Here is a 1,113,602-nt window from a genome sequence, read left to right as displayed (position 1 = left end):
TGTGTGTGTGTGTGAGAGAGAGAGAGAGAATAACCACTGAGCCAAAGCCGATGCTAAAGAAAGGGAAAAGAAGAGATATATTTTTCTGACGTATTTTCAAATAATCACAATTACTAAGAAAATGGCCACAAGCAACAATACTAAAAAACTGAAGGAAAGTAATTAGTGTGATATATGGTCTAGCAATTCTAATTCTTGGTATCTATTCTAGAGAAATGCTAACATGTATTATACATAAAGATATGTCTGAGGATGTTCCCTGAAGCAATGTTTGTAAAAATGAAAAATTGGAAGCAATCTATATGTCAGGTCAGCAGAGTAATGGATAAAGCGTGATACATTCATACAAAAACCCTAAAGAAGTTAAACGGGAACTAGATTTACATGAGTTAACATGGATATATCTCAGAATTATATTTTTGAATGAAAATTCAAGTTGTATAACTATTCTTACCATATTTTATATTAATAATGTATACATGTAATACATTATGTGTCTATGTCATATATTTATGTGATGCATTCACATTCAAAATATTACACCATATTTTCTGTAGTTAAAATGCATGTAAAATATAAAAATGGCCTTAAAGGGCATTACATTACACACTGAACGATCATCTAAGAGTAGTTAACTAGGGGATAAGGGGTACAGGATCAAGATTAAGAAAAAAATGTCAACTGCACACTAATTTTATCTGCATTGTTCTTGTTTTTAAAAGGAGAATATATTCATATGTTCCCTGTGTAATTTTTTTAAAAAGTTGATTAAAGAAAAAATACTGGATGAAATCATGCCAAATAGTTAACAGTGTTCTTGAATGCACAAATATGGATGTACGGTTGTTAGTTTCTGCTGTGTGCTTTCTGGATTTTCAAACTTCCTAAAATAATAACAAAAACAAGTACAGTTTTAACTATAAAAAGAATTTTATGGCTACTAATCAAAGTTGTGGAAGTGAGAATTTAAAACCAACAAGTTTATGGGAGAGTTCAACAGCACCCCAGCTTGTGGAAATGCTGGGATGAAACGTCACTCTTGGTGACTGATACCAAAGGACTCATTTTATAATTCATGTAGCTAATTTAAACAGATTCTCCACAGTTTTAACAATTATCAACTTTCTTTCCTTTGGGAAGTAACAAGGTGTGAGAGGAAACGCTTGCTATTCCCCCAGATGCTTCAGACCTAGCCTGGGCAAGGACAATCAATTCATTTTGCAAGGACTTGCAGAGAAGATGACACATAACGCTTTAGCACCTTGTTCTTGATCTTTCTGAAATTAAAGGTAAATTCCTTCTGGGGCAATTTAATACTGTTTTCCTATTTTATATTCTCAAAAGAAATGAAGGCCTGTTTAACTCTAGGCTTTCTATCATGACACATCACAAAGAACACTTAAAACCTGATACTGGTTCCTAATGATTTTTTTATCTTTCAGTTGGTTTTTGTATCTAAGAGATGGAAATTTGGGAAAGAGGCAAATCTGTTGAGACTTTGATCCAGAATAGAAAATGCATTATAAAAAAGTACATAGAACAGTAGCTGGTCTATGGGAAACGCTGTTGGTGTTAGCTATTACTAATGTTACTACAGTAAGAACCAGATATTTTGATTGTTTTTATGATGTTTGAAACAACTTAAAAACTTAAAAACTTTAGAGAAGTATTAGGTATCCTTATCTTTAGCAGAAGCTTGCTGTATGGGGTTTTTGTTCCCCTGGGGGAGGGTGCTGATTCTCCCCAGAATCCCTCCTCCTTGCCTAGATCTTCCCCCATGAGTTCTTTAATTAGGTCTGTTAGAAAGAGTGTATGACAGGAAGTTTTGGGGAGCAGGGGAACGGGGGTTGTTCCTGAGTGCTAAGATCTTAGGTTTTAGTATCTACTCCTTCCCTCTCTTTCAAGCCATGAGGGTTCATTTTTCCACTTTATGAATTTGCCCAAAAGTTATATTTCCTCTCACTTGGTATACAAGCCAGAGGAAATTATTCTTGTTAACCTGGGAGGGTTCTTCTTAGAACTGGAATAGTGAACTGTCTCAGTCCTAGATGGTCTCAGCAGAGTCCCATTCCATGCATCTTGCCCCAGCTTCTTGCTATTGTGGCACCATATCAAGGACTTGATGTGAAGCCAGGAAAGAGAACACAGAAGCTGGTATTTTGACGGTGAAGTGAAATACATTTATAATCCTTCACCCTGCCCCTTTCTGCCAGGTTTTTGTTTGCATCAGTTTTAAAGTTTCGGTAGAATGGAAGGCCTTCATACAAAATGGCCCCTGGTCACTTACTCCTTGGTCAGTAGAAAGTTAAATAAAATTGCCTTGTTAGATCTATTAGCTAGTAAAGATGGGGTGATGAATTCAGCTTATGACTGGAATTTAAACCCTGAGAAGTGCAGGATTAGCTACTATGGCTCACTTACTCATTGACACATTCTGGTTAATTGATAATCTTTCTAAAGAACTTCTCCCTCTGTATCTTTAACACCACTCTTTGCAAGACAGTTTTCACCAGTGGAATTAAAGAATCCACACGTGGCAAGATAAACGTGTATATTTTCACAGGTGGATAAAATTTTTAAAGAATGTTAGGAAGCACTGAGCTACTATAGTCTACCGAGTATCCTGGGTTCATGTTAACTTTCAGTCATATAAAGTCCAAGAAAGGAGAAGCACTTAAATCAGTTACAGTACATCTGTTTAATGGAATACTACATAGCTACTTAAAACTGTCACAGAAAAAATGTTTAATGGCATGGAAGGATATTCATAATATATGCAGTGAGAAAGTGGGATTAAATAATAGTATGTATAATACAATTTGTGCAGTATCATTCTGATTTTTTTTAATTAAAGGAGCATACCATACACATACTAGTACAAAGACATCAGAAGATACACCAAAATCTTAACAGTGATTAGGCTGGGTAGAGGAATTATGAGTAATTTTTCCCTTTGTATACGTTTGTTTTCTGTGTTCCCCAAATTTCTGTATTTAACATGTATTACTTTTGCAATAAGAAGCAAAACCAGTAACATTTTCCTTTTTAGAGGATGGTGGTAGATCATGACTGGATGGCTGTTTAGACAAGAACTCGTGGTGTATGTATATTTGTGGAGTCATCACAAGTTCAGAAGCTCATTCTCAACATTCACGTTTATAAGCACAATTTAATTCACTAAAAAACTGATGATGGTACAAAAATAATCAGATTGGTTCCCTGCCCTCAACTCCCATTACCACGGCCTATATTAATTGCCATTGGGATAGATTCCCCCAAATGTAGTTATTTCTTCAAAGCATTAGACTTTTCTAAGGTTCTTGAAGCAGGGTCCCAAGTTACTCTATTTTATTTATTTAAGTGTGTTTTCCCAGGACCCATCAGCTCCAAGTCAAGCAATTGTCTCAATCTGGTTGTGGAGGGCGCAACCCACAGTGGCCCATGTGGGGAATCAACCTGCAATCTTGTCATTAAGAGCACTGCGCTCTAACCAACTGAGCTAACCGGCTGCCTCCGAAGTTACTTTTTTTAAAAAATGTGTACTAGCAAGATAGGGAATGACAGTATAGTGCCTTCCTAAACACTGAGTATTTTTCTGATTTCCTGGCATTTGAAGTTTTAAAATTATTCTTATTGTAATTTGCTTTTCTAAAAATTTCTAGTAACCTTGACAAGTTCACACGCTTTTTTACTCGTTCTATTTTCTTTGGTTATAACTTTTAGAGAGTGGGGTTCCATGTGCATGAAAGGAAGAAGCAGGGACCTGGGAAAGGAGCACTGATCCAGGAGTCAGAAATCAGGGTTCTGCTGCATTAGCTTCCTAACTGGCTTCCCCACTTCCACTTGTCACCCCTCCAAACAGCAACCAGAGTGGTAATTTTAACTTGAGCTAGATCATGTCCCTCTCCTGCTTAAACCCATCAAACGGCTTCCCATTGCTTTGAAAATTCAGCTGTGCTGTGATGGGCAAGGCTCTGCTCTGCAACCTTGTTTACTCCACTGCAGCCACACCGGCCTTTGTTCCTCCAACATCTTAGTGCTGGCCTGTAATTGCTCTTTGTTTATTTATGCACTTGGCTCCCACTCCTTCAGGGTTTAGCTCAAACGTCAACCTCCTTTGGCAGGTCTTCCGTGCCTCCCGCATCGCATGTCATTGTTTTGGGTTTTTTTTTCATAGCACCTATGACAGCCAGAAATGATCGTGATCGTCAGTTGGTTCGCTTGTTCTTTTTGTCTCCCACACAAGGACGTAAGCTCGGAGACACGCAACTTGGGCTCCTTTACTGCCGGCAGCCCCAGCCTCTTGTAGGTTAGGCATTAATTATTATAGTTGAGTGAATGAAGATCTCCGTGCACGTCATCTTTAATGCGGGTGTTTACTAGATGAATGTGAGCAGGGTTAAGAGACAGTACGCTCTAAATGAAGCCAGCGCTTTCTAGCTCGGGGAATTAGGGAGTGAGAGGTGGATAGTACGGAAGGGGGAGTGCGGTGTAATCTTTTCACAAGTTATAGAGCGCAGGAGACCTAACATAATGCTTTAAGGGAGCCATTTGGAAGAGTTTTCTTTCATTTTTTTGACACGGGGACCTGATTGAAAGCAAACGGGAAGCAAACTAGAAGACGAAGAGCCAAAGACTGCGAGTCCCGGTGCACTCGGGCAGGCAGGCACTCAGGCGGAATCTGCACAAGGCTGGTCGCACGTCGCCCGCGTTGCTGTCCCCGACCCTGGGTCCTTAGCCCGTCCCAGCGACCCAGGTGCCACCGCAAACGCCTCTCTCCCCTCGCGTATCCGCTTCCTTGGAGCGCTAAGAGGGCTTTCAAAATCCTAACTGTAATTGACATCTTTAAGTTGAAAAAAAAAAAAAAAAACCCTGAAAAAATGCAAGAATGTACAGAGAAAGCGCCGAAGTTGCATCCCGCTAGTCCCCACCCCCACCCACCTGCGTTCTCGTTCGCGCAGGCGTTCCAGGCCCAGGGCGGGGCTTGCCCGCTGACGCCATCTGGCCGGGACTGCGCAGGCGCGGGACGGACTCACGGGCCGTATCCCGCGCCTGGCAGATCGCGCGGGAGCGGGACGTCGGGGCTGCAGGTTGGTGGGAACGGAAGCCGCTACGGGGCGGAGGGGAAGCCAGGATGGCGGCTCCGAGTAGGAAGACCTCGACTCCAATCCCCCTGGCCTCCAAGAGAGCTGCCCCGAGAGATCCCTCGTCGGAGGTCCCGAGCAAGAGAAAGAGTTCGGCGCCCCCACTGCCGTCGTCCGGGCCTTTCGTGGAAGGCTCTATCGTCCGCATCGCGATGGAGAACTTCCTGTGAGTGGCGGGAGGCCGTGCGGCGGCGGGGAGGCGAGCGGGCCCGCGGGCCAGGGGTGCGCGCTGCGTGCGTGTGGGTGGGTGGACGTGTGCCTGGCTTGTGGGTCTGGCGGTGAATTTGCGTCGTGGTTACCGTGAGGATTTTTATTGGTAGGCTGTGTAGATTGATGTTCGTGTTGGTGTGCTAGGTGTGTCTTGTGGATGCGGGTTGTTGTTTTATTCATTTTTTTATTCGACCAACGTTTTTTGAAGGCGTCATTTGGCGGGCAGTGGACGTAGCAGGGATTAGATCTCTGCTCACTGGAAGTCACGCCTATAGAGGGAGGACATAACTTGTAATTCTCAAAACTATGGGCCCTGGGGATACACAAGAAGCAACAGAGTGATACTGATGATGTGGTAGATTCATAAAGAGTAGGTAGTTGCCAGGTGGATAGATGGTGAATGTTCTGCGGGATAGAGGTTGAAATGTAGGAGAAAATTAATACTCTCCGCGGGCCTCCCAACAGACTCTTGACACCTACAAATCCATCTTTCTTTCCTGGTCTCTTCTCTCTCCTTTCAGACAGTAATCATAATAATCATTTTAGGATTTAGTAATATGTTCAACACAAATACCGTGTTATTATAGCACCTTACAGTTAGTTCATTTGGTCGAGGGTTTTTTTTTTTTTTTAAGCTTGCACATAGTGGTGTAGGAGAAACAGAATTGCAAGAATAACATCAACATTTTTTTCAAGCACCTGTCATGTGCCAGGTATAGAAGTAGGTGCTTTATTTATACAGTGCTTTCATTCGTGCCTAATAACAACTCTTTGTATTATCTCCATTGATGAGATAAGCTCAGCGAGATTAATTTGCCCACATTTACACAGCTAATAGGTACCTGAATTACTATTTGAATCCAGATCAGGAAAGATCATCAAATAAGTGACTTATCGTAATAATGTATATGTCAGGATGCCATGGGGACACAAAGGATGAAGTTAATATCTTCCACAACTGAGAGAAAGGGCTTTGTATGGAGGTTCCGAAAGTCCTAAAAGAAGGGAAGTGCACTGTAGACAGAAGGACCTGCCTGCAAGTTTATCTTTAGGAAGCATCAAGTATTTTAGTAGTAGGCTGGAACACAGGCTGTGAGTGAATATGGGGACATAAGTGATACTGAAGAGGTAGGCAACTGTTGAGGGTCTAAGTTTACTATGCTAAGGAATTCCAACTTCATTCTGTAAGGAACCAGTATGCATGTTACGTAGGGAATGGCATGTGATTTGTATTGCTCTGGAAACAGTGTGAATGAAAGATGCTTCAGAAAGGGTGCAAGGTTGGAGGCAAGATTTGTACAGTATGAAGGCAAGCGATGATCAGGGTTTGAACCTATGAGTAGCAGGTGGTGAGTAGGAGCGGAAAGAAAAGAGATTTGACAGGATCTGGCTACAAATTGTGAAGCATGAGGGTAAGAGAGGAATGCAGCAATGGCTAATTGGTCAGGTATGGTACTATTCTGAAGAGGATCCGTTTGGGGAGAATAATAATAAATGCCTTTTGCGTCCTGTGACTTGAAATTTTCTGTGGGACATTTAAAAGAGACCTTCCATAGGCAGTATTTATAAATGTCTGGAGCTTACAGGAAAGTGTGAACAGGTGAGAGATTTGGGAGCATGTATATAGGTGATTGTTGAAGTTGCAAAAATGTTTGAGATTGCGCAAGAGGAAATATAAATAGGAGGAACAGAAGGCCAAGTACAGAGTCCTGGAGAATGCCAACATTTAAGGTTAGACAGAAGGGGAATTTACTGACCGAGAAGGAACTGTTTAGGGAGGTAAGAGAGAACTGTGGGAGAGTATTATCAAAGAAGCCAAGGAAAAGAGCTTTTCTAAATACCTACTACGTTTCAATGTAGTAGATACAGGACTTGAAAAGAACCCCCTGCATCTAGCAATTAGAACATCTTCCACCCTTTGATAAAGCAGTGAAAGAAGAAAACTTTGTAAGTCCTAAAAGAAGGACTGAGTGTGAGGCAGTAAACCTGGATGTGAAGAGGAGAACAAGAGTGGCTGGAAAATCGCTTCTCGGCCTTTTGGCTAAGATCAAGTGAAGAGTGGCTAGAAAGTGCAGAGCTGGGTGAGGTTTTGTTTATTTTCACATTAAGAGGACTTTTGAGTTTTAGGAATGAAGTAAGGGGTAGGCTTAGACAACCAAAATGGCCTGAAAGAGAATGGTCAAAGGAAGGATTCCTAGGAGTGAACCAAGACAAATGGGGTTGGGAGTGGAGGGAGAGATTTCTAGGCAGAAGGAACAGGATGCTCAAAGACTTGGAGAAAGAAGGAAGCCTAAAATAGTCAAGAAACTAAAAGAAATTCTGTATATACTTAGAGTACCCTGAGTAGAGGTCTGATTAGCGAATAGGGGAAGGAGATAGAAAGTAGACAGAGGTGAAGCTAGAGCTAAGTTATGAAGGATCCTGTTTTTGTTTTTTTTTAGCAAGTGGCATCAGATTTGCATGTCTACCAACATGATTTGGTGACTGAATGATGTGTGTGTGGGGGGGTGTTTTGGGTAGCGGTAAAGGAGATGGTAGAATCAAAGATGATTCAAAACTAATGCTTAGGTTTCTGATATGGGCAGTGGGATGAATGATGGTACTATTCGCTATGAGCCTACAAGAGTGGTTTTGGAAGGAAAGATGGTAGGTTTCGTTTTCAGTGTGTTAATTTTGAGGTGACTGTTATGGGACATCAAATAAGGTTATTGAAGTGGTAATTGCGTCTGTAGGTCATCTGGGCTAACTTTCAGCATGTAGGTGCTACCTGAGGCCATGGAGAATACATGAGATATTAGGCAGAATATTAATATACAGACTGAGAAGAGGGCCTTTGACAATAGTTCAAAGCTCAGAGGAAAAGAGAATAAAAAGGGAATTCCCAATAAACATAGTGTCAGAACGGTGAATTTTTTTAAATGCAAAAGCTTTGTTCTGTTAGCAGTTCTTCCTGTTTATAATATATGTGTGTACTGTATGGGCCAGAAATTCTCATGCTTTTTTTCTGTTGTTTTTATTTTCTTAAATACCAGTTGCATCACTATTTTAATAAGACAGTTGAACAGAGATTCCACAGCAGGAAACTCAAGTGTTGAAAGAATGAGGCTTCCTGTGTTGGGGTTAAGAAGTTCCAAGTCTGGTAATTTTCCAGGTGACTGAAATTCCCAAACTAATTTTATTTTAACTCTTATAAAGGGTTCCTTCAAGACCCAGCTGCTAACAGAACAACGTATCTGAAAAGATAAAGTAGATAGATGCTGTGTAGAGATGTGAGGTTCTAAACCTGCCAGAATATACTTCTCCTTTACCACCTGTTTTTATTTTTATTACCCCCTGGCATTTCAAAATTAATTTCTTTGAGTATTAAAGTTGAAGGGTGTTTGGTTAAATTCTATATGTAGCAGGTTAGTAGCAGGTAAGACATTTATTCTTTGAGAATTAGTTGGCAGCTAACTAAAACCCTGTGGGAACAGGACATTATTTATGGGTTTTAATTCAGGGTATTCAAAGATAAGCTAGAAAAATACCTGAGTCAGAGTATTTTTACCTGAAAAATACCTGAAAAATACCTGAGTCAGAGTTTGCTTCATTCCCATTTGGCCATAGCTGTCCCTGGCGACTAATAAGGATGACGCGCTACTGGCAGAGTGCTGGATAGCATGCAGCTTTCTAGCACAAGGGAATAGTACAGAAGTACTTGGGGTTGATACATTCTTGTTTCCTCCTACAGGAATAAAATTTATTTGAACATGGACTATCAGTACATCTTTTGGTGAATCTCTGGCAGCATATTAAAAGGAAATCGATGTAATTTTAAAAAATTAATAGTAAAATGAAATCATTGGGTTGATGTATATCTTCCGTTGTCTAATTAGAATAATAATTTGATTGGATTGTAATAGAATATGAGAAGTTGCTATTAAGCGTTTTAATTCAAGAGAAATTAAATGTAAAATCCACAGATTTAAGATGAGCCATTATTCCTCTTACATAAAAATTTTAAAAATTATTTTATTTGTATAATAGCTTTGATGTATTCTCTCATGTATTATAATTGTTAGAAGAGGACAAATAATATCAAACTTTGCTTTATTCAACAGACTTATAGTTGAAAAAAAGCATACAAAATTTTATTTTCCTAATGATGTTCTTATTTTAGCTAAGCATTATCGGTTTTTCATTTTTTCCATTGATACATTTCCCCCTCTAGTTTATTCACCTATAAATAACATTAAATTTGTAAGTTAGCTGGCTTTTAAAGGTATTTGAGGGAGCCTGTAGAAAAATAATAAAGTAAAGCAAGAGAAAATGCTTTTGTAAAGAAAATATTCTTCACTTCTCTGCTTAGTAATTTCACCTCTTTATAATTTAGAACTTATGATATCTGTGAAGTATGTCCTGGACCCCACTTGAATATGATTATTGGAGCTAATGGAACAGGGAAGTCCAGCATTGTGTGTGCCATTTGCCTTGGATTAGCAGGCAAACCTGCTTTCATGGGACGGGCAGATAAGGTGAGTTAATATAAGTACTATTTATTTATTTATTTTTTCATTCAAAGCAGTCACTTGCTTTTAGTAACAAATCAATTCCTACATCTCAATTACTTGGGTATAGCAAACATGTAGTTCTTGAATATAAAGAATAAAGTTGGCAGGTAGAGAAGCTGGGAGGAGATTTCCATTTCTAGAAGTATTTTGGGTTATAAACCAAGTACATAACACTTGAAATTCTTAGATATTGTAAAAAAAAAAATTTTTTTTTTTTTAAATTGTATTGCTGGGCTTGTGGTAAGGTGAAATAAATTTACCAAGGTCAGAAACATAGTGTGAATCTGAAGACTTAAGCAAGCTCTGGAGTTCTTTCCTCAGGGACGTTTGCTTATCTTGCACCCTAAAGCCTGGCTTTGAATTGGATGCACAGGATTGGAGGTCCCGAAGGTGGGGGAAGGGCTGCAAGATAAAACTAGATGCCAAATACTGTGTGTAGCTGAAAAAAACACCTCAGAAGGGAGCAGTGGGGTTACTTACTTCACTGTTAGCTCTGAATACGGTGGAGAAAAGAAGAAAATCTTGCAAAGAATTCTTAACCACAAGCTTTAACACATGTTTGAGGCCAGAATTCATATTACCTGTATGGCCTAAATATCATAAATTCCAATTTTAGTTTAAAGTGGTAAAGTTAGTAATACCACCAGGCACTGGCACAAGCAAATGCAATCCTCTTAAGGAGAATACCTTCAGTTTAATCCTCAAAAGAATTCAAATGTGAAATTCATGAATCCATAACTAAAAATCACAAAACGTAGATGGACACGAATCACCAAAAATAAAGGCTAACGAAAACAACAGACTGTACAATCAGACCTGAGAAGCTTGGAGTTAGAGACTAAAACTAGGAATATTTAATTTGTTTAATGGGGTAAAGGAAGGTGGCAAGTGTAACAAAGGAATAAGTAATGAAAAGATTAGGTATATTTGAAAAAATAATTCAAATAGAACTTAAAGAAATAAAGATCTATTACTCGAAGAGAGAAACTTGATGGGCAGGTAAAACAACAAAGCAGACAACATTTGAGAAGAGAATTTGTAAACTAAAATACTTGAAAACATTTTTTAAGTGCAATATAGAGATAAAGAGATAAATAAAATAAAATTGAGGTTGAGACATGATAGGTAAAGGAAGATAATCCTTTTTTTTTAAAGTATCTCCAAAGGGAGATAATAGACTAAGGAAAAGTCAATATTTGAAGAAAGAATGACTAAGATTTTCCAGAAATGTTGAAAAGTTTGAATTCTCAGATTCAAGAAGCAGTATAAATGAAAGAAATACACAAGTTGACACATTGTAGTGAATTACAGAATACCAAACACCGTAGTACTATGTTCTCAGGATGATAAGACAAAGGGAAAGAAAATGAAGTTCTTCACTAAAGGAACTTTGACAGTATACAATTTAGGAAGAAGGAAAATGATCCCAGTAAAGTCTCAGATGTAAGAAGAAATGGTGAGCAAAGAAATGATAAACATGTAGGGAAATTGTATGCAAACTAACATAACACTAATATCTAATTTTTGAAGTTTAAATCAAACAATGTAGAATTGTCCTTCCTAGACAACTGGAAGGAACTGATCAGAGTTGAAGTATTCTGTGGATTTGTATTGTTGGGAGGAAGTTAAGATAATCGATTAACTTCAGAGTGTAAGTTAAATATGCATGTTAAAATTTCTAGGGTGAACCACTAAACAATTGAAATCCAAAAATCCTCCACAAGAAAGGTGAAAAATTAGAATGAGAGATGGGAATTAAAAAAAAAAAAAAAAAAGCACTGCCCAAACAACCTAGGGGAGTCTTGGGAAAAGAAGAAGAGGAGAAAAGAAACAGAAATACAGAAAATGAGATCATTAAAAAAACATGAAATTAGAAGGTAGAAATACATGCAGATATACTTACGGTAATATAAATGGTCTAAATTCTTGTTAAACAAGGTAGTCTGTTAGAGTAGGTAAAGTTCAGTTCTATTTTGTTTACAATAAGCATATCTAAAATAAAAAGCTACAGAAAAGTTGATAGTAAAAGGATTAAAAAATACATAGCAGGCAAATATACAAAAGAAAGTAGGTGTAGCTGAATTAATACCAAGCAAAATAGACTTTAAAGCAAAAAGTACTTTAGCGATAAAGATGGTCATTAAATATTGATGAAAAGTTCAGTTCAGCAGAAAATTCAGTTTTCAACTTTAATTCAGGTACTCTAGCTCCAAAATATATAAGCAGAAACAGCAGCACTCTTAACCAGAAGTTAACAAATGCATAACCATAGTGGGAGAGCTAGTAGTAATCAATAGGTCAGTCAGATAAAAAATTAGTAAGAATGCAGGTATACCTCAGAGATACTTAGGTTCAGTTCCAAACTACCACAATAAAGCAAATATTGCAATAAAGGGTGTCACACTAAGTTTTTGGTTTCTCAGTACACCTAAAGTTATGTTTATATTATGCTGCACTCTATTAAGTGTGCAATAGCATTATGTCTGAAAAACAAGTATGTACCTTAATTTAAAAATGCTTTATTGCTAAAAAAATGCTACCCACCACCTTAACCCTCACTGAGTCATAATCTTTTTGGCATTGATAGACTTGCTCAATGCAGGGTTGCCACAGACCTTCAATTTTTTTAAAAAATGCAATATCTGTGAAGTGCAATAAAATGAGGTATTCCTATATAGAAGTTATAAACACTGTACTCCGCAATTGGAGAGAACACATTTTTTTTAAACATGTATGTAACATTTCTAAAAACACTGAGCCGTAAAGCAAATATCAAAAATATCAAAGAATTGGTACCACACAGATTTTGTTCTCTGACCATAATGCTAGTAAGAGAAATAATAACAAAAAGATAACTAAAATTTTTCCTTTTGTTCAGAATAAAACATATACTTCCATATTATACACAGATCAAAGAAGAAATCTTAATGGAAATTGAAAAATCAGAGCAGAAGTTAATTAACAATGATATAATAGGCACCACAAAACCAAAAATTGCTTTCAAAAAGATTAATGAAATCAGTAACTTCTGAGAAGATGGGGGAGGGAATAAAGAAGATGTGGGAGGGAATAAAAAAAGTAATCATTAAGATATGTTATACTGTGATCCAAACAATCCCCAGTACACAATGGGGAAGGGAATTGTCTGTTAAAATGCCTCCAAAAAAGTGACACATGTTGCTTCCACTCACATTTCATTGGACAAAGAAAGTCAAAAGGCCACATACCTTGCATCAGAGAAAATGAGCAAATGCAGTTCTTCTATGGGCTTAAAGGAGAACCAGAATATTCATGAAGTGTCCTGATGACTACCACCAGGGCAGTACCAGAATGCAACAGAGATTTAAAAGATTATAAGGGAATATTATGAACAACTTTATGCAAATTTAAAATTTTTGAAAGTGAATATTTAGGTTTCTCCAACCATATAAATTACCAAAATTGACTCAAAATGAAAAAATAAGCTGTTCAATTTTTCACAGAACACCAGACAATCGTGGATTAGTTCTAACAGCAATAATTTCCTATTTTACATAGAAAATATTACTCTAGGTACGAAAATCAGTTAAGGAAAGAATGAGAAAATTATTCACCAGTCTCACTCAGAAACACAGAAGCAAAAATCTCAAAAGAAAAACAAAAACAAAACCCGGAAACTGTAGCCTGCTGAATTTAATAATGCATAAAATGCATAATATATCATGACCAAATTGAGTTTATTCAAGGAATGAGAGCTTGATTGAACATTAGAAAAAATTAACATACCATGTTTTAAAGAACTATATGATCATCTCAATAAATAGAGAAAAAGCATTCAGTTAAATTCCACAGTAAGTTCTGATTAAAAACAGCAAATTAGGAATAGAAGGGATATTTCTTAATTTCATAAAAGATATTTGTGAAAACGTACAGTAAATTCAGGAATAAGTTGAGGTTACCTACTCCTGTCACTGCTATTCAGCATTGTACAGGAAGTTCTAGGTAGAATTGTAAGGTAAAACAAAGAAAAGATACAAGTTGGAAAAACCACAAAAACTTTAGATAAGCCTTCTGATAAATTGACGTGGAATTTTATCAGGATTGCTAGATATAAGATTATATAACAAATCGTATATCTGTACACTAACAATGAACAGAAAAATGCAATTAAAAGTAGATACTGTTTACAATAGCAACAAAAGTACAAGTTACATACAATAAATTAACAAAAGACATGTAAGGCCTATATGCAGAAATTATAAAATTTTATTTAAAAACAAAGTTTGATTAAATGGCAAGATACACTGTATTAATGGACAGGAAAACCTAATATAAAAGTGTCATTCTTCACATTGATCTGCATATTCAATATCATTTCAGTCAAAATCCCAATACTGTTTATAGCAAGTTACAAGCTAGTTCTAAAATTTAGATGGAAGAACAAAGGGCCAAAGAGTAGCTTCGATACTCCTGAGAAATAAAACAAAATGGGAAAACTCCTCCAACCAGATAGTGAGACTTATGAAGTTACAGTAATTTAAGACATGGTATTGGTGTAGGAATATAAAATAGACCAGTGTGATGTGCCAGAATAAAAAGCCCAGATACAAAGCCATGATTCGTAGACTCTTGATTTATGACAGATGTGACATTGTATATGAGTGGGGGGAGTGGGGGGCAAATGGATAAATAGTACTGAGACAATTGGTTACCCATATAGGAAAAAAAAAGAAATTGAGCCTATCCTCACAGTTTAACAAAAATCAGTTCCAAGTGGGTTGAAGATACAAATGTGATTGATGAGGGGTGGTCAATTAGTTTAGTTGGTTAGAGTGCAGTGCTCTTAATAAGGTTGCAGGTTCTATCCTCATGTGGGCCACGGTGAGCTGTGCCCTCCACAACTAGATTAAAACAATAGTTGACTTGGAGCCGATGGATCCTGGAAAAACACACTTAAAATAATTTTTTTTTAAAGTTAAAAAAAATAATAATAATAAATGTGATTGACCAGAAAGTTTTTAGAAGATATAGGTAATAGAGAAAAGTATCTTTGTGACCTTGGGTTAAAGAAAATTTTCTTACATAGAAATATAGATCAAAAAGGTAAATAATTATAAATTAAACCAAAATAAAATTTAAAAACTTTCATTTATCAAAAGACACCATAATGAAAAAGACGAGCCACAAATTGGGAGAAAGTTTATAACATATAACAAAAGATTGGTATCTAGACTATATAATAAGCAAAACAATAACAACTCATGATAAATGGGCAAAAGATACGCTCAGCTGTCTCACAGAAGAGGCAGCTCAAATAGGTAATATATGAAAAGTTGCTCAGCTCCTTTAATTATCAGAGAAATGCAAATTAACCTGGACATGGTCTATCCATCAGACTCACAAAAATTCTGGCAGTGCCATATGCTTACAAGAACATGAAACACTGGCAGCTGATGCTGTCTTGGTGGAATGTGAATTTGTGCAACTTCTTTACAAAATGACATGGCATTACCTAGTAAATTTGTAGGTGCTACCCAGTCACTCAAAAATTCTACTGGATACCTTAGTAAGTTCTTGTACGTTTATACTAGATGAAATTATGGAAATATTTATAGCAGCATTATTTACAATAAATTTTATCACAGTCAAATAAAATTGAATATTATATGAAAATAAACCTTAGCTCATTGGTTAAATCTCAAAAACATAATTTAAGGGAAAATGCCATCTCAGAAAAATATATGTAACATGAGTTTATAGAATGGTCAAAAACAATATATTTAATGTTCAGAGATGTATATAGCAAAACTGAAAAAAAGCAAAAGGATGATCAGCAAATCAGCTTAGAGATTTCATTTGTTGAGAAAGAAGGATGCAATGGCGGTGAGTTATACAGGGAATCAGATACACTGATAATGTTCAGTTCCTTAAATTGGTGGTAGATACATGGTTGTTTTATTCCTTAAATGTTCAGAGATGTATATAGCAAAACTGAAAAGAAGCAAAAGGATGATCAACAAATCAGCTTATATACTCCTCCTCGCTTTGAACACACTTAATACCCATTGTTCCTGTCAACTTTCTGAAGTAGTTGCGGACTTTTATCCTCCATCATGACAGTGCTCCATGTCATACATCGCTTCTGTTATACGGCAATTTCCGTCATATGAAAACATTACAGTGTGTCCTCATTCACCTTATTCACTGGATCTGGCACCGTGTGTCTTCTGCCTCTTCCCCAAAGTCAAAATGATTCAGGGTATTGAGGCAGCCACGACAGCACAACTAAAGACACTCACAAAAGAGGACTTCCAGAACTGCTTCAGAAAGTGGCAAGAACAATGGGATAAGTGTGTTCGAAGTGAGGGGGAGTATTTTGATGGGGATTAATGGCAATCTCTTTCACTGTAATACATTTTATTTAAACATTCACTATATTGTTTGATAACACCTCATATATATATTGTTTGCTATATACGCCACATAAAAACATGTTTTAAAAAGATAGTTTGAGAGTTGAGTTGTTATCCACTCTAAAATAATTCTAAAACTTGATTCTTTATATTTTTCTATAACTCGCAAATACTGCAATATTATCAAAATGGTATTACAAGTTTCTTAGCGAGGCTTAAAATTTAATGTAGGGTTACAAGATTGAGGTGTATATCCCTTAATATTATAAATCCATTCAAAACGTATGTGTACTTTTAATGCTATATGGGAAACATGTATGAGGCAAAGAAAAAAACCACTTTCAATAATTAGCCTTGTGACCTTAGTCAATTGTCTGGACCTCAGTTTTTCATTTCAAAGAGAGTTGGAGTAGATAATTTCCAAGGACAACTCAGATTTTTATAAATATTAATGTATAGCTTTTTAATTGTCAGAGATTATTTATTAAATCCTTACCTCTGTGTAACGGTCTGCTGGATTGTGCTCTGATGGCTGTATAGTAAGAATAGACAGGGCTGTAACAATTTTCACCAGCCTTCTCAGGTATTTTTGTCTTAAAGAAGACGTCTCTTCTCATTTTGAGTGGTAGGGGTTTTAAAGGAGGCTGCGAAATGCAGTTTCTTAAGTGACACATTGCAGACCTTTGGGTATCCACAGATGTATTAAGGGGCTGCTCACATTCTCAGCAAAGTTATTTTTAATGTTATATTTATATTTAAATGCTAATATAAAAATTTAACACCAACATGTTCTGTGTCATTCATCTAACTTTACAATAAAAACTGCCTAATTTTTTTCTTCTGATTGGCACCAAATATTTTAATTGCTGCAAGCTAACGAGCAGATGGCACTCCTACTAAAATACCGTTTTTCCTATTTGTGAAGAAACTGAAACAGAGGTTAAGTAACCTTGTCAAGGTCATACAACTTATATATGGTTGAGTGGAGATTTGAACCTGGACCATATATGTTAACACCTGTACGCTTAATTAAGCTGTGATTTTCTGGTTACAAGAACAAGCTCTCTTTTCTTTTGGGGCCTCAGTTTCATTATCTATGTAATGGATATAATATATACCTCATACGGTTGCTCTTGAGTGTTAAATGAGAAAATTATATATAAAGTGCTTAGCACAGCACATATAGTAATACTTAATAAATATTAGTTGTGGTTATAATTGTCACCATTGCCATTACCACTATTAAAAAAGATAATTGTTTGCAAGGTGTATTCTCCACTTTTTTTTAGTGTTACTTACATATAGCCTGATTGAAGATCCAATCTGATTTTTTTAGGCCTAGTGTCTGTTTTTACACTTATGCTCATATATATATAGAAACTAACTCAAATATGTCTTACTATGTTAATTTGTACTTAAATTGTATTTACTATGTATATTGCTCTTTTAAAAAAATACTTGGTGACAGTTATATTAATTAATAACAGGATAGGTAATATTGGAGTGGTTGTTAATAATGCATAATCTGCACAACTCCATAGAAGTCTCCAGTGGTAATGAGATTGGATGTAGCTCTTCATGATTATTCTATAGAACTTGTTTTCCCACTGGCTTTTTCTCTTCTTTCTGAGAGTCTGTTTGGTATAGTGGCTAAACACACAGGCTCTGGAGCCAGACTACCTGGGTTCAGATCCTCTCTGTGTACCACTTACTGGCTTTCTCATGAGCTTTGTAAGAGGCTATCTGGCACATGAAAGGTTCAATAAATGGTAATATTATGATTGTTACTTGTGGGTGGGAAACAATGGAGGGGCCCAAATCTGGGTAGAGTAGCTTTAGAAAGTGATGGGAATGGACATAGCATAGTAATTGAGTGAGTTGATCTGAAAAATAGTAATGGCGTTGCTAAGTATCTGTTAACCTGAGAATGTGCTCACACAGCTCACTTTGTCTTTTTTTATTTCTTAGGTTGGTTTTTTTGTGAAGAGAGGATGTTCCAAAGGCATGATTGAAATTGAGTTGTAAGTGTTAAGTGCTGAAACTACTTTTTCCTATAATTTCTTAGTTTATGTTCATGCTTCCCTGATGACTTTAGAAAAGACTAATAATACAGTATTATGATACAAATATTGGAATTATTTCAAGAATACTTTATCTAGATAAGATTTTTTAATGCCTCTTTTAAAACCTAAATTGTAAGAATTTTCTTTTGGTAAAATGCTTAAGGAAATTAGAAGTTTATGGGAGATCATGAAATAGAAATATACCACTGTTAAATACTCATTATGAAGTTGCAGTATTTTTTACAAATTTAAGGTTATTTTTATGTGTGCAGATTTTGACAGTAATACTTGCTTGTTAAAAAAATACAAACAAGGGGTGGCCAGGTGGTTCAGTTGGTTAGAACGTGAGCTCTGAACAACAGGGTTGCTGGTTTGATTCCCACATGGGCCAGTGAGCTGCGCCGAGATTTGAGGAGTTGTCAAATAGGATGGATGAAATCTCCAACGGAGAACATACAGGTGCAGGAAAGAAGGCTTAAGAACTAAATCACGTTGTACTGTAGAACTTCGAAGTTGAACGTAGGACAAACTAGGAAAGGAAACTGAAGAATTTACTAGAGAGTCAAAAAAATATAATAACTGGAAAGTAATGCTGTGAATTGTTTGAGGAGGAGGGAGTAGGGAGTAATCTGTCTGATGTTGCTGATCGGTCAAGTAAAGTGAAGACAAATAATTAGATTTAGCTCATCATTGGCCTTGACAAGGTTTGGGGAGTGCGCATATTTATTCCTGTTGAATGCTCAGGAAGGCCTGTTGAAAATATTTGTGAGCTAAGAACTGAATGATAAAAAAGGAGCTAACCATAAGAAGAATTGGAAGTAGAGTATTCTGGGCAGAGGGAATAATTTGTGCAAAGGATCTAAGGTGACATTAAGTTTGTTTCTGAGGAACAGAAAAATGGTGGTATGGCTGGAATGAAATGATATTTTTGTTGTAGGATTTTGGAAAATACTATTTACTTGGGTGGGAATATTCCCTTCTGTTCCTGATTTGGTATACTTTTGATTAGTTTTGATAGTTTGATTAATTTCAAGATATTCACCCATTTTGCATTCTTAGAATAAATGGAATATTGTCATAATTTTTTTTGATGAATTGTTAGATTTGGCTTTCTAATTTTTTTTTTAATTAAAGTTTAATGGGGTTTTTTATATCTGTATTTTGTTTGTGAAATGTTTGGTTAAACTTACTGATTAAAGTCATCTGGGCCTAGAGTTTTTTGTTTTTGAATTTAAGAGAATTTTGGAAATTTTATTTCTAAAATAAAGCATGTATTTTGAATATAAACATTTTAAATTATTTTTTAACTAGGTTCAGGACTTCTGGAAATCTTGTAATTACCCGTGAGATTGATGTGGCAAGAAATCAGTCCTTTTGGTTCATCAACAAAAAATCAACAACCCAGAAAGTAGTAGAAGAGCAAGTTGCAGCCTTAAATATTCAAGTGAGCAATCTTTGCCAGTTTCTACCTCAGGTAGGAGAGAATTAAATGTAAAGATGGGAAGGTTTTGTGTGTAATGTTTCTCTTTATGTATTTCTTTATGTAAGTACTTTATGAGAGATATTGTAATGGTTACTATTTAAACTGAGCGTAGCACTCTTAGTACTAATAGTTCTTTGTAAAAGGTAGCATCTCTTACAGTATAATCTTACTAATTCGTAGTATTAACATGGGAATTTTCGATTAATAAAAAGTCCTAAGTTATAATGTACAGGAAATAAAGTTGTATTATACAGAGATTAGCTTGAATTGCTATGTGCTTCCATTTGTTGTAGGCTGTGAAAATTTTGTTAATAAGCTTTTTTTATTAAATTTATTGGGGTGACATTGGTTAATAAGATTATAAGTTTCAAGTGTATGATTCTATAATACATCATCTGCATATTGCATTGTGTGCTCACCACCCAAAGTCTAGTCTCCTTCCATCACCATGTATTTGACCCCCTTAACCCTTTTCAACCTCCTCCCAATCCCCAACCCTTCTGGTAACCACCATACTGTTGTCTGTGTCTGTGAGTTCGTTTGTTTGAATAAACAACTTCTTAATCAGTATTTTTGTATAAAATACTTGATATACCAAATCTCTTAAATCTTTAGGTGTGCCTTCTAAAACCTTTTTTATATTTTAAGTTTGTTTAATAAAAATAAAACATCCTGATAATGCACATTAAAGTCAAATACCTTTTAAATTTGTCTTTGAATGCTGCCTAGTAACTGAATTATTGTTCATTTTTTCCTTCAGAAACAGTGATTTGATTACTTACATATGTTTAAATTAAATAAAAATAAAATTTGAAAGCACTCATTAGCTAATATCAGATGATTTCCAGAAATAGATGTTTAAAATTCCCTTGTAGTTCTTTTTAACTTCTAACGTTTTCATTGATGTGTGGTAGGTAATGATCATTTCTATCCAGGAGACTACTTTTTCTTTTATTCCTGAACTATTTATTATGTGTATATAAGGTTCTCAAAAGGATGACAATTTATACCCTAAATTTATTTTTATTATCGTAAAGAATAATATATGATAGGACAGGTTTTATATTAAGATCACATTTCAAAATAAAGTTGTTTTCTTTTAAACGACTTTTATTTTGACAAGTGTGATCATTGAGTGAAACGAGTTTTGAAGACATTCATGAATGATAATAGTTGCTGATATTTAAGTTTTGTGCTCTAGGATAAAGTTGGAGAATTTGCTAAACTCAGTAGAATTGAACTCCTGGAAGCTACTGAGAAGTCAATTGGGCCTCCAGAAATGCACAGATACCACTGTGAACTCAAAAACTTCAGGGAGAAGGAAAAACAACTAGAGGTATTTATAAATGGAGAACTCATTTTTATTGTCTCTTATAGATTTCTATGTCTCAAAATGTGGAAGACTAAATTCCGATGCACTGAGTGAATTAATATATTTGCGATTTTTTTTCACTCAGAGTTATATTGCTAACACTAAGTGACAAAAAGTGAGAATGGATTTGACAATGTGAAGTTTGAAAAATTTGTCATTTCATCAAATACATGTTATTAATTGAATTTCTAAGGAACTAGTAATAGTATTACAAAATATTTTCTCTCAGAAAGCTGCAGTATTCTTTTATTCATTCAATATTTATTAAATACCTACCATGTACCAGGCACGTGTAAGGCTTTGGGTAATACAGCAGATATCATAGCTTTTAATATAGTGCTTCTGTCGAGCCAGTTCTTATATTTGTCCAGTTGCATGAGGGTAGACTTTCTAAAAAGACTATATATTTAGTAACAACATTGACATTTTATTTCCACCTTTAACAAACATATAAATTAAAATCTTTTTCTTCATATTATGAAAAGGTGTTTTATTTAATGAATCATTTTCCATGTCCCAGCAACTAAAATAATTCAGTAAATTTCTGTAATAAAAGAATCTCATGAACAAATGCTTTCTCTTAAACTGTAACTGTCTATATTTGATAATATGTTTTGTTATAATTTAATATTTTTATTATTATGCTTATTCAGAGTGAATGACCAAAGGAGTTGTGATTATTTTATCGTACTTCAGATACTCTGTCAGTCCTTTTGCCTCTCCCCACATCAAACAATGTAATAATACTTTCCTCTGAAACTACCTACTGTCCTCTGAAAGAAAACAAGCATATGTTCTACTCAATTCTAAGTACATCTTTGCTTTTGTTAATTTGCATTATAAAAGCAAAATTAGCTTTCCTTCATCTCATTTCTAAATCCTTAAGTCATAGGTATTCATAACATATTAATAATAATTTTACTTTTCATTTGTATATTGCATTACACATACAGCAATTACTTGTTGAGTTTTCACACATAGCAATTACTTCTACCATTGACGTGAATGGGGCAGATTATCCTTCTCTATAGGCAAGGAGAGTCCAGGCTCAGAAATATGGCAGGATCCTCGCAGTCACATGACTAAAAAATTATAGAGTGTAGACCAGAACTTAGGTATGCATGTTCATTTTACACAATTCTTAAGAACGTCTGTGGAATTCTGTTGTGAAATTTTGCTAGCATTGTACATTTTTCATTATTAAAAGATTTGACCTGGTTTTTTTTTTTCAGTTAAACTAATTGTTTAAACAAATACTTATTTTAGACCTCATGCAAAGAGAAAACTGAATATCTAGAGAAAATGATTCAGAGGAATGAAAGATACAAACAAGATGTGGAGAGGTTCTATGAACGTAAGCGACATTTAGATTTGATTGAGATGCTTGAAGCAAAAAGGCCATGGGTGGTAAGTCTTAATTGTTAAAGGCAAAAATAATGATTAAGTAGCAGAAAAGTTATAAAGAAGGCATTAATTATCTGTATTCAAATTAGCTTTTGTTCTTTTTGCTTTATATAGCTTATATGACAGGGTGATTGAAAAATACAGTGAATGTTTAAATAAAAAAATTTATTACAGTAAAAGACATACTGCTATATATCCACCCTGAAAATACCCACCCCACCCCACCCCCGCTTCGAACACACATCCCATTATTCTTGCCACTTTCTGAAGCAGTTCTGGAAGTCCTCTTTTGTGAGTGTCTACTTCATCCTCATGACAATGCTCCATGTCACACATCGCTTCTGGTATACAACAATTTTTATAATGTCAAATAAAAACAGTGTGTCCTCATCCACCTTATTACTGGATCTGGCACCGTGCGACTTCTGGCTCTTCCGCAAAGTCAAAATGACCATAAAACGTAAACATTTTGAATCAATTCAGGACATTGAGGCAGCCACAACAGCGCAACTAAAGACACTCACGAAAGAGGACTTCCAGAGCTGCTTCAGAAAGTGGCAAAAACGGTGGGATAAGTGTGTTTAAAGCTAGGGGAAATATTTTGAGGGGGGATTTATAGCAATATGTCTTACTGTAATAATTTTTTCTTTAAATTAAACATTCACTGTATTTTTTTATCATACCTCGTATAATAAAGTTTATCTGTCTCCTTGTTGTTTCGTAGCTGTGTTCTATGTTATTGTTGTATAACAAACAATAGTTGATTAAGTCCATTCTCTTAATTCTTCCAGATTTGAGTTCTCAACAGATAGTTTTGTTTTATAAAATGTTAATGATCTAAAAATGTTTACACGTGTGAAAATTAAATCTTTGAGTGTCTTTAGCTCACTGAGAATTTACTTGGAGTGTGCCACTAATAACCGAATTCAGCTACAGATGTAGTTGAGGGATATTAACTATAATCTACTCATATGCTTCATAAGTTTACTAAAGCTACTGTTTTCTTCTAATCACCGTGATGTATATTTTATTAATATTTAAGACCACAGTTTGGGCTAAAGGTTTAGTTCCCTCAATGCATTCCTTTACAGTGGGTGAAATGAAGTAAGTAAGACAGTTTTATGTTTGTCCCAAGGTTAGGATGGAAATAATTGTTACTAGAATGGAAAAATATGTGGCTCTGTTTGTAGCCTTTCCCCCACCTTTTCCCCTGCTTCACCCTTCCCTATCCCCTACTCCCAATATTCTTAAACGTTTTCCTTTCTTCCTTGTTTTGGTTACATTTTTCCTGCAGCCATTATTACTCTTGGCACCTACTTTATCTTGGTTTTATGTAGTCTTTGGTTTCCCTTTTTCTAAGATTATCACTCTTAATTTTTTTCTTGGATTTAGTCTAATTGTGTTCTTCACTTCATCTCATTAACTCTTACTACATGCTCTCTCTGTACTCATTTTTTTAGCAAATATTTATTAATTCCTGTGATATGACAAGCATCATTTTCACCTGCACGCTTCTTTTTGTTTTCCTTTTTTGACCCATTTTCCTTTGTCTCCTACTTTTTTTCATTTTTACTTTTCATAACTGAGTTTCTTTTGCTCCTTTATATATCCCTATATCCCTTCTTTATTGAAAGACTAGAGAAGGAGAACCTTGTTTTAGTCAACATTAAGTTATAAGTTTCAGAAACAGGGATGGAAATCAGAGTCCTGCCTAGTGATGGATATAAATGCTCAGTGAGTATCAGGACTGTTACAGTAAATCATTATGTTGGTGTTCACCATTTCTGGAGTTGTTTCAGAGGGCAAATGTCATATTAATAGACTTGCCAAATGAATATCAAAGCAGTCCTTTAATAGATTTAGTTTATGCCTGTATCTTGATTTTAGTATATGTGTTAGTTTAAGAAAGTAATGCATTCACTACTATTTTTTAATTAATTGCAAGGAATATGAAAATGTTCGTCAGGAATATGAAGAAGTTAAACTAGCTCGTGACCGAGTGAAAGATGAAGTCAGAAAACTTAAAGAAGGGCAGATTCCTATGACACGTCGAATTGAAGATATTGAAACACAGCATCACAATTTGGAGGCTCGAATCAAAGCGAAGGTACTTTTCTAGCTCAATTTCCTGTATTTTATTCTATATAATACAAAAGGTATTTTGCAAATTTTAAAAAATATTTTGTAGATTTACGTGTAGCTTTGGTTCCTTAAATTCTTTAATTAGAAATTCGACCACCACAAGGCTTTCAACATATTAATAATCATCACTGTTGGAAGGTTGCTACTTTATAGAAATTTCAAGATATAAAAGGAGAAAAATGAAATGTGATTGTTTCAATTACAAGAGTATTCAGAATAGTAGTCCTAGAAACATTGAATTCCTTTTGTGAATTTATTATATCAGCTTTATAATTATATACCCTTTTGGAGGAGGGTATCGTAGGAAACGTGATGTTTCTTAGAATAAATAGCGTAATGACATATGCAATATTACCTGCACTTGGAAAATACAACTAAAATTTTTATGGTCATGGCTTTCAACCTTTAGGGAGATTTTGGAGTCAGAGATTATTTTGAGAGTGGTTTAAATTATAGACCCTGCTATCCTGTAGGATTATTTTTAGAATCAGATGAAAGAACGTGAGAAAAGAAATGTTAAGAGTTAAACATGCATACGTATCGCTGCAGCTGTTTTTAATGTCAATAGGAATAGCCTTTTATAGATTTGCAAATAACTTGCTGTTTTTGGTGATAATTATATATTTGGTTTGAAAGAAATCATGGAAAAGCATTGTGGGTTAACTTACATAATAACTTAATAGGGTGGGACCACGTAATTGACTTGCTTGAGTTTTTAACTAACTTTCCCCTTTTCTGGTTCAATCTTACAGGCAACAGATATTAAGGAGACATCTCAAAAATGCAAACAAAAGCAAGATATTATAGAAAGGAAAGATAAGCATGTAAGATTTTGTATTGAAATTTTTATTATGCCCTAACTTTTGTGTTCAGGTCTGGATTATGGGGCAGCCTCTTGTTTGGGAGTTGTCTAAGATCCTCCTCATTCTCTGTTTATTGTCTTAATCTGTAAGGGAAACTAATATTTGGGAATACAGTAGTGGCAGAGAGGATATTAGGAAAAATTGCTCACAACTACTCATAGATATGCATTATGATCTTTGTAGCTGGGTATCTACAATTCTTTCATAGGGTAATGGTAAAATCGGATTTAGTTACCATAATAGCAGAAATTAAATTGTAAGGAATTTATTCTGTTTGTGTTAAGAGTAGGGCATTAAAAATCTGATTACAAATTATTTTTCATGTGTAGGGTCTGATGGCAAAATTATTTTAGGATGATTGGGTAAGAAAGTGGGCTTTTTAGCTAACAGATCCTCATATATATGTGGGTTTCTGTTTTCCAGGACCATTCATAAACTAAACTTTGAATTATCTGTCTTAGGGGTAGATCTATAAGTTGAAGCATTCCTGATGGTTGAAGCATTACATTAATCTCCCAGCTTTCAGCCTCATTCCTTTTTCTATGGCTTTATCTTCAAGTCCCAGGCCTCTTTCATTTAATTTCTCTAGAGAATAAACCTCAAATTTCCATGGCAGAAGCTTGGCTGCCAGTGTTATATGCTCAAGGGGTGTGTATGGAGGAGATGTGGGGACATTGGACAGGAGGTAGAGCAGGGGTGATTCTGTTCTATGTGATATCTTTTATGCTTGACATTTGCTAGTTCTAAGAGTCTCTGGGATTTTTTTTTTCTTTTTTAAGAAAAGTCAACTCTCGTTCCTTTCTCCTTCATTCACCCTTTACACTGTGGTTCTTATAATAGGCTGCTAAATTAGTTGTCCTACTATCTTTCATCTTCTGAATATTTATTGAAACCTAATTGCTGGTGTCTCTTCCCTTACTCCCATTGTCCTGATGGGATTGGACCCCTTTTACTCCATTTGTATTATAGTGAGAGTTTATGAGGGAAACGGCATAAAGATTCATCTTTTAAAACCCAGACAGGAATACCAGGTTTGATAGGTTGTCTAATGTTGAATGATCCTTGCATTTCTCTCATAAATGTTAGTTGGTATTTTAATACATTGCTGGATTCAACTAGAAAATCTTGTATTTGGGATTTTTTTGCACCGTGTGAGATGGGTCTAAAATTTTAATTTGTTCCATCATTAACTGGTGTTTCAGTGTTATGTTGAAGTTTTAAGTAGTTCTGTATACCTGAGCCAGTATTTTCTTTCTTCTCTCTGTCATATTTGCCAGGGTTTGTCATATAATTTTATAAGTTCTTGAATTTTCAACTGTTTTCTTTTTTTAATAGAACTATAATTGAGATAGCATTATATTAGCTTCATGTGTGCAAAATAATGATTTGATATTTGTATATGTTTCAAAGTGATCACCACAATAAGTCTAATTAACATCCATCAACCATACATAGTTACAAATTTTTTTAACTGGGTATTTGTAGCTTTTGACCCTTTTTACCCACCTCTCCAATCCCCTACTTCCAGTGACCACCAGTCTAATCTCTATCTATGAGCTTATTTTACTTAGCATAATGCCCTCAAGTTTCATCAATATTGTCATAAATGGCAGGATTTCGTTTTTTATAGCTGAATAATATTCCATTTTATTTTTTTATTTATATTTATTTTACTTATATATATATTTATGTGTATATGTATATTTCACAGTTTCTTTATCCATTCATCCATTGACAGACACTTAGGTTGTTTCCATATCTTGGCTATTATAAATACTGCAATAAAGATGGGGGTGCATGTATTTTTCTCAAGTTAAATGTTTTTGTTTTCTTTGGATAAATACCAAGAAGTGGAGTTAGTGTGCTGGGTCATATGCTAGGTCTATTTTTAATTTTTTGTGGAACCTCCAAACTGTTTTCCACAATGGTTGTACCAATTTATGTTCCCACCAATAATGCACAAGGGTTCCCTTTTCTCCACATCCTCGCTAATACTTGTTATGTCCTGTCTTTTTGGTAATAACCATTCTAACAGGTGTGAAGTGATATATCATTGTGAGTTTGATTTGCATTTCCCTGATAATTAATGATGTTCAGTATCTTTTCATGTACCTGTTGGCCAGCTGTATGTCTTCTTTGAAATAATGTCTATTTAGATCTTCTACCGGTTTTTTAATCAGATTGTTAGTTTTTTTGTTATTGAGTTATATGAATTTGTTTTATATTTTGGATATTAACCCCTTATTAAATACATGATTTGCAAATATTCTCTCCCATTCAGCAGGTTGCCTTTTCATTTTGTTGATCTCCTTTGCTGTGCAGATCTTTTCTTAATTTTTAATAAATACACTTTAGGATATAAATTTTTTCTTGTTATCATTTGGCTGCATCTCACATGTTTTGACATGTGCTTTTGTTTTTCAGTTTAAGGTGTTATAACTTAATTTTAATGTTTTTATTTAAGGTTATATAGGAGCTTTTGGTATCTATGGACATGGAATTTTTAAGCCTTTTTTATGTAGAGTTCTGATTGTTAATAAATGTGACTTTTATGACTTTATTTTAGAATTTTTTGAGACCTTTTGGACTTTCACTTTATATTTGGTTTTGTACATTTTCTGCATATATTCAAAAAGAATGTGTATTCTGTCTTTAGGTGTGGGGATATATATGTTAAAACAGGCTTACTATAATTATATAACACAAATGTTCTACTTGCTTATTTTTTTACCTATCTGATTTATTTATTTTTAAAGTGTTAATACCTCCTGTGAGTGTAGCTATGTCTATTTTTTCTTGAAGTTATATTAGTTTTTGCATCCTAGATTTTAAAGCTTTATTATTTTATTCTTTCTGCATCATGTTTTTATTTATCTACTATAAATAAATATACTGGGTTTTGTTTTGAAAATTTTTTCTGCTTGGTGTGAGATACTTTTTCAAACAGTAAAGAAGTTGAACCAGTTCACATTTACTGTTTTCTGCTTAGTATGCGTTTTGTTTGATTCCTCCTGCTTCCTTTTCTATTTTCTGTTGCTGTCGATCAAGATTTTGTTATTTCGTTTTTTTCTAAAGTTATGTATTCTAAACCTATTCTGATTACTCTTAAAGTTTAAATAATACATTTGTCTACAAAAAGTTAATCAGTATTTTTTCTTCCACTTAACTAAGACAAAATCTTAGCAAGCTTTTTTATTCCCTGTTCTTCCACTCCATGTCAGTATCATTGGAAATTTTACTTGTCAGTGATTTAAAATGTTATTTTTTACTGTCTGTATTTATTCAGGCCTAGTAACATGTTTTATTGGTTTATTTGACCATGTTACTTTTTATATCACACTCTTTGGAGGAGGTAGGGATTTGGGGCACGTTTCTTGCTGGCTGTCTTCTAGGTGTTTTAGAGAAGCTCTTTGGGCCATGAACATTCTGAGTCCTTTATATCAGAAAATACCTTTCTTGCATTCACTCTGCCATATTCATATGGCTGGATATTGAATTATAAATTACAATTTTTTTCCTCAACACTTTGACAGTTCTGCTTCAGTATTCTCTTTGGTCCAATATTGTTCCTGAGAAGTAGCAGGTAAAAAAGGTAGGCAAAGACCATATTAAATAGATCCTTGAAGAAAAAAGAAAGGAAATTGATTCTAAATGGAGTGAGAAACTATGAGAAGGCTTTCGAAGTTCTAAAGCCAGAGAGAAACAGTGTTTTTATTTGTTTTTAAAGCACTCTGGACTGCCTTATGGAGAATGAACTATATGGGGCAAAAATAAAAGCAGTGTGTTCAGCTAAGAGGCTCTCGAATTAATTTAGACAAGTAATAACATTGACTTCAAGAAAATTGAACCAACAACATTTGCTTGGGGAATAGATACAAGGATTGAATTGTGGCAGAATCAAGGATCACATCTAACTTTTTGACTTCACAATTGATGGATAGTGGTGCCTTTTACTGAAATGAAGATTACTAGGAGAGGGAAAATAAAAGAGTTCTATTTGATTATGTAAAGTTCCATCCTTTTGCTTTAAACGTATTCGTGTCTTGTAGTGTAAAACGTGTTTCTTACAAATCGTGTATAGTTGGATCATGGATTTTTATACATTCTGCCTATCTCTGCCTTTTAATTGGAATGTTTAATCCATTTATAGTTTATGTAATTAATGGCAAGATAGGATTTACATGTACCATTTTGCTGATTTGTTTTCAGTATGTCTTAGGACTTTTTTGTTCCTCTGTTCCCCCATATTGCTGCCTTTTATGTTAAATATTTTCTGTTGTACTATTTTAATTCCCTATTGTTTATTTTTACTATGTATTTTTTGAGCTATTTTCTTAGTGGCTATCTTTGGAATTAATAATATCTTAATTTATAATAGTCTAGTTAATATTAATACCAATTTAATCAGTGGCATACGAAACTTTGCTCCTATATAGCTTCATTCCCTTCTCCCTCCTTTGTGCTGTTATTTTCACATAAATTATTTTTAATCATTATAAGTCAATCAACACAGTTTTATAATTATTTCTTTATACAGTTTCGTTTTTGTAACAGTAATTATCTGATTCTCTGACACCGACTGACTATATCCTACAATTCAGTTCAATTCTGATACTAGCTACCTATTCTGATACAGAGCAGACTGTACAAGTTAAGGGCTCCTATAAGACAGCCCTTGCTTCAGAAGCCAGTTTCAAGTCCTGAGGCCCCAGACTACCTGCACTTCTGTCTGACTTTGCTACAAATTCAGGGTCTCCACAACCCCCCACCCTTTCAGGTTCATTATTTGCTAGAAGGACTCACAGAACTCAGGAAAACATTATACTTAACAATTACCAGTTTATTACAAAGTATACAACTCAGAAATGGCCAAATGGAAGAGACACATAGGACAAGGTCTGGCGGGTGGAGTGGTGCAGAGCTTACATTTCGCTTTGAGTGTGCCGCCTTCCCTGCATAGCAACATGTTCAACCCAGAGGCTCTATGACCTCGTTGTTCAAGATTTTTTATTGAAGCTTCATTACATACGCATGATTGAGTAAATTACTGGCCATTGGTCTCCTGCCCCTCTCCCCTTTTTTGAGGTGGGGTGGGACTGAAAGTTCCAACACTAATCATGTGATTGGTTCTTCTGGCATCCAGTCTCCATCCTGAGGCTATCTAGGCACCCTACCAAGAGACATCTTATTAGGGTAAAATCAGATATCATCAAAAGAGACTCAGCACTAATAACAAAAAACACACCTTTCAGGAAATTCCAAGTGTTTTAAGAACTCTGAGCCAGGAACCGGGGACAAAGAGCAAACACACACACACACACACACACATATATGTACTCGTGTGTGTGTGTGTGTGTATATATATCTCCACAGTAGTTGTGTTTTATTTCAGGTAGAAGAGTTACACAAATACATTTATAATACCTTTTATATTTACCCATGTAATTACCTTTACTAGTGAGCTTTATTTCTTTGTATAGATTCAAGTTACTGACTAGTGTCCTTTCATTTTGTCCTGAAAGACTTCCTTTAGTATTTCTTGTAGAGTAGATCTGCTAATGATGATTCTCTTGGTTTTTTGTTTATCTGGGAATGTCACAAATTCTCCTTTGTCTTTGAAGGATATTTCTGCTGGATATACAATTCTTGGTTTTCTTTCAGCACAATTCTGTTTGTCTTTCAACAGTTAACTGTGATGTTTTTAGACGTTAATCTCCTTGAGTATATCCTGCTTGGAATTAATTGAGCTTCTTTGATGTGCAGATTAATGTTTTTCATAAAAGTTGGGAAGTTTTTTGGTCATTTTTCAAGTCTTTCTTCTGCCTCTTCCTCTTCTCTCCTTCTGTTATGCATGCTTTGCTATGCTTGATGATGTTCATTTTTCGTTTTTTTCTGTTCCTTGACTAGACAGTTTCAGTTGACCTATCATCACATTCACTTATGCTTTATTTTTGCCTGTTCAGATCTTTTGAGCCCCACTAGTGAATCTTTTATTTCAGTTACTGTTTTTCTCTAGAATTTCCAGTTGGCTCTGTTTTGTAAGTTCTATCTCTATTGATATTCTCTATTCAATGAGAATTGTTCTCTTACTTTCCTCTAGTTCTTTAGACATGGTTTCCGTTAGTTCATTGAACATTTTTAAAATGGCTGTTTTAAAGTCTTTATAAGTAGATTTTTGGGCTTCCTTAGGGACACATTCTATTGACTGCTTTTTGTCCTATGTATGGGTCATACTTTCCTGTTTCGTTGAATGTGTTGTAATTTTTTTTTAAACTGGACAGTTTAAATAGCATGATGTGACAACTCTGAAATCAGTTATCCTCTTCTCCCGTAGGCTTTTTTGTTGTTGATGATGATGATGTTATTTAGTTTTTTTATAAGTATTCTGTGAAGTCTTATTTTCTTTGTTGTATGTGACTACTGAAGTGTCTGCTATGTTAGCTTAGTGGTCTCCTGATAATTGGACAGATACTTCCTTAAATGACAGGAACCAGTATGTCTCCTAGTCTTTGTTGAGGGTCTTTGGATGCATGTTGGGTCACACCTTCAGCAATCAGCTGGGCAGATTTTCACTTTCCACCAAGGTTCAGATGTTTTTCTTGAGTACATGCCCCCTGAATTGTTGCAAGCTTTGCTTAATTTGCAGTGCAAGTTTACCACTCTATTTAGGCTTTTACTTACTGTTTGCACAGAGCCCCAGGATGATACTTCTTTGTACAGAGACTGTGAAAGCTGAGGACCTCCTCAGGTCTTTCTGGAGCATACAGACAGCCCTGATCGTGCACAAAGTTCTAGTCAGACGTGTGGCCTTCTGGATTCCAGGAGCTTCCAAAGTCTCCAATGGGCATTCCATTCTCTAGCTTTTCCTTTTAAGTTTTTTTGGTTAGCTTCTTATTTGCCACAACTCTTATTGTGAGTCCGGCAACAGTGGTGTTAAACAATTGCCACTGATTGTTTTTAACAAATGTTTTCAGGAAAAGGCTGTTTTGCAGTGAGCAAGCTGTGGAGTCAGGTCAAATAAAGATAAGGCTTGCATATAAGGTTTTCCAGGAAACTTCCAGACAGATCAGATAATGACAGTTCTCTGAGAAAGAATTTGAAAAAGCTCTAATCCTGTTCTGACCTCTCCAGTGGCTGCTAGACTGCTGACTTCACTATGATTGTGGGCTGTTGGTTTTCAAGGCTAAATTGGAATTGAGGTGAGGGGAATGGGACTAGGGAGTGTTCAAAATACCACAAAGCTTGCTGTTTTTTCCCCCCAAGATTCAAGCATTTTTCTTGAATAAACACTTTCTGGATTGTTGCAAGTCTTTGTTTAGATTCTAGAGCCCTAAAAAAGTTAATTTTGACAATTTTTGTCAATATTTTCATTTCTTTTATGGAGGAGTGATTTTTCAGAGTTCCTTATTTCACGATTCCTGATGACATCCAAATCTTTTCTGTATCTACAGAAAAATGTTGCTGGGATTTTAATAGGAATTGCATTAAATGTGTATATCAGTTGGGGAGAATTGAAATCTTTACTGTATTGAGTCTTCCAATCTGTGGACACGGTATGTCTCCATTTATTTAGATCTTTGATTTCTTTCATCAACATTGTAGTTTTCAGCATACAAATCCTCAGTGTGTTTAGTTTAGATTACACCTAAATTTTTCATTTCTTTTCTTCCCACCCTTCCTTTCTCCATCCATGTTTCTTTCTGTCTCTTCCCCTCCCTCATTCTCTCCCATCCCCCACCTTAACAGATTCCTTGGCATTTTATACGTAGGCAATCAAGTCATCTACAAATGGGGACAACTATTTCTTCCCTTCTGATTTGTATGCCTTTTACTTCTTTCCATCCCTTATTGTACTAGCTAGAACTTCTAGCACTGTGTTGAATAAAAATAGTAAGAGTAGACGTCTTTGCTCCTGATCTTAGGAGGAAAGAAGGAAAGAATTCAGTTTTTCACCATTAACTATAATATTAGCTATAGTTTTTTTTATAGACATTCTTTATCAAGTTTAGGAAGTTCCACTCTATTCCTGTGTTTCTGAGAATATTTATCATGAATGAATGTTGAACTTTGTCAAATGCTTTTTCTGCATCTATTGATATGATCATGTACATGTCCATCTTTAGCTTGTTAATATGATGGATTACATTGATTTTTGAGTATCAAATCAACCTTGCATGCTTGAAATAAACCCTGCTTGCTTGTGGTGTATAAATATATAATTCCCTTTGCATACTGTTGAATTCTGTTTGCTAACGGTTAAAGGATTTTTGTGTCTATTCATAAGGGATATTGCTCTGTAGTTTTGTTTTGTAGTGTCTGTCTGCTTTTGGTATCAGGATAATAGCTAGCTTTATAAAATGAATTGGGTAGTTTCCTCCTCTTCTATTTTTTGGAAGAGAGTGTGTAGAATTGCTAATTTTTTTAATATTCTGAATAATTCTTAAGTAACACTGTGGATCTGAAGCTTTTAGGGGTGGAGTTTAAAATTATGAACTCAATTTACTAAATAGTTATAAGCTCCCTAAATAATCTATTTTGTATTGGATGAATTGCAGTAGTATTTTTTGAGGAATTGTTCCATTTTGTGTAAATTGTCAAACTTATGTGTGTATAAGTTCTCTTGTTATTCTTTAGATGTCTGTAGGATCTGTAGTGATACAGTGATACCCCTGTTTCATTCCTGATATTGATAATTTGTGTCTTCTAGGATTGTTTTTTGTTTCTTTGTGTTGTCAGTCTTGCTAGAGGTTTGTTAATTTTATTGCTTTTTTCAAAGAACCAGCTTTTGGTTTCATTGATTTTTTCTTTTGTTTTTTTATTTTCGGTATCATTGATGTCTTTTCATATCTTTATTATTTCCTTTCCTCTGCTTAGTGTGGGTATATTTTACTCCTTTTTTAGGTTAAGGAAAGAAATGAAGGGCATGGTGGGTATTTGAAAAGGTAGTAGGGTCAATGGGTTGAAGGGCCCTGCAGGGTCAAAGGGTAGTTGGAATAGGAGTACCATAGTAAGTAAAATGGAAGGAAAGGAAATGGTGATTGAAGAGTAAGATTGTGGAATACAGCTTTCAGAAGTGGTATGATTTGGGGGATTTATGTGATTTAGAATATAATACTAAGAGAGTTAGCTAGAGGAGTTTAGCAAAGATAGTTGAAGTTGAAGAAGTCAGGAACACAGAGGCCAAACAATTAGATTGATTTTTCTGTGTGTATGTTGAAATCTCATGATGACAGGCCTAATGATTGAGAGGAAGACAGAGTCAGTCTAGTGCTAAAGTCATCCATGGATGAAGGGCATGAGGATGAGTTTTGAGGGAGGTAGTTAATGTAGCAACAAAGGTCATGTCTGATAAAGTCTATCCCATGGGCTTTAAGGAAGTGAAGTGGGGCTCAGTTAACAGGGGAAGTAGTACAGTGGCGATTAATGAGGACCCCTCCTCATCTCTGAAATACTCAGAAGGATTATGGCCACCACTAAAAGGGTCACCACTTCAGAGGGCTCTAGGGAGCAGTGGTGTCTTCTAGGAATAGCCAAGTTTTAGACCAAGAAGACCATTCAGAGAAATGGAAGGTAAAGAGCAGCATGGGAATAGTATCCTAGTGAAGACTGGTGATCCTGGAGGCTTGGACTTGCTACTGTGCCTGAACTAAACATGGGTATGATGAAAACGGCAGTTTCTCGGATGGTTTTTTGGAGCTATATTGTCTATTTTGCTGGTAGTGCAAAGGTTATATTTGTTAAATTTCTTGTCCTTTTTCACGGACTTGGACTTCCTCATGTTGTGTTTCATGATTCTTAATTCTATACCTGCCTTCTATGACATGCCAGTTTATTCTCCTGAATGGGCGGACTTCATGGGTTTCCTGGCTGAACACGGTGGCTTCTTGTAAGCGTCTTTGTTTTAGGCCCATTGGACGTTGTTACTTTTCAGATACGTAACTTACTTTTTTCAAATATCTTTTTTCTATCCTTCACATTTGGTATAGAAGATGGGGTTTTGCTATATGTTTAGTTCATTATCCTGACACTGTCAAAGCTAAACTTTTAGGAAGAAGAAATTGATACCAACCCAAATTTCCAGCAATAGGGAATGGGAAAAAATCTGGTATATCCATGTAATGACATTATGCAGATATTAAATTTTTATTTTGCAAGGACATAGGGGATAATGAGAAACTGTTCTGAATACATTTTTAGTGATGCCATTTAGTAAAGCATATGTTCTACTGTTTCCCCAATAGTAAGACCTGCTGCACAATCAGCTTTAATGCTTCTTTTGGAGCAAAAATTAATATGAGTCAGTATTATATTATATTATATTACATTATATTGTATTATACCGAGTCTTATATTTTTGCTCCAGAAGACGCACTAGAGCTGATTGTCTGGCTAGGTCTTATTTTTGGGGAAACATGGTATAGACAGGCATTAAAATGTAAATGTTTAAGGACATTAGGATTATAGATTTTTATTTCTGTATTTTCCATATTTTCTATAATGAAATATTACTTTTACAATGGAGAGGGAGTAAATGAGACTTGGAAATAAAGTGAGCTAATACGCGAATTGTGTAATATGTTAATCATATCTATTTTAATACAAAATTCTATTTTGTAAAAAAAATAAGTTGGGTGCATAAGTATATATTTATGTGTATGTGTTAAAATCTTAACTGTCTTAGGTAAACTATAGTTTTAACAAAATTTCACTGACAACTTACATGAATTTTCAAAAACAATTTACAGAAAAACAATAGAAGTCAACAAATCTAAACTTATAGCTTGATGTTTTAAAATCTCACAATATTAATTTGAAGTGTTAGTAGAAAATAATTTTGTTGAAAAGTTTATTTAATAGGGCGACATAATCATTTCTATTACTACTTTATTGAAAGTATCATAGCCACATGACTTTTAATTTCAGCCTTAAGATGTGAAACATGTATTTACTTCCTATAAATATTTAGAAATCTAAGTATTTTGTTTATTCAGCAAATATTTAATGAGTACTAACTATACTAAGCACTGCTTTAGATACTTGGAATATACTAGTGAACAAATAAAAAGATTTAGGTAGTCTGGTAGGAGTAACAGTCTAATTCTAGCAGGATACCTTTTAGTGAGGAAAACACCCATGTTCTTAAGAGTGTTTGCATTTTTAAAACTGTATTACTATAAAGCCTCATAAACCAGGAGAAAAAACAATCGCCAGTACTAACCTACTTTTGTTTTATTAGATCGAGGAACTTCAGCAGGCTTTAACAGTAAAACAAAATGAAGAACATGACCGACAGAGGAGAATAAGTAATACCCGCAAAATGATAGAAGATTTGCAAAATGAACTGAAGACCACAGAAAACTGTGTGAATCTTCAACCCCAAATTGATGCCATTACAAATGACCTGAGAGAAGTTCAAGATAAAAGGGAATTATGTGAAGGCGAGATCATCGATAAGCATAAAGAGAGGGAAACTCTAGAGAAGGAGAAAAAGAGTAAGTTTTATTAAACTTAGTGTGAAGAGATGTTTATAAAATGGAGCTGTATCTCTGATGATGGGTTTTCTTCCTCCCTTGATATCTCTTTAAATGTTCAAGTCTCCCTATTGAGGAAGCTTAGCTCAGTTCTCCAACGTTACGGCCTTAATTGTCTATCATGTATCACGACTTGCCCCTGACTGGCCATTGTCTTAGGTCAGACTTTACAGAGTCACTCAGTATTATTTCTCAGATCAAATTAATTCTAGCCTTCATAACCTTCCATTTGCTTTGCTCCTTGAAACCGGTCCAGTTTCATGTTTGCTTTTTTCCCTGTAGACCATGTGGGTAGATCTATAGCATTATTCAAATAGAGGTGATCTTATAATCTGTCTGCTCAGTATATATGACTAAGATGAGTTAAAAAAGAACACATTTTTATATTTATCAAAGTACTAGATGTGTGTGATTTAAAAAAAAAAAAAATTAGAACAAAAGGGTAGCCTAACCCCTTTTTAGCTTCAAGACCCACTCTCAAGAGTAAGCACTTTTAATGGGATTTATAGATGATGTAATACAGAATTGTACACCTGAAATATATGTAATTTTACTAACAATTGTCACCCCAATAAATTTAATAAAATAAAACTTAAAAAAAAAAAAAAAGAGTAAGCACTTTTAAATATTTCAGCAGTTTTCTCTGCTAGTCCTTATAGTTGCAGCATATTCTTATTCCACCATAGCTTGATTTCTGAATTTTGTACATTATCTTTTGTTATTTTAGATACAGATTTCAGCTCATAATTCCCCTCCCTGTTTTGTAATAGCTCAAATGAGACTATATTAACATTAGTTATTAATCATTAAAATTTATTAATATTGATTTATTATGAATAATGTATCTTTTGTCATTTAACAATTGTCACTACTTCTTGAATGTACACTGTAAGCCCAGAATACTAGTACTCTTGTCCTTTTTACTTTCATCCTTTCTCACACTCTAAATTCTCTAATCTGTACTTTGGTTTTTATATCTTCAGGACTGAAAACATTGAGAGCTATAATCAAGTTTTATGTGCTCTGTTTATGAGTTAATTCTAAAAGCCAGAAATATTTAGTATTACTTATGTTATTACAACAATGAAACTTATTCATAGCAGAGCCAGGTAGTATATTATGATCTAATTTCCTTTTATTGATAGCTTTTTTAAGTTTTAATTTACGTTTTTTAAAAAAGCACCATTTGTTTTAGTGTTTCCTTAAGTTGAAAAAAAACAACAACTATCTTACCTGACTTTCTCTTGAGTTCTGGAGCTTTCCATTGTCCTTCCTAACTGATGGTTCTCAAGGCCTTCTGCATGGCAGTCGTCTGGGATTTGTCTCAGATCCTTTTCTGTGTTGGATAAAGCTATTTCTGAATTCCACGTCTTCTATTTTTCTTAGTCCCTTATTTTGTTACAGGTTCAGAGAACCTCCTAAGAGATATTTGGGAACTAATATCAGCGTCTTTGCATCCCTGGAAATATCTTTATTCCATTATCCCCTTTCCTCAGTTTTGTTGTATATATGATTCTAATTTGAAAATAATTTTTCTCTCAAAAATTTGAATGCTTATTATGACTATCTTGTGATTGGAAATCTAGTATTTTCTCATTCTTTCGTATGTGACTTATTTTTGATAGCTTAAAGATCGTCTTTTATCTCAGGTCTTTGAAAATTTGAGAATGGTTTGTCCGGGTTACATACATGTAAGAACTCTTGACAATTGTTAAATGACAAAAGAAGATACAATAGTACTGTGCTGGGTGCTTGCGGACTAGTGTTTATAACATGTGGATCTCAGATAATCTTTTGTATCATTAATAGAATGTTTTACAGATGAAAGTTTTCAGAGAAACAGTAACTTGATTTATTCTTTAATTTTAGGTGTGAATGATCAGATTGTACAGTTTGACAATCTTATGAATCAAAAGGAAGATAAGCTGCGACAGAGGTACCGTGACACATATGATGCTGTTTTATGGCTGAGAAATAACAGAGACAAATTTAAGCAAGGAGTCTATGAGCCCATAATGCTTACGGTAAGAAATTTTATTCATCTTGGTAGAATCCATGAGTTCTATTATTGTAATCATTATAGATTTTTGTTGTTTTAAGAATTCTTTGTCTTAATTTACATCCCTGGTTTTCTGTTGTCAGACTTGGGGCAACTGATATACTGCTTAATCCATACACCGGTTTTTTTTTTTTAAGGGGCCCTTGATCAATAATGAAAATGGCTCTTTACTGACTAAGAATCATGTATAAAATTAGCTTGGTTAGCGGGTTGCTTCTGGCAGTTGGTATTCTGAGGTCATAGTAGGCAATAGATTAGGTGCTACCAAAGGGATAGAAAACCAGAAAACTGCTGTAAATAATTATGTTGACATGAGGTACCTGATAGAAGATAGACAAGAGAAATTACCTGCTACAAAAACAGTGTTCTGAGGATTCTGAGTGAAACAGTGTCTTGACCTCATAAACATTTGATAGCTCTTATATGTAACATAAACCAAAAACTTATCCAAAAGTGACTTCATTGTTTTTGCTAGATAACTTTTTTTACTTTAGAAAAGAATGTACTGTAGATCCTTGCAGGATTCATGAAAAGTTCTACTTTTCTGTAATTCATGTTTGTGTTACACTTTATTAAATCATTTCATGTAGTTTTTTTCTTTTATTGTATCTTACATTATATTAGCAAAATTAATATGCATAATGTATTCTCTGCTAGCTCAGGTATGTATTATTAGAATATTTTTGGCAGATCAAGAAGGGAATATATATATTGGATGCAGGCATTATTGTTTTGCTTAATCTAATAAGGATTGGAAGAAAATATAACAAAAATACATTGAGATCCTTAGTATAGTAAATTACAATCAAGTGTAGTTGTCAACAAATTTTTATTAAAATGCCAGCCTCAAAATAATACTTAGAACTTTATTAGATTTGTTATCCTCTTGTCACTTGATTTTCTAATAATAGCCTATTACCAAATTGAATTACTAGCTGGCATATATTGACATTTTAAATTATGTTTGAATCTTTGAGATAAAGATATACTCTGCTTTTTTTTAACCCTTCCTGGAATAACCCTTCACCTTTCCTACCACCTCCTTCCAACTGTATTCCCACACACTTACTTAACCCTTCAAGATTTAGTTGAAATGTTACCACCTTCGTAGGCAAATTCGCAATTTGTAAACTTAAAATTTTAGTCATATACTGTAATTGGCCATGTATAATGTGCTCCTGTGTATAATACACACCCATGTTTTTGGCCCAAACTTTAGGGAAAAAAATGTTTTGTTTTAATTCAAATTTTTATTTGTTTACTTTTAGGTACTTGTTTTTTGTATAGTAAAAGAATTTTAGCATTTATTTTTTAACATATTATGGTACAAGAAATTTTATGTAAGAAATAATTACAAAACACAAGAACAGATATAAGATACAAGAAATTTTACGTACCGGTCACAAATTTATAATATTTACACATCATAGAAGGATAAAAACTCTTCATCGTTGCAAGTTTATTATAAGTTCAGCAAAACTGATTATTGTATTCCAGGGTATTATTTTGCAAACGGGTATCGTTACTGATTTCTAGAGTTATACTTTTAACCCATAAGCATAAATAAAACAATTAAAAACACTTATATAGATAGGGAATTAGTACTATCCACATATAATGTACATCCTATTTTTCCCTCACAAATTTGGGCAAAACAGTGCGCATTTTACATGGCAAAATACGGTAACTTGTCAATTAGCAGTCTGTTTCCATGAGTTATTTCTAATAGTTCCATTGTAGAATTGGAGAAATGTGCAGATTTTTTTTATTCTTAAACATTCCTCACAGTAGTATTTATAATAGCAGAATGATGGGGCTAAAGAACAAAATTTTCAAAGACATTGATTAGTTACATAAATTATATCCTTATGTTGGAATACTATGCAGACATTAAAAATGTTGCTCTAGGTCTTTATTTATATAAAAGGACATTTGTAACATGTTAGTGAATCATAAAACAGGTTACAAGATAGGATGTATAGAAAGTTTTCATTTTTAAAAAATGTTGAAATAGGATGCTGCCATCAACTACCAGAGCAATGGAATGCTACATACGCTTCCTGTGTCTACCTGTGTCTGTGTCTTACTTCTGTGGCTGTGAAGATGTATCTTTGGAGCACTTTTCCAAATATTTTCTTCACCAATCTCATGAGAAGGAGCATGCTAAGAAACTGATGAAGCTGTACAACTCAAGGAAGGTGGCCAAATCTTCCTTGAGGATATCAGGAAACCAGACAGTGAATGCAATGGAATATGCATTACACTTGGGAAAAATTGTGAATCAGTCACTACTGGAAATGAACAAACTTCTCAGTGAATGGCCCCCTACTTGTGTGACTTCCTTGACACTTATTACCTAACTTAGCAGGTGAAATCCATGAAAGAATTGAATGACCATGTAACCAACTTATACAAGATGGGGGCTCCAGAATCTGACCTGACAGAATATCTCTGACAAGTACACCCTGGGAAAGAAGGATAATGTGAGCTAAGTTCTAGAGGGGCTTATCCATACCTATAAAAAAAAAAAGCGTGACTTCCTATGGTCATATTGGGGTTACTTTACCCTTTTTATAAGTTGTAGCAAATACCCACACATATTCTTTCATTTGTACCATTTCTTTCAATAATGTAATTTGGTACCAAAAAAAAAAAATTTGTGAAACAATGGGCACTATTTATAGTGTCTCTGTCCAGGTCATAGTATTTTATGTGGTTTTAATTTTGTTTGCTTGTGTTACTATCTAATCTTTTAACCCATATTTATTCCTATGAGGTATACACTGTTTTACTGTACCCATTTTAGGAATGAGATAGCTAATGTTTTCAGATATTTGAATAATATTTGATCAAGGTCACACACAGAATTTGAAATGACATCTATCTGATCCCAAAGCCCTAGCTTTTAATTGGTATGCTGAATTTTCTTACATATATATTTAAGTATATATGAAACATAAATATTTTCTTTCATAAAATTTTATTTTTTTAAGAGTAGATTTCACTTTCCACAGATAGCATTTTTTGTATACCTCTGTTATGGAGATTTATCACGCTCTGCTTTTTAACATACTTGTCATCTGCAATAAATAATAAATTGTATTCTTCTTGAAACAATTTGTTTTCCTGACCTATCTTGTATCTTAGTAGTAGTATCTTCAGTACCATTGAGCCTCAACATGAGGGAATGCCTAATTAGTTAATATATATTTTTTAAATTAGTTAATATTTTTAAATAAATCATTAAGTTTATGCTCTAGTGGTACAAACCTTGGGTTTCTCTTGAAGACACTACCAGTTATAATTAATCCATAGCTGGTTATTTTCCATTAGTTTCATAAAGTTTTATTCATTTCTTTGTGGTTTTGTGCCAGTTGGTTATTGCCATGTATAGTATGAATTCCTCTCAAAAATTTAAAAAAAAAAGTATTAGAAGTTTAGAGACAGATAAGAGATGTTTATACTCTTAGGTCACAATCTAAGACTGTTTCAGGGTTTTCAATGAGTTGACCAGAAAGGAACTTATTTATTAGATAGTACGAAAATTGCTACGCATCAGATACTATTCAAGTCTTAGCTTTCTTTTTACTATGTATTAGATGTTTCAGAGTAATAAATAGATGTTTTACAATGTTGACCCTTCAATACCAAGTTCTTTTTTTCTTTTCTCCCTTTTTCTCAGCCATTAAATTTAAGTAAATCTAAGTTAAACATAATTGTTCTGGTAATCAGTTTGGATTTCATGGAAATCAACTTATTTTTTTCTTTTTGTTTTGTTTAGATCAATATGAAAGATAATAAAAATGCCAAATACATTGAAAATCATATTCCATCAAATGACTTGAGAGCCTTTGTATTTGAGAGTCAAGAAGATATGGAAGTTTTCCTCAAAGAGGCAAGTACTTACTAATAATATTTTGACTCACTTGGCACTCATCTTTTAGTGAATTTTAAAATTCAAACTAAAACAGAAAGTGATGATTGATTTTACCAGCAGTAACTCTCGTGTAAAAATCACTTACTTTTGCTAAATTTTTTCTTATCTATGCCATTATTAGGGAATGAGGTTGTTTTATAAGAACAACAGCCCATAATTCCCTGTGTAACATGTTTTGAAATTATCATTTGGAATTAATATGAAGAGTAATTCTGTCATTAAGAGATAGAAACATCATAATGCTGGACCTGTGGTCTTGGACGTCCTTTTGGTAAATTTATTGAGATGAACTCAGTTTTTCTTTGGATGGGAAATCAATATGTGATGTTTATGATATAAATAAAACCACTTCAAAAAGAATGAGAATTTTGTATCTGGCTAGAAAACACCACTGCCCAAGAATTTAAGCCACAGAAAGGAAGCATGGCTTAGTAATTAAGAGCACAGACTCTACAGATAGGCTGTCAGGATTTGAATTCTGGTTTTGCTGCTAACTTGGGCAAGTTGCCTAAATGTTTTGTGCCTTAAGTTTTCTCATCGCTAAATTGGAGATAATATTATCTATGTCAAAGATTTTTGGTTTGGGATTTGGCAGAGAATGTGAATATATGGTGACTGGATAAAAAGGTTGAATGAATAAAATTATAAAATGGACTCCAAAAACGTTAAACATTTGTGTATTTTAGAACTATTTAAGCCCCACCAGTGAGTTAGTAATATGGTGTCAGCTGATTGAAGTAGATTGCTTGGGTTACAAGTCTGTGAGACGTGGCACAGACTTCTGAAGGATGTTCAGTTAGGTTCAGTAGATGATTTCTGTTTTGCAAATTGCCAGCTTAGCCTACACTAAATACCTTGCTTTGCCTCAGAAATCCATGCTTCCTCTGTGCTGAGTATTTGAACCATATTTGATAATATGACACTGGTTTCTGAAAATTTGACCTTTATTATTTTTTGTTGTGCTGTACACAATGAACTTTCCATAGCTTCTCATCAGTAGTACCAGAATTTCCTCTTACATGTATGACTTTTTATGTATTTTAAATTGTGAAATTTATTGAATATAAGCTGCTTCTGTAGTTATATCTATTAGAGTACATTTCCCATTCTTTAGTAACTTACAAAACATCTTCACAGTTTTTGCTATGTAGTATACTACCATCACAAATTTTGTCATCTCTGAGTACTAACTATACTAATATTTTTCTTTTTTTAATTAGTGTATGGGGGTGACAATTGTTAGTAAAGTTACATAGATTTCAGGTGTACAATTCTGTATTACATCATCTATAAATCCCATTGTGTGTTTAATATTTTTCTTTAAATCACTTTTTATTACTCAAAATATTCTAAAAGGAAGTATAATATCACCACCAAAGTAGAAAGCGAATAATTTGCTTAATAATAAAGATAATAAAAACAGTTGAGTAAATCCTAGATCTGTACTGTTGCTTATTGAAAACAGAAGGCATGATTTTTTTTTTTTAAAGGAGATAATAAGTTGAGGACATGCTGACAACATACAGCAGCTTTCTCCTTGGTATGATTAGGGTATTGAAAGGGAATTGAAAAGGAAATTATTTTCTCATTGGGTAATTCAGTTTTACTTAGTGTAACCACTAAAACAATACATTTTAAAAACTTAAATGAACCCTATATCCTAGTGTCATTGATAGATTGACTCATGGCCAATATTGTTTCATCTGTACCTTCAGTCCTCTGTTTCCTTTTAATAATTTTATTTGCATATAACTTTAAACTTACAGAAAAATGGCAAGCAAACGCCAGATGTGTTTGGGTGTGGCTCATAACACATGTAGTGACCTGAGGTAGCTGGTAGGTGTTTGAGAGGAGTGTGTATGTGTGTGTATTTTGTGTACAAATTATGTGTATTGCTATGCAGCTCAGTTCATTTGGGTGTAGTTTTCTGCATTCACCTAGAGAATACCTTGTGTGTCTTATAGATACAATTACACATAAGCCAATGTGAAATTCATGTGTAATGCTTAAACGGTCCCCTAGTATATCAATTGCTTGGAACAAATTTGCCTTCAAAACAAGCATTATAGCAAAACTATTTTTCTCTTTGTAATTATATGTGTGGAGATACTTTGCGACTGTGTAATAAATATCCTGTTCTTTATGAAACTATCTAGTAAGTTTAAGAATCATTAATGATTCTAAGTTACTCCTTCTGTATTTATTAGTTGGCATTCTATGTGGAAGAGTTTGTTCTTTATTCACTTAATATAGATACATAGAATTTTATTTTTTTTGGATCATAATCCATAACTATCATTATTTTAATATTCAGATTATCCTAGATTTGGCCAGTGAGACCTTCCTCAAGTTAACTTTTGTGTTCTGTTGATACATTGCCATATGTTGAACATTGCTTACTTTTTGGCAAAACAAGATGTAACTCATCTTGAAATTAGTCTGGGCCTTAACAATCAGCCCTTTTCCTAAAGAACCTTAGTTCCTTCTGGAAACCAAGATCTGGGTACTAGATGTGTTCTTGCCACTACCGATAGTGTCTCATTTCTTCTCTACGTCTTTGCATGTAAACCCTCATACATATCTGTATTTCTGTATTTTATCTAGAGAGCAAGAGAACATTAGTGCACTGTGAGTTTACACTGATACTTGCAACTATAATCCAATGCAACAGGGTAGTCTTTTAGTCTTTCTCCTTTGCATATTTGTAATTTACTCCTGTAGCCGTGAAAAACATAGCCCCCCTTATCAACAGTATTATTTACTCATTTGTTCAAACCTAGAATTCTGTGAAAGTAGTTTTAAGAATTGCTAATCTGTGCCACCATAAAATTCCTCAATTTCACCATCCCATCATACCTCCATTAATTTCTTAGCATTGTTTGATCTTTTCCTTTTTCTTTTGTTCCCTCCTTCTTCCGCCTCTCCCGCTCCACCGCCTACCCCTCCGGTTCAAGCCGTTGTTTCTCAGTCTAGTTGTGTAGGACACAGCTCCCTGGCCAATGCTGGTATTATTTTGTTAAGGACTTTTGCATCTGTGTTCATGAGGGATATTATAATGTTTTCGTCAGGTTTGCTATCAACATGATACTGGTATCATAAAATGACTTGTGAAATGTCCCTCTTATTTTTTGAAAGAGTTCTGGTATTATTGCTTTCTTTACTGTTTCATAGAATTGATCAGTGAAAATGATAAAAGAAATGGACTATTTGTAAAAACACATAACTACAATATAAACACATAACTACAATGTCAAAGTCATTTTGATTGATAGTAGATGGTAATTAAAATATTTTCTTCTCCTTACATTCAGGTTCGTGACAATAAAAAATTGAGAGTAAATACTGTGATTGCTCCCAAGAATTCATATGCCGACAGAGCACCTTCAAGATCTTTGAATGAACTAAAGTAAGTCTTGAAAATATTATTAGAAATAACCTGTTGTTTTTGGATAATCATTTACCTCTTTTAATTATATTTTAATTATCTCTTCATATTTTAATTATCTCTTTGTCACATAAATATGTTTGTTATAGGCAGTGTTATATTCCCTTTTAGGATCACTACTTAAGTCTAAAAAAGGGAAAAATCTAGGCCCAGGAACAAACCATGGTATAGTTTATATATGAGGATGTTTTAAATCAGTGAAACAATATTACACTATTTAATAAAAGGTACTAAAATAGTTGGCTAGTTTATTGGAAAAATGAAATGATAAAGCATCACTTAATAATGCTAAAGTAATTTCCAGAAGGACTAAACGAAAAAATTGTGATTATAAAACAGCTGTAAGTAAATGTCTTAACTCTGGATGTAAGTAGACATTCTAAATATAAAAGCAATGGAAAAATAAAAAGAGATTAATAGCTTGTAATCATAAATATATTAAAATTAAACTTTGACAAAGAAATAAATCTCAATATTAGTCACTTAAGTGATTTGAAAATACGCAAAGAAAAGACTATTTTATTTGTTGTTTGTTGGCCACTTGTCAACTATCAGATTTTTTTAAAATGATATTTTAAGCTGAAAAACCTAATAGATGCCTTTTCTTTCAGACAATATGGATTTTTTTCTTACTTGCGAGAGTTGTTCGATGCACCTGCTCCTGTCATGAGTTACCTTTGCAGCCAGTATCATATTCATGAAGTTCCTGTAGGAACTGAAAGGACCAGAGAAAGAATTGAACGGGTATGAAAATATTCAATCAGTACCAAAAATGGAGCTTTGTTAAAATTTCTTAGGTTAAAGTCAAGGAAAAATTGTGAGAAATTTAAAGTAGCATGTTATTTTGTTGCTTTTAACCACACAAATTTTCTTTGTATTTTATATTTTTGATATAAAACAGTGGCTGTTGACTAATACTTGACGACAGGACTGATGTGGAATTATTGTCTTTCAGACAAATTACAGTTCAGGATGGTAGAACAGGATATAGAAATGTTTTGGTACACCCTCCCCTTAAAGCTTCCACTTAATATTGTCTCATATATGAATGACCATACTTAATAGGATCTCGTTTTCCTGGCTAGTATAGCTATATAAACTCTTAGTTCCTGTATTCTGCTAATGCTGCTTAGAATTTTCTTCTTAGAACCAATCTCCAAGACTGCAAACCACATTTGTTGTTGTCACAGGCAGAAACAGGGAAGAAATCTCTTCTAAAACAGGTTCTAAAAATCTCTTCTAAACACCAAGTTGCCGTATTAATACCACTTGTAAGCATCTAGGACCCAATTACAGACCTAACTGCTATTTATAATATTGAATTTGTAATATTGAAGTTATGAGAACATTTGTTTAAAATTTTTAACAACCAGTGTACAAATACGCCTAAGGTAATTCATTTGCAGTTTGGTGGCTCTACATACTTCATTAAAAGAAGATAGAAATAAGGGCTCATTACCAACTCATTTTGCAGAAATAAGCTAATTGTAGTAAGTTGCCCGTGTCTTCGATTTAAAATTATATCATTTTATGGTGATCATTTGGGGAAACCAAAAATATAACTCTCCATGTCAGTGTACTTCTGTTTTAGTTCAGTGGTGTTTAGACGAGAGGACAAGACCACATGCATAGACCAAACCAATTTCTGTCGTAACTAGGGATAAGTAGAGCTACCTGAAGGTAACAGTATTAGGAATTCTTCACTATTGCAAAAAAACGATAGGAAATTTGGTTAAGGCTTTCATAGTTTTACTTTAGGGCAGAAAGGAACAACTACTGCACTTGGAAAATCCTTTTGCTTTTTGAACAGTGCTTCAAGTTGAATTATTTTTATGTACTTTTATTTTTTAACATTTTGTCACCCAGAGAGCTTTAACCTTACTGTTTGTACTAGAGAAATAGCATTGGAATTCATATAATTTAAAGTAAAATTTGTTCTTTTGTTCTCCTTCATCTCTTTTCAAGTATTTTTTCATTAACCAGTATGATGGAATTTTTTTAATCCTTGAACACATTGAATATTTCTTATACTTGATTATTCCGATGCCCAACTCAGTGCTATATAGTATGTAAGTACTCTATAAATCATGATGAGACACTTCTCAGACATGTGAATATGTAATAATGCCAAGTCAGGAAGTGTTTCCGACTCTTGGTAAAGCCCCTGGCATTAGCTTAGCTATCTTTTGGAAGATAGAGACCTTTGTTGAGTAAATTTACTGCATTTATAGCCTCAATCCTTCTGTTTCACATCCAGATAATGATAATAACAGCTCTATTTCTTCCTTAGACTAAAAATACATTTTTTAGTGTAAGTTTTGCTTTATTATTGAGTCCTAACATTTTTGGTTTCTAACAATGATTGTAATTATAACCTATCTCTGGAATTGTTCTTTCATTAATTTCTAAGGCTCTCCCCTTTGGTTAAATTGTCCGTTAACCCCTTTAGCTCATAATGTCCTTTTTGGTGGGAGTGCCTTTCCCTCACCATTTCTTGTCAGTTCAGATCCCATTTAAAACTTATTTTCATGAAACTTGGGTAGGCTAACCTAATCTAGGCTTTCCTTTCATTCCAAATTATTCGTCATTTAAGGATGCCAGTTGATAACTTATTAAACTAATTGTGCTTAAATATGTTTTCTCTCTTCACTTAGACAATAAACTTCTGGAGAGAAACATACCACAAGAGTATTGGTAATGAACCTTTAGAGATGAGAAAAAACTGCACTGCTGTAGCTTATTCTTTAAAAATAGACAGAAATAGATCTAATTAATGTTAAGGTGTTTAGAATGTACTTTATGAAACTTCTTGTACAAGTTCTTGAGAGAAAAGATCCCCCAAAATACCAAAAAGTCTTTGAAATCCTTGAAAAGTATTTCCATTAAGTATTATCTCAAATATACAGGAATTGAATACAAGATTATGTATCTTTGAACAGTATATCTGAGGGCAAGGAACAGTAAATGACTTACCTGACATAACCCAGTTCAATGTAATGGACACTTGGCCCCTGGTATCGCTTCTGTAGATAGAACAAAGCTCCGAAAGTACACTTAGTTGGGAGAGATGGTATAGCGAAGGTAGACTATAGCCAACTTTGCTAGTGTTTTGATTTTCTCCTAATTTTCTCTTCCTTAGTGTTGTTATCTAAAATAACCTGAAATGTATCAACCACCTTTTTAGAAATGTTGTTGGATAAGTTTTAAAAAATGAAAGTACATCTACTATATTTTGATCTTCTAAAATTCACTTGGTCTGTATTTTTAATCCTTTTAGTCCTTTTAAGTATATCATAATTATTATTTGGTGTGCACTAATACTTATTTTACATTGTAGGTAATACAAGAAACACGGTTAAAACAAATGTATACAGCAGAAGAAAAGTATGTGGTGAAAACCTCTTTTTATTCAAACAAAGTTATTTCTAGTAACACATCCCTAAAAGTAGCCCAGTTTCTCACAGTTACTGTGGATCTAGAGCAAAGAAGACACTTAGAAGAACATCTAAAGGTTGGTTATTTTGATTTGAGTATTAGAAAAAAATATTAACTGGATTTATAAAGCTATAATTAGAACTCTTTTTAAAATATATTAATAATTTTGAATATCCCATAGGAAGTTAATAGAAAATTGCGAGCAGTGGAATCAGGGTTGATTGCCTTACGTGAGACAAACAAACATCTAGAACACAAAGATAATGAACTTAGACAAAAGAAGAAGGAGCTTCTTGAAAGAAAAACCAAAAAAAGACAGCTGGAACAAAAAATTAGTTCCAAACTAGGAAGGTAATTTGCAGCCTATTTGGTGGGGTGTGGGCTGGGGGCACAGAGCAGTATGGGGATGTTATTAACCCTGGAATGATACCACAAATCCGACAAGCATGTTTTGTAATCATTTCTCTCTCAAACTTGAATCCTACTGCCAGGGGAAATGAACAATAACTTATAGTTTCAAAGTTTTTCCCAAAGCCTACCATGTCGTAGCTCACATCTTTTTGTTCTTTTATGCTTCTTCCCTGTAGAATAAAGTTATAGATATTAATGACATAATCAGTCTTATTTTAATAGTAAATGACAACTCATTGCCTTGAGTAAGGTAACACTTTGTTTACCTTGAACAAATATAGTAATGTTTCTAAATACATAAATTGAATCATATTTGAGGGGCATTAAGAAAATTTGTTCTTTTTTTTTAAGGCAAACAGTTGTCACTAACTTTTATTTTAAAAGTTAATAATGTACCTTGGTTGTTTAAGGCAAGATGTATCTTTAGTCTAACGCCCTAGGATTTTTTCCAACTTTAACCCTTCTCTTCATTCCTGTCTTCAATCATCTACAAACACTTAACCTTTACTGTGCAACTGCTGTATTGGACTGTTGTCTAAAACTAAACTTTCTCCTCATAAAGTAACATTGATTTTTGTAGTGAGATGACCTTTCATAACCATTACCAGCCCTCTGTCTCATAACTACAGTAATACACTTAGGAAGATAGCCGTGGTGACCAGGGTAGTAGTCTCTCCCTGACTGGTCCCCTCTCCATTCAGTGCCTCCAGAGTACTGTTGTCTAATTGATCTTCCTTTCATGTTCCTACCCCATTCAAGAATATCAGTTGTGGTTTCCTGCATTACTACGTGACATTTAATTAAACACTCTCTGAAAATGATTTTCAGGTTTTTCAAAACCTTGTTTTTACTCTACCCCTAACAACTCATCTCCTTCCCCTCCTCAGTACTGTCCTCTGTGTACCATTCAGGCTTCGCTTCACAACATCCACTGAACTTGTTCATTTTTGTTTATTATTGCTTCCATCCTTTGTTCTTGCTTTATTCCCTGATAGCAACATAGTGTAGTGGAAAGAACTTAGACTTTGGTGCCAAACACATTTTACCCCTTAATCTGTGATCTTAAGTAACTTAATTTCTGAGCCTGCTCTTCATCTTACAGAACAAAGTATTTACTTTGAGGATTGTTATATTGTCTTTCAGTTATGGTTGTTTTAGGATTGTTTTATTGTCTTTCCATTATGGGTTTTGTTTTTTACCTATTCATCAACCCACCCACCCCCCACCGCCCAGTTAAGCTGCTTAAGGGAAGGGGTTATGTTTAAACAATATTAATAACAGTAACAAGTAATACTTGTAAATCAATCAGTTATTGGGCCAGGCACTATGTAAATGTGTTACATATTTTACATCTTCACCACAGCTCTATAGGAGAGGTATATTATTTTAAATTTTTAGATGAAACTGAAACTCAGAAGAGTAACTTGTCCAGTTATATTGATTATAAGTGGCAAGGAGCAAATTCTGATCTATCTTTCTGATTCCAGATCCCATACTATATTAGCACTAACATTACCTAGGCTGCCCTGGGCACATAATATATTTCAAATACTTTTTGATCCTGAATGGTTGCATAAAATGATTGATTAATCCAGAAGCGAGCAGTTTATACATTTGGATAACATTGCTAAATAGCCCGTAAAACAGCAGGAAACCTAAGGATTTGAGTTCAATCCTTGTGTATAACTTTGATTTCCACATTATTACATGTTTCATACAGTTTAAAGCTGATGGAACAGGATACTTGCAACCTTGAAGAGGAAGAGCGAAAAGCAAATACCAGAATCAAAGAAATAAATGTTCAAAAAGCAAAACTTGTTACAGAATTAACAAACCTGATTAAGGTAAGGCATTTTCTTAATTTTAGTCATATTTTTATAGCAAGTAGATAAGATGGGGTAGTAAAATCTTAGCAAGAGATTTTTATAAATAATTTCAGCTTACTCTGTTATATGACATTTTCCATTATAGGTCAAGCAATTGGTTAAAAGCACCTAGTAGGCCAAATTATTTTATTCTAGATGACTTAATAGAAGACACAAGAAATAAAATTCTGTTGTGAGAAATAGTTAAAAAAGAAACTACTTGAGAGAGGTATCAGGCACATTAGAAAAAACATTTTTTATGGTTTACAATTTTAATGTATTATTTTTCTTAATTGTGAAACAAATTAACCTCTTACGGATTTTGTTCCTAGACTTGCACTTCTTTGCATATACAAAAGGTAGATTTAATTCTTCAAAATACTACAGTGATCTCCGAGAAGAACAAATTAGAATCAGATTATATGGCTGCATCATCACAGCTACGTAGTACAGAGGTAAAATTTTTGCTTTTATTTTTTTATTTTGGAGTTCTAGCCTCAGACCATTTGAAACCAATGTATATCATTTGTAGTATGTAGTTCTGTGTGCTCTTGAATTTACAAATTTAGTGCATTCTGTTATTTGATTAGGGGAGGGGTGATAATATATCATCAAAAAAGAGAAATAAAGAAAATCTAATCTAGTCACTTGAAAACTAAAGTCTCCTGTTAGCTTCCTTAACCCGTATAAAATATAGTCATTACTGTTCCCAAACAGAAGTAAACTGCAGATGAGTTCTAATCAATACTAAGAGTGGCCTTGGTGTGTAATCTTGGCAATTTAATCTTCTGTTTCTATCTATCTGTGAAATGATGATAAATATTGAAATAGTGTGGGTGAGGGAAATGTGATATACTTAGTTAACTTAAAACACAAAGAAAAGCGGGCAAAAAAAATGGTACTGACAATGGCATAGTTTTTGAGTCTTTCACATCCTTTGCCAAAACTAGAAGAGCAGCTAGTATAACATAACAACAACAAACCCATGGTCAGCATATACAACAAAACTAAGGTCAAGGTGTCCCTATTGGTACTATATAGTCTCGTACTAATCACCCAAAGTTAACGTCAGACCGCACAAGGGCACCGTCCCCAACAAGACTACCCTGACTTCAGACACCAGCTGCAAGTTCAGGGGTCCCCAGGCCACCTATATTTCTGACCAACTGGCTACAAATTTGGGGCTTCTCTGACCCTCCCCCTGGTTCCATAGTTCAGTGGAATGACTCATAGAACTGGAAAAATGCTATACTTACGATTATAGTTTTATTATAAAAGCTATAAATCACTAGTCAAATGAAGAGACATGTAGGGTGAGACAAATTTAGCAAAAGCTAAATGAAACAAATGAATGTAACTTTGTTTTGACGTAGCAGTATAACCTCATAGAGAATAATTGACTTACAAGATAACCTCACCGAATAATTTTTCACAGAAAAATTAATTAACTTTAAAACAGAAATTTGATATTAATTTAAGGACAAAAAGAATTGCAAAAAAAATCGTACTACTGTTTTCAGTTATATTGTTAGTAACAATATTTATAATGTTATTCTGAAAATATTACATTATAGGATAAAGCAAATAAGGGATTATGTTAATGTCATTAGGATTTTCAACATAAAAGTTTCAGATACATAGCAAAGAAGTAATAAAAACTTTGAAATATTTAATTTGAATTAAAAATAATGAACTCAATGTATTTTCTCTAAAAGAAAAACATGTTTTCTAGCTCTATTGAAAAGACCCCGATTTTGGTCTCTAAATACTATTTTCCTCTAAAATAGGGCATTGGAGAAATGGCTGATTCCAGTCCAGGTAAATAAATGTAATAAGATTAAACCTCAGTTGTCATACCAGAAACCAAAGAAATTATTAAAGACAATGACTCAGGAGCTAACATGAAGACTCTCCTGCTGGCCATAGGTGAAGTGATAATAGATTGAAACACATCAAAATATCTTAATCCATGAATTCATAACGATGCTTTAAAAATAATATTGGTCACCTTTAGAGGATATTAGGAAACCAGCTCGTTATTTTGAAAAAAATGGCAGAGAGAAAAATCTAGCATCTATGCTGCCTTTCCTATGTGAACTATTACTTAGGATAAACAAGAGAGGGAAGTTTCTCTTTACCAGAAGTAAATGATGACCGGAAGTTTCTCTTTATAGAAGTATTTCAGATAATGCACAAGGAGTTATATTAGAATATTATCACTTTGCAGCTGCTCATGAATCAGTGATCGCATTAGCTGCTAACATCACAGAAACATAGCCAGATACCTATGTATGTGTATCCTGCTAGAAAGACGCAACACCATCTGTGAAATAATGTGAAAAATCAAATTTCATTTTGATTAAGCCCCTAGAACCGAGTTTCTCAACCTCAGCACTATCAACATTTCGGACTAGAAAATTCCTTCTGTGGGGCTCTGTCCTGTGCATTGTAGAATGTTTCGCAGTATTCCTGGTCTCTACTTGCTAGGTGCCAGTAATGCACCCTCCCTCAAACCCCAGTTGTGACAACCCAAAAGGTCTCCATACATTGCCAGCAAAAATGCCTTCATTTCAGAACCATTGTTCTAAAATTGCCAGTTTACAGGAAACACAGTGAATTTAGCAAGACTGCACGACGTAAGTTCAGTAGACTAAAATCAGTTGTGACTCCACATATTAGCAATGAATAATTAGAAATTGAAATAAAGCAATACTGTATAAAATAGCATCAAAAATATGAAATACTTAGAGATATATTTACAAGACCTGTACACTGAAAACTGCATATTTTTCCTGACAGAAGTTCAAATAAGACTTAAGTAAATGGAGAGTTTGTGTTTGTGAATCAAAGATTCAGAATTTGTTTAAATGTCAGTTCTCTCCCAAATTTATAGATTCAATAAAATTCCCAGCATGGTTTTCAGTTTTTAGAAAATGGCAAGCTCATTCTAAGATGCAATGGACTTAGAAAAACTAAAAAGAGCAATTTGGATGACACACTATCTAATTTTAAGGCTTATTCTAAAGCTACAGTAATAAAGACATCATTATATTGCTTTAAAATAGACATATGGATCAGTAGAACAGAAGAGGGAATCCAGAAATAGATTCACATATATACAATCGTGTTTTGGCAAAGATACCGAGGCAACTCAATGGAGACAGAATAATCTAACAAATAGTGCTGGAAGAATTGAATAGCCATATGCAAAAAATGAACCACAACCCTTATCTAATACCATATACAGATGGGTCATAAACTTAGATATAAGAATTAAAGCTATAAAACTTTTTGAAGAAAACATAAGAGAAAATCCTAGTGACTTTCGTTTGGGCAAAATAGAATAAATAGAACACAAAAGGAATCAGAAGTTGTACTTCATCAAAATTTAAAACTTGTTCTTCAGCAGATGCTGTTAAGAAAAGGCAGGCCGCTTACTGGGAGAATATACTTGCAAAACATACACCTGACAAAGGACTTGTGTTTAGACAAAGGCTATTACTTTAGGCTAAATCTAGCCTAAGGTCTGTTTACGTAAAGTCCCCTGCAAGCTAAGAATAATGTTGGCATTTTTAAAGGGTTAAAACAAAAGAATATGTGACAGACTGTATATAGCTCTCAAAACCTAAAATATTTACTTACTGGCCCTGTATAGAAAGAGTTCGCTTAACGCTGATGGATGTTATAAAAAGAACTCTTATAGCTATCAATACAGACAACCAAATCCAAAACATGGACAAAAGATTTAAGTATGCTGTTCGCTAAAGAAAGTATATAGATAGTAAGGAAGCACATGAAAAGATTCCCAATCTTATTAGTCAGTGGGAAGTGTGAATTAAAAACCTAATGAGCTATCACCACAGATCCACTAGAATAACTAAAATTTTAAGACTGAGCATACCACAGTGCTGGAGAGGATGTCGAGCAACTAGAACTCGCATTCGTTACTGGTAGAGATTTAAAGGGTATAACCACTTTGGAAAACCAATTGAGAGATTCTTAAATGTTAAACATATACCTGCCATGAAATCAAGCCAGTCCTCTCTCCTAGTATTTACCCAAGAGATGAGATCATAGGTGCATGAAAGACTGGCAAATGGATTGTAGCAGCTTTCTTTGTAATAGATACAAACTGGTAACAAATGTCCCATAACAGTTAAAGTTGTAAACAAATTACAGTACAGGCAACCCCCATATAACACAGCACTTCTATAACATGGTTTGAGAATTGGGGAAACCCTTGTACAACATGGCATTGTAGAACATAGTTTCACTCTAACACGGTTTGAACATTAGCGAAATCCCTGAACAACACGGAACGTAATAAGAGCTTTTAAGAACAAAAATTATCTCATTTGAAATCAAGGAAATCCCCGAATAACATGGAATGTAATAAAAGCTTTTAAGAGCAAAAGATATCTCATTTGAAATGTTTCATTTGAGCATGCATGTCATTATCAGATTTGACTGCAGAATTTTAAAATTTATTAGAATTTTAAATCCATTTTGTTCGTGGAGTGTTAAGTTCAGAGGTTGAAGTTTGTGGAGTGTTAAGTTCAGAGGTTGAAGATATCTTGTCAAAAAGAAAACACTCTCGGTTAATGGTGCTTAGTAGTGATGACGAAGAAAACATTATTTAATACATATTCATATGTTATACTTTTGGTGAAAATTGCTTTAATAAAGACATTTCTCTTAATTATAAAAATATAATAGTATTTGTTTTTAATTTTTGGAACTAACCCCCTTTTTTGTACTAGTTCTTTGTTTTGTATAACACGGATTTCCATAACAGGGCATTTTTTAGAAACCTAATAACCGTGTTATGTGGGCATTGCCTGTATATCCAGAATGACTATTACTCAGTCATTAAAAGGAATGAATTACTGTACACACAACATGATGGATCTCAATTATGCTGAGTAAAAGAAGCCAGACCAAAAAACTATTTTCATTTATATGAAATTGTACAAAATGCAGAATGCCTAGTGACAGAAATAAATCAGTGGTTTCCTGGGGAGGGCATAATGGGGTGAAGTACACAGGGATACAAAGCTGTTCAAGGTGAGAGAGGTTTCATTTTCATGGTGGTGATGGTTTCACTGGTGTATATATTTGTCAGTCTCTTTAAATATAGGCAGTTTACTCATCAGTTACTTCAAAGCTGAAAATTTTTTAATAAAAAAAACTTAGGTTTTTGTCATTTGTTTCATTGAAGTCCTTTACATTTTCAAGTATGAAATTTTAAACATACCAGGGTGCCAAAAAAATGTATAAATATTTAAAGAGATGTTATCTATGTATTACTTTTTGAAGTTGAATTGAGTTACAGTAGCAATGTGTAGTATGACGTTTGCTCAAAAGATGGCATTAATCAAATGAATGCTAGCGTCACCATGTGACAGGCAGGACAGTCAAAGAAAATGGCGGAAGCACGGTTTTCATTGGAGGGACACAAGACCATCTTGAAGTGGTATTTGAAATTCGAGAACATTGTGGAAGTACGACAATGGAGGCGTTGAGTATGCAACAGAACCTCCCACACACCTAACAATTGCACATATTCATGGTAAGTTTGAGACACATGGTACTGTGTGAAGAAATTGAAATGACATGTGCAGCGATAGATGTGGACACTTTGGCCAACGTTGTTCAAGCAGTAGTTTGCTTTAATCAGAAGCATCTGGATGCTAATGGTAACCACTTTGAGCATCTCTTGTAATAGCAGAAGTCAAACATAACTTGTGTTCATCTTTTGTTATCGGTATACGCGTATATTGAGTGTCACAATTTTAATAGTTATTTCCTTTCTTAAAATGTTTATACATTTTTTGGGCACCCTCTGTATATAACAGTAGGAAGAGTAACATAACATCCATGTGTCCCCTATCCCTGTTTAGCAAATGTTATACTTTGCCATATTTGTTGCAGATTTTCAAAACCTTTCATGTGTTTGAAGTCCCCTTGTACCCTTCCCCATCCATTCTACTTTCCCAGATTCTACTGTTCTCTTAAGTGATTCGCTTTACACTTAACTTTTCAGAAACATACCTGTTGTATAAGAGTGAGCTTTTAGTAGTATCTTTTTGTGGAAAGAGTCCTTAGAGGATAGGTTTTAGGAAATAATAGACATAGGACTGCACCGATGAATGAAAGGAAAGATTAAATCAAAGTAGAATAGCAGCTTCATTAGTCTGAAGCCAGCTTCTTCAAACTTTGTGGCTTCCTGAAAAAACTTATACCTAGAATTGGAAAAAACAAGAATTTTGCTAGCAGATAAGCATCTCAGTAGGCAAGCCAAACACCTAGCCAAAGGTCAGGTTTCATATGCTAGGATTAGTTCACTTTGAGCAAAGCCAGAGCTTGGAAGATGGGAAAGTTCCTTCCCTCTCCCCTCCTTACCAAAAAAAAGGGGGAGGTGGGGGAGAAAGGCGCAGGAGAGCAGTAGTCATTCGAATATACAGAAGGGATCCAGCAAAAAAGAAATCAAAGCTACAGTACCCAAACGGGTACCAGAGGAGAGCCTCTCAGTGTCCATTGCCTGGGCGTGTGAAGGAATTCTTCTGCTCATTGCCTGTCCTGTTGGTAAATATAATAGTTGAAGAGCCCGTGTTAAACTTTCTTCATTTGTTGAGCCTATGAACCTGGTTGTTCAGTACAGGAAATGGTGTTATAGAAGAGATTTCATGAAGAAATTGACACATTGTGCAGATGTATACGAGTATATGGAGCTTTAAGTTGAGTCATGCAATACACTATTTGATCCTGGTGCCTGAAGTTTTATTTTTGAATTAAGTTTTAATGAGAACTTAAGAAAATTGTGGGTCTGTGTCATGTTTACAGAAACATGAAATCGTGATGGCTTTGGACTAAGCATTCTCCCAGACTTTAACCCACTTTTCACAGTGAGAGATACAAGATAGCCTTTGTTCACATGGATGTACAGGTGCAGACTGACAGGGTATTCTCTTCAGACCATTTCGTTAGTACTAGTAGTAGAAACATTCATGTTTTGAGTGGAGATGATGACTCTGGACAGTAGGAAGGTTTCTTGGGAGGTTTTGTTTTCAGTCTTTGAGTCACTTGTTTCTTACAAAGATGGCTACATTATACTGTCCATAGAAATAATCTGATTAGCTGCTTGTCCCTCTAGATTTTGTTACCTGGAAATAATACCCACTCATTTCTCAGCCTCTTCCCCCCACCATACACTCCTTTTTTTTTCAATTTATGTCTATTCTTGTTTTTAATTTAGTATTATTTCTATTATAAGATTCAGGAGTACAAAACAGTGTAATAGTTAGACATTTACACCTCTCACAGTGATAACCTCCCTCCCCCAATCTACCACCCCTCCGACATCACCCATAGCCACCAGTTCCACTGAACCCATTCCCTGCGCTGCATTCCACATCCCATGAATATATATATATACATATACATGTATATATGTATGTGTATATATACATGTATATGTATATATATACACACACACACACACACGTGTGTGTGTGTATATGTATAAAACCACAGTCGATACCCATCACTATTCAGCTTCAGGTGGACACCACAGCAGTCAGGCACCTACATCATCCCTGAAGTGGTCTCCCTAATAAGGCAAGTGTCCATCAGATACCCTACAAACTCTTTACAACATTATTGATTATATTCCCCAAACTGTCCTGCGTAGTATCCCTGTGGCAATTTTGTGGTTACCGATTGTGCTTTCTAATCCCCTCACCCTCTCCCCCATCACCAAGACGTGGAAACAACCGAAATGCCCACCGGTAGACGACTGGATTAAGAAACTGGGGTTCATTTATACAATGGAGTATTAACTCGGCCATAAAGAAGAATGAAATCTTACCATTTACAACGATATGGATGGACCTAGAGAACATTATGCTAAATGAAATAAGTCAGACGGACAAAGACAAATACCACATACACTCTTGACAGGTTTTTCCATACTAATATTACTTGGTACAGTCCAACCCCTGACTTTATTTTGCCTTTCCTCAGAAACATTTTGCTCCATTCTGTTTTCCTTTTCCATATGTTAATCTGAAAACTATTAAATGCTTTTTGTTTATAATTGTTGTACCATCCCTATTGTAAGGTTCTTTTATTTATTTTTTGCACTGTGTACTTGATAAATTTGTCACTGATTGACCGTAGTCACTAACCACACATTTTAAAGAGTCAGGAATGAGAGTGAAAGAATACAGTAAAGGAGATGTACAGTAGTTTACTTTCTCTTTTACTTGTTTTTTCTTCTTCTCATGTTTGCTGTCTTTTATCCATAGATGTTGTTGCCCTTCTTCTTGTTGTTCTACTTCATTTGAAACAAGGAGAAATCATTTCTTTTTTTTTTTTCTTCTACTCATCCCTTTGAATACGTGGCAGGTGGCACGAAGGGACCATTACTACCACTTCTGGTTTTGTCCTTTACCCTGATCATGAACACCAGTTCACAAAAGATTGACACATTTCAGGAGGGACTGTCATCCATGAGGGAATTTAGGGATAGCTAACCACCCTCAAGTTTGGTACTTCTTCCCAAGTCATTGGAAACCAAATAGGGAAACAGGGTTCCAGACCTACCAAATATCCCCAGCGAAAGGCAAAATGTTATGAGCCTGTTTGGTAATATATATCGAGGTGCTTAGAGCGCTGCCTAGCATGAAGCCAGTATTTCCTTAAAAAGTATAGATTTACATTATGATTAATACAAGTTACAAGATTTGGAAATTACTAATTTATTTACTTGTCCTAATACTGCCCTGTTTCCCTGAAAATAAGATGTAGCCAGACAATCAGCTCTAATGAGTCTTTTGGAGCAAAAATTAATATAAGACCCGGTATTAGTATTATATATCATATTTATATTATATTATATTATATTATATTATATTATATTATATTATATTATATCAGGTCTTATATTAAAATAAAACCTGGTCTTATATTAATCTTTGCTCCAAAAGACGCATTAGAGCTGATTTTCTCCGGCTAGGTCTTATTTTCGGGGTAACAGGGTAAGTTTAGAAATTCTGTGCTTTCATCTATTGTTCTCTTCTCTGCCTACCTGCTTAGCTCTCTCCCATGAAAAAACAAACCAAAAAAAGCTGACTTTCAGAGGAGACATTTTAAAATATATATTTTTTTGGGAGGGGGAATCATTTAACAAGTAAATAGTATTGTCATTACTTCATTGTTTATCATTAGATTGATTGAAAAAGAATTTGTAATCTTGTATATTAAAAATCAGTGAGCACCACTTATTTCTAAATTTCAAATTTGACATTAAAATTTCAAGTTGACATTATAAGGCAGAATGAATACTTTTCATAATTATAAAATATGTGTTCTATGTGATATATGCTAAAACTTATAGGTAACATTTCGATTTGAAATCATTTAAATTGAAATGAAATTTGGTGCTTGTATTTGTAGTAAAGGAAAATTGAGGAAAAAATGTTTTAATTAACAATTAATGTTTTAGTAAAAGTTCATGCTACCTAGAACTTAGTTTAAGTTCCTTTCCTATAGACTACGTTTTCATTTTGTTTGACTCATATATTTAATAAGTTGTTAAATAGAATTACTGTTAAATAATTTCATGTGCAACATGCTACATAAGAAATTCTGTGAACAATTCTGATTTTTACCACTAGAGGGCACTCTCAGAGAAGCTTTTCCTTGTTTAATGTCATTTCTGGACACCCGTCGTGACAAATTGAACTTTCTCAAAAAGAACTTCAGAGAAAAGATAATACGAATTTCTTTCAGAACACATACCTACAGTCTAATCTCTTCGGAGATGTTGGGGGTGTATTTTATAAATTTGCTCTTTTCTCCCCTTATGTCTTACGTAGACGAAATGTTTCTACTATCTATTAACTGTTAAAGGCTACTGTGTTTCCCCAAAAATAAGACCTACCCCAAAAATAAGCTCCAGTTAAGATCGTCAGCCAGACGGACGCATTTAGTACGTTATGACGACGTTACAGAAGAAGATGACATGACTGTATTTGAATAAATGTAAATTGTTGTACATGAAAAACTAAGGCATCCCCTGAAAATACGCCCTAATGAATCTTTTGGAGCAAAAATTAATATAAGACCTAGTCTTATTTTCGGGGAAACATGGTAGACTCTAAGCAAAAATGTAAATAAGGTCTTTTTCACTAGCCTGACTTGACAACATTATCTTATGTAATTGTATACTCCCCGTTCTTTCCACTTGTCACCACCACCACCATCACCACCCCCAAAAAAGAAAACTCAACAAGAATTATGGTGGGGGAGGGAATAGATGCTATGTGAAGACGAATGTCACAAAAACATATATATAGAAAGGATATTTTCTCTGGTAAAGATTTTATTAGACATATGCCACTGAACAGAAGGAAATTTTTTAATGACATTCTGACCTCATAAGTGCAGAGCCCCCAGACATTCAACTCAAAGTTATTTCTTTCCCATAATGTTCTAACACTTCATTTAGCAAGGTCCAGAGGAATAGGAAACAGGAATAGAAGACTAGGAGTGTTTAGCGTCTATCTAACTACCCCTCGTTTTACATTTGCCTGAGTATGATGGGCCCTAGAGAGCACACTAGGGTGACTGGGAGTCTAACAGCTTGTTTCTCTCGGGGTGTGGGGACTGAGGAATGCATTTGAGGTTACAAGAGTACTCAGTGATTAATGTAAAGACTTGCTTGTATTTTCAGTTCAGTCCAATATATATCCTTTTACTTTTCATAACATTTGTCTTGGTTTAGTTTCTTTGCTGTCAAACTTATGTGCATAAAAATCACCCACGGTCCTTGTTAATAATACAAATGTCCCTGCCTCAGCCCCAGAGAACTTAATCGAATAGGTCTGCTTTGGGGCTGCGTCATCGGTACTGTTTTAACAAGCTTCACCACTACCACCCCGGGTATTTTTTTGGTGTAGACCAAAGTTTGAGATTTAATGGAAAGAGCAAGCTAGACTTGTTTTCTTTATCAGGAAGCTGCTCATCTGCTATCTCCACAACCTTAGCAAGTTTTTTAATATCTCTGAAACACAACCAAAAAAAGAAGATCATACATTTATTTTAGATCATAATCAGGATTAGAGTAATTAACATACAAGATAGTGGTTATCACAAAGCTTGGTCCACAGAAGGCATTCCATGTTTCCTTCCTCATTGCACTTGAAATTTCTGCCATCTGGCTCTTGCCCACCTGGACACTGTGATCTTTTACGCCCTTACCTCTCCTCCATACGTTCGATTTCTTGCATAAATAAGTGGGTCTGTGAGGCTTCCATGCCTTAACGTTTGTAATCACCTATCCTGGGAATGCCTTCTGCTGCTTCCTCTTTACTAATTTCTTACTTGTCCTTTAAGACCATTCATTTGTCATAGCTTCGGGGACCCCTCTGGCTTTCCTGTGTTCCCTCCCTCCACCACACACATACTCTTGTTTGCTTTCCTCTGTCCAGTCGTCTTCCACTGACAGGCATCATGCTACAATGAAAAGAGCATGAATTCTGTGAGCAGGCATGGAGGTGAATCCTGACGGCCTCTAACTAAATGTGTGAATTTGGACAAGTTGCCCTGATTCCTCTTAGTCTTTTTTTTTTTTTTTTTTGTAATATACAAAATGGGGACATTACTGTGCAGTGTTGTGAGAAATAAGGGAATAATGTGTGTGAAGCACCTAGCACATAAGCTTTCAATAAATAGTAGCTGTTTCTTTTATGATGATTTCATGTATCTTTCCCCCTTATTCATTTTTCTGTGTTCAGTGCATAATAAAAACTGACATTTAATAGGTTCTCTGTAATTATTGGGTGAAGGTGTGAAAGTGTCCATTAATAAATGATAACTACATGAAAGACATTTGGAAAACTATCAAACACTATTTAAAGGTTCTTACATTTGACTGCAGAATTTTCTGATACGAGGCCTACATACTGTGCATTTCAAATTTTATTACAGTAAAATTATATATTGCTAAATTAAACTGTTTCAGAAAAAGGTAATTAAGTTTAAATTTTAAAGCTTTTATGAGTTAGAGTAATACTGTATTATTAATGTGCTGATATATTTTAACGTTTAAGTTCAAAATTAACCTTTACAATAAAGCAGACATGATTTGAGATACAGTTTTCAAATGATTGGCTTATCACAATCAAAATTAATTTATTTGATATATAATATAGTGTGTTAATAAAACAGCTCTCTGATTTAACAGTATTTTCAAAATATTTCTTTTTCTTGTAATAGCAACATTTCATTGAGTTGGATGAAAGCAGACAGAGATTATTGCAGAAATGCAAGGAACTCATGAAGAGAGCTAGGCAAGTGTGTAACCTGACTGCAGAGCAGAACATTCCTCAAGAGTACCAGACAGTAAGTATAAGAAGCATATAATGCTATGAGTTAACATTTTTAACATTATTTTTAAGCTTAAAATGTGTTAGGCATTGTAATGGGCCATGAAAAACATGATTTGCTATAAAAAATACAGCACATCATTTCCCCCATTTTTTAACTGAGTATGTATGTAATTTTGCTTAACACATTTTCTCTACTCAGACTTGGGCAGCAGTCAGTCTTATTGCTTAGTACTAAATTTACTAAAACCTGGTATCACCTTACAAAATTATTAGTACCATAACATTCATTTTTCCAGTGATTTTTCCCCCCTCAAGCTACCTTTAAGGGGTAGCAGTAATAGGTATATAAGAAACAGTAAATAGAGGTGGTATTTATAAATACAAAGGCAAAATGAAAATGTTTTCCTGGATATTAGGGTTTTTATTTAGGGTTCAATGGGAGCTAAATGTTTAGGGCTGAAACTTGTTGGTAAGGAAAGGAGAAAAGAGCCTTTTCCTCTTTCCATTATTTTATTTGATGATACATCATTAATTAGTAAAATGAGGAGATGCCACCTTTTAGTCCAAGTTCCATCATTTATATAGCCCTGTAACCCCTAAGTTTTATCTGACAAGTAGGGCTAATACCTTGGCTATTCTCTCAGAATAATGTCACAATGAGAAAATGAATTTTAAAATATCTGGTATTTGTATGGTTTTTTTTTTTTCTTAATTTCAAATGTTATCTATTTCAATAGATAATGAAATGTCTACTAAGGATATAACTAGAACTGGAAAAAACTTAATTTGGATTATAATTTTCAAATCCTCAAATATTTCACTGTATGGTGTCAGACACAGATACCACAGAGAATCAATCTGTTTGGGTACATAGTAGGAATTTAGTAGAGATTTTAAAGACAAATTGAGTAGTTACTGTTTCTAAAAATATACTAGAACTTCCCCAAAATACACTGCGTTGTCACAAAGTAAGTAAATATTAATACAATGTCTGTGCTAATTTTTTCTTTCCTAAAGTAGCATGATTCTATCCTTGTTATACTGTTTTTGAAAGGAACAAAATTAGAAGATAATTTATACATTAAAAATTGCATGCGCGTGTGTGTGTATATCGGGCATTGAACAAGACAGATATACTTCCTTCTCTACAGAAATTTATATTCTAGTCTGGACCATGGGGCAGACAAAAAAGAAACAAATAGGTAATGTCGGATAGCAAGCAGGAGGTGCTAAGAAGAAAAATAAAACAAGGTAAGAGGATAGCGTGTCAAGGAAGTCTCCTTTGAGAAGATGACTATTTCTTTTGGGTCCTGAATGAAGAGAAGAAATCAGTCAAGTGAAGATTTGAGGGGAAAGTATCCCAGCCAGAGAAAACAGCTCATACAAAGCCCCTGGGGCAGAAGTATCTTCGGCATGTCTCAGAGAAGAAGGAATCTCAATAGGGCTAAAAAATTATAATTCAAGCAGAAAGGAAGGCAGAAGTCAAATCATGTGGGATCCTGTAGACCACAGAAGGAGTTTGGGTTTTTGAGATAGAATCTACTGGAGGATTTTAAACCGAAGAGTGATGTACCTGACGTCAGTTTATAAAAGAGCACTCCTGCTTGCTATATGGAGAATAAAGTAGGGATACAAGACTGGAAGCACAGACACGATTTAGAAGATGATTGCTTTGGACCAGACAAGAGATTATAATGGCATGGATTAGGGAGGAAGCACTGGAGAGAGATTTTATAGATTTGAGGTATTATTTCAAGAACAGAGCCAGCAGGACATGCTAATGGATTTGAGGTAAAAGATAAGAGAGGGAACCCCTAAATTTTGCCATGTACTGAAATGAAGATGATTGAAGAGGAGAAATAGGTTTGCTGAAATTGGTAGGGAATATTTCTGTTTCACCATCTTAAATTTAAGATGCCTATTAGAGTCAAGTGAAAATACTAAATAAGTCTTGGGCACATGAATTCAAAGCTCAGTGGACAAGTCAGATTCGGCAAAATGTATTTAACAAATATCTGAAGGCCTATTGAAAGTTGAACTGCTTTCTTAAAAGTTTAAAAACTAAAGATATTAATGTAACATCAGAATCTTTTTCAGGGTTTCAAGATTCATTTTGTACCTTGTAGTGTGTGCACTTTGCAGGTTGTGCTGGCAAAACAGTGTACTACTTGCTTCCCCTTGTAGGAAAGTATCTGTTCTAATTTGTTTCTACGGCACGGACTCAGAAGATAATGCTATGGTGCAATTCTACAGTCAAAGTAATTGGAGTCTTAGGATGCTTTTGTAGTTCTTCATAAATACAGTATAAAGTTCTAACTTCTTGCTCTCTTTCAATGCCCCACATATTCTGGACCCATTCTACCAATTCAGCAAGTACCCACCATTCCAAATGGACACAACTCCTCACCCCCCATGGTATGCTTGTTCTTTTTTCCAAGCTCCTATCTCCCCTCTGCCTTGCTTTTCCTTAGCCATTTGCTTTAAGGCCCAGAGACGAATTCTAGGCGTCTGAATTATCTTAACTCTCTTGTAGCTTCTGTAGCATGAACTCATATTTCCTTCTCTATAAATTCCATAGCCTGTATGAGATGTACTGCTTATTTTAATACTCAACATCAATACACTGCCTTACGGTATTATCCAGTGTTAAGTACATATATTTTTTCCTTTTAATTACAAACTTTTTGAAAGCAAAAAACCCTGTTTATAATTTCTTTGATTCCTGTGTGTTAGCATGCTGTTGAACACATAGTAGTAGATACTTAGCAGAATATTTTTTTAACTAATTGAACTATTTTCACTGTACTGTCTAATGATGGACAATTTTCTTTTCTTTAGGCTTTCCAAGATCTTCCAAACACATTGGATGAAATTGATGCTTTATTAACTGAAGAAAGATCAAGAGCTTCTTGCTTCACAGGACTGAATCCTACAGTATGCTTCTTTCCCTATTGCCTATTATATCCACCGCCACCCTCCCCATACACACACACACACACACGCACGCATGCACACACAGTTCCCTCCAGTACTTGCCTCCCACTCTGTACTAGAGCTCTTGGTAATAATAAGCTAGACAGCAGGAACAATGTGCTTTAAATGCCAGATTCTGAATCTATTAGAATTTTAAATAGATTCTTCCTAAGGAACACAGTGTTCTGTGCCTTTTCTTTATAAAAAGAATAGTTGGGCTAACCTGAAATATTGCAATGTCTATTTTCTCAAGGATTAAAAAAAAAAAAGGCATTTTCAATATGTTATAAAAACATACAAATAAGGGAACACATTGGCATTTTCATTTAACGTTTTAATTGATGCACATTTCCTTTAATTTTGCACATTTCCTGTAATTTTGTCCTTTAGTAGATTTATCTTAAAGAAATAATTTTTTCCTGGCAGGTTGTTGATGAATACACAAAAAGAGAAGAAGAAATAGTGCAATTAACTGAGGAACTAAAGATAAAGAAAGATGAACTGGATAAATATAGGGAAAACATTTCACAGGTAATGATTTAATCTTTGTCTTTTCTTCTTGTCACGGTCTTACCATTAATCATATGGGAATGTAGAATAATGTAAAATGAAATTATATGCTTCTAAGAAAAAAAATGCAACATACATTCTTATGACCAGGTTGATACTGATATTTAAATTTGTTTTATGTAAACTTTTGTATCAGAATGTAATAACACTTCTTTTCAATTGTATTTTTATATTGCCTTTATTTGCAGGTAAAAGAGAGGTGGCTTAATCCTTTAAAAGAGCTGGTAGGAAAAATTAATGAAAAATTCAGCAGTTTTTTCAGTTCTATGCAGTGTGCGGGTGAAGTTGACCTCCATATAGAAAATGAGGTAAAATTCATTTGAAATATTTCCTGGCAAGTAATTGTAATTATATGTAAATTATTTACTCTAGTTATATCTGAAAATTTTTCTTAACTGAACAATTTTTCAAAGGAAGAAAAAGACTATCGGATTCCATCAGGGTCAGTTTTTTGGAGGTTTTTTTTTGTTTCTGTTTTTGGTGATTAATACCTTACTAACTCTTTTTATATCCAGTCTAAGTAATGGTTATTTAGCTGTAATGAATAAATACATTGCATTGCTTTCTGCTATCCAAGTTAGAAGAGTCATACATTGGCAAACATAACTGAAATACAGTATGATATCAGTGGTTTCCTTTTGATCAAGAATTGAACAGCTCACAAGAATGAAAATATTTGAAAAATTGCTGCTGATTTCTTGAGCTATGTTTATGAATTAAAATTGTGGGTAAAAGAAAATTACCATTAAGAAATGTATAAAGAGATGAACTGGGATTTGCTTCACAAATAATTGGGAAAGAGTAGAGTTATAGATGAAACAAGAATGGTCATGTATCAATCATAGTAGAGACCACTTGATAATACATTGAGCTTATTTTAGTGTTCTAATTTTGTGTATTTTGAAAATTTCCCCCTTTTAAAGGAGGGAGAAAGGAAGGAAGGAAATTCCTTGCCTTCACAGCTCAACATTTTGTATATTAGCTTGTATGCAATTTTGCATGTATATTACATACATAAATATAAAGCAAAGTAGAGCTTTTTTTCTTTCCTTAGGAACTTTGCCCCATGACTCCATCTGCTCAGTATGAGATACAAGGATAGCAAACATCATTTCACTTTTAAGTTCTAGTAAGATAGTAGACTCTGTCACAGTAATTGTTATCTACCCAGTCTTTGGGCTTGTTAAAATTAAGGGACACATGTCCCTTACGAGTACTGTGGTAACAATAATATACTTGTAGTATTTTATAATACATATTTTTTCTGTGCCAGGCACTATGTGAAGTACTTTTAAGTTTGTTATCTTGTTTAATCCTCAGACATTCTATAAAGCAGGTACTTCTATCAACCCTAGTTTACAAATAAAAAAACTGAAACTTACAGAAACTTTACTCAAGGTCACACAGCTACCAAGTGGCAAAGCAAAAGAGCAAACCCCAGACCGGATCCCAGAGCCTAAGCTCTTAAATACTGCCCCTTCAGTGTGGCAGTTTTTATGGGATTGTTTTTATCGTTTGATCATTTTTATGGGATGAAATTTTGATAATTGAGAGCTTTGTCAAGCTCAGAGTAACTGCAGTATCTTTATCAAATAGCTTGACCAAATGAGGCATAAATATGATCAAGTAAGCATAGGGAAGCCTGTGGAACTTGAGCTGTCATAGAAATCCCATTCTTTAATCTAGGTCCTGTTGCATGGTGGTGCTGTAACTATCATGTGCTGTTTCTTCTTGATAGCTTTTCTGTGTTTTAAATGATAACTCATTACCATAGCAATGATTCTTAGCCTTTTCAGTTCAATTGTTTTACCTAGCTATTGGCCCTGGATAATGGACATTCTTATCTTCTCAGCCTTCCCCTTGAATTGCTTCTATTCTAGACTCCTCAGTCATAGTTCTAGAACTGTCTTCTTTAGCCAGAGCTTTCAGTAAGATGAAGGAAGCTAGAATTGGGCAGAAAGAGTAAAGAATAAGTGGCAGAGCCAAAGCCGAAGCGCTAGCAATCAAAGCTGCTATAGTTAAGAAATAGCATAGTTAATAAATTTATTATGAAAGATATATAATGTATAAATTTAAAAAGTAAACCGTGGGAATCAAAACTTAAAATTTATTGTTATTTATTTGTTTTCTTTTTGTTTTTGGAGGGCAAACAGATTGAAGGTGGTATTTCTAAAATTTGATAGCCTATCAGGATTCTTAGGTTTATGGTTAAGTTATTTGTGTTTTTATATAAGTTCTTACTGTTAGTCTTATACCTCTGCTGTCCATATGGTAGCCACTAGTTACATATGACTATTGAGCACTTGAAACATGTAAAATGTGCTGAAAATATACAATACACACCAAAGTTTTGAAGACTTAGTATGAAGAAAAGGATGTAAAAATATATTTAAAATATCTTACTGATTACATGTTAAATCTATTTTGGGTATATTTGATAAAATGTACTAAAATTAATTTCACATTTCTTTTTACTTTAATGGCTACTAACAAATTTTAAATTGCCTGTGTGGCTTGCATTATATTTGTCTTGGTTGGTGCTGTCTTAGCTCTCGAAACTCTAGTCATTAAATAGTTAACCTTTAATTATTAAGTTATGCTTCTCATTTTGGGGGTAAATCCAAACCTGATAGATATAGAAATGACATTGATAAGAGCAGTAAATAAGCCTTACAACAGCCTCAGTTTGGGCAAAATTTACAGAAAACTGAGTGTACTTACTCATTACAACAAATATTTAGTAAGCACTTCTTATGTGACAGGCTTTTGCTAAGTATCATGTATATATTTGATTTAATACAAATATTTTTTTAAAAGTATGCAAATAGTCTGCTTATTTTTTCTTACCCAGCTGAAGCAGCAGGGAAGACCTGTTAGGGCCCTCTGCGGTGGTGACATCCAGTTGCCTTTCTAGTAGAAAATGGCATGATACTCCATTGTGTTCTAATTACTTGCACCTATAGCTTTAAAACCTAGCAATTGAAACCTAGCTGGAATAGGTGGTGCCTCTCCATGACAGGGTTCTTCACTCAGTAATTTCTAAAAACCTTTGGGAAGCCTACTAAAGTTGAAATGAATGTTATGAGTTAAGGAAAAAGGTAACTCTTATTCTGAATATTTTTCTTATCCTCATAGATCCTTGGAGACCCCCTAAAGCTTGTAGATAGCAACTGTTTCTTTAATATTTTTTTGGTTTTCTTTAAACTATCACTAAATTTTAAGTTCTACGCTTATAATTGGTTTATTCAGTCTGTTTTCAAATAACAATATGAAATTACCAGAGAAAACCCATCTTTCATCAGCTTTTTAAATGTCTTACAGGAAGACTATGATAAATATGGAATTCAAATTAGAGTCAAATTTCGCAGTAGTACTCTGCTGCATGAATTAACTCCTCATCATCAAAGTGGAGGTGAAAGAAGTGTTTCTACCATGTTATACTTGATGGCACTTCAAGAGCTTAATAGATGTCCATTCAGAGTAGTTGATGAAATCAATCAGGTATAGTGATTATTCTTTTCCTTGAGTTTTATTTTGTATCTTGTCATAGATTAAATATAATCGTTATTATTGTCATTGTTTAGGGAATGGACCCGATCAATGAACGGAGAGTGTTTGAAATGGTTGTAAATACTGCTTGTAAAGAAAACACTTCTCAGTATTTCTTTATTACACCAAAGGTAGGTAATAAGTAACCTAAAAGTGCTCATGTACTCAGAAGTCCCCTGTGGCTTAATCATGTAGCAGATTTGGGCCCAATATGTACATTTGAGCAGGAACACTCCCAGAAAAGGAACTAAAAAGATTACAGTATTATTTGTATTACTAAAGGGGACAAGTTCCAGTGACATACTTAATCAGAAACCTCATTATCTGAAAAGGAAATGTAGGAGGCGTAGCATTATGTTCTAGAACAGAGATTTCTTCCCTGCTTTTGGCACTTACTCCTCCTCTAGAGAAGAACCCCTTTTAGCATTAAAAGATGACAGGGAAATTCAAACCCTAACACTCGCCCTCCTAATTTCCCCAGAAAGGCCTGTATTGTCATACTCTGCCCCTCTTTAGTCACCACTGCCACTGCTCTGGCACAGAGGAAATCATGAGTGTCCCAACATCTATTCACAGATTAACTATCATAAAAACAGAAGTACATTTACAGAAATGTTCCATAAGCTAGAACCATTGCAACAGGAAATTTTCTTTAGTTGCATCTTATACTGCGGATAAATTATAAAACTCATGTACAAAGATGTGTTTATTGATGTCTTCTTTTCCTTTTTTAACTAAGTATTCATGGAAAATTTCCTTGGAGAGCCCAAGCTAAATTCAAATTTTTGTTGAATAGTGTACTCTTCCAGCAGATACTCTATAGAATAACCAGATCTGGTAATACCCTATTGTTTACCAAATACACTGGCCTATAAACCACACCTCCTTTTTACGCACTTTTCAGGCTACCAGTCTGTCACAGCACCTGACCATAAAAGTTGCTTGATAATTGTTTGTGGAAAAATGAGTGAAAGTATCTATCGGGAAAATTCTGGAGGACACACTTCTGCACCTTACCTAAGAAGTTGTCTGATCCAATTAGGCCTGTCAATATAGAGGGTTCCCTAAGCATGTTGATTATGCCTTGGCCAGGCGTCAGGTGTGCTAATTCAGGTAAGGCTCACAATCTGGCAGGTTATATGCTGAGTTATTTGAGAGCTTCATAAGAGTTTCACTAATACTACAAGTAATGTATTTCTACACATCTAAGGTGGGAAAATTGTGCTTCTTACTGTACACAGCATTATATGACAGTTTGTTTTAACATTTACAGCTCCTACAAAATCTCCCTTATTCTGAAAAGATGACAGTATTATTTGTCTACAATGGTCCTCATATGTTGGAACCAAACAAATGGAATTTAAAGGCTTTCCAAAGACGGCGGCGCCGTATTACGTTCACTCAACCTTCTCAATAAAAATAAAAGGAGAGAACTTGGGAATTTTTCTGTTAAATTCTATTTATCAGTATGGCTCCACTGAATAAAAGTTAGGAGATTCGTTAACTAAAAGAGCAGTTCTTTTGGAAATTTACTGTTAAATACAAATGGGTTGATGGAGACCATAATAACTTCTTTCTGTGGAATATTCTGGTAGTAAACATTAAGTCTTTGTCAGTCTTTGTTGACTTGAGTCCTTCGTACTCTAACCACAAGTGATTGGGTTCCCTTTTTAAAAAGTATTTACTATTTGAAATCAGAGGTATGGTGGGAGGGGTTAGTTATCATCACAGGAAGTTTAGTCGACATGGTAACCCTGAGCTTTAACTGCAGAATAACTTTTAATTATTGCTGGAGTCTAAAGATGACTCTAGAGCTTGTCATAGTTTTCTCCCAGTGTTATATTTAATTTTTAAAAATTGATATAGAAGTGTCTAGTCTAATGTACAGTATTAATTTATGACAGATCTGTTCATTTCTTCCTATTTTAAAGATGACCCTTATCTCCACTAGGAAATGGAATTTTATGGGCCTTTAAAAAAAGTTTTATGAAACTTGGGACTATACTTGTATTGGTATCTCAAAGGAAAGAAAGTACTGGGATTCAAAAATGGTAGTGGGACTTCTTTGAAATGCCACAAGGTGGCCACTAGATGATGCAAGATGCAACCAAAAGATTGACAAAATAAAATGAAGTGACAAGCGTTTTAAACAAATAACCCTGCAAAGTGTGTGGGTTCTTTTTTCTTTTTTTTTAATTTAAAGTCAATTGTATTTTACATCTTAAATTTCTAAAAACAGTTTTATAATTATTTTTAGTAAGATTTTTCTTAAGATTTCATATACTGGTTTCTACAGTTTATATTTAAAATTTCTTGGAGTTATATAAAGAGTGAGGGAAAGCATTGATTTGTTTAAAACCTAATGTTTCTAGAACTTAAGCTTACGGGTCCTTCCTTACAGTGTTGATCCTACCCCATTATCTTATAAAATCTGTTTAAACTGTTTCTTTCAGCATGAAAGAATGAGATAAGAAAATCATTTGTTTATCTCTGAGTTATACCAATTAACAGTGCCAAATAAATTCTATTCTTTTAAAAAAATAATTCTTGTAAGAAAATGGATAGTCCAAGGACGTATCTTTGAACAGTGGATTGGATTTGTGTCAGTAATGACAAAATTATATTTTTGACTTGGTAGCCTGAATAAATTGAAAAATTGCATTCAGTTTGGGTTTTGTATATTCTTAAATAGCCACTGGAATTTATATTCTTATTATGGCAAAAAATAATGAACCGTAAGTTTGTGTCCTCTCACTTGGACATTTCTCTTTAAAAAGGTATTTTCTCTTCATAAAAATTCTAAAAGAACCTTCTCTAAACTAAGTCTAATGCATGTACTATGAAAATATTTTTAACATTTTTACTAGTATGAACAAGTAAACATTGAAAAACTTGGTAACATGGTAGTAAATGGATGTTGTTTCCAAATGTTTGTTAATACTTTGTTTTCCACCAAAATACATCACTAATATGTGCTTGGTGTAGTTTATTGTCTAAGTTAGTGCCAGTCATCTTATTTCTGCAAAATTAATATCAATGTGAAAAAGAAGCTTGAAGATTAGGTGTGTTTGAAAATAAATCGTCAGTTACATTTCAGTTTTCAAGGTGTGATCAAAACATATGGTGAATGTTTAAATTTAAAAAAAAATTACAGTAAAAGACACATTGCCATTAATCCCCATCAAAATACTCCCCCTCGCCTTGAACACACTTATCCCATTGTTCTTGCCACTTTCTGAAGCAGTTCTGGAAGTCCTCTTTCGTGAGTGTCTTTAGTTGTGCTGTCATGGCTGCCTTGATGTCCTGAATCATTTTGACGTTGGGGAAGAGCCAGAAGTTGCCCAGTGCCAGATCCAGTGAGTAATATGGATGAGGACACATCGTAATGTTTTTATTTCACAGGAACTGCCGTATACCAGAAGTGATGTGTGACATGGAGTGTTGTCATGATGGAGGATGATTGACGGCACACTTTAAAACACCTCTCAACCGAAGCTCACACCCGACTGGCTGCACTGAACAAGTTGAAACTTGTCACACACTGTTAACTAAGGTTCGACATGCTGCTTCCCATGTTGAAGATCCCTGCCTTCCCGTTGGATGGCACTCGGCAGCAGCATTCACTGTATATTTTGATCAGAATGGAAAGGCTCCGTGTCACACATCACTTCTGGTACGGCAATTTCTGTCAAATAAAACCTTTATGGTGTGTCCTCATACACCTTATTCACCGGATCTGGCTCTTCCCCAAAGTCAAAATGACCATGAAAAGTAAACATTTTGAATCTATTCAGTACATTGAGGCAGCCACGACAGCACAACTAAAGACGCTCACGAAAGAGGACTTCCAGAGCTGCTTCAGAAAGTGGCAAGAACTATGTCTTCAAAGGAAGGGGATGTATTTTGAGAGGGCAATGGCAATGTGTCTTTTACTGTAATAATTTTTTTTATTTAAACATTCACCACATTGTTTGATCACATCTTGTACATATGCCAACAATTACTCCATATCTTGTTTGTTAGCATTTATATTTCTCTACTGGACAAAGTTAATATTTGGTTTTGATTTGGATTTTAAGCTGTGAAGGATAAATTATGTATCATTTTAACATATTAATAAAAGAATAAGTCTAGCACATTATAGACTCAGCCACTTAAAACTTCATGTATTTTCTGCAAAAGTTGGTTTTTAATGAAATTCACGTTATAAAAACTTTAGAAGTGATTTGATGAATAAAATATCTAAAACCTTAAGGTGACAAGTATTTTTAATGAAAAAAATCTTCATTGATTTGACTAAGGACTGTTGAAAGGTCTTTAGTATTCAAAGTAAAAGGAAAGATTTCTTGCTGCTTTCTGCTTGTCTTTTGAACATATGCTTATTTTCTTTGGAATATGAATCTGTAGTGTGTGAAAAATGTAATTTTGTCCTATTGTATGTGTCTGTGTGTGTGTGACTGAAAAAACTCTTTGTGGGAAATACTACTTTGTTGGTAATAAATGCGTATTTTCATATTTGTTCAGTGTATGTCATTTTAAATCAGAACTGGTTTTACATTTTGAATCTTTTTAAGAGTCATTTTGGTTTTCAGATTTACTGAAAAACAAGTCTGTTAAGTGCCTGCCATTTACAGAACAGTGTTTGGCAGTCTGTCCATGTTCAGAAGGTTAGAAAATTTAGTCCTTGTCTGCCTGCAAGGGAATTACAGTCTAATAGCAACAATAAACACATGGAAAAAAATATTTAAACCATCTTAAGCCAATTTAAAAGGCAAGTATAACATTTTTTAGGTTGAAATCCTAGATTTGCTAAAAACATTCCCAATAGCTTATTTATCTTATTTCTTACATTAACCTACTATCTAAAGTAATTTTTAAAATGTATTTTTGAGTTAGGCAGACTTTTATCGCTTGCAGACAAGTTACTTCATTTCATTTCCTCATTAGTGAAATAAGGATAGTGTCTGATTCACAGAGTTGTTGAGAGGATCAGATGAGATCAGGGACTTAGTAGGGCACCTAGCATCATAGTAGGCACTTTATAAATAATGTTTCCTTCTCTCATTTTTTCCACCTTTATTGAGACCTATTTTAAATCTAGAAGTGTATGTACTATGCATTTTATACAGCAAGGTCTCAGAATTCTAAGTTAAACTGGAAAGTTTAATTCTATTTTATTGATAGTGTCATTTGTCCAAAGGATGTAGACACTTAACAGGCTTTGAGTGAGCCTTGGGCAGTCTGGATATAATTATTATCATAGTTGCCTTCATGAACTATGAATACATTAGCTGGATGAACTGCTCTAAATGATACTTACACCAATCCATCTCATTACTTTGTAGTCACACCATATATTTTTGCAAAACAATTAATTTGCACATTTGGGAGATTTGACTCTTGAATTTGGGGCTTTTCATTCCTAATGGAAAAGTTGGATATAGGGGATTTTTTTTTTTTTTTTTTTTTTAATGTGAAGATACAACTATTTGCTCATTGCTCCAAAATGAGTTAGTGGAGATGGCCTGGAAGATTTGTTGTTGTGTTTTTTCTTTTAACTCCCAAAAGGAACGAGCAGTACTGTTCTGTTCAGCTTCATTCTAAGGACTGTGCTTAAGAGGACTTGGTGAAGCCAAGGGCGGCCTAAAAGCAGCTCTGGCTCTGTGGACCCTGCCTTCTGAGAGGCTGTACATGGGTTGGTTATTTTTAGGTAAGCTAGAAACATGCAACACGGTCTTCCACAAATACTACCTTTCTGAGTAGCCTTTAGTTACTTTCATTTCATTTTGACTTTTAGGAGTATGCTTATACACTTGTGGCATTTGGGTCCATGTGTCTGTAGAGATTGAAGTCACTCAGTTGTTCCTGCCAAATAGTAAGGAGTAGGTTGAAATAAATCATTCCAGGGTGAGGAAAGATTTGGGGTAAACTGTCCAATGAATGTTATAATAGACAAATTTTAAATTCTTTTCATATTTAAAATCTTAATTTAGTCCCAGTGATCTCTGTGACGTGTTGCATTCTTTATCTTCATATATTAAACTTGGAAAGGATCTTGTAAATGACTTAGACCCTCATTTTCACAGTCAGAAATCATGAAAAGGAATCTGAATGATTAAGGCTAGCACTGATAAGGCTACATAAGTTACTGTGTAAACTGAATGCTACAATAATTTGTCAAGGAGCTGTGTTATACTTTTGAAGTTTTCATATATATTATTATACACAACAACCCTGTGTGTAGATGGAGGAACAGAAACTTAGCAATGTTATGACTTCTTCAAGCTTTTACTGTTGTTAAATGGCAGAGGTGGGACTGAAAAACCAGATTTAATTTTTTTTTCTAGCATACCATGTTGCCTTTTTTTAAGATAGCGTGCCTTTTGAATTGTTGGAGCCCCACCATAAACAGTCCCTCATTTTATGTAATTGACTTCCTTGTGGGTAAGAATTGCTTCTCCAGTATGCCTTTAGATTAGGGTACAAGTTACATCTGCTGTAACAAAAACCCAAATATAGCTTATGGAAGATAGATGTTTATTCCTTTCTAAACAAAACATAAGCAGTCTAGGCCTGATACACTAACTCCCTGCCCAACCCCTATTTTGTTGTTCTGCTATTCTCAACCAGTAGGTTCCTCATGGTACAAGATAGCTGCTTCAGCTCTTGCCAACGTATCTGTATCCAAACAAGAAGGGGCATGACCTCTCCTGTTAAGGCACAAATTACTTTTGCTCTTGTCTGCACTTAGTCACATGCCCTTCAAGAGAGGCTTGAATATGTCGTCTTCAGCTATGTGTATGTACCTAGGTAGACTTCAGCCACTGGTAAGAAGGGGAGGATGAATATTCAGAGACAAGTAGGAGTCTGCCACAGACTCAAAGAAATAACTATTGGCAATGGTTTTAGAGAAAAGACTTGATAGGTTTCCCACCACACACAAAAATCCAAAGTTACCACAGCCTTCAAGATTCCTACATATCTCCCCACTCTATCCTCTTATAAAATAGTGTTTCCCCAAAAATAAGACCTAGCTGGACAATCAGCTCTAATGCGTCTTTTGGAACAAAAATTAATATAAGACCCAGTCTTATTTTACTATAATATAAGACCAGGTATAATATAATAAATGTAATACCAGGTCTTACATTAATTTTTGCTCCAAAAGACACATTAGAGCTGATTGTCCGGCTAGGTCTTATTTTTGGTGAAACACGGTAGCAACCATGAGCCACTGCTATACTCTTACCCTGTTTTTCTTCATAGCATTTATCACTACTTACTATATCTTTAGTATGTTGTCTTTTCTATGAGAATATGAGTTTTCTAAAGGCAGAGACTTTGTTGTATTGATAGCTACCTCCCCAGAGCCTAGAAAAATGCTTAGTATATAGTAAGCACTCACTAATTGTAGCATTGATAGATACCCTTTCTCCCAGCACTGATTGGAGCATATTTATTCTATTATTCATGTATTTCATATTTACATATACTCTGAGGAAAACACTGTACTACACAGTTTGAGGAATAAAAAAATATGGCCTGTGATTCCCCTCTCAAGAAACTTGATCTACCAAGTGCTATAAAGTGGACTGCAAACAGATTTTGAAGTGCAGTCAGTGACATGCAGATCGAATACTATTGGAATTGAGGGGATGGAATCTACCTGGGATCTGGGAAGACTTCTTGAAGATAACAGAATTTGGGTATTCACAGTGGGCCTTCCAGAAAGGGGGCATGGAAAATGCAGGCACACTGTCACAGGGTGTTTTCTAGGAAGTGGATGGGTGTTCAGCTCTTAACAGGATACAAGTTATAGATCAAATTCTGCCACTTGTATTTGTTAATCATTTATTTCAAGCAAGCACAAAACTTTGTATAACTTGTAAGATGGTGAAGTGCTAGCTCTTTACCATTGTGGGTGATTTAATCACACTTAGCATGAAAGGCTGACTCATAGCCGGTGTGATAATACTCCTTTAAATGGGCATGAAACAATCAGAAATCCTGAGGCCCCATGTCTGGTTATAGGACTGTTGGGGGTTCCAGCTTTGGGAACCACCTCTAAAGGTAAAGTGTATACAACTTGATGGATTCTTATACCCAGTTTATGAAATAATGGAGAGTGTCTGAACATTTTAGCCAATCTATTAATACATAACCTGGAATACCTTTAATTTCTCAGTGAGAACCCATTTCTAATATTCATGCTAATTACATGCTATCAATTTAATAAAACCCATTCACCAAGCATGTGGCTGGTATTAATATATGGACAGTAGATGCACTTGTGATAGTTACTTCTCTACTATGGGTTTCCTATTTAGAATGCTGACGTGTAAACTTCTGAGGGCAACTAACTGCACTAGTAATTTAACCTAGCACATACTATCACTCTGCCTGTGCAGAAATATTTAAAAGGGATTATAACTGGTCAAGGGCAGTTGGGAAAAATCACTTAGGAAGGTGAGGTCTGGATAGACGATGGAAAATAGGTACAGGCTCTTCCTCTTAGTTTGTTTATATAGTGTTTTTCTTTGTATAAAGCAGACTAACATAACTAGAACTTGAATTCAGGAAGATTCATTTGACCATCATATTTGGGGGAAGGGCGTGTGAAAAAGATACAGAAAGCAAGTCAATGAATAATAAAGCCTGAACAGTTGCTGTACTAAGAATAGAAGTGGCGAAGTGGAGGGAAAGTACAAGAGCTGTTTATATGTAGAACATATAAAAGTACTGATTCTGCCTGCCATTTGTGTAATGTTTGGTCTTTCACATAGCTCCTTTAATGTTGATAGACACGATAGAAAATGAATATTATCTCCATTAAGAAAGAAGGTTCAAAGAGATCAAATTGACTTGTCCAAAGTCACAAACCTACTAACTACAGAATTGGGACTCAGAAGCAAGTAGTACCCCACACAGAAAAGAGCATAGAGAATGGCAAAACTCAAGAAGTAGGCAAGCTTATGGTGAAAGATACACATGCATGGTTGGTGACAGTGTAAAATAGGGGCAACGTATATAGTGAGCTGTTTAGCAGTAAGTATATAAATAAAGTATCCCCTTTGAACTAGCAAATCCACTTAATAGGAATTGATCCTACCCATGTACTCGCACATGTATTTGTAAGCATATGTGTGAGGATATTAAGTTCAGTATTGTTTGAAGTAGCAATAGATTGAAAATTGGTTAATAAATTATGATGCAAACATCTGTTTAATAAAATATTGTACAGTTGTCGAAAAGAAAGAGGTTGCTTTTTATGAATTGATGTGATCAGATCTCCAGGCTGTATCAACTAAAACAGCAAAGTACTGAAGAGTGTGTGAATGTGAGTTTGTGTGCGTGTGTGCATGTGTGTGTGTGTTTACCATTTGTATTTAAAAGAAAAAAATACTCTGGGTTTCAGTGAAAAAAATTGGTTTGGGGGAGGATGAAGAGGGTAAAGGTGTCAAATATACGGTAATATTAGAAAGCAAACTAGACTTTGGGTGGTGAGCACACAATTGAGTATACAGAAGTCACACTATGATGTTATACACGTAAAATTTATATAATATTATTAACCAGTGTCACCCCAATAAATTTATTTTTTTAAATGTAAACACACACACACACAAATATAAATTACATTTTCTGTCTTTTGAAGGATACAAAGAAACTAACAATGGTTGACTAGGGAAAGGAACTAGATACTCAGGAACAGAGTGGGAGGTAGATTTATGTTTCACCATATGCCATTTTGTATCTTTTGAATTTATGTACCGTACATTACTTATTTTTTAGTTTTCTTAAGAGAAAAGAATATGGGCCTTGGACTCAAAACGAGTTTGTTTCTACTATTTAGCTAGCTATGTGACTATGGCCAAGTTGTTTTCTAATTTAATGTGACCACATTATAGAACATATGAAAAACAAAAGAAAGTCTGTTATGAAGCCAACACTCCGACACAATTGCCGTAAAAACTTTGGTGTAATTCTTCCTAGCCTTTCAAAAAAATCTTTACTTCTTTCTGATTCCAAAGTAAACAATTTAATTTTAAAATTCATTGGTCCATGTAAGGTATAGTGATTTATTGATGAAGATTTAGAATAATGAGTAGAAAGAAGTACTTAAATATTTTACTGTTACAACAAGTACAGCATATTTTTCTGTTCAGACCCAGGAACCATCTCTTCATTATTGTCAAATACACCCCTCCTGGCTAACATCATATCCCACCAGGAGAAAAAAGCTATAGTGTTATTACTTCAAAAACCATAGCTCGGGGGAATTTGTATTGAAACAATATAGGTTATCTTGCCTATGCAGTCCCCTAGTACCATTTATTTAGTGCCGGTTACATTATAACTCCTGAGAGTGCATCATCCAGTGACTTCCAATGACTCCTGTCAGAGGTTGTTACTGTGCTTCATTGATGATGAAGACAAATGCAAGTCTTGCCCAGAGTAGGCAGGAAAACAGGAGCCATAATTCATTTACTCTTCATGTGAAATTTACCTTTCAAAATTTTATAGCATAAATGCAAAACATTTTTCGACAATGTTTTCTAGAGCTCTTTAGGCCATAATCACTGCAAACTTAGACCACGGTCTCATTCTCTGTTGACCACACCCCTGCCTTCCACACATACCAGGAGGGAGGAGGCTAAGCAAGGATGCATGTGCAAAGTGACAATAGCAGCCCCCTTCACAAAGAAATGTCTTGTCTGTCTTTGGGCATGACTTAAGACCAGCCTGAAAGAGCACACGATAGCCACACAGATCAGAGGTAAGGCAGGACAAATGGGAATGGCCTACTGGCATGTGGAGCAAACGTCAAAAGCCCTCAAAGGAGGAAGACAGTGACTGTCCCCATGTCCCCCACACCCTCTTCAAATTCCCCTCCCCCACCCTCCACCCGCTTCACACACACTGCCTGACACAGAGTGCAGAGCTTGTGAAGGCGGCCGAGTCACGGCCCAGGACAAGGTCCCCATTTGCAAAGCTGTCCAAATGGACCTGGACCATTCACACAGGGAGTGAGAAATAGAAGAGAAATGAGCAGCTTAAGTCACTTTGTTAGTTGGTGGTGAGTTACAGTAGTGCAGCCTTATCGTAATGAATATGCTCCCATACATTAAATATTGGAAAACTATGTAATTTTCATAAATCTGATAAAGCAAAAATAAAATACTATTTTTTGCCTAATTTGAACTTTCATTTTATTAATAAGGTTGAGCCTATATTTGTTTCTCAATCATTTGTATTTCTTCTTTGAATTGTAATGTTCTGTGCTCATTATTTTCTGCTAAGGACTTTTTTGTGCTGATTTTTAGGGGATAGATATGTATGTGTGTATCTATCCCCTAAACTCATTGCCCGAGATATAAGTTATAAATACTTTTCCCAATATATATTTTGATTGTCTATGCAGTACGTTTGTTGTTGTTCTAGATAAGATTTGCTGGTTTAATGTTTATTTTTTTAACTTTTAGTCATATTTTTCAACTGGTGCTTCATGTCATTTTCGGAAAGGTCTTCCTACTCTTAGATGATATGGATAATTTATTCCTATATTCTTCAAAGTTTTTATAGTTGTTTTTTTTACATTTAAATCTCTTCTTTGTCTGTACTTGATTTAAACATAAGAATGAGGCATAACAAGCAGTTCTGCCAATGCCATATATTAAATAGTCCATCTTTTCTCCATTAGTTTAAAATTCCATCTTTATCATATATTAAACCCCAGTCCGTATTGGGTAACATTGGTCTACTACCACATTTTAAAAATTACTATTGATTCATAGTACATGCTTGTACCTTGAAGAAGTAGTGCACTTTTCATTCTCAGAATTCCCCTATTTTTCTATAGTTTATCTTTCCAAGTAAACTTGGGAATCATTTGGCATGCTAAAAACAAGCCTATTGAGATTTTGCTTGTAATAGTATCAATTTATAGATTAAATTTTTACAAACTGATATTTATGTAATATTGGATCTTCTCATCCAATATTAACATACAAAGTATGATCAAAACATACGGTGAATGTTTAAGTAAAAAAAAAGAAGTATTACAGTAAAAGGCACATGGCCATGAATCCCCCTCAAAATACTCCCTCTTGCTTCCAACACTTATCCCATCATCTTGCCACTTTCTGAAGCAGCTCTGGAAGTCCTCTTTCATGAGTGTCTTTAGTTGTGCTGTCGTGGCTGCCTCAATGTCCTGAATTGATTCAAAACGTTTACCTTTCCTGGTCATTTTGACTTTGGGGAAGAGCCAGAAGTCACACGATGCCAGATCCAGTGAATAAGGTGGATGAGGACACACCATAATGTTTTATTTGACAGAAATTGCCATACCAGAAATGATGTGTGACACAGAGTGTTGTCATGATGGAGGATGATTTACAGCACACTTGAAAACACACCTTCTCTCAACTGTAGCTCCACCCAACTGACTGCACCAAACAAGTAGAAACTTGTCACACACTGTTACTAAGGTTCAACACACCGCTTCCCATATTGAAGATCCCTGCCTTTCACTTGGCAGCAGCATTAACTGTATTTTGTGATCAAATAGAAAGGCTCTGTGTCACACATCGTTTCTGGTATGGAAACTTCTGTCAAATAAAAACGTTACAGTGTGTCCTCATCCAGCGAGCGACTTCTGGCTCTTCCCCAAAGGCAAAATGACCATGAAAGGAAAACATTCTGAATTGATTCAGGACATCGAGGCAGCCACGACAGCACAACTAAAGACTCACAAAAGAGGACTTCCAGAGCTGCTTCAGAAAGTGGCAAGAACGATGGGATAATTGTGTTCAAAGTGAGGGGGCATATTTTGAGGAGGATTCATGGCAATGTTCCTTTTACTGTAATAATTTTTTTCTTATTTAAACATTAACCTTATTTTTTGAGCACACCTCCCATGTCTCATATCGAAACATAGGTAAGATATATCTCTCTTACTTTTAGTTACGTTTCCTATTTCCCGTGGGGACTTACGGTTTTCTTCACAAAAGTACTGCATATTTCTTATCAAGTGCATTTTGTCAATTTTGGTATTATTGTTGCTGTTGTAAAAGACAAAATATCAAGATTATATTTTCTAACTATAAATTAATATAAAAGTGCTTGCTTTTCCCCCTCAAAGTATTAGTTGTTCAATGACTCATTTTATTAAATTGATAATAAATTTAATTTATTAAATCCAGTGTATACTGCATTTATTAAATTTATTAAATTAAATCCAGTGTATACTGTCCAGTGTATACTAGAACACACTATTGTTTAAAAAAACTAACTCATCTGAGCTCATTTCCAGTAGTCAATTCATAAAATTTGGTATGAAGCTGCATACCCTAGACTTAAATTATTCAAAGCCTTGAAGACATTAAAATATGCATAAGCCAAAAAATGTTAAGAATATGTAAAACACCCATATTGCTGGTATATTTTCAGGATATTGATATTTATTATCATAAAATACATAATTCTGTGATATGCATAAGTATGGAAACGTGTTACTATTATTTAGAAACTGAAAATTTCCACATTTCTTGAACCCTATGAATCTACAGATCCTAGAAGTCTAATGAATCACAAGCACAAGAAACATGAAGAAAATCATACCAAGATACATCATAATCAAGTTGCTCAAAACCAGTAATTAAAAAAAACCAAAAACTTAAAAGCAGCCAGAAGGAAAAAGATACATTACAGGCAGAGGAACAATGGTAATATTTAACAGCAGATTCCTCATTGGATACCATGTTTCCCCGAAAATAGACCTAGATGGACCATTAGCTGTACAGCGTCTTTTAGAGCAAAAATTATTATAAGATCCGGTATTATATTACATTATATCATACCCAGTCTTGCATTAAAATAATATATAAGACCGGGTCTTATAGTAAAATAAGACCGGTCTTACAGTAAAATAAGACCGGTCTTACATTAATTTTTGCTCCAAAAGACGCATTAGAGCTGATTGTCCGGCTAGGTCTTATTTTCGGGGAAACCATGGTATAATGCAAGTGAGAGGACAGTGGAGAAGGATATTTACAGTACTGAAAAAAAACTCATCCTAAAATTCTCTACAAAACAAAACTATCTTTCTAAAATAAGGCCAAATAAAGACATTTTTAGACATTCAGAAGCCAAGAGAATTCATGACCAGCATACTGGCACCATAATAATAAACATTAAAGGAAGTATTTCCAGCAGAAAGGAAATTATATCAGATAGAAATCTAGATCTACAAAAGGAATGAAAAACAATGGAAATGGTAACTACTTGAGTAAATATACAAGATTTTAAAAATTATTTAAATCTCTTTAAAAGGTTACTGACCATTTAAACAATAATAGTAACAATGTAGTGTGGCGTTTATAACATGTAAAAGTAAAATGTAAAAAGTAAAATAGCACAAAGGTTGGAAAGTGAGAAATGGAAATGTATTATTGTAAGTTTCTAATAATGTATGTGAAGTTATATAATATTACTTGAAGATAGACTGATGAGTTATAGATGTATACTAAAAGCCCGAAGGCAATCACTAAAATATCCAAACCAAGACATAGCTAATAATCCAGCAGAGAAAATAAAGTGAATTTATTAAAACTATTAATCTAAAGGGTGGCAAAAAAGGAAAAGCACAAATAGCATATGAGACCAAAAACAATAAAAGGATCCATTCATCAATTGGACATAATCCTGAACAAGTATGTACTTAATAACAGAATTTCAGAATTCACGAAGCAAAAGATAGGAACTTTTAAAAGAAATAGACAAATTCACAGTTAAAGAGTTCAACACCCTGCTCTCAATAATTTATAAACACATGAACAGAAAGTCAGTAAAGATATAGAAGACTTTAGCATGACTGTCAACCCACTGGATCTATTTGACATTTGTAGAACACCTCACCTAACAACAACAGAATACACATTTTTTACTAGTGCACATAGAACATTTACAAAGATAGATCATATTCTGGGTGATAAAGCAACTCTCAATAAATTTTTAAAAGATCCCAGGCATATAAAGTATCTTTCTAACCATAATGGAGTTAAATTAGACATTAATAACAGATCTATGAAGAATCTGCAAATATATAGAAGCTGAATAAAACACTTTTAAGTAGCATGTTGGTGAACGAAAAAATCAAGAGACATTACAAAGTATGTGGAACTGAATGAAAATCTAAAAACGTATCAAAATTTGGGGGATGCCTACAAAGCAAGATGCAGGAGATAATTTATAGCAATAAACAGCCATATTAAAAACAAGAAAGAATTCAAATAAATGACCTCAGCTTCCATCTTAAGAAGCTAGAGAAAGAAAAGCCAATTAAACGCAAGCTAAACAGAAGAAGGGAAATAATCAAAATCAGAGTGGAAATTAATGAAATAGAAGAATGACATTACTACAGAGTCCACAAGTATTAAAAAGAGAATATTGTGAACAACTTTGTGCTAATAAATTCAACAACTTAGATGAAATGGACAAATTTCTTGAGTGACACAAATTACCAAAGCTTACCCAGGAAGAAATATGTAATCTGAATTGCCCTGTATCTATTGAAGAACTTCAATCTGTAGTTTAAAACTTTCCCACAAAGAAAACTCCAGGCCCACAGGGCAGTGCTGGTGAATTCTACTAAACATTTACAAATTCTTCACGAACTCTTCCAGAAAATTGAAAAAGTGGGAGTATTTCCCAACTCGTTGTATGTGTCCAGGGTTACCCTGATACCAAAACCAGATGAAGACATTATAGATAAGTTACAGACCAGTGTTCCTATGTCATCAACACAGATGACAAAAATCTAAAAATTTTAGCAAATTTAATTTAAAATATATAAAAAGGATAATACATTTTGACCAAGTAAACTTTATCCTAAGAATGCAACATTGTTTTGACATTTGAAAATTTATTAGTAAAATTCATATTAACAAACTGAAAATATGTGTCATGTATACGACATCTGACAATTAAGTTCGCAAACTCATCCTAGAAAAAGTGCTACATAACTCATTGCTGAATATCACTACGGTCACCTTCGAAGTACTCCCCTTAGGAAGCTATGCACCGATGCCAATGCCTAGTCCACCCTTCAAAGCAATTTTGGAACTCTCTCTGGAATGGCCATCAGAGCTGTGGTCGTATTACCCTTGATGTCCTGAATGTCATCAAAATGTCTTCCTTTCAATATTTCCTTTATCTTTGGGTAAAGAAAGGAGTCACTGGGGACCAGATCAGGTGAGTAGGGAGGGTGTTCCAATATAGTTATTTGTTTACTGGCTAAAAACTCCCTCACAGACAGTGCCGTCCGTGTGAGCTGGTGTGTTGTCATGATGCAAGAGCCATGAATTGTTGGCGAAAAGTTCAGGTCATCTTTTTCACACAGCCTTTTTCAGCACTTCCAGATAGTAAACTTGGTTAACTGTTTCTCTAGCTGGTACAAATTCCCTCTGATATCAAAAAAGTTAGCAACATCATTGCAACAAGTTCACGAACTTCATTGTCTGACCTCATAAATTATAATTACTGTATCTCAATAGATGCAAACAAAATCATTTGAGAAAATCCAACATTCATCTCTGATAAATACTCTCAGAAAAGAACAGAGGGAAAATTCCTCAACCTGATAAAAGGCATTTACTTAAAATCCTACAAAGAGTATCATATTTAATGGTGAAACACTGATTTTTTTTCCTAAGATCAGGAACAAAACAAAGATGCCCACTCTCAACCTTGAAGATTCTAGCCAGTGCCATAAGGCAAGAGAAAAGAAATAAACACCTATATTGGAAAAGAAAGTAGTAAAACAATCTTTTTTTTTTTTTTTTTTTTTTTTTTTTACAGATGAAGTGTCCCTTAGGTAGAAAATCAGATTGAATCTATAAAAATTCTACTAGAACTAAAAGTGAGTTTATTTAGTTTGCAGGATACAAGATCAACATGCAAGAATCAGTGATATTTCTATATACTAGCAATGAAAAATCAGAAATTTAAAATAAAAAATACTGCAAAGGCATCAAAAACAAAAATTCTTAGGAATAAATCTAACAAAAGATGTAAAATGCTTTTACACTGAAATCTACAAAACATTGCTGAGAGAAATTAAAGAAGACCTAAATAAATGGAGATATGCCTTGTTCATAATTTGGAAACTCAGTGTTGTTATTCGTTCTCCCAAATTGATCTCAAGATTCAACAAAGCCCAATCAAAATCATAGCAGGCATTTTTGTGGAAATTGGCAAACTGATTCTAAAATTCATATGGAAATTTAAGAGAGTGAGTATACTCAAAACAACTTGAAAAAGAAAACAAAATTTGAGGGCGACACTAGCTGATTTCAAAAATTATTGTAGAGACAATATAATCAAGACAGTGTGTTATTGGCATAAAGATAAATAGAGCAATGGAAAAAGGGTCCAGAAATACACACACATACATGAACAAGTACTGTTAAACAAAATTGCCAAGATAATTCAGTGGAAAAATGATACCTTTTCATCTGAAACAACTGGCTATCCATATCCAAACCAAACAACCTTTGATCCATATTTTGCAACATACAAGAAATTAACTCATAATGAACCATAGTCCTAAATGTAAAACCCAAAACCATAACACTTCTAGAAAGAAATGGGAAAACTTCTCTGACCTTGGGTTAGGCAAAGATTTCTTAGATATAACAGTAAAAGTTCAAATCATAACATTGTTCAATTAGACTTCATCAAAATTTTAAACTTTTGCTCAGTGAAAGACACTAGTAAGAGAATAAAAATACAAGCCATAAACTAGTAGAAAATAATTTCAGAGCATATATATGATAAAGGACTTGTATCCAGGATATATGAAATATTCTCAAAACTCAATAGTTAGAAAATAACCCAATGTTTTCAAAGGGGAACACTTTTTCAACAGAAAGTTCACCAAAGAAAATATGTAAGTCACAAATAAGCACTTTAAGAAGCACTCAACATCATCAGTCATTAGGGAGATGAAAATTAAAACCAAAATGTGATACCACTACACACTCAAATGGCTAAAATTAAAAAGATATTTAGTACCAAGGGTTGACAAAGATGTGGAGGAACTAGAACTCTCCTACAAGGCTGGTGGGAATACAGAATTATACAACCACTTTGGACAGTTTGCCAGTTTCTTAAAATGTTAAATATACATGTACCATATGATACAGCTATTCTACCCCTAAATATTTACCCAAGAAAATGGAAAGCATCTGTCCATGCCCAGATTTTTACATGGATGTTTATAGATGCTTTGTTTATAATAGCCTCAAACTGGAACAACCCAAATGCCCACCAATTGATGAATGGATATGCAAGTTATGATGTATCCATGCAATGGAATACTACATATAAATCTTAAAATAATTATACTGAGCAAGAGAAGCTAGACACTGCCCCTCTCCCCCACCCAAATAAAACATCTATATCATCCCATTTATATAAAACTCTAGGAAATGCAAACTAATGTGTAGTGACAGAAAACAGAGCAGTAATTTCCTGGGTACGTGGCAGAAGGAGGTGGGGAGGGAATGGAAGGTGACTGATTTATAAAGGGGCATGAGAAACTTTTGGGCTGATGGTTCATTACTTTGATTGTAACGGTTTTATGGGTATCTACGTATGTCAAAACTTATATTGTGCACTTTAGATATGTGCAGTGTCTTATGTCAATTATATAATAACTCACTAAAGCTTTAATTAAAATCATTAATTTATAAAATATTAGTTGAGAACTTTAAAAAAATCAATCTGATCATACCTGTTAACAGACGGGGAAAGAAGACTTTGATAATAAAAATACTTATTCCAGAGCAAACCATAGCATGAAGGCTGTTTCTTGCAAAGTTTTCCTTGCTTGTTTGTTTTATTGTTGGTTTTGCCTTATCTTTTATTGTTACTAGTTTCTGGGAGTCTCCATAAGACTGTTTTGATGCAGAGGAAGCAAAACCAATATCTAGAAGTCTTCTAGAAAATATCTCCTTTAAATTTCAAAATGAAGCATTTGTCAGCATTATAGAGGGCGGCGAACAGTTTCTCAGTGAGTGTAACCCAAACTTGTCATGAAGTTATAGCCAGTCTAGCCTTCTAAGTCTAAAGCAGGGAAGTAGAACGGACACTTAATGAAATAAGAGATTTCACTGTGTCTCCTGAGGAAGATCAGACCTGTTTGGGGTTTTTTGGGTTTTTTTGTTTGTTTATTTGATTTATGTGGAAATATAAATCTACTCTGTAGAAAGCTGGGCTCATTTTACAAAAATTAGTAGGAAGTCTTCAGAACCCAGAGAACCCAGGTGGAGAGGTTCTGTTCATTATGTTCTCTAGCCTCGGTACAGCTTCCAATGGATGAGAGGCCTTTATTAGGGAGGCTGTGTTACCATGCAGTGCCGTATCTGTTGGATTTCGGTGTAAGGAGAACACGGAGGAGTATAAAGAGAGGGCTGAGCGTCACGAAAGGCAAATGAACCAGTCAGAGGACCGCTCGTTCTCACCGACTTCGCTGTTTGACTGTTCTTTACATGTTTCTGGAATTGTGGTATACAATGACTGTTTTCACTGTGTGGCATTCTCTTCACATTGCCTTTCTGCGCCTCAGTTCCAAACACTGCCTCTTCAGAAACTAAATGTTGAGGAATTTAAAGTGAGAATATGGAAGAAACCTGTGAGATGCATGGGATACTACAAACTGTTGGAAACCGGGATTGGTATTGGTTGCTATAGGGATAAGTTTTGTATGCCCACCCTGAGAATAATGCTGTCCTTTGAGACTATCTTGGAGCAGGCATTTGAAGTGAAGAGGGACAAAAAACAAAACAACAACAATAAAAAAAACTAAAAACAATAAGTGTGAAATGAAGTGATTCTGTTAAGTGGAGTTACTTGGATAAAAGCATTCGTTCCATTTGTTGTATACCTCCCTCTCCTTTAAACAAGTTAAAAGATTATGACAATAATAACTGTCTTAGAACATTATCAAAAAGCATTTAAAAAAATACCTCATTTCTAATACTATCTTATTGGTAAAGTACTTTTTATTTTACCAAAGCAACTTCCTATCTCTTTCTCACAGGTTTTAATTATAAAAGCTACCTTAACATTTTACACATTTACATACAGTTTTCCCTATCACCTAGCCAAGAAAATTTCTACAAACATTGCATAGTTTTTAACACAATATACATATGCCCATTATTTTTCCCTCTTTTTTTTTCCTTTTTATTCTCAAATGTATTTTCTATTCTGGTTCCATTCTTCTGACTCATACACATTTTTAGACTTCCACACATTTCTATTCTTTCTGAGATCCATTGTTCTTCTCTCCTCCCACTTGAAAAATATCCATTAAAGAGTAACAAATAAAAGCCTTTTGGTACAGGACAGCCTGGAAATTTTGAAGTAGTGCAGACCTGTATTGGATGCTGGCTCCAATGTCTACCTTGGACCAGTGACATAGCACCTGTTTCTATTTCAGCATCTGTCAAGTAGACACAGTAATGGTACCTGCTTTGCAGCGTTATGGGGATTACATGAGATAACATATGCTCTAAAACGAAGCTGCTCCCACACCTCCCTTTTTGAACAAGTAGTCAAAATCTTCTTATATTAAGATGTTAACCCCAACATTGGCTGAACCGCCAGGGCCTGTGTTCAGTAGGTTACATATTCCACCTCATTTCATCATCACGACCATTCTATCAGTCCTGGCAGTATCCCCAGCTCTGTAGAAAACGTGACGAAGGTTTACAGAAGTCACTTATATACCCAGGGTCACACAGATAAGAGACAGGACTGAGACTGAGCCCTGGTATACTCACGGCCTTCTTGCTGAATTCCTGTATCTGATCTCCATGTCCTTTTGGATAGCCTTTCCTTCTTGTTCTTTTTTAGATATGTTTTCCAACCTTGATTTTATATTGGTCTTATTCCCTCAAGTATTTTGCCAAGCAAAATGGACATGCATAAAAGATTTAATACTGACATTAAAAAGCTTTTTTGTATAAAACCTTTTCGATGCGTTCCCATCTATCTTAAAACTTCAAATTCTGTAGCCGCTTTCTGATGTTGTAGCAACCTTGCTTGCAAATCTTTTGACTCCTTCAATCACCTTTGAGATAGCTTGGCATTTTTAATTCATTCTGTCATCTTTTTCACACTTTATCCTTGTCTGTTGGGTACCTTTTTCTCTCCAGAGCAGCACTCCCTCCTCAGCAATCTTAAAACACAGGGCAGTGGAAATTCAGAATTTTTCTCCCCAATTCTATCTTCTTCACATGGAAATGGAATATTGGGAAATGATTCTACGTTCATCAGACCTTGTGTAATAGAGTCTGACTCCTGAGGCTTTGTTTGCTTTCTGAGGCTTTTCAATCTCTTCCTCATGCCCCACCGCTGGGCAAGCTGACAGAAAGCTTGAGCACTCCCTCCTCTGATGCCAACAGCAGGTTCGAACCTCACCAGCCCCTGCCCACCTGCAGGGACCCGCACCCTGGCCTCACCGCCTGACCACAGTAAAACCTACAGCAGTCTTCTCTCCTTGTTCTCTCCAACCGTTTTGGATAAAATTGGGAGGCCTGCCCTGATCCCCCTGGAAAGACCCATCATGTGAGTAATACTTCTCTTCATACCTCTTGGTGGGGGTGGGGAGATGCCAATTGTCTTGACATCTGAACCGCATTTGAACCCTCCTGTCCCTGCGGTAACCACAACACTCTGCACTGAAGGAAGCCTCTTCTCTCATGGGTTGCCTTCCGAGTTGCTACCTTATAATATACCTGGTACCTAGAAGTTGCTGGACCTGCCTGTCCCGTGTTCTAATGCTGGCTTCTACATCTCCCTTGAGCTCAGTACATTTCCCGATTTTTTTTATTTTCCTTGTTTTCTTAGTCTAGACCAAAATTCTCCCCAGCCCGTCCTTTCATCGTATAATACTTCTTTAGGATTATTAACGTGACTATAGCTGCCCTGGCTTCTGTGTGTGTGCCGTTCCATGGTTGCTCTTGCTCCAGTTTCTACAGTACACTCTCTGTTCCCTACAACAAGCATTATTGAACACCAGTCACATGTTGTACAGAAGCAGACAGATTTGTTGGGAAATGAGTATTTCCAGCCATGGTTTTGCAGTTTCTCAGCCCGCAATGATTCTTCCACCTTAACAAACACTGGTTATATATTCAACGTGAAAGTTACTAATACAGGCAAACCTCACAGGTATTGCGGGTTCAGTTCCAGACTAAACCAGTAAAGCAAGTTGTAATCCTTTTGCTGGTGGAGGGTCTTGCCTTCAATTTGTAAAAAAAACGCAACATCTGTGAAGTGCAATAAAGTGGGGCGCAATAAAACGAGGTATGGCTGTGCTGCCTATAATTACTGGAATGTTCGTTTTACAAGTCATGTATTTTTCCATTGAAAAGGTAATGCATGTGTGCGGTACACAAAGGATAGACAGGGAAGTTCCCTCTTACCTCAGGCCCCACCCACACCTGCTCCCCAGAAGCAATCACTTTACCACTTTATGAGATATACTTCTAAAAGTGCAAAGCAAACCAATTTATACATATATACATACACATATACATATATATACAATTTATACATATATATTATACATATGTATATATGTGTGTGTGTGCACACACCTACACTTGTATACATATATACACATAAACATTTTAAAATTATACTTTTATATATACTTATATTCTTTAAAAAAAACCACAAATAGAAATATGCTATATTAATACAGGCATGAAAATCAGAGACCTCATCTGCCTTAAATTCTTTGTCACCAATGCTCAATGTCTGGCATTTAGAAGATGCTCAAAAAATAATTGTCAAAGAAAATAATACTGTTCACAAAATATATCTTGGGAAATGTCCCATATCACGTATATGTTCTACCTCATTCTTTTTAGCAGCAAATTTTATTCCATTTTCTAGATTTTTCATCACTTATTTAACAGAGGCCCTCTGATGGCCAAATAGGTTGTATCCAAACTTTATAGCAGATTAAATTAATGAGACATAATCCAGGTAATGCTTCTCCCATATTGCTTTCATATTCTGGTGTTTATAATAAAGTTTTTTCTTTATTATATCTTTTCAGGAATATACCATAAAAATTGATCATTCTAGAAGAGGTTTTGGATTATTCTTTTTGAAAAAAACCTATTAAAGCTGCCTAACTATGAGAGAACAAAATGGATGCTTAAAAAAAGTACATTTAAAAAAATTGTAAAAGCTTCCGGAGTAAACAGATGTTATCTATCTGTGAATCAATGGTAGGAAACATTGTTTGTTTTTACCCATTTGCTCTTGTGCAACTTACTAGACATCAGAGATTAAAATTTTTAAACAGTGAAAGTATTGCTTAAGTAGCAGAATAGGTATAAATTTAAAATAACTCAAATATTTCAGATTGAGAGGAACCAAAAACTCTGGTGGGATCGGGGGATGGGGAATCCCTGGGTCATTAAAATGACCACCTACTTCCCCCACCCCGTCTCATTCTGGAGAAATAGTCCCCCAAAAGACTATTCATTAATGAAACATTGCAGTGCTATTTGACTTATAATAGATAAACTAAATATCACAGTCTAAAAAAATTGTGAAATCAGATTTGAAAAATCTTTGTTTTGTTTGACAAACATTTTTTCATCAACTTTGTGATAGAATCTTTTACCAGTTTTGTGGCACAACTGTTGGTTGAAAGTTGTAAAAGGATTCCAATCTAAAATGGAACCAGAGGATATGAAATGGAGAATCTCACTCATGCATTCTCAGAACTGAACTAAGGATTGAGAAACTGATTTCCATAAATGCCTGATTTACAAAAGGCCAAGACTTATCCAATGACACATTAATACCCACCAAGAATTTCTCCCCATCCTCAAGCCAGTGAATTTACTGCTTGCATTCTGGCTAGACTTCTCCTTCTTTGCACTCCCTGCTCAAAAATGCAGCCCACCCCAAACCCTCAGTGGACTTGCCTGTAGCTTGTATAGCATGAGTTTCCAGAAGTGCAGTTTCTCTGCTGTTCCCTAATATACCCAATTTCTGGTCATTCAAGCTTTCCTCAGTTTACCTCTCTATTTAGGTTAACAAAGTAATAGAAGCCAAATTCAGACTAACTTGAACAAAATAGGAAATTCATTTACACACGTAATTCGGAAGTACAGGGGTGGAACTAGGATTCAGGCACATCCTCAAGACTCACTGTCCTTCCATATCTGAGCTCTTCTCCCAGTGGATGCTACGATTTTTTTCTCCGGTGCATACAGTTCTTTCCTGTAGCCAGGAAAGATAGCCTTTTGCAGTCCCAGACTCACACAGTCCAATTTAGCAAATACACCAGACAAAAACACCTCTTTCCCAACATTCGCTGGACCAGTCTGAGTATCTGGGAGAGTCAGGGAATGGGAGCCCCCAAAGGATGGGGTGGAGCATGCTGCACTAAGATAAGGAACAGTTAAGGAACCCAGAGCCTAGTGGAAAAGACAAGAGTAAACAAATTGCTACAATTTCATAATGTGTGCCACAGGAGCCCAGAAAAGTGAAAAATGAGTGGCCAAATCTTTGTTCTAAAAGCTGACTCAACCTTTTATGGTTAATGTCAATGTTGCATCGTCTCAATAAATGCACAGAATCCTGTGAACTTTATACCTCATGTCTCTTAAGTGCAACATTTTCTCTACAGTTTACTTAGCCTCCAACCCCCACTTTCACTCCCACCTCCCACTCCCTCATGTGGAAGAGATAAAAGAGGCTGATTCCAACTTTTAAATGAGCGATGTTTTCTAGTCTACTTTCCTAAGTATGTTGAGCTTATTTTTCCATTGTGTTCCTGTCTACATGATCACCATTAATAGTTCATGTAGTATTCTTTGGTGGGGGGGAGTAGGGCGAAAGCACCAGAAAAATTACATAAATGCCAGTTTCAAAGTCAACTTCAGGCAGTCTCATTCTGAAATGCTTTTTGGAGTACATATAAAATCTCAGATATTCAAATTGGAGGACACTTAAAAAGTAAATATTTATATGCTGAGACATTCCTTCATAGGATTCTGAAGAGAAAAAAATACAAATGATAAGCCTTGATAATAAAAATAAACATAACTGAAACATGCATAAAGGTTGACTCATTTAGGTAAGTTCCTTGGAGGCCAATTGGCATTTCCATAGGTGGTGATAACAAAACATTGTTTTTTAGGATACCCAAAGCTGATATTCTAAGACCAGCACAGAAATAAAGAATTGATTGTGGGCTTTTAAATTGTAACTTTGATTTCTGCAGAAAAATATTTTTTAGCCATTATCAGAGGTAGTTAGGAACAACAGATTGCACATCAATGCTGATCTCAACTCAGAAAGATAAACAAGTCATTTAAAATGCACTTATCAGGGGCAGCCGGATGGCTCAGTTGGTTAGAGTGTGATCACTTAACAACAGGGTTGCCAGTTCGATTCCCACATGGACCAGTGAGCTGTGCCCTCCACAACTAGATTGAAGGACAACAACTTGGAGCTGATGGGCTCTGGAGAAACACACTGTTCCCCAATATTCCCCAATAAAATTTATTTTAAAAAATAATAAAATAAAAATAATAAAATGCACTTATCAGTGGCTCCCTTAAAAATAGGGGAAGTTAACTGGAATCTTGAAAAGCATAAACGCTATAAAACATCTTAGAAAATATTAAAAGCATGAAGAAGCTATAAACAACTTAGCACTTCCTCTATGGGAGACCCTGCCTATTTTAGAACAGTCTCAATTTGTCAAATGTGTATTTAAGTATGCAAAAGAGTAGACAGTCTGGCCTGGGCAGGGGTCTAAAATCTACTGGAGCAGCAAGGGAAATATCCCAATAAAGACAGACATTGAAATCGAATTGACAGAAGGGGAGTTAGTAAGGGCTGGTATCCTGCTGCTTTATAGGAAAATTGGGAAATTCTGCAAACATTTGATGGTTCGCAGCTAGTAAAATTGCAAAGAAGATATAAGACCCTAAGGTTTTTCCTGGATTAACAGAAAGCAAGCTGACTCTAAAACTGGGTAAATATGGTTGTTTGGAGCGAGCATCGGAAGCAGACCTGCAGGCTGTGAGTCTCCAGGGGGTAGGGTGTTTCTGCCTGAGCACATAAAGGTCTCTCTCAGGCAAAATAAGCAACACTGGGCTCAGTTTGGCGTGATTATCATCATTCAAAGGGCTGTGTCCCTTTCAATCCTGTTCTCATGTGTGCCATTTTATTTATTGTTAGTTGTGTTTAATAAAGGTTTTTACTTTTACGGAAAAGTGTAAGGAAACGGACAGTATGCTAGATTCACCCTCCCATTATTTAGGCCCAACATAGCCATAATTTACACTCAAAACTGGCTGGGTAGCAGATAGTCTCCACCAAAATACCTATCATCAGAGAGGAAAGAAGAAAAAACACATATGTATCTTTCTGCAGAGCCTCTACCCAAGACACTCTACTGTCCCGTTCAGGGAACTGCTTTTTACAGTATTAAACAGAAAACTTGCCATTAGCATCTGAACATTTCACCTACAGAGAAACATGAAGGTAAGAATGGTCACACAGCACAGGAACCGTCACATTGCAAAGGGATCACAGGGTCCCTTGAAAGGAACATCTCCGATGCTGGTTTATAAATAATTCAAGAATAAGGGAGGCCAATGACAAAGGAAATATTTTAAGGTGTTGCTGATTAAATATCATTTCGAACCTATGATAAAAAAAAAAAAAAAGCCTGAAATGATACTTATGTAAAAATAGAAACATAACCTAATGGCTTCACCCTAAAAGCTGGTTTCCCCCACGAACCTGGTGGCCAAGCAACAGAGGGAGAATAAATATCTAGAAAGAAACATGCAGTCTTAGTTGTGCCAGGCTTGAGGACCCAAACCTATTGCAGACTTAACTGGGGTTGAAGAAAAGGGATGGAAATGGAAACTTCAAAAATTAAGCTTTCAAAAGGCAATTATTTTGTTTAATTTTAAAAAATGTAATCCAATGAGCAATGTCTCTCATACTTAAAGCTTGCCTTTAAGAAATACTTAGATAAGAAACATCCTAGAGCAGAGGTTGGCACATTTTCTGTAAAAGGTCCAATAGTAAATATTTTAGGTATTGCAGGCTGTATAGTCTCTGTCACAAATACTCAGCTCTGTCATTGTGTGACAGCAGCCATACACGATAGGTAAATCCATGAGTGGCCATATTCCAATAACACTTTAGGTAAGTGTTATGCGGGAGACTCTGCTTGCTGAGCCATTTGTCATGCGAGGCAGCCTGCGGGGTCTCTGGTCCCACTCCCCACATAAGAACACAGGACATGGTGAGGCCAAAAAGGAAAACCCACGGAGCCATAGGTAGTGGAGTCATACCACTATCGTCTCACTGGAGGCAGGATCCACATGACCCACAATCTGCCGTCCGCTTTTCTGCCCGCCAACCAACCAACTGACCAACCAGCTGGCTGCGACAGTTATATCAGTGGCTAATTGGCTAACTGTTTACAGCTGATGGCCATCTACTACCCGAGCCAGCACCTTTCCACGTGAGGCTGAGAGCCTGGAAACTGCTCTCTGGGATTCTGTTCCCACAGTAAGAACACTGACATTTGAATGTTGTATCATTTTCATGTGTCTGGTATGAATTTCTTTTTGTTTTCATCAGCCACTTAAAAATGTAGAAACCATTCTTAGCTCATGGGCTTTACAAAAACAGCTATGGGGGAGATTTGAGGGACTGTAGTTGGCTAACATCAATGCTGACATGATACCAACACCTACATTGCCACCCCCACCCCCTTACACGACCCCCCTACAGTCATCCCCCCACAGCTCACCACCCTCCAGCAACTTCAGTCTCTTTCCATAAACAAAGGCTGATGGAAGAAAATGGACCCATCCACGAGGGAGAAGTGGGGTTATACCTCCTATTATTAATTGAAGGCCATGTTAACTCTGGGGGTGAGAGATGAAAAATGACAAATATTTGTTGAAAACTAGTACCGTGCTAAGTACTCTGCTTAAGTCTCATTCATTTAATCCTCACAACAATACTGTGGGATATTACACAGATGTTGTGGGGACAGAGCAAGGATTGCAGTTTCCAAGCTCTTGGCCTCACATGGAAAGGTGCTGGCTCAGGTAGTAAATGGCCATCAACTGTGATTGGATGGCCATCAGCTGTGGCTAGTTGGGTGTCAGCTGTAACCAGTGAGCCATTGGGCACTAACGTAACTGCCGTGGCTATGCTAGCAGAAAATAGGGGCTAACAAGAAGATGGCGGCTGAGCTAGTATTCGGCGGAGTGTGAATTGCAGATTGCAGATTGCTAGCAAGTGAGATTGTTTGGCAGAGACAAGTGGATGGCGGGTTACGGATAGTGTGGCTCCTGCCTCCTGTGTCTCCAACCCAGCCTCCAGCGAGACTATAGTGGTATGACTCCCATACCTATGGCTCCGTGGGTGTTCCTTTTTGGCCTCACCATGTCCTGCATTCTTATATGGGGAGTGGGACCAGAGACCCCGCAGGCGACCCCGCATGACAGACTACACACATTTCTTTTCATGGATGAGGCAACTGACTCAGAGAAATTAAGTGCTTTGCCTACATCTGGCTCCCAGCTAGGATTTCAACATGGCTTCATCTTTTCAGAGAACCTTCAATGTGGTATTTTCACCTGGAAAGCACTGAGTTTGATAGTGATGGGAGAAGCAGAATCTGCACTGAAAAGAAATGAAACTCAAGAAGCAAAAGCTTCAATGCTAAATGAGCAGAGGTGGCCTGAAAAATTCACCGCTGTGCTACAGCAGCAGCGCCCGAGGCCACCCCAAATCAACCGGAGAGTGACCCCCAGGTTGGCCTGTTGTGGTGGGACAGGCAGCCAAGAAGAGGACTGTTAACAAAATTAATTTAACTAAGGCCAGACCATGTAGCAAGTTAACCTTCCTACAAGAGCTAGAGTTAATGTTGCTATTTTAAGATAATGGTATTCAGATTAACTTCTGGCATTTCCTATCCCCCCCCCCTTTTTACAAATACAAGACATATTCACTTTGTAGACACTTTTAAAAATGTTTTGATAAGGAATATAAATTAAAAATTGTCCATCAAGATAATCATGGTTACTATTTTTATGTAATAGCTTTTAAATCCTTTAGCGTTTTTCCATGTTTTAAAGTTGGACTATGCCCTTCATTCTGCTTTTTTCCACCAAATATATCATGAATGTGTTTCTATGTCATTTCCCAAAGTCTATTTGCCAAATGTCCCTCCAAACAAAGCAAAACAACCATAATCGAATAGGTTTAGGTAATGCTACACTGTCAGCCCCTCAGGTGTAACACCATCCATTAGATGACAGCAAAAGGCTTGCAAAGAGGTTCAGTGGAGAAACCTGGCTCACCTTGCCAGGGTAACTCAATCAAACTTACTTAATCAGGGGATCTTTCTGTAACAAAATTTTCAGGAAATGAATGTTCTACAGAAAGTCCTTGGTGAAAAGCTGTTCTATATCTTTTGTAATGGATACATAATATTCCACAGTTATTAATTGTCACCCCCAATAAACTTTAATTAAAAAAAATATTCCACGGTTAAACAACCCACTAGAACTGAATATTGAGATCGTTTTCAAATTTTCACTATGATAAACAATACCACCATGTAGATTTTTGCAACCAAACCTTTGCAGACATTCGTGATAATTCCTTGGATGTGCTATTGCTTTGTCAAAGACATGAACATTTTTAAAGCTTTTTTTTTAAAGAGATGGATATAATAAATTGGTACTTTGAAATTGTTGGCAGCCCCTACTAAAAATGAATACATGCCAAATCTATGTATTAGTTCTCTATTGCTGTATAACACATTACCGCAAACTTAAAACAAAACCATTATTAACTTACAGTTCTGTAGATCAGAAGTCCCAGGCCGTGTGCTTGAGTTATCCACTCAGGGTATGGGAAGCTGAAATCAAGGAGCTGGGAGGACTGAGGCCTCATTTAGAGGTTCAGGAAAGGAATCCATGTCCTTGCTCATTCAGATTGTTGGCAAAATTGAGGTCCTCGAGGGTCTAGGACCGAGGTCCTGTTTCCTTCCTGTCGGCTGAGGGTCACCCTCAGCTCCCAGAGGTCACTGTCCAGTCCTTGCATGTGGACCCCAGTGTCATCAAGCCAACAAGGAGGTAGTAAGTATCTCGCATGCTTCGGACCTCTCTGATTTCCTCTACTGCCCCCAGCTTTTCCTCTCTTGCTTTTAAAGCAGCTTGTGTGATTCCATTAGGCCCACCTGGATATTTCCCTATCACAAAGCCCACCTGGATAACCTCCCTAGCATTAGGATGTGGACTCTTGGGGGCCACTTTTAGTATTCTGCTTCCTCCTATGCCTGAGCAGTTTCCAGTCCTGGATTTATATCCTACAGAAATGCTTACTTGTATGTTCACCAAAGCAACAGGCACAAGAATACTAATAGAAGCACTACTCATATTAGCCAAACTATGGAGACATTATTCAACAACAGTTGCGGTATATTCTAATCATTGAATACAGAAATGATAATGAACAACCTGCAAAGACGGACAACAACATGAATGAATCTCACAGACGTACTGTGGAGTAAGCGGATAACAGTGTTTTATGGGAGCAAATGGAGGGGCACCTAACCCAGCCAGGAAAGTCATAGAAAGCTTCCTGGGGAAGGTACAGATGTCGCGACAAAGAACTAGAGTTGAGTAATGAGGTAAGAGGGAGGACAGGACTGGATTTTAAATTAAAGGGATAACATGAACAGAAGTAACGTATCTGTAACAGTTATAAGCAGGTGCGTACTATGAACGGATGGCAAAATCATAGGGAAAAGTGTGCCTAGAGAATGTGGCAGGGTCCAAACATGGAGAAGCCATGTTAAGAAGATTGACCTAATCCTGTAGGTGACTGGGACATGGGAGGTCCTTGCGAAAGGAAGCATGTGGACATATTTCTATTTGGTATCACTGACACTGCAAAGTGGAAGAAGAAATTAAAAGAGGACAATGCAACTAGACTAGTTAGGAGGCTATTCAAGGAGTACAGGTAACAGATGAGGAAAGCCTGAGTTCTCTGGGGTGAAGAGGAGGAGGGAAAATATAAGTATGGATGCTTTATAGCCACCTCCCTCCCAAAAATCTTTCCTTAAAATCTTAAGAACAATTTTCTTTTTTTTTTTTTTTTATTGTTCTGATGGCTCAATTGTCTCCTGGAAAATGTGTGCCAGTCTGGATTCCCACTAGCAATGCCCATCTCTCCCAATTCTTGACACAATGAGTGTTTCTGTTTTTTAAATCTTCACCAATTGCATAGTCTAATAACTGTACCTCATTTTATATTGTGTTTCTGACTGAAACCATGTTGAACATTTGTTAAGATGTTTATTGACTATTTTTGTCATTTTGTAAAGTGTTAATTCACATCATTTACCATGTGATACGAATTTTTTTCCTGATATGTGCTCATTTTTTCATATTGACTTGTAAGAAGTTTTACATTAAAGGTATGTGGGGACAGAGTCCCAGAAAGCCGTTTCCAGGCTCTCAGCCTCCCGTGGAAAGGTGCTGGCTTGGGTGGTAGATGGCCATCAGCTGTGACTAACTGGCCATCAGCTGTTACCGGTTAGCCATTAGCCACTGATATAACTGCCGTGGCTATGTTGGTTGGTGGGTTGGTGGGTTGGTGGGTTGGTTGCTTGGTTGGTTGCTTGGTTGGTTGGCAGGCAGAAAAGGGGACGGCAGGTTATGGATCGTGTGGCTCCTGCTTCCTGTGTCTCTAACCCAGCCGCCATGGAGAATATAGTGGTATGACTCCCCTATCTATGGCTCCGTGGGAGTTTCTTTTTGGCCTCAACATATCCTGTGTCCTTTTGCAGGGAGCGGGAGCTGAGACCCCGCATAACACCCTGCATGACAGATACTAACACTTTTGAAGTACATTTTTCCACACTTTTAAATTTTGTTTAGGCTAATTTTTCATGTATAATAGTTTCACATTATTATATAGTTAACTACTAATCTTCCTTTTATTGGTTTCTACTTTTAGACTTGTGCATTTGAGTTCTTCCCCAAATCATGATCTATATATCTTCACCTATATTTTAAGTGCTTTATTTTATTTAAATCTATAATCGATATAGGACTTATTTTGGTATATAGTATGATGTACCTTAATTTTTTTCTAGATACTCAGTTGGCTAAACACAATGGGTAATTTATGCTTTCCCCTTTGATTTGGAATGGCACTCATGAAACATATTAATTTTTTATAAATTCTTATGTCTTCAAAATAGGCTGTAATTCCTGGTATGGCAAATTCCTTTACATTACTTTTCTTTTACAAAATATGCTTGATTAGTCTTGTAAGTCTGGGTTAAACTATCTCCCTACAGTGAATCGAGTTGTTTCCTACCATTTTCTATGCTCTAATAGTTCAAATTCTAAGGGAGATATTTGTTCCTTAAAAGTATGGAACATTTTACCTTTAAAATTATCTGGGTGCCAAAATTCTATGACATATTTTAACTTCTTTTACAGTTTTTTTTTCTCTGGCTTCTTGAATTGATTGTTTTTATTTGTTCATTGATAATAATAAAAGCATACAAAGCCCTGATTTTTTCTCTTAAGTATAGCTTCTGGGTATATTTTGGATATATAGTTTTCTCTATTTTCTTATTGTCTTAAACTCTGATTATAATTTGTATTTTCTCTGATCTAAGAATTATTTAAGACAGTATGTTAATTTCTAATGTTTTTAGTATTTTAATTTCTAATGTTTTTAGAATTAAGACAGTATTTTAATTTCCAATGATTTTAGTACTTTGTTATGATCACTTTATGGTCCGGTGGTCAGAAAATGTACTCTATGTGTTACTTAGTCTTATTATATCTTGTATTTTTGTATAGGGTCCATGGATATTTGAAAATAATATGCATATTATTAAAATCCACTATCTCTTTTCTGGGTAAGACTATGGTTTTCGTGAAATTCTCTTGCTGATTTTTGCATTTTTGCTTTGTATATTTTGATGGAATCTTACTAGGCACTATTATATGTACAATATAGAATGTGACAATATAAAGTCATCCTCTTTTACCCAGGTATTTTTTTCCTTAAATTCTATCCTGATATCAATATGACCAGTCCTGAATTATTTTTGTTGACCTCTGCTTTATCTTTACCATTTTGTTTAATCTTAGTCATTTCATTTTTGGTGAACCTCTAATGAAATGCATGCACATGCACACACACACACACACATATACAACCACACACATACCACACACATACACACAAATGCAAAGGTGCATACAAAATTTTGGTTTTTGATCCAAATTGAAAATCCTTAAATAAGGAGATTTAGGTGACATGTGGATTCTATTCTCCTTCTTATTTAGTCTGTTTTTCTTGTGTCTCCTTTCTTTTTCCTGTCTTTGGCTGTGTATTGATGAAGTCTGTACATATTGATCAAAGCTGTTTTGTTTTGTTTTTCTTTTTCAGCAAACTGTGCAAGAATTGACCATACTTCTTATGTTTTTTCACCTCTTGATTACTCCTCCCCTACCCAACCAGAGGGTTATTTCCACCATTCTTAATGTAATGTCTCAGTAACCTGTGATTCCTAAATACAGTGGACACTTCAGCACTAGTCTTGCTACACCACCCAGTGGCATTTAACACAATTGGTTACTCTGCCTCCCCCACCACCCCGTTCTATATGGCCCTGCAATTTTCAGGTTTTGTCTTGTTATTTGTTGAGCTACCTTTCTGTCTCCTTTCCCCCCCTCACACTCCTTCCCTGTTCTAGGCTCTAACCCTCTATATTCTACTCCAGGTCATCTCCTCTACTGCTGTGACTTCAGGTGCTACCAAATATGACCGGGATTTGCAAATCTCCCGTCTGATCACTTTTTTTGAGCTCTAAACTAACATGTACAATTGTTCTCTTGACATTTTCATGTGATGTCTGACAGGTACCTCCACCTCAGCATGTCCCACATGAGTCCACGGCTTTTCCTTCACGCCAACCCTCTCCTTTCCTACACCTCATCAAACTGCAGTAACACAGACCTGTGGCTCAGACCATAACCTGAGGGTCATCACTAGACCTTTTTATCTTTTACCCCTGACCTCTTAACATCACCAAGTCCAAATGGTTCTGCCTCCGGCGTATTTTTGGAATTACTCACTTCTTTCCACCTCCACTGCTAACAACATCATGTCTTGCCCGGACGAATACAATAGTCTCCTCACTAGACTCTCAGCTTCTATGCCTGCCCCTCTAAAATCTATTTTCCGCCCAGCATCCAGAAAGACCTTGCTGATATATATACCTGATCATAGCACTCTTCTTTAAACCTTCCAAAAGATTCTTCCACCCTTAGAATCAAAATCAAACACCACCGGCCTGGGCCGAACACCCCAACTTCCCATAACTTCTTGTCCTCTGTTTATATCCCAGCCAGCCCACCTTCCTTCAGTCTCCAAAATCCTGATCAAGTTCCCCTCGCACTAGCTCTCCTCACTCCCTCCAAATCTTTGCCGGCCTGACTCCTCCGTGTCATCCTCGTCCCAGATCAAGTCCTCTCAGAAAGACTCGATCTAAAGGAGACTTTCTCCAACACCCAAGTCACCTGATTCTATTTTCATCATAACCCTCATCACTATTTAAAAATTATATGGGTAACAATTTGTTTACTTGATTATGTGTTTCCACCAACACATAAACTCCTTAAATGCACACAGCTTGTGTTTTCACTTTTGTGTCCTCAGTGACAACGCGTGGAACTAACACGTGCTCAATAAAATGGGTCAAATGAAAATAATGCTTAGTAAATCCCTCCCTGCCCCTCATGCAGGCATAGAAAGATGGAGGTTTGGAGTCAGAAGATCCAGATTTAAATACTGTCTATACCATTTATTAGATGTGTCTTTTAGCAAGTTATATGACCCTCAGCTTTTTCATCTGAAATATGTGGATAACAACAGTGTCTACTGTAGAAGCCATACAGGGTTGCTATAGGATGAAAGCAGAAAAAGACCTAACCATTTGCACTGTGGTGCTCATACAATAAGAGCTTCGTAAGTCATAGCTAGCCAGCAAGTACCTATATAAATCACACACACACGCTCTGGTGTTTCTCTACACCAGAGGGTTCCACTACCCTGCCTTTGAGACCTCAACCTGTGCAGTCTTACCAACATCATGTTTCAAGCGCACAGTCCGAGTTTCTCTGACCAGTTCCTACCACACCCCAGCACAGCATGAGCTTTATAAACCTCTTTAAGTAATTCACCTGGAAATATAAATATTCCCCTCCAGCGTAATACAGTGGTTTCAAGCAGTCTCCATTCGGTCGACTTCCTCAGAGGTCTGTGAAGAGTAAATACACACAGGGCTATACAAATATCACACATGTTGAAAGACATAGGGTAAAATCATCGTCGCACTCACCGCACAATCCTATGAGTACAGGTTAAAGAAGTAACTCCCATTATGGCGAAATCTGCCCCCTTTAAAACACATAATGGCTGGAACACTTAAATCTTTTATCATTTATTATTTTTATTTGGACAACATATATACATATGTACAAAATACCTACGGTCAGAATCCTCTATTATAATTTCATTTGATTTACAAAAACGGGACAGCAAAATAACTTAGGTCACTAATACTGCACAAAAATAAAACTGATTAAACAGTTGTAAAGATCAGTATCTTACAGTGTTACAGATCATCTGTTGTGAAAGAACATTGCAGTCTATCCAGAGTGGTGATTACTGTGCTAAATCTATCTGCAAACTTACCACTAATCAGTTTCTGTAATTATAACTACCAAATAGAAATCTCAAAAGAAGCATGATGTAGAGATAGACCTTAAAGCCAGGGTATCATTCCACAGTGGTGAAGGGCTTTCTTCTTCCCTAACCAAGGAGAGGAGTTATCTTAACTCTAAAACGATTACATTTTCCAGAATATGACAACTACTTACAGTATTAGATAAAACAACTTTTCTTTCTTTTTAAACACCTGCAATAGTCTTTCAAAAAATTCAGTTTGGTTAAAAAAGTAAACAAAAATTACTATCCTGCATTTGGATTTTTATAAGTTAAATCCATGGTCTTTTTAATATAAAAAGTAATTGTTTCATAGTTTTAGTGTTCAATGAACTCTAGTAGTCCTCGTTGAACCATATTTGAGATAGTAAATCTAATTAGAATGCTGGTTCCTGTTTTGTGACATTTTAAAACAGGATTTATCACAAAGAATAAAAAGCCTTGAGTTTATACGTTACATTACTATAACATATAAGAGAATATCAAATGTGTGTTCGTCAACAACTTGAAAAGGCAAGTAGCAACTTTTTTTGGGAAGTAAATTGTGCATTTTTTTTTTTTTTTTTTAAACAAGTTGCTGCATTTACATCCATCTAAGTGCTGGATACAAGCCACATACAGATTTACTCCTGAAACTACAAAGATTGTCTTTCACTGACTTTGCTTGGTTTTCCTTCGTTTCTTTCTGTGAGGGAAAGATGAGTTTGTACAAGTGAGTGAGTTGCTAGGCAACCCCAAACTCTTCACTCACTAAAAGGCAGCGTGCAGAGGATCAAAGCAGAACCATTCCATGAGCTCAGTAAGAAATAGGCAGCCTAACCTATTTCATATGGAAGAACAGATGTCCTTAAAACTTATTTTGGACACAGAAATTAAAATTTGGTTTAAAATAAGCGTTTCAAAAATCTGAAACAGAGGTAGAAAGTGTTCTTTATTTTTCCTGACATGTTTTCCCGTGAGAAAACACTTTCCTTTTTATCCCATGGACTGCTCCCAGTCCCTAATGTTAAAAGCAGTTCTCTTTATAGAACTACTAATTCAACTATGTTGGTTAAACAAACAAACAAAAAAACCCCAAAAAAACAAAAAACACCGTGCTAGTGATGGCTATTGTATTGGGAGTAGGAGTCAGCTGTGACCCATGCCTGCTGCAGGAGCCCACACTGGTTCTGAACTGGAAATAAGTATGTATCAGGTGAAATAACGGGTTCACTGAGAGGGAGGCACCCTGGCCTTACACAACACATCGTATAGCACATGTGTAAACTAGAGTGCACCAGAGCTCCCTGTTTTCACTATCAGATAAAATTGTCAGAAAGCATTATTTCCGAAGAAAAAAAATGTAAACATTTCCCCCACGATCACTGCTGACTCCCCTATGTGAGGTTACTTCTTAACTATGAAAACTCAGTTCATTTTTTTGACCACGTAAAGGCCAAAATTAAGTTTTCAGGTAAATGGCATATTATGGATGTAGTGGTTTAGGCCATTGTAGACACCTAGATACAAGACATATAGTGGTGAGGCTTCTGATGCAAAAGATACAGTGATGTTTCATTTGTACGCAGTCCACGTGCCTTCGTTCTCCAAAAGGGAGGAGTTTGCGGTCTCCTCTGAAATCATCGTGGTCTTTTCCCTTGGCACTCACTACTCATAGGGGTATATTTGTCTTTTACGTAACTCTCACACCTGTTGGTGGGAGTTTTGTAGGAACATGGGAAGGAGACCAACAAACCTTCCCCTTCTTACCCCCGCCCCCCCCCCAAAACAAAATAGGTGTTTCCAGAGCTAGTTACTATTATGCACCCATTCAAATAAAACCCAACAGAGTCAAAGCCCTCTCCCTCTGTGGCATTATAGTACAATAAGGTGACGTTAACTAAAAAGATCAGAAAATTTGGAAAAGTTAAGAGAGTTAAAATTCTGTTTGTTTTTTTAAATTAGAGAACAACAACAACAACAAAAACCAAAAAAAACTACCCTCCTTCTCCTTCCGCATCTATTGTATATATATTGCCCTTACATCTCTGCCATGATTTCTTAGGGAAACGTGTATACTGTAAAATAAGCCGATTATAACGTGGTTCCAAACAGAACGTCTTCTATCCTTAAAGCATGTATTTAACTTATTAATCCTCTGCATTGGAAAATAAAAGTGCAGCTTATGTTCAAAAAGTACAATTCATACAAAGCAAGGTTTAAAAGTTCTGTACTTAGTGTAACCTTTCACAGGTTTGTCTTGATTAGTATAAATTCAGACTGCTTATCCATTGACTATAAGTAACTTTTTGTGTTTTCAAGTCTTTAGATGACAGATCATGCTGGAGTAGGTGTGCTTTTGCTTGCATAAAGACAGCTGTGCTATGGCGTGTTGTGTTTTGTTTTTTCAATTTCACAAGTCGACGTGATTCAAAAGAGTGGTGTTTGCTAAAGAAACCAAAGCACACTCGTCATTACATTAAAAGGTACGAAAACAATTCTGAGAGACAGCAAGCAGAAAGGGCCCAGAATGACTGTGTGACCCCACAGGTCAACTCACCCAGTCAGACATATGTACACCAGTGTTGAATCTTTAAAATTCTACCCCAGTCTTGGCTTAGCCCCTTATCCCCACCCATTACCCACCCCGCCCCCACCAAGAAAAAATAATAATAAAGGAGAAAAAAAAAAAACAGCATTTGCCTTCCCTCCAAAAGTCAAAGTTCATGGCTGCCTCTGCAAGGGGACCAAATGTGGACTTTGATCTTAGGCTACAATGTGCTTTTTAAAAACAATGCAGGGAGAGGAAAATTAGAATATTGACCAAAAAACAAAAAAACTGACTTCCGGTGCTGGCAGCGTGCCTCTTCTGGGGCTGAGTTTCCACATGTCTGTCTGTTTGCTGGGAGTAGGTTTGTCTCTCCGGGGTCCGTCCCTCCCTGGCTTCGGTGGGTAGCACCTCACAAAGGGTTGGCCGGTGCCTTTTTGGATCGCTTGATCATACTGGGGTGGAACTCGGTGTGACGCCGGGCGTGCTTTGTGAGGTGGTCACTCCTCATGAAGCGCTTCTCACAGAGCGGACAGCGGAACTGCTTTTCCCCAGTGTGGGTCCGGTAGTGACGGGTCAGCTCGTCTGAGCGGGAGAACTTTTTAAGGCAGTCTGGCCACGTACAGGGAAAGGGCCGTTCACCTACGAGAAGGGAATCAAGACAGGATACAGTTTAAAGAGCGCGTAACAAACATTCTGAAGGCTGGTCATGGTCAACGATCCCTATGACTCCAAGGATAAATCCCTAGTCGACAAGTGCTACGGGCTGAATTGTGTGTCCCTGCCCCCATTCCTATGCTGAAGTCCTAACCCCCAGGACCTCAGAATGTGACTGCACTTTAAAGAGATAGTTAAAATGAAATGAAGTCATGAGGCTGGGCCCTAATCCAACAACTGGTGTCCTTAATGAGAAGAGATTAGGACACAGACACAGACAGGGAGAGAAAAGGCCATGTGAACATGCTGGGAGAAGATGGCCGTCTACAAACCAAGGAGAGAGGCCTCACAAGAAACCATCTCTGCCAACGTCTTCATCTTGGACTTCTCGACTCCAGAACTGTGAGAAATACATTTCTGTTGTTTAAGCCGCCCAGTCTATGGTACTTTGTTATGGCAGCCCTAGCTGATACCAAGAAGGAATTGCGGAGAATCATCTTCTCTAAGCAAATGAGCTTGCTACTTTGTACCCAATGGACCTCCAAGAACCTTGGAAATTATATTTTCTGGTTTTACTCTGTGGAGTGGCTGGTTTCATGAGTTCTCTCAGAGGAGTCAGAAAACTCAGTCCTTTGCTAAATTTCATGGCATCACAGAGATGGAAGACTACTGAAGTATCCAGTCCAAATAACCTCCCACCTGGAGCAGGCATTTCTCCTCAAGCTCCTGAGTCCCTGTCTGAGCAAGTCTGGTGATGGGGAGACCTGTACCTGACAAGAAAGCCTGCTTGTTGTTGAGCATTTCTGTCAATACACTCTTATTCGTGTGAAATCTGCCTGCAAAGGCCATATTTTAAATCAGATTGGCTTCATATCAAAAATAAGCGTATTCCCTCTGCCACATAAAAATCCTTCAAATATGTGAAGACAGCTATCATGTCTTTCTCTAATCTTTCTTTGTCGAGACTAAACAATGAGTTTTTTCCAATTTCTCATAAAAGAGCTAACACTATTCTAAAATAACCTAAGTGCAGTCACAGAGCTAAGGGCCTCATATGCACCATCTCACTGAATTCTCACAAGACACCCCACGAAAGTGGCCCATTTTACAGATGAGGAAACAGAGGTTTAACACTTGACAGTGTTTCCACATCCCTCCCCATTCCAGTTGCAGCTAAGACCCGCCTTCCAGATGTGATCAGGTCAGTGTCAGGGGCCTCCTGACCCCCAGATGGCAGAAGAGGGACTGTGTCCATGTTTGGGAGGGACATATACACGCAGAAAGGCAGAACGGGCTATCTGTCTAAGATGAGAGTCTTGCTGGCTCCTTTTGGGAGTAACTGCCCCACACCCCACCCCTAGCTCCGAGCGCCTGCCTGCTCCTCACACCTTTCCAAGCACAGCCCAAAGCAGCTGCTTCACAGACTCAGGGCATACAGACTCCTGGTTTCCACAAAACTCTCCAGACACTCCTTTAGTAGGTGTGAGGAGTGAATATTTTCTCACTCCTGTCCCCACCTTCCTGGAATCCAGAGAGGGACTCAAAAGGCTGGGAGCTGTCCAGCGTGGTGAGTCTGAATCATCCAAAAGTTATTCATTCTTTTCCCCAGGTTCTCCTAAACTATGCCAGAGATGTAGAAATAATGATAATATCAACAAAACAAAACCTCTATCACCTTCATGATAACCTATACGTGACTGAGGTTTTATTTGCTGTTCTCTAAGCAGAGAGAGCAACAGTCTTCATAACCTGTACAACCTACTTGTTCTTATAGGAAACCCAACGTGGACGAGGAAGTCTATATACAGTAGTCCCCTTCTCCGCAGGGTTATGTTCCAAGACCCCCAGTGGATGCCTGAAACCTCAGCTAGTACCAAACCCTACGTATACTATGTTTTTTCCTATACACATGTACATACACTTTAGAGCTTCTCTTCAGCATATCTGAATCGCCAGCATCACTACTCTTGCACTTTGGGGCCCTTATTAAGTAAAATAAGGGTCACTTGAACACAATCACTGTGACACCCGGCTAGTCCACTTGATAACTGAGACAGCATCTAAGTGACTAATGGGCGGGGAGCATATACAGGGTGGAGATGCTGGACAAAGGGATGATTCACGTCCCGGCTGGACAGCGCACACAGCAGAGTGGTCAACACACTACCCAGAACAGCACACAATTTAAAACTTATCAATTGCTTATTTCTGGAATTTTCCATTTAATATTATCAGACCCTGGTTGGCTGTGGGTCACTGAAATTCAGAAAGTGAAACCGCGGGGGGGGGGGGGGGGGGAGGGGTGTGGACTACTGCAGATGGAGTCACTCTACGGGGAGTCTAGGTATAAATCCTCACTGAACTCTGTGCTAAAAGCCACAGCAGCAACAGGCAGCAGCAAACCAACGAATGAAGACCCTTACCCAAGGTGATGAGCCCGAGGATTAATAACGCACGAGGGTGCTCAAGATCTCTGGTGAGGCCAAAAGGAAAGAAAAAATAGAGCTTCAAACAGAACTCTCTGAAACAATGACATGGAGTTGAAAACTACACTTTGCAACTTCGTTGGATTAAATAGCATTTTTACCCAGTTCAGCAGAACTTTGAGCAAAAGCTGAAATGCAGGTTGTCACAACCCAACAAGGTTGAGTTTCCTCGGGCAAGGACAATGTCATGTCTGACTTTTGTGCTACTTGTGCTGCCAAGCATTTAGCAAATGCCTAAACACGTGTGTGTGCGCACGTGTGTGTGTGGTCTGTGTATGATGTGTGATGTGTGTGTTATATGGTGTGTGTGTGTTGTGTGGTGAGTGTGTGTGTGTGGGTATGTGTGTGATGTGTGTTATATGGTATGTGTGTGTTGTGTAGTGAGCGTGTGCTTGTGTGTGTTGTGTATGTGGTGTGTGTGATGTGTTGTATAGTGTGTGTGTGTGTGTGAGAGTGGTGTTTGCTGAGTCTGTTCATCCTCCAAGTTGCTCACATGACCAAAGTCTGCTCAGAAGTTCCTGCATCACCGGACAAGACTTCTGGGCTATTGCAGAATTAGACTGCAGCACACTCCTCTCTAAACCCAACGAAGTATCTAAGGGAGAAATGTTCTTTTAAATATGTATGTTAAAAACTACAATGAAGAGTCACAATTTATAAGGTGATAAGTTATAAAAAAAACAAATCAAAACACTCTCTCTGCTCTCTCCTTATTGGAGCCCTCTCCCCACTGCTTTATGATTGGATGATAAGGAAAGCGATAAAAAGGAAAAGCTCAGTGTTTTCTCAATGCTTGTTAGGACAAAAACTCATCAGACGCAGTTTTCTTCGAGGGGTGGTAATATGGTCCAGATTACTCACTGGCACATGTTTCTTTCAAGTGAATCATGAGAGGCGGTTAATTTATTTGAATGGATCTGTCTCCACTGTGGAAAAAAATGGATCAGAAGACCATTCTGCCGTGTGTCAGGATTAGAAAATAAGATACTCCCTCTGTATGAGGAAGATGGTTTCATGGACGTGATAATGGAAGATTGCCATGAAGCCTGAATCGGCTGTACGTACAGGAGAATTATTAAGTATTGATGCTCACAATTTACATATATTTCAAGGGCAATCAGGGGCCATTCCCATTGACTTCACTTTCAGTCTCGCTTATGGCTGTGCTCCCTTCACTGATCCTCATAGTTGTCATCATGTGATTGTTCTCATTACTTCTAACCCAGATGCTGTTGCTGACCTAGCATCCTTAGCCCTGAGTGTTTCAGAGATCAGAGAAGGCCCCCACAGATCCCAGAGCAAACCAGAGCTGGCAGCAGCCTTTGTTCAACTCACGTAACTTGTATAATTCAAGTTTACAGTTTCCAAGCATGTAGAAAAAGATCTACTTGAAAGTGAGTTGCTAGTGTGAAAGCTCCAGGATCATTTTGATTCTTGGATCCTTTGGAAAAGCATTAGGAGCTTTGGATCAATGATATTAATTAAGGGTTGGCAAACTATGGCCCACAGGCCAAATGTGATCTGCCATCAATTTCTGTGAAGTCCATGAGCTAAGAATGGTAGAAACACCATTCTTCCATTTGCTTTTAACCAAATGGCTGAAAACAAAATCAAAAGAAGAGTAATATTTTGTGACGAGAAAGTTATATGAAGTTCAAGTGTTCATGTCCGTACACAAAGTTGTACTGGAACACAGCCATGCTCACTCGTTTCCGTATTATCTATGCTTGCTTCTCCTCTACAACAGCAGTTGGCTACAAGGATCATATGGCCACAAAGCCTAGAACATTTACTGTCGGGTCCTTTAGAAGAAGTTGGCCGACCCCTTATCTCAATCTGAAGATTGGAACTTCTACCTGGTGTAAATCCAAACATCTTCAGGAGCCAGACACATTATTAAAAATGGGTGAAATGCCAGGTGTGTTAGATCATGGGTTGTGGTGCAACCCATGGCCAACTGGAGAGTGCTTTTCCCTCTGAAAAGCATTCAGATTCAACACTTTATAAAACATTGTTCCAACCAAGCAGTGTGTGCAGGGGACCCTGGATAATCTGAAGCCCTTTAAAGTCACCATCTCTTTAACCCAGAGGAGAATTTGCATACAACCTACTAGGGGATACATTTCAGCATGCCAGTCATTGATAGACACATAATAAGGTATCATCGAGAAAATAATACATGTTTTACACCTAAGAAAGTATGAAATGGGGAAATCATATGTAGAGAAGGAATAGCATTTAAGGCTGAATGGGACCAGAGACAATGAGCAGAGGAAGGAGAAGAGGCTAGGATTTGCCCTGCCTCCTGCAGCCAGGGGGAGATCAAAGTCAGGCCTTCCCTTTTAGCTCAGTGCTAGGGCCCAAAAAAGAATGGTTACCCGACTTCATAGTGAACACATCATAAGGCAAAGCAGCTATCAGTTAAAGAATATTTAAACTTGTCTTTAGTATTAATGAGAGAGTTACCATCCTCCTGGGGGTGGGGGAGAGAACAGACAAGTACTAGTGTTTTATTTCTGGCCTTCACAGGAAAACACACCCAGAGGCAGTGACACAATAAACTCTGCTTTACTGGAGTAGAGCTGTTAACAGCACAAGTTTCTCGCGTTTTCATTATTTATACAACACTCCCCTCCCCTTTCAGCAACAAGCTAAGCACCTTTCGCTGACAGACTCAGCTCACAGTATAAAATAAACCTGATCAAAACCGCTACTGCACATTGCACCAAATGTGTAAAAGACTTTCTTTGCAGAGAGGCCAGGCCTCCAGAAGTCTCCTGGGCCTCCAGTGGGTTTGAGAGAAATGGAGTGGGGCTTGCTGGCTCTGCTCTCGCCTATTTAGCACAAATGACGGCTCACTGCTTTTAAGAAGGAGGCTCCACTCCACCGGGAGATGAGTTTGACTATGCCAACTGAAGCTTATTCTTCTCAGTCAAGTCTTGAAATGAACAGTGTTGAGTCCACCATATAGAGGGAGAAAGGGGACAAGTGTGGGGATTGCTAATTGGATACACCTAACCCTGTCCAGGCTTCCCTGGGTTCCGACAGGCTGCCCGTTAAGGGAGGCCTATGCTCTCAATACGGCCCCTTTCCCACCTGGTTCTTCTCAGCTTCCCTTCCACGATTCCACAAAAAGGTCTAAAACGGGCTAACCTTAGCCGAGGCACGAAGGTTAAAAATACAAACTCTGAAGTTTCCACTGCTTCTAGCAAAAGTAACCCAATCTAGTAAATTAAATCCAAGGAAATGAGGCCTCCTTTTTAGAACAAAACTCTAAAAATGCCAATTAAGAATCATAGCTTCTCACAGATGTACAAAATCAAGGCTGCTGCTTGAGGAAAAACAGGGGTTTTTAAGTGCAAAAAAAAAAGCAAGTAGGATTCCAGAGATAAAAGGATAATATATTAGAAAATCATATTAATATTTATTCCCCATTATAACACACTCACACCCACCCAGACACATATCTTGCCTTGACAAATACAAAACAGTATTTGATAAAATTGATAAAATTCAACATCCATCCCTAATAAAAACTTTCTGAAAAATAGTTCCTTAACAGGATAAAAAATATAGATCTGAAACCTTTCCAAGGTTAATCGTAACATAAAAGTAGCATTCCCATTCAAGTCAAGCCCAAGGCATGAATGGACACCACCCCCATCATTACTGCTACCTAATGTAGTTCAGGAAATGTTCGCAAGTGCAACTACATAACAAAATAAGAAGTAAATTGTGGAAAGGAGAAAGTGAAATAGGCATTCTTAATATTTACAGTCAATATAACTTTCTACTTGGCAAGTCTAAGATAAATAACTAATATAAATTTAAACTAATATAAAATAACAATGCATTCCTAGGAGTAAGTACACAAAAGAGCAATGGTGTTCTTATACGCTGACCACAGCCAGTCAGGATAAACCTTACAATAAAAGTTCAGGGCCTGTAAGAAGAAAAGCATCAAACCTTAATGTAAAAGAAAATGAATAAATAGTACACTTCCCATGTTCTCGGATGGTAAGACTTAATGGTGAATGTGGCAATTCTGTACAAATTCATCCATAAAATTAACAGACCTCCCAGAAATTCTTTTTTCTTAAACTTGAAAAATATTCTAAAGTTCACTTCGAAGAATAAGTGTGCTCAATTTGCCAAGAAACTTTTGCATTAGAATAATAATAAGTGAGCACTTGCAATACCAGTTATTGAAACGTATGATTATAGCTGCAGTAACTAAGATAGTGTGAGACCAGCACAGGGAAAGACAATTCGGTGGAGCAGACTCAAGCCTGAAAATAAACTCAAGACTCTATTGGGATGGGATATTGCAAATTAGTGAATAAAACGATGCTTAATTCAAGTAATGGCATAGACATCTGGTAAAAAACAAATAAATCTGGATCCCTACCTTATACCTTTCACTTAAATTAATTCCCAATGGGCTAGATACATAAATATAAAAAAATAAAACCATGAAGATAAAAAAATAATATATGAGTGAATACTTTTTAGAATCCTGGAATGGGGAGAGACTCTCTAAACACGAAACCAAAGGCAGAGTCCTATTTGAAAGACAGCTTTGAAATACATAAAAATGTTAAACTTCTACATGGCATAAATATATAAGTAAAAAAAAAAATTAAGAACCATAAGAATGAACTAATAGAGGAAATTGTAGCATATGACGAAAGCTGAAAATCTGTAATATAAAAAGGACACTTGCAAATCAAAATGAATAGCCCAATGTAATAAAACTGGGCAAGAATGCAAACAAGTAAGTTGTAAAATAAGTTGAAAATATATTCAATCTCACAAGTTATCAAAACATGCCAGTTGAGACACCAATGAGATACATATCAGTCTGGTGAAAATGTTAAGGTATGTTCTTATACCTATCATTGGTGGAGGCACGAGGAAATAAGCCCTCTACTGAATGGAAGGGACTTATAACTGATCCAGGGCCATCTGGCAACATATTTGTCTAAGAATTGTTTTGGTAATAATTAGATAGGAAAACAAAAACATACACGGATACCAGCAGTGTTTACAAAAGCTAAAACTTGAAAACAATTTAAATGTGTAACAGTAAAGAACCGGTTTAATACAATATAGTGTATCCACACAGTAGAATAACATGTAACTGTTAAAAGGGTACTAAGTTGCTACATATTGGAAAGATGGTAGCAGCATATCCCTAAGTGAAAAGAGCAGCATATGTGTGTGAACAGGTATGGAGGGAAAAAATCCTGAAAGAACATATACAAAACATGAACAGTAGTTACCTGTAGGTGAGGGGATAAAGAGTAACTTTGACTTCTTTCTGTAATTTCCCCCTACATTTTCTAATTTTTTTAAACAGTAAGTACAAATTTCTTTCATAATGAGAAAAAGTCAGAAAGTCTTACAGAAAACAAAAGAAACAATGGTGCACCAGAGTTTAAATTTTTCCACAAATGTTTTATAATCAAGAATATATTCCATGTGGGGAATGGAGCGGGGAAAGAGTTACTTTCTACTGAGAAATCACTGGAACACTCCAATGTACAAGATCAAAGAAAGGAGAAGAATCATTCTGTTTCCTTTTCAAACAAATTGTTAGAAAGTGAGAAACTTTCTGAACAAACTACATCTGTTTTCTCACTCCTCCTCCACTTCCACCCCTCCTACTTTTTCTATACGTGAAAGGAAAATGGCCCCTACAAGAACAGACAGCAATCTCCTTCAGGTGTGGAGTTACACCCACAGTGACAGCAGGGCTGCCCCACCAAAGACTGTCCTCATTAGGAAGTGGGGGCTGAGAGCATGCAGACGTGCAAAGCCCAGAATCCAACAGTGCTTCTCATGGACCAGGCTGGTGCGCCTCATGTCCACACAGACCTGCCCCCAACCAAGTCTCCTGGCACCATGTTGTCCATTATCACCTGGCCTTAGTACCCATGGGACAGCAACATTGACTTGCTGGTACAAAATGTGAGCCTTTGCTTTTCTCATTTCCATTTCCATTGCCCTCAAGTGTAGAACCACCCAAGCACTTGATAGAGGAGGCAGGCAGACCACCACTGGGTAGAGACAATCCTACATTCCCTGCATGAAGCATTCCAATTAATACTGGACTCAAAAATCAAGAGCCTTCTGTTTGCCAAAAAATATTGCTACCTATACATGTAGATGTTCTGACAAAATAAAAACACTTGATAGGCTTTGGAAGAATAATCCTGCCTGAATGACATTCCATCATATTACCATTTGCTCTTGGCCCCTCTCGAAACACCTCTTGTGATCTGGTTTCCTTTCATATTGCACGTGTTGATACAACAGAGTCACTATAGAGTTTGGATATGCAATTTTACTTCCTGGCCCCCGAGTTTATCTGTGGAAGACAACTTGTCCCATCCTTTAGGTTCTGAACTGGGAAGTGGGTGTGAGTCTGTAACATCTGTTATGAAGCACTTCCTCACTGGAGCATGTTGGTGTCTAGGAAGCAAGTCTGTCCGAATACTGCCTGCACGGTTTCAACTTCAACTGATCTGTGAGACAGCACACGTGCTGGGACCTCAGGAAAAGAGATGGCAGACAATAGATTCTTGACTCTTTCAGTTTTCAGCCCAACAAGAGATATGGCTTGAGGTCTCAGTTATACAGCCCCCATCTCAGCACCTCTGAATCAGCAGAGAGGTGAAGCAACCTCCCCACAACTACACAGCTAGGTCCAGGCCCAGATTAGCTGATTCCCAAGCCCGCATTCTTCCACCATCCCAGACTACGCTACTCTCCCCAGTTACTTGTGGAAAAGGGAAATAATCAATAAACCTACTGGGCACTGAACACTGAATAGGATATAAATATTGGATGACAAAACTCTCCTGAGAACGTAAGATTCTCTGCATCTTTGCATTTGAGGTGATTTTTATGACTATAGAATTCACACCTGTCCTGTTTCTGATAAAGCTGACTCACAAATGTGGATGAGCTGCCCGAGGTCACCCTTCCATTAGAACCAGTTTTCAAATTCCTCCTTCAGGTTTGAGCACAAAATACGATTAGGTTGTGAAAGAAGAGCAAAGGCCCTGAGTGTAGAGAGAGCCTTTTAGCACACGTTCTTCTAATTCTCTTCCTTTCAGATGCATTGCCTGGCAGAGGGCAGAGACAGTTTAACATACGTAAATTGGCTGTTGAGCTTTACATTTCAAAATGGAGTTTTAAAAATGTAAAGCAGACCCCGAAGTCCTTCAACTTAAACTCACTGCATTTGCCAGTTTTGTCCCAAGACCTGAGCTGTAGAGGAGAGATTGGAGGGGCTGTGGTGGAGAACAGACACAGAGGTCTCTAAGAAGTGCCTGGCGATCTGTCCTTTCCTTTTGGTAACAGGCTTGGGCAGTCCCAGGGGAGCGGCCACTGTCACCAGGCCCACAGCATGCCCAGAGCTTCTCTGAGCCCCTCCCAAAGGATGACATGCAGCATCAACAGCCCGCCCCAGAAAGCCAAAATCAGAGGTGAGCCTCTTGCCCACCAAATAATCCATTACTCCCAGGAGAAAGAAAAGCAAAGGGGGAGAGAGAGAAAACTCTAATTTTGCAAATTTTCACCCAAAGGAGTATACAATTTAAGACAAAATTGACTGAGAGACCCTGAATTGCCAAGATAAACTTTTCCCAGCAGAAACGGGTGGGGGGGGGGGTGAAGGGGCTTGAGAACTCAGTTCTGGTTACGGAGAGTTATTCTTTGCATACCCAGGATTGTGACTGGGAAGTTCTTACCCAACACGCATAGTTGCTTTTCCAGGGCCACTAAGGCTTTTGGCCTCGTTAGTGAACACAAGGGTAACCTCTCCAGTTGTGCATTTCAGTAAAATTATTTGTTAGCATCTGCAGCTTCCGGTCTGGGGACAACGACTATCCAGAAAGCCGAAGCCTTTGGCTCAGAGATGACAATGGGCAAAAGAGGAAGACACTGGGGAGGAGACGGGTATCTGATCAGTAAATGCTTACTCTACATGCCAGCCAGGTTGGGGTCCTTGTCAGGACTCAGTCACTAGTGATGTGACTCTAATATGTGTTTCTAGCTTTTTCTCTCTGGGCTCAAAGTCAACCTCCGTCCACTGCTGGCACCAGAGTAAGACCATATAGGGCCTCTTCACACATCCCACAGGGGCCACCGGCAAATAGTTTTTCAAGCTTTAACAGAGTGAACCACGAACTCATACTGCCTGGTGTTTGTTCCCGAAGACCATTAAGAATGGCAGGGCTGAGCTGTCCACTCTTCACCAACAGCCCCCTGCCTGGCGCCCCCAGCCCTCCTTGGGCACACATTCCTGAGCAGTGTTTTGAAATTTGGGAGCAAGCAGGACATGGAGAAGGAATGACTCAGGATAGAGGGACATGGCCCATGTTTCCTTCATGCTGGGAACCCCCATCTCAGTGGGGTAATACTCACCACACAAGCATTTTGTGGCTCACCATGGGTACGATTTACAACACGATAGAGGGAAAGCCAGCTGTCTGCTTGTCATGCTGCTTATTTTCATTAAAACGGCAATGGTATAAAACTACAGCAGAATTATGTCAGCATAGGGATTTAAGTCATTTTGATGTGTTTTTGTAAGTTATTTTTAAGATCTAATTTTTGCCTCTTAGGATTTATTACGGTGTTTTTGTTGGGCATTACACACACTGAAGAGACTTCTGAATTCCAATGGGCATCGCCAAATAAACAGCTCATCTTTGGAAAGAGAAGGCCTTTATCTATTAGTACACAGAGTGACAACTGCTCATGGAGACACAATTCATTTCTCTAGGCATTAAAATGGAAAGACGACTGGTATTAAGACCAAGTGAGTCGTGCTACTGATCACACTGCTGCTGTCCCACTTGTTCCCTGTGAGGCTTTGGGTTTTGCCTCCTAGAACAGTCACTGAGGAAGGCCTGCGGATACGAGCCTGAGCACAAGAAGTACATGTCGAAATAACCCATCTCTGACAGAGACCATTTAGTACACGCACTGGGGACCTGGCTTTAGGCTGAACTCCAGAGATGGTCCAGAGCCCTTTCTCTTCAAAGGGGAGAAAAGAATGGAGAAAAAATGGTTGGCATACAAATCTGTCATTTTGTCAAGCTCTGCTCTTTGGAACGTCCTGCTTGGAACTCTACATGGGCGGATAGTGTGAATAGCTGTTGGTTTTGTCTGGCCTCCACTGCCTCTTTTGACTTCCTTTGGGAAGTCACCCCTTGCCTACTCTGAGTCTATGTAATTCCAGTGGGTGACCCCATTCCCTCAGATCCAGAGGTTGGATGTGACCCAGTTGTACCACAGTGACTGAGTTTAGGGACAGGCACAAAATCGTAACTCAGGTATGACGTTTGAATGAAGCCTGGCACTTCTGCTGGCATCACTAAGAAAGGGGAACTGTCTTTCCACAGGGTTTGGGAACTGCCATCGTCCCACTGTTCGGAGACAGCACGCCCATCAACGCAGCCAAAGCGAAGGACAGCAAAGCCAAGCCAGGGACAGCAGCAGACACTGAGTACCTGTATCCAGGGATACCTGTAACTAGAGCTACCTCAGATGTGTTCGTAATTCGAACCAATAAAGTTCTATATTTTATTAAGCCTGTCCAAGTTTGGATTCTGTTGGTTGCAACCAAGAGTCCTGACGAATACAGACATGGACCAGAACTGGGGTCTTTTTCAGGTGGAAGGAAGCAGGTTCTGGATAATTATTGGGAAAGACAGGGTAGGTTCGATCCAAGTCCAATATTTGTACAGATATTCCTAACCAAGTTTTATGAAAACCAACCACAAGCCAGTGTTAGAACATACAAGGAGAGAGCTAAAGACTGGTGGCTTTAGGACCACATTCAAGAGAGCCATGCAAAACACAGGGACTGCTCCCACTGGCAGAAACCAGGGCGTCCAGGTCAATAACCATTCATGCACAACCCCAAGCACCCAGAAACATACTAGGAAAATCCCAGAATAACCTTGGACTAAGTTAACTAACTCCAAGTCTAATTCCTCCTATAAAATGAGAAGAGTGCCTTCCTGGCTCATAGGACTTCTGTGAGTTTGAATGTCACAATGTATGTAAACTGTTTGGAACTTGACCTGTAATAAATGCTGGATATTATTGTTACAATTACTATTATTACTATTACTATTGGTACTGCTAATATGAATAATTTGCTCTTATTACGATTATTGTTGGTACTATTATTCACAACATGCCTACTGCCTGCAATCACCATCTTGAGCAGCTCTTTGCATGTAACACGCAAGAAACAAATATTGTTTAAATGAATGAGCCGCTGCTGGCTTAATCTGGACTTGTAAACAAAAACAAGTCCAGGAACCTCAAGGGCTTTCTGGGCAACACATGTAAATCATTCATTTTTAATTTTAATATTCAGTATATGGGGACACTGTCCTCAATGCTTTAAACAGCTCATCTGGATTAAGTCTCATAACAAATCCATGAGTATATAATTATTGAACTCCATTTTACAGATGGGAAAACTAAGGCCCAGAGTTCTTAAAATTAGAGAATGGCAGAGGCAGGATTCAAACACAAGGTCTGAGGGACCCGGAAGCCCGCACTCTAATCGCTCTATCGACTGCAGGTAAAGGCCTCTTCTGGAGAACCCTCACATTCAAGTTCCTACGAGGGGACTGGTGTCTTCCTCAGAGGCCAAACTCTTCTTTTCTGACTGCCTCTTTCTCATTAAAGCTGGCTCCCTGGAAGGGAGAGATGGTGAATCCTTCCCCCTCCCATCCCCATCTTTTTGAACAAAGGTGACCTATAAGATTTCTTCTAGGCCTGATATGTCCATAATTCTCAGGCAGGATTTCTGGACTTTTGTCTGCCCCACTGGTTCCTACTTTGGTTCACATCAGGTCGTCCGGGAGGGACTCACTTCCAAAGCAACAGACTTGCCATGGAAAAATGGTCAAAGTTTGTTTAATACAAATACTACTGCCTGCATTTCAAATCCTTTGTCATTAATTCTGTATCATTTAAGCTCCCATCTCTTCGGTTTAATCTATTTAAATAATGTCATCACTTTTCAAAAAGGTTCCATCAGGGATGAACTCCTTTCTCCAGTTCCTATTTGTGATCATTCTCAATTAAAAAAAAAAAAAAAGAAACAAAATTCAACGACCCAGTGGCCCTGGCCTTAGACAGTGAGCTCAGTGGTTCTTGCAGCTCTAGAACCTTTAGATTTCAGACCAGATGATCAAGTCTCATCTCAGGACTCCAAAGACTAACACACCTCATGATAAACTGAGATTAAAAGGGAAGCCTGCAAGTACACCACCATAAACATGGGCTGTAAGCACAAATGGAAATAAATGCCTTGGAATAGCCCATGCATAAAAAATAGATGCATCTCACTCCCTTAGTGGGGAAGGCATTCTCTAGAAATAATAATGTTAGTCCTATTATTTGCTGAGGGGACTGCTTAAGGCCGGGGTAAGACAAATGTTTACTCTTGGCCTTAACGCACCAAAAAGGTATTAAAGTTTCAGGAGGGCTCCAGGAAGGGAGGAGTAGGAAATTTCACAGGCACTGGGCCTTGGGCTGTTTCACAAAGTATATAATACAGAATAAAAGGGCGGAGGTCCAGGGCTGACTCCACCTCTGCTGGAAGAATTCACAAGGAAGGAAGAACAGGGACCACGCTCTGGCCACTAGCACTTCATCTTAACAGCCCTTCAAAATACCTGGTGCTGCGGAGGAAACTGAGGCTTTGGGAGATTCCACACTATGCCTCAAAGCACACGCTTGTCAAGATGGACAGCCAGCTTTTGAACCCTGAGGGTGCACTTCCAAACCATCCAAAGCCCTCAAAATGCTTCGACGGGACAATCCCTGTCTATCTGAGAGGGTGGGCATATGCTTTTTTAGAGATAAAATGATGGATGGGATAACCGCTTGAGGTCACTTCCAACCCCCAAATTCTATTTTTTTGATACTAACAACTGCTGCCACCGAGAGCCCCGAGTTAGACCTAGGCCTGTGACTAACTTCCCAGCAAAAAGTGGGGGGTGAATGAGAGGCAGGATTGCTCAAAGACCACTCAGAGGGTCCCATTTCTTTCCCTTTATAACCATCGGTGGGGTTTTTTTTCCCCCTCCTTTTGCCCCTCCTTTCTGCATGTGTTGCATAGAAACAGAAAGTGCCTTTGTACCAATTACTAGGCACTAATTTACGCTCTTCAGTGGGCGCTGGGCCTGCTGGAGAAACATTAGGAAAAGGTGGGAGGGTCGGATGTGGGGGAGGATTTGAGCAGCAGAGGCCTGGAAGGCTGCAAGCTTTTTCTTCAAGCTTGAGAACAGCCAAGGGGGGAGGGGGGAACAACAGAAAATTTGGAAGTCAAAACTAACAAGAATGACAATGCTGTGGGTTTTTTGTTGTTGTTTTTTATTTTTAATCAAGAATGCTAATAACCATAGGCATTCAGAAATCAAATGGATGGGCTAGAAGTCTACTCTCACCAGGGCGTGTCAGGTTGTTGTAGGGGCTTGTGAAAGAGTAAATACTGGGAACTCACCCACCCACTTTTCTTTTCAATGAGCTTTTTAAGGAAGGCCATTGTCAGCCACTTTCCCAATGTGTCAAATGATGATTCTCCCAGGGAAATTCACTGTGGGCATTTCTCGCAGATTGCAGAGTGACAAGTTCTTGGGATGAGTATCAACAACTGAGACAGCAACACAAATCTGACCCTTCTGCTCATAGTCCAAGAACTCATTTCCCTCACGTTACTTCTTTGTGTCTGAAGGTAATGGTGTGTTACCATCAAAACACCAAAGTATTATTTTTATTCTGGTATCTCCCTCCCCAACCCAGCTCCATTTACACCCCTCCCCTCTCTCTTCTCACCACTCAAAGAAGATTTGAGAGGAAAATCAAGGAAACAATGTTTTTACTTTGTAATTCTAATCCACTTGTATTTTCTGTGGTGAAACAGTAATCCTGCCACAGCAGCAGCAACTTTCTTAAGGCCGCCCCACTGCGTCTTTGCTAGGGCAGCTAGATGGAAGATGACGGACAAGGAGGACCTGAGGGAGAACCACAAATGGTTCTTCCGCCTCTGGGACTAGGAAGAAAGAGCTGTTGGGTCCCCCGACAGGGTGAGACTGCAGCAGCGAGCTGGGGTGGGAGCAGCTGTCTGGACCATCCTTCCTTGAATCAAGGGAATTTTAGCCTCTTGTCTGAAACCCAAGAGGACATCCTTGCAATCCTTAGAAACCTATTATCCACTAGACCTAGAGGCCATGTGTCTCCCTTTGCTCTTGAATGTAGATTGCTATTTTTTCCTGACAGGATACATGAGACGTGTCTAGACAGTCTCACTGAGGGGTGGGGTGGGTAATACTCCCCCTAAGGGGGCAAAAATTAGATCTTTGGCAGGTGAAAAAGTCTTAGCTATTACAATGGTTTGTGGTCTTCTAAAGGGGGAAAGTGCATAAACAGCTCTACAATCTATTTGTGGTATGAAAATGTCATGGGGGGAGGACAATTATGGGAAAAAATGTCTAAAAGTCTCCTTAAGGGAGAGAAAAATGGGGAGGGAGAAAGTAGAAAACCTATCTGTGCAAGCTCCACTCAGGATTAGCTGTAAATCTATCTTGGATGAAGCATGAAGCATGTCAGGTTATGAAATACCATTCCACATCGCTTTGGAGGGTACTCTCTGGAAAGAGCAATGGGGCAGAGAGAATGTGTCCGTAAGGATCAAGGCACACGACCTCCCTTCTACTAATGAAGAGAAGACACAGTGGTACAGACTGGGCAAGGGCTATTTAATAGGCTGTCCAGAGTCTACTTCTGAGCTAAGGCAACTAGCGTAGGGCCCTGCCTTGCGCTGTCCCTGAACCCTTGCCTCCCGGGGAGCAGAAGTGGGTCCTTCTCATACCTTTGATGGCACTAGAGTCTCCTGAACCAAACAGTTCACTCTAAAGATTTTTGCAGTAATTAAGAGAAAAGAAAGAATAAAAGAGGCATGGCGCAAGCCTGGCATCCGTATAAGCAAAAATGTAAAACTTTAGTGTCAGGGAGGGAACATCCCATCTGAGTTAGACTTGGCCCATGATGGACATTCCTAGAGAGGCCAGAAAATCTATTGCCCATAGTGGTGGATGACTTCCACGGTGGGGGTGATCCAGGTCCCTTCGGCCAAACAGTCTAAGTATAATAGGGAAATGTTCAAACAGGATAAGGAGAAACAGAAGCAGCCGCTCTTGGAGTGTTTGCAACTCTTACCTCTCCTTGTTTTTACATGAACTTCCTTCTGCCCTATTATTTTTAATTGTTTAAAAACAATTTTTTTTTTCTGTAGAACTGGAGTATGATGGTTGGGATTTAGGGCTTTCTAATTTTCAGAATTCTGTAACTAGTGTCATCAAGCTCAACCCACTGTCACCAGTTGAGGATAGCTGACTTAAGTCCCTCCAAAAAGAAAGTAAAATTTCACCTGGCGTGGAAAGAAGGCCTAAGGTTTCTATAGCTGGTATGTCAACCTGGTGTTAGGCGGATCTGACAATGATCTTTTGATCTGGAATTTGGATATAGTTGTTTCCTTCCCCAAAAGACCCCCCCACCCCACCCCACCCCCGCAACATACATATACACTATGTACAGGGTAACCACAAAGTCAGGAAACTTAGGATCATTTTTTTTTAAGTGCATGTGGAGGGGTTATGGGGACGTGAGTAGCAGAGGGGGGATGGGAAGTGAGTAGTTTTGAGTGGGTGTTTGTGGAGGCCAGTTTGGGGTATATGCTGGGAGGTGGCGGAGTGTGGGGGTGTGGCTGAGGGGACTGCAGAATTTGTGTGTGCATGTGTAGAGGGAGGGGTGTGGTTGTGGGTCTGTGGTGGTGTGCCAGAATAAAGCCGGTTGCATTTTCAGATAATATGTTTGATACGTTTTCAGGCAAAGTACTCTAATTGTTAATATGAAACATAACAATAAATATACTCTAAAGTATGCAAAAGGTCTGGAAATGGAAAAGAGTGTTTTTGTTGCATTTCTTTTCAGATTAAACCATGGAACCACTGCTTAAACTTTACAGATACATCACCTAAGAAGACATCTCATCTCGAAACTGAAGAAAAACAAACTGAGCATAGTATTAGAAAATGTAAACAAACAAACTTATATATAAGTATTTAAATATATTTAAAAATAACTATGTCCTGTGTTTCCTAATTTTGAAGATCCCCATCACACACAAACTATATATATGATCCAGCATTTCTTGAGGGCCTACTGTGCATGGAATCCTATTAGGTGCTTTACAGATATTATCCTTGCACAAAAACCTTTGAGTTCAGTGATAATACCCTATATTGTGGATTAAGAAACTAAGGATCAAACAGAGCAGAGGTTGCAAACTTAAATGCCAACAGGATGCAAATTATCAAACCAAAGGGCACAGCCCCATATAAAGAAAGATCAGTTCAAACCAGTAATTGCTAACCAGGAATTCAGGCCCAGTATTGCCAGATCGTTCGATTTTTCCAGAGAAGCCAGAAATCTGGATTTGTGCCGGAATCCACTAAATTTTAGATTTTGGTAACTAATTAAAAATTTTAAGCCTTGTATTGGCCAGGCCAAACCAATGTGCAAAGCAAAATCAACACCAGGCCTCTAGCTTGCAAATTCTGAATTCAAGTAACTTATTTAAGGTCTTCCAATGGGGCAACAACAGTAGGACAAATCAGAACCCAGCTCAGCCTGCCTCAAAAGTGTCTTTTCTCTTAGGACACAAGAGAAATCGTTGTACTGAATTAAATGCAATTTTGTTTAAATGACTCAATTTCTAAAGCCGCTGGCTCAATCCAGGAGGCAGTAGAGACTACAGCAGAGGTAAGCAAGCAGCCTGAGGAATTCTTGTTGAGCCACATCTAGGAGAGGGGTGTGGCTGGAATTTTAGCTTATAAAAGCTTCACAGAATGCAGACATTTCAACCGCTATCTGTTGTCCACCTTCTGGATTTAATACCAACAAAAAAGAAAACCAGGAAGCTCCTTCCCCCACCCCCAAAACAATCTAACTCCAAGCTATATCTGAAACTTCCAAATGCATAAGACCTCCTACAAGTCTCTTACTTAAAGTAGCCTTTACACACATACCTTCTTTAGCAGGAGTTCCCTTCTGACAAAATTTAGAGCCCGAGGTTTTTGTTTAACCATGTCCTAGTATTACTGTGCCCCCCACACATAAATAAGACACCTGCAATCACCACATCACTAGTTTCAAAAGACTGACTGTAACATTTAAAACAGGATTAACATTTCTCTTCGTTTTCCACTCTTGACTGTGTGTGTAAAAGGTTCTCCTGAAACAGCTGAGCAGACTTGCCTTATGGAGAATTAAAGAGCACCACGCATGCACGCACACATAAGCAGCCATTTCTATAAATGCCTGAGAAAATCACTCAGCTGAATGGTCCCGAACGCTAGGAATCAGTTTTCTGAGTTGGACAGACTGGGGTAGCTCATACAGAAGCACTGCAGGTCTCCCCAACTGCACGACTAGGCAGCTCCCTGAAGGAGAAAGTGCCTTTGCTCAAGGTGGCCGTGGGTGTCCATGTGAACAGCCGAAGTCAGGGAACATGGCTGACACAGCCAGACCCGCCCAACAGCTGTTGGTGAGTAACACCCTCTGGTTAATACACCCCTACTTCACCCCTGGGGAGGCACACTAAAGGTCACATCCCCCAATCCAGGCACAATACTTTCAACAAATGTACAGATGCAAACTCTGAAATGTGCTGTTTTACGGCCGCCTAGATGACAACCTCAAGCAGAACCGGGTTTTGCATTAACCACGGAGGAAATTCAGTTTGACTCCTGTGCCAGCAGCCACCTCCACAAGAAGCACTTTCCAAAGGAAATAAAATATGAGATGCAGTTACGTGGCCTTCCTTTGAAAAAGCAAAACAAAACAAAACCAACCAATTATCATTTTAAAACTACAGGCCCAGGGCCTCATATGGAAATGCCAAAAATGACACCAAAAACAGCAACACTTTTCCAAGTAACTCCAACAACCACCTTTTCAAGATGGTGTCATAAGACAGTAGGTAAAGGAGTTTCACAAGAGGACCAAGCCCCGTGCTTCATTGTCAGAAGAGCAGTCGTAAAGGAACCTTACTGAAGATGGTGAGACAGCAGGCCCAAGCATCAACACTTTCCAACTTTTCCTGAAGTATGTGAAACAGAACCAACAGAATTGGCGGACCAAGGTCCCTGCAAATCTTCAAAGCCCACTTTATCCTGCAGATGTCTTTCCAGACACATGCATTTGGCCAGCCCTGCCTTTGCTCTCCCTGGGAGACACAGTTCCTCAGGGCCTCTAGAACATTTCAACAGTCATTACCCAGCCTTGACCTCCAGCAAAGACCACACCTCCTGCTCCCTAACTGCTCTATTCAGGGTGGAGGGTGAAGCTAAGTCACAGGGGGAAAAAATCAGCTCTGAAAGCCTTCTCATTAAAGAGGCTGACTAGTCGTGAGGTTAACCTACCAACCATCACTTGATCAAACTCCTCTGCTGCCTGAAGCAGTGTTATTTTAAACCTCTCTGGGGACTCCTGGCCAAATTTAAAACCACCTTGGCAAGCCCTGAAAAGTAGCAAGCATACAGCGAAATGAGTCCTTAGTCATCCTTAAAAGGTTCCATGTAAATTGCCGCTTCTCCCCAGGTTTTGCCTCTTCTCTGCAAACCCACAAGAAAATCAAATAAAAGATACGCCATTTGACTACCCCCCTGCCAGCACCTGCCCAGGTGGAGTGACCCCACGGTCTCCAGATGTGGGAGTCCTGGGGGGGCGGGGCAGGACAGGGGAGGGGCGGCACCACTCCCGGTGAAGCCACGCACAGGGGCTGGCAGTCCGCACTCACTCTGTCCGCCAGTTTAATGCTCTCCGCGGCTTCCAGAGGCTGGGGACAATTAAGGATTGAGTGAGCTTTTCGTCTCTACACGGTCCAATTATTTAAAGAGTTAAAACAGCATCTTATCCAAAATGTTTGCACCCGTTAGGCCAACTGTAGTGTCCTTAACGCCCAGGAACGCTGCCTGGCCAAAGGTTAACTAAACCCAGAAGTCGGTGGGAGAGGGAGACGCCGCTAACCTGTATGCACTCTGTAATGGGCTTTGAGATGGGAGGATTTTCCATAGACTTTCCCACAGCCACTGTAGGGGCACTTGTGCCTCTTTTCGGAGGCGTGTTTCTCCTTCGCAGCCACTCCAGGGTGGAGGAGGGAGAGCGGGCTGGGCGCGCTGCCAGGATCCTGTCTCTCCTCCGGGCTGTGGGAAGGACTCGACCCAGATTCGGTGGTCACGTCGCTGTCGGATCCCATATCCTCATCCGGACTCTCCAGACTGTCGCTGCACACCGAGGGGTTCTGGATGGGTCGGTATTTGTTCAGGTCCAACAAGCTCTTGGCGATGGTGACCAGCGTGCAGTAATCCTTCCAGGTGTCCCCCGGGTCACCGTGCTCCTTGGTCACCTCGCGCTCAGGTAGTCGTAGCCGCTCGGCGTCCGGAGCGCCCCCATGCTCCGGCACCGCAGCGCGGTTCGAAATGGAAACCAGACACTGGGCAGCCACGAAATCCATGTAGGCGGCCGCGGACATGGTGCGGGCGACAGCAGCCCCGGCGGCGCGGCCAAACTTGGCGGTGGCTGCGGAGGTTCGGCTCGCCCTACCCTGGCTTCGGACGAGCGGCGCGGCGCGGCGGCCAAGGGGGCGGGGGCGCGGGCGCTTCCGACTCTCAGGAGCGCGGAGGCGACCTCAGCCCCTCATCTTTACGTAACCAGCAGCGCCTCCGCACGCAGCAACCACGGCCCCGGGCTTCGCCGCGCTGCCGCCTCTCGCTGCCGCCAGTGCCCCGCGCCCGGCGCGGTCCCTACGGCGGGCGCGCCCGTCGCCCCGAGCCGGCTTCCTTGGATAGATGCCACACGTGGCGGTCGCAAGTTTATTCGACTGAATACGCCCCCGAGGCGCTGGGAGAGGAAACTGCAAGAGAGGTACACGCCCTCGGCCGCCTCTCCGTCTAGCCGAAGACCCAAGACATTCACCCGACCACCCTAACACGGGTGGCAGGGGCTGGACCAACCGCCACGTCTAAGAGACACTTTTCCCCCAGCCCACTGACGGCTTCTGAGCCCCTGCTCTCGCCGGTCCGCACCGTTCCGGCATTCTCTTGCTCAGTAACAATTTCGCAGAATCCCATCACGTCACACTCCAAACCCCCTCCAATTGGCCAGTGGGGAGGGTGATTCAACTCTGTTTACTTTCTCCCCCTGCCAGTCAGAACGGCCTTTCGGTGGAGAGGTGCGTCTAGAACCGGGGCGTGCGGCCAATCCGACTGTTCCGTTTCGGTGCCTCGTGCTACCCCTACAGCCACGAACGCTTACATTTAAAAGGGTAACAGCCCGGAGGCTGGAAAGGAGTAGCCGTACATCTTCCAAAGTGCCTCTCGGTCTGGTAGCCGGTCCGGGCCGCCTGGCTCCGTTCCAGCTTGCGGAGCTGTGGGATACACCGTCCTAGTCGGCTGCGCTGCTTCTTATCACAAAAGATAACTTCTGGTTCGGTTTTCCAGCTCGCAAACAGTTAAGTGACTTCCTGCAAACGCTACAGTCCCAGCAACCAGGCTTCCAATCAAAAGTAAGTTGGTTGATGTCACTGACATTGGCTCAGCCAATCAGAAGGGCGTTCCGAAAGCCAGCGCTCAACACTTGTAAATGCGGAGAGCTGTAGTGAAACTGGACACATCCTTGTATTTTGAGTTGCTCGTTGTAAAAATGAAAAATGTATGGGAGAGCAGGGGTGACGAATAAATGCAATGTGAATCTATAATAAAATTAAAAAAGAAAACTAAATATGTCAGGCCATGTTGTCCAAGAATAAACAGAAATGAGAAAGCATCACTTCGTTTTTTCAGTTTTTGGATGCAGCATGCTTTGGGGAAGATTTTTAATAGTCCTTCTATCCAGCACGTGAGCTATGACTAATTCATCTTTAAAATGCAAAGGTGACAAAGTTCTGTTTTAAGAGCAGTCTTTCTATTGTCTGGCTATTCTTTGAAACACCTAATCATTGCTTTTGTGATACCTTTTACTTCTTCCCTAGAGCAATTTATCCTAAGTAAGTTTTTTGTTGTTGTTTTGAAGCTATTGTGACCCACCTTCAAATAAATGGAGACAAAACCGTCATTTGTATAACGTTTTTAAAAAAACCATTCTTAGCTCCTTTTCATTCCACAGATTCCCTGCATGGTTGTTAGGATGTGTGTCCTTCCCTCACCTTAAAAATGTGGAGACTGGGGACACAGAGAAGTGACTTGTCTACCTTATCAGGGTAGATAGTGACAGACCTCAGTTGGAACCATAGATCTCCTGATTCCTAGCTCTTTGAGCTTTACAACAACTGAGCTCTTTGGTTTTGTGAAATATTAACTATGTTAAACAAATTCTTAACTGTAACCAGCCAGAGAGCTTTCACCATTACTTGATCAACAATTAGTATGAGCCGTAGAGTCTGATTAACTCCGTTTGCCTCTGTCTCTTAATGAATGATGGGGTTGTTTTCCATCTTGATAGCTGAGAAAAGAATCTAGGGCTAATCTCCTGCAGAAGGCCTATTGTCAGCACAATTGATTAAAAATACATTTACTTTCCTAACGGGGTGTGAGAGGTAACTGCTTCTATGTGATGCAGATCCAGTGAGGTCCAACCGTGACCCCCACTGGCTGTTCACCTTTGTTAAGGTTTGGGAAAGTTACACCAGGTTCTTGGTTTCTAAAAGAAGGATCCCAAATTAATCCTCCCAGTCTGAAGGCTAGCGTAGTTTATTTTGACTTTGTTTTTGAAGTGGTACACGAAGATATTACAGTAGGTGACTAAATGGGAAAGGGAAGTACAGAAAGCGGGTTCTGGTCAATCGAGAATATCATCATCATCAAATCCATCACTATCATACTAGTAAGATAGACACATACATCGTTGTGTGTAAAAGGGAAGCCATCTTAGGTTTCTTGAATTCCAATCCCCTTAATTTTAGAAAAAAATTCACTAAAGCCCAGGAGAGTTTGCCTACTTCATGGTTTTTCTGGGACACACTCTGTCCCCAAGGATACATGATCACTTAGAAACTGCACCTTCTCTTGCCTCTTTAAGGTCCAGCACAAATACCTGAGGGATCTCTGTAGGGTCCCTATGATAATGGCCTGTACAGTCTCTCGGACTTTCAGTGCTACTGGCATTGCCTGGGTACCTTCACACAGCCCCAGAATTAATACTGGGGTGATTCCAGAAAATAAAATAAAATTATTTTTCCTTGAAGACTGTAATCCAGGAACTTGACTAAATCATTACAGGATTTTTTAAAAATATAAACTTTCCCCTCCCTACCTCTTGCCCTCTTCTCTTTAATTCCCTTTAATTTTGTTTGGACTGAACATAAACCCGGAACTCTTACAACTCATTCATTTCTGAGTTATAAAAGAAAGTAATAAAGTAAAAGAAAACTGAGATTTCATACACATGAATCTCTCTCACACATTTACAAACATAACTGCTGCTGGATTTGATTTAGAATATCTTTTTAAACCCCACAATTCTAAAATTGTAGATTGCTTCTTCTTTTTTCTCCTTTTCTACTCATTCACTCTCCAGATTATTTACATTTCTGTCAATGAGCTAGGCATAAGGGAATACAGAAATGAAAAGTCCCTCTGTCTTCAATGAGGCTTATATGTTAAAAAATAAATATATATAAAAATAACATATTACAAGTAATAATTCCTACATCATGATTTTTTTTCTTGTATTTTCAACAACAGGTTTCCTTGCTGTGCGGGGATGTATAAGTTTTATGTTTAAAACCAGCTTATGCTGTTTTGCCAGCATGTAGTTGTCCTAGTTAAAATTCTGGCAAAATAAATTATCCCAAATTAATATGAATCATTCCTAATTACAATGAATAATTTACCAGTAAAGTATATAATCCGCCACATAAATATGAGGTCTGTGTTTCCCCAAGTTAGTCTGTATAAAAACACATTTCAAATCTACACAAACCAATTGGGAGAAGCACGAGAATTCAAAGACTGTAACTGTGTTTCTAGTTTGTAAGTATGCATTTTCCTTTCTAAATTCTGCCTAACCTTGTCTTTATAATCCAAGTTTTCAAGAACAATGGCTTCCTGGGCCTGAGACAGCTTTGTCACTTTAGGCAACCTCTTAGAGCTATTTCCTTATTTGTGAATTGATGGGAATAGATTAATACATCTCCATAGTCCCTTCCAAACTCCAAAGTCTAGGGATCCCCTCCTCTAAAAAAAAAATCCTAGGGAAAAAACTGGGCAAAACTTGGGTTCTTTCAACACCACTTCATCTGCTGTGCGGCTACAAACAGCTCTTTATGCCAGTGAAGGTCAGAACACTTGACATCAATATTTAATAAAATAGCAGGCACAAATATAAATTTGTCCAAAATCCCTTAAAACCTTTCTTCCTTAACTTCATGCTCTTTTTCTTTCTTCAGGTTAGTTTGTGGGAAATAGCCTGGAGGACTCAGAGAATCCCATCTTCTTTCCTAAATTTTCCACCCTAGCCCAAAGTGAGCTAGTTCCCGGCAGAGAGCAGCCCATTCCCAGGCCCCTCCCCTGAAGATTTTTATGCAACCTGAGTCCAAGGCAGAGTTTCCCCAACTAGCCCGGGTGGAGCTGATCCCCTGGAGTTTAATTTAAAATACGTATTGCCAGGTCTCATCCCTGCCCGAGGCCCAGGGAGGTTTAGGTTAAAATCACACTTTGGAGGCACTGGGTTCCGCCAACTCTAGCGTTTCTCATTCTTTCCTACTGGGAGGCGTGGACGGTGCTGGGCCGAGCTGCCAGCCTCCAGGCGGGAAGGAAAGAGAACAGATGGCCCGCTGGGGGTAGGAGATCACGTGTCGGACCTCACTCTGGACTGGATCCAGACTTCTTTCTGGACCCAAGCCCTTCGGCTTTAGGGACCCCGTCTAGGCACACAGGGCAAATTCAGGGAAAAGCAATGTTCATTTTAGTGAAAACTGGGTAATTAGGAGAAGGTGGCGAGTTTGGGGAGGAGGAGGCGGGGCTGAAGGGATCGGGCTTCCAACAATGGCGGAGTTTCCTGGATTTGAAATACAATCAGGTAAAGCCCTATCTGGTGAAACGCCCATCGCCATAACGACAGTTAACACCCAGAGGCTGGGGGGGGGGGGGGGGCCCTGGCTCGCGCGAAAACTTGCACGACGCCCTACTTTGCTCTGGCTCCACTTAGCAGCTTCCCGCAAAACTCCAGGCCTCTCCTGTGCAGAGCAGAAAGGCCACCCGTTCATGCATATGCAAGAGGATAAGTTTAGCTCGCAGTCCCCCGCACTCGGAGAAGCCCCGCGCTGTGCAGTATGAATCACCCGCGCTCAGAGGCGGGCGCAAGGCTCGAACCGCAGACTGGCGGGCGGCGCAGCCACTTGCGAGCCGCTCGCCGGGGCCTGGCATTGCCCTTTTAAAAAGTCTTCCGCAGGCGGCCACCGCAGCAGCAGCAGCCGGAGGAGGCGAGTTCATCTGAGGACAGTCCCAGTTCTCAGAAATCCCTTCCCTGCTGGAACATCAAGCTCCCTTTACTGCAGTTGAACAAACTGCCCTAGATTGGGGGATGAGGAACCCGCCCCAAACTCGTGCAAGGAGCTCCGGGCGCTCGCGCCCACGTGAGCTAACCTTGAAATTAGCCCCCGCACCCGGGCGGGAGGCGGAAGGGGCGGGAGTGGGCGGGTTGTTGGTCCCTTTGGGCCCAAACCCTTGGGTTTGCGCCCTCCGCGTGCGCGTACAGCCCCCATAAATTGTTTCATAACTGTAGTGGGCTGCTCTGCTTTTTTTTTTTTTTTTTAACTCTCTGGTGTAAAATAGATGTGGAAGAAGTGTGTGTGTGTGTCTGTTGGGTGTGGGATGGGGAGGGAGGCACCTTCTCCATCCCCCAAGACCGCGAGGAAGAGGAAAACCTGCCCTGCGGTCCCCCCAGGGAACACTGCGGAGTAGGGTGTCGGGATGACATCAGCTTCTAAACATAGCCGGCATCGCACCCCAACTCTGAGCGCCGGGAGCCGGACTGGGGCGGTGGCGGGGGGAGAGCGGAGAGGCGGGCACTGCTGTCCGCGGGCGGGGCGGCCGGGCTGGCAGGGCAGTGCGGGAGGACATGACTTTGCAGGAATGGTGCTCGCTGAGTTTGCAGGCAAATCTCTCCCGCGATGGTCGGGCCACGAGGTTAGGAAACATGCCTGTCATTTCCGCGCTCTCCTCCACCCCACAAAAGCCACACAACACACACACACACGCAACCCTTGGACCTAAGGTGTTCTTTTTTTTAATTATTTATAATCAACTCATCCCCCAACCGTATCGCCCACGTTTGGTCCGTATGGAGGGCACCCGCGCCCTCCAGTCCCGCGCCTGCCTCCGGGCTAAGCCTGCGAGGGGGTCGGCGCGGCCCTCCCGGTGAGTCAGATGGGCTGTGTTTCCTGTGGTTGTTGTGGAACAGTTTGTCCTTTTTACCCGCCCCCCACCCCGCTCGGTCTCCACCCCTTTGGTAAATATAGCGCTCACGTTTCATCATCTCTTTGTCCAACGAGCGCCAGACACCCCGGCCCGCGGCCCCCGCCTCCTCCTCCCGTCTCACGGTTACCTCGCATAACCCCGCGCGGGCAAGCGGCGGGCAGCGGCCTTCCCCAAGGACCCCGCCAGCCCTGCACCCTGTCGTTTCCCGGCGATGTACACTCCCACCCACCTATTCCCTCCCCTTCTTCCAATTTTCCCTTAAGTTGTGCCTCCATGCCCTCGTCCTACACCCCGCTACCCCAGTGTCCTGGGTACGGTGTCGACATATGTGTTGATGTTCGTAGGTAGACACCCCTTCTTTCCAGCCCCAGACGTCACCCACGCTCAGGTCAGTACCGGTTTTTCCGCTTACCCAACCTTCCCCCTCCAAAGTCTCAAGCCCTCACCCCCCGTTCCCCTCAGGAGCGCAGGTGACATGCTGCTGAGACAGTGTCTGATTCACCGACAGCTAAAGCAGCTACGCGTACTTGGGGGTGGGCGCTTCGTGAGCCGTCTCCTTCCCACCCCCTCACCCCAGAAGAGAGTAGGCTGGAGGGTCGAGAAAGGCGAGGTGGGTGGATAACAGCCTAGAAGTGCGTGCTTACTCTTCCTTCTCTCCCTTCCCCTCCCAGTTTCATTTCCACACATACAGCCACCCACCGGGGACCGGAGGCGGCTGGTGTTCTCTGAACGCAGGGAACTGGCGCTCTCTTTGGTCTCCTGTTTACTTCCCTCCTCCTTTCCCCCCTCCCTCCTTCTCGCCCCCACCACCCCCCACGCTGCCTCCCTCTCGGAGCAGCTGGGAAACCGGCAGCAAAACACTGCAGTCATGAGAATTCCCTGGACCCGAACTGTGGCCCGCGTTTGCCCGGCCCTGCCCGCGTTGCCCTGTGTTCACTTGGGGCACTTCTTTCAGTCCTGGAAAGAAAGGCTCTTGGGGCTCCCCATCCAGGAATGTGGAAGAGGTGATGGCTTCTCTCCCTCTTCTCCCACCTTGGCACCAGATACCATCCTGTGGGGTGACTTGGCCAGGGCTCTGGGCCACCTCCATGAGTGACCACCTGTCCAGGGAGGGGTAGTGAGAGAGGGGACAGTGTGTAAGAACTCGGGATCCAGGATGCTGCAGGGCTGGCTTATTTGCTATGGCAGGCTGTCCTGTTCATGACAGGGTGCCCAAAGTTCCCTGCTGACCAAGATTTTTAGGCACAGCTCAGAAACCTGCTCCCAGGAACAGACACACCCTCTCCTTATGGAGTCTGGCAAAAGCTTTCCTTTTCAAAGCTTGCTTCCCAGAAGGGAAGAATACAACCTCTCTCCCTAAGTAACCTGAATGAACAAAGAACTCTGAGGAGCCAGGAGGGTTGAGCTCTGGGTGCCTCCTCTCTGAAGTTCACCCCATTTAAAAACCACCTCTTCACTACCACTGCCTCACTCCCATGGTTACCAGCTCTCTGTTCTTGGGCAGCACAAATGTTGCACAGAAGCAGAAATAAACAAGGGCATTTTAAATGTTCTTTTTAAAATATCTAAAGCACTGCCTAGGTCTTTTTGGTAGCACGGAAGGGGAAATGAAAAGTCCCCACTGTTCCCTGGTTTCCTACTGACCCCAGGGACCCTGAATGAATCCCTCATTCTGCATGGCCTCTCAGCTGCCAACAGAGGGAAGGAAGCTTATTGAGTGAGGTACCAGAGAGTGAGATTCATAACAAAGGTCCACTCAGGGCAGGAGAATTGTTACCCCAGTAAGGTTATTTCTCCCCTCCCCTTCCCATCTGAAACTGCTCCCCGTCCCCTCCAACCCCCCAACCCCCAGCTGCTCAGCAATACCTGCCATCAGACTATACACCCCCAGTTGTTGCTATCTTGTCTAGGCTCTTATGTACAGTCCCTCATTCCCAGAAGATCCTACTACCTGGTAAAACCCCTGATTCCGTCCAGCTTTAACACGCTGGACAAAAACAACAGTGCTAACTGTTGCAACTAAATTTATGATTATAAATCTCAAGTGGGCTCTCAACTCTGCCCTTCTGCATTTCCCTAGTCTTTTCACTTTCCACACTCTGATATGACTACATTGCACCTTCTATCCTCAAACATCCAACACCCCTCTCCTTCTTCACTCTGAGCTGAAAACCTTGCTGCTTATTTCACTGAGAAAATAAAAGCAATTTGACAAGAACTGCCTCATCTTCCCATCACCATAGCTTCCATCCTACCTGCCTCTCTGCCTGGACTCTGCCTTCCTTCCTGTTACTTTGATGTAGTGTCCCTGCCCCTTTCTAAGGCAAACCCCTCCACCTGGCAGCATAGTCCCTTCTCCTCTTGAGTCTTTTAATGACTGCTCCTGAAATTATCCCCCCATTTCCTGCTCATCAATTGTCTCTCTTTCCTAAGTAATTAATATTAGCACAAAAACATGGTGTACTCCCTCCTATCTTTATGTATACTCATATGTATGTATATGTATATCCTCTCCAATACTATTATTCCACCAGCGTTTTATTTTTTTTTTTGGCTGCAAACATCACAGAATTGCCTGTACTTACTGCCTGTATGTCCACATCTCCTATTCTCTCTTGATCTCACACCAATCAGACTTTCACCCCAATTGCTCCATCAGAACAATTCTTGTCAAGGTCACAGATGACCTCTGTCCTGCCAAATCTATTAGATACGTATTTTACTTCATCCACCTCAAAGCAAAGAAGACTAAGAAGGAGTAGGCAGTAAAGAGGAAAACAGGAGAATATTTTGCCCTAGAAGCGAAGAGAAGAATTGTTTCAAGGAAGAGAGTTTAATTCCTTTTTAGTCTCCATTGTCTGTTTTGGTTCATCTCCTGGCTCTCTAAAGTTGGGGTGCCCCAGGGCCCTGTCCTTGGCCCTTTTCTATATCTATACTCACTTGGTGACTTAACTCTGCCTCAAGGCTTTAATGCTTTCTGTATGCCAATGACTCCCAAATTTTTATCTTCAATCCGGACCTCTCTCAAACTCCAGACTTGACTATCCAACCATCTACGAGTATTCATCATCTCCAGTTGAATATCTAACAGGCATCTCAAACTTAACAATAAAATTGAACTGATTATCCCCCCCACCCCCACCCCAAATGGCTTTATTCAAAGCCTTCCTCCACTTAGATAAAGGCATTCCTGTGCTTCTGGTTGCTCAGGCCATGAACCAAGCTGTTATCCTTGATTCTGTTCTTTATACTCCACAACTAATTCACCAGGAACTACCGTTAGCTGTGTTTTCCAAATATATCCAGTATCTGGCCCTTCTCGTCACCTTGGCTGCTTCCATCTTATTTTCTTGCATTGATAACCGCTTTCTAGCTGGTCTCCCTGCTTCCACCCTTGCTCTGGCTTCTTTCCTCCACACAACTGCTGGAATGCTCTACACGTCAGGTCACATTCCTCGGCTCAAAACTCTGCAGTGACTTCCATATCACTCAGAGTAACTGCTAAAGTCCTCACACAGGGGACAGGGTTCATACCATCTGCTTCAAACATGACTTTCTGACTTCCTCTCCGACTTGCCCCCCATTTTTCTCTCCACTCCAGCCACCCTGCCCACCTTAAAGCATTTGCAATGGCTCTTCCTCCTACCTGGACCTCTATTCTCTAAACCTCTGCATGGCTCATTCCTTCGCTGTCTTCAAGTCTTTGTTCAGATGTCCCCTTCTAAGAGAGATCTGCCCTGGAGTCCTATTTGTAGTTGCGACTCCTGCAGTTGCTCCTTTTCTACATTTTATTTTTCCACAGCACTATCATATTCTGACATGTTACATAATTTGCTTATAAAAGATATTTATTGTCCATTGTCTGTCACCTACTAAATACAAACTGTTCTGTTTGCTGATGTAAGAGGTATGACAATTAAGTTCGCAAACTTGTTGCAATGATATTGCTTTTTTTGATATCAGAGGGATTATTCCTTATGAACTTGTACCAGCTGGACAAACAGTTAACTAAGTTTACTATTTGGAAGTGCTGAAAAGGCTGTGTGAGAAAATTAGACGACCTGAACTTTTCACCAACAATTCATGGCTCTTGCATCACGACAGTGCACCAGCTCACAGGCACTGTCTGTGAGGGAGGTTTTAGCCAGTAAACAAATAACTGTAATGGAACACCCTCCCTATTCTGATCTGGCCCCCAATGACTCCTTTCTTTACCCAAAGATAAAGGAAATATTGAAAGGAAGACATTTTGATGACATTCAAGACATCAAGGGTAATATAACAACAGCTCTGGTGGCCATTCCAGGAAAAGAGTTCCAAAATTGCTTTGAAGGGTCGACTAGCTGCTGGCATTGGTTTATAGATGAGGAAATTAAGGTACGGAGAGGGTAAATGAGAAATCCAAGCTCACGTGATGGCAAAGCTAAGATTTGAACTCAGGACTCTGAATCCAGAGCTCATGGTCGTAAGTACTCCAGTATTGTGCCCTTGTATGTATATGAGTAAGCTGTAAGGCCAAAAGTGATTTTTGTCTGCTGTGGCTGCAGTCCGCTGTGGAGAAGCACACTGCGACATCTCCAGATGTCACTTAAGTATGTGTGTGGGAACAGGGTGGGTCACAGAGGCTCTTTCTCCTACTCCAGATGCTAGTGCTAGAGAAAGGATGAGGGTGATGGGCAAGGACATGACCATGTATTTGGCTTGCACCAGAGTATTTTGGCTACTTATGAAAGTGTTGATCGTATTTGTATAACGGAGGCAGCTTGGTGCAGAAGATTAGTTTCTTGTTGACTTCATGTTAAACAAGGATTGGCTGGAGTGTCTATTAATTCATGACCCAGATTGAGGTAATAGTCCCCATTTGGAACATTCAAGTCATAATTTCTACTTCCATCTCCTATGTCACCATCCCATCCATAAAAGGAACAGAAAGCACAATCCTTCCATGTGCCCTGAAGGCAGAGAGCTAGAAATATTTGTTGGGTCCATGTCTAGTATCACTGGTAAGCTTTTGTTGAACAAACCCTTTTATAAAACAACTATAAACTCTGGATAACATAAAAAATAATTACTTGAGGCTCCTGGAGAGTAAACAAAAGCAGGCAGATAGTGGAAAGGAGTTGGCATTTGGAAGACAAGAATGATGTGAGGAGAACTTCTTGTTTATTATGGCTGAGCATATGTCCTCATTTTACCATTTAAAATAGTTAAAACACTGATAGAAAGCCAACAGTCTTATTGGCTTAAATAGCCAGAGGATAAGTTTTAGGGTACCCACAAGTGCTGGAAAATACAGGAATAAATTCCAGAGAAGGTAGAGCTAGAGAGATGGAACCCTAAATGCTGGGTATGAACTCTGCCCAAGCTCTGGCTTAATCATGCATGCATGGGGTGGCAGACTCCAAGCAGTCCAGGTAAATCTACACGAGTGAACTGAAATTTGAGCAGCTAGTCGCTGTATAGGAAATGGAGTTTTGCAGTTTGAGGTTCAGCCAAGTTAACTGTCCACTTTAAATAATCAATGCTCTTTGGAGGAATATAACAGAACCCACAATCTCTGCAACCTATTCACAATATCTAGGATATATCCAAACTTAGTTGACATATGAAGAAACAGAAAAATATGGCCCATTCACATTAGAAAGATAGTCAACCCCTATATGACTCAGATGTTCAATATTGCAGATACAGATTTTAAAGCGGCTATTATAATTATGCTCCTGGGTGGGTAGGAAATCTCAGTAAAAAAATTAAAAAATCAAATGAAAAGTTATAGAATTTAAACACATCTGAAATAAAGTATTCATTGGATAGGCTTAACGAGCAGATGGAAATGAAAAAGGAAAGAGTCAGTGAGCTTAGAGATAGCAATAGAAATTACCCAAGAGAAGAGCAGCAAGAAAAAATATTAACCAAAACAAAAAGCTTCAGAGATCCGTGGGACAACATCAGAATATCTAACACATGTGTAATTGGAGTCCCAGGAGAAGAGGGAATGAGGCAGACAATGTATTTGAAGAAATAATATTGAGAATAAATTAACAGATTCAAAAAGTTCAGTGAATACTAAGCAGGATTAATACAAAGAAAACCACACCTAAGCCCATCATAGTCAAACTCCTGAAAACTAAAGACAAAGAGAAAAATGTAAAAGCTAACAGAAAAAAAGCCAAATTGTATCCTCTAGAGGACTATAGATTTGAATACCATTGACTTCTCATCAGAAACAATAGAGACTGGAAGACAATGGATGGCATCTTTAATACTGAAAGAAAAACCTCCTGTCAAACCAGATTTCTATATCTAGTGCAAATATCCTTCAGGAATGAAAGCAAAATAAAAATAATTTCAGATAGAAGAAAATCAAGAGAATTTGCCACCAGCAGGTCTGCACTACAAGAGATGCTAATGGAAATTTTTCAGGATGAAGGAAAATGAAACTTGATAGAGACTCAGATCTTTCGGAAGGAATAAAGAGAATCAGAAATGGTACGTATGTGGGTAAATACAAAAGACAAAAAAATTCTTTAAAATATATATTAACTGTTTAAGGCAAAAATTATAACATTGTCTTATGCAGCTTATAGTAATGTATATATACTGCATATGATAATTATGTAGTACATAAAAGATAAGGGGAGGTTAAGTGGACCCATACCATTACAAGTTTTCTAAACTTTATGTGAAGTGGTATAATATTAACTCTTAGTAAATATATATATATTTTTTTTCTTATTTTTTTAACTTTATTTTTTAAATTTATTGGGGTGACAATTGTTAGTAAAATTACATAGATTTCAGGTGTACAATTCTGTATTATATCATCTATAAATCCCATTGTGTGTTCACCACCCAGAGTCAGTTCTCCTTCCATCACCATATATTTGATCCCCCTTACCCTCATCTCCCACCCCCCACCCTTAGTAGATATATTTGATGTACAGCAAATTAATGACTACTATACTATAACTTCACAAAGAATTCACAATATGATGGAAGAAGACATATGTCCAAATAATTACAAGACAGTGTCATATGTGCAAACAAAAAAAGGGGGATTCTAGGGCATTAGTAATTAGTTCTCCTTGGGGGTAGAGAAACAAAGGTTTCATGATAGAAGTTATATTTGAACTGGATTGTGAAGGGTGATTAGAAGATGAGAAGGAGAAGGCATCCTGCACATGGCAAACAGTCTGAGCACAGGTGTGAGGGCAAGACGGTGCAGAATGAGGGAATAATGGGAAAGTTGTTTGGAAAGCAGCATTAGTAGGGCTTAGTAACTGAGCGAATGTTGGGAGGAATCCAGAGTAAAGCCTCAGGTTAATGAACGTGGAGATTGAGGATGCCATTACTAAGATAGAAAAAACAAAACCACAAAAACTGGAGGAGCAAATTTGGGATGAGTGCAGGGACTGAAGTCATTAGAATGGTTTGATATTTTGAGTTTGGTGAGTCTGAGGGACATTGGGTGGACACTGTAGTTGCTGCCCCATTATCAATTCTCCTTTGTCTTGGGAGCTGGCTTTGATTTCTGTTTGGGTACCCATGCCTCCTTGAGCAGTACAAGTGTTTTGGGGGAATCTGAACGTGTCTCAGGATATAGAACTTGGGTATTTTGCTTTGGGACTAAGCTTATCAAAAGCAGTTTAATTTTCTGGTACTTTAAGAATGGGTACACGACCCAACTTGGGTCAAGGAGCCTTTCCTGGGGTCTTCTAGAGAAGAAGCTCCTTTGTCTCTTTTTGGATGAGGTAGTTTTATATGATTGTAGAATCTGGAGGATCTACAGGCCTTCTGTCACCCTGAGGGAAGTCAGTCGTAGGGTGAGTTGGACAGACAGAAGTCAGATAAGAGAGTTGGAAAAGAATTGTGCCCTGGGTGATAATGCATTGATGAATTAAACTGACTCTAAAGTCACACAACCTGTAATTTTCATGTTACATGAGTCAGTAAGTATTCTGTTGTATAATGCCAGTTTGATTGTGGTGTTTGCAACATAAACAGCCTAACTGATCTATTTAGATAGAGATGGGCAGTAGGCATTTGGAAAGATAGGACTGGATCTAAGTAAAGGCTTGAGTTTTAGAGAAGTTGGTTATCTAGGTTGAGATTGGGGTTATGGTAGTGGATGAGATTGCCCAGGGAGCAAATATCCAGGAAAAAGAGAAAACAATCATGCACATGTAGAAGAAGAGTCAAGTAGAAGTAAAGGGGGACAGGAGAAAAAGTGTGTCCCAAGAGCTAGAGGAAGAGAGGATCAGGAGAAAGGGAGTAGTCAACAGTGGTCAAGCAGGGTGAGGACTGGATTTTAAAATTAAGAGGTGATTGGGGAGTTTCGAGGGTTGGACACTTTATTTTCTGCACAAAAGTCACCCCCCTTCCCGTTCTGGCAGAGATTCCTTGAATCTCAGGAAAAGCAGGCCTATCTCTGCTCTGGAGGTGGGCATGTGATTCAGTTCTGACCAATGGGGTGTAAGGGGGAGTTTGCTGAGGGGCATTTCATAAAGCTTTCCCTCCATGCTGAGAGGCAGGCACATGCGGTGAAAATCAGTCCAATGAGCCATGCAGGTTTCCTCATACAGTCATGTGAGGCTATGATATTTAGATCTGTTATGACCATGAGAAGACCAAGAGGATTTCTGAGACACCAACCCAGAGCCCTGTCATTGGTTAAATGCTGAATTGATAGCAGTGACCTACTTCTGGGCTTGTTTATGAGGAGAAATAATACTGTTTGTGTGTAAGCTATTTATTGCCAGTTGGATGTTCTGTTGTAACCAAAAGCATTCCTAACAGACACATTTAGGAAGAAAAGTTTCACTATTTTACTGCGACATTAATCAAACTCAAATGAGCTGAGGTATGAACTACAGGTAAACACATATCACCAGATTATGGCACGTTTTTTCAAGAAGTGAGATTAAGGGGAAAAGCAGATGTAGGGTTATATTGAGGGAAGAAAAGACGATGAGAACTTTTTTCCTAGATTGCAAATACTTGGATATATTTCAATTGAGGAGAAGGAGCTCGTGGTTAGTGAGAAATTAAAAATATATGAAAGAAGAGATCATTGATAAAACAAAGTACAGAAGGAAATAGAGTGTCAAGAATCCAGGAAGAAAAAGGAAAGCCATGCCTACCCTTCGAGGAAGAAAGAAGAGCCTGGCTGAAAATGTGGAGAACTTTGGAAGTCGAAAGAGGAAAGCCTTGGGGAGTTCACACCTGATGGCATCTGTCTTCTGGTGAAGTAGAATCAGGTAGTCTGTGCGAGGGAGACGATGGGGAATGTGACAGGCCATGGGGAGAATGGCAGGGGTTTGGAATGCCTGTCATTGGAATAAGTCACCTTATTTAAATCTCCTTGTACTATGCCTGGCACATGGCAGGTTCTGTGTATTGGATAAATGAGTTGACTCAATATGAGCACAGGCGTACCTCAGAAATATTGCAGGTCCAGTTCCAGACCACTGCAATGAAACGAGTCATCATCTTTTTTGCTGGTGGAAGGTCTTGCCTTTAATTTGTAAAAAAAAAAAGCAACATCTGTAAGTGCAATAGAGAAAAGTGCAATAAAATGAGGTATGTCTGTAATAGGACCGTTAAATGGAAACAGCTGCCTAGCTGAGATGGGAAACTGCATTGGTGGCACTTTTTAAATAACTCTTATTTATTTCTTGTTACAAAAGGGATGTATTTTCATTGTGGAAGAGTTTAAAAATACAGATAAACAAAAAGAAAAAGAAAAATCAATCATATCCCACAAACCCCAACGTAACCATCATTCATATCGTAGCTCCCCCCCCATTATCCTTTGGGGATATGTTCCAAGACCCTCAGTGAGTGTCTGAAACTGCAGATAGTACCAAACCCTATATATACTATGTTTTTTCCTATACCTACACATACATATCTAGGATAAAGTTTAATTTATAAATTAGGCACAGTGAGAGATTAACACCAATAACTAATAAATAGAACAATTATAACAATATACTCTAATAAAAGTTCTGTGAATGCTCTCTCTTTCTCTCTCTCTCTCTCTCAAAATATCTTACTACATGTACTCACCCTTGTGATGATATGAGATGGTTAAGTCAAGAAGTTTCACCTTTTCACTTAAAGGAAGCACTTCTGTGTGGCATAACTGAATTGCCAGCATCTCCACTTTTGTGCTTTGGGGCCATTATTAAGTAAAATAAGGGTTATTTGAACACAAGCACTGTGATACCTCTCCAGTCAAAGTGCTAACCAAGAAGGTGGCTACTAAGTGACCAATGGTCAGGGAGTGTACAGCGTGGAGACGCTGGACAAACAGAGAGTACACGTCCTGGGCGGGAAGGAGCAGGACGCACAAGATTTCATCACTACTCAGAAATAGCGCTCAATTTAAAACTTCTGAATTATTTATGTCTGGAATTTTCCATATAATATATTTTTTTTTACCATGGTTGACCAAGGATAACTGAAACCACAGAAAGCAAAACTGTGGATGAGGGGGGACTGCCGTATTTCAGTACATACTGGTTTTGTCCTTTTTACGCATATCTAGACCGGTAAAAAAATAAAAGTGAGATCAGGCTGTATGTATTCTTTTATTCTGCTAACATTTTTTAATGTATACCACATTATTTTACATTTTTTAATTTAAATTATTTAAAAATGAATTTATCTTTTGAATAAGTAAACATTCACATGGTTCAATTCAAAAAATAGAAAAAGATATGTAATGACAAATCTCCTTCATAACCCTGATCTTCAGCTATTGAGTTACCCTTTCCAGAATCAATTAAATTTTACCTTTATTTTTAATAAATTCTTCCTGAGATATTTTTTATGTATGTCGAAACAAATAAATATATCTTGCCCACATTTTCACACAAATGGTTAATATAATAGCATTCTGCACCTTACTTTATTAACTTAATATCTTGAAGGTCACAACAGATCAATATATGTAGTCTTCTCACATTTGAGGGCTGCCATAGAATTCTGATATCAGTGTACCTTAATTTATTTAACAAGTCCCCTGCTACTCAGCATTTAGGTTACTTGGGCCTTTTGGAATTTCAAAAAATACTACCGTAAATAATCTTCTTTCACATTGGGGCACTACACCAGTAGGATAAAGTTCTTGACATGTAATGTTTTGTAATTTTGATAGATGTCAAATTGCTTTCCCCAGAGTGTGTACCAGTTCATACACTTCTACGAGTAATGTAGAAAAGTGCCTGTTTCTCCACATCCTCATCAATGAGTAAGTTAAAATGTGTTTGATTTTTCCCAATTTGATTGATAAAAATGTTATTCAGGGTGCTTTTAATTTTTACTCTCCTTTAGGTGAGGCTGACAATCTTTTCATAATATTGGAGAGCTTGTATTTCCTTTTTATCCATAGCCGTTGCCCATTTTCTTTCAGACTGTAGGCTTTTTCCCTATAGAGTCTTTCTAAATTAGGATATTAGCCCTTTGTTTGTGATATGAATCACAGATATTTTTCCCAATTTGCCATTTGCCTTTTAACTTTGTTGTATTTTTGCCATGTAGAAGTTTGTTATTGTTGTTATAGTTATCAGTTTTTATACTTCTAGATGTTATTTCATAATTAGAAAGGTCTTACACATTCACATTATAAGATAATTGTCCCACGGCTTCCTCTTGTGCCTTTACGATTTTATTGATCTATTAAAATTTTTTGTCTGGTGTAATTTGTGAAACGTGTGCCCAATTTTTTCCAAGTGATATTCAGTTGTTTCAATCCCATGTGTTGACTTTATTTTTTTACATATACAATGATGTCAACTATGCATAAAGAGCTTTTTTTTTCTTTTCTTCTGAGCTTTATGCCTTTCTTTTTCTTACCTCATCATACTTGCTAAAACCTCTAGTAAAATTAGGGTTCCCAGGCGGGAGTTCCTGCCCGTTCTCAGGAATTATTTTCCACTTTCCTTTTCCTGAATCCCTAGAAAAGTTGGTCGGGAAATCGGGAAAATTGGCTCCTTGAACCCAGGTGGTTGATAGTATCGGCTGTCACTTTGTGGAAATGATTCATCGTGGAGAACAGAAAACAGGTTATATCTCAGGATTCGGGTACAGGAAAGCAAAAAAAAGTTCCTGAGAACAGGTGGGAATTCCCGCCTGGAAACCCTAAGTAAAATGTTGGCTGAGGCGGGGGAGTGGGCATCTTTGCCTTGTTCTTTATCGTCCCTGAGAGCAAACAGGTAAGTTATCAGCTGGATATGTATTGCCAAATTGCTCTCCACAAAGTTTATGCCAATTTGAACTACTCTGCAGTGTGTGGTGTTACCTAGGAAACCATAACCATTAAGTCTGATGTTAGTTGTATGTTGTAGATGGCCTTTATCAGATTGAGGAAGTACCCTTCTATTCTTTGTTGAGAGTTTTTTATCATGCATTTTGACAAATGCCTTTTCTCTATCTATGGAGATGGTCATATTTTTTTGTGTGTGCCTTTATTCTGTTAATGTGGTGAATTATATTAATTTATTTTTAAACATGAAATCAACCTTGCATTTCTGGAATAAACTCCACTTGGTCACGATTATTCTTTTTATACATTGCTATGTATTGATTTGAGATACCACTTTAGTCATATATTAAATTTCCATATATGTTTGAGTCTATTTCTGAATTTTATACTACATTCGGTTCCATTAATATTTGTCTTTCCTATCTCATTATTGTTAATGGATGCACTGTTGGATATTTAGGAATTAGGTTATTTCTGGTGTCCTGCTATTACAGACAACACTGTAATAAACAATATTTTGGTTAGCTCTTTTCCCACTCCATGATTATATCCTTAGCATAAATCCTTAGAAGTTGAATAACTGGGTTACGAGTAGACATCATTTTAAGAATTTAGCTACTTTGTCAATCAGTGTCCTATTAGGAAAATAGAAACCATGTTAATTGTTTCAATCAGGGGCCCTAATTTAAGGAATGATTTCTATTGTTGGAAGGGCTAAAGGAGCAAAAAGGAGAAGGTGAGATAACCCCTAGGTTAGTAAGTGCAGGAAGCCACTACCACCCCCAGAACTGTAGGAGTGAACAGGAGGAGATGGTATTACAGGGCCCAGCACATGCTCACTGCTGAAAGTAATGAAGACTGTGTTTGCTCTTGAAACCACTGATGCTACGACTAGAGTCACTGCAGAATGCTAGGACCACAGTCAGCCACTGCTGCAGCTGCTGGAACCACCAAAGGATGCTCCAGTAGTACTTCAGGTGTATCCAGAAGCAGAGAGAGATACAAATGCCTCCTTCTTCCTGCCTTGCAGAGGGCCCTCCTGCCCCACCAATGCTGACTGAACCTAATCAGAAGCTAGATGGCAAAGAAGTCTGGAAGAGTAGTTTGCGGGGTACAGCTCCATCTGATACAGAGCAGCAAGGATGCTTCATGGACCATTTGATTTGTGCAGCCACAGAGGGTTCCACCCTTAGAAGGGCCCTGTGCTGTCATGCTCTTGAAATGTTCAATACTTTTTGAACAAGGCGTTTTGCATTTTATTTTGCACAGGCCCTGAAAACTTTATACATGGTCCTGCAGAACAGAGCATGGAAGGGCAGACTTGGAGCTGAGAGCAAAGAGGAAAGTGCCAGGTCTGCTATGTGTTGCTAAATTGCTCTGCCCAAAGTTTATGTCAACTCTAATTACTTAGTAATACAGGAGTTGCCTGGGAAATCATAAACTAGCATGATAGGCAAGTTCCTAAGATTTGCTCTCCTCTAGACAGTCCCTAACGGTTCCAAAGCCAAGAGCAGAGAAGTCCATGAAATGGTTCTCTGGCCTCCCAACTCAGAAAATTAGATTAGAAACCCTCGCTGAGCTTTGATATGTAGATTCCCTGCCTTGCACCTTTAAGGAAGAAAAAATCTGGCTGGGGAATATGTTGGTTGTCATAAAATTCAAGTATAATTTCTTTGTTTTGTATATCTGGTCTATTATTAAAATTATCATTTATTGTTCTTTCTAGATCTTTTTGGTACTGAGAAAATGGTAAGTCAGACCCTCAGCAGCATCTGGGGTTTTGTTAGGCTCCACAGGTCGATTTCCAGGGGCGGGGCTCCTAGACACGCTCCTGCAGGGAGACACCAGTCCTCACACTGGCTCTGAATAACCCAGCAACAGTATGGGAATGGCGGAAGTGTTCCGAGGGCCTGGAGGTTTGGGTAGGGTTGTTACACTATAGCAAGGGCCAGAGTGTGGCAATGTCATTGAAGGAAGTGGGCAGGTGGTTTGGACAGGAAGTAGAGGGACCCCACAAGGAACCCAGAACCAATGCACCATTCCTTTAGGGACTGAGAAGAGCGCACTTTGGGATAAGGCACTGTCAGATAGACCTCCCCCATGCCTGCACAGTTCTCTAAAATATCCTTCTTAACAATCCATTTCCTGAGTTAAAGCATGGAACCCATAGGTAATTTTCTACAGTTTCTCATAAAGGAAGTCTTCATTCATTCATTCATTCATTCATTCATTCATTCTTATGTACCAGCATTGGGCTTGGAACTAGGGATATAATGTAAACAGAACATACACGACCCCTGTCTGCCCAATCCTGCAGTCTAAAAGGGGAGGGAAATAATCACCTGAAATACACTGTGATTAGTGCGTGACAAGAGAATTAAAGGGTGCTAGAAAGAAAATATAGTAGGGGTCCCTCACCTTGTCAGAACCTTAGGGAAGGACTGAGACTTAAGCTGAGTAGGAGTGAGGCAAGCAAAGAGGGGAAAGGAATGAGTGGAGGGATATTCCAGGAAGAGGGAACAGCAAGTACAAAAGTCCTGAGGTGAGAGATCGGGTTGCATATAAGGAACTGAAAGAACTATAGCATGGGAAGACAGAAGTGGAGAAAGACTGGGAAGGAAGGCGTGGATCACACCTCAAAGGGCTGTGAATACCCAGATGGCCTTTATCCTAAGGTCGATGGCTGGAAAGCTGGGTGTATAGTAGTATTATTTTTTCCAATTACAGTTGACCTTCAATATTAGTTTCAGGTATACCATATAGTGGTTAGACATTTATATAATTTAGGAAGTTATCCCTTCGGTAAGTCTAGTACCCACCTGGCACTATACAGTTATCACAATATTATTGACTATAGTATTTATTTAATGGCTTTAAGTGTAGCTCCCATCACAGCCACATTACCACATTGTCCTAATTGGGATTTATATCCTTCTAAGTTCAAGGGTGAATTGCTCTGTGGAGGTTTGTTTCAATATTTTAAACGTGTTTACTTACCAACAGTATGTAAACTTTTCCTTTGACTGGAAACCTCAAGGGAGGATGATATCGCTAGACAAAGGGATCATGAAGCAGCAGGTCACCCTGGATTGAACCCTGTGATGGTGACAAGCCACTGCCACTTCTATTGGTCAGGCGCATAATTAGTGGCAAGGCTAAACAGATTCATCACTAGCTCCATCATCAATGCAACGTAAGGAGAACGTGTGAGCCAATGTTGAAAGTTGCAGCCCTACAAACACAGATTTCAATTTGGAACATCTTTACCCCTTCCACAAGTGCTAAATTTTTCCACGTTGACAAAGAATTACATTTTGATGCTTGGTACAAGAAATAGCTGGAGAATTCTGTCAAAGTCATATTGCAAGTTGATACTCTAATCACCATCTTTGCTCCAATGATACCAGTAATAGACAAAATGTAAAATGGGAAAGTAAAGCAGACATAGCTATGTTCAAAGACAAGATAAACATTTGTTGATCAGAAGTGGAGCAGAAAAATATATAGTGAGTAGGTCTGAAGCAGCAGGCTCTGGGTCTAAAATCAGGCAGAATCAGTGGAAAAAATAAGTTTTTGCTTACAGTGGGACATTCAACACATTTATTCGATATGAAGAAAGATTAAAAATAAATTAGTAAGTATTGTGCTTACAAAGGTAAATAGAAAACGAGAGGAAGTCTAAAGAAAGTAAATGAAGAAAACAGTAATTATAAAACTAAAAGTAAGTAAAATATGAAACAATATAGAGTCTTAAAGCCAAAAACTGATTTTTTTTTTTGAATTTAATAAAATAGTCAAATTTCTGGCAAGATTAGTCAAGGAATAAAAGAGAAAAGGATATTGGGAAAATATTGGGATCATAACCATAGATACGTAGAGATTTAAAAAATTCACAGGTGATGAATATGGACAAGTTTATGACACTAAATTTTAAAATGTCAATGAAATGGGCAATATTCTGGAAAGAGATAATGCACCAAAAAGTGAATCAAGAAGAATGATCAGTAATTATTTAAGATATTGGCTTGGAAATTGTAAAAAATCTTCACTTTAACAAGACAATAATGCCCCTTTACTACAACTAGTCAAGACTGTAGAGAAAGTTCTACAAGGAGGGGAAGACAAGTCAAGGAAACAAAAGGCATAGATTTGGGAAGGAGGAGGCAAAATTTTCAACATTTGTAGTTGATAGTACTGTCTAAATAGAAAAACCCAAGCACACAAATGATGAGAACTAATACTAGTTCAGAATAATAGCAGGTATACTTTCAACAGACCTACAGAAATCAGAAGCATTGCTATAAATCATTAGCGGTTAATTAAAATACATAATTTAAAAAGATGCCATTCGAAATATCAAACAAAAATTGTAAGGTACTTAAAATTTTAAAATATGTGCGACACTCTTCTGGAGCAAATTTTAAAACGTTTCAAAAGACATAAAGGAAGATTGAATAAAAAGAGTGGTAAACTGCTCTCATGGATGGAATGACTCAATATTTTAAAGATGTCAGGGAGTCTAAGTTAATCTTTAACTTTCAGCCATTCCAAATGAAATCCCTGAGATAGCTTTGAATAGTTTCAGTTTAGCTAGGCAGGAACTCTGTTACCAAGAGGTCCCTTCATTGAATGGTCCTGGGTTAGGATGAACCATAAGAAAAATCTGTGTGAGGGCTGGAAGGTAAAGGTGAAGCAGTAGTCACTTTTTATGCTCTGAAGGTCAGTCCAAGGCCAGGCCCTGTTGCAACTCATGAGAACCAGCTCGGTGTGACCGTTCTATGGTGAAGGGTATCAGCTTATCCTGAAGGTCACCTGCATTACTGAGATTGGGGGCAGTGAGAGAAAGACTGGGCTTGCCCTGGTGGGTTCCTAATTGTCTCTGCTCTGCCTCATTCTTCTTTCCCTACTGCTGGCCTTGCTGACTTCAGGTCCAACACCAGATATGGAACCAGCAGCCTTACATAAAACGCTTAAGTACCTCAAATGTGTAGGGTTTAAGCCTTATAAAAAACTCCTAGTCTATATCATCCATAGTGGTTCTGTGTTTCTCACAGACTTCTAACTAATGTAATCCTAAACAGGCATTTCGTAGATATTGACAGGCTGATCCAAAAATTAATTTGGAAGATGAAGCCAAGAAAAAGCTAAGAGAATTTTGAAAAATTAAAGAAGATGGATGGGGGGAGACTTGCTCTAACAGATAGTAAGACTTATTATACAACTATTTAATCAAAAGTATATAATGGTTGAGTGACAAAACAAAAAGGCTAATGAAACAGAATATAGAGCACATAAAGACACCCAAACATATATGAAAACGTGATATATATATGATAAAAGAGGCATTACAGTTCAATAGGGAAAATGATGGACTATTCAATGTTGCTATGGCATTTGGATATCTTATGTGAGAAAAAAATAAAAGTATATCTCTATATCCTATCATATTAAAAATATATTATAGAATGACTGAAGATCTAACCATGAAAAACAAAACTTTAAAAAGGATCATAGGAGATTATCATTTAGGATGGGAGAATTTCTTAAATAAAACACAGCAATTACAACCATAAATAGAAAGTTGATGCATTTAACTATATTAAGAAAAAGAAAACCTTAGTCAAAGTGATAAAAAGATACCAAAAACACAGTTAAAATACAAATTACATCTTGGGAGAAGACTGCATTACACAAAATAAACAAAGGATTAGCATCCAGAATACACAGAAAACTCCAGCAAATAATTGAGAAACAACCTCCTGACCAAAGAAAAGGAAAGACAAAGAAAAGAACACAGACAGGCAATTCATAGTAGAGGCTGACCTGAAGGGGAAGATGTTCAGTCTCTCCAGTCATCGTAGAAATGTAAATTATAATTAAAATGAGATATTATCTCGTACCCATCAGATTAATGAACATTAGAAGTCAATGATATTAGCGAGGATGTAGAGAAAAAGGAAACTTCACACACTGTTGGTGAACGTAAATTGGGAGGACTGCGGGAGGAATAATTTGGTAATACTTATAAAAATGGGAGCTATACGTACCCTGTCACCAAGCATCTATCCTAGAGAAACTCTCTCAAGCATTTTATTGCGGTGTCGGAACAGCAAAAAATGAAGACCAAAAGTCTGTTAAAAGAAGGATGAATAGATAAATTGAGGGCTATTCAGTATACAACAACTAAATGAGTAAATTAGACCAATGTGTAGCAATATAGATGAATCTCAAAAGCATAATGTTTAAGTTTTAAACAGCAAGTTTCAGGATCCCATGTACTACCTTTTACATAAATTTAAAAACACTCTCGAACAATGCCAAATATTGTTAATGATATATATATATCATTATATATGTATACTAAAAAGTATAAAAAGAGATTTAAAGGGTCAATACAAATTTACTGATTGTGGTTGCTTCTCAGGAAACAGGAGCAGGACAGGGTCCAGATACATTTTTCAAGTGTAGATGTAACATTTAAAATAAAGATTCAAAGCTAATATGGTAAAGCATTAACATTTGTTAAGCCTGGATGTTGGGGTACCATGATTTATGTTACACTTTTCTGTGGTTTGACATTTTTCATAATAAAAAAAGAACAAAAGTACTAGTGGTGACGCCCCACCACAATTTATATGTTGAAACCTTAATCCCCAGTGTGATGGTATTTACAGTTGGGGTCTTTAGGAGGTAGGTAGTTAGGTCATGAGGGTGGAGCCCTCATGAATGGGATTAGTGCCCTTCTAAGAAGAGAAACAAGAGAGACAGTCTCTCTCTCTCTCTGCCATGTGAGGACACAGCAGGAAGGCAGCCATCTGCAAAGGAGGAAGAGAGCACTCACCCGGAATCAACTAGGTTGGCAGAGCACCTTGGATCCAGAACTAGGAGAAGTACGTGTAAATGTCTGTTATTTAAGCTACCCAATCTATGGTATTTTGTTACAGCAGCCCAAGCTAACTCAAACAAGTGGGCATTCGTGGTTCCCTTCAGCTTCGACCTCCCCAGAAACTTAGGTTCTGCAGGGAGCTCCAACACGTGGTCTGATTTTACCACCCTGATGACCTTGTTCTGCATACCAGCGCAGAAGGCCTTCGTTTGGCCTGGGTTGCAGACTTGAGGGTGGGATCCCCTGAAGTTTCCAGTCCACTGGGTAAAAAGACCCTCATTTGTTTTGCCCCCGGGGAATTCTGTCTCTTCCAGCAAGACTGGCTTGTGTCACGCCATGGCTGGCAGTCCCCATGGACTTGGAAACCGGAGTGTGAGATGCTTCATGTGCAGCCGTGCTCTGGATTTTGATTCTAGTTTATCAGGTTGGCCTGACCTCACATGGGCCTGGACAGCTGCAGCTTCGTTTGCCCAGGGCTGTGTGGTGTGGTCAGCACATAGGCTGGCATGGCTTTCCTCTTCTTCGCAGCCAACAAAACCGTCACCCCTCACCTCCTGTCCTATTCCTACTGTCTCCACTCAAAACAGTCTGGAATGGAGAACTGTTTCTTACATTTACCATTTACCTGGCATATAGATTCCTTGAAAGGCAGATGTCCTATTCTCCCCTCTTTCTCTTCTCCCTTCTGATTTTGCATTTGCTTCTCTGGTTGCCATGCATGACTTAATTGTTTCACTGTGTGTTGTCCACTTTGCTGTCTATGGTCTGTCCCAGGGCTCTACTTTTTCTGATCTCTGTTTCTTTCTCTTGTATATCTGCCTACTTGTTCTCTCTGTGGCTTCCCACTGCATGTCTGTGAATATCAGTGAGAGCTTCCCATCCCACAGACCAATAGGAAAACCATAAGGAGGTCTGGATGGAAGTGGGAGAACATAATAAATTGCAAAACAACTTCAGGATTACAGGATCATAAATCCCAGCAGACAGTAGCCATTGAAATCTCATACATCTAAGTTGAATGTATTCAAGGCTTTCTTAAGCTTTCGATTCAATCTAAAGCTTGCTCCTGAACAGTCATAGATTAGTGAGAACTGAGACAAAGGTTGTATAGAAGGCTAATATAGAGGTTCTCCCAGGTACCTTCTTTGAATCACTAAGCAATGGACTTCAGCCTACTCTCAGTTCCCAGCTCTGCGAATCCGGTGTTTATAGCTGAAAAGGTTTATGACTCTTCCCATGGAGGCACTTTCTGTATTGCAAGGTCTATGACGGGGTTTTGGATTTGACTGGAAACTGAGAGAATCAATTGCCCTGAGAAAGTTGTATCTTGGTGTTAGACTGATTTCAATAAATTATAAATTGAAGTAGCCACACTGAGTGAGGCCACCCATTCAGCCCAAGTTATATGAACAGAGGTTTAAGATGTCAGTGCTCACATAGTTCATATTACCATGCTGGATCTAAATGGAAATTTTACTCGACACAGCCACTTAAGGGGGAATATTATGTCTAAGTTATTTTAAAAAGACAGTCTGTCTTCTCTTTAACACTTTTATACTGTCAGTGTTTTATAAGCATCTCTGTAACCTGAAATAGAGGCAAGCATTATCACTCTCATGTCATGGTTGAAAAGTTGGTGCACAGACATTAATTAACTTTCTTGCAGGGCAATGGCTGAGTCATTCAGGGTCATTAGGTCTCCTTTTTACTGCTTGTTCTATAGGACAGCAACACCTCCTGGTCAGTGAGTTAAAATTCCTGGGTTCTACAACTGATAGAGGCAGTCTTTTGGTGACCTTGAGTGACTTTCACGTTCTCTCTGGATGTTCATTTTCCTGCTCAAAGTCTGGACAACAAACCCATACTTCTGACTGTATTTTTTTTTTTTTAATTAGGAATTATGGATTGCCAGTGTATCAGAGGTAAGGGACAGAATCTCCAGGTTAGAAAGGACCTGAAAAGGGCAGCTGGCAGGGTGGTCTTAAAATTTTGCCTTACAGGGGAATTAGTGAAGGAGTTAAAAAATACAGATTCTTGAGCCTCATCCTACTGAATTGAAAAATACCAACATGAGGACCAGAATTCTGTATTTTAAAAAACACTCCAGGTGGTTTGATGCAGATTTAGAAACCATAGCTTCAGTGGGACCACTCCAAGTGCGTGGGAGAGGGGACATGCTCTGCAACTTCTGATGGGTCAGACGTGCACTTTAAATCAATGGGCCATGGGATCAGAAATGCAATTCCCTTAAAAGCAAGTGAGCAGATGGGAGATGGACTGGGCAGAGGTGTTGGGAAACCCTGGACTCTGTTTTTGCCAATAAGTCCTCGAGCTTAAGTATGGAAGCTGGGAAGAGCCCTGAATGGAACAAGGCTCAAGAAGTGTCACGTCAACCTGCTGTGTGATCTTGGGCAAACCACTACCCCTCTCTGGGCCTTAGCTTCCTATCTGTAAAATGGGAGTGTGGACTTATGGATCTCTAAGGTGCTTCTATGACACTTTGAGATTTACCTCATTTCCTTTTTGATGAGAACATGCTACAATACTAAATGCTGTCCACTGTGTTATTATTATTATGCCTTATGGACCCAGTGCGTGTCCCATTGAACCTGTGTTCAGTCATGGGTGTACCGGAGCAGCATGAATGCTCTGTGCAGACACCGAGTCAGAGCAATTGCCTCAAGAAATCAAAACATTCCAAGATGATGCTCTGCTGTCTTAGGCTGGAAAACCAACCTCCAAGGAGGTGAGTTCCAGGGAAGGGAGGCAGAAGTCTAGATTGCAAAGGCATTTCAAGGAAAATGTGGTTTGGATTAGAGAGAGGTAAGTACCCTACCAGACATCTCTGCCCCAGGTGAGGGTAATTCTATCTGCTGCCTGCTGCTTCAGAAAGTGACCAGAGAAGCCTCCATCAACTGGCAAAGACTGAACGCTTTCCAGTGACCAGGCTTACCTTGCTCCTGGGTCACAGCTGCTGTTGGCAGGAGAAGCATGTAATGGTTATAGTTACTGGCACCCGTGTCAGCTGTTCAGGCCCAAGCTTGGCCAATGAGAGGAGGCTTAGTAAAGAAAGACTGCATCAGCAGCAGCATTTCTGTTGGCCAGAAATGATCAAGTGTTCACCATGATTGGAAAGGAACCAGACGAGAACAGTTTAGGTAAGAGAGCCCAAGGCGGAGGAGCCAAGGAATAGGTTTCATTGGGGTTTTGTTAGAGTTAATTAAATGCAATGGAAGAAATATTTATTGAGCACCTGTTAAGTGTCAGAAATTGTGCAAAATGTTAGGAATTCAAAGAGAAACAAGGTAGGGTCCCTTTCTGTAGGTGTTTACAACCTGGCAGGGAAGTGCTCCATAAAAACTGCCACCATATATCATTCTAGTGTTAATAGCATGGCAGGGGGAGGGGCTTACAGGATCTGGGCAGCAGGACAGGAAGGCAGACGAGGTGACATCTGAATAGGATTTTGCTTGGAGAAGGAGGGAGTAAACAGGCCAGCTAGGCAGAGGAGACAAAATTAGCAAAGGCAAGAAGTCGTGGGAGAACGTGTCGCCTTTTGGGAACTAGAGAGCAGGTTGGAGGTGTGGGACCATAAGTATACACATATGCATACGATGGGAGGGTGGAGAGGTTCAGTTGTAGACCTAGCTAAGGGTGTGGGCTGTGTGTGTGTGTGTGTGTGTGTGTGTGTGTACGTGCGCGCTTTAGCAAACGGGATGTCTTATTAAATAGTCCTATTTGTGTGTCCTGCAAGCAGTGTGGAGGATGAGTGGGCAGAGGGCAGGAATGGAACCAGAAGAAATATTAGGAAGTCAGGGAAGAAAGGCAGTGGTAGAGAGGCTGGGTCATGTTTTGCATGGGGTCACAGGATGGCTCTGAGGGCTGTCTGGATGTGGGCAGGGTGTGAGAGGGAGAAGTAAAGGATTGTTCTGTGTTTCAACTTGGATAATGGGATTCAGAGATATCACTTTCATCCCTCCACTCTCTGCTCCCCCGAATCAGTAACACTTGCTCTCCGCTCTTATAGCAGCCATCCCAGATAAGCAGGAAGCAGCTGGTGGAGGGACACACTTTAAAAAACAGGGAGCTCTTACCATTGACTACTATGTTTCCCCGAAAATAAGACCTAATGGGAAAATAAGACCTAGCATGATTTTTCAGGATGACATCCCCTGAACATAAGCCCTAATGCGTCTTTTGGAGAAAAAATTAATATAAGACCTGGTCTTATTTTCGGGGAAACATGGTATATTCTCTATGGTGCCAGCACCTAATCATTATGTTGTTTTGTCCACCTGAAAATAACAATAATACAAAATGATAAAAAAAAGAATCCAAAACCCATACCTGGGCGCGCGTCCAACAGGGAGTTCTTAGAGGTGCCCATAAGAATACCTAAAAATAAACTTTTGCAAAACTTTTATAGGTCATGTGTATCGTTTAAGGACTGTCTATTAATGTCGCAAAAAAGACGTATCAAACATTTTCCACATACTGAAAAATGCACACAGTAGAAAAGTACAATTCTGACTGATCACAAAGCAAACCTCAGTGTGACCATCGAACATGCTGGGCCGGAACTGGGGGCTACATTGCGAGCACCCCGGAAGCCCCTTTCATGCCACTGTCCTTTTGTCCTGCCACCTCTCCTCCTCCAGGAGAGCCACTATCCTCATGAAAGTACTTTTAAAAAGCACACCCATTTGTCGATTAACATGAACTAAAAGCAAATCTTCCTTATTTTCCCTTTTCCAATTTGGATTAAATTTTCCTCATCTTAGTCTGACCTTACGGGTGTCCTGAAATTTGGTTCAACACCTGTAGTAGTAACAACACTGTGATCTGGGCTGCCCTCTGCTCTGTGTCTATATAAACTAAGCTGTGGTCTTCATCAATTAATCACCTCCGTAACTTTGTCGCTTATACAGCTGTGAGTTTACAGAAAGTCCATTTCTCTTGAGAGAGGAATTTGCTTTTGTGTAAACACTGATGAGTACACTCCGAACCACTTAAAGGGAGAGAGGAGATGAGGAAAGGATGAATTGTTGAGCCTGGAGTCCTAACATTTACTTATTTAGGTTCTGAGTATCTTTATAGGCTTGAGGAGCTATTATTCCATCCCTCTTCCTAAAGTGGAATTAATTAATTAATTAATTAAAACCAGGCTGTTAGAATTGCAGGCTCCAGTCACCTCTGATACACAGAACACTTTTCATTCATCACAGAAAGCAGTTTTGTGTGAAGAGCGTGTCTACCTAGAGGACAGAGTGGATGGCCCAGATGTTTGATCCACTCAAGTGAGCCACATCAGGAGAGGGTTGGGCAGTGAACCAAAGCATTAGGAAGATTGGGAATGACCCAAGAACTGGCAAAAAGGCAGCAGGGCCCCTCCTCCTCTGCTATCCTGAAGGCAGGCTAAGCCAACCTTCCCAAGTTCATGACAAGGTTTACGAAGGTCAGCATGTTTGTGCTGGCCTTGACATTTTCACAAATTGCTCTGTAGCTGTTTTTATTAGTTTTATTCCAGCTGTTGCTCCAGGTCCCTTCTGGCAGCTGGGACTTCCAGACTGGCTTGGAATCCTTGGTTAATTGACTCAAGTCATGAAAAGTTGCCATCGGCTTTGAACTCTTGCCTGTTCTACGCTGGATAAATCCCAGGCATGCACCATAGGAAAAGCAGTAATGAGGATCTCACCTCCAAGTTTACAGTGCAGAACTCTGTCTGGCCAGGTGTTAAAAGCAGAGGTGAAGTGCAAGCCCAAGGGGGGACGGGTATGAAGAGTAAACAGGCCCTGAGACTGCTTGCTCCTGGGTCCTAAGGGATGCCAGGCTTGGGAGGAGATTTCACAGCAACCCTGTCAAAACCCTGCCGTTAATAGCATCATGATGACCCAAATGAATTCACAGATATCTGTTACTCTCTCTGTTTTCACTTCACACCAGCTCTCCACCGATGATCCTCAGCTTGGGAAAAACTTGGGAAGAGGCCTCTGAGATTTTCCTGTGAAGCAATTAGTTTTACCCGACTTCATAGAGAGAAAATACGAAAACGCTTAAGGAAGTTTCGGAAGAAGGGCCACTGGCATTGTGATGTAACTGATGTATACAGCCGATTGAAACACTTTCTCATTTCATTTTTATGACTTAAAAGTTATGACAAGGGCAGCGTCAACAGCGCAAAATATTTATTGACTTTTGTGAAACATCCCTCAATAGTGCCGCTATTTAAAAGTACCGTATCAACTGTAGTGTGAAATTGACTCCTATATCCTCCAGTACAATGTGTAATCAGGCTATCTTTCCTTGATAAATTTTGATACTTTAAAATGGACCCAAGTCCAAGAACACCTCTTGAAGTTATATCTTAAAGACGGGGTCCAGTAAGCTGTTATTTATTTATCAGGAGAGATGAGTCCTGAGAGAAATCAGAAAACAGTATGTTTACTAAGTCTTGGGAGGATTGTCTCAAAATGTACCACTAGTGCCGGGGTGTGGTAGGTGGGGAGTGGTGGTAGATTGACAGAGAAGTTATAAATTAAAACAGATTTAAGACACATATCAACCAACTGCAATGGGTAGACCTTGTCTGAATCCTGATTTGGATAAACCAACTGCAAAACAAATAAAACACAAGACAATTGGGGGAAATTAGAACACTGACGGGATATCTGCTGGAATTAAGGAATTCTTCTTTTTTAAATCTAGGCATAAGAATGGTATTGTAATTATGTTAAATTAGAGTTCTCATCTAATATTTTAGAGATATGTACTGAAATATTTATAGGTGAAATGATATGATGTCTGAAATTTGTTTCAAAGTAACCCAAAGGGTAAGGTTTGGGGTAAAGTGTAAGTCAAGGCAGGGAGGGGCAACAAAGGAAATAAAATTGGCCTTGAACTGATAACTGTTGGAGATGAGAGATAGAAACAAGAGTTATAGGTTTATTTTATTTTCTCTACTTCTCTATGTTACACATTTCCATTATGCAAAGCTCAAAATGAAAGATCTCAGTGGGTTGTTGCCTCTGTTAATTTTCTTTGGTAAGGGAGGGAAAAGTTAGTAAGGATTTCCTCCGCAATTGGGCATGCAATTTTTACTTTTATTAAATTTATAATCAAAGACATCTCATTGAGCTCCTTCTAATCTTATGATTCTTTGATGATATGATTCTGTGAGAGTGTGACCAATTGATATACTGGTCATAATAATCATCCTTGCTCGTCCCACATTGTGGTTGGAAAGAGGCAGAAAAGGAGGAGGCTACTTGCCATGGGGAAGTTGTTGGGTTTTTCAGACCAGCCAGGGACCTGGGCTGAATATTCATAATGAGGTGGGCGGAGGTGGGACAGCAGAATGTGATGCTTTTGAGCACTTAAGTAAATGTGGGTAGAGAGAGTTAAGTTATGATTTGTGCAATAAAGCTCATTTTAAAGAAACTCTATATCCTAGGTTCAAAAATAATTTATACCTTAGACTGGGTTTCCAATGCTATCACAACTATATTAGTTATCCATGCTGTGTAACAAATTCCCCCAAAGAGTAGTGACGGAAAACCACAAGCATTCATTATCTCACAATTTCTGATGATTGGGAATCTGGGTATGGCTTACCAGAGGCGTTCTGGCTCACAATTTCTCTTGAGGCTGCAATTAAGGTGTTGTCTGGGATGCACTGAACTAAAGGCCTGATTAGGGGAGGATCTGCTTCCGATTTTATTCATGCGGCCGTTCACAGGCCTCAAATCTGTTTCCAAGTTCTCTCGTGGGTCCCTCCACAGGGCTTCCTCATGACACAGCAGCCAGCTTCTCCTAGAACAATTGAACCGAGAGAGCATCATATAGAAGTCAGTCTTTATACAAGATAATCTTGGAAGTGACAACTCATCTCTTTTTTCTGTATTCCATTCTTTAAAAGTGAGTCACTGAATCCAGCTAGAGTGACCCATTCTTCCTAATTTGCCCAGGACTTTCCCGCTTTAAAACTAAAACTCCCACAACTTGAGAATTCCCTCAGTCTTGGGCAAACCAGGATGATTGGTCACCCGAAATCTAGCCTACACGCCAAAGGAGGGAATTATACAAGGGTGTGAATACCAAGAGGTGTGGATCACTGAGGGTCATTTTGGAAGCTGGCTGCCACAATAACCTTTCTAAGGTTTAGTTTTCTTCATTACTGAGAAATGAGACCTGTGAGCCCTTTTATAATGTACATATCAGAATATATGCCTCAGTTTTTTAATGATATAATGGATCATGTTAAAGTGAATTGAATAAATGCATAAACCAGTTTTAGAAACAACTTTATTTGAGGGAAGAATAATGAGATGTGATATATATATATATATATATATATATTATTTCAAAGTGCATATTGGTGGTGGTATACCAGTTCTGTCTTTTGCTTTGATTTCTAGAATTCCTAGTCAGATTTAAGGCCTATTTTTAAAGAAAAGTGAATTTTTTAATTATAAAAGTATTATGCTTTATTACAGACTACTTGGAATCTATAGAAGAGTGACATGAGGCAAAAAGGAAAACATCTGAAGATTTTTGCTTATTTCCAGACTTTTTTTTATATATTGGTGCTTTGTGTTTAACCTTATAGTACTTGTTTTGTACATGTAACATTGAATCCCATTTTCCCCCATTATATTATAAGCATTTCCTATCTTGTCACAAATTCTTCATTGATGTGTTTTTTTTGTGGCTATATATTTTTTCAGTTAAGGAGTTGTACCATGATTTCCTTTACATTTCCCCTCTGGCTGGATATTTTAATTATTTTGAATTTTTGGAACATACTTAAAAATTTTAAAACCAGGTTTGGCGTTGACCATTTTGACTCTCATTCAGAAGGATAGTGAAATCACTCACCCTTTCATTCAAGCCGTAGATGTTGTGAAGCGCCTACTGTGTACTATGCTCAACACTGGGGATGTGGGATTGAGCAAGAAGGACCTAATTGCTTTTTGTATCTCATGGAACTTGGAGGCTATTGGGTCAGTAAAATGAAGTATCATTTCTTTTATCCACAACTGTGGAAAGCGGCTGAGTGCCCCTTTCTTGTCCTCTGTTAGTGCCTTCTGCCCTTGGCTATCTGACCTCTAACATTTCATGGAAATTGTCCATGTGCATACAAGTTTCTTCCACTACACTGTGAGCTCCTTGAGAGCAATGACCATGTCTTTGCTCAATCTTAAAAAAAAAAAAAGAAAACAAAGTATTGATGGCTTCCCATATGCTAGACCCTCTGCTATGTCCTAGTTAAGAAAGCTAAAAGATTTCTGTTTTCTCGTAGCTTCCAGCCTGGTGGGATGACTAACATTAGACAAGCAGAGACACAGAAAAGGCTTTACATTGTGGTAAGTGCCATGAAGGAAATAAAAGAGAGAATAACAAGAAACCCTAGTCTGGATGGATTAATTGAGGAAGGCCCATCTGAGGAGGGACATTGGAGCTGAGCTGAGACTTGGGGGAAGAAGTCCGAGCATTTATGTGAGGATCTGAGCGAGGGGTATTTCAGCCCAAGAGAATAGAGTGTATAGAAACCCTAAGGTGGGAAAGGTCTTAGAATGTTCAAGAAACTGATAGAGGGCAAATATGGCACCAGTGTTGTGGGGCAGGGGAGCGTGTTGAGAGTGGAAATTGGAGAGGTATGTAGGAGATTCATGCAGGACTTTCTGGGACAGGAGGAGTTTGAACTTCATCGTGAAAGCAATGGTATGCCATGGTGAGGATTGTAAGTTGGGCTGGTGAGGGGTGAGGGTATATGGGCAGGCAGTGTCTACTGCAATCATGATCCAGTTTAGAAGTTAGTAGATCCCTTTCATTCTTTCATGGTGAATAAACCAGAAGCAGACCAGAGTGGAAGTGGGAGACCAAGTCAGAGGCAATTTCAGTGGGAAATGATGGAGACCTGAACAAGGTAGTGGCAGATGGAGAGAAGAGGTCCACTTCAGATTCAGGTTGGACATGGTATCCACACCTTAGTGATGGTTTGGACATGGGATGTGAGAGAGGAGGGAATTTCATGAGTTATTTCTGGCTTGAATATCTGGGTGGATGGTGATGCCATTTACTGAAACAGGAAATAGGAATACTGGGAGATGATTGGGTTTGGGTGATACATTTATAATGACATCAGTTGGCACAGTCATGTGACTTTCTCCAGCAATGCTTAGCTGGCACAAAGAAGGCAGTTATAGGTTTCATCCACAGGTGAGGGTTTGTCAGGAGTGGGCAATAGGAGATAGAAAGCAAGGGAGCTGAAGGCATCTGCAAGGAAGTAGTTAGCATACTGTTGGACTAGGGACCTAAGCTCACAGACAGGGAAACCAAGGCAGGAAGGGGCAGTTGGTCAGAGACATGATGGGAAAGACCAGCGGATCGACCGTGGGGCTTCTAGAGAAAGTAAACCGGAATAATAGGAACATGTGATCTTATTCATCGTGGTACCCATAGCACCTGGCCTGTAGCAAAAGCTCAATAAATATTTATAATTAAACCGAGGTCATTGTTGACCTGAGGATGAGACTTAGAGGGATTGGGTTGCACATTTGTCTAGTTCTCTATTTCTTGGGTTCAGCAGCCTTTCTGAATAAGTTCATTCTACTTCTCTGCTTCCAGTCCCTGGTGGGGTATAAACACAATAGTTATTGCCGGGCAGGCCCGAAGTCACTCTGTGCTATGGGAAGCTGGATGGACTGTGGATTGATCTCTGGACATCCATCCATCTACCCATTCATCCATTGACTAAGGCTTCCTGAGCACCTAATGTGTGCCTATCTTCATGTTAGGTTTTGCAGGAGCAAAATGAATGAATGAGTAAATGGCCAAAAATATTCTGTTCATTAGGGAGCTACAAATAGCACCTGAGTTTCTAGGCATGACCTCGTGGCCTCTTTGCCCTTTATACACAGTTATATTGAGACTAAAGGAGGAGAAACCTTTATTCTTTTGCCTGCTGTGTTGTTTTAAAATTTTATCAAAATGTACAATGCCCTGAAGAAACCCAGGCAGAAAGAAATCTTTCTATGGTGTCTAAAAATGTACAAATCCATTTCTCTAAGAGCTGTGGTGGGGTCAGCAGTCAGGCTTCCATCAAGGGCAGGATGCAGATCCTCAATCTTTTCACATTTTAAAAACTACCACATATTATTTTTCAGAATGGTTTTATCTCCTTAAGGGTAATACTCACCAACTCTTCTTCAGAAATTGTGTAATCTTGACGAGAGACATTTAATTTTAGTTAATTGAATTGGCTATTTATTTTGTTTTTCTAAATGCCCTGCCTCTCCCAGGCAATCTGAAGAAATCTCTCCTGAAAGGAAATCAGGGGCTGGCCTGGTGGCTCCGGTGGTTGGAGCGCCCTGCTCCTAATGCTGAGGTCGCCGGTTCGATTCCCACATGGACCAGTAGTAAGCTGCACCCTCTACAACTAAGATTGTGAACAACAGCTCTCCCTGGAGGAGTGCAAGGCTTATAAAACCAGCATGGGCCAGGGAGCTGTGTCCTACACAACTAGACTTGAGAAACAACCGCTTGAACCAGAGAGGCGGAAGAAGAAAAAAAAAGCGGAAACCAGGCTTTTGGGCATTTTTGTGTCAGCTCTTTCCACGGTTGCATTCAGAAGGTTGAAGGGGGCAAGTCTTATGTGTTCGCTGAGTGTCTGGCACAATGGGGTGCACACTAGATGCTCATAAATTCTTGTTTGTCTAATGGATTGATATAAATCTTATTGGGGCTGGGATTATGTCTGTGTCCTCAGCAACTAGTACAGGGCCACCTACCTTTTGGGTGATTGCTCAGTGAAAATGTTTGTTGAATGAATGCATGAATGAATATTAGTGGAGAGTGTTAAGCTTCGAAAATTTCAAAGTGTGCTCCAGGGTTGACTCATTTGATCACCTTTTAGCTCGGAACAGTAATATGAGATATGGCCATGATTTTAGAATACTTTTGCCTGTGTTCTGTATCCTTTATGGGGAGATGGGGAACAGGTTAGCAGACTGAGGCATATTTAACTGTCACACTGATCTGACCTTTTCTTCATTCATTCTCTTCCTGTGGAAACTGCCCCTCCGACCAAGTCACTGAAGTACAAACAACCTCGGGTTAAATTGTTACCCCTTTCCCTCATGCCAGAGATTTATGACCCAAAATAGAGGGGCAGCCTGAGAGGCTGTAAACTGAGTGAGCACCGAAAGTTAGGCAAGAAGAAGACACCGGAAGAAGAAGGGCCCCATTTTCTTAGCCATTCTTGAGGACTTCTACTGTCTACTTCTACTGCGACATAAGGTTTGTTTGTGTCTTGGCTCATGTTGGAGGAATGCTAATTTCCCATTCATGATGTTCCTTCCATGTGGAAGCGTCTTCTATTACAGTAACATTCCTGACCTCTCCATACCCATTTACTCATCCCTCCTGGGAGAGGATAGGTACTGTGTTTTCCCGAAAATAAGACCTAGCTGGTCAATAAGGTCTAATGCGTCTTTTGGAGCAAAAATTCATCTAAGACCCAGTCTTATTTTACTATAATATGAGAGTGGGTATATAATATAATATAATATAATATAATATAATATAATATAATATAATACCCGGTCTTATTGTACTATAATACTGGGTATAATATAATATAATGTAATATAATATAATATAATAATATAATGCCCGGTCTTATTGTACTATAAGACTGGAGCTTATATACTATAATACCTAATATAATATAATGACGAATTTGAGAGAATGGATTGACTTTTGTGGCTCAGTTTCTCCTTCCCTTGGGACTAACCTGATATCAGAGAGAACCCATTCTGCTCTGCTCCATCATCCTTTTACATAGGGCAGGCTTTACCTCATTGGGGGGCTTGTAATCATTCAGTGCTGCCCATGACTAGGTGGGAAGTCTGCCTAGTTCATTATTGCTGCACACCTAAGACACACCTTCCAACCCTGAGTAATGTAGTCTGCTATAACAAAAATACCACAGACTGCGTGGCTTAAATAACAAACATGTTTTCTTACAAGTCTGGAGGCTGGGAAGTCTGAGATCAAGGGTCAGCATGGTTGGGTTCAGTGAGGGCCCTTTTTCTGTTTTGCAGACAGTTGTCTTCTCCCTATGTCCTCACGTGGCAGAGAGCCAAGAGAGGGGAAGCAAGTTCTTTTGTGTCTGTTCTTATAAGGGCACTAATCCCATCATGAGAGCTCCACCTTTATGACCTAATTACCTCCCAAAGGCCCATCTCCAAATAGCATCATGTTGGAGGTTAGTGTTTCAACATGTGAATGTTTGGGACACAAACGTTCTGTGCACAGCAAACAATAGGAACAGCATTTTCATCTCCATCTGCCCAACACCTGCGACTTTCTCCCAGTTGGTTCCAAACTTGAATAAGAAAGGGAGTACCTCAAATACCAACAGCTGAGGTCTAGCATGTGGGTAAGGGGGCTGATCTGGCTGAAAGGACCAGGGACAAACAGATGGTTTCTTTGGTTCTGCCTTTTACCAGTTTACATGGAACAAATTCCTTTTTGTTTCTTTGTGTGCCTGCATCCAAGACTGCCATAGCCCTCTCCTATGGTTACTACTCCCTTCTCTGCATGAGGTATAACCCTCTGCTGTGCTGTTTTCCTGCAGCTGCTACAGACCCTTTTTTTCCAGCATTCTCCATCGGATAACATCATGGGGAGAGGGCCGGGCCTTTAGGAACAGAGAGAAGGAAGAGAGGGCAGAAGCACTCTAAGTAGCAGCCCTCTAGGCAACACCCAGTATCGTCCTACTTTAATGCAAACTGACTCTTCTTCAACCAAGCAGATGCTTTGCGACTCATGTTTCATTAGGTAGAATTCTTTACCATGAAACACATTGGTTCCAAAAGCAAGTAAAACTCTTCACCAGCCAACCAGCTGGTCACTAGCTGACCAGACTGTGTGTGTGTGTGTGTCCAATAATGCTGTACATTATATAATAATATACACTAAAGCTATATACACGTGTGTGTATATATATATGCACATTATATATATACACATTATATGTGTATATATATATACATATATATGTATAATGTTAACTAACTGTGTTTGGTATTGTCACACCTGTAAATGCCTTTCTTTGAAACGGTGCAAAACTGACCATAGTTGCCTACACCATTCTTGCAGTCATTGATAAGATAGGCAATGCATTCGGTTGAAATGTCTGGATCCCTAGCCTTTGCTGACCGCATAGTGTGTAGCTCTCCAGTGGAAGACAGCTATCGTATTTCCTGTCTTGTCAAACCTCACTGGTGACCTTCTCCCTCCAATCATACTTTTCCTTGGCTACCTACAAATCATTGGCTATTTGTTCAGAGTGTACATCTATAGAAAAAGCTAAGAGAGCCAATATGGCAAGCCTACACCCCACTAATTATGCAGTGAAACTCAGGCAACAAAACAGGACGGCAGTGCTCCAGGGCATATAGCTAGGGATATGGTCAGAAAAAGAACCCAGGTCCTTAACTTTTTCCCTTCCATATACTTTCTTTTCAAGGAAATTAAATCACAGGTTGGAAGGTACGAGGTCTGACAATTAAGTTCACGAACTCATCCTAGAAAAAGTGCTACATCCCTCATTGCTGAATATCACGATGGTCACCTTCGAAGTACTCCCCTTGGGAAGCTATGCACCGATGCCAGCACATAGTCCACCCTTCAAAGCAATTTTGGAACTCTTTATCTGGAATGGCCATCAGAGCTGTTGTCGTATAACCCTTGATGTCCTGAATGCCATCAAAATATCTTCCTTTAAAAATTTTCTTTTTCTTCGGGTAAACAAAGAAGTCATGGGGCAAAGAAAGAAGCCATATCAGGTGAGTAGGGAGGGTGTTCCAATACAGTTATTTACTTACTGGCTGAAAATTCCCTCACAGACAGTTCTGTGTGAGCTGGTGCATTGTCCTGATGCAAGAGCCATGAATTGTTGGCGAAAAGTTCAGGTCATCTAACTTGTTCACGCAGCTTTTTCAGCACTTCCAAATAGTAAACTTGGTTAACTGTTTGTCCAGTTGTCCAAATTCATAATAAATAATCCCTCTGATATCAAAAAAATTTAGCAACACTGTTGCAATAAGTTTGCAAACTTAATTGTCAGATCTCGTATATGAGAAGTCAGCTACAGGCTTCAGAGAAACTGCTGCCTAAGAGTCGGACAGGTAAAGTACTATGGAATTTGATAAACTAGAACTGATATGTAAAACTTTCTAGTTAGGTCATCATGCATTTACCAGACAAATTCCTTCAGGAGAGTGCCCCATATGGTTCATGTTTCTCACTTTACCTATCCCACAGAAGGCATGATAAATATTTATTGAATGTATTGGCACACATTCTTTACAAAGCACTGTACTTGAATTGTGGTTAGGCAGGGAGACATTGAGAGAAGCTTTTGTGCTCACCACAGCTCTGTGCTGGAAAGATCTGACTCACGATGCTTGAACTGGGTTTCTTAAGTATTTACCTTGGTCCTTTGTGTTTTCTGTTTTCCAGTTCCTACTCAGGTTAGCTCTTTCTCTTCCTCCAAAAACAGTCAGAGGGCTTAGTCTAATGGAACTGTGATTGTCTTACTAGAAACACAGCACTTTGCAAAGATTGCCTTCAATGTCTACCTGAGGCTTGTGAGCATGAGGGCAATGGCAGCTACTTAAGACCTTAAGGCTGGAAAGAATGTTCTTAAAGTGGGAAGTGCCATATGAACAGTTGGCTGCTCTGCTCCAATGTTGCCACGTGTGGATGGGCACCCCTGGAGGAGAAGGCAAAATAGCTCTAGGTTCTTGGTGCATCTATTAGGCTCTGAGCCACAGTTATTGCTATTATTACTACTATAATTAAAACTACTCATTTACTGTTCACAGCAAATCTCCAAGGTAGGAATTATTGTGACCTGCAACTTACAAAAGAAAGGACATGCAACTTGACTAAGGTTATATCACCAGTAAAAGGCAGAGCCAGGACTCAAGCCAGACTCCAACTTCTTTCCCTCTTGCTGAACGAATGATTTAATGAATGAATGAATGATGCTATCACCATATGCACCAGCTGAACTTTCACTAGGAATTGACCTGATTGTTGATGTTCTGCAATTCTTGTGCTTTCCCCCAAATATTGATGGGCATAGTTCATTATCTAAATTCAAGTGAAGTTAGTTGATGGGTCTAGGCGATGGCATTCTGCTAAATTCACGAGGTTATTTAACTAAGTATTTGTGAAAGGAGGCACCAACAATCAACAAATTTTGATACTGTATATATTGATACCTAGGTGCCCACCAAGGTGAATTTATGGAAAGTTGGGATTCAGATACTCTCAACTGCTCACGTTAGCCAACTTTTTCTTTCCTAGTTTGAATGCAGGTAATGTGTAGTAGTGCTGAGTGAACTTAAACTCTCTGTGCTCTCTCCTTGCTCCTGTGAGATAAAGGAGCCCAAGGTGAGAACCCAGGAAGCCATGGGAAAGAAAGAAAGAAGGAGCTGGGGTGATTCATACTTTGAAAGCCAGTGTTTGAATAATAATACTTAATAATAATAGGAGTAACTTATGATTATTTTCAGCATTTCCTCCTTCTTCCTTTCTTCTCTGAACTTGAAAGTCCCAGGTGAGGGTTGTTGTCGTCTTTCCTGATAATATAGCAGCTAAAATGCATATCACCCTTAAGAGCTTACAGATGGAACTTCACAACAACTCTCTGAGGGAAGTGTCATTTACAGAGGCGTTGAGTCTAGACACCAAGGCTGGGCCATTGACTCCAAGTTCACTGCTCCTCCAGAGCCCCGGGGCCTTCTCCTGGGAGCTTCTCCTCCCTTCCCTCTCTCCCCACTTACAGCCTGTCACCTGCTTTGGAGGAAAATTTGTATGAAGAGTTCCTAAAGCCTTCGATTTTTCAGACTATTCCACTGCCTCTCAGAGATCAACTCATGAGACTTTGCCCTGAAACATAATTTCTGTGCTAGATACTGACTTTTTGGTATTTCCTGCTGGAGCTCTGTCTGGGTGGAGTTCCCTTTGGAAGCGCCAGAGTTTTCCTGTTTGTGCAATTGATTTTCAAAACCTTAAATAAACTCTGTTGTGATGTGTTCAGAATAATAACAACTCAACAACTATTTATTAAGCACCTACTATGAGCCTGGCCCTGGTAGCTGGGGTTACTATGGTGACCTCCGCAGACCCTGCTTTTCAAAGAGCTTTCAGTCTGGGTCCAGGACACAGGTTAGTAAACAGGCATTTGCCCTCCACATGGTAAGTGCCCTGAAAGACGAAGTCCAGGGTGTTTGGGTGGGGGTGGGGTGCGAACACCAGGAGCAGCCAATCCAGCCCTGAGAGCAGCAGGGCTTGGGGGTGTGAGGTGTACCAGCGGAGGCTTCCCAGAGCCAGAGCCAGCTAAAGTGCATCCTAAATATAAAGAACTAATTTTTGTAGAATCTGTTCTCAATTATCGTCAAGTAGATGATTCCACTTAATTTGTAAGGAACCTTTTCTTAAGCTTTTTTTCAATGGCTCGAGTGTCTCAATTCCTTCTATTTTCACTACATGTTAACACAGAGGCACTGGATCTTAAGAAGGCAGAGCTTCAACAACAGAGATAGCCTGCTTGAAGGAAGGTTTGGGATTGGGTGACACATTGCATTTTCTGCTTGGAATGAGGAGAAGGGAAAAGTGGGGTCAGGCAGGGAAAGTGAAGTGCCTCCCAAGCTTCCAACAATTCAGGTCTGCACAATTCAGGAAGTCCATTATTTCGTTTGAAGTGTATTTCGGGATATCGAGCAGGCATATCTCTATTCACATACCAGATAGGCAACAAAACACATTCCCAAGCCATCAAATGTAAATGACTCGTGGGTTATTCTCTTTTTAAATTCTCTAGGCCATTGTTCCCCTCCATTAGTGCAAATAATAAAGACAAACTTCTTGCCAAAAGAAAAAAATAGTGGGTGCAGAAGGGGAACAATAGAAAGGCTTCTGTATGTCTCGCCAGATGGAGTTCCCTGCGATGGTCTTGGATCTACTTTTGATCTCTTGGTCAGGCAATAAAATACCTATATATTTAATTTTAAAATAAACTTTAGTTAGGTATACTTTACATGCAGCAAAACACATCCATTTGAAGAATACCATTCTAATGAGTTTTGACAAATGTGTACAACTGGTGTAACCACCTCCACAACCAAGACAAGCAACATTTCAACTCCCCAAAGTTCCCTTAGGCCTTTTTGCAGTTACCCCAGCCCCAGCTCCAGGCAACCGCTGGCCCACTTTCTGTCACAATAGATTAATACTGCCTGTTTCAGAATTTCCAATAAACTGAGTCATACCATATATGTTCTTTTGTGTCTGGCTTTTCCACCCAGGATAATGTTTTTGAGATTCATTCTTGTTCATGTATCATAGTTCATTCTTTTTATTTAAAATGCTGATGTTTGAAGTAGAAAACAATTGTTCAGTGCGCCACCCAGTAAGATGAGCAGATCGAGGAAATCCCTCTGGTCCAAAAATTCTATCAACTTGCCCAGCAAACGAAGGCCTGAGAATTGTATCAGGTTAGTACACATCACATTTAAGAAGCAGCCAGGCACATGAATTTCTGAGCTCCAGGAGCCCAGGAGGCCGGGGAGAGATGAAGCCTCAGTGAATGATAGAACGTATTACAGAGGATGACAGGGCTATTTGTTCAGTTCTGTTATGAGCTCAGCAAAATGTGACAATCCTGGGAAATATAAATATATTTTGCTATATTTATATGTGTGTTTGTCTCAGGAGACCTGGCAGAGAGTGTGGGTAGCAGAGTGGGTTCCTGCAGGGTGGGAGTAGGCAGAGATGACTGGGTGGGTAAAGCAGAGCCTGTCCCGGGCCATGTCAATGCACAGTCAATAATAAGAATTACAAGAGATAATATTTAGTGAGCACTTACTATGCGCCAGCCACTGTGCTGTGCTCCAATATGCATTATTTTCTTTCACCTGTACCTGCAGCCTTTGCAGCAAAGGCCTCCATCCTCTGCCCCTACATCCCTTTGCCATATTCCTGCAAACAGTTATCACCATGTGCTGTGTACCCAGCAGCCAGCACCATGGCAGCTGTGTGTTGGGGGACAGTTTTCAAGCTACTGGAACCATTTTGCTTCCCAGCGCAGAGGGCAGACGTGCCTGGGACTTGATTGGTAACTAACCAGTGCAAGGGACAAGCACCCCAGCTCCCCGTGTCACCTCTCTTGTCTCCAGTTCTCCCCTCCATGGCATTTTGCTTGCTTCTCAAACATGCATGCTTTCCTTCCCTTCCCAGTCCCATTCAGCTTCTCAAGCAGTTTTCCTTGGGGACACTTCCTAAGAAACCACATTCACAAGAGTCCTTATTTCAAGGTTGGCTCTTCTGGGGACCCCACACTTAGGCAAAGTACTGTTAGTATAGTCCTTTTACAAATGAGAAAACAGGTTGGAGAGAGAGAGAGAGAGAGAGAGAGAGAGAGAGAGAGAGAGAGAGAGAGGTCTAGTTAACTCCTATTCATCCTTCAGATGAAAACTTGTACTTCATTTTCTCATGAAAGCCTGCCCTGACTCCTCAGTATCAGTGAAGTTCCCTTACGCTCTCAGAACTACCCTTTGTAGCACTTATCTTGGTTCTCAGTTTACTATGATTTATGTGATTATTTCACTAATAGCCATATCCTTGCTAGACTGCTGGCTCCACAAGGTCAGGGGCCTGGTCTCTTATGCTCTCAGCTGTATCTCCAGCACCCTAGCAGAGTTTTGGAACATAACAATTGCTCAATAAATATTGACTGAATGAATGATTTGAAGTTCCTTTAATTTCCTCATAGGTGCTCACGGGCCTCTCAGATGCTTCTCAGCCTCTGCATGGGCCAGAAATGCATAATGTATAACCATTAAGAGGGATACAAGATCTCCTGCCCACTTCTGTTCTTCTGGGTATTTAGGGAAGAGCAATATCCAAGGCAAGGTGACAGTACTTTGCTCCAGGGGACTAACTTTTAGTGTCAACTGAAGAGTTGAAACTAGAGGTTGGCCTGGAAGGCTAGGCAGAATGTGAATAGATTATTAGGCGGAAATTTGAATAGTGATTTTAATGAACTACAATGTCATTTAAATATACACACATTCTGAATTAAATACACATCTTTGGAACCCTGTACGTCTTAACAAAAGTACATGTAATCTCAGGTTCTTGTTAGGAAGCTGATAAGCATATATTTCCTTCTATTCCGGCAGTGATGGTTCTCCAGCTATATAAAATTTACAAACTGCTTTGGAAGCATTTGTGGAGAAAGGTGCCATATGAATGTATGAGATTATTGAAATAAATGCTGATTTAGAGATTTCCCAGGTGGATAGTTAAAATATACCCAGGCATACACATACACTCACACCCCACACTCAGGGTACTTTCCGCTCTGATCAGCAGAGATAAATTTTCCTACCTGACAGTTGACTGTAAATCAAGAAGTGTGTTTTAATAGACACCACCTTTCTGCTTCTGTGTGCTGCTGTCTCAGGCAATCCTTCACCTCGCGGGACACAGGATATGAAGACTCTTGGCACGTTCTCTCCACTGCACATGGAGAGGTGGTGCTTAGCAGCAAGGTAAATATTGGCATGCTGTACGTGAGCAATGAATATAAATAAGTCAGGACGTCCTTAGAAAAGTTCACCTCTGCATCCACCATTTTTCTCACCAATAGGTAAGAAAATAGGAAATCATAAGTTTCCCAGGATCTTGCCAAATCAAACAAAATTTCTTTGTAATAATATAAAAGCTGGAAAGTATTTGCGAGTCAGTAAATGCTGAATACATAATTTTGAAGATGAATACATGCCCTCATTTCTACAAAACCTGTTTATTGGATTGGATTACCAAACTTGCTCTTCCTGACTTTATCCCTCATAATCCTGTCCATCAGTGTTTGTTTGGAGTAGCTCAAATAAAGCAGGCACTTCCACACCCCAGTGTCTTTGCACATGCTGCTCTTTTATGCCTGGGCTAGAATGCTTCCATTAATCCACATGGGCTGGGGACACTTTCTGGTTTTTTAACACCTGGTATCAGGATCACATTTAATTTCCTTTACGAAGCTGTTCTTGACAAACTCACCCATTCCCAAAATTGCCGCTTTATCCTGTACAACTGTGATTGTACATATATGTTTAACACTGACATGACTGGCCTCTCTTGGGAAATCCCTGCTCATACCCTGTGCTCACTCGGAGGCCATGATCGTCATTTCATTTCTACCTAATGGCCCCCCCCACCCCCATGACCTCTCAAGCCCCCTTCCAAAGCATTTTGAGTAATGTAGATTTTACTGAAATGTTCACAGGGAAGAAAAGTGGAGGGTTTACATTGTACACTATAGGGCCAAACTTCATAAAAATCCTCATTAAAAATCTCCATCATTCCAAAAGCTTTTTCTCCCATTGCCCCCTGTCTTAACTCCTCTGACTTCCTCCCACCCCTGGATTCCTTACTCTCACCCCAATCTCAACTAGCAATTTAGCCTTTTCAGCCCTTTCTTCTTTATTAATGTGCATCCTTGAAATTTTAGATCCTGTTCATCAATCTGAGATCAATCCCTCTTAAAAGGTAAGGATGAAAAACCAAGCACTTTCTTCTCCTGCTAAAGACAGAAGCATCTTGAGGGTAAGAATCAAGCTTTATACACCTTTGCATCTCCTATGCAAAATATTTCAACTATTTATGAAGTGAGAGAAGAAATAAATGAAAGCATATAGCCACAGATTAAAATCCCTAAAATCCCCTTCTAATCATGGTTTCCTCCTGTTTAAAGATCTTCTATACCTTCTTAAGTAATGCTTTGGCCAACTGTCCTTTCTCCCTGACTCTAGCACTCTGCCCAGCTATGATAGGCCCCCTCCTTTCAAGCCCGTGGTGTATAGTCTGGATTTCAAGCATCCATTCAGGTTGTCGCTCCAGGCCTGGAGTGACCTATGTTGTTCATGAGAGTGGTTGCTGGTGGGTTACCATCACCCTAGTGAAGGTCAAGATGAATGCAACTGGTCTGGTCTTGTAGGTCCATCCAAGCTCTTCCCACTCTGCAAGGCTCAATGCAGGTCTTCACTTCCTTAGGACACTTCACTGATGTCTCCAGTCCAGGAAATTCTTTCTTGAGTCCTTAAGACATAAGCCTTGAATGAATCTACTCTGAGGGTATTTAATCTTTCAGTCTTACATTATTTGGAATTTCAGGTATAAGGCTTTGAGGCCACTCCTCTTCCAAAAATGTGGTTATTAGCAGGTCTATTTATCAGATTTTTCAAGTTTTTCCTCACTTACAGACTTATGGTAGGTTTGTATTTATCTAACGCCTTGAAGCTACGTGTGGCTGTTTAATTTGCTTTGGCCAATTAAATGTGAGCAGAATGGACATGAACCCCTTTCAGGAAGAAGTGTTCAGAGGAAGAAGTGGTAAGAGCTGGTAACTGATCACACTGTCTTTCCCCCTGACATGGTGGCTGGCAATGTTTGAGACATCTAGTGGACTGTCCACCACGCTGGGTTCTTGAGTGAGGACACTGCTGACTTACAATGGGTGTGTGGTGTGAACAAGAAGTAAACCTTCATTGTGTTCATGCCATTTAGATTCAGAGGTGATTTGAATAATTAATAAAATAAATAAATAATAAATAATTGTGCATTGTTGCAACACAGCCTATCCTTTCCAGACAGACTGTAAGTTCCTTGAAGCCAACACTCACACATAACTCACCTTCCTGTCCTCCAGAGAACATAGCACAGTGCCTCATGAATGTTCAATAACGATTGCTGATTGTTTATATAGATGGAGACAGACAAAATATATCTGAGTGGAGGAGTGGGACTTGGTGTTAGGACTTCAACTAGAGACTCCAGCTTCTGAAAAACCGAACTAGATGTATAAGATGATTCCAATAGTATTCTAATAAGATCCTTACATGCAGAGAGGCAGAAAGTATAATGAAAGGAATCTGGGTTTTCAAGCTGCGTGAAACTGGGTTCACGTGCAAGCTCTGCCATGTATTTGGATGCATGACTTTGGGCCAGTTATTTAAGCTCTTTGGGTCTTGGATAACATCACTACCTACGATGGAGATTAAATGAGAGAACGTATATAAAGCACCTGGCACATAATGAATGGCCAACCATCATCATTCCCTTAGGCTCCTCCCATCAAGTATGTGTGTGTTGGTATGAACTCTTGCTTATTTCTCTGGAAACGACTTTCCTTCTTTTACTTCCTCTGAGAGCTTGGTTACTTGTCTAGTCCCTGGATTTATTTAGTTTGGTCTACCTCAAATCCCTAGCGTTTTGCTTTTATTGCCCTATGCACACTCTAGCCTTCTGAGAAAGCCCACCTGCAACTGGCGAGAGTTGGCAGTAGCCCTTGGCAAAGGAGGTCCAATGGGGAAGGGTGGTTTTGAGACAAGGCTCTCTGCTGCCAAAATTTTAAACAGGGCCCTAGGTGAGGTAGGTCTAGTGAGGGAGGAGATCACAATGGGGAAGAAAGAATTGAAGATGTCAAGGTGACCCGTTCCAAGGAAGCCTTGCCTTGGCTTGGGTCCTGACTCTAATGCAGGTGATTCCTCTGTGAATTCTGAGATCGGATCAGTGATGGCAGTAGGGAAATCTGTGAAATTATCTTCAATGACTGACTACTTCCACAGGCTGGGGTTTGGTGTGGTGCCCAAGGGCTTGTGGTTTTTTTGGACTCCTGGCCCAGCGAGTCTTGTGTTTACAGATTTCTGTATTATTCCTGACTGAGTCCTTGAGGCCACCCCTGCCCCCTTCCGTGTAGCAGCAGCCATGATGTGGCATGTCCAACCGCCTCTAAGGTGCTTGTGTAACTTGTTTTTCAAAGTCTTGGCAGGAGCTCTAGTCCTGAGGTGAGAAAGGGTGTTTACATTCTGGAAGAGGAGTCCCAGAAATGTCTTGCATCAGGCTGTTTCTGACCAATCCCTACTCCCCAGCAGCTTTTTCTCTGTGGGATGGCTTGCGACAGCCACATACTATGCTTCCCAGAAAATAAGACCTAGTCAGACAATCAGCTCTAATGCATCTTTTGGAGCAAAAATTCATATAAGACCTGGTATTATATTATTATATTACATTACATTATATCATATTAGAACCGATCTTATACTATAGTAAAATAATACTGGGTCTTACATTAATTTTTGCTTCAAAAGATGCATTAGAGCTGATTGTCTGGTTAGATCTTACTTTTTGGGAAACACGGTAGTTGGTTGGTCTGGGATCTAGAAGGAAGTAGCCTGATCTAGAAGGAAGGCAGGCTGGGTAGAAGCATTTGTCAAGACCCAGGGCTCTGCCGCTGGCCTGCGTTCACTGGCCTCCTTGGAAAGGTGAGGAAGCTTCTTGAGGCCAAAGCTTTTGTTACCCCAGTGCTTGGTGCAGTGCTTTGCACAGAGCACAGTACTCAGTGCAGGTGCTCAACAGACATTTACTAAGTCAATAAATTATAAAAATATGTGGGCAAGAAAACATTTGAAAGGACACATTGGTGGAAGTTCTTAACTGACTCCCCAGTTAACAGCTTTCTCTGAATAGTACTCGCATTAATAATAACAATGATTACCATTTATAAAATAAATACCTAGTCTATGGCAAACAAAGGCATATATTATTTTCTTAAATTCCACAAAAGTCACTAGTTCTACAAAATCGGTATCTCTCTAATTAATAGCTGAGGGCATGGGGACTATGCGTACAAAGTCTGAGGATCTCACCTGAGGTGTCACAGACAGTAAACCAGGATTCAAAGTCCTTTGCATAACTGAAGGCCCTGCTTTTCCACTTCCCATTTCTTCCCCCCTCAACCCCCCATCCTCACCCCCATCCCCACCCCCACCCTGCTGGTCTCTACATCCTGAAACAGCTGCAGTAAAGGGGGATTTTAAAGGAGTCTTGGAGCAGCAATTCCACTCCCCTGCTGTGGGCAGTTGTGCATTCTTTTTGTCATTTCTTCCTTTTGTGGATAGGCTTGAATTCAGCATGGAAGAACACTGCGGAAGCAACCCCAGACCCCAGGGATGTCTACTTCGTTATATTTAAGAACACTCACCCATGTCCAGGGCCATCATAGTACCTCAGTCTTCAAACCCTCCTCTGGCCTTCACCCTCCACGTATGGTCCACACGGAGCTTCCCTTCCCTCTTTCCTGACTGGCTTTAAGGCCAGGTTTTCACTTCACTAGAAAAACCTTACTACAGGTATTATTCACTGCCACAAAATATGCACTCAATAATTATTCACTGGACTGTGTGCTAAATTTTAGACGAAAGAAGAAAAAGCCGGGGATCCTGAAGAAAATTGAAAAGCTTAGGGAGTGGGGGAGTGGGGGTTGCAACAACCAACTCGACTCTCCTTCCCTTTCCCTACCCCCTCTCTTCCTCCTAAGGGAAGCAGAGGCATATTTAGTGTTAATGCTGTCATTTGATTACAGCAACATCCAAAAGATTGAAAAGCTCCAATCAATGCTGGAGCAGAAGTGCACACGCAGGGGGGTTGTTTCCTTGGAAATGTTTCAGCTGTAATTACTCTCCAAAGAGAAATGTCCAAACAACTTCCTTGACCCTCTGGGGAGAAGTAACAATGGGACAGAAAGTCATTTCTGTGGCCTTCTGCGTGTGTGTGTGTGTGTGTGTGTGTGTGTGTGTGTGTGTGTGTGTGTGTGTGTGTCTTGCGCATGCGCTTACGGCTGCACCTTCAGCGGCCTGTTCTGTCTATAGGGCGCCTTTGACAGCCGGTCTATTCAAACGCTGGGGCCAGTGGGTTGGCGGCGCAGTGCCTGCCGCGGCAGTAGCGGCTGAGATCATGCTGTTGATTTTGTTTTACAGGGAGCAACCCAGTCTGTTGTGCAGAGTACAGAATGTTCTCTTCTGTGAACTGAGCTTGAACTTTTCCATCCCACTTTGTTTGAGGAACCATACAGACCAGAGGAGAAAACACAGGGAAGATAACCCCAAAATCATTGAAATCTTAGTGTTCTCTCTGATTTTTGGCCCAGATCATTTGTTTTTCACGGCTCGAAATTAAAAATCCCAAGTATATAGTTCTTGGAAGAACAAAATGCCTGATGGCCTTTTTCTAAGACCGGACTTGGTGACTTTGGAAAATTAACAAGTTTGTCACCGCCTCTCCTTAGATTTCTTTTTTCTCCCTCTTGGGCATTCAAGGGACAATGACAACAAAAGCTATTTTCCTGTAAGGAAAAGAAAAGACCCCCAGTGCCTGTGATTTCTCTCTTAGTTGTTTAGGCTATCATGATATTACAAACAGTGTTCCCCAGTTTGCTGAGGGCTTTGGGTCGTTGGCTTCCGTATAAATCTCCAACTTGAGAAGCTGCCAATGCTTGGTAAGGTGATTTGAAATTTTTCTTGGAAACAATTTTTATCTAGTCTTAGGGCTGAATCTCCAGTTTAGGGCATACTTACAAACAGCTTAGGGAATCTGTTTGGAGGATCTGAGGGTAAGACCGCTATAGGATAGACAGTAGTAGTTTTCCAACTTATTATTTGTAATAGCAGTGGATTCTTTTCTCTATATTAAAATTTACCAAAATCCCACTGGTGAAGCAGAAGAGCACAACTCTATGTGAGCCGTGGGCTTGAGTCTTGTGGGTACACATATGATATTGGGGAGGTCAGGGCTTCTAAAACTTGGTTGGTGAAAGGGGCATAAAGCTTGTCTTGTGTACTTGCAGAGGCATTAATAAATGTCAAGTGCTATACCGATGTACCAATGAAAGAGACTCTTCTTTTGAATTTGCAGCTCCATCACCTATCTCCTAATTTGGGGGCTGCTGTCTTGCGGATCTTACTCACTGCTGGTAACTGGGAGATTCCTAAAAGAGTGTCTTTACTTTTGAGATGATTCCAGTTCCTGGAGATTCCCTGTCACCTTTTTTTTTCTTCCCAAGTTAACATGTCATCAGATTATTGGTTAACTAGTTCATTCATTTCTATAAACTTCCATTGAATACTTGTTATGTTTAAGTTACTATATGGGATCTAAGAGTTCAGAGATGATATGTAAGATATGTTCAGTGCCTCCAAAGAGTTTACATATTGTCCAGTGGGAGAAGCAGAAATACACACATGTATACATACATACATACACACATATGCACACATACATATACATACATAATACACACATACATATGTAATACTTGTAATACAAAGGAGGTTAATACGTGTTTAATGGAGGGACAAGTAATAAACTGTGAAGGCAGAGTATTACAGGAACAAGATGAGAGTCTAATAGGTAGAAGTTGAGACAAGAGCAGTATAGACAGCAAAAGAAAGGAATCATGAAACTAGGTGGTCTTGGGGCGGCCAGATTGGTTCAGTTGGTTAGAGAGCGAGCTCTCAACAACACGGTTGCCATTTCAATTCCCACATGGGATGGTGGACTGCGCCCCCTGCAACTAAAGATTGAAAATGGCAACTGGACTTGGAGCTGAGTGGTGCCCTCCACAACTAGACTGAAGGACAATGACTTGAAGCTGATGGGCCCTGGAGAAACACACTGTCCCCCAGTATTCCCCAATAAAAAAAACACCTAAAAAAAAAAAAAAAAGGTGGTCTTTATGGTTAATAAAAATTGTGTAGTATATTCAGGTAATAATGAATAGTTCTTGTGACCAAGCAATTGATACTAGAGTATGTAGGAAGAAACAAAAAAGTAGATTGCATGTGTGTGCAGCCCCCTTTGCGCTCACTGCTAACCTTTCTTGCTCATTTTGTATGAATTGTCAGATTCCTTCTCAATACAACTCTTGAAGAAGCCACCACTAATCAGTTGAGGCGCTTGAGACACAACTATTGATCATTCCTGGCTTGGGCCTTCAATCCCATGCTTACATATTTCTACTTTATTGTAATATTTTTGGGGAATTATTGCATGTTTTTAAGAATCAGAATGACATGAATGAATGATACGATTCCACCTGTGTTCTTGAAAGGTAGCTGATGGCCATGAGCAGGATCCATGGGTAAGGTGAGAGATTGGAAACACACTGACTGGAAAAAGATTGGAAACATAGAGACCAACAAGAAGACCACGCAAATCATCTAGAACAATGGGAGTGGGAGGGAAAAGTAGGTGGGACAGATGGGGCACTGGGGAGATAGACATGATAGGGCTTGGTGAAGACAGAGGGAAAAAGAAGACTTGGTGATAACTGAGCTTTCTCATCTGGGTTATGGAAAGGAGAGAGGACTGCTATCGTCTGAATGGATCCCCTCGAAATTCATATATTGAAATCCTATCCCCCTAAAATAGTGGCATTAGGAGATGGGGCCCTTGGAAGGTGCTTAAGTCACGAGGGTGGGACCCTCATGGATGAGGGTAGTGCCTTATGAAAGAGGTTTCACAGAGATTCCCTAGCCCCTTCTGCCATGTGAGGCTATCACAAAAAGTCTTACACCTGGAAGAGGGCCCTCAACCAAACATGGATTTCTAGTCTCCAGAACTGTGGGGAATATATTTTCATGGTGATAAGCCACCCAATCTGTGACATTTTGTTATAGTAGATTGACAAGACTAAGACCGGGGCCAAGAGAAGGAGCGCAGGAAGAAGGCCTTTGCACCTTTCTTCTAATAAAGGGAAGTGACGTGTTGAGTTTTAGACAGGTTGATCTTGAGGGGTCTATGGGACATCTAGGGAGAGAAATCCAGCCATCATTTGGAAACACATATTTGGAGCTAAGAGCTCAAGAAGTAATTCAGGATTCAGCCACATAGAGAAACCAATGAAAGCTTTGGGAGTAGATGTCATCACCTAGAAAGAGAGCCATGAAGGTTATTCATAGGCCTTTGGAAAAAGAGGGCTAGGTTAGACCTTGAGCAGTGCTTATATTAATAAAAACCACAGGAAGACCGTCCAAGAAAGAATATAAATTCCTAACAATATGGGGCATCATTAGTTAAATCTAGTCCTCCACTCCTGTATCTGATTCTTCTTTAATACAGAGCAATGACTTACCTGAATGTAACCTGTTTGGTGTCTGTCTGAGAATTGAAGAAAATCGGCCGTTTTCCCCTGCATGTGCCTTAAGGCAATGTTTCTCAAACTTTTGGACGGTTGACCATGACCCACAGTGAAATACATTTTACACATGCATATATAATTATGTAACTAAAAGAAAGAACTGTGTGAAACAATATCTACCTGTATCTTCTGCAATCACTGTCATTTTCTATTTCATTCTATTTCATTAAAAAGTGCTATTTGAATCCCAGTAAGTTGACATCATAACCACTAAACTGTAGCTACCTGCAGTGTGAAAACACTGGGTTAAAGGGCTGTGGGTTTTGGAAGTCCACTCTCCCTCTAGTGGTTGGTCAGAGCTTGTTGGTCTCAGGTTGGCTTGAGGACCAATGGAGAAGAGCTGAAATCCAACTCTAAAAGCCTCCCTTTCAAGTAGGAATTTTTAGCTTTGGGAGGAAGTCTAGGTGAGTTTTACCAGCATGGTTCCTTGTGTCGTTCCCAGGTGCTACTAATACTAATATTAATACTAATACTAATCATACTAATATTAATACTAATACTAAACTAATACTAATACAATAAAAAACATTATTTAATCAAGCACTTTACATACATTATTAGCACAATTACATTCTCACAATTAGATGAGAAGTAATGAGGTCAGCAGAGAGAACTTGCAGACGATCACACAGACAGTAAACAGTGAAGCTGAGATTCAGAGTCAGTCAGTCAGCTTGCCGAATAGGGGCAGTAAGTTTACCTTCTTTGGCCTATCTGGGCCTCTGTGTCATCCCCATCAGTCCCTGTGTGTCACTTAGCAAGGCTTGGTCTTTCCTCGTGGTATTATTGAGCCCTTCTCTCAGTGGAGCCTCCAGACATTTAAAAGTTTCCTGAATATAGTCAAATATTAGACATGCATTCAGGAAGTGGAGGCAGGAAAAGAAGCAGGAGAGAAAAAGGGTAAGAGGGGGCAAGGCATGTTGACCAGTGGGCTTTTAAGACTGGGTTGAAAAAGGCTGTCTGCAGGGGTAGAATCCTGGCCCTCATCACCTTTACCTGGCAATAGCATCTGGACTACTCCCTGTTTCTGTCTTCACCCCTGACAATCCATCCACCCTCCACATCTCCATCAGGCTTATCCTTCCGAAGCAACGCTGTCATCCTCACTCTCCTACTTCGTGCTTCCTGCAGACGCTGCTGGCTCATCCTGTCCCAAACTAAACTTTTCCTCTCTCCCTTCAATGTCAACTCACCCTGCTCCCTCCAGTGTCTACTCTTCAGATGGCCATTCTACACTGAAAATTGGCCTACCCTAGCCTCCCACTCCTCTCCCACTCTTTGCCCACATGGAGCTCAGCTGGCAAGTTTCCTCTCTGTTTCTGGATGCTTGGGGCTGGTCTGATCTCAGGGCCTGTGGCCATGTTATGTCCCCGCTTGGAATGCTCCCCTCCCCCTCTCTATACCTATTCATCTTTCAAAAGCCAGTTCTGCTATTGCTTCTTTTCTTATGGCTTCCTCTGATCTCTTCTTTTATCTTTTCATCTTTGCTTTTGTACCATCCATTTAGGAATATCACCAAATACTGTAGAATATTTAAATGGTTCCTGCTTATACACTCAACCAGATTCCTTCATCCATTTATATTAAAACTATTTATCAAATTGCCTATTCAGTTTCAGACACAGGAAATTCAATGACATTGAAGGTAAGAAGAGGTATCATAACTCCAGGATCCACAGACTGGGTCACCACAGTCCAGTGAAGGAAAGCTATTGTTTTTGACACTCAGCTTCTATTCACCTTCCATTTTCTTTTGGGCATCCCCTAAAGTGTTACTCCATGGCTGACCACCCCTCCTTGAATGAAGAGCGGGCATGTGACCGCGGCCTGGCCAGTGAGACAACTGCCTTCCCCTGGTCAAAATATTGGTTCACAGATGGGTATACGACTCTGGCTAGGTCAATGGAAACTAGCTCCAAGTTCTTATTAGAATTATTTGGGGGTGCCAAACTGGTGGGAAGTCAGCCAGGAGCTTCTGGCAATTATTATCGCCACCCCTTGGAGAAGGCCTGTCTGAAGATTAAGCCAGCACGGAGGAAATCAGAGTTGAGGGATGGAAAGCAACTGATTCTGGATAATATCGTTTGAGCCCTTAGATCCAGCCATGACTGGAAGTCAATAAATTCCCTTTTTGTTCAGGTCAATTTCTGTTGAGATTCTACAACTTGCAACTAAAAAAGTTCTAACTGTTGCTGTGCACCTTCCAAACCGTGCTCCATGATTCTATGCAGGTGAATCAAAGAGCAGCTCTTTGGCATCTGCCTGAAACCGTTTCCCCAACCCTAATTAGCCTAGACTGATTCCCATTGCAGCTCAGTCTGGGTGGAGGGTCAGATTAAAAGTGAGGCAACTGGTTTCGCACAGCTCTGGTCAAAGATGAGCACTTTTTTCCTGCATTAAATCCTCCCCAGAGCTCCTGACCTGGTGCTGCTACCTATCCTCCAACTGCCCAGTGTGAACCTGGAGCTTCTGTGCTGGCTCAGGTTGGCCACTGGTGCAAATAGTTGGTTTCGTATGTCTGCAAATGCTAGAGGTCGTCCTCATATCATTTGATACGATGGGCATATCTCAAAATGAGATAGGATCCCCATATTGAATAAGAGTTATGTGTTTATATATTTGTAATGTATTTATATATCTATAGGGGCCTTATCAACTCTAAGGTGACAACAGAGAAACGAACACTTACAGTAGTTTTCATTTAATAATGCATATGTTTCTTAAGCACCAAGTAGAAATCAGAGACCGAACGTTTTTAGTCATCATGCATAGCCCTAAGCCAGGAGCTGCTTAATAAATACTTTTGGTGATTACAGTGCTTTGCAGCCTTGATATTATTTAGAGACATTATCGAACAAATAGAGAACCAACTTTTGGTTCCAATACATTGGTCATTTCCACCCCTGGGTCAAAGAATGACCAAGTATTTCTGAGCTAGTGGTAAGAATAGGTTTTTTTCCCCCCTCCAAAATTCAGCCTCTGAATCTTGGAATATTGTTAGTCCCCAAAATCAGAGGCTGAGGACCATTTGAAAATGGCTTTGACAGAACAGGTTATGCCTTGAACTAAATCACTGGTCACCTTAAATGTCCCTAGGCTGCCCGAGCTGACTTCCTGTGCTTGCATGCATATTTAGTCTCTGGCGAAGGCCACACGTGTACACACCCTTGGCTCAGCCCCAAACTGGAGCATCTCCAGCAGAAGGTGTGTCTCTTGCTTAAGTGCTTCTGCCTGGTGAATATTTGGAACATGTTGGGGGCCCTCTCTGGCCCCTTTTATTTCAATCCCTCTGTAGTAAAATCATAATGAAATAATTTCAGCAGCGTTCTGCTAAAGAGCCCTATACACAGCTCCTATTAGAGGCACTTTTAGAGGTCAGACTGGCCACCGGTCTGCATGTGAGATGGGTGGGTTATGAGTGACTTTACAAGAGGGTGTGACTTAACCAGAACTTGTTAGGAGTATGTTTGGCCAGTTTCTATTATTAAAGCTTAGAATTTTTTTTTTCTGAGACAGAACAATACCTCCGGTCCTCTAAATATCCCAGGAACCATTAAACTTTAAAGATCTGGTAACAATTTTACTTTTCTTAGAGCCAGGAGTTGGGAAATGTTCAATTCCCTTCTTTTCCTTCCCTGAGGTTGGGTAGCCATTGATTTGAGGGCAGATTCGAAGGAAATGGTTCACAGTCTCAGGGGCACATTACAATCAATCACCTGGGGGTTTAAAACACTGTTCATGCCCGGAGCCCCCCACCAGAGAGGCTGAATCATGTGGTCTGTGATGCTTCCTCGCATTAGGATTTCAAAATCTTTCCAGGTATTTACAATATGCCGTGTAGCTGTACGGTCTGACCAGGTACAGAAAAATATGCTAAATCCAGTTTTGGTTTGAACCGGTTTTTATAATTTACTTTCTACATGTCACAGAATGTGGCTTTATAATTCAGAAATCTGGAAAAAGCTTTTGTTTGTTTTTTGATTGCAACTGGGCATCAATTGCTGTTCCACAGAACTGCTGTGAAGCCTAAATGAGATTATATAGCCATGGGGGTGGGGGAGCAGGAGTGATTTGTAAAACAAGATGTGTAGCCATACACACCTGCTTGGGAGAGGGCGTGTGGTCAGGCAGGGACGTGCTGGAGGAGAAGGGCACGATGTGGACAAAACGCAGCAATAGACTTGGGGTGAGGCAGGAGTTCTATCTCAAGGGAGTAACGTTGACCCAGCTCTGGCTGGTGGTTGCCAAATGAATCTAGACCTAATGTTGCCAGAAGGTTTTTTTTTCTTTTTTTTTCTTTCTTTTTTTTAGGAGAAGACATACATTAGAATTTGTATGCAGAATCTCTCAATTTTAAAAACACTGAAAGCCAAAATAAATGGATTTGAGGACTACATCCTTAGATCATTATCTGTGACTTCAAGAACTGTACAGGAGTAGGAATCTGTTTAAAATCAGGTGGGTTTTTCTTCTTCTTCTTCTTCTTCTTTTTTTGGTAAAACATTCCATTTCTAAACTCACTTTTATTCTCATTGTTTTGTGGATTGACTGTCTTCTGTAGATTGCTGTGCTAGAGGAAGAAGAGATCTTTCTCCCTGGAGACACTAGAGAACATGTTAGTTTATTCTTTTGGAGTTTCCTAAGCTTTAAGGAGTTGACATGCCAGGCGGGGAAGTTGGCCTGGGGAAGAGTTTTGAGCTAGAAAGAGCCTTGCCTGTTATATTACATGGTTTGAGCTGCCAGAGTCTGGCAAAGCTCTGTACCAAGCGGGCTGACTAGGGTCAGGGTCCATGGGGTGGGTCTGGAGGCAGAAGGGAGGAAGGACTGTCGCAAAGGAACACGAGTGCAATTCTGACAGAGTTCCTGGTACACCATGGCCCTGTTTACGTACAGAGTGTTATCAAGAGAGGCACAGGGTAGGAAGTATTTAAGGTAAGAGGTAGGAGGGAACTGAGAAGAGACTGGAATTTTGTCATGGGAGAAGGAGGTGCTGAGAGTCAGAACTGAGTAAGACTGATTTATCCTCATGCTCTTAGAAGTTGCTAGATTTTGAGACGAAATTTTGGCTTGGGAACCAGTGGACATATCTGCTATGCTGCTCCTTCATTTTCATGACTTTAGAGCCTGCCAGAGAAGAAGAAAAGTATCAGAGGGAAAGGAGAAAACCTCTGTTTGGGCATAAATGTACTTGATAAAGCCCAGGAGTGATAAGGGAAGTTATTAAAACATATGAATGCTAAATTAACGTACGCCGAATGGAGCTGCACCAGGTTAAGCTTATTTTCCCACATTTTCTTTGACAGTCTCCTTAGTTCCTTTCCAGATTTATCGTATAAGACAGCTTTTTATGCCTTCTCCAGTATGGAGAAACAGCAGAATTCCTCAAACAAAAGCAAAGGAAACATCCAAAGATTGCAAAAGCTATTTCTTCAAGCTTAAGACATCATATTGTCATACTATCTAGCAATAAATAGAAAACAGAAACAGAGAACTGTGAAAAATCCCTTTGTAAAGCAAATATAGTATGTGTAGTCCCACCTAATTTATGTGTTTTATGGATCTCATTTTAGGTTTTCTTAAAGTAGGACACCCCTGTACCCTATAAAGACCTCAGCTCAAAGTGAAACAACTTAGAAATGAATGAACATGAGCCATTACCATCCTACCATATGATCTACGTGGGTTTCCTCTTTTGTGTTAGGAGTTGAATAGAGTCATAGTATGTTGGAGTAGGAAAGGAGTGTTGATATCCTTCATTCTGTCCTCTTCAATTTACAGACAAGCATACCGAGGCCCAAGGAGTTAGAGGGATCTACCCAAGTTCACACGGTCAAGTAGTGTCTACAATGACATTCTTGATCTTATCCAACATCTAGTCCCTACTTCTCTTCTCAACAGAATTCCAGTTTGGGGATTTATCCCTCCCCAGTGTGATTCAGCTTTAACCAATGTGACACCATTTCCAGCTCTAGTGTGGTTCCTAGTTAGTCTAAGCCAATTAATGCATGACATTCTCCTGGCCACTGCTATTGATCCAGTGATGAGTCCATGACCTGTGGTGGCCCAGTCAGACTTAAAGAGAGGACTTATATCCCATGCTTGGGGGAGAAGACTTTCTTCTGCATGCAGCCTCCATTACCATTGGGAGCCATCTTTTCATCACGCAGGTGTCCAAGCACAATTAGAGCACAGCTCAATCTCTACTAAGTGAAGTATGCTTCCCATTGTACCACACAATTACCTCACAACTCCCAGTAGGCGAGACTTGTCCCCTGGGCATCTGGGCAAAAGGAACATTTCCAACTTTTCCAGGTTGCTGAGTAAAACTGGTGAGTAGCCATAGAATATCACGGAAGACATTTCTGTGGCTCAGTTTTGGTGATTGAATCTTATGCTGGCTCCTCATGCTGTGAATTGTCTCTGGCTAATGAGGCAGAAGAGTTAGAAACTACCTGAACTAGCCTAGACATTTTAGTTTTAAGCGACAGATGATACAAGTCAAGCTGCCTAAATAATAAAAGAAACATATTGGTTCAAGTAAATGAAAAGTACTTGGATGTGTGGCTCAATCTACAGGCTTAAATGATGTCACCAGGATCCTGCCTCTGGTCACTTCTTGGCTGTCCCATCATCCACACTGGCTTTATTTATTCTCACATTCCACATGGGGGGAAGGTGGGGGCAACAACTCCAGACACACCTTCTCCCCTGCTCAAGACCAATGGAAAAGAGGTGGGCCTCTCTTCTTCTCAGGTGATGCAAAATGTCTTAAAAGTTGGGGTACCCACCATGGGGTACAAACACTTTGCTTCTCAAGCAGGAGCTCAGGGTTTTGAGTTCCCTCCAGATTGTGGGTCACCACACAGGGGGTGGGTTTATGGCGAGATTGTGTCTCAGCCTTTCCTATGGGCTTTGATGTTTTCTTCTCATTTGCCTGCTATTAAGGGGTTGCTCTTCCAGTTCTTAGTCTTTTTTTCCAGAAGAAGTTATTCCATATATACTGTATACAGCTGTAAATTCACTGTGTCCATGGAAGAGGAGGTGAATTCAGGCTCTTTCTACATCGTCACCTTGAACCTAAACCGCTATGCAAATGTCTTCTTGCTTCTCATTGGCTCTGTTGGATCATATAACCATTCTAAACCAATCAGGATGGCAGGGCTCTGAATGGCCAGGCCTGAATTGCATGTCTCTCCCTGAACTGAAGAATGTAGACTGAATGGCAGCAGATCACCAGACGAAAATTACTGTTCTGTTACCCAGGAGACAGCGAATAAGTGCTGGCTGTCCAACTCAATACTTACAAGCTTTTCTAAATGTGTAGATATTTTTGGTGTATACTGTGCAAAGAGCAGAGAATTTGAAATCAGAAAACTGAGATCTCAGTCCCAGCTCTGAGACTTAGCTCCACAATTGTTGAATGGGAAAGGATACCTTTACCCAATTTGATCCAGGTGTTCTTCTGAGGCTTGAATGAGATCCTGTAGAGGGACATAGTTTTTAAAATGTAAGGGCTAAACCAACCTGAGGGATTGTTGTTGTTGTTACTGTTAACATCTTTTCTGAATTTCTCCCACTCATGCTCTGATTATGATGAAACGCTCTTTCAGGCAAGACATGAAGAGTAAATGCATCATTAGCAACTAGAAAGAATTTGGCCAGGGTTGCTGTAAGCATATATAATATCTTTATGAGAATCAGAAATAAACGCTTCTCTCTACCTCTGGGTGGTACAGTTCCCGGGGTACATGGCTTGATGAGTGAATAGCATCTTTTTAAAGAAAATATAAAAAAAATAACCCCTTTCTCTAGTTAGACACACCTGCATGCTAGGTTGCATGGCTTGGTGTGTGGAAAGCATGCTGGATTTCAACTATCGCTGCCCCCTTGATGGGAGGTTGAGCGGACAGGGGTGGAGAGATGTCCTGTGCAGTGCACAACCTGCACAGCTGTACTCTGTGCCCTGATGTTGGTGATGAACCATTGAGCAGGTTGAACTCTGGAAGCCTAACTCCTTGTTTTCCTGGCCAAGTTCATGTAAGCCTCTAAGCCCATTTTCCTGAGCATTTTCATTTCATGCTGAATGCAGCAGTCATGCTGCCTTTTTTAGTGTTAACTACACACTAGCATCCAGGTTCTGCTGGCTTTTCAGATGCTCACCACATACGAGTCCAACTGCCAGGAAGACAATCCTTCCTTTTTAACCATCCTGAGGAATGGTGTTGCAGGGGATAGCTAACCCTTTACAGCAAAGGCACTGCGTTGGTGGACCACAGTTGGCTGTTGCTGGAAAGTTAGACGCTGATTTCTCCGAAATGTCCAGGAAGAAAGGATGAAAAGCACGGGCAGCTTTACCTAGATTGACCACCACTGTTTGCTATTCTAAATCCTCCTGGCAACAACAGCTCCGGAAAGAAATTATTTGAACTAGATCCAGCCAGCTTCCAGGGAGCCAGAAATGCAATACAGTAGCCTTTGTGCTACTATGCCTGAAAGTCTTCCTATTCTTAAAAGATTATCCTTCTCTTATGTGAAAGATGGATACAGTTCTCCCCGCTTATCCACAGGGCATATGTTCCAAGACCTCCAGTGGATGCCTGAAATTGTGTATAGTACTGACCCCTATACTATTTTTTTCCCTATACATACATACTTATGATAAAGTTTAAAAAATTAGGCACAGTGAAAAATTAACAAGCAAATTATAACAAACTAATAATAAAATAGAGCAATTATAACAACATACGCTAATAAAAGTTCTGTGAATGTGCTCACTCTCTCTCAAAATATCTTATGTACGTAGTCACTCTTCTTGTGATGATGTGAAATGATAAAGTGCCTAATTAAGTTGAAAAGTTTCATCTTTTCACTTAAAAGGAGCACTTTATGGCTTCTCTTGGCATATCTGAATTGCCAGTATCACTACTCTTGTGTTTTGGGGCCATTATTAAGTAAAATAAGGGTTTTTTGAACACTGCAATACTGTGACACTTAATCTGATAACCAAGATGGTAGCTACTAAATGACTAATGGAAAGGGAGTATATACAACGTGGGGATGCTGGACAAAGGGATGATTCATGTCCCGGGCGGGACAGAGTGGGACAGCAAGAGATTTCATCACACTACTCGGAACGGTGTACAATTTAAAACTGAAGAATTGTTTATTTCTGGAATTTTCCATTTAACATTTTTGGACCTCGGTTGACTACAGGTAACTGAAACCGTAGAGAGCAAAACCGTGGATGTGGGGTGGGGGTCCACTATAGTTAGAGCCAATAGCAGCTTGCAGTGTTGTTGAGTTGTGATTGTGTTGTCCCTTTCACTTTACCCTTGGTTTAGATGAACTGGGTCTCAGTTTAAAGCATGCTCGGTCTCTTTTGCCTAGAAAACACCTTTGCTTCACATCTGTTCTTGCCTCATCCTTTTTCTTTCCCAGAAAATAGCTGCTGCTTTAGCTTCCACTCCTTCACTGTTTCCTTGCTCTTTCACTTCCTCCTTCCTCCAAGTAGGGGTTTTTCCATTTGTCCCCCTCTCCACACAGATCCATTCTCTGCCTCTCTTAGGCCCCCTTGCTCTTAGGTTTCTGGTTGGTTTGCCCAACGAGCAGCACCAGAGGAGATTGGAGGACGCGAAGGCCAGCAGATGAGGTGTTGGCCTCCTCTGACCCTCCACGGCAGCCTCACGAAGGAGCTGGAAGAGGCTGTGTTCCTCTGCCACCCTAATCCTGGTGGGAGGGGTCCCTCTATGTCTCCAGGGTCACTTCAGCTCTGATTTGATTTTCATCTCTTCCCCTCAAAAGTCAGGGCCTGAGGAAGAAGGGAGGGTGTGCTCTTCATGTCCTGCTCCCTCTATCAGGCGTCTCCTGTGTGTTGGGGGAAGGAAGAGAAAAAGAGAGAAAGGGACACATCTCTCTTCTCATAACTAGCTACTGAGATAGTTTGGTCTTTCTCGTCTGCTATTGTCTCTGGCTAACACTGAGGGCCCACTGAGGCTGTCTCTGGGGTAAGAGTGCAAACGATGATTCTTCCAGGGTGGGCTAGGATATGCTGTGGTAACAAACCAGCCTACATTTGAATAAATTAAGTCAGCGAAGGCTTACTTCTCTTTCATGCTACATGTCCACCACTGGTCAGCAGAAGTTCTGCTCACCAGACTGAAGGACTCAAGCTGATGGGACAGCCTGATGTCCAACACTGCTAGACTCTACTAGGGTAGGAGGGTGGGGGTAGCGGGGAGGGGGGGAGGGGTGGACAAGAGCTCGAAGAGGGTCTTGTATCAGGACTGACGTTTTATTCATACTTGCATTTCATTGGCCAGAACTAGTTACATACCCCCGCTCAACTGGAAGAGGACCAGGAAGTACAATCTTACCATGTGCCCAGAGGGGGTACTCTGAAATATTTGGGAACAGTACTGATGACCTCCACAGGGCACATGTGTGAGTGCTTCAGAAGAGTCAGCATGGCCTAGCTCTTTGTCACAGGTGCTCAGATTCCAGTATGAAGGCCACTGTTCCAGCCCCTTAGATTATTGGAAGTACACTCCATAGCACCTTGTTTCTGGATCTCCGCTCCTGGCAGGCAGCCCCTGGGAGGTGACTGACAAGATGGCTGAAGCCCAGCTGCTAGTTTTCACAGAAGACTATCGTGGTCAAATACACTCAACATGAAATTTACCGATATAATCCTTTTAAAGTGTACAACTCGGTGGTATTTAGTACATTCACAGTGTTGTGCCACCACCACTAGTATCTAATTCCAGAGCATTTTCATCCCCCCAAAATGAAACCCTGGGCCGAGTAAGCAGTGACTTCCCATTTCCCTCCTTCCTCCAGCCCCTTGCAACCTCTAATCTGCCTTCTGTCTATGAATCTGCCTATTCTGGGTATTTCATGTAAGTGGAACCTTCTGTCTTTAAGTCCAGCTGCTTTGGGAGGTGTCCTCAGGACCCACGGGAAGCTCACCCAGGACTGTCATACCACATGGTGGCAGCGCTGGTGCTCCATGGCTGCCTCCTCCATCCTCCTGCTGTCACTCCCATTTCCTGTTTCCTGGCTCCCAGGGAGAGCTGCGCCCTGCTGCCTGAGCAGGGAATAGGCTGCCTACCTCCCCTTCTTTCCAGTGGCTCAGTCTCTGTGGGTGACTCTCTATGGGAAGCCCTCCCCCACACTGGAGGGGGTGGGAAGAAGGCCCATTCCTGCTGCACAGAGCAGGAAAAGCCGCAGCCTTCCCTCCCCTGCCCTTTCTGCTAATCGCTCTGATTCCCATTCCCTCCCCAGCAGAAGTGCTTACATAGCTTAAGGTGGGGGGTGATTACAGTGGAACCTCAGTTAATTAGCCCTGGGGGAGTGTGGCATCTGGCTCCATTTCCCCCCCCTGGATTCTTTATGTGTTATTTCACTGCTGTTATTTTCAGCTGCAGATCCGAGTGCCAAGTCTGCCACAACCAGAAAGGTCCTGTTGGTTATCTTCTTACACATCGTTTTGATAATGTTCCTCCCCCACTCAACAACTTTCTATGTCTCTCTATTACAAATGGGTAAATTCCAAACTCTTGACTTGGCATTCGAGATTCTCCACAAACTAGTTCCAATTTAGCTCTCTAGCTGCCTTTCTCACTGCCCTCAGCACAAACTCTGCTCCTTTCAGGTTGGCCTACTCACTGTCCCCAGAATGGTTTTGTTTAGTTTGGGTTGGGGTCCCTTACGCTTCCTTCCCCACGTGGGATGTGCTTTCCCTCCTCCTGCCTGCTAAGGCTCTTTCCCACTGTGTCCTCTGAGCCTTCCTGGGCTCCCAGCCTCCTCTCCCCTCTCCACAGCCTGGTCAGCGCCCTCTAGCTATGTGTCCTGCCGCCTCGTGTGGTTGCTGACTTCACATGTTTCTGTCTCCTGCGCTGGGGGCAGGGTGAATGACTGACTGCAGCCAGCACAAAGGCCAACCTGCCTACCCTCTAGCCTGATGTGTCCTCTGCAAGAGACACTAGAAGAGCCAGGTAGCTGTTCTATTAGCCAAGGCGGTAGAACCGCATCTCTTCCTGATTAGTGGGTGGCATATTAGGAATGTGTGAAGGAGGCGACTCTGGAGAGCTCAGCCACCTTCCAGGGACAGTTGCCCAGGTCATGCTGGAATTGGGCATCTAGAAGAGAAGGTCGTAAATCTTCTGCTTAGGGTTCTTTCTGGATGACCCAGAAGTACATTTGTGTTGTGACAAGGTTTAGGCAGAGGGATGAGCAAGAAGAAGAGCAGAGAGGGAGCAAGAAAGACAAATTAAGGAGGGAAGACGAGACAGAAACAGAGAGAAAAAGGGAAGTCAGTGTAGGGGAGAAGAGGGGCATGGAGGGGAACAGATTTAGGGTCCCCCAAACCTTGGGTAAAAAGCAGCAAAATCTCCCACATCTTGCTGAAGGAAGGAAACCCTGCTGAGTGGCTCCCACTATTTTTATACTTTTCTCCCACTCCCATGCCCGGATGTACCATCCCTTCCCTTTCTCCCACCCCCACCAGTTATCCTCATATCGCCTGCCTTAATAGGTCAAAAGCAGCCCCAGCCCAGAGTGTATTCCTCCTTGGCAATCTCCTCTGTGTGCTGTGCCTGGCTTTGTTTTTGTGTTTCTGGTTTAGTTTGTTTCAGTGGGAGGGGCTGACTTGTGCCTTGGAGGAATTATTCCGAGCCCTGGAGAAATGCCCAGAGGGACAGAGCTGTGGCCACATCCTCAGTGCAGCCTGACCTTTCTCAGGGTGGCCTAGAGCTGCCCTGAGACCAGAACTTACCCTTGGCGGTGCCGGCAGCTAGAAGTGGGCATGCCCCAGGCCTGCTGCCCCAGACTCTGCAGGGGCTGGGAATATAGTTTTTTTTCCTTTTAGGGTCCTCAACCAGGCCTCCCTAAATCAGGCTGGGCTGGCAGCATTCTGTTTTGACTCACTCTAACTTTTGCAACTCCCTTGCTCCCCTAAAAGTAGAGGTGGAGGTTCTAGGCACACTGCATTATCAGGAAGGTTCAGTGACACGCTGGCTTCTGTAAGGCCCGTGACTTGGCTCACGTTCAGTGAGGACGGCCTGCTGTCCTCTTCTGTTGTCTCAGCATTATCTCTGCACTCATTCCCATTCAAGAAGACCTCTCACCTGGACTGCTGTCGCAACTCTCCGAGAGGTCTCCTCGCCTCTACTCCCTCCTCCAATCCATTCTCTCTGATGCTGCTGGAGTCACTTTGTTCAAGGCCCTCTACTTGTCACTCCTTCAATGGCTTCCATTACCTGTGGAATAAACAACCAGTTTGTGCAAAGTTTCTGTGCTTATTCCAGAGGGTACGAAACCCATAATCTCTGTCACCCTTTCCTGAGGGCTGGCCTGGAAGCTGGGGAGTAGGGACAATATGCTGGGGGCTCTATAGCCCCCCTGGTTATAGATCCCATTCCTGGTTCCAGGGAGTGCCACCGGGGTGTTGGTGCTGGGATGATCCTGCCTCATAGCAAACATCCTTTACACTTGAGGGTCCCTCTTTTCATAGACTTTGCATTAAGCCTTCTAACAATATTTACTTATATGATCTGGAAAAGGGAGGTTCGAGGTGAACCTTCGAGTTTGCAGATGACAGTACGCTGGTGATGGCTAGTTCTTGGCACCCATGCTATCTCATCTCTCCTCCCTTACCCACAGTCGATGTGCCTAATCCACTTTTGCTCAATCAGCCCAGCTGAGGCCTCAAAAAACCTTTTCAACACCACTCCGGGCAGCCACTACCAATCAATTGAATTTGGCAAGTGAGATGAAATCTGTTATCCCTACATTCAGTTCCTCCAGGGAGTGAAATATTAAGCCTTGGAAGACTGGATATAAGAAGACATGAACAGGCCACTAGAGTGGACCCACAAGTGGCAGGGGGGACTTACTATTGTGGAATAATTATATTTTGAGATTTAAACAAAGTGTTTTCCTCATTTGTTTGTACCCCTAGCCCTTCCCTGAATTCAGCGAGACATTCTCCTTTTATTTGCTTGGTGAATGAATGACTCAGCAAAAATACAAAGAGAAAGCTAAAAGTCTAAACAGACTTTTGAAACTCCTGGCAGAGATGGTAATTCAAGGAAAGAAGAAAAGCGTCTGAGGTTTAAAAGCTTAACTTTTGGACTTTCATAAGCATGGCTGTTAAGGGGACTCAGGGCATGGAGAATATATGAGTTAAAAAAGAATGAAAACAGGCAAATAGGGAAAAGCTATTTTAGAGTGGATGTCAAGGTGGGAAGAGAAGTACTAGGGAGAAGTGGGTCTTTGAGAAGGATTCCCATGCCCTGCATTCCTTGGGTCACGGCTGGGTGAGGAATGATGGTGCCCCTGGTAGGTTTGGGGAGCTGAGATCAGAGGGGACCTGTGCCTCTCTTTCCTGGGGTGAGCCCAAGAAAGTGCCCAACATAGTGTGGCATGTGAAGGTCCTCAGACAAACCCTCTGAGGTTTTCAAAGCCCAGGGTTGTGCGAGAACTTCAGACAGGATCTTATGCTTCTGAGAGTGGCATGGATGAGGAGACACAGGGAGACAGACAAGGAGGAACCAGAACAACATGGCAGAAGACAGAGAGGGTGGGGACCTCTCCATGATACCAGCATAGATGATGACACAGAGGACACAGTGACCCCTTCCCCTGACCTACTGGGAGCCTCGAGAATCTCCAGGGATCCTGAAATTACCGAGATGAAATTTCTGCCATTGAGCATAATGAGAGCTGAAGAGGGACCTTAAATTTAATCACAGAAAAGGAAAGCAAGTTACATTGTGGGCACATTTTAGCTGATATTTGTATGCATCACACATAGAAAGACATTCCCCAAACTATAATTATGAGATGACACTTTCTTGCTCTTGATTGTGGCCTGGGAAGTGTACTGATGGTGACTTTTAGGGAGTTCGCTGCAAGGGTCCCCTGTCCCTGGAATATTGGGTGAGGATCTGGTCACCGTACTTCAAGAAGGACCTGCTGTTTCAGAGAAGATTCAGGATGGTCAGTCCTGAGAAAAGCAGGGACCTTGGCAGGGACAGAGCTGACAGGCAGTACAGCTGTACAATTACGACTGTGGCCTAGAATGCGTGCTGCTGAGAAGAAATTTAACCCGAGTCGGCAAGGGTGAGAGCTGCACCCCATGGATTGTTTGTGAAGTCCTGGAGACTATAGTATATAAACTAGGCCAACTAAATAGGATTGGAGAGAAGAAAAGATAGGAGAGCTCACAGAAGATAATATATCTCGGGGCCTGTTAACCCTGTGAGAATATACAGGGTGCAAATATGGATATTTTAAAGAAAGGGTTATTTTAGGGTTTCTTAACCTTGGCATTATTGGCATTTTGAGTCAGTAATTCTTCGTTATGGAGGAGAGAACGGTCCTGTGCATTGCAGATATTTAGCAGCATCCCTGGCCTCCACTCATTAACTGACAGGGGTACCCTGCCCCCACCTCACCCCAGTTGTGTGCTCCACCAATAATGTGCTCAGATATTGCCATCTGTGTCCCGGGGGCCCAAATCACCCACAATGGAGAACACTGGGTTAGTTTAATATTTCCAAACGATGGATCACAGAATAGGGGGAGTGCAAAAAAAAAAAAAAAAGTGGGGTCTGTAGTCAAGGAAGTCTGAGCATGCTGAGTTAAAACAAGCTAAAGAGAGCATTTTATTTGTAGGACTTCTGAGGGCTGCAATATGCCCACGGACGCATTAACTCTCAAAGAGGGAACATGTGGGATGAGCATGCATTGATTACACGCTGGGCATTGCTATGTTAGATACATGTCTGGACTGTCAAACATGAGAATTAATAACAACAAACACGTCACTGATGCTTTACAGATGACGTGTCAGCCAAATAGATTCTGGATTTTCCTTATAACAATTCTCCAAGGTAGGTGTAATTATTCCTTCTTATAGGAGACAGAGCTAGGACTCAGAGAGTAGAAATACTTGCCCATGGCCTTAGAATCAACAGATGGGGAAACTGGGACTTGAACCAGTGTTCGATTCTCAGTTCTATATTCTTGTGAGTTTCTGCTGCCTCCTGGACACAACCCTAAGCTTCTGAAATCGGTGCCATGCCAGAGTCAAAGTACATCCTCACTCTCAGGGACACTAACGCTTTCACACTCTCGAGAGACTTTTCCTGCTGGATCCACATTTACATGGGCAAATGGAGGGCTTGATGGAAAAAGATTGGCTATTTTCAGCTCAGTGAAGTTTCTTTTGAGTACAATTCTTAAGTAAAAATTTTTTCTCCTTTCTGAAAACGAGAAGTATATAACTGTGTGGTTTTATTTTTCCCTCGGTTGCCGGGAAGCTCAGATGGAAAATTTCCAACTTGTCTGATAATTTTATGCCCTTTCCCTTGGTTCTATTATTATTTATTGTATGTACCTTTATAAGCTTTATTTACTGCCTCAAATGCTTGGTGGATAAGAGCGGATATATACATACATATAATTAATAAATGGAAGGTTTTCAAAACATTCACCCCTTTTAAAAAAACCCACACTGCTTAAAGATGGTTTCATCTGGTTTTCTTTCCTAATTGTATTGGAATGCCCACGTGTGGGTTGTAGGCAGGAGTGGTTACAATTGGGTGAAAGATAAGTGGCCATCTACATAGGATAATTTATTATTTCTTAAAAACCATACTGATATTTGTATAATGTTTTGGGTTTACGAAGCCTTTGTATAAACATGATCTTATCTGATTTTGTCAGCTTGCTTCTCTGAGAGCTAGAGCAGGTATCATTAATTACTATTCTCATTTGATTTGACTTAGTTTCCAATAAAGAGGGTGCCAAAAAAATGTATACACATTTTAAGAAAGGAAAACTGTATTAAAATTGTAGTACTAAATATATACTGATAACAAAAGATGAATACAAGTCATGTGTATACAATTTTTGGCACGCCCTGGTATTTCAGATGACATATTTTTTCAATGTTTTAATTTTTCAATTACAGTTGACATTTAATATTATGTTAGCTTCAGGTGTACAGCAGAGTGGTTAGACATTTATATAACTTATGCATTGATCCCCCAGGTAAGTCTAGTACTCACCTGGCATTAAGTGACCTATTTTTGCTATCGAATGTTAACTGGCCCAGACTAGCTAATGGACGAGTTTAGAAGTAGACCTGGGTCTTCTGCTTCAAGTGGGACGTTGGACCTGAGCAGGGGTAGTAATTTGTGGCACATGCAATTGACATATCCCTGCCCTCTCCTACCTGCCCTCTCATACACACTCCAGGGTCCAAGAGGTGGTAGTAGCATCGCTAATTAATCTTAACTCTCTTTTCCCATTGAGCTTAACCATAGCCAGAGCCCCTAGACATACACCACTAGTGACATGACACAAGATAAACCAGGACTGGACAGTTTTTAGAATTGTGTTCAACTCAACAATTTCAAATTGTATGGTTGAATACTAGATTAGAAACCTGAGATCATCAGACGTGATGCGTTTTGTCTGTAGCCTCTGTGTGGCAATTTAGAAAGTAGCAATGTATGGTAAGTCCTCACTTAACATTGTTGATACGTTCTTAGAAACTTCACATGAAACGGCATATAATGAAACCAATTTTACCGTCAGCTAATTGATATAAACAAGAGTTAAGTTCCTATCGCATACTTGTGGTCACATAAACATCAGCAATCTCTAAATAAAGACGCAAAATACTTCTAATATTAAATAGTGAAATAAATGTGAGCTATACATACATTTAAGAAATATTGATAAAAACAAGATAATTATTTTCCAACCCACTATTTCCAGTTTAGGGGGGCCAGTAGCCAGCGCGTCTCGCAGTGGCTCAGGCCACAAGATGGGGTCCATCCCAGACAGGGAGCCCTTCCATCGCAGGGCCACTTACAGAAACACATTGACTCAGACTGGAACAGTTAGACAAGCCAATTCACCTCACGTGCGCATCTTTGGGATGTGGGGGGAAACTGAAGTCCCCGTAGAAAAACCCATGCAGACATGGAGAGAACATGCAAATTCCATACTGCGGTCCCAGCAGGAATTAATTTTTCTCAGCAATATTATAATGAGACAATGTTATTCAAAGACCTGCTGTATGAGTCTGCTCAGGCTGCCATAACAAGATGCCACAGACTGGGCAGCTTAAACAACAGAAACGTGTCACTCACAGTTCTGGAGGCTGGAAGTCCAAACTCAAGGTGCTGGCCAATTCAGTTTCTGGTGAGAGCCCTCTTCCTGGCTTGCAGCCAGGCCACCTTTTCATTGTCTTCGAGTGGCCTTTCCTCAGTGTATGCATGTTGGAGTGGGGGCGGGGAATGAGTGAAAGGGGCACGGGGAAGAATCGAAGAAGGGGACTGGGGAGAGGGGAACTGGGGGAGGAGGAGCATGAGAGCAAGAGCAAGAACAAGCTCTTCTGCTTTTTATAACAGCACAGCCGTTTTGGATTAGGTTCACACCTTGATGACCTCATTTAACCTTAATTCCCTCCTCAAAGCCCTATCTCCAAATACAGTGACATTGGGGTTAGGCCTTCAAGACATGAGTTTTGTCGGGGGGACAAAATTTAGGTCATAGTAAGCAAATATGTCATTTTGGAGGTCATTTTTATCACCAAGGTTCATTCCAGTTTGGATGGGGCTACCTTTTAAGTCAGCTGTTACTAATGGACTAAAAATAGCATACACAAAACACTTAGAACCAATTACGTTACCTGAAAAAAAATCTGGTCACTTCCACTAGACTGCATTGAATTCCCTGATATTTGGAATTCTGCACTCATAGTAATTGCAACTCTTGTGCTACGTCCAAGATTTTAACACTGGCCAACATTACAGAATAATAGAATTAGATAGCTGGAATTAGAAGAGGGAGAAATGTCTTCTTTTAGCTTTTGAGAAAGGTTCAAGCCAAACCCAGTTCTCTGTCCTTATGGACACAGGGTTTTTGGTTTAAAAAAGTATTACTTTCTCCAAAGGCTTGCCTTTTATCTGGCTTGCAGTCTTAATTGAGAGCGATTAAAATCAATGACTTTCTCATTGCATGGTATTGTTTATCATACATTTGCTTCCTTTGGTATCTGGTCATAGGTGACGTAAAATCTCTCTGCTGTCACTGATGTAGAAGATGGTGGAATCATCACCCAGTATTCTTCCTCTAAGGATTGTTTGTTATTTAAGGCCATGCTTGTATTCTTTTTGATCCCATTTCCTTAATTTCATGTGAATGAACTAGAAAATGGCCAAATGATACAGGACTCTTTGGACCATTGATTGATGATCACGGCTCATCCCTGTTTTCAGTCCCTGTCTTTCAAACATAAGGGATCCTGAGCCTTGCACGATAAAGCCACAAATGGAACTAAATTATGCTGAGCGAAAATAAATTCTTTTACTGAGAATTTCCCAGGAGTTTTGATATTTTTGACTCTTGCTCACTAAATATGGAAAAGATTGAGACACCAGGAGAAGCAGGGGAGCTGTTCTGCTTTTTTTAGTCCTTCTTTTAAGAAATCGTTTCATCCCTTTAATGCTATATTCGCAATGTATCAGAAATCACCTCGCTGTAGAAATCACAGCCCTCTGTATGGTAACAGTTTCTGGAGATGTTCTCTAAGCTTCTATTTTTATATAAAAAAATAAGGCTCTGTGAATTGTAATGTATATTTTCTGTGGTCTGAGTCTTGCCCAACATATATTAGGTTGGTGCAGAAGTAATTGTGGTTTAAAACGTTAAAAATAATTGCGAAAACCGCAATTACTTTTGCAGCAACCTAATAGAAATGTTGGAAATGGACATTGCACAGTATCTTTCATCTTGAAGGAATCAAACTCCTTTAGACTTAATCTCCTTTGTCTCCCCTTCAACACAGGCTCACAGTATTATTGAAATGTAGTGGACGTGTTAGTGGAACTATGGTGGCAAGTACTAGTGTACACAGGCTAGGGAGGGAATTTGGAACTCCCTTATGAATGTATAGGATGTCTTTTTTATGAAGGAGTAGATATGGTCAGGAAGTTCAGTTAATGGGTTTTATTTTAAGGATATGATTATGGAAATCAGGAGGAAGTGGAACAATCTGAGCAGTCCGATGGCCTGGCTTTCCTGAAAATAAATGCATCGTTCAATGATCTTTAGGACTCATTAAGAGTTTTAATAGTTGGACAGTATTGATCCATGAGCAACTTGGTAACCTGAGGTACTCCTGACGCTGTTTCCCATCTTCCTCTGGTGCCATGTAATGTGTTTCTCTATCTCTTGTGGTACTTGCAAACTGGTAGTTTAGACCTGAAGTTTTCGTTAGATTCTCCTCCTCCTCCTTCGTCTTCTCCTGGCTAAGACTTCAGAGTTAATGGTATGTTTTTGGTCTGGTTATCTCTCCCTTAGGGTTGTGAGCAGCCATTGACCCTCATTGTCTGGACACACACACACACACACACACACACACACACACACACCAGTCTTAAAATAATACCAACACCACAACCAATAATATAATTACTAAAAATAGTTAAAAACATTTTTTTTTGCAGTTCTAAATCATAAAGTTATTCGAAGTAGTTTATCTCTGTGTGGTTATGCCACCAACTGGACACATAGGTTTATTTACTTTATTTTGCTTCTGACTTTTAGGGTTGTGTTTGTATTAAATTAATTTTGTTATAATTATGCAAAATATGAAATAATTCCAAAGTTAAATCTACAAAAGAAGATATATTCAAAGAAGTCTAGCTCTTTCCCTGCTCTCTCTACTTAGTTCTTCCTCTACCTGTAGGTAACTGAATTATAGCTTATTATTCCACTTTAAGAATATAAACAAATATGCGTATATCTAATTATATTCCCCTCCTTCTTAAGATAAATGATTTTACCATATGTACCTTTTCTCCTCTTTGCTTTTTTGTATTTAACAATCTATCCTGAAGATCAATTTTCCGTAGACATAGAGATAATTCACATTCTTAAAAATAAGTTTTGACTATGTTCATTCACCATCTAGATCTTAACTGTCTTCAGGGCCACCCAGGAAAAAACAAGACCCTTTTAGAAAAAACTCTCATACACTGTTGGTGGAAATGTCAGTTGCTGCAACCACTTTGAAAGGTGATTTGGCACAATGTAGAAAAGATAAAAGTATTTTTGCTACAATCCAGCAATTCTCTTTCTAGAGAAATTCTTAATGTTGAAGGCAAACAATGGTATTCATAATAGTGGGGCAAAAACCCTAAATGTTTGTCAAAAGGAGAATGGCTAAACTAAATTGTGATATATTTAAGTGACAGAATACTATACAGCAACAAAAACAAATGAATGAGATCAATATATAACAACATAGATTTCAAAAACGTAATTTTAATAAAAAACATTATAAAATGAACATACTAGCATAATCATGTATGTACAATTAAAATCTACAAAACAGTACTATGTATTGTATGTGGCTACGTAAAGAGAGAGGAACAATATTAAAACATGAACCTAGGTCTTTTTTTCTTGGAGCTCCCTGTGGTGGGAACAGAGAGTTGTACTTTGTAAATTAAAGTGTTTTTATAGTGTTTTTATCTCTGTTTCTCTGCTTATTGTTCTGCTTTGCCTAGGCTTTCCCCTAGGATTTAGGATTGATGGATTGATTTATATTTCTACTTAGACTCTTTTTTGCCAAGTTATACCAAGAGAAAAGTATTGACCATGCTGGGTAGTAATGCACCCTGGGGGACCAGGGTGGAGGCATCAGTGGTAGTTGAAGTAACAGAGAACCCAAGGCCATAATTATTTGGTGAGCTCTGCAACTTTCCAGAAAGAAGAATATTCCTGTGTAAACATGTCAGGTCTCTCAGAAGCACATGAAATCAGCGCCTGAAATTGCAAAATATCAGTTACAGTGCTACGTGTTCTGTGACAGTGTAAAGTGCAAATTTTCATCATCGTAGAAGACAAAAACCAAAGAAAAACCGAGCCCTGGGCAGTGTCAGGGCGGGAGCCCCAGTGTTTGGGTTGGCAGAACCAGTCTTGCACTATAAGAAATGAGATTTTGAGCTACAGGACACAAACTGGCAGCACCCAGAAACTTTGGTTGAAATTGTTTTGGAAAATCTTTTGCTGAATTTTTATTGAAAAAAAAAAAGCTTATTAAAAAATGTGTAATTAAGTATTGGGATATTTCAAATTAAAAAAAAAATCCAGATTTCTGGATTCTCTTGAAAAATCAGATGATTGGGCACCACTGATGTATAGCTTGGTAGGAAGCAGTCACCTTTAGGTGGGGTGTGTGCTCCCCTGCTAACCAGAGTCCCCATCTGACAGTGCCACTTATTTATGTTACCTACCTGATTGTCAGATTGATAATGCCTAGTTCAGGGCAGCAGATAATGGCATTTGTATTATATTTCTCCTCTTAACACCTTTTCCTCCCTCCAAACGTTACAGTCATGTGTTTCCAACTATATTCGAATTGAAACTCATAGGACTTGCTAGTCATGGCTGCCAGGGCCCCACCACATTTCCTTAGGTGTTGGTTTTATTTGAGGTTTGGGCAGTGTGATTCAATTAAAATTACAGTTGGAAGGTTCTCAAATGCCTCCTTTCTCAGAGGCAGGATTATGGTCCTAGTGTTCATTCCTGCTCCGACGTGGCCGTGAAAGATGGCTGAGTCGGAAAAGCAGAGTGGACCAGGCAGCCAAAAAATAATGTCTGTAATTCTGAATGGAGACCACACTCTATTAACTTGAACACCCATGGCAACAAATCCCAAAGAACTAAGTCTAATTAAGAATTCCTGCTCATTATCTAGTGATAAAATAGATTGGGAAGCGTCCCACACCCCATCTATGCCTATGGATAGAGTGGAGGTGAGTGACAGCTCACCATGTGGTCTCTGTCAGGATGAGCAGAAAGAGACCCAACGGCAGGTTCAAATACGTCACTTAATCAAAAGGACTCATCTCTGCTGGGCAATCTCTCAGAAGACTTCTTGTTCAAGGCCATGAGTGGAGGTGAATTTAGACAAGTCAGTGAGAAGTAAGAGGCTCCAATATGATAGAGCCTGCTGGATTAAATAGAGCACATGCAGCTATGGCTGGAATTTTTTCATAAAATGGGCACATGCATGATGTGAACCGAGGCATGTCAGGAAAGGAAGTTTCCAAAATTCACTTTCTATCTCTGCTTCTTCGTCTGCTTGATAGCCCATCATAGAGACGTTCCTTTGCATTTAGGCATTATCCCTAGGCATTATCTTTTATAAATATAAATATCTTTGGGACAAGCTTTTATAAAGCTTTTAAAAATACATTTACTGTCTCTGCTGGGCTCTTATGCATTAATTCATGCCCAAGGTCACATAGCCGGTAAGTGGTCCCCAGGATTGGAGCTCCTCTGATTCCAAGTTCACTGCTCTATGCAGTGGGTTTCAATGTGTTCCTGTGAGACCTGGGGGTCCTGGTCCTGGGGGTCTTTCAGTGGATTTGTGAAGTTATAATTATTTTCAGAGTAATGCTAAGACAGTGTTTGCCTTTTAAAAAAGCTGTCATTCCTATAAATGCATCTTGGAGTTTTTCAGAGGCTAAATGACATGTGATTACAGCAGATCAAATGTAGAAGCAGATGCGAGAATCCAGCTGTCTTCTATTAAACTGGAGACTGAAGAAGCTTGCAAACATATAAAACAATGCCATTCTACTCACCAATATTTTTTGTTTCTTTATTTTGGAGCTCATTGGAATTGTCGAAAATTTGGAAGCATCCTGAGATCAAAATATTTGAGAAACACTGCTCTATGGCACAGTCAGCATTGTGCCTAGCCATTTTCATCTGAGTATGGGCTGAATTCTTTTTTCCCCCCTCTGAGATAGCTAGTTAAGAAAGGCAGTGAGTTGGGAGTTGGGTGGGGAGGAAGGTGGTCTTAACTCATGGAGGATGCAGACTTACACATGAGAAGGTAGCAGGAGAGTCTTTAGGAAAAAGAGGGGATACAGAAAGGAGAGTCAGGAAACTTGGAATGAGACTTTCTCCTTGCTCAGGACGGATATTTATAGTGTAGTGGGAGGAATGAAGACCTGGTTCAGAAGACTTGCTTTAGCAGAACCACTTAGAAATGATGTGATCTGGGCAGATTGCTTATCTTCACTGGGCTTTGCTCTTCTTGCCTATTGGTGGGATTAAATCAGGATTTTCAACTTAGTATTGTGATAAAATAATAGAGAGTAATAGATAATGGATAGATAATAGATGACAATAATAAATGATATAGCAGTAATTAAACAATAAAATAGACAAAATAGAAAAGTTTGTAAATATTTACTTAATAAAAAAATTAATGCATATTTAGCATTGTCTCCTATGCTATAATGTCACTATACTCACTTGAATTCTGAGATGCTTTCTTGAATGGGACTACTGCCAGTACAGAATGGCTTAGCCTAGGGACTGTAAGTCACCATAGCAGAGAAGGGAAGCAAAGAACTTTTGAAAGTAGATAATTTAGTAAGCTTCTCTTTCAGCTCAAAAGCTATAGAGGTATAAAACAGTGTGTGATACCTATCCTGTACACATGTCCTCAAAGAACAGAAAAGAGACCTACTTAGAAGGAGGGTTAAGTGTTATCAGACGTTCCAGCCACACAGGCCTGGGATTATTTCTCAACTCTGTCACCTGATATTTGTGTGTTCTTAAGCAAGAGATATAAGTGCTCTGTAAAAAGAGGAAAAGAATTCTTACCTTCTAGCATGGTTGCAGCTGTTCAATGAGAAAACATATCAAATTGGCTGGTTCATAGTCAGCAGTCAATAAATATTGGCCTTCTTCTCTTTTATCAAAGTGCACAAATAGAGAACTTAGTGATATAACATGAAATGTTTGTCTTTTTTGGTGCCTCTTGATGAGAGGGAGGGCTGTCTCAGAGGAGGAGGTTCAAGAACTTAGATGCTGAAGAGGAGGGGACGCAATTTGGTAATTATGTATCCTGTAGCTGAGCAGGTCTGGAGCTGCCATCTTGGTGACCTGTTTCTTCCTGGCAGCCACATGGAATGTTTCCTCATTCATTTCTGTTCCTGGGTCTCACTTCCTGGGAGACATGATGGATGAACCACAGCCAGCAAAGACTTTGCTCCCCATTTATCATCTTCTGGCTTTCTGAGTGGAGCCATTTGCTTTCCAACAGGTAAGTTGGATGAGATGGATTACATGTTGTCAAAATAGTAAGTAATGGGATGTTGTGGTCATTCCTTTGTGATGTAGAAGTGGGAAACATTTAAGCATTTCAATTTAACTTAACAGTCAGCTCATGAAATGGGTATTTATGATTTCCAATCCTCCCTCCCTTGTTTGTTTTCCTTATTGACTTTAAAATTACCACAAAGAGTGTCTTATTCAGGTTTTTAAAAAACAATTTCCTTGGCACAAAAGTATTTGGAGAAGACAAAATAAACGCTGACAGGAATTAAACATTATTTTAAAGTTTTCTGTACAAATAAACATGGGAGGCAGAGATCTGAGAAGATGGAATCATTTGGTTATTTCCATCAAATGAGCTCTAATTAAAGAGCTACTCTTTCACAGCCCAGAACACAAGGAGTTATAGAACTCTAAATACATGGTTTGTATAGACTCTGAGAAGCAGGGGAGTGGAAAACGCATTGGCCTTGGAGTCTAGGAATTCTGGATTTGAATTGGGGCTCTACTACTTCCTAAGGGTGTGACTTTGGAAACACCTTTTAATCATACTGAGCTTCAATTTTCTTATCCATAAGTTGAAGGTAATAAAATCTACCTTGTAGAACTGTTTTGAAGATCAGACATAATGTATGTTAAGTGTCTTAGAATAACAGATGCCTAATAAATGGTAGCCCTGATGTTGACAGTGATGTCTGTAGTCTTTGCTGACAAATGTATTATACCCAATTTAATCAGAACTATTTGCCCTGTAGAATTACCTCAAAGTACTCCTTTATATACATATGCTTTTCAGTTCTGTCCTCCAGCGTGGCTGAAAATTACTAGGTTTTGGGAGAAGTTAACTAATTAATTGAGTAGCTTAACATATAGTCACAAGCTGCATAAATAACCTTATGAAGAAAGTACACTAATAGCTACAGTAGCGTATGAGCATATGCATGTTGTGAAAGCATAAGACTAATTGCACGTACTTTATGGATGGAGAGCATACAGGAGACTCCACCAGAGATGCAATCTGTGCATTTGCTTTTCTCTATCTGGAAGTGACAGCAAAAATTTTGGAATCACTGAAGGTAGTACCCTTAGAAGGAGGTGTGTGTTACATACTTTAGAATCACTTGGGGAGACATTTTCAGAAGGGCACATTGTCTTTGAGTCACTAAGCATGGCTTCCCTTAGAAGGATCCATGGAAAAGGCAGCAACAGCAGACCCACTCTTCATAGTTATAATGGAAAAACCACCTGCTCCCTAATGTGGGTCTTTGGGAAAGGAATGGAATTAGTTCTGTCATGGAGTCCATGAGGTAGAAGATGACAGAATCCATTGTGAATCAGCACTCGGGGTGGCCTGATGTGCTTAGATGAGTCTGTGTATATGAACCAGAGACCTGAACTGGGGCTCTCAGGAGAAGGCACCCATAGTTCTGCTCGGCAGTGGTGGATGGAGATTGGCCTCCTTAGCAGATGCAGCAGCCTGTTCAGGGATCCAGATTGAAGTGGTATGATCTCAAGGTGGACCAGCACCCTGTGCAGGGCCAGACTTCAACAATGACAAAGTGTGACAACAATGACAGTGGTAGACTGATCAGACCTAATTCTCACTTCACTTGAATATGAGAGTAGGACTGACTCTTTGGACTGAGTAAATAAGGAATTGCAATCCCCAATGTAATCATTGATTTAGTCAAGGGTGTATCAATGGATACTAAAACCATTAGGTGAAAGGCTGTTGGGGGAATGGCACATCCACATGCTACCTAAGTATCACCCCACAGGTTACTTATGAATTATGAAGGTAAAGATGTATCTTCACATTGGAGAGAAACTTAGCCCTACTGTTAGTAGTGAAATACCTGGTGCTACATGCCTCCAGATACGAAAGTATGTAAGATTCTTGTGAAGTATTCTTGTCAAATATGTTTCACCTGAATCGGATAAAACCTTTTGACCAAACTTCCAGTTTACAGGAAATATAGGGGACAGAGGAGCATAAACAGTACAGAGAAAATAATCACACAAATTCACAATGTGGGGCATTCTACAAGACAGTTGGCATGGACTCTTTAAAAAGTCAATGTTATGAAAAATAAGTGTGTGCTGGGGGATTGCTCTAGACTAAAAGGCTAAAGAGATATGTTAACCAAATGTGATGATTTGGAAAATAGAAATTAGCCACAGATATAAATTTGGAAACAACTGGAAAAAATTTGAATATGAACCATATTGAATATGAATATTAGAGGACATTAAGGATTATTGCTAATTTCCTTAGATAATGATATTGTGGTTATAGAAGAGAATATCATTATTCTCAGGAGACAGATTTTGACGCGAAGTACTTTAATTATTGAAACTTATTTTATATAGTTTTGGAAACAATATATACAGAGAGAAAGCAAATAGAGCTAAATGTCAATAATCATTGAACATAGGTAGAGGGGATAAGAGTGTTCATTGTCCTATTCTTTCAATGTTTCTGTATGTTTGAAAATTTACATAATTAGAGGGAAAAAAGAGGGAGTGGGAGACAAAAGAGTTGATACTAGACATGAGCCAGCAGGACATGAGGATTCTAAGATTCACTGGAAAAACTAACAGATGGGACAATAGTTGTACTGCATGTTTGTGGAACGGCAGCTCAGAATGGTTTTGAAAAATAACAAAGCTGTTCACTTAGAATGTCCAGTGTGACAGAGAGGAAATCTAGTTATGTGTCAATACCATAGTCATGGTAAGAAAGGCCGGTGCTTAGATATGGATGGCTTTCTCATCAGCAGCCTGTCCTTCATGAGGTGGAAGCAGGGAACCTGATTTTAAGACACATTGAGATAACTGACAAGACTATGAGTTAATATTCATTTTCCAGGCAGGACTTACAGTTGGAGGGCTGTATGAGCTTTGGTTTACAGGAGACTGGAAGATGCACGGACTGTGTGTATTGTCTTTGTCAGGAATAGATTGATTTACTTAATTCAGGATCTTACTGTCTCGACTTCAGTGCATTTGTTCAGCAGCTGTGGAGGAGGATGGGTGAGCGACTGCGGCTTACATCATGGCTCATCCAGCTGTCAGCCTGATTTCTTCTGCAGATAGATGTTTCAAAATGACTGTGTGTGCTTCCTGTTTTGCCAGCCTGCATGGAATCTCAGATCTTTAGAGCTGGAATGGCATTTGGTGCTTAACCTGGGGTTCATGGATTCTACCCTTGGTGACTGTGGATGGGTTTCTGGGCTTCCATGAGCCTCTTTAAACAGTCTCCCAAATCTAAGCCTTTTTCCCTAGGAATGGTTCCTAGCTTTCAACAGGTTCTGTTAAGTCTGGTTATAACTGGAGACATTTAAGAGCCATTGATCTGGTCCAACCTTTAAACCCCATGTAACAGACAGAGGAAATGAGACAACAAATTAGGATAAAAAGCAGTTATTGGGATTTTGGAATGTCTGTATATTTTTACAGAATTGACCTGGTTTTCTGCCACTACAAATTGAGCTAATTGTCCAGTAAAATTGGCTGAATGAAATAGAGCCACTAGGGAGTTTTAGCTGTCAGCATAGAAACCCCAAATAGCAGACCAAGTCTGGTTGCAATCCCAAGAAAGGCAACATAATTTAAGAGCAGCCCCTGTCTGCAGTCTCTAGAAGCCAGTGACATGGGGGAGACCAGGTAGGTTGTTTTGCATGGATTACATCTGAGCTCTGAAAAAAATATATGTATATAATTGAGAAATATCTATGCCAACAAATTCTACCCCTCTTCCTACTTTTCTCCCTACCTTGTGCCTAAAATCCTGTAATTAGTTTCACTGTACCTCTCTGTCCTCAGCCATGCCATATTTTTACATGTCACATTTTTACCCAGAATACTTCAGACACTTTTTTCTTATCACAGAACAAAGTCCAAACTCTAACCTGGCATTTATGTATAAAATGATCAGTCACATTTTCCCCATCTGGGACAGGAGAATAATAATGCTAATTCCGTAGACATGTTGAGAAGATTAAGTTAATACAAAAGGCTGTTATACTTTCTCACAAGTCTCCCATGTGAGTTCTCTGCTCTGATCAGCTTGGTTTCCTACTGTTCCCCAAGCATGTCTTCATAATTCTTGGGGCTACATCTTTGTTTCACCTGAGACTCCAACCTCAGAAATGCCTCTCACCTCCTGTCTTCTTTAGCCTTGTGCATTCGGCCCTGTCAGACTACAAATGTTCATTCTTTTCTCTAATGCTAAGAGCATTTCTAGATTGTTCTATACAGAGTCAGTAAATTATGTGGTCCAATTTGCTACCCAAATGTGGGAAACCATCCACACACTGCCTTCCTGGTGGCCATTGTTCTTCAACTTGAATACTTTTAGTGTTGATGAGCTAAACTTGGGATGCTCATCTTCAGTTTTTCAACGGCTCTAATTAAATAACTACAACATGTAATTATCTTCTTAGTCATGACAGTCTTGACTTTTTAATACAATTTTCAGTTCTTCCAGAGGAACAAAGTAGCTGCTTGAAAGGCATGGATTGTATTTATGCCTAGAATGACAATTTCATGATATTAGTAGTTAAACCATTGCTACCACTTTTCTTCCAACTTTACCATTTCTTGTAGGAGACACCTTGCCATTACAGGTTTACAGGTCACGGGATTATTGCAACAATACCTAGAATAGGTCTCTGAAGAGAAAGAAGGCAAAGAAAATCCTCCTGGCTGAGGTCTACTGATTCTGGAACCAACTCTTAGGCCACTTTAGATTACTCTTAAACAGTGTTTGAATTTTTGAAAAAGAAAAAGTTATGCTGTCAAATTTTTACTCCTTTTTCTCCCTTTTGGTGTGTTCTTCTAGTTTTACTATTCATTTACAAATATATCCATATTTACATACCTGGTTTAATTTTTACAAAAATCAGGATTAGATCATACATGCTACTCTGTATTTCCTCTTAAGGACTTAATAATATACCAATGACATCTTTTCATGTTAATATACAAAGATTTAATTATTTTCAATAGCTTCATTGTATGGCACAATTGATCTGTATTTTTTTCTCCTATTGATCAACACATATGTGCTTCCAATTGATTCTTGAAATTTGATTTCTTTACCTGAAAATATATTAAAAAGATAAATGATCAAGACACTTCTCACAAGTTCACCCAGTGTTAAGAGTTGAATTTTGTCCCTCCCTCCAAATTCGACTGTTGACATCCTAGTCCCTTGTACATCAGCATGTGACCTTATTTGGTGAATAGGGTCATTGTAGATGTAATTAATTAAGATAAGGTCATATAGAGTAGGGTAGGCCCCATATCGGTGTCCTTATAAAAAGGGGAAATTGGATACAGACAGCACACAGGGAGAACATCATGTGAAGATGAAGGCAGATATCCTGGTTAGAACTTCCAGGCAGCCCCAGCTTCGTGGACTGCATCTTCAGTATGGACCCCGGTTCTGAGGATGAGGCTGTGTGCTCCCAGTAGCACCTTTATCTTTACCTTTCCTTTTGGCGTGGTCTAGTCAGTATTTTGAAAATGGAATGGCTAGTATAGTTTTCTGCAAGCAACTTGTCTCTGTTAATAAATATGTACATTTGTGTTACACATACAATATTCAACCATGTGTTGAAATGGGTTTTTAGTGCTTGAGACAAAGAATATTGGGGCAACAGTTCATGATTTTGAGTGAAGGCCTTTCTAGGGTGACATAGTGTTTATCCTGATGGAATGTTGTGAGATAATGACTGTGGTGCAGACCAACGCTTCTGGAAAATGGGTCATACTGTAAGAAAGTAATGTGAGGAATGTTTGGGAAGAGGCTAAGTTAACACCCAGAATTCAAGAAGGGTACGAAAGAATTACTGAGAACATGTTATTGATAAGGGTACGGCCACCCAGGCCTTTCTTTATATGGCCAGGCATGTTCTAGCTTTTAATCAAATAAGGTAATATAAACAAATACATTAGTTCAGGGAATTTAGTTGTCATCTACCTCTATTGAGCTCTCCTTCAAGGTAGCCCCACATTGGTCGAAATCTGAAGTTTTGGCAGCAAGTGATGGTTGACCTGATTTTCCAGGAAATCTGAGGGCACATGGTTAAATGTTGTATGTGGAACATAAATGTACCTATTTATTAACATAGACAGTTGCTTGCAGAAAACTATGCTAGCCATTCCATTTTCAAAATACTGACGAGGTCGAGCCAATGGGAAAGGTACAGACAAAGGTGCTAGTGGAAGCACAAAGCCTCATCCTCAGAACTGGGGTTCATGTTGGAGATACAGTCCACGAAGCTGGGGCTGCCTGGGAGTTCTAACCAGGATGAAGCACTGGAACATTTGGGTGCGTATCACATTAATGTCCCTCTTACCTGGAGCATCCTTCCCCTGTCTGATTTGTTAAATCTTCCCTGTTCTTCAATGTAGCTTCCTGCACAGAGACTTGCTTGTCCTGAGACACAAAGCATTGCCATTCATCTGAACCTCTCAACTCTTATTTTTCATGCTATGGTCCTTAGGTAACTAAATGGTAATTACAAGACTGTAAATGATTACATTTCATTACAGCTAGTTTTAAAACTCCACATAGGCAGGGACTTTGCCTACTTTGTTCATCTTGGCATACCACTTGGCATACCACCGGCATAGTAGATACGCAACAAATTTTTGAATGAAGAATTGCGTGTATATATGTTCTGCATTTTTTACTTCCCACTGTTATTTCAAATTAAAATATTCATAAGCTCAAGAACGATTGCTTACTCTTTTTGGCAGGAGCTGCAACCTGAGTTACTTAATGGGGGGTGGGATTGAGCCCCTTTCTCCCATCCCTCTGTTCTCTGAGGCCAATCCAATTAAAGATCATAATAACATACTTTAAAATGGATTATGAAAGCATGCCTGCTGTACCTTTAGCGTGGAGACAAGCTCCCCAGGTCTCTCTCACACCGGCAACTTGCTACACTTAAGCCTTTCCTACTTAGAAATTCTAGAGCGGCCACGGCCTTTTCCTACCCTTTAATGTAAGAGTTCAATACTTCAGTATATATAAGGTTTTCCAGGTAATGCTAATGAGTGAAGGGGAGCATATGGAAGAGACAGAAGGGAGTGGTGGGGAGTGTGGTATATTAGCGAGCACATACTGCTTCTAAAGGGGCAGCCAAGATGCCATCATTGAGGTGATTATTGTGAAGTAGGAATACAGGTCTCATGTTTCCACATCTTCAGATTTCTTAAGAGAAGCCAGAATTATGGAATTAGATGTGAAATTTTTAAATTTTTCAAAAATCTTGCAGTTTTTTGTAAATATAGTGCTGTCCACCAGCACCCCCTCTCTGTTGGCTACATATGACCCGTCGGCTACTAGTTTGCAACCTCTACTCTGCAAGTAATTTATGGGCAGTTATCGCTGTGTACCCCAATAGTTCTTGGTTTGAGGGTCATGGAGATCAAATGGCGGAAAATAAATGCACAAGGAAGTCCAAGTAATGTTTTGAACTACTGAGGTTTTTCTTTTTTTATTGTAAAACATGTGTTACAGAAATTTCAGAAAGTTTTTCCTGTGGTATCTGCCAACTTCTGCTTAGAATTATATATCTAAACAAACAAGCTCAAACTGCATTGTGAATCCAATAATAGACCTTTAAAAAAAGAGCAATTCCTCTAAGAATTTATATATATATATATTCAGTAGATATGCAAACCGCTGCTTATCCATACATAAAGAAGGAAAAGATGTATATATATTTAACAAACCCAATTTCAAAATTGTTTTATTTATAGGAATTCACTTAAAAATGATATTTCAATAAATTCCCCCATTAGAAACTACGGTTAAAACATTTACAAATGAGAGCCTAAGTTCTACGGTATGAAATGGCTATGAGTACAGTTACTGCATGTATTGTTTTGCACGCAGGAGCAGCAATATAAACTCAGGCCACACGCTGCAGTGACAAGACGCCTGACAAGTGATACGCCTGACACAATGCTACAGTGCTCTTCTCCTGACTCTCCCTCACAACGATCCTGCGTTTGTGTCCAGAATTATGCGGCATATATTATTCAGGAGAACAGGGACGACCCTGAATAGGGCGAGTTCCTTTCCCCCACCTCAATTCTCAGTGTATTTTGTATATACACTCACTGAGTCAGAGTCAAGAATATGACCCCGGTCGGTTCTAAATCAGAGGTCCCAAATGATTGCTTTTGGGACTGAATGCTGCTGGCAGACACCTTTGTTTGGCTAGCACAGGATTTGCAAATCTGAATATGAACGTCTTTGTAAGTGGGACACATGTTGTCATGTGCCCTACAGACGCTGCTGCTTCCTGTTGTCTCTCACCAGTCCAGTCGGCACACTTGTGTTCCAGATCCAGCCCCTGCACGTATTTGAGTTTGCAACCCCACAGTCTAGATGCAGATGGCTGGTTCTGATGATATGTGGGAAGCTGGGGTGGAGATGTGAAGGACTCTTTTGGGATTCAGACAGGCAAAGAATTGGATGTGGCTGATGCAAACACCAGCCAAGTTAGTTGTGTGGGGTAGAGTTGGGGGAGGAGGCTAACTAAATTAGTGGGAAGATTAGGGCTGGGACAACGTCAGAATATTTGGCTTTCTTTAAGTAGCCACTGTTTCAGCTTACTGTATCAGGGTCCACGGGGTATTGAGGTAATGAGAGCCAGGCTCTGTTGTTCTGGCCCCAAAGCATCTTCTGCTGTGTTAAGAGAAGGTGAGGAAATCAAGGGGGTGAAGAAGGCTGCACATCAAGGCATGAGGCTGAACTTCTCTCTGTGTCCCACAGCTCTCAGCAGCCTGCCTGCTCCAGAGCAAGGCCTGGGTCAAGTTTTGTGTCGACGCTCTTCAGAAAGCTTATGGACACATTCTTTTCCAAACATTGTGCAAACAGGCAGTGGCCTGAAGGGTTAAGAGGGCCGGTGGACTAGGTAAGGTAGGGGAGGGAAAAGTCACCTCACTCTTATTGCCATGTAGATAACTCGGCCACTGAAATCCTTAGATGGCATGTAGAGATTGTCACATCTTGATTTCATTAGCAGCGATCAGTGCAAGGGATTCATCAGAGAAAAGGTAAAACAACTACCTTCTCAAATGTATTTTTTTTTAAAAAGAAAAAATATATCTTGTTTACCTTAAATCAGAACCAACCCTTCCTTTGGTTGACTCTAATCTGAGAGAGAGATTGAGATGCAAAAAGAAGAGAGCACTTAGGCCAGTGCAGCCTGAGAGAAAAGTTCCTCTACTCATTTGAGAGGCAGTCATTTATAAGACTATGCAGATTGGCTCCTCTCTTTTCCAGATGTTGAATGGCTTCTAATAATGAAATGGTGATTTCTTTAAAGGGCAAACTCTTCAGAGTCACCCAATTCTCAATCAGACACCCAGTCACCCAACTCTTCCCCTTCCTCAGGCCAGGCTCACCCACAAGAGAAAAGCCACCAGGCAGGAAGGAGGTCGCATGTCATATTACTGGACCACTGATTCATAATGATGTGTGGATTTCTGCACTGTCCTGAATAGGCTTCTCACTCTCATCTCTGGGTTAGCAGTTTGTACCCAGTGGCCCTAAAGAATCAGAAATGCGTCTTTCATACACCACAAATGCACTAACACTTAGACCTTGGTAAATCCAAGTGGTGTTGGCTAGTCATTTCTGGATCCCATAACCATATATTCTGTGGTTAATACATTATTTCGTATTATTTGTTCAGGGCTTTAAAAAAAAAGATTAAAAAAACCCTTGGTTATTTTTTTTGTTTTTAATTTTTAAAATTTGAACATAATCCCCAAACAGCGTAAGGAGCCCAACAATTTGAGTAAGTTCCTAACTGGTTTAAGTGTCACAGCAGGCAAACGTAAAAGGTTAAGTGCCTTTATAAAGTCAAAGAAACGCATAAAGCAGTGCATGCATTTTGTTGTCACAAAATTAAGACTGGGTTTGGAGCGGGATTACTTCATTTGTCACATTGCTATTGTTAAAGAAGAGTGAGTTATAATGCAATATTTAGAACCAGTATATAACCGCCTATGCACTAGCATCACTTTATCTAGAAACAAACATAGTGTTACTAAATGAGCATATTTATAAAATACTGTACACTGCGTCTGCATTGGGTCAGCAGATGTAAACAAACAGCTAATTAAACTGGAGTTTAAAATATTATTTTAAGTTCATTTTTCATATAGTCTTTTGCATAACATGCCAGTTAGTCTTTCACAAAATCACAACTTGCCTACCACAGCTCGCAGGGCTGGTTAGGGGATGTACACTGGCTGACACAAATATTTTACAGTGCTCTACATTAAAGGGAAAAACACAAAGCAGATCAGGAACAAAAGTGCCCATTCACGAGGATGCTAAATAACATCGGGGACATAATTAATTCTTGCAACATGTGCTTCTTTATTGAATGTTACAGATTTGTAAATGATTATAAAGCTGTCCTGTAACATTCATTAATACAACCACATGCTACAACTATGCTGGGTTAAACACGGGTTACATATATGTTTACATGTGTTTTATAATACAGAATTTCCCAACACATTGAATAGTATAGCCTATAGATGTAGCATGATGGATGACTGGATAATATTTATTATCATTAAAGAAGTTAAACAGTCCAAACATTCAGGAAAATTAGACTGTAGACAGCCTCAGAAAGTAGAATAAATGTACTATCCAGTTATCTACCATAATATTACCTATAGAAATTATCCTTTAGAATACATTTGAAACATTCAGAAGAAACACATTTTGTGTTTTTACAGGTACATTTTTTTCCCATTTAATTATTCATATATATATATACATATATATGTATATATATGTATATATTTAAAGGGGGATGTTTTAAAGTGCTAAATAATATGTTAGACTCGGAAGCCTAGACTTAGAAAAAATTCAGTTCTGTAAAGTGCTGCATTCCTACTGCTAATACACCGCTTGGCTTGGAGAAATACACACACCAGCCATGACAATTACATCCAAGCTTTCTAGCTCCTCATTCAAATCCATTAAGGACGGAGTTTCTAACTATAAATATAAAGTATGTTGGTTAATCAGGAAATTTCCACTATCATTTTCATAAACATCCTTAACTTTTTTTCAAAAGAACCAGTAGTTTAGAACAAACCACTACATAATATATAAAAATTGGCACCTTAGAAGCAGATGATTAAACCCAAGCTATCACTTCCTTGTGTTCTCTATGACTTTATTTATGTTTCTCAATAACTTGCTGCTCATGAGCTGCTTAATTCACAGAGACAGGTAATTAATGTCCCCTCAATCAGGGACATGGTGGAATAAATGAGCTGCACACAAGCTGACTGTAGAAGGCCACAGAATCAATGCCACATCAGTATGCAGAGTTGCCAGACATGGAAAGAAATGGATTGAAACATAACACACATGTATGCACACAAGAAAGAAATGGCTCATGAAAGTTACACAGTTTGTGTTCAAAGTCATTTAAATTTGGCTTACATATTTTACACACTTCACAAAAGATGGAAGAACTTTATTTTCATGCACAACAAAAGAATCAGGTAGTCACAAGGTCAGGACTAAGTACTTTGTTTCCCAGGTCCTGTTCTGTTCTCTCCAGAAATCGCGATGAATAGAAACACACGTGCTCCCAATTTCTTTCCCTGCTTTCAATCTGGTCCAGAATGAGACCCTGGAGGTGCTATGACGTCCTGCTCTGCAGTCAAAGAATAATGGTTTCACTGCCTTCTTGGATTCCTGTACAGACTCTCTCAGAGAGCCTTCCAGCTTTGTGAGTGTGCCCCATACTTAAAATCATCAATTCATTAGGATGTAAGTACATCAAACTAGCAAAATCTAATCTAAGGAATGAGAATAAAATCTTGGTTCTAACTCTGGTGCTGAGACTTGGCCTTCCTGAGAATCACAGAGAAATGATCTCAAAATGTAAAGTGCCTATTACAACTGTATTGATTATGAACAAAAATGGTTCCTCTTCCTCATTTGTAATCAATATGGAACCAGGCATCCAGGAACCCTTTAAAGTTATATTGCAACTTTGCATGTATGTACACTTTTTTTCTGGGGAGAGGGCCCAGAGCTTTCATCTGATCCTTACAGAGAGATTCATGACTCAAGGAAGTTTAAGGACAACTGATTTAGTCTCAGACCAAATACATGTTTGCTGAGGGGGAAATAGCCAATATGGTTCCAATAAAAATGTGTTTCTAGAGTAATTATATACAAGGGACTCTGGTTGCTTGTTTCTGATTCACCCAAATATCAAGGAGTGAAAAAGGAATTCCTCAATTCTTTATGTGGCTTCATCGCTATTTCTATACCTGAAAAGCTTATTCCGAAGGGTTTTTTGTTTTGTTTAAGTACTTAAAGGTTAGAGGTTTTGTTCACGTACTTATTCGATTTCACATAATGAGAAAATTTGAAGTTCACAACTACAACTAAACAAAAGAACCAGGTAGTATTTTATACCAGTAACTTTAAGTCATTTTCCTTAAAGATTTTACTATTTTTAAATCAGTGATTGAAATTGAAATCCAAAGATTTGAGGGTCAGGATTTCATTACTCGACTTCAAATACAGATTCTGATCTAGTGTGTATTTATATTTTAGAATATGTAATACTATCTGGTTTAGAATTGTATATCCAGATTAGGTTGGTGCAAAAGTAATTGCGTTTTTTGCAATTATTTTGTAACCTTTTAAAGCGCAATTACTTTTGCACCAACCTAATACTTGCTGTAAACATTTGGGACAGGAGAAACCAAACTAAAAGCGAGGTCACGCTAGCTAGTGCTTTCGTTCAAAAAAGGGGCAGAGGGCAGGTATTGAGTAATTTTGACAACTCTAGTTTGGTAGAAGAAAAAGTTAAGGTTATAGGGATTTAAAAAATCATAATTTCAACATCTGTTGAAATATAATATAATGTATTCTGTCAATGGAACTCCTTGGATATTAAAAATTCTGGTTATACCTCAAGGTGATAGAAGAGTCCAAGCCTCTTAAGAAAGCTCTATATGTCTGTTTATATACTCTATATAAACATGTCTCTCTGTGTAAATGCATATATATGTATATAAGCAGTATATACTACAGAATTCTTTACGTGGTTTATTTGCTTTCTATTTCAGTTTTTTGTATGTTTTTTTGTAGCTCTGTATAAAAGAAAAAATATTCATGGTATGCCTGCAACTGATGGCTTTGGGTCAATAACAAACTCCCAGTCAATTATAAGGTTATTTATGGTTTTGAAACTTCCTTATAAAGTACTTTAGAACATTTCCATAGAAAAGATACCAGCCCTTGAAAAATGCCAATTAAATTTATGCTGAGCTCAGATTAAATGGCAAAACTCTAGATATGAAAATATCCACATGTAATAACCAGATATTTGTATACAAAATGGTCACGTGATGAGTAGTGTGTAAAATTGGCAGTTACATCTTGGAGATGTTCAGAAGACATGGTGGAGTCATGCAAATGATGAAGGTCACACAGCAGCATAACACATGACATGAACGGTGAGAATATAACAATATCCCATATGGCAATTTTAGGTGAGTTCTGCCCACTACATTTGTTTGTTAGTTCACTATCATATATCCAGTGAGCGAATTCATTGATGACAGGTGAGATACAAAATAAATTAAAAAATATAAAATTATTTAGTTACATTCATCCTGAGCTTGCACGACTACACTTGAATGCCCACTGTATATAATAGACCACTTGACATTTGTTTTTAACATCAATTCTTCCTTCATTTTGCTTGCAATACAAAAAAGGCATTTCTTTTCCCTTATTTTCTTCAAAAAAGATAAAACAGTTGTGGCACCAGAAGTGAATATATAAGAGACAGGTGAACTATGACTGTTACCTTGTGTTTTCTTTAAAATGATCAATTACAGAAGTGTTGGCATGAGAAGGATGTGGGACGTTAGGTAGAACTGCTTGCTGCCGGCTTATACTGAATAAAAAGGATGCTCTTCATCAGTCACCAGTAATGGAGCCAATGTGAAAAGAAAACAGAATTGAAGTTTAGAATATCTCATTTGTAAGCTGGCTACGTTATTTTATTTTCTTTTGCAATTTAGCCCTACATCCTAAACCTCTTGATAATGGTCAGAAATTGAAAGATGCCTCCCGGCACGGAGAATGCGTGAAGCCCCTTCATTCGCAGAGCTCATGGCTTTCTGAAGTGACTAGTGATACACATTCATCTCAACCCTTCTTCTCCCTCTCTTTCTCCTCCCTCCCCATCAAGTGTGAGCATGAATTACATCCCTTGTGTTTGGCACTGGGCCCGATCAAATGCTTTCTTGATCTGTGGCCCAGAGTCACCTTTGAGTTAACACCTCCCGAGGCATTGCTTGTTTTGCTCAGCTCAGAATAAAGCAGGTATGTTTCGAGGAAGGGGAACAGGTGAAATTCGGGGAGAATTTTAGGGCTGGATTCTTGAGCCTCCTGCAATGCTTATTAAAGTTTAGTTGTGCTTGCTTTCAAAGCTGTGGAAAGGGGATGTTCTGGACAGTCTCCTCATGGACAAGCTGTCTCCTCGGCCCTCTGGCTTGGAGGACTTACTCCTCTGGAAGGGATTTCGCAGGCTTGCTGTGTTCCGCTGCCTGTCAAGTTTGTCACTGATGGAGAAGCTCTTCCTGGTGTGTGCATATGGCGCGCTTGGCTCCTCTGCTGAGTAGCTGTTGGCGCGCTCTATCTTGGGAACCGTGATGTTGTTGGACAGGGTTCTGTCTGAGTTCTCGCCCTCCTGGGAGGATATCGCGATGGTGGCTCTCCGGCCTTTGGCCTCATTCTCCTCAGTGTCAGAGCTGGGGTGACTCAGTTCTGCTTCTCTCTCAGGATGACAGCAAGATGAGTCTTCCACTTTGCCTCCAAGACCTCCAGGGAAGGTGGCTCTGTCAGCAATTGCTTGAGGGGCATTGACACACCTTGTGTCAATACAGTCTGTAATACTTGTGTATTCTGCTGTTTTTACAGGCACCCCAAAGTTGGCGTAATAGCTCCTCGAAGGAGAAAACATAAAGCTATGAGATTTCACGATGGGGGCCTCTTCTAGAAGAAAGGGCGTGGTGGGTAGGTAGCGGCTACTTTTGGAACGCTCGATGGTGTGGTACATTGGAGGGTCAGTGTCCCAGGGGTTTTGGCACTCTGGGAGGTGGGTATAGTCTGAAGAAAAAGACCTGGTGTCCATGGAGGTGATGTCCTCAAAATCAATGCTCCGGCTTGGAGGTCTGTCTGTGGGTGCGAGAGTTGCATAGGCACTACTTGAAGGAGCTGTGGAAAGTACTGGAGCCGGAAAGCTCGGGTCGCCTAGCCCAAGGATGTTCATGGAATTGTCCAGAGGGTCTATATCACAGTGTAGCTCATCCATGGCAGAGACATAGATGTCTATACATGATGATGGTCTTCTGGAATCAGGAACAATGGCCAAGGTGTTTGCGGGGGCTGCAGGAGCTTTGGATTCCTTTGCTATAGAGTGGGAACTAGTAGCCCGGTGTAGGCTCAGGGACCGTTCTTTAAAAAGACTTTCCAACTTTTCTATACCACCTTTGTCTTTCATATTGACTGAATAGAAAGAATGGCTTCGCATACGGGGCATTAGGGTTGGAGAAGTTGGGGACATGGTCTCCTCACCTGCAGGGTCTATACTCTCTTGGAGCTTGAAGGTGTTCCCCTCCTGGCTGTTGAAGCTGCTCTGGCGGACGATGTAGGCTGCGTCTGTGCAGTCCGAGGAGGTCCGAGAGCGGATTTTGTTGGACTCGGCCCGCTCCAGACCTGTCAGACGCTCCAGGGCTGTGGCCATGCGCCCGATGAGGTCCTCGAGCTGTGCCAGCCGGATGTCCACAGTCTGGAGTGACGCCTTCATGCAGTGCTCTCTCTCATTGACTTCCTCTAGCCTCATGGACATGTTCTCTACCCTGGGAAAGGAAAAGAGGAGAGTCACCTGGGGCTGGGTTCCTCTGCTAGAGGTTTACAGACAGCATGGACAGAGGGGTCAAAGCTGTGCCTGGCCCTTGGTTATTAATGTCTTACAGAGGGAAACTGAGAGGTTACAGGTATTAAGGAGGGGGTGGGGATGTGAGAACGGCAGTGATGCTGTCACTGAGAATCATAGAATCCAAATCTTTTTGAGTTGGAAGAAGCTTTAGAGATTATCTAATCCAGTGATTTGTAATGACTAATCCCCTTTTCCCTCAATGAAATTTAATACATAATCCTAATAAATAAACACCAAAGTTCAATAGTTATTGAAGTGGGGTGGGGCCAATGTCCTACCCTTTTACCACTCCCCTGGCTTAGCTGTGGCTTGGGACAGGGTTTAATGACGTACATAAGTATTAGGGTGTTGGCTTATCAGAATCACCAACAAAATGAAAATGGTGCATTTTGGTGACTTTACCCAGAATTTTGCAATAGAATTCTAGAACGTAGCTATTCTTATTGCAATGTACATGTAAAATTTGTATTATGTGGACAGGGATTAGTTTTATTTTATATTTATATAATATTGTTTTGTTGTTGTTTCCAATAATCTTTTTAGAATTTAATGCCTCCAAAGGAATTCATATGGTCCTGGTACTGAGGCACTTGGCGTTGATCTAATCTAATCCAATCCTTTCATTAATAAAAGAAAAGCAAACATCAAGAAATTTAACCAAGACTACAGAAAGTATTTGTGGTAAACTCTGGAATGTCTATCAACAAGTTAATTATCCTACACCTTTCTCTCTGTCTCTCTGGGTAGCTGGTCAGATGTCTTATATTAGTTATTTCTAGATGCCTTGACCCTCCCCGTTGGAAATCTTTAAGGGCATAATCGGTCTCATATTCCTATTTCCATTTCCATATTGCCAGCCCAATACCTGCCAAGGGTAAATAAAGATTCACTGAGTCAATCACTGTTATGAACTTGATTTCAATTGTCTAATAAACTACCTGGTCATTTATCTCCAAAGATAGAAGCCACAGAGTTAAAATAAAACAAAATTGTGCCATGTTTTTCACTTGCTTAAATTAACTTGGAAAGAACAAACCAAAGCCAAGTCATGTTTGAGCTCAAACATTCACTTTCAAATTCCCAACGGCAAATCTTTTGGAGAATCTAAATGAGATCCATTCTCAACTTTTCTAGAGAGGATAAAAATACTTTTACAATATTCCCAGTATGCACAGTAAATCATTTGACTGCTGACTCTTAAAAGGAACATGACTGCATGTACAGAATATGCTTTGCAAAGAACGGTGGGAATTAGAGCTGGGTTCCCCAGCTGTTGTGCTGCTGCTGCTGGGGTATTAATAACAGAAACACCGCTGTTAGGGAGGAATATGCATTTCAGTGCCAGAAGGAGGTATAAGAGGCAGTGGTTTCCCTTTCTGAGAGACCTGTAGGCTTTAAAAACACTGCTCTCCTGCTGGCCAGGGTGTGGTTGTGTGTGTGTGTGTGTGTGTGTGTGTGTGTGTGTGTGTATATGTGTGTGTGTGTGTGATTCCTTTGCCTTGGGGCACATTTCTCTCTCTGTCTCTCTCTCTTTTTCTCTGCAACACCATCCTACCACCCCTCCAAAAAATAACAGAAAACAAAAAACCACAAAACTCACTCTATAGACTCTGCTCTTTTATCCTCTAGCTTACTTTCACCCAGTTTGAGGTTTTGGAGACATTTCTTTCTTTGCTTTTCCTGAGCCCCATAACCATTAGCACTGCCCAGGGTCCAGGCACTCTCAGCCACCATGCCCAGGTATGTTCCCCAAAGACTCGTAAACTGAGCAATTCTGTGTCTGGCAAACCCGATGCTATTCACCCAGTAACACAGCTAATTCAAAAGAAAAATACAACTTTTCCCAGTTTTACTTTGTCTTGGGGTATAAACATAGCCTGAGAAACAAATTACTTAAAGTAGTAAGTTTGTGTGTCTTATAGACTTACAATTCACTTTTTCATCATCTACTGATGGAGTTTGATTTCGCAATTTTATTTTTTGCAATTCAATAAGCTTTGGGTAAGTAGATAAAATACTTCTTCATTAAAGTCAGGAGAAGGACAGATTTTGCATTTCTGCAGAATGAGACTTTTTGGATACTCTAGGTACTGAGTCCCCTTAGCTTTTTAGTGTTGGCGGAACAACAAAAGGCAGGATAGTTTACTTCCTCCTACTTACCTTTCCTGGGCCCCGGTGTAGACAAGGTTGGTATGGAAAGAGGTAAAGACGCTCTTGTAGCATAATTGTAGGTGATGATTGGTCTGAGCATTGTGAAATATCTCCCTGTGTTGTGGGGACCCCACTCCCCACGCCCGCCTCCCTTCAGCCCTAGGATCTAACACTGCAGAGAAAGCTAGCAGGTGAGAGGCAGAGCTAAGGCACCAACAGGAGCCAATGGAAGAATCAGGACCTGGCTGTAGGTAGCACATGGAACACAGAGACTAAGGAGCCCAAGGGGGTGGGAGAAGAATGGAGGTTGAAGGAGGAAGAGGCCCCTTTAGCAAAACAGGAGGTTCCCAGTGGGAGCCCCAAGAGTGTGGCCTCAGGGAACAGAAGGAACTAGGGGAGGGAAGCCTGCCAGAACAGGGTCAAGGAACTATTCTTTACAAGGAACTAAATCTTAACTTTCCTGTGGGCGCTGAGGTGCTTTGGAACATAAAACTTGGTTAAAAAAAACACAAAAAAAACCCCGACTATTTCATCCATTTTCCCCCAGAATTCTGGATGTGTTTAGCCACCTAATTGTATAATCATTTAGGTCATGGATGTAACTGACAGGGGGTTAATGTAGAAGTTATAAAAAAACAAAGTTTCCTAGAGTCAAATTTATATATGTTTGTTCATAATGACAGTGTGTTCCTTGATTTGAAAAAAAAAATTCTTGAAAAGTTAAGTGTAAATAGGCATGTATCTCAGATATAGTTAGGTCTGAGGAACAAACCGAGAGTTTTGGGTCATAACTGCAGTCACTCTGGAGCTGGCTCTGGCCAAACCACTCAGGAGATAAAATGGAGATAAGAATGATACATTTATGGAACAATAGAAAGCCACATGGGGACAGACACTGGAAGTGACCAAGTGAGAGTAAAGGAGAGACTGTGGAATGGAAGATGCCGTACAGGAGGAACTCCTGATTCTCCTTTCCCTCTTTCACGTCTCCAGACCTTGCGTGGCTCATTTCAGAATAACTCAGGAGGCAATCACGTAGGGACACAAGAAGGCCCTGGAAAGACGTGAGGTGGCTTCTGCTCCTGGGAGCCTAAGAAAGTCACAGCCGGGAACCCAGCCGAGGGGACTTAGTAGGTTAGTAACAAACCCAGCTATGAAGACAGCTATTGTCTACAGCCAGTAAGATGAGCAAAGGGATACTCAAAAGAAGGTTCTGGTGGCACAGCAAATTTCAGCTTCAATATATAATTCCTTAACCTAAGGACTGTTATTTTCTAGAAATTCATTGTCCTTTCTGAGAACCTCAACATGTGGTTAAATGAAATATAGTTAAAGGAAAAAGCGGGTTGGCAGGCCATGCCCGTTCTAAATTTCATATACTCCCTGGAGCGCTAGCAGTGGGGTCAGTGCGGGAGGAAAGGTAAACACAATCCTGTATCACATGAGCCCAATCACGGGGGCTTTGGTGGGCGGGGGAAGGGTTTTCAAATCAAAGCCAATGATGCAGAACAGCTAAAGCTAACTCTTGCTTATCCACAGATTTGATACCTAATTTGTGACTAATTTAAATCCTCTAGGGTCACCAGCCTTTCCCACTGGACCAATGATCCTTCACTCAAGGAGAAACTTTTCAATTCACCTCAATCAATAGAGATGCCAAAGAACAGCCCTGGAAAAAAGATGTGGCAGGAGGTGGGTGAAGCTCATCTTTTTTGGATTGTACAGTTTTGGGTTATTTATGAATTTCATATATCCTAAGTTAATCTTGTCTCTCTTTTTTATGAAAAATTATAAGTTGAATATACTATTAAGAGTCATGTATCTCTCACTTTTTGGGATCTAGGTGAAGTGAAAAAAAGGGTACAAAGCCCATTGGCTTGGGAAAGATAATGTTAGATTAAAAGATGGCGCTAGGAATACTGCATATCCCATGTTGCTAAAATTGTTACTGCCAAGAAGAAAATTCAAACTGCAACTTCTCCTGACTAGTGGAGCCTGACAAGGGTGATGGTGAAGATGATCTGGGAGCTGTAAGTTAGGGGTATGAGAATGAAATGCGTGTGGGTGGGGCAGATCAAGTAAGTAGGTGAAGCCTCCAAAGCCGAGGAGAATAGAGGCAGGGATTCCGTGGCACGCCCAGTCCAAAGACACTCAGAATGAGTTTTAATAACCACTGTAAGTCCAAAACAACAGCCTTCTGTGAGCCCATGCGGCCCAAAGCCACCAGTTTGTGAATTCTGCTTTATGTAAGTTGAAAGAACCGGGAAAGAACGTCTGGCTCTGATCACCAGAAAACATAAGTAACCCTTAATAACCAAAGGGAAATAAAAAGAAATGCCAGTAGATTGCTGATTCCTGATATGCAACGTTCCTGGATCTGAGGAACTATGGGAGTTTGACAAAAATTGTAGACAGCATTAAAGAATGGCTTAGTTGTAGGTAACTATGCAGATGGTATCTTTTGAGTACTTTTAAAAAGATAGGGTTCGTTAACAGGAGACTCCATGGACTCAATATTAATCTTGTCTCTTTTTGATAATGCAGACTGACAGTTCCATAGATACAAAATATCTGTGATAAAGCACACTGTGATTCTCACAGGGAGGTTGACACACTGGGCTGACTGGAGAAAGGCGGATACCTGGCTGGCTGATGAAACAAACAAGAGATGGGAAAACAATGGGCTGACGTCATCATGAAAAGTATGTTTTGGAGTTGTGCAATGTCTCGGTTCTATCTTGGTTCACCTAATCCGTGCTGATGAACATTTTGCTGAATTATGTTGTAGGCATGCTTATCAAGCAAACAATGATATAAAATTAATAGGATAAAAATTAATATAGTGGATGATAGAATCAGGATTCAAAGCGTCCTTGAGATGAATGACTCAAAAGGAGAAAAAAATTAAAGACAAATTTCACAGTAATGAATGTTAATCCTGATTTTAGGTTAAAAACAAGCTTTTCACAAGAACATATTTGAGGATATTTGAATCAGCTCATGTGAAAAAGCCCTGGTTCTAATTAATTGTAGGCTCACCTGAACTGAAGACATGACCTGGTTGCTATGATTATAATATAATCTATTAGCGAATAAAATATGTAGATCAAATAATAATAATAACCACCATTTATTGAAAGCATAATATCGCACATGTTATCTCAATGACTTTTAACACTCTACAGTTAGGTGTTAATACTCCATTGTACAGATGGGGACATAGGTTCAGAGGAGTTGAGTAACTTGCTAAATGTCACACATCTAGTTACTAGAGAATTAGTATTAAAATCTTTCTATTATACTGTGTTCTTTTCCTTATAACATGGAAAGAACTACTTGTCCTATTGTACTCTATGAGTAGTAGCTCAGGACACAGTAGGTACTCAAAAATAGTAAAGGAATGAATAAAGGAATTAAATCTAGGCTCTAACAACAATGCAGAATTAAGTTCCATTTAGGTACCACATTCAAAAGGTGATACTGACAATTTAAAGGGCATGATGAGAAAATGACCAGAGTAATAGGAGATCTGCTGCCTGCATGAGCAGTAGTTAAAGGATCTTGGGATATCTAGTTTGGAAAAAGCAAAGCAAAGTGGGGAGATGATTGTGATCTTCACATATGTAAAACATTTCTCTCAGAGAGAAAAGAATTTATTCTTTTTTCTGTATTCATTCAGAAGACCAATATCTAAGGCAGTTTCTCCTTTTTCTAGTAGATGTTCAACTAGAAGCTGGGTGTAACTAGACTATGCATTCTTTCAAAGTAGAGTCCTTACATCCCTACCCCCTAACTCAGGCCCTGTTCATGCCAGTTGCTCAGTACATATTTGTTAAATCACCTTTGGCCAGGTGAGTTGTTTTTCTCAACAACTGCCTTGGGTACAAGTAATCTGTACTCAGTGATATCAAGAACGTTTTCCAAATTTAAGTTGTCAAATTGTATATGATCCACAGTGAATAATTCAGCACTGTCCTCTCCTAACTCTTGACTTGTCCACTGGGTTCCATCAGTGGTTCTCAAAATATGGTCCCTGGACCAAAGCGTCAGCATTAGCATCACTTGGAAACTTGTTAGAAATGAAAATTCTCAGGCCCCATCCCAGATGTAGTGATTCAGAAACTGGTGGGGGCGGGGGAAGGATACTCAGCAACCTGTGTTGTAACAAGCCCTCCAGATGATTTTTGAGGCCCTCAAAATTTGAGAAACACTGGGTTAGATGTTTCTGGTTGTTTCTGCGTTGAGTGTCCATTGGAACTCAATGAGATTGTGTGTTTCTTGAGGACAGGGTTCTGTCTTGTGAGTCCTTCGTGCCTACCACATTGCCTGGCATACAGTGAAAGCCCAGTATGCACATACTGAAACAGAACTGAGCTTGAAAAAGGACAATAAGCCTGGAATCTGATGGAACAGACTTTAAGGATTGGTCGTCTTCAACCAAAAGTCTAAACATCCTCAGAAAAGAAGCCAGTTGTCAATGTAGCTTAATAGGTTAAAATTTTGGTTATTTTTATATAATTATCATTAGCTAGATATTGACCCACATAAAGTGGAGGGTATTGATTACTCAATTAGCTCATTAGATTCTGAAATTGTATTGCTTTAGAAGCTTCAGGGTCATTGCTATATAAAAATGGGAAAGACAAGGATTTTTCAGAATCAAATTCCTCTGAGGTGTTAATGATCTCCCAAATACTGTAATGAGTTCTTTACATACCCTTTGGGTGCAAAAATATGGTATAACAATGATGCATTTAAATTGATAATTACGGAAGTATCTATGTATTTCTAAAAAGATTCATACAAATACAACCTGTATACATAAATTGTATTTCAAAGAAACCGGCAGGTAGAGGAACATGGAGCTCACTATGTGAAGAAACCCTTACTCCAAGTCTTTTAGTAGAGAGCCAGCTCTTAAGTCTTCTGATTTCAAATTTCTGTACTGGGGCTACCTAACATGCAGGGAGAATTAGGTAGTATTCTATGTACTATATAGACTGTACACAGGTATCTTATGTAAATTAAACATATGTACCTGTCTAAATATGTGTATATACATGTCCGTCATCTGTCTACTTATCTATCTGTCCATCCATCAATCCACCCATCCATCCATCCATCTGTCTAATGTAAATAGGACAGGTGACTTCACCTGCCACTCCACTCAGAAACGCCATGTCCCAGAGTATATGTGAGATGAGTAATATGGATCCACTCTTCCCTTAGTTGATCTCTGTTCCCTCATGTACTTCGTGGTATTTCTGTTGTGCTGAGTGCAATTCTAATGTTTAAAGGTGTTATTTTTGGTACATTTACAAATGTAAAATAAACCAAAACCACCAACAACAGAAACAAAACACCAAATACAGAAAGAAGTAGAATGAGGTCTGGCACTCATTCTGGTACCTGGGATTGGTCATGAGATCATCCTGGTCCTCCTGGTCCCCATTACTCCAGAAGGTTGCTAATCCCTAGGACATAGGGAAGGTGGCCTACCCTCTGTCCTAGATTTCTGGGAATTGCTCACCTTGGTCACCCTCCTGGAGGGTGGGGCTCTGTATCCACCCAGAGTGGGACAGGGCCCTGGAGGAGGATTCTCCTGGAAGCCTTTGCAGGTGTGGGATGAGAGGCTCAGGTGGAGGTGCCATAGTTCCTTTCTGTTTCCATCCAATAGGAATTGGTGACATAGTCACAATATGCTCACATGTCCTGGGTCTGCACCTCTCATTCCATTGCCTCCGAGAGTCAAAGACTTCTTTGTGCCTTAACACTTCCTCCCCCTAACTTTCTGTCCCCCCGGGTCTATGGCTTTCTGAATTCAAAGAGCATTTCAAAGGCCCCTGGACATGTGCTTTGGAAATGTGTCTGAGCGATGGGCAATGTGTCTACATGGCACAATTTTCTGGGAACCACATGGTTATATGTCCATTAACAAATACATTTTTTTAAGGCCTCAGAAGGAGAAAGATCTTCAGATTTACAGCTTCTTCCTTTGTTTGCCAGAAAATTACTTCACATTGTATCATCATAAACTGTTCTACTTTGCAAGACAGATTTGTATAGAATCTATGCATGACTTGAAACTTTATTAATATTGGCTGAGTACCTATGGATACAATCACTCAATGGCATATGCCTATACACCTACTTATCTAGACTGCATTCTCTAAAGAAATGAAGGGCCAGGGACAGAAAAATACCATTTGCATAATTTCTACAGAACCACTAGAGAATGTATGAAGTGGGTAAGCTGACAAAATGTCATTTCATGAAAACTGGAGATGACTGACTCAAGTTTTAGAAGTCTGAATCATGTTGACTAAATTTACCAATATATTATCTCTTTTCCCAGTATTTATAATTTGCTTCTGCCATCTTCATATCGCAAATGCTTAAAATTCAAAGTTATACCAGTTCCTTGTAACACTCTGGGTGTTCTTTAAAACAGTGTTCCCAAATGCTGGGTTTTGAGTGTGCCAGCCCTAAATGATGTTTTTATTAGTCTACAATAAAATGAGGAAAATAAGAAAATGTAAGTTCATTTGCATAAAGCTAGATTTATTAAATTAAAAGGATTCTCCTCTCTTTATTTTGAGATTTTTCTTACCGTCCAACTAGTCTACAAAACTATTTGGTCAATGAGATCTAAAAATATATAACCACTGGTTATATACATAAAGAAAAATCTGCTTTTATTTGTTTGCTTTTCTATTGTTCCATAAGAACAAAAAAAGAAAATAATTTTGAAAAAAAAACAACAAAAAAAAACACCCACCAAACAACCTCAACCATTATTCTAACTAATTCATATGTCTCTTGCTGTGGTTTACTCAAAAAGTACTGAGCACGCACAGAAGCCAGGTACCAGGACTATCTATACCTTTGGAGAAGATGCTCAGTGATCTACGCAAAACACAAACCTGCTGGAGAGCCTTGAGTTGGGCTGGGTTTCTCTTGGTTTGTTTGTATCTGTGTCAGAACTTTCCAATTTCTGGCCTGAGCCAGCAGCTCCTGCCCTGTCCTGAACCCAACACTCTCTAGTGTCCAGGATGGTGGTTACTACTGCCTGCTGGAGAAGTCCAGGATCTGTAAGTCTGCGGTTTTGATCTGCAAACCCTTCAGACAAAGTTCTGTTCTCTCGTAAGCTTGATGATTTCTTGGACAATAAAAATAAACCCAAGGGGTCTCTGTTTTTCGCAGCTGGGCAAACAAAAGCAATTGATAAAGCAAGTGATGGCATAAAACTTGCTGGGACATATGTGCCCAGAGAACATACCTTTCTGAAGTCACCCGTATCCTCTCGTCATTGGACGAGTTGAATCGATCATCCTTTTCTCTGAAATATTCTTCTATGCATTGTTCTTCAAAATCATGTACTTTCTTGAGCTCATCATCAGTTATGAACAGTTCTATGGAAAAAAAATGAGATATGAGTCAGAGAAGTAAAAGCGATGGAATCTGCTTTGGGGTCAAACGACATTCCTAATCTAAACCAACGTTAGGAAAAGAGGCCTAGATTCTTTACTAAAGTCTCAAACTAAATCCAAATCCGGTCAGGCAACGTGTGTCACTGTCCTTTCTGTGAATTAGATTCACTGTGGGTCTCTAAGTTTGCTTGAACATATCTGGTTTACTGCAGGGACTGGTTAGAAGTATACAAGTGGTAAGGTCAAAAATGTAGCTCAATCAAGGAAAGGGAAGCTACACGGAGAATGGAGTTTTCTTAAAAGCTCAATTTCCGGCTGAGTAGTATGGCAGACAGACATATTTTACAAAGGGCCTTGCTAAAAGCCCTTTTCCCTCTCCTTTTTCCCACTACTGAGGCTGGAAAGCCAAATACATATATTCCCAGCCTCCCTGGAAGGCAGCAGCAATGAGGAAACCCAGTTTGGCTCAAGAAACAAAAGTCTGCTGGGGGCGCGGGGTTGGGCGGGGGTGTATTGGGAAGAGATTTTGTTCTCCTGATAAACTGTAGAGAAGTGGCTGCTTATTTCTATATATATATATATATATATATATATATATATATATATATATATATATATATATATATTTTTTTTTTTTTTTTTTATACGCTCCCCTTTTCTTGCTTTGAACATAAATGTGATGATGGAAAGTGCAGCAGCTATTCTGCTACCACAGACAAGACAGTGCAATAGCAAATAGCTGCACCTAAAAATAGTGAGCCATTGGTGAGCTCTGGGCTGTCAGCCTAGTCACCTTTTGCTTTGTGAGAAAAACAAAAACGTATTTATTTGTGTTATTGAGAATCTGGCTTCCTGTTAATAATAGGTAAACTAATTCATAACCGATACAGCCATAGAAAAAGTCCAGTGTAAATTTGACACCCCCCCACCCCCCACCCCGCCTAAGCTTTCTATTTGCCTAAACTTATTTTTCAGGTGGAAATAGTGAACTTTGGAATTCTCAGCCCTCTCCAACTCTCCAATTTTAATGTCTAGAAAGAAGTCAGGCGCTGCTGTGTCAGGAATGTTGTTAAAAGCTTCAGACTTAGAGAAGCAGTTGATTAAGCGGCTTTGGTTTCAAACCTGAGAGCCACTAGTGATCACCTAGCAGTAACTCCCAGGCCCATTCCTAGAGGCTCTGGTTCAGTAGATCTAATGTAGATGGTCTACTTGACACACTTTCAGAAACCACAGTAGTTTGCTTATATGGGACTGGATGCCCAATGGTCCTTAACTGTGGGTGGTATCCAAGGGACACTTAGAAATCTGCAGGAGCTATTGATATTTAATGTGTGGAGGCTCGAGGTGCTAAATCCCCTGATGTGTGGGACAATCCTACATAACTAAGAATTGTTCTGCCTCAATGTTAACAGAATCTTCTTTTAGAAACACTGGGCTAGAAGGTGGATGGTGAAGGCTCTTCTATTTTTCCCTTTGAATAATGGAAAGCAGGGCTGATTTCCTCTGAAGTCATATAAGCACCACCCCTAATGTTTAAGAGATCAAAAACAAACAAACAAACAAAAAAACGATAGGTCCAGAAATGATAATGGGAAATCAAACTTAGTCACCTGCAACTGAACTCAATTCATGTAATGATGCTTAAATTATATATAATGCAGCATTGGGAGCATATAAATATGGTTGATATATTTTGTGGTGGGATCTCTGGAAAGTAAGAAACTTAGAACCTATGAAGGTGCTAACACAGCCCTGCTGAAGACTGGTTTTAACTCACTAGGAAAGATATGAGGCTAAGAATACTCGATTTTCAGCCCCCTACTGTCTTCTTTCTAGCACTGCTTCTCAGGCAAGCATGCCCTCCAGTTCCCTTCCAAGTCTTCAGAGTTGCCAGCAGTCTGCAGAAAGCTGGAGGAACCGGTAGCCCCAGGGTCCTGAATGACTGCCTATAGGAAGCAGTAGGGAGCTCTGATTTGTGGCTGCTGAGGGCTGTCACTCAACGCTTACTCAGGCCATAGTCCCTTTCGTCTGGGTCGCTCTCATGTTTCCTCCATCGGCAACACAGGTGCTGGAATATCATGGTCATGTGGCTGAAGATGATCAGAGGTGGGGGCAGAACCGGCCTTTCATGGAAAGTCATGATGAGCTGATACCTCTGAAACTTCCACACTTGGTTGGATATTGACTTTACTTCAAAAAATGTATTGCTGAAATAGAGACCAGAGAGAATCAAGTGAGAAACTCCACTGCTTTCCGAAGCGTCACATCCCGCCAGTGCCCCCACTCTATCCCAAGTGCTCTGGAGTAGGACCCACTTACTTAAAGACGGCGATGAGCAGGTTGACCAGCAGGATGTTCGCTACTAACAGGTAGCAGGCCATGATGGCCGGCACGATCCAGGCTCCTGTCTTGCAGGGAGGCAGCTGGATTATTTTACCATCCTCTCGGGTCTCGTTCTGCCCACAGGGAGCTGGAGGAAGCGACACAAGTAACAAATGAGAAATCATGGCTATTTGATTAAAAAAAAAAAAGACTGAAAGAGAGTTTTGTTTGTTTGTTTGTTTTGAAGATGGAGGAAAAGTACAGCCATCTCAAAACAAACAGAAGAAAGAAAAAAAAAAATTCCAAAAAAGGCCAAAATGGAAAAATAAAAGCTTCATGACTATCCCAAGGGGCTGCTGCTCCTCCAGAGGGGAACTCGTTCCTCTTGTCTCCCAAGTTGTCATCTGACTTGCAAGAGGTGGGTGGAGTCCCCTGCTCGCTCACCCTGTCCCTTGGCCCCTGACGTTCACTGAGGGGCACTTGATGTCCTTAGAAGTCTGGTGAGGGCTTTCCTGGGGAGCAGCAGGAGAAGCAGTCTCACTGCCCTGTCAAGTTACTTTCAAAATGTGCTGTGGAGGCCGGAAGCCTGACAGCTGTAAGAGCAGCAGCATGGAGGGGCTATTGATTGGGAATTAACGGGAGGCAGCTGTTAATTGCTGCAAGAAACAACCTGGGGGCTCCGAGTTAATGATTTGCTGTCTCAGTGAGGAAGGAACAGAACAAAACAGGGCATCGCCTTGGGAAGTATTTAGAGGCCTTGTCTCTCCGTGCTCCTGACAAATGGCATTTCACGGGGAGGGCAATGAGGGGTGATGGGCTGGGACCTCAGAGCCAGTAGCCACCTGCTTTCTTCCAGCATTTTCATCCCAAAAATGGGCTTTTCAGGACACAGGGAACAAAACTCAACTGCACTAAAAAAAAAAAAAAAAAAAAAAAGGCAAATGGGAAAAAAAGATCTGTAGGTGGGGGTGAGGAGGAAGGTGATGTGTGTGTGGGGGGGACTGGGTGAGCGTGAATCATGTGCTAACGAGGCCTGCTTGGAGTTTCCGGGTAACTTCAGGGGAAAAAGAAATCCTTGACAAAGCTCCTTAGTGCTGCGCTGACAACATGGCTCAGGGAGGGAGATGATGCCCTTAGGTGCCCAGAGGTAGGTGAGGTTGCCCTCCTGCTTCAGCTCTCCCTCTCCCTTATTTGGCTTTAGAACAGGGTCCTTTTGCAGCTATCTATAAAAAGGGGCGGAGCATGAAGATGTCTCAGCTGTTGCCACAGGCAGCTTTTGAGGATCTGCCAGGAAGGTTTGCAGAGTTGACCCAGAGTCTTCTTGGAAGGAGTACCTGGCACGGGGAGTCCATTCTCTTCTCAAGAGTTAATGTTGCTAGGCTGTGTGCTTTGTACTTCCCAACCCTGGCTGCACAGGGGATCACGTGCAGAGCTTTAAAAAATGCCAATGTCCAAGCTGCACCCGAGACAACTGAATCAGAGTCTCTGAGGATGGCTCAGGCATCAATATTTCTTTTAAAACTTCCCAGGTAATTCTCAGGTGCCACTAAGGTAAGGCCACTGAGCTAGAATTAGGCTGCAAAAAGTATATGCTTTTTTACATGCTCTCAAGCCAAAAATGCATCTTCTCACACTGTGAGGGTTTTCATAATATCAGGACACTAAGATCCTGTTTTTATGGCCAGAGAAAAATGGCCAAAGTGCTTCCTTTGGATTTGCCTGCAAGATGATTGGGTGTTGGATCGGGTGTTTTAAAGGAGCCGGAATCTTTTTATTATTGGCAGTTGTGGCACTAACTGCCCAAGAGAGCCCTCCCTGAGAAGGAAAACCCAGTGATGGAGGCCCCCACTGACTCCAGGATGAAGTCCAAACTCTGAGGGTGGCTGGCTCAGTGCCATCTCTTGCCACTTCCCATCTCTGCCTATGAGCACAAACTGAACCCAGTTTCTTGCAGTTCCTGGAAATGTCACGCTATCTCTTACTGCCTGATTTTGAGTCTTGCTTCTTTTACTTCCAAAGACCCCTCTGACACCTTGCTTTCCCTCCCATGCTTCACTCGGGTAAATGCTGTTCAACGTTCAGTGCTCAGTTAGCTTTCTGAAGCCCACCCCAGGACCGGCACAGGTATTGACAAAGATTTTCTGCTTGATCAAACGGAACTCAGGCTTTCCTGAGCTCTTTTTCAATTAGGCCTCAGCTTTCGGACTTCTGTGTTTTTCTCTGCATTGTTCAATTTTAGCAAGAATCCTGATAAGTCATTTTAGCCAGAATCCTCACCTTCAATATCTGATCACTGCTGATATCTATCTAATCAGGTTCCTTATTCTCCACCATTTCCCAAATGGTGTCTGATCACCCTGGCCTGCCTTCAGCAAGAATCTTGTTAGATAATCAAAACAGCATGGTATTGGCAGAAAAACAGACACTCAGACCAATGGAATAGAGTTGAAAACCCAGAAATAAACCCACATATATATGGGCAGATAATTTTTGGCAAAGGAGCCAAAAACATACAATGGAGAAAAGACAGTCTGTTCAATAAATGGTGCTGGGAGAATTGGATAGCCACATGTAAAAGAATGAAAGTAGACAGCTCTACGTCACTGTAAACCAAAATTAACTCAAAATGGATCAAAGACCTAAACATAGGTCCTGAAACAATAAACTGCAAGGAACAAAGCATAGGTACTAAACTTACCGACTTTGGGTTCAAAACGGATTTTTTTTTTAAGCAAAGGGAAGTAAAACCAAAAATAAATGAATGGGACTATATGAAGCTAAAAAGCTTCTGCATAGCAAAAGTAACCACCAACAAAACAAAGAGGCAACCAACCAAATGGGAGAAGATATTTGCAAACAATGCCTGATAAGGAGCTAATACCCAAAATATATAAAGAACCTGTACAACTTAACAACAAAACAAACAATCCAATTAAAAAATGGGCAGAGGACCTGAACAGATAGTTCTCCGAAGAAGACACACAAATGGCCAACAGATATATGAAAAAATGCTCAATTTTATTAGTTAGGGAAACGCAAATCAAAACCGCAATGAGATATCACCTCACACCTGTTAGAATGGCTATCATCAACAAGACAAATAATAACAAGTATTGGCGAGGTTGTGGAGAAAAAGAAAGACTCATATACTGGTGGTGGGGATGTAAATTGGTACAGCCACTATAGAAAACAGTACGGAGGTTCCTAAAAAAATTAAGAATAGAATTACCATATGACCCAGCAATCCTTCTTCTGGGTATCTACCCAAAAAATCTGAAAACATCTATCTGTAAAAATATATGGACCCCGATGTTCATTGCAGCATTATTCAAGGTGGCCAAGACATGAAAACAACCAAAGTGTCCTTTGATATATGATTGGATAAAGAAGATATGGTACATATATGATGAATATTACTCAGTCATAAGAAAAGATGAAATACTGCCATTTGCGACAACATGGATGGATCTTGAGATTATAATGCTAAGCGAAATAAGTCAGACAAAAAGTCAAGTACCATATGATTTCACCGATATGTGGGATATAAAACTGAGAGCAACAAAGTAACAAGACAAACAAATAAAAAACCCCAAAAGTCATAGACACAGACAATAGTTTAGTGGTTACCAGAGGGTCGGGGGGGAGGAGGGTGGTAGAAGAGGGTAAATGGGATCAAATACATGGTGATAGAAGGAGAACTGACTCTGGGTGGTGAAAACATAACGTGATATATAGATGATGTATTATAGAATTGTACACTTGAAACCTAATAATTTTACTAACCAATGCCACCCCAATAAATTTAATAAATTAAAAAATAAAGTAAATTCTCAAAAAAAAAAAAAAAAAAAAAAAAAGGAATCTTGAATCTTGTTAGGTCAGTTTAGCCAGGATGCTCCTTATCCCTGACATTTCCTCTTAGTGATTTTTCCATTCTCTGACCCCACCCCCCACTCTGTTACTGTCTGTAAATTCCCCGTTTTTCTTGTTTTATTCAGAATTGAGTCCATTCTCTCTCCCCGGTGACAAAACCCCATTGCAGTACCCCTAGTGCCTTGAATAAAGTCTTCCTTACTATCCTTCACAAGTGTCTCAAATACTTTTTTTCTTTAACAAATAATATTTCTTTAGGAATTTTATCTTTTTTATAACCCCAGGCTGTCCCCTCCCCGCTCCCACATATCCCTTTGGGAGGCTTCCCACACTGTGTCACCATCACCAATTTACTCATGTGTGTCCAACATAAGATTCCCAGTGAGAAAATTACTTTTGATGGCTTCCCATTACCTGGCTCAGTGCATACACACAGCGCATCCACACATATCTACACGCTTGCTGTTTGTTGAATGAATAAAAGCGATTATTGGACACAATTTGGTTGTTGAGTAGTAACAAACATTCCCCACAGTTCGGCAGGCCTATTCATGATGGACAGACCTAGCTCTGAGCGGTTGTTGGTTCTTTCCTTAGGTTCTTTCCTGAAACTTCACCCTTGGCTTGGCAAGAAGGCTTCTCACTCAACCAGACTTCAGGGTCTCTGTTACCCACTTGGCCACAGGCCTCAAGGAATCACTTGCTTTGCTTTTCTCTCTGTAGGGAAGCTTGCCCCACTTATCCACTCCCTTCCTTCCAGCCTGACCTCCTGAGGGGCTGTCACTCTCCTCTGGCTCCTGATCAGATCTCTCTGGGGAAAGCTGATGAAGAACTGCTTCAGGTAAGTTACAAACTGCACGTTTTTGACATATGTAGTCCCTGATCTCCATTTCTCAATGACACTCTGAGATTTCTCTTTACATTCTGGGAGAACATAAAATAAACTTGTGACGGGAAGAGCTCATCCATCTTGCTCTTTTGACCCCATGTTTAGTGAAGCATCCAGACACTTCCTCCGTTCCTCCTTTCTTCTAGCCTAAAGAGAAAACCAGGGAGAACAGCAGGTGCTTGCTGGTTTCATGGCCCACACACCTTTCCATGGACCTTCAGATAGTCACTGACATATCTCTACATCTCTGATTGGTTCCTCTGCTCCATCCCTCAAAACCCTCTAACAGTTCAAAGATTAGACCAGCTTAATACCTTTATACAAGATTTGCTTTGATGTCAGTGTGATTGGCTCTGGGAACTCCCTGACAATTCTTTGGGTATTAACTTATTTCAGCTTCCCCCACACCTGTTATCCATCCTGCCTTATAGAGGTAGTATTACTTTAGTGGGTAGAAACACGCATTATAAACAAGTGGACCAGGGTTCAAGCCCTGATTCTACCATTTTCAAATGATGTGACATTAGCTTACTCCATGTACTACAGCCTCCTCATCTGTAAAACAGGGGTAGTAATAGTAGGTAACATAGGGGAAGTTGTCAAGATCATTAATTTGTGCACCCGAAACTAATAAAACAAATGTTAAAAAAAAATCATTAAATGAGATAATGCATGCAAAGCACTTAGCTCATAGCACGTGATTAACATTAGTATTGCTACTTTTGTAATGAATAGACTTTAAGCTTCTCAAGTGTAGGGACTATGTCTGATCCCTCTGTTTTGCAATCATTATGCATAGTGCTTATTCGACAAACATTTATTGAATGGTTATACTATGCAGGGTACAAGGGATTTGGGGGATCAAATAGGCAGCCCCTGTTGTTTAAGAACCTCACAACTTAGGAGCAGGGATGGGGAACAGAACATTGCATTTCTGTGTGATGTGGGCTCTGGTGGGGGATCTGAAGAAGCCCTGCAGCCCCTCTTGCCTGGGTCACACCCAGCAATCTGGTGTCAGAACCAGCCTCGAGGACCATCATCTAGATTTGATAGCAACACGTGCAGTATAAATGAATTAGATAATCCTTGTGACAGTGAGAAGGATAATAAATATGGATCATTAAGAAACCTTCATTTGGTCCTATCAGCAAAGAAGCAGTGAACATTATAGGCAGCAGTTAGTGCAAACACTGCTCTATAATGGCTTCTAATGATGTCCTTGTTCTAGGTATTTATCTGCGCTAGAAAATGCTCTGACTCAAACTTACAGATGTCAACCATGGATGACGATGAACTAGGTAACTGAAAGCCCCGACAGGGAGCAGATTTCAAGATGGAGGATAAGCTATCTGGATTGTCGTAGAGCACCAATACTGATACTGGAGGTTCATGTTCCCAGGGAAATCCTCCAGGGCACATGCACCCAAGATGACACCTGGGTGGATGTTTAGGGACATGTTGGCTGGTGGCTACCACTGTGCTTCCTCCTTCCCTGCTTTGGAACCTGACACTTGAGTGGTTATTCTCCCATTCCTGTTGCAAGAAGTAAATACATACATAATCACTACCACCTTCATATCAAGCGGCATGTTGCCATCTCCCTCTTCATTGGTAATGATGCAGAGTGTCGCTAGTGGATCTTTGCTGGTTCTACCTGCCCAGTATACATTTCCCCTTTCTCTGGTAGGAGTATCCTGGTTTCCTTTTGTGGAGACGCCCCAGCCCCACTCTTGGGCTATGAATTTGGGTGAAATGAACTCCAGTTCCATTTCTAGGGTATTAGTCAGTGTGCTTTATACCCTGATTGCAGTGATTGGTTAAGACATGAACATGTGACTCTAGCCTGAGCAATCAGAGCCAATGAGCATAAGCCTTGGCACTTTTGCTGAAAGTAGTATAAAACAGCTGTTGTCTTTTTATAATGCGATGTAAGGCTACCAAATGGAGAGGGCCTGTCCAGGAGTGAGTGTATCACAGAGAAGGGAAACTGATTTCTGACCCAGCCATATCTAAAATCAGCACTCTTAGTAATACAAACTATAAAATTCATTTTTTTCCTTAAGTCAATTTGAATTGAGTTTCTATTACTTGCAATTAAGAGTCCTGGCTAATACAATCACTCTCCCCTCCAACCCCTATCTATAGGCCGGTAATAAAAGACATTGATATTTTGGGCACCTTACTCCTGAGAGACTGCATTTGGAGTATTGGAATAGCATGAAAAGATTGGAAGGGGCAACCAGGAATGTGAAATCTGACCTGATACCAAGGTTAAGTCAGTGTGAGGGTTTCAGGACCCAGAGACACTGGTACTCTCCTTCTTCCTCCAAGCACAAAAGAACTTAAGGGCTCTATCCTGATCAATGCTCAGTTGTCCAACTGGGGCCTCTGACTCAGAAACCAATGACACAGATTTCACCTATTATCAAATCAGGAGGGTAAATGCAGTTGGAGAAGTTTGGCCAAACACCAGGACACGGCCAACTGCTCCCAAAGTGAAGACAACGTTGTTCTACAAGCTGATCATAGATAAACGGGGCCACGGGAGTCTCAGGGTGCGGGTGCAGGGACAGAGTAGGAAGGCTACTTTTATGCAGCTGTGGCCAAATTAGAAGGGATCAAACATTTGGAGATTCAGATTTGCTATGGTTTATCTATGTGGGTCACATTGACACACTGCATGGCAGGAAGTTGGAGGTGCCATTTCTACTAACTATGCATTAACAGGTAGAAATGAAACAGATGATTGGGTTCCAAAACAATGATAGGTTGTGCAGTCATAATCTGGCCAGAGTATGCAAATGACAGTAAAAAAGCTTCTGCCCCCTTACCCTCACTTTCTATACATGTTCTGGAGAGCAGCCCTCCAATGGTTGGACTTTATAAATTGTTTTATAAATAAACTTTTATAATAATTATAATAAGGTCGACAGTATCCCTCACTAGAATATAAATTCCATGGTGATAGGAGTTTTTGTCTGGAGTTTTGCTGTTTTTGTCAAAACAGCAGCTAGAACACTTCCTGGCACATAGTAGGTACTCAATAAATATTTGCCAAATGAATACAGGCAGGAATATTACACACTGTACATTTGACCTGCGTTGTCACGCATTTCTGCAAGGGTTACACCTGATCGATTTCACTGGGTCAGTGTCTGTTTTCCTATTTACTTTAAGATCTCAGGTGCCACATTTCCTATAAGAATAGATGTTTATTTATTTGTTTGTTTTTGCAATTGCCAAGTTTTGCAATTAAAGGAACATGCCTTGTCTTTGGCAAAGGCTGTCGCAAATCTCCCTTCTGAATGCTGCTGTGTAAATCTCCAGGCACACCAGCCATAACACTCCATCTTGTACTTGTGCAGACATTGCTAATCAATCATGACACTCTTGCCTTCTGAGCCAAGTTGTGGCCTTGGAATCCTTTTCAAGACAAAACTCCCTAAAGCACAACCAATCAACTGAAATTGACACAAGAGAAGGAACCTTTCCCTTAGTTCCTTCAGAAATGAGAATGCGAGGTCTGGGGTGAAAGATAATTTCTGTGCTTCTTTTCAGGATCCTCGTGACCACATAGCCTGGCCAATACCCAACGTATACCACCTCAGTTGCCCAGGAACAAAAAAGTTGGGTCAAATTGGACATGCTGCTTTTCTCAGATCCCAACATTTTTGATGAAGGACCACCCTGAGTGTGTTTTGGGACCTCTCCCATGTATATCCCAGGCCCCTGGACACGGCCTACTGCTCATTTTAAAACAAAGCTTTTTGTTTCAGATCCCAGGAAATTCAGATCCTAGTTCTTTATTTGGGCTCCTTAAAAATGAAGGAGAGTAGAGACTTGGGAATAAAAACCTAGGGAAAACATAGCACATGCCAGCTTCTGTGCAGGATGCTTTATGTTGGTCATTGCATTAAAGCTTCCTTATAGCTCTGTAAGAAAGGTATTTTTTTGCTTCCAAGTTGAGGAAATACACACCAAGGGGTGAAATGCCTTATCCAAGACCACACAGCTTATAAGGGATAATGTAAGAACCATTCACTCATTCATCCCAAAATACTAATTCCTCCTCTGTGCCAGTGGGAATTGGCACTGGAGATGCAATTATGAATGATACAGAAATGAATCCTTTCTCAGACCCCAAAGCTTGTGTGTACTCTGCTTTAGCTCATGTGGTCTTTCCAATGTAGTAATGCATAATTTAATAGTTGACCACCTATCGCATACTTAAATATAATGCCCTGTGCTATATGAGTTTATTATATCACCTTATTTTAATCTTGACAATATTTTGACATGATAGATATTATTATCCCCATTTTACAGATAAAGAAGTGTGGCTTAGAAAGCTTTAGTATCTCTGCTAGTATCTTAAAGACAATAAGAACTCAGGAGGGCCACTCAAGCCTGCTCCACCATGAAGTCTCTTTCCTTTGTGCCTCTGAAGAAAGCCAACATGGGGTTGAGAGGACTCTCTCAATTATGAATAAACATAGAGACAGGTTAATAGACATCTGAATTTTTCTTGTTTCCATCAATAAGAAGGTAAAAAATGTATGGAACACTAAAATTCAGAGACTGGAGAAAGAAATTCAATTCATAGAATCGGTATCAGGTGTAGGCACTCATGTCCCAAAGATTAAGACATCTGTCCTTTTGATCTCATCCTATAACTTCAGGGGAAAAGAAACATTATTTATTTAATGCACACCTCCCATTGTTCCCAAAGAGCATGAGCAATTAAAAACAACAACTTTTGATATAATCAGCATCATTTACAAAAATATAACAAAGAAGCATATTTTTTGAAGATTATCCCTTCATCTCCTATCTGAAGAAATGTCTCAAAAGCTTATTCCAAATCACAGACAATGGAATAAAGAGCTTAGGTGAGTGTATGGCTACATTTATCCTGTTTTCTTTCTTTCTTTCTTTTTTAAGAAAGGATTTTCAACTAAAAACCCATCTTGAGAAGATAAGAGACAAAGAGGATTTCTCCACCTTCTTTTGAAAATCCATACAGTTTGCCATGGAGGATTTAGAATGCTATTAGCGCAGCTCCTATGACTGACTCCAAGGTGAATTAGATTTAGATAGCTTTGCTCTTTTGGCCTTTTTCCTGACACAATGCTTTCTTTGGCTAGACAACTGGAGATGCCTCCCTTTGTCTGGCTATATCTTTCTAGAAGCTTCCTGATCTAAGAGTCTTAGATAATGGTAGATCCAGGCAGATATTTTCTTCATGTGCCCATACTTATGAGCACTTTCTATTTATGTTAATAGGCCAGTACCAATGTGCTCTAGTAATGGAGGATAGGAAGAGCAAAGGTAATTGAAAACCAGGTAAGCTCCAACTTTTGTAGCATCAAGAACACCATCCACCAGCTCTGCCTTTTAATTCTTGTGGTTCATTCCTTTTCCCTTCTCCTGACCCAACTGCTGGGTAAGATGCAAATTGGTGGTGACATGGTACAAAAGCAAGCATCAGAAAGGAGTAAGAGGATACCTCAGTTCCTCAATTTGTGTATATGAGGACTTGGATTAGTGATATTGTCTACAGTGTGGTACACACACAACTCAGGAAGTCCAAGATGATTTTAGGGCACAGGAATAGGGCATTAAATAACACTGAATTGTATAGTGAGAAAGTGATGACCTTTTCAAGCCTCTTGCGATCTTCCTGACTCCATCAGAGAGAATGCGTCAGTTTGAGGATAATCTTTCTTTAACATTTCCTAAATTCCCTTTTTAGTAAAGACTGGGCAGGCCAAAGGCTCAAGCATCTGGACAGAATTTCATAACAATGTAGTGTTTTCATTCTGTTCATTTTATGGTTATCTTCTATTTACATCAAATCATACTGATTTTTTCAACTTATGACCATGATACAAAATTTTAAAAATAAATTAATTTAGGTTTAAAAAATGAGCCAATTTCATGAAAAATACTAATGAGTAAAAGATATGTTACAAAACAATGAATGGTTTATGTGACTAATGGTTGGGAAATTCTGGATTAGATGATCTCTAAATTTCATCTAGTCCTGATATTCTAGTACTCTGTGATGCAATGGAGAGAAGCAAAAGATCAGAATAACCCCCAAATGTTCTATCCTTGGAGCTAATTGTAGGTGCCTTGTAGAAGTCTTATTCTTTTCCACTCCTGGCAGAAGAGCAATCAAATTACTAGCCCCCACTGCATGATATGGAATCCAGCCCCCACAAGGGGAAAAGAAGGTACCAGGGACAGCCTCTAACTCTTCAGGGCTTCTGGTCTACTTGCTCACACATTCAGCTTTGAGCTATTTACAAAGCACAATTAAGTTGAACAACTCTCATGTTTTAAAGCAGTGAATTAGAGAGCAGGATGTCACAAGCCTCGGTATGTTGTGCATTTGTTATAAGGCAGACATTATGGAGGAGAAGGGAAGAAAATTCAATTCTCGCTGTTATCTTGTTCCTGTGTTATTTCTATTCTATATAACTACCTTTGCCTAGAGACAAAATTATCATTTATTTACTGTTATTTGAGAGGGCTTCAAAATCCCAACCTTAGTAATTCATTATTTGGTATCGGGAATCAGTATCAGAGAGCGTCTGTACAAATTTTGCTGGGGAAGAATGAATATCTATTCTGGCCTTTTGTACATGTCAGTGAGTTTCTTGCCATGATGTAGCATATTGATTGCATAAATAGCTCCAGTTTCTCCCTGTATCCAAGGTTCTTTGCCATGTGATTTGATAGTTTCTCTTACTAAACAGGTAGGATCTATTTCCTTGCCCCTTGATTCTGAGTTTGGCCATGTGAGTTTCTTTGGCCAACGGGGTATTAGCAAATGTAACCCACATAGAACCCGGAAGAAACACTTGGATCGTTTCTGTTTCCACTCTTCCACTTCAGCCATCACCATGAGGAATATGCCTGAGTTAGCCTGCTGGAGGATGAAATACATGAGCCTCTGCTCCCAGTCTCTTCTGTTGTTTGAACTGAGGGTGCTCTGGATTAGCTGACAGGCAGCTGACTCCCGGGCATGTGGTTGAGCCTGACTGAGCCCAGCCACGTCCAGAAGAATCATGCAGCCAACCAACAGGCTCCTGAGCTTAATAAATGTTTACAGGTTTCAGCTACTGCCTTCTGGGGAGAGTTTGTCCGACAGCATTATCAATAGGTAATGTCAATAAATACCTGATATACATGCTCCACGGCCCTTGCCCTGCTCAGAGCTAGGCAGCTCTAGGTGTTTCAGATTGACAAAACCCTTTCCTAATTTCTTTACTCTCCCTCCCTCAATCCAGGCCAGGTCCTATCACTGCCTAAAGAGCAAATTCTATCATTGCCCAAGGAGGAGAGGGTTCATTGAATGACCAGTGACTAATCAGACACTGTCTTTAGAAATGAAACTGAGGTGTAAGACTTTAGGTGATGACAGGTTAATTAAAAGATCATATAGAGTCAGATCATGTTAGGTCATGTAAAAGTAAAGCAAACCATCTGAGAAAGGAAAGGGGTTGGGAAGGAAGGGAGGAGAGAAAAGGGAGAGAGCGTGAAAGAACAAGAGAGAACATGAGAGACAATTGATTGAGACTGGAGAGAAAAACAGATGAGAGTGGTCATGTGTTCACGTTCTGGCTTCTCCCAACCACTTCCAGTTTTGTTTCCAGTCATCTCACACCATGCTTTGTTTCATGTCTTTGAGATTTCCTCTTATATATGCTTCCAGTTAATCTTTCTTTACCTAATCTAGTTTAAGTGAGTTTTATTTTCTGGTGATCAACATTTTTCTCTAGTTAACATGTTAGAGAGAATCATCATCTCAGGCTAATAGTTTCACCAGAGGAGGCAAAGATCCGGAGTGTGCTGGGAGACTCCTGGCCATCAAGAAGGAGCCAGGGAGAAGGGAGAAGGGGGCTCGGGGAGGGTTTGGAAGGGTGGAAATAAAAACTGTTTAACGTATAATTTCATTGAGGGCTCACCTCCTTCATTTTGATATTTGCCTAAACAAAATAGGATTAGATAAGCTATTTCCTTCTGCAAACCAAAACAACAAAAAATTCAGAGAAAAAGTCAAATAAATGATTTACTCTCCCAGATTGTTATGCTACTGCCCACCTCCATTGTAATTCTTGACTCTGATGTTCTCATCACAACTCCTCATGTTGCAACAATACACCCTCTAGAGCTACGAGGTCAGGAATAGGTGTTCCTTCCACCCCAGGCAGTGGGGGGAGCTCAATTCCATTCTCATTGCCTTAAATGTGGATGGTTTCCCTTGTGGGTCCACACCACCTTAGCTGCCACGCCACACATTCAGGAACGTGCTTTGTTGTTTTTGTTTAAAATGGAATTGCATGATTTTTCAGAAACCCATACACCTGTCCCTTAGGGTATTTGAAGAGGGAAAAGAAGAAGAAGAAACCAGCCACCTCACATCAGGGCTCTGTGTGCTGACAACGATCAGTGCAGTGAGCCAGGCTGTACATATCTCTGTGTGGACGTATATCAGGGACACGGGACTGTGCCAGCTCCACAGAAATGATCCATGGCTCCTGTGAACGCCTATTGGATTACACCCCCAGGGCTATATGACATCGAGGGAAAGAATTACTGCAACCCCTAATATTCAGGAACACGTATATAAGCAAACCCACATTCTTGCTGACATCATTTACACATTCCCTGGTAAGCTACAGATAACACAAGAAATCCGTCTGCACTCATAGCTCACACTTCTGGCTCAGATCTGCTAGTATACATCCCTCTTGGTGCCCCTCATTCTTTTAGTTGGTTTTCTCTGCCCTCTCTCTTTTTACTTTAAGGCTAGGCTGCCCACTCATGTGTTTACTGTGAAAACGAGCTTTTCACACTTCCATTGATGCTCCTCAAACAGTAAAGAATTCAGATCATGGTCAGTCCCTGCTCAGCTTAAATGTAAACCGCTACAGGTGGGCTCAGGTTCAAGTGCCCATTACTTGCTGTCATGTTGTACATATGAGTCCAACTAGGAGCCTAATATAAACATTATTATTATTATAAAATAGTTGGATGACAGTACACCCTTGTACAGTGAATTAACAACTTTCTTTCTTCCACAGAGCAACACTGACACACATAAGTTGAAATAAAATAAACACTTTCATCTTGAAAGATTTATCTGTTAAAAATAATAAACTTAGATGTTGATCAAGTGGATTGGACTCATTGTTTTGGTCTCTCTCCATAACTGCTCCATCTTACTAAACCATTCTTTGAAGTTACGAGACATAAGGCACGAAGTCTGGATGGGTACAGTTTGAGTCCTGGATCTGATATTTTGCCTTCTATGTACTATTAAGTCAAGTAACGTGTCTGAGACTGAATTTCCTCATCTCTAAGGTTGATGTAATAATAATAGAAATAGCATTAATAATAATGATGATGGTACATACCCAGCTTCCCTCATCATTCATTCAACAGGTATTTATGGAGCCTCTACCATGTGCCAGCCACTGTTCTAAGTGCTTGGGTTATACCGGTGAACAAAACTTCAAAGATCCCGAACCTTCCATGGCCTGAGTTGGGAAGGGGGTGGTGGTGGTGAGGGGCAGTGGTGTGGCGGGTGGACAGAAAATAAACAATAGCATAATAAAAAGTAAACTAAGTGGTGTGTTAGAAGGTGATAAGGGCTATAGAAGAAAAGAAAACGTAGAACAGGGCAAGGAGGAGCAGGAGTGTGTGGGGCACCTGGGAGCTGCACTGAGAAGGTGAGATGGGAACAGACACAAGTCTTAAGTGAGGAAGTTGGCCAAGAGGACGTCTGGGGAAAGGGTGCTCAAAGCAGCAGGCCCTGCCAGGGCAAAGGCCCTGGGGCAGAATCTTGCCTGCTGTGTTCTGTGAACCACATGAAAGTTCCTGTGTTTGAAGTAATGCAGAGGAGAGTTGTTGGGGAAGAGGAAAGAGCACCTAAGGAGTAGAGAGAGGGACAGCATCATGGGGGCCTTTCAAAAGGCCTCCCAGGATACAATCTGATAATAATAATGCATATTAGTTATCGTAATCCTTTATTGGCTTTATTTAAAAAACCTGAGTCATTTCCCTTCATCCATTCTAGTTCCTGCCTGCTGGTTTCTCATTCTACTAAGTAAGCCCTCTCTTCATTACTTCTGTATTTCCGAATAGATCCCTAATGCCCTTAAATGAATTAGGGACCAAGCCCCTATCCCCATGTAGAAGAACGGAAATCAGTTGAATTAGGGACCAAGAATTCAGTTGAATTCTGCTCCTCCGCAATTTGCAGTAATATGTAGTAACTCTGAGACTCCCCTTTGACTAATGAAAACAGGGGCCTGGGCACACTCAGACTTTCAATTCTACCCACATAAACAGCAGCCTGCTGAGGGAATGCTGATTCCTAACGTGATGTGAGCAAAATCAACTTTTATAGATAGAAGAAACCCTCATAGTAGGAGGCTTGGGAGAGGGGAAAAGGTCCATATTGATGACTTGAGAGCACAATCTCAGCTTTTCTCATTGCACTAACACTCCTTGGCGGTTGCTGCTTAGTGAAGACTGTTGGCTGCACCTGCTCAGGCACAAGCACAATAAGCTCAGGTACAGGCAAAACCCTTTTGTTCCTTACGTATCTTAACCTTTCTGCAGGCAGCCATCCCAGCCAAGAGCTGTAGCCAGTGGTTAGTCTGAAAATTTCTAGACAGTTTTACTCAAAAGTGTGCATATCCATCACAAAGTATATGAATGAAAGTGTAGATTTAAATTCTCATTTCCTTACTTCATGAAGATAGGAAGATTATTACTTCTTTTTGGAGAGAAATAGGTGGTTTATATACAATTTGTATTTTTCACTTAGACACCTGGAAAACACACACACACACACACACACACACACACACACACACACACACACACACAGGAGAGAGAAGAAAGAGGAGAACTAAAAGAGAGTTATGGTGTCAAGTCCAGCTGGATTGCTAAGTTTGCTAACAAAATATAGAGGAATAGCCTCCGGCATGTATTTAAAGTATGACCTGACTACAATCACATCCCAATGTAAGATGCAATTCTACTTGAGGTGACATCAAACCAATGTCCAGTAGACAGAGAGTGACCATTGTTCTTTGCGGCCACAATAGGACATACCAGCTAACACAGATGGCCAAGTTTTTGTCTGCAACTTTTCAAAGGTTGCTATGGGTCTAATGAAACAAGTTTTAAACGCAAGAACAGCAAGCATTTATAATTACATAGCAACAATTGTGGTTATAACCACCCTAGAGATGGGTGTGTCATTCTATGCCAGAGGCTTTAATATATATTAGCTCATTTGTCATAATGACAAACACATTTTTACAAAGGTATTATAGAGATTGATCATTAAGACAAAATGGTGGAAATCCTACAAGAAACACTTTAGAATTTCCCACCCATTCATTTAATTTTAAAATTTCATTTTACATCAATAAAGCACTTGCTATATATTTCAGGCATTATTTTGCATGCTTTATAGATTTCAGCTCATTAAAAAAATGAGAAAAAAACATAAGGTTGTGTCTTAGCTCAAATGGCAATAATAAAATAGCATAGGTTGGGTGGCTTAAACAGCAGACCTTTCTTTCTCACAATTCTGGAGGCTGGGAAATCCAAAATCAAGCTTCCAGCTAATTCCCTTCTCCAGTGAGAGCCCTCTTCCTAACTTGCACGTGGCCACCTTCTCACTGTGTCCTTATATGGCAGAGAAAGAGGAAGCAAGATTTCTGTTGTCTCTTCTCCTAGGGGCACTAATCCCGTAATGAGAGTCCCACACTCATGATCTCATCTAAATATAATTAACTTCTGAAGGCCCCATCAGAGTCACATTGGGAGTTAGAGAATCAACACATGAATTTTTTTTGGGGGGGACACACAACTTAGTCCAAAATAGGTAGGTACTATTATGTCTATTTTACAGATGAGTAAACTGAGGCACAAAGAGACAAGTAATTTGCCCAATGGCACACAACTAGTTAGAGTCCTGAGCATGGATTCAAACCTAAGATTCCATCATCTTAAACTACACACAGTGGGCTGTTTCTTATGGTGAGGGAGTTGAGGGTATGTTAAAGTCAAGATAGCTTGAATACCCAGACATTTGCATTTAGTGTTTCCTTGTGTTTATTCTTTTGTCTGGGTCAGTGGCTCTCAAATGGTGATGTCCATAAGTAATACTCTTTCTGTATTATAAAGACTTTTGAGAATAAGTTTGATCATAAGTGAGTTTTGGCCAACACACTTACTTTAAGAACCACATCTATGTGGATAATACATTGAATGTAAATGGCAAATGTATGTTGATCACCGCACATACTCGTAATGAAAGAAATTCAAAAGCTAGCTTTCATTTTCTTTCTTGTCCAATGGTGCCTTTGGAAATGAGTAAACTGATATTCTTTGGAAAGGGCATGAACAACTCCAGACCATGAAGTATCATTTACAGTTCATTGGACAAGGTGCTTCATTCCACAGGCTTGAAGACTTGGTTTAAGTCCTCTTTGGGTCTCGTTTCTCCTAGTTAATGGTGTAAACTGTCTGTTTTTAACCAATGGAAACAGAGATCATTCCATTTCACTAGAGTGCGTAGATAAGCCCGAGAATAAGCAGTTTGCTTAGGCAAAGCTGTTTGCACTCACCATGACTGGGAGCTTCACTTAGCAGAGGAGTGTTGGGTTGGCAGTAGAGTATCCGTTGAGAAGAGGTTGAGGACTGCTTAAAATAACGTATAAACAATGAATAAAGCCAAATCTTGCTTTGCTGTGTGTCATGAAGAATAGCCTATTATTTCATGTCACTAAGTAAGTGAAGGAACTGGTTATACCTACAGCTGCCTTGATATCCATGGCGCTGCTCCAACTGGTCCCAGATTGCAACAGGAAGCAGCGATGCTGAGTTGAGGAATATCAAATAAAGGGATTTGGCTTACAACTGGTGGAAGTCTGTGTGTCACTCTGAGACCAATCAAGATGTTCATGGTCATGTTTATATGTTTCAAAATACAAGAGAATCGCCATTGGTATCGCAGGTATACAGGGCCAAGTGGGCCAAGTGGTGCCAGTAACACATTCATTGCAGTGCTCTTTTAATTAGTTAGATGTTCATATGAATTAGTTATTTTTTGGTACTGATGCCTTGTTAAGCTCGGTTTCCAGTCCAAGTTACATTTCCATGGAACTGACCCAGAGTATTGATCCGTGAAGTCCATGGGACTTAATTTACTCTATTTTGAGATTTAAAGAAATATAGTTAAGGATGGTTCCATCTTTATGTAGATGTGGCAGTCTGAATTACTTACTGCTCAAGATTGCAGTTACTTTAGGTTCTGGGACTCTTTACTTATGTAAAACCTTCTTGCTAGGCAACCCAGCGCCTAACTTATGTACACATGTGAAAACAATGAAATTGCATTTTTAAAAATTCTGCAATTCAGATTTTTTTGCTAATTTGGATTCACCTGGTAGTTAAAAGTAGTAAAGTTTTAGGACATATTATTAAATAACATTTTTAAAAGTTAATTTACCAGAGAGCAACATTTTGCTATTTTTTCTTCCATGCCTATGAGAATCCTACTGTAAATGAAGTCAATTGAATATAAGGCCATTAGGACATGACCACTTAACTGTTGGATAGAGTAGATTCAAGAACCAAATGTCCATTGAATGGCCAGCGAGTCATTGAAGAGTAGGGAGAAGCTGGTTCATTGTAAATAAAATACTTGATTCCAAATAGCTCCAGCATAGGAACACTTGAAATACCTTTTATCGTCTACCTTCCAGTCTTCCACATTCTTTTTCTCTCCTTTTGCTCCATTGTCTCGCATTCTTTTATTTCTTTGCTTGTTTTTGAAGAGATTTTTGAGACCAATTTTCTATTCCACCAGAATAACAATGCCATTCATTTTGAGCTGGCCAAAAAGTATAATGTCCCCCTCCTGTGTATCCTACCAAATGCAAAGCCCCTAGTATCTGTTTTGAGGCTTGACAGGAAAAGCCTCTCTTCTTCAGGTTATTGAATTGCAGTGAAAACCTGTCTCAGTCTAAATTCTGCCATATCTACTCATACATGAGAGGCAGGGAGCACTGAACCCAGGCTGTGGAGCCTGTCAGCCCGGGTTCAAATCCCAGCTCTGCCATTTATTAGCTACGGAACCTTTAGCAGCTCACTTTAGCGCTCTGGGCCTCACTTTCCTCAACTATAAATTGGGTGATAAGCATACCTCCCTCAATAATGTTATTGTGAAGATAAGTGATTAGTTGTGGTTACATATCAAGCTTTAGACAGTGAGCACTCAGTAAATGCTGGCTCCTTCTATAAGAGGCTCCCTAACTTGGAGGCTCCCAACCCAGGCCTCTGAGCCAGCTGCTAGGGTTCAAAGTCCAGCTCCATCTCTCAAATTGCTGTGCACCATAGGCAGGTTACTTATTAGGTCAAACCATATGACTTTTCTGAGAGTAGATAATTTTTCTTCTACAAAAGTGGCAACTTCATAGGGTTCAACCTAATAGGTAGATAATATTCTCTGTGCCTCAGTTTCCTTACATATTAAAATTAGGGGCAATAATCCTTCCTCATAGGATTGTTATGGGGAATGAGGGAGCATTCCTAAAACATGTGGGACAATGCCTGATATATACAGAGTGCTATTTAAGTATTTGCCATTATTATTTTTGTTACCCTCACATCTCATTATGGCTTGAACCAAACTTTTCCCAAGAATAGCTTGCTTATTAATCCCTCTTTTTGTTTCTGTCAATCAACCTTTCTGCCTTTTCTGCAATGCCTCTGCTCTTTCAAAGCTCGGTGTCAATTCATCTGATTGACCCATCCACTCCATTCCCTCCATTTCTACCATGTCTCTTGGCATTTGTATAGTCACTAAGGACATGATGGCTTACGTTAGCTGGCAGTGGTTCCCATGTTGGCTTTGTCTTCTTCATATACTAACCCTGGAATGTAAGGATCCAGGGAGGGTATGCCATTTTTTTCGCTTCACTTTTGTCTTTTCATGCAATGACTATTTTATATCTTTAGAAAAATGCCTTAAGTTTTGTTTAAGTGTGGGATCCCTACTGTCTTCCTATGTTTTATTAAAAAACAGATTTTAAAAAATACTTGCATAATTTTAGACTTATAGAAGAGTTGCAAAGATAGTACAGAGCATTCCTGTATACCCTCTCGCCAGTTTCCTCTAATGTCAAAGTCCTATACAACCATCTTACATTTGCCTAAATAAAGAAACTTACATTGATACATTACTAGGAACGAAACTCTAGACTTGACTCAACATTTTCATCAGTTTTCCATTAATGTCGTTTGTCTCTTTCTGGATCCCATCCAGATGCTACATTGTACGTGGTCGTCAGGTCTCCTTAGGCTCCTCGGGTTTGTGACAGTTTCTCAGTCTTCCTAGTTTTTGATGACCTTGACTGTTTTGAGGAGTACTGGTCCGGCATTGTACAGACAGTCACTCAATTTGAGTTTGATTTCTTTCCTCTCATGATTAGATTGGGGTTATTTGATTTCTGGGAAGAATACCACAAAGGTCAAATGTCCTTCTCATCATATTTTATTGGGGGTAAATGATACCAACATGACTTCTCACTGGTGACGTCAACCTTGATACTTCTCTGGGTTATTTAACAAAGCATAATTTTAACATAGAATTTGGTACATGTGAAAGTTACCAAGAGACCATCCAAAGATACTAAGTAGCTAAATTCCTAATATCATAGCATTTTGAAACACTGAACAGGCTTCTTCAATTGTTCTCAACCTTATCAGCCCCAACACCTGTTTTTTTAAAACAAGTATTTCCTACTACCTCCTTTACTATTCTGAAATATAATTTACAGATGGTATAAATTACCTATACACACAATCACAGAAAAGTAAAGATGTCCTAATTTTAATATAAAGGGGACAAGAAAAGGAAAGTGATTTATAATAAAATAAACATTTCGATATATAAATGCTCAGGTTTGACTATTGTGCAAGCCCTAGTGAAGTAGTCAGATGCTTACACCTATATGAAGAATCTGCATGAATGAGACAGACCCAAATGTAGGCTGATACAAGCCTCGAGTACAATGAGCTGCACTGTCATTGGCGAGCTGATTTTCCCAAAGGGTGAACAACCCTTGGGAAAGTTCCAAAGCAAACAAAATAACCTTGCCCCCAATTTTCATGGCGGTTTCATTCCTGGAAAAATTTGCTGCTGATTAAAAACATGAAAAAATATTGTATCATTAAATGCAAAATGGAGTTGGGCTTAGATGATTATAACCAGGTTTTCCACCTACATGGATGTCTGCTGGAACACTGCAAAGCTGTGTGGGGCGGAGAACAGTGCCTGATTGTGTGTCCTGTACATGGCATGATATGTACTCTCCCTGGACCCTACTGAATAAATGCCAGCAGTGCCCCCCAATCAGGTAGGGCAAGTGGAAATGCTTGAATTTCAAGATAAAATTTCTAAAATATGGGGGCCATGCTGCTTCAGTCAAGATCACAACTGGTCTAGCTTAAGTTCAATCACTTCAATTCACAGCTAGGAGTTGGACTCAGATCCACACAGCCCATGCAGGAGGTTTGGAAAACCTTAGCCTGAAAGTCAGATTTGCTAGCTCTTCCTCTGAATGATCTGGTGCTTGTGGAGCCCTCAACAGTACCCATTGGTAACCTTGGATTAATGCTGATGGATCAAATCATGCAATTCATACCACACATACACAGGCACACACACACACACAGGCACACACTAACATAAGCATGTACACACCCCACGCCCCACAATAACCACCACCGTCATCCCAACAACCCAATTCCTGCACCAAACCCTTCATATACTTTCCATTAAACATAGGAGTAAATTCCTGTTCTTACACTGGCCTACAAGGCCCTGCTCAACTTGACCCTTATTTGCCCCATCAGTTGTATTTCATACTTACTGCAGGCATGCTTCCACCATGCTGGTCTTCTGTCAGCTACTGGCAAAGGTTTCCTCTTTTCTGCCTTGGGGCCTTGGTACAGACTGTCCCCCCTCCCTAGGCTCTTCTCCTACTTGTTGCCTGGTAAGCTCCCAATTAATTCTGCATAGCTTAGCTTAAAAGGCACTTCCTCAGAAAGCCTTCCTTGACTCTCCTTGTTAGATGTTCTCATAGCACCCCGTATTTCTTGAACATACACTTATTAGAGCTTATGGTTAAGTATTTGTGTAATTCTGTGTTTGATATCTGATGCCTCCACTAGGCTGGTAGCTCCCCAAGAGGAAGGGGCTTCACTGGTTTTCCTCATTACTGTACCCCCAGCACACAGCATAGTGCCTGGAACAGAGTAGGTTCTAAATATGTGCTGAACCCATGGGTGGATGAATAATTGTGTCAGTTACCCAGAATGACTTTTAGGTTGGCTAAAGGGCAAGCACAATAAGGTGAACAAAATCGTGGTTTTTCATGAGGAGGAGTAGCTATAGACCCTTGCTTCTACTGTGCTGTGAGGAGACAGAGGCGTGCTAAACAAGACAGAGCTTGTTTTGGCTCAATTGTTTCAATGGGATTGGTTTTAAAAGAAGCCAGTGGAATAGTGGAGGCCGAAAGGTACCTCGCTGTTGAGACAACTCAAGGCTCCTGCATCTTTCTAGAGCCGGCTTCCTTGCTGGAAGGTACCGGAGGCTCAAGTACCAGCTTTGTAAGCTTCGGCTTTAGAGGACTTGATCCTACAAGAAATCTCACTTCATCCTTCCTTTGTTCCTACCAATAACACCTTATCTTTGAGAAGCCCTTGCTCTTGTGCCTTTGAAAGTACAAATTTTGTTACATTCTTTGCCAGACCTCAGTCCTTTGGATATCACTTTCATTAATTTGGCACATCTGCACATCACCGGTGCTATTATTTATTAATGTTTTTCTTTGAATACATCGCACCTTGACACTGTTGCAGGTTTTAGCTTCACCATAAACACTAATAGGCAAGAACTCCTGTATTTCTTGGGCTTCTTATACTCGTTTGGGAAGGACTGTTCTTTTTCTTTACAGTGTTCCTGTGGGGGAGACACCCCTAGGGAAGACCCCTTTACTGTCTTTAATTTGTTAAGAATCCTGAAATACAGAAATATAAAGAGGTTCACTAACTTGCTCAAGGTCACAGACTTATCGGAGGTGACAGAGCTGGGATTCAGTGTCTGGCTTCTGACTCTGTCCTGGGCTGTCCCTAGCACACAAACTCAAACTATTCTTAACTGAGTTCTCCACCCACACCAGGCATTCCATAAATGTGAACTGCTATGGGACTAATTATCACTCCACAAAGCAAACTCTTCTGGAAGGTTTTTTCCCACGAGTACATTATAATCTAGTGTATGCTGCTGATATCTTGGGGCTAACACTTTTTAACTTCCTCTTCCCAATTTGTAATTCTCTGACCCGTCTGTGAGCCATGTCTCATTTACAAATGCTGCATTCTTTTTTGCATTACTAGGATATCACAATTTTGGCGATGAATGCTATTTTGACATAGTCACAGGACAGGTAAATCTCTGCTTGGGAAGTACAATACGTGTATATTTTTCATGTGGGTGTGTAATTCATCCATGATAGGTGTGGTGCTTCTGAGAGTATCCAATGTGTCACCACCCCAGTGCCATAGGAACCTTTCAGAGAGGCCACAGTATGCCTCCTATAGCAGAGGCAGCTCCCTTCATGATTCTGGAAGCCGTAGGCTTCTGGAAGATTTCTACCATCCTGTCAGTATATGGTGGTGTGATACTTTCTGAATAGTTGCAGAGGTGTTGGTTCTGACCTTAAATCCAGTCCCTAATTTAGAATTAAGTCACATACTTGAACCCAGGAATCCACCATGATGTGCTATACCAACTTAAGCTGCTTTAGATCTTAAACTCCAGTCACACTGGCATTCTTTCTGATTCTAGCTGACCACATCTAGATCCTACCACATGGTTTTTGTTCTTGCTATTCCCTGTATGGAACGTTCTTTCACAAGTTCTAGCCATGCCTGCTTTCATCATTCACATTTCAACTCAATCTTGTCTCTTCAAGGCCTTTCCCTGCCCATCCAACATAAAATTATACCCCCAAGTCCTCACCTCAACGATTTCCTAGCCTACTACTTGGATTTATTTCCTTCACAGAACTTAATATTACCCCAAAGTTATCTTATTTATTTGTTTACTTATTGTCTATCTCTATCTTGCCCCAAGTAGAATGTAACTTCCATGAAGAGAAAGACGAGGACTCTCTTGTTTATCACTTTCTCTCCAGTGCCTAGTAGGGCACTTAGTAAGTAGTTGCTAAGTAAATAAATGCATGACTGTGGTCCTGTCACTGTAGTGAGGTGGAATCAGATGGAAGCAGCCTTCTGTTATAATGTAGAAATAAGAGCACTGGCGTAGGAGTTAGATGGGCCCGGGTTCCAATTCTACCTCTGCTTATTCCTGGTTGTGTGTTGCAAGCAAGTTATTTAATCTCTACTCTTTATGTACACCAACGGTAAATCAGGACTAAACGAGTTGCAGTACATCACGTGCCTGGTCCAGTATCAGCCATTATAATAGGACCTCAGCAAATATTAACTGACTTTTTTTCACCTAGAAATGCCAGAAGAAACACATGAAACTCATGACACAGCCTTTGTAACACACTTGACAGCTAACAAAGAATGCAGGCATCCTTATACTTAGTACAAGCTGCTTAAGAACAAATGCCATACATTTTTCAAAAAGCAGTGACATTTTCGACACCTGGTTATTTTATGTGACTTCTGATAGCATGTATAATCCTAAATCTACTGAGAAGAATCTAGTCTTTTAGTGCGTGACCTATTTGATAGAGGCGTCCCCCACCCTGTATATTCAATTACTTGATGTATAACAAACCTCGTGCACCATATATACTTGCAGTCCTTCGGTAGTTAAACATTATGTTCCTCAGGTGGCATAAGTGACTTTGAAGCATTTGCCAGCAACTGGCTTTCCTGAAACAGCACTGTAACCATTCAGTTCACAGTGGCATTTTACTTCTAAAGCCCTTGTTCAGAATATTAAAAAGGGCACGCCACAGACTTCATTCCTTTGCTTCAAAGGCTGTGATTTTGTAAAGTTGGATCCCATGGTCTACTCAGGAGAGAGTCACTAGCTCCAGCAAATGTTTAAAAACGGTGTTGAATTTGATCCAGTGTGTTAAATTGGTCAGTAACTATAACAAATGAGCCTGATCATGGGGAGTATGGTTCTCCTTCTTGCTTCATCCCAAATGAGGACCTGGAGTGTTTGAACTGGACAATTCCACAGGACATCTGAGGTCACTTAAACCACTTTCTCTGTGAATCTATGATGATGTTTTCCTATTTAAAAAACCATGACCATCTCTCAAATACAAACTTGGGAAGGGAAGTATTGAAGTTTGCTAGACTTCACCTGGATCAGTAAAATATTTGGTGAATTCTAAATAAGGTAAGGCCTCTGGGTAGTCTCATTTTCCAATGGTAGCTGAATTTATTCTATCCAAAACTGATGCCCCAAGACCTAGAGACAGGGCCCCTTGGTGTTTGCCCAAGTGGTTTGTCATGTTGACTGTTCTGACACCATAAGTGCATGATATCCTAACTTGGTCTTTGGTCTGAAGATAGAGTGAATGGAGTGGAGGGAGATGTTGTGAAACTCTGTAAGGAATGGTAGCTGGAGGCTGGGAGCATTCTTTTCCTGGCTTCAGATTGTGAGAACTTGGGATCTTCTCAAATCTTCCTCTTTAGGACTTTGTAGATGTCAACAGACACTACCTTGTGCCACTTTTCTTTGAGAAGCAACAATAAGAAGTTGAATTTGGTGGGGCTTCCAGGTCAAGATGGTGGAGTAGATAAATGCTGTGCTTGCCTCCTCCCATGACCACATCAAAATTACAACTAACAACAGAAAAATCATCATTGAGAATCTCCTGAAGTCTAACCAACAGAAGTCCCACAACTAAGGACATATAGAAGAAGCCATGTCAAGAATGGTAGGAGGGGCACAGATGTGAAAGTGGCTGGTCCCACACCTGTGTGTGACAGTTAAAAATTGGGAGGAATATCTCAGCTGCAGAGGTCCCTCTTGAGGGGCGCAGGGTCCCAGACCCACACAAGGCTCCCCAGTCCAGGATTCCCCAGCTGGGAAGAGAAGTTCTCACAACTTCTGACTGTAAAAACCAGCAGAGATTGTGGCTGAGTAAGATGGAGGGCAGCTGGAGTCCCAAGCATTCCTCTTAAAGGGCTCACACACAGCCTTACTTGCTGATGGACTCACTCGCTCTGAGCTCCAGCACTGGGGCAGCAGCTGGAAAGGTGCCAGGAACATACAGGAAGGAACTGAATTATCTGGCTTCAGGGAGAGGGCTGAAGGGGCAGCTTTCTTCCAGACAGAAGTGCTGGCAGAAGCCATTGTCCCTTTGTTGAGCCCTCACCTCACCCAGCATGCAGACTCAGGTGGGCACCATACCTGAGTCTACATCAACCCATCTGATACTTTTCTCCCTGCCCTGGTGATTTCCTGAGACCCCACCCCATCCAAATTGTGGGCACACCCAAAGTTCTTCCTCTGGCTATTCCATACAAACAGAATATCTTGATTCATGTTGCAGACTTTCCTAAAATCTCTCGAAGGTTCACAAACCCAGACAAGCAGCATCTGGCCTTAGTATGCCCCGCAACTCTCGCTAAGCAGCCTGAAGCCCAGCACTAGCTGCAACCAGCCTCAGTTCACAGCTTAACCTCTCCCAGGCACCTCAAAGCCCAGCAACCATCTGCAGATCACTTTGTAGCTCATACCAAGTGGCCCTGTTTAGCAGGTGACCTTGGCCTGCAACAGAGCCCCTTCTAAGAGTCTGCAGAACCAACACACTCAGTGGCCAGCTTCAGATCACACCAGAGCACCATCCAACCACCTCCACAAATGACACATCCAAAAGGCAGGCTGGACAGGCACCAGAGCCCTGTTAAAGTGAATATTGCTCTGTAGAGTCAGCCCCTGCAAAATAGCTCCTCCATGTAGTCATGGCCAGTCCTCACAACCAATCAGCCTGAGGGTCAGTCCCTTCTACTGACATGCAAATGGCAGCCAAGGCTCAATTACAACAGAAGGGCACACACAATCCACAAAAGGGACACATCTGGAGAACCTGGCTCAGATGACAGGGAGACCATGCCACTGGGCCTGACAGGTCACCTACTACATAAGGCCACTTCTCTAAGACTGGGAGATGTAGCAGCTCTACCTAATATATAGAAACAAACACATGAAGCAGGCAAAATGGGGAGACAAAAAAACCACAACAACACAATTTCCCCAATAAAAGAACAGAACAAAGCTCTAGAAAAAGAACTAAACAAAATGGAGACAAGCAATCTACCAGATGCAGAGTTTAAAACACTGGTTATATCATGGGTATTTATCCAAAGAAATCCAAAACACTAATTTGAAAAAATATATGCACCCCTATGTTTATTGCAGCTCTATTCACAATAGCCAAGATATGGAAACAACTGAAATGCCCATCGATAGATGATTGGATAAAGAGATTGTGGTATATTTATTCAATGGAGTATTACTCTGCTATAAAAAAAGAATGAAATCTTACCAGTTGCAATGACATGGATGGACCTAGAGAATATTATACTAAGTGAAATAAGTCAGACTGAGAAAGTCAAATACCATATGATCTCACTTATTTGTGGAATCTGAAGAACAGAATAAATGAGCAAACAAAACAGACTGAGAGATACAGAGGAAAAACTGATGGTTGCTAGATGGGAGGGGGGTTGGGAGATAGGGGAGAAAGGTGAGGGATTAGAAAGGACAAATTGGTAGTCACAAAATAGTGATGGGGATGTGAAATATAGTATGGGGACTATAATCAATAATTTTGTAAACATTATGTAGGGTGCCAGATGGGCACTGGATTTATCAGGGGGATCACTTCATAGACTGTGTAGATGCCTGACCACTATATAGTGTACCTGAAGCTGAAGTAGAAAAATACTGAATGTCAATGCTAATTAAAAATATACATACATACATATACATATACATATATATATATACACACACATATATATATATGTTGATATATATACATATATAGAATTGGGGGTGACAAAAATGTATATGAGTGGACACTTTAGTGACCAGTGGTCAATGTTGCTCAAGCAGTTTACTGTAATCAGAAATCAGAAATGTCTGGACACTGATGGTGACCACTTTGAGCACTTCTTGTAATTGCAGAAGTCAAATGTGACTTGTATTCATCTTTTGTTATTGGTATATATTGAGTATTACATTTTAATAGTTTTTTCCTTTCTTTAAAATATGTATACTTTTTGTGTATATATATATATATATATATATATATATATATATATATATATATATATATATATACATACATACATACACACATCAGATCGATAGACTGAAAGTAAAAGGAGGGAAAAATATTTCATGAAAATGGAAAGAAAAAAAACCCAGCAGGGGTAACAATACTTATAAGAGACAAAAGACTTTAAAACGAAAGCAATAACAAGAGACAAAGAAGGACCCAGCAATCCCACTTCTGCGTATTTATGTGAAGAAATCCAAAATGCTACTTTGAAGGGATATACACATTCATATGTTCATTGCAGTGTTATTTACAACAGCCAAGATATGGAGGCAATCTGAGTGTCCATTAATGGATGAATGGATTAAGAAGAGGTGGTATGTGTGTGTATATATATGTATATGTACATGTGTGTATATATAATGTCCTGTACATTATAGGTTGGGTAGTAGCATCCCTCGCCTCTACCACTAGATGCCAGTAGCATCCCCTCGAGTTGTGACAACCCAAAATACTTCCAAGCGGTGCCAAATGTCCCCTGGGAATGGGGAGTGGGGCAAAATTGCCCATGGTTAGGAATCCCTGAGAGAGATCTAACTGTGGGAGATTATCCTGTGGTTACAAGGACATTTTGAGAGTATTCCAGCTTCTCTTGGCTGTCCTGGGGCCTCTTAGACTTTTGAGTTTCCTGGGAAATAGATTTTTGATATACTTGCAGAGAGGCTAAGGACGAACGAAGGGAAAAGGTGCATGTGTGTAGTACCTAAATGCATGTAACTCCTCTCTGTCTTCCTTCCTCTTCTTTGCACCTCTGTTAGTTTTCTAGTGGGGGAAAGGAGGGGTGTAGATGAGGAGAAACCTGAGTAAACTGGAGAGCTGGAGTCGGGAAGCACAGTGCCTGCAGACTGACCTGGGGGAGCCTGAGGCTCTTAGACCGTCAAGCATTCCTGATAGTTAAATTCAGGCATCAGCAATTTACTGCAGACAGCCTAGAAGCTGGTTTGGGGAGGCAAGCCGGGCATCTGCCAGGGCCCTTGGCAAAATTGCAAAGTAGGCAAAGCTGTTTTTGCCACCACCTCTCTTTCTGAACCTTCCCCACACCCTGTCTCACTTTCCTTGCCCTCCAGGCACACAGTCGCCTGGCGCTGCCCTCTGGCTGCTCAAAGTCCGCCTCACCCAGCCAGAGCCATCTGTTTATTACCTGCCCCGATTTTAACTCTCCTTCCCTGAATGCTGATTTCAGCTCTTCTGGGAGTTAAATTCAAGATTCAAATACTTCACACTAAGGGGAGAAATAGTCAGTAGATTTAACCTATTCAGGGGATGTTTTGCCTCTTCTAAGTTTGCTACTCCTCAAGAAGATATTTTGGAACAAAAGGCTTTTCTATGGCTTATGTAGTTTCCCTGAAATGAGCATCATCACTGTGTAATTTCCAGCCACAGTCTCCCCACTTGGCAATCACAACCTACTGTGTCTCCCGAAAATAAGACCTCGTCAGATTATCAGCTCTGATGCGTCTTTTGGAGCAAAAATTAATATGAGACCCGGTGTTATATTATATTATATTATATTATATTATATTATATTATATTATATTATATTATACTATATTACATTATATACCCGATATTATATTATATCATATTATATTATAGCTGGTCTTATTTTATTCTAAGTAAAGTTTTACTTAGAGTAAAATAAGACTGCGCCTTATATTAATTTTTGCTCCAAAAGATGCATTAGAGCTGATGTTTCAGCTAGGTCTTATTTTCAGGGAAACACAGTACGAATTCCATAAACCAGAGCCTTAATTTTGAGAGGGGCTCCACACAAGGTGAGCTGTGCATCTCCCATAAGATCCAAATTCCTTAGCCTAGCATACAATGCCCCTTACAATCTACTTTTCTAGGCTCTTATGCATTTGTGGAAGGTGAGGGCCAGGGTCCACGTCCATCTTTTCCACCATATCTGAGTGAGTCAAATATGGTGGAAAAGATGGACATGGACCCTGGCCCTCACCTTCCACAAATGCATAAAGTCCATTGGGGGATACACATAAGAAACCAGGCAAAAACGATATGGTGCCATTTGTTAACCCATGGTTGATATAGGAGGCTTGGGAGCACCTTGTAGAAGACACTAACCCCTAATCAGCTGGCCTAGCAAGGAGGTCTCATTTCTCTGCTGTCTCTATATGGCTATACCTGGCACAGGCCTGGTCATCGCTTTCTAGCTTTGGATAGGATGGTCCCTGTGTCTAGAAAACTCTTAATATCTTTTATGATCCAGCTTAACTGTTACCGCCAGGAAAATTTCTCTGATTATACTTTGCCCTCTCTTGCTTTTCTCTGCTTCACTATGTCCCACCCACCCACCAAAAATGTTTCTTCCTTATACATCACCTCTATGGAAATCTGCATCATACTGATTTGCAATGGTTTGTTTACTTGCCAATTTTCCCCTTTAAACTTTTTCCCCAAGCCGAGGCAATAACACATGTCTCTTTTCAATCTCCAGCTCTTAGCACAGTACCTGGCACACAGAAGAGCTCAGTAAATGTCACTGAATGAACAAACCCATTCAAACTAGAATTTGGAAAATGTGATAGCATGATGATGACTTTACTCCTTTTTATATCACATTGTGAGATACATCAGATATACAGAAGAGTCCATAAAACATGTATGTCCAGTATAAAATGAAAACCCATGCAACCACAACCCAGGTCAGGAAACAGCCCTCTCTCTTCTTAACTCATCTGTGCATGTCATCTACTTGAATTGAATGTGTCACAAAGATGAAGACTCAAAATTCTGTATCTAACCTGCAGTGATTGGGGTCTTTGGCCAAGCGGGTCCTCATCTTGAACCTCAGGCCTGACATCCTGGATACGAAACATCTGGCTGAAAGCCAAGCAATTCAGTCAAACATCACTTAGCAGACAAGGTCTGAAATCTAGCACAGAGAGCTATTCGCTTCACTGGACAGCATCTTGTAAAAGATCTTGGGCCCCTCACTTCCTGCTCCATACTGAGGCTGCAGGCTGATTTGGACTCTGCCACGTTTGAGAGAAGACAATTAACACGTGAGCCTTGTCATCTGCTAACAGTTGACCTGTGTTGAGATCAGTCTAGTTTTTGGTGGCCGTTAATACAGAGCAGTTAAAATCTTGCCATGTTGCCACACAGGGTGTGTTCGGTTCGGCTTTGAGTGAATTGGCCATCTGCCTAGTTACATTTGGTCAGAACACTGCCTTTGGAAAAGCCGTAGTTACAGGATGCATGGCAAACACCTCCGGTGTGGCACAGCGTGGGCTGGCAGGGCTCCCTGCTTGGGTCTCATCTGGTCTCACCGCTGGGTCACACAACTCTCTTCCTTCCTCAGCTGCCCTCAGCAACCAAGGGATCTTCCCTCCGTCCCTCCTTCCTTCTCTCCTGCTTTTCCTTCCTCTCTTGTTTATAGCTGTACGATTGATCTCTGCACACAGACTAGAACGATGACTTGTTTAATGACTATTTCTGGAACCTGGTTGTAATTTTCTTCTTGAATACACATTTGGCTAAGTTGTAGGAAATTATCAACACTACGATTCTCTTTGAGTTCACTTCTCTGTCTCTCTTTCTCTCTCGCTTGCTCTCTCCCTCTCTCTGAAGCATGAAGCCATGATCATTACATGGAACTTAATCCACATTTCAAATTCCTTTATAATAAACTTAAGTCCTTTTCACCTTCTCTATTGAAAATTTTCGAATTCTCTTATAGTCATTGAAATCTTTGTGTGTTTTTTTCATTGTGTAAAGCAGATAACAACCTTACTCTTTCTATTCCTTACTTCAAGAGGTTTAACTCATGCACCGAGTATTTTCTGAGTACTGACTATGTGCCAGACACAGTTTGAGATGTTGAGGCTACAGCAGGAAACATGGTAGAGATGGTCCTTGCTCTCATGGAAGTGGCATTCCAAACGCTTTTTACATTCTAGAACTGAGCTGTCCATCAGGGTAGACACTAGCATCATGCAGCTATCTCAGTTAAAGTTTAAATTAATTAAAATTAGACAAAATGAAAAATTCACCTTCTCATTTGCACTGGCCACATTTCAAGGGCTCGCTAGCCACGTGTGACTAGAAGCTACGATTTCGGACAGAGCATGTCTAGATCAGTTCCTGTATCACATAAAATTCTAGTGGACAGGGCTATTATGGAAGAATTTGCTAGGCCCACGACCGTTGTGTTTAAGAAATCTCTTGCGCAACACTGTGAGGTGATTTATTATGATACCAGATTATGACTCCTTCACATACCATCCTCCTTTTGAAACACGAAGATTACGTTTAACATGCCTGGAGCCAACATGCTTATTTTTCTTTGGGGCATCCTGTTTTTATTTACAATATACCTGGCTAAATCAGTGAGGTAGGATAGCATTTTGAAGTACTTATTTTTCCTCCCTGTCTTTCAAGCAGGTATTGTCTTTGTACCAGCTTAGGGGGATGAGAGTTCGAAATAGAAGTGGAATTATAATAAAAAATAAAGTTGATTTTCTGATAGCATCTGCAGTTGTGGTCTAGGAGCCATCCCCATTCCTCAGGCAGTGTGGTTTCCTTATATACTAACTCAACAACAGACAAAATCTCCTCCTTTGACCTTTTTTATTTGAATAGGTAGAATAACAATTTTCCTGGAAGAAATAAATGTACAAAGCAGTGTCATCTTATGGATTTGAATAAAATGTCAAATAGAAAGTTGATTCCATCCTGGACCTCTGATTTCACACATTCCTGAACTGAAGGAAGTGAGAAGGAGCCAATGCAATCGCATGACTGGATGTCGTTAGCGAACTATACAGCTCATGGGCCAATAGTTGCATGTCTCCTGTTTTAGTAAATAAAGTTTTATTGGAACACCCATTAGTTTACTTATTGTCACTTTGAGGAGTTGCAAGTATGGCTCCCAACAGCACCTGACCCATTACAGAAAAAGTTTGCTGACCCTGGCCAACAAGATAAACAAAAAAGCAATGACAGTGTCTACACATCTTCCCGTTTCCTCAAAGGGCCTGCTTGGTGCAGAAGAGGGACTTGAGAAATATGGTGGAATAAAGATTCTAAGGCTGGAATAAACTTTCCAGCTTCAAGAATGACATCTTTCAGTGATTCCTGGGAACATAATACCTTGAGTTACAGCCATTAACTTTCGGTGTTAAAGAAGCACAGTGCAAATAAGTCTCCATCATCTGTAAAGAGAGAGAGAATCTTATCTCCTCACCTTGTTAATACCAATGACTAGATCAACTATCTGCTTCATACAGGCATATCTTATTTTATTGAGCTTCACTTTATTGCACGTCACAGATGTTGAGTTTTTACAAAACCAAGACAAGACCCTCCACCAACAAGATTATGACTTGATTTACTGCAGCGGTCTGGAACTGAACCTGCAATATCTCCAAGGTCTGGCTGTATATAATCCGGGTGCCCCATGGCCTCCTACCCGCACTGCAGGGAGGCTCCTGTGCCTCTAACACACAGACATGGAGCCTGAGTGCCTCTCAGGTTGGGCTCTTCCAGGAGAGCCCCTATGCAAAGGATTCAAGTGAAAGTGATTTGTTAAGGAGGTGTTCAGAAGAGAAACTGGATAGAAAGTGGAGGAAGCAGCATAAGAAATGGCAAAAAACAGAAAAAGGTGCAGTTTCAGAAATCTAAGCCTTAATCAGATCCCCTGGGGAATCTCTGGAGTATGTTTTGCACCTCACATTCAAGATGCAATTTTGTAGTCCTGAAGGCAGTAGTTTTTCCCACTTAAGCAACAGCCAAGGAACAAAGGCTTTTATATTCTCCCTACCCTTCCCTTCCCAACAGGCAGCATCAGGATGTCCTATAGGTACAAAAACTCTCAGGCATGCTATGCTCTCTGGGTGGTGAAGAGGCTCCAGCAGCTTAAGGTCAATTATATGCACAAGTTCACAGATACCAGCCTCTAGTATCAGAGCACACAGAAAGTGGAGGATGAGGCAAAACTTTGGTAAAGGGACATGGGAGGGGATCTGGGTAGAGGACGAGTGGTATCTAGGTAATGCCAGACTGGGTAGCTTCTCTACTATCATTTACTTGTGATTTGGGATTATATGCCTTTTTGAATTATCCATGTCATTTTTATGATATCCTCCATTGTATAGCAGAAACTTCTTCCTCTCTTTCCTCATCCTTTTCCTTCAGAGAAAAGTATTTTGGTGGAAGAAACAATGACAGCAAAAAAGTCCACTTTGGTTCAGTCTCCCTTTTTATGATTACAAAGATAACATTTTAAAAGTTCTCTTTAAAACTACATTATTTCTCTTGTCACAGCTCTTAGGGGCGAGAACTTAAATCCCATAAGTTCTCTTCTCACCCTGTACAATGGTATTTCTTTTATTTGACCTAAGTCTAGCACTTTCATACGTCAAGGGATTCTTGTTTCAAGTATACTTGGATTTGGGAATCCAAGTCATACGGACTTTATTCACAGAGTGATTCACTTTGGAAGTTCATAGACTTCAGGCCTGGCTGCTTCCATCTTTCATGGGGAAGAGCTCTCATCTTCCTGATCTATCCTCAAATTGTAGCTTCTCATTCATTCTCCTGATTAGTTTGGCTGGTCTTCTCCAGCTCAATGTATGGTTGTCTTCCTTGAGGGGCAATGATCAGTATTATACTTGGTGTCCCAGCCACAGATACACATCACAGCGTTGGGTTAGTTAATGATAGTCCCTTATGTTTTGTTTTTGAAGCTCTTCTAGATGATGTTTAACATCATTTTGGGTTGAGTTACACACCATACAGGTGTCTCTATTATTCAGTCTATAGTGATTACCTTTCCTTATCTGTAGTTGATTGCATCTAGCTAGAGTATAGAGTATTATTGCTTTTGATGACTAATTTAATCTTAAACATTCTCATATCAGCTAATTTTCTGCTAGCACACACAAGAAGTCCTCCTGAAGTCTCTCACTGTTGGTGTAGTGTTCAGGATTGCCAGAAACTTTAGTTTCTCCTCTAAATCTTGCAGATTCCCATTTTTAGATAACTTTTGCACATGTTGAAGAGGACAAGTTCCAATACAGTTTTTAAGGAAAACCTACTGATTTGCCACTATGGAGGGGCACACACTTTTATATTTTTTCCCCCTCAGTGATAAGTGGGTTCCCCATGGGTAACAAAATAGTCCCAACGACTAGATGGGAAATCAAATTTTCTCTCCCAAGTACAACTCTTTGGGAAGTGGCTTGGTGCTCTTTTGAGAATGTTTCGAGAATTTTAAATATTTCTTATCTGCTGATGGACTTCCTTGGAATATTTGTGGTAGAGCAGAAAAAGCATGGGCTTTGGAGCCATGCAAACCTAAGGTGTACCAAAGGAACTCTGCTAAAGGCAGAGTTACAATAGAGATTAAAAATGGCCAGGATGGCCCAAACACCACATTTAATTATAGGCAAGGTATTAGTAGCAAGTCTAGAAAGGGTTAAAGAAAACTGGAATATTCCAAAGTGATAATAAGAGCTCATTCTTGTGAAAGGTGATGCTTGATGCTTGTCTAGTATCAGACGCCACTGCAAATTTCAAAAGCCTCCTCCGAGATGGAGAACTCTCCAGCTATCAGGGGAAGCTCCTCTTTGGAATCTGGTTGTTTTGCACCACTACACAAAGTCTAGAGTTCCATCCTTTTAGGGCTTCAGAACAATTTGTCCCCAATATGATCTTGGAAACCTGAGCAAAGGCTGCTCTAGACTGTTTTGGAGATCTAGATATCGTTAGCCTCATCTGGCCTCTTATACTACTGGGGCTTCAGCTGCCTCAAAACTCTGGAAAAGTTCCTTCCACCATACTTCTTTTACTTATCAGTCTCTATTCCTGCAATGCCAGCTCCTCTGATCAATTATTCCCCCTTTGCTATTGTCCTCAGATGATGCTGGGCTTTGTGCCCACTGACTTTTCCTATCATTTCTCCCTTTCCTCCCTTTCCCCAGCTCCTTCTGGAACACCTTATCATTGAACACAAACTTCGCTGCTTTCTCATACCTTTATAAGCCCACCCCTGTACTTTCTTGCCTTAACTAAAACTCATTTTGCCATAAGACACTCCCTCCCTGTAATCTTCTCAAAAGGAAATTCCACATTCTTGCACATCCACCATTGTGGTTCCTATAAGTAATGTCTGCATTCTCATTGATACTCTTTGCCTCTTCCCAATCACTGTCTTTCATTCTTGTGCAAAGAACCCTTTCTCCTTTGAGTTTCAGGTCATCCTGACTGGAGACTTCCTATTCACTCTCTTTTCTGTCATTATTATGGATACTTCAGTATGGATATTGACAAACACAGAAGAACCTAACTTCAAGTTGCTTGACCTCAAGGCCAGCATAGCCTAGAATCCATTCTCACAGTCACCCCTGGAGCTTACAATTATCCTAAATTGTTCTACTTTCTCATTCTGAATGGCAATTTTCCATTCTCTGACCACAACATCTTATTATCACCATTCTCAGGATTCTTAGTTCTCAATTTACTTGGTGCTCCGCCTAAACCTCTAGTCCTTTGATCAGTTTTTCCCCCTCCTAAGTCCTAATCAACACTATACCTTTATTTGTATTTTCTTCTCCCTCCATCTTACTCCTTATAAGGTAGAACTTTAGGAACGCTTGCAAGTACCTTCAAAAACCCTAGTCTCCTTTTGTCCTGACATAGTGACACTGCACAGCTTTAACCTTGGATTAATCCAATGATTTGTTTTTCCTGAAGTGGGCTGCTGGGTCTTGATTGGGAAAATAGACAACCTAACTACGCAAATTGGTGGCGCTAAGCAATCCTTGGATATGTACCGAGTCAGTGACTTTTCTGAGTGGTGATTGCAAAACATTCCAGTAGTGCCCCTTATCCAAGGTTTCGCTTTCTGAGGTTTCAGTGACCAGTGGTCAACTGCAGGCCAAAAGAAATTAAATGAAAAATTCCAGAAATGAACAATTCCTAAGTTGAAAATTGTGTGCTGCTCTGAGTAGCATGATGAAATCTCTCATGCAGCTCAGCCCCACCCAGGACGTGAATCATGCCTCAATCCAGCATATCCACTCTGCATACACTTCCCGACCATTAGACACTTAGTAGCCCTCTTGGTTATCAGTGCTTGTATTCAAGTACCCCTTATAGTAGCCTAATGCTATTACGTCACAATTCTGTGTCATTCACCTCCCTTCATCTCATCACTATCATCTCACATCATCACAAAAAGAAGGGTGAGTACCGTACCATCAGATATTTTGAGAGAGACAGAAAATTCACATCACTTTTATTATAAGATATTGTTAGAATTGCTCTATTTTATTATTAGTTATTATTGTTAATCTCTTATGTGCCTAATTTATAAATTAAACTTTATCATAGGTATGTATGTGTAGGGAAAAAACATAGTATGCATAAGAATTCAGTACGATCTGCAGTTCAGACAGGCATCGACTAGGTGCCTTGGAACATACCCATCATGGATGACAGGGGACTATTGTACTCTTCTTCTCAAAGCCCCACTTCATTGACACCCCCCCGCCCCCATACATACACAACAGCTCTGTCCCTCTTCCCTAGTAAATGCTTGGCCTGGATGCTCATGTACTTTTACACCACTGTGATTGGCTTTTGCACTCACCACTGAAATGATTATGCTCTAGCCAATGTCACCGGTGACTTCCTGAGGGTCTAACTGAATGGACTCTTCAAATATTCACCTAACTGGACTCTTATTTCACATTTGATACTACTGACTCCTTTGTTCTCAGTGTTCTGCTCTGGCCTACTCTTCTTTCTCTACTTGTCTTCCCTGGCAAGCTCACCCACTCCCACAGCTTCATCTGGTAGCTACAGTCTTGATTCCCAAATATTTATCTCCAGTCCAGCTCTTTCTCCTTAGTCCCAGAGTTCTATATACAAAATAGCCTTCCTCGTGGTGTTCCTGGAATTCCCATGGGAACCGCAAACTCATTCCAACCCGAACAAAACAAATCCTCTTCCCCCCATCATTCCTCTTCCCAGGTTCTCTATATCAGTAAATGATGTCACCTTTGAAACTAAGCCAGAAACCTTGGAGTGACCTTCAACTCCTCCATCTTAAAGCCTCATCCATTTCTTCCACTACCACCTTGTGCACCATCTGACTTCTGTCCAGGTCCTTCTGATTTTACCTTCCCCAAATCTCATGCTGCTTATCCTTTCCACCCCTCCTGCTATTGCATTAGCTAATGTTCTCTCACCTCCCACCTCAGCCCCTTTTATGGACCCTTTACAGTTTTGCTTGATAGCTCTGACTAAAACGTGTATCAGATCATGCTACTACCCAGAGCATGAAGTATAAGTCCTCTGAGATGTATGTTCCTGTGTCTCTCTTCAGAACCCCCTCTCCTACGTCCTGCCACCTGCCTTTCATGTACAGTCAGCCATATTAAATTAGCTGCTGTGCCGGGAACTTTCCATGGAAAGTCTCAGTTTGGAATGCCGTTCTTCTCCTTCACACCCCTCTGCTTCTTTCTGCCTAGCAAATATCTGCTCATATTTCAGAGCTCAGCTCAACCTGCTCATTCTTTGCAAGGTATCATCTACTGTGTCTCTACTGTCACCCCAAGAACTGGCTATTTTCTTTTCTGGACTCCATCTCCAAATATATAATGTCAACATCAGTTTGACTCTCCTGGACTATAAATTCCTTGAAGACCGTGTCTCTGTCATGGGCATCTCTGTGCCTCCGTGTCCAGCTCATAGCCTGAAGAAAATAAATATCTACTGAATGAAGAATGGACAAATTAAAAATGGAGCCCAACCTATGAGCAAAGGCTAAATGAATATTATGATAGTAGAACAAATGTTGATCACAATAGCACAGTGAATCATCACAAAGGGCCGTCTGCAGACAGCTCTGTTATTTGTAAACCCACTAAACCTCAATTTGCATTAGTAAACAAGTCAAGTAAGTATTCTCTAGACTGTAAGCTGACTTTCAGGGACAGAAGATGGGGTAGTGCCTCATATTGGCTTGCTTCCTTAGCAATTTGTGAAAACAAAACACAGCAAAACAATTCACCCCTTTCCTAAAAGCTGGCACTGTCTCAAGTTTTTCTTTTCCAAAATACTTTCTTTGGTCAGGCAGCCGTCCCCATGCTATAGCTGTTAGGCATTAGTGTGCTCTGAATCCATTAGAGAAGGTCAGTCCTGAATACCAAACAGATGCAGAGCCCTGAGTTTCCAGAACTGGAGTCTAACAATTGAAATGCTTAACAATAGTCATCTTCTCTGTTCATGCTTTTCTAAGTTTCACCATAAGCAGGCATATTTTAGAGACTGGCCTTGAGTTTTCCGAATTTCCACACCTGAAGTGAGAAACAAGTAATTTGAGGCAGAAAAATAATGCAGGAGAGTATTTTAGCTTTACATGCTCAAACATGGTGCTTGTTTCCTGAGAAAAACACTTTAAATCCAGTCAACGTCACAGAAACAACAGGGTACACAAAACAGCAAAGATTTTTTTTTATAGTAAAATGTTTGTATTAATTAATTAAACAGAGCAAAACCAAACCAAAACAAAGAACAACAACAACAAAAATAAACCTCCTTACTCCAGATTATCTACTCATTTCAGATGGAAAAGCCCTAAGCAATGAGAGAAAATAAAAAACATTTGACCCATGCATTAAGTAGATTGGCTAGTTAATCCAGGGCAAGTAGAAATGGCCAAATAATGAGTTGTCGTGGTAGAAAGTAATGCTTTCACATAACTACCCAAACATGCAAAAATACTCAGAGAGGCAGAAAGTAGGACTAAATTTAGACCCTGATTTAATGCATTCAAGAGCATGATTCATTTTCCCCCTGTCCTGGTATGGCCTAGGGAATCTGTGTGTACGACAGGCGACATAAGGATGCCCTGTAAATAAAGAGTAGTTTCATTCATTCAGAGGCTCAAGGAAGCCAGAGACACCCCGTTCTCTCTGCCAACAAAGGTGTACTTCCAGGTACCTCACACGCCAAAACAGAGTCCGATTTCTCAGCTGGCAAAGAGTCCATCTAATTTTAGCTTTGCTCTGGCCTTGGCATGAATGTGCTGGAAATTTATTTTGCTGCTCCTCTTCTCTAAGTGGCTTTTCTTCCCCTCAGGCTCCGGTGGGATCTTGACCAGCTCTCAGAAGCCATACAACATGGGCACCTTAACGAGATGCCCGAAAGAATGTCATCCTTTGGTTGCAATGGATTTAACAACCTGGAGCCCAAGTCACCTCGTACTATACGTAATGCCAGCTCTCTAAGACCCACCTCATAGGCATAATGTAAACACCTGAGATGATTTTGAGCTATTTGAAAACAACACAAAACAAAAACAAAACCACTAAACAATAGCAAGTTCATTCCCCTGAGCTAATTAGGGCGTTGAGCGCAGTGTTCAGGCAGAGCAGACCATTACTGCCCCTTCCCCAGGGTCATTATCTGCTGCTTCCAATCACATTCTTGCACTCACTTCTGCTCCTGACACCAACGCAAATATTTCAGCCTCTACAGATAATTGGAATTAAGGCTGAACTATCGTTTGTGTTAACCCAACCTGGTGTAGAGGTAAAAAGAACCTAAGTTATTTTGTAAGTTTCCATTGACTCCATTCCTTTGCTTTTTCTTTTAGTCTTTAAGCACATTAGGAAAGTAACCTTAGAAGTCTCATGCTACCATTTTGGGCCTCATTGATAGTCTCTGGGTTTAGGACAAAGTACAAGAAATAAAATGGAATGTATATAAAAGAGCTATAGTTTGGTAACATTGCCCCCCAGAAATGAGGGCATTAAAGCTGTCCTCCCTTCTGAGGTATAAGACAGATGTTAATAACGCACCCCTAGGGCCCCATTATACATCTAGATACACTCACCCCAATTAAGAAAGGTCATTTCCCCAAACATGAAATGAGTTCAGCAATTGCGCAGTTAAAAACAAAGAGTTAGATACGGAGCACGTGCATTATGTTAGAGATGAGTTGCTCTGAGAAGGTGTGTGTGAAGGAGAAGCCGTGGGAGAGGCCCACACAGGGCACATCCACTGGATGGGATCGGTAGACCCTGGGCAAGGCTGTGGGTCCAGCTGGACATGAGATCCGATCAGCCTGAACACATGCTTCACAAACCAACCTGAACACAGCACAGAAAGGAGGCAAGACACTGCAGGGCAGCATAAATGATTGTACCTTTCTCAAATAGCTTGGTACTTGGGTCTCCTGGGTAGTTCTGAATGACTAGATGGGGCAGTCACCCAACACCCATGGGCCCTCCCAGTGCCACAGAACGAAGATCAATCATTTCGGGGACAGGGATGTTCAATGACCTTGGCCAAATGTGATGACAGATTTGGGGACAGCCTTCTATACCTATTTGAGAAAGGACAAATACTCTTTAGCACTCTAGACAGAAAACTGGCTGATTTAGCTTAGAACAGTGGCTGCCATTGTAGCCAATTTCAGAACATCAAAAAGGAAGGTAAGTGGTTGGGGGAAAGGTATCATGAAGGTTGCATCCATCCAAGGCTGGGTCAGTTACATATTGGGATTTGGGATAGAAATTTATTCTCACACGTAGAACACCACAGATCTAATTAACAATGTGGGAAATCTGTTTTCATACTTCACTCACACAAAACACCTCTCTTCTGTCTCAGGGGTGGTTTCAAGTTCTAAACTACAATCAGCCCTTCTTTTAAAAATAACAATAATATATCCTGTTATTCAGCCAGATGGTGGTGTTTGTTGCACTAGGCTGGGTTCATAGTACAACATCAATAAATGGCCACTTGTAGAGGGACAGACAAAATCCCATTCATAAAACATATCTGCACCTCCCTCCTTCTCCCATCCCAAAATGGTGCATTGTCAAAATACCCGTGTGGGCTTAATCACATTTGGGGGGAAAAAAGAAAAATTAGAAAAGGCAAAATAATGTTAGTGGAGAAGAAATTTCTTGGGGGAAAACAGTACATTTAGTCCCCGAGGAGAACGATCATAGGTGGGCTTTTAAGTGTTGTTTTGCCTTCAGGGACCATTTGAAAGGAGGTTTCCAAAAGAGTTTTCCCCAGTCCTTGGAAAGCTGTCTCGGTGAAAGCTGCACAGTGTCAACCAAAGATAATTCAGCTGGGAGATGGCGTTAAAATTCTTCCTCAGTGAGTTGGCTAAGTCTCATGAAATGGATATTTGTTCCAATTAGGTGTTCCAAAAAGCCTTGTTGCCTCAGATAACTCATTTTGAGAAGGAAAGGGTATTTGTTCAAAATCACGGAAGGGAATATGACATGGTGGTATGTTCTGTAGCCAGTGGACACATGCCCTCCCCAGGCCTGGAGGGCTCACACCCTTTGCTGTTCTGTCCTTATTTTCCTAGTCTTAGTCCTACCTGGGACTGGCGTGGGGGGAAAAGGGATGCTGGCTAGTCTCCACTCCTGCTCTTAACAAGCTAAACTACCTGGTTATATAACCCGAATCCTGGTCCACAGTCCAGGGCTCAGATGGCTGGCCTGTCAGCAAAAAATGTCTTAAAAAAATGTGAATTCAACAACGTTGGAGGGGTGTTATTTCTAGAGCTGAATTCCTCAGGGAAAATGAGAACTAGTTGCTCCTGGGACTCAGCTCCTCCACACTGAAGGATATTTCTTTCCTGATGCTTTCTTCCCAAACAACTTCCCAATGTCTGGTGTGCCCTGACATTTGGTTCAAATAAAATTCTGGAACAGACGCCTAGGATACAACTATCTTCACACTCTAAACAAGAGGAGTGTTTATTACAGAGAATCAGCGCCTATTAGTGCTTGAAACAGCAGAGGCCTGCTGGCGCTCACTCCCCACACTGAATCACTTCATGATATAGATACTATTTTATTTTTGGCATTTCCAGCAAGCAACTCAGTTTATAACCTAAGGCGTTTTCCATACTTCCAAGCAATGAATACTAGCTTCTTTTGAGTCTCAAAAGCACATAGTTCAAGCCAGTGGGAAAAGGAGCTGGAGAATAGTTTCCAGTGCAACAAAAACACCATGCAGATGTTGGCCCTCACTCTTGAATTCTGATGGCGAAATCGAGAATTGTTTATTTGTTCTGAAGTCAAACCCAAGGAATTTATTTTTTACAGGCTGGGGTAGGGGTGGGGAGTAGTGATGTAATATATTACTAATATTGAAATAATCAACACATGGTGCTAGGATTTTGAATCCCCAAAGAATTTCAGTCGTTTTAATGGTTCATTTCTTAATCAAATTTGGCACACCAGATGTCGATTCGTGTCACAGAAAGGACATACCTGAGGAAACACCCGAGGACTACACTGCTAAAATTGCATATTCACCTTCTGTGGGGTTTTTTCCTCCAAGATAATAAGCTAGGAATCGGTCCTCTATCTTGAGCCATTTATTGAGAACAAACAAATGAACTTGGAAAAGATATGACCCAATTGAAGTTAAATACCTGACTTTGGTGTATGAGAATCATAAACTTGCTTACGGTCTATCTGGTCTGCAAACACTTCCCCATAAATCATCCAATAGGGCATGTAGAAGATGTTCTTGGCCAATTTCCATGATGGCTCCTCATTGGGAAACAGAATGGCTTGCCTGGCGACCCCAAAACTCATCAGTACCACCAGCATAATGATGACAAAGTACATCATGTCTATCATCTGGAAGGGTGAGGAAGCAGAGGGAGAAACAAAAGAAAACACATCATTCAGTGTTCCTATGACATTGACATTGATAGAAACCTTTGAAGGAGGCTCACTTTTGATAATGCTGGTAATGGATGATTAGATAGGGAGCTATGCCCATATAAGAGGACAACTTGGTCTACGGAAGCCAGTGTCCACAAAATCTTATCAGTAACTCAAAAATCATTAAAAAAAAAAACCATGCGCACACACAAAAATCCCCAAACAAACTCAAACACATGCACAATGAAACCCCTTCATTTTCCATTGCTATCTGTGGGACCTAGTCAAGACTAGTCATGGGAGTGAAATAACACACAATGTTGGGTATCCATATAAATTCAGTACTAACTTTTACTCTGTCCCTGGGGGAGGCAATCACCCTTTTTGGGTTTCTTTCTCCTTAGCAAAATTGGAATTGGGATAGTTGAACTATTTCAAGAGCTATTGTAATGTTGTAAATTCTCTAAGTTCTGAAAGTCTAGAAGAATTGGAAAGCTCAAGAAAATAATCACTTGTAAGCAAAGCTAGGGCAACAAATATCCATTACATATCATCTTATTCTTGTGCCCACCTCACTGCATTCTACAACACACCGGTCTCTCAGAGAACCATTCTTTCTGTACTTCTCCTGCAGTGTATCCTATCAGTTATGAAGGGTGTTTTCATAGGCATTGAATCAGACAGCCCGTTCCTGTGCCTGCTGCTGAAATGTTGGATTTTCATCTTGACATGTTTATAAAATTCTCTTGATTGCATTCAAGTACAATGCTATCTCTTTATCCCTTTCGTTTTTGCTTGTTTTCATGATACATGTTATTTGGGATCTGTTTCTCATATGCCAAATCATTTTCATCACCACAAACAGATGAGGATGTAATAACTATTGTTTTGTCTGTCCAGAACCCATCACCTCCTTCTTTTAGAAATAGTTTCCACCCATTTTGGCCGCAAAGGTAAGTGTCTTTTTCAGGCTAGGTTAATCATGGTACCTTACCCTCTGGCATCACTGATAGGAAGTAGTCATGTGACAAGAATCAAACCAGAATCCTTTCTTTGGATCGTTTTCAACTAAAGCTGTGAGAGAGAAGCTTTCTACAGAGAAACTTCCTTTCTTGTGAATTCAGGGTGTCTGAGGCTGAGTCCCCAACTACTGATCAGAGTGAATGAAGCAGATATTCCAGAGAGAGCGCAAGTCCTCTCAGTGGTTGAGAGCCTGACTGTAATAGCCCTTAAGGCCAGTTCCATCATGCCCTGCTATAAATCAATATATCTCTCCCAGGCTTAAGCTGGTTGGAGATTAGTTTCTATCCCTTGCATCATCAAACCATCTAATACAAAAGACTACCTTCCTTAGATAGCAAACCTCCTGAAGGAATGCCCATCCACAAAAAAAGATTAATGATAACCTTACCAATGATAATGAAGGCTTTAAATTAGTTTTTAAATTTCATTTTAAAAGAATACATGTCATGGTGCCTGTTAATTGGAGTTAAAATATCACAGCCTTCCTATTTGCCTTAGGACACTGGGGGCTCAATATATTTTAGGTTAATTCAGCAATTTTTAAGGCAACTTCAAAGTCCATCTCTCAAGTTTTGTCTGACTTTGAAACTAAATAAGAATTTTTCAAAATGTGACATTAATTCGTATTTATTCATTATCCTTAAAAATATATGTTAATTATTCCTTTCACAACTTAGTGGTCTCAGCACTCTCTTAAAATGAGCAAGGAAGCTGTGTTGAAACAACTGTATAGGAAACATGGATCTGTTTCTCATCCTGTCTTTTATTCTGCAAAATTCTTTCATTATTTATTTACAAAAAGTTCTACCAATGAAGAAACACTAATGGGTTTTTCATGTTATATTTATTTAGGTTGACTAAAAGGTGGGTGTGGAGAAGAAGGTGTGTACTTAGGAGATTTAGGAGCTAGTCTGACCCAAGAAAACAGCTAGTAAATACTGCAACTGTTCTAATTTAATTTCCCAGGATTGTTTTCATTCAGGATGATTGTGATATTTATCCAAAGGGTCAAAATAACCAAAGAGAAGAAACATTCTTCCCAAATATTCAACTTCATATATTTCAAAGAAGTCTTGGCTTCCATACAAATGCCAAAACCTGATAGAGTGGAGTACAGAAAAAGAACATGATTAGCGAGAACTGGGGCTGGCTACCTCTGTTTTTAAAGCTAAACTGTCCAGTTGGCTCAATAGTAAGTGAGCCGAATCTGTCTCATTCTTGTAAATATTCTTTGATCATGTTCTATGGAGGAAAGTATATACTGTAGTAATTAAGAATGTGTTCTCAGGTGTCATACTATCTGAGTTTTTCATCTTGGCTCTGCTAGTAAAAATTGCTAGGCGATCTTGCTTAACCTTGTTTTCTTTCATTTTCAAAATGGGGATACTAATAATAACAATAATGCAAACTGTTTTTGTGAGGATGAAATGAGATAATATGTGAAACGATGTGGGTAGTTCTCAGTACATACTAATGTATTATTATTATTAGAATTAGAAGTAGGTCAGGCTGTGGAGTCAGACAGGAGTTTGAACACTGCCTTTGTCCCTTGCCCAGTTTCAGTTGATTCCATTGTTAAAGGAAGACACTGACATCTATTTCATGGGGTTGTAATGATGATGCTATGTCTGACATGGTATTTGGCACATAGTAAATGATAGCTGTCATTAGTGTTGTTTTATTCTGAGTTATATAAGTGAGCTTAGTCCTAGGCTTAGAAAATTCCATTGAGATATGGAACATGGTGGAAAGTGACCCTAGATTTAAAGATCAATTGGAATCATATCAGATCAGTATTGTGTTCAGGTATCCTAGCAGCTGTCTGTCCCTAGACCACAGGGCACAGTTACTTGGCTGTTTAATACTGAATAGGGACTCTCTAGTGTTGAGGGGCTTTCCGTTTAATCACATCTGGGCATATTTTGTTAAGCTTCCCGCCCGGCAGTCCATCTGGCTCCCTGATAAATTCGATAGGCATATTTTACCTACCTTCTGGATCAGTGACTCAGTTATTGAACCAATTATCTTAAAAACCCCATGGAGAACAAAGTTCCCAACTATTCTCCTTTTCTACTTATTCTTGACTGATAAGTCATTCATAAGTTAGAAGATAGAGAAAATGCAGTATATCTCTCTTGCTTACTCCATAATAAAGTTTAATTCTAGTAAAATCTGGGGATAATTATGCCATCATTAAAATGACAGACGTGGATTTTAAAGTAATCTTGCTGCTTTAGTTTGACTTTAGTTATTTCAAGTATTTAAATGCCACCCAACCTTTTAAAAGTAATACATTTGGTTTGGGTCTTTTCAGGTTTTATTTATTGAAATAAAACAAGGTAATACTCAATTAGAAAAAACAACCAATCAGATTATGTAATTGCCTAACGTAGTGGTCAGCAACAGAGGGCAATTTTGCACCCCCCCCCCCCCAAGGGACACAGGGCATAGTCTGGAGACATTTTTGGTGTGTGTGTATGTGTGTGTGCACACACGCAGGTTATTGGCACCGAGTGGGTAGAAGCCAGTGATGCTGCTAAACATCCTACAATGCACAGGACGGCCTCCACAACAATGAATTATCTAGTCCAAAATATCAATAGAGTCAAGGTTGAAAAAACTTGGCCTATTCTGCAGCTTTTACCGTTCTTCACTTTCATTGGGTCCATTTGAGAATCCATTTGAGAATCCCATGGAAACTTGTCCTCTCTGTTCAGAAAATTCATACACCCACACAGTTTTATATATAACTTGGGTGGAGGGTCCACAGATCCTTTCTCCTAAATCTCTTCCAGAGACTCTAAGCTGAGACTCTGCTTTTAGACATAACAATTTTTACCACAATCTCAAATTCAGTACTGAAGTACAAAAAAGATTATATAATAGATTTTAATAGGGTAAGATTAATTTTTTTCTTTTTTGCCCTAGTCAAAAATTCCCAGTTGAACTGGGATTCAGTTTTGGGATTCAGTCTAACTCAAGCTTGTTGAATTTAAGTTTTTCCTCTCTAGAATAGGTTTGAGATATTTTCCCCAAATAATGCTGATGTTGTGTACAAAAGGGTTAGGAATAGAGCAGAATTATTATGCTTACCAATTTCCCCCCTCTCATTGTACTTTAACAAATATAATATGAATATAATAACAGAGACAATTTATCCACTACCCACTATGAACCAGACACTGTTGACTATTTAACATGTGCTATTTCTAATCATCCAACAACCTTATAAGATATACATTTATTGTAACTACTTAAGAAATGAGTAAACTGAGTTTCAAACAGGTTAAATGAATTGTTCATGGTCTCATAAACCCTTCCTGTTGGATTTAAATTCTCCCTCTCTTTGCATGAGTTTGTCAGTGTTTTTGTAGGAAGAGTCTTGGTTATTTAAGATTCATTTTAGTAGAGTTACATATACACACAATAATAACAATAAATATTGATTTGCTGACTGAAAAGTAAGCAACAATGATGTATTAGGTTGGTGCAAAAGTAATTGCAGTTTAACAGGTTAAAAATACTTGCAAAAGTTACAAATACTTTTGCTCCAACCTCACATATAATAAAACTCGAGTGAGAATGATAAAGGACATCTATTGACTAATTGTTGGATTCAACAACTCATAAACGGAAGTGGAAGGGAGGTTATTAGCAAAGAGATTTCTCAGAAAGAGGTGTTTGCCATTGTAGGATGGAGGTACTTGGCTTTTCCACATATGTCCTGTCAGGTGAAGTAGAGGATATACTTAGAAAAGTGAAGGAACTGATAAAAAAAAAAACAAGAAAAAAAAAAAGCACCCAGTTTCTGGGCGTCAGGACCTTATTATTCCTCTAGTGAGTTTGGAGAGGGAGCTGATTTACTTGCATACTCATAGGCTCACACTAATGTCGTCCTCCTAGGGCTCAGTCTTTATGGAGAAAGTCTGGAAACTAACATGGTCAAGGAGTGTTGGAACAAATCCACAGCCATTTGTGGGGTAGCATATTAGTGTGCCACTTGGGATTCCTTTTTAAAGAATGAGATAAGTAGGGCATCGCTCTGGAACCTAGTTTTTCACAGACATCCTTTTCCAGTAGTGTAACAAGACACATGCTATATTGATCGAATTTAGGGCTCACTTCAAACTGAATACAAATAAACTGTGTTTTTCTTCCCTTTGTATAGGGAAAGGCATTTCCTAGCACTTCATTCAGAAAAAAAAAAAAAAAAAGCAATGTTAAAAATCGGAAATCTGTTAAAACTTTGGAGTGGAGACTCAAGCCTTCCTCCAAGATCCAGCTAAAATATGACCTTCATGTGAAACCTTGCCTGACCTACGTTCTTTTTCCTATGCTCCCGTTGTACACATTTCTATTATAACATTCTCACAGTGTATGGTAATTACTTACCTTTCTTTCATCTAAATAGCTCATGGAATGAATACCTTTACATACCCAACTCCTAATCCAGTGCTTGACACAGAATAGATGACCTTTATATATTTTTCAGTAAATAAATGAGTGAGTGATGGCTAATTCTTCAGTTAAGTATCTAGAGGTACTCAAAGCGCTGAACACTCAAAAGGAATTAAAAAACAAAACAAAACAAAAAAAACATCCCCAGGGCCGTCCCAGTTAGACCTTGAGAGCAGGCCCCAATGAATGATTTCCCTCTTCATATTACCACCACTCCTCCTTTGAGAATTTATTGCATGGAATCAGAGGACACTGCTTACCATTTTCCCAATCATCATTACATATGGGCCCAAGTACTTGTTCACGCCGAAGATGTCTAATAGACGGATGTACCAGTAAATGATGTTCACACAATAGATGACCCTTCCATCACTCCTGAAGGGCTGGTCTTGGAGACGAAGGATCATCCCAACAGAGAACAGAAGGATGGCTATGAGGTCTGTGACATTCCAGTACTCCTGCAGCCACACCTTCACTTTCTGCAGCAACTTCCCTGGCTCTGACATCAGGATCTGGAAGGCAGGAAAGAGGGTGGGGTTAGTTAGGATTGCGGTCTATCTTTTCAGCCCAGTTGGAAAAGTGTTTGGTCCATTAGTTGACATCGGTAGCTTGTTTTGTTTGGCTGTGTATACATGAACACTCGCATGCTATGAATGTACGACTGAGCAAAGGTCAGGCTACTCAGATGCAAATAATACAGACGCAGATATAAACACTAAGTTTGATTTTGGGCATTGCCTCCAATTCTATGCCACACATTAGGGTTTTGCTATAAAATTATTGATACCTATATCCCTGTACGTCTCTGACATCCTCCTCCATCTCAGTCAAAGTGCCACCATATTGAGTTACTCAGACCATTAACTTGGGAGGACTTTTTTATTCTTCTCTTCCACACCCACATCCTATGCACCAACATGCCCTATCACCTCTGTTTCGAAACACAACCACTTCTCACCACTTCCACGGCTGCCACTCTGTTTGAAGGCCCATCACACCTCCCAGATGTCTGCAACAGCCTTCTGAGTGGTATCCCTGCCGCCGTTGTGGCCCACCCTGCCTCAATCCATTCTCTGAGCAGCACACAAGACAGTCTTCAAAAACGTAAGCCACCATCTGGATGGTAATCACAGTTGTATAGGTAGGTGAAAACTCATCAAGCTGTACCCTTACGAGTTGCTCATTTTCTTAGAAGTAAATTATATTTCAGTTTATAAAAGAGAGAGCCTTGAGAGTTCTATGAACAACAACAATAAAAACTAAAGCAAATGATGATAATTGAATGCTTAAAGCTTCCAGTGGCTTCTATTACAAATGGAGAAAGATCCAAACTCCTTACCATGACCTCATTGGACCTCTCACCGTATTCTCCCCATCCCCTACCCTGCCATCATGGTGGTTTGCTCTTAAGCATAACAGGTCCATTCTATGCTTAGTACATTTTCAATTGTTCTTTCTGTTGGGCGTTTTCTGCTCCCAGATTTTTTTTTTTTTTAAATTGGGGAATACTGGGGAATAGTGTGTTTTTTCAGGATGTCAAGTCATTGTTTTTCAATCTTATTGTGGAGGGCACAGTTTATAGGCCCATGTGGGAATCGAACCAGCAACCTTATTGTTAAGAGCCACCCCACTCCCAGATTTTTACATGTTTGGCTCCTCCTCATCCTCAAGGTCTCTGCTCACATTTCCCCCTTTTAGGGAGACTTTCCCTGAGTACCCTACCTGCAATGGTATCCACAGCCCCAAGCCATTCTCTAATATATTATCCTATTTTATTCTTTGAAGATTTTATCACTATATGAAATTAACTTCTGTATGTATGTATATGTGTATATGTCTGTCTATCTATCATCTCTATCCACTAGACTGTAATCTCTGAGGGCAGACCCTTTATTCCCCAGGGCCTGTTGCATAATACTCAATAAATATGTGTTGGCTCACTGACCGATTGTTGCAGAGCCACCTCACAGACACCTCTCCAGCCCCTTAACTGCTGGGTGGGACTCTGATTTATCTTAAATCTAGAGGGGCCCTTTGGCTTACACACACTCGATGAAATGCGCAGTTGCACAGCGGGAGTTGCAACCTATCCCACACCACAGCCCGCCCAGGGATGTGAGCAGCCAGGGAAGCTAGCCAGTGAGGCTACGTAGCAGGGCTACCTTCATGAATCATTTGTGTTTACCCCCTGAGACTTCCATCTCTTTGAGCCAGGACCCACCCCTTTCCCAACCCAGGACCTCTCAAAGGATAGGAGAGAAAAGACCAGGTCTAAGCTGCAGCTAAGTATTTGAATCCTCAGGTCCCCTTTAATGGCTTAAAGGGAGGGAGGTCTTAGTAAGTCAGGACAGGGCTTAGAAGGCTAAGCAAGATACCAGGAGCCACCTGGCAGCCTCCTTCTTCACCCTTTGTAGTGTCTCATTCCTAACCCTAGCCCAGGGCTTCTTAAATTCTAGCACGCATCAGCCACCTGTGGGGGGTGGGGGTAAACCACAGATGGCTGGGCCCTGGAGTTTCCACTTTAGTTTGCCTGGTGTGGGGCTTGAAGATTTACATTTCGAACAAATTCCCAGGTCAAGCTGGTGACCACAGATTGAGAAGCACTGTCCTCTCCATCAGGAATTCCTGCAGCTGCTGATGTCCTGATGGCTTCTTACCCCCAGCTCTGTCCTAAGTTGGTAAAAATCTGTGTGTGGGGGGTGGGGTGGGGGGTGTGTCTTAGAGTTTCTCTAACCCTTTGCCCACAATTTACTAAAACTGTTAAACACAGAGGTTTGTAGTATAATTTTTTAAATAGTGAAAATATTTTTGTGAAATTTCAACATAAAAAAAGAGAGAAAAGCCAAGCCGCTGGAGATGAAGCAGCAGTGAAGAGTCGAGCCCCCACCGTCAGTGCCTTTCACTTCTCCAGCGAGCTCTTAGACACCCCTTAGCACCCCGGCGCTCTGAGGAGCATCCCAGTTTGGAACCCACTGCGGGAGTGAAAAGAGCCGTGGGCCTAGAGAGGGATCAGTCAGCCTGAAGACCTTGTTCTCCTTTCTAGCTGCGGGATACAGAAAAACAGCTCAACCCCTGAGGCTTACTTCCCATACCTGTAAAGTGGGGATGCCATAACAGCCACACCGGTTACTTCACGGAGTTGTGGGGATGAGGACCCACATGAGATAACGTCTCCTGACGCACGCTGTAAACAGTTACCCACTATTAAGGGATTACCGTGGCTTGTTGTGGTGACCAAATGCAGAAGTATGTGGGGCCACGCGTGGGAGGGAAGCATGTGAAACCACAAAGCCTTGCAGAGCCCTCCTTGTCTATCCCTCAGAATGCAAGGCAGCCTACACACTTGCCCATGTTTCCAGGATCTTGCGTCTGAGATCGTGTGGGCCTGTGTGCTGAGTGTGAGAAGGCACGGAGGTGGGACCTATGGGGTCCTCACTACCTTGGCAGTTGGGCATTTCTTTCATGGCCTCCGGGCCGCAGGATTGGGGGTGAGGGAGCTAGCTGCCTCACCAGGCTCAAGAGGAAAAGGTCAGACACTAAGATGGCCAGTGCCTCCCTCCTTCACAGCTTCCTCAGAAGCAAGGACTCTTCCCTTGACCCCTCGCTGACCCCAGCCTCTAAGGCCCTGCCCTCTCTGCTATTATATGCCGCCTCAGGAGAAATGGATATCCAGGCCTTGAGGTTCCTGGCAGCCTGCCCGCTTGGCAGCCTCTTCCAGAACAGTCTGTGGAGTACAGACTGCTCCCTGTCTTCTTCCAGTCTGGTCCCTGGAGGGATTCCAGTCTCCCTGCTCAAGTCTTCCCCTTTTCTGCTTATGGGGAAGGAATATGCATCTGGGCGTTAAATCACAAGAGAGTGAGCCGACACTTCACAGCAACAGAGTCTTAGCAGGAGGAGCAGGCCTCAGGTCTGAGAGAGCTACATGGAGACTGAAGCAAACTGATTACTGTTTTTGTTTACAAATGGGAAATCCACAAACTGATCAGGAAGTAGCAGGCACTGTCAACTGGTAGGAACAAGGCAAGAAGGCAAGGCATCCTTTTAAATTATTTTTAAAATATATTTTAAAAATCTATCAAATGGGACTGGTGTACCGATATCCAAACTCTCTGGTTAGAATTTAAACATACCCAAAGCAGATTAAACCCAAGAGAAGGGCTCTAAATATATACATGAGATTTTTTTTTTTTTAAATGATCCCAATACGATGGTATCTAATAGATATTGCATCTTTTTCTCTGGCGGAGAACATTCTAGAACTAAACTCTAAGATAGTAAGGGTCTCTTAATCTGTTTGAATAATGGAGGGCAAAATTGTGGATTTGTAGGAATCCTTGTTTTCTGTGTGTCCCAATCTATTTCCCGACTCCCCGTAGTACAGTGAGTAGGATTGTTCCAGAGTTCAGAGGATGCAGTGGACTTGACAGGGAGCAGTTCTTCCAGAAGAGGTCTCTCCTGCAGACTAGTGTAAGGGGGGAATGCGGAGGCCTGCCTTCCCTCCAGGCTTGGGGAGGGGAGTGCGGAGCGCGTTGAGCAGGGCTGCAAGGCCCTCTGGTGGACTGTTGCTTGAGTACATTCACTTTAGCGGCTCTGAAGCTGATGGCTTCTGAGGCGAGCTTTGACTTCAAGTCACAGAGGGGTGGTGTTATGAGCGCTCCTTTTACTCAGTAGGGGTGGGGGTGGGGGGCGAAGAGAGGGACCCACATCCTCAACCTGAAGGATGAGAAGAAGTATGCTCAATGCACCTAGGTGATGCCAGGCCTGGTGGAAAGGCTGGTACCCAGCAGGTGCAAAATAAATATTGAGGGGGGAATAAACCAGAGAATAAAGTAACGAATGAAAGCATAGTTCCTCCCAGAGCTGCTGAAATGCATTTGGAGAATCACAGGTATCGGTGGACCGTGTCCAAAAAGACCCAGAGTGAGGGGTTGCAATGGGAGTTAAAAGTGGAAAAATGCAAAGATTTTTTAAAAGGTGGAAAAATGTAAAAAGTTATGTTTATAGAGATGAGAAAAGAGAGGTGTAAACAGCACTGAAAATAACTTGAGGGTTTCCAGGGGCAAGAGCTATGTCAGCAGAAAAGGGACTAAACCCTAAGCACTCATGGAGTGACAACCCTGTGAACACACACTGTGAAGCCTCCCCAGTTTGTCAGCAGCCCTCAAAGCCAAGCCCATATTTCTACAGCAGCATTAGAGAAAATAGTTTCTGGATGAATTTGGATCTCCAGTGTTCCCCTCTCCCCTCCATGCACAATGTAATGAACCACTGTTTTTCCCCCTCAGTTCCTTTGTATGAAACCAGTTACCTCTCTCATTTTTTCTATTCCCAGCGTGAAAATATAGGAAATGACAATCCATTCCTGGGTGGAAGGCCAGCGCTCCATCTTCACTAACACGATATAGTTGAAGAGCATCAGGTATCCGATGTACGCCAGCTGTAAGGAAACACAATACTGTTGGTGCTTGAGCTGCAAAGACCTGGGAGCCCTGCCCTTGGGCGAGGCCAGCGTGTGGCAGGACAAGGTCGGCAAGCAGGACTCAGAATGCATGAAGAAATGAACTTGAAAGCTCTAAACTATCAAAAGAAAAAAAAAAAGAACATACTTTTTGAAATAATTTTATACGCAATCTTCCTTTTGACCCTTACATAAGTCTCTGGGTTCCAGTACTTTGCTTGTACCTGTGTACCATGATGCATCATTTTCTTTGGCAATTACCAAGTTTCTCGTGACTTCCTGGCTAAATGGGGAAACTCTTCTCTCAGTGGTTGCTCTTGCTCATGCATGAGCTTCAGGCTCTTGAACTAGGGCAGCACAGTGGATTTTTGCCTCATGAATGCCAGGTGGATTAAATGTCAGTAAGAAGGAAAAGAAGACACTTGCTATACGTGTACATTCATCAAACCAACATAAAAATAGCCTGGACTTTGTCTAGAAGCCCCACTTTAATTCTCTCCTGAGTTAATGTCTTTTTTCCCCTCCTACCTTCACGCGCTGGGCTTGACAGTGCCCTGGGAAGGTTTTACCTATTTTCCATTGTATCACCTTCCTGCCCTATTCAAGTTGGGATATTCCTTACTGGTTCCTGCTTCTTTGAAACAAGAGAACAAAAAGCAATTTATAGAAAGAAATGGCTAACTGGCCATTCTGTGTGGCCTACTGTAGCTTGGAGTGCGGTTTAATGTTCATGAGGCTCTAATATCAGAGGTTGAACCCCGATGGGATGGGGTGAATGGCTGGGTATCCTGGAAAATGCCTCAGAGTTCAAGTTTGGTGACCGTCACTAGAGGATTCAGTTATGTCTAGATGAGTGGAACGTAGGAGGGCTGGTGCGGTTCTTGCATAAGAGGCCAAGAAGCCTCTGGAGGGAAAAAAACCAAACTCACCTAGGGGAAACAGCATATAAGGTAAAACTTTCGATGCAATGCTTCAAGCTGAGGATGGCACTTGTGGGATTTAGGGGCCTCGGGGGCTCTGAGTAGGAACTAAGAGTGAGTTTATTCAAATTGGCAATCATTGGAGCCTATATAGCAAATAGGACACAGTGTGGGCAAAGGATTGAGGCCTTGAGGTTTCTGGAGATAGAGTGTGACTCCAGAACCCTGGGGCAGCTTAGAAGGTAGAGAAAGTGCAACATGGCTGGGAGCCACAAAGGGAAAATGGCAACCTACAGAGCTAGAGAAATGCTGCTTTTTCTACTAAGGGGACCTCCCTTCCTCCCCTTCCTTCCTTTCTTTCTTTGTCCCTCCCGCCTCCTTTTTTTTTCTTCTTCTTCTTTTTTTTTTTTTTTTTGTGTGTGTATACATAGATTCTTAATATGAGTCAAAAATATTTTCTGAGTCCCTAGTACATTGGTGCATTTACAGACACAACCACATAATTTCTCATCTCTTGAAGGACGAATGTTCATTTGGGAGTTCAGTGAGATTACGTATGGAAGCATAAGAGCAGTTACGTAGATGTTGGAGGGCCTGCAGGGCTCATTCTCCACAGGAGAGTTTTGCTCTTGTACACTCACCCCCTCAGGGACTGTCATTTTAGTCCATGCCTCAGTTCCTATCCCTCCCCTTCAGGATCATTAGCACACTGTGAAAACCTCACCTGAAAAGAGTCTACTCTATTTGAAATCACGTAAGGTACTATTTAACACGTTGCGTACGGATCACGAGAATCTTCACGAGGGATTTAAACCCCGCTGTACGCAACGTGTTAAAATGGAATTTGGTTCATGTGGTTTGTGTTCACCATTACAGACTGGCCTCCACTCGCCAGTCCCTGTGTACACTGTATTTGGCAAAATGCAAAGAAAGGACTTCTGTGATTGAACTCTAAACCATACTCTAAGCCTCCTTCTGACCTGAAATCCTTCTCTATTTCTGGTTGTGTCCTTTTCTTTGTTGGATCCTATTCTATCCCTTCTAGGTGAAATGAATCTTGTTAAGTGCCCTGGTGTTTATCATGTCACCCAATTCATTGTAAAACATTCCAAAGCATTATCTTCTCTTGTCACATGTCGGCCCAGTGACAGACACACACAATTATTCCAGAACCTCTGCCTTTCAGTACTTAAGTACAGGCATACCTCGGAGATATGGCGGATTCAGTTCCAGACAAGTGCAATTATGTGAACATCACAATAAAGCAAGTCACCATGTTTTTGCTGGTAGAGGGTCTTGCCTTCAATTTGTAAAAAACAAAATACAACATCTGTAAAGCACACTAAAGTGGAGTGCAGTAACACGAGGTATGCCTGCAACAACTCCAGCTGCCACTGTCCTCTGAATACAGGTCTAGCGTACTTGTTTGGTGAAAGGAATGTAGATGCAGAAGTCAGTAAAACTTGGATTTAAATCTTATCTCAACTACGTGCTAGCTGTTTCATTTTGTATATATCACCTCACCCGCCTGGGCCTCCATTCTGTGAAATGAAAATGTTTGCTACTGACCTTATAAAGCTTTTGGAAAGACTGGGTGTGCGTGTGTATGTGTGTATGACATGTATGTATCTCGCGACGCAGATGGTGGATAACATTATTTGCCTCTTTTTTCAAGAAACTTTTATTCTTCTTGTCTCCTCTTACCTCAGTCAGTCCTTGCTTCCTTTTGCTCCTCTGTAAACTATTCATCTCTTTTTTTTCCTTTTAAAAATTGCCCTCATTATTGTTTATGCTTCCTCCACTATCATCCTTTTTAACTTCTGCCTGTCCTGTTACTCTGCAATACTTTTCTTCCCATAATCAAGCTATAACCAAATAATCAAATATCAAAACCAAAAATCCCATAATCAAGCTATAACCATAATCAAATAGAATCAAGAATATTTGGGACAACTCAAAATATGCACTTCCACAAATATAGGGCTGTAAACATGTTTACATGGCCCAACAGCTGAGTGGCTGCTGTCTCAGTAGCAACCTACCTTAGAACATTCACGGGGACCTGCTACAGATGACCTGAACATGATGTGCTCCAATGGGGTCTGTGTGTGTGTGTGTGTGTGTGTGTGTGTGTCACACACATATTCTGTAAGCTTTAATAAGCTGGATGTAGACCGTCAAAGCTTGGAAAAGAAATATAACCTTATGATTCTTATTTAAGTCAGTGGGACTCCTATAAGAATGTGTATTTGATAGGCGTATATATTCTTTTTACACATTTTCCAGTAACCAAGATGCATGACTGCTAACCTGGGAAACATAAGCACCAATACCTGCTGCTGTGGCCTGTGGATCCCTGAGGGGCTGTGCCACTCCCTCCTTCCTCCTTTTCCTGCTGCCCCTAGAGAGTGGAGGGGGCCATGGTGTTAGTAGAGGGAGGAATGTGTTGGTGCTGTCTGACCTGGGGCCACTTCACACCTTGAATTTGCAACCTCTCCAGCTGGGTACTTGAAACCAGCTTTCATCACAAACATGTCCTGGAAGCCAGTTGGATCCCTGCCTCCTTTCCTCTTGGAACAGAAGAGGACCGACCCAACATGCTCTCTGGAAACTTGCTACAACATGGAAGTGAGGTTATGTGGAAATGAGGTGTGTCCTACTTTAAGAACCATGAGAGTGTAGAAGGGGATACTTTTGGAAATACGAGTGGGAAATACTCTTACAGAAAAGAACACAACCGAAAGCAAATGGCACCTTTGATGTAAAGCTGAATTTTATGGTGAAGCATCTCTGGGTATTTAAAAGACTGGCACTCCCCTTCTCCATTTACTTCCTTGAGGCTGGGCTTTGTCAATAAATAAATATGGATTTCTGGAAATCGTTGTATAAACACAACTGAATGTGACGGGAGCATCCAGTCTGATGGGCTTGCTGAGGCTAATCCAATCAGCCATGTAGAAGGGAGCGGGACACATCAGCTTCCCAAAGAGGCAGAGTCACCGTCACCACCTGCCGCTTATGATACAGGGAAAGCAGTGTGTCCTAAGCTTCCTGGACCACAAGAGTCACCTGGGATGTTTGTTAAACAGACTGCCTCTCAGGCTCTGTCCTAGAGAATTACTGGATCCGTGATAGGGCCAGGAATTTGCATTTCTACCAAAACTCCTTATCAGTATGGAAATACTGGGCTAAAAACTCAGTTCTCTGTCTTGGGTAGTGGTTCTCAGTTCTGGCTGTTCATTACAACCACCTGAGAGCTTTGAAATATCCTCATGCCCAGGCTATGCCTCAGACCAATGACATTAGAATCTCAGAGACTAGAACTCAGGTGTCTTTTTTTTTTTTTTTTTTTAAATAGATAAAGATGTAGATTAAATAGAACCCAAGTACTAGCACTCCAGGTGATGGTGATTCCATGTATAGCCAAGGCTGAGAACCACTGGCCAGGGCATTTGTTATTTAAAACGATTCTTGGCTAATTACCTGCCTCAGCTGAAAAAGTGGGGACTAGAGGAATCAAGGAAATAAAATGAATACTGAACACAGATCAAGAAAAAAAGAGGAATGCCCGGGAAGGATAAAAGAAGTCAGTGCTCTATTGATAAAGGTGATAGATCATTCTTGTGCTGATTTCTTTATGCTCTGGATCAGGAGTCTGCAAACATTTTCTGTAAAGGGCCAGATCATAAAATTTTAAGGCTCTGTGGGTCTGATGGGCTCTATAGCAAGTAATCAACTCAACAGTTGTAGCATAAAAGAAGCCAGAGTACCCGTAAGTGAATGAGTCTGACTGTGTCCTAATAAAACTTCATTTATGGACACTGAAATGTACATTTTAAACAATTTTGATGTGGTGCAAAGCAGTCTTTCTTTGATTTTATTTTAACTCTTTAAACATATACATCTACTATTAGCTCACAGGCCATAAGAACAGGCAGAGGGTTAGATTGGGCCCGTGGGTCCTTGTTCGCCAAGTCCTGTTCTAGGTGCGACAATTGGGGCAGCCCTATTATAAGAGGAAGGATAGACCTGAGTGTAACATGCAATCAAAATATTACCTTGATTCAACTTTTAGGTTAGGGAGAGTATAGATAAAGCAACTAGAACAGTGCCTCATCGTAGGTATTCAATACATGGCATTTTATTATTGTTGAGTGGATGGATGAATAAAACACCGCCTTGCTCTTCAGTGTTGTTCCTAGTGTAGGAACAACAAGCTACTTTTCTGCTTATGCATTCCAGGCACTGTTCTAAGTGCTTTACACATTTTAACACATTTAATCTTGACTAAACCTTATAAAGTAGGTATTAGTATTATTCTCCTCTTAAGGAAATTAGTGACAGAGTGCTAAAATAACTTGCTTGAGGTCACAAGTTACTTTACTAATACAGAGGCAGACAGAATTTCTACTCAGGCTGTCTGATTCCAAAGTCCATTTGTGTCACCACTAAATTGTTTTTTGCAAGGTAAAAATAATATGTAACTGTAGAAAGCGTATCAATAGAAATGATTTTTGCATGACTTAGTTATATTTTTTCCAACGGAGAATTTTTTTGAAACATTAATAAACTTGAACTTTTACTTTACTACAAAAATCTAATGTTTATATTTTGATATTATCTCATCCTCTCTCAAGTCCACACTTGAGAGCAGTGGTTTTCAACTGGTGGCAATTTTTCCCCACAAGGGGACACTTGGCAATGTCTAGAGACATTTTGGTTGTCATAGTTGGGGTGTGGAGCATGCTACTGGCATCTAGTGGCCAGAGGTCAGGGATGCTGGAAAACACGCTACAATGCACAGGGCTGCTACCTTAACAAAGAATTACTCTACCCAAAATGTCGATAGTGCTGAGGTTGATGGCATTAAGTGTTAGCATACAGGACCGCACAAAAAGTACCTCTTAGGGTCCTTTGAGTCATCTTGGCCTTCAGATGCGATTATCCTATTGCTGACTCAAGGGATGGGTATGTAGCTAGTTGTGAGAAAGGTCAAAAATATAGATGAATTACCCATCATCTGGCACAGTTCCAACTATGGCAGGAGAGAAGACGAGATAAGTTGGGCCACAGCTCACCTTAAGCTTAAAATATGATTGAAAAGTAGAAGTAGAAACCCAACAGTCGAGCCATTTCTACCACACCAGGAAGCGATTTCAAGGACAAGTTTTCATCTTGTGGGCAGAAAATGTTTGCAGGGTGTGCTTACTGAACAATATTTGCCATGACTGTAGTTTGCTTCACGTAGTTTTTGCTGCTTTGTTTGCATGTTAACTGTGACAGAGCAAGAAAGGCTGTTTGATGACACTACCAGATGGGAGTAATTACACACTAATGCTACGTATCTTTAGTAGTGTTCCTTCTCACACTCTGCTCAGCCTGTACCCACCTAATGTCCCCCCGCAAAACCCAGCATTGTCCTTCAAAATGGGCAACTCTGACCCAGCACTCATACATCCAGAACAGGAAAACATTTTGTAAAAGGACATCTATTTTCTGCTCGACTAGATTCATACTCATCTCACGTCTATTTCTGTTAGTTCTCACTTTTACTATTTCCTTTATCTTCTGCAAGAAGGAGAAATGTAGAAGCTGTGGAAGCTGCCTCACAAACTCCACAAATCTTGCAAAGCTATTGCACAAAGCAAGGTCATAAAGCTTTCTTTTCTGCCTGTGTAGTCCCCATATTATGACTCATAGAGGGAACCACCCAGGTGCATGAGCAATTGACATTGGCTTTTTGTGGCCATCCATTAGGAAGAAGGAAAGGAAAGATACTTACAGTGTAGAACCAGAACTTCACGATCGGTGCATTGTAGAATTCATAGATTTTCCTGCCCAACGGGATTAACCGGTGCCTGCTCTGAACTTCCTCTTCGTCCTTCTTCCTGGAGGACTCCCCGTTACTTCGTCCCAACATAGCCTATAGTAGAAGAGAATTGATACCATCACGCCAGGGCTCTGGAGAGCACGGAATTCAACGTGCTCATTTACTGATGAGGAAAACATGCTCGTTGAACCTAAGAGCTTTGTCTAAGGCCCCCAGAGATTTAGAGATTGTGCATTTGCATTATATTAAGTGGTGCAAAAGTAATTGCGGTGCTTTTAAGGTTAAAAATGGCAAAAACTGCAAATACTTTTGCACCAACCTAATACACAGAATCTGTGTACCTTTGCAGGGGATGTAAGACTTTCAGAATATTTCTTGACCATTCTTGTGTCTTTCACTTTCGGACCTCTGGAAGATGGGAGTGATAGAAGATACCCAGAGGGAGGCAGGAATGTAGCCTTGGAAGATCATAAATCTGCCTTTTCTCCCAACCCCCTTTCCCCATATATATTGTGAAACATGCAGATCTGGGTTCAAATTGTGTCTCCACTCAGGCTAAGGGTTCTTAACTCAAAGGTAATTTGGGCCTCTGATATCTAATTTATCCAAAAGTGATGTGCATTCAAGAGGTTAATTTATTGAAATGCCTGGAGCTTAGTTATTTAGGAATATCTCCCCTACCCTTAGACATATGCCTTGGTTCTCTGATTTCAAACCCTGTAAAACCTGAATTATTGCTGGCGTTAGTTTCATGGCAACACCTGGGCACACCGCCGTCCTCTGCGTGGGAGAGTAACCAGGTGGGACTGGGAGAAGTCAAGTCTGACCTGGGAAGGCCCTCCTCTCCAAGCTGTTGGAGAGTTCCTTAAGAAGGGAATTATTTCCTTCTCATTCATGACAACAGCAGCAACAACAATTATAATTAAATATTGCAAAAAAGGCAGAATGTGCGGAAAAGGCAGACACATGCATATCTGGGTGGTAAGTGACAGGATGCCCCAAACATGGCTAAGATCCTAATGGTGAAGAGTTCCTTTGGGTCACTCAGAAGGAGGATCAAGCCCTCACCTGGACACTTAGAGTCCATGGCACCTTGGGCAAGGCTTTTAACCTCTCTGAGACTTAGTCCCTTTGTCTGTAGAATGAAGGTATTACTAGCACCTGCTATAAAGTTGATCTACAATCAGTAAGCATCTGGCGCTTAATACGTGCTCAGTAAGTATTAGCTAATCTTGAAAGTGATCTGAGACTTTCTCAGATACTCTTGACTGAAATGATCGAGTCAGTATCTCTCACCAGCAAAAAAAAGTATGTCATTAGGACTCTATCACAGCATAGTTTCTTGGCTTTAATTCTTTCAATATCGTTCTAAGACAAGATTAGTTCTACAATGTTTGCGAAATAAAATTTTCATTAAATACGTGAACAGGATAAAACCATTTAAGTGCTCAGAGACTGACAAGGATTGGGGACAAGCAAAAAGTACTGGGAATATGGGTTTTGAGTTGAGAGATCTAATTACAGAAATAATTCATTTTGCAGTTTAGAACAGAGACAACCACCAGGTTTCAAACCACCTTATCTGAAACATAAAACACTGGTTCCAACTATTTTTGTCATTGCCTCAAAAATCCACTTCACTCATACGCATATATGTGGGGGAAAAAAATCACAAATGATTTACTTTTGACCAATGGGATTTCTGGAGAAGGTAATTTCCATTCCTTTATGGAGACTTCGGCTAGAAAAAATATCTTGAGTTAATGAATATGTAATATTCTATGCTATGGCCTATCGAAGTGCTGATTTTGATCAGCAAGTTGAATCAATCTCCGTGATGGATAGAGCACACTAGACAGCAGTCAAGTTCCATAAACATTGATCACTGACTCCAAGAAATTCTTAGGTTATATGATATTTGGCCCTCTATAATTTATAATTTATGTAACATAATTATCCTACTTCTGTTTTGCTTATTTAGATGCACAACAATACAATGCCATTTGGGGACACAATGAGATGAGAGCAAAGGCAGCTTGGAGGGTTTTAGGCATCTTGGAAAGTGGCATCTTCAGGTAACCTCTAGGGACAGTGACTTTCCCAAGAGTCATAGTAAAGTCCTGAGTCTGTGGACATGGTGGGACATTATTAGGTGAAGTACATGACATTTATCTGACAATGCAGGTAAAACAAAACCAAAAACACAACAACCTGTTTTATCTTTATGATTTAGATATATTCCAAAGTGAATGCATTTTTAAAAGGCTTGTTTTCTATGGGTTTAAGTAAAGCATTTTTGATATTTTATTCATTCTTGCTTAAGAAGATTAACTTGCTGATTTTGTTGATTTCTTTCTCCAGCAGTCAAATATTTCCTTTGCCCACATTCCTTAAAATGGAAGGTAACCGGGTCAAATACAGACAAAACTGCACAATATGAATTTGAAAAATCTTTGCTGTCTGAACACAGATGTCAAGTCTGGATAAGATCCTGTGAGGTAAACAAAGATACTAAATGCTACTAAAATGAAGCAAATCAAGGCTGATATTTCATGCATAATTTTGAATGGGCCAAGGGAAAATATACCGTTCCAAGAGAGGATAGAGTGGTCTAACACAGAATAGCAAATATTGATCCTATGAAAGATCAGAGGTATTAATAAGCTGCATTCTCCACTCCTGTCCAGGGTGAGCAGATACCAGGGTTCCAGCAATGACAGAATTTGTCATTAGGGCCAAAGGATGCTCCACCTTAAAGACAACTTTGGCAGCCCACTCCCTGCTGGTCCAGCGTCTGGGGAAGAAGCTTACGGAGTAATGTTAGGGTGGTGTCTTCTACTTGCGTTCTCAGGAAACAACTACCGGGTCTATTCTCTGGGAAGCAGACTTTCCTTTCAGTCCAGAGATACATTTTTTATTGTGTCTTCTTGAAGGATCAGGTCCTCAAATCGCTACACTGAGCAGGAGAAGAGAGCTGCCTCATTTGTTTTCTTCCTTGAGAACCAACCAGAAAGAATACTGCCTTCAGCTTCTGGCTACCTTCCTAAAATCTTTCCTTGAGCCTTCCTAGGAGGTAGGCCAATGCCAAGGCCATGTCATACTTCCATGCATCGCGTTTGGATTCTCTGTGCTGCTTGGTGGACCAAAAGCAGCTGGGTATCTACATTTGAGACTAGGAAAAAACTTTTTTTGCATTCCTTAGCCTATCGGGTAAAAGCGTGGCCAGTGGAATATGCCTGGGTTCTAATCCTGGCTTTATAACTAATTAGCTGGGTAACCTTGGGCAATTTAACCTCTCTGAGTCTCAGCTTCCTTATCTGTAAAATGGGATAATAGAACCTACCTTGTGGGATTGCTGTGAGGAGTCCATGTGAAGCATTTAGCACTGTTATAACAATATTAGCAAACATTTATCAAGGCTTACCGTGTGCTAGACACCAGTCTACATAGTTTCCATGTACACTTTTTACATAGTCTACATGTACCTGTAAGCTGGTAATAATAATAATAATAATAATAATAATAATAATAATAATAATGTTGTTCCCATGTTAAAGGTTTAAAAACTGTGCCCATGGTCCCACAGTGAGTAGGTGATGGGGAAGGATTCTGGATCCAGAGAACACACTCTCTACCCCTTTGCTGAAGTATTCAGTGAAGATTCTGTAGGGCTGCTACAATATTTCTGCCACTGATCAAAATATCATTTTCTCTCCTTGAAGGGGTTCAGAGGCCAAAGTTAAGGCAAGATCTTTAGGGAAGACATTCATCTGATCCTGTCATAGTGGGAAATAGATTCCTCCACCAATTTTTATAAGTTGAAACTGAAAGCACATATGGGCTTTAAATTCAGTGAGTCAAAAGCTGTGAATGATTAATCAATCAAAAGAGTGGCCCGATGAATATACCCTGCTCAATGTGGGGCTGAAATTGTGCCTGAAAATAGATCTTTAGAAAGGACTTACTGGAAGGAGATATTGTTTATCTGGAGGAAAAACAATTCACAGGGTGGTCCCACTAGGATAATAATGGGAAGGCCTTTTGCCACCTGAGCAAAAGCAATTTTTGTTTTCTCCCCTTGCAGCTTCTCTGGGTCACCGCAGTCACTGGTCAGAGTGGTGGGGACGGTGGGGAATATCAGGGAGGTCCTACGGAGTTGTAGCTCGATGTGTCCAAAGCTATGAAGCCTTATTTGTCCCTTTAACAGCATGTGGTATTTTTAGACCTTGGATACAATCCAGCGGCAGTCACGCTGCTCAGGCGGAGGTTGCGGGAAGCTGTCCTATGCCCAGCTGGCCCATTCCCCCTGCAGAACAAAGCATCCATGCACTATAATTATACCAGGAAGAGCTAATAAAAGCCTTCCATACAAACCTCAAAATTCAATTAGTCCTGTATTGTGAGCCTGACCCCGAAGACAGATAAAGGCTTAGCTTCTGATCAGCGAAACAGTTCCAGCTCAGTGAAGCTGGCTGCTCCCGAATCATGAATTCTCTTTTTCCTTCTTTGTGGGCAAAAGCTGCCACATCACATGGTTGTTTACAAAGCACTGCCGGTTTGGAAAATTGAGGGTGCCTTGCTTTTGAATTCCATTGGGTTGTCTTGAACCACGGACACTGGCTGGAGAATTTCACATAGAATGAGTCCCTACAATCATGTTATGTGTGCATAGAGGGGACACTTTTATGATATCCTGGCCTCAATACTTAAATAAAAGTACCTGGGGGGAGGCTGACCTCCAGAATTATTGAATCTTAAGCCATAGCGATGGGACAAGTGGATTAGGGGTTCTCCCCAGGGACAATAACTGCGTAGTCTTTTCTTACCGTCAGTTCCATATCCTCTTCATCTTTTTCCTTTGTGGGCTTCTCTGGTTCTTCTGGCTCCTTCTCTTGGAGATGTATTTCCTGGGCCTGTGTCATGTAGGGCATGTCGTCTTTGTTCTTGAACTCCAAGCTGAGAATTGAAGGAGGAAGTAGAATTCCCAGAATTACCTAAAGTAATAATAATGATAATAATAATAATCACATTTAAAGGATAAAGATTAAAGTGGTTGCTTAGATTCAGAGGGCCTGAGGTGAGGGAGGGGTGTGTGTGTGTGTGTGTGTGTGTGTGTGTGTGTGTGCACAAAGTGTGTGTTTATTCCCTGAGGATGGACCTGCATATCTGAATAACTACACACATTAATGGTACGACAGTCACTCCTGTCCATCTGGGAACTGTTATGCACCATGTCGGGTATTTTCACCGTCAGCTTCTTTGCCTCGAATATCTTTGCTACAGCATGTTTGCTATAAAATTCATCGGCCATAAGTCAATTTTGTCCGAGAAGATAAAATAACTGACAGTTTAGCTTGACAGTGGACTCCCACTGTTACATCACATAAATCTTAGTCCTCATAATAGTCTATATGCACTGATAAGTAGATGTGGCAGAGTTATCACAGTGAAAGATAACAGCTACGTATAAGGACTTGATAGAAAATATGGTGATAAAACTTACTGGCAGTGAAAGAAGACAGTGTAAAGCCAGATTGCATACTACACTAGACAATGATTAACATATCAGTTTGCAAATCGTTTGGTAATTCAAAGATATGGAGTTGAACCCACATTTCACACAGAACTTGGAATATCTATCCATGGACACGTGACACTATGCCAAGAATAAAAAAAAAAACAGCGTAGCTCAGCTCGAACGAGGAGATGAATCAACGAGCAAGAAACGTTGAAGTGCTTAGGTACAACCCATAAAACAAAATCAGTTATTGGCACAATATTGGCCTGAATCAATACACATTTTAAACTCATCAAGTATTTTGTATGTCTTTTTCATTTTGTTATGAAAATGAATTTCATTATGTTTTTTAAATGTCCCTTTTTAATTTTTTTATTATTTTATCCTTTATGGAAAAATTGCCTGATAGCAGATGAGGTTTGTGGTCAAAATACTGTGGCAAAGATATTTACAGCAGCGAAGCTCACTGTGGAAAATACCTCCAACTGTTACGTATAGTAGCTCAGTTGATCGTGGAGAAACTAAGCATCTTACCCAAATATATCTTATCCAGTTAACACTCACTTTGCATGGGGGCAACTGAGGAAAAAGAGAGATCCTAGCCAAGGAAAGAATGGGAAAGAACTGAGATTCCCATTTAGCCATTAGGTAATACTTGAGTTTGTGAAGTCAATTCATATGTATGCCCACTGGCATTTATTTGCTAATGTATCAAGTGGAGCTGATTATGTGTCATCTGGTTATTTCTGTAAAAAACACTGTCCTAAGTTGACCTTGACAAAGTCCATATAGAAAGCATGTTATTTATTTTAGAGCATTCCCCTGACATTTGCTACTATACAACACACCCCGCCCCACACACACACCAGTGGCTCTGTATTCACCATGAGAAGCCCCTTGTATAAATACCCCAGGAGGGTCTAGCACCATATTTCTCTCATGTATAAACAACATGCTTAAATCTCCTTGTGGGGGTACTAAATACACAGGCCTTATTCACAAGAGGGCAATCGCATTCTCCATTTGCCAGAGAACAAATTGCACTTCTGAATGGTACTACTGACATCTGGTCTGTGTTTCCTAAATCCCTCACCTCTTCTTCCCTCAATGCTAAAATGGTTCTACTGCATAAGGCGTCAGAAGACGCACCTCCTTGAAGAAACTCACCAAAGTGAGGGACAAGGAGGACCCTGAAGGGTAAGTAAAAATGATCCTCAATATTGAGAACTTGCTCCAGAATTAGAGAATAAACAATGGAATTAAAAAAAAAAAAAAAAAAAAATGATCCTCAAGGAAGGAGTCAGGGACAGCCTGTGCTTGAACTCCTACAGGGACTTTAAACAGTTAAGGGACAGCGGTGACTCTGAGCTCAGGGTGACTGGCAGACCTGGGAAAGCTCAGGTGGCGTGCTGGTAGCCTTCAGGGGACACAACACCCTGTCCTTGGAGCTGAGAGCTGGCTTGGCAGTCAGTGGCAGTGCAGCTATGGATCGCCCAGGACCCACTTCCTGGAACCTTTCTGTGACTCTGGGCCAAGAGCCCATGGGAGGGTGGAGTAGGGGAGGGGTGCTGGTCAGGGTGGCCTCAGCGGTGGCTCTGGTCTCATGGCCCTTCTGCTTTGGGCTGACCTCAGAGTTAACCTGGATCAGATAGTTCCAGAAAAATATGAGCCTGGTTTCAGTTGTAACAACCACAAACTCTAAACAGGTAAAGTATTTTAAAGTGTTCTTTTAATCTTCTGCCTCTCAGTTTTTTTCTTTTACTTCTTTCAGTGTCATGTTTTTTTTCAGTTTAATATTTTCTTTGAAAAAACATTGAAGAAAACATACAAAAGCTAAAGCCACGTACCATCCTCCTTGTACCTTCAACCCCAGAGGTAATCATGATAATCAATGTACTGTGTATCCTTCCTGTTTCTTTAAAATTAATTTATACAGCTATAACTCTACCTGTACATGCTTTAGAAAAACAAAAATGGACTCAGGTGTTAAAAATAATAATCTGCAACTTGTTTTCCTTCATTGAAGAATAAATAGTTCGGGATTATCTAGCAACATCTTTGCAATATAAATGTCTCTGACTTTTATTTCAGTTAAAAAATTGTCTCAGTATAGCTGATGAGAACCAAAGTCTCTTTATGACACGGGGAAAAGGAGGCCAGGGCATTGGCGGTGAACGGTTGCCCAGGTAAGTGGCTCTGGTGCAGCACGGGTTGTGTAAGAACAAATGGCATCCCCATGGTATCTGAGCATGATCGTCACATTTGGATCTTCTGAAAAATATTAATGTGTAGGCGCCATCTCTAGAAGTTCTGATTTAGCAGAATTTAGGGGAGGGCCCTAGCCTCTATATGAAAAGTGAAAACACCCAAACTCCACTATACAGAAGATTCTGACACCCGGTTGGGGGTTAGAGTCTCCCTCCTGAGATGTGGGCATGCCTCATCCCGCCGCATATTTCTCTTGGGAAACTCCAACCAGCTCTCTGGTGCTCATAGCCAGTAGGGCCTTCTGAGCGCACTGACCTTGAGGCCTGAGTTTTTGCGCATCCGGAGCCGGCCCATCCACATATCTGTGAGCAGCATCTGGCTGCACGTGTGTGCGATGAAGTCGCGGTGTTTGGCGGCCACGGCGAGCTGCAGGCACGTGGCATTGCTCCAGTTCTTTAGCTCATACGTCAGCAGTTTCATGGCCAGCTGCTCGTCCTGCTTGTAGGACTGGTCCAGGAGCTCCACGGCCAGCTGGCCAAAGTCCCTGACAAAAGAGGAAGTGGAGAGTCATCTTTTGGCCATTTTGGAGACTTAGGTAATGGAAGTGGGGACCCACTGACCAAGCCACAAAAGGTGGGTTCTGTGTGGTCTAGTCGTTCCTTTTGGGGTCTAGTCGTTTCACTCATCCAGCCAACATCTGTTACACAACTACTATGTGCCAGACACTGTGTTTAGAACTGGGGGGATAATCAAACAAGGCATAATCCTTACAACCAAGGCCCTCAATTCAAGGCATATGGATGAGGGTGGCAGACCAATACATCAATGATTAGACAGCAGTAAAGCTTCTTAAATGTGACAGACCTCAGTTCAAATCTGAGCCTTGCCAACCACAAGTGTGTGACCTTGGACAAGTTACTTAAATCCTAAGTCTCATTTTCCTTAGTGGTAAAGTACGCACAACAAGAGGACCTACCTCTTCGGGTAGGGTTCTAGGTATTTTTACCGTAAACATTTTGGCTGCAAGACAATTTCACCATAAAACATAAAGTAATGGGTTGACAGTTTGGTTTACATTTGACAGACTTAATGTATTTAAGCTAGTTATCAGTTTGGTTTCATTTCTCATTGAGGAAGTTCTTGCAGTTACTCCCATTTGTGTATTACATAAATCATAGCCCTTATAATGGTCTATACAGTGCTGAGTAGATGTGGCGCTCTTAAAATAGTAAATGATAACAACTACGTATAAAGCAAGCTTGCGAGGCGATATGTAAAGCCAGGTTGTATACTATACGAGAAAGAGATAAAATACCAGTTGCAAATCATTCTTTGAGCAGAGTCAGCCTGTCACCCATCAAAACCAAAAGTTTACCAAGCTATGGAAAATATTTTTAAAAAGTATAATACTATGAACAAAAGACTTCAAGACAAAGTATTTTCATTTTTTTGCAATATAGTTTTTAAATTTTGTTATTAATTTTTCATGTTCCCGTATGTCCTTTTTAATGTCCCTCTTTTATTTTTCGTGATTTTTATCTTTTACGGCAAAATTACCTTACAGCCAGTTAGTTCTGTGGTAAAAAATGCTTGCAGCAAAAATGTTTTGTGGCAAACATGCTTACAGTGAAAATACTGGATGTGGTGGGGCAGTTGGGACGATGAACTGAAACCGTCTATGTATCTGTATGTACTTCCCTATCTAGCACTGTGCCCCACAAACATTAATTACGTCCACCCTCTCTGCGCACCATTGGGATGCAACTGCCTCCCCTTGTAGTTTTGGGGAGCTCAGACCCTCCAGTTTTGGGGGCCCACCTTCCCTTCTCTTCCCTTGATCACCCCATTTGCTGGGCTGGCCAACCTGGAGTTGTGGTTCAGCTCCTGGGAGATGTCGTCCACCATGTCGTTCTCTGAAGCCTCGTGAGCCATGGCTTTACAGAGCTTACAGGCCACCAGGGCTTTGGCCATGGCCTCCTCGCCGTGCTGCCAGAAGAACAGGGCCATCTTCTGCCGCTTCATCAGGACGGCCCACACCATCAGCTCGTGGAAAGGGAAAGGAAAGTGATTGATCTCAGGGTCATCTAAATCAATGTCCACTTCTTCTTCACGCTTCTTGGTTGTCTTTCTTCCTCGCCTTAAGGGAACATCGTCCTGTCGTTTTAGGGAAAAAACAGAGGTGGGGTTAGAAATTAACAGAGGTGGGGTTACAGTCAATTAAACTCAGTATGCAGTTGTTGTATATTTACTACTGGCCCCGCCCTGGTAGATACAGAAATGAACTACAGGCAGACCTCATTTTATTGTGCTTCAGAGATGTTATGATTTTTACAAATGAAGGAAGGACCCTCCACCAGCAAATGGATTATGATTTGCTTTATGGCAATGGTCTGGAACGGACCCGCAATATCTCTGAGGTGTATGCCTGTATCCCATCTCAGCTCCAATCCTAAAAGAACTCACAAGCTCACACATGCTTAACTTTAAAATACGTTAGAATGGCATAAGCACGGCCCTGTGGGAGCATGTCACTGTTATACTTTAATTTGGAAAAAAAACAACCCACTATGTTAAAATGGGCCATTTTCTTTTTCTTTTTCCTGTTGCCTGTTTTTTTTTTTTTGTTTACCTCTGCAAGTAGGGTTATTTATACCTCATGATGGACAGCACTACCATTTTCCCTCAAAGGACACGGACATCCTATACTGGCATTTGCATAGAGAATAATAACCACACAAATGAAAGATGGCACACAGATAATATATCTCGAATTTCTGCATACCTCATTAGATGAGTTTGTGAAATATTTCTGGCCTTTGGATCTGTTGCCATTTGTAAACACCCATGGATAGATTTTGCTTACTGGAATTTATATGCTTCCTTGGTTTTCAAGTTAGTATTTCAAACAGGATTTATTTCCTTGTTTGCAATGCTAACGTAACCTCTTGGTGAAATTTTCAAAGCTACTGTGGCTTGACTTCTCAACACTGGGAAGAATTTCACTTCCTTATTTTAGAATCATGTACTAAGATTTACCACTGAAATGAACTTACATGTATTTTAAGAATGTATAACAAAGAGAATAAATAATTGACACTAATAGTTTGAGCACTCACCTCCATTCCCAGTAGTTTCAAGGCTTTGGGCTGTTAAAAAATTTATGCACAAAGTTAGATATTTCTTTATACAGATGTAAAAAGAAACCTACTATATCTTAAACAGGTAATGAGACAACTCTATAGTACCATATAGCACTTTATTCATTTCACTAAGTAAAACACCACAAGAGGAACCTACTTATAGAAATTCTGAGAGAAGTAGGGATTTAGTGATTTGGGTGAATCACAGAAAATCAGGAAACTGGAAAGGGATAATGAGATTGCCTAACGGTAGAGCCTGCAGGTTTATTAACCCTTTTGTGGGCCAAAATTTCTTCCAGCTTCCTAGAACCATCCTGCTTGGCATCTCCATGACATCAAGCACTTGAGTGAGCAATGGAACAATCAATCAAACTGTGAGATGTTTCTCAAACTTCTGAAAGACCTCTGTTACCTGGAGATTTGGGCTATTACTCAGAAATACATGTTGGCCATGTATTCGATGCTTCATGGTGGCCACCTCTCTATGCTGCTGTCCAGCAGAGCAAGGGTGAGTGTGGCCAGAGGGGCCTAAAAGGCACTCAACAGCATGGGGAGTGTCAGCACATACAGTAGCATCCTTGGTCATACTGGTGATGTGCAAAGTAGGCACAGAACAAGATGGAGAGAGGAGGCAAGTCCGCAAATTATAGAATTTGACTTCTATTTAACAGGGGAGATACAAAATTACATCTCTGGGGTTAGGAATTCCAATTCTACATTTTATTTATTTATTATTATTATTATTAATTACTATTTTTTTTCCAATTCTACGTTTTAAGTGTTACAGAATGGTTGGGTGCCGCCGTGAAAGTTATTTGAGTAAATAGTAAGGTTATGGCACTGAGAGTCCTCCACATTTTATTTGACCATTCAAGTAGGAATAGCTTGAAACTTGTCTCTCTCCCTTCCTTTCTTTTATAATGACCATCAGTTTGAAATTTGCAATTTTGAAAAAAATGTATACTTTTTGGGGTTTTCAAAGTTCTCTTCCAGCACCACAAAATACTTTTCTCATCAGAAGATAAGCTTTGGTAAAAATAAAAATCATGCCTACCACCAGCTAGAGTAGCAGTTCTCACAATGTTGTGTATGGACCATGTGACCCTTTCAGTGAGTCTTTCCTGAGACCCTTCCAGGGATCTGGGAAGTCAAAGCTATTTTCAGCGTAATGCCAAGATGTTATTTGATGTTCATACTGAATTAATATTTGCACTGATGGTACAAAAGCGATCGTGAGTAACACTGCTGGGTACTTCAGGAGGAATGAGGCGGTGGCACCAAACTTTACTAGTTGGCATTAGACTCCACTGTTAGACACTTGAAGTTAAAAAAAGAACAAAACATTTTCACTTAAGAATGTTATTGATGAGGCCTAAAAAGTTATTAACTTTATTAAATCTCTACCCTTGCTAGTAAAAAAAAAAAAAATGTCTTTTTACCATTCTGAGGGATGAAATGGGAAGTATGCATAAAGAACTTCTGCTACGTTCTGAACTATGATGGGTTATCCTGAAGAAAAACACTTATGGGTTTGTTTGGACTGCATTATGGCCACTTTGTTTCGTGGACTATCTCCTTGAAGGAATGACTGATTATCAACTGTGGTTATTTGGACTTGGATATTTGGCAGACATGCTAGAAATGAACGAAGTAGGACTGACATTTCAAGGAAAACAACTGACAGTATTGGTTGAAAAAATTCAATGACAAAACTCAAACTTTAAAACAAAAATTAGAATCTTGGAAATCTTGTCTTCCCCCAACCTTTGACCCTGACAGTTTTTCAGTATGTAAAGACTTTTCTGATGAGATTGGAGATAGTCTTAACGAATGCAAGTTTTTGAAACTGTATAGTGACATATGGCAACATTCAGAAGATCTGCATAACTCGACAAACCAATATTTTACAATGACCAATCCATGATGTTACAAGATCCAAAGTGCAAGATAGACCAATGGATTTTAAAGTTCATTGACATAGTTTCAGATTTTATGTTGCAACTAATCTTCAAGAAATTGCCACTTGTTGAATTTTGATGTAGTATCAAAAAAGATTATCTACAATCACTGTAAAGGTTGTTAAAATACTCCTTCCTTTTTTGATACATTTGCCATATTTGTCACATATTTGTGTGAGGTCAAATTTTCTTTGGGTATTTCAACCAAAACAACATCTTGCAACAGACTGAATGCCGGAAGTAGATATGACAATCTAGCTGTCCTCTACTAAACCATATATTACACAAATTTGCAAAAAGTGTAAAACAATGCTACTCACTATTTTTTATTCATGAAACATTTGTTTTTCATAAACATGTTATCTATGATAACATGTAACAAATGGGCTACTTATAGGTATCTTAAAATGAATTAATAAATATTTTTTAAAGTCTCAATTTTAATTTCCAACATGATAAATATTGATAGAACTCACAGAGATAAAAGCTTTTTTGTAATCTTCAATAATTTTTAAATGTATAAATAGATCTCAAGACCAAAAAACTTTGAAAATTGCTGAGGTAGATAATTTGACTTTCATTGTTATTCTTTGATCGTTAAGGCTCAGTCTCAGTGCCAGTTTCTAATTTGAATTGGACCTAGTGAGGACAAAAAAGGAGTGGATCACCCAATACATATCTTTTTTTTTTTTCTTATATTTTAAGGGATTTGATGGTGGAGGGAAGAAGAGGTGGGACAGTTGCCTTCTCATCTGATCTCCCACTTAGAGAGAAGGGAGCCACACCCTAAATCTGTCACACTCTATTCCTCCCAGGAAATGGAATTTGCTGCAAGCCTCACCCTCTTGGGGCCGAAGAGATTGTGGTAGAGCGTCCGGAAGCGCTTGCGCGTGTAGTTGCAACGATAAGCGCCGCCCATCAGGTACTCGATCACCAGGCCGATGTCGATCAGGCTGATTCTGTAGTCGGGGGGCAGGTTCCCCTATCAGGGAAAAACAACACACACAGACAAATCCAAAAGACAGCGTGATTTACTAGGGATTCTAGTCCAGGTATTCTGTAACTATTTTAGAGTAAAAAATATAATTAAAAAAAGAAACATATGAATGTATTATTATGCTGGTTAATTAATTCACCTTAAAATAGATCCAACCGAAACCTGGATATTCTCGCTTGGAAAGAAGACATAAGTTAAATAAGAAGATGCAGTAATCGTCGGTAATAACAGAAAATCAAAATATTTATTCAAGTCTTCAGCTGGGGAGAAAAAAACACCAGTGTAGCAGAAAGAAACACAAGGCCTAGACATGGCAAATGCTATCACTCCCAGACACGAGGAACGAGGTTCCCCAGATGTCCCTGGGGGCCCCCTCGCTGTCCTGTCGCTGGCCCAGGCCTGAGGCTGCCTCCTCGCTGATCATCTACTTCCTCACACTCACTAAATGAAGACTCCTTCCAGAAGGTGATTGCTATTACCAGGGCCTGCATCAGGCGGGATATGCTTCGAGCTCAGATCTCTCATAATACCAAGTCTCTCCTAACAATGAAAATCTGGCACCTTTTTCATAAAAGGAGAGCAGGATGGAAGTCATTTATGAACATCCTTTGTGATGAAAGGGAAAGCAGGGAGGAATAACCTTATATTTTTAATAGTTTTCTTTATCTTTGTATTCCCAGTGCCTTTTCTAGTGCCTGGCTATGGTAGGCATTCAAGATGCTTTTCTGTTGTTGTTGTTGAAAATGTGAATGAGTAAAACAGTAACATTAACTGATGTGGTTGGGATAAAGGCTCAGTTTGGTTTTTTTATTAGTATTATATTCTCAGTGACAGTACTAACTAGCCACAGTCTATGGGTCATTCCTGTTTGGGAAAGCCTCAGTTTACTGTAGAAATTTGACTTGAAGTATGTGTGTTGCTGTATCCGTGTTCTCCGTGGGGTAGGAATAAATGGATAGCAACTGATGGGCCAGCCCATGCATGAGGTCCCCGTGCTGCCCTTCAGCTTCCTTGCTGCCCCTAGACTTAGTTCTCAGCCCACCCACTGGGTCCTACCTCTCCCTTGAGTTGGGGCACAGGGCAGGCTTGGGGACCTAACTTGAGCAGGCTGAGCAAAATGGGACTGTGTGAAGTGTGGCATAGATGAAGTAGAAGCACTTTGAGGCATAGACTCCCTCCGATCCTTGACCGTGGCCCATCAGACCCCAATCTGAAATCCGTGTCATTAGCTGAATTGTCCTTTCACGCAAAAGGTCTCTCCTCTCCTCTCCATCTTTCTCAGAATTGTGGAATCCCTTTTGTTTGATGATTATCTCATCAATCTAACTAATCACTACATCAAGCCATCCTCAGGCTATCAAGAAAGACCAGTTGTCTGACTTCTTTATGCAAAGCCTGGACAACATATTACAAAGGGAACTTACAGATGGTTTTATTTTAAGATCTTATTTTTTCAGGTACTATCCTTTCCATAAACATTAAGCTGAGTTTAAAAATATTACCTGCCCAACAACTTTTCTGCATTATTTTCGGACAGGTGAGCAAGGCTGCAGTGTCTGTATAGTCTGGCTCTACCAGATGGTTAAGCAAGCCCATTATTTCAAAAGTAGAGGAGCCCCAGGACCTGGACACGTGGGGAAGCCCCATCTCATACACATTTGGCTCCTATAAGGAATGACCTCCTGAGGAGCCCCACCTCTTCTCTGTTATTTTCCCTGGCACTGTGAGGTAGGCAGGGTAAGGAACACGGGTTATGAGCGAACTGCCCTGGGCTTCTGTCTATCCTTCATATGTCAGTCACTTGAGAAAACTCAAGGCATCAGTTATCTTCCTATTAAACAGGGTTGAAATTCATGGCCTCTATGATCTGTAATGCTCAAGTACCAGGTTTTGGAAAAAAATCTCCAAAGAATTGATTGTGATGCTATTGAAAGACAATCATAGCAAGTCTATGAATTTGTGGCTATTTTTAATCCTGCAATGATTTTGTAAATTTAAAACATGGGTAATAGTGAGCCTAGCACCTATATATTTTCTTTTGAGAAACCTATGTGTAAGCATTGGTTTGAACAAGAACCAGGGTTTCCTGAAGACCAATACTGAGTGGCAATATTTATACATTTGAGGTGTAAGAGTGGGGGTGGTCAGGAAAAGTGATAATAGTAAAATTCAAAATGAATAAAAATGTAAGAGGGGCAAATAAAATATTTTTTGCAAATGACTTCATTCATAAAGGGCTGTTAGGTTTATAGACTACCAAAGAAGGTGCTGGAATCTTCTTTTTCTAGAAACTTCTAATATAAACCTTGATTATTTCAGAGTGATTTATGTATGTATGATATGTTCTGAAGCAGGAGAAAAGATTCTGGGACTACACGGGGTTCTACCGGCTTTCAGTAAAGGCCAGAAAGGAACTGGCCTGCATTCTGTTTGACCACAAGGGGGCGATGTTCACATAACTGAAGCCAATGAGGGTTCCACCCTCACCAGCATTTACCTGCTTGTTGTGTTTTATTTGTGTAATAAGGCGACCTAAACGAACACAGAGCAGATGGGAGGATTTGGAGATAAGGAGAGAATCAAATGCTTTTGTAGAAGTGACATCTGGAGGAGCGAAAGCTTATTTTACCAAGTAATGTGTTTAAATTCAATCTGCAAGACTAGTTACAGCTGTTTCTTTCCAGAGTCTTTTGGGAACAGAGAAATTAAGGGAAGTTAGTGTCACAAGTTTTACTAGGGAGAAGGGAAACCTTTTGGTGAAGAAGAAATAGATTTCATAAAGTGAATAAAATTGGGTACAATTGAGGCCTCTTGCGATAACTGTGTCCTGGGTGAACTCTGAAGGAGATGGCAACATCAGAGCCTGTGCGAGGTGCCGGGCTGATGGCCCTGACCACCTGTAACCTGCAGATGTCACAGATGTACCAGAGAACAGCCAGTCATATGACCCCACAGTGGAAAGCACTGGGCCGGGCTGTGGTCGTCATTCTGCCCCGGTGTGGACAGATCACATCTTTCCTCTGTACCGCAGTTTACACTTTGAAAACAGGCAGTTTGGACACACTTACATCTAAGGTCTTTTTTTTTTTTTTGTCTATTTTGTCTATTTACACTATTTTTGTCTATTTTGAAAGGTCCAATTGTCTGACCACTACCTGGAAGGCTGCTCTTGTTTCTTTGCTGCCAGGTCACTGGGAAAAGACCCTTGTCCAGAGCTTCCAGAGTTGATGTAATTTCTACGAATTCCCTGCAGTTTGGTTAGGGGCGCTGGGAGTCAGAGACAAGGGATGGTAAAGGGATCAACAGGGATATAGGGTTGTGCTCATCACAACCATGGCCTCTGGACAAAGCAGAGAAAGCGAACGGTACCTCAGACACCACAGGTAATGTCCAAAAACCTTCTGGGGGGAGTCTTCCTTCGCTAGGGTCCTTTTTAAATAGGAAGGGAACAATAATACTGGAGTAATACTCCTGCCTGCTGTTTCCGTTATTCTCCTCTCCCCTTTTTGGTAATTACTTTGGTAATTGGTAAAGCCCGAACACTTATTTCCCATTTCATGACTTAACACATGGCAAGCCATGTGATTCAAATAGTTTGATCTACAGAATAAAACAGAGAAACTTGGGTCTATGGGTAGGTGCAATTTGACAACTTGAAAACGTTGTCTCCTTTTTTCTGAATGCTATGAGCTACTACTTTGAAGCTAAATTTTAATCCATGCCACGCCTAAGGATGACTTAATTGAAAGAATAGTTTCAATTCACTTATTAGATCTTCTCTTCTAAACGCACTCTGTTTTTCAGATGTCAGCTCATGATATTGCTATCAGATTTCAGCAGTTAAGGACACACTTTTTTTCTTGGAAATTTATAATAAGCTTTCAAAACAAGATTGTTTCCTTCTCTGTGTGTAAGGTGTAAAATGATAGCTGGTTGTCAGGTTTACCAAGAAAAGAGTGGGGCAAAGACTATTCTGGTGAAAGTTTATGAAAAAAAGAGGACATTTCCCTTGAATCCTTGGTGTGGTAGTAGACTGGGCCACCAATCTTTTAAAAAATAAGAATATTTTGTAAATTTGCATGAATTGAGCAGATGGTATTATGAAAATGTCCTTTCTTTACCCAAAGTGTGTCTGAAATGCTGTTTTTGTTTCTTCATTCTGCAAAGCTCTGGGTCTTGATTTTCATATTAATGCATTTTAAACTATCATAATTTCACCACTACTTCTGTATAATACTTAAATAGCATCCTCGTTTGGTGGGGAGGGATAGTATAGGTAATTTGAAGTATTAGCACATTTAATTTAAGAAAAACTACTAATTTGAAACGTACAGAGGCACAAATTGAGCAGACAGTTAGCTACTAAACTGGCAAGTTAGATTCACGAAAAAGCAGACAGACTCGACCACTCTGGTTTAATAAGAGAGCATTGGTATATCCAGTGGATTTATGCGTGAAAATAGTTCAGGGAATTGGGTTGACTTATATCATATGATTGATGATTGATGCTGAATATCAACTCTTTACTTTATTGCTCCTAGATTGCTCCCTTGATATAAATAATTTTAGATTTTGAAACTAGCTTGGGAACAATTCTCCATGTTCAGTTCTGTTATTTCAGAGGCTAGTTGGACTTGGAGATGTCACGCTGGCTAACTTATGACGGTCTGATAATTCCTAAATGCGTTCCCTGGGTTCATAAGCGTTACTTACATTTCATTTACAGACCTACTATCAAACACTATATTTAACGTCCAGAACCGTCTTTGTAACTTATGAACAGCATTGTGTACTGGGGCTTATGACTCACTGATTAATTTTTTGCCATAGATCAAATCAGTTAACATGTACATAAAGTTCTACAAGCGTAAAGCACAAAGCACATACTAATTATTATGTTCCTTAATTTCAAAAATTGCTTAAATTGTCCAAGATTTTCTTAGCATTTTAAACCTAGTTTTTGTAGACTTTGAGTATCTTATTGGAAGTCACCTGGAACCCTCTGAGAAGATGTGCACCAATATGAATTTCTCTATCATTCACTTTTAAAAAGAAATCACAAATAAAACGCCTCATTTTTAAGCTCCCTTATTCCATGTACCATAAAATGTAGCCACTTCCAGCGACTTTGGCCACCACTGTTATTCTTTCTTGGTCTCCATTAGTCAAATGTTCACCTTTATCACAGAAATAAATGGAGTCTGCATTTCCTGCCCCTATTTTTTCCCAAGGGAAGAAACTAGACATAGGCTTTCTTGTTCTCCCCACCATTCGGGCAGTCTCTAGTCCCACATAAAAGGATAAATTGTTCCTAAGCCAGTTCAGTACTATCCTGAGTGCTTTGTTATCATTTTTTCCAGCTATTAAATTAGTAAGTAAATGAACCTTATGTAACTATAGTCTTGTTCCACCATTTAAATCACACTTAAAAGAAAAATAAAACTGCTCCTAACTAATACTTCTTCCTCCCCAATTCTTACCATCGTGTTCTTTCTTATTAGTTATTAGTTTTGAGGCACATCTTTAGCTACAAAGTTAAAAAGAAAAAAACCTGTACTTCAGAAACACTCTACATGTCTTTTAATACAACTGATACAAGCGAATGTAAGCGGCAGCTAATGGGATTTCAGAAAAGAGAAAATGATATTGCAAAGCAGAATCCTATGAGGAAGAAAACCTAATAGGAGAGATTTTGATCATTTATACTCAGTAAACTCTAACTGCAAAATTCCTTTGAAAATCAGGCAAGACATTGAGAACCTGAGTGTGGAGGCGGATGAGTGACTTTATTTGAAAGTTTGGATTGGCCAATGGCTGGGACTGAGGATCAAAGGCACAGCTGTCTCCTCAGAGAAACTCACAATTCCTTCCTGCCCAATTCTTGGGACTAGCTTAAGGGAGGGGGGATAATATCTCATTATTTTATGAAAACTCAAGATATTTTATTGAACAACATGATGTCTTGGCTAAGGATACACATTGGATGTGTACACGTAATCTTCCGAGATACTCCCCCTGTTCAGTTTGCAGGCAATTGTAAGCCAGGATAAATTAAATGAAATTGGAAGTCTTGAGGAAAAGAGAAATGGGTTTGTTGAGGGCAGGTATGCTTATGGTTTGAAATGGGGCAGACTAAGGGAAGGTGTGGTCTTGGTGAAGTGGTGGTTGGGTTGGATGTACACATTGCATAGTAGCTGTTTCCCTTGCTTTGAAAGAACTACAAGCTTCACTCACTCACACAGATGAAAAAGGTCCAGTGGGTTAATAGGTACATTATAAGCAGCGCCAGCACCTTTGGTGGCTTTTCGAAGGAAAAATGAAAAAGTGGCTACAGGACACCTAGAGGTCAGTTCTAGCCAACAAAGTCCTATGCCATGAAGAAATTGGACTCTGTTTATGACCTTAGCTTGTAGCTTTCTCTATGTCCTATGTACTTTGGTGAAGAATTGCTACAAACAGGCAGGTGGGTATACCTGTGTGTGTGCGTGCACATGGGTGTGAGGTGAGAGAAGTGTCACCATCTATTTTATCCTGTGGAGTTAAAGCAGCACTTTCTGGGATTGCTGTCAAAGACTCAGAACGGAAGCTACCTCTGAAAGAGATTGTGGGGGGCAAAAGAACAAGCAGTGGTAGGTTTAAATGTAACCTCCCTGTGTCTCACTCTTCTCATCTATACGTGGGAATAGTACTATATAATAACAAACTAATCATAATAAAATAAAAATTTTACTCCATAGAATTGTTTAAAGATGAAACGAGCTAAGATACATAGAAAGCTCAGATTGTGTCACGCACCTAGTTATCACTAAATTTTACATATTGTTATTTTATTATTATTAAACAAAGGTTCAGAGTTCTAATCCTAGCTCTTCACTAACCACTTAATATAGTTTTCGCCTCCTTGCATTTCAGCCCTCTCATCTGTAAAATGGGAATAAATCTACTTGATCTCTTGATCCAAACTTATTGGCTACCTCCTCCCTCCCATCAAATTAGGTAATGAACATGAAAAAATATACTGGAAAAAATAAAGTTTTAGGAGAACGGAATACATATATATATTTTAGTCCCTGTTGCCCTGAGACTTTTTGAGCTATGTTTACTACAGTCTGTATGGTGCTAGAAGTGACAGTGATACATTGCATCAGGCGCTAGTAAATGAAGATACCTCTTATGGTCAGTTGGACAGCCTGGAGACTAGCTCCCCAAACAGTGAGGGGCATATAGAAAAATATAAGTAATGGCATAAATCCACACGACATGGGGGAAATGCCTAGAGTTCCACTCTCCAAAAGCACTATGCCCAGTGAAAGCATCTAAAACCATGGAGACTGGAGATAAAACCGCAGCTGCATCGTAAGCAGAAATGTCAGTGTTAAAAGACACACACGCACGCACGCGCGCGGACACACACACACACACACACACACACACACACACACACACTGTGTCCTGCAATGAGTGGGTTCTGGCAAAGACAGGAATACTCTGGCAGCTCATGCAATGCAAAACGGAGGCGCTTTCTAATCACAGGAAGCAGTCAAGACAGGGCCTCCGACCTGTGGTCGAGAGGGTTCTTACCTTTTTGACATCCCTGACCAAGTGGTACAATGTGTTTGAGGGCCCGTGTCTCTGAAAACAATAAAGAAGAATCAAATGGTTTTGCTAGTCAGGGGCTCTCACTGGCAAGGCAAGAAGGATCTGGAAGGGAGGGTTCTGGCTGGCAGAGGGACAGTTATTCAGATGAACCTTGTTGTACTTGCTCAGTTGTGCCTGTCTTTTCTAAACACACTGGCAGAGTTTTGGATTGTGGTTCCTCAAGGAAGAGCATTTGAGGTTCTAGGTTCAAACTTTATCAAGAAAGCCGTCAACTCTGTTGACAGCTGGGAGAAAACATCAATTGAGGGGCTAGTTTTACAGCAGGGGGAGACAAAGGTGCCAACTTACTGCACTGGAAATACAGTTTGGCAAACTGCCAGTCCCAACTTGTTTATTACCCATCATGACGGAGAAACTGTCTAAAGCAGAGGTTGGCAAGCATCTTCTGTAAATACCCAGATAGTCAACATTTTATACTTTGTCAGCCATACAGACTTCGTGGCAACCGTTCAACTCCTCTGTTGTGTGAAAGCAGCTGGAGACAATACTTAAACAAATGAGCTTGCCTATGTTTCAATACAACTTTATTTGAGGACACAAAAAGTAAAATCTCATAAAATTCAATATGTCACGAAATCATTCTTTTGATTTTTTTCCAACCATTAAAAAATTTAAAAGGCCATTCCTGGTCTTGCAGGCTATACAAAAACAGGCAGTGGGCTGGATTTGGTTCTTGGGTGGTAATTTGCTAAACTCCAGTTGAAAGAAAAAGCCACAGGTAATTTGGGAAAAAGAGAGGCTTGGGAAAAAGATGTATGTTTGCTTAAGGTAAGAATAAAATGAAATTGTTCGCCACCTAATTGTTTTTCAGGAATAGGAATGCTAAATAAAATACAGGATGCCCCATTACATTTGAATTCCAGATAGAGAATGACTAATTCCTAATAGAAGTATGTCCCGTGCAATATTTGGAACACACTTATACTAAAAATTGTTGTTTATCTGAAATTCATATGTAAATGGGCATCCAGTGTTTTTATTTGCTAAATCTGGCAACTTTACCGGAGGAACTCAAACAGTGATGGCAAATCCTTAAGGACATTTTCAAGGACAGAGACAGTCCCTGGACACTGCCTCAAGTCTCAGCCCAGTCATGCGGACATAGTTCTCAGAACTCTTTTTCCACCGAGGGATGCAGTATTGTGTAGGGATTAAGCCTGTATGCTCTGGAGTCAGAATGCCTGGCTCCCAACCTGGCTCTGCTCCCTACCAGCTGTGACCATGGGCAAGCTACTTCACTGTGACTTAGTATTACCAACTCTCAAACGAGGACAATAATACCACTTATCTGATTGGGCTGTGGTGAGGATTATATGATGACATATTGATAAAGCTACTAAAGCAGTGCTTAGCACTCAGTGAATGTTAGCTGTTATTGTTACTGAGGCCATTCACTGTCCGCTAATCCTCCTCAGCAGAGGACTCCAGGGAAACACCACCAGTTGATTGGAGTGATGAAATCTATTGGCCTTTCTCAATCTAGAACTTTCCAACTTCCTTCTTTCCAATGATTGGAATAAGTCACTCTACTGTCTTGGTTCTCTAATTGACGCGCAAGTCATTCAACTCTGTGTTTCATTTTTTTTTATTTTACTAAAAACCCCATTATTCTTTTCTCCCCCAGATTTACTGAGATATACCTGACACATAACATTGTGCAAGTTTAAGGTGTACAGTGTGATGGTTTGATACTCGTATATATTGGGGAATGTTTGCCACAATAAAGTGATTCAACACATCCTTCACCTCACATAATTACCATTTTGTTGTTGTGATGGTGAAGCAATTAAACCTCTACTCTCATAGCAACTTTTTATATAATACAGTATTGTTAACTATACTCACCATGCTGTACTTTAGATCCCTGGAACTTACTCATAACTGAAAGTTTGTACCCTTTGGCCAATATCTCCCCTTTTTTGCCACCCTTCAGCCCCGAATTTTTTGAGGAACTTCTACAGTGGTTTGTTTTTTTTTTTTGGTTTTTTTTTTAAATATTTGTGCCCTTGTCAAATATTAGTTACCAATATATGCATGGGTTTATTGTTAGGCTCTCAACTCTGATCCATTGGTCTATGTGTCTGTTTTTATGCCAACACCATATATCTTGATGACAATAGCTTTGTGTGAAATCAGCAAGTGTGATGCTTCCACCTTTGTTCTTCTTTTTCAAGATTGCTTAGGCTATTCAGGGTCTTTGGTGGTTCCATGTAAATATTAGAATTGTTTTTCTCTATTTCTGTGAAAAATGTCATTGGAATTTTAAAGGGATTACACTGAATTTACAGATAGCTTTGGGTAGTATGGACCCTTTAACAATATTTACACTTCTAATCCAAGAACATGTGATATCTTTCCATTTATTATAGTTGGGTCTTCCTCAGTTTCTTTCATCAGTGTCTTATAGTTTTTGGCATACAGCTCTTCATTTCTTTGCTTAAATTTATTCTTAAGTAATTTATTGTTTTTGATGCTATTGTAAATGAGATTGTTTTCTTTATTTCTTTTTCAGATAGTTCATTGTTAGTGTATAGAAATGCAACTGATTTTTGAATGTTGATTTTGTATCCTGAAATTTTGCTGAATTCATTTAGTTCTAACAATTTTTGGATGGAGTCTATAGAATTTTATGTATACAAGATTATTTTATCAGCCAACAGAGACAATTTTACTTCTTCCTTTCCAAATTGGATGACTTTTATTTCTTTTCCTTGCCTAATTGCTCTGGCTGGGACTTCCAGTAATATGTTAAATAGAAGTGGTGAGAGTGGGCACCCTTGTCTTTTTCCTGGTCTCAGAGGGAAAGCTTTCAACCTTTCACTACTGAGTGTGGGTTTGTCATATATTGCTTTTTTATGTCGAGGTATGTTCCTTCTATACACAATTGGTTGACAGTTTTTACCACGAAAGGATACTAAATTTTGTCAAATGCTTTTTCTGTATCTATAGGTGTGATCCTATGATTTTATCATTCATTCTATTATTGTGTTGTATCACCTTTATCGATTTGTAATATGTTGAACCATCCTTGTATCTAGGAATGAATCTAACTTGGTTATGGTGCATAATCTTTTTAATGTGCTGGTTGAATTTGCTTTGCTAGTTTTTGTTTTTTGGGTTTTTTTTGTTTGTTTGTTTGTTTTTTTAGAATTTTTCCATCTCTATCTATCAGGGATATCGGTTTGTAGTTTTCGTTTCTTGTAGTGTCCTTATCTGGCCTTGGTATCAGGCTCAGTGAGTTTGGGAGTGTTCCCTCCTCTTCAATTTTCTGAAGAGCTGAAAAAGAATTGGGCTTAATTCTTTAAATGTCTCATAGAATTCACCCGTGAAGCCACCTATTCTTGGGCTTTTCTTTGTTGGGAGGTTTTTGACTACTGAGTCAATCTCCTTACCTGTTATTCATCTGATCAATTTTTCTATTTGTTTATGATTCATACTTGGTAGGTTGTATGTTTCTAAGGATGTATCCATTGCTTCTATGGCTAATGGTTTATCCTTTTGTGGGGATAGAAAGTTAGGCCTCCTACGCCATCATTTTGGTCCATTATTCTTACTGAAAGTCTCAGTATGCTGAACAACAAAAACAACAAAATCTGCAGAGAAAACAGAAACCTGGAGCTACTCTGCTAATCTGTTTTCTACGTCCAGCAGTAGGAATAAGATACAGCCAGGGTGGCACCATCTAACACCTATCACTGCCTGGGGATAGGTCAATAAGTGCCATCTCATCTGTCCCACTGTGGGTGGTGGGACAGAGAAGCATTGTGACAAATAAGGGGAAAAGTAATCTCTGAGACAAGCTTTGCTTCAGTACTAGCCTCTTTCTTAGGAATTTTGTGACTGTGAATAAACCAATCTACTCTTTGCCCTCAGGTTTCTCATCTGTAAAATGGGAGAAAGCAATATCTACATTTTAAACTTCACTGGATTTTAGTATCAGCTCAGTGCCAATGTACTTAACTCACTGAATACTCTCAAAAACTTCCTAATTAGTAGTATGTCTTATGATTACTTCTTGGTATCCCTAGTGCCTGAATTAACACATCATTACAAAACAACAAAAAATTGTTCTTGGATAACTCCAAACAAGAGGAGTTTTACATTTTATTCCATTATAGTGGGAAAGGAATGAACTTTGTAGCTCTAAGGATAACAAGATGGTGCAGGATAATTAATTGGTCTCCTTTGATGCTTAGAGTTAAATCAATCCTCTTCTGCTGATTGCCTCAACACTCTCTGGGCTTACAAATAAACTGTGTTCTAATTTCCAGAGCCTTGTGGTTTTGTGTGAGAATCTGAGAATGTTACCTTTTGGTGATCACATAACTTTCTGCCTTAGATGCTAACAACTGAGCAGTTAAAACAAGTGGAATCTTGGTGTTTATTGTCTACACAGGTCTAAGGAAGCATTTGTGAAAAATGATCCATGCATTTGGAGGGGAAGGACGAGACTCACAGGCATGTGGGGAGCAGGAGAAGGTAAAACAAAAAATGTAGAGAAAATAAATAGTGCCTTAGCTTGGTCCTACCGTATTGTACAATTCCTCTAGTCTGGAGATGGTGAGAAAACGGTGCATGCTTACTCCATTCTCTATGAGTAATTTCACAAAATCCACTCTGTCCAGAACTAGGGCATCCAACATGGCTTGCTCCAGAGACCCCACCTGCAAATCAAGTCACTGAGTTAGTTTGCCCCAGGGTCTCAAGATGCAGTTTTTTGGCATTCACCAGAATAGTTTACAAATGGATGCCTTTGGCATCTGGTAAACTTTCAGCATATTCAAGAACATGCAAGACTGCACTCAGCTCCACTTTTGGGGCAGTTGTATTCTCTCTTGTGTTTTGGGACCTGTCTTCACAAATAGAATTCAAGGATTTCTAGGTCCAAAATTTATTTCCCCCCTTGAATCTCAATCTCTCTCCCCCTCCCTCCCTCCCTCCCTCCCTCCCTCCCTCCCTCCCAATATTGAGAAGGTACAAGGGTTTACAAAGCTTTTCTTCTCCCAACTCTCTGACCAAGCTTTTGCTTTTACACTACCAGTGAAGTGCTATATTTGTTTTCATCTTCCTTAGACTCTGAATTAGACTCTGGCTGACTTGAGAAGAGGAACCCTAGTAAACAGATTAGAAAGTAGACTGTTCTATTTTTTTTTATTTATTTTTTTGTTAACTTAAGCGATAGCATCTTGCCTCCATCTCACCCATTTCTACCCAGAGACCTAGCAATTATTTAGGTCCTTTGGTCTGTTTACTAGCGTTTTATGTAATTCCTGTCACAAAAATTTCCCTGTGTCCAGACTCCTTGACAAATCTTTCCACACCAACAATCCACTAGTGGCACTAAACGAAGACAGGGGCTCAGTGGGCAGAAGCTCTCTGGGGAAAGGAAGGGTTTAAAAAGCCCTGCACATGTGAATATTATCTGTCAGTGATTTGCTAGGCACAGAAATCAAATGTCAGGCTGCTGGCTGCCTCCTGAGGATACATGCATACATCACCCAATGGCTAATTTTCCAAGTTTTTATTTTTGGGAGAGCCAATTGAGGGAAACAAACCAAGAACAGTTATATAAAGTGTTGGTTCCCTCTGTGTTGGTCTTGGGAATAGGGAGGACCTGAGCTTAACCAGGACCAGATGGCACCTGCGTGGGGAAACCTGCTAATTCTGCATCCTGAGGTGCGCCCCAGCCATACACCAGCACGGGGTGACACCACTTGGAAGAAGCAACCTCAAAGACAACCAGAAACAAATTGCTAATTCCAATCCTTCCTTAATTTTAATCAATTAACAAAACTTTGTCATACACACACACACACACACACACACACACTACACACTTTTTTTTCATACATTCAAAGGAAATGGCATCATTTGCTGCTGCAAATTGCTATCAAGGGCCACTCAGAGAGATAGAAACATTTGGAATGTTTTTTGAATTGTGCTTAGTTGTATGTTCCACCAGGTGGCAGTGATTTCCTAAATTATTTCCACCCTAAAGAAAAGGAAGCCGTTTCTGAGCTGGTCTCAGAGGCTCCTTAAACAAATACTCTTGCCCAAGCAAGCGGGCCTTTCAGGGATGACGACATATACTCTACCGGCCACTGTTGCCCATAAATAAAGATCTGGCTGCGAGCGATGTCGACTCTGTTCCAGGCTAAAGCCAAGCTCAGTTGGTCTGGGGCCGAGGCATTGGCTCCTGTGTACAGTAGACAAGTAGGAGAAAAGGGGAGAGAGAACATGATCAGTTATTATACCAAGGAGACCCACTCTATCACTCCCATCAATACCCCTCTTCCTGAAGAGCACACTCCGTTGTATAGCAGGGTTTCTCAAACTTGGCACTCCTGGCATTTTGGGCAGGATAATCCTTTATTGTGGGGGCTGTCCTGTAATTGTATAATATTTAGCAGCATATCTGGACTCAACCTATTAGATGCCAATAGCACCGCCTTCCAAAGTCATGACAATTATAAACACCTCTGGACATTGCCAAATTCCCCCAGGGGTGAAAAAAGACAAAATCAGCCATTAAGAACCACTGCTTCACAATCTTTTTTTTCAAATTTAACTATAGTTGGCATACAATATTATATTAGTTTCAGGTATACAGTAAGCGATTCAACAATTTTATACCTTACAATGTGATCACCCCCAGTAATTCTAGTAATCACATGTCACTGAGCAAACTTATCACAATATTATGGACTATACTCCCCTTCACCTTTTTCACCCCATCCCCTCCCTCCTGGTAACCATCCCTTTGGTCTCTGTTCCTGTAAGTTTGTATTTGTTTTGTTCATTCATTTTTTTGGTTTGTTTTTAGAGTCCACAAATAAGTGAAACCATATGGTATTTGTCTCTCTCTGCCTGGCTTATTTCAATTAGTATATAATATCCTCTAGATGCATCCATGTTGTCGCAAATAGCAAGATTTCATTCTTTTTCCATTGCTGTGTAATACTACATTATACACCACAACCTTATCCATTCATCCATGGATGGATACCTGGGTTGCTTCCATATCTTGGCTGTTGTAAATAATGCTGCGATGAGCATGGGGGTGCACATATCTTTTCAAATTAGTGTTTTTGTTTTCTTCAGATAAATGCCCAGAAGTGGAATTGCTGGGTCATATGGTAGTTCTATTTTTAATTTTTTGAGGAAGCTCCATACTGTTTGCCATAGTGGCTGCACCAATATACAATCTCACCAACAGAGCATAAGGATGCCATTTTCTCCACATCCTCATCGACATTTATTATTTGCTGACTTTTGGATAACACAGTCTGATTCTGATGTCCACACATTGATGGATTCAGTATAAACCATATACTTGTAGTAAAATAATTAGTGTGTGGAATGATAGATATTAATTCAGTTTACATAGGGATTTTTCCATAAAAATATATTTCTCATCTTTTCAGATAACAACAGAGACTATAAACTCATACCAGGGTCACTGGCACAAACAAGTGATAAACAGGAACATGTCAAAATGTACTGTCATCATTTTGAAGGGAAAAAAAGTGAAGGCTCCTTGGGGCTGCATTTGGAAAGGTTGTCTTTATACTTTTCTTCGCTTCTTTAGCTGTTCTATTGGTCATTGCTGACATGCCGGCATGGTTTAATTATTCCCCTTGCCATTTGTACACCACAAATTTATATGTCACCTAAATCAACAGTAGCAATACAAATCTGGGGAAGAACACATAGCCGGAAGCAGTCACTGAGCACAATGTGAGCTACCTGAAGGTAATATGATAAATGTCAAAGGAAAGCATGAAGCTGGTGAGTCTTGACTTTCCAAAAACTGAAAATACATCACTCAAGCATCGTCCTGGATGACATTTTGGATCAGTGTTTCTCAACTAGGATGACCAATCACTCCCGTTTGCCTAGTATAATCAGGATTAGCTCCCAAATTTCTGCATCTTGGGAGATACCTCAGTCTTGGACAAATCTGGATGGCTGGTCACCCTATTTTTAGCTGTGGTTGTACATTGGACTTGCCTGGACATTTGAAATATACTCATGCCTGGGACGCATCTCCAGAGATGCTGGTTTAACTGGTCCTGAGCATTGCAGCTTTCAAAAGCTCCCTAAGAGCTTTTAAGAACTAGAGGGTCTTAATTTATGTTCACATTAGAATCATGAAGACAAGGTTAAGAACCTTAAGTCTAGATAATATATGTTCATTCATTCACTCATTCATCTGTTTATTCATTAATTTGTTTATACATTCAAAGATGTTGCTTTCATGCCTTCTCATATGGCAGGCATTATGCCAGTGTGAGGACCAAGGTGAATAAGACAAAATCCATTGTCTTGAGAGCTTACATTCAGAGGAGGAAAGAGGTCTGTAATTAAATATACCATTTCATGCAATCATTCATTTTTCTGCTCAACAGAAATTTACTGAATACCATCTGTGCCAGGAACTGTTTTGTCTTTGAATATCCAATGGTGAACAAGATAGCTAAGAGTACCCTTTTCATGGAGCTTATAACTTCTATTAGTGGGAGAGTGGGATTCAAAAAATAAACGAGTAAACAAACTAATAACAGTGCAGTTTCAAACTGTGTAAGTGCTATGAAGGAGCAGTGTCATTCCCAGGATATGTGGGACCTTTTCTATATAAACAATTTGGGTCACTCCAAATCAATGTGGCAGCACCACCTGGCTACCCCATCTTGCATTGACCCCATGAGAGAAGTATTGCGCCAGTCAGCTGGAGTGATTTGCTGGCCAGACTGCCTTCCTGAAACCAGGGCTGGACATGGAGCCATTGGTTAACCTCGTAAACACAAGTCTGGGAGTTATTTGGGGCATCTGGTTGACCCCATGTGGGGAATAGATGATTGAAAAATGCCCTGAAGTACTGAAATATGTCTGGGGTCCATGCGGGTTCTGGTTTGGGTTCAGGGCACCCCACCCATATAGCTTGTAGCCATGGCTGGTGCCAGATCCCAGGTGGGCATGGAGAAGGCCCTTTAAAGAACCAGTATAAGGGTGATATTTCTAGTGCCCAGGTGGTGGTGGAGTGCTCTGTTAGAATGAGTAGACAGTAGGCCTTCTTGAGAGTAACATTTGAACTGAGACTTAAATGATTAGTAAAAGCTGTCAAGTGAAGAATTAGGGGGAAAACCTTCCAGGAAGTGGAAACATCAAGTACAAAGGCCTTGATGTAGGAATGAATACAAGTAGGGATAAGACATTAAAATGTGGTTTTATTATTTCCTCTTTCTGCAGGACGTCAGGGAAGATTTAAGTGCATAAATAATGACCACACATGGTTTTAATGGATTAGTTCACTAGACCAATTAGATGAAGAAAGATGTTCTATCAAAGGAAACAGTAGACAAATAATGGAGGAATTAAACAGCCCAGTGAATTTGGGAAATTCATGGTAAGACATTGAAGATTCAATGCTGGGGGTAAAGTGTGAGTTAGACGCAGAGAGAGATGAAGCTAGAACAGAAGGACTTATAAATGATGTGGAGGAGTTTCTCTTTCTCCTGAAGGCATGTGGAAACCACTGGAGGATTTTGTCTCAGAAACAATGCAGGCAGATTTATGTCTTAGAAAAATCACTTTGGCAGCAGTGTGAAGAAAGGATTGAAAGGGCATTGGAGGAGGAAGAGTTAGGAAAGTTTTGCAATATTCTAGGTAAGGGATAATGAGGACCCGAAGGAGCAGCTTGGATGGAGGGGTATTTAGAAAGCAAAATTGATAGCCTTGGGTGATTGATTTAAAGTGGGCAGTCAGAGAGAAAGAGAAGTCAAAAGTGATCCCCTAGTCTCTAGTTTGGGAGCCTGGGTCCATACTGACCAACTGAGACTGGCAGTGCAATGCCAAAACAAGATTTTGGGGACAAAATTTCACTCTTGAATGTATTGAGCTTAAAATGCCTGCGGTAAATCGTGGTGAGAATGACTAGAGGTCCTTGGATATTGAGGTTTGGGGTAGGGGAGGGGTCAGGCATGGAGATAGAGGATTGGGAAACGTTAACCTAAAGGTCACAAGACGAAGAGGGCAGAGGATGGGTAATCGAATAACATCAATATTTAAAAGATACGAAAGCAAAGCAAATCTTTAGGAAAAAAACACACACAGAAAGCAGTCAGAGGGACAGGAAGATAACCCAGAGATGCCCTAAACTATGGGAACAGAGACTTTCAAGAAGGAGGGGGTGGGGATCAATAGAGCAAAAGCTGAGAAGAAGGCAAATAAGAAAGACTGGCCTTCCTTCTTTACAGTTCTTATTATTACCAGGCGCCAGTTTATGTATCTATTAGTTTATGATTTATTTCCTTCTTCAGAATGTAAATATCAACAGACCAGGGATTCACTGCTGTATTCTTAGAGTGTGTGTTCAATAAATCTTTGTTGAATGAAGGAGTGAACCTAACAGTGTGTACTGGATTTGGCCATTAAGAAGTCTTTGATGAAGTTAGTGTGTACCTTCAGTAGAATACGGGAATAGAAACATGCCTGCAACCTCGTCCCTCAAGGACATTTTAATGTGAAAAGAATGGAGGTGGGATGGGATGAAGGGAGAGATATGACAAGTTCATACATCACTATATCAAAGAACAAAATGGTAAGTGCCATAAACAAATAAGAAGTCCAGAGCCCACCCTTGTCAGCTGAGTCCCAGCAATGTGAGGAAGTAGAATTTCACTGAGGGGGAAAGGATGGTGGAGATTTAAACAAATGGAGTTCGTGGGAGGTTGAATGATGCCATTGCCCCTTGAAGATGTCCATATCCTGATCCTAGGAACCAGTGAAGATGTTACTTTATATGGCAAAGTAACTTTGTAGATGTAATTAAGTTAGAAGTTTTGAGAAAAGGAGATTATCCTGGATTATCTGGACAGCCCAGTCCAATGACGGGGGATCAAAGTAGTAACAGGGCACTGAGGGTGAAAGCAACAGGTTGGACTGATGCAAGGAAGAAGCCATGCATCAAGGAATGCAGGCAGCGTCTGGAAGCTGAAAAAGGCAAGGAAATGATTCTCTCCCGAAGCCTCCAGGAGGAAGGCAATTCTACCGATACCTTAATTTTAGGCTTCCAGCCTCCAGAATTCTAAAAGAACTAATTTTTGTTGTGTTATGCCACTAAATTTATTGTAACTTCTTATGGTAGCAATAGGAAACTAATACAGAGCTACTAAAAATACTATTGTTATACTATTGTTACTGCTGTTATATTATTTCTGCCTTAATATGGAAAATAACATTTCCGTTCCTTTTTGTTACTCAAATTCCCATTTTTGTTTTTATCTTAATTCTATTAGATTCTAGTACCAATACTCACAATTAGTGATTTTGCCAGAGTGTACCCAAGCATCTCTTGGTTGGTAGATTGAATTCTTCTCTAGAAGTTTTTGCAAGAATTACTTATGGGAACAATAAGGTCAGAGTTCTAGAATTTTTTAAGCTTGTTTTTTATTTGTTTGTTTTTGCTTTTTTTAGTAGTCTTTATAGTTGACTGACAGTGACTCAATATAAAATCTGTTGCTAAACAACAAGTGCTGGCGTGGATGCGGAGAAAAGGGAACGCTGGTGCACTGTTGGTGGGAATGCAGATTGGTGCAGCCACTATGGAAAACAGTTTGGAGATATCTCAAAAATCTGAAAATGGAACTACCTTATGATCCAGCAATCCCACTCCTAGGTATCTATCCGGAGAAATCCAAAACTCCAATTCAAAAATCTTATGCACTCCTATGTTTATTGCAGCACTATACACAATAGCCAAGACCTGGAAACAACCGAAATGCCCATCAGTAGATGACTGGATTAAGAAACTGTGGTACATTTATACAATGGAGTATTACGCCGCCATAAAGAAGAAAGAAATCTTACCATTTGCAACAACATGGATGGACCTAGAGAACATTATGTTAAGTGAAATAAGTCAGAAAGAGAAAGACAAATACCATATGATCTCACTTATATGCGGAATCTAAAGAAAAGAATAAGTGAATGAACTAATCAGAGACAGTTTTGGAAACATGGAGGAACAACAGAGGGTTGCTAGAGGGGCGGGGGGGTAGGGATAAGGGGAAGGTGAGAGGTTTTGGGAACGTACAGAGGGATAGTGGATGGGGGGTGGGGGGTTCACACAGTGTGAGGGATATAAATGATAAACGTCTAAGTTTTGCTTTGTCTTGTGCACCTGAAACTAATTAAAAAACAAAAAACAAACAAAAAAAGAATACTGTTTTGTCATTCAGTTTGTCTGTATAAGTAAAAAATAAAATAAAAACACTATGTAGAAAAATAAAAAATAAAAAAAAATAAATAAAAATAAAATAAAATAAAATCTGTTGCTATATTTTCTCCTGACATCGACTATTACTGTAAGAAGGTCTGAGGCCATCTTGATTTTCCACCTCATAAAGGACTTGATCATTTTGTCTGGTGGCCCAAAAAATTTTTTATTTTCTTTAGTTTTTCTCTTTGAAGTTCAGTAACTCTACAAGGATATGTCTGGGTGGTGAGGCTTTTAATCTGTTTTTCCAGCATAAGGTAGCCCTGGCAATACCTAGATCAAAGTTTTAAAAAAAATGTTAATAAAAAATTCCTTAAATTATATTTTTAAATTATGTCATTATATTTAAAATATTTGTTCTGATCCATTATTTTGGTTTTATTCTTTGGAGACTAATTATGTTTACATTGGCTGTCCATTTCCTGTCTTCTATAAATATAATTTCTCTTTAATTCCAATTAACTATCTCCATTTCATTTCTTTTTTGTTCACTTTCCTCACTTCTTTCCTTTGTATCCTGCATGGGCTTTTTCACAATGTATATTTGGTCTTGCACCATTTCTCATTTCTTCTGTACTTCTGTGATGATTTTATTTTTTTCCCTCTCCTCCCTGCATGCTACTCACATTTTACCTCCTATTGCTCCCCCACCTACTCGGATCCTGAATTTTAGCATTCCAACTTTGAACTATTTCTTCATAAATAAGTGCTTCACTGAGATTTAAAGATGTTTAATTCATAGTAAAATATTTGTTCATAATGTTCATCTGTTCCCAGGAAACATTTTTATAACGATTATTTTTTGTGTGTGTGAATACATTTTGCTCTTTGTTTTTTAAGAATGTATATGCTAATCCCTTTATATTATTTTATAATTTAGTGAGTTGGTTTATAATGGGCCCAGGGTAGCAGTCCAAGCTAGTTATTAATCCCACTGGAAAACTTTCTTTTCAGCTATCACAAAGACAAACTCCCTCCTGCAAACATGGCTTATGTGCATAATTCTATATGTAGCCCACCTTCTCTCCTTCTATGTACCAAAGTCACAGTCAGGAGGGTCTCCTGCCACCATCCAACTCACTCTCATTCTTGCACACGCTGTTCCAGACAAAGAGAGAAACTTGCGCCTTGCTTGGGGTGCTCATCTACGAATTACATTTTTGTTGGTGCTTTTTGAAGATTGCCACTGCTGGTTTCTCTCTCCTCAGCTTTCACCTTTCCTCCCACACATCTCCTGCATATACAAATACTTTGTAACATTGCTTAGTTTTACCAAACATGCAGCTTGCTTGTGTTTTCTTCCCTATTCATTATTGGCTTTGGAAGCTTTCTAGGAGAAGAAGGGAATGATGCGTTATGTAACCGAGTCCATGCTGGAAGTCCGAAAGAGGAGTATCTTTGATCAGAGATTTGCATTAGTAGTATTCCTCTAATTGAAGAATAAAAGATGGACAGGAGCGTGCTCAATAAGAAACAGGAAGATCCCTTAAGAGGTCACTGAAATAAATCAGGTCAAAATTACTGAAGGCCTAACAGTGCTGAGCAAGTACAGAAAAAAACAAGGAGAGACATGACATTATTGTAGTGGCAAAAATGCCCAAAATTAGCTAAGAATTAGCTTTAACAAAGGGAGGAAGAATTTGATGGAGGCTTTGAGCCTGGATAACTGTAAAGATGATGCTCTATGAATATAAGTGGGGAAATCAGGTACAAACCAGCTTTTCAGGGAAAGACCATTTGTCTTTATTTTTATGCATTTCTTAAGACAGTTAATTTGATTGAATTTGAGGTGCCTATTGACACTGAAGGGAGTTCCCAGTAAGCACTTAGAAGAGGGAGCAGGAAGGGTAGCTAGGATTTGAGTTAAATCTGGAGGTCATTCACGTAGACATGATATTTAAAATCACGGTACTAAGTTTGACAGAAGGCAGAATGAAAAAGTAAGAGGGTTCCATGAAGGAGACAAAGGAGTGGTCGGAAAGGCAGGATAGTATCTCTGACACCAAGGAAAGGTCAAAATAAGTATAATCACCTTCATACACTGAGAGCTAATTATATGCCAGGGATTTTACACATATTATCTCATTTTGTACTCACAAACACTGAATAGTGACTATCTCAATCCCTGCTCTGCAGAACAGAAAACAGGTTCAGACAAGTGGAGTGATTTGTAGGACCAGGCTTCCAACTGAGGCCTTCCGTCATAAGAAAGAGCTGCAGTGAGAAGCAGATGAAGTCAACTGTCAAAAGTTGCTAAAGGTTCAGGAACATGACCCTTGGAGTTAGAAGAATACATACTCGTATTTGGGGTCTTCAGGAGAACTAAAAGCTGTGAGAGTAAACTGGGTGGGGCAGAAGCTGGAATGCAAGAATTTGAAGAGTGACTGAGTCAAGAATTTAGAGTGAGCGGAGGTTGAGGATAACTGGTAGAAAGCAGACTAACATTCAGAGTATGATGGTTAAGAGGACAAGTAAGGTGTTATGTTGAGGGGCTTGGTGGGAGGAGTCAGGGTCTTCTTAGGTGACAGGGACCCTGAATGTGTTTATAGCAGAAGACAAAGAGCCACTGGAGAGAAAGGGAAGAGCAAATACACGTTGGATGAAATCCTGGAGAATGGAGGCCAGGGGTCATTGGTTGTAGCAAAGAAGAGAGGTCTTCAGAGTGAAGAGGAAGAGCAAAGAGGCTGAATGAAGAAACTAATATTCCTGAGTGGAAAAGAATGATAGGAAGGGAACTTGGATGAACCTAAACACTGTAAGTGAAGGAAGAGAGGGTGCCATCAGCTGAGAGTATGAAAACCAGGAAAGTGGAAAGAACCTAACTGAAATGTGACTTCAGTTGGCTGTCATGTGACTTAGGCTGCTAGGATACACCTTCATTTGTTTCCCAGAGCAGAGACTCCGTCTACCCTGGGGAGCCTCTCTTAGGAATGTGACTATCATATGGAGAAAAAACAAATTAAAGCCTTGAAATATACACATAAAAAGTAGATGAGGTCTGTGTGTAATTTATTCGTTGCTCTATTTTCTGGCCCTGAGTGATAACTATCTCTTCTTGGTAAAAATAACTTTAGCGAACTCCCAGGAGAAGGTAAAAGGAATCAGGAAAAACTGAATTAACTTTAGTGGAAGAAATTTAGATTTAGCTTGTAAGAAACAAAACAGACAGCTGAGTGAAAGAGCCCTTTGCAGCAAGATGGGTTTTTTTTTTCTTGGTTTATCTTTACTAAATAAGAAAGATAATGGTAACTAATATTTCTTTCATGCTTAGCTTGTGCCAGGCACTGTTTCTAAATGTTAATATGTTGGACTCTTAGAACAAACTACAAACTATGAAGTGCCACAGAAATGCTTCCAAAATGAAGAAGCTGGGAAATGCTAGAGATGAGATTCAAACCCACGCAGTCTGGTTTCAGAGCTCGTTTTTTTTTTTATTCATAGAAACTTAGCGAATTTCATTGAACTCATGATACCCACAAAGGGAAGTAGGCAAAAAGGCTTTTGTGTCCTCTATAAAAAAATAACCTACACCGCATTAATAAAAAAAGCCAGAATATTCTCTAATGCCAGATAGTTAAGCCCCAAATGGTAAAATATTACCTGAGATTCACATATCAGTTCCTTTAATTCTTTTTTTTTTTTTTTATCAGTCAAGCCATTTGTGTTTGGAGATTTATTTATCCAGTTTTATTGAGATATAATTGACATATATCATGTACTAGTTTTAAGTGTACACATAATGATTTGATATATATACATATTGCAAAATGATTACCACAATAAGTTTAATCACAAAGTTACCATTTTTTTTCCTTGTGACAAGAACTTTTAGGATCTACTGTCTTAGTAACCCTCAGATATACATCACAGTATTAACTCTAGTCACCATACTATACCTTACATCTCCAGGATTTATTTATAACTGAAGTTTGTATCTTTTGGCTACCTTCACTCTTTTCACCCCGGCATTCCGCCCCCCCTACCCCCCCACCCCGAAATCTTCACATCTTCATTTTACTGCCCCAAGGAGAGCTGGACCCCTAGATGGTTTCATTTACTCAACAGCTTTTTATAAAACTCTTTGACAGCCTTTGTTGCAGGCACTAGCGAAACAAGGTGGGACCAAAGTTTCTGCCCTCAAAGAAAAATAAAATCTCTCCCTCTTCCTCTCCCCCTCCCCCTCCCCCCTGCCCTCTCCGTCCCCCTCCCCCTCCCCCTCCCCTTCCCCCTCTCTTTCTCGCTCATATTTTTGTTTTTGTTTTCCTCTCCTGAGTCCTCCTTTAGGTTCTATTACTGAGTTTCTGTTTGGATGGAATCTTTCCAAGTTTACTTAATAGTCTATGTCAGCTTCTGAAGTGAGTCACAATGAATTCAGTGTTGTTCGTTTTCTTTGGAACAGCAAAGATTGCTTCTAAACGGGCTCCCTCTACTCCGCCCTGCCACCCTCATGCAGGTCTCAGTCGTTCCATATCTATGCCACCCCTCCCTGATAGTCGTAAATAGGAGTTCTCCATTTTCAACAGTCATGCTGTCAAAATGATTCCTTACAAAACAGTGACTTAGGTGATTCTTATTTTATAAAAGGATTCCCTTCTACAAAAGTATTTCTTATCCTTAATTAGAAATTTATGAATGCATTTAAGGTATGGTGTGGTTCAAAAGATACAGTTTGCGAATACACTTTAAGGAAGTTATTGATTGGATGAAATGATGTGTTCCTGTGTGGGCAGAATCAACCCTGTTTGGACTTTCTTATATCCTGTTTATTTGGAGGCTCTGATTTCCAGTATTAATAAGATTTTTAAAAAGAATCTTTCTCTCAATGTGAAATTCCTCTGAAAAAATTGGCATATTACTTATTTTGTATTTCTGTAGGCTGTTTATTCCATATAATAGGCTTGGCATTCTGAATTGTAGAGGTGCACTAAAATTTCCCCTGGACCCAGAAATCTCTTTTCTTTGCGCATTTTTAGCATTTTGTTTGCACTTTAGATTATAGTATACTGTGGTATATTATGGCATATACTCCTACCATCTATAGGTCTTTGAAGACTTTGTAGCACTTAAGAGGTCATTTATCCCTGATATTAAGAATGATACACGTTGGCCTCTTGGAGAACTGAATGAGATACCTACTAGCCAGATGGCAGCTGCCTAGCTCGATTCTGACGGGTGTCAGGTTGCCCTTTACTGGAAAGCAGGTGCGTGGTGAGTGCAAATAGAGGCTGTAATGACTTCTTGGGGTGGAAGAGAAGGGCACGGAGCTTACATATTACCTGTGGGGGCTCAGAAAAGTTACTTATCCTCTCCAAGATTTAGTTTCTCATTTATAAAACACGACCAATAATATCTCCCTCAAGGGATTGCTTTGAAGGTTAAATAGAATAATAGATGAAAACATTGCTCTGTGTTAATGCACTGTGTTAAAGCACTGCAAATATTTTTCATGTCTTACATATTTCTGACAATAACTTTACCAGGTTAATGAAATAATTCAACAAATTTATGAAGTTAATGTCATCGTCATGCAAACACTCCTGGATGGAGACTAATTCTCAGCCAGACTTTTTTTATTTATTTTATTTTTATTATTTTTTAAAATCCTTTTTTATTTTTCAATTATAGCTCAATATTATTTTACATTAGTTTCAGGTATACCAGCTAGACTGTCATTATGATTTCTACCATGGTCAATGTGAATGATTAGGTCCTAATGAATTTTCATAAAAGGAATACTTATTGTCGAGTGAAATAGTAATTCTCAGAATTAACTACTGACGGTCTCTAAATTACCTAGGGTTATGTACATGTCAGGATTGACAGTGGGCATTAGGAGTGGTTCTCTGACAAAGCTTGGGGAATCGATCAAATGCTACCTTCGACAGAGGTGTTTTTTTCTTCTGACACTCCAGTGAGCAGAAGTTTAGGTACTAAGATATAAAAAAGAAGAGGGAAATTTGTTAAATACAAGAGTCAGCATTTAGATATACATGCTTGATTTGGATGAAAGAATGTGATTCTTTGCTAGGAATGTGAATTGAGAAGACTGATTGTGTATTTCTCTCTAGGCAGCCTAGGCCCCGGACACTAGGTGTTTCCGTAAGAGCCATAGCACACAATTAGGATATGCGTCTGGCTCCTTCTCAGGCTGCCGGGTGTAACCGGACATTGCTCCTGTGCGTGGCACCTGCTGCGATCTGCTGAGGGAGTCGCCACCCCCTTCCTGACCTGTCAGAGGTGACCAAGGGCCCCTCAGGGAATGAAGGCTGTTTCTCTTCCTTTTGGCATCATGTCTGCATGAAGTAAGACAGGACTCTTTCTCTCCTGGGTCCCTCCACTTCCTAACCACTGGGTCCAGGGGTGGCAGGAAGTGGTGATTAAGCTTTATTTTGTTTTTCACTTATTTACTGGCTCTGAGTGTTCTGTGTAAGGTCTCACTCACTTTGAAAAACTGTTCTTAGTTTCATTTTCAGAGCTAGGATACTACACTTTTACGGACCAATGCTATATAACAGCCTTACAAAATCAGGTGGTCTGTGATGACAGTGGCCAAGAGTTTCCGCATTAATTTGCCATTATTTCCTCATGCCCTAATGACATATGCAAGCAGAAAGGTCAAATGAAATTATATGGCTTATGATTAATAACGTTGTAAAGCACTGTGCTATTTATTTCCTTCTTTTTGCTGACCTACCTAAAAGGATGAGTTCTCTTTATTGCGCTCTTTCTGCAATAAAAGAAGCCAATACTTCACAGAAGTTTCCCATTGACATGTTAAAAAAAACAACACTTTATAAAAGTGTTCCTGTGTTATGCACAATATGCAAAACTGAGAAACTTTATCAATGTTAAGACTGAGGGAGTAAAAGAACCAAACATTCTATTGGATTATTGTTTGCTTGTGATATGACAAAAATGAATTCATTTACATAGCTGGGTTAAGTAAAATAATTGCATCTTCCATATTGTGATTTTTAGCAGGATTCTATGGAAACACATACCCTGGAGTTGTGGGACATTTTCTGGAATTACTGAATTGATGATTTCCTACCTACTGTTCTCTTTTTCTTTTGCACATTCTGTCTCTTTCTTTGAGAACTAGGTGATCCAGGTATTATTTTGTACTTTATTTTTACTAATGTTATACATGCCCAGAGTTTAGAGTCATCTTCCTACAAGATTTGTTATAAAAATCACAAGTCTCATCACCCAATCCTCTTTCCCCATAGGCAGTCATGCATTTCTCGTAGCTGATTATTTTGGTTCTCCACGGTAGCTGGTCTTCAAAGATAGCTGCCAAGGAACTAGACCTCCCAGTATTCACACTCTTGGTACATCTGCTCCACATAGAATCTGGCTGGTCTTATGATTCACTTTCGCCAATGGAATGTAGCAGAAGTGACACTACGGGTTGTGGCAGCTCCTGCTTTTGCCTCCTACACCTGGTGAAGAACTGTCATCTTGAGCCTGCCTTCTTCATCCTCCAGGGATTTCCAACACCTCTCTTCCACGTTGGAGCTCCTGTTTCCTGTGTTTCCTGGTTCCTGTTTTGTTCCCTCTTTCATTTTAGTGGAACATGTGCTCCATGCTCCAATAATTTCTAAAGAAGTGGTTTGCGGTAATTGAAGTGTGTGACAACTCATGTCTAAAGATGTCTTCATTCTAACTTTAAAGGGACTGGTAGTTTAGATATGGAACTCTAGATTGCAAATAATTGTTCTTCAGAAATTTTAAGGCATTGCCTGATAGCTTGTTGTTTAGAAGTTTACAACTTTCGGGCTCCTGGTACTTTGAATGTGACCTGTTTTTCTCTTTGGAATCTCTTAAGATACACATTTTTGGTCCCTCATGTTCTGCAATGTCACACTAACATGACTTTCTATGGGTTTATTTTCACCTATTGTGCCGGGCACTCAGTGGGTCCTTATAATCAGGAAACGTGTTCTGGAGTTCAGGGACATTTTCTGGAATTGTTGCATTAATGATTTCTTCACTTCTGTTCACTCTTTTATTCTTTCTGACTCTTTCTGTACTTTCCGGGTGAGTTCTTCAACTTTATTTTTTAATTTTTCCATTTATTTATTTATTTATTTATTTGATGCTGCCATTTTAAATTTCTCAGAGCTGTCTTTAGTTCTTGAATTAAACATAAGATGCCTTTTTTTAGTGATTCAAATATTTTCTTTGATTTTTTTGAGGATATTAATGACAACTGGGATGAAGGTTCCTTCTCCCTACATAGGTGCTGTTCGCTCCGCATTGTATTTCTCTCTTTGCTTTTCTATCTATCTTCTAAGTTAGAGGTCTTTCTTGTAAGGTCAGACAATTAAGTTTGTGAACTTTCTACCATGCACTTACACAGTGAAAAGTTCGTGAACTTAATTGTTCCACCTTTTGTATGATTGGTTGTCTTTGGTCAGCTTCTCATTTTTAAGAGTGGGGCACTAACGTGCTGATGGGAAGCCCTGAATGCCTGAGTGGAGATTATCAACTATGAACTTCATTGTAAGATAAACTGGTTGGGCTCCTTAGATGGGGACATCATTGATATTAGTATTTAGGTCTTTTCTCTGAAGAGCATGAGGTTTTAAAGAAAAGGCTCTGCCAATCTCCTGCCCGGAGAATAAAGACTCCAGCCACCAGCACGCTGGGAACCAACTGGTGGAAGATGGCTGGAGGCTCAGCATCCAATATGTATTAATTTATTAACCTTTCCCCCCTTCCCACACCATTTTCAATAATACAGCCCAGCCCTCACCTTGCACCTGGTGTCCTCTGGTCCAGAGAATCTGTTTTACCCTCTTCAGAGAATAAATCTTTACTTTTTTGCTGGAGAGCGCTTTGGGGATTGGTGAAGGGATATGTCATTCTAGTTGCTTCTTAAAATAGGCTCAACAAATTCTTTTGTATTTGCCTCCCTTTTTTCAGGTTCTGGGTACTCCAATTTTTGAGCCTTTTGAAGTGTAAGTCAGTTTGATACCAGCTTAGGGTTCCATTATTTTTTTTCTTCTAGTCATGTGGTTCTGCAAGGTTAATATATTTAGTTTCCCAACATGGAAGAGCACAAAGTATCGTTTCTATCCCAATTCTTTTAAAAATCCTTTTATTCTTGTTTTGGAGTGATTCTCAGGAGAGTTAGTAAATTTATGTGTTCAGTGAACTATATCTATCTAGGAGTCTGTTTATATATTTTTTTGCTTCAAGGAAAGTTTAGTCATCACTGATTGTTCAAAACATGTCAAAACTGAGGGCAATTTTAATATCCAGTCCAGGCCATTGATGTGCAGGATGCAGAGCAAGTGTTTTGGACTCAGATAACCTGGGTTTTTGTCCAGACGCTACCAATATCTACCTGTGTGATTTTGGCCAAGATACTTAGGCTCTCCGTGCCTCACTTTCCTCAATTATAAGATGGGTGACACTGAGAGTACTTGTCCCATTGTGGTATGATGAGGATTAAATGAGTTAATACTTGTACTACAGTAAGCACCATATTAGTTGTTATTGTTGTGTTAGTTTTACTGTTATTATCATTACTATTTTTGTTATTAATGTAAAGTACTCATTTCAGACTCATGCTGCTGCTATGATGTGATGAATTTAACAAATGAAGCTGATTCATTGCTCTCAGGCAGTCAAGGAAGAAAAAGTCTGATTCCTAGCTCTGCTGGGCAGTCAGCAGTGAGGACTACTTTACAAGCTGGTAGTCACTCACAAGTTTTGGGTTTGCAATTAGCTTAATGTGGAGATCACTTAGCACACTGGCACTGAGGCATGAGCAAGCTGCAGAATGAAAGGGTGTTTAGCTTCTGTGTGACAAGGGGCCAGGGATGACCACATCTGTCATCAGAACTGGCTGCCTGATGCAGAAAAGGAATAATGGCCTGGGCATCTGCAGACCTGGATTCTACTTTCCCTTCATCCAAACACCAGCAGAGGCATCACAGTGGCCTAGATGTTTATGGCTTTCTCCAGCTTTAAAATTCCACAACGAGACAAGCTTATGGACATGGTCGTAATGTTGGAAGTACACTGGGAATGGCCTGTCCAAGACTGCAAACTTGGAAGATGTGCTGTTCACGGTCCTTGTAAATACTTGAATCTACATGTTGCAGCACGTTTCCTGCTAGTGCTTATGGCCTTGGGGCAAAGAAGGAGAGCATACTCTCCTGCTCGGATGAGAGATTGAAGCCCCACTCTCACATTTACTACCTATATGAAACGAGCTGGAGAAATCACTCTTTCCTTGGAGTTGGCACCAGAACTCTGTTTAGGGGAGGGGCTGTCTTTGTTTGCAAAATACCTTGCCAAGCTGCTTAGGGCAGATGAGCCCTTCAGGGCGGAGGCCACAATATCAGAGACCAGGGATGGACTGCTCTGTAATACAGAATTGTACACCTGAAATCTATGTTATTTTACTAACAATTGTCACCCCAATAAATTTAAAAAATAAATTAAAAAAAAAAGAAAAAAAAGAAAGGAGAAGAGGACTTCGTGTTACTCTTAAGGGGAAGCATGAGGACGAAGCAAACAGCGGGGAGAAGAAGATGGGGAAAGCCTGTGGGACAGTGTGACACTGGGGAAGTCATGGGTGAAGGATCCATGGAAAGTCCCCTGTGTGAAATGGCCAGAGGATGTCAACATTGGAAATGCCTGCTGTTCAATTAGAAATTGTTCACATTATTGAGAAGTAAACCTCTCTTCTATCCCTACCTATATTTTAGAAAAGTCTACTATGTCTGTTAAATGCTTTGTGTAAGTGAATTTTGTTGTTTGTTTTGAAACTGTAGAAGGGCTGAGTTTTACATTTTAACTTCTATGAAGAGGAACAGAAATAACACCCATGAAATCAGGAACTTGAAAGCAGGGGTGACTGAGAAAATTTACATCTTCCAGGAATTTACAGAAATCCTAGGGAGTGTGTAGGATTTGCATTTCTGTGGATTATTCGGTTGAGAGGTTAGAGTCCACATTAATGAAATTTCCAGGGTTAAGCAGGCCTCAGCATATGTCTGGGTTGTTTATGTGACTTTGGCTAGTGATTGATTGGGCCAGGACTCCACTTCTTTCAGTCCATGGATATTTATTGAATGCTGACCATATGTCAAGCATTTTCCTGGGTGTTGGACTACGAAGGCAAAGAAGACCATCCTTTTCCTTTGGCAACTTTCTAATTGCAAGGTGGGGTTTGTAACCAGGGTGATAATATTAGGTTGGTTGCAAAAGTAATAGAGGTTTAAAAAGTTAAAAGCAATTGCGAAAACCGCAGTTACTTTTGCACCAACCTAATACTTCTCAGCCTGCCTGGATCTTCTCGGTTTATTCCAGTTCTCGCGTAATTATCAATACTGCCTTCTTTCATGCCTAAGAAAGTCCCAGTTTGGAGATAAATTATCTGGTAACCATTGCACAGAGTGGTAAATATTAGATGATTAAAATTTATGTGAAAATGCTTTGTGAATTGTAAAATATTATACAGAGAAAGGGATTAAGAAATTTAAGCACTTTTCTTGCATTCTCATATTAGAGACAAACAGAAAGGTCTGAAATGGTTATCTATTTTGGTCTCTGTTATTGCTCTGAGATCTACTTGGATTTGCAAGAAAATAAACTTGCCAGGAAATTAATTTCATTTTAAGGCAGCTTAGCATGTGCTCAACCGTTTTCAAGACTAAACTCCTTTTTGTGGTCTGTTTTGGATCCTTACATGTATCCTTGAAATTTATTTTTTGGTTATCATTTTCAAATTTATGGGGCATTTCAAATTTAACATTTTCTGATTCCAATGGATTTTGGACATGGGGCACATGCCAGTTCCCTAAGAATTTTTAAAGACTGTTTTAGAAAAGAATGGGTATGAAAGTATACTACTAGGTGGTAAGTATTTATCATAAAGAAGGCATACTGCTTTCCCTCAAAGAGCTTCCAGTGTAACCATCTCATGTGTCCCTTATATCAACCTGCATGAGAGAGGGATGGTTTCCCTTTGCACAGGGAAGGGACACTGAGGCATTCTGAGGTTAACTAACATGCCTGGTTAATGCCATAGCCAATAAAGCACTAGATTTTAAATATACTTCTAATCTGATCCCAAAGCCTGTTGATCATTTACTCATGAGATCAACAAATAGTTGGCTCTTTTGGATTGGGGTTTGCGTTGCTGGCTGGGTGTGAGCCTGGCACTGCTGATGGCTGCTTTTCATGACAGGTATACAGACTAACATCTGAGACAGGGAGGACAGACCCTGAAGACATCATTTGAGTCCCAATTCTACTTTGCCTGGACTCAGTTTACCCTTAGACTTCCTGGTCATGTGAATTAACAAATCCATCTTATTTCTTTTTGCTTGAGCTAATTTGAATTGTTTTTTAAATTTTTTTTGTCACCAGTAACTAAGTTTTTTCCTGGTTCAAACAATATTCCACTGGTGGTCTAATTTGTAAAAATAAAGCAAGTATCAGATCGCACTTATTTTTGCTATTACATTAGGTGAAGTTGTGGGCGTCCTAGTTTCACCACTAAGATACTGTGTGGGCAGCTAAGATTGTCTGGCAGCTGAGGGTGCTGGTCAGAGCTCTGAGCGTTCTCAGGAAGCAGATGTCCTGATCTATGCATCACTCGGGATGTCCCTGGAGCCACAGTGGCAAATGCCCGACATGTCTGTGGCTGTGCAGAGCCAAGGAGTCCTGGGTCCCCCAAAGACTCAGACATATAATATAAAGAAATCTGAAGTGAGGAGATGTGGGTTTAATTAAGCTTTGGCTCTGCCACTGATTTGCCAAATGATCTTGAATATCTCTTAGATTCTTTGGCCTCAGTTCCCTAGTTTGTAAAGTGCATGGGGATAGAGGGTATTGTGGTTTCAGCATGGCTTTGGGATGAGGTAGTAATAAGAGGCCAATGGCAGACATAGGTTTTTTGGGGCCCATGCCTGGACTCTAACTGCTGATGGCCAATCAGCTCTGTGACATTGAAGTTAAAGATTTCACTCAAGGTGTAAAATGACCCATCAGGAAACAAGTGCATTTCAGGAAGCCTAATTTACAAGTCAGAGAACACATGGAAGACTAAAAGTGGCCTCATGCAGAGAAGGGTTTAATAAATACTTTACTAAAGAACCTAAATTGCAAAAATGACTTGGTCAGTTTCATCTCCAACTAAAATATTTCACTATTCTCCCACTGTTTACCCCCATGTCCCTTTTAAACTTGAAGTGAATATGCCACACATTTTGACTTTGTAGATCTCTTTTGGACACAATTTCATCTACTTTCATTTGTATGATATTTAATAACTATGGTAGTTTTGCGTCTCATATGAGTGATGGAAAGTGTCAACATAAATGTCTCTTATTGGCCTTAATAAAGCTATCTAAACCATTCCAAGTTAAAACCAGACATTAAAAGGAAAGCAATCATGCATGTGCTGTATTAAGCTGCCTACACACAGGAAGGAGGGTAGGAGAGCCGGAATACATAATTAGAAATACTTTTTGTTTTCAATGTAGGGTCATAATCAATTCCCATAAAACCTATTCATGAATCATCTGCGTTTCAGCAAGGTAGCGTCTCAGTAAACACTCCAAAATGTTAATTGCTTATGAGACCTATCTAATGCATAGAATTATTGAATATAAAAATAAACTACTTCAGAATATATGCTACAATTTTTGTTTTACTAGGGATTAATTAAGCCATATAGAAAACTAAGAAGAGTTTTTTTAGCAAGACTAATTGTCTATTTATGCCAGTACTGGTTTGTGATAATAACTCTGCAATTTCTAGTTAACAGAGTCAGAGGGGCATGCATTCAGAAGTAGTTTCAAATCACTAAAATATATTGTTTTTTTTTTTTAAAATGTTATCCACTTTTATTTCAAGTTTAGTGTTTTTAAAGATAGAAATTTAAAGGAAAATTGTTCAGAACATAGTGATTTTCATTATTTTGTGATCTAATCTAATCAATGTCATTCTTATTTGAAATTATTTTCTTTAAAATTAAAAAAAAAAAGTTACCATTGACATTCAATATATATTAATTTCAGGTATATAGCATGACGGTTAAACATTTATATAACTTACGAAATGATCATCCTGATAAATCTACTGCCCACCTGATACCATATATAGTTATTATAATATTACTGACTATATTTCCTATGCTGTACTTTACATCCCCATGACTACTTTATAACTCCCAATTTGTACTTCTTAATCCCTTTACCTTTTTTACCCTGTCCTCCTCCAATCTGGTAACCATCCCTTTGATCTCTATGAGTATGTTTTTGTTTTGCTTGTTTATTTTGGTTTTTAGTTTCCACATATAAGTGAAATAATATGGTAGTTATCTTTCCCTGTCTGACTTACTTCACTTAGCATAATACCCTCTAGGTCAATCCATGTTGTCGCAAATGGTAAGATTTCTTTGTTTTTTATGACTGAGTAATATTCCATTGTGTAAATGTACCACCTCTTTATCCAGTTATCTGTCAGTGAACGTTTATCTTGTTTCCATATCTTGACCATTGTAAATAATTCTGCACTGAACATAGGGATCCATGTATCTTTTCAAATTATTGTTTTGGATTTCTTTGGGTAAATACTCAGAAATGGGATTGCTGGGTCATATGGTAGTTATATTTTTAATTTTTGTACGGAAACTCCATACTGTTTGCCATAATGGCTACATCAGTTTGCAATCCCACCAACAGTGAGCAAGGGTTCCCTTTTCTCCACATCCTCGCCAACACTTGCTGCTTGTTTATTTATTGATGATAGTCATTCTGATAAGTGTGAGGTGATATCTCATTGTGGTTTTAATTGTGTTTCTCTGATGATTAGTGATGTTCAGCATTTTTTTACATGTCTATTGGCCATCCATAAGTCCTCTTAGAGAAATGTCTGTTCAGGTCCTCTGCCCAAGTTTTAATCAGATTCTTTGAATTTTTGGTGTTAAGTTACATGAGTTCTTTATGTATGTGGATATTAACCCCTTATCAGGTGTATCATTGGCAAATATCTTCTCCCATTCAGTAGGTTGTCTTTCAGTTTTGTTGATGGCTTCCTTTGTTGTGCAAAAACTTTTTAGTTGGATGTTGTCCCATTTGTTTATTTTTTCTTTTGTTTCACTTGCCCGAGACATACTAATATATATATATATATTTTACTAAGAGTGATGTCAAAAAGTTTACTGCCTGCGTTTTCTTCTAGGAGTTTTATGTTTTGGAGTCTTACATTTAAGTCTTTAATCCACTTTGAGTTTATTGTTGTACATGGTCTAAGAAAGTAGTCTAGTTTCATTTTTTTCATGTATCTGTCCAGTTTCATTTTTTTTGCATGTATCTGTCCAGTTTTCCCAACAACATTTATTGAAGCGATTGTCTTTACCCCACTTTATATTCTTGCCTTCTTTGTCATAGATTAATTGATCACATAGGTGTGGGTTTATTGCTGGGCTCTCTATTCTGTTCCATTGATCTATGTGTCTGTTTTTATGCCAGTACCTTGTTGTTTTGAATTACTTTGGCCTTGTAGTATCATTTGATATCAGGTGGTGTAATACCTCCAACTTTGTTCTTCTTTCTCAATATTGCTGTGGCTATTTGGGGTCTTTTGTGGTTCCATATAAATTTTAGGGCTATTTGTTGTAGTTCTTTGAAAATTGCTAATGGTATTTGGATAGCAATTGCATTGAATCTGTAGATTACATTGAGTAGAAATTTTTCTAAAGTTAGCGAATATATTGGTTATTATTCTAGCATTTTAATTTTTATTTCAAACTTTTTTCTTTATGATTTGAACAAACTTACAAATGCATCTTAAAAAGAAGTTGTCTTTCTCCATGTAAGTATCTATAAGCAGTTAATTAGTTTATTAGTTATCAATAGCATTATCTCTGAAGAACATGTGAAATAAAATGGTAGAAACTAGGTAATTTTCTCTGAAGTGACTGTAAAAATCCATAGGGAAATTTGATTTCTTACAAATTCGTTTCTGTTAGTTCTGCATTCATAAATCTCTTGCTTACAGTCCCCAATGGTATTTCTAATCATTTCTTAAATCAATAGCTATTATCCATGACTATGTGACTTATATAGATCCTTTACATTAAATACTGTCTGTGCATATTATAGTGCTTTGATTTTATATGTACCTAACTTTACAGTTAATTCCATAAGATGCTTTCTCGGTTTCTGTCATTTTGACATGAAAGAAGTATAGTGTTTTCTTGACTACAGTATGTCTCCTGCTCAGTTACATAAAAGCTATGGTAACATAGCTTTTTTATTTCCCCCCCTAATACTTAAAAAAAGAAAAACCCTGAAGTCCATACTGTATTCAGATTTTATTAGTTTTTAACCTAATACTCTTTTTTTTTTATGCTCAAGGATCCCATCCAGAAAACCACATTACATTTGGTCGTCATGTCTCCTGAGGCTCCTCTAGGCTGTGACAATTTCTGAGACTACCCTTGTGTGGATGACCTTGACCTTGCAGAGGAACATAGCATTTTGCACTCTATTTCAGTTCTTTTAAAATGTTTTCCAGAAAAATAAGTGAGCAGTAGATGTTCCTCTCTCTCCATGCTGCAGATTAACTTCTTTGCCAATGAAGATTAAAGCCAAAGAAAAAGAATTCTCATTTAGAGAGGACAGTGATCACCACATATTACACTTTAGTGCACGTACAGGAATTAGAGTGCACACCCACATGATGTGACTTCCAAGATGCACGAGAAATGATAAAAAAAGATTGGGAGTAATTTTATCTACAGAAAGGGTTAAGGGATTACTTACAATAACTTCTGCTATGAGCAGATGTTTTCTGGCTTTATTGAGCCTGGAGCAAGAGGTTTATGCTGCTGTATGAGATGCAGAGAGGATGAGGTGACTGAGAGAGCAGGTTGATAAGCACCTGATAGTTTATTAAGGTAAGTTTGGGGTCTTTTCCAGGGGAAAAGGCCTGGCTGGGCCTGGCTGAGAGATGGAGGGAGACAGAGGGACTAGGTGACATCCCTAGATTTTTGAGTACTTCTCTCATAGAACCTATCAAGCTGTCTGAAGTCCAGAAGTATTAACGGAGTCAGACATCCTCTGAGTAGGGTCGCCTGAGTTAGCAAATAAAAATACAGGACTCTCAGTTAAGTTTGAATTTCAGATAAATATTGAACAATTTTTTTTAGTTTAAGTATGTCCCATGCAATAGTTGGGACAGGTTTATGCTAAAAATATGTTATTTATCTGAACATTCAATGTCCTTTATTTTCTCTGGTAACTCTACTCTGTGCCACTTCCTTGGGTTCCCCTGAATGTGTGTGGTGGGAGTGGGAGGAGAACGAAAAGGAGAAGCGTGCACAGCCTCTAGCCTCAGACCACTACTCTCGGAGAGTGGTTACTTCATGCCAAGGACAAACACGACATCACCTATTCTCAAAAGCTACCCCAGGTCAGCATTTGAAGAAATTATAGGCCTCTTAGTTCTCCATAACAACATTTACTTTATTTCCAGCTTTCTCTTTTAATTTTTGAACTGACAACCAATCAGTTTGTATCATATGAACAGTGTCTTTTAATATGTACAAATCCTGAAGAAAATCAAACCCAGTGGAATCAGAAACAAGAGATGCCAAGGTAAATAGTACCACCACAGCCACCTGGTTTCCCATTTGCCCTCCTCTCCACCTCCCACAGGTCAGTGGTTAGTTTCACAGCTCTTTCCTCTCCTATCTAACTTCTCGAACTATACCAATTGTACTATATAGATTCCTCATGTATTAGATAATTGAAAACTAAGTATAATTGAATAAAAAATAAGTGCTAAACATTGTTACATGCCCAGGCATAATAAAACAAAAAATACATGGGAAGAATAATCAACTAAAGAATTTGAAACTGATATAAGTATGTTTTGGCCTCCAAAGAAGCCCGCAAAAGTATTATGCTAGATATACTTCAGAAATCAACTGGGTCAAAATCAGAAAGCATTTAAAAGCCTTCACAAAATAGAGCTGACACACCATAGTATTTTAATGGCACAAATTCCCATTAGTATCAACTGTTGCATAAGTAAGGTTCATTGTAGTGATTAGAAATGTTAATTTCTTAGCGCAATCATAATTTCCTTAATCTTCTATGGCAGTGTTTTTTAAACTCCAGGTTATGACCTATTAGTGGGTCATGAAGTGAATTTAGTGGGACAAAATCAGCATTAAAGAGAATAGAAAATATCCAATTTTATTACATAGTCAATGTAAACATTATTTCATGTAACTTAATTTCAGTTTTTAAATACATATGTATAACTACTTGATTATAATTAAAATATATTTAATATGGTCTGTCATGAACAAAACAGTCAGAAAACAACTATTCTATATCACAACAAATAAATTCTAAGACTGATTCAAAAGTGAAACACAATTTTAAGTCACAAATTGATGATGGAGGAAGAAAATATTTTCAGTATTGGAACTAGAGAACAGGATAAACACCTACCTTATAAAGGAAAATCATACAACCCATGGCATTTCTATTTCTGCCTCAACTTTGAATAAACTTAGAGTTAAATTAATGCTCAATTATAACAAGTACAGTAGCCTAATATTTTGGTTTATTTCTTTTTCTCTTCCTCTAAACGGTTTTGATTTTCCATTTTTAATGTACTATGGTATCTCTACATCTATCTATCTATCTGTCTATCTATCTATCTATCTATCTATCTATCTATCTATCTATCTATCTATCATCTATCTATATCTATCTATCATCTATAGCATACGAAGTGTTTTTTGGAAGTAGACAAGGCAATAATTACTAAATAACCTCAGTAACTTAGTGTCTTACATGTTATATTAGCCTTTTGTGTATTTTTATGATTCAATAGACATGACTGAATTGTAGTATATTTAAACTTTATGAAATTTAATCACTTTAAAACAGCTCCATATAGGAGAATTTAATAGCAGTAACAGTGTCTTACAAGAGAGGTCCTTATGTTATCACTAATTGGATGTGTCATGGTATCACTTGGAATCACATCCACTATTAGAAGATATAAGGTTGCTGTGTTAATCCATTTTAATTATCTTTGCACTCTCTGGACACAGAAACTCTCTTACCTTTGAGTAAAGCTGTCAGGATAGCTAAATCAATGTCCTGGTGTCCTTCGGATCCCATCCGAAATACTGTAATCTGAAATTTGAGACAAGGTGATTATTAGAAATACATTCCCTTCCCCACCAAGAGAAATTAAATCAGGGAGCCCATATCTGAACACAGACTACTTTAATATCTCTAAAGTAGATTCTTAACCACAGGGAAAGCATACATAGCAAGAATTCAATTAGAAGCTCTGCAGTTCATTAAGAGTGAGATGCCTCAGTAGCCTCCTAACAGAGACCATCTCAGATAATTACATTGATTATGTTTACATTGAGGAGAAACTGGAGACCAAGGAAAGTGTCCTCTTCTATCATTTCCGTTTTAAAATTAAAGAATTAAAGCTTGCCGGATTAACAATGTGTAATCCATAATGTAAACTATGACATGGTAAATTAAGTGTGTAAAAATAGCTAGTTAGTATGACCTTCAGTAAATGGCCTGACTAGGTGTGTGTATGCATGTGTGTATATTCATGTGAGCAATATAGCTGTCCCGACATTTACTCCTCAGCAATAGTTACCCAAGGTTTTCAACACTGTGATGCCTGGAGATGTCCTCTCAATAACCTTGAAACTTCTTGAGACTAATCTGGCAGTACATCCAGATTGTAAGAAGGGGAAAGCAGTCAATACAATTAATGTTTCATTTTGGTAAGCTAGTAGAGAAAAGTATTCTCTGGGGGTAAATAATGGGGAGGAGAGTAAAGACATAACAGAAGGACTAAAATATGTTAGATTAACACAAAGTCCCAAAGTAATGCTTAAGAATAATGAAGTTTTTTTTTTCCTCTTTTCTTCCCCCAAGTCAAAGGGAAGCTACTTAAGGGAGCCAAAAGATTATTTGAATATCTTCATTGAATTACTATTGTACTCAATTGCTTTAGGCTTAAAGTTTCTCCATCTGTAAAATGGGAAAATGTTAGTGCTTGTCTATTTCTAACTGCATAGGATGTAATCTCTATAGGATTTGCTAATATATAATTCTAAGTTTTGCCACTATGATGGAGAGAATGGGCATAGAACCATACACTGTTAAACTATCAGTTGCCTTAGAACTCTTCTGGTCCACTACCCAGAGATAAAGTAATTTGCCTAAGGTCAATGCATCATTATTTCTTGACTGCCCAATGTTTCCTTATGTGCACGATTTATTTAACCAGTCTTCTATTAGGGAACATTTGGGTTGTTCCCAATCGTTGCCATTATAAACTCCACTGCAGGGAGTACCCTTGTATGCACATGGCTGAGTATGTCTGTAGAATAAAATTCGTAGATATGGATGTTCTTGGCCCTGTCACTCTGAGGGAACGTCTTTAATTCATTACTTTGATTCTCCTCCTAGAGCCTTACCTATTTCCTGCTTTTGTTTATTTTGATCCTGCATGGCAATAGGAATAACTTTGAACTTTAGAGTATGTATTTTTCTTCTACAATGATTTAGAAACTGTAGTTTTTATACCTGCTTTTAATATTCCAGAAATTACTCAAAATTTCTTGTCTCCCTAATATGGTATCCTTTTTCATCTCCCTCCAGGCTGAGCACTGAAAGTGGTATATATGTCCTATATATGTCATATAATATATATGTCATATGTATGTCATATAATACATATGTCATTTTCAGCCTTCTTTTGGTCATTTGAGGGGTAGAAAGGGAGATAGGCACATATACTTATTCTATCAAATCTCACCAGTGTAAATTTTAATAGAAAAAAATTCAAATTAGGTAGAAGTGAAAGTTATTAATTTAATTATTTCACAGGCAATTTAGTAAATAAAGCCTGATTTTTTTTAAATTATAAAATTGGTATTTTCAACATGTACCCTAAAAGTAACTCTTGCCTTTGTTTGACATGGTTGGGTATTTTTTTGAAAACACTAGGGAATACAGGGAGATTAAAGTATTCTTCAAGATTCAAAAGAACAAACATCAAACATGTTGTTAAAAAAACAAAACACTACTTTCTCCCAAATTCAGTTTGACATTTTATATTTTCAGCCTGCTTGTGGATAAATTGCTTTAGCCTAGATGATTCTAAAGCTGAAGAGAAGGAAAATCTTTCAAAATGATGTGATTCCCTTATTCTCCACCCCTTTGACCTGTCTGCCAACCAGCTTCTCTGCTTATGTTCTTGCTCTAATTTTGCAGCCTCTTCAAAGTAGGGAATCTGGGCATCTCATCTGCTACCCTCACCCCCTACATAGAAGTACTCATTAAACACATATTTATTGAGCCTGTATTCTGTGCCAAGGCACTGTTCAGGTGCTGGGAAGAGAGCAGTGAACAAAACTGACAAACAATTCCTGACTTCATGGAGCTTATGTTCTAGTCCAGCTTAAAGAGTGGAGACAAAGTAAGTAGGATATACGATATGTCAGATTGTGAAAAGTTCTTTACAGTAGTGCTTGCCACTCCTATTTACTTCCTTCTCTATCCTCACCATCACAGCCATTGCAATATGTTGAGATGCTACACAGCTTATAGCATCTCAACTTATTGCAGTTGTTTCTTTACTAGTCTTCCTGACTCTGGTCCTTCCATTCTATTCCCCACGCAGCCATTCAAGAAATCTTCCTGATTGTATCGCCTTCCTTATTAACATGTTTTAGTGGCTTCCATACTTATGACACAAAGGTAAACATTCTTAATAGGACATTCAAGGGATGCCAATATCACACGCCTGGTGATTTCTTTAGTCTTGTATCTTACCAACTACAGCCTCAGTGCTATAACCTTGCTGCCACTCCCACCACCACAGCCACGACCCAACACCACACATCTGCTGTGCTGAGAAACTTGCTCCTTTCAGGGCTCTTGATGTTGTTTCTAGCTTCTTAGCCTTTGTTCATTCAGTTCCCCCTTTTTGGACTGCCCTTCCCTCTCCTTGGTGAACCAACTACAAGCCTTTCATTTGACATCTGTCACTGAAGAAGCCCTTCTATCTAACTAGGATTGAACCTGCATTTTGGCCCCTAGTATTCTCTGTATGGCTATCTAACATACCACTTTAATCCGTCATTGCTCTTATTTGCACATATGTCTTTTTTGTATTAAAAAAAGGTCCATTTGCAGGCAGGATCACTAGTCCTTGCTCAGTCAATATTTGTTAAGTGGATAAATTATTACCAAATGGCTGTGTTTAGGAAACTGGTTTAGAGAAACCAATAATGAAAAAGTAGCACATCCCACACAAGAATGGTAATATAGCTAAAGTGAATGGGCATGTTATGCTATAGAACAAGAGTATATTTCAAATCTTAAGAGTCAATTTTAGCACGAGTCTACTGGACACTAGTATATTATTGCTAAACACTTAGTCAAACATTATGTAGTAGAAACTGGAATGTGTGAGGTTTAGAAATTATTTATTGAGGATGAGTATGGATGTGCCATCTTTGAGATATAGGTGGCATCAATTAACCCAAAAGTACGTTTTACCAAAGTGTTTGAAACTTCGGTGTTATATAGATTAAACCATATTATAAAAAGAATCAAAGTAGGAATATATTGCAGAAAAGTGGGAAAACAAAACAAAACAGTAGTATGGAAATGATTTGGGAAAAATAATTTTATGTTTGAAGATGATTTTGTTCATTTTCTGGACAAAAAAAATGTACATATTCACCACCTAAATAACAAAATAGAGTGTATATGTGGCTGAATTAATCATCAACTTTCCACTTCTAAAATTCAGCAAGTCCTATAGTTCAAGATGAGGGTACAGAAAAATATTGGGAAAATTCAGCCGACTCCCTTTCAAGGTGTCTATCAATTAGCTTAACTTGTGATTTTTATTTTTGTCACAGTGTGCTATGAATCTGTGAAAATAGACATGGATATTGAAGCAATCTTTTGAAAATGAAAATAACCATGATATTAAACTAAAATCATCTGTAAGCTGTAAGCACATATTGGCTCAATCTATCAGAAACAGAAAGGCACATTCCACAATCATTTCATGCTGTGTTAGATATGTAAGAGATGATATCTGAGTTTGACAAATGGTTTGTAACGTGTCGGAGGATTTTAGAGAAATACCAAAGCTACACGATAGATAATCAGCAAAGTTCTTACAGTATTATAGGCATTTAGAAAAGTCCACCTATAATAATTGTAACCACAAGGTTTCAGGACATTAAATATCCTACATCTGGATCTTCCTTAAAAGAAACATCTCTGACATATTTTGTATTTACCCATTCAAGTTCTTAATAAAATCGGGGGATATGTTTCCTGAGGACAGGAGCAGGGAGAGAATTGGACCCACAGACAATTCAGTCATCACAATGCAATGACTTTTAAAAATCACCAGCTGAGCAGAAACTTTCTCTGATGATTAATATTCAAAATAATTTGAAACAATTGAGTGATTAATAGAAAATGCAAAAATCCATGTTCATCACAATATCGAATGATAGAAGACCCCTGATAGGATTGTACACAGGAATCCTGGTTGGTAAAGAAGACCTTTAAGCAGATACTGGCTTCAGTTTTCACTTTAGTGCAATCAAAATCACTTAGTCCAGGGAAGAGAATAATGCAACTTGATGAGTAGAATACTATGCACCTAAAACATACTCCTATTTGATTTCCATCACTTGAGAAAATAAACTCACTTTGGTTGACAAAATTCTTAGAGTGAACATTCTGACAAAGTACTGGCTTCTAGAAATGGACCTGCTGATTTATATGGAGGAGGGGAAAAACATCAGAGGACATTCAAACATCTGTAAATGAGCAAACCAAAGATCAATGGAAGGTGATATTCAAAATTTTTGTGAGAAAATTAACATCCCATGAGTTCAATTATTTGTTATGAAGTTCCATATAAACTACATATTAACTTTCCATGTAATATTTTGTAATAAGACTTACAGTTTCATATTGAAGTGGGTGAATAAAAAATGATGCTATAGAGATAGAAATTGGATGAAATTAATATGACTCTAGTGTGTTATTCCTTAAAAGACTGTGATGTATGAATTTATACATTAGACAAAATAAGTGAATATTTGATTTTCAGAAGGATATGTATATATTTTTATTGTAAGTAAATTTTATTTTATTTTTTATTAAAATTATTGGGGTGACATTGGTTAATAAAATATTTTATTATACAATGGATTTGCCAGTGTATTTTAAAGGTGTGTTCTTCCTATCTTTTGTACACAATTCAATTTAGATTACTTTTAGTAATAGATTGTCTCATAGATTAAAGCTCCACTACATTACCACTCAACCTAATGCTCTCTTAGGGGACCTTCATGCATGAAACACTTGGAATTAATGAAGAGTGCCAGAAAAAGGAGGAAGTTTTGCTTTTGTGACTCTAATCCTTGACTCCCGTTTCTCTCTTTCTCCCACTATAATCTAAGAACACTAAAGTTTGTTTCTCCCTTCAAAAATGCAATTCAGAGGCCAGAAGCTCACCGGTTCTGATATGATAATTTTTTTTATTATAAAAGCAATACATGACTGTCATTAAAAATTATAGAAAGTTTAGAAAAAGTCAAATGAAAAATAATTTCCAAAATCCCAAGTCCTATCCAAAGACAACCATTGATGATATTTTGGTATATTTCCTTCAAGTCTCTTTCTTTTTCTTTCTCCCTCCCCCTGCATAGGCAAAGTCTGTACATGTGTGTGGTGGTGGGGGAGGCATGTTTGTGAAGCACTATTTTGTAATATCATTTTCTTTTCCATTAGCATTATAATTAAGCACTTTCCTGCATTATTGGGAACTCTCCCAAAACATAATGTTCAATATCTACAGACTGTTTAGTTCAATCAATGTGCATAGCTCACTTAATCAATACCTCCTTGGACATTTACATTGGGTCTAAATATTTGATATAAATAAAGATATGCTGAACATCTTTGCATGTAAATCCTGTTCTGTATTTGGCCTTCTGTCTTTAGAATAGATTCCCAGAAGTTTGATGCTCTTGTCACAAATTGCCTCAGTATTTTACTAGAAATGAGTATTTTAGCACATAAAGGCTAATTGAAGTAAAATGAAGCTTGTGTTGTCCTTGAACCAGATTTACTATAAAGGCCAACCCTATTAGTGAAAAGGCTGGAGAGAGGGAGACAGCTCTTATGCAGCGGTTCTACCAAAATCATAGTGGAAAACATAGTCACATGCATATGCTGACCGTGCAGTCTTCACACCAGGAGGCAGAGGAGCTACGAGCAGGATCAGCTTGACTTCTCTCTATCTGTACCACTATGAACAACCAGGATGAGTTTAGGCTCTTGTTCTTTGGAAAAGTGGTTTTGAAAAACAGATGAACATCATCACTTTCTCCCAGTTTTACTTTCATAATTTTTACTTTATAGCCCTTTGAATGCTATATAGGTCCCAGGACGGTGCTGGCTTAAATGAATGGATGGTGTAAGTGAAATCATTTGGTGAACATGAGCCATATATATATATATATATATATATATATATATATATATATATATATATGTCGTGTCACTAAGAAAATTGTTAAATATGGGTAAGGAACTCAACCTGGGCTCCATGATTGACATGTTCTTTATAATCTGAAGAGTACTTTTTGATCCCAAGTTGACACATAGAGAGGATAGGAAAAAGCAGAAAAAGCAGCCCGGCTGATTTTATGATGAGGGCAAAAAATAGGAACAGGTTAAACTCCTCATTTAGTTCTTTAGAAAAAAATTCAGGGTACTTTCTTGGGGTTGAAACTAGATGACAACCTGTCATCTACTATCTTCTGCTTTGAGTTCCTTTCCTGACAATTGATGTTACCTCTTTCATTTACTATATAACTGTGTGGTGTACCTCACTGGATGCCAATATGACAGATGCCACAGGTCCAACAATAATATTTCTAGAAGCTTCTTTATATACCTTATGGCCTTGGCTATCAGAATCAAGAATATTTGTCATCTACCATCTTGTCAGCCAACCAGATGGGGAAAAATTCAATTTAAACCAAAGTAATATTTTCCATCTCAGAAAGGACATTATTGGGCTCATGTGCATTTTCTTACATACTTTTTTTAAAACAAATAAGTAGATATCTCTCTGAGGAGAATATGCAGGACCACAGATGGTTCTTATGGGCCAACACCATATGGGCTTCTTATTAGGTTGTAATAATTTTTAGTAAGGTTTTGTTTTCAGTGGTTTTATCTTATTTTTTCATCATCACAGGATGAAACTACATCTTTTTCTTACTTCCTGTCATAATTATCAAGACATCACATGCTTCTGCAGCGAAACTACTTCTTTGCGATCTCTCCAGATGAGAGGTTGCCAAGAAGGTATGATAAAGTGATACAGACAGAGACGATATCTCACCTCCCTTCTCAAGCCTGTCCAGTTTCCCTGGTAAAAGTCTTGTTGACAGTTTCCAAGGTTGATAGACTAGATGCCCTTGGTTCACAACTCTGGGAAACTACCCACCAGGAGGTCATACCAGTTGTTGTTGGGCCAATCTCACCCTTGCCCTTAGGGACAGCAACCCTTAGTCTGAGCCAGTGAGGGAGGCCCATTTAAGGTAAGAAGAATAGCATTTTGGATTCTCTTCTGAGCTTACAAAAAGATACATTGTACTTCTCCGTCCCTTTCTGCCCAGCCATAATGAACACCAGAAAAATCTTGAATGCATGGCATGAAAGCTCACTAGGGATGGAGGATCTGATTTTTTTTTTCCCCCCAGGCTGCCTTTCTGTACCTTTCCTGGTAAGAAAGGAAGAGAGCTGTTTAAATAACATTCACTTCAGAGCCTGTGAAAGATTCTGCCATGGAGGGTCAGGGAAATGTCTTAGAGGAAAATGCCCATTTTGGCCTGTGCGAACACTTTCAGATTCCTGGGTTTTCTTTGCATGGCTGACAGGATGAGTTTCGTTTCATATGGCAGATGTCCCATGTCAAAGGATCTTGGCCTAATTACCTCACTCTTCTGAATCCTGGTTTCACTATCCACAAAAAATAAATAAAATAACTGACAAGGTGATCATAAGGGCTCTTTATAGCTCTAGAGGTCACAGAATTTCTTTCTTCATGCTCAAAACGGCAGAAAATCAGTATTTAGGGACATCCAATAGGTTCAGCTTCCTACGTGATACATTAATTATATCCCTGTTGTTTCCTCAGCAACATCCGTAAGAAGGAACCTTGATTTTTGTGGATGATACCATATGAAAATCTTGTTTCCATTTACTGTCTTATCTAGTCTGTTCAATAGCTTAGGGCAAATTATCATTTTTTAATTTGATATAATTGACATATAACATTGTTAAAGTTTAAGGAACATTTAATTTGATATATTTGAATCATACATTTTAATTTGATACATCATTTAATTTGAATCACAATCACAATATAATTACCACTCTAGAGTGAATTAATCATATGATTCAGCAATCTAACTTCTAGGTATATATCCACCGGAAATGAAAACAGGATATTGGAAAAGATATCTGCACTCCCATGTTTTTTTTGTGGTATTATCCACAGCAGCCAAGATATGGAAACAACTGAAGTGTCCATCAACAAATGGATAAAGAAGATGCCGTATGTATACAATGGGATATTGTCCAGCTGTGAGAAAGAAAGAAATCCTTCCACTTGTGATAACATGGGTGGACCTTACGGGCACTATGCTCAATGACATGTCAGACAGAGAAAGACAAATACCATATGATATCACTTATATGTGGAATCTAAAAAAGCCAAAATGCATAGAAACAAATTACCATTTTAAAAATGTTCCCTTTTTACATTGCTGGACCATTGAACCATCATTTCTGTTCCATGCCATGTATACCATATTGCTGATAGTTATATACCCAGGTCTTATGCCTATGGAATTAGTTAAGTGGCTCCCTCTGTTCAGGAAAGTCTGTTGCTCTCAGGCTTATAACACCCCATCAGTGCCCATGGCCCAAACCCCTTACTGTGAATACTGGTCTAGCGCTTGAGTTCCCATCTTCCACAGCGCCCATCCGACATCCTTCCAGAAACCTAACACATTTTGTGCTCGGGCTCAGAGGGACAGACTCTGTACAATATGAACAAGCTTTAGAATCATGCAGATTTGGAAGTGAATCATGCTGATTACTAGGCTTTAGATACTACTGTACCTCTCTGAGCCTCAGTTTCTTCCCATTGGAAATAGGGATAACTCTTTGTCTAAAGATTATTGCAAAGCTTCATGTGGAATCATCTTTTTACATCATACAGCACAGTTTCTAGTGTCCGGCATGGGCTCAATAATTGTGACTTCCCTTCCCGTTTATTTGCTGTCCTTGGCATGTGTGTTCCCTAGGGCAGCTCTTTCTCCCACTGTGGTGGCTCTGCCCTGTCTTCTCTCTGCTGGTATGTCTTACCTCTGAAGCTGTGCCTGGTTAATTGCCCCTCGTCCTCCCAGGCACAGTTCAGCTATCACCTCCTGCAAGCCCATCTTGATACTAATTATTCTTTACGTTGGTTATGTGTCCATTGCATTTCCTCTGAACTATGTGAATATACCTCTGTCACAGTACTGACCCTATACCACAAACAATGCCAACATCAATGATAACAACATTACTAAGGCCACTTAACTGTGCATTTACAATATGCCAAATACTGTGCAAACACTTCACAAACATGACTTCGGCCCAAACCACAAAAATCTATCAGTATCCGATTTTGCAGCTGGTGACCTTGAGCCCAGAGAAGTTAGGTACTACATGGAAGGCCATGCAGTTAGGAAGGCATTTAGACCCAGACAGCCTGGCTCAAGGGTACAATGTCCTATTTGCTTATCTGCCTCCTTCAATAGCCTCTGATCTCTTAGAAGGCAAGGACACTTCTTTAATCTCTATATCCCTGTTACCCAGTAGTGTACTTGGCACATCGTGGGTGCTCAATGAATGTTTGTGGAATGAATCTTTCATTCTGAGTTCAAATTTGGCCCGTAGTTTTCAGATGGGGATGGCGTATGACAAAGACTGTCTCCTTGACCAAAGTTTAGTCAGACTCCTCTGAGCCCTTTTCTCCACTTTGGGCTTCTCTGTTCATCTTCCTGTTGCCCAATTTTAGCAAAAATCTTGCTAAGTCAGTTTATTGCTAAGTCAGTTTATTGAGAATCCCCCAGCCTACATGCTCAATAGCTGACCAAATTCCTCATTCCCCACGTGATAGATATCCACGTGATTGATACCTGATCCCCCTGGTCTGCCTTCAGCAAGAACCTGTTAGGTCAGTTTAGCAAGAATCACCTTACCCTCTTAGTGATTTTATATCCTGACTCTGCTCCTTGGTCATGAATACCCATTTTCCTTGTTCTCTTCAGAGTTGAGCCCAATGCCTCTCCCTTACTACACACACCACTACAGTAGTTCCTTGAATAAAGGCTTCCTTACGATCATTAACAAGGGTCAGAATACCTTTTCAGTTAACATATCTGAGACTGAACAGCCCTCACGGGATTTAGGAATGGCAGAACTGGAGTCTTGGAGGCTCCATCTCTGGGTTCAGGTGCCTGTGTATCTCTGCACTATTTCCCGACCAGAGACTGGTCAAGTTTCCATCAAGATCTATTCCCAGTCTCTCCAGTAAAGAAAAGACAGGCTCAGTGCTAAATTCCAAGGTGTGTCCAGTATTTTAGCTGTATTTCCAGAGATACATCTTTGTTGTAGAAACCCTGCCTCAGGCATTTTTGCCTTATAACTAATTGGCTATGAGGCAACTTTGCCATAAAAACCTATGAAATCCCAACAAATAAAGGAGGGACATTACAAAGGATAATAAAACATGAAAAATGAATAACAAAATTAAAAAGACTTTATTTAAAATGTGTATAGATTAATGTTTATACTGTGAAAATAACTGATTTTATTTTGTGGATTGTACCTAAGTACTTGTCTTCTTTCTATGGAACATGTGGTTTCAACTCTGTCACATCAAGGAGGGTCCTTGGCCTCTCTTACTCCTTCCAATGTAGTGTGTTTCAAAATAAGAAACTAACTCTTGTGGCAAATCATCATCAATTAGAAGAAATGGTAACTATTTTAAGACCACCTCTACCATATCTACTTATCACTGTATGGACCAGTATGAGGGTTAGCTAAGATTTGTAAGTAATATAAAAATGGGAGTAACAGAGAACTTTGTCAGTAGAAAAATGAAGCCAAACTGATAAGTAGCTTAAATATATTAAGTCTGCCAAAGGCAGTTGATTCATCAATGGAGAAATGAGGCCAAACAGAAAAAAACTCAACTGTCAACCAGTTATTTTATCCTTGTTATGGCAAAATTGCCTACGGCCAATTAGTTAGATGGCAAAAATATTTGTGACAAAAATGCTTGTAGCAAAGATGTCTACAGTGAAGTATCCACCATGTTTCCCCGAAAGTAAGACCCAGCCGGACAATCAGCTCTAATGAGTCTTTTGTAGCAAAAATTAATATAAGACCTAGTATCATATTATATTATATTATATTATATTATATTATATTATATTATATTATATTATATTATATTATATTATATTATATTATACCCAGTGTTATGTTATAGTAAAATAAGACCAGGTATTATATTATATTATATCATATTGTATTATATAATATCCAGTGTTATATTTTAGTAAAATAAGACCGGGTCTTATATTAATTTTTGCTCCAAAAGACACATTGAGCTGATTGTCCTGCTAGGTCTTGTTTTCGGGGAAACACAGTAGAACCATTCCCAGGGTACTCAGCTCCTAACGGGTTAGGACTCACTACACTTTTAACCTTCCAGGCTAATCTTAGCCAAAACAGATACTGCCATTTGGTCAAGAATGTCCCCGTGTAGTCACAAGAACCAATATTAAAATAAATTCCTAGCTTGAGAGACAGTGAAGAGTGAAAACCTTTGGGCTGCTTTTAAGTGTGTGCCCAAACCCACATCTGAAGACCAATGCCAGGATATCCTGGGTATGTGTCTGACCCAAGATAATCCTGAGTTTTTGTGTGTGTTTGTTTGAGTTACACGTTTGAAAGCATTTGCAAACGAAGATGCACAATTGCATTTTTGTCTTAAACAATCACAAATAAAAGAGAAAATCACAAAGACCGTTAACTGGAAGTGAAATCCTCCTAGGTCCCCCTCTGCCATTAAGTTTGCATGCCAGCCAGGGCTGCTCTCCTGTTCTTGTTTTTGTGTGCCTGGCTGTCACTCCCTTAGAGAAAAATTCCTTATTTATTTACACAATGCCTTTTCTGGAGATGCAGCCTTTATTTCTATTTTTTCAGTCTTTGATTTCAATTTGTGCTTTGACCACAGATCTTTTCTAGGGTCACTCGAGAAGAATGAGAAGCAAGAGCTCCCTTTGTCATATGACAAAATGGAAACACCAAGGGAAACAAAAAGCATCCCCGATAGGTTTTCCCTGTAACCAGTTTCCTTCCTAAACCAGTTTGGCAAATTAAAAATGAAACTGCCTTTTCTGACCTGACAATGGAAGAGCATGACATTTGTTAAATGGTAAAAGGGAGTACTAGTCTACAGTCGGACTGTCATATTATATCAAACTACAATGAACCTTATTCTGAAAAGTTTTCTATTCTTCCAAGCTCAGATTCAAAGAAAGAAGAATTTAGTTTATCAGCTCTATTTTCTCTCTAAAGCCAAGTAATCCCTCTCTCCTCTTTGGGCCATTACAGACACACAGCCCTGTATACTCCCATTGAATAGCTGAGATTATTCTCATTGTTGCACATTCCACAAACCATAATTGCTAACTGCTCTAGGGTCAAAATGCGTTGCAAAAATTTTCAGGCGAAAATTTTGGGATTAACTTTTTCTTTTCAGAATGACTAGAAGAGCTTGTTTTTCTCCCAAACAGAGTAATTCTTTTCTTTCTCTCTTAGGATTGCTTTACTGTTCCGTGTCACATGTTCCATGTCATATGTGCATGTCACATGTAAAAACATTTGGGGAGAAACAGAGATTCAGACGTGATCAAAATGAGGAAGCTGTGGTGAAGGCCACAAGAAAATTCCAACTAGCAAAAGAACATAGGGGCTAAAGAGACAAAGGCCATTTCCGGCTGGTGTGACACAAGAAGACTTTGTGGAGAAGGCCAGGATTAGACCTGGAGTTCGTGAGGTAGTTAGAATTTCAACAGGAAAGTATGGTGGTGAGGAGGAGCAGGAAGTAGACAATGGTGAGAGAAAATAAGAGAAAAGTGAACATTAAAAAATTACAAACAAATATTCAATTTGTCTGGAGCATTGTGTAAAGGGAAGGTGACTTGTGAAGGAAGGTTGGGGCCAAGCTATAAATGATCTTCAGTGTCAAGGAATTTGGACATAATTCACTATATACTAGGCCTTGTACGAAGCATTATATATATATATATATATATATATATATATATATATAAAATATATATAATATATAATATATAAATATATGTAATATTATATATACAGAGGGTGCTAAAAAAAATGTATACACATTTTAAGAAAGGCAAAAACTGTAGTAAAATTGTAATACAAGGAATGACACTAGCATTCATTTGATTTACGCCATCTTTTGAGCGAACATCATACTATACACATTGCTACCGAAATTCATTTCAACTTCGAAAAGTAATACATAGATGATAACATCTCTTTAAATGTGTACCTTTTTTTTGCACCCCCGGTATATACGTATATATACCCTTACTAATCCTCACGTCAACCCTATGAGGCTCAGAAATTAAATTAGTTACCCAAGAGCACTTAGCTGGTAAATGACAGAGGCAAAATTGGATCTCAGATCTGTACAGCTCTAAAAGCTATGCTCATAGCCTCTCGAGGCCATCTTGCTAAAGTCAAAAGCTGTTGGAGGCAAATTAATCTTAGGGTGGGGTTTGGAGGTGGGGCTGTTGCAGTAGGCCAGAGATGAAATAATGGCCTGGGTTAGGCGGTGGCTGTGTGATGGACAGGAAGCACTGTCTGGGGACTTGAAGAAGAATCACAAGGTATGTTGATTTCAGGGGTTAAGAGACAGGGAGGAATCAAAGGTGAGTCTTAGTTTTTCAGCCTCAGTATGGAGAGCATAGGGCTACTCTTGACAAAAACCGGGAAGCCAGGGTGACTGGGGGGAAGTGATGACTTATCTCTCACCAAATTGTTCTCTTTGGAGAATAGAAGTGGAGGGAAGTTTTACACACATCCATTTGCCTGTCACAACAAAAAGAGGTAAATGGGTGTGCACACATATACTACATGTAGTGGTCTTGTGAGTCATGTGACTGTTAAACATGTTAACCATTGTTCCAGAAAGCAACTCTACACAATTTGAATGTGATTCTCTTGGAGGGCAGAATGTATATTTCAACCAGCATTGCTTTTCTCACAAAGAACCACCAGAAAAATGTTTGACTTTACCGTGTTTCACTGAAAATAGACCTAACTGGAAAATAAGCCCTAGCATGATATTTCAGGAGGACATCCCCTGAACATAAACCTTAATGCCTCTTTTGGAGCAAAACTTAATGTAAAACCTGGTCTTATTTTCAGGGAAACACTTCAGTCAAATGCCAGCATTTTTTCACATATCTCTATTATCTCAAAGGTACAGTTATACAATGATGTCTATTTTATGGGGGAGATATTCCAGAATTAAGTGTTCTACAGAAGTGAATTTTCTAGTTAAGTATGGGTTATCCCTTAATGCGAATTAAAAACAAGTGAATTCTCCTGGATGGAAATTTTTCTAAAATATAACAGACTCATTTGTCATCTTAGACAATATTAAAGAGAATGAAAATCCATTGCTTTCTTTTGGTGTGACTCAGTGATGTTCTCATTGACTTTCAAGAAAAGCAGGACCACTTGGCCCTGTGTAAATGGCCCTAGACTGCTCACGTTTAGAGTTCATGCATAGGCTATTCATAGGTTCCTGAATCTACAGTCTAACTCTTATCACAACCCTCATTCATTATGCCTCCCTGCCTTCCAACTGCAATGAGCAGGAATACCAGACCCAAATCAAGCAGGACAGTGGTGGTTTCTATGGCATTGAATGCCTGTGACTGTGTGGAATTTGGTGCACAGATTGACTGATAATCAGTGTTGGCATTCAAATAAGATTTTTTCATACTTCCTGGTCCTGAGTATTTGAAGTTTCTATATAAGAGATCTTTAGATAAATGAAGTATTGTCATATTTTGGGCAGGAAACTTTTCTAATTAATTTTATTTGAGCTCTTTCTGCTGCTAGGGAGTTAAGGATTGAACATTTCTAGACTCTTAGGGAGAGCAGATGTTAAGTGAAATAAACATGTCTGCCTAAAGTGAAAATAGTAGCGAGTTCTTACTAATAATAACAGCATCTGTGGTATGCAAGCACCCTTCTAAACATTGTACGTGTATAACTTTCACTTAATCTTTCCAATGACCCTCAATATTAACACCCTGTGTCCCTGAAAATAAGACCTAGCTGGACAATCAGCTCTAGTGCATCTTTTGGAGCAAAAATTGATATAAGACCCGGTATTATATTATATTATATTATATTATATTATATTATATTATATTATATTATATTAATTACATTATATAAGACTCAGTCTTATAGTAAAATAAGACCGAGTCTTACATTAATTTTTGCTCCAAAAGACGCATTAGTCTGATGGTCAGGCGAGGTCTTATTTTCGGGGAAACACAGCGTTCTTATTTTCCAGTAGAGAGACCTAAAGTTGAAACAGGTAAAGTAACTTATTCAAAGTCACATAGTTGGAATTCCCATGCTGTGCTCTCAAACACTACACAGCTGAAGGCCTCCTGCATTCTGCTGGATGACTCATCAGAGTTCCTGGATTCTATGGAGAGAATGAAGGAAAATGAATGGAAGCCACACTGAGGTTAGAGGTAGTGTTCCATGTTTGTCCATGGTCACTGTTTTCAAGAGCCTGCTGAGAGAACAGGTGGAGCAGCAGAGAGCCCTGTTGGTCACACTCGAGGCCGGACGGCTCTCAGGCCACGCTGACTGGCTGCTCTGTCAATGAAACCTCATTTCCCCTTATTTTGTGCAGTGCATACCTCTACTCAGTGGATTCAAAGGAAAAGCAAAGTCCACTAGAAGAAAAGAATCAAGACTGTTAGTTATACTTCCTTTTGTTCTTTAAAGTTCAGAATTCATTTCCTCTTACTTCCTGTAAAACCATCAACTTGCAGAGGAGGTTTAAAATAGCCTGGATACAAAGAAAGAGACAGGGTTACTAGTCTTGAATTTCCTCTCTACTGCTTTGGCAAGAAGACCTACTGATTGGTCAGATTATTCAAACAGATTTTATCATTAATCATCATTTGGACTTTGCTTTTTAAGTAGAGAATTCCCTAGATGCCCAGAAAAAGAACTATAATAGCATGAGTAAAGTAAGCTGCTAAAGAAAGTCAAATTTAAAAAAAAAACAGGCATGGTAGAATGACATGAAAATGTGCATATTTTTAACTATTATAAAGCTACTGCATTTCATTGCAATAACAGTGGCAAAAAGTAGGATGCAATTATTTTCTGTCCAACACCTGTCTTTGAGTCTGTCACTTTGTTATTCATTTCTGGACATCAGTGAGGGATGTTTCTTTCCTTTTTTTACCTCTCCCTTATCAGTCCACTGCAGCAAAACATCCCTTAGCTTGAAAGTTTATGTATGGATAGAGGCATGGAAACATTCAAGAAACATTCAAATATTGAGTCTCTCTCATACAAATCTTGCATTTCTTTTGGTTACGTTTTCAATCTCCCCTTCTCTTTCCCTCTCATTCTTCCTCACACTTCCATCTTTCCTTCCAAAAATATTACCTAGGAGTTTTTAAATTGCCAGGCACTATACAAAGACCTAGAAATATATATATATATATATATATATATATATATATATATATATATATATATATATATATGTATGTGTGTGCGCACGCACGTGTGTATATTTGTATTTTTATATATTTATACATATATATATTTAAAGGCTCCTAGTTTTTATATATATATATATCATACCATATGTATTTATACACACATATTAACTAGGAGCCTTTATATATTTTTATATGCATAAACATACAAATATACATATATATTATATTATATATATATATATATATATATATATATATATATATATATAATTTATATTAACTAAGAGCCTTTATATTCACCAGAATCTTTCAGTTAAAATTTTAACTGGGTGCCTTTAAAGTGGCAGTGCAGTCCTTACACAGTAACCCATTTTAAGACTCCTAGTTAATAAGTATATTATATATATGTATATAATATATATGTATACACAAAGGAATATATCCATATTATCTATATCTGAATTATATATATTTATGTACTGTGCCTACCTTTAGAATCACTTGTCCTTTATCTCATGTTTTGGATGATTTGGTAGCTATAACATAATTAACTCTTTACTAAACTTTAATGATACTATGATTCTAAATATTTGTTTCTCTGGAATAAGAACTATAGCTAGGTGAAGTTCAGTTCAGAGCTTATAACCTTAAAAACTGCATCACAAGAGCAATTTTATTAGTTAAAAGAGCAAATACAGTTTTTAGATGAGAAAAATGTGCGTAAGAAAGACTTTTAAAAAAAAATTAAAATAAGAGACAATAGAATATATTAGCAGCTAAATGAAGCTAAATTTAGCCATGGGGAGAAATTACAAAATTATGTACTACTTAGTGGTTCCTGAAATTCTGAATGAAAAGAAAATTAGTGGGTTTATACCAAGTACAATGGACAGTTCTAATTCCTTAAAAAGAAATCAGGTTTTATTTTTATTCACTCTTTAGAAAAGAAAAGCCTAGCTTTTATTAGGTAGCAGAGTCTGTTTGGTTTCACTATTAGTGGCTCTTTGTAATTATATTGTCAGTCTGAAAGAGCAGGTAAGACCAACTTCAAACATACTATAACTCCATGGTCCTAAGACATAAATGAGGCAGTCCCTAAAATTTGTGATGGAAGGAGAACTGACTCTGGGTGGTGAACACACCATGGGATTTATAGATGATATAATACAGAATTGTACACCTGAAATCTATGTAACTTTACTAACAATTGTCACCCCAATAAACTTTAATTTAAAAAAAAAAGAATTGGGCAGTGGAAGAAGATTTTTTTTTTTCAAAAGAAGAAATATCGTGTGAATGACAAATTCTTTAATTATTTAAGACAACGTCTTTTCAAGAATCTCATCATCTCTTAAAAAAGGCCACCTAAAGCATGACCACCATTCTATCAGGAACTACTGAGGAAGATAGGCTGTAGCCACCAGCATCCCTGATGTTTAAAGGAGGGGAAGGCTCAGGAATATTTTCCAGGTTTCTTGGTGCTTTGAGTCTGCCAGGCTAGTTCAAGTTCTCCAAGAATTCCCAGATGTGACAGGCAGTCAACAGCTTTGCTGGGCATGACAAGTTTCATTTGAAGGAGTCCAGTTTGTAATTTCAAGTAGGCTGACTGCAATTATAGGCCCAATCAAGCCGAGCCCTCAATTGCCTTCAAGCACTACTTCACTGAACACACTCAGCAATCATAGAACCACCCAGGCCAATGTGACAAAGGGTGGGAAAGAACTTGAAAGTCCCTTAAAGGAAAAGTACATTTTAGCAGCTTTCGGAATCAAGTGTCCTAATCACCCCTTTTTATAGTGAACGATCTTATATTTGTTATATGGGCAGGAAAGGAGGCATTTCTGGAACTAGGGTGAAATCTAGGGACAAGACTTCCTCCTTGTCACTGATGACTTACTTATGCTGACCTGTGAAAGAATACTAGACGCTCTGCTCTCTAATTCAAAGTTTTCTTGGGCTTTACATACAGTTTTTAAAATGGCTATGCTTTACAATTTTATAAATGCTTCACTAAAGCATCGAACAGAAGAAGTTAAACAATGTCATTCTATATTTCACACTGACACACACCAAATATGCACATTAAACACATACACTGACTATCCAACTAGAATTTTCCAGGATCATCCCTATTTCAAATAGTCTCTTCAGTTGTCAGTTAACATCCAAGACCATCTAGTCTAAATTTTAGTTTTGAAAATATGGTCTCTGGACCTATATGAGCCACTGTTTTGACTCTAAGAGTGAGCTTCTGATTTTAGTTCAACAAGTATTCTTCTGAACACGTTCTCCAGATGTAAGGTTGGTGTTCTAATTCAGTATCTAGTGAAATGAGAGGACTTTTATTATGTGGGTTATGGCATATTATTTTTTCCTGGCTTTCCATACCAAGTATAATGGACTGATTACAACACTTTTGAATGAAATACTTGATGCATAGAAGCTTTTAGAAAAATGGGTTTTTATAATTTTCAATATAATCATATTTATTATTATATAAAATAATATAATTTTATTATAACATACAATATATTGTCCCATAAATGAATGTTATAGATAATATAATAATGCCTAACCATATAGTATACACACTAGACCACTTAACTGGCTCTGTGGACATCAACAAGCCATCTGTTTGTTTTACAGACAAGCAGAGCAACAATATCTCCCTCATGAGTTGTTATGAGAAGAGTGAATTAATATGTGTAAAACACTCAGATCTGGGCATGTTCATAGAGAAAAGATCTGGGCATGTTCATAGAGAAACTGAATTAGCTTGACAGAGATAAGCTCAAAAAACCAAGCCACCTGGAAAATACAGGAGTTCAAGAAATGTTGTTGCTATTACTATTATTATTTAAAGTCCTGGTTTCCTCAGCTCTCAACTGCACAGGTGGATTTCATCTCAATGACCCCCACCATTTCTTTCTCTTGGGGACCCCTGATGCTCTGTCATTTAACTTTCTATGAAGTGATGAGTGGGTCAGGTTAACATTGAACACAAATGAAAATTTACCCTGAAGTATTAAGAACCCATGGAAGCAAATAGAAGCAGACGAATAGCTGTTTTGTCTTGCTCCATGTAAAACTTCTTTGAGTTTGCTTCCCCCCCCCCCCCAATGCCAGAATGATTAAATGATAATAAGCAGGTAATTTCCCCTAGGGGCTTAAAAACTTGGCCTAGTTTTGAATGCTTTGGGATCCAGAAGGTGAGAGACCCAGTTCAACCTTAACAGCGAGCAGAACAGTTTGTCAATTGGTTGTTTAGCTCCCTGGAGGCTCATACGGACACAGTAATTTTATGTTATAAATCTGGGAGAATGTTTGGACAGGCTGAGAGCCAGTTGTTTCAGCAACTGCTACTGCAAATCTTTCACTCCCCAAATAGTTGCTGTCTTTCTCAAATATCTTCCTACTCAGAATATAGGCTAGTCATGGGGGCAGTAAATAGCTTAAAATTGGGCTTTTAGCTAGTCAGTATGTCCTATCCTGAAACAGACATGTTTTTCCTTACATTTCCCAGTGTTTTGGCTCCACCAAAACCCAGAGTTATATTTCTTGCTCCCAAATGCATAGAAAAAGTATTAAAAAAAATACTGATGAGAGACGAAACAGTCAAGAAGATACGTTTTTTTCCAGGGAACAACAGTCCAAAAAAGAAAAAAAAATTACTCATCAGCAGTTCAATTTCAACGACGTTTTACAAAATGGACTACTTCTTATCAGACATCATAGATTTATTGGGAACACCACTTCCAAAACAATTCAAAAGGGAAAGAAAGACAAAAGGAGAAATAGAGATTGCATGGGGAAAAGAATGAAAGGGGATTCTTTGGTGGTTCCAATTGATTTCTAACATTGTCCCTGACATAGCTTTTGTTGCATGTGAAGAGTATGCTGTACAGTGACCCAAGACCTCTTGAATAATAGATCACGTTTTTGTTACTCAACAGCTGGTATGTAAGTAACCTTGCTCGTTGCATTATACCCATGAAACAGGAGATTTATAATGGGACTTTTACCGGGGGTCAGCATTTTAGCCACATTCATGGAGAATGCAAATTCAAAGAAGGAAGGACTGGCGGGAGTACATAAGTGAAAGGCTGCATTCAACACAGATACCAAGTACAATCTGGGTCTTCATTTTTCTTTTGTCATGAAATTTCTTCTTATCTTATGGCCCCTTCACATGAACTGTGTATTCAGGGGACAAAGGTTCCCTAGTAGGCTTTGACTACCTCAAATTTCACGATGCCTGGGAATCCATGACACTCAGCAACTCAACAAATTGCCCAAAAACATGTTGGGACATTGAATGAATTCACAGTAATTGTATTATATAAACTTCAAGAGTGAAAAGAGTCAAATAGTAAGGGTCATCTCTTCATTATAATATTTAAAAATTATCCTTTGTTCAAATACTAGAATATTAGGCAGTCCTCATTAGATGCCTATGAACAGCATTCACGTGCAATTTTAAGGGTCAGGAAGGGCTTTGTTAGGCAGATAGGAGTTCGGCATGCTTCTAAATCCTAAGTTTTTCCAACTGTTCTCAATAGGGCCATAAAATTGATAATTGGATGATCTCAGAATACTTGCCAACGCACTCCCTTATAGAACACTGTTTTGAGAACTATGGTATAAATAGGGCAGAAGCTGTTAGCAGCACGACTTGGGTGTTCTTATAATCAGACACCTACTCTTTTCTAAAGGCATGGTGGCTGCGAGGGCTTAGGGGCTCTATCCGTATCTTTTCCTGGCCTTAAAACTCAACCTTCACAATTTCAGTGGGGGAATCCCACTATGAAATAATGAATGACATTATCCTAAGAAATATATGTTTATACATAGCATAAAAAATGCAAGTGTTTTAATGCTAAATGAAAAATTTCACTGTATAAACACATATATGATTATGACTATTTAAAATAAAATAAATCTAAAACCTTACATATAGAAAAAAATACGTTAGAAGGAAACTCAACAAATGTCTCTGGTACTTATGGGGCTGTGAGTGATATTTTTCCTCCTTTTATTTTTTGGTGCTCTCTAAATTTTTTATAATAAACATTTTTCATCAGCATATATCACTTTCACATGGGAAAATGAACTGGATCAAAGTTACATTAAAAGTCAAATTCAAGATGATTGTTCACTAAGAGATGTGAAATTCATTTGTAAAAAATGTAAAAAACAATTTGAAATATGAAAGAAAACTCTTTTTGTGTAAATGAATCATAGAATGCAAGAAAAACACTGCCAGATGGGACCTAGAGATCATCACGATTGTGTATTCTACCTAATCAGGTCATTTGACGGTGAGATTTTTGGGTTGGAGAGTTACAAGCCTGTCCTTCTCACATTAAAAGAGAGAAGAGGAAAGAACACAAGATTTTTATTTAAACAAATCTGCATTCAAATATTAATATTGATCCATAACTTTGTTTCCCTTGGGCACATTTCTTAAAATTACTAACCTCTCTAAACTTTAGAGAGGAAAGTTGACACTAATACCTACTTCTTAAGGTGGTTTTCAGACTTAAGAGAGGGGAATAGATAGATAGATAGATAGATAGATAGATAGATAGATAGATAGACAGACAGACAGACAGACAGACAGACAGACAGATAGATAGATTGATAGATATAGATAGATAGATTTGTATAGTACCTAAATATGCCCAATAAATGGCAGCTTTTTATCATTATCATTATTTGAGCCTCTGATTCCTCAGTGGCTCCCAGGCCAGAAGTATTTTGATGCCATTTCTCTTGGGTTTAGAAGACAATGAAGATAGCTACTGACATTTCTGTGTTTCCACATACAGGATAGGATAAATATTTAAGGTCATGGCATATATATATATGTTTATGGACAAGAGTTATTGTGATGTCATCTCTTGATCTCTGGTCTCCTCCACCTTCTTCCCCAGTTTTTATTTTCCTTATTGCAAAATTTCTCAAAAGCATTTTTATTCTTAGCATCTCCACTCTTTTGAGTCTCATTCTCTCTTGAATGCTCTCCATTCAGGATTTTCCCCCACCATTGAAACTGCAATTCTCAGGGTCACCAATGAACTCCGCCTTGATACATCTGGCAGCAAATTTTTAATCCTTGTTTTCCTTGATTTCCTGGCACAACATCATTCCATCCTCCCTTCAATACTTGTTTTATTATTTCTTTACTATCTCTTCCCCACTGAAATGTAGGTTGAATGAGGGCAGGAACGGCTATGTCCCCAACCCCCAGAATAAAGCTTGGCATGTAGCAGGCATTCGATAAATGTTTGTGGAATGAATGACTGCAAAAGTAGTTTGGTGAACACAAGACTATTCTACGTAACAGAAATTTACCTTGCTCTGTGTGACTTAGAAGTGAACCTTATGTGGAATGTGAATATACATTCTAAGCCAGGGTCCATGCAATGGATGCCACTAGCAGCTCCTAGACGTCTTTTCAACGCTTATAATTTGTTGGCATGTGTGATGATTTGGCTTTCAAAAGAGATGTATTTCCTACTTGGATTTTTCTGCCGTGAGCTTTGGTTGCATATGCCCATGTTTATTTGTGATGATGTGTGCTGTGCTTGGCATCTGCTCTGCTTCCCGCCCTCTCTGTGCCGGTGCCCACAGGGTGTCTGGGAGTTTGCTGGCATGTTATAAGGAGGTTTAGAAAATTCTCCTCTCTGAGCCCTCTGGCTTATCCTATTGGGGCTGAGAAAGCTACCAAGTATTGCTAAGCTGGCAGAACGACAAAATCAACCCACACAAGGAAATCAAACAGCTGCCGTAGGGATGGAGAGCTTCCGAGGGCCAATGAAAGAGGAAGACAAAGCGATTAGAGCTCATGGATGGCAGATGGTTGAGGTCGGGTTAGAAATCGGGTTGTCGAGAAACATTTTATCTTAGGCAGAGTTGGAACATGGGCCTTTAAAGCCACAGAGAGGCCACTGAAAAGTCCTGGCAATCTCAAGCTCTATCTGTGTCAGGATTGGGGTCTTCTCTTCATCACCCTACCCCCCTTTTTTGTCCATAATGGGATTTGCAAGTTGGTGCTTGTGAGCCCTGAGTTTTGGGGATGCTGATAGGTGTGTTGTCTGGTCACTGCACCCTTTCTCCAGAGCACTCAGCCATTCCAGGGGCATCTCTCTGAAAGAGCAAGGGGCTGAGTATGGTGCAATCCCAAGAAAATGCTACCTTGTAAAAGACTTCCTCTTTGGTTACCATTCTGTCCTCTACAATTTTGGAAACAAAAGGATGGCATTTTTTTTTTTCTTTTTGAAGTGCAACAGTTTGCCCATACAGTATGTTTGAATAATTAGCATTTCATTGTTTCTTAGCGTTGTTAGATGAGAGGATGGTGGGTTTTTGTAAGTGCTCTGCTATTCCTCATGAAAACCTAGTTTGTCTCATTTGCTCCACAACAAAAGTCTTCCAGCCTATTTCCTGGGAAGCCTGGTGAGAGGACTCACACTCCCGTCTTTGCGTTCATGCAGCATCTGCTGGAACCTGCTGGTGGAATTTCTGTTTTTCCCCTGACCCAGGTCCTTTGGAGGACAAAATGCTGCCAGAAAAACTCAAGCTCCATTTCTTGGGTCCCAAGTCAGACGGATCCCACCTTGAGGGCTGAGAGCTGTAAACCTCCTCTCCCCTGGGTAGGACCTGCTCTTTCTCACACCTGGAACCAGGTTGGAGGGAAGAACAAAGGAGCTGAAGAGTCTATGTTCCTGACTTTTGAAACTAGTTTTTGAGTGGAGGGTGACATGAGGTGGGAGTGGTAGCAGGAGGCCTGATCATACCACGTACTAGTCGAGTGACCTCGAACAAATATTTCCCTTCTCTTAACATATTTTTTTTGGTCTGTGCAGAGATGATATTATCTGTCTTTTAGTGTTGTGGGAAGATAAAATTTTAAAAAGCTACTGGCAAGCTAGGTATTAATTTACTCTTCTTTACTCCTCTTCCACTTCCCTCCTCTCTTCCCTCCGTGCCCCTCCCCCAGCCACTACTCGGTGATACCTTCTCCATCCTGCCTGCCTTTTGTCAGTAAATAGCTCATCATTGGCATGGGCAGAGAGCCCATGATGTGGTAGTGATGCCCCACAGTCATTCTCACCATTTGCTGAAAGTAATCGCCAAGTAGCTGGACAAGAACGTGATCATAATATTTAAAATCAAGTTGGTGGGGGCCAATTTCACTTAATTATGCTCTTTCTCTGCTCCAGCCCCCTCTAGGCCTGCTTTCAATGTATAATGATGCTTCATTTGGTGGTATCTTTAGAAAATGAGGCGTTTCATATCAATGAAATGTTAATTTGTTTTCCAGAAAACTTAAGCCCATCTTTTTGTGGCAAATTATGCCAGATCCTCTCTCAGGACAAAGGTACAGAAGGAAACAGAATGCGTAAGTGGTAATGGTGCAGAAGCTAGAAGTTCCTTATATTAGGAAGCCCCACCTAGACAGCGTTTGACATCTTTCACACTCTGGAGTGCAATTACATCAGAATCTCTAGGGGTGGGATGCAGGCATCAGTAGTTCTTAAGGCTACCCAGGTAGTTCTAATGTGCAGCCAAGGGTGAGAACCACTGCTGTGTGGTTCCTTACACCCCAAACCGCTATGCTTTTATGGGTCACGTGTTGATGTTTCTATGGATTGAAAAGGAGGAGGAGGAGGAAGAAGAGGAGGAGGAGGAGGAGGAGGAGGAGAAAACTACAATCACATGGTCACCACAGGCCAATACTACGGCCCACAAAGACAGGGGTGAATAAACTGTTAGTCATATCATTATAGAAATGAAGATGATAGTCCAGCCCCAGAGCGATGCCTGAGCACTGGCTTCCAAAATTGATAGCCATGCTCTGATAACAAACAGTGGAATTGGGCAGTAGAATAAAGAAAATATGACAGTAAAGGCCAGATGAGAGAGAAAAAGAAGGAAAATAATATTTCAAATAAGGGAGATTAGCAGGTAAAACATTGAAATTTCCTTTGAGGGAGAAGATGGCCATGTAAAGCAGATAAAACCCAAAGATCAACAATAGAGATAATAGTAGCAGTGATAATCTTTTATGCAGTGCATGTTTATCTTTCCTGATTAGGATAATTCTGTCAGGTCAAGGTTTGGGTTTGGTGAATGCAGGCAATAAACTGGGAGAATGATAGATTGGGTAACATGTAATCAACAGTAGGGTAATGGCCCTGGCTGAAACCTTGGAATTTGATGAATGTATTCATTTACTGAGCCTCACATCTAATAAGCAGAAGCATCGATACTAATAGAGAAGGAAGTGGGGGTGAATGGCTTTAAATGATAGGAGGTATTTTATACACATTGATTAGCATGGAAGAGAAAGCAGAAAATACCTGGTTTTCAGACATCTGGTTTACAAATAACTTATGTCCATTAATAGCCCTTTTAGTTCCTTCCCATTTATTTCCCTCTCAACCCTCCAACCCCCTCTTCCTCTTGCAAACACTATGGGTCAAAAACACAACAAAACTTACAGCTTTGAGTAAATTTAGTGGAATCAGAAATAGAGGAAGGGAATAAGCTGGGAAACATCTGTCTGTTTTGGAGCAGTGATTTTCAAACTTTAGTCCTACAACCTTTAGTCAAAGGAGTGCTACTGGGAAAAGGTTACAGAACTAAGATAAATTTGAAATAGAGAAAGTGTGGTACAGTGTCTGTTATGCTCAGCATTCTCTTTCTCCTTGCTTTTATCCATCATGAAGATGCTGCAGGAAGCAGAATTTGGAAATGATTTGAATCTGAGAGTTGACATAGAAGGAGATTTCTAAACAAGACTCAACAAAATCTGTGGGAGCCCACCCCGTCCTCACCCTTCCCATCTGTATTTCCTTCTTGACCTGTTATAGTACCCTAAAGTTCCCTAATCAATAATTCCGTTGGCTCAATACGTGTGCTGTGTTATATCAGACTCATATCCACGAATGTGAATTCTATACTTCAGATTCCCAGGCCAGCTCCTTTTCAGTGAGGACATGGGATTACTTGTAGGAGGTGAGAGATGGGTAACGCTGGAGGAAGAAGATGGAGAAAGTCCTATTAGGGTGTTAAAGAGAGTTTGGGGACTCCGGGAGCAACATTGCAGAGAGGGAGGGAGCAGATACTAAATGTTAATACATTAACAACTTTGTCTAGGGTTAATCCTGTTCCAAAGAAGAAGGTTAGAATCCTTTTTTTTTTTTTTTTTTTTTTTTAATTTCCTACTACATTTCTTGGTTTCTTGTTCTTAGTCTCTTTAGAGCAAAGTAGAATTTTGCTAAATTATTTATATTGCTTTATGAGAAAATTGATTCTGGGATCGATCCTTGGATCCTGTTCATAGCCGATGACTTCCTGAAATGGCATCACTGGCTATTTAGCATGCAAGAAAGTACCTGTACAAAAAGTGCTAATGAGAAACATGGAGTTTTTCACATTTAAAAATTGCTCAGAAGTTAAATGTGTGTCAAGATGTGGTATCTCCAAGGGACTAGAAGGAATGTAAGGCAATGCATATGGCTCCCATGATTCTAACTTGGTTGCTGCCATGGAGAGGTCTCCAGTACAGTGGTTCTTAACTCTTCGGAATTATTCATACCTTGGGGAATGTGAAAACTGAGTGTCTTTCTCCCGTAATATGCTTATACTTATAAAATCTTGCATATATTTTCGAGGGATTCACAGAATTCTTGTTGTTGTTAGACACTAGGCTAAGAATTCGTGCTCTATTGAATTCAGGGAAAACACTGGCCCATGTATTACTATTTGGAATAGAAAACATCCTGTTTGGGACTAGATTGTAGGGTAGGGGCGGAGAATCCCTCTTGGTGCTTGTCAGACCTAGTGCATTTAGCATTTGAGAGAGGATTCAAGACCTGGCACAAAATACAGAAAAAAAAAATGTACAAGGCACGGTTTTTTCCTTAAGGAAAATTAAATTTGGTTAGACTAGAGTATAAGAGACAAGAATGGTAGTACTAGGAGTTGTGGCTGGAAAGGTAACTAGATCTGGTTTGTGGAGGACCTTGAATGCCAGGCTAAGAAAGTGAAACTTACTCTGAAAGCCAGTATATTCCAACCTCACTCATTCTTGTACAATCTTCATCTTTTTCCTATATCTATCTACCAACACTACATTAGATCTTTTTCTTCAAATTGCTTCCCCTTTAAATTTTGTATTTATTTAGGCTTAATATCTGTGGTTTTGTATTATTGTAATTATTTCTAATATATATGCCAATAAAAATATATTTCTTACAATAAAAATATTAGTTTGCATTTCATGTGAAATGATCTCATATGCAATCAGGATTCCTCACTTTGCGAAACACTAGTGGGGGCAATTAGTGTTCCTGATTGGGTGGGTGGTTGCATTATGAGAGCTGCTCTCTAAAAGGAGTCATTCAATGATTCAATGGAGATAATGGGGCCTGTGACTCCATGCAGAGATCAATGGCCTAGGCGGGCAGGATAAGATCCCCTGGACTCAAGAAGCAGAGTGGGAATACAGAGTGGGGGCAAGATGTACTATCTCTGAATTACTACTCCAGTCTGTAGGAATATCTTCCTAGAGTTGGCACTCAAACCAATTGTCATGTAAATTATATAGTAAGTAAGCTCTTAAAGTGAATAAAATAATACAAAATATGTTTATTTTGTGTATTATTTACGTTTTGTTTTTTTTGTATTATTTGTCTTTATTTTTCCCAATAAAAGAGAGTACTATCTTTTTTCTATTGGCTCTAGTCTACTGATATTTTTTTGATGAATATGGGTGAAAAAGATAAGGGACATTAACATTCTATGCATTTTTGTTGCTTATGAGAGAGAATTTGAGATCTAGATAGTGAGGTTGAAAATCAAATGGGCATTTTCTGTACATTTCTCTGGTCTTTCCCAATGTTTTTTTTTCATTTAATTTTTCTGGTTAGCGGAAAAATAGACATAATTCTTGTCCCATTGTTGTCCAGCTCAAAAGACACAAGGAGTACAACAGGACTTTGTCCATATAAGGCATTATTAGTATAACGTATACATCATAAAATGAAAGGTGGTATTATTAGCTGCCTTGACAAGGAATTATATAAATGATATTTCCTTCTAATCCCTTTTTTAATTTCAATGAATACTTGGTGAGAAGGACATAGGGTAAGTTGCTATCTAATTTGGGGCTTCTAGTTAGCCTGTTTAAAAAATTATACTGGAAAAGAATAATTTCAGTTTGCCCTTGATGTAGAAATATTAAGTGATCTGGTCTTCGTGCTTACATCGTCCTTGTAGGAATATAATGACTACCTCATAGGGGCAGAGGGCACACCAGAAATGCCATCCAACAATGTATTTTTTTCTCTCTCTAAGAATCTCAACATCTAATGAATATTCATTCTGATTATTCTAGGAAAAAGAGAGAAAATGGGCTTCTACCTTATGGTCATTTTTAACTCGGACATACCTAATATTCAAAATATGAAATTAGTGGAAATATGGTGCAAAGAGTCCAGGACTTGCAGAAAGATGCTCTTGGTTCAAGTCTTGGGGTTGCCACTAACTAGCTCCATGACCTTGGGCCACTTAAGTCTTAGAGTTTTGGTTTCCCTTTGAAAAACGGTGATCCTAATACTGACCTTAGCACAGCTGGCTGTAGTATCAAATAAAACGACACAAAAATGATCTTTGTTAAATATAAAGTGCTATCTAGCTATCATCATCATCATCATCATCATTACAATCAAAGTATTTATTGAGTGCTTATTACGTTTTTTGCTTATATTAAATTGTTTAATTCTTATAATTAACCACCTAATATAAATATTATTATTATCTCAACTTTCTGGAGGAGAAAATGAAGGGCTCTAGAGATGAAATAACTTGCCCATTGTTCAGTATTAACTGGCAGATCTGGGATTTGAAACCAGGTAAATTGACTCCAAGTCTGTGTCATCCTTCCTAGAACAGTGATATTCTAATTATCTCAAAGAGTTTCAGAATTCCCCCAAATTAAACCTGTAACCCACTGTGTGTTGAAAACTAATAGGGAAAATATAATGGAGCAATACTTCTTATGTACCCTCTTTCCACTATATCATTGAAAAAGTTTGGACTTTATAAATTATGTTGATATTCAAATAAACTTAAAAGGAGCTAGATATACTTCAGCGTTCATCTGAAAGATAAATTCTCTTTCTTCCCAAGCATTGTGTTGGAGACAACTGTTTTCTAAACTGGATACATGACTCTATGATTTTCATTTATTTTGCCTAAAACACCCTTTTTTAAGGCCAAAACCTATAAGATGTTTCTTTCCCTCATGACCATAGGAGGTCTACTGTGCTTATTTGGTGTTAAATAGGGAAGGCCCTGGCTTGCTTCTTTCCTATCACCTGGCAGGTCACTGAAGGAAAATTGTGTCTCATGGACAATTTTAGCTAGGACTGGGGGAAAAAACACAAGGGTTAGAGTAGACATCTGTGCTTATACTCTAATTATTACCTGAAGTTACTTATAGAATAACTGCAATGGTAGCTAAAGCTATTGAGTGCTTCCTAGGAGTCAAACATTCTTTACATACGCCAAAATGCTTAATTCTCCCAGCATCCCAGGGCAGTGGGGGAACTGTGATCTTCACGAATATCTCCTACGTGGTGCTGAGACCCTAGCCCACCAAGGAGCACTAAGGGTCCCTGTTCATGGTATTAAGAGTCTTGCAAACACCCATTTTTCTAAACAAGGCACATCTTGATAGGATGCCTATCGCTTTAGAAGTCCTGCTTGCCTGGTTTTTATGAACCTATGAAAGGATACGTAGAGAATTGTTCCTCAGTTCCCCAAATATGGTAAGAGAGTTGTGACATAATATCAACATACAACTTATATATGCCTTCATAAAAGAAATAAATAAATGTTCCTGCATTGGAAGGCAGCAGAGTTGGGTCTCCAAAGACTCACCTGTAAGGACCGACAACACCCTTCTGGTGCCTTCCCTAGTGATTAGGGGCGGGTCATCAGCTCAGAAGATTTAGAAATGTTGAGTGCTATATATATGCTATGCTACTAAGTACAATTATGCTACTAAGCACAATTAGGGGTGAGGAGTACAGGGGAAATAGAATAAGAAATTAGACACCGATTTTGCTCTTCAGAGCTTACATGGGAAGTTAAAGATGTATACGATAAGGTGTAAATGGTAAGTGCCATAAGAGATTTACAAAGAGACAGGTGAAGAGTATTCCTGGTATAGATGGTGTGGGTGGGTATGTGGGTGTGTGTGTGTGCACACATGGGCATGTATGTGCATGTGTCTGTCAATTGGTTGTGGCCGAAGACAGTGCTCTAAGCTTGAATGAACGCAGGAAAGTAGGAAGTTACAAAACAACTGCAAGGAGATTAGTTTGGTTAGTGTGAATGGTCCATTAAAAACAACAACAACAATGACCAATGGAATTTAAGTCTGGAACTCGTGGCTGTGGGGTAAGGTGCATGCAGGAGCTTGGAGGGTGACTAGGAGCTCCAAGAGGCAGCAGCAGAAGGCAGGAATTGGCATTGCCTTCCGGAACTGAAAGCCTCTACACACAGAGCCTTGTGGTTTTCACATGCACAATAAGCTTCAGAGTGTGCTTGTCACTTGGGGTTCTGTTTTCTTGGTCCTGATATCATTTATGACCAGTCCCCTCCTGAGGAAGAAGAGAGTAGAGGACACTCACTCCTGATCCCTTACATTTGCCCCCACACTAATAGGCTGCTGTGGATAGTTTTTACCTCTTTAATTTTTATTTTTCCTCAATGACAATGACGGAACTTAGCTCATAGGTTGGTTTCTAGGGGGATATATGTTCTCAGAAGGTGACAGGTTTTGAGATGTTGTTTTGACACAAGGTGGGAAATAAGTAGAGACGTGAATTTTTTCAAGAACAATATATATAGTGAGTAGAAAGTACTCGAACAAAAGGGCCACCAATGCATATTTTCCATGAGGCCACATGACCCAAACACCCGTGTTTCACAAGCTAAATATGCATCCATAATGCAGTTCTTTATTACATACGTGACTAGTTGCTGGGATGCGAAAGATGTCAGATTTGCTCCAGAACCAAATCCCTTAGCTGAACTTGGCAATGGTTAGACTAACCTCAGAATGTTATGTCCCACTTAGTTTGTAAAGGGAATCAAAAGGAATTTGAAGGTTATAAGAGTGAAGGGGAACTCCACTCTGCAATGTTTCCTTGTTTTGTGTGCTAAGCTGGACAGCATAGCGAACAGAAGCTAGCTGGGCTCTGCAGTAAGACAGTCCTGGAGTGGCTCTTCCTGCTGTGCACACATCCTTCACCTTCTCCCAGCCTCAGTTCCCTCCCTTGCTTCCCTCAGAAGGAGGAAAACAATGCCTAGCTCATGTATACCTCCTTCATACAACACCTAGTACTGTCCATGCATATAAATAGTCCCTCAAATAAGGAAATTATTATAATTGTATTTATGCTTTTAAAAATACTAATTTCTGCCCAGATGTGAAGATAAGGGCATTTTATTTCTTGTGAAGATCACATTGCCTTAGCTGACAGCTAGGGATACCTCACATATCTCACGATAAATATCTTATGTTAAAATGCAGTTGACCATTCAGCAGGGGCCATGATTAAAGACATGACAATTTTCAGGCAGAATCCCAGGGAACAGTCCTATGAAATACTCAGAGGAGGACTTTCAGCCTCATTTGGTTTTATGATTTCCAACTGGTTTCTAGAATTTAAATCTTAGCCGCCTTTCTAGAAAATTTGCAGGACTGCTGTAATACATAGTTCTGAGAAGGCTTCACAGTCAGCCTTGGCATTAGCATTGGAAAATCAGCAATTCATCAGGAGAAAATCCACACTGAGACAGGTGGAAGCTCAGGGTTTCACGAGCCTCCTTGGGGGCAGAGAAAGCACAGCACTGAACAGAAGGTGAACTGCTGTAAAGAACTGTATCCTACATGGAAGAGTGCTGGCGGCACTGTCCGGGTTGATAGAGGCTCTCCTGAGGCACCAGCAGCCATGACTGTGAGCCCTATCTGCACATTGGCTTCTCTACCTGGTGGTGACAGACTATTGAGGTCTATGGAAACTCAAGGTTTAGAGGTGTTGTCCCATTCTCCTCACCTCCGCTCCTTTCAACTCAAACTTGGACGCTGCCGAAAGGCTTCTCATAAAGGTCGTGTGGCTATTTTCCAGAGATGGCACTAGCTTACTTGAATCATGTTGTCTTTTTCTAAATGGCTGGCTTCTCAAACACACACACTGCCTCCCTCCCACCCTCAGGGCAGTCTCGGTGGGCCCCTGTGTGTGCCAGCCACTGTTGTAGGCATAGGGACACCATGAGAAATAAGGCGATTCCAGCCCAGGCCCAGAGGAGCTCGCAGTCTAGGGGGAGAACTGGTCTAAGGCAGCTAGCCCCAGCTCCTCTCTACCCTACCTATCGCCCTGTGGTTGAGCCTTCTAGGGTCTGGCCCTAGAGTCCCTCTGGAGAAGTCCTCCCTCCCGCAATGTTCCCAGAGATAATCGTTCCAAATGTCAACGCAGAATTGAGAGGCTCCAAAACCTGAGTGGAATCACCACTCAGGTTTAAATGGTTCCTTTGCCTCCCATGTCATCAGGTGAGCTCATATGACTTTTGAGAATCATCTCTGCCTACTGATGCCTCCTGAGAACGTATCTAAAGTGGGCGATTCACTACATTTGCTTCAATGAGACCATTTCTGAATAAAAATATTTTCCATAGAAGTTAAACATCACTGGTTTTGAGTCCTAGTTCCTCACTTACTAATCGAGTGATTTTAAATTTCCTCATCTGTAAGGTGAAAACAATAATCATACCTCTCTCATTGAGACAGTTGCAAACATTACAGGAGTTAATACATGTAAAGGTTTAGCCCCCTGCCTGTCACATGGCAAGTACTCATTGAATGTTAACTCATTTTTTATTTCTGTTCACCGTAACAGGAAGCCTCTGTGATTACACATTTATAAGACACTTTTCCCAGATGTAGGAAATGTTTTAGTAGCTATTGGAGGACACCTCAGAATCTACAGAAGTTTCCAGCATTCCTTGGGTAGGTTTCTCCATTTTCTACCCATATAGATTAGCATATTAGCCTGGACCCTGTGTCACTAAGATATGTGACAATAAGCACATCTGTGATTCACTACTCACAAGCAAAGTGAAACCCCGAACCTAAGAGAGGACCAACTGAAGCATTTTCCAGCAAGAAACCTATTTACTCTCTTGAATTCATTTGGGTAAGGCAATCAGAAGCATTGGGGTGAGAACATTAGTAGGAAATGACGCTAAAATCCTGTTGCATGTACTTCATTAAATCTGGGCAAGAAAAGCAGTGTCTTAGTTACTGAGGGGAGGAAACTACAGGAGCCACTGGGGCCTGAGAAACATTGTAAGCTTGGGAAGAAAGAAAAAAACAAAAACAGTGCATGACTCAAGAAAATGGTTAAACAGACAGAGGGAATGTGGAGAGGGCTCTGCCACTCCCGGGGACATTGTTTACATACCAGTTCCTTCTTCTTCATGCATTCCATGAGGATGATGAACAGATGCTGAGCTTGGGTTCGAGTGTATGTGAAAGTCTTCTGGATGGTCACCAACAGCTGGTCCCTCAAAGATTCATTGATAAGCCTGTAATTAAAAGCAATGTCCAAACAGGTCAACCCAGCTCCTATTCAGTTCTTGTTCCTGAGAAATGTTATAAAATACAAGAAAGTATTATGATGATTTACTTTAAACAGGGGCTACTTCTTCCTGTATTTTTCTCATGAAAGTTATTTTGAATTAGGAAAACAAACCAGTGCCTTTAAAAATAAATCCATTTTAACGTCTCAGAACCTAACAGAGTAAAGTAAGGAGATTGATTTAGTTCTTTTCTGTCTCTCTCTCTTTTTTTCTTTTATTAAAGAAATACCTTCAATTGAGCATTAGCGTCTTGGTAAAAATTTACTGTTATCTAAAGATTGAAATTTCAACTTCGTCTCTAATTGTGGAAAGAAAGGCTGTACCTCGGTAATGGATTTTTGAACTCAATGAGGATAAATAAGACTTATGTTTCCTCTAAAATCATTTCATGCAGGTGGTAGCTTATCTGGCCTGTGATTCAGGACATCATTATTTAGGTCAAATTTTTGCTGTGTTACAACCAACAAGAGACTGATGCTGACTCTTGGGTCAGACTCTTGTCATAGTCAATCAATGCTCTACTATCTCTCAAATAGGTACCAATCAAAACTAACTTTTAATTCCTTTCTAACTAGCCTGATGAGTACGGGTTATCTCTACTAACCATCAAATAGCAGGGAATAAAACTGCTTTCAAGAACCAGTGACAAAATTATCATAATTTGCCTAGTATTTTAAAGTTTACATTTTTTTCTTAATTGATGTACCAGCAATTGCTATATACAATAGTAAAATATAATTATTATCTCATTTGGTGCTTACAGGAATCCTACAGGCAAAAGATTTATACAATTTAAAAGGAAAGGACATTTTATCCAGGAAGAGCCAGATGCTTAAGGTCACTCAGCAAATAAGTGGCAGGGCCGGAACAAGAATCTCGTTTTTCTGAGTCTTTGCCTAGCGCTCTTTCCACCATGCGGCCTCTTATTACCAAGTGCACAATACTACGGCCTCTTTTCATCACTGTGGCTATTTGAGCAGGAAACTATGAACTTTCCTTTAACATGAAAGCACGACACATTTTGTTGCTTGAAAGAAAGCAAGATGGGAGGCTTGAAAATATCTTTATATCGGTGGTCCGCTTGCCTCAAGACAGTGTGAGGTTTCACTTGGGCCCACTAGGCTGGATATTATGGGGGCCCAACTTTGAGGAGGGTGCATTCCCCATCACAGAATTATACTAAGGAATGTCACTCAGCTCAGTGGTGGATTGGGTTACCCCTCTGCCCCTCAGGAAGATCTGTATCATGAACATATACATTTAGAAAAAAGAGGCTGGTCCAGGTAAGGTTGAAAAACGATAATAAGAGCCTCTGTGGAGGTCTGGAGAACTCTGTGGCCTTCGGTGTGGACCAGTCCCAAACCATTCATTCATTCATTCATCCATCCATTCATTCATTCATCCATTCACTCAACAAGTGCTTAGTGATGTCTATTAATGCCAGACACTGTGGTATATGCCAGGGCCACAGGGATAGATGACTGTATACACTGTCAGCCTGCAATGAGCCTTCACCCCCATGGAGTAGAAAGACATGAACAAGCAATTCAACTGTGATTGAGAGTGGTAGAGAGGGAGAGAAGCTAACTCTGATACAAAACTTATATACAGTTCAATATAAAATCTAGAGAATTCAGGGAAGTTTCCTTTGAGGAGGTGCTGTTTCATCTGAGACTTGAAGAATGAATGAACATTAGCATGGGCAGGGGGGTGGCGGGGCTGGATAAGAACTTTCTTGGTAGACAAAACAGCACGAACAGGCCTAGTTTGGACGAAATAAAAGCAGGTCAGTATGGCCGGAGCAGAGAGAGCAAAAGAAAGAGTGGAAAAGATGGAGCTGCAGAAGGGGTGAGCAAGGGCAAGGCCATGGGAACATTTGAGATAGTGTTAGAGGTTTTGGGTTTTATCCCCCAGGCAATGAGAAGCCATTGAAGGATTTAAGTTGGAGGGTGATGTGATTACATTTGTGTTGCCAATGAATTGTCTTGAAGAGTCAGGACATAGGCGCTCATGCCTGGTCATGTGTCTACTTGACAGGGAACTCGTGGATGGGTCTAGTGAGTTCTGCTTTATCAGGTGTACTTAGATGCTGTCCATGATTAACAATACCAGAGAATCCTGATCAGCCACTTGATAAATCTAATCATTTGTCTGCAGGTGCTTAATTTTGATAACAACTCCTCATAATTTGTTTTCCATTGCTAACTATAATAAAATTCCAGTTCCCTGAGGTCATTAACTATGTGAGGACTCCATCTGTCACTTGCACCGTGTGTCACTTTGTAAAAATTGAGGAATGATGTGCACCTTAGCTGATTGGGGGCTTCAGTGGTTCGGAAAGAGGAAAGACGCTAAGAATCTTATACTCCTTAGCTCCAGTTTGCAGCTGATTGAAATTGTGGCTTTGGTTAAATCATTTAGCAATAAGAACCATGGAATTCTATTTCGAGAGGTAGAAGGATTCCCTAGGTTGGTCGTTTTCTAGAGTATGCTCCATCGGAGGGAGTTTTAGGTGGAACAAAGGTGATTTGGTCCTATCAAAGTAATTGCTAATCCTGGATTAGTTCTTTTTCCACCTGATTGCACCAAGAGGAAAATCTCATTTGTGATGCTTCTTTGCCGTCAACAGCTCCCTGACACTTGACAATCTCCCCTCTTTTGACAAAGAAATAACATATATTAGGCCCCATGCCTTTGACAGAACGAGTTTAATAATATTGTTTGGAAAAGATCCTGTGTAACATTTGACACGTTCATAGCACATCATGGTTTATGACACTCAGTGGGCCACGGCAATAATCTCATTTTTATCTTCATAACGATCTGTGAGTCAAGCAGGTTTTCCATTTTGCAGAAGAGGAGACTGGCTCAGAGAGGTTAAGTTATTTGTGCAAAGTCACACAGCTTAGCGATCTCAATGTTGAGTTGAATCTACTGAATTCAGCCTTCCCTCCATGGTGCTGTTTTTCTTGATTGTAATCTATAAATACGTCTTGCAGTTTCCTAATCATCTGCATTGGAGGTAGAAATTTAAGTCTATTTGTTGTAGGAAATTGACTTTACTTTTGGGATATAGATAACATCTGAAGGACATCAGACAAATTTGAAGAAGATAAGGGAAAACTGGTTAGTGAGGACTGTGGCAAAGTATATTTAGTACCTTGAAGATTATATTTGCTTCTCATTTTTCACAAGTATTTGCTGTACTGAACCAGTTGTTTTGTATTTGGCAAAAAAGCTTCTTCTGTCTTCTCCAGGACGCTTTCCTATTTTGTGGCCATGTTCGGATACTGGGAAGCCTACTTTCTTGAAATTATTGCTTTCCTACCTTTTCCCATTTTTTTTCCCTGCAAAACACTGGAATTATTTAAAAATCTTCACTGTGATAATTCATCACCAGCAAAAATAGAAATAAGTCCATTTTAGATTTCTTTCCATGGCTTTAGAACGGTGATTGAAAATTTCTTGACATCAAAACATGATCAGAGTATTAGGTCAAATTTTAGTTCTAGAATTGGGTCTTTGACAAAGTGGTGCCTATTTATGGAAACTGTTCATCTGTGGCTCCCTACACTAATGCTATTTTTGGTATAACTCAAATTAGAAGGCATTATGATTTAGGAAGTGTAGCCACTGAAGTGAGGAAAATCTTTATACGATGGCATTTGTGTCTCCATTTAAATACTGTAATTGTGATCAGATGAGTCATAGAGTTATTTGAAATAAGTCAATGTTCATCCAGGGCTCAGAGTAATCAACACAGCTTCCCACAGTTTGCTATTAGTATTCTGTTCAAATGCTAGGAATACCACCCACATGCACACAATTTTCTCAGAATGCATTTAATTACCTGCAATATTAGAGTTTTGTTCCGAGATTCAAAAGTCAGAAAATGCATTTAAAATTCAATGGGACTCGAAGAGCTAGTCTTGAGTTAATGACTTTCAAGGAATGAAGCCCTTCTAATGCCCTCCGTAGGCACTCTCTATTAATTTATTCAGACAGTTTGAGAAAATTTTACATCTATAAATAAGAGAGATTGTTAATAATACAATCTGGTATTAGAAGACATCATTTCCCACCAAATCTCAAATGCATTAAAGAAAAATGATATTTTATAATTTGCTTGAAGCCAAAGCAAACTTCTAAATGTAACCTTAAGGGCACAGAAAAAGTACATGTCTTGCCTAAGGTCACAGAGAATGGTATTTTTCTTGTATTCTTCTTCTCCTTATTCTTCTTTAGTAAAAGTCACCACTTCCTCCCAAACGTCATGACTCAGTCATTAAGTAACAGCATGATTCTTCCCAGAGAGGCAGGGCAACACTGAATAAATGCTTCCTGGCCACCAGGGCCAGTCTATCTGGAGGGATGCAGTCACTTGCTGGCTGTGTGATCTTGTGCAAGCTGTCTTTCCATGTCATACTTTTCGTATAGGTAGAGTGAGAATCATAATAGTTATCTCTATACTTGTGAATAGTAAAAGAATTAATCTTTGTAAAAGGCTTAGATAAGTGCCTGACACATAGCAAATTGTATGTATTTGCTATCCCCCAAACCCTGTCCTACAAACCTATGCTCCTTAGGAAAGCGTCACTGAAGTATTCCTTCGTGTTAAGGAGCTGACCAGGGGCTGGCGCCTCTGCGTGCAATGCAGAGCTCTGTCCTGGGATCACCAGAGCTCTGCACACCTGGTGAGCCCAGTGGTGTAAGGCCACTCCCAATCCAGGCTGGAGAAATAACTTTCCCACTTTAGATAGGTTAGAGATCACCAGTTCTTTCTCACTTTTGGGAAATAGAGGTACTAAGCGTATTTAGGAGGCTTAATTAGAGTGGAACCTTGCAAATACTACATATAGACATCTGCACATCGATTTATTTATTCATTCAACAAACAATATTAGCCCTATGTGCCAGGCACTGTGCTAGGAGTAGACAGATGAATAATATTCAATCCTAGCCTCAAAGAACTCACAGGGCTATATGCCATGTATTCTGGCAATCTATTAATTAGGAAGATACCCCAAATTTAGTGATGTGAAACAGTATTAACTTATTGTGTTGATGATTCTGGGGACCAGGAATCCAGGCAGAGTACAGTGGGGATGATTGATCCCTGCTCCATGATATCTGGGGGTCTCAGCTGAAGAGGCGGGAATGGCTGAAGATAGCTGTAAAGGTCCCTCTGGGGCCATATGTCTGGCACCTTGCCTGGGATGGCTGAGTGAACTGAGGACTTGTTGACATTGCTTTCTCCGGTGGCTGTGGGTTAGATGGACTTCTTACATGGCAGCTGGCTTCTCTCAAAGTGAGGATTCCAACAAGTGTTCAAAGAGGCCCAGACAGAAACTGCAAGGTGTCTTATGACTTGACCTCAGAAGTCCCAGAATATAATTTCCTTACATTCAATTAACCAAGTCACTAGGAACAGCCCAGATTCAATAGGAGGGAAGGAATAGACTCACCTGGATGGAAGAAAAGCCTGACTACGTACAGAAGGAACATCTTAATGGTTATCGTCTTGGAGATAAACAACTCTATCGAGTGATTCTGTTCAGATGAGACATTTGAAAGTTTTGATCTTTTCCATATTTCAACGATAAACAAACAGCCTCAGCTTTTCCACTTTAAATTCCCTCTTTTAATAGCTGATTATAATGAGAACCGGAATTTTCCTTAAAAGTGATAGTCTAACCACTCACAAATATTTTCAAAATGTCATTACTGATTCAAAGCATAGAACCTACAAATATTTTCTTTTTATCCAGTGGCCTATTTACATTTATTTAGTACCTACTACGTACCAGGTATTTCTTTTAGGCCTTGGGTACCTGGTGGGAGCCTTTTTTCCATGTATACGATCATCATACCTTGTCTCTGTTAAATGCTGTATACAAGGGACAACTTCTGTAAAATGTGTGCATGCTTGGGTCAACCTGTAATGCCCGGGTTAAGTCACCTGCAAAAACAGTGGGGTAGTTTCTTGGTGTGCTCATCTCACTTTGGGGTCTGTGTGGAGAGGAAAAGCAACAACAGCACCTGCCAGAAACTAAATATGGAGAAATCTGACTCCCTAAAATACTATTTTAGTCTACCTCCTTCTCGACCTGCCTTGGTTTGGGCCCTCACACAACCTACTTAGATGGCGCCAACACACCACTAATTGGTTTCTTCTCTATCCTCTTCTAATCTATTCCCCACTGTGTTGATCAAATGGTTCTTGTACAAAGCAAACATGGTCCAATCACATCCTTTTGAAAACCTTGTGACAGCTCCCCATCACTGGCAAGATAACATCTCAACTTTTGATAATTCTGGAGTCTGTGTGCTTTAGTGAAAATGCTAATCTGAAAATTCTGCTAAGGGATTGGATTTTAAGGATAAAGGAATGATACAACTTTAGAGCAACCATTTTACTGAAGAAGAATCTGAAGCCTGCCGAGGTGAACTGACTTAGTAAAGATCATATTATAGCTGAAAGCATCAGAGCTGGGCTTAGAGGACAAGAGAATCAGGGATGAAGAATCTCTGATAATGAATTATAGGAATCTAAATATAGAGGCTCAAGTCGGTGTAGTAAAGTTAGTGATTTGTTGTTCAAATGACTGGATGCAAGTGGAGATTTCTTCCGTTTCATCCGTGGGATGTTCTATGCACCATGTATGTGAAGACTGAGTCATGTGATTTTAAGGATCCACTATTTTCCCAGAATTGCTCTTCTAGCTTATCAGATGCTCAAAGTTCCTTGTAGTTAATTAAAAAGTAAATAAATATTTTGTTCAACAATTAGAAGTCCTAAAAGCAACTCGGAATAAGTGACACTTCATGTTAAACTTATGCTTAACCATAAGTTAGCATAACAGAAAACTATAAGTTAGCATAACAGAAAGTTGGAGAAGATGTGAATGGAACACACAAAAGTGGCCAATAGATGGGATGAGTAGATTAGTTTGCCCAAATTACATTTTTTTTTTAATTTAAGTATAGTTGGTGTACAATATTATATTAGTTATAGTAGCTTCAGGTGTACAATATAGTGATTTGACATTTTTATACCTTACAATGTAATCACCATACTAATTTTAGTAATCATCTGTCACTGTGAAAATTTATCACAATATTATTGACCATAGTCCCCTTCACCTTTTTCACCAATCCACCTAACTCTCTCCCCTTTGGTATCTATTCATTTGGTCTGTTTCTATGAGTCTGTTTTTGTTTTGTTTTGTTTTGTTCTGAGGCTCAACTTCAGATACAAATGGTCTCTATCAACTAAGGCCTGTGAGAAATACTACCTCTGATCTTGCTTTGGTATCTAGCCTAGAGAAGTTGTTCAGCTGGGTTTTTCCTGAGGGTTCTTACCTAGCAATGTGAAGTAGTTAGAATGATCTTAGAGAAGTTGTTTATAATTGGGCATATTGCACACACCTTGATGGTGAAATCTGTTCAATAAATTTCATTTACCACTACCCGTAGAGTAAGCATTTCTTACTTTTCTTTACTTTCTTTTGTTTTACTTTTTTTTTTTAACCTACTCTAGAATCCCAAGCCAGATATGGTAAAACAGAAGGCACAGATACACATACAAAAGGAAATAGAAGGTGGGTGGTATGGTGGGGTTGAGGGTGGTAAGAAAGGCAGTTAATACCGATTGTAAGAGAAGCTTTATGCCATGAATTTTATATGTGGTGTTTCATAAAGACAATTAATCTAAGAAAATCCTAACTAGACTGTAACTTCTTGGATGCAGGGACTATACATTATATTACTTATATATCCTCTTCTCTCCGTGCTCATCCAGGTGCTGAAGACATGCTTTTCCACTACCCTCTGACCTTGATTCTTATCACTCTTCCCTCTTTTCCCATTGCATATCCTTTTAAATATTATACATATTTATTATGTTTATTACTTATTATCTATCTAACTTGTCAAAATGAAAGCTCCCCAACAGCAGGAATGCTTGTCTTTTTGGTTCACAAGTGTGTCTGGCAGTGCCGAGAACAGTGCCTGGAATATAGTAGGTGTTCAAAAAATATTGGTTGAATGACTGAACACCTAATGTTGCCTGGATGAAAGAACGTAATTAAAAAATAAAGGGAACAATGGAAATCTGTCAGGCATTCCAGGGTTCCCAGTTTTGTGGAAACCAACTGCAAAAATGTTAGAACTACGAAATTCTATATGATGGCCATTAGTCATGAGGCAATTCAAACTTAAATTTATTACAATTAAATAGAAATTAGAATTCAATTCCTTAGTCACTCTAGCCACAAATCAAGTGCTCAGTGCTTATCTGATTGGATAGCAGAGATATAGAACATTTCCATCATCACAGAAAGTTCTGGAGAGCACTACTCTCGAGGCAGATGGAGCTGCCAAACTCTTCACATAAGGCAGGGACTCGAAGGACATTTAGCTGAAAAATCCTGAACAGTGTTTCTGCAACTTCTCTTCTTTCCTTTCCCTTTGGTTATGAATGTGCCCAAGAGCAGAAACTAAATTGTTGCCAAAGGATACAGGGAATGCCACATGGTCAGGTAGCTTTTTTGCTGCCAAAATTGTAAGGAAAACACATCCTCAGAGTTCATTCCAAATGAAATCCCACCAGCGACTATTGCACAGAGCCAGACAATAAGAATAGTCAAACTTTTTATTGTTTTTTAGGCTCTGCATAAGAGATAGAATCAGAGCTAGCTGAGATGTGTATGCTCCTTGGGCATGCAAAAACACTGGCACCTCTTCAACTGATATGCTTTAAAAGTTAGTTCAACATTTATTCAGAGGAATAGTGTTTTAGGCAGGTAAGTTTCTTATTTTTTCCTTGACTTCATAGTTCAGTATATTTGATGATTGCATGGTAGTGATATATATGGCTATCTATAAGATTTTATCCTCATTCTAGAATAAGAGTAGACCTCCACGACATGTTGACGGTAAATTTCTTGCTTTGCATCATTATTAATCTATCACAGTGCTCTTTCCTCTGAGCCCAGATGTGGCCTCAGAATCATTCTCAACACATCATTCCAGGAAGCCAGTACCAGTTGATTATTGTTGACACTCAAGATGAAAACTATTTGCCATCCCTGCACTAGAGACAACAAAATCTCAAGCACACTATCAAATGTTGAAAAACAAGGAGATCATAGGGTTAAAGGACTCCAAAATTTAGGTCTCTAAGACATGAAACTGTAGCTTCCATGAATTTAGAGGAACCAATTCTTTACTGCTTACTCAAGATCTTTAAGGGTCACTGCTCTTCAGTGGACACTTGATTTGTACTGAATAGCCCCAGAAAACATAAGAAATGTGTATACCAACGCTAGGACAGTTTCCCAACAATTAGGACAATAAAGACCTTATTGAATCTAAATGGAGACTTTTCTAGACAACAGTAATCCAGACCTGAATTGACCTTGCAATGCTACTTTAACGCAATTTTAGTGTTTCTCTGGTTGAAGTAGCTTTTAGAGCAGGTGGTCACTGTTGTATTTAGTTTTCATAAATCCTGTGGTCCATGATCAACATCTGAGAAGAACATGGGGAATCTGGAGGAAACCCATGAAGTACATTACAAACATTATCTATTATTAATGATACCATTGGGTGAGATGTTAATCCACTATATTTGCAGTAGCTGCAGCAGGTTCTAAAATCTGATATAACATATCTTATAACTGATATGTTATATGTCAAATGAACTTAATTTTAAAAAATAACATAAGAAAAAACAGAAATGTATATGCACATTTCACACAAAGGGAGAGAGGCCTATGACTGCCCTGTGTGCTTGGAAAGCAGAGGGTAGGACGGTTTGGTTGGGTTTTTGGTGAAGGGAAGTTTCACTGAGATGGCTCTAGAGAGAGGCTGGGGCTAGAATGCAGAGTCTGGAGTCCAAGCAAAGGAAGGTACACAACTTGACCTGTAGATTTATGGTCTTCAACTGGGTTCTACAATGAAGCCCCTGGAATTTTGAGGAGGAGCCCGAGAGCGGTCTCAGAGCTGCCTTAGTGGTGACAGCCAGGCAGAGAGAGGGAGGCTCTCGGCCAATGGTTCTCAAAAGTTTGGTTCCTGGACCAACAGCATCATCATCTCTTGGGTACTTCTTTGAAATGAAAATCACCGGCCCAAATCAGATTTACCGAATACGAAAATCTGAGATGGGTCCCAACAATTTGATTTTTAATAAGCCCTCTAGGTAATTCTCATGCAAGATAAAAATTGCAAACAAGTGTTCTAGACCTTCCACTCCAGCTTCCACAGAACAAACCTTTATCTTGTCTGTTTTATATAGTGTACTTCTACCTGAGATTTCATTTGAAAAGGGGTCCAAGGGCTTTAAAAAAGTGAAAATCAATACTATAGGCAAGCAGGAAATGGGGACTCTTAAATGATTGCCCATTGCAATTGTAAAGTCAAAGGAAAGTGAGGTAAGACCCTCTAATGTTGAACTTGCTGGCCCCAATGACTGTCAATGGCCTCTCAAATAGCAGAGAGAAGCATCATTCATGATCAGCTCACACCAGTTCTCTTTTAAAAACTTTTGCTTTTCTCATCCTCTTTTTTTCCTTTCTCTTTTCAATCGGTCATATATTTTGAACCAGTCAGAAAATAACATTCAAAAGAAACAAGTGAACTGTATGCCCTCAAGAAATCCACGTAAATAAAAAAACTAACAGAGAAGTCGATCAGTCCTATCAAAATTTTTGTGGCAGAGCTGTCTTTCCAAAGGAGGAAATTTCAAGTCTGACAGATGTTTGGAAGCAAGAACAGCTGTGATAAAGAATGAACCAAGGTGATTCACGCTAAATAAACTTTTCAAGTCAGCTAGGTTCTAAAGACAAAATCTGGCAGCGGATACAAAGTGCTTGTGGTAACAATGCAATGGCTTGTGTAAGGAGAATGCACATGAGGCATAGGAAGTGAAGAAACTATTTTTGAAAGCACCAGAGAAATAGAAAGAGAAATCTAATGTTTACAAATTTTAAAAGCGTTTCTGAAAGGGTACTCCATGGACCACTCTTGTTGGAATCCCCTATAGTTTTGGTTTCAAATACATTTTCCTGCACCCCAGTCCAGGGACACTGAATCAGGATATTCAGGGGAATTTGTATCTTCTACCACTTTCCAGGTGATTCTCAGGGATCCTAAAGAATAATAACCACATGTTTATGTTGAAAATTTTCTATACCATAAGCAGCCAAAAGTTAACCAAGCAAATCTCAGAGGAAAAGGAACATAACTGGTACTTCTGAAATTTTCACTTGGCCTCAGTGGGCTATCTAAACGTTGTGGGCAGTGGTTCCCTAAAATGGATTTCCTTATCATAAAGGATTACCCAGCTCTGTGTTTTTCTGATGTTTGCTGTTAATGTTCAAGGCCACGTTTTCCCAACTTGGAGTTCAGCTATTCTAAAGTAAATTTAATCAATATAGAGATCTGATTGGTCAATTTAGAGCAATAAAACTTTTTCCCTCACTAGTATTTTCCTCCATGACCTCTACATAATTTTTTTAAAGGTCAATTGTCATACAGGGTCTCTGGTCCCGCTCCTGACATAAGAACACAGGATATGGTGAGACCAAAAAGGAACACCCACGGAACCATAAATAGGGGAGTCACACCACTATATTCTCGCTGGCTGTTGGGTTGGAGACACAGGAAGTAGGAGCCACACTATCCGCAATCTGCCGCCTGCTTCTCTGCCAAATGACCCCACTTGCTAACTGCAACCCACGCTTGTTAGCTTAGCCAAGGCAGTTATATCAGTGGCAAATGTCTAACTGGTAACAGCTGATGGCCAACTAGTCACAGATGATGGCCATCTACTACCTGAGCCAGAACCTTTCCACGTGAGGCCGAAAGCCTGGAAACTGCTCTCTGGGACTCTGTCCCCACATCAACGCTTAATTCTTCCCATGGTTACACACATGGAGGGATCAAATAGCAAACTGTAGCACAAAATATTTATTTTATGTTTCATTTTCCTAAATAAATGGAGCTACTCTAGCTTTGTGAAAGTTGGATACGATGATACGGGTATCTATATGACTGTTATCTTTATGCATTCCACAGAGGGAAAAATTGCAATAATAATCTCTATAAAAATTTCATTGTCTACTCCAACCTGTGACTATTTCTGCCTTCTTAGAACTCAGTAACTAACATCTAATTGAAAATTATTTATTATTATATTACTTCAGATGAGATAATAAGTCTCAAGGAAAGTCATACTTCTTGCCTAAAACAAGCATTCAAAAAATACCTGGTGATTGACTGATTTGAAAAGACTTGTTATCAGTCCTTTCTTTAAGTTTTTACTTGTATTTTAAATACGCGCACACACACACACACATATAATTACAGGCATTAGTATATGTGTAATTATTTATAATTAAATTAAATTTTATCAGATTAAATTAATTTATCAATTAAATTTATTTACATTAAGTTTGAGTCTATATAATTCAATTTCATAATATATATACACACACAAACACACACCACCACACAAAACACCACCACAATACTCATACAACTTGTTACCAACTTTCCTTCAATCCTATTCAGATAGATTCTTTTTTCTATGCTGAGTTTTATGAGAGAAAATATTCACTGTTTCTTGGTCATTCATGCTGACACTCAGTTTAGATCCAGTTTTTGATGGAAAGGAGAGGAGGAGAAATAGAGTCATTATATGGTCATTTTGTGGATAATTAACATGCATGGTTTCGTTGAGTAGATTCTCATGAGGAATGCTACACTCAAGTACTTTGTCCTCTATGCTTCTGTAGCACTTTATACATTTATTATAGCCCAGGTGACCTAGTGCTCTGTATTCATGTCTACGTTCTAATCTCCATCAATAAAAACCCTGACAGTTAAGGCCATGTCTTACTCACTCCCTAACAGTTCCATGCATATATAGCGTAAGCACTCAGTAAATGTTTACTTGGAAAACAGTTTACAAAAAAAAGAAAAAAACAAACTTTCATAAAGCCACCAGTATCCTTTGTCTGTACAAGATGTTTCCAACTTCCCTTTGAGAAAGTTAAAAAACAGAATCAGGTTTTGACATCCCTTCTTACAGGAAATTCTAGAAAAGAGGCAGGTAAGATGAAATTGACAACAGCTAAAATGGACACTTGAAGTCAGCATGCCTGATAACTGTTTCCTTCTTTCTCACCTGACATTCCAATTATGTCTAAATCATGCTGGAATACAAACCATCGCTATCAATTACTTTTTCTCAGCAGATCTTATAGAGAAAAATGATACGCCTGTGACATCCTTCAGCTTTAGATGAAAATCTCTTGAGCAGCAGAAGAAAATATTAGTGACCACTGTATAGAATGATACGTTCTAGGGACTATAGCCTGCACCAGGGTTTCTAAAATGATGAATTTTCTGGAGACTTTCCCTGTCTTTGGTCATTTTGATATGTATTTGGAGAGAAGTAAACTTTTGTCATATATCTGCTAGGATATAATTTTATAATTTGAAGCCACACAACATATTTTTTCTTTTTTTATCTCCACTTTGTGTTCCATTTATGCCTTTACCTCAGCTAATCCAAAAATGTAGGGACCTTATTAAACTCCCTTTAAACAGGAAAATCAGATTTTTATTTGGAATATATTAGTGCTCATTTTTTCTTCACAATATCTAATTCATATTCCACTAGCACATAAGAATGTGAACTAAAACTTAATTATCCCATACACTAAAAAGAAATGATAATTATGCAATATAAGTGCTAAATATCCCTACCATGGCAATCATATGACAGTACGTAAATGCATCAAATTAACACATTGTGCATGTTAAATTTACACAATGTTATATATCAAATACATTCAATTAAAAAAGAATGAACAGTCTTTTAGTAATTGCCCTATTGATAATTTCCCAGAAATTATGAACAGACTACTTAAAAGCTCTAAGGCATTCTGCTACTGCAAATTCTACTTCTTGTCTTAGGGTGTTTAAAAGTTGTAAATCTAGATGATTATTTTGGGACAAACATGCCAAAAAAGCATCAGTAATACAATTTGGATTAACGAGGGGCATCATCTCAGAACGCACATTCATTCAGGTGCCTTTTCACACTGACATTTTTCATCGGTGCAATGCTTGCTTGCTGAATGATACATGAGCGGATAGATCACATTTCTTTGCAATATGAGACTTAGGTTGACAATTATCAGGCAAAGTAATATCTGACTTCAACTTCAGGCACCTGCAGCCTGAGAGGTCTTCCTGCCTGTGGGTACCTTGCTTTGTCAGACAAAGCATAAAGTGGAATCCAGGTGTTTAAAAATTTGGGTAGTTGAATCTAATGCTACTTAGGTAACATTAATCTATTTATATCTGCAAGGTTTAGTCATTTATGATTCAGAAATAAAATTTGATAATATTTTTAAAGCAATGATATTAGTTAGGGAAAGTGACTTGTGACTCATTCTAAGCTATGACAGATGGGAAATAGAAATCCAGTACAACAATAAGGAATAAAGAGTTTGACCACTTCTTTCAGGTAGTATATGTCACAGAGCAGAGATGGGGAGAAAAAGATAAAATAAGAATGTTATTATAATTGTCTCCTAGTTTATCCAATTCCCTTTGTGTTGTGATAGATATAGTCATGTCTTTTTCTACCTCAAGTAATCTCATGTACAAAAGTTAATTAGTTTTGCCAATTGTAATTTGCTTTCAAAGCGATTCCCTCTTAAATTCATATTCTTAGAAGGTGGTTAATAACAGGGAATTTAAAGACAGGCTATCAAGTTAACAAAGGTTAAAATAGAGATGTGAAGATTTTATTCACTCCTTTAAGGTTATAAAATGACAAGCTATATAGCTGAAAATACATACATATTCATAGTTCTTGGGCCTGAATTATTTAACAACCTAAAAATGAACTTTAAAATTTTTAATCATGTTTAAATTATCAAAGTAACTGAAAATAAAAATCAATGATTTCAAATCCCCATTCAAGTTTTATAAACAGGATGTGTATGTTTCCTATAGTCAATTTTATAGGTACAATCATATACACTTATATGTTTATTTATATGAACAAATAATAAGCATTTATATTTATTTGTAGTGAAACATGTCCAAACTCTGTTGGACTTTGTTGGAAATGAAAGAACTCCTTCTTGATGAATCAGGTCTAGGTGGGCTAATTCTCTCTCTGTGTTTGTGGGTTTTTTTTAGTATAAAGAAAGCACACTAGTGCAAAATAATTTTCTTTGGAAATAATTTCTTAAATTGGCTGCACATGTATGGCTAGACAATTTCATTTCAAGCTAAATAAACATGATTAATCTGGCAGTTATTCAAACAGCACACAGAAACATTCTGAATTCATTTTATCATGATAAATTTGTAATTCTTTCCTGGAGTAGCAAGAACATACTTTTAACTATATATATAGCCATATATATATCCATATATATATAAATACAGAACTTCTCTTTAAGCTTCAATTTTTTTAGTAACTATTTATAAACATTTCTTTACAATTTTAAAGTTTTAATTTTAAATAATTCCCACTATATGAAATTATATCTTAATTCATTATCTCCACCCTAGTTATGTGCATGGCTTCACATTCTTTGATAATCAGTCATGGGTCATATGTTCATATCGGTCACATAAAAGTTGTGCTCTTGCATATTTTGGCCATAGAATAATTAGAGCTAAAGTTCAACTTTAGTTTTAAAACTAAAACTGCCAATTAAAGTTACAGAGGCATGGGATTTCTGACTCTTAATTTTCAGGAGGGGTATAATGGACTGGGTGAGGGAAGGAAAAGAATCCACATGATGTAGGATAAATCAGCTTAGACACTGGTTTACAACCAGGAATGCACGGATTTTTATCTTTTTGGAATACACAGAATAATAAAAAAATAAATTATAGTACAAAATGGAAGCTGAAGGCAACTTAAGTACATTTATATATTTAAAAGACAGCATCACTGAAGCACTACTATACAAGAAACACTAAGGCACATAACACAAAACACATTTCAGTGAATTTTTATAATACACCAGAAAAAATCCTGACCTGGGATTGTGTGCTATGCGGCCTTGGCAAAGCACCTAATTTCTCTGTGTATCTATTTCACAGGTTAAATAGTATAGAGTCCCAGCCAGTTCTAAAATGTATAACATTTCTGTTATTAAAACAGAATCAAGAAGGGCAACTTAGCAAAGATTTTAACATTTTCAAGGTATACACTCCTAGATAAAGACAAAAAGTAGTCACTGGGTACAGACTTTCTTTGTGTATAGACCTAGAAAACCTGAAATGTTGAGATGAACAGCTTCCTTTTTCATTAGTTTTCTGTAAAGAAAACGTGTATTCTGAATGCAAACTTGTATCTACTTTATAGGAATACAATAAAGTAATTACGAGCACTAGGAAGCAAAAAACAAGCCAACGATAAAAAAAAAAAGTATATATTCTTTAGTTATTTCAGAAAAAAAGAAACAAATTGCTATATTGAAATCAATGAGAATTATGGGTAATTTTTAAATAAAAACAAAGCACAGTTGAGGATCTTAAACTCTGGTGGGTAATAGACCTGGAGGCATTTGGATGAATATTCTCTTTTTTTAATCTCCTTAGTTATAAAAGGACCAATATTTACTGTCAAAGAAGATGATTAAAGTAATTTAATTAAACTTGCCAGTAAGCAAACTTCAACTTTCTGCTTACAAAACTTAGGTTTTTTAACAAAAGAAAATCAAAGCCTTAACAGAGGCTAAAATCACTGTCAATGTTTGCAGTGTTAAGCTGGAGGCCCTATGCTTTTCATTATTCCTCCTTTCACATATTTAGGTTCATGCACTTACTAGGAAAGGATGCTGATTTAACGGCTCACCTGCAGTGCTAGACTGCTGGCAAAGACAAGAAAAGAATGGGAGAGAAGAGATGGCAGTGAGCTGTCATGCTGAATCTCTATTTCAGGAAAGGCTCTGAGGGAGACCGGGGAGCAGGGGGAGGTTCTCTGAAGTAGGTGAGCTTACCTGTGACTTTTATTATTATAATTACAAGCTTGTCTACTTACTAGACATACTATGAGTTCGTTGAAGGTAGGAAGATCATGTTATTCTTCACATCTCAGTGTATGGCCCACAGTAAACACTTACTGTATAGAAGGAGTGAATGAAAGACCCCCATCTCCTGTGGGGCTACCTTTCCCTATGAGTTTCATGTGTTAGGAGACTTGATTAGGTTAGGAAGTTCTTTATTTAAAATTTAATGGCTCCCCTGAGTTTTTCTCCTTACACTCACTCATTCACACCTTGAAATGAATTACTTTGATCTGTGAGTGCCTGGGTTTTGCAATTCACTGAGTAGGACCTCAGGTTGGAGGGGCGTCCTCCATGGAGCTGGGGGCTTTGGATTGTTGACAACAGCATTGAGGGGCACTGATAGTCCAAGGAAAGGACATGAGAGGTTCAAGGGGAATTTATACAGCACCAGAGTGGTTACCTTTACAGAGATTCCACTGACGTCACAGGCTGCCAATTGTTTTTGTAAATATTTAGTATTTGTAAACACATAGCAGCTTGGTGATGTGGTGTTTGATGGCCAAGCCTGGAAGCTGTACATCTCAACTTTTCCCAAGTTACCTGCACTATGGTCCAGATTAGCTGTGCTGCATGTGTTAAAACCCAATTCCTGCTTCTTCTTATTAGGAGGAGGTAAAAAGGGAAGGAGAAACAAAGACAAGAGAAAGGACACCACGTCTATGGCCCCTCTCTTCCCCCCTCACTCTGTTTATCATCAGTGTGGTCTAGCGTAGCTTTCATGGAATTTCCTACTTCATAAGACATTTAAAATAGGTTCCCCTCCTCATCCCCACCAGCCTCCCATGCCAAATGTTTTAACTAACAGATATCCTCTCTTGGAAGCTTGGAACACAGCTTTTGCACTCATAGCACTCCCACGTGGTCTGGCAAATTACCTACCCGCCTTCTTCTGAATATTTATGCCCGAATGCCAGGATGTCGGAAGCCCGTCCACTCCCATCACAGACAACGACCGGCACTGGAGGGGTGTCTCGAAGGTACTCCAAGACAATCGAGATCACATTGGGTCCTCCTTCCACAATGAGCGCCACCACTGGAACGCCTTGACCGATTCCTGCATTCAAAAATGAAAAGAAAAGGAAAAAAAGAGAAAAAAACACAAAGCCAGCAAACCAAAGAAACAAAAAAGAGAAACAAAAAAGCACAAACTAAAATTACTGAGCACAGGGGGAAGTAATAACATATGAGGGGATAAAATACTGAGCAAAATTTAAGAAAACCCTTTAGCAAAACGTTCCCCCCAAGGAGTCTGTTTGACTCTGCCCTCTCCCAACAATTTCCAGGATGCTGGGGTCAGTTAAGGTACTGAATACCATACTTTATAGGGGAGGGCATAAAGGGAGGAAGGGAGAAAGGAACTGATTAGTAGATGAAGCATCGGGTTGGCAGCAAATATATTGGAAGATGAAGGTGATCTTAAGCAAGTCTTTTATGTATCCAATGGTTCAGTTTCTTCTATGAAAAATGGGAAGTTAAAAATTGCCACCTTCCTGAAGTCATCACAGTGGTAAGAAAATGCCTAAATTAAAATTTTAATTAAAAACTAACTTTTAATTAAAAACTATCAAAATTAGCTGGAGACATATTTTTAACTTGTTGAATCAACTCTCACTAAATTATGCCTTTATTTCTGACCATAAATAATCAGCTTGATTACTGATTCTTAAGAGCTTAATAGTCATAATAAGGTACCAGGAGACACGACATCTGCCATCTGCCATTATTGCATCCTTTACTACTGAGCAAGGTGCCAAGCACCTGATAGCTGGTCAGTATATACTAGGGGTGCCAAAAAATGTATACAAGTGGACACTTTGGTCAACGTTGCTCAAGCAGTAGTTCACCGTAATCAGAAGTGTCTGCACGCTGATGGTAACCACTTTGAGCGCCTCTTGTAATTGCAGAAGTCAAATGTGACTTGTATTCATCTTTTGTTATCGGTATATATTAAGCATTACAATTTTAATACAGTTTTCCTTTCTTAAAATGTGTACATATTTTTTTGGCACCCTCTGTATTTGTTAAATTCAGTTGAATTCAGGGATTTTCCAGGCTTTTCCTAAAGTATTTAAGCTATTTATGCTGAGTCATCAGACACTGCTTTTTTCAAGTATCAACTGCCCTAACATCAGCACTTACATATGGTTCAACCGAGCATACTAAAGAGAAATATTAAAAACAAATGTCCATGAGAGACATGAAGAGAAATAAATTAATTCGTTTTCGAGTATCATCACGGTTCACTGACGACTTCCTTTTGCTCAATTTGGTATCACACTCTATATTCTGACTCGACCTTCTCAGAGTAGTTAGGGAATTGAGCAGTACCATAAAAATGAGATGGTTTTGTAGGGTACACAAAGCAGTTACCTTAAAAAAGGAACTAATCAAGATTCTGTACCACTTCTATAAACATGAACTAAAATAGACCTTCATGATCTCAGTTCTCCCTTTTTCCCCCTTCTGCTATGGTTTTATCTTAAATCAAGAAACTGATTCCCTATGAGAAATAATAGTTTGGGGTTTGGTTTCTTACTCCATTAATAAGAGATTTTATTTGACTTGTATGACCTGTTTTACTTCTAAAGTACATCTGTCGTCAAGGGCCTTCTCTCTTCTAAGTCAGTGTTTTTCATGGCTTGATTTTTATCTTAAAGGCATGGTTCAAAAAGCCAGTTATACCCATTTTGGTTATTTTAAATCTACATTTTAAAATGTAAGAAAATGACAATTATGGACCTAGGCAAGATGCCAAGATTTCTTTTTGTTCCCCAGAGGGAATTAGGAGAGAGATATTACTTGGATCCCATCAAGTTTTCTGTGCGTGGATAGATTTTGAGAATTACGCCTTTACACCCAAGGAGAAGGAAATGGAAGGTCCTGTTTCTCCCCTATGATCCAAAATCTCCTAATGACTCACACAAAAGGTCACTTTAAAGCTCTGTTTGGGTGTCTATGAAGAAGACCCTTTTCCCATAGCTGCTAATTATAGGGATTAAGTAAAATCCTATTGAAAGGCACTTTGAAGATTAACAGCTAATTTGAAATGTTAATACAGCAAACTTCTCTTTGAGAAGAATTTGCTGACAAAAAATACCCACCCTATATAGATTTGTAGTTTAATCTGTCTAGGAAGAGTCTCTTTTCCAATGTTTAAAGTTAATTTATGAGGTATTTTCCAAAGTACTATACTGTTTAATTTTCCCCTTTGCTTTGTTTTAGTACATGCTCGCATATTGCTTCATATCAAGGAACAATGTGCTATACCTGATGTGTTATATCAAGTGATATATTTAGACTCATTCTAGGATCTTCTAAGAGAAGGCTTTGCCAAATTCTGACTCATGAGCACTGATTCTGTCAGGGGATCTTTACTCAAATTCACAGACCAACTGTGATCCACTCAGTGCTCTCATGGAGAAGTCCTAGAACTGAACTTCTAGAATGTTCCAGAGATCTAGAGTCTACCAGACAATAGTCAAGATGGCTGGAAAGCAGTCTTCTCTTTGAGAAGATACATAGGTGCAAAGGGTCATTTATCACAGGAAGATTTGAGAGCAATAAACTGACAGCTGCTTTCCAGCCAATGTATTCTCAAGAAATCAACCTGTATAACCTCTAGTAATACAAAAGCATTTTATATAATCAGATTTCTTACATTTGGAATGAAACTGTTATCAATTAAACAGAATGAAACTGTTATCAATTAAAATGATGAAAAAACTATACTAATTCATATATATGTATACCGTGTTTCCCCGAAAATAAGACCTTGCTGGACAATCAGCTCTAATGCATCTTTTTGGAGCAAAAATTAATATACGACCCTGTATTATATTATATATATTATATTATATTATATTATATTATATTATATTATATTAGACCCAGTCTTATATTATAAGACTGGGTCTTATATTAGTTTTTGCTCCTGAAGCCGCATTAGAACTGATTGTCCAGCAAGGTCTTATTTTGGGGGAAACACGGTATATTCAGTGCTAAAAATTGGATGGAGCAAAGTATCAAAATATTATCCACTTTTTCATAAATACTGAATATATCTAATAACATATATGCCTCCAAATTGTATTTCCTTCAGTGATAATACATGGAAATTTGTTCCAGAGAGAATAAAAGCCTCTATATCCCAAAACAGAAGCATTTTTGATTTCTTAGTTATGGGTGGTAGAGAATCGGTCTAGGCCTAAAAATATCATGCTTTGTATAAATTAAACTTGCTAATATATCATAATATTTAGCCTTTCTGTCAAGACACACACACGCGCGCACACACAAACACACACACACACACACATACACACATTGCCCTTGTTTCTGAGAACAGAAAATTATATCTAATAATTAGTAATGACCTGAAGCAATGGTCCTTAACTTTTAGAGACAATGATCTTTGAGTACTTTCTTTGTTTCACTTTCGTGAATCTGATGAGAGCTAGTGACTCTTTCTCGAGAAAAATAACCACCTATGGACAGTTGCAAAATATTTCTATGCAGTTTCAAGGGATTCATGGGTCCTGGAAGCCTGTTCATGAAAAACTTGCTGATGGACCCGGACAAAACCCTACCCTAAATTAAGCACATTGATGTATCTGCAAACAGCATTAGTTTGTGTTCCTTTAAGGAGCTCACTGAGGCCTCTGAGACGAGTTGCAGAGTGGGTTTTTAAATACAACTCTATGCCCAAGGAAACTCTGTGATATTATTGCTGCCCAGTTATATTGATTGGCTAACCTCTCCAGTGTGAAGTACTGTCTATAGGATATCTTCCTCCCCTCATTCCTCTCTCTCCTTCTGGTTTTTCCTCGTTTCTTCTGTTCACACTTTGTTTTCTAAATTACATTTTCAACATAGAATATTAAAAAAAAAAGTCTCTAGAGAAATTCACAAATTTACAAAATAAAACCTGTAGCATATAACTTCATTAGTAAAAGAAAAGCTTTTTAAAATATAAAGAATGGTATATATTTTTATTAGTGACGTAAAGAAAACATTTTGGGAAACTACTGCAGATTCGGCTGGATGCGCAGGGCCCATTACCATTTTCTTTATGTTCATAAAAAATTAATATAAATTCCTTTGAAGATCCTAACAAATATATGCCTTGCTCAGCTAAACCCACTGACTGTTTATAAACAACAGTTGTTTGACTTACAATTAAAAAAAAACACCATAATCCCTATTATTCAGGAAAATGTTTTCATTTTATTCAGATCCCTCAGGGACTTTTTTTGTTAATGCTTGTCCTTTTAATTTTGGGAAAAAGTAGGTTAATTCGTTAGTTGATTGCAATAATTTTTCATTTTCTATCATAACCAAAGACTTGTAGTAGTTCTCAGAGATTTCCATTAGAATTTAATTTCAGAGCAACATAGATTTGTTCAAGACAGAAGAGGCAAGATTCTTGCCACACTATAGCTTTTGCAATTTTGGAACTGGAAGCATTAGAACCTACAAAACTGTGAGCTTGAGTACTTGATTTAGTAGCTACCTTCTACAGGATTCAGGGTTGACCTAGGCCTTTCAATTTATAAACTGAACCCAATCACTTGTTCTTTGCAGAAGATAATCTCTTGTACTTTTGTCACATTCTGTTGTGACTGCTATGCAGTTCAGCCTGGGCTCCCAATAAGTCAAAAAGTATGAAAATTGGATTAAACAAAGACTGTGCTGTAAGAAAGGGAGGTGGCAGGAATAGAAGAATGTCTTAAAATTCCAAAGGCCTTTCCCTCTCTCTATCTCTCTTTCTGATGACTGAGACCATAATCTATGCTCAGTTCAGGCACTTGTAAAAAGTATTTGGAGTGTTGTAGTGAAATGCCTAGATAATAGCAACTTTTGATCAAACTAAATTAACACTTTGGTTTTATGTCAACGTTACCATAGGGGTCTAAAATGCTATGAGCCTAAGGAATAATTTATTTGCGGTTGGAAAATGGTTCATATTTACATGGAGATAGAACATATGAGATTAGTCTTTAGCTAAATCTTAATGACCAAGGCCACAGAGCATGTGACTATTACAGTATGGGTCATTTAGAAATGAGGCTCTAACTGTAGGTAAGAGATGACTTCCTGAAGATCTTGAGTAATTCAAGATTGAGGCTGTCAGTGGTGGGTGGATGTGGGGACAAAGCCAGGAGTGCAGTTTCCAGGCTCTCGGCCTCAGGTGGAAAGGTGCTGGCTCAGGTAATAAATGGTCGTCAACTGTGATTGGATGGCCATCAGCTATAACCAGTGAGCCATTGACCACTAGTATAACTGCCGTGGCTATGCCAGCAGCAAAATGGAGGGCTAGCAAGAAGATGGTGGCTGAGCTAGCAAGAGCGGATTGCAGTTAGCATTGCAGATTGCAGCTAGCAAGTGAGGTTGGTTGGCAGAGACAAATGGATGGCGGGTTGTGGATCATGTGGCTCCTGCTTCTTGTGTCTTCAACCCAGCTGCCAGCAAGAATATAGTGGTATGACTCCCCTATCTATAGCTCCGTGGGTGTTCCTTTTTGGCCTCACCGTGTCCTGCGTTCTTATATGGGGAGCGAGAGCTGAGACCCTGCATGAGTCCCTGCATGACAGTGGACATTTCTGTTTAACAGCTAAAAGCCATGTAGCAATAACATGGACACAGTTAATACATTGGCCTCATCAGCTCTGGAATTACGTGGTCTTGATTTAGACATTTGTGTGGAGAATTCACATGTTTTGAAATTATGCATAGAGTGAGACTTTCTCAATATGTTTTATGTTGCACAATTTGAAATTTGCATAATTAAATTTTGCATAAAATTAAAAAAGCATTAAGCATGTTGCCTTCATCCAAATTCTTACTTGAATGGCCTGGTCTCTGATTCAATGGTTGACTCTACCAACAGAACACTGGGCACCATCTCCTGTATTTGGACTACATAATGGGGCCGTAAAAACTCAGCCTCAGATCTTGCATTTTTCAAACAGAAACTTCCACAGACTTGAAGGACATTAACAATCACTGTAGTGATGGGAAGAATAGCAGCCAAATTAGTTGTCTCATTTTAATGGGCACCAATTTACTGCCTTTTTGAAAAATAAAGGCCTAAGTTTGAACAACACCACAGCTTTCCACAAATAATTTCAGAGTTAGATCCTTAATGCCCTTAACATTTAGTGCATCTCTTCTGTGGTCTAGTGATTTTGGGATGTATGTATGAAAACTACATAAAACTGGTAGTCAGTTGTTTTCAATTAACAACATTCAAAACTATTCTTGCTTATTCATTTTAAGGTGATTCTTGCCATGAGAAAGACTCCCAGTGCGTGAATATTTAATATTCAACTGTCGAATATTATTTTACAGAAATAATATTTTAATATGCTCTATTTTGCAGAAAAAAAATATGATTGAAAATCTTTGAGCTTGTAAGGGACAGAAGGATCCCAAGAAAATATCTAGGGATAATATTAAAAAATGCATCTCATTTTAACTAGAATATCTCTTTAGTCTTCTATAGAAGCAGATGTTTTGGATATTGTCTCCATGCTTTGGAAGTAGGATACATCATCTATTCAAGACAACAGAACCATAACTGGAATATGTCTGATCTTACTAAGAAATGGGTAATAAACCAAAATATCTTTTAGAGAGTCTTGATGATATACCAAGTTGGTAAATGCCAAAACCAGTGCAAAGCAGTTATGTATGTCATTATTATTACTTTTTTTTTGCCACTATAATTCCACCTAAATTGATGCTTAGGAAATATTCGGAAATATAAAGTACCACACCCACCATTAAGCAAAGTGAAAATACAGTGAGATGTTTCACTTTTAGATACTTATGGTTCTCTAGTGGGGAAGACATTCCTTGGAAGATGGCTGGGGTCTTTCTGTGAGGTTGGGACTTCCCAAGGTATAAATGTCCAATCCACTTTAAGTAGGGGTAAAAATATGAATTCCTTAAATATCTTTCCCCGTGATCACCAATCCCTATGGCAGCTCCCTTATTGGCATTTAACTTAATGGGTTCCTTCCACATATAATCTTTACATATTTAAAACTAATACCAATATTTCAGGATATCTTGGCATTTACAATCTCAGCACATTTGGAGATATGAGGTTGTCAAGACACTGAAGATACAGTTTGGATTAATGGGAATGCTTCTCTCAGACAGTGGTAACAGATCAAAAAAGATGCTGCAGAGATAGCATTTCTTATCCTGGGGACTGAGAATATAAAATCTATTGAATGAATATGGCAAATGACATTTTTTAAAAAATATTTTTGAACTAATCAATTTTGGGAATTATCAATGTTGCAGGTATTTCTATAGAAATCCTGTACTAGCCCCCACCAGCTGACTTTCATTTCGGACATCGTCTTCTTGCTTTGCTTTCCTGTGTAGCAATCAGAGGCCAAAGGACAGAACTGAGAGAGTGGACACATGGATTGAATGGGAAATCTTATAAGCCAGGCATGGAGGTCACTGTGGCATGTGAACTGGATACACCCACCATGGCGTCCTTATCCACATTCCCTATCAGAGAATTGAATTGTCCACAGCAGAGAAGGCAGCCTTATTGGCTTCTTTCAGTGTTCGTTTTATTCCAGACCTGCAGTGGGCCAGCCTTTCTGGAACTGGAATGATGACCCTGGGCAAAGGTGAGTAACTTGGAGGGCCTGGGTGGGCATTTGCATTTGAGTCAAGTCTGTTAGCAGTGGTTGATGGAACCACATGAGGGTGAATCAACAAGCAAAGCAGTCTGTATGCAGGAAGAAAAGAAGGGAGCAGAGGTACTATGGAGGAGAGATCATGTGGCCTGAGAGAGAGGGAGGCAAAAGGTGTTTGTGTGTGTGTGTGTGTGTGTGTGTGTGTGTGTGTGTGTGTGTGAAAGAGAGAGCGAGAGAGAGAGAGACAGAGACAGAGAGACAGAGAGACAGAGACAGAGACAGAGAGAAAGATCGAGATTTCCTGGACGGTAGTGACTTTCCAGTCCAAGTTATATTCATTTGGCCATAGTTACTGCATAGAGTCCCCTATAGACCAGGGGTAGATTTTTTTTTTCTTTTCTATAAAGGGTTACATAGTAAATATTTTGGACTTTTAGGACAATGGGTCAAATTGAAAACACTGTCTAGGTACTTATATAACAAGAGAGAAAACAAATTTATACAGAATTTTTATGGATGAATTTCAAAATACAATTTTTTTGTACTATAGGTCTACCAACGAGAAAAAGGGAATTTATATGGATGCTGAAATTTGAATTTCATACAGTTTCAATATGCCACAAAATATTCTTTTGATTTATTATCAAGCATTAAAAAATGAAAAAAAAACAAAACATTGTTTGCCCATGAGTCATAGGAAAACAGGAGGGCCATAGTTTGCTGGCCTTGCTATAGACACATTTCGGTCTCCTTATCAAAAATACCCCTTTACCTATTTTGAGTGAGTTTCTGCTTATTGCTACCAAACATTCTCTTCCCTAGTTTCACCTCGCTCACGCTACAGAAGTCTTCACCCATCTTTATCTACCCTAAAAGTTCTCGTGTGCTCTTTTCTCAGCATGAAGATCCAGGCAGGGAAAGAGTCCTTGAGGGCTCTTTGTAAAAAAGGAATTTTGGATAGCAAATATTATTATTATTATTATTATTATTATTATTATTATTATTATCATCATCATCAAGGTGGGTCCTTAAGAGGCAACATTCAAGTCGAAACTGGATATAAAACTCCTATCTGTACAGGTGTCAGGCGCGCTTTCATTTTGCAGCATAATTGATGCTCACATGGGAAGCGTGGTTACCAGTCACGGAGAGCTTTTCTGCTTTCTCACACTTAAAGAAAGAAGGACTCACTTGTGTTGTTTAACAAGAGACTTCACCCTAACAACAGAAGGGCTTTTGATCCCCTCTTTGGAGAGCTAGAAGACCAAGGGCAGAGAGAGCAATCATTCCTCTTTGATTATTCTTAGTTCCTGGAGAGCAGAAGTGTCATCTTCTATATACAAACTAGGCTGGGACATTTACCTGTTCTGTCCCTGGCATTGTGGGCCCAAGACTCGGGTGTTACCTTGATTTCAGTGGACTTTCCTGGAAGCACTTCCTCACACACCACCACTATCTTTCTATCTACTTTCTGCTGTGGAAGCCTTGATCTGTCTCACTCTCTCAGACTGAGGCTGTTTCTTAGATTGTGGGCTACTCGTTTGTAACTGGGCTGAATCTGTCCTGTTCTTGTTCTTAGACTCTGATTCTCAGTCCCATGACTCCCTCTACCTTCATTCGCCTGCTGGCTTCTTGTTGACTCCCATTTTCCCTCTCAGCACAGGTCACTAGTCTGTTTTACCTCCCTGCCACCATAATCCTTGACAGCATGACTAGACATCACAAAAATTAATAACATGTTATTTGGAAACATGCAAATCTGAGCAGTGTAGAAATACATCTTGATATAAATTGACATACTGTAAATACTTTTGGTTTTCTACCAGTATCTAACATATACAGCTGGTATATAATTCTGAGTAATTTTTCTGAGTAATGAAGAAGTTATTATTTATAAGGCACTTAGAACAGAACCTGGCCCTTAGTAAGAACAATATGCTTTAACAAACACAAATATAAAATTCTTATTTACATTTACTAAGCCTATAAAATGTTTCTATAAATGTATCAATGATGCATGAAGATGAAAGTAAAATAAATGCATTTTCTGTCTTTAAACCAAAAGGATTCTCCGACAAAGAAATAATTTGAAAATTGCTCTTCCAAAGTTTAAACACTGTCTCACACAGACCAATAATATACTTAGGGAGCCCAATTCCTTTATCTTGTATTCAAAAGGCTAAAGCTTTCTGTTTTGAGGTAGGTGACTTGTTGCATCACTCCACACATGCCTCCTACCAGGACCTCTCCTCAGGGCTTTAATCAGCTGATTAAGTCTTTTGAGTTCTGTGGGTTGCACAAAGATGTAAATGCCAGAAAACAAAACCTAAAGGAAGCAGTTTATAAACGATAAACTGACTCCAAGTATATTATATGCTAATTAACTAACTTAGCTTTTGACTTAGTCAATGGGAAACAATTATTCCCTCATGGCCAGAGAGCTCTGATTGAAATACTCTGCTATTAATGTCTGTATATAACCAGGACATCCAAGCAACATTCCACATGAATCGTTTCAATAGAAAGCGAAGAGTCAATCCCATGGGTTATAAGGCAAGTATTACTTTCATAAAAGGAAAGAGCCAGCACTATTTTCTTTGGGGCTATTGTTTGCAGGCTGAATGTTTTAATGTAATTGATCTAAGTCTACAAGAAAACTCGCCCAAACAAAGCTCTAGTCTCTTCGTCTCAGCTTTGTTCAAAACCCACATCAAAAGGCATTCTTGGCCTTCTCAAATGTAAGGTAATCAGAGTGGTTCTAACTCATTTTACTTTATAATGCTTTGCCCACACTCCCCCATAATTGTGCCAGGATCTAGGCCTACAGCCTGTGCAAGTTCCTTTGGCTTCTTGGCAGAATTTGTAAGTAGCAGAGCAGCCAAGGGAATTATGGATTGAAAAAACATGGAAAGATCTAGCCCATAGTGCTGAGCAGAGCTGGGTGGGAGAGGCAGACAGCAGGAGAGAAGGAAATGTTGCTGGTGGTGTGTGTATTAATTTGCCTTTCCAAAATTAGTTTTAAAAAATCTCTTTGCATCAGTTAAAGGAGACTGCGATTACTTTCCTCTGCCTCAAATGCAAACAGTTTTATTCTTCCTTTAAGGATTGTTCTTTTTGATTTATTCTTTATGAGGAACTGCTACTCATTCTTCCATTTCCAGATTCAAAAATAAGCCTTCCTCTGGCCCCTGCCTTTGACCCTCCCACCCCCACTAGGCAGAATTAACCATTCTCATTTATGGGTTCTTATAGCATTTGCTTTTTAAAAAATTCCATGTCAATGAGTCTATACCTTATATACCTCTTAAACTTTTATCACATTAATTATGTTGGAGCTTCTCTTTTCTGCATTAGGTTTATCTTTATAGTCCCAGCATATCATACAGTGCTTTATGTGTAGTAGTTTATCATTAAAATCTGGGGTACAGAGGAAGGCGAGATACTAAATTACCATCAAGTACATTTTGATTACTCATAGGTTAAATGACAATGTAGTTATTTCCACAGGATTTTTTATGACATAAGCAGTTTTCCCTCAGTCAACCACTTGAGAACCAAGGCACCCAAATCTCATTTAAATTTCCATGAAATCAGGAATTATGCTGATGGCCCGGTTTCTATACTCATCGGTGGAGTGGACTACTGAAATTGCTTCCTGATTTTCCTGCCTCCACAACAATCACCGCATAACTAACTGCTAGTTATCATCCATAAACACAGTCTTCTCTGTAACAATCTTTTGTGGGTTCCCATTGCTTATAGATAAAAGTCCAAATTCTTTTGCATGATAGACAAGGCTCCCATATTCTGGACCCAATCTTAATTTGCAGCCTCATCTCCCTCCAGAACTCTCCGTTCACTCTGATTCCGGTCTCATCAGACTCTTTTCATGATCTTCCATCTAGGATTTTTTTTTTTTTTAACTTCCCCTTAGCCACCCTAATTTTCAGAGAAGAGTATCTCTCCTATTCCTGATTTCATGAGGAGATTTTTCTAAACACATCCTTGGGCTTTCTATGCTCTTTTACTCACTTGGCTCTTTGGTGAATTTGAGAATAACTAGGTTTGCTCACTTAGCCTCTCTTTTCTTCCTCTATGGCATCTGCCTGCCTGTAGAAAGCCTGAGACGGCCCTGCCCCTGAAGGTGTGTGCGGTAGGGTGGGGGTGAAACCTCACTGTGAGATTCTACCTAATTCTGGGGAGTCATTAAGCCCTCTTGGCCAAGAGTCTTTAAGCCATGCCTTTTAACTTGTCTCCCAACTAAAATGATATTTGAGTCTCATCAAGCACTTCTTTTAGTTCTCAAATTGTTCAGAACTTGGATGAGGGGCAGGAATAAATTGGTGGTTATAAAGGGACTGAGTGTCATATCTCAATACTAATGATGTATACTACTGAAAGTGGAGATGATAGCCCTTTAAGTGGCCTCATAGCATCCGTTCACAGGCCTTAATTACTGGGTCTCAGCAGTGGTCAGAGACCTAGAGAAGAACATGCTGAGTGACATGGGTGGGTGTTCACATTTCACTTGTCCATCTGGATTAAGTCTGGAAGAGTCCAGATTCTTCGGGACTTGAACAGCCAGCTTCTGTTCAGCTATCTCATACTGTTAAATTGAAGCCTTGCTATTTCTCAGAATTGGACCCAGCTGGAGTTCTGTGTCCTGTGGCCACTGAGGAGAAAGATGTAAATAATGGTTTACATCCTTCCCCTTGCTGGAAGCACGTCCATGAAAGCTATTACTTCCTCTAGTTGAAATAAATAGGGAATTGTGACTGAAATGGAAACCTAAATTCTGTTCCCTATGAAGTGATTGATATGTTTTAGCAGCTAAGGTGCTGTAGGCTAGGAGTGACCTTCATTCACCACCAAGGTCATTAAAATAGTCAACTGTCAATATGGCAAAGGAAGGGCACTGACTATTTGAGATCGAGTAATGATATTTAATCCCATTTCTGACCAATAGTTGGGAAAAGTGATACATTTTTAAATTATTATTATTATTTTTTAAGATTTGATTGGGGAAGGGGAACAGGACTTTATTGGGGAACAGTGTGTACTTCCAGGACTTTTTTCCAAGTCAAGTTGTTGTCCTTTTCAATCTTAGTTGTGGAGGGTGCCATTCAGCTTCAAGTTGTTGTCCTTTCAGTCTTAGTTGTGGAGGGCGCAGTTCAGCTCCAGGTCCAGTTGCCATTACAAGTTGCAGGGGGCACAGCCCACCATCCCTTGTGGGAGTCGAACCGGCAACCTTGTGGTTGAGAGGACGCGCTCCAACCAACTGAGCCACCTAGGAGCTCAGTGCCAGCTCAGCTCAAGGTGCCATGTTCAATTTTAGTTGCAGGGGGCGCTGCCCACCATCCCTTGCGGGACTCGAGGAATTGAACTGGCAACCTTGTGGTTGAGAGCCCGCGCTCCAACCAACAACTGAGCCATCCGGGAGGCAGCTCAGCTCAAGGTGCCGTGTTCAATCTTAGTTGCAGGGGGCAGAGCCCACCATCCCTTATGGGACTCGAGGAGTTGAACTGGCAACCTTGTGGTTGAGAGCCCACTGGCCCATGTGGGAATCGAACCAGCAGCCTTCCGAGTTAGGCGCATGGAGCTCTAACCACTTGAGCCATCGGGCCGGCCCCAAAAGTGATACATTTTTATTCGATTATCTGGGCATCTTTTCCAAAAGGTAACTTAAGTCCAATCTGATCAAATCTTTACTGTGGCTAAATCCTTGGTGAAAAATACAAATGACAATGTCATGGGAAGCCTTCTTTCCTCTAGTTTCAAGTTTCCATGTGGAGGGAGCTCCACAAGGTGTGACACACCTAGCCGCTTGGCCTTTCCTTACTCCTCTCCAAATGTAGAATTGAGTAATTTGATCAGTGGTGACTAATGTCTGTGTTTCTTGATTGGATAGAACTCATCTACTAAAAGTGTTTTAGAGAGGATTTAGCTTCTTTCTTCCTTTTCCCCCAGGTACCTAGTGCCAGTCTGTGACATTAGTAAAAGTATCTGTTGTAAACCCAAATTTCTCTGGTTGAACGTCTAGGGGCTGAGGTGAGCAGGTGAACACATTTGGCCCTCACACTAGGTCATCATCTCCAACAATTTCATCATTAATAAAAATGATATTTTGATCTCCATCTGCCTGACTACAGTGTCCAAATCTCAGTCAATTTGAAACTTGTCAAAAGAGAAGTATAATTTATGTGGCTTCTTCAAGCTTCAACCCCATGAATTGCAATACTGTCATTTCTGTCCCAGGCTTCATTTTGCAGCAGCAGCTAACAAACTTGAGCCTCCGATTCAAGATTGTGAACATGAACTTATTTTTTTAAGTGCACATATGGCCTTCTCTGAAAAACAGTTTTTTTTCTTGATGTCATAGCTCCTTAAAAGGAAATGACAACTGCAACATGTGAAAAGAGCTAATGACAAATGTAGCCAAAGTAAGGTTGCTTATGAATCTCTGGATTGCAGTGAAAGATTTCGTGTGGTGAAGTCCACTGGGCCAGTTGACTGATGGCAATCTCTCTCCCCTTAGGGCAAGTAGCAGTTGCTGAGCGCTTACCAGGTACTGGGCACTCAGCCAGGCGGGTTGCATATGCTTACTCAATCTGCTCAACAATCCTGTGACAGAGATGTTAGGATCCCCATTTTACAGTCAAGTTAACTGAGGCATAGAGAGTAAATTGCATGTCTAAACTGGGTTTCAAACAGAGACCTGTTAGAAAAATGCAGAGTCTGCACTCTTTGCAGTCTACTGGGTGACCCTATAATTTAACATGCAAATACCAAGACACGTTTGCAAGTGAAGGGGTCATCATTAATAGTTATTCTGCGATGACAGGTATAAACTGGAACTATTTAGTCCTGGACAAACCAGTACATATGGTCAGTCTATCTCTCTCCTTCGGGTCTCAAGTTCATTTCTGGCAGATTTTCAAAACAGATGCCAACCTCAGAGATTTAGAAAGGGGCCTGAGTTTGTTCACTGTGCCTTTGGTACATCTCTTCCTGACTCGAAAAGGCCATACCTCACTGTTGCCCTTCTGTGAGTCCTGGGATCAGGTTTCTAGCTGCATTTAAACCACAGCTGTTCATTAGCAGAGATAGACCTTCTAGATACATAGAGGGAAGAAGATGCAGGGAAGGATTAGATCATTAAGCAAAGGAAAATAGCAAGAACAACACAGCAGCACCTGCGTACATCCTGTAGGGGGAAACTATCGGCTTCAAGTTTTTCCCATGTCCTAGCATAGCCATGATGGTGCTGGAAACAAATCCCTCCTACTTTTCTCTCTTATAAATAAATGCCTCATTATATTCTATCACGTAAGCACATCAGAGTACATGATGAGGAATCAGGAGACAGTCGTGGTCTACTACCATGTAATGAGTACTTTGGGTCCTTAATCACTGGGGGTGTTTAACCTCATTACCCTGCTCTGCCATGTTTGTGTGACACAGTCACTTGGCTTATTCCTACTGCTACTAAGGAGCATTTGACTGCAATAGGAAGTGCTAATACCATCATTCTAGAAAGTGGGCTATCCTAACGTGCTACACCACAAAGTAGCACTCTAAGGCCTGCTCTCAAAAGCCTTCTTCTAATGTGCAGAGAACTAGTTTGTGCATTGAAAATTATCGCAGGAAGGAGTGTGAAGAAATGCCCATTTCGTTTCTCAGCTCTTCTTATCAGGGTCTGCTCTAGCACAGTGGCTCTCAAGTTCAGCACGCATCAGAATCACAGAGCAGTTAGCACACACACTGCCGGGCCCCATCCCGGAGCGTCTGATCAGTAGGTATAGAATGGGACTTGAGAATGTCCATTCCTAACAAGTTCCCAGGCAATGCTATTGCTTCCAGTCCATGGACCACATTTTGGAAACCAATGCCCTGGCATAAAGTTACAGAGAGAACAGATTTCCGCCTATGAAAAGATGTGAAATCTAAGATGTGCCCCTGGAGTAAATTAAGATGAAAGCCTGTGGCGTAGGACTGAAACACCCATGCCATGTTTCTAAGACTCTATTTTAAAGTCGAAACCAGGAGTCAGCAAACTTTTTCTGTTAAAGACCAGATAGTAAATATTTTCAAACTTGCAGGCGAGACAGGCTCTTTTGCACTCTGCCACTGTAGTTTGAAAACAGCCATACACGGTACAGAAAAGAAAGAGCACGGGCATGGGCTGTGTTCCAATAAAGTTTTATTTATAAAGACAGATGGTGCACTAGATTTGTGGCCCAAAAGCCACAGTTTGCCAACCTTTGGGTCTAACTAATGTGATACAAATGATTCACATAAGACACCATCTGTTAGTTCGCCATGGCCTGAGTATGCCTGTGATCAATGAAAAACTAACCAAGTTGGAAACCTGACTGCGTAAGCCAACCACTGACACCTGTTCTAGTTGTACAAGATTGATATAATACGCCTGTACTGGAAGAAACTTATTCTTCTTGCAATTCAGCACCTAGAACCAACTATTTAAAAAGTGTCCCCTTACCACTTCATCCTACTTCAATAGGGGTTTCATCGCACTGCTGGAAATTGCTTTCTTATATTTAATACATTCTCTACTTGATACTTTGCTTAAATGTAAAGAATATCTTTTCTGTGTAGCCGGGTCATTTGTAGAGTTAATTTATGGTTTGTTTTCCACAGGTTTTTCCCTTCTCCTCATTTCAAAAAGAACCCACTGGGCTGTCTTTTCTCAGGAGAGGCTTGCATGGCTCACCTGAAATCTCCTCAATAGTTTTGTTAAAAACCTAAGCCACTGATGTCCTGAAAGGGAAGAAGAGAAAAGCAAGTGACTTTGATGGGGAGAGGTGGTACAGGTGAGATAGGGAGAAAATTACTTAACTCTGGGACAGGGAGAAGGGGCTCGCAATCTCACTGATGGTCAGTTCCCAGGACTCTTCTTACTTGACCTGTCAGTGGCATTTGACACAGTTGGCCATGCCTTTCTCTTGGAAATACATTGTTCACTTGGCTTCCAGACAGCACTCTCTCCTGGTTTCCCTCTTACCTCACTAGCTGCTCCCTCTTCATCTTCTTTATCAGGCCTCCTCATCTCCCTGACCTCTAGTAGAAGGAATGTCCCAAGGCTCAGTTCTTAGTCTTCTCCTGTCCTGTCCTCACACACTCCCTTGGTGATCTCATCCACTCAAATGATTTCATGTACTGTCTTCACACTGACAACTTCCATATTTATGTTTCCAGACCAAATACCATCACTGAACTTCAGTCTCACATAACTGCGCCCCTCTCAAGATTTCCACACATGCTATGAGACATATCAAATACACTCAAAGCTAAGCTCCTGATATTGTCTCATAGCTGCCATCCCAATCCCACAGACTTCCCAACCCTAATAAATAGCAACTCCATCCTTCTAGCTGATCAGCCCCCCAAAACTTGGAGTCATCCTTGACTTACCTTTTCTCTCTCACACTCCATATTTAATTCAGTGGTAAATCTCATCTGCTCTACCTTCAAATTATAGCCAGAATTTGACTACTTCTCATCTCCCCAACCACAAGTCTATGCCAGCACCAGCTTTTGCCTGGATTATTGCTATTTTCTCTTAACTGGTAGCTCTGTTTTTATCCCTAGTCATGATTTAGGCTATTCTCAGCTCAGAAGATAAAGCAATTCTGTTGAAACATACGAGACCACTCATTCCTTTGCTTAAAACTCGGCAAGCTCCCATTTCACAGAGTGAAGGGGAAAGCAAAAGGTCTCACAGTCTTCACTGGATCTGCCCTGGTTCCCTCTCTGGCCACCTTGCCTCCTCCGCTCCTCCTTGCTCATCCCACACGGCCACACAGGCCTCCTGATGTTCCTCCAACATGTCATCCACGTTCCTACCTCAGCCTTTTTATTGCTATTCCCTTGTCCAGAAGTGGTCTTCCCCAAGATACCACACAGCGTGCGCTCTCATTTCCTCCAAGTCTTTACTCAGGGAGGCCTTGCCACCTCTCTCTTTAAATGGCAGCTCCCTCCCTGCCCTCCTTTTCCTGCCTTCTCTGCTTTATTTCTCTTCCTAGCACTCATCACTCTCTAATACACTGTGTATTTCACTTCTTTACTTTTCTGTCTCCTTCCACCCAAGGGTATGCTTTATAAAGGTCGGATTCGCACAGATACCTGGTGTGAGGGGGACTGTGTGACATGTGTCTTGGGGTGCTGAACCTCAGGCTGCTGTACCGCAGGCACCTGTGATACCAGCTGCAGCAAAGACACCACTAGCTTTCGTCAGTGCGGGACCACTGAAGCCTTCTTCCTGTGAGGAACTACGTAAGCTTGGGCAGTTGTTGTATCAGTGGTAACCTTGGTTGGGGGAAGTTAAGAGGCCCTTTTCCAGTTTTCCAGATAAACTGTAAGCATGAGAAAGGTGCGAATAGTGTGAGGGAGGAGAGTCGCAGGGGAAGATGAGGGGGTGGGGGAAGGAGAGAGGGAAAAGAGAGGGAAGGAGAGAGGAGGGGGAGAGGGAGAGTGGGAGAGAGGAGAGGAAGAAAGAAGGAGAGGAAAGTAGAGAAGAGAGGTGAGGAGAGGAGGGGACAGGAGACAGAAATATGCGAGGGGAGGGGAGAAAGAGGGGAAAAGAGGGAGAGAGAGAGAGAGGGAGAAAGATGGGAAGAGAAGGTGGGAGGTATGGGGAGGAGGCGGAGAAGGGGGGAGGGAGAGAGGGAGAGAGAGAGAGAGAGAGAGAGAGAGAGAGAGAGAGAGAGAGAGGCTTAATAAAGATTAAGATCGAATTGATAGGAAGGGGCTTAGAATTGGATTCATTTGAATTCAGGAAAAATTGTACTATAGGACATTTCTTACATACCTACATTTATGAACAATAAATTCATACTCACTACAATGGTTCTTAGTACTGGAATAATGGAAACAAATACATCAACAGAACAAAATAAAGCCTGCTCTAGGCGTGCCAAGCAAACAGAATCTAAGAATAGCTGTACAAGGACGACGTGAGCTTTCCACGTCTCCCCAAACTCCTGAGGCAGGCACTCCATGTCTAATTGCTGCTTTCTTCAGAATCTCCCCTACAATTTCATAATAAGTCCTGATATGCACCCAAGTCAGCACACACACCCTGTGTTCTCCCTCTGGGTAGAAGAAAAGCTGCTAATGAGGAAGGGTTCAGCTCAGATTTGTTTGATGACCAGAAAAGCTGACTCTACAATCCTAACCCCGCCCCCCCGCGTTTCAGCAAAGGTGCACCTGTTTTTTTCACCCTGACTCACTCCAGCAGGAATTATCCACAAAACCCCATGTGGTCCCAGAAATGCCAATGCTCATTAGCCAAGAAGAACTGTTGCTTCTTCTGCCTGAGATTTGGGACTTTAGTGTCTGTCTGCAGGATTGTGGCATGTGGTACTCCACGCAGCTTTTGAAAATTGTCCTCGTCACAAAACAGGGACAGCCTGTTCAGTGAGGGGAAGAGCTGATTATTTGTTTCAGCTATGGATGCCAAAAAAGAAAAAAAAAATCAGCTATTTGCTTATTTGGTCAGTAAAAGGGCATAACATGTCTATTATTCTCATTTTTTTCCCAGGAGTTAATGAATGTTAGCTAAGGGTTCAAGGTTAAAAGATTTTTATTATGTTAAAACATATGACAACTCTATTAGTGACATCTGGGGGGCACTACTCCTAGTCATTTTGCAAGCCTATATGGATGACGCTTCACTTTTACATTCATCAGTTTCAATGGTTTGAAATGTGCCAGATAATCTTTTGAAAGGAGGGACACATTATTTTCAGTCTTAGGAAGTGGCTTTTAAGGGTCCTGTGATAAATTCCCTGGCCTCATCCATCTCAAGAAAATTAAAATTTCAGCATACATTTTTTTAAAGACCGCTAGGAATTTCATTCTCTAAATATATCCCACTGTAAAATTGTTGGTTATGGCAGGAAAGTACCCAGTCAGCAGAAGTTTTCCCATTAATTTCACATTTGTCTAACTTCCTAAAGTTAGCTGTGCATTTCTACTAAATGGGGGAATCCTAATCCAGACTGAAAAGCATCCATGTCCAATTATCATTTTAAATAAGTAAGGAAAAATCAATAGATATTTCTTTTTCTGCATAAATGGAAATAATGAAGAAACGATGACACTGGAAGCTACAAAAAATAAATATTCTTAAACTCTATAAATCAATAAGATGGAAATGATTTAACAATAATCACCATTTGACAGGAACACAGTCAAATTTGGGATCCCAGAGTAAACGCTTTCATGCCCATGACAGTTAGAAGCATGCATGATGGTTTTTGCCTGTACATGTCTCTGTTCATTTATCTTCCCTGAGTCTTTCTATATAATATTGTTTTATTATTTGTCCTTCCTTTATAGCTTTTACTATCTAAGCTTCTCTATTACATTTTTATGTCAAGCTGGAAACCAGAGCTAAAAATGAGGCCAGAAAACCAAATATTGATGTTTACAATAAAAATTTATTTAGCACCTACCTGCCTGGGCCAGGCACTGTGTATGGTTTACAGGATGAAAAAATGAGTAAGACTCAGCCTCTGCTCACCAGGAGCTCACAATCTACAGGTGCTGAAGGCTGTACAAGTAGGTAGACAGATAAGCACTCTGCCAAAAGAGGTAGTATTGTGACAGAGGTTTACACAGAGTGCTGTGGGAACAGAGAGGGTGTAGTGAATAACTGAACCTAGCAGGGTCACAGAGTGTGTGTGTGTGTGGGTGTGGTTTCTGGTAAGATTTCATAAAGAGAAGATTTTGGAGCTGAGATTTGGAGTGTAGATTTTACCAATAAGTAGAGTAGGGATTTGGAGTAGAGCATTTCATGAAATATCAAACAGGACAAAAACACATCTGATGGAGTATGCAATTTAAGGGAAACTGCAAATAGCTTGGAATGGGTGGAACATAAGGTCCCTATGCATTACGGAAGGAGGAGAAGCTAGAAAAACAAGAGATAAAAAGATATGGAAAGTCTTTCTTTAGTGAAACAAGGAAGAGATTGGTTCCCAATGAGAAGGATTATGTTATCATGAGAAGAACCTATTAGAAACTTAACTGGTTGAGTCTAGTGGCAGTAAAAAGTATGAATGATTTGGGCTGAACAAATTAGAGCATCCACAGAAAGCAATGAGATGTTCCTGGTATACATGAAACCTCCCAGAGGAAGTTTAACTCTCTTCTCAAGTCATGTGATTTGAACCCAGGGCTGGCAGTCTATGAGAATAAAATTCACTGCTTCCTACTTCTAGGACTCCCTGGATGAAGTTCTACTATGACCTTTAACTTACAGATTTGTTATTTATCTCATGGAACATTTATGGGCTCAATGATGGAAAATTTCATGTCATGATTACCCCAATGCATTAGATGATGGTGCAATGATCAAAAAGATGCCAGTGATGACAATTGAACGTCCCTTTGCCTTCCCAGCCTCCTTCATATATTCTCAGGCATAGGATGACAAAGGGAAGTCCACGAGTCACATGAAGAAAGACTGTAGCCATGGGTACAGGATCAGGAGCTCCTCTGTTTGTCTCCACCCCCACCATCCAAGTATTTACCCTGGACTACTTCCCCTCTGTGCTGTTCCTGTGAATTCCTCTGCCATCTTGTAATTAACCACCATCCTCTACCCAAAGTTCTGTGAATGACTAATTCCAACTAAGCCAATGCTTAAACCATATCTGGCATAGAGTTTGCGTTCAAATAGTTGTTGAATGAAATAATGACCTCCAAATCCTCCAAGGTAACAGAATTTTAGGGCAGTGTCTTTTTGAATGAAATAAAGCTCACTTAAGTGGGGTGAAAAGAGCAAGAGTTTTAGATTCACATCAGCTTAGGTTTGTACCCAGGAAGATAACAATCCCTATCTAGAATGTTTTTGTGAGTATTAAAAGAGATGGTATAAAGAAAAATATCTAGCATATTCCTGGAACATACTATGACCTCAATAAATGTTCATTTCCCTCCTCTGTGTCTTATGTGATATTTTAGGATGACAAATAATAGGGAGTAACTAATTTTTGATGATTTAGACAAGATAGGGATAAACAGCAATCATAGGAAAGGATATTGTTAGGAATTTTTAAAGGAAATGAATGTTTCTACAGTTAATTTTCTTGGTTGGGGTTTAAGAAGAAATTCATGTTTTCCATTCATGATACTTACCAATTTGGTCTAATTGGCAACTACCCCAAAATGAATAAAACAAGCGGGAATCAAGAGAGAAAAACGGCAGGCATCCTGTCAAAAAATAAAATCTTTGAAAATTCTACAACCCAATGGTTGGATACACATTTTATTAAAGCAGACCGATCACCTAATTTATATATATTTATACCTATGACGGCAATCCAAGTCTCACATTCAGACTTATGCAAAGCATCAAATAGGCCTCTGTACCAGCTATATCTTGTCTCATCACTCCTTCAATTAAACGTGTCCTTAAAATCAACTCCTTTGTTGGAGGAAGTATCGTTCGTTATTCTCTTTCAACCCAGGACTACTGTGGTGGTGAAAGAATAAAGTGAGTTCATCATATTAAGTGTTTGCAACAATGCTTAGCACTTAATAAGTTCCTCAAGAAATGTTAGCTGTTGTTATACTAATTATAATAATAATTATGAATTTTTCTATTCTGTGTCTTCCAAGACAGAATAAGAACTGGATTCCCCCTCCATCGTTTTCAAAACATCTTTCTGATTTCTGGAGATATGTTTCCTGTTCTCAGGTGATTAGCTACTTTTGACCTAAAAGAATTACTTTTTCAGAGGCTAATGTATTCAGTTGAAATCAATGCCAACATGTCACTCAACATGAGTAATATTATTTACTGAAGAGATCTCCACATTTCCTTCTCTTCTCTCATTGGCCAAGAAAATGAGAGATAAATAAATAGGCATAGTCATATATATATAGAGATTATATCTGTTTATATCTATACATATAATCATATATATAGATTATATCATATATATATCTATGTCATCTTTTTTTCTATGTATGTATTTACTCGTAGGTATGTACGCATATATCTATTTATCTGGCTGTCTATCTATCTTTAAAAAAAGCCATCACAGCTATTTCATTATAGATTTCCTACCAACTTGGCTATTCTATTCCTAAGTGGGACATAAATTTAATGGTAAATCATGTCTCTGGGATCGTTAACTTAGTAAACAAGCTAGCTTTGGGCTAGATGACTCAGGCAGTATCTCATTTCCTATGCAGGCCCCAGAGGAAAATCCCATCAGCATGAGTAGCTGTGCTCTGCCCTTTTTCTTCCTTCCCTAGAAACAACATTTATAGAGGGCCCTAGACCCTCAAGTTAGATCTTCTGTTCCTGGCTTCCTAGGATCAAGCCAGACTTGTAGAGTAGCCTCAACTTATGGCAATTGGTGGTTGGGCAGCGGGGAGCTGGTGGGTAAGAGACATAGTAGGGTCTCACCCCACTTTTCACAGAACATCAGTTGGTAATTTCTCACCCCACATAACCTGGCAGAGATGCCTTTTCATAAGAATGGATTGATTGAGGAAAGCATAAAGCAATATCCCCTGAAGCACAAAATAGGAGGTTTGTTCCTCTAGATTCTCAATAGTTTGCAAAATAATAAGCGAAGAGTAACTACCGTATATTTTCCAGAAAGTTACTAATTAGCATGTTCCCAAGAACATAAATTCAGCTTGGGAGCACATGCCTCCCCAGGTCTCTCTACCACCGTGCCCGGCAATTAGAGTGCTAGCTAAATACTATGAGCAAAACCTCAAACAGACAACAACGGAAACCCTACTGGAAACGTAGCACAAGCATTTGTTTATGGATCCAAGCACAAAATTGGCTTAGCTGCATCTTCCCTGCAGAGTGAACAGCACACTGGTATTTTCAGTTTATTTCTTTTCTCCCTCCCAGTTACCAAATCCTAATGAACAAAAGTTAAAATGACATTTCAGTGAAGACCAACCAGATTTGTTGAAGATTTGTTGTATGATTAACAATGGAAATGTCTGGCTATCAGGTATCTGTTGTTTGTGATCCCAAATTTCTTGATAGTGCCTTAATTACCCTTTAGGACATAGTGGAGAAAATGGTCTCGAGGGAAAAAAACTGAGGGAATAAAAGGATAAGGATTTTGCATCAAATGAGCCTGATGCTCCAAGGACCCTGATTTTGTTCCTCGCTCAGGTGCATGAAAAACCTTTGCTTATTTGAGTTTCCCTTGTGCTGTGTTAAACAGAATAAGAAAAATACCTCCCAAACTAAGATAGTGGCAATGCTGAGCAAAGAGCTGCAGACCAGAAGTGTGTTCTGAGTTCAGAGAAATGCTGTGCCACTTAATTCATTGTACAAGTTTAGGCAGGACACTGACCTTTTCCAAGTGGGTTTTCCCATCTGGAAAATGAAGGCAAGGCAATAAATTGGTGAAATATATATATATGTATATATATGTGTATATATATACATGTATATATATATACATGTATATATATAATGTATATACATATATATGATATATATATTATATATAGATACATCGATACACTTAGATCTATATATTATAGACACCTCTATATACCTACATCTATAATATATACACAATGCCCCATTTATCATTTTATTCTAAATTTTACTTTCACATCGCCTTATTAAATTAAGGAGAGTTGATGAAAGGGAAACACAATGAAACATAACTTTTCCTTATCATTCTAATGATGGTATTTCCTAAGAAATTAACCCTAGTTCACATGTAATCGTTATTTATATTTGCAGCTGAGATTTTGCTTTTTCAGACAGGATAAACAATTTCATAAAAGTAAAATAAATTTCATTAGACCACTAAATTTCCAGATGTTGAAAACTTTCACCTGCATTGCTTGCAATCATTGTCTACTTTTCACCTATCAAAATTTTCCTTAAAATCCCTTGGCCACGTACCCCCATGAATATTCCACTCAGGTAAGTTCTCTGTCTGAATTCTCGTTGGACTTCATATCATAAAGGGCATTTAACACTTGCTGCTTTATTACACAGTATTTTGCCTGCTGAGAGGCAATAGAACACAGTGGTTGAGGTGTGGATGCAGGCAGACTTCCTGGCTCTGCCACTTATTGGCAGTCCGACCTTATAGACCATTGTTTGACCTTTTTGTGCTGCAGTTTTCTTATTGGTCACTAGGAATAACAATAATGGTACCTATTTCTAGGGTTGTTATCAGGATTAATTCAGTTAATTCTAGTAAAGTGTTTAGAGTAGTACTCAGTAAGCACTCATTATTGCTATAGCTCATTAATCTTGCAGCCCCTACAGTGCTTTGTATATTGTAGGCACACAAGCAAATAATGGTAGAGTCACAGAAGTATTGTCAAGGGGAAATATAACAGAGAGCGCAATAACTATTTATTTTAAATGACAGATATTTTGAGTTCTGATTTTTGCCACATTTTGAGAAGATGAAGAACATCTGACATGAATTTTGGCTCCATATGAAGCATCTTAAAAGTACAGAGGAATGAGGAATGTAGTGGGAGCCACTGTTTCCTCAGTGGGTGTTACAGACAATCTTCAACATGAAACAGCTGTTGAATGAGCTGCTGAGTGAGCCAGTTCCATCCATCACAGGGAGTAGGAGCCGGGGAGAAGGAAGCTGGACTTTGGGGTGCCCAGGAGCATGATGAAGGGAAAATGAATAACTCTAACTCTGCTTGATTGTACTCATGGTAGAGATTCAAAAGTAGGGAATTTTCAGTAGCCCCGTTATACTAGGATATCTGCCTATGGCGAAGGATTGGGAGTAAATTTAGGCTGTTTTTCTCATTCACCAACTCCTAATAGGGAAGATAATTTTGCTTTGAGTTCAGCCATTAGCAAATGTAAGCATCAAACCTGTTATGTTGGTTTCGTAATTTTTATATACATCCTTTATATAAGATTTGAGAATATTATTCTCTATGATGTGTCCTTAACCAGCCTCTCCCCTTAAGCTTTCTGACTTGACCCTTTCCTTTTGTCTTAGAAGGAGAGGAGAATTGACAGCAGACTGAGTGAGCAAGAGAAAACAGAGTATGCCCAACACAGCCATACTGGTCCTTACCCGCAAGTCAAGAAAGATGTACATACCCTTGAGGGAGGACGGTACTCTAAACGCCTACATTACATGGATAGGCTGACTATCAAAAGTTTTCTTTCTCCCTCCTTCTCTCCCTTCCTTCTTCATTCCTTCTTTCCTTCCATCCTTCTCTCTCTCTCTCTCTCTGTCTATGTCTGTCTCTCTTTCTCTCTCATAAAAGCTATATTTGCTCATTATAAAAAATAACATTGAGAAATTTTTAAAAGCGGTAAGTGGAAAGTGTCAATTCTCATCTCACCTCTCTCACCTAATGTCTCACTTTCTAGAACCTGTAACTAATAATTGTTCACCTATGTCCTTTCAGATATTTTATAAGATGTGTGTGTGTGTATATATATATATATATATATACACACACACACACACACACATATGCATATATATTATATATATACATATATATATATAATATATATACTTGTATATCATTTAAAAAACTTAAATGTGATCATAAACACACAGGTGTGCTATTGTACAATAGGTTTTTAACTTTAGAAAGGAAAATAATTTATCCTTGGATATCTTTCCTTATAAGCCCAAACAGAGCTATTGCATTATTTATAATAACTTCAGAGTAACTTCACTGTATATCTACATATAATTTAATTAGTCACTTATTGGTGAATCGTTGGGTTATTTCCATTTTATTATTGTAAACAATATTGCAATAAATATGAATAAATTCCTAGAAAATTATAGGGTCAAAGGGTATGCACATTTAGAACTTAATAGGGGTAACCAAACTATCTTTCAAACAAGGTTGCCCATATTTGCACATACACCAGTACATATTTCCATATACTATAATTACTGACACTAGATGTTTTTAAACTTTGTGTTTTGCCAATCTGATAGGTTAAAAAACATTTCATTGTTCCCTTAATTTTCATTTCTCTAATTTTGAGTGAGGCTGAACATTTGTATTTTCTTCCCTGTGATCTTTCTGTTGATATATTTTGCCTGTTTTCTTACAGGATTCTTCTTTTAGATTGTGGATGCTCTTTGCTTATTATGGAAATTAGCCTTTTTCATGGTAGCAAATCTTTTCTTAGCTTTGCCATTTGTTTACTGAATTTCTTTACAGTATTTTCTAATGCAGTTTTTAAACTTTGAATCTATTTTCTACAGACACTTAGCTTGTGGAATAAAAAAGTCACAACAGTTGAGTTTGCTATTATAAAAAGATGAAGGAAAAATATACTTGGCGAGGCAGAAAAAAGGCAAAGAAACTATTCTACATATAGAATATCCAGAGAGGAAAGATGAGATTTATAATATTTTCAAAGTGCTTGTCTGTGGTTTAATTAAATCTGTAAGGCAACAGATCCTCCTAGGCTTTATTCACTGAGCAAGATAGAAGGGAAATCCCAACTGTCTGAAAGCTCTACCTTTTAAGTTTTATTGAATAAACATGAACTAAAATCAAAAGAAAAATTAACTGAGGTTGGATCAGTAATCACATGTGTATCTTGGTCTCTAAAACCAAGCTACCCAATTCACCATTTATTAAGAGAAGCTCTATTAATTAATCTTAATAACGAGCAGTGTCAGGAAATACTCTCAATTACATGTTTACTGGCATTCAGAAGGTTTCAAGAGCCCTTCAGCTGTTTCTTGCCAAATTACTAGTTATCATTTAGGAGTTATTAAAATGTAGGAATATCAAATTGGATAATTGGTATAAGAAGGCTTTAAATCCCTCACAAACTCATGTGCTCATCAGGTCTTGTTAAACATTTCCTCAACAGAGTTGGAAGATGGGCTGCTTTTATTCCCTAAGACAGGTCTCTTGTCCTTTTTTCCACAATAGGGCCAAAGTCCAGTGATAACTAATCCTCATCAGGATGGATTTGAAAGGCCAATCGATCTCCATTCTACTATGTATTTCCAAGATGACAGCCATGGGTAGGTCACATTTCCAGGATTTATTTTTGAAACATTAATATTAACAGTATGGTGTCATAGAAACAGAATGTATTCTATTTATTTTTAATATTTTAGGATTTAAAATGTTACCTAATGATGTGTAGCAAAATATGTGGCTAAGGATCCATTGTGGAATGCACATGCATTATTCATAGTGCAGCATGTGCAAGGACTTTGAGGCTAAGGGGATCTGTTTGAGCTAGTTAGCTTAAAAAGTTATCGAAACCAGGATAGTCTAAAATGATCTACATAATTTTAGACAGCTTGTCTCAATCTGATTCTCAGGGGAAATTACAATTTCCAGAGCCAGTGCAAGACTCTTCAACTACATATCACTAAACAACTCACAGGTGGGGGGCGGCCGAATGGCTCAGTTGGTTAGAGCACCAGCTCTCAACAACAAGGTTGTCGGTTCAATTCCCACATAGGATGGTGGGCTGTGCCCCCTGCAACTAAGGTTGAAAACAGTGACTGGACTTGGAGCTGAGCTGCACCCTCCACAACTAGATTGAAGGACAATGATTTGGAACTGACGGGTCCTGGAGAAACACAGTTCCCCAACATCCCCCAATTAAAAAAAAAAAAAAAGATATGTGCATTGATTTAAAAAAAATCCAAAACACTCACAGGTGAAGAGCAAAAGGGCAAAATATGAAGCATATGCTACAGGAGCTATTTATGAACAAGGCTCCCCAGTGAACATACTGGAACATATAGGTATATCTTATTCATGAATGGTAGATATATTTCATCTCACATGCCAACTCCCGCCACTTCTCGATTATCTGGAATGCTATGCTGAAAAGGTGTGATTAAAAAAAAAACAAAAACCTGCTAGTTTTACTCCAATGTCTATTCTTCCCTTCCCTCATTGTGGTAGAATTTATTGGCTATGTGTTTACCCAGGATAAAGACTACATTTTTGAAACCCTTTTTAGTTAGGTGGGGACATGTGACTAAATATTGGCACATAGAATGCAAGCCAAAACGGTGTGTATGACTTTCCTATTGTGCCTTTAAAAGGAAGGGTTATGATTTTCCCTTGATCCTTTTTTCTGATTCATTCTGGCCAGAATGTAGATGTGATGGTGAACTCCCATGGACCATGAAAATAGGGATGGGCAGAGCAAAAGAAAGAAGGAATCTGAGTCCTCAACACGGTGAGGCCACCCTGTCAGATTGGCACTCATGTTCAGAATAACATGCATAAGGAATAAACACCTGTCTCATTTAGGTATCCACTGTTAGAGTCAGCCTGTAATCAAATGAATGCAAATGATTCTGAGCTATGTCAAGGCTCAGTGACAAAAGTAGCATGATAGGTTTGCAATGTTGACCATGGGCAAGGGACCCAATGGTCTCACGCCGATGCTTACTGGATGGATAGTCAACTCACTCCAAAATGGAAAACTCGCCAAAGAAACTCTCATGTAAGTCATACCTTATTTCTCCCCTTTGCCATCTGCCTCCCTCTCTGTGCTACCATTGACCACTTCAGGCTTGTCCCCTCTGCATTTGGTATAAATACAAACAAATGAGACTGACTTAACAATTATAATAAGAATAAAAATAAGACATATATGTATTACTTATGATCTATCATTCATTTATATGTAAGTGATGACAATCCTTTCAAATTTCCTCCTGGAAAGTTATATGCTTATTTCAAATTAGCTGCTGTAGCTAAACAGTTTTGAAACTTTTTTGGAACTGCAAGTTCACACATTTTATATAATAGTATGAGTGGGAGAAATTACTTAAACTTCTTTCATGCCAAAGCAGCAGCTCTTTATTGAGCACTCATCATGCACAACATTAACCCCCGTTTCGGGGTCAGAGAGACTGGTAAACCTCGTAAGGATGTCAGTGGTACACTTTACATAACCTATGTCAAATTTCCAGGGTAAGTTGGCTTCATAATTTAACAATAGAAAAACACTAATATGCAAAAAGGATCTATTACAGTCCAGGGAAAGGAGAAACATATTCCAGAAATGGAAGGTGAATTTTAAAAGCACTGCTTCATGGTGCTTTATTTAACGAAGTTATTCATTCGCTGAAGATTTATATTACTGCCCTGCTCCCTTATTTCCAAAATCATTCTCAGTAATTTATAGATTAAAAATTAGAGTTCTCTTTGTGTTCAATTTCAAATGTTTTATTCTAGTAGAATTTTGATTTATTCAAATATCCCTTGGGAAATTAATTCTAGTGAGTAGGCTCTTCAGGGGCCTACGGGTAAAGTAACCACATTTCTGGACCTCTGCCTGTCTCCCCAAATCAGCTAATAACTGTGAACTGTAGGATTTCTCTGAGCATCAACGCTGCTGACAGGGGAGCTCCCATCATTGAGCACATTTCTAGAGTCACTGAGCCTGCAACATATAAAGCAGTGGTGCTAAGAGCAGATGCTGCCGAATTGGAAATTCTGATTTACTTCACGAGTCAGTTCTGCCTGTTAAGCAGGTCAGTGTGTCTCTCCAAATGAAAAACAGCTTCCTTATCGCCATTACGGCAGCAAGGTCAACTCAAGTTCATTTACAGTTTTCAAATATGCCGAGAGCTCTAACATAGACAGTGACTCTGGTTCTCACCCAGGACAGAACAGAGCAAATGAAGTGAGATATAAGGAAGAAATACCCAACAGCAAATGACACTGGGATCTGAAGGAGCTATATTAGGGCTGACATCCTGCCTGTGCCGTGGGTGGATTCAGGATACCAAAGTCTTCACAAGTCATTAAATAATCTGAATCTCAGCCCCCTTGGCTCACTATTGCTGCTTTTTCTACATACAAGTATGTCTTTAAACTAGGACAGAGTATCTTGGAAGGGTGTAGCCCTAATGAATCAGGGGTGGGTTATTGGAAAGATTTAAAAAAAAAAAAAAAAAAAACAGAAAGAAAACTCAAGGAAACATAGTCAGAGTAGGGTTTCTTAAGGAATGTGGTTGGCATTTGGACCAAGCAATTCTTTATGTGAAACTGCCCTGCACATGATAGAATATTAACCTTCCTGCCTCCTCTTTAGCACCATTCAGGAACACCAGAAATTGTGTCAACCACTCATCTCCCCATTATTTTAAAATGTCTCCTAGTGGAGGTGGTTATCACCAAAAAATGATGGTAAAGGAGCAAGGGAATAAATGATGTAGTCATGAGTACTTCTTTCTGATTACGGAAATTTCACTGAAACAAAATGCTTTAAATTGGTGTGTGCCACTTCATAGATACGAGCTTTTAAAAATAAAATATCCTGTAACCAATTGGACTCTACTACCATGACTCACTCTGTGTATTAGCATATTTATGGGGCCCATCTATTATATAAATCAGTGAAAAGGGGAAATATTTGTTCCCATAATAAAGCATAACTTCTCAGGGATGATAGTCTGTACCACTGAGAGACAATATTGTTATCATTATTTTTGTTAGTTTGTGTGAATAAGCACAGCCATCTATGAATACTCGTAGGTGTGTGGCTTAGGGACTGAAAAATAAAACATACATGTTTTCCAGAGAACTTTAAATAGCAATATCCTCAAAAACCAAATTTAATTATGTTTTATGAATTCTGCAATCATTGCTGCTACTTGATTACTTGGAAATGCCAAGCCCATTTTAATCTTGCTTTAGAGAAAAGTACTCTTGGTGGCTTCATCAGATGAGGCCAGACTCAAATGTCAATCATTACTCTGGGACAAAGAGAGAAAAGAAAATCAAATTCTCTTTCGAGCATATTCTGACAGTAGCAAAAGCACTGGTTAAGAAAATCTAAACCTACCCAGATACTCCCATCAATTAATACCACAAAGTAGGTATATCTATAATGACTGCTACGAGGACATAATGCCTTAGACTGGATTTAGTCTGACGTAGATTTCACTTTATCGTAGGGAGATGAGAAAGTCAGAAAATTCCAGCTTTATAAGGAAATTTCTTACAACCTATGTTGATGTTCACAGTATAATTAGACATCTAATCCAAATAAAACTTTGTATGCAGCCAAACCTAAAATAAAATTCAAACACAAAGGGGTAACACTTTAATCAATCACAGCCCAAAGAGAACTAGATTTCCGCCCTCTTTCCTCAATCATCTTTTTGAATAAAATGGTAAATTACAAGAAGAAAATCTGACATTGGCCCAAATCTAAACATTTAAGATATATTCTGGGCCAATTCATATTTAGTCCATGTTCCGACACTCCCAACGAGTACGCAACAATCCTTAACGACAGTCATAACAATTACTCCAACACACCTGAATCTCTAAAGAAAGATTAAATTTTCTCCATTATTCTCTATTTACTTAGGCAGGAGAAGCAACTACCGTTCAGAACATATTTCCAATAATAGAAAAAACAAAACAAAAGAGTTTTGTTATTGCTGCAATGACCAAGAATGTAAATCAATTACTCTTCAACAAGTACTGTTAACAGAGGCTGGATGATATGCTACAAAATATAACGATGAGCCTTAATTTTCTCTTTGGACCCAGGGATACATGGCTTCTTAACAATCGGAAGCAGTTTCTATGTGTGGTAGAGATATTCTGAACACCCTAAATTCTGATGGGCTTTGAATGAACGTCTGGGTCTCAGGTTGGCACCTTTGGCAGCCAGGCTACATAAACCTGGGACATGGTTTCCCACTGGAGGACGACAAGGACACAAAGTCAGGAAGGCAACCAACCTTTCTGAACTGCCACATGATAGAATCCTTTCATATGTTAACTCATTTAATCATAACACTGTCAGGAATTATTGTCCCTGGTTCACAGCTGCAGAAACAAAGTCTAAGAGAAATGCAGTAATTTGTCTAAGGTCGCAGAGCCATAACGATCTGAACTTCCAGGTCTCCCTGCCACTTTCAACTTAATCACTGGCTATAGACAAACACCAAGACCCCCTCTTCTCCCAAATGTTATGTTCGTTCCTCCAAACTCTTAAATGAACGTCACAATTGCTTGGGATTTTTCTTATCTTCCCTTTTGAGAATTGCTAGGCAATATTTGTTTAAATGTTTTTTGGCCGGCTAAGAGTAGAACTTGGAATGAGGAAGATGGTTGTCAAAAATTTTTGATGAATTTTAGCATGTAATAATGTAGTTCTTAATTTTTGTTTTTTTTGAAAAAATTGTTAAAGAATTCTTGGATCAATATTTGTCATTACGTTGTTACTGAGTTAAGGAAATACTTTTAAAATCTACCCTATGTGTGGCTAGCACAAGTTAAAAAAAATGCTTTGGTACTGAAATATTTATAGTAATGAAATGTAGTGAAAAATTTATGGATTTCCTTCAAAATTATTCAGAGGAGAATATATATATATATATATATATATATATATATGGCAGTATTTCATATACATTTCATATATATTTTTATATATTTACAGATATGTTAAAATGGTAAATTTTAAATTATGTATATTTGCCACATTATATATACATATATGTATTACATATATGTATATATATATACACAAACACACACACACATATATATGGACAATCTTAAGACATACATATCTATAGCTATCTATATATATCTTAACATTGCATATATATACACACATATAGATAAGTATTTTAAGATTGCCCATAAGGTGAAAAAAGTAGAGGCTAAGGATAGTTACAGGGGTTATAATATTCTCCAATTTTGTATTTGTTTGAAATTTTTGAACAATAAAAATGTATACAAAAAATATGCTTGGGATTTTAAAGTCCCATTAGGCAACGTATATGTTGCTTTCTGGAACAGTCCTTTGGTACTCAGTCTTTCAGGTAACACCTGTTTATTGAGTGGTTACTATGTTCTTAGCAATGTGCTAAATTGATTCAACTTGTGTGACTATGTGAATGTCCATAAAATAACTACAAAGGATTGTTTATTATGGACCTTTGTTTATTTCAGTTCAAGCTTAGTATATATGATGTTTGCCAATACTAACTAAAAGTTCGAGTCACCTTTGCTAATTCACTTCACTACCTCTCTGTAACTCAGTCTGATCTTTTAGATGAATTATTGTCAGTTCTCATGAATGTCAGCCACAGCTTACTTTCACCCACAGACTCTTGGCATACACATATACAGAGTACACACAGCCTCACTCCCTTGCTTCTCTCCTCCTCTTTTGTGCTTGCCGGGCAAAATCCCCACATGTGCTCACCCCAACTCTGTGCCTATTCTGTGCAAGCTGAACAGGGGTGGAAAGAAACACACAGCCCTGATGAGTCACACCATTTTAAATTCTTGGTCACAAATAAGGGGCCCAGGTTGCTGTGGGGGTCTTGCATTTCCCTTGTCCGTCCACTCTCCCATCTCTACACTAACTGTCGTGTTTTTCTCTCCCTAATCTCTTATCCGTCCTCCCTTTCACACCCTCAGCCCATGACCTCCTGTATTATTTTCTTTACCTAAAGAAGCTATCTACAGAGAACATGTGATCTTCCCAGCGGAACATGCTCCTTCCTACCACATCTGTGCCCATGTACTCTGCCTTTCCTCCTGCTACGGAGGAAGAAACTGTCCACAGTCTTCCTTTGTGCACTGATTCTCATCCCTTTGCCCCTTCTCGCGGACCTTATTCCAATCTCCCTGAGATTGGTTCGCAACTCCCTTTTCTTTAAAAACTTACTCATTGGAACCTCTCATCTCATCTCATTATTTTTTAAGAATCAACTGGTGTGTCTAAGGATGACCACACAGCATTCCTGATGTGTCTATTCCTTACCCTGAATGCTCAATTCATTAGCAAGCCCTCCTGAGCTCTACCTTCAAAATATATCTTAGGATCAATATATTATGAGTCCACTTATATGAGGTACCTAGAATAGGCAAATTCATAAAGGCAGAAAGTAGAACAGCAGTTCCCAGGGGCTGGGGGGAAGGGGAATACAGTCTTATTGCTTACTGGGGACAGAGTTTCAGTTTGGCAAGATGAAAAAGTTCTGGAGATGGATAGTGGTGATGGTTGTATAACAATGTAAAAGTACTTAAGGCCACTGAACCATACACTTAAAAATGGTTAAAATGGTAAATTTTAAATTATGCATATTGTGCCACATGTTTAAAAAGATCAGTTAAGAAAACAGATATGTATATACTTGAATCCAACCACTTTTTACTACCTATGTTGCTGCCACCCTAATTCAATCTATTGTCATCTCTCTCCTGCCTTATCAACATTGCCTCCTAGAACACCTCCCTGCTTTTCATCTTGCCCCCTACCTCAGTGTGATCTCTACACACAACATCAGAGTGAGGTTTTCAACTGGGAGATCCTGTAACTTACCAGATCAAAGTCTGTTAGAATAAAATCCTACTCTTTACAAAGGTCTTCTTGCTCTTCATTGAACACCTGGGGCCTTTGTCCCTGCTTTCCCTCTCCCCAGGCTGCCCTTTCCACAGCTGGCTCCGACTCCATTCAGGTCTCTGCTTACATATCATCTCCTTACAGAGCTCATTCCTGACCACCTAATCTCCACTATTCTCCCAACACACACACGTGCACCCATGCAGACATACATATACCCTCTCCTGCTTTATTTCTTAATAGTGCTTTTTACTACCAGACATCATATATTTCCTTGTTTTCTTATTTACTTATTACTGTTTGCCCCTCTTGACTTAAGTGCAATGAATTGGCTGACTGCTGCTTGTCTAGGCCTTCACCATGACTGGTACATCGTAGAAGTGCAAGAAATATTTGCTTACTAAAGGCATGATTGGACTTGTTTGAGGCTTTGCAAGTTAAATTTGAAGCTCAGAAAATAGTAGATGAAGAGTGTTCCAAAGCAGGCAACTGCTCACATTGGAAAAAATTCTCCTTTAAAAACAAAGCCCTTTAGTAACCAATGAGGACACTCCAGGGCAGACTGTTGACAGCAGGAATGAAGGGAGGGAGGGGGAAAATGAGATAATGGATTCCAGAGTGCTATGAAAAATGTAAGACACGGTGCTTGTAATAAGTTATTATGAACAATTGGCATCTTGATGAGGCAGCGTGTAAAGGTCCCTGAGCAGAATTCACTTACTATTTCAGGAAAGGATTCTTCAGAAGATTGTCATTTGTGTAAGAACATAGGCTTGTTGAAAGGATACTGTGGCATGCAGGTTGCCCTAAGTGATGAGGAGGAATGGTACTTTAATGAAGAAAATGCTGAGTGTATTCAGACATCCCCGGGGATCATCTGAAGTGAGTAGGTGGTGAACGGTAATTGCGTGGTATCGCGGGGCAGTCTATTATGGCAGGTGGCTCGTTTTCAGGAGACTGAATTGGGGCCTCCCGAAATTGAGTTTCACTGGTGTGTTTTAGATTTCCTCAACTTTTGAAGAAGGAAAAGCAAAAGCACATGGGCTTTTTAGAATGGGTACATAGAATACAATTTTATTTTTCATAGGAAGAACCATATTCCTGCTAATTATGATACAAAGGGGGGAAAAAGCGTAGTATCCAGATGAAAAAGAATTGCTGTTCTAAAATACCAACTGGAGATTGCACGAAAGATTTGTATTCTTCATTCTGCTGCTTCCTGTTATAACCAGGTCAGCTCTTCCCCTTCTTTCTTAGTCCTGTTCTGGAGGCTTCTGGGCTCTCATGGACTTGGCTGCTCACTGAACGGAGATCTCAAGGCAAATGCTGTTAGCCTGGCTGCTCCTTAGTTATGATCTGAGGACCTCGCTGATCTCTCCCTGCTTTGTGTGGTGAACGCCGTAATGCCAGCAGTAGACCTAATGACTCATGGGTCTCTCACTTGGACGGTGACCTACAATCTCAGTTTGCCTGGGACTCAGAGGGCCTGGAGACATGGGACTTTTCGATGTTAAATCTGAGAAAGTCCCAGGCAAACTGGGACGAGTTGGTCATCTCACTATTAAGTTCAGGGATAAAATTAGGGCAGGAGGTAACTCAAGGCTTCATTCACCACAGATCATAGGCAAATTCCTGACCCCAAGCCTTTTAACTTTCTGTGACCCCAGGGATCTTTGTTGGGCATCATTCATCCCCCTCTCTTCCCTTTTAATTATAGTCACTGAATGAAAGCTTGTGGGCTTCTATTAAGCCTCAAATACAGTCCCCAAAGTAAGGAGGAAAATTGTGTGTATAAATTGTGATAATTACAGTGACCATATGCCCCCTCTCCGCCTCGACCTTGTTCCTGCTACTATGACTGAACCACTCTGGGGGCCCAGCCCCCCGCTCCCCCGACTCCAGGCCTATTCCTGTTTGTGGACTTGGAGCATTTCAGGAGTCTCAAGCCAGCTTTTCTGGCCTCAGCTTGGTACCTGGATCTGTGCTTCTCCCCTGCTTTGTACCCTAGACGCTTGATGGGATCCCCACTTGTCAATGTACCTGTGTGCCGCTATCTACCTTGATGACCTAGCAAGGGTGCAAGGCCTCCACAAAAAGCATGCGGTGAGTGTATGGGATCCTGGCTCCTCCAGCATCCCTGAGGTCCTGACCCACTCTTCAACTCCACTTTGCTGAGGCCAGGTGACTGTCCATGAGCCTCCCCGGACCTCCCCAGCAGGGCCATTCACACAAGTAGCACCTCATGAGCTTTGGAGAAAGGGACCCCTCCAGGCACGTAAATTACAAAAGGGGGCCCCTTCTGGGATGGCCAGTTAGAACAAATCAACCTTTCCTCAGGCAGCTTGTAAGGCACAGGGCTTGCCTAAGAGAGCCCTGGCTCAGTTTTAACTCCACTGGCACCCCCTCAGCTGGGTGTATAACTTACATAGTCACACCTAGCTCTCCTCCTAACACTGCTGACTGACTGTCTCAGCTGCCACCGGGGCCTAGCATAGTGACATGCTTTGCTTATTTGGACAGGTCTTGTCTCTGAATTTGACCTGCATTTGTTCCTTGTCCACACTTCTCCCATCTCCTTCAGCTTTCAGATCACTCCTACTTAGGGTCTCATTTGTAACCTGATGGTGTAAAGAAAGTAATGCTACAGCTTATAAAAAACTAAGAAGGTAACACTAATTGCATAACATTTACACATTCTATCAAATAGTATAATCAAATTCAATTTTAATACAACGAAACCTACAACCCATTGGTTATAGTGCTTTGTTACATTCAGTTACTACTGATCTCTGCATAGATTCTCTAGTCTTTTCTACTTTTTTTTTTCCAAAATGTGTTTACCTCAGGATAATACTGTGTATTCTCTTTCCAAAGACAGTTGAAGACTCTTAGAAGCGAGTTTCCTAATATAATTTTGACTTTAAGCCTATACCACAATTTATCATTCCAGACTTCGCTGTGAAAAAGATGAAGGCATGAAAGTTGACTGCCTATACAGCAGTAGTTCCTGAAAAGTTAAACCAGAAAAGAGAGGATAGAAAAACAAGTCGTGGTCTAATAAGTCAAATATCCCAATTCTCGGAGGAAGGTGGCTATAGCAAGGAAATCCCACTTGGGATAGGCGCAGAGAAAAGACTAGAGGAGAGGAAAGCCATTTGGACAAATTGAGTCACATGACACTGAACTTCTGAAAACTTATCTAGCCAAAGAGAATCCTTTCTTATTTAGAATTGTAGGCTTTGGAAGTTCCATCAGTTAAATACAAGTTCCCCCGATGGGACATACAATTACCACAAAGTTTGAGCCTGCCAGGAAGGCTTGCATGTTATTTTGTGAAAATAAATTGCATTTTATTTTGTGAGTTGGGGACAGTAGATTATTTTCATAATTCTAGCGTATTTCAGGCACTTAGTGATATGGGGAGCATCGCTGTTTTTACAATGTTACCTTTCACAGTTAAAACAAATGTGTACACAACAAATGGCACAGAACACGTAAAAAACTGAGAGAATTTTAGTGTAACCATCGGGTATATATTATGTGTTCCAAATATATCTAAATACATACATATCAAGAGACAATGAATGAATACATACATAAAATTAAAAACAGATTAAAGTTTTATCAAGATGGTTACGCATGATGCTTTAGTTTAGACAATGTCAGTTCCCTTGAAAGGCCTTCACATGGTCATCTGTGCTCAGATCAAAGCCTGATTTTATTTCTTTTATTTCTCCAGCTACCAAAAATACCTTAGTAAATAGAAACAATTTCTCTAGTGTGCTTTTCCTCCTGAGAGTATTGTATAAATGATGTAGAAAAAGTTTGGAGAGAAAAGCTTATTTGTATTCACAAACCCCAGATGGGGTTGAATTTTTCAGGCATGATAAATGAGATAGAGCCCATCAATTAATTGTGTGATCACTTCTTCTGCCTTCAGTTGTCCTCTAGACAACTTTCTCTAATTCTAACCACTGGCCCAGTAGCCATAACGATCGGTGTTCGAAACTTGCTCAAGTTTTTATAATATTATTATCTGGTGTACTTAAAGTTATTTACTTTCAACACACTTCCTAGGAGGCGTGACAGTGGGAAAAGTAGCTTACTTACTTGTGTTTATCTTCTGGAGTGAAATATGCTTTTCCAACTGTCTTCTGAGCTTCACCTCTGCGCCATACTTTCCAGTGGTCCCGTTGTCAGCCAGAATGAAGTGGGAATGCATGCTGTTGAGAACAGTCAGCTTGCTCATGGGATTGGACATGGTCTGATATGGCCGGACAACCTGCAGAAGTTCAACAGGAAGAGGCAGAAGTCAGAGAAAAGAAAGCAAAATATAAAAAGGAGCACCAGATAGAAAGGACAGAGAGAGAGAGAGAGAGAGAAGGAAAATCAATTATTTGGTACAGTGAAAGTATAGTCTACTTCCTCTTCCTAATACTGCTTTGCATAGAAGCAAAATTTATGGTAAATGTTCTATTCAAAGCAAGATTATGCTTAAAGAATTATATATCTGTTAATTTACTTGTTTACTGAATTCATACAGAAACTAGAGTTTGTGTTTTCATTGTACACAAAAAGCTGCTATGTGAACAACAGATTCACTTTGAAGTTGATCTTTTATTTGTTGATGGACTGGAAATAATGTCTAAGTTTAGTTATTTGTTTCTTTCTTTTTCTTCTCCGTCACGTCCGTACTGTAATAGGCACAGCAGAACGATCATTCTGGAGAATGGTGGGGGCTGGGAGGTGATCTTTTCTGTCAAGCCCATTCAGTAATCTGAAATCCTGTTATTTTAAATCAGCACTGTTCTCATGAGATACCTTACTTAAGTCGAAATGTTCGATGTAAAGTAACCGTCTCATGAGACAAATATGAATCAGGCTCAAAATGATCGTCACTATCTTCTTTTTGCTGTTGTTATTGTTATTTTAATTTCATGGTGAATTACACTACCTAAAACAGTATAAGTCGAAGTGCAGTTCTTAGATTTTCGATATAAAGAGAAAAGCAAACCCTATTGTGAGTGAGCTGCTTTATACACATTATCTATATTCCTTGCAACAATCCTGCAAGGTAGATGCTGTTATGTTTATGTCATGGATGAAGAAACTGGTAAAGTAGGTTTTGTAAGAGTTCCCTTCACACAGAACCAGAATTCACACCGAGGACTGACTGATTCCAAAAATTGTGCTTATTCGCCATTCCCATACGACCAACTTAGACACAATGGAAATAAGAAGGTGTGTTGGAAATCTGCTCCTAAAATATTTAGGTAGAAACTTCACTCAAGACTATGAAAAGGAACATTCATTATTGCACAGCCCCAGTACAGTTATCCCTGCACTGAATCATCGAAATTGACAGCACAGAAATAAATTCTTTCTGTGCCTATGTGCAGTGTGTGGTGTGAAGTGACTCTGACAGTTAGATGCCCCTGTTCATTCTCAGTACGTAATAACACACCATGAAAAACTATAGAAAGATCGTGTACTTTGTTAGAGGAATTACAAAGGATTTAGTAAGGACAATCTTCAATAAAGATCTCATGAAAGTCATTTTTTAGACCTTGATGCTGATTTCGAAACCCTGCATCTCTATGTGTCTGGCAAACAGAATCTCAATACATACTGAATGAATGAATAGGACAACTCAAGACAGACATGCTTTTGTTCAAAATTGGAAAACAAAAAAAACAAAACAAAAAAGACAACTTTCTTTTTCTGAATGGTTCGAGAATTGATCTAATCTAAATTTAAAATGTATAATTCTGAAATTTTGAAATGTCCTTTATTCTTTTAATATATGTGTTATTTGTTAATGTAGCATTAATATAACATTAATTCATAGCTTCATTTGAATTGGCTCTGATTGGTAAAGGAAGCCCATAACTTTTTGATTATTGTTTCCAGTAATCTCATGGAGCGGTTTTCAATTACTCCTTTGTCTAGTTTAATGAATGAGAGTCCCCAAAACACAGAGACAGTGGTTGGCTAACTCCAACCCAAGTTCTTTATCAGTGGAAGAGTAGGTTGCTTGTGGTTGAAATTCCCATTTTGTTGTTACTCATTTTTTATCATAAAACATTCATTCTACAGCAGGGTGGAAGTTAATAAATATTAATGCTTTGTTGAAAGAGGCTTAGCAGAAAGACTTTCTCCTATTCTTAAAGTGCCTCTGCATTGTGGTTTTGGACAAAAGAAAATGCTTTAGTTACTGTTCTCTTTTCTAACAGTAGGCTCCTTGCCAAGAAGGAGGAAGACCCAAAACAGTTCCACGAGCAGCAGGTGACAATGGATTTTCTAGAGGTTAATCTCGGTGTGACAGTGAATGCAGACATTTGTTCTAGCTGAGACATGAGCACGTTTTCTAATTCCTGGGAACCTAATAAAAGAGCATTAGTGAAAGTGACATTTTCAAATGAAGAAAGGCATGGAAATGACTCTGGGCCAAGCTGAAGTACATAACCCAATCTGAGAATAAAATAACATAATTCAATCATCAGACTATAGTCTATATATCTATTCCCTCCCCTACCAGATTCTAAGGACATCGCTTTCTTTTCTTGTGACACATGGCACATCGTCTTTGGGAACACTGTACATTTGAATCAGTCATGACAAGAAGCTCAAGTTTACGGTATCATTCATAAATTTTAATTCCCCCTTCTTACTGCTCTCCATTTCTTTTGATCTTATGTGAGGGTAAGTTAAAAGTGGTCATATTTTGGCAGAAATTTTGTCTGCTGAATAATAGGGGATATAAATCTGAAAATAATTAAAATGTCCTAATTTATTTTCTAATCATCATTGGATGAAGATATGCTGAATCTTGGAATAATTCTTAACATACGAGCCGGAAATCTGTTTCAATCCCAGTTCTGCCAATGGCTGTGTGAATCTGAGTCTCATATTTTTAACCTTTAGAAGGGAAATATAAAACCGCTTACCTCAGATGAGATTATATGTGCAAAGTACCTGGCACCATGCCTGACTCCTAGAAGCAATCGATAAATTTGAATTCCTTCTCAAGCTCTCTTTTATTTTACCAACGCTAAACTGATTTTCTAATTGCAAACTAGTGACCAATGTGAAATGATAGGAGACAAAGCACTGATTTTTGTTTTACAAGGGATTTAAATTAAGTAATGTAAGTACAAAAAAAAAAGAAGAAGAAGGAAATTAGTAATCACTTGGCAAAATATGCAAAGTGTTTTTTCTTTGCTGTGTTCTCCCAAGCCATTTCAGAGGGTGATGCCCTCGAACTATTTGTTGATTAACTACAAAGTAGGAAATAACTTTCCAAGTACTTCACAGGAATGCAATTTGGTCTAACTTCCCTATAAAATCCACTTGACATTCTTCATTACAAACATACTAGCAATTTGTTTTTGTTTGAGTTACAATTTGCATATCTACAAAAGATTTACTGATCTTCCTCTTATATTTTTCAAATAAAAAAAAATAACACCTTTGCAGCCCATGAATACAAATTAATTTTTTCCTCTGACAAAATGTTGGAGATAATGCACCCACTTTCACTATTAAGAGTTCATAAAACGAGGACTTTTTGAAAGAGTGTGTGTGTGTGTGTGTGTGTGTGCGCGCGCACACACAAGCATGCACAGTAAGAACAACTGGGACATCTTCATGACTTGCAGGTATATTAGATTTCTCTACCATGTTTCTCAGCCAGTGTTTCCTAACAAAGTCAAGCCCGAATGACCTACAGCATCCACTGGATGTAATGGATCACCTTCTCTCCTAAGAATAAAGGATGACCCAGGTTATGTACCATTCTTGAGAGAATTGAGAAGAGAGTCATTCAGATAACTTTTTTGTGCTTTGTAGTTCAGATGAGGAACCTGGATTGAGAAAGGCTGGTGGCATCTGAAAGGCCTACATATTAAGTGATCTTTTGTGATTTGTGACTATAGTAGTATCTAGACCCAGCAGGGAAATTTGCTTAGAAATGGGTTTTAGACAAGTAATACTTCTTGGGTATCATGGGCCAGAATACCACAGACATTTTGCTTCTCTTTCTTGTCCCTCAAGGGTAAATGAGAGACTTCTTCATTCATTAACCCATTGTACACCACGTTGAACTAGCTGGTTGGTAAAATTCTGGTTCCAAGGCTTTTGTATACCTTGATTCTGAAACAAGGAGGCAACAAAGTGGGAGCTGTTTAAGGGCCAACAGAGATGAAGGTCCTTTATATCTTTATATAAGGCATTTGTAGAGTCATTATCATTGCCAGGAAAGGATTGATCCAGAGAGACACTGTGGAAAAACTGAACGTGCTTCATAGGCTGGTGCCAGAGTGCTGCATTTCTTTTCCCTGGAGGGGCTCACATGGATCATTCGGGAGCTGATCTTAAACATCCCCTTGAGTTTTCCTAGCAAACATCATGGATGTTCTGGTCTCACCCAGGAGTACAGAGCAGGGAATCAGGAGATGGGGGTTCTATTTCTAGGTCCTCCGTTTAGTACTATCTGTGGCCTTGAACAAGTCTGAATTCATTCATTCCTTTGTGTACTCACTCATTAAGAATGTCTTGAGAAAATGAATGTGATAAATGCTATAGCGCTGGCTTGAGGAGACATATACTCCCATGTCTAGGTAATGTCTCACAATAAATGTTCAAAATATATTTATTGAAAGAAACTTTTTGGATGGTAGCTGTCTCATCTATGAAGTAGAGGACTAGACTGTGGTTTCCGAAGGCTTTCTACTTCTAAAATTGAATCTGGTCAGCCTGTGTTAAAGCGTACATTTGCTTTTTCCAAGTTAATGCAGAACAATGACCGTCCATGTGTGTTGGCTACAATGAAAAGTAGTTCTCTCATGTTCTGGGGTCTCTTCCATTTTGTGGTGCTTTCGACAATGCAAGAGCAGTTTGGTCATCTGTGGCGCCTTTCCTGAATGGAACTGAATTGAGCTAAATCAGGTTTTTGAATGATCAATTACAGGCCTACAGGTTAATAATCCCAGACCTTATTAACTACCAGGGGTGCCAAAAAAATGTATACACATGACTTGTACGCATCTCTTCTTATTGGTATATATTGAGGATTACAATTTTAATAGTTTTTTTCTTTCTTAATATATGTACATATATATATATATATATATATATATATATATATATATATATATATATATATATATATATATATATATCTCTTTTGGCACCCTCTGTAGTAAGGTGTGTATTAGTGTGGCCCAGGCAAGTAGCAGGGCAGGGGATGTGCATCCACAGAGTCATTCTTTCCCTCCCAATAGCACTATGATTTTAATTTAGGCATGAAGAAAATTAGCATCCATTGACCACTTACTGCATTCCAGGCACTGAGATCACACTTTTACATGCATTAATCCATTTCATGCTTAGTTTCTAGGTAAAACTATAGAGGCTTAGAGACGTGAAGTGTCTTGGCTAAATTTGCTCCACTAACACTCTTCCCTCTCAACCCCATGTAGATCTTAAATTCCTTTATAGGTCAAAAGACATTTAGAGGGAAGACAGAGGACCCAGACTGATTATAAAATTTATAAAGGTATGATTTTGCTGCTGGACATTTTTGCCACTGGCGTAGCTAAGCATTAAAGTCCTTCTGACTGTTTATCAGGTTATTTCCAGATGAGTCCTCTAGAGCTGTATAGTATACAGAGGTCAGGAAAGGCACCAGCAGGCAGCAGAATGGGGTGTATGCTTTGGAGAGAGAGAAATAAAGGAGTGGTGAGGTTCTCTTCGGATCAGGTTTGCATTTCTGTGAGAGAAGAGAGGCTACCGCTGGGAAGTGGGAAGCAACCTCTTTGTTCGATATAAAGAAACATGGGGACTGAGGGAATGCAAAGGGAAAAAAAAAAAGAAAGAAAGGCACTGTGTCTTTATAATCACAGAGAGGCCTGTGCTAGCAGGGACACTGGCTTGTTATTTCCTATTCAGGCAGCTCAGCTGTAAGTCTAGGTAGAGAGCAGGGTCATATTGAATCCCAGATGCTGCCTCTCAGCTTAGCAACCCAAACAAGAAAGCAGCAAACCCAGGGATCCATCTCCAAAGAGGGCCTACATATCTCACTTATGTGACTCCCACCAAAATCCACAGGAAGAACAATTATATCTTTCTGCAGCACTTTGAAAACGTGCCCTTCAGATTGTGGGCTGTAGAGGTGACCCATCCTCATCTCTGGCTTTGCGCTGGAGTAAGCTCACCCACCTCTGTCCTGACTGAGGGGAACTATGTACCATTCAGGTACAGGGCTCACTGGCAGTGGGAAAAGGTCCTCAAGTTCTAAACAGGGTTACATGCTTTAGACATCACCATGTGTCAGTGGGGTGATTTGAAAATATGTTCAAATTCTTTGAAAAGCTTCCCTTAGTCTGGGCTGGATTTAGTGACTCACTTCTAAGAAACCGAATAAACTAGAAGTGATGGTATATGACTTCTAAAACTAGGTTATAACAGAAGTCCTCTTAGGTCTCTCTTGGGTCACTTACCCTGGGGGAAGTCAGCTTCCATGTTCATAAAGCAGCCTTTTGGAGAGGTTCACATGGCAAGGAACTCCTAACCAACAGCCATGTGACTGAGTCATCTAAAAAGTGGGCACAGTAGCTCCATTCAGCCTTTCCGATGATGCGGTTTCAACTGACATCTTGACTGTGACCTTAAGAGAGATCCAAGCCACAACCACCCAGATAAGCCACTCATAAATTCCTGACCCACAGAAACTGTGAGACAATAAGTGGTATTTTTAAGCCATTAAGTTTTGAAGTAATTTGTTACACAGTGATAGATAACTAATATAGTAGTGTATTATTATCTTCTTTGAGGCTTTGAATATATCCTCTCCCTTCTATTCTGGATTGGCTGAGGCAGCATAATTTCAGGATCTCTAGTTCCCCCTGCCGCCCCCCACCCCACGGCCTCCCATCCTCTGTGCTGCCTGGCATTCCTTCCCTGGGTTCTAAACAGTTCTGGTTTCTGTTCTCCACTGGGGCTGTGACTACTGTCCTCCAGTCTCCTCACATGTCTGACCTAAACACCATCCTTCTTCACGTAGCAGACGATCTGACTCCTGTGCCTACACACTTGCCAACTGGGTAACCCAGATCAGGTTACTTACCCTCTGTGTCTCAGTGTCTCCATGTGTAAATGGAGATTAATAATGATTACAACCACCTCACTGGGGTGTCATACGGATGAGGTGAGATGGAAAACTCATAGAACAATGAACACATGAACTTAAATAAATGGTCAGCTATTATTATTATGGAGAAATAGTGCTGCATAATAGGTAAGGATATGGTCTTGGGAGCTAGCTGGCCTAGGTTTAAACCCCAGCTATGTGCATCGTTTGTCATGTAATATTGGGCAAGTTACTTTACTTCTTTGTGGTTGGTTTTACCATCAGTAAAATGGGAAGGATGTTGGCGATACTGAAAATAACAACTTCTTAGTGCCATTATGAGTATTAAATGGCTATCTCTATAAAAATGCTGATACTTATTAAGCTCTACAAAAGTGTTGATGCTATTATTGTTATAATTTCGGTGATAAATGATACACCTCTAGACTAAAACTTCAATATCCCGCCACCAACCCTTTATATACATATTCTTCTTCTCTTTGAGTTATAAGGGTGTGGATGGGTAATCTCCCCTTTTAGCTGTGGACATCTTCACATCAGGGCCACTCTAGGACTTATTTTATCAATTATCTCCTCTCTATCTTTAGTTCCCTTTGTACCATAAACATATAAACAAACTCAGGCCTCTCCTATCTTGATGAAAAATACAACCTTCAATGTATGGCTCCCTTTGGCTACTCATATCTCTTCTCATCACAGTCAAAGCTGTAAATGTAGTTCCTATTTTGCATCTCTACTTCTCCTTCCTCAACCCATTGAAATGGGAGCTTGAGCCTTCATCATTCTTCTGAAACAGCGTGGACCAGTGATACCAAATGGTTTGTCTTGATAAATTGGATGAACATTCCAAGTCCTTACCTTCCTTAGTTTCCCAATTCTACTTGGTGTTGCCCTCCACGTCATCCTTCTGGAGCACCCTTTTCCCTTGGCTTTCATAACACCCTCTAGTTTTGCTCCTACCTTTAAGCCCTTCTTTTGGTCTATTTTGCAGATTGATTTCCCTCTGCTCAGCCATAGAATGTTGGAAGAGCCTCAGGATCCAGGTGTAGGCTCTCCTTTTCCTTACCCTACACACTCTCCCGTGGTGATCCCATCCACCATAATGGCTTTTCATCTATAAGCAGGTGCCTTCTGAATCTAAGTGTGTAGCCAGATCTTGGTCCTGAGCTTCTGCCTTATATACTCACTGACCACCTGGACATTTTTACATAGATATCTCAAAGGAACTTTGAAATCAGTATGTCCGAACTGACTTTTGTATCCCCGTGGCAACCTTGTGGTTACCGATGTTGTTTTCTTTCTTTTTTTCTTTTTTTAAATTTATTGGGGTGACTGTTGCTTTCTAATCCCCTTCCCTTCTCCCTCATCCCACCCCCCTTCCCATCTAGCAACTCTCAGTTTTTCCTCTATATCTCTGAGGGGTATAAATGATAAATGTCTAACTATTACATTGTTTTGTACACCTAAAACTAACAAAAAAATCAATATGTTCATATCCAAACAACACTCTCTTTACCAAAACTGCACTCCCTATGTAAGTGAATGTAGCCTAGACCTTGAGTATGGTCCAGGGTCAGCTAGCATTGGATCCTGTATAAATACAACAGACTTAGGTGGGTCACCTTGACTCTGACCTTTTCCTCTCACATCTCCTGGATACATCTTATCTAACCTAATCATGGAAATCCAATAATCTCCATACAAGGACCACTTCTGGTAAGTTTTCTTAGCTTACAATATGAAGTCATATTTGGCTTGTCTTAGAAATAAATGATATATGTACTTAGTTAATAACTATACCAGAATTATCATTTGTGTTATTAAACTTGATTTTTCTTGGCTTGTGATATAAAGATGACATCAAAAGAACACTTTCCACTTTAATATAAGAACTCTTAAAGATTATAAAATTCTGAGAATAAATCTATAATTTAAGAAAAGTAGAATATAGCCTCGAATGTCAAGATAATTTGATAATCACATAAGATGATATGTTGGAAATCTACCCAAACACAATTTTCATCCTCAAGTTAAAATGAAAAGTGCTTTTTCTTGTGCTCATATCTGGATTTTTAATTTGACATGTGTGTTGTTAACCTAGATTTGGGAAAAAAGAAATTATAAAGGCTTCAAAAATTGTTCAATTACCTGAAACAATTCTGGTAAGATTGTTTTCTAAAGGAATCTAAATATAAAATGAGTCATATAAAAATTTAAATTCACTGGAAGTTCTTTCTTGACTTTACACTGGTGACACTTTCATAATCATTTATCCAGGATGAGATTCTCTAGGGACAAAGAAAATGACTCTGGTCATTCTCATTGAGTCTATTTTTGAGTTCAATTTATAGGCATAAAATATTTGCCAATATCTCAACTAACAATAGAATATAATATCATTAAACATTTTCTATCTTACTTGGCATACTACTAGTTAATAGTATGGGCTTCAGAGACAGTGAATCTTGATTCTAATACATATTTAGTTGTCTTACTATAAAAATGGACAATATATACCTCATAAGGCTAATATATGCCGTCACAGAAAGCATTCTCAAATAAGAGTAAATTATAATTACTATTATTATGATTATGTTCACAGAAATTTCATGAAGATAGACAGAGCAAGTGGTTTCATAGTCCACTTAGAGATGAAGAAATAAAATCTTATGGAGTTTAAATGATATGTCAATGCTTCATGTTCATGCAAAATATTACATCAGTGGTTAACAAGAAACAAAGAAAAACAATTCAATCCCTATTTTTGAGGAGTTTTTAGTCAAGTTGGGGAAGAAGACAGCTCTGAGACAATTGCAATCAAAGATATGCCATTATGGGTCCAAGTAGTTAGAAAAAGCATCTTGGTGGAGATGAGTCGTGAAGTTAGTTTGAAGTGCAGGACTTTGGGGTGTAGTAGAAGAAAGAGGCAGTAAGAATCGCAGAGGTGGGGTTAACCTCAAACGCTGAACAATACACATTTACATGTCTAATGTCAGGACAAAAAATTAATACTATCTCAGTTCTCATGACATTATTCCTCACCAAAGTCTGTTGTATAGCTCCTTTCATTGAGAAAAAAAGGGTTTGGTGAAATGGAATAGAAGATACTCAAATTTTAAAAAATCAAGGCTAGTTCTATCACTCAGTTGGGTAGATCATGCATTTTCAAAGGGTTTAGAGAAAGGCCTGTTTTCATTCGACACTTTGCCCCTATATCCAAAACACAGAGGTTTAACCATCCACCTCCATCTTGAGTTGCTAAATAAGAAAATAATTTTATATTCAGATGTTTGGGTAAAAAAAAAAAATGTCCTCACTATAGTCACTATAGTATGATCAAACTTGGGAATCTAATTAGGGATGAAGTTTTGGGAGATTTGTGAACTAGGTAAGGTTTATCATAGCATTTTTTCCATAATGTTTGTTTTCCTTGTAGCCTGAATTGCATCATGCCCGATCCAACTTCATCAGCATTTACTGAGTACCTACTATGTGTGAGGCTCTAATTTGAGCTCTGAGATACAAGAATACATGTCTTGTATCGTTAAAGTCTAACTTAATGTTAACTAAGAGATAAGACTTGAGGGGAGGAAAATGCTTCCAAATATCTAGAAACAGACTTAGAGCAAGTTAATCTTTCTTCTTTATGTTTCGAACAGTTTTACCTTTATAATACCATTCCAAATGGGTTTTTCATATTCTAAGATGAATAGCAACTAGCAATTGCTGTGTCGACTACTTCTATCAATAAAATAACTCTTCTGGTATCTGAATGCTCAGCTTCTACAAATGCTCATTTGAGAGCCAGTTCTACAGAAATAAAATAATCTATATTTTCTATCAGTTTGGAAATAAATCTGTAATAAAGTATCAGGCATAGGAAATGGAGCCTTTCTTTTATCCCTATATTTTTTATTTATTTCAAGCACATTTCCTAGGTTTCCCTTGACATTTATTTTGTGTCACTTCAATCTTATTCTTGAATACAGACATAGACTTGACCAAAATGCAACTATTCTATTTCTTTTAAATGATTGCATTTTGACAGAATTCTGAAGTGTTAAAGATTTTTTGCAATACATTAGTTTATTTCCTCTGCTACCTGATGTCTGATGTAACCAGATTTATTTTTGATATTTATGACATGTCTGTTTGATTATATAACGTAGAAGAAAAAGGATAGAAGGCACTTTGTTAAACTAGCTATGAAAACTGTTATAACTGCTTAAGAAGCTTACCAGACAAAACTTCTGTTTTGTGAAGGGGGGGATTTTCACCAGTGACCACTGACATTTTATTCAAATACTACTTTTTTATGACAACCTAGCATCATATTCCTTTTTAATGATCAGATTACAATACTAAACACATATGAAACTTTCCTTCATACTGTGTCATAAGTCCTGTCCACCAAATAATTTTGCTCCAAATAATTTACAACTTGAGAAACAAACTGTATTATTACACAAGAGCCTGAGAAATTCTATGCATAATCCAATTCCCCAATTGTGGGGAAAAATGTACCAGCATGGTTGAAATTCAACAGATCTTTGTAAAATATTAACTGAAAAAACTAAAATACAATTGTTTTTCCTGTCCTCTCTCCAACCTGCCTATATCATTTCCGTTTCTTGATGGTCTCTCTGCAGGTTCCCTTGGATTCTGGTTAACTATGGCTTACCTTTATTAGACTCCTGTTAGCAGGGACCAGTGAATATGTACATTTTACTGTACATACAAGTAGATATTTCTGTCCTCTGGGCTGGAATCAAGACCATTTTTCTTTGGAAAGTCAGACAATGTAACTAAGTCTTATTGGAAGAAGCACATATACATGTAAGTTCGTACTGGCATACAATTGGGAAGAAATATGGGGAGAAAGAAAAGAAGAGGAAAGAAGAGCATGAGAGCTGGTGAAATTAGAGAAATAGTTTGAGGATAATGAATCAGGGATGATTCTTTCAACACAGCAAGACAAATAAATGTAATATAGGTATGATGTTTCTGCAATCATACAGGATTTACAAGGTGAACATACAACATGATGCAAAAAGGCAATATTGGCATCTCTGAAAGTGTTTAGGCAATAGATAATTACTTGATTACTCTCTCTTGAATAAAGAAAGCATCAGCTTCCATTTACTTATAGTTCATTTGAACGAGAAAGTTCCAAAATGGTTTTTCTCCCCTATAAAACTGAATAATGACTTACGTTTACAATAGATATCCTATAACTAACAACATTTAAAAATACTTCTGAATCATCACAACATTTTAGATAATTAATTCATTTGTTAATAAAATGCACTGAAAAATGCTTTTGGTATTAGGGGCATTTTAGCATATTCTAATTCTTTAAGAAATATGTTTGTTCTAAGTCACAATCAACATACACTTAAAAGGCAACTTAGAATCTAAGGGAAGTATTAACCCAAGTATACTCCATCAAAGACTTGTCCCAGACACTGGAAAGATTAGCAAAGTTACCTTTCCTGTCAGTTCTGATTACATAACACTTTGGGAATTGCTGCTTGAGATATTCAATGAGTGTGCGATATAAAACAGCCAGTAAATTTCAGTTAAGAGCATATTACACTGACAAAATTAATATCTCATTCCTTACTCTGTATATTCTGGATAAATTAGTGTGTCTACATGTAATTTTGTAGCATTGATATGGACATTTCTTATTACTTAAAATAAAGGCCCTGAAGGATTCAGAGACTATTTGTTTACTGTTTGAGTTTTATGATATTTGATTTTTTAATTCAAAGTATTTTGTATTAAATTAGAAAACGTTGTATATGTTATGTTGCACTGAAATAAGATGGTTTCACTGTATTGCAAGACAATAGAGTAAGCAGTTTAAGACCAGTTAATTCTCAAGCTCTTATTTTTTTCCTCTTTTGATTTTTTTTGGCTCAGACAGACCTCATGGTACTTGGAAAAAAGCACTTAGCACATTTGTTATACTCCATGGAAGGCCCGGATTGGGAAGGTAGGGCAGTTGATCTGATGTAGAGAAGCAATGATAAATAATTGCTAAAATTATTGGGGAAATAATAAGTAAATAAAGTACAGCAATCTGTATTACATAGTTTATCTATAATTCCTATCAATGGAATTTTGAGGCATATTATATAGGAGGAAAACTCTGGTGATTAGTAAGAAAGAAAAACCCTCTAAGGGAGGTTGGGAATGACCTGTTTGTGGTTTCAAAAAAAGGAAAAGAGTCCCCTGGAAGGGACAGAAATAAGATGATGAGTCAGAAAAAAATAAGACCAAGTTCTCATTAACAAAATTGTTGATTAAGAGTTCAGTGTATGGCTCTGTCCATCTGAATAGGAAAGAGAGGTTTAGCATCCTGCTGAGTTTGTTCAAGGGTTTCTGAATAGTTCCAGAGAAGGAAATAAAGAACCCAACTGTGCCTACTGCTCCTCCAAGCATTTAGTGAAAGAAAGGCCAACCAGAGGAACCACAGGCTTGAATAGAAAGAATTTCCCTCTGTAGTGCTCCTGTCCTAGGTCAAGGGCATGCACATAATAAAGAAGCTGGAGCTCTGGGGTGAGGAGTGTCCTCATTTAATGTATCAGTCAATGAGTTCGTGTTAATTATAATGTAACCGTGCTAAGAGCACTTGCAAGATTTGATGGGCGAGAAAAGGCCACCGTTGGATTCAAACCAAGTGGGCAGTTGAGAAGCCTTCTTTCAGACCTGTCTTGTTGTCAGAAGTGGCACTGGAGTTTTCACAGTTAGGTTATGGAAAATAAATAGTCTCCCAATAAACTATTACTAAGGTAAGCTTCACTTTGGTAGGTGGGCACAACAAGAGTACTATACTATGCATATTTTGAACTTGAATTTTATTTTACTATTTTGATATTGCCTCTATGAGAAGTCACATGCATGGGCTGCTCCCAGGACTTACATCTCTGCCAATCAGGTCCTCCTGGTTTTCCACAATTCCCCAGGGGGCGATACCTATGGTACAGATCTTCCCTCGAGACTTGGAGGCATGATCCTTCAAGGCATCTCCAACGTGACGAATAACACCTACGAGGAAAAAGAGAACTATTACTCTTGGCTTCTAAAATAATTGCTTTCTGTTGTTCTAAAATAAATGGTGATAACTGTTTCTCCTATGACTAAATGTATCAAATATAAAAATTTGACACATTTCTACACAAAGTGCATGTGTTTATGAGAATATAACCTTGTGCCTCTAACGCCAGATACATTTGCCAAACCTGTATATTAACTCCAGCAATGCATTTCTTATCCTATTTTGTATAAAAAAATAAAAAAGCATCTAATGTCCATTAAAAAAAGACATAATTCTTTAAACTTAGGAAATCTTTTTCTTGTATTATAAGCACAATAATGGGCTGGCATGACTAAGAACCAATTCCATGACTGTATCCTATAAAAAGCATGACATATGTCACATTAAATCAACACCGCAGTTTGTGTAAGAGTTAGGGTCATTCAAATAGAGTAGTTGTAGGTCAGATTTTTGTCAACTTTGATTTCATCTTTCTATTTATGAGCACATAATATGGAGACCTTCCTTTTAAAGAAAATGTTGGCATATTCTGCAGAAAAATTATGTTAAAAATACCTTTTTATCTTTATCACTCAAGTTGTTTTCTGTCATCATGGACTTCCCCATCACCATGGCCTTTCTCACCATAGTTAAAAGTGAGAAAATTCCGTTTACAAGATGGTAGGAAACCTGTGTCTTACCTTTTCATAAACCACTTAAAGAAGATGCAATTTCTGATCTTTTAACCTCCCTCTCAAATGATTATTTTCATAGAAGATATGAAATACATTCTCTAAGAAAAGATGTTTCCACTTATCAAAATTCCACCCATTCCTCAAGGAAACATTCACACTTAGTGCCATCTCCTATATGAAAGCTAAATTGGATTTTATTTCTTTCAAGGTTGAACGGGATTGCAGTTTGTATATCTTGAATAGCTCAATATGTCACCTAACATATTCGGCTATGAATCATAACCACCATGAAGATGTCTCCTCTAATAGCAAAACACATTGAGTGGAAGGTTGGAGGGTCAGTGTCTTACCTTCCTTTGCTTCAGGGGCTAACACAGAGTAAGGGCTCAGAAAGTGTGTAACAAACTAACTAAACACACAAACACACCACAGTGTAATCATGGGACAGGCCCTAAATGTGTCAACAACTCACTTCTGAAATATTTATAAGCTCAAACAGAAAGAAACTCCTTTAAAAAAATCAAGTAATAAAATAGTGTAAATAGCCACTAAATCTATGTTGAGTTAATCTGGGAATGTTCAGGAGAATACCAATTTCACTCCCTAGCTTATCCATGGATCTTCTAAGTGAAAGTACTAGTTTTAAAAAATACAAGAAGTAAAGCTGTGAATATTAATGTTAACTTTTCCTATTTATATGCAAAACTCCTTTCAGGACTAGTCCTGACAAAGAGTTTAACTTCATGTTATGCCCTTCCACCTGCCACACTTCCATCTCATTCCATCTTACCTAACCTGAGCATGCCACCTTTAGAACCTCACTTTGGGTACTGCATTGAACACTAAACCAGGAGTGAAGCAGAGATGAACTCTTTGGTTTACAGTATTTATGCTGTAAATTCTTCTTTTGTTATTAGGTACCTTTCATAAAAGAAGACAAACAATAAACAATGTTCCAGTACGTAGAAACAGAAGATTGGTAAGAATTTCTTTTGAACCTTTAGAAATTTTGAGTTGGTTTCTAATATGAGGTGCCGGTTATGTCAGGAAAGTAAAATAGTGAATAATCACAGGCCAATACTGCTTGCTAAGCGGAGAGGGAAAGTTGAAGCCTAAAGCTTGAACAGTCACTGAAAGAAAGTTGCTCTGTAGATGTTTGATTACTACAGAATAAACAGTAAAGAGCTGAGTGAGCAGGTCATTCTAAGATCATGTACAGACTAAGTCAGAATTTCACGTAACAATGATGAACATGGATAATTTACAGAGTTCACTACTGAAATGGGCCTATGGAGTTGCGTACTGAATGTTCACAAACTCTTGGTATTGAGGAGAATTCTGAGCGCAGGTCTTGGTCAAACATCATCCAGATTGCAAACAAAAGAATAAACAACACTGAGATAACCTTTCCTTTAAAACCTGTTGGTCCAGGGATGTGTTCAGAATGTCCCACTAACTCTAAGTGTCTATATGTGCAGACTTTGACCTTGTAACAAGTTTGAATTAACTCACTGCAGTGTTACCTGTGGCACTTCAGACCCAGGCTTGGGAAATATGTTAAAACAATTTAGAGGCATCTATTCCATTATCTGTTACACATTAATTCTGCAGGTACACACTTAAGTATAGTAAGTGTGTTTGTAAGAACTGATTTGACAGCCTTCCTGTATTGCAATATAGGAACTTCTTTGGCAGGTAGAAAAAACTGTTTGGAATTCAGAGTGGGGTGTGTATTCTATTGGTACAGAGTAGATTTAATAAAATATTTGAAATAATAAACCAATAATACTCTAGGCTTTGCTGCCACAATGTATGTTCCTGATGGAAAGGACACTTTCCAAAAATTAAAGTTATTTGCATCAAACTTAAAATCACTTAAAGAACAGAGGCAGAACTTCTAATTTAGAGCAAAAGTTATTCCTTAAAGAGTTACTTGATGCTGATTTGGCAACTTGAGGTATTGAAAATATCCTGTGATGTTCCATTCATCACATTTAAAAATTCTAATATAGTCAAGTATTAAATATCCCAACCTATTTCTTATGTGTAAGTAATTCTTCTTGGTTGAGAAATAATAGTACAGTTATTATTTAGGTAAAGGAGGGAGAGAGCATTAGTGAGGGGAGAGATAACTAGTGAGTATAGACACACATGGGTAGGAGAAAGTGGGGGGAATACAAATATATTTAACCTGAGGAGAAAATTATCTTAAATATATTTAACCTGAGGAGAAAATTATCTTAGTCACCATATTTCCATGGCTGTATGTTGCCTTTCTCTGTCCTACTTCCAATTACCTGTGTTAACCCCTCCAGTGAATATCCATGCTCCAGTTGTCATGGCTGCTTTGATGAGACCTTTCCCAAAGACTTGCTTGAGTTTTGGTTGAAGTTCAAAGTTTTGCAGGCCCCCATGGACAGAGATAAGAAGTTTGGGAAGCTCCAACTGCCATTCCTTGGTCATCAGGTGGAGGAGGAGATCAGGTTTTGTATCGAAAGATACTCGCACATACTGGAAGAAGAACAGCCATCAGTTAGGGAGACAGGGCAGGGCTCGCTGGTGCTACTTATCTTTAGTGATTGCCATGATCTATGTAGTTACTTGAAGAAAATGTCTCATATGAACTCAGATTTTTGAAAAAGGCGCAAATCATCTGCTTGACCAAAAGAACCTTCATTAGACAAGGGGAGTCACCATTTTAAAAGATTTTCTTGAAATTGTGAATTACTACAAACTTTCGAATTATTTTATTTTTCCAAAATGTAGCACAAGCACAACTTTCCCCAGAATGAGTTCTTTGCTCAAAGAAAATTGCGTTTATAATTTACCAACTTTAACATTTGTGCAACAGTTCAAATGTTTCAACACATTTTCAATATAATTCATCCCTTTATAGCAACTGGACCTGACTATAACTGCTTTTATGATCCTATTTTTTGAGGTTTTGAAAAATTCTACAGTTCTACATTATATAATGAGAATTTTAAAATGAGGTAATGGCTGATTCTATTTATTTAAATCTATAATAACTGCATAGCAAATGTTTTCTTTATCTTTTAAAGAAGTGACAAAAAGCACGTTGATTAATCTTCCAGTATAGTTGAAAAAAATTAAAGTGTATAGCAGACACCAAGGTGTTACCAGATGCAACTGGAAATAAAGTTGTAAGTATATATAAATGAAATGCCATAAATACATATAATGCTAACCATATACATAGATACTCATTTAGGTCTCGGTTTAATTGCATAAAGAATTCCATCTCTAGCTGGAAACTGAAATATTGAGCAAATATATTTGAAAGCCTTTTGTCATGCATGGCTGAGCTGGCATGAAATGAGGGAATATTTAGATTCCTAAACAAAATTGAAGCTCCATCCTCAGGAGATAAGGAAATACCAAAGCAAGCTTTGGCTCTGGGAGTTTCTCCTAAACCCAGGAAGTCCTTGAATATATACTTTGGTGGCTTTATGCAGCATGGGTGAGTCTAATGGGGGGCTCCACATAAAGCTAGTACACTTCAAAGGGTTCTATTCTCAAGTGGAAGGAAGATAAAAATAAGTAAGTCTGCTCTCTCCCAAGAAGAGAGAAAGGGAACCAGCCTGCTCAATGTTGGTTCTCAGTGGATAGGAAAAAAAAAATCCCACTATGATTATTTATAAACAAAACAGATCCTCACACAGGTCTTGGTCCATATTCACACAATTAGCGTGGTTTGAGAAACATCAAACAGTATTTCATGTAAAATGGTTTTGGTGGGGTAATGGCTCCAGATAACTGGCAGAGGCAAATGAATATCCTCTGTGGAGGAATGTGTTGTCAATCCAAGTCTAATTACTTTCCATGGTAAAATAAGTATTTCATAGTCAAAACGTAAAATCATAAATTACACAAGAAAATAAAACACCATGAATGAGAAGAAAAAGAAGCAACAGACAGTAGAATAAAATCCTCAAAGATATTGAAATGATTGGACACAGAATATAAAATAGCTGTATGTAATATTAAAAGGAAAAGGAGAACACGTGAGTAAGGAACAAGAGATAATAAGGAATGACCATATGTATTTGAAAAATAATCAAAAACAGAACTTCTAGAAATTATAAGGTAATAATTTAAATGAAAAATACAATGGATAACTACAGATCAGACATGCTAATGATAAATCCAAAGAAATCAACCAGATGCAGCATTGATAGACAAAGGAATTGAAAACACAGAAGAACATTTGAGAACCTTGCAGGAGATAATCTGAATTCTAGATAGAAATAAAAGAGATAATGAAGAAGTAATACTTAAAGAGATACTGGCTGGGAATGTCTCAGAATTTTTGGAAGATACCAATTCTCAGATCTAGGAAGCTCAATAAATTCAAGCAGGATAAATAAAAAGATACCCCACCCACAGGCACTTCATAGAGAACCCCAAAAGGGGATGGGGTGGTGGTGGGGGGAGAGGAACCTTCAGAAGCAGCTAGAAAAAGACAGATAACCTACAAAGAAACAGTCAGCAGACAGAAGGCCTATTTCTGCACAGTAACAATGGCTGCCAGAAGCTAGCATCTCCAATGTGCCAAGAGAAATTATCTGTCAGTGTAGAGTTCTATATTTAGCTAAAATACCTTTCCAAAATGATAGCTAATTATAGATATTTTCAGACTACCAAATCTGAGCATTTGCTTCTAACAGACTTCACTGAAAGAAGCTTAAAAATATAATATATATAGCGGGCAGAATTGCATGATCCCAAATGGATGATCTGGTATACGAGAAAGAATGGTAAACAAAGATATTAGCAAATTTTTGGTGAATCTAAAAAAGCATTGGTTGCAAAATACAAAATGATAATGATGTCTAATTTATGGTAGAAAAGGATAAAACTAAAGCACTAGATAACATAGCATATAAATTGGGTGGTAGTAATCAGAGTTAAAACATTTAAAGTCTGTATGTTGTGTGGGAGAGAAGAGAAATTTTGGAATTTGTTAAATATTAATGTTGAAGTAACATAACCACAAAAAGAACAGATATGCATGTACTCATACAAACATATGCTTTTGGATGTATAAATAAATAAATAAGATTATCCAGGAGATAATTTATTGCAAAGTTTTGGATCTGGGAGAGCCATTGTTGGGAAAAACTTCAAAAATTATATGTTAATTCTTGTTAAAGTACATTTTAACTATATTTAGCTGAAATGTGAGGCAAAAACACACAAAATATGCATTTGCTTGATAAAATAAACTACATCATTAAGAAATACCAAAGAGCTAAAGTTTACTATACACATACACAGAAATCCAAGAAGTGTTGGAATCTAATAATCTGGTTCCGTATTGACTTGATCTACCTAGCAAAAATTAATTCCACAATAGAGTAAAGTTGGCAATTTTAGCTAAGTACATTATATCAATAGAATTTAACTGAAGTTTACAATATGAAAAATGACATATTTTATGCACAAACTCTCATGCAGAGGGCAACAATGTTCAGATATGTATCAACAGAAATTTTCAACCACAATACAAGGAGCCTTAGGGCTGGAGAGAGGGTATTACAGTAGAGGAAGCAAACACAAGTGTTTATCAACTAAAAGATTCTTCATTATGTCTTTATTGTTATATTTATTACCTCACTGAGTGACTGTTTATAAGAAAAAAAATCTAGATAATGAATGCCATAAGTTGAAAGAATAAAATGTTTTCTGTGCCAGTACACTGAATCTATGCTACTTGAGTAATTAAAATTTGGTGGCTCTGCTGGATTAAATCTGCATCATTTTGTCCAATTCCAGAAAGGGATGTTTAGTGAAATAACATAAAACTGGGACTCTCAGGTCCTAATCCGTTTTGACCAGGACTAATTCTCATACAAAAGAACACATGATTAACTACAGGCCACCCCAGTTTATTCACAAGTTAACAAATTACACAGATGCTGGGTAGTCTTGGTCCTTTGACGTTAGCTATTATTTGTGATTTTCTGTGCCCTCCCCTTGGAGAATGAAGCAAAGGGCAAAAAAGGAAGTAATTAAATAAATCAATTTGTTACTTTTTGTTTTGTTATTGTTTAGCAACTCAAGGAAATGGTTTTGATAATAATAATAAAAAAAAAGAATCTGAGATGTCCTAGATTGAATAAGAGTGGCTGAAGAGTGAGAGAAAGAGACCTAACTGTTAGTGTGTTAATGTTTGCTGACCGGCTAATAAAAGATTTCTCACATTCCTGTTTTGCTATTGGGACTTTGGATTAATTTCCAGGTGGCTATTTCTGCAGATATTTTAGCCAGGCACCATCTAACTCTGCTTGTTTACATAGGGGCTTAGGGGAAGGCTGCCCACAGCCACTTCACAGGAGTGGGCATTTCTTTATGACGACTCTGCTGTCTCAGAGCTGGTCCCACTTCACCTTCTCCACTTTGCTGTAGCTCATGTAAATTCTTTTAGAGTACTTCTTTCTTCCCCTCTTCCCTACCTGATGTATGAAAATGCTTGCAAAACTGTCAGACCACGGACATACTATTTTTTTCTACCTAGCCGTGTGGCTGGTGGTTTAGATTCCATGCCCAAGACTGGTCTTTTGGCTAGCCATTTAGGCTTAATTAAACTTTATTTAAAAAAGACTTCAGTCGTGAAAGTTAAATATTTTCAGTTTAACATGGGGGTAAGAGAATAATTAAAACGAAGTGATAAAATGATACTTTATGAATGTCTGAAAGTTTCAAATTTAAAATTATATGATGTGTGATCAAACAATATGGTGAGTGTTTAAATTTAAAAAAAAATGTTACAGTAAAAGACACATTGCCATTAAACCCCATCAAAAATATTCCCCCTCTCTTTGAGCACATTTATCCCATCATTCTTGCCACTTTCCGAAGCAGTTCTGGAAGTCCTCTTTCGTGAGTGTCTTTAGTTGTGCTGTTGTGGCTGCCTTGATGTTCTGAATCGTTTTGACTTTGGGGAAGAGCCAGAAGTCGCACGGTGCCAGATCCAGTGAATAATATGGATGAGGACACACTGTAATGTTTTTATCTGACAGAAACTGCCCTATACCAGAAACGATGTGTGACACGGAACAGTGTCATGATGGAGGATGATTTCCAGCACACTTTAAAACACACATTTTCTCAACCGTAACTCACCCCCAACTGACTGCACTGAACAAGTTGAAACTTGTCACACATTGTTACTAATGTTTGATGTGCCTCTTCCTGTATTGAAGATCCCTGCCTTTCCGTTGGATGACACTCGGCAGTAGCATTCACCATATTTTGTGATCACAACAGAAAGGCTCCTTGTTACACATCGCTTCTGGTACAGTAATTTCTGTCAAATAAAAACATTAAGGTGTGTCCTCATCCACTTTATTCACCAAATCTGGCACTGTGAGACTTCTGACTCTTCTCCAAAGTCAAAATGACCATGAAAGGTAAACGTTTTGAACTGTTTCAGGACATTGAGGCAGCCACTACAGCACAACTAAAGACATTCACAAAAGAGGACTTCCAGAACTGCTTCAGAAAGTGGCAAGAATGATGGGATAACTGTGCTCGAAGAGAGGAGGAGTATTTTGAGGGGGATTCATGGCAATGTGTCTTTTACTGTAATACATTTTTTAAAAATTTAAACATTCACCGTATTGTTTGATCACACCTCGTATTCTTATACCCATAAAAATCAGTTTATTCAGTAAGCTCTCCAGATGCTTGTAACATAACAGCTAAATCATGTGCCGAATCAGCACCTTCAAGGTCATAAATGATTGTGCCCAGAGCAATTAATCAATTCCTGCTAAACGGTCAATGTGTTTTGAAATTAGGAGCTATTTTGGTTGACAAGATAAGCAATTTTAACTGTCCACTTATGAGCTTATTAATCGCTAAGGGACCACCTTATAAACAACCAAGAATTCTTCTAATGTGTATATTAGGTTTTGTCACCTGGACAGCACTCTGATCTGGTGACATGTGCTTCCATTTATAGATTCCCCCAATTATGTGCAGCATCACACTCTAGCAGCAGATACTGGCCCTGTAAGTCATTAGGCCAATTTGAGTACCCTTTCTTTTGAACAGGGGTGATCCTGACCACCTCACTGTAAAGACTGAATTGTGCAAAATGCCTGGCATGGCAGAGAAACGGATACATGTAAATTGGATGATGGTTATAAGCACTCACCTTACAAATGACTTCTGCATACAAAAGGATCCAAATAATTTGCCTTTAGCTCTTTAACTAGCACGCCCTTCAAAGTTGCGCTTTGTTTCTCGACTCTTGAGTTACCTTGGGAGTGCAGGTATTTATAAAAAAAGTATCTGTCAAAAGGGAGAATGCCACTGGTGCTCTGGGCCAGCTAACCCATCCTCCACCCACCCACATGTGCTTACAGTTCCCCAATGTTTAATTCTAGAAGTAACCTGAGCTCCAATAAGTTACCTATGCCTACTCTTATGTCCCCTTTTCCCTTTTCATCATTAGTGCCCCTGACTGACAGGAAGCCTGGTAATAAGCTAATGACATTCCCAACAGCATTTCAAGAATGCTCTGCATAAAACAGAGGTTCGCTCTCGTTGAAATTGTCCTATTTGATCTATTCTGAGGTGCCTTGGAGGCCAATACATATAGCTGAATTTTCACAAGAACACATATTTTGAGTTCCGAACCACAAACTTAGAAATGAAAAATTTAAAGTGAGACTATAGTAGAAAACTACTAGAGGTTTTCTCTTGTTCAAATGGACGAGGGCTTCGGTAACTAAAGCTCTTGAGTGTTTTGTTCTGCCTGGTGCTAAAGGTCTTTTTGTTTAGCAGGTGACTTCACTGCAGTTGTTTTCTAAAAGCCACTCTTACTGCTTCTCATAAGAAATGTTACTATTCACTTATCAAGGGACACTTCAACTTTACCATGGCCTCACTCTGCACTACACTTGGAGACCTCCGAGGGGTCACAAACCAGGCAGTATCCTTTTCCCTTTATGACACACAAGGTGGTCAAAGGCTGGAGGGGGGGAATCAGCCAGTATTACTTCCAACAGGCTGGGCTGTTTAATTTAATAATAATAATAATAATAATAATAATAATAATAATAATCCTTTGGCATATGGAACTTGAGCTTCTGTGGAGCAATTTGCCTCCACAGAATTATTAATTGGTCACCTTTTTAGCCCTCAATTTTTACCTGCATCACTTTGCCCAGTTTTTTAAATAAAAATGTAAAAGAATTGCAGGACAGTAAATCTGGTTACCCTCTTGGAAATGGTAAATGACACATTCTCCAAACACTGCAAAGCCAGCTTGAATTCTTGGAAATAATCAGTTGGTATTTGTAAGAAGTGCTTGTCCTGAGTAAGAACTACTAAGGCTAAATCTATTTTAATCGTATTTGTAATGCCTTTCTTCGGAGCCTGCAGAGGGAAATTTGCCCCCATTTTCCTTTCTTTTGAGAAATGAGACAAGTATCCCTTCATTTTCGACTTCTTTGTAGTCACTGTTTAAATGAGCACTTTTAATTAAAACTGTGGCAAAGGAGAGTATTTTTCACCTGACTGCTAAGACAATTTTGCTGACACCAGATTTTCAAGTCTACGGAGCCTTTTGTTTTGCAGTGAAAGTTTTATACTTCACCGTGGTTTAATACATGTAAAAGTTCCCTAGAAAGAAAATACCTGGAATGCAAATGTGAGATGGCACCGTTATTGGATTCCTAGTCTGATGACCCACAAAACTTTGGAAGTGAAAAATGACATTTTAATTTATTCCATATTGTTTTTGTGATTCCTCAGTGTTAGATACCAGGTACTTCCAGGTGACAGATTCTGCTAAGCCAAAGCTAAAGGTTTAGAAATGATTATGAAACCCCACTGAGAATATGAGCAGGTCACAGGAGGATACGCTATGAATTTTCTTCCAGAATTATTTAGGATAAAATTTTCTAGAAGCAAGGAGATAGGAATTTTCTAGACGGACATGGGTGTTTTGAGGAGGGTCGGTTATTTCTTCTCTATAGGTCTATGATTGGGATTGGAAGTTTCAATATGAATTCTAGTTTTATTTGCAGTTTTAGAAAGGCCTTCCGAAGCCGCTGCCAGTTCAACAGCCTAGAGATTACAAGATGAACACTGGAAATTAATGGAGCAATTACCCAACCCCTCAATACTTGACCATGCTCATTCAAAGCTGCTTCGTTAGCCATAGTCTAGGGATTCGCTATTTTATTTGTGAAGTGGGATTCAATTCATTTCATATTTGGTGTGTATTAGTCAATGGTGATTCCCAGATCAAATCTGCATAATGCAAAGTAAGACAAGTTTTAAAAAATTCAATCCCAAAGCATTTTAAGAGGATAAGGTCGTAGACGCCATGCTGCTGACCACTTTCCTTCCCCTCCAACCTAGTATTTCTCCTTCAGTCTTCTTACTTCCTATCATCGGCCACTCACAATGCTCAGCCAATAAGGCTTTTATCCTGGTAGACTCAATAGTTAGAGCTTATGTATGAAAATGAGGCTTAACAATAATTATCTAAATTATGTGAAAACTGTAACAAGGAGCTCAACCTGATCTAATAAGCAGAGTAAATAGCAAGAGAAAATCTGAAGAGAATTATGTGGGTGACTTGAGAAGTTTAAATACAAGCCTTTAATTAGGTTATACTTACCCTGTCCACATATCAGCTCAGCATTATTAGAAGAGATGATTAGTAAGCAAATAAGATTCTAATCAAGTTCAACACTGCTTTCTTTTCTAAATAATCTACAGCCTTACCCTCAGCTAAAGAAGAGTCTTTGAGAAGGGACCCAATATCTGATGTAGGGCTATCTTGCTGTTGCGCTGGAAGGCAGTTTAAAAGTTACCTGGAACTGACCCTAAGTAAAACAATGTTGAAACCAGAGCTTTAGTATCTCAGTATCTTTTTATTGGATCCCTCTGTTCTGACTTTCATGAAGCATCTGAATGAACTGTCAGGTCCTCCAAAAGCCCAGGAATGCCTTTTTGGGGGCATGTGCAATTTGGTAGGATGTGGCTTGGTGCTGAGAAGAGAAAGAAGTAAGAATCCTTTATTCAGTGTCAGCTTTTAATGTCTACTATCCTGTGTCACAAACTTCTCTCTCTGTAATATGTGAGAGAAGCTGGTTTCATTGCTATCTTACTAGGACCTGTCAAGACTGGGAACTGGGAACAGAAGACCACAAAGTTCTGGGAAGGGTTGAGCAAGTGGTTCTATTAACCAAAGATGTAATTTTACAAAGAACTTGTCCTGCACCTGGCTTTTGCACTTAATTAACCTTGTCAAAGAATAGTGATTTTGTAACGCTATTGCAAAGTTTTCAGCGTCCTTATAAAAAGCCAGAAATATAATAGCAATCAACTTCCTTTCAAAACAGAAGAAACAGAACTGAGGGGGAGTCCTGAGGAGCCTGGATTCGAGACCCATCTCTGTTGTTAAATAATTGGGTGACTCTGGAAAAATAATTTAACTTGACTGTGCTCCAATTGCCTCATCTATAAAACAGGTAGAGGGATTTGGGATTATTTTAGTATTTTTTATGCCTGGCTAAACAGTAGAAGAACATGGCTAACTTTAAAAAAAACTTTGCATGCCAGGTTTTCTCTCAGACCAATGAAGGGAACTCTGAGAGAGATGTGTGAACATGAGCCTCCAAGGTGAGAACCACTGCATCTGATTCCCCCAGTGTCTTTAGTGGCCAGAGTCTGTGACATCATGCTGTACTATCTATGTGGTACCATAGATACATAATGTTCCTGAGCAGGTATGGTTCTCATGTTTTAATAATTTTAATAGTAATTATAATTACTATCAATAACTATTTTATGCATAGAATTACTATTACAATGATTTTAATAATGACCCTCCTTTTTCCAACTGTCTCTTCTACCAAATTCCAACAGATTCTGCCTCACAGTGTATCCAGACCACACAGACATTTCGAAGATCCAAATGCTTCCTCTTAGACTGTCTTGAAGGGAAAAGTTAATGTTGTACCTTATTTAAAAAAAAAAAAAAAATTAATGAAGGTCAAAGTTAATCTGCCCTCTGGAGTTTTTTGACCACTTTGTTAAAAATCACTTTAACTTTCAAATATTCTTGTCCAGAGGAGGGGTCCAAAGATGTTAAGTTAGCTGACCTGTTTCACTTAAATCTTGGCAAATAACTAACCATGCCTCTCCCCTCTAAAGACTGGCACTCTTTAACCGACAGTAGTTGATGATTTTTCCTTTGTCCAAACCGCATGCATGTTTCTTGGAGAGGACAAGAGGTAAAGAAGACAGAGATTGGTGCAAAATAACTAACTTGCCTGATAAAACAAGACATATGACCTGTGGACAACTCCAGCCCTTTGTCTAGAGAGGAGACTCAGAATAATTCGAGGGCAAGTATTTAAAGTGGACAAAATGCTCATTGTGTCTGGTGAAAGGCATGAACTCCCACTTGTTAAATACGAAAACTGGTCCTCATTTGGATGATTACACGCAGAAAGAAAGGTTTCCCCTCGGGGTGACTGCTCCGAGACCATCTAGGACAGGCAAGACCCAATGCAGTCACCCTGCTCAGAAGGGCTTGCTAAGGGTTTAATGTTCTGCACTTTCTGTCTTGAAATCCTTAACAATTTTATCCTTGAATTTGTGTTTTGTAAGTGAAACCTGATGGGACAATGAAGCATGCGCAGAGGGCTTGGAAGGTCAGCTCACACAGGTCCATGGTCACACGTCCTACCTCCTGATGCCCCGCTAGGATGGGATCTCAGCTACCTGCTCCTGTCTCTGACGTCCCTGCCAGACTAACTTCCCTTCCCCAACCCTGTATGGGGCAGTGACAGGGGTATGCTCCACAGTCATCCTACATCCCTGGCTGGGACCTGGGAGCAGACAAGAAGATAGTCAGTGTCAGGTATGTGCCCTTTAGCATTTCAGGGCAAGGAACTCACTGTCCCTGCCTTGGGCTGGCAGTGCCACGGTATATTTCACAGGTGACTTGGTGGCAAGTCTCCCCCACACCAGGCAGCCAGCATGTTCCAGTGTGGAGATAGTAGTCCCTTAGGGGTTGCCCATCCACTGTGGGTTGGGGCTGTCAGCCGTGGGAAGGGGGGATTGATTTCCCTGACCCTGTGAGGGCCTACATTTTCATTTTAGACTGGGTTCTGCAAGTCGTATAGTTGACTTCGCCTAACCTGATTGCCAAAGACAGCTCTGTATTTGATAGAGTTATATGGGGCCTGGGGAGGGTTGTTAAAGTTAAATGTCCTTGTGTGTCCACTCTTCCGGAACAGAGTAAAAGCTCTATCTGTCTCTTTATGTTTTTGCTATACAGTTAAATTTCATAATATGCATATTTCATATATTAGCTGTGTGACGTGGGGCAAATGACTTAACATTTCTGGGCCTTAGTACACTATTCGGTCATAATACATTATTCGGACAGGAATAATACTACTGTCATAAACATGAAATGAGGTAACGTATGTAAGTACTTGGCACAGACCTGACCACATAGATACTCACTATATTTTAGTTGCTATTATTATTCTAATTTTCATTATTATTTGCTACAGACCCTGAAAGCTGTTACAAAGTTACTTTGATTAATACTTTGAAGGATACACATTCTAACAAACTAGCTTGGAGTTTCAGGCTCCAGGGTTCTTAGGATTTCTCAAATTCACTAGAAAATTTTAGAAGGGGGTAAAAATATCAGGTAGAAAAATTATATAATGAAAAGGGATCTTGGCTTTGTCCATCTAAAAAGGCACAAGTGCCACACCCACCGTAGGTGTCTAATTGTTGAGGCCCACAGTGAATAAAGCAGGGAGGTGACAGCATCTCACTTTCTGTTTTGCTAGAATGAGTGGATGCAGGAGACTGACGCAATGGGGAAGTCAAAGTGTGTAACAGGGTGATTACAAGCTACCTGTCTCTAGTCAGTGAAGAGGTGGTGCCCATAGCCTCCTGTCAGTGACTGTCACTAATGCCAGCTTATGCAGCCTGGTCTTCCTGCGGAAATATTTTAACGTATCTTTGGGTTCTGAGGAAGTTAAAGAAGCTCTTCACTGCGCAATCACTGTGACTGTCATAAATATATTGAGCCGTAGCTGTATACCAGGTGATTTTATCTCCTCTCCGAGCCTCATAAACCTCCATCAGGCAATCATGCCCATTTCATAGATCAGACATCTTGAGACTCAGCTAAGTTGACTGGTTTAACTAAGACTTTCTAGCTGGTCAGCAAGAGAGTGAGGGTTTAGACACAGTTGTATCTGACTTCAAGATCACGCATGTTGCTTTAATTGATCACAAAGCCTCTCTTGTAACTGTAGTAAGTGAACTCTTAGTGGAAGTAATTACATAGTGAACACTTTCTTAGTTTTAACCTCAGGCATTGTTCTAAGCACTTAATATATGCTGACTCATTTAATCTTTGCTACGAGCCTATGGAGTAGGAATTACTATTCCCATTTTGCAGATGAGGAAACTGAGACACTGGGAAGTTAAGTAAACTGGACAAAGTCACACAGCCCTAAGTGACAGGCCAGGCTATAAACCCAACAATGTGGCTTCAGATTCTGTGCTCAACCATGAGGTGAGGGAATCAGAACTCCTGGAATTATTTTAAAGGGTTAACTGAAAGAATGTAATTTGACTTTCTAAACTAATATACTAAGACTTGTATCTAAATGTGTGTCCTTCAAAGTATTAGTCAAAATATTAAAAAAATGTTTTCAGAGCCTGAAACAAATAACGATGATTACAGTAAAAATAGCAGTTAAAATTAATTTTACATTTATTATGTGCCTGGCACTATGCCGAGTGATTTACATACATCATCGCATTAATCACTTATGATGGTATAATTATAATTATTTATTATTATTATTATTCCTAGATAACAGAATAAATTACTGAGGTCCACAGAATTTAATTCACTTTTCCTGTGTCACACAGCAAGTATATAATGGTTCTGGGAAAACCTGAAGAGTGTCTGCATCCAAAATCCATACTCTTCATTACCAAACTAGTACTCTGTTCTTTTAGAACTTTTAGTGGTGGAAAACTTTATCTTCTGTCAACAGACTTGATTTTTAAAAAATAACAGAAGTCACATGTGACTGAGTCCTAAGTTTTTTGAATTTCAGTTACTTGAGATTAATTTTTGGTCAAAAACATTTCCTGATGAAAATATAGATGGCTTGTCTCCTGTGAGCTATAAATTGTCTGGAATAGGTCCCCAAAACATGTCCAGGTCACTGGCAACGTCATGGTAATTAGAATCTCCCCCGGTGATCACCGTGGAGGGACCCTCTTACTTATGAGCAAAGATATGCTCCATATTTGACAGACACTACATGTTAACAAGGGAAGCAATGACCAGCAGCTGACCACGTGCCTCTGGGCTTGTGGCACGAGGCTGGCAGGTACCATTCAAGCACGCTATGAAGTCCCTGGGTGTATTGATCTATGATGATTGCCCACTAAGTCACTTCCTCATCGGCAGGACATTTCTTATACGGAGAACGTGCATGACTTTTCATTAATGCAGGATCCCAGAGGAGCCACATTTTATAGGGTTCAACCCCATACTGTGAATGAGGACTGTGCCGAGTTGGGGACCCTTCTTGACCTTGTGTGGGCGCATACATCCCTTACCTTATCAACTCTTCATTTCCCTTAGTGCTGTACACCCAAGACTAACCCTTTCTTTGTTTTCCCTGGCCTTGCTAGAGGTTGCATTCAGCATCCCCTTCTTTCCAATCTATTGCTCAGTATTGGTTTTAATTTAATATGTTGTTCAGAATTAATTTTCTTAGGGAAGAACTGTGGAAATAGCTCATCTTGGGGAAGAAACTACTGCAGTGAGACAGGGTGGGGTGGGGGTCGGAGGCAGATGAAGAAAGGAAGAAGAGAGGAAAAAGAAAAGAGAGGAGGCTTTATTGAACATTTTTAGACTGGAACCAGTGTGAGGTGACTTCCCTTGCATTTTGCAGATGCTTCTCTAAGCAAAATTTTCTCTCCAAACTCGGAAAATTCTGTGGCATGCCTGAGAACTGCCACCTCCAGCTGCTCCACCCTCACTCATCTAACTCTCTCTTTTAATAGTTAGAAGCAAGCTTGTGGGAATATAGTATTTCTAGAATTTTCAAAAACACATGGTATACTTTTCTCCTGGCAAAATCTGTCAGCCAAGTAGGAGATGTCCAGGAGGAAAGCAGAAATTTAGAAGTGACAATTCTTAGAAGTAAAATTGGTATATTTCCTAAAGCCTCCTTTCCAAAAAAAGAATGCTTTTCATAGGAAGCTATCATGTTGAGAACATTATTGAACACAGCTGCTTAGAGAAAAAGCACACAATTTGGATGGCAAGATCTCTGTTAGAACACGAGAGAAGTTAGTCTGGGGTGATCATTTCTGCTTTGAATTGAGAGAAATGCTAATTACGAATAGACTAAAACAGAGACCTAAAGGTAAGATATTTTTACCAAAGGAGTTAGAAAAACATGTCTTAACAGAGGAGACCCAGGAAGTAACATAATAAAAATTAGGTAACTATAGAAATCTACTGATATTATTAATAACAACAACAGTCATGTGTCTGACCTCACACTAATTTTTTTTAAATCCTAGAAGGAAGGTTTTCTTTCCCCCGTTTTATAGAGAAAGTGGAGATGCCCAGCAGCAAGGTAATTAAAGCAGGTCACCCAGCGAGGAACTGGCAGAGTTGGGGTTGGGCCCAAAGACTAAATCTCTAGCTCTTCATCATTCCATTGCAGGACTTGAGATAGAATTTAAGAAGTGACTGAATTGTTTTCTGATTACCATGGCTTTGTTGGAATGGCCACCTCCTTGGAACTCAATGGTCCCAAATGCATCCGTTGGACTGAGTTGAGTGTGCTTGCTGATGGACCACTTCTCAGACTGGATGTCATTTCGTGAGAGGCGACTTTCATTTTTCTCATTCTGAAGAATGGATATACTGGGAGTGAGGCCAACATGCTGGCCTATGAGACGCCCACAGCAACACCTATAACATAAGAGGTCACAGTGAGCCGGTTGTATTAGCCACTATTGGAATACACACTTACGGCTGCAGAAATCTACAAACCATAGTAAGCCAGTTAGTCAATTTTTAGGTGGAATCCCATAACATGGCTCTAGCAGGCAAATGGTGAACTTAGGATTTACTCGATATACATTTCTTTCTGCCCCCTCATCATTTTCCTTTAGCTGTATAAGCTGTAACATGCCTCCTGTCCTTCTCCACCCACCTTTTTCACACCTGCCATATTGTTCAGGATTGGAATCTCCAAACAAAAGCTCTGTAGATTTTTTTTTTTTTTTTTTTTACTTCCTGCTCCTCTCGTCTATTAAATCTTGCAGGAAGGACACTGAACAGCTTCAAGGGAAGAATTTTAACATGCACATTTAAATGAGGACTCTCACTCATATGTGAGTCACAACCTAACTTGTCTTTTCCAAATTGACATTGACTGTCAAATATCCAATTCTGAGGGGGAAAAATAATTCTGCAGCTTAAGTGTTCTTGAAGAAACAATGAAAAAATTATTCACAAGATATTTAAAAACAAAAGTTGCTTCTTACACCATTAAAATGTTCTTCATACTTTACTACCATCACTGTTATGATTATTGTAATAATACTGCTACATAGTTATAATTTATTAAATACTAACAATGTGACATTCATTTTTACAGGTAAAATATTATAGTTTTGAAGGTTAGGTAATTTGTTCCAGGTTTCACAGTTAGTCTATTTGACTCTATAGTCTATATTTTAAACTGCTGTATTACAATGCCTTTTCAAAAAGGCATTTCCAGATATTCATATGTTACTTTATCCAAATACTTCCCACCTTCTTACTGTTGATCTTCAGGAAGGTAAGTAGAATACTAAAAATGTGCTTGGATAGTAATTTGAAGGTCTGCAGACTAATTAGTAATCTGTTAGGAGTCACTTATTTAAAAATCTCTTTTTCACTATAGCAAAGCATGTCAGTACAAACTAAGCATTTTGATAAAATGCTTACAAGGGAAAACTGGTAACCATACTAAAATATGTATTATAACCCATTCTTAGATTCAGTGATTAATTGCTTCCCCGATGATATATGTTATTCTGTATAGGCTCTTAGAGAATTAACTGTAGGGATGGCATATTATGTGATATATACATATGATTGCTTCAAAGATGTCCAGCAACAATATAAATTGATCTTTAATTTCACATTGGTTTACATGCAGTGGATAGTGGTTGCTATGGTACTTTTGTTCCCATCGTTGCTACTTCATGTTCTCAGTACATTACAGAGATAGCAAGATTACCTATGGGGGTCTTTGGTGCTGGGTATGATGTGAACACATTCTCTTTTATAAAATGCTCTTTCTATCCATGATTTCTGAGCCTGAAAAAAAAGAAGAAGAGAAAAGGTGAACATCACCTTTAAGTATTTTTGACTTGGCAGCAAAATTAATCACACAATAGACTGGTATCTCATATACTGAATTAAAATTGTGGTTACACACATATAAACACTGCATAGAACAAAACCAACTGCTCTCAGAACATGCTGATTAAGTTATTTATCATTATAATATTGAGAGTTAAAGGAAATGACCATAACAAAAATAATGTTAAAAAAATAATGTTAGTGATAGAACCATATATAAATTCATAACGACTTTTGAAGAACAGAAAACACTATTTACAGAGAAAATGAAAAACGTAGAGCTGGATGTTTGTAACCCTATAGATAACAAGTATTCATTTGTGGGAAGATATACAGTTAACCCTTGAACAACACAGATTTGACCTGTGTGGCTCCACTTAATGTGGACTTTTTTTCAATAAATATTATAAATGTATCTTCTCTTCCTTACGATTTTCTTAATAACATTTTCTTTCCTTTAGCTTCCTTTACTGTAAGAATATAGTATATATTAGGTTGGTGCAAAAACAATTGCGGGCCAAAAGGTTAAAAATAATTGCAAAAACTGCAATCACTTTTGCACCAACCTAATAATTCATATTATAAATAGACTAAGTGTTAATCAACTGTGATGTTATCGGTAAGGCTTCCAGTCAACAGTAGGCTATTAGCAGTTAAGTTTTGGGGAACTCAAAAGTTATACGTGAATTTTTGGTTGTGCTCGGAGTCGGCTCCCCTAACCCCTGCATTATTCAAGGGTCAACCATATATCTAAACAAGCATAAACTTTTCATGGCTGGCACTTAGATTTTCCTTGTAGAAGGAAAGAAAAATGGTGAGGGAATTATAACTCAAGAGCCCTCATCCGTCACCATGCTTTTTCTAAAATCTAAATTAGCAGTGCTTAAATACAGAGGGGGGATAAAGGAAATGGAAACCTAAGGAAGATAAATGTCTTCATCACAGTCCAAAATGTCACAGGTAATGCCTTTGGAAGGAAGATAGCATTTTTTTTTTTTTTGTATCCCATATGCCTTTAAACACAGCAAATACATCTTCATAGAATGGACATTGCTGAGACAGTCCCCCCAGACGTCTGGCCACTAAGATTGGGTTCCTAGACGAATAAAGAAAGTTCTGGAAAAACTATCATCTTTGTTCCAAAGCAGAGGTCTATCCTGCATCCTTTTACCCCCCAACCCACCCCCCTTTTTTTTTTCTTTTCTTTTTTACCAGCATTTGAAATAGTAGAGAAGACTCCTAGGGAGTATGGTAAGCTACTCAAAAGATTCCTTCTCTAAGTGTTTAAGATGGAAGTGGCTAGAACAACCTATAATGTTATTTCTATCTGGTATCACCTTCTCCCTAACCAAGCATCAGGACTAAATTCATACTCTTAAAATATACAGGGCCAAAGTACAAGTGAGCTGTTGACTTGTTCTGTCTTAGTGACCGATGTTAATTGTGACAAGCTCCCATTTGCTGGCCATAATTGATATTGACTCTGCCAAGGACCCAAATATCTGTATAAGTTGTGCTTGGTCTGATTTGCCCTCCGTCTCTTAATGGTGCATCTCCCTCTATCACAATGGAGTTTACACAAGCACATGGCACTGATGGCAGTTGGCATCTGATACTCATGACACTACACATTTTAAAAGAAGCTACATGGGGAGTACTTGAGGGGTACAAAGGAACTGCATCCTTTTTCAGTCCTGGTCATAATAGGGTCACATCATTTCTGAGTGTTTATGAATTGCCCACATGGAAAGGATTACCCACCTTGCCTCAGAGACCTTTGGGTCCAGGTGGACCTCGGCACCCTCACACCACAAAGGTAACATTTGCCATCCTGCTTGCCAGTGAGGCATGAAAAAAGCCCCAGTGTCTATTCTTAAAGATTTTTCTTTTCAAATATGTAGGAAAAGCTAGTGGCTACATTTTTGCAATAGAAATGAGCTTAGCAGTGTAGATGATAACCAGCTTTTATCTTTCAAAAAAGCCTGTAAGTTAAACTATTCATAGGCTGTGATTTTTCCTAGTTACTGAATACCTTCATTGATAACATCTCTTGGCAGAAAGATGGTAAAAAATATTCCTCACTGGGACATTTGAAACCAACTTTCCCTATACCTCAGGGAGCAGAAAAGAGTGCACTTTCCTTTTTTCTTTGTGGCCCACTTTGGCTAGGATTCAGAAGGATCTTTTGGGGGAGCATCTGAGAATTTCAGGGAGGGCTGATCAATAATCTCTGAAAATAAGGCAGCGATGACAGTATCATGGGTAGAGCATGAGGTTTGCAGTCAGAAAAAAATGGCATGAGTGAGACGCAGCGATGTGGACAAACTCATATAATTTTCTTCATCTGTAAAATGGGCACAATAATGCCTGATACACAGAGTTGTTAGCATCATTATTTGGAGACCATGTTTTCACTTCAAGAAGAGGGACCAGTCCTGGGTTGGTTCTGGTCCTAAAAGTGCAGTTGAAGTTTCAGATGGGACTACTATGAAATTGCTGTAGCAGATCCGACCTAGATTGATCTCACTTGAACTGGGCATGACATGCTCCCAGAAGGCCTGGCTGGCCACTAACAAGGTATGTAGAAAAGTTATTTAACTACCCTGAGCCTTTTCTTTAAATTTTCTTGACATTTTTGTATAAGTACTTTTTAATTTTTAGTAAATTTATTGGGGATAACATTAGTTAATAAAATTATATAGGTTTCAAGTGTACAATTCTATAATACATCATCTGTATAATGCATTATCACTGTGTGTTCACCACCCAAAGTCAAATCTCCTTCCGTCACCATGTATTTGACCCCTTTACCCTCTTCTACCTTCCCACTCCCCTTTTACCTTCTGGTAACCACTATACTACTATCTGTGTCTATGAGTTTTTGTTTGTTTGTTTGTTTGTTTGTTTGTTTGCCTTGTTCGTTTGTTACTTTCAGTTTTATATCCCACATATGAGTGAAATCTTAAGGTTCTTGACTTTTTCTGCCTGACTTATTTCGCTTAGCATGATGTACCCCTATGTTCACTGCAACATTATTCACTGTGGCCAAAACATGGAAACAACCAAAGTGTTCTTCGATAGATGATTGGATAAAGAAGATGTGGTATATATGCACAATGGAATATTATTAAGACATAGAAAAGATGAAATAATGTCATTTGAGACAACATAAATGGACGTTGACATTACCCTGAGCCTTTTCTATAACATGAAGATAATCACAGCTGCTTTGAAGAGTTGTATTAATTGAAGTGGATGATTCAGGGAAAGTACCTGAAGGCACTTAGTAGGAGCTCAATAGGTAATAGCAATGCCTAACCTTTATCAAGGTCTCATCATGTGCCTGGAATTGTGTCATATACATATTATCTCCTTGGTTTCACATGAAAACCCTGTGAGAGAAGTACTACTTTATATCCATTTTACCAATGAAGAAACTAGGTCAGATGCCCCAAATAAGTTTTAAAGCCAGAGTTCGAACTTGAACAGTCTTTCCCCAGAGTACACCCTTTTATTCACTTGACTAAACTGCCTCTTCAAATTGGATATTATTGATATTAAATACCCTTGATCTTGGCAGTACCATCTGGGCATGCTTGGTATTTGGGAAGTGTTGGGCTTAGAGGCATGTCTTAGAAACATTCATACTTATATCTTCCCTCTTTTCATTCCCCTCTTCCAGTCTCCACTAGTGGAGTAATAAACACTCCTGCTATCTGTTCTTCCTCTCTCCTTTGGGGTAAAGGATTTGGGTGGGACATTAGGAAGCCATCAGAATATGAGAAAGAAGTAAACAAAAGGGGGACCTTTATAATAACTACAGCAAAGAAATGTAATCACAACCGGACTTCCAACTTGAGAATCTGGGACCCATGACAAATAGATTAGACTTTTCAAGGGCACCTTCATTATTTCTCTCACTCATGGATCCCACTTTCACCTTGGAATGCCCTGGAAGTTTTAATCAGATGCTGTGTAGTAAAAATTACTACATATAGACTGCCAACGTGTTAGTCTTTAAGTATAAAGTAATTTGGATTGTGTGCAGTTTAGCAAGGTAATTACCTTCTCAAAGGTGAAAAGGTTCCTCATTGTTAGCACAGGGACTGAGGATCAGTGTCCATTTCTTATTATCAGTAGATTAACCATTTCTCTTGCAAAGGCACAGAAAATTGGGAGAAGGCAAAAAAAAAAAAAAAAAAAAGTAATGTAAAAAAGAATCTTTCCACTAGCGTTCATAATTGAATTGGATTCTCTCTCTCTCTCTTTTTTTTTGTTGAGAAGTATGATACATAACAGAAAGAATTCATGTATAACACACAAATTAGGAATTCTACAAAATATGCATAATTTACTATGTGCTAGTGGGCTTTGCTTTTTATTGTGCTTTTATTCAGGTCTACAGGTGGACAGATACTAGAGTTCTAAAATTGTTTCTTGGAGAGGGCATATTTGAAGTATAATCATAGTTTAACTTGTTCCCTAAACTAATTCCCTTTTCTTTTCTTCAGTCTTTGAACTACTCTGTGTCAGGCTTTACACTTGGCTTCAACATCGAACTAAATTAGCTCAGACTGGTTATCCTTGTTGTAGAAAGCATGAAATAGTTTTGACATGCCTTGTTTCTAGCTGACCCCTTAATTTTCTTACAAGTACTTCAATGGACAGACAATGTGTCCTAAAAGCTCTTCTTTTAAAATATACTTCGGCAGTCTCGTGTACTCTTAGAAAAGATGGCTTCTACCAGCCCTCAGAAAATCACTTGTGTACTTTACTAAAGGTAGAACGGTCACATCACCATAACTGAGTTTGTCAAAGCCTATTTTCTTTCTTGTCTTTCTGCATTATCAGTCATGTGTGATGTGTAACAGGGAAGTGTTTTTCAAAGGCTAATAATTAAAGGACATCTTATTCAAAACAAAAAATGAGGACATTCACGTTTTGAACAAAGTATAACGATTACCCTCAAAGAATAAAGTATACATTTTGAAAGTCAAAGGCACAGTCAATAAAGCATCAAAATGATAGAAACAAACAAGAAAGCTGTAAACTATTGCCTTCAAAAGAAAAACGAAGTCAGTCATTTCACTCAGGCAGCTTTCAACTCTTTTCACAACTGCTCTGCTACAAACATTAGTCCTCCAAACTACTTTTGAGTCCTCTTTCTACCCACTCCCAACTAGCTACAGAACCAAGAACTTCTCCAGGCAGAATGGTTTACAAGTTACATACCCTACAGGGTATGTATTAGCCTTGGAAAATGCTATTGTAATCCACCCTTTAGCCAGGCAACTTTAATAGAAGGACAACCCAGACTAGTCATTGTAAAATTAGCAAAAGAGTCCACTAACTTTACAGGAATAAATTGCAAGGACAATTTCACCATGTTTCTCACTTTGAGACTCCCATGTTTCAAATGTATACTTTGTCATAATCAGAAGAAAACACCAAAGACCCAAAGGTACTGAATCCAATGTTCCATTTTGCCTTATGCTTTCCCTCAGCCTGTCCCTGGGCATTCCTTTGGTCCTGTTCTAGATCTTCCGATCCACTATTGGGAAGTTGAACAAGAGGAAAGTGAGCTGAAATCATTTTACCTGAGCACTGACTCTGGGTGGTGGCAAAGGCAGTCCTACGAGCAGCTCCTGTTGCTTTCATTTTGCTGTGTCTGGGGCTGGTCATCCCGTTAATAATGCTCTTATGACCGCCCACTGGAAAAAAAAAGTCACTTGCCCGGCTCTTCCCCCAAGAGACGTTTCAAGTAAGCAATGAACTTGGGCAGATTAGCCCCTTGGAATGTGCTGCTTTGGGATTAGCCTCACTAAGAATCCCATGGACATTCCCTCTCACCCTCAAACACTGCTTGATTTGAACATCTAATCTGACGCCAGAAGAAAAACAAATCCCCAGGGAGATCAGATTTAACTGGCACAAGTCCTGACAGGCTGTCTCTCCACCCCCACCCCCTTTTTCTTTTTCCATTTTCAGAGAGAAGGCTTGTGAAAGTGTGATAAGGTGTTCTGAGTTCTGAAAAGTTCAACTTTGGAAAGTAAATCCTTCTAAAGAAACAGTGTATGAAAAGCTCCAAGTGGTTTGAACACACAAGCCGCATTGTTCGTTCCTCCCCAAAGAATGGAATGATAGCATTTCTTTAAAGAGAAACTGCTAAAAACGGAACATTTCAAAAGGATAGTTTGGTCCCTGAACATGAACCCAAGTAGAATAAAGTTGGAGTTTGCCAGTGACCTTCCACAACTACCAAACTGTCAATAAATAATAAAACTTGTCTGATCATTCTTATCCTGCAGCCCCTCTCCCACAAATGCAGAGGTGTGATTATAACCCACTCCCCTGTTTCCCTATTGAAAAAAAGATGAGATGTGACTACAATAGCGCATGGATGCAGACCAGACGCAGTGACACTGGGATAGCCCAACAGAGAGGTTCTGGCTCACACAAAAAGCGCTCTTTTAAGTATCATCCAAGAGCGAATTTTTCAGATAATGGTAGCTCTTAACTAGATAAGTGAATACACTTGGGAGAAAAACTCAAATTTCAACAAGGGAAAAATACTTTTAAAAAGGTGAATACTTGAGCACTTCATCTCCAAAAGACTTCTATCTTCCCACAGACAGACGTTAGAGCTGAGAGGTGGTCTCCATGAACTTGTGGGCTGTAACTCTATGAGGCAGAAGCCACTTTAGCCCTCACTGTTTTCATAATCTCCTTCAAAGTGCCTAGTATATGTCACGTGGACACTCACTGAGAGGCATGGTGGGAGTTAAATGACTTATTTCAAACTTGGGTCAGACCCTTAGCCCTTTCCTTGCCTCTCTGCTGTTTCTAGGAATGATCTCTTTCAAACTCCCATATCTTTGGATCTCTCACTTACCAAGGTTCCCCAGAGACAAGGAATGATAAACTACTCAGTGTCTTGCAACTGAGGAAACATTACTATAAGCAAGACCCAAATGGAACATCAGACTGAACTTTAGCATTAAACATACAATGAAGAACATCTCTTCATCTATCTTCAGGAGTTGGCTACAGAATAATGTGTAGTGACAGCCTTAATAATGTACATCCCCTTGCTTCTGTGTAACTGTCACATTCCTAAGCATTTGTTCTAAGAGAATCAGCAGATATATAGTCCCACGAAGATGTTCATGCAGCATTATTTACAACACAAATAAATTGGAAACAAATTAAGTTCATCAATGGAAGGCTAATTAAACTAATTAAATGGTTCATACCATTTGATGATCATATTCAAGCTTCAAAAGACTATTCAATTACATAAAAAAATACACATTTTCATATTGTTAGGTGAGAAAAGCAGAACCTAAAACAGTAAGTGAAGAATAATTACAAATTTTAAATAGATATAGAGATGATAGGAAGAGAATACACTAAAGCGGAAAGTGTGGCTAATTTTTATTTTCTTCCTTTTGCCTTTCCATATTTTCCAAATTTTTCTCCTATAGGCATATATTTGTAGTCATAAAACTATACTCTGTGTGGTCAGAAGATTTACAGATAGTTATTTTTTTGTTTCAACTGTTAAGCTCTACTTATGATAATAGAAAGTCATTGGGAAAGAGTAGTTCAGTGACTTGGGAAGAATTCAAGTAAAAAAGAGGGCTCAGTGGGGATATTTGGAAAATAAAATTCTATAATGTATAAGGTGAGTTTTCCGGGGTTTAAAGGACAGAGAGAGAGGGAGGGAGAGGGCGAGAGAACAGAGAGGATGAGGAGGGTTGGCAGCAAGCATCTGAGAGATACTGAGCTAGTAGTCTTCTGTGAAACTCAATAAATTGGTTAGAGATAATCCTTCAATGTAAGAAATATTTTGAAAATTCAGTTTTCTCAACTTTCTTCTTCACTAGACACTACTTCAACTCTTCATCTGACTCACTTTAAACCCTGAGTTCAATTACCCTATTCTCTCTCTAGTCTTAATTATTTTTTTGTTTTCCTTTTTGCTAGTTTTCATTTCTTGAAATATTTGGTAGAGAAAGAATATGAGATATCTCTATGAACCTACACCAAAGAAAATGAGCACCAGAACCATGAGCATTTTGTTTAAGTAGGAAAGGAAGCCTTAGGGAAAATCAGCATGGCAATTCCGTCATATGAGGCCACAGATGATCTTCAAGACCACTTGATTTGAGAAGGTAATTAGGTCCAAAGAGACTTGTAGATCTGGGCCACATTGTCCACATGGGTCTTTTAAAAATCTTGTGCATTACCCAACTCCTAACTGGATATATCATCAGCCTGTTTCAGATGTAGAGAGAATATAATTTGAATACTAACAAGAGGAAACTACAAGTGTAAGGCAAACTGTGGTTATTCTTCACTCCTCTCTTTATGGAATGACAGATTACTTTATTCTCCCAATTTGTCATTAAAGAAAAAAATCACATTGAAATAAAATATACTAAAAAGTTTCCAGTGGTAAATAACTCAATTTTTAAAAATGAAATCAGATTTTCTACAAGTAGAAACAAGATTTTTAACATGGAACCTGTATATTTCATTGTTATAAAGATGTCTCAAGTGTTTTTGTTTTTGTTTTGTTTCCTCCAATGCCCACATTTGACAACAAAGCATGATATAGAGTAGCGATCAGCAAACATTTTCTGTAAATGGCCAGATGGTAAATAACTTAGCTCTTTATGGGCCACACGGTCTCTGTTGCAAAATTCAACTCTGCTGTTGGAGCACAAAAGCAGCCATAAACAAGATGTAAACAATTGAGCATGGCTGAGTTCCAATAAAACAGGTGCTGGGCTGCTAGTGGTGTGTATACTGGTCAACCCTTGGTTTAGAAAAAGGGGGTCTGTCTGATGGGGTAGTGGGGGAAGGAGTGGTGGTCCTAAGAAGCAGGCTTCCATGACGCCATCACTAGTTTGTCTTGGCTCTTCCTTGAGCATGTCAGGTCCTTTTGCTCCTGTTGTTTCTTCTACCTGGACCGCTACATCTTCAGATATTCCACGACTTGCTCCTTCAACACGTGGGACTACAGAGAGGCCTTCTTTCACCACCCTATCTAAAGGCACACCATGCCATTCTTTATTCCCTTAATTCTGTCCATTTTCCTCACAGCCTTTCACATTACCTGGCATTATTCCATGTCTTTATGTGTTTGTTTTTCATTTGTGTCCCCCACTAGAAGGTAAATTCTTGATGGCAATGATTTCATTTTGTAGCTACTATCTACCCAGCACCTAGAACTGTGTTTGGGACATGGTAGTCAAACAAAGGAGACTTAGGCACATCATTTGATTTGCACATCAATTCCTCACCTATAAAATGATGGCATCAGATGGACCCATGTTTCCTAAAAGGGAATTTCGGGTAGCACCCAGATAGGCATTTTTCCTTTAATAGTTGGGTTTATATTAACATACTCGCACGATATATAGCAATGGCTAAAACTTCAATTTAACAAATACTATTACTTATGGACATAGATTTTCCTTTTTGGAGTTGTGAAGAAATGAGTTCATCAAAAATATTTAATAAATTAGATGAAAAATGATTTGTAGGAAAAGTTATGACGGCATCATAAAAGTGACTAAAGTTGGGGAAACACAGGACCAATCCCTCTTAAATGTCCCTCAGGCTCCTCCTTTTTACTTTAACGCATGAAAATAAATATATTGTGTTCTCTAATATTCAGAGTTGCCACTGGCCCGCAAAGTAAAACAATGCCAGAGGAACGTGGCAAAGCCAGCTACCTCCAGGACACACTGATAGCAACATGTTCTTCCTAAAACAATCAATCAGTCCGTCCCCTGACCAATACCTTCTATGGCTCCCTATCCCCAGCACAATCAGATCAGTTCAGTATTTAAAACCTTCAGGATTTGGCTCCGAAAATATCTATTGAAATCTCTCAATTTCCCTCCAAACCTTTAAACATGTTATGCTCCAATAAACTAAATTATAGTTTCCCTAATGCACCATGCTGTCCCACACTTCTAAACCTTTGAATATGCTGTCCCATTCATTTGAATCCTAGGTTCCTCCTTCTGTACTTAATTAATGCCTCTTCCAAACTCTGCACAAAACATTGGGTTCTTTGAGAGATGTGGCTAGATACTTCCAGACAGAATGAATCACCACAACTATGATTCCACTTCCACACCTTGCTCACACTTCCATTAGGAAAAATCCATACAATATTATAATTATTTTCATTTCAATGTTATAATCATCCACTGACAATTTCCGCTACAAATACACAGTACTCTGGTCTATTATGGCATAACTAGAGTCTTGTTGCCTCTCATAGGACACTTCCTTCTTCCTCCTCCTATTTTTAACATGGCTTCTACAGGAATATCAATTCCTTATTCCTAATAAATCATCTTTAGGGAATAATTCTTTATGGATTGAAATTATTTGTATTGGGGGATCAAATATATGGTGATGGAAGGAGAACTGACTCTGGGGATGAACACACAATGGGATTTATAGATGATGTAATACAGAATTGTACACCTGAAATCTATGTAATTTTACTAACAATTGTCACCCCAATAAATTTAATTTAAAAAAAAAGAAATTATTTGTATTAAGTCACTTTATAGCCTCTAAACTTAAATAGTATACACCTTAACATAAACTTTGATTATATTTTCATCACCAGATTGGGAAAAAAATTTAAAAAAATATGCTTTACAATTACAAATGAAACTCATACCAATAGGTCATGTTGTATAAATTATACTTAAATATATTTATGCAGACTCTATATGTAGAAGTAATATGAATATATATTATATCTATATTATCTATATATAGAGAGAGATTGTATATATTATATATAATATATTATATATGTATATATGTATATATATGTGTGTGTATATATATATATATATATATAAATGTTAACCTCATAGAATTTTCATAAACAATTTAAAAAATGTATTCACATTTCTTTGGAACATTGTTTCCTTCTATAATGAGGAAACAATTATTTCCATAAATCAGTTCATCATTACTTGGCAATAATACATTATATTTATAAAGTATTCTTCAGTTCACAGAATGCTTTCACATATGGTATTTTATGTGATATTCACAATAAATCCATAAGGTATTATAAGATTCCATTATACAAATAAAAAACTGGGGCTTACAGAGGTTAAGCATTATGCCAAAGTTATACATCAGCCGTTGGCTTAGTCTGATAGGCCCAAGCCCTTGTGTTTCTGTTAGGTACAGTGAACCCTGTATTCCTCACACTCTTTGACTGATTTTACAGATGCTACATGACCTTTTTCTTCCTTGTGGTGGAATAAGTTCATTTCAATCATTCTGATCTTAATAAAAATGTATACATTTCATCAAGCCTAAAAGACTGCTGAAAAATTGAAGCAAAGATGCAGGTCTCTATTTCAAAAGTACGGTATTACATTTACGGTCAAGGATCAGCCATTTGTTTGAATATAATAGCTATTCCCACACATGGTGACATGAAAATTTAGAAACCACCCACACACAGTTAGGGACTTTATTGTTTTCATTGACCAAAAAACATAACTATAATAGTGCCAGCCCTATAAAACTGGTGTATCTCTGAAAAATACCAGTAGAATAAACTTTACCCAGAAAAGGAGGAAACGAAAGACAAAATTATAACCAATAGAAATATGACAGTGAGGTTTAAATTACTCCTCAAAGGCTAGGAAGTTTAAAAAGATGGATCATTTGTTAGAAGGCAACATCAGTGTGAGAACGTTGGTAAACAACTAGTGACAGGGAGGGTTTCTGTATTCACCGAGGCGGCGCCCGTAAAAAAATGTCACTTGTTTTCTGTCAACGTAAATGCAGAACTGGAGCAATGTAATGTCATCCCTTAAGTCCTTAATTCCATTTAGCTTTCACTAGTCATTCCTGCACCATTTTGATTTCATTAGGAGCCAAAGAAACAGGCTAAGTTATGAAATTGAACATTTTATGTTATGTAGAAACGTGGAATGTATGTGACAAATAACATCATAGATTCACAGACTGCTTTCTGTATTGTGTTACCTATTTTGATCTGGAAGGATGAAGATGCTGAGCAGAGGATGAGCATAAACAAATAGATACTTGTATTTGTAGTAAAGTTCTCTATTAGGATAAACTAAGGAAGTCAGTCTCTTTCTCTCCGTATACAGAGGGTGCCCAAAAAATGTATACACATTTTAAGAAAGGAAAAAGCTATTAAAATTGTAGTATTCAATATATACTGATAACAAAAGATGAATAAAAGTCACATTTGACTTCTGCAATTACAAGAGGTGCTCAAAGTGGTTACCATCAGCATCCAGACGCGTCTGATTACAGCGAACTACTGTTTGAACAACATTGACCAAACTGTCCAACCAAAGTTGTATACATTTTTTGGGCACCCCTGGTATATACATATACAATTTTTATTAATTTTATTATTATTAAATTAATAAAATTATTTTTAATCATCAGTTCTAACTACCTTAAAATGTTATTCTGGGTAGAGATACTGATTTATTTTAATCAACTGCCGAGTCCAATTCTAACGTCAAATTCTTTATTCTCACAAGGTTTAGACTTAAATTTAGCTGTAGGATTTTATTTCTGAAATCCTGATTTTCTCTATTTGTTCAAAGCAGTTGTAAAGTGGAGCCTGGTAGAAGCACGACTGATTAGGAGTTCTGAGATACGCATCCTAGCAGTGGCTTGTTGATAACTAGGCGTGTGACCTTGTGGGAGTGACTCAATCTTGGTGATTTTCAAGGTCGACCCCAGTTCTCAGAGGATTCTGAGAATCAGAATTTGACAGCTTTGTTGTTAGTCCCTCATTAGTATGTGCAAAGCAGTTGTGGAGGCTTTTTGAAAATAAGAGGGTTTTTTTTATTTTAGTTTTTACAGATTCATGGAACCATTATGCTTTTGATAACACACAAAAATGTAGCAGAGCACAAGGGTTTCTTGCCTACCAAGCACAAAGTACATAAGGAGATTTGAATTAATAAATAATCTCTGAAAGAATTCTCACCAGACTCCAACCATTCTTCACAATGCCCCTGGTTTAGCAATCTGGCACACATGTATAGTTCTAACTCTGTTTCAATAAGACTTCAAGTACTATTAAGTATCAAGTATTGTTAAGACATTATTATGATTAATTAATAACTTGGCATTTCTAGTCCTGCCATTAAGAGAGTTTTCAAGACCAGAACTTGGTGTTCTCTCACCCTCATCCCCCACCAAACGATAAATCAAATCTTGATGATAATTCAGGTCAGAATATGCAGAGATTGCCCACGATATGCAAGGCTTTTTTTTTTTTTTTTTTAGCTTCACAATCAAGAAATATTTAACGGGAGAAACTGACAAATCAATCCCATTTTTATCATCAGAAGCAAGTTAGAAGCAGATAGTTCCAGTAATATAACTGTGAACCCATCCTTATTACTCTCTGGAAATGAAAAATGATTGGGTATTAAGTTAATGCAGCATAAATGTATTTCTGTCTTATACTCATCTTTCTCTGTCAAATTACTAGAGTTTTAGGTAGAAAATAAAGCCATTCACATAAATTCAGCCTTTGGTTATGTGACAGTTTTAAGGTTAATCAAGGTTATTAGGCTCAGCTTCACAATATTGTCAATGTCTTTCCTTACACACTTACTACCAAAACCTGCATCTTTTTTTATTTATTTGTACTATAGTACATTAATATAAAATCTCTGGAAGATTTTAAGCCCTAGACGATACTACTACATGTATTAGCTTTTTCTAGATATGTTAATTTAAATTTGATGCACATAGAAATGAACACAAATTCAAAAGTGGGTGTAAAAATGTTAATAGGTAGTGCAGAAATATAGATTTAATCTCCTATTTATGTGCCATTGGATGGCAATGTGATTTCTTTTCCTCCTTTATTTTCTTACCGCATTATCTTTAATCTAATGTAGAGTCCCAATCTTTGAATATTTGATGCCAAAATGAATTTTTGATAGCAAAATTCTTCTGGAAAAAAATCTATGCTAATAAAACTATTTAAAAAGTGCTGGCTTTCTAATTGGTACCCCAGTTCATTCTCCACCTAGCAACAAGAGTGAGCTTTTTTTCCCCTCTCAAATAACAGACTTTATTCTTTAGAGCGGTTTTAGGTTTAAAGAAAAATTGAGTAGAAGTGCAGAGAGTTCTCATACACTGTCGCCCTCCAGTTTCCCATATTACTTAATGTCTTGCATTGGTGTGCTATATTTGTTCTAACTGATAAACTGATATTGATACATTATCATTAAGTAAAACCCATAGTTTACATTACAGTTCACTTATTTATTTTTTTAAATTGGGGAATATTGGGGAACAGTGTGTTTTTCCAGGACCCATCAGCTCGAAGTCAAATGATTGTTTTCAATCTATTTGTGGAGGGCGCAGCTCATTGGCCCATGTGGGGATCGAACTTCGGTGTTATGAGCGTTGTGCTCTAACCACTGAGCCAACCAGCCCACCCTAGGGTTCACTCTTTGTGTTATGCAGTTTTATGGGTTTGCCAAATGCATAATCTCATATATCCATCGTTGAGTATTTGAGATATCATAGAGAATAGTATTACTGATAATCTTTTAAAATGATAAATTAGCCAAATGCATTCCATCTCCCTCACCAAAAAGTCATTTAGAGATTTCCTATTACTTCTAGAATAAAATCTAGATTCCTTAATGGGTCTCACAGACCTTGCATAGTTGTATCCCAGCTTTTGTCTCCAAACTTTTTCTATGCCAAGCTGACCTAAATCCCTGCTTCCAATGACACCAACATTCTTTCAGATCTGCAAGTGCTCCAAATAAAAAGATAGAAGAGTAAGAATGTCATGATAGAAGCTAGTCTTTAATTTGAATACTATTTTTTGATAGGATACAAACAAATAATATTTGTGACCTTGTGGAGAAGGTTGTGGATGATTTAATGTATCAAGTGTAAATTTTCATAAATACCAAGTCTCCGTAGATTTGTTTAATTTGATAATGTGATTTTTTCCTAAGATTTTTGTTTGGTACATGATGGGTACTGTGATAACTATTTCAGAAATAATTACTAATAGTAAAGTCATTACCACTGGGAGCCAAGATCAAGTATCCTGATTCATCTGTCAATTTAAACTCTAAACCCTAAGTTTGCAAGAATTCTTAGGTCTTTTCTCCAATATTTAGTAGAAAATTGACTTCTTCCTGGTGAACAATACCTTCTTTCTAGCTGATGATTTAACTGCAAAGGAAAATCATAGAACACACACATGCTCACATGAAATTCCTGACTCCGGGATCTATCCCCTGTATTAGAATACGATTTGTGACCATTCATTAAAACTGCAGGTAAAGGCATAAAATATACTATTGGGTTGACATTCCGGGATGCTATCCCTTGTATTAGAATACGATTTGTGACCATTCATTAAAACTGCAGGTAAAGGCATAAAATATACTATTGTACTGGTTGAACTTCACACACACACCCCTCCAAAATGATAGTATGGTTCTTTTGTATGAACAGGTATTTCTTTTCCCTTTTATTTTTTTCTTTTAGTACCACATGACATTCTGATGTGCACATTACTGCTAAATACTAACTACCTGAGGCTACAATAGACGAAGAACAATGATGAAATATTAGACTCATATTCCCGCACATACGTGTATGTATTTTGTCTACTTCAGATCCCAATGTCAGTTATTTGAAAACCAATTATTATAATGTGGGCATCCATTTCTACAAATTGACAAATCTAATATTTCACAGGAGAGAACCATGTAGACAAAACATTTCTCGGTGCTTACAGTTCTAATGCAGAAGTCTTTAAATAATCATTAAGAATAAAATGTAAACAAAAGCTTAGCTGTGGCGTTGCTAATTATACTTCATTAAAGTTAATGCTACCTGGAGCTCCAGCGCTAGCCATTCCATGGAGAATTTTAAAATGGGTATTCAGAGCTATATTAACTTATTTTTTAATTAATTCTCCCACACCAGCATTCAAGAATATCTGTTGAGGGGTAGCCAGTTATCTCTGTTAGAGCGTGGTGCCAATAACACCAAGGTTGCTGGTTCGATCCCCACATGGGCCACTGTGAGTTGCGCCCTCCTTAAAAAAAAAAAATATATATATATATATATATACACATACTATATATAGTATATATATACTATATATAAAATATATATAGTATATATGTATAATATATACATTTAGTATATATATATATACACACACACACACACACACACACACATATAGTTGAACACTAACCTCGTGCAAACTCTTAGTTACCCAGGAGGCACAAAACTTTACAAAGACCCTGTACCTGCTTTGAAGTTTGTGCCATGTTCTACAGCGACGCTTCTCAACTGATGCGTGGTGAAGCATCCCACTACAAACTAAGAGTTTTATAAAATTCCCTAAAAATGATCATGTACTTGGATTTTGTGGCAATGGCAAATTGCTATAGAAATTTCTAAACGTTTGGTCTCAATTTTTGCACTCCTCTCATCATTCGCAAACAGTTCGTGGGTCAGCACCAGTTCGTGGGCCACCGGGAGCTACTCAGGATGTAGTCCTCGGACCAGAAGCATCGGCAGCATCTGGAAATTTGTTAGAAATGCAGATTCTTAGGCCCCGCCCCAGACCTTCATTTTAATAAGATTCTCAAGGGATTCCTTAACATTAAAATTGAGAAAGCACTGCTTTGGTGGGAAATCAATCAGACAGATGAACGGCTACCTTTACATTTAATAAGAGAAATAATAACAAACAGGTTTATTGTCCTTACAATATCCATACACATGTCTAATTATTTTCATATATTAACTAATTTGGACCTCATAGCAAACCTGTGAAGTAAATGATTTTATTATGCTCATTTTGCAGGTAAGGACATGGAAGCAGTATAGATTAAGCTTCTTGTTCAATGTCACACAGCTAGAGAGCAGAAGGCAGGGATTAGAATAGCTTAAGGACATAAGAGACATAGAAATGGACTGAGCAGGGGTGCTCAAAGGAAGGAAGGGTCCGTTTTGGCTAGGAGAGGCACTTGAGCTGGATCTGGAACATAACTGGTGTTCTTAGCATAAAGCAGGCACTTCAATGATTTTTGTTGCATTTCCTGAGTTAAATAACTTTTGTCCTACCCTATTTCCACAATTTCAGGGGGGTGGTTTCAACTTAATGACCTGTTCTCATATTCTCTACTTTTTAAGATTTAGATGAAATTTTCCTTTCTCCCCCTGTTTCTCCTGTTTCCATCTCTACAATGGAAAGGGTCTGTTTCCTCCCATGAGCTTCCAAGGTACTTTGTTCTTTCCCTGCCTATTAACACTTTCTATCCTGATGAATAGTGTGCAGTTATCCTGTATCCTCATGTTATACCCTAAGCTCATTTAGGGCAGGAACCATATCTATTCACCTTTTTACCCGTTTCCCTAACTCCACGTGCCTGGTACCAGATAGATTCTCAGTAAACATTTGTCAAAATAATGGATTATATTAAACAGTTATCAAGAACATAGATTATTCAATTGTGGGTGGAGCATTCTTTCAGGTGTTCAGTAACTTAACATCTTGTTATTCCATTTTCCTAACATGTTCTGCACCGATGGAACTGTCAAGCCTTAAAATCCTGGGCAAAATGTAACTGTCAATCTTAAAGTATTGCCACTAAATTGGCTGAGTGATTACACTGGATCACATGCCCACGGATACTGTGCACATTTGCACATGTTTTTTGTTTTTTCCTGTTGGAATCTGGTAGACACACTCTAAGTTCTGCTTTCACCAATTTTACATTACAGAAAACATTCTGGAAAACATTGAAAAAAGAGCAATATATACAAATATATTAAATCTCCACCCTCTCTTTGTTGGCATTATAGCTGATTAGCTCTTTGGAAGAACAATGGATCCACACTACCATTCTTGAATGCCTGGGCCTCTACATTAATATTTTGGTAGTCTAGGAAAAGAAAAAAAATCTTATGAAATCTCTAGATTGTCAGATGCTATTTTGAAGGTATGCAAAGTCTTTTCTTAATGTCAGTACGTGTCATTATTTAAATTCAGTCATTTGTTAAATAGTATAATTGCCCATCAATTATGTTTTCACACTGAATTTAGATCACATTATATCTTTCCTTCCCTCAAAAAATTTTAAGTCTTATAAAACACAGACCAATGCAGATGAAAAATAATTTTAGTAAGCATAATTCAAAATAATAGAGAATATTAGAACTTGTATTTCTTAGGTGACTTTTAAATGATGGTCCTTACCAGATTCTTGGCTTTTGTTTTACCCAGATAGTAAATTTTGCATTTTCTGTGTTAAAAAAATAAAATTGTGCCAGCAGAAACCTGAATGGGTGGATTTTAGTTGGTATATTTGCATGTGTGTGTAGTTGTGCGTACCCTGGGCAGGTTTACCTGATTAATTAGTCTGTAGGATTGAAGACAAAATCCTAAAATGCTTTGTTCAGTTTAATTTTATGACTTCCTTTCCTGGTGTTCTTAGATGCACAGATCCTATTCTTATCTGTACCACATGGCTTGTTATTTGACATTTAAGACCATGAGGTCGATGAGCTCCTCATGACCGTGTTACTATCCATTTGAGCTTTTGTGCCAGACGTCAATACAAGTAACTCAGAGAATATCTATGTGAATCCTAAACCACTCAGTTAGTAATTCTGTTCTTATAGGTCTCTCTTACCCGGAGTGTTTAGAATAGAAAGGAGAGATGAAGAGGTAGTCTATTTGTGTCCCTAACTATGAATGGAGGAGAAAGCATTCCACTGCCTCAGTTTCTCCTTTTGCAAACCTAAAGAATACTGCCCATCTCTTATCACCTCGCAAGGGACTGTGGTCTGGTTTGATAACATGATAACAACCCCGGATTCTTTGAGTCCTAAGAAGATTTGTTAGCATAGGGTGCTGGTTTGCCATATGCAGAATACAACATTCTTTTAAGCTTTCTTTTTATGATAATAGGTAGCCGAATTAAGCAGTTTTAAATTACATTTTCACATGACTTATACCTAAATGTCAAATTTCTTTGGATTAAAAAAAGCACTCTATGAATTAATGTGACCAAAATCTCTCTCTCTCTCTCTCTCTCTCTCTCTCTCTCTCTCTCTCTCACACACACACACACACACACACACAAACACACACAAAACCATTAGGAATTTTTTTGAGATTTAAGTTATATGGAATTTGATTATGTAGAGCATTCTGGGGCTCAGCCACAACAGGCTGTAGATACAGTCAGGCTGATTATGACTTAAGCATTCTTTCTATGAGGATTTCATTTAATGCAGATTAGTACATTTATTAAGCTGCTGATAATTGAAGCCTCTTAGGTTCAGTAAGTACCATCCAGTGAGGTAGATTAGTGCAGTTTAATTTGTTGCTCTCAAATAGCAAACAAAACTTAGCAGAATAATTACATATCCTCTGTGGGCTAATACAAGGTGACATCACCGTGATGCGTTTGGCCATTTCTGCAGTTTCCTTTAGATTACTACCTTTAGAGTTTTGTGCATCTCTCTCAAGTGACACCAAAACCTATCACCTGAAAATTATATTACTTAGAGAGATATTACAGATGTCACATGAAATATAAGCCATAGATGGGAATACTCACTTTAGAGCAAGCTGTGCCATACTTTTTGTCATGACTTTTCTTTCTACTGTTTCCTAAAATTTTTCGTCCATGCCCTTGTCTACAGGATACCTTGTCTACATTACCATGAGGGTAAGGACCATGTCTCTCCTTTGATTTCTTAGCAATTCATATAGTATCTGGTATACTGAGACACCCAAGCCTGTTTGCCTAACGAATGAATTACCTTAAATAATCATAAAGTACGCTCTAAGAATAACATTATTACCAAGTTTTCAAGTTCCAGGAAGTTAGTTTTAGCCAGAGTATAAAGTGGCTGTGTTACCCAAAAGACTAAGAGTCAACATACGAAAGAGGTTGTATATCAGTGAGTAAAATGATGGTTTATTATCTGGTAGATTCTTGGCCACAAAGAGCCTTCCGCTCAAATCAGTTGACTAAACAAATCAATTTAGTGTATTAATGTGATGGGTCCTCATTTTAGTGGATTTGGTTACATCCATATGATGCCATCGCAAGATGGCAAGAGTCTGTATTCCTTTGGGATTCCTAGGTCTGTCCTTATTCTAAAAGTCACAAACCAGACAGTGAAAAATGCTACACTGGCAGGAGTTGACATAAATAATGTTTCTTAACAGGAAATGCCAAAGCTGTGTGGAATGGCTGAAAATGAGTACCTAAGGTCAATTCTGATTTTCTTTCTCTTCAATCCCTGGATGTTAGGACACGAAAAAAATTGCATGTGTAGAGACTCAGGCCTCAGGGATGGTTGCTGGTTTCTGTTTTCTCCATTGGCTTTTCAGACACATTATTTTTTCAGAATGACAGCTGAACTTCAAATGCAACAAGAAATTGTGAGTATTCTGAGACACATCACCTTCCTTAAAATCAGTTTTACACTTAATCCCACCCTTGTGTCTCCCACTGCGTACTATTGATCATATGAGGTCTACCTTGACTATTTGATAAGAATTCTCCCTTATAGATTCTCCTAAGTGGTTTTGCAAGCATGCTGCAACACTATAAAGAACAAAGGAGAATGAAGACGGAATCTGGTCCTTTACCTGAGTGAGTAGAGACTTTGTTTTAATAGGGTACTTTTTAAACCATGGATCTATTTCCCAAGATAACATCCCTAGATATATATGTTCCCAATACTGTGTAATAGGATAGTAACAAACCTCAAAAGGAGAGATGTGTAAGACTGCTGAAGGCAGGCATTATAGAGGACTCAAACCAGTGTACTTCCTAGAGATCTCAGTCAGCGCTTGTCTGTCCACATGTGTCCATTTTTATTACAATGCCACAGCCTCACCCATCCCTGTGGTCACTGCTGAATAGACCACAGTGGACCAGGGTGGTGCCTGACTCCAGAGCAAAAAATTCGTAGACTGACTACTACCTTTGACTTTGGGACAGTCCCCCCAGAGAAGCTGATGAATCAATATTCCTTTTCTTAGAAATCTGAATTTAGAAACATAGAGAAAATGAGCCAGGAACCATAGGGAACAAATACAGAGAAGTCTTAAGGTAGAGAAAGTTCCAAATAGGCAACAACACTTATGCATTAAGCAGAAATTGAGAGAGGGGAACATACACATTATGACTCTGTAGCACCCAATGCAGTTAGAAGCAGAAAAGCTATGTATGACAAAGAAATCAGCAGCCTATGAAAGAGAGAAAGAGTCGTCCTGCCTCATGATGATTTTCTTATTCCAATTCTAACCTGTTTCTGGGCTCACAATCATTCCCCCTCTCCTGAAGTGACTTATGTAATTCTCATTAGTACAGCTAGGAAAGGTAACAGTAAAATCACATGAGCCAAAAGATACCAATAAACTTTATTTCTTCGGAGTTCAGAGATCCAGCTCTTAAGTGCAGCATCTCATTTGATCCAGCTGAGCCCTACGGTGGAAGAAACTGACATTCAGAGAGGGCATCTGACTTATTCAAGGTCACAACCCTGGCAACTAGCAAAGCCAGTATGAAAGCCAGCTCTTCTGACCCAGAAGCCTGTGCTCCCCAATCACATCACACTCACTCCTACATGTAAACGGCAGGACCAGCTGGCTTCTAAGATAGAGTATGTTCATCTCTAGAAAGGGGCTGATGTGTAGTACAGAGAGGCTGAAACATTCTGCTTGTATCAGGGGCAGGATGATGGAAATGGATATATTAGTAGCTCTGACATCCATGGGTCTTGGATGTCCCAACATTTCACTTAATGAGATTCACCTGAAGAAACTTGATTTTCAACATTTTGGGAGTTGTTTTCTGGACTGTATAGAAAAACATATTTTAGGGATCTCAAGAAATATAGGGACATATATATTTACAGGAAGATTCATCCCATTTCAGCCTTCATCTTTTGCTGCTGTTCATTGTGAAGGGCTTCCTAGGGTGTTTTTCTGTATTAGGGTGTAGTTTACAACGATCCCTTGCAGGGACAGTGACCAAATGCAAACTCTTCCAGTTGCTTTTTTTTTTTTTACCATTCATTTTGCATACTCTTTCTTTATTACAAATTTGTGCTAATTCATTGAGAGCCATTTGGGCAATAGTTACATAAAAATAAAATATGTGTTAGCTCTAACCCTGACTCCCACCAAGAAAGAACTCTGATAACATGTTGGTTGAAAAGTGTAGGATACCCCCGAAGCCTACAAGGCAAATATTTGATTTCTCCCTCAGATGCAGTGACCCGGTGAAAGCACACAGAACTGAATTAACCATTCATGTGAGAATGTGCTGACCAGGCATGTGAGGGCAGAACTAGTGATGGCCCCAGCATGGGGAAAAGTGTGCCAGTGGCAAAGGTGCCCTTTATTATAGGAGAGACGTGGCATTTTATATAAATACCCCAAAGAATTCCTATATACAGAGGACATAGCTATGCCTTTGTTTTTACAGTATCCTAGATGTATTTATGTCCCTGTTTCACAGAGCTGGGGCATGTGCATTCTGGTCATTTAAGTGATTAAAAAAGTTAGAACAATCCTAGAGGTAATTATAAGTATCCTAATGTCTTAGTAAACAAGTTAGGAACAATTGACTTGAGGCAGAACTCCTGCTAAACTGGCAGAACTCCCAGGCCTTTGTGGAAAATGTACATAATGGTCCCTTGCTCACAGATTCTGCATCTGTAGGTGACGGTTGGTCTCCTGCATCTCAATTTTTAAACAACAACCACAGATAATTTTGTGAACTTCCCTCTGAGCCACACTGCTAACGTTTCCTCTTAATCACTGGTTAGGATCTGAGTTTCTCAAAGTTGGGTACAATTGCTTACTTGCAGTATGTCAAACCCACTGCCACAACCTCAGTTTAGATGCTCTTATCTCACTCCCACACTGTTACTGTAGTTCTCTAACAGGCCTCTCTGCCCCCAGCTCCCTCTCCCGATTCCATCCTTGACAGTGCCATAAGAAATATCTTCTTAAACCAGTGTTTCTCAACCTTGGTACTACTGACATTTGGGGCTGAATAAGTCTTTGCTGTGGGTGGGCAGTCCTGTCCTTGAAGGATGTTTATCATCATCCATAGCTTCGACCCACTAAAAACCAGTAGCATCCCCACCCTGAGTTGTGACAACCAAAATTGTCTCCAGTCATGGCCAAATGTTCCTCCGGGGCAAAACTGACTCTGATTGAAAATCACTGTTCTTAAACATTAGGGAAGAATGGGTTAGTCTCTCTCTATTTTCCAAATGTTTTACTACAGCATTCAAATATCTGTGCAATCTGCCTCCAAACCACCAGACATTTCCAGCCCTGTCTTCTGTTAAACTATTCAATGACCCTCACTCTTCACCAAACGAGGCCATTCTTCCAATTAACTATTGGTACTCACACCTCTGTACACTTGCTTCTGCTTTTTCTCAGGCCTTGTGTGTGCTTTTCTTTTTTGGTTGTTTTCTGAGGGAAACCTGACTCCTTCAAAGGTTAGTTCAAAATCCATATTCTCTCACAGTTTTTCTTGACTTTCATAATTGCCTCCACTTTTTTCTTGTATACCTACATGTTTACTTCTGCCTCTACCTAGAGCTTATTTATTCGGACTTGTCCTGAAACCAGTTTATTTTTGCCCATCATTTTGCTCTTCAATTACAGAGAATAGAACTTATTTCTGCCCAAGTCACTAGGACTTAGAATGGAAAAGTACAAGTTGGTCCTTAATAGTATCTGTGTAAATGGATAAAGTTTGACATTTATAGCACACCACAAAGAGTATTTTTTTTAAATCCACATGTAACTGACTCACCAAGCATAATGCAAATAAAATAAACGTGTGTTATAGATTTACAGCATTACACTTACAGCCAGGATATTAGCCATCAACATTTTAGATGACATTTCTGTTAAGTCCTTAACTACAGTTAAAATTAGCAGAAAAAAAAGGTGACCAAACTACTTATAAGCATCTCAAATTAAACGAAACCACCCCCCAAACAAATCTCTGAGTCATGTTATTTTAGTCTTTTTCCTTTCTTTTAAGTAAATGTAAATTATACTTCAAGTCATCTTTGAAAAGCACTGATTTAGTAGGTGCTACATAAGCATCTTTAGTAGAAAAGTTCTAGGTTTTAGGAATTACTCTATTATTGGCTTAACAGTTGCAGTAATTTAGCTTGTCTCCCTTTTCCCCTCATTGTTTGGTGCCCTTACTTTGTTTTATAACAAATGCATCCAGTTTATCCTCACCCTTCAGTCTCAGCCCCAGGTCTAAGGCACTTCTTTCTACCAGCTGAGCTACCCTGAACTCAGCAAAAGGAGATGGGGATAATGGACTTGAAGGTAAAGTGAGGACTATTGAGGAGGATAATGGTGGTGGTGTTGGAGGTCCTTTGAGAGGCTCTCTATTTATTTATAAGATGTTAACATTTATAACTGATAATTGGGAGGAAAGAAAAACGAAGGTTGAGTTGAAAGAAGCGTCATTCTTCCACGTGGAAACCTGTAATAGAGTGCCAATACGTACAGACTACCTAACTCCTACGTCATTTGGGTATCTGTAAGCCACACCTGGCTGATTGGGTTCCTGCTTAGAAAGAAAGAGGATATGAATTCAGGTGACTTAATTTAGGGTGAGGTCTTATTAAGTCCAAATTGTGTCACATCTACATGTATTCTCTCTAACCTCAGTGTTGAAGTTACAAAAGAAAAATGGTAGATTATTTCAATTCTGGACAGATCTTCAAGTAGCTAATTTTTCACCTATAAAAATGATGCTTAACTATATTATTACTCACCTGAAGTGCTAATAAAATTTAATGGGAAAAATATAAGGAATATAAATATAAACTTTCTCTTCCATTTTTAGAACATATTGAAATGGACATATGATGCAAAACTAATGGGTATAATTGTGTACTATGATATTTATGTCAATGTAAATGTCTTCTCTTTATGAAATTATTATAGAAGAGAGTTTCTTTGGATATCTGAAATGACAAGAATAAACTTCTGGCAGGCAACTATAAATTTTTTATTCCGGTAGTTATGATTCTTCTCATAATTTGTTACAGGTCAGGCTGTGAGGCAGCCCATACAAATCTCATATTTTCTTGATGTCTGGTTATCTGTGTGTTCAACACCTGTTTTTCAAATCTCAACCTTTTCTTCTTCACTACCAGAGACTGGTTTGTTCCATTTTACCTATGTACATAAATACACACATTTACACTCTCATATGCCTGAAAACTTAAAATTGGACAGGAGCAGAGATATTACAAGACTCTATAAAGTAGTGTGTAGCTTTCCCATAACCAGAGCATGATGAAAAATAATGTCAACAATTGTGCAACTGCAGTATGACAAGTGTGAATGCCCTAATTGGTCAATTGGACCAGAATGATGAATTGCTTTTTTTTCTTTCAAACCAATGTCACTTCTAATCTATTACAACAGTAATGAACAGCCAAGCAGTCTATTTCCCACGGATATCTTCAAAGCTCTACAGATTGCCATTTGAACCATTCTTTAATTGCACCTGGCACAGATTGTAGCATGCTCCATAGAACCAAGAAGGCGTATTAACTAGATTTGGCTATCCCCAAGTCACTATAATGATGAGGCTTTATATGACTAAAAAAAGTTTAGTCTCAGTCTTTATTATGAAATAACAACTGAGCACATAGTAGGTACCTGAAAACTTGAATTTTTTATCACAATATATTCAGTTTTTAAAAATTTCCCTACGTAGCATTGAGTATTTTTGCTTTTGTTTTTGTTTTCGGTATGTGTGGTTTATCCAATTTCAGATGTAAAATTTTCTGGATAATTAAGATAAAATTAGAAATGATCAGATAGTATGTATTCTCCAAGACTTTTCTCAGAAAAGTTTATCTCTTACACATTAGGTTATTCTATTTTGCCATTGATAAATACATGTTTTACTTCCCAAATTTGCTTCTTGTCTTACCTTCATTGTTAATATGCAATGTGTACAACTTTAAAAATTTTCCATGATGATTGGAAGGATGGCTGGACTATACCTTGAATCAGTGATAATTCAGTAACTATTTCTGTCTGCCTATTCTGGCTCAGCAGAGACACTGTCTTCACTCCTGGGCCTAGGATGAGAATAGGAAAGAGAGACATAATTCTCCTCAGGCTGACCTAGGCCTAATTTAATGTATGATAATGTCTGTTCTGGAATGGGAAGGGGACTGAATCAATAACACTTCTAATCAAACATGGAAGATTGGATATATAAGCATTTTTTTCCTGGTTCCTCTCAAATATTCTTCTATACTTACAGTCAAGAAACAAACAATGAAGCATAACCCAGAAGGGCAAGAATGTGGAGGAGGAGGTGGGAATGCATACGGGATGTCAACAATGCACTTGGAAGCTTCAAAGTGGACGAGTGGTAACCAGTATAGCTGACTGGGGACTGCTCCAAGCTAAGGGACTAGAAAGAGTGTCATAAGCCAACAAGAAACAAGCTGATTTACTCCACTGAACTTCAGACAGGCTTAGGAGCAGAGGAGGCACCAGGTAGTTTTGAAGGCTGGGTTGTAGGTGGGTTGTAGGGCCAACTGCACAGGAAATGATTGGTTGAAAATCTTTAAAAGAAGCAACCAACCACGAGGAACCTGTCCCTTCCCACCCAGGCAGTAGACCAGAAGTTTATCCTTTTGAAAAGTTGAGCCTCTTTTTTCAACTTTTTCTGTCTGACTTATTTCGCTTATTGTAATAATCTCAAGATCCATCCGTGTTGTCGCAAATGGAGAACAATATGATTTCACTGATATGCGGGATATAAAACTGAAAACAACAAAGGAACAAAACAAACAAACAAAGAAACAGAAACTTATAGACATGGACATTAGTTTAGTGATTACCAAAGTGTAAGGGGGAAGGGAGGTGATAGATGGGAGTAAAAGGGATAAAATACATGGCGGTAGAAGGAGAACTGACTCTGGGTGGTGAGCACACAACACGATATATAGATGATGTATTACAGAACTGTACACCTGAAACCTATGTAACTTTACTAACGATTGTCACCCCAAAAAATTTTAATTAAAGAAAAAAAAGTTGAACTTCTGAGGACTGGGTCCTGAAGCACAGCTGACAAAAGGTTTTAGGCACCAGATTGAAAACAAAAAATTGAGTGAAACTCTACAGATGTGCCTGCCAGTGAGGTCCCCCAAGATCCTTACCTCACTCAGCAGCTAGAACTTGGGCAGTTGGTCTAAATAACCTCCCCACAGGCTCTGTTCATTCTTACCCCACTCCACATACACATTCAGGCTAAACATTGGAGGATGGCTTTTTGGAAATACTAAGGAGCACCAAATAGAGAACTAATGATTTTGACTTTTGGGGTTATCCCAACAAAATATTGGGTACCCACTAAAAAGGTCACCAACCAGTAAGTCTCACATCAGCACAAATAATTTCTGATTTGCATTTAGTGTCTCATTTTTAAATATAATAACAACCAAGGGTTACTAGGACTTGGGAAAAACCTCTGACGTGAAAAAGAGAGACCGTCAAAATCAACAACAATGAAGACAGTGCCAAGAACAAGGGTAATACATATAATCAGTAGCCTCTGAGAGAGATAAGAAGCCCCATGCATGAAAGTAGAAAGATGATAACAAAGGGCATTTCAAGAACAAAAAAGGGATTTTTAGAAACTTAAAGATATGATAAGAAAAACTAAAAAATAAAACAAAATAAATAGAGGTATCAGCAGATAAAGGTGAGGTTATTTCTTGGAAAATAGAACAGGAATGAAACAGAGAAATATTAAAAAATTAGAGAATCAGTAGTGCAGTTTTTTATAAAAAGAGAGCAAAGAATATCAAAGGACAAATTACCAAAAATCAATATAAGAAAAGTTCCCAGAATTGAAAATCTTCAATTTCCAAATTGAAGGAGCCACTGAGTGCTCAGTCTAATGGATGAAGATAGACTTTCTCCAAAATATAACATTGTAAAATGTCCAGAGCCTGAGAAAAATAGAAGATTCTATAAGCTGCCAGACAGGAGACAATAGGTTTCATAAATAAGATCAAGAGTCAATGAAATCTAGAAAGCAACAGGGGTTACAACAAAATTATGAGAGAAAGTAATTCTTAGTCAGGCGTGAGAATAGGATAAAGGAATTTTAGGACCTAAAATATCTCAAAATTTAATCTCCTATGCACCCTGTCTCAGGAAGGGTAGAGAATATGTTCTATAAATATGAGAAAACATGGCATGCAAAGAACAGGAAACCAAGTAGAGAATAGAGGAAGAGGGAATTCACAAGAGGATGGAAAAACTAAATGCCAGACTGACAAGATAGCTATGCAGCACACCTGGGAATAACCATTCCAGATTGGAGCAGAAGGACTGATGGGAAAAGCTGGATCGACACATTTTATAGAGCTGCTGAGGATGTGGGAAAACCTGGCTAGAGACAGAAAGAAAAAAAAAAGCCATGTATATGTAAACAACAACAACAACAAAAACAAACACATACAAATAACCTAAAATACTGTTCAGGAAAGGAGATTGAATAATCTTATTATTTGGCTGAGCAAGTCATAAAAAATGAAAACTCTGAATATAGATTGAAAAAAATTGCTGAATCTCTATTGGGAGTAAAGGGGAAGAGGAAGCATGTGTTGGGAAAGGAGAGCAAAATAGCTCCATCCTGGCTTTCATAGTAAAATTTTCTACTATTTACAAACATAGAGCTACATACCAGAAAAAGATGCTAAAAGAATAGAAAGTGGATAGGAAGCAGGAATGTGGGGTGAACCAGGGTGGGTAAGTGACTCTGTTATAAAGGCCTTGTAACACTATTTGAGTTTTTAAAGCTATATAAGGAAACTATGTAATAAGAATTAAATTAACAACAACAATAACAAGACTTGAATAGGAGGTTGGATCATTATCTTTCCAGCTCCTCCTGAGTTGCTGAATAAAACAAACATGTATTATCTATTTTAAGCCACTGTGTTAGGCAATTTCTTATGCACCATGTTAATCCTAATCACAGTCCTATTAGGTAGGCATTTTTTGTTCCCACTTCCCAGATAAAGAAGTGCCAAAGCCTTGTTCAAGGTCAGAGGACTAGCAAAGCCAGAGTCCACCTTAAGCCTTGTTTCAACTTGAGCTCCATGCGCTTACCATATTCCAGTTTCATTTAATTATATACGGAAGTCTGATTTTAAGAAGTTGTCATGGACCACCATGCCTCTCCAAGCCTTCCTTCAGGTCCATAACAAGGTGGGCACCTAGATAATAACCTTAATGCTTCTTTGGGGAAAATTAATAAAGAAAGAGGGAAAAAGGGGAGAGCAAGTTCTGAGAAGATTTTTTATTCTCAGAATTTATTACATACACTATTTCAACATCCTATGACTTAAAGGTTTGAAAGACTATATTTAGAAATTATCATAGGGATGGAGAATTTACTTTTTTTTAGGCAACAGAGAGGTATATACCACCAAAAGTGGAATAAGTTAATAATATTAACTACCTTTCAGAGAAAGAAGTCCCTGTTAGAGTGAGATCATTGAACAAGTCATCTATGTATAAATTAGTGGGAATATATAGAAATAGGGTAATTCCCCTGTGTCAGCACTTTCTTCCTTTCCATGAATGGGATCAGACCTCGAATTATGAGATTAAAAATAAAGCCACTTGATTATTTTCTGGGAAATAGTTTTAGCTCTTACTGAGAGTGTGCCAATTTTTAATTTTTGATAATTGTTTTGAAAGAAATACTGTGGTTCCATTCAATTCAGTTTTGGTTATTTCAATCTTTTATGCTTTTGAAATAAAAAAAGTCCCAAATTAATACATTTCCCCCCCTTTATATTCAAGCTTTGTATGTGTCTGTTTGACTTAAAAAAAAAGTCAATAAATTAGCTAATCTGCAAACATTTATGAAAAAAGATTATTTTCATGGATGGTTAAAACCAGTTCTAAAAGAATCTATTTCTGCATTAGGTCAAGGATTTATGATTAAAGAGGCTATTCTAATTCTTAATCAATACTAGAATGTAAGTGGTTAAAATTGGTAATCTTTATTCCGACCATTAGAGTGTGGTGGAATAGAAAACTTAAAAAATAAGAGAATACTATAGGTTCCTTTTTTCCAGGTTCTTGTTACTTATCTTCACTTGTCTAGGAAAGTCACTTATATGCCCATAAATAAATATGCCCATAAATAAAGCTGAGCAAATACTATCTACTGGTTGACTACTTACAAGATTGTTAGCATGCTGCAACATGATATGACATTTTAAACAAGCACAAAGCAACATCTATATACAACATATTCTGATAAAGAGGCAACACTGATGAGCTAGTTCCCCAACGGACAGTCTCCTGCATTAGATAGTTACTACAATATCTAGGTACGGATATTGCTCTTGACAGCTACACATTTACTAATGAAACTAATCTCCCTAAGTCCTCCAAATTGTAAGGGCTACATAACCATGCTTTGGAGACTGGCTTGGTGAAATTACATGCACCATGCCAGAGGTGTGGGTCAAAGAACTGGTTTTTGTCACAAGGAATCTTGGGCAAATAATTGAAATATACCCAGCCCAAATTTTCTCAGCCATAAAAAGGAAGACTTATTTACTTCATTGGGTTTTTGTTAGGTTCAAATGAATAAATAATGTGAATGGTTACTGTACAGGAAGCTTTTTTATAACTCATAAAGTAACATAGAAATATGTTCTGATATTACCATTAATACAAATAACAATAGAATGATATAAATATTAAGATTTCCCATGGTGACCATCAAGTCCTCATGGTATTCTATAGATATTTTTAGTAGTATCTTGACAGCCTTGAGATTGAAAGTACATCTCTTAGATCTGGAATATTTAGGGCCCTGTATTCCTATTTACTGGAAAGGAACAACTAATGCATGCAGCTAAAGTCACATTACTATGGTAGTAAAGCACCGTCCTCCCCAAATCCCACATGTGGTCAGATTTAAGGGCTAATAGTAATTAAAGATTGACATAGAGTGAATAAGATTAATATTAGAAAAGGATTACATCTAAAAGGATTTACATCAAAGGATTCTTTCTCTCTTCTCCCAAAGAAATCCTAAGACACAAAAGAAGTTTTATGCAAAGCATTCTAAGCCTCTCAGTTATTTTAAAAGAACTTGAAAAATATGATGAGGTAAGCACAATTTCTTTTTTCTATTGGAAAGTACCAGAAGTTATAATATGCTTAAGGCTTTATTCCACATACCGGAACTAGCACTATATTGGAGGGCAAATTGGGTCATGGATATATAGGAACCTGGGAATCTTATTTGAGACCGGCAGAGGAGAGCATGCACAGTAGACAGAATGAATAGGTGTCCGTCCATAAGCCGTCTCATCAAATTTCAATATCAATATGTGCTCCCTGTTAAGCTACAAAGATGCAAGTTTTCTTGTATGGTGCTATGTACAAATGCAGGTAAACAGTCATCTAACTATAATGTATAGCCATAGAATACACAAACACATACACACACACACACACACACACATCAATCAGGAATATAATCTAAAACAACATAAAAAATAAGATACACAGAAAACTACTATAAAAAGTATATTTTACTTTACAATAACTTAAAAGTTGGGAAATAATTTCATGACAGATACCTGCACACCCCTAATTACAAGTGAGGGAAGAGTATGTTTTTCTGGATCACAGCACTGGAATGTGAAAGGACTCAGAGACCAAGGAGCCCACAGAGGTGTGGACCTGAGAGTTTTCCTTTGAGTTGCTTTGAGGCTCAAAGCAATGTCTGTGAAAACACTTTGGGAACTGTTGCATACACAAAAGGGAACATTTTCAATAGGGCTGTCCAGGGACACTGTTGACTATGAGCAGAGGCAAGCTTATGGCCCACCCGAGGTTTGCCCTGGGAAATAGGATGAATGGATACCTGGGCCAGAGGGACAAACGGACATCACATAGGCTTTCTGAGACTGCGCCACTCTCGTTTGCTACATTCAGCGTTCACATCTCAGGGAACATTTCAAAGATACTGTCATCACTTTTCATCCATTTATTTATTCAACAAATATTCCTTGAGCATCTACCACGTACCAAGCACTGTCCTGGACACTTGGTCATATAGTATTGACCAAAAGAACACTGAATGTAAGAATAAAAATACAAAGTTATATGCAATTGAGATTTCTGTAAAGAATAGAAAAATGTCATTTTGGACTTCTCCAGGGCCCAGACCTGTATCTGTTTGGGCTGTCATACTGTGTTGTCATAAAATTACTAAAATTTATATAACACTTGACAGTTTGCTACAAAAATGTTTGTAGTATCATGATAGGTCCACTTCTTACAATAGACCTTCTTGAGTGTCTATGTCTTCAAGAAGCTTACATGTTAGTGCTACACTGGTTTAACAGGACACTCCAAGGAGCTTGGACCCTGCTGCTAAGTTTACGCACCTGAAATGGGAAAAACAGCACACAATTTTGGAGTCACACAATGTCCGTTTGTGTGCTGGCTCTACCAGGCCCGAGCTCCAGGACTTGGGAAGATCCTCATCGGTGCAGAGCCTCTATTTCCTCCTGAGCCGAAGGAAGATGACAGTAGTCCCTGTCCCTCAGGAGTACTAACCATCAATGAGATATTATCCATGAAAGTACTTTGCAAAGTGGCAAGTGACATATAAACATCAGTGGCATTCTGACAATTCTGTATGACAGTTCAAACACATATGGGTCTTGGCTCTAAAGAGATCCAATGCTGCATTTTCTGTTGTTTATGGAATTCTCAAGTGTACACCACTTGTATTTTGTTCATATGTTTGATGCCTATTAACTTTTCAGAAAGGTTTTTAAAATTCTTAATATTTTCTACAACCAGGCAGGACAACCCAGCAGCCTGTGAATAGGTACATCTATCTACAAAATAGTTTATACACTGCTGGAAGTCTAGAGAGACCCATGAATTGCCTAAACTATTTGAAATGAAATGACATAATTAACATCTGGATGGACTCTTAATTTTTTCCCTTCATACATAGCTGATATTTTAATTAGATTATCTAATACTATAAACTACTCAATTAAAGATGACCTGTGATAACTCTCAGTATTTATGATAGACAAACAGATTACAGGAAATTCCCAGTATTTATGAGTAAAGTGAAGTTTTTAGACAATTTCCTCCATTTCTATTAAGATATATTATATATAGACTATATGTCATATAATAGGATATAGAATATAGCATATTTTTTGATAATTTTCTATCTCATTTATATATTCTATACTGAGATATAGAATATAACATATATACATATTTATATATATTTTAAAAAGTACATATTTATGGATGAAATCACATGTCTGGAATAGTTTCAAAATAATACCCAAGGGAAAAAAGTGGGTAGGTAGAGTCAAGGAAACAAGATTGGTCATGAGTGATAATACTGAAGCTGGGTAAAGGGATTATAGGGATTTACTGAGGATAATAATCTCTCTACTTCTGTGTATGTTTCAATTATGCTAACCTTTATACTTAAAATTTTTTTTCAATAAATCTACTAAACTGCAAGCTATTTTGAGGGAACTTGCACTAGTTCACCATAATTTTATAGACAAAGTATGACCTTAGAAAGTTAAATATTTGTAACTTACAAAATGAGATAGATCACAGACTATCCTCCCAAATATCCCAGAAACTAAAGGGTTTATCTCATAGAGATCATATCTGGAAAAGATAGCAAATTTTACTAGAGATGGCAAAAGTATTAGATAACTCTAAATTAGGAACGAGGGAATTAATGGGCGAGTGACTCCAGTGACATATCATCACATAGGGAAATGTCCCTTATGAAACGCAGAACTGGTCAAATGGGCCAGACTGCAGGGGGTTTAAAGGATCAATCAGGAGCTAAAAAATATAATTGATTGGTCACAAGACAGATTATTACAGATTAAGAATACTTTTGGAAAGAAAGATGAGATGAAGGTCAATCACTAAAAAAAGAGATAGAAACGAGAACAGTAACAATTCATAAGGAGGTTTAGGGCGATCTCTTTTGTGTAGGCGTGGCCGATGTTTGGGTCGTATAAGGTATCTCTACACAGTGGCCAATTTATGAGTAAAGCGAATGTTTTAGGTAATGTTCACTTCTGTCTGCCTGTCATGGCTTTGTGGAGTAGGCTACAGAGGATAGCGCTACAGTTTAGTAATCAGTAGTGATTTCATCTTACACATTTACTTATTAAATTGATCACCGAAAGGCTAAAATCCTTCAAAATATATTGAGGTCTGGATGGATTTTCTACTTCAGCTACACATATTGATTACGTTAGATAGCTGCTAGATCTTCAATTTCTTTTATGAGATACAGTCACAAAAAAGAAAGAACCAGATGCTATAGACAAAAGAGTTCAAAAATGAATGCACATGAATTATAATCAACTTGTGAACACACAGAAACAATGAATACTTTCAATGACAAAAGAAACAAAATACAGAGTTGTTTAATCACAACTGATGTTCATTGTATAGTAAAATAAATGAACATTTATTAATAAAAGCCTAACGTGTTCTTTGCATATCACTCTTGGATTGGATTAGGCAGGTTTTAACTAAAAGATTACCACTAACAAATAACAATGATGAGATTTGTAGGGACTAATGCCTAACCAGGGGATCTATGTCTTATTAAACTCATTAAACCCAATTTCTCTAGTTTACCATAGTTTTCTACATGACAGAGCAGTGTAAAGAACTGCCTAACCACAGAGCATTTTAGAGCTAAGCAGACCTTCTGACTACTAATCTTTTTGGAGGTGAGAAAACCGAGGTGCATGAGGGACAGTGAATATCAGGGAACTTAGACCCTGATTTTCCAACAATTTCTTGTGGAGATCTTTGATTTTATTGGACAGTTGCTCCAAAAAGCTACAATGTGTCTTGGAGCAGAATCTCCAAAAAGTCTAGGCTGAGTCTTGAAAAGGATATTGTTTTTCCAGAGGCAAATTCCAACAAAAGTTATAAAATCTGTAGGTAGATGTCTCCAACTGGGAGAAGGAACTGATTATGTTTAATGAAGGGAAGAAACAGAATATGCTAATGGGTTGTGAAATTAAACAAATAATGGCTTCTAAATTATGCTGATAACCTAGAAGAAAATTCTCTGTATTTCTGTGTACCTGTTTACTCGCCCTTAATAGCATTTCTTGCAAAGGTCAAGGAGGGTCAGACTGGTAAATTATAGCAAGGCTCAAGCTGTCTAAGCAGTTATCATTAAATCACAGGTAGTTCAAGACAAAATAAAGCATTTACTCCAATTTCTGAAGCTTTGCTAGCTGTGGGGATACCCCTGTTTGAATAAGATCCCTGACAAGTGCTACATATTGAGTGACTCATTAGAACAGTCCTTTTTTTTTCCTTTTTTTTTCTTTTTTGTATCGCAGGGACCTAAATTCTCACTAAGCAGATCACAATAAATTTAAAAGTAAATGTTTCAGAAAGATGTACTTGGTTTTTTCCGTACTTCTACCAATTTGAAAACAGCCTGAGGATAGCAAAAGCTTCTGATAGAATTTGGACGGAACAAGTCTTGAATTCAAACCCTTACTGGGAATGAAGGTGGTCCAAATGCCTTTAAGAAACTTGTGTGCCTACTTGGCAAGCATGTTACCAGTATGGAGCTTGGATGACAGAAATAAGTGTAGGATCTCTCTGTAGGAAACAATCAGTTAAAACAACTGAAGCTAAGGCCAGAGCTTGTGTAAAGTGTTGAGAGAACATGAAATTTGATGTGGCTCGAGAGAGAAAGGAGCAGGATATGGAAAGCAATAGAAAGAGACTGAAAGATATCAGTGAAACTGGAATGGGAAAGAGAGCAAATACAATTGAAAGAGGGAAAGAGTGATTTCATTTTATTAGGTAATACAAACTACCATCACCAATTGTAAACCAATCACCACATTTTGTTGTAGCCTTTAAATATAAATTGTCACTCCTAGAGGTAACCTTACAGTTATTGTTTATTTATTAAAACAAGGTTTCTCAGGCAAATCTACTCATACCCTTCAACAGATCCTCACTGCCTAAAGGTTTGTGTCTAAACTGATGGCATTCAGAGTCCCTTTCCATCTTTTTCTTTACTCATCACTTACTATGTCTCACTCTTACATCTCACACTAGAGCCACAGAAGTACTTCCCAGACCTGCTTATATTGGTTTATGTTCCTTTGTTTTTCTTGTACTATTCCCTCTGTCCAAACTGCTCTTTTTCTTCCCTCCCCCTGGCTCTTTACGAATCTGTTGTCTTGCTCTATGAAGCTTTCCCTTACCTACACCTCAGGGAGAACTGACCACTCTTTTGTGCCCCAAAGCACCCGTAGATGCTTAGACTATAACAATGATTCCACTTTACGCCATTTGCTTAATTGTATGTTTATCTCTACTAGACTGTGAACTTCTCTGGCTAAGAACCCACCCTGCTTTATCACTGTAGAAATAGGTCTCAGCATTGTGCTTGCATAGAGAAGTCGCTTAATGTTTGAAGAATGAAAGAATGGATGAATGTATGAATCAACCAACCACTGGATAAATATATACTTGAAGAGACTGGTCTTATTTATGCTATTGCAGCATTATAATTGCTTTAAAATATCTATAAAGAGTATAAGAATAAGCACTGCATAAATTCTTATTGTCCTTTACTTACTTGGACAGATGAACTATTTCAGAGAATCTCAGGGTTAGAAGGGCCCTTCAAAATAAATTTATCAAAAAAGAAAAGTCAGGTTCCAAGTATGGGAATCATAACTTTAATGACATAGTTATAATCAAACTTATTCAAGTTCAAGAAATAAATCTCTAGAAAATCAAATGAATAAGGTACAAGTGTAGGTCATAGTTTAAAAACTTCTTGCAGAGAGTAAGAATGTAAAAAAAAAGTAATGAGATTTGGAATTGAAAGGCACAAAAAATGAATAATGGAAGAAAACAAATAGACCAGAGCATTATAGAAAAAGTTATTAAAATGAAAAGATAATCAAGTCAATAAATACTTTACCTCAAAAGGCATATTCTATAAATTATAGAACAAAACTGGGAAGTATCCACAAATACCTTTTAAAAAGAATTTCTAGCCTTTTCCCACTACAAATGGATGGTGCACTTAGATCATCCGTTATGCATACACTCTTCTCATTTTTCTGCTAGCCAAAGTTATTGCACAGGCTAAAATGTAGGGCAGAACTCCTGATTCTGCCCTAAATCATGGTGATGGTCCAGACTCAGAGGACCAATCATGAGCTGAGAAAGGTCAATCTGGAGGAAGAATCTGTATCTGACCTTACAAGCAGCCAGTCCCAACTGTTTCATAAGGGCAGAGACAGCTTAGGCTTAAGTCTTCGTGGTTCCTAAAAAGCTTTCAGAACTATTTTCTATGCTAGTCCCAGTGGGATGTAAAGGGCAACTTTCCCCCCCCAATTTGTTTTCAACAGAAATCACTGATTGGTTTGTCTTAACTTTGTCCTTTGGTTCAGTGCTATTTATATACTGCCTTGTTCCAGAAGGAACAGAGTAGGCAAAAATGAAAGCGTCATGAAAAAATAAAAATAAAAGTGGAGATGTAAAATGTAATCAAAGAACTAGGTGAAAATACAGAGTAATGACCTGCACAATTGTTATGGGTATGGCTGTGATAACACAAATTAAAACCAAAGGAAACACTCTTGATCATCGAGCTCAGAGGACACAGTAGATTAATAATCCTACAAGCATTTCCACACAACAGAGTCAGTCTTTGGAGGGAAAAATCTCCAAATACTGCCAAGTAGTACAAAAGGCATAACATTCTCAAGGCATATTTCTAATCCAATGGCTTACTTTGTGTAAGTAAAATTAACAAGATGTAGCATTCAACTTTTTTTTTTTTTTTTCTCTTAACAATGTAGGTTAAACGTGACTTTGGTAACATGATAGACATGTCTGCGGTGGTAAAGCATTTTCTGGAATTTGAAATATACAGTGGAAAGAATATACTCAGGAATTTTATTTTATATTCAGAAATAAATTTACCAAATAAATTTCCAAATAAATTGCAAATAAAGTTTAAACATTCAAAATAAAAAAAAAATTAGTTGTTTATAATGAAAGAGGAGCAGCAATATGTGGAGCTGTGAATGACAGTTAGACTTCAACAATTACAGCTTGTGAAGCCTTTCAGTTTTGATATTACCTAAGAGCACAAAAGAATAGAGAGAAGGTGAGTTTTGTTTTTCAAGTTATTAATTTCCAAGTTATTAATAATTGGTTAATGACCCCAGAGAATGACTTGTGATATATGAGTGCAAGAGCACCCATAGGTGGAAATGCTTTGTAAATTTTAAACCAGCGGATGACGTTCACCATCATTATGCTTTGACTAAATGTCACACATTGTGCTTGTTGTACAATTAGGATAAGATGACCTGGGAAGACGCCTGTAGTCACACAAGGCAAGCTTTAGGCACTGACATTCTTGTTCTTTGGTGTTCAGGGATAGGGTTACATAATATGTGAGGGTCAACACTGAATATCTTATCAGTCACACCCAGCAATTTTTATTTAGTTCTCTTTTACCAAGCCTGCTGCTCCCCAACATGTCTAGCTGATCAAGAACCAAATTCACCACCCCTGCCAGGGAATGACACTTAGGAAAGTTAGGGTCAGAGGAGTCCAAGAAGTTAAATGAGCATAATCTTGCAGGGTTGGTCCTGGTGTCTGCCCCTGTCCTGGCATGCCCTTTCATCTAGTCACACCCCATACTCAGCAAAGCTGTCACTACATTTGAGCTCATCACACTCGAGATCTGGCATGGCTCATTTCCTTTGTGCCTGACACTACCGATTCAATAAAGGCTGGTGACCAAATGGGAACTGGTTGAGATTTATTTTTGTTACTCTAAAGACCACATATCGTGATCTGAAAGAAGGTAAGGGAGGATTTCTGATTTTACATAAGAGACACCAGCTTATTGCGTGTGGCTGAGACAAGATGGGATCCGTTTGGTTTTCCTTCTAATATTTCACCTATTATTTAAATAAGAATTATGTCAACTGTGAGCAAAACACAAGCCATTCACTCACTGATTCAGTTTTCAGGGGCATTTCAGCCCCAGGCACTGCATTAGGTGCTGGGGCTCCCTGATGAATAAGTCACAGTACCTGAGGTCTAATGTATCCAGAGTGAATGAATGAATGACCTGTGACTTGCACACAGTAATGGTTCAGGGGAAGAGAAAGTTGTCGTGAATCTTATTAGCATATCCGTCACAGAACCTATTGAGAGAGCTCACTGTTTCATGTCGTAAACAGCAGCGTAACATAACCCTGCTCCTGCCTCCAGGTTGCTGTCTGGTGCAGAGGTTGCCACAAGCACATGAGATTCTATAATACAAGGCATAATGTGTTCTGCTGTAAATGGAAAAGAGGAGGCAAAGCGGATGGGAGATGTGAAGATGTTATCCGCGTAGCTGGCCAGGGGAAAATGACAGCCGGAACTCTTTCCCAGGAAGGAATTTAGAAACCAAATCCAGTACAAAAGACAGATGACTCTGTGTTGGTTTGTACAGTACTGTCCTTTCCTGTGTGGAAATGTTAACATATTCAGATACAATGGGTCTTTTTTCCAGGTCACGAAACACAGACAATGTGCTGGAGGCCTGGACAAAGTTGGCCCATCAGCAGGGTTTTGTACTTAAAATAAAGATCTGAGCTTTCCTGGCCGTTTAAATGAGAGCTACGGCATGAATACGCAGCAAAATGACTGACAAGTTTGGTTGTGGGGATTAGCTCTGCTGTGTGGAAATGCCACGTTGGCGCTCATACACTAACATCCTGGACCTCTGAAAGTATGACTGGTGGCTTCCACCGGACTCCCTAAAATGTTAATTTTGCTTAATGCAGTCTGTTAACAATGTTCTTGGAGTACTACTAAAAAATAAAAGGAATTGGGTACAAAGAAAGGGAGCACAATTAGGAATCAATGTACTTTTTTCAAAACAAGGGAAATGAAAGATAAAAAAATTGCTGTTTTTTGTTGAGTTTATCATAAAGAAAGTGAAAAAGAAAAACGCTGAATATAAATATATATATGTATCACTACACTATACGTATCACTAAATATGTCACTAAATATATATCATTAAATCCATACATATATCATCAGATGTATCACTAAGGTGTGATTTAAGTTAAATTTTACCTGCAGAATATTGTTTAACATTATTCGCTAGAACTACTACACAATAAGGGTAAGGATCTAGTTTGCCCTAGTTTCTTTTTTTGCTTATTTTGGGAATTAATTAAAATATTAATCTTTTTCACTTTTCTGGCAAACCTGACTATCTAAAACAGAGCCCCAAGCTATAATACTATTTATTGACTGAATAACTGCTTGATAAGAGAAAACTAAGGAAGTTTTCTGAGGAGTTACTTCTTTCTAATCAAAGAAGTTCAATTTAGGTGCTTATTCAGGGCTCACTTTCTCTAATTCACTACTTATATCAACATATGTAATAAATAATGTGGTTTCTAAGCGTGCAGCAGATTGGAAACAGCCCAGGGAAGGGCGTGAAAGAGGAAGAGGACAAGAAGGACCTCCGAGGCAGGTAAGAACTAGAAAACAACCCCAGGAGCAGAACAACCCCGGTCTGTCCAGGGAGGGTGTAAATGGCCCCCAGATATTAATGGGCCTGGAGCAGAACTGACTTTGAGCACAAATGTCACAGAATGACCAGCCCTCAAAGAAGGGCTGAATTGGGTTTTGTAGCCTTAGTTTGAGAAGACAGGAAAGTCATTTAGAATATTAGTTCTTCAAATGTACTGAAATAAAGTTTTGCTAATTTAAAGACAGTTTAAAAGAGGACTTAAAGGAGAGTCTTTTCATTGACAACTGGCTCCTTTTGATATTAACCAAGTATGAAAGGAGCTTTTCTAAATGTTTTGTTTATATTCCAAAGTTTAAATTTTCCTTATGACTGGGGAAGCTGTCCTTTGATGATCTCTGAATCTCATAACATCTGCTTCATTCATGGTGTGGTTTAATAAACTAGGTAAGCAAAAACTCAACTGTTTTGGCAGGTTTCAAGAAATCCTGGGGAGATGATAGTAATCCTGAAAAGGCATCTTGAGAACATCAATAACAGGTATAGCTCCTGTCAATCATTAATTATCTGTTTTCCTCCACTAGAATTTTTAAGCGTACAAATGTAATGTAGGTCATATTCTTGAGTAGTGTTCCCAAATCTATGCCATTCATAGCATTATTCTTGCAAGATGTTGCTTAAATGGGTTCTGAAGTATGTTTGTGACTGAAGCACACTAATCTCCCGGGGACACAATATACATTAACATATTAAAGAACATAAGTGCAGCAAAGAAAGCTGTTTAACTTTGTTTAAATCAACATTTCCAAAACTAATTAGAAGTTTCTCTCCCTTTTGTTTAGAGACTGGTACATTTTGCAAAACATATCAAAGTACCTGTGTTATAATCTTCTCTGTTATTAAAACCAACTGAGGAGAACGGCCTCTAGTCAGTTGTAATTATACCATTTTCTTTCAATAAAGTGCATTTAATTACTCTGAAGAGTAATATATTTCCACCACTGTGGAAATAGGCCAACAAGATTTATGGCTATAAATAGAAGCAACAACACTTTATAAATATCTGGAAATTAAAAATGCAACGAATAACCATTTGTCATCTCTATAACTAATATGACCAAAAGACTGTGTTGACACAGACACTGCATCCATCCTACATATCTATGACCTGGGTTGTGATTAGGAATTTATTTCTTGTTTGTGAATCCTCTGAATTCTCTAGTTACAAACAAACAATAACACTCACAGGAAGACAGAATAAAATTATGGCTTTGCTCTTCCTTCACAACTTAAATAATCCCCCCCTTTTTTTGCTAAATGTTTCTTTCTGTAAAATTTACTAGAAGTCTTGCAAATCAGCAGCTATTTCCTATTATATACAAAGCATAAACCATAAACAAAAATGATTGATTCATTATAGTACTTTAAAATGTGAACTTCTGTTAATCAAAAAAACTCCATTATAAGAATTAAAAGGCAAGTCACATAATAAAAGAAGATATTTGCAATACACATAACTAATTAAGAATCTGTACCCAGGAGAATATATATTTATATTTATATCCATACCTTAAAATCAATAGCCCAGGTTCTATAGAAAATAGATTCCAAGGGAAAGCTAATGGGATAACGCTTTATTGAAGGGTAAAAATTTCAGGGCAGCAAGAGTGAGGAAAACAGGAAGGAGAGGCAAGAAAAAAGGGAAAGCAAATTCTAGCTACTCATAACTTTATAAGAAAACATAGCTGATTGCTCAGTTTCCAGAAACGACATAGTGAGATACCAAGTTCAGAAAAGTATATGGAGACAAGGGAAGTAGAATAATTTCTATGCTGATTTCCTTCTTGCAACTGCCTGTCATTGTCACAATAGAGCATTAACTTTTTTTACATTTTCATATTAAGTCACCTGCCTTTTCCAGGTAGCTTCTAGGAACATCTAGAGAGGTGGTGGGAAAAGCCAGACCTTCCATAGTCTGGCAGGGTTGTTTTACGGAACCAAAATTTTTGCAGCTCTAGCATCGTGGGCATGAAGGGGGCCATCCTTATTCTGGGGGAGCCCTAGGCAGCCTCTGGTGTTAGGAAAGAAGACAATAGTCTTGGCAACTTGGGCTATAAATTGGGCAAGTAGCTAAGGGCCCAAAAGTTAGTGGTTAAAAGGAGTGAGTTAACTTCAGGGAGCATATAAATTGGGTCCAATACACAATCAAATGGGAAAGGTGGCAAATGACTTGATGAGGTCCTTTGAAGATATCCATATGTCCAACAAATATATTAAAATATATTCAACCTCATCTGTCACCAGGAAAATGAAAATTAAAGCCACAATTAAATACTGGTACACTCTGACCCTAATTGCTAAAAGTTCAAAGACAGACATTCTGTAGTGTTGGTGATGAGGTGAGAATGAAACTCCTAAATGCTGGGTGGAGAGTAAATTGCTATGATTTTGAGTGCAAATTGATATAATTCCTTTGGATTTTCTACTACTGTTGAATGTATACATACTTTATAATGCAGTAATTCCACTCATAGGCAAATGTCAACCAAAATGCATACATATGTTCACCAAAAGGCATGTAGATGGATGTGTATAATATCATTATTCATAATAGTCCCAAAGTGGAAACCCAAATTTTTACTAATTGCAGAATAGATAAGTCAATTGTGGCATGCTCACATGATGGAATACTATGCAGCAGTGAAAAAGAGAAAACTACTACTGCTACTGCTACTACTACTACCGGTACTGTTACTGTTACTGCTACTACTACTACTACAAGCAACAATATGGGTGATTCTCACCAATATAATGATAAGCAAAAAAAGTCATATGTAAAAGAATGCATGATTACATTTATATAAAGTTTAAAAATCAAGTAAAAATAAACATGGTGTTGGAGGTTACGATATGGTTGTTTTTGGGGAGGAAGGTAATGACTGGGAAGGGGCAAGAGTAGGGTTTTAGGGTGCTGTTTAAACCTGGTTGGTAGTTACATAGGTGTGTTCACATGGTGTTCACTTAGTGTTAATACTTTTGGTTTGTGTGTTTGTCTACTTGTTATACTTCAATTTAAAAATTTATTGAAAATATAAAACTTGGTAAAATTATAATATATATTGAAATATATGTCATAGAAACTGAATCTTTGATTATTGCTTTATTACTTTCTACTCACTCTTCAGCCTCTAGAAATTAAGATTCTGCTACAACATGCAACCAACATTGCCTATTTTTAGTAATTTCATAACACTGAACAACTCTTTGAGGAAGTGGTTTGCTCACGATTTTAAAAAACTGAAAAACTGTTTGTTGCTGAGGTCTATGTCAAAATCTGTTACTGATGATGCCATTTATTTCTTAAAGTCATTTATCTTCTCAAATATAAAAAAATATGCTTTTTACAAAATATTTTGTAGGAATAAAGAAAAGTATGGGGAAATAAAGAAGTCTTGTGAGGGAGCATTTGAGATCTTGCTCTCTAGCCTATGTTATAGGTTTGGCTCAAATAAACTTGTCTAAAAACCCACCCCCACAAAAAAAAAAAAAAAGAATTCAAACTATGGTTTCTACTGAAGGTTTATTGCTTTTTCACCATTGTAAAGTTGACAAATTGTACGTCAAACCACCATAAGTTGGGGACCGTCTGTAATCTCCACAGTATATGCTTTGCAAAGCATTGTATTAAATCAGTTACTCTTGTTTTTCTTCAACTTTTCTGGCCATTCTTTCTTGGTCTCCTTTGCAAGGTCCTATTCTTCTGATCATCTTTGAAACACAAGCGTTCCCTAAGGCTTCATTCAGGCCCTCCCTTCATTTGTCTGACTCCATACTCCCTTCCTGTGTAACTTTATATAAAATCCTACTTTAATTACCACCAAAATTTGATGACACCAATATCCTTACCTTGAACCTAGATCTCTCTTACAAATTCTTTATCTGTATATTCAGCCACCTACTGATTATTTCCAACTAGACATTTGAAAGGCATCTTTAATTTGTTATGTCCAAACATGAATTCATGGGATTCCACTACAACCTGCCTCATCTATATTCTCTATTAGTAGGTATCACCATCATTAGTCCACCAGTGATTAAAACAGAAACCTGGATGCCAAGAGTCTTCCCTCTGTTATTTACTTTCCCAAGCACCATCTAAAAGTCACCTAGTCCTAATGAGCCTACTTTCTAAATATGTCTTGAATCCGTCTTCTCCTCTTCGTCCCCATTGTCAATGCAACTGTCATGGCTCATGCCGTCATCTCCTCTTGATGCATTATAGCATATCCTCCCAACAAGCTTCATCATATCCCATCATCCCTTTTCCTCATTTCCTCATAGGATTAACATATCTCCTATACCTCTCAATGTCCCCTCTCTCCCTCTGGCTATGGCTGGACCTAGCTTGAATTATCAGTGGATGAGCAACCGGGGGTGGGCAGTGAGACACTGTTAAAAAGATTGCTTTGACTTAGGCAACAGAATAATGTCTAACCCAATAGAGGAGTAAGAGTGGAATCAGACTAATCAAAGCGGATTCCTCCATGATTGTCTCAATCAGTAGCTGATGTGAGGACAATCGTTGTGGCCAGTATAGGCAGAAAAAGTTGAGAATATATTTTCTACAGTTTAAACAGCTACTCAAAATTAAAATTCCAAAACAAAACAACCCTTTCACTGGTAAAATACCAGGTTGGAAAAAAAATCATTGTGATACTTGATAAAAATTAAAACAGCAATTCTAAGGTGTTCTTAAATAGCTGTCTCACAGGCTTGATGAACTGAAGCAACCTTAAACAGCTAAATCAAATCGGAATCTCTCAGTCTAGTTTCTCATGCAGTACCGGTATAGGTAGTAGGTACAGAGAGTGAGGAGAGAGTGGGGTTGCGCAGTAGAATAAATGTGAAAACGTGTTTAGGCTGCTTATCTGAAAATCAACAAAAATGTTTAGAAAGTACCGCAAAGTGAAAGGACCAGTGTCTGGGAAGCGAAAACAAATGTGGATATTACCACTTAACAAGTGCTTGAGAGAGCCGACTTGGAAAGAAAGCCTGGAAAAAACACTAAGTAATGGAAAGAAGAAGAAAACTAAAATGTATTGAGCATCAACTCTGTGGCAGTCACCATCGTGCAAGGTATTTTAGATTTGCCTCTCTCTGTCTCTCTTTGTCTTTCTGTCTCTCTTTCTGCCTCTTTCTCTGTTTCTCTCTCTTGTTCTCTCTCAGTCTACTTTTCATTTTTACAATGTTCTTGAGATACAACTGACACTCAATAAACTGCACATATTTGAAATGTAAGATTGGATGAGTTTTAACATGTATATACAAGCATGAAACCATCACTGCAATTATGAAAACACTCATTTACACCACCCACAAAAGGTTCCTTCTTTCCTTTTATAATTCACCCCTCCCCAGTAAACCACTTGGATACATAGGTATCCAAACTGTGAGATGGGCTCCTGTAAATTAAAAATCTAATTAGGCAACCTATAAATGTAGTGTAGGCTTATGTTTTACCTTCTCTAATGGTAAAATTGCCAACCCCAAAACAAAATTGCAGAAATAGCATTTTTTTTTTCTTTTCAAAATTTGGGATAAGTCAACTTCCATAATATTTGATTTTGTCTTCCAAGGCTCTGTTCCTTTGATATTATTCAGAGGTATGAACTCTGACTTCACCTGTACACAGAAACATCCCAATAGTCTTATTTGGTTCACCCAGAAATGATTTACTGACTTCTCTGAGTCTCTGGGAGTCAAAAGTCAGGGCTCTCGTCAGTGGGGGTATAGTGACCTCTTTCACTGCATTGGTGAAGGTCACTCTTCCCCTAGGTTTCACACTTTTCATATCACCACTACTATTGAGAGTGATTTCGAGGGAGATATAAAATAGAAAAAATATCAAGTTCATGTACATTTGTTTACAATGTCCAAGTTTAAAGTGGTAGAGGGAAAATAACTTCTGCTAAAATTTGTATGACTTTCTATAGCAGGAAAATACAAAAGCAGCCGATGATTATAATCAATGATTTAAATGAATGAAGGTCTAACTTGATATTCATTTGTCCATCAACCAATGAATATTTTTGTATAAATGGGGTCAAAAATACAGAACAGGCTCTCCCCAGGTTTGATGACATTGGCCTTCAAGATAATAGTTAGCTTTCTCTAATTTGACCCATCAAGTCCACTGGGGAGCCTAGGTAAAGAAAACTGACATAATTGGCAAAGATATTTATTGTAGTAATAAATTATCCCACGGTCAGCATTTGATAATTACTCAAAAATGGTAAGAACCACAGGTTTCTTTGAAATTTCATCCCTAGCACTTGTTATGAGAGAATTCAATACTTGTTAGTGAGAATTCAATAAGCCATTTGTGGGATAAAAGCCTTCTTCCCCATGACTATAATTTTCTGGAAGGCAACAATTGTGCCCTGGTTATAGCTGTCCCTTCATAACGCCTATATGCCTTACACATAGTAGGTGCTTAATAAAACTTTGTTTCATCATTTAGTAAACGAAGCTAATGCTTTGAAAAGTCTGTTAGTTTTCTGCTATGGTAATGAAATAGAAATAATGAAATGTGGTAATATATTAGAAACAAAATAAATAATGGGAAATGACAGACCATATTAAAATGTTAATAATTCTGACATTTTAAAGTCCCTCTATCACATTTCTAGCCAGAATTCTAACATGAAGCAAAAACTGCTGATTTTGGCTGCTCTATATTTTTCTAAAACTACATACTCATTATTATTAAAAAGTGATGAAATACATTATTAAAAAAGAAAAAATCCCTGAAGATTATGATGAAAAAACATTAAAATCTTCAATCTGAATAAGCAGACATCTACCCACAACATTATTTCATAAATAAGAGGAAATATTACCATTCCTAAATATGAAAGCTATCATGCCAGAAAAAGATATTATGTACTTTAAAGTGAATAAATATGAAATGTTTACTATAATATCTGTATTTCTCATTTCATCCTGAACTGATGAAAATTTTGTTGTAGAAAAATATCAGGGCTTCATTTTTAGCAGGTTCTTCAAACACAGGTTGTACACTCATAACTCAATATTCCTACTTACTACGGCCAGAGAAGTATTGCCAAACAAGTATAGGTCATTTTCCTTTCATGTTTATGTTTCTCTTTTATTCTAAACCGTCTTTTCTGAGTCTTTCTAAAATGTGCGATTGCCTCCCTTACTCATTTTCTATTAACAGGTAGATTCATTTCTCTCAGGTCTGTGTCCTCTTCATTCTTTGCCTATTTATTTTATTCTTCATCGAACAAATGATTGGATTCTTCCATACAAGTTGTTCTTGTCTCTCTCTTCTAGTTTCACACTTCTCATTTTAAATTCTGTTTTCCACAGTGCAATTAAATAAAATCTTATAATCTGCTTCTGCAGTCTCTACTGCCTTTCAATCGAAAGATAACAAGATTTAAAATAAAAGACTTTCTGCCTCAGTTTTGCTGAGGCCTAAATGTTGAATTATAAATAATTGTCAACTGTCTTCACATTACAGAGAAAAATGCTGGTTCATCCATATGGGATTTGCAAAGCAGCAAGCTCAACTATTGTCAGCAATTAGTCAGGCCTCCCACTCCCACATCTATATAAGAAACCGATGTTAAGCAGTCCGAGAGAGAATATTTTGGGAGGTGTTGAGGTGCTATGACAATTCCCTACTGGGAAAAGAAGGTTGTTTTCCCTTAGCCACGTGTTAGATACAGGTGGGTCAATAAGCAACCCACTAGGAGAGTTTGATAAGTGTCTCTTGGAGGGGAAGCTGTACAGAGTGTGACTGTGTTTCTAACAGTAGCAGCACAAAGTTCTCCTTGTTCTCTCTCTCTCTCTCTCTCTCTCTCTCTCTCTCTCTCTCTCTCTCTCTCTCAGACACACACATTCTCTGATGAAGCAAGCTGCCATGTTGTCAGCTGCCATATGGAGAGGCCCACATAGTAGGGAAATAAGAGTGACCTTTGTGTAATAGTCAGCATGGAATTGAATCTTGCCAACAGCCACGTGAAAGAGCTTGGAAGAGAATCCTATCCCAATAGACCTTTAAGATGTGACAGCAGCCCCAGCTAACACCTTAACTGTAGTCTTGTGGGAGACTGAACCAGAGGATCCAGCTAAGGCATATCTACATTCCTGAATCACAGAAACCATGAGATAATAAGTATTGTTGTTTTAAATAACTAGGATTTGGGATAATTTGTTATATAGCCATAGATAACCAATACAGCTGGGAATCAACTTGGTACCCCATGAATGGGAGCTGGCCTGCGGATATCTGGAGACGGATCTCCTCGCAGAGGAGCCCCTGAGTGATGAGTGAAAGCTCCCTGGAAGAGGGATGACCCGTGGAAGGGCAGATAACAATGGGGGATCTTAAGGAGGATGCAGGCAGAGTAGAGACGTTGCCTGAATCAAGAGAGTTGGAGAAGATCTTGGGGAGTTGGGTGAAGAGTGTATAGGATAATTTCTAAGGAAACAGCAAAAATGTCCATGAATGAAAATGTCTATATTGTCCAAGCATTATACCAAAGAACACTGTTACTAAATTGCAACTGTACCATTCATGTAACTCCCAGGTCACCTGGGCTGGACCTTAAAGGCCCAGCAGCTCAGCAACCAGAGAGTAAGGCAAGCTAGGAAGGAAGCATCAGCTAACTATGCATCCTTCCTGCTGGTTTCCAGCAGGCTTGAACTACGTGGGGAAAATGTTTCCTCTGAATGAGCGTGTACTTTTCATATTTGACCAGATGAGACTAGAGTTATTTGCCTAGAGTAGACATTTGAGTGCTTGAAAGTGACCACAGGACTTTTTGTTATGGTGAAATGATTGGAAAAGGTATGGATCCTGCCTGACACTTTGTACATGGTGGGGACTAGCAGATGCTTGATGTGAGTTTATAGGAAGGGTCTCAACCTCAGGACTGTTGACATTTTGGGCATTTTGTTATGAACATGGGTGGGGGAGAATATCCTGTGCATTGTGGGATGTTTAGCAGCATCCCTGGTCTCTACCCACAAGATGTCATTAGTATGGCCCAGTTGTGATAACCAAGAATGTCTCCAGATATTGCCAAATGTCCCCTGAGATGGGGTGAGGGATCACTTTTGGTGGAGACATAATGATTCTTAAGAACCTAATCATCTTTCCCTTTGCAGTAAGTATGTCCCTTCAGAGCCCTTTCTTGGCAAAGGAGATTCAGTTCTGAATAAATTCCACCTCTCCATATCCTGTCCTCAACCATACACACACGTCCCAGTGCTTTGTGTTATTACAGTTTGACTTGAGTAATCAAATATGTTACGCCTCAAAAAGAAGTTCAATTGGTGTGTTGATCGCAAAGTTCTGTAAATTACCTAAAAGTAATTGAATACCATGCTTAAAATGAATTAATTCCATGTTATGTAAATTATACTTCAACAAAGCTGTTTAAAAAAGGAATTTAAATAGCAGAAAGTCAGTCTTTACATTTTTGCATCTCTGCAGGTCTTCTGCAGATACTATTTGAAGATCCATCAGACTTTCCTTTGATTACTTTTTTTTCCTACTAAATCACAGCGTTCAGAATTTATTACAGCTCCTTTAATTTATCTTGTGGCTAAATCCTCACACACGGATACTCCACTGATGAGAAAATTTCATTTCTAAAAATTGGAAAGGGAAAGGGCTTGCTCATTTTTATTTGATTTCAGTTATTGTTGTGCAGCTAAATAGTCTCAGGCTCATTTTCTCTCCACATATTGAGCTTGGCTCTGCAAAGAGGTTATTTTTCAAAAGGAAATTTTGCAGGTAACCAGCATGTTAAATAGAATGTAATACTTGGGGCCTGAGGAAAGAGAAGAGACTCCGTAAACACGTTCCACAAAAGCTCCTCTGCAACAGTACTTGATCTGCTTATCAAAAATAATGTCCACCAAGAGTAAAAGTGATTGGTCTTCCTGACTTTGGATTTCTAAAAGGAGTAACCTATTGGGCCTATTAAAAACTGTGGTGCTTATCCAGTGACGATTAACTGGAGCCTATAAATTGCTTAGTTTGTCAATTTCTTTGACAATTTGGGTAAACAAGTTAATGAAAAAGAAGCCTAGAAAACCCGAAAGTAAATGTTACTTAAGATAACTATGTGTTTTCATTTCCATGGCATTTTATACTTTGTGATACATGCTCATGTTTACTATGGCAACTTTGCAGGTAGATGAGGAAAGGAATACAAACATGAAATTCATCAGGATTACATGAGGATAACATTAGCCAACATTAGAGCATTTGCTTCCTAGCCTGCTTCAAGAGTTCCTTAAAACACATTAAAAAAATTTTTTTTCTGACAGCAAATTAATTCATGTTAATTACAGAAAAATAAGAAAAATGTAGAAAGCACAAAGAAGAAATGACTATAAAGTGATGTAGCTAGCACAAAGGGAAAGGGTGCCTAGGTTCCTAAGTGTCATATATCAGAAAGTCTTTTTCACCCTGCACGTGGATATGTATCTCCTATGAGTTCTTGTTGCCAGACATCAAATCCATTTCCCAAGAACTTCCTTCAGGCAAGAACCTGGAGAGCCAGTGAGTTACTCTAAAATTTCTCCGTTGATTCTTATAACTAGCTTATTGATGAAGCTGGACTTAGTAATGTATAAGCACAGAAATAACTCCTTTTTTTTTTTTTTAACTACTTTCCTTTAAACCAATGGTTCTCAAATGAGAGTGATTTGAGCCCCTAGAAGCCATTTGGAAATGTCTGGAGACATTTTCGGTTGTCACATCTGGGGAAAATGGTGCTATGGCATTCTGTGCGTAGAGGCCAGGGTTGCTGCTAAACATCCTGCAGCACACAGGACAGCTTCCCACATACACAACAGTTACAGAGAACTATATGGCCCAAATGTTAACAGTCCTGAGATAACCACTGTTGACATTTTGTTCCATGTCCATCAATATATTTTTTTCGGTCTTGATTCTCTCTTTTGTTTCTCCCTTCAAAATTATAGTCACATTGCTCATCTACTTTCACATTTATATTTCATCTATACTGATCCTGTGAATATTTCTTCTTGATTCCTCAAAACATGACATTTAATGCTGCACAATATTTGATCATGATTTATTCCTCCTTACTGATGATCATTGGTTGTATTTCCAGTATTTCCACTTTGCAAATAAAGGTTGGTATGAACATTCTTGACCACAAATTTATTTTCATTTCTCTAATGATTTCCTAGAAGTCCAATTACTGAGTCAAACTAAATGAATGTTTTTAAAGCTCTTCCTCTTGTCGCCAAATTACTTTCTCAATTAACAGTCTCTCTGCTAGTGTATTAGAGCACCCATCAGGCCTGTGTTGTTTCCACCTCATCTTGCTCAGTTAAAATTTGACATGCTAACACTAGTAGTTATATCTCATAGCTCTAATGGGATTTACAGGGTACTAAGCACTTTTTCAATAGAGTGACCTCATCATTGTGACAGCAATTCTTTCAGCTGATTAATGTGAGGTAGGAAGTTCAGGTACTATTACCCATCCAACCCTCAAGTCCCATAGGAGAAACTCTTATTTTAATGAAATGAGTTCCTCAAGTTTACACAGATTAAAAAAAAAAAAAAAAAAAAAAAGATAAAGGCTAAACCAAGACCAGAAATCTATCTTCATTCTGTGCTCTTTCCACTGAACCATACTGCCTCATTATCATTGAAATAACACAATTGCCATTTCATAATGTGAATTACTTGAACGTGGACAAGGATTTTGGCCTTCAAATTCTCCAATACTTGGCTAACAAACGTTACCTGCCCCTTTCCAGCAGATGGTGCTGTTTTTCCAGCATTTAAATTTGCTACAAAGCAAATTACAACTTTTGAAGGATTGCTTAAAGGTGCTCAGTAAAGTCTAGTTTGCACATTGGCGTTATTGAAATTGCTCACAGACCCAAAACTGGACCTGAAAATGAGACAGCATACTTCAAACACAAAACCAGTTTTTGCCCAACATCGATGGGAACAATGTGTTTTCCAAAGTACTGAGGGTAAATAAATGATAAATCACCACCCTGCAGCAATGCTGTATTAAACCAGACCTTTTTCCTAGAGACACTGAGGAAAATGTTTTGGGGAGGCCGTGAGAGTCACAGGTGGGTCTTAAACGTGATAATTATAAAAAGATTATGACTCATTATACAGATTCTTTATTTTTTTCTATCGTGGATATCATAGAAAAAATGTTGGTATAATATGAATTAGATGGCCAGGGTATCTGCAGTGACTGATTTTCCAAATAATTTAATGTTAACTTGAATGAAGAAGCATAGTATCTCCTTTCAGCCAGCCCAATGGAGAGAAATTTCTCATTGTCAGTATAGGTTAGAAGTTCCCTGAAACACAATTAGGAGTTGGAGGAGAAGAGCACCTTTCCTTGGTTCCAAAATTGCTTATAATGTGAAAACGAGGCCAGTCAAACATTTCTGAAAACAGTGTCGGTTTAGGGCTCAGTTTCAAAAAGGAATCTTATGATCCAATCATAACAAGGAAAGAAAAAGGTATACTTGGAAAACAAAACAAACAAACAAACAAACCTAGACACCTTTAAAATGAATCTACAACCTGCATATCTCAAACAACTATTGCTAATCTACACAGAAAAATTATCCATGTTTCAAGAAATCCAACAACAATTCACAGGCTGCTGATAAAAAAAAAAAAAAAATTGATGATCAACAATATTGACAAGTAGATGACCTTTAATAGTTTTCTCCCCAGATTTATAATTTGACAAGAAATGGAAATAAATTACAAATCTGGGTTTGGGGTCTTGTGTGATCTTCAGAGTGAAGTGCCCCTAAGACCAAAATGAGACAAAGCAGTATTTGCAAAATATTTCAGTTCTAGCCCAAATTAATGTTTTTATGATGTTATCTGTATTTATTTGTAAAGATTTTTGGTTATATAATTCAGAGATACTAATGTATGAACCTTTTCCTTTGCAAAATCACACAAGTAGTCTATGATTTCATAGACAGACTCAACAACAACAATGAAAAGTAGTGTCTCCCGAAAGGAAGTGTTGGGCATTTGGAAAAGAGGCAGGCAGATAACGAAATCAGAACTACTTTTTTAGATATTGAAACATCCCAGAACAAAGCACAGTTTTTTTCTTTATGTAGTACTGCTTCAAAGAAACATAGCAGTGCTTCCAAAAACAGCTCAACTCATAGCCCAGTCTGGGGCTTCAACACTAGAAGTTAACCAACAAAACCATTTCCCTGTAACCCATTATTTTTAAGCAGCTCTTGAAATTTGTTGGCATTTACTTAGTTTTCTGCATAGTCATCTGATGCACTTGGCTGTGTCGCTCCTGTACACACTATAACCAGTGGGCAATCCGGTCACGGTGTGCTTCAGGAAGGCATTTTAAAGACTACATTTTCAAAGGTGTCAGCCACCTTGCAGATTTCAGCTTGTAAATAACCCACACTGTAGAACATGTCAACTAAATCTTCCAATCAGAGGAGAGCTGTGTTGGCAGCTCTCCCCACAGCAGGCATTGGATTTAATCAGAAAATTTCCAGCTTAAAGGTTGAGTGCTAACTTGAAAATGTACCATATCTAAGGAAATTTCATTTCAAGTAACATGAAAATATTTTCTAGAATTCTCCATGACGGTCATAGTTGAAGGGCTCTGCCTTACTTATCAAGATTTGATACTATACTCTATTACCAACCTATTGAAATATTTTCCTGTTTATCATCACTTTGTATCTGAATTTATTGTTCTCTAGTTCTCTTTTCATGGGAAGCTGAGGGGGCTACAGAAAAGTTCTTTTATATGGAAGCTTGAGAGAGAGTGTCTCCTTACGTTTTTATGAAAATTCAAATTTACTTTCGTACTATCATGTTCTGTATGTAGGAGGTAAAAATACATTAAGCTGCAGATAAGACACTACTGACTGTTCACTGAATGATACGGTAAATGCTATCCACAAAGCAATTGTCAGACAGCTCTACAGACCAATAGATAGGATTTCAAGAAATTTACAGCATGAGAAAAGGTAAAGGAATTCCAATGCATAGCAAAGACTTAAGGCATCTAAACCTCCCAATTTAATTTTGTAAGTTAGGATAGTACATTAAGGTTTCCTCGTGGAGAGGGAAAAAATATGTTTTATTATATACTTTCTTGGCTTGCAAGTTTCCAGTGGTTGGTTTAATGACCTTCGCTATTCACAAGAACTTTCTGGATACTTTTCTCGTGGATTCTTCTTTCCAGTGTTTCTCTTAAGCTTGGGTACAGAGTGTGAGGTGCCCCATTTTGTATGAAAAGGGGAAATTTGGCAAAGTCACAGTACCGGATCTGCCCTGCCAGGAGGAATGATTTAGGGCAAGACTACGAGGTAGGCACAATCATTCCAGTCTCTCTTTTCCTTTGGGCACTGTCCATTCTCTTCCTAATTTAGGCTGTTTCCTGTCCATTTTCAGCTCTGGAGCAGCTTTCTCACCTCCCACCAACTGTTAGTTTCTAACAGCATTTATCAGCACTCTTTATTTTTTATTAAGTGTTTTCCTGAGACAGTTCTTATTTCCAAGATAATGAATATACACTGCTTGGAAGTATAGACGCTATTTTGGAGACTTTGACTCTTTGAGTTTTTATGACTTCAAACTAATTGTCTGGGTATTTAGCTAGTAAAGCAAAATGGGAAGAGCATGGTTTTTGGGGTCAGAGATAGACCTGGGATCAAATGCCATTTCTGTAGCTTACTAGGCAGGTGACGTCGGGAAGGAGTTTTAGTATCTTGGAGCCTCAGTCTCCTCATTTGTGACCTACAGGATTGCTGGCTGCAGCTCTACTAGAGATACTCGGACTTGTTTGAACAGACCATGTCCCCTCACCCCTTTTAAAAGTTGCCTTCTCTCTTCAATTTCTGCTGTAAGGTTGATTCTAGGGACAGTCAGATTTAATACAGGAGATCTTAACTCTCTGGAGATAGCTAGACTCATGTGGAAACCTAACCCTTAGGGAACACATTTAGATATCTTGGGCTTCCCACAGTTTTACTTTCTACACCCATTTGTTTGGGGGTGGTGCGAGAAATGAAGAGATATACAGAAGACAATGGAGGACGGGGCTGGGGTGGGAAAAAAACCCAAACTGATAGAAATATGGTCACGTTTTTAAAGTACTTCACACAATGCCTTACACTGAGAGCGTGCAGTAAATGATGGTAATTTATTACCATCTTTTCCAAAATTGTAGTTCAAGAAATTGTCCATCTTGTCATTTAATGCAGATTACATAAGGTCCTACGTGAGGATTCAGCAGTGCCATGAAAATTGTTTGTCTGGGTGAATTTTTACACGTGCTTTTTTCATCTTTCCTTATCTTTTTCTTACAATTGGTTTTTGATTATTAAAAAATGTAACATGTATGCTACTGATCTATTTTATGTATTTCAATATGAACACTTAAGCTACAGTATGTTAATGTTTGATCTCACGATAAATAAAAAGTTAAGGATAGAGCAGAGCACCGCCAATTCTTATTCATGTTATGTGAGTAGTTGCTACCAAATGAAATGCAGGAGTAGCAAGGAAAGATGACGCCCTGCCACATGATTGCATGGCTCTTTTCATGTAATGAAAGATGATTTAAACTCAACTTATATCAAAGTGGTTTCCATAAAAACTTTGGCAGAAGAATATGGTTCATTTTAAATTTTCATTGAAAATAAGACAAACTCTTGCCAGTGTGATCAGCTGCGATATGGGGCTTAAGAGATGAGGAAAAGAAAAATAAAGCAAAATAGCTGACAAAAAAAAAAAAAATAACGACATTTATTTATATGTATCAAATGCAATGGCCAAAGCTGAGATCATGTATATAACTTTGAACACTGGGGCTCCCATAACCCTATCCTCCAAGCTCCGCATTGGATAAAGGCCCTCAATATTTACTTTTTCTAAAAAGTGATTTAAGTTTTTGAACGTAACAGCATTGTTTTCTACCCTGTATGAGTTATGTTATGATAACAATGAGAAATGCAACTTGGGTAGATAATGTTCAGTTTTTGCAGAAACTTATGTTCAGTAGGGTGTCTGGCATAATGATAATTACCCTTGTAGTAAATGTAATTATATATAGGCACAAGTTACAAGTCTTAAGAATAATTTTAAATGTGTGATTTGCATTTGGAAAAAAATATGAGTCAATTATAAAAACTCTTATTATCTGACAGCATTCAAGAAACAAAAATAAACATGTAAAGGTTATGCAATTTTAAGGCAGTATGTTCAAAGTGCATAAAGAAAAGATGTCTATAATTAAGAAATAAGAATGGTTTCATACATGTGAGCTCGTGATGGTTACCACCGATTAGAGTCAAGACCCAGAAAGTAGAGCTGTATCCAAGATGTATACCCACTAGCTTCCAAATAAGAAAAATAACATGAAGTTTGAAGAAACCATTTTATTTAAAGAAGTGAAAGACAGGGCTGATCACCATTTCACTCTTTTTGTTTTCTGTGCTATCATTTATTTATTTATTTTTTTTTGCAGCCTAGAACAATGATCAAAAAGAAATGGAAAAGTGAAAAAGTGAACTCTATGGAGAAAGATGGTATTTTCCCTGAATAACAAACCTTTAGTATTTTCACCAATGCTTTTTGTATTCGTGTAAAATTTTAAAATCGAAGTTTTATGATAAATCTGGAAGTTTGCCTATCACATATATTAGGCTGTTTCTGGACTAATGAGCACATAACTGAACATTTTATTCAGTGCAAAAACCCTTTTACTGAACTCAATCCCTGAAGTTAAGGAAGACACATAACTGCATTCCCTGCTCTCTATTGTTTTACCAATATGTTCTATGCTAAAGGAATTTCTCTTGGCTGTCCAAAAGATGTACTTGTCAAAATCTTTTTATAAATGTTCTAAAATCCTTGGAATGCACAGGACAGGATGAATGTGTGCTGAGTCCCAGGTGGACTTAGAAATAACAAAGAAGGACACAAATGATAAGTAGACAATATGAAAGGACAGTGGGAGCTTCTGGCATGAAAAACATAGTATTTGATGATCCTAGGATTAGGCCTGGGCAAAACCCAGCGCATTTCAGGTTTGCTTTATGAGCATACGTGACAGTTACGGAGAAAAAAATTAGGTTTGGAAATCAGCTAGATTTGGGTTCAAATACCAGTTCTGCTATAAACAAGTTATTAATATTTAGCCTTTTCTAGCCTCAGTTTCCTCATCAGTAAATGGGAATAAAACATGATCCCATAGGGTTATGAAGATTAAAGCAAACAATATATGAAGTATATATAATATATGCATAGTACCCGAATACTTTTAAGTGTAAGTTGTAAAATTATTATGATGATGAATTTGGGCTAGTCAACTACTCTTTCTTAAGTATCAGTTTTCTCAAGTTCTTCATCTTAAAAATGAGGAATGAATAATACCATGGACTTGCTAAAAGAATTAAACAGAATAATGTACGTAAAATGCCTATTACAATCAAATTTCCTTTTCTCTCAAAACAGAAGTTGAATATCCTTGTTTCTTTCACCCACGTGTTTTCAACGAGAAATGTGCACTGAGACACAGCTATGGAAAGCTTAACCTCATATTTTATGTATTGTGCCATGGAATGATCAGAAAGAAAAAAAAAAGAGTTGGGTATTTCGGTGCTGATACAAATTCTGTAGGTGAGACGTTTGTAGCCTAGGAAGCCTCTTCCATGGTATCAAGTTCTCAGAGAATGATATGCAAATTCCTACAAAGTCCTGCATAGTCAGACCCCAATATACTTCAGAGCCTCACCTCCCATTAGGTCCCTATGCCCTACTTTGCATGCCCTAGTAGACCATCCTCCCATCTCACCTCCTTCTGTCCCTTTCCACACCCACTGCTTCTCTCATCTGTCTCCTTAACTCCCATTCACCCAATGAAATAGTCTTTTCTCTGAAGACTTCCCTAATTCTCCACTGTTTGGTTTCTATCTTTTCTCTAGGCTTATAGCACTCTGAAAGTATTGAGCATACGTGCATTGTGATACTTACCTGTTTGTATTTAATTAGTCTGTGAATGGGTTTACCTTTCCCATCAGACTTTGGGCAGGTCAGGGGCAAAAGACTCAATTCATTTGTGGAACCGTGTCAGTGTTACCATGATGCTACAGCACCATGGTGTTCGACAAATGCTGGATGAAGTAAAGAATAAATTCTGGGCGTATTTTAAATAACAAAGCTGACTTGCATAATCATCTATCATGTATATCTTAGAAAATGATACCATGTAAACGGACAGTTGTTCACACTTTACAGGTTCCCTGTCCATACTGAAAATTCCTGATATTATCTATTACTTTTTGGCATCTACTTTGCTCTTGTCCCTTACTGACGTGTGTTCTGTATATTTTTCTAAGTCACTGGGCACCGGGAACCCTGACAAACTAGCCATATCTAATAATTAGTCTGATTCCAAGAATAGGTAAACACTTAAATATGTTTTCTGGATAAGATTTTTAAACGTAATTTGTTTATATCTGTGCACTGATTAAAAAGAGGAAACAGATCATTTCCCCACTCCCCTGCCCATCAAGCATGATAAATGTTCTGCACCCTAATACCTCTCGGTAGGCTGTTCGTTCAAATCGGTTACCCATTTCCAAATTTGCTGTAGTGCGTTTCAAAGCTGCAAGTCTTAGGAAAAAGAGTACTAGTGGTCCAGTGACTGACAGAGCAAAAAGGCCTGCAAACACTTGTGCATTTATGCACTTTCCGTCCTTCAAACACTTTCTGATAATGCCAAAGACACCCGGCATTGCCTCAGCTACAGGATCAACTTTGGCTGGGAAACATAAAAGGAAGCGCTTCCTTGGGTGATTGCTCCATGACTCCACAGTCTCCAGCCCCTAAGGTGTTTAAAGTTGACTGTATGGCATAAATGTACTATAAGTTCAATAAGTGTATTAAGTGAATAAGTAAGTATATGACTAAACGTACCCATTTGTAGACTTGAACAATAGTGTTGCTTTGCTTTGATTCAAATTTCAGGGATAGCTAAAACAAAACAAAGCAAAACAAAACAAAGCAAAACAAAAACTTCACTCAACTCCATTAATTAAATTGTATATGAAGACTTGGCAGCCATAGAATTTTCCATAAAAGGGAGAGAATTGTGTCCATCTTCTGCAAAACTTTGGTTAAGGATGGGGTTCTGTACTCTATAGCTCTTGACAGAATGTTCCATTATTATAATAACTCTCTGGAATCAAATATAGAAATCCTGGTTGAAGTGGTGAAAGTGGGAAACCTCAACTGGAATGTAACTGATTTATTCAATTGAGACCACTATGGGTTAGTAGAAGAGTGGAAATCAGAACTAATCATGGTTTGATCTCCATTAGGCTCTTGGATGTTTTGGATAATGGTTCAGATGAACAGAAAGCTTTGATCTTTACCCCTCAAGTGCTCGAAGGCTTTTGTTTCACATAAACCTCCTCTGCTTAGAGTTCTCTCGGCTCAGTAAATAGATTTTTGTTCGAATGACTGGTAAATACTCTCTTTGCTCAGGAGAGCTGCCCCTGTAGGTGAAGTGAACTAAGAACAAGCTTATTCTGACTCAGTTTAGATGACTTCAGGCTTTAGCATCAAAGAGGAAATTCATGTATATAATTTCTCTGCTATAACTCATATCTGTAAAGATCTTCCAGACTTTCAGATCCCCAGACCATACAAAGGATACATGACTTATCACCAATTTTCAAACTCCGCAAAAACCTTCAGAAGCAAATCAGCCTCAGGCATCAATTATCTTATCCTTTTGTTTAATATTAACACAATGAGGAAATGTGCCATGAACGACTAAAAATAGTTTTAAAGGAATTAATGAATTTGTTTGGTTATATACATTGATATAACTTCACCACATGGCATGGATTGATACGTTCTTTTCATGATTGTACATTTCAAAATGAAATAAATTTTTTAAAGTGATGAGTTAAAAGTAGATAGATAGGCATAGAAAGGGACACTGAGCTTGGAATTAGCTTTAGGTGCTATTCTTTTATCTAGTTTCCCTTCCCAGCTCAGCCACAAACTGGTATCTTGGGGAAAGTGTCTTAGCTACTTCTTCCTCAGTACACCCATCCCTGAAAGAGAAGATTCATTTATGATTCTAAAATCAATCCTTTCAGGGTCTAAATTGTAAGATGCCTCATTGGAAACAGTAAACGTGGCAATGTTTTGGAATATTTAATTTCATTCTTGCTGAAACAACTTTGCAGTATATTATAGACAGAAGTGCCCAAAGTTACTTAGACAATAGAAAACAATTACAGTTTTTTAATTGACTCAGTTTTGAGTTAAAATAAACAAAGTAGCATATTTCATTGATTCTTTTGTGTGGGAATCTCATGAGAAAAGCAGCCTCCAATTGTGGCTGACTGAGGATGTAGCCACCACTAAACAGAGTTGCATGTTTACTGGCTAGACTGTGAAATCCTCTTTCAAAGTTCTTGGCGTAGGAGAGCTTAAGCAATTGTCTTTGGGATCCCTTGTGACTCTCACAGGTCCTGTAGAAAACAGCCGAGACCTTAACCAGATTCTCAGAGTAACAAGCTAGCAGTGTTTTGGGAGGGAGTTGCTTCTAAAGAACTCCTCTTACTTACACTTTAACAAAGTTCTGAATTTCGACCTGTTAGTTTCTGAGGATTTGTCCTCTAATTTGCCACTTTCCTATGACAACCCTCGTATGCTATTACAGTGTCTCAGTATATTCTGTCCAGTAAGTAAGCAGAAGTTGGACGACTACTTTTAGGACTTTTTAATCCCCTGGGATGGTCAATAGAACATGGGGCTGCATCAGCATTAATGGTGCAAAGGAGTGCTGGGTACTTAGGGCCGGGGCACTAAATACACTGAGGGAGGCAGGGCATTCAATGATTTCTGTCCTGAGTTTTGAGTTGTCGGGAGAGTTTGCTTCAAAAACTACAGGGAGCAGGATAGATTTCAAAGAACCAATTCAAACACCTGGTAGAAGTAACCATGTAGTCACCTCTACATCCTCAGGTCATATTTCCTTTTCAGTTTGCTGAGCTCCAAGCCTGCTCTCTTTAAAGTCACCAATGACTCTTTGCTGCTAACTCCACTACGTACTTTATGGGTGTTTTCTTTTAGGAGACCCTTGCACATCTGCCAATGCTAACTGCACCTTCTTGCTTGATGCTGTCTCTACATTTAGTACCTCTCTGTTTAATCCTGGACTTCCCTCTCTCTCTCCGGTGATTTTTTCTCAGTCTTCTTTGCGTATTTCCTGTCCTTTGAACATTCTCAAATGATGCCCATTTCAGTTCCCTTAGCATCATAAAATGCTGCCAATTGTCAGTAATATTCCTTTCTCCCTCTACCAAGGATCTCAGAAGCTAAAATTCCACCATTAGACATTGAATTCTTTATGGTCACCTTGAATAATATACTATGTAAGGGATACCTTACTAAACTACTAATGTGTTACATACTTTTCAGAGCCACTCCCCTCTGTGAAAGGTGGGGCATAGCAAATAATGGCTCTGCTTCAAAGCAACTAAGTAAGGGCTGGGCAGGAGGAATGAAAGGGCTGCAGGGAACACTTTAGAATGAGCTTTGTTTCCTTTACAGTTTTGCTTAAGGTTGTTTCTTTTACCAAATTCTCACTAAAGTTACTGTCTTTATTGATGACCGACTTTTCAAAGTGAGCAAGCGGTTCCACCTACTATTGCTGCTAATTACTCAACAATCTCTGACACTTCTCAGATGTCTATAGTACTTCCTCACTTTTTCTCATATATGTTAATTATTCAGTAGATTAATGACTTACTCTGATTTTAGCACTAGAATGAATATGAGTCAGCCCTATCGCTTAGAGCAATACAGGTTTTGAATAATAACAGAAAAATTTACCTTACATCTTTAATGGCTTTAAGAAATAGTTTCTTTAGATAAACCAACAAATCACTAATTGGGTTACCAGTGATCAGACCTACCCACGAGGGTTGATTTTGCCAGTGAAAGATTTAAAAGAGAATTTCCTAGGATAGATCCAGTTAAATTTTATATTGGCAGATAGCACAGGAAATCTAAATGAGTGACAGCTCAATCTTTTGAATTGAGGGCTGAATTATGAAGTAGAGTTGCTCCAACCTTTTCCTAACATCTTTATTCACTCTTTCTCTGGCCCTAGGGAGTTCTTTCTCCTCAATGTATCCATCTATTAAGGTAAAATTAATTAATCCTGCTAATGACATGAGATGTTCCTTGAAGCATGAAGTTAACATGAAAATATAGTGCTTTAAGTGCTTTGGAATTCAGCTTGATGAGGCAGAGTCTCCATTATAATTACAGTAAGCTACTTTCTGGCTAAAGCTCAGAAGCTAAAGTGAGAAATCCAGATGATGTCTCATTATTTAAAACAAACAACCCTGGTTTTTAGTTGGGTGTCTTCAACCTTCCTGTAGTCAACTTAGGATTCCTGCAGTGCTGGAGCCCCCTGTGCGAAGCTTTTGAAACTATATATTGCCTGAGGCATAATACCCAGAATTGATGTGCTAGCCACTGTTCAAAAAAGCACATAACCTGGGTTAACTTATTTAAGACTCTTTACAGCCTTTTAATTAGAAACAATTATTAGCTCCACGTTATAGATGAGGAAATGTAGACCAAAAAAATAAAACATTTTGCCTAAGTTCACCAGCCTCTGAAAAAACAAAGCTGGGTTTGAGCTTATGTTTTTCATCACCAAGCTATATTATCTCTTTAAGTTTCCTTCAAAATTAGCTAGGATTCCATTAGAGTATAGAGACAGCATGATTGGAGGGTAATAGGTAAGGAATGGAGACGAGAAATTGGCTCAGTCTCAATCTTTTGGTCTTGATGATCCATCGATTAAAACTTTCTTAAACATCTTCTGTGTGTTAAGTGTGATGCTAGGAGATGGGGTATTCCATGCTCTTAGGGGACTTACAGTATGGTGGGGGGGGAAGAAAAATATAAGAAGTGAAGTAAACAAGAATATGTAAGTATGTAATGGTGTACTACATAAAGGATGTGGAAAAAAACAATCATGAAGCAAATAGAACACGAAACACAGACCTGTTGCCATAAGGTGTTCTGAAAAAGCTTTTCTGAGGAGGTGACAGTGGCACTAAAACTGAAGGATGAGGAGTTAGCAAGGAGAAGTTTGGGGATGCTGACAAGAGTGGAGGCAAGGAGAGTGTTTCATGCCAAGGGAGCTCACGTGCAAGGGCTTGAGGAGGGAAGGAGCTAGTTTGCATTTGAATAAATGAAGAGTGGTCAGCATTGGTGTGTCTTATTGAGGGTCTTTTTAGATATCCTTGCAACTGAAGTATTTACTTAAAGCTTCTCTTTAAAGTGATGAACATTTTATGATTTCTAAGTTTGCATATAAAGAATGCAAGAATGGCATTTGAAAACCAAGGTGTAGAGGGGAAATTTGAGGGGGTCTCAGGGTGGTATCTGCCCTGGGCTGAGGGGTGTTCCATTGCCTGTAGATTTTGTTGATGCACAGGCTGACGCAGAAAGGCACGGGGCATGACACTGCAAAAAGCCTTAGAGGGGTTGGATGGTACCAAATGAGCATCTGGATCAGATTTGGTTCCCCTGAATCTCAGGCGCATTCTGAGAACTCAGTGGACTCTTTTGAAAGTAGACATGATTACTGTTTGTCTTGACTCCTCAGTTCAGCAAGTAGTTTCCTTCCCCAAATCTGTTACTTGAAAAACAACAACAACAACAACAACAAAAATTAACCTGTCTCTATCAGTTCCAAAAAGAATTAGTAGAGGCCCATGGAAATCTTACATTTCACTCTAAACCTGTAGGTTTTTTCCTCCAAAATTTTACTACATACTCTTTTCAACTTCCTTTTGGATGCCATTTGATTTTTATCTGTGAGACAAATGGATCATGCCGCTCAGGTTAGCAGGCACTAGCAGGAACAATTGGCCGGTTTTTGTTGTTGTTGTTGTTTGTTTGTTTTTAAATTTATTTTCCAGAAACAGACTTTTGAAAAAGAAGAGATAATCTTCCCTCTGAAAAGTGCACCCCAGGACCACTCCCTCTGATACTCTTTAAAGTTAACCTTGGGAATCTCAAACAGGCTGTTACGTATACCATCCCTGTTATGATTATCGTCATCCCTATTTCCCTCCTGATGCATGGAAATGGAATTAACTTTCCCCCTCTGAAATATAGGGATGACAATAATCCTATCTATCTTCTAGGATTGTTACGATAATTAAATGCATTACTATTTATAAAGCACTTAGAATACTATCACGGAGTGGTACTAATCATACATAAGGATACATGGCCAGTGATTGGGGCACCACAAGTTTTTAAAGCTATTAAAATGTATATATATTTTGATAGATTTTCACACATTGAGCACACTCATGTAACCAGCATTCATATTATGAAACATAATTTTACCAGCACTTAAAAGCTCCCCTCATGTTCCCCTCTAGTCACATCCCCACCCCATAATAGTCTGACTTTCAACCAAAGAACAGTCTTTCCTGTTTTTGTAAAAGGAGTCATACAGTCTACGACCTTTTGTATCTGGCTTCTTCCACTCGACATTATATTATATTTATGAGATCCATTCATGCTGCTGTGTCAATAAAAGTCTTTTATTCTCACTGCTGTGTAGTATTTCATTTATAAATTTACCACAATTTATATATCCAATCTACTGTTGATAGGCATTTGAGTAGTTCCTAGATTTAAGCTTTTACCAATAGGATGTCTATAAACATTCTACCAATGCTTTGTTGTGAAAATGTGTATGCATTTTTATTTGGTATGTACCTATAAGTGGAATTTCTGACTCATCAGGTATAAATAAAGTCAGCTTTAGAATATAGAATAACACAGAACTCAATTGTACAATAAATACTCTAATCAGTCGAGTATGAGACTTTCACTATCCTGTCTTTTTCATTGATCTATTTTGAAGGGTGTAGAGTGGTATCTCACTGTGGTTTTACTTTGCATTTCCTTGATGACTAACGAAATTGAACACCTGTTTATTGGGAATTTGCATATCTTCTGTGAAGTAACATCAAGGCTTAAACTTGGGTTTTTCTTGGTCAAAACCATGTGTTCTTTCTTTATATCCCCACTTTAAGAAAAAATAATAACTACTTTCCTCTTAAGTTTTTCAGAGAATTTTAAGTTCTAATTTAGAAACCAAGGGTATTCACTATTTTTATTTTCTGTTAACTTATTTTCTCTTGTAAGTTAGAGAATTATCTCCTGGTCATGGTGTGTGTGTGTGTGGGGGGGGGAGGGTCTTCCATAAAAAATATTTTTGCTTTTCCTTTTGTTGCCCTTCAAAGTGAGATTAAAAAATTCCCTTGGCTCTGCAAGCCAGCTCAGAGCTCAGAGAAGAGCAAGGGGAAGACAATAAAGGAAGCTGACCTACTTCTGGAGGCTCCATGACAAGGTTTTTAGTGACTGCAAGGTGCTTTCCCGGCATTACTTCTGAAACTGAGCCGAGTATGCCTGTGGGGAAGAAGGTTGGATGTATGTGTGAGAATAATGGCAATACAGACAGTCTGTGAGTGTTTTGTAGGAGAATGCATAACTGTTGTTTTGGGTTTTAAATTTGACTTTCACTGTTAACACATACAGATGTACTTAAGTTTCCTGTACTTCCCCAAAGATTTTTATATTGAAACTATGTACGAAAAGGTACTTTTATAACATATCACTTGTAAAACACTTAAGCTGTTCCTGTTTGTTTTTCTTTATATTTACAAGAGTGCACAAGAATACTACCCGATCCTTAAACACAACTTGATTTTATGAACAACAGCATTTGTATCATCCAGGATACAAATTTTCATTCTCACCCTCAAAGCCATTTTTCTGTTGTTGTTTTTCTTGCCTTTCAGATGAAACACTAAACTGCTCTTCATTCTCATGAAAAGAGTTCCAGCTAATGAATATATCTTCTTGGTTTATGTTCAAAACACACACAGTTTTCCTTCTCCTGGATTTGAAAGAAACATCTTCCTCAAGAATCCTTCTCAAATATGTTATTTAAAATAATTTACTTTTTAGCTTGTGAAAGTTGTGTAGGAAGCTACATTTTAAATTACCTGTGCCAATCTGAACATTGCTGGAAACAAAATACACTTTAATCATTCTAACTCTTGCACTCAACCCTATTCTGACCTTCCCTTGTCTTTCTATTGAAACATTAAGCTTAAAAAACAAAGAGCCCTTTGATGCCTATCATAAGTTTTTGGGGTATAACATGGCCTCTGGTTTGTGTACATCTATAAAGAATTGAGACTGTGATAAGCGGATAGGCTATAGGTTGTAGATGAATGAATTTATTAATAATCGAAGAGACTGTCTTCAAAAACATGGCTTGGGTACTAGACAGACTATTAAACAAACATCATTAGGAATTTAGAAGGAGTAAACAGAGTTTCTGCTGTTCCCAGCAGTTGGTATTCCAGCCGCTATCCAATCCCTGCTCCTGGGGAACTCACAACATGACGCTGGCCTGGAGTTACTTTTGACACAGATTTTCCTGAACTACTTAAACCACTAGCCCTATTGCCAAGAGTGGTAATTGATGAAGGAAGATGCTAAGTTTTTTGTTTCTAAAGTTTGACTATATTGTATCCTTGCTACAAAAAGGCCTGCTGTTTTGCCGAGTCTGGATTTTTTCTCTACGTTGTGTTTTTAGGGAGAAAAAGTGTCATGTCCTCAGTTTAAATTTTCATGACATCTCCTTGTCAGCAATTTTACTTAAATGCATTTGTTCATTAAATTAGTATTTAAAACCTACTACAGGCTGAGCCCTGGACAAATCATGTTCTGTATAATAGACATGATCTATAGATTCACGGAGCTAATAGGCCAGAAATGAAAGAGGTGGCAATAAATAGGTTGACTATCAGATGTATATTTTATTAGAACTTTAGTGCTTTAAAGGAAATCAATTACATGCAATGATAATGAGTAACAAAGGTGGGGACCCAATTAGATAGAGTGTTCAGAAAAGGGCTTTCGGACTTCGTAGAACTGACAAGAGGCATGTGTCGCAGAAGCATAGCATCCAACGGGAAGAGAACAAGTTGAAAATGGGGATTTATCCTAACATGGTAACTGGACAATTGCACAAAGATGATTCCACAGAGCTATTTACCATGGCATTTTTTATCATACCGAAAAGCTGGAAAAACAGAGCGCATGTCTAATAATAAGGGAATTGTTAAAACAAATTCAAGTTCATGCTTACAATGTAAAATTGTGCATCTATTAGAAATAAGATTGAAAATGGATGGTAGTACCAGGTAGTGGTTCTGAGCATAGATTCTGGAAAAACCTGCCAAGGCTTAAACTGAGCTTCAATCACTTAGTCGCTGTGTGACCTGGGGCAAATTACATAACATCTCTGTGGTTTGTTATCTGTAAAATGAAGGTAATAACAGTGTAGAGAGGGCTGTTTTGAGATTTATATGAATTAATATATGGAGAGGACTTAGAAAAGTGTCCTTGCGTATTAAGTACTATTGTTGTCATTATCATCTATGTTTGTTGACTGAGGAAAGCTGGCCATTGTGAAGTCAAAAATGTAGGTTACACAATTATGCAAATAGTGTGTTGAACCATAGTCTTTTAAAAATACTCTTATATAAAAAGGACAGAAAATAATCATGAGTATTAATGGTGGTTCTATCTGGATGACGATTTAAATTTTCTTCTTCTTTCTCTGTATTGTTTGCATTGCATTTCTACAATTATCCTGTATTACTTTTATACTCAGATAAACTAATAAAGCAAGTTCCCTGTTATAAAAATACATTTTTGTATTTGCAATGCTAAAATCTTCCAGCAAAGGGATTTCAACGCTTACTGTCACGGAAATCTATAAATGTAGTGGCAGTAGCTTGAGGTCATCTCTTTTTATGGTTAGTTCCCTTCATGCTTTCATTTAACATTAAAAAGTGCTTTTTTATGGGCTTGAGCACGTTTCTGGGCACTGGGGAAATGGTGATAAATATGATAACATTTCCTTCACAATCTAGTTGAGAAAAACAGAAAAGTAACAGGTTGTTAAAGTCCTATGGGCGCCCACAGTGGTCCAAGATGTCTGAAAGGCTTCATGGAAGAGGTGAGTCATGAAAATTAGGTAGAGGCAAATGGAATGGTTTAGGTAGGGTGGTACAGTGCTCTGAGTAGATGTAGCCTGAGGGGACTCCCATCTGGCTGCAGCTTCAGGTAGAGGGAGGAAGTGAGATGGAAGAGATCGGAGAGGCTGAGATCCGGGAAGGACTTCTTTGCCATATCAGAGGGTTTGACTTAATCCTAAACACAACAAATGGGAAGTCAAGAAAGCATTTTAAGGAAATATATGATCATGATGAGATGTGTGTTCACATGACTTAGTAAAAAGAATGAGGCAGGTTTCTGGAAGAAATGCAACATTCTTTCATTTCTGGTGGTAGGAATCACCTTTATCTGAGACATAGGTGTCACTGCCTGGCCAAATTGGGTCTGTATTTCTTTCCCATGCCTGAGCCATAGGTCAAACTGATTCCTTTTATAGAGTCCATATGAAACTTGAAAACTTGAATGATAATTTGGTACTGCAGTTTGGAAGATGCTAAAGCAATTCACTTTGTCATGACTCTTGAGATGTCCATACCTTGTTTACTAAGATTTGAAGGAAAAAAAGGTTTGAAAGTGGTCATGATGTTTCTCTTAAACTGAGATGACAAAGTCTATATAGTATGACAATTTCTAGCAAAACCCTTCAAAGCTACCTTGTTTAAGCAATTTGGAAAGTATTTAAGTAGGAAATCAGCTTTTTCTTTTTAAAAAAAATAATACCACAATACAAATGCATTTAAACTCACAGCAGAACATGCTTTGTGGCCTCAAAAAACCTTTCACAGAAGTCTTTATTTGCTCTTAATAAAGAGCTGTCACAAGCTCACGGTGTTATTTTTCAAATGGCTATAATACAGTTTCTAACCTGATGCATCAAAAATAGATGTGCAAACCTCCACAATATTTTCATTGATTTGGGCGATGTGTTAATTGTGTGCTCCTGAAAATATCACACAAGGAAAAATAAGGTGGTTGGAACAAACGAAACAGACCACGTACTATCACAAAGATTGTATAGGAATCCTTTGGAAAATGCATCCTTTTCTTTGAGTTGAGGCACTGAAAACAGAAGCTTCTCTGCAGTTAATGTACAGACAGGTTATCAAACAAATGGAATTAACCAAAATGAAGGAGAGAGGAGAAAGCTGACATTATGACCTATGAATTCACTGAAATTAAGAATCTGAAAAGGCCTACTAAACCTTATCCAACCTCTCGAGCCTGAAGTCTTTTCTTAGAGCACATCTACCTTGTTGTTTTATTTAATTTGTTCTTCAATTATTCAGCTTTCAAGGTTTCCATCAATATATACGAAAACACTGATTCAATCAACTTAACATGTGGGAAACAATTGATAGATTTTGCATTTCAGCATTCAGCCTTAGTAGATACTTAATAAATAATTATGTTTGAATAGATGGCTATATAAAATGTCAATAAATAATGATGATAAACTTCTTGAGTAATTTTCATTTCAATATCAGTGACTCTAAATCTGCAAATCATATGACCAAGGTAATTAAAAAAAAAAAAAAAAGAGTATAGTAACAGAATCCTGTTATCCTGTAAGTAATCGAATAAGAATTAGAGGAGTTTGTTTACAAATGTAAAAATATGCATTATGCATGTAAAAGATCAAGGAAAATATAAGTACAACATTAGGAGGTAAACTAAATCTTTTAAAATATAGCAACATATTTGACTCAATTTATTCTATTACATTGCTAGCTCTTCCTCACTAAACACTCTCTATGAATCAGGCATATTCTACTGTTATGATCTTTTTAGAATTTCAGAAACAGAAGTATTGTGTTTATTTAACTCAGGGGAAGGAAGCACATTGATAATATTTTTGTTATAGTCTGTTCTTGTGTTTTTGCAGTAACTTTCAGGGAAATAAAGATTTTGCTGAGCTAAACGAATGTCTTCAGGAAGGCCTGCTTGTTCTTTCCTGCTTTCTATTACTGTTCAATGTGATAAGTATTTTGGTAATGAGGAAGGAATTCTATTTAAACAAACCAACCAACTAATAAACATCCCAAAAGCCATAACATGTTTCACTGCATTTCATTCAGCTTTCTAGAATTTCTGATCAGTTGATCAAAGCTTTACCTAAACCCCAGGGCTGACTCTGTGCTGAAAATGGCTGCTCTGGACCAAAACAAAATGTTCAAGACTATGATTCAAGAAGGATTGATTATACCTCCAGGAAACAAATGCAATGCCCTAAATAGAAAAGCACCATTCTCCTAACCATCGATAAGCCTCAATGTTTCCTTAAAAGATGTGCTTACTGTCTTTTAACTAAGACAAATATTTGATGAACTTGTGGTACTAATGAAAGCATATTTTTCTTTAGCAGCAAACTTTTTATTGTTCATCTTACAGCTTGAACCCATAGACAGGGGATGGTCTTGCTCCTACAAATACAATTATGGTGAATTCTTAAATGGCATGTTAGGACATATTTTTATATGTGGAATTTATAATACAGCACATTGAATGTTTTGAGTTCCTCTGATATACCAGCTTTCTGACAGGCACCAGGAATTTAGAGATGTATAAGGCATGGCCAATTTTGGGAGGCACTTAAAATCTAGTGTCCTTAAAGTTAAATAGAAATTCATCTGGAAGATTGAATAAGGGAGTGAGGGGGAAAAGGGACAGATGTGAAGCCAGACTGAGAGGTTAGCAAGTAAGCATGAGTGTCGGGGAAATGACAATAGTTTATTGGTGTTATAGTGAAGAAAGCCACTGGTACATCACCAGGAGATGGGTGAGTCTGGAAGCAGTTGCTGAAAGGCCTAGTACAGCCATGTGACAAATTTGGACTTTATCCAGAACATAAGGGAGAGACACTGAAGGAATTTTTAACCAGCGAAGAGATGAAATGGAATTAAACTCATCAGAGAAATGATAAAGCATTGAAACCATTTATTCGGCAACTATGGCAAGTGCTAAAAAATAATGATTTCTCTACTAACCCAAATAATATAGAAACAGCCTCAAAAATAAGTGCTTCTTTTCTGGTTAAAAGGGTACATTGCTACCTGTAGGACCCAAAATGCTTCACTGCTACTCAACAGAACTTACATAGCACAAAGAAAAGACAAGGTCTATGACATACCCTCAGATATTCTCTTTTATTTTCCCGTGGTGGGAAGTTTGCCTGAGAACATTTCATGTAATGGTCCTCCAGTTTCAAAATGCTTTCACTTTTCAGGGTTACCTAACCAGCTGAGGCTCTAATGAGAAGGTTGCTATGTTAGCATTTATGATTGGGGAATGGTGTCCACAGACATTTTTTCAAGTGAAACCTATAATAGTTCAGAATGAACCAGTCAGCCCTGAAGAAGATTATTATGGGTAATCTTTTTCTGGTCAAAACAAAACACAACTAACAAAACAACGATGCAGTTAAAGTAAGGATATAATACTATTTCCAGAAAAATCTGTGAAATTGTCAAGCATTTTCTTTTTGTCAAGCATTTAAAAAATGTTTTACTATGAGCACATACCTATTCTTTTCAGAAATCAAGAAAAAAGGAAAAAAATATATATGTATATACACACACACACACACACATATATTTATATACAAAATAAAATACTGATTATACATGCAGTTTTTCAACCCTCTCTCACATGCATAAGAATGGGTGGCCTTGGGCCTAGAGCACTTTCTTAACAAAAAAATAAAAAATAAAAAAACATTGTGTGGGAATAGCTTTCTCTGTTTCAGATTCAATGTGTACTCCTTTGTTCTGCTTAAGTGTATGCATCATATGGCACCTGGCCAACCCCACTGCTGTATCTGTCCCTTACAGGGAGGGGACGGGATGCTTTGTTCTGTGACACAATGAGGGTGTATGTAGACCAGCATGTGGCTGCTGGCCACAGGTGACCAATGCCCGCTACTGCAGCTAGTCTTGCTCTGTTTTCTTCTCTATGTGAGTAAAGCATTGTTCCATCCAGTGCTTGTCTTTCCTTGGCGATTCCAATATAGAGATGCAGTGGGCAGCAGTGTTAGAACTTTTACTCCTAATAATAGGCAACATATGCTAATGGTTCAACACCAATTATTTTCTAACATTTTTAGAAACTGTTTTGTAGACAATAAAAATAGCATTCTTTAAAACAAAGTGAGATTACTACAAAATTTGGCTAAGAACCCAAGAATTTAGGTCATAAATTGGCCATCACTCCCCACCAAGTTGCAAAGGGAAATGATGTACATATAACCCTTAAACTCTAATGCAGAACTGTCTAGTGAACTGGGAGGGGCCCCAGGTAGAACCCTTATGGCCTAAACAAGGTAGATTGAAAAGACCAAGAGCCAGGGCAGACTGAAGAGACCACTGTACACAAGCCCAAATCTCAGATCTCACCATACCACCGCAAGGCTCTCATCCAGAGCCAGCCCGAGAGCTCAGAGGAGTATTGATGAAACGTTTCTACAATGTCTATTACATATTTTTTCTAGAGAAACTTCAATGGGTCTTCTGAGGCCAGAGCATCAGGAACATCTCTGAAGAAATGATATCCCAAAAATAAATACAGAGAAAAGACCGCGCTTCTTCCAGAAGGAAGTGGACCACCTCCACTCTGGTCACTTGGGGTCAAAGGCCAGAAGGGAACAGAAGGAAACAAAAGAAAACAGAGAGATCACTACTTCTTCCTAGTATATTACAAGGAAGTCCATGTAAAGAGAGAGACTGTGACAATCCATTTTCCCCCTTTCTTCTCTGCTGAGGACAGTGAAACATTCTCTCCATTAATCCCATGGCTCAGTGACCAATAAAATATCCTTGAGTGTGTCCACCAGGCTTCTTTGTTGGTAGAGTGAAATGCCTTGATCCTGACCCAGTTTTGTTACAGGATCAGATAAAAATATGTAGAGTATGTGAGAAGGAATAAGCGTTTTCCAACTTCCTTACACTATGGCCCCCCAAATTACAGTAACATCATATTTCCTTAAGACTAATTGTCACACTCTTAACAACAGTGACTTAAGGGTAAGTTTTACATTTGATGTGTACCTTTTATGTTGCTTTTTGAAAAGATCTTATTAAAGTAATGGTATAACTACTACTCACTGGAATCTCAGAATTGTGGAAATAGTGTAACATACGAGAGTTCAGGAATGAAATCTAGTTTCCCACTCTCAAATATCTCTGATTTAACATTGGGAATCCTTGGTTTGTAACGTAGTAATTCTTTTCACCAAAGTGTTGTTAAAGAAATGGTTTTGAAGAGTAGTAGTGTGTCAACTTGTCTCTTGTTGACCGTGTATCACTCTTCATCCCTGGGGAGAAGCCTAGGACCTGCACTTCCTGGGCTCTCTTGCCAGTTGGGTTCCAATATGAATTATGCCAATGGGCGTCACTTGGAGGCAACCTGGAGCAAAGAAGAGCTGCAGCCAGGTGATCACCGACAGCTGTCTATGGAAGATTTTGCCAGAGGCTTTCTAGGTAAGCACCAGAGTCACTTGGGGAGTTGCAGACAATGAAGATCATCATCAATAACCTCTCTGCATTCCCTGTAGTTCCAGAGTTCCTGAAAACCAGCAGCGGTTTTCCTCCTGACCTTTGCTTCTGCAGTCCTTTAGACAGTACTATCAGCCTCTAATTCCCTGTATTATATACTTTTCTGCTTGAAGTACTTAGAGCGACTGAAAACAAGTGACGACCACATTCTTCTTTTTAATATGTAACACCCCTCTGCCCTTAGCTAACAAAAAAATTTTGACAGCTAGCCTTGTAGTCTTTTTGGAGGTTGTTTCTGTGTTAGAGAAGAAATCACAGGAAGATGGAGAACTATTCTTTAGCCTTATTTAATGCCCTTGTCTCATCCAATTATTTTGTTTTTATTTATACTTCATGCTCCTATGTTTAGACGGTCTCCACTGTCTCACATGCTGTATAACGATGAGTGAAGTAGCAGTTAAGATAGCTCTAGCTCTTAATACTTTAAAATTAGTGTATATCTATATCCATCTCTATATCTATCTATATAGTATATATATACGGGGTGGTGGTGAAAAAATGTATACAAGTGGACACTTCGGTCAATGTTGCTCAAGCAGTAGTTCGCCGTAATCAGAAGTGTCTGGACGCTGATGGTAACCACTTTGAGCACCTCTTGTAATTGCGGAAGTCAAACGTGACTTGTATTCATCTTTTGTTATCGGTATATATTATTATAGTTTTAATAGTTTTCCTTTCTTAAAATCTGTATACATTTTTTGTCACCCTCTGTATACACACACACACACTCACACACACACATGAGTGTGTGTGTGTGTGTATACATAAATTTCACTTGATCTTCACAGTAATTTTAAATCTTGAATGGCATGGTGTTACATTTTCCTATTTTATAGGTGGAAAATTTGAGACCTAAAAAGGATAAGTGATTTATTTGTGGTCACATAGAAAATCAGGGAATGTGCTAGAACTTGAATACATGATTTTTGACCACTGCTATTTCAGGCTGTCTGATAGTATTCTCATCAAGTAAGATGGCAACTCTCTGCATGCAAGTTTCCTGATCTGGGAAAATTTTCTATGGGATAAGCCCATGAACTCTGAGTTACCAGGTTTCTTTTCTGTGAATAGAATCCAAGACTTTGTCAATGCTTTGAATCCCATTCTTCAAATTAATATAATAAGCTCAATGGGTAACAGCAAAATCATTGTGGGGGCAGCTCTATGATTATTATTTGATAGCTAATATATTTGATATACTGGTAAAGTATAATAATAACAGGAATGACAATATATCATTATCTCTGACAACCTATCTGTGGCCAATACCAATTAGTCAGTGGTGTAATATCTACTGAATGACTGTTCATATCAGAGGAACTCCCAAGATTCTAATTGAACTATTTGGCAGTGTCACTTGAAGGGCACCCAGCTAAGAATCAGAGGAACGTTTAAGTGTTTGCTTACTCAAAGATTAGCTTTTCAAAATAAAGATAAAGGAATTGCACAATGTTGAGAATAACAGACCACAGGCTATACCTAATATACAAGTAAAGGGAGAATTTAGATGGCTCTTATAATTAATCTTTTTGAAATCATGTAAATAAATAAAGTCAAGACTCTACTAAGAGAAATGTGTATTTTAACCTCAGAAAGCTTTGGTTTCTATTTAATTCAACATTTCCACCTAAGAATAGTAAATTTTAAATAGAAAAAAATAAAGAAAATATATAAACTACAATAGGTCAGCTTGGAAAATAGAAGAGCTGTAGTAAGCTCTTAAAGCAAAGATAAAGACATTGAAAATCTGTAGGAACTTAGTATTGATTAAACTGAAGATATGAATGCATGTGTATGCATTGATATATATATATATATATATATATATATATATATATATAATAACTAAATAAATGAAAGTTTTAATGACTTACTTCTTACATTAAAAATTTTTCTACCGGTCAACAAATATATGAAAAAAATGCTCAACTTCAGTAGCTATTAGGGAAATGCAAGTCAAAACCACAATGAGATACCACCTCACACTTGTTAGAATGATTATCATCAACAAGAAAAGTAATAATAAGTGTTGGAGAGGCTGTGGAGGAAAAGGAGCCCTCATACACTGTTGGTGGGAACATAAGTTGGTACAGCTGCTATATAAAACAGTATGGAGGTTCCTCAAAAAATTAAGAATAGAATTACCATATGACCCCATAATCTCTCTTCTGGGTATCTACCCCAAATATCTAAAAACATTTATCCATAAAGATACATGTACTCCTATGTTCATTGCAGCATTACTCACAGTGGCCAAAACATGGAAACAACCAAAATGTTCTTCGATAGATGGTTGGATAAAGAAGATGTGGTACATGTATACAATGGAATATTGCTCAGCCATAAGAAAAGATGAAATACTGCCACTTGAGAAAACATGGGTAGATCTTGAGATTATCATGCTAAATGAAGTAAGTCAGACAGAAAAAGTCAAGAACCATATGATTTCACTCATATGTGGGATATAAAACTAAAAGCCACAAATGACCAAGGCAAAGAAAGAAACAAAAACTCATAGACACAGACAACAGTTTAGTGGTTACCAGAGGATAAGGGGGTGGGAGGGTGGTAGAAGAAGGTAAAGGGAGTCAAGTATATGTGATGGAAGGAGAACTGACTCTGGGTGATGAACACACAAGGCAATATGTAGATGATGCATTGTAGAAATGTACACTTGAAACATATAATTTTACTAAACAATGTTACTGCAATAAATGTAATAAAGATAAAAATGAATAAACATACAAAACCCTGTCACAGAGCCTAGAAAGGAAAAAAATGAATAAATGTTGGTGTACCCATTTTTCACTTAAAAATCTTCTAAATTGAAGTTTTATTTTTAATGCAAATATTTTTTTAACTAGACTTATACAAAAATACAATGACAAAGTCAACTTAAGAGCAGAACATATGACACATGACCTGTTAAGTTTAGACCCAATAAGCACTCACGAAGCATCTACTGTGTTACCCATTTCCCCACTGTTATTACTGTTGAGGTGAACAGTGCAAAAGGACTGAATTCAAACTCTAGCTTTGCCACTCAGTGGTTGTGGAAGAGTAATGCTTTGGGGGTAATATCTTGCAAATCCTTAGTTTTGACAGCTGTGAGCCTCATATTTGATTTTGAAGAGTATACCAAATGGAATAGGTATTTAAATTATTTAGCACAGTGCCTGACTCACAATTGGTCAATAAATACTCATTCCTTTCAATTTCTCTAAAGCTCACAATAATTCAAGTACTCTGTCCAAAGTCTTCAAACCCAGCTGCTGCCCAGCTCCCCTTTCCTCCACATTCTCCAAACTTCATCTTGTCTGTGGTGATTAGGTAAATGTAATCGGTAAGAAGAGGCAGAACTTTTTACGTTTAGGAAAGAGACTTTAATGTAAAAGTCCCCCTCCAGTTCCTTAATTCTCTTGCCAAGTTTTAGCATCTGTAAAGGAATGTTATGTAAAAGAATTGTGCTTTGCCTTCAGAACCCACTTCTCCAGAGATCTTTTCTGGTTGCACAGGGAAGAGAGTTTAACAACCAGAAAATTAGGACTAACATGCATGAGACACCTAACTAGACATGGAGCCTTGCAACTTCCAGATGAAGTACAGAAGAGGACACCAGATGGCACGCGATCACTGTATTGAGGTCACATTCCTCTTGGGATATTCCCTGAATACCACTGTGGCTCCCACCTGACATCAGTGACTGCAGGCCAGTGGTCCCCTCTGTCCTACACCCCACGTGTGGGAAACAGGTTTAAAAGGGAAGGCTGCTACTGCTTTGTAGTCTGTTTGGTTTTCTGTATGGATAAGGGACTCTTTAACGGTTGAAAATACAAGCACAGATTCACTAGAGGTTGTCTCCCTTGGTAATAATAATCTTCTCATAGTAATTTTTAAGTACAAATGCCTTATTATATTGTGCAGTCATTATTTGTTTATGCACGTTTCTCTCAATATCGTGCATCTCTAATGCCCTATACCCTGAGTCTTGATGGATGTTTATCATAATTTCATACAATAATAGAATGATGATGATGATAATACACACAGGCCTTGACTTGTCCTCTTGCGGACCCCGACATTCTGGAGTCTGAATGCCCTTGATGGCTGAAGGGCAAGATGTTCTTGAATGAAGGAAATGGTAAGTATCACTTTTTAAAGCAAAAAAGAAAAGTGAAAAAGAGAGGCATGTTCATTTGGCAACCAAGGAATACATTCTCTTTAAAAAGCAGCCTTCTGCCAAGTTTTTGGCTTCTGTTTGTTGTTGTTTAAAAGGTAAACACAATTTAGAAAGAAAATAACAAAAAAAAGCACAGCTGAATATTTATGTTTTCCCTCAGAGACTTCTGGGCTTATTTCTGAGGATCTTCCTTTGCTGCTGAACATCATGATAGTTAAACACCACCAACATAACGGCTGCCCCATTCTTTCTTGGAAAGAGGGGAATGTTTTCATTTCATAATGTCCATCCCTTTCAGATTGTGTTGTAATCCTTTAGGAGCCTGAACACCAACATTATAATTTTCTCTCCCATTGCTGAAAACACATATTTTTGTTCTGAAAGTTCCATGTTATCAAGTCTTACTAGGCAGTTGGGTAATCCATTTTAATTGCTTTATCCTAGATAAGCAACTCTATGGATGACAGAACCCCCAAATGCGTTAATAAACCATTCGGGCTTGCTTACTCCTGAACTATCTGAATTTGTTTTGCCAGAGAGGCAACTCCAGCCCTTGCCTGTATGTTAGTGAGAACTCCCCTAAAAATCTCTTGCTCTATTACAAGTCTGCTAATTCATATGATTATTGGTTTTCTTTTCGTCTTTGTTTCTAATTTCACACCTGTGTGCCGTCACAGTTCGAGGTAACTCCAATAAAATAGAGTCTGAATCAAAACTCACTGTGACAACTTATTTCAAATTCTGGACAATATAAAAAGGGCAAAGAATAGAGAGGAGAGTTAATGAATCGCCTCCTGGCTCTGCTCTGAACACCATTCAGGCTTCTTGTTAATCAGATCACTTTTCCTGGCTGCCACTACATTGTAGGCCCTACCGCCTGTGGAAACAGTCTATCGGGGAGGTCACTGCGGATGTGTAACTACCCATCACAGACGACTGCTTTTTTTTTTTTATCTCCTTAAGATTGGAAACCCCTCTGGGACACCGGGAAGGTTGTCTGGAGAGTCACTTCCCATATTTCAAAGCCTGGTGTTGATTCCTCAGAAACCAAAATGCTTGCATGTTACCTCTGCTCCAGCAGCAGCAGTATTGGGAGCAAAGAAGAGTTGCAGATCTCTTCCGGCAGCTGCTTTCCCATGGCTAGGCAAATAACCCCTTGGAACAAGATGAGGCTGTGTTCACAGGTACAAACGTGGATGGGCATGTGGGTGGTCTCTCACCCTCGGACGTGACACACATAGAGACAGGGAAGCAAAATATCCACACATGGCACAGTGAGAGATTCAACACGCTCTGCATTGGTCACTTTGCCTCTATGCTTTTCTGACCACTGCTCTGTCTCATATTTTTTGTTTTCCTCAGATCACTCCTCAGACTGAGATGTTCAATGGTTTCATGTTGTGCAGGATCAACTTCAAAGTCTATATTTAAAAACATCCTCAATGTGGTGCTGACTGTAGCTGACAGAATCATGGCCGCCACAGAGGCCTAGGTCCTACTCCCCAGAACTTGTCAATATGCAACATTACCTGGCAAAAGGGACCTTGCCGATGCGATTAAGTTAATTTAGAGATGAGAAGATAACCTTGGGTTATTCCTGTGGATCCGATGTAAATACAGGGCCCTTCTGAGAGGAGGAGAGGAGGGTGAGTCAGAGAAGGAGACACGATGACATAAGCAGAGATTGGAGTAATGTGCTCTAAAGAAGGAAGAGGCCATGGGCCAAGGAATGAAGGTGGCCCCTAGAAGCTGGAAAAGCCCAAGAAAGATTCTCCCCTAGAGCCTTCAAAAGGAATGCAGCTCTGCCGACTCCTTGATTTTAGCCCCTAAGACCCATTCTCAATTGCTGACTTACAGAACTATTAGATAATAAATTTGTGTTGTCTTAAGCCACTCAATGTGTGGTAGTTTGTTACAACAGCAATAGGAAACGAATACATTCATCTCTAACTCATCACTTCTCATCCTCCTGAATCCTTGGTTAAGCCATTTTTTTTAGCCAGGGTTTCTTACAGTCTGACTCTGCAGACCCTGTTCATCTTCCCCGAGTACCTTCAATTCCACCTCTCTTCTGACCAAGTGATTCCTGCTTTCTCTGGGCATGTCTAGTAATTATTCTGAGACCACTTTAGATGTCCTCTTACTCATTGGAGTATTATGACATTTCTACTATTACTTTGAACTAATATGTAACTTTCTATGGTTATATTCTTGTTCTCTCCAACCAAATTTTAAGCACTCTAAGAATGTGACTTACGTGATATTATTTTCTTGCTTTACTTAGCATGATGTCTCGCATAAAGAAAGCATTAAATAAATATTTGTTAGTTTGGTTTTTGCAAACTGAGACATATCAAATCATGCTGTAAGAGGATTTATTATCTGTAATAATCTAATAGCCCCTATTACCAGCAACTTCATAGGATTAAACGTGGCAGTGGGGGTTTTCATAGAGGCTCTCTAGATTTCTAAAGTAACATCATGCAGGGCTGTGATTACTGGTCAATAATGGAAAATAAAGAAATGGGTAAAAATATGATAAAGGTAAAAAGAAAGACATGGTAAGAACTAGAAAAGGCACTAAAATTCCCCCAAGGCACTTTCCCAGATAACATGACATGCTCCAGTGCAGGGGTAACACAATAAAAATAGATTTAGGCTTTAAATTTCAGGGCTTTTAATGAAGCATTTATATGGCTTGTGTCTTTCAAGCTCCAGTGAATACCAGATACTGAGGACATTCCCCAGTAAGGTTAGAGGGAGAGTGTTATGGACTTTTCCATCATTTTTTAAACCAAGAACCTCTCCAAGGATAAGTTGAAATCTATAGGTGATAACCTTTACTAAACAATTACAGTAAGAAATGACAGGGTTTGCTTGTATCAGGGGCCTGCATATCAGCCGTTAAAAAATCATGGTTCTAGAGACCAAAAGCCTAGGTTGAAATCCTAACACCACCTCTTAGTGGTCGTGTAAACTTTCAAGTCTTTCTGGGTTCAGTACCTCATATCTACAATGGGGTTAATATATCGTCCTCATTCAGCTGTGGTGAGGATTAAATGAGACAATTTATGTGAGGTGATAAGGAGTTTGCCTGCCACATGAGTCCTCATGAAAGATTAGTTGTAATTACTGTTATCCCTGAAAACCTGCTTGGGTCACTTCTATAATCTTGTGGGACACAAACCAATTGGGCCTGCTGGGGAATGAATGCAGGAGGAACTGCTAGTTACTTACTCCAAAGGAGAAAAAAGCATAGAGAAGATAGAGAAGAATTAAATGCCAGGATTAAGGACCATTTTGGGACTCAAGCCAACGTCAGATCTCTCAAGGGTTTCCAAGTCCATCCCATCCTGTCACAAGTATTTCTGTATATGTACAAACTGCTTGTGAATACAGAACCAGGTGGAATGAAACACTCACATTTTCTGGCAACTGGTTGGGACCATGTACCTTACATGTTACACAGCTCCAACATCATTATCATAACCACAGTATGAGGCAGACATCATCTTCCCCATTTTAAAGATACAGAAATGTGCCTCAGTGAAAGAAGCCAGACACCAAAGAATACACATGATTCATTTCCTTGTGTGTAAAGTTTTTAAGAAGAGGGTATAACACTAAGTTGTAGTGTTAGAGGTCAAGAGAGCAGTTACTCTGGAGAAGACAGAGGAGAAGTGATTGGAGGGGGGCAGGAGGGGATGAGGGTGATGGCAATGGTCTGTCTTGATTTGGGTATTGGCTACACAGACTTATTTGGTGATAATTCATTGGGCTACACATTGGTATTTTGAGTAGTTTTTGTGTTTCAACTAAAATGTTTACAGAAATGAGGCTCTCAAGGGTTACATAAGCTGTCCAAATTCTTATGGAAAATGTTTGGAAGAGTGTGAGTTCACATTCTCGTTTCTCAGACGGGGCCCCCAAATGTACTGCCTTGGAAAAGGATGAATACAAAATAAGTCTTCTGCATCAATAATAGACCATGGTTTGGTTTAGAAAACTTCTGTCTGAGGTCAGAAATCCATGTTTTAAAGCAAGATCCTTTTGTTGTTTTTGAGCTAATGAAGGACAATTATGACATTTATTACCTTTATGTTTTTTCTTTGCAAAATGTGTTTTTTCTGATAGTGTCCTTTTTGGGTTAGAGAGATTTCTAACATCAATTTTAAACATCATAGTGCTTCACTGGTAAATCAGTGAATACAAGTCATTATAATGCAGTGATTTCCCAAAGAAAGGTGAAATTTCTGTTCACTTAGAGCTGCCATTCTGAAGTAGGACATCCTTCCTGAGTATTTGTCATCATTTTTATTCTTATTATTTATCCCAATTATAATTTTATATATATACTCATTATATATAAAATTATATATACTTTTATATAATTATATAAAATAATTATATATAATAAGTATCTATATAAAATTATATATAATAAATATACATATACAGAGGATGCCAAACAAAGGTATACACATTTTAAGAAAGGAAAACTGTATTCAAATTGTAATATTCAATATATACCAATACTAAAAGATGAATAAAGTCACATTTGACTCCCCAATTACAAGAGGTGCTTAAAGTGGTTACTGTCAGCATCCAGACACTTCTGATTATGGTGAACTACTGCTTGAGCAACACTGACAAAGTGTCTACTTGTGTATATTTTTTGGCACCCCCGGTATATATATATTTTTTCCCTTGTTTTTTGTCTGTCTCTTCTACTAGACCATAAATCCTAGGAGGACACAGTGTATCCCCAGTACCTGGAATAGACAATAGGCTCAGACAAGAGGTTTGCGTGAATGAATGCTGAAATTAATGAATGAGTTAACAGAGAGAAATAAAATAACAAGCGCTTAAAAACTATGAGGCATTTTGGTAAATAACAGAAGGACATTATTAAAGTCAAGGCAACAATCTCACTCAAGGAACAACCTCACTGCTATTGCTGTTTTTTCCTTGTGGTTCCCCGTTCTGTTCTCTTTATCCACGTGACTAGTCTAGAGAGCAAGCGTTTCCTGAGCAGGTACTCAATTCCAGGTCCTGTGCATGGGGTGGGAATAATTTGGTTGAAAAGCCTATAGACAGAATTTCCAGTTATGTTCTAAACTGTTGTGAATTATTATAAATAACCACCATTTTAAGTCAGAGCCACAGGTATAATTCCTATCCTTGACTACTTTTCATAAATCACAATTTGGATTTGAGCAATGATATTGTAATTAACCACAGGGTTTCAAATAAATCACCTTTCCGAGTTCCAAAGATTCTGCTTAGGTGTCTAGTTCTATTTTAGAAAATCATGAGAGTTTTCAAAAATCAAACCTTTTCTGACCCTTTCCTACCGTGTTTCCCCAAAAATAAGACCTAGCCAGACCATCAGCTCTAATGCGTCTTTTGGAGCAAAAATTAATATGAGACCCAGTATTATATTATATTATATTATATTATATTATATTATATTATATTATATTATGTAAGACCTGGTCTTATAGTAAAATAAGATCGGGTCTTATATTAATTTTTGCTCCAAAGGATGCATTAGAGCTGATTGTTCAGCTAGTTCTTATTTTCGGGGAAATAGGGTATTATATGAAGCAATAGATATTTGCGGCACAGTATATATCTCTGCCAAATGTTAATTCTGTCTAAAATATAATGAGCACCCCATTTAGCTTGTGCTTGTTTTTAAGTTAGCAAACTAGTAGCTGATAAAACCTCTTTGTATCTACACCCCACTGTTGCTTATCTTACTACTCTAGTTCTCTGACTCATTTAGCCTCTCCTATCTAAGTCCAGCTTCTCCAAGGATAAACTAGTGTTACATGCTCAAGCTAGACTTTATTTTTTTGAAATTCACAGTAGAAGTGGCTCATGGGAGTTTTCCTCTAGAATATTTACATTTCCATTGGTGCCTTAATCAGAAGGCCAATGGGTGCCTCACTTGAAAGAGAAGCACTGAGCATATTTATATTTTAAATTGAGTAAATATTGTACTTTGATTTTACAACTTCAATAAGGGGCCGCCAGTAATAAATAGCGTGCTAAATTTCAATTACAAATATTATATTTTATCACCTTTTTTTGAAAAAGTGATTTTGAATAGAAACTCGCAAATTACAATATAGCTGTAAAGTGTTAAAAGATAAAAACTATCAAGAACTCAAACAGGGAGGAAAGTCAATACATTTTTTGTAGTTGTATTTTTAAAAAAGATATATAAGAAAATTAAATGTAAGCCCATGTCCAAGTTTAGAAGACTCAAACTTAGTATCTATGTTGGGTAAATAAAATTTTTGCAATAGTGAACTTGGGATTGGATCACAAAGGAAAAGAAAGATGAAGAAAGAAGGAAAATAAAGGGGAAAAAAAGAAACAAAGCAGTTTCTTCTGGAACTCTAACGAAGAAATGCTGCCTTTTCTTTTAAAACTGTGGTTTTCTCACAAATTTTACTCTAATCCTATTCAACTCCGTCAAATGTGGGACATTTTAATTCTGCATAATTCCTGTTTCTTAGAGACGACTGCAAAGCCCCAGTTTCTTGGGGACAGTCAGTGCGGAGATAGGTCAGAGAACAGAGGGATCCCTGTCGGTGAGAGGGGACAGAGAATGGAGAAGATTTTATGAAAGAGAGAAACTTTGACTGGGCTTTGAGTGGGTTGAATTGGGATGGTAAGACGTAACTCTATAAATGCTTTTTATTAAAAAAAATATCCAAGTAGGCAAAGCCCTTGGGTAGAATGAGAAGTTAAAGTTAGTCCCGTTTTTTTTGACATAAACTTTGTTTACTTTGTAAATTTGCATTGTAGTTGTACAAAATAATGTGAGCGATCATGTCACTTCATGCAAATATACGAAGGACTTTCAAGTTAATTAACATTTCTCCAAATGCATTCTATTGGAACCTTCAGATGTTAACAGATAAACTCTGAATAAAGAGGTTCTATGGTCAAAATATTTGGGAAACTCCTGAGTTAAACAAGGTTCAACCATTTCTTTTTAGCCTCAGATACTTCTCAGCATCATTATGATGCAAATATTCATTGAGAATCTCCAAGAGGGAACTATAATTAGTGTTTTTCAAATTTATTTTAGCATAAAACTTCTTCTCTTGGGATACACCAAGTATCTAGCAGTTTCTACATTGCACTCTGAAAAATACTGATTCACATTATATCACGTGAACTCCTTGGAAACCAAGCTGGTACTATTATCCACATGTATTCCAGATCTATACCTACTGTATATCATATATGTATAATTTCCTAGAATAGTGCTTAATGCATAGTTAATGGTAACTATTACCACTACTATTATTACTATGCCAAGGTCATATAGCTAGTATATGGTAAAGCTTAGATTTGAAACCAGGTCTGTGGATCTCTGCATTATACAGTAAAACCAGTATCTACATGGACAATGATAAAACAAGGGTATTGAAAATGTATCCTGAGCAATAGAATGAGCATGAGCTTTAGCATCACAGCTGTGTCCAATCCCAATGGATCACATCATTTACTGTACGTCTTGGATAAGCTAGCTAACCATCCAAAGCTCAGTTTCCTAGTTGATTTTATGGGGGTGTTAGGACCTGTATTATAAGGCTATTATGAATATTATTGCAAATGCATGTAAAATATTCCTATCACAGTAACTCTTACAAAATATTAATCTTCCCTAATGAAAATAAATGATGCTTGTTAAGTCATATTGAGGAAGAGGCTGGGTAAGATCCAGCCTCCTGAATTAAAATCTTGTTCATTTTCCACCATGTCAAAGCTGCATCAGAATCCTTTTAAGTAAAAGGCAAATTAAGATTTTTTCCTTTAAATCTCAGGTCAATAATCTTAGGTCTATAAAGGTTACCAGTCACCCCTTCTAGCTCCCTGTGCTCATTTATTATCATCCAGGTGTTCCAAACAGACAGTTGTACAGCTGATGGGCTTTTTTTTTTTTTTTTTGGAGGGGGAGGGGAAGGGATAGCAATTTCCTAATACTGTTTTGGTCTACTCTGTTCTTTCCTGGTACTCTCCTCCCTGAAGTAATTTTGAGCTCACATTATTGTCCTAAACATCATTTGCCCATTATCTTATGTTTTCAACTATATCCACTGAAATAAGGCTAAAGTGAATGGTTCTAATGCTTCTGATCTGCAAGGCAAATCACTGGCAAATGATGTACCAGCTAAAGAGAAGACAGGCGTTTATGAAGCATCCTCATCAGCTCTAGCCTTGCTGAGCTGTCTCAGCTAAAGGGAACGTTTGAAGAATGGCTTATCATCTACAGATCTGGTATTTCAAAGATATAGGTCCACAATATAACATTACAATAAAAAAAAAAAAAAAAAACAGCACAAAAATGAAAGTAGAAAGATTTTTTCCTAACACATTTGGAAAAAAAAAAAAAATCAGACTTAAATGGAAATAAAGCTATTTAGAGTTTTCAATCCCCTTATTGTTACATACATTTGATGCTGTGTTTGATTATGAGATGCTGCCTCAGACCCTACCAGAGTATCATATAATACATACATGGATTATCTATAGTGTTACTTTTCGAAAATCTGAAAAGTACTGAATTACAAAACATATCTACCGCCAAGGAACTGTGGATCTTTACACTCAAAACACCATAGCCTTGTTTATTTAAAAGTAGGTTTCTTTCTCTCTTCCACAGACTAATCTCTCCCCAACCCACACCCCCTATATTACTGAACTGACCTGTAAGGCCTTTTTTGTTGCCATAGTCATTGCAGAACATGGAAATTATTGAAGATCATCATTACAGGTATTTTTTGACTCCCTTTTGTGCCTTTCTTTAATTCACTTGGTGGTTCTTAGTTTTTGCTGTTTAGTATCTGGGCTCTCTCTCTACTCACTCTTAGGATTACTCTCCACCAATTACCCTATCAAAACTTTCCTAGAATAATGGTGTGAAGAATGGCACCAGAATTCCTTTAGTGAGGGAACTGTCTTTTTTGGGGGAAAACACAATCTTGTGAAGAAGAAAGTAAGAACCTATACGGAACTCAAGTAAGGAAATTAAGCTGTGCTTCATGAAAAAATGAGAGAAATTTGTGTTTTAGTTCTCAAGAGGGTCTAGAAAGAAGAGCAGGGAAGAGAGAGAAAGACTGAGTGGAGGAAATAAACTATTTAGGAAGTGGACTGTGTGTATGTTGATGGTGGTGGTGGTGGGGGGATAATTAACAGTGAAATGTCCCTTGGGCAAAAAGATTTTTGAATGTTAGAGATGTCTAAAATGTGATTTTAGATTGTTCATCTAATACATTATGTGACTGCTAAAATTTCTGTGAACTCTACTATCTCATGGAGTTTATATATATGTGTGTGTAGAAATTAAGGAAGGGGCTGGTTTTCCTGTGTCAATGTAAGAACAAAACACTATACAGATGTTTTGTATAGTGATGTATACCAAAGGTAGAGATGCCATAAAATCATCAATGCCACAGCATATATACAAATAAACTCAAAATGGATCAAGGACCTAAACATAAGAGCTAGCACTATAGAACCCTTAGAAGAAAACATAGAAGTCAATCTTTGTGACCTTGGATTAAGCCATGGCTTCTTAGGTCTCATAACTAAAGTACAAGTGACAAAAGAAAAACTAGATAAACTGGAATTTACCAAAATTAAAAACTTTTGTGCACCAAAGAACACCATCAAGACAGTGAAAATACACCCACAGAATGAGAGAAAAATATTTGCAAATTATGTATCTAATAAGGAACTTGAATCTATAAAGAACTCTTACAACTCGATAATAAAAAGACAACCCATTTAAAAAAATAGGAAAAGTATTTGAATAGACCATTCTCCAAAGAAGATCTATAAATGGTCAATATACACATGAAAAGATGCTCAATATCATTAGTCATTAGGGCAATGCAAATCAAAACCACAATGAGACACCACTGCACACACACTAGGATGGTTATAATGAAAAAGGCAGACAATAAGAATTGATAGCAAAGGTGAGGAGAAACTGGAATCCTCATACATTGTGGGTGGTAATATAAAATACTGCAGCTGCTTTGGAGGCAGATCCTCAAAATGTTGAGCAGAGTTACTATATGACCTAACAGTTCCTTTCTTAAGTATATGCCCAAGAGATCTGAAAGTGTGTGTTCACATAAAAACTTATATCGATGGTCATACCAGTATTAGTCATTATAAAAAACAGAAACAATCCAAAACGCTCATCAATTGATGTGATGCAGATACAGTGGAATGTTATTTAGTCATAAAAAGGAATAAGTTGTGATACATGCTACATGGATAAATCTTGAAAACATTATGGTAAAGTGAAAGAAGCCAGACATCAAAGGACACAGACAATATAATTCCATTTACATGAAATGCTCAGAATAGCCAAATCTATAGAGAAAGAAAGTACATTAGTGTTTGCCAGGTGCTATGATGAGCAGGAAATGGGATTGACTGCTAACTGGTACAGGGTTTCCTTTTGGGATAAAGAAAATATTCTGGTCTTAGATAGTGATATTAGATGTACAACTCTGTGAATATACAACAATCCATTAAATTCTACACTTTTAAAAGGTGAACATTATGGTATGTGAGTTATATCTCAACAAAGCTATTATTTAAAGAGAGAGAGGGGGGAGACAGTATCAGTGCTCTAGGAATTTTTTTAGGTTCTTGAAGAGGGCTTTGGACTTGTGTTGGTGCATAATTTTTTCTACATCTCAAGGGGCAAAGAAACCCTGGATGTTACCTGGCTTATAATACCTGTAAGGGTTCTTCCAGTAAGCATCATTCAGCTTAGAATTAGAAGGTGCTCTAATTAGTGTCCAGTGTAACCTCCCAATTATTACTTTCTGTGGAAGCTATGATATCTAAAGGACTGGAAGCACGCATTGGGGTTACACATGGTTTCTGCTTCTCATGTCCTGACTTCAGAATCTAACCCCTTACATAAGATAAAACCATGCTGTTAATACTTCATTACTCATATATGATATTTGTATAATGCCTTTGGCTTTTAAAGTCCCTTGGCATTTATGCTTATATAATAATAAAAATTATTATTTCCAATATAAAGAGGAAACAACTGGGGCCTTAATAAGATTTTAATTGATATAAAAATAGAAAGCAACCCTAGAATTTGAGTCTGCTAAATCACTGCCTAAATCCTCTTTACATCTTACTGGGTACAATAATTCCTTACCTCAAAGGACTGAGTATATCACATCAGTCATAGGTTGTGGGTGGTTAATTTTAACAGAGACCTCTTTTTCTTAGTTTTCTTATCATACTGCCAAGGCCACTGCTGACACTGCTTACTTCAGCTGAGCTAGCCCAAATAAAAGGAGGCCTCATTCATTTGCGAATAGTTTTAATTTCTAGTAAAACTGACTCATGGAAGTGTACTCATTTTTATGGAGTCCTCCTATTGGTTTCTGTTTACATGAGATTTCAAACCTTATCAACTATACTAAATAGCAAAGTGGAAATTGTCGGCAACTAGTATCTTCCACGTCATGAGACACTTATTTCTTTCTGAGCTTATCTAGGTATTTAAGCCATTCTGACTAAACTTGAATTTACATCATCTTTAAGATAAGAAATAAGAAAACTACATTCATGGGAGCTGATTATTTGCATCTCTTCCCAATTTCACATGTGACATCATGTTATTAGCATTGACTCAGCCACAGTGAGAGTATTTATAACATAGGAATTAGCAAGTGATACAAATTAGGATCTTTATCCCACCCTCTGACCTGGTTATTAAACATCATCCATCTAGCATTAAACATTTACAGCACACCAGTGGGTGAGAACTGTCTCCCATAGGGAAGAAATTAAAAAAATAAGACTAGAGTCATTCATTGGTGAAAGACAACTAATTGTAGCAGAGATGTCACTGAATACAACTTTAAAAATAAATTTCTATAAATTATACAACATAAAACTGGTAATTTCAAAGACATGATAAAATTCCTCAACAATGAGCAGAGAATTTTATAAGGCAGTTTGATGTCTAAAAGGACAATATTCCCGGTAAGTTAAATGAGTTACTATTCACAAAATACTTTGAACATAGTAAGTGAAGTATATACATGCACTACATAAATAATGTGGAATGATAGTTACAAATGCTATTAATAGCCTACTATACAAAGAAGCCAGCAGGCTAATCCTGAAAAGTAATCCAGTCATCATTGTTTGAAAGCAAATTCTTTCTCTTTATACAGCATGTTAAATTTACCAAAGCATTTTCACATGCATTATTTCTTTGATTGATGTAACAGTTTCCAGATAGAAATGAAAAGGTTACTCATTTTTTAATAGAGGAGAAACATAAAATTCACAGAAGGTTAAAAATATATATAAAGAGAAAAAATAAAACTGATTGCAGTTCCACAAGAATAAAAGACCATCAGGTTTTTAAGAAGCTAAAGATAACTTCACTAAAGGAGTCGTGAGTAGAGCCATTATACAGTATCATGTTACCCTATTTCAAAATGTATCTCTAAGAGTAAAAAATAAGAGTTGAATTGTTTGTGGGAAACGAGTAAACTCGTCATATCGCCTCTAGTTGGAACCGGCAAAAATTTTGCAAAGTAAATAAATAGAGACCTCTTTTTAAACTAAAACACTGAAAGTTTCATAGAAAAATATCAAATAGATCAAAAGATATGAATATTTTACGGAAAGTCTAATTTTGGCGAGAAAATGTCAAAAAAGCCCCGCATTACGACGCGATTTGGCGGGAAAATGCCCGCTTACAAAGTGTTAAGATTCTTTAAAGGAAAAAGAGCTTGTTACCCACATCACAGCCATTCCTAGAAAATACCTAGTGGAAACACCTTTTGAGCATCTACAATCTTACACCTGCGTCCATAGGCCTCTTGGAATACATACATAACACCACCCAGGGCCTTCAGCAAGATTGTACTTTATTCATATCAATAAAAAATAGTAGGTGTTTATGAGTACACTTATCTAACATTGACTAGTCACGATTTCTAAAGAAGGTTCCCTAACTAGTTGTAGTGGATAAACCTCATGTAAGCCTGTAAGCCTGGGGAACCTCTCAGAGAGAACTCGATTAGCTCAGCACTTGCTAAAAAACACCACAGTCAAAGGTTAAAGATGTTGCCTTCTGTCGTGTTAGGGTCGTTCACCTAGGACATTACTCCAGCTAACCACCTGCCCTGTCCTGGCCAGTCTTCCTCTCAGTTGCCAGCATGATATCATGGACGGGGCATGTTCTTTGGAATTAGACAAGCCAGAGCTGACTTCCAAGTCTGTCATCTTTTGGCTGTACAACCTTGGGCATGTCACCTAACTTCTCAGCGCCCAGGATCCGTATCTGTAAGAATAGATTCACCGGTTCCTCAAAGGTTATTTAACCAAATGGTTAAGCACAGAGCCTAAAACTTATATTTTACTTTCCCTTTTTTTCATCCCTCTCCTCCAAGCTTGATCTCCATTCCCAGCCTAAGACAGATTCCAGGGGGAAATGTCACTTCACTGTATCCAGAACACACTTTCAGTGCAATTACTTTGTGAGAATTCGCCTCTTCCCAGTGTAGAAAGGACAACCCATGCTGAAATTCCCCGGACAATGAGAGCACAGAGAGCACAGAGAGGCTCACACTCCCGGTGAGGAACAACTCAGCATGAGACATTGATCAGAAGGAGCGAGGTGAACCGACCATCATCCACGAGCCAAACCCTCAGGAAGTAAAGGCTTTGTTCATTGGAAAAGAAAACAAGCACAGGGAAGCTCCATTTCTCCTGCACAGGGGTCATTCCTCTAGTGATTTCTTAACTAGACTCACCAATATCCACACACAGGTGAAAGTTCTCACGTTACCAGGTCACTAGGCAGAAGGACCAAAGGACATGCTGAAGTCAAGACATTCAAAAGCACCCTCGCCCGTCTCAGATACCACTTATCTAGATAGCAGAGGTATTCCAAAGGGTGGCTCGTCCACAGACACCTGAATCTGAAAGAAGATTTCTGGGCCTCTGCCCAAAGCTACTGACTCAGAGGGCTCTCTGATATATGCTACAATAGTCTCATGAATGCTATAATATGAGAACATCATTTAGAGAAGCTCATTTCTTTGAAAGTGCTTATGTCTTTTAAAAGGCAGTCTATGCAGTGGTTAAGGGAATGGAATCTGACAACCAGACTGCCTGCATTGAACGCCTGGCTCTTCACCTTAGAAGCTATACGTCCTCGGGCAAGTCACTTCACTTCCTTATGCTTCAATTTCCTCTTCTGTAAAAATGTGCAAAATAATAGTCCCTACCTCTCTGGATTATTGTGAGGATTAAATGAGATAATGTGCCACTATACTTGTATCTAGTGAGCATTTTGGAAACAACTTATTAATAAAAATCCCTTCCTAAGAAGGCAGGACCCTAGCTGCTACTACTGATAGACAGTGGGCAAGTCTGATAATCCTTCTGAGTTGTCATTCTCTCATTTGTGAATCACCACAATATGATTCTTTTTTTTCAAATCCAAACTTTTTTTTTAAGAAGAGAAAGGCACAGCATTACTGTAAGTACAAAGGGTCAAAATAACTTAAGAAATATATAGAGGGTGACAAACAAATGTATACACATTTTAAGAAAGGAAAAAAAACTATTAAAATTGTAATACTCGATATATACTGATAACAAAAGACAAATACAAGTCATGTTTGACTTTTGCAATTACAAGAGGTGCTCAAAATAGCATCCAGACACTTCTGATTATGGTGAACTACTGCTTGAGGAACGTTCACCAAAGTGTCCACTAGTATGCATTTTTTTGGCATCCCCAGTATGTAAATACAAAGAATCTCAAACGTGTTCTACCTGTGTATTGGGGGAAAAAGGTGTGTGTGTGTCAGCAACTGCCGTCTATAGTGCAGCTTTGATTACGTGCACATATAAAATGAAAAAAGTCTGGGATGCTTTTCAGGACCACTGTCTGCTTAGATATTTATGTCTAGTGACCAAAACAAAAGCAGTCCAGCCCACTGAGTGTAAGAAAAAATCGCCTTATGGCTACCACACTATCTTTCAGTATAGTGTATTTTACTCTAGTCAGTTGACATTGCTCAGAAAATCCCATTATGGGTTTCTCCCCTTCTAAAACTTGTGTTCTTTTTCTTTTTCCAGTGACAATCATATTTATTTAGTGCATCTACAACAGAGATGCTTGTAGTGCTTCACAGCCATCAGCATTCAAGTTATTTCCGGTACCTTGCTTGCAACATAAATTCCTGAAATACTGCCTCCATAAAGAAATACTCTAGTTCCCAACATGGGGTAAGGCATTTAGCTTAGTGTTAATTTGCCATCAGCATAATTTAAACAACTTCATAAAACATAAATGGCATAAAATGGAAACACATTTATTTTGGTGGCAGACAGCTCTGTTTTATGGGAGGAAGTTTGTCACATGGCTACAGGCTCACCAGGTGCCCTGCAAGTGTCTTCAACACAAAACATTGAGGTTTGGATGCCACCCATATTGCAGGGAAATGAACACACTTTTTTCCAAAATGCTACATTCATAATTTTCCCACAAATTCCAGAGAAAGATGAGATTTTTTCTCCCCCAGGGAAGAAAGAAAATCAGAAGATTCAATGTTATTTCCATGGCAAATATCTTGAGATGAGTCATCTTTTCTCAAGCAGAAAAGAATTTCCAACTACTAATACAACAACTTCTAAGGCTATTGTGCACCGCTTTTTGATAGCAGAGATAGGTCAATATATAAAGTCCCCATTTGGCCAAATGATGTATCATTTCAAACACAATTGTTCCAAAATGCTACATTCATAATTTTCCCACAAATGCCAGAGAAAGATGAGATTTTTTCTCCCCCAGGGAAGAAAGAAAATCAGAAGATTCAATGTTATTTCCCTGGCAAATATCTTGAGATGAGTCATCTTTTCCCAAGCAGAAAAGAATTTCCAACTACTAATACAACAACTTCTAAGGCTATTGAGCACTGCTTTTTGATACCAGAGATAGCTCAATATATAAAGTCCCCATTTGGCCAAATGATATATCATTTCAAACCCACACCTTCCAATTGGTTCCCCTTGTCTCCTATTATATCTCTCCATTGGCAATCCCATTGCTCACTACTACCTATAGACTTGGGGAGATATGTGTATGGGGGGGCATACTTTCATTTATTAATTTATCAAATATCTATTCATGCTGAATGAGTAAATATAAAGATGAATACAGTACTCTTCCCTTATCCAAGGGGCTACTAAACCCTATATATACCATGTTTTTTCCTATATATACATACCTAAATAACATTTAATTTATAAATTAGGCACAGTAATAAGAGATTAACAACAGCTAAGAATGGCGTAGAACAATTATAACAATGTACTGTAATAAAAGTTCTGTGAATATGATCTCTCTCTCAAAATATCTTATTGTACTGCACTCATCTTTCCTCTTCTGGTGACGTAGATGATAAAATGCCTATGTGATGAGGTGAACTGAGGTGAATGAGATATTATCAAGTAAAATAAGGGTCACTTGAACACAAGTACTGCAATACGACTGTAGTCGATCTGATAACCAAGATGGTGACTACTATGTGACTAACTGGTGGGAACTTATACAGTGTGGAGACGCTGGACAAAGGGATGATTCACGCACGTCTCAGAGAGCAGAACCTCTCGAGATTTTATCACCTTACTCAGAAACAGTGAACACTTTAAAATTTTAAAATGGTTTTCTTCCAGAATTTTCCATTTGATATTTTTGGACGGTGGTTGACCATAGGTAACTGAAATCTCAGAAAGCAACTGCAGATAATGGGGGATTACTATGTAAAGATTGTTAGCTTTCTAATTTTAACTTCAGTCATCCTACTACATTTTGAGAAATCTCTATGAAACATGTAATATAGCATTCTGTTGAAAGAATTGTCCCAGGTCTCTTTTATATATAACTGGATTGGTGAAATTAGGGAAGATAGCCTATGCTAACGTATGGGTTTTACTTCTCTTTTGATGTTTAAAGATTATCAAACTTCAGTTTTGACTGCCTTTTGCAAAAAGCTTTCTCTCACATCTTAACTAAATATCTCACTCACTCTTGATCTTCCCTCCCACAAACCTGTTCCCCCCTCAGCCTTTCCCATTTCAGTTGATGGTCACTCCATTTCGTCCAATTGCTTGGGCCAAAGACCTGGAAGTCCAATTCTTTCTCTCATATTTCACATCCAGCCTGTCAGGAAATCCTGCTTGTCTCTATCTTCTAAACATATCTAGAATTCGTTCTCTGATCCCCAATTATCTGCTACCTCCCTGGACCAAATCACCATTTCGTGCACAGATTGTGACAATGGCTTCTAATAAGGTTTCTCTCCTTCTGGCTTTACCCTCCTATTCTCAACAAGGCAGCCAGAGCAATCAATTTAAAATGCAAGTTAGATCATGGCAGTCCTCTCGCAAATGCTTGTAATAGGTCGCCACCACTGCAGTCAGAGTAAAAGCCAAAGTCCTTATAAAGACTGAGGTCTGGCCCCTTTCTCATTCCTGCCTCACCTCCTACCACTCCTCTATCACTCACTGCACTCTGTTTCACCGACAGCCTCTTTTCAGGTCACACCCGCATATGCCAGCTGTGATCTAAGCTACGAGGATTTGACCTTGTATTAGCAGTTCCCTCTGTTTACTTGCCTAGAGTGCTCTTGCCCCTCCTAACTTCATGGTTAACTTCTTTACCTCCTTTCAGTCTTTGTTCAAAACCCACCTTCTCCCTGAAGTCTACCCTGACCACTTTGTCCCCGTTCTTGTCCACCCAGCACACCCAATCCTTCTTACCTGCTCTATGTTTCCTTTCCCCATCACACTCCGCACTTTCTTACATATTATGTAAGTCATTTCTTATGTCTTTTGTTCAGTAGCTGATGTTCCATGAGTCATGTCATGTGATTACTTGCCAATGAGTTGTGAGACATGAAACATGTCACTTCCATGTTAGAGCACTTAAGTGCTGATGAAAGACACTCTAGAACCCTGGTCCTTTGTATGGAGAGCAGCAATGTTTTGGATGGGGACATTGGTCCTTGAGTTACTCCAATAAGTAGGACCCTCCTACCCTTCCATCCCACCAAACTATGATAGACGTAAAGCATGAGCAAGAAATAAGCCTTATTGTCTTAAGCCACTAAGATTTTGGGGTTTGTTTGATAGCATCTCCTAAGCCAGTCTGACTGATGCATGAAAGATGGAGAAAGTACTTGCCCAATGTCATAGACAGGAAGCCCATACATTCCTGTACTATCACACATAACGAATTTCTGAAATAAAGATCTACTCCCAAGACACAAAAGCATTTTATAAAAGCCCACATGTGGCGTGTGAAGATGCTGCCACCTTCAGCGTCAGGCAACTAGCCAACAAGTGAAGACTTTGATAGACAGCCAAACTTAGGGGTCAGTGACTGCAGCAGGGTTATCAGTTATCTGCACATTCTGGTTAGGTTCACCCATGCATTTTCCTTTTCTACTGGCTAGGAAGCCAATCCAAAATTCCCTGGTGAATGCCCCTAACAATCTGCCTTCAGGGCTGAACAGATTAGCCCAATGGTTCTGAAACTTTAGCAGGTACCAGAAGCACCTAGAAGGCATGCTGAAACACAAGCTCCTAGCAGGTGTGGGGTAGGCCTGAGGAATTTGTATTTTTTACACATTCTCAGATCTGAACTCTCATGCTACTGACCAGACTATACTTGAGAACCACTAAATTTAACAGGGATCAAACCAAGTATCAACCCTTGCAAAAAATAAATACGTTTATGTTAAAGAGACAATTTTTTTCTTTTTTAAATCCAGTATTTCCAAATCAAATTAGGGATCATGGAAAAGAAACTTTCTTATACCACTTTTATGGTTTTGGATTAGGGTAAGTATACATCCCCCATTAGCTCTGGACATTCCTGGCTTATGCCTGTTGTCCTGGCATTTGTCGCTAGTTCCAACTTTTACTGTCACAAATGTCCAGGTTCGGATGATAAATTATATGTCCATTCCATCCTGGCTTGTTTATATTTGTGACTTGCATATGGTTACACAATGGTTTCAAAGGTCTAAACCCATGCAGATGGCAGTGCTGTGGGTAGGAGAGGGAACAGGGATGTGGGTTAGGAGCATCTGTAGTCCTTAGGTAGGAAATAGCGCCAGGTCCTGGTTCCTGACCTCAGGACCCTGGTGGTTTTCATGGGCGTGGGGGGGGGGGTTATGGATAGGAATGGAGGTTGGAGGGGTAGATGCTGAGAGTAGGGTTCTCCTCCCCATAACTGGCCAGTACACTGCAAGAATTAGCAATCAGCCTTGCTCACTGATATACGAGTGCAATACAAAATCCAGTACAAGAAAGTGTTTGGGGGTATTGATGTATAATGTAGAAAAATTAAAAAGGTTGTAAGAAAATTGAAGGTCTCAATCTGCTCTGCCACCCTCCCTCATACTGGGACAGAATCCAACGTAACCTTTCCGCTAAATGGCAGCCCATTTTATTCTCCAACTTGGCTCTGAAGCTTGATAGAGGGCAAACACTTGCTTTTTGCCAACCTTGCAAATAATCTTTTCTGAGGTCCATGTTCCTAGATTGGAATATCTAATGGTTAAAGAGGGTAAGTCTCTGGGGGCACAGTTATTCCCCCCAGGAGGAGAAGCCCCCCAAGAACCACTATCCTGAGTCAGAGGGAAGGATTTCTTGATGTAAATTATACTGTGGGTGTGCTGGCCCAGGAAAGAGAATGAAGAATTGCCCTTCTACCTCTTCTTAATGGCATCTAATTACTTCCAGGCTTCTCCTGGACTGTTTTTTCAACACAATGATTCAGATAGTGGGAAAAGTGCTTTTTGGCTATATTCTCATATGATAACTACTTCTTGATAACTGCAGGTGTCCTTACTTGAAATAGTTTATCTGAGTTGAGTTCTACACCTAAAAATGCATATAGCTAACTATAACTTTAGTTTAATAAAGATGCTCAAGAGTGTGAAAGAGAGCTGCACCTAATTAGCATAGCCTCTCAACACTCCAACAAGCTATTAGATAACTTTATCCCAAATTTGTCCTGTATCATCCAGCACTTGCAGTACTGCTTATATCTGGGACTGGAAAACGGAAGTTTAATGGAAGTAGAGGGTAAAGTAAAGGGGGGAGACAACTGGATGCATAAAGCAAAATAGGCAGAAAACACTTATTAATATTAAAAGAAACAGCAGAATTTACTGGCATTTATTAGGTACTTGCTTTACATAAACATTGTGCTCCTTATTATAAATACAGTTGAATGGAAAATCCTTGCCTTGTGGGAGTTTTATTCTAATAGGGATGACGTACATTTAACCAACACTTTTCACAACTGTTTCCACCCCTACCCACACACACTGTCATGGACTTTTCTGGCTGCCATAACAAAATACCACAGACTGGTGGCTTAAACAACAGACATTTGTTTTCTCACAGTTCTGGAGACTGACAAGTCCAAGATCAAGGTGTCAGCAGAGTTCAGTTTCTAGTGGGGGCTCTTTTCTGGACTTGTAGACAGTCACCTTTGTGCTGTGTCCTAATGTGGTGACAGGGAGTGGGGGGTTCCTTGGGAGAGGACGGGGTCTCTCTCTTTCTCTTCTCATAAGCCACAGTCCTATCAGATTAGGGCTTTACCCTTATGACCTCATTTAACCTTAATTACCTCCTAAAGAACCTCTCTCCAGATACAGTCACACTAGGGGTTAGGACGATGGACACACACACACACACTGCACAGTAAGCCAAGAGCTAAAGTTATGGTGAGAGGACTGGTCATGCTGACATTCCACTGGAAAAAGAGGTAATCATGACCTCTTTTCATTTAACCAGGAAAGGCTTTATCAAGGAATTGGGATTTCTGGAGATCTCGGGGGTAGGCAAAAGAAAGATTTGAGTGATAACAGACAAGATAAGACCAGAGAGAGAAGCAGTATGAGAGAGATCAGAGTTAGTGGTAAGAAAGACATATGAAGAGGGCAGTCTGGGTGAGTTATATTATTTCCCCCTTGCTTTTCTAAAGTGGTTTGAAAGTGATTTTCCGTTGTGTTCCTGATGTAGGAAACTAATCAATGCCGGCTGTGAGTAGGTGTTCATTTTTCTTATTCCCTCTGCTCACTTCTGTTGGTGGCTCCCTAGGGTTCTAAGACATCTGCTTCATGTACTTATTTTGCTCCAGTCTCTTTCCCAGCTGACTGATTTACTCATCTCTCTAAACTCACTCATCTGGTTTCCATCTCCTTTACTTCCCACCCCCAATTTATCTGTCCAATATCATCCTAGCCCCTGTCAACCAATTATCCCCCCTTTCTCCTGTCAACTGCCTTGCCTTGAATTTCTCTCTAAAAAAGTGGGCAGAGGTGATTAAAAATGAACTGAACTTTTTTTTTTTTTTTTAAATGGGAGGACCCAATCCATGGAGGTTTTGTGCTGTCTTTGCCTCAACTTCTAAGGTAGATGTTTCACTATAGAGATGGGCACACTGCTATATGGCCTCTTCACCTCTTTTCCATCTTGCCTATGTTTTAGAACTAAGAAAGTACATTACATTCATTTATTTTAAGAAGTCTGTGTCACACGGGGGGCCTAATGGTTCAGTTGGTTAGAGCGCAGGCTCTCAACAACAGGGTTGCCAGTTCGATTCCCACCTGGGCCAGTGACTGAGCCCTCCACAACTAGTTTGAAGACAACGAGCTGCTGCTGAGCTTCCAGAGGGGCGGCTGGATGGTTCAGGTTGGTTAGAGCATGATCTCTCAACAACAAGGTTGCTGGTTCAATTCCCACATGGGATGATGGGCTGCGCCTCCTGCAACTAAAGATTGAAATGGCGACTAGACTTGGAACTGAGCTGCACCCTCCACAACTAAATTGAAGGACAATGACTTGGAGCTGATGGACCCTGGAGAAACACACTGTTCCCCAATATTCCCCAATAACATTTATTTTAAAAAAAATCTATGTCACAAAAAATTATGTGAGGTGATGGATGTGTGAATTAACTAGATGGGGGGGAATCTTTTCACAATGTACACACATATCAAATCATTACAACACAAACTTTAAAAAATCTTACAATGTTAGAATACACACACAAAAGGCATCTAAAGCAATTTTCATATACACACATACCCATGCAAGCACACACACGAATGCATCTTTTCTTGGGTGATTGGGAGACTCAAGAGTCACATTAAAGAAGCTGCTTCCTAATTAGTATGAGCTTTGATGAACCTAGAATTTCTGTCAGTTTTCTGCTCCCCATTTCCATGGACTGGTTCACTTCTACTGAGAAAAATGACAATGTCATATGGTCCAGAGCTTCATATGTCTTGATTTTTAGGGCCGTAGTGTATGAAAACAGTACTGTCACCTCTTCTGCAGTTTTATAACACAGAATGGCTTGAGAACAGGCGAGTTAAAGCACCATTAGAGCTATCTCTTCGATTTAGGCCACTGTCTTGAGAAATTTTCCTAATAAATTATGAATAAGATGTCTGGGAGTACATGATCAACCCATTAGCAAGACTATTTTATTGCCTTAGTGGGAAAGTAGATAGAAAATGTGTCATCTGGATGAGGTGGGAGTGTCAGGCAAGATCTGAGAAAGTAAAGCTTAAAGGGAAACACCTGCAAAAAGAATTGGGGAGTTCCTGAAGATCACTTTTGCTGACACAAATACTGGGGGTGCCGAAAAAAAGGTATACAATGGACACTTTAGTCAATGTTGCTCAAGCAGTTCGCCATAATCAGAAGTGTCTGGATGCTGATGGTGACCACTTTGAGAACCTTTTGCAACTGCAGACATAAAAAATGACTTGTATTCATCTTTTGTTATTGGTCTATATTGAGTATTACAATTTTAATACAGTTTTCCTTTCTTAAAATGTGTATACATTTTTTTGGCACCCTCTGTATTTTGCTTGAAAAGGTCCAGCGTTCTGGTCCTGGTCCCATTACTTTTGAGCAGGGGGACATCCAGAAAATCACCTACCCTCTGAAAATCTTAGTTTCCTAGACAGTAACATAGAGATGATAATGATATCTAGATTATATGCTTGTTGGGAGGATGAAATGAGGTAATGTAGGCAAGCATTTGGCAAAGTGTCTGGCTCACTGTAAGTACTCAGTTAATGCCAATAATTATAATGTGAGCGTGACAGCATCTTTTTCCTCATTCCATTTGAAGCTCATGCTTCTAAGACACACATTATGTAAATTTCAAAAATGCAATAGAAAAGCATAGAAGCATTTTAATCTTAGAAAATATCATCCTTGTTTTATTCCCAAACAAACGGGACTCCATCCAGTAATGCACGAAAAGTATTCTTAGGAGACTTATAAAATGATTCCAAGAGGACATACGCTAAACTACCTTGATATACTGATGTGACTCAAGCAAATCTTGCTAAGCCTCCTTCTTCTTCTGAAACCTTAGAGGACTGGTGCTATTTCATCATCTAAACCTCAGTCCTGGGTTATATCCACCCTCCGAACTAATTTCACCTCATCCATCACGAATGTTCTCTTCTCTCTTTCAGCCCAGCCCGATGTCTCTCTGGTGACTTTATTTCTGCAAGTCAGTTATAATGTACAACCTCACACTCTTGGATCAATTTACTGGTATAACAATAAATTCAAGGTTATAAACCTCAAATGGGCCTTCAGTTATACCTGGTATTCTTTCCATCACTTCCCTGGTAATCTACCCCTCCTAAATTCCACAGTGACTATTTGAAACATTTCCAATCTCACTTCACATTACTCAGAAAATCTAAACTTTCCAAAGGAACTATCTTGGAAATGACAAACCAACTGACCTAGATAACGGTCCTTGTCTTCTTTCCTGTTAAAGGTGTTATTTTTTTCTGTTATCTACGCTTTAGATCCCTCCTCTCTAGTCTCCTCAGGAATCTGACATATGGTTATCCATCTTCCTGTCCCATATCATCAACCAAATCCTTTCAAATGTATCCATCCCGCCAATATTTAAACACACACAACCTTAGTTACCTTCAAATAACCCTTCCCGATCCTCACATCTTACTCCAACTCCCAGCATGTTTTTATTCCCCTTCTTTAGAGCCAAATTTATTGCAAGTTCTCTAACTTTCAGTCTTCCTTTTCTCATCTTTTTCTAGTTAACCTCCACAAGTCTGGAATCTATGCCATCACAGGAGCGTTTCTGCGAGAGGCACACTGACTTCTGTATTGCTAAATCTACTCAGCTCTCGTCAGCATTAGATGCTGTCAATCCCTTCCTTATAAAACCTCTCTTCCTTGACATTTATGATCCCACTGTCCTAGTTTTTCTCTGATCCTCCTGCTATTTCTTCATACTCTTTCATAAGCTGATGTTGCTTTTCCCAGCCATTACATGTAGGAGTTCCTCCAGCATCAGTTCTAATACCTCATATCTTCTCACTTTGTATATTTCCCCAAGCAATTTTATCCATGCTTCACAGCTTAGACCCTTCAGACCAATATAACTAAGTGCTTGCTTGACATGTGTACTTTAATACTTCAAAGATAACAAACACAGCCTATCCAAGATTCACTTTCTCTTATCCCAGCACTTTCTCTCTCATTGAAAGACACCTCTGTGGAAATTAACCAAAAGCCTACTCAAAGGGGATTAAGCAAAAACGATTTATTCAGTGCAAGGGAGTCAGTCAACATCACTGGCATTTGGCAGAGACTCAAAGGTGGGCAGAAGGGTTGGAATGCTTTATCGTGAGAAAAAGAGAGACTTCAGTTATGCCCTGATTAGAGGCCGTTGCCACTAGGTAGCTGTGAGTGGACTACTCAGAAGTGGGCATCCTGTGTGATTGATTAGAAGGACATAGCTGGCTTTCTTGAGTTGGTCCTACATTGGAAATGGAGGCAAAAATTAGGAAATATGTCAGTTATTAATCAAGCCCTGGGTGTTTGGGGCTGATTGTTACAGGGATTGTTGTTTGGTTTCCTGGACAGGTTGCAAGAGACAATAGTCTGACTTCCTGGAATGGGAACTATAAATAGTAGATTAGCTTCCTGGTCTTCTGCTGCTGATTGTGGCGCAGAGTTCTGTTTTATATATGGTCTGGCCATTGTCCATTTGTATATTCAGTCTCTCAACTCCATCAGTCTAGTTGTGGAAACCAGAGGAAGACACAGTTATTGTCTACCCAATAGCCACTACCTATACTTTTCTAAAAATGTTAAAAGCATTACCTATCAACTCTGTGTTTGCTCCAAGGATAATCGGGAATGGTGCATTATAAGTTAATAGATGCTAAAATGACAATTTGATTGAAGGCAGAAAAGAGATAGAGGTTATTGAGAATTCCACTATTCCTAGATTGGGAGTTGATAAGCTTTGTCATTCAATGTCAAAATGTTTAGTTTATTTATTGCCTTATTATTTTGAAACGAAGACAATTTTATTAACAAGACTGATACTAAAAGGAAAATTCAGCCTATTCATATGTGTTGCCTACAGCCTTGCAGAAATCAGTATAGTCTTTAAAGAGTCAAACTTACTGAGAGAAGCTCTTCCTGCCAATAGCCTACAATTTAAATTAACAAAGATTTCTATAATTTGAAGCCTTGCTGTGCTGGAATAATGGAATTCTGACCTTCAGTTAGTGTAAACACAGAGGCAGGAGATACATCTGAGAAAACAATGGGCCCCTGCATCTTCCAAGCAACTCCTCTGAGTCATTCTCTGCTTAACAAAGGGAAAAAGACTGATGGCAAAGATAAGTCTAAGGGAGGTATCTTACCATACCACTGGAGATACTATTTCATATTTTAACTGGAGCCATTAAAATCAAAGCTACTGGGATTAGCAGAGGAAATAGACCGATGACTGACCAGAAAACAATATAGATATTCTCAAGGATTATGCACAAGGAGATTGTTAGCTCTGGTTTTACAACATAAAACAGATTGAGGGAAAAAAAAAAAAAAAGCAAGCAAGCCTGATGATTTTTGTTTCTGAGTACTAGGCTGCTAAAGTGACCACATGCCTGACAAAATAATCTGTAACAAACCCGACAGTGATTTTAGGGCTCTACAACTCACACTTACAAGAAGTAGACTACTAAAAGGACATTGTACTCAATATGTCTCTGATGTCACTTTGAAGGACAGCAGATAAGAAAGAGCCTTCCTTAGGGTAGAATAAAGATGACAAGATTGATTAACTGACCTTTACCAGAGTAGAGAGTTGTCACCTTTCCTGTGTAGCAAGATATGATATAAACCATTTCTCAGTCAGTGTGTTGTTTGTCATTTTTCCCTTTTTCTGAATAGTAGTTTTAATTGTAGTTATCCATTTACTTTTTTGGCATAGTAGTTTGCTGTGACAGGATTGAACAATATGTCTTCTACACTTAGAATACTTGAAAGTGAGTAGTCATACCCAGACTGATGCAGCACAATACTTTCCCACCAGACACCCCACCAGGACGAGAAAACTGGTTAAGATTTGAAGTTTTCATCATAGAAGAGGAGATCAGTATATTTTATGCCATTATGCCAGCGCAGGTAAGCCATTTCTTAAATGTATACGTGTGGGGTGATAGATGTTCAGGAACCTTGTGTAGCCAAAGAGGTTGACTGTGGCAGATGCTGCTGGCAGACAATTCAAGTCCTTCTGTAGCCTCTCTCTTACTGCTTTTGCATTGATAAAATATTATGTTCATGTATGAACTGGCCATGTGCTTAGTGTAAGCTGGGCCTCATTTCAACCCAATGGTAAATCTTGATTAGTTGAAGCCAGTCTTGGTAATTCCATGTCCTTGCCAGTGACCGATTTAAGAATGTCTATGTGATGCAATTCTGTCCAATGGGATGAAATAAGAAATATGCTGAGAGGTTTCTAGAAATACTTTCCTTGCCTTTTAAGAAACAGTAATAGAGGGAAACTTCCTCAACTTGATAAAAAACATCTACAAAAATATGCAGCTAACATCATGTTTAACGGTGAGAAACTCAAACCTTTCCCACTACGGTCAAGTATAAGGCAAAGATGTCACCCCTCACCACTCCTTTCCAGCATCATATGGGGAGTCCTAGCTAATGCAATAAGAAAAGGAAAGAAAAGGTGTATCAATTGGGAAGGAAGAAATGACACTGTCTTTGTTTGTAGATAACATATCATCTGTGTAGAATATCTGAAAGAATGAACAACAACAAAAATAACAACAACAAAGCCTCCTGGAACTACTAAGTAATTATAGCAAGGTGATAGCAAGGATACAAGCTTATGTTTTTTTTAAGTCAATTACTGTCCTAAAAACCAGCCATGAAAATGGTATTTGAAATTTAAAACATAATGTCAAGTATGTTAGCACCCAAATATGGAACACTTAGGTATAAATCAGTAAAATATGTACAAGATCTATATTAAAAAAAAACAAAAAACTGCAAAACTCTGATGAAAGAAATCAAAGATGAACTCAGAAAATGGAGAGATATTCAAGGAGAAGAAGACTCAATGTTGCCAAAATGTCAGTTCTTTCCAGTTTAATCTATAAATATAATGTAATCCCAATAAGAATCTCACTGAGTTATTTTATGGGAATTGACAAACTGATCCTAAAGTTTAAATAGAGAGGCAAAAGCCCTTAAACAGCAAATGTAATATTTAAGGAGATCAAAGCTGGAAGACTGGCACGACTAAACTCTAAGACTTACTATAAAGAGAAAGTAATCAAGACAGTGTGATGTTGGTGAAAGAACAAATAAATACGAGGTCTGACAATTAAGTTCATGAACTCATCCTAGAAAAAGTGCTACATACGTCATTGATGAATTTCACTATGGTCACCTCCCAAGTACACCCCTTGGGAAACTATGCACCGACACCAGTGCCTAGTCCACTCCTCAAAGCAATTTTGGAACTCTTTTACTGGAATGGCCATTAGAGCTGTCATCATATTAGCCTTGATGTCCTCAATGTCATCAAAATGTCTTCCTTTCAATATTTCCTTCATCTTTAGGTAAAGAAAGAAGTCGTTGGGGGCCAGATCAAGTGAGTAGGGAGGGTGTTTCAATACAGTTACTGTTGACTGGCTAAAAACTCCCTCACAGACAGTGCCGTGTGAGCTGGTGCGTTGTTGTGATGCAAGAGGCATGAATTGTTGGCAAAAAGTTCAGGTCATCTATCTTTTTCATGCAGCCTTTTTAGCTGTTCCAAATAGTAAACTTGGATAACTGTTTGTCCAGTTGGTACAAATTCGTAATGAATAATCCCTCTAATACCAAAAAAGGTTAGCAACATCATTGCAGCAAGTTCACAAACTTAATCGTCAGACAGCGTATATTCCTTATTTTCCACATATTTCTGACGGAATACAATAAAACTTCCCATCTATAGTAGGCTGAATAATGGCCCCCAAAGGTGTCCATGTCCTAATCCCTGGAACCCTGGGATCTGTTATTTTACACAGTGAAAGGGATTTTTACAGTTTTAAGAATATTAAAATAGAAAACTTATTTTGGATTATCTGGGTAGACCAATGTATACACAGGGTCTTTATAAGAGGGAAGTAAGAGGGCCAGTGAGAGAGAAGGTGATGTGACAATGGAAGTGGAAATTAAAGTCAGACATCCAGGAGGCAAGAAACACTGGCCCTTCTAAAAGCTGGAAAAGGCAAGAAACAGATCCCTCAAGCTTCCAGAAAAAAACCAGCCCAGGTCACACCTTGATTTTAGCCACTTAAGACTCCTTTTGGACAGCTGAGTTCCAGAATTGTAAGAGAATATATTGTATTGTTGTAAGCCATTAAATTTGTAGTAATGTGTCACAGCAACAATAGGAAACTAATGTGTCATCCACTGTCTCATTTATCCCACAGATTGTGAAGTAATGTGGAGCTTCCTGCATCTTTATCCTAGATTATGGCTTCTTGCTATTGGGTTCTTATCTCAAGTAAAATACACTTTAAGATACAGATGTAAATAACAACACCCAGCAGTTGGCATGGGATGCCAAAAGAACAGGTGGGAAAAGAAAAAGTAAGAGGAAATGAGACAACAAAAAGGTCTAATTATGGCATTATTATCCATAAGGGTTAAGGACAGCCATATTGTGGCAGAGGCTGTTGGGATCCATACTAGACATCCCTTAGGATGAAAATGTCAGGTGTAGTAATCCCTGATACCCAGTGCTAACTGATTTAAGGAGACCTCTGCTGGAGGGTATCTAGGAAAGAATGTTTTCTTAAAGAAAGATGAAGAGAGACTCTTCCCTTTCCTCGCTTCCTACTTTGTGTGCTTGATGTCAGGACATGCTATGCGGAATTGCTACAGCCATTTTGGGACCATGAGGAAGAGGCCAATTCTAGACAATTCTAGAGAGGGCAATCCAGTGCTCTTATAGCACTGAGCCTCTGAACCAGCCCTAGGGATGCACATTTCCAAACTTCTTTTTATATAGGTATTGGAATCTCTGTATTCATTTTTAGTCAGGAATTTATTCTATTACTTGTGGTCCAAAGCATTATAACTAAAACACTACTTTAAAAAAAGAATAAAATTTGACTTCTAAGTCCATCTAAAGTACTTGCTAGCAATCTCAGCTCAACAGTCAAGTGTTTCCTGAGAATTGACTTTGCACTGAGTTAGGCTCTTCTTTCAGGGGGTATAAAAACAGGCCAGATATGATCCCTGTACTCAAGGAATTAATAATCTAATAGGGGAAGATAAACATGCTCTACTTGCAATATTATAAGCAGAATATAATAAATCTTCAAAAAAAAAAAAAAAAAGATTTGAAGGACCAAGAGTTTGAAGGGAGAAATCCACCTGGAACAGTTACACGGGACACTCAGGTATACCACAGGCAAGGACAGAGGGAGAGAATTTAAAACAATAATAAAGATGACAAAAAATCATGCTTTTTATCATGCACTGGCAATTCAATAATGCCAGTGATAAAAATATTCCTCCTGGAAGAAATGTTTTTTGAGTCTAAATTCTAGATAATTCTTCGGTTGCTACTGGATTTAGTTATATATATTTGCTTTAAATTAGTACATCTTTATTACTTGTACTTTTACAAACAACAGACTTGGTTACATATTCATTTCAAGAGGAAGTTTTTTATAATTCAGAATCATTGGGTACTTTGAGATATTTTCCCCTTGAATTATCTAAGTCAACTCACAAAATTTCCATGCAAGGTCAACATTATTATCCCATTTGACAGATGAGGAAATGAAGACCTACAAACCTATGGTGATTGGCCTTTGGTAGTTAAATTCATAAGTGAATTAACCAGTTTTGGAAGCAGCAATATTTTTCTTCCACTATGTTGTTTTGCTTCTTTATTTAGCATTTGTGATTTCCCAAAAATGTAGACAAGCAGAATACGGCAGGTATGCAAACACAGATGTTTAATTTAGTTGAGCCTCTTTAGATCTCTGGTATTAGAAGAAAAAGATTAACACGTCAGAAGAACACAGGTAATATCAGTATCTTATTATCTATAGTTATCCTTTAAGGAGCATCATTTAGCCAACGGTGGATCAATATTTTCCATTAAGCTTTTTGGATGATGGAAATGTTCTGTATCTCTGCTGTATCTTTCCAATATGGTAGCCTCTAGCTACATTTGGCTCTTGGGCATCTAAAATATAACTAGTGTGATTGAGGAACTAGGTTTTTTAAGTTTTATGTAATTTAAATTTACATTTAAATTTAATTTATTGATCAGTATAAGAATAGATTAGTATAGGAATATATTAATCACTTTTATCACAGATAAAGAATATGTGATACACACACACACACTGGAATATTATTCAGCCATAAAACAAAGGAAATCCTGCCATTGCGAGACACATGGATGGACTTCGAGGGCATTATGCTAAACGAAATATGTCAGACAGAGAAGGACAAATACTACATAATCTCAGCTATAAAAAACAAACAAAAAAACCCCCACAAAAATCGAAACGAAATAATAGATACAGAGAATAGATTGGTGGTTGCCAGAAGTGGGGGGGATGTGGGGGAGGAGAGAGTGGAAGAAATAGGTGAAGGTGAAAGAAAAGTTCAATTTAGAAAAAAACTTCAAATGCAAGGGTCTTAAACCTTTGTTAATGCAAGCCTACTAAGAACTTTGCCTTATCGACAAAGCTCAAAGATACTATTTTAGCTTCTAGAAAAGCTGTTTTCGAAAGATGTTTATTTAAAACAATGGTGTGGACACTACTTTTTATTTTTAAATCTTCAGCTCATCTCTTCTTCCTTTGCTTCCTTTTCCTACTTTTTCAATGTGAGTTGCATGCAGATCAGACATCATTGTTTTGGTGAACCTCCCAGTCAGGGATAGAAATCCGACTCAAAGAGCTTTAAAAAATATGCCTACAGTAGAACTATAGCATAAGGTCAAACAATTAAGTTCGTGAACTCATCCTAGAAAAAGTGCTACATGCCTCATTGTTAAATATCACTATAGTCACCTTCGAAATACTCCCCTTGGGAAGCTATGCACTGATGCCAGCACCTAGTCCACCCTTCAAAGCAATTTTGGAACTCTTTTTTTGGAATGGCCATCAGAGCTGTTGTCGTATTACCCTTGGTGTCCTGAATGTCATCCAAATGTCTTCCTTTCAATATTTCCTTTATCTTCAGGTAAAGAAAGAAGTCATTAGGGACCAGATGAGGTGAGTAGGGAGGGTGTTCCAATACAGCTATTTGTCTACTGGCTAAAAACTCCCTCACAGACAGTGCCGTGTGAGCTGGTGCATTGTCGTGATGCAGAGCCATGAATTGTTGGCAAAAAGTTCAGGTCATCTAACTTTTTCACGCAGACTTTTCAGCACTTCCAAATAGAAAACATGGTTAACTGTTTGTCCAGTTGGTTCATATTCATAATGAATAATCCCTTTGATATCAAAACAAGGTTAGCAATAGTCATTACAAGTTCATGAACTTATTTGTCAGACCTCGTATGTCCACTAAATTCAAGTGAAATCATATGGATTAAGCAAAATCAACACAACCAAAATGATGATAAACAAGAGGTGATACTTGTTTAAATACTAAATGGCTGCCAAACTTTAGCCAAATACTTGAACTACTACTTAACTGAAGAATAGTCTATCTGTTCTATCCGTTTATCTGGTTTTCAAAGATAATTCTGCCTTTATCTAACGTTTGTATTTCCTCCTGAATTTTGAACCTACTTAGACTGAGTAAGATGTGACTTCAGTATATGTTATTTGATGCACATTATAATTGAAATATACTCAGTAGTTGAAAAATTCTGCTTCATTCCTCCATTCCTTGTGTTCTTTTCTTTCTGAGGTCTCCGACATCTGTTATATTCCCCAATATTTCATGAACCATTATTTATGTTGTGAAATGGTCACTTTGTTGCGATGAAGATTATATTCCAGGCACGAATTCTGTTATTTTTTTGGAACTTGAAAACCAGACATGTATATGTGATACAATGTCTGTCACTAATAAGTCAGAATATATATAATATTCACACATATATGGTTATAATTGGGTAAAATCATATATACATACATATGTATATATATATGTGTGTGTGTGTGTGTATATATATATATATACAGTGTATATATATATATTCGTAGACCATGACTTCAAATAAGAATTCCCAAACCAACAATCACGGCATCTAGAATGTAATATGTTTAATAAGTTCTCCATTGATTCAGATGCATCTTAATGTTTGAGAACCACAGGTATGGAGTAAAGTATGTAGACTTTGAATCCAAATACTCGAAAGTTTAAAATCTTGCCTTGTCATTTTCTAGCTGGGTGACCTAAGATGCTTTACGACTGCAAGGAAATGAATTCTGCAACAACCTAAAGGAGCTTAGAGGGAGATTTCTCCCTACGTGGCTCTCTATATGAGGATGCAGCTGGCTGACATCTTGATTTCAACTTTGCCATACCCCGAGCAGAGAACTCAGTCATTTTGTGCCAGACTTCTGACGCAGAACTGTGAGATAATAAATGGATGTTTTAAGTCTCCAAGTTTGTGATAATTTGTTATACTGCAAAAAGGAAATACGTGTGTGTGTGATGAAACTGCATTATGATGTTTTTAAAATGTAACATTATTTGAAGAACAAATTCATCAATTTTCCTTTTTCACCACCCACACACCTATACTTACTTATATCTATAACATAAACAAAAAGTGGCAGTTCTTTTCTTCCAAGGGACAAATGGAAGGACAAACAGCACATGCACTATTCTGACATATCACCAAGGACTACATAAATGCACATCTTTTTTTCACTTTCACTCCATCTCCTTTAGTTTGTTATAAACCCTATAGTGAAATAACCCTCCGATCTTGCCCACGGGCTTAGCTAAAAACCTAGAAGTGATAGCCACTGAACTTTTAACTTGGAGAAACAGCAATCCCCAAAGATTTACAACTGGGAAGAGCTTTCTCCCTCTTATTACTGTTGTCGACTTTTCATTTTCTTAGTTCTTCTATATGGCTAGCGGGAGGGGTTGGTGCTTTTTGCCCTTTTGACTTGGACCAAGATCAAAATTTTCTTTGACAATCTTGGGACTTCAGTAAGATCAGTGTAAGCTTGATATGTTTTTCAAGCTAAATCCCAATTGGTTTGGATTGTTTAGATTAGGAACTTGGACAGTCATCCAAACTCTATCTTCTATGTGTTTCAAATAAAAATAAATCATGTCAGTAGACTCAATGAAGTCATACAAGTATCTAATAGAAGCATAACGATCTCTCTTTCCCTTTTTATAACCAAAATCAACCATGTATAGGAATTTCTACTTGTATAGGAAGCATGTGTGCATTTCCCATGGAGATAATAACATCTAACATTTACTAAGCAAGTATGTTCAAGACCCTGTTGTGGGCACTTGAAGAATATTAATTTAACTGTCATACATCTCTTTGAGACAGGTACCATAAGTTCTAACCTTACGCCTTTTGTACAATGAGGAAACTAGAGTGCATAAATAACTTGCCCAAGATCACATAGCTAATAGTCAGAGGAGTTGGGAACCCGGAAAGTCTGGCTCTCAAGTGGTGGTTTTAATGCCTATTTCATTCTGAGATGAGATCTATTATTTTTCTCAGTCCACAAATCCAGTGGATGCAAAGTGCAACCAACGTTCAACAGAAGATGCAGAACCTTCATGTTGATGCATGTTGTCTCTACTCGGAGAGGCAAAATGCACAGGCATGAAACAAGGATTACCATCTAAAAAACAGTAATTGAGTCCAAACCTTTCCCTCTTCAAACATTTCCTACTTCATGCCTGCTATTGGCAATAAAAATGAAGAATATGAGAAAGCCTACTTTGAACTTCTGCCTAGAGCCTACAAAATTTAATACAGCACCATAAAACAGACAGTACAGTTTAAGCGTTTATAACAACATAGAAGCTTTCCGTTTAAGTTATGAAATAAATAGGTCTTGAAAGGTGACTTCCTGGCTCCTTGTTCCTTGATAACACGTTCTTGGGTCCAAAACCCCTGCGCTTGAAATGCTTGTGTTGGAATGAAGGAAGTCAAAATGTGCTTCTCTGGGTCCTGGGCTATTTGTTAGTCATTGTTAGTCACTGATGTGAGGACATTACACGGTGTGTGTGTGCATGCGTGTGTGTATACCCATGGACATGTTTAAAAACAAAGGCATAAAATGCACAAAAGGGATTTTCTTTCCTGGGAGAATAGATTTTAGAAATACTTGGTTTTCTTCTCACCATGTTTCAAAAGGGCTACAAAAATAGAACTAGCACAACTGTATGTCTCAGGAAATATTGTTTCTGAAATTCCCATATTTCAAAGTGCTATAAATTAAATTGTATCCTATATAAAGTAAGGGGGTGCCAATTTTTAAGAGACTAGCAATGAATCATTTCTAATATAAATAATTACCCTGGAAATGATCTATTTTGGAAGTGAATATGTGTGCATCACTTTTAAAGAAACTGCTCAGTTCAGGCTTCCTCATCTCTCACCTGAACCACGGCAATATCTTTCTGTTTCCCTTTCTCTGGCCTCACAACATTCAACCTCATTTTTTCCTTCCCCAGGTTATATCTCATAACACCTAGATTAGGAGCTCTTAATCTGGACCCACAGATAAAATTTAGTGGCCCATAAACTTGGATAAAGAAATTAAATCTTTATTTTCACTACTCTCTAATCAAAATTGAGCATTTCCTTCTGTCACGAATGGAGACAACAAACTTCAGTACTATGGGCAGTAGCAGTTACCTTGTCATCAAATGAATCACAGACATTTTTATATCTCATTACAAACAGCAGTAAATGTCCTCATATATCATGTAAACTCACCGCCATTGAAAACTATCATAGTTATTAGACCTGCTGTGAGATCTCCGTATTTAATGGATTTAATAAAGAAGCACATATATTGCTGTATTGCAACTTTTTTTTTCTATATTTTGGTCACTGTATTTCTATGTAATTGGTCTCCTCTAAAATTCTATGCGTCTTTAAAAAACAACCTTGAGATGGAATCTATTGGCTTTCCCAAACTGCTAAAGGAGTCCAGGGCACACACAAGAGGATTAAGAACTTCTGTTCTGGAAGAATCTTTCTAAAATAAAGTTCTTATAAAGTTCCCCCCTTAACTTAAACTTCCTCAGGGGCACCACGTCATATCTGTAAGAGTGTCGAAATCCTTTGTGGTTCACAGAAGGCCTTCCGGGATCTACGTGGCTCCCTGGGCTGCCTTGTCCCCTGTGCATCCATTCTTGTACTCTGCTTTCCATCAGTTCCAAACTATTGAAAGTTCCCAGGTGCACTGAGCCATCATAGCTCTCATTTGTCTCTGGGCACACTGTTCTTGTTGATAAAAATGTCTCTCCCTGATTGACGACTGGTAAATTCCTACTCATCTTGAGAGACCCAGCTCAAGGCCACATCCCTGTGACACTGCCTGACATACTGGCTCTTCATCCCTTCCAGACTCAGGACCATCACTTGTTTCTTTGTTCCACTCCTGCATACCCTACCTGCATTATAGCATGTAACACAGGGCACCATGGTTGTGTATTTATAGGTCCCTTGAATTTAAGGGGTTAAAATGAACAGTCCCTACTTGACACCACTCCTTGTACTGTCTGTTCTACAATGGCGCCCAGCACACCTAGGCCTGTTATGCACATGACCACTGTCCACAACTGTTAAACAAAGAAGTAAATCTTAAGTTGTCCCAAAGCTGGTTTTGTAATCAGTGTAAGAGTCTCAATTGAGTAGGAAGTGGAACTACCTTATTTGCTTTGCCAATGGCTTCTTTGTGAAATGGAACTGCTAAATTCCAAATATTAGCAATGAATTCTCCTGGCCCCTCTGGGTGAATAAGAAACTTACAGCTTTAGAACGCTCCGAGGCAGACTGCTCCTATGATAAAAGAGCTATGAATTCAAAAGCTTGACTCTGTGTGATGTCTCCAAGTGGCATTTCCTCCTGAAAAATTAGACTCCTCTTTATACACTACTTGTTCCTCATTTACTCGTTCAGCAAAAATTTCGGAGAGAGTTTACTATCTGCCAGACATGGTCTGGAGATTCAGCAATGAATGAGACAAACCCTGTCTCTACTCTCATGAAGCTTACTTACAATGCAGGGGAGTGCTGTCCAGTAGAACCTTCTTCAATGATGGAAATGATGCATATCTGCCTTATCTAATAGTCACTAATAGCTGTATGTGGGCATTGAGCCCTTGAAATGTGGCTAGTGTGAGAGAGGAATTTTTAAAATTTTTTCATTAATTGTGTTTAAATAACCATATGTTGGCAGTGGGTACCATATTGACAGTGCAATTCTAGAGGATATGTGTTAGAAATGAGTAAGTGAACAGCTGTGTGAATAAATGAATAAGAAACACATCAGATATTGAAAAGTGTTAAGGCAAAGAATTAAGTAGGCGAATGTAGAGTCACTGGGGTATCAGAGGAGGGCCCTGGAGGAGGTGACATTTGAGCTGAGAGTTGAATATCAAGAGAGATCCTGCTATAGGAAGAAATGGGGAAAGACAATTCTAGGCAGAGAGAACAGAAACAATTACAAACCTGTATGAGAGTTATGCGCTTGGCTTGTTTGAGAGATACAAAGGGTAATGTACCTGCAGAGCAATAGGTAAAGGGGTCATAGTGGGACATGAGGTCAAAGGTGGACTTGTGCCACATTGCACGGATCTGTAAACCAGTATAGAGAGTCTGGGTTTCTTCCAAGTGCAATAGGAAGTCATTGGAGGGTTTGAACCAGGGGACAGCATGATTTTATCTAAATTTCATAAAGCAAATGTTAATGTCTGTATGAAGAATGGATTGCAGAATGGACGCCAGGAGTCCAGTCAGAATGATTTCAAAAGCCCAGCAGGAGAGGATGGCAGTTTTATATCAGGGTCATGGTAATCAAGATAGAGAGAAGTGGATGGAATCAGCATATATTCTGGAATTGAAGTCAACAAAAATGTCTACAGTGATTGTGGGGATGGGTAAGAGAGAAGAAATCAAGAAAAACTCTAAGATGTGGGGCTTTGGCAATTGGATGGATCATCCATTGACTGAGATAATGACTGAAAAAGGTTGGGGGGAAAATCAAGAGTTCAATTTTGGATAGTATGCCAAGTGTAAAGTATCTATGGGACTTCCAAATAAAGATGTTACGTCTTGATTTCTACGGAAAGGTAAGGACTGGGAATGTGGATTTGGGAATTACCAATGTAGAGACTGTCTTCGAAGCTGAGGGTCTGGATGAGGTCACCTATGGATGAGTACCTTTCCTACCTTTCCCTATACGGAACAAGACCTGCACAAAATTGTTAGTCCCTTCAGAGTAAGATCACTCCCTCCTTGGGAAAAATTGGGCAAATTCTAAAGACACAGCCATTAGTGACCTAAGCGCACACCAGGGAGGCCTACTCTGAGTTCTGTACCAAGCAAATGCGCACAGTCAGGGAGAGAGAGAACCAACGTTATGAGAGTCACTATGTCCACCCACATGCACTGGGGGATTAGTAACAGCATCTCGACTTCACAGAGACTGTAACTGGAATACAAATAAATAGTCATACAGCCCTGAGTTAAAATCCTGACTCTACTGTTTATTGGCTGCATAACCTTGACAAGATACTTAATGTCTCCCAAACTTCTTCAATAAAATGAAGCTGTAGAGAAAATTAAATAAAACAATGCATAAAATCCTGATGCCTAACATATACCAAATGCCCCAAATGTGCTAGTTGTTGATGATGAAATACCTTGGCAGAGTCAGCAATCCCAGTTACTGTGGGACACACCTAGGAAATTTATCCAGGTGTATGCAACCCCAAAGCCTGTGATCTTCCCATTGTTCCATGACTCCAGCTTGAGAACTACCCGATTTTGGTTCTTTCCTTTCTCTCTCTTGCTGACTTCTCTAACACTCCCTAAAAATGTATTTTTTTTAAATTTAGTTCACTTTTAAAATTGGAAAATGCTGCTCCTGAAATTGGCTCTGCCTTCTGCTCTCTGGCAGGCGAGTATGCAATTTTACCTCTCAAATATATGCACATGGAAACTCTTTTCCTTCACTATCTCTCCTTTTCCTCCTCCCAGCCCACCTTACTCAGCAAGGGAACCTCACCAGCTTACTCAGCACCCAGGGCTCACCAGCAAGGCACAAGCACTGCTCTTTCCCAACCTGCAGTTAAACATGGGGGAGGAGGGGTGTCACTTAGCTCCATTCCTGCTGACTCTGCTTCTGCTGTGCAATCTATTTAATAAACCTCCAGCCACTTTGGATGTGAGAAACAAAGAGATGACAGACAATTTATTTATCCCTGCTGATCAATTAGAAACACGGACCCAGCCCAATACGGTCATCTCCAAAATTCATTTCCTTGTTTTCTGCAGAGTGTGGTTTCCATTTCACCTTGTATTTGCACAGGTGTTTTATTGGATCTATGTGGGCACTGCTAATGAACAATCAGCAGAGCACATACAAGGGACTTTTACAGAAATCAGAGTATGTAGGTTTCCATGGTACCTGCTCCCTCGTGTGTGCACGCGCATATATGTGTATGTGTGTGTGTGTCTGTGTATGTGTGTGTCTGTAATCTAATCAATGTTTTCCTGCCTTCTACTTGGTTGAAAATTAGTCTAGAGGTCTTTACAGTGCAACATAGGGGTGCTGACCATTTTTTAAACACATGAACATTCTAAGGTTAGATAATCTAATCAACTCTCTTTGAACTGTCTTCATTAAGGTTTCCTAAAAAGGTTTACTTAAAAATGCTATTTAAATCACCAATTTAAGCAAATTTTCTCTAGGTCAGGGCAGAGAAGAAGTGGGAGATGAATCACTTGCTATTTTTGACTATTAGATTCATATTAGATGATACTTTAAAAAAAAAATCTCATCAATTTAATCTTCAAACCCAAACACTGGATCCATTTCTCTTTATACCTCCTTTACTTTTGGCATTTGTCATCCCTGCACATCAAGTGTCCTTGTATCAATTAGGAAAGACATCTGGTAGGAATTTTTTGCATTTTTCTTTCATTTGTCTGTGGCATAACCTGATAAAGAAGAGTGAGCTTGCTTGCCTAGCCATTCATAATGATGCAACAAGAGCCATTTGTTTTAATTAGCCATGTCAGGGGTTCCTAGCATCTTTCCAGATGTGTGGTCAAGAAGAGGAATAAACTCAGCATTCCAGGCTCTTAAAAACCAACCACTCAAAATAAAGCCCTGCAAAATGCAGCTGTTATCTGCCCCCAAACATACCAATTCTCACACATGCATATGTTTCTGGGCTTATTTACATAACTGCCCTGTCTTGCTGTCCCAACTTTGGTCCCTAATTGTCACCATTTCAATTTTAGGAAGAAACTTTATTCTGGTCACTTTTTTCCTCTGTAATTCCCTGGATCCATTAGCTCTTTGTGTCTCTTTACTATAATGCAGAATGCATTTTTGAAATTGGCTGGGGCCTGTTTACCCCAGTGGATTGAGAACTGCTTAAGGGCAATTACATGCTTTTATAATCACAGAATCTAGTGTCTTATACATTGAAGACACTATATTGTTCAACTAATGAAAGGTCTTTCTTAACCTTTCCAGATGAATGGCCAATGATATCCTCTCCTTAAAAAAACTGATCAAATAGCCATAGAAACATAATTCTGCCTATCATTTTAAGGGATTAAAGACTTTGATCTATAGACGTGAACTCATCTTTTGCATTCTAACTAGAAGGTGAAGTCTTAGGTGGTGAAGTGCATGGGTCCAATATTGTTGGAGCTCATGGGAAATCTGATAAAAGAATGCTCTCCTCTAATTCCCTGATCTATAATGATACCAAAGGATTTGGGCCATTTATGTCTACTCTAAATAAATACTGATGTGAACAAGATACCCAAGAGCATTATTAAATTGGCTTATGAAGTACTGAGCAAACTAGGATGATAAATACAGAGCATGCTAAAAAAATGTACGCACATTTTAAGAAAGGAAAAAACTATTAAAATTGTAATATTCAATATGTACTGATAACAAAAGATGAATACAAGTCACGTTTGACTTCTGCAATTACAAGAAGTGCAATTACAAGAGTGGTTACCATCAGTGTCCAGACACTTCTGATTATGGTGAACTACTGCTTGAGCAACGTTGACCAAAGTGTCCATTTATATACAATTTTTGGCACCCCCAGGCACCCCCAGTATATGGTACCACCTTACATTTACATCCTATGGCAATGGCACTCAGATTGTATCCAAGGTTAAAAGAGAATTACTGGCCGAGTTACAGTATTAAATCATACTAATTTCTCACCTTTAGTTTTTCTCACTAGGTCATTTCTAGTATACTGAATAACACTTGAGTTAATAGTTTATTCGTAATTACTTTTTTTCCGTTTTAATAGTAGCTTCAAGTGTTCTTTGTTGGGTTTGATAACAACCTGGTTAAATTTCCTACAAAGATTTAACATTTACTACGTACTGTGTTTCCCCGAAAATAAGACCTAGCCAGACCATCAACTGTAATGCGTCTTTTGGAGCAAACATTAATATAAGACCCGGTATTATACTATATTATGTTATATTATATTATACTATACTATACTATACTATACTATACTATACTATACTATACTATACTATAGACTGGGTCTTATATTAATGTTTGCTCCAAAAGACGCATTAGAGCTGATGGTCCGGCTAGGTCTTATTTTTGGAGAAACATGTAGCATTTCAAAATAGCTAGAAATATTGATTACATTTCTTCTGATGCTATTTGACGTCTGTGGCTACGTAGATGTGGAGAACACTTCTTTGGGTCTCAGAAGTTAATGGAAGATTTGTCATTCTTTTTCTCAAGTGAGAGCAAACTTCTAATCAGTCATGGATATCCCTTTAATAATGTTTTATGACTCCTCTATTTTTTTCTTTTTTTTTACCCTGTGGGTAGCATTAGGGTTTTTTACCTTAATTCTCTATAATGCTCTATTGAGTATGGTTGTTTTCACCAAAGAGGGCTGGACAGACAACAGGATTTACAACAACAGACCTTAACACTGTTTTATAACTTCTGTAACAGTTCTTTTTCTCTTTTCTCTCTTCTGTATCACATTTTTTATACTTGTTAATCTCAATGCTTTCTTTGATTTCCTTCCACTTTTTCAAAATCTGTCTTTTCCACATTCTTTCCCAGACTATCATTTCCAATTTATTTTGGAATCCAGTCAATCAGAGTGGCGGAGTTCCCACTCTTTCACCTTCACCTCAAGCAGAAAGACTGACATCTTTTGCAGGCAGGACACGTTTCATTGATGTATCATTCCAGATGATCTTCATAACACACACCCTGTCGTTAACGTGACAGAATCTTCAGTGTGCAAGGTTCCTGGGTATCAATGTTAATTTTATTTCATCGTGGATTTCTACTACAAACTTCACCGTTTTTGCATTTCTTAGGTGAACGGTTGTGGTCTTCCTGATCTGCTTGTGTGTCTACCTTCCCTGAATTGATAGTAATGTATTAAATCTCAACACTCCTGTGATACCCTCTTCCACAGTACCCAACAAGATCTCTCAAAGCCTCACAATAAAATATCCCACATCCCACAGCACACAGCCCACGCAGTCGCAAGAAATACCTTCTATCCATATGCCTGCGAGCCTGTTCCTATTGTTTTTGGGTTATGGCTATAGCCGAAAAATTGTGTTTTTAATTTTATTCACTGTTTATATATGCCATATATTGTACTTCAGTTGTATTTCTTAATTTTAGGGGTGTTTTTCCCCCCTTATCCTGATGTAACCTCTTTTTGACTGAATTTTGTTTGTACTACTATGACCACTTTTTAGCTGTTTTCTAGTATGTATGCCTCCCTCACTTTCTCTCTCTCTCCCCACCCCCCATTTGCATTATTCCCATGAGAAGGATGTGTTAGTTACTGGTATAACGCATATTACAACACTGTGACATATATAATTTCATTAGTGTGGTTTACAAGTCCTACAACTGCATTCCCACTTATTTTAAAATAATGGTCTTTACATGCTTTTTAACTTTTACTTTGTACCCTCCTATCCCCTCCTACATAGAACACTCATAATTTTCATACTTTCCATCATGTTTTGTTAAGACTTGCTAGATATACCGCACTTGGGTGGCGTGTGGACAAATTTACAAGGCATGGTTCTAACAAAACCCCTATATCTGCCTGACAATCACTACCTCTTTTAAGTTCCTTGACCCCTTCTAATTTCACCTCAAGATGAGTTTTCCATTTTTCTTCAATTCCAGTTGCCTTCCAGGGAAGGAAGCACTCTAGCATGAATGCACTCAGCGAAGACGAGTCAGAGTATCTGGCCTATCTCCCACAGGACCTCACTAGAAAGAAAGAGCTATGAAGTCACTGACTGAGTAATATGTTGTCCACCACACCTGAAGTAGATTGCATGTGTGCTTTCAATCAAATTGATTTTTCTAGACTGTGTGAATGGGGTAGTCTTGGAAGTTCTTGTTTGGACTCCTTCAGGCAATGGCTCATGCCAGAATTCAGCATCATACTGAGAACCAGGACAGGGCACAGAACGTCCTTGTTCTGATGGTGATTAGAAATAATAAGCAGAGGGCCTGCCCGGTGGCTCAGGCGGTTAGAGCTCCATGCTCCTAACTGCGAAGGCTGCCGGTTCCATTCCCACATGGGCCAGTGGGCTCTCAACCACAAGGTTGCTGGTTCAATTCTTCGAGTCCCGCAAGGGATGGTGGGCTCTGCCCCCTGCAACTGAGATTGAACACGGCACCTTGAGCTGAGCTGCTGCTGAGCTCCTGGATGGGTCAGTTGGTTGGAGTGCGTCCTCTCAACCACAAGGTTGCCGGTTCGCTCCAGCAGGGGATGGTGGGCTGCACCCCCTGCAACTAGCAACGGCAACTTGACCTGGAACTGAGCTGCGCCCTCCACAACTAAGATTGAAAGGACAACAACTTGACTTGGGGAAAAAAAAAAAAAGTCCTGGAAGTACACACTGTTCCCTAGTAAAGTCCTGTTCCCTACCCCCAATAAAAAAAAAAAAAAAAAAAAAAAAAAAGAAATAATAAGCAGAAGTGGTGATATTATCCTGGATGAATTGTGAGGAAAATAAAGACACTTCTACTACTTTTCAAGTGCAAAAGGGTAAAGAGTTCAGTGGGTAATGTCAAAAAAGATGCAAGACTGGAAACGCCAACATAATTATTCTTCCATAATGATGCTTCTTAAGACCACTTGGCTACCACCCACAGTATCCTAGCTGCAGCATACTTTAATTGTCTGTTATTTTGGGCAAGGTGATATTTTAAGTTTTGTTCCCTAACTGTAGAATGGATAAATACAGCATTTGACTCATATGTTGCTCCAGGATTATTTTTGTTCTCCAGCACCTTCCAATGTCACAGCAAAAAAAAAAAGGTACAACTCTTTCTGGGCACACCTCCTACGGACCATCCAATAGCCACACAGGGTAACATTCCCACAGCTTTTAGGAGCATCTGAAACAAGCCACAGTGAGGTTCAGCAGGAGTCACTCCGGGGAAAACGTGTTCTTTTTCTGACCTCAGTATTCAGGGTGTTTTTAAAGTTAGAGCCCTCTGCAAAAGGAGGGACTGTGCCCAGCCTTTAGATTCATATATTGCGACAGCTGGGTGTTTTTCTGATCTCACTTATCCTGAGAAAGCTGTCAGAGATGGCCCCTGCAGAGACAGCTGACCCAAATTATGACTTCTTTCAGGGAAGGGAAACCCCTCTAGGACAAACAGGAAGCAATCTTTCAGCATAATGTATTCCCATTGGGAGCAAGTAAACAGTTTACTTTTCAGTTCAAAGCAGTGAATTCAAGACACATAAGTTAGTTTTGGCTCAATGTGACCTTAAAATCAAGTCAAATGGAATGAGTTTACAATTCAGAGCCTTAAGATTCTGTTTGGCTGAACACTGAGGTTGAAGTGTTGAATTCCATCTCATTTTAGTTTTTATTTTTTTCTTTAGTATTTCCAAAGTGCTGCTAAGTTTTGGAAATAAAATAAAGAAAGTGCTAAATTGGTTTTCAAATCCATGACCAAGCTTTCCTGGTGCAAAAATAATCCCTTGAGGTATGGTGTTAAAAGAAAAACAAATTTTAAAGTGTATATATACAACGAAAGCAAGTTTTCTCAATGTACTTGGGATCTAGAGAAAGTTAAATCTTGCTTTTTAGTTTATTTGACTTTTGTCTAGCACTTAATAGTCAAACTTATCTAGTTTTATTACCTTTAGAGTTAATTAAACACAGTTTACTGATTAAATAACAATCATCTGTCATCACAAAGGAAAAGAATCTTGCCCTTTACTTCCTTAGCCAAGACCCATCACATAGTTAATAAGAAGCTTACAATAAAACGTCCATCTGCTATTTAGTCTAAAGGGCTAACACACTCTGAAAGTAAGCTGGATTGTTTTTCCAATTTTTACGTTAGTATGCATAGAATAAAAATCTTCACAGAATCAAGATGAATTGTAATCACCCTATCTTCTAATCTACTAGTTCTATTACTTTCATAGAAGAAACTGATATTAGTCTGATAAATTTTGTTCCTATAAACATAACGCCAGCTAGATAAAAAACACAACACCTTTTCTTATTAGAAGGGTCTCAACAAATCACATGCAGAATACAAAATGAGAGTTTGGCCTGCTAAATGTCCTCAATTCTACCTAATTGGCTTCTATTCTAATAGATGAAAGATTGGTATAAAATGTATTTGAGTGATGGTTGGTGGGTGAGTGACTGAGTGAATTTTGATTATTTGTGGTTTTGGGACCCAGTTTCAGGTCACTCAACTCCCCAGAACCAGGAGTCCAAGAGTGGTAGGGGCTGTGGTCTCCTCAATAGTAAGCACAATATGGCAGTTATGTCTACAAGCAATTTGGTAGACACCATGCTCTCTGATACAATTTATAAATCCTGGGATAACTAACAAATACAGAGACATAGAAAAAGACATACAGGCAACATCTTCATCGCTTAGTGTTTACATGTTTGTTCTTTTTATTAAGGTCATTTTGAGCTTTAATGTATTCAGCAAACCTAAGATTTCTGGTACCTCATAGTTCCAGTGTCAGAAGTTATAATATTCCCACTGATCCAAATGCATTCTGAACAGGCTTGCTGAATTACTTCTAAATGCCTGGTTATCATACAATATCCATCAAGGAAACAAAGCCAGGAACACTAGAGGCATTGTGAAAAATAAAACCAAACACTCTCTTCTTTTTTATTTTTTTCCTCCTGTGAAAAGAGCAAGTCCCTAACCCTGAAATATTAGCCTTTTGATGGAATCCAAAGCAAAAATATCATTCTAACAAAAGGACAGCCCTGCTCATCCACATGTGTCCAGGCAGCTATTTTGATTTCTAGTCCAAGAGGGGAGTATGAGACACATGGCATCTACTTTGTGGTGGCAGTAACTTGGAACTTAATCACTTCTGTTTTGCCTTTGTTGCTTAGTTGGCAGAAGCATATGTGAAAGAGGTAGCAGCTACCCAGGATGACTTTGGACAACCGTAAGGAACAAAGAAAATACCTTTGGGACGGCAGAAATGCCACAGAACAGGTGTCAGGTTTTGGGTGCCCCCTGGCGGCGGACATGCCAATACACATGGAGGAATTTCGCGAATGGAAAAAATTTGCATCCTGGTTTCTTACTTTGCGTCTTTCCCTTTCTGTGCTCCAGCCATACACACCTTCTCTTAGTTCCCAAATATGCCGTGTTAGCCTCTTATTTTTCTTCTTTGCACATGCTGTTCCCTGTGTTTAGAATACCTTCATCCCCCTCATTTGCCTAGTTAACACTTATCAATCCTTCAGAGTTCACCTTTGATATCACTTCATCAAAGAAGCATTCCCTAACTCCATATATGAAGTGTGATCACAAAATACTGTGAATGTTTACATTAAAACAATTTTTATAACAAAAAATTTATTACAGTAAAAGACACATTACCATTAATCTCTTTCAAAAGATCCCCCTCACTTTTGAACACACTTATCCCATCATTCTAACCACTTTCTGAAGCAGTTTTGGAAGTCCTCTTTCATGAGTGTCTTTAGTTGTGCTGTTGTGGCTGCCTCGATGTCCTGAATCGATTCAAAACATTTTCCTTTCAGGGACATTTTGCCTTTAAAGAAGAGCCAGAAGTCTTACGGTGCCAAATCTGATGAATAAGGTGGATGAGGACACACCACGATGTTTTTATTTGGCAGAAATTGCCATATCAGAAGCGATGTGTGACATGGAGTGTTGTCATGATGGAGGATGAAACCGTTTGCCCATTTCTCAGGCCGTTTTCTATGCACATTATTTCTTAAATGCTCATGAAGACACTCACAAAAGAGGACTTCCAGAACTGCTTCAAAACGTGGCAAGAATGATGGAATAAGTGTGTTAGAAGTGAGTGGGAGTATTTTGAGGGGGATTTAATGGCAATGTGTCTTTTACTGTAATAATTTGTTTAAATTTAAACATTCAGTGTCTTTTTCGATCATACCTTGTACTGGGTCATTTAATGTATTATATGCTATAAGCAATCATCAGTTTCTAGAAGTACCTCTCTGGAATGAAACAGGAATAGTGGTTTTAGCTTTTGAACTTCAAAGAGGAATGTCAGTCTCCAGAAAAACATCTAATACAAGGGATCACATTACTTTTTAATGAGAGCTCTCAGAGAAAATGAAAGACCAAACTTTTAGATGCACCATTATTCTACATTGATGTTTTCACTAAATTTCATCCAGAGTTTTGATCATTTTTCTCCTTTGACTCCTTTTCCCTTCCACTATACACGTGTCATCTTTAGTAACCCCCCTAGATTCTGTTTCTAGCACACCCCAAATATAACAGGCATTCAATGACCAATTTGCTACTTTTTAACATTAAAATGCAAGCCCAAATTCTGATGAATTACAACGTAAGTAAAAGGCATAGCTCTAATTTAAATTATCTTTTCTCCTGAACATTTTTGTCCCTTAACTTTTAATTATTTGTGTTGAAATAATAGTACAATGTACACTTGTGTACCTTCCACTAGATCTTCTATCTACATAAATCCTTTAGCATTATTTAAATGCAAGTTGCAGATATCATGACACTTCATCCCTAAATACTTTAGCATGTATCTCCTAAGAACAAGAGCATCCTCTATACTACAATACCAATATCACAATTATTTTAACATGGAAACATATAATTGAATATACAGTCCGTATTCAACTTTCCCTAAAATGTCTTTAATAATTTATGTTCTTGTTAGATCCAGGATTTAATCAAGGATTACTTACTATATTTGGTTGTCAAGTCTCTCTAGTCTCTTTTAATCTAGAACAGGCCCACTATCTCTTATATTTATTTTTTCCTGGTCATTCATTACACCGACATTTTAAAAAGTCTTGGGGCCAGATATCTTGTACGATTTTCCACAATCTGATTTGTCTGATTGTAACTTCAAGACTAGATTTAATTTACACACTTGAATCCATTGAATCTTGCTTTTTTTCATTTGACAATGTATCGTAGAAATCACTCCACAGTAGTTTAAGGATATTTTACTTGTTCTCTGTGTGTTATGTTCACAGTATTTTATTGTGCAAAAGTCATCCAAACATTCTTCTATGGATGGACATTTAGATTGTTTCCAGTCTTTCACTACAACAAATAATGGTGGAATAAATCACTTTGTGTACGTAGTTTTTTTATACTTATTAAGATGTAATTTCAGGGTAAATTACTAGAATTACGACTACTGTATCAAAAAGTAAATGAATACTTATTTTTATGAGATACTAATAAATTCCCCTCCACAGGTGTGGAACCATTTGTACTTCCACAAGCAATATAGGATATTGCCTGTTTCTCTATAGATTCATTAATACAACGTGTTGTCAACCTTTTGAATTTTCACCTACCTGAGGGATGAGAAATATATCTCACTGCAGTTTATTTACACTGTTGTTTTGAATAAAGTTTGGTATCTTTTTATATTAAAGACTATTTAAACAGTGTCTTTTGCCCATTTATTATCAGGTTTTGAGTATTTACTTTCCTATCATTTTAAAGACATTCTTTATATATTAGGAAATTAGTCCCTAATCTGTATTATATTTGCAGGTGCTGTCTCCAAATTTTTTATTTAATTTCAAACTTCATATGCTTTTTATATAATGTAAGGGATTACTTTCTATTTTTATGCAATGAAATTTATAAATGTGTATTTAATTGCATCTTAATTTGAGTCATAACAAAAAGGCTTTTTTCATATAGGAGTCATACAATAATTTACCTATGCTTTCTTCTCATAATTGTATGGCTTCATTTTTCACATTTGATCATTGACCCATTTGAAGTTTATTCTGCTACATGGTATGAGGCATGAACTCAATACTTTTGTTTTCCCAATAGGTCTCATGTTTTTCAACACTATTTGTTAAACATTTATCTTTACCCCAGTATTAGAGATGCCACTTTTTCAAACAGTACATTTCTATATGCATCTAAGTTTGTTTCTTGGTTTTCTATTCCACTCTTTGGTTTGCCTACTAATTCACACGCCAGTCCCACACCATTTTTAATATAGGTGATTTAGAGTTTGCTTTCATATCTGGAAGGGTGAGTCCTTCTGTTACTGCTTGTCTGCACTTTCAGCATTTTCTTAGCTATTATTACATGTTAATTTTTCTTCCATCTGAAGGACAGAAATAGGGAGCACATCTTCCAAATTACTACAAGGCCAACAAACCTTGATACTGAATACTGACAAGAACCTTGTCATAAAGATAAATTACAAACCAAAAGCTTTCAAAATCTTAGATTAAATAATACTAAATAAAAGTTAAGTAACTCAAACCCAGTAATATATAAGAATGATGCTGCAATATTACAGCCAAGTCAGGTTAATTTCAGGAATATAGGATAATCTAACACACAAAATTCAATTAATTTACCACATTAACAGTAAGGGTAATAAAATTCAAATGATTGTCTCAAAAATTCATATAAAGAACTAGGAATAAAACAGAATTTCTTTAATAGGATAAAGTGCATCTACGAAACAAAACCCTATGGTAAATATTATTCTTAATGGTAAATACTGAAAGCTTCCCTCTAGAGTCCCGGAACAAGACAGAAATACCTCTTATTACCATTTCTATTCAATATTTTATTGGAGGTCCTGGCTAATACACTAAAGCAGGAAAATAAATTTAAAAGAATATTGGAAAGGAACAAATAAAAGTGTCATATGACTAAAACTACAAAAAAATTATAGTAAAAACAAAAGGATCTACAAGTTATTAGAATTAATACATGTTAAGGTCATTGACTAAAATGTCAATATATAAAAATCAATTTATTTCTATATATCACCAACAGTTACAAAATGAAATTTTAAAAAGCTTCTGTTTACATCAAAATTTTCAAATAGTGATCGAAGACAACGAGCCGCAGCTTAGCTACCTGTAGGGTGGCCTGATAGCTCAGTTGGTTAGAGTGTGAGCTCTTAACAACAAGATTGCTGGTTCAATTTCCACATGGGATGGTGGGCTGTGCCCCGTGCAACTAAGACTGAAAACAGTGACTGGACTTGGAGCTGAATTGTGCCCTCAACAACTAGATTGAAGGACAACTGATGGGTCCTAGAAAAACACACTGTTCCCCAATATTCCCCAATGAAATTTTTTTAAAAATTCAAATAGTAATGATTTTAATTTAAAAAAAGTGAAAGAAGTGCAAGTATCCAGAAAACTACAAAAATATTGACAGGTTTTTAAATAATTAAATAATTAGGGGCATATACACCAGATCCATGAATTGGAATATTGATATATTGCAAAGTATTGTAAAGATGTTATAGCTCTGTAAATCAATCTATAGATTTATTGAATCCCCATCAAAATCTCAGGGGAATTTTTTTAATGGTAATCTGATGGTAGAGCAAATATGAAAATTAAAAGGGCCAAAAATAGCCAAAACAATTATAAACTGAAAGGCTGACGTAACCACATTTCAAGAATGTATAGAGTTAGAGTGTGTATTGGTGCAAAGGCAGACAAATAGAATAATGCAACAGAATAGGGAGGGCAGAAACAAATCCACATATATATGTACACTTGATTTATGACTAAGGTTTTACTGCAGAACTTTGGGAAAGGGATAATCTTAGATAAATGGAATAAAATTAGTTGGAAACTCACAGGAAAAATGAGACTACTACTTAACACCATACATTATAATTAATTCCACGTGGACTGTCAATCTAAATATGAGTTAATACAATAAAGTTTCTAGATGAAACTATTAGGCAATATTTCTATCATCTTGCGATAGGCAAATGTGTTTTAGATGGGGTAAAAAAACACACAAATCAAAACAGAAAACATTGATAAACTGGACATTAAGAATTTCTGCTTATCCAGACAATTTTAAAGAAAAAGTCATAGAATGCAATGATTTATTTGCAATACATGCAAACAAAAATGGATTCACATTTAAAATATATCTAGAATTAACTGAGAAACATCTGAAAAAGTATTCAACCTTGTTAATCATCAGGAAAGTGCAAATTAAAACCACAATGAGATAAGAAAAAACAAACAAACACAACTCACCAAACTAGGTAAAATTAGAACAACTAACAAGACCATGTGTTGGTATAAAAATTGATCAAGTAGTAGAATTCTCTAACATGTTGGTGAGACTATAAAACAGAAAAACTTAGGAATACTGTTTAGCTGTATCCATGAAACTTGAAAATACTCATATTCTATAACACATTAATTATACTTCTAAATATGCCCAATAGAAAATGTATACGTATGTACTCAAAGACAGATAGAAACTTGTCATAGCAACATATTCATAATAGACAAGCAGGAAAAAAGCAGAACAAAAAAAATGTCCATCAGAGTTGGAATAAAGAATTGTAGTATTTTAATACACAAAACTACTTTGCAACAACAAAACATCAAAGAATCAGTGCTGAATGCAATCACACGGATGTCTCTCACAAACCTAATGTAAAGTAAAGAAGTCAGACCAAAAGATCAATATTGTATCCCTCAATTTACATAAAATTCAAAATCAGGTTCAGCAAATATAATTTGAAACAAATATAGTTTGACATCAGCATAATGGTTACCTTTAGGGAAGGACAAGTAGTAAGTGTGGTGGTGCATATGAGGTTTGGGAAGGCGCTGGTAATGTTCTATTTATTGTAAAACATTATTAGGCTATGCAGCTTTGTGCTTTTTATCTATGCATATACTTTGATTAAAAAACTTATTCAAAAAGAATGACAATATGCAACTCAAGGAATCAAGAAATGTGTTGTTCAAGTGTCAAGAAATCTAAAATGTGACATAATTTTTATCAATTGGTAGAGGCAGCCTGTTTCACTTGGTATTGGGAACATTTGTATTGGATTGGCACCTGGGTTGTTGCTTGGCACAGTAGAGAAATTTATAATCAAATATTTAGTTTTAAGAGCTAGTAATGTTGAATGATGGTCCACTTTTCAAATTGAACTGCACACAAATAAGAAAATTCTCGTTATAAAAGAGAACACAAATGTTGAAAATTTTGAAAATAGTTAAGACAAAGAATTGGAGATGAAAGAGTTGGAGGAGCCATAATGTCATCTTACAAAGCAGGGAGTCAAGAGATGAAGGTGCAAGCATGTGTTTTGAAGATGACCAGTAAGCAAACTAAAAACAATGGTTTAACCATAGGAGAAGGCAGGAGGGAGAAGGAGAAGGGATTGATTTATGGGAGCTAACACTGTATATATTACAGCAGGAAGCAAATGCATAAGATCAAAAGTTGATTAAGAGGCAGCAATACAAGCATATTATTTAGAAATAAAAGAGTCAACAAACATAAGAAACTAAAATGCCACTAGTCGGTTTTTGCCTCCAGGAAGTTGGAATGAGGGAAGCGCGGGCTGTTGCTTTTCATTATAAATTTACATTATAAATTAAATATAAAACAGTGAAAGCAAACTTGAAAAAAATAAAGTGGGGGAATCACTCCACCCAAAATCAAGTCTTACTCTATAGGTTCATTAATCAAGACAGTATGGTATCTGTAGAGGACTGTACACATGCATTAGTGGAACTAAATAGGAACCCAGAAATCGATCCACACAAATTTGTCCAACTTATTTCTCACAAGGGTGCAAAAGCAATGTATTAGGAAGGATAGTTTTTGCAAGAAATAATATTAGAGAAATTGGAATCCATAGACAAAATAAGTAAATAGATGAGCCTTGACCTAAACCTCAGCCCTCCTAAAACACTTACCTCAAAATAGATCACAGACTTACATGTAAAACATAAAACTATAAAAATTTTACAATAGAAACCTGAGAAAAATCTTTGAATTCTAGGGCTAGCAAAGAATTCCTAGTCTTGCCACCAAAAGCATGCTCCATAAAAGGAAAATTGGATCATTTGATCCTTATCAAAATTAAAAAATGTGTTCTGCAAAAGACTCAGTAAATGGTGAAAAAAAGATAAGTTCCAAAACTGGAGAAAATATTTGCAAACCACATATCCAGCAAAAGACTATTACCTAGAATATGTAGAGAACTATCAAAACTCAACAGTAAAATAAACAAACAATCCGTTTAGAAAATAGCCAAAAGACACGAACAGACGTTTCGCAGATGAGGAAATAAAGATGGCAAATAAGCACATAAAAAGATGTTCAACACCATTAGACAGAAAAATGCAAATGAAAACCTTATGAGCTATCACTATGCACCTATCAGAATGGTTAACATAAAAAAATAGTGCCAGTACTAAATGCTGGTGAGGATGAGGAGAGACCTAGATCACTCATGTATTGCTGGCAGGAATATAAGATGATACAGTCATTCTGGAAAACAGTTTGGCCGTTTCTCATAGAGCGAAACATCAACTATTGTGTAACCCAACACCTATACTCTTGGGCATTTATCCTAGACAAATGAAAATTTACATGAACACAAAAACCTTTACATGAATATTCATAGCACCCTTATTCATAACAGCCCCAAAGTGGAAACAACCTGGAAGTCCTTCAATAGGTGAATTGTTAAACCAGCTATGAAATACTACCAGCAATAAAAAGGAATACATTTTTGATATGTGTAACAATGTGCAAGAATCGCCAGGGGATTATGCTGAGTGAAAAAAGCTAATCCCCCCAAAATTACATACGGAATGATTTCATTTATCTTGAGCATTTAGAAGGACAAAATTTTAGAAGTGGGGACAGGCTAGCTTATTACCAGGGGTTAGAGACAGGGAAGGGAAGATGTGGGAGGGTGATGGTGTGGTTAGTAAAAGGGCGACACAAAGGATCCTTTTGGTGATTGAACTCTTGTGTATCTTCACTGTGGTGTGGACACAGTAATCCACACATATAATAAAACTGTGTAGAACGAAATACGCATGCAAGTGAGAACAAGTAAAACTTGGGCCATCCAAGTAAGATTAATGGATTGTTTAAAGTCAGTATCCTGGTTGTGACATTATATTATGGTTTTGTAAGATGTTACTGTTGGGGGAAATTGAGTAAAGGATACAGGATATCTCTGTATTTTTTCACAGCTGTATGTAAATTTACATTTATCTCAAAAAAGATTAAATAAATAAACACAAAATCTCTATACAAGTATATATATAACATACATATAATATATATGTTATATATTATATATACAGATATATTATTTAAGTTTATTGAAAAATAATAATATATATTCTTCAATAAACTTAATATATCTGTATGTATAATATACAATATCTATATATGTTATATATATGTATATATATATATATATAGAGAGAGAGAGAGAGAGAAACTGGAGAAAATGTTCTTTTTATATTCTGCCTCTGTTTTAAGTTTATTGAATAATATATATATATATATATTATTATTCAATAAACTTAAATAATATATCTGTATACATATCATACATATACATATATAATATATATGTTATATATATTATATATGTATATATATAGAGAGAGACAGAGAAAGAGACAGAGAGACAGAGAGAGAGAGAGAGAGAGAGAGAGAGAGAGATAGAGAGAGAAATAGATACACACACATACATTAGGACAGAGGCAGAATATAAAAAACTGAGCCATTATACGATTTTTGGGGAAAAATAACAAATTGGATATAATAATGCCAGTGAGATAGAAGTACTGAATAAAACTGAAACAAATTTAAATGAAGAGTTGGCAAGCTTCTACCTACCCAGGGATGAAAATTCAGGGAAAGCATGTCATGGTATCTTCTTGAACAAAATACATCATCACCCAAAATATCCAGTAGAGTGTAATTGTTGAGTGTGAGCTCTAAAATTGACTTCCTGAGATCCAATATCAACTCTGCCAATTATTAGCAGTATGACCCTGGGCAATTTACTGAAACTTCTCTGTGCCTCAGGTTCCTCAGAATACATGAATCTCATAAGGTTATTATGAGGACTAAATAAGTTAATGCATATAAAAAAATCTTAGGAAAGTGCCGGGCATTCAGTTTTAGCTTACTGTATCATTATCTGACAGCAGGACATTTATTATATATGACAACGTAGGCTATAATTTTCTTATTTATTCTTATTATGTATTGTGTTTTGATGCTTCTACTATCTGAGTTCATCCCACGGTGTCTGGGAGAATTGATATGTCTTTATCTCTGATTTCCAAAGTCATTTAAGAGGCAGCCAGGAAGCAGAGTATTGGGTAGGTGGCTGCTTACCCATCCAAGCACACACAATATGACTTGGAGAGGAAATAAACTGGTTTATCAATACATCTCACTCGAACCTGCCCCCCTTTCCCTTGCTCTGATTTCCAACATACCTTTGTTTTGTGAATCCTGCACAAATGAGAGTAATTCTATAGTTTCTTCACACTCTCAGCACCACACAACCTATTTATTCTCGACCAAAGCACAATGCACTTTAAGTGAATGTCACATTCATTTCCCAAAGAGGAGCTATAATCAGCATTTTCCAGCCCTGCTGATAATTTTTTTCCTTATTTTGCAAACCTCTTGACTGATGAAGATTGACAGACAGTAATGACCTAGACTGAAGTTGTCGGTTCTAAATCCCTTACAGATAGACTGGCTCTGCTTGTCAGAGTGCTGCAGAAGTAGCTGCTGAAGTGGCCCTGAAGCTGACAGAAGGACAGCCATGAGAATTCCTCTCTCTGGGAGCCTCAGCTACACTGGCAAGAATACATGATTCACGGAAAAGGAATAAATATTTCGTAAATGTATGGGAATGAGCAATATGAGACTCATATTTTCTATAATACGATCTCTCCTAAAGAAAATACCATATTGGTAATACAGGCATATTTCTTCTTTAAGAAACACAAACATTGACTTAGCAGCCATCACGGTTGGCATACCATACACAGCATGCAGCCATAGAAATACACAAAAGCAACACAGTGAAAACAGCAGAATCCATGCCATCCCATGGCTCCTGTGAACGTCACTAAAGGATATTTCATTATAGGCAATGGTCGCCCTCTCTGTCAGTCACTTCAGAAGTTTAGGCATGTAGGTTTATCATTTCTACTTCCCCTTAATGAAATCCCCTTAGAGAGCCACCATTCACACACTCAATTGTTTTATGGCCCCTTTTATGTTTATATTGACAAATGATCACCTTTGGAGATGAGTGGTTCCATGTTTATTACACGCTATGTGTGGTAATTCTGTCATTTATCTTAATTTCTTAAATCCAACCCCTTTAAGATTTCTACATTCCAGAATTTGGTTAATGGAGTCATCTCCATCTCATTTATGTTCTTCAAAATTCTATAGGTCTTGGGTTTGTTCAGTCCTCATCTTCTCCAATCAAGGCATACACCCATTACTTGGTCATTTTAGCTACTGCTCACTGAACATCCTCCATATTCTTTATTCTTTTTGTGAAAATAGAGGAACTAAAAACATAACTTTGGCAAGTGTATATGATGATTAGACACATAATAACAAAATTTTCATTTTTCTTATCTGTTGGAACTCTTTTTGAAAATGATCAGCTTTGCAGGGGTGGGAATGGGTGGGAAAGGGGAATCATCTCTGGCAACAAAACACTATACTTTGGGAAACAGTCAACAATGGCTTCTATTCTTTCTAGAACCATTTTTTGCAAATTTATTACCTTTCCTTATGAAAGCACATCTGCCATATCTCACTAGGTCTTTGGGAAGTGATCCTTATTAATCTGGCATCTGATTCCCTGGATGAGATTAGCATTATCTATAAATAGAAAGAGTAGAAATTTCCTCTTCTAGATCATTTGGGACCATCCTTGTTTACTCTTCTCCATCTATCTTTTAATCATGCCCTTTTGTCTGTTTTGAAGTTGATTTCCTATCCAATTCTTCTAAGTTCTATAATCACCTTTCTTTTTTAAGTATGGAAACTAACAAAAAGATATTTTGAAATCTAAGTTCAAGAAAGATTGGTTCTATATGGTACAATACAAAGACATATTACGTAGCTATCAAGAAAATGTGTAAAAAATATTTAATGATAAGGTAGGATCTTTCCTGGTTTATTGTTAACAAAAAAGCTGGTTATAAAACTGCATAATATCACCCCATTTAAAAAATTATAATCATGTGCTTAAGAAAAAGACTGAAAAAACACACATCAAATATCAATAGTTATTTCTGAGGGGGAAATATGGCCAGTATCATCTAGGAATCAAAGAAAAATAGGTTGAAATCAGTATTGTTTAAAATATGCATTTAAAAAAATATGTATCTTAAATAAAACTCTAACTATTGAATTAGATTTTAAAGGTCTTCAAGTCTTATTCTTAGAAAGTTCTTAATGTTTTAATCTATGACATCATCATTGTTATATTGGTATATTATCCTAATTTTGGGTGGACTAAAATAAATAGGTGGATGATAGTCTTATTCTCAAAATCGTTTTTTTGTGCACAAAATCAACTACATCCATTTATAAAGAAAACCTATTATAATACTAACACAATTATTGTTGAAACATTAAAACCCAAAATTGGTGCTAGAATAAAATATGCAAGCCTTTATTAATAAATAAATATCAAGATTCAGCAGTACGTCTAATAACTTCCATAATTTCTAAGTAGTGATGAATGCAATGATATTTTAAGATACCTATCATGATTGTAAATTGATATGAAATTACCTGTGAGTTTCATTGGTGACAAAGTCACAGATATTGCCAACACTGCTATGGTTTGTTGTCTACATTTATAATTGAAGAGACTGCTAAATTTCAGTTAAAGGTTAGTAAATATGAAGATGTATATGTTTTTCCTATCCAAGTTCACAGACCTTATGACTTCAATCCTTGAACCCTTTTTGGGTCTGAGAATTTTAGTTAAAGAACTTCTGATGCACAATAAGGCCAAAGTATTCCCATTAAGAGAGAGTAAAAAATAAAAGAGTAATAGAAATCAGCTTAGTATTAATAAGAGGGATTGTTTCATAAGTTCTATGTATTCACAGATTTCTAGCACCAAAGATATACAAAATTCAGTGTGGAGTAAAAGCTACATATTAAAAGATGACCAAAATATAAATGGACACTAAATTAAGATGTAAATACTGTATTAATAAAAAGTTCCAGATTACCCATTCCAAATTCAACTACTATATGAAGATTTGATAAAAGAAGAGATATGCCATAATGAAGTTTAGACAATCTAAGCTTATGACAGAAAGAAGAAAGTCAATAGATTTTTCAATGCATGTACTTTTTTCTAAAAATTAAAATGTCTTAGGGTGACAATGATTAGCAAAATTATACAAGTTTCAAGTGTACATTTCTGTAATACATCATCTATATATAATATTGTGTGCTCACCACCTCCATCATCATATATTTGACCCCATTTACCCTCTTCAATGCATGTATTCTTGAGAAGAGTCATTCAGGCATTATAAAGTCTTTATGAATCAAGGTACATAATGGTGTCTTATGAGAGACCTTCAGCAAGAAACCATTTCATGTCACTCCAGATCCTTATATAAATATGAGTTCAAATGTGAATATTATTGATAACAAACAATAGTCAGATAGATAACTAGAATTCAGGAAATAACATTTAGTAGGAAAGTTAGAGTAGAATTAGGGCTATGACATTGCTTTGGTGGTCTGCTCTTATCATTTGAGTCATGTATGAGGCTGTAGACTGATCTCTTAACTAAAAGGAGCTATTCCAGGGATTCAAATACCTGAAATGACATGTTGAAGCTTTCTATAAAGACAAGAATGTCTAACTCACATTCTCTTTCTACTGACTCACTTATCTATAAATAAAGAATAAAGGGTCTTAGCATGCACAAACAAATGAATGTTCCTTGTGATTAGCTTACAATCAGGAGATATATTAAATTTCTTAGTTTTGAGTATATTTTCTAAAGTTTGTTCAATAAACATATGTTACTTTTATAGTTAGGAAAAGTTATTACAATTATTTAAAAATAAATTGCCATCATTTGTTTTTAGAGATGACAGAGACACCATATTTGGTAAGAGGAGCTCTATTTTTCCCTTATGACAGAATCTTAAATTTTAATGAAGCTTAAAGATTGCTAAAATGACATGCAGTTTTTCCTTGACTAATCAGGCTAAATGACATTTTAAGAACACAAAACATTATCTTAGTATAAACAAGATTATTCATTTTGGAATCTACTGTAGCAATGCTAGGCTAGCATGGACATAAATAATAAATACCAGGGGTGCCAAAAAATGTATACACATTTTAAGAGATGCTATCTATGCTCAAGCAGTAGTTCGCCACCATAATCAGAAGTATGGACACTGATGGTCACCACTTTGAGCACCTCTTGTAATTGCACAAGTCAAGCATGGCTTGTATTCATCTTTTGCTTTCGGTATATATAGCGTATTACAATTAATACAGCTTTTTCCTTTCTTAAAATGTGCATACATTTTTTGGCACCCTCTGTATATTAAGTTGTAATAGAAAATTCATGAATTCAACACCCAGGATGTAGTCAATACTATTTGGTAGCTCCACCTGGGTTACAAAGACTGAATGAATATGAACCTATTCCTCCTAGAGATTTTAACTCTTGCATTTATTATGCTGAGAGTTACAGGAAACATTTATAAATAAATTACCTAGTCACAGGGTATTTATTGGTCACCAACAGTTATTTGAGCCAAATGTTAAATTGTTGAACTCATGGAATTTTTGGATTTATTTAAGCATTTCTGTAGTCCTTCGTAAATGACATCTGGGATTCCTACTACTCTCCACTGATGCATGCTGAGGAATTAAAATGCTGCAACCACATTAAGTCATATGGTGGTCTCATTAAATGTCTGAAAGTTTAACAAAAAAAAATTAACATTATAATTCTCACTTTACAGATGAAAAAAAACAAGACAGTTAACAAGACCTTAGGGGTGATGCTCATTTATTCTTTCAACTGCACATACATAGAATGCCAGGCGAATTAGTAGATGCTAGAAATAGAAGATAAGTATGACCAACATGGTCTCTGACCTTTCAGAGTTAAAAATCAGATGGCCATTGTAGTACAGTACAAGAGCAGAATTATGGTCAGCTTAATTTGAGTTTGAGTATTGGTCCTACCTCCTATTTTTCTCTAAACTGTTCTAAGCTTCAATTTCTTCCTTTATAAAAACAAGTTGCTATCAAGAAAGGATGCAATATATATGAAATACCTAGTGTACACTCAGCAGATACTGGTACATAAGAAAGTCAGATACCTGACACAAAGAAGATAGTTAAAAAAGCATAATTACTATTATTATTTTTGTGGTTGTTGATATGTTTAGTAATATTTAAAAATGCCATGCCAAGTTATATTCCATTAGGGCCTTGGGATTTGCAATTTCTGAGATCATGGGAGATTTACACTTTCCCTTTTCAATATGTAAAAGTCTCAACTTGAAGGTAAAGGCTGGAGATAATGGGCCAATCGCATCCAAGTTCTGTTTGGCCACTGATTTTTTCATAAAATGTATTTCATGAATCATAATTTGAAAACCACACAAATATGACACTTTGTACTTACTGACCTAAACAAAAGATATTGGGACTCATCCTTGACGCATTTACTAATATCAGGGTTTTAAAAAATAAATATCAGGTTATAAACCTACCATTAATTTCAACATATTACAGAAATACAGTCTGAATATTGCAGAAGCGAAACAAACTAATAGGAAAAAAAGAGGAAACCTTGCAGAAGTGAAGGCTAGAATAAAAAGATAGTCTAAGTCTACATAAATATAATAACATTTTATTAACTAGGAATGATATAAAAGAAGGCGTAATGAAAAAATCTGGACCAATAGGTTGAAAAAGCAATCTTCTGGGTCCAATTAACCTCAAGCCTGAAAATGTAGACATTTATTTTTTTCTACCACACCACTGAAGATGTGTTTTTAAAATCTGTTTTATGGCAATTTTACCATGATGATTCCTACTATTAGCTTTAGCATTTTGCCAGGGGATTTTGATGTAATGAAGGATTTAATTTCTTTACAAGGAAAGGCATGCTAGATGGCTCAGCCATCAATTGTGTATTATACAATTCCATCAGGGAGGAATGCACACCTAAGTTTTTCTTGAATTCAATAAAGACTTAATTGTATAGATTTTGGAAAAGATTTGTTGATTTGACATAGACAATTCCAGAATACCAGAATCATGCCCTTTGGTATGTCGTATTGTATGGTATATGTCTATTCATACCATCAAGGGTTCCCAGTACATATTCATTAACTGAATTTCCAGAATCTGTAAGGAAATAACCTTTCTCCCTCTCAGAAGCAGTTTACGTATTTGGATTAAATGTAATCTTTCTTTTTGAATTATACTCTATTATTTCCTGGACTCCTTTTTGCTATCTATTCATCATAGTCCCCTTTATCTTGATTAAAACTTCCTTCTTTAGTTAGTGCCAATTATTTATTATAAGTAGAATTAAACAACGAGCTCCTATTTCCCTCTGACTCTGTTGGCACCTATACGATATCCCATTTATGAGCCATTTTTAGCAGGTTGGAGACTGTGGTGTCTGACACAAGAGGGAACACAGGAAATAAAGAGAAGGGGTCCTAACTTGTTGAGAAGCCAGATAGCCAGACTGAGTTGTCCTGAGAAGCAAGTTGGGCTGAGAGCAAGGTCCCAGGGACACAGGTGACTTTAATATTTCAAAGCCAGTACTTTGAAGATGCCCCCTCTGGTTCTCACGGTGGCCATGCCTCAGTTTTGCTTGGAATAGTAGAGATCCAGGCAACACCCAACTTGGTCAGTAAGCCTGGGTCATTGGCAAATGAAATAAGGTTTGGTGCTTATAGGTATCATTTATCAATGAAATGTGTTTTACTAACTTGAGCTTTTTCCCAAGAAGAGGCTAGCCTCACTGTTCTGTTCAGTTGACAAAAAAACATGGGGACAAGAAAGACGAATATTTCATTCTACCAATTTAGATAATTTTATGCTGGGTTTTGGGTCACCTCTGTGTATGATTCGCAGGATTCAATACCAGAGATAGTAGAGGTTAAATGGCATATGGGGGTGAAGTGCACAGTGGTTTGCATCAGTGTGAAAGGTGACTGTGCATATCTCTTCCCAATTCTATACTCAGTCACATCACCTTCATAGCTTGAAATTGGCCATGATGAAAGTCTTTACACCATGGGAAACAACAATGCTACAAAACAGGTCATTGTATTATTGTGGGTTTTTTTTTCAGAGAGCTGTTGTGTTGTCAAACGTATTAGCACACCACTCAGCGTGTGTCTGTATATGTGCGTGCATGCAAACATTCTGAAAATTCAATTTCTGGAAACTTAATTAAAATAACTTTAAATCTTGCACTAGCTCACCTGTGCATTGAAACAAAATGGTCAGACATGTGCTTTAGCAGCTACAAAATCTCTTAACACTGTTACCTTGCAGTTATTCATTTTTACAGTAAGAAGTTGGTAACAGTGGACTAACCTCAACCTACTGGTAATTCCAGCCCAATGCTTTCCTTTAGTTGGGCAACCCTTTTGTTGTAGTTAATTAGAATTATCCTAAAAGCTTTTCCATCTAAGATCATTTGTTTTTCTTGACTAGTAAAAACTTGGTTAACAACCATTCAGCTAACTATCCATCAAGTAATCAGCAATTCTTAGAGTATAGATTGATCAGCAAGAGAAAAGAGAAACTACCAAAACTACCAATGAATGCAAACTCTGCAATCTTTCCAGAAAAATCTTCTTAAAACAACAAAAAGTCAGAAACTATTATACTTATCGAGATATAGTATATTTCAAGAGCAGGCATGAGGAGACAAACGTACCAATTCATATATTGCATAAAACCACAAAACAAAAATTTATGCCTTCATCAAACTTTATGGGGGTCTGTTATAATTAGAAGCTCTCAAAGAAAAATTTCTTGAAGAACTCACCATCTAGTTGGGGTTGGGTCATAAATTATATTGTAGAATTTATTAAATAGAGATAAGTAGAAGATGTTTAATAAGGAAATTTATTCTAACTGAATTTATTTTACACCATATTAAAATTCAACTTCATGAAGAAAATATGGCTTTTTAAAAAACTATTTTGGGATATTTTTTCCACAATTAGTAAGAGATAAAACAAAAATGATCACCAACCCTAACTTTATGGTGTAAGAAGGTTTCAGATTTGATTTGAAAAGTCTCCATCTTCTAAGCAGTTAAGAGATTTCACTCTTTGCCATATTACATTTTCATGACTATGGACAGTAATTTATTAACCCGTAGTGGATTGGAGGAGTCTGCTAAATACAATATCTTATTCCCTATCCAAACCTGCAACCTGAAATGTAACTGTAATTGCTTCTTATCCAGATGACAGCAAGCAATTTCAGTGGCCGCTTTACTTAATTAGGATGCATGAAGCATGGACCTCCAGGTCACATCTCTTTACATGATGCCTCTTCGATTTTCTTGCGAATGCACTTACGTCTCAGGCACCTTGGCGTGGTTCTAAGTAAGACCATATAAACTCAGTGCAACCAAATTTCACTTATTTGTGGATATATTATCTACACTGCTTTCTGGTTTTCCCACAGACCCCAGTTCACTAAATTAATTTATTTTCACTTGCTGGGCATTAATGGAAAAGTTAGCAGTGAAAGGTTTCATTACACATTTGTTGGCACAATATTTTTCGAGCAATAGGTGAATGCATGAGGGAACTCCTTCAATTTACTTGGCCTGAGCTGAACTCTTTGAAACAGAAGCTTTTGGCCCCTTGCCCAGATTAAGAGAAGTTTTGAAAACAAGGCTAAGTTTGCATTAGTCTGACGAAAAAAGTAGGTGCACCCCATTATGAAGCAACTTGCAAGACTGGTGGCATGAGGAACTAGACAACTCCTTTGTACCTTGGGGATGTCACCAGTCGGTTCAGTGGGAGTTGAGAAGCAATAGACATTCAAATATGAGTAAAACACACATTTCAAAGACAAACACAAATTGGCCATTTTTAAATTACGCAAAATTCCAGATGATCCACTACGACATGATTACAAACATTTCCTAAGCATCTATAATACAGGAAGCTATGACTGAGATAGTAAAAAATATGAGATATAGTTGCTACACTCCAACAGCTCAGGACCAATAACAGTAGCCACAGGAGAAACACCAGCAATAACACAAATTTTAAAAAGCATCCCATATGTAAAGATATACTGTATTATGTATAAACTCTAGATTTATTTTCTTTTTTCTTAGGGGTTTAATTAAGAATTAACTCTATCTTGATCATCCAGCCTTGATCAATTCTTATTATGATTAGTTCCAATCTATAATGGAGAGTTCTGATACTTGGATACTTAGGTATCTGAGACTAGTCTGGTTTAATCAACTAGTAGCTACCCCATAAACCTCAGAGCAAGTCTTAGTATCCCAGGAAATACTACATGTGAAGTTTGAATATATAACACAAGTCCAGTGTTTTGACAGGATTTAACGTTACTGGGTGGAATCCAAGAGTTTCCTAAAACTCAATGGGTTTTCACGTGTTCATGAAGATGTGTGTGTGTGTGTGTGTGTGTGTGTGTGTGTGCGTGTGTGTGTGATGTACAGCTTCAAATGGGACAAGCATACACATACATGTGTATGTGTGTGAGTACGTGTGTGCAGAAAAGAGGCCCTTGCCCATCCACTCAGCACAACTCTTCCACTATGGACTTATAAGTCTGCACGTCTTGCTCACTCAAGTCTTCCCAGTGTGGTTCACTGTGTTGTTCACTTCATTTCTCAGCTACCAGCCTGCAGAACACCGGGATGACAAGGCAGGCACATGCAGCAGTGAAATGTATCACATAGATCTAATCAGTAATGTACCGGAGCCCACTAGTTGTATAATACAAGCCATTTTGCTGTTCTTCCCTCCTGCCCACTCACAGTTTCATCAAGCGTGCATGCCTCAGGAGAATCCCAATTAAGAAAAACCTGGATAACAACATCAGTCCTTTTAGAAAATGACACTTATGCATTCAAATGAATGGTACAGCCTATCGCTCTTGCTGCTCAGGCTCTTCTATGCTTGTATTTGTCTTTTTCAGTCAAAATATAGTAGCACTTACTGATAATAAGGGAACAGAGGTTTAAGAATGGATTTTAATGACCCTACTTAATTTTTAACAGCCTTAGCTTAGTGAGATAAAAGCTGGAGCGACAGAGAGAGTGACAAAGAATAAAGTGTTTTCAAACAGATTTGCATTGTTCGAGGTTGTTCTATTCTTTCTTTGGGAAGTTGGCAGAGAATTGGAGAAGTGTGCATTAGGCACTTGAGAACACTTATTCACTAACAATTGTAGTTCTGGAGAATAACAGTTTGAAGAGATTTGAGAGGCCTCTTGTCTTCAAGTTCAAATCCTAATTTTACTGGAAAGAAATTAGAGGTTCTGAGAGGGGAAATAATTTATTCAACGCTGTAGAACAAATGAATAAAGAAAGGGGCAGCGGAACTTATTTCTAGCGGCCTTACGTTCAGGAAATTTTTGCATTACAATGTTTATTATATACACTGGCTGAAAATTTTTCTTTTTTCCCCTCTCTACCTTTTTTCTCCCGCTCTCTTTCCATTCTTTTTTGTCTCTTTCTCTTTGACAGTATCTCTCACTCCTTCCTTTTCTCTATCCTACTCCCCTTGGCTTCTCTCCTTTTCTCTTTCATTTTCCTCTATTTCTTTCATGCACTCACCCGTCCATCTAGTTAATAATTATGTACTGATTATCTATTATGTGCCAGGCATAGTGTTAAGGACTAGGGTTCAGATGGGTCCCTGGCCTCGAAGAACCCACAGTCTAGCAGGGCACATGGACAGGTCAGGAAGAGCTTTCTGAGACTTGAAGGATGAGTAGGATATAGCCCGTCGCAGAATGGAGGAATAGAATATTCCAGGCAGAGGAAATAATTTGTACTAATGGCCCACAGCAGAAAACTGCTGGAACAGACCATTAGGGAGATCTCAGCAGAATTGATACTCTGGGCAATGGGAAAGAGTATTATTGTTCGACTCTGTTCTCAATGTCATGGCCCCAATTGCCAGCCCAACATTCTCTCTCAAATAAGTTAATTCCTGTATAATCTTTAACTCTTGCATGAATAAATCAGGAATGAACATTTTGAAGTAAACTTAAAGAAACACAGGAAAACGTGTCTTGTATTTGTGTGAAGACACTGTGCTACAACCATTCACATTGGTTGTTTTCCTTACCCGCACATCCCTGCACCCTTTTGAAAGCCAGTGTGGTCAGTGTGGTATATGGATTGTGGACTCTGAAATCAGACAAATAATGGAATTTAATCCTGACTCTGAGCATTCTGCTACTTTGGTCTTGAGCACATCTTTCTATTTCTAAGCATCCACTTCCTCACATGCAGAATCAGAATTAAAAATGATGCCCCAGGTACTGGATATAATAATATACTACCATCCGGAAGTTATGAAGCAGAAGGTCATATATGTAAAGAGCCCGGCATAGTGCCAGGTACATTAAGCACTCAACAAAATTCAATGAGTGGGTAAGAGTTATAGAACATTGTAAAAGTGAAAATTTTAAATCATAATATCAGTAGATGTTCTTTAATAACGCCAATGGATTCATAGAAAGGTACATCTATACCTTTAGCTAGATTCTGCCAGGGATGAATGTACTATTTCAAGTAAACATATTGGGTCTGGAAATGCCACACAAGTAGAAAACATTTATGAGCCCCTTACACCATGGTCAGCTCAGTCTCAGTACTATTTTCATTAACACAGGTGAACAAAAACAGATTCTAACTCTCATGATTTACAAGTAGGACTCATAAAAACTGGAAATGAAATACAGAACACTGAATTTGTCTCCATCTCAGTTTGCTTTCTATAAATGGGGATAACACCTCACAGGGTAGTCTTGGATTAACTGAGAATAGATAGAATAGTATATTATTATATCCAGTACCTGGGGCATCATAATTGATAAGATGTTAAACTTTTTTAATTCATGGTATACAATGGTCATATTTCAAAATACAATGTTTGAAATCCTAATACTTGATAATTTGATTATAAAAACAGCAATAAAAAATAGTGGCTAAGCTTTTTTCTTTGTCCAATACATCTCATAGATGTTACGAGAATTAATTTAGTGCCATAATGTTCAAGTATGGGGAAAAGAGAGCTAGCATCCCTATGCAGGGAAGAGAAAGCCTGTGGCTATTTCAAACAAGGCTTTAAAAGCTAGTAATCTGCTTTCAGTCACATACAAACAAATTCATTGCTTCAGCAAAAGCAAAAGACAAAATTCTTTATATCTTTTAACAGAAACAAGTCCTGGTAGCCAGAGCGGGAATTCTTCATAAAAATACTTTATCCCGAAGCACGTAATATTTCTCAATATGTTTTAAAGAAATCATTAGTGGAAAAAGCTTTCTTTATAACAGAAGGTTTGAAGTACATAACCGTTCATCAAGCTGATATTGGTTCGTAGCCCTTCCCAGCAGTGCTGTCTCCAGGGAATTCACAGTCGTAGCTGGGTTTTAGCAATGTTTTCTCATGCTGTATATAAAACATTTTTAATTTCAGGGTGGCATTTTGTAAACTAGAGACATTCCCATGGAGTAGCATTTTTCCGCATACACAATTTTTAAAAAATGACTTCTGACTTGGAATTTAAAAAGTCACCATTTGGCTACCGTCATGGTTATAATTGATTCAGAAAGAATCATCAATAATGCTAAAACAAGTAGTATAAACTTTGATTAGTAACATGATATTTACACAATTGCAGAGCACAGCAGGGATGAAAATGAACATCACTGTCAATGACAAACGGACATCAGATGCATCCAGATATGATGCACTGGGAAGGACACAAAGACACTTCTGTGGCCAAAATGCATACCCTGAATGTAATCATGAGGAGCTGGCAGACAAACTCAAATATTGAGAGAGTCACAAAATAACTCCTCAAAAGTGCCAAGGTCATGAAAGAAAAGAGAAGACTGAGGCACTTTCCCAGGTAGAAGAAAAAAATCTGGCAAAATTGGAATAAGGTATGTAGATTAGGTAATATTGCATTTGTGTTAGTTTCCTGAATTAGATCATTGTACTGTTGTTACGAAAGAATGTCCTTGTTTAGGGAAATACATTGAAGTATTTAAGGATAAATATATATCTGCAATTTCTCTCTTTTCCCCTCTCTCTCTCTCTCTCTCTAACTTAATCCCTACATCTTCTATGGGATAACCATTGTTATTCCCATTTTAGAGCTTAGGAAGCTGTGGACCAAAGTTAGTACAATTTGTTAGTTGTCTGGCTTTATCCTTTCCATATTCATTTCCTAAAATACATACCTTAGAATATTGAAGTTGTTACTGGAAAAAAAATGGTGAGTACATTGGTCAAATACATTTGGGATATGTTGCATTAAATGAAATCAATTAATTAACAGCCTCTACTGTGCTAATTTATGTTGCTGTTTTTCAACGTGTATGTATCAGGCACTGTTCCCCACTTAATGTGTACCACGCTCTTCAACAGCCACTTAAAAAAATTGTTTGTTGCTATTATATGTCATTTTTGTCTTATTACCCAAATAGTATTTACTTGAAGAACGGGATGTACCTTATACTTCTGTTTCCTTCATATGTTAAGCACATAGTAGGTATGCAATAAATAGCCCATGATTATTGGCAGGGACACTCTCTTATAGGGTCTCTTATCTTCTTAAAGTATTTCTTAGTAGTTCTTAAATTTCCATGTCTTCAATTTCCTGTATCAAACTAATATTTACATGTAAACTAAGTGACCTTTTGATGTCCTGAAGCTGATTTCTAATCATTAATAGAAGCCTTCAGCCTTCTGACAGCATTTGATTACATTTGTACAACACTTCATTCTCTTCCTACTGAGGTTAAGAGTCAATTTTGCAAAGAGCAGAGTCCTCAAAAATGGTTTTGAATAAGAGAGAAAAAAATAATTTACATAGACATTCTATGCCTGGCAGTTAGGAACAATGAAAGAGTCACAAACAGTTCATCAGGAAGCACCATGGTGAGTTAAATTATAGGTAATAAAATCATAGTGTCGCGAAGAAAACCACTACACAGACATTGAAATGACTTTTCTAAACTGCAAGGGTTGCGCTAATTCATATTTCCTGGGATTACACATGAGCATGACTGCATTTAGTGGCAAGCACATGCTTTCTGCCAAGTTGTTGCAGTTGTATGAGAAAATAGAAATTTTGATATCTTTGCAAAACAGATCTTCAGCTTTTCAGCACATAAGTGTAAAAATGCACACATCTGCATCTTCAAGGCTAAAGTGATATTTGACATATTCTCCTAATCCTTTTCATAGCTAACCTCTGCAGAAAGCCTTAAATTTGCTATATCCCAACTTTGGTAGTGAGAAGGGAATTGCCACACAACTGGTATAGTTTGGTTATAAGATGAAATTTCGGGGCAGTCTGGGGAAAAGAGATAGAGGAGCTTAGAAGAGGTGACTACAGTTGAGGCTACATGTAAGAAGTCTTAGTTCTCAGAGCAAGGAGAAAGAAATGGCTATTGGTTATCTCCAATGCATAGATAGTCCCTCAGTACCTAATGTATATATATAAAACGGTGCCAGTCACTAGGGGAGGAAAGAGGAAAAATTAGTCCCCAAAAATGCAGCCTTTTCCCATCTTCTCTTCATAAGCAAATATTTGGAGCTTGCCTCCATGTGCTGCATAGACATCCAGATTATCATTTATCTCCTGGTTCTCCTGCATCTGTTACAATCTTCCATCACTCTATGACAGTGGTTCAAAGTATGTTTCCAGGACTAGCAACACTTGCATTAGCATCAGCTGGGAATCTGTTAGAAGTGAAAATTTTCTCGCCTCACTGCAGACAAACAAAATCAGAATCTTTGCTGGGGGGTGATTAGAGAGGAGAACTGATCTGAGCTTTAAGTTCCAACAAGCCCTCCGAGGGATCCCCGTGCCCACCACAGCCAGAACCACTGCCCTCTTGGAACCACTCTTTCAAAGTTCAGCAGCGATCTCTGATTCACCACATCTAGTCGTCTTGCCTCAAACCCGGTCCTTCTTTACCTCTGTACTATTTCACAGCGCTGCTTGAGACTTTCTCCTCCCCGGTTTTCTGTGGTTTTGTGCTACCCTGATTCTCTTTGTACCTCACACCACATCTTTATAGCTTTCATTGACTCTTTTCCCCCCATTTTCTGGAGTTTTCCCCAATTAAGACTCACCTCATTTTTACTTTGTACTTTCTCCTGTGAGGATCTGCTAAATCTCTATCATTTATTTTAGTCACAGGACTTTTAGAGTTTTGTATTTTGTTTAAGCCTCTTTATTAGTCTCCAAGTTTGTGTTTCCAATCACTTGCATAGAAATGTCATCTCTATGGTACGTAGCCTCTTAGAAGGAACCCAAACATCCGGTCCTTGCCACCCCCAAAGCAGCTGCTCCTCAGTTTTCCTATTTCTCTCTCTAGATTCTCTGACAAGAAAACTCAGACTTGGGTTCATCCTCGTTTACTATTCACTCTATGACTGATTACTTGCCAACTCTTGTTGAGTCTGTTCATGTTCTCTGCATTATTATCAACTTCCCAGGAGACCTAGCTTCTAGTTATCTTTCACTTGAATTTTTCCTAGTAATTGCTACTCAGTTAATCTTCTTGATGTTTTGATTGAATCATTATAAAGACATTTGATGGTTCTCTGATACCTCCCTCTGCCTTCCACAAAAAATCATCCTTCATTAGCTTGACACATGAGATTATTATACGAGTCCTAACTTCCTTTCCAAGCTTAGCTCATGTTGCTCCTTGTCATATTCTAGCCAGGCTGAGAGACTCCATTGCAAAGTCTCTGAGCTTAATTATTATTTTTAGTATTTCTGAAATTTTATTTTTTAATGTTTTCTCCCAACCTGGAATACTAGCTCAATATTCCTCCATGTCTCCTTCTTAGGTAGCCCTCGTCTGAATATTATCTTCCCCTATTTTAACTCCTTTATACTTTTCTGATGGCATGTGACACACTGACAAGTTCTAATAATGTGTACAATGACTTCGCTTCTTGGCCAGATTGTAAACTCCTTAAAGACAGATACTGAGCTGGTCTCTAAGTTTTTTCTTTCTCACCTGAGTACCCGAGCATCTAATGAACAATTTGTCACATAATATACGCTTAATACTTGTGTATTAAATAAACTCTCTATAGTTTGCTTATGAGAGGATTGGTGGGTCGCATAAGAGGAGCAGCCAATGAGGAGGAGGGGAAAAGAACAGATGGAACCTAAAGCAAGCCGGTAAGAAATTTTTCATGACTGTGAAAAACAAAGACAAGTTTTCCTGGAGCAGAAATTTGAGAAAGTAATGTATGTTGGTTTTTAGTTGTGAAGTGTTCTAAGTGCAGGCAAAGGGACTCTTAGGGAAGCCTACTTGACAAAGGTGCTTCCTACAGAGCTTATTGGACTGCGTAACACTTGTTCTGAGGAACATGAACAGCCGATAGTCCATAAAACTGGGGAAAACCTGACAAACACAAATGAACAGGATTCTTTATTGTACCACTTCCTACATCTTTCCATTCACTAATGTGTGACTTTCCAGGAGGGTCTGCAGTAGCCTGTGACATTTCCTACACTTACATGACCACAACACTGTTTTATCACAGAGCAGCCTGTAGGAATAGCATTTCTAAGGAAGTTTTAATGGGAAACACTGCATGACTGTCTCTCTGCAACGTGATATTTGGTGAGCTTTCAAATAAGAAACTAAAGGTTGATTTACTATTCCGTATTTTAGAAATGGAAAAAGTAAATCAGCTGGCCTATACCATGGCAAGAGAAGAGGTACTTCTATTTCAAGCATCTAAATATTGTTATCTGCTTCACATTCTCTTCTCGCAAGAGTCCCCAGGCTATCAGTAATTTGTTGCCTGTTTCCAGCTCTGTTCTCTACCACCAATCATCCTCTTCCTCTTCCCTATTCTTACTTCATGAGACATTTTTTCCTGGAGGATTTTTTTAGCAATCCAAGGAAGGTGTGGAAAAAAAGAAAAGTAATTCCACATACAACTTTCAGGCCCTTATAACTTACAATGGATTTACCATGACTTGAAAATGTTGCTCAAGCAACATATATATTGAATAGATATCTACCTGGGGGGTACAGATTAAGAAACTTATCTGAATGGAATGGAGTTAATATTCAATCTGGTCTTTGGTATTTCATAGTTGCAGTACATTTTTTTCCTAAATGTCATGACATTTAGTTAATGTTCAAAATAATAGTGGAAAGTAACAGCACCAAATACCACATGAGTTTCACGCATGGCAAGATAGTCTGACCCTTGTATTCCTCATAGTCTTTTGAAGGTAAAATACAAGCTACATTTATAGTATTTTATGAAGATAAATTCCTCAGGACTACTAGAGAAAGAAAAGTGTGTGTGTGTGTGTGTGTGTGTGTGTGTGTGCGCATAAAATCAAATTAATGAAATGGTTTTCCAATAGTTGGAGAGGGTCCCAAATTATACTGAGAAAGCAGTTCATATGTGGATATCGTCCTGGCAATTTGGAATCAATATCATCAGAGATTAGTAGAAATTACCATATACTGTAATTGCTATAGAATATCATACTTATATATCTATTTTTATACATCTATACATATATAGATGTATAAGTATGGTACTCTTTAGTCATTCATGGACCTTTGATTTTTATATGATTCCAGTTTTTGTTGCTTTTCTTCTAAACATTCAAATGCTCTAGCATGAATTGTTCATCAGATAAGAAAACATTAACAATTTTCTTCCTGAAATTCTTATGAAATATTTTACTTAAATGTCCAAGAATCAGGATATATCATTAAGAATCTAGGCATGGCACATATAGTATTGAAAAGAATTCAATTAACAGGTTGATTTTGTGTAGGGAGTGTAACATCCTTGGTATAAAGGAGGCTGTCCAAAACTCCTGCAGCTTTGGCTGTCCTTGAGATCAGATAAATAAATTGCTCATTTAATTATTTCACTTGAAGAGTATCTGGAGAAGACATGACCTGGGCTCTGGTTCACCATGTGCAAGAACTTCATGATGAGTGAAAGCTAGCAAAGGCTAAATCTGCCCCCACAGTCAGATCTATGCAACTGCAAGTCTATGCATAAGCAATTGCCAGAGAAAATCACTGCCTTTGAAATGCAAGCCTACTGGCTGCATCACTCCAGAACAAAAGCATAGTAAGGGCAGATAATGTGACTCTGGCTCACCAATGATTCTCAAATACTTTTGGCACACAGTAGGTGCTTATTAAGTATTTGTTGAATGAATGAATGATTCTATCTTTTCTACTCTGGTCATATACTTATTCAACTCTAGTACAGATATCTAATGTAGTATGTTATTGACACTTTTGTTAAAAAGGTAAGTAGTAGTATTTTCATCATCCCATCCCCCCACAGCCTAGATTAGTGTTCTGCTCAGAACAGGTGCTCAATATATTTGTTAAATGGATGACTAAAACCACCTTTTAATTTTTCAGAGCATTTAATTATTGAATTACCTACCTCGTTTTACGCCAAAGAACTAAGTAACTACTCAAGTGTACACTCCCCAGAATGTCAGCCCTCACTTAGGGGCATGCTTGCTGGCCTCAAACCCTTCTGTCTCTGGGAACGGTTCACTCACTGGCCATCCAGAAAGTGGATGTTGGGCAGTGTTTCTAGCAACAACCCTGAAGTTCTCATCTACCGTATAAATCAGGAGAAGTCTCATTGGATTCCATTTCCTTTCTAGGCACTTTAGCTATTGCTCCAGCCAGGCGGGAAGAGCCCTGTGTCGCTCACCTCCTTTGATTCTGTGATTTGAATCTACTGTGTTTTACCTGTGGAAGAGAATCTGAGCCTTGCACTGCAAACGGGATGAGCAACTGCAGACCATCACACCCATGCCTAGAAACTGAGGGTGACTGAAAAACAGTGTCAGGGTTTTGAGACTGCCTCAGCCAGGGAAAGTCTCACTTTGATGCTGATGTGACAGAACGTCAGGATGGATTTCCATGGGTATTAAATAACTAAAGCAACTGGAAATCACTCATTGCTAATGTAATGGGGACATATGATTTTTCATCAGGAGCTTGAGCTGTGACTCCATTCTGGCCCGTTAGCCATTATGAGATGAAAGCAGAGGGAAATTATTCATTATCCTCGAACTCACATTGTTAAATTCTGTCTCATAGAATAGCTTTGCCATGCTCTTTCACTTCCAGGGAAATATGACACGTGAGTCTTCTCCCAGAGTAGTCTGAGGACCCTTACTTTCTCTATCGCATCTTTGCTGCCCTAACATTTTGGCACTATTCTTGCTCACGTTTCACAGTTTTTATAAATGACTCCATCCCATTTATCTTTTTTATCACGAGGCACCCACTGACTTCCTCACCCCAAGGCTGCGCTAACCTGCCTTAGCAACTCTGGTCTTGTGCCAGTGGTAGGCATATCAGCAAAAATGAGAATGTTAGTCCCTAAAATATCATTTTCTAATTGCATAGAAACCAAATTAACCAACTCTTGCTTGGTTCAAGAGGAAGGGGAAAAGGGAAGCGCCAAGGAGCCCAGGCCAGTAAAAAGGCATATGTGTTGCCTGGGTTTGGGGGAAGAGGGGAAGAAGTGGTCAAATGAGAAGATCCTTGAAGCGATTGACACATCGCCTGTTCTGCTTTCCTGGTCATTATGGGTATATTGTATTGGCCGGGCTGCACTGTCGCTCTCTGAGGGCAGAGGAGGCACTGTGGTATAATGGAATGGAGTGGAGGTTGTAAAATCTCAACCGCCCAGATTAAAATCTCCTCTCCTCTACTGTGTGAGCCTAGGAAAGTAACTTCACTCTCTGAGACTCAGTTCCCTCTTCAGCGACCCAGGGATTAATAATAAACCCCTTTCCGATCTGTTATACGACATTGTACTGATTGTCAACAAGAATGTATTAGACACTTAAAAATTTGTTAAGAGGGTGGATCTCATGTTAAGTGTCCATACTGATGAGGCAGAAAAGGGTTAATAAAAGGGAACCTGAAGGGGGGCTGCCCAGGCCTGCATCCCCTCCCCAGGAACTGCCCAGGCTCATCCCCTAGAAATAAATCTGAGATGTCTCAACCCTCATAAAAGAAGAGATAAGACCCAACTGGTTTTAACTGGTTCTTCACACATGCGCAAACTGCCAAAACCTGCCCATTAGTTGAACTCTAGCCTAATTATAATGCAATTAAAATGGAATGAATAGTAAGGCTTGGCCCTGCTGTGGGTTTTTCTGTATGCATTCTGGGTAAGAGCATGTGCAGAAAGAAACTAGTTATATAACCAACATATGTCAATCAAATGACCTCAGTGTACATGTTACATCTCCTGCCATAAGGAAATTTACCTACAGTTTCCTATATAAGGAAAAGCTAACCTAAAGTTAGGTGCAGTCCTCTGCCCCGGCAACATCTAGGCCGGTTTCTTTCTTCTTGAATAAACTTACTTCCTTGCTCTCCTCATTTCAGGCTGAGTTTTTGAATTTTTTTTCACCTTTTGCAAACGACCAGTCATTAATTCCAACGACATAATATGTACCATAATAAAAAAACAAACGAACAAAAAACAACCATATCCTTCAAGGTTATTATGAGGCTTGAATAGAAAAATGTGAAAGTAAAGTAACAACTGGACTTGTCACACAGAAGGCACTCAAAAGCCTCATTAATTTTATTCTACATAGTGCTCCCTTCAGTGTCATATACATAGTAGGAGACAGTGCATGTAGGAAATTGTTACGTGGGGATTGTAACTTTTTCATCAATGTTTTGCTGGTGTAGAACATGGCATGTGGGACATAAGAAGCTGTCAACTAATATTTATGCCTATGAGATATAGCAATTATTTTTTTGTGAGACTCTTGTAGGTCTCAGACACACTTTGGTAACAAAGAATTTAAAAAATAAATTTAAAAAAGTACAATTTGTAACTTTAACTAAGGCAGGGATAAGATACAGTGTTGCTTACAGAAATGGAAGATGAGTCCTGAAAGTCCCTGCCATGTCAAGAAAATCTGGCTTCACAGTAATGGGGATAAAATGACACATAGAAAACAAAGAACATGACTTGAATTATTGAAAAATAATTATTACTGTATAATAAAAAACAATTCTGATTACATACTATACCTAAGTATATCCACAACTCTGCTGTACACTCCTTTTTCAGACATTTACTCGTCTGTACCTGCAAATGGGCCCATGACAACGGAATGCAGGTCCGACACCATACTAAGTGAAGTAGTATGAACTCAAAGCCCACGTCTCAGTTGGTCTCCCTTGTAATGTCTTTGGACTCGCTTCATGGACGAGTGCTCCAGATAAATTTATAATGCAGTGAGGGCGCCTGCTATGATGGAATGGGAAAAGGCCTAGCGTGTTGATTGCCTAACAATCGCCAATGAAGATACTGACTTTAGTTCATGAGAAATAAGCCTGTCACATCCATAGGCTTATTTTTCTATCTAAAACATGAAAGATTTAGAACTGGCCAATGTTTGTGAAAACTGTCTCTACTAGTCCCCAGGAAGTTTCAGGGGTACGGGGGAACATGACTGGGCTGGACTCTGGGTATCCTCCTCTTCAACCTGGGCTTCTTCTTTTTAAATCTGTTTTAATTATTGGCTTTTCACGGTAAGATTTTCTTTGAATAAAGTATACAATAAAGAATCTACTAGGTTGGTAGTCTCAGCCTCTACTACCTAATTGACTTGCATTAATTCAGCCTGTTTTTGAGCATCTTTTTAAATTAAATTTATTGGGGTAACATTGGTTAATAACATTGTATACATTTCAGGTATACAACTTTGTACAACATCTGTATATGCTCACCACCTGTAGGCTAGTCTCCTTCTGTCACCGTATATTTGATCCTCTTTACCCTTTCTTCATCCTCCCCCTAAGCCCCTTCTGTGGTAACCATGATTCTTCTGTCTGTATCTATACTCGTGTATTTGTTGTGTTCGTTCGTTTGTTGCTTTTGTTTTATATCCCACATATAAGTGAAATCATATGGCTCTTATCCTTTACTATCTGATTTATTCATTTAGCATAATACTCTCAAGATTGCAATGGCAATATTTCATCTTTTTTATGGCTGAGTACATGTATCACATCTTCTTTATCCCATCTCTTTCAAGACTCTAAAACATGTTTAAGTGCTTGCAGTTTACTAAATGCATTACTAACTTATATTCACTATCTCATTTCAACGTTGCTGTGATGTCCATAGTATCATTCTCCTCCATTTTAAGCATTAGGAAGCTGAGGCTCATAGCAGTAAGCCGTGTACCCAAAGATACACAGGTGGTCAGTTATGGAACTGACACATGAACATAGTATTGTGATTTCCAAGTCCAGTGTCCCTCCCTCCAGCACCCTGCCTCACCCACACCCACATAGGGAACTCTCCCCCTCACGAGGAGAGAAAGGGAAATGGGGGATTGTTTAGTCTTATTTTGCATTCCAAATGTGATCTGAATATTGAGGCCAATACATGATTTGGCTGTTTCTTTTTTTTGTTACCATGCATTATTGCAGAACACAGTTTTGGTGTTCATTTCAGTCTCATCGTCATCTAGGGGATCTAAGGAAAAAATTAATTATCACTTAATTTCATCCCCATTAGTGTTCAAGTCTGGCATGTCCTACCTGCTTCTGTACTACACGTCTTAATCAAATGTATTTCTGACAAAGGAATAACCAGGTCAGAAGGGGAAGAAGCTGGACAGGGTGAAGGAGAAAGTGTAAAGGCAGCACTACGTTACCATTGGTAGTTAGTTCTGTGTTATGCGGGAGAGTAAATAATTAGGGCACAATTTGGCTTCATGTTAATGAGCCATGTTAACATGTTCATTGTACATATTATCCCTCATTCATACTAGGGGAATGAGATAAGTTAAGAAACTTGGCCAAGGTCACACAGCTGGTAAATAGCAGATCAAGGATTCATACCCTAGTGTCTCCTAAGTAACTGTTAAAGATGCAATAAAATTAAGCTACAGCAAAGAGATATGGGCTCATTAATCAAAATCAAGCAAAATTAAATGTGTTGTACTTAGAACTCCTATCTATTTCTTGGATCCAACAAGGATGGATCTTGGAATAGCAATTGGGTTTTGGGTACTAACTCTCATTAGCTATTAGTTGCTTCTTGAATTGCTGTGTTGAGAAAGGATTCTGAGGTCTTGACCCAAGTCAATAGAGAAGAGCATCAAGTTCAACTAGTTATGTCTGCAAGGGGTATGCAAGTGGGAGTGGGGACAAGAGTATTCCATATTGAAACTAGAAAATAATTAATGTTCATCACAAATACTTTACAGAAACTTTTAACCATAAAAGTCACACCAAGAGCTTGTTTCCACCTCTATTCACTAGCTGAACCCAAAACTATAGAACCATCTAAAATACTCTACAACTCTTGGTATCTAGGAGTTGACTGCAAAGAGCCAAGGTGTCATCATTTGCAATCTTCAGTGCACAAGCAAAGCATAACTTATTTTCAGCACACAAATTGAACTTCCTGTATGTCCATGTGAGATACTTATTTCTCTTTTTGACTGAAATCATTAGGAGCTCTATTTTCATGACATAAAAAAAATACTATCGCAAAAAAATAAAGTAACATTTACACCTACCCCAAGTGCATCACAGTAACTCTCTTGGTGCCAGTGATCCATATAAAGTTTCATTATCAGCAAACTAATGTACCTCTTTTAGAGAACCATGCTAGGTGGGGGAAAAAAAAAATTGAGCAGAGAGAGAAAATGGACATTGTCTCTGAACCCAGCACTAGATGTTCGGAATCTTGCAATTAACAACCTGGAAAGCACCTCAGGATCATACGTCAGCTTCCTGCTGAAGAGGCCTGATCCACAAGGACCTCTGAAGCTGTCTGTGAAATGCTGGGTTTTTCAAGCTAACTCACCCTGCCTCACTATCCTCGTGCATACAGTGCTGTCCATCTCATTTCCCATCACATGCATCTAAGTGCTTCTCATGTCACTCCAGTCTCACAGAGATTTTGAAGGGAAAGTGTTCCAGAAATGAAAAGATGTACTGTTAAATACGCACACAGAGTTGTAGTCCTGAGAATTTAAAGTCTTCTCCCAAGGTCACGATGGCAGAGGATAAGTGTGGATTTGTTCATGTGTTTGAAACACAAGATTATAAAAGAGGTACAGATGCCACCTACAATCCCACTGCCCAATTTTGACAAATGTGTGTGGTTTTTCAGCTCTGTTAAAGGTTAGAGAGATTTTTCTGACAATTTGAAAATTTTGTAAATTATCTGTTTACATATCAAATTGCCTCTCGGTGATATAGACTTGGCAACGGAAGCTTCTTTCTACTATCTGCTCTGCTTCCTCACTCTCCCCAGCCAGCATTCTCTCAGCAGATGTGAGCCAGATAGCACTATGTAAGGGCTGAGGTCTTTCCAGCAGGTACCCCAAGGGCTAGAAGTACAAAAACCATTAATGCTTATTATTGGCAGACATCACAAAATAGGGTGAAGGATCTTCAGACATTAAAGTATAAGAGCCTCCAGCCAACTCAAGAACTTCAGAAGCAAAGAGAACCTATAAAACAATCACTGAATGTTAGAGCTGGAAACAGTTTTTACAATGGTAGTGTGACGGCTTTAACTTCAGTTAGCAGGCCTACCTCCTAGCTCTGCCTTATACCAGCTGTACTATCTACAGTTGACATATGTAAGTCTTTCGCTGGTACCTGGCACCTAAACGATGGCAGCTGTTATTATCTCCACCAGCCTCTTGGCATGAGAGATGAGGAACTTGGTTGAAAGAGGTGAAGTTTGTCTCAGACAACCCAGTACGTTGTGTGGATGCTAAGCAAACTGATGGCCCCCAGGAGGGTGGCAGTCTGATTTTGTTGACTGGCTTGAGATGTTTCCCACATGCTGGGTTCTGCATCTATGGTTATGCAGAATGGCTGCCATGAAACTCTATTCCCTCTTGTAGGAGGCCACACATGAGCAATGTTCTTTCACGGGTATGAAATCACAGAGTTCACAGAATCTGTTTAATCTATCCTTAGGTAGACTAAGGTAGTTGTGAAATGAAATGAAATTTAATTTAGCGCAGCTTGTGTTTATGTACACAGAAGCACTAGGTACCACTTTGTTTTCTACTTCTGTTTTATGCTCTTCTGAAAACACCCATTCCATCCATCCATTCATCAAACATTTGTTGAGTACCTACTGTGAGGCTAACACGATGCTAAATGGTGTGAGTAATAAAAATATATTGAGCGGGTGTTTCCATGGTCCCAACAATAAAGGAGCTTAGAATTTTATTAGAGGAGATGCCTCAGGCGCACCTTAAAGGCCGGAATACACAGGGATTGGGGCAGAGAATGGCTTTGGGGCCGAATAAACCCAGCTCCACCACTTCTAGCTCTGTGACCTTGGGAAAGCCCCTCCATCTCCTCATCCCCCACTTCCATTCTATAAGCAATTTCTTATAGAGTTACTATAATGGCTGAAAAAACTGATGCAAATAAAGCACACTGCACACTGCTTGGCAGCTAGCAAGCACTCAACACATGTTAGCTACATTTGTAGCTTTGAAGCCCAGAGCTCAGAATAGATTTGGAGATTGCAGTTCATTGGAAACACAAGTGAGGAGGTAAGGCTTTGTTTAGTTATGATGAAGGCAGATTTTAGGTTGTGCTTAAACCATTTGGTATAGGTAGTCTGTTGACTAAATATTTGCTATTTCAAGTGGTGGGTTGAACAGAGTTACTTTTTGAGAAACTTAATGAGGCAAATGGATGGACTGGAGAGGAGAGAGAATAAAGTCAAGGAGACTAATCATAAAAATAATAATCTTGGGCGGCCAGATGGATCAGTTGGTTAGAACGCAGGCTCTCAACAAGGTTGCTGGTTCAATTGCTGCATGGGATGGTGGGCTGTGCCCCCTGCAACTAAAGATTGAAAACGGCAACTGGACTTGGAGCTGAGCTGCGCCCTCCACAACTAGATTGAAGGACAACCATTTGGAGCTGATGGGCCCTGGAGAAACACACTGTTCCCCAGTATTCCCCAATAAAAATTAAAAAAGAAAATTATCTGCCCACAGATTAATAAGTGTAGTAATATATAATGGTGTAAATTTAAATAATAATGATCTTGCCAAGAGTTAGAGGGAACTTAAAGTCAGTGTAGTAGAAATGTAACTATGTAGAAGAAGCAGTTTAAAAATAATTAGACACTATTGGAGAGAGATAATAAAATGGAAGAAATTACAGGTGTCTCTAAAATTTCAGATTTAATGCCTAGAAAAGTAGACAATTCAGGATGAATTATAGCCTCAAAAGGGGAAAGAAAATGTGTCCAATTTCCTACTTTTCAGCATATATTTTTATAGCTGGGGCTTGTGAGTGCCAGAAAATATTCAATGTACATCCTTTCTTATACCCAAGGGAAATATTTTTCCAAAAGGGCAGCTTCAGCTGGATCAGAATTCAAATGCATGCACATCCTGGCCATATCACTTACTAGTTCGTGCTATTTGCTCTGATATATATCACAGAATCCCCAGCCTCACTGCTTGCTTTCTTTAAGGAATTAATGATGTGGATAGAAATCATAAGAGTGCATGTTTTTGTGTCAGTTCTTTGAAGACAGCATTATATGTGCTGGGGCTGCTACAGTTCAATGTGTGTGTGTCCTTCTGCATTCATAAATGAACGTTGATTTGTATGAATGAAGCAGAATAGTTTCTGCTCTTGACAGAGAACGAGTTCAAAGGGATCATCCCACCTTTCTTACAGCTTCCCAATCCAACATCTAAGAATCCATATACCCGTACAGGAATAAGGCTCAGAGCTTAAGCTAGCATGTCCTGAGCACCTGCTGGACGCCAGGCATTGTACAAAGCACTCTAGAGCCATTGTCTCCCATTATCCCTTTGCCTCCCTATCTGGTAATTACCATCCCCATTTTACACAGGAATGGACTGAGACCCTACAAGGGCAAACTTGTCCAAGGCCACTGAAGTAGATAGTGGCAGAGCCATGATGCAAATCAGTCTTAAAGTAGTGTTAAAATATCATAGTTGGGAGTGGGATGGGGCTAGAAAAACTGAGGAAGAACATATTATATGCTAGTGTTTACAAAGTACTCATTAGCTGTGAATGGCAGTTAGTACACTAATCACAGTGTGCTGCCTCTTGTAATCATTTCATAATATGTTCAAAGGAAATCAATGTTATTAATTTCAAAACTTCAGAAAAAGATGCTGATTTGACTCTGATCCTTAAGATGCACTGCAAAGATATGGATAAGTAGACACTCTGCATTCAGAGGAAGATGAAGCTGTTGTCTAATCAGTGGGTCACAATGTGAATTCTTCCTTTCCAGGAATGATTAATGGACATGTGTACGGGCCGAGTTGTGTCCCTGAAAGTTCCCAACTTGGAGTCCTAATCCTGTGTCACAGAATATGACTGTATTTGGAGATGTAAACAAATAAAAATGAGGTCATGAGGGAGGTCCCTTATCCACTATGATTGGTGTCCTCATTAGAAGAGGACATTTGGACACAGACAGACACAGAATGAAGACACAAGAAGAAGGCGGCCGTCTACAAGCCAGAGAGAGAGGCCTCAGAAGAAACCGACTTTCCTGAAACAATGACCCCAGAATTCTATCCTCCAGAAGTGTGTGAAAATACATTTTTCTTGTCTCAGCCACCCAGTACTTTGGTACTTTGTTATGGCAGCCCTAGCAGACTAATACAGCGAGCTTGGGTTCATCCACACTCCAAAAGCTGGTGTTCCTTGTGAGGAAAGCGTATTAGCATGTTGACTGAGGTGAGCAAGATGTTGAGAACTGCTTTGGAGGGTCAGGAGTTTTGTGACAAGGCCTGACTGTTCTCTAGAGGAAGGGAATAAAGGATTCAATCTGTAGTGTCACTTTCATCTTATTAAATCTCCAAACACCCACACAATGGGCATGTGAGACCCTTGACACAGAACGGCATTTCCACGCCCCTCTCAGTACTTCCACATGACCGGGGATCCATATCATTGTTTCCCTTTCCTCTGTGGGGCCAGAGGGCTGTCAGTCTTTCCTCTCTGCACGTTTAACTGAAACTCTTGCATGACATTTTCCATTCCATTGAAACTACTTTTGCGTAGGGTGTGGCCTGGCTGCACACTGACTGTGGTCTTCTCATTCTGCATCTGTATTCAAAGCTAATGTCAGATAATAAAGTGCTCTAAACAGGATCAGCTCAGCTACTGCTTAATCACACTGATGTAAGCCCATGGGTTTAAACAGTCTTCTGTCTTTATGTCTTCTTGCCTGATCTCTAGGCTTTGTTCTCCTCTTTTTGATAGGTGTGCCATTTTCTTTAACAGAGCAAAATACTAAAAGCAATATTTTCTATTTATGGAGTACCTATGATGTGCCTGGCACTTCATATTATTAACTCTAATCCCCAAGCCTATCCTAAAGGTTAAACTTTATCATTTCCATTCTATGGATGAGAAATACCAGACCTTAAAGAGGCCATAATGGAGCTGAAAGCTGAGAAAAGTTCTGATAGTAAAGCCCGGGCTTTTCTCATTGGACATGTGTTTCCTAATTACAATCATTCTCATGTCATAACTTTTACCATATCAGCCTCCTGTCTGTACTTTTATTTATTTAACATTTTTCTTTAAAGAGACTCAAATTTTTACCTTAACATTGTCTTCATATGTAATAACTATACTTTTATCTACAATAGCTATACTTTTAAAATATTCATTAAAATAAATATAACCTTATACCACATTTTATAAGAATATGTACTAAACAAACATACAAGTCTAAAATAAAAATAAAAAAAAGATCATCCATGTAACACCTAAAATTACCTTGTGGGTCACCAATGGTATGGATATCCTACTGTGTGAAATACTGTACCACAAATTGATACCTCTTATGAACAAAATGAACTCAGGGCATAGCCCAGAACAAGCCTTGGTGTTTTCTCAGAAGCTACTAGATGCATATTTTAAGCAAGTTGTGCAGCCTCCTGGCAGTATCGTAAAATCTATAGATTTGACTGATGGGGGCTGCAGGCTCACACAATTTTTGAGGTAACACGTTCCATTCTTTTGTTTCCTTCTATAGATTCTTCAGCTGTTCATTTTCTCCTGATATTAACATGGGGATTAGGAAAGCAAACCAGTGACAGAGGCAGCACAGCTGCCTAGATGTGGAGAGCTGGCCTTGCAGGCAAATGAAGTGTAAGCAGTTTTGGGGGAAGTCAACCTCTTGTGACACGGAGAGTAAACAGATTCCAGGAATGGAGAGGTAGACACAGCTGGTCCACCTGGTGAATCTTGCGCCACTTTCCAAAATCAGCTCCCTCCCTTCCTGTCTTTGAAGTCTAAAGTTCTGCTGCAATAAATATATTTCTATGACATGACTTGCAAATTTCAAGAATCATCTATTAGGCTGTAAATAACCTGCAGGAGAAATAACACCATAAATTATTATTAGGTTGGTGCAAAAGTAATTGAGGGTTTTGCAATTATTTTTAACCTTTTAAACTGCGATTACTTTTGGACCAAGCTAATATTAACTAATATTATACTAGTAACTTCTAGGTGGCAGTTAGGGACATGTGAACAAAAGGGCTGGCCTGGGGATAGGGGAACAGTATGTTAACAGCTACTGAAAACAAAGTGGGAGTGTGTCAGCAAAAACTGTCTCCTTCCCTCCCTCCAGGATCCTCGGCAGAGTCCCTCCCACCTCCCACCCCTTCCTCCAATCTGGGGTTTTCCTTTGTTGTCAGGCACCGTCCCACCTGCATCAGAATCTCTCCAGCAGGGTCCAGGATTCCTACTTGCAAGGGTAGCATATATGTTCAATTCAAATAAATGGGTGTGGTCTGGATATCTTTTTAAAGGCTAATAAAATGTCAGACCACACTTACACAAAAGTCGTTTCCAGGTTAAAGTAGCTAACATTATCCATATGTGGGACCCTATTCAGAGCAACTATTTTGTGCTTCGTTCTAGCCTCATACATAGTTTAAATATGAGGCCTGTGATAGTTCTGTATCCACGTGGCTAGACTATAGCGCCCCATATTTCATCAAATGCTAATTTAGGTATTGATGTGAAGGTATTTTGTAGATGTGATTAACATCCACAATCAGTTGACGTTAAGCCCTTTGTCATTGATTATGTGGGTGGATGGGCTTTACAGAGTCAAGTGAAGATGTTAAGAGCAAACCAGGTTTCCCAGGAAGAAAACTATACTGCCTCAAGACTGCAGCACAACTCCTGCCTCTGTTTCCAGCCTGCCAGAGCCTGCCATACGGATGTTTGGACTTGCCAGTCCTGGCAATATCATGAGCAAAATACTTACACACATACACACACCCAAATCCAATCAGTACTTCTTCTCTGGAGAACCCTGACTGGTCCAGTGCCCAAATGGAGCAAGTGTGGAGGGAGGCACCCAGGACTGACAGGGTCTGAACTACACTATGGGAGGAGTGGTTGAGGCACCACAGATATTTAGTCCGGGAAAAGGGGGCTAAGTATGATTTGATAGCTGTCTGCATACATTTGAAGGTCTGAAATGCAGAAGGGAGATCAAACTTGTTCTGTGTTGACCCAGAAGACAGAACTGGGTTCTACGGTTAGAAGTTACCGCAGGCAACATTTGCGATCAATACACACAACAGCTTCCTAAGCATTTGCGCTGCATCAGCTCCATATTGAAGAATTGAGCTTTCAGGGATCGTTATGTGTGTAACATAACGATGGTATGTGGAAGGAAAGTAGAATAGGGACGCCCCGACTAGGTGAGAGGAAAGACCATAACCTTGAAGCTTTTATCCAGCTTGACGGTTCCAGGACCACAGCTACCATTTACTAAATACTCCCTATGTGCTCAGAACTTTATACATTTAATTTCACTATATCATTCTTTTAACTCCTAAGGTGGATTTAGTATCCTCACTTTCAAGACAGGAAAAATAAGGCTCTTGGAAGCTCAGTTACTGGTCTGAAGTCATCCAATAAGAACTGATAGATTTCAAAGCTATGTTTCAATCCCAGGTCCATCTGACTCCTCAGGCTCCCCTGGGGAGCCACTGTGCTAGAGGCAAACTCTATGTGGAAACTTTTTTCTTACCTTGTGATAGGATTCAAAATCACAACATGAACCACAAATCAATGTTTGTTCAACCCTTAGCACATGCATCCTAATTATATGTTCCTGTATCTGCCTTCAGTCCAATGTAGTGAATGTATCTGTAACGGGGCCACGCTTCATTTATCAAAGAATTGAAAGTGAAGGAAATGTATTCTTTCATTAAATAAATACTGGTTGACCCCGGGTACTAGTAATTTAGGAATACAGCTGCAAACAAGACAGATGTGATCTCAGCCCCATCAAGAAACTTACATCTAACAAGGAAGGCAAATATTAAATTAAAATGTATTGATAAATATTTACTTACAATTGTCACCAGTGTTAGGAAGACAAAGAACAGAGTACTCTGAGAATGAGTAACAAGTGGGTCCTTATCTTATCTGAAGGGTGAAGGAAGACGTCTTTTAATAAGTGATTGCCAAAGTAGGAGCTAAAGACCGAGTGCCTGGACAGGTGCAGCGTACAGCAAGGCTCTGAAATAGGACAGCACTTGGAGCATTGGAAGAAGTGAAAGAAGGTCAGGGTGGCTGACTTCTTATTAGCAAAGTGGGCAGTGTCAGGAGATCAAGCAGAGATGAGGACAGGGGCAACTTCATTCAGGGCCACGTAGAATATGTAATCTTTGTAAATGAAGGAATAAGGACAGAGATCACTTGGTGGCTTGGGTCATCCCAATCATATAATCCTCAAATGCAGTTGCACGTGGGGTTTGGGCAGTGTGTAGCGTTCAGATAGCAGACCTGAGACTGCTATCCCTAGAAAGTCCTGTTTGAAAGGTTGGCACTTGGCTGGCATCAGGACACTTAGACACGAACAAAGTTCCCGCTATTGCCAGAACTGATAAGAGTGGCTCACTGTGCCTAAATTTTTTGTGCAAACAATATGGTTTATGTTGAATACCGGCCTTCTTTCTAGGAGTGTTGAATGTTCATATATGCTAGGCAGAGAACGCCTGCACGACCCATCCCCAATAAAAACCCTGGGTACTGAATGACGAATGAGTTTTCCTGGTAGACAACATTTCCCACGTATTGTCACAACTCATTGCTGGGGGGATTGAGCACATCCTGTTTGACTCCACAGGGAGAACTCATAGAAGTTTAGACTTGGTTTCTTTCAGACTTTACCCCATGCATCTTGTCCTGTTTTTCATTTTGCTTTGTGTCCCTTCTCTGTAATAAATCTTAGCCATGAGAATGAGTCTTAAGAATATTCCTAGTGAATCACCAAACTTGGGGGCAGGGGGTCACACACCCTAACAATGTGTGACCTTATTGATCCAAAATCCAGTAGTAGCTGTGGAATCAAAGCTTCCCCTCTGGCCACAGAAGGGCTTACACAGGCGGAAAGGAATAGTCTCCCTGTTTCTAGGGAACCCTAGCCTCTGCAGTTACTTCACCATTCTAAGGTCTAGAAATGTCTGCAGTGATCCACAGCTGGGCAATGAAAATTTAAAGACATACACCGACTTCCAATGAAAATTTGTAATAAATATTAAACAGCCATCTGCGACCCCCAGTGCCACTGCTCTGGATTTGCCAGGAACATAACATCTTACCTTCAGGAGGTCAAAAGCTGATTTTGTAATGTTCTATAGCTTTCATCTATCTGCCCTTTATTAAAATGCAGGCTGTGCCAGTAAGTCTAAGAACATGGTCTTAAGGGCGTTTTGGTTTTATATCTTGATGTTAAGCCAGCCAATGTTATGGTCTGAATGGCCTCGTTTTTTATGCTTTCAATATATTATTGAAGACCAAGGAAAATTAGTCATTTCTTTGCATTTTATATTCTGCTAATTGCAAGAACTATCAATGTAAACATACTAGAAAACCCCACAAAAGCAAATTTTATAAAACATATGCCAGGCTCCCTACAGCCAGGTGGAGCAATGTTTAAAACTTGATTTCGCTTATTAAATACTTTTGTTTCTTTGAGTACATGAAGATTCAGTATACGTACTCTGATATTCCCAAGAGTAAAACAGCAATAAAATATTGATGAGACAAGAATTGGCCTGGAAGACAAATCTTGCTTTCTAAAGTAAACAACCAAACAACACTACTGATCTTCTATCTCTGGAATCCAGCCATTCTGGTCACATGACCAAAGCAGGTTTGAATTCCTATCACAGCACTTATTCTCCTCCTATGAACTTCTCCTTGGGAGAGTCAAAAAGCTCTCAAACCTGACATCTTTGGGGAGCCTGGAATATTATCGCTATAGAGATTCTCATTAATGTGAATCAATAAAATCTCTTCACCTTTGCTGAGCACAGCCAGAATTCTCTTATGAAATCAATAAACACTTACTGGGCACCAACTTCACACAAGGCATGTGCTATGTCCTGAAGGTGACATAGTCCTTGATATCTAGAAACTGTCTGCACTAGTTGCAATATAATGAAACGATAGAAAAACTGTGTTAAGAAACACAGATTAATATCATGACGTCACAAAGAAAAGAACCCTCTGAGGATGTAAATCATTTTATAGGAAGGATCTATCTTGAAATATGAGGGTTGGTGGGATTCAATGCCTGGAGGTGGTAGACCACTTCTGATGGAATTGATAATATGCATAAATGCACATTCAGGAGATGATGAGTAAAGTGGCTGAAGGGAGAGTGTGTTTAAGGAAATAATGCAAGTTAAAGCTGGGCAGGTAGGCTGGAGCTAGGCTGAGGACAGGCTAAATGCAGTCTAGGAAGGTTGGCATTCCTCTTACTGATAATGGAAGACCACTAGAGGAGATTTGCTTTCAAGGTGACATTTGTGGATACTTAATTTGAAGGTGTGGTATACGGAGGACACAATGGAAGAGAGGTGTGGAAGCGGCTGTAAGTCATTGAAATAGAGACCTGGAAAAGAGTGGAAATGAGAGGGCAGCATAGCATGATGACTCTTAAACTAAGAAGAGCTCAAGTTAGTTTGCAAACATAAGAAGGGGAGGTAGAAAAAAATGTATATGATAGGCAAAATGAGTAAATAGCCAATAAGCATTGGAAATTCTTAAGAGATGGAGCTCCCAAAACAGAACTTTTGAAAAACTGATTTTGATACACGAATAATCTGCTGAATTTCTAAATCACCACCTTTAGCATGACTGAAACAAAAGAATCCTTAGTGCAATTATTGATTTATTGTTTTTCTCTTCTAGTCCGTAACACTTTGCAGGCTGTGATTGTGTGTCAAATGCCTGACAAAGGGCATGGCAATTATTCAAAAACTGGAATTTCTAGATATATTAAGAACAGAAGAGAGAGAAAACAATGACAAATCTAGTTTTAAACAAGGTGAATTAGAGGCACAATATCAAGCAAGAGTTGCTTATTTATAACGCACTTTATTGTAGGTGATGGAGCTTGCAAACAATTTGGTATATCAGAACTTTCATGATATTTTTGTGGGTGACATTTGTCCAAACCCCTGCAATAATGAACCATGAGTTTTATTGTAAAAGGTGAACCACAACTGAGTTTTATTATAACTGTCACTAAAGAATCTCAAAGCTAATGGATGAAGAAAACATGTTTAAGTAGGACTGTCAAGTAAGGGTGACTTTTCATGCTAACTTACTAAAAACGCCTCTAACTGGTTTAAAGCTTTTTCAGCGTTATATTTCTTTGAAGCCCTGTTCCCTCTTAAGTCTCCATAACCTTGAAATCTTCCTGCATACAAGGACACAATGAATCCTTCTGAAATACCACGTTGATGAGTGAATGAAAGAGTGGGAGCTCTGAACACTGGGAGGTTTACGAGACCATCTGTGCTGACTGATATGACGGCTAAGTAATAGTACTATGGTCAAATCACTGTCACCGCATTCTGTGACTGTCACTCATGCTACATTTCTAAACAATGGGGCCGCTGCGTATTCTAAATACTTTGAGGGTATATCATTAGCTGAATTTATTAAATAAATAAAAAAAGTTAAAAATATCTATTGACACTCAGAGCAAAATATCTCTGATCTGAAAAAACATTCATCTAATCACCTCAATTACCTAAAGCAATCCTGGAACCAAGGAAACTAAGGGAAGTAACCCCAATTCATATAACCTGCCTGTGACTGGCACGCTGGCAAGAGCTAGAAATTATATCTGGAAGTGGGATAGTAGGGAAGAGTGGTAAAAAAATATTGAAGTGCAGATATACTCGTACAAGCTGACCTGGTGCAGCAGTCTGGGACTTAAGTGCAGGGGAAAGCGTGGATTATGCATCAAAACTGCTCGGATTTCCGACGGTGACCCCCCTAGTCGCCCAGAGTACAGTGCTTTGTTTCAACTGGGACAGAAGCGCATCAGATATTTGAGAAATGTCCCTACCCATGTGTTTCAAGTTAGAGAAAATAAGCTTTGACATCTTAAAGTCTAAAAGAAATTCACTAAAGTACAATATTTTATTTCCTCATGACAATACCACATAAGCACAGCCTGACCTTGTAACTTTTGCTATTTAAGAAACTGGCCCATTTACCAATGGCGTACCTCAACACTCGGGTAATGCTGTTTCCTAAGGTATGGTCTGATCTTCATACCAAGAGACATATTCCTAAGAGATGAATTCTGCACAGACTATCCAAGAAAGGGCCCATTAATTTCAGACTTGAAATTGTCTTAAACTCTATGACATAGGCCTTCCCAGCCATACATAAGAGTTTCTAAAAGTGTTTTGTAAATGGGATCTCAGCAGATGGGGTGCAGTCTTTAAGCTGTGCTGATACTGTTTGTGACAACATGGAAGGGAGAGGGCCCCCTACAGCCTTTTAGCAGAGCTGGGTCACATGGCGTGCTGTTGTCTAATGAACAACTCTAAGTTTGAACACATCGAGACACATACTGATAAATCACTGCTGACTAGCCCTGAAGGCTGTTGCATATTACAGTCCTTTTTACTCCCAAGGTGGAGAAATTACCACTGAACATAATTTATTTTTAAAGTCACCTGTTCCTCTGTGGCCTATCCTAGAGGTTTGACCCCGGCCAGTCTCTCTTGGACCCTCATCCCCTTTTTCATCTAATCTCACCACACTGTCCGGTTTTTATCCACCTTTCTGTATTCAGAAGTTAATTCCAACCATCCATCCACTTAAAGTGTTCTACAGATAAAGTTTGGAGAAAATCTCTTTCCTTAAGTTGATGTGAGGGGTTGGTGCTATGGTGCCATATTTCAACCAATGAAAGCATTAAAGCAGTTCTGTCAGCCCTTGAAATTCCCTCTGTACAAAAGCACTCTGAAGATAGACAAGAATGTACCTCAGAGGCTTGAATCCTGAGAGTAAACGTAGAGGTCAAGGATTCCTGTCAATGGTTTGAGACAAACACAAAGGCAATGAACTCCTAGGTTTCCTAGACAGTATATAGTATTTTTAAAAATAATATTTATTTTCTTTTTGACTACCAAAGTAGCAGATATACTTTGTAGAAAAGTTGGAAAACAGAAACGCACCAAACAAAACTAAATTTGCACATACGGTATGATCCAGAGATAACCCCTGTTGACATTTGTCTTTTACCATTGAAAAAAAACATCTCAATAGTGTTTCTTCACTTTAGGGCTCATGTTCAAGTGGAGAAGTCAAGGGTACTTCTCTTACGTGCTATGAAAATAAGGATTTGTGAAAGCTTTGGTTGTCATTCTCCCAGTTGACATTAAGTCATCATTTCATAGAAAGAAATGTCATAACATAATGATGAAAAGTATGGCTTGTGGAGCCAAATTGCTGGAGTTTGCATTAATAAGTTCTGGAAATTAAATTAATTTATTTGTACTTTATTTTCCTCATAAAGAAAATGGGGTAATAATAATCATAATATCACCACTTACTTTGTGGAGTCATTATGAGAATCAAATGAGTTAATATGTAAAGTGCTTAAAACAGTGGCTAGCACAAAGTAAGTGTTCAGTTAATATTTTCTGTTATGAAGCTCACAGGTCCTAGCAATGGTATGTTCATTGCCAAAGGCTCTTACTAGACCACCTTCATATATGATTTTCAAAGTCGTGGAGATAGCAATTACCAGAAATTAACATTCCCATGTCTGGCCCCATTTCTGCCACAAATAAATCTGTGACCTTGGTAAGTCATTGAAATCCTTTGGATCATTATTTCATCATTGGCAAAACAAGGGTAGTAGGCTATATTGATGGCTATTAATCCATTTTGAGGAGCTCAGAAACTCCTTTGACACAGCATTTTGTTTATGATTTCAGGGGGTCCACGCTGGAAGTTAAGGGCATCCCTTCTATGGACCCCAAGTTAAGAGTCTTCATGTTATATGACCTTTGATGGTTCTTCAAACCCTGACATTCTGTGGTCTTCAGGTCCAACGGTATGATGTCATTCTTATGACTCCTGACCTGACTATGGTGGAAACATGAAAAAGGTGAAACGTAAGTTCAGGAAGTAACTCTTCCTCACTGAAGATTTCTGTTTTCTGTCTTATTGGAGGTTGTAAGAGTTTCCAATTTATATCCCTTGCACAGATTTGCTTTCAACTCCTGGTACACTCAGGATTTAGGAATCCAAGGGCACTTATTTATATGCTAATTTGCTACAGAGAACTGCAGTCTTTTTCAATCTCAAAGGCACAAGAGATATCCAGCCTCACGTTTTGCTGCACCCACTGGAACCTAAGATAGCCTGTATATAGTCAAAGTGCGAAGTGTCCTGGAGAAACAAGCCTGATCCAAAGCACCACACAGAATAGGTGGTGATGGGATCAGGGACTGCTGCTGACAACCAAGCCAGATGCCTGTAGGGCAGATGTTGAAGAAAATTTGCCTTCATTGGTTGATGTGAGCTTTTGTCTATTAGCTTTTATTTGTTCCTGTATGTGAGATGATTTCTGTGCTATGATCAGGGGTTGAGTAAATTCCCCCCTTGGTCTCATTCTCCCGAGCAGGGGAGACATGAGATGAGGTCGCTTTTCTGCCTTTTCTGTTTGTGTTGTGATGTGATTGTTAGCTTAGGGTTAAAGAAATTCTTGATCAGGGGTTGAGAAAATTCCCTCTGTTCTGTCTGTTTCACCCACATCAACAGATGAAGACAAGAAGTAGCTAAGTTATATCAGGACAACGTGACAGGCACGCTGCCAGGCTTTGGAAGACCTTGGGCTGATGGTCCCAAACAAAAACAGTAGATATTGCTTGTCCTGATGAATTGGCCCTTCGGCCAGATGGGCCAGCATTCATATCAGTAACTGCCGGACCCTCCCGGAACTGGCCATACCGGAGGGGGAGGCAGGAACACAAAAATCTGGCTCTGGGGTGCATCTAAAGAGGTATATAAGATAGACCTCATGTGGATTGATTGATCGCTGTTTCAAGAAATTGCTATTCAGAAGATTTGCTGTTTCAGGACTGCTTTTCAGGATTGGATTGTTTCAGAGTAAGAGATCGGAACTTGCTTCAATGGACATTAGAGACTCCTTTTGTTGGTGAATTGTCATCATTCTAGCATCTTTGGGAACTTGTACATAACTTGCAGCTTGCAGTATCAGAAGACGTCCTAACTTCTAACAACAACAGCAACGACAACAACAACATTCTTCAGATTGTTAACACCTTGAAAACTTATATGCAGATTGCAGCTTATAGCATCAGAAGACGCCATGACTTCTAACAACAACAAAGACAACAGCAACAGCAGCATTCTTGGGACTAGCAAGCAGCGGTGTGGGAGACGCCTGAGTTTCTCTCAGCTACAGACTTGGCAAGGTTTTGATTTATGACTTTTCCAGTGCCGTTCCCCACCCCGGTTTGGTGAGCTTTTGGCATCTACTGTAATAGTTATTATCCTATAAAGCTTATTATTGCTTTTGGATATGCCTTACTGATGTTATGTGTGTATTTAGCCAAGTTATTTTTGATCAATAGTAAACATATATTGAGATCTCTTAAACTTATATGTATGTGTACTCCTTTGGCATGACATCGTTACCAATGTATATAGTTTAGTCTTAACCACCTCTATTTTCTGTCATTAGCACATTCTATTAATTGCCCTTGTCTTTTGCTATTGCATATTGCTAAATAAATTGATTAGATATTGCTAAATTAATTAATTAGCCACATTCTAGTGTGTATTCCTCCTCCTTCTTTTCCCTGCTCGTCATTACAATGCCTTATACAAACCATATGTGCCTCTAGAGACTATCTATAGCTGTGTGTTAAAGTGTGGTCCAGGGCTCACTGCCCCTAAATCATGTGGGGTATACGTCTGTTTAAAGTGATGATTGAGGAGCAGGACCTCTGTGTTCCATTCTACGTGAGCAGCCATGATGAAGTTGGGCAGCCTGGGACAGCTGTGTTCTAGCAACACACCCCAGACATCCTGATGAGAACCTACAAAAATGAAGCCCAAGAACCTGAATTTTCAAAGGCATCAAATGATTCTCTTATATTCTGAAGTTGAGAACCTCTAGCATAGAAACACGTATTTGTGAGAGTATGAAGAAAGGAGATTTTCTTAAGAATACACAGTATTTAAGAACCGATATTATTGCTTTGGTTTGTTTTTTCTCTGCAAATCCAGGATAACAATGCCTACCTTAAGAGTAGTTGAGGATTTAATTAAATAGCACCCCTTAGACTAGTTAAATAAACTCTGACACAATCGAAAAGTATGCAGCTCTATAAAAGAACAAGTTAATGGTCTATGTGCTCATATCAAAAGCTCTACAAGATACCTTATGTGAGACAAATAAAGCACACAGCAATATATGTAATATATGACATATATAATACATATATTACATATTCATTTATATATAATTATATTTCACTTTATATACTATCTTTTATATAAGAAAGTCAAGGAAATAAGAACAGATATTTGCATTTATATGTAACTACATAAAGAAACTAATAAGAATGGTTACTACAGGGGTCACATGATGTGGAGAAACAGGTAGGTAGGAACAGGAAGAACTATATACCAAATTACTTTTTTTTTTAAAGCATACCCTTTAGTGTCTTCCTCTAACATAAATTTATTCTAAGTGAAGGAAAGTGGACTTAAAGCCACCAGTCTAGTAATTTGATATGCCTAGTTATTATTCTTCTGTTTAACTTAGATTTTAATGGATGTTGACCATGAAAATGTATTTCAGTCTAACAGTTGCCAAAATGCTCATCACCCCAATCAACTTGCAGATTAAGGGGGAACATATCTGGATGAAGTATTATTATGAAAATGTATCAGCAATTTGCTCTTGACATGGGCCTGGGAAATGTCCTAGATCAGCAGAAAACAAAACAGAAGAAGTCTGTAACCTACTGATGAACTTTGTGCAGTGGGATTTCTGCCTTGATTGTTATGTACTTTGCATTATATACTCATGAATGATGCATGCTACAAGAAGTTTAGCCATACAAGCTCACTACTGCTGATTAAAACACAGAGGACGTTAGCAAAGAAACATGCTTCACTTTACTTCTAGCTTTGCACCAGCTTGTGGAACAACTCCACCACAATTTCGGTAAGCTTTGTTCTCTAAATTCTCTTGGACCAGATTTCTTATCAGATGTATTTTCTTAAAAAATAAAATAAGAGCAACACAAAATCATAGCATGATATTTTAAAAGAACAACATTTGCAAAACTCTGAGTTACCGGATACTCACTGTCAACTAATACCCATGCAAACAACAACATATTCATATATATATATTTTTTAATGATGAGGTTTGGACAGGGAGAAAGGATAAGACGAGATATCCAATTCTGAAATTATCTTTTCAGGGTAGTTATTGCCTTTAATAGTACAAACAATCTCTGTTTCTAGTTAGTATAAACAGAAATCTCATTTTCCCCATGACATACACAAAATTCTATACTGGGAAAGGACTGGAGAGTTTTCCAATTCAGCTGATGGGCTATATGTAATATACAGACTTTCGCATATGTCACGGCAATAATTCTTGTCGTAAAAGATTCCTTTTCAGATCTAAAATTGGAATAACCCTATGTTGTTGAGTCTCTAGAGACAAAAAATGAATGGGTAAGGTGGGACCTCATCTTAGAGAACACTGGAATCTAGGTCAGCTTCAACAGAATAGTCAGTGAGGAGTGTTAGAGGTTCTTTCATTTGGGAGTGATGAGTCAGATATCATTGATTGTGACCCAGTATATGTTTTCCTTTCTTTCTTTTAGCAGTATAGTCTCTATCCCCTTTCCATAGCCACTTGGTTAGAGAGTTCACTAGTTATTGTATGAGTTACTTTGGGCCAATGAGATGTTTTTGGCAGTAACATGAGCCATTTCTGGGCCATCTTCTTGATTTGGCCTACCTCTTTCTCATTTCCTTGGAAGGAAGCAATATTCAGAGCCATGTTTTGAGCATGGCAGAGATGCTTGCTAGTCCTGCACTGTTACATGAGAGAGGAATAACTTCTCTCTTCTTTGAGCCACTGTATTTTTGGGTCTTTGGGTTACTAAAGCATAGCCTGTACCTTAACTAAGATGGCTTGATATAGGAGAGTGTTTTAGGAAATGAGCTGAGCTGTGGGTAATCAAAAATTGATATGGTCATAAAGATAAAAGATGAGAGGTTGTTAGAATATTGTAGCCATAGGACTGCAATCATGACAATGAAATGAATGATATTGAACTACCCAGGAAAACTGGTCTTCAAAAATTTACAACAGAGAATTGAAACCCAAACTCTACATCCATTGCTATAGATGCCTAGCTAAGCAAGACTGAATTAATGCATTATAGCTATATCTGTATCCATAGACTCTGTGGTGGAATGATTAGACATATAGAATAGACTAAGACAAGGGGCATTAGCACCATGTAGACCAGAGTTTGAACCCAACTCTGCCATTCACTAAATGTGAGATGCTGAGAGATTCGTTTAACTCCTCTGAACCTTCAGTGTAAAAGGGGATATTAATACGCTTATGGCATGAGGGTGCGAGTTAGAGTTTCTAGCAGAGAATCTGGTTCATGCAGAGGGAATGAATAAATGTCAGATCTATGTATCTCTCTTCTACTCATTTTCAGGGACATCACAGACATCTTAGTGTCAGGAAAGAACAAAATAAAGAAGTAAGAGTTGAAAATGGGATTCAATTTTTTGGTTTCTGATCGCCTGATTAGGTAGGGTTAATCTCTTCAGTAGGTAGTAATCCTAGTATTACTAGGTCCAGAACTGTAAGACAATTTCAGAGAGGAACTAATTGAAACTAAGGTCACAAGACACATGCCCTTCTGATTTCTTCATATTGGGAACTCAAATATTTCAGATCTACTTGCTAGCACTTTATGGAATGCCTTCCTTGATGACAACTTCTACATCGTTTGAGATTTCTCTATTTGCTCTTCCAGTTGGTGAGTATCAGGACCACATTTTGCTTTCAGGGTGGTCATCAGTTATTTACTTATGTATTTTTAAGTTAAGGCAGTTAAACTTATCATCATTTCTACAAAGCATTTTATCTTATATCTGCCTATTTCTCTCCCCTCTCCCCAGTCATGTCTTTCTGTCTGTCCATCTCTTCAATAGTTAATACTTATTGAGAACTTACCATGTGCCAGGTGCCCTTCCAAAGCATTTAACATGTATTAGGTCATTTAATCTTTACAATAATCCCAGGAGGCGGGTACCATTATTACCCTGTTCTACAGAAGAAACTGAATGACAAATGGATTCAGCTATTTGCCTTGAGATCACATAGCTCTTAAGAGCCAGAGTCAAGATCTGGACCTAGACAGACTTATTGCAGAGCTTGTGCAGTTACACAGTCCTTTCAAGAATTTAAAATAATTTATAAAAACTAAAACAATACACAGCATAATGCACAGAAACAAGAACAAACTGACACTATGGACAGAAGACTAAAATGGATAATAAAGATGAGGTTGAAGGGTTGGAGAGAATGTGAGACTCAACTGTCAAAAACACAGGCTTAATGCAAGATCCTGAATTTGAGCCAAAATTGTGCCTCTAAACTCTTGGAAGTTGAGGCGAAAAGGAAAATAGAGTATGTGACGTGGTTCTAATTATACGGTAAAAGGAAAACTACTAGCTTTCAGGAAGAAACATATTGTATCATACTGCATCATTCTAGCCTCTACATTTAATTTCCCAGTCTAAGCCTGAGGAAGTACAGAGGTCTCATCAGAGATTAGACTCTGACACTATCTAATTGCTTTAATTTTGCTGGCCAGAGTTGTAGCTTCAACTAATGTCCTGTCCCAATATACCCATTTATATTTTCTTGAATAAGATTTTAAAGCAAGCTTTGTGTGTTTCCCTATTCCACTCCACAGATTATCAATGAACAATAAACCAATTTGTTTGGAAAATCTTATTTCTTGTGTCTCATAGTATTAAAGCAGAGAGCTTTTCAAACTGGCATCTTATATATACCAGGACTTCAGTATGCACAAATTATATATTATATAAGTTTTAAAAACCCAGAAAAAATATTGCTGAGATAATGCTATAAAAGGAATGTTGAATTTTGTAGTGATACAAAGGCATTGATGATTATCTTAATTTTATTTCCCTAAGCAGCTATTAGAAAACTGGAAAGTTACTAATCTAAGGAAAAGAATATACTTCTAACATGTAAAATTATTCTAATTTAAACTTTCTTTGCAGGACCATTTCTCTTCTTTAAAGAATACATCTTTTGATTCTATGAATACATCTTTTGATTCTATTAATTTGGGGCTTGTAAATAATAATAATAACAATAATAAGTTTAAGAGCTACAACACGCTTTTTTCCTCTATCTTATATGCCAACAGAACCATGATAACTCTTAACAATGTAATTCAACAGTCTGCAATTAATTCTATTTTAGTAACTACCAGAACCGGTAAGGTATATACAGTTAGCTCTTTTTAAAATTACTGTCTAAATATTGTACAATATTTTTTTGCCCCTGCTGCAAGCAGTCTGTGCAGCTGTTTCTTGCAGTGTTTTACATTCTGATTAATATGTGAATAAACCAGTTACTAGGGAGTGAATTTCCTGGTATAGGTATTTGTTTACTCCTGTTAATACAATATTTTTTTATGTTTTAAAGTAAATAAGAATGTGACTTTTGGACAGTTACCATCAGATTGTGAGCTATTCAGAGTTTTGGTATTTCTTGGCCCTTTTCTGCTACCGGTAAACACTGGCCGCAGGCTCTAGCATCACATCACCTGTGTCTGAATCCTGCTTCCCCTCCTTTGTAACTTACTTACCATCCTCCTGATTCAGTTACTTCATATATAAAATGATGATAATAAAAGTTTCTACCTCACAGGATTGTTGTAAGAATTAAAAGAGACGACCCTTATAAAATGCTTAGAATAGTGCCTAGTCATAGTATAACAGTACATAACAGATTCTCAACAATTGTTATTGATGTCATTATTACTCAAAACAACCCAAATAGGGACCTGGCAAGTTCTGAATAGAATGCAAAGGTACATCATTGTGGTTATTTAAGGATAACCATTATCAGGTAAAGGCTTACTTGAAATAACCTTATTGAAAGCAGGAAAAAACCATTAGAAATAGTGAGGGTAAAAAGATGGAATAAGATTTCATCTGGCAAAAATGAAATTCAAATTATGAAAATAACTTTCATGTTACATGCCAAAAAAACTAAATTATAATTGTATCTATATGCTGATTCTTAGAGTTAGCCTGTTGTTTCTAAGAACAAAGGGCTCTGCTGTTTTTGTATTTGTTTTCTGCTTTTTTGTTTTTGGTGGATGGGAATGTAGTTAACTTTCCTAGCAAAATTGTATGATACTTTGTAGTTCCATTATTAAGATAGCCATTTTGGCAAAAATCTAGCAAGTTTTGCAAAGGCTTCTCTCAATATTTTGATATTTGGATATTCACTTCTGAATAATCTTGTCTTTATCCTCAGATTTCTTTTTTCCTTTCAATTCTTGATTCAGCTAACGTGATCAGATAGATCATCACCTGCTTATGGCTTTGCAAAAGATTCAAGCCATTCACCAACACTGCTTTCTATGAAATTCTGTATATTCAAGGATTTCCAATTTCACTTTGAAATCAGTTTGCATTGCATTTTATTCAGAGTTTAAATAGGAAAGGTGTCAAGTGGAAAGGGTTGTTTGAATGGGGGCTAATTGCGTAAGCAGTTAGTTCATTTGTGAATATTTGCATGATATGGTCATCTTTGTTTCCCTTTTCAACCTTGTTCTCCTAAAGATTTGGACAATAAGTGCTTAGAAAATAACCACCCAGCCGGCTCCTATACTAGTTGATAAATCTAATTTAAATACACATCTGTTTTAACTTTGAAAGCCTTTAAAACTTTTATATGATGAGTCAACTTCATGAAACATCTAATGAGTGACTTGTGGGTCATATATAATAGGTATCCAGGCCATTAATTTAAACGTTGAAAAAAGACAATATTAAAATGAATATTTTTTCTACTTTGAGCAAAACTGTAACTCTTTCTGCATAGGATTTTTAACAGGACACAAAGATTGTACCCTATTTTTAATTGTGCTGTTCACGTCAATGGAAAGTCTTAAGAGTACATATTAACTAGCAACAAGATAAATTGTCCCTATAAATGAAAACCAAACAGGACAAAGATGGAAATCACTGGTCATGGTAAAAGGAATGAAACTTAAGCCTCCATCCCTCATTTTGGTTTTTGTTGTATTATTTAATTGAGATATCACTTATATACAATAAAGTGCTAACTGTACAACCAAAGTGCTATATGTATGGGATAGAAACCATCAAAAATAAAAAGATGATTGAAATGTGAGGGTGAGGGAACTACACACCTGGTGGTGTGCTGGAATTAGCTCCTCCCCAGTTTTCAGGAACCTTACAAGCCAGGTGTTAAACTGCTATCAGCTTAAAATCAACCACAGGAGAGTATTTATACCATGAAATTTGCAAACGCTGCCAGTCAGGGATTCTGTTTTTTTTTCCAGAGTGGGTTGTTAAACATTCACTAGCTCATCACTGAATCTTATAATTAAAAACAATAAGCTAATTTGCTACCGGATCAAACAGCCATCCTTGGGAAGAGAAGAAAAGCTTTTATCTGCTCTCAGATTCCTGGACTGGGTGGAGAGTGAGCTCTCAGCAGCAGCCCTCAGCTGAGAAAGGGAGGGCTACTCCACACACAGGAAAAGCCTCTGGGAGTCACTGGGGATCACTGCTCTGCTGCTCTTAGCACTCTCCGCTTCTTAGCACAATGAACACCACACTCCCCTCTCCCCACCTCAGAAACTGTTGAAATATAACACCTTTCCCTATGCCAGAAATCAAGCCAGGGAGAGGAGCTGAGTTGGGAGAGGCGGAAAGCTGGAGAGAGGTCACTGTTCCCTTTTCAGCCTCATACAAATCTACACAAGGTTCTCAATACTTCAGCTCTTGAGGACCTCTGAGGAGTTTTAAAAAGATATCAGTGCTTGAGCCCCATCCTGGAACCAGTGAATCACATCCGAGGATGGAGTCCAGACATCAGCTGCACTGAGATTGAGAAGCACTTATCAGGATCATTGAGTAGAGCAAAAACCAGAATACAAACCCAAAGACAGCAGGGACCTGCCTTGTTTACCATCCTGTCCCCAGGAACAGAGGATTCAAACCCTATAATCTACCAAAAAGAGGAAAATGCACTTTCCTGAGATACAAATAAGCATTCCATACATTAAAAACACTTGACCTAAACAAATTTTTCTTACACCATGAACAGACTGTATGTAGTCTTCCTAACCTTTCACCCAAGGCTATTGCAGTCCAGCCCTGTAGTGGTTCTCAGCACTGGCTGTATACGAGAATCACCAGGAAACCTTATGCATTTGAACAGGAAACCAGATTCGTTGAGCTCCACCCCCAACTTCCTTCATCAAATGTCCAATATTGGTGCCAGGAATCTGCATTTCCAAAATTTCCAAATGGCTCTGAAGTACTTTCAGGTTCAAGGACCACTGGTTTAAAGCCAAGAATTGCCAAAGCCCAGCGTCCCCACAAAGACCAGCCAAGGGTGTGGGACAAACATCATGACCTGTTGGGCAGTTTGCAGAACTGTCTAACTCTACGCTTTATCACTTGACAATTCATCACAAAGTCCTTAATTCCATTTCACAACACCATTTTGCAGGTAGATATATACACCCTATTTGAATTTTTTTTTTTTTTTTCTACTCTTTCAGCTCTTTTCGCTTCAGGAAACCTCTCCCTCTGATCCATTTCCATGAATCACAAAAGAAAGGCAGTGTGAAGGAGAAATTAGGATAGATTGGTTAATCTCCTTTAACTAAACTGGCAGCCTTCAAGCGCAGGGGTTGATGGGAAGCTACTTATGTAAATTGTTTTATCTTTTGCTTAATTACCTGTTTTTACCACAATATGGTTGCCTTCTTTAACCACAGATGTACAATTTTTTCTGCTATACTGTGGGTGAAGATATGCTTTTATGTGATAGTTTAGGAATGGAACAATATATGGCAATACTTCAGTGAAGACAGGTACACAATGGACAAAAACAAACAAACAACTTTGGGGATTCAACCCATAGTTTAACAAGGAGCAGTGTAAATATCAGTTCTTCCTGAATGGTATAAGTGCTGGAGTCTAAAGCAGGAAGGTATTTGAGGTACAAAAAAGTATATGATTATGAGGCCCCTCCCCACCAACATCACACCTATTAAAACTCACACCTGTACCTCATAGGAGTAACGGAGCAAGCCCAAGCTCACTTGTGTGCACCACCCTCCCCATGCCCTCCAGCTCTTTGTCATCCTGCTAACACTGCTCAGCACACCATCGGAACAAGTGTGTGATAACTAAACTAAAGTACTTCCGGTTTTTAGATGACATTTAAATTACTATTTCCTTCATGCTTTTAGTATGTTGTAGCATATCAATCTAACTCAGCGTCGTCTGTTTTGGTTTTATATTTCTCTGTGTGTTTTTTTTTTATTCCATTACAGTTTTTCAAATGCTAGCCAATCACACAAGCTCCATGGAGTGCAGTTTGGAAATACTTATTAAACATTTTAAAGGCACGTATCTTTTGAGCTGGTAAGTCTACCTCTAGAAAATCATCTTACATGGGTATGTGCATATGTGGGCAAGAACATACTCATGAGATTTTTTTTTTATACTGTTGTTTGTAATTGTAAAAATCTAGAAACCATCCTTTTAGATGATCTGTTACATAAATTAAGGAACATTTTTGAAATGGAAATATATAGAGATGCTAAAAAATGAGACAAATGAGACAGATCTATTTGTGCTTATATGTAACTGTCTCCTAGATATGATTTTTACATGAAAAAAGAAAGATGTGGAATAATATGTAAAGTATCTTCTCATGTGCATAAACACAATTTGTTCATACATAGCAAATTTCTAGAAAGATACAGAAGGAATTTTTAACAGTAATTGCCTCTTGGAAGGGAGAATTTGAAATTAATTTTCAGTGATGAGATGTCATAATATTTTTCATTGAATGCTTTCTAGTATTCTTTAAAATTTTTTGCCATGGCCTGTATTACTTCCTCAATGAATAATTTTTAAAAACAGAAATCATAATTTACAAAAAGAGCTTTAAAGTACTTAGACTACAGCATATGTGTAGGTATAACATTTTGTTAAATAGAGTCTGCAGTGTTAAAGGAATTACCAAAAGCACCTTTAATCATCTTGTTTCTTTAAAGAGCATGGTGAGAGGGTTTCTACTGGCAAGGTCTAATGGGGGAGACCATTATAAAATGTAGTCTATGAGCCTAGAATTTCAACGAAAACATTTTCCGATAGCACAATAAATCCAGGAACAAATCCAAAAAAATGCCTAAGCTGGTACCAAGCAAACAGGTAGTACAGTTGCCATCCTTTCTGCCCTGTCACCCCCGGAAGCCACTGCCACAAGTCAAAGCCCATTTCCCCGTTGAACCTGAATGGAACTTCAGAATCTTCAAGGAACTCACTGCCAGTTCAATAGAATGAGAACCATTTTTGTTCATTTATCAAGCCTAATCTGTGTACCCTCGCACCTGCCTTGAATTCCTGGGGAGACAGAAAAAGCCTCTGTGCTGGCCTGGCTAGGGTTCTGTTTGCAGAATTCAAAATATCTGAAAGGAGAGAAAATGTTTGACTGTGTCCTTCAGAGTTGGCAGCTGGTACCTGGATAAACCACCTGAATGATGCACATACTCTCTGGGGAAGGAAAAGGTGTATCTTTCTGTATGGTCTATGGGCAGTGACAAGTTGGGGTCCGGACTGATGGAATGATTGGGAGGGTAGCACTCTGTGCTGTTACTTTGGCCTCAAGTTGTCTTCCCTCCCAAGGAATTTCTGACAAGTTCCAAGGGAAAGGTGTGATGTGATAAAAAAAAAAAAAAAAAGGTCAAATAAAAAGTGCATCTGTGGAAGTGTATGACTTTAGGTAAGTCAAGTCACCTCTCTGGGCCTCATTTTCCTCTTGGGTAAAGTGTCTGGGTGGGATGATTTTGAAAGTCCCTTTCAGTTTGCATATTCAGAACTGAACCATTCAGAGATAAGCTGGAAAGTAAACACTTCTTTATTTAAAATGTATGCGGGTCTTCCCAATGAAACAAAGTGCTTGGTTATGCAAATTGCACCTGGCTGCTCCCTGTTCAGCTTGCTTGGTAGTCAGCAACATTTCTCAGTAAGTCCCAAGGACATGGAGATTCTCTGCATCACAAAGTAGTGCACGTCCTCTTTCTGTCAGGTTGGAAAGGCGGGTCCATCCTGAAATGGATTTTTCACATTGCCCACATTACCTCCCAGTGGTCCTCTGGCCACCGTGAGAGTTTATAAGGACAAAGAGGTGATGCTTTGCCGTCTAAGACTTGCAATCTAGTCATTGGGCTGAGATAACAATCACCACTTCAAAGGATGCTGTCAACCTAATAGTGGCAGAAGCAAAAGATAGCTTGGAGGGGCTTTAGCCATACTCTCCACCAGCTCTGACTCCTAAGTCAAACCAAATAAATATGTATAGTGAGCGAACTTCATGGTCCTGCAATCAGTACAGTTGCAAAGGCCCCATATACACTCCCGCCTGCCCTTGGATTGAATACTCTTCAGTTGCCATCTTGAAATTCTTAGCAATTTTATTTTGAATTTGTGTTCTGTGAATGAGGGTTGATGGGACAATGGAGGATGTCCTAGGGCTTTGGAGCCGAGGCTCAAGCACAGTCCCATCTCCCACTGTCTCCTTGGGAAGGATTCTTGGTCATCTGCAACCCCAACCAGCAATTGTCCTCCTCCTTCCCTCCTTTAGGGTCCTAAGTGCACTGGTCTAGTGAATATCTCCATGCCTGAGGAAGTACAACATTAAATAGCAAAAATCATCACCACGACAGGTTGAGAGAAAGGAAGAAACGAAGAAATGTTTCCTGCTTTTTGAATAAGGGCTCCCACATTTTTATTTTGCACTAGGCCTAGGAAATTATATAGTTGGCCTTGTATTTACACAGTAGGTGTGAAAGTCTGTGAAGTCCCCCTTCCACAGGGATGGCTGGTCCTAAACTCCTTCTATATGCACAAGCTAAAGTCAGTCGTGTACCAGAAAAGGACAGAGTGTGTCGGGGAGAGAATGGAAATGCCAGGGTTGTTGGAGGCAGGACTATCCCTTCCAGCTCTGACCTTGGCAGTCAGGACACCTCCTCTACCCTTGCTTTTCTGGATATGAAGCTAAACTGATCTTTCTCAAAGCAAAATGTACTCTGCCTTTAAGGGTATAGAGAGGAACAATGCCTATAATGTATTATTGCCTATAAACTACCTGAAAAGACAGGATATAGTTGCATAGGATGGCAATCAATAGTGAACAGTGAAGCCATCTATGGCATAGTTAGAAAGGGGGGCTCTTAAGGAACATTGTGCTTGGATTTCACTCCTGGCTAATCTCTTACTAACTGTATGCCCTTGAACAAGGTGACCTCTGTATTTCACTGTTCTCGTCTTTAAATATAGGATAAAAGTAGCTCCTCTAGTAAATCTTGAAGGGATTAAATGCTGAAAACAATGCCCAGCATATAAAAGTGCTTTAATCGATGTTAAACAGAAAGGTTCACAGAAGGGAAGTTTTCAAGGGGCTGTGGGGTTATCAGGGAAAGATTTGCAAGATGCCAAGACAAGTGTCCTTTATTGAAAATTTGTATGGCATGGCTAAGAAAGCAACCATGAGCTTAACATAAGAGCTTTCATTAAGGAGGATCTTTGGTAGAAAATCTAGATTAAAATGTTTTATTTGAAAATACACGCACACATGTGTGCGTACATACACCCACACATATACACACAAAGGAGACTTAGTTTAACTATGTGCTCTGTAAGCTATTTCTGAAATGATTGCTGTTGATTTTTCCAATCTTACAGAGTCTTGATTTGGTATTAAGCGGTGCTAATGAAAATGTGCAAACATCTGTCTTATATTCTGGCTCTTTCCTTAGCTACACGGCCACACTGACTTATTGGAGTTATAATTTAGGATAATGCCGAAGAAGATAAAAGCCACATCTGCCTACCCACCAATCTTTTATTTTTTCTAGTAGCAGAACCTGATGTCCCTGCACAGATGTAACAACATCAATGGATGCTTTCAAATAAATCCAGATGGAAAGAATGTAGAAAAAGTGCACCTGGCTATGAATGTTTACATGTGACAGAGTTCCTAAAGTACCGATTTAGTTAACTGTGTGTTTAGTTAATAGTTGTATGCTCTCAACTAACCCCAGCGCCAATCTCAACAACCATGGAACTATCTCAGATGTACAGAGAGCAATTCCCTGGGTGTTGACTGATGATCATTTGGTTGCTTTGGATTTAATTATGAGTGCTCACTCCTAACACCGAGGGCCAACCAAATAGCTGATGCTGAAAATAAAAGTTAGGAAGCCATTCGCACGATGCCAGTTTTCCTGACATTGCTGGAATGTTATCTTATTAAGAAGGCTGTATAATTTTACTATTCTCCAATGTCTTCTCATGTAATACCTATTAACATAAGGAGCAAAGAGAGGATGCCCACAAGGTAAGTTAGAGAGCTGTTCTAATTTCATAAATAAATCTATGTTTGGTTTCAAGACATAAGTCCCAGGCAGTATTGAGTAATATAGTTAACAAGGTGCCTTAACTTCTCAGAACTTTCCTGTCATCCTGTGTACACAGAACAAAGTGAACCAGATACTCTATAAAATGCCTTCCAGCTCTAACAGTCTACAAATCTATTGTTAGTGGATGACGTGATCTTACACGGACCAATCCCCTGTCAAATCAAGGAAGAGGGAACCAGAAGTTATTGGAATTAAAAACGATCTTTGCCAGGAAAAAGAAGTCAAAAGGTTAATAATGTAACCACTAATAGTGAGTTTACGAGGAAGAGTATCTCTGTGGTAGTGGAGGCAAGGAGAGTCACATCAAAACACAACATGGTACTTAATTTCACTTCTTTTGTAAGAGACTTTGGGATAACAGGAAGGAATTGAAAAGGCAGAACCAGAACAGACAACATCTTAGAAGAAAAATTTGAAAAAGTCTTACATGGAGGCTTCATATAGAGATTTTTAGCTTGTCCCAAATAGGGCAAATCTTTCAAATCTCCGTGTGTGTTCCAAGGAACAGCCTTCATTTAGATGCCACAATATGACAGGTAATTCATTTCACACAGAAAATCCATTGAACACTTAAAGGAGGTATGAGTCTGAATCCCAAGTAAATCTCTTGGAACATACTGGGGTTGAAGTGGCTGAGTGATTGTACGAGACGGAAATAATTTCATAAAATTGTAATCAATGTCACTCGGATAATAATAGTTACCATTTATTGAATGCCTACCACAGATCAGGAATTACGCTGAGTGATTTACGTATATCATCCAATCTAATGGTTACAACATCGCAGGGGGACAATTTATTATCTGAAACAAATGTTCAGAAATGCGAGCAAACTACCCAAGATCACAGGGCTGGTAGAAGAGAGATTGAAACCTAAATCATATTGATTCAAAGCCCATGCACACTCTTTCCCATCCTCCATCCTGCCTCTCTCAGCAGCTTATTGGGTGAGTCAATCTTAAGAGACATGTAAGCGGGGAGGTGGATGGTAGATGTGGGTAAAAGGGATCAAATATATGGTGTTAGAAGGAGAACTGACTCTGGGTGGTGAACACACAATGTGATATATAGATGATGTATTACAGAATTGTACACCTGAAACCTATGTAACATTACTAACAATTGTCACCCCAATAAACTTTAATTAAAAAAGAAAAAAAAAGAATTATCCCAAAAAAAAAAAAAAAAAAAAAAAAAAGGCATATATTCTGAAACTGCAAAGACCGTAATACTCTAACTGTATAATGCACTGCTTTCGATGGACAGGAAAGTATTAAAAACAGAAATAAATGTAACTTAATGACTATTACATTATGCATTATTTATTATTTTTGAAATTAGAAAAACTATACATTGAAGGGCATATATATTATATATGTGTATATATTATATATATATATATATATGAACCTATATATATATATATATATATATATATATATATGAACCTATAGGTGTGTATATACATACATAAGTGTATACACACATACACACACACACACACACACACACACACACCTAGAAACTTTTCTTTCCAAGTGGTGGTAAAATATATTAAAACTAATCAATTGCCTGGCATAGAATGTTCAAAAAATGGAAGAATTACCTTAGGAGTGGAATCTTGAAGTAGTGATGTGGACCCAGTCTATGGGGGAGAGAGTGATTCCACAGAGGAAGAAAAGTTTTGAAAGAAGAAACCGAGACAGTGTTTGACTGAGGACCTAAAATGCATTAGTGTGTGCTAGGTGCTTCCTGAATATGTCCTTTGTTTTACGTGGGTGAGAGACAGGCTGGCGGACTGTAGTTGAGTAGATATTCTTGAATGGATAGTCACACATAGTGCACACTAATTTTAACAATGGATCACCCAATATAAGTATTTATAACATAACAACTGCTCTAAGAATCGGCGATTGCGCATGGCTTCACATAGGCAATCGATAATGAATTACTAATAACCTGAAGGGATCTTGGCCATGAATGAGCAAAGGTTCTGTGACACCTGCTTCTTAGTTTTAAAAGAAGAGATTCATTCTAATATTTTTCGCCTCTCTTCTCAGTAACCTTAAAAAACGAGCAATAAGTTGGGATTATCATAATGGGCCATAGACACAGATTCATTGCTCGGAGTTAGGTGCTCATCACCACTCAGCTGGAAATGTCCTTTTCTCTACCTTGGACAAAAATCTACCTGAAAGCGGTCAAAGTGACAAAGATATGCTGTCAAGATAAGTGGGAGGTTCAAGTTCATGCAGAATAAGGTATTTTTCTCATTGGCCTGGTTCACTGTAATACCTCATTGCAGTACAACTTTTCTATACACATGAAACTTCCTCTCCCCTTGCAGAAATTGCAGATGGTGGCCTAAGGAAAGAATCTGGTAGACCACTTTGAGAGTTCTCATAGGAAAAGAAATTAGAAGTGTTACGAATATCATTTACAGTGATGCTAACTTAATATTCCAGGCAGGGCCAGGACCGGGTTAAGGTGAGTGAGGCATCACTTTACGCACTTCCATGGCTCTAAGAATGAGTGTCTTCTTTAAATTTAGACCCCACACACTTCATATGCTTTAACCTAGTCCCAGACCCTAGTCACAAAGACGAGAGCTATGTCTGAGCTTTTCATTTCCTTAAGAAATTACCAGATTTCCTCCTGTTGACAAACTCACTCTGACATCTTTGATTCTTAAAAACTTTTGAACACCATGGCTTATCTTTTCTTTTCCTCATCACAAAAACTTTCATTATTTCCCTACTGACTGGAAAGTTAAAGCCAGATACTCACCTCTGATGAGATCTTTGACCCAAATCTGACTTTCCATCCTTATCTCATATCCTCTTCTCCAGTCCTACATTCCATCGGTGCCAAATAGCTTTTAACCTGGCTCCCTCCAGGCTTTTGACCAAGATATGTCTTCCTCTTGGAAGATCCCTCTCTATACTGCTTATACTGTACAATGTTTCTACTATTCACTTCAAAGCTTGATTCAAATGCCTTTTCTTCTAGAAGGGCTTTAAAGGTCGCACCCACGAGAATTAATTGTTTTCCTTTCTCCTCTTACCACTCTTTTTGTTTACAACATTCAGAGAGTATGTTTCTTAGTGCTCCTTTTATATAAAAAAAACAAAACAACAACAACATTGCTTGTAGTTATGCCTGTACTGTAACTACCTTTGGATTCCTGGAGGGAAGAGTCCATTTTGTTTGTCTCTATATTCCCATAGAAATCAGGAGTGAGCTTCACATGGTGGGCCCTCAGTATATTTGCCTCTCACTGCATGACTGGGTACATTCTTTAGTAAGTCAAGTGTACATGGATTAATAAACTTTGGGGGAGAATGAGTGCAAGCTCATTTCCTTCTTTTAATCAGCAAAGTAGATTTTAAACATAGGCTGTTGCACATTTAGGCCACTTCTACTGGGTATACAGTCTAGGAAAACACTTATAACTAATAAATGATTTCAGGGTGAGTACATGGTGTAAATGTATTTTGAAAATTACAATCTGCATGAAGACAAAGCAAGTAAATATTGGAAGCTCAAATATTTGGAAAGCTCCAAAAATGTGGACATGATGTTCTTTGGATTCACATGTTGACAGGAAGAAATTGCATCTATGGCAGTCCGTCTGTCTTAACCCTTATATTCATTCTTTAAGCAAGTGTTTACTGTGTTTCCATGATGCTTAATATTGGACTAGGTGCCAGACATAGATAGAAGACAAAAAACAACAACGATTCTTCAGTGACCTTGTGCCAACGATGAGATGCAGTTACGCTTGTCTGGTTACAGTGATTCCATAACTAACTGTGGAAGAAAAGTCACTTGAGACAAGTTTTGGTAAAGATTTATGAACCCAAATTATAGAGACCAGAATACTTGGTTATACCAGAAAAAAGATGGATTTGAGGATGGGAGCTGTTCAAACAGATTTTGAAGGTTGGGTGAGACTTGTACAGATGGCAAGGGAGGAACTGCCTCCAATGAAACGGGAGCAGAAATATATGAAATTCTGAATGGGTTCGAGGTGCTCTAAGATTTATTTTATCATATTTTGAAGATGGTATGAAATAAATTTGGAATTCAATATAATCTATGGATATAATGTAATGATAGTTTATTATACAAATCAAACTGTAGCGACTTGGTTACCAAAACGTTTCCAGCTATATCAACAATGTTACTCTCTGGTTCTAGAATCTAACTAACTACCATTACTTAATTTTTAGAAAGCCCAAAGTTGTCCGTGCTAACCAAAAGCCAACTGACGTTTCTAGGTAGAAGCAGCATAATTTCTAAGATGTAATGAGGTTTCCTCATTCGTAATTAGCCCAAGGTAACATGACTAGCATGTGGATGGATGTTAGTGAGTTCGCTTCCAGCTCTAAAATTCTGTAACACAACTTCACCCAATTTTCCTCTCTTTGAAAGATTTTTCCTGCTTTTAATTTTGGAAGTCACTCATCCAAACTTCTTATTTACACTTGTACATTGAGACCAGATGATAAGATCTATAAGTAGAGAGGTGGAAATAGAGTGGGAAGAAGGTGCAATATAGACTTGAGGGGGAAGAAAACAGCTTCTAATACATGATTCTCCTCATTCTCTTGTTGCTTCTCTCTGACAAATGATCCTGGCACTATCTTAGCTGTGTTCCAAGATAAAAGGCAACTTCAAATATCAAGCCAAGCTTGTAAATCACTGCACTGTAAGAGTGTGTGTGTGTAATGCATACTTATGCATTGTAGATACACATTTATGCATACATGTTTATATAGTTATATATAGCATGCTGTTCTACAAGCATTTTTACACATAGTTTCTATGTAAGTATAAAATGAAATGATCCTTGCAGAAGTGTGCTATAACTTTAAATATGCTATACAAGGATAAAGTATACATGCAAGAATACATATATAAAACACATATTTTTCTTTATATAGTGTTTCTATCTCCATATAAGTTGCATAGATTGTCTACTTAGGGATAGGCAAGAGATAGTAACAGACTCCATGTCCATATTATCTGTTTCTTCCTTTATGTCACCTAAAAGTATTTCTATCTGGCTAGAGACATCTAGATACTTCAGAGCCAGAAATTCATTTAGAAATTTTTTTTTGGGGGGAGGGCAGATGCATAAAATGATATTTGAACACTGAGGTGAAAAAATACAAAATAGGCATAAAATTATACCATAAATATCATAGAATATTAGAATGAAGTGGGTTCATGGAAGTCATATAATATACCTTGCACTTAATGCAGGAATTTACCTCCATAACCATGGTCTTCAGTTCTTTTTTGAAGACAACCAGGGACAGGAGCTCAATGTCCCTGTCCCCAGCCAGGCCACTTCAGTGGGTATCCTAAGCACCTGCTGTGTGCAAGGCCGAATGCGGCACTTGGGAAAGATTCATGAGTGAAGCTGGCAAACTACTTGTCCTCAGTGAGCTTACAGTCTGGAGTCAGAGGTAAGATCTTTATGTCAATAAAGGATAGCACAAGGCAGGGGTGGTGAGTGTCTCAGGAACAGCAGTCTCAGTGCTCTGGGAGTCACCGGAAGGAGATCACTTACTTGACGGCAGTGGTGAAAGAAAATCAAGCAAGGCCTGCTGGAATAAATGGCATTTCAAGCTTTCAAGGACAAGTTGTACTTAGCCATGTAAAGAGAGTGGAGAAGCCCTGTAGATAGAAGGAATGGCACATTCCAAAGGGCAAGTGACAAAAAGTATTTTGTTAACCTGTCTCCCTGAAACATCCAACAAACATCCTATGCAGCACAATTCCATTTCTAAAATCCAGTTCTTGCTAGTAGGATGCTCTAGACTGAATTCAATGTTTGTGTGCTACAAGAATTCATATGTTAAAACCCTAATCCCAATATGATGGCATTTGGAGATAGGTCTCTTGGGAGATAATTAGGTCATGAGGGTAGAGGTGTCATGATGGGATTAATGCTCTTATAAGAAGAAACAGGAGAGTCTACTTCCCCTCTTTCTGCTCTCTGCCATGGGAGGACGTGGTAAGACCACCATCTGGGAACAAAGAAGATCCTCACCAGAACCATCTGGCACCCTGATCTCAGATATCCAGCCTCCAGAACTGTGAGAAATAAATATTTGTTGAAGCCATGCAGTCTACGGTAATTTGTCCTAACAGCCTGAACTAAGATAAAGGTGGAGTCATTATGTCCCTTTTCCTTGATAGGTTCCTTCTCATCCTCCATCTCTCAGACTCATCACCATCTCAGCTATCCTCCACACCATGCCCTCCTGTTTACCAAGGTCTCCCTTAAAACTTGCTTCCCAGGCTGTCACATGGTTCTGTTTGCCCCGACCAGTAACAAAGCAGTGGAACAACTGCTTTCCTTGCTGTGTATTGTTCCTGTTAATGGAGGAAGCTGAGAGTACAAGGTAACTGTCTCTCAAACTGCATCGAAGATTAAGGCTGGCTCTACTAGTCACTCACTCTGTGATCTTAGACACGTTACTTCACTTATACAAGCCTCAATGCCCTCATTTGTAAAATGAGGATAACAGCTACCCTCTTCATGGGGTTACTGTGAAGAGTAAAAGCACCGGGGTGGGGGCAAAAAATGTATACAAGTGGGCACTTCGGTCAACGTTGCTCAAACGCTGTAATCAGAAGTGTCTGGACGCTGATGGTAACCACTTTGAGCACCTCTTGTAATTGCGGAAGTCAAACGTGACTTGTATTTATCTTTTGTTATCGGTATATATTGAGCATTACAATTTTAATAGTTTTTTCCTTTTTTAAAATGTGTATACATTTTTTTGGCACCCTCTGTATTTAGTACAATACCAGGTATATAACAAGCGCCTAATAAATGTTAGGCACTGTTAGTAGTACAGTCATATGCAATGATTGTAAAAACTCCCATAAAACTTTCAGAATCTTGATTCATATCTACAGTTGGAATTTTTTTTCATTGCCTCAGCTTTTTTTTGCTTTTAACGAGTCCTAAAAATTTATTGTCATTTTCTATATTGGAAATATATTTTTGCTTAATGGCTCACCGTACCTTTTGACTCTGGCTTGATAAGGAATACCTTGAAACATCACAACTTGAAAATGCCATGTTTGCCATTCCCTTGCAGATAGGACATCTCAATCTTTGGCACGTTGACAGCTTTTATTACAAAAGTTGTGTTGATTGTGATAAAGGTTAGAAAAAGAAGGTCAAAATTTTCCTCATGGCTTCAGGAATTGACATTATTGTTTCTGCTACCCAGAATTCAATTACCAGAGTTTCACTTCTGGTAACTGAAACTCCGATTTCTGCGGAATCACTTCTCTCTCAGTTTCAGCCCCTATTCTTTTGCTGGAGAATCCATCCTAGTTTGAGGTTGGAGCGTATAACGCAGGCCTACGCTGGGCAGAGCACCCCACCCCCTGGCACCAGGTGGTGGGTTGGATTTACCATAGGACATGATCAGAGCCTTTAAAACATGATGGTGTAAGTCCAGATGTGTCGCCATCACCTTGAGCCACAGTACAAGATCATGACTGAGAAAGGACACAACCCAGAGGGAGGACAATAAAAAGATGGAACAAGAGAAACCGAACACTAGCAACATTGTCTACATAAGCCAAACAACTTCGAGGGTTTCCAGTTATAGGACCCGGGAAGTTTGCTTTGTGCTTTCAACTGGTTGAATTGGATTTTCTGTCATTTTCAACTCACAAAGAGCCATAGCTAATACAAATGAAATCACTAGTTACATGTATTGCTAAAGAAAATCAAGGCTATAAACCCTAGAAAAGAATCGTTTCCAAGCCTCTTCTCGTATTGGAATGCCCACGTATGGAAAGAGAAAGCTTCGGCGACAGTGAATGGTGAGGGATAAAAATGTTTGTGGGGATGCCATACAGCTTTTAAAATACCATAATGGGCTTGGTTCCTAGCTATCCAAGCATCAGCATGTATTAGTTATATCTCTGTACATCTATACTTCCATGTGTCTGTACCACTAGGTCCTCAATCACACCTGTCTATAGATAAAGGTACCGTCACATCAGTCTAGGATTTTTCATTCTGACAGACGGTAAATCTCTTTTAGAGATCATGTCTTACTCATTTGCAAGCTTCTCACCCAGAATTTGGCATATGTACTCAATAAATGATAACAAACAATGAATTATATTAATATGAAGAAAAGTCCCTGGATAAATTGCTTTTTTGCAAATAAGAATCTACTGCTTTGCCCTAAATAGACTATATGGAGAGAAGGACAAGCAGGACTGCTGGTGGCTGTGAAACCAGAGCCCCCTTTAAGCCGGCACTGATTTACTACAATGGAGATGGTGCCTCTGGAGTTGTGCAGTGGAACAGCCTGAGCAAGGTTTTTAAAATAAAGAAAATAAAGCTAATAACACTAATTAACTATCTTCATGATAAGCAGGAAGAGATATAAATTTATTGAAATTTAAATGCGATTTCTCACAAATTTGTTTTCCTAATGGCAAAACGACTAACTTCACATACCAAGTATAGATTTTTCTGCTTTCCTTTTTCCTAAGATTTCATAAATTACAGAACATACTCAAGCTGAAATTTCAGGATATGATTAGGAAAGACTTCAAAAGTAATGCCAGTTATAGTTCTTAAAACTGTGGTACTGACTTAAGAATAACAAAGGCAAAATAAATTAAGTATTGCACTTCTTTCTGCTCTGATTCTAAATTTCTGAATCTTTAAGACCAACATGGCAGCATTCATTTGAATTGACAAAATCAATGTCCACTGCTCTTTGGTTGTTTTATAATGTATCTTTCACATTAAACATTGTAATACATTTATGGATGGTATAACAAAAACATTCATTTATTTAAAATACTTGGTTGGTTCCATTTGCTAAACGCTGGGCTAGGGATGGAAGAATGAAAAAAATAAACGAGGTCCTTCTTGTAAAAACTATCTCTGTCAGACATTTAGGATTGGAAAATTGAATCTTCTTCCAGTCCTGTATATTCTCATTTTATTAGCTTGACTCCTTCTCTGTTTCTTTTCAATTTCTTTGTGCAGTGCTTTATTGTTTTAGCAAATCTCTATTATTCCATGGAAGAGACAGAGGAGCATAGCAAGAGGAACAGTAGGAGCAAATCAGTTAGCAATTAAGAGCACAGACTGGGTTCAAACCTGAACTACCACTTACTAGCAGTGTAACTGCTAATGTTCTGAGCTGTATGTAGAAATGTTAATCTTATGTCACAGGCCTGTTGGGAAGATGAACAAAATAAATGTGTGAAGGTAATAAATAGTGCCCAGCACATAATAATCACTCTATGGTATGTTCTATATTATTATATAGGCACATTCTAAAATCAAACTTTGCCTTTTGTTTAAGCACTTATAACATTAAAGAAAAAAACAATACATCCTCAGAAAAAAATACAGATGTTCAACGCAGTACTAGAACATTGATCTCATGAGCTACTGGAAGGGTCTGGAAAAGGACAGCCGTAAAGCTCTCCAGTTGTGGAAGTAAACACAGCTTGAGGCAGGCCTAAATCCTCTTAGCATACTCCATTCAAAACAACGAGTTTGTATTCAGAAGAGGAACCATATCATCTCCACAGATGACTATCTACAAAATGGACTGTAATCCAAGCCCTGGGAAATGCCTAGGCTTTTATCTACAGTAGAGCTCAAAGGACATTTCACTATTTCCCTTTTGCTTCTAGGAGTGAGTTTCTGATTACATTTGGCTGTTAAAATTTATGTGAACAAAAACTCTCCTGTTTTCACTAACAAAAGATTTGCTTATTAAATGAACACAGAAGGGGTAATACTGACTCCACCGTCATATGTAAGAGATAGGACCATTTTCCAGATTCCCTTCTTTTCCTTCTCTCATGAAAGAACATGGAATTGGGGGATGACACGAGACGCAAAGGAAAAAGCCTTTATTTATGCTATTGAATGGTTTCTTAAGCGCTCTTAACCACAAATTAAACCAGGTAGAAGACAAAATGAACTTCTAAGCCAAGATGAATTTAAGAATTTTCCATTTCAGTCTGTTCTCTTCTAACAGTTATGAGAATATTTCCATTGCTCACCTAGGTCGCTACCAGAGATATGAGGGGACACCTGAGATTTTCATCGGAATATCTTCTCAAGGAATTACAACTCTCCTCTTCCATTACCAGAGAGATCCACCATAAAAATCAAAGTAGGCCTGTAGTTTTCTGGAGAGCATCATGAATTTATTCAGTTAAGAGTCAAACACAGGTATTTATAAAAGCAGGATAACTTTCTAACATTAGCTGTCTTGCTTCTTGAGGGCCAAATTTTATTTTAAATGAAGTAATGTTTCAAAATTAAGTTCTTTTACTCCCATCTAAAAGCAGATCACTGGTCAGAAAAAATATATAAATCCAAAATAACGTCAAAAATGCTGTTTCTATCCAGAATCAAAACAGGATAGAGTGCAGTGGCCTCTGACGGCAATTGATTTTTATATTTAGTTGCTTTTTCTCTTTAACTACTAAGAATTGTTAACTACCCTGCTAGCATCTGAAGGAAGATCATGCCCAGAGTTAAATTCCTAATTGAAAATCTTTAGAATAACCTGAGTCAGGAAACGTGAGAAAAAGCAAAGTCCACACTGCATTGTCTCTAGGTGTTGTGGAAATCTTCCAGAGGTTGAGAGTGAGAATGGGACCCAGTAGGTGAGAAGCCTGCAGAATCCCCCACCAATGTTGGAGCCCTCACAGGGTTGGAACCCTGTGTGCACACACTCCCAATTAAATAAAATGCTGAAGGAAGAACAAGAACCTAACGTGGCAATGGAAGATTTTATTTACCTGGAGTGCTGCAATCATTATCTGTAAACAAATAGGCATTCATAATGAAACTTTAAGTTTCAGATCAGCTGGTGGTCAACTTAATTTATGTTTTTGCAATTTCAACGAGTGGGAAGATACCATCTGGAACTATTTGAGAGAAAATACAAATTTAGAATTCAAACATAATCAGACTGTCTCTAGAACAGTAGCTGGAGTAATCTGGTTATACCATAGCAGCGACGTCACTGATCACATATATCATTTTGGCTCAAAGTAGCTGGTGCTTCGGAGAGGGAGGTGGGGGCACCAATCCCTGTGACCTATTTGGCCCGAGCCCAGGTACCCTTAGCAATTTCTGTGCCCTTGACTCTGGCAGTTTTTATGGTTTGTTGTAAAAAAGACTCAAACATGGATTTGCTTTACAATGTTTGTTTGTTCTTTTGTATAAAAGGGCTCCATACTCACTGAAAAATAAATCAAAAAAATTCAGAAAATATAGAAGAACATATAAATTTTCTGTAATTCTGTCATGTAATAATAACATTTCAGATACACACACACACATGCACACACACAAAACTGGCCAACATTGTATGTACACACACTCACACATATGTATATGCAGTATACATTAAGATATGTTTATTTTACATGTCTATATAGTATTTATCTTATCATGCACATTTTATATGTAAATATATACATATATATGTGTATATATATATATGTATATATATTTATTTTCTGAGTTCTTCCAAATTTTTCTGAGCTTTAAACGGAACTTTCTGAGCTTTAAACATTCTCTTTGGCATCACTGATTTCTCCTAGAACCAAATATACACCCTATCCTATAGGAAAAACAAATTTCCCATTATTCAAGCTTATGTGCCTCTGCATTTTAAGGTCTAAAAGTTGGTGTAAACTGAGATCCAAGTGCCCAACAATGCCACATAGAAGGGAGATGATGATCTCAACATCATAGGTAACAGGAAAACCAGTTATGGTTTTGAAAGACATAACCAGCAGAGGAAGTAGTTCCAGCTCTATTCAAACTGATAGATGTAGGGGTTAAGAGGTATTCCGCATATAAAGGGCAGCTGCTAAATATCACAGATGGCATGAAGTTAGAGATGTGGGGAAAGGGAAGGATGCGTGATTAAGCCAGTCTAGTAAGGGAAAGATGTAGCTAGAAAAGCTCCTAAAGCCATCCAGGACCCTCACAAGCATCCTGCTACAAAACAGAAGAAATGAGGACGCACACATTTACCCCATATCAGCATGGCTTCTCTGGGGCACGCTCATGGCATGAGTCTCATTGCATAATGATGGCTCAGTAGTCACCACTGGAACATGTGTAATGCGTCTACTTATCACCTATTAGCTCCTTTATTAGGTCCACAGATATGTCGGATATCCTCACTCTACTAACACAATCCCAAACCAAAAAGTAATAAAAAGAAAAATAAAACAACTGAAAATAAGGGATAGAAATGAATATTTCTTAGTGTGAACCTGTGGCTTCTCAACGTTAATTGATTTAGCGTGTAGGAGTTAAGTCTGTTTTCACATCATCAGTTAGCTAGCAACCCTTAAAGAGAGACAAAGGGGCAAATGTGTGTGGGCAAACAAACCAAGCCAGGCTGCCTGGTTGCTCATACTGGTGTTTTCTGGTTTACCACTTTCACACACTGTGCAGCTCAGTAAAGCTTTTCCTACTGCTGGTAGGTAAGGGACTTATGCAGTGGTGAATGCTCCTGGTCACCCAAACTTGGTCAAACAGATTCCTATTACGGGTCATCCTAGAAACATCACTTAGACTCTTTGGACCACAGGTTAAGGTACAATTGGATCAGGTGACCAATTACATTCTTCTCAGTTCTAAAATTCTGTATGAGTCCTGTTCGCCGAATCACACCGGCATGGAAATTGTCAATGCTAACTGGTACTTCCAATATTTCAGGCACTTTACAGAAAAAAAGCTCCCCCCCTCTCTCCACTACATTTAATTCATAATCCTGGTCTCCTGAAATGAGCAGGGAGGGTATGTGCAATGCTGTATACCACATCACCCCCGTACTGGTATAGGGCCTTTTTAAGGATCCAAGCTTCTGCGTGATTGTACCTGTAGATGAGTTCTTTCCCAAGAAGCCAGGGGCAAGCCCACTGTATGAGCTAGACACAGGCCAGAATAAAAGATGCAAGTTAGGCTCCACCTACGATCCACGCTACATTTGTATTACAACTCTAAGCTCCCTTTCATTCATTCAACATCAACTAATAAGAGCTAATACTCTGTAGTACGCATCTACTATGTGTAAGGCCTTAAGTGCTTCATATGTGATATTTTATTTGATTTTAGTAACAACCCTAGAAGGAGGTACCATTATTTCCTTTACAGATGAAGCAAACTGAGGTTTAAAGAGATTAAGTAATTTACCCAAAGTTTCCAGGGACTGAGATGATGATGCATGAACATACACAATGTCTATAATAACCTGCACCTTTATTGATGTTTATGGAACCCACTCTGTGCCAGACAGTGTGCTACAGTCTCTCTCATTATTTTTAACACTGGAAGAAGTCAATATGCCTTCATTTTAGAAGTTTGGCCTGACATAGTAGGGCCTCAGATCTTGTAGGCCACACTTTAAGGATTAATATGTCTATGTTTCATCATGTTTTGTAAAAATTAATTTCTTTCTGACTTTCTTTCTAATTTTCATATCCCAAATTTTAACTCCTTTGATGAACAAATCCGTTAACAAATATTCGATTGACTACAATGAGACAATCATTTTGTTAGCCACTGAGAGAGACCAAGACACCAAGTCAACGTCTTCACCTTAATGAGTATATAATTCATGTAGCAATAGACTCAGCATAAGAAAATAAGAAACTACTGGAAAATTAGAAGCAAAGAATGCTCGAGCCTCTAGCCTCATTTCTTTACTGTTAGGAAGTGATGGCCTCTGCAAACAATCTCTAAGTTCAAATCCTAGCTCAGTTACAATCATTCCCTGTGTCCATTATAAGATTAAGTCTCATTCCCTTAACTGTAAATGACCAGTATTACCCTCCACTTGTCTTCTACTATTATGGTAAGAATTAAACGAAGTAACACATGTAAAGCATGTAACATGCTACCTGGCATACAGCAATCACTTCCTAAATCTTTACTACAATTGTCTTGGTTGACTAAAGCACGAGAGTCTCCAACTTCCTTTCCTTCTCCATGAAAATCTTTGTATCTTTAGCCAATCTTCTTTGTCTTAGAAGATGAAGTGTCATTGTCACCCAGTAATTCATTCAACAGACAGCTATTGTGTGCCCACTGTTAGATTTCTCCTTTCCAAGAAAAACTCCTTCTTGATTTTGACTGATCTTTTCTTTTTCTTACATCGTGTTTGAATTTTAATTTTTTTCTACTTGCTTTCTCTTATGTATCTAAAAGCTAAATACAGATGGTATCCAACTGATTCAACTTTCAATTTTTCTACTTTACGATGGTGTAAAAGCAATACACATTCAGTAGAAACTGTACTTCAATTTTTGACCTTTTCCCGGTTGGCAATATGTGGTACGATACCCTCGGGGGATGCTGGGCAGTGGCAGCGAGCTGCAGCTCCCAGTCAGGCACAGGAGATCGCGAGGGTAAACAACCCATACTCTACAGTATATGATATTGCCAGAATTTTTTGGATATTGTGTATTGTGTTTTCTCATCCCATCACGTCTACAAAATGCCTGTCTCTGTCTTCTCCTTCTGGTGAGAAGAGGAGGAAGGCAATTGCAGATGCTCCTCAACTTATCATGGGATCACGTTCTGATAATGCAAGTATTCTGAACGTGTTTAAGGTAGACTAGGTTAAGCTATGACGTGGGGTGTGTTAAGTGTATAAAATGCATTTTTGACTTAGGATATTTCAATGTGCAATAGGTTTATCAGGACATAACCCCATCATAAATTGAGGAGTATATGTATACCTTTCTTCTGGGGCCATGTAGCCACCTGAAGCCAACCCACTGTTTCCTTTCCTCCACAGCTTAGCCTCTTGAAATAGTATACCCACTGCCCCTAATTCCTGCTTACTCATTTACTCATCCATTTAGGAAACCAAAAAATAGGTAATCTACCTCAAATAGATACTGCTCTGCTGGTTGTGTGACTAGTGAAAGATGAATAACATTTTCCATTAAGAAACTAGAGTATTAATTAATAATAGATTGAGGGTGATATACATCACCTGTTACAAAGATCATAGTGTAAGTTAAAAAGCCGTATTTGGGGGTGAAGCCAATGAACGACTTTAACTGAAAAATGTCTCTTATTACACATCAAATTGCTAGAAACAGTTTTCACAGTCATAATTAGATTTGCCAAGGCATTCTTTGTCCCAGACCCTTGATTCAGTAGTAAGTTCAGTGTTATGGAATAAAACATGAATAGGTGGTTCTGTGTGTTTTGTTCCTTGATCACCCTACCATAGCTCTTCATTTAGTCACCCTTGATCTTCTGAACCATGCAACTCAAGAGTCTCTCTTAGTCCACACTGACTTCCTCCTACCAAGGAAGCTGATGTAAGAAAATCAGCTGAAATAGTCTCAATAGTCTCAATAGTGTTTCTAATGACTGAAGGGAGGGCTGAATTGTGTGTGCAGGTATAACTGAAGACAAATATAGAGGAGAAAAGTGGGGAACACAAGTTGGGTGGGATGAGTAATTCCCAAGGAATCAGTTCAAACTCAGTAAAGGAAACCTAAAAATTGGCACGGGACTGTATTGTGACATGTGAATATCACAAAACACATCTTCCATCAGAAGCAATGTGCACAGGAAATACAATTAATTTCTTCAATGTAATGAATACCCAAGACATTACTTCCTGTAAGGAAAAAACAAGAATGCTATAAATGCACTCTTTGTAGCCATTCTGACCTAGTTTAGTGGCTAGTTTAATATTCAAAGGGCAGATGTGTCCTCTTCAATTTAGCAAGTTTGATGTTTGAAGACAATTTAGGTCATTGGCTTCTCTGACAGCATCCCCTGTGAGAAAGCTACATTTAAGCATCCATCTATTGTATTATTGATAACAAAACGGGTAAAGGCCTGCAAAGTCCAACAGCTTTCTCTCTGGGCTGTTCAGAAGAAGTAATTAAATCAAGATTCTATTCCAGCTTTCCTTGTAGGAGGGGATGTGTGTGCTTTGAACACCAAATCTGTGAAAGTAGACTTCCAGCATGAATTTTTCTTTTCAAATATATTGCAAGCATCCCCTCCATACCAAAGAAAAATCAGAAAGGACATGATAGACGCATCAAATTTTGGGTTCACGACATGAAAATTTTTTATCTTGGTAGTGAATGGAATGTGCTATTTTAAAGGCAAAGTAAAACAAAACCCCCTCCCCTATGCACCCAACTCCCATCCCATTAGGTAAAGAGAACCACCTGTCCTTTGTTTCTGTGTTGGTCTAGCTGCATTTGGGATTTCTGAGAACTGGAAGTAAATTTTCATACATCACTGTGTTGCTGGTACCTGGTTCAGACTCTGCCACATAGCTGATTTCTGTACATATTTGCTGAATACCTTTTCCCCTAAGAACATTTTAGGCACAACGTAAGATGTAAAATCCCACGTAATGAGCATCACATGAGGCCCTTCTCATTTCCTGCCCTAGCTCCTGCCACTTAGCCTATTTTTCCCTCAAGCCTACTTTACTCAGCTACACTGATCAACTTCAAGGCACCCAATATGTCGTGCTCTTTCACACCCCGATGCTTTTGCCTACACTCTGTTCTCCACCTGGAATATCCTTTCTGCTCTTCTCTTCCTGTTGAAATCCTCTTTTAAGATTTGTACAATTCAAGTATGGATTTTACGCTGCCTTTTTCGACAAGCAAAATTAGTTATTTCACACACTTCTCCTATAACATCTGGAACGTTTTTCTATCATATTTTTATTGGAAAGCCTGATTGACTGTTCATGCCAATATCGCCCATCACTTGGTCAGATCCTAGAATGTATAGATGTCATTTTCATCTGTATATTGCTAATGCTTAGCATGCAGCTTAAAACATAGGAAGTGCTGAAAAATATTTATAGAATTACATTGATTTGTAGTTCTGAATCCAGCACATGTGCTTTGTTTGCCCCATTCTGATAAACCAGGATATAATATTACCTCTCCCTGTATTTGTGTTTATAGAATTCTGAGGTACAGTAAACATTTTTAAAAACTAGTCAAAGAAGTTGCTAATTAGTTTTAAGTAAAGATGTCGTTCCTACAAATTCTCTTTGACATAAGAGGCATATAAACAAGTAAAGAGGATAACAGCTTTGGTCATTTAAAAATACCTATCCCTAACAAATAGACATGCTGAGTTGCACCGTTTGGTGTTTTCTCAAATACTTGTATTATTGTTTTCCATTGAGCTCTGATTGTAACCACAGCAAATACCCCTATTAAATTTTCTTATTACAAAATGAGAATTATTAAATAAAAAAGTGAAATAGAAACCTTAGAACACAGTGATGAGTATCTTCTCTCTCATCAGCTGAGCATCCTGTAAAAATGAATCTTTTAAATTGATGTGGTCAAAATATGACTGTAGATTTGAGAAGCCTGCCAAATAAGGTCTGAGATTTCAGAAATCAAAGTTGAAAAGAAATATGAAATACTGGCACAGAAATGTGTGTCACTGTTATCTTTGAAATGTATTTCCAGGGGATCTTAAAAAACAAAACAAACAAAAATACCTTCCTCAAAACAAAACACCTTGCTAACGGCAGAGACGGAAAAGCCAGTAAAGTATTTAAAAGCATCCTAAGTGGTCGAAGTATAATTGATTAAGGAACTAGATGTGATGGGCAGGAAGCATAGCATATACTCAGAAAGATAGGCTTTTCTTCTCTTCAACTCCATGAAGACTAAGGATAATTACTATACAAGTTTGTATTTCCCGCACGCAGTATGACATCTCATGCAAAGGATATGTCTGAGAAGTTTAATGGAACAGTGAATTCATCACTCAATTAATGACAGGCTATGTCCTTTTTCTGAAATGTAGACATTCTCCACCCAAATCAAGCTCTGTGGAATAACTATAGCTGAGAACAATCAGACCTATTTAGTAGCTTTTCAAAGGTGACCATTACTGCCAATAAGGACCCATCCAGGTGGTAGAGCCAACATTTTGTAAAACTTTCTCATGTTAACTTCAGCTGGATAAATTTATAGCCTACCTCATCCTGACTTTCCTTAAAATCCACAGGCTAATGTGCTGTTATTTACAATTTGCAGCATTATGTTTCAAAACAGCAAAAACATATTGAGGGCTTCCCATATGTCAGGCACTATTCTCTGTATTAATGTAAAAAACATAACGTATATGTATTAACTCATTTATTTCTCCCAACTACATTGCAAAGTAATTAATATTATTACTATCCGTACTTTAATGTCTCTCAAATACAGATTCCTCATCTCAAAACAGATACTATTACCTAGTTATTAAAGATTGACAGTTATTAAATCATGAATCTTGGTTTCTAGCCAAATAACAGCTTAATAAAAGTTCATTTTCTTTTCCTCTTTCCTCAGCTTTACCCATCCATTTTTGCCATTGTTACTGCTTTTAAAAAGTATTTTTGCATGTGAAATTTAACATCACACTACTCATCAGGCAAATGAAAATTACATAATAATACAATAAAATGTAACTATACACCCATCAGAATGACTGAAATCAGTAAAAGAAAGACAGTGATAATTTTGGTGAAAATATGCAACTGAAACTCTCACAGGTTGTGTTAAAGGGAGTATAAAATAATATGACCATTTTGAAGAGCCCTGTCATAGTTTCTAAGGTCAAATATATGCCTACCCTAGAAACCAGTAATTATATTCCTAGTATGTAACAAGAGAAATGAGTACATATGTTCACACGAATGTTCACAGCACCTTTATTCATAGGAGTTCGAAATGAGAATTATCCCAAATATCCATTAACTGGAAAAAGGATAAACCAGTTGTGATATGCTCATACAATGTGGAATTACACAGAATGATAGACAAAATGAAATGGATGGATCTCCGAAATGCTATGGTGAGTGGAAGAAGCCAGACACAAGAGTACATACCATGGGATCACACTTATTCAAAATTCTCAGTTGGGCATAACTAATATAGAGTGATAAAAGCCTGACAGTTGTTACATTGGGTGGCGGTGGCTGTGGTGATAGTAACTGGGAAAGGGCACCAGGAAACTTTTTAGGGTGATGTCAATTACTAGGTTTTGATATGGGTGGTGGTTACATAGGTGATTACATTTATAAAAAAATATTGAGCTTAGAGTTAACACTCATGACTTTTACCCTATGTAAGTTTTCCTCAGTTTAGTAAAGTTTTCTTGATAATGTTCAACTGTTCACTTGAGTAGTTAGTTCACCTGTTAGAGGCTTTTATAAGAGAGTGGATGATGACCATCCGAGAGAAGTCAGGTTACATTTTAACAGTCTTGATACCAGATTTCATTTGTTTGTCGAATGGGGACACACTTGCATGCACACATACTCCTTCTGTTTAGTGATGTGCCATTATCGACAACTGAAAAGTAAGCTCCTGATTCCCTTTGCCGAATATTTCACAGATGTCCTGAACGAAAGATAGACAGTCTTGTGACATAGTTCTCGCTTACTATAATTCTGAGAAGGCCATTATCACTCTAGATGAAGACATTTTAGAAAGTATAAAACAGAACAAAACAGTTCTCCATAATGAGGCAGTTTGCAAAGTTGTTTGGATAAGAAAAATGAGTTTGCCAGGGGCGCATGTGCACGCGCGCGCGCGCACACACACACACACACACACACACACAGCAAAAATCCCTCCTACAGTGTGTAACCCTCTTAATAGAGCATCCTGCAGCTGCTAAATAATTCCTACATTTAATGACTATTGAATCTGAGTTTGCATCTGCATTTACACAGCTGGGGGTAGTGGTACTATCTACAGAGCTCTGAGGCAGAGGGTGAGGAGGTGGCAGGCAGTATTGCACTTCAACTTGAGCAGCCCTTAACTGAGCAGACTGTTAAGTCAGTATGAGCTGTACACCATAGCAATAATATATATATATATATATATATATATATATATATATATACACACACACACACACACACACCCCACACATCCACCACCAGAAGCAGTCTCTTGCTTCACACCATTCTCCTCAACCCACTGCTCACCACAACATTCCCTTTACACTTTGTATTTCAGCTTCCCCCATGGGTGTTCCTCCAGGAGCTATAGTCTCTAAGATGTCTCCTTGCTTTTGTAAATGCCACTCGATTTATCTGGAATATTCTTTCTACCCCAACTTCCAATAGGAATCTCCTTCAATACTCAGATAAGGAGTTACGTTTTCTAGTAACTCCCAGGCTATATCTGGTGCCCCTTATCTATGCTCAACAATATGAAAACATATATCAAGCCATAATATCATTTCCAGTTTGCTTGTCTGTCTCACTAACTCCACTATTAGCTCCTTTGACTGGGGTGGGGGGGGAAGGGGTAGTATTTTCTATCTTTGCATTTCTATTCTTTGCACCGTTTCTGACACATAGCAATAGATAATTGTAGAAAGAATAGGTATATAAGAAAAAAAAATGAATGGGAGAGAAAAGCTAATTTTATATTCCTGGTTTGATTTGTGAACTGCTGTACAACTGAAAACAAAACAATATTCATTTTGACAGCATTAAATGTGTATGAACTTTTCGCCTTCGAAGAACACACACAAAACCAGAAATATTCTGATTAAAACATTAATCTCTCTTATACTAAACTCTTTCAAATATGATGAATTTTTTTAAATCATAAATTTTTCTCATATTCAGTTTACTATCACACTACTACTTCCAAACAATGTGCAATTTTGCTTTTTTTTTTTTAGTGTTATATAAAATTGGGATGGTGAAATTTCATTCAGCCAGCAGAGTTGACACACCCCATTAAAAACTTCAGAGGACCTCTCAGCAGTAGTGAAACCATGAACAGTGGTGAAACTCAAGGAGCCATTTAAGGGGACACTGGAGCCCATCATGCCATCTTGTAGTGGGACTCTAAAATCATTTCTTCTTGATTTTAGTCTTTTCCTCCAATAGAGGAGAGCCTACTATTTTCCCAGGCTCTCTAAGCCTCTTCATCAAAAATATTGTCTTTATAGTACCCCTAAAATCAGTAGTAGTAGTTGGGAGTCCATTTCCTTCTGTTATATATTAGCAAAGGGTGCAGACTAATTGGTTATCTTCTGTTGCAGGGTGAAGTCTTAGCTGTGGATTACGTGCAGTACCTTTTAGGTCTGGTTTGCTTCTGGAAGATTTAACCTTTTGTATGTCTAGGGGATTCATACTAATCCAATTAGCAAAGCATTGTGCCTACATCCTTGCTAAAAGAATGTGTTCCCACCCATATCACCTACTAGAAGAAGGGGTGTAGTTGCCATATTTACATCTGATGATGTAATTTCCCTGACCATAGCTATATAGGCAAGGATGGATATCTGACCAAACCTGAGTCAATGAGATTCCTTAGGAGTATGAGAGAGACAAACTAGCAAGAGGTAAAGAATGCAACTGCAAGATTATATAGAACTGAAAGCTGTGGCACATGTTAGCAAAATGCAGAGAAATAGAGGAAGCGGGTCTACAAAGAAAAACAAAGGCATAGTGTTGATGGACTAAGAGAAATCAAAGGTCCTGTGACAGAGAAGGCTGGGTCCCTATGATGTCTTACTGTACTTCCATTCCAGTTGCTGAATATCCTAAAGATTAGCATTAGAAGAAAATTTTTATTTAAGTTAGCATGATCATGTTTCTTATTTGTAAGCAAACTACATCTAAAACAGTGATTTGAATATAACTAACGATGTATGTAATGGCTAGTTTTATGTGTCAATTGGTCTAGGCTATCGTGGCTAGATATTTGGTTGAGCTTTATTCTGGATATTTCTGTGAGGGTGTTTTTGGGTGAGATATACATTTAAATCAGTGGTGTTTGAGCAGAGCTGATTGCTCTCAATAACGTGGATGAGCCTTATCTAATCAATTAAAAGCCTAAATAGAAAAAAAGGCTGACCCTCCCCCAAGCAAGAAGAAATTCACCAGAACACCACCTTTGGACTTCATCTGCGACAGTGGTTATTCCTGGTTCTACAGCAGACTGCCTTTGCACTCTTAACTGCAACTCTTTCCTGAGTCTCCAGCTTGCTAGTCTCCACTATTGGAGTTTAGACTTGCCAAGGCTCCACAATTGTGTGAGCCAATTGCTTAAAATAAATCTCTTTATGTATATAATCACACACATTCTATTGGTTCTCTTTTTCTGGAGAACCCTGACTAACATAACCTTCAATAACGACAAAGTGTAATTAGTTGTACATAAATGAAATGTATTCCATAAATCCAAATTACTACCAAAGACATCTTGAACTCTGTTTATTTGCATTGCATCATTTCTGTTTTATTAGGTTGAAAGGAAAGAACTCATATTTACTGAATACTGACTACAGTATACACCAACCCCAATACAATACAAAACAGTATTTGCATTTAATTTATAACTAAGAAAACTGAGATTCAGAGTTTTGTATCTTGTCAATGATCACTTTTAAAATATGCCTTTTAATTCTTTTTGTTGGCAAGTACCCAAATGATTTATTTATTTGTATTATCAATATATATGATACATATGATTTTTTTAGAGATAGAAGTATTCCCTAACATTTAGTAAATATGACCTACATATGAGACAGCAAGCCCACCACACACAGATCCCCAGTCAGCATGAGATGATGTTACTATAATTAATGAATGGTTTACTTTAAGCTCTTTCAGATATCAAAGTAGTTTTAAAATAAATAGGGCAAGCAATGGATTTCTATCATTCCTCCTTAATCCAAGAACATCAGAGGAATAAAGTGCCTTAATAATCACCTCATGGTTGACAAACTGCAGTCCACAGGCCAAGTACCACCTGCCCTCTGTGTAAAGCCAGTGAGCTAAAAATAGTTTTTACATTTGAAAATGCTTGAAAACAATAAATGTGAAAATAATATTTCATGACGTGATAATTATATGAAATTCAAATTTCAGTCTGTCTTCGTCTGTTCAGGCTGCCATAAAAAAAAAAAAGCACACATGAGGTGGCTTATAAAAGCAGAAATGTATTGCTCACAGTTCTGGAAGCTGGAAGGTAAAGATCAGAAGGCCAGCAAGGTAGGGTGAGAGCCCTCTTCCAGGTGACAGATGTTTTGCATTTTCACGTGGTGGAAGGGGCTAGGGAACTCTCTGGAGCCTCTTTTACTCAGCCCTAATCTCATTCATAAAGGATCCATACTGATGACCTAAGTATTTCCCAAGTGTCCCACCTATTAAAACCATCGCCTTTGGGGAGTTAGGATTTATTTGACATATGAATAGTTTTACTGGTTTGACATATGAATCAAACCATATGAATCTGGTCAAACCATATGAATGTTCAATATATGAACATTCAGACTATAGCACAGTGTTTATAGATGTTTTATTGTAATTCAACCGCATCCATTTGTTATGTATTGTGTATGACTGCTTTCTCAACATACAATGGCAGTTGAATAGTTTTGACAGAGTGTATGACCCACAAAGCCATTTGCAATGTCTTTCGTAAAAAAAGTTTGCCAACTCTGATCTAAGTCAATCCTCTCATTTTATAGATGAGAAAGCTGAGGAACTGAAAGATAAACCTATTTATTCTAGGTAACTTGATGAGAATATTAATTCATGCAGAATTAGAGCTAAAATCTAGTTTTTCTGTCCATTTTATCATGCTGAATTTAATAATGAAAATTAGGTTTAATTATACTCATTTTTAAATTAAAATATATAGCCTCCTTGTGCTAATTACTGGATGTACCTCAAAATCTTTAATTACTCACATGAGTTAATATCAGATTTAAAAAAAACAACTCATCTTCATAAAGTAAAATATTTTCTTTGGTGATTGAAATGAATTTTAAATTGTATTGTTCAATAGTTTTAAGTAGATGTTATTATAGAACAAAATAATGATAAAAATTAAATAGTTCACTTGATACATCAATCAAATGAAAATATTCTCTGCTTTTAACTCAGAATGCAATAATATATGAAGCATCCAAACACTTTCAGACAAATTGGCCACATTCAATTTTCTTACAAGAGATGATTGACAGTAAGATGAGAAATAATTCCTTAGTCTTTCTGTGTTTAGTAAATAGAACTAGACCAGTTATTTTCCCCAACATAAGCTAAATTTCAGTCTTTCGTAAAACGAAAAAGAAAGTGTGTCTAAAGTTAAAGCATCCCATTTGCATCACCAGGAAGTGTCTGTTGGGTTTCCAGTGAACTCAATTACCTACCCACCCCTTAAAATATCCATCTTCAAGGGGAAATGCTTAAAGCAGTGGTTCTCAACTAGGGGTGATTTTGCCCCTCAAAGGATATTTGGCCACGTCTGGGGACAGTTTTCATTGTCACAATGGGAGATGGCACAGAGGTGCTCCTGGTAATTAATGGATAAACTTCAAAGATATTGCTAAATGTCCTGCAATGCACAAGACAGGTAGCCTTCACAACAAAAATTCATCCAGCCTAAAATACCAGTAGTACTGACGCGGAAAAATCCTATTTTAAAGGGAAATCATTAGTCTAGCCTAAAGGATTCAACAACCACAAATTAAACCACCAGATCCTAAATTTTTAACCCATCATTTAGTATTGGACTGGCACTACAGAGCAAATATTTTTTATGGAGGCCTATATAACGGCTCATTCTTTGAAATAGTTTTACTCATTTCTCTCTTGTATAGCAAAGAGATAAATAAGCATGGAGTTTATGCCAAAAATAATTATTTACTTTTTTCCCCCAGACATATCTCAATCTTAACCAAGACAGGTAGTAAGATAATTTTGTAATAATTCTGATCTTTTCCATAAGAAATTGATTTTGACTTTGGTCAATTTCTTTTTTCCCCTAGAAGGAATCTAATAAACTAAGACTTCTATTTGACTTCTATCCATGATGCCAGATACAGCAAAATAACCTACTGCTAAAACATAAAAACACATCTGAAGTCACATTTACTCTTAAACGGAAACTCCAACATACTTCAACAGGATCGTGTCTACACGGTTATCTTTAGACATTTGCAAAAGGCATATTTAAAGGATAAAACAAGAACAGCCCAGCAAGTTTAACCATAGTTTTTCTTTTAATAGTATTTTCTCTAATTCATAGTATAAATCAGCCAACAACATTATTAAAGGTGATGGATTAAAGTCTCTTAGATCACTTAATTAAGAAATGCCTTTTCTCCAACATAATCAACGTATGAGGTAATTTTAATCTCTTTCTCTTTCAGTAAATATTTTCAAAGCAGACATCTGGTGCTACCTACTTACAGTTTCTTCCTTGAGTATACATTTTATTCTGCATCACTTTTACTGAGTACTAATTATTAGTTCAATTTCTTAGCTCATCTTTCAATGTGGGGAACATATGAAGCTTATCGACTCAAGCTCAAAGTATTCTTTAATGAGACAAAAACGCCAAGACCCTATAACACCATTTGGTTCTCTAAGTAGTGACTTCAGAACACTGCAACAAAGCATAGTTATCCATATCCTCCAACATTTACCTATTCAAGTGTAATTCATCTAACATCCCAAATATCCCAGGCTCTCTGCTAAATGCTGCACACACCAAATTGTCTAAGATATCATTTCCCGAGTTTAGGAAGATCTTCAGATGAAATAGTGAATAATACCACAACATGCTCAAACCAAAGATAGAAATACCCACTGACTTTTATGGCCATGCAAATAAGGAAAGCCTAAGCTGGTTTTGGAGACTGAGGGAAATTTTTCCTTAATTCATCCAGGTAACCTGAGTTGAGTATTAAACTATGGGCAGGAGTTAGGAAGAAGAAGGTATAATTCAGATTTTCTAGGCAGTGAAAACAGCTTGTACAAAAAGCCCAGCCTTAAGGAATTTCATGATTTGAGTAAGGGAAAAAGAAAATAGGAAGGCAGAGAAGTAGGCAGAGGACAGATCACTGAGGGTCTGATACACTATGCCGAGGAGCTTAGATTTGATTCTACAGGAGACAAGGGACTGAAGGATGTCAACCATGGGAGCATCCTGGTTTTATTTCCATTTTAAGTGGACCATTCTGCTGGGTGTGGGAAGGATCAATCTGAAGTAGACAGCTACAATATTTTAGGCCCAAGAAAGAGAGAGACTGATCTTGGGAACTAGGAATAGACAGAGGGGGTGGATCAGAGACATATTTATGAGGAAACCTGGCAGAACTATTTGGCTGATTGCATAAGGGATGAAAGCAAACAAAGCAAAAGGCATAAACCCAGGTTTTTTAATTTGGGCAACTTGGTGAATGGTTGATTTTAGCAATTGGGAGAAGGTATAGAGGAAAAGGAACAGATGTGAGGGAGCTTGCTTAGCTCAGCAATAGCCGAATAATTAGGGCAGAAATCAGTGACCTGTATTTGCTGCAATGTTCTTCTGCCTTCAACCATCATCATGTAAGTGTATCATCTCTTGAAGTAACAAGAAAGAGGTTACTATGCCATCTTTTCTTCTATTCTAGGACACTACCTATGTACTACACATTCCTATCACTTACATCAGCTTTCCTGCATGACCCCTTAAGAAACAGTGATGAAAGTCATTCAATAAGGATGGGGACTTCCAATATGTGGGACCATTATACATTGGAGCCTATATACATTGATAGGGAGATACTGGGTGCTCAATTTCTAACAATAAAAATCAGAAGGTATGGTCATGCCAGAGGCATCATTTTAATGAGCCAACATTAAAATTATTGATTAAATAACTGATTAAAATTGATTAAAATTTCACACTTCAGAAGAGATATTCTCAAATGCTATAGTACATAAGGTTCATTTGGGTTGTTTGTTAAAATGTAGGACTACACTTGAGGAACACTTCTAATTTTGGTGGATAAATTTCCCTCCAGGGCAATTCAAGATATAAAATGTTGCTGTTAATGGATTTATATACAACAAAATTCTTCTTTCCCTTCCCTTTCTCCTTCCCTTCATCCACCCATCCATCCATCCATCCATCCATCCATCCATCCGTCATCTATCTATCTATGGTTAATTAAACCTTGAGAAAAATCTTTAATTTGGGGGAGGAGAAGAAGCAAAACTTATCAATGCTATCCCTAACCTACAATTCCTATGCACATGCCTCTGAAAATGGAATTAGAGAAGAGCCACTGATTGGAGCAAAATTCCTAAATGCTTTTAAACATAAATTTTATGTGCGATAAATGTAAAAATTAAATATCCCACCCCCCTAGAGATTTTGGTTAGACCTGCCCTCACTCCATCCCAGCAGTGAAAGCAGTATATCTTTCTCATATGCTTAGGAGACAAGAAAAATTTCTACAGCTCAATTTGTCATATTTAATATTCAGTATCAGTCATCAAATTTCAAGTGTAAAATTAATTTTAATTTTGAAGGTGCTTCTCCAAATGAAAGTCCTGTATATTCCCTTCCTCCCCCTCCTTATCCAGATCTCCTCCTGTCTTAGTTTCTGAAAGCTGTAGGGTAGCACAGAGAGGGGTGGGGGCTGCAGGGGTGTGGGTGGGGGACCTCTGCCATTGTGGGCATGTTACAGCTTGCTTTGGTCTTGGCCCCCAGGTGAACTGGCCACTTCTCACTCAGTACTATCACATACCATTAAAATGTAAGGTACATGCCCTTGAGTGCCCACAGCAATTCCAAGGGGTCGGGAAAGTTAGGTAAAGGGGGCCCATGCAGGATGCTGCAGAATTCTGACCATGGACACTGTCTTTGGGAGTTTTGGTTTACAATCTATTTCTATATAAATTCAGCAGAATGGAACAATCAGAGATTGTATGTCACATGACTATAAAAGTTCATGAAAATAACACACAGAGAAATATCATATAAACAAAAATAATAAGAATAGGGACTAACATTCCTTCAGATGATGATGTTATATCCTCTATAAACCAAAATAAGGCTGCCAAACTCAATTTACTTTTCTATCTGTAAATAATCTTTTGTGATTAAATTCTGAAAACCCGTAAACTATTTACTTAAAACCTTCTGCTCTCACTGTTGACGAACACATGAGCTGTTCTGCCCAGATGCCAGCATAAGAGAGGGCATTTAAATCGAGTTGCCCTCCAGCTCAGTTCAGTCTATGACAGCTTTCCTCTATGTGTGGTCCTTCCAAGAGCTGTTCACAACAGACTCACTAGGAGAGCTTGTTAAAATGCAAATTCTTGGGCCCACCACTACCTACTGAATCAGGATCTCTGGGGGTGGGCTTGAATATTTGCTTTGCTGACAAGCTTCCCAAGTGATTCCCAAGCATTCTTAGGATTTCATCTTTGGTCATGTGTTTATTCCTTTATTCTTCAATAAACATTTACTGAATACTTTTCTTCAGCCACAGTCTTTAAAACTTTTTCATGTTAGATAAGAGAAAGGGAAAAAGGATATGATCTAGTTGTCTGTATGAGCTTGGAGCCGGTTGAGGTTACACCAGCAGATGGAGAGAGGGGGAGGATGCAAAACCACTGCTGGGGAGGCAGTGTTCTCTTTCCCTACAGGAAGTCATCTGCACAAAGGCAAAACATTTTCCCTTGATACAAGCCTTGCCCCATATTACTGTGACTCCACAAGTCGTCCCAGAGCCAGGTGGCCCTGGACTTGGACCTCCCAGCGACATCCTCTCTCATTCCCCAGCAACCACACACTTTCATTCTTTCCTCCACAATAGAGGGCATCAGAAGACAGAGCTCTCCACAGAGACAGGAGGGTTCCTTGTTGCCTCAGGAATTTCCTTCAGGCTGCCCGAGGAACATTTCACAAAAAAGCAAGTCACAAGGTCACTGTTCAGCAGTCTGAGTCGAAGCCACCATTTGAAACACACTAGACAAGTTTTCTCTCCCCTGGGTTTCAGTTTGGGCCCATTTTTCTTTTTTCATTTCTTTCTCTCATTTTCTTAAAGGGAATCTGAGGTTGGTATGCTGAGATGGAAAGAGGAAGTTTCTCTGTTAGTAGCCTTTAAAATTTTGCCTAACAATACACTGTGTTTTCCTAAAAGCAATTATTCTTTGTTTCCCATCTTTCAGGCACTTAGTGTAATTGGTCCATAACAAGTCCCCTGACCTCACTCATCACCATTCCCGAACACGTCTATCACAATAGGTGTGTGTTTCCGTTCTTGCTGTAGAAACTTAACTGCTACTCACTAGCAAGTGAATCAGGAGTGCCTTGTCCTGGCTAAGTAAGAACTCTGGCTTATTGATATTACTCCACCTGCCATGTACAGACTCAGAATTTTAGATGTGTAAAGGAGACTGTGAAAGTCATATATTTTAATCACAAATTGAAATGAATCTCAGTATAATTGTTTTCTAAGACTTTGAGAATACCAAAGGGAAGTCAGCTTCTGGAATGCCTGGCATCAACTGTAGAAGACAGACCCAATTCATTTTCTCATTAGGATCTTGCTATGCTTCAAGGACAGTATAATGGACATTGATTAACCGTACATGGAATTACAGAAATAGGAAACATTGGTACTTGGGCAGAATTTGTGCTGATCTGGTAGCCTAACTTTATCACTACTCTTTCAAATCATTCCCCTTGTGTTACCCAGTTCACTTTCATTAATCCTTCTTTGGATAATAACATAAGAGAAAGGCGGAAAAAAATGAAACAAAACTCTGATTTTTTTACTGGATCCCCCAAATTTGAGTTTACTATGCATAGTTTTATAAAAAGACAGGGTGTAAGTAACAAAAGTACAATCTAAGAAAATTAGAAGTGACGTTACTGACTGTATCTGATTTACTTCAAAGAGTTCCTCTGTCAGGCATTCAATGGGGTTCATACTCATCAATGACACGGAATTATATTCCTTAATTTTGTCTCAGTACCATTAGAATCAATGAGTGACATACCTTTTCTAGCTCACCTAAGAAGAACCATAGAGTGAGAAGTTCTGTCTTTCCTTCTCAGGACCTTTATTCTCAGACTGGAACCATCATACAACCAGTCAGCAAAAATAGAAACTCAGAAGTTGTCCTAAATTCTTCCCTCCACCTCAACTAATCAATTGAACAAGGCCCTGTTTGTTTTACCTCCACTACTATTGCCTTAGCTCACAGCCTCATCAATACTCCAGGCCTCTAATCTAATCTCTTTGCTTTCAGTCCCACTAACTCCCATCCATTCTGGACACTACAGCCAGAGAGGAGAATTCTGTTTAGTACCTGTCTCTGGTGGTCACCTCCCTGCTAAAATCCCTTTAACGGTACCCTAGAGCTTTCAGGATAATGATCAAATGCCTTAGTTTAGCAGATGGGACCTTCTATGATTTAAACCCTGTTGATTGTTCTAGTCCTTCTTCCATTTTAATATCTAATCCAGTTTAACTATTGTTAGCCCCAATAGACTATGCTCTTCCATGCCCACAGAGCATGGCAGGCTTCGCCACAATAATCACAGCTGTGGACCTAAGTCAAGTCAAGGCCTAAACTCTTCATTTTAAAGAGGGAGACACCAAACGAGACACAGGTTGCGTAACTTACCCAAGGTCATACCGCTGGTTAGGAACACAACAGAAATAGGATATAGTGGTTAGGCCTAACTGTCCAGAATATAATTTCTTTAATCGCTTTCTGATATCCTTCCAAGTCATACCGTTTTTCAGTATAAAACTTTTAAAATCCTAAAATGATACTGATCCTTCGGTCTGCATTAACAAACTGGCTTTAACATGTGCATATAAAATCTGTTATAAGTACAGAACTTTCCTTTCTCCCAGTGCAACCTAGTTTTCAGAAGCCTTCCCTTTAGTAAGTCCACCAAGACCTTAATACAAAGAAAGCTCTCTGCCCTGACATTAATCTTCAAATTCAACAGAAGTTACCAAAATAAAATCTCCCAAATAAAACAATGGCAAAGACAGATCTGATAATGAATATGAAATACGCTGAGAACAGCCTGTCACTGAAATAAATGTGACTTTTTTGTGATTAACAGTAAGGTAAAATTTTGAAATATACAACAAGAATGAGGCAAACAACAACTAAAGAGAAATAGTTTGGAAAGTGTCCCACTTGAAATGTATCCATTAGAAAACACCCTCTGTCTTTTGGCTATCATTATCATGTGCCTGTCCAGAAATTCATTTTCAAATCTTATTTCCAAATGCAACCCCACATTCAAAATTTGAGTTGATTGGCATGTTCAAAATTTGCTCTGAGTTGGATAAAACAACAAGTGAGATATTTTCAGAAGGAATAAGAAGTATATTCCAACATCCATTGGGTTTAATTTATGCTTCAGATGGTGGCCTTCCCCTTCTAATTCGTTAGTATCCTGTTTCTATTAGGAAATGAGATATACCGGAAACAGGATTGCTCAGCCATTTCTAAACATTAGTATGGTACTGAAAAAAAGTTAGCAAAGAAACATATTCTCAAGGAAAGGCTAGGGAAAGAAATTGGCTTGAGCCCAGTCTGTCAGAAATGGTGAGTGATCTGGGTATAGCTAAATGTGATCATGTCATCACGTCCCATTTACCGACAAGTCAGGGCACTAGAAAAGGCATGTCACATCAGAAAAATGCTCGGAAGAGGAACACAAATTACCTGTTGAATAGGAGAATTGGGTTTATTAGTTTAGAATTTCAATAGACTCCTGGATTCCCAGAGAATCCATCTATCAGATTAACATGGCGGTGGGAATTGTGGGGGAGGTAGAACAAGAGATTGAGAGGGGAGGGAGGGAGCAGACAGTAAGGAAACAACAGTAAGAATCACTGTTATTAAATATTTAATTTATGAACTAAACCAGGAGGAACATTGACCAAAAGATGCAAGTGATTACTCAGGAACTTTCATTTTACTTGAAATATGAAAACTGGGCAGGAATAAATAAGGAGTAGCAAAGCAAAGACAGGACAGCAACAACCCAGAGGGGGATAAATTATATAGCATTCATATTCAGAACGTTGATAATACAATTACTTATATACAAAAGCAGCTTTCATTTTTTTCTAAGTATTGCTGAAAGAATTTGGTATCACTCTTTTTTTTAAAAAAAAAGCTTGAAATATGCTCAATATGTGAAGTCTCCTTAGATAGGTATGCTCTTTCAAAAATCCACATGTTATTTGGAAAGAAAGTTCTCTAGTAAAACACATCCTGTCTTGGATATTGAGAGAATTAGAAGGATACTCACTAACGCACTTTATTGGATAAATTGTTATAAATCACCATGTTAATAAAGAATGGTAGGATTGATCTGTATGCCAACCATATTGGTGTAGTATTGAAAATGCTGATAAATAGCATGGACAGTACTTTCAATTAAAAAAAGATGACAGATCTTCTAAAAAGAGGTAATCTACCTGAAATAGATACTTTTCTGCTGGTTTTGTGACCAGTAAGTGATGAATAACATTTTCCATAAAAAAAGAGTATTAATTAATATATTGAGGGTGATAGACACACACACACCTGTGAAGATCATTGTGTAAGTTAAAAAGCATTATTTTCGGGTGAAGCCAATGAATGACTAACTGAAGAATGTCTCTCGTTGCACATCAAAGTGCTAGAATCAATTTTCACAATCATAGTTGGATTTTCCAAGGCATTCTTTGTCCCCGACCCTTGATTCAGTAGTGATTCTGGAGGAAAATTTACATTCATTTCTAGGTTCCCGGGCTTCATTCTTTTTCATGCCCTATCACACACATTGTTCCACTACAGCAAAAGCACTTACATCCAAGGAAGCTTCTCTCCCACTCCCCATCCCCAAACCTGCTTTTCCTCCTAAACACTCTTTTAGGGAAGCAAACTGTCACCATGACAACAATATGGTGGGGGTTTAAACAGGACGTGGGGGCAGTTTGTGTTGAACAGAATAAGGAAAACTCAGCAGGTAATACTCTGTTGTGAAAAGCCACTTAGCTACACAGAACTAATTGTCCACATCAAACTTGACCCAACCAGAACACAGCCTCAGGAAAAAAAAAGGGGTGGGAGGGTGGGGGAAGAATGCTGCAAGTATAGTTTATTCAGGGCTAAATTCCTTAATCCTTCATTGGGGCTGATTGGACTCAATGTCCAGCGGTCACTAAATCACAATATCACATTAATATGGATAAAAGTATTAAGAACTTCGCCTTGCCTTTTTAACTTCAAATGGTTGTGGGACATCCAGAGATTAGCACTTTTCCCCAGTAAGTGTTACCACATTCTCTTTTCTGGGGAAACATACATGTTTTTCTGCACCTTTTAAATTTTACGTGTATTTCTTTCCCTACAAGGCAGATGATGAAGGTGAATATGGAGTTGTGGGGACTTTTTCAGTATCTTTAATGTATTTGCTTCTAGAAAGAGGAGTGCTGCAGACGCCAGGTAGCAATTCTAGCTCAGGTGTGGTACCATTCATTCTTTTGTGTAACTCGGAGCTAGAGAGAGAGCTGGAGGCATACGTTCAGTATATATTTAACAATACTTTCCCACTACTGACTTCACTCAGGAGCCTAAAATTATCATGCCTTTTTAAAAAACAAGGACACCCAAAAAGTCACAATCTGATGAGGCTCATTCTTTGTCTTTACCTGAGCGACCACTTAAGGACACAGGGCTTTTAAAATAATGAGGAGAATCCTTTGTTCTCTCAGGTTCCATTTAAAGGGAAAGTGGGTCGAAGGGCTTCCCCAGGGAGGGAAAAAAATCCCAGGAGCCAAACACAAGGGAGTAAAAGATTTCACTCCCACTACTGCTCCCACCCTCCCAAAGAAGTTAATTAATTCTATTTAGGGATGTTGGGGGGTGGGGGGTGGGGGGTGCGGTGCACTGAGGAAGCCCATTCTCTGCGACCATAATCTCATTCTTAAATATGGCTCAGACCACCCTGCCCTCCCTAAGACCACGGGGTGAGAAGCGCTGACAAAGTCTCTCAAGCCATGGCTTACAGAACCAGTACTGCATGCGTTTGTGCTCCCCAAAATGTGCGTCCTGGCTCAAGTGCGGAAGTTGGGTGTTTAGACCTGCAAAGCACAATTAGAGTCATTCAAAGCAGCAAGTTACAGTACCTTAAGAAGTCTGACAGATGGGAGAAAGGCTGCATGGCACAGCTTCCGGATGGTCCAGTTTAGGGGTCGAGGAGCATCAGTTTGATTCATGACCCCTTGAAAATTCCACCGGGAAAACCAGAAACTGCAAACCTGAGCAATGCCTAGAAAATAAATGGTCCCCCACGGCCCTGGCATCCCATGGTCATCTCCACACCTGCAAATTCCATTAGGGCAGAGGCTTTCTGGAACTTGGGAGACTAGTCAAGTGGCGTTGCCTGAGCCACTGAACCTTCTTGAGAGAGCCACCTCCCCTCTGCCTGCAGCCGTGCTCATGCATACCAAATGTGGCTGAATGGAGGCACACTGCCTGCTGCTTCGGGGAGGGGATGCACGGTTTTGAAGGAGAGGGACAGCCTGCACGAAACAGCCTGTGGTCGGAGTCAGAGCAGCCAGCTCGGAATGCGCGCTCCCTCTCCGGCTCTGCTCTCCTCCCAGTGAACGCAGGTCAGGCACTGGGGGGAGAACCCGGGCCATTTGCTCTGCTTGCTGGTTTTGGTGGGGGGAGCCAGGAGGAGAGGAAAAGGGAACACCAGTAAAGCCAGAATGGGGAACTTGCACTTTCTTGCACAAAGCATCTTTGAGGGGCTGGAAACTGGCACAGGGGAGGCGCTAGGACACAGAGGGAGAAGGGATGCCTCCGAATGATAAGATAAACACTTCCCTTTTGATTTATATGACATAACAAATTGAGAGCTATTGCAAAATGGATCTGTAGTAAAAGGGATCTTTGTCGTGTTCTGGGGTTTTTATTAACTGTATTTATTGGCGGTTCTCACCCTGATATATACATTATATAGATGACAGATAAGCAGCCGGCAGAAAGCAGCAAACTACCACACACACTGGGAGAGGCGAATTATTCCTTTCATAGAAAGCAGTGTGAACTAGTGTATGTTTGGCTTACCTTTTAGAAATGGCAGTTTCTAAATTGGAGGTTATCCCCTCCTGGAAAGCTACCTGATACTTTCTCTGCAGCAAAGGTTTAACCCTTGAAGTGCCATGTGGAATGCTTTCTATACAAGATGGAGTTTCCTGAAGTGTGGATACCCACCCCCATCATTTCCCAAGGAACGGCTTTAAAAGAGAGTTGCTGTGTTGGCGTATATAGTCTTTGGAGATCCAGCAGTGAGAGAATAAAGGAGAACTTTTCAATTTGAAGGTAGAAACTGGATAATTTCACTTAGAGTGCTAAAGTTCAGGGGTTGGGCAGAGAGAGGAGTCCATGTCACAACCCCCACCTAAACTCGTCCATCTCCCCTCAGACATCAGACCTTGGTGGGTACTGTTGACCATTGCTGCCCGGGAGAATTTCCACATCTTCCGAGTAGTTCCATCTTACTCATTTTCCCTCTCTGTGTCCCTCCCTATGACTATACTGATTTTCTATTTCTAATTAACTTGAAGAGACTGGTAAATTCCAGATCCATAGTTAAAATGCTTTCTGATGCAGAATGGGGAGAGGCACGAGCAATTACAGGGACCCTGCTGTAATACAGATTTTGGGACAATGTGGATTCTGTGGATTCTCCCTGAGTGTAACAAACACCTGACACTGCATTACAACACCGTTTCCGTCACAACGGTCCCGTGTTCCAGATCTAAAGACACTATTGCAGAAAATCTAGCCCGTTGGTGGAATCCAGACCATGGGCTTGCCTTGTATAATAAAATTTATACATCTGATTATCTTCTATTAAACAATATCACTTTCATAGACCACCCCACACAGTAAGTTCATTTTTTTGTCACCATTTTATTTCCACAAAGGATTAAAGGTAGCTTTAAAATAATAACAGCTAACATGTACCTCTCAAGCTAGGCACTCTAAATGCATTACGTAAGTTGATGTCAACAACAATTTCATGAATTAGATGTCACATCTCCACTTCACAAATTGAGCAATTGAGGTCTTGAGAAATTAGTAACAGGTTTAAGTCACATTATGATTCAAACTAGTCTACCAGCCTAGGAAGACAAAGCTTTCCCTTCTATCCCATTTCTTTCATCATTAAGGGGGCCACAGCAATAAAGCCCCTGCTGCCATTTCCTGGCAATTTAACCTTGTATGAGTTGAGGTAGAAGACCTCAAAGAAGAAACGCTCAGCACATCTCTCAGATGATCTCTTTGGTATGACGTTGATGTAGCAGTTAACACCATGAATTCTGAAATCAGGGTTCAAATTCTAATCCCAATACCAACCTTGGGCAATTTACTCACCTACTCTGTGCCTTAGAGTCTTTATCTGTAAAATGGAGGTAAAAATAAAATCACACACCTAAGGTTGTCCTGAAGATTAATGAGTTAAGATCAGTGAAGCACTTAGAACAGTGCCTGGCACATACATCGGCCCTTGTACCATGACTTACCTTCTAGGCAACATGTGCCAATAATGAACGGGAAACCCACTAACAACTCCCAGTATGTAAGCACACTGTGCATACCTATAGTACCAGGTAATGAATTCAAGCAAGGCAGATTAAACCTGAATGATTCACATGAGTTACTATGAATTTAATAAGTGGGGTAAAGACACGGATGGAAGACTGCGAAGGCAGTGTGGGTTTCCTCATGCTGTACGGCAGCATTGTATTCACCCCACTGCTAAAACGTTGCCTTTCGTTAGGGCCACAGGGCTCCAGCCTCTCCAACGCTATTCAATGCTACTAAGTGGTTCTGCTGCGGTTGTGAGAAGTCTGCTCCACAAAAATGCAGAAACACTGCAGTTGTCTCTCCCCTGCTCTTCACTGTGCCAAAATTTTAAGGACCCCACAAAAATAACAGCATCATTCTGAAAACACACAGCCTTTGATCCTCTTAGCCCCTTTAATTTTTACTGAATAACTTTGGTCAAAGAGAATATTTAGGAAGTCTGTGGAATGGGGAAGTAGGAGGATTCACAGCCTTCTCTCCTGGCAATTAGAGGGGAGGAGCATAAACCCTGTGGAGAACTGATTTGGAGATTACACTGCTGAAGAGGTCAAGATCAAAGAAAGATGACAGTGCGTGAGAAGAGGTTTTTCTTCCATCGTTGGACTAGTTTGTGCCAGAATTGTTTGCTATCAAAACATCAGAAGGAGGGTTGTCAGAACCACCCACCCCACCCCACCCGCAACTTTCAAGAAAGAATATTTTCACATGGAATGATGCCTTCTTGGGTTTTAGAGAGGAGTCTAATGAGGAAAGAGCAGAGAGGAGCAAGCCCAGCCCCAGAAGTTAGCATCTCATAAACCTAACATGCTTGTTCACAAATCTTATGAATGTAGATATTTACAATTCTACAGAAACATTCTAGCTTTCAGTATCCTACAACCCAGCAAACCCAGCATATCAAATCTTTGCATTCCGAAGCCTGCCCTTGAACAAACTCTCTCCTATGGTACATAAGCCCACTTCCCATTGACCATCTTCACCTTTTATTTCCTGTGTAAATGATACTGAATTTAAGAATCACGATAGGATTGAGCTGTCTCAATGCTGACAATACGCCACAGGCTAGACATTAGACAGTCCTTTCTTTTTGAAAACCAGGTTCCCTCCCTTTAAAAACATCCTGGCAGCCTCAGTGCAGCAACGCACTACTCTGCACACGGTCTTCCTTTATACCCCTTAGATATAAAAGGTGTGGACCCATGAAAAGCTAAGAAAGCAGAAATGACACAGTGACCAGCTAGTTCAGAGTGTTCCAAAGCCTCCTACTGAGATGTATTTTCTGCACACAACACTCAAAAAATGTTCCCCTGTAATTTTTCAGTTTGTTATTATAACATTGAAATTTATTAAGGACTTGGACATTAATTAAACTGATATTTTCAGGCTCTAATAGATGAATGTAGTATAACATACTGCAGAAAGGTGATATTCAAGCTGCCCAAGGGAAATACCAAGATCTACCGAACAATTATTAATTATTTCCAAATACATATTCTTGAAATAGATGAAATAACTTCTTTACTTAAGATATTTTCCCTTTTAACATTTTTTATAGATAGATTTTAAAATACATTAAAACGTATCAAAATAAATAACTCTCTTTGTTAAGTAGCTTAAACAGCATTTATTCTGTGTAAAGCAAAAAGTCCTCCGAATTAGAATAGTTGTCAACACCGTTTCCCCCCAGGATTGGGATCTCACCACAGACTTCCCTGAATGGTGAACACCTACCTACAGCGACCAGGAGCCGGCGCATTTCTGAGGCAGCCCATTCCACGGTTGGACAGCTCGAGTCGACAGAAAGTTCTAAAACGGAAGTGCAATGTGCCTCTGTAATCTCCAAGTGGAGTTTCTCTTCCAGAGAGCGAATGCTTCTCCAAATGCGTATAGACAGGCAACAAGCACCACTCAAACCTCCTTTTCTCCTCATTGGACGTCTCAGACCTTAAATCCTTCTGCGCATGATGGAGTACAGTTATTTAAAAACCCTCTTCAGGGCGATAGTCAATAATATGTTTGTTATAAGGGTACTTTAAATAGAATAGTGTCTAATCCTCTTAAATCCTTTGAATTACTTCTCATACGTTCCTTTAGGGAGTTTTAAGGGAAAACTTACTAGCAATCTAGCGTCTTTTAAAATTTTTCTTCATGAATTAGTTTACTTAACTTCAGTTTAAGTAATAGCTGACCCCTCTCCCCTACACACATACACACACACACTCGAAGCAAGTGTGCCAAATAGAACCTCTGCTGCCAAGTGACCTCCATCATGTCTGGAGCCTGAACTGTTGTAATTTCCCTTTATTGACCCTGACTCTGAGGAACGTAGTGATAAGCCCTGGCTAATGGGAAGCCCACGCTTGTATCAAGAAACGGGCAGGGATTGGACCTTCTGCGCTCCATTGTCTCTATTTTACCTGCTAGTTTAGCAGTCAGACAGATTCAATTTAAACTCAAGTCCCACCTCTTATTAGCACTGTAACCATGGACCAGTTACTTAACCTCTCAGAGCCTTAGTTTCCATGTTATAAAATGGGATCTGTAACTGTGTCCACCTCGAGGTTTTTGTGAGGATTAAAAGCAACTATCACAGTGCTGATACAATAAAAACACACTTCAATGTAATTATGATGGTGATGATTGCTGTCTCTTTCTCTGACACCACTGGCAAAGTGCGTCAGAACACAGGCCATAGACCCAATGACCTGGATTTAAACCCCAGCTTTACTACTTCATGTAGCTTTGGTAAGTTTCTTAACCTCACCATGCTTTGGTTTCTCATCTGCAAATTAGGGATAATAATACTACTTATGTCAAAGGAATGTTATGAAATGAATTAGCTTATATGTGCAAAGCCCTTCGAAGAGGAACCAGCACATGACAGAACTCAACAAGTACTAGTAATTTACTGTTTCCATTATGAAGTCCTATGTGCTGTCCTCAAAGCTGCTGCTTGAGGAAAAGCAAAGCAAAACAAAACACCTTCATTTACTCCTTTGCTTCTTCCAGTAAAAGAATCCGCTGCAGAAAACAAGAGAAGAGAACCACACCTGGTTTTACTTACCGCTTTCCTCTCTGAGCTGAGAGGGGATGACATATTCCACTAATAGAGTGCAAACCTTTAATATTAATATGTTTGTCTTTGTAAAATACAAAGATACATAAGCAGTTTCTTTCATCAAAATGCTAAGGTATGTTAAGTGGCGTTTTTCATCAAAAATAGAAATCCTACATATATATCCACACAAAAAATGTATAAGAAATATTAAAAGGCCAAAAGGTAAAATACATCCTCTTTCAAGCTTTGAAACTCTAAAACTTCTATTCACATAGGGGATGATTCTTTTATATGCTTCTGAAATTTTAATGAGACCATGGAGGCTTGTTAAAAAAATAAGAATTTGAGATGTGTATTTCTAAGCCACTTAATTATTTGCATTCTTCTAATATGGTAGATGTTCTTTATCCTGAGCCTAGATGTCACACACATACATACACACTTACACACACACACACATGCATGCACACACACAGAATATAGGTAGTTTACATAATTTTACATTACGAAAACCATAAATCTGACCAACATGTTAAAGAACTCATGAGTGAGTTCTTTTGGGAGGGAGATTTAAGCAGCGAAACTCCAATTACTGCTTGAATAAATTGTGTGAATTGGAAGGAAGCTCAGCATTTCAGTGCTAACAGTACAGCATTAGTCAGATCTTTTGGTCCATGGACGCTCAAATAAGACACAAGTCCAACCTTAATTCTATACCTTTCCAAACACCACCTGACTCCCATCCATGAGAGGAGAGAGCCTGCCCCAGCCGCAACCCCACTTTGTGCATCTGGGCTTCTGACACTAATGGCTCACACTGGGTTGAACCATAAGGTCTGCTCACCTGGGAAACAGAGACATGCTGTGATCTGGAAAATTCTCAAAGTGTTAGTTAGCTCTCTGCGGTAGAGGATTTTAATGGAGAAAGCTAATGAAAACCGTACTTGCTATCTATTTTTGTCAGCGTTCCATAAAATGTATCACTGGTGATGTTTATTCTGGTATCATATTTTAATAACCATGAGCACCTTGATTTTTATTTTTATTAATAATAGTAGCAGGGATTACATGATTTTAGTTTTTGAGAGGTGTTGGTCCAATTTTTTTTTTTTCTCATGAAGAGGCATAAAATCCCTGCAAGCAGCATGGACTTTGAAATCAGGGAGAACTGGGCTTGAATCCACATTAACTGACTGGACAACACATACCTTTTATGAATCCTCATTAAAATAAACACAGTGGTTTACAGTGTTAACATGACGTTTGATAACTATTTTTGAGTCCTTACTATGGGCTAAAGTTTGCTAAGCTTTCTAAGAGCCTAGCTCATTTAGTTCTCACAAAAAGACCTATGGAATTTGCAGCATTATTCTTAGATTACAGATGAGGAAACAGTCTCAGTGAACCATAGACTCAGAGAGGTTAAGAAACTTGCAGGTCACGTGGGTGATAAGTGGACTTGAATTCAGGTCTCGCTGATTCTGTAATCTGTACACCTGATTCTACAACCTGTGTTTACCCACTGCAATATGCTGCTGCCAACTTAAAAAAAAAAAAAAAAAAAAAGATTTATACAAGCTTCCTGTGCCTTTCTAAAAGGAAAATAGTATTTGATCACTAACACAATCTGGAAAGAGGAAAAGTAACTCAATGGATCTAACCTTAACATCAGAATCCTGCAGAGCACAGGACCAGTGGTTCTCCCAATGGCTTTCGGTTTCTTATGCCTTTACTCATGACTTCCATTGCCTTTTCTACTCTCCAATTCCATCTGGCTGGGTCAGAGCCTTAGCTTCCACATTATAAAACAGGATCTATATCAGTTTCCATTTTGAGGTTTTTGTGAGGATTAAAAGCAATTACCACAGTGCTGATACAATAAAAACACACTTCAATGTAATTATGATGGTGATGATTGTTATCTCTTTCTCTGACATCACTGGCATAGTACGTCAGAGCACAGGGCATGGATCAAATGACCTGGATTTAAACCCCAGCTTTACTACTTCATGTAGCTTTGGTAAGTTTCTTTAACTCACCATGTTTGGGTTTCTCGGGAGAAGCTCAGGCAGGAAGCTCAGACCTCAGGAAAGACAAGGATTTGTCCTTACTTGTTGTACCCAATACATGCCTGTGATACTGTATTTATTAAGTAGAAAAATAAATGTTTCTGAAGAACTCACATAATTCTTGCAAATGTGGGGTAAGTTTTCTCTCCATATATATTAAATATATACATACACACACATATACATATACATATATACATATACATATGCATATATATGTATATATATACTCATTTAATTCTTACTACTATCCTAATTTTATCCTCACCTGCATTTTCTAGATGAGTAAACTGAGGCACAGAAAGATTAAATACTTGCCCAAGTTCACATAGTAAGTTTCAGAGTCATGGTTTTAATCCAAATATAAACCTTTACACATAGCATAATATTTTTATAATATGTAAATAAAAATAAAATCTAGTTTTAATGACATTGAATTAATTTCAGATACTCTAATTAGATACAAAACTATGATGCACCATTCTTCATGACTGAAAGATTATGCTAGATACTTATCAGGGCAACAGGAGGTTTTAATCACACAGAAAAAAACGTGATAAATATCATAGTAAGTAAATGCCAAAGGTATCTGTATAGTTATATAAATAAAACTGTTATGATTATTCAGGTTTACTTGACCTTCATATGAAATGTACAAAGCATTTGGGGAGAAAACAAAACAAAATATTACCAAAACTCTACTACTGACCTGAAACTATTAAGTTAGAAAATGAAAGTACCAAAGAAGAATTTGATTTATAATAGCTTCAAAATTGGCTAATAAATCATATTCTGACTGCTGTTATTCTAAATCTAGCCAAAGCCATCCACAGGAGCCTAAACGATACATGTACTGATACGTTGGGTATCTGGTTGAGTGCATGGTACCCCCAGCTGTCCCTGGGAAGCCTTCCCCAGGAAAGAAGTGGAGCGATGATAACAGAGGAAAGAATTATAATGTTCTGTAGTACCTGGCATTATTCCAAAAAGAAAATATTGAGAAATTATTGTTTCAGAAAATAACAGACAAAGCTTTAATGTAAGTTTTCCTCATGTCTTAAATTCTTTGTAAGTTAACAATTGGCTAACAGATCAGATGAAAGAATAATCAGTTCAATTTTATGAAAACATCCAGGATTAAAACAGATCAAGACACCTCCACGAGTACAGCCATTCAGTTCTCCCCTTGGAGTTAGGACAGATCCCAAACTCCTCATCTAGGTCTGTAATGTTGGGACTGATTTGCTCCTGTCTGACGCTCCAGCTTCAACTCTGTACTATCCCCCCTCGCCGTGCTTTGCTCCTTCCCCCAACTCTTCACAAGATTAGCTCCTTTTCACGCTTCAGGTCTCAGCTAAAGTGCAATCTCCCTGGAGCATTCTTGATTTCTCTAGCTCTGCTTCATCACCCACCGCGGTTCTTTGTTTGAATTCTTTTTACACTTATCAGAACTTGTCACTATGTAATTGGTTGATTTATTTATTTTAGGTCTTCATATCCTACTTGAATGTAATTTCTATTACCGCAATTATCAACTATATCCTAGATCCTACAATATGTCTACAACATGATGAAAACTCAGCCAAAATCTGGTAACTGTAGAATAAATAAATGACCTAGACATGTTTGTTTTATTCTTACTTTTAAGTAATTTAAAGTTATCCTAGAGTGCCTAGTGCTTATTTGCAAACTGCTTTGAACACACTGATTTTTCAGGGCCTTTTTGTTTCCCCAAATCTTAGCTCCATTACCTTAAAAAGTCTAAAAATTACTTATTTAGATTTCCAAAAATTAATAAAAGGAGGAGGTTCTCATACTTAATCTGCTAGTGGGGACAAAGTTCTAAACACAGAGGGATTTGCAAAAGAAGAAGAAAAGGGAAAAGTCTGGATATCAAAACTTCAATCTGAAAATAACTCATGCTCAAGATTTCAATTATTTACCAATTGTGACAGTCTGGCCCATTCTCAAACATTTCCTATAGTGACAATTCATTAAGAAATTAACTTAATATTAGACTATGTCTTTATGAAGGCTACTCCATTGTACATACACTCAAAATTAGTGAATTTTTGTATGCTATATAGCTGGGGAAAATATATTTACTGTTTATCCATGATTATAAAATAACAACTTTTCAACATAGAAATTTTTCAATATAGAAAATTTTGAAAATTTATGAAAGTATAAAGAAATAAAAAAAATTGCTTCTAATTCCATTACCCATAAATAACTATTAATGTGATGTATGGAAATTTCATTAAACATTTTAGAAATGTTTTATATATAGCTTAATATGATTATCGTATCATGAATTGCTCACCATGTTATTGAATATTCTTAGAAAATACAATAGTCCACTGTGTTATACAGAATTCTACTGTGTTATTTTATTCACTGCAAGATAATCAGCCTGCTTCCATTTTTATTGTTATAAATAATGCTATTATGGATATACTTGATCATACATTTTTATGCACATCTCTGATTATTTCCCTAAGATACAATTTAGGATGAAGCATAATTGGTTCATAAGTCATGAATATTTTTTCAGGTTCTTGATAGATATTTCCAAATTGCTATCCAGCAATATTGTACTATTTTACACATCCCTCGGCAATATGTAAAAATGTCCCTATTACTGAATCATTGACAAAACTAGGCATATCATTAATTTGAATTACTTTTTGGCCAAGTTGATCACAGAAAAAGAAACATTTTTATTTGGTAACTTATAAAATTCCATTCTCCTGTGGTCATGTGTAATTTTTCCAGTAAATTGCTTCTTTTTTCCATTAGAGTTTTGTTTTTCTTATTAATTCAAAAGCGATCTCTTTCTACTAAGGGCATCAATTGTCACGAGTTGCTAGTATTTTTACAGTTTTCCACTTGTCTTTTAATTTTGTTTATGTCCTTAGAAGAAACTTTTGTTACTTATAATTTTTTGTAATATCATTTCCTTTGTAGCTCCCAACATAGATGCTATGCTAAAGAAAGTCCGTCCTTAACCCAAGCTCAGATAAACGCTCTTATAGCTGTTCTGTGGTCAGTTAGCAGCTCTTAACACCATCTCTGCTCCATTCTCCTTCCTTTTTCACCTCATTTTTTTGCCCACTATCTATGAAAGTCTGTGTGTATGTTTCTTAGTGTCTCTCATCACAATTTAAATATTTTGACTAAAATGTCCTTGCTGATACTTTACTAAACTGCAATTCTATATTACATTTTTAAATTTTATGCTCATCCAAATGGTGTGATCAAATTCCTGAAACAGCAACTGTGAGTACAGGGATCTTCTGTTCTATAATATAATCCACAATCTGCTCTAAATGAGGCTATTGCTTCGTATTTTCAAATATTATTATGGGTTTTTTCTTTTTCACAAACACTCTCTCCATAGCGTAAAGAATGCTTTGAAATCTGTCTCTTCGCTCTGATAGATGCAATCCTGCAGCATCCAATGTGGCAGAGATCTCTGCCTCCAAATTGACTGGCAAAAACAATGAGTGAGGTGAAGGCTATTTCACACGCTGGCTAGTGAATAAATGTAAAAGAGATGTCTGAGTTTGCCAGGGTCTAGGCCACTAGAGACTTTGAAGTTCAGAGCCAATACCTTACTAAGAGAACTATGCTCTTTGGACTGGTACCCAGAAAATAGAGAACTTCTGTTTCTAGAGCTGTCAACCTGGCACCAAGCCAATTGGGGAAAAAATCCGATTTGAAACTCACGAAAGCCTCACAACAGGAAAGACAGGCAAGAGGCAAACAGACAAAGAATAAAGCCAACAAAAGGAATGCTTATCATAAATACAAACATACAGGAACATAACTAAATCCAAACATTCTGGAATTACCAATTATGCTCATTTTCAGCATCCTTAAATTATGGTTAGCTACTCTTCAAGCATTCACCTAGAGCCAAAACTTATTTAGGACAAGCAAGGTCATCTTTTGTTGGCATCTTGCCAATACCCTGGACGGGAAATTCTCAGTCACCCTTCAGCTCCCTAGTCCTCTGGTTACACAAATCCTGCCATCTGTTACCTCCAGTTCTGATGGAGGGGCAGAGCGAAGAGTGAGAAGGAGAAGCCATGGAGACATGTTTACGTAGAATAGGAATAGTACAGAAGCCAACGCATCTAGATTCTCCTCCAGGCTCTACCACTGAGCAGCAGTCTGAACTTTGCCAGGGCACCTCACTCCTCTGGGCCTCAGGATGATGGTGTAAAATAAGAGTGATGCTGATGTTCTGTTGTGTTCTTTCCAGGACTAACATTTTACATGTAAAGACCAATTCCTCCCTAGATTGCTTCCATCCATTTCCAGTGTGCTACAGATAAAGCATTTGCAGCGTTATCTGTTTTGAATAGAAAGTAAATAATGCCTAATATTTAGTACAGGGTCCAGGTACCAGGACAGCCTAATAGGTTAAACTCACCTAGAGCCATGTGGAATCACAGATGTAAACGGAGAATTTTTGCATGCCACAGTTTATGCTGTGATACTTGTGGGCCAGACAGACCTGAGCATATGCCTATCTTCAAGGAGAAGGAAAAACACCAACACATTTTGATATGGTTTATTTTCTCAGTAGAGTAAGTGGAGTCATATTTCCAGGGCTATTAATATACGTGTATAAGACAAACATTATTCAATATTTGCTGCAGAGTTATATAAAAATATTTATCTAGGCCTACAATTTATTTGATGCCACACTTGTAGCCAGATCATTAATTTAAGATTTTAACAAATTTATAAAGATGCCATTTAGAAGTGATTTAAGTAACACTGGATTAACAAATCTGTGCAGTTATTCCAGCCAATCAACTCCTTCTGAATGTCTATTAGGTCTCCAGCACTATGCTAGGTGCAGAGGATATAGAAAGATTAAAATATAGCTCACATAACGATGGGATGCAAACAGACTACTTGAGAAAACAAGATGTCCACATAGTACGGTAATTGCTAGACTAAAGACAAGACTGGACAGGGACAGTTAGCCCCCTAGACAAACTTAAAACACAAATTCTTTAATGAGTGGCTTAAGAAAGTTTAATCCTTTGAATCTTTCTTTGGAGGAATGGCTGAGTGTCACATGGGGAGTCTGGAGCATAGGGAGATATGCAATTTCCAAGCTACTTCTGGAAGCACAAGAATTTAGTAAATTTTGCAACAGAAATGGGAGAAAGGCACTCTAGATAGTGAGAACAGTTCTGGTGAAGGCAAGAAAGAAGGCCCTGGTAGCCTTTGAAGACGGGAAGGAGTTTTGTATAGCACAGAATCGACTGGGGTGAGTGGTAATAGTTCGAGCTATAATGTTTGAACTATATCATTAAAGTGGATGGGTGGGGAGGTCACTGAAGTTTTTAAATGTGGGAGTAAATGTGATCAGGATTGTGTTTTAGAAAATGACGCATCTGTGTAGAAAACGGATAAGAGTGGGGCAAGACTAGAGGAAGAAAACCAAATCTTATCAATTTTGGAAAACAAATACAAATTCTTTATTTTTTTAATGGTTGACACCAAATCTTTCTTTAACCTCTAGACCCAAAGGTAAAATTTTCTTCCAGAGTTTCTTACAGAGTTAAAATCAACATAATGCTCCAAACATGTGCTCAATAATGCAAAAGTTATTTTTTATGTTGTAGCTTTTCCTTAAAACTAATAAAAAAACATTCTAATGCACACAAAAGGAACAATGAAAAAAAAAGACATTACGTCAAAGAAATAAAAATCAAGTGGCACCATTTTCATCACTTCACACTAAGGCAAAAATTTTATTATGCTTGATGTAGTTTCTTCCCTATAGAAAGAACTGATATCCCCCAAAAATCTACTAATAAATATTTAGTGAACAGATTACCTTAAATACTTAAGTAAATACTTAAGATAGGCTCATCTAAGCATAGCACAGTTAACATGAAGAAATGATAACTGAATTTTGAAGATGAGTGGGATTATAAACAATATGTTTGGTAATTGTGTCAACAGAAACTTTGGTAAATTGGCTGAGCAATTCCAATTATTTTAATCCTTTTTTTCTTCAAAAATATGGTTCTTATTTTATTTTTCTTTAATTTTCCAAATGGAAGAGCACATGACTTTGAGCTCTAATCCTCATCAGTTCTTAATTTTGATATGGCCTTTGAAGGACTCATATGCAAAAGATTCAAGAGTTCTGCAAAGCATCCAAAAGAAATATTCAGGGTTGGGTGGTACATTTCAAGTATTTTTTTTTTAGGAAATTAACATTTTTATATTATTTAAACAGTTTAAAATATACTTATGGAATTTTGCCTTTAAAAATAGACATTGGCACTTTGGGAAGCAGAATATTAGAAGTTAAGGGGAAAAAAATGATGCACAGTAATAAAATTTCCTTTCTCAAACTCACACACTTATTTCCACATCAAAGGTCTCCTTCCCATCAGCCTCCCTCCAGCTTTCTTTCTGTGTGTTTTATATTTGCCCTCAGGCATCTAGGGAGAAAAGCTGGTGCTTTTCTTTTCACAGGTGGGTGATCTGTGCCCACACTAAGGAGGGGAAGACTCAGGAAACAGAGAACAATGCAGTGTTTAAATATTACTCTTATTTTGTTTTTAGGTTTCAGATGAAAAAATTATTCTCCGATTGATTTTTCAATGTGTATGTGAGCTTCTAACTGAAAATCAGCATTTTCTAAGCCTTATCGCTTTTCGTTTAGCTTTTTTCCTTCCAGTTTGCTCCTTTCACTTAAAAACAATAGGACCAACCATTGAATTGTATGCTTTCAATGGGTGAACTTCATGGTATATAAATTATATCTCAATAAGAATTCTTTTGTTTAAAAACAAACTAGATTATAACATACACATATAATAGGTTTGGATTATAGGATTACAGTCCCATTTTCCCAATATTTCTACTACTTATTAGGTGCAGACCACATCTGATTTTCCTGGGGAAAGTCTCTCTTTCTTTAATTGGTCCACTGATCCCTTCAGTATATTGATGACACACATTGCAAACCATCATGTATATTTCTGCTTGCTCCAATATAAAAATTGATTTTTTAAATGTGATCATTTGTTTTTCCACTTACAAACATGAAAAATACTATTGCTCAAGGCTCCTGACTTTGCAAGTTATACTAATATGTCATGTGTAATATGAAGTCTTGTGATTAGTACATTTAAAGAGAGTCTCTTAATTTGCTAGCAAATTAACAAACTTGGTTGTAGATTTGACTTTCATCCTTCTCTCTCTTCTCCAGAGGTTATTTTTCATTTTGTTTTGTTTTGTTTATCTCTTTGGTATTCTTACTTGATTCCCTGAATCCATGCTACTTTATCTTCCCAAAATCCTGTGCTGTTTCTCCACAATTCATGTCATAACTGAAATAAGCAATGTCCTCAAAGATTAAATTGATGGGAACAGCATATTAGATGAATTTTCCCATTAGCTAAATTGTCCACATAGAAATGGCTGTATCTAAATCTCAAGAGGTTTTCCGCAATAAAATTTTTGTAAATTTAGAAGCTCTGAGGCAAAATTCAACCTTAATTTCTGGTGATATTTTAAAAATAATTAAAACAAAATATTTCTATTCATCTTGATATTTTAGTAAAACCACTGTTTACATTCAGTCCTGAAAACAGATACAAACTCATTCTCTCAGTTGGCAGTTTGCACAAAAAGAGAGTGGGGTGGGATTTAAAAAGCACAAGGGTGGAGAAAATACTAAATGGATAATAATAATAATAACTGTGTTTGCAAATAATTTATTTAAAAAAATTGTAAGTGGTAGGAAGTAACATATTTTACTATGGAAAAACCTTAAATATATTGGAATTGTTTTTTTCAGTGCAGTCCAGAGTAATTATAATAACAATAGCAACAATTATCAAATAATAAGTATTTGCTAATAATATCAAGTCTGTACCAGGCATGGTGCTAGCAGTAATAATTCTTATAACAATGACATACTCTTGGCTGGCTACCCAACTGCTATTTCAACCTCTTTCTTACTTGTCCTTCTAGAAAAGCTAAACATAAGATGCTTGTTTTCTAATTCCCATTCTGTTAGTTCTAGTCAATAAAGGCAAGAAATGACGTGGGAATTTAAGGAGAGATTTCCCTTTCTGAAATATGAGAAAGTCACCACATTCTCTTGCAACCCTTGCCAAGCCACTTACTGTCTCTCCAATTGTTGTCTACCTTTCGGATGCTGTTAGTTGAGGAGGGGACTATAGCCTGGGCTATAGCAATCATCTTGAAACCATGAGTAGGAAGCCAAAAGAAAGACCCACATGGCTTCTCAGTGGCCTCATATCTTAAGCTTGAACCAATCCAGAATCTACTACCTCCAAGACTTCCAGTTGTATATGACAGTCAAATGCCTTTGTTATTTAAGCAACTCACAGTTTTTTTTTGTTATTTGCACTCTTATGATTTAGAATAAAAACAGCCCTATGAAGCAAATTATGGATGAAAAAATTGAAAGACAGAAAAGCTAATTCAAAATCACAGTGTTAGGAAGAAGCAGAGACACGGTTTCCACCCAGGCACTTTGTCTCCAGTGTCTTAATCCCTACTCTACACTGTCTTTTATTTCCAAAGGAAATAGTACGGTTTAAGAAGGTAAAATTACTTCCCTTTCCTTCTTTATTCTCCTGGTTTGTTCCCATTCAACCCTTTCTTATCTCCTTCCCTACAGCATCCTGACATCTCCTTAAATTTGATTCTTCATCCCATTCTATTATAATGTTTGAAAATACTTAAATGTCACAGTACCTTTAAAGACAACAGACATATAACTTTCCTTAATGACTCTTCTCTAAACATATTTCTTCATTCATTTATATATTCATCCATCCACCCCTTTACTGAGCTTCTGCTATGTGAAAGGCCCTGAGATAAGTAGCAAGGGTAAACATAAACAGGACTAGTGCCTAACAGCTGAGTCGTACATATATTAATACAGGAAAATGCTGCATATTAATATACTGTATGAACACATTACAGTAAAAAGCACAGTAATATAAATATACATAAGCTATGATTTTAGTAGGAGAAATAAAGCAATTGGTTCTGTCTGGGGGCATCTTAGGAGTTCAAAGAGGTGTGCCTGAGCTGGACTGTATCATATTGAAATTTAATATTGATTTCTTCTCACACACAGGCCCCAACTAAAATTATTGTATGGAATAAAAATGTGATAAAGTTGTAAGTACGAAGAGAACAGGTTAAGGTTCATTACTTAATTACAGATTTAAATAAATGTTTTGCAAGTAGGTTGGCAAGTGGTAACCAGTTTAGCTGAGAATAATGTTTAATGATTTGATAAAGGCATATGTCAAGTGTAAGGCTCAAAACAGGGGAGTCACTTGAAAGATTGTAACCATCAAACCAGAACATCTCTGCTCTCAAAAATGGCCTCAGACACATGTATTCCTTTGAGACAGGGGACAGGAGGTTTATTCTCAAGAGAACAGAAAAGGATAAAGTTAAAACTAAAGATAGCAAATATGATGATTTTTGAAATTGGAGAAAGGATATTGAAAAAATTTTGCTAACAGATCACCAAATCTTCTCCTCTGCTTTCAATGCTGAACACCAAGAACTAAGCAGGAGAATAGAGTGCTCATCTCTCAAGAAAATGGACAGCGCCACAGAAAAGAACTATACAAACTGTATTTGGAGTTCCTTTAAATAAATGGTTTACACCCATACCTAAACTTTAATAAAATGATTTTTCTCCCAAGCAAAAAAAAAAAAATTTAATTAGTTGCTATACTCAAAAGTAGGCAAATAAGACCCTCATTTGTCATGTGTTCATTACATTGAAATATAAAGATCATATATATCCCATTTTTACCTTTTTATATTTACAAAAATCCAAATCAAATACATTGAACATGATTTTAAAAACTAAAAAAGCTGGAGTGTGAGCATGTCCTTACGTTTCTGATTCTTACTCTAACAACTTCAATAATTTAATTAGTTGTATTAAAGTATTATAATTTATCAATGCTCTTAGCTTCAGAGATTTTTATAAATAACATCTCATCGAGTAGGATTCTGATATCCAATTTACAAATATTTCAAGCACTTAATATAAACATAAAAAATACTGAAATTCATATGTAAGATGAATTTTAATGTTCAAAATGATTGCAACAAGCTGTGAACATTTAGTTTTTAATTTGGGGGATAGATATAACTCTGCCCTTTGACCTCTGTTTCTGATTCTATTCTTTTACTAATGATTTCAAAATAGATCATTCTTAAACTCACCTTTAAGTTTCCAAATATTCTTTTTTTTAAATGTATTGTTTATTAGGTTAAAGGGAGTTTCAACAAAATCCTGGAATAATCTGAGTTAATGAGATTACATGTTACAAAATCTGATTAATTTGTGTGAATCTATAGCAAAACATGAAAGTGTTTGAAGCATATCTCTGAGGCTTTGAACAATGGAATTAATAGTCCTATCACTTACAACAAATTTTTATTACATTTCATAGGTTGACTACATTTTTCACATACCACTTTCGCTCATGTTTATAATTCTGTTAGTTGCAGTCTTGCAAAATCTCAATTAGTTGGGGTGGCTTTTTGATTTCGCATGAAATGAAACTTCTTCTGTAAGAACATCTTTAATACTTTGTTACTGTACTGATTATATTTTGATAGTTTCTGAAATTCCATTCACTGAGCCTATAACATAGCCAAGCTCCTTGTCTATGAAGGACATCAACAGACACCAGTATATATATCTGAATGTCTTCAAACTGAACAGAAAGGGTTTTGTCAAAACGGCAGTGTTTCTATCTTATCTTTATCACTGTTACACAAAGAATTTTGAGATGTTGAATAGTGTTGAGAACACTAAATTTGGAGGGTAGAATTCTATCTCTTCTTTTTGTGACACTGGACTAGGTATCAATCTCTGGTTCCTATTATAGGACTTCTGGTTCCTATTTCTCAAGAGAGGGACTTAAGCTGGGTAATTTCTTGACAGGTTATCTCCAAAATGCCTTTGTACACGGTGGCCACTTATCTGAAATAACTTCTATGTCTCAAATGTCTGAGGTTGGGTTTCCCCCAAAACAAACCTTGAAACAAGAATTTGAGTGTAAGTTGTTTGTTTGGTAGCTCTCCCAGGAAACACAGAAGGAGAGTAGGATTGATATTGGAAAGGGGAAAGACAACAAGGAGCACGTTATAAAATTAAGTTCCTGCAGGGAACACACGGAGCTCCACAGCATCTGGATGCTTTGGGACGTGATGCAGAACCTGTTCCCCAGTGTTATCCTATCTGAAGGCAGAGGGAGCCAGGAAATTTGTACACCAACTCCTGTCAGTCACTGGTTGAGGGCTGCTGAGAGGGGAGGTGCTATCACCAACACTTCCAACCTGCCACCCAGGGCTTTAGCAGCCAGAGGAAGTTCTCAAGCAAAGAGACGCTGATGTGAGGAATTGTAAGTTGGGCAAATATGCACTGAATGGACAAAAGGGATATAAGTGGGTCTCCTACATGCACCTTCTTTGTGCCTTTCTCCCAATCTACCTAGCAGACTCGTGATCGTCCTCTGGACTTCCTCAAATGTTATATCATCTGTGTGCAGCTTCCCTTGACTCCTGAGCTCAGTCATACCACATCCTTGCATTACAGCAATGATCACATTGCATGCCTATCTCCCCACTAAACTCCAAGTATGTTCTATCTCTGGCCTAGTAATCCATCTACATGTATTTGAACAATGCTGTTGGGTCAGCCTGTGGTTCTTTGTGAAACTTTAGCATACACTAATCTGCCTCTTACCTCATTTCTCTAAAGAAACAGAGTGTGCAGAAATTACTACAGTTGCTTGTGTCAAATAGCCATCCCTCTCTGTGACTTTTAAAAACTATATATCTTAGTAGCTTGTGCTGACATTTTAACATAGCTGTCAAATTCCTAACACCAAAAACTTGGTGAGCCATGATGTTTGAAAATTCATTCAGCAGTAGCAGCTCCAACAAGCATATATTGGATGGCTAATATGTTTAAGGTGCTGGGTTACTTACAACTTTTCCATTATTCTCTACATCTCATGTATATAATTTACCCTGAGATCAAATCTAACATTTAAATTTCTATATTAAAAACAAATTATCATAAAACATCAACCAAGCTAATTAAAGTACATTAACTTTAGCAAAGGTAACATCTTCAGATTTACTTTTCACTGATAATTTATAAAAATACATTTGTCTGGCGATATATATTAATGTTGTCTCTTCTGCCTATGCGAAGACGCATTTTTCATGCACTATCAGATTCTGATACTTTATTTAAATAGTGCATAGTCTTCATAGTCTTCAAAACAGTTTTGTATTTATCCCATTATTGACTGCATTAGCTAATATAGCTGCATTAAAAAAACATATATACATATAGCAATAAAAGGTCATTATATACATATAATAACCTTAGTGAAAAAGAAAGTAGACCCCAATTACAAAATCAGTGTTTTTGGTTAAACATATATATATATGTCTGAACGACTTCAAATATCCCTCATTTTATGGCTAAGCCTATGGGGAAAAGAGTACAAAAAACAAATAAGTAAGTTGTAAATTTCATAAGATTCATTATTTTTAAACTCCTTATTCCTCAGGTTTGATCCTGGGGACCCAGCAGCAGCAGCATATTCCATTAATTTCAGTCTTAATGCACGTTAGCCTACTGAAAAACAAACAAAACAAAACTTTTTCTAAGTCCTTTCATCCAACTCTCTGCTCATGGACAACCTGACCTATGTCTGGTTCCATTCACCCATCCATCCATTCTCTTTCATTTTCCTTCTTGAATATCAGTCAGTTTGTTTTTTGCTATTAGTCTGTCCTTACTGATTGTATGGTGTCTTTGTAATAGGCAGAGCACAGTCATGTTTAGGGACTTTTTCTTAGAGAGTAATGTTTTTCCTATTTTCTCCCCCTCTGGCTCAATTAGATTTCTAGTGGGTTGGTCTAACACATTATAATAAGCATTATTCTGTGGGTTGTATACAAATCTTACTTGAATATCAGCAGGAGAAAGGAAGGGTAGTAAAAGTCAACCCAGATGGCTGATCAGACATTTTGACGTACAGTTTATACTGTGACCTACGGCAATAAAATGTCTTTAGAGAAAAACAAAATTTTTTAGAACATCAAGGAACAATAAAATAACCTTAGTGAAAAAGAAAATGAACCCCAATTACAAAATCAGTGTTTTTGGTTAAACTACATCATATACTGAAAATAGTCAGTTTTGTAATAAATTGATGAAGTAAGCTTCTGCATGTACATAGCCATGACAACCAGGTTTATATTTTTGAGTTGCAAACAGCTATGTTACCAGAAATATGTAAATTACTTTAAAAGTTGTAACAAGATAAAATTGTTTCCATACAAATCCATTAGCTAATAGTCCAACAAAAAACTTCACGGCAAATCACAAATTATTATTGAATGTTTTGAATACTATTCTTAGAGAAACTAGGAAAGCTGTTTATTATCATAATCATAAGGAAGTGCAAAAATTCAAGAGTCCCATGCATTTCAGACTTTTGTGAAGTTAAAGAGGACATGAAAGTAAGAGAAAGTGTACATGCTACGGTGTTTCCCCCAAAATAAGACCTAGCTGGACAATCAGCTCTAATGTGTCTTTTGGAGAAAAAATTAATGTAAGACTTGGTCTTATTTTACTATAATAGAAGACCGGGTCTTTATAATATAATATAATATAATATAATATAATATAATATAATATAATATAATATATAATATAATAAATATAATAAATATAATAAATATAATAAATATAATATAATATAATATAATATAATATAATATAATATAATATAATATAATATAATGTAATGTAATGTAATATAATGTAATGTAATATAATACCAGGTCTTATATTAATTTTTTCTCCAAAAGATGCATTAGAGCTGATTGTCTGGCTAGGTCTTATTTTTGGGGAAACAGTACCTTAGACACCAGATGGAGCTCATTTGCAAGTCTTATAGGTAAACTTTTCTGGTGCTAACACACGACAGAGGAGAATAACAATAGGAGAAAGAGTGAATGTGAGCATTCAGGCAAGGACTTATGCTACTCTCCTTTTTCCCCCCCGTAAGAGGTGTAAATTCCTTTAGATATGGGACTTTTTTTTTTTTATTAAATTTATTGGGGTGACAATTGTTAGTAAAATTACATTAGATATGGGACTTTGAGAGTAAAGTGTGGAATACTCTGGAAGTGAGAAAAAGCAGCAAATAACCATGTCATTAGATTGTGTTTACTCAGAGCACTCTGAAAACCCTAGTACCTGGTTACAAAACCTGTAGGTGTCCTGAAGGAATACTTTAAATTTCTGATTAAAGATAATATACATAATATGAAGAATGGACAAAATGGGCATTCCAAAGTCTATGTTCTCATGTAGAATCCTGATTTTTCTTTCGTGTAATCAAAAAGGAAAAGTATACTGTTAATATACTATTCATAAGCAGCATACAGTAAAAAAAAAAACATTGAAAGAAGCATGTATTAAAATGTGTAATTTAAATTTCAGATTAAAGTTTTCCAATAGTATCTAAAATTATCTGTTAACAAAGGCAACTCTTACAAACTAATTAGAATACAACATGAGAATCAAGAAGAAATCCAAAGTACAAAATTAACATTATAATTACCCCCCATTATTAAATTATATTTTCAGCTCATCAAGGTGGGTGAAAAATTCCGAAGAACTAAGAAGAAGTATGCCTAATAACATTGTTCTTTATGAAGATATATGAGTATGAAGACAGAATCTGATGTACTCCATAATTCTATGATAGGTACACACATATTGAGGTCAATTCTCCACTTTCAGACAAAATGAACTAGTAAACACTTCTTATATTTCTGTATTTAGGAAAGTAAGAGAAAATGAACAGTCAAATTCTCTTTAGGATCCTGGTTTCCATTCTTTTGGCTAAATACCTAGAAGTGGGATTGCTGGATCATATGGTAGTTCTATTTTTAACTTTTTTAGGTATTTCCATACTTCTTCCCACAATGGCCTCACTATTTTGCATCACGTCCAACAAGTATACAAGTGTTGCAATTTCTCCACATCCTCACCAACATTTACTGCCTTTGTTTTGTTTTGTTTCTTTAGTAGTAGCCGTCCTAACAAGTGTGAGGTGATATCTCATTGGAGTTTTGATTTGCATTTCTCTGATGATTAGTGATGTTTAAAACCTTTTCATATACCTATTGGCTATTTGTGTATCTTTTTTGGAGAAATGTCTGTCAAGTCTTTAGCCCATTTTTCAATTGAGTTATGAGTCTTGTTTTGTTTTTGCTACTGAATTGTAGGAGTTCCTTTACAGTAAAATGTTCCTCTTAGACTTCAATAATGCTCCAGGGTAAACCTTAAATAGCAGTAATGGAGATGGGTTGTTTTATCCTGACCTACATCCTTCTTCCGGAAACCAAATCATTCTTTCCTAAGGACAACCAATTGTATGTTTCCTGTAAGAGTTCACATGATACAGCTGAGTGCTCCAGACTCTGACCACAGTGATTGGTTCCAGACCGAGCATGTGACCCAAACTGGGCCAACCAGAGTTCCCCTTGAACTGTTTTTCTAAATCTGTAGGACAAGGCTACCATGATTTGCTGATTAACTAAATGGATAATATGTGTGTCTGGGGCCCATGGATTTTATCTCACTACCATCAAGAGAAATCCTGATGAGAACTAAGCTAAGTAGAGACAAGCAGAATTGGCAGACAGAGAGGAACAAGACAACATTACTTGAGTCCCTGGATCTAGCCTATCCAAAGCGAGTAGCACCTACTTGGATTTCCCAGTCTGGGAGCCAAATGTTGCTTTTTTTTTTTTCTTTTTTTAGTGGGGCTTTTGTCACTTGCAACAAAGGATACAATATTTTTAACAAGATTGATCCATGGATTTCTTGTTTAATATTAAATAGAGTTTAAAAACAAGAAATTCCTTAAAGAATTATCCTTGTGAAATAGTATGTTACAGATAAAACAAGAGTTTCCCTTGCTCACTGCAAGACCCACCATGTTCACTTTTATTAGCTTAGTTTGTATCATCAGAATTACTTTTTTGTCTTGTTTAAAAAGGGAATACAGAGAGAGGGGTAAGTATATATATGTATAAACAAGTGGGTAGATAGATAGCCTCTTCTATAGATGTAGGTATAAAATGATAGATACATGGATATGTGGGTAAATGGATAGACATAGAGTTATTTTATATATGGTTTAAAATAACGAAATCATCTTATGTATGGTTGTATGTTTTTGCATCTTGCTTCATTGGTTTATCAATATGTTGTAGTGCTCCTTAAAGTGTCAGTATATTGATCCATCTGTTTTTAAATGCTAAATAACTCCATTGAAATAGATGCATCATCCTTTCTCTATTAATAAACATTTGGACTTTTTTCTTTTATAATTATACACAATGATACAAGAAACATCCAACTCTGGGTCTTCCAAAGTCAGCACCTGACTTATACGTGCCTTAGATGGTATTGTTGGATGTAGGAAATGAGGCACCACCCATATTCTTGAAACGCTAAAAGGACATTTCTCCTGCAGATCTCAGCGGCTAGTAATGCCTGCATAATTTATTAATATTCCCTCATTGAACAAACATTTGTTAAATTATTGTCTCATGCAAAGCACTGTTCTGAATGCTCAGATAGAAAAATTGAATGAACTTGCTTCCTATCTTTAAGGAGTTTACAATTTATTACTAACAATTATTATGAGAGGAATATATACCATATACACATTATTATGCACCAAGCACTTTGCTGAGTCCTTTCCCTGTATTACCTCATTTGGTCTTCAGAAGGACCCTTCACATCATTCTTATTTTACAGATCAAAAGAAGAGCCTAATGTCACACAGAGATGCAATTGAACTCTAATCCCTCTGTCTACAAATCCCAGATTTATAAACATATGATCAACTGCATCTAATAAGTATTTAATTTTGATTGTATCATGTAAGAACTGGTTAGAAGGAAACGGATAGAGGGAGGGGCATGCCACAGGCCTGACATATTAATGAAGTGAACAGGGAGACCACCGACTGGGAAAAGGAAATTGGATGCTTAAGAAACCCTAAGGTCAGGAAATGCCAGACACACCACAGAGCTCCCAGTCAGTTCTGGGTACTTCCAAAGTTCCCATGGATTTGGTCTCTGTAGACCACTACTTTCTTTCATGGATATTTTGGAATGTATGGGTGGTAACTTATTTACCTGTGTTTCCCTAATTCATCATACTCAACAAATGTTTGTTCAATAAAATAATGGAAACATGTAATATACGTCCAGCTATATCTTAGGAAGGAGAAAAGCTTGGAAATTACTGTAAGGTTTCAGAGTGAATTGAAAGGCCTGGGTTAATTTGCTCCTGTTTTAAAATCTCTAAGTGTTAAAAACAGATCTTGAAACCTGTAGAACAGAAATCCCATACAGGAGCTGTCTAAAATATCACTGTACTCAAGTAATCAAGAGAACTATTTCTCTTTAATAAAACAAAATACACACACTTGTCATTAAACAGCCTCCCACCCCATTCCCACAGACACACTCAGGGCAATTAAATTTATATTGTCTGGGAAAAGGTTCATGGAAACCAATTCAACTATTCTTCCTCATAAGGGGCTTCTGTCCCAGAGTTTCTCTGAAATCCTATTGCCCACATTTGACAGAACCCCTCAAGAGATCTGGACTGCACACTCAGTGATTCTTTTGAATCAATCTCTAGTGTGAATAGAAATAAGGTTAAAATAGTATTTTAGAGTTCAGCCTGTCTCAAGTGCTCTAATCACATAACAGACTCAAAAAAAAATAACTTCATTGGCTGCCAAGCCTGATAACTCACACTCTCATGGATAGAAAATGCTGCCTATGCACAACACGTATCTCAGACCTGATGGAAGAAGCAGCAATACTATAAACACAACGGGTACTAATTATGTGGCACTTTCTGACCGACATTTCATTTTCCAGAGGTCTAGAAATATTCTTCCTCTTCTCTCTGCCTTGACAAAAAATCTATCCAGCTCAAGAGCTACCTCATCAAGGAGACTGCCTTGAAAAATCTAATCAACAATGTTTCCTCCTTTCTCTCACTGCCCCATTTAGTTTTGTATTTAATTACCAATTCTTTTTTTTTTTTTTTTAAATTACCAATTCTTAAATGGGGGTGACAGGGAGGAGTGGAAGAGAATTGTCTGAAGTTTGAAATTCTTGTCAAGTGATTATGATATACTTATTCTTCCACTGGAAAAAAACTCTCAGAAGCAGAAATACCACCTTGTTCTTGACTCCTTGGGACATAAGAAATTTCACAGAATAAAAATTTTTTACATGATAATGTTAAAAATATTACATTATTTCTTTAATTACTATAATTTCTAAAACAAAATATACCTTTCCTTGGATTGTTATAAATAATAAAAAGTAATTTACATTTTCCTAAACACCTGGGATATGGTCATGTATACCATTATTACGTGATACATTACAGTAATGCTTTCAGAAACAACTGAGGTGTATTGGATGTTGTTTAGTAATGCTTTACTTTTATGAGCTTTATATTAGATTTTTCTGTTTGGGTTTTTGTTTTCTCCCCCCCAAAATCTCCTCTATTTCTTCAAGCACATGGTAGAGTGAAACCATGAATTAAGAATTTCACACCCAGCTAAGCAATTATTTGAGTATAAATGACACAGAATAGTACTTTTGCACATTTTTGAAAATTTTCTTGAAAAAGATTGAAATTTCCTGAAAGTCCAAGGATAAATTTCAGCAGAAGAAAAGGAAAATGGAATAAGAATAGCAAACAGCAGTGGCTACGGAAACCATATAATTTTAGGATAAAGTAAAAAAATGTGCCCATTATGGTAATAGATCTATAAAATGTAGAAATAATACAACCACCAAAATGAATAAAGAAGTAGGACATGGTAGTGAATGTATTTTTCTCTTTTCAGAGTTAGGGATTCAAAGGTATCATATATAGCTGACAAATCAAATAACAGAAATAGATGTATATTCAAAGATATAAATAAAAATATCAGGACTAACAAAAATGTGAAAACCCAAAATCGTGAAGGGAAAGACAGGAGGGAAGGCAAATGAGAGAGTGGCGGTATTCTAATTTAAACACCACATATAGAGAAAAGCCAATAAATTTTGCCTAAATAAGTAGGAGTACACACATAAAATACAGTGACAGAAGTAGGCCAAACAAATTGGTCTTATAGATAATCATTTAAAAAATATCATTATCCACTGATAGAAAAACATTCTTAAAAGCAAATCAAAATTGTATGTAGAACACAAGATATTAACATAAAACTAAGTTATTAAGAGTAGTTGAAAATAAAAGGGTGAACAAAGGTATTCCAGGAAATAAAAGCAGTTTAAGGGTTATGAACTTAATATTAACGAGGTTAAATTCAGGGCCATAAACATTAAACAAAGACATTCAATGATGGTTAAGAATTCAACCCACTAAAGATTTACCAGTTATGATATCTATGAATAAAATAATATACTATTAAATTTATAATGCAAAACTACAGGAAACATATGGAGATATAGATAGAATCACATCAGTCATATGGGATTTTAATTCCTCTTTCCTAGCTCAGAATGAGTAAGTGGACCAGAAATAATCAAGACCATCTTAGACCTAAAGGACAAAGTTAACAAGGTTACCGATATAAATTTCTATATCCTTTAAACAAAGACAGTAACTTTTTTTGAAGTAATGATGGAATATGCACACACAAAACAATAATCAAGTATTAGGCCATATAGAAAACCTTAATAAGTTCCCCTCCAAAAAATGAGTACAGATATATCTGAGTTAAAGAGGAAATAAAAAATTACAGAATACTTAGGAAATATAGATAATGAAAACTATCTTAGAAATAATAAGAACTAGGTAAAGGCAAGTTTAAGAGAAAATACACAGTTTTAAATATTTATATAATAATAAAAAAAAACTGAATAATTATCCAACTATACACAAGAACTTTGAAAAAGAACAAAAGGAAACTAAGCAATGCAAAATGAAAAAAATGGTAAAGAGAAATGAAAAGCAAATAACTGAATACAGAAATGTTGCAGAATTAATTTAAAAATACAAAAGATGGTTCTTTTTTAAAAAAATAATAAACAACAAACACAACCAAGAGAAAATGGAAGTCACATGCAAACACATATACACAAGTTTGAGAGGGGAAATAACCTCTAGAACAGAGGAAATTAAAAGAAATAAGTGAAGACTATTATTCTCAACAATTTAAAAATAAATTTGAAAATCTATATGAAACGTATAATTAACTAGGAAACTATAATTTACATACACTGAGCTAGATTAAGGAAGCAATGAATAGATAGAGCACAGAGGATTTTAGAGCAGTGAAAATATTCTGTATGATGTTATAATGATGGGTATGTATATGATGTATTTGTCCAAATCCACTTAGTGCAACACCACAAGTCAACTCCAAGGTAAATTATGGATTTTGTGTGATAATGATGTGTCAGTATACATTCATCCTTGGTTAAAAAAAAAAAAAGGGAAATAAAGAAATTCTGGTAAGTGATGCTGTTAATGGGGGGAGGCCATATATATATATATATATATATATATATATATATATATATATCTACATATATATATATATATATATATATATATAGAGAGAGAGAGAGAGAGAGAGAGAGAGAGAGAGAGAGAGATCTGTTTCTTCCTTTCAATTTTAATATAAACCTAAAACTGCTCTAAATAAAATGGAGGAAACACTAGGAGAGTGATAAACCTGATCTTTTCTTATACCTTTTTTTCAAAAAGCACTAGTTTCAGGTAATTCCCAGGTGAAAACAAAAACTATAAGAAGTAAATATATTTAATACTACATCCAATTTGAAAGTGGAGACACCTCCGATACTATGATCTCACTTATATGTGGAATCTAAAAGAAAAGAATAAATGAATGAACTAATCAGCAACAGTCTCAGAGACATAGAGGGAAAACTGAGGGTTGCTAGATGGGAGAGGGGTGGGGATAAGGGGGAAGGTGAGGGAATTAGAAAGCATAGTCGGTAACCACAAGATTGCCACAGGGATACGAAAGTCAATTTGGGGAATGTAATCAATAATGTTGTAAAGATTTTGTAGAGTATCTGATGGACACAAGTCTCATTAAGGAGACCTTCATGGACAGTGTAGGTGCCTGACCACTGCAGTGTCCACCTGAAGCTGCAGCTGAACAATAATGAATGTCAACTACAATTTTGTGTATATGTATGTATACAATTTTGTGTATGTATGTATGTATATATATATATATATATATATATATATATATATATATATATATATATATTTACAAGAAGCGGAGTACAGCATTAGGAATAGAGTAGAGACAGTGGAAATATAATGACTGTATGCGATGTCAGAGGGGTAGTAGATGGAGGGAGGGAGGTTATCACTACGTGAGGGATATAAATGATTACATTGTTTAACTATTACATTGTTTTATACATCTGAAACTAATTTAACAAATGATAAAAATAAATAAATAAATAAATAATAAAATAAAATGAAAACAAAGGAACATGAGGAAGGTAAAAGCTCAAATATATAAATAAATAAAATAGTTCCAAAACATAGCAAAAGAAGAAAATCTTTCAAATTATTTATATGAAGCCAGTATAACATGGATGCCAAATTCTAATGAAATAGCCTCCCACTAAAGTCACAAGAAAACTGATGCACAAACCTTTAATATAATTAGAATATATTTTTAAGACCTATAACACGCTGTTTATTTAATTCATATGGAAACATATATGTGCACAAAAAATAAATTTTTAGAAAAGAATTCTGATGAAAAGGAGGTGGGGAGTGAAAACTAGTTTAGTATGTTTACTGCTATTAAAATATTGTGGCTGTGTTGCATAAAAGGACAGATTAGTGGAACAAAATAGAGTCTAGACATAACTTCAAATATACATGGGACTTTAATGTATAAGTGGCATATTGAATCAGCAGGAGAACTACATTAAAGGGTGTTGAAATAACTGGGAAGCCACCTAAGGTTGAATATCTGTCTCTTATCAAAATAAATTCCAGATCAAATCACTAGAAACAAATAATAATGAGAGAGACAATTTGCAATGAGAAGTCATAAAATAAAAAGTTAAAAATATCTGAATTTCCTTCATGGCAAAACATACTATATCACTAAAATGCCTCACTATAAGACAAATGAGGAAAATAATATTTGCAAATCCTATCAAAAAGTCATAGATTTTCCAATATGTAAAGAGTTTTAACACATCAGAAAAGACCAACTATCCAAGATAAGACAGAGGTCATAGAAATGAAATATGAATAATTTCAAAGCCTCCCATTTGTAACAAAAGCCTTGTAAATTAAGTGTACAGATACCATCTTTCATCTATCAGATCTGAAAGACGTAAAAAAAAAAAAAAAATCTAAAAGCTTGATATACATGTGTGAAGAATTAATGCATCTTCTCACACTCCTGGTGAAAGTGTAAATAAATGCAACTTCTCTGAAAGGCAATTTGGCCATCTTTTTCAAAAATTAAAGACCCCAGGTCCTAGCAATTTTACTGCTAGAAAGTTATTCTGCAAAAATATTCCCTCCTGAGCTCAATGACACATGCACACAGATATCCTGTGCATCATTGTTTACAGCAAAAGTTTGAAAACAACATATCCATTCTCCTATGGATAGGAATTTAACTACAATATGCAAATCCAAATAAAAGGATATTTAGCAGCTATTAGGAAGAATGAGGAAATTCTGTATGTACTAATACAGACTGAGCTCCAAGTGAAAAAAGCAAGGTGGACAACAGTGAATATTTCATGTTTCTGTTATTATAAAAACATTTTCCAAGCTCTCATGTGAATGTTCTAAGATTTTTTACTTCAACTATCTTCCATCAACAAGTGAAAAATGTACGTTATAAAAACCGTGCTATGATATACACATGTTTCCTTTCAGAAGAGGTATAAGAACTATGGTTTGTTTGTCAATCAATTTATATGTCATAGCTGATTTTATGATAATGAAGGTTTTTAATATCTGAACATATGTTATAAATAACCAGAAGTACATGTCCTTAATCACATAAAACTGTGAACTCCCTGTTAATAAGAATTTTATCACCTTCAACTTGCTCTGCTATAAACTGCAGGAGAAATGATTCTAAGATTTACTACCTGGTAAGTTGGAGATTTATTTTTCAAGTCAAGGCCACTGCTAAAAACCAAGTCACTTTAGAGGGTATTATGTTATGTATTCTCAAGAAAGGTGCTGAATGTTGATTGCCTTGTATCTTGCTTCTAAGAACTTAACGACCTGATAAATTTCTTTATAATTATTATTTTAGTTATGTGAGTAAATCATTATCATTAAAAGGCTTCAACCTCAAAGAAATCTTTATATGGGAGATCAAATACAGCTTTGAGCAAAAAAAAAGAGTTCTATTTTCTATTTCACTGGATTATTAATATCCAATGAATATAATATAAATAAGGGAAAATTTTAATTTATAAATTTCAACCCATGACAGGCATACCTCAGAGATATTGCAGGTACAGTTCCAAACCAACACAATAAAGCAAGTATTACACTAAAGCTGGTCATGATCTTTTTTGCTGGTGGAGGATCTTCCCTTCAATTTGTAAAAAAAAAAAGCAAAAAATGCAACACGTGTGAGGCACAATAAAGCGAGGTGCAATAAAATGAGGTATGCCGCATATTTCAAACGAACTGAAATACAGAGAGAGACCCCAGTGGGAGATAATACATAGGTATAGTCTGTCCTCATACTGGAGTAATTCAGCACAGGCTCGGCTCATCCTGACCTTATCGTTTCCCAAGAAGGATAAGATTGTCAAGGAGTGAAATAGGCATTCAACTAGCCTTTATTGGCTCATTATCCTATTAAGGCAGAGATTTGAACTGTCAAAATGATAACAAGATCCTCAATTAACTTTTGGATGACTGTGTACATTCATTTCAACCCTTTAAAGAGGATGCATTCCATATCAGGCACTGTACATGGCAGACACAAAGTAAAACAAAACAAAACAGTGGCCTTACCCTGAAGAAAGTCTAATAGAAGAGATAGAAGGTTGATAAGAAAGTCAGCATAACATTCAACACAGACAACTGAGCCCCTCATTGTCACAACAGCCAATGACTACCATTTATACAGCCACAGCAGCATTTTATATGCTTTTTCACAGAATCTTTCGAACACCCCTGTGAGGCTGGCGTGGTCAGAGTGGTCATTTACAATACTTAGCCCAGGAAAGGTAGGAAGGACCGTCAGATCATCTTGGTAATATGCCTCATGTGTCGGTACCAGGAACAGTGCTTATCACATGGGAGTTTCCTCTTTTAATTACTCTTTCTTGCTAACTACAGAGGTGCTAAGCTTAACAATGTTGTCAATATGTAAACATTACACTGTTTTAAATGGCACCATTAACATTTTATTTTTTAAAAGGTTTATACTCCTGTATCACTGGTGCCTTGGGACACACCTCTGTTCACTTTTATACTTTTATTTCAGGATAATTCTGCAGCTGAGCCAAAAAAGGAGGATCAGGGAAGCCCTGTCACTTACCATATGGCCTTGGCTCATAAGAAGCAGAGTGAGACTTGCACCCTGGTTGACTCCAAAGTCCATGCTTTTTCACTGCGACATCTCCCATGGGAGATGAAATTCTGTATGATAGCCTTCCCTCATCTGCATTGGAGGATATGTCCTAAGACACACAATGGATGCCTGAGACGACAGATAGTAAGTACCCAATCCTCTATATACTATTTTGTCCTATACATACATACCCATGATAAAGGTGAATGCATAAATTAGGCACGGTAAGATATAAACAACAATAAAATAGAACAATTATAACAATCTACAGTAATAAAAGTTTTGTGAATGTGGTTTCTCTCTCTCAAAATATCTTATTGTATTTTACTTACCCTTCTTCACAATTTCACAGATAGAAGATTCATTCTTACCACTGATCTTAGCAACCTCAGCATGTAATTTGTTTTTCTTATTAAATAGAGAACTTTCACCTTTGCAACTAATGGAAGCACTTTATAGCTTCTCTTTGGCATATGTGAATTGCCAGCATCTCTACTCTTGCACTTTGGGGCAATTATTAAGTAAAATAAGGATTGCTTGAAACAAGCACTGGGATATAACAGTTGATCTGATAATTAAGATGGCAGATACAACATGACTGAGGAGAAGCAGATACAGCATAGAGATGCTTGTACAGCATTGGAGACACTGAACAAAGTGATGATACACGCACGTCCTGGGCAGGATGGAGCAGGCCTCATGAGATTTCATCATGTTACTCAGAACGGCACTCAACTTAAAACTTATTGTTTATTTCTGGAATTTTCCACTTAATATTCAGACCACATTTGACCCCAGGTAACTGAAATTGCAGAAAGTAAAACCATGGCAAAGGGGGACTAATGTACCCCCAAAATGTGACACAACAAATACAGTGAGCACCTTCATGTTTTTCTTGTAACTTAGCAACCTGAATTACTTTTACATAGTCTAATTTAGGGTATTTTCTTTCAAACTCCGTTAATATTTTGCAGTTGAGGCATATATAACCATCTCTGTATAAAGCCAACATTAGAAAACCAGGAGTAGATTTATTTTGGCACTGAGACCGTGGACCTGTAGGGACCTGCAATGGCAAATTTCAAGTCTTAAACAGCAAAACATCTTTGGAGTTTCTAATCCTGGCATGTTCCAAATAAAAGTAATTATATTTTAGATATATCCACAGAAAAACTTTAATTTCAAATTGTCACTTCAAATGACTGTTTGTGCTTTAGATCTCTTATCCAGTGCTGTTTTGCATTACACACACACACACACACACTCTTATTATATTTAGAACATGTATTTCAGGCTTTAGAGGTATGAAACAAAACACTTCCTCTAGAATGAACACCAAAACATACAGAGTAAACCATTCAGCGTATTAGCTAGGAAGGCAGAGCATGTAGCTATACTGCAGTTTCCAAGGGAAGTCAGATTTCCAGATTCACTTCCTCTAGGCTTCAGTTTTCCTGATGTAAAACGAACTAATTGAACTAAATAATATGCAAGTCTCCTTCACACTTTGAGTTCCTTGAGTCCATTGCTATTTTGCAAGTTAGCAAACTTCAATTGGCAGCAGGTCAAAATATGTTTGCATGGGATGAAACCCAACTGCCTTTTCCCTCCTTCAAAATAAGCTAACTGAAGAAACCGCTCCCATTGCACAATAAGCACTAAGCCAATTTCATCAAGAAGTGAGCTTTCTTTTACATTATTCCAGGAATTTGTACCTGGCTTTGACAGTTTCTAGAAACTGCCATTCTGAATAAGCAAAGATCAATAACCTCTCCTATGAAATATTTTAAGTAACAGCTACTGTCCAACTTACCATCTGTATAAAAAGTATTTTTCCCAACCAATTTTATTTTATCCAACGACTATTGTGCCATGGTTGACAAGCACTGTCATTAAAGAAGAGAATAATACAGTCTAGAATTCAAAACCCAAGATTTCCTTCAAAATGGTATAAATTACAGAATTAAATCTAGTATTTCTAATAATATCCATCCATCCAAAAAGCACTATCTTGACCTTTTGCTGGAGAGTCTAAAAAAGTTAACCTTGCTACATACTAAAGATAACATCTTACTGGAAAACGTAACTAATATTGTCCAGATACTGTGTTGTATCCTGAAATAATAGTCACTATTCCCAACTGTAAATGAAGGCATTATCAAATTACCTTAATATTACATTAAATTCAGAATTCCTCTATCTGTGTACTATAAGCTATGTTCTCTTTCCAATTATCTAGGAAATAATGATACACATAGAATTTGTGTTCAGAGTTGGGAGAGTCAGTTTCATTTATAAGCAGATGGACTAACCAAAAATATATCCTAATTTTTTGTTGTTTATTCATTCATTCAACAGACATTTATTGAGTGCCTACTATGTTCTAAACTCCACACCTGTGCTAGCGATACAGCCATGCTAAAACAAGGCAGACTTCAAGGATACCAAAAATAAAAAAGTGAAAATAACAAAAATTCAGAAAAAAAGTGAAGGCGAAGCTTCAATGTATTTTAAGCCCATTGGAGAAACCCTGAAGCTAACATGAGCTTAGCCCATTCTGCGATTAAATTTTTATACCTAACACATCCTAATGTAATTTTATTATATTTAATACGTAGTTCAAATGTATTAAAAATTAAACTTGAAACAAACCTGAATAATTCCACTGAATGCTAGTGTCCTACAAAAATACCCAGTTTGTTCTAAATAAATGCAGCTATAGAATGGCTGCACATTAATATCAACTACAAAGAATTTAAGTAACACCAATGCACCAATTGAATCAGAATCTCTGATGTCTTAAATTCCTCAGATAATTCTAATACACAATGGGGGTTGAAATCCACTACTCAAAATTAATCTAGAAATTGCCATATTCTAACACCCAGATTATGTGTTGGGGTCCTTAATTCTAACCGTCAACTCTAGTTTGACTTTTGTTAGTTTAGGTACATTGAAAATTTGTGAAAACCCATAGGGTGTGGTGGTAGAGGCCATGGTTTATGGAACCAGATCATTACTTGTTTGAATACTGTCATCTGCTGTATAGACTTGGGCAAGTCTTTAAATTCTTTAAGCCATTGTTTCTTTATATAGAATATGAGTATACCACCAGTATTTACCAGCTAACGAGTATTCATCAGCTAATGAATATACAGTGTTTATCACTGCACCAGGTACATAGTAACTGATCAGTAAGTGCCAACTATAGTAATTAACAAGTAAAGAAATAGCCTAGTCTTTTTCCAACTTTTTATTTTTGAAGCAAATCTAAGTTCTTGCTCTCAGGATTAATTTTTAATGCTTTGAGAATTGATAGTGATTAGGTTGCTACCCCATATGCTTATTTTATTAACTGCTTTTCATTATGAGTAAGACAAAATGTATTTATATTTCTGAGTTATTCATCACTATACTTAGGAAATCTTGCTATAAGGATTCTTCAGCATTCTTAAGAGACTTACTTTTAATATAGGATCAAGAAATTTTTATTCTCTTGAAACTACAAAAGTATTAAAGAATGCGCAACGTCCCTTGTGAATGCATTCCAAATTGCTTTGGAAAGAAAAAAACATAATAGCTTGATGTGATAATAGGCATTTTTGTGACAATGATCCTCAAATCACTTGGAAGTGTTTTAAGTCATTATTCTTGTTAAAAACAGGCTTCCATGAGAATTGTGTCAAGAATATCAAAGCCCACTATAATTTCCATAAAGGATACTTTATCAAACATTTAAATGCTCCATTTCTGCCTTTGCTCACACATAAATGACAGAGGGCTTCCCCGACTGCAAAAATCCACACTGAACACATACTGACTTTCTCAGACTCCAGGTTTATTTCCCAAACATTAATAGAAGATGAATAACAGTACATTATCAACAAAAAGCATTACACCTACACCATGCTGAAGGAACATTTTGTTTGCTGAACTAACAAATGTTACAGTTCTGAAGGCAAAAGCTATTTTTGCCTAAACAAATAACTAAGTATCACAACTTAAAAAAACAACAACCCAAAACAGCAGCAAATTACTATGAGTGTGTCTACAATGCTATCTAAACATCTTTAAAAAGACTACTTTTTATGTCAAAAAGTTCCAAAGGCTATAGCTACCAACTTCAAAAGATGTTAGTTTCTACCACTGTCTATGAGCATACAGTCACATGAGCATACAGATAGTATCGTTTGTCCAACTCTTGCCTTTTTCACAGTCCAGCAGGATGAAATTAAACCAATGGCACTCTCTAAGGCAGAGGTGTCCAAACTTTTTTCAACATTTTTCACCAACGGCCATATGCAGTAAAATACACAAATAGAGGGCCACTCACTCGAGGTGAAGTACGTATTGCCTCACCTGGTTTATTTAAGTAAACTAAATATATTTTTGGAATTTGCTGCGGGCCAATGAACAATGGATCATGGGCCGCAGTTGGCCCGCAGGCCTCAGTTTGGACACCCCTGCTGTAAGGAATCTTAGCACACTACAAAGATGATATCAATTAAAATCTACAAGTCAAAGCAAAACCATTCTGATTTTCCATTAATTTTCAGAAACTCAAAACTCTGATTAAATCTCAGCATAATTAACCTATGAATGCCCTGTTGCATCAATATTGTTTCAAGCATTACAAGGAAACAAAAATATAGATTTGTGATAGCCTAACATTTCACTGACAATATCTGAGTGCAGATGGTAAGTAATGAAAAGAAATTGGGTAAGATATATGCTATTTTTAGTTACTTTTGTAGATAAATCAAGTAGTTAGTAAGGGAAAATCTAAGCTGAAGAGCAGATTGTTGAAACTGAAATAATTAAATTATGCAAAACCTATGAGGACAAATTGTCAAAAATTTTCTGCATTCGGCACTACAGAACACTTCACTGGGTTAAATTAGGTTAATACAGCTTGCTGTGCAAGAGTAGGAGTGAACTTTTGTTATTGAACCCTAATTATAATGTTTTATATTGAGCTATATTCCATGCAATTTTAAAGTTGTGACATCGCTTAGACTATTCATCCTTGATATAGTAACATGTTTTGCCAAACACACACAGAAAAGGTCCTATGATATTCAACTAAAAAAAAACCTGAAGGTTTACTTAGTCCAAAATATTCTCTTGTTGAATTCTCCCAACAACTCTGCAAGGTAGATGTGATTATCCTCATTTTACACATCAGGAAAGAAAGCTGAAAATGTAAAATAACTTGATCAAAGTTCTACGATTCCTGAGCGGCGAAGCTAAGAGTTAACTCCAGGATTTTAAAACTACTACTACCTAAATTAGTCTAGGATATCCTATCAGGTAAAGGTGAATACCCATTAACTATTAACCTATTAACAATTTATTCTTTTTACTGCACTCTAGTTACATATTATATACAGAGTTAAAAAGAAGTTAACGATTAAATCATGTGTACATTACAAAGAGTTTGGGGTCAGAGCAACATGAATTAATATTACAGCACCACAACAAATAAGCTGTACAACTTGGGCAAAATTATTTAGCTTCTCTAAGCTTCAGATAACTCTTCTGTAAAATTTGAATAAAAATAGTTATCCTATAGAGTCATTGTAAGGATAAGAGATAAACTAAAGTGTAAACAATAGTAAACACAATAGACTATCAGCCATTAACACGCTCAGGCACACACAAACGTGTTTTTGTATATCCTTGCTGTAGACAGAGTGATAGGGGAAAAAGAAGGCTTGGTACATCATGTGTGTTAATTAGAAGAAACTCATCTGTTGTCACTATGTTGATTCAAACATATCAAACATTCATACTTCAATATTTGGCCAAAGAAAACACATGTAAGTTAAAAAAATAATAACCCTAACAAACATAAAACCTACAAACATATCACTTCATCTCTCCATCTTTTGTTTGTTCTTAAGGATGTTATTGCATAATGGTCTTGTTTCTTTCTAACAGATTTTCCTTGAATACCCTTGGGGTAAAAACCCTTTCCAGTGGAGAATAACTCATACCTGTTGTGTCTAATGTTACATGGGTATTTTTTTTTATCACAGAGAACATTTAACAATCGAAATATTGCTCCCTTACTATTTAAAGATTTGTAAAACCATCTCCATTCCAGAGATCTATAAAGTTGAGTCAAATCTGAAATAATGTAGAATCTATGTTGATTTCTTCTGCTGCGATACAAATACATAAAACACCACATCCCTTCCTAGAGGAAGCTATGGCAGAACACTGACTCCACATTTTCTATGAGATATCAAAATTCTGAAACTACTGAGTGTTTGGAGAAAGTGTTGGCAGAGGAAGCAAGAAAGTCCTTAAACCTTCTTTTAGACCCTATGGACCCACCATCACGCTTTTCCTCTCTAATTAACCTTCGATTTCTGTCCTATCCACTCAGCTCCAGTTATACTGGCTTCCATGTTATTCTTTCAACACACCAGGCACACTTTGATCTCATTACTCTCTTCTGGAAACATTCTCCCATGACAAATATGAATAGTTCTCTTCCTAATCTCCAAGTTTTTGCTCAAATGTCATTTTCTCAATGAATTATACTTCAACTACCCAATTTAAAATGTCAGCTTGCATCCTACAAGGCACTGCAATCCTCCTTTATATGTTCATTTATTTTTATAGCACATAACCACCTTCTAAAAGCCTTTATAATTTTTCTATTATGATTATTGTTTATCATTTGTATCTCTCCACTTGCTTATAGTACTCAACATTTACTGAATGTTGAACACCAAGAATGTTTTGCCATATAGGACATTTCCTTACTTAGCATCATTCTACCTCTGCCCCAACCCAAGAAGTTAACTGACCATTCTCCTTGCTCTTTCTAACTGCCATTTTTTCGCTCAGAACATATTTTTAACTAAAATTATCTTTGCACCTCCCTTGCACTTGTCACAATCAAAATTCAAAGCCTGCTCCAATTCCATCGCTTCTGTGAAATCTTCCAGGTTCCACTAGGGAGGATCAAATCCTCTTTTCTTCTTTCCCATCATAACTGGACTTCGGTTACAGCATTTATTACAGTTATTTGTCTCTTTCTCAAATGACCCAAGAAGCTGTGGTCTTTTAAAAATCATCTATATATTCCTCTCAGAGACTAGCACAGTGCCTGATACTTTATAGGCACTCAGTTATACTTATGAAGTTAAACTGGTCATAACTTTGTAGTTTTGTATTGTTAGTCAACAAAATGTTAGCACAGTAAGCCTTATATTTCATAGAGAATGGTACTTCATTACTCACAGCTCAATGCAAGTCACTTCTGTCTAATTAAATATGAGGTTCCTTACCTAGTAACATTTTACTGAGCAAAGAGGTGACTTTGGAAACCCAAGATTCCCCTTGAAGCTTAGGCTAAATTATATCCATCTTCTCCATCACATAAGTGAAAACTTACTTTATGACATGTTAGTTGTGATTTTATAAATACCCTTCAATTTAGTTATCATAGATTTTAATGTTTCCTCAGGAAGAAATCCCAACTGCTTTCATGGAATCAAAGCCTCTCTCTACCTCTGATTTGGCCTCATCTTCTGTCATGCCCCAACACTACATCCTTCACTCCAGAACTATCAAATCTGACTCCACAGCTAACTTGATCTCCATGTATCCTAGAGAGTCAATGAAATGCTTTTAGGGATCTATGACATTCTGAACATGTAGTTAACACTTGTGAGCATACGAGTATGTGCATTTTCCTTGAAAGAACACCTAAATCAGATTCTCAAGGGGTCCACAATCCCAAGGAGATGAAAAACAGTAACTCTACTTCCTTAAAGAGACCTTCGGCTTTGCAGAGGATATATAAGGGGTTTCAGTGAGTTGGAGATCCTCTCAATTAGATACAAATAAAAGAGAGAATATTTTCAAGAAAGCAGACTCAAGATATAGTCACTGAGTACCTGCTGAGTATCTGGAACCATGCCAAGTAATAGGTGAATAGGGGAACCTCTGATTACTCAAACTCTAAAGAAAAATGGAATTATTTCAGAAAAAGAGGTTAGAGTTTAAGAAAGATGCTATATCCCAGGAAAATTATTTAAAAAGTGACACTCTTAGTAATTTAAAATGTTGCACAGAGATAAGTTAAATGCCTGAAAGTTTGCTACATTCTTATTACTGAGTATATGCAAATGTCAGAGGATCTTTCAAGAAAAATGGTCATACTTTCTATGACAAAATAGCTTTATACAATTATAATTATAATTGAAATACGTAATTATCAAGAATGCAACTGCCCTCAAGACATGCAAAAGACCATTTGAAAACAGAAATGAAATTACATAAATGGAATTGTTCAGAGGAATCATTTGAATATCTTAACTGAGAATAATTCTGCCAGTGTCTTAATTTTCTTATGTATTATAATATTACATATATATGAATCATTCATTAAGTAAATACTTATTGCCTATTCTGTACTTGGTTAGTTCCTATTTAGGGAGATAAAGTGAATAGGCTTTGGACTTTAGTGTAAGACAGAAAAGCAAACAGACTGTTCCAGTAGGTTATGATAAGCACTAAGGTAGAGATGTATGTGTAAAAGAGGCTGTAGAAACACAAAGAAAGAAAATCTATGTTGGGTTGGGGGTTCAGAGAAGATTTCCTTAAGGAGGGGATGCTCCACATGGGTCTTACAGAACACGTGCAAAGGCTTGGAGAATTAATCTACACGAAACAGTTAGGAAATACCATGTTTGCTATTCCTGGAGTGATGGATACATGTCAGAAAGGGAAAGAATACATGTTAGATAGTCAAGCAGGGTCCAGGTTACAGGGGCCTTCTGTTCAAGCTAATGAGATGATTCTTTGTTCTAAAGGGAATGGACATCTAATGATGACTTTTACCCAGAGAAGTGACATGATTCAGAATGGCACCTTAGAAACTCCCCCAAAGCCATAGTGTGAAGGACAGATTGGAGTGAGATGAAAGTGGAAAGGAAATAATCATTCAGGAACAGTTGTGTTGATTTGGAAGAGAATAGATGAGCCCTGTGTGAGGGGAGGGGAGGGAAGGGGAGGGGAGGGGAGGGGAGGGGAAGGGAGGGGAGGGGAGGGGAGGGGAGGGGAGGGAGGGAAGGGGAGGGGAGGGGAAGAGAGGGAAGGGGAAGGGAGGGGATGGGAGGGGAGGGGAGGGGAGGGGAGGGGAGGGGAGGGAGGGAAGGGGAAGGGAGGGGAAGGGAGGGGAGGGGACAGTTAATCATAACTGGGGAGATGCAAATGGTAGGATTTGGTAACCGAATAGGTATTATAAGGGTGACTGAGATGGCTTGGTGGACGGGGTTGAACGGTGGTGCCATTTACCAGATAGGCCGTGTCAGAGAAGAAAATTTGGAGAAGGATGATAATGATTTTGAAGTGATGAAATAACCAAATTGAGATAAGGAGGCAGTTGTATATTTGTCTAGAGATCAGTAGAGAGGTCAACACAAGAGATATGACTTTGGAAATTATCAGTATAGCTGCATTTGAAGCCACAGGCTCTTAAGAAAGCAAAGTATAACAACTAGAAGGTCAAAAGGCTGAGTCCTAAAGAAAGACTATTAACGGGAGTGAGTGGCTGGAACAGAGATTTGTAAAGGTGATAGAAATATTACCTGGTGACAGAGGCCATAACTTCCAGAAAGAAGAATTTTGGAAATCAAAGAAGAGATTTTTAAGTAGCAGAATATGGTCAACATGGCAAAAAACAATAGAATTGTCAAGAAATATAACGCAAGAATTGTAGCTACTGGATTTGACCCTATGGAGTCAATGATCATTGTACAGAGAAATTTCACTGGAGAATCCAAACTCCAACATTAAGCTAAGCGCTAACCCGAACTCTGTCAGTGTATATCTATAAGACACATATTAAAAAGTTCAGTTTTAAACTGTGATCAAGAGAAACGCACGGACTATGTATGATCACAGGAACCCTGAACCAGGAATTCTGGGTGTCCCGAGTTTTCTGCTTCTGCCACTCCCAATAGAACTGCTTAGGGACTAACTGAATTAAGGTTCTGAAGTATTAGGACTCTTTCCACCAAGTGATAGGAGCCAACCAGACCCAATTTAAACACAAAGCATGCTGGGACAGCTCCCGGCCTCAAAAGATGAGCTGAACAACCAGGAAGGCAGGAACCAGTGCATCTCGGGGCCAATATACCAAAAGATAATCCACCATTTCACCAGTTGTCTGAATGTCCACTTCATTTAAAGCAAGTTTGCTAAAAGCCAATTCAGCAAACAACCAGTTCACTGAATTTACTTGTTTCTTTTACCAATTTGAAACGGTTTACAGAAATTTGTATTGGCTATAGTAGGGATAAGCTTGTGAAAAATTTATACTGTTTTAGTTGAGTTCTCTATTTCTTCCTCCAAAACAGCATTGTCAAGATAGTTCAGTTTGCCCCATTGTTAGAGCTGAAGGGGGCTGGCTGGAGAAGTGGTAGAGAGCAAGGAACCCACAACCGGAAGAGAGCAGAGAGGGGAGTCAGAGCACATCACAGCTACTACTGTGGATCAACTGAAGGCGAAATGGATGGGTGGAGAAGGAGGGGCAGAGACGGAAGAGAAGAGAGAAGGGGACTGAGAGATATGGTCCAAAATGTATGTTTAAAGCGAGGAGATCATTAGTGATTTTAAGGAGATGGAACTCTTCTTGACTGATTTTATTTTCCTATCAACAAAAACAGAGGCACCAACTAGTACCTGAGACCAGGTAACCGTTACGTTTGGAACTTCTTAAACTTACCTTTATAAACACATCTGATAAATTCCGGGACAGTTACTCACTAAATAAAGAACTGTTTCGACATTCTCTTTGGAAGGAATTGCTTTAATGTTCTCAACCTTTCATGATTAATCTTTGTGCTTACATTTAATCCATCAAGTTTCATATTCACTGAGATCAACAATAATTTATGAAGTTTCATGCATAAATAATAATCACCTCATTTTTCTCTTAAATAAAATAATCTATTTATAATTTGGTATGTTCCTTCACATACTAAATTGCACTGCGCAAATTCTTCTTTTGTCTAATTGGCTTTACCAACAACACCTGCTCACAGCGATGCCAGACGTTTATGAAAAGGACAATCAGTACGGATGAGCCTGAGACCCCGCTGCCTGGGTTCCAATTCCAGCTTCCATACTTATCAGCTACCATGTTTCGCCAAAAATAAGACCTAATAGGAAAGTAAGATCTAACCCTAGCATGATTTTTCAGGATGACATCCCCTGAACATAAGCCTTAATGCGTCTTTTGGAGCAAACCTTAATATAAGACCCGGTCTTATTTTTGGGGAAACATGGTATGTGACTTTGAGCAAGTTACTTAACCTTTTTATATCTATTTTTACAAGGCAACATTGTAGCAATAATAATACCAGCTTCATAGGGAATGTGAATATTTAATACATTAACATATATATAAAGCTTTTAGGTCTATAAGTAAGCACCACTTAAGTGTTTGCTATTATTATTATTATTATTTTATTATTATTATTTTATCATTTTTATTATAACAGTGGCCGTTAGTAGAAATAAAAAAAGCTGCAAGACATGGTTTCTGCTTCAAAGTAGCTTAAAATTCATATTAGAGAGATAGAATATCACGCATGTGTACACACTCGCTCTAACAGCATGTTCCATGGGAACTTCCATATTGCAGAAAGAGTCCAAAGTTGTACTAACAACAAGCCACAAGGTGTGTTCCTTTCCTCAAGGGATTTATGAAGAAGTGGCAGAACCAGCTCCTCCATTCACCAACCTCCCCCTTGCCCTCTCTTAACCCATGTCACAGAAGAAAGAGCCCGATGGACAGCCTTAGACTTAATGGGTTTGCACTCTTTGTGGTGAGGGGTTGGTCATTCTTGTCACAATCATATGAGAAAGGCAAGGATAGTCTATGTCTAAAGCCAAGCATTTTAGAGGTGGAGGAGACTTACTTATAGCATTTGGTAGGGGAACGTAACTGGTTGATTCCTGAGATGGAGTTGAGCACAGTGAGAATGTTCTTAGGTGAGGTCAACATCCATGCCCTGGAATATAGGACAGACATAAAATGTGCTGTCCATCTCTGGGCAAGGGCTGTCTGGAGACAGAAAGGCCTTCAGAGTAGCCTATGTCAGCAGGTCTTACAAAGATTAAAACCCATGATACCTGTGAATAAAAATGGTAGGGCAGCTCCTTCTGGGTTCTCAGAGGGTGGCGACGGGTGCAGAAGGAGACTGTCACAATTCCTGTGGCCCCACAGGAAGAAGCAAGTTGAACAGAGGAAGGGCACAGACATGTGGGAAAGCACCCACCATAAGCAGGAATTGAGAACATGCCTTCTGGAAGGACTCAGGGGAAACTAGCTATCCTTCTCTGCAGGAGTCATCAGCAACAGAAGTCACCAGAAGAGGATGAACAAAGGCCTCATGCCCCCTTCACCCCACAAAAATGTAAAGCATCTATCTACACAGAGATCATTCTCTCAGGACATCATAGATGCAACCAGAGTAGTCGAGTTACATAACAAGTCCTGCTTCCACTATTCCTCCTCCCCTCCCCACTCCCCCATTTCAAGGGACTATATCTTGAAAAGGTAGATGGAATGAGGTTCTAGAAGGCAGACACTTCTACTCTCCAAAGTCGAAGTAGCCAAGATCATAGCCTACACCTGGGAAGGGAAGAAAACTTTGAAATCAGATACGACATTGGGGTTTGACAGGATTAGACTAATTATAATAAGCCAAAGTAAGCAGACAGTTATGCTATCTGGCCAAAATTGACTAGAAGGAAATAGGAAATTCAATCGGTTGAAAACTATGACTCAAGAAATAAAAATACAATGGTTTCAAGTTAGTATGTTCTTTAAAACAGTGTTTTGAAGATAGGAATTAAAAGGACTAATGGATCGTCAATGTAGAGGCTTAAAGTTGACTATTTATTAAGTATCAAATTAAAAAAATGGGTTACACAGATTGAAATTTCTTTTTAATTTTTAAAAATTTATTTTTCAATTACTATTGACATACAATATTATATTAGTTTCAGGTGTACAAAGCAACATAGTAATTAGACAGTTACATACCTCACAAAATGATCACCCCAATAAGTCTATTATGCATCTGACACTGTACAAGGTTATTATAATATTATTGACTGTATTCCCTATACTGCACTTTACATCCCCATGACTATTTTTTTCAATTATAGTTGACGCTTAATATTATTTTATGTTAGTTTCAGGTGAACAATGTACCAGCTAGATATTTATATAATTTATGAAGTGATCCCCTTGATAAGTCTAGTACCCACCTGATAGTATACTTTTTACAATATTATTGACTATATTCCCCATACTGTAGTGTACATCCCTGTGACTATTTTGTAACTGCCAATTTTTATTTCTTAATCCCTTCACCTTTTTCACCTAGGCTCTCAACCCCCCCTCCCATCTGGTAACCATCAGTTTGTTCTCTGTATCTATGAATCTGTTTATTTTGTTTATTCATTTATTTTGTTGTTTAGATTCCATATATAAGTGAGACGGTATTTCTCTTTCTCAGTCTGACTTATTTCACTTAGTATAACACCCTCTAGGTCCATCCATGTTGTCACAAATGGTAAGATTTTATTCTTTTATATGGCAGAGTAATATTACATTATATAGATGTACCATAACAGATTGAAATTTCATACAAATGACCTGGAATCAATTCACTGAACAAATTGAATTGATTAAAGACACTATGACAAACAACATGGAAATATCCCAGGTACTATCAACACTATTTCAATTTCTTATCACCTTGTTTGAGAAAAACGAGGTAAGTGGCAGGAGGGATTCAAGAACTTTACTGAGTATTCCATTCTGATACCCAGAAAATATCAATGGAGTTGGTTTCTAAAATATAATTGTTCCCTAAAATATAGTTATACCAAAGATAAAAGAAAATGAATTACAAAACAGAAACAAAAAAACGAAAAACAAAAAAAGAAAAAGAAAATTCATTACAGCCAGGATTTCCAAAATTTGAATCAAGTGAAATATGTGATATATTACAACGTAAGGCACTATTTGGGCTAGTCTGTGGTTGGTTCAAAACCAGAAGAACATCCAGATAATTCTGGAAAAGATATATTCTTTAATCTGATCCATCTAGTTAGATGATTTCCTCATTTATTTATCTTAATTTCCCTCAGGTGTTTATCCTCAAGACCATTGGGTATAATATGAAAATATTACCTTTTATTTAAAATTCCTTGTTATTTTTCTCTGCTATCCCCCAACTAGGAGACTTTAAAAACACATGAGTGAACTTATCAAAACAATACCTGCTTTGTCCATAAAACAAAACACACAAATTAGCTCTACCTCATCCCCAACAAAACCCCACTTTATTCTCCCATGACACATTTCATTTTGGATTCTTTATAGATATCGTTTTTCCACATAAAGACAACACATTCCTAACTTCAACAGTCTTCTACTCCATACAGAGGTTAATTTTGGGCCTAATTCGCAGTTTCCTGGATTCTGAGAACCATAGTCTTATGGCTGAGGTTCCAAAGAAAACTCCCTAGTAACTCACCCCTGGCACAAGTTGATTTGAAGATTTTTTTTTTTCAAATGTTTCCCCTACTAAGCTATGAGAGATTTCCCCAGACTTTTCCAATAAACCAATTATGGAGGGAATCATGACAGCATATTATTTTAAATAGACTAAGAGCATCCTAGTTGCATTATGCAGAAGGAAAAATTGAGAAATTAGAAGTCGTAAGTGGAGAGCAGGATGTGGGGGAATAGAAGCAATAAAACAATAGTTTTTATGAGGTACATAGTTACCTTACCAACAGACAAATAGACTACTAAGGAATTGTTTTTGCCGAAGTTGAAAATAAGTTCACTAAGCACTTTACTTAGAGGAAGAACTGCTATTCTTATCTCATAGAAAATACAAAAATGGATTGCCAAAAATGTTACCTTAATGGGTAAAGCAAAGCAAATTAAAAACTACCACCCATCACTGTATCCTATTTAGCGGCATTGTTTGCATGACTTTGAAGTTACCAGACACTTCTGTTCCCAAGTGGCAGCCAGACTACAATGACTCCGAATATATTATTTATCTGTTCTCTTCCCTGTGGTCTAGTTTTCACTTGTGTGTCTTCTTAGCATCAGAGAATAAATGAGCTCAGATCCCACACCATCTGTCCTCTCCCACCAGTTCCCATCTTGCCCAGGAGACGACAACACAGCAGTGGATATTGCACAGTGACCTAGAGTTGCATGGAGTTTAAGTTGGAACCTTGCTTAGCTTTATTAGCAACTCCAACATCTCCAACACCTGTCCTTAACCCTCATCTTTACACATGGATTATCCTGTGTCACCTTCAAGGAGTTACTCTCTGGGGTATTAGTATTATTTTAACAGTAACATCATTCTTTGGATTTTTCTAGGGTCACAAACTTAAATGCCTACAAGGCCAAGAGAGGAACTTAAATGAGTGAAGATACCTGGTTAAAGTTCCAGACATACATTTTATTTTCCCACTTGATATGTAAGACTATGTTTCATTGACACAAAGGAATAAGCAGCTTCTAGTTCTTGCTTGAAATAAGCTACTCTTTCCAGCCATCTTTTGTGTCCTTATAATTGACGAAGCCATGGATACAAGGAAGTGTTTCTCTACAATAAGAAAGTGCAGTGAAAGAACAGAGAGGAATGGCAGCATGCATGGGGTCTCCACATCAGTGAGACATCAGGGAGTGGTGACAACTGTGTTCTACTGTGGAGTAAGTATCTATAAAAAGCAAAGCTGTTGTTATGAAGCCCCTACTCATTTTTTCTATGTTGTAAAGTAGATCATCTGTTGGATTTTTAAAAAATAAAACCCAGAAAGATGAATTTTTATTTGAAATCTTTTAATTTTCATGTTGACTACAAAATAATTTGTTCCGAGCAGTGTACTTTCCAAATAAAACACGTGCAGATCAAGCTTCCAATTTGCAAGGCCTGCTGTGCATGTTCACCAATAGCTGGAAACAGAATCCCACCCACCCACCCCATCCCAATTTATTCTACCTAAGAGGAGACTGGGAAATGCAGACTTGGAAGGAAAGGGGAGAGTATGTAGGTGAATATTTATAGGCAACAATTGGTATAGAGAATGTGGTCATGCATACAAATCTAGGGTAAATCAGGAATGCCAATAAGGAATTCCTATTGATGTTATTAAACCTACAGATACCCCGCCCCCCCCCCGCCCCCGCCACACACACACGTTGGGAAGGAAGGCAGTGATATAAAAATCTAAATTCAACCTTTATGGCTGAATTTCTAATTTTTGGTGGCAAGTGTGGAGGAGGTTGGTGAGAGATGCACATTAAAAATAAGAGGGGAAAAACCCTGGAGGAGAAATTGGAGGTGGTGGAGTTTTGAAAAGATTCTCCAGTATTCTTTCTATAAAGTTAATGAGTCAGGGGGATAAGGTGATAATGGCTGATGAACAAGCTTACAGCAGATGGGAATGCAGAGATAAAGGGACAGGGAACAGAGGGCGTCAGAGTGTACATTGACTCTTGGGAAATGGCAGCCCCAGTATTAACTGGCAACTCTGAACTGCAAAACCTATGCGCCAGGATATATAGTGACCTGTGAATTATGCCTGGGTCTCTGAAGCCATCGTTAAGACATGCATTTTACAAAGAGGTTCCACTCAGCTTCATTTTTTTTTCCATTAATATATTTTTATTCTCCACTTACTGTGGACCAGGAATCAAGTCACACCTTTCTCTAAAATACTTGCAATGTGCGAGGGGACAGAAATATAAATAGAAAGAAACAATACTGTAATGGAGGAAAGCAGAGGGTGCTATGAGAGAAGGGCCCACGCTAGCCGTTTACTGCTACTCAGGCTGTGAGCTGCATAAATCCAAGAGGTGCCATTCACACAGACTGGAAGTAAATGGTGTCTCCTGGAACGGAATAATGTGGCAGTTTCAAGCATTTACCTGAGATTAGCTTGGTGTCATAAAAGGCTTTTTGGAGGAAGTCACCCCTAGAATGAGTCTTAAAAGTATCAGTAGAATTTAGCCATACATCAATTGGCTATGAGAGAAGGGGAAGGGGAACTGAGATGATCTCATTACTGCTGGAGGAACTTGTGGGGAAAAAAAATAAAAAAGAATAAATGTCCTAAATAGTTTCATCATTGTCATGTTTAAAGGACATTTTTGCCACCAAACAGCAAGTCCTATCTTGAATTGTGAGGTCCAGGAGAGAAACAATTAAAGTTTTCTCATTGCAGTCCAGATTTACTGTGATGTGCATAAAGGAACTCCCCAAATAGAAGATCTAAATAGGTTCTACTCATTGACTGGAAATGGACTGAATCCGGGGGCAGTGTAAGAAACACAAACATTAAACGTGATGTGAAGTATAGCAAGGACATCACACATGCAAAGTGGAGGTATCTGAAGGGCAGAGGCATTTTGGACCTGGTGAGGTAAATGGGCATGAACACACAAAACACCATGACACGCTGGAAAAGCCACAGAGATAGTGTTTCCCTCCTCTGAACACGTGTTGACTGAACCATTCACTTGTCAGTGATGCCCTACTTGCCTTTCTAGTTTTTTGTTCTCGCTTCATAACTAGACTTTAAGTGGCTTGTCTCATCACTCTGCAGTTTTCACAGTGACATGAGCATCAACCCAGGGCATGAATATATGCTGATAATGATTACAGTACAAACAATGGCATTGCCAACTGCTTCAGGATATGTGAATTATAACATAACACCACCATGTGCAACTGCCCCCATGCAGTTTACGAGTGCCCTCAGGAGGGAGGATTCTTTGCTTTTCCCAGAAAGAATCCACTTATACTGAAAAGGATCAGGAAGCAAAGCAGACTTTCCTGAATGTTTTACAGCATAATTGGAGAAGGGCACTGTATCTCACTCCCCACAGCACAGTTTACAAATCCCCATTTGACATGTTCTTTTCCTCCAGTCCCTTCACCCAGTCTCCTTCTGGGGTTCTGGGAATATCCTGGGACAGTATGTTAACAATTTTCCTGAGCTTCCTTCTATGCTTCTAATACTTCTACCTCTCTCTTTATGCATAGCTATTTAACTTTGAGTCAGACTCTCCGAACTTCTGTACACACACATAATGAGTTTACAAGTTCTCTCCAGTTCCAAGCACCCATTTTCCTTAGTAGAGTATTTTAATTAACTTTTCCTGATGACAGAATAATAAGAACTAGAAACACAGAGAATGCAAGAGGTAAACTGTGAACTGATGGGGTTCAAGACATACTGTCCCAAAGTATGGCATCTCAGCATATTGAATACTTTAAGCTAAAGGAATTTAAGAAAACAGCAGAAGCAGGAAGATAACTCTGACCATCCCCACAACTTCTCCCCTGAAACAAGTTATGGCTTCATACCCTCGCCTGTGAAAGGTGCTCACCCTCTACCCAGAGAAAAGGGGCATCCTTATCTCTGGAGACGAAGGGACATCCAGAAGAATCCGAACAAACAGGCCTTGCTAAGTTTCCCCCAGTTACTACACTTACCTCACATTCCTTAACCTACTATGTTCCTCCACGACCGTGGACTCCTCATCAAACCCAGCAAAAAATACTACTCAGGTCTGTTTCTTCAAGTCTCCATTTCCTTATGAAGGCTCCGGGTCATGGAAAACTTACATTAAATAAATTGTAAGCTTTTCTTCTGTCAATTTGTCTTTTCCAGTTTAATATTCAGACCCAATCAGGAACCCTAAGAGGATGGAGGAAAACTTTGCCCTCCCCTATAGACCATATATTGAAAGGCCATATATTTATCTTATATGTGGCGATGATATAAGAAACACTTTACTTGGCAAGAGTGCTATTCCTCAAAACACAGCTTGCAAGTGCAGCCCCTGCATTTGGGAGAAAAAATATCCATGGCTGTGTATTGAGGAAGGTGCCTGTGTTCTTTATGGAAAATTCCATGGGAGCTGCAGAGAGAGACAGATGACTACCCTCCAGTAAGAAAGCTTTGGCGATGAGCCCATCACAAATTATTCAAAAATTTTTTCTACTTTCATCTAAGATAAAAATGATATTGAAATGGTTGCAGGACAACTCGAGTCAACTTTTAATTTGTTTTTAGATATATTACCTAGGAAGATCAATTTATTTCTTGAAATTACTGTTCTTACTTGGTGAGCTTTTACTTGTAAAAATACAATGAATTTGATTATAAAATAATTGACATGATCTGGGCATTGCTTTGCATTATAAATTGCTAAAAATAAAGGCATTCCATATTCACTGCACCCAAAGATAAACCAGATCACAATAATCATTTGCAATATAATGTACTTTCTCAGAAGGAAAACACTTCAAAATCTGTAGAAGTGATAACTGACTATGCATATGATTACTTTAGTGTCAAGCCAAAAGGCTATGTTTCTACTGGTATTATATTTCTTCTCTCAAATATTAAAATAAATTAAATTTGGAAATGAAAAATCATTTGGAAAAGGAATGTCATAAGGGAACGGTTTTGGAGACAGAAAACTGATTAAATTTTAGACACGCTAAAATGGAAGAAATCATAGGAAATTAAATTGAAATGTTTAGTAGGTCTTTGAAAATAAAGTTGTAATGTTGGAGGGAGATTTGCATTGGGGCATATTTTGGGGCATCATGAAAACATAGCAGGTAATTGTAACTGGGGGCTGCCAAGCAAAGAACAAAGAGGGAAAACTATCCAGGATAAACTTTTTACAAGACATTCATTTGAGAGTCTAAATGGAAAAACAAACAATCAAAAAAATCCATCAGGTAACAAGAGGAGAATGAGAGCAGGACTGTAGGGCAAAATTTGGAATCAGCAAGGTTAGAAGCCAGAGTCCAAGGACATGGAAATGCTACTGATAAAGGTAACGCAGCAATCAGATGAGGACCACACATTCTAGCAGCTCAACGGAAGGGTCAGAGTCAAGTATAAGAATATAAAGAGAGGACAGCGAAGCCAAGCAAAAGCTGTTTGGTTGTTTCATTTTCAGATACTGAAAGCTAATCCCGTGTATACGTAGAAGAGGATAAGCAGGGGCTGTGGACAGTGAATGAGTAACGAGGGCCTTCAAGCAGCCATAAGAGATTGGCAGGCAGGCCAAAATCCATGGCGGCATGAGATGGAGGGAGAAAAGGCCTCGCAGGAAGTGACAAAGGGAGCTCAACAGGACCAAAGATGCAGAGCAGCACTTGCACGACTGTAAAGATCTCTATCATGAATTTAGAAGTGAGGGATGGCAGGATTGAGAGCCAGAGAAGAGAAAAAAAGGTCACACGTAGCCTCTGTGAGAGTAAGTTTAGGGTTGCACAGAAGTAAATGGCTTGTGGAGCCACATTAATGTCCAAACTGAATTTGTGTACCGTTTTTAATAGGCTCAGCCTGTACAATTTTACCCTTTCTCCCATCAAACCTAGCAGCTGAGGAGCTGAAGAGCAGAGAACATGAGCTGAAGCAGGTGCTAGTGTCGTCAGTGTGTATGTGAAACTGAGGTAGATCAAGGCACAAGAAAACTGTGGGTAGGAAAAATAAACCTGTAATATTACGAAGACTGGAGGTAAAAGAGGGAGGTATATGATGAGCTGGATGGCAGCCAGCGATGTAAATGTGACAGGCAGGCTGGAGTGATGACTTGTCTCAGTGGCAGTGAGGACAGCGTAAGAGAGAAAGAAAGAGGATGGAGGAGAGATCTCTGAAGCAATACTCATGGATCAGGTTCATTGTCTGGGCTGCTGGTGAATGGCTGTGCCATCGACAAAAGTATACAACCAGATGTTGGAGGGGTCAGATTTGTTTTAATCACAGAAATTGAAATCATTAAATGGCAAAGAACAAGGATAGACTCGGCATTAAAAATTTAAGCCGGGAGCAGAAATGTTGCAAGGGATACAAAGCAATCAGTGATTTTATGGCCTTCCGTGCGAAAAATTTCTCTAACACATTGAATACCCAAGTTTTCATACACATAGGCAAGATTCTGTGTCACTCATATATTAGGAAAACCTAACTTTTCTCACACTCAAATACTCAATAAAGACCCAACTAATATTCTCAATGTTCTAGAAGTTATTCAACCCATCTTGAAAACTTCACTAGGATTTTAGCGTTTTTAGCATTTCCTACCTTTTACTTTGGAGCCAGCGAACATAAGGCTTAGGTTTGAGTCATGTGGAAGTGTCATATAGGGTTCCCTCATATTAACATTTATGAGGTTTTCATTTTTTGTTTGCCTTAGTTTTCTTAACCTCTAGAGAGACTGTATTTTTGTACCACAATTTGAAGGGGAGTATAAAACAAAAATGCTTCTAATGAATCTGTCTTTGCCAACAGACAATGTTTACTATTAAACCAAGATATGATCTTAAACTCAGTAAAAGTCTAAGCATTATTCAACTTGGTAGTTCTTGGAATTTATTTTCCTCTAGATGAGATTCGTATCACAAAGACACACTGTGGAAAGAGTGTAATAAACATACACAATGGCAAATGTAGCACTAGGTAATGTATGACTTACAACATATCATTGCATTCATGTTGACAAGGCCATATACTTCAGGAGGAATTCTTATGTATGTGTTATAGTCATTTCATAACTGAAACAACAGATTAGAGCGTATTTCAGAAAAGGAGTACATAAACTCAATACATTTTGTTTTGGGTAGTGTAAACATAATAAAGTAATGTTTCCCATAGTAATTTAATATTAAAGCTACTCAATAGAGTAGTTTACATACCTAAAAAATTTTAAGTAAAGTGAACAGTAAAAATGAAATACAGTTCCACTCTGTCAGATTTCAGTCAATTTAATTTCATTTGTTAAAAATTAATCATTGTTTATTATTGCTTAATAAGGTCTCTGTCAAATAAGATTTCAGACTTGTTCACATCAAAGACTTTTAAGACTCAATGAATCTATGACTGATACATTTGCAAATACTGATTTTTGAAACATAGTTCATTTTTCTATTGTGGAAACATCTAAGGCTCTATTTCTTTACGGTACTGGTGTTGAGAGGATAGTATTTAAAGAAGTAATCAACAAAAAACAGGCAAATTATAAGAAGATGAATAATATGCATGAAGAGAAAAAAGCAATTTTATAAGATTCATTCCATTTCTAAGTATCTTTTTCAACTAAATACAAGGCACAAATGTTACAGCATACATAACTATATCTTACTCATCAGCCTCTTCTCCCTGCTATTATTGCAATCTGCTGTTCAAAATGCCTGCATCCTCCCTCTGAAACCTTGACAGACAAGGATGCTTTTCTTACTTCAGAGGAGTTCCTTTTATGAAGTCAAGGTAATTAAGCTACTTTATTCCCTCAGTTACATTCCAGATGCCATAGAACCTACATTCTAAAAATTAAGTTTTCTTTAAAAACATCCTTAAGAGGACAGTTTAAACTTCCATTAAATAGAAATTTCCTGCATTTAGAATGCTAAACTAGATTAAAAGGTAATTTCCAGAAGATATTACACCTTGTTTTTCCTTAGTTTTTATATCCCAACATTTACCAAAGGTAAATTGACAACCTAGTTTAGAAGAAGAAGTGAACACATTGAAACAATCAACTAAAAATACATTGTTAGTGCTCATGTGAGAGACTAGACTGGAGTTCATACCAGGCTTAAAATCATTGATAGGAGGACCCAATTATTAAAAGGAGCAGAGGAAAGCAAGAGGTATCACCATTTATGATCCTAAAGAGAGTGAACAGTCACCAGACAGATACCTGTCTGTCTGACAAATGAGCAAAGCTTACACCACATCCAAGGTTGCAGGCAGAGAATCTCCCCATATTCTTGTTCTTTGTTCTTGACTTTGCTTTACTAGGAACCAAATGCAAATGTATATTATGTCAAATAAAATGGAGGAGTCACTCTTTCTGGGTAAATTTGATCGGATTAGATAACTCTGAACAAATCAGTTTTCCTTTTTTTCAGGGAATCTACTTAGTAAATACTGAAACGATAGAACAAAATGGTGTTGAATGAGGTAAGGCAATAAGGAAACCAGACTCTGTGCTTTTTCTGAAGGGGCAGGATGCTGAACTTCGGTGAAGTTGGCTGTGATTTGTAGGGATTTAGAAGCACTTGTCATACCAGTTAAGCATAACCAGCCAACATATATTCCCAATTTGAGAATTTTTCATTTGGGAAATATTTTTTTCTATAAACGTTCTGTGTAAATAAAATTTGAAAATCATAACGAGACTTCCAAATCAAATCTGCCTCCCAAAATAGAAAGTAAATTTTAGTGGTTCACCTGACAAGAGCAGCAGGACCAACCATGTGGCATTAATACGTCTGGGATGCTGGTGTTTACCATGGCAGGAAATTGCTTCATTGGAACTCCCATGTTGGAAATCATCTGTCTCTCAGTAGAACCTAACGAATTTTGCATTACCCAATGAAAGGAGAGATCCTTATCATCCATCTTTCTTAGAAAGGGACATCATTCCCAATGTATGTCAAATTCAGTTCTTCTAAAAAGGAATTTAACCTGGACGTAATTGCCTAAGGTGTAGGTCATGGCCTGACCCCATTTCTCAAAAGGAACCGATACTTTCTAAGTACTTGTACTTAGCGAGAAATAGGAACTGCAATACCTCACATGGAAATCCATACCAGACATTCTACAGTCAAATGAATTTCTGAAAACATGTTCTGTTGGATATAAAAGAAGGCACAGTGGTAGTGAGCTGCTGTGGGGATGTGGAAAGTGTCCTAGAACACATGCTCTCTCTATTGCCTCGGAGATTCTGAAAATTTTTACTAAAAAGAAGAAACATGTACCGTAAGGGATTTATCTCTTGTACAAAACAAGATTGGAATAATTTCAGCCCAGTTAAAACTTCTGAATCCAAAGATGAGTCAGTTAGAGTAAATGAATGGCTAATAGTTATTGAAAAGGGGTCCCCTCCCCTCCCTTCCCCTGTCAATTCTGGCATATCGGATCTTCTCATTACAAAACACAAGTACCACTTAAAAGTTTGGCCTTCCAGTCTTGTGAGAATTAAGTTTCTAGAATAAAAGCAAATGGTTCTTGAAGGCTCTACAGTGTTTATTTTCATTATGCTAATTTAGTCACAGGGGGTTGACACAACTGCCCTTACTTGAGGACCCAGAAGTTGGGTTCATTTTCATTAAGATTAACTTAACAATGCCTTTTTTAATACTCCTGTTTTATAGAGCAAGACAGATCTGTGATCTTCCAGAGAACAAAGGAATTATCCCAGCCATTGCCTACCAAGACTATCTAAGGTTCTTTTTTAAATTGTGTGGCAACTGATCTTGTATTATCACAGCCCTCTACAACTTTGAACCCTATAAGGACAAGTATGGAAGTCTTACTTAGTTTTATTTTTAAACTCCAATTTCTGTTTTAATCAAAATACTTTGGCATTGTTTTGCATACCTCCCGATATTTCTGGCTCCTGGCTTAGATTTTTAACACCTACTTTATCCAAGTCCTTTGATTTTATTTTTAAAATAATAATAATAATAATAATAATAATAATGGAGTGGGAAACAGCTATTTTCTTTTGATTAGAAGAAAACCTAGTTTTTCAAACCACAATATGGTAAACCAAGTCTGTAGGTCAACTTACTTATTAAAACCAAAGCACCAAACAGGAAATGCATAACTTCAATAACAGGATAATAAAAATACATGATGTTTATTAAACATATTATCAGACACTATGTGCAATACTATATGAAGTATTTTACAATCACTACCTTATTCAGTCTTACCTGAGGTAAATACTATAATTACTGTATTTCTATAGATGATTTTCTTTTCAAAACTTACAAAAGTGTTGTCAAATTTAGTAACAAAGATGTCATTTTTCACTTCCCTTTTCTTGTATCTGCCATACACACTCACTCACATGGGATTGCTATACCTGAACTAGCGCTGAGTAATCCTTAGATATAACTTTTGCTCAAATGTGTGACCCTAGGTAATATTTTTAAGTTTATCTCACTGCAGCCAACATAACACCCAGGCTTAAGATTATCTCCTCAGTGTTTCCTGTACAACCTACATTATAATCACCCAGAGTGTTTGTAAAAGTACAAATTCCTGAGCTACTCCATAAATAGGGCACCAGAATCAGTGGGGACCTGGCAATATGCCTATCTGACAAGCTCTACAGGCCATTTTACGGACATAGAATGATGAAAACCGCAGCCTCTACACGATTCATGCCCCAAACTCGTTTTTGCATTTAATACTCAGTTGTCTTGCTCATGTTTTACATAAACCGTATTTTGTCAGACCCACACAAGCATATAACAGGTACTACTTTAAGTGTGTTGAATAAGTGTTCATTTGATTTTTTTTTCTGTATTCAAACACATTCCTAAATATATATTTGGTACCAGAATTTCAGAAATGTTTCTTAAATTGAAGTATAATAGCAGAGAGTGGGAAAGAGAATAAATTATTGGTGTGTGTGTGTGTGTGTGTGTGTGTGTGTGTGTGCGCACGTAATATTGCTAATCCACCAGGCCACAGATCATTAGAGATACACACACGGTCTGCCAAGTGAATTTCCCTTCTCAAATGCTAGCCACAGAAGAAGAGCAGCCTTTCAGGTTTCCAAGGCTATGAAGGGAACCTGAGTTCCTCTAAGGCTTTAAATGATTCTACACGGGCAAGTAAAAGCTGATCAATTTTTTCACGTTGTAGGTAGACCTCAATGAAGACAATGACTCTAACTTCATATAATCTACCAAAAACAATAAAGGGGCCCATTTATTCTAAAAGGTATTTTAGCATTTTTAATCTTCTTTGATTGAATTAAACATAACAAAATACAAAATAGTATAATGGATTACTTATATGACCCAAAGTGCTCATTATTGAAAATTTTAAAGACACATCAAAGAATGTAATAATTTTACTCATTCCCCAAGTGGGGTTAACAAAAAACATTAGTTAATCTGGTCATTATATATACAATATACCCAGCAAGGCAGTAAATAGGAATTTGGGTGTATAAAATAGTGTACTTTATGAGATTATCCGTCATTTACCACTTGGGTAAGACCTAAGATCAAACAAATGTCCGTGAGTCAGAAGTTATTAATGTGTGGCCTATTAGATCAGCACAGTTGATGAACCTTTCAAGATGAAGGTCATAGCATTTATTGTGCTTTTTGGTTCTCATTACCACCGGTTCAACCTCTGCCAGGTTCTCTAAGGATAATGAGTCACAGAGCAGAGAAGAAAAACATCTCACTTAAATCAGATCTTTCTTTTGGAAGTCCTCCTTGGGGTGACGGTACTGGAAGCATGTTCCCTTGGCCATCCAACTCTTTTGAAAGTGTTTTTCCTCTTCTGCTCTTTAATTTCCTGTCTTATTACAATTATTGGCTCCTTCTCCTGCCAAACCACCCTGAAAACAGTCCTAGCCAAGCACAGTGCATTGATGAATATTTCCTTATTATATGCAGCTTATTCTTTTCTAAGCTTTGATTATTGATTTCATGCTAATTCCACAATTATATTTAATATGATTTATTTAGAGCACCTTCACTTCACATCCAAATACACACCGCAAGGAAAATCTTCCTCCTCTTGAATTTTTAATTGTATTGTTGTAGTTAATAACACCCTCACTGACAACACTAGTAACATGAATAAGTGGTATAATTTTTCAATGTCCTCTCTTCTGTCCTTTACAAGTATATGTATCACAGTTTAACCTAGGGGAGGATTTCAAATAAAACGAATTAGGACGTTTCTCCTATGAGGGAATATAAGCTAAGGAATAGAAGAAAACACAGCCAACAGCTTTCAGGCCTCCCTAATATGTCTATTATATTACCGTACACAGTATAGATAATTTAACAGGGCCCCACTGACAAAGAGTGAGCAATGATGTTGTAGCTTTGCCACATCTTTTCTCACACCCTTGTCAGGCAATGTCAAAAGTTCTCATAAGCACTCAGCCTTTTTTCGGTCATGTTGACCTATTGTTCCTTTAGTCTCTGACTTATTTAAAAAATTACTACTTCAATCTCTCACCCTGCTCTCAAGCAAGGGTCTGACAAAAACTTTTGCTCATCCAAATTTAATTCCATATTAAATTGCTTACTCCAGGAAAATTTGCATTGGGTCCTATTTTTAATTGATGAAGAGGTTTTCTTTATTCTTATAAGAAAGTAAGTTGGGGAAGAGTAAGAAATAGAATGTCAACACACACACACACACACACACACACACACACACACGCACGCTCAAACAGCAGATATCAAGATGCAGAATTATTGGCCTAAAATTTGTTTGGTCTTCTATGGCAAGCAAATATGAAAATGCACGCGTTCATGAGCAAAGTGCATGTTCAGAGAAACCAAATGACTTTTCAAAGACTGTGCTCTTGAATGAACCGTAGGGAATTCTTCGGGGATAGAAAAGTTGCTGTGGAGAAGCTACAAACTACAGTAGTAACAACCCAGTATGCAATAGGTACATGAAAGGAGACAGGAGACATGAAAGACATCAATTCAGAGCAGTCTTGGGTACAAAACTTAGTATAACCACAGCTGTTTCATTTCCATCCTTTCTCCCTGCTTTTCACCACTGAAAAGCATAATGAGTCCCTTGATCTAAAGCAAAGATATTAACCTATAGAAATTTCCCAGATATCTACATTTTCATGTAGAGTGGTCATAAAAACAAAAACCAAACAGAAACAAACAAACAAACAAAAAAGCTTACTTTGGAAGTAGCTAGAACCTTTGTTTCCTGCTCAGCTGTTTGGGCCAGGTGGGGAATAAGTCACTGACATAGACACGGCTTCTCTTACTCAGACACTAATTCGAACAGACTTCGGACAAAGTTTCTAAGGGAATCCCTTCTGTACCGCACAAGTCAGAGAGAGGCAATGCACAAGAACTCATGCTTATTTATTAAGCATCTATTATGTGCCAGGCTCTGTGCTCCATATTTTATTTGTGGTCTCACTGCATAAACCTGCTGTTAGGTACTAGTCTCAATATTTTACAAATCAGGAAACTGAGGCTCAGAGAGATAAGGTAATTCATTTCTGGGCTCACTGACCAGTCTGAGTATCAAGAGCACTTTGCGGAGAATGGAGCATGTGCATGTGAAAAGCATCACAATCTCACATTCATGAAAAAATCACTCTAAATTAAATGTTTTAGTTCTTAGGTTATTTACTATATTGACAACATTTTAGAAATTAAGTAAGCAATGAATTTAAACTATTTTAAAACTATAAACTTAGAAAAAATCAAAGTAATCATAGGAGGTCTGACAATTCAGTTCAAGAACTTGTTGAAACAATGTTGCTAAGATTTTTTGATATCAAAGGGATTATTCATTATGAATTTGCACCAACTGGACAAATGGTTAACCAAGTTTACTATTTAGAAGTGCCGAAAAGGCTGCATGAAAAAGTTAGACGACCTGAACTTTTTGCCACCAATTCATGGCTCTTGCATCACAATGCACCAGCTCACACGGCACTGTCTGTGAGGGAGTTTTTAGCCAGTAAACAAATAACTGTATTGGAACACCTCCCTGCTCACCTGATCTGGCCCCCAAAGACTTCTTTCTTTACCTGAAGATAAAGGAAATATTGAAAGGAAGACATTTTGATGACATTCAGGACATCAAGGGTAATATGACGACAGCTCTGATGGCCATTCCACAAAACGAGTTCCAAAACTGCTTTGAAGGGTGGACTAGGCGCCAGCATTGGTGCATAGTTTCCCAAGGGGAGTACTTCGAAGATGACCATAGTGATATTCAGCAATGAGGTACGTAGCACTTTTTCTAGGATGAGTTCATGAACTTAATTGTTTGATCTTGTATCATAGAAGCCACCCAAGCCTCTACGGCTCTTTAAGTCCTTACCCTTTCTTTCTTAGACTATATACTGTTTAAGGGCAAGTTCTATTTCTATCTTAACTCCCGATCTCCAAGGGCATTTAGCTTGAAAATTATCCTCCAGAAAGGCTGATTTATGTGCAATGTTGAACTTTATCTCACCGAGAAAATACATAAATGAATCATTGCACTCTATGGTCAGCCCAGAGCAAGATTAGGGTTGAAATCTGTTAGAAGTTTACAAATATTTATAAGATTCTTAATTACAAATATGTTAAGAGCATTATATTGCTATTAATTGTTATATTTAGTCCCTTAAAAACAGAATAGATTTGAAAGTCTATAAAAATATTTAAGCTTTCTCATGAGTACTGCTGTTAGACTGATGCTTTTATATGAAGAAGATCTACTAAAAAATCTAACCGTCTCATTATCCCTCAACTGGATCTATGAGCAAATTGGAGAATGCCATAGGATTTTAAACATATCTCATAAACACATTTCCACAAAGTTAAAAACTCTTCTTAAAAATCAACTAAAATGGTGCATAATACTTTATCATGTATTATAAACACATAATCCTAGGCGCGATTTAATTTAAAGATAAGCCTGATTTATAATTCCTGGTATATCTGCATACCAACGATTAGCTCCCTAGCTCTTTAATAGGAGTTCTGTAGAGGACAGCAAACAGGAATTTGGCTATCCTTATAACAGTACTACTGTGCTTGGTAAATCCCTTCATCGATCAGAGCAAGTCAAACTTTAGCTCAACTTAGGTTCAATTATTCCCTCATTTCTAATTAGCCAACTTACATTCAGGAGGTTGTATGCTGGCATCACAATCTTTGTTGCTACATAGTTTGCTCCAACTGAATTATCTTTCAATGCATAGTTTGAAGTTCGCTCTTCCCTCCAGGAAATTCCTAGTCATAATGCCAACACCATCTTGCTCACCTCCTGCTGGATGCTCAGCATTCTACACAAAGGCCTCCAGCAGGAAGGAGTGAGGCAATGGAGTAAGGATGTGCTCTCTTGGTCATTCTAAGCAGGCACGTGGCCACTGCACCACCCCACTCCATCAAGAAATTTCTGGGAAACTAGGGTGGGAGGATTGGCATTAATAAAAGTGGGAAACAGAATCATTTCAGGGACAAAACTAACAAAATCAAGTGATTTTTTGTTTTGTTTTTAAACACAAGGTTTATTTTTATTTTTTAAAAACATACTCTTCATGAAATAAAAAACTCAAACACAGAAGAATATTAAGCAAAATTTAAAAGCTCCCTTTTCCACTTCCCCAATACCCAAAGATGATCAGTCCTAATTTTGTTCTTATTTCTTCACTTTCCCAGAATATGGGGTCATATATAGGCATATACTTTTCACATCACAAAAAGGAATACACTTTCCATATCACTCTACAACACTCTTCTCTCTGAATAGATCTTCTCTTTACACGTCAAGATACACACACACATAATTTACATATATATACATATATATATTAAATGTATGTATATATTAAATATATATTAAATATATATAATATTTATTTATTTTAAGTTATCCAGTATTCAATTATATAGCCATATCATAATTCATAATTTATTTAACATTTCTCTCTTAATTAACATTTAGGATTTTTGTTTTCATTTTTTTCTATTACAAACAACTATAATAAACATCCCTGTACACCTTCCTTCAGCTACAAATGCTAGGTATATACACATAATAAGTCTCTAGATTGGGAAGTGCTACATCAACATTTTGCACATTTTTCATTTTAGTGGGAAACATCAAAGGCTCTATCATTTTACACTCCTGGCAGCACTGTGTGCAAGTACATGCTCCCCACATTCTTTCCAACACTGGGTATCATCAACCAACCTTTTAATCTTTTCCAATCTGATTAGGAAAAGGAAACTTTTTAAATTAAAAACATACTGACACATCAGCAGAGTTCATTTATAGAGCTGACATGCATAGGTGGACCATGTCCTCAGGTAGGTTTACATCACTGCAATCACTTCTTGTTTCATCTACTGGATGATCCTTTGGATGCCACCATGTGATGTTTATGATTATAACACTGCATAGTAGAAACACTGAAGGGTAGAGTTTGAATAGCTGGGGAGCTAGAGAGAAGTGAATATCTCTCAAACACTTACAGAACTTCTCTAAGCAGACCCCTGAGCACTGGCTCCAAGACACCCCAGTATATTCCACCATGACCCATGAGCCACCCTTCTTCCTCACCTGCATATGAATCAAAATGCTACAAATTCAAGAAAGGAAGAGACTAATTGTTCTCATCCCCAAGCTTTGAACATGTAACCCCCACAACGGGTTTGCAATCTGTTCATGCCAACACCACCTCGATGAAGACACTTCTGAAAGTCAGTCAATTGGCACTGGCCTTTCCCTGGTGTCCGGGATTTCTGGGATAAAGGTCAAGCCGTCCCTAAGCACCTCTACTTCTAAAATTCCTCTAACCTCTAACTCTAGTCCTCCTAAAATTCTATACAAGATCATCCATTTATTTTGCTCACTCTGTCTTAGAAGTACAGCTTTCCTTTGCTTAAGAAGCAATATATTCAGCTTTAATGTTTCAAATACTGAGTACTGGCCTCTTCCTTGCACAGCATATATAGCACATTAATATAAAGGCCATAAGGTGAACTAACATACTCTCTTTGTTGGCTGCACAATAAAATTTACCTCCTCCTCCTTTCCCTAAGAAAATTTCTATCCCCAACATAAACTAGGTGTCATCAAAGGCAGTTGTCTTGAGCAATGAAAAATTAAAGTTTATTGCTGTCTTAACTCTTATCATCCCCCCAAAAAAAGAGAGAAAAAAATTCTATTTTTGAGTGGAGGATTAAGATAAGTCAGTTGATATGAAAACCTGTTGTTCCTGCCACAGAAGTCCATCAAGATAGTGCTGTACATTTGACCTGAGTCCACCTGATTGCATGTTGTTTCAAACAAAATTACCTGTGTTATGTAGTGGGTGTTAATGCGCATACTCATACATCCTCAGGCCACTGGCTGTATGGCTCATGTATTATTGGATATACTAAATCCTTAGCCCCAAAGAGAAGATTATCTGCTTTGTGGACCTATCATCTCAGCTTTCTTGCTTTAATCCCATCACTCTCACTGCCAAGTCCCATCTACCTGGCTCTGCATGTCTCCCTGACAGCTTCCCCTTTTTCATGTCTTTATACTTATGACCAAGCTGCCACTGCTGCCTAGAAATACTTCACCCTCTCCACTCATCCGCTCACTTATCGAACTCCCACTTATCCTTCAGGCCCAACTCAAATATTTCTTCCATCCCTTTACCCTCATTCCTCCCTCTCTTCTCCCATCACACTCTATATATGTCTCAAGTTAGCTCTTGCCACATATTTTTTAATTTATCTGTATATCTCTCCTTCACGATATGCATTCTGTGTCTCTTGAGAAGATATACCTAGCATGTGCTTATTAAGTCTTTTCTCTCCAAGACTTTACATCTCCACAGACATATACAGTGTTCCCACATGCATGCTCTAGTCACATAAAAATTCATTTGCAGCCCACAGTACATTACAAATGGACTGTCCCAATGGCTATCAGAAATATAAAGGATTTGAAAGAGCAACCCAAATAGCCTCCCTTTTGCCTTGACTTTTGTATTAAAAGTATATGGGCTTGATTGTGTCAACAGTTCAGTACACAAGGCATGAGCAGTGTTGGATTCATGTCATTTTGTACAGTTGCTCAGTACAGACAAGGCAGCCCTGGTACTGAAATCTCTGAGTTGGGATCCACAAGTATCAACATGCCGAACAAAGCAGCTCAGTCCATCCTGCCCCTAAAGAACTTGCATAAATTCATAACTAAGTATTAAACATTCAAGTAACATACGAATGCTGAGTGAATGGCAGCCCTTTTTACGTCCTCACCAATTAATCCCATTCATACCCAAGTATCACACTGACGTTTTTGCCATAGAGAGTCCAACTTGCTCAAAGAGAACAATCCTCATTTCACATTTAACAATTTAATTTATGAAATACCTGAAAGCATACAAGTTTTCCAGGTATCTGAGGCCACTGTATAAGGAGAGATGGGTCAGCTAATGAAGGGCAGGGTAAACAGAATGTTTAATTTTGTATAGACATGTATAAACTCCTGGAGATAATGACATACATTTACGATATACGTTTCCCTATGACATAGGTTCTCCACATCGAAATTAGTACAGAGAACCACAACATCTCTTATTCCAGGACATCAAGCTTTAATAGCCACCCAACCTTGCTCCTGCGCTCCAGTCCATCTGTTACACAACCACTGTGATCACGACCCTGTGCCCTGGGCAGGAACCTGTAAGGACCTTTGACGATGCATAGAATGTGCCCAAATTCCCAGATCACAACTGAAAACCACTCACAGATTACATCCCAGCCAAGCACGCTGATGATATCTCCTACTATTCCACTAAACTTAAGTTCCAATCAGGGAAAAGCAGCTCCCATTTTCTAAGCTCTTCACTATATATACACCAGGTACTGTGTTTAAGAGCTGAGATATATTTTCTCATTTATTCCTTAGAACAGTCCTGCCAGGGAGCCATTAAGAGATGAGGAAACTTAAGCCTAAAATGATAATGTAATCCTTCTCAGACCACGCAGTTCAGAAATAACGTAGTTAGAATTTGAACGTGGATTCCAAGCTCTCCTACACCTAACGCTATCTTGAACAGGCCTAATTTCTGACTTCAACCCCTACTCCCCCCGACTCTAATCTCAGTGGCCAGCATGGCACTGGGTACATAGTAGTGACTTGATAACCTTTTGTTGAATAAATAAAACAGGATCCTGTGGGGTTTGCTTGCTTTTTGACTCTATTGACAAAGCACCGCCTCTCCATTCTTTCTTCAGCACCCTTTTCAAGTTTATGTTCTTCTATAATGCTTTCCAAAAGTGGCCGTCCAGCTCATTTCTCCCTCTCCTTAACTCATTTCTCTCTCTCCTTAACTCATGGTCTACATTAGAAAATAACAATTAATGCCCTACTTCCTTGCAACATTTATGATTCTCTTATCCTTATTTTTCATTTCTTTTTATTCACATGGACTCACTGACTCTTAAACTTAATACTTTACATCACCTAGCTGAACATCTGGCCCCCAATATTTGCTGATATAGTCATTTTCTGTGCTGGACTGTATTCCACTTGCTTTCGATACTATGAGATAAAAACTACATATAAGCATTGATGTTTTGACAACATGGAGACACTCTGTTTCAAATATAAACTTTGTCTCTTATTTGTGGACAAATTATTATTTTAACTTTCATCTGTATTTATTGCTGTAAGAAACAACTGAACATCAATTTTCTGAACCCAACACATCATCAAGGATCAGAAAACTGAAGTGTGAATTCAGCCACGGGGAGTCTTGGCTTCAGGGTAATATAATATCTGTGAGGTTCATTACCTTTCTCTTCCCTGATGTGGAGAGCTAACGAGAACGTGCCTATGGCTGCTTTGCTGCCTCAGGTACAAATGAATCTAACATTCTAATAGACTTGTTACTTTTTCTCACTGCCTTTTCAGTAGTGAAATAAAAAAAAAATGAAAGAAAAATGTATCTCATATATGGTAACCTTTACTTCTAAGCTTACAGAAGGCAGTGCTTAAACCTTTATGTAAATATAGCAAAAGCCCTTATTACTGAATAAGAATTCCAACGGGTGTCATTGTGATTCTCTCCTTTTTAATAGCATGTTTAATGTTCTCTTCTTCAAAATATGGGCTTCTGAGGAGGTGAGGGGAAAATAAGGCACGCAAACCATTAGATTTATCTGCCACAGCATCAAGCTTTACCTTAACTAATACATATCATTAGGAAATATTTTATCCATATACAACTGGTCCCAATATATTAAAAGTATACTCCACAGTTGAAAGTTTGAAGTTCTTTAGGGAAAAAAAAAAGAAAATTTGATTTCAATTGGTTCTACGAACTCAGCTAGACTTGAAAAGGGGGTTAAATATTATCAAAATGTATACAACAAAAAGCCACCAAGAATAATCATCCTGAACTAATTTCTAAGTAGGTAACTCATTAAGGATCAATGGCATCCATATTACACATAGAAATACTGACACTTCATCTCTCATTTCCTTTAGTTAAATTTTAGGAAAAGCAACTTAGAATAGGCATCAAACATCACTTTGAAGAATACCGTAAAAGATATATTTTCTAACTACCACAAAATAGTATTTTGTTCTTATTTGCTCTACTCATGGCATATTCGTTTGGTTTCCCAACTTCTTGATCTTAATTATTTGTTTTTTTTTCTTTTTCTTCCTTTTTAATACTTTATTTCAGATAGTACTGGAAAAAAAGAAAACCAAAAAAAGAATCACCCATATTGCCATCCTCAATTACATATTTCTAAACCTTTATCACCCTTTGCTTCTTGTTCATGTGCACGCATATTCAATATTTGCATTTCTACCCTAATATCATGGATAGTTTTATAGTCTACATTTTCTGTTAATGTCATGTGTATTTTACCAAATTCCCTGCTTCTTTCCTATATATTGACCTATCTTGACGCTGTCACCTCACCCCTAACCCTAGGCCCTCAATCATATTCCAATGTTTGGTTTTCTATTTGATACCTGGCAGTTAAACTCCCACTAAACCAAATGAATATCAAATCCATTAAGAGAGAGTTTTTCTGTTGCTTTTCTTTACATTTTATTTAGCAATACTCATACAACTTCCAAAGAAAACTAAGATATGAATGGGAAATTAAGCCATTTTTTTATGCACACAGATGCAACTGTACAGCTTTCTTTGCTGTAAAGCAGAATGGATTATAAGTTAGGTCTTTCTGTGCAACTTACAAGAGGATTCAATTATTAATGTTTTAACAGGATCTTGTAGGAGAGCACTCTAGCTTGAACTTCATGGGCAGATAAAAAATCTCAGGTTATTTTTTAACACTTTCTGACTTTTGTTGTGTGCTTGTTCTGAGCATCTTTCCAGGTAGAGCATATATACATATGTATGCATATATAGATAGATAGATACAGATCTATATAGAGCTATATCTGTATCGATCTATATATATATATGCCATCTATCTATCTATAGCTATATAGATGCCATATATTTATCTATCTATATCTATAGATATAGATAGATATATCTATATAGACATATATGTATAGATATAGATATCTACAGATAGATATATAATATGGAAGACTGATGGGCCCAGTGCTCAGGTGAACAATGCAGGATTGTGTGTCAGTAAGTTAAACCTCAGTACTCTTGGTTGTAAAACTTTAGTGTAGAATCCTTTTAAAGAGCTCAAACTATGTATCCAGGCTTCTCAAGTTTGAATACCAACCATACCCCCGATGAAGGCTTTTAACCTTTGAACCCTCATTAGTAAGATGAACCTAATGATACAGCCAACCTCAAAGATATGTTATGAGGATTGAATAAGAAAAAATATGTAAATAGCTTAAAATAATACCCGATACATAATAGATATTAGGAAAAAAATTCTCCAAGCAAGGACATTTTATAAATATTGAACAATGCATTTTTCTTTGGTGAGAGAGACACGCCCAAATTGCCAAGCAATACTATGGTAGACCCTGACTGTATGAAAACAATACCAAGTATTTAAAGCCAAGTTGCAAGTTGGTGGCCTGCAGATTGGTCCCTAAGAAGTGTTTGGTTTGGCCAGCATACCTGTGCAATTGTTTCTGCTTCTGTGGTTGACACTGACTGATACGTACTCTCTGAGGATGCTCTAGTTCCAGAGAAGCTTTGGAACATGACAGAGCTGTTTAGAATGCTGGCTTTACCACTTACAATGTCACGCATGTTATTAACCTTTCTTGGCTGCATTCTCCCTAACGTGCAAATCTAGAACATATTCTCCTCCCAAGACCACAATGCTTGGCTCATAATGCATATTCAGTATTATTGTTACCTTTTTTCCCTTTTAGCATGTCTTAGAAACTTGTAGGCAAATCCACTATGCTTAATTTTGTACCAAAACGCAATAGACATAAATTCCAGTCTGTTTTTAACTTTTATTTGCTCATTTGTTTATTCAACCAAAATGATGTCTTAAAGAATCAATAGGGAAGGGGTAAAATTGAATATTAATGATAGTAGAAGGGCAGAACAGCCCTGGAGACAGACTTGCCTGAGTTGAAATTCCAGTTCTGCCCAGACTAGCTGTGTGACCTTGGGCATATTGCTTGATTTCTCAGTGTCTCATTTTCCTCCTCTGTAGAACAGTGATTATAATTGTATCTACCTCTTAGGATTGTTGTGAGGATAAAATGTGTTCACATAGTTATGTTAATGTAAGAGTGGCCGGCACAGCATGAGGAGCTTTATATAAGTATCAGTTATCATCAACCATCATCATCTTAAAGGCCAATTCAGGGTCACCTGTAGCAATAGAATTGTTAGTAACCCCATTTCAAAGATTTGAATGTAAAAGGAGGAAGATTACTTCTATGAAAATAGGTACCTGTCTTTACTCTCAAAACTGCTTAGTAAGCTTAAAATGAATGTAACGTGTCCCACTTTGAACTTGCTTCAGTTTTATGAGAGCCCATTCCTAGGTGTGCTTATTTTTCCTAGTGGAGTGGAGAATGGTTGGGGAGGAATGGAGCTGGGCAGGAGGGCAGAGGAAATGGAATGGCACCTATGCCAAGTGTGTTGGGCAAACACTGTTAAAATAAAATGCAATGCAATGCCATGTGAGGTGTTAGAACACATTAGGGGTTACTTAAGGACACAGAAAAAATAAAAACTATGCTTACTCATTATGCACTTTCCCCAAAAATATGCTTTTGCATTTTGAACTATAAACTATGCAGTCTGATGGGCTAGCTGCTCAAAAAGTAATGACTTATCCTTCCCAAATGTACATTTTGCGTAGCGGCAAAAGTGATTCATTCACCCATATTAATAACTCCTGTCATCAGAATAAACAAATTGAACTGTCTATTGATATTTTCCATGAGAAATGACAGAAATCCCTGTGTTTACAACACTATAACCTCAGGAAAAATATAAGTGTGAGTCACCTCAGGAGGAGAAAACAAGCAAACGAAGCCGTGGCTTCCATTCCAAGCACACTCTTCAGGAATTTGAAAGGAAAATTAAGTTTTAAGATGAGGGCCACTAGACGGCTGGGGTAAAGAGGAAGCTTACCCAGTAAAGAGAACGCATAGGCTTGCAAAATGCTATTCAGGATAGAAATGATTCCTAATGTACCAAATGGGTTCTCTAATTTACCTCAAAGAATAATTCATGAACCCAGAGATACCTCAGACCCTCTTCATAGGGTGGTTTTCTTTTCAGCAGTTACAGTGGGTAAAGAAACAAAACGAGGAGACTAAGTAGGTACCAGTATAAAATAAAGATCTTTTAAATCATGATATTCACCTGGACACTGATTAGAAATAACTTTTTTCCTTTAAATTTTATGGAACAAGCAACCAGTTTCTACAAAAACTCCTTTATCTTAAATAAAAGGATTAAGATACAACAGTATCTAACATACTAGTAACAATTACAGACCTTATTCCTGGGATAAGTAATACATCTCATATGTTTTACCTTTTTTCAAATAAAAAAGACATTGAAATTCTTCAAGAGTGTGCCCAATTAAGCCAAATGGGTCATTATTTCCTAAAGTGAATTTTGCAGACAGATAAAGAGATAAATGTGAGACATACAACATATATTTTGTAATAGATATTGCATATCATTTGGTTAATTCTTCACCAGTTGGAAATGTGGCACTTTATAGTGTGGTACTATATAAAAGTTCCATACAGTAATGGATAGTATAATCACAGAAACTCTCTAAATCAGTTATTTTTCAAAATGAGAATGAACTTTCAGGTATTTTAAAATATGTCATATAAAACAAATTCGTCTTTTAAAATTCTTTTTAACAGATCCTCATTGCCCTTTTTGAAAAATCAATTTAAAAGAACATAAAGAGTTGATTTTATGTCAAACATTTTTATTTTCATCAGTTCCCCAATATAGCTTAACTTTTCTTTTCCCCTTAAAAACCCAAAATTATACTGATCCATTCTTTGATGGGAATTGTTTCCTTATTCTCAAAGCTTTCCTTTCTTAGCTCCACTTTGACCTATGGAATAAGGCATTTTATATTATAGGAGTGAGGAGGGGGGAGGGCAGTTGAAAAAAATAGGGAAGGGCCAGAATTATTTCAACTATGTTTTTCCATCTCTAGTCCTGGAAAGGAGAATGAAAGAGATGCTGAAAAGAGAGTTAACTCTGCGGAGGTGTTTTGCCAAAAAAAGAAAAAACACAAAAACAAAACAAAACAGCAGAAAGAACACTATTGGATTTTAAGCCAATTACCTTTATCTGGCATAACTATCTAACCAATAACTGATATTCACCTTAGATGGAATTGACCACTGAATAACAGTGCAAAATGATACTGCCTGAGGGAAGAGGTAGGAGTACAACTTGTTGCTGCAGTTTCAAATTTTTCATTTTGGAGAAACAAAAACTCATAGACACAGACAATAGTTTAGTGGTTACCAGAGGGTAAGGGGGTAGGGGGATGGTAGATGAGGGTATATGGGGTCAACTATATGGTGATGGAAGGAGAACTGACTCTGGGTGGTAAACACACAATATGATATATAGATGATGGAATACAGAATTGTACACCTGAAATCTATGTAACTTTACTAACAATTGTCACCCCAATAAACTTTAATTAAAAAAAAAGAAATACAATTTTTTTTTCCATTTTGAACAAATTTACTAAAAAAATTAATAATTTCAGTATTTAAAAAGCTTTTGAAACATTGACTGAAATTCTACACTTTGACTTGCATCCTTTATTCCAAAACTTGGAATAAAAGTCAGTAGAAAAGAATTCTGAACTGGAAGATATGTAAACATTTGATAGTGGAGTGGTGGGGTAGGGGCGTTAAGAATAAATAATTCAAATTACTCCATGAAGGCCTAATTTGGGTTGCATTAATTAACATTGACTATGAGGTTAGGTTCCAAAAATCAAGAATTTACTTTGGTCTTTGAAGACAATCAAAATAAAGCATCCTATTTTTATTAATGTTATTAATGCTTACAAAAAGAAATTAGCATGAAAAATTTCTAAATTATCTAATCAAAATTATATACCATCACAGGGATACACCATCACCTCATGGTCAAAAGAATATCTCTAAATATTTCTGTGATGTCTGCTAAACTTGACATTATAATTCTCCTTTTTATTGTCCCATTTCCCAAGATAAAACTGAAATGGCCAGGGAGATATAAACATAAGTGTAACTCTCTGTGATTTAAAAATTACTGTGAAGCTTTATTACATATCTTAGAAACCCTGGTACCTAAAACATTTCCAGTTGTGCAAATCTCAAGACTTTTAGTTGCAGTCCATGAAACTATTTACCTGTAAAGAACTCAAGTGAACAGACATTTTAGCTCATCCAGACACAATGTAAATCATGAAATCTCAATCCTCTTAATTATTCATACGTCATATGCCAGAAATTGAATTTTGGCCAAAGTCAGAGTGGGAAAGAATAATTAGCAAATTGATGCCGCCTTTCTATTCTGCATCATGATTGCTAGATGTAACTGCTTGCCTTTAAGGAAATAAGTTTATGCTTTCTCTATAAATATTAGGGAGTTAATGTATGCATCTTCATAAGCAAAATTTATTTATTTATTTATTAAGTTTTAACTCAGATAAGGAAGTCAACTCCACAAGCAATTATATGGGTTAAAACATCTAACCAAGAAAAGAGGCTTTAGAGAGATAGATGAGCTAGACATAGAGATGAGAGAGAGACAGAGATAAAGAAGTAGAGATGGGGGGGGGGAGACAGAGACAGGATGGGGAGAAAACTTTGTTCCTTCAAGAATTTATTGTCTCCTCACATAAATATCAAATCGATTGGACAAAAAAATTTCAAGTCAAACAGTACCAAGTAGTGGAGCCCACCTTATTTGCTCTCAACATCTGCCAAATATGGTTGGTACACAAAGATCATGACTGAGCTTGGCAAAATTCAGGGGAGAGGCAAAGATCACCTGCTGATGGAGAAAGAGGGCAACTGTCCATGGGAAGGACGGCAAGCTCCTGCCCACAAGCCAAGTCCAGCTCGCTGTCTGTTTCTATATGACCCAGGAGATAAGCACAGTTTTCATATTCTAAAATGGTTAAAAAGAATCAAAAGAAGAAGAGTATTTCCCAACACATGAACATTACATGAAAGTTAAATGTCAGTGTCCATTAATACAGTTCTTTTGGAGCGCAGCCATGCATATTCATTGCCATTTGTCTATGGCAGAGTTGAGTAATTGTGACAGAGATTGTGTGATGCACAAATTCTAAAATATTTCCTAACTTGCCCTTTAAAGAAAAAGTTGGCCAACCACTAAACTAGATATTTGGTTTAATTCTTTCTTTGGTTTATTATGTTTAAGTGTAGAATAAATAACTGAAAGACGCGTTATGAATCTTTATAGTGGTGTCATGAATCTCAAGACTATTATTTTGTCTTTTTGACTTCACTCTTTTAAGGAAGTGATACAACACAGATGGGAAACATCAGTTCTTGAGGCCACTAGGAGGTGGGGGTGCACTCAAGCAATATTACAAAGATTCCCAACTTTTATATTCTGACCAGAAGGCTAAGACATGACCCTTATTTTCCATTAGGTTTCTAACTACTTCTTGTATAAATACATGCTCCCACCCACTGACTTTTTGAAAGTCAAGAATATCTAAGTATTTTCTGGTACCATAAACACATAATAGAATCTGTTTGCCACAGTTAAGCCTGGTACAAATTTATATTTACTTTGATATTTTAAATCTAAAGCATCCTGTATCATGATCATTTTTGATATTTTCTTCAAATGCTTCATTTTCTGTTTCCAAGTTTCAAAAAAAAAAAGTAATTTTACTTGGGATGTGAAAATCTTTCCCTTAAATGCTGTTTCAAAACTTAATTTCTTACATAAAGACACTTGTGCTCCAATGTTCATGCAGCATTATTTACAGTGGCCAAAACATGGAAACAACCAAAATGTCCTTCGATAGATGAATGTATAAAGAAGTTGTGGTATATATACTCAATGGAATACTATTCGGCGGTAAGAAAAGATGATATAGGAACATTTGTGACAACAATGGATGGATCTTGAGGGTGTAAAGCTGAGAGAAATAAGTCAGACAGAAAAAGCAGAGAACCATGTGATTTCACTGATATGTGGTATATAAACCAAAAACAACAAAAGAACAAGACAAACAAATGAGGAACAGAAACTCACAGACACAGACAATAGTTTAGTGGTTACCAGAGGGTAAGGGGGTTGGGGGGTGGGAGATGAGGGTAAGGGGGATCAAATATATGGTGATGGAAGGAGAACTGACTCTGGGTGGTGAACACACAATGGGATTTATAGATGATGTAATACAGAATTGTACACCTGAAATCTATGTAATTTCACTAACAACTGTCACCTCAATAAATTAAAAAAAAACTCAATTTCTGAAAAGATACAGAAACTAGTAATTATGTAATAGGATTTGTTGAAGTAAAATGCCTCCAACTCATTTTACTTTTATAAACAAGGTCTAAGGCAGGCTACTAGCATTTCCAGAAGTGAAGAGAGACTGAGAGAACTGGGAAGAAAGCTTTGTTGGAAAGGAACCCAAGTCACAGGAATGGAACCTGAATCATAGCTTAATATATCAGATAAATCTGAATTCCCAGGCATTTCAAAAAGTTGTTAGTACTAGGAAAACAGTTTGAAAGTGCCTTCAAACATTAAATATATCTTTATCACACAATCCGGCAACTCCACTATTAGGTATCCACTCAAGAATAATGAAAACGTACATCCACACAAAGACTTGTGCACAAATGTTCATAGCAGCATGATTTGTAGCAGCAATAAAAGTGGAAATAACCTAATGCTCACACCTGCCCTGGACCTTCTGACTATAGCTATCAAATTATCTTTTCTGTATGGAGGCTCCACTCATGGGTCTCAAATCTTCATCATATCATGTCATTCCCTTTTAAACCTTTGATGGCTTCCTGTTACTGAAGGATGAAGTTGAACTAGTAAACAATGGTACGCTACCAAACTTCCTTGACAAGTATTACTTTTTAGGCATCATGTATTCCAGCTTTATGGGACTAATGACCCATCCCTGGGGCATCCCCATGGGCTTGCTTTTCCTTTCTTTTGTTCGTTCATTCTTTCTGTTTTTTATTAGTTTCAGCTGTACAAAACAATGCAATAGACATTTTCACCCTTCACAAAGTGATAACCCCCCTCCCAATCTATTACCCTCTGACATCATATATAGCTGTTACAATTCCATTGACCCTATTCCGTTGACTCTATTCCCTATGCTGTACGCCACATCCCGTGATTACATATACATATTAAATTATGGCTGACATTCAATGTTATTCAGTTTCAGCTTCAGGTGTGCAGTGCAGTGGTCAGGCATCTACACTGTCCATGAAGTGGTCCCCTAATAAGTACCCACCCTATAAAATCTTTACAACATTATTGATTATATTCCCCAAACTACCTTTCATATCCCCATGGCAATATTGTGGCTACCAATTTGTACCTTCTAATCCCCTCACCTTCTCCTATATCTGCCTCTGTAGATTCCTCTGCCTGGAATATCCTTCCCCACCTTGTTCACCTGGAAACTCATCTTTCAAGGTCAAATGAAACAGACTCTCCTCCTTGACGCCTTTCCTGAGTCCTTACACTTTCCTAGGTAAATTGTCCCATTGTTTTGTACCCAGAGGTCTCTTCACAACTGTCATGATTTTATCGTTTTTTACTTTGTAGAAGAATCTTTTTTTTTACTCTGTAGCAGAATTTATTGTTACATATATGCCCACCCTGCCAAAAACAAAATAAAAAACAAAAACAAAAAACACCCTCAAAATATAAGTTCTGTGAGGATATGAAAGATGTCTTATTCATGCTTAACACAAATGCTGACAAAAAGTTGTGATGCATAAACTATTTGTTAAATGACTAATATCCTTGAGCACAAATCATATTTTCACTAGCAAGCGACTTAAAAAGAAACCTTACTTCTTAATGTATCTTAATAAGACATTGAATTTGGCTTATGTATGGAGATGTTAAACAGCCCTCATTTTGGAGCATGAAATTAAGCCAACAGTGAAGATGGAGATCACTGTTTCATGGCATCTGCTTGTATTAGAAAATGCATTCTCTGTAGCCCCATCTCTGAAAGCCTGCAAAGTTAAATTAGACTGGGGTCTCTGCTTTGCAATTCCCTTTTGCTCAAGATCAGAAATTTAATGTTGGGATCCATGGGATTACAAAACTCCTTAACTCTTTCTATTTTTCAGCTTTAGAGATTCCTTCCAGAAGCAATGAGTTTAAAATTTTTTGCTTTGAACTTGTCTTAACTAAATGCATTAATGGTCCACTACTAATGGATGCACTAAATTTTCTTGACCTCCTTGGGAATCTGAAGATGACTAAGAAATTGGCCAATTTAGTAGGCAACTTACTTAAGTGTGAAGTAAAATTGAATGAAATTTCCCCAGTTCCATGTTGGAAAGGAACTGAGGACTTTTTTTTTGCTGGTGTTTAATTCTAAAAGGCACTTGCTCATTTACTGTTTTAAAGAGTTTTTCATGGCTTTGTTTTTCTTTTTCTTTTAATTCTTTCTCCTTGCTTTTTAATGCCAGGATGAACAGACATTTCAGTGCAAAACACAGGAAGTTAATATTAATAACAGGGGATCCTCAAAATTACTTACAACATATGGGAATGTCTACACCTAGTGGGCTTAGAGGATGGGTGGATAGAGGCACATATTACAGCTAAAGAAGGAACAGAAAAGCTAATAGTGTGGAGCCAGCAGAAATTTGTGAAAAAGGGTCCAGCGTACGTCTTCTGTGAAACCTAATCATTTGATGGCTTCAGCAAAAACTTAGACCTTGAATGTAACTGAAGTATAAAATTCCTGACAGAATTTTGTTCCCAACAAAGGGAATCTGTAAAAATTCTTGGTTGTTTATTCACAGATATGATTTTATTAAAAGATAATTACTACAATTGTAATACTAATCATTCTTCTACTAAGTTTTGCACATATTAGGATGAGTTGATTTCACAGAGATGCCTATCAAACAGATTAAAGTGGATTCAGAGATATTTATTCTTGTCTCTCATATTTGCCTAGTTCTTGGTGAATGATAAAAAAAAGATTATAAATCACTTTCACATTGAAATTGCCTAAAAGTGCTAATCCAATTATTATACTTTAATCTACATAGTAAAATATAGCTCTTTTCTTTGGCAGAAGGTTGAGGATTTGACTTTGGGCCTCTGTGTTCACATTTCAGTACATAGGTCCATAACGACTTTTACACATGTATAGGGAGAGAAACGTAGCATTTTGTTAATCACTCTATAGGGCTGAATGGAGAGTGAAGAGTTAAGCAAAGAGCATGTTTGCACTGAATTCAGTACAGTACCTGGCATGTTTATATTTAGTTAGATCTTCTTCCCTGCAAATTCCTTTTAGGAAGGGATGCATCTCTATCTTCTCATCCCTGTTGGTTAACAGCACTTACTAGATGTACCATATATATTTGTAGCACTAAATTTTATATCAACTTTCTAGCTCTATGCCTTGGGAAAGAGCAAATACCTCTACACAGACCCCTGAGAAAATCTACTTCATGAAACTACCATAGCAGTAATTTGTGAGATCAGCCTTTTGCATGGGTATGCAGTGGCCCTCTCTCGGAACATTCTCTCTCCTATGGACTCTAGACAGTGTAAGGGAATTCATGCTCATATATTTAGCAAAGACATGCCATGCAAAGGCCATCTTGTTCTACTTTGCAGGCACTAATGTGATGTGTGTCAGGGATGGGGAGAGGAAACCAAGGGATGTTTCAGGTTTGTCCTCTACTATCAAGTAAAAGGTTAAGCATAGCTGTCTTCTGCCCAGCTACTTTCATCACTTCCCCATGAAGTCAGAATTTATGTTCATGCTATTAATACAGTATCATTTTACAATAAAAAAATATCGATTGATTAATGCCATTTCATAAAGTATCAGGCTAAGGACAAAGGGAAAACCTTTGACATCTAAAGATTTAATGCAAGGTTTTGAAGTCTAGATTGAAATCTAGTCTCTTAATGAAATACACTGTTCTTTTGGCCAGGTCCTTTCATTAGCTTTGGAGAAAGACAAACAGCCCCCATGGGAACCAAACCAGCAAATTTGGAGTCATGGACAAAAAGCTTGAAGCAACACTACATCCTAGCCACCATGTCCCCTCCAGGGCCCTTCTGCTGGACTATGCTTGACAGAAGATCGGGGGTCTGGAAGAATTCAGGAGCCTCTTCCACTACCCAACTCGTGACCCTGGAGTGACCAGGACCTAGAAAAGGAGGAATTACTAGTCCCATCCTTGCCAAACTATAAATTAATTCACTTGAATCACAGACCACATCCTTCTATGCTCCCACAGCACTTTGCTTTAACATTTATCATATTCTGTCTTGTATACACATTTAGCTATTTGTATGACTCTCTGTTGTGGGGGCCTCACACATAGACCTTTAGTCCAAGAAAGTTATAAAACACGAAAATGGCCAACCAAGAGCATGGTTGGGGTCACAGGAAGATATGTGCATGTATTTGTGAGTTAGTGAAAATGACTCAAATAGAAAAAGGAGAACTGACTCTGGGTAATGAACACACAATGTGATCTATAGATGATGGATTACAGAATTGTACACTTGAAACCTATGTGACTTTATTAACCATGGTCACCCCAATAAACTTTATCTAAAAAAAAAAAAAAGAAAGAAAGAAAAAGGCATTGGTCCAAAAATCAACTAAAGTCAAGGTCCCTGGAGGAAATATTTACCTGTTGCTTAAAGTCTAGACAGTGTCCATAAATTCTGGCCCACAGGCCAAATCTGGTCTACCCCTGTCCTGCACAGCTTGTAAATATAGCCATACTCATTCATTACATATTGTCTATGACCACAGCCAAAATCATTTACACTCTGGCCATTTACTGGAAAAGTTGCTGATCTCTGCCCTAGAGCAGGACTGTGGAATAAAAGCATAATATGCTTTTAAATTTTAAATTTTAAATGTTATGTAATATGTATATTACATAAATTGCAAAATTTAAAATTTTCCAGTAGCCATGTTAAAAAAGGGAAATAATTATTTTAATATTTAAAGCATTAAAATAGTTAATTAGAGATTTTACTGTCTTTTTCCCATCCTAAGTTTTTGAAATCTGGTGAGAGTTCTGCACTTACATCACATGTCAGGTTGGACTGGCCACATTTCCAGTGGTCCGTAGTCACATGTGACTGGTGGCTGCTATATTACACCGTGTCGGTCTAAAGGCCCATGTGTACTGGCAGTGGCCTCATGGAGATAGAAGTGGCTGTGTGATCAGGGTCCCTCATCTAAACACAGGCATTTTCCCTCAAGGAACCCTGACAGGCAATGAGTAACTCTGGAGCCTGTGTTTAAAAATCAGGGAACAAAAACATAGGTAAGATAAAAAGCAAGAACGTTAGAATATACCTGAGGGAGAAGGATAAAGAGAAACGATAGCCACAGAAGATGAAGCCACCCAGAGTGGCAATGAGTGAGTACCGTGTTTCCCTGAAACTGAGACCAGGTCTTATATTAAGTTTTGCTCCAAAGGACGCATTAGGGCTTCTGTTCAGGGGATGTCATCCTGAAAAATCATGCTGGGGCTTATTTTCCGGTTAGTTCTTCTTTTCAGGGAAACATGCACAGTTGCTTAAAGTTTAATGGAATGAAACATCAATTTCTCTACCACTTTGATTTGAAATAATTCTTATATTTATTATATACCCTTAAAGGATCATTAGCTCTTGAAAGGAAAAAACTGTCATTGTCACTTTATGTGATCATGGTTCCTACCATGGTGTTTGGTCCCTAGCCTGTCCTAACAATATTATATTAGCTGAAGCTGAAACTAAGCAGTAGACTGTTGATAGATGGATAATGAATAAACGACTGTCTGCATAAATGACAAAAAAATACAAAAATAAACCAGTTTTCAGTGAGTGATAACAGTTTCAATTTCTCTAGGATGCTTGGGGTTTATTAAGGATCAGAGTCTGAAAGTTACAGAAATAAAATTCCATGAACAAAGAGCAAGCATTATCCAGTTAATAGATGAAGTGACCCTTTACTCTTTTGGTAGTTTGTTTTGGGAGAGGGAGTGGGGACTCCTGACCTACATGCATTCTTTCCAATAATTAGGAGAGACAATCTTAACAAAGCAAACTAACACAAAATATAGGCCAACTCAGCCAAAAGCCAAAAAAATCCCTGCCAAAAATTCTACACTTGCAAAATAGGCTTGGTCCAGATTGCTTATGCTCTTGCCCTAAGTTAAGGCACCTGATCTGCATAGCTTTCAAGGCAGTGAGATACAAAATTGGACATAAACTGAAGATAACCTAAGGGCACAGTCAAGCTTCCAAGACTTGGGACTGCAAACACGGTTCTGCCACTTCCCCAGCCTGTATCTCTAAAGCACATATTTCTGTCTGGGCTTCGGGGTTGTCTTTCTTCCACATTTAAAAGGCAAACTTCAAATTACTCATATCACAAGAAAATATTTCTTACAAAACAGAGAAAAAATGTCTAATTATTATTTTTCAGATTTACTAGGTTTCAGGGCCACAATTTAACCAGTATCGTCTAGCATATTTCCCCCAACAGTGACAGGTAATACAAGTGTTCTTCTATGGAATATGGCAAGCTACCAGACATCTCTGGTATGGAAGGATTTGGATGAGGACAATAAAAAACTATATTCACCAAAATATATAAGGAACTCATAAAACTTAACAACAACAACAAAAATGAAACAATCTGATTAAAAAATGGGCAAATGCCCTGAATAGACATTTCTCCAAAGAGGACATACAGATGGCCAATAGACATATAAAAAGATGTTCAACGTCACTAATCATTAGGGAAATGCAAATGAAAACCACAATGAGATATCATGTCACACTTGTCAGAATGGCTATCACCAATAAATCAACAAATGTTGGCGAGGATGTGGAGAAAAGGGAACCCTCGCACACTGTTGGTGGGATTGTAAATTTGTGCAGCCACTATGGAAAAAAGCACAGAGGTTCCTCAAACAATTAAAAAAAGAATTACAATATGACCCAGCAATTCAACTTCTGGGTATTTATTTTTAAAAATCCAAAACACTAATTCAAAAAGACATGTGTACCCCTATGTTCATTTCAACATCACTTATAACAGCTAAGATGTGGAAGCAACCTAAGTGTCCATTGATAGACAAATGGATGATACATGTATATAATGGCATATTACTCAGCTATAAGAAAGAATGAAATCTTACCATTTGCGACAACATGGATGGACCTAGATAGAGGGTATTATGCTAAGTGACATAAGTCAGACAGAGAAAGGCAAATGCCATATGATTTCATATATGTGTGTAATCTAAAAAACAAAATAAATGAACAAAATAGAAACAAACTCACAGATACGGAGAAGAAATTGGTGGTTGCCAGATGGGAGGAGAGTTTGGGAGGATGGGCGAAAAAGGTGAAAAGAGGTTAAGAAGTACAAATTGCCAGTCATAAAAATAGTCACAGGGCTGTAATGTACAGCATAGAGCATATAGTCAATTATACTGTAATAACTGTATGGTGTCAGATACTAGACTTATCGGGGCGATTACTTCTTAAAGTATATAAATATCTAATTACTACGCTGTACACATGAAACTAACATAATATGGAATGTCAACTCTAATGGGAAAACAACATAAATAAAAACACAAAAAATATGGAGGGACCTAGAGGGGGCTATGCTAAGTGAAATAAGTCACAAAGACAAATACCATGATTTCACTTATATGTGGAATCTAAAAAAGAAAATAAATGAATAAACGAAACAGTAACAAACTCATAGATACAGAGAACAAACTGATGGTTGCCAGATGGGAGGGTGGTTGGGGAGCTGGGTGAAAAAGGTGAAGGGATTAAGAAACACAAATTGGTAGTTGCAAAGTAGTCATGGGGATGTAAAGTACAGCACAGGGAATATAGTCAATAATATTGTAATAATTGTGTATGATGCCCAGTGAGTACTAGACTTATTGGGGGGATCATTTCGTAAGTTATGTAAATATCTAAGCACTACACTGTACACCTGAAACTAATATAGTATTGAATGTCAACTGTAACTGAAAAAATAAAATAATTAAAAACAACAGCTGTGATAATGAGAACAATCACTATAACGGCAAACGACAACCCTGCAGCCTCCAGAATCTGCTAATAAACTATCTGCTGTGACTGTTATTAAAGATAAACTTATGAGCCATGATTACTCAGCTGTTAAACTGAAGTGGACATAAAAAAAAAAAAAAACTACATTGATATATTTTGAGGGTTAATTTAACTATATTGTGATGGAATAGGAACTATATTCATAATTGTGGTGGTTATGTATCAACTTGACTTGGTCACTCGTGCCCAGACATTTGGTCCAACATTGTTCTGGATATGACTGTGTGGTTATTTCTGGATGAAAATAACATTTAAATTGATCGGCCGGAATAGAACAAAAAGGGCTGAGAGAATTCCTTCTGCCTGACTGCTTTGTCAGGCAGATGGGGTAGGTTGAATAATGGCCCACTAATGAGGTCCATGTCCTTATCCCAGAACCTGTAAATATGTTACTCCACATGGAAAACGGAACTTTGCAGATGTGAAGTTAAGGACCTTGAGATGTGTACATTAGCCTGGATTATCCGGGTGGACTCAATGTAATCACAAGATTCCTTATGAGAGGAAAGAAAGAGGATCAGAGTTAGAGAAGGAGAGTCGATGATGAAAGGAGAGAGAGACTGAGAGAGAGAGAGAGAAAGAGAGAGAGAGAGAGACTGGAAGATGCTATTATACCATCTGGCTTTGAAAATAGCAAGTAAAGCTATGAACCAAGAAATGCAGGTAACCGCTGGAAGCTAGGAAAGACACAGAAACAGATTCTCCTCTAGACCCTCCAGAATGAACATGACCCTGACAACTAACATTTTAGGATTGTTGAACTCCGGAATGGCAAGAGAATAAATCTGTGCTTTTCTTAGACCATTAAGTTGGTGGTCTTTTGCTACAGCAGCAATAGGAAACACACACACATTATATATACATAGGTACAAGCATTTAAATTTGAGTAATAGATTAAAAAATCAGGTTATTATTTCAATGTTACATTCATATTAGTGCTTTCAAAGATTTGAACTTAAAGTACTCCAAAGGCACTAAGTTCCTTCAGATCTAAAATATGGCCCCTTAGCTATAAGCTACCATCTTTCACAAATTAAAAATGAAGGCTAGCCTTAGAGGGCAGGATTTCAAGCAGATGTTGATACCAAATGGGACAGATTCTAAGAAGGAAAAGAATAAACAAACACAGGACATCTGACTTTCCAATCTAGAAATGGACTGAAATCACCACTCTCACGTGTTAGTCAGGTCTGTGCTAGGTATCTTGTTGCACCGTCAGAAAAACCTGCCTATATCACACTACTGATTAGTAAATAGTGCAACCAGAAGTTACACTGAAGTTGATAGGACTCCAATGCACATGCTGTCGATGTCCTACCACCCTGCCTCACATAGATTTGCTACAAGAGTGTTATCTGTTCATTTTCTTTACCCTGTTCACGCTCATGGGATGCATATTCAATTGCATTTTATAAATTGGATTCAATATCCAGGTACCAATTCTTTTAACTTGTGCCCTTCTGCCTTCCTGGCCGACATTGAACTCTGTATCTCTTCTCCCTACATTGTGTTGTCTCTGTACCTGTGCTTTCATAAGCTGGCCACTAGCCCCCTTTATCACAGTATTGAGTTGGGGGAATGTGGGTATCACCCTCCTTCCATGATCAGGCTTCTATCTGCTGTCTGTTCTCAGCCTCCATCCAGGAGGGACCTGCCTCACGCCTCAGACTCATCCTGGGGTTACATATGAAAGTGCCACATGTAACTAGGAAAAGGCAAACTAGGGTGTTCATTTTACTGCACTGCTTTACTGTCCAACAATATGCTATCCTTCTAAAATAGCATAGGACAACTGAATTAACAGACCTAGCAATGACATGAGATACTGTCCTTTTCAAATCAAATAAATTTTATTTTCTTCTTTTAAAATTCAAAAGGATAGTGACAAACCCATATTAATTTTATCAAAGACTCTATGCTTCATTTTCATTTTGTAAAAGCTGTAATCAGTGATAGCCAACAGACATCTTATTTGTCTCCAAATTACAATTTGATAATTAAGGTAGAGTTTCAGTACCATATACTTATTATATTTGGTCAATATATGTTTTCATTACATGCAGATATCTTCAATTGCTCATTTCTTAGTATAAGTAGTATATGCAAAATTAAATGACATGTTAAGATGGGAGAAAGTCTTTTAATTTGCGAAGGCATCATTTATGCCATAAAAATAAAATCATCATCTTATATATCATTCCATGGTGAACAGCCTTGATACTTTTAGAAAAGTAATTATGCAAATTTTAGGAAATTGCAGAAAGAATTGCCATCTTCCACATTAAATTAAACACTTGTGAACATAAGTTTAAAACTACAGTTAAATAAATTGTAGGTGTTATTATTAGCATTAGAAAGCTTCCCGAGTTTCTAAGAAGTCAAACTTTCAAAGACCCTAGGCAAAAATTTAGTTTGACCTTTTAAATGTCATTCTAGGCTTGGGATTTCTCTTTGCAGTGAAGCTCAAAAGTCCTTTCTTTAATTCAGACTGAATAAAATCCCACTGACCAACTTTGAGACTCACAACAAGGGAGGTAGCTATCTTATTGAGTTTCTTTCTCTTTAATTATTATATCATATATCTATTGTTACATAACAATTACCCCCATATTTATAACAATATACATTTATTATTATATTTAATGATTCCTATGGGTCAAGAATTCCAAAGCAGCTTGACTGGCTGGTACTGGCTCAAGATTTCTCATGAGGCTGCTGTCAAGATTTTGGCCAGAGCTGCAGTATCTGCTTCTAAAGTTCCTCACTTGCATGCCTGGCTATCAGTGGAGAGCCTTACCATGTGAACTTCTGTATGTAGAGCTATTTATATGTCCTTATAACATGGCAGCTGGCTTTTTCCAGAGTGAGTGATCCAAGAGAAAGCAAGGCAGAAGCCACAGTATCATTTATGACTTAGCCTTGGAAGTCACCATTAGTTTCCATGGGTTATACAAACCAGTTCTATTCATGTGGGAGGGAACCACACAAAGTTGGGAATATGAGGAGGCAGGGACCGTTGGGGACAGCTTTGGGGCTGACTACCACCACGATCAAAGTTTGATAATCCCAGATGCATCCGTTTGCTAGGGCCACCATAAAGTACTACCAGTTGGGTGGCTTAAACAACAGAAGTTTGTTCCCTCACAGTTCTGTAGGTAAGCTAAGAGGTCAAAAACAAGGTCTGGGCAGGGTTGGTTTCTGCTAAGCCTCACATTCTGAGGTACTAGGAGTTAGGACTTCAACAGATGAATTTTGGTGCTGCACAATCCAGTCCATAACACCCTGTTATCCACCTTCTTCATAACAGATGCCTTTTGTCCAAGTATTCAAAGTGCTTACTCAGGAATTTGTTTAAATAACGAATAGGTGACTATTTCATATCTATCTCCATATAATCAGAGGTTTTAAAGAGAAAGCTCCAAGAAGCTAGGGACTAACTTCATGTTCTTTATCATGAGCTGAGCTTTCTCCATCTGATCTGGCCCCTGACTACCCCGCCAACCTAGTTCCATACCACTTTGCCTGTTCACTACACTCCAGCCCCTTCTTTCTCCTCTAGTAGGTTACTGCCATGCAGAACCTTTGTCCACGCTATTCTCTCCCTGTAATGTTCTTCTGCTATGTCACTGCATGGCTTGCTCACTCACTTATTAGGACTCTGCTCTCATGGCTCCTTTTTAGAGAGACCTACCCTGACCATACATTCTATTTAACTTCTTCCCTCTTCCCCAGCTATTCTCCTAATTTTCACCCGGATTTATTTTTCATTATAGATTACTACCTGAAATTATTGTATTTCTAACTCTTTTTATATATCTCCCACACTAAACTATGAGATCCATAATGGGGCTTTGTTTATCTTGTATCCCAGTGCATAGTATGCAATATATAGTAAGTAAGCAGTAAATGAACAAATGACTAAATCAATTAGGTCAGTTTGGGAAGCCTGACTTATACATGTACCAGGAAAAGATAAATTAAGGTGGTATCTATGTTTTACAATCTACATCTTCCAGGGTTTCTGATCACTAATAGCATATGTTTTTTGCCTTGATGATATAATTTCAGTTAATTGCTTTAATCACAGTAGAAATTGCCAGTGAATGTTTGTTTTCCCTAGATGTGCAACTGTGACATTTAAGTATTACATATGCAATGTTGAAAGGCAAACACAAAAATTAGTGCCAATCTGGATATGTTTCCCAGAAATTCTCAATATTCAAAAACTCAAGTCCCTATATTTGCAAGGGGCTCTCTGTGAATGCATACTGCTGTGTACATTATCCAAAACTCAACCACGGAAGTAGAAAATAATTCTTTACTCTAACGAGATATTATATACACCAAATATCTAGCTTATAAAATGCTTCACAATTTCCTCTTTTTGATGTCCATTAATTTCTCATCTGGAAATCAAGTTATGAACCAAGAAAATAATTTTTACCTATCATGGTGTGACAAAAGATTAAATAGCTCAGCAACTGTATGGTCTACGGATGCCATATAAGAAATTAATAGGCATTATCTGCTATAAATATTCCCAGACACACAAAATTATCTTTCTCCATTCTCAAATTTGTTATGTATTGTGTGCCACATGGCTGGCATTTAGAGGACCTTATTTCTAGTGTTAGATCTACAATCATGTATGGATTGTACTAAGACATTTAAATTCTCTGGACATTAGTTTCCTTATTGATAAATTGAGGAGTGACTGTTAAATCTGTATCATTTCTTTTTATTCTAAAGTCCTATCATTTACTTTGTCCCATCCTCTCCCCTCTTCTTCCCTCCACATTTGGAGACAGAAATAAAAATAAGCAGCTGGAAAGCTTAGAAGAGAAGTGGTGTGTAAGTAAATAATCTTAATTCACTTAATCAGAATAAAAAGAAATGTCCTTTACTATTCATTCCTCCTCAATTGCTGTTCCCAAACCTCCAGAGAATCTCCTGGAAATGAATTAAGATATCACACTTCAGGTCATAAGAGGTAATAAGATACACATCTCTGTTTACTGTTCAAGCTGGAAGAAATTATACACCATTCTGCTAATATCTGTTAAAATAAAGGCAGGGGCATTAAATTAGCTATGATGACTTTCATAAATTGCTCTTGCTACACAGAAGTCAACCTAACCATTAGGAGGTAGAAGTCATAACCATTCATTGAGTCCCTTCAAGACAGAGGCAGGATATATATCTTCTGTCATAGCAGTTACTTAATTAGCATGCTCAAAAATTGTCCATAATATGCCAGTGTGTTTCTCACTATGGTGAGGTTTTTGTAATACTTTTCATCTATTCTGAGCAAAACCAAAACAACAAAACAAAACAAAAACCCTCTCTATATAAAAGCAACAAACTCTTGAAATAGTTTAGTTCTGAACAACACAAGAAATGGGTTCAACTAGGCTGTGTGGTTTTGAAACTTCCTCATTCATCATCTTCTTAGTATATTCTTTTGAATCAATGTTCTTTTATTTTGCCTAATAAGGTGGGTATAGTGTGACCATAGTTCTAGAGCATGTCTAAAATGACTTCAACATTTCCCTAGATTGAATCCTTTAGAAATAGTTCCGCCTTGCAGATTTAAGTAGCCTTTCTTTATCCAGGCACATTGTTTCAGAAACGTGCTTCATTTTCTTACAAGGTGGCTGGGGGAGGAAGTGTGGATATCAGTAAAAAGCCCAAAATTTATACTTTTATTTATTAGGTGATCTAGAAGATGAATTTCATTCTAAAGTTCTTAGGCATTTCTGATAGGATTGATTTTTTTCGTTAGTTTTGACACCATTTTTAATTTAAACACAAACCTCCCAAGCAAAAGATCAGAAGACTCCCAAAAAGTGATTGGCATATTTTTCACCTTCCTATTTCCCCTTGGAAGGTGTAAGTTATACTTATCAAATTTCTAATAGCTCACTGCAATGAAGAATTAGCAGATAGTCATCATGATTTTCAAAGTAACACATTTTCTTCATTTGCCTAATGTGTACCTATGAAGAAAAAAGCAGTGGTAGCATTAAAGTATTGGGATATCCATTTCCTCCTTAGTTAATCTACCTTTACTCCGTCTCACATGGATCATGCAAAATGTCTGCCAGAGATGGTGCCTGAGATTTCAGGGAGTAAGTCCAGCTTCTTTCTCCACATAGCATTCCCTAACTCAGGTGAAATGATAAATGTTTCTCCCCAACCAGGTGTTACACCATGATGTAAATTATCCACTCAACCAAAGGAAAACTTCAACGTAGAACCAGGATCTGGTATCATCTTACTTAATTTGTGGAGCCCTCAGTTAACTTTGGCCATCTCTCTCACTTATCTTTTAGCTCTCAATTCTTTTTAAGTTCCCACCGCTCCAACATCTGCTGACTGGGTAAAGAAACCCTCTTTCTGGAATTATATGACATGAAGGTACTATGAATATAAAATTTGGTATTACACATCTTCAGTCTTCAAAACCATTTACTTATAAACTCAATGTATCTCTAATTGGTAGAACTCTGAGCAGCGAGGCTGTGTGAAGTTTAAGAAAACAGGGAAAGGGGATCTTCTTGATACAACTTAAATGATATCACACAAACAATCATCTATTCTTCAACGTGGAACAGTATTTGGGCTTTCTCTCTATCATTAATACATCTCAAGAGTATTAATGTTACTTTTGAAGTACACTTTAAAAAAACTGCCCACCCTTGTTCTATTCCGGTATGGGAAGCGCTACAAAACAAAACAAAACAAAAACTATTAATGTTGCTAAATTTTACTGCATGCAATGTTTAAAATTCCACATTTGTTTTATAGCACCAGGTTTTTAAAATTTTCCTTTTTTTTTTTTTTTTTCTTCTTCTTTGAGGGAAGGAGTTCATCTTAAGAAGAGAGGTGCATTTGATCCAACACATTCATACGCATTTTTGGACTATTCTAGTCTGAGATGTTTTGTAGCACAATGTATTTTGGTAACCACAGGTACAGCAGGTAGAGAGTCATATCAAAAAGAATATTAATACTTCATTGTAATTTGAAAGTGGAACTAATTAGCACAGCCTATGGAATTTATTCATAACATTGGCCACATAAGGATTTATTTGCTTGAAAGGTCTCATTCGTTGTGAAGGATTAACTGAAGACACCTTTATAGTATCTAAATATAGCTCAAAGGAATAATTTAGTGCACCTTGAAATTCATTACATAAATGTAACGTTTCTTTCTTGCTACAACTGAATGGGCCTTATGTGTACCACTTTCTGCACCTGCTCCAGATTCTTTATAAAAAACGTATTTTGTAAATTTAAAAGTAACTTTTTACATCAACACTAAATAATTATTTTGATCATTTTAGAGACAGTTTAAGTTATTCTTATACTCTTCAAAATCACCATCAGGAGAAGAGAGATTGACCAGATTACAAATACTTGATGGACAGAATTTATGTTCATATTCATCTTTTTATCACTGGCATCCCATTTACCAGCATAAACAAGTGTTGTCTTCAATGAGTGAAAGAATAAACACATTGTAAATCTAGCCATGACTGCTAGCCAACAGGATATATTATTATTGCCATTTCGCTTTACTTATTAATTTAATATTAAGTAAAATATTAAGTAAAATTATCCAAGTCTATATTGAGTCTAATACAGATAGTTTGTGAAAGTGTCAATGCAACTTTCAATGTTTGCACTAAACATCCAGAATTAAACAATAACAACAACAAACGTATCTTTTCTTGAACAAAAATAAGCATTTGCAAAACAAACTGTTGTTCTTGTGTTTAAACTATTACGGACACATTTTTAGCATTGAAGGTATATGCAGAGAGAGAGGAGGAGGAAATCAAAGAGAGAGAGAATACAAGACAGAGAGGAAGGGACGAATACCATCATTTTGGGAGGAAAAAATAAAAAATAAAACAAAAACAGAAGTCTGTAGTCTACCCATTGTAGCGTTAGTCTGCTAAAAGTAATTCATAGAGTAGTATCTGGGTCATGCCAGGAATAAAATTTTAATTGAACTTTTTTAGCTCCCAACAGGAAACCAAATTCTCTCTATTGAACATTTCCTACAATGTAGATAGATTGTGCTTTACATTATTAGTTGATCATTTGAACTTTTATGAACATTGTGTCCTTTTTAAATTATTTCTTTTCTTTCCAAAGACATAAAAAGCTTTTAAAATGCTCTGCATTTCTTGGCTTCTAAGAGAAATGCAAATGGAGGAAAGTACTTCAAAACTATCACTTCTTTGTAGAGTTTAAAGTTAATAGTAGAATACATTATTCAACCTGAATGCAGTCTTTCAAATTGGCCTTGAACCTCAAGTAATCACACACTCTCCAGTTCTACTGTTCCACACCTTTAAATTTAAAGTCTTCAATAGTAAAGATGGCAAAGCTGTCAGAGCTTTTCCCAATGCTCTTTGTAGCTCTTTTCACTATAGCTCTGGTGGCCTTTCCTTCACCATATCTAACCTAAAATTAATTTGGTTCAATAGTTTAAATATAATTCTGAATTGAAATCTGGATTTGTTTAGTAATGTTTTTACAGAATATATTATAATTCTTCCTAAGCTTACTGTTTTGATATATAAACTCATCTTGTAAAAAAAAAAGCAAATCACAGAATAAATGTGATATAAGCAGACTTACTTTAAAATTAAAGGTTGAAACAATAGACTTTGGACCCTGTGCAAATTAGTGTTGATTTAAAATATTCTTAGGCGAAAGGCTACCTCCCATGACTTTATTTAAGACATTCATTTCAGCATCTATCCAGCAGTCATGCTCATTTTGCCAGGAGGCACACAGAATTAGAATGACTCAGACATATTGCTTCTGCAAGGAGACTTTAAGACAAAAACATTTTCCACATTTGCATATGTGTCAGCTTGGGAAATCACTGCCTCTCAACAGCTTTAAATAATTTTTGTAACCAACAGATGTGGGAAGCAGTATTTTACATAGGCATAAGCTTCCATTGCCTTTCAGCAGCGCAAGGTACTGGACTATGGAATGGCTGCGACAGACTAGGAGCCACAGAGACCGAGGCACCTCCAACTTAGATGACTAAATCCTCCGATGCGGTTTCTTCCCTGGCAATTAAAAGCATGGTTTACACAATGATTTTCAGCTCTAAGAGGCAGATTCTAGGAAGAGATCAGTTAACTGAGGGAATGCCTGTGTCCCTTCAGACGAACACTCTCTCTAACTATATAGCACCACTCTGAAAAGTCTAGGTCCTTATTGGGTTCAAAGAGGAAAAAGTCTCTATGCATTTCAGCCTGATTTTTGTTAACAGAATGGCATGTCAATGAATGAATTTAGAGTTTGATGCAAGAATTCAATTTAAGTTGGCTATCTAAAAGTTGATGTCTATAAGTATTCAATTCAGAACCTGACAAAGAAAGATAATTCTATATTACTATTACTGCCATATTGCTAATACAAATATTGATGTTGTTTTTATGATTATTAGTACTACTTGTATCACTGTGACTAATGGCATCATAAACACTCCTAGCCTGATCTCCTATAATAGCCTTCTCACTAATTTCTCTGCTTCGACTCTTGCCCATTCATCACCCATTATTGCCTTTATCACTTTTTATTATCCATTCTCCATATTGCAACCACTTTGAGCTTTTAAAAGTGTGAATTAAATTATGTCACTCTTCTGATAAAGCCCTCCAATGATTGCCCATTTGCTCAAAGTAAAATGCAAGTTGTTTACCCTGTTAAACAGAAATTACCTTGCCCATGTTTACCAATGTCCTGCAGCTGGGGTGCAGTGGAAGGCACTGTACACTGGCCTCATTGCCCCCAGTCTCTTTGAGCTCATTCATGCCCCAGAACCTTTGTACCTGCTGCTCCCATCCCAACACATAGAAATCTCATGCTCCCGTTTTCATGTGGAGGTTCTTTCCAGCTATTGTCATCTCCACTGTTCAACTGTCATCTCCTGAGAGTATGCTTTCCTGACTGTACAGTGCCTCCCTGTTACTCTCCGGCATATCATTTCATCTTTTTTGTTGTTGTTGCCTTTGGCATAACTTGCAATTTTTCTCTTTACATCTTTACTCTCTGTTTCTATAAGGTTTAAACCTCATGAAGGCAGGAATCCTGTCGTTTTCACATAAAATCATGCCTAATGCATTGTAACCACTAGATAAAAATATTTTGAACAAATGAATGGAAGACTAAATTATTATTATTAATGGGAGATTATGTTTACAAATCACTTACTAACAACCAATGTGTTGTGATTAGATTATCATAATTAATCTACATTGTTAGCCTGTAAGGGAGAGAAGTGCTATTTATTTCAGCTTTATAGCATGTAATGTGCAAGGCTTAGGAGAGAAGACAAATGGAGGCACACACCCCTTTACTCTAAATACTCAAAAGTTACAAATCAAACTAATAAACTGTTACATAAAATAGGTTCTCTTATCTTGGCAATACACCTTCATAAAAATATAAATTGAGCTTGACTTCTTTGATTACTCAGATTCCACACAGGCACATAAAGGCATCAAAAGGACATTATGGACCCCATTCTCTACCCTACCCTCCCTTATTTCCCACTTCAGGCTGTGTCTCAGACTTTGAGGGGCATCATGTGCAACGTCCGTGGACTTCTCAGCCCGCATGTCTAATCTCAGTCCACACCCCATCAAACAGCTATCACTGGAGGACAATGTGTGCTGTGGTCTACCCCCAGAAGGACAGACTGAGGAAAGAGGGCTGTGCAAGTCTGTTCTGTGGGTGGAAGGGCCTAGGAATCCAGCACATGTTCTAAAGAGGGAGATGCAGACTCTAGGTAAGCATTCCCCCTTAGCAGCATGAGCTCTCTATCTTGTGAAGAAAGGTGTGTGTGTAGAGCACCCCTGGAAGCTGTTAGAATGAGTTTTGTGTGAGCAAGAGTGCCTCCATATTGAATGAGCAAGAGTAACTCCATTTAGGACACGCAAAGAAAAGTTAGGAGCAGCATTCAGGGAGCTGCCCGGTTGCCCTGTAATTGGGTGTAACCAGCTACACTCGGAAGGTCTGCTACTGAACATATGAAGATGTCAGGGCGCTGGCTGCCCTGATAAAGTGACGTCAGACAGGCACTCAGAACTGGGTAAGAACTGAGGACTTTTGCAGCTCAGAGAGCGAGTCTCGACTCAGAGGTAACCATGCTGCCACTCTGCTCTGAGAATCCTCCACTCTGCTCTGCTCCGCTGGAACAGAACCTTTTACCCGAGTCTAAAACTAAGACTTAAAAGTTTGAGACTCCAAAGAGTCAGTGGCAGAGTCTGATTTTTAATCCAGCTCTACTAATTCCAGCACCCATGCTCTTACGCACTCTGCCAACCTTGTTCACATCACAGTAAACATAAAAAGTGGTAATATTTGTAATTCCTACTGGGGTAAATCATTCAAGCTACCACAAGCCCTGTCTGGCTGCCTTGAATGCTATAAGGTACAATATTTGGACACATAGAAAATCTACTTGAGGCAAACCAGTGCGTTGAACACTGGAAAACTGCGCACTGTTCTTTTCTTTTAATTGTAAATGTCATAAAATTATAAAGATCACATCGAAACAGGAGACAAACTATTTGAACAGCAGGTAATTTCATTCCAGCAAATGTTATTGAGATTCTGCTACGCGTAAAGCACTCTGCTAAGTGCATGGGGCAGGAAGCAGGGACGCCTACAAAGATAAATACGACACCCTCATCAAAGGTGTGTGTCATTCAATGGGGAAAATGCAAATGAATCACTGGATATAATAAAAAGCAGAGAAGTGATCCGATAGCTCTGCAAGGAATTTAGGAGTTCAAGATATGTTTGGTTCATTATGACTGAAGGATCAGGATCTTCATGAAAATCCAGATGGCATTCGAAGTGGATCTTGAAAGATAGGTAGAACTTTAATAGTTCCGGTTGGTGGGGATGACATTCTGGGTTGACAGAACATGAACAGAGGCATGACACTCACAATAACTGGTACAGCCCTGGCAAGTGAAAAGTGGGTAGATGGAAGAATATTCTGGGAGAAAAGTTTGGAAAGGTAGTTTTGTGACAGATTAAGAAAGAATATAAAGGAAAAACTGAAGGCATCTGAGTTTTATCCTTAGACCACAGGGAGGCACTGAATGTTTCTGAGGGAAGGAGTGACATAATTCCAATTGTTTTAAGGACACAGGTAAAAGAATTCATTAGAAGAATAAATTACTAACAAGGATATACAGGTGAGTAGGCTTTAAACAGAGCAGTCGTAGAGGAAATGCAAATAATTGGAGAGAATTGTGAAGTTGAGTCAAGCAGAATGAGTAATTACTAGATTAGGGCTTCCCAGAAGGGGCTGACAATGATTTGAAAGTACCTAGCCAGGGTAACTGGAAGGATAATGGCTAAAATTCTCAAGAGACAGGAATACATACTATCAAATATACAGGGTATGGAGTTTACATTGACCCAAAGAAGGGAGAAATGGAATAAAGATTTACAGAATAGAAGGTTAACGATATCTGATGAAGTTAATAAAAAATGGCTTTTATTTTTTCAGTGAAGCAGACCCCAAGGTCATTACTTGAGACAGAAAGGATTAAAGTTTGGTTGTGGTTTTAAATAATGTTTTAAACCTTCTACAATTATGAAATATAACTTGGATGGGGGGTTGGGAAACGTACTGCTGGAAAATTTAGATCCTGATTTGATTGTCTAACACACCCTTTCCTTAATCTCCTAATAGGTGGAGAAGTAACTCAATGGAAGTTCTAACACTATAATGGTTTTACAAGAATGTTTTATACTCTTCTCCAGGGTTTGTAGATCTTTGAATGATTTTTTAAGTTCCTAAAGTATTTCCATTTTAGAAAACAACTAGAAAGGCATGTTTTTCAACTCTGAAAACAAGACTGACACGTGGATTCACACCTCCTGCTCCCCACACAAGAAAGCAGGACATGGTGAGGCTGAAAAGGAACACCCATGGAGCCATAGATAGGGGAATCACACTGCTATAGTCTCGCTGGCAGCTGGGTTGGAAACAACAGGAAACAGGAGTCACATGATCCATAACCTGCCGTCCACTTCTATGCCAACCAACTTCACTTGCAAACTGCAATCCACACTTGCCAGCCACCATCCGCTGCTAGTGTAGCCACGGCAGTTATATTAGTGGCCAGTGACTAACTGGTTACAGATTATGGCCAACTAGCCACAGCTGATGGCCATCCAATCACAGTTGATGGCCATTTACTACCTGAGCCAGCACCTTTCCATGTGAGCTGAGAGCCTGGAAACTTACTCCTGGCTCTGTCCCCACAACAAATATTTTGAATTTGTGAATGGATGAAATCAATGAAAACAAGAGTAGAACAGTCAATAGAGCATCATATACAAACTAAAGGAAATTACTAATTGTGCTGCCCCTTCACACATTTCAGCACATGCTTCTGGACACACATTTACTACCCGAGCCAGCATCTTTCCACATGAAGCTGAGAGCCTGGAAACTGCACTCCTGGCTCTGTTCCCACATTGCACCCCTCCAGGGTCTTGCCTCACAATCTACGCGACAAGCATCTTCCGCGAGGGTCCCTGTGCGAGAAGCCTGGAGGTGAATGCAATATCCTGGACACAGCCAGGCTCTCTCAGGGCACTGCCACTCTCTCTGGCCACAGCCAAACTTCCTGGGCACAACCAGGGTGTCATATGGGAGACCCTGCTTGCTGCGCCATTTGTCATGCAGGTCTCTTGTCCTGCTCCCCACATAAGAACGCAGGATATGGCTAGGCCAAAAATGAACACCCATGGAGCCGTAGTGGGGAGTCATACCACGATAGTCTCACTGGAGGCTGGAGCCACATAACCTGCAACCCGCTGTCTGCTTTTCTGCCTGCCAACTGACCGACTCCCCAACCAGCACAGCCACGGCAGTTATATCAGTGTCTAATTGGCTAACTAGTTACAGCTGATGGTCAATTAGCCACAGCTGACGGCCATCTACTACCCGAGCCGGCACCTTTCCATGTGAGGCCGAGAGCCTGGAAACTGCTCTCTGGGACTCTGTCCCCACACTCCACCCCTCCAGGGTCTCGCCTCACAATCTATGCGATAAGCATCTTCCGCGAGGGGCCCTGTGCGAGGAGCCTGGAGGTGAATGCAATATCCTGGACACAGCCAGGCTCTTTGGGCACAGACAGGGTTTCTCAGGGCACCACCAGTCCTTCTGGGCACAGCCAGACTTCCTGGACTTCTTAGGGTACCACCAGTTTCTTCCTGCCCTCCTGGCAGGCGGTACTGTCACACTGTAACCACGCGCCAGGGCTGTGGCAACACTTGAGAAGGGTGGCGAGCATGCCCGCGTGTCACCACTTTCACCACCCGGATCTGGAGACAGAACTCTCCTACCGACATCTGTAAGCTGAGGCCATGTAGCATGTCTACCCCAAGAATATACTCTGGAACAGGGAGACATAAACGTTGTAGACATGAGCGGGAAGCCTTCCTATACCCAGTGGTAAGGAAACAGCTTTTACAGTCACAGTCTTTTCCCCGTAGCCATCAATGCAGATTGCTGGTCCAGGGAACAGTTCTGGGTTCCCATAAACAAGACTGCAGTGTGTGCCAGTGTCAACTAGGGCCAAAACCCTCTGCACATTAGAAGGGGACCAATGTATGGACAGTTCCATGTGGGGCCTCCGGTCCCTGCTCATCTCCTCTGACCGGGTACCTTAGCCCCACTCCTAATCAAGCTGAAAGGAGTCAGCCTCAAGTGACCACATGAAGTCCTGGAGGGACACGGGTCACGCTTTCCCAGACTCCTCCTTTATGCTTCTCCATCTAGAATTACTGTTCCGGACACAACTGTTTCCAAAGTTCCAACAAGAGTGCATTGGGTTGTCAGTCTATTTTTTCCCAATCGACCCCTGCTGCCATGAGATCACACCACATGTGTGCGCGTGTTACTCTCTGAGGCCCGCGACCTCGCCCCTTTACTTTTGATTTGGGCTTCCAGGTCTCAACTGCGTGGACCTCCTGTCTTAACTTCCTTCGCCTCCTGCTTTCAACATCCCCTAGGGTGGCCATGGCAATTGTAACTTCATGGATCCGTCGTCCCACACAGGGCGTAAGAATGGCAAACAAGGATCCAAAAGCACTCGCAGGTGCAGTATCCAAAACCAGATCTCTCATGCTGGATGTAAAATGCTCGTCATCTGGCCCCCACATATTAGGGTTGAAAATAGCATGTCTCATACCCATATCACGGATGCTTTGTGTAAGTTCCATATATGACTGCCATTGACTCAGTGTCTGGCAGCTCGCCAGCCTGTCCCCCATACTATGGGAACCACAGCAGTGAGCCACGCCATTAGAGAATGGTTGCCCTGGTCGTGGGCCAACCTATGGCAGTTCTGTAACCTCTATCGCAGGGACGGATGCACTGTCACGAAGGCTAGCTTTTCCATCTCGCCTGGGGAGCAGAGAATGTTGTCTGCTCCCTCATCCCATAAACGTAATAGCCAAGCCGAGACTGGCTTTCCAGGGCGCTGTCTGTATTGCCTCCCTAGCTCCTGCAACTCAGTGGGAGTGTATGGGGTGTAGGTTGTGAACTCAGTCACAGCTGGGTTGCCGGCAGCAACGCCCCCTGGGCCCAAAGGTTGCTCACGCTTTACACTTTGCTTCAAGATTGGCCGGGCTTGGAGGTTGGGAGCTACATTGTCTCCACTCGCTTCCTCCGCCTCTGCCCACTGTGGGGTCCCTCTTCTAACAGGCGGACCTGAGCTTCCAGCACTTACATCCGGGACACCTGGTCTGGCACCTGGGCCATTTCATTAAGTGCACTTTCCATGTTGAGACTCAAGGCCATGAGGAACATCCCGCCCATGCGGCCGGCCGTAGCCTTCTCCTCCTCCGGCAACCGCTCAGCCAGAGCATGCAGGGCCCTCTCCATGCTGGCTGGAGAGCCGTCCATGTCCTCCCACCCTTCCTTGGGGGTCCAACTCCTGAGAACAGTGGCCACCAGACATCACACACTGTGTGGGGGCCACACGTCCTCCTGCCCCGAGTCAGACGCCATTCCTACCTGGCCGGAATCCTGCTCGCCGTGCTAGGTGTCTGAGTGGGTGGAGGCCTCCGTGTAAGATGTCCATAATCCTCGGAGCCTACAGCAACAGATCACCAAAATGAAGGTGACATCTTCCATGGCCAAGAGGGTGGTGTGCCATCTGGAGGCTTGAGTCACCCAGGCAGAGCACGCCTCCCGTTCCCTGTGTCACTCCTCACGGGCCTCTTGAAGCTGAGCTTTCACATGCACAAACTGCTCCACCATCCTTCGGTAAGTTTTGGCCGGCGCCATAACCTGCTCACTGTGCCATTTGTCATGTGGGAGACCCTGCTCGCTGCACCATTTGTCACGCAGGGCGGCCTGCAGGGCCTCTTGTCCCGCTCCTCATATAAGATGCAGGATGTGGCTAGGCCAAAAAGGAACACCCATGGAGCCATAGGTAGGGGAATCATACCACTATAGTCTCATTGGAGGCTGGAGCCACACAACCTGCAACCTGCTGTCCGCTTTTCTGCCTGCCAACCGACCGACTCCCCAACCAATGCAGCTGCGGCAATTATATCAGTGGCTAATTGGCTAACTGGTTACAGCCGATGGTCAATTAGCCACAGCTGATGGCCACCTACTACCCGAGCCAGCACATTTCCACGTGAGGCCGAGAGCCTGTAAACTGCTCTCTGGGACTCTGTCCCCACACAGGGTTTCTCAGGGTACGACCAGTCTTTCTGGGCACAGCCATACTTCCTGGGTACAGCCAGGGTTCTCAGGGCACCGTGCTGGAACAATAATGGCTCACAGCCAAGGTGCTTACATATTCTCAATGGTGGCTGGTCGAGACACAGGAAGGAAACATCCACCGGTTCCACTGCATGGTGGTACATTCCCAAGGAAACAGTCAAGCGGTCCATCAAATCAGGCATGGAAGGCAATTCCCCATAGTCCAGTCATTTGCCAGAGCTGTGCACCAGCCATACCATGTGTGCCCTTTCTGCAGGGCGATGGCTCCAAGTCCTCTCCAACCTGGGGGTGAGGGATGACCTGGACCTCACCTGCATCCTCCACTGAGGACTCAGCAAGTGTTTCCTCCTGTGAGAAGTACCGCATCCGGCTGTCTCAGCAAGCACTTCCCAGCCCACATGGCCATCCAGTTCTCCAACAGCTGCTCCTCCTGGTCTTCATGAGACTGAGAGTTCATATGTACAAACTGCTCCACCGCCCTTCAGAGAGCTTTGGCCAGTACCATACCCTGCTCGCTGCACCATGTGTCATACAGGGTGTTGTCATGAGGGGTCTCATGCAGGGTCTCTGGTCCCGCTTCCCACATAAGAATGCAGGATATGGTGAGGGCAAAAAGCAACAGCAATGGAGCCATGGATGGCAGGTTCATACCACTATAGTCTCGGTGGTGGCTGGGTTGGAAACAAGGAAGCAGGATCCACATGATTCGCAGCCTTCTGCTTCTCTGCCAACCAACCTCACTTGCTAATTGCAATCCACCTATTGCCAGCCACCATTCGCTGCTAGCATAGCCACCAGTTATATTAGTGTCCAATGGCTCACTGGTTACAGCTGACGGCCAACTAGCCACAGCTAATGGCTATCCAATCACAGTTGATGGCCATTTACTACCAGAGCCAGTAACTTTGCACGTGAGGCCGAGAGCCTGGAAAATGCACTCCTGGCTCTGTTTCCACATTGCACCCCTCCAGGGTCTCGCCTCACAATCTACGCGACAAGCATCTTCCACGAGGGGCCCTGTGCGAGGAGCCTGGAGGTGAATGCAATATCCTGGACACAGCCAGGTTCTCTGGGCACAGCCAGGGTTTCTCAGGGCACCACCATTCTTTCTGGGCACAGCCAGACTTCCTGGGCTTCTTAGGGTACAACCAGTTTCCCCGGGCACACCAGGGCCTCTCAGGGCACTGCCACTCTCTCTGGGCACTGCCAGGTTTCCTGGACACAGCCAGGGTTTCTCAGGGTACCGCAGTCTTTCTGAGCACAGCCAGTCTTTCTGGGTACAGCCAGACTTCCTGGGCACAGCCAGCGTTCTCAGGGTACCACCAGTCTTTCTGGGCACAGCCAGACTTCCTGGACACAGCCAGATTCTCTGGGCACAGCCAGGGTTTCTCAGGGTACCACCAGTCTTTCTGGGCACAGCCAGACTTCCTGGACACAGCCAGGTTCTCTGGGCACAGCCAGGGTTTCTCAGGGTACCACCAGTCTTTCTGGAACAATATGGCTCACATCCAAGGTGCTTACATATTCTCGATGGCACAGGAAGCAAACATCCACCGGTTCCACTGCATGGTGGTATGTTCCCAAGCAAACAGTCAGGCAGTCCATCAAATCAGGCATGGAAGGCAATTCCCCATAGTCCAGTCATTTGCCAGAGCTGTGCACCAGCCCTACCATGTGTGTCCTCTCTGCAGGGCGAGGGCTCCAAGTCCTCCCCAACCTGGAGGTGAGGGACGACCTTGACCTCACCTGCATCCTCCACCGAGGACTCAGCAAGCGTTTGCTCCTGTGACTACAAGTACCGCATCTGGGCCACCTCAGCAAGCACTTCCCAACCCACACGGCCGCAATGACCTTTGCTATCTCCAGCCTATACTGGTTGGAGAGTTGTCCACATCTCCCCACCCCTCTGCAGGGGTCCAGCTCTCCGGCAGCTGCTCCTCCTGGTCTTCCTGAGACTGAGTGTTCATATACACAAACTGCTCCACCACCCTTTGGAGAGCTTTGGCCTGCATCATACCCTGCTCGCTGCACCATTTGTCATGCAAAGTGTCGTGCGGGGTCTCTGGTCCTGCTCCTGGCATAAGAATGCAGGATATGGTGAGGCCAAAAAGGAACACCCACAGAGCCATAGATAGGGGAGTCATACCACTATATTCTCGCTGGCGGCTGGGTGGGAGACACAGGAAGCAGGATCCACAGAATCCGCAATCCATACTCTGCCACACTCCATGCTTGCCAGCTACCATCTTCTTGCTAGCCCCCCTTTTCCTGCTAGCCGAGCCACAGCAGTTATATTAGTGGCCAATGGCTCACTGGTTACAGCTGATGGCCACCTAGCCACAGCTGATGGCCATCCAATCACAGTTGATGGCCATTTACTACCTGAGCCAGCACCTTTCCACGTGAGGCCGAGAGCCTGGAAACTGCACTCCTGGCTCTGTCCTCACAACGTCATATACAAACTAAATGAAATTACTAATTGTGCTGCCCCTTCACACATTTCAGCACATGTTTCTGGAAAATGAGATATTTCACCGACCCCTTCCGTCGTACCCATAATATAAAATGGATTGAGATTTTAACTAAAAGAAATATAAACAATGGCTTTAACACAGAGCACCCAGAATTGATTCAGCTCTTTTCAATAGCCATTTATACCAATAACTAGGTTCACAAAATTAAATGACATTTGCCTACAATTGTATCAACCAGTTTTCAAGATGTGAATAATAATGGGATTTCTTTTGCCATTTCATCATTGGTCTCTGTAAATTCACACAGTTCTAATTTGTCTACCCTAATATCAGGAAGAGTTAGTTGTAAGTCACTTTAATTATTACTCCCTCTGTACTTAGTAATGATTTACTACCATTTTGGCTTCTTCCGGTTTGATGTACACGCTGGCATTCTAGTGTACTACACAGCAAATACAGATTACTAAAAGGTTACCTCTCAGAATACTTAATACAGCAAAAAATAGCAAAATAGAAACTATTTCAAATGCCACACTACTGCACAACCAGATTCAAGGGGCTCCAAGAACCTAAAGTTACTGAGTCTACTGAGCTCCAAGAATCTAAAATTACTCCAACAACAGACAACAGTGTCAGTAGAAAGAGGTAAAACGGATAGCTGAAAGGGGAAATCAGGAGAGACTGGCAACTCATTGCATGTGGGGGTCAGCGGGGGCAGGGGTGTAAAATTTAAGTCCAAATCATCTAGCCTAGGTGACTAGGAGAAGGACTGAGGTGATGAGGCTCAAGGAGCCAGGAGAGAAAGGAATCAAAAACACTGGTGGAGAAAATAGCACAGGAAGGGAAGAGACGTATTGCATACTCAAAAACGGGAGAGAAGGAGGAGAGACTGAGAGATGACAAAGGGAATATCAGTTGATGGATTCACATGAGCTGACCTTTATTTTCTCAGTGATATGAGATAATCAGCTCACAGTGAGGGAACAGCTGCTGTGGGTAATGGACAAGTTGAATGCCAGAATAGATTGTTTTCTTCAGCCTCGTCATTAATGATAGCCTAGAATTACCATTCCTGGAAGAAAATATAACATCAACAATTACAAACTAGGGTTTACTACAAGGAGACCCAGAGCTCCAAATCTTTATTTTATAACAAATATTCTATTTTACTAGCTAGAGTAAAAGCTTTAAAGTAGATGCAATAGTGAAATATTTGAGGGGACAAAGAGGAAGCCAGCTTTTCCCAAGCTGACTTCACAATCTCAAAGGCTGAAGGACCATGATTTCCAAAGGATCCACAATACAAGAGAATTAAAACTGCTGAGATTTTAGGCAAACTGTTATCTGATTAATGAATTTGTTCAAGCCCTCCCAAACTTCCAACAATTGAAAGAAAGGTAGGGCATCAGAAACTGTGGGTTGTCGACACAAAGCCCATTCATGCCTCCTTGGGTGTTCTTCATGAGAACATTCTCTGCATCACTGTGTCACTCAGTAGTGGTACACTGAATAGTGTGAGCAATCATGGAAATCAATTGCTTTGCCATAGATTGGTTTAGAAAGCAGAAGACAACCAATTCTGACCAATGAGACATGAGGGAAAGGGCCACAGGGCCTCTGGGTATGGTTAGATGGTATCTGCTTTCTCTGGACACTCTGGTATTTGAATGTACCTTCTAGAAATATACAATCATCTAGTGACCATGAGGGACACTCCAGAAGGCAAAACTGACAGACTGGGGATGGGAAAAGGGAAAGATAGACAGGATGTCTGTCAGGATCTATATTAACCAACCCTGGAAATATCGTACCTCGATCCTTCTTTTTATATAAAAACATATGTTTCTTATATTTTACTCTAGTTAAGTTGTTTGCCCTTTGTTATTCAGAGCAAATCCCACCCTAACTTAAGGGCATAGGAGAGAGACCCTCCATATTCTCAGCTAATTACCAATTTCTCTCCTTTCCGATGGACTCTCATCTTGCCCAGGCACTTTTAACAGAGCCCTGATATATGTTAAAATACATGTCCAATTATTGTTGGACACTCACCGAGCTCCCTATGATTATCAAACTTCCTGAACACTAACATTTGGGAAGAGCCCTCAAGATCATAAATATACTTTGTGTGTGTTGTGGAAATAAGAGAACATTACAGTGCAAAGTACAAGGAAGAGCCACTGAAGGATACACAGATGAAAATCTTCATGAAGGAAGAATATGAAAACAGATTCATGTCAAAGCAGATCATCTCTGATAAGCTTTAAGATGTCTATGATTTGCTTTTAAACAGTAGGCAATGAAAACAATGTTTCATGTGGAATGTGCTCTCTGACTGAAAAATAGCACTTGCAACAATTTCCTCATTTCATTTGCAAACTGTTAATAACAAAACTCATCTGGAGCATCTTTAAAAATGCTGAGTGACTTCTGAAAGTATGATCAACCAAAGCTTCATTTGATAAAATGCCAACCAAAATTTTGATCATAAGGCCAAATCAGATAAGTTAATGAGGGAATATCCAAACTCAGAGGCAACATTACCAGTCCTTAAGAAAAAAGCATACATTTTAAAAGGTTCACTTGTCAGCAAATACTGTAAAACCAAAGTCTAAATTACACTGGAGCTTTGATGTGGAGGTACACTTTACACTACGTATTAAAAAGAAACAGGGTTTTTTAAATAAGCAGAGGAGGTTTAAATACTCCGTATTTTACTATGAAAAGTACTGCTTAAACTTCCCTGTGTGGAATCATAATAGTTCAGCAACATGATACTACTCTGCAAGCTAATCATAATGCGTTTAAACAAAAACATCATACACACACATTTTGCCCATTACGTACACATACATTTTTTCATAAATTTTAAAAAATCCTATGCAGCTTTCCATTTCATTAAAACAGAAGAACTCTTTTTCTTCTGCTTTAAAGTACAGTTTACACAATTAGAATGAAACATTTTCACAATGAATACCTTCAAAAGAATGTCCTAAAAACCTTCCCTTTAGGAAAACTTACATATGACTGGTATTGCAGGTGGGAGTCTATGTGACAGGTAATAACTACAGAATGAGAGCAGTGCAGACAAGGAACAACAAAAGGAATCAAGATGATTGAATTAAGTTCTTGAAAACAATGGAGAGATGCCATCAAGTGGTCGAAGAAAGAATTCTTCTTAAAGTGGGCAATGGTTTTCCCCGACATTGCCATCTGGTGGCCAATATCGGGAATCATTTCAGACTAATAAAACTACACAATGTGAATACTGGTCTTTCATGTTGTCCATAACTCCCAATTGCCATTAACAAAGTAAACCCCATTAACAGCCTTTATTATGCCATTTAGAGTAACAAAAGATTCATAAAGAATATTAATAATGAAATACCACACACAGTTCTATGGGGGTGAGGGACTATGTTTAAAACTATTACATCTGGTTTAATAAGTGACTTTTAGGAAATTTTTCTATAATTCAAATTGAGTAGAAATTTGCAACTGTACTTAACCTTGAAGGTACAATTTTTTTTAATTAACTAACCACATTTTCACTTTTTCTTCTCACACCCATTGGCAGCTTAATGGTAGGATCATAGGTTTTTTGTTATTATTGGTGCTTGTTATACTTTTTTGCCTTTCACCTGAAAAAGACCTGAACTGAATGAGTCATTTATTTCTATCTTCAAAATAAAATATTTCTTGACAATCTTTGTCAAACTGGGCACTGACCTAGGCATTGATTATACAAGGGTGAGCACAACAGACGTTCACCCTGCCCTTAAGATGTTTATAATCTAGTGTACGTGATAAACATTTGAAGAGACGTATTAGTTTATTCATATATATGTGTATATATATATATATATATATATATATATATATATATATATATACACACACATATATATACACATATATGGAGAGAGGTAGAGAGCGAGACAGAGAGAGAGACAGAGGATACACTGTATCTTACGCCTTGTTCAGGGATACATTAGTGAACAAAATAGATGAGGAGCTGTACTCTCAAGGAGTGCTTTGAAGTATAAAGGAGGACGTGAACAGAGGCTGTAATACTAGGGACCTTTTCTAGGGACATGGCATTTAAGCTGTGAGGTGAAACATGAGACGCAGCCAGCAGAGGGGAGGGCAGGAGCCAAGAGCAGAGGGAACAGAAAGGCTCTAGGATGGGGAGGGGCGACAGAATAAGGAGCATAATGAGCTAGGGGACAGTGACATGACCTGAGGTCAGAGACATAGGAGGTGTCAGCTCATTGCAGCGTCTGGTTGGTCATGGAAAGGGGTTTAATTTTTATTTTATTTTTGAGCAATGGGAAACCACTGACGGGATTTAATCACAGGAGTAACAGTTTGATTCGTTTTGAAAAGACCAGTACAACTGCTGTTTGGCAGATGGATGGACGGAAGGAAGGAAGAGAGGGAGAGAGGGGAGAGAGAGACGAACGGGAGGAGGTAGGACAAGAGTGGGTAGTCACACATTTTTTAGAGAAAGTGTCCTTTTACTGTTTCGTTTAAAGAGAAAACTGAATTTGAGAACAATCTACTGAAACCATTTCACAACTTTCTACACTGCTTCATTAATACTAGAGGAGGACATTTTTGCCCTGCAAATATTCCTGATATATATTCTTGCACTCAAGAAATAAGAAAGAGCATGTATTGATGCTCATTTTGCCTCATTCACTGGTTATAATTCTTCACTTTCACGTTATCTGAACTCCCTTATTCCAGTACAAATCTTACTTTTGGATGAATTAACCTCAAATTAACCACAAATCTTACTTTTGGATGAGTTATTTTGTACTCATCTTCCCTACAAGACCAGTTCCTGAGACCAATGTCTTCTTCATTTTTTGCAGTCTCACAAAACTGTCCTTTATACTTGAGAGCTTTACAATAAATATTTGACTAAGTAAAAAACGGAAGTATAATATTAATACATTGTAACAGAATTTTAATTTTTAAAATTAGAATATTCAACTCCCCAAAGGAAAATTTAGATCTGAACTAATCTATTTTGAGTTCATTTATTCTTTTAGGTTTTTCTAATTATGGCCCATTGAGATAGAAAACATGAATCTTCATAAATTCTGAGGCTGAGCTCTTTAACAAGGGGAACACAGCATATTACAGTAACTAAATCATTTTCTTAGGCATTTAGGTCACATTCTGAGTTTTGTTCATTTTCTTTAAGGCTATGACACCAGTTTACCTGACATTGACTTTATGTACTTCATGTTTCTGAAAATGATGAAAATTTGTGATATCATCCATCTCTGTCACAACGACCCCCCACAGCAACACAGAACAGTGCTGTGAAAGTCACTCACCAGGATCAACTTCTTTCAGCATAAAATTGTGCAATTTTATTGGGAGCAGGTTTTAGTAACTAAAATTACTGATTTTCCCACAACCAATGGGCTAGAGGTGGACAGTGCGGGGAAGTGGGGGCGGGGTTCTCTCCCAGGGAATGTATCTAACACAGGAAAAACTGCTCTGAAAATCATGCAGAAATGCTTTTTCATTACAGAACTTCCCTGAGATCTTCATTTCTAATTTTATTCTGCCTCCTCTGAGCTCCCATGGCACCATGGACGTACCTCTGCAGAATTATACCTGTACCCTATAGAGTCACGATTTATTTCATACATCTGTCTTCCTTATTAAAATGTAAGACCGTGAGGGCAGTTCTTTATTTATTTTTGTATGTCTAGCATCTGATTCATTGTAATATGTTCAACACATGTGTGATGGGTAAAGCAAAAGGGATTTCAGCACCAGTTGAAAGTTTTTCTGATTCAAAGGCAAGTTTTTACTTTATAGTAAGCAAGAAACCACACACTGTGCTTTAGGTCAGTAAATTCTCAACAACAGGCAATCCAGGCCCCCAGGGGACATTTGTCAATATCTGGAGACATTTTTGTCACAACAGGGAGGGGAGGGTTGCTACTGTCATCTAGTTGGTAGAGGCCAGAAATGTTGCTAAATCATGGAATGCATAGGACAATTGCCTACAACAAAGCATTATATGTTCCAAAATGTCAACAATGCCAAGGTTGAGACTTCCAACTTTAGGTTAGGGTTTCATCCATTCTTCACACATATTAAAACCGAACAGCAACCCGCAAATCTATCCTACTAGAAACTGCTTTTACCCAGTCTTATGACCTACAAAAACAGTATTTTGAAGAGATCGAATGCAAAAGCACTTTAGCACTCTGCCTTTTATATCCTTAGAAAGTTTATAAAAGCTTTCTGTGTAAATGATGTGAAAATAAAATACAAAATGGAGACAAAACTTGAAAATTTCCAAGCCGAAAAAAACATTTAAGCCATGTAAGGAAAACTACATCTAGCTTATTTCATGAACAAAATTTAACTTAGATATTTTTCTTGTAAATGCTGTGATCATCACAAAAGAAACTTCAGTCATTTTACTAAAATGGTATAAGATAATTACTTTTAACCTATCTCCTTCCTTCTAGAAACCTCCCTTGTAATAACCATTTGTTGTAAAGGTTAAACAACTTCCTCATTTTCACTTTATAAACCATCTTGTAATGTCATGCCTCTGATCTTTCATATTAGTTTTTGGTTTGAGAGCTTCCAGTTTGCAAGCTGTTCTAATATGCACAATAAACTCTTACTAAGAACTAAATGCTTACTAAATAATTTTTGCTGTTTCTGGATTTTTGACAATGGCAAGATCAAATCTCATGCAGCCTCTACTGTGCAGAGGAGATAAGGGCAGAAGACAAAAGAGAGGCAGGAATGAAAATGAAGACGAAAAGAATGAAGGTTAACTGTTTCTCCTTCCCTCTTGTTCAGATAAAGTTGGTTTGAGTTTCCAAATATCAAATAAAAGCTCTACCTCTTTCATAGATAACTCTCATTCCAGCAACGTCACACACAGTGTTGGATTCTATTGGTTTCTACAGTGTTGGAACTGTGGCCTTTCCTTATCCAGCTCAATTTAACCCACAAAAGGATTGCATCAAAATCTCTATAGGTACCACCCGTCCAGGGCTGGTGTAAGCAAACATGACCAGCAACTACTACTGTGATCATCTCTGTTCATTTCCACCTTCCCAATGCCTCATCTAAATTATCCTGCTTACATAATGGTAAAGTTTTCTGTTCTTTTTCAAACTAAGTGTTTAAATGTTCACTTTAAAGAAAATACTGGTTAGTCAATAATTTGGGTTCTCCTATACCAAAATAATAAGTGAAATTAAAGAAGTATGTTTTAGACTCATCTTGCAAAACTTTTACAAGATGGTGATCCACCATTATACCCACGGGCTTGCCAAGCATTCACCCACCCCACCTGCATTTACAAACACCACCCACCTCTTCCTAAACAATTCCCCAATATTCCTCCTCATGTATCTCTGCTAAAACAACCTACTAACGAGAAACACCCATTAGCGTACAAATACACTAAAAGGCATATGCTATACACAAATGGAAGGTAAAAACAAAAGACAAAAGTTTGGTAATATTATTTTGCCTGATGATCTTAAAATCTGCTCTGGTTTATTTCTCTGGTCTTATTTGAGCTGTGTTTTCAAACATGGGTCAAAATATACCTTTGCAACCTATAAAATATAGATTTTTAGTTCTTGAAACCTTGGGAAATCTTTTATCCTGATCCAGGACCATTTTCTTATGTATAATAATATGGGTTCTATATGCCTCTCTTTAATTGTAAAAACTATATAATGTTATTATGCTGAGTAAATTCATTCTTTGAATATCCGTTCTCTTGGGATAAAGCCAACTCTTCTGTTTGCTTCTTATAGACAGCTGTTGCCACAATTATATTTTTTTCAAAAATGAATGATGTACAGCCAACCAAGAGTGAGTGGTTAAATCAAAAGGGGGGGGGGGAGAAAAACCTATTTATTGGTTTTCGTTTGATCTTCTTCCAAGATCTGAGATGTGACATATTCGATAATGATTTCAGTCCCTCAGAAGGCTATTCTGTTTCTTTTCTCTTTTATTCAGCGACATGGTGGCCATGAAAGCAGAAAAAAGAGAAGGTAGGAAGTAACCTTCAAAGTTACAAATGATCACCATTTGATTTGAGGGCATCTTTTTGGGTAAACAATGGAGTTGGAATGCAGATGCTGATGCTGCTGATAGTGTTTTCATGTTTGAAGTTACCATGTATTAATTAGCAAACAGTCTTTCCTGTGTGATTTCATCCCAGTCCTAACTTAATTGCACTGCTGTTCTCTCTCTAACAGAGTGCCCACTGACCTCTATAAAGCACTATTCCTTTTCTTATTGAGCACCAGCTGTGTGCCAGGACACAGGATTAAAGAGCACTGACGATTAAGGAACCTCAGTCTGTCACAGAAGGGGGACTAGATACAAATATTTTATTTTTAATAAAATGTAATGAGAACCACAAGAGAGAGAATTAGTCACCAGGGGGTACGGAGAAGAAAGAGATTGACTGTTGTATGGATCAGGGACATTTTTACAAAGGAAGTGTTATTTGTACCCCGTCTTGAAGGATGAAGCAGAGTCCCACCACACAGACAAAGAAAGGGAAAACATTTCAGGTAAAGAGAGCAGCAAGGCATGACGTGGCATCTAGATATAGTTTCACAGGATCAGAATGACAGGGTGTGTGCAAGAACAGATGCAGTGGGTGGGGCTAAGATGATGGGGGTGGGGCTGCCCATAGAGGTTCTTGTGAGGCTTGTTAAGGAGTTTGTGCTTTATCTTACAGGCTAATGTGAATTTTGAGGGTTTTAGAGGAAAATCAAATACTGTTACACAAAGTGCATTCCACAGAATACCAAGCCTCTCTGTACTTTTCCAAAAAAAAAGTTTTTGGTCAGTAAAGTTTAGAAAAAAATTATGTATTATAAAACCCCCTTAGAAAAACCATAATGACTAAATCCCAAAAATGCTGATAAATCTTACAGTGAAGAATCCTGCTTAACATAATTTAAGCCAGAATTTTCTAAATGTAACATCCTTAACATCCTGCAGAATGAGTGTTTGCAAAGCAATATGGGAAATGTTTTGAGACCAGTGTACAGTAAAGAACATTTAGGGCAGAGAATTTCAGGAATATAGTAACTGACTGGATGGGAGGAAGGTACCATGTAAGGAAGAGGGAGGAAAAGACAGACCTTAGGTTGTTAAACAGGGAAACTTAGCAGATTGTGGATCATCTGACAGAACAGAGGAATAGGAAGAAGAGCAGGTTCAGAGCAAATAATGATTTCACATGCTGATGTAAATGAAAACCTTTATGCCCTGGGCTCCATGGCTAGTCAATAAAAAAAATGCGATAGTGATGACTAAGATATTACATATAAAACATTTTTCAATATAACAGCAAAGGTATGGGTCTGAGCTATTTAAAACACGTTTTCTTTATATGTTTATATAAATGAATTGATTTACTTCAAGAGGAATTGTGTATTTATAGCAACCCCAAGGGAAATAGTTTCATAAAACCTATAATCACAAGTGAATTTATCTTTATACTATGTTTCTATCTCGCATACATATTGATTTTTAAAGCTGAGACAAGCTGGTAGGTCTCTTGATAACGTCATTTGACAGTCAATACTCCTCCATTATTGCCAATATCCTGGTAACTGAGTGAACTGTTTTAATTTTTGTCCAGATGTCTGATTGCTTCACTTCCTGAAAATGAAGTAATGCTTCCTTATAAGATACATATAACTGGAGGGAGGATAATTTGGTCACTAGGTATTAAATTGCTCTGTGGGAATATTTGCAACAACACACATCTCAAGAACACACATCTGACGATTTTCGCCATCTAAAAGCATCACGACTTATAGTTTCCAAGAATGGTATTTTATTCTATTAACACCATAAGAGGTTTTGCTCAACAGACTATAAGTGGAGGAATGACTAAAATTATTAAAATGAAAATACTATCTGGCTTACAGCTTCATAATCACAGTTTCTAGGTAAATTACACGGTACTCATTAATGAATCAAGCATGGCTCTCAGCTCTTTGCACGTATTGACACATTTAGTTCTTTTCATAACAGTATGAAGTGAATGCTGTTATTAACCACACTTTGTAGATGGGGAAACTGGAGTTACGTAAGGCGTCCAAGTTCATGTAGCAAAGCTGGACTTGAACCCAGGCAGTCTGGCTCGAGTCTGAGTTCTTGACACCCTGGCCATATCTTATTTGTACTCATCCAGCAGTGTTCAAGCTCGTGCCCCGACTCTCCTTATGAATTCTACTTATTCTAGGGAGTACAATCTATCCATCATCTGAATTTTACATATTACTGAGAATTTGTGTCCCCTTATAGCTGTATTTTCCTATTTAAAAATAAATAAATGCTTATATGGTTACAGTCAATTGGTATTTACCTGTGGAATTTTCATTTTGAATATCTATCCCCCAAAGTAATGTTTTTATTTTTAATTAATATTAAAATATGCTAACATATTAAATTAATATCTTCCTGTGTGATTGCCGACTGCTAGGCACTGTGGTAATTGCTTTACATGCCTTATTATATTTAATCTTCTCAATAGCCACAAAATATTTTATAGATAAGCAATCTGAGTCACAAAGAGGGGAAAAAATGTTCCCTGGTCTCAGCATCCTCAAAGTTGTCCTCTTAAAGATTGCAGGCTACTTACAATTTGGGAATCATGATATATTTGTAAATTTAAGTTCTTAGCGATAATAATTGCAGTTAAGTACCTGACTGCCTCAATTTTAAAACTGCATTTATAAGGACTTTAATCACCTTAATGAAAACAGGAAAAAACTAAAAAAATCACCATAATCCAACAATTTACACTGACTACCATTATTTTAAATCTTTTCCCTCTTTTTCCTAAAATTACTATAATCCTGATTTTACTTAACATTATAACATAAATGTTTTCATAATTATTATTTTTCATGGCTACCATCTTATTTCACTTAATTGACATTATAACTTAGTTAACTTTCCTCCAATTAGTCACATTTAGTTTGCTTACGATTAAAAATATTTTTTTTAAGTTAGTGATCAAATTTGTACAAAATTTTTTCCTTCTTTTTGGGTTAACTCTGTAAGATTAAATTTCAAAATAAGCAGGAGACAAAAACAGTCAAAAGACTGTTTATTTTGCTTGAAATCTACTTCCAAAACCATGAGATGAATATTCCCAAAAGATAAGCCTCATGAAGACTTCTGGGCTTACAACAGTATCTTTCATCTTTCAATTCTATGAGCCATAATCCCCATGGCATTCATCACAACTCTCTATGGAATTGTCAGTTAATATCATCTATATTGCAATGACTCATTCCTTAGGCTAAATGATGTTGTCTTATTTACCTTCTCTATATGCTACAGCTCTTAGATTCTTAGGCATAGAGGAGAGATGCAAAGCTGTGTATTGATTTTGGCACAATCCCAGCAAGTCAAGAAATAAGGCGTCCATGAATATGTACAAGAGCCACAGAACCAGCGAGGAAATAAGCGCCCCAGATCACCAATACGAAGCTGTCTTTCCAATGAACTCCCAACCCCTTGTTCTAGCCCACAACAACAAATGTAATTACCTTTGATCCGATTGTTAGGATTCTGAAATAGCAGAAGAAGGGAAAGGAAACAAAAGTAACTAAGGATCAAGAACCAAAGAAGGAAACCCCATTGTAGAATAAGGTGTCCGCTCTAGAAGGCAAGGACGAGAATTCACATTGACAACAGTGGGCTTCCACTGCCCCTACCTGTCTCTACTGCCTGATGTACCCAGGAAACAGAAGTAAATGATGTTACCATCATCACATTAAGTGACCCAAGGAAAATTCCCAGTTGCCAGAGAAATAGCCTCTCAGAAGAAAATAATAAATGAGGCTTGGAATAGATGCTGCTGCATCATGAGCAGTCTGTATGAGCTTTCTACACGTTCACTTATTTGATCCTTACAAAACCTCTATGAGGTGGAAACCACTATCCCTCATTTTGCAGATGAGGCAATTGAAGTTAAGAGAGTTTGTTTGTTTACGGTGGCCAACACATGGAAACAACCAAAATGTCCTTCGATAGATGAATGGATAAAGAAGTTGTGGTATATATACACAATGGAATACTATTCGGCGGTAAGAAAAGATGATATAGGAACATTTGTGACAACATGGATGGATCTTGATAGTGTAATGCTGAGCGAAATAAGTCAGACAGAAAAAGCAGAGAACCATGTGATTTTACTGATATGTGGTATATAAACCAAAAACAACAAAAGAACAAGACAAACAAATGAGAAACAGAAACTCATAGACACAGACAATAGTTTAGTGGTTACCAGAGGGTAAGGGGGGTGGGGGGTGGGAGATGAGGGTAAGGGGGATCAAATATATGGTGATGGAAGGAGAACTGACTCTGGGTGGTGAACACACAATGGGATTTATAGATGATGTTATACAGAATTGTACACCTGAAATATATGTAATTTTACTAACAATTGTCACCCCAATAAATTTAAAAAATAAAAAAAATAAAAATAAAAAAGAGGGTTTGAGTGATTTGCCCAAGGTGGTCCTTCTGAGTAAGAACCCAGAGACGTGTATTTCAGAGCTGCCATGGACCCTTTGCCCCACTCTAGGTTTCCCTAGGCTTCAGTTGTCCTTCCTTTCCCCCCACACTATTAAAGTATTCCACCTTCCATCCTCTATATCCCAAAGCAGAGTTTTCCTATGTCATATATAATTTGAAAATCTACTTAATGCCAAATTAAAAAAACAAAACAAAAACCCTTAGAAACATATTGGTTGCATGTGGGTGTATAATTTATCATTAGAACTAGAGAAAAGAATGTTTAAATCTTACATAAGATGTTTTAACAAAGAAATACATTTAATTTGGATGATAACAAAGAAAGATATTTTTAAAAGTATGTAACACCCACTCAGTTGTCTTAAATCCAAGTGTGGGATCTTTAATATTTCAATATAAGTTAAGGGAAAAGATTAATTCGAACTTTTGTGACACAAAGAAAAAATATAAAGATTAATAAAGCCACTTTCAGGGGGGTAGTAGATGATGGTAAAAGGGATAAAATATATGGTGATGAAAGAACTGACTGAACACACAATGTGAGATATAGATGATGTATTACAGAATTGTACACCTGAAACCTATGTAACTTTACTAACCATTATCACCCCAATAAACTTCAATTAAAAAATAAAATATTAAAGCCACTCTTATCTATTACTTGCAAAATGTCGCATGCATTTTTAAAATATAAAAATTATTATTTTGTGATGTTTAACTTTCTTTGAGCATAATACCAATGTGTCCTACACCAGTCACACAGACTACTCATCTGGGTTCTCTTTCTGACATTAATCTAAATTCTTCACGCAGCTTATTCAATTTATTTACTCTCACAATCTTTAGAAAAGGCAATCATGTGGATAAGTAATGGAACTATAAATTGGTAAGAATAATTTTTAAAAACCTTCTTTGAAAAGGGTGACATTTAGGGATGTGTGAGTGCGCTAAGTAGCTATTCCTTTATTGTTCCAACTGATTACATACATCGAGCTAACTGAAGTTCAAGACACCCTTGATTCCAGTTTCACTAACTTTGTCCACTGCTTCCTTACCCATCATTTGTTTTCAAACATCTGTTTTCAAAAGATGCTCAAGCTTTCATTCCTCCATGATATGTAGCCTAGGACTGTCCATAAGGCTATTATGAGGGCTCGAGCATTAGGGACAAATCCTGTGATATCAACAACAGCAACACCTTTTCTGTATTCACAGAAAGATGTTGTGAATTTCCAACAGTTGTCTGGGTTAACGAATATTGACCATGATCGTTTTTCCCTCACACTGTCACCTCTCCTAACCAGTGACTATTCATTCCTTAATTCCCTCCCTCCCTCCCTCCCTCTCTCTCTATCTCTTTTTTCTCCAGTACTCTAAATTCAAGTGACCCACTCCACTGAAACTGTCACAGCTATGATCAACTGATGTCACACCCTGATTTCCCTTTGAGGATAAATAACCTACCTACCTTACCTTTTAGTATCAACCAACTTGCTCTGCTTATCCCCTGTGTGGAGAAAGGGAATGTGTGGCTATCACCAGTTCCAATGCCAGAAGTGGTCCAGGCCTGTCAGACCTCCTAAACCTAAGGAGTCTACTGTAGCCCAACCCAGAACGCAAAGATATTTGCTGTCTCCTGGTTATTTCCATATCCTAGCTCACCCCTTTGCATTCCATTGCATAGCACTAGTGAACTAAACCTCGTCTGGACTCCTGCCTTTATTTTATCCAGTCCTCAGGGTTACACAATTCTGGGCACTGAGACCTGGAGAATAATTTATTTGAAGATGTCAAAATAAAGAAAAGTTGATGGCTGTGAACATGGAATAACCTAATCATTTTTATGTCACGAGGAAATGAGAAAACAGTTGTTTGAACCTTGATGCTCCAGAAAGAAAGAACAAACCTGTTTTGTTTAAATAGTTGATAGACAAACACATCACGCTATTTACTTTTTATTTTATTTTCTCTTTCTGCGCTTTTGTTCCTCCAGTAATTCCTTCTGGGAATCCTCTCCCTCCTTTTATCTCTCTTTCTCTCCCTTCCTAACTCTCTCCATCAATGGTAAAATGAGCACAGAAGCATAAATTAAAAAAAAGTTTTAGTTTGTTCTATGTCTTTGTTAATGAACAAAATATTAATCCTTAGAATGTCATATCCTTCTCCCCCTGAAAAATCATACCCAATCACAAAAGTTAATTTTAATTTTAAGATGACTCAAACTGGAAGAAAAAACACACAAAACAAAACAAGAAAACGAACCCTGTGAGTCATTTATGGCAAATTCACAGATAAGAGCACCCTAGGACCTATTCCATCCACCTGGATCCACCTGGAGCACTTGACCTCCCTCAGGGTCCCACTCCCTCCCCCCCGCCCCACTCCTCCCACATCCTATCCTCTTTGCTGGCTACCTTATCCTTTCAGACTCAACTTATGTCACCTTCTCAGAAAAGCCTTCAAAGAGCTCCCACAAAGTAAACACCCCATCCATTGTTATATGTTTTCACACCCCAGAAAATTACTTTATAGCACTTATCAAAAATACAGTAAACAAATTACCCATGTAATCGCTTTTGTCTTTCCTGCTAGTATGAGGAGGGCAATATCTGCTTCTGTTTCATTCATCACTGCACCTCCAACACCCAGCACAGGGGCTGCCCATAGGGCAAGTCATAGGGCAGAAGATTGTTGAATACATGAATAAACAAATACACAGGTAAATGGGTGATAATCGCCCTGAGCAGTCTTACTGCAGCATCAACGGTCATCCCCCCAGTTCACAGAGATCTTAGAGTCTCAGGCAGGCTCTTACTCAGATTCCAGTCATCATCTCTGCCCTTTCTCCCCATCAGAGAACCTAAAACTCCACAGCCTGTGTCCCACTTTAAGTGCTAAGGCTCACTCTTTGGGTGTGGTTATCAATTATGTTTACTTTTAGAATGCCCAGAGATGCATATTTTTCTGCTACACAATCTAAGAGGACATGACAGAAGATGGACTTGTATCCTTTTTGCTAATATTCCCAGTGGGTGATAAACGATAAGAACAATCATCACATAAATAAAATGAACCCCAGATCTTCCTGACTGTTGCTATCAAAGCCTCTAGGTTATATAAGAAAAGAGAGGAATTACTTTCCATCTTGTTGCATTTAAAATCCCTTGAGATCAGTCGCCCTGAAGTTCCTGTTCTTGAAGCTGTTACAGAATTGTGATGAGCAAATGACACAGGAGGAAATTTGCTCAGAAACAATAAATGCTTTACACAGATTGTTTAAAATGGTTTGTGCTGATTGGTTATGATAAAATGTATTGAGCTGATGGTATATTTGAGACAATGAATCAACTTATGTCTTGAAGCAGTTACAGTATTTAGAACGAAATGCCCTTACCTAGGGCTGAATGTCCTCCCCTGGGTTCATGGTGGGAACTGGAGTTAGAACTGCTTACAGGGATCAGAGAAGGCTTCTCAGGGGAAGTGATATTTGCTTTCAACTTTGAAAGAGAAATATAAATTCATGAAAGAAGTAAGGTTAGAGGACATTTCAGGCAGAGCAAACCACATGTGCAAAGGAGTGAAGATAGGAAAGTATATGGTATAGTTATCAGTGCATAACAGTGTAGGGTGTGGACCCAGGTGGAGAGTGAACCAAGAGATGGGTTTTCATTTGTATAATGCAGGTGAAGAACAACTAATGGAAATATTTTTGAATAATAAAGACAAAGTTTAGTAGATTCATAATAAAAAAGCTGGTATGACATATGAGAATCTCTAAAAAGCACGAGTGTTCCTGTTCTTAAGTATAAAGAAAGAAATGTAAGCAGTAAAGAGATGAAAATGTCACATCAAACCATTAGACTGGAGAAAAGGTTAATTTTGCATACATGATCAGGATTAGAGACTGAGCATTTTTATGTGATATATTCTATTACCATTGAAATGTTTCGAGGGGCATGGCAGATACTGAAGAGAAAAACTGAATACATTTCTCCTGCAAGTCAGTGAACCAGTGCCAGAATATCAGCACCTGCACAGAGCAACAGAGCAGAATAATCTCATTTGAAATAAAAGACTGCTTTTTCTCTGAAGGTTGGAACCACCTTTTAAAGGGTAAGATTCACCATCGACCAGTAACTTGAAATGAGATAGTGTCCTATTCAAAAGGTGCCTGGGTATGGAAGGAAAGCAGATAATTGTTTTCTCATCTGTGTTTCATTTTCAAAGATTAAGACATCCAGAGAGCAGAAATGGCATATAGACAGAAACTGACATGATTTAAAGGTGATTATAATTTTTCATAGTTAGATTCTAAACAATAACAAAAACAATTTTAAGAAGTTGAAAATACAAAAACTTGCACATTAATGTAAAGTATTAAAAAAATGAAAGTCTACTTAGCAATGTGTTTCACAACGTCCAAATAAGCCCATATGTACTTTTCCTAGAGAAATAGTGGTGTTTATATATTTATGTATTTATATACTAGCTCATTTATTAATTTATTCACTCATTCATGTATTTATTCATTTGCTAAATACTTAAGAACCTTGGGAGATACAAAGACAAAACAAACTCAGAGTTTTATAATCTATGATGAAAAGATTGAATGCAGCTATATCCACCAGAACAAGCTCACATGCCTGTATGATGCATAGTTTATGACTGGAGTCTGATGCTATGAAATTAGCCCATTTGGAATAGGAACCATCTAGTACATTGTGTGTTAATTTTGATATTATAGTTTATTATTTTATTTAATCATGTTTATTTAGTGTTATATTATTGATTCATAATTATGCTATATGTAAAGAGCTCAGATGTATCATTCTAGTAAGGTATATCAGGATCTAAAAATGTACATAAATTTATAATACAGAAATTGTACCGAATTACGTTTAATTCTCTAACAGTTTTACCTGACCAGAATCCTACAGTTGAAAAGGGAAATCACAAGTGGACTTGTTATATGTCCCCCTTCACCATCAGAGACATGTTCAGTTCTATTTATACGGTTCTTCAATAGTGATGACTGCAGCAAAGCCATTATTACTGCATTGTGGTAGTGACAAGAAACATGACGGTATCTGAAGGAAGAAAATGATAGCCCTACCATCTGACCTCTCACCACCAACCTTGTTTTCCTCTCTTCTTTCCCATCTTTTGGCATAGGAACAGGAAGACAGCATTGGCACACCAAGGTGGTACCAGTAAGTGGTAACTTGATAAGGATCATGATGCCCTGTATTTTTTTCCCTGTGAGGGTAGTCATTAAGAATGTCATTAAGATTATAATATCAAAAGGAAAGCTTTATGGGATTCTGGGAGATTGACAATGTTTACTATTAATCTACTCCCTAAAGGGCCAATTTAGCATGTTGTGCCCATAACGGGTTTGAAACACTGGGGGGAGACAATGAATCTCTTAAAAACTACTTCAAGTTTGGGCATTACTTTAATGCTTGTGCCTGGAGCAAAGCCCGGTTTCCTTGGCCATAGACACGTCTGCGAGGCCTGAGGAAATGTGTTTTCTAGGCCAACTCCGCTTGCCACATTTGTAGCTTCACAACATCTCAGCTACATCTTACACACTGTTCCCCAAGTCTCTCTTTCCTGCGTTACCCTATGTCTTTCAACTCCAGTTCCTGACAATAATATAGGATATATCACCTCTTGTCACTGAGGAATTCTTTATGAGTAACATGTGTCCATGGATAAAATCCATGTGTTTCTTCATCTATTACCAATGGTTTCTGGATAAAGTTCATTCCCTTTTCCCCTAGAGCTGTGAGTAAACCATCGCCAACCATCTCCCCTGTCCGTCATTCACCCACGATCCAGTGGTTCAGCCAACGGGGGCATACCAGCCAGAGGTGCTCCTAGATTTATTATGCCTTGGGTTTGATTTCTAAAGTCTCCAACTTGATTTCAGGAGAAAGCCTTCCTTATTCCAGGACCAGCACTGAAAATTGTTTTTATTTGGGATGGAACTGAGTAGTTGTACTAAGTGAGACTTAAGATGCTCTCATTTCTTCTAGAATGAGACAACTGGATAGCACTATGATCCCGTTTTCTTTCCATCATTTACAATTAATTACACTTACCCAGTAAGGTATTGGTAAAAGAATACACCAGGTTCTCCATACACTTATTGAGGCCTTTATGGGGCCCTGCAAGTGTGCTGCCATCTTCCCTTCCTATAGGAAATGCTGCAAAGACTAGTTAACCTGTCAGCCACTGTGTTGCTCTCTAACAGGGAGAATTTTTACAAAAGAATTCCTTAAGAGATTGTCCACTGACAGAAAAATGCTTACATGAAACTTGGATGATGTTTTGTGCACTGGAATAAGTATTATTTTCTTGAAACTATTCACTATAGTGTAACCTTAGGCTACAAACTTAGGTATACAGCATATTATTTTGTTTTTCTCTGATAGAAATTAATTTTTGCTTTAAGTTCCTCATATGCATGGTGGCAGAAACATAAACTTAAGTTTGCATTTTTTCCTTTGTCTCCAGTGGTTTATCTCAATTTATCTCCAGTGATTTATCTCAATTCTTAGGGGCTTGTATAATGTTAAGACCTAATGCAGACAAGGGGAGTCCATCTAATTCTCAATGTTGAAATATTGAAAGCATCTCCTTTGAGTTTGCAAAGAGAGGCAAAGACGACTACTATCACCCCTTCTATTTATCCTTGGAGTTCCTACCTAATACAGTAGAGCAAGGGAAAAATAAAGGTATAAGGATCGGAAAAGAAAAAACAAAAGTATCTTTACTCACTACAATATGAATATCTCTGTAGACAATAAAAAACAAATCTGCCAATCATTATAACTATTAACACAATTAGTGAGATTAGGTATGAAATCAGCACACCCAAAATCATTTGAATTTCTATGCATCTGTAACAAAATTTACAAAAAGAAAATTAAAAAGTGACACCATTTATAGTAGTATACATATCATATGCAAAATGTCTATGGTGAATTTCTAGTCTTTTATTGAAAGACAATTTAAATAATTTAATAAGTATTAAAAGATTAATTGAATGAGTGGAAACACTATATTAAAGATTTGGAATACTCACTATTGCAAAAATGTTATTTGATCACACATTGATCTATAAATTCAATTCCAATTAAAATGCCAGCTGTGTGGGTGTTTTGTATGTGATGCTTGACAAACTGATTATAAAATATATGTGGAACTTCAAAGTTCCAATAATTTCCAGTATACTAATGTGGAAGAGGAATACTATCATGGGACTTGACTACCAGACATTAACTTTATTATAAAGCCATATTAATCAAGACAGTCAAGTATTGGAGCAGTGATCGACAAATAGAGCAGCTAAACAACATGGAGAGCACAGAATGATAACCGCATACATACAATATAGGACTGAGTTTATAATGCAGATCAGTGGAGAAAGGATAAACTTTTTATAAGGAATAGTACTAGGGCAACTGATTACACATGTGGGGGAAAAAATCCCTTTCTCAACCAGACATATAAATCAATCCCTAATGAATTAAGTACAAATATAAAAAACAGATTTTTGAAGCAATTTAGGGAATTTCTTTAAATTTCCATTTTGGGGTGTAAACATTATTTTCTTAAATAAATCACAAAATGGGCAAATTATGAAGGGAAAAATTGTTAAGTGCAATTACATAAAAAATAAAAACTTCTATCCTTATAAGCCATTATGGAGTAAAAATATAAGCTACAAATTTGGACAAGACACTTACTGTACAATACAAGGGTTATTATACAGTATATATAAAAAACTTTATGAATCAATCAGACAAAATCAGCAACACTATTTAATAATGGAAATAAGGAATGAACACAAATTTCATAAAAGAACAAATAACTCCAAAGTCTACAGAAAGATATGAACCTTTTTAGTAATCAAAGAAAGCATAAATTAAAACCATAATGAGATATAATCTATGCCCCTAAGGTTGGTAAAAAGTAGAATAATAGCAAAGAGATTTCTCATCCATTAAAAACAGGTATGGAAATGGGTAAAGATACTTGAAAAATCAGGTAGGAAAGTTGAACATGTGCCTAGATGATGATTCAGGAATTCCACTTTTAGGTACTTATTCTGGGAAAAATTCTTGCACATGTGCCCCAGAAAATACATATAAGATAATTTACAATTATGCTACTCATAACAGCAATAAAACTGGGTAACATCTATGCCTACCTCAAAAGTAAAGTGGATAAATAAGTTGTGACATAACCACATCATGGAATACTGAACTGCCATGAAAAAGAATAAACTTAAGTTGCATTCATCAAAATAAATAAATCACTAAAATAGAATGTTGTACCATAGAATCAAATCACCTAAAAATTCATGCAGTATGATTTTATTATAACTATATATATGTATATATATATACACATATATATGTATATATATTACAGAAACAGACAAAACTAAACAATATTTGGGAATTCCTGCAAAGTTTGTTTGAAAAGAAAGCTATTAAGAAAAGCAAGGGAATACTTAATGTGCTCCCCTCTGAAAGCCTGCATGCATGGAATGAAAAATAAGAGTAAAAATGGAAATGGTAAACATATATATTTTTTGCTTTGGGTGAAGTATACACAGATGTACATTTCTTTATTGTTCTTAAACTGCATATGTTTTCCTGTACTTTTTCATATGTAGTCTATGCCAAAGGAGCATGACTGGATTTGATGATTTTGAACACTTATTTGACAAAGGAAGATGTGAACAGTAAGGAATAGTACAAGGTGGGAAATTCTGAAGTCTGCTAATAAGGTTTAATGGCCAATAATATGTTCCTATGATCAGGTAAAAAGCAAAGCATCTCCCCAAAGAGTAAATACTACGGTCCAGGTTGAATATAATGATATGACACTTCTAATAATTTTTTCCCATCAAATATCTAGCCTGTATTTAAATAAAATGAAGAATAAAATATTCAAATAAGAAAACACTTCATCAGGGTGTAATACATATACACATGAAATAGAGACATACTGTTGGACTTCAGGAAAAGAGGATGCAGAGTCAAGTTCAGAGAGTAGAAATGTAAGGCACAAGGTTCTTTCATCAACATAAACAGGAAAATGAATGAGAAGGAAAGAAAAAGGAAAAGAAATCTCATTAAAAAGAGTGCAGAATAACAATGCAATACAATTCAACACATTTGTCTCTGGGGTAACCCTATCAGTGCAATGCTAGGGAGACTTCTCACATGTATATCACACATCACGAGGCTGGAAAGAAGGACCACTCTGTTCCTTGACCCATAGGAAACTCCTGCTCAATTAGTTGAATTCAGGTAAAGGAACACTAACTGGGAGTCTGAGACAACCCCTGTCCTAGATTGTAGGACTCAGAGGTAAATAAAATATGGTCCCGGATTGGAGGTAGGGAAATCAACAATCCCAGTAGAGGTGCTAAATTCCATGGGAGAAGTACGCATAGGGTCCCATCGAAGCAGAGTGTCAGCACCCACCAAGCCAAAGGGATCAAAGGAGGCTTCCCAGAGTGGGCGATGCCTAAGCTGAATCTCAGAGGAGTCAGTGAAGGGTATGGACATCACAGTATTAGAATCACAACAAAAGCAAAAGGTACCAAATCAGCTAAAACCCGACCATGTTGGAATAGTCTTTTTAATACCGTAAAGAGGAATTATTACTTATTTTCAAAGAAACACGTTTCCTAAATAAAGGAACAAGTATAGGTTATCTACCAGGATTGAGAAAAAAAGTACATATAAAACTGAATATAATCTGGGGTGAGTACAACCTCTAAAGCTGACATCAAAAGCATAAGCTATTTAGTTTGAACCATATGTAACTGCTAGGTTTTTATTTATTTATTTATTTTTGCCATGTTGGATGAACAGAAACAGCAACAGCACATGGCTCCACCAGATAAAAAGGAATCAATGGACAGGCTTGACTAGAAATAAGAACCTACAAACGTGACAGAGGGTTAATGATTACATAATAATATCCTTATGCAAGATATATAAAAATCTTAACCTAGCAATAAAAAAGTCAAACCTTAAAAAGAATACAAATTAAACAGGTAAGAGACAAGGAGAAGCGATGAACAAAGGAAATGCCAATAGCCAACAAGCATGACAAGAAATAGTCCGTCTCAATGGTAATCAAAGAAACATGAGTTAAAGCAGTAAGATACTACTTTTTGGATATCAGATTGACAAAGATTACACTTATTTATCAAGTTCTCTCCTCACCCAAACTTATCCTTAGGTGCGCGCTCGCACGCACACGCACACACACACACCCAATGACCATTTATGCTCATTATTTTTTTTCAAGTTAAATTGCTGAAGAATACCCCGCAGTGGAAATGAAAGGAAGTAACTTGGTTTCATTAGCAGATTTTCCTTACTACAAATATTTCCTTTGGCCCAACCTCTGAGCCCAAAATGTTCACATAGACAAAGGAGGGCAACCCCTTCCTGTGAAAGTATCAACAGCTGGGGTAATACCACTGGGTAAAAAATATACTATGAAATAAAACCAACCAAATATGGATAGTTACACAATAGAGCTCAAAGTTATCTTGGCTTACTGAGGTTCACCAAGGCAATAGAGGGTATAGTTAAATATTTGTCCATCTGGTACTTTTGAAAAGCAAAGTGTTTTTAGAAGATAAACTAAATCTAGAATTAAAATGAAAACTTTTTTTTAAGTGGAAAAACATTGACACTATGTCTTTTGACAAAGCATGTGTACTGGTGACTAGGGTCTCAGAATGGTGTCAAGACACTGAAGAAGCCTGGTGTGACTTGGGTGACTGAGAGTGACTCTAGAGCATCCTAGGAATAACAGTGGTGGTAACACTTGGAAGTACTGGTTCCCCCAGATGCTCACAGAACAATCTCTGAGAAGGAAGTCTAAATGGTGTAACTCAACGTAGACAGGGAGAGATGATTTGGGGATCAATACTTTGTCAAATGTACCAACATCCAGCATGAACAGACATGACACCCAGAATCTTGAAAGAGGAATGTGTAGGGGAAAAATTAAATAATGGAGTCAAATAAATTCTTAACATCAGGTTTGCTTTAAGAAACAGATTCAAGAATGTGGAGTAAAGCAGAAGGAATAGAGTCAATGGAATGTAACAGCTGTATACAATGTCAGAGGGGTAGTAGATTGAGGGAGGGAATTTATCACTTTGTGAGGGGTATAAATGTCTAACTATCACATTGTTTTATACACCGGAAACTAATAAAAAAGAAACAGATTCAAGCCACCTAGTGTTCCAGTCCCAACTCAATGCCATAAAAGCCTTGTGAAGGTCCTTAAAGATATTGGATTTTGTTCCCCTTGGCTAAGGGTCTTTGCACATGGTACCCTCATGGCCTAACATGCAACCCTCCCCTCATACAAATACATACACAAATATGTAAATAAAAAGGCTAATTACTTTCTTTCTTCTAATTTCAGCTTCCATGGTACATTTTCAAGGAGGAAATCCCTGACCACCATGTCTGACGTCATTTGCTTTATTATTCTCTATTTCAACACCCTGTTTGTTTCCTTCATAGCACTCACCAGATTTGCTTGAGTGTTTACATGTTTTTGTTATGTTTTCTTCCCTTATCTAGACGATAAGCTCCCTGCAGGCAAGGACCACATCTATCTTATTCATCACTGTGTCCCCAACACCTGGCACAGTGCCTGACATATAATTAATGTTGTCAATAAATATTTGTTGAAATGACCACTAAATACACTGGAGCAAGAGAGGCAATCTCACAGACAACAAAATCAGGACCTCAAAAGTGGAGTTGAGAGGTTATCTATGTGATAAAAACCTATCCTGGCTCATTGTCAACTTGCAAGGTTAACCTATATCATGAAGAACACCAAGAAGGCAGCTGCAACGCAGGACAGAAGGGACAGAGGAGAGGGAAACTTCAACAAGGACAATGACACAACTTGAATGAGTACATTAAAAAAGAGTCTATAAGCACCCTGAGCTACTTAAGGGATCAGGGAAGCTTGGGCCACCTGACCTCTAAAACACTCACGCATCTTCATCTAGCATTCTATCCGTTTTATTTATCTATTTTATTTTCTGGAATAAAGATCCACAGGAAAGAATTTTGCCCATTGCTGTCTCCTTGGGTATCGTATCTGGTATATAGTATGGACTCAATAAAGATTTCATGATTGAATGGATTCTGCTGGTAGGGAGTTACAGAAAAAGCTGTTGTAATTGTCACTTTATGGTTATCTACATCTCTTTGTACTTTCCTAAACTGGGGAAGCACGGTTTTCCTATTATTTTAGAATCTGCTGGATCCTTGAGCCATCTTATTATTTCAAAGGTCATGAAAAGGGCAGGAGAAAACCACATTCAAGTGTACGTGAGCATCTGCAACAACAGTAAGGTACGTCTAAATATGAAAATGGTAATTATACAGAGGTTCATTCACTCAAACTGTCGAGATTGTACTGTTTAAGACAAGAGGCATGCCAAAGTACTACAAAGTCTGCGCGTATTTATGTTGGAAACTTGAAGCCGAGTTGTGATTTTTAGAAGTCTGTTGTTTGAAAACATCTGTTAGCACCATGTGTAGAGGAACTCAAACTCAGAATTAACAACATGCTCTTTCTTGTTTGAAGCTCACCAGCAGGAGAACTTAAAGCCATTGGATTGGTCTTCTTACTCTAAAAATATTAGTGCCCCTGCCCACTATCCCTGCAAAATAACTCATTTCCTTACTTTTTGGAATATAATCAGACTCTAGTTGTGATTGATGTGACCAGATACCTTTAGGTCAATATGAGGTGTTCTTATCTAAGGAGGCCGCGTGCGTGTGTGTGCGTGCGTGCATGTGTGTGTGTGTGTTATTACCAGCACTGTCAGCTACCCTCAATTTGTAAGAATGCCTGTCCCTACTACCCTCAGGGCCACTGCCATTGGTAGTTCTCCTACTTCACTAACCATTCTTTCTCAGTCTCACTTTCACGCCACCTTTCCTCTTCTCTGGTGTTTCTCAAGCTTCCACATTCTGATCCCTCCCCTCCTTTTTGGGCTATAATTCTTTTTTGGGGAATTGCATCTAATCCCATATTTTTAACTACCACCGCTATTCAGAAGCTTAAGATTCCAAGATGAATGCGCTTTCTAATACACCAACATCTATGTGAGCACAGTTATTTGTCTTCTCATGCTTGTGTTTTATAATTGTAGGTATATCCTTCTTTTTTAATACGTTAATCTGTCACATGCTCAATCACCAGTGGGGTTCCTCGTGGTCTTCTGATAGGGACACAATATGTCAGGAAGCCAGACTACTGGAGTATGAACTCTGGCTTCTGCCACTTGTTAGCTAAATGACCCTGGATGACCCTGGGCAATTTACTTAACCTTTGTGGCCTTTAGTTTTCTCATTTGTAGTACCAGCCTCAATGGACTGTTGTAAGGATAACTGAAAGTGATACATGAGAACATCTGTAAGCACTGTTGTGATACATGGACCAGCGCCTGATACAGTATAAAACCAACAAAAAAACTATTACCTTAGATTTTAAACCGCAATGAATTATCTTCATAAAAATAAAATCAACGTATGCTTCTTTATAAAAGCTAGCGATCCAGGTTAATAGCCCAGTGCTTTTAATACCTCAGGTATCTTGCCTCAACATTTGTTGAGATCAAGAAGTTCAATTTAAGTTTTTTTTTAAAGTCAGCCATCCTTATACGTAAACAAACATGGAGAACACAACTCTTGACTTATCTAAGAGCAGAGGAGACTAGACCAGATGAACTTACAAATTATCTTCTGGTTTTTGTCTCTCCAAATCTGATTCTAATAGACTCTAACTTATATTGGCTACAGTTTCTTTGAGTGGTAAGACTGCACATTTCTGATTACAAGGAAACACACTATATGTTATAAACCTATTCACAAATTAAACTATTTGAAAAAGGAAACATCAATAAATCATTATTTAGGAGCTTTTCAGTATAGAACTCTACTGTGTTTTTTTTTTGAAAAGCTCGTAATTGAGTACAAAACCAAAAACTGTATGCTTTTTAATTAAGGGAAACAAGTAAAAATTGATTGCTTATATTATTTCAAGAGATGACTTTTTAATGTCCTACTTGTAAGGGGAAAGTGTCTTTCAGTTAAGGTGTTTGCAATTCAAGACAATCTTATTCTACTTGGCAGGTTCTGTCTCCCACTTTACAGATCTGTAGGCCAATTCACGAATTCTAATTTCTTAATTATGAGACTTATCTATTTCTACAGTTACCAATAAATAAGTAAAACTAAACATGCAGATCACTAAAATACTCCCTTCAGATTAATGAGGGCAAAGTTATTACTTGTATTTACTAACTTTGTACTTTACTATACTCAATTAAGATTTTATAAGTTAAAGACTAATGTGCTCTATACATGACTTAGTACAAACAGTTGTGAACCCAGCTGGGGAATAAAAGAATATTCACTCTGGGAAATCCTATAAAAGCTAGATTAAGTATTCCTAAGAAAGGAAGAATTGTGAATTATGTCTGAATTTTGTATTGCACTTTAAAAGTATATAATAATTTTCTCCAAAATAACTTCTATAGACTAAAAAGCTGAAATTCTCAAAAATTAAAAAAACTACATTCTCCATAATTGCAATCTTATTTAAAATCAGCAAACATAGAATCAGTAAACCCAAAGGTGGATCGACCATGAAATTTATGGGACTTCTTAGGTGATAAGAGAAGCACCCTAGTTGTGTTTACACGTTTGCAGGTTTTTATACAACTCAAGTAAGATAGTTTATATTCTCTTTCTAAAAGGGGCCCCTTAAATTGTATTAGTTTCAGGCCCCACTAAACCTATACCCAGTCCTGCATCATTTATCTGAGTGTTAGAAATAGTCCAGTTTTTCAAGACTTGCTGTTTAAATAGCCTGCATACTCACCATTGCCCACGAGAGGGCCCTAGCTACATTATGTAAAGAGATGCTCTGTGCCTCTTTTTCTTTCTATTCCTTTTTGTGTATCCAGACAAGCAAGGAAACAGTGAGCAAACAGCTCTCAGAGTTGAAAAGCTGCCTCTTAGCTCTGAGTTGAAAACTACCGCCATCAACAGACTGATATAGCAGAAATGTCTTGCCCTGTTCTGCAGCTGCCAACCCTTTACTTGGCAAACTTAAAAGTGAAGCAAGGCACAGCATGCCTTGAACGTTTAACCAAGTTAAATGAAAGATCATTTCATCCAAAGGATACTTAGTCAAAATCAAATAATGCCTAAGCTGTTTGGTCGAAGCCACTCAAGTGCTCAGACACCGTATGAGGCTTTCTTTGCTGAGAACAAGTGCCAACACCACCAGTTTCTACACACATTTAGCTTGTTCCTGCTGTTTTCTGTATCCTAACTTCCCAGCTGGGGTTTTTACCAAATTTTAACCTCACCTAGACTCCCTTTGGCAATCACTCTGCAGGTGCAAATTAACCCATTATGTCCCTATTTTCAAAATAGTAACATACGCATTTTACAAAAGCAGATTTATAATGCCACAGCACAAAATTATTCATATTTGCTTGTAACTTTTCTCCAAGTCCTTATTTCTTCCAATGCAAAAAGCCATGTGACTTTCAGAAAAGACTGGACCTGTGTCATCGATCTGGATACCCATGAGCCATGAGGTAAGGGCCCCACATCTATGAGAAGGTTTGACAGTGTCCCCTAAGATAATAAGTATTCCCTTTCATAAGCCTCTCAGAGGTAGTAGGAAGGTGTGGTTACTACTGAAATTCTGTAATGAAATTGTGTCATCAGAGCAGGGAATAGTCATTTTATAGCTTTTCAATCAACTTGTTGACAAATCATAATTAACAGCTCAGGAAACTCATATTAGACAATAGTAATTCAAATTAAGCTAAGCCAAGGGAGGGCATGTAATTTATTCAGGTTTGCAATCTGTTTATTGCAAGAAGCCAGAATCTTGCTGTGATCTGCCCTTCATGTGCAAAGCTCACTTTGCAGAATCTGTCTTCCACAGAGAGGGAAAATCTCTTCCCAGAGAATCCAGCCCATTAATACATTTATTCTTTAATAGCTCACTAATCAAACTAGGTTTGTTGATCATTTGACCCCAAGGGAATTATGATGAGTGCGGAAGGCTGGGACAGGAAAAGAGACCTTCACTGGCATCAATAGCTTAAGCAAAGGGAATAGCAACAAGTTTACAGGGGAAGAGATAAAATGAAGTAGACGTCAATATGGTAAACCTTATTCAATTCCATCTGGAACACTGCTAATAAAAATCATATATTACATGATCTAGCCCTCGTCTGCTTCTCAGATTTCATCTAGTACTACCCTATGCCTTGTTTGTTGCTCCAGCTAAATTGGCCTTCTTCCTGTTTTTCAACATCCGGGACTCTTTCCCGGGCCCGATTGTTTTCTCATGTCCTCACATGCTTGGCTTCTCTTCATTGTTTAATTCAAAGCTCAAATATCACCTCTCACAAAGGCCTTCCCTGACCACCCTAGCCAAAGTGGTCCATCCTATCCCAGATCCCTTATGACTCCATAGCACTTACCACTATTTATAATTCTTCTTAATTTACTTGTTTACTTTCCTGTCTCCATTAAGCCAATGCAAATTCCATGACAGCAGGGCCTTGAATCCCTTATGCACTAATATGCGTATCCCAGAGCCTAAAACTTTTCTTTTAGGTGCCTTTTGTAGGTGCTTAATGAATACTTGTTAATGAATACATGAATTCATGAATGAATGAAGAATAAGATTATTCTCAAAAACTTAATAATCTTTTGAATAATTAACATTGGAAAACCATATCAGGATGTCCATCCTCTGGGGATTTACCATCTAATTTGAGAAATACAGTGTGTAAGAAAAACAATACCTGGATGTACTGTACAAATGCCCAAAGGAAGAATTACAGGCATTCAGGAAAGAAGCAATGACTTGCCTTTCCTTCCTGAGTCTATATATACCAGGAATATATACCAGTGTGCTTTTGTGGCCGCATATCAAACAGATGTTTTATACTGGCAATTACTATGGGGTTGTCAGACGAATTCCACCTTATGTGGGGTATAGAGAAAGCATTAATCTGTGTATGAAAATCTACATGTGCTCTTGGTAACAGACATGATATTTTATGAATGCTGGGCATCTTAAGAAAAGTGGGAACACGACAAGTGTAGGTTCTCATTTCGGGGGGTAAAGGAGAAGGCCTTCAAAATTCAACAGTTGGACTTGATGCACAAAAACGGTACAATTTTGGAATCATATCACATGTTGTCATTTATTCAGAAAAATAAGACCCACCCTATTAATATTTTATCCTAGCCACGTACTGTGTGTCTAACTGAATATCCTCTTTTATTTCTCACAACAGTTATATGAGAGAGTTATATTTATACATATATATTGCTTTTATTAAACCCATTAAATAAATGAGAAAAGGGTAGTTAGGAGGTTAAGCAAAGCACCGAATGTTACATTCATAATTAGAGCTGGGATTTGAACTCTAGAAGCAGGCACTGCAGGTAAATTCACATTTCTGAGTAATACTTGGCCAGTTTGCCCAGACACTGCCATAGACAGGTACCAATGACCCTGAACTTAAACTTCCTAAAAAACAGATGGCCTACATTTACTGTCTCTTTTCAGTGACGGAATCTAACCCTAAATGCTCGCTAAGGTGGCTTATTTTTTGTTACTGGATGGAAACTTTATAACATTTGCTGCTTCCTTAAAGTGAAGGTTTTTTTCCCCGTTATTCCGAGCCCTAAATTCCTGATATTTTATTTAAATTATGACATTAAAAAAGAGAGATACAATGAAGACAGAAGACATATCAACCCAGGAAAAAATTATAGATATATAATGTGGTCTACAGTACATACCGTTTTCTGTATGTAGAGCTAAAATTGTTCATTAGCAAAATTAAAGTTTACTGATACAATTTATCATTAGCATTAAACAATGTTTCATGTATACTTGTATATGGGCACACATATATGTACATACACAGAGAGACAAACACAAAAACAATAAAAATAAGGCTCATCGGAATATAACAGAACATTCTCCAGGGCAAAATATGCACATTTGGTTTCCAATAGTACGACAGATTAGTTTTAGCCACACACACACACACACACACACACACACCTCTGTTATACAAATTAACTATTAATAAAAATGATGGATTTAAAAAAATCATTTTAATGCATGGCTGAGCTGGTGGAGAAATGAAAAGAATTCCTTGGAGGACAGAAACGACAAGAAAGGGTGAACCCAGCACTGAAGCCAGAATTTACCCTGGAAGTATCAGCCAATCCACAGTTACCCAGAATCTGGTTTCTTGAAGGTTGCATGAACAGAAAATAGGAGGAAAAAGCTTAAAGCTCAAGCAGATGGAAGACCAAATAGAAGACCTGTATATATGAAGCTGGAAAGTCTCAAGTGTTTTAGCCAGAAAAATAAAACCTCCTGCAAAAGGCGACAGTGGGCATCATGCCTTCTTGATCTTGATTCTAGGTAGGGTGGGGAAACCCCCCCCCCAACCCACCCAGACTTTCTAACTGCAGGCCCAATTGTGTTCTGGGAGATCACAATTTGTACAATCTAAGTGGCTCAAAAATCCCTAATATACACACCTTTCTTTAAGGAGGTAATGGATGCATCGTGTCTCTAGGACCACACACACACCAAATTTAAATCTCTGTAGAAACACACTGTAAAAGTAGGCGTGAAAGAATTTCCACAGGTAAAGTTCCAAGGAACATAACTTCGTAAGAAAAAAATTCACAAATCATGTAAGAAAATAGTAACCCAGAGTCAGCATAAAATGCAAATTGAAGGAGCAGTCCTGCAAATATTTAGTATCTATAAATGCTTTAAGTGCAATCAATAAAAGATGATACTAAGGGTATATCAAAGGAAAAAAGAGACCATCAAAAAATGGTCACAATGTTTTGAAAAAGAAAGCAATAAAATTTCTAGAGATAAAACCGATAATAAAAATCACAACCTTAATGAATGAGTTTAACAGAAGATTATACACAACTGAAAAAAAAATTGTGAATGTAAACAATAGACCTGAAAAATTACTCTAATGAATCAATTAGAGGCAAAATGTAAAAGATGCTAAAAGGTTAGAGAGCAGAGTAAGACAGGGCAACACAGATCTATTCAAAGATCACAAAAGAGAAAAGACAAAATGGGGCAGAGGTAATATTTGAAAAAAATAATGACTTAGTATTTATAAAACACTGATTTATACATTTAAGAAGTTCAAGATTACCCATGAATAAATAGAGAGAAGTCCATACTTAAATATATCATGGTGAAATTTCAAAATACCAAAAACCTAGATGTAAAAAATAGCAAAAGATAAATATACAAATGAAAGAGAACTATATCAAAAGCTGGTTTTTATTTGCAATAGTGGAAACCAGGAGTTGCAATAATATTTTTAAAATATGAGAGAAATGTCAACCAAGAATTATATATGTCTAGTGTAATGAGGGTGGAACAAATACATTTTCAGATCAATCAATAGAAACGGAATTTAGAATCAAGAGACTCTCTCTAAAGGTCTTTCTAAAGGATATATGTTAGAGAAAAGAAAACGATCTCACAAGGAATATGTAACTCAAGAAATGATGAACAAGGGAGTTGTTCTATACAGTTTCACTCATATAGTGAAACTGTATATTATTCTAAACTCACTATACTCACTGTCTATTATTCTATATTCATTATATGAGTGAAACTGTATATAATAATAATAACAATAACAATAATATATGTCTTATTTCTGGAGTTAAAAGAATCAAGATATAGCTAAAATCCAGGGTCATTACTCAAGTCAGGAAAAAAAAACACAAGTTAAATCACTCTAAAATCCTGATATTATTTGGATGGTAAAATATGGTTTAATATAGACTTTGCTAAGTTAAATATGAATTTTAAATGTATTGAGCTAAAAGAATAGACATAGTATAAATAAATTCTAAATTCATGGAGAAAAATAATGGAATGAAGAAAAAATTTGAAAAAAGGCAAGAAAAAAAGAAACAAAATAGAAAACACAAATAACATGCTAGAAACAAAGACAAATTGTCACTGATCATTAGAGAAATGCAAATGAAAACCACAATGAGATACTAACTCACATCTGTCAGAATGGCTATCATCAATAAATCAACAAACTGCAAGTGTTGGCAAGGATGTGGAGAAAAGGAAACCCTCATGTACTGTTGGTAGATTGCAAATTGGTGCAGCCTCTATGGAAATCAGTAAGGAGGTACTTCAAAAAATTGAAAATGGAACTACCTTATGACCCAGCAATTCCACTCCTGGGTATTTATCCAAAGAAAGCCAAAACACTAATTCAAAAAAATATAGGTACCCCTATGTTTATTGCAGTGCTATTCACAATAGCCAAGATATGGGAATAACCGAAATGCCCATCAATAGACGATTGGGTAAAGAATCTGTGGTACATTTATACAATGGAGTATTACTTGACCATAAAAAAGAATGAAATCTTATCATTTGCAACAACATGGATGGACCTTGAGAATATGAGACTAAGTGAAATAAGTCAGACTGAGGAAGATAAATACCATATGATCTCACTTATATTTGGAATCTAAAGAACATAATAAATGAGGAAACAAAACAAAAATAGGCTCAGAGATATAGAAAAAAACTATTGGTTGCTAGATGGGAGGGGGACGGGATGGGGAGAAAGTGAAGAGATTAGAAAGTGCAAATTAGTAGATACAATATAGTCACGGGGATATGAAATACAGAATGGGGAATATAATCAACAATGTAGTAAAGATTACATAAGGTGCCAGATGGGCACTGGATTTATCAAGGGGATCATTTCGTGGACTGTGTAGATGTATGACCAATGCGTTGTACACATATACCTGAAGCTGGAGTAGAATAATATTGTATGTCAACTATAACTAAATATATGTGCATATACATATACATATACATATACATATACATATATATATATATATATATATATATATATATATATATATATGTAGTCAAGGGAGGTGGAGTATAGCGTAAGGAAGATAGTCAATGGTATTGTAACATTTATATGTCAGAGGGGTAGGAGCTTGGGGGAAGAGGGTTATCACTTTGTGAGGGGTGTGAATGTCTGTTATGTTGCTTTACACACCTGAAAGGAATTTAAAAAAAAGAAACAAAGACAAATATACTGAAAATATTCAATGTAAATGGACTAAACTCTCCAATTAAGAACAAAGATCATCAACTTCATAGATTGTGTAGATGCCTGACCACTGTACTGTACACCTGAAGCTGAAGTAGAATAATATTCAATGTCACTATAATTTATATAGTGACATTTATATAGTGACTATATATATATATATATATATATATATGTATATATGTATATGTATATGTATATGTATATATGTATACATATATATATGTATACATATATATATGTATATATGTATATCTATCTCCACGGGATATAAAGTGCAGCATCAGAGGGGTAGTAGACTTGGGGGAGTTATCAGTTTGTGGTGTAAATGAGGGGTGTAAATGTTTAGTCATTATGTTGTTTTGTACACCTGAAACTAGTATTAAAAAAGTAAAATTTAAAAAAAAATTATTTCCTAAAAAAAAAGGGAACTAAGATCATTAGATTTGATGTAAAAAAAAAACAACATAAAATCCAAATATGTGCTGTTTATAAAGTCAAAAAAATGAAAAGAAAAATAGTAGTAAAAGATATATATTTTTAAATACTACCAACACCAAGGTATGGTAATATTTATTACTAATCAATATAGACTCTAAAGCAAAAATCTTAGCAAAGGTAAAAGTGTGTCATTATCTATTGATAAATTGTTTAATTTACCAAGAATGTATAACATTTCCAAATTTCTATGCCTCTAAACACCTAACCTCCAAAACATTTATGGGGAAAATTAATATAAATACAAGAAAAACTGACAAATCTGTCATCATAGTGAGAGGTTCTAATATATTTCACTCAATAATTGATATTATAAAGCAATAAAAATAAAATGGTGAAAATAATAGCTTTAAATAGCATAATTAGAAGCTTCATCTGGTGGACAAATAGAATTCTGCAATCAATAACTGAAGAATCTGTATTCTTCTCAAGTTCAAATGGAGTATTTAGAAAAACTGATTACTATTTAGAAAATAAAGCAAATCTCACCATATTTCAGAGCATCAATGTCATAGAGATCATGTTCTCTTACTACAAACAAATTAGAAAAAATAGTAATGGACAAAAAGAGATGGAGGACAAGAAGAGCAGGTAGAAAAAGGATGAGGAAGAAAAGAAAAAATACAGAAATTAAAGAATTTTACTTCTAAATAGCACACGTATAAAACAAAGCAAAATGAAAATAAAGAAAACGTTTAAACCTCAAAGAACGATGATAAAAATACAATATGTCAAAACCTGTAAAGTGCACTTGGGGAAAGTATAAAATGCATACTCATACACTCCTATAGGCCTAAAATAGGCTAAGAAGTCAATTTAAGAATGTCAGGAAAACGAGAACCAATTTTTTAAGTCAGCAGTAGAAAACAATATAATTAAAAGTGGAAATAGAGAAAACAAAGATACAATAGAGAGAATTAGTGAAGTCAAAATCTTTCCTTTCAATGGCTAATAGAATTGAGTAAACACTAAAAAGCACTGATTTTTTAAAAAGAAAGGCACAAATAAACAATATTAGGAATAAATGCAACAATTAAGAGATAAGAAAACATTACAAACAACAAGATTCAGTTAACTATGAAAACAAGGTGAAAGGACAAAGTATTAGAAATGTATGAATGATTAACACTGACTTGAGAAGAAACAGAAAACTTGAGGAATCCTATTAACATTTAAAAAATAAGTCAGTTTTTAAATTTTTTTCAAAAATACATTAAACCAAGAGCATTTTATAAGCAAATTCTACAAATCCTTAAGGAATCAATAACCTCAATATAATACTATTATTCTTAGCAAACAATCTTCACGTAATTTTGTGAGTCTAACCTTTGACACTAAAACATTTGACACTAACCTTTGACACTAAGACAAGCAGAGAGCAGCAAAGACAAACATGAGGACAATTCTAATCATAAAAATACATATAGTATACCAAACACACATGCACAAAAAACAACTAACTACATCATCAACACATTGTGTTTATTTCAAGAATATAAAGCTGACTGAACATTAGAAATCAGAAATGTGATTTATCATATTAACGATTCATGGGGATAAAATCTACATATTCATCTCAATTTTTTAGTAAAAGCATTCTATAAATTTCAGCATCATTTCATAATGAAATATTTTTTTAAAAAAACTAGGAATCAAAGAATTTTTTTTAACTTGGAAAGGGTATCTACAAAAATCTTACAGTAAACATCTTGTTTAATGGTGAAATATTAAAATCATTCCCTTTGAATTTATACCCAAAAAAATGCCCACTGTCAGTTCTATTCAACATTACCTTTGATTTTTCAATCAGTGCAAAAACTCAAGAAAAATGATAACATACAAATGGTCTGCAGATGAGGAAATATAACTTTCATTATTTGTGGGTAACATTATTGTATGTATAAAAAACTTAAGCATTTCCAAATTATTAAAATTAATTAAAAATACACTGTTTTTCAATACAAAAAATTAGAAAACTCAATTTTAAAACATATCATTTATAATTCCAAAGAAATGGGGAATTTAGGAATAATTCCACCACAAAGATATTCAAATTTATGTACAAAGTTCAAATTTTTCTTGAAAAACCCTATGCATAGCTAAACAAATGGAAAGATATACTATGTTCATAGATAGAAATACCCAAAGATATCAATCCCTTACCCCAAATTGATCTATACTTTTAATGAAATTCTAATAAATATCCAAATGAGATGTTTTATAGGACTTGACAGAATGAGTCTAAATATTTTCATATAGGAGTGAAGAGTCAAGAAAATGTAAAAATTTGCCCTATCCATTATTAAGACTTATTATAAAGCCACAGCAATTTAAAAACAATGGTATTATGCCAGGAATAAACAAATAGGTCAGTGAAACAAGAGAGTGAGAGCTCAGAAACAGACTCATATACGTAGGGAGACCTGGTATGTGATAGAGCTGGTATTGCACATCTATGGGAAATAAACACATTTTTCAATAAATTATGCTGGAATAATTACCAATCCAAATATAAAGTAATACAAAATTGATTCCTTCCTTGGAATATATACAAAAATCTGTTCAAGGTCTTTAATGTGAAGAATTAAACATTAGAGTTATTTTAAAAACATAGGAAAATATCTTTATGACACCAAGATGGAGGTTTTACATACCAATTCAAAAAAAATATTGATAAATTCAACTATGTTAAAATGTATAACTTCTTTTTATCAAAAGGAATCATGAAATGACCGTCCATAAACTGGGAGAAGATATTTGTTGTACATACGACAAACGAAATAGTACCCAGAATATGTAACAAGAACTCCTATAAATCAATAACACAAATACAAACAATCCAATAGGAAAAAAAAAAAAAAAATGAACAAATATTTCCCAGAAGAAAAAAAATGGAAATGTTAAATAAATGTTTGAAAAGATGTTCAGTCTCTTTGGTAAGCAAAGAAATGGAAATTAAAATCCCATGGAGATATTGTTTCATACCTGGCTGACTGGCAAAACTTGAAAAGCCTTACTATTTTGACAATGTACAGGAGGATGTAAGACCCCATGAATTTTCATGTACCCCTGGAGGGAAGTGTAATTTGACATAATCATGTTCAAAAACAAGTTGGTATTTCAGAGTAAAGTTAAATATGAGAGTATCCTATGATTGAGTAATACTGAGTGTAGGTATAAACCTTAGAAAAACTTTTGCACGTGTGTACTAGCAGGCATAAGGAACTGTCCACAGAAACATTGTTCATAATAGCAAAAAGCTATAAACAGTTCAACTATCCATCAACAAGATGATGGAGAAATAAATTGGGATTTATTCACATAATGGAATTCTGTACTGAAGTAAGCGTGATTGAGTCACTGTTATAGTCACTGACATGGATGAAGCTCAAACACATAACAAAAAGTGAAAACCCAAGTCACCGAACAATATATACAGTACGATTCCATATTCATGAAATGAACACAAAAAACTAAACTTATATTGTTTATGGATATAAACAAAAGCAAGGGAATGGTTATTACCAAGTTCAGATGCAATCATCTCTGCAAGCAGAGGGGCCCACACAGGGAATATGAATGTTATTGATCATATTCTATTTTTAAAACCTTTATGGTGACAATAGAGATGTTCATTTAATTGTTAGCCTTTAAACTATAATATACTCATGTTACACATGCTTTCCTACATAGGATAGCTCATAATATTTTTCAATATGCTCAATTGTATCTGTAATATAGGTACTCAGATAGGAATCTTGTGAACTCATTATGCAAATAACATGAAGTTCAGAAGAGTAGCATAGAGGTTAGATATGGAAAATGGTATGGTACCTGGCATACAGTACATGCTTCATAAATATGAATTCCCTTTTTGTATCTGTGGAAACATGGATTTGTCCTCAACAGGTTTTCTCAATAGTTAGAAAATTTGATAAGTAGTACAGAATTTGAATTTAGAGAATCTTTCCATTCTCTCTCAGTATCTCCAGGAGAGAAGTCTGCAGCTTCCTTACTCTAGTCCAGAGGCGTTGGTCCATGGTATATCAATGAACTGTCTCACCAAAAACATAAAATAAAATAAAATTTCTTTAGGAAACCGAACAAAATAAATCTATCTTTACTGAAGGTTATATTGAATTTTTAATATAATAAGGTATATTATGAGTCTCTAAGAGGAATACTGGATATATTATATGCTGAACTTACTTGATCTAGAAATCCTTCGGGTTTGTTTTTTGGTTTCTTGTTTGCTTTGCATGACATCAAAGAGCATAATCCATAGACCTAGTTGGATCAATCCAACAGATCAGGACATTTATGCACTGAGGTATATGACTTGTCTAAGCTCCAAGGCTAGAATATGAGTTTATGATTCAGCTGACAGTAAAATTTGATCCCCTAACTTATTATAAAACAAGAAAGGACTTTAGGAATAATCTGACCAAATATTTTTTTTTTCTTACATTGATGAAGAAATCAAGTTCACAGTTTTAAGTTTGTTCAGCAGCAAAACATGTTTAATACAGTACTTTACTAATCCTGAGACTATTAGCTAATTATTTTTTGTTTGTTTTTTAGTTTTGTTTTTCTCGATATTATGAATTCAAAGCCTAAACAGATGTCCCATCACTGCCTGGCCAGAGCCCAAGACCAAACTGCAGGTAGCAACAAAGAAAAGACCTTTTAATGTCATCTCTATGATCTCTCTCTACCTCTCTCTAGCTCAAAACAGGCCTCCTTCAGAGTACTTGCGTCACTAGGCAAATGGGCTTTCACCTGCAGAATAAATCTGAGTATTTTTTATAGAACCCTTCCTTTTAAGGAAAAAGATGACACAGAATCCAAACAGCAATATGGGAATAAGAACCAATACAAATTATAGCCCACATTGCCCTACTTTTCTAGGTAAGTCAACTTAGTATTTTATTCTTCCTATTTCTACCTACGTGATACCAGATAAATCTTTGTCCAAAGGAAAGTAAAAAATAAAAGACACTCCATTAAAATAAAATGTCCTCCTTGCATACAGAAACCTCTTTTCTATTCAAGACTGGTACTTCCTCATGCACACCTTCTGAGTGATGTAAACTACTGATTTCTTGTACAAAGCAGAGGAAAAGCAGGTGAGATAGAGCCAAGAGATTTGACTTTGAGGTCTCACTTTGCAACTAACAAAAGAGCTGACATACCTTAAGATAATCACAAACACTAGGACACTTGAGACTATTCAGGCTTTCAGATTCTAAGTCTCTGTATGTGTTTTGACTAAGATGACACTAACTTTAACAACAAAAAAGTAATGTATTTAATTTAATAGCCAAATTTGACTGAATAACTTATTCTATGTCCAGCATACACTAAGGGCTAGTACATGCTAATCTCTTTTTATTTCAACAACTCTCTTAACATATATTAGGTACTAACAGTATTCCAATCTTATAGATGAGAAGCACTGAAACCTAGAAATCTTAAACGAGTGGTACGATTCCTTCATTTTATGAAGAGAAAACCGATTTTGAAGGACTTGTGTGCCATACCTTGCCGTGGAGTTCGAATTTTATTCTATACACCAGATATTTGCAACTTTCTTTGTTTGTAATACTCATAGTCTCAGAAAATTTTTTCACTGAGACTCTAGGCCAAAAGAAATATCTAAATAACACTCTCTTTGTTAAGGAGTTATATATCTTTAAAAAGAAAAACTAACAATTTTATTTCCTCCTTAAGTAGCCACATTATTTACCAATGGAATATACTTGGTTGGGCACTGCACATCTTCACAGACTTTAGAGTCAGATTGGACACTGCCACCTTCCTTTGTTGTTTTACATTGTTTATCACAACCACCCCTGGAAAACCAGCTTCACAAAATACATCATCATCAAAAGGAATGTGGCCAATCTAATGTCAAAACTAAACTACCTCAAGCTGGGACAGAGACTGTTCAAGAGATTTATTGCTTTGTTTCCCCAAAAACATTTCAAATATTTCATGGTATGTGTGTGTGAGTTCACTGCAGTGCCTGGGGCACCTTAGCACAGTTTGAGAACCACAGCTCTAGTCAATGAGGAAGCATGGAAAGATCTGAAGCAGGAGAATGACATGATTCAGATGTGCATTCTAAAAAGATTACCCTGGAAGCTAGCTGGAGAGAGGATGAAGGTGGGAAGGCTAGAGATAAAGGATATAATTCAGAAACGGCTTCCATATTCCAGGAGTAAATTTTGGGTGACACTTAACCACTGCAAAACTATGAAAACAGCCTCTTTAAATGAGATTATAAGAAAAAAACTCTCACTCATAAAAAATATACTATCAGAGTATAAATATGCGTAAAAAGTGGTGGAAAGATAAAAAAAAGGATGTGGGCTGAGATTATTTCATTGCATTCGTGTGAAATATGCATCATTTTCACTGATGTAAACCATTCCTGTTACATAGTGGCACTTACCAGGTGATGGAATGGAGTATTGGGGTAGGTGAAAAAATGCAAAAGTAAGAGTTGTAGTAAATGTACCATGGTTGTGTAATATGTTAAGTTTAGAAGGTACAAAAATAAAAATGATCTAAAAAGAAAAATGAAGAAAATGGATGGGGAAGGAAAGAATTAGAAATTTAAGGGAGGAAGGAAGAGAAATGAGAAAGAAAAGGAAGAAAGGGATAGAGGAAGAGAGGGAGGAAAATTAGAGTAACGGAGAAACTATTCCAATATGCAAACTTTATCATTGTTCAACTACTAGTTTTCGTGTGAAATGTGTGTCTCATTTCTCATAAATATCAAAGATCACTTATATACATATTCAATAGCTAATTATAACTAGAGAGTTGTAGGAGATGGCAAACACATCTCATCTATATGTTATTTGACTAAGACTGCATACCTTCCCCTAAAACAGTCTTGCATGTATTTATGAACATAAAAATAAAACGAAAATTTATGACAAAATATAACTATTAAGAAATATACTCTAGATAAGGGACAAAGATTTTCTGAGTGTAAATAGATATATTAGATTGCAATGTAAGGGAGAGGGAAAATGGGATAAGACTCCATTAGAAGGACACATTTCTACGTGAGGGATTTGATAATAGAGGTCTTTCTAGCAAAGTCTAATAAAATTAGCTAGGCCTCATCTGTCTCCACCTGCTATTTCCCATGTACAAAGAGGAAATGGAATTTCTAATTGAAAACTAACTCTGTCTCTTCTTGGAGCAGGACAGCCCTGGCAATGTCCCTTATTTCATGGCTCTTAAAGATAAAGGAAACTCTTTCGTGGTGAAATATTATTAATCATAAAGCAATCAAAGGAACAGTAACTTAAACATTAACTTTATACAAATTTCATTTAAGTATATTCTCAGAGGTGGTCAAAAAACACTTTCAAACATATGAAGCTGCGAGATGGTTTTAATGGCACTATCATGGATGCCCAGAACTGGGATGCCTTCCTATTAACGGACTAGTAAGTTATTTAATTGGATTCTTTCTCCATTCACTTATGAAGTCTTTGCATTTCTTATCTTACATAAAGTTTCTTAGCAACTTCTTGAGGATTCTATTTCGTCAAAATGTAGAGTGAGGGTTTAAGTGTAAGATACACACTTAACCACAACTTATGACATTTAACCCTTTTCAACTATGCATAGTTAAAAGCAGCAAGAGAAAAGCAGTTACCTACAAGGCAGCTCCCATAAGATTGTCAGAAGATCTCAACAGAAACTTTGCAGGACAGAAAGGATTGGCACAAAATATTCCAGGCGATGAAAAGCAAGAAGATAAGCAAGGTTACTTTACCCAGTAAGGATGCCATTTAAAATCCAAGGAGACTTTAAGAGCTCCCCAGACAAGAAAAAGCAAAAGGAGTTCATCACCACAAAACGAAGAAATGTTAAAGGGATTTCTTTAAGAAGAAGGGGGGGGAAAAGATAAAAAAATATAAATGATAAAATGGCAATAACTATATACCTATCAATTGTTACTTTAAATATAAATGGATTAAATGCTCCAAACAAAAGATGTAGGGTGGCTGAATGGATAAGAAAACAAGACCCATACATATGCTGCCTACAAGAGACCCACTTCAGACTGAAAGACACACACAGACTGAAAGTAAAGGGATGGAAAAAGATATTTCATGCAAATGGAAATGAAAAAAAAAAAAAAGCTGGGATAACAATAGATGTATCAGACAAAAGAGACTTTAAAATGAATGCTATAACAAGAAAGAAGGACGTTTCATATACAATAGTCATGATATGGCAGCAACCTAAGTGTCCATTGATAGACAATTGGAAAAAGAAGAAGTGGCACAATATTACTCGGCCATAAAAAAGAATGAAATCTTACCATTTGCAACAACATGAATGGACTTAGAGGGTATTATACTAAGTTAAATAAGTCAGAGAAAGAGAAAAACCATATGATTTCACTTACATGTGCAGTCTAAAGAACAGAAACAAACTCATAGATACAGAGAACAAATTGGTGGTTGCCAGATGGGAGAAGGGTTGAGGAGTGGGGTGATGGAGGGAAAGGGTGAAGGATTATAAATTCAGATTGGAGGTTACAAAATAGTGATGGAAATGTATAGCACCGCATAGGGAACATAGTGAATACTATTGTAATAATTATGCATGGTGCCAGGTGGGTACTAGACTTATCGGGGTGATCACTTTGTAAGGTATATAAATCTCTAACCAATATGTTGTATACCTGAAACTAATATAATATTGACTGTCAGCTGTGTTTGAAAAATTAAAATAAAAAGTTAAAAACAAGAGAAGTCCTGATAGTGTTTTACAAATTTCATAATTGATTTATAGATGATATACAGTACAATAGTTCAAAGATAACTTTTTCAATAAAATGGAAAAAAAGAATTTAAAACCAATGATGTCCTCCAAAAGATACACGGAATTTCAGAGCTTAGAAGGATACCTGCTACTGACTCATGTTCTCCAGACCAGACTGAACCCTCAATCAAGTCTTAAGTAGCACCTTGAAATGCAATTCAATGTAATGAATACATATTCAATAGTTAATTTGTACTAGATTCCACACTACTAGACTGAGGCTCCATTTTACCACACTTTTATTCCATCACCATCAAATAAATATATACAGGCACTTCCTACATATACAACATTTTGAAGTACAAAAGAAATATAGGAAAACAGCATACCTGCTCTCAAGGAACTGTCTCATGGCAACATGTACCAAGAATGTTTTTACTGTTGATTGACATCTGATTGAATGTAAGAGGTCATAGATCACTTTTGCCCTCTGAGTACCTGATGTAGCACTCTGCCCAGAGGCACCCAAGGAAGGCGTGGGGTCCTGAATAGTACTCTAGGTAATTTTTCACTTCCGGATAGGACAAAACATGAGGAGAGAAGTATCTCTATTTCTTAAATAATTTCCAGGAGAGGAAACTGATATTTTCTATGTTGATTACTGTTATGCCCAACTCCCAAGATTCACTGAATATATGCCAAAGTATTGTGCTCAGTTGTTCTCAAAATACTTATTTATAACCAGTTTCAAAGTCACATACTGACTTAATATATAAGATGAGTCAGATTAATTTTTTTTTAGTTTATGGCAAAACATAATGTTATAAAAGTATGCTCTTAATCACTATCTGGTTTTATGGTTCACTGCTTTTTGTAATAACTATCTTTTAGAGATATTACCTTATTCAAATGTCACCTGCTACTCATCTGATGGAGAGAAAGATTATACAAAGATGATTTTTGTTTTTGGCATTAGGTTGAAGAGGAGAGACCTAATTTTTCATTCCAGTTTGGCTATATGCCAATTGTTTCATTATAAACTGCTTCATTATTATAAGAACTACCTATCAAATAGAGACTAAATAAAACATCAGATACATATGAGCTATTAGTGTAGTACCTGGCATACAGTAGATGTTTCATAAATATTAATTCCCTTTACGTGTCTGTGGCAACATGGATTTACCCTCAAGAGGTTTTCTCAATAGTTAGAAAATCTGATCAATTATTCTCCCTACCAATTATGCATTGAAAGAAGCTTATTGAAATAGCTTTTGTGTTTATGCCCCTCTTTACCCTGAATCATCAGAGATAACAATCATAGCTTTGGGAATAATAGAGCAAACTTCAAATGCCTATATAAAACAAAACAAAAAACATATACAATTTAGTGTCACAAATCAACTCCTACACTATAGGTTTTTAAATTGCTTCCTATGTCACCATAGTTTTAAAAATCTACACAGTTAAAAAATAAATTACAGTTATTTAAATCACACAGAATCAAGGTCATTGCAGATACTCTTTAGTATGTCTGGAATCAGAAATTTGTCAATAAATATTAGTAAATATTTTATGCATTATCATTACCTACTGTTTTATGATCAAATGGAAAGGACAACAGACTATTTGAATAAGTAGGACTATCTAACTGACACGAAAGTAAAAAAAACAGCAAAATATTCTCTGGAACAATGCTGGACAAAACCAATATGTAAGGTCTGCAACACAAAGCTTATTTACAGTAGTAATAACAAATAATTCTGAATCATTATTTCATGTTGTTTCTTTAATTCTCGCTAACTCTTAGTCTGTACTCCTGGAAATTAAAGTATTCATTGGTTCAGGAGAAAGGCAGAATCTAGCAGAGAAAAATAAAATAATATTCTATTTTTGATTTCCAAAATAAGCCCTTAATATCCATTTCAGAGACAACACTTGTGAGACCCAAAGATTTTATTTGTAAGAGCCAGGTGTTGTTGAAAGGATGGATTTATGAGGCCCGTGAATCAAAGCTGGAAGACTGGGCACAGAAATAATCAAGGGCAGCTGCAGAATATGGAATAAAGATATTTTTTACGATATTTTTTTTCTTAGCAAGCCGTTACAGGAATATGGTCAATAATATTGTAATAACTATGTATTGTGCCTGGTGGGCGCTAGACTAATCAGGGGATCACTTTGTAAATCACATAAATATCTAACCATTATGCTGCACACCTGAAACTAACATAAAATAATATTGAATGTCAACAGTAGTTGAAACATAAAAAACAAACAAACAAAAAAACCTTAGAAGATGAAAGTACAAGGAACAGATGGTAAAGGAAGAATTCTAGCATTAAGATACTGCCTGTACCACTGAGAAAGGCCTGAGGGTGAAGATAAGGGCCCAAAAGGAAATCGTGTCAACTCCAGATAGATGGAAGGGGAACCTGACGTAGAGAGGCTTGTGCCCTGGCTCCTATTTGGGGCTTGAGAGGAGAAGGCCACATGGGCACCATGCAGTTGAAGTAGATGTGTGCTGAGTTCCTGAACTTTGAGGCCTGAGGCTATCACAGCCTCGAAGGGGCAGCTGACCAATGCTCAGAAGTGAGTAAATCTAGTTACCTCACCCGCAGCGGCCAGAGGGAGCACAGAGGGTATCCTGAGCACTCCATCCCAGCCCACCACACCACCCTGTGTTAGGTAAACTCCCCCCCTTTCCCAAGAGAAGAAAAGGACAGGGGGATGGTAGAAAATGATCTGGACTCCTTGTCTTCTATAAAGACTACATTGTTACCAAGGAAGAAAATGAATTACTTAGAAAAAGTCAGACAAAATTTATTTTCCCCCACCATCAACAGAAATGGGAGCTCATCATTAAGTTGAGTTCACTTACAGAAAACAAAGTCACATTTCAATATAGCCACATCCTGCAGATATAGAGAAAAAGTCTAATAGATGACCGTGTTTTCCTAGATGTTACCTTTTGAACACTGGCAGAACAGGGAAGCAGAAATACTCAATAAGAATCTCAAGATAGAGAAGTCGGAAGTTGACAAGAACTCAGAGTGGACTCAGGTGAAAGATGTGGGGACCGTCCTCAGCCCAGCCAGTCATAACCTCATGCGTTCCTTGGCACATTGCTGGTATTTAAGTTTATAGCTCAATACTGAGAAGAGATGAGCTTGTGGAGGGGGAGAGGAGGGAATGGTTAACCCTATAGGAGGAAGCTCAGCCCTTATGTAGTTAGCAAAATTAAATCTAAGAGCCTAGCTTGTCTCATTAGTTTGTTAAAATATAAAGATACATAAAATAAAATTCTGTTACCAGGACAGTAAGTGAAAAGATAGAATATAAAGGTTTTTATATTATTTTGAATGGATTTTTAACAGTAGTGCTTAAAGAAAATAAAACTATGCTTTATGCTCATTCTATTGCAACGATGATTCAAGGTTTACTTCTGTGAATTATAAAAGCCACCCTCACCCTCGCCCCCAAAAGAAAACTGTTCTGACTTACACAAAAGCACATGGATCAACACATCTGTGAACACTGAGACACACACATCTTGGGGACCAGTGTAGAAACTTCCTAACTTGAAGAAACTGCCCACATAATAGATGTAGCAAATTGAGCTTAATGCACTTAAAATAAATTGTCTATGAAACTACATAATTGTATAGTGATATTATACAGCAATACAGTTATATTGTAGCCTTATTAAATTGACATACCACGGTAAGAGTAGTTAGCATTCTCCAGGTGTTAATTTTGATTTTGGTTTTGGTTTTCACATAGACGTTATGTCTTCCAAACCAGTACTGGCCTTGAAAAACTGCAGTAGCCTGCTGTGTGAGCCCCCTCTCACAATGGAGGGTTAAGTTCCAAAACACCTTTTGTACAGTGAGATGAGAAGTCTGCATTGCAAGGACTGGTTTAGGCTCTAAACAAGCATCGTCTCACAGGGCATCGGTTACGTGATAACTAGAAGGAAGATTTACAAACTTCAAAGAAATTCAACTTAAACTTTATTGTCAAGGCAATCCTTTCATTACATCAAATTCCATTTGTAATTAAGCCTAAATGAATTATTCCCAAGACATCACACTGAAAATAGTGCCTAATAGACATATCATGCCACCATATAAATATGAAGTATGGTACTAAAAATTAGGACAGCAATTGTATTTGCAAAAGTTACTTTTTAGAGCAGGAGTCTGGCCTGCAATGTCTTCTCTTGACACATACTTAATACTTCAGAATAAGGTACAAAAGTGACGTAGACATGTAGTGAATCCATGTGTAGACAGAATGGACTTAACATGTGATTTGTTTGGTTTGGTTTTGTGGCTTGGGTGGAGCTCTAGTTTTGATCATGGTGTCCTCTCCCCATATATAGGATTCCAGGAGTTTCTTAGATACCATCATCACCACCAAAAGCAGCTCCCATGTATAGAGCCCTTTTTTGCAGACACAATTCTGGGGACTTGGTCTTCCTTGTCTATTTGATCCTTGCAATATTCTTATGAGACAGAGATTATTCTCCCATTTTACAGATAAGAAAACTGAAGTGGAAGAGAAATTTGCCCAAATCTACTCAGCTAGTAATAAGACTCTGTACAGATATGTCTGTTAAGGCCTTGCTGTTCTCATTACACTAGCAAGAGAGGCATGGACGTTTGGTACAGGGAGAAAAACCAATATACACAGACATTTTAAAAGGTTCAATTATAATTAAAATACATGCAGAATGCTGTGGAATCAGAGGATAGCCAATAACGAAGATTTGAAAACTGCTAAGATTCACTGAGCTGGAGGATGGTCTTTAAACATTTTGGTAAAAATAACCTTGCCGGGAATGGCGAACTTCATAAATGATGACTGAATTTTTCATACCAGGGGAGTATAATGCAGAAAACCACCCACATAGATCTAATTTATTTTCGGCCTTCTGATACTGCAGTTGCTATTTTTCTCCAATTTAAGGGTCTGGGAAATAAAATTACAGGAAAATGTATTGAAAAATAACAGCAAGGACAGAGCTCTTTGAAGCTGATTGATGCAGCTAGAAGTGGCTAAAGTGACAAATTTTGATAAAAATATTATAGTTTTGTTTATAGAAAATTAAATTTCCATATAATTTAATGGGCTCCAATGTAACTAAAAGCACAACTGCCCAAAAATACTTTAGTGAGTAAAGAAAGGTTCACGATGAATTTATGGGTTATTATTTAGCCTGCTGGGAAAGCCGGGGTTCATAAAGTAGCTAACAGCTGACCTCAGAGAACAGGCAACCTCTTCACACAGTAGCCATGCTCTCTGGAGTTGCACAGTGCAACCAGCAAGGGTAGTGGTCTTCAAAGTTTGGTCCCAGACCCAGCAGCATCACCATCACTTGGAACTAGTTAGAAATGAAAATTCTTAGGCCTCTCAACCCAAGCCTAATCATAAACTCTGGGGGTGGGACCCAGCAGTTTCCAACAAGCTTTCCAGATGATTCTGATGCTGGCCAAAATGTGAAAACCACTGATCTAGGGGGATTTTACAAGATAATGCCAGGCTCTCCCTCTGGAGCATCAGATTTAATGAGTCTCGGGTGGAAACCAGGCAGTCTGCCTCCCGCCCCAATGTTACCGAGGCTTTTCTAATGTCTCAACCAGAGTTGAGAATCACTGGCCTGTTTTTTTTTAAAAAATATATTCCAAATGGCTCTAATAGACATAAGCATCCCTCCCCAAAAATAATACAGCAAAACAATCTGGCTGAATTGACTGCACTCGTGCTTTCCCTCTTTCGGGAACTCTGACCTCCAGAGAGTTCAGTGACTGGGCCCAGGCCTGACAAATGGCAGCTCCAGCAACTACCATCATGAAAACAAGGAAATCATAACCAGTTTCCAGGATGTGCCTCATGATTCAACTGTCTTAGAAAATCACATCAGATATATAAAGAGAAGAAAAAGACATCAAACTTGCAACCAGACAACCGAAGCCACGTGTTTGGAGAGCTGAGGTATGGGTTCTAGGGTTCACCTGTCGTCATCCCTGCCAACATACTGGGAATTTGGAAGTGCAGAAACAGCTTTCATTGATTACCATGGAAACCTTACTGGAAACAAAAAAAAGCAAAGAAAAAAAAAAAAAAAGGAAAAGAAAACTTACAGGAAATGGATCTCAAGTGGCTCCTAAAATTGCCAATTAATAGAACCCAAAGATTAGTGCTAGCTCTATGAAGCAATACCTTATAATTCTTATTCAGCATTTGTGTTCTATTTTATTCTAAGAAGCATTCTCACAAACACTGAAAGAACACATTTTGCACTAATTCAGAGACAAAGGGTATATGAAACAGGTCAGTGGGAAAATGAGAATTAAATATCCAAGACCTGAGAATCCAAAATGTGGTCCCCAAACCAGCAGCAATCAGCATCACCTGGGAACTTGCTACAAATGCAGATTCTCAGGTCCCATTCCACACCTACTGACCGGAAGCTCTGAGGTTGGGCTTAGCAATCTGTGGTTTTACAAATCCTCCAAGTGATTCTGGTGTGTACTGAAGTTTGAGAACCACTGTTCTATAGATATAGCATTCAATCTTTTGTCTAGTTAGCCAAAGGAGAACATATTTATCTCCCCCAAATTCTCTCCAAGAACCAACCTGGTGAAAAGGTCCCATGGCAGATTGAGTTATTTAGAACATGGAGCTAACAAGCCAAGTATTGGTCAACAATGTAAAGATCCATTCCAAGGCCTCAGACTGCACTGATGATCCATTTATTCCTACTATTCTCATCTCCTCTACTAACGAACCGCGGCCAGGGACTATGGAGCCTGTACGGACCCTGGTAACAGTTGACTTAATGTTACTATATAGGGCCACTCATTAGCAAATCTCTTTGGCCAATAGTCTAACTCTGGCCATGTGCTTTAATTCTAGTGCCTTGACCTTATTTTTGAGACCAGGCACCTTCTGTATCTAAATCCCCACCCTACTTTACAAGCAATGACTGATTCTTCCTCAAATGATTCAGTAAGGTCAAATGATTATGGGGCTTCAATAAATTTACCTTTAGACCGAAGAATATGAAATGCCACCCTGCCAGCCAGATTTAGTCGGCGAACAACAACAAAAGACCACAATATGTTCCTTTGTTTGCAATGTTAATGTATCATGAATTTTTTGTGTTTTTTAAATTTGGATTGTCAATATTTAAATACTGAGTGACTTCACATGCAAATCTGAATCTGTCTTCTTCATCTGAAATATCCCAAAATATGGCAATGATTTAGTCTGTATTCCTGCATGATAAAGAGCAGCTGCCATCAGTGTAGTCTACAAATGTTAATTGTCCTTTATTATCAATCATCCTAGTGCTAAGTTTATATATAGTAATGTAGAAAGTGAAATATATCATGTGCCAAGTCTCTATCAAAATTGGGCAAGCGAGATAGACCCAAATGGTCAGCATTTTTAAAAAGATGCAGGAAAGCATATGTTTGTAGGAATACAAACTATTCCTACACATTTAATATGTCAGCAAAGTGCTTTGAAAGAATATTACTGAAGACACTATCGTGAAAGGAACCAGGCCAGCTTCACTCACTTGCACTGCCTATAAGGACATTTTGTTTTGCAACCTCTGTACTTATTTGCAACCTCTATTTTATGAAATAACTGTTTGAACCACTGATTCTCAACATTGGCTACATATTGATAACTCTTGGGGAGATTTAAAAACACCCCAGAGATTCTATTTAAATTGTTGTGTGTCATGGCCTGGATGTCAGGAATTTTTAAGCACTCGAAGGTGACGCTGACATGCAGTCAGGGTTAAGAATTTTTCTGCAGAATCACTCTATGTGAGAAGCGTATAAAATGTGAGCTCTCAGATTAGGTTTAGCAGTTTTAAAAAGTGAGTGTTGCCCTGCTTTTTCTCTTTCTTTAGAGCACCTGTTCTTTACAGCTATATCTTCTTATAACCAGGATTTACTTTCTAAGTATACCGTAATTATTTGTGTGTGTGTGTGTGGGGGGGGTAATTTCTTTTTTCTTTTTTTAATTTATTTTTTAAATTTATTGGGGAGGGGGCGTAATTTCTTTATGTAGTCATATCTTATTCCTGATCAAGATGTTTCTTTGCAATTTTCTGTAGCAAAAGGTGTAAGAAAGGTGACTCATTACACTCAATTTCCCAGTCTGCATTTCACGTTGATAGTTTAATCCCCTTGTAGAGTTTGATGGTTGCCATTAATAAAAAGGATGTTTGACTGCCATCCATAAACATATTGTTTTAAGTACATAGTATCTCAAGCAGAAATGCAAGGGGGGAAAGGTTCTTGCTTTGTTACTTGATAACTATTACCATAAGCTTATTTGGTTGGTTATAGTTCAGAAGGTAGGGGAAAAAAAACAAAAAACATTTTGGCTACTGAGATCAAATCATAATCCCAGAGTCTAAATTCTGGACTGAACAGGAAATCCCTGCAGACTTCTCTTCTGGACTATAAACTGACCATCTATCCTCTCTTGCGTGAGTTCTTGCTAGCCACACAGCAAATGACTGGGAATGGCCTCCAGAGCCTCCATTTTGAACTGGCACCCTCGGCAGGGAATTCCTGCCTGAATCAAAGGAGGAACATCCCTGTGGGCATTTTATACTTTCATTTCCTTCTCTCATTTTCATATTCTTATAAGTCACAGATAGACATAGTCAATATAGAAAGTTTTCCTTTATCACTTTAACTTTCTTTTTTATATTAAAAAATCAAGTCAATTTGGAAAACAGTAGATATTTAAATTCACTATCTTAATATAATATCTGTAAGTTTTCTGTATATTTCTTTTCCAATATAAATAGTTAAAACAAAAAACTTTAAGTATCTGTTCAAGGATATTTCCATGTTCTCCTGATTGTATCACTGTTACTTTCTGTAAAATATTCCTCTGACATTACTACCAAACATAATTTAACTAATACTTCACATGGTGACTAGTTTGCTTCCCATTTTTTCATAGAATAAATGCTGCTGTGCTAAATATTGTATGCAATTGTAAGCCTCATGATTTTAGCTTTTCTTCATTTGGATTAATCTGAAATGCCAGTGGGATTACTGGGTCAAAGGCTATGGACACTTGTGTGAATATTAATAATCTTTGAAGTTAGTTTTACGTGGACTGACTATAGCAATACAGATACTCGCTTTATTGCAGTGGTCTGGAACTGAAACAGCAGTATCTCTGAGTTATGCCTACACATAGTGGTTTCATGGCAACCTCATTAAGACAGTTTCTTCTTTCTTGCTTTTTATTTTTTATTTCTTTTTCCTTTGTTCTTTCACTTAATTTTTTCCTAGGACAACAGGTGCTTTGATCTTTCTCTATTTTCATGTTTATTTACCTATACTGCTCCCCTTTAGTGAATTTTATGTTTGTTGGCTTTTTATCTGCTTAATCAAATGCTTTTGTACCAAATTACATATCTACGTAATAGATATTGCATTAATATATTGTCTTTTGAAATATTATACGTATTTGTTCTTAATGTTTTTCAAGTATTGTATTTAATTACCTAATTACTTTGGTTGTGTGGGGTGCCTACCTTTTAAAATTTTTTTTTATATAATTAAATTTGTTGATTTTTTTTCTTTTAGACTTCTAGCACTTTTACATTTAGATTATTTTTTCATCTAAGAACTCATATTCTATTTTTTCTTATTTATTTATATATTTATTGTAATTTAATTATTTGGAAATTATTGTAGTAAAATATGTAAAATGTGCATCTAACTAAATTTGCTTTCCCCCCCCAACTGCCAACCATTTATTTAAAATAATTTATCTTATGTAATTCATCTTTCCCCTTTTTAGAGGATAGGGGGAAGAGTATATGTGTATTATAAATAGGTTTATTCAGTAGTTACCTTTCTTTTCCAAAAACTCATGGCTTTTCTCAGTAAAGGCAACATGTTATAGGGTTTGTGTTTTATATGCTTTTTGATTTCCCCTTGAAAATATTTCTATCTAAGGTATTTACTCATGTATCAGTAATTAAATATGTAAGCTTTAAATGAGTTTCAATATATTCTAACATCCCTGCCACTCCGAAATCAATTTTAAAAATGTATACTTAAAAAATTTATACTTATAGTTTATATGAAAGTATTTATGACAACTGAGAAATATTTCTCTTGAAAAAAAAACTATTCCACTTACTTTTACACATTGTCACTAAGTGTAGAGTGTTATTAGTGATTTTCTCAGCATGAATCCAGAACTAAGGGGAAAATTAATAAGGTTGTCTAATTTAAACATCAATTTGTGATTAGTACATTTATCTGTTTTATTAGCAATTCAGGCAGAATGTAGCTGTCATAACTATTTAATGATCAGTTATCACTTCATTAAAATGCCTATCCTAGTGGTAGTATTTTAACACCCTTAAGGAACCTAATCATTTTCTGTTCAGGCCAGTTGGAGACTAAGAAAGACTTGTTCGGGCTTACAATGCAAATTATTTTACACTTCAGTAAACAAAGTAATGGGGGGCTTTGACATAAACAGTACTACTCTGCGTTGCAATTGAAGCTGAGACAGTGTGAAACCACAGAAGCAGAAAACCTAGAAAAACTTTCAGCAGAAAGAAATATTAACCAATGGTGCTTCTGGTTAAAACTGCTCCCCGTCTTTTGAAGCATAAGATTATGAAGCCAATTCTAATACGCGTACATTGGGATCTTGCATTGGCATTAAATTGTACTCCTTCTTTAAAGTTGCTCTTCAAGGCTACCAGACTATATTGTTCTTGTATCAACAGACATCATAACCTAAGCTTGACTGCAACTATAACCTGCTATCAGAGCTTTTCAATGGGAAGGAGCCTGTCTTTATCTGGCCATTATTTGAAGATGCTGCTGCATGTTTCAAGCCATCATAAGAGTCACCGGAAGAACACAAAACTAAGTGTGAGAAATATAAACACAGAATCACCAGAAACTTACTTTTAATCTTTAAATGTGCTGCAAAAAGTGGAGCTTTTCCAGACTATGTATTCCTTTTCAAAAGAATTCACAACAATCTTTTCTATTGCCCATTTCCTTACAGCCAGAATGTTTTGGACACCTAGACTTCAAGTTTCATAAATATTCCACTTTTGAGTTGTATTGATGGCAAAATTTCCATTTGTTTCATAGATATTCTTAATCCAAATAGGCAAAATAATGTAACAAACATTTCTCATATTTTTTCCAGAAAGATAGCAATGTGATAGTTTCATTTTTAATGCATGCAAAATGGACATGTCCCAGTACAGATGGTTAAGGCACAATCATTTTACTTAGTAGCCTTAAGCAAGGGATCACAGCCATCACTATAACCACATATCACTCAAAAATAAAACATGCTTGGCAAGATCCACCATCATTGCATTTTTCTAATGCTGGTTCTTCAGTTATTTTTTTATCTTATAATTTTGGTGTAATTGTGAAATAATATTCACATGAATAACATGCTGTATTGAATAAACACTTCAGGAAAAAACACAACTTGAATATTGAATTCATTGTTTTCATTTTCTTAGAATGACATATTTCCTACAACTTATATGCTGACATTTTAATTTACAACTGAAATGCACACACATATTCATTAAAATACCATGAAAACATCATAGCAGAATTGACAAATACGAGAGCACAAAAGATTCACAACACATGCTTTTTTTTTTTTTAAGTTTCTAAATGTGATTTATGGGATTCATAATTGAATGAAGGATTTCTGTTTTTATCATTCAGCCCATAAATAGAATTATGAGAAACCTTATATTGTGGAGAACAAAGCTTTAGAAAGCACTTATCTTTCACAAAAGAAAAGAGTGTAACACATATTAAGGTGTATAGTAAAAATGCTAAACTATTGATATCTGTAAACCATCAAAATAAAATGTAAAATTAAAATTCAGATCTTAGCCTATCATTCAGTATGTTCCATGGAAAGAAAAGAGCAAACCAAAAGAATAGGATAGAATCCTAAGTCAAAGTGTAGCAATCTCTGAAATTAAATAAGAATCAATCCACAATAGTTTCAATCCTTTGTAACCTCTCTTATATTATTATTTTCAGATAGAAACATTTTCCTCTAAAAATAAACTAAGAGTCAGCAGAACAAGCCCATAGTACAAATCTGAAATATACCATAATCTTGGAAATAGAAACCAACATTTCATAAAGAATAATTGGATGACAGTATATTACAGCAACTTTAAACAATCTAAAGAAAGGAGTGGTAGAGTGAAAAAAAAAAACAAAAACATAAGGGGAGATCTGGACCACATCTTGGGTTATTAAAATAGAAAAATCCCTAGAGGGGCAAAGAGTAAAGTATCAGCCTCCCCCAGCTGGAAATAAATATCTTTTAATATTCAATTCCCATTGCTCTAATTTCATAGCCTCCAAGCAAGTATCCGATCTATAATTTGGCCACCTGAGTGCATCTACTTCCCCAAAGGAGTATCTTTTTTTTTTAAATTTTCAATGACAATTGACATACAATATTATATTAGTTTCAGGTTTACAACATAATGATTAGACATTTATGTAACTTACAAAGTGATCACCCCAGTAAGTCTGGTACCAACCAAAGGGAGTATCTTGTACAGTTAATTGATCTAGTTATAATAAAGAATGTAGCTCCCACTGTAAATTACAGAGTGAACATTAAGACATAAATCAGCCTCTTGTGACTTTGGCTAGTATGAATCAATCTTTCAGGCTGTATCACCTCCAGCTGAACAGACATGCTCTGAGTTTTCAAGTGTAGGACAATATACTGAATAATGCCCCTTACCAAAATCTAGGCACCAAGGAAGGCTTAACCTGAAACAGCTTGATGTACTTATCTGTACCACAGACCCAGGCAAATAAGAGATGAAACAATGAGAAGTTTCTAATTTGATTATTGGTTAATTTCTCAATCTGTTCCTCAACTGAATTTTATTCTTGAATAGAACGTCCCACTAAAGTTATTAGAAAGATTATTTGAGAATTGTGGTAAATAGAAACCATGATGTTACAATTCTTTCTTCATCTTTATTCCTTACCTACTTTTTTGGAAACTGACTTCAAAGAAAACATACAAAAAAGAAAATATAATCTTATATCATTCTAATGCAGTAGCATGTCCATTCTTTCATAAATGAAGAGTTTAAAATTTACACAAATAGATATAGTGGAATCAAATTGTAACTGAGAAAGTGTATTTTTCTTTAAATTCATTTTTTAAACATTATTTAAGCTCTCTGGGGCATTAGAACTAATTTCAACATCAGAAATTCATGTTCTACAAGAATATGATTATTTTGGATAAAATATGTACCACACTCAGGTAGAACTAACTCTCCCCCCTATTAGTTTTAAAAGTATTATCTAGTCACAGACACAGACAATAGTATAGTGGTTACCAGAGGGTAAGGGGGTTGGGGGGTGGGAGATGTGGGTAAGGGGGATCAAATATATGGTGATAGAAGGAGAACTGACTCTGGGTGGTGAACACACAATGGGATTTATAGATGATGTAATACAGAATTGTACACCTGAAATCTATGTAATTTTACTAACAAGTGTCATCCCAATAAATTTAAAAAAAAAGTATTATCTAGTCAAGACAAAGAATAGACAGATATATTAATGGAACAGAACAGAGAACCCAGAAACAGGCTCACATAAATATAGTCAACTGATATTTGACAAAGGAGAAAAGGCAATACAATGGAGAAAAGATAGTCTTTTCAACCAGTGGTGCTGGAACAAGTGGACATGTGCATGCAATAAAATGAATCTAGATACAGACCTCATGCCTTACACAAAATTTAACTCAACATAGACCATAAATCTAAATGTAAAGTGAAAAATTATAAAAATCCTAGAAAAAAACATAGATAACTAGATGACCTTGAGTATGGTAATGATCTTTCAGATGTAAACACCAAAGGCACAATCCATAAAAGAAATAATTGACAAACTAGGCTTCATTCAAATTAAAGACTTCTGTTATGTGAAAGATGCAGCTGAGAGAATGAAAGACAAGTCGCAGACTGAAAGAAAATATTTGCAAAAGACATGATAAAAAAAACTATTATCCAAAAACATGAAAAAAAACCCTCTTAAAACTCAACAATAAGAAAACAAACAATCCAATTAATAAATGGGCCAAAAATCTGAACAGACACTTCAAAGAAGATATATAAATGACAAATAAGTATATGAAAAGATGTTCTACGTCATAAATCAATAGGGAATTGCAAATTAAAACAATGAGATATACACCTATTAGAATGGGCAAAATCCAAATGTTAGTGAGGGTGTGGGGCAACAGGAACTTTCAGTCACTGTTGATGGGAATGCAAAATGGTACAGCCACTTTGGAAGACAGTTCGGCAGTTTCTTATAAAACCAAATATACTCTTATCATACCATCCAGCAATCATGCACCTTGGTAGTCACCCAAAGAGTTGTGTCCACAAAAACTTATGTCCACACAAAAACCTGCACTTGGATGTCTGTAGCAGCTTTATTCATAACTGCCAAAACTTGGAAGCAACCAAGCTGTCTTTCAGTAGACGAACAAATAAACTATGATACATCTAGACAATGGAATATTACTCAGCACTAAAAAGAAATGAGCTATCAAGCCATGAACAGACATGGAAGAACCTTAAATGCACATGACTAAGTGAAAGTAACCAATCTGAAAAGGCTACATATGATTTCAACTATATAGCATTATACAAAAGGTAAACCTCTGGAGACAGTAAAAAGATCAGTGGTTTGGAGGCGGGGAGAGAGAGATAAATAGGCAGAGCACAGATATCTTTAAGGCAGTAAAACTATTCTCTATGATACTATAATGGTAGATAAATATCATTATATATCTGTCTAAACCCATAGAATGTACAACACCAAGAGTGAACTCAAACGTAAACTATGAACTTTGGGTGATAATGATGTGTCAATGTAGATTCATTAATTGTAACAAATGTCCCATTCTGGTGGGGGATGTTGATAATGGGGGAGGCTGCGCATGTGTGGGGGCAGGGGGGTGTTTGGGAATATGGGGACTCTATGCACTTTCTGTTCAATTTTGCTGTGATCCTAAAGCTGCTCTTAAAATATCGATTTAAAAGAAATAAAACACTAAAAATTTAAAAAGTAGTATTTTTATGAATTTATATAATCTAACTCATTGCTTACTGATATGAAAACCCAAATCTAGTACTTCAAAAGCTTTCAAAAAGATGGACTAATACCTGATTAGCTGGTTCCTGTATTTCTTGATGACGTAGACCAGAGGTACTTTTATATCAAAGTAAATTACAAAAAGCAGAACATAGCAATTTCATTAATTAAGATACTATTCATATTTCACATCAAAATTATATAATTAACTTGCATAACTGTTTCCACAAATAACATTTTAATGTCTAAAACATATGTCTCATATGATTCTGGACATTCCTTTTCTTGATTTATCACAGTTGAGATTTTTGTTGCATAACTTCTAGTTATTCTTTCCTGTTGCTAAGATAATGTGATATTTAAGTCTACAGTCACTACCTGGTTTCTACTGGCTTTAATCACGGAAGGATCACCGAATCAATTAACTTGCAACAATGATAAGTGCCATTTGGCCAGTCTTTTGTTTCCTGACTGGTCACTGGAAAATTTCCATAACATCTTCTGCTTTTTTTTTTCATCATGGAAGCTTTATTTGTTTTTCTGTTTGTAAATATTGGAAGAACAAAATGAAGCAGAAAAAAATACATCAGCAGTAAACTAGAAGTCCCCAGGCAACCACTGTTAATATTTTAGCAATTTTATTTAGAATCTTTATGCATTTGCAAAATTAAGAAAATATCATATCCCTAACTTTCCGTATTATTTTTTTAAAATTACTATAAATTCTTTATAAACACCACTGTTAAAGACATCACACTGAGACACAATCATTTGTTGAATCATTTTCCTATCGCCAAGCATTGAGATGTTGCAATGAACACCACTTTCACAGCAAAGCCTGCCTACATTTTAAGGACCCATTACAGGTGCTTTTCTAAGTGATAACATACTGACTTTAAACATAATTCAAATATACCTGCGATAAACACATCATGAACACAATTATATTCTTCTTTATCATATGCAAATATCACAAAAATCTATTATCATTTTTATCAATCATATTTTCCACATATCCTTCCTTACTCCTCAATATTCTACCTTCCTTACTCCTCAATACATAAGAGGGTTTTGTTTCCCCTTTCAGGACCCTGTGTGATAATTCCTTTGGTCTCTACTTTTAGCTATAGTTCACATTAGTGAAGAAGTTTTTGAAATCAGGAAAAATGATTTGGCCCCACATTCTATCCCATTCATTCCTGATGAGTACAAGAAAGGGAGGAATAAACAGGGAAGCAGAAGTCCTCAGAAAAATCTCATGAGGATTGAGAAGCTGGAGACCTGAACTATAACCACGCCCCTCATCATGCAGAGAGCATAGCTGACCTCACAGTCCATCTGTTTCCAGAGAAGATTCATACCTTGGGTTACACATCTAGATGAACAAGAAAGGTTCTGTGATTCGAAGGCTTTTCTGGTTCAGGGGTCCCGGATGCTTTGGGCAATCCTGATACCTGTCAGGGTCAAAAGTTTTGAGGGACTTTTTTTTTTTTTTTAATTTTATTTTTCTGCTGGGTACACAGTGCCTTCTGTTTCAGGAGATGAGACAGAAAAACGGGTCTCAAGGTTCAGGGAAACAGCCTGGAGGCAATGAGAAGAACGAAGCTTTTGAGTCAAGGCCACGGGAGTTCAAGTCAGGCTATACTGTTTGGGGTGTGTTTGAGAAAGTTCTTGGCCACCCCAAGTCTCAATTTTCTCTCCTAGATAATAACTCAGGCAGTTGTGGCCATATGTGTAAAGTATGAGGCAGTGTACATGGTACATGGTAGGTGTTTATTAAGCATTAATTTCCAGCCTCCAGATGACCTCCATGTCCCTCAATCCTTCCCTTTTCTCTTCGAGACTCAAGGAAGAATGAGATCAAGGAGACTTTAGATTCTCTGCAGGTTGCCCTGCCCACTGCAGGAAGTGGAGTAAGAGAATTAAACAAGTAAACAAGGTGTTCATTGACAATCACATACGGGTTAACTTTTAGGAATAGACCACACAGTTCTACTGCACAATTCAGCTATTTATTGTACGTAAAATCAGTTATTGCTTTTATAAAGATTGGTGTTGGGAACAGGGCATTTTTCAAACTTTCTGTATACTTGAAGCTGAGGAATTTCCCGTGGCGTGCAAAATTATCTTCCCACTCTGTCTGGATCTCTGCTTTACTTGTCTGCCACTGATATTACAGCCTGTAGCAAACTACAATAAATTTTAAGACCATCAAATCCAGCTATACTTTCAGCTGCCTGTCAGATTCACTTGAATATTAATTTCATCCAGCTCATTTATTAAAATCAATATAAGTAAGAAAATACAGTTGAAAAGGATTCTGTAAGAAATTAAAGTCATTTAATTAACTAGAACAAAGACGATATTATCCGGCAATGTCTTTAAAAGGTTTTTTTAAAGTATAATCTGTCTTTCTTTATTAACTAACTTTTGTAAAAATTTGATTTTTTTTTGTTTTGCTAATTTAAAAGCTAGAACTAAACATTGCCCTTCTGTTGATATTCACAGTCACAGTTTTACCTGTTTAAGTAAAAATCGTTTTGCTGAAAAGACATTTGGTTTCTAGTGTATTTCATCTATAGTTTTGTCATTTTCCTATGGATCCCAAATATCCCCTAAGCAAGAAACTCTAGGTTATCAACCTAGTTCTATTTTGCTTTAATAGTTGTCAACTCATTCTCATAAATTTTTGCTATGAATTTCAAATACCTACATGATGGAATTGCATCTGTTATCCAGACTGAGAAACAGATGACAGAACAGGCTTATTAGTGCAATTAGTTTATTTAAATACTGAATGAATAAAGAATATCACTCTTTATGTACAAAGTGTGGCAACTGGCAACTACAATGTGTTATCCTAATGCCTGCTTTTCTTTCTGTTGATAATTTCTTTTTCATTTGTTGATTCTTCTGTAGAAAACCACACCAACAGTCTCTAAAGCATGCCCAAGCAGTCAATAGCCCCCTTCCCTTGTTTTAATTCCTAACTATTCTTGTAGTTCACCCATATGGTAGGCAGAATAATGATTCCCCAAAGATGTCTATGTCCTCATCCTTGGGACCTGTGACTATGTTATCTTACAGTGGAAGAGGGACTTTGCAGATGTGATTAATGTTGAGGACATTGAAGAAAGGGAGATCATCCTGAATAATGCCGGTGGGCCCAAGCTGATCATGTGAGTCTTTAAAAGAAACTTACTAGCTGAGGTAGAATCTGAGTCAGTTCACAGAGAGATACAACCTTGCTGTCTTTGAAGATGGAGGAAAGAGGGAACGAATGCAGGGCAGCTCACTAGAGGCTGGAAAGGGCAAGGAAATGGATTTTCCCAAGAGCCTCCAGAAGGGAATCTAGCCTTGCTGACATGTTGATGTTAGTACAATGAGATCCTCAGATTTCTCACCTACAGAGTCCTAAAATAATAAGTTTTTGTTATTTTAATCCACTAAGGTTGTAAGATTTTGTTACAGCAACAAGAGAAAACCTATACAAGAAAAAAATATTGTGGACCATCTGACTACTATGCTATCAGATGAGTGATGTCATTCACAACTCTACAATACCATTTCTGAAGTACTTGTTCCAATGAAGACAATTTACACATGTTGAATCACCACTTTTTTGAGGCATGGAAGACAGAGGTTATACAGAAGCCATATTCCCTGTGCCACATTTTTTGTTTCTGTCATTCTATTTGGCTCTACTCCACAAGACTTCAATGCTGCATTCTTACAACTAGGATGTGATTCTGATCTGTCATACATACATTTGCATTGCAGCACCTATGTGAATGCCATGATTAAAGGCTTAAAAATGAATGCATGAAAAAGAGATTAATCATTTATTTCTAGTGGAAAAGAATCATAACTATTTTGGCCAGAATGATAACAATGTCTTAAGTAAAAATGATGATTGATAAATAAAAACAATTGTGTTTTCTGTAGGGACATGAAAATATATTCAAATATAGAACAGCAAAAAAACCCTGTCATAATTCTATTTACATTTTTGAACCGCTATTCTTCTAATCGTTTCTTTTTTCTAACTTTTTATTTTTTAGAAAGTACTCAAAAGTTACCAAAAATAGCATTAATCATGTTCATTAAATTTTTGCCCATTTATGACCAGATGTTTAAAACACAAATAAAAATGTGTCTTTTAAATATATCCTAGAAAAATTGCAGGCAGAATGTTGGGTTTCAGCATTTAAACTAGATCAGGAAAAAAACGAAGCTTTGTTAAGTGATGTCTGTTAATAGAGACTTTATGATAATTCAGAAATGTATTTGATCATTATTGAATTCCAAGTTATTAAAAAGTAGTGGAAATCAGGGTTTTTTTTAATATGAGACATTATGAAATAAAGGCTTAACTCCAAATATAATCATGTCCCATTAATATATCACTATTTTTGACAGCTAAAATGACATTTTCCTTAAAAATAAAAAATTTTGACTTGTTACAAATTAGACAGGACTTCCATGATTCCACATTGATAATGTGGTTTTACTGCATATAATTAAAGGATGTATGAATGGTAAGTATAAAATTTGATTCGTTTTGACATTTGAAACCATCATCTCAATCAAAATAATGGGCATTTCCATTATGTCCTAGAGTTTCCTTCTGCCTCTTGGTAATCCACCGTAGGCCTATCCCCTACGTTTAGATCCCAGCTTCCACTAAACTGCTTTGTTACCATAAATTTGCATTTTCTAAAATTTTGCATAGAGTCATACAATGAATCTTTCTTTGCCAATTTTTCATTCATCATAATGATTTTAAGGGTTCATCTATTTTGTTGCTTATATCAATAGTCCTTTCCTTTTTATTTCTGAGTAACATTCCTTAATATTTTTTGTTGTTCATATAATGAACCCTCAGTGGGTAAATTAATGAGCTGGGATTCACAGTTACCAAATGCTACATGCACTTTGCAAGGTAACATTATTATTAAATTAATATACTATTACTATTTTAAAATGTTAACCTCAGCCTCAGACATTCCACTACTTTGGCAACAAGCAAATGGCCCTTAGTGAGTGGTTACTACTGCATGAAATGGGAAGGAAATTTTGAGAGGGGAAGAATACGAACTCCCCTGTGCCATCACTGCTGGTTCCTGCGACGTGAAAAAGAGGAATTACAAAATCCCAGTGTGAGAAGACTATAGTTTTTGTACTTTGTTATTTTAATGGATTGCATTACTATAATTAGAACAGATGAGCAAACAGCTAAAACACAACTTCCAATAAAGCTGTACGAAAAAGGATAGGAATTTGAGTAAGGAGGGAGGGGGTGTCTTCTGGGCCACAGCCATCCCAGAAGATACTATTTGTCTTCCCTGAAATGTGAACGGTCTATTAAAAAAGAGCAACAGGATCGAGTGAAGCTGGTTCTAGAATTGTATTTCCTGCAATTCTGGTGTTTCAAGCATATTTGCAACATTAATTAAACATAAGTATATTTTCTATGGTCTAAGCACTGAACAATTGTTTGAAATAGAATTCTCTGCTTATCAAGAGTCTCCACAAATGGATCAGACCAACCTAGCTTAGTGCGGAAACTAGAAAATACGAATGATGGTCAGATATGAGAGGAAAACACCCCCTTTTATCAATATCCAGTATGCTCCTTATCACTTGTTCTTTCATTGCTTCTGCTCAGTACAATCCAAACCTGACAACTTCCCCTCTATTTCCTTTTCAGGTTTAACTTCCTTGACCCAGTGGGTAAATGCTGAAGTTTTTGAGTTCGAAAGCCAGCCTGCTTTTTCTCTCTCTAACAATCTCATCCTCTCCCAGGCCTTTAATTGGCACCTGTACATGATGACTCACAATAGTATATCTCCACCTGAGACCTCCCCTCACAGCTCTACAAGTACATATCTACTCACCTACTCGAAAATTCCTTTTGAATGTTCCAAAGCCACCTCAAAATCAACATGTCAAAAACCAACTTTTCATCTTCCTCTCAAACAAGACTCCCTGTCTCTGGGAGTGATTCACCCAGCTACTCACACATAGGGACCGTCCTTAACACTTTCCTCTGTCTTGTACCCTTCCCATATCTAGCTCATCATCAGTTCGTGCTGTCTTTCCCCTCTAAACACAGTGTCTTTCTTGAATCGGTCCACTTCTATCCATTTCCACTAATTTCATCCTAGTCCACGTTTCCATCAAGGACAACTGCAGTAATCCCCTAACAACTCAACCTATCCCTCTTCTGGCACCTGGTACTCATTCCTTGCAGTGTAGCCCAGGGATCTTTCAAGACACACACCACCTCTTGCTCCTCTGCACATCTGAAATTCAACCGAAATTTTATTCTACCTACTAAATAGCTCTCTAATTTGTCCATCTTTCTCCAACTCCAATGCCTCTGAACTAGACCCCCACATCATCATCTCTTGCCTGGATTATACCAACCACCTTGGAAACTGTTCTCTCTACACCTCTAGTCTTTGCCTCCCTAATCTGTTTTACAATTTGATTATTTAGAATAATCACATTGATTATTCTAAAGCAAAAGATCTTTCTCCTCTGCTTAACCTACTCAAGTCATACGAACAGAAAAATCATTAACACGAAACTATGAATATACATAAATATCACTTTCACCTTATATGAGCCATTTATTTATGAGACTTCCCACTCTTAGAATATATCACAAGACAGAAAAAACACAAGTTAACAACTGTATGCATTTGCTAATAATATGTAAAGTATATTACATACATCTTTCAACTAAATGATAATAGTTACTATGAAGAGAACATCCTGGTAAATACAAGCTACTAGATATGAGATTTAAAGTGCCTATGAACTGCTGAGGGGTCTGAGTGGGGGCTATCAACTATAAAGAGAAAAGTTCTGACTTATTCTGAAAATGTTTATCGAGCAGCTAGTACATGCACATTAGTTTAATGAACAACTTTCAGTACATACAGAGATGTATGAATGGTCCTTACTCTCAAGATGCTCATATTCTAATTAAGGGGATATAACTAATGTTTGAGAAAAAGTTTAAAAGTGTGCAATCAGAAGATGTCACAGAAGGGAAAAGAATGATGTGAGGAAAAAGAGAGATTAATAAGTACATATAAGCTTTGTAGGAAATAAACAGAAGTAGGAAAACTGCATAAATCCTTTAATAAAAAGTTGGAGATGAAGTAGCCGATGGGTTGGGGCAAGAGGTTTAACTTAAGGATGCTTTTATCAAATAATTTTTGGTTGTATAGACAGCTTGGATTTTTTTTGTGACAATGGTGAGGAATAGTGGTATGCCATAATGTTTTATCTAGTTTGAGATTCATTATATGTTTAGCACTCGTTTTAACTCCATAAATATTTTAGATTAAAATCACCTGTTGGAGCGGTCAGATGGCTTAGTTGGTTAGAGCACGAGCTCTCAACAACAAGGTTGCCAGTTTAATTCCTGCATGGGATGGTGGCTGCAACTAAGTTGTGCCCCCTGCAACTAAGTTGAAAATGGCAACTGGACTTGGAGCTGAGCTGCACCCTCCACAAGTAGACTGAAGGACAATGACTTGGAGCTGATGGGTCCTGGAGAAACACACTGTTCCCCAATATTCCCCAATTAAAAAAACAATCATCTGTCATTTATTTGACCACAGCCATCTTAGAAGTCAAGAGACACCTCACTGGTATGTTAAATGAATGTTGGCCTGTTAAAATGAATTTTGTAGATAATTCACATCTGGACAAACCATTCAAATGATTCATACAATAAGATGATAAAATAGTTGTTGGAATAAAATATTGTTATTCAAAATATTTTTGTAAGACTGCAGTGTATTTTCTTAAATGAAAATTATTAAGCATTTTCATATATAACTAGCTATCCGATTTGATATCTTATTCTAGAAATGACATCTCAGTCAGTCATATTGCCTGAGGTTACAGCAGAGTTAGACTATCCCAGCATGTTCTGGGTGAGAAATGTGGTTACAAGGAAATGTTGAGCCCTGTCTCATGAACAACATTTTGGAAGCAAGGCAAAAGAACAAGTTAGCTTTTTCCAATTATGTTTTATGAGGTCAATAACTAGAGACCATTTAAAAAAACAAACTACACTAGATAAACATTTTGCCAAGAATTTCATGTAAAAGCACCATACCAAACAGCTAATATTTTTGTTTATGTTTTAGCTGATCTCTAAGTTCTATTACATTTTCAAAATGATGAGTTTCACAGTTAAGCAATTTTCCCCAGAACCCATATTTCCAACGTAAATAAATAAATAAATAAATAAGAGTAGTTTAAGGCAAACCATAAATTAAGTACATTGCTATGATAAAAATTAGTGATTAGTTCAAGGTTCAAGTTAAAGGTAATAGTTCAGCTAATAAAGTATGTTTATTGACAAAAAAGATTAGTCACTTTCATTCATCTTTTGGCAATGTTTCTAAAGGGTTGTTTTGTTTTGTTTTGTCTTGTTTTGTTTGTTTTTGCCCTTTGTAACAAAAAGGTGATACATTCCAAATGTCAATATTGGATGATATATTAAATATTTCAACATTTGGGAACACAAACAGCTCTCTTTTTCTCTTATACGGTTTCAAGCTAATTTGTCCTGTTTTGATATCCTAGTAATTTGAACACAGTGTGGTTTCCATTCATTCTTCAGAGACACCATTTCATTAGCTCTCATGTCTTATAGCACGATTGGGACCACAGTCCTTAAAATGAGTTGGAGTGAATTTAAAGGGGCACAGCTGTAGTCTCAGGAACACCAGCTGTGAGAGGCTTCAATTTACCCAGTAACCCCAACCCCTAAGAATAGTCCTTTCTTTCTATAGAACTCTTACATTTTACCTAACAATATCACAGACATTATTTTATTTGATTCTTACATTATACATTGAAGGAAGTAGTGTTATCTACATTTTTTCAGATGGCAAAATTTATCTGAATCTAATCCAAGCTTACCAAACTAGTAAGGGTTTACTAGATATGCTCTGTTATCTTTTCCCTTCTGAACCAAACCTACTAAATGGATCAGGCATGGATATTTGACCCCAAAGCAGCCAACAACCCATGAGATTGTCCAGATAATTTGAACCGGATACAAAGAGACTGTTGTCTACTTGATATAGGCATTGGAATGAAAAGCCACACTGTGTAATCTGAGGGACCAAGAAATAACATTGGCTAAGCCATATCCAATATGAGCAAGCACAAGAAACAAGTTAAGAAAACAAAATGAAGTTGACACACTAAGAGCAAAGAGAAGATAACATGAAAGGAACCATGCAGCTTAGAAGAGAGAAACAAAGGGATCTTGAACCTAGCTTTCCAATGCTAATCCCCACAAGGTGTGTCTGTACTTTACTTCCTGATCTTGGATGACAACGAAATTGACCACTGGAGACTTACAATAAATCTCTTGGCTTAAGCTACCCTGGGCTCTGTCACAACCAAAACTTTCTTGACTAAAAAAAGTGGTAGAGACTTGATTTGAATAATGGTCTGGATTCTATTCTCAGGGCTCTTCGTCATGCACAAAATTGTGAGTTTTCTCTTCCTTATGGAATCCATTAATTTGATATTTTAAACAGAGTGAGTGTCAGTTTGCCCTCACTGGGATAACCTTCTATGCTCTCTCTATATAGACAGATATTTATGGTTGTATAGAATTGTTGTTATCTATAATTAAGAAAGTAACAATAATTAGAAAACAATTAGGAAAAATACATAAATAAAAAGGAAATCATAGGTCTTTTGAATAAGTGATCCAAAATTATATACTTTTGTAACTCAAACCAAAAAGCAAGCTCTAACACAAAAGTTGAAAACAGACTTCCACATGACTGAGAAACAGGACTAACGTGAACAGCAGCCAATTTCTGCATTTAGAGCCAATGTGATTAGCAAGGAAAGATGCTGGCGTGTCTTTAAACACCGGTTTACCTTAGCATGTCATCTTGGAAGGCTGCCAGCATATTTGTGACCTTTTTCACATACACTCTTGTTAAATCCTCACAGCAATCTTAAGAGGAAAGTGCTCCCCCATTTCATAGGTGAGGAAATTGAGATTCAGAGAGACTAAATGTCAAGTTTAGAGTCACAGAGATGGTAAGTTATAAAACTAAGAATTGAAGGACCATCATGTAACTTTAAATCCATTTTTACCCACAGGTGAGAAAGGACAGGACACATTTTAAAGTACTGCTTTTCACACAACAGGTAAATAAATTTCTTATAAAGAATTGCGTAGGCAGAGGAAATGAATCAGGGCAATAATGAAGTCAAAGAGGCAACTTCCCCTTTCTTTGATCTAATAGGTGCTGGCCATATTCTCTCTTTCCCCTTCGCTCTGTGTCTCTTTTTCCCTCTCCCTCTCTCCATCCCCCCCCCCCACACACACACACACTGATGTGGATTCTGTCACATACTTTATTAAATGGGAGTAATAATTTGATGATAATTTTCTACTGGGACTCTCATTCTGCTTATAACAAATTTTTAATTGCTAATCATAACTGGATTCACCTAGAGATTTTACACGTATGTGGAAATCTTGGGCAGAATCTAGGATTATCGTTTCCAAAGGTATTTTCACTATAGCAGAATACAATCCTAAAGATCAGATTCCAGCCATACGATGAACATACATAGCATTGTATCTGACTGACATACTTCCTTCAGTTCAATAATACTGCCCATATCAGAAAATATCTTTAATTCTTAGATTCGAAAGCCTTAAAATCAGGCATTGGGCATACTTACCATAAGACTGCTGCTCAAGTGTCTGGTAACTGTGGGCAAGAGCTCATGTAGTGACTGAACCAACAAAGTGATGCTATCTTATATCAAACTAAATACTCTACATTCTTAAGTACCATGACATTTATTGATAGTAGAGCAGAAGGAGTCAGAACATCAGACCTGGATAATACCCAAGAAGCCATGTCATACAACATTTCCATTTTATAGATGAATATAATCTCCAGGTGGCCAGCAGATTAGCAGTGCTTATCAGGTACTCTGTGGATTACATTTATTTCCTTAGCTGACGGCAAGCTCTTGGAGGGCAGGAAATATGTATTTTTTCATCTTTGCATTCATAGCACCCAACAACTTACATGATTCAGCGTGTGTGTATTATAAGTGTTGGCTGAATGAGTCAAGAATCCATAAAATGGATTCTCCTCAAGCATGAATTACAACAAAGGCAAAAAAGCATATGACTGCTGTTTAAACACAACCTTTACCATGGTTTATACTGTCATTGAGTGTTCATAATTGGTTTGCAAAGCTGCCCAAGAATACTATTGTGAAGATGAACAGGAGAGACAGGATCGCTGGAGCCTCCCCAAGTCCAGAAACATCTTCCGATCCTTAGTAGCTCTGAGCCCTGGGTATGGACCAGAGTCCCCTCTCATAACCTTCTGTGACCCAGCAGATGACAAACAAGGCTAGTGTCCCTGGTATGACTTCCAAGCCATGGTTTTCCTAAATGCACAGAGTGAGAGAACAAGCTACTCACACTCTCTCTCTCCAGGTACACAGCACTCTCGTTATGAACTCACCCAGCATGATGGCATCAGGACTGTGTCTCTAGATAAAGTGTAGACTAACCAATCACATGTGCTATTCACAGCGTCTCTGCACCTACAGAAAACTCCTCAGTTACAGATCCAGGAGTTTACACTCTGACTGGTTGTTATGGTGCTTCTCCATCTTCCCTGGACCACAGCATTTGCTTCCTGTAGTTTGAGGCTTGAGGCTGAATGTCTTAGCTTTTATTAAAGAGATGCTAAAGATTTGATATCAAGTTAGGATTTTGTTCAAATGTTATAAGGGTCAAACTATCATTGAAAAGAGGTGATCTGCAGAGAGCAATGGACAACCATCCAATGCTAGCACTTCTGGGAATACCTAAAGAACCTAGCCTGCTGGAACAGGTGGATTTATCAGACACACCATACACTGTTTGCCTCCCCAGTTAATGTCCCCCTACCCCTCCACACACACACAGCAGAGAAGCAGTGGATTTCCAAAGTACAGAAGGATTTCATCTACAATATGAGTCACATTGACAGCCTTTGAGACAAAATCACCAGGTAAATATGAAATACGAGATTAACACTACAACCAGACAGAACAGCACAAAACACATCACCTTCTGGCTTTCAAACCAAAAACTATATAGTACATGAACCAGTATTGCAAAAGATTTAAATAATGTAGTCTGGTTTTTAATTTGGTGTATCTGGAACAAAACACACCCTTTCTTAGGTTCCCTCAACCCTTCTTTTCTTTAACAATGTCTGAATTCCCTTCAGAAGTCAGCTTTAGTTCTGAAACAATCTGTGCCTAGTACCATCTTTTTGAGAGGTTCTATCAATGTTTTTGAAGTGCTGTAATGTATTGATCATTATATCTTGCCTGCTTCCAAGAAGGATGTGAGGGGAATCGTTTCATGAGTGTCCTCTCTGTGTAGCATGCAACTTTCAGGAGTGCAACAAGAATACAGCCCTGCAAGTAGCCATTCTCAGCCCTGAAATTGTGCTGGCTGCTCCAGCACTGCGGGACTGGGTTCATCTGGGAGATGGTGATGGGCATCTGGACATCGAGAAGAGTGGGCGTGACCACAGAGGGCATTAGCCAAAGAAAAGATATACTGTTTTTCTGAGAAAAATAAAATACCCAAGTGACCAAAGTGAAGAAGCCAAAGGGGTCTACAACCCCGTTTATATGCTGACTTATCTTACATCTTTGCTACATCACTGGAAACTCAACCTGTCCCAGGTTTGTCACTAGGGTGTCCTAAGACACCTTGTATTTCATCCTGATCCTTTCCTCACCTTCTCTCTTCCCATTAGGCCATTGGGTATAATGACCAAATGCTCAACATGTGACTGAAATAGGGAGACTTTGAAATTTTGAACCAAGGAGGAAAATGTTTTCAATTAATTTATCAATACTCAGGAACTAATTAACCATGTGGGTCTAAAGACTGCCTGTCATTACTACTGTCTAGGTGATTGCCACTAGATTTCAAGCAGGGCTTGAATTCCTCCACAATTGCTTTTGGAGAATATGATCAAATCATTAAGGGATTCAAGTTAATTCAAGAGGCATTTATTGTAAAATTACTAAAAAATGATAAATGGGTATGAATCAAGTCTCTGTGTCCAAGTCATTACTGTTAAGTTCTCATCTAACACTTCTTTGACAAGCATGGATGATTGGTATAGACTGAAAAATTGCTATTAATAAAAATATTCAGGCAGCCCACAAAAGTATCTATTTTTCACTCTGTTTCTCAAGTCTGAAGAAAACCTTGGTGAAAAGGAGTCTGGGATACCAATTTCTATTCCCAGATCTATCCCTAGTCCTATAACCTAGGGCAAGTCATTTACGGTCTTTTACATTTCCTCATCTTTCCAATGGGCATAGCAGTACCCATTACAACATGGGAGCTTGTCATGATAAATCTATGATAAGGTACATGAAGCTGATTTCAAAATACAAAAGATTACTCAGTGGATCTGTTATTTTTATTATGTCTCTTGTATTGCAACACAGCACAGATCTCTTTTGTATTTTAACTGCTCCCTTCTATGCTGTCAAACAAAGAAATACATCTATATCGTCATGCTCCAGAGGCCAAGACCTTCCACAGTCACATATGGACAACTCTGAATGCCAACAAAGTGTTAACAATCAATAGCACGGACTTAGCAGGTTTTGAAACTCAGCAAGAAATGTAACTTCTCTGAGCCTCAGTTTCCTTATCTGTACAAGAGTGGTGACAACAGAGCTGTGGTGAGGTTGAAACAAGATAAAGCAAGACAAGTGCCTGACATTATTGAATAAGTGTTAGCTGCTCTTTGATATCTTGGGCTTTGCAGCATCCATGAAGGGTACAACAGCAAGAACCCCTCAATCAACAATGTAGTTAAACTTAGTTATCTACTGCCTTAATTGTTCATGCTCATTACATGTGCGTTTATCTTGTCTCTTAAATTAACACCTGGAGAGATGTGACTAGGTCTTACAATTTTCTGTATTTTGTACAGTATCTAATGTGATTCTGAGCATACAGTAGACAGATCAAAATAGTTTTAATTATCTGACAATTCTTCAATACTTTAATTTGTCAGAAGAATTGGAGTATCCCAAAGCCCTCTGACTGAGCTGAACCTTAAGGATTTGACTAAAGGGCTCAAAGGGGCCAAGAAAATACAGCTTTAACGTCCATGTTTCCCAGAAAATAAGACCTAGCCGGACAATCAGCTCTAATGGGTCTTTTGGAGCAAAAATTAATATAAGACCCTGTCTTATTTTACTGTAATATAAGACTGGGTATAATATAATATAATATAATATAATATAATATAATATAATATAATGCCTGGTCTTATATTAATTTTTGCTCCAAAAGACTCATTAGAGCTGATTGTCCAGCTAGGTCTTATTTTCAGGGACACACAGTATTAATAATTATAATAAAGTCATATTGGGGTAGTCAAATTATACAACAAAAACATATCAAAAAAGATGGACAGTGACCTCTTAAATTATCTGTATTTAAAAACAAAAGAAACTTTTCATTAATGTTCAGATAAGATAAACCACATGTTTATTTTGCCTCATAAGTAACAAACATTCTTGAAGGTGATCTAGGTTATAGTGTAGACTTATGATAAATGTGACTGATATTTGATTTGCTAACAGTGTTACCGCACATAGCTACTACAACTCTCTACTAAGTAGCACATGGAGGGAAAAAATATCAAGCAAGAGTGACCCCAGTAAACACTGAGTATACTTTTTAAATTTCTTATCATTTAAGTTATATCCTAAAAATAATGAAAAATAATCATGGGAAATAAATTTAAATACGACTTATTGTGCAGACAGTATTTATAAAATAAAGTGTAACATACTATGGTAAGAGAACAGAAAATTCTGCTTAATTGAATATAGTAGTCAAATGACATAATCAGTACATCTGGATAACTGAGAACCTCTTCAGCATGAACACTATTAGTATAGTGTTTCCCCGAAAATAAGACCTAACCAGAAAATAAGCCCCAGCATGATTTTTCAGGATGACATCCCCTGAACGTAAGTCCTAATGCATCTTTTGGAGCAAAAATTAGTATAAGACCCAGTCTTATTTTCAGGGAAACACAGTATGTATATTCAAATCTTGGACAATTGAAAAGATATTTCAGAGTCTTGCTGTACCTCAGAGTTAGTATTTTAAATATTATTTGTAGCTACAAATTTTAGAAAAATCAAGCTTTTATTCCAACTGGCTGTTTATGATTTTGGTTAGGAATAATAGAGCTTTTACTGGAAATATCTCTTGCTAAAGTCTCTTTAATCCAAAGAAAAATTAGTCTAGATCAGAGATTTTTGAATGTTATTTGTTTATGTGTTTTTAGCAGTGAAATCCTTTGCTCAAGTGAATTCTTACACAATACTGCAACTGAGCTAAAAATGGCATTTTATTTACATAAATAACTTTATGTTATAAAAAATTTACTTATAAAGTCAGTGAGTGAGAATACATTCTGTTTTGATGAACCAAAAAACATAAAATCGGGCTATAAATAAAAGTTACAGTGTTATATTTGTTTCATTATCAATTTATTCATACATTTCATTTTAGTTGCACAATTTCATGAAGAACTTCCTTCATACCATGCTACATGACTACGTCATACCACTGAGCATTCATGTAGAATTTTACAGAATTTTTCAAAGACCAGTGCAGTGCCCACAAGCTTCTAATTAATAACACATTTACAAGAATTTCAAATGTATGTGCAAAGTAAAAGATTTACCCAGAAAAACACAAATGAAGCTTTGCTGGTTTCTAAGTGTGACAACTTTTATGGAACACCTTCTAGTAGGTTTTCTTAAACAGTTTTTAAATAATGGAAAAATCTATGTTAATAAAGTTTGGATTAAAATTTAGAGTATTCCTGAAGAGTTTCCAAAAAAATAAGTGGTTTACGTTAACCAACTAGTCAATATTAAATCTGGTCCTTTTCGAGTGTGCTGCTTGGACTCCATGTGGATCTTTTGTCTCCACAGGGAAGAGAAGGGAAGAATTTGAACTGTGGAACAAACAGCGCTCAAGAAAGATAGTGACAATAACATCAAACAGAGATCACCAACTCAATTACATGTAGAATCCCAGCAGGGAACATAAACGGGTTAAGGGGACTGGACAAGGCAGCTGTGGACCAGAGTTCATGACCTACTCACAGGGAGGCAGTCAGTGTTCAGCTCGAACACATGGCTGTGCTGTGAAAACTCAGGGACAGGGAAGAACAGATGACTTCTAAAATGGCTCCCTACTGCATTCAAGCCCTTGGGTAATCCCCTAGCCTTGCCTGTGGGCTGGACCTAGTGACTTGCTTCCAATGAAAAAACAAACAAACAGCAACAACAGTAAAAACACAACAAAGGTGTTGGAATGGCATTTCCAAGATTACATTACAGAAGATTGTGACTTCTGTCCTGCTGACCCACTCTCTGGCTCTTGTTTGTTTGTTTGTTTGTTTGTTTGTTTGTTTCTAAGGAAGCAAATTGCATGTGATGAGCTGCCCTATGGAGAGACCCAAGTGAAAAGGAACCTAGAGAGAGGACTTTAACTGACTCTTTCCGACAACCTTGGCGGTGAGCTTGGATGATCCTCTTCCAGTCGAATCTTAGGAGGATACAATGGCAGCAATCCTAGCAGATTCTTTGAGTACAGTTTTGTGTGAGACCCTGAGCATCTGGATTCCTGACCCACAGAAACTGAGATAACAAAGACTGCTGTTTAAAGCAGTAGATAGCTAATGCAGACTGTCACCAGAGTTTCCATTTTTCCCAAAGCATCTAGAAATCCAGATTCATGTGTATGAAATCTCCTAACTTTTAAAGTTGAAAACCAATTTATTTAATAGATAAATATGTAGCCACATCTAAAGGCTAAAGGGGGTTACTGACTTCTAGTTTCTCACTGATATACTCACAAGAGAAATGTCTGCCAGAGACGATGACCAAAAGCGAGTATATATTCATAACCATGTGGAATGAGGGAAAAGTCTCAAATAAAATATAAAATAAAACAAAACCTATTTATTCTTCTAGTTATAAAGTATAACATGACAGAGATAGTGTATTGAAAGCAAAGAAGTTTCTGTTGCAAGTAGGTATGACAATCAATAAATAATAAAATCAGAGGAAAAAAATCATAACTAACTGAGCAATTCACCAGAGAGAGACCTTGAATCAATCAAAGCTCTAATATTAAATCTGCTTAACATTTTGCTTGTGTGTTTCTACTGAATGGTAATAAGCAAGTAGCAAAGTAAACCCGAAGGATTATTTTTTCCTTTTTAAATCTGAAAATCTATACTATCGTAAATATACATGAGTTGCTAACAGCGAGAGAAAAGACACCAATTTCTAATACAGAAATGTACTAAGGGATATAAATCATACTAAAATATTTTAAGACTAAATGTTTTTATACATCTGTACCACAGAATTACCATAACATCATCTGCTCTATTACAGATGATGGTTAATCCCATCTTACTCTCAAGATTCATCTATCACTTCTATGAGAATGAATCCCAAATACACATTTTTATCCCTGGCCACATCCTTAAACTGCAATTCTTTATCTCAAATTGTATTTTCTCTTAGCTATCCTATTTCTTATTCAGCAATCATCTTTCTCCTCAAATTGTCTCCCCTTGAATCATGCCACCATAGCCATTTCCATTCAGTTACCAATTCTGATTAAAGAACTTAAAGAATAGCTAATCAAATTATCTTAAATCATCACCAATATTACTTCTTTTATATTTCTACATGAATGCCACTAGTTCAAGCCCTAAGCAACTAACACATGAATTAACTATGTTATTTTCTTCTGTTCATCTTTTTCTTTCCATCTATTCATTCATTATTAGTTTATACACATTGGTATATAATATCAATACACATACATATCAATATTGAGTTCCTTAAAATATCACTGAAAAATATATCAATTATTGATGATAAATGTGATAGAGTTTTGCCCCACATTACAAAACGCAATCACCACTGAATCTTTAACTTTAACTGTCACAATGAGCTAGGCAATGTCAGGAAGGAGATGATGGATAACCAAAAATTATGGATAAAAGCAATTATAATCACTTCTAATGACCTGGAAGTATATTAATAAGTTTGCAAAAATGAGACATATGGTCATGGCTCACTGGGAATCTGGGATCAGCTCTTCTCCTTGGCAAGATTTGCTGCTTAGCATAGATTGGTTATTATAGATTGCAGTAAACCCAGGTGCCTCCCTGAAACTCTGGGTACAAGTTTGGCTAACCAAACTCTTTTAGATTACATTTATTTCAAGATATCAGAAGACTACTTACACAAAACCAATATTAGTTAATTTTTCATAAAGTGAGTAGACATTCTTAAACTTAACGACTAGTAAATTCTCATATACTGCGTGCTCTTAAAATAGAACACAATGTTATCATCTTCTCATTATATGACTCATAGCAAACACTTTATAACTTGACGGAGCTGCACATGAAAGTAACTCCACACCACAGATATAAAACAATTCTGAAGACAATTACCAAAATTAGATAAAAGATTTTTCCATTTGAAATAATATGAAAAACAATTCACAGATTAGTAATTTATAATGCCCCTGGGACCAATAAACTAGATTATTTGAAAGAATAAGCAATCTTTTTATAAATGAGTTTTTCTCTTATGGATTTACCATATATTTTCCAAATCTTCAGATTCATTTTATAAACATGACGAATATCTGGGTAAGGTTTAATATCAAGTAGAATCAATTAGAACCTAACATTTAGAAACTAGTTTGGGGCTTTAATACTAAGTCTTTAACCCTCTTAAAAGTGGGAAGACATGGTGCTCTTTGGCTTCAGATTCTGTATGTAAACAGCAGAAAAGCAGCAGACACATTTACCAAAGTCAGGCCAGTCATTATGGGATCAGTGAGAATGATAAATCCAGCAGAAAACATTCAAGGCGGTAGAGCCTCTAACCTACCAATCAATTCATTAAGAAGCATCAAACTCTTAGCTTATTACCATACTCCAAGACCACCAGGTATCTTCTGATGATTCAGCTTTAACAAATAACCAGAAAACTCATTTCTGCCCCCTAGGAAGCACCAATCAAGTAGGTAGGGCAGCGTGGTAACACGGGACAACACACACTTTGGAGCCAATTCCACTAGGATTAGTCTTGGTTCTGGATTTCTGGATTCAAGTCATGGCACAGTTGTTTATATCAGACTGTATTGTATCCTGCCAATAATAATTTTTAAAATTCTATGCAAAATATTTTTAAATGCATTTGGAGGTAATGGAGAGTGACCAAAAGTAAGACAGACCTGGAACAAATTCATCCCTTGAAAGGAGGAAATAACACTGAACGAAATCTACAGGTACTCGTATAAGCTATTCCTCTGAGAGCACCATCCATTCTTTCCAGAGCAAGGGCTAGATAGAACTCAAGCAGAAAGTGGTCATCTTAACAGACTGAGGAGGCAGATGTCCGAGTCAGAGATTGCCAGAAAAACAATAAATCCAGGAGAAAATTCCCTGAAAGGAGGGAGCCACAAAGTAGGGAATCACAAATCTGCATAAAATTTCCTCTCAAAATGTTTAGATGACTCCTAACTGCATATGTTTCAGGCAAGACTCCAAACATCCCAGGAGAAAAACAAGATAAAGAAGATAAAAGGGCTGACCAGAGAGTTCATCAACGGCCCACTACACAAAGTCAGAAGGGCTTGGTAAATACCTCAGTCATTCCACTGAAGCTCTCAGTTTACTTAAGGAGTAGAAATCACATTTCATGACTAAGAGATGTTCCTTAGATTAAGGGCAAACTTGATATAGAGCCATTCCATCAAAATCTGAGGACTCCAGAAGATTAAGGTGATCTGCCAGTAATTTTAGTGACTGCTAGAACAACACTCAACACTCTTCAGAGGAACATGATAGAATCCAAAGTCTCCTCAGAGTGTCATACACATCACGTCCAGTATACTATCAGAAAAACATGAAAACGTGATTTATGGTCAAGAGAAAAATCAAAAGAAACCGACCCACTAATAAAACAGATTTTGGAATTAGCACACACGAATTAAAAAAAGAAAATAGAACCTATGTCAAACTATAAGAAAAAATTAATTTCTAAATAAAGAGATGGAGATTTCAGGGGACAGTATAAAAGAAACCAATGGATCCTAGAATTGAGGAAAGAATCAATACTTAAAATATTTCATTGTGAAAAGCCTCTGATAAAACTCAGCAGCTATTTCTAATAAAACCCTTGATAAAGGGGAATGAATGAATACTTTCTTATACCACACACACACACCCCTACCTCAGTCCAAGATTCAACATCTTAGTTGATAGGGAAACAGTATAAACATTTCTATTAAGGTCAAGAACAAGGCAAGAACTCTAATATCCACTGTCCCCGGGACTACTTAACATTGTACTGGAGGTATTACCTAGCTGACGCAATTACACATAAAGGACAAAATAAAGCTACCTCATTTTCAGATAACATAATACTATACTAAGAAACTAGAGAAACAATGATAAATCTAACTTAAATGATAAAAGAATTAGACAAGTTCCAAGAATAAAAATTGAAGAGAAAACTCAATTCCCAATAGCCACAAGTAAAGATAAATACTCAGAAACAAACTTAGTCAGATCAAATCAAAATCTTTAAATTATGAAAACATCCATAAAAGATATTAATGGAGACTATATTAATGGAAAATATCCCTTTTTATTGATTTTAAAGTTTTACTGTCATCAAGATCTAAGTTCTCTTGAAGTTGTATAAATTTAATGTGATCACAAAAACATTTTTTTTTCCTGGAGCTAGACAAGTTGATACTACAGTTCAAATGGAAAAATACATGTGCAAGAATAACTAGGAAAACAGTGATGAAGAACAGCTATAAGAAAATTCTAGCTCTATATATTATGCAGACATTCTACAAAGACTTAAAAATTAAATCGTTGTGGATACTGGTGCATGGACAAACAGGCAAACCACTAGAATAGACTAGAAAGCCCTGAAATAAGTCTAACAACTTACAGAAATTTAGCATACACATATGATAAATGTGGAATTTAAACCACATCTTCACACAAGTGGGGTTGTCAGAGGTTTCTTATATAGAACTTCAAAAGCGCTAACATAACAAAAAAATTGTAAACTGGATTTCATCAAAATTAAAAACTACTGTTCATCCTAAGACACTGTTAAAATAAAACTGCAAGTCACAGACTAGAAGAGCATATTCACAACAAACGTATCTGATAAATGACTTGTAACCTGAATATATAAAGAGCTCCCACAATTCAGTAAGAAGAAGACAAACCTAAATTAAAAAATGACAAACTACAACACAAAAGAAGTTATATGAATGTTTAATAACCATATACACGATGCTTAACTTTATTAATCATCTGGGAAATGCAAATTGAAACTGCAAATAGCACCACACACACACACTAGAATGACACACATTAAAAAGACTAACTAAACAAAATGTTGGTAAGAGTGCAAAACAACTGTAACTCTTATCTAGTAGTATAACCACTTTGGAAAAGTGTTTAAAATATTTTCCTTAAAAAATTACCCATTCATGTATCTAGAGACTTCAGAATGAAATCATAAAAAGAGTTGCTTAATAATATTCATAGCAGTTGTACTCAAATATCCCCAAATCAGAAACAATAATGCCTATCAATAGGTGAATGGATATATAAATTATATAATATATTCATATGATGTAATACTACTCAGCAATAAAAGGGAGTGAATTGATACATAAAACAAGAGATGAATCTCCAAAGCATCAGGTTGCATGAAGATAGACACAAAGGAGTATATACTGTATGATTCCATTATATGAAGTTTGGGATAAGGCAAATCTAAACTAAACATATTAGAACAAATTTAAACATATTAGAACAATGGTTACCTCTGAAGGGAAAGAGAGCTATCCGGGGGATGGAAATGCTGGCTATCTTGATTGGGGTGGTGGTACAGAGATGCATGCAGTTCTCAAAGATTATCAAACTGTACACTTAAATCTGTGCACTTTATTGCATGCAAATGAAACCTTGATTTAGAAAAGAAATTTTAAACATTGGCCTCTTCCTGTTACCTTTTTTACTTACTCTCTCTTAATCTGTCTCTCCTGATCCATAAGTTTTACCAAGAACAGGTCCAGGTTTTAAGGGCTTTTCTCTTGTTTCTATACTTTCAGGGACTTATTTTAAGGAAAGAAATGTAATATTACAAGTGCAAAAGTAGGCACAGAGCCTAATTAAGCTCCATCAGCTTCATGGTACACCCATTACTGATTGCTACAGACGTTACCTACGGGGAGTTCAAACTCTTTGTAAATGGAGCCAGTGTCCCTATCAGCTGTTGTAAACCATTAAAAAAAAAAAAAAAAAAAAAAAAAGCAATACACTTTTTTAATTAGAAAGAGGTTCCTTCTGGGAAAAAGAGGAGCCATGGTTCATGAGCCAGAGGAAGCAGAGAGGAGATGACAGGAAACAGGGTCTGGCGTGAGATGAAGTAATAACAGAAAACATAAAAATTAAGATGAATGGACAAAGACATCTCCATCTTGGTGTCTGGGTGAAATAGGAAAACAAAAAGAGACAACCACCAACTGTGTACAGAAGGGAACAGAATGGAGTAGGATAATTGCTGGAGTAAAGGAGATCAAGATACAAAATTTGTTTTCTATTTCTGTTTCCTGGACCTGGACATTTAGAATGTAACATTGCTCCTTCACTTGGCAAAAAAAATGTGGCACAAACCATGAGTGAACTCTAATGAGAGAAACTCTGCCATTTCTGGTAGGTTAGGAAGACTGGCTATAAAGCAAAGCCCTAAAGGGAGGATTCCCTGTAATGAAAAGGTAGACAATGTGCAGTGACTAACATGCTCTACTTTCCACATGATAGTTCTAATTTATTCCTTTTGTTCCAGTATCACGCCTGGTTTAACATTTCAGTGGTTGAAAGGTATCCCCATTTGGACAATAAATTCTATGGTAGTCTAAGAATGATGTTGCTAAGAATAACCATGATAACAAATTCAGAAATGCCTGACACATAGTAGACATTTTGTGAGTGTCCATTCCTGCTACTCTCTCTGGAATTCTCTTTTTCATCATTAATATCCTCCTGTGCATTTGCATTTTTCCCCCAATGAGTTGCAGTTTTGCTTTGTTTTCTGCCTACGCATTTCCTGTCTAGTCATAGAGGGTCTTCGTTCATGGATTTTACATAGTTCTGTTCAATTTTCTACACAACTTACTATTATTGAAAATAACTGTTATTGTGCTTGGGAGACAATGGTTGATTTTAAAATGAAAACTTTTCAGTGGACGCTGTGGTTATAGCTTTAAAATTAAAGAAGTAATAAATCTTAGATCAAATAGCTTAATGTTTTGCCACCAAATTATATATCCATTATCTGCAGTTTAGCAAGAAATTTAAAAGACATTAATGACTAAAAACCTTAAGTTGAAAGTTAATTTTTAGCAGTTTATATTTAAAGACCATGCTATTGATTGCTCATTTCTTGAAAAGTTCAAAAGACGTTTATAATAAAGCTAATTTTGTTGCATTTTTACTAAGAAATTTTTTGCTCCCCTTTTGTTGAGAACAAAGTCAAAATGAGCAATTCTATTAAATTTTAAGGAATATTTTCCTTTCTACAAAAATTTCAAGTGACCTACAGAAATAAAATTTTTTGAAATTTGTTATTTGTTCTGATTATGCATAAGGAATATGAAGTTTAAAGCCCTAAAAATAATTAATTTTTCTTAGTTTTGCCCTAATGGTAAGAGTTTAAAAGTTGTCATATATAATTCTGAAGTGATGTTTAATGCACTTAGTCACTAGAATGTTCTTAGTTAAAGCTGATCATAAATCTGGTACCAGCTTAAAGATTTACTGTTAGTGATTGTTCACTAGTTATGATTTAGCAATCTTATAGAATTGTACACCTGAAATCTATGTAACTTTACTAATAATTGTCACCCCAATAAACTTCAATTAAAAAAATAAAAATAATAAAAGATTTAGCAATCTAAAAAAATTAAAAAATAAAATAAAATAAAATAAAGCAGAAACGAACATAAAAAAATAAATAAAAGTTGTCATATATATGTAATACATATCACATATATAATATATATGTGGTAATAAGTCAAATAAATGTTAATAATTATTCCGTGATTACCCCAAAAAGGTTTTGTGACTATTTATATAAATCATTGCCACATTTCATTAACAGTTGCTGTATCCGTTAAACAAATATTTTCTGTTATTTGTGACTGAATACCTTAGAGCAGCAACATTGTCTGACTTCACTGCTTTCTCCTGGGTAGCTGCTGCTATACTAAGCACTATCACAAACATTAGAGCTCATTTCATCCTCAAAATAATCCAGAAAGAAAAGCATTATCATTCCCATGTTTGCAGGCTGAGAAACTTTCAAAAATTCTTCAGTTCCTGTAGTCATTTTCATAGTTTGACAGTTGACCTTTCTGAAAACAGTTTTTACTATTTCTGATGGAATGATGAATCTTAAGTTTTCCCGGGATTGGCCACTGAAACTGTTTTTGAGCTATATCCTAAATAAAGCTATTTAGGAATAAATAAATATGTTCGCCAACATGTGAAATCACAAGCAAATAAAACATCCTATCTTTAAATCCTACCTTCCTGGGCTTCAGGTACATAATATGTTCGAGAATATCAACTTGCTTTATATTAGCGGCAGAAAAGGCCTTTGTTTTGTTGAAGATTGTCTGTTTCAACAGAGCTTCGGAATAGAAACATGGAGAAGGAAATAATATAAAACCAGAAATGCATCTAATGTCAATATTATGATAGCTTTGAAATTACCTCTCTGCTATTCTAGAATCAAAATAAAATTCATTCCAATATTTGTGACGAGGAAAATTATAAAATGATTTGTTTTCAATATCAAAACCTTGTATTCTTTTGAAGACTCAATAGAATGTATCTGGTAGAGAGGCAGGACTCCCCCATCTTAAAGCAGAAAAATATATATTTCTAGAGGAGTTATTGAAATTGGACAGACTCGTAGAGTGATTCCCACTCCAGAAAACTAGTAAAGAGAAATTCCATTAAGGGGACCTTTAGCATAATGTTCTGTGAATGGTTTCCTTTCAATAAAGGAAACTGGAGTAGAGACTCACTTTAGGTTTTTAAAATCCCAAGACATTATTCTTCACTATAATATACTGACTTTGTAAGTCTGCACAAAAAATCCTACTTTTAAAGAATGCTTTTTCATATGTGCATTAAAAAATACGATTGCAATCAACAATTATTCAAATGTCTTTTCTTTGGACCAATTTTCTTTCTAAAGCATATTTGAATGGGAGCCTCAAAAGCAATTCACTTACCTATGTTGTGGAATGCTTTCCCCAACACACTGGTAGTTACACTCTGCTACAGAACGAGGACACACTGATCTCCTTCACTCTGCTGTTTACCCCAGAGAGGAAAGAAGAAAGGGAGAACCTGGAGTCCATCACTCCATCATAAAAGTGTTTACATTGTGGTCATTTTTGTGAATCTCAAAAATAACCTGCTCAGAAGCTAAAAAATTAACATATACTCTGACTTAGGAGTTTTTAAGTATTCTCCTCAAAGTGTATGTACCTGAATTGTGGGTTTTCCTCCAGATATTAATTATTACCTTCTCTCTATCAACAGGTTAGAGAACATATCAAATTGACTTTTTTCCCATTTTCCTATTTATGATTTATCTTCCCGGAGAAGTCAGGATGAGATATATCCACAAATAAATGAGCAAATAGCTTATATATTGCATGAAAATAAAAGTCATAATTTTTATACTTTTCCAATTCAATCTGTCAAATATATTCTATGTCAACTACTGGTCAATCATGACACTAGAACTGTGGGTAATTACAAAGAAACTATTATAGTTTTCACAAAAACTCTTCTTCAATGGCACTATTTCCAAACCTTTCACTACTCTGGTCATTTTCCGGACGTCTAGTTGATCAATGTGCCAATGAAAGTGCAGATTCTGGAACTTCTAAAAAGACTCCATCTATTATCTGACTAGTGCCTGAGTAGAACAGGCTCATTACCTTCCTTGATTGTGGAATTATACTGCTATTAATATAGCCTTCCGTCTGTATTCTCAGTTTCCCAGAATAATTGAACCCTTGACTCACACTAAGATTATTGTCATCTAAAATCCTCAGATGTTTTTACATGAAAGGTTGCCAAATATACTTGACCCAGTCTATTGCTTTTTCACCGATTCTTTGAATTTCTGTTCATTCAGGTCATGATTTGGATTTCCCCTCTACGTATAAGAAGTTACCAGCTCTGTCATCTAACTTGCAAGTCATCTACCAAGCTTCATGTTACCAAACTAAATAAGCATTATCTTTAGTCATACAGCAGAAAGAGTGTGTCTTCTGATAAAAATACTTGAAACTTCAATGATAACTGATGGGAAAGATATTTGGGGGACAAGATGATAATTCCATACACATCGTGATTAAATCATATTGATATCAACCTACATGCTCATGAAATAGGTATTTCTGAAACTTTCTGGAAATCAGAAATGGCTTGAAACAAGGGCTTTTTAAAATACAGACTTCAAGACTGAAAAGGCCACGAGTGTGACAATATCTAATTGAGTGACCTTTTCTTACAGCAAGGAATCCTTTTAAAGGTGAGCCTGCTGAGCTAACCTGAAGAACTTGATAAAAAAAAAAAAAAAAATTTTCCTGTAGATAGCTACCAATATATTTGGCCCCTTTAATAAACTCACTGGAGCTAGAAAATACTGGGTTATGGGATACAACCTGAGCTCCAGCTTTCTTATGGCTAAATGACTACTCTCCATTTAGAAAGTCATCATTAGTCCTAATTGTAAGCTTAGACACACAGTGCTCAAGCTATAATTGGATTCACACAAAGTTAGTTATTACTGCAATGTCGTCTGTTTTTCTTTAATCTTCTTTCTGAAATAATCATTGTACACCTTAGATGATCATTGAAAATGAGAAAGAAGGCAGCTATAAATGGCAAAGATTGAGTAATTTAAATTATATGTATGATTAGTCAAAGAACTTGACATTTAGGTTGTTTCCAATTAAGTGACTGTCAATAAGAAACTTAATAAATCATGGTCTTTTGGTGAAATACTATAAAGCAATAAAAATGAATGAAGTAGTAATATATTTCAACATAGATTAATCGTCAAAATATAATGTTAAGGGAAAAAAGCTGTGGAAAAATATGTACAGGAAACTATATACAGGAAGTTATGATTTAAGTAATATTTAAAATGTTCAAATTACTGTATGTTTTTATAGTATACATAGAAAAAATTTTTGAATGCCATAAATGTTATAACTTTCTATGTAAGTGTATAACCCTAAAAATATATAGTAATTTCGACATTTTAAAACATTGTTTAAATTGAACACCAAATGAAACTGAAACCAAGTTCAATAAAAAGTGTAATGGGAAGGGGGTGGGTGATTTAAAAAAAGGTGAAGGAAATGAAATAGGGAAGATTTTGTCAAGTGAACAGTGTACATATAGATGCTCATTATATTATTCTTTTTTACCCTTTTATATATTAGAAAAGTTCCAAAATACAAAAGAAATATTTGATAGTACATTTTTAAAAGAAAACTGACTTAAGAATTTCTCCCATGAGTACTCTGAAAGTAACTCAAATACAGTATAACTTCAGATATTTTTTTCATTAAACAATGAACTTTTTTTTCCTAGAAAGACTAGCATCACAATGTCACTGAGACCATCAAAAAATGATGGTACTGTTTATATTCCTTTAGGGTTGTTTATTGATAAAAATGGGATATGCTGTTATCACAGCATTTGGCCTATGAAATTAATGCAAAATATCTACAAAATGTTATCACAGTACTAACAGATACTTGCCACATGGGTCACATGTGAAAGAGGATACCTAAATGAACATTATTCATCCTACGATGTAAGTCTGCCACAAGTCTTTGAGAATTAATCCAATTTCCCAAAACATAGTTTTTCAAACAAGAAATACGTAGGTCTTATTGTGTCACTTCAGCATTTCCTCCAACTTATGCCCCACTGGTTGGCCCAAGCCACTCCCAGACTGTTCTCAGAAGGTCTAGCCTGACTAGCTGAGACACCACCCAAATCCACCCAGAGCAGGAAGCTCCCTTGGAGGTTGTCATCTTTCATATCTAATCAAGTTCTTTTCCTGCCCCCTTCCAAAATGATTCAAACCTTCCAGGTGGGGCCTCAGAACCACCCTGCCTGAATGTGGGAGTCCTGGAATAAAGACAACCTTAAATTCAGAGTTCACAGACCAACCTGGCATTCAAACGATTTCGTTCACAATATAAATGCCCAGGCCCCAACCACACCTACCAAATCAGAATCTCAAGTGATGCTTAAGCAACCAGGCCGGTACCAGTCGGAAGTTTAAAAGCCGCTCTAGATTTCTCACACTTGTTCTCTCTGCTATAAACACTCTTCATTTTTCAACTACTTCCTTCTCCCTGTACCTGGTATTCATCCTTCAGGGTGTATCTTGAATGTTTCTTCTTCTAGGATGACCTACATTACACATACACATACACACACACGCACACGCACACACACACGTGTGTGTTAACTGTAGCCGGTTCTACTCATAGATCAGCATTTCTCACATTGTATTGCATAAGTGCTGTCTAAATCCCTTTGCTCCTCTACTACACTGCAACTCTATGAAGGCAAGAATTGGGCTTCTCTTGACCATAATTATATTCTTAATGTCAAGAACAGTGACTGGCACTCAGTAAGTTCACAGTAAATCCATGGTGAGCAAATGAGTGAATGTGTAAATTTAAGTGAGGTGCATCCCAGTATGAAGCCCTGGCTTTTTTCCTCACCTCATGTCTAGGTATTTATCCATGGCAAGCATTATGATGAAAGGGTTGCATTAAGAGCAAAGGCTCAACAGTCAGGCCACCTTACCACTAGCTGTGCTACTTTGGGCAAATTACTTCAATCTTCTGTGATTCTGTTTCTTTCTCTAGAACTGTATGAAGAACACATGCAGAGAAAACACTTAGAACAGTGTCTGTCAATAAGTATTTATTATTACACTCAACATTTATTATTTTTTATGTTCCCTGCATGTAGTTCTCATACCCAACCTGAGATACCCCTCCTTTAAAGGCATTTGGCACTTTTATAAAATAAAGCATTCTTCCAATTTTGAGGACGGCCTATCCTCCATGAATTATCGACCACATCTACTGATGAACAGAAAGTCACAAATGTCCTTAATCATAGTAGTTTCCAGCTGGAAATGTGCTTAGAAAATATGTGTTTCAATTTTTTATTAAATGTATTGCAATGACATTGGTTAATAAAATTACACAGGTTTCAAGCATACAATTCTACAATACATCGTCTATATGATACATTGTGTGGTCACCACCCAAAGTCAAATCTCCTTCTATCACTATATATTTGACCCCCTTTACTCTCTTCTACCACGCCCCTCAATTTTAAAGCAGATGGATGATTGCCTAACCTGTAAATGGTTAGTGAGAAACCCTGGCCTATAACCCAGCTCTTTTGTCTCCCAGTCTTTCCACTCCATCTCATGGCCTCTCATTTCAAATAACTGCTAACTTAAGATCTAGTCCACTCACCAGCTGCCATAGCTATAGTCCATATCTGTTATTTCCACAAGCTCCACGCTCTCTACTCCTGAAATACTTTGTCACTTCTTGCTGACATTTGACATTCTGATGTATGAAAGGACTCATCACCGCCAACCCCCACCTGCCCCCAAAGCTGTGGGAAATGGGCAATGGGGAGATACAAAATCAAGTTGCCAATGGCAATAAAGAAGGGTCCAGATTTAAGAAGATTCATCCTGTAATAAGAGATGGCCTTAGATAAAATGTGTTTCAGATGCCCTCATTTCAATGACTCTATGTTGTCACTTGGCAGATCCCAAGCATATTTGCTGCATCCCCACCAGTCATATACTACTTAAGTGCATGGTATTCTTGTGAAATTGCTACCACTGATTTGTGAATTCGGCATCATCCTTTACAGTAGACTCATGACCCAAAACCCATGGATTTGACTCATGGACACTTTAAACAAGCTTCAGATCGAGCCCTGCTTCCTAACCCCACAGACATTTATCATGCATTTCCCAGAGCTTCTTTACCCAAATATAATTCATCTTTAAACACAAAACATTTTATTTAAAAATATAATTGCATAATAATTAACCAAAGATACAGCTTGTCAACTTTTTATTTAGTCCTGAATATTTTCTTCTATTTACACAAAAATCTTTGTTTTTAATCAAATTATCATCTTTGTAGTAAATCCTCAAACTTGAGACAGCCCTAGTACCAAAATGTCTTATCTTTTTCATTTCTAAATTATCTTTTGTTACAATCACCACTAAGAGACTACTCATATCCTATACAAAATGCTCCACTTAGGTAAAAGGACTTGGTTTGCATTTCCATCCCGAGGCTCATAAAAGACCGGAACCACTTCCTTCCATGAGATGACAAATAAGTAGATATGCAGAGGCCTGAAACCACTGAGTCTATAAATATCCTTGTGGCCCCTTTCCCAATAGGATCTCCTCATTATTCAACAATTCTTAGCAGGTCAAACTATTTGGTTTCAATCCATAGACAAGTCTGGCTTAGTTTTTTGTGCCGCTAACCTTTCTTAAACCCCTAGCAACTTCTGAACAGAAGTATGTCAGTTTCAAATTTGAAAGGGGAATGTAGTCGTCATTGGGCCCTTTGCCATGTACTATTTTCATGTCTGTTGCTTTCCGACTTCATGGTCCAATTATACTTGATGGTCCCTGTTATGGGTTGAATTTGTCCTAAAATATATGTCCAAATTTTAATTCATAGTACCTATCAATATGACTTTATTTGAAAAAGGGGTCTTTGTAGATGTAATTAAAACAAGGTCATATGAGATTAAGGTGGGCACTAATCCAATGACTGGTGCCCTTAAAAAGAGGAAAATGTGAAAGCAAAGACACAACCCACATAGGGAAGAAGACCATGTGAACAGCAGAGAATGGAGTTATGTTTCCACGAGCCAAAAAATGCCAAGAATTGTTGGTGACCACCAAAAGCTAGGAGAAAGGCATGGAACAGACTGTCACTCAGACCTTCAGAAGGAACCAATCCTGTCTACTCCTGGATTTCAGACTTCTCCCAGCTCCGTGAGAGAATAAATTGGTTGTTTCAAGCCATACAGTTTGTGGTAATTTGTTATGACAGCCCTAGCAAAATAATATAGCCCTCCTGTGGCTATTAGTCATGTGACTACTTTTCTCCAATAAGCTACAAGGGGAAGTACATGTATTTCTTACAGGCAAAGGTGACTCCCAGCTGACGTGAGACCCTCCAAAATCTCTTTCCCTCTGGCTTCCATCTCTAACAACCTACAATGAACATGGACACATGTCATGAGCTAGAACAGCACCTTTGTTGTTGCAAGCCACTGATATTTAGGATATTTTTGCCATAGCATAATACAGCTTGTCCTAATTTTTCCAGGGGCTGTAACTATTATATCCTTTAAAAGGACAGAATACCCTGAAAAATTAAGATTTTTAAGAGACACTTAAATCTTACATTCGATTTTTAATAGACAACTGAATCTTACATTAAAGTACAAATGACCTAAATCATGGCACTAAGAAAAGGCACACTCAGGTACAACAAAATCTGCTAGCTAGTGGCTGATTAAGCTTCAATATGCTCTCATTCCTGGAGAAATCCCTAATCATGAAATTTCAGGCAATAACCAGCAGGTGGGTCTCTCTGCCACACTTGAAATCATGCCAAGTAGGTGACTATCCATTCAGCCAATGGAAACAGCTACAGGGACTGAGGCCCAGATCATCAAGTACTTTTAACTGGACTTTTTGTGTGTGTGAGGTCTGTGACCCAGGAAACTCAGAGGTCAATGTCTCTAGACTCTAGGATGTAGACTAGGGAACTGATTAGGAGAATGGGCTTGAATTCAAATTTCAGCTCCTTCCCACCTATGTAAGCATGTTGCTTTGTTTGGCAAGTCTTCCGTTTTCACAACTATAAAATGAGGATAATAATTTCATTGGGTTGCTGTGGGAATTAAATCAGATAATCCACAGGAACCACTTGAGTCAATGTTTGGCACAGAGTAATTTCTCAATGTTAGCAATTGTTATTATAAACAATATAACTTTCTGACATAGTAATACAAAACCCAGAGACTTCTACCATTTTCTGTTTATTACACACATTTAATTGTGAATCTTTCTTACTCCCTTCTGTTTCCCAGCCTTGAGCCCCAAGGAGAGAGACTAGTGAAGAGCAGAAACCATGACATGAGTAGACCAAATGGGGACAAGAAAATTCTCCCAGAGCAGCTTCTGGGATACCATGAGATTGATGGCTTGATGGCATCCATGAAAAACAAAATAGTGGAAAAGAATAGTAGAATATAAAAGAACAGAGAGCCCACCCTCCAGCAAACCACTGTACTCAGGGTTAATCACAATGCTAGGTTTGCTAGGAGGGGAAATTGTTTTTTAAAAAAGGAACACACTGCTCAGTAAAAATTGGTTTCTTTTGATTCAGTTTCAAACACTATAAGCTTTATTTCTTGCTGCAGCACTAGTTCTGTATAGTCTGTCATTCATAAAGAAGGAAATGGCACATGTAAAGATACGATTTCATGTCATTTGTCTTCAATCCAAGTTGTAATACTTCCTAAAAAGCATGTTCACATTCTTAAAGTGCCATTACATTAGCCTAAACAGTGAGAGAGTCTAACTTGACAGTGAACTGAAGCTCAGCAGTTCCAAATACAAGGATAAGCAAACATGTTTTATTGGGCTGAAATTCATAGCAATTCTATCAAATACAAAGATTGCAATTTTGTCCCCTCACTTTGGCATAAATTTGCATCCATCAACATTGTCTGGTCAAGTCTCTAATTAACAACAGCACATATTTGCCAGATGTTTTGCTGGAATTGGGAACACTGTCTGTGGTGAAGTCACACACCCAAAATAACTGCCCTTCCCTGAAATACAAATCATGCCCTCACTTCACTGGGACTAGGCTCATACCAGGCTTAACCACTTCATACTCAAGTGATAAGCTATCCTTGAAAGAAATACATCTTTTTTTAAAATCATTATACAGAGACATCCAGAGTCAAATAGTCTGTTCAATTCTAAAGCTTTTCCCATGAATCTGTGATAAAGGAAAGTGATTCGAAAAGCACTCCGAAAGCAATATGAAAGACAATACTCCATATTGCACACAAATTTCAGTTTGTCAAAATGGGCTAGATTACTCACTCCACATTTCTGTCCCAGATCTTAATGCAACAAGGGTCTTGGGGACTCAGAAAAAAATGCAGAAACAAGTGAACAATATAGTGGAAGTAAAATACTTATTTTTAGGAGAATATAACACTTCCTCAGCAGAACCTAATTACTGACTAGAAGATAACAGATATTTTATCTTCAATAAATTAGATAAGCTCTGGTTCAAATCTCACTCTTGGCAAAGTAAGCTGCAAGTTCAATAATTATCAGAATGCCAGTTTGCTTTGTTATCAAACATTATCATTCCCAACAGTGTTTGTTGTTGTTTCTCTTAATCCTCTTGGCTTTATCTGTAAACAATTCACTCATTGGTAAGTTTAGTGACGCCAAAATTATGGACTCAGTCCCTACACGGATCTGTTAATTCTACATCACTTTCAAAAGCACAGACGTAAGCCTTAGACCAGTTTTTAGAGTGTGTGTGTGTGTGTGTGTGTGTGTGTGTGTGTGTGTGTGTAAGCACGCGTGCATGCGTTTGTCAGGCAAGGCCAGGTAAGATATACAGCTACATGAGAATAACCTATCACCAATACTACAAAAACAACTAAAGGATTCTACCCTAGTGGTTGTGGGTAAGAATATAATCTCCAAAATTAGGGCTGCAAAGCATACCCATTTGCTCAAGCTTTCTGTTCTCCTTTTCAGGTTAAATGAACCATGGGCTTAAATGCTTTACAATCTACTGACAATCCCTCTAATTACAGGATATTTCAAATTTCAAACCCTAAGTATGGAGGTACTAGAAACAAAAGAAAGAATAAAACATAGGGTACAGGTAGAAGGTCAAGAAAGAGCAGAAAACAAGGCAAGGTGAAAGGGGAGGGAAGTCAGAAGTTTTAAAGCTGGGATGTGAGATCCCTCTTTTACCAAGTATCTGATTATAGGGAGGTAGACAAAAGTGACAGATCCAGAAATTATTTTTCCCCCATGAAAGAACAAAATTTATTTAATACAGAGATAGTAAAATTTTTCAAAAAAGATCAAAAGAGGAAGAAGTTTCCTATTATATGTTAAGTCATATAACAAATCCATAGAGTTTACAACAGCACAGTTCTGGAATAATAATGAATAGAACAAGGAGATATAGCAGAGAATACAGAAATGGAAGCATTTAGATGGGAACTTACTATATGTTAATCTGGAAAGAATAAATTATTTTGTAAATAGTGTTGGGAAAATTAGCTCTATATACGGAAAAACATAATTAGACTGATACCATATATTATATTCAAAATGTAAGTGCAAATAGACCGAAGATATAAACGTGGAAGGAGAAAAAAAAATAATAAAAACTACAAGACAATGTAGGTGAATGTATTGGTGACCTGAGAATCAGAAAGATTTCTTCAGACAGACACATACAGCACAAGTCATTAAGAGAACAATTTATAGATTAAGATTTATGGAAACTGCAAAAAAGTTTGGGATTATCAGGGCTTACAACACATAGATGCTATTGCCAAAGAGACGAACAGGTATATCCTATAATTCCCAAACATGTGCCAGCTTCAATCATACCTCAGGGCCCTTAAAATTGTCCCCCAAATAATGACTTTTATGCATCAAAATAAATTCCAAAACGTCTATTGACCATTTGTTTAAGAATTCAGTCATACATCTTTTGATGATATGGTGCCTCATGGAGCCCTGAAACCAAGGATAAGTGTCGTTTATCTATGTGCTAAGAATTGGAGTCAGGGGAGGATTAATTACAGCAATTATCCTGCTCTATCCAAAGAGTGAGAATGACGGGATGAAAATCAAAATGTAAAATAAAGAAGAGGCTTAGAGCTTGAAAGGAAGGTAATGAATCTCTTAGAATTTACACAATCCATTTGGTGGACAGCCAAGTAATGTTTAGTAAAGTAAAAGGGGAAATGTGTTTTTGTACTGTGTCTGTAATCATGTATGGTTGTATCCATGAAGAAATCTTGAATGGAGGTCATTGAAATGTTGACAGAAAATTATGAAATATGTCTAAGTAAATGCCTATTATTCCATAATATAATTTTAAACACACTGCATTAAATTTTCAGTTTAATTACTAGTGACAAATATTATGGTTAAACTCCCATTGTTCTGAATATGCCAGTATTTTTTATTATTTCCCTGTGTTTTCTTAATAACTTTCTCCTTGGGCACCTATTTCCACCCAGGATTTTAAGATGTTCCTGGAGCTTCAAATTAAGCAAAAAAACATTGGTATTTTAATGACTCGGGCTAATAGAAAGGTTACACAGTTCGTATATCATGATTTCCAAACAAGAGTGTCAAGATGGCTTATGAATGCCATTTAAAAAATTTAATTTAGCATCACCCTTGATTTCAGTCACAACACAAATGCCTGGAATGTCTTACTGTTTTTTTAACCCATTTTAGAACTCTTCGTGACTATTTTTCTACAGATGGATTCTTCCACAGAAGCCTTTGCAACTCAGGGTCTTCAAGACCAAATTTAATTTTCTTAACACTCATATTTAATAGCTGACACAGTATCATCATTTTTGTGAACTGTAACAGTGGAGTTTGCAGAAAAATGCTCCAGAAATATAGTCAAGAAAAAGATTGCCAAAATGTTGAAAATTGTGGAAGCTAGAAGGTAGACATATGGGGGTTCATTACATTATTTTTTTGTTTACATTAGAAATTTTTTCATAATAATTTTTTAAATTAGACATCGTCAAACCTTAACTATCATCTAACATTGTAATGAGCTTTGCATTTCCAAAACCTAATAAATACTTCCGGACACTAAATGTTTCTCTGATGTTCTGAGAGGCCATAATAAATTTAACTCTCAATCCAAGATCTTCAGGAAAATAAATGGGACAGATGACACAAAAGGGACCAGAAAAATTTATCCAAAAATGTTACCTCGCTGAGGCTGAAGTATTTATGGACAGGACTGGTTCATGTGCAGTCCTGTAGCTGACCATAACTAAAATTGTTGATTAGACAGGGCTGTAGCTATAGGCGTTTTATGTATGAGAGGCTTGAGTACGGCAAGCTCGCTGGGAGAGCAAGTTTTCTCCTCTTTGTATCCACACTCACTGTTTTGACCACACTGCATATTTATTGGTGGTGTCTCCACGGCACTGCCACAGCAGTGGAGAAACCTCTAGCGTCTAAAATGGGCTTTCATTGTTTCTAGGGTCTATGAATTATCTGTATAAAATTCTTCTCAATTTTTCAGTCTACACTACACCTTCCACCAAAAAGCTGGCATTCATTAAAAGGGATTTATTACAGAGTTGGAGGACTAGTCATTTCTTCCTGATCAGTTTCAATATATTTGAAAACTAAAACCTTACCATTTTTTACTCGTAGGCTAATGGAAGCAAGTGTGAAAAAAGAGATGAAAGAGATTATAAAATCCCAGAATGTTCGATTTGAAGCCTTTTGTTTTTCAGGCAAGAATCCAAGACTCAGCAAGGGGGTGATTTGCTTTAAGTTCATCACACCTTCCTTAATGCCACACTGGGATGGGACCTTGGGCTGCTGCCTCTCAGCTAGGGCTCTCTGTAGCATTAATTATGCCCACAGTTAGGGCCACACACCCTGTATATGGGGAACTGGAAGATCTATCTCCCAGTCACCCCCTCCGGGTCTGTTCACATGACCTGAACATGTCTCATTGCAGAGCAAGTTTCTTATGATTTCCTCTTTTTGGAATAAGTAATGACAAAACCAATTCCCCTGGGAGGAGATGCCCCTGTAACCATTTGGTCAGCACAAAACAAAGGATATTGCCCTTGGGGAAGGCAGGGTCCAGTCATTAGAAAGTCAAAGATGCTCACCTCAGGGTTTTCTTCAGAAAGGCAAGAGGAGTCGTGGTATTGGAAGCTGTGACGTTAGGAAAGAAAAATTCTGCCTACTTGACTTTTCCCTTTGTGGCTGGCCCTGAAGAACAGGACACTATTACCCTTATCTGGTTAAAGCAAATTTCAGCAAGGGTAGCCAGTACTCTCTCAGTCGAAAAATATACGAGTTGAAATTAAACTTTCAAACTACCACCATTCAGAACGATCCTTTCTATTCAATATTACTGCCTGTCTCTATGACTACAGGTAAATCTTCAAAACATAACAGATAACAATTCTTATAACCTGTAATTAAATACATGTTCTGCCAACATAATGAATTAGATCTAAAGTTTCAAATTAAATAGTACCCTGTACCAACTAAAGCTAAGTGACTTGGGAACACAGATTACAGCTCTAGTTAATGACTGCATGAAATTTAGTCCAGGACTTCTGAAGATTAAAAAAATAACAATCATTTTAGGAATTAAGCTTAGTAGGCATGGGTTTGGAAAATCATACTGGCATTTCATTGGGCTTTTAAGAATATAAATGGTGATTTTTTCATTTAACACAACCAAACAAACTGAAAAAGCAAAATCAGCTTCAGAGCAATACTTTAAAAACAAGAAGACGTGCTAATGCTAAGACTGAGAAATCAGAAATGTTAATTTTACTCATTTTACTACCTGTAGTACTCGTGAGGGACCATTCTAATAAAATTTTCACATGGCAAAATTTATGCATGTGGTCTCTGCTGGAACCCAACAAATTACTCTTGGAGAGTTAAGAGTATATTAAAAGAAACAACCAGCTAAATAACAGGATCCCCACTATTTCTCCCAGTTTAATAACACCATGCTATCATCATTTCCTGATGTGAGCATAGACTTACTAACTTTGTCTTAAGTCCTACGTATACTAGACCAATAAGTAGTCTACCTGCCAGTAGACCTGGAGTTATGTTTTTAAATGTTCCAAACCAAACAGAGATTATAGTTACCATTAATGGAATTCTTGCTCTACTCTGAGCATGTAGTACGTGTTTTATATTCATTGCTTTAATTGACCCTTGAAATCACTGCCAGGTTGCTGTATTATTGTAATAACTATTACGATTATTATAGTAGAGATGGGGACACAGAGGCTTGGCGATATGAACTTGTCCAAGGTAATATGTAGCAGAGCCAGAAGGAGAACAGTCAGGGTAACTTCAACATCTGAGTCACCAACCTCTACAGTGACTGCTTTCCATGCAGATGCCCACACGTGCTGCTTAAATGTGATGTGCCATGGAAATGCTTTCCACAGAATCTGGGTTGAGAGGTTGGTCCCATCAAATTCATCTTTTTTAATTTAAAGGAATACAATACAGAACTCCCAAAGTATAAGTCAGAAAAACGCATAGTAACGGAATACTCCAAAATACTGGCATAGGTTCCTGAGTCCACAACGAACATATAAAATTCAATTTGTTTGTAAAACTAACTCCATTTGTATTCACTACCAAGTACAAGAAAATTGCAATGATCATCACCATCTTCCCTGGAATGGGGTCATTTGACCCTGAAAAAGGTACCTATGCCATGGCATGGATAAGGGGGCAAAATCTGTCACTCAATTCAAATGCCTTATACTAGGCTAACTTGCTCACCCTATTGCAAAAGTTTAATGGGACAGATGGCTTTTCGATCCTGTCCAAGAGTCCTGAATCAGTAACAAAATTATACCACTTAGATAGGAGATACTGTAGGCTGATGTTATACCTCATTTAATCTAAACAAACCCTAGGTTGAGAAGAGAAAACTGAAGGTTGGCATAGGTTAGTAATGTATCCAGGGACACACAATTAATAAACAACAGAGGTGGGATTTGAACCCAAACTCCCATCATTCCAGCATCATCCCATTTTCATGTCACTATGTTGCCCTATATGGTTTAACAATATATTTTTATTTTTTCAACTCAGTGAACTGGGATTCTTTTTTGTTTGAAACAGCTCTTCTTCTGGCCCTAGTCATCTATATAAAATACATTTGTCAGACTAGAAGCTCATAAGCACAAAAAGAGTAAAAATGTGCTTTGTAAAATCTTTTTTCTAAGCTAACTCATTCTTACCCATTACATCTCAGCTTCCACCACACTTCCTCTGAGAATTCTTTCCTGCTCTCTGAATAGGAGGCCCATGACACATTTTCCCATAGCTCCCATGTACTTCCGAAACACATCACACTAGATTTAAGTTCTTGCTGCAGCCGGTCACCCCAAGGGTCTGTAAATTCTGTGAGGATAGATCCTGAACTTGGCTTAAACCCCACTGTGTCCCCAGACTTAGCACATAATAAGTGAACAAAAATATTTATAAAATAAATTGACATAATATGCTAAACTTGTGGTATTTAAGTTCATTTTGATTTTGAAAGCTGTTTGTTTGTTAATGCCAACCAGTAAAAACATTAGAATTGAAGAAAAGATTTAGGGCTCTCACAATAGGTTGATGAGACTTCTCTGTGTGAAGCAAAAGAGAATGACAAGAAGCAAAGCATATGGAGTATGACATACATACATAAATGATAGGTAGGTAGGTAGATCGCTCGATCGATAGATAAAAGTGTTGGGCCCCCATGTACAAAGAGAACATTGTCATTCCTGGGAAGAAATATTCTTTAATATTTCTGTTCACTGTTATTAGCATATATCAATTCCAAAACAGTAAGGAAAACTAATTCTTCAGCAATTTAAGGGAACTTGAGCATTCAAAGATAACATGAGACATAGGCAGTCTGTGTTTGTCTATGCCTAATTAAATGGGATTTTCTCCTGGACATTTTCAACCACTAATTGGTCAGGGAGGGCAGATTACCTTAACATGTGTCTGGTGGGCAAATTATCTTAACACATCTGCTTTCAGCCATGTCAGGGAGAAAGGGAGAGTCCTTAGATGAAGCTTGGCTAATTTGTTTGCTTATCTCAGAACTCAACTGGTTATTCCAAATGACTATAAAGGATTATAAATCTTCTTAGAGTGTAATGTAAGAAGGGACAGGGAGTGATTTTAAAATCACAAATCCTAGGAGAGGGGAGATAGCAAAAATCCCATGGGTGAGACAATAAGAAAATATTTATACCTCTATCTTGAGAGCAGTACATCTCATTAAACAAAATATCTTTCACCATCCTAGATGACTGAAGTTACTGACCCAGGACACTGAATGTAACGACAGAGAAGTCTACAATTAAGTAAACCACAAACTTTGAATCACTACAGATTCACTCAGACACAGGAACACATTTCATTTTAACTGAATAATCATATGAATGTTCATAAGCTTTTGCCTGGGGGGAAAAGTCTATTTTTTTAGAAAGGAAATAACATAATAAGATACAATCTTGTTTCTCACTAGAAACTGCTTATTTTAACAATGCAGACCTTCAGACAAAAACAAAGGCCTGGTATTAGTGACACCAACCCAGAAACGCAAAAAGAAAGAATAAGATACAGAAGGAAATAAGTTAACAAGGGACTTAAGAGCAACAGACCTCATTTCTCAAGGTCATTGTGGACAATAGGCAATGAAGACAATATATCATTGCAGACAATGGACAAAGACCCCTCTTTCATTCCATGACCGTGGGTCCCTGGAATACATGGGCAAACATCCTACTGGATCACAATAAGTTGTTTTATGTTAAGTCACATAATAACATGTTTTTTTGGTTAAGTTTTATTTTTGTTCTAAGCAACCCCAGACGTCATGTAAAGGTCATACTAAAGAATTATTTCTCCTTTTTTTTTTTTTTTTTTTTTTTTTTTTTTTACTATTTTCCAATATGTAGGTGACATATTCGACTGATCTTCATATTATTTCTCTTATTCTATAATAATGTTCCTTTTAACTTGATTTCATTCAAGATATCACTTTATCTTGGATTCTCGAAATTCCCCAAATATAAACATTAATTGGATTAAGCTGTACAGATAGAATATATGGCAATGGATCAGATACGATTTTAGGATTTCTGATTAGTGTAACTCAGCAAAAAACTCTCTGGAAGAGCTCTTGTGTCATCTGCCATTTAATTAATCAGGAACCCTCCTTGTGATATTGGGGATGGGGAAAGTTGCAGTATGATGTAATGAAAGAAAAGGATTTGGAGCCAAACAAGCCTGAACTCTGACCCATTTTCACCACTTTCAATCTCTGTGACTTCGTGCTCATTACTTAACTTTTCTAGCCCAGTTTCCTTAACTGTGGAAATGGGTAATGCCCAACTTCATTCAACAAATAAATATATATGTAGCACCTACTGTTCTAACTATTGGGGCTATAGTGGCAAACAAAACATGGGGCTACCATTTTAGTTGATATAATAGAATACAAACAAACATCTAGCTAGATCTTGGATATAATGCCAATGCATAAAAATATGAAGCCACATGAAATAGAAAAAGGGGATGAAGAGGGATGGAGGTGGGTGCCATGTTAGATAGGAAGGCCTTTCTGAGGTTATAATTGAGCTAAAACATGAATAAAATGAGGTGAAGTCTGTTAAATGAGCTTTGCAAAGATTGGTCACCATAAAAATATTATAACTAAGGGACCTAGTACAGTAACTACGTAATGCCTGCAAAGGACCCAAACACGGTAAATATTACAAAACTGTGAGTTCATTTCTTTTCTAGCCTTAAGGCCCAAGTTATTAAAATACAAAAGTGCCATTACCTATACAACAGCACCCACGAGCACCTTACCATGGACAGCTTTATCCTCTTACTTTTTCCAGGGAGAGGAGCAGGGAGGTGCATTGGGCTTGGAACACACACTGGCTGAGGAAGGGAAGGGCCATGTCAGGCGCTTAGCAGCCTGCAGACAGCCTGGGGTCTCATGGCACAAGCATGAAGGGAGCTGAGGTGGTATGGCACGAAGAGAAGGAAAATATGAGTCTCTATACCTAAGCTCACCTATGTGGCCAGTCTGCTTAGGGCTTGATCTTACAGAACCACTATAATTGTCTTGGCATTTTTCGGAGGCACATATAGTTGCTGTCTTAAAATAGTAACTCCCCAAGAAAGCATTCTCCTACTAATAATTGATTCCATAGAGCAGTGGGTTGGGAGAAAAGCTTCCTATTTTGGGATGTTTAAAATATGGTGTGTTTTTTTTAATCATGTAAAAGTCTATCAAAAATGAATTCAGTAATTTCAACACAGGTTACTCTCTAATAAAAAATAATTTGGCAGTGGTGAATCTGCACATTCAGAAATGTAAAAGGTCATTACAAATTCAGATGGATTTCTCATAGATGAGATTCTACCAATTAAAAGAAGTTGAAGACTTTCATAAGGCAAATGAAACTATTTAATTGTTTGAAAGTGCCAGGCAGACAAAGGCATTACCTTGTAGATGATCAATAAAATGATGAATTTCTAACAGAGTTTTTTAGAAATGTCTTGTTCTAATAAGAAATATACAAAACAAAATGATCCTAAGAAAATATTCAATGCAATCTCAGAATCAAATTTGCTTCCTTAAAACAATGGTTTGAAAAATCTGATGATATTAGCAATGCTCTTTGCCCCAGGCTAGGAACACAAGTCATAAAAGATGTACATGAATAAGAAGAGACCATGTACAGGAAAGGATTTTGGGAAGTCTTGCCTAATAACAGCTGACCCTCCTGAAGTGTCGGCCTCTGTCATAGATGCTGAGTATAAGGCCATTAATACTCAGGAGAACTTTATGAGGGAGATTTTATTATCATCTCTGCTTTGTAGATAGGGAAATGGAGGTTTGCTGAAGTTCACCAAGCTGTCTAAAGTTCACACAGTATAAGACAAACTTATACATATAACATTTTGTGAAGTTTTCTTCTTTTTAATTCTCTTTTGATTAGGGATGACGCCGTGTAGAGATGTATCCTTTTTGTATCACAAAAAGGATAGGAGAACAAATACCTGAACTCTAGTTAGTTTCACTACTCTCCCCCTGCCTGTTTTTCCATCCAAAAAGATCTAGTCCAGGTCCAAGCTCAACAAAACCATTAAATAAAGTACAAAGGCAAACGTGATCTATAAACAAAAGAATATAGGGCATGAAGAATTAGCAGTTTCTTCATGTTGCTAAATTACTGGCAGAACACCCATGAGGAAGTTATCACCTCTGTGGCAGAATATATGCAGTTAGTGTCTGCCCAAAACTTGGGCAGATGTTCAGTTACTCTCAGGATGTCTTAAATAGCTGTTCTTTCAACTTGCTAGCTCAGTGTCTTCCTAAGACTCTGTGTGTGTGTGTGTGTGTGTGTGTGTGTGTGTGTGTGTGTGTGTATGTGTGTGTGTGCGCGCGCGCATGCATTAGGCTCACTAACTGAAGATGTACTACTAGTAACCAGGGACAGATCTGCAACCATTGAAGAGAGGACCAAGATTTTAGATGTTCCACAGTGATCTTAAAATAAGTTCTTTGGTCAAATGTGATGAGACACCCAAGAGCACTATTTCCTCTGATTGTGAGTACAATTGTAGAAGCTGATTTGGACCTTCTGATTACTTGTTTGACAGCCACAGAGTTTATCCAGTAGCTCAGGGGAGCTACTGATACCCTGACAAAGTGAGTGATTAGAAAATCCTCACTCAGTTGGCCACATTCCAGGCCTGAACTTCCATGGGAGTCCTAGTGATAACAAGCAAACTTTTATCCCAAGACCTGTAGGGGAAAAAGTTCCATCATTGGATTTTTGTTTGTTTGTACCAAAGGAATAAAGCAGTACCCCACCCAGTACACAGAAAGTCCCCTGAGAACAGGGACCCTGTTATTGTGTTCAATGGTGTTTGCCCAGCAGGCAGGAGAAGGAATGACATATAGTGACATACTCTGAAAATGTTCATTGAATGAATGAATGGACTTGCAATAGAATGACAGGTTCTACTCTATGTAGTGAGAGTCTTACATCCACCCCAGGGTAATTCAGGAGTAATGCATGAATTTGTTTATTATTACTTATGCCTTGACTTGTTCCAATAAAGTTCAGAGACACAAACCATAAAATTTCATACAATTCTCAATACGTGTTAAGTTCCAGAAATAATCAAACCACATACTGTTATAATTGATTATAATAGAATGGGCAGAGTGAGTATGTTGCATATCACAGACCCGGGTGCATCTTTAGTAAGCATATACGAGTACTCGTGAAGAAGTGACACAAAATAATATATAAACGTAGCCCTGTGCACTTTATTTCTTTTAAGTATAGTTGGTAGTTGGTTTAACCATCTTGTATTGGTTATATTAGTTTCAGATGTACAATATAGTGATTCAACATTTTTATACCTCACAATGTGATCACCCTACTAATTCAAGTACTCATCTGTCACCGTGTAAAATTTTCACAGCATTATTGACTTCATTCCCCTTCCCCTTTTCACCCATCCCCTACACACGCTTCCTTTTGGTAACCATCCATTTGGCCTCTGTTCCTATAAGTTTGTTTTTGTTTTGTTTTGTTTTTTTGTTTTTGATTCCACTTATAATTGAAACCGTATGGTATTTGTCCTTCCCTGCCTGACTTATTTCACTTAGTATAATATTGTACATCGATGTGTAAGAAAAAATAAATTTTAAGACTCACAAATTCAACTAACTGAAGCCATTTCACCATGAGGAAACCAACCCACTATAACATAACAAAATAAAGTCACAGATGCTAGTCATATTTTTTTTAAAAAAGTGTTTTGGAAAAAGTAACACAGTATAAGGGTCATAAGGTCATGTTCCACTTCATGCATGCTAAATCCAGACTAAAGTGTTTTATTTTGCTGCAGTTCTGTTATTTTAATGGCATCTCCCATTATTTCAGAAATTGTCCCCTTCCCACTCTACAGTCACCCCCCCACACACCAAAAAAAAAAACACACAGCGGACCTGCAAGTGCAGCCTACTTGGGCATATCAATAAGTTCCTTTAACAATTTGTTACGAAAAGTTTCACTTAAAATATATAACCTGAGGAAAGAGAAAAAGGCATAATTATCAGAAATTCTAAAGACAGATTTAGTTTGGTATTATAGTACAAATAATAATCATTTATTAAAAAATAAAAAGGAATCTCATTTACTCAAATGGTAACTTAAAATCTCATATACATACTTATTATCTCATACACCTAAAGTATTGCTTTAAGAACATTCATAAATTCCTCACCAGAAACGTGAAAATAGACTCCTCACAGTTGTTACCAAAATGTCCATATGCCTGTTTTTAGTCTCATCACTTGACCCTCTTTCAGAAATTCTCTGATTTTCTTTTTCTTCCTAACAATAAGGCTAATCTTGATTGTAGACATTGTGTGCTTTATGTCAAAATATATATGGTATCAGATTTTGAGTCAAAATTTGGGTTGTCTTTAATCACTTAAGATTTTTCTTACTTTATAAATGTTAAAATGGTATATTACTTCTGCCTCTTAGAAATTGTTAAACCATCCTTTGATTTGTAGAAATATAAGCTCATGAATCACTAATTACTGTTATTATTGCTCCTAAAGCATTCAAAATAACGTTCATCAGTTTTGTCTTTTTTGGGAGGGTCAAAAGTTTCATTTAATTAGTAAATCTAAACAGCCTGTTTAAAACTACACATCTATTAATTTCATGTACGTTTTTCTAAACCTCAGAACATTGAGAAAAAGTTCTTTTCTGGTCTCCTATAAATTATATTTCATTAGTACCCTGGCAGAGCTCCAAATATTCACCAATTTCAATATTAGGTCAAAATGAGATTAATCATCCATTATTCAAAATGTATGAGTATTAAGGTTTTAAAACAATAAATCAAAATAGATAATGCTTAATATGTAGTATTTATAATACTAATTACAATATAATTATCTCTATCTAGCCTTAATATTATCCCATGTAATGATTTTAGTGATTTACTGTTAGGAAATGTTCTCTCACACCTAACTTTTGGTAATAAAATGTTTTGGCTCTGGTTCATGAAAAGAATCAAATATTTTCTATATAATCCACAACAAAACAACCAGACAAATAATAAATAAGTAAGCTAGACAACTTTTAATAAGTAATGGACTCTGTTGAATCTACCTAATTTTGCAAAACAAAAGTATTAAGTGAAAATGAAACATATGACAAACAAAAAATTCTCAAAATAAGCAACACACAGGTCAAGAAAGAATGGAAACTTAAAAGTTTGTACACTGAATGATAATAAAAATAGGACATATCAAAACACGTAGGATACAGAAAAAAAATAAACATGCTTATAGGGGATATAGTCTTAAATACTATAAGACTATTTAAATACTTAAATATTGCAAAAGAATAGCTAAAAAATGAATAAACTATCCATCTTAAAACTTAAAAGAACTACAAATTAAACTCCCAAATTAAGTAGAAGGAAAATAAGAGCCGAGAACAGAGTTGAATGAAATAGAAGACAAATATATAAAAGTAGAAATTGACAATTTTTTTCCTGAAAGAACTAATAAAATTAATTCCTAGAAATGTTGATCTGAGGACAAAAAAGGGGAAATAGATTATATTGTGAACAACTTTATGCCAATATACTTGAAAATATAGATAAAACAACACTTTTTAAAGAATCAATTTAGAGAAACTGAACAAAGAAGATAATGTATTAGTGCTGTATCTAGGGGAGTAGTGACAGGGATTTCTGACTTGCTGGTGATAGTCAATTTCTTGACTGGGGTTATGGTTACACAGGTTTGTTTGTGGATATTCATCAGTTTCTACACTTATAACTTGTGTACTTTTATACATGTTATTATAAAGAAATAAAACAATTCTTTAAAAAATTAGATTATGTTCCTGACAAGACTACAGTCTCTTCCCCAAGCTCACAGATCGTGATTTCTAATAAGAGTCACTATAATATTCCAAATTCTGCTGAATTAGCCTAGAAATATGGAAAACAATGAACTTTTATATCTCATTGTTTTCATTTAGGATTAAGGGAAATCAGACAAAATATAATACAGTTTTTAAGGCAAACTCATAACTTTGAAAAATAATTTTCCCCTCAAAGTGATTTACATGAAACCCCTTAATAGAATAAGATTTAAAATCTATATTTTGTTTCATAATTGTCAAGGGCTCTATAACTCAAGTAACTTTCCCAGAGTTCTATATTTGTAGCATGCTTAAAATGATATCTTAACCTCTCTCTTTCCTAGTCAGTATAATAGGACTATAAATGTTCTATTTTATCCAAGTTGTTAGAATAGGGAAATTCATATAAAACTATTAATAATTAAACAGCGCCTGCCACACAGTAACAGCTCAATAATTGCTAACTGTTTTATCATCATTGATATCATTAGAATAACTCTTTTTCTCCAAATTAAATGCATACTTCCAGGTTCTTGTAATCAAAAATAGGTAATATGATTTACATTCAATTCTAATTTGATAACATACTACTAAGAAAAATGAAAATTTGGAAACTCAGTATTTCTATTCACAAAGGCACAGTGAACCATGGATTAAAATTTACATTTCTGCTCAATATATAAGTTAAATTTGAAAGGGCTTTCTATTTTCTATGCTGACCATGAAATTTAATTTTCATCAATATCACTAAACTTTAAATTATCTCAAAAAATAGCATTTAAAATTCTTGAAAGGCCACAAAAATTGCATAATAATAACTACCAATTATTATGTACCTACTCTGTGCCACTCCAGTGTTTTCTATCTTAGTATAGAAATGAGAAATGTCTCAAAAATTAAGGATTTACATAAAGCAAACAGTTGGTAAATGGTAGAAATGTGTTTCATGCCACTTTCTGGAGATGCCAAATCACTGTCTCTCTCCACTATGCTACACTGCCTGACATGGATAAAAAAAAAAAAAAAATAAGCATAATAGCTATTCAACAACAATTCCTATTAACCAAAAATATTTTGTAACAGACTATTATAATAAACCTGGGATACATGGGCATTAAAAACCTTCTAAAAAATTATCCTTAAACTCAGAGGTAAAGTATTAACTACCAACCAAAGATGATCATTTGAGTCATTTTACGAGGAATCAATCGCATGGCAATTCTCATCTAAGTTTCTTTAAACCAAATCTCAAGTTTGAGTTTAATATAAAATATCATTACTGGCCCCATTAAATTGCTTGTGTTCAACAGCCAAAAATTTGATATGGACTTTGACCAATTCACCATGAGGATTAACCAATTCACCATGAGGGAGATCTATAATAAATCACCATGACCATTACTTTTCATCTTCAGTTCAAGAGTGTGTCTTTAATGAATTATTCTTCTATAATGGTGGTTATTCTACTTCTTTATTATATAAAGTTTTTATTGAAATATAGCATACAAATATAGAAAAGTATACACATATACAGAAAAGTACAAAAAACTTTACAACTTGACGTCTTTTTACTAAGTACACACACCAGTGTAACCAATATCCGTGTGAAAAATACCTAGATACAAAAATAGGACATTACTAGTCTCCCATCAAATACTTTTTCCTTTTTTATGAATATTATATAAATAGACTCACATAATATGTACTATTTTATGTCTGGCATCTTTTGCTTAACATTATGTTTGTGAGACACATTTATGTTGTTCATGTAGCTGTAGTTCATTTTTCTCATTGCTATGTTGTAGTAAACTATATGAATATACCACATTTTATTCATCCATTCTATTATTGATGGACATTTAGATTGACAAGTGCTGCTATTCAAAAAATTAAAAAGCAAGCTACAGAGTGGGAGAATGTATTTTCAATACATGTCTAAGTGATTCATAAATCAAGATGAAAGATTAAAAGATATAAATAATTCATAAATCAAGACTAAAAAGGCAACAACCCTATAGAAAAGGAAACAAAAAGATGTGAAATGGGTATTTCAAAAAAGAGGATATGTAAATAGTCAATAAACATCTCAAAAGGGACTTAATTACATTAAGCATTAGGGTGAAACAAAATAAGACACAATAAGATACCACTATATACACAATGGAATAACTAAAGTGGAAAAGGCTGAAAATATCAAGTGTTGACAAGAAAGTAGAGTAACTAGAACTCACACACACTGCTGATACAACCACTCCATGAACTGGTACAACCACTTTAGAAAACTATTTAGCAAAAATTTTCATAGTAGCACAATCTAATATTCGTCATTTGATAATCCTATACTTAGATCCATTCCAAGGCACTGGAGACCTTTCCCATAATTTCCCTGGTTCTGACAAAATGGAAGAGCTATTCAATCAAGAAACACTTACTGAATACCTTATAAGTCACAGACACCATACCAAGTTCTGAGGCTACAAGACTCCAACTTAGTTCTCCCTTACATTTTCACTCTGAGATACTTCTTGCTGACTTTGGAAAATTTGGGGAATATTTCTATGTTATCACTATTCAAAATATCAGAACATAACTTTAACAATGCCCTATTGAATAAATGTCTTCAAATATCATCCATGTAAAACTTTTTAGCAAATTATGTTTGTTGATTAAAAAATAAATTCCCTTGGATAGGACCTAAGCAAATCCAGCCTTTACAGTAGATACCATTATAACATTACATATTATTAAAAGATATATAATGTGTGACTGTCTCTGAAACAGTCAATGGTATAATTTGGATTCATCTTTTCCTTCTCAAAGGTTTACCAATAGTAAACTTAGAATCACCACGTTGTATAAGTTTGAAGATATAAATATTGAAAGAGCACAAATTTTAAGTAGCAAAAATCAGGGTTGTATATTTTTAAATTTTATATACAAGATTACACCAGAAAAATTTATAATTATAACTATCTTAACTGGAAATAAGTCCATGTTTCTGTTTCCTTATTATACAATACTTAAATAATCTATTCAACTTCCAATAATTGGCATATTTATAATATAAGGAAAATATAAATGCTTAATCATATTTTTAGGATGCATGACAGAATATATCTGCATTATTCAAACAGGTCTTATGCAGATATAATATATTGAAGAGCATTATTTAGAACAATACTTTAAATCATAGAACAAGATAATGGTAGCTCAGGTTTATGAAAACATGTTAATTTTCATTGCTTTCAGGCTACTTTAGCATGGTCAATTGACTAACTGGCATTTATCTACATTCAATTCTCTCACAAAACTCTTGTAACAGGAACACCTTTAAATTATGCTTTTAGACATTGTAGTTACCATCTACAAGGTGTCCAACAGTAATTCTATAGTATAGAGAGTTACCATTGGCTATCGTATCTTCCCACAATAGCCAACTATGAAAGATAATCATACACAAAGGAAGTCAGCCAAAAGAAAAAAGAAAGCTGCTGAGTTGCATGACTGGCTGGCTACAGGTGTTCTTTTCTGCTTTTCCCACTGAACTTACTTGTTATTGTTTCTGGAAAATTCAATTATTTAAGTTATTTCCCTGAAATAAATAATTATTTAGAACATGAAGAACTGTGCTCAGTAAGTCCTGTTCAATGTAGTTATTCTAAATAAATGCATGCACTAATGTAATTTGACTATAACATACACGAAGAACTATGTTGAATGGAGTGTAATTTTTCACTGATAAACATAGCAAATGATTGGTATATATCAATTCTGTTCTAAAAAAATAAACAAAAATCCCTAGGTTCCATCTACACAAAGGGTTCAGTCCACAATCTTTATGTCTTCCACTCTGGGGAACAGTGCTCAGGGCGTAGGAAGAAAGATCATGATGTGTATTATAAAAATAGCAGACCGAATTGTTGTTCAAAGGGTTTTAATATTTATAAAAATCTTTAATCATAAAAATAGAGCAATTTAAATTTTTTAATTAGCATGTTTACCTATGTTAAATACTCTATACATATTTCTGAATTTGTAAAAATTACTAACTATTGGGTTAATTGGCATAAAGCTAAAAAAAAAAAGATTCATGATACGGAAGGTTTCTTCAAATCTTTATTTCTCTCTTTCCTTCTCAATCAACACTTCTTGCAACCATTACATAACATAGCAATATCATAACAGTGCTCTAGAAATTTAATATATCCAGAATATAATATCAATGTGGTGTGTTTTGTCTTGCAATCTCTGTGTATGATCCTTTACACACCACCATTAGTGTATGAACATGGCCACTCCTTTCCATTTCAAGCAGCAACCCAATATGTAATTTTAATTCAACAGTTATTTATCAGAAATCTATTTGGTATCCAAACCTTTGCTAATTTTGCCAATATCTGATTTAATTTTTGGATATTTACTTTGATTCTATATATTAATTCAAATCATATAAATGGGGAACCCAAGGAGCCCATCATTTAAAAGTTTTTCTGGAGAAATTTCCATTAAGAAAAACAAGAACACATACACATTCCCCCTCTCTCCCTCTTTCCTGTGTGAGCGCATGTACACACACATATTCTTCCATTTCCACATGTCTTAGCACATTTTGCAAGAAACATATTTTCCCCTTTATCGCTCAACCTATTTTTTTATGAATCCCAATCAACTAATTACAGAGAGGCCATGCTAATCACAAAATCTTTACCAGCTAACATCACCCTGTTAATAAAGATAACTAAAAAAATTTTAATAGTATCTGTTATACCTCTCCAACTTAAATTATTAATACGTGTCCTATTAAACCAGATATATGTCTAAACATATAATATAAAATTAACCTAATTTATCTAATTTTAGAAATACCCCAAATCCTACCGATTCTCAGTATTTGTTGATTGTTAAGATATATCAGATGTTCTTTCTGATTGTCTGCTTTTGATGTGTCATTGTAAGACACCAATTTTGGTATCACTATCAGAGCAGTGGCTCTTTATTCTGGCCATGGATTGGGGCCACTTGTGGAGGATTTTAAAATATCTGAAATAGCTTTACCCACTTACTTGTTCTGATGTGGGCCCTGAGTGATACAACTTTATAAAGCCTTCTAGGTGATTCTCATAAGCACAGCTGGATATCACTTGTCTACAAAATTGTTTCCCATATTACAAAATTATTATTTTTCATTCAAATTAATACTTGATCAGCCTCTAATCATTGAAAATAACAAGCTTGAGCACACATTAATAAATCAAACATACCTTGCCCTCAAAGACTGTATAATTTAGCAAGAAAGAAGTTCAAAAAGTTAGGCTTCCTTTACTTGTCTTGTAAAATGTGTCAAGAGAAGCCACAGGGTCAGCATGTTATTCCCACAGATTATGCCAGTAACTCTCAGTGTACAAAGGGTTCTCTTTCTTAACCACTATCAACCACCATCTGTTCATTCTCTGATCTCTGGTTATATTTCATTTAATTTTAGATGGGGGCAGGGGGAGGCTAGGAAGTTTCCACCAAGGTCTTTCTGAGAGTGTATACTCATAATATGTAGACTCAAGAAACACAGTCTTGATTTAAAATGTTACTGTCTACCTTTCTCAATATTAGAAGGAACCCTAGTTTTTTTTTCTCAATGTGCAGTGATCTTCTTGGTTATTTGCCTGGGGAAATTCTTCCTTCTCAGAACAGATAGGCTGATGAAATATCATTGATGTACTTTGAGCTTGATACAGCAAGTCATGGCATGTTCTAGTCCCAAAAGATAATAAAAGTAAGGCACAAAATGAAGAGGAAACAAACAATGAGATGGTCTTTAAATATTTGCCTGTATTATGAGAAATTATACATGTCTGTGATTTTGTAATATTGCCAGTTAGGGGATGAGGAAGCCCAACTCTCAGCACCACAATTGAGAATGGAAAAGTTGAAACTTGATTTCATCTTTGTCAATCATTTTATTGACTAAGAAGGGAGGCAGGTCCTCTTGACCTTGGAGAAGCAATAACCAAATCAGGTTCACAGGGCTGAATCATGGATCAACTTATCTAATCCACCCCTCCTGAGGGAGACAGGTCTTCCAGGGAAAGAACCTTCATCAGCAGAGAGCTGAGAAACCAGTATGGCCAATATCTGATTACTTATTATATAACACACAAAATAAAAGTGACTATTAAAAAAACGTCCATTTTGTCTGAGTTTTCTCTCTTGAGTTTCTAAGTCTTTCGCTCACTGCATCATAAATAAAACCTATTTAGTAACTGAGGTCCTGACAGGGAGAAGGCAATCCACTGTTCTTTGGTCAAGAAGACCCCTGAAGCACTCACTATCCTGACTCAGAATTGCTTAACACTTTTCTAGAGAAAAAGTTATGTAGCTTGCCCTTAGGTGGTAGGGAGTAGGGAATGAAAGAATGAAAAGCTGAAACTTCTCTCACATCCACTGGAAGGACATTATACAGACAAGTTGAGATAAGCACAGTTAAGGCAGTATCTGCATTAAAATAAGGGTCAATCATGACTACACTTAAGAAAGATTAGACATAACCACTGCCCTTAAGCCTTACCCATATATCATACCAGACAACTCAGAGAGCACAAAATAATGTTGTACTATGTGCTAGAGCCTAGAACAGTCAGATATCAATACATATTAGAGGACAGAGAAGACTTCTGGGAAGAATCAAAATTGAAATTAAATCTTAAAGAACTAGTGACATTCAGGTGGGGGAACAGAGAAGAGGATTCATCACAGACTTAGGGTGAATATAATCAAAACCACAGAGATAGAAGAGCACAAGTGAGTGCATCCCTGGAAATCACAAAGTAGGGGAAAATAAGGGTCCTTTACATATGGTCAAGTCAGAACCTGGTCGTTTCCATGATTAATGTAAGGCTCTGGGTGTCATTTAATACTTTCAAATATTGATTAAATGGGACTCCAGGTAACTGTCAAGTGTGAAGCTGAAAAAAATATCTCTAGCTTGAATGAAAAACAGATGGCACCGAAATATTCTTAGTACTAACAACCACATATTTTTTTTTTTTTTTTTTAAATATTCAACAATTTAATAGTTCTATGTTTTGGGGGAGGACAGAGTGAAATACAGCCTTATTAAAGATAGGATAAAGTGTCCTATTCAAAAGGAAAACAAACCCTGCTCAAAGAGCTTTAGAATAATTATATATATATATATTTTTTTTTTTTGCACAAGACAAAGCAAAACTTAGACATTTATCATTTATATCCCTCACACTGTGTGAACCCCCCTCCCCCCATCCACTATCCCTCTGTACGTTCCCAAAACCTCTCACCTTCCCCTTATCCCCACCCCCCTGCCCATCTAGCAACCCTCAGTTTTTCCTCCATGTTTCCAAAACTGTTTCTGATTAGTTCATTCACTTATTCTTTTCTTTAGATTCCACATATAAGTGAGATCATATGGTATTTGTCTTTCTCTTTCTGACTTATTTCACTTAACATAATGTTCTCTAGGTCCATCCATGTTGTTGCAAATGGTAAGATTTCTTTCTTCTTTATGGCTGCGTAATACTCCATTGTATAAATGTACCACAGTTTCTTAATCCAGTCATCTACTGATGGGCATTTCGAACAACCACATATTGAATGTTCATATTTGGCAGCAAAACACAACAACAAATGCTCACAGCAACATAATGACATATCTACTATGAACCACAACTTACAGGTAAGGAAACTGAGGCTCAGAGAGGTTCAATTCACTCAATAAACAAACAAATTAAGATGTGAATGCAGGCACATCTATTTCAGATCCCATACAATTCATTATGACACACAGCTTTCTCTAATATTAGTCTTGGCTTTAATTTTCAGACAAGGGGATTGATTATTAAATATTCTTTCTGGGTACCTCATCCTTCTTATTCAATCCCACCTAGAGAAGGGCCAAGGTCCAGTAAATGTTGAGTGACTGTACAGTTTTTGAGCACTTCATCTCTACTTAGGCCTGACCTCACAGTGCTGACAGACACAGGAGAGGGGAGGGGAGGGTCAGAGGAGGGGAGGGGAGGGGAGGAGAGGAGAAGAGAATCACAGTATACTGTGATACATGCCAAAGTTGAGTGAATGAATGGATAGATGAATAAATAGATGCAAGCATGTGACTTAACGCAATTAAGTATTTGAAATTGTGGCACTGGTTAAGAATATGGCTTTAAGTGTTCAACTTTATTTTGAATCCCATGTATAGCATTGTTTACTTTGTATGGCCTTGTACAAGTGGTTTAATTTCTCAAAACTCCAGTTTATTCATCCGTAAAATGAGGATCATAATACCTCCAAGTTCCTGGGCACCTATTCAAGTTAAGTAGAATCTCGTATGCAAAGCACCCAGTGCAGGGTCTGACATGGAGTTAATACTCAATGAATTGCTGCTGCTTCTGGTGTGAGAAGCGGTGGTATCCTGGGGTCTAAAGTCTAAGCTGAGAACTGTGTTTTTGTGCCACTAGGCAGAAGCACTAACAAATTTGAACACGAATAAATGTCTATCTTTCCTATTGTTCAGTAATGTATACAATTGCCACATTAGTTGGTGAATTCAAGGAACCAATGCATAGTTTCTATAGACTTGGGACATGAAATCCTTGTGCAGGCAGACAAGAAGCTATGTATGGATAACTCACGGAGCCAATCTAAGGATTTGGTTAAGGAACTGGGTACTTGGAAGGGACTACTTGTTTCACGTAGGAGGAAATGAGTCATGACTAGAAAAATCAATGAGAATTTTAGTTCATTAAACCAATGTCACCCCAATAAATTTAACAAAAATGTATTTTAAAATAATCTTTTGAAATGGTTACTTTTCTAAACCTCCATAAAAACCTAACTGATTGTTTAACTGATAAATAGAACAGGATCTGCTTCATTCATAGGATTGACTGTGTGCCATGCGTGTGAAAAGCCTTTCCATTCATCATTTTATTCTAAGTTCATGTTTTACAGATAAGGAACCTGAGGCACTGACATGTGATTTTGATTTTAACACTACTAGAAAATGGTAAAACCCAATTTGAATTCATGTTTTTTGACACTAAGTACAGTGGTACCTACAACTGAATTTAAACAATCAGAGAAAAAACAAACAAACCAGATCCACATACACGTGATGAGAGTAAAGGAAAGAATGCTTGCCTTGTGTAAGACCAGAAAAAGCACCAGCTGAATCCCCAAATAAGTGGTATTTCAATTCTTATTTGTAAGTCATTCTTTAAAAAAAGAAAAAATCGCAACAGCTATAGAACTTTAATACCTGACAATTAAGTTTGTGAACTTGTTGCAACGCCGTTGCTAACCTTTTTTTGATATGAGAGGGATTATTCATTATGAATTTGTATCAACTGGGCAAACAGTTAATCAAGTTTACTATTTGGAAGTGCTGAAAAGGCTGCATGAAAAAGTTGGACGACCTAAACTTTTTGCCAACAATTCATGGCTCTTGCATCACGACAGTGCACCAGCTCACACGGCACTGTCTGTGAGGGAGTTTTTAGCCAGGAAACAAATAACTGTATTGGATCACCCTCCCTACTCACCTGATCTGGCCCCCAAAGACTTTTTTCTTTATCCGAAGATAAAGGAAATATTGAAAGGAAGACATTTTGATGACATTCAGGATATCAAGGGTAATACGATAACAGCTCTGATGGCCATTCCAGAAAAAGAGTTCCAAAATTGCTTCGAAGGGTGGACTAGTCGCTGGCATCAGTGCATAGCTTCCGAAGGGGAGTACTTCGAAGGTGACCATAGTGATATTCAGCAATGAGGTATGTAGCACTTTTTCTAGGATGAGTTCGCGAACTTAATTGTCAGGTCTTCATGTACAGTCGTTTTTGCAGTTTGTCACATACTGCTTTTAATGTCCTTTAGTCTCCTGATATAGGTTCTTCTTTATCAAATGATTAGCTCTTTAAAGGACAGAGCAATGTTTTATACTTTTTCATCTTTACTCAGAAATGAGCATACTCATTAATACTCAAACCCTCACTGAGATATTTTATATAATACCTTGTCTAAAGGCAGAAGATAAACATTAAAAGAATGTTTGATAATCCTTTTCAGGTTTGTGATACTGATTTTTAGAAAGGGGATTATTTAGTTCATTTTGTATAAGCCCCCCAAAATATTGTATACTATAGACACATACTGGATAAATAGATGTATGGATGTAATTTAACACAATTAAGTATTTGAAATTGTGGATAAACGATTATCAATAACGATTAAGTGGAACTCATTGATTAAAAAACTTTAGGCAATAACCCACATTAATATTCAATTCTGCTTTCTTGGGAGAGCATAAAAGTACTATTCTCTCTAACATTTTATATTAATATTTACATCACTATTAATCCAAACTAATACACACACATATGTACATGTATATGTGTGTGACATTTTTAAATCAAACCTTTTCATTCTTGACATTTTGAAGTATGTGTCATTTCTGGTGGTGTTGGGTAGCCCATGTTTGACCATCCAGATCCATTTTCCACCCTTCTTTTTCCTGGTTTGTGCCCTGGTAAACTGATCATTAGGGATATTTCCTATTTGCTTTTTTTGTCCTCTGACTTCTGTTGGTTCAGCCATTGAGAGACCCCAGCAGGAGAGTGAGAGGGAGGAGCCAGTGGAGAGAGTGGGCAGGGTACTTATTCCCTCCGCTGCTCCAAGTCAGTTATCTGTGTCCCTCTCTAAAAGGCAGTGCATCTTGTCAGGTGTCTCTCTCCCACAGCCTGTCTCTCTCCAGGTTCTGGAATTCCTTCCTTCCTTTTGTCTCATTTAGCATAACTGCTCTCAGCTAGTACCAGCCCCGAGGACACTATCCCTGTTTCTCTTTTCCTAAACCCTGTTTACAGTTTTGTAAATTTTACATTTCCTCACTAACACAAACAAATCAATCTTACCAAGCAGGCCTCAAAAAAATGATTACACGAGCATCTGCCCATGAAACGAAAACAAAATGTGTTCACTAAGTGTTTTAAACCTCAGGCAAACGGCCAGTGTTTATTTCTGTGGTTGAGTCAATCCTTCCCTAGCACTTTGGATATGCGTCCTTAATTATGCACACCACACACTCAGGCATGGACTATTTCCCCAGTGCTTACATTAAATTAGAGATTTTCAAAACAGAGCAATAAGGAAAATTCACCCAAAGTGGTCACAAATCGAAGCATAGGAAGAACTTTAGTAATTAGTTTTGAGCATTCTTCTATTCTATGACTACTGTAATAAATCCTGTCTTTCTGATGCAACAGGAATAAAGCTTTAACATATTATGCATGCTGGTGGTTGATTTATGTTCAGAAACATCAGAAAGTTTAAATAACTCTGTAGTTACTTTCACATTTGGGGGCATTGCTCCCTGAAAGAAATGTTTAAATTTAAAGTAAATACATTTGAAACATCTGCATTCTTTGGGTTATTTCAGGGATGCTGCCAGAGGAGTTGTTTCTAAGTCAATAACCTTTTTTTGTAGTACAAATATTTAAGGATGTTACTTTCTCAAAAATATTGGAACAAATGGAATCCATTATTTTTACTATGTATCAAAAAATGAAAGAATAGAAAAAAATATTGATTTGGCAAGGGTTTTCTTCTAAAATAACCCAATAGGCTTTTAAAACAAAATCTCATGAACATACATTTCCCATTCACATTGCTGTCGTCATGGAGACCAATCCTGGCACATTTGATGGTGTAACCTACACATCTTTCTAGACCGAAAATTCCGTTGTTACCATAGGAACTGCCAGTCACTAGCCTTTCTATTCCCTGATGCTCCCAGAGATACCACTGAAATTTCAGCTATGATTTTCCTAGCCTTTAGCAGTCTTAGGGCTTTCTGATAATGCCAGAAAGAAAATAAAAAACAAAAACAAAAACAAAACAAAACCTCTTGGCATCTTGTACCTAAAATGTAACAATTTATATCAGTCATCAAATGTTATGCAGTAAACACAATACTAGACACAATTTATTTTAGTAGAACCCCAGGTGAGCCCTAAAACTATTCAGGAGCTCTCAAGATTCTAAAATAAAAGATTATTTCTAATGTCACTTAAGAAGAATCAACAGTCCTAATAGGCATTAATTTTTCAGGTAATAAAGCTTTCAAATACCATGTTTCCCCCAAAATAAGACTTAGCCGGACAATCAGCTCTAATGAGTCTTTTGGAGCAATAATTAATATAAGACCCGGTCATATTTCACTATAAATAAGACCAGGTCTTACATGATATAATATAATATAATATAATATAATATAATATAATATAATATAATATAATATAATATAATGTAATATAATACTGGGTCTTACATTAATTTTTGCCCCAAAAAATGCATTAGAGCTGATTGTCTGGCTAGGTCTTATTTTCAGGGAAACACGGTAATGGACTTTGAAGTCAATCCTTTTTGGCAAAATGTAAGCAAAAAAATATAAAATGTTGAGTCTCCTGAGATAATTCAATGAGAACACAGTTTCATCTCATTCCATTTTTGGAATGAAGCCTAACACACCCCCACCCCCCAATAAAGAAAAGGACAAAGAACATCTAAAAGTTGTGAGCAGCACATGGAGAGCCCTACATCTGGACTGCAGAAGTATGTCCTGGAAACCCCAGAGAATGGTTCCAGAATATGAGGAGGTAGAATACTACCTTCTCATTTGTCTCTTCAGTCATCTCAAAATATCAATCTATACAACCAATTTTCCTGAAAAACATTAAGTCATTTATTTAATAACTAAGAAAAAAAGGAAATTTAAACATATATATTAAACGCAGTCTCCAACATGATCTATATGCACAGATCTAACACTGGCAACCCAGAGGGTCAATTGGATGGATAGAACTTATTAACTGGCCTAGCATATGCTTTATTAGAATTAGAAGCATACATTAAAAATCAGGAGCTGACACAAAGATTCAGATTTTCAGCTCTCTTAAAATACTGGAATATCTGAACATGGAGAATCTGTGCTTACACAGAGCTACTATCCAGTTTGCCACAATCCCAGTCTCACAGGACTATTCCTCACTCAAATTAAGTGACTAGTTCTTATTCACAATAAACAGATCAGTCACTACACTGTTTATCTGTTACTTTTGAGTAATTCTTAGAATACGTAGGCATAAAATCGATAAAAAGAAATGGTGGTTGGTTGGATGTAGAAGTTACAAGAGAAAGAATGGAACAATGACCCCAAGATTGCTGAGTTGGTTGGGGAAATGGGAAAAAAAAGTTGTGGACTATCTGAAACAGAGAATACAGGAAGAGGATCCATTCAGAGTGGCTGAGGTAGCAGAATTAATGACAATCAAGCTATAAATGTTGGCTTTGGTGTAGCTGTGCAAAATTGTGGTACAGATATATCTGGTAGTCAGTGGATATTAGGGGATGTGTATACAACTAACTTTCACTAATTTTCATACTGGTAGTAGTGGTAATCCCTAGGAAATTAATTCTATATAATATCGTTCATTATATACTAGATCACTCATTGTATACTTGACCTGTAGTTTAAGCCATGGGTAAGGACTCAATGTTAGTTTATACCATTAACTAACAAATATTCAAAAACCTGGGAACTTACTATAAAATTTCTAAATAAAATGACAGTGTTCCATAAATATCAGTTTGGTTCTTAATTCATCGCATGGTTTGACTGACAGACATATACATAAAGTACAAACACTTACTTTGCTAGTAAGAGCATGTCATCCTCCATTGGCACTGAGAGCAGATGCTGAATAATAATCAGAATACTGGAAAAGGTACTTGTATGTGGCTTTTCCCAGAGACAGCATATATGCAACTGATGATCTGTGCACTCATTAAGGTCATCTAACGTATCAGAATGAGTTGTGTTGGAGGAGGTCATCAAGAAAACATGACTGCCAGTTGACCTGTGAGCTAAACCTAGGCAATAGGAGGGTCCCCATCCCCTCCCGTCCTTGGAATATACATTCCACCTACTGTTTCCATGTTAGCAGCTGTTTCAAAGACATAGCCTTGAAAGAGGAAGGTGCTGTTGAGGTCATCGGACCTGAATACATCACTGAACCAAAGTAAGTCCTCTATGTAAACTCTTAAGATTCTGACAGGTGGCTGCAGACATCTACTCATTTTGCAGCCATCCAAGACAAGCCTCATAAGTAAGTGCCCTTGCTTATTAAAACTACCACCTACCAATCTGGAATGGCCTGCCTCTTTCTTCAGTCTCTCCTTGACCTCTGTGCCTGGGGTCAGTTTCAAATTTTACCTGGAGAACTCCAGAGGCTGTGAACCATGTTGAGTCAATTTTTTTATTTTTTTTTGCGAAAGAGATCAAGTGCAAATAGATAAATAATAACGAGTTTTTGAGAAAATCAGATTCACTGTTTTAAAATCTAAGTTGTATATGTAAAGATGGCAACGTTTTCCTGATTCTGGATGGATAATAAGCCAGTTACCAAGCTTCCTAAGCAGCCTCAGGAACCAGTGAATTAGAAACAATCAGATACCAAAGAGCTGCCAATTGCCAAACATGAAGGTCTCTGAATTCTAAGCCCTCATGGTCACACAAAATCAGATATTACAACCTGGTCCTTAATTTGATAGCAGAGAATGATCTGTGGGATGTCACTCAGGGAAGGACATAGTTTTGCAGACCCCCAAATGATCAGAAGTGACAGGATCCTGAGCACCACATCTTTATTTTCACCAAGAACCATGGTATTTTGCATTCATAAATCGAGTCTACAAAAAGTTTCCTTGAACTACAAGGAAATAGAAAAGGAAGACTGAATCTTTATGAAAAAGAATGTTAATTCCACAGTTTTTCAAACTAAATATTTGGTATCTGTGCACCTCACTTTTAGTGTAGTAAAAAAATGGGGGAAATAAAGTGGCATTCTTTTTAAAATTAATTGTTTATTGTTTTAATTAAATACTACTTGTTTCTTACTAAAATATATGTAATATTACATAATGTGAGATGTGAACTAATTTAAACAAGGCATTATTTAAATTAGGTAAGGCAATAATTTAGATAATGCCTGACAAATAGTAAGCCCTCAAGAAAGACTGTATGCCACTATTAGCTACTTTTTTAATATTGTTTTTATTTTTCCAAAAACATCAAAAAACAAAATACCATCTCCACAAATAAATCACTATTAGCACCAAAATGCATATCCAGCAAGACACATAGATACAGGCACACACAGATGCATACACATGTAACTTCTCTGGATAAAAATACGATCACATTTCAACACTATGTTGTAACATGCATTTCCACTCAATTACATATTTTAAATATGTTTCCAACACACACACACACACACACACACACACACACATATATTCATCTATGTTCTCTAATAACTTTTCCATTGCCAAATGCTATTCTTTGGACAGCTCTGGTTCTAAGAAGTTGAAGGATTCTTTTCCTGTATTCAAAGAAACCATAGTAATCAAAGGCTCATTAGTCAGAGATTTCTGTGCCACTGTCTGGAAGATTTTGGCAGCACCCATCTTACACAGCCAGACAAAAAAAGAAGAGTCACCAATTACATGAAGAACCAGGTGGGGAAAATTTTGCCTTTAGGCTTATCCTTCCATATGTTTTACTTTTACAATTCCACACAGAAGCATGCTCAAGCATGCAAAGTTTAGAGGAATTAAAAAAAGTCAAAGAGAATCATCAACTTTTTCAGGAACAGTACAAAATCTGGCTAATTAATTACTTTTTTGTCTGTGAGAATCAAATCAAATCTGGGTTATGAAAAAGACTTAAAAATTGAAAAAGTGAAAACATTTTGCCATAAACCCCTTCCCAGAAAATTTCTGAGCTAAAGCCTTAAAGTACCTCCATGGCATTTGCGGTATTACCTTGGCCTTATTATATGGGATGCATGCAGGAAAGTCAATGACAGCATGAAAAATCCCTACCTTAAACAACATATAAGTAATTTGACACAGAAATAGAAATTAATCCCTGCTCCTGCCAGGTCTACCTATTTCAACCTAAAGTATAGTTGACACAGTATATTGGGGCCTGCACACACATTTTATTAGCCTCTAAATTGTGCAATGGCTCTATCTATACCAACGAAGGGAGACTTCAGCTTTAGACCTCAATCATTTAAAACTCAAGAACAACAAGAACAAAAAATTTGTCTTCAATTTTCCTAATGTAGCTTCAGCACCCCAGGAGAGATTACTTTAGTTTGAGGAAATGCACATTTGCAGTCTGTAGCCCAGGGATCTACAGTCTACTGTGTTTCAGAGAAATCAAAATGAAAATTGTGGGGACCTCAATTAATATGAATAGGTTTGGCCACTGAAGAGTATCAAATCCTGCTGTAAGAATTATAGCAAAGCAACAGCTTCTTGGAGAAAAGAAAAACAAAAAACATAGAATGTTATATAATAAAAACAAAATAATTTAATCTCCATGTCAAATTAAAACAACCTACCTAAAAAACTTATTTAATATTTCAGACAAAACAGGATTGGTGAAATACACACATATACAGATAGACATATACATGCACATACATACATTTGTCTGTATTCTCCATGCATGAGATGGATGAATGGGAAGATAGATACTCACAGATAGATAGATAGATAGATAGATAGATAGATAGATAAGATAGACAGACAAATAAATCTGGCACATAGAAGAAGACAGGAGGTAAAACTACAAGGAGCCCATTTATTTAAAGGAAAAAGGAAAGGAGATGGGGAAGAGAGAGGGAGAGAAGGAATAAATCTCCTGTGTTGAGTTTGTGATACATATAAACAAGGGAAACAACTAAATAATTTTCCTTATCTGAGTCAGCAAGGGAACTTGGCTTTTGTAATCTGATTAGCATTTATATTTCCAGGAGTTCTCCAAATCTCAACTTTAGTCACTTGCAAATCTTTAAACTCTGACCATTCTAAATAAAGAGCCCACATCCTTGGTGTGGCTAATAACAGGGTTCTCCTTTCCACCAGCTCCATAAATAGGAATCACTAGTCCCTCTTTTAGAGGCAGTTTATTTACAGCTGGAAAATTACCTTGAAGTGAACTCCTAACAGACTCTGATCTCTCCTGATTGTGTATGCGCCACTCTAGGTCTAGATATTCACTAATTAAACGTGTCAGCCAGTCATTGATTCTGCAAATATTCATTAAACACTACACTTTTATGGGCCAGGTAGGTACCATGCTTGGTTTTGTAGTGATGGCAGCAAATGAAACTGACATAGTCACCATATTGGAGTTTTAAATCTAGTGAAGGAGGAGAAATTAAACACTGAACTACATGATCGCTTTTTCATTACAATTGTGATAACTGCTACAAAGGAGAAAGAAGCACAGAGTACCATGAGATGTGCCTTTGTAAGTATGAAAAAGATTAGAGTTCAAGTAGAGATTAAAAGAAGACCTGGAGTTGGCTGGAGTAAAAGGAGCAACAGTAGAAGGAAGAGGTAAAGGTGTTGAACACAAAGCCAGAGGTATTTATTAGGCAGACCCAAATGAGTAAAATATGAATAAAGCAAACATACCCTTAATAATTACAAATTCACCTTATTTGTCACATTCTCCTTAAGACCATTCTTGCCTGAACATCAAAGGGAATGAAACCAACATGACTGTCTAATATGTACTAGGCACCATCCTTGGCCCTCTTAATATGTATTATCTTATTTAATCCTCCCAATAAGACTGTGAGAATGATATTACCATTATTTCTACTTTACACACCAGAAAACTGAGGCTAAAAAGGTGAAGTGACCTTCCCAGAACCAAAATTTAAGTTCAGATAACTGATTCCACATTAACCAACTCAAGCAACTATAGCTATTTACCTCTCTTTATTTCTTCAGGGGGGAAAAAAGGTAAAATATATAAAGTGATTCTCCTAAGATAATATCTTTTCTTTAAAATTTGTTTTCCTATTTTATGTGTAGATTAATAATGGTTATTGTTCATATACTCATATTAAAAGGACTTTTTAAAATTCTAAATTACAAATATAATGGTCAAGCTCTATTAAATGCTATTGTAATTTTTCTACATGAAAGATGCTAGATAAATAAACATTTATTCGCATAATCAGAAAAAATTTATTGTAGGTAATTTTATGTTTGCAAATTAAAATATCAAATTTGATTTTTATTATGTTAAACTGTTTCAAGTTGCTAATATTCAACCATTTAGACCAACAAAATTAGTTATTTCATATGATTCAACCTAATAGCTGTTGCACTCATGCTTAATATAAGGCATTTTTGTGGGCATGGAGAGCTTACAAAACACTTCTAGTTTCTTCAGCTTGCTGAGGACACAGTGTGTGATAGTCAAACATCGAAGCAAATTTAATCACGAAATCCAGAGATGTTTTAAAATCATACATAATTTCCAACTGCAAAGCATAAAATAGTGAATTCAGCGAAGAAAGAAAATTTAAAGATAGAAGTGATTACCATGAGCTAGAGTGACTTGGAAAAGCATTAAAGAAAAATTCAGTAGGATTTGAATGAGCTCACAGGGATTACGAATACAAATGTTGACAAGGGCCTGGGTAGGAACTAAAAAGAAAAGCCACTTGAAAGAATACTGAGTAGGGCAAAGATAGTGTCTTCAACAAATGATGTTGAGAAAAATGGACAGTTCCATGTAAATGAATGAAATTGGATCACTTTCTTCTACCGAGAATATGAGAATAAACTCAAAATGGATTAAACACTTATATGTAAGACCCAACACCATAAAACTCCTAGAAGAAAATATAGGCAGTGAAGTCTCTGACATCACTCTTAGTAATATTTTTTTGTATATGTCACCTTGGTCAAGGGAAAAAAAAGTAAACAAATGGGACTATATCAAACTAAAGAGTTTTTGTACAGTGAAGAAAACCAGCAACAAAACTAAAAGACAAGCTACTGAATGGGAGAAAGTATTAGCCAATGATATATCTGATAAGGACTTTATAGCCAAAATATATACGGAAATCATACAACTTAACACCAAAAAAGGCAAAAAAAAAAAATAATAATAATAATAACCCCAAACAAGCAAGCAATCCAATTAAAAAATGGGCAGAGGACCTGAATAGACATTTCTCCAAAGAGGACATATAGATGGCCAATAGACAGATGACAAGATGCTTAACATCGCTAATCATCAAGGAAATGCAAATGAAAATTACAATGAGCTATCACTTCACACTTGTCAGAATGGCTATCATTAATCAATCAATAAACAACAAGTGTTGGCAAGGATGTAGAGAAAAGGGAACCCTGGTGCACTCTCCATAGAACTGTAAATTGGTGCAGCCACTATGGAAAACAGTATGGAGAGTCCTCAAAAAATTAAAAACAGAACTACCATATAACCCAAGAATTCCACATCTGGGTATTTATCTGAAGAAATCCAAAACACTAATATGAAAAATATATGTACCCTGATGTTTACTGCAGCATTATTTACGATTGCCAAGATAGGGAAGTAACCTAAGTGCCCATTAATAGATGAATGGATTAAAAGAAGAAGTGGTACGTGTGTGTAATAGAATATTATTCAGCCATAAAAGAGAATGAAATCTTGCCATTTGCAACAACATGGGTGGACCTAAAGGGTATTATGTTAAGTAAAATGAGTCAGACAGAGAAAGAAAATACCATATGTTTTAACTTATATGTGGAATCTAAAAACAAACAAAACAGAGACAAACTCATACATATAGAGAACAAATTGATGGGTGCCAGATGGGTGTTGGGGGGGGATGGGTGAAAAAGGTGAAGAAACTAAACTGTAAAAATTGCTAGTTATAAAAATAGTCATGGGAATGAAAAGTGCAGCATAGCGGATATCGCCAATAATATTGTAATAGTTATGTGTGGTGTCAGATGGGTACTAGACTTATTGGGGTGATCATTTCATAAGTTATGTAAATGTCTAATCATTATGTTACACACCTGAAACTAATATAATATTATACGTCAACTGTAATTGAAAAATTTTTTAAATAATTTAAAAAAGAAAAGCCACTTAAGAGTATGACAACAGAAATTAGGGGAACTCTGGTGAACTAGAGCATGTACGTCCCACATTCGGGCACTCAAATTTAATTTAAAAACAAACACTATCTGCTAAACAAAACCCATCTTCAGAAGTGATGTGGGACCTGAGACGGATAGTCTGAACTTAGGTTAGAGAGAAAATTAAGAGAGCCAGCCTACCAAAAGGAATGCAAGGCAAAGGCATGGAGAAAGGGCAATCAAGGCATTTGCCTGACCAGAAAGCATAAGCCAATTTGGTTAGCACAAATGGTACTTATAAGGAGATGGGATGAGTTAAGTCCAGAAAGAAGTTTGGGCCAAGGTCTGGAAAACCCTCCATGAAAGACTAACAAATTTAAACTAGACAACTTGAATTTGAATTTCCCCAAATGTGCCTTGGCTCAGTATCAGCCTTTATTCATATTATTCTATTTTCAAAACCTGTTGTCCCATTTCTCCCCTTGCCTATATTCATTCATTCATTGAGATCTGGCTTTAACAAACCTGCCCAACAGCTCTCGGTCAGAGGGACCCATCATCACTCTCTCTTCTCAAGCTCATTGGGACCTTCTTTATATTTCTCAAGACGTACAGCACCTCCAATCTAGCATTTATACAGTTAACCTTGCACATCTCGGTTTTTCTACTAAACAGTGAGTTTCTTGACAGACTACATCTACATCACATTTGTACCCTATATAGCATGGAGAAGGGCATTTAAGACATGTGAGCTCAATAATTATTCAATTGAAAGCACTTTACCCTCTAGGAAATGAGGAAACCATTCAATGTTTTTAAAGTACACTTATAATGTCATCTAAGTATTGAAAGTTATTTGATAGAAATATGGACTATAGAGAGGAAACAAGAAATCTAGGTCACAAACTATTGACTTGGATGAGGGCAATAGCAGTACCTTGTTTTCTAGGAAGTATTAGAAGGACAACATGGTTCTAAATGACAAGTGAGATGAAGTGCCAAAGATAACTGGGCAGTTGATTCTAGGCATATTGGAATAATGTAGCAGTAAGAAAAGGACAGACTGACTCAGGCCAAGGGAGTGAGAAAAGTGAAGTGACTTTTAGATCTGTTAAGGTTTCTATGGCAATAAAACAGCGAAGGGAAGCACAGAATTAAATGAGAGAGAGAAAACACCTTTTTCTGGATGTTTCTACAGATGTGGAATGGAATAGTATAAGGTTGAGTCAATGGCCGTACGTTCTTCTATTATCAGTTCTATGAAACTTCTCATGTTAAATGAATGAGTAGGTGTCCTGGATTTTCTTATCCTTTAGCAATGGTTCCTAATTCCTTGTATCCCACATTTCTTTGAGGGTCTAAGGAGATGAGTGGATTCCCCTCAGAAAAAGGGCTATATGTACATACACAGAAAATTTCCAGATGGCCTGAAGACTTCTATTATCAGTTCTAGGAAACGTCCCTTAAAAGAGTGGAAAACTTGAGTTATGAACTCCTCTATTTTTCAGCAAAAACTTTCTCTCAAATATGGGACAAATCCAGGGAAGAATTAATGGTAGTGTTGACATGTCTGTCACTTGTTGCACTCAATGATATGTGGGATATAAAACTGAAAGCAACAAATGAACAAGACAAACAAACAAATAAAAACTCATAGACACAACAACAGTTTAGTGGTTATCAGAAGGTAAGGGGGGACAGGGGTGGTAGAAGACGGTAAAAGGGGTCAAGTATATGGTGATAGAAGGAGAACTGACTCTGGGTGGTGAACACACAATGCAATACATAGATGATGTAGTACAGAACTGTACACTTGAAACATATATAATTTTACTAACCAATGTCACCCCAATAAATTTAATAAAAATTTTTAAATTAAAAATAATATCCTATCATTGCTGTATGTATGTTTATAAAGAATTAACATGCATGTAAAATACCTTAATCATAATTTTAAGTGAAAAAAAATTGGGAAAACAAATTGTATGCTCTGTATGATTTCAACCATAGAAACATATTTTGAAAAAGTTTCTCATTGAAGTTATAATTTTTAGTTTCTTTTTCAAATTGTTTGGTGTTCTCCAAATTCTCATATGAGCCACGTTATACTTATGTTTAATTGGTATATTTATATATAATTTACAAAGATACATAAAGAATACAGGCTTCCAAGATGAAACGTGAAGATATTTTCCGTGTGGATATAGTAGTCTGCCAAAAATTACCCATTCTTGGATTTTTCTGGAGACTCACAAATTTGAGAAAATTATATTTTGTTGCTGCCTACATTGTCCTCACATATCCCAGCCTTTTCAATTATGTATGCTCTTCCTGCCTCACATAATTTTCTTCTCTGATCCACAATAAGGTTTCTCCTGGATGACTGAAAAACTAGCAATTATTTCAAGAGAAAATCCAACCTGTCCTTTAAAAAAACTCATGTCTACACCTGCTCCTAAAATATGTTACAGTGAGTGACAATAAATAAACCTCCACTTCCTACTACCTGGCATCTTAATTCTGCCTGAGAAGACCAAAATCAGGACCATCCATCGGCAGATGGCATGTTCTAGCATAGTTCCCAACCAAGGGCAGTACAACACCCAAGTGAGTGTTTTGGATTGTATGGGATTATTTTGATTACCACTGTAATGAGGGGCTACTACTGTCATTTAGTACCCAAGGGCCAGGAACACTAAACATCCTGCAGTGATGAGAACAATCCCTCATAATGAAGAGCTGTACTGCCGAAATGCCAATGGCTCATCTATAAAGAAACACTGCGGCTTTGTCTGTGTTTTTCCCATCCTTTCCTCTTCTCCATGAAACTTCCCCCCAGTACTTCATTGTATCTCTTCTCTGTATTTCCATCTCTTGTACTCCACTGGGGACTTAATTATCTGGTTTCTTATATAAGGATTTCACAGCTTCATGTATAAATGCTTTGCCTTCCTCATCAGAACTGTGAGCTCCCAAGTGCATGGTCATGTAGGAATATGAGTACTATCACCTAGGAAAATGTTAAGCTATCTGAACACATCAGAAGAGATTATATAGAAAAAAGGTCAGATATCATAAACCCTTTAGATTTTGTAGGGAGAGTGATTTTTTTTTTTTTAAGAAACAAACACATGTTGAGCTGAATAGTTCACCTTAATGTGATTGACAGCGGCAGCAGTACCATGTTCAGTAAAGTGCTTGTTGAATTAAACCTTCAAAAATGCAAATTTCACTGGGGAAGAGTTGGGGCTCCTCCTTCCTCAAGGTTCTCTTTGTCTACACTCTTTCCAAAGCAGAAGGAATAACAAAGAATTCCAACTCTGGCATTAAACCTCTGACCACCTAAGTCAGAGGAGCTTGAAATGAAATTTCAGTTGAGCATTACGGAATTTGAAATGCAGTGACCAAAACTCATGAGTCTAATATTACAATAAATTGATTCAGAATTCTCATTTTTACTCCATAAAGAAGAAAACTCAGAAAGAGAAAGATGGGGAATCTATGCTATATGTTCCAGAATATTGAATCCATCAAAGATTCTTTAAGTTGGCCAAAATTACTTTCAAATGTAGGTCTGAACCTTGCCTGATAAATAGAATGTACTCCTTACCAAGCCAAACTTCCAGCCATATAAGTTTGGATTTTCAACCACAACATGCTCCTTACCAGCAACTTTATCCAGTTTATCAGTATAGACTCTCTATTTATTTATTCAGCAATCGTGGGTTAAGCACTTCACCTACGTCAGATGCTGGCATAGGCGCTAAGTCAATCAACACTACTGGTTTGCTTCCTAAGCTTCACAGGACATCAATTTAGTTTTACTTGATACTCTTAGGTAGTTTTAATTTCCCTTTTACCTTACCTGTCCAAGAATCTCTCCTTTGAAAAGGTTTTCTTCAGGCTAGAGTAGGGTAGAGAGAAAAGCTTTAGGATAATAGTAAAAAGCCAGGTTCTGGTCTCAGCTGCGTCTTTGTTAGCCCATTACCCTGAGCAAGCAATTGAACTCTTAAAGTTTCTCTTCATAGATAAAATAAGGCTCATACACAGCACTATTTCTTCCACAGGTTTGTTACAATGAATAAGATGCTACATGTACTTTGGATCGATCACCATGCAAATGTAGAGTGATATATATACAAGGAACATCCCCCATAAAATAAAGGCCACAGCGTATGAACATGCAATTGATGATGATGATGACAATAATAATGGTAGCAGAGATCCATAAATGTTAGAAATTATTCAATTCCATGAATAGTAAGAGTAATGCAGACTTTAAAATTAAAATTCTTTTTATCCATTAAACAGAAAAAATATACCTTAAAATTAGTAATATTTACCAAGGGCACTAACAATATCCATAATTGGCCATTAAATAGAAGAATCTCAGCCATACTCTGCATCAATAATTCTAATATTTATCTTTTTTTGAAAAGCAAATATGTACAGAAATATTTGTGTTCAAGATGCTTCTTTATAGTGCAATTTTATAGGGAACATATGGAAAAAACTTAAATGCACAAAAATAGGGGGATATTTAAAATAACATAGTATAATTGTAATATGGAGCATAATGAAGCCATCACCCATCATGATCAAGAAGACTACTGAATGCAAACAAGCATAGTGGATTATCCCTGTCACTGCCCAGCATACATCAGAGAATTTTCAAGGCGCTAGGAACAAAATGGAGAGTAAACAGACGAACTCCCTGCTTCATGGAGCTTAGAGTCTAAGTGGAAATAACTAGATAGAAAACTACAGACATCATATGGTTACGGTAATTATAGTTATGTATTAAGCATATATTCAAATAAAAGGCTGCAATGAAATCTATAAAATGAGAACACTTATTTAGATAATTAAAAACAGATTATATTAATTTTACTCCTACACTTTACTTTCTAGAGGTTCTACTGACATAGAAAAAACAAACTTCATAAAAATACATTCAAAGAAAGGGTTTCTGATTTTCGTTAATAAAACCAGACACACATTCATTAAGAATTGATGATGTAGCCAGTAACCAATGCTTTCAAAGAACTTTGAGTTCCATTTAACTGAAACAAATGGACATGGAGTGGTAAGAAGATGAAAAAAGAATCAGATCAGGGAAAGCTGGAGTAGTTAGAGGATTCAGGGAACTAGAGGGCCTCAAAGGTCACCCTGGATTCACATGAGCCGACTATTGGATAAAGGGCATGAAGATGGGGCACGTGGTTTTGACAGGTCCAAGTGGTAGTAAATAAATTCATCTGTTAAGAAAAGTGTGTTGTTTGGGTTTTGGTTTTTTTAACAACTTTACTGAGATATTTTTGACATATAAAAATTGTATATGTTTAAAGTATACAACTTCATATTTTGATACAAGTTGTATCACCCATTGATACATACATTGTAAAATGATCACTGCAATCAAACTAAATAACTTATCACCTCTACACAGTAGTTACCGCTGTGTCTGTGTGTATGGAAAAGATTTAATTTAATATCTATCCTCTTAGCAAATTTCAAGTATCCAATACAGTACATGAACTACTGTCATGACGCTGTACATTAGATCGCCGGAACTCAGTCCTCTCGCTTGACTTCATATGCTCACTTCTCCTTCCCCACTCTGGGCCCTGGCAACTACCATGCTACTCTCCATGTCTATGAGTTTGACAACAGATGCCTGCACTCCCATGTTCACTGAAGCATTACTCCCAACAGCCAAGATATGAAAATAGTGTTTTAAGTTCAGTAAAAGAGACAATCAAGGGTTGGAGAAACAGGAAGGAGCTACATTTTAGAAGTCTAAAAAGCTGAGCTGAGTTTGCTCTTGATGATGTACGTAACAAGGATTCATTGAATATTCTGGAACAAACAGTGATGTTCTGAAAGCAGAATTAAAAGGCACAGGGTAGTGAGAGAAGAGAATAACTAGAGAATGGGAGATGGAGCTATGAGGCTCTTAGGTGCTAAACAGTTGAACTTAAGTGGTGACAACTAGAATGGAGAGGAAGGCAAAGCACCCACTTGCCTTTTCAAAGGAAAACAGTCCCTGAGATTCCCTTAGGCTATGTCAAAATAAAGTTGAGACTCAAATCTGACCACCACAGACAATTGAATAATTGAGGAATTATTTCAAATAAATGATTTATCCAGCTGAACAGCCTTCAGGCAGAGACAAAAATTGAAATTTCAAGTTAATATTATCCCCTCAGATCACTCGCATGGGCTACTAGTAATAAAGTGATAGCTGGTCTACATATCAGAACTGTTTCTGCCAACTTTCAACTCACAAAGTTGAAATGGAGAGTGAAGTGAACATTCAAACAAATTGTCTTCAACTGCTTATCACAAATTAGAATCAGCATGCCAGTCTACATAGCCTGGCACTTTGCTGCTTACATATGCCAAAGTAAATTTAAATCCAAAGCTATTTTAGATATATGATGCATTTTTATGTGTTGACAACTTAACAAAATGTGAAAAGATGCTCTAAAACCTTGCTGTTTTAGAAGTCAACAATAAGAAGTACACACGATATCCCGAAATTGGAGACGAGATATTTTGAATTTGATTTTCTATCATCTGATTTGCCATCTCCTCCAGATCAACTCTTCTTTGATAACTTTGCTAACCCCTATCTTCAAACTCCTCCCTCTTCAGTTATGTAGAAGATGCACTAAAGTTTTTAATGGATGTATCAAAGGTCTGTGGCATTTCTTCTATTGCAATAATCTATTAGCAGATACTTCCAAAGCATACAATTAATCAACATCCCCTTCCCAAATTATGTTTCCCACATCATCATTAAATTTAAAATTGTATTTAACTGAATTATCTCATTTCTAAGAAATGAAAGAAGAGTTTACATTGAATTGTTTCACTTCAATGGCCTTGAAAAGTTGTTTTTTGTGGGGAAAATACTTACTAAAAAGCAAACAAAAAAGAGTCTGTACATGCCTATTTCGTGCTATCTGTGAAGCAGGGAGCCCACGCCTTTCCCAACTATGATCCATGCTGGTTTGTCCTCAATTTGAACCTTCCACTAATCTTATCAGTTTAGGCCAGATTTTTTACAGAGCAATTGAATCACAAAGCCAGTGCACAGTGTCTTGTTAATGAAATACATCCATTCACTCAAGAAACATTAATGAGCTTTCTCTACCCTTGGAAAGGTATAAAAAGTCCAGAAAAGACAAGTTGCAATCCCAGCTCTCAAAGTTCTCAATCTTGTGAGAAACAGACACATTTCCCAAGTGTAAAGAGTGCTTGGTTACAGGTACATGAGTAGGTAAACGCCTACCTAGAAGGGCACCCACCTCAAACTGGGAGCTTCAAGAGAACTTTCTAGAAAAGGTGGTGGCAAACTGTGTCTGCAGGTCAAATCTAGCTGGACACTTACTTTTGTAAACAAGCTTTATAGGAACACAGCCACAATTAATCCTTTAAGTACTGTCTATGGCTCCCTTTGTAGTACAAAGACATTAATGGCTATGGATACCATATGGACCTCAAAGCCTAAAACAGTCTCTGGCCCTTTGCAAAAAAACTTGCCAACTTCTCTTCTAGAGGAAGAAATGATGGAGGATTTGGAGATAGGGTTTGGCCATTCCAGGTAGGAAAGCATGTGAAAAGATAGCAAAGTTAGGGAAAAAAAAAAAAGTTGTATCTGGAAACTGCTTGGCTCAGACTGGCCAGAGCACAGATTGTACTTGAGGAGTGGGAAGAAATATGGCTGGAGGGATAACAATGGACCAGATTATGAAGCACTTCATGCTTAGGTGGTTGAAATAAATATATTAATAATGACTGCCATTTTTGAGTGTTAGCTATATGCCAGGTACTACTAAACTAACAATTTCACAGTCATTATCTCATTGAAGCGTCACAACAGTCTTATGAAGTAAAACTATCACCTTCATTTGATAAGTGAGCAAACGGATACAGAGAAAATGCACCTGGCTAATGAATGACAGATGACACATGTGAACCCAGGTGGTGAGATTCCCATACTGTGTATCACTTGTCAGGCAAATATGAAGCAGTTATCAACCCCGAAGTCTTTGGCAGATGCCATAAAAGAACCTAAGGCCCACAGAACCCCACAGACTGCTGCAAGATTACAAACATGTGCATTTTCCTAAGGAGAATTAATGACCCACAGGAGTAAAATTTAAATTAAAAAGAATTCAGAGGGTGTCAACAAGTCAGTGCTTCTTAATGACCAACAGGAATATGTTTCCTTTCAAAATCCTGAAGATGTGGGGTATATGAAATTCTGACAGACAGAGGCAGAGAAAGCTAATGAAAAGCGTCGAGTTTCAGAATCAGAAATGCCCAATTTTTGTTCTACTTGTAAACTTCCTATAAGTTCCAAGGTAACACAGGAAACTAGTTATTCAGAGCTTCAGAATCTTCGTCTGGAAAATAAGTACATCACACACACATTCCAGGGTGACTGAGGATGATAAAAATGTCCTAAGTGCTCAGCACCATGCCTAACACAAAGCAGCAACGTGGTAATGCTAGTCTATTGTCATTGAATTTTTAAGGAGACATTTAACAGAGATAAACAGGTGGTCAATAATTGATGGCTGCATTAAAAGATTTTCATTAGGAAATGAATTTAGCTACTATCAACCGTAACCAGATGCATTTCCACTTGAACAACATAGCATAACATGGGAATCTTCTTAGGATTTGAAATTACCCCCGAGGCTTTTCTCTTATCTTTCAACTCTCCCTTTACTATAATTCAATTAATCATCAGCGTCTTTCAAATCTATCTTACAAAATCTTAAATCTGTCCTCCTCTTTCTTGTCCCTCTATCTCTGTCAGATAGACCCTGGTCCTCCCTTGCCTTCACTGATGCGATCATCTTCTAATGCTTTTGCTGCCTCCAATCTTTTCCTGTCCTCTAGCCCATTCTCAAAACTGGCTGCTGGTATCTAAAGATCATGTCACTGGTCTTCTTACAACCTCCAATGGCTCTTTATTGCTGGAGAATGAAGTTCGAACTTCAGACAATGCACAGACCCATTCCTAGCTGGCCTTCATCTAACTTCCCTGCCTCAATTTCTGCCACTTCCCCATAAACCAGGCTTATCTGCCCTTTGTCTTGTTTGACAACTAAACTAGCTCTCTAGATGTAAACCAGACATCTCCTCTGCTTTGGAAGGCCTTCTCTAACTTATTCAGGCAGCATTGGTCCATGACCCTTCCGGTTTCCACAGTCCTTTGTACATATCTACATTTTGGTATTCCCACAATGTACTATGATTAACACACACGAGTCTCACTTAAACTGTGGGTACCTCTAAATCAGGAATTCTGTTTCATTTGACTTCACATCCTCAACACCTTTTATAGTTCTTTCCTCATACTAATTACCAGTAAATATTTGTCTACTGGTAATGAAGTGATAATTACCCCTTGTCTGACTGGCTTCATAAATTATACCATCCTATAAAAACAATTTAATTCTGAATCTGTTAGAATTTAGCACTTCCTTACCTACTGTATGCATGGCCCTGCCCTGTGCCCAATGAGCTATACAAAGAGAGAAAAAAAAAAAAAAAAAAAAAACGGGATCTTTACTCTTGTGTCAAATCTAGGAATTTAGGAAAGGGCATAAATGATCATTAGATGTTGGGTTTACTAGGCAGAGACACCCACTACTGCCCACATCCTTCTCCAATTCCAAAAAGTATTTTCACATTAATAATTGGTAGGTTTTCTTTCCTGTAAACAAGATCTTACTCTGAAACTTCAACCATGTACATGGATGTTTTTCCTTTTGTGTCAATGTTCTATAAATAGATATGTCTTTATGAACATGAGAGGAAGACAAAAGCTTAACCCATGCTAACCACCATAAATTCAGAGAGTTCCTTGGAACATTTTTTTAATATACTGAGATCTAATTATAATGGCTTTTTAACAAAAATGTCATTTTATGAATTTCATCTCCTCCTGATGGTTCTCTTTTTCTTAGTGCTATGTGACATTATCGACTGTTTGTTTAGCTCCCCTGTACCACGGCTGCTTCAAATAACAGTAATTAATATTTGGCAGAGGACAACCAATATATATTCAGGACGAAAATATATTTTAAAAGATGCCAAAGGCTAAGAAAACATCTATGTACCTAGTCTTCATTGCCTCATATCTAAGTGCATGGACACTCAAAGGTAATAGGATAAAACAAGAAAATAAAGATGAAAACTTTCATCGTTGAACATAGTGTTATTTTGAAAAACAAGAATAAGTTGGTAAATAGCCCCCCTTACAAAAAGGCCCAAGCTTGTCTATTTTGTTTACTGTAGTGTTCCGAGTGCTTAACACAAAGTCTGCAGTATTGGACGTATTTAGTATTTATTGAATGACAGAACGAGTAAAAAGAATGTAGAGCAATGTAAGAAGGGCCAGAATAGAGTCACTGCCTTTAGAGAAACCATCTATAGAAAAGAGAAATGTTAGTAAATCAAAGGTTGACCAAAATTTTCCTCAAGGAATAAGAGGACAGTGAGATATGTTGGGAAGGGGGAATCTGCAAGGGAAGAAAATGTCTGAAAGTCAGTTAAACTTTGGCAACCTCAGCATGTAGCCAGTTTTTCCACAGGGTGGAGTGGGAGGACACAATCCATGTAGCGACATCTTCTCCAGAGACTCAGTGACCTGAAATCAACTCAACCCAAAGATGTTTATTTCGTTTCTCCTCTTTTGTTACAATTGTGTCATCTGTGTCACTGCCTTTATGAACCAGAACAAGCAATTTCCACTAGATTAGGGGAATTTGTTCTAAAGTATTGAGTCCCCTTACAAAATAGAAATTATAGTATTGCTTGGGGGATCAAGGATTGGAATCAAAAACAACAAAATGGTCTGAGATCATAACTCAGATTTTAGGGGAACAGGTTTAGAGCAATGATAATGCTTTGATATGGGGGATGCAAGGGCCAGCTCTGATTCACATTGAAAGAAAAACTTTTATTGGGCCTATGCATTGACCTACTTATTAATTTGGATTGGGGGGGTAAATTCATCAAACTGGCTATTTTCTCCTACATGGTTTTGTGTCTCATTCTGACCCTGAAAATCAGTAACTCATACTATTGAACATCTAGTAGGTACCAGTCCTAAGTGCTTTGCTCACTTCACCTGATTTAACCTTTCAAAATTATGAGGTAATAGATATTATTATCCTTTTTTTATAGATAAAAAAATACTTTGGTGGCTGAGATTAAATAACTTTCCCAAGGTCATAAAATTAGTAAGTAGTCGTAATCCGATGTGTCCGTGTGGTCAGGTCCTCAATACTACACCCTAAACAATATTGCACAGTCTCTTTATATTTGTCCAATGGATAAAGGAATAATAGTGCTTACTGGGCATGTTCATCTCCTCACTGGCTTATGTACTACCTACTATCTTTTCTCTCTCCATTTCCCCCCCTCTCATCTATAGACACTACTCTAAAATGGCCCTAAGAATGACATTTTGCTTATACTCACAAGGCCAAACTAAAATATAACCTCTTAATTGTGCAATGTAGAAATAAAATTTAATTCATCCCATTGTATTGCCGTCGTAGTTTCATTCTTCGTAAGTATAGGGTAGCTCTAACCTCAGTCGCACACAAGCTGCACGTTCTGTGGTCTACCAAGCTAAAAGATACTAAGATGAAAAAAGATTATACTAGATTCTGGCAGTTGCCAGCATGTTAGAATCTACTGAGACCATGGAAATAAAATTTTAATATGATGGATTCTTTTTCTACATTAATGCCTTAGTATAAGAATCAGTTCATCAAAACCATAATAAGCAGTCATAATTGTATGTTGTGAAACAGATTTGATATTGCCACTCTCTTAACAGTTTCTTCATTGATTACCTTTTCACTTCCTTTCACAAAGTGAAAACAGAAATGGGATGTAGTGAACTAGCTTACAAAAATGAAATGCCATTATTCTCTTGGACAGATTCTTTTAAAAGGCTTGCTCTGTCAGATGGTCTTTATATGGCAATCACATTTTCTGAATCCAAAATATAACCTGTAATGGACACAATGGTTAACAACAGGACTGAATCTTTTAAATTGATACTCCCAGGAAAATTCTCAGGTGCATGATATATGGTATAATATGCACATAGGTCCTGTGTTCCAAATCTTCACTATTGTACTGGAGAGACAAGACACTAACTCATGAAGCAGAGAAAACCCAAGACTCTTCTGATTATTATGAACGACAACAGACATATCATACAACAAAAGTACTCCATCTTTTTTTTTTTTTTTTTTTGAGTAAATAATATATTTAAACTACAAAATGTGTGGGAAAGACCATATGTGCTTTGAAGTGACAGGAAAAAGAGCCATGTAATTAGAATAGCAAGCTTAATGTTTTTAGGTCTTTTAATGGTCTCCAAAGATAGGAGGTCCTAATTAATCTCTGGAACCTGTAAATGTTTCCTTATTTAGGGAAAGGGTCTTTGCAGGTGAGATTGAGTTAAGGATCTTAAAATGGGAAGATTACCCTGGATTACCTGGATGGGCCTTAAATGAAATCATGTGTCCTTATAGGAGAAAGGTAGAGGTAAATTTGACCCAGACGGAAGAGAAATGGACAGGAAACATGACCATGGAGGCAAAGATTGGAGAGTAGCTATAAACTAAGGAATGCCTATGGTCACCAGAAGCTGGAAGAGACAAGAAACAGATGCTCCCCTAAGTCTCTGCAGGGAGTGTGGCCCTGCTGACACCTTGGTTTTAGCCAGTGATACTTATTAAAGACTTCTAGCCTCCAGAACCATGAGACAATAAATTTCTGTTGTCTTAAACCACCTGGTTTGTGGTTATTACATTAGCCACAAGAAACTAATACGGTCATAATTAAGTTTCAATATAATTATATTCTATTATTCTTCAAATACATACAACCATATTTCTCTATTTACCTAGACCTGTTGAAAACAGCCTAATACAAAAACCTTTTTTTTCATAAGTAGAAGCAGTATTAAGGTTGATACTGAAATACGTTTTTAAGAAGGTATAAACCCTCAAGTAAGTTTCAGAACTATTAAAAAATTGCAAACAGATTTTTCAAGAAATTATAAACCTCAGCTGCTATGTATGGCCATTAAAATCTTCAAGTTAATGTGGACATGGACTGATTCCTGCTTCTAAAATGCTTCCCCTACAAAACGCGTCTGTTGCTGCCTCACTGAGAGGGTTCTCTATACCACCCTCCCCAACCCTCAACGTGAAAACAGGTAGCTAAGAGACTCTGTGAGGTCTCCATCCCTAACAACCTTTCTAGATTTATAGTACAAAGATTTTTATAAAATAGAAACACTAAAAATTAAACAGTATTAGACAAGTAAAAATTTGAAGGAATTATGAAAATACTGTTTCCCAAAAATTTACTCTGAAATTGCACTAAAAAAATGGATACTTAAAAAACAAACAAAAAAAAATGTTGAATTTTTATCATTGCCAGAGGCCGTGGGAAAACATTTTAATAATCCTGTTACAACATCCCAATGGTTGTTTTTGGTTTTTGGGGGGTTATTTTATTTATTTATTTTTTTGGTAAGGTATTACTTCATATTAGTTGACAGTAGGCAGAGAATTGCCCTTTCAAATTAGTTTTTTTATATAAGCTTTTATTTCACAAAGAAAAAAGAAAAAAAGACCTAGTCATTTTACCTACAGAATCAAGGTGTTGTTTGGGATTTATCTGGCACCTGTTAAAAGTTGTATATCAATGGAGGAGGCTTAAGAATATAACTTAACGTAGGTATTTAAGAGAGCAGAGGAAAACTTAACACATTACTGTGTTTCTTCTTACAAAGTTTCCAAAATACATAATCAAATATTGAGTTCAATAGTTTTAAAATGATCATTTTTACTTTTGATAAACCATTTTGGATTGGTTGACAATTATCACTACCTAAAATGTTGTTGTTTTTTTTGCTGTTTTAACATTTTCCCCCAAACTAATATCACAAGCAACTTAAAGATATAAGGGCCGAATTCTACCAAACCTTCAAAGAGGATCTAATACCAATCCTGCTCAAACTCTTCCAAAAAATTGAAGAAGAGACAGTACTCCCTAATTCATTTTATGAGGCCAACATTACCCTGATACCAAAACCTGGTAAGGACAACACAAAAAAAGAAAACTGCAGACCAATATCTCTGATGAATACAGATGCAAAAATCCTAAACAAAATTCTAGCAAATCAAATACAACAATGCATCAGAAAGATTATTCATCACGACGAAGTGGGGTTCATCCCCGGGGCACAAGAATGGTTCAACATCCGCAAATCCATCAATGTGATACATCCCATAAACAAAATAAAGGACAAAAATCATACGATTATATCAATTGATGCAGAAAAAGCATTTGACAAGATACAACATCCATTTATGATTAAAACACTTAATAAAATAGATATAGAAGGAAAATACCTTAACATAATAAAGGTCATATATGACAAGCCCTCAGCTAATCTCATAATTAATGGTGAAAAACTGAAGCCCTTTGCTCTATGTTCAGGAACACGACAGGGCTGTCCCCTATCACCTCTGCTTTTCAACATAGTGTTGGAAGTCCTTGCCAGAGCAATCAGGCAAGAGAAAGAAATAAAAGGCATCCAAATGGGAATGAAGAAGTTAAATTATCACTCTTTGCAGATGACATGATGCTATATATAGAAAACCCTAAAGACTCCACCAAAAAGCTATTAGAAACAATCAACGAATACAGTAAAGTTGCTGGCTACAAAATCAATGTACAAAAGTCCATTGCATTCCTATATACTAACAATGAAATCTCAGAAAAAGAAATACAAAAAAACAATTCCTTTTGCAATTACAGCAAAAAGAATAAAATACCTAGGAATAAACTTAACCAAGGATGTGTAGGACCTCTATGCTGAAAACTATAAGACATTTTTGAAAGAAATTGAAGAAGACACAAAGAAATGGAAAGACATTCCATGCTCATGGATTGGAAGAATCAACATAATTAAAATGGCCATATTACCCAAAGCAATATACAGATTTAATGCAATCCCCATCAAAATCCCAATGGCATTTTTTAAAGAAATAGAACAAAAAATTAGATTTGTTTGGAACCGCAAAAGACCCTAAATAGCCAAAGCAGTCGTAAGAAAAAAGAGCAATACTGGAGGTATCACACTCCCTGACTTTAGCTTGTACTACAGGGCTATAATAATCAAAACAGCATGGTATTGGCAGAAAAATAGACACATAGACCAATGGAATAAAATTAAGAAACCAGAAATAAAACCACAAAAATATGGACAGATAATTTTTGACAAAGAAGCTAAAAACATACAATCGAGGAAAGACAGCCTCTTCAATAAATGGTGCTGGGAGAATTGGATAGCCACGTGCAAAAGAATGAAACTGGACTGCTATCTGTCACCATGTACCAAAATTAATTCAAAATGGATCAAAGACTTAAGCATAAGACCTGACACAATAAACTGCATAGAAGAAAGCATAGGTACTAAACTTATGGACCTTGGGTTCAAAGAGCATTTTATGAATTTGACTCCAAAGGCATTTGAAGTAAAAGCTAAAATAAACTAATCGAACTATATGAAACTTAAAAGGTCTGCATAGCAAAAGAAACCATCGACAAAATAAAGAGGCAACCAACTGAATGGGAGAAGATTTTTGCAAACAGTGCCTCCGATAAGGGGCTAATATCCAAAATATACAAGGAACTCATGCAACTCAACAACAAAAAAACAAACAACCCAATTGAAAAATGGGCAGAGGACCTGAAGAGATATTTCTCCAAAAAGGACATACAAATGGCAAATAGACATATGAAAAAGTGCTCAACATCACTAATCATCAGAGAAATGCAAATAAAAACCACAATGAGATATCACCTCACCCCAGTCAGAATGGCCATCATCAACAAGACAAATAGTAACAAGTGTTGGAGAGGCTGTGGAGAAAAAGGAACCCTCATACACTGTTGGTGGGAATGCAGATTGGTGCAGCCGTGATGGAAGGCAGTGTGGAGGTTCCTCAAAAAATTACGAATAGAATTGCCATATGACCCAGCAATCCCTGTCCTGGGTATCTACCCAAAACAATCTGAAAACATTTATACATAGACACGTGTGCTCCAGTGTTCATTGCAGCTTTGTTTACAGTGGCCAAGACATGGAAACAAGCAAAATATCCTTCGATAGATGAATAGATAAAGAAATTGTGGTATATATACACAATGGAATACTATTTGGCGGTAAGAAAAGATGATATAGGAACATTTGTGACAACATGGATGGATCTTGAGAGTATGATGCTAAGCGAAATAAGTCAGACAGAAAAAGCAGAGAACCATATGATTTCACTGATGTGTAGTATATAAACCAAAAACAACAAAAGAACAAGACAAACAAATGAGACAAAAACTCATAGACACAGACAATAGTTTAGTGGTTACCAGAGGGTAAAAAGGGTGGGGGGTTGGGAGATGAGGGTAAGTGGGATCAATATATGGTGATGGAAGGAGAACTGATCCTGGGTGGTGAACACACAATGGGATTTATAGATGATTTAATACAGAATTGTACTAACAATTGAAACAACCTGAAATCTATGTAATTTTACTAACAATTGTCACCCCAATAAATTAAAAAAAAAAAAAAAAGATATAAGGGCCGGTATAACTCTTGTTCTATAATTAAAGTAATATACTCTTTATCATAAATAGAAAATATATTTGATTTCTGGAATAATTTCCCTATTCTATGTTATTGTAAATAGATGGAAACTTTCACTTAAAATCCTCAAAAAAGCACTATTTAAAAACATAACTAAGTGTCTTATGATGTTTCCATTTTAGTTACAATCTATTTTAGATATGACTTATAAAATAAAGAGTCTTTTAAGGACAATACCCACCTACATTTTTGCCAGAGTTGTTAAGGGACAATTTGCATACAACAAAATGCACCCATTTTACATGTGCATTTAACAAAGTTTTAACAAAATTATACACCTGTGAAACTACCACCGTAAGATATAGAACATTTCTATCACCCCCAAAAGTTTCCTGTGCCCCTTGCCAGACAACTTAACACCTATCCATAGCACTAGGTAATCACAGATTAGCTGTAACTCTACATTAGATTTGTTTTTTCTGGAGGTTTATATAAATGGAATAAAGATAAAAGAAAAAAAGAAAAAACACCATGCCTCTGTTGAGATGGTGTGGAGCTAGGCCTCCAGCAGTCTCATGGTTCACATTCTAAGAAGGGAGCCTCTAATTGCCTGTGTTTTTGGTCTCATACCTGCCCCCAAGACTAGGTATTGGTGGGTCCCTCACTACAGCCCTCACAAACTATATCTAGAGGGAAATGGAATTCCTGTGCTAGGAAAGGGAAAAAAAGTCCTGAGCAGTCAGGAACTAATCAATCTCCACTAATGACCTTAGGGAAGTTAAATATCTCAATCTATAAAACTCCACTGAAAATGACCCCTCCTCCCCAACTTAAAAGGATTCCTAAAACGGTCTAACAATGCAATATACATACATAAGTGCTTTGAAAACCATAAGGCACCTAGCAAATGTTAGCATTTCATTACAATGATATGAACTGAAAGGGGAAGTATGAAAACACGTAATAGTGGACGTAAACTTAAATAAAACTAAAAAGCTGTCATAAAATGTAAAACATCGGCTCCTTTATGGACTTTTCTCATCCTGACATAACATCTACTGCCGAAGACAAGTTTTCTTCCAAAATAATTTGTAGAATTAGTAAACAGAAAAGGCCTTCAATAGAACTTAATGCAGTATGATATTTATAGTTGTAATAGCATGTGGATATTTGTTTATTCTGAAGAGACTCTTTTTGCATTGAAAGGCATATTTCCCCTCACAGGACTCAGAAATCAAATGATTGTTCAGATATTTCAAGGTTGAGAAATTTATTCAAATATGTAGAAGACAGGATATTTTCCAGGGCTTTTGTTTGTTTGCAAATTGGTAGGCTTCTCTTAGCCTGAGAAATAGAGTTCTGACGTAACTTATTCCTAAGCAAGGTGAAAAATCAGTCAGGTATCAAATCAATTAATTTCTGTTGGCCATAAATCTTGAATGCTTAATTTTCATAATTGGGTAAGTAATAAAAAAATTAAAACATTTGCAATTAAAATTTGGAATCAGATATACAACTCACAAAACATGTCCCCTTAAACATTCTGATATAACAATGTGAATGTAGTTAATACCATTGAACTGTACACTTAAAATGGTAAAGTAGTCAATTTTATGTTATGTATATTTTACCACAATAATTTTGAAATATAGTATAAAAAAGTTCTGATATAAATAATCTCAATTTGGCTTATTTCCTTCTCATAATAATACCAGACTAATGATTTCTTTTCCATGATAAATGCTAGTAACTATCCTTGTATCTTGCTCAGATACATATTTCAAATATAATTCTGACACTCTGAACTTTAAAGCTCCTGTGATTCATTCAATGAAATCCAACAAAACTGTTCTTTAAAATCAAATCATGAATTATGTTGTTAATAGTCAACCAATCACAGTCCAATTGGTTACACATTCTTACATTCAAAATGTTCTGCTACATCTCATTTTAAATAAGTTTCTATTGTTTCCATATGTAAAACCTTCATAAACATTAGTTACTTTCTTTGTTTCACATTATTCTTCTAAGGAGGAGGGAACAGTAGGGATCTGAGACATCACAAAGTGAGTGGTGTGGGTGGAAAGTCTGGTAGGGAGGGGACAGGAACATGAAAGAATTAAGAGAGGTGACTGAAGAAAACAACCGAGGGCAGGAATGCGACGAGGACTTTCTAGTGAGCACTTCCTCTCTCAGACAGCCACCTAATTAACCATGAACACATTTGTTTTGTATAAACCCTTCCGTCTTTCAGGATGAGTTTACAGCAAATGTGTAAAACACATACTCTAGGGAGTAATTTAGCAAATATCACAGAAATGATAATATGACTACCATGATAATATGAAGGAACCATGACTATTCTGACATCATACTGAAAGGAAAATGTGAAAAAAGGAATCAGTATCTTAGATGCTGAAGGAAAATGTGACAGATTATCTGTACAGTTATATAATAAATACATACTCACAGCAAGTAATGCCATCTGCATGTATTATTTAGGGCAATGGTTTCCTACCCTTTTGACTCAGGGGTCCTTTCTGCCTTTGAGACCCTTCAATCTCTTCACTACTGGACCTAGTGGCAAAGGGTTCTGACCCCGTGACCACATGTCTAGTTTCCCAGGGAATCCCAATACACATTTTATGAAAACCTGGAGTTTCGCCAAATATAATTTGAAAACCACTCCCTCCTTTACTTCACACACACACAAAAAAAAGAAAGAAAGAAAAGAAACAATCTGACACATTTTTCATAGTAGTATACCTCCAAAGACTTCCAAATTAGCTAAAAACATTTCCATGATCACTGAAATTAAAAAGGGACTCCAAATGAGACACATTTGGCTGAATCCATGTCATATGACTCTGCTTAGTTTCCTAGAAACAGATTTTGAAAATTATTCAGCTGATAATCAAAACACACACAGTATCTGATATTTTTCAGTACCTCTGAGCCTTAAAGACAAGTCTGTATTACAGTTACCTAGACACCTTTCTGTTCAGTGGAGATTTAAGAATAATGTTTAAACCTCGGACTTTATCGGCTCACCACACACCCTCGGTAAGACAGGTGATCTTTGAAGTGCCCCCCACACCCATCACATCAGGATGCAGTAACTACAAAGCAAAATCTGCTCTAAATCTCAGCCCAGTAAGCTGAACAAATGTGTTCTATGACAATCCCCTACACAGCTGATTATTAAGAGTTTTGTTCATTTCCCAGCGCTTTCATGTCAGTCCACGATCCTTTGCTCACCAAAGCAAAAAAACCAGAGTAAAACGCCGTTCCCTGCTGTGAAAAAATTGTTTTCATTAACATTAAATTCACTTCTCATGTTTGTGGCAGTTTTTAACTTTTTGACTGATAACTTTAAGTTGAAAACACTGTAAGAAATAAACAGGAAAGAATCAGTGAAGATGTCTAGAAAAAAATAGAAATTATCTTTTCTTTTTTTTTTTTTTTTACGAAGACGCTTTAACAACCAATCAAAATTTGCCATTTTTGTTTTTTAAGATTCATCCTTTAAGACTATTTGCAAATAGGACCGGAATACAGAAAAACCACCTAAACAATGAAGAAACCTGGCATTTTCTGCGTAACCATTTCTTTGTCTTCTCAGAACAATTTACCGTCACCATTATCTACAAAACTATCTTCCAGAACTAAAGCCTGGCACCATGAAAGCAGTTCAAATTTGTTTTCTCTCAGTATTTTACACTCATTACTGAAACTTTGTGGATAGAAAACATTATCTATGTCTTTCTAAAGATAAAAACAAAATAACATACATTATATCTTTCTGGCTCTAAAATTTAAGTATATATATATATATATACACACACACATATACATATATATACACACACACATATATATATATATATATATATATATATATATATATATATATATATATATATATAATTTGAAGACATCTAAAAGGATCTTGCAGGATATTAAGGATATTAACATTATGGGACAGTTTTGCCTAATCCATTTAATAACATTTCTCTACTATGTCTGACAGGATTATTTCTTTCTAAATCTTAGCCTCAGCCCCCAATTTCATAACCCAGAGAGCAATATTTTCTTAATGAGGCTAAAATTATTAAGATGTCAATCAAGCCCACATATAACTAACCTACTTCCTTCATCTGCCTTTCTTCCAAATCCAGTAATAGCTCCACCTTGTCTGGGAAAAGTTGGCAAAAGAAGCTGAAGGAAATCAGTCTGGCTGAGCTTCCAGACCTAGAGTGCAGCTCCATCTTAGTGCACACAGCTCAACAGTTCTCCAACTTTCCGGGGTCTGCCTTTTGGTTTCCACCCAGAAGTCAAACCATTTAGATTGTGAAGGATGCCTTATAGACTACCATCAACTTTACAATGCCATGAAGTTCCTTACAGATAATTCAGTACAGTTAGCCCCCTATAAAGAAATCACATTTCTTCACTGTTTTATACCCCAATTCAGCAACCCTAAGTTCTGATTTGCATTTGTATTATAATATACCCTTCAGGAACTGCCATTTTTTTAACTGATGGCAAACCATCTACCAATTAAGAGATCTGGGTTTAAATACCTCCTTGTTTTTTCCCACTAAATCATTTCAGGAAACTCATTTAGATGGCATTATGCCAAGACACTATGCTACGTGTCAGGTAAATTAGACAAGTTGTCTTCCTCTGGGAGCTTACAAGCCAAGGAGAGAAACAGGCAATAAGTATATAAGACAGGTTAAATAATCAAAATATATGCAAATCATAAGGTAGGACATAGTCAGTTCAAATATTATTAACAATGATAGGTTTACCCTGGTGTCCTCTTATTTTCAGAAAGTCACTCTGTTTTTTTGCAGAATTTTATTTTATAGAAGACCCATCCCCTCCAACCTTCTCTATGACTGTATTTCACAGGCTCACTTCTCTTCCTTCATTCTCTTCCTCTACAGAGGTAGCTCGTTTTATTGCACTTTGCTTTACTGTATTTCACAGATGTTGCCTTTTTTACAAATCGAAGGCAGCACCCTGCACCAGCAAAAAGATTATGACTTATTTTATTGCTGTGGTCTGGAACCGAATCCACAGTCGTTTTGAGGTATGCTTATACGTGGTTTCATTCCTATCATCACACAGACATGTCCTGGTATTGTTCATCTTAAAAGAAAAAAAGTACCTTGACTGCACATGCCTCCCCAGGTGCCCACCCCACTTTTTCTGCTCTCTTGCATACTGAACCTCTCAACATATCGAGTATACACAGTCTCCACCTCATTCCTCAGCCTATAGCATCTGACCTCTGTCCCCATACTGTAACCACACTGCGCTTGGCAAATTCACAAAGAAGCTCCAAATTGCCAAAACACTGGTCTCTGTAATATCTTCATCTTTCTTGACCATCTCAGCAGCATTTAACCCTCTGGGTCCCTTCTTTCCTGAAAGACTCTCCTCTCTCAGCCTGGGACATAATTGCCTATATAGTACATCTCTGGTTGCTCCCTGGTTCTTTAGATGGCCCCTCTACTAAACAGACCCACAGCACTCTTACCTGGACCCCTTATCTCTTTATACACTGTCATCCTAATTAACATTATCCATTCTTTCATTCCTAGGGCTTTACTACTATGTATAAATGGGCAACGGCCAGATAATCTCTAACTCTGCCCTCTCCTCTGGACTCCAGTCACATATATTTCACTAATCAGCTTCATATGGCCATCTAAATCAGTAAAATCAGTATGTTCAAAAGAGGACTTTTGACTTTTGTCCAAAGCCTGTTTTCCTCCATAATTTCTGTGACTATTACCATCCTTTCAAATGCCCAACCCAAAAACTTGGGATCCATTCTTGATTCATCTGTCTCTCTTTATACTCACATAAATGTCAATTACAAACCTAAGTGCTTCTCCCACTAAAATACATTAGAAAATCAGCCAATTTCTTCCCATCTCCACTGCCAACAACCTGGTCCAGGCCATTATCATTTATCAACGTTTTACACAACGGTTTCTCACTTCCTCTTTCTCCTCTCCCAACTATTGCCTAGTAAGCATTTGGAGAGAGTCAAGCAATACCTATCACTCACATTATTTCCCTGCCTAAAACTCTTCAATGGTTTCCCACCATGTTTAGAATAAATAAAGTCCAGCCTTCTTACTTTGACCACAAGGGGCTACATCTCTGGCACTATGATACTCCCCAATTTTATCTCCTAGCACTCGCTAGTTTAACCTCTGGCTGCAGCCTACTGGTCCTCGTTTAGTTCCTCAAACACACCCAAGTCTTTCCTGTTTAAGAGGCTTTGCATATGCTTTTCTCTCCACCTGGAGTGCTCTTCCATAACTGGATTTTCCCCCACCTTTAGATTGTTAATAGGTTAAATGTCATCTCTTCAGAGAGGCTTGCCTCTGGTCGCCCTCCAAAACCATACCCCTTGCACCAGTTATGTTCTTCCCTTGCATTTTGTATTTCACAGTTATGTTTTCATCTACTTGTTTATTGGCTGAATCTCCCACTAGGCCGTTGTTATCTGCACAAGGACAGTGGTGAGCCCAGCACCTAAGATACTACCTAGTGGTTTACAAGCAACCAACAAGCATTTTTTAATGAATCAGCTTTATAAGAATATGAGAAATGACACATACATACTGCGGAGGTCAGTAACCTCTCCAGTCCTGCCAACTCTTATATTAATTAGGGTTTTTGTTTTGTTTTGTTTTGTTTGCCTGCGCAATGCCATGCACTACCACAGGGACTTTCACATACTACCTGTTTTTCTCAATAAATTTTTCAAGTAAGGATTATTTGCCAAACTGCACATATCAAGCAAACGAGGAGCAAAAGTCTGTTGCTCGTGACGATACAGTGCCAGGGATAGAATTCAAATCTAGCTCTTAGCTCCAAATTTTTTGAAGCCCTTTTAAATATACCCAGGGTTGACTTCATGGGTGTGAGACCCTATGAATCACACAGTCCCCCACGCTTTGTTTAAAGCTTTCCTGTTGCCATCTTGAAATTCTCAGTAATTTTTGAACATGGGCCTTGCATTTTTATTTTTCATTGGGCTCTACAAATTATGCAGCTGTTCCTGACTGTACCACAGGTTTTGTTGTGAAAAGCTTCTTAAATTTATTCCTACCAGTTTGGCATTTTCGTACTTGGAACAATTTAGGATCTAACTACACTGAATGATTTACCACTGTATTCATCGTGGTGAGGCATTTGCTAATGTTAAGGAAAAGAAATTTCCAGACCGAATCCCTGAGATAATTCACTACAGGCACTTTATAGCACTTCACAGATGTTGTGTTTTTCACAAATTGAAGGCAAGACCCTCCACCAGCAAAAGGATTACAACTTGCTTTATTGCAGTGGTCTGAAACCAAACCCACAATATCTCCAAGGTATGCCTGTATTTCTTTTTCTCTGTCTTGAGAAATGTCTGCTTATCTCCTTTTTATATCTGTCATTAAATCTGATCTCTTTTTTGAATAAAGGAGTACCTTCCACCTCCACTTTTTCCAGTCCCATGAAACTAGATTATTTTAGAAGTTCTTAGTCTAGAACCCAATCAAAGGCTTTGTCAAATAAATGATATTGGCCTGGTTAGCCCATTATTCACAAACTCACAAAAACTACAACCAACCACATTGACTGAATATACAGGCATTCCCCTTATCCGAGAGGCATACTCTCCAAGACCCCCAGTGACTTCCTAAAACTGGGAATAGTACCAAACACTAAATATACCTTGCTTTTTCCTACACGTACACACCTATGATAAACTTTAATTTATAAATTACGCACAGTAAGAGATTAACAATAACTAATAAAACAGAAGAATTATAACACTATACTGTAATAAAAGTTATGTGAATATGGTCTCTCAAAATACCTCACTTCACAGATAGAAGATACGCTGTTATCTTACGTCTTCGCAACGTCAGCATAGAATTTTTTTTCTTATTGAGAACTTTCACCTTTTCACTTAAAGGAAGCACTTCACAGCTTCCCTTTGGTATACATATCCAAATTGCCAGCAACACTACTCTTGAACTTTGGGGTCAATCTGATAACCCACATGGCTACTAAATGACTAAGGGATGGACAGCGTATGTAACAGGGAGACGGAGGACAAAGGGATGATTCAGGTACTGGGAAGGGGGTAGCAGGATGGGGAGATTTCATCACACTACTCCAAATGGCAAGCAATTTAAAACTTATAAACTGTTTGTAAAATATTCCATTTTCTATTTTCGGACCACGGTTGACCAAAGGTAACAAACTGCAAAAAGCAAATTGCGGGGTAGGGGAGACTACTTTATCTTAGAGCAATGACGTTGCCTTTCTCACGATATATTTTTTTTCTTACGCGGTCAATGATGCTATCCCATACCATGGAGTTACTGTTAATAAAAGTGATGTTGCTTACCTGTCCTGTAGCCTCCCACGTCTTATACTGAAGTTCTCGTAACTCCGGGGTTCTCAAAGGGCAACACCCAGAGCAGCAGCAGCCTCCACCACCACATCCGAGGACTTGTTCAAAATGCAAATTCACAGACCACGCCTCAGGTCTATTTAGTTAGAAATACCAGAGGGTGGGACCAGAATGGTTTAACAAGGTCTTCAGGTGATTCCAATATAAGCTAAAGTTGCGAATCACCAACACAGATAATAGTTATTTAAATAGTAGTATCCAAATGTGGGTTATCATCTAAATCACCTGGTGATCTTTTCAAATTACAGTTGACCCTTGAAAAACACAGGTTTGAACTGCCCAAGTCCACTTATACATGGATATTTTTCAGTTGACCCTCGCAATTCAATTGACCCTTACAGTTCAAGCCTGTGTTGTTCAATGGTCAGCTACACAGTGTTCCCAGACTTGCTATAGCGATAGAGTCCACAGGTGTGGTGGGACCAGTCCAGTGATCTGTAGTTTTAAACAGTCCCCAGGTGATTTAGATGGCCAGCAGGTTTGGGAACCTTTCGCTAATGCAGTTGCTATTTAAAATCAGCTACACGTTTCAATAAACAGTTTTACTATTTCATCATTGAGTTCCTTCAGAATTCCTGGATTGATGGGTTTTTTTTTTACTGTCAGTGGTGTATCTTTGCAGAGCTTGACAAATCTAATCTAAAACTACTTGTTCTGATACTTCTGGCATGTTTAGCAAGACAAATTTGCAAGAGAAACAAGCCTAAAAGTCTTGCTTAGAGAAAAATGCAAGACCCAAACAAATTTTTAAATAATAGCAATAACAAAAACAAGTTTATATTCTCTCATGGTGTCTTTTAACAGTTGAGCACATTTTGATATAGTATAATCATCAAATTGCCACAAGTTTCAATTATTGGCTTCTTGACTTAGTTTAATATAAAAGCATTCTGAAGCAGATTTAACGAGCTACTAATTGAGGACTTACTACGTGCACAGTACTGTACCTCATTGGTTACTTAAATTTTCACCTTGGCCACAACCAGAGGGCAACTGAAATGAGGAAGTACTTTGACTAAATGTGTCTCTTCACCATCTTCCCCAGTTCATTCCTCCTAAAATTTCTTTTTATAGTCTTCAGAGGGATCTGACAACATTTTTTTTTTCTGATAGCTCATCTGTCAATCTTTGCTCCATATTTCAGGAAAGTAATGGGTGAAGACAAAAAAAAAAAAAAAAAAATGAAGAATAAAAGAAAAATTGCCCTTCATTTCTTATGAGTACGTAATGTCGAGCCAGGCAGCCTGATTTCAGACTTAAGCTCCATGACATTGGGGAAGTTATTTAATATCTCTATGTCTTAGTTTCTTCATCTGTAAACTTGGGTATAATGAGGTTATTATAGGGAACAAATGATTCAATAAATGTAAGCCTCTCAGAACAGTTTCTGGCAATAGAGTTCAATATGTGTAACTATTATTAACACTCCTGTGTCACTGCTCTGCAATTTAACCTGCACTTCGCAGTTTTAATATGCAAATCCACGTTACCTATATCCTACAGCCTGAGCCCATCTCATCCTGCCTCCAATAAAACATCTTGTCCTCTTCTTGATTTTCTACAATACTTAAAGTCTGTCCTGCAAAGCCTACAGTTGTTTCTAACTTCCTATGTTCATTCTTTAGTAGTTACACATCTCCCCAGTTCACTGTGGTGTAAAGGGAGCGTGATGGACATACGCTTAGAGTCAGACACAGCTGGGTTCAAATCTTTATCTCCTTCCCCTATTCTCCTGACTCAATCTATTCCAATGTCTTTGGCCTTCTTCTTGTTCCTTAAACCTTCCTCTGTTTCAGGACACGTGTACTTGCTGTTCTCTCTACCTGGAACATTCTTCTCCAGAGTATCTCCATGGCTTGTTCCCCTGCTTCATTCTGAAATCTGTCTAATTGCACCAATAAAATTCCCTCTAGCTGAAATATTGCCCCCTCTCATTTCCTACCTCTCCGCCTTGCTGTATTTTTCCTTATGGTACTTATAATCACTAGACATTTTATTATATATTTATTTGCTTGCTTGTATATCTTCTGTCGGCCCTCACTGGAATATAAGCTCCAGGAGGGAGCTTACAAGTACTTATAGTTGTGAAGTGAAAATGATGCTTACCTAGTCAGGTCATTGTATGGATTGAATGAGATAACATGTATAAAATATAAAACCTTTATACAGATGAAAAAGCCTAACAAAATGCTAAGCATACATACAGCAAATGTTCACTTTCTACCTTTTAGCATAACAAATAAGGAGGGTAAGCACATTGTGCTGCTTTTCTATCCCTACCACCACTGTCATACCCCACAATCAGTGTACCAGAGCACTGCGAAAAACAAATGAAAACTCAATTTTGTAGTCATGATTTAGATTTGCAGCAAAAATCAGCATGCCCTAATTAGATTTTAAATATACTTGGTTGTGAAAATGTAGGCATATACTTCTCATGTGCACAGAGAGTAAGATTAAATAAGAATGCTTGTGAAAAGGGATGTTTTGATTAAGTGATTATTCTAGTTAATTATCAACTCATTTTCTTTCACCCATTGTAATTGGACATGTCTCTTCCTGATCTTAATACAATTTCTTGCCTTGGTAAGTAGGAAGCATGGAACATAAATCCATTTTCTCTCATATCTGCGTGCCACATCTTGGCTGAGGGTATTGTTATGAACACCAATTCCCATTTGATGTAGTGGAAGATACTGAAGATACAGCATATTTGCCTGACTCTATTCTGACCCCAAGACTAACCAGGGTAATTACTTTCTCAAATTAAACTCCCAGTAAAGGTTCTTATTTAACTCTTATTTAAATCTTATCTAACAGTAGATCACACACACACACACACACACACACACACACACACACACACAAGAGAACCTATTTAACAAGGGTTCTATACTCAAGTTTTATTCAAATTTAAAGTTTTCTAGATCTGGTGTTGATTGACATCACACGAATAAAATAACCAGAGTTTATTTAAAACTTAAAAGAATTAGTAAATGACTCAACATGGTGAAGATAATAAGGGAAATAAAATCTTACAATCATGTGAATACAATTATATTCCCCTACTCTCACCCAACAACACTAAAAGAAGTAACATAAAAAATGACCATGTTTTTCTTTTTCCATTCAACAGTTTATTCCTTTAATTAAGCTTGTTTGCAGGACCGCTGAAAATATAGTTTCATTGCTTTCATTATTTAGTACTTCCTTGACTTAGTCTCAACATCCATAGTGACCTTTAAGCCACCTCCGCAAACAAATCAACTTTGTGTGGGAAAAGACATGCATAAACTTTATTTATGCTCTTTTAATCATCTTATCCCTAACTCGAAAGTCAGTAGAGTATTGGGAAAAAATAAAGAATGGTTGCATTTGAATTCTATCTCTACGTTTCCCAGCTGCCCTGGTTAAAACTTACTTGACTTCTCTGAAATATAGTTTCTTCATCTATGCTTTGGGCATCCAAATAAAACCTACCTCAGAATGATACTGAGAAGATTATATAACAGATCACTGAAAGTGTCTGGTATTTAAAATGCCAAAATAATGCTCATTTTTCTCCCCTTCCTCACTGTTCCTCTGTCCAGGATATGAAACAACTAAGTCTAGAACATTTCCACTATGCTCTTTCACTTAGTCCACATACAACTATTAAGTTTGTACAGAATGCCAGGAACTGAGCAAGATTTCTGATACATGGATGAATAAAATACAATCCTTGTCCTAAAGGAGATCCTAAACCTAAAGACTAGATTATACTCTAGGTACATCTAAGGTTATGTTTAACAATCACACATTTTCCCCAGAAAGAAATAATGCCCAGCTTTCCAACAGTTTTACAATGTGTATGATTCACAAACTATGTGGTAATACAATAGCCTGTGAATTACCTCACTGCTCAGATCGAGGCGGGACCATAATGTTATCATACCAGCTTAGTTGTCTGTCTCCATCAGTGGACCCAAAGGCACCAGTTATACAAGGTATGGTATGGTCATAAAAAAGAAATTTTCTGTCCCTCAACTGTACTTAATGGGCAATGAGACAAAAGTAGGAGCTAACCATTATTTACCACTGGTTCCTTCTGTGTTTATTTTTCATAGTCTATTCATTTGGAGTATGTGGTCTTCATAACACGAATTAAGCTCTTGTTTTAGTTACTGTTACCACTGCATTCTATTGTTACATCCGATAACTCGATGCACTTTTTAAACAATGAGCTCTTTTTGTAGCTGTAACCCAAATCGTTCCCACTTTGTCCTAGGCTCTAGTAATTTGAACCACTATTGTTTACCTTTTAAAGAAAACTAATTTCATTTAGTGCTTTCATAAATGCTTAAAAACTCATATTTATTTCCCACAAAATGGCTGCTGATAACTGAACAAAAGAAAGCAATGTTAAAGTTTATCGTTTTGTTCAAAATATGTCTTTACCTAGAGGGACCACTTTGTGATATAAAGTCAAAACCAATGGGAATACGTGTTATTCTGAAACGCACTCACACTGGGCAGTGGGTTGGTGACAGTAAATGTCTGTCAAGTCCAATTGTACTACTTCCCCTCAATAATTCCTGAAGGGCTTCTTTTATGACAGACTGCAAAAAGGGAAGAAAATGAATAGAGTTAACTCACCAATTACCTTAACCTTAATCACGTATACAAGTAACAACAATAGCAACAACAATAATACATAGCTATAGCCACACAGTAAAACCCTTAGTCAGGAAAGATAAAGGAGATCAAGGTCTGTATCTTCCGTCTCCATTTTGGTCCTTCCGCCTTGCTATGCTCCTAGTCTCCAGCCTCCTCTGGTTCCTGTGCCCTGCTTCCCTGGTACTTCTTTGCAGCCACTAGTAACCAACCGCAAAATTTCTGAGCTTTCATATCCCACTGCTTGAAGACAGTCTCCATCAGTGCTATGTCTACACGTGTATCTATTTCTTTTTCCCTAATTCTGAACATGTGCTAAAATTTTAAGTTCAAAACACTCCCTAGATACAAATAACTGTTGTACATACATAACCCCAGAATATCTGCTACAAATGTTATAGTCAGAATGCTTTTCTCTCTCTCCCTCCCTCCTTTTCTCTCCCTCTCTCTCTCTGACTTTTGACAGGAAGATAGCAGCTCCAGGCCAAGATGCCTCTCCCTAGCTCTCTACTCTCCCAATTTAGAGGTGTCATGCACCTTGGAAAATTTCCCAATTTCACCAAAGAATGTCTCCTACCCTCTGTGACAGATGTTCTAGGGAAAACAATCTACTTGCTGCTTCTCTGAAGTTTTACAGTTTAATTGCTCATTGCCCACTTTGCTGTGACTTAAGCAATCACAGTCCAGGACACTAGAAAATTATTGTCAACTATTGCACTAAAAATATAATACTTCCTTTGACATAACTGCTTCATCAATTATATTTCCAATACTTTGGTTTTTCAGGTCAGAATTTGTTTTGCTTTATAGTGACCATATTGCAACACATGAATGTATCAGATTAACATGTTGTAAACCTTAAAATTACACAATGTTATACATCAAATATATTTTAATAAAAAAGAAATGCGCATGTTTTTCAACAGAAAGACTCAACTCACCTTATTTGACCTTATCATTTTGAAGACTCTATCTATTGCTATGTCTTCCCTTGGTACTAATTAATCATCCTCTTTTCTTTCCTATTAACAGTGACTTATAATAATTATCTGTTTTGATAATAAATAAAGGAAACAAGCATTTACATGAAAATTTAGATGTCTTCAAATAACAGGAAAAACAGTAAGAGCCCTATTTTAAAAGTTGTTGTAATTAAAATTTTCAAGTTAAGGGCTATTTTCATCATTAAGAAGAATAAAATCAATAAAATATTTAACAACTAGTAAAAAATGCTTTTGTAACATGTAGAAAATATCATATAAGGGTATCCAAAAAAATATTTTACCTGAACAGCTTCAATTCAGTGCATCAAAAACCGAAAATCTCATCATTTGTTTGTTCATAGGTCTAATCAATTGATTTTCTCATTCATTTGACCGGTTTTACCAAGCTTTTTAACAGACCAATAATATAATTATGACAATTTTAATGAACTTATATATGAATACGATATAATATATTGTTTACTTATAATTGCTAACTATATACCTGTTATGCTTATAATATATCACACTTTATACCAAGGTATAGTTTCATCCCTCCCACCATCATAAGTAAGTCTTTTCAGAAGTCTTTTGCACATTTATTTCTCCTGTAGCATGAAGCTTTATCTTGTACAGAGTGGGTGTTCATTAAAATGTATGTCAAAACAAGCATTCATATCCCCAAATCTACTGAATATCCACTGATAGGAAAGGTAATTTCCACTGTGACTTCAACACTCAGAAAATAAGAGCGTAAGTTTCAGTGACATGGGATAAAGTAGTTCCGGAGATGTAATATGCAGCATGGTGACCACAATTAACAATATTGTATTATATACTTGAAATTTGTTAAGAGAATAGATCTCAAATGTTCTCACCTCAGAAACAAAAATGATAACTATGTGAGGTAATGGATATGTCAATTAGCTGGATTTTGATAATCATTTCACAGTGTATATTATACCAAAATGTCATGTATATAATTGTATATATTTAAGGTAAATTGTATACATTAAATATGTAAACTTTTCATTTGTCAATTATAGCTCAATAAAGCTGGGGGGAAGGGAAAAAAACAGTGTAGTGAATCCTCATCTATTCTGCTCCTTCATTTGCCAGCAGAACTTCATTCCAAAGAGATGAGAATTTATCATGGATTTAAAGGCAATTTAGAGAGGCTCTTTCACCATCTTCAAAACCTTGTCTAGTAAAGATTTAACAAATTAAACAATGGTATCTTAAGGTCTGTGAAAGGCAAAAGAATCACCTCCCAAAAGGGTCCACATTCTAATCTCCAGAACCTGTGAATATGTTACTTTACATGGCAAAGGGGAATTAAGGTTGCAGATGGAATTGGGTTTGCTAATCATCTCACCTTTAAGAGGGTATTCTGGATTATTCAGGTGGGTTCAATGTACCATAAGGATTTATAATAAGAAAGAGGAAGGCAGAAGAGAGGGTCAGAGGAAGCAATGTGATGATGGGAGCAGGTGTCAAGAAGATGCAATTTTGCTGCCTTTGAAGAAGGAGGAAGGAGCCAGGAGCCAAGGAATGTTGGTACCTTCTATAAGCTGGAAAAGGCAAGTAAATAGATTCTCCCCTAGAGACTACAGAAAGGAACACAGCCCTACTGATACCTTAATTTCAGTCTAGAGAAACCTGTGTCAGACTTCCAAAATACAGAACTGAGATAATAAATTCATGTTGCTTTAAGCCACTAACTTTGTGGTAAGTTCTTAAGATAGCAGCAGAAACCCAACAAAAAGCCCAAGATTTTTTTAAAATCCTGAAAGTGAAAAATTTAATATGGAAATAGTTTGACAATATACTTTTACATATGCTATTTCTAAATGACAGTTTAATTGGCCTCCACGATAAATAAGCCATAGATTTTCTGATAGTTAACTGAACACAGTGCCCCAATTAAAACCTAAGACCTAACAGTAAACTAACAGATCAATGTCACCACATAGCTCCTATTATTATTAGCTCCATTTTTTAAAAATTGTCTCTCTCAAGCATTTATCTTAACTTTACTGTATGAATTATAACTCAGGTTAAGCAAATAGTTGATGAGGTGGGTTCCTATGTATAAAAATAATTCAGCTAATAAATGAAAAAGAAAAGATAGAACTGTAATATCACCATTTTGTAATGCTCTAATGAGGCAAAGAATCTTGGCCAGGAATCACAAAACTCCAGCCAAAGACCAGATCCAGTTCATGGACTGTTTTTTTTTATTGTTGATTTTCCTTTTTTTCTTACCCTTTGAGCTAAGAATAATTTTTACATTCTTAATTGGTTTTTTTAAAAAATCAAAAGTAGAATAATATTTCACAACATATTGCCCTCTTTCCAAATCCAAGCAATTCTTTTTCTTCCTCATCATGCAAGAATGAGGCACCAAATCATTGAAACTTTTTATCTAAACTTCCCATCCTCATCCCTTCAGAGTCATCAACAACTTTAACCTTTGCCCTATTGTATTCTGACTATAAAGCTAGACTCTATCTGTCTCTGTCTCATTGTTTTGCATATTTGTCTTGTATTAAACCATCAGTTTTATTAGTGAGGTTGTCCAGTACCTACCATGCAGCTTAACATTTCCTAGGTATTCAACAAATGTTGATGAACAAAAGTTTCTTTAAATGTCATTCTCTATAATCCTTCCATTTTTGCTCTACCAGTCCTCCTTTGGCTTTGCAAATGAAAGAAAACGTAAAGCTGATGCGCAGACCATCACAGCTGGTTGGAACAAATGAATATAATGTTTTGTTACTATTTATAAATGATTTTTAATGATTCGATTTTTTAAATATCTCAATAAATAATGGGCAAAGGAACTATGCTAATATATTTTGGAATCATTGAAAATGCATTTAAAACCATCATCTACAAAGATATTTTGCTTCTCAAAACTTAAAATCTTTGAATGATTCCTTTGCCACCTAATATATTCATGGCTTTCAAATTAAAGATGAAAGCAAATTAAATTTTAATTCACTATGATCAATGAGGAAAAGCTTGTTGTTACAGTAATTACTAGGAAAAAGATGACATTTCTGAAATGCTTAAACAGTATGGACTATAATCAGAAAAAGACTTTTTTCCTATCAAAAAAATCGCAGTAACAAGAGAATACATCCGTGTTCCTGAGCGATAAAACTTTGTCACTTGTTTAGTTTTTTAACACAATGAGTGAAAGGCAACAGACAAAAATCAACCTGTCAAGAAATGGTTTATTCAGTAATGGACTAGCACTGCAGGGGATTCGTTCTGCTTTCACCAGGAGGGCCTTTTGTGTAACAGGAACAAACTATTAAGGGTTTAATGACACTGCAATAGCATATTAGACACTGAAAAAGGAAACGAGGATTCTTTTCACCAAGTTACTGTTGTTTCTACTACAGCCACCAAGGGATCAACCACCCACACAATCCTCAAATGGGCAATGGGTTTGGAGATGAGTTTTTCTGACTTTTGCCCTGCCTTTGACTCACTCAGCTTTTCCTCATTTATTTTAAGATCTTGAAGAACCCAGCTTCAATACCTCTAGATATTAAAGAGTCGGAAGTAACCCACTAGGCCCAAAAGGGACAGGTCAGCCTCAGAAATGGAAACCGGTTTGTTCATGAGACCCTCCTGCATGCATAGCCTCTCAAACATCTGTGGAAAGAGTGTATTTGGTAAGTAGCTGAATCAGAGTTGTCTCCTTTACAGCACTGATATTTCTGTATACTCACTCATGTTCCTACACATTCTCAGTTGCACACTTGTCTGCACAAGATGTGAAGTTGTGTGGTTGGCACCTGCTAATAAGTGTATTTATGGCATTAGTGGAAGCAAGCATGCCATCTGAGGTTGAAAACAACTCAAACTACAACTCCATCAATTCACTCCCTCAAAACTGTTTCTTTTTTTTCTTCTACACGGAGCTGACTTGGAGATTAAATTAAATCTGCAACTACTTGAAAACCAGCCTTTAAATAGTTGTGAGACTAGAGAAGGAATCACCTTTCAAAATTAAAATTACATACATGCCAGAGGTGAGCATTTGATATTTGTAACACCAGACGGCACTTGCTAAATTACCTTTCAATAGATCTCCATGCATTTCTGTGTGAATAGAAAGGTAATATTGCCCTTTAAATTAAAACAAATAATAAGAATAACAAGAACACTACTTCAAAGAGAAATTTGAAATCCAGATCATATAGAATGGAGGCAAAGAGGCTTTAAATTACTTTCATGCCTATTAACCAATTCAACAGAGACATTGTATAAAACATTAATATCCTGAAACTTAATTTGGTATCCAAATTCAAATATGTAATTTTCATATTAATATAACTATAAAACTGATATAAAATTCTTTCACAGTTACTACAAAAACACTGTTTTTAGATTTAAAGAATAATCTATGACCAACCCTCAGAGAAGAACAAATTCCAAGGAATAAATATGACTAAATCCTACTTCGCTCTATCAGAATTTTATGATTTGAGGAGTAATTTGGGTATTACATATTACTAGATTAAAGCTTGTCAACAACGAAGCCTGAAAATAAGGGGAGAAAAGAGTGTTTCTTGAATTACAAAAATGAAAAAAAAAAAAATCTTTACAAATCATCAAGGATTGCTTTGCTAGACATGCCCATGATTGTGGCTCAGAACTTGACAACACGTCTTTTAAATGCCACTGTTGGGATTGAGAACAGTGGCCCCTTCCTCCACCTTTTGCACAGGGCAGTACTGCTTCTACCAGGTTCCAGAACAGGAGCAAACCCCAGAGAACTGTGGCAGGGATGACACACACTGCCCTACCATGGGCCTACCATACTCTATAAAGAACATCAGGAGACCATTTTCTGAGTAAAAGAGAGTGCCGCAGGTATAACTTTTTGATTTCTAATTGTGGTTTTAAAATCATGAGACCAGCCCAATCTCTGAGAAATGTAAGAGAACCACAACATGTTTATTTGGGTAGGAAATCTAATTACCAAGGTTGATTCTAACAGATGTCCCCTTCTCTTACACACACATAAAACATGACTCAGATCATAAAAGAAAAGTACTTTCTGGATGACCAAGAATATGACAGACCTCTTCTTGCTGGAGAAAAATCTCCCCCATTAGTTATGATTTATGCATGCTTTGCTGTTAGTGAAAATGAAAAATAACGCAATCATTCCCATTGGGGAGAGAGTCATGGACTGTATCGTTCCCTGGGAATAACTTTAATGGGAAGTGATTTCAAAACTCTAACTAAAGCAGATAAGAGAGTAAGAAGGCCACATTAATAAAACAATTGTGTAATCCTTTTACATTCTCAAAAGAAAGAAAAAAGATGTAAGAAAGCTCCCAATTTTTATCAACTAAAGTTTTCCACATTTATCTATTTTGTCTTGAAAGAACAGAATAAAATTCTCATGTGATTTTTATAAGGATGAATGCCACAATATTTCTCAGTACAACACGAATAACATCCAAAGCCATATCACAGAATATCTTATTATTCAGAAGAATAAATAAAAAGCAGCATTAGGCATATTAGGTGCTTTAATCACTTCCTAATCTCTATAGTTTAAACTATTTTTACATGAAATATAATAAGTTGAAAATAGCACCTGCTCACCTTCAGAGGGAGAAAAAAAATTTTACCCTGAAGATTAAGAACTTGTATAAGCATATCTGCTGCAACCATTATTATTCCCTCTCTCCTGTTTGCATAAATAAGTTGGGTGTCTTTCTTACAAATGAAAGTGTTAACAATTAATGGAATCAAATCTTGGTTTAAAAACTCATTATCTTTGTTTTTAAAAATCTCACAATTAAAATCATGGCTTGGAGCACTTATTAGAACAAAATTAGAGCACTGATTTAGAACAAAATCAATATCAAACTTGCGATGCAATGTGAGAATAAGCTCAGGCCTTTGCCATAACTGGTTTTAAACTGAATTACTAATGTTTCAATTAACAAGAACTACAGAGAAAGATAGCACCATCATCACCCTTAGTAAACAATAGGACAGAGTTACTTTTTCAGATGTCTTCTGGTTGTCATGGTATCCTGTTATGCACACACACACACACACACACACACACACACACACATGCATTTTTATTCCAGGTAACAAACCTACAAGTTATTTAACCTAACTTGTAGTTATATGAAGATTTTATATGTTCCTGATATAGACTCTGCACACACCTGTTGAACAGAATCAAAGAAGTAGTATAAGAAGTTACTCAGAATAATACTTAGACTTTCTATTAAAAAGAGGATAAAATTAATTCTTAATTCACATAATTGATAGAAACCAGAAACCATTAATTTTATATATTCTACATAATTTATTTCAGGAAAAATTATCTTCAGAATAATAATGTCTTTTTCAAATATTTTCAAGTCTACATTTCTAAACAGATAATATTTCAATGTCTGAAATAAAATAAATTGCATTTTACGTGTACTATAGCCATATTTAAATCAAAAACTTATCCACAAAACACACCAAATACTATAGAAAAATATTTCAAATTTAATAATAGTTTTGCTAGCAGTTTTTGTGAACAAGCAAACAAAATAAACACACCATAAATTTAAATGTGTTTATATTTCATTCTGTTGAAGTAATGTTTTAAACGTCCTGTTTTTCAGGGATTAATTTTTATCCTTCAATGGCAACCCCTCAAAAACAGAGTAGGGTAACATTATTCATGCTGTGAAATACAATGTTTATGTACCATCCTTTCTTTTAATCAATTCAGTTTCTCTTCGCCATGCAATATCTGCTGTCAACTCCTCTGTATGTAAAACATAAGCGCACACATACACACACACACACACACACACACACACACACACACACACACACGTGCTGGTGTCCTTAATAATGTTTTGGAAGTTAAAAGTGATGTATCCTTCTTCCCTATGAGCAACAGGAGGGTTCTGCACTCTCTTCTAGAACAGAGTTCTCTCCCTCTATGCTGAAGGAAAACATAATATTTAAATAATAAAAATGCAAATGCAGCTAAAGTTTTTATCAACTGTACTTCTCTACACACATACGATGCCCATATCGTTTTCACTTGAGTGTTTCTATTAGGCACTGAGGAGGAGCTGACACACGCGAAAACTGTTTTCTGAACGCTGTCTATGTTAACAGTGGGATTATAAGCACCTGGGATATTTTTGCCATTCTCTGCATGCAAATGATATTCTGCAAATAATTAAACGCTCCCATTAACATAGTGGGGGTGTGGGATGGAAAAGAGCAACTGTTAAAAGAGTAAAAATCTGGCATGCCCTTCCTATTCCTCCCTATTTCAACGGATGCAGAGTACCTCCGAACGTGCTGCACAGGCAGAACCCAGGACGTATATATGAGTCACAACAATACACTTGACATCGTACACGCTCTGTTAATTGCAAAACTCTAATGATCTGACAGTGAGCCCCTCGCCTCTAGAACATGTTTTTCATTTTTGCAGACACACCGGAGACGTCAGAAGACTCTCGGTGACTGAAGAAAAGGAAGTCATTCCTTCTCCCCCCTCCTCACAGCTCCCACTTTGTTGCATTAGAACCGGTTCCACAAGTTCCCTGGCAGGAGCACCTATGGAGGCAAGTTCAGCACCATGGAAAGGGCTCGACTCGCGAGCTGAGGGAGAAAGGGAAGGAGAGACCCCCAAGGGTTCTCTCGGCCACTCACCGGCGTCTGCTGCGACGGGAGCCCCGAACGCTTGGTGGACCCCTGCTTGGAACTTAACCTTTTCCACGACTCGGCAAACCTGCCCCGGCTGGCGCTCCGGCTGCGCCTGCGGCTCTCCGCGCTGTCCTCGCGGTCGGAGCAGCCCCGCTCCATTTCCGCCGCATCCCTCCACTTCTTCCCCATGCTAAGTTCGCCTCTCTTGCCCCGGCAACACCCCGGCGCCCAGCGCTCTCACTCTCCCTCCTCTCACCGCCGGGTCTCACTCCAGCCCGCGCGCCGATCGCTGTTGGCGCCGCCTTTGGCTCGGCAGGCTCCAGCTGGAGCCCCGCGCTCCGTTACCGCCGCCGCCACCAGGCTGCGCTTGCGCCGGCGATTGGCTAAACTGTGGGCTGGGGCTGAGAGCGCCACCTGCGCTCCAGCCAGCTTCCCTTTGCGCCCCAAATTGCTCTCCACGCCGCAGCCGCCGCCTTCCCTGGAGGGCGCGCGGCCCACGCCTGGGGCTATTAATGAGCCTCTGGATAGCTATCTCCAGTCACTCCACCCCGCCCAGTCCCCCAGGCCTGGTGACCAACCTCACCCCACCTGGAGCTGCAGGTGCAAGCCTGGGTCACCCACATTGGGTGGGTGGAGACTCCATTTGACTTGGAGACAAACAGGAAGCGTGCAACTTTGTCTTCCTTCCTTTCTGATTCTTCCCTTTCTCCTCTTTGCAGCAACAACTGCCTCCTAAGTATCCTTGCTGAGAGTAGAGCTCCATCTCCTTGCCAGACGTTATGCTAATTCCTTCTCAGTCTTGTTCAGACTAGCCCACTGGTTCTGAAACGTGGCTGTACATCGGAATCACCCAAACATGCTGCTGCTGTTGTTGTTGTTGTTGTTGTTGTTGTTGTTGTTGTTGTTGTTAATGCTTATATTCCTCAGAGTTTAATTTAATTGGATGGGCTGTGGCCTGGGAATCGGGTTATTAAAATCTCCCCAGGTGATTCTTTTAACTCTAACCGCAATTAAGCACCTTCAAAGGCCTGTACTATGGGGACAGGGCAGAGGAGGGTCCTTGCAAGGGAAGAGGAGGTTAATACTTCTTAATCAACTCGTTTTTCTCCCCAGGGTAGGACTGGGATACTCAGTTTACCCTTTCATTCCGGGGGCAAAGGTGGTACAGCACCTAAGCAATGAGGATGATACGTGAGCTCCTGTGTGTTGTATGTATGTTCTTTGACACCGCCAACCTCCGCCTAGTTTCACGTGTTTGCCTTCTGCTCTTTAGAAGGAACGCTGGCCGCCCTCATATGTTTTGTGTCAGTTATTTTCCCGGACTGAGCGGTCCTCTTCTTCAAGAATGTCCTTGATCAGAGGAGAGAGGGCTATAGGGGGCATCACACATTTACAAAAGCTGAAAAAATGACCTTACTCATTATTAGAGGGAAGGAGGCCTAAAATTGCTCATGGTTGAAAGGGCTGTCTGGTTGCTTATCTGTTGCAATGGCAACAGATGTGTTTCATTTCTTTCTGAAATAGAGCATTCTCCCTCCTATTTGAATAATGTCAGGTCCTCCCAGGAGGAAAAGGTGAAAAGGGATTAAGAGGAAAGGAGAGAGGGTGGAAAATGCTGTAGGAAAATTGGTGTTGCGGTGCCAGTTGTGAAAATCGTAATCTGAGTTGTCAGTGGTCAGTCTGATTAAGCAGGGGTTTTGGAACTGACTAGGTTACGGAAATGAAATACAGAACTCTAAAATCCCACATCTGTGTACCTGTGTGTAGTGCTACATTAATATTAATCCTGTCATTTTAAGCAAAGGGACTCGCAGAGCATACTTCCTACCTTTTAAACAACCCTCTGTGTCCAGAAATCACACACTCATATTAAACAAAATCAGACTCTAAACAATGTTTGCAGCACACAATGCCATTTAATGAGAAAACCACAGGCTCCACTTTGCAGTTTCTCACTTCCGATCTAAGTTCATGGATTTGAAATTATTACTGGCATTTCATGGAAGTATAATAATTCAGTCCAGATTCCTCCCCCACACAAACATAAATCAAAATGATTATGCATAGTTTACAAATTAGACGGGTATGAGAACTAAATATCAATTGGGAAATAGAGTAAAAGTCAGCAAATTATGACTTAAAGTAAATATTTATCTTGTCCTTTACTTGTCAACAATGGGGAATATAGGGGGAAACTCCCTAGGCGATGAAAAAGCTAACCTGGATGCCTTGAAAGTTCACTCTTTAGGTATAATGATAAAATCCCTGAAAAGGAACTAAGTGGGGCCTTCACATATACACCAAGGCACTTAATCCAAGTGTGCTCACCTCGCAGAGCCCTGAAACCGTGGTTCACCTGCATCATTAAGGGGAAAATAACCCTGCTATCACGGGTATCTGTCAAGAACCGTAGTATCAGCACATCCATTAGCACTCACAGCAACTGATGAGATTTTTACACATAGAAAAATTTAATGATGAGTAGTGATTGCATATGTCATTTTTTTTTTTCAGCTTGATTGGTCTAAAAATGAACTTTGGATTGCCCTTATCTTACAGTAGTATTTTTAAAGCCTTGTTTGAAGATGATCTCTGCATTTCTTTTTTGCACTTAACACATATCAAAAATGTCTGGGAACTGTACAAGAGGCTAAATTAGATGTGATTACAGGCAAGCAGAAAATTGACCCTTTCTTCTTCTGATGTTCATTTGCCCTCTCCAAATTTCCTAATAGTCAGGAGGAAAAGTAGATTGAAAGTCTATCATACTTTTTTACAAAATTAGCAGAGAATGACAGCATCATAGCTAAGAAGACATTTAAAATCACCAGCATTGAAATCCTGGAATCAGGGTTGAAAGCCATTCCCAAAGCAACTTAACTTTACTGGTAAGAGTCACTGTAATTACAAAGGTAAATATTAACATGTTAAAAAAGCAAATGGGAAGTATAACATAAACCTTTTTTACTCCGTGGTTTCTAGGCATTAAAGAATGTGAATATTACTAGATCAAGATTAAGGCAAAAATTACTTATATTGTTAAATAATAGATATTCTATATAAAATAAAAACATAAATATATAAATCTTTATGTATGAATCAATCAAAATATAATGTTATGAAATGTTCTAAAAAGTTAACTTTAAGTAGTATCCCAAAAAAATTCTCAAGAAAATGTCAAATGCCTGCAGTGCTCTATTAGCCCTAGGAACCCCATGAAAGTTACATGGCCCTACTAGTCTGTTGAGTATGTCAGGAGTCTATAATCAGAATAAACTCTCTCCAAACCCCATTTGCTCTAGATCACATGGCCTGTACTTACTGTAAGAGACTTAATTAAAAATATATTTTCCTTTGGTTATTTCCAGTATGTGTAAACCCCCAGGCACACTCTGGGACTAACTAGATCAAGCAAAGTATGAGAGGGTTGGGTAAACAGAGAAAGTGATAAAAACTACAAAGGTATGTGTGATCTAAAAACTCTCCTCAAAAAATAAGAATGTGAATGGTATTTCATCAATTTCACCACCCTCAATTATTCACGCTTTTAACCTCTCTGAAATCAGGATGCTTTTTATAATAGATGGCATCTTAGATCGAGTTTAATACAAATCAGAGTCTCAGAGTGAAATAGAGCTCTTTGGAGGTCTGATCTTAGCACCCCAACATACTCTCATTCACCCTCAACCTAAGCATTCATTCTTCAGCATTACATTATCTTCTTTTTCCTAAGCAGAACATTTCATTGTTCAATAGTTTTAAGCATTGGGAAGCCCATCCTTATACACTAAGTTAAAACCCATGCCTTGTACCCTTATTTTAAATTCTGGAATCACACTCATTTAACCCATGTTCTCTTTTTCATGATAGTCATCAAGCAGTTGAAGCTGGCCTTTACAAGTCCCCTAAAATTTCCCTAAAGCTAAACAATGTCTTGTTCCTTGTGTTAAGCACATCCTTACCCCACGGAGGAGAAAAGTCAGAATCAGCACTCTTGCATATTAAAAGAAATGTGAAAATGGTGAGTGTGAAGTGAATTGGGGGCCAACTGCTTTGTGAATTCACAAAAAGCTTAATCACCATGACTAGACTCATGGTGAGGTGGGATTAGTCAATACCTATGAAACAGGAGACAGGATGTAGAATTTGTTTTTAGTGATGATTAGATTCCCTGCAGTAAACATGAGGGCTGAGTCTTACACAAGCCACACAAGCATAAGAACTGAAATAGTTATTCTTATAACTCAAACAAAAAATCTCCCAAAGCCCACGAATATTAATCAAGAAAAGGAGTGTTAGGGTTATCCTGGTTTACGTAAATTGGCCATCTATATGGATGAAATTCTCTGGGTGATAGCTTCCTGAAAAATTATTCTCCTTCTCAGTGAAACATGATCTCATATCTTCCCTGAAATAACCTGCTGACAAGCCTTCCCGGTTACACACCTCATCAAGTCCTCCCTACAGAAGTCATTGCAGGTCAGAATCTAGCTTCATATCTCCACTGTTCGTTTCCTTCCTCCCTCTCTCCCTTCCTCCATCCCTCGTTCCTTCCTTCTTTCCTCCCCTCTCTCTTTTTCCTCCTTCCTTCCCTCCCTCCCTAGTGTGCACTCCCTCTGTTTCTCTCTTGCCTTCCTTCTCTCTCTTTCTCTCTCATCCTCTCTTTCCCTCCCTCCCTACCTTCTTTTCTTCTTATTTTTAATTTTTCTGTAGACTATGCCCTCAACATAGAATAAACAAAATCCTCCAATTTCCCTAGCTTTCTACTCTTCAAAAACTATTATCATTTATAGGATTTTTTAGTATAAACCCTCTTTGTTTTTCATTGATGCATTGGTATGAATTTATATGTACATTAACAATTTTCCCTCTTCCTAAATCTATAGATATTTTCTAACATTTTATTTCAAAATTAAGACAAAATTACTAAAACAAATGTTATAAAATTATAAAGATAATAATAGAACTGAAAATAATATAACCATTAAAACTGAGGAAAGAAGGGATAGAAAACAGAAAAGAGAAGAGAGGGAAGAAAGTGAACTATATTCCCACCCATTATAATGTCTGAAATAGATGAATAAAGAAATACTGATAAAACACTCCCATCAGAATGGCTAAAATTCTGCAGAAAGAAAATTTAAACAGACAGAAAGTACCAATGGTTGCCAAGGAGGTGAAGCAGCTGGAACTCATACCAATGGTGGGAGTATATTGGTACAACCATTTTGGAAAACTATTTGGCACTATCTACTAAAGCTGATGATATGCAGACTGAGACCCTGCAATGCTACTCCATGATATATACCCAACAGAAACGCATGCATAGGATCATTAAAATACTGCCAGAATATTTGTAGTAGCGCTATTTGTGAAAGTTCCAAACCAAAACTATACAAAGGTCCATCAACATAAAAATGGATAAATTATGGTGTATTGAGACAATGGAATTCTATACAGCAATGAGAATGAAAGATCCACTATTACATGCAAATGTAATGTCGCAAAAACAATAATATGGTATACACACAAAACAGCTGAAGAAAAAAAAAGAAAAAGTAGACAAAAAACAGAAGTTGGGTTGCACCGGATTGTTCTGCAGTTATCGGTAAGATCTCTCTCTATTTTTAAAGGGAAAAAAACTGGAAATTAGATCCGACATGATAGATGTGGTTTATGTAAAAGATAAGTCAGAGGTTCAACTACTCCTAACATATTCACAGAAAAGACTTTATTCTGACATCAACAAAATAGAAAATAAACATAATGTGTTTTAGGTTAAAATAAGATGTTTGAGCTTAACCAACGTTTACATTGGTAGAAGATGCAGCGATCCCCAGGAGGAACGGATTTGGTTAACAGTCAAAGAAATAGGTTGCTACCCACCAACAAGGACTAAATTTTTCTTCATTTGTTTTTCTGACATCATAGATACCTGAACATCCACCTTTACAATTTCACTACATTCACTTCACTAAAAATGCATCTCCTTCCGCAATGAGTAATTCTTTAAATTTTATCACTCATTACCCCCTTCCCATGATCAGGAGTTTTTAGATGTGTAGCAGGAACCCTAGGAGATTGGAAGAGAAGGATACAGAACTCAGATGCGGCAAGGAGAGGTTCAGAACTCAAGACCGGGAAGTTTCTAAAGGTAAACTGTTATTTCCTTCCTGCTCTTGAGTTTGAACACTAGAATCAAAGGCAATTGTTTGTGCTAAAGTCCAATTATTTTTGTTTGTCCAGTAAAAATGTCAGAAAAACATAAAGGGCATCTTGGAAACAAACACACAGTTTTAGTCATTAGGCGAAGTCATTACTTTTTCTTCTTTTTAAAGAAAGTATGAATTTCTCAAAGTGTCACACACTTTGGTCAAGAAAACAATTCAGTAGTAGGTAATAAACAGTTAGGTCCCACGCTTCAACGCATTAGTTTTCTAAATGTAAGTGCACTAAATGGCCTTATAAAACTAACATTGTAAACTGTTTGAGCAATTTGTGCAATTTTGCCCCCTTTGTGCTAAAAAACAAATATTCGTGTCATCCGATCCACTACAAAACAGAGAAAAAGGGAACATGGAAGTGACCATGCAAAACTCCCAAATTTCTAAGACTCACACTTACTATTCATCCTAGAAAAGTGTGATTTTGTATCTGAGCATATTAATTAGCATCCTATTAAACATTTTTCACTGCTCAAAACAGAAGAAATTTGTGCAGTTTTTTTCTTTCTAAAGTACAAAGGCAAACGAAGTGAAAGCAATTCGTTAAACAAGAAGTAGCAACTTAGTTACCTTTTCATCTTTCATATACTTTCAAAATTAATTTCCTTCACTTCATGCAAAATCATTGAAGCTTGAAAAGAGTCTGAAGGCAGAGGCTCAGTGAACTAACTGAAATTCTCAAATGCTTAACACGTCTCCTTTGACTTCCACGAAAGAAAAAGAGCCAACAATATGCTAAAAATGGGACAAGCTATTGTCATTAACACGATGTACTCCATGGAAATTATCTGCCTGATGAATGGGGTCTTGAGATATTCAGTAGAGATTTCAATGCCAACCATGACACTTTGGATTAAAAGATGGTTTGTATTAAGTTAGGTTCTAAAGGAAATAGGTTGTACTAGGGTATGTAGAGTCACGTCAATTATTTAGTTGAAAAGAATGCTGATCTTATTGGCTGTAATATATGTTCTACTCTAAGACAATAAAGGAGTTTAGCGAAGTTGTATGTCCAGATTGGTGTCATGGAAACAAAACTCATCAGGGTGTTGAAAGTTTAAGAAGATATAAAGCAATAACAAGCTGGTTAAAATAAAAACTTAACCAAAATGAGGAAGACAAATGGAAAGTCCTCCTAAACTGTTCTTCTCTAAAAGGCTTTATAAATAAATGTTTCTTTTATCCAAAGGTGAAAAATTAAGTAATTTTTAAGATTCCTACCAGCACAATGCCTCAGTATTTGTAGGTTGGTTAGACAGCTTCACTTCTTATTTTCTATTACCGTGTTTCCCCGAAAATAAGACCTAGTGGGAAAAATCAGCTCTAATGCAACTCTAATGCATCTTTTGGAGCAAAAATTAATATAAGATCCGGTCTTATATTATAAAATAAGACCGGGTCTTATATTAATTTTTGCTCCAAAAGAAATGCATTAGAGCCGATTGTCCGGCTAGGTCTTATTTTTGGGGAAACACGGTACTACTTTGCCATGGAGCCATGGAAACACGTGGAGTGGTCCTATTCATTATGCCCAACACACCCATTGATAAAGATCTGTTGGGTGCTACACAGTTCACCTGTGTGAACAACTTTGCAAGTTGGTTGAAAGTTTCTATCTAGCCAGCTCTGCCACAGCGCTAGGTCTTGGCCAGCTAGGTTTCAAATGTTACGAATATCTGTAATTGTTTAAAAATGTTCTCAGAATCTTAACTTCTTGATTGTCTATGATGAAACTTGAAGACAATGGGTAACATAAAAATGCTATGTATTTGTCATGACCACATTCTTTTCAAATTGCTTTATGATGCAAAGTAAACACACTGATCAAGATTGTGGTAGTAATTTTAGTTCTAAATATCACCAATTTATTCACATAGTATTAATGAGTATTCCTGGAAGTCCAAGGGATATGCTGGGAAAAAAAAACCAAAAGAGAAAGAAAAACAGTGAAAGTATGAAAGGAAGAATAGAACACAAGAGACTAAAAACTAATCACAGTGGTTATTAAAATGGTTAACATTTATTAAGCACTTACTATGTGCCAGGCATTATCTCTCTACATGGATTAATTTGCTTAATTCTCACAATAACCCCATTTTGCAGATGAGGAGACCGAGACAAACAAGCTAAATAAATTGCTTAAAGTTATATAGCTAGAAAACAGCAGACCCTACACTTGAACACAGGGTGTGTAGCTCCTGAGTTCAGGCACTTTGCCATTATGTCATTATATGGAAGGAAGCAGACAGAGGAGAAAATAAAATATCTGCCTAATACGAACTCCTTCCTTTGTGCCAAGCACATGCTAAGTGTCCTGAATGAGGTCACTAATCTCAGATACTCTATGAAGTAGAAAATATTATTCTCGTTATGCAGTTGAGAAAAACATGACCCACAACTTTTAAGTTGCAGCACTGAGATTAACCTCCAGTCAGCCTGACCTCTTCATAGTGATAATAACAATAACAAACAACTAATATTTATTATTTACTATGAAACCAGATCCAATGCAAAGCACTGCTGAGCACATACTTATCTCAATTTATTCTCTCATCTGTACTGAAGAGTAAGAAACTGCAGTTTAGAGGCCCTAATCCACTTTCCCAGGACACACAGGTAGTAGTAACTGACAGAGCCCCAATTACAAGTCTAGTGTGTCTGACTCTTAAGCCTAAGGTCATAAGCACAGCACTTTTAGTGTATTCAACCATTTTAACTATTATACTGCTAATTTAGTTCAATTTAAAAAGACATAACTGTTGCTATTAAAATAATGGATTGTCATTGTAGGTTCAGGAATTAAAGTCAAGGAGAATGGTTATGAGACTCTCTGTTTTCTTGGGAATTCTCTTAACAATATTATATCCCTCACAGAGGATTTGTGAGAATCCAATAAATTAATATAAGAAAAGCATTTTGCTCAATGCTGGCACATTCTTAGTTCCCTTCCCTCCCTCTAAGGATAAGTGCCTTCTAGTAGTTATGGAATAATTATTTCATTTTTCTGTATATCTGTAATATGTTGAGTTGCACAGTCTAGACCACCACTATCCAATAGAAATATAATCCCAATCTTACATGTAATATTCACATTTTCTAGTATTCACAGGTGAAATTAATTTTAATATTTTTTGCTTAACTCAATATATCCAAAATAATATTATTATAACATGGAATCAATGTAAAATTAATCATGGGATATTTTACATTTTTGTACTAAGTCTTTGAAATCTAGTGTGTATTTTACATTCACAGCATGACTCAATTTAGATTAACCCTATTTCAGTGCTTGATGGACACAAATGTCTAGTGGCTAGTTTACTGAACAGCACCATTCTAGATAAATACATCACCATAAAGTATCATCTCAATAACTGGGATTCGCTTCCAAAACACCAACTAAGAACATCCAAGCAAGACCTTTCATCACGGTGGTAGTCGGGGTGGGGGTAATTAATGTTCAAAACCCTTTTAGGAAGCTATAGGTCCTCTCCCCAGAAGAGAAACTGACTGTACACACTCCCAGATATTTGCACACAATTTCAGGAGGTCCATGACCCCAGACTAAAGAAAGGACTCTAAGTGATTTTTTGACAGATGATACAAGATGCAAGAATCATCTCTAGAGACTAATGAAAGAGGAATTTGCCTCCATCCTGTGAGGTCATCCTGGTTTTGCACAGTGTCGTTTGGGACGGGGCAGCAGTCAGGGCCTTCTGGCTTGGAGCTCATTCTTATCCCCAGTTGGCTGTGTGGTTTTTATCCAGTGTGGCTGGCTTAAAAGATTCTTACCATAGAGGCATACGGCCTAGAAGGGTTGCTGAGACAGAAATCATAAGGAAGCTCATGAGAACTGGGGACTTTAGTGTCTAATATATTACATCAAGCCAAGTGGACCAACAACAGGTATTGAATTCTTCTGTATTTCCTAAGGAGTCATTATCTCCTTATCAGCATCCTCTGAAACCATGAAGAAGTCTGTCTTTTCTGTTTGTTTTTTTTAATTTGAGGCACAAGAGCCTAGGTCTGAGGTTTAACCTGAAAACATTCTAAACTCTCCCCTAAATGTCAGCAGGATTCATAAATGGCCTGGACTTATTTAATTAGGCATCCAAATGTTAGTTTGGCTCAGCACATGTTTTAGGTAAGAAAGAGTTACCGAATCTGAGTGTTACTTTGGATGCCTGGTCTCATTCTTCCTCGTCATTTACAACATCATTGGATCTCACCCAGTTTCAGAAGGCAGTAACTCAAAATCCATATTTTATGTTGCTGCTTATCTTTTTAAAAAGATAAGTACACAGAGTGTTATTTAATTCTATTTGTCAAACTAGCTATCAAATATTTACTTATTCTTTCTCAGTAACATCTGCTCTCCATCAATTTCATATTAATTTGACAGAGAAAATGATTATTTCTAAGTGTGGAGGCACCTTTGAGACTTTTACTGTTTACAAAGGACTTTGTACTAACTGTGGCAGTACATTTTTCAGAGACTTAATGAGAACATAACTCAGGCACAATGTTTATAACCTTGGGGAGAAAAGGAAAAGTATTTAAGCCACGCAATTTATTCCTTTATATTTTAGTTTATTACAACCTGTGTTTGTGTGTCAGAGAGAAAGAGAGATTTCCTTTTCTATTTGTAGTATTTGTAAGTAGCCCCAAAACTAGAGTCTTTGGCTTTCTTAAAAAATTATAAAATCTCTTTTTGAAACGCCAATGATTTCCTTCACTATGTCCCTTCATTATTTTTTTCCAGATGCATTTAATTCTCTTTAACCTAGAATGTTTCCTGGTGATAGGAGTTTACAGCTGAACTTTTATGAAGAACTCTAAAAACAGGATCAGTGATCTCCACAAAAGAGAGTCTTTGTTGTTAGAAAGAATTACATATATGGAGGTGTGTGTGTGTGTGTGTGTGTGTGTGTGTGTGTGTGTGTGTGTGTGTGTTTTCAACCCCAAAAGTAAACAACGCATGATACATACCATTCGAAATTTTGATTAAGGGTGGTATCTCAGACATCACACTCCACTCACATCCAACCCACCTCTCATCTCTTAAAGGCTTGTTATGTCTTAAGCCAAACAATGCAATTTGAGAACTGATGAGAAAGACCCATGGGAAGCCAGAGACAAAGAAGGCCCCAGAATTCCTAACTCTTCAGATGCATTCTAGGGTTTTACCAGAATAGATCTACCACTTTGGACCCTCCTTTAAGTCCAGCCTAAGAAATCATGAGAACTTGAAGTTCTGTTTTCTTTGAGTCCCTTGCTGTCTGGACTCTCACACTTGGGGATACTCCAGAATTTGCCCTGTGTTTGGAGAACGTGGTGACTTGTGGGTTTTACATGCTGATAGATTAGAGGAGACTGACAAGCTCATCCCTGACTATTCCTGGCTCCGTGGTCCCATGACATCAATCCTGCTCTGTTGCCCAGTGCTGTTCTCTAGATGATAAAATAGTGTACCACTTCTTCTCACAGCAGACATGCCATATGGTACTCAGTACTTCTCTCCTGAACAAAATGCCTAGAATTATAAAGCTTTCCTCCTAGCTGAAAAGATAATGGAGGGTAGATTTTGCATTTGTAAATAGATATACATATATAAAATGACAATCCCTGTTGACAATTGTGTATTTATAAATGGTCTCTCTTTTTTCTAATTTCTTCAATTCAGAAAGTTTCTGGGGAAAGTACTCCCACCATGAGAATAACACTAAGTGGCCTGACACTACAGTTGATCAAGTTTTCCCTCGTAAGCCTCCCTTTCAGAAATGACAAACAGTCCCTAGGTGATCTTCTCCTTGACTACCACATTGTTTTCAAGAATAACAGGCTTTTACTTATAGTTAAATCTTGGACTCAAGAGAGGCGAGGAGAGTTTGACCTTTAGATCAGTATTGTCTTTGAAAAGAAAATGAAATGCTTTATCTATGCCAGAAAAAGAAAAAAGATTAAGTCTGAAGAGCAAGATTTGGGGGTCAGACAGATCTGAGTTCCCACTCTAGCCTTTATACTTACTATGTGATTTGGAGCAAACATCTTCAATTTGTTGCTGACGCACAGTGTCCTTGCTGTATCGCATGGTATAGTATCGGCATAGAAACATCTATCTAATGGTAATTATAAAGCACAGAGTACGATACTTATCAGGGAAAAAGTAGCTAAATGATATGTGTTATTTCCCAACTTTACAATAACTACTTATTATAGGTGCATTATTTTCACAGTTTTATACATATTTTTATTATTATTTGGAACAGACTCAATCATTTCATTGGTATTATTCTTTTCTGTTCCATAATCAAACAAACCAGCAAACTCTTTCCCCTTAAAAAAAGATTTCCTTTATTTGAACAAGAAATATATTTGCTTTTTTATTTGTGGCCTGAAAAATTCATAGAATTGGAATATATAAGATCTAAAGCCTCGTTTTCTAAGTTAATGAGTCAAAATACAATAGCAACCACAGTAACGTGGTAGTCACAAAACTGCTCTCGGCACCCTGCTTCTATAGAGGGGTTTTCAATGGTACTATTTGTATCACAACACTGTAGTTGCAAATACAAAGTGAAGGAAATCATACAGATCAGAGCTACATCAAGCATGCATACATACCATTAAAAGTAAATGAAAAGGCAGTTATAACTTTAAAGAAAATAACCACAGAAATCTAAAATATCAAAGACGTATAACATTAAATATAAAGTTTAGGAGCTAGAAGAAAAGCATTACAATGTTTGTCACAATCTCAACAGTGTTACAAGGGAGAAAATCAGTAACATTTATGGTTTTAGATTGGTGGATTTAGGTAGAAGTTAAAATAACATATTTTGAGGGTCTACCAGAAGAAAGAACTTAAACCACTAATTTGTTTAACTTTGAAGGGAATAAAATGTTGACCGAGAATGACTTAAGCCAAAGAGAGCTCTTGCAACATTGTACATTAGAAAACTTCAAGCTACATTAGAAAACTTCAAGTGGCGATCTAGCAAAATCACTCCATCAACTTTGTAGAGCTTTTTCTCTGGCTTGCAGGTCAGAACTGCAGACCGTGAGAGGTGCCCTGCAATAATACATATGTGAAGTTAGGGAAAGGAGTGCTCTGATTACCGGAGGGACCCAAGCTCTACCCAATATAACCTGCAGCTTCCCGCTTCAGGAAAGAAAAGAATGAGATGGAATCATATTGCTATCATTAAAATATTTATAAATGTCCATATCCCCTAGAGTTATTGACTCATCTACTTTTTATTTTTAACACTAAAATCTCACTGGCTGGGGCAGGGTTATCTTTGCTAAGCTTCCTGCAAAATTTGGTTAAATTTTAGTATTCTGGGGCACTTCCATTATTTTGTTCAGCAGAGATTTCTGAACTGAGCTTATTTTGTTTAGCCATGATTTCAATTTAAGATCTTAGCCCACAAATGATGAACACAGGAGAAGCTTCATGTAAACTAAAGGACAATACAAAAGAATAACCTTTCTGTGACTTCCTCCAACAAAGCGAACCTTGTCCAAGTGAAAACTATGTTTGTTTGTTTTTTTCAAATTTATTTATTTATTTTTTAATTAGTTTCAGGTACACAAGACAAAGCAAAACTTAGACGTTTATCATACTATGTTTTTTAAACATACTTCTAGCCAGAGGAGATACCTCTTGTCATTAAAACATGTCACAAATAATAACTGCTCTCAACCCTTTAATGACTGTGATATATAAATAATATTAAATAAAGTTAATTAAAATATAACACTTACAGAGCAGTTATTGTGTGCCAGATGCTGTTCCAAGTGTCGCCTCTATTAGCTCATTTAAGCCTCACAACAACGCTATGATGAAGGTACAAATATTATCTCCATATTACAGAAAAGTCAACTAAGGTATGAGAGGACAAGTCATTTGCCCTTGATCATACATCAAGTACACAGCAGAGCTAGGATTTTAACCCCAAACCGTCTGATTCCAGAGACTTCACTTGAAGCCATTACCCCACATTTCCTTTCTATTTGATGATTACCTGTTTCTCACTGCTTGAAAGTGGTATTTAGAAAGTATACTTAGGTATACTTAGGAAGTATATGTTACGGAGATTAAGAAATAGGTAGCAAATAGCTCAGGAACCCCAAATTATGACTTCCATGAGAGGAAGGACCTTCTCCGTTTTGGTCATCACTATATCCTCGTCACCTACTAAAATATCAATGCCACTTGGAAATAGTACATAGTAGAAATTCTCCTGGAGGGACCAAGCCGACCCATATTTAGAAAGATCTGAGAATTCTTTTACTATGAACCTGGAATTTCTGCTGAACCTGAGCTTTCCTTTGAGGAAACCCAAGGTCTTATCTATCTAAGACTTTTAGGCATTCAGAAGTCTCCTAATAAAGCAAGAGTTTGAAAATGCTAAGGCAAGTGTGAACCTCAATCCACCTATAGTCATGTGTTGCTTAACAAGAAGGACATGGTCTGAGAAATGCAATTTTGTCATTGTGCAAACATCATAAAGGGCACTTACAAAAACCCAGGTGGTCTAGCCTACTGCACACCTAGGCTTTGTGGATGGACAGCCTATTTCTCCTAGGCTACCAACCTGTACAGCATGTTACTGTACTGAATACTGTAGACAACTGTAACACAATGCTATTTATGTATCTAAACATTTCTAAACATAGAAAAAGCACAGTAAAAATGTGGTAGAAAAGATAAAAAACTAGTCCACCCATATAGGGCACTTACTGTGAATGGAGCTTGAAGGACTGGCAGTTGCTCTGAGTCAGTGAGCGAGGGGTGAGTGAACGTGTGCAGCACGGTACACTACTGTACATGTTACAAACACTGTACTCTTAGGCTACACTAAATTTATTAAAAAGTATATTTTTCCTTCTTCAATAAAAATTAACCTTAGCTTACTGTAACTTTTTTACTTTATAAACTTTTTATGTTTTTAATTTTTTTGCTTTGGGTAATAACACAGCTTAAAACACAGACATTGTACAGCTATACGAAATACTTTTTCTTAATGTCCTTATTCTATAAGCTTTTTTTCTATTTATAATGTTTTTGCATGTTTTAAACTTGTTTATTAAAAACTAAGAAACAAACACACACAGTAGCCCAGGCCTACACAGGGTCATCAATATCACTATGTTCCGCCTCCACATCCTGTCCCACTGGAAGATCTTCAGGGGAGTAACATGCATGGAGCTGTCATCTCCTATGATAACACTGCCTTCTGGAATCCCTCCTCAAGGATCTGTCTGAGGCCCTGCCTGAGGAGCTGTCCTCTTTTCAAAAATATGTACATGGTAGTTAACTTGGTTTGTTTCTTTTTTTTATCACAGATTTGCTTGCAAGCAGGTAATGCGCCAGGAACATTCCTCTCTATTACTGAAAACCTTTCAGTTTTGGTGTTCATGTTTTCAAATTTTTAAAGGAATTTGTTGAGGTCTACAAAAGCTTCTGCTAAACGCTTCACTGTGAATGTTCTTGAAGGTTCTTCTTTTTTATTCTCTTGCTAGTTCCTTTTGTCTTGCCTCTTCTTCAGCTATGCAATCCTGTTCCGGCTCCAAGAACTCCTCATTTGTCAGTTCCTCAGGAACTACCTTTAGGAGCTCCTCAGTGTCATTCTCATCCACACTGAGGTTCAGGGGTTTGCCATCTCATTCACAGCTTTGGTGATTTTGGCATCTTTGCACTACATTTCCTGCCATCCTCCTGAGACTCTATTTAAAAATAAACGGTTTTCTCGTGAAGCTGTGGAAATGCATGCTCAAGTAGAGAGAAAGATGGCTCAAAAAGAAAAGGAGAAACATGAAGACAAACATAGAGAAATGGCCCAGAAAGCCAGGGAAAGAAGAGCTGGGATCAAAACCCATGTGGAAAAAGAGGATGGGGAGGCACGTGAGGGGATGAAATCTGGCATGACAGCTGAAAAGAGAGACAGCATGACCGGAATATTTCCAGGGCAGCTCCTGATAAGAGGTTGATACTATAGAGAAACAAAAATCAAGATATCAGTGAGGTGATTGCTCTTGATGTGCCCAATCCTCGGACTTCCAATGAAGTTCAGTATGATCAGAGGCTTTTCAACCAATCCAAGGGTATGGACAGTGGTTTTGCAGGTAGAGAAGATGAAATTTACAATGTTTATGATCAAGCCTGGAGAGGTGGTAAAGATACGGCCCAGAATATTTACAGGCCCAGTAAAAATCTGGAGAAGGGCATGTATGGTGATGACCTAGAAGCCAGAATAAAGACTAACAGACTTGTTCCTGATAAGGAGTTTTCTGGTTCAGATTGTAGGTAAAAAGATTGGGAAGGACCAGTTCAGTTTGAGGAAGATCGTTTTGGTTTGGATAAGTTTTTGGAAGAAGCACAGTGGCTCTAAAAGACCCTCAGATAGCAGCCGCCCCAAGGAACATGAGCATGAAGGCAAGAAGAGGAGGAAGGAGTAGACATTTCCCTCTTCAAAGTGAATGGACTATTATCCACCACCCTAATGATGCAGGTCATGTGGGGGAACACTTTCTAAATGGCCAGGATAAAAACCAAATCTAGGTGTCAGACCCCAGTCCTACTTTTTCTTATGAGAGAAAAGGGGGTATGTATCATTCTACTTTGAATTATTTAGTGTTTTTTTTTTTTTTTTAAACAGTGGGTTGTGTTTGTGCTTCTCCCACCTTTTGGCATTATAGAACATACTACCCCACACATGAAATTAAGACCACTTCCTTTTGTGTGATCTTAGTACTTTGGGGTGAAGACTTTGTGTAAGAATGACTGCTTATGAATGAAGGTACCCCAAACACAGTGAGAAGGATGTTCACATATTGGAACTGCCCTGCCAAGTGCTGTTTTCCCCTACTGTGTTCTGTTTTAATTTGGAGTGGGGAGCGTAAGCTCTTGCTTGGTGCAACTATTTGTTTCAAATAAAAACATCAGACCAAAAAAAACACAGAAAAAAAAAAAAAAAAAACGGTTAAAATTCTTATCACCTTCTAGCTAAACAATTTAACCGGTATTTTGTGAAAAAAAAAAAAAATGTTTTATTCTTCTAACGTGGTTATCCTCAATAATAGAACAAAATTTGCTGATGCTAATTACACCAAAAACATACGAATTGAAGATATTCAATATGTAAGGCACGCTGCTACACCTGAAAATAAACATTGAGCTTGTTACTCCATTTGGAAAAAAAAGGGAGGGTTTTCTTGTTAATAGTAGCTTTAAAATCCTTACTCGTAATTTATCAATATAGAGTACTTACTCTTAAGTTTTATTTTAATGAAAATAATCGTTTTATGTTTGGTAAAGAATGGAAAAGCCATATTAATTTTTTACACTTCAAAATTTCAGCTATTCGTTGTACTCAAAATGCCATCACTGATGGTGATCATTATCTTTAGAACAAATTGGAGAAGATATGACAAATACACATTTTAAAATAATATTTGGCATTTGTATATTGTTTCCCTTTTTACTTACATTATCAATTTTAGCCCTATGAGAATGGGCAGGCAAACAGTCTTAACAGGTATAAATATACATATTTACAAGGCTCATAAATGCTTTATTCAGTCTTTAATGGAGAAAATACACCCAGTTCTTGATTTTGCTTATCCAGTACAATGGTGGTGATGGCAGTAGAGCTTATGAATGATAACGATGTTGCTATATTTATTTGTATAAGGTGCGACTACTTTATCTGCTGTTTGGTTTTGGCCTAATCCAGGACGATATTATCAAGCATTGTAATGCTTTGGGAAACTCTTCCCACCAGTTGGATTTCTAGACAAACTTTTCAGCTAGCAACTGAATACTACATAAGGTCTATCACCCAGCCACCCCCATCCCTTCGCCCCAGGGCTGATGGAGAATGGGCTGTGAGTCACAGAGGCAGTTGGTGGGGAGGTGGCAGCTCTACCCACCGATGATCATTTTTTAAAATAACTGAGGGCTCTTATTATACCTTCAACCCACAATTTCCTTGCCTCCACCGTAGCCAAGCCAATGTGGTGGGGTGCACATCATCAGTTTTGGTTTTTTTTCTTTTCATTTTTAAAATTTGTTTTAGCTGGATTATTTTCAGTATTCTGATATTGAAGGGTGGAGGGGAGAATGTGCAGGATAATTGGCTCAAGTTCTTTCTCTCTCTAGTAAATGCCAGGGCCCATGCATTGTACTAGTTTCTGTGTCTAATAATCCTGAAACATATCATCATATTCTGCTAGATGAAGGGGTAGAACAACAAATATTGCTTATATTCTGGTTAGGTTAAGTTCCAAGATCTAGCTGCAAACACTCTTGGTTTGTCCTTGGCAAATGGAAACATAAAAACATGGAGCTCCTTTCACAAGTCATCTTTTTGAGCTTGGGAACATGTACTGTGTACCTCTTGTATATATTCATGGAGTTCTTAATAGATTAAACCACTCAATCTGGTTATAATGTTTGATCCATATCTACATCCCGGATTTACCTACCTATTAAAAATAATGGAATGCAAATCCATGACACTTACTATTTTTTTAACCTTCATGCCTACTTGCTCCCCCTCAGATATATCAATCTGCCACTTTGTGCAAAGGTGCAGAACTCTAAGAAGCATTTGTCATTCATTATAACAGGTGGATATTTATTGAATATAATTAGATTTATAGGTTATTATGTTTCTCATATACCCTGTCTTCCTCTAAGGGAATAAAAATTAAACTTTTTATTAACTTTTTTGTGAGGCAGGGGATGCTTATTTATAAATAGATTTGTTTTCCATTTCAACTCTTCCCACTATCTTAATCATTGCTTATATTTTTCCTTTTAATCAGCAAGAGATCCCACCTTCTGCCTGATTTGACTATAATTAGCCTCTCTGTTTGGTAAGTTTATTGTATTATATATTTATAGTTCAATCTCTTATAGTGTTTTTAAAATTCTACAAATGAAGTTTTAGAATATATGACACATGTTCTGTTCCTTTATTTTCTAAAATATCCTATTTAATTTCCTAATCTCCAAATTTACTTTGCACATAGCATATGTTGAATAACAGTGGTGATAGGGGCATCACTGTCTTGTTCCTGATCATAGAGGAAAAGCTTGCAGTTTTCACCATTAATTATTATATTAGCTGAGGGCTTTTCATAGGTGGCCTTTATTATGTTGAGGTACTTTCCTTCTCTACCCACTTTATTAAGTGCTTTAATTATAAATGGATGTTTTATCGTGTCAAATGCTTTTTCGGCATCTATTGATATGACCATATAATTTTTATCCTTTCTTTTGTTTATGTGGTGTATCACATTGGTTAATTTGCATATGTTGAACCATCCTTGTGCCCCTGGAATGAACCCCACTTGATCATGATATATATTCTTGATGTACTGTTGTATTCAATTTGCTAGCATTTTATTTAAGATTTTTGCATCCAAATTCATCAGGGATATTGGGCTGTAGTTTTCTTTTTTTGTGTTGAAGTATTGCCTCTTCATCACCTTTTTGGAAGAGTTTGAGGAGGACAGGTATTAAATCATCTTTGAAGTCTTGGTAGAATTTACTAGTGAAGCCATCTGGTCCTGAACTTTTGCTTTTGGGGAAGTTTTGGATGACTGTTTCAACTTCCTTACTGATGGTCTAGTTAGATGTACAGTTCTTCGTGATTCAGTCTAAGAAGGTTATATATTTCTAAGAACTTCTCCATTTCTTCGAGGTTATTGAATTTGGTGGCATATAGTCTTTCATAGTATTCTTGTATGATCCTTTGTATTTCTGGGGCATCTGTCATAACTTCTCCTCTGCATTTCAGATTTTGTTTATTTGTGTCTATTCTCTTTTTTCTTTAGTGAGTCTAGCCAGGGTTTTGTCAATTTTATTAATCTTTTCAAAAGACCAGCTCTTTGTTGCATTAACTTTTTTTTCTTATCGTTTTGTCTTTATTTCATTTAATTCTGCTCTAATTTTTATTATGTCCTTCCTTCTGCTGACTTTGGGTTTCATTTGTTCTTCGTTTTCTAGTTCTTTAAGATGTAACATTAGGTTGTTTATTTGGGATTTTTCTTGTTTCTAAAGATAGGCCTGTAATGACATACATTTCTCTCTTAATACTGCTTTAGCAACATCCCAATGATTTTGATATGATATATTTTCATTCTCATTTGTTTCTATGCATCTTTTGATCTTTCCTTTTATTTCTCCTTTGACCCAGTCATTCTTTAGTAGCATGTTGTTTAATCTCCACATATTTATGGTTTTCCCATTTTCTTTTTTTGCAGTTGAGCTCCAATATCAAAGCATTGTGGTTGGAGAATATGCTTGCTATGATTTCAATCTTCTTAAATTTGCTGAGGCAAGTTTTGTGTCCCAACAATATAGTCTATCCTTGAGAACGTTCCATGTGCACTAGAAAATGATGTATAGTCTGGTATTCTAGGATGAAATGGTCTATAAATGTCAGTTATGTCCATATGTTCTACTGTGTCATTTAAGGCTGATATTTCCTTATTTTCTGTTTAGATGATCTATTTATAGCTGTCAATAGCGTATTAAGGTCCCCTACTATAATTGTGTTTTTGTCAGTTTCTCCATCAGTTCCGTTAGTAGTTGCTTTATATATTTCAGTGGGAACATATGTGTTGATAAGTGTTATGTCTTCTTGTTGTATTGTCCCCTTTTTCAGTACAAAATTTCTCTTGTTACTTTTTTTTTTAATCCTGAAGTCTGTTTCATCAGATGTAAGTATGACTACACCTGCTTTTCTCTGGATGCCATTTGCTTGGAGTATCATTTCGCACTCTTTCACTTTAAGTCTGTATTTGTCCTTTCAGCTGAAAAGTGTCTCTTAAAGGTTTTGTTTTTTGATCCAATCTACTACTCTTTGCCTTTTTATTGGTAAGTTCAGTCCATTTAAATTTAGGGTGATTATTGATAAATAAGGATTTCCTATAGCCATTTTATCTTTGTTTTCTGGTATCTCAGTGTCTCCATTGTTTTTTTTGCCTTTGTGTTTCTGTTATTTTAGTTTGGTAGTATTCTATAATTTTTTCCCTCTGTTTCTTCTTTTTAATGTTATTTATGTGTCCCAGTTCTGGATTGTTTTTGATTGGGTACCATTAAGTTTATGTAAAAGAAAGTTTCATATATACAGTAGTCCTTTTTTTTCAGCATGCATCTTATCTCTGTTCCCTTTTGCAAATTCAGACCTCTATCCCCTTCCCTTTTATGTTTTTGATATCACAAATTATCTCTATGTGGTGAGTTCATTTCTGAGTTGCAGTAGCAAATTGTCTTCTTCTCTTTTTCTTTTTTTTATCTCCTTTCCCCTTTATGTTATGTTTAAGTGTATAGTGCCTTATTCTGTGTAGGGTTGCCATTTCCTGCTTCTGTCGGTCTGTTAGTAACCTTACTCATAGTTTTGTATCCTTTTGTCTTTTTGTTTCAGATAGAATAACTTCTCCGGTATTTCCTGTAGTGCAGATCTTATGGTGGAAAATTTCCTTAGCTTCTGTATATCTGGAAAGGTCTTTATTACTCTTTCATAGTTAAAGGATAACTTTGCTGGATATATTATTCCTGGCGGGTAATTTCTGTCTTTCTATAGCTTGAATATGTGATTCCACTCCCTCCTAGCTTGTAGAGTTTCTGCTGAAAAATCTGATCATAATCTAATGAGCTTTCCTTTGCAGATTACTGTCTTCTTTTCCCTGGCTGCCTTGAGAATTCTCTTTGTCATTAATTTTTGAGTTTCAATGTAATGTGCCTTGGAGAAAGTCTTTCAGGATTGAGGTAATTAGGTGTTCTGTTTTGTTCTTGGACTTGAGCATCCAGTTCCTTCCATAAGTTTGGGAATTTCTCATCAACTATTTGTTTGAATAGTCTCTTTGTGCCCTTCTCCCTCTCTTCTTCTTCTGGTATATCCATTATTCTTATATTGCTCTTTCTGATGAAGTCTGATAGTTCTTATACAGTTCTTTCATTTATTTTAACTCTCAAGTCTCTATCTTTTTCCATCCTTGTCATTTATAGATTTCTATTTTCTATATCCCTAATTCTTTCCTCCATCGGGTCAGCTGTGTTTCCTAAGCTCATTTCATTCTTCATCTCTTTTATTGAATTCTTCAGCTCCATAATTTCTATTTGGTTCTTTTTTTTCAATTTCAATCTCTTTTGTAATCATTTTGTTTATTGATTTTAATTCTGAGTTCATTAAACTGTCTATCTGAGTCTTCATGCATCTCGTTGAGTTTTTTCAGAACTGCAGCCTTGAATTCTCCGTCATTTATGTTACATATTTCCATTTCTTTAAGTTTACTTTCAGGAGTTTTTTTCTTTTTTTCTGGGCTGCCTTTTTACCTTGGTTATTCATAGAATTTATGGACTTTTTCTCTTCTAGGCATCTACAGGAATGAATTCTGCACCAGGTTGATATGAAGAGGTCTTTCTTTTGTTTTCCACTAGGTAGCACTGGAGCATTTCATTTTCTCTTGCCCTATTCTGGCTTCTCGTGGTGAAAGATTTCCTGGGGAAGTGGACATCTCCTCTGTGACCAGATCCCCTCAGTCTCAGGGTACCACCCCCATGGAGGATGTGGTGGGTGATGGGGTCCTGACCCCCTGAAATCCCAGTGCTGCTCCTGCAGCCACGTGCAGAGCTGTGAGCCTCAGCAGCCCTGGGTTCCCCTGCTGGGACCAGCCAGGAAAAGTGGGCTGGGAGAGGCTACTGGTGTGTTTGTGTCTTTGTTCTCCAAGTAATGGTGACTGCCAGACCACAGCTGTCTTGTCCCTATATCACCTCCCTCTTCACTGGAACTAACACAGTGTGTGTCTGCCTCTCAGGAACTCTCTCTCCAGTTCTCAGAGCTGTAGGTATTCTGCTCTTTAACTCAACACTGCTTCAGTTTCTTCTGGGGCCTGCTGCTAGCACTTGGAGGGTGGGGGAGGCAGCCAGGTTCTGTGGCTTTGTTTTCTACCTGGTAATGAGGGCTGTTAGACCACTGTTGTCACACTTCTGTATTTGCCCCAAGGTCTCTGCTCCAGTGCTGGGTCAGCCATTATTATATGCTGAACTCTCAGGCAGGAATGCTCGGGGCCACAGAGAGTGCACCTGCAGTCTCAATGCTCCCCCGTTCTGGGATTGCAGTGAGATCTGGCCTGCATCCACAACCCCCATCTCTGCATTTCTCCCTTTCCTTCTCCCCTGTTCACCCCGATTCACCCACCTTCAGATGTTCCAATATGTGGATCTCTCAGACATGTTTGCGTATTGCACAGGGAATCCTTTGTTGAATTACAGCTGTTCAATGTATTGTAACTTCAAGGGGAGAGACCAAGGGGGACCTCTCACATGGCCATGTTTCTGACATTACTCCAATCATGATGTGTCTTGACATGGATTTATTTTGGGTTCGTTCAAATTATTTTTTAGCAGTTTAAATGAGATATAGCTCACATACCATAAAATTTACCCATTTAAAGTGTAAATCAATGATCTTTAATGTATTTACAGACATGTGCAGCTATTACCACAATCTAAATTTAGAGTGATTTCATCACCTCAGAAAGAAACTGCACACCCATTAGCAGTCACCGTCCACACTGCTTCCCATCCCCCACGCCCAGATAGGTCTACTTTCTGTTTCTATAGATGTATCTTTTCTGGACATTTCATATAAATGGAATCATATAACATGTGATTTTTTTGTGCCTGGCTTTTTTCACCTAGCATAATTCTTTCAAGGTTCACCCCTATTGTACTAGGTTGGTACAAAAGTAATTGTGGTTTAAAAGGTTAAAAATAATTGCAAAAACCGCAATTACTTTTGCACCAACCTAATAGCATGTATTGATACAGGCATATTTCATTTTATTGCACTTTGTTTTATTTAGCTTCACAGGTGTTGTGTTTTTTACAAATTAAGGGCAAGACACTCCATAAGCAAAAAGATTATGACTCACTTTATTGCAATATTCCCTTTACTACAGTGGTCTGGAACTGAATCTGCAATGTCTCTAGATATGTCTACAGTTCTTTTTTTAATTGCCAAATACTATTCCATTGTATGGATATACAACAATTATTTGTCCATTCATCAGGTGATAGACTTTTGGTTTGTTAACAATTTTTAATCTAGTATGAGTAAGGCTACTAGGAACATTTGTGTACAAGCTTTATATGCATGTATGGTTTTACTTCTCTTGAGTATATACTTAGAGTGAAATTTCTGTTTCATACAGTACTCTAACATTCTGAGGAACTAACAGTTTTCCAAAGCACCTGTAGCATTTTACATTCCCACCAGCAATATAGGAAGGTTCCAATTTCTCCACATCTTTGTCGACACTTGTTATCATCGTTTTATCATAGGCATCCTAGCAGGAGTAAGTGATGTCTCATAGTGGTCTTGAATTGCATTTCCTTGAGCTAATGATGTTCATTTTTACATGTGGTTATTGACTATTTATATATCTTCTTTGGAGAAATGGCTATTCTAATCTTTTATCCATTTTAATTGATTTTTATGGCTTTCATAATTGCTTTGTAAGAGTTATTCATATATTTTTAGATGCAGATTTCTTAATCACTATATGATTTGCAAATATTTTCTCCTATTGCGTGGGTTGTCTTTCAAGTTTTTGATGGTACACATTAAAGCATAAATGTTTTAAATTATAAGGAAATCCAATTAATATATTATTTTGTTTGTTTGTTTGTGCTTCTGGTGTCATATCTAAAAAAAACACTGTCTAATTCAAGTTTATGAAGATGACCCCTACGTTTTCATGTAAGAGCTTCATAGCTCTTACATTAGGTTGATGATGCATTTGAGTTATTTTTTGTGTATAGTATAAGAAGGGATCCAAACTTCATTCTTTTGCATGTGGATATACAGTTGCCCTAGCACCACTTGTTAGAAGGATGATTCTTTTTCATGTTGAATTTTCTTGGTAACTGTTTTGAAAAATCAATTGATTGACAATGTAAGGGTTTACTTCTGGAATCTCAATCCTATCCCATTGTTCTATCTGTCTATTCTTGTGCCAGTACCAGATTGTCTTCATTACTGTCACTTTATAATGAATTTTTAAACTAAGAAATGTAAGTCCTCCAACTTCGTTTTTCAAGAATCTTTTGGCTACTCAGGATCCCTTGAATTCATATGAATTTTAGGGTGGATTTTGATGGAGATTGAATCAAATCTGCTGATCAATTTGAAGGGATATTCCTATCCTAATAATAATATTCCAATAAGAATACCAATCCATGAATGTGAGATTTATTTCCATTTATTTAGACCTTCTTTAATTTCTTTCAACAATGTTTTGCAGTTTATACTATACAAGTTTTTAATATCATTGGCTAAATGTATTCCTAAGTATCTTTTTTATGCTATTTTAAATGAAATTATCCTCTTAATTTCGTTTTTTGAAGATTTTTGTTAAAAATGTAGCTAACATACAATATCATATAAGTTTCAGGGGTACACCATAGTTACTCAACATTTATATACCTAAAGAAGTGATCACAATAAGTCCAGCAACCATCTGACACTGTACCACACTATCACAATATTATTGACTATATTCCCTATGCTGTACATTACCTTCCCATGACTATTTGTTTTATACCTGGAAATTTGGACCTCTTATTCCCCTTCACCTTCCCCCTCCCTTTTTAATTTTTCAATTACAGTTGACATTACATATTATTTTATATTAATTTCAGGTATACAGCATAGTAAATTGCATTTTTTATTGTTTATTCCTAGTGTATAGACATACAACTGATTTTTTTATATTGATCTTGTAGCCTGTATTTGTGCTGAATGTATTCACAGTTCTAAGAGTTTCTCAAATTAGATTCCTTAGAATTTTCTACAGGTAAGATCATGCCATTTGCTAATAGAGATAGCTTTATTGCTCCCTTTCCAATCTGGATGATTTTATTTCAGTTTCTTGCTTAATTGCCCTGGTTAGAATCCCCAGTACAATGTCGAATAGTAGTGATGAGAGTGGATAACCTTATATTTTTCCTGATCTTAAAGGGAAAGCATCCAGTCTTTCACCATTGAGTACATTAGTTTTGATGTAGGTATCATTTATCATAGTGAGGAATTTCCCATCTATTCTAGTTTGTTGAGTGTTTTTTAATCATAAAAGGGTATTGATTTTGTCAAATGCTTTTTCTGTATCTATGGCTTTCATTGCTTCTGTGACCAGGAAAAATTGATGATAATATTCATTTCACATTTTCTAAACCCTCCCTACTCCACCCCTTTCATCTTTACCTGTAATAACAATTTCTGCCATGATTTCTGGGTGATAGCTGACTGTCTGATTTTGTATGCCATGTCTATAGGTGTTTCTGAATACAGGTTGTTGCGCCAGATGTAAAGATATAAGAAGAATATTATGAACAATAGGAGGAGGATATAGTTGTCAACCTAATTAAAATGAAGACAAGTAGTGTAGCTGAGGTTCTTACTCCAAGAGCAAACACAAATAAAGCAAATTTCATTTTTATGCATACTCTGAGGACATAATCCACTTTATGAAGTGAAATGCAATATCTTCCCAACCTCATAACCATACACAATCCCCCAGCAGACTGCAGGCACAAACCTACCCTTTTTCAGTATGAAAGGAGATAAGTATAAGAAGGGAAAAAGGAAAACAGATAAATATATCCACAGTTAAGGATTAATAATGGATAAAGTCAATTCTTGAAAATACAGTCTGGTTTAAATCTTCCCCTATTCTCCTTCAGCTGTGCATTTTCCTAAAATGAGATAAGCATCTTTTAATTCCAAAAGTATATCTTGTGAATTCTGCAAATAATTGTTACCATGGAGCTCCAAGTATCCCATAGCAAACTAATATGTTCTTGGGGCTAATGCTATTTTTGCATTTAAAGTGCTTGCCATTTCAATAAAGAAACCTGGAAGGAAAAAAACTGCCTCCATTCCCAATTATTCTCTTTTAAACACACTGGAGTTCCTACTTGTTCTGCTAAACTGTGTTAAAAGAAAGGCTCATAAATGAGAAAAAAATTAAGAAATGATTTCTGTTTTCAGAGGCTTTATTTAGATGTACGCTATGCAAATCCGAGTGTGGTAAAAATAAAACAAACACATAACTAAAAAGATAAGTAGTAAGTTAAAAAAGAAAACTTCCCATTGTGCAATTTGTTGTTGAATAGCTCAAGACAAAAACAATGTAACAGAACATACTGTTATTAAATTGCCTATAACACCTTTTATCTGAAGCTTTTAAATCATGTAACAAATTTATCTATCTCACAAATAATCACAGGTGGGAGGAGAGAAAACAGAAATGTTGTCACACAACAGCCTAGCAGACTACCCCACCCCTACCCTGCCCTTTCTTTCCTTAAGGAAAGAAGAGTCTGTGAGACTGTGCATCTGTGGGACTTTATATTTCTCTCTGTTTATTCTCCAAAAGAGGGTTTGCGGCCAAAGATGAGTAAGATCCCCCACAGGGCGTACAATTTAAGCCAGGCGGATCCCCATGGAGACCCCCAATGAGCTGCCTTAGAAAGATTTGGGAAGGGGCCTTTTCTCCCCTTCCTCCTGCCTGAGAAAAGCGGCTGCTGACTCTGGCTTTCCCTTCTCACCTAATTGGGAGAAAAGTCTTGAGAGTGATAAGATTAAACTCTCTGCTCAGCTCTGTGAAACAATTTCAACATATAATACATGTCCCTTAAAAGAGTTGCATACCTCACCTCAAGGACTTTGTGCTTCGGCTGTTTGAAGATCAACATAATTGGTTTGGGTTGTCTCTATAAGGTGATAATTGAGTCTCACAGACCGTGCCAAAAACACTGCTACTCCTTTGTATACATATCAATAAAAACCTCCAGTCAACTTTGTTCTGGTCTCCAGTCTTTCAGAACTGTGAGACCCCTGGCCTTCTGAGATTTAACTGCAGTAAGTCTCTGTGTGTTTCTTTCTTAAAAACTTAACCCAAAGCCGCCCCTTCTCGCACCCTCACTGCCAGTGTTGCGCTGGACGCGACAGAGAAAAATAGATGTAGATATTGGACATTTGCCGCTTTTCAATACTATTTTCATTTCTTGGATGATACAGCAGTAATCTGATCAGGCTCAAGAAAAATTCCCCCAAAAGATTGTGATGTTAAAGTGTAAAAGGTTACTATACAATTTTACGATGGGAACTTGAGGACAAACAACATATAAATTTTTTAAGGAGTTATCAGAAAATTACTCAGCAAAACTCTGTGCTTTTATTATTCTTACTGATAATATTCTTTGAAATTTTAATACCTTGCTCTACAATTCAAAAAGAATTTTCAAATACATTCTTCCTTAATCCTGAGAACAATCTTATGTAGTACGTAGGCAAATATTGTCTTCATTACACGGGTGGGAAAACTGGGGTTTAAAGAAGTTGTATCACTCGCCTAGAAGCTCACAACTAATAGTAAGTGAGACAATAGAATTGAAACCTACACAAAACATAATGGTTGCGTGCACAGGTTTGGGAGCCAGGGAGCCTGAGTTCAAATCTCAACTCTGCCCCATGTTGTCTGAATCAATTTGGGCAAGTTACTGAAAAATCTCTGTGTCTCAGTTTCCTTATATATAAAGTGAGTATAATGATGCTACCTGCTTGAAATACAGCCCATCTGTTTACTCAAAATAGTAGAAAGGAGAAGTATCTTACCAAGTCTATTTAGGTGATGAAGCTAATTTTCTTACAAGCTGGGTCTTTTCCTGCTATCCTGGGCACTGGGCGCCCATCTTTCTTAGCTCAGTGAGGCTTGCCATTTCATTGATTACTGCCCTGAATAGAAACTTTGAAGACTCATGTTCTATACATGTGCTTTCAAAAATGTTTAAGTTTACCATTTAAAAGAATAATGTTTGCAAGTCCAAAATTGGGCTTTTTCTGCAGATGCAATGGATGAATATTTTATGTGAATTCAGCTGTTTGAAGAAAATCACTCCTGAAGAATCAAGTTAAGTTGCAGTTCCATCCATCCTTCATATATGAGCAGCTTGTAGCTTTTCGTTGCCTCTACTTACTTTTTAAGCCTTTACAGTTGAACAATTCCCAAATTACTATTTCTACAAAATGAATTCTGAGGAGTAGGAAGCAACTCCTATTGTACTAATAACTAATAAATCAACACTATGTTTAAATAGTGCACTTATTCTTTCTGTGAGATATGAAATGACAAAGTGATAATGATGGATATCTTATAGGATTTTTGAAATAACAAATTTCAATCTTATAAAATAGTTTAAAATACTCTCCCTATGTAAGCACTGACTAAATAAATGAGGCTTTGACTCAGCAATGCAGACAGGCTATCAAATAATAACGTAAAAAGCTACAAATGGATTATAAACATTGTGCCATCACCTCTTTCTAAATCTACATGGATTTATTACTTGATAACCTTAAAATTTTCATAAATTTTATGAAAGATTAACCACCTGATTTTCATTCTATTTTTACCATTGTTAAGTCTTTTGTCCATTATAACTCCCTAACGGATTACAAATATACACACACACAAACATATGTATATGTATACCCATGTACATGCATACTTTTTATCCAATCATACTTCAGTAATTTGCCCAATTTTGAAAATTAGGCAAGTCATCTTTAACCCCTCCCTCTTCTCCATCCCTTATATCCTATCAATCCCCAAGTCTTGACTATCTCATTCATATACAGTGGTACCTCGGTTTTCGAACGTAATGCACAAGTTCTGAAACATTCGAAAACAGCCGACAGCTAGGCCTCAGGATCTTGCACTCAGCGTAAGCTGTGTGACATGTTCGACTTCTGAGTCGTGTTCGAAAACTGAAGCATTTATCTCCAAGTTTACAGCATTCATAAACCAAAATGTTCGTCAATGGAGACATTCGAAAACCGAGGTACCACTGTACTTGAATCCATCCCCACCTGACTGGATTATTATAAGAACCTCTGAACAGATCTCCTTCCTTCCATTTTTACCTTCCCTCTCAACCTATTCTGCCCACTGAAGCAAGATTAAAGCTTCTAAAATTAGACCTGATCATATGATTTCTCTACTTGAAACCCATGATGACACCCCTTTTCCCTTATGATGTGTGGTCACTTCTGGTCATTCCTTTGCCTACAACACTCTTCATCCTCCTGTTTGCCCTGGTAATGCCCACACATCCCTCAAATCTCAGCTGAAATATAATTTCTCTAGTAAATCTTCTCTGATCTCTTCCCTAACCTAGACTAATTTATTCTCCACTGGCATGGGTTCTAGGTCACCTTTCATTGTACATATGCGTATTTCACTTGATTCTATTTGCTTGTTTAACAGCTGCCATATCTGTCAGATTACAAACTTGAAGAACAGAGGCATCCTCCATCTCTCTTTCTATTTTAACTCTTTCAGGCACTTCATAAATGATGTTATATAACACATGCCTACCAGAATTGTTCTTCCCAAGGACAGCGTTCCCATTAACAAAAACTTTCAGTAGCTTCAGAAGAAAGAGCCAACAATTTGACCCAGATCGTCTATGCCACCTCATATACTGTGTTTCTAGAAAATACCATGAACCCCACACCTAATCTTCACTTTCCTGCTTATTTCTTTTGCCCATGTTGAAATGCTAGTCCCTACCACGTCTATGTGTTAAATCCTACTTACTATTCAATAATTAACCAAGACCATTCACATCTTCAATGATTATTATTTCCTTCTCCTACAAATTCAATCTCCTGTCACTCCTTGCAAGAGTAACTGTCTCTCCTATGACACTGAGAACCTTTTTGATAATAAATACCACATTCTGTTTTATAGTGTAGTTATTTGTGTATATGTTTGCTATAGTAATAGACTGAGTTCCTTTTAGGATAGTTTTGTTTTGTTTTGTTTTTTACCTTTCTGTATATTTGTCTTCTCTGACAGATGAGATCCTTGGAGAAGGAACCATCTATGGCTCCTTCATTTTGTATCCTCTAAGTAGCTAACAGAGTGCCAAAGGCATTGTAGAGGCAGTGTGAGAGTAGAAAATGAAGGCATTTCAGAGCCAGGCAAATTTGGATGTTTGATCTTGATTGTGTTACTTAATATCTGTCAACCTTGGTTTTCTCATTCGTAAAATGGGGATAAAAGGGCTGCTATGAGTTAATTGAAGTAATATGTATAAATGCTTTCTCATTCAATAAATATTCATAATTTAATATGTGTCAAGGATTAATTTTTTAACAAATACAAATGGAGCACCTCCCATGTGGCAGGCACTGTTCTAGGTAGTTGGGATGCATCAGTGAACAAAATGGACAAAGATCCCCACACTTGTGAAACTTATGTTCTAGAGGGAGAAGAGAGCCAATAAACATAATAAATCATTATATTTCACAGTATTTTAGATGGTGATAAATGCTATTGAAAAAATAGCATGGGGGGGAAAGGGGAGGATTTCAGAAATACCAGGAATAGGTAGGCGGTGGGATCATTACAATATTAAATAGGGCAGCCAAGATAGACCTTATTGAGAAGGAAGCAAAGACAAATTTGAGCAAAGATTCAAAGACTTGAAGATTTGGAGTGAGCTATATGGATTAAGGAAAATAGCGTTCCAGGAAAAGTGAACGGCCATTTTAAAGGCCTACATGCAAATACGGCAAGTGCTTTGCAGGAAAAGCCAGGGGATTGTGTGGATGTGCCAAAGCAAGCAAGGAGGAAAGTAGCAAGAGATGAGTTCAAAGAGGCAATGAGAAATCACTTCTTAGAGGGTTCTGCAGTCCATTGTAAGTACTTTGGCTTTTTCTCCAAATAAAATGGAGAGACACAGGAAGTGTTGAACCAAGGAGTCACACCACCTGATTTATATTTGACAGGATCTCTCTGGCTATCATGTTGAAAATAGACTATAGTGGGCAGGGGTAAAACCATGGTGATCACTTAGAAGGTAACTGGCTATAACTTAAGCGAGAGATTAGATAGAGTGTTCAATGGGGGGTAGTAACAATGAGGTGGCCAGAATCTGTATGGGGTTAAAAGACAAGGGTAGCAGGATTTCTAACAAATTGGATGAAGGGTATGAAAGAAAGGAGTTTACGATCACCCCAAGGTTTTTGTTTGAATAACTGGAGGGATGTGTTTCCCATCAGTTGAAAAGGGAATATTGAAAGTAGGGTAGGTTTAGGGGTGATCAGAAGTTCAGTTTCAACATGTTAAGTTCAAGATGTTGACTATATATCTGTATAGAGGTATTGAGTAGGTATAAGAGTCTGAAGTTAGACACTGTTTTCTGGACTAGAGTTGTGGGGATACAAATGGTATTTAAAGCCATTAGAGTGAATGAGTTCCTGTTGGCAGAAAGCTTTAGTCCAGAAAACAGTGTCTAGGGACAGAACATAGTAGCTGCTCAGAAAATATTTGTCCTTTTCCCCTGATGGTGCTTATTCAGAGTATGCTTTGTAGAGTACCAGCATTAGTATCACCTGGGGACAACTGTTAAAAATATATATTTCTGGGCCTCGTTCCTAACCCAATGGGGTCCTGGAACCATTGTAAAGAAGACTTTCAGGTGATTCTTCTGTTTGATATTTGAAAACCATCCTAATGGTTTGTTGCAATATTTGTTGAACTCCTTCACATGTTTGGGTTTCAATTTCTATTTAATAGCAATGTGACACTCATTGGCTCAACTTGATTTTATTTCTAATCATAATTGTGAGACTGCGTTTCAATCCATATCTCACAGATTAGGGCTAACATTTCCAAGTTGGTGAGCATCATACTTGTGAAAGCTCAAATGATGGAGGGCAGAGAAAAAAATCCAGCTGACATCCAGATCCTAATTTCTTCTGTTAACATGGGGAGGAAGCACTGGAGTTATACAGTATGTCAGCAAGAGGGACGGAAATCAGGGTTTTGTTTTGTTTTGTTTTTTCTTTCCTTTTCTTTTCCTTGTTTTCTCTATCCTGGGCTCTCCACAGGAGGCAAGGACAAATGATTTCTCAGAGGTCCTCCCAGTTATATCATCCTATGATTCCTCCCTATGGCACCTACCAAAAACACTGTGCAAAGCATCACCTGTAGCCAAGGGTAATCACTCACAGAAGCACACATGTCTGATTTCTAGCCCCGGGCACTCAGACTGGAGTTGAAACAGTCTGTAGATAAGCTGGCAATCCCAGGGGCTTCGTGCAGCTACGATCAGACACAAATAGTGTTTGTGTTGCTGGCCTTAAAAAGAAAATGCTAAAACAAAGTAAAATTACATTTCCAAGATGCCATGAATCTGTCATCCAGGAGCATAGAGCAGCAGGCTCATGGAGGGTCAGTGATGTTTTGAACGGAAATTGATTACACTTTGCCAAAGAGTTCGTGTGAATCTGCCAGGCATCTCAGTCCCTGCTTTGCCACGCTCTATTCAGCTGAAAGAATGAAGACTTCCTCTCCTCATCATCAGTTCCAAATTAATTCCAGAGTCTATCCAGACACCTGCTCAGGGGTAAATTTGTCTCCTCTACGAAGTGAACCCTGGCTAGTTCCATGTCCACAGAATCACAGATTTCCCTTACCCACTGCTTACCACGTCCCAGTGTATGACTGGATTCTGTTATGATTTGCAATCCCACTCCCTCAAGGGATGAGAACCCTGTCCCCAGTGCCAGTTGGCTGGATGGGGACGGGGAAAGGAACGACAGAGCAGAGCCTGCCATCCTGCCCATCTCTTGCCCCAGCCCCCTTTCCTGAGGTTGCACCTTTAGTGCACTAAGCTGATGGCTGGAAGCCTCTGCTATATTTGCCAGTCCCCTGAAACCACATTGCTATCACTGTGGTAAATTTTAATACATTTTGCCGTAGCAGATGGACACAGGCAATCGATGATGGAGCTGGTCACATCTCACTTTTTTGAAACAACTACAAGTTATGTTTCCCTAGCTATTGTACATCTGCTACTCCAGGTTAGTCAATGCTACAGTCAGCAGCCAAGGCATGCCCCTCAGTTCTGCTCACTCAGCAGGTCCTTCTGTCCCCCACCATTAGTGCTGTCAAGATCTCAGCATGATGCAGACAGACTCACCCAAGCTATGACCATGCCCTGCTCTTCAGGACTTCCAGATCAACAAAAAGATCAACAAACATGCCTGCAGTGCAAATCACTTAATGTGGTGACCATACAGCAAATCACTGCATGAACCAATACAGTTTAGTATTAGTGATAGCTGTATGAATGTACAGACTCCACTGAAAGACCTCGGACAAACTACCTATCTTTTGGGTACATGCTGTGGTCAACAGCTGAAAGAGTAGACATTCTTCATCCTGAAAGCCCAGTTTCCTTGAGTATTAAACACCCGGCTCCATTCATATTTAAACCGACTGAGAGACAAAAGCCAATCAAATTAAAGGATGGAGGCTATTATAATAGCCAGGCACCCAGGATGAGATGAGAGAATATCTAGGACAAGCAAAACATAATGGAGAGTGGGAGGAAATTTTGTCATCCTCACAGAATTTATCATAAAATAAATGTATGTTTAGGATCTGAGGTGAAATTACTATAGTTTGAGCACATGTGAATTTTTCTTTTTTGATCTTTTTTTGCTGTTGTTGTTTTTAATTAGTTTCAGGTGTACAAAACAATGTACTAGACATTTCACCGCTTACAAAGTGATAGCCCCCCGCCCCCAATCTATTGCCCCTCTGACATCGTATATATCTATTACAATTCCATTGTCTCTATTCCCAATGCTGTACTCCATATCCTGTGACTATATATATATGAGCCCATGTGAATTTAAACATGGTGTTATTGTCAACCTGCTCTTCCCTGAGGACAGAATCTATGTTTGAGTCATCTTCTGCCACTATGATCCTAAATATTGTTTACACATGTTAGAGCCAAATGAACATCTAGTGAGTGAGAGGAAGCAAAGGAAAGAGAGGGGAAGGGAAGAAAGAAGAGAGAGGAAAGGAAATGGAAGGGAGGAAGCAAATTGTTGTGGCCATTGCAAAGATTTTTATTATATCACCAAGCTAAAAGCTACACTACTTCTTCTAAACCATCAAGCCTCCTTTTTGCCAATGCTGATTAATCACATGTTCCTCTTTTTCAAAAAAAGTTTTCTTTCTTTTGATGCACCTAACCAACTTCTATTTTGGTCCATTAGACTAAATTGTAGAGTTGTCCCTGCAGAACCTCTTTATCATGTTTAATAAAAAAAATAAAAAACAGAAAAGATTCATCTCCAGATACATTATACAGCAACTCTTTTAACCTCTCCATCTCTCTGCAGCCCACCTCTGCTCTCTACCTTTCTATCATTGCAATCTCTGGAAAATGTTCACTACACATACAAGGTGTAGGTCAGTGTGGTTCTCCCCGAAGAGAGGCAAGGAAAAAGAAAGCCCACTTCTTATTGAAGGCTTTTAGTGTAAAAGCACCACAGATCTCCATTTTTTTTCTTTTTGTATTTTTTTTTTAACTAAACCAGCCTGTAAGCCAGGTCAGCCCACATTGAATGTGAACTTGTTTTCTGACCAAGTAATGAGTCATTAAATAGAAACATTAATTTATTTGCACTGCTCAGGGTGAGACAGTGGAGATAAATGTTTCACCTCAAAGCAATGATAAAGAGGAACTTATATGAAAACATTAACACAGGCAACCCTGCCTTATAACTTTGTCAGAAATAAAAACTCAGACATTTTGGGTCAAATGTGAACGGAGAAATACATATTATAATGTAGCTCTCTTCTTGTTTTATTTATACCTAACACAATGAACGGCTACCTCAATGATAGCGGACCAGAGCAGCAGCCCACCAGGGAACAGGTTAGATATGCAGGTTCTCAGCCCCCTCCCCACAGCTACCAGATCAGAAACTCTGGGGGTCAGACCCCGCCCTCGTGTTTGTACAGCCCTCCAGGCAACTGTGACGCTCAAGTCTAAGAAACACTGCTTGACGAGTTCTACTTTTATAAAGAATGGAGTGTCAACCTTAACGTGAGTATGTGACTTATCCATTTGGCTAATGTTAGTGGTTTTATTGATTCTTGATCAAAGATGTGCAGACCACCAGGAGGTGACCTAGCTAGAAAGCTCCCTGATGGAACCAAGGCCACTGAGTTCAACAATATGATTGGCCACCAGATGGCTGTTTCAGCCTTCCAACTTCATTTGACAGCATCTATGGCCATGACTGAGAAACTCTAAGAAATGTCTTCACGTGTGGGCTGCCAGCCAGCCACCTGGTTTTGATTTTGCTGTGGAATAAAAATGAGGCAATTAGCTTCCTGTTGCTAAATGGACTTCTCCTGATGCTTCTTACACATGTATTTTTCCCCTGTTGAGCTTTGCTGTGATGAATTTGTGGTTTTATTGTCCCACCCTGCATTCCACACTCTTAATAAATACAAAGATGGCTCTGTTGGAAGGATGTGAAGCTACAAACATGACACCACCCTATATCTGCCCAACACAGAGCTGCCCAGATCTAATATCACAGCCGGCAAAACTCACAAAAATAAATCTCTCTTTCTCAGGTTCTTCCTCATTTATTTATTTAGCTACTTCTCCCAGGCATTAATTTTTTCTCAACCTCAGCACTAGTGACACTTTGGGCTAGATAATCCTTTGCTGTAGGGGGTATCCTGTTCATTGTACAGTGTTTAACAGCTTCGACCCACTAGATGTCAATAGCAACCCCCTCCCACCCCCACTGCGCCCGCTCACACATACACACTCCTAGTTCTGACAACCAAAAATGTCTCCAGACGTTGCCAAAGGGAACACCTGGGAAGGAACATTGCCCCAGTTTGAGAACCACTGCTCTGAAGGCAGAGTATGTAGAGAAAGGAAGGAAAAAAGATTAGTTTCAAAGGCAGGAATCTGGAATTCAAATTCGTCCTCAGCACTACCTCTAGGTATGCAAGCTTGAACTATCATTTCTGAGTATGGTTCCACATCTACATGACACATAGTCGGAGAGATAACCTTTAAGAAACCTCCCAAGCTCTAATGTTTTATAGCTTTTGTGTGTTCATTTACTGATTTCCTCCATGAATGAATTTGTCTTTTCAAGAAACCGAGACCTTTTGATTTTTATGTTATAAGGACAACTTTACTGTTACTTATGTGTACTTGACAATGGCTTTGGATTTGTCTGGCAAAACAATGTTTCCACAAGCCCATGTTTGTGTTCCACAATTCCTACAGCTGGAACTTTATAAAACCCACTGCATTTCTAAGAAAAGAGGAACTCATGTAGGTAAAGCTGGAAGGAAAGTGCTGTCCTCGTTTAGCGACATACTTTCTGCCTTGTTATTAATTGCACTCCCTTTTATCTGTAACATCCATTTGTTGTTGGCTGTGAGTCAAACTTCTAAAGGAAATATGATATTCTGTGGGCACTTTGAACCAATTGTTGTCTCTAAATTGATGAGCCACTAGAAGAAAATATCAAAAACCAACTTTGTTGGTTGACTTCAGGGGCAGTATGAAAGGTCTAACAATTTTTTTCCCCGCTCAAAGAAAATTATCAAAAATGAGGGACAGGTAGTCTCACCTTAAAGTCTTGAGAGCTATGAATTACCTACAATGATCCTACTCCCATGACCAAAGAAACCTTCTCAAGTCAGACCTCAGAATCTGCTGTTCATAGAGTCTCTGTCCTTTCACTCTTCTCCAAGCTTGCCTCTCATTACTATGACCCCATTCTCTGCAGGATCACTGCCCTAGGAAGGATTAGAAGAAATGAGCCTCTAGCTCAAGGAACCCTTGGGGAATCAGAATTGAGAGTTCTGGACTCTGGGTAATACAGAGATCCAAAGACATGGCAGGGTAATGAGGAATGATTTGGTTTGGGCTGTATTATGGGTTCCACCATGTCTGATAAGAGGATCTAAGAACCTAACTTCCACTTACATTATTTTGTTTGTGGGCATAGTTATTCCAAGTTCTAAACTACCTATGAACATTGAAATGAAAAATTTGTGAACAGTGAAATAATAATGGAATTGATCAAATAGTCATAGAATATACATTTTTTTTTTAATTTATAAAGAAAAATTTGACTTTAGTCTACAAAGAAGTTTTAAGATGTTAACACAAACATCTTCTAGATATTTTCAAAATAGCTTTTAAAGATATATCAGTGGTCACTTTTTGCAGATGACATGTTTCTTTATATGGAAACCCCACAGAGTCTAACAAAAAACTGTGAGAAACAATAAACAAATATAGCAAAGTTGCAGGATACAAAATCAATGTACAAAAATCCCTTGCATTTCTATAGAGTAACAATGAAATTTTTTTAAAAATGAAAAGAACATTTCCTTTTGCAATTGCAACTAAAAGAATAAAATACCTGGGAATAAAGTTAACGAAGGATGTGAAGGACCTATACACTGAAAACTATAGGACATTATTAAAATAAATTGAAGAAGACACAAAGAAATGGAAAGATATTCCTTGTTCATGGATTGGAAGAATCAACATAGCTAAAATGGTCATAGTACCCAAAGCAATATACAAATCTAATGTAATCTTCATCAATATCCCAATGGCATTTTTTTCAACAAATAGAACAAAAAATCACTAGATTTGTATGTAAGCACAAAAGATCCCAAATAGCCAAAGCAATCCTAAGAAAAATGAACAAGGCTGGAGGTATCACACTCCAGACTTCAATTTATACTACAAAGCAACAATAATCAAAACAGCATGATACTGGCAGAAAAACAAACACACACACCAATGGAATAGAATTGAAAGCCCAGAAATAAACCTACATATATATGGACAGATAATTTTTGACAAAGGAGCCAAAACCATACAGTGGAGAAAAGAAAGCCTCTTTAATAAGTGGTGCTGGGAAAATTAGAAAGCCACATGCACAAAAGAATGAAACTAGACTGCTATCTGTCACTGTGTACCAAAATTAACTCAAAATGGATTAAAGACCTAAACATAAGACCTGAAACAATAAATTGCATAGAAGAAGCATAGGTACTAAACTTATGGACCTTGGATTCAGAGAGGATTTTATGAATTTGACCTCAAAGGCAAGGGAAGTAAAGGAAAAATAAATGAATGGAAGTATATCAAACTAAAAATCTTTTGCACAGCAAAAGAAACCATCAAGACAAAGAGGCAACGAAATGAATTGGAGAAGATATTTGCAAACAATGCCTCTGAAAAGGGGCTAATATCCAAAATATATAAAGAACTCATACAACTCAACAAAAACAAAAAACAGTCTAATTAAAAAATGGGCAGAGGACCTTAGCAGACACTTCTCCCAAGAAGACATATGAACAGCCAACAGATATATCAAAAAATGCTCAACTTCACTACCTCTTAGGGAAATGCAATCAAAACCACAATGAGATATCACCTCATACCTGTCAGAATGGCTATCATCAACAAGACAAATAGTAACAAGTATTGGATAGGCTGTGAAGAAATAAAGAACCCTTACACACTGCTGATGGGAATCTAAATTGGTACAGTAACTATGGAAAACAGTACGGAGGTTCCTCAAAAAATTAAAAATAGAATTACTATAAAATCCAGTAATCCCTTTCCTGGGTGTCTGCCAAAAAAATCTGAAAACATTTATCCACAAAGATATATGTATTCAGATGTTCATTGGAGCATTATTCACGGTGGCCAAGACATGGAAGCAAATAAAATGTAGTTCGATAGATGATTGGACAAAGAAGTTGTGGTATATCTACACAGTGGAATACTATTCTGCCTTAAGAAAAGATAAAATAGTACCACTTGTGACAACATGGATGGATATTGAGATTATCAAGCTAAGTGAAATAAATCAGACAGAAAAAGTTGAGAACCGTATGACTTCATTCATATGTGGAATGTAAAACTGAAAGCAACAAAGGAACAAGACAAACAAAGAAATAAAAACTCATAGACACAGACATTTTAGTGGTTACCAGCGGGTAACAGGGGGTGGTAGAAGAGGGAAAAGAGGATCAAATATGTGGTGATGGAAGGAGAACTGACTCTACGTGGTGAACACACAACGCAACATATAGATGATGCTTTATATAAATGTATATAAATATTTATACTAATTATATTTTCATTTTCACTTGACATTTAGGTAACATGAGTGACAAAAATATTTATTTGCTCCCAAATAGAGACACAAACACTAATTAAAGAGGAAAAGGTGAAATTTTATTCCAGTCAAAGGCTGACTGAGTCTAATAACATTTATAGCATTTGTAGCTAATGGAAATATCTGAGTAAGAATGCTATTATCACTTTAACATCATATACTGCACTTACCTGCCATCATTAATTCATTCGCACTCTGTAATCATCACTTGAAACCTATATAATTTTACTAACCAATGTCACCTCAATAAATTTCACACACACACACACTTCGTATTAAAAAAAAAAAAAAAGAAAAGCAAAATAAAATGTGTCCCTCCCATTTCCCCTCCATGAAAAGCTAATGTAATTTTCCTTTCTGGTATGTTATTGAAATATTCTCAAGACCAGTCACTCAATTGGACAATTTCCTTTTATAACTAGTACTATTCCCTCAGTTTAATCTTGAGAAAGCTTGGCTTATTTTCATGTTCAATGACAACTATAACTTACTGTGCTTTTGAGATGTACTTTGTGAAACAAAGAGGGCATGGTGAATGTCCATTTTCAAATGGAAGAACATTTCTATTTTGCCCATGTTTTGCCAGAATATTAGGCATGAGGACTACAGAAGTCATAACACAAATTTTGACAAATTAAGTAGGGACCAGGTACTAGGAGGCCCTCTAACAATGTCCCCTTCTTGATGTTCTAGATAAAATCCACTCCAGATCAGTGACTTCTCCCAATGAAATCAAGTCTAGGGGAAAAATTCAATCAAGGTTCTCATTTGGCATCAGCTATGCCCTGCACTCTCCTTTTCATATTTCAGTTGTTAATTATGATCTCCTCTGGCCCCTTTTAAATACATCAGCACTACATGTATGAATTTTAATAAAGGCATCCCTAGCATTTTAGGGTCTCCTTTGTTTCTAGATTACTTATGTAGCACTTCACAAAGAAAATAAAGATAATTATTAATAATTACATTTCGTTCCTCCCCAGTGTGGTGGGCAAGAATAGCCCTTGTTAAAATTATGACATAGATCAATAACCGTTAATTTTTGCTACCCTTCCACACCCATGTTCCCTTTGTAAGTGCTCCTGCCCTTGGCATCTCAGGGTTCTCAATTAATCCTGGTGCTTCTGCTACAAAGAAGAGTAAGCTGATAAATGTACTCATGTTTAATCATCCTTATATCAGGATAACACCAGCGTTGAAAGTTTTAAACACAAAAGGATGAATTGTAATGGTGGAATTTGAAACCTAAACTACATATCATGTGGAGAGATATTTTTTAGTGTAGGACTTTGTTTTTGCCCTTCAAATCACATCATCTAGATGACTACTCATTTTACCACCACATAAGACTAGCAATGTTTTCAAGATGTGGGCAGGCTTCGTAGGCAATATTTAAAGCAGCTTTCAAGATTTCTTCTCATCCTACAAAATCAGTAGCAAGAAACATGAGCCTGTTCTTCCCTAGCCAGACCTATAAGCTGAGTGACATCTGAGGTTGATAGGAAAGGTGGTATGATTGTGGCTCATATCATGTTTTTAACTGCAAAGACTCCATATTGCATTGCCCCTTCGATAGCCTTGGATAATCTTGGGAACAACCGTCATCTGGATGGAGGGCCTCTTGGAGAAGGTAGCATATGTGCAGTTGTTAGTTTAATTGTGGCAAATAATTGAGATTGCATAGCCTGAATTTGTCCTTTTTTCTCTCAGGCTTGGTTTCTTACTCAAATTGTGGTTTTAATTCTTCCTTGTTTCTTGTTTTCTTGTTTGTTTATACGTTGTTTTAAAACCTATGTTTGTCTTCAGCCACTTTTCCATCAAGTTTTTTGTATAATAAAGCAGAAGTGATGGCAGATACAGCTAGACACCAGATGTTAATACATGTCACCCCTTATCTCTATGAGAGAATTCTACGTTTTATCAGAAAGGTCCAATCAAGCATACACCAAAGCATAGGCTCGTGACCACCTTCAAAAGAATCCTTTGTGGTATTAATTAAAAATGCTGATTTTCAGTCTCATCCAAGATACGCTGAATTAGAAACTTCCCAGTGGGTTCCAGAAATCTGAAGCTTTAATAAACATGCCTGATTATACTTATTATCATTTAAGTTAGAGAACTAATGATCTAAGGAAAAGACCTGTTTCTCTACTGTGGAGCATGTCAGAGACAAAAGTTTAAGCAACTTCAACCTTAGGGACTTGAATTTGAACTTGGAGGATTGGCCATGCCTTACATTGCTTTATCATCAAAATATCATAGGATTCCTTAATGAGTTTAATTGGAACTCCAATCTCTACAAATTCTGTATTCCAACCAGTGTTATGACATTAATGAGAACGCAAGGGTTACCAACTTATAAAACTGAAATGACTCATTTTTTAACCCATAGGTGAAGACTACTTGTATATTTATTAAAAAACCCAAAGGACAGCAATGTTCCTGGCCAGAGTATTATTCTTTCCATTGTTGGCAATAATCTGCCAATATTTTGCCTAACTCCAAAAGCATTTAGCCCTCGGGAACCATGCTTATGTTTCATTTGCATGATGACATGTCAAATTAGTTCCAATGGTGATGATGATTTGGCGCCATTATATGCAAACCAAGTGGTTTTATCTTACTTGTTTTATAAGGACAATGAACTTCTGAAATTAGAATTAACAAAAGGGGACACTCTACCAAGACCTAAATATTTATACTAATTATGTTTTCATTTTCACTTGACATTTAGGTAACATGAGTGAAAAAAATGTTTATTGCTCCCAAATAGAGACACAAACACTAATTAAAGAGGAAAAGGTGAAATTTTATTTCAGTCAAAGGCTGACTTAGTCTAGTAACATTTAGAGCATTTGTAGCTAATGGAAAGATCTGAGAAAGAATGCTATTATCACTTTAAAATCATATACTGCACTTACCTGCCAATCATTCATTCATTTGCACTCTGTAATCATCAATTTGATGATCCCATTCAAAGACAGTTGGATTGCTGCCTTGCACATTCTACCAGAAAATTCATTGTAATCCACTATCCTAAACTTATTCTCCTACTGCTAAATCATCAGTCTGTTACAAGGGAAACCTAAAGTGAACTGGAAGATTAGAATTTACAACTTTATTAGTATCCTTTATAAGCTACCAAGGTCATTTTCAGGCTTTTCTTGAGCAGAAAAGTAGAATGCAGTATTGTGGGTGTACAATTTAATGTGTTAAATGGAATCAGTTGACCCCTAATTTACCCAAGCTTCCAAAAGTGAGCATGTCAGCCTCTTCACAGATTGGAAGATTAAAAATAACTGAAATGTCTGTTAAAGATACCCTACTTGGAAAAAAATTCTCTGTGTTCTTCTGTCCCTCTCCACCCCTACTTGGTCAAATTCTATTCCACCGCACTAGTAAAACTACCTATGTACTTGGCAATTTCATTCTAGAAAACTTAGCATGCAAGCTGGTATCATGAAGAATGATTGCATTAATAACTAATTTTTAGGCCCCAGAATGAAAACAAATGAAACTGACCTGAGCCCAACCCCAGTGAAAAGCCAAACTCAGTCAGACTTATAGCTTGAGGCAGTTACCCAGCCACATTCAGCCTAGATAATCTGACTCCTAGCCAACTCACAGATATGTGAGAATAAATACAAGCTTTCAAGCTTTAGCTTTTAAGTTTGTTACTCAGCAATGGCTGACTGACACAGAGATCTTCTGTGAAGTATAAAAATTTACCTAATAGTAGACTTCCCAACAGCGATGTTGGAAGCAGAAAATCAGTAAAATAACATTTTCAATGTGCTGATATAAAGTAACAGCTGACCTAGAATTCTATAACCCCAAAACTGTTTGTAAATAGTGAGACGAACAGAAAAAAACTAACAAAAACAAGCATTTACAATCAACAGATGTTCAGCAAAGAAATTTCAGGAAGGAGGCATATAATCCCCAGAAGGGAAATATAAGATGAAAGAAATAATGGTGAACAAATTTAGAAATACTTAGGTATGTTTAAACAAAGATTTTTTGTTTTTGTTTTTGTTTTTAAGAATAGAATTAAAACACTGGGCAATATCATCCTAATGAGAGTAAAGTCTCTGACATTCTTGTAATAGTTAGGATAATAATTTAGATAGTAACTATAGGTTTTGTTAAGTTAACTAGACATGATAAAATTTCAAAAGTAACCCCAAGAAGAACAGAAGTAAAGTGTGTAATTACTAAAGCAGTGAGAGGAAAAATTAAATAAGAAAAGTTAAGCAAACAAATAAAAACCTCAAATAATTTTTTAAACACAAGAAAGAATCATAACAAAAATGATAAAGTAAAAAGCATAGAAATTACAGAAACAGACCTAAACTTGTATGGAAATTTTCTATATCATATGGTGCTTAGATAATTGATTATCCATAAGGCAAAAAAAAACACACTGAAATTGAGTGCCTACCTCACAGCATTCACAAAACAAATTCAAAATGTATTGAAGATGATATAAAAACAAAATATATGAGAATATTTGTATTATTTTAAATAGAAAAGGATTTATTAAATGCAAAGCAAGAAACACTATTCAAACAAAAAAGTTGAAAATTGAACTACACTACAATTACAAACTTCTATTCCTCAAAAAATACCAAGAAGTGAAAAACAAAACAAACAAAAACAAAAACCCCACAAGCCACAATAGGAACAGGTGTTTATAATGCATATGTACAGCAAAGAATTATTACCTAATATAGTGATAAAGAACTACAAGAAGTCAATTAGAAAAAGACACTCCAAAATTTTAAATATGCAAAGGAATTGACCTGAAACTTCTCGAAAGAGGGAACATAGAGATTAAAATATAACGTATTGTCCAGACTTAACTTGTAACCAGAACAATACAACGCAAGTGCATAGTGAGATCCAGTTTTATAGCCACCAGTCTGGCAACATCAGATCTTGTTAAAGATTTAGTAAAGGCATCCCTTGCACATTGCTGGTGGGAATATAAAGAGGTTGCACCCCTTTGAAAAACACATTGGCAATAACCTTGTAAAGTTGAACATTCACATATCCTGCTACCAATCAGTTAGACTCCACAGAACATCCCCGAGAGAATCTCTGGCACACAGCAATAGGAGACCTGTATAAGAATATCATAGCAGCACCGATAGTCATAAAAGAAACCGTCTAGAGCAATGAAAAATAAATGAACTAAAGCTATGCACAGTATTGTGGCTGAACCTTAGAAATATGCTCTTGAATGAGAAAAGCAGTTTCCAGATGATTATAACATTGTGCCATTTTTAAAAACCCATAAACAGTTAAACTAAATAATAGAATGTAGAGAGAAGAATATATATTAAATAAAATTATATTTTAAAAACAAATACCACTTACCCCTGGTGGGGGCAAGCAGGAGAGGGAGGAACTGAGAGATGCAATCGGATAGGCTGGCTTCTCGCAGTTGACTCGGTGGTAGGTTTGTGAATGCTTGTTATGCTTTACAACTTATACATGTTTCATATATATTCTGTTCTATGGATCTAAGAGAACATAACAAAATGACTGACTTAATAAGAGTAATAATACAATAAGACCGAGTTCTTTTACTGACTGAAGTTCAGGACTACAGCAAGTAATTAAAGTGAGGGAGATATGTGAGGTTGGGTAAAACTGTTCAGCAGGTAATTATGAGTAATTATAGGTTGGATAAAGTTTTTGTGCTAAGATACAAGTTACATGCTAGACAAAGGCAAGAGTTAGAAAATGTCTACATTCTTCACAAATATAGTACAGACACAGAGAACACTGCTAGCTCAAGAAGTATGGAGATGTAGGCTTTGACCTCATTGGGCGTCACAGTCTGAGTTGGCGTCAACCAGAGTCATCTGCGAATTCACCATATATGATGTCCACAGGGAAAAGGCGCTTGCTGAATATGTAAGGCCCCTCACTGGACCACAGGGTTTCAGTCATATCTGGCTGAGATGCCAGCTATTGGGCCCCAAACTACAATAATGGCTCTAATGTGAATATCCAAGAACATGTGAAAATGTTGTCATCACTGAGGCATCACTATAAAGATTGGGAAAATATCTCATAATAGGCAATGTAATCACTTCACCACGCTGGGCCTCATTATTCCAATGGCAAAATGAGATCACCAATAACCCCTACCTGAGAGCGTTGCTATGAAAAGTATTTGTATGAATAGTTAAAAATATACCTACTATATAACCTAATCATTCCAGTCCAATTTTATAGCCACCAGTTGGGCAACATCAGCTCTTGCTCAAGATTTAGTAAAGGAAACTCCTGCACACTGCTGGTGGGAGTTACATCCCTTTGGAAAACACATTGGCAATAACCTTGTATTTACCCAAGAAAAATAAAAGTATATGTCCATACAAAAATTTGTAATATGAAAGTTCACAGAAGTTTCATTTAAAAAGCCAAAAACTGGAAACAACCCAAGTATCCATCAATAGATGAATAAATAAACAAATCGTGTTACATCAGACACTAGAATACTACTCAGCAATGAAAAGGAATGATTACTGATACGTACATTAACATGGTAAATCTCAATAATTATTCTGGGTGAAAGATGTCAAACGAAAGAAAGAACATACTGAAAGACAGCATGTATATAAAACTCTAGAAAATGTACTAATCTATAGTGACAGAAAGTGGATCAATGGTTGCATGAGAATTGAGTTGGGGAAAGAGCTGAGGACAGGAGTGGGAAGAAGGGATTACAAAAGGGCAGGAAAAAACTTTTGGTGATAATGGACATGTTCATTGTCTTGATTGTGGTAAGGTTCCACCATTGTGTGCATATGACAAAATTTATCAAATTGTACACTATAAATAGGTAAATCTTACTGTATATCAATTATACCCCAATGAAGCTATTTTTTTTTTTTAATGCACATGTTGATGGAAGGAATGATGGATCAAGGACAAATGTTACCTACTTAGAATGGCCAGAATGAGTGCTTCTCAGTCTTTACAAGTACACACAAGTGCCTTGGGAATCTTGTTTAAAATGCAGATTCTGATTCAGTGGGCCTGGGGCAAGGCTGCCCACGCTGCCATAAGGTGGGTGGACGGATAGATAGATGGATGCCCACACTGCAATCAGTGAATCAGAGTTTGACAAGCAAGGCTCTAGAACCACTTCTCATTGTGGTTGTCCATTATAATCACCTGTGGATCTTAAAAAAAAAAAAAAATTACCGATGCCTGGATATTCTGATTGAATTGATCTTGAGAGAGTCCTGGGAATTGGGACGTTTTTAAGCTCCCTGGGTGATTTTAATATGCAGCCAAAGTTAAAAACAACAACAAAAAGAAACCACTGGTTTAGGCTATGGTTGAAGCTGTGCCAGATGGCACCTCTGTGAGCTAAACTGTGTGTAAAAGAGGCATGTGTCATTTTCTTAAGAGGTTAACAGCCCTGATAATTATAATAACAGTATGCTTGAAATGGCAGACTATTGTTTACAAAACCATATCTGGCACATATCTATTAAGTAGTCCAATAGTGCCACCCAACTCCATGATTACAACTGAATTCTACTTCAGAGCTACCCAGGGAACTCCTAGCCCAGCATGACCCTGTTTTCTTTCCCGAACACAAATCCTTCCCTTTCCTCATCCTTATGCAAGTCTGGAGTGTCCTGTTATCTCACCATCCCTGCAGTGACCCCCTATCAGTGCCAAGTTTTAACCATTTAGCCCAATATTTCCTCTTCAAATATAGTGAGAATTGCAGGCACCTTGGCAGGTAGGCACTGTATTATATAGCAGTCAAGATTCAGTCAGGAAAGCTGCAGCCATTCTACATCTTCCAAATTTAGAAGTAGACATTCGTAGCCACTGAAAGTGTTGAGAGAGCAGAGATAGGAAAGCCATCACTGATGAGCTCCCGCCGTGGCCCTTTTATCGGAAAGTGACTAAGCATCTCCAAAACTGAGATGCTCCCACCAGCTGGCTCAGCCTTCAACATAAACTCCGTGGTTCTCAAGGATTTGTCTGAAAGCTGCTTGGAACGCTTGTTCAGGCTCACATCAGTCCACCACTGCCCAGGGGAAATAATGGTCTCTCACCGGCCTCTTCCTTCTAATCTCCCACAAGTGGCTTTCATTGGCAGACCCTAATGACGAGACCCATGGGGGAGGGAATTCTGGGAAGCATGATTCCTCTCCTCTAGAAACAAGTGTTGGGGATACTGAGTTGACAACATGAAATGTAGCATATGCCGAGTATTTTCCGTCTGTGTCTTCAGATTCAATCTCCACACTTTTCTACTCACCCTACACCCTTGGAGGTTCCCTTGCCTCTGGCTGATGGCTGGGTTTAGCTAACTGAAGTACCAGAAAAAGTAGGAAGAGAGTGAGGCCAAGGAATTTCTTGCTCTGGCTGCTCCCTTGATAGGTTGTCACAAGCTGGCTGTGCCCATCTCCTGGAGGACACAGCTCCTGTCAGGAGACCCTCTCTGTGTAGCCGCCTTGTCAAGGTAACACGTAAATGCTCTCTTCCATTGCCCCTTCAGTCCTATAGAAAGCGAAGACACTGACGGGTTTCCCTAAGCCTGGTCACACCTTTTGCTTTTATTAAACGTTCTTCCATTACTCAGCTCGAGCATTCTATGTTTCCCGCTAGGTCTCTGACTCACCATTTAGGAGCTTAAAAAACAAAAACAAACAAACAAACAAACAAACAAACAAGCAAACAAAAACAGGAATGAGGAAGGAAAGTAGCAGGTGGAAGGAAGGGGTCTTTCCCAATAGGAGCAGATGTAATTTGAGAGGAGAGACATCAAAACACCCTTCCATCAGAGATAAAGACAACAAGATTGGACGCACCAAATCTTCTGGGTCAGCAGAAGATTTCTCCAAGAGACAGTGCTCATTGTTTATCTTTGTTTTGGTTTTCCAGCTTGTCAAAAAAATATATTATAATTAAAAAACACAAAGAACTGTTACTTATGCTTCCAAATTTAGGTAGCTCTATTTATGTTTCAGCTTCTATCAGATTTCTGACAGTTAATTCATTTATTCCTCACATTCATCAGGAATGTACATTGTGATGTGTGAACAACATAATCTGGGGAATACAGGAGCTTATTCAAAGCATTATCAATTATTAACTTGACATCATTCAATTAAATGCCATTATATGGAATAGCATTTCTATTCATATGTATAATGTGGTATTTTACATACAGAAAGCACTCCATTATAAGCAAAATTGTTAGGAAAATTAATATATGAACCAATATATAAGTAAAAGAATGATGTTCATAATTGTAATGGCTCCAAAGTACAATGAGATACTGAATTATCTTCTGAATAGTCAAAAAGGGCCAAGCATTACATATATTCCACCAATCAAGATATGTATTGTTAGAGCATCTTATTTTCTAACCATGGCTACCAGAGAGAAGTGACTATACCTACAATTTAGCATTAATGAATAAAATATATTTGGGGGCAGGAAAATAAGACAAATATTACCGTTGACAAAAGGATCTCATTTTTACAAAATACTTTTCTTGGTTGTCCTGAATCATCACTTAGATTATAGGAAGTAGAACAGATTGACTTAGATACAAGGTGATGTTAAAAGTCCCTCTAAGTAGGCATATTCTCTAGTATATTCACCGCCTCTGACTCCAGCGCAGAGAGCTCATCTGCCCTGACTTAATGGACTCATTAGAAAACAGCAGCAATGCCTCCAGAGTTGAATGCCTTTCATTCATTATTTAGTATTGATATATTTTGGCATAAAGGATCATATGCATTTGCAACCTGTCTTTGAAATGAAAAATACCCACAGTTTTTACAAGTGTTCAGACATCTTCTATTCAACTGTGTTCCCTTCTTAAGAGACTTAAAGTTGCACATGTGAATGAAGAATAATATTTTTTCAGATTTGTTTTCTCTTTGGATTATGTTTTATTAGCCAGATCCTTGGATATTGAATCGCTGTCACTCGTTTTGAGTATACTTTATTCCAACCACTTAAACATCTCAAAAATAACTTGCTCTAACTTAAAAAACAACTGGTCAACTCGATTATGGAAGTTATATAACCCAGAAATAGTATTGCTTTATATTTTTCAAAGCATTAAAGTGGTAAGGCAAGTAGGGTCTGTGAGTCATTTAACATCAAGTGCCAACAGGTAAACACTGTTGTAAACCAAAATAGGAAATGGGGCAATACAGTTTTGCCTTCAACAAATAGACACTTATTTTAATGAAAATCAGATTTATTCTTTAAATAATGTACACATTAACTATAACTTTGACTCATTCACTATCACTAAGATATATACTTGGAATATCTGAAGATAATTTTTGTAGGAAATCGATCATTTTGTAAGTAAGCACAAGGGGAAAAAATAAATCAACCCAAGAAGTCAAGGCTTGATTATTTATTATTTTTCCTTAGTTTACAATTTTTAATAAAATTCAATTTACTCATCTGAAAATAAGGACTATTCGGAACAGAAATGGTATATTAAAATAATCAACAGAAATATATGAGTAAATAACTCATTAGTTATATTTACAGGTGATGCAAAGTAGCAGATTTGGGAGCAGCGAGTAGGGGTGGACATTTGAAAAAAGGAAACAGCACTGAGTTTCCTGATTTTCAAGCTCTTTAGTCTAAAGGCAGGTCCCTTCCATCACCATACTGATAGAAAACTGCAGTTTTAATGGCTTGATAAAGAGGACAGATTTCAGGGCAACCACAGCAACTGGAAAATGAGGAGAAAAGTCCCAGAAAGAAGAGAACCAGATGAGTAACAGCCCCAAATTTGATACAAAAACTGTCCAAATCTCTGGCTGACCTATAAAATACTCCTAACTGGGCAGAGTGCAAGAAGCTCAGCTAAGGCTAATAAAACTGACCTAGGATTTTAGCTTCTACCAACACAGGGAATGTTGAGTTAAAAGTTTCAGTTCAGTACATTTAACTGCCTACTAGAAACTGGGATGGAGCAGGGGTGGGGGACTGGAAGAGAAATATAACAGAATGTAGAATCTCCATAATATAAAATCACAATGTGCTAGATTACTAGATTTATGAAGAATCTGAAAAATGTGGTCCATATTCAGGGGAAAAAGTCATCATTGGAGGTGGATCTCCAAATAACCCAGATATTAAAATGACCAGAAAGGATTTTTAAAGCAACTATTATAACTCAAAAACTAAATATTTAGAAGTTATAAATTAAGACAATAAAATGTCAAATAAAATTTGTTATATCTCCTGCCTTGAGAAAAATGCCTTCACTATGACCTAAAGGAGCAGATTCAGATTTAGAGGTTTTTAACTCCTTGAAGTTCTAGGCCAGAATTTTTACAACAGTCAACCCCAGAAAAGCATGGCAGCACCCTGGCTATATTCAAGCAACCTCCTTCCCTCATCACCCAAATTTCATCTCATACTTCCTGGTACCTCATGTGCCCACTTGTGGAAACTCCTTCTCACAACTCCACTTGGGGTGTGCACGCTATGAATGGTCCATGCTCAGGAGGACACATTAGCAATAGGTGTAAGTAAGTAAGTTTGGGAAACTGGCTGAGGCCTTTTAATGTAAGAATTTCAAAGCCCTGGGTACTCAGATTGTGGTGCAGAAGGGGTAGCATGTCCCCTTGGCTCCTTTCCTCTTGGGACAGGACACAGCCAGAGGAGGGTCAGAATAGATCCTTTTAAGTGTGGGGTATGGGACAAGGGCCCTTCTCCCTACACTTAAAGGTGGCACTGCTCATAGAAGACCTTGAGTTTTGGATTAAGACAGAGAAGTTTTTAGCCCTGGATCTTCTACTTACTAGTTACATGACCATGAGCAATTAATTTAATCTCTATGCCTGAGTATCTACATCCATCAAATGGGAATAATAAATGCTCATGTGTTTTGCAAAGAATAAATGAGATCACGCTCTCTGTGCACAACATAGCTTTCAGCCAATTGTAGCTAATACCACTATTTTTGTTTTTCTTACAGTTATTGCTATTATCTTACTATTATTGTATTTCCACTGATCTGTATGATTTACATATCTGAATGGTTTTAAAGTACTATATATTAATTTTTAAGACCTATATAAGATCTTTTTCTAAAGAATAATTGTGATATCTGAACTGAAAGTGAGCCTTTCAACGCTTCTTCACTTCCAGACACTGAATAATGCACAAGTTCTTGAAATTATCCATTATAAATGAGAGTGCTTACACTTGTTGACTGTCTATAAATTCCAATCTTACCAACAAAAGATAAAATATAATGGTAACTATGTAAGCAATCAACGAATTAACTAACTTTCTGTGGTAATCCTTTCACAATATATATGTGTATCAAATCATTTTGTCGTAAATCTTACAATGTTTTATGTCAATTATAGTTCAATGAAGCAGGAAAAAATCAAAATTAAAAATAGAAAATTATAAAGAAACTACTCAAATAAAAAATAAAGAGGTATGAGATGTCGACAGAGGAGACAAAGATCAGTATCCAACTCCTGTAAATGCGACTGCCTTTACAACAACAGTGTGACATGTCGTAACTGTGACCTCAGTAGAGAATGAAAATGACAAGTAATGCAGTATCACTCCTAACCATCCCACTCCTCCCTTCCAGTAATACAAGGATTAGTCAGTCATCATCTCGCTAGCAACAATCTTCTCTTGCAATAATATTTGAAGAAGTTACTAGAGGGTGACACAGTGAGGCAGCCGTGAAGAGAGGAAGAGAATGCAGAACACTCCAAAGTTCTCACTGTCCAGAAGTACAGAGTGCACTTGGCCTACAGTAAGTTTCCTCCTTTATTTATCTGCATCACTCTTCATCTCTAAAACTCAATGGGCACCATATCACATCTAATCTTATTTATGACTTGTCTGTTACATACAATCTGACAGTTTAATACAGCTTATCTTGTTTCTTTGGTTTTTGGTTTGCATACTTTGCTAGTCTAACTAGAATGCTGGCCTCCAATTGCCAAGACTTAGACTCAAACTGCCCCTGTGCTATGTATGGTTTCTTGACATGCCTACTGAAGAGTTGAGCTGATACTCAAAAAATCCAAGGGAGAAAAGCACTTAGTCAAATAAGAAATTAAAAACAATACCACCTGGTCTACTTTCCTTTTTCTCATGGTTTCCTGATTTTTCTCAAAATTCTGTTTACTCACTTCCTTTGCTTACTTGTTTACTTCCTCTCTCTCCCACCAGACTTTAAGCTCTAGGATGAAAGGGATCTAGTCTGTTTTGTTCACCTTTGTTTTCTCAGAATATATAGTGACCCAGTTCACAGGGAGCATTAATCACATATAAGTTGAATTAAGGGAATGATGAGTAGCTGGATGTATGGATAAAAGCAGTCTGACATTATTTTCTGTATGCAGATTTCTGAATTCCCTTAAATCCCACAAGAGGGGCATACTGGAAGGAATGCGATGTGTCATTCAGCCAGTTGTGATCGTGGGTGGGGCAGATGGGAATTTTTCAGATGGAAGGATATGGAAGAACGATTTTTAGGGCTATAGGGTGTGAGAAAGAGTGGGCTGGGCTAATGATGTGACAGTTGGGCATAATCAAGACAGGCCTTACTTCATACTACTTCAAACTACAGATTTACTAAACCAATTGTGCTGATATTTGACTTGTGGGCCTTGAGTGAATTTTTTCTTCTTCCTACATTTCCTTAAAGTTGTTTAATTAATGTGCTCTTTGAACTGGAGGGGAGGGGATTAGTCATAATTGTGCAGAGTATTTATTGAGTACCTACTACATGCTCATTTCTGCAACAGGCGGGATTGGGAGAGCACAAAGAAAGCAAGAGGCTTGGTCCCTCACAATTTAGTTTAGCCTTAGAACAGTCCAAGGATGTATGTAGCTTTGAGTATCACTGAGATCTCTGTAGGGCCTTCTCCTCTCCTTGAATCAGCATTAGTCTAAAATTGATTCAAACTCAGTTTCATAATATAGGAGCTGCAGAATCCAAGTAAAAGCCAAGAGGTCTCTCTCTTATTTGCAAAACTGAAAAGTGGAGTACTCTGATTTGTAAAGAAAAACTGGGACATATTACCTGCAGATCTTAGGGATGAAGAAAGTTCTTGAAAAGAGATTATGATGATTAACGTTTGTTTTTGTTTGTTTGTTTTAAAGATGTGACTATTTTTTGGTTTAAAACATGTTCTTTGAGTGACTCTCTTTTCAAGTGAAACTTCATGTTAATTCATGTTGAACTGGCAGTTTTAAAATCCAAGGCTCGTTTACTAATAAAGCTGCTTGGCCGGTGGCAGAGAGGCAGATGACTTCGCACCCGGCAGAACGGAGCTGGCGGCCATGAGCAGGTACACCAACCAGGCCGGTGAACCCGGCTGTCTTCCCCCATTCCGCCTTTGCACTTTTGGCTATTGTCTTCTTCACTGCCCGGTTCTTCTTTTATGAGGTTACCTCCACCAGGTACACTAGGGGCACCCACAAAGAGCAACTTAACTCCTTGGTGGTCTCACTCTCCACAGGCTTTGAGGTCTTATTCCTGCTGTTTGGGTCAGCATGTACGTATGAGCTCCCAAGGGTTCCAACCAGATAGCTTCATCAAATCCCTGCTTTTGGAAATTAATTTTTTAAACTATTGTTGGGAGTATCCCACCTGCTGCTCACAATAAAGGCAGATGTGAAGGAAGGAAAGAAGGAAGGAAGGAAGGAAAAAAGGAAGGAAAGAAGGAAGGAAGGAAGGAAGGAAGGAAGGAAGGAAGGAAGGAAGGAAGGAAGGAACGAAGGAAGGAGAAAAGAAAGCTGTTCTGTCCATAGCTGCTCTGTCTTAGAATAACAGAAATCTAGGGCTTTCTAGGGAGTGACAGGATAATAAATTGTGGCTTTGGGCAAAAGACATATGGTTAGAGAAAGAGCAGTGCAGCAGTGACAATGGGCTTTCTGCTTTCCAGTGGTGAGTGAAGATTTAGATGCCAGCAACCTTAAGCCAGTGCTGTTACAGGGGACAGGAAGTTTCTCCCACAGCACCTGCTAACTAAGGCTTCAGAAGGCTACATTGATTTGATTGGATAATATTTGCTAAAAACAGAAAGATATGAATTACTAGACATGATCACAAAAAACAACTATGGATAATCCTACAGAGTGAAGGGGTGATATTGATATAACAGTTTACATCTTCCAACATTGGTAAATAAGAGTGTTCTGTGAGAAAAAAAAATCTACCTATAAATGTAGACCAGTAGGGAATGCAGGCCTTTCTTTCCTTAGCAATGGAAGAGCCTATTTTATACAACTCTCTCAGGGTCTTCAGGGAAGCTGAGCAGAGGTAGAACTGGTATTATAGGTGAAGAATGAAGGAAACTGAGAAATGGAATATTCCTGACTCTATATATCTTCTGCGACAGGTTTAGCCACTTTCTCCTTTTATTCTTGGGACCAACTATGAAAATACTATCTGAATTCAGATATTCAGATTCCAGTGATGGAAATGAGCAATTGAATTGAAATATCTTTAAACGATAAAAAACATGAATGCATATGTGTCTAAAGGACGTTTTCAACATATGATAGCAAATTATGACAGCAAAAGCATGCCCTTGTCACGGAGGAGAAAACATGCCTTCTTGTCTACAATGGCCATAGGACCCATCCAATGGTACAAAAGGCAGAATCAGACCATGTAGATAGATATACTCGTATAATACCTTTATCTGGCATGCCAAGAATTCAGTCTATTTTGATTACCATAATATTGTTAAAATGAAAGTTTTCATAAGCATTAGTAGATAGGAAGTAATATTAGGTTCAAACATTATGGCCAACTTCAGTTAAAATAAAATTATAAGGCCATGCTAGATAAATAAAAGCTGTAAACAGAATTGTGTTTTTCTTGCTTTTCTCTTATACAATAGGAGGATAATAGTTAATGATACATTGGTTTCACCTAAAACTTTTTTCTCCATTTTTAAAATATTAGACCCAATAGAGACAAGACAGGATTGTTTTTGTTTTGTTTTGTTTGTTTTGTTTTGTTGCTTAGTGTTTTGATTTATTTCATCTTGGAAAAAGGTTAAGAGTGGAAAATATTAAAGAGTTTTAGGTCTCGAAAAGCACATGAATGTTGCCTGGTTTGGTTGGATACAGGTAGAGCCTCTGATTCCCCTAATCCCAGGAAATAAGTTAGCACTTGTCAAAACAAAAATGGAGGCCTTTCTACCCCCAGAGCATTTGACCACACAACCTCCCTCAGCACTTGTTTCTAGAAATGCTATACTTATTTTTGTGTCTGCAAATCTGTACTGAGAGCCCCAGTCCAAATAATTCAGACATTCAAATGTCAGCTCTTAGGGGACATGAAAAGGAGCAGTTTTCATTTTTAGTTTCCATTGCATATTTTTCCTCCACTCAACATTTTTGAAATTAGTAGGCAGTCTGTAGGGTACAATCAGAAATGCAAACCCATCCAAAATGTACAGAAATGCATGTTGGATTAAGGAAACAGCACTGGGAATATCTACTGAATTCCCCAGCATGTAGCATGTGTACTTTTTCAGTAAGGAATGTACAGTAGGGACTGTGGAAGGCCAGAATTTCTCCCCTCACACTCTTTAAAAAATAACAAAATAAAATAAATAAAAAAAACATAAACAAAGTTCCCTTTGGCTGACTTTAGAGGGGTTTCATGAACCGAGGCCCAAAGAGGTCAATATTAGCTCCCAATTCTAACCTTAAGGATTGTCCAACATTTGCATTCACTCAGCCCCACTTGAAATCTTTGGTTCTGGAAGGAAGAAAGAACTTGACAATCTGGCTAACATCTGGTTTTCTGGCAGCAACTTAAAACTTTCCTGCAGTTTTCAGTTTTAAGACATGGTGGAACTCCCTGGAGATAGTGCCTGATCTTGGAAAGTTTAATGAAGCAGATGGCTCTCCTAAATAGAAAAATCTAACTGTAGGAGGCAAGCACCCAACAAGCTCCCTCAGAGGAGCAATTGTTCTCTTCCCCAGCACCTACTCTGCCAATACCAGAGGAATTCACTTTATGATTTGTTACCAACTTTTAAAAAAATGAAATAATATTTAAAAACCAAAGTAGTCAATTGCAACTCTTTATCTCCTTTCCCAATCCCTTGGTTGATGAGCATTTTCTACAACTCATTCTTAGAGAAATTCAAATTGTTTTCCTCATTCAGAGTCTTTACCAGGATAAATATTTTACCCAATGTTTGTTTGTTTTTTTCAAAACAAGGGAGCACCCCTCTAAACCACTGTTCCTCAGTCTACCTTTTACACTAAGATTTTGTATTTTTCAATCAATTATTTTCATTAGTATATCAACAAATCCCTCATGGCTTATGATGCACACATTGGGAAGTGCCTTATAATTACAATAAATAAATGTTCTACAATAAATAAATGTCTCTCCATTCACAACGCCCCCTAGAACCTCAAAGGAACAACTTAACAATGGTGACTAATACCTTAAATCAACCACAAAGACTCTGAGCACTGTATTTTTCTCCTAAACAAAGGTGAAAATAAGACATCCTCTCTACTTGGGACAAGGGTGAAACTCTATATCTGTGGCATAAGTAAAACTGTAGTCCCTTAGAAAGTCAACTCCTGGTCATCTAAATATATGCTGAGAACCTATGTGGCAGGAATTGTGCTACTGGCTGGGCATACAGTACTGAATGAGGAAACATGGATCCTGCCTCACAGAGCTTATAGTCTAATGATTTCCCAATCCCTCAACCATATTCTACCATGATACACATGTGTGGTAGATGAAGCACACATGTCACACACTCCCAAAGGAGTTCAAAATTATAGGGATTCCAATCATGCTTTCCCAAACTCCACCCATTCTGTTCCCACTAAGGAAAATGTCGGAATGCAAATGAATGAGAGCAATATTAGTATAGATATCACTGAATATACTTTTAATTTTTAAAGAGCTATATGTACATTGGATATTTAGTAATAAATCACTGACAACAAACCATGTATTTATCCTTCACAAATTATAATGATATTCCAACGTATGTATATCAAGATTGAGAGCCACAGTTCTAGTTACTATTCCCTTGGAATGGCTTTGTAGGTGACAAGTCAGTTTTACTCCCAATATCTCATTCAACTCTTACACCTCGTAAGATATGTGAGGCATTCATTATTAGACCCACTTTGTGGGTAAGGAAATTATGGCTCAAGTCACTCAACTAGACAGTGGCTCACTCTCTTCCGTGGTTCTCTGGCTCCAGACCACATGCCCTTACCACTAATGTGGGAGTCATATGTATCTTCCAGGTAACAACAACAAAAACAAACAAACAAACAAACAGATGGTGAGAGCTTTGCAAGCATTAAAAATTGCAACTAAAACATTGTCATCAGAGAGAAATGGAGACTAGAACTCTGAAGAATTTGATAGTTCAGTCTACATGCTGTATAAATTAAATCTGGGGCATATATATGGTAGCCAATCTGGTCCTGATTGTTCCTTTTGCCCACTTCATTATTAGAGAATGTGCCCAAATTTTCCTCTGAGGTCATTAGCTGGCCCATTACGTACAGAAGAGATAGCAAGCTTCTCCGAGAACTGCCAGTTGGACCAGTGTGGACACAATACTCAACCTCAGCCAATCAGATTCTCATTCTCTTAAATTTGAGTGTTGGGTGTGTAACAACATGTAAAGTCAGGATTGAGGTGGCCATGTTCAAGACATGAATGATGAGGAGCAAATAGAGAAAATCAAACTACAAAGAGAAACAGAGATGGATAAAATGGAAACACACAAAAAAGAAGAGAGGTTCCAGAGGGAGCCAAAGATAGCAAGAAAATAACTGCTTTCATTCCTTGAGCTTTCTTGTTTGATGCACTCATCCTTTATGTGTCGAAACTATATACCTTGTCCTTGAGTACTCTGAGACATTCCTGTACCCTTCCAGTAAATTTCCTTTTCTTCATCTCCTCCTGTTCCTCTTTCTTCACTTCATTCACTTGTAGGAGATTTCCAGTTAAGGTTATCTATAATAGCCTGTTTTTCAGACCAGCTAGGCTAGAACCCTTTCTTTTATTCTCAGGTTCAAAACTTTGGGAAGGACCAAGGTCATTTGTAAGTGGAATTCATCCTCACTCTTATGACCATGACGTGTGATCAAAAACTATGGTAAATGTTTAAATTAAAAAAATATATTACAGTGAAAGACACATTGCCATTAATCCCCCTCAAAATACTCCTCCTCACTTTAAACACACTTATCCCATTGTTCTTGCCACTTTCTGAAGCAATTTTGGAAGTCCTCTTTCATGAGTGTCTTTAGTTGTGCTATCGTGGCTACCTTGATGTCCTGAATCAATTCAAAACATTTACCTTTCATGGTAATTTTGACTTTGGGGAAGAGCCAGAAGTTGCACAGTGCCAGATCCAGTGATTAAGGTGGATGAGGACACACCGTAATGTTTTTATTTGACAGAAATTACCAAAGCAAAAGAGATGTGTGACACAGAGCCTTTCCGTTGTGATCACAATGTGGTGAATGCTGCTGCCAAGTGCCATCCAACTGAAAGGCAGGGATCTTCAATACCGGAAGTGGTGCATCAAACCTTAGTAACAGTGTGTGTCAAATTTCAACTTGTTTAGCGCAGTCAGTCAGATGTGAGCTATGGTTGAGAGAAGGTGTGTTTTAAAGTGTGCTGGAAATCATCTTCCATCATGACACTGTTCCGTGTCACACATCGCTTCTGGTACATGGCAATTTCTGTCAAATAAAAGCATTGCAGTGTGTCCTCATCCACCTTTTTTATGGAACTTGGCACAGTGCAACTTCTGGCTCTTCCCAAAGTCAAAATGATTCAGGACATGGAGGCAGCCACCAAAGCGCGACTAAAGACACTCATGAAAGAGGACTTCCAGAAATGCTTCAGAAAGTGGCAAGAACAATGGGATAAGTGTATTCAAAGCAAGGGCAATGTGTCTTTTACTGTAATAATTTTTTTATTTAAGCATTCACTGTATTGTTTGATTACACCTCGTAAGATAAATCTGCCCTCCCAGAAAATTCTGCCCCCTAACATAGAAAATTTTGTTTTTCTGCATTCCATAATCCCAGACAATTATCTATTGCTAGTCATACTTCCTAGGTTTATAGCCTAGGTCAACCTTCTCATCAAACATTTGTGATGAACTCAAACATTTTCTTCCGAAAGCTATATCTTTACTATAATTACTATATCTTTACCTTTTCCATTTTAATCCTATCAGGTTCATTCTCTTGTTTTTCCCTACTGCCAATTTCAGTAAGGAATATAGGGCACCATTTGTTCTGTCTCATATCATTACATTTCTTCTCAATTCATTACAACAGCTAGCAGAATTGTAGGAATCAATATTGTCTCTTTGTCAACATAAGATAAAACTTGTCTAGTGTACAAGGTGGGTATAACTATGACACTACATACCTCGGGACACTTGCTGCAAAAAATATAAGTCTTATTCAAATTGATTAAATAAAGAGAGGAATTTCTTGGCTCATATGACTGTGGGAAGGAGAGTAAAGCCAGGACTCTTTCGTTTAACATCTTTATTTTTTTCTGCCTGGTGGCTTAATTTTCCCCTTTCACAGAAGGGTCTCCTCCACATAACAGGGCACCTGACCACTCATAGCATCTAAGCTTCACAGCTTCCACAACAGAGAGGACTAAATTATTTCCTCCAGCTCCACTCTGAAAACTTCCAGGGAAGAACTCTTACCAGCTTCACCTGGAGCAGGAGTTCGCCCATCAGCCAGTGAACTGTGGCAAGAGAAAGCATGGTGCTATGATTGGATTGGCAGCCTCTACCAGAACCACATGGTTGGAATTCAGGTAGGAATAGTACTCCTTAAAGAAGAAGAAGTACTTAAGCAATTCCACTTCTGGGTATATACCCAAAAAAGTTGACGGTAGGGTCTTGAAAAGATATTTGTACACCCATGTTCACAGCAGTATTGTTGACAATAGCCAAAAAATGAAAGCGTTCTAGTGTCCATTAACAGATGAACAGATAAGCGGAAAAACGAGGTTTATACATTCACTGCAATATTATTCCACCTTGAAAAGGAAGGAAATTCTGACATATGCTACAACATAGATGAGCCTTGAGGACAATGTGCTAAGTGAAATAAGTCAGTCACAAAAAGACATATCCTGTATGATACCACTAATATGAAGTACCTAGAGTAGTCAAATTCATAGAGACAGAAAGCAGATGGATGGGTTGCCAGTGGCTGGGAGAACAGGGGAATGGGGAGTTGTTTAATAAGCACAGAGTCAGTTTTGCAAGATGAAGAATTCTAGAGATTGGTTGCACAACAATGTGAATGCACTGTAATTACTAAACTGTATTCTTAAACATAATTAAGATGGTAAATTTTATATTAGGCATATTTTCAATTAAAAATGAATTTTTAAAAAATTTTAAAAGCAGAGGAAGTACTATTCGCAGAAAAAGGGCAGGATGATAGTCATATAAAACAATCTATGACCACTATAGTTATAGATGGGGAAGAAGATTATTCATCCTATTACTCATGGGAAAGGCCATAGGGATGAGTGAGCAAAGGAACATTGGTATTACACTAAGGAATGCAAGGAACCTTGTCTAGATTAGTTGCATACAATCAGAGTGGACATAAAGTAAGAACACAGCTAAGGTACCAACAACAGCTCCACGCAGATCTATGGTTTATAACTTTAAGCCAGGACCATTGTTTTAGCATGTAGGGGAAAGTAAACAGAAATTAACATCAAGTTGAAATTCATTCGAAAGTTTTATTCCCTTAATACAAACTTTTTAAAAAAATTGAATAAAAACCAAATGCAGGATAGCACTATCAAATAAAGTTGAAGATGTCCAGATTCTGACTCAGTAATTCCACACCTATATATCATAGAGAAATTCTTACACATACCACAAGGCAATGAGGACCAGGAATCTTTCTAGCAATAGTCTTTGCAATAAGAAAAAATCTAGATCAACTGAAAATGTCACTTGACAGGAGAACCACTAAATAAATGGCGGATTTTTTTTTTCTTACAATAGAATACTCTAGTGAAGATAAATGAACTACAACCACCCACATGAACATGGACGGGTCTTACAAGAATAACGTTGAGCAAAACAAACATGAAGTATATGTTTAATTTATATAAACTTCAAATACTGCATGATCAAAAATTACTTATGGAAACACTCAGATAAAGTAAAGCTTTGAAGAAAAGCAAGAGATAGAACAACTTTTGAGATAGAGGGTATTACTGAGTAGATAGATACAGGGGTATTAGGAAGGGACAATGCAAAGGGTATTGATAATTTTCTATTTCTTAAACTGGTTGGTGAGTACATAGGTATTCAACTTATTATTAGTCCAAACTGTATATAAACGTTACACGTAAACATTGTGCAAACTTTTTAGGATACAGTTCAAAGCAAAATATGTTTTCAGAAAGCTAAGTAAACAAAAATATTTTTCACATTTCTCACTGTGTTGATCCTGTAGGACAAAATTATTATTTAAAAGACATGGACTCCGGTGCTTGTTGGAAGTCAGCTACCCAATATTGAAATGTTCAATGCACAAGGGTAGATTTTATTTTCTGCATTTGTCTCTTCAATGCATTTGTGTTTTCCTATTATAATTTGTCACTTGGAAGACAAAAGAAGCAAAAGTATAAAGGAAAAGATTAACTGGGAGTAGAAATTGACATTTGAATGTATGCCTGGTATGCTGGTAGAGCTATGCATTTGCACAATTCACGATAAAGTTTTTACATGAGCAGCTGAGAAAAAAATAAATAAATATAGATCTGGAGAGCTGATAAAAATACATCCTCATTTCGATGCTTTATTGCTTGCAATGGGTGGTTCAGATCACAGCTCCTGGTGCGTTATATAAAGCCTTACCCCATGAGTGAAAATATTTCTGATTAGAACACTTTCCAGGTTACCTACTGTGTTCTGTTTTTTCAGCTTATTTCAAACATTTGCAGAGGAGGGGGCAAAAAATTTACTCAGAGAAAAGGATGAAAGCTGTGACGTGGATTTTTGGTTTGACTTGGCAAATTGAAACAGACGCATGGATATAATATCCAGATATTAAAGTTCACAGACACTGAAATTGTCTTTGACTTTTAACCAAGTAGGATGGTTAATCACTTGAAATTTTTGACATATGGTACTGGACTTGCTGACATTTTCTGAAACTTAATATGTGTTTTAAAAGGTCTCCATATAAGTAGATTAAAAAATAAGTAAACTAGTGGCTTATATCCATCACTCTGGATATCTTTAGAAAATGTCCTTTATCAACCTCCCTGAGCAGCTAACACAGTTTACTGATCATTCCATTCAAAAGGGAGCATTCTCTTCCACAACAGAGGTAGAAGAGATTTAATAAATAGTTTCTTGGCATTAGAAAAAAAAAAAAGTCGTCCCATAAACAGAGAGCTGTCCTCTGGTTTTTTTTTTACTTTCAAAAAAGAAATATAAGTGGGAAAACATGCAGGGGCTACGGTTTATACAACATCTGTTCCCTCTGAATCTCCCTGAGGCCATAGAAAATTGTCCAAGAATATTGAATACCAAAGGGAAAACAAAATTGGTGACCTCACAATAACCACAAATAAAGACAGAACACATACAATATAGTATGTGTAGAAAAAAGTTAATTTGAAGTCCATGCTCCTTTTGGCAGGGCCACAGACATGAACAACAGCACAGGAAAAGATTGCTCAGAACTATATAAATGAACTTTATTGTATAGAACTTTTTAGAAAGGTCCAACCATTGCAAAACAAAACAAAAAGCCCAAAAACTATCCAAGACTACAGTCCTCAATCAAGTTGGTCCAAAGGGAAGAGGCCAATGTGGAAACATTGTATGGGTTGGATTCCAGAACCTTCCTTGTGGAATATCTCCTCAGTATCTATTTGACACTGAGTCATCACTTATTAATTTCTCCTAAATATAGTTTTCCCAAGTTAAGCTCTCTAAAGAGTTGTCCTATAAACTACCTAGAAATATATCTCTATGCAGGTGAAAGGACATTTTAATTTAGTGAAATATATTTTGTTATCTTTATGTCATGCTTCACCCAAGAGACAGGAAACTGAAAACTGATTCTATTTGACAGAACCTTTCTTTGGATGAAATGAGGTCCTTCATTTGGAAGCTCTGATTAAGAGGGTGAAAACAGGAAGTCATATCCTTTAAAATATATTAGAAATTATTAGGTTGGTGCAAAAGTTATTGTGGTTTAAAAGGTTAAAAATCATTGCAAAAACTGCAATTACTTTTGCACCAACCCAATATTCTCAAGAACCATGAACAGAGTTCAGAAAAGTTTTCCAACTGAATAAGTTATTTTAGAAATTACGATCCTAACAGGGTTCCAATTCGATGTTTGTTTCAGGCCAGTGGTCTGCCCAGCAGAGAACTTCTCTAGAGCCTAAAAGTGCTATGGACTGATAGAAATTAATGGGGTATTTTTAATTGATGTTTTTGTACAACATCTCAGCTCTCCTTTCTGTTATTAGAGCACTGAGAAGTACAAGGCAGCTGAGCAAAGGTAGTTTAAGAAAGATTGTAAAGTCTGTCTCTGTCCGAACATGCATTGTTGTTGTGTCCAATTTTTCTTTAACACTCCACTCTTCTAAAATCAGGGAGACATCCTTTTCCGCAACTTCCTCCATATATCAAAAGATGATTGTTCTGATGATCCACTACTAGATGATTGCTCTGTGCTACATCGATTTTATAAACCACTCAATCTATGCACTGAGAGTAAATCGATTTTATCCCAAGCATCAATTTTAATTGATTGGTAATGCCTCCTGGAGCATGTATTGGCAAGGATTCTAAGGCCCTATTAGACTCCTCTAAGGCCCTAGAATCCTCAGTGGCAGAGTGTCATGGTTGGTTTGGAATGTGTGCCACAGGGCAGGAGTGGAGGAGAGGTAGCATACATACATGCCATGCATTTGTCATTCTTATGCCAGCATGGTACTACTCCTAGATGCTACAGCTCTATAGCTTTCTTTTAACATAGTTTCATAAGACCAGTTATTTATTCAAAGAACATAATTCCGAAAGGAGAAAGCTCAGCACTGTAGCCAACTGATGGAGAATACACAGATGGACTCACCTTTGCAGAGCTCCTTGATTCACCCTACATAAAAGCAACTGCAGTGAGTTAACAAACAAGGAAGTATAAGAGGCATACACTTCTAATATGTTTGTTTTGTATAATAATTATCTTCTGCTAATGATATCCTGAAAGAAAACCAGCAGCAGTCTAGCAGCACTGTAATGTGTCAGGAGATAACTGTGCTGACCTTCCATGTGTGTAAAGCTGGGAGCTTGAAGTACAGGATATGGTCTGGTGCTCATAAAAACAAGCATACATAAAACTTCACTTCTCTATATAAAAGTATTTTTAAAGATAAGATGATTTTCCCTTTTGTAAATGGGGCCTCTCAAATAAAACAAAGATAGAGTCAGACAAATTGTTGCCATGAGTTTAGAAGTAAATGGTCTCAGAACCAAGCAAAGAGCCAGATTATCACAGAATTGTGTAGTGCTGTCAGAAGGGAGGGTGACTTGTTACTCCCTCTATTCAACCTGGCTCCCCTACTCCCTTCAATATAAAGCATTTATGAAAACAAATGAAAATGTGGGTTTGTTGCCTGTTAAATGTCTTTGGCACATTTCTAGTATGTTCTAGAACATTCTAGATGTCTACTGGATGTTTTAGGCCATCCCTCTCAGTAGCTGCAAGCTTTTCTATTGACCAAGGACTACTTTTAAGCTCAGAATATATATCTAGCTCTTCTTTAAGGTTCTATGATTAAACTTTCCTCTCCCTCACGCCCACAACCAGTATTTGTCACCTAAATTATGTTGGCTCTAATAAAAATATGTGAATCTAAATGTGAAGCTAAAATTATGCTTGCACCCTTCACCTATTCTACCAGATATCTGAAGACTACCAGGACTCTATAGGCTCAAGACCCCATTCAAATAGAAGAACATAAGTAGAATGAAGCTAAATCACAGTGGAACCCAATCTTTGAAACCTCACTACAACACAGTATTTTTACCCCCTTAAGATGTGAGAAATAAGAACAATGTTATTTCTAACAGTAAATTCTTTTATAAAGAAAAAAATCACAGCAAAATTAGAGCAGGACAAAGAACTCTGGTAAGTTCCATAGAAATAAAAAGAAATTTACAAACAGTTTTAAAATATTAATACAAGTGGTATATGATGCTACATACATACCTACCAGAAATATCAATGATTCCTTACAAATAAATCACAGAATAATAATTCTTAAGAAAGAAAACCACAGGCCCAAAGCAGTGTCCCTTGTGCTCAAGTCCACATTACCAAACCTAGACTTAATACCTGACCTAACTGTAGTTTCAACCTTCATCAAAAATGTAATCTTAATTAAACAGTATGGAATTTTCTGGTCAAACACTAGGAAGGCAATCTGCCGCTTGGGCCTTCAATATCCCCCAAAGGAAGAAAAGGCAATCTACATGATAAAACCCTGCTGGCCTTTTCCTCCCCAAAAAGATGTCCTGGCCTAAAAATAATTATTTCTTTTCTTTTCATAATAGCTCCCTTGCCCTACCTTGTCTCTATAAAAACCTTCCATTTTGTGCAACCCCTATTAACATCCCTCTAATTACCAGATGGGATGCTGCCCGATTCATCAGAGCTTAATAAATCTAAGTAGATATTCAAATTTACTAGGTTGAATTTTGTGTTTCGAGGTAATATAGTACCGTGTTTCCCCCAAAATTAGACCTAGCCGGACCATCAGCTCTAATGCGTCCTGTGGAGCAAAAATTAATATAAGACCCAGTATTTTATATTATATATTATTATTATTATATTATATTAGACCCGGTCTTACATTATATTAAAATAAGACTGGGTCTTATATTAATTTTTGCTACAAAAGACACATTAGAGCTTATGGTCCAGCTAGGTCTAATTTTCAGGGAAACACGGTAGTATTGTTAGCACATTTTGTTAATATGTGCCAGGCACTGTTTTGAGCACTTTACATAAATAAATTCATTTAATCCTCACAGAAACTATATGGGATAGATATTATTGTTATCCTCACTTCATAAATGAGGAAACTAAGGTACAGAGAAGTTAAATAACTTTCCCAAAGTCACATAGCTAATTGGTGGCAGAGCTAGTGAACCTAGAGAATGAGTTAAACTGTAACTTCAGAGAGGGATAAATCTCCATAGGTTTGAGTGGTTTAGGAAAAACATCATGGAGGGGAAGGACATGAGACAAAGGATAAGTAGGATCTGGCAAGAAAGCATTAGAAAATGCCATGGGGAAGGGAAAGTGCCTTGCAAGCTTAGAGAACATCATTTGACCAGGTTACCTAAAGCACAAACATATCATTGCTAGACGATAAGCAAGAGGAAGGCAGGGACCAGCCATTCCTTACCAGTCTGTGGCACATGGTAGATACTTACTAAATATTTTTGAATGAATAATATGAGGTGTGGGGAAGTAATTGGTATAAGGCAAAAGGGTAAATTAGAGTCAGATTTTGGAGTCTCTTTGGAGCAAGTCTAGCCTAGCAGTTGAAGTCATAATCTTTGGAATTGGGTAGATCAGTTTCAAATCACAGCTCCACTACTTATTAGCTATACGACCTTGAGAATATTATTCAAATTCTCTGAGCTTCTCTTTCCTTACATAAAAGAGGGAAATGATATCTACTTCATGGGGTTATTGTGAGAATTAAATAGAACAACATGCATACACAGTCCTTAATATTTGGTAAAAATTGAATAAATGGTAGGTACTTTTGATTGGCAGGCTAAGTAGTTCACATATCAACTAATGGTAGTCTGAGCCATTGAATGGGGTGTATATGATGGTGACACTCACAGAAGATTAATCTAAAGAGTGATGTGAATAGGGAGGACACAAGAGAAGAGAAACTGCTTAATATTCCAACCCTGAAATAAGTGTCTGAATCTGGTCAGTGGCAGCAGAAATAGGAAGACAAATGAACAAGACTCATGGTTGAAACAATTTTATATAATTTCCCCTCTGTCATGTTTTGGACTAACATTCCACTTTATTAAGTATTGACTTCCATGGGAAATATATGTTAAGACCTCACCGTACCATTAATATTAAGTGTTAATTTGATAGCAAAAAAAAAAAGAAGAAGAAGAAGAAAGAAAAAAGAAAAAAGAAAGATTGGTGAAAATCAACAAACAAGGAGAAAACCTACACAAATATTAATGTCTAATGTGTCAACCCATCTTTCCCATTTGTAGGCTCATCTGTTTCAATCTACTTACACAGTTTACACCCAGTCTTCACCTGGATAGCACGCCAAATTGTGTCAATTTGAATTCATGAATTCATTGTACTGCTTGCCTTCTAATAATATATTATTTTAGAGAGTTTTATGAACTTTTGTGAAAAATTACTAGTTTGGGAGAACAAAGAAAATGTTTGAAGCCTGCGGCCGTGGGTTAAATCTGTGCCATTATAATTATAATGCAGTTAGTTTTGGGTTACCTACAGCAGCAGTGTCAGTATAATTAGCTTTGTCAAATGTTAAAAATAATTTTGTAAATTATACATTCAATTGTTTTCTCTTGGCTATAGAGACATTCTTTAATTAGGCATGAGTCAACGAACTATTCCGCAGGCTAATTTGCTGATATGAGTAGTTTATACAAGAAGCAGAGTGCAAACCCGGAAGATGTTTAAATCTTCCAGCTTTGAAAAATGCTCTGAGCATTGCTTTCTTTAGCATGAACACCATTTCCATGTGTGGTGAACTACTCTTGTTGAAGTCAAACAGAATAATATATGAGAGGGTGCCATTTTCTAACGAAGAACCTACAAAAGTATAAGCTACTTTTTGTACATCTTCTTGTCAGGTACCAAAGGTACATTAGTATTATTGACCTGTTGAGAGAGAACTAACTTTTTCAGAACTATGCAGAGACATAGACTAGAAATTAGGTTAAGAATTGCTATTTGCCCACCAGCAAGCTTGCCTCCATATTTATGTAATTACAATAATTATGTTTATGGTAGCCCCTTTGTACAGGTGAGCAAGCCACCACTAGCCAAGTAGTCCCATTTGGCTCTCTTTTCCCTCTTCTGTTCTAAAGCAGCAGGCCCTTTTTTTGAACCTTTTCTTTTTTGTTTTCTTACCTTCAAGTTCCCAGAACTGGAAAAACTCAGTAGTTTCATCTTAGCAAGAAGAAAGGGATCACTCCCATCATCATTTTCTTTCCTCCGGTACCTTCTGTAACCTGAGATTCAATCATTTGAAGAGTTACTGGCCCACAGTAGTTGCACGTGTGTCCTTGTGAGAGGGGGTACATTTGGAAATATGTGGCCACCACTGTGGTTAACACAGTGACAGGGAAGCAACAGGTCAGGACAGTAAACATCATGAACACTTCAATGTAAATACTTCAAATGGTCTTCAAAGATTTTTGCTAAAAGAACTGTGGAAAACGATGTGCCAGTTGTGTATTTTTAAGTTAATATTTAAAAATTGTGATATGTTTGATAGCTGCTACAGGTATAATTTATGGTATCTGGTAAAATGCATATGGATTTTTTTTTTAATTTTCCTTTTCAAAACCTGAGAGCTGAAAAATTAGTTCATTTACTTTAGGGTAAATTATCTGTCACACAGCCTGATGGTAACACTGGTCCTCACTGTCAAACCCATCAGCCAACTCAGATTTATGTTGCATCCTATAAACCAAGATTTCATTTTCATTTTAAGTAAATGTGTTACTACACATGCTTGTGACGACCATCTCAATTCCAATTCTAAGTTAGAGAGGGAGAAAGAGAAGTCACAGAGACTCACCATGACTTTATTTCATGGATCACATAAGGTACCACCTCTTCACTAGTTCTCATTGCAAATCTTTGCCTTACCGGTACGAGTTATTCCCTAAAGTGCCATGTAATCTCAAATGACTGTTTGTCATCCAGAAGTTTACTCAACTTAGGGTCATTTACCATAGTCAGAATCAGGAGGGAGAAGACGCTTGCCTTCCTTTGGAAAATGGGAGAAATGTAAGGTGACCATACAGTGCAGTTTTGTCTATTATCCCAGTTCACATGTGTTGCCTTGGCATAACTATTAATAGTGCCCCATTCACTCTCAAAAGTGTTGCAGTTTGAATGATAAATTACACCGTCACCTGAGAAAAGGCATTTGTGGAGGGTGGCGTGGGGAGGAACCAGCAAACCTCAAGCCCATCAATATTAGAGAAAAGTAAATATTAATGTTAAGAGTCTGGAAAATCTTCATGCACCCCCACTGTGTGTGAACCTCAATGTAAAGATACCTGCCTTGGAATATTATTTTACCTGTCTAAAACTTTTGCTAAAATTTTACCTAAAATTATAGGCAAGGCATAACTATAACCTAAGCAAATGCCAAAGCCAATTATTTATTGAGAATCATTTAGAAGGCGCTGTGTTGTCATCCCTGAGGTGAAATAATACTCAAAGTCTTTTGCCAGAACCCAAGGATGACAGGACCGTTGAAGACCCCAAATCCACCCATTTAATAATGCTATCTATGATAACTGGGCAGGCACTCCCTAGACATTTGTTTCTCAACCGCTTCTAGGCAGCGTCCACTACCAAAATCCCCTCGGGCCCATTTCCCTAGGAATCAACGCTCTTCACCTGGGAGGAGAGAATATTCAGCATCCCTAAGCACTGGTGCCCAAATGGAGGCAAGCAGAAGAAAAATGCTGAGGAGTCTGAACCAGAGTTAGCATATGTTGTTTGGGTTTTCTTCATTTTTGCCACAGAGCAAAATGTCCTCCCAGATGATATGATGATCATAGAAAAGCAACTTCACATCCAGAATAGTCCTATACGACCCTACAATTCAGCACCCCTTGCATGCACATTGCCACGGGCCACACACTCACCCCCAAAACAACGTCTATCTTGCTCATGTCTACAGAGTAATCAACAGTTCAGAACACATACACCCCCCAATACACACACACAAACACACACACACACACACTTAGAGAGAGGCACTGTGGTGTTTTCAAAAAACATTATTAAGCTGGAATCCCTGAGAACTGGAAGTGCACTCTGGCCATACCCTTCGCTGGCTGTGGTCTTTGGGAAACTGAGTTAGATTCATTGACTGTTAGTTCCCTCATAGTCATGCCTTCTTCATGATGTGTTGTGTGGCTTCCATGAAGTGGTTTGTGGGCAAGTACTCTGCAGCCTGAGCAAGATGGCAGAATTCCAAACAGTTTTCTTAATCAGGCACAGGACTCCCCTCTAGCTCCATCAAAGCAGGCTTCCCTGCATTTGATGAGTGATGGACATCTGCTGGTCGGTGAGGGGCCTCTTTGTTAGCTGTAATAGGACTCCCTGTTTTGCAACAGCTCTAACTCAAATAGGATGGACCTAAGAACATTATGTAATTGAGTAATTTGCAAAAACCACTGTGAGGATCTTCTGAATGTGCATATTTAAAGACCCTGGAAGAAGATCCTGGGATACCCCTGACCTACCATTGGGCTTTAGTTATAGGCTTTGGTAATGTAGATTTTCTGTGGGAGACATTCTGCGGCAGCAATATCTTATGACAAGGAAATTCCACATCATAAGAAATATGTACCCAAGAGCAGATACACAAATCTCCAGGCCCTACCTTAGAACTTCTGATTCTACAAACATAAAATGGAGACTAGGAATCTGCATTATTTACAGACACAGTTATTGCTAACATCAGGCAAATTGGAGATATACTGCCCTAGGGAACGGCAAATTAAAATAGTCACCTGAAACCTGTACTTCAGGTAAGTGATTGAAATTGGTTAATGTAAGATAGCAGAAAATGAGGAAGAAAGTCAAGCCACCAACTGGTCCTCAATAAAAGGTCCGAGGTCATCTAACATAGTTAACCAGAAATTAGATAGCGAAGTATTGGGAAGTTATTGCTTTCCCTAATGACAACTACACATAACACTCTGCTGTGGTATTGAATAAAAAAGATCTTCATATAAACGATTATTATACTTCATGAACGTCAAGTATTGTTTGAAAAGGGTAGGTCATATATTCTGGGCCACCAGGTACAGTTGTCCAAGTTATGCACTGTACAATTCTAGGGATTGCCATTCACTTTCATCATGGTAATGTCTCCTGAGAGTTGTAGGGTATAAAATCGGTATAAGCCTATATGGTATCTCTGCATGGAGTGGGGAGAACCATGAAACGCATACATTTCTAGAACCTGAAGACAAAATTGTCACTCTTATTTTACACTGACTAATTTTTATGAAGAATACTTAAATGTTTTAATGTTTAAATTTCTTTCACACTGACTGTTCAAAGCTATGGAATATCAATAAAGGGAAATAAACTTTTTTAATTCTCAAACAATATACCTCATTTACTGAAATAGTGAACTAATAGGAAATTTAGAACCTGAATTATCTAGTTGAAGACTGCATTGGTTGGAGAAAGGTCTCTAGATGTCAATCAGGTAGGAGAGTCATTGATGTAACAACCTGTGGTGGTGCCTGGTACATAGTCGGGGCTCTGTTCATTCACTCAAATGTTTACTGTCTCAATAAACTGATGTTTGAGAATGTATTTTGTGCTCCTAGTTTTCCTCCCCAATACACTGTAGCTCTTCATCCTTGGCAGAAGCATGCACAGAATTCCTTCAGCCTGACTCTAACCCTTAGGCCCCTCTCCTTTCCTACCCTCAGCTTTACGGGCAGCCCTTCTGTCTGATCAGCTTTATAGGCAAGACTCTAAATAAATGATTATGGAACCAGACTTGAAGCCTAAACGCAATAAAGATAAATCCCAAAGAAGGAATGTTAGCTACATTATAAAAATATTTGCAACTGCACAGGTGCAGCCATCAGAAGCAGAAGCCTATGAAATTTTAGAAGGTTGATTCTTCACACCTATTTGCAAAACTACATTGTAATATTATAGCATCTTTTTCCATCTGCTCTTAGCATCAGAGTGTGAAAACTTGCAGGACTGTAAGACACGGTCCCTAGATGTAATTAAAGCTATGTCTGAGCTCAAGAAAACAGGCCACAGTAACTGATTTTACATTAGAAAGAAATGTAAATTGTTTGCTGAAATTCTTGGCAGACTCTCTGATTTTGTGCGCGCATTTATACAATTATACAGCCTCTGGTTATTAATGAAAAAAATGTGTTTTACATGAAAATACCATTAGGGCTTCATGCTAGTTTAAAATGGTGATTCTACTTGGTATTGCACAAATATTTCAAAATATGATATTTGAAAATGTCTTCAATTTAACTCTACGTAATTTACTAATTGAACCACTGAAGATTTGATTCTATGCAATTGTTTTCAGTATCTACATCAGGAAGTCTGTAGCACTTTGAAATCAAGAAAGAACAGTCTATTATCAACATTTAGAACACAACTACTGTACAGAAAACTGTATAAGGGCTGAGATACGTACAAGATCGGGGTTGGGGATAATGAAAAGGAGATTGGGAAGGAACAAAAAATGAGAGAGCATCCCTGACAAAAATATGTGAAATCTGTGGATCCAAACTACAAAATCATGAGCAAGCAAATTTGCAATACAACTATAACTACTAGTATTTATTACTGTCATATAGAAGGGAGCTGTGGATCTAAGATGTGAAGAGTTGTAACAGACACAGTTTACATGTGGTGATGGAATTAATCTTAACCCACAGTGTACAGCTGAAGAAACAAAAGTCCAGAAAGCCAAGCATCAACATATAAATAGCTGAGTTAGAATTTCAACCATATTTGCCTGACTTTACTTCCTAGTCTCTGTCCACTAGGCAATACTATCTATTCTAGAAGCAAGTGAATTTTAAACAACTGTTAAAGGAACTAAGGCATATACGGAGCAACAAGAGACAGAACGGACATATGTTGGAGGGATTGGTCTGTGTGATATGGAGACTGATGTATTCATCTTTGGGAGGCAGGTAGGTTGCAGCAGCTGATTGGCTGGGGTTGTTGCTACTATCAACCAGAGAACACCAGCTAAGTAACAATAACAGCCAACCTGCCTATCACAGACGAAGTCCGAGCAGACTCTCCCTCAACATCTGTCCATAGCCGTGCCCAGCATAACATCCACAGCCTTGGTTGTACACTTGGAATCACCTGGAAAACTTTTTCAAACTATAAATGCTTGAGTAAAATACCCAAGAATTCTCAGCATGTCCATCTGGGGTGGATCCTGGTGTTGATGTGATTTTTTTTTTTTTAATTGCTCAGGTGATTCTAATGCACATCCAGGGCTGAGACACCCTGACCTTGGCATAATGTTTTCCAAACTATGTCAAAACACCAGTATTCACAAAAGGAAATGGGTTAGTTTTTAACCAACATAATTCCTTTCCAATTAGCAAATGAAAGCAATGGGTTAATGAGCAAAACATTACTAAGTCTCTTATAATCTCTTGTAAGTTTTCTTCAACCTTCGGTAGCTGCTACCACTTATATACAATAAAATCTAGTATGAGATAATTCACGAGTTCCAAATATATATATTTCATACATGCGAGGTTTGTTTTATCGTTGTTACGCTGTGCCACAACAGACTCCCCAGTTCTCAGCGACCTGAACAAGTTTGGAAGTCATCGTTGCAGCATTTCTAGGCAGCACCTTGTAGGGTGTACTTTTTCTGTGAGGAAGCTAAGTTGAGGAACTAGTGAGTGGGATGGTCTATGTGTTAAACACAAACAAGAAGGATACCAACTAGACTAATACACCTTATCACTTTCATGAAATCACTAATAATATATCAAAAGTTCAGGGTGACATTTGGTTGCTCACTTCTCAAAGAGACTTTTCTGCAAGATGCCTGAATGACTCCCTCAATTCATCAAGTGTTGTCAGCTCTTCCCTAAGGGAATTCTTATAATGAGGTGGATAGAAAAGAGAACAGGATCGTGTGATTTTTTGGTGTGATGGCTAAAAGATTTGAAGATTTATGTGAAGAAACACACTTAAAAGGATATATTTTGGTTTTGCTCTTACTATCCTACAGTTAATTATAGAAAACTCAATTTCTAAAAGCATAATATAAAAGGAATAATTAATCTATAGATTCTGAATAATATGTCTGGCTGACTAGAAATTTTATTCTCAATGCTGAAAATAATGTAGATGGGAAAAGGACACAAAAGTAATAACAGTCACAAAGGCAAGGAAAGACAGAGAGCAACCACAGAGTTACTCGTTTCTTATTAAAATAGACTTTTTTGCCTTGAGAACATCAGCCTGCTTTTGTGATTTTTGAATGCTGCATATCATTGACTTAATAAATATAGAAAGTATTGTCCCAATGATTGACAGACAAGGGATTGACAATCTCCTTTTTCCTCTGGAGCTTGGTAAATGTCATATGCAATTATTTGACTATGTTCCACTCACTTAACCTTTCAAGAAAGATATTTAATTTTTTCTTAGTATTCAGTGTTGTACATTTAATAAGAAAGATCCCGTCAGTGAAGGAGATTTTGCCAATTAAAGTATTTTTTTCTACCTTGGGCTTTCTAGAGATTTCTGTAATCTTTTTAACCATATGTTTCATATAGTAGCTTTTAAGGAAAAGGAAGATGATATTTCCTGCCACTTCTCTATTCTGCTGTTTAGTATTTACCACTTTTTAGACATTCCTACCTCAACTTGAACTGAAATTAAAATTACAATTTTAATATACCACCATTAGGTGGCAAGGTTGCCTCCCTCGTATAATTCAAATCACATGGTAAGTGCCCCACCACAAATGTGAATGACTAGTCAGATCTTCCTTATAAAAGAGGTTTTTCTACTTATCAAAGTGTAAAATTTGGCAAATTAAAACAAAATTATTCATTAAATGAGCATCATTTTTAAATTGGATGCTCATTTAATTTAGAAAGCAATTTTTAAAGAAATTAAATGTTTCTCATTGCTATATAAGATTTCCTTTAACCACTCTTCCAAATTTTTGTTAGCTTGTAGGCAAGTGCTCTTCTAAGAGATTCGTCCTAAACTTTCAGTGTGGTTTAATATTAAGTTGACCTCAAACTGTTTCTCATTCTTAGCCACATTTCTCTTTAACTAGCAGTTAAAAGTCTAAGCACCTCACCTAGGTTACTTACTTAAAATGTAAGATTTCACTTACCTTTCCCCTGCTTTTTTTATTTTTGTTTTTAGTTTATGGGGGTGGCAATAGGTTTCAAGGGTACAATTCTGTAATACATCATCTATATATCACATTGTGTGCTCATCACCCAGAATCAGTTCTCCTTCTATCACCATATGTTTGATCCCATTTACCTTCCCCTGTTTTTTCCTTATTTCTTTTCTAGCTGTTGAAAAAGATGTGGCTATGAGAGAAATATTTAAAGAGAACCCAACCAATCAGTTCTCTTGATAGCACCAGCTTTCCTCAATGGAAAGTGTCCTTCGATAAATGATTGATTAAAGAAAATGGGTATATATCAATATATATATTGATTAAAGATCTGACAATTAAGTTTGCGAACTCATCCTAGGAAAAGTGCAACATAGCTCATTGCTGAATATCACTGTGGTCACCTTTGAAGTACTCCCATTAGGAAGCTGTGCGTGGATGCCAGCACCTAGTCCACCCTTCAAAGCAGTTTTGAAACTCTCTTTCTGGAATGGCCGTCAGAGTTTTTGTTGTATTACCCTTCATGCCCTCAATGTCATCAAAATGTCTTCCTTTCAATATTTCCTTTATCTTTGGGTAAACAAAGAAGTCACTGGGGGCCAGGTCAGGTGAGTAAGGAGGGTGTTCCAATACTCTCAATAGCCTGTTTACTGGCTAAAAACTCCCTCACAGACAGTGCCGTGTAGGCTGGTACATTGTCATGATGCAAGAGCCATGAATCGTTGGCAAAAAGTTCGGGTCATCTAACTTTTTCACGCAGCCTTTTCAGCACTTCCAAATAGTAAATTTGGTTAACTGTTCAGTTGGTACAAATTCCTAATGAATAATCCCTCTGATATCAAGAAAGGTTAGCAACATCTTTGTAACAAGTTCGCAAACTTAATTGTCAGAACTCATACATCAGTGGTATCCTAGATAAGTGAAGTCTTTCAAGTCACTCCTCATATATACAATGGAATACTACTCAGCCAAAAGAAAAAATGAAATATTGTCATTTGTGACAATGTGAATGGATCTTAAGAATATCATGTTAAGTGAAATAATTCAGACAGAACAAGTCAAGAACCATATGATTTCACTCATATGTAGGACGTAAAACTGAAAACAACAAACGAACAAATAAGATAAAAAACAAAAACACATAGACACAGACAACAGTTCGGTGATTACCAGAGGGAAAAGGGGAGGGGGAGGAGGTAGAAAAGGGTATAAGAAGTCAAATATATGGTGATGGAAGGAAACTAGATTTGGGGTGGTGAATACCCAATGCAATATACATAAGATATATTATAGAATGGTATACTTGAAACATATAACGTTATTAACCAATGTCACCCCAATAAATTTAATAAAGTTAAAAATAAAATTTAAAAAGAAGAAAAATAAAGATATACATAGAAACACACACACAAAAAGTATTGCTTAGCACAGTATTGCTTAGCAGACACACCCATCATCTATTCCTTTAAGTACATATCCTTCTGTGACATCTTTTCCCATTCGCAAAAGCTGCAACTCAACATCCTTCAACACATTTCCACAGTTATTTGTATAAAGACCCAGAATTTCTAAAACTTAAGTGCACATTGAACAGCAGTAGAGGCATTTTATCAAAGCCCCAACTAGGTTTCATTGCTACCTCAATTGTAGTTACAGACAGGAAGAAAAGGAGAAAACTAAGATATCCAAAGCCATAGACTAAAGTTAAACCAAATCCACTGAAAAACTAATCTAAAAAATATCTAATTCCCAGGTCAATTGTCATGAGGAGCAATACTAATGATATTATGTATATATTTCTTGAGCACATACTATCTATAAGCAGCTCTAGGGTCATCTGTTCTGAAAAACCTTCCAGAACTTCCCCAGGCAAAGTTTAGAATTCTGCCTAACTTCTAACATTTGTGTGTCTAAAATGGTATTTAGCATAATATAAATTGTGGGGTTACTAATACCATGTTTCCCCGAAAATAAGACCAGGTCTTATGTTAATTTTTGTTCCAAAAGACACATTAGGGCTTATGTTCAGGGGGTGCCATCCTGAAAAATCATGCTAGGGCTTGTTTTCCAGGTAGGTCTTATTTTTGGAGAAACACAGTAGTTATGAGCTACTTAGTGTTAGGAACCACCAAATACTAAAAATTTGCTTTATCGGCCCTCCTGGAACACTATTAAATACTGTTTCCCTCACAAATCATTCCTCATATGACTCAATTCATACAGTTTATTTTATTATGTAAAATTTATATATTTTTAAAAGTCTCAAATTAGCAGATTTAATAGCTTGTGCCTCTCCTATTATTTATCTATCTATTCTATTGTTTTCAGTAGCATATCAAGATGGTGTGCGTGTCATGTTTATTTTGGGGTGCCTATATATTTAACCATTCTTTTGACTTGTGAAGAGTTACATTTTCAGTTGAAAAACGTCAACAGGGTTACAAATGATTGAATTTTATATTATTAGATTTTAGCATTAACTTATTTACATATGAATATTTCTTTGCTATAAGTTGCCAGCTCTAGGTCAAGATCTTCCCCACAGTTTGGAAACCATTTAGACCTCTTTAAAGCAACTTTAAAATCAGAATGTTTTAAACTGCCACTGCTAATGATGACAGTATGACAATGACTGACAATAATACTGAAAACTGACATCTTATTTTAAAAATTCAGGAAACGTCATGAAAATTTCTCTCCATGATTATTATATCTACATTCATCATTTAGGATTCCATGTCAGCTCTTCTTTAACCTCTGGTGCACTGCATACACTAAACTCTTAGACAATCCAATCTTAGCCACCCAGGTTAATTTCTTCCATATGAAACCCTTTGTCAAAATGCTGAGTAAATATCTACTGTGTGGGAGTAGACGTGGGAAGGAGGTGCATGTATTTCACCTTCTTTCAAAGCATCTGAAACACCAAAAGTATTGACTTTCAAAGTTTACCTAGAGATGCCTGTTGAATAGGCAGGTCCCAGGGATCCACCTCCAGCAATTATTTTTTTGCTCCCACTTTGATAAATACTGATTGAGGCAAGCTACAAAATGAGATTTGAGCAGGAGGCGGCCTACATAAATCATAAACTAAAATAGCAACCTTAAAAAAAAGTGAAATGATGTTTCAATTCCATATTCAATTTTAACTTCTCTGTTTGCTATAAATTCTGTAAAAGATAAAGTCACTACTCACAAAAGGTGAGAAATGCAAGTTTGGCTTGAAGAAAACAGTAGCCATAGTTTGGCAGGTTATGCAACAGTTTTTGCTATAAATTAATAATCTCAAAGAGATTTTTCTCTTCAAACGCCACTAGATCAAATGGTACACAGAAAACAGTTTGCCTGTGAAATTTTAGCCTCTCTGCAACAATGTTGATTTCCACATTTGCCAAATTGTCAATTTAGAACTGGCAAGGTCTCCCAATGTTTACAGAGAAAGGTTTTTCTAGAGAATTTTAGTATACATCTACTGTGTCCAAACAAACTAACAGAGATGCAATGAACCTACAAAGAATACAGGGAATGAAAAAATAATTTGCCCATTTCACCCAAAATGTCCAACTAAAATCTATACAAAATCTAGGTTCTACACAATTCATATCCTTTTGATGATACAAGTCAGGAAGTTTTCTCTAGTCCTTTGGAGACTTATTTAAAGGGAAAAAAAAGCATTCTTGGTATATATTTTATTTTTTTGTACTGAAACCAAACTACATCGTTATTTTAGCAACTATATTCAGATTGAAAGAACAACTTAAAACAGTTCCTATTCTATTAGCTTCTTGAGTCATCATCACCTTTAAATATCTGTTTTTTGTACTGGAAAATTTTGCTTTCAAAGAGATGCTTAGGAACTTAAAGGTAAAGAAACAGCACACCCAGACACTTGTGCCTGTAAGGAGTGAATATGGCTGTCAAAACAACTGTGTGATAGGTAAGGTTATAAAGATCCCTAGTTTCCACACTTACTCCAAGTCACTGTCAACAACTAATTCTCCTCATGTGATTAGCTTTAAAAAATAAAGACAACCACTCCCACTCGGCTCAGATAGTTACAGTATTTATCCAGAGATGCTCATGCTGTTTGTTATGCTTGTGTGATTTTAACTTCCTATAGAAATCTTAATTGGAAACAAAGCCTCAATATCAGTGACCAGGGCCTAAACATTTAAAATGGGTTTATATTATTTCTTTTGTTTTAGAGATTATGAAATCTCTAGTAGGAAGAATTTCATAGAACAGTTTCACTGAGTTACCTAAAAGTGGAGCTTAAGGTAGCAATGAAGAGGCCTGTTATTAATTATCTGAAATCTATCAGTATGCATATCTGAAACATACAATTTAGTAACTCTCTTAAGTATGTGTGCAAATTTTCCCCATGATCTACTCCAAGATAAAGACCACATCTCCTAGTCCACACTCAACCAAAGTAATTTTCTACATTCTGGATAACTGATATAACAGGAAATCTATTCCTAAACAGAGTTTTATTTCTCAAAAACCTAACGCTCCTGATTACAATACATTCTTTTTTAACTCTAAATTGTAAGAGAGAGTTTAAGGACGTTGTTACTTTTCTAAGGCTACTTAAATCCAAAGTGAAAAGGCAAATTATTGCAAAATCAAAGAGAAAAAACCCTAGGTTTTTTATTGCGTTTTCAGCATTTAAATGCCCTGGAGATAAATCTTGAGACTCCCCAACAACAAACCAAATGGCATTAGTTATGGAGTAGTACCTTAACATGCAAAGAAATCTCCTTAGTTGTCATTTGTAACAACTGCTTATTAAACTAAGAGCACCAAGATGAAACCAGTCAGTTTGCGAGCCTAATGTGTGTGTGTGAGACCTTTACTAAGGTAAATCTAAATTAACTTACTTTCAAAAATATCCTCCCCCTAAATTGGCTTTTGTTTGCACACTCTAAGAACCAATTTAAATATTATTTCTTTCTACTTTATACAATATGTATCACATAAAGAATCTAATAACTATCAGAAATTCCCACATAATTAAACTCCATGATTTGATATTCGCAAATATCCCCCCAAAATGGTGGTATTTTTACAAAAAACAGTCACATGTGTTTGTTTCAATAGTTTTTATATAATGGTTTGCTCTATTCCATATGCATTTCACAATTAATATTTTCTAAACAAACCTTTTGTATTGCCTTTGACCTTTGAAAGTATGCACATACACACAAAAACATGCAGAAATTTTTATGTACTAAAAAATTATGTCAGATGAAATACTCTCGAGTCATAACTATCCGCATTATGATTTGTCATATACCTTTCGCTGATACCTTTATTTAATATAATGAGTGAGATCACCAATGACAGGTAGAGAATAGGGCTACACAGAAAAATGTTTAAAACTAAACATTATTTCAAATTACTGGGAAAGGCACAATGATGTGGAGAATGCCTTCAGTCCATTTTCCAGTGATTTAAAATCTGCTGATGCCTCAAAGAAATATTCAGAACAATATTGTGCTTGGAGGGGGTTTTATTTTATTTTTCATTTTGTGCTGCATTCATCTGGAACAAATCTCCCTGGGTGTGTTACATCTTGAAAACACAATTAAAAACATTAATCGGATCTGGCCCACCAGATCACATAACCTTGGTTGCCCAGCACACTCTGACATTCTCTAACCAGAGCAAGGGGGGAGGGGAGAAACTATTGAGATTAAAAGAGTTGTTTCAGGTGTGGCTGGTGGTGTCACTACTCCAGGAAGGAAGAAAATCTGGGTGACTGAGCAATCCTTGTCTCCTTACCACCATACCTAACCAACTTATGTGTGATAAACTAAAGGTAACACTAAGGGAGACTCCAAAAGCAAAATAGACGTTTTGACATCTTCTTATTGAAATTCAATGAATGTAAACTTATTTCAGTTGTGCTCTTAGTTAAGGATAACCTTAATTTTTCCGATTATTAAAATGTTATGAGCAGGTTATTTTAAAGCAAAATGAAAATCACTCAAAATTACATAACCTCACCAACGAGAAGATAGCCAGATTATCTCCCTTCTAGTGTTTTTTAAATGCATGTGTTATCTAACAGAATTGCACTCGATCTCAATTAAAAAAAAATAATTCAGCCAGGTATTTGCCAACAGACAAGGGGATATTAAGAATTCCCCTTGGCTTCACTCTTGATCTAGTTGGCCACTGGTCACGTCCCTTGCTCAGATCTGCTGCTAGGAAGTAGACTGACTGAGCATTTCTCCTACCTACACCTGTTGGGTTTCTGATGCTCTAAAGGCAAGGCCACCTCTAGGACATGCAGGAACTTTGTGTGAAGCACTCATGCACGTGAACACACACAGACACATACACACACTTCCCAAAAGGCACTGTTCCATTTGGGAGACAGCCTCCACCTGCACTATTCTGAAGAGCTGGGGTACATCAAAACCCTCCACTCTGTACGCACTCCTCTGAGGTTTCTCCCAGTCGCTCAGCCTGCCTGCAGAGCTTTACCAAGGGGTGCAAGATGCCAGCACTACTGGTAATTCTCCATCCTCTCTCTCTCCACGTAACGTGGTCTGCCATCTCTGACAGTTTTACAAAGAGAAATACTAATATCCAGGAGAAGCATATACAGATTACTTGGGCTTCCTCAAAAGGAGCACCCAAGAAAAGGATGCAGACCCAATTCCCTGTTTGGTATAGATGATAAGGTTGTGAATTAGGAGTCAAACACAAGAAAAGATATAAAGTGGATTTCTTCCTATTTTCTAGTCACGTTGAGACTTGAGTCACTGATATTTTCTAGTGCAGTGAACTTTCTCCCCGAAACTGGCAATAGGTTAACTATCACTACTGGTCTTTGGAAGTATTATGAATTCATCTTTTAAAATGTCTTCCTAAGACGGTTAGTGTAAAGTGGGGAACTGTTGAGTCAGGAACTGCTAGCCAGATGCTATTTTAAGCTAGTAGCTGATAATTAGTTTTCAAAAATCCATCATTCCCTACTGATTTTATAACCCACCTAAAATCATAAACCTCAGCTGACATTACTATTGTTATATTAGAGGTAGTAATATCAAAAGTACCTTGAGAATTTTAATAAAGCCAAATATCCTATTTGTTTGCAAGTGCATTTATAAATGTAATGGTACCCTCCAGGAAGAGAAGTGTTCTAAATGATTTGTAATGGAGGCACTTTACAAAGTGTTCCCTCGATGTATTAATGGCCTATTAAGTCTTTTTAAATGATCTTTGTAGAACTCAATCAGTATTAGCTATAACAACAGGTGTTTACTATGTTTATCTTTAAAATTAAAATGAAGGTATAAAAATCATTTAAAGAGCCTCCTTTATCCATTTCCATAATGAAGTATTCCATTTTGGAGTAAAAAAAGCATCCACATTTTGGAAATAGGGAAGAGCTTATATTTTCAATATCTAAAACGCACCGTACCAAGCAAATCTTGTTGTACCAACTTACTATAAAATGAAACTTTAAATGTCAACAAAGGAATATTTTAAAGAGTTACAGCTTATCCATTATGTAGCTGCTTAAAAATAACCAAGATTGTTTGAAAATAATGATTTATGGGAAAAGGCAGAATACAGTTTGTATATAGTATGATTCCACTTTTTAAAAAATATTCATAGTTCATATGAATAAATACACAATAATATTTAATAACTATTTCTACCTATTGAGACTGCGTGGTTTTTATAACCAGTTTTGTACTTTTCTACATCTTCTACTTTATCTACAATGAACACATACCATTTTTTAAATACATTTTTCAAAGTAACATGAATTTTACTGTGAATTTTAAAGGCAACTTTGGTAAAGTTTTGACCTCCCATGTGTAACACATATCCCACTCAAAATTCTAATGAAATTAATTTACAATTAGAGGCTTTATTTGAGAAATTGAATGGTTTTATTTTAAAAATGTAAATTAGAAAATGAAAACTTAAACATATACTGTTAGATACCAAAATAAGAAAAATGGTGGCATTTTACACAGAAAGCAGAAGATGGGCAATCACAGTTCCCTCCCAACAGCCAAGCCATATTCCAATCACCAAATTAAAATGTTTGTGAAGTACTCCTCAAATTTGGGGGGAACAAATAAAAAACGGCTTTTTGTTGAACGGCTATCAACTCTTTTTAACTTCATTTTGAGAAATTCTACACACATCATTTAAAAACTAGAGTTTCTCTTGCAATAAGGTGCATACATGTATTCACTTGCCTTCCACTGGATGACCAACCAGCGCTATAGCTCAGAACTTTGAGAAGACCACCAACCAGGACCTCACTTGGAATGCCTTTGGTAAGCTGTCTGGTATAAATCTGAAGCGAAAACCTACCTTTGGGGGCTCCTGTCCTCAAACCGACATTTTATGGAGCTATATCCCAGAGGCTAAGGAAATGAAAATCAGGTCAACGGAAGAAAAAATACAGCAAGGAGGTTAGGATTTATTGGAGGAAGAGATCATATCCATGTTCAGCTGTGATTTAGAATTATGATGATGGCAGTCATGAGTGTTTGATGTTTAACCTTTATACATTATTTAATTCAAGAGCCTCTTCCACACTCATTTTCTCTCCCCACCTCCCCAGCAAGCCCCTTAAAGCTGTCAAAATAAGATTCCAACTGGACCAAAATAACTAAGTGTGAAACAGTTCTCCATTAAACTTGTGGACTAAAACAATCCCAGGTGAAAATTATGTTTTTAGATACAGATATATTATTTTAGCCAGAAAAAAAGTTAGCCGAAAGCAAATAATTGAGTTTGAGAACAAATAGAAAATAAAAGAATCTCCGAATAACCAAGATATATTTCATCACACATGCAAACATAATCAAGAACAACTAAAATGTATTATACAAGACACATTTGCTATGCTATTCTACCCATATAGCATATTTTTTAATTTTCTGCTGCTAAATAGAGGAGTAACATGATGAAGTCATTTAAAGCATGTCAAATTAAAGAAAAATAACTTTCAAGTACAAACCATTTATAAACCAGCAATTTAACCAATTCTGGTCAAAATAAAATTGTAACTGTAACTTTAAAAATATAAGAAAATTTAAATATTCAATTACTATCCTTTACTTTTTCTATTGCAATCTACAATGATAAATAACTTTACATTCTTTTAGAAATGGAAATATTAAGAAAATTAACAACTAAGGTACTGACGAAAATAATATATACAAATTTTGTTTGCCCTAATCATTGGAGTCACAGCTATTTAAAATATGCAATGTGCACTGAAAATAATATGCTAGTTATTTTACCTATATAACATCTTTATATTTTAAGACAAAACTTCAAACTTGGGGTCTAAGATTCATCTTCATTTCAAAGTACTGAAATTGCTGCATGCTTTAGAATACATCTTTGTTTCTGTCTAAGAAACTGACAATTAACAGGCAATCAATCATAATACCTTATCATTCTATAAAATAAGATTTTTTAAACTATGCGCTTGACACCTGCCACCCAAAAGACAACTTCTGAGCTCACTACATTCTCCACAGAGATCAGCAATGAGGACACTTAATGAGCTTTATAAAGAACTTTTCACAATTCACATAAGTTTAATAGACCTAAAATCCTCTTCCGCAACTTTCTTCTAAAGTTTTCTAACAAATCTCCACCAAGGATCAAGCCAGGAAGAACGCTTTGGTGTCCTGAATTTAAAAGGCTCCTTTGATCTCCTACACCACTTAGCAGCTGCATTTCTGTACACTTAAAAGAAACATGAAACTCACCAGATTTGTTTGTTTGTTTTTCATTTGGGCAACCTTCAAACAGAGGAACTATAATGACTCCAGCTGTCTCCTCATTTCACTCTGCCAAAGCCGGGCGGTGCGACAGGTGCAGGGAAAGCAGCAGCCAGGCTCACCGTCGTCGAGGAGGACTGAGGGGGAGGGAACCCGCTCCCGGGGCAGCGGGAGAGCCTGGGCCCTGGAGCCTGCCACAGGTTGCGCCAGGCAGCGATTGGCTTCGGCAGCTCTGTCTTCTAGCGTTGCTTCCAGTCGTGTGGTGAGTTTGCAAATGAGGCTAGCTCCTGTGCTCCAAGGGCTGACTCTTAAAGTAGGCTCCGGTGCCCCTGTGTTAACTGTGGAGCTAAATTAGTGCAAACAGGGAAAATTAAATTAATAAAGAAACCCTTCATCCTGGTCACACCAACTGCTACCCAGAGCAAAGGAAGTCATTTCTTCGTTTCCTCGGGATTTCATTGGTTTTCCTAACTGGATGATAATTACGTTGGTCCTCACCTTACACTGTGTGGTGCATTGATTATTAATACTTGCATGAAGCGTTTCCTGACCCAGGTCCTATTTATAGCAGAAGTCTCCTTTGTTTACAGCGTCAGTGGGATCAGGAGGGAATATACCATTTACCCTGCACAGCATGGGGCATTGCCTCTCCAAGGCTCATTATTTACACTACATATAAATATGAACTATGATGCTTCCTAATACTGACAAAGGAAAATAAAATGGCTGGTGGCTCCATCTTGTTCACGTTTCTTGTTTCTGTATGAGTAAGTGAACACCATTAAGATGAACGCACTGAGCCACCAGCATCCTGACAGTGATGAGATTCACCTGCTGGCCTATAAGAAATGCCTCCTGACATGAGTCTCACCAGGGAATGTGCACAGTTCTCTCCAGAGATGCTAAGAGTTTGCTCTGTGTTCCCACATTGTGCAATGGTCCGGAAATAGGGACAGGAATCATATCCAAGCCATCCTTCACATTCCTGAAAATGTTCCATTAAAAAAAAACCTCCCATTTCCTCTTTTTTGACCACAGCCATGTCTTCTTCTCAATTTTCCAATGAAATTTCTGAAAGGTAATAATGATCATCACACAATTTTTCTTTCCTTTTTTATTATGGAGGTAGCATTGGTTAATAACATAAATTTCAGATGTACAACATTGTCATTCAATATCTGTACACTCTATTGTGTGCTTACAACCAAAAGTCTAGTTTCCTTCTGTTTCCATATATTTGACCCTCTTTACCTAACTTGCCCTCCCTTCACCCCACTTGCCTTCTGGTAACCACCATTCTGTTGTCTGTATCTATGAGCTTGTCATTTTCCGTCTGAGTTATTTGACAGAATAATACACTCAAGATCTATCCATCTTGGCACAAATGACACTATTTCATCTTTTCATGGCTGAATAGTATTGTGTGTGTGTGTGTGTGTGTGTGTGTGTGTGTGTTTATCACATTTTTATCCAATCATCCATCAATGGACACTTAAGTTGTTTCCATATCTTGGCTATTGTAAATAATCCTGCAATGAACATAGGGATACATATATCTTTTCAAATTAGTGTTTTCATATTCTTCAGATAAATACCCAGAAAAGGAATTGCTTGGTCATATGATAATTCTATTCTAATTTTTTAAAGAAACTTTCAGACTGTTTCCATAATGACTGCACCAATTTATAATCTCACCAACAGTGCACAGAGGTTCTCTTTTCTCCACATCCTCTCCAGCACTTGTTGTTTCTTGTCATTTTGATAATAGCCATTCTAATATGTGTGAAGTGACATCTCATTGTGGTTTTGATCTGAATTTCCCTAATAATTAGTGAGGCTGAACACATGGTCATATAACTCTTAGATATCTATTTGTCTTCCACAGAACAATGGAACAGAATTGAGAGCCCAATTCTACACATATATAAGGAACTAATTTATGGTAAAAGAGCCAAGAATATTATAATAGAGAAAGTCTCTTCAATAAATGGTGTTGGGAAAACTGAACAGCCATACACAAAAAAAATAAAACTAGACAACTGGCTTATAGCATACAAAAAAATTAACTCAAAATGGATTAAAGAATTAAATGTAATACCTGAAACGATAAAATATATAGAAGAAAACACAATTCTTCTTAAGCACCTTTCTGAATTGATCCTTAGACGTCTTCCTGCCTACTTAAGTCAAAATCTAAGGATGCTAATTTTAGTAAACTTTGGGGGGAGGGTAACAATGACAATAAATAAAATAAGAGGGCTAGATTAAAGTATGTGGTATATGCTGTATATTTGGTATGGCTAAAAATCTTTTAGCAAATAATGTCAACATTAGCCAGGAAATTTTAGTAGCAAGATCTGAAAGAAATCTTGAAGAGGCCTTAATCTCACCTATCAGTTCCCTGAAATCCCAAAGGTTGTGTGACTTGCTTGCTGCCCCATAGCAAGTTCATTGGGACATGAGAAACGAACCCAAGTCTCCTAGGTTTCATAGCTATGTTCTTTCCACGATGTCATGGTTTATACTTGTTAAGTATTATATTAATTTTCTATTGCTGCATAACAAATTACCACAAACTTGGTGGCTTAAAACAAAACATATTTCTTATCTCACAGGGTCCATGAGTCAGGAGTCCAGGCACGGTGCAGCTGGATCCTCTATTCAGGGTTTCACAAGGCTGCAATCAGCCAGCCTGCATTGCTTTCTGGAGCTCATGAAGTTCTTCCAAGTTCATGGTAAAATTTAGCTCCTTGGGGTTGTAGGACTGAGGTCTTCAGATTTTTTTTGCTGCCTGTCAGCTGTGAACCTCTCTCAGCTCCTAGAGACTGCCAATAGTTCTTTGCCATGTGGCCCTTTTACAATATGACAGCTTAGTCCTTTTTATAGGCCAGCAGGTGAATCTCTCGCCAGTCTAAGACAGCCTTGTATAATATAATGCATCACAGGACTGGCTATCCCATCACCTTTGCTATATTCTATTGGCTAGAAACAAGTCCCAAATTTTGTCTGCATACAAAGCGCTGGGATTATATAAGGCCAAGACTCATTGGGGGTCGTCTTAGAATCCTGCTACCACAAATGCAATTTAAGAAATAAAAGCACGGATATATATGTGCAACAATCCCATCACTTCCTAATAGCTAATGTAAAAACACTAAATGCATCAATGTTTGCACTTTTGTTTTAGTCTGCTCAGGCTACTGTAACAACATGCCATAGACTGGGTGAATTAAACAACAGATATTCATTTCTAACAGTTCTAGAGACTGGAAAGTCCCAGATCAAGGTGCCAGCAGATTCAGTGTCTACTGAGGGCACTTGTCCTGGGCCTTCTAGCTGTACCCTCGTACAATGGAGAGAGACAGCACTCATATCTCTTCCTCTTTTTATAAGGGCATTAACGCCACCATGAGAGCCTCACTCTCATTACAGAATCTGACTCTAATTACCTCCCAAAGACCCCACCTCCAAATACCACCACATTGGAGATTAGGGCTTCAACATATGAATTTTGGAAGGACAGAAACATTCAGTCCATATCAACCTTATATGTTGGTTCTTTTTCTGTTTCTTTCAATGTACTAGCCTTAGGCTACGATACCTTTTTAAAAATTTTATTAAATTTACTGTGGTGACATTGGTTAATAAAATTATATAGGTTTCAAGTGTACAATTATATTATACATCATCTGTATATTGCATTGTGTGCTCACCCGAGGAAGTCAAGTCTCCTCTGTCACCAGATATTTGACCCCCTTCACCCTCTTCTTCCTTCCCCGCCACACCCCTTTCCTTCTGGCAACCACCATACTGTTGTCTGTGTCTATGAGTTTTTGTTTGTTTGTCTTCTTTGTTTTGTTGTTGCTTTTAGTTTTAAATCCCACATATGAGTGAAATCTTACTTTTTCCATCTGACTTATTTCACTTAGCATGATATTCTTCATATCCATCCATGTTGTCACAAATGGCAGTATTTCATCTTTTCTTATGGCTGAGTAGTATCCCATTGTATATAAATACCATATCTTCTTTATCCAATCATGTATCGAATGACACTTTGGTTGTTTCCATATCTTAGCCACCATGAATAACACTGCAATAAACACAGGGGTACATATATCTTTATGAATAAATGTTTTCAAATTTTGGGGGTAGATGCCCCAAAGAAGGATTTCTGGTTCATATGGTAACTCTATTCTTAATTTTTTGAGGAACCTCCATAGTGTTTTCCATAGTGGCTGCACCAATCTACATTCCCAGCAGCAGTGTATGAGGGTTCCTTTTTCTCCACAACCTCTCCAACACTTGTTATTTCTTGGATTGTTGATAACAGCCATTCTAAGAGGTGTGAGATGGTATATCTCATTGTGGTTTTGATTTGCATTTCCCTAATAGTTAGTGAAGTTGAGCATCTTTTCATATATTTGTTGGCCATTTGTATGTCCTCTTGGGAGAAGTATCTGTTCAGGTCCTCTGCACATTTTATTGGATTGGTTTTTTTTGCTGTTGTTGAATTGTATGAGTTCTTTATATATTTTGGATATTAACCTCTTATCAGAGGTGTTGTCTGCAGATATCTTCTCCCATTTGGTTGGTTTATTTTTTGTTTTGTTGATGGTTTATTTTGCTGTGCAGAAGCTTTTAAACTTGATATAGTCCCATTCATTTATTTTTGTTTTTACTGCCCTTGACTTTGAGGTCAAATTCATAAAATCCTCTCTAGACCAAGGTCCATAAGTTTAGGACCTATATTTTCTTCTATGTATTTCATTGTTTCAGATCTTATATTGAGGTTTTTGATCCATTTGAGTTATTTTTTGCATATGGTGACAAATATCAGTCTAGTTTCATTCTTTTGCCTGTGGCTTTCCAATTTTCCCAGCACCATTTATTGCAGAGGCTGTCTTTTCTCCATTGTATGTTTTTGGCTCCCTTGTCAAAAGTTATCTCCCCATATATATGTGGGTTTACTTCTGGGCTCTCACTTCTGTTCCATTTATCTGTGTGTCTGTTTTTCTACCAGTATCATGCTGTTTTAATTATTGTCACTTTGTAGTATAATTTGAAGCCAGGAAGTGTAATGCCTCTGGCTTTGTTCTTTTCTCTCTGAGGCCTTTTTATTAGTGTTGTTCATGTTTTTAGCACTCGGGCTGAGAAAATTTTGATGATGTAGTACCTTAAGGACCAGGCTATTTTACTTGAAACAGAAGGCAACTAATAGGGCCAAGTCTTCTTTTGATGCCATGCATTTGGGAAGTACACAAATGATTTCACAAATGGGTAGGATTTAGCCAAGCATGGAGAAAAGAGGGTATCTGAAACTGGAAAAAATAAATGATACCTTGGCAACCAGAGGTGAAATATTCACTATGTGTCATGAGCATCTTTATAGCCATCCAGGGCCAGGACTTGGACAAGTGTGGGGTTTGGGGCAGGAGTGAAAAAAACACTTGCTTAGCAGCATTTGTGATATAATAGGAAAAAAAAACTGGAATTTGAGATCTGGGTTTAGGTCCTATTTAGCTCTGTGACCTTGGGCAAGTCACTGAAACCCTCTGATTCCTTCTTCCATATATGTAAATATGAAGATAATAATATCTTCTCAGACTACTGAGGAGAAGTAGATGAAAAGATGAATGAGGAAACGGCAATCACTTAGCATAAGGAGAATAAATTTCACTTTAAGATCAGAGTTTGGCTTATATATTATTGGCCACAAGCCAAGATTGTGCATTATTTGAGTCAACAGATTTGTAGAATCTAGAAGTTATGGATATGTAAGGCATTATTATGTAAATTTATTCGGTGTGTTATAAGTTACAAAAATTCATTCAAGGTCAGTATAAGAAGTAAAACAATGTATATGTGTAATGACAAAAATAAAGATATAATCCTGTCCTTGCTCTATTCCCACCTCCTAGTATGCAATATTGAGGCTAATGTGTACTTTTACATGCCTTTTCCTTTGCACATGTGTGTGCATACATATATACACATATGTGTAGTAACATACACATATATAGGTGATTATTTACTTGTTTTAATAGAGATAGAATCATACTATACAAATTACTCTGTAAATTGAAACTTGAAAGAGTATCATGGAACATTTATACATAGAACTAAATTTATCCATATTTTCCCCTTAATTTCTCTTTCTTTGTGTGTGTGTGTGTGTGTGTGTGTGTGTGTGTGTGTGTGTGTTTATTTGGGGATTGTACATGTGGTTTTTAATCTAGATATTATTTCCTTGCTTTCCATCCATTATACAACGTCTGCCAATTAAGTTAGTGAGCTTGTTGTAACGATGTTGCTAAACTTTTTTGATGTCAGAGGGATTATTCATTATGAATTTGTACCAACTGGACAAACAGTTAACCAAGTTTACTATTTGGAAGTGCTGAAAAGGCTGTGTGAAAAAGTTAGACGACCTGAACTTTTCGCCAATAATTCATGGCTTTTGCATCACCACAATGTACCAGCTCACACAGCACTGTCTGTGAGGGACTTTCTAGCCAGTAAACTAATGACTAACTGTATTAGAACACCCTCCCTACTCACCTGATCTGGCCCCCAATGACTTCTTTGTTTACCCAAAGATAAAGGAAATATTAAAAGACATTTTGATGACATTCAGGACATCAAGGGTAATCTGACGATGGCAGCTCTCATGGCCATTCCAGAAAAAGAGTTCCAAAATTGCTTTGAGGGGTGGACCAGGCACTGGCGTCAGTGTATAGCTTCCCAAGGGGTGTACTTCGAAGGTGACCGTAGTGATATTCAGCAATGAGGTATGTAACACTTTTTGTAGGATGAGTTCACGAACTTAATTGTTAGACCACATATGTCCTTTGCCTCCATGCCTATCACCACCCCTCCAGGTAATCCATGTTAAAATCTACTGCGATCACTCTAATTACTACATACACATACACCTAATTACTTATATGGGAAAGTCATTATTGCATATAGGAATTAGATCATATTATTTACATTTCTCTAAATAGTTGCTTAGTCAACAGCAGTTCATGGAAATCCTTCCAAGATGACTAATATAGCTTTAGTTCATTCTTTTTAATAAATGCATAACTCTCCATGCTGTAAGTTTCTCATAATTTATTTTCCTATTATGAACCATGTGGCAATAAATATCCTGTATATATTAATATTTAATTTCTTGTAGTTGACTTATTTCCATGGGATACATTTCTACAAGTAGAATTGCTAGGTCAACAGATAGGTATGTTTTTTTATTTTAGTTTTAGTAGGCATTGCTATGTCTCTTTCCAAAAGGATGTCACAAATCCTATCATTGGTGTATGATGCACTCTTTTTATGTGTGTGTTCTCTAAGACAGGTCTTTACATTTCCACATTTGTGTGTTTAATTTTGTTTGTCTAATGTCAGTAAATTGATATGTCATGTCAACTTTTTTATATGCTTATTGAGCATATACTTTTTTCCATTTTACTTAAGTTTTAAGTGTTCTGTACATTATTATGTATATAAACCCTTCCTCTTTTGTATTACTAATACTTTTTCCAAATCCATTATTTGTTTTTGACTTTGATTATGGTATCACATATAATTGTTTTTAACTTTTAATAAATATATCAATATTTTTCTTTTTAGATCTGAGTTTCCAGTCTTGGTGATGAATTTCACTCCCACTCCCATATATAAGGTAGGGTTTCTTGCAAATGTTTGTTTGTTTGTATACATATTTACATTCCCATCTTTAATCATTATAGAGACCTAGTTACAGATTTCTAAATTCATTCCAATTATGAGGGCAAATTTTTAAAACCATTCAAATATTCAGTTGGACTGATTCTTTTTCCTTCTTTCTAAAAGTCTGATAAAAACCTTACAATTAAGTCTGATGTTTTATCCTCATTTTCAATATCCTCAAAATACTCATCCCTAAAACTCTTTCATTGGATTTAGGTTAAGTGATTAAAGTGTAATTCAAACATTTTTATCCTTCCATCATAGTGTGTCACACCTGTAGTAACTGCTTCCATGTATTCAATGCACAGAAAGATAATTTATTCAGGATTAACATGTGCTTTGTTTTTATTGCAGCTGGTCTTTTCATACACATAGGAAGTGCCCCACAGAATGTGGAAATGTTCAAACATAGATCCCTCTTCTTTGCTTTTGTTCCTAAAGTGTTGACTTCTTGAAATTGTTAGGATGTCCCAGAGGAAGATGGGGGTGGGGCGGTCATTGGGTGAGGAGGGGAGAGACACAGAGACACCTACAGGGCTGCAGGTTTGGTGAAAATTGGAGCCTTCCATCATCAAATGTTTGATCCCATTTACCAACTGTGGGTGGTGAGCACACAATGTGATATATAGATGATGTATTACAGAATTGTACACTTGAAACCTATGTAACTTTACTAACCATTGTCACCCCAATAAACTGTAATTTAAAAAAAAGAAAAGGAATTGGAGCCACTCCCTGTCCCCAGTATCCCATGTGGAGAAGCTGGGCTGGAGGCTTCCAAGTTCCCAGAGTCTGTCAACAAAGTCACCGAGCCCTGTTTAAGCTAGCAGCAGCACAAGGCCATGTGGAATGCCCATACAGACAGTGGCACACATGAACTGCCAAATATTCTAGCAATTAAGGGCCCACTATTTTCTTTACCCAACTCTCAACAAAGAAGGAAATCCATAACTAAGGATGGAGTCTGAATAATCTAACAGAAGAAGGAAACGCCAAAGAGATTAAGACCTGCTTTAAAAAATAATAATGTGGCCCTTATTTATACCCTTCAATTTCTTGAAGTAGAAGTCATGCCAATTGTAAATAATGTACGCCTATGGTTATGCTGAGTCTTTTACATACAAGAAGTCATATTTAACGCTGACAGCCTTATGAGTATGATACTGGCATTATCCCCTTTATCTTTATTTTACAGACGAAGAAAGTTAAATCACTTCATCCAAACTCACACTGCTCATGAGTGGCTGAGCCATGATCAAAACCCAAGTCTAATGTTTGGGTTTTTAACCATTATTCTGCACTGCTTCAAGACGACATACGTGAAAGTATTTTGTAAAGTATAAAGCTTTGCATAAATATAACTCAAATGAAATATGTTATAACTACAAATATAGGATAACATTTTTTGATATTAAATTTCCTTCCCTGCCTGCCCTCACCCACCTGGCCTCTTTGAACTTGTTATCCTTTCCACCAGTAAAGCTGAGCCATGAACACGAGGCTAAATTCACTGGATAAGGGGAGGGCAGATACCTCCTGTAACAAAGAACTCATTGCTTGGCTTTGAGTTTCAAATAAAATGTTTTTATACCCAATGGAAAAATAATCTTCCAAAAACCAAAATGCTTTGATTAGTCAGAGCTAAGCACTAAGGTGAAGGAAGGTTATATTATGAATTGCAAAAAAGACCAAGTTTAGAGGACTGAGCTCAGAGAGTTTACAAAATTAAGTCATAAGTAGAGAAGGAAAAGAAGGATTGAGAGGATTCGAGACCAGGGTTAACATGCTGCATGGGTCACTGAGACAGTTCCCAATACCCTATTTCTCTGGACCTTGGCTGCAGGGAGCATCCAATAAAAGGACCCCCAAGGAGGCTTGACAGAATTACAGAGAAAGTCAGCTGGGCCTGGTTTCCCAGGGAATATCCTGGAAAGAATGTAAACTGCCTCAAGGGAGCCTGGCCTTCAGCCTGGTAATGCAGGGACATGGTGCTTCAGTGGTAAAAAGAGCACTGTGGGTGAACCCTGGAGAGCCTGAGGGACTTACACACAGTAAAGTAGTGCAAAGGAGGCAGCTGAGGTTTCCTGGGCTTTCTAGAGGCTAAGATGTCTTATGAACAATAAGAGAACGAAAGTTTGAGTTGATGGAGATATAAAATGTAAGGCCTTCAAAATCACAGGCATTACAGAACCTGGCTATCATCCAAGGTGCTTGTTGATGCTCAGTCACCTGGCGGGTACCAAACAAGATGCTCATGGCCAGGTAGGACAAGCTGCACTGCAGTGGAAGCCAGGGGTCAGAACATGGGTGCAGAGCAGATGCCCCCCTCCTCATAGCAAATGGCACTTAAACCACCCAAAGTTAGACTGCCTTCTCCATGAAATGGAAAGCTTTCCTCTCCCTTAAAACATTGAGTTAACATGAAAGAGACTAAGTCACAAACTGGAAATTGCTGAGTGACCTTGAAAAGACAAGTAAGGGGGCAAGAGTCGACTATAAATAAAGTGTCATTTATGCATATTTCAGTATAATGTTAATATTTAGATCTCATTAAACTAGATTTTTCTTTCGAAGAAACTTTTCCTGTTGCAGTATCTTGAGGACTATAACAGAAGATATTTTGTTACTGATGGAAGTATTTGCTCAGTAGAATGGAAGCTATGAGCTATCTATTTAAATCTGGTTCCAAAACAATCGTTCTTTAAATATTTATTGAGTGCCTACGTGCCAGGCTCTGTCATAGGTACTGGAGACACAGTGGTGGCATGACAGAAATTATTCCTTCCCTCGTGGTGCTGACAAATCAGCAAGGAAGAAAGACAAAGATGCTTTGTAGTCCAGTGTGGTAACTCGTACAATGGGGAGCACACCAACTGCTATGGAAGAACAGACAAGGGCCACGTAGCCAGTCTTAGGGATGAAGGAAACCTTCCTGGAGAAAGTGCGCACTTGGCTAAGCCCTAAAGGAAAAATCAGCCCACTGGTGGGAAGTGAGACAGGTGGAGACAGGAGGACGACTGCTCTGGCAGTGAGAACAGCAGGTGCAAGGGCTGGAGCTGTGCACAAACATGCAATATGTGAGGAATGGAGAGCTATTCAATTTGGCTCGAACATATATATATATGTATAATTTCTCCAGATTTTTCTTCCTTTCAAATAGCATCTTTCACCGATGAGTCACTAAAATGCAAAAGCCCCACTCTCCAGAATCCAGGAATGTTACTTTGAGTTTCTTAGGAAAGACTTTTAGTCTCCTGTCATTATCCCAACTGCATTTTCTCATAGCCTAATCTTGAGTTCAGTAATTCTTGGTTCAAAACGGGATGACAGTGGACAGGAAGTTAGCTGCCAAGACATTAAAGAATCAATCTCCCCAAGTTTGCTCTACAAATGTGACCATGACGAATAATAATGCCCAAACTTGCTGAATTTATGGAGTCCTTGGTGTCTTAGGAATTTTTTTCATGTCTCCTCTAGGCAGTTATACTTTTAAATTCCATTGACTAAAGTTGTTAAGCAACTGCAAAGATATCAAATAAATAAATAAATAAAGAATGTAGCAGTGTAGCAAAATCTAATATTGAATCGGAACTACTTTAAGCTAGTATTTCATGTGTTATCCAGTGGGTATCAGGTATCGCTGTGTTAACCTCAAAAAATGTGAAATATCCTGTGAAGTCTCTGTGAGTGTACTGCAGCACTCTGGGATGCCTCGCCACAGACCTAATGCAGCATATATATGCCAGCCCCAGGACTGCTTGCCCTCAGATCCATGGCTTGCCTTTCTCCAGCTTTGCTCAGTCTTGCAGTAGGGCTGACTCTTGCAGGCACCTTATCAACTGACACTCAGCAAGGGAAATTGGACTGTCTACTCCGAAACGGGACAGAATCAGGAAGAAACCAGGTTATTCTCACCTTTATTCTCTGCTCATGTAGCATTTCTGTGAGCAACAGAGTCTTCTCCATGGTTCCAGCTCTGGCCAGACAGCCCACTATGGTCCTAACTTCCATCAGGTGGAAGCTGATCCACTAGGCTCTTGTAACATTACCTCCTCCCTTTGTCTTCTCAACAAGGGTGTGTGGTAGGCAGCCTATAAAATGACCTCCAATGAGGCTCACTACTATGGGTTGAATTGTGAGTCCCCCCAAAATACATATTGAAGTCCTAAACCCCACAGCGTGTAAATGTGACCTTATTTGAAGAAGATAGGGTCTTTGCAGATGTCGTCGAGTTAAGATGAGGTCATTAGGGTGGGCCCTACTGCAGTGTGACTGCCATCCCTATAAAAAAGGGAAAATTTGGACACACACACACACACACACACACACACACACAAAGAACACCACATGAAAATAAAAGTATTTATTGGGGCGATGTATCTACAAGCCAAGGACGGTCAAAGATTGACCGCACATCACTAAAAGCTAGGAGAGAGGCACGGAACAGCTTTTCCCTCATGGCCTCCAGAAGGAAACAACCCTGCTGACACCTTGATGTCAGACTTCTAGCCTCCAGAATTGAGACAATAAATTTCTGTTAACCCACCCAGTTTGAGGCATGGAACTTTGTTATGGCAGCCCTAGCCAACTAACATACCTACCTCAGGCATTCACACCTCTGTGCAGTCATCTCCCTTTGAGTGTGGGCTGCACTTAGTGACTCACTTGTAATAAGTGGTGAACAGTAGAAGTTATGGGATATCATTTCAGATGCCAAAATACTGAGTGCACTCTATCTTGAGTGTACTCTCTTCCTCTCATAAACCACTTGCACTAAGGGAAGTCCACTGCCGTGACGCAGGGCTACCCTGTGGAGAGACCCACATGGCAATGGACCAAGGCCAACTAGCCATCACCTGAGTGCGCCTGGAAGCCAATCTCCCACTCTAGTCAAACACCCATAGGTGACACTTCAGTCCTAGCCAATAACTTCACCACAACCCCAAAAGAGACTTTGAGCCAGAGGTAACCATTTAAGACACACCAACATTCCTGACCCTCAGAAACTGGATGGGTAATACTTTGCTGTTTTAAACTACTATATTCAGGGGTAATTTGTTACGCAACAAGAGATAATAAATACAGGGTAGTAATGACTTCCTGCTGCTGTTACTCCCTGCATCACCTAACTGTCTCCCATTTGGCTTCTCAGCTTTTCCATCACCTGTGTAGCCAATCTGGAATTAAATTTCCTCTGTTTTAAACACAGAGTAGTTTCTATGTGGAGTCTCGCTGATACTTACATACAGTTATCATATACTGTGAAGTGTAGGAATAATGCAGCTGCTAAATAGTATCCATACTTGTTTTATACATACAAAGGCAAGCTTCATCTGAGAAATTTAATGAACACTCCAAATAAATCAGAACGCAACCAACCTGGCTTTTCTTTCTTATAGCCAGTGGCATGAGCCATGAACGGAGTGTTTCATGGGGAAAAACGTTGGCTTCTACCTTGATTGGTCAGAAATTCACATAATTGCCAGTGAGAAAGAGGCAACAGTTCTAAGGTCATCGCAGCATCCCAGGCTCTTGGATATAAGCTGAAGCCAACATTTATTATTTATGTGCAGTCTCAGCTATGTATGGTCATAAACAATAGCTGACATTCCACTATGTCAATCCTGAATTCCACAGAGCTTCATGAAAAAATTGCACCTTAGTGCCAACTCTAATGCCTTTTAGTTTCTAGACTAGTAGTTTCTATTTAGGGGGCTTCACACTGAGTCGAAATAAAAAGAAAAACCACATTGGATGTATTTTTATTATTTATCTAGAGAGGTATTGAGGGACTTTTATCTTTTTTTCAAAATCCTCATGTCTGGGAGTTTACATGGGCACTCTGAAACGGTATGTCAATGTATTACTTTCTAAAACATTTCTGTGGGCTATTCATCTGCCCATAATCACTCTTGTTCATTTTTTCAGACCTTCAGCCTGTGTGCTTCAATTCCTGGGGAGTTTAATTACAAATCTGAATATTTAATTACAGATGCAAAACCACACAGAAAATTTCCTCAATTTTTCCTTCCTATCACAGAGTATTTAAACTTCTAATGGTTTTCAAATAATGTTCTTAAGTACCTGTTTTGAAACTCCATTTCCCAGGAAAGGCAGCCTGAAAAAATGATTCTTTGCAAATTATACAAAGTATAAAAAAATTATGCTTTACAAAATGTTACAGCGGTATTTAACACATTAAGACATAATTTTTGCAATAGGACCTAATTCTTCTATAATTACCTGTTTGCTTTCTATTATTAGAAGCTACCACGTGACATTCCTGATTGTATAGGATTATATATAGTAGTTGGTTGAAACTGTGTGTTTGGGGAGGGCAGATAGAATTGGGATATTCTGCAGAGAAGGTGGTGGTTATAGTGGTGATTTTTTAGGACAATTAACATATCTCAGGAGCTTGAAAATATCTTCAAGTGTGGGTTACTTGTGGGCAAACATGAAAAGGAAAGAACTTTGTACTAGTTTCTGCTTTACATAAAATTCAGGCCTGCTCACTGAGCCATGGTAAGTGCCAAGTGATGCTCTGATACTACGTTCAAATGCCGAGCCACCTGAGAGTGAAATGAGCTGTGGGCAAGACAGCTTCTGGTGAAAAGATGAACACAATTCCAACCTCAGAAAAGTCAGTGAGAAAAAACTGAGTTCTTCCCGTACCTCTATTTTTGCTCATTTTACACTAAGAATGGCTTCTGGTGCTATCTGTGTGCTTTTAGCCCCCTAAAATTCAGATTCTCTCTCAGCATTCTGGAAAGCCCACAACCAGCAGCAGCACCTCAGCCAAGGGAAGACTACCAGTTTACGTTGCGTGCTCATGAGAACTTTTTCACCTCTCTTGTGAGCATCAAGGAAATTGAAATTATTTGGGCTACTCATTCCCAATAGGTAATATCAGCATGCTCAGTCCATTTGGCCAGGTGTCCATCCAGGCTAGAACCCAGGCATACAAGGGAACGATTTGGTCACTTTTACAGGTACTCTCAAACAAACAAAAGTGAATTTTCACAAATAAATAGCCTCTTGTATATCTGAGGTATCACTCAAAATTAACATGTTTTCCAAGTATAGAATCCAAATGTGATGTCTTTAAGGGAGAAGGATATGTTTGAAATACATAAATGAAACTGAAGGAAAGTATATAATATCTTTGTTTATCCCAAAGCGTTTTGCTAGTGGTGACAATTATCATTACGTTCATATTCTTTATGCCGTCCTCATATAGTCCGCACATAATAAAGGAAAAAGAAAACATATTGAATTTGGACCATTCTGGATAATGCACCAAGGTTAAGAGTCGTGGATTTTAAAGATACTAATTTTAAGAAAAACCTAAGTTTTTCTAATACATGACAGGCAAAGAGAAGACTACCTGTATTTAAATAACTGTAAATAATAGTGCCTAATGAATTTTGTTGTCTTGAGTAAAACAACAGTATAAGGTAAAGTATATAAAACAATTACCACTCTGCCCAAGGAAGTCATAGGCCAGCAAGGTAGAAGAAGCTAGCACTGCTATACGTGGACTTTTTTTTTTTTTTTATCAGCATCAGAAGCAAAGCTAGAAGTTCAGCAGAAAGGAAGAATAAGGAAATTTAAAAGTCTCACCTTTAAAATTCATATTGTCCTCAGTTGGAACTAATACTGTGAATTTCCACATCACATGACCACATACGATACAAACTAAGTCTTGGGAGTTAGACCAACTGGTTTTCTAATCTCCATTACATGAACTTTTTTTTTTTTCATTTTATCATTTATTTATTTATTTTAATTTTTGTTAATTAGTTTCAGGTGTACAAAACAATATAATAGACATTTACACCTCTCACCAAGTGACAACCCCCCTCCCTCAATCTACTAACCCTCTGACATCGTATATAGCTGTTACCATTCCTTTGGCTCTATTCCCTATGCTGTTCTCCATATCCTGTGACTATATATATAAAGTTATAGTTCACATTAAGTATTATTCAGCTTCAGCTTCAGGTGCAGTGGTTAGGCATCTATACCATCCATGAAGTAGTCTCCCTAATAAGACAAATGCCTATCTGATACCATAAAAATCTTTACATTATTGATTATATTCCCCAAACTGCCTTTCATATCCCTGTGGCAATATTGTGGCTACCAATTTGTGCTTTCTAATCCCCTCACCTTATCCCTCATCACCATCTAGGAGTCCTCAGTGTTTTCTCTGTATCTCTGAGACTACTAGTTAGCTCATTTATTGTTCTTTAGATTCCACATATAAGTGAGATCATATGGTATTTATCTTTCTCTGTCTGACTTATTTCACTTAGCATAATGTTCTCTAATTCCATCCATATCCTTGTAAACGGTTAAGATTTCATTCCTATTTATGGCTGAGTAATACTTTATTGTGTAAATGTACCACAGTTTTTTAATCCAGTCATCTATCCACGGGCATTTTGGTTGTTTCCATGTCTTGGCTATTGTGAATAGCACTGCAATAAATATAGTGGTGCATATATTTTTTTATATGTCTATCCTTGAGCAACTTACTTAACTTCTCTCAACCACAGTTCTCACATCTGTAAAATGATGATAATATAATAATCTCCTCAAGGAAATATCAAGACTCAATTAAAGAATACATATACAAGGTTTAACCCTGGTAGCTAAAAGCTGTTGTTTGTATAATAAATAAAACTATTAAAAAAAAAAATATGCAGCAGCATATATGGTCTTTGTACTGCCCAATATTTGGATATTATCACACTGTTGCTAATCTCCATTAACACTGATAATTAAGTGTTAGATTTAAGGTTTCAAAGATTAATAATTTTTAAATCCTCTTTGAAATAAGAAACTTAACAATGTGTATCCACTCATCAATATTTTATGCATATAATAACCAAATCACACCACCTACACAAATAGTCTCACAGCATGACACAAGTTACCCACATGTGATAAGAAAAAAATTAAATTAAATCCATAAGCAAGTTACTTCACTTCTCTCAACCACTGCTGTTTTGAAATAGACTGTATTTTGTATCACCAAAGTATCACTTCTGATGCGATACCTCTACAAAAGGGGAAATATTGCCTTGAGGAAGCAGGTTTTCCCCCTCTGGCCATAAACTGATTTGTAAATATTAGATTGGTGTAAACATAATTGTGGTTTAAAAGGTTAAAAATAATTACAAAAACCAGAATTACTTTTGCACCAACCTAATAAGATTCTGTAAATTAACTAAAGGCAGACAAAAAACTGAGAAGAATTTGTTCATGAAATCAGATGAATTTCGTGTAAAAGGAGTGAGATTCTGTAGCCTTTTTGCCTAGGGCTGCTCCCATCCCACTTCCCAACCCCCAAGTTTGTCAGTGCAGTAGTATCACAAAGTCACAGCTGGCCATGAAAACCAGAAGAGGCAACTTTGATTTGGGGCAGAAGGTGAAAACCCACATGCAGTGAGGCTGTCAGTAAAAACAGCAAACTTAGTAAAAAACAAACAATGGGGCAAATCCACAGCTCTGCTAGTTTAATATTGAAGTACCAGTTGGGGACAGGAATGGACCAACCAGAAAGTTGACAGGGATAGCCTGGAAATGAGAAAGCCATACACAAGCTCAATAAGCTCTCCACACATCCCTATGTGACCAGGAAACTAAGAATGTGTGCAAGGGAATTTTGAGATGGCCTGATAGAAAATAAAAGCCAAGGCAGATAAGAATTACTTGAACTTTGAACATGCTACCACACATACACAGTGATCCATAAGCAAAGGGTGAGAAGCTCATGGGTTTGAACTGGTTAAGTATAACCTTAGCCCAAATCATTGGCTAAGAACTAAGGTGTGAAGATACAAGGACAACCATTATGAAATCAGACAAGAAATAAAAATAAAAACTTTTTTAAAAAGCATAGACATTAGTAGCCACATACCACAGGAGAAATTCTGCAAAATAAGTCCAAGAAAGTTACGAAATGTAAATTAAAATCATCAAGGGGGAAAAAAAAAGAAAATCCAGAGGCACTACAATATATTATCAAAAATGTCCAGCTTTCAACAAAAAATTACAAGACATGCAAATAAACAAGAAAGTATGACCCATGCTTAGGAGGGAAAAACAAACAGTCAAAAGAAACTAATTTTGAATGGGTCTATATGATGAACTTAGCCGACTAGAATTTCAAATGTTCAAAGAATTAAAGATACTATGTTTAAAGAACTAAACAAAAATATGAGAATGACTCAACAAACAGGGAATCTCAATAGGGAAGTAGAAAGAATGAAAAAATAGAAATTTTTGAGTTGAAATGAGCAATGACCAAAATGAAACATTCAGTTGAAAGGCTCAGCAGTATATTAGAGATGACACAAGAAAGGAAATAAAAATCAGTGACCCAGAAGATAGGTCAATGAAAGTTGTTCAATCTGAAGAAGAGAGAAAAGATTGAAGAAAAATGATGAGAATCTCAGACACCTGTGAGCCAACACCAACTATACCAACATATGTGTAAAGTCACCTCACATACACACACACACACACACACACACACACATATATATATACAGGGGATGTCAAAAAACTGTATACACATGACGTGTATTCATTGTTTGTTATCGGTATATATTATCACAATTTTAATACAGTTTTTTCATTTCTTAAAATGTGTATACATTTTTTTGGCACCCTCTGTAGTAAAAAAATGTATACACGTTTTAAGAAAGAAAAACTATTAAAATTGTAATAATGTATACCAATAACAAAAGATGAATGTAAGTCATGTTTGACTTCTGCGATTACAAGAGGTGCTCAAAGTGGTTACAACAGCATCCAGATAATTCTGATTATGGCAAACTACTGCTTGAGCAACGTTCACCAAATGTTCACTTGTATACATTTTTTTGGCACCCCAAGCATATACATATATATATATACACACACATATATATATATACACACACATACACACAAATATATATATACACATATATATACACATATATACACACATATATATGTACACACACACACACACACATATATATATATATATATATATACACACATACACACACACACACACACACACACAGTCGGATAGTTGAGTTCATGAACTTTCCTCCATGTAAGCATATGGTGGAAAGTTCATGAACTCAACTGTCTGACCTTCGTGTGTGTGTGTGTGTGTGTGTGTGGTGTGTGTGTGTGAGACATTAGGTTGGTGCAAAAGTCATTGCGGTTTTAAAGGTTAAAATAATTGCAAAAACCACAATGACTTTTGCACCAACCATATATATATACACACAGATATATATATAATCATATATGACAATATTAGCACAATGGATGGGAGAAGAGAAAAAGGAGCTTTGTAGGAGCAAAATTTCTATACTTTACTAGTATTGATTCAGTATTAACCTGAGTAGATTGTGATAAATTAAGATGCATATTGTAATCCCTAGAGCAACAACAACAAAAATAACTCAAAAATTTTTTTTAATTAACAGAGAAGTTGTAATGATACACAAAAAGCTTTATTTAACACAAAAGAAGACATTAAAGAGGAACAAAATAACATGAGACATATACAAAACAAATAGCAAAATAGGAAATATAAAATCCAAATATATCAATAATTACATTAAGTGTGAATGGACTAAATACTTTAACCAAAAGACAGAGATTATCAGACTGGATAAAAAGCAAGCTCCAATGAGATGCTATTTACGGAGACATAATTTATATTCAAAGCCACAAGCGGATTGAAAGTAAAAGGATGAAAAAGATATACCATACAAGCAGTAACCCCAGAGATCTGGAGTGGCTATATGAATATCAGATAAACTACACATTAAGACAGTAAATATGACTAAATCCGAAGGGGGACACTTCATAATAATAGAAGAGTCAATACATCAGGAAGATACAAATGTATACACACCTAAAAACACATAATAAAGTAAGAAGCAAGTACATACGTTTCCAGGTTGCCTCACTTACTAGAACTGATTCCTTACATTTTCTGATTTCTGAGTTCAGGCTGAGTATAGTGACTAAATTATTACAGTTTTGACATATAGAGTCACGTGAAGTTACGAAAATGGTACATAGAGGTCTCATGTGCCCTTAGCCTAGTTTCCCCCATTGGTTAGATCTTAAATAACTATAGTACACTACCAAAACCAGGGAATTGATACTGTTGTAATATGGATTTATTAATTCTATGTCATTTTATCATATGAGTAGAACAATGTAACCCTGGCACAATCAAAATACAGAGTTGTTCCATCACCACAAACACCTCCCCTATGCTACCCCTTTAGAGCCATACCTGCTCCCTACTTCCACTATCCCTAACCCTTAGCAACCACTAATAGGCTCTCCATCTTTACAACTTTGTCATTTTATGAATTTATATTAATAGAATTATACAGTATGTGATCTTTTGAAATAGGCTTTCTTTCACTCAGCATAATACACTTGAGATACTTCCAAGTTGTATGTATCAATAGTTTGTTCCTTTTTATTACTGAGTAACATGCTGTGGGATAGATGTACCACAGTCTGTTTAGCCATTCACCTATTGTAGAATATTGTGTTTGTTTCCAGTTTGGGGCTATTACAAATAAACCTGCTGAGAAAACATTATATACAATTTTTTTCTGTGGGCAAAATTTTCATTTATCTGAGATAAATATGCACAAATGTGTTTACTGGAGTATATGGTAAGGGTTTATTTCAGTTCTTAAAGAAACTGCCAAACTATTTTCAGAGTAGCTACACCATTTTACATTCCCATCAGCAATATATTAGAGATCCAGTTGGTTAGCATCCTTGTCAGCATTTAATGTTCTCACTATTTTTTATTTTATCTGTTTTAATAGATGTAGAGTAATATCTCATTGTGGTTTCAATTTTTATTTCTTTAATGGCTAAGAACGTCGAACATCTTTTTATATGCTTATTTGCCATTTGTTTATGCTCTTTGGTGAAATGACACTTCATGCCTTTTGCCCATCTTCTAATTGAATGTCCTGTCTTCTATCACTGCTGCATGTTGGGAGTTCATTACAAATTCTGGATATTACTCCTTTATTAGATATGTGGTTTGCAAATATTGAAATGTAAAATACCAAACTATAAAACTTTTAGAAGAAAATATGGGAGAAAATCTTTGGAATCTAAGGTTTAGTCAAGAATTCTTAGACCTGATACCAAAAGCACAATAAAAGAAAAAGAAAGAATATATTTTCATCAAAATTTTTAAATGTTGCTTTGAGAAAGACCCTGTTAAAAGAAAAAGGAATGGGGATGCTATGAGAAGCGGGGATGGGATACCAGGTGCTGTGGAGTGATTGGTGTACATGTAAATCTATGATCCATTTTCAGTTAATTTTTGTATAACATATAAGGTTTAGGTTGAGTTTCTTTTTTTGCATATGAATATCCAATTTGTTGAAAAGATGATCATTTCTCTATTGCATTGCTTTTGCATGTGTCGAAAATCAGCTGGGCGTATTGTTTGGGTGTATGTCTGTGTTTTCTGTTCCATTCCATTGGTCTATGTCTCTATCCCTTTGCCAATACTATACAATCTTGATTACTACAGTTTTGTAATAAGTCTTAAAATAAAACAGGATGATTCCCCCACTTTGGTCTTGTATTTCAAAATTGTTTTAGCTACTCTAGTTCCTTTGCTTTTCCATGTAAATTTTAGAATAATCTTGTCTATTTCTATAAACTATCTTTCTGGTTAATACAGTTTTAGGGGCTACTCATTCCTCAAGTACATTCAGTACTCACCCAGAGCTCCTTCTGCCTAAGCTGTCTTGCCTATGTGACCCCAGGCCCAACTGATTGAACCAGGAGTGGACACCTGACTCAGAGGTGAGCCCTATATTGACTGACAGTAACTTAAAGCCTAGCACCAAAAAAGATCTGGCCGATTCTAATCATCTTCCAGGTATTTGAATTGGAAATAAAAATGCTGTGATCATCTGGAGAAGTTAAAGAGAAGGGAAAATGAGGGGGAATACGAACTGGAGTTGGTAAGATGTAAGCCAAGACCATGTACAAGACGATATTATGGTATAGAAGAGGAGAGGCTGACAAAACTCTGATTAAACAGAGAAAGCCACTTAGAGGAGAGTGAGAAGGAGAAAAAAGTAATGAGAGTGATGTGAAAAGCAAGGATGAGATAATGGAAGCTGCAGGTTGAACGGTGTATCCCAAAAAGGTATGTTCAAACCCTAACTCCTAGCACCTCCAAATGTGACCTTATTTGGGAATAGGGTCTTTGCAGATACAATCAAGATAAGATGAAATCATACAGAATTAAAAAGAGTCCTAACCCAGTGTCTTGTGTCCTTATCAGAAGAGGTAAATCTGGACACAGAAACACAGGGAAGAAGGCCAAATGAAGGCAGAGGCAGAGACGGGAACTAGGTTACTGCAAGCCAAGGAAAACCAAAGTTTGCTAGCAACCCAGAAGCTAGGAGATTTTTCTTCTTTGAGACTTCAGAGAGAGCACAGCCCTACCTACAACTTGATTTTAGACTTCTAGTCTCCACAACTGTGACAAAACATCTCCTGGATTTTCAAGCCACCAAGTTTGTAGTACTTTGTTACAACAGCTCTAGGAAATGAATATGCCAGGTAATGCTAGAGAGATGAAAAGAGCAACTTCTGTTCTTTAATAATTTCCAGTTCCCATGCAAATTGGCTGAGGCCAATTACCCTAGGATTCCTATGACAGATTCCTGAATCCTTATAATATGCTTTCACACGAATGAGTATAAGTGGGCCTCTGCTTCTTACAGCCAAAAGAACCCAAAGGGAACATAAATGGCAACACAACAAGAAACAAGCATGTATTTCCAAGTCTAGCAGTACCGATGAGCATGTTTCCCATGATTAGTACTCTATTAAGAATAGAAAGCAGTTAAAAGGATGGGGGTGACTCTGGAAAAGGTAGAAGAAAAAAAATGTACTTACAGCAAGAGATCTGGCAAAGCTCCAAATAAAACCCAACTATACATTTTCATTGTTGAGGGAAAAAAATCTGTAAGAAATAAGACATTAGGACATCAATGAAGAAACACTCTATTTTTTTTTCTCTTCCTGCTTCTAAAATAAAATTGGTTAGTGATATCAAATTGAGTCTGGGTTTATGCTCTGATAATGATGACTATATAATAATCTATTGCTGAGTAAGGATAAGATGAACGTGTGAATCCATACTTATTAAGAACTAAAATGGTTAATTTTATGTGTCAACTTGGATGAGCCACAATGCCCAGATATTTGGTCAAACATTATTCTGGATGTTTCTGTGAGGGTGTTCTTGGATGATATTTCATTTAAATTGGTAGACTTTGAGTAGAGTAGATTGGTCTCCATACTGTGGGTGGGCCTCATCCAATCAGTTGAAGTCCTGACTAAACTAAAAGACTGACCTCTTCTGAGCAAAAGGGAAAATGCCCCCCCCCCCCTACAGCTTCAGATTTAAACTACAATATTGGCTAATTTAGATCAATAGTCACTAAATGACCAAGCTGGACTTCCAAAACTAGCACTGTGACTTCAAACTTCGGAGTTTTTGGACTACACTCCACAGCTTCTCTTGGATGACTTGAACAAAAGAAATCCATAGACCTATTGCCAGATTTCATTTCAAACTTTGCCTTAATCATATCCATAATTGAACTTCAAGAGGATTTGATAACAATTATTCCCTCTCACTGATCTCATTTGCGATAAAAATGCTAGTGTAGAGGTCAAAGGAGGAATGATACAAGTAGATTGCACAAGATACCAGTCTATTATGACTGTGTCCATCATCCCCCAGGAACCTGTGAGTGATAAATACCTTCTACTGCTGTTTGTCCATAAAGAGAAAGAAAAATTTAAGTCAAGTGTTCTTAAGAGATATCACAACCCCACAATTAATGTGTGGTTTCCAATCCTAGTAGTTCTCCTATGCCACATTTAATTATTCTCCCTTCACTGTCTTTGGCTCAATACAAACACAACGATGAAAACCATGACTAGAGAATTCAACTAGCTATCACTTGGGATGCTTTACCACAAAAACGAATGCTCCTTTTCAGTCAAAAATCAACCTCTTAAACATTACAAACCTCTATTCAATGAAAAAACTGTTAAAGTAAATGTAAAAAACATTTCACCCTGAGTTTCATCTTGGAGGTATTCCAAGAAACTTTATCCTACAAATCTTATGAATTAATATTGGTCAGAACCTTTTAAATCTTCAGGGAAGTGCTCAGAAACTTCTGAAATCCCATCTCTACTATAAAGCCTTTCCTGCACACAAATTTGCTCATATTTTTTGCAGATGTAATTGAAACATGCTACAAAGCAGAGTATGCACGCTCATGTGTATCCCCAAAATGCACTAAGATACGCAATGCCTTGCCCCACCGATTTTTTCTAATTTTTTGTTTCTGCATTTACTTCATGTTTTTAAAACACCTATTCCACTGTCTCTTGACAATTTGTCCACATAAATGGCCTCTGACTCTCAACTCCTAAAATATAAATCAAAGTACCAATGGAGAAAGACACTTGCTATCTATATTCTATTGACTATGTACTCTATTCATATCCATTTTTCAAAGTCTAGCTCAAATCTTAGATCCGAATAGACTCTTCCTCTGACAACTCTACCTCAAACCTAGTCTTTATTCTCTTTGAACACTTAGCTACAACTTCTGTCATTTGGATGATTAATTATGTTTGTTTGTGGAGAGTCCAGAATGGAAATCCAAGCTGTGTGTGTCTGTTTAGTGAGGCTTATGGGATTTGCCCAGAATCTAGATAAGTGAGTGTCTGGGAAAGCTTAAGGGAAGAAACTAATGCTAAGAGAAGAGAGAATTGAGGTGCATATGTTTTGTTCAACGCCATTGGGTTCTTACTGGGGAAAGAGATGATTATCTCTTGGTGTCTGACCCTTAAATTATTCACAGCACAGTCTTTAAGATCAGTTTCTGAGTCCTGAGGTGAGGAATGGGGCTGCAATAAACCTGAAATAAAAATGCTAGAGCTATGTTCTCTATATGATGAGGAATTTTGAGAGAAGATGGCGGTGCTTTGCAGTAGAAGACAACAAAGTTTAACAAAAGACATTTCCTCCACACCTGTAACAACTTTCAGGGTGTCCAGCTAGAAACAACAAAGGATTAACAACTAGGCACTCCCGGGCGGGGGGCCCTGTCCACGTGGGGAATTCAGGCAAGTAGGAATTTTCAGAGCTGTGGCCTTAGACGTCCTTAATCAGCTCTGGCACAAACCTTCATAATGTTAAGATGGAACTGCCTTTGGGAACCTAGGAGGTTAGGAAAGACTTCAGAAAGGCTGAAACTTTCTCAATGGGACAGTATGAGGAGGAGAAAGGTAAAGAAGCCATGCAGAATATTTTTGTTTTCCAATGCTGTTACCCTGTTGGCCATGTCAGTGGCTTATTTGTCCTTTTTTTTAATTATTTAAATGTATTTGGAAGTATTTTTTAATTGCAAGTTCCCTGAAAGCATATACTCTATTGTAGGGGCTTTTAGCATCCTCCAATTTCCACAGTACTGTCTATGGAAAAACACATGCTCACAACTCTCATTATTGGTTAAACTGAAGTAAGAATTGCTTTTTTATTATAACAGTGAGAAGGGCTGAGTTCTTTCTGCTTATCTGGTTAAAATATGGGCTTTCACTGATGTTGCTGTTGCATCTAGAGGATGTGTAAGATTTGTGAGAAAATAAGCAACTGGCAGAAAATTAACAGAGCAGACAAAGCTGAGGGAAATTAGTTGAGCATCTTATGCAAAGCCTGTATTTTGGCTGATGTTCAACTCCATTTACTTTTTCTTTTTTTCTCTTATTCATCAGGGACTAAAATGTGTGTTTTCTCATTTCAAGAGTAAGAAACCAAGAGCAAAGAGGGGGTTTGTTTGAGTCATGACAAATATCTTTTCAAAAAAAAAATTGTAAGTGTCACATACTAATTAGATTTGAAGGAAAAAGGTGAAGGGAAAGGGATTAGGAATTATGTTCTGAAATTGGGGGAAGAAAAGATGAATTAAATAATGTGGAAGAGAGTAGCTAAATACTGAATCTATAAACTCTGACCAATCTTATTTATATTTCACATTCTTGACGTTATAAATTGAAGACATCAACACCTGGGTAGGCAAGGGGTGTGAAAAGTTAGACCACAATATTTTGAAGTTGTGACGCAGCAGAAAATGTAATGTGCCTCTTGAAAATGTGTTTAATTCTAATTAGTTTAGAAGCTATGAGAGAAGGAAAAGGCTAGTACATTTTAAAGCAGGGCTGGTGAATGACAGCCCATGGGCCAAATTTGGCCCCACCACCTGCTTTTGTATGACCCACAAACCTTGGAGTGATTTTTACATTTTTAAATGGCTGGGTAAAAATCTAAAGAAGAATAATGTTCTGTGATACATGAAATTATGTGAAATTCGAATTTAAGTGCCATAAATAAAATTCTGTAAGAACACAGAAACACTTGATCATTTACATATAGTCTATGGACATTTTGGCACTCTAATGGCAGAGCTGAGTCATTGGGATAGAGAGCAGAGGATCCATGAAGCTCAAAATGTTCACTGTCTGGCCCTTTTCAGAAAGGGGGCCAAATCTTACTTTAGAGAATTCAGTTACATGGTAAGTTTGCTTCGTTTTAATCTTTAACCTAAGGAGGATTTTATCCATCTGTACATTTGTTGAACAGGAGTAGTTGCAGGAGGGTTTTACTTTAATAGAATGTTCTATAACATGTGGTTCCAAATTACAGTTACGCCTGCTGCTCTCTGTGTATTTGCCACTTGAAAGAAAACTCAGTCCCCTAAAGGCTAAGATTATTTTATGGTGATTTGCCTGAATCCCCCTGAGTATGCAAATTACTATTTCTCATGTCATCATGCATCTTTTTAAAAATGGTATAAAAGAGCATGGTTTATTTTGATACATGTCACATACAACCATGTTGTCAAACAAAACTGCCCCACCAATCAATCAATTTTGTGACATAATTATGTCATGTCTTTTCAAAAACTACTACAATTGTCCAGGATATGACAGACCTTCAGAATAAGAGATCAGACAAGGATGTAGATTATAAGATGAATTAGTAAAATCAGTGATGATATAGTAGATCATTGATATTCTTTAAACAATGTTTAAACTTCTGTATTTCCCTTCCAAAGTCCAAACATTTTCATCACATTTAATATAACAGCCTCTTATTTTTAAATTCGGACTGTATATAATTAAGAAAAACTTTCTGCTAGTCTTGCCCTTCAGTATGATGGGCTTTTTCTATGCAATATTGTTGCTTGTATTTTGCTTCTTATAGACTCCTTTTATTGCCTATCAACTTAGGTATTTCCCATAAGCTTTCTTTTACCTCCTCTATAGCTCAGATAACCATAAACATTAATTGCTCTTGGTAATTATTGCTCTCGGCACTATTTACCTAATTCAAAGAAAATACCCAGTTGTGCTTGTTAAAATTCAGGCCCCCAATCAAAAACTCCAAAAAGAGTTTCAAAATTTTTATTAAATGAAAAAACACTTGAGGGCAATTTTAATATTAGGTTAGACATCCAGTCTCCCTATACTTGCCTCACAAATATCCAAATTATTAAATTATAGAAATGAAAAGCTGGAGGAGATCCAAGATGGTGGGGTATATAAACGCTGTACTTGCCTCACCCCTTGAGCACATTAAAATTACAACTAAATTATAGTTGTAACCTGGAGAACCATCTGAAGTCTACCTGAACAGAAGTTTTATAACTAAAGATATAAAGAAGCAGCCACATGGAGACTGGTAGGAGGGGCAGAGACACGAAACAGGCTGGTCCCACTCCAACATGTGGTGGTTGAAAATCAGGAGAGATATCTCCACCACAGAGGTTCCCCAGGAATGAGTAAGAGACCCCAGCCCCGCACACCAGGTTTCCCAGCCCGGAGTACTGGTTCCCAGAAGAGGAGCCCCCACAGAATCTGGCTGTAAAAACAGTGGGAATTCCAACTGTCTGAGTGGGACAGAAGGCAGTGGGAAACCCAAACATCCTCTTAAAGGGCCCATGCAGGCACTTACCTTGGGCTCTGGCAGAGGGATAGTGACTCTGGGGGCATTGGAAACATATGGGGAGAGACTGAGTTGTGTGACTTTGCAGGGAGGGACAGTCCCCATTTTCCCTGTGTGGGGTTCTGCTCCAGGGCAGATGGCAGGTGGGTGCCATTTTTCCTGTGTTGAGCCCTCCTCCATGCAGATGGCCAAATGTGTATCTGATTGGCCTGGTGAACTCCCCAGCTCCACCCTGATGACTCACTGAGACCCTGGCACACTCAACTTGCATAGTGCAGGAGGTTTTATTAGTGGCTGAACCTTACAGAAGCCAGCAGGTGGCAGCAGGCCTTGGAGTGTCCTGGCTTTTTGTGAAGCTACCCCAGACGTGGTACTGATAGCAGTTGTCCTCAGTTCATATTGTGACCTCTTCCACGTGCCTCCAAGTGCAACACAGGCAGCAACCAACTGTGGATTGCTTTGTATCTCCTACCAGGTACTCCACACCAGTGGTTGACCTGGGTCTGCACTGGAGCCCCTCCCAAGAGGCCCCAGAACCAACATACCTGGAGGTTGGCTTCAGGCCACAGCAGCGCACCACCCAATTAGCCCCATAAGTGGCACACACATAGGGTGATCTCAACAGGCATGAGAGCCCACTGGGGAGAATCCCACTCAGTGGGGTAAGCCCCCACACACAGCAGTCCATACGCTGTGGATGTGGAGAAACTCTACAGCCAGTCAGCCTGAGGGTCAGTACCACCCACTGACATGCCAACAGCAACCAAGGCTCAACTATAACAGGAGGGCACCCACAAATCACGCAAGGGACACTCCTGGAGCACGTGACTCAGGTGACCAGGGAGACTGTGCCACTGGGCCCCACAGGCCACCTACTACATAAGGTCACTTGGCAAGGCTGGGGGACATAGCAACCCTACCTAATACATAGAAACAAACACAGAGAGGCAGTCAAAATGAGGAAACAAAAAAACATGTCTCAAATTAAAGAACAGTAGAAAACTCCAGAAAAAGGACCAAACAGAATGAAGGCAAGCAACCTAACAGGTACAGAGTTCAAAACACTGGTTATAAGGATGCTCAAGGAACTTTGTAAGAACTTCAACAAAGAGATAGCAAGCGTACAAAAGGATGTAGAAACCATAAAAAAGAACCAGTCAGAAGTGAAGAATACAATAACAAAAATGAAGAATGCACTAGAAGAAATCAGTGATTTGGAAGACAAGGTAGCAGAAAATACCCAATTGGAAGAGCAAAGAGAAAAAAGAATCCAAAAAAATGAGTGTAGTTGAAGAGATATTTGGGACAACATCAAGCATAACAACACTCTCATCATAGGATTACCAGAGGAGAAAAGAGAAAGCAAGGGATCGATAATCTATTTGAAGAAATAATGACTGAAAATTTTCCTAACCTGGCAAAGAAAATAGACATGGAAGTGCAGAGTCCCAAAAAAGATGAACCCAAACTGGTCCACACCTAGACACACTATAATTTAAATGGCAAAGGTTAAAGACAGAGAGAATCCTAAAGGCAGCAAGAGAAAAACAGTTACCTATAAGGGAGCTCTAGTAAGACTGCTGATTTCTCAACAGAAATTTTGTAGGCCAGAAGAGATTGCCACAAAATATTCAAAGTGATGAAAAACAAGGACCTACAACCAAAGGTACTCTACCCAGCAAGGCTAGAATTTAAAATCAAGGGACAGATAAAGAGCTTCCCAGACAAAAAAAAAAAGCTAAAGGAGTTCATCACCACCAAATCTGTATTAAAAGTAATGCTAGAAGAACTTCTTTAAGATGGAAAAAAAAGATCAAAAATATAAATAATAAAACAGCAATAACTACATAGCTATCAATAATTGCTTTCAATATAAGTGGATTAAATACTCCAATCAAAAACATAGGGTGGCTGAATGGATAAGAAAACAAAGCCTTTACATATGCTGCCTATAAGAGAGTCACTTCAGATTGAAAGACTCACACAGGCTGAAATTAAAGGCATGGAAAAAATTATTTCATGAAAATAGAAAGAAACAAACAAAAAAAGCTGGGCTAGTAATACTTATACCAGACAAAATAGACTTTAAAACAAATCCAGTAACAAGAGAAAAAGAAGGACCCAGTAATCCCACTTCCTGGTATTTATCTGAAGAAACCCAAAACACTACTTCAAGGGGACATGTGCATCCATATGTTCATTGCGGCATTGTTTATCATTGCCAAAATGTGGAGGCAGCCTGGATGTCTGTCGATAGAAGAATGGATAAAGAGGAGGTGGTACATATATACTCAGATTCTTGCCATCTGGGGTGGCATGGATGGACCTAGAGGATACTGTGCTAAGTGGAGTATGTCAGAGAGCAAAAGACAGATGCAATGTGATTTCATGTATATATGGAATCTAAGGAACAAAATAAAAAAAACAAAACATAGAAACAGACTCATAGATACACAGAACATTTTGATGATTGCCAGGTGGGAGGGAGTTGAGAGGGTGGGTAAAAAGGGGAAGGGATTAAGAAGTACAAATTGGCTGTTACAAAGTCATGGGGATGGAGTATATAGCAATATAGTCAATAATATTGTAGGAATATAGGAATATAGTCAATAATATTGTAATAGTTATGTATGCTGTCATATGAGTACTAGATTTATTGGGTTGATAGATGGGAGGAGAGTTGGGGGGCAGGGTGAAAAAAGTGAAGGGATTAAGAAGTACAAATGGGTAGTTACAAAATAGTCATGGGGATGTAAAGTAAAGCACAGGGAATATAGTCAATAATATGGTAATAACTATGTATGGTGCCAAGTGGGTACTAGACTAGTCAGGGGGATCCCTTATTAAATTATATAAATATCTAACCATATGCTGTAAATCTGAAATTAATATAAAATAATATTGAAGGTCAATTGCAATTGAAAAATTTTAAAAGGGGGGAAAGGTGAAGGGCAATAAGTGCCCAAACTTCCAGGTATGGAACAAATAACTCATGCGGGTGTAATGTACAACACAGGAAATATAGTCAACAATATTGTGATAGCATGGGACGGTGTCAGATGATTGCTGAACTTTTCATGGTGATCACTACTTTAGGTATATAAATGTTGGATAATGATTGTGTACACCTGATACTAATATAATATTGTATGTTAGCTATATTTTTAATGAAAATCTTAAAAAAAGAAATGAAAAACTATATATGGCTTTTACTATGTATGTCCTTTACTAATTATTTATTTGGCTACAGCTGAGAGAGATTTCTTTTATTTCAATTTACTATGAGCATTGTTCCTTAAAATAAGGAAAGAAAAACTAACTTTGATGAAACTTGGTACAGTGCCTAGCATACAATAAGCACCCTATATATTTTTGAATGAGTAATTGTAATAAATTATTATTTAATGATGTTTTATCTATCCAAAGCTTGCTTCTATTTTCATATTTGACCTATCTCTGAGAGATACACAAGTAGATGTTCTCAAAGATTACACCTGCAAATCTTCCTCAAAGCCCCAAAGGATTATCATTAGACATAGTAGACATAGTCCGGTGAATATTAGAAACAACAATTTCAAATGTCCAGCCAAAGAGTAGGCTCAAATGTGTCCATTACCTAAGCAGGAAAGGGAATTGGACCTTCTGGAAAAGGTCTGGGTCTATGAAGCTACCAAATGCCCCAAAGTAACCACTTCTGTTCTAAAGAAGTTAAATAAAACATACAACCATATTAACGCAACAAACGGCAAGTTACCAGTAACAAGTACGCTGAGATGGGTGGTGCACCTCAGGATACTAATCTTGAGCCAGTAGCAGAAAAAAAGGCAGCCATGATTACCCAGCCATGATTTCACATCCCCTCTTAAAGAAGAATCTACTCACCTACATCCCTGGAAAGTACAAACCTATTTTAAAGGCATTTTGCCTCATTGGCCTTAGTTGGTTGGTCTAGGGATGAATATCTGACTCAAATAGACTATTCATATTCATTCAGATGGGAAGTCCTGGGACATTGAGTGTAGTGACCATTCTGTTTTGTTTTGTTGCTTTTATTATTTGTTTTGGGAGCTGTCTAGAATTTAAATTCCCTTCTTAGATTTGAGGACTTTCCTTCCTAATGAGACATTGGCAGGAGACATAACCCCCTCTTCCCTTATAGATGCTCATATTTGCTCTCCCAAACTCCTTTGCAGACAAGAAACTGACACATGACCTAGGCTTGACCAATCAGAAATACCTGCTCTGGACTTTGAATTGGAAGCTGCTGATACACGGTTGTAGGGACACTAAAGAATCTTGTTTCAAGGAGACCAGGATGGGCAGCAGTGAAAGCAGCAAGAACAGAATCCAGTGACCCTGGCATCAGTGGTCTAAGTCTAGTACTCAGCAAGGTAAGTACTCATTAAATCTAGCAGTGGTATCCTCACAGGACCAATTCTATGGTATGTTCATTGGCTGTGGTTCTGGCTGGGAAGTCTTCCTTTGTTTTCTGCCCATTTCTAGCCCTTCCTAATAATTCTCCAATATTCTCCATGAATTTCTTCTTCTGCTTAAGTTACCCATGGTGGTTTCTGTTGCTTACAACTAGGAAGAGTGACTGACACACATAGTCCATATCAGTTGTCTGCTAGCATGAGACCATAAGATACGAGACACTTGGGAGCTGAAGCTGCCATTTGGAGATGGCCATGACAGGCCATCCCAGTAGCAGAAGACAGTCCATAGATGCTTCGAGAAAAGCAGACACCAAATACAATGAGGCTTTGGGAAGAAAAAGGAAGAGAGACTTTGCATCCTGATTTAATATTTCCCAGTCCCAGTCCTATAAGAACAGGCCATACTTTATTTCCTAGCTGTGGATTGCCTTGAAATTTCATGTTGTATCCTATGAATTCCCCATTTTTAAAACTTGATTCATTTTATAAAGAGTTTCATTAATTACAACCAAATGTGACCTGATTAAGTCAGCCAGATAAATAGCAAACCATAATTATCTAGGAATATGCAAAACAGTATGACTGGGACACAGGGGCACTTAGGAGACAAATCATGAGAGGACCTTCTCTCCTTATCTACTCATAACAGTTATTAGGTTGGTGCAAAAGTAATTGCAGTTTTTGCAATCTTTAACCTTTTGAACCACAATTATTTTTGCACCAACCTAATAGTAATGGCTCTACCTTCAGTTCAGGGGTGGTACAAATATCACACGCATGTATTTTTGCATTGAAACTTATTAATTAGAAGTTACTCATACACCTCAGTGCATACGAAAATCACAATACCATGTTAGTATATTGCCCAAGATAACAGAGAAGGATTTAGCTAAAATGTTAACTGTAAGTTGAGGGCTGAGAAAACTCTCCCCAAAACAAAAACAGTTAAAATATCACATACGAACCATCTGTCAAGACAGGCCTTGGATTGCAAAGAAGATGGTGGCAAGGCCTGCTGACAGATGGAGAATCAGATCCATCCTGGGAGGATCTGTGGACAGCTGGCTTGTACAGCCCAGGCTTCTGGCCATCACTTCACACATCACAACTACATCATGACTACTCCCAAATGTGGATGAAAAACTCTGAGCAAGCCACCCCAAACTGGGCGGATTGCAGCTTGGAATCCTATGGGGGATGGCACCACAGTCCACTCAGTGCCTGGGGACCCAGAAAGTTCTCAGGTCGGTCCTGTCCCAGGGAATATGTCAGAAACCAAAGAGAGGTCCTCTGCTCCCCCGCTCTGCCTCCTGACCCTTTCTTTTACCTTCTGTTTTTTTCATTTTTCAGGTTAACCAAGTTGGAAAACAATAAAAACCCTTTAGAGAAGCCAGTGTGCCTCTGCTCTCACTCCTCGAGTGTTCCTACATGACATAAGCAATCCCACCTCTCATCAAGAAAAACTAAGGCATGATCGTTCCAGTTTTTTTTTAAAATCAAAGCAAAATTTCTAATGTCATGGGAAATTCATAAGAATGACAGTGACAACAAGACCTAAAAACTGAGCAAACCACAAATCTCTGTCAGTCAATCTCACCAGCCCAAAATCTGTAACCTACTTTCAATTTGAAAATTCTGGGAATCCAAGATTAGCTGTTGAAACTTAGGAAAATCACATAATGTCTCTGTACTGTTAACATAAAAATAGCTCTATTTACCTCAATGGTTTGTTGCAAGAATCAAATGAATGTAAGAGTAGTTTAAAAGTGGTGGGACTACAAAATAGTCACAAAGCATTATCATCATAGAGGTAGGTAGTACTAATATTTGTAGTTACAGTTATAGCTATTGGTATCTTTAACAAATTATCTAAATCAAGGTAGGATCTGATCTTTGTAGATCGTAGTTAAATGAGTTCATTTATGTAATGCACTTAGAATATGGTAAGTACCCTCTAGACCTGAGCTTCTTTATTAGGATGATGACTAACAGAAGTAATAGTGGTGGTGGTTACCTTTATGCCGCTTATTATTTTCAGTAATGGGATGGGTCTTTGACTTCACTGTACTATATAATTTTCTTATGATAGGAACTCAAGTGTTTGGGAATTATCAATCCCCTAATTGCTGTGACTTACCAGCATTTGATACCCAAGGAGGCACTGTCTCACTATTGCCCGGAGACCCTGATTCAACATAGCTGCTGCCAACAGACCGTTGATTACTGTTGCATTTGGTTACATCCCTTTTCAAAGTTTACTTTTACATCAGCGCCTCCTAAAAGCCTCGAAGTCATATTTTTCTTTTTAATTTAAATGAAAAACAAATTGTAGAATTTCATGGCGGCCCTAAAGCATCACAAAAGCCAGTTGGGGAAATTACTGCCTAATAGTTAAATAGTATGATATTAAAGATAGCCAAAGGCCTTCTCATGTCATTCTAGAATCAAACACATAGAAGCTGATAAATATTACACTCCATTATATCCACAAAACCAATTCTTATCACAGCCCGTTACATTGAAAGGTCACTTCACGGATATCCCAGGGTCCGGCTCTTAAAATGAGCTCCAAGTTAGTTTCACCCAATGGCAATACTAGTATTCAACTGTCACCCTCTTCTTACATTAACATGCTGTGATTATTCCCAGCAGTGGAGCTGGGCCTCCATGGTAACGCTCTTCAGGGAGCTGAGGAAGCTCTTTAATTATTAAAATGAATAATTCTTACCAACACATTTAATTGGGAAATATTACATGTTAAAGGGGCACTAATGGAACAGCTCTGAGAAATGAGCAGTATGACAGAGGACGTTTTTTGATGTGAATTTTAGAAATACTCTCCTCATCCCATCACACCATGCATTATTTAGTTGCTTTAAAAAAAAAAAAAAATCTATCATTTTATTTCTAAGTGGAGTTGGAATTATTGAACCCGAAAAAGCAAAGCTTAGAATTACTCCCACGCGTTTGAACCATTACCAACCCACAAAAACCAAATACAATGAATCGGCATGTTATCTCTGATTGCTAGGAAATCAACCAAAAAATACCATGAACATTACATGAGCCGGTTAACACAGAGAGTTGGGTTAGCTTTTCAGAAGGATAGCTCTAGTATTTCCTTTCTTGAGATACAAAAATTTGTATATTGAAAGCATTAGTCTAATTTCACCCATGGAAATCTTTAAGTACATTTGTGCATTTACACACTGTCATATGTATATTTCTCTGTATGTGTTAATGTATCCTCAGAGAAATGAGATGTATTCCAGAGGCAAACAGAACTCAATCTTATTATTAACTTGTCACATGCAAATATAGATCAGTTAAGCCCTCTGACATGTTTCCCTTAATGTTCTTTATAAAGAAAATTTTCATCATTGAAGGAGACAAAACAAACCCAGGACTAGTGTTCTCATTCAATCTCTTCTTGTTGAGTAGATTACAAAGCTGTTTCTCTGAGGGAGAAAACGGTAAAAACACAGGGAATAATAACACTGGAAAACTAAAGAATGAAAGGCAAACATATTTATCCATTGGCAAGAGGCTATGTAATCATCAGAAATTTCACCCTTTGACTTTTAAGCATTTTCTTTGGAAGTGGGATGTTACTGATACTAGGTTTAAAGATACCAGACATTAATTTTTTTTTTTTTTTTAAAAAGAGAGACTTAAAAAATAAGCTATTTTGGTTCAGGGGCTGTATTTAGAGCTTTTCGTACATTCAGTTTAATTAACATAAGATTTCATAACATAAGATGTTTCATAAACATCTCACATGCTGCCTACAAGAAAGATAATACGATACAATTTCCTAAAACATCTCTGGCAGTCACTGGAGCACCCACCATGGGCTCTCAAAGAGCTACAAAGATCTCATGGGAGAAGTGCAACAGTGGCTGCCATTCGTTTTCCCCTGGCCTTGGCTGGTTCTCCTGCCCACCCTCAGCCCCTGTCCACCAGTACAAATCTGTCTGTCCTGGGATTCTCGTTCCCTGTCACCATTTCTCAGTGTTCCCCCACACACACACCCTGCTGAAATTCTGCTTAGCGACCAAAAAGCATGACCCAATGCACTGCTCAGATGACACAAACGCCGTGTCAAATTACATTGCTGTCTCCAAATTCCCTAGCCAGCTTTCCAGATTCTCTAGCTTTCTGAATCACCCTTCTTGTTTCACTGTATCTGTCAGGCTGCCTGGTCCCCGAGTGCTGGAAGAAAATCAAAGAGCTGCTTGACTGGAAAGGGGTAATTACTACCAGTGACATTTCCATTAGGAAGTTACCTACTGAGCTGCTCTCATCTTAATACCAAATACTCATATTCATGTCCCTCCCCAACTCAGCTCCCTACACTAGTTTTTTTAAATTAAAATTCTAATGATTTATAATGAATGACTGCTCACTGCCAGGCTGTAACACTAGTGACTCAAGGGCACCTGAATGACGTGTGCTTGTACCCCAGTACACTCCCACATGCCTGATCTTTACTGTCTGGTTGATATCATATGCTAGGTGTCCACAGTTTTCAGTCGTTTGATAGCACCTGCAGCACAGAGTGCACGTAACCAAATAGGGCAGTGGCTTGCAAATCTGCTTCAACAACAACCCTACTTTCTAATGAAATGTTATACTAACTGAGTATAAAGCCTTATTTATTAACAAATTTAATTCATAAGTTCATATATGTGGCAATTGTATTAATGACTTAAATTTCTTTTAGTGAAAAAGAAGGCAGAAATCAGGATTTAAACGAAAAGTAGAGTACATATGAACCTCAGCATGCAATTTGTTTTCTTTTTTTTTTTTGTTTATTTGCACACACAAACTGTTTCTGACAGCTTGACCTGTATTCTCAAGTTATTCTTCAACTAGGCATATATGGCAGAGGTTGTATTCCAAGGTCTATAGGAAATCAAGATAACCGGCACCCTACGTTTTCATATAAGTGCTTTCTAATACGTTAAAATTCGGTACGAAACACATGTGGGTTACTTCATGTGGCTTGTTTGCATATTATTTTATTATAGTTTTAGTAGTTGAGATATCTTTTTTAACAAAAATCTGAATCATACGAGTACGTTTAAGGAATCACTGAAACACAGCATGGAACACTAGGGCTCTGTAGAACAAAACACCATTGATGCAGATTCTACTAAAGTTTAGGAAGAAATGAGTAACAAGAGATGAGGCAGGTTAACATGGAGAAGACTACGGCTATCGCTAACGCTAGCATTTTCACTCCCTCAGCACTTTCTTGTATCCTATCCCAGGGTTGGTTTCATTCTCCTTGCATTACAAGTTGAGCGTGTCTGTCTCTTCCAGGAGATTATATGTAACTGAAGGCAGAGGATCACTGATATGGACTGAATTGTGCCCCTTCAAAATTTATGCTGAGGCACTAATGCCCACTGTGGCTGTATTTGGAGATAGGGCCTTTAAAAATGAAAGCTCAATGAGGTCATAAGGGCAGGGCCCTAATAAGGCCAGTGTCCTTATAAGAAAAAGGAAGAGACACCAGAGATCACCCAGAGATGATTCATTCTCTCTCCCCACACAGAGGAAAGGCTATGTGAGGATACAGCTAGAAGGCGGCCACCTATAATCCAAGGAGAGAGGCTTCCCCAGAAACAAGCCTTGCTAGTACATTGATCTTGGACTTCCAGCCTCCAAAAGTTTGAGAACATAAATTTCAATTGTTTAAGCCATTCAGCCTGTGGTATTTTGACATGGCAACCCAAATAAACTAATCCAACCATGAAACAAATATGCCAGAAAACACGGTTAAAATGAACATAATAAAGAAAATTTTCTTTTTATTATTGTGAGATCACCTAAATCTGCTACACTACAAAATGCTAGTAGAATCATTTCATAAGGACTGTCGATATTCTTCTGCCTGAAAAAAAGTAAAAGCTTTTGGCATTCAGGCTTGAAGCATGGATGTCGGTGGACTTGAAGAGATCTCAGCTTTATCTAATAGCTCTCTGTCCCCATAGCTCATAGTACAGGATTTTGTACACACTGTTCAGCCATTAACGTATTAAATTTGGGAAAGACATCGTTGACTTTTTCAAACTAATCCACTTCATGTTAACATCATTGTTTACCCTAGTTTCTTTTTCTTTATTCATGTTTTCCCCATATTTTATACCAACGATAGCACATGCCTGGCACAGGTATTGCCACTCATCTGTCAGTTACTATGACAATCATGAACAATTGATCCCTCCCCTTTTTTTCCTCTAGATTTAGATGTGACTTCAGAATCCTTCTTAACACAGTTCTTCAGGCAGCTACTATCCACCATCAGTTATATAAAAGGAAAGGAATTTGGCAATGCTGATTTATGTCTATTCTATCAAATATGGTTTCAGATCTCAGTATGTGATAAAAATTTCAACGTTTAAGAATGTTTAAGGCATTTACTAAATGGTAAAAAGTTCATTTTATTCTGATCAGAACTGCTGACTTAATCAGTTCATTCCTGGAGTTGTGTAATGCACAGCCTATACAGGTACTTGGTAGATCTACCCCATATAATTTATATGTTCATTTTATTTATCACCTTTAACTACTCAAAAAAAAAACTTTTTCAGGATACCTTTGACTTTAATAATGCTAATGACTTGCTTACAAAAATAACTGATTTGTTTTTTAGTATTTTAAATGCCTTTAATAATTATCAAATAAAAAATATCTACTTGTGCTATTATTAAATGTTCTTTAAAAATAACATACGATGTGACATTGAGTTTAGGATAGTGACCCCAATGTAGCCTTTCCAAATTTTTCAACAAAGTATCATTGGAAATAGGAAAAGATGAGAACATAATTCATTTCCAAAATCTAAGGCTGATCTAGCACACCATCCAGTCTGGGAGATATTTATATTCCCCACACAGTTAATAAAAGAGATTAAAAACCATATTGGTAGCTAAAGGCAAGAGAAAATCTTGGAGACTGGGAAGGTAAGACCAAACACGTTGACCTGCCATCTAGCTGTGGTACCAAAAGAAATGTAACTGGCACTCAAGTGGACAGAATAAAGCCAAGGTCTTTTGCATTTCTCCTTCTTTAAGTATAATTAAGTAGGAGACAGAGATTACAAGGTCTTCTCCTTAAATTTATTCTCCATGCACTCTTTTGAGAATGATGACATTTCTTCTCCGGATGCTACTGTGATTGTTCAAAGTTTCTCCCTTCAGCTGAGTTGGCCAGGTGCAATTGCCTCTCCTTTCCTGCAAGCCTTCTTCCTAGACCTTGTGTAGGTTAATTATTTCTACCCGGGGATGATTTGCCTGGCCTGGGTGTTTGTCAATGGATAAGCTGTGCACTTGACTGGTGGTTGTTTTCTGTCCACTCCTGTCCAGCCCCAGTCCAGGCCCTGATTTCCCTCTAGCAAGCGTAAGGGAGCAATATTTTGGTATGAACTGCTCTGGGCTTTTCACTCTCCCCCTTTAGGCTGCAGTCAGGCCCTCCAGGCTTATGTCTTGGAGAAGAAAGGCCACAGGAGAATAACAGAGAGTCCTGTCTCAGCTCTCTCCATAGTGAGTTCTAAAATCCTCAGGAGAGGTAATACGTTGTGAGATGTTTTTGAGTCTCAAAAACTGGGTTTTAAGTACAAAGAAGCAAAGTTTATCCTATGAATAATAGATGACTGAACAGCCAGTTCTCAAGCCGAAGACTTGATTAAAAGAGCAAACAAAAAGTAAGAAAGTTAAAATCTGCTAAGTGTCCCTAACAAGTGCCTGCTTATCTTGGGACAGAGCTCAGGAGAGAGACAGGAAACTCTCGGCATGCGGTGGTGCTTCGAAAGCAGAAAGCAGAAAGGACCTCATCTGATTTTCCATGAAGGGCCTAAGGCTTGCCTAAGTCCATGGTGGTATAAGAGTGAAATGATTCCTGCATTTCCAAAAGAATGCAGAAGTGGCTTAGAAAGGCTTACAGCCTGGGCAGGTTCTTGTAAAGAAGAACAAGTGTACCCTGAGTACCCTGACACCAAGACATGTGAAAAACCAAACTCCCAATGGGATGAGATAAGTCTCCTATCTACTAATAGCACTGCTGCCAATTATGGGACATACATTTCCCTGTGATACCATCATGCAATTTAAGCTTCTGAAACTGAGAAAATAAGAGAGAAAATAAACTTTCATTTTACGAGGTTGGGGAGAGGGGCTGAAGACTCGAATTTTCTAAATTGAAACCTGAAATAACTGAGATTAGCACAGAAATGACTGAGATGAAGTGTTCTGTCATCAGGCCTTTATAATAAAGATGAGTTGTAGTATAGAAAAAAGGAAGTTATTATTTACACACATAGAGATTCAGATCCCCTCATAAGTTTTGGGGCAGGTCCGGGTGTCTGGGCTATCTTCCTGTTATCCCCATATTTTGTTCTCTGATCTACTAAGCAGATATAGTACGTGAAAACCATAACTCCCAGCATACAGGCCTAACAAGATCCTTCCAATCTCTCCCATGCCCATTCCACCAAACAGACTGGACAGTACTATTTGAAATGGCCTATACCAGCCAGCATGCATTATACCTCTTTAGAGGTTAGGCTCTACCCACATGGTGAGAGAGAGGGGCATGGCACCAAGGGGGAGTTAGGAGAGCTGCTTCTAGCAAGCTGAGCACTTTTCCTTTGCAAATTAAAAAGGATACCTGCTACGCCAGGCACTCTTGTACAGTAAACAACCTGCCCAACTGTACACAGTGGTCCTTGGTTAGAAAATGGAAAACAATCTATTTTCTTCACAAACAAGAGCTAAAGGAAGGGATACTTGTTTTCTGGTGAGTATTAGCCCTGGCACTACAAATAAGAAGCCAATGTGGAGGAAACATGGTATTTGTCCTGACTTTTTGTCAGGTACTCTTTATTTTACAAGGCAACACAATAGTAGGACATGTGCTGGTGCTCAGTTTATTTATTTAATTCAATTAATCCAATTAACCGGTCTGCAAATACCTTTTAAATAATGCCAGTGCCTGGTCAAATACTAGGATTAATTTATCATTAATAAATGCAGATGTTTGGGCCACAGAAACCCTGTTTCAAGTATGACTTTCATACCTGATGTATTATTTACCTCTCTCCACAAAGCTTCTAGCTCCCAAGCTAAGTCAGCAGAGACAAACAGGGAGGATAAATTACCACTGTGTTTTCAGTAGTCCTTTGAGAGTTTTGCAGATGCAATATGCACAGATTCTTAAAGCAGTTTTTAGTATTTCCTGGATATCTCACATGCATGTAGAATAGCCCCAGGTGGCCATCCCTAAGCAAATTGTGTAAATTTGCTCAGCCTCAGATTGCTCATAATCAAAATGGGGCTTAAAATGTTCACCTCTAACATTTTTGTGAGTTTGTTACTTAGCACATGTGAGAACACTTAACACAGGGCCTGGCACAGGAAATGTGTGCGCACCTCAGTTGCACGAGCCTGTGGTTACAATGAGGTCACATGGCCAATAAAAATGCAAATTTCCCTGACACATGCCACATCTGTGTTATGCAGGATCAGGGACAGAACCATTTCAAAGCTGTGTGTGGTTAATTCTGGGAGGTCCTGGGGGTGTGCCTGTGATTACATTTGCCGTTCCTGTAATTTCCCTCAGGGATTCCTCACTTAAGTCTGCTACTTGCAGTCACTTGAGAGCTGGACCTCATCACAGCCTCTATTGCAGGTTCCACTATGATCCTACTGATGCCACTGCTCCTGAAATAACAAGCCATTGTGGCCCAACATAGCTGTGTATTCATGCTGCCTCCTAAGCAGAAGTAGGCTATGCCATTTTCTGTCATGTCAGCATGTTTCATTGCTCCCCTCTTCACAAAGCAATTCATCCAGTTTATAGGGGCACCAATGGCCCTTGTTTTCTCAGGACCATCCTGGTGTTCACTTTGAAAATCCCACATCCCTGGAAAATCTCAGTCCCAGCCAAATAGGAACAATTAGTCATCCTAAGTGTCAGACGCCAGATATATAAAGCCCTCAGAGAAACAGACATCATTATCTCCTCTAACCTCCACATGCTCCCAGCCCCACCCCATTTGCGTTTGTCCACAGCAACTAAACATAAACCTGTATTAGTTTCCTATTACTGCCTAACAGATTACCATGAGCTTAGTGATTGAAAACAACACTCATTCATTATGTCATAAATTCTATAGATCAGAAGTCTGAGTTCATCTTGATTAGGTTCTCTGCTCAGGGTCTTCTGGAGTAGATAGCAAGGTATCAGCCAGCCTGAGTTCTCATCTGGCGGTTCTGGGGAAGGAGCCACTTGTAAGCTCATTACAGTTGTTGACCAAATTCAGTTCTTTGTAGTTGTAGGACTGAAATCTCCATTTCCTTGCTGCTGTCAGTCGGGGGCCAGGTTCAGCATCTAGAATCATCCATATTCCCAGCCATGTGCCCTCTCCACCTTGAAAGCCACCAACCAGGAGTTTCCCTTGCATCAGATCCCTGTCACACTTCCAGTCTCTTCAGGGAGAGTCCAGTCCCTTCAAGGGCTCACTGAGTAGGTTGGATTCACCCAGAACAATTTATCTTTCTAAAGTCAACTGTGCCATATAACATAACTTAATTGTGGAGTAATATTTCATCATATTTAAAGGTTTTGTCCTCTCTCAAGGAGAGGAGATTATACAAGAGTAAGAGTCACTGGGGAAGCATCTTAGAATTCTGCCTGCCCCACCTCCTTTACCCCCAAATTGCAAAGAGGTACCAGATGAAGGCAAAGCCCAAACCCCTCAGTAGACACATGCAGACAGTCTCATGTGAAGTTCTTTAGTACCGACAAAGGGCTCTGATACATTCATGTATTCTTTCTCATGGAACAAATATTTACAAAAGGTCTGTTGTAAGCCTGGTACAGTGTTGAGTGTTGGCGATCCATGATGAACAAGAGACGTGACCCTTGCCCTTGTTTAGTGGGGCAAAATCAATCAAATAACCAGAAAATGTAAAACTGTGTCTTTGACCAATGCAAAGAATGTAAGGTTCCTGGTGCTATAAAGGGAGATGCTATAAAGGGAGAATTTGACCGCATCTGGATAAAAGAATACAGGCAGAGATTGCTGGCTGCCCACCAAAATCCACTCCCAATTTCTATTATAGAAAAAGGCACTACTCAGCTGCACTCTATTTCCTAGCTTCTTTTTCTTTGAGGTGTGGCCATGTGACAAAGTTTCCTTCAACAAGAAGTCAGTGGTGCCAGTTCCAGGCTTGGGCCATTAAACTCATTGTCACGCCTGTGAGTGACAATGGCATGGCCTGGAGCAGCCACAAGTCACATGTTGAGAATGACAGAGCCATAGGGGCCTAAGTCCTTGAATGATATGGAAAGAATCCACCTCCACCCCGTGACCACCACTACTGTCACCACCTGTACCAGTCTAGACTGTTACGTGAGAAGGAAAGAAACCTCTCTTTTGTTGGAGCCACCCCTTTCAGTTCTATTCTTTCAGCAGGTTAGCCTTCCCCAAGTAATACAGAATGACATGTTGGCAGGCAAAACAAAACATTTAACACTTTCTTATCTTACATTTATATGTGTCACTGAAAGGCTTTCACATCTAGTAGATTTAATTCTCTCAATAGCCCTGTGAGACAAGTAATAGGACATCTATTACTACACCCACCTGCCAGATGAGACTCAGAGGAATTCAGGGACTCCCAGAGGCTCCTGTAGCTCATTAGTCATCTCTGGCCTCACTGTCACTGATTCTCCCTTTGGATTTGGACAAGCCATCCCTTTCTTTCTTCATTTATAGGACATACTTGTTCCTGTCTTCCCACCTAAGATGAAATTCTGTGGGCCTGGTCTATGAAATACTCTAGCTGAACTGTGATACTCACTTCTGTAAGTTATGGATGCAAGAGAGAAATGATTTGACAATACCTTCTTAATCATCTACTCCTCAATATCTTGGGTCTGTTAGAAACAGATTATTATGCAAAACTATAGGCTGCTAAGCTACTATTGGTCTTAGATCTCCTAATTTTTACCATGAGGTAGTCTCATTCTTGCTCTCATTCTCAGTGAGGTCCTTTCGACTTCATTTACTCATCTGTGTGTGATCAGAAAATGCACCTTTTCAAAATCTTTCATTCATTAGTGTGTCCCCCAAGATTTATGAGCATTTACCATGTAAAGGCACTGTGCTACCAAGGGGTATCCAGTAGTAGAGAATGTAGGCACAGTTCCTGCCCTCAAGATTATAGTCTAATAGGGGAGATAAGAAACCAGTAAATGTACAAGTTTATATAATTACAAATAGTCACTGATTCAAAGAAGGAACCAAGCAATAAAGATGATGAGAATTGAAGCACTCCTTATATCTCTTCTTATCTTTAGCATAAACAGTGCAGTCTACTGGGCAAGCCAGGGTCAGGATTATTCACAAATGTACTATTTCCAAGTTGCTAGTATAGCCTATTTTTGGCCTCTGGACAGCTTAAGTAGTTTTGCTTTGCTGTTAGGCAGTTTGGAGCTACATTTGGTGCTTAGCCATAGTAAATGGCTGAACTAAGTTTCCTAATTCAGGTATCTTTCTACTTCTTCCAAATTGTTTTTGCTTTATTTTCTCTTTCAGGTGAGAAAGGATAGAAGAAAGGAAGGAGGGGGAAGGGAAGGAAAAAGGGAGGGAGGGAGGGAGAAAGGAAGGGGATGAGAGCACTGTTGCAAGTGAGGTCCTTGATCTTTTGTATCCGACATTCTGATCATCTCTCCTCAGGCCCTGACTGAGTGACCAGATGTGATGTGCTACTGAATCAACCTGGGAGATACTTCTGTTCAAGGTCAAGGGTACCCCAAAACCATCATAATTTGAGAAAACTATGTCCTTGCCCTGAAAGTCAAAGCAGAAATAGTGGTCCTGCTACCACAGTTCTGCTTCCGCAAAACCTATTCTGTGTCTCCAGACAAGTTGGCAGAAGAGTTGGTGGATCTGAGGGCCAGAGTGAGGAGGGAAATGATTTTAAGAAAGGAAAAGAATATTTATTAAGTGCTTATTATATAATTATTATATATTCTAAGTACTTTTATGAGCATTCTCTCATGAAATCTTCACTACTTTACAGCTCCGTAGACTTTTTAGAGCATCCCCTGCATACACCACCTGGTCCCAGCTAGTGTCTCATGTCATTCTTCCATAAGCCTCCTTGTAGCTCTAAACCAAAAAGTCAGAGGAGAGTCCCTCATATGCTAACCTGGTCATTTTGGATGTGCCAGTTCCCACATTTAACTAATGAAGAGCTTACCAAAAATCAGATTGAAATTTGGGGGCAGATCATAGGCTCAGAACCATATGGCAATGAGAATAAAACCATAGGGCTACACATTTTAATCTTGGTCTTTGTTTCAATCCCCTGCTAATGCAATTTTTCCCCTTTTCAAGCCTAGGAGGAACAGCTCTGAGGTCCCTGGCTCCCTACACATCGAGACACACCACCACAGAGCTGTAACCCTGAAGAAACTCAGACCCAAAGCATTCAAGAAAAGAACATATGGCTTCCCTGAAGCAGCGTGGCACAGTGACATCTGTCTTTATAAACTTAGCAGGCTGTAATCTGCTACAGCTGCTGCAGAACGGCCTGTCTGTCTTGGCATCCGCCACCCTCTGTTCACAAATTAGCTTTTCATCTGGGTTTAGGTATGGAAACCAAACAGCTTCTAAAGCAAAAAAGGCTTTTCAAGCAGAACTAGAAAGTATATTCAGATACTGGGTTAAGTACTCATAATATTTAGCTATTTTGCTGATTAATAAAACAGTCATTTATTTATCATAGAAACATCAGTGCATCCAACTGAAGCATCACAATTTTTCTATGCAGTTATTGGGGGACATGTTACTTTCTTATCTAGAAAGGAACCTTCAGGTATAGAGCTAGGGAAAAACTACGTGTGCAGCAGAGTTATATGCTCATCTCCACCATCACCATCACCACCACTACCAACACCTCCTTCACCTCTCACTAAGGTCTGTCTTACATGCTTTCAGATGCTCCCAATGGCTCATCGTAGCATCTTCACTCTTCTGTAACTCTCTTCTTACCTGCCTATATCCTTGCTAACATGAAAGTCAGTGAGGACAGAGACCACATTAATAGTGTTGACCATCGCATTCCTAACACCTCACACAGAACCTGATACATAGCAGGCACTCAGTGAGTGTCGCATGGGCAGATAAATTCCTTGAACTCTTAGATCAGATTTCTTCTCTCCCTTTGCACACACTTTTTCCAGCCTCAGCATGTGCTTCCCGGCCTCAGTAGTTACGGTCCCCAGATGGTTCCTCACAACAAGAATTTTCTCAAAATCCGTGTTTCATTCATACATGTGTTAATTACAAAAGGATTATACTTAGAATGTACATGCAGTTGAAGAGTGGGTTTGTTCATTGCAGCCCAAGGTGGAAGGCTGCTACCTCTTTCCTTTAGACCATAGAGAGACAACAGTATTTGAGAATCAATGAACATGGTAGCCTTTATAATTTCAAGAGATTTTTTTCCTCTGCCTAAATCATGCTACTAAACTCTTTCTCCGTCTGATTATTTCTAAGGTTTTAAAAATTATTATAAAAGTAGATACTGCTCATTGTTAAGTTGAAAAAAAAAAAAAAAAAAAGGTACAAAAAGTGAAAGTAAGAATACCAAAACCTCCCAGGGTGTCAATGCTCACACTGTCACCATCAACATGTTTCCTTCTGACTTTCTCACCTTGTTTTTCTTTCATAGTAAAATTGTATGATGTAATACCAGCCCTTTGAATGTTGTGTTTTTTCCCTAGAATTCTGCCATCTATGCCCCTCTTTTCACATTTCACATACTGTCCCTGGCTTATGTACTTACTTCCAAGGCTTCAGTTACCCTATAGTTTATTTAAATGCCCTTAGACTTGAATTGAATTGAATTGCCACTCTCTCCTTCTTCCCTTAAGGTCTAGCCAATGGAGTATGCAGACAAAGATCGCCAGCCAATCAAAACATGCTGTTCATTAATGGCATTAGCAGCACAGAGCTCTAGTGAATGCTGGAATGAGAAACAGAGCTCAGGCTCAAGGTCACAGTGGGACCTGCTCCTTCACAGTCTTGAGACTTGAGACTTAGCTATGCCTGGAGTAAGTGAACAATAAAGGCCAGCACTGCAGGGCAACCCCAAATCCACAACTATCCACATATACAAGAATCAGAGGCCAACCTCTCCAGCCCCAACATAGAGAAACAGAAAGACAGCAACAGAAAGAGCAAACTTCACTTCAAAGCTCTGAGCTGACCTGGATTTGCAGTGCTTACCTAGCACGCCAGTCTGACGCATGGGGGAAGACAAAGCAGAGGAAGGGAATAACTATTTCACACAAGGGGAAAGTCCTTGACAGTCTAACCTTCCAGGAGCATAGATCCAGAAAATGGATGAAGGAAGAGGGCAGGTCATTAACCGCATTCACCATTAACAAAGTGGCTCTGCCCGCGTTAACATGCAGCCCTTTAACTTCAAGTTTTGAGCTACTGATGAACCTTTTCTGTCTCCTTAGCAAGGAGTGAATACAAAAATGTGAGCGGAGACAAAGCACCCTCCCTAGTACTCCCCCAATTAGGCCAATTTCTTATGTGCTAAAGCTATGGTGAATGGACAATACTGCTTGCTTTCGAAAATGTGCCTGGGACACAGTAGGCACTCCATAGGTATTTGTTGACTAAATAAATAAATGAATGACTTCGAATTTGTTTCTCCAGGCTAGATCACTGTCATGAACTCCAGGCCTGCATAAGTCCATGTCCCCCCAGCCTTCCTTCTTATGGCCCATGTTAGTAAATAGAACCATTACCCATGCAGCTATTCAAATCATAATCTTCCAGCTCTGCCTAACTCTGTCTCCATTAAGTATGAATCACCTTCCTCAAAAATTAATTTATTTTACCAGAGGGTAAGCAGGGAGAGGGGTGTGTAGATGAGGGTAAAGGGGATTCAATATATGGTGATGGAAGGAGAACTGACTCTGGGTGGTGAACACACAATGTGATATATAGATGATGCATTACAGAATTGTACACCTGAAATCTATGTAACTTTACTAACAATTGTCTTTGCAATAATCTTTAATTTAAAAAAATAAATTTATTACCAAATAGTCAGTCTTTCTCTCTCTCTTACATGTTTCTAAGAACAAGCAGATAAAAGAAATTTGGCTTATTTAAAGGAATTTATCTAGACTTTTTTGTGGCCAAGAAACATTCCTTGAAAGCAGCAAAGGTTAGACTTACTTCTTATTGTCTTCATTATATTCCCGTACTAGATGGATAATTAGCCTGCCAGCTTTTCTCTTCATATCTTATGAATTATCTATTTTTTTAACTACCACCCTAGCCCCTCCACAAAAGAAACAACTCCTTAGATATTGTTTCTTACATACACTACATTTCTTAACTAAATTAAAATTATTCTGCAACACTTTCTAATATTACACTGGCTAACATTGTCTCCCATTGCCTTATTATTCCAGGTATTTCTTTCTGGTTTTAAAATATTAGAAATCATCCTCAACTACTGAATTATGAATCAAGAGAAAGCACTATTTTCTCTGTGATATAAAACTTGCAAAGAAATGTTAGTAACCCTTTTTCCATGTAATTTCAAAACACCTCATTTCCTCTACAAATCCTCTGAAAGCAGCCAAAACTCAAAGTATCAACATGAAAGACTCATATCAACATCAATATCTTCATCATACTTTTTTTTTTTTATTTGCCAACCAGTTCTCATTTTAGCAACAGCCTGGATAACTCATTTACAGAACATCTTCGCAAGTTTGATTTTGCTAGAAATGGCTCACAAATGTGTAACATGACAAAGAATTCAAAGAAAACAATTAGATATGGACATGAAAGCAAGGTTTGACTATAAAAACAAATGTGTTAACATGAAATATGTAGAAAGGGTAGAAATAAAGTGCTGCGCCTACCAAGTGGCTGTTGCAGAAGGGCTCATATTCATTCATTCATTCCTGATTATTGGCGATAAATACGATTTCTGCCCAGAAAGGACCTCAGAATATTCATCCACTGGCTCATGATGACACTGCCCTGCACTTTATTTTAACTAGACTATGTGAATAACCAAAATATTCTATCCATCTACATTATGGAAATTAATAAAATGTACTCCACAAATTAGTGGTCGGCATTCTCAGTCATTACCCCTACTTCTATATTCTCTGGTCAGCATAAATGTATTAAAGTAATTCTTTTCAGGATTGGGTATTTTTTTCTGGGGAAAGTATTTGTAATAGCTTCTTTGTAACTTATGAGTTTATTTAAGTTAAATATCTGCAGGTAGTATCATCTCTGGAATATGAAATACTTGAAAAGTTTATATTATAGGAGTCAGAGATCTGGCCTCCAGTTGTGAATCTACCACTTCTTAACTGGGTGACCTTGAGTAAATCATGTTTTCTGACCTGTAATTTTTCTCATTTGCAAAATGGATATGATGATAATACCTACCTCATGAGATTTTGGTGAAATTTTAATGAAATTATACATATTATGAAACAAACAGATCCTAGCATATGAAGACATCCAATAAATGTTATTGCCAAAGAACATACAGGTGAAAAAATTTTATAACTTTAAATAAGGAAAGCCTTCCATACATGATGCAAAGCCAGAAACCATAAATGAAAAGGTTAATATACTTACATAAAATATAAGCTTTTTTAATAACAAAAAAGATTTCAATCAAAGGTAAGGAACAGCACCTGTAGAAAAATAGTTGCAATATATGTACCAGGAAAAGGGTAAATATGCATAGTGCATCAAGTTCTTATAAATCAGCACAAAACAGAAAGAAAAATGGTAAAGGATATGAATAGGCAATTCCAAAAAATTGGGCCAATAAATATATGAACAGATGTTCAGCCTCTCTAATAATCAAAGAAATGCAAATAAAACAGCAGATTGGCTATGATTAAAACGATGGGCAAAACCCATCTGTAAGTGTGTGGGCAATAGGCTGTTCTCATACATGTCTGGTAAGTATATTGATTGATTGAATCTTTATAAAGAGCTCTGTAGTGATATATATCAAAATTTTAAAGATGTATCCCCTTTTGCTTCTTATATAGTTTTGTTTGTATATTATACACAGAGGGTGCCAAAAAATTGCATACACATTTTAAGAAATGAAAAAACTGTATTAAAATTATAATATTTAATATATATCAATAACAAAAGATGAATACAAGTCATGTGTATACATTTTTTTGGCACCCACAGTGTATTATTTCCACAATCAAACAAAAAAAACTATTTTCATTTTGTAAAATTAAAATAGTTTCTTCCCCTCTTCTCAGGGTTGTTATGAGAATGAAATTACATTCTCTTCCAAATAAGGTCTCAAATAACCTCACAGGGAGTGGTCATAGCAGTAAGGACTGCTAACATTAATGTGGCGCCTCATGGATTACAAAGTACTGCAATTTACCTTAATTCTCACAACTGCTGGACGTAAACAGACCTGAAACTACCACCACTCCATTATGACTGATTGGGAGCCTCGAGGCTGTTTTTATCCCCAATTGGCACTAGACATTGCCCCATAGACCCACCAAGTGGAAAGGCCAAAATTCAGGAACCTGGACCATCTTCTCCACTGCCATCCCCTAGGGGGCGCTCAACTGTCAGTAAATTAGTACCTGCGTCGCAACAGCAGGCTATTTTGCCTGGGGTTCCTTTTCCTACTGCAATATATTACATAAAAGGGACTGATTGCTACCTTTTAAATGTTAAAGAGAATCTCTCCTCATTGCAAGTTTGTGAAATTAGTCTTTCTTTTCAAGCTCCTTATCAGAGCAAAACATGGGACCTGAGAGTTGCCTCTTCCCCCATAAGATCTGAAATTTACACTATTATCTATGACATAAGAAATTGTGGTGGACAAAACTATAATTGGGTAAACTGCCCTGTAGTGATACCAAACCCCAAGTTCAGGAAACCTACATCCTGACCCCCCAATCCTCTCCAAGTCTCCCCCATCCCATCGCACTTGTCAGGCCACTTTCCTGTATTAGGTACCAAATATACTTATCCTCTTTCCCTCTCACAATATTTTTTTTCAAGAAGGGAGCTGAGAAAAATATCCACAAGGCTTCTGAAACTCAGTGATATAATAGTATAATGATGCAAACAGCAATGGCATTTCATACACATGGGATCAAAAATATAAGGTAAAATAATGAGGTTACTATAGGTAGGATTTCAGAGTATTCAAATATTGGCAAAATATTTTGAGGCAAGCAGTTGTTTCTGACCTCACATTAATAATGATGGTGGCATGTAACATATGTCCAGAGGACCAAGGCCCAGCTTCAGCCAGATATAGGGATCTAAACTCTTTCAGTTGGTCCTGAAAGTTAGGAAACTTTTCTGAAATGCATTCTAATCTTCTATAAGACCTTTAAATTCACTAGCAATTTTTTTACTATTAATAGCGGATATGAGCATTAAATTTACTTAGAATTTCTGGAAACCCTTAAGAGACTTAGAATTTCTCTTCAAGGGCTTAGAAAATAATATGCCAAAGTATAGAGGTAGCAACTTTTGGGCTTGAAATAAATCATAGCAGCTACTATGAGCTCTATTACAAAAGAGCTCTATTAATAAAATATTTTACTTTCTATGGCAAGTAAACGAAAGTAAAGTAAACTAGAGTGGAATAGCATGGAGTCAATAAGAATGACAATGCAGATTTATATTTGAGGACACAAAAAGCTGTCCATAATATATTATTTTTAAGCAGATTACAAAAAAGTATATTATGGTTCCATATTTTATAATACATCATATTAATGTATGTAACGGGTTTTATTTTTAAATTTAGGGAATTACACCAATATATTTTCATTCTAAATAACCCATAGTTTCTAGTAATCCTATGGCTTCAGTATCAAGATTCCTGTCAGATGACCTCAGAGAGGTTGTGCCATAGCGTAGAAAGGATACCTTTCCAACAGTAGGAATCCATCCCAAGGCTGCTTCTTCCAGGATACAAAACTTTCATCTTTTCCCTTATGGCCTCTTTGGCATATCTGAATTGCCAGCATCACTACTCTTGCACTTTGGGACTATTATTAAATAAAATAAGGATTATTTGAACAAAAGCACTGTGATACCATGACAGTTGATCTGATAACCAAGATGGTGGCTACTAAGTGACTAGTGGGTGGGAAGCATATAGGGCGTGAAAACACGGAACAAAGGAGTGACTCACGGCCCTGGAGATTTCATCACGCTACTAAGAATGGCATGCAACTTAAAACTTATGAATTATTTATTTATGGAATTTTTCATTTAATATTTTCTAATCACAAATGACTGCAAGAAACTGAAACTGCAGAAAGAGAAGCCATAGATAAGGGGGGACTACTGTATTAGTTAAAGGAAGAATAAGGGATATAGGTACGGGATGCAGATTTAGCCATTCTCTCTTGAGGTTTATGGCTAAGAGATGAGAAGGTGGGAGTCCATGTGGTGCATAGGTTAAAGAGAATGCCTAAAGCAGAGGGATTTGCCCTGCTTCCTTTAAGTAACCCAGAATTGCCACTCAGTTTTTCTCTGTACTAACAGGCATCACAAAGGAAGTAAACACACTGTTGGAAAATCAAAAAGATATATGGTCCCCATTATATTCCCATACCATACATGGAAAAATAAACACACACAATTGTATGTGTGAGGTGGGGGAGTGATGTCTCTTGTCCAGTAGAGATGAGAGAAGTAAAAGCTAGATAAATTATGTATCATGTGACTTAGAGCAGGCATTCTTCCAACCTGATCTGGTAGCAAATTTTTCTCCCTCATGGTAGGTACAGGTTCCATGTTAATTTAATGCCCTGGACACTTTTTGCCACCAGAAACTGATTCAGTTCTCCAAACTAGCCATTAGGCCATCTCCTGGTTTTAATCACTCATTAGAAGTGCTCTGTTAAGTAGAAAGAATATGTTCAGTGACCAGTCCAAAGAACCTCCCTAAGGAAATTCTGATTAGGAATCTCTAATAGCCCAGCCAAAGAGAAGTTCTTTAAAAAGTAATCTGTGATTAGCAAATAAAAGGGAAGAAAAAGAGAACAATCTCATGTTTTGGGCTTTAAAACTGTCTATGTGCCATTTAACACAATAATATGTTGCCAAAAGCCGTCAGGCTATGGAAATCATGACCTGTAATCATTAAAAATAGAGCTTATGTCTTCTCCATTCCCAACAAATTTAAATTTAAGACAGATGACATGACTAGCCTCATCCCAGCCAAGTAAGAGAGATTTTTTTTTTCCTCTCATTATTTCTTGCGTATGATTTTCTAAGGACTAAAACCTTTACAAATGTAATTGACCCTTCCAACCAGTTGGAGTTGCCAATTGGTTCTGAGCCTAAGGCCATGTCCAGGGAGTTCTGTAAACTTTGTGCAGTGCCAAACACATAATTCTGGTCTTTATTCTTTTTTTTTTTTTTTTTTTTTTAACTTTCACAATATGCTTTGACAATGGCAAGGCAAAGGGGATGTTATTTCAGTTAAAGCAATTATTCAGTGGAGCCCAAGCCATGTGGAAGAATGATGATTGAGTTAAGAAACTTAGATTCTGATTTGTTAAGTATGACAGGGACCTAGGTACTACATAGGGCCCAACAAAGAGCTGCCAAAGCATTCTGCCTACTGGGCAAATGGAACAAAGTTATTCAACCATGAGGCTGGGAGTCAAATCTGATTAAAGACCTAATATCACATTCGATTCACCTCTGCCTAAATTTTGCTAAATATCATCATTCAATACATCTTAAATGTTTTGAAATCCTCTAATTAATGTGCTCTGTGATTATGTTTTCCCTTCTTTGGGAATGCCAAAAGAGCTTAGTCACCTATGTTGGAGTGGAACAAAAGCTGAAAGACTAAAATGGAAAATACTTCAAATATCACTGCATGGCTGTTTAGGCCAAGCTTAGTGTTCTATGTTTTGTCCAAGTGAATATTAAAAGCATTTTCTTTTTTCTGAGCACATGGTCTGAACGAGAGGCAATTTCAAACAAGAAGTATTAATTGAATAATTATATACACATATAGTCACGGGATATGGAATATAGCATAGGGAATAGAGTCAATGGAATTGTAATAGATATATATGATGTCAGAGCAGAAATAGATTGGCGGAGGGGGTTGTCACTTGTGAGGGGTGAAATGTCTAACTATTGCATTGTTTTGTACTCCTAAAACTAAAAAAAAAAAAAAAGAAGAAGAATTAATTGAAAACCATGTAGCAATGGAGTACTATGCCTACTTTGCAGAGTAAAAACATGGAAATGAGATTTAGCACCTGACCTTGGAAATCTACAATTTCTATATTCAAATACATATATTAAACATATTTAGCATCAACCATGTGACAAGAGAGCCATGATCCCTGCCTTCAGAGAGCACACAGAATGGTGAAAATGATGGATAATTAAACAAGCAATTACAATAGTGATTATGTGCAGTGCTAGAGGAAGACTGGGATGGTATCAGAGCACAAATGAGCACCTAACATGAGCTTGGAAAGTTAGGAAAGGCTTTCTAGAGAAGCCTGAAGCCTGAATGATGAATACAGTTTTTGAAGTAAAACAAAGGAATATTCCCAGTTTTAGGAAGATTATGTTGGTGAGGGTACAAGCTCATTTGCGGCTTATTATTCATTCACCAATTCCACAAATATTTACTGAATGCAAACTGTGTTATAGGTATATAGTAAAAGGGGATTCCCTTAATTTTATTTTATTAGTAGAAATAGTAGTATCAAAAATAACATTATCTAATAAGTTATAGATTGTTCATTAATTTTCTCTTTCAGTCAACCAACAGTGGACTAAATGTCTGAGAAGACAGCTGACACTCCTCAAGTGTCTGACATGAAAGGAAGTCAAAATCAGGCAAACCCTGTGCCCACAACTCACATCAATTCATCTTGGATAGATAATTATTTATCTGTACTTCAATCCTCTGTGCTATGGAAAACATGCTGATTTGTAAAAAACATCGGAAGTTCTGTGAGGGAGCTGTGATTTCACTCACTCCATTCATACATAAATACTGACTGCAAGACAATATTGATAACGTATTGTGCAATCTAAAACATATGCAGCATTAAAACATATGGAAACAGTGACATAAATGGAAATGGAGATAGTACTGTGCTAATAAATGTTTAACAAGTCCTCAAAAAAATCCCCAAAATATCCCACTTTAACTATTTTCAATTTCTGTGGTATAAATACCCCCACCATAGCCTATTTCAAACTACCAACATTTTAACAATTGGCTTGCAAAATTCCTGAAAACGTATCAATCAACCTTCAGGAGCTGGTATGAGCCAGCTCCAGCACACCACTGGGTGGAAGTTAAGGGATGTCCCTGATATACTCGTATTAAAAATAATGATTTATATTAGGCTTCAATACGTAATGATACATATTGTCATTTCTAGGTAACTATTAAAAGTGCAGAGCAATGTATTACTAACAAGCAAATAGAGGAGAAATGGAATAACAAGAAATATTTAATTAACCAAAGAGAACGCAAGAAAGTAGAGAAGAAATGTAAAATAGGGGGGACAAATAAAAATGTAATAATAAGATTGTAAGATTGTAGACCTAAACCACGATATATTCATATATATATTAATTATAAATGGACTATATGCCCCAATTAAATGTCAAAGTTAATAGACTGGATACAATCCAAAATCTAACTATATGCTATTTACAATAAACACACGTCAAATATAAGGATATAGAATAAATAAAAATAAAATGATGACATTTTTCAATATATATGTATATCAAATCATCATGTTGTACACCTTAAATTATACAATGTTAGATCACAGTTGTACCTTAATAAAGTGGGGGGAGAAAAAGAACACATCTTTTAAAAAACATAATATGATGGACAAATATATACATACAAACACCAACCAGTAAAAGTTTATGGCTATACCAATATTACACAAATTAATTTTAAGGCAGGAAAGTTATTAGAGATAAAGCTAGACATTTCTTCATAATAATGAGTTAATCAATCAGGAATATATTAACAGTTTTAATTTGTATTCAACCAAAAGAAATTGATAAAATTAATGGGAGCAATAGACAAATCCAAATGTTATGTTATAGCTGGAGATTTCAATACTAATTTCCCAGTAACTGACAGAACAAGAACATAGAAAGTCGATGAGATTATAGAAGATTTTAACAACACTATTAATCAACTTGTCATAATTAACACTTATAAAACACTCAACAAACTGTGGAATACTTATTCTTTTCAAGTGCACATGGAACATATACAAAAAGTTGACTATATACTGAACCATAAGACCAGTTTCAACAAAATTTTAAATGATGGAAGTCACACAGAAAACAATCTCTGACCACAGTTGAATTAAACATTAAAGCAATATCAAAAGACAGCAAGAAAGAGCCCCAGGCGAGACCCAGGTGGCTGGCTGCGATGTTCTTAGGGTGTGTTGCGAAGTGGTCACAGGCCAGGTACCGGCACAAGCACTGAATCTGCGTTAACCTCGTAAAAACCACCAGTCATGCCCTAGGACCATATTTTATGAAACACAGAAATATAAGGAAATTATATCAAAAGCAATAAAATACATTCATACATACCCCCAAACACATACACAACCTCTTAATTAAGATATGGATGTATTTGGCCTGAACAGTACTTTTAGAAATAAAAATTTCACATAATTTTCTCTTGATAACCTTGGGTTTATCTTGAAACATTTGAAAATCTAGCAATATTTGCCTGCATTTTCACAAGGCAACAATTGGCTTGTGTTGAGAAGCATCTGCCCCTTTAAAATGAAGCATTAACTTCCTAATTTACCACAGCTGCAGTCCCTCCCTCTGTCTTACACAGGGCCCTCTTCAATCCTGTACAGTACTTGGCTGGCATCCCTGGGCATATAAGTTTGTAACCTATGTCCTAGATGTACACTACTGAAAATGCAGTCCGTAGAAGAGCAGAATCAGTAATACCTAGGAGTATGGAATAAATGCTAATTCTCAGGCCCTACTACAGTCCTATTGAATCAGAACCTCTGAAGATCAGGTACAGGAATCTGTCTCATGCATATTTATGTCCCATATGTTAGCAATTTCTTTTAGAATTTACTATTAGGAAAAGCTTTATGTCCCATGAAGATTGAGTATATTGTTTCTTCTCAAAGAAGTACCCTACCAAAAAGCTCAGACACTGTAGATCTTTCCTAGTGTTACTGTATGGTCCATATACCCATGTTCTATCTCCATTGTCATTGCCCCCCTTGGTTTCTAACTCTTACTGAAATTTATGTGAAATGAAGGTACATATCTGAAGTCTGACTGTCTTGGTTGAAATCTTGGCTCTTCCATGTATTGGATAATTGACCATAGACAAATCACTTAATGATTCTGAGCTTTCCTAATCTTTGAAATGGGAGTAAAATTTGTATTTCATAAGATAGGATTGTTGTGAGGGTATAAATAAGACAAATCATAAAAAACAAAGAAAATGCTTCCAGCAAATAGAAGGACCACCAGCTAAGGACTAATTTCAGCTTCACATAACAAAAACTCTACTTCAGGGATTATCAAATAAGAATGTACTGTTTCTCAAAAAACTTCATGTCCAAGGCAGCAACTCCACAGTGGCACTGGTTGTCCCAAGTTACTTCTTTCTCTCTGCTCTGCCAGCCTCATGAGTGGTCCTCATTCTTATGGTTTCCTTGTAACCTCAAGATGGGAACTCTACCTCTGTCCTCATCTCAACTTTCCAATCAAAAAGTACAAGGGAGAGACAAGAAGAAAGAGGAGGTAGCACTATGGAAATGGAAAATTTTTCCAGAAATTATCCATAGTCTTCTTTCTTTCCCTTGGTCAGAACCGTCACATAACCACTTCCAGCCTAAAGAACGTGAGTGTTTTGTTTTGTTTTGTTTTGTTTAAATCAGGATACATTAAATCTTCCTTAGGAAAATAAGAGAAAAGATACTATGCAGAGACAACCAGTATTATCTACCATATAAAGTTTAAATATATGTGAATTATTTTTATTTATAAACAAACAAAACTAAAGATCAGTTGTAGATACTTGAAAAGTTTATATATTTTTATGTTATACACACACACACACACACACACACACACACACACACACAGAGGGTGCCAAAAAATGTATACACATTTTAAGAAAAGAAACTGTATTAAAATTGTAATACTCAATATATACTGATAACAAAAGATGAATACAAGTTATGTTTGACTTCTGCAATTATGAGAGGTGCTCAAAGTGGTTACCATCAGCGTAATTTTTTTTTCCTTTCTTTTTTAAATTTTATTTTATTAAATTTATTGGGGTGACAATTGTTAGTAAAATTACATAGATTTCAGGTGTACAATTCTGTATTACATCATCTATAAATCCCATTGTGTGTTCATCACCCAGAGTCAGTTCTCCTTCCATCACCATATATTCGATCTCCCTTACCCTCATCTCCCATCCCCCACCCCCCACCCCCCTTACCCTCTGGCAACCACTAAACTATTGTCTGTGTCTATGAGTTTCTGTTTCTCATTTGTTTGTCTTGGCGGTAAGAAAAGATGATATAGGAACATTTGTGACAACATGGATGGATCTTGAGAGAGTAATGCTGAGCGAAATAAGTCAGACAGAAAAAGCAGAGAACCATGTGATTTCACTGATATGTGGTATATAAACCATCAGCGTAATTTTAATACAATATTTTCCTTTCTTAAAATGTTTATACATTTTTTTGGCATCTCTGTGTGTGTGTGTGTGTGTGTGTGTGTGTGTGTGTGTGTGTGTATAAATATATATGTGTTCTTTTTTGTACTGAAGCTCTCCAATTAAATGTTCTCATGCAATCCTACATTGTTCAGGACGCTTATGCAAACACCAGTAATAACAATAGCTACTGGCTATGTCCAGGCACTAAAATATTTTTATACATTATTATACTTAATCCTCACAATAGTCCTATAGACAGCTATTAGTATTTATACCCATTATACTAATATGGAAGTGTATGTTTCACAGAGATAATATCTTGCCCAAAGTTACATAGATAGTAAGAATAGTTAGAATTTGTATTGAAGTCTGACCTACTTTAAAAACCTCTGTTCTAAAATTCCTCCTAAAGACCAGTTTTCCTTCCAAAAAGCACACATTTACTATTTCTTAACAAAATAAGCCCAACCATCCTTATCCCCTTAGCAGTTTTTTTTTTGCCCAAACATTTCTCTCTCAAGCAGAATACATTTCTCATTAAAATATGGTCCATAGTTTCTCCTCGGTGCCTGAATAAGGTTCCTGAGTGGGTTTGGGCTTGTTTCTTTTTTAATTTTGTTTTTCTACTAACAACAACAAAAAATCTTCGAGGCATCAAAACATCCAGTTTTCCCTTAGCTCTTTTCCGTAGCCAAAGGCCACATCCCTCCTATTAGAGACACCGAATTTCTCCGAGATGCATTTTAATAGTATTTTTGCAGAAATATTGTAGTCCTTTTTTCAACACTCAGGCCTAAGAAGAATGTGAGAAAGTGACATGTGGGAAAATAAGAGACCCTGTAGTTTATTATTTGAGAAGACAAATTTCTTTTTCACAGAAGATGAAAGATTACCAGAAAACAGCATTCGCTGCTAAACACACTTCATTGTTACGATGGTTAAAAAGCAGTTGGCATGACATCGGAAGAATAAAATCCAGGAGGATCAGAGAGAGAGGCAGTGGGCCTGTCAACCTGTGCAATGACTTTCTCCTTGCTGTGAAAGTAACAACAAAGCCCTGAACTATTCAGCTATATCCTCGAGAACTGAGAAATGTACACAGGCTGCATTCCAAATTGTAAGTAATGCCTGAAAAAGGAAAAAAGAGCTAGAATTTCAACCTAATTCTCCTCCCCCATGACCAGTTTTCCCAAAAGCTTCCTGACAAAGGATGGTTTATCCTTAGAGTCAGGAAATGAGCCATCCAGTTGCAGTAACACAGTTCTAATGGACAGCCCATTAAAATAGAAGGATCATACTTGTTTGTGTCTCTCATAGAATGGAGTTACAATAATGGATTGTTTCCCAACAGAGACTCAGTTAATAACTGTAGATTACATTCCCAAAATAGAGGGTCTTTTTGAATATTAAAACTAGATAACGAAAGACCAGACTGACAATCTTCCATATTTGTGTCTTCACAATTATTTTTTATCAGACTCCATGGAAATTACAGTAGATACTATAGATTGGTCCACTCAACTCCCACTTTAGGCTCTTTGTAGTATTTGCCTTCATATACTGAAAAGTTAATAACTACATTACCCATATTCTCTTGTAGAAATATTCTATTTTAGAGATTTGTAATAAATAACCAAACAATGGGAGGTGGCAGCCACGTAGGGAGATCAGATCTTCCCACAAGGAGAAGAGGCATTTGGATCTCATAGGCAACTGTGGATGAGGTTTTACTCTGATGCCACTAATATCATAGATGTCAAGTAGCATGCAACAGCAACAGAAAAGTTTCCATTAAAACAATTTGAAGGTGGTTTAGAGTTTCTCTACACTATGTTGTTTCTGATTGTATAATATCCAAACTTAGCTCCCTGGTCCTCCTAGAAATGTGGTATGCTACTTAATGCTCTAAAATTAATCACTTTCTATTTAAACTACCTAGAGTAGATTCTGTTGTCTGCCACTAATAATACTGGCCCACATAGAAATTTGAACTAGAAATGCTTGTCAAAAATGGACCCTTTAAGAAATGGGAATTTAATGTTCATTATTGCATTAATCTGCTTAGGCTGCCATAACAAAATACCAAAGACTGCGTGTTTAAACAATAGAAATTTATTTTCTCACAGTTATAGAAGATGGAAAGTCCAAGATCTACATGCCAGCCTATTCGGTTCCTTGAACTTGTCTCTCTTCTTATAAGGACAACTAATCCCATCATGGGGGTTCCACTCTCATGACCTCATCTAAACTTAATTATGTCCCAAAGACCCCACCTCCAAATACTATCCACATTGAGGTTAGGTCTTCAACCTATGAATTGAGGGGGGAGAGACAAACATTTAGTGGTAATAGTTATCTGTTCTGGTTAGGTGTGAAGGCCGTCAGTGCTGGTTAGTATTAGAGGTTGGGCACTAGTTGGCTTTCCATGGAATTCAGTGTCAAAGTGTGGCTATGGTCACCTTGAATATAAGAGCTACTAGAGGGCTTTGGTTGGATAAAG

The 1,113,602-nt window shown here is 37.8% G+C and overlaps 3 protein-coding genes, 4 long non-coding RNA genes and 1 pseudogene across 43 annotated transcripts; 5 read left to right on the top strand and 3 right to left on the bottom strand.

Annotated features, from left to right (window-relative positions):
• The first annotated feature begins 5,020 nt into the window (after nucleotides 1-5,020).
• Nucleotides 5,021-73,223, top strand: SMC5 (structural maintenance of chromosomes 5). 7 transcript variants are annotated; one of them, XM_019730613.3, is made up of 25 exons: nucleotides 5,021-5,310; nucleotides 9,727-9,868; nucleotides 18,265-18,317; nucleotides 19,671-19,803; nucleotides 21,044-21,178; nucleotides 22,481-22,621; nucleotides 24,564-24,725; nucleotides 25,513-25,584; nucleotides 36,860-37,115; nucleotides 39,024-39,178; nucleotides 42,995-43,108; nucleotides 46,462-46,556; nucleotides 47,207-47,339; nucleotides 49,933-50,106; nucleotides 50,212-50,381; nucleotides 52,162-52,285; nucleotides 52,639-52,761; nucleotides 64,586-64,711; nucleotides 67,069-67,113; nucleotides 67,537-67,632; nucleotides 68,098-68,202; nucleotides 68,430-68,549; nucleotides 71,563-71,742; nucleotides 71,826-71,921; nucleotides 73,064-73,223. In XM_019730613.3, exons 1-25 carry the CDS (start codon nucleotides 5,135-5,137, stop codon nucleotides 73,205-73,207), a joined length of 3,270 nt encoding a protein of 1,089 aa, XP_019586172.1. In that variant the 5' UTR covers nucleotides 5,021-5,134; the 3' UTR covers nucleotides 73,208-73,223. The 7 variants fall into 7 exon arrangements, with proteins under 7 accessions (XP_019586172.1, XP_088649347.1, XP_019586163.1 ...); XM_088793221.1 differs by having other exon boundaries at nucleotides 19,671-19,833; nucleotides 64,586-64,710; nucleotides 67,044-67,113; XM_019730604.3 differs by having other exon boundaries at nucleotides 19,671-19,833.
• A 34,179-nt stretch (nucleotides 73,224-107,402) lies between these two features.
• KLF9 (KLF transcription factor 9) lies at nucleotides 107,403-133,280 on the bottom strand. Its single transcript, XM_019730638.3, has 2 exons — nucleotides 131,500-133,280; nucleotides 107,403-110,866 (listed from the first exon to the last, which is right to left on the bottom strand). Exons 1-2 carry the CDS (start codon nucleotides 132,002-132,004, stop codon nucleotides 110,637-110,639), a joined length of 735 nt encoding a protein of 244 aa, XP_019586197.1. The 5' UTR covers nucleotides 132,005-133,280; the 3' UTR covers nucleotides 107,403-110,636.
• A 4,461-nt stretch (nucleotides 133,281-137,741) lies between these two features.
• Nucleotides 137,742-182,360, bottom strand: LOC109446864 (uncharacterized). Its single transcript, XR_016019363.1, has 5 exons — nucleotides 182,223-182,360; nucleotides 177,570-179,278; nucleotides 164,714-164,911; nucleotides 156,264-156,347; nucleotides 137,742-139,048 (listed from the first exon to the last, which is right to left on the bottom strand). It is a non-coding gene; the product is annotated as an uncharacterized LOC109446864 (long non-coding RNA).
• LOC109446856 (uncharacterized) lies at nucleotides 138,196-184,691 on the top strand. Of its 11 annotated transcripts, none has more exons than XR_016019362.1 (9): nucleotides 138,196-138,336; nucleotides 149,131-149,202; nucleotides 151,943-151,965; nucleotides 166,401-166,464; nucleotides 171,636-171,954; nucleotides 177,645-177,732; nucleotides 178,692-178,729; nucleotides 182,140-182,284; nucleotides 182,998-184,691. It is a non-coding gene; the product is annotated as an uncharacterized LOC109446856 (long non-coding RNA). The 11 variants fall into 11 exon arrangements; XR_016019355.1 differs by having other exon boundaries at nucleotides 182,140-182,370; XR_016019353.1 differs by lacking the exon at nucleotides 182,998-184,691 and adding an exon at nucleotides 165,595-166,101 and having other exon boundaries at nucleotides 182,140-182,275.
• A 26,245-nt stretch (nucleotides 184,692-210,936) lies between these two features.
• On the top strand, nucleotides 210,937-236,557 carry LOC141571128 (uncharacterized). 2 transcript variants are annotated; one of them, XR_012495801.2, is made up of 3 exons: nucleotides 210,937-211,365; nucleotides 231,139-231,253; nucleotides 232,163-236,557. It is a non-coding gene; the product is annotated as an uncharacterized LOC141571128 (long non-coding RNA). The 2 variants fall into 2 exon arrangements; XR_012495802.2 differs by having other exon boundaries at nucleotides 232,106-236,557.
• TRPM3 (transient receptor potential cation channel subfamily M member 3) lies at nucleotides 218,856-1,052,101 on the bottom strand. Of its 20 annotated transcripts, XM_074330559.2 has the most exons (28): nucleotides 484,479-484,530; nucleotides 482,947-483,034; nucleotides 478,757-478,836; nucleotides 477,234-477,438; nucleotides 462,701-462,914; nucleotides 459,595-459,719; nucleotides 445,628-445,799; nucleotides 428,320-428,394; nucleotides 406,376-406,550; nucleotides 388,208-388,331; nucleotides 353,760-353,832; nucleotides 328,461-328,561; nucleotides 326,895-327,029; nucleotides 322,288-322,338; nucleotides 314,846-314,881; nucleotides 314,551-314,691; nucleotides 311,728-311,757; nucleotides 310,476-310,765; nucleotides 308,927-309,155; nucleotides 305,712-305,879; nucleotides 300,838-300,978; nucleotides 293,986-294,114; nucleotides 288,938-289,189; nucleotides 282,959-283,169; nucleotides 239,311-239,461; nucleotides 238,999-239,198; nucleotides 236,841-236,973; nucleotides 218,856-227,330 (listed from the first exon to the last, which is right to left on the bottom strand). In XM_074330559.2, the coding sequence occupies exons 2-28, from the start codon at nucleotides 482,971-482,973 to the stop codon at nucleotides 225,878-225,880; spliced, it is 5,121 nt and encodes a 1,706-aa protein (XP_074186660.1). In that variant the 5' UTR covers nucleotides 482,974-483,034; nucleotides 484,479-484,530; the 3' UTR covers nucleotides 218,856-225,877. The 20 variants fall into 20 exon arrangements, with proteins under 20 accessions (XP_074186660.1, XP_074186661.1, XP_074186651.1 ...); XM_074330560.2 differs by lacking the exons at nucleotides 482,947-483,034; nucleotides 484,479-484,530 and adding an exon at nucleotides 1,051,965-1,052,101; XM_074330550.2 differs by lacking the exons at nucleotides 482,947-483,034; nucleotides 484,479-484,530 and adding an exon at nucleotides 965,555-965,874.
• LOC141571129 (uncharacterized) lies at nucleotides 307,972-314,640 on the top strand. The gene is made up of 5 exons (XR_012495804.2): nucleotides 307,972-308,109; nucleotides 308,193-308,278; nucleotides 308,495-308,589; nucleotides 312,051-312,259; nucleotides 314,525-314,640. It is a non-coding gene; the product is annotated as an uncharacterized LOC141571129 (long non-coding RNA).
• Nucleotides 1,020,258-1,020,488, top strand: LOC148754997 (dolichyl-diphosphooligosaccharide--protein glycosyltransferase subunit TMEM258 pseudogene; annotated as a pseudogene).
• Nucleotides 1,052,102-1,113,602: the final 61,501 nt, after the last annotated feature.

This window comes from Rhinolophus sinicus, chromosome 16, assembly GCF_057876585.1.
Source record: "Rhinolophus sinicus isolate RSI-liver-muscle chromosome 16, RSI-T2T, whole genome shotgun sequence".
In the NCBI taxonomy this organism is placed as follows: Eukaryota; Metazoa; Chordata; class Mammalia; order Chiroptera; family Rhinolophidae; genus Rhinolophus; species Rhinolophus sinicus.
Note: the sequence above shows the minus strand (reverse complement) of the source record. Positions and strands in the feature narration are given on the sequence as shown.

Coding starts and splice junctions, on each gene's coding strand:
- SMC5 (XM_088793221.1), top strand. CDS start 5,135: ATGGCGGCTCCGAGTAGGAAGACCTCGACTCCAATCCCCCTGGCCTCC. Junction 9,869..18,264: donor TCATGGGACGGGCAGATAAG/GTGAGTTAATAT, acceptor TTTATTTCTTAG/GTTGGTTTTTTTGTGAAGAG. Junction 71,743..71,825: donor TAGTTGATGAAATCAATCAG/GTATAGTGATTA, acceptor GTCATTGTTTAG/GGAATGGACCCGATCAATGA.
- KLF9 (XM_019730638.3), bottom strand. CDS start 132,004: ATGTCCGCGGCCGCCTACATGGATTTCGTGGCTGCCCAGTGTCTGGTT. Junction 110,867..131,499: donor CCATTACAGAGTGCATACAG/GTTAGCGGCGTC, acceptor CCCTTCTCGTAG/GTGAACGGCCCTTTCCCTGT.
- TRPM3 (XM_074330550.2), bottom strand. CDS start 965,737: ATGGGGAAGAAGTGGAGGGATGCGGCGGAAATGGAGCGGGGCTGCTCC. Junction 314,882..322,287: donor TGGTCAGGGATGTCAAAAAG/GTAAGAACCCTC, acceptor CTTCTTTCCAAG/CGAGAATATCCAGGTTTCGG. Junction 239,199..239,310: donor CTGCTCATCGCCGTCTTTAA/GTAAGTGGGTCC, acceptor TCTCTATTTCAG/CAATACATTTTTTGAAGTAA.